Source organism: Hypoxylon trugodes, assembly GCF_022578975.1.
Source record: "Hypoxylon trugodes strain CBS 135444 unplaced genomic scaffold F4822scaffold_9, whole genome shotgun sequence".
Lineage (NCBI taxonomy): Eukaryota > Fungi > Ascomycota > Sordariomycetes > Xylariales > Hypoxylaceae > Hypoxylon > Hypoxylon trugodes.
In genome coordinates this window covers 811,890-1,689,984 of record NW_026250024.1, presented here as the reverse complement: position 1 = coordinate 1,689,984, position 878,095 = coordinate 811,890, and the positions used below count along the sequence as shown (strand labels likewise).

General features: G+C 46.9%; 288 protein-coding genes and 1 non-coding gene across 289 annotated transcripts; 142 read left to right on the top strand and 147 right to left on the bottom strand.

Moving 5' to 3' along the window:
* Nucleotides 1-7,260: 7,260 nt before the first annotated feature.
* Nucleotides 7,261-10,317, bottom strand: F4822DRAFT_375937 (p53-like transcription factor). Its single transcript, XM_051456342.1, has 3 exons — nucleotides 9,935-10,317; nucleotides 9,020-9,214; nucleotides 7,261-8,906 (listed from the first exon to the last, which is right to left on the bottom strand). Exons 1-3 carry the CDS (start codon nucleotides 9,937-9,939, stop codon nucleotides 7,457-7,459), a joined length of 1,650 nt encoding a protein of 549 aa, XP_051310653.1. The 5' UTR covers nucleotides 9,940-10,317; the 3' UTR covers nucleotides 7,261-7,456.
* An 18,165-nt stretch (nucleotides 10,318-28,482) lies between these two features.
* On the bottom strand, nucleotides 28,483-29,916 carry F4822DRAFT_416573 (import inner membrane translocase subunit tim-21, mitochondrial). The gene is made up of 4 exons (XM_051459351.1): nucleotides 29,336-29,916; nucleotides 29,090-29,274; nucleotides 28,976-29,030; nucleotides 28,483-28,924 (listed from the first exon to the last, which is right to left on the bottom strand). The coding sequence occupies exons 1-4, from the start codon at nucleotides 29,591-29,593 to the stop codon at nucleotides 28,733-28,735; spliced, it is 690 nt and encodes a 229-aa protein (XP_051310652.1). The 5' UTR covers nucleotides 29,594-29,916; the 3' UTR covers nucleotides 28,483-28,732.
* On the top strand, nucleotides 29,885-32,042 carry F4822DRAFT_375817 (ArfGap-domain-containing protein). The gene is made up of 4 exons (XM_051456340.1): nucleotides 29,885-30,121; nucleotides 30,203-30,338; nucleotides 30,391-31,305; nucleotides 31,373-32,042. The coding sequence occupies exons 1-4, from the start codon at nucleotides 30,050-30,052 to the stop codon at nucleotides 31,711-31,713; spliced, it is 1,464 nt and encodes a 487-aa protein (XP_051310651.1). The 5' UTR covers nucleotides 29,885-30,049; the 3' UTR covers nucleotides 31,714-32,042.
* Nucleotides 32,043-32,099: 57 nt separating this feature from the next.
* On the bottom strand, nucleotides 32,100-34,229 carry F4822DRAFT_416569 (Ribokinase-like protein). Its single transcript, XM_051459350.1, has 2 exons — nucleotides 33,961-34,229; nucleotides 32,100-33,555 (listed from the first exon to the last, which is right to left on the bottom strand). The coding sequence occupies exons 1-2, from the start codon at nucleotides 34,046-34,048 to the stop codon at nucleotides 32,372-32,374; spliced, it is 1,272 nt and encodes a 423-aa protein (XP_051310650.1). The 5' UTR covers nucleotides 34,049-34,229; the 3' UTR covers nucleotides 32,100-32,371.
* A 670-nt stretch (nucleotides 34,230-34,899) lies between these two features.
* F4822DRAFT_416566 (adenylate cyclase associated N terminal-domain-containing protein) lies at nucleotides 34,900-37,407 on the top strand. The gene is made up of 4 exons (XM_051459349.1): nucleotides 34,900-35,245; nucleotides 35,376-35,972; nucleotides 36,025-36,538; nucleotides 36,600-37,407. The coding sequence occupies exons 1-4, from the start codon at nucleotides 35,202-35,204 to the stop codon at nucleotides 37,044-37,046; spliced, it is 1,602 nt and encodes a 533-aa protein (XP_051310649.1). The 5' UTR covers nucleotides 34,900-35,201; the 3' UTR covers nucleotides 37,047-37,407.
* A 23-nt stretch (nucleotides 37,408-37,430) lies between these two features.
* Nucleotides 37,431-40,034, bottom strand: F4822DRAFT_375765 (acyltransferase ChoActase/COT/CPT). Its single transcript, XM_051456339.1, has 4 exons — nucleotides 39,698-40,034; nucleotides 39,573-39,627; nucleotides 37,848-39,510; nucleotides 37,431-37,782 (listed from the first exon to the last, which is right to left on the bottom strand). The coding sequence occupies exons 1-4, from the start codon at nucleotides 39,776-39,778 to the stop codon at nucleotides 37,656-37,658; spliced, it is 1,926 nt and encodes a 641-aa protein (XP_051310648.1). The 5' UTR covers nucleotides 39,779-40,034; the 3' UTR covers nucleotides 37,431-37,655.
* A 2,285-nt stretch (nucleotides 40,035-42,319) lies between these two features.
* F4822DRAFT_375758 (uncharacterized protein) lies at nucleotides 42,320-44,372 on the top strand. The gene has a single exon (XM_051456338.1). The coding sequence runs from the start codon at nucleotides 42,424-42,426 to the stop codon at nucleotides 44,035-44,037; it is 1,614 nt and encodes a 537-aa protein (XP_051310647.1). The 5' UTR covers nucleotides 42,320-42,423; the 3' UTR covers nucleotides 44,038-44,372.
* A 1,796-nt stretch (nucleotides 44,373-46,168) lies between these two features.
* F4822DRAFT_375752 (glycoside hydrolase family 18 protein) lies at nucleotides 46,169-47,782 on the bottom strand. The gene has a single exon (XM_051456337.1). The coding sequence runs from the start codon at nucleotides 47,384-47,386 to the stop codon at nucleotides 46,334-46,336; it is 1,053 nt and encodes a 350-aa protein (XP_051310646.1). The 5' UTR covers nucleotides 47,387-47,782; the 3' UTR covers nucleotides 46,169-46,333.
* A 1,954-nt stretch (nucleotides 47,783-49,736) lies between these two features.
* Nucleotides 49,737-53,893, top strand: F4822DRAFT_416534 (SNF2 family N-terminal domain-containing protein). The gene has a single exon (XM_051459348.1). The coding sequence runs from the start codon at nucleotides 50,121-50,123 to the stop codon at nucleotides 53,619-53,621; it is 3,501 nt and encodes a 1,166-aa protein (XP_051310645.1). The 5' UTR covers nucleotides 49,737-50,120; the 3' UTR covers nucleotides 53,622-53,893.
* On the bottom strand, nucleotides 53,894-55,003 carry F4822DRAFT_416533 (40S ribosomal protein S14-like protein). Its single transcript, XM_051459347.1, has 3 exons — nucleotides 54,740-55,003; nucleotides 54,580-54,652; nucleotides 53,894-54,455 (listed from the first exon to the last, which is right to left on the bottom strand). Exons 1-3 carry the CDS (start codon nucleotides 54,807-54,809, stop codon nucleotides 54,143-54,145), a joined length of 456 nt encoding a protein of 151 aa, XP_051310644.1. The 5' UTR covers nucleotides 54,810-55,003; the 3' UTR covers nucleotides 53,894-54,142.
* Nucleotides 55,004-55,141: 138 nt separating this feature from the next.
* F4822DRAFT_375324 (60S ribosomal protein L7) lies at nucleotides 55,142-57,116 on the top strand. The gene is made up of 4 exons (XM_051456334.1): nucleotides 55,142-55,236; nucleotides 55,818-55,929; nucleotides 56,109-56,275; nucleotides 56,332-57,116. The coding sequence occupies exons 1-4, from the start codon at nucleotides 55,223-55,225 to the stop codon at nucleotides 56,789-56,791; spliced, it is 753 nt and encodes a 250-aa protein (XP_051310643.1). The 5' UTR covers nucleotides 55,142-55,222; the 3' UTR covers nucleotides 56,792-57,116.
* Nucleotides 57,117-58,656, bottom strand: F4822DRAFT_375374 (uncharacterized protein). Its single transcript, XM_051456336.1, has 2 exons — nucleotides 58,019-58,656; nucleotides 57,117-57,954 (listed from the first exon to the last, which is right to left on the bottom strand). The coding sequence occupies exons 1-2, from the start codon at nucleotides 58,403-58,405 to the stop codon at nucleotides 57,442-57,444; spliced, it is 900 nt and encodes a 299-aa protein (XP_051310642.1). The 5' UTR covers nucleotides 58,406-58,656; the 3' UTR covers nucleotides 57,117-57,441.
* Nucleotides 58,657-59,752: 1,096 nt separating this feature from the next.
* Nucleotides 59,753-60,715, top strand: F4822DRAFT_375344 (uncharacterized protein). Its single transcript, XM_051456335.1, has 2 exons — nucleotides 59,753-60,413; nucleotides 60,495-60,715. Exons 1-2 carry the CDS (start codon nucleotides 59,901-59,903, stop codon nucleotides 60,567-60,569), a joined length of 588 nt encoding a protein of 195 aa, XP_051310641.1. The 5' UTR covers nucleotides 59,753-59,900; the 3' UTR covers nucleotides 60,570-60,715.
* Nucleotides 60,716-61,141: 426 nt separating this feature from the next.
* F4822DRAFT_433405 (uncharacterized protein) lies at nucleotides 61,142-62,132 on the bottom strand (the record flags this gene model as incomplete). The annotated part of the gene is made up of 3 exons (XM_051461839.1): nucleotides 61,142-61,513; nucleotides 61,571-61,846; nucleotides 61,935-62,132. The coding sequence occupies 3 exons, from the start codon at nucleotides 62,130-62,132 to the stop codon at nucleotides 61,142-61,144; spliced, it is 846 nt and encodes a 281-aa protein (XP_051310640.1).
* Nucleotides 62,133-64,167: 2,035 nt separating this feature from the next.
* Nucleotides 64,168-65,270, top strand: F4822DRAFT_433404 (uncharacterized protein; the record flags this gene model as incomplete). Its single annotated transcript, XM_051461838.1, has 4 exons — nucleotides 64,168-64,185; nucleotides 64,252-64,419; nucleotides 64,479-64,766; nucleotides 64,821-65,270. 4 exons carry the CDS (start codon nucleotides 64,168-64,170, stop codon nucleotides 65,268-65,270), a joined length of 924 nt encoding a protein of 307 aa, XP_051310639.1.
* Nucleotides 65,271-65,774: 504 nt separating this feature from the next.
* Nucleotides 65,775-67,163, top strand: F4822DRAFT_433403 (6-phosphogluconate dehydrogenase C-terminal domain-like protein; the record flags this gene model as incomplete). The annotated part of the gene is made up of 1 exon (XM_051461837.1): nucleotides 65,775-67,163. The coding sequence occupies one exon, from the start codon at nucleotides 65,775-65,777 to the stop codon at nucleotides 67,161-67,163; it is 1,389 nt and encodes a 462-aa protein (XP_051310638.1).
* Nucleotides 67,164-75,684: 8,521 nt separating this feature from the next.
* On the bottom strand, nucleotides 75,685-77,931 carry F4822DRAFT_433402 (uncharacterized protein; the record flags this gene model as incomplete). The annotated part of the gene is made up of 3 exons (XM_051461836.1): nucleotides 75,685-75,843; nucleotides 75,917-76,892; nucleotides 77,906-77,931. 3 exons carry the CDS (start codon nucleotides 77,929-77,931, stop codon nucleotides 75,685-75,687), a joined length of 1,161 nt encoding a protein of 386 aa, XP_051310637.1.
* Nucleotides 77,932-82,358: 4,427 nt separating this feature from the next.
* F4822DRAFT_416504 (PROCN-domain-containing protein) lies at nucleotides 82,359-90,885 on the bottom strand. Its single transcript, XM_051459346.1, has one exon. The coding sequence runs from the start codon at nucleotides 90,621-90,623 to the stop codon at nucleotides 83,013-83,015; it is 7,611 nt and encodes a 2,536-aa protein (XP_051310636.1). The 5' UTR covers nucleotides 90,624-90,885; the 3' UTR covers nucleotides 82,359-83,012.
* Nucleotides 90,886-91,193: 308 nt separating this feature from the next.
* F4822DRAFT_433400 (ribosomal protein L34Ae) lies at nucleotides 91,194-91,900 on the top strand (the record flags this gene model as incomplete). The annotated part of the gene is made up of 3 exons (XM_051461835.1): nucleotides 91,194-91,231; nucleotides 91,324-91,447; nucleotides 91,712-91,900. The coding sequence occupies 3 exons, from the start codon at nucleotides 91,194-91,196 to the stop codon at nucleotides 91,898-91,900; spliced, it is 351 nt and encodes a 116-aa protein (XP_051310635.1).
* Nucleotides 91,901-92,619: 719 nt separating this feature from the next.
* On the top strand, nucleotides 92,620-93,573 carry F4822DRAFT_375222 (uncharacterized protein). The gene is made up of 2 exons (XM_051456333.1): nucleotides 92,620-93,213; nucleotides 93,277-93,573. Exons 1-2 carry the CDS (start codon nucleotides 92,748-92,750, stop codon nucleotides 93,483-93,485), a joined length of 675 nt encoding a protein of 224 aa, XP_051310634.1. The 5' UTR covers nucleotides 92,620-92,747; the 3' UTR covers nucleotides 93,486-93,573.
* Nucleotides 93,574-95,814: 2,241 nt separating this feature from the next.
* On the top strand, nucleotides 95,815-98,013 carry F4822DRAFT_438523 (uncharacterized protein; the record flags this gene model as incomplete). Its single annotated transcript, XM_051462529.1, has 3 exons — nucleotides 95,815-97,259; nucleotides 97,320-97,490; nucleotides 97,611-98,013. 3 exons carry the CDS (start codon nucleotides 95,815-95,817, stop codon nucleotides 98,011-98,013), a joined length of 2,019 nt encoding a protein of 672 aa, XP_051310633.1.
* Nucleotides 98,014-98,656: 643 nt separating this feature from the next.
* F4822DRAFT_446035 (uncharacterized protein) lies at nucleotides 98,657-99,467 on the bottom strand (the record flags this gene model as incomplete). The annotated part of the gene is made up of 2 exons (XM_051463462.1): nucleotides 98,657-99,337; nucleotides 99,396-99,467. The coding sequence occupies 2 exons, from the start codon at nucleotides 99,465-99,467 to the stop codon at nucleotides 98,657-98,659; spliced, it is 753 nt and encodes a 250-aa protein (XP_051310632.1).
* Nucleotides 99,468-100,199: 732 nt separating this feature from the next.
* Nucleotides 100,200-102,233, bottom strand: F4822DRAFT_375144 (GMC oxidoreductase). The gene has a single exon (XM_051456332.1). The coding sequence runs from the start codon at nucleotides 102,040-102,042 to the stop codon at nucleotides 100,312-100,314; it is 1,731 nt and encodes a 576-aa protein (XP_051310631.1). The 5' UTR covers nucleotides 102,043-102,233; the 3' UTR covers nucleotides 100,200-100,311.
* F4822DRAFT_446033 (uncharacterized protein) lies at nucleotides 102,234-104,648 on the bottom strand (the record flags this gene model as incomplete). Its single annotated transcript, XM_051463461.1, has 5 exons — nucleotides 102,234-103,728; nucleotides 103,779-103,841; nucleotides 103,903-104,029; nucleotides 104,095-104,478; nucleotides 104,546-104,648. 5 exons carry the CDS (start codon nucleotides 104,646-104,648, stop codon nucleotides 102,426-102,428), a joined length of 1,980 nt encoding a protein of 659 aa, XP_051310630.1. The 3' UTR covers nucleotides 102,234-102,425.
* Nucleotides 104,649-104,975: 327 nt separating this feature from the next.
* F4822DRAFT_433394 (putative GMC oxidoreductase) lies at nucleotides 104,976-106,891 on the bottom strand (the record flags this gene model as incomplete). Its single annotated transcript, XM_051461834.1, has 4 exons — nucleotides 104,976-105,181; nucleotides 105,245-105,864; nucleotides 105,916-106,516; nucleotides 106,567-106,891. The coding sequence occupies 4 exons, from the start codon at nucleotides 106,889-106,891 to the stop codon at nucleotides 104,976-104,978; spliced, it is 1,752 nt and encodes a 583-aa protein (XP_051310629.1).
* Nucleotides 106,892-108,240: 1,349 nt separating this feature from the next.
* On the top strand, nucleotides 108,241-109,809 carry F4822DRAFT_416468 (ribonuclease-domain-containing protein). The gene is made up of 4 exons (XM_051459345.1): nucleotides 108,241-108,916; nucleotides 108,980-109,087; nucleotides 109,182-109,368; nucleotides 109,439-109,809. Exons 1-4 carry the CDS (start codon nucleotides 108,902-108,904, stop codon nucleotides 109,651-109,653), a joined length of 525 nt encoding a protein of 174 aa, XP_051310628.1. The 5' UTR covers nucleotides 108,241-108,901; the 3' UTR covers nucleotides 109,654-109,809.
* A 283-nt stretch (nucleotides 109,810-110,092) lies between these two features.
* F4822DRAFT_416464 (MFS general substrate transporter) lies at nucleotides 110,093-112,374 on the bottom strand. Its single transcript, XM_051459344.1, has 3 exons — nucleotides 112,302-112,374; nucleotides 111,652-112,245; nucleotides 110,093-111,587 (listed from the first exon to the last, which is right to left on the bottom strand). Exons 1-3 carry the CDS (start codon nucleotides 112,303-112,305, stop codon nucleotides 110,320-110,322), a joined length of 1,866 nt encoding a protein of 621 aa, XP_051310627.1. The 5' UTR covers nucleotides 112,306-112,374; the 3' UTR covers nucleotides 110,093-110,319.
* A 7,085-nt stretch (nucleotides 112,375-119,459) lies between these two features.
* On the top strand, nucleotides 119,460-122,988 carry F4822DRAFT_416459 (uncharacterized protein). The gene is made up of 2 exons (XM_051459343.1): nucleotides 119,460-119,679; nucleotides 119,831-122,988. The coding sequence occupies exon 2, from the start codon at nucleotides 120,003-120,005 to the stop codon at nucleotides 122,556-122,558; it is 2,556 nt and encodes an 851-aa protein (XP_051310626.1). The 5' UTR covers nucleotides 119,460-119,679; nucleotides 119,831-120,002; the 3' UTR covers nucleotides 122,559-122,988.
* A 1,713-nt stretch (nucleotides 122,989-124,701) lies between these two features.
* Nucleotides 124,702-126,384, top strand: F4822DRAFT_374855 (uncharacterized protein). The gene is made up of 3 exons (XM_051456331.1): nucleotides 124,702-125,357; nucleotides 125,426-126,008; nucleotides 126,068-126,384. The coding sequence occupies exons 1-3, from the start codon at nucleotides 124,950-124,952 to the stop codon at nucleotides 126,091-126,093; spliced, it is 1,017 nt and encodes a 338-aa protein (XP_051310625.1). The 5' UTR covers nucleotides 124,702-124,949; the 3' UTR covers nucleotides 126,094-126,384.
* A 291-nt stretch (nucleotides 126,385-126,675) lies between these two features.
* On the bottom strand, nucleotides 126,676-129,432 carry F4822DRAFT_433389 (glycoside hydrolase family 3 protein; the record flags this gene model as incomplete). The annotated part of the gene is made up of 3 exons (XM_051461833.1): nucleotides 126,676-128,494; nucleotides 128,581-128,767; nucleotides 128,820-129,432. 3 exons carry the CDS (start codon nucleotides 129,430-129,432, stop codon nucleotides 126,676-126,678), a joined length of 2,619 nt encoding a protein of 872 aa, XP_051310624.1.
* Nucleotides 129,433-132,745: 3,313 nt separating this feature from the next.
* On the bottom strand, nucleotides 132,746-133,631 carry F4822DRAFT_433388 (uncharacterized protein; the record flags this gene model as incomplete). The annotated part of the gene is made up of 4 exons (XM_051461832.1): nucleotides 132,746-132,823; nucleotides 132,881-133,133; nucleotides 133,227-133,554; nucleotides 133,613-133,631. The coding sequence occupies 4 exons, from the start codon at nucleotides 133,629-133,631 to the stop codon at nucleotides 132,746-132,748; spliced, it is 678 nt and encodes a 225-aa protein (XP_051310623.1).
* A 781-nt stretch (nucleotides 133,632-134,412) lies between these two features.
* F4822DRAFT_433387 (uncharacterized protein) lies at nucleotides 134,413-135,799 on the bottom strand (the record flags this gene model as incomplete). Its single annotated transcript, XM_051461831.1, has 2 exons — nucleotides 134,413-135,194; nucleotides 135,247-135,799. 2 exons carry the CDS (start codon nucleotides 135,797-135,799, stop codon nucleotides 134,413-134,415), a joined length of 1,335 nt encoding a protein of 444 aa, XP_051310622.1.
* Nucleotides 135,800-137,849: 2,050 nt separating this feature from the next.
* Nucleotides 137,850-140,005, bottom strand: F4822DRAFT_374704 (major facilitator superfamily domain-containing protein). The gene is made up of 7 exons (XM_051456329.1): nucleotides 139,659-140,005; nucleotides 139,200-139,586; nucleotides 139,075-139,144; nucleotides 138,597-139,012; nucleotides 138,402-138,546; nucleotides 138,198-138,341; nucleotides 137,850-138,139 (listed from the first exon to the last, which is right to left on the bottom strand). Exons 1-7 carry the CDS (start codon nucleotides 139,868-139,870, stop codon nucleotides 138,032-138,034), a joined length of 1,482 nt encoding a protein of 493 aa, XP_051310621.1. The 5' UTR covers nucleotides 139,871-140,005; the 3' UTR covers nucleotides 137,850-138,031.
* A 445-nt stretch (nucleotides 140,006-140,450) lies between these two features.
* Nucleotides 140,451-141,830, bottom strand: F4822DRAFT_374721 (uncharacterized protein). Its single transcript, XM_051456330.1, has 2 exons — nucleotides 141,271-141,830; nucleotides 140,451-141,223 (listed from the first exon to the last, which is right to left on the bottom strand). Exons 1-2 carry the CDS (start codon nucleotides 141,691-141,693, stop codon nucleotides 140,510-140,512), a joined length of 1,137 nt encoding a protein of 378 aa, XP_051310620.1. The 5' UTR covers nucleotides 141,694-141,830; the 3' UTR covers nucleotides 140,451-140,509.
* A 203-nt stretch (nucleotides 141,831-142,033) lies between these two features.
* On the bottom strand, nucleotides 142,034-143,414 carry F4822DRAFT_416422 (uncharacterized protein). Its single transcript, XM_051459342.1, has one exon. It carries the CDS (start codon nucleotides 143,326-143,328, stop codon nucleotides 142,072-142,074), a length of 1,257 nt encoding a protein of 418 aa, XP_051310619.1. The 5' UTR covers nucleotides 143,329-143,414; the 3' UTR covers nucleotides 142,034-142,071.
* Nucleotides 143,415-143,791: 377 nt separating this feature from the next.
* On the bottom strand, nucleotides 143,792-145,051 carry F4822DRAFT_438517 (FAD/NAD(P)-binding domain-containing protein; the record flags this gene model as incomplete). The annotated part of the gene is made up of 1 exon (XM_051462528.1): nucleotides 143,792-145,051. The coding sequence occupies one exon, from the start codon at nucleotides 145,049-145,051 to the stop codon at nucleotides 143,792-143,794; it is 1,260 nt and encodes a 419-aa protein (XP_051310618.1).
* Nucleotides 145,052-146,283: 1,232 nt separating this feature from the next.
* Nucleotides 146,284-147,342, top strand: F4822DRAFT_433383 (uncharacterized protein; the record flags this gene model as incomplete). The annotated part of the gene is made up of 1 exon (XM_051461830.1): nucleotides 146,284-147,342. One exon carries the CDS (start codon nucleotides 146,284-146,286, stop codon nucleotides 147,340-147,342), a length of 1,059 nt encoding a protein of 352 aa, XP_051310617.1.
* A 412-nt stretch (nucleotides 147,343-147,754) lies between these two features.
* On the bottom strand, nucleotides 147,755-149,371 carry F4822DRAFT_374649 (uncharacterized protein). Its single transcript, XM_051456327.1, has one exon. It carries the CDS (start codon nucleotides 148,985-148,987, stop codon nucleotides 148,073-148,075), a length of 915 nt encoding a protein of 304 aa, XP_051310616.1. The 5' UTR covers nucleotides 148,988-149,371; the 3' UTR covers nucleotides 147,755-148,072.
* On the top strand, nucleotides 149,371-150,683 carry F4822DRAFT_374654 (uncharacterized protein). The gene has a single exon (XM_051456328.1). The coding sequence runs from the start codon at nucleotides 149,755-149,757 to the stop codon at nucleotides 150,676-150,678; it is 924 nt and encodes a 307-aa protein (XP_051310615.1). The 5' UTR covers nucleotides 149,371-149,754; the 3' UTR covers nucleotides 150,679-150,683.
* Nucleotides 150,684-150,906: 223 nt separating this feature from the next.
* Nucleotides 150,907-152,461, top strand: F4822DRAFT_446027 (kinase-like domain-containing protein; the record flags this gene model as incomplete). Its single annotated transcript, XM_051463460.1, has 2 exons — nucleotides 150,907-151,726; nucleotides 151,775-152,461. The coding sequence occupies exons 1-2, from the start codon at nucleotides 151,247-151,249 to the stop codon at nucleotides 152,459-152,461; spliced, it is 1,167 nt and encodes a 388-aa protein (XP_051310614.1). The 5' UTR covers nucleotides 150,907-151,246.
* An 83-nt stretch (nucleotides 152,462-152,544) lies between these two features.
* Nucleotides 152,545-154,224, bottom strand: F4822DRAFT_374610 (glycoside hydrolase family 105 protein). The gene is made up of 2 exons (XM_051456326.1): nucleotides 152,774-154,224; nucleotides 152,545-152,718 (listed from the first exon to the last, which is right to left on the bottom strand). Exons 1-2 carry the CDS (start codon nucleotides 153,815-153,817, stop codon nucleotides 152,629-152,631), a joined length of 1,134 nt encoding a protein of 377 aa, XP_051310613.1. The 5' UTR covers nucleotides 153,818-154,224; the 3' UTR covers nucleotides 152,545-152,628.
* Nucleotides 154,225-155,207: 983 nt separating this feature from the next.
* F4822DRAFT_374591 (uncharacterized protein) lies at nucleotides 155,208-157,543 on the top strand. Its single transcript, XM_051456324.1, has one exon. The coding sequence runs from the start codon at nucleotides 155,658-155,660 to the stop codon at nucleotides 157,305-157,307; it is 1,650 nt and encodes a 549-aa protein (XP_051310612.1). The 5' UTR covers nucleotides 155,208-155,657; the 3' UTR covers nucleotides 157,308-157,543.
* Nucleotides 157,544-158,681: 1,138 nt separating this feature from the next.
* Nucleotides 158,682-159,306, bottom strand: F4822DRAFT_374605 (uncharacterized protein). Its single transcript, XM_051456325.1, has one exon. The coding sequence runs from the start codon at nucleotides 159,077-159,079 to the stop codon at nucleotides 158,780-158,782; it is 300 nt and encodes a 99-aa protein (XP_051310611.1). The 5' UTR covers nucleotides 159,080-159,306; the 3' UTR covers nucleotides 158,682-158,779.
* A 1,726-nt stretch (nucleotides 159,307-161,032) lies between these two features.
* F4822DRAFT_433375 (uncharacterized protein) lies at nucleotides 161,033-162,224 on the bottom strand (the record flags this gene model as incomplete). The annotated part of the gene is made up of 3 exons (XM_051461829.1): nucleotides 161,033-161,179; nucleotides 161,271-162,030; nucleotides 162,091-162,224. 3 exons carry the CDS (start codon nucleotides 162,222-162,224, stop codon nucleotides 161,033-161,035), a joined length of 1,041 nt encoding a protein of 346 aa, XP_051310610.1.
* A 540-nt stretch (nucleotides 162,225-162,764) lies between these two features.
* F4822DRAFT_374562 (carbohydrate phosphatase) lies at nucleotides 162,765-164,156 on the top strand. Its single transcript, XM_051456323.1, has one exon. The coding sequence runs from the start codon at nucleotides 162,989-162,991 to the stop codon at nucleotides 164,078-164,080; it is 1,092 nt and encodes a 363-aa protein (XP_051310609.1). The 5' UTR covers nucleotides 162,765-162,988; the 3' UTR covers nucleotides 164,081-164,156.
* A 1,762-nt stretch (nucleotides 164,157-165,918) lies between these two features.
* On the bottom strand, nucleotides 165,919-168,112 carry F4822DRAFT_416397 (uncharacterized protein). The gene is made up of 5 exons (XM_051459341.1): nucleotides 167,343-168,112; nucleotides 166,971-167,271; nucleotides 166,727-166,906; nucleotides 166,493-166,590; nucleotides 165,919-166,441 (listed from the first exon to the last, which is right to left on the bottom strand). The coding sequence occupies exons 1-5, from the start codon at nucleotides 167,601-167,603 to the stop codon at nucleotides 165,929-165,931; spliced, it is 1,353 nt and encodes a 450-aa protein (XP_051310608.1). The 5' UTR covers nucleotides 167,604-168,112; the 3' UTR covers nucleotides 165,919-165,928.
* Nucleotides 168,113-168,270: 158 nt separating this feature from the next.
* Nucleotides 168,271-170,188, top strand: F4822DRAFT_416395 (uncharacterized protein). The gene is made up of 3 exons (XM_051459340.1): nucleotides 168,271-169,054; nucleotides 169,131-169,566; nucleotides 169,629-170,188. Exons 1-3 carry the CDS (start codon nucleotides 168,752-168,754, stop codon nucleotides 169,724-169,726), a joined length of 837 nt encoding a protein of 278 aa, XP_051310607.1. The 5' UTR covers nucleotides 168,271-168,751; the 3' UTR covers nucleotides 169,727-170,188.
* Nucleotides 170,180-171,498, bottom strand: F4822DRAFT_416394 (uncharacterized protein). The gene has a single exon (XM_051459339.1). It carries the CDS (start codon nucleotides 170,974-170,976, stop codon nucleotides 170,446-170,448), a length of 531 nt encoding a protein of 176 aa, XP_051310606.1. The 5' UTR covers nucleotides 170,977-171,498; the 3' UTR covers nucleotides 170,180-170,445.
* A 1,996-nt stretch (nucleotides 171,499-173,494) lies between these two features.
* Nucleotides 173,495-175,705, top strand: F4822DRAFT_374462 (uncharacterized protein). Its single transcript, XM_051456321.1, has 4 exons — nucleotides 173,495-173,795; nucleotides 173,861-174,354; nucleotides 174,422-174,553; nucleotides 174,605-175,705. The coding sequence occupies exons 1-4, from the start codon at nucleotides 173,732-173,734 to the stop codon at nucleotides 175,523-175,525; spliced, it is 1,611 nt and encodes a 536-aa protein (XP_051310605.1). The 5' UTR covers nucleotides 173,495-173,731; the 3' UTR covers nucleotides 175,526-175,705.
* Nucleotides 175,705-177,456, bottom strand: F4822DRAFT_374426 (uncharacterized protein). Its single transcript, XM_051456320.1, has 3 exons — nucleotides 177,060-177,456; nucleotides 176,762-176,982; nucleotides 175,705-176,661 (listed from the first exon to the last, which is right to left on the bottom strand). Exons 2-3 carry the CDS (start codon nucleotides 176,927-176,929, stop codon nucleotides 175,885-175,887), a joined length of 945 nt encoding a protein of 314 aa, XP_051310604.1. The 5' UTR covers nucleotides 176,930-176,982; nucleotides 177,060-177,456; the 3' UTR covers nucleotides 175,705-175,884.
* A 1,435-nt stretch (nucleotides 177,457-178,891) lies between these two features.
* F4822DRAFT_374507 (ribonuclease H-like protein) lies at nucleotides 178,892-180,039 on the top strand. Its single transcript, XM_051456322.1, has 2 exons — nucleotides 178,892-179,393; nucleotides 179,465-180,039. Exons 1-2 carry the CDS (start codon nucleotides 179,011-179,013, stop codon nucleotides 180,012-180,014), a joined length of 933 nt encoding a protein of 310 aa, XP_051310603.1. The 5' UTR covers nucleotides 178,892-179,010; the 3' UTR covers nucleotides 180,015-180,039.
* Nucleotides 180,040-180,987: 948 nt separating this feature from the next.
* On the bottom strand, nucleotides 180,988-182,410 carry F4822DRAFT_446021 (uncharacterized protein; the record flags this gene model as incomplete). The annotated part of the gene is made up of 1 exon (XM_051463459.1): nucleotides 180,988-182,410. One exon carries the CDS (start codon nucleotides 182,408-182,410, stop codon nucleotides 181,058-181,060), a length of 1,353 nt encoding a protein of 450 aa, XP_051310602.1. The 3' UTR covers nucleotides 180,988-181,057.
* Nucleotides 182,411-182,726: 316 nt separating this feature from the next.
* On the bottom strand, nucleotides 182,727-184,498 carry F4822DRAFT_374413 (uncharacterized protein). The gene has a single exon (XM_051456319.1). The coding sequence runs from the start codon at nucleotides 184,279-184,281 to the stop codon at nucleotides 182,863-182,865; it is 1,419 nt and encodes a 472-aa protein (XP_051310601.1). The 5' UTR covers nucleotides 184,282-184,498; the 3' UTR covers nucleotides 182,727-182,862.
* Nucleotides 184,499-184,716: 218 nt separating this feature from the next.
* On the bottom strand, nucleotides 184,717-185,472 carry F4822DRAFT_433365 (uncharacterized protein; the record flags this gene model as incomplete). The annotated part of the gene is made up of 1 exon (XM_051461828.1): nucleotides 184,717-185,472. One exon carries the CDS (start codon nucleotides 185,470-185,472, stop codon nucleotides 184,717-184,719), a length of 756 nt encoding a protein of 251 aa, XP_051310600.1.
* Nucleotides 185,473-186,434: 962 nt separating this feature from the next.
* F4822DRAFT_374401 (cystathionine beta-synthase) lies at nucleotides 186,435-188,581 on the top strand. Its single transcript, XM_051456317.1, has one exon. It carries the CDS (start codon nucleotides 186,727-186,729, stop codon nucleotides 188,287-188,289), a length of 1,563 nt encoding a protein of 520 aa, XP_051310599.1. The 5' UTR covers nucleotides 186,435-186,726; the 3' UTR covers nucleotides 188,290-188,581.
* Nucleotides 188,519-189,929, bottom strand: F4822DRAFT_374404 (P-loop containing nucleoside triphosphate hydrolase protein). Its single transcript, XM_051456318.1, has one exon. It carries the CDS (start codon nucleotides 189,725-189,727, stop codon nucleotides 188,873-188,875), a length of 855 nt encoding a protein of 284 aa, XP_051310598.1. The 5' UTR covers nucleotides 189,728-189,929; the 3' UTR covers nucleotides 188,519-188,872.
* A 233-nt stretch (nucleotides 189,930-190,162) lies between these two features.
* F4822DRAFT_416382 (ankyrin) lies at nucleotides 190,163-193,166 on the top strand. The gene is made up of 5 exons (XM_051459338.1): nucleotides 190,163-190,748; nucleotides 190,801-191,610; nucleotides 191,660-191,732; nucleotides 191,785-192,049; nucleotides 192,105-193,166. Exons 1-5 carry the CDS (start codon nucleotides 190,491-190,493, stop codon nucleotides 192,889-192,891), a joined length of 2,193 nt encoding a protein of 730 aa, XP_051310597.1. The 5' UTR covers nucleotides 190,163-190,490; the 3' UTR covers nucleotides 192,892-193,166.
* Nucleotides 193,167-193,192: 26 nt separating this feature from the next.
* On the bottom strand, nucleotides 193,193-194,682 carry F4822DRAFT_416381 (glycoside hydrolase family 5 protein). Its single transcript, XM_051459337.1, has 3 exons — nucleotides 194,342-194,682; nucleotides 194,118-194,280; nucleotides 193,193-194,061 (listed from the first exon to the last, which is right to left on the bottom strand). The coding sequence occupies exons 1-3, from the start codon at nucleotides 194,644-194,646 to the stop codon at nucleotides 193,504-193,506; spliced, it is 1,026 nt and encodes a 341-aa protein (XP_051310596.1). The 5' UTR covers nucleotides 194,647-194,682; the 3' UTR covers nucleotides 193,193-193,503.
* A 2,059-nt stretch (nucleotides 194,683-196,741) lies between these two features.
* Nucleotides 196,742-197,647, top strand: F4822DRAFT_433360 (uncharacterized protein; the record flags this gene model as incomplete). Its single annotated transcript, XM_051461827.1, has 2 exons — nucleotides 196,742-197,283; nucleotides 197,314-197,647. 2 exons carry the CDS (start codon nucleotides 196,742-196,744, stop codon nucleotides 197,645-197,647), a joined length of 876 nt encoding a protein of 291 aa, XP_051310595.1.
* A 933-nt stretch (nucleotides 197,648-198,580) lies between these two features.
* Nucleotides 198,581-199,521, top strand: F4822DRAFT_374352 (acyl-CoA N-acyltransferase). Its single transcript, XM_051456316.1, has one exon. The coding sequence runs from the start codon at nucleotides 198,860-198,862 to the stop codon at nucleotides 199,352-199,354; it is 495 nt and encodes a 164-aa protein (XP_051310594.1). The 5' UTR covers nucleotides 198,581-198,859; the 3' UTR covers nucleotides 199,355-199,521.
* A 4,252-nt stretch (nucleotides 199,522-203,773) lies between these two features.
* F4822DRAFT_433358 (uncharacterized protein) lies at nucleotides 203,774-204,671 on the top strand (the record flags this gene model as incomplete). Its single annotated transcript, XM_051461826.1, has 3 exons — nucleotides 203,774-203,988; nucleotides 204,064-204,218; nucleotides 204,361-204,671. 3 exons carry the CDS (start codon nucleotides 203,774-203,776, stop codon nucleotides 204,669-204,671), a joined length of 681 nt encoding a protein of 226 aa, XP_051310593.1.
* A 9,787-nt stretch (nucleotides 204,672-214,458) lies between these two features.
* F4822DRAFT_374196 (S-adenosyl-L-methionine-dependent methyltransferase) lies at nucleotides 214,459-217,069 on the top strand. Its single transcript, XM_051456311.1, has 7 exons — nucleotides 214,459-215,271; nucleotides 215,340-215,463; nucleotides 215,516-215,639; nucleotides 215,712-216,067; nucleotides 216,119-216,220; nucleotides 216,305-216,687; nucleotides 216,807-217,069. The coding sequence occupies exons 1-6, from the start codon at nucleotides 215,098-215,100 to the stop codon at nucleotides 216,616-216,618; spliced, it is 1,194 nt and encodes a 397-aa protein (XP_051310592.1). The 5' UTR covers nucleotides 214,459-215,097; the 3' UTR covers nucleotides 216,619-216,687; nucleotides 216,807-217,069.
* On the top strand, nucleotides 217,011-218,762 carry F4822DRAFT_374273 (uncharacterized protein). The gene is made up of 4 exons (XM_051456313.1): nucleotides 217,011-217,597; nucleotides 217,653-217,842; nucleotides 217,896-217,947; nucleotides 218,004-218,762. The coding sequence occupies exons 1-4, from the start codon at nucleotides 217,402-217,404 to the stop codon at nucleotides 218,517-218,519; spliced, it is 954 nt and encodes a 317-aa protein (XP_051310591.1). The 5' UTR covers nucleotides 217,011-217,401; the 3' UTR covers nucleotides 218,520-218,762.
* A 2,268-nt stretch (nucleotides 218,763-221,030) lies between these two features.
* On the bottom strand, nucleotides 221,031-221,407 carry F4822DRAFT_416348 (uncharacterized protein). The gene has a single exon (XM_051459336.1). The coding sequence runs from the start codon at nucleotides 221,345-221,347 to the stop codon at nucleotides 221,105-221,107; it is 243 nt and encodes an 80-aa protein (XP_051310590.1). The 5' UTR covers nucleotides 221,348-221,407; the 3' UTR covers nucleotides 221,031-221,104.
* A 1,008-nt stretch (nucleotides 221,408-222,415) lies between these two features.
* F4822DRAFT_433354 (amidase) lies at nucleotides 222,416-224,599 on the bottom strand (the record flags this gene model as incomplete). Its single annotated transcript, XM_051461825.1, has 7 exons — nucleotides 222,416-222,591; nucleotides 222,648-222,782; nucleotides 222,855-222,929; nucleotides 222,997-223,201; nucleotides 223,269-223,316; nucleotides 223,370-224,212; nucleotides 224,318-224,599. 7 exons carry the CDS (start codon nucleotides 224,597-224,599, stop codon nucleotides 222,416-222,418), a joined length of 1,764 nt encoding a protein of 587 aa, XP_051310589.1.
* Nucleotides 224,600-224,913: 314 nt separating this feature from the next.
* Nucleotides 224,914-225,649, bottom strand: F4822DRAFT_374148 (uncharacterized protein). Its single transcript, XM_051456310.1, has one exon. It carries the CDS (start codon nucleotides 225,509-225,511, stop codon nucleotides 225,113-225,115), a length of 399 nt encoding a protein of 132 aa, XP_051310588.1. The 5' UTR covers nucleotides 225,512-225,649; the 3' UTR covers nucleotides 224,914-225,112.
* Nucleotides 225,650-226,407: 758 nt separating this feature from the next.
* On the top strand, nucleotides 226,408-228,201 carry F4822DRAFT_374042 (uncharacterized protein). Its single transcript, XM_051456309.1, has 3 exons — nucleotides 226,408-226,992; nucleotides 227,064-227,852; nucleotides 227,903-228,201. Exons 1-3 carry the CDS (start codon nucleotides 226,576-226,578, stop codon nucleotides 227,993-227,995), a joined length of 1,299 nt encoding a protein of 432 aa, XP_051310587.1. The 5' UTR covers nucleotides 226,408-226,575; the 3' UTR covers nucleotides 227,996-228,201.
* Nucleotides 228,202-232,776: 4,575 nt separating this feature from the next.
* On the top strand, nucleotides 232,777-233,826 carry F4822DRAFT_433352 (uncharacterized protein; the record flags this gene model as incomplete). The annotated part of the gene is made up of 1 exon (XM_051461824.1): nucleotides 232,777-233,826. The coding sequence occupies one exon, from the start codon at nucleotides 232,777-232,779 to the stop codon at nucleotides 233,824-233,826; it is 1,050 nt and encodes a 349-aa protein (XP_051310586.1).
* Nucleotides 233,827-237,241: 3,415 nt separating this feature from the next.
* F4822DRAFT_374014 (HET-domain-containing protein) lies at nucleotides 237,242-240,666 on the top strand. The gene is made up of 3 exons (XM_051456308.1): nucleotides 237,242-238,320; nucleotides 238,392-239,827; nucleotides 239,884-240,666. The coding sequence occupies exons 1-3, from the start codon at nucleotides 237,666-237,668 to the stop codon at nucleotides 240,427-240,429; spliced, it is 2,637 nt and encodes an 878-aa protein (XP_051310585.1). The 5' UTR covers nucleotides 237,242-237,665; the 3' UTR covers nucleotides 240,430-240,666.
* Nucleotides 240,667-240,677: 11 nt separating this feature from the next.
* On the bottom strand, nucleotides 240,678-241,901 carry F4822DRAFT_433350 (GroES-like protein; the record flags this gene model as incomplete). The annotated part of the gene is made up of 3 exons (XM_051461823.1): nucleotides 240,678-240,866; nucleotides 240,926-241,495; nucleotides 241,566-241,901. 3 exons carry the CDS (start codon nucleotides 241,899-241,901, stop codon nucleotides 240,678-240,680), a joined length of 1,095 nt encoding a protein of 364 aa, XP_051310584.1.
* A 2,364-nt stretch (nucleotides 241,902-244,265) lies between these two features.
* Nucleotides 244,266-248,015, top strand: F4822DRAFT_416329 (glycoside hydrolase family 55 protein). Its single transcript, XM_051459335.1, has 9 exons — nucleotides 244,266-244,828; nucleotides 244,950-245,091; nucleotides 245,142-245,228; nucleotides 245,276-245,330; nucleotides 245,382-245,471; nucleotides 245,532-245,695; nucleotides 245,756-245,975; nucleotides 246,151-247,347; nucleotides 247,409-248,015. The coding sequence occupies exons 1-9, from the start codon at nucleotides 244,677-244,679 to the stop codon at nucleotides 247,570-247,572; spliced, it is 2,271 nt and encodes a 756-aa protein (XP_051310583.1). The 5' UTR covers nucleotides 244,266-244,676; the 3' UTR covers nucleotides 247,573-248,015.
* A 2,075-nt stretch (nucleotides 248,016-250,090) lies between these two features.
* F4822DRAFT_373850 (general substrate transporter) lies at nucleotides 250,091-252,775 on the top strand. Its single transcript, XM_051456306.1, has 5 exons — nucleotides 250,091-250,446; nucleotides 250,594-250,907; nucleotides 250,970-251,685; nucleotides 251,750-251,876; nucleotides 252,030-252,775. The coding sequence occupies exons 1-5, from the start codon at nucleotides 250,334-250,336 to the stop codon at nucleotides 252,404-252,406; spliced, it is 1,647 nt and encodes a 548-aa protein (XP_051310582.1). The 5' UTR covers nucleotides 250,091-250,333; the 3' UTR covers nucleotides 252,407-252,775.
* A 341-nt stretch (nucleotides 252,776-253,116) lies between these two features.
* On the bottom strand, nucleotides 253,117-255,137 carry F4822DRAFT_373741 (uncharacterized protein). The gene is made up of 2 exons (XM_051456302.1): nucleotides 254,319-255,137; nucleotides 253,117-254,262 (listed from the first exon to the last, which is right to left on the bottom strand). The coding sequence occupies exons 1-2, from the start codon at nucleotides 254,696-254,698 to the stop codon at nucleotides 253,245-253,247; spliced, it is 1,398 nt and encodes a 465-aa protein (XP_051310581.1). The 5' UTR covers nucleotides 254,699-255,137; the 3' UTR covers nucleotides 253,117-253,244.
* Nucleotides 255,138-255,378: 241 nt separating this feature from the next.
* Nucleotides 255,379-258,395, top strand: F4822DRAFT_373772 (catalase). Its single transcript, XM_051456304.1, has 3 exons — nucleotides 255,379-255,499; nucleotides 255,615-256,252; nucleotides 256,306-258,395. The coding sequence occupies exons 2-3, from the start codon at nucleotides 256,022-256,024 to the stop codon at nucleotides 258,298-258,300; spliced, it is 2,226 nt and encodes a 741-aa protein (XP_051310580.1). The 5' UTR covers nucleotides 255,379-255,499; nucleotides 255,615-256,021; the 3' UTR covers nucleotides 258,301-258,395.
* A 334-nt stretch (nucleotides 258,396-258,729) lies between these two features.
* Nucleotides 258,730-260,526, bottom strand: F4822DRAFT_416305 (uncharacterized protein). The gene is made up of 4 exons (XM_051459334.1): nucleotides 260,300-260,526; nucleotides 259,151-260,243; nucleotides 258,873-259,097; nucleotides 258,730-258,791 (listed from the first exon to the last, which is right to left on the bottom strand). The coding sequence occupies exons 1-2, from the start codon at nucleotides 260,405-260,407 to the stop codon at nucleotides 259,425-259,427; spliced, it is 927 nt and encodes a 308-aa protein (XP_051310579.1). The 5' UTR covers nucleotides 260,408-260,526; the 3' UTR covers nucleotides 258,730-258,791; nucleotides 258,873-259,097; nucleotides 259,151-259,424.
* A 1,276-nt stretch (nucleotides 260,527-261,802) lies between these two features.
* Nucleotides 261,803-262,937, bottom strand: F4822DRAFT_373753 (uncharacterized protein). Its single transcript, XM_051456303.1, has 3 exons — nucleotides 262,821-262,937; nucleotides 262,444-262,763; nucleotides 261,803-262,385 (listed from the first exon to the last, which is right to left on the bottom strand). Exons 2-3 carry the CDS (start codon nucleotides 262,558-262,560, stop codon nucleotides 262,110-262,112), a joined length of 393 nt encoding a protein of 130 aa, XP_051310578.1. The 5' UTR covers nucleotides 262,561-262,763; nucleotides 262,821-262,937; the 3' UTR covers nucleotides 261,803-262,109.
* A 1,291-nt stretch (nucleotides 262,938-264,228) lies between these two features.
* On the top strand, nucleotides 264,229-265,029 carry F4822DRAFT_433343 (uncharacterized protein; the record flags this gene model as incomplete). The annotated part of the gene is made up of 2 exons (XM_051461822.1): nucleotides 264,229-264,648; nucleotides 264,718-265,029. The coding sequence occupies 2 exons, from the start codon at nucleotides 264,229-264,231 to the stop codon at nucleotides 265,027-265,029; spliced, it is 732 nt and encodes a 243-aa protein (XP_051310577.1).
* Nucleotides 265,030-265,686: 657 nt separating this feature from the next.
* Nucleotides 265,687-267,658, bottom strand: F4822DRAFT_433342 (uncharacterized protein; the record flags this gene model as incomplete). Its single annotated transcript, XM_051461821.1, has 5 exons — nucleotides 265,687-266,442; nucleotides 266,496-266,775; nucleotides 266,827-267,065; nucleotides 267,116-267,404; nucleotides 267,456-267,658. The coding sequence occupies 5 exons, from the start codon at nucleotides 267,656-267,658 to the stop codon at nucleotides 265,687-265,689; spliced, it is 1,767 nt and encodes a 588-aa protein (XP_051310576.1).
* Nucleotides 267,659-269,907: 2,249 nt separating this feature from the next.
* Nucleotides 269,908-272,149, top strand: F4822DRAFT_373628 (uncharacterized protein). Its single transcript, XM_051456300.1, has 2 exons — nucleotides 269,908-270,790; nucleotides 270,844-272,149. Exons 1-2 carry the CDS (start codon nucleotides 270,418-270,420, stop codon nucleotides 272,139-272,141), a joined length of 1,671 nt encoding a protein of 556 aa, XP_051310575.1. The 5' UTR covers nucleotides 269,908-270,417; the 3' UTR covers nucleotides 272,142-272,149.
* A 1,077-nt stretch (nucleotides 272,150-273,226) lies between these two features.
* Nucleotides 273,227-274,571, bottom strand: F4822DRAFT_416288 (rotamase-domain-containing protein). Its single transcript, XM_051459333.1, has 2 exons — nucleotides 274,304-274,571; nucleotides 273,227-274,218 (listed from the first exon to the last, which is right to left on the bottom strand). The coding sequence occupies exons 1-2, from the start codon at nucleotides 274,304-274,306 to the stop codon at nucleotides 273,691-273,693; spliced, it is 531 nt and encodes a 176-aa protein (XP_051310574.1). The 5' UTR covers nucleotides 274,307-274,571; the 3' UTR covers nucleotides 273,227-273,690.
* Nucleotides 274,572-275,052: 481 nt separating this feature from the next.
* Nucleotides 275,053-276,816, top strand: F4822DRAFT_416281 (DNA-directed RNA polymerase II subunit RPB9). Its single transcript, XM_051459332.1, has 3 exons — nucleotides 275,053-275,613; nucleotides 276,359-276,448; nucleotides 276,509-276,816. Exons 1-3 carry the CDS (start codon nucleotides 275,359-275,361, stop codon nucleotides 276,551-276,553), a joined length of 390 nt encoding a protein of 129 aa, XP_051310573.1. The 5' UTR covers nucleotides 275,053-275,358; the 3' UTR covers nucleotides 276,554-276,816.
* Nucleotides 276,809-278,147, bottom strand: F4822DRAFT_416276 (50S ribosomal protein L14). The gene is made up of 3 exons (XM_051459331.1): nucleotides 277,742-278,147; nucleotides 277,589-277,673; nucleotides 276,809-277,488 (listed from the first exon to the last, which is right to left on the bottom strand). Exons 1-3 carry the CDS (start codon nucleotides 277,754-277,756, stop codon nucleotides 277,193-277,195), a joined length of 396 nt encoding a protein of 131 aa, XP_051310572.1. The 5' UTR covers nucleotides 277,757-278,147; the 3' UTR covers nucleotides 276,809-277,192.
* Nucleotides 278,148-278,717: 570 nt separating this feature from the next.
* F4822DRAFT_373463 (uncharacterized protein) lies at nucleotides 278,718-281,925 on the top strand. The gene is made up of 2 exons (XM_051456296.1): nucleotides 278,718-279,137; nucleotides 279,210-281,925. Exons 1-2 carry the CDS (start codon nucleotides 279,042-279,044, stop codon nucleotides 281,223-281,225), a joined length of 2,112 nt encoding a protein of 703 aa, XP_051310571.1. The 5' UTR covers nucleotides 278,718-279,041; the 3' UTR covers nucleotides 281,226-281,925.
* A 1-nt stretch (nucleotide 281,926) lies between these two features.
* On the top strand, nucleotides 281,927-283,081 carry F4822DRAFT_373464 (carbohydrate-binding module family 50 protein). Its single transcript, XM_051456297.1, has one exon. It carries the CDS (start codon nucleotides 282,235-282,237, stop codon nucleotides 282,757-282,759), a length of 525 nt encoding a protein of 174 aa, XP_051310570.1. The 5' UTR covers nucleotides 281,927-282,234; the 3' UTR covers nucleotides 282,760-283,081.
* Nucleotides 282,961-284,300, bottom strand: F4822DRAFT_373525 (short chain dehydrogenase). The gene is made up of 4 exons (XM_051456299.1): nucleotides 284,223-284,300; nucleotides 284,088-284,169; nucleotides 283,429-284,037; nucleotides 282,961-283,380 (listed from the first exon to the last, which is right to left on the bottom strand). The coding sequence occupies exons 2-4, from the start codon at nucleotides 284,149-284,151 to the stop codon at nucleotides 283,163-283,165; spliced, it is 891 nt and encodes a 296-aa protein (XP_051310569.1). The 5' UTR covers nucleotides 284,152-284,169; nucleotides 284,223-284,300; the 3' UTR covers nucleotides 282,961-283,162.
* Nucleotides 284,301-285,400: 1,100 nt separating this feature from the next.
* F4822DRAFT_433334 (uncharacterized protein) lies at nucleotides 285,401-285,955 on the bottom strand (the record flags this gene model as incomplete). The annotated part of the gene is made up of 1 exon (XM_051461820.1): nucleotides 285,401-285,955. One exon carries the CDS (start codon nucleotides 285,953-285,955, stop codon nucleotides 285,401-285,403), a length of 555 nt encoding a protein of 184 aa, XP_051310568.1.
* Nucleotides 285,956-286,069: 114 nt separating this feature from the next.
* Nucleotides 286,070-286,683, top strand: F4822DRAFT_433333 (uncharacterized protein; the record flags this gene model as incomplete). The annotated part of the gene is made up of 4 exons (XM_051461819.1): nucleotides 286,070-286,103; nucleotides 286,180-286,286; nucleotides 286,373-286,530; nucleotides 286,674-286,683. 4 exons carry the CDS (start codon nucleotides 286,070-286,072, stop codon nucleotides 286,681-286,683), a joined length of 309 nt encoding a protein of 102 aa, XP_051310567.1.
* Nucleotides 286,684-287,011: 328 nt separating this feature from the next.
* Nucleotides 287,012-288,588, top strand: F4822DRAFT_373475 (uncharacterized protein). The gene has a single exon (XM_051456298.1). It carries the CDS (start codon nucleotides 287,393-287,395, stop codon nucleotides 288,290-288,292), a length of 900 nt encoding a protein of 299 aa, XP_051310566.1. The 5' UTR covers nucleotides 287,012-287,392; the 3' UTR covers nucleotides 288,293-288,588.
* A 1,079-nt stretch (nucleotides 288,589-289,667) lies between these two features.
* F4822DRAFT_433331 (marvel domain-containing protein) lies at nucleotides 289,668-290,341 on the top strand (the record flags this gene model as incomplete). Its single annotated transcript, XM_051461818.1, has 3 exons — nucleotides 289,668-289,706; nucleotides 289,777-289,998; nucleotides 290,057-290,341. 3 exons carry the CDS (start codon nucleotides 289,668-289,670, stop codon nucleotides 290,339-290,341), a joined length of 546 nt encoding a protein of 181 aa, XP_051310565.1.
* A 2,385-nt stretch (nucleotides 290,342-292,726) lies between these two features.
* On the top strand, nucleotides 292,727-293,688 carry F4822DRAFT_433330 (Ca2+ regulator and membrane fusion protein Fig1-domain-containing protein; the record flags this gene model as incomplete). Its single annotated transcript, XM_051461817.1, has 4 exons — nucleotides 292,727-292,751; nucleotides 292,812-292,871; nucleotides 292,929-293,039; nucleotides 293,090-293,688. 4 exons carry the CDS (start codon nucleotides 292,727-292,729, stop codon nucleotides 293,686-293,688), a joined length of 795 nt encoding a protein of 264 aa, XP_051310564.1.
* Nucleotides 293,689-294,065: 377 nt separating this feature from the next.
* On the top strand, nucleotides 294,066-297,479 carry F4822DRAFT_373405 (glycoside hydrolase family 3 protein). The gene is made up of 6 exons (XM_051456294.1): nucleotides 294,066-294,746; nucleotides 294,805-295,119; nucleotides 295,177-295,334; nucleotides 295,401-295,795; nucleotides 295,846-296,248; nucleotides 296,300-297,479. Exons 1-6 carry the CDS (start codon nucleotides 294,644-294,646, stop codon nucleotides 297,230-297,232), a joined length of 2,307 nt encoding a protein of 768 aa, XP_051310563.1. The 5' UTR covers nucleotides 294,066-294,643; the 3' UTR covers nucleotides 297,233-297,479.
* A 1,299-nt stretch (nucleotides 297,480-298,778) lies between these two features.
* On the top strand, nucleotides 298,779-299,723 carry F4822DRAFT_433328 (uncharacterized protein; the record flags this gene model as incomplete). The annotated part of the gene is made up of 1 exon (XM_051461816.1): nucleotides 298,779-299,723. The coding sequence occupies one exon, from the start codon at nucleotides 298,779-298,781 to the stop codon at nucleotides 299,721-299,723; it is 945 nt and encodes a 314-aa protein (XP_051310562.1).
* Nucleotides 299,724-299,975: 252 nt separating this feature from the next.
* F4822DRAFT_373271 (PX-associated-domain-containing protein) lies at nucleotides 299,976-302,672 on the bottom strand. Its single transcript, XM_051456293.1, has 2 exons — nucleotides 301,480-302,672; nucleotides 299,976-301,423 (listed from the first exon to the last, which is right to left on the bottom strand). Exons 1-2 carry the CDS (start codon nucleotides 302,328-302,330, stop codon nucleotides 300,229-300,231), a joined length of 2,046 nt encoding a protein of 681 aa, XP_051310561.1. The 5' UTR covers nucleotides 302,331-302,672; the 3' UTR covers nucleotides 299,976-300,228.
* Nucleotides 302,673-302,966: 294 nt separating this feature from the next.
* F4822DRAFT_416255 (mitochondrial carrier) lies at nucleotides 302,967-304,777 on the top strand. Its single transcript, XM_051459330.1, has 2 exons — nucleotides 302,967-304,267; nucleotides 304,329-304,777. The coding sequence occupies exons 1-2, from the start codon at nucleotides 303,016-303,018 to the stop codon at nucleotides 304,448-304,450; spliced, it is 1,374 nt and encodes a 457-aa protein (XP_051310560.1). The 5' UTR covers nucleotides 302,967-303,015; the 3' UTR covers nucleotides 304,451-304,777.
* On the bottom strand, nucleotides 304,520-306,407 carry F4822DRAFT_416252 (Clavaminate synthase-like protein). Its single transcript, XM_051459329.1, has 4 exons — nucleotides 305,762-306,407; nucleotides 305,214-305,700; nucleotides 304,845-305,150; nucleotides 304,520-304,776 (listed from the first exon to the last, which is right to left on the bottom strand). The coding sequence occupies exons 1-4, from the start codon at nucleotides 306,036-306,038 to the stop codon at nucleotides 304,614-304,616; spliced, it is 1,233 nt and encodes a 410-aa protein (XP_051310559.1). The 5' UTR covers nucleotides 306,039-306,407; the 3' UTR covers nucleotides 304,520-304,613.
* On the bottom strand, nucleotides 306,408-307,776 carry F4822DRAFT_416249 (uncharacterized protein). The gene is made up of 3 exons (XM_051459328.1): nucleotides 307,143-307,776; nucleotides 306,944-307,082; nucleotides 306,408-306,890 (listed from the first exon to the last, which is right to left on the bottom strand). The coding sequence occupies exons 1-3, from the start codon at nucleotides 307,620-307,622 to the stop codon at nucleotides 306,775-306,777; spliced, it is 735 nt and encodes a 244-aa protein (XP_051310558.1). The 5' UTR covers nucleotides 307,623-307,776; the 3' UTR covers nucleotides 306,408-306,774.
* On the bottom strand, nucleotides 307,777-309,262 carry F4822DRAFT_416247 (uncharacterized protein). The gene has a single exon (XM_051459327.1). The coding sequence runs from the start codon at nucleotides 308,920-308,922 to the stop codon at nucleotides 308,251-308,253; it is 672 nt and encodes a 223-aa protein (XP_051310557.1). The 5' UTR covers nucleotides 308,923-309,262; the 3' UTR covers nucleotides 307,777-308,250.
* Nucleotides 309,263-310,007: 745 nt separating this feature from the next.
* F4822DRAFT_438508 (glycoside hydrolase family 32 protein) lies at nucleotides 310,008-311,901 on the bottom strand (the record flags this gene model as incomplete). Its single annotated transcript, XM_051462527.1, has 2 exons — nucleotides 310,008-310,128; nucleotides 310,178-311,901. The coding sequence occupies 2 exons, from the start codon at nucleotides 311,899-311,901 to the stop codon at nucleotides 310,008-310,010; spliced, it is 1,845 nt and encodes a 614-aa protein (XP_051310556.1).
* A 696-nt stretch (nucleotides 311,902-312,597) lies between these two features.
* Nucleotides 312,598-315,093, bottom strand: F4822DRAFT_373261 (endoplasmic reticulum mannosyl-oligosaccharide 1,2-alpha-mannosidase). The gene is made up of 3 exons (XM_051456292.1): nucleotides 313,179-315,093; nucleotides 312,849-313,090; nucleotides 312,598-312,798 (listed from the first exon to the last, which is right to left on the bottom strand). The coding sequence occupies exons 1-3, from the start codon at nucleotides 314,590-314,592 to the stop codon at nucleotides 312,679-312,681; spliced, it is 1,776 nt and encodes a 591-aa protein (XP_051310555.1). The 5' UTR covers nucleotides 314,593-315,093; the 3' UTR covers nucleotides 312,598-312,678.
* A 1,086-nt stretch (nucleotides 315,094-316,179) lies between these two features.
* On the bottom strand, nucleotides 316,180-317,720 carry F4822DRAFT_416238 (alpha/beta-hydrolase). Its single transcript, XM_051459326.1, has one exon. It carries the CDS (start codon nucleotides 317,449-317,451, stop codon nucleotides 316,480-316,482), a length of 972 nt encoding a protein of 323 aa, XP_051310554.1. The 5' UTR covers nucleotides 317,452-317,720; the 3' UTR covers nucleotides 316,180-316,479.
* A 275-nt stretch (nucleotides 317,721-317,995) lies between these two features.
* On the bottom strand, nucleotides 317,996-319,959 carry F4822DRAFT_433319 (S-adenosyl-L-methionine-dependent methyltransferase; the record flags this gene model as incomplete). Its single annotated transcript, XM_051461815.1, has 10 exons — nucleotides 317,996-318,141; nucleotides 318,202-318,286; nucleotides 318,348-318,452; nucleotides 318,688-319,018; nucleotides 319,126-319,138; nucleotides 319,211-319,238; nucleotides 319,290-319,356; nucleotides 319,412-319,549; nucleotides 319,682-319,731; nucleotides 319,789-319,959. 10 exons carry the CDS (start codon nucleotides 319,957-319,959, stop codon nucleotides 317,996-317,998), a joined length of 1,134 nt encoding a protein of 377 aa, XP_051310553.1.
* A 3,643-nt stretch (nucleotides 319,960-323,602) lies between these two features.
* Nucleotides 323,603-325,492, top strand: F4822DRAFT_433318 (uncharacterized protein; the record flags this gene model as incomplete). The annotated part of the gene is made up of 1 exon (XM_051461814.1): nucleotides 323,603-325,492. One exon carries the CDS (start codon nucleotides 323,603-323,605, stop codon nucleotides 325,490-325,492), a length of 1,890 nt encoding a protein of 629 aa, XP_051310552.1.
* Nucleotides 325,493-325,913: 421 nt separating this feature from the next.
* On the top strand, nucleotides 325,914-327,058 carry F4822DRAFT_433317 (actin depolymerizing protein; the record flags this gene model as incomplete). The annotated part of the gene is made up of 3 exons (XM_051461813.1): nucleotides 325,914-325,932; nucleotides 326,009-326,601; nucleotides 326,657-327,058. 3 exons carry the CDS (start codon nucleotides 325,914-325,916, stop codon nucleotides 327,056-327,058), a joined length of 1,014 nt encoding a protein of 337 aa, XP_051310551.1.
* Nucleotides 327,059-327,313: 255 nt separating this feature from the next.
* Nucleotides 327,314-328,545, bottom strand: F4822DRAFT_433316 (mitochondrial carrier; the record flags this gene model as incomplete). The annotated part of the gene is made up of 4 exons (XM_051461812.1): nucleotides 327,314-327,470; nucleotides 327,555-328,296; nucleotides 328,357-328,404; nucleotides 328,482-328,545. The coding sequence occupies 4 exons, from the start codon at nucleotides 328,543-328,545 to the stop codon at nucleotides 327,314-327,316; spliced, it is 1,011 nt and encodes a 336-aa protein (XP_051310550.1).
* Nucleotides 328,546-329,992: 1,447 nt separating this feature from the next.
* On the bottom strand, nucleotides 329,993-333,267 carry F4822DRAFT_416223 (WD40 repeat-like protein). Its single transcript, XM_051459325.1, has 3 exons — nucleotides 332,198-333,267; nucleotides 330,620-332,138; nucleotides 329,993-330,560 (listed from the first exon to the last, which is right to left on the bottom strand). Exons 1-3 carry the CDS (start codon nucleotides 332,651-332,653, stop codon nucleotides 330,379-330,381), a joined length of 2,157 nt encoding a protein of 718 aa, XP_051310549.1. The 5' UTR covers nucleotides 332,654-333,267; the 3' UTR covers nucleotides 329,993-330,378.
* Nucleotides 333,268-335,605: 2,338 nt separating this feature from the next.
* On the top strand, nucleotides 335,606-336,993 carry F4822DRAFT_373069 (uncharacterized protein). The gene has a single exon (XM_051456290.1). The coding sequence runs from the start codon at nucleotides 335,985-335,987 to the stop codon at nucleotides 336,855-336,857; it is 873 nt and encodes a 290-aa protein (XP_051310548.1). The 5' UTR covers nucleotides 335,606-335,984; the 3' UTR covers nucleotides 336,858-336,993.
* A 1,759-nt stretch (nucleotides 336,994-338,752) lies between these two features.
* On the top strand, nucleotides 338,753-339,728 carry F4822DRAFT_373041 (uncharacterized protein). The gene is made up of 3 exons (XM_051456289.1): nucleotides 338,753-338,771; nucleotides 338,916-339,236; nucleotides 339,289-339,728. Exons 2-3 carry the CDS (start codon nucleotides 339,123-339,125, stop codon nucleotides 339,601-339,603), a joined length of 429 nt encoding a protein of 142 aa, XP_051310547.1. The 5' UTR covers nucleotides 338,753-338,771; nucleotides 338,916-339,122; the 3' UTR covers nucleotides 339,604-339,728.
* Nucleotides 339,729-340,027: 299 nt separating this feature from the next.
* Nucleotides 340,028-341,184, bottom strand: F4822DRAFT_416214 (DUF218 domain-containing protein). Its single transcript, XM_051459324.1, has 2 exons — nucleotides 340,209-341,184; nucleotides 340,028-340,142 (listed from the first exon to the last, which is right to left on the bottom strand). Exon 1 carries the CDS (start codon nucleotides 340,905-340,907, stop codon nucleotides 340,230-340,232), a length of 678 nt encoding a protein of 225 aa, XP_051310546.1. The 5' UTR covers nucleotides 340,908-341,184; the 3' UTR covers nucleotides 340,028-340,142; nucleotides 340,209-340,229.
* Nucleotides 341,185-341,222: 38 nt separating this feature from the next.
* F4822DRAFT_416211 (ferric reductase like transmembrane component-domain-containing protein) lies at nucleotides 341,223-343,512 on the top strand. Its single transcript, XM_051459323.1, has one exon. It carries the CDS (start codon nucleotides 341,317-341,319, stop codon nucleotides 343,243-343,245), a length of 1,929 nt encoding a protein of 642 aa, XP_051310545.1. The 5' UTR covers nucleotides 341,223-341,316; the 3' UTR covers nucleotides 343,246-343,512.
* Nucleotides 343,513-343,916: 404 nt separating this feature from the next.
* On the bottom strand, nucleotides 343,917-345,295 carry F4822DRAFT_416210 (uncharacterized protein). The gene has a single exon (XM_051459322.1). It carries the CDS (start codon nucleotides 344,729-344,731, stop codon nucleotides 344,135-344,137), a length of 597 nt encoding a protein of 198 aa, XP_051310544.1. The 5' UTR covers nucleotides 344,732-345,295; the 3' UTR covers nucleotides 343,917-344,134.
* Nucleotides 345,296-345,955: 660 nt separating this feature from the next.
* F4822DRAFT_373006 (uncharacterized protein) lies at nucleotides 345,956-347,853 on the top strand. The gene has a single exon (XM_051456288.1). The coding sequence runs from the start codon at nucleotides 346,350-346,352 to the stop codon at nucleotides 347,232-347,234; it is 885 nt and encodes a 294-aa protein (XP_051310543.1). The 5' UTR covers nucleotides 345,956-346,349; the 3' UTR covers nucleotides 347,235-347,853.
* Nucleotides 347,714-348,860, top strand: F4822DRAFT_416202 (glutathione S-transferase). The gene is made up of 3 exons (XM_051459321.1): nucleotides 347,714-347,942; nucleotides 348,029-348,452; nucleotides 348,515-348,860. Exons 2-3 carry the CDS (start codon nucleotides 348,070-348,072, stop codon nucleotides 348,804-348,806), a joined length of 675 nt encoding a protein of 224 aa, XP_051310542.1. The 5' UTR covers nucleotides 347,714-347,942; nucleotides 348,029-348,069; the 3' UTR covers nucleotides 348,807-348,860.
* Nucleotides 348,740-351,003, bottom strand: F4822DRAFT_372977 (autophagy-related protein 17). Its single transcript, XM_051456287.1, has 2 exons — nucleotides 350,089-351,003; nucleotides 348,740-350,028 (listed from the first exon to the last, which is right to left on the bottom strand). Exons 1-2 carry the CDS (start codon nucleotides 350,599-350,601, stop codon nucleotides 349,021-349,023), a joined length of 1,521 nt encoding a protein of 506 aa, XP_051310541.1. The 5' UTR covers nucleotides 350,602-351,003; the 3' UTR covers nucleotides 348,740-349,020.
* Nucleotides 351,004-351,325: 322 nt separating this feature from the next.
* F4822DRAFT_372956 (uncharacterized protein) lies at nucleotides 351,326-353,754 on the top strand. The gene is made up of 2 exons (XM_051456286.1): nucleotides 351,326-353,584; nucleotides 353,667-353,754. The coding sequence occupies exon 1, from the start codon at nucleotides 351,407-351,409 to the stop codon at nucleotides 353,225-353,227; it is 1,821 nt and encodes a 606-aa protein (XP_051310540.1). The 5' UTR covers nucleotides 351,326-351,406; the 3' UTR covers nucleotides 353,228-353,584; nucleotides 353,667-353,754.
* A 194-nt stretch (nucleotides 353,755-353,948) lies between these two features.
* F4822DRAFT_372947 (putative MFS transporter) lies at nucleotides 353,949-356,278 on the top strand. Its single transcript, XM_051456285.1, has one exon. It carries the CDS (start codon nucleotides 354,259-354,261, stop codon nucleotides 355,774-355,776), a length of 1,518 nt encoding a protein of 505 aa, XP_051310539.1. The 5' UTR covers nucleotides 353,949-354,258; the 3' UTR covers nucleotides 355,777-356,278.
* Nucleotides 356,279-358,135: 1,857 nt separating this feature from the next.
* F4822DRAFT_416194 (major facilitator superfamily MFS-1) lies at nucleotides 358,136-360,823 on the top strand. Its single transcript, XM_051459320.1, has 9 exons — nucleotides 358,136-358,780; nucleotides 358,838-359,064; nucleotides 359,131-359,150; nucleotides 359,211-359,271; nucleotides 359,332-359,411; nucleotides 359,473-359,800; nucleotides 359,861-360,169; nucleotides 360,223-360,376; nucleotides 360,430-360,823. The coding sequence occupies exons 1-9, from the start codon at nucleotides 358,532-358,534 to the stop codon at nucleotides 360,463-360,465; spliced, it is 1,464 nt and encodes a 487-aa protein (XP_051310538.1). The 5' UTR covers nucleotides 358,136-358,531; the 3' UTR covers nucleotides 360,466-360,823.
* Nucleotides 360,824-361,214: 391 nt separating this feature from the next.
* On the top strand, nucleotides 361,215-363,021 carry F4822DRAFT_416191 (S-adenosyl-L-methionine-dependent methyltransferase). The gene is made up of 4 exons (XM_051459319.1): nucleotides 361,215-361,601; nucleotides 361,678-362,281; nucleotides 362,343-362,655; nucleotides 362,710-363,021. Exons 1-4 carry the CDS (start codon nucleotides 361,359-361,361, stop codon nucleotides 362,870-362,872), a joined length of 1,323 nt encoding a protein of 440 aa, XP_051310537.1. The 5' UTR covers nucleotides 361,215-361,358; the 3' UTR covers nucleotides 362,873-363,021.
* A 152-nt stretch (nucleotides 363,022-363,173) lies between these two features.
* On the top strand, nucleotides 363,174-365,581 carry F4822DRAFT_416188 (heterokaryon incompatibility protein-domain-containing protein). Its single transcript, XM_051459318.1, has 2 exons — nucleotides 363,174-363,960; nucleotides 364,017-365,581. The coding sequence occupies exons 1-2, from the start codon at nucleotides 363,369-363,371 to the stop codon at nucleotides 365,525-365,527; spliced, it is 2,103 nt and encodes a 700-aa protein (XP_051310536.1). The 5' UTR covers nucleotides 363,174-363,368; the 3' UTR covers nucleotides 365,528-365,581.
* A 174-nt stretch (nucleotides 365,582-365,755) lies between these two features.
* On the top strand, nucleotides 365,756-368,046 carry F4822DRAFT_416187 (pseudouridine synthase). Its single transcript, XM_051459317.1, has 3 exons — nucleotides 365,756-366,015; nucleotides 366,079-367,641; nucleotides 367,707-368,046. Exons 1-3 carry the CDS (start codon nucleotides 365,792-365,794, stop codon nucleotides 367,882-367,884), a joined length of 1,965 nt encoding a protein of 654 aa, XP_051310535.1. The 5' UTR covers nucleotides 365,756-365,791; the 3' UTR covers nucleotides 367,885-368,046.
* Nucleotides 368,033-370,097, bottom strand: F4822DRAFT_416185 (uncharacterized protein). Its single transcript, XM_051459316.1, has 3 exons — nucleotides 369,656-370,097; nucleotides 368,906-369,051; nucleotides 368,033-368,833 (listed from the first exon to the last, which is right to left on the bottom strand). The coding sequence occupies exons 1-3, from the start codon at nucleotides 369,684-369,686 to the stop codon at nucleotides 368,576-368,578; spliced, it is 435 nt and encodes a 144-aa protein (XP_051310534.1). The 5' UTR covers nucleotides 369,687-370,097; the 3' UTR covers nucleotides 368,033-368,575.
* On the bottom strand, nucleotides 370,015-371,838 carry F4822DRAFT_372753 (peptidase C14). Its single transcript, XM_051456284.1, has 6 exons — nucleotides 371,325-371,838; nucleotides 371,224-371,260; nucleotides 371,099-371,159; nucleotides 370,553-371,032; nucleotides 370,405-370,500; nucleotides 370,015-370,349 (listed from the first exon to the last, which is right to left on the bottom strand). The coding sequence occupies exons 1-6, from the start codon at nucleotides 371,602-371,604 to the stop codon at nucleotides 370,344-370,346; spliced, it is 960 nt and encodes a 319-aa protein (XP_051310533.1). The 5' UTR covers nucleotides 371,605-371,838; the 3' UTR covers nucleotides 370,015-370,343.
* F4822DRAFT_372752 (uncharacterized protein) lies at nucleotides 371,839-373,448 on the bottom strand. The gene is made up of 6 exons (XM_051456283.1): nucleotides 373,224-373,448; nucleotides 372,964-373,153; nucleotides 372,886-372,911; nucleotides 372,730-372,829; nucleotides 372,522-372,664; nucleotides 371,839-372,460 (listed from the first exon to the last, which is right to left on the bottom strand). The coding sequence occupies exons 2-6, from the start codon at nucleotides 373,121-373,123 to the stop codon at nucleotides 372,074-372,076; spliced, it is 816 nt and encodes a 271-aa protein (XP_051310532.1). The 5' UTR covers nucleotides 373,124-373,153; nucleotides 373,224-373,448; the 3' UTR covers nucleotides 371,839-372,073.
* A 1,393-nt stretch (nucleotides 373,449-374,841) lies between these two features.
* On the top strand, nucleotides 374,842-376,672 carry F4822DRAFT_416171 (C6 finger domain-containing protein). Its single transcript, XM_051459315.1, has 4 exons — nucleotides 374,842-374,861; nucleotides 374,913-375,144; nucleotides 375,208-375,239; nucleotides 375,296-376,672. Exons 2-4 carry the CDS (start codon nucleotides 375,069-375,071, stop codon nucleotides 376,352-376,354), a joined length of 1,167 nt encoding a protein of 388 aa, XP_051310531.1. The 5' UTR covers nucleotides 374,842-374,861; nucleotides 374,913-375,068; the 3' UTR covers nucleotides 376,355-376,672.
* A 6-nt stretch (nucleotides 376,673-376,678) lies between these two features.
* On the top strand, nucleotides 376,679-378,425 carry F4822DRAFT_372669 (2,6-dihydropseudooxynicotine hydrolase). The gene is made up of 2 exons (XM_051456282.1): nucleotides 376,679-376,922; nucleotides 376,982-378,425. Exons 1-2 carry the CDS (start codon nucleotides 376,869-376,871, stop codon nucleotides 378,263-378,265), a joined length of 1,338 nt encoding a protein of 445 aa, XP_051310530.1. The 5' UTR covers nucleotides 376,679-376,868; the 3' UTR covers nucleotides 378,266-378,425.
* Nucleotides 378,426-379,513: 1,088 nt separating this feature from the next.
* On the top strand, nucleotides 379,514-381,461 carry F4822DRAFT_433296 (alpha/beta-hydrolase; the record flags this gene model as incomplete). The annotated part of the gene is made up of 5 exons (XM_051461811.1): nucleotides 379,514-379,753; nucleotides 379,883-379,938; nucleotides 380,006-380,294; nucleotides 380,365-380,556; nucleotides 380,610-381,461. 5 exons carry the CDS (start codon nucleotides 379,514-379,516, stop codon nucleotides 381,459-381,461), a joined length of 1,629 nt encoding a protein of 542 aa, XP_051310529.1.
* A 218-nt stretch (nucleotides 381,462-381,679) lies between these two features.
* Nucleotides 381,680-383,366, top strand: F4822DRAFT_416159 (uncharacterized protein). The gene is made up of 4 exons (XM_051459314.1): nucleotides 381,680-382,160; nucleotides 382,270-382,435; nucleotides 382,582-382,695; nucleotides 382,776-383,366. Exons 1-4 carry the CDS (start codon nucleotides 382,056-382,058, stop codon nucleotides 382,988-382,990), a joined length of 600 nt encoding a protein of 199 aa, XP_051310528.1. The 5' UTR covers nucleotides 381,680-382,055; the 3' UTR covers nucleotides 382,991-383,366.
* On the top strand, nucleotides 383,355-385,739 carry F4822DRAFT_416153 (cytochrome P450). Its single transcript, XM_051459313.1, has 6 exons — nucleotides 383,355-383,581; nucleotides 383,643-383,793; nucleotides 383,841-383,900; nucleotides 383,948-384,882; nucleotides 384,978-385,512; nucleotides 385,577-385,739. Exons 1-5 carry the CDS (start codon nucleotides 383,516-383,518, stop codon nucleotides 385,335-385,337), a joined length of 1,572 nt encoding a protein of 523 aa, XP_051310527.1. The 5' UTR covers nucleotides 383,355-383,515; the 3' UTR covers nucleotides 385,338-385,512; nucleotides 385,577-385,739.
* Nucleotides 385,740-385,984: 245 nt separating this feature from the next.
* F4822DRAFT_445998 (kinase-like protein) lies at nucleotides 385,985-387,441 on the top strand (the record flags this gene model as incomplete). The annotated part of the gene is made up of 3 exons (XM_051463458.1): nucleotides 385,985-386,018; nucleotides 386,116-387,059; nucleotides 387,108-387,441. The coding sequence occupies 3 exons, from the start codon at nucleotides 385,985-385,987 to the stop codon at nucleotides 387,207-387,209; spliced, it is 1,080 nt and encodes a 359-aa protein (XP_051310526.1). The 3' UTR covers nucleotides 387,210-387,441.
* Nucleotides 387,442-388,849: 1,408 nt separating this feature from the next.
* On the bottom strand, nucleotides 388,850-390,503 carry F4822DRAFT_445996 (MFS monocarboxylate transporter; the record flags this gene model as incomplete). Its single annotated transcript, XM_051463457.1, has 4 exons — nucleotides 390,103-390,503; nucleotides 389,757-390,049; nucleotides 389,462-389,706; nucleotides 388,850-389,394 (listed from the first exon to the last, which is right to left on the bottom strand). Exons 1-4 carry the CDS (start codon nucleotides 390,379-390,381, stop codon nucleotides 388,850-388,852), a joined length of 1,362 nt encoding a protein of 453 aa, XP_051310525.1. The 5' UTR covers nucleotides 390,382-390,503.
* A 924-nt stretch (nucleotides 390,504-391,427) lies between these two features.
* F4822DRAFT_372459 (mitochondrial import translocase, subunit Tom22) lies at nucleotides 391,428-392,332 on the bottom strand. The gene is made up of 3 exons (XM_051456281.1): nucleotides 392,083-392,332; nucleotides 391,654-391,943; nucleotides 391,428-391,594 (listed from the first exon to the last, which is right to left on the bottom strand). The coding sequence occupies exons 1-3, from the start codon at nucleotides 392,165-392,167 to the stop codon at nucleotides 391,517-391,519; spliced, it is 453 nt and encodes a 150-aa protein (XP_051310524.1). The 5' UTR covers nucleotides 392,168-392,332; the 3' UTR covers nucleotides 391,428-391,516.
* Nucleotides 392,333-393,052: 720 nt separating this feature from the next.
* F4822DRAFT_438497 (alkali metal cation/H+ antiporter Nha1 C terminus-domain-containing protein) lies at nucleotides 393,053-396,112 on the bottom strand (the record flags this gene model as incomplete). Its single annotated transcript, XM_051462526.1, has 2 exons — nucleotides 393,053-393,916; nucleotides 393,974-396,112. 2 exons carry the CDS (start codon nucleotides 396,110-396,112, stop codon nucleotides 393,053-393,055), a joined length of 3,003 nt encoding a protein of 1,000 aa, XP_051310523.1.
* A 3,814-nt stretch (nucleotides 396,113-399,926) lies between these two features.
* Nucleotides 399,927-400,900, bottom strand: F4822DRAFT_416120 (Scytalone dehydratase). The gene is made up of 3 exons (XM_051459312.1): nucleotides 400,742-400,900; nucleotides 400,578-400,675; nucleotides 399,927-400,519 (listed from the first exon to the last, which is right to left on the bottom strand). Exons 1-3 carry the CDS (start codon nucleotides 400,767-400,769, stop codon nucleotides 400,094-400,096), a joined length of 552 nt encoding a protein of 183 aa, XP_051310522.1. The 5' UTR covers nucleotides 400,770-400,900; the 3' UTR covers nucleotides 399,927-400,093.
* A 1,266-nt stretch (nucleotides 400,901-402,166) lies between these two features.
* On the top strand, nucleotides 402,167-403,733 carry F4822DRAFT_372172 (short-chain dehydrogenase). The gene is made up of 3 exons (XM_051456279.1): nucleotides 402,167-403,121; nucleotides 403,240-403,402; nucleotides 403,468-403,733. The coding sequence occupies exons 1-3, from the start codon at nucleotides 402,423-402,425 to the stop codon at nucleotides 403,599-403,601; spliced, it is 996 nt and encodes a 331-aa protein (XP_051310521.1). The 5' UTR covers nucleotides 402,167-402,422; the 3' UTR covers nucleotides 403,602-403,733.
* Nucleotides 403,730-405,933, top strand: F4822DRAFT_416119 (MFS general substrate transporter). The gene is made up of 3 exons (XM_051459311.1): nucleotides 403,730-404,617; nucleotides 404,678-405,314; nucleotides 405,392-405,933. Exons 1-3 carry the CDS (start codon nucleotides 404,379-404,381, stop codon nucleotides 405,890-405,892), a joined length of 1,377 nt encoding a protein of 458 aa, XP_051310520.1. The 5' UTR covers nucleotides 403,730-404,378; the 3' UTR covers nucleotides 405,893-405,933.
* Nucleotides 405,934-405,949: 16 nt separating this feature from the next.
* On the bottom strand, nucleotides 405,950-407,169 carry F4822DRAFT_372353 (uncharacterized protein). Its single transcript, XM_051456280.1, has one exon. It carries the CDS (start codon nucleotides 406,898-406,900, stop codon nucleotides 406,097-406,099), a length of 804 nt encoding a protein of 267 aa, XP_051310519.1. The 5' UTR covers nucleotides 406,901-407,169; the 3' UTR covers nucleotides 405,950-406,096.
* Nucleotides 407,170-407,756: 587 nt separating this feature from the next.
* Nucleotides 407,757-409,157, top strand: F4822DRAFT_372048 (uncharacterized protein). Its single transcript, XM_051456277.1, has 3 exons — nucleotides 407,757-408,425; nucleotides 408,483-408,644; nucleotides 408,701-409,157. The coding sequence occupies exons 1-3, from the start codon at nucleotides 408,014-408,016 to the stop codon at nucleotides 408,775-408,777; spliced, it is 651 nt and encodes a 216-aa protein (XP_051310518.1). The 5' UTR covers nucleotides 407,757-408,013; the 3' UTR covers nucleotides 408,778-409,157.
* A 417-nt stretch (nucleotides 409,158-409,574) lies between these two features.
* Nucleotides 409,575-412,305, top strand: F4822DRAFT_416115 (putative AAA family ATPase). Its single transcript, XM_051459310.1, has 7 exons — nucleotides 409,575-410,581; nucleotides 410,635-410,808; nucleotides 410,869-410,983; nucleotides 411,038-411,121; nucleotides 411,176-411,331; nucleotides 411,391-411,456; nucleotides 411,508-412,305. The coding sequence occupies exons 1-7, from the start codon at nucleotides 409,658-409,660 to the stop codon at nucleotides 412,065-412,067; spliced, it is 2,079 nt and encodes a 692-aa protein (XP_051310517.1). The 5' UTR covers nucleotides 409,575-409,657; the 3' UTR covers nucleotides 412,068-412,305.
* Nucleotides 411,833-413,923, bottom strand: F4822DRAFT_372146 (major facilitator superfamily domain-containing protein). Its single transcript, XM_051456278.1, has one exon. The coding sequence runs from the start codon at nucleotides 413,876-413,878 to the stop codon at nucleotides 412,274-412,276; it is 1,605 nt and encodes a 534-aa protein (XP_051310516.1). The 5' UTR covers nucleotides 413,879-413,923; the 3' UTR covers nucleotides 411,833-412,273.
* A 398-nt stretch (nucleotides 413,924-414,321) lies between these two features.
* On the bottom strand, nucleotides 414,322-415,238 carry F4822DRAFT_416113 (uncharacterized protein). The gene has a single exon (XM_051459309.1). It carries the CDS (start codon nucleotides 414,955-414,957, stop codon nucleotides 414,526-414,528), a length of 432 nt encoding a protein of 143 aa, XP_051310515.1. The 5' UTR covers nucleotides 414,958-415,238; the 3' UTR covers nucleotides 414,322-414,525.
* A 2,414-nt stretch (nucleotides 415,239-417,652) lies between these two features.
* On the bottom strand, nucleotides 417,653-418,451 carry F4822DRAFT_433281 (uncharacterized protein; the record flags this gene model as incomplete). The annotated part of the gene is made up of 2 exons (XM_051461810.1): nucleotides 417,653-417,829; nucleotides 417,927-418,451. 2 exons carry the CDS (start codon nucleotides 418,449-418,451, stop codon nucleotides 417,653-417,655), a joined length of 702 nt encoding a protein of 233 aa, XP_051310514.1.
* Nucleotides 418,452-419,109: 658 nt separating this feature from the next.
* F4822DRAFT_416112 (glycoside hydrolase family 7 protein) lies at nucleotides 419,110-420,531 on the bottom strand. The gene is made up of 2 exons (XM_051459308.1): nucleotides 419,663-420,531; nucleotides 419,110-419,598 (listed from the first exon to the last, which is right to left on the bottom strand). Exons 1-2 carry the CDS (start codon nucleotides 420,477-420,479, stop codon nucleotides 419,414-419,416), a joined length of 1,002 nt encoding a protein of 333 aa, XP_051310513.1. The 5' UTR covers nucleotides 420,480-420,531; the 3' UTR covers nucleotides 419,110-419,413.
* A 466-nt stretch (nucleotides 420,532-420,997) lies between these two features.
* F4822DRAFT_416110 (uncharacterized protein) lies at nucleotides 420,998-423,188 on the bottom strand. Its single transcript, XM_051459307.1, has 3 exons — nucleotides 422,715-423,188; nucleotides 422,590-422,665; nucleotides 420,998-422,528 (listed from the first exon to the last, which is right to left on the bottom strand). The coding sequence occupies exons 1-3, from the start codon at nucleotides 422,729-422,731 to the stop codon at nucleotides 421,464-421,466; spliced, it is 1,158 nt and encodes a 385-aa protein (XP_051310512.1). The 5' UTR covers nucleotides 422,732-423,188; the 3' UTR covers nucleotides 420,998-421,463.
* A 598-nt stretch (nucleotides 423,189-423,786) lies between these two features.
* On the top strand, nucleotides 423,787-425,447 carry F4822DRAFT_371725 (uncharacterized protein). Its single transcript, XM_051456275.1, has 3 exons — nucleotides 423,787-424,151; nucleotides 424,207-424,643; nucleotides 424,696-425,447. The coding sequence occupies exons 1-3, from the start codon at nucleotides 423,926-423,928 to the stop codon at nucleotides 424,825-424,827; spliced, it is 795 nt and encodes a 264-aa protein (XP_051310511.1). The 5' UTR covers nucleotides 423,787-423,925; the 3' UTR covers nucleotides 424,828-425,447.
* F4822DRAFT_371756 (FAD/NAD(P)-binding domain-containing protein) lies at nucleotides 425,301-426,964 on the bottom strand. Its single transcript, XM_051456276.1, has 2 exons — nucleotides 426,071-426,964; nucleotides 425,301-426,018 (listed from the first exon to the last, which is right to left on the bottom strand). The coding sequence occupies exons 1-2, from the start codon at nucleotides 426,487-426,489 to the stop codon at nucleotides 425,424-425,426; spliced, it is 1,014 nt and encodes a 337-aa protein (XP_051310510.1). The 5' UTR covers nucleotides 426,490-426,964; the 3' UTR covers nucleotides 425,301-425,423.
* Nucleotides 426,965-426,977: 13 nt separating this feature from the next.
* F4822DRAFT_416104 (S-adenosyl-L-methionine-dependent methyltransferase) lies at nucleotides 426,978-428,499 on the bottom strand. The gene has a single exon (XM_051459306.1). The coding sequence runs from the start codon at nucleotides 427,975-427,977 to the stop codon at nucleotides 427,129-427,131; it is 849 nt and encodes a 282-aa protein (XP_051310509.1). The 5' UTR covers nucleotides 427,978-428,499; the 3' UTR covers nucleotides 426,978-427,128.
* Nucleotides 428,500-430,162: 1,663 nt separating this feature from the next.
* F4822DRAFT_433275 (uncharacterized protein) lies at nucleotides 430,163-431,227 on the bottom strand (the record flags this gene model as incomplete). Its single annotated transcript, XM_051461809.1, has 2 exons — nucleotides 430,163-430,764; nucleotides 430,816-431,227. 2 exons carry the CDS (start codon nucleotides 431,225-431,227, stop codon nucleotides 430,163-430,165), a joined length of 1,014 nt encoding a protein of 337 aa, XP_051310508.1.
* Nucleotides 431,228-431,308: 81 nt separating this feature from the next.
* On the bottom strand, nucleotides 431,309-432,157 carry F4822DRAFT_371687 (heterokaryon incompatibility protein-domain-containing protein). Its single transcript, XM_051456274.1, has one exon. It carries the CDS (start codon nucleotides 431,936-431,938, stop codon nucleotides 431,390-431,392), a length of 549 nt encoding a protein of 182 aa, XP_051310507.1. The 5' UTR covers nucleotides 431,939-432,157; the 3' UTR covers nucleotides 431,309-431,389.
* Nucleotides 432,158-434,553: 2,396 nt separating this feature from the next.
* Nucleotides 434,554-435,539, bottom strand: F4822DRAFT_433273 (uncharacterized protein; the record flags this gene model as incomplete). Its single annotated transcript, XM_051461808.1, has 5 exons — nucleotides 434,554-434,753; nucleotides 434,809-434,934; nucleotides 435,037-435,091; nucleotides 435,150-435,254; nucleotides 435,318-435,539. The coding sequence occupies 5 exons, from the start codon at nucleotides 435,537-435,539 to the stop codon at nucleotides 434,554-434,556; spliced, it is 708 nt and encodes a 235-aa protein (XP_051310506.1).
* Nucleotides 435,540-437,786: 2,247 nt separating this feature from the next.
* On the top strand, nucleotides 437,787-439,307 carry F4822DRAFT_371620 (putative short-chain dehydrogenase). The gene is made up of 2 exons (XM_051456273.1): nucleotides 437,787-438,234; nucleotides 438,286-439,307. Exons 1-2 carry the CDS (start codon nucleotides 438,088-438,090, stop codon nucleotides 439,216-439,218), a joined length of 1,080 nt encoding a protein of 359 aa, XP_051310505.1. The 5' UTR covers nucleotides 437,787-438,087; the 3' UTR covers nucleotides 439,219-439,307.
* Nucleotides 439,308-439,625: 318 nt separating this feature from the next.
* On the bottom strand, nucleotides 439,626-441,190 carry F4822DRAFT_416095 (uncharacterized protein). Its single transcript, XM_051459305.1, has 2 exons — nucleotides 440,701-441,190; nucleotides 439,626-440,648 (listed from the first exon to the last, which is right to left on the bottom strand). The coding sequence occupies exons 1-2, from the start codon at nucleotides 440,799-440,801 to the stop codon at nucleotides 439,685-439,687; spliced, it is 1,065 nt and encodes a 354-aa protein (XP_051310504.1). The 5' UTR covers nucleotides 440,802-441,190; the 3' UTR covers nucleotides 439,626-439,684.
* Nucleotides 441,191-442,463: 1,273 nt separating this feature from the next.
* F4822DRAFT_416093 (uncharacterized protein) lies at nucleotides 442,464-443,733 on the bottom strand. The gene is made up of 2 exons (XM_051459304.1): nucleotides 443,464-443,733; nucleotides 442,464-443,408 (listed from the first exon to the last, which is right to left on the bottom strand). The coding sequence occupies exons 1-2, from the start codon at nucleotides 443,581-443,583 to the stop codon at nucleotides 442,770-442,772; spliced, it is 759 nt and encodes a 252-aa protein (XP_051310503.1). The 5' UTR covers nucleotides 443,584-443,733; the 3' UTR covers nucleotides 442,464-442,769.
* A 2,821-nt stretch (nucleotides 443,734-446,554) lies between these two features.
* Nucleotides 446,555-447,001, top strand: F4822DRAFT_433268 (uncharacterized protein; the record flags this gene model as incomplete). Its single annotated transcript, XM_051461807.1, has 1 exon — nucleotides 446,555-447,001. One exon carries the CDS (start codon nucleotides 446,555-446,557, stop codon nucleotides 446,999-447,001), a length of 447 nt encoding a protein of 148 aa, XP_051310502.1.
* Nucleotides 447,002-447,071: 70 nt separating this feature from the next.
* On the bottom strand, nucleotides 447,072-449,301 carry F4822DRAFT_445992 (concanavalin A-like lectin/glucanase domain-containing protein; the record flags this gene model as incomplete). The annotated part of the gene is made up of 3 exons (XM_051463456.1): nucleotides 448,325-449,301; nucleotides 447,255-448,272; nucleotides 447,072-447,190 (listed from the first exon to the last, which is right to left on the bottom strand). The coding sequence occupies exons 1-3, from the start codon at nucleotides 449,138-449,140 to the stop codon at nucleotides 447,072-447,074; spliced, it is 1,953 nt and encodes a 650-aa protein (XP_051310501.1). The 5' UTR covers nucleotides 449,141-449,301.
* Nucleotides 449,302-450,075: 774 nt separating this feature from the next.
* F4822DRAFT_445990 (histone H3-K79 methyltransferase) lies at nucleotides 450,076-452,487 on the top strand. The gene is made up of 2 exons (XM_051463455.1): nucleotides 450,076-451,199; nucleotides 451,269-452,487. The coding sequence occupies exons 1-2, from the start codon at nucleotides 450,652-450,654 to the stop codon at nucleotides 452,188-452,190; spliced, it is 1,470 nt and encodes a 489-aa protein (XP_051310500.1). The 5' UTR covers nucleotides 450,076-450,651; the 3' UTR covers nucleotides 452,191-452,487.
* F4822DRAFT_371565 (autophagy protein 16) lies at nucleotides 452,164-453,359 on the bottom strand. Its single transcript, XM_051456272.1, has 4 exons — nucleotides 453,150-453,359; nucleotides 452,705-453,072; nucleotides 452,382-452,648; nucleotides 452,164-452,213 (listed from the first exon to the last, which is right to left on the bottom strand). Exons 1-3 carry the CDS (start codon nucleotides 453,232-453,234, stop codon nucleotides 452,472-452,474), a joined length of 630 nt encoding a protein of 209 aa, XP_051310499.1. The 5' UTR covers nucleotides 453,235-453,359; the 3' UTR covers nucleotides 452,164-452,213; nucleotides 452,382-452,471.
* A 1,039-nt stretch (nucleotides 453,360-454,398) lies between these two features.
* Nucleotides 454,399-455,772, bottom strand: F4822DRAFT_438493 (WD40 repeat-like protein; the record flags this gene model as incomplete). The annotated part of the gene is made up of 3 exons (XM_051462525.1): nucleotides 454,399-454,786; nucleotides 454,911-455,371; nucleotides 455,509-455,772. The coding sequence occupies 3 exons, from the start codon at nucleotides 455,770-455,772 to the stop codon at nucleotides 454,399-454,401; spliced, it is 1,113 nt and encodes a 370-aa protein (XP_051310498.1).
* A 368-nt stretch (nucleotides 455,773-456,140) lies between these two features.
* Nucleotides 456,141-458,157, bottom strand: F4822DRAFT_416079 (Sas10 C-terminal domain-containing protein). The gene has a single exon (XM_051459303.1). It carries the CDS (start codon nucleotides 458,060-458,062, stop codon nucleotides 456,197-456,199), a length of 1,866 nt encoding a protein of 621 aa, XP_051310497.1. The 5' UTR covers nucleotides 458,063-458,157; the 3' UTR covers nucleotides 456,141-456,196.
* Nucleotides 458,158-458,395: 238 nt separating this feature from the next.
* Nucleotides 458,396-460,269, top strand: F4822DRAFT_371518 (NAD(P)-binding protein). Its single transcript, XM_051456271.1, has 2 exons — nucleotides 458,396-458,680; nucleotides 458,743-460,269. Exons 1-2 carry the CDS (start codon nucleotides 458,558-458,560, stop codon nucleotides 459,697-459,699), a joined length of 1,080 nt encoding a protein of 359 aa, XP_051310496.1. The 5' UTR covers nucleotides 458,396-458,557; the 3' UTR covers nucleotides 459,700-460,269.
* Nucleotide 460,270: 1 nt separating this feature from the next.
* Nucleotides 460,271-462,189, bottom strand: F4822DRAFT_416075 (uncharacterized protein). Its single transcript, XM_051459302.1, has 2 exons — nucleotides 461,300-462,189; nucleotides 460,271-461,233 (listed from the first exon to the last, which is right to left on the bottom strand). Exons 1-2 carry the CDS (start codon nucleotides 462,018-462,020, stop codon nucleotides 460,899-460,901), a joined length of 1,056 nt encoding a protein of 351 aa, XP_051310495.1. The 5' UTR covers nucleotides 462,021-462,189; the 3' UTR covers nucleotides 460,271-460,898.
* Nucleotides 462,190-463,196: 1,007 nt separating this feature from the next.
* Nucleotides 463,197-464,423, bottom strand: F4822DRAFT_433260 (guanine nucleotide-binding protein subunit alpha; the record flags this gene model as incomplete). Its single annotated transcript, XM_051461806.1, has 4 exons — nucleotides 463,197-463,240; nucleotides 463,296-463,852; nucleotides 463,910-464,252; nucleotides 464,306-464,423. The coding sequence occupies 4 exons, from the start codon at nucleotides 464,421-464,423 to the stop codon at nucleotides 463,197-463,199; spliced, it is 1,062 nt and encodes a 353-aa protein (XP_051310494.1).
* A 4,061-nt stretch (nucleotides 464,424-468,484) lies between these two features.
* Nucleotides 468,485-470,240, top strand: F4822DRAFT_371420 (Smr domain protein). Its single transcript, XM_051456269.1, has 5 exons — nucleotides 468,485-468,856; nucleotides 468,986-469,086; nucleotides 469,240-469,490; nucleotides 469,596-469,717; nucleotides 469,779-470,240. The coding sequence occupies exons 1-5, from the start codon at nucleotides 468,823-468,825 to the stop codon at nucleotides 470,003-470,005; spliced, it is 735 nt and encodes a 244-aa protein (XP_051310493.1). The 5' UTR covers nucleotides 468,485-468,822; the 3' UTR covers nucleotides 470,006-470,240.
* Nucleotides 470,241-470,475: 235 nt separating this feature from the next.
* Nucleotides 470,476-471,781, bottom strand: F4822DRAFT_433258 (D123-domain-containing protein; the record flags this gene model as incomplete). The annotated part of the gene is made up of 2 exons (XM_051461805.1): nucleotides 470,476-471,604; nucleotides 471,666-471,781. The coding sequence occupies 2 exons, from the start codon at nucleotides 471,779-471,781 to the stop codon at nucleotides 470,476-470,478; spliced, it is 1,245 nt and encodes a 414-aa protein (XP_051310492.1).
* Nucleotides 471,782-472,084: 303 nt separating this feature from the next.
* F4822DRAFT_371423 (cwf21-domain-containing protein) lies at nucleotides 472,085-472,934 on the top strand. The gene is made up of 2 exons (XM_051456270.1): nucleotides 472,085-472,450; nucleotides 472,511-472,934. The coding sequence occupies exons 1-2, from the start codon at nucleotides 472,218-472,220 to the stop codon at nucleotides 472,785-472,787; spliced, it is 510 nt and encodes a 169-aa protein (XP_051310491.1). The 5' UTR covers nucleotides 472,085-472,217; the 3' UTR covers nucleotides 472,788-472,934.
* Nucleotides 472,935-473,012: 78 nt separating this feature from the next.
* Nucleotides 473,013-474,323, bottom strand: F4822DRAFT_433256 (uncharacterized protein; the record flags this gene model as incomplete). Its single annotated transcript, XM_051461804.1, has 2 exons — nucleotides 473,013-473,291; nucleotides 473,352-474,323. 2 exons carry the CDS (start codon nucleotides 474,321-474,323, stop codon nucleotides 473,013-473,015), a joined length of 1,251 nt encoding a protein of 416 aa, XP_051310490.1.
* Nucleotides 474,324-474,948: 625 nt separating this feature from the next.
* Nucleotides 474,949-478,371, top strand: F4822DRAFT_371405 (uncharacterized protein). Its single transcript, XM_051456268.1, has 2 exons — nucleotides 474,949-475,379; nucleotides 475,441-478,371. The coding sequence occupies exons 1-2, from the start codon at nucleotides 475,229-475,231 to the stop codon at nucleotides 477,792-477,794; spliced, it is 2,505 nt and encodes an 834-aa protein (XP_051310489.1). The 5' UTR covers nucleotides 474,949-475,228; the 3' UTR covers nucleotides 477,795-478,371.
* Nucleotides 478,372-478,373: 2 nt separating this feature from the next.
* F4822DRAFT_416061 (Nnf1-domain-containing protein) lies at nucleotides 478,374-479,910 on the top strand. Its single transcript, XM_051459301.1, has 3 exons — nucleotides 478,374-478,821; nucleotides 479,036-479,157; nucleotides 479,440-479,910. Exons 1-3 carry the CDS (start codon nucleotides 478,540-478,542, stop codon nucleotides 479,717-479,719), a joined length of 684 nt encoding a protein of 227 aa, XP_051310488.1. The 5' UTR covers nucleotides 478,374-478,539; the 3' UTR covers nucleotides 479,720-479,910.
* A 1,362-nt stretch (nucleotides 479,911-481,272) lies between these two features.
* F4822DRAFT_433253 (uncharacterized protein) lies at nucleotides 481,273-483,071 on the bottom strand (the record flags this gene model as incomplete). The annotated part of the gene is made up of 4 exons (XM_051461803.1): nucleotides 481,273-481,572; nucleotides 481,634-482,686; nucleotides 482,741-482,815; nucleotides 482,874-483,071. The coding sequence occupies 4 exons, from the start codon at nucleotides 483,069-483,071 to the stop codon at nucleotides 481,273-481,275; spliced, it is 1,626 nt and encodes a 541-aa protein (XP_051310487.1).
* Nucleotides 483,072-485,342: 2,271 nt separating this feature from the next.
* Nucleotides 485,343-486,660, top strand: F4822DRAFT_371302 (uncharacterized protein). Its single transcript, XM_051456267.1, has 3 exons — nucleotides 485,343-485,724; nucleotides 485,884-486,436; nucleotides 486,497-486,660. The coding sequence occupies exons 1-2, from the start codon at nucleotides 485,469-485,471 to the stop codon at nucleotides 486,423-486,425; spliced, it is 798 nt and encodes a 265-aa protein (XP_051310486.1). The 5' UTR covers nucleotides 485,343-485,468; the 3' UTR covers nucleotides 486,426-486,436; nucleotides 486,497-486,660.
* Nucleotides 486,661-489,270: 2,610 nt separating this feature from the next.
* On the top strand, nucleotides 489,271-490,807 carry F4822DRAFT_371249 (RTA1-domain-containing protein). Its single transcript, XM_051456266.1, has 5 exons — nucleotides 489,271-489,794; nucleotides 489,850-490,044; nucleotides 490,099-490,433; nucleotides 490,487-490,557; nucleotides 490,618-490,807. The coding sequence occupies exons 1-5, from the start codon at nucleotides 489,611-489,613 to the stop codon at nucleotides 490,775-490,777; spliced, it is 945 nt and encodes a 314-aa protein (XP_051310485.1). The 5' UTR covers nucleotides 489,271-489,610; the 3' UTR covers nucleotides 490,778-490,807.
* Nucleotides 490,808-494,071: 3,264 nt separating this feature from the next.
* F4822DRAFT_371199 (uncharacterized protein) lies at nucleotides 494,072-496,379 on the top strand. Its single transcript, XM_051456265.1, has 3 exons — nucleotides 494,072-494,709; nucleotides 494,766-494,912; nucleotides 494,965-496,379. The coding sequence occupies exons 1-3, from the start codon at nucleotides 494,179-494,181 to the stop codon at nucleotides 495,775-495,777; spliced, it is 1,491 nt and encodes a 496-aa protein (XP_051310484.1). The 5' UTR covers nucleotides 494,072-494,178; the 3' UTR covers nucleotides 495,778-496,379.
* Nucleotides 496,380-496,712: 333 nt separating this feature from the next.
* F4822DRAFT_433249 (SCA7, zinc-binding domain-containing protein) lies at nucleotides 496,713-498,283 on the top strand (the record flags this gene model as incomplete). The annotated part of the gene is made up of 5 exons (XM_051461802.1): nucleotides 496,713-496,740; nucleotides 496,840-496,977; nucleotides 497,054-497,578; nucleotides 497,644-497,820; nucleotides 497,877-498,283. The coding sequence occupies 5 exons, from the start codon at nucleotides 496,713-496,715 to the stop codon at nucleotides 498,281-498,283; spliced, it is 1,275 nt and encodes a 424-aa protein (XP_051310483.1).
* Nucleotides 498,284-499,489: 1,206 nt separating this feature from the next.
* Nucleotides 499,490-503,065, top strand: F4822DRAFT_416036 (mitochondrial carrier domain-containing protein). The gene has a single exon (XM_051459300.1). The coding sequence runs from the start codon at nucleotides 500,146-500,148 to the stop codon at nucleotides 502,435-502,437; it is 2,292 nt and encodes a 763-aa protein (XP_051310482.1). The 5' UTR covers nucleotides 499,490-500,145; the 3' UTR covers nucleotides 502,438-503,065.
* F4822DRAFT_371065 (ENOS interacting protein) lies at nucleotides 503,060-504,401 on the bottom strand. Its single transcript, XM_051456264.1, has 2 exons — nucleotides 504,298-504,401; nucleotides 503,060-504,220 (listed from the first exon to the last, which is right to left on the bottom strand). Exons 1-2 carry the CDS (start codon nucleotides 504,305-504,307, stop codon nucleotides 503,145-503,147), a joined length of 1,086 nt encoding a protein of 361 aa, XP_051310481.1. The 5' UTR covers nucleotides 504,308-504,401; the 3' UTR covers nucleotides 503,060-503,144.
* Nucleotides 504,402-504,405: 4 nt separating this feature from the next.
* F4822DRAFT_416032 (uncharacterized protein) lies at nucleotides 504,406-507,141 on the bottom strand. The gene is made up of 4 exons (XM_051459299.1): nucleotides 506,668-507,141; nucleotides 506,013-506,606; nucleotides 505,083-505,960; nucleotides 504,406-505,027 (listed from the first exon to the last, which is right to left on the bottom strand). The coding sequence occupies exons 1-4, from the start codon at nucleotides 506,774-506,776 to the stop codon at nucleotides 504,488-504,490; spliced, it is 2,121 nt and encodes a 706-aa protein (XP_051310480.1). The 5' UTR covers nucleotides 506,777-507,141; the 3' UTR covers nucleotides 504,406-504,487.
* A 259-nt stretch (nucleotides 507,142-507,400) lies between these two features.
* Nucleotides 507,401-509,009, top strand: F4822DRAFT_416022 (acyltransferase). The gene is made up of 4 exons (XM_051459298.1): nucleotides 507,401-507,763; nucleotides 507,819-507,837; nucleotides 507,902-508,006; nucleotides 508,061-509,009. The coding sequence occupies exons 1-4, from the start codon at nucleotides 507,532-507,534 to the stop codon at nucleotides 508,851-508,853; spliced, it is 1,149 nt and encodes a 382-aa protein (XP_051310479.1). The 5' UTR covers nucleotides 507,401-507,531; the 3' UTR covers nucleotides 508,854-509,009.
* F4822DRAFT_416019 (protein tyrosine kinase) lies at nucleotides 509,010-510,909 on the bottom strand. Its single transcript, XM_051459297.1, has 2 exons — nucleotides 510,349-510,909; nucleotides 509,010-510,273 (listed from the first exon to the last, which is right to left on the bottom strand). Exons 1-2 carry the CDS (start codon nucleotides 510,415-510,417, stop codon nucleotides 509,359-509,361), a joined length of 984 nt encoding a protein of 327 aa, XP_051310478.1. The 5' UTR covers nucleotides 510,418-510,909; the 3' UTR covers nucleotides 509,010-509,358.
* A 322-nt stretch (nucleotides 510,910-511,231) lies between these two features.
* On the top strand, nucleotides 511,232-514,044 carry F4822DRAFT_416017 (Septin-domain-containing protein). Its single transcript, XM_051459296.1, has 4 exons — nucleotides 511,232-512,238; nucleotides 512,292-512,593; nucleotides 512,647-512,797; nucleotides 512,852-514,044. Exons 1-4 carry the CDS (start codon nucleotides 511,599-511,601, stop codon nucleotides 513,817-513,819), a joined length of 2,061 nt encoding a protein of 686 aa, XP_051310477.1. The 5' UTR covers nucleotides 511,232-511,598; the 3' UTR covers nucleotides 513,820-514,044.
* Nucleotides 514,045-514,212: 168 nt separating this feature from the next.
* Nucleotides 514,213-517,653, top strand: F4822DRAFT_416015 (Poly(A) polymerase). Its single transcript, XM_051459295.1, has 7 exons — nucleotides 514,213-514,233; nucleotides 514,309-514,919; nucleotides 514,983-515,730; nucleotides 515,787-516,420; nucleotides 516,523-516,634; nucleotides 516,687-516,786; nucleotides 516,889-517,653. Exons 2-7 carry the CDS (start codon nucleotides 514,774-514,776, stop codon nucleotides 516,955-516,957), a joined length of 1,809 nt encoding a protein of 602 aa, XP_051310476.1. The 5' UTR covers nucleotides 514,213-514,233; nucleotides 514,309-514,773; the 3' UTR covers nucleotides 516,958-517,653.
* Nucleotides 517,654-517,886: 233 nt separating this feature from the next.
* On the bottom strand, nucleotides 517,887-522,480 carry F4822DRAFT_416010 (uncharacterized protein). The gene is made up of 8 exons (XM_051459294.1): nucleotides 522,242-522,480; nucleotides 521,890-521,950; nucleotides 521,768-521,833; nucleotides 521,646-521,704; nucleotides 521,546-521,564; nucleotides 521,407-521,472; nucleotides 519,584-521,346; nucleotides 517,887-519,533 (listed from the first exon to the last, which is right to left on the bottom strand). The coding sequence occupies exons 2-8, from the start codon at nucleotides 521,890-521,892 to the stop codon at nucleotides 518,471-518,473; spliced, it is 3,039 nt and encodes a 1,012-aa protein (XP_051310475.1). The 5' UTR covers nucleotides 521,893-521,950; nucleotides 522,242-522,480; the 3' UTR covers nucleotides 517,887-518,470.
* Nucleotides 522,481-523,447: 967 nt separating this feature from the next.
* F4822DRAFT_416008 (glycosyltransferase family 57 protein) lies at nucleotides 523,448-525,494 on the bottom strand. Its single transcript, XM_051459293.1, has 4 exons — nucleotides 525,201-525,494; nucleotides 524,873-525,145; nucleotides 524,321-524,814; nucleotides 523,448-524,271 (listed from the first exon to the last, which is right to left on the bottom strand). Exons 1-4 carry the CDS (start codon nucleotides 525,275-525,277, stop codon nucleotides 523,610-523,612), a joined length of 1,506 nt encoding a protein of 501 aa, XP_051310474.1. The 5' UTR covers nucleotides 525,278-525,494; the 3' UTR covers nucleotides 523,448-523,609.
* F4822DRAFT_433241 (concanavalin A-like lectin/glucanase) lies at nucleotides 525,375-527,693 on the top strand (the record flags this gene model as incomplete). Its single annotated transcript, XM_051461801.1, has 3 exons — nucleotides 525,375-525,449; nucleotides 526,363-526,421; nucleotides 526,484-527,693. 3 exons carry the CDS (start codon nucleotides 525,375-525,377, stop codon nucleotides 527,691-527,693), a joined length of 1,344 nt encoding a protein of 447 aa, XP_051310473.1.
* Nucleotides 527,694-527,989: 296 nt separating this feature from the next.
* Nucleotides 527,990-531,422, bottom strand: F4822DRAFT_370834 (metallopeptidase family M24-domain-containing protein). The gene is made up of 5 exons (XM_051456263.1): nucleotides 530,907-531,422; nucleotides 530,418-530,544; nucleotides 529,903-530,359; nucleotides 529,224-529,702; nucleotides 527,990-529,088 (listed from the first exon to the last, which is right to left on the bottom strand). Exons 1-5 carry the CDS (start codon nucleotides 531,130-531,132, stop codon nucleotides 528,287-528,289), a joined length of 2,091 nt encoding a protein of 696 aa, XP_051310472.1. The 5' UTR covers nucleotides 531,133-531,422; the 3' UTR covers nucleotides 527,990-528,286.
* An 882-nt stretch (nucleotides 531,423-532,304) lies between these two features.
* On the bottom strand, nucleotides 532,305-536,354 carry F4822DRAFT_370822 (fungal-specific transcription factor domain-containing protein). Its single transcript, XM_051456262.1, has 6 exons — nucleotides 535,463-536,354; nucleotides 535,231-535,301; nucleotides 534,416-535,172; nucleotides 533,722-534,354; nucleotides 533,281-533,665; nucleotides 532,305-533,231 (listed from the first exon to the last, which is right to left on the bottom strand). Exons 1-6 carry the CDS (start codon nucleotides 535,696-535,698, stop codon nucleotides 532,386-532,388), a joined length of 2,928 nt encoding a protein of 975 aa, XP_051310471.1. The 5' UTR covers nucleotides 535,699-536,354; the 3' UTR covers nucleotides 532,305-532,385.
* A 3,504-nt stretch (nucleotides 536,355-539,858) lies between these two features.
* On the top strand, nucleotides 539,859-542,114 carry F4822DRAFT_415992 (26S proteasome subunit RPN7-domain-containing protein). Its single transcript, XM_051459292.1, has 5 exons — nucleotides 539,859-540,192; nucleotides 540,250-540,294; nucleotides 540,381-540,661; nucleotides 540,713-541,477; nucleotides 541,530-542,114. Exons 1-5 carry the CDS (start codon nucleotides 540,123-540,125, stop codon nucleotides 541,758-541,760), a joined length of 1,392 nt encoding a protein of 463 aa, XP_051310470.1. The 5' UTR covers nucleotides 539,859-540,122; the 3' UTR covers nucleotides 541,761-542,114.
* On the bottom strand, nucleotides 542,115-543,489 carry F4822DRAFT_415990 (uncharacterized protein). The gene has a single exon (XM_051459291.1). The coding sequence runs from the start codon at nucleotides 543,217-543,219 to the stop codon at nucleotides 542,146-542,148; it is 1,074 nt and encodes a 357-aa protein (XP_051310469.1). The 5' UTR covers nucleotides 543,220-543,489; the 3' UTR covers nucleotides 542,115-542,145.
* Nucleotides 543,490-543,651: 162 nt separating this feature from the next.
* F4822DRAFT_415986 (Sin3 associated polypeptide p18-domain-containing protein) lies at nucleotides 543,652-545,523 on the top strand. The gene is made up of 3 exons (XM_051459290.1): nucleotides 543,652-544,078; nucleotides 544,168-545,013; nucleotides 545,104-545,523. Exons 1-2 carry the CDS (start codon nucleotides 544,014-544,016, stop codon nucleotides 544,862-544,864), a joined length of 762 nt encoding a protein of 253 aa, XP_051310467.1. The 5' UTR covers nucleotides 543,652-544,013; the 3' UTR covers nucleotides 544,865-545,013; nucleotides 545,104-545,523.
* Nucleotides 544,991-545,523, top strand: F4822DRAFT_415985 (uncharacterized protein). The gene is made up of 2 exons (XM_051459289.1): nucleotides 544,991-545,013; nucleotides 545,101-545,523. Exon 2 carries the CDS (start codon nucleotides 545,154-545,156, stop codon nucleotides 545,382-545,384), a length of 231 nt encoding a protein of 76 aa, XP_051310468.1. The 5' UTR covers nucleotides 544,991-545,013; nucleotides 545,101-545,153; the 3' UTR covers nucleotides 545,385-545,523.
* A 219-nt stretch (nucleotides 545,524-545,742) lies between these two features.
* Nucleotides 545,743-546,431, bottom strand: F4822DRAFT_415983 (NADH:ubiquinone oxidoreductase 6.6kD subunit). Its single transcript, XM_051459288.1, has 4 exons — nucleotides 546,318-546,431; nucleotides 546,214-546,249; nucleotides 546,006-546,121; nucleotides 545,743-545,919 (listed from the first exon to the last, which is right to left on the bottom strand). Exons 1-4 carry the CDS (start codon nucleotides 546,337-546,339, stop codon nucleotides 545,866-545,868), a joined length of 228 nt encoding a protein of 75 aa, XP_051310466.1. The 5' UTR covers nucleotides 546,340-546,431; the 3' UTR covers nucleotides 545,743-545,865.
* On the top strand, nucleotides 546,432-548,082 carry F4822DRAFT_415980 (putative glutathione S-transferase). The gene is made up of 2 exons (XM_051459287.1): nucleotides 546,432-547,050; nucleotides 547,110-548,082. Exons 1-2 carry the CDS (start codon nucleotides 547,013-547,015, stop codon nucleotides 547,861-547,863), a joined length of 792 nt encoding a protein of 263 aa, XP_051310465.1. The 5' UTR covers nucleotides 546,432-547,012; the 3' UTR covers nucleotides 547,864-548,082.
* A 1,156-nt stretch (nucleotides 548,083-549,238) lies between these two features.
* On the top strand, nucleotides 549,239-551,827 carry F4822DRAFT_438485 (uncharacterized protein; the record flags this gene model as incomplete). Its single annotated transcript, XM_051462524.1, has 1 exon — nucleotides 549,239-551,827. One exon carries the CDS (start codon nucleotides 549,239-549,241, stop codon nucleotides 551,825-551,827), a length of 2,589 nt encoding a protein of 862 aa, XP_051310464.1.
* Nucleotides 551,828-558,572: 6,745 nt separating this feature from the next.
* F4822DRAFT_370440 (uncharacterized protein) lies at nucleotides 558,573-560,511 on the top strand. The gene is made up of 2 exons (XM_051456259.1): nucleotides 558,573-559,056; nucleotides 559,214-560,511. The coding sequence occupies exons 1-2, from the start codon at nucleotides 558,788-558,790 to the stop codon at nucleotides 560,298-560,300; spliced, it is 1,356 nt and encodes a 451-aa protein (XP_051310463.1). The 5' UTR covers nucleotides 558,573-558,787; the 3' UTR covers nucleotides 560,301-560,511.
* Nucleotides 560,512-562,975: 2,464 nt separating this feature from the next.
* F4822DRAFT_370413 (serine/threonine-protein kinase hal4) lies at nucleotides 562,976-565,434 on the bottom strand. The gene is made up of 2 exons (XM_051456258.1): nucleotides 563,447-565,434; nucleotides 562,976-563,383 (listed from the first exon to the last, which is right to left on the bottom strand). The coding sequence occupies exons 1-2, from the start codon at nucleotides 564,782-564,784 to the stop codon at nucleotides 563,252-563,254; spliced, it is 1,470 nt and encodes a 489-aa protein (XP_051310462.1). The 5' UTR covers nucleotides 564,785-565,434; the 3' UTR covers nucleotides 562,976-563,251.
* A 7,866-nt stretch (nucleotides 565,435-573,300) lies between these two features.
* On the bottom strand, nucleotides 573,301-575,855 carry F4822DRAFT_370311 (Pkinase-domain-containing protein). The gene is made up of 6 exons (XM_051456257.1): nucleotides 575,563-575,855; nucleotides 575,355-575,504; nucleotides 574,906-575,296; nucleotides 574,437-574,852; nucleotides 574,249-574,386; nucleotides 573,301-574,189 (listed from the first exon to the last, which is right to left on the bottom strand). Exons 1-6 carry the CDS (start codon nucleotides 575,605-575,607, stop codon nucleotides 573,371-573,373), a joined length of 1,959 nt encoding a protein of 652 aa, XP_051310461.1. The 5' UTR covers nucleotides 575,608-575,855; the 3' UTR covers nucleotides 573,301-573,370.
* A 1,222-nt stretch (nucleotides 575,856-577,077) lies between these two features.
* On the top strand, nucleotides 577,078-577,808 carry F4822DRAFT_433229 (snare-like protein; the record flags this gene model as incomplete). Its single annotated transcript, XM_051461800.1, has 3 exons — nucleotides 577,078-577,120; nucleotides 577,176-577,577; nucleotides 577,705-577,808. The coding sequence occupies 3 exons, from the start codon at nucleotides 577,078-577,080 to the stop codon at nucleotides 577,806-577,808; spliced, it is 549 nt and encodes a 182-aa protein (XP_051310460.1).
* A 285-nt stretch (nucleotides 577,809-578,093) lies between these two features.
* Nucleotides 578,094-580,479, bottom strand: F4822DRAFT_370255 (Peroxin-3). The gene is made up of 3 exons (XM_051456256.1): nucleotides 580,060-580,479; nucleotides 579,626-580,002; nucleotides 578,094-579,567 (listed from the first exon to the last, which is right to left on the bottom strand). Exons 1-3 carry the CDS (start codon nucleotides 580,215-580,217, stop codon nucleotides 578,450-578,452), a joined length of 1,653 nt encoding a protein of 550 aa, XP_051310459.1. The 5' UTR covers nucleotides 580,218-580,479; the 3' UTR covers nucleotides 578,094-578,449.
* Nucleotides 580,480-580,846: 367 nt separating this feature from the next.
* F4822DRAFT_415938 (DUF1649-domain-containing protein) lies at nucleotides 580,847-582,424 on the top strand (the record flags this gene model as incomplete). The annotated part of the gene is made up of 3 exons (XM_051459286.1): nucleotides 580,847-581,136; nucleotides 581,304-581,666; nucleotides 581,765-582,424. Coding segments are annotated over exons 1-3 (626 nt in total), but the record flags the coding sequence as incomplete, so codon positions are not given.
* A 431-nt stretch (nucleotides 582,425-582,855) lies between these two features.
* On the bottom strand, nucleotides 582,856-585,726 carry F4822DRAFT_370250 (forkhead box protein L2). The gene is made up of 2 exons (XM_051456255.1): nucleotides 585,703-585,726; nucleotides 582,856-585,558 (listed from the first exon to the last, which is right to left on the bottom strand). The coding sequence occupies exon 2, from the start codon at nucleotides 585,473-585,475 to the stop codon at nucleotides 583,232-583,234; it is 2,244 nt and encodes a 747-aa protein (XP_051310457.1). The 5' UTR covers nucleotides 585,476-585,558; nucleotides 585,703-585,726; the 3' UTR covers nucleotides 582,856-583,231.
* A 3,855-nt stretch (nucleotides 585,727-589,581) lies between these two features.
* On the top strand, nucleotides 589,582-589,948 carry F4822DRAFT_370173 (uncharacterized protein). The gene has a single exon (XM_051456253.1). It carries the CDS (start codon nucleotides 589,639-589,641, stop codon nucleotides 589,864-589,866), a length of 228 nt encoding a protein of 75 aa, XP_051310456.1. The 5' UTR covers nucleotides 589,582-589,638; the 3' UTR covers nucleotides 589,867-589,948.
* On the bottom strand, nucleotides 589,582-591,723 carry F4822DRAFT_415930 (SGNH hydrolase). Its single transcript, XM_051459285.1, has one exon. It carries the CDS (start codon nucleotides 591,320-591,322, stop codon nucleotides 590,030-590,032), a length of 1,293 nt encoding a protein of 430 aa, XP_051310455.1. The 5' UTR covers nucleotides 591,323-591,723; the 3' UTR covers nucleotides 589,582-590,029.
* Nucleotides 591,724-593,193: 1,470 nt separating this feature from the next.
* F4822DRAFT_370107 (uncharacterized protein) lies at nucleotides 593,194-594,562 on the top strand. The gene is made up of 3 exons (XM_051456252.1): nucleotides 593,194-593,525; nucleotides 593,590-594,120; nucleotides 594,180-594,562. Exons 1-3 carry the CDS (start codon nucleotides 593,390-593,392, stop codon nucleotides 594,332-594,334), a joined length of 822 nt encoding a protein of 273 aa, XP_051310454.1. The 5' UTR covers nucleotides 593,194-593,389; the 3' UTR covers nucleotides 594,335-594,562.
* Nucleotides 594,563-598,839: 4,277 nt separating this feature from the next.
* On the bottom strand, nucleotides 598,840-602,555 carry F4822DRAFT_438483 (ras GEF; the record flags this gene model as incomplete). Its single annotated transcript, XM_051462523.1, has 5 exons — nucleotides 598,840-598,867; nucleotides 598,925-599,195; nucleotides 599,256-599,472; nucleotides 599,523-601,847; nucleotides 601,905-602,555. 5 exons carry the CDS (start codon nucleotides 602,553-602,555, stop codon nucleotides 598,840-598,842), a joined length of 3,492 nt encoding a protein of 1,163 aa, XP_051310453.1.
* A 10,378-nt stretch (nucleotides 602,556-612,933) lies between these two features.
* Nucleotides 612,934-615,989, top strand: F4822DRAFT_369931 (fungal-specific transcription factor domain-containing protein). The gene is made up of 3 exons (XM_051456251.1): nucleotides 612,934-613,305; nucleotides 613,497-615,666; nucleotides 615,725-615,989. The coding sequence occupies exons 1-3, from the start codon at nucleotides 613,149-613,151 to the stop codon at nucleotides 615,861-615,863; spliced, it is 2,466 nt and encodes an 821-aa protein (XP_051310452.1). The 5' UTR covers nucleotides 612,934-613,148; the 3' UTR covers nucleotides 615,864-615,989.
* A 779-nt stretch (nucleotides 615,990-616,768) lies between these two features.
* On the top strand, nucleotides 616,769-619,078 carry F4822DRAFT_415885 (glycoside hydrolase family 16 protein). Its single transcript, XM_051459284.1, has 2 exons — nucleotides 616,769-617,923; nucleotides 618,007-619,078. The coding sequence occupies exons 1-2, from the start codon at nucleotides 617,432-617,434 to the stop codon at nucleotides 618,628-618,630; spliced, it is 1,116 nt and encodes a 371-aa protein (XP_051310451.1). The 5' UTR covers nucleotides 616,769-617,431; the 3' UTR covers nucleotides 618,631-619,078.
* Nucleotides 619,079-620,795: 1,717 nt separating this feature from the next.
* Nucleotides 620,796-622,760, top strand: F4822DRAFT_445972 (glycoside hydrolase family 64 protein; the record flags this gene model as incomplete). Its single annotated transcript, XM_051463454.1, has 2 exons — nucleotides 620,796-622,609; nucleotides 622,729-622,760. The coding sequence occupies exons 1-2, from the start codon at nucleotides 621,421-621,423 to the stop codon at nucleotides 622,758-622,760; spliced, it is 1,221 nt and encodes a 406-aa protein (XP_051310450.1). The 5' UTR covers nucleotides 620,796-621,420.
* Nucleotides 622,761-623,478: 718 nt separating this feature from the next.
* F4822DRAFT_433218 (DUF1740-domain-containing protein) lies at nucleotides 623,479-626,831 on the bottom strand (the record flags this gene model as incomplete). Its single annotated transcript, XM_051461799.1, has 2 exons — nucleotides 623,479-624,127; nucleotides 624,184-626,831. The coding sequence occupies 2 exons, from the start codon at nucleotides 626,829-626,831 to the stop codon at nucleotides 623,479-623,481; spliced, it is 3,297 nt and encodes a 1,098-aa protein (XP_051310449.1).
* A 596-nt stretch (nucleotides 626,832-627,427) lies between these two features.
* F4822DRAFT_415879 (chloride channel) lies at nucleotides 627,428-631,117 on the top strand. The gene is made up of 4 exons (XM_051459283.1): nucleotides 627,428-628,222; nucleotides 628,290-628,672; nucleotides 628,751-630,715; nucleotides 630,769-631,117. The coding sequence occupies exons 1-4, from the start codon at nucleotides 628,012-628,014 to the stop codon at nucleotides 630,829-630,831; spliced, it is 2,622 nt and encodes an 873-aa protein (XP_051310448.1). The 5' UTR covers nucleotides 627,428-628,011; the 3' UTR covers nucleotides 630,832-631,117.
* Nucleotides 631,118-632,849: 1,732 nt separating this feature from the next.
* On the bottom strand, nucleotides 632,850-634,324 carry F4822DRAFT_369852 (uncharacterized protein). The gene is made up of 2 exons (XM_051456250.1): nucleotides 633,036-634,324; nucleotides 632,850-632,973 (listed from the first exon to the last, which is right to left on the bottom strand). Exon 1 carries the CDS (start codon nucleotides 634,181-634,183, stop codon nucleotides 633,074-633,076), a length of 1,110 nt encoding a protein of 369 aa, XP_051310447.1. The 5' UTR covers nucleotides 634,184-634,324; the 3' UTR covers nucleotides 632,850-632,973; nucleotides 633,036-633,073.
* A 2,389-nt stretch (nucleotides 634,325-636,713) lies between these two features.
* F4822DRAFT_369769 (Urb2/Npa2 family-domain-containing protein) lies at nucleotides 636,714-641,132 on the bottom strand. The gene is made up of 5 exons (XM_051456249.1): nucleotides 641,038-641,132; nucleotides 638,476-640,962; nucleotides 638,326-638,426; nucleotides 637,581-638,272; nucleotides 636,714-637,529 (listed from the first exon to the last, which is right to left on the bottom strand). Exons 1-5 carry the CDS (start codon nucleotides 641,059-641,061, stop codon nucleotides 636,751-636,753), a joined length of 4,083 nt encoding a protein of 1,360 aa, XP_051310446.1. The 5' UTR covers nucleotides 641,062-641,132; the 3' UTR covers nucleotides 636,714-636,750.
* A 308-nt stretch (nucleotides 641,133-641,440) lies between these two features.
* On the top strand, nucleotides 641,441-641,777 carry F4822DRAFT_433214 (uncharacterized protein; the record flags this gene model as incomplete). The annotated part of the gene is made up of 2 exons (XM_051461798.1): nucleotides 641,441-641,515; nucleotides 641,583-641,777. 2 exons carry the CDS (start codon nucleotides 641,441-641,443, stop codon nucleotides 641,775-641,777), a joined length of 270 nt encoding a protein of 89 aa, XP_051310445.1.
* Nucleotides 641,778-642,190: 413 nt separating this feature from the next.
* On the bottom strand, nucleotides 642,191-643,244 carry F4822DRAFT_369719 (uncharacterized protein). Its single transcript, XM_051456248.1, has one exon. The coding sequence runs from the start codon at nucleotides 642,841-642,843 to the stop codon at nucleotides 642,232-642,234; it is 612 nt and encodes a 203-aa protein (XP_051310444.1). The 5' UTR covers nucleotides 642,844-643,244; the 3' UTR covers nucleotides 642,191-642,231.
* A 3-nt stretch (nucleotides 643,245-643,247) lies between these two features.
* F4822DRAFT_369715 (Cryptochrome/photolyase FAD-binding domain-containing protein) lies at nucleotides 643,248-645,952 on the bottom strand. The gene is made up of 3 exons (XM_051456247.1): nucleotides 645,361-645,952; nucleotides 644,467-645,308; nucleotides 643,248-644,336 (listed from the first exon to the last, which is right to left on the bottom strand). The coding sequence occupies exons 1-3, from the start codon at nucleotides 645,528-645,530 to the stop codon at nucleotides 643,453-643,455; spliced, it is 1,896 nt and encodes a 631-aa protein (XP_051310443.1). The 5' UTR covers nucleotides 645,531-645,952; the 3' UTR covers nucleotides 643,248-643,452.
* Nucleotides 645,953-648,810: 2,858 nt separating this feature from the next.
* Nucleotides 648,811-652,192, top strand: F4822DRAFT_433211 (uncharacterized protein; the record flags this gene model as incomplete). Its single annotated transcript, XM_051461797.1, has 6 exons — nucleotides 648,811-648,838; nucleotides 649,054-649,662; nucleotides 649,774-650,205; nucleotides 650,264-650,337; nucleotides 650,397-652,076; nucleotides 652,130-652,192. The coding sequence occupies 6 exons, from the start codon at nucleotides 648,811-648,813 to the stop codon at nucleotides 652,190-652,192; spliced, it is 2,886 nt and encodes a 961-aa protein (XP_051310442.1).
* Nucleotides 652,193-653,046: 854 nt separating this feature from the next.
* Nucleotides 653,047-654,092, bottom strand: F4822DRAFT_415869 (uncharacterized protein). Its single transcript, XM_051459282.1, has 2 exons — nucleotides 653,367-654,092; nucleotides 653,047-653,308 (listed from the first exon to the last, which is right to left on the bottom strand). Exons 1-2 carry the CDS (start codon nucleotides 653,526-653,528, stop codon nucleotides 653,243-653,245), a joined length of 228 nt encoding a protein of 75 aa, XP_051310441.1. The 5' UTR covers nucleotides 653,529-654,092; the 3' UTR covers nucleotides 653,047-653,242.
* On the bottom strand, nucleotides 654,093-658,887 carry F4822DRAFT_415867 (TPR-like protein). The gene is made up of 5 exons (XM_051459281.1): nucleotides 656,916-658,887; nucleotides 655,941-656,859; nucleotides 655,661-655,888; nucleotides 655,269-655,610; nucleotides 654,093-655,212 (listed from the first exon to the last, which is right to left on the bottom strand). The coding sequence occupies exons 1-5, from the start codon at nucleotides 658,572-658,574 to the stop codon at nucleotides 654,794-654,796; spliced, it is 3,567 nt and encodes a 1,188-aa protein (XP_051310440.1). The 5' UTR covers nucleotides 658,575-658,887; the 3' UTR covers nucleotides 654,093-654,793.
* A 224-nt stretch (nucleotides 658,888-659,111) lies between these two features.
* Nucleotides 659,112-661,796, bottom strand: F4822DRAFT_369618 (protein VTS1). Its single transcript, XM_051456246.1, has 2 exons — nucleotides 660,919-661,796; nucleotides 659,112-660,856 (listed from the first exon to the last, which is right to left on the bottom strand). The coding sequence occupies exons 1-2, from the start codon at nucleotides 661,403-661,405 to the stop codon at nucleotides 659,436-659,438; spliced, it is 1,908 nt and encodes a 635-aa protein (XP_051310439.1). The 5' UTR covers nucleotides 661,406-661,796; the 3' UTR covers nucleotides 659,112-659,435.
* A 1,817-nt stretch (nucleotides 661,797-663,613) lies between these two features.
* Nucleotides 663,614-664,641, bottom strand: F4822DRAFT_415861 (ribosomal L29e protein family-domain-containing protein). The gene is made up of 4 exons (XM_051459280.1): nucleotides 664,536-664,641; nucleotides 664,422-664,473; nucleotides 664,227-664,329; nucleotides 663,614-664,147 (listed from the first exon to the last, which is right to left on the bottom strand). Exons 1-4 carry the CDS (start codon nucleotides 664,540-664,542, stop codon nucleotides 664,112-664,114), a joined length of 198 nt encoding a protein of 65 aa, XP_051310438.1. The 5' UTR covers nucleotides 664,543-664,641; the 3' UTR covers nucleotides 663,614-664,111.
* Nucleotides 664,642-664,771: 130 nt separating this feature from the next.
* Nucleotides 664,772-666,714, bottom strand: F4822DRAFT_415860 (mitochondrial carrier). The gene is made up of 4 exons (XM_051459279.1): nucleotides 666,149-666,714; nucleotides 665,526-666,070; nucleotides 665,235-665,472; nucleotides 664,772-665,175 (listed from the first exon to the last, which is right to left on the bottom strand). The coding sequence occupies exons 1-4, from the start codon at nucleotides 666,250-666,252 to the stop codon at nucleotides 665,055-665,057; spliced, it is 1,008 nt and encodes a 335-aa protein (XP_051310437.1). The 5' UTR covers nucleotides 666,253-666,714; the 3' UTR covers nucleotides 664,772-665,054.
* Nucleotides 666,715-666,961: 247 nt separating this feature from the next.
* F4822DRAFT_415858 (cysteine proteinase) lies at nucleotides 666,962-670,612 on the top strand. Its single transcript, XM_051459278.1, has 2 exons — nucleotides 666,962-667,481; nucleotides 667,546-670,612. The coding sequence occupies exons 1-2, from the start codon at nucleotides 667,464-667,466 to the stop codon at nucleotides 670,255-670,257; spliced, it is 2,730 nt and encodes a 909-aa protein (XP_051310436.1). The 5' UTR covers nucleotides 666,962-667,463; the 3' UTR covers nucleotides 670,258-670,612.
* Nucleotides 670,613-671,470: 858 nt separating this feature from the next.
* Nucleotides 671,471-673,146, bottom strand: F4822DRAFT_433204 (uncharacterized protein; the record flags this gene model as incomplete). Its single annotated transcript, XM_051461796.1, has 2 exons — nucleotides 671,471-671,585; nucleotides 671,642-673,146. 2 exons carry the CDS (start codon nucleotides 673,144-673,146, stop codon nucleotides 671,471-671,473), a joined length of 1,620 nt encoding a protein of 539 aa, XP_051310435.1.
* Nucleotides 673,147-681,323: 8,177 nt separating this feature from the next.
* On the top strand, nucleotides 681,324-683,897 carry F4822DRAFT_415839 (putative alcohol dehydrogenase). Its single transcript, XM_051459277.1, has 8 exons — nucleotides 681,324-681,460; nucleotides 681,548-681,922; nucleotides 682,011-682,065; nucleotides 682,142-682,288; nucleotides 682,345-682,906; nucleotides 682,962-682,990; nucleotides 683,043-683,135; nucleotides 683,186-683,897. Exons 2-8 carry the CDS (start codon nucleotides 681,841-681,843, stop codon nucleotides 683,280-683,282), a joined length of 1,065 nt encoding a protein of 354 aa, XP_051310433.1. The 5' UTR covers nucleotides 681,324-681,460; nucleotides 681,548-681,840; the 3' UTR covers nucleotides 683,283-683,897.
* F4822DRAFT_369342 (tRNA-splicing endonuclease subunit Sen15) lies at nucleotides 683,158-683,897 on the bottom strand. The gene has a single exon (XM_051456245.1). It carries the CDS (start codon nucleotides 683,770-683,772, stop codon nucleotides 683,344-683,346), a length of 429 nt encoding a protein of 142 aa, XP_051310434.1. The 5' UTR covers nucleotides 683,773-683,897; the 3' UTR covers nucleotides 683,158-683,343.
* A 946-nt stretch (nucleotides 683,898-684,843) lies between these two features.
* F4822DRAFT_415837 (uncharacterized protein) lies at nucleotides 684,844-686,597 on the top strand. Its single transcript, XM_051459276.1, has one exon. It carries the CDS (start codon nucleotides 685,298-685,300, stop codon nucleotides 686,441-686,443), a length of 1,146 nt encoding a protein of 381 aa, XP_051310432.1. The 5' UTR covers nucleotides 684,844-685,297; the 3' UTR covers nucleotides 686,444-686,597.
* Nucleotides 686,598-687,420: 823 nt separating this feature from the next.
* Nucleotides 687,421-688,792, top strand: F4822DRAFT_433200 (uncharacterized protein; the record flags this gene model as incomplete). The annotated part of the gene is made up of 3 exons (XM_051461795.1): nucleotides 687,421-687,504; nucleotides 687,578-688,470; nucleotides 688,525-688,792. The coding sequence occupies 3 exons, from the start codon at nucleotides 687,421-687,423 to the stop codon at nucleotides 688,790-688,792; spliced, it is 1,245 nt and encodes a 414-aa protein (XP_051310431.1).
* A 292-nt stretch (nucleotides 688,793-689,084) lies between these two features.
* On the bottom strand, nucleotides 689,085-690,797 carry F4822DRAFT_415835 (yippee). Its single transcript, XM_051459275.1, has 2 exons — nucleotides 690,098-690,797; nucleotides 689,085-690,018 (listed from the first exon to the last, which is right to left on the bottom strand). The coding sequence occupies exons 1-2, from the start codon at nucleotides 690,194-690,196 to the stop codon at nucleotides 689,785-689,787; spliced, it is 333 nt and encodes a 110-aa protein (XP_051310430.1). The 5' UTR covers nucleotides 690,197-690,797; the 3' UTR covers nucleotides 689,085-689,784.
* A 145-nt stretch (nucleotides 690,798-690,942) lies between these two features.
* On the bottom strand, nucleotides 690,943-693,909 carry F4822DRAFT_415834 (ferric reductase NAD binding domain-containing protein). Its single transcript, XM_051459274.1, has 2 exons — nucleotides 692,674-693,909; nucleotides 690,943-692,622 (listed from the first exon to the last, which is right to left on the bottom strand). The coding sequence occupies exons 1-2, from the start codon at nucleotides 693,361-693,363 to the stop codon at nucleotides 691,561-691,563; spliced, it is 1,752 nt and encodes a 583-aa protein (XP_051310429.1). The 5' UTR covers nucleotides 693,364-693,909; the 3' UTR covers nucleotides 690,943-691,560.
* A 2,905-nt stretch (nucleotides 693,910-696,814) lies between these two features.
* On the bottom strand, nucleotides 696,815-700,130 carry F4822DRAFT_415828 (uncharacterized protein). Its single transcript, XM_051459273.1, has one exon. The coding sequence runs from the start codon at nucleotides 699,605-699,607 to the stop codon at nucleotides 696,971-696,973; it is 2,637 nt and encodes an 878-aa protein (XP_051310428.1). The 5' UTR covers nucleotides 699,608-700,130; the 3' UTR covers nucleotides 696,815-696,970.
* Nucleotides 700,131-700,501: 371 nt separating this feature from the next.
* Nucleotides 700,502-705,523, top strand: F4822DRAFT_415826 (clustered mitochondria-domain-containing protein). Its single transcript, XM_051459272.1, has 4 exons — nucleotides 700,502-700,843; nucleotides 700,910-701,017; nucleotides 701,079-701,134; nucleotides 701,197-705,523. Exons 1-4 carry the CDS (start codon nucleotides 700,819-700,821, stop codon nucleotides 704,836-704,838), a joined length of 3,831 nt encoding a protein of 1,276 aa, XP_051310427.1. The 5' UTR covers nucleotides 700,502-700,818; the 3' UTR covers nucleotides 704,839-705,523.
* Nucleotides 705,524-706,410: 887 nt separating this feature from the next.
* Nucleotides 706,411-708,640, bottom strand: F4822DRAFT_433195 (uncharacterized protein; the record flags this gene model as incomplete). Its single annotated transcript, XM_051461794.1, has 4 exons — nucleotides 706,411-706,492; nucleotides 706,560-707,374; nucleotides 707,431-708,456; nucleotides 708,527-708,640. 4 exons carry the CDS (start codon nucleotides 708,638-708,640, stop codon nucleotides 706,411-706,413), a joined length of 2,037 nt encoding a protein of 678 aa, XP_051310426.1.
* A 5,676-nt stretch (nucleotides 708,641-714,316) lies between these two features.
* Nucleotides 714,317-716,046, top strand: F4822DRAFT_433194 (PLP-dependent transferase; the record flags this gene model as incomplete). Its single annotated transcript, XM_051461793.1, has 3 exons — nucleotides 714,317-714,583; nucleotides 714,726-714,894; nucleotides 714,956-716,046. The coding sequence occupies 3 exons, from the start codon at nucleotides 714,317-714,319 to the stop codon at nucleotides 716,044-716,046; spliced, it is 1,527 nt and encodes a 508-aa protein (XP_051310425.1).
* Nucleotides 716,047-717,628: 1,582 nt separating this feature from the next.
* Nucleotides 717,629-719,656, bottom strand: F4822DRAFT_368992 (tubulin nucleotide-binding domain-like protein). Its single transcript, XM_051456243.1, has 3 exons — nucleotides 718,898-719,656; nucleotides 718,208-718,842; nucleotides 717,629-718,151 (listed from the first exon to the last, which is right to left on the bottom strand). The coding sequence occupies exons 1-3, from the start codon at nucleotides 719,609-719,611 to the stop codon at nucleotides 717,881-717,883; spliced, it is 1,620 nt and encodes a 539-aa protein (XP_051310424.1). The 5' UTR covers nucleotides 719,612-719,656; the 3' UTR covers nucleotides 717,629-717,880.
* Nucleotides 719,657-719,959: 303 nt separating this feature from the next.
* On the top strand, nucleotides 719,960-720,713 carry F4822DRAFT_433192 (uncharacterized protein; the record flags this gene model as incomplete). The annotated part of the gene is made up of 2 exons (XM_051461792.1): nucleotides 719,960-720,122; nucleotides 720,253-720,713. The coding sequence occupies 2 exons, from the start codon at nucleotides 719,960-719,962 to the stop codon at nucleotides 720,711-720,713; spliced, it is 624 nt and encodes a 207-aa protein (XP_051310423.1).
* An 11,904-nt stretch (nucleotides 720,714-732,617) lies between these two features.
* On the top strand, nucleotides 732,618-735,073 carry F4822DRAFT_438471 (STE-domain-containing protein; the record flags this gene model as incomplete). Its single annotated transcript, XM_051462522.1, has 4 exons — nucleotides 732,618-732,744; nucleotides 732,829-734,428; nucleotides 734,495-734,578; nucleotides 734,794-735,073. 4 exons carry the CDS (start codon nucleotides 732,618-732,620, stop codon nucleotides 735,071-735,073), a joined length of 2,091 nt encoding a protein of 696 aa, XP_051310422.1.
* A 1,848-nt stretch (nucleotides 735,074-736,921) lies between these two features.
* Nucleotides 736,922-738,057, bottom strand: F4822DRAFT_368809 (uncharacterized protein). The gene has a single exon (XM_051456242.1). The coding sequence runs from the start codon at nucleotides 738,004-738,006 to the stop codon at nucleotides 737,101-737,103; it is 906 nt and encodes a 301-aa protein (XP_051310421.1). The 5' UTR covers nucleotides 738,007-738,057; the 3' UTR covers nucleotides 736,922-737,100.
* Nucleotides 738,058-738,290: 233 nt separating this feature from the next.
* F4822DRAFT_433187 (Phosphoribosylformimino-5-aminoimidazole carboxamide ribotide isomerase) lies at nucleotides 738,291-739,255 on the top strand (the record flags this gene model as incomplete). The annotated part of the gene is made up of 3 exons (XM_051461791.1): nucleotides 738,291-738,590; nucleotides 738,685-738,874; nucleotides 738,957-739,255. 3 exons carry the CDS (start codon nucleotides 738,291-738,293, stop codon nucleotides 739,253-739,255), a joined length of 789 nt encoding a protein of 262 aa, XP_051310420.1.
* On the bottom strand, nucleotides 738,852-742,135 carry F4822DRAFT_415779 (DUF1900-domain-containing protein). The gene is made up of 7 exons (XM_051459270.1): nucleotides 741,722-742,135; nucleotides 741,559-741,647; nucleotides 741,345-741,487; nucleotides 740,708-741,276; nucleotides 740,621-740,657; nucleotides 740,448-740,562; nucleotides 738,852-740,393 (listed from the first exon to the last, which is right to left on the bottom strand). Exons 1-7 carry the CDS (start codon nucleotides 741,753-741,755, stop codon nucleotides 739,587-739,589), a joined length of 1,794 nt encoding a protein of 597 aa, XP_051310419.1. The 5' UTR covers nucleotides 741,756-742,135; the 3' UTR covers nucleotides 738,852-739,586.
* A 103-nt stretch (nucleotides 742,136-742,238) lies between these two features.
* Nucleotides 742,239-744,730, top strand: F4822DRAFT_368744 (uncharacterized protein). Its single transcript, XM_051456241.1, has 5 exons — nucleotides 742,239-742,372; nucleotides 742,431-742,653; nucleotides 742,722-743,221; nucleotides 743,273-744,651; nucleotides 744,707-744,730. Exons 1-4 carry the CDS (start codon nucleotides 742,362-742,364, stop codon nucleotides 744,252-744,254), a joined length of 1,716 nt encoding a protein of 571 aa, XP_051310418.1. The 5' UTR covers nucleotides 742,239-742,361; the 3' UTR covers nucleotides 744,255-744,651; nucleotides 744,707-744,730.
* A 1,833-nt stretch (nucleotides 744,731-746,563) lies between these two features.
* On the top strand, nucleotides 746,564-748,417 carry F4822DRAFT_433184 (uncharacterized protein; the record flags this gene model as incomplete). Its single annotated transcript, XM_051461790.1, has 3 exons — nucleotides 746,564-747,495; nucleotides 747,626-747,719; nucleotides 747,791-748,417. 3 exons carry the CDS (start codon nucleotides 746,564-746,566, stop codon nucleotides 748,415-748,417), a joined length of 1,653 nt encoding a protein of 550 aa, XP_051310417.1.
* Nucleotides 748,418-749,560: 1,143 nt separating this feature from the next.
* Nucleotides 749,561-751,738, top strand: F4822DRAFT_415771 (mitochondrial carrier). The gene is made up of 4 exons (XM_051459269.1): nucleotides 749,561-750,152; nucleotides 750,221-750,295; nucleotides 750,472-751,073; nucleotides 751,161-751,738. Exons 1-4 carry the CDS (start codon nucleotides 750,136-750,138, stop codon nucleotides 751,397-751,399), a joined length of 933 nt encoding a protein of 310 aa, XP_051310416.1. The 5' UTR covers nucleotides 749,561-750,135; the 3' UTR covers nucleotides 751,400-751,738.
* F4822DRAFT_415768 (uncharacterized protein) lies at nucleotides 751,739-753,370 on the bottom strand. Its single transcript, XM_051459268.1, has 2 exons — nucleotides 753,120-753,370; nucleotides 751,739-753,027 (listed from the first exon to the last, which is right to left on the bottom strand). The coding sequence occupies exons 1-2, from the start codon at nucleotides 753,230-753,232 to the stop codon at nucleotides 751,791-751,793; spliced, it is 1,350 nt and encodes a 449-aa protein (XP_051310415.1). The 5' UTR covers nucleotides 753,233-753,370; the 3' UTR covers nucleotides 751,739-751,790.
* A 123-nt stretch (nucleotides 753,371-753,493) lies between these two features.
* Nucleotides 753,494-755,280, bottom strand: F4822DRAFT_415767 (uncharacterized protein). Its single transcript, XM_051459267.1, has one exon. It carries the CDS (start codon nucleotides 754,854-754,856, stop codon nucleotides 753,867-753,869), a length of 990 nt encoding a protein of 329 aa, XP_051310414.1. The 5' UTR covers nucleotides 754,857-755,280; the 3' UTR covers nucleotides 753,494-753,866.
* A 540-nt stretch (nucleotides 755,281-755,820) lies between these two features.
* Nucleotides 755,821-756,624, bottom strand: F4822DRAFT_433180 (uncharacterized protein; the record flags this gene model as incomplete). The annotated part of the gene is made up of 1 exon (XM_051461789.1): nucleotides 755,821-756,624. The coding sequence occupies one exon, from the start codon at nucleotides 756,622-756,624 to the stop codon at nucleotides 755,821-755,823; it is 804 nt and encodes a 267-aa protein (XP_051310413.1).
* A 2,492-nt stretch (nucleotides 756,625-759,116) lies between these two features.
* F4822DRAFT_415763 (kinase-like domain-containing protein) lies at nucleotides 759,117-761,245 on the top strand. The gene is made up of 3 exons (XM_051459266.1): nucleotides 759,117-759,513; nucleotides 759,572-760,080; nucleotides 760,144-761,245. Exons 1-3 carry the CDS (start codon nucleotides 759,286-759,288, stop codon nucleotides 760,544-760,546), a joined length of 1,140 nt encoding a protein of 379 aa, XP_051310412.1. The 5' UTR covers nucleotides 759,117-759,285; the 3' UTR covers nucleotides 760,547-761,245.
* On the bottom strand, nucleotides 760,652-760,756 carry F4822DRAFT_t116. The gene has a single exon. It is a non-coding gene; the product is annotated as a tRNA-Ser (tRNA).
* A 526-nt stretch (nucleotides 761,246-761,771) lies between the features above and the next one.
* Nucleotides 761,772-765,075, top strand: F4822DRAFT_445952 (uncharacterized protein; the record flags this gene model as incomplete). The annotated part of the gene is made up of 5 exons (XM_051463453.1): nucleotides 761,772-761,952; nucleotides 762,039-762,222; nucleotides 762,276-762,331; nucleotides 762,395-763,259; nucleotides 763,313-765,075. The coding sequence occupies 5 exons, from the start codon at nucleotides 761,772-761,774 to the stop codon at nucleotides 764,898-764,900; spliced, it is 2,874 nt and encodes a 957-aa protein (XP_051310411.1). The 3' UTR covers nucleotides 764,901-765,075.
* F4822DRAFT_368605 (Abscisic acid G-protein coupled receptor-domain-containing protein) lies at nucleotides 765,076-767,258 on the bottom strand. The gene has a single exon (XM_051456240.1). It carries the CDS (start codon nucleotides 766,901-766,903, stop codon nucleotides 765,251-765,253), a length of 1,653 nt encoding a protein of 550 aa, XP_051310410.1. The 5' UTR covers nucleotides 766,904-767,258; the 3' UTR covers nucleotides 765,076-765,250.
* Nucleotides 767,259-767,363: 105 nt separating this feature from the next.
* F4822DRAFT_368574 (39S mitochondrial ribosomal protein L46-domain-containing protein) lies at nucleotides 767,364-768,738 on the top strand. The gene is made up of 3 exons (XM_051456239.1): nucleotides 767,364-767,559; nucleotides 767,619-768,304; nucleotides 768,364-768,738. Exons 1-3 carry the CDS (start codon nucleotides 767,511-767,513, stop codon nucleotides 768,655-768,657), a joined length of 1,029 nt encoding a protein of 342 aa, XP_051310409.1. The 5' UTR covers nucleotides 767,364-767,510; the 3' UTR covers nucleotides 768,658-768,738.
* Nucleotides 768,601-770,897, bottom strand: F4822DRAFT_368571 (CAF1-domain-containing protein). Its single transcript, XM_051456238.1, has 6 exons — nucleotides 770,505-770,897; nucleotides 770,118-770,452; nucleotides 769,886-770,065; nucleotides 769,781-769,820; nucleotides 769,287-769,730; nucleotides 768,601-769,231 (listed from the first exon to the last, which is right to left on the bottom strand). The coding sequence occupies exons 1-6, from the start codon at nucleotides 770,734-770,736 to the stop codon at nucleotides 768,819-768,821; spliced, it is 1,644 nt and encodes a 547-aa protein (XP_051310408.1). The 5' UTR covers nucleotides 770,737-770,897; the 3' UTR covers nucleotides 768,601-768,818.
* Nucleotides 770,898-771,575: 678 nt separating this feature from the next.
* Nucleotides 771,576-773,516, top strand: F4822DRAFT_415757 (uncharacterized protein). The gene is made up of 2 exons (XM_051459265.1): nucleotides 771,576-772,385; nucleotides 772,499-773,516. The coding sequence occupies exons 1-2, from the start codon at nucleotides 771,895-771,897 to the stop codon at nucleotides 773,373-773,375; spliced, it is 1,368 nt and encodes a 455-aa protein (XP_051310407.1). The 5' UTR covers nucleotides 771,576-771,894; the 3' UTR covers nucleotides 773,376-773,516.
* On the bottom strand, nucleotides 773,517-774,351 carry F4822DRAFT_415756 (PHF5-like protein). The gene is made up of 3 exons (XM_051459264.1): nucleotides 774,147-774,351; nucleotides 773,817-774,090; nucleotides 773,517-773,754 (listed from the first exon to the last, which is right to left on the bottom strand). Exons 1-3 carry the CDS (start codon nucleotides 774,161-774,163, stop codon nucleotides 773,716-773,718), a joined length of 330 nt encoding a protein of 109 aa, XP_051310406.1. The 5' UTR covers nucleotides 774,164-774,351; the 3' UTR covers nucleotides 773,517-773,715.
* Nucleotides 774,352-774,502: 151 nt separating this feature from the next.
* Nucleotides 774,503-776,108, top strand: F4822DRAFT_415754 (pinin/SDK/memA/ protein conserved region-domain-containing protein). The gene is made up of 4 exons (XM_051459263.1): nucleotides 774,503-774,688; nucleotides 774,750-775,197; nucleotides 775,251-775,319; nucleotides 775,371-776,108. The coding sequence occupies exons 1-4, from the start codon at nucleotides 774,672-774,674 to the stop codon at nucleotides 775,719-775,721; spliced, it is 885 nt and encodes a 294-aa protein (XP_051310405.1). The 5' UTR covers nucleotides 774,503-774,671; the 3' UTR covers nucleotides 775,722-776,108.
* Nucleotides 776,109-776,651: 543 nt separating this feature from the next.
* On the top strand, nucleotides 776,652-778,303 carry F4822DRAFT_368528 (epoxide hydrolase). The gene is made up of 3 exons (XM_051456237.1): nucleotides 776,652-777,115; nucleotides 777,169-777,393; nucleotides 777,531-778,303. The coding sequence occupies exons 1-3, from the start codon at nucleotides 776,979-776,981 to the stop codon at nucleotides 778,183-778,185; spliced, it is 1,017 nt and encodes a 338-aa protein (XP_051310404.1). The 5' UTR covers nucleotides 776,652-776,978; the 3' UTR covers nucleotides 778,186-778,303.
* Nucleotides 778,304-779,431: 1,128 nt separating this feature from the next.
* Nucleotides 779,432-784,459, top strand: F4822DRAFT_415750 (phospholipid-translocating P-type ATPase). Its single transcript, XM_051459262.1, is given in 4 exon segments — nucleotides 779,432-783,079; nucleotides 783,158-783,825; nucleotides 783,884-784,124; nucleotides 784,140-784,459. The coding sequence occupies 3 exon segments, from the start codon at nucleotides 779,909-779,911 to the stop codon at nucleotides 784,065-784,067; spliced, it is 4,023 nt and encodes a 1,340-aa protein (XP_051310403.1). The 5' UTR covers nucleotides 779,432-779,908; the 3' UTR covers nucleotides 784,068-784,124; nucleotides 784,140-784,459.
* F4822DRAFT_368511 (uncharacterized protein) lies at nucleotides 784,406-785,452 on the bottom strand. Its single transcript, XM_051456236.1, has 3 exons — nucleotides 785,092-785,452; nucleotides 784,763-784,989; nucleotides 784,406-784,692 (listed from the first exon to the last, which is right to left on the bottom strand). Exons 1-3 carry the CDS (start codon nucleotides 785,155-785,157, stop codon nucleotides 784,638-784,640), a joined length of 348 nt encoding a protein of 115 aa, XP_051310402.1. The 5' UTR covers nucleotides 785,158-785,452; the 3' UTR covers nucleotides 784,406-784,637.
* Nucleotides 785,453-786,870: 1,418 nt separating this feature from the next.
* F4822DRAFT_368219 (FAD/NAD(P)-binding domain-containing protein) lies at nucleotides 786,871-789,055 on the top strand. The gene is made up of 3 exons (XM_051456234.1): nucleotides 786,871-787,357; nucleotides 787,418-788,722; nucleotides 788,779-789,055. The coding sequence occupies exons 1-3, from the start codon at nucleotides 786,991-786,993 to the stop codon at nucleotides 788,850-788,852; spliced, it is 1,746 nt and encodes a 581-aa protein (XP_051310401.1). The 5' UTR covers nucleotides 786,871-786,990; the 3' UTR covers nucleotides 788,853-789,055.
* A 558-nt stretch (nucleotides 789,056-789,613) lies between these two features.
* F4822DRAFT_368212 (acyl-CoA N-acyltransferase) lies at nucleotides 789,614-791,705 on the bottom strand. Its single transcript, XM_051456233.1, has 4 exons — nucleotides 791,193-791,705; nucleotides 790,944-790,995; nucleotides 790,398-790,637; nucleotides 789,614-790,061 (listed from the first exon to the last, which is right to left on the bottom strand). The coding sequence occupies exons 1-4, from the start codon at nucleotides 791,252-791,254 to the stop codon at nucleotides 789,732-789,734; spliced, it is 684 nt and encodes a 227-aa protein (XP_051310400.1). The 5' UTR covers nucleotides 791,255-791,705; the 3' UTR covers nucleotides 789,614-789,731.
* A 1-nt stretch (nucleotide 791,706) lies between these two features.
* Nucleotides 791,707-792,631, top strand: F4822DRAFT_368481 (uncharacterized protein). The gene is made up of 2 exons (XM_051456235.1): nucleotides 791,707-792,041; nucleotides 792,099-792,631. Exons 1-2 carry the CDS (start codon nucleotides 791,871-791,873, stop codon nucleotides 792,537-792,539), a joined length of 612 nt encoding a protein of 203 aa, XP_051310399.1. The 5' UTR covers nucleotides 791,707-791,870; the 3' UTR covers nucleotides 792,540-792,631.
* A 1,977-nt stretch (nucleotides 792,632-794,608) lies between these two features.
* On the top strand, nucleotides 794,609-796,363 carry F4822DRAFT_433165 (uncharacterized protein; the record flags this gene model as incomplete). The annotated part of the gene is made up of 3 exons (XM_051461788.1): nucleotides 794,609-795,103; nucleotides 795,160-795,472; nucleotides 795,525-796,363. The coding sequence occupies 3 exons, from the start codon at nucleotides 794,609-794,611 to the stop codon at nucleotides 796,361-796,363; spliced, it is 1,647 nt and encodes a 548-aa protein (XP_051310398.1).
* A 1,122-nt stretch (nucleotides 796,364-797,485) lies between these two features.
* On the top strand, nucleotides 797,486-799,549 carry F4822DRAFT_368130 (uncharacterized protein). The gene is made up of 2 exons (XM_051456232.1): nucleotides 797,486-797,791; nucleotides 798,061-799,549. The coding sequence occupies exon 2, from the start codon at nucleotides 798,061-798,063 to the stop codon at nucleotides 799,420-799,422; it is 1,362 nt and encodes a 453-aa protein (XP_051310397.1). The 5' UTR covers nucleotides 797,486-797,791; the 3' UTR covers nucleotides 799,423-799,549.
* Nucleotides 799,550-800,295: 746 nt separating this feature from the next.
* F4822DRAFT_433163 (uncharacterized protein) lies at nucleotides 800,296-801,904 on the top strand (the record flags this gene model as incomplete). Its single annotated transcript, XM_051461787.1, has 5 exons — nucleotides 800,296-800,581; nucleotides 800,734-800,847; nucleotides 800,920-801,014; nucleotides 801,089-801,319; nucleotides 801,383-801,904. 5 exons carry the CDS (start codon nucleotides 800,296-800,298, stop codon nucleotides 801,902-801,904), a joined length of 1,248 nt encoding a protein of 415 aa, XP_051310396.1.
* Nucleotides 801,905-802,008: 104 nt separating this feature from the next.
* On the bottom strand, nucleotides 802,009-803,546 carry F4822DRAFT_368126 (uncharacterized protein). Its single transcript, XM_051456231.1, has 2 exons — nucleotides 803,293-803,546; nucleotides 802,009-803,212 (listed from the first exon to the last, which is right to left on the bottom strand). Exons 1-2 carry the CDS (start codon nucleotides 803,464-803,466, stop codon nucleotides 802,298-802,300), a joined length of 1,089 nt encoding a protein of 362 aa, XP_051310395.1. The 5' UTR covers nucleotides 803,467-803,546; the 3' UTR covers nucleotides 802,009-802,297.
* A 581-nt stretch (nucleotides 803,547-804,127) lies between these two features.
* On the bottom strand, nucleotides 804,128-807,316 carry F4822DRAFT_368102 (uncharacterized protein). The gene is made up of 2 exons (XM_051456230.1): nucleotides 807,187-807,316; nucleotides 804,128-807,065 (listed from the first exon to the last, which is right to left on the bottom strand). The coding sequence occupies exons 1-2, from the start codon at nucleotides 807,215-807,217 to the stop codon at nucleotides 804,382-804,384; spliced, it is 2,715 nt and encodes a 904-aa protein (XP_051310394.1). The 5' UTR covers nucleotides 807,218-807,316; the 3' UTR covers nucleotides 804,128-804,381.
* A 3,451-nt stretch (nucleotides 807,317-810,767) lies between these two features.
* F4822DRAFT_368038 (uncharacterized protein) lies at nucleotides 810,768-812,527 on the top strand. The gene is made up of 2 exons (XM_051456228.1): nucleotides 810,768-811,511; nucleotides 811,570-812,527. The coding sequence occupies exons 1-2, from the start codon at nucleotides 811,379-811,381 to the stop codon at nucleotides 812,301-812,303; spliced, it is 867 nt and encodes a 288-aa protein (XP_051310393.1). The 5' UTR covers nucleotides 810,768-811,378; the 3' UTR covers nucleotides 812,304-812,527.
* Nucleotides 812,413-814,431, bottom strand: F4822DRAFT_415716 (kinase-like protein). Its single transcript, XM_051459261.1, has one exon. It carries the CDS (start codon nucleotides 814,135-814,137, stop codon nucleotides 812,752-812,754), a length of 1,386 nt encoding a protein of 461 aa, XP_051310392.1. The 5' UTR covers nucleotides 814,138-814,431; the 3' UTR covers nucleotides 812,413-812,751.
* F4822DRAFT_368040 (DUF185-domain-containing protein) lies at nucleotides 814,337-816,470 on the top strand. Its single transcript, XM_051456229.1, has 3 exons — nucleotides 814,337-814,728; nucleotides 814,778-815,047; nucleotides 815,107-816,470. The coding sequence occupies exons 1-3, from the start codon at nucleotides 814,546-814,548 to the stop codon at nucleotides 816,262-816,264; spliced, it is 1,611 nt and encodes a 536-aa protein (XP_051310391.1). The 5' UTR covers nucleotides 814,337-814,545; the 3' UTR covers nucleotides 816,265-816,470.
* Nucleotides 816,471-818,777, bottom strand: F4822DRAFT_368006 (lung seven transmembrane receptor-domain-containing protein). The gene is made up of 8 exons (XM_051456227.1): nucleotides 818,599-818,777; nucleotides 818,500-818,533; nucleotides 818,275-818,441; nucleotides 817,901-818,223; nucleotides 817,811-817,851; nucleotides 817,686-817,760; nucleotides 817,393-817,635; nucleotides 816,471-817,338 (listed from the first exon to the last, which is right to left on the bottom strand). The coding sequence occupies exons 1-8, from the start codon at nucleotides 818,671-818,673 to the stop codon at nucleotides 816,677-816,679; spliced, it is 1,620 nt and encodes a 539-aa protein (XP_051310390.1). The 5' UTR covers nucleotides 818,674-818,777; the 3' UTR covers nucleotides 816,471-816,676.
* A 348-nt stretch (nucleotides 818,778-819,125) lies between these two features.
* On the top strand, nucleotides 819,126-821,105 carry F4822DRAFT_415713 (uncharacterized protein). The gene has a single exon (XM_051459260.1). The coding sequence runs from the start codon at nucleotides 819,217-819,219 to the stop codon at nucleotides 820,951-820,953; it is 1,737 nt and encodes a 578-aa protein (XP_051310389.1). The 5' UTR covers nucleotides 819,126-819,216; the 3' UTR covers nucleotides 820,954-821,105.
* Nucleotides 821,086-822,917, bottom strand: F4822DRAFT_367961 (HET-domain-containing protein). Its single transcript, XM_051456225.1, has one exon. The coding sequence runs from the start codon at nucleotides 822,797-822,799 to the stop codon at nucleotides 821,162-821,164; it is 1,638 nt and encodes a 545-aa protein (XP_051310388.1). The 5' UTR covers nucleotides 822,800-822,917; the 3' UTR covers nucleotides 821,086-821,161.
* Nucleotides 822,918-823,646: 729 nt separating this feature from the next.
* F4822DRAFT_367992 (uncharacterized protein) lies at nucleotides 823,647-824,860 on the top strand. The gene is made up of 2 exons (XM_051456226.1): nucleotides 823,647-823,689; nucleotides 823,811-824,860. Exon 2 carries the CDS (start codon nucleotides 823,820-823,822, stop codon nucleotides 824,651-824,653), a length of 834 nt encoding a protein of 277 aa, XP_051310387.1. The 5' UTR covers nucleotides 823,647-823,689; nucleotides 823,811-823,819; the 3' UTR covers nucleotides 824,654-824,860.
* Nucleotides 824,861-824,960: 100 nt separating this feature from the next.
* Nucleotides 824,961-826,341, top strand: F4822DRAFT_415710 (chromatin associated protein KTI12). The gene is made up of 2 exons (XM_051459259.1): nucleotides 824,961-825,051; nucleotides 825,116-826,341. Exons 1-2 carry the CDS (start codon nucleotides 825,046-825,048, stop codon nucleotides 826,151-826,153), a joined length of 1,044 nt encoding a protein of 347 aa, XP_051310386.1. The 5' UTR covers nucleotides 824,961-825,045; the 3' UTR covers nucleotides 826,154-826,341.
* A 120-nt stretch (nucleotides 826,342-826,461) lies between these two features.
* F4822DRAFT_415709 (Endonuclease/exonuclease/phosphatase) lies at nucleotides 826,462-827,645 on the top strand. The gene has a single exon (XM_051459258.1). It carries the CDS (start codon nucleotides 826,473-826,475, stop codon nucleotides 827,556-827,558), a length of 1,086 nt encoding a protein of 361 aa, XP_051310385.1. The 5' UTR covers nucleotides 826,462-826,472; the 3' UTR covers nucleotides 827,559-827,645.
* F4822DRAFT_415708 (uncharacterized protein) lies at nucleotides 827,631-829,014 on the bottom strand. Its single transcript, XM_051459257.1, has one exon. The coding sequence runs from the start codon at nucleotides 828,874-828,876 to the stop codon at nucleotides 827,797-827,799; it is 1,080 nt and encodes a 359-aa protein (XP_051310384.1). The 5' UTR covers nucleotides 828,877-829,014; the 3' UTR covers nucleotides 827,631-827,796.
* Nucleotides 829,015-829,097: 83 nt separating this feature from the next.
* F4822DRAFT_415706 (uncharacterized protein) lies at nucleotides 829,098-830,364 on the bottom strand. Its single transcript, XM_051459256.1, has 2 exons — nucleotides 829,970-830,364; nucleotides 829,098-829,907 (listed from the first exon to the last, which is right to left on the bottom strand). The coding sequence occupies exons 1-2, from the start codon at nucleotides 830,298-830,300 to the stop codon at nucleotides 829,369-829,371; spliced, it is 870 nt and encodes a 289-aa protein (XP_051310383.1). The 5' UTR covers nucleotides 830,301-830,364; the 3' UTR covers nucleotides 829,098-829,368.
* Nucleotides 830,365-830,777: 413 nt separating this feature from the next.
* On the top strand, nucleotides 830,778-834,732 carry F4822DRAFT_415705 (uncharacterized protein). Its single transcript, XM_051459255.1, has 5 exons — nucleotides 830,778-831,680; nucleotides 831,734-832,354; nucleotides 832,404-832,982; nucleotides 833,041-833,133; nucleotides 833,185-834,732. Exons 1-5 carry the CDS (start codon nucleotides 831,083-831,085, stop codon nucleotides 834,450-834,452), a joined length of 3,159 nt encoding a protein of 1,052 aa, XP_051310382.1. The 5' UTR covers nucleotides 830,778-831,082; the 3' UTR covers nucleotides 834,453-834,732.
* On the bottom strand, nucleotides 834,733-836,664 carry F4822DRAFT_415704 (uncharacterized protein). The gene has a single exon (XM_051459254.1). The coding sequence runs from the start codon at nucleotides 836,522-836,524 to the stop codon at nucleotides 834,983-834,985; it is 1,542 nt and encodes a 513-aa protein (XP_051310381.1). The 5' UTR covers nucleotides 836,525-836,664; the 3' UTR covers nucleotides 834,733-834,982.
* Nucleotides 836,665-837,495: 831 nt separating this feature from the next.
* F4822DRAFT_367924 (uncharacterized protein) lies at nucleotides 837,496-840,167 on the bottom strand. The gene has a single exon (XM_051456224.1). It carries the CDS (start codon nucleotides 839,758-839,760, stop codon nucleotides 837,565-837,567), a length of 2,196 nt encoding a protein of 731 aa, XP_051310380.1. The 5' UTR covers nucleotides 839,761-840,167; the 3' UTR covers nucleotides 837,496-837,564.
* Nucleotides 840,168-842,739: 2,572 nt separating this feature from the next.
* On the top strand, nucleotides 842,740-845,051 carry F4822DRAFT_415697 (MFS general substrate transporter). The gene is made up of 3 exons (XM_051459253.1): nucleotides 842,740-843,126; nucleotides 843,182-844,265; nucleotides 844,348-845,051. The coding sequence occupies exons 1-3, from the start codon at nucleotides 842,863-842,865 to the stop codon at nucleotides 844,722-844,724; spliced, it is 1,725 nt and encodes a 574-aa protein (XP_051310379.1). The 5' UTR covers nucleotides 842,740-842,862; the 3' UTR covers nucleotides 844,725-845,051.
* A 338-nt stretch (nucleotides 845,052-845,389) lies between these two features.
* Nucleotides 845,390-846,650, bottom strand: F4822DRAFT_367880 (nagb/rpia/CoA transferase-like protein). The gene is made up of 2 exons (XM_051456223.1): nucleotides 846,426-846,650; nucleotides 845,390-846,229 (listed from the first exon to the last, which is right to left on the bottom strand). The coding sequence occupies exon 2, from the start codon at nucleotides 846,194-846,196 to the stop codon at nucleotides 845,411-845,413; it is 786 nt and encodes a 261-aa protein (XP_051310378.1). The 5' UTR covers nucleotides 846,197-846,229; nucleotides 846,426-846,650; the 3' UTR covers nucleotides 845,390-845,410.
* Nucleotides 846,651-848,586: 1,936 nt separating this feature from the next.
* Nucleotides 848,587-850,149, top strand: F4822DRAFT_367825 (4-nitrophenylphosphatase). The gene is made up of 4 exons (XM_051456222.1): nucleotides 848,587-848,804; nucleotides 848,864-848,885; nucleotides 848,939-849,007; nucleotides 849,069-850,149. The coding sequence occupies exons 1-4, from the start codon at nucleotides 848,736-848,738 to the stop codon at nucleotides 849,827-849,829; spliced, it is 921 nt and encodes a 306-aa protein (XP_051310377.1). The 5' UTR covers nucleotides 848,587-848,735; the 3' UTR covers nucleotides 849,830-850,149.
* A 319-nt stretch (nucleotides 850,150-850,468) lies between these two features.
* Nucleotides 850,469-851,587, top strand: F4822DRAFT_433143 (uncharacterized protein; the record flags this gene model as incomplete). The annotated part of the gene is made up of 2 exons (XM_051461786.1): nucleotides 850,469-851,012; nucleotides 851,130-851,587. The coding sequence occupies 2 exons, from the start codon at nucleotides 850,469-850,471 to the stop codon at nucleotides 851,585-851,587; spliced, it is 1,002 nt and encodes a 333-aa protein (XP_051310376.1).
* A 352-nt stretch (nucleotides 851,588-851,939) lies between these two features.
* Nucleotides 851,940-852,822, top strand: F4822DRAFT_367813 (dihydrofolate reductase-like domain-containing protein). The gene has a single exon (XM_051456221.1). The coding sequence runs from the start codon at nucleotides 852,062-852,064 to the stop codon at nucleotides 852,710-852,712; it is 651 nt and encodes a 216-aa protein (XP_051310375.1). The 5' UTR covers nucleotides 851,940-852,061; the 3' UTR covers nucleotides 852,713-852,822.
* On the bottom strand, nucleotides 852,822-854,161 carry F4822DRAFT_367810 (ubiquinol-cytochrome C chaperone-domain-containing protein). Its single transcript, XM_051456220.1, has 2 exons — nucleotides 853,543-854,161; nucleotides 852,822-853,461 (listed from the first exon to the last, which is right to left on the bottom strand). Exons 1-2 carry the CDS (start codon nucleotides 853,898-853,900, stop codon nucleotides 852,932-852,934), a joined length of 888 nt encoding a protein of 295 aa, XP_051310374.1. The 5' UTR covers nucleotides 853,901-854,161; the 3' UTR covers nucleotides 852,822-852,931.
* Nucleotide 854,162: 1 nt separating this feature from the next.
* On the bottom strand, nucleotides 854,163-855,849 carry F4822DRAFT_367809 (putative 3-oxoacyl--synthase). The gene is made up of 3 exons (XM_051456219.1): nucleotides 855,288-855,849; nucleotides 854,508-855,230; nucleotides 854,163-854,442 (listed from the first exon to the last, which is right to left on the bottom strand). Exons 1-3 carry the CDS (start codon nucleotides 855,690-855,692, stop codon nucleotides 854,281-854,283), a joined length of 1,290 nt encoding a protein of 429 aa, XP_051310373.1. The 5' UTR covers nucleotides 855,693-855,849; the 3' UTR covers nucleotides 854,163-854,280.
* Nucleotides 855,850-856,078: 229 nt separating this feature from the next.
* Nucleotides 856,079-859,798, top strand: F4822DRAFT_415682 (small oligopeptide transporter). Its single transcript, XM_051459252.1, has 9 exons — nucleotides 856,079-857,450; nucleotides 857,502-857,841; nucleotides 857,904-858,122; nucleotides 858,173-858,300; nucleotides 858,384-858,451; nucleotides 858,508-858,713; nucleotides 858,770-858,796; nucleotides 858,855-859,069; nucleotides 859,145-859,798. The coding sequence occupies exons 1-9, from the start codon at nucleotides 856,625-856,627 to the stop codon at nucleotides 859,630-859,632; spliced, it is 2,517 nt and encodes an 838-aa protein (XP_051310372.1). The 5' UTR covers nucleotides 856,079-856,624; the 3' UTR covers nucleotides 859,633-859,798.
* Nucleotides 859,799-860,827: 1,029 nt separating this feature from the next.
* F4822DRAFT_367715 (uncharacterized protein) lies at nucleotides 860,828-863,383 on the bottom strand. The gene is made up of 2 exons (XM_051456217.1): nucleotides 862,525-863,383; nucleotides 860,828-862,455 (listed from the first exon to the last, which is right to left on the bottom strand). The coding sequence occupies exons 1-2, from the start codon at nucleotides 862,889-862,891 to the stop codon at nucleotides 860,993-860,995; spliced, it is 1,830 nt and encodes a 609-aa protein (XP_051310371.1). The 5' UTR covers nucleotides 862,892-863,383; the 3' UTR covers nucleotides 860,828-860,992.
* A 1,112-nt stretch (nucleotides 863,384-864,495) lies between these two features.
* Nucleotides 864,496-865,769, top strand: F4822DRAFT_367754 (uncharacterized protein). The gene is made up of 2 exons (XM_051456218.1): nucleotides 864,496-865,118; nucleotides 865,170-865,769. The coding sequence occupies exons 1-2, from the start codon at nucleotides 864,727-864,729 to the stop codon at nucleotides 865,720-865,722; spliced, it is 945 nt and encodes a 314-aa protein (XP_051310370.1). The 5' UTR covers nucleotides 864,496-864,726; the 3' UTR covers nucleotides 865,723-865,769.
* Nucleotides 865,770-866,066: 297 nt separating this feature from the next.
* On the top strand, nucleotides 866,067-868,433 carry F4822DRAFT_415667 (uncharacterized protein). Its single transcript, XM_051459251.1, has 3 exons — nucleotides 866,067-866,323; nucleotides 866,392-867,408; nucleotides 867,470-868,433. The coding sequence occupies exons 1-3, from the start codon at nucleotides 866,254-866,256 to the stop codon at nucleotides 867,691-867,693; spliced, it is 1,311 nt and encodes a 436-aa protein (XP_051310369.1). The 5' UTR covers nucleotides 866,067-866,253; the 3' UTR covers nucleotides 867,694-868,433.
* Nucleotides 868,434-869,241: 808 nt separating this feature from the next.
* F4822DRAFT_367672 (uncharacterized protein) lies at nucleotides 869,242-871,379 on the bottom strand. The gene is made up of 2 exons (XM_051456216.1): nucleotides 869,898-871,379; nucleotides 869,242-869,836 (listed from the first exon to the last, which is right to left on the bottom strand). Exons 1-2 carry the CDS (start codon nucleotides 871,066-871,068, stop codon nucleotides 869,499-869,501), a joined length of 1,509 nt encoding a protein of 502 aa, XP_051310368.1. The 5' UTR covers nucleotides 871,069-871,379; the 3' UTR covers nucleotides 869,242-869,498.
* A 2,497-nt stretch (nucleotides 871,380-873,876) lies between these two features.
* Nucleotides 873,877-876,006, bottom strand: F4822DRAFT_415662 (phosphoglycerate mutase-like protein). Its single transcript, XM_051459250.1, has 3 exons — nucleotides 875,681-876,006; nucleotides 874,636-875,528; nucleotides 873,877-874,571 (listed from the first exon to the last, which is right to left on the bottom strand). The coding sequence occupies exons 1-3, from the start codon at nucleotides 875,714-875,716 to the stop codon at nucleotides 874,415-874,417; spliced, it is 1,086 nt and encodes a 361-aa protein (XP_051310367.1). The 5' UTR covers nucleotides 875,717-876,006; the 3' UTR covers nucleotides 873,877-874,414.
* Nucleotides 876,007-876,982: 976 nt separating this feature from the next.
* On the bottom strand, nucleotides 876,983-877,799 carry F4822DRAFT_367624 (uncharacterized protein). The gene is made up of 3 exons (XM_051456215.1): nucleotides 877,553-877,799; nucleotides 877,397-877,499; nucleotides 876,983-877,335 (listed from the first exon to the last, which is right to left on the bottom strand). The coding sequence occupies exons 1-3, from the start codon at nucleotides 877,641-877,643 to the stop codon at nucleotides 877,023-877,025; spliced, it is 507 nt and encodes a 168-aa protein (XP_051310366.1). The 5' UTR covers nucleotides 877,644-877,799; the 3' UTR covers nucleotides 876,983-877,022.
* Nucleotides 877,800-878,095: the final 296 nt, after the last annotated feature.

The following is an 878,095-nucleotide window of genomic DNA, read 5'->3' as shown; positions in this document are numbered from 1 at the left end:
CATAACGTTTCACGATATTTATCACATCCGACAACCTTCCGACGTCAAACGTAAAAACCTAGCCCCGATTCCATACAGCCGGGTCGGGCGCATGCCTCCGTTATCCAGGGGTAAAGGTAACACAGAACCACACTCAACAGATCCGTTCCGTCTTAGACATCAACCTACACTTGCGAAGCCGGATCGACGAACAGCGGTTCGGCTCCTCCCTCCCTAGCGGCAGCTAACGCTGTGCTACGGGCTAGGCAGACCCGTTTCCATGGAAAGACCTCCGTGGCACAGATGCAAGCTAAGAAAACGAACTGCCGTTTTCCCCTTTCAACGGCCGTGATACTCATTGTGCCAAGCCTCGTAGGGCTGAGAGTACCCTTTATTCCCGTCGGTACCATTCTATTGTTCTTTCGTGAACCACCCCGCGCGGCGGGTGGCGTGATACAAGATTATTAGAGTTCTCTCCGTAGCATTTCGGGCTCGGCTTACATGCCTGATTGCCTACTAATCCGCGTATCATGGGAATAAGGAGGGTATAGATGCTAAGTAGCTGGATACTTACATGCGATAATTACCATATTAGCTGGGCGCAGCGACTGGTAATGTAACCCAAACCGATGATAAGCATCTAACATAGCTTAAATGACTTGAGGATCTCTCTTAAAGCTGGGCGTCTTGAAATTGCATTTTACCTACTGTGCCTCCCTCTAACGCACGCAGCATCCATATCGACATACGCACCTATATAAGGGGGCAGTTGCGAAGGAATCGCACCGATTCGTATCAGGACGCAAGCTGCGAGAGTGGAACGATGCAAGCGTTCATCCCAGTCTACTAGGGTCCTCATCTGCCGATATGCTATCTACGCAAATTAATTGGCATCTACTTACGTTATTTTGAACTCCTACTCCCTTTTAGAACGGGAAGGATCCCGCTAAAGCATGAATTCGGTCTTTGTTGGAGCTCATGCGGCCTGTTGCGAGCTATATTCTTCCATCATACACCAACAAAAGTTGTTTTTATCGATTCGCACAGCCTCTCTCAATTGTCCATAACCCCCACGCTGGATCGATTGAGGATATCGAGTTCTAATCGCCGAAAAACACAGACTCCTACATACACCCGCCTGTCAAGTTTCCAAACGTCTGTCCCAAAGAAATGACAGAAATCAAGCACGTGTACAACATCCATTTCTCTGAACCCAACCGGCAGGGGCATAGTTACACATAACCACGCAAAGCAAAGCTCGACGCCGTTACACAAGACCACGCACGTTGGATAACTCCGAGAGCCCGGTGGACGGGTAGGTATCAGCAACCAACATATGTACGCGCTACATCATACTACATGGGCATCACGCACTAGCCAGCAAGTCGCAAGTCGCAGCAAACCATTGATTATATCATACGGGCATTAATCCCTTGTCCTAGTAGCGTATCTCCTGACAATCAGGAAACGAACTATGTATACTGGTATACTGTGTCTTGCTGGCCTCTCCATCCTTCGGTGAGTAATTAGGATTGATTTAGATTGAAAAGCAAGTAAATCCGAGCACCGTTGGAACCAGCTCCGAACAAACCATGGCACGTATCCGTATGTAGGTATGGATCATATCATTCAAAGGCCGAAGCGGGCAATGTGTGAACGGGAACTGTGTCAGAAACCTAGCCAATATCATGAATAAGCCAAGACCATTCGCCCTGTGACGTCTCACTCAAGCCTCACCAACAAACATACTGTCTTGGTCGGGTCGGGATATGGAATATTACGCATGTGGGTAGGCTAGATAGGTAGGCAAGCAATATGTTAGGCAGGTTACCCTATAGAGAAACACGTTTCGCGTATTCGGACTTGATGAAGGAGAAGCCTACCCACTTCCACAGTTTCGATGCACCCCGATGACATACGATTTAGTCATACGTAAGCCACAATGTTGGCGGCAGGTAGTCTATAACACCCACAATTAATCCCTCGAGGTGTCTTCTATGTTACCTCGCGCTTACTGGGGTTTGTGTTCCCGCCTTTCTGGCCCCTTATGTTAGCCCTTGAATAGAGATTGAAAGAGAGAGAAGAGAGAAGAGAAATTCAAGTTACACGGGCGTTTAACCAGTTACACGATCTGCTGACTGGGGACCCTGTACCACGTAAGCTCGCTCTTAGGTAACGTTAAGGCGGCGTTGCGAACGAGAGCAAGTCATCTGGCCAGTAACGGAGAGCTGGGGATGGCGGTGTGTAAATTACAACGCCAACGTACATACCTCTAAGGCAAGTAGTGAGCTGACGACAGTTGCAGCGGATCCCACTGGTTGCTTGCTGCAATGTACCTCCTAACTTATTAAACTAATAATACGGAATATGGATGGCAATAATTCCGCACCGATCGGCATTTCGCTTCCAAATTGTTGGCAGGTTTTAAAGCAGAAGGAGGGAAGGGGGGGAAATTCCCTTGCTCCACCTAAGCGACCTTATCTACTCGAATGCCGTACCAAGACGAGTTTTTATTGGCCATTTTGTTCCCATAATGATGCTTCGCAAGCCTTGCTGAACGTAGTACACACATTGGGGGCGGACCAAACTTGCCGCATCTGCATCGCGAGAAGCGCGGCGCAGTAGTTTGTGTTACTCCTATAATGTTGCGCATGAAGAGCGCATTGAAAAAACATAGCCTATTCATCATCATACAATCTGCGGCACAGCATTTCTGTGCGACAAACTTGTTTTGGCGCATTCAGTCACTTCTTTTCCCCCCTTCGCTGTATCTTTAGGGGGGCAAATGACCTGTCATATTGTCATTTGAATGCGAACACAGTGCAAACCTTTTCATCCCGCAAAAACACGGGCGACCGGATCGAATTGACGAGTCATTTTGGTGAGTTCTTGGCATTCTACTGCCTAAGTCGATATTAAACAAGTAGCGCTTTCTGACTCAGCCATGTCCATACGGAATCAAGCCGCGACGCTGTAAAATTATGTGCTATGTAAATATGAGTGGCACAAAGGTACTGCGTAGGGCTGAGCAGAAGACGGAAGTAGTGTAACAGAGGGCTGTTGATGCACGTCAGACACATCATCCATTATGTAGGTAGGTTTGTATGTATGTACGTATGTACATAACTGCATAAGGTCGAAAAAGATGTACTCGGGGAAATCATAGCTGCTTACGGCTGTATGTGTGTGTATGTACCGTAGACATATGGAGTGACATAATGGAGTTCACGTACAACAGACTTGCTACACAACTACGTACGGGTCCTGCGCCTACCACCGTAACATCGCGTGGCTTGCTGAAGGAGTAGCTGTTTGCGAATGGCAGGATGATCCGAACCAGTCGTCGATAACCTATGGCCCAATCAATCGCTTCATAGCCACGGGAGCGCGGGGATACCTAGGTATTTGGCCCCCAGATATAGGCTTACCAACTTGCCCTTGTCTGTCGTTTTGATTGCCGGCCAAACTTAACTTGCCGGCGGGTGCTGAAAACTTGGATGGATCTAATCCATGTATCGACGGTTTTTTCTTCTTTTGTCTAAAACAATGTGGGCATAATTAGTAGATTTCTCGGGCTTGTTTAGTACTTAGATATCCTGAGCCCGACATGTATTTCGTATGAATATCTTACGCATTTGGGCCCAGCTTGGCCGATAGACCCCCTTTTTGATTGAAGGAACAAGCCATTCGGAAGAAGAGGGGACGCGAATTTGGATTCAGTATGGTGGGTAAGATTGATCTCGGTACTTACCGGACCGGGACAAAGCAAATTATACCTGCCTACCTAGCCTAGGTACCTTAGATAAAATAAAGATCCCCGCCTTTTAGAACCAGTGGTAGAAATACCTAGTAAGGGGAAATGAAGGGGTACGTAGGGGGATGGAGTTAGGAGAAGCTATAATTTAGCTTGAGGGAATTTGGATATGCTAAGCGTATCAGATATAGTAAGCTATCCGGTGAGAGTAGACGCATTTGATGCCAAGCCCGGATATGCAGGCCAGCTGTAGACATGTTCAAGCATCGCGGGAGGGTATGCTGGATTGCCACTTGAAAGAAAAAATTTCCCGCCGCGGAAACTCGGAGATCGATACAACGCAGATACAACGCAGATACAACACAGTCTAGCAGGGCTAGACCTCACGATTCGGATGTGGGAGGACATGGGTATACCGACGAAGTAGAGTGTAGTAGCCCACGATTGGTAGTTACCCGCCAAGGTATGTTCGCTCTCGGAGCGAACTCGAAGCACTACTGCCACCATTACTACCACATTTTCAATGACGGATTCTGGAGGGAAGGGGGATGGGATACGCGGCCCCCAACCCAACCAATGTCAACCGAGAGTTGGTTAGCAACGTGCGCCAAGGTGATATCGCCATCCCGTCAAGTTGTGGCGGGTCTGTCACTCATGCATTGGTAGGTTCCGGATCCGCGACGGCGGGTCCTGCTTAAAATTTTTCGTTTAATCTCTTGCGACCGTGATTACGGTATGGGTTGTAGAGAGGATGTAGGATGTATGATGTATGCGACGAAAATGAGTTGCGGATGAGGCCTGCAACCTATTGTGACTGATGATAACTCACGGTTCCTTCTTCTCTTCTCCTCCTCTTTCTCTACACCCTCCCTGACGGCGATCTGTATAAGCTCCACAAAAGCTTATTTGAACCCCGTATGAATTGGCACGGATACAGGTTTTGTGTCGTAGATGAAGGTACCTGTGAAGCGAAGGCGTATGATGCATATCGAAGGAGGGGCTGCGGGAATGCATCTTACCCGCATAGGACACCATACTGTCCGTACATGTATGTGTGTATGTACGTATGTACCTAGGCATGTACCTACTTCAGAAGTATGTATGTATCTATGTATACACAATGTGCTCAAGAGGTATTGGAAGGGCTTATGGCTCAGTTGCTCTCGGCCGTATTCTTCTTAGTTGAAAGACCCGACGGAGACGGAGAGGGGCGAAACGCGGTTGGACCCTTAACGACACGGCTGAAACGGCAAGGAGCTGACCGGTGTTGTCGCGTCGAATACCAAGGCTGTCAATCTAGGTAAATTGTGAATTGTTAGAATTACTGAACTTCACCGGTGAGGATCATCTCGACTCGATTAGTGCGGTTGCATTGGAGCTCCACGGCGACTGAAAAACCTGGACAGCTGGGCTGCCTGGAAAGTTGTGACCGGCTTGAGTATGTATTATTAAAGAGGGGCACGAATCTGCATGAGCAAGTATTTATCTAAGTAGGTATGTATTAATTATGTAGAAAGCAGAGAAAAAAAGGGAGAAAATAAAACGCCACTTAATTATTTATTTAGCAAGGGTGTTGACAAAATGGCCGGGAGGGGGGGAGAATCAACGGTAAAGAATCAGAAAAGAAAAAAAAAAAAGGAAAAGAAAATTTAAGCCAACCCATTCGGTCCCGAAATGGGTCTAAAAGAATACAATTGCCTAAGATGCGGTAGGGAAGCAGGAAATGGGAAGTAGGAAGTAGGCAGCGGATGCCTCATTAATAGTCGGGAAAGCACGATACCGCTACGAGAATTTTCATTACCTATTTGGGTATACATCTCCGTTTTCACATAACGGCAATTCCGTTATTATTTAAATTCACCGTAAATACGGTTAGTACCTAGGTACATTTAGGCTACTATGTACCTATAGATGCGCCGGAAAGCGCTGCATACATACATGTAGCGGGTAGGTACGGGCTTACGTACACAGATTAACAAATTTACAAATCACAAACACCGTCAGGATAAGCTACTGGAGCTGCTGGAGTCTTAAGTTTGCGGTGTTAGCTTACTCTAGCGTAAACTCTAGGCTACCTACATAGTAGACAGCTAGACGCTAGGCTAGGTAGCTGGGCTAACTAGGTACATGTGTAGCTACATAGTAGCTGCCCAGGTGGGTATGTACATAACATCATTCAAGTGTGGGGTTTCCCATCTATTCAAGTTCCACTGTTGGGTTAGCACTGATACCAAGGATCTACTTGATCGCATGTGGATGCTAGGACCCCCAGCTCGCCCAGACTCCAGTGGAAAACCCCCCTGTCTACACTTACATACCTAGTCAGATAGTACGGAGTGTCGCCGCGTCGCTTCAACCCCGGCTGAAAACCTGCCGAGGCTCTATTTCTTGCTATCATTCCCTACTTTTAGTGCAACCTAGTTCCCGTTGTGGGGCTTTGAGGCTTTTGTAAGTCCAATTTAGACGACCCCCCAAACCCGAATCTGAAGAAGTACTTAATGAGTTGGTTGTTATTATCACGAAAAAAGAAATATTGGGGGGAAGAAAGAGGGAAGGGAAAAGAAAGTCCATTACACTCTAGTGCACAACGCGCGCACTAACTATGCCAAGAACTCTTTACCGTTGCATCCCCACGTAGGGGTGGTCATTGGCTACGGTTCGCGCCCCTTAACCGCTTCACAGCCAAATTTGCTACCACCTATCCAAGATGCATACCTAGGCAGGGCCTAAGAAATTATTTTTCATTTTCCTATCCCTAACTAGACTGTATATCGTCTATTAATTATGACCTAGATATTTCGTACAGTTCGTCCCGCTTTAATAATCATAATCGTATCTATATTTCTACCCGCACGAGTAGGCATAGTACCTAGCCGAGAAGGAAGGAAATAGAAAGAAAGCTATGTTTGTCTTTCGGTCAAGCTATGGGAAGGCAACTCCAGTCGCGTAAGAACCGCCACTACATACCTAGGTAGTAGAAAGCTGCTAGGCCTTAGGTCCTAAGCTGGATCCTTTCCCTCGCTCTATACCTTCCTCAAGACTTAAATCATTTCTCGGGACTCAATAAACACACATTCCACCCAAGCGTCCCCTCAACTACACCGATACAGAAGAAGGTGAATCACAATATGTCGGTCTCACCAGGAGGACCCGGGCAACAAGTGAAAGCAGTTGCCGAGTCGAGGAAAGATAAAGCAGATACCCATATAAAATCCGTCTTTCCCAACGCCGCCCATGTTAGATTTTTTTTGCGTGGTCTTCGTCAAGTTTCAAGGCAGATGAATGAAAGTCGCTCGTCCTTCGTTTCTCGAACCGTCTCGAAAACACCGTAAAGCATCGCACCAGGGTATCCTTTCCGTTATCCCACCAGATAAATCCCATGTTTTGTAGTATATCCGGCTGCACCGCCAGGTCCTAGTTCATTCTTCGTATATTTCTCGCATCCACTCAGATTTCTCATCTAGCCTCGTTCTCCCCGAAGCCCGTCTCCCCCTCTCTCCACGCCCATGCCTTACGCCATCTGCTTCGTCTCCATACCGAAGCACATAAAAACTCGGACCCGGAAGAAAAGAAATATGCTTTTCGTCTCCAATAAATAACCATTTTAAATGCGGTAACGGTAATGTTTTGGCGGGTAGCTACCAACTACCGAACAAGTGCGCCACATAATCAAGCCTATATGCGGCTGATAGGTACATATACTGTGTAAGTTTGTAGCCTGCCTCACCCCGATTGAGGAAGCATGGTCGGCATGGTAGGATAGTATCCTGCAGAGGTCGACTTTCCCTCAAATCGGCTGCAGCTTCGAGGGTAGTACGCACTTCCGGCGTTGTAAAAGAGGCTCGGAAGGGAATTCTCGTATTCATGCTTTACCTTAGTGCTGGTTGAATCCATCGCCGCAGATGCTGGAATCAAGCTCTCTTGTTCGCTTCTGTGGGAGAACATCTCAACACCCTGTCTCGAATCAGTACCTTCGTATATAGTTGCTGGGTAGTACTGATAGTCTTTGGTATTGTCGATCGCTTTTGCTTCTTCAGTGGGTATTACTGGCTCCATCGGAAGGTCGTGGTGGCGTGTTGAGCCATAATGCCCTGACGATCGGTCATATGTATTGCTCGAGTAGGAGCCCGGAAGCATTGACGGTCCACCCGCACCATAATCCGAACCAAGAACCTGGGAGCTAGAGTAACCCCCCATTCCACCAGATCCTCCAGGCCCACTGCTAGTACTTCCGCGTCGCTCCGTCTGGTAATGTCCAGGAGAGCGACCGCGCACAATCATCTTGGCAGATTTTCGTTGCGCAATCTTCATGAATTGCTCAGAAGCTTGGTTTCCCACATCCACGTAAAGCTCTACAACCAGGTGGTAGTATTGCTGAGCTGCTCTCCGCTTGCCGTTATTCGCCGTCGCCTGTTTGAATTGTATTCTCTCGAACGTATGTTCGACCGGGTATGTTCCTTGCGCGCCTGGTTCATAGGTACCATGGTACAAAGTTCTTGTTGCGGCAGAAATGCTAGCATCTGGATATAACAGCGGATGCGGTGCCTGCTGTGGCTGTTTCGGCGTCAGCCTAACTTTCTCCGGCTTTTGTACCGGTCCCTTGTCTCTCTTTGGCGTATGTTGCACCAAGTCGATCGTGTGAGAATCGCTGTCGGAGACTACTGCAGAGATGCTCATCGCAAATCCGAATACTTGGTACGATGTTGAAGAGCCATTCGGGGCGTATTGCATTGTGGTATTAGCGAAATATGGGGAAAGGCTATACGAGCAGATGCAAGAGAAATAGTTCCGCCTGTAACATGTCCAATCTCCCTCTGACAAGAAGAACCCTTTATCGATGGTTCCATGGATGTCGATTTTAACGGGTGTTCCCGACTCACTGTAGACGAGCTGGCCGTTCGTGGTCATCGGCATGAGCGGGGGGATATGCGATCCCCCGGTCTTGCCGTATTGAGTTTCCATCCTGACGGGATTTGTGAAACTGATGCTTGGACTAGGTGTTGGCGAAAGGGGATGGCGGCGTAGGGGTGCTGCAAAAGATGGTGATCTGGTGTGCTCCGTTGCTCTTCCAAAGGATGGCCTCGCTCCGGAGTAAAGCTCTCTTACGTTGTATGCTGGATTTGGTAGCGCAGCGGAGCGGTTGGCATGTGCCATGCCCGTGGACGAGGTACTACTGCCGCGATCGTAAGTAGGGCGTAGACACGGGGAAGGGTTGCGGATAGGTATTGTGATTCTTGTTTTTATTACGCCTCCTCCCGGAAGGGGTTGGATCGGTGTGCGACTTACTTAGAGTTCAGGCGCGGTGGCCTGACGTCGATCCCAGAGAAGATCTGTGAGGCTGAGGAATAAAAAGAGCCGCTATCAGGGGAGTACCCCGTTGTAGAGGTATTGAGTAGGGGCGCAGAAAAGCCGCCGAGTACAGATGGCGGCTGTGGAGGGGTTTCTATCGTCAAGGAAGAGAGATTAGAATCTTGGTTGTATCTGGAGAAGACATCAGCAGGGGTTTTTTTTCTTTTGGCAAATAGAAGCTCATGTGCGAGGCTCCAGCCAAGTTAGCGAAAATGGCTTGTATCGCAATTCCATACAAGACAATGCCCAAGTGTCCAAGTGCGACCAAAAAGGTGGTACTGACAACGTTGCGTACCACAGGGGGGGGGCGGATAGAGGATCGGGAACTACAAACCACGCCACATAGCGGCGAACAGCGGAAGAGTCACAGGCTTTTGTGTAGCTACTACAGCCACCCATGCACCTCGTCTCCGTGCCTACAGCGAGACGGATTTACAGGCGGTGCTAGTAGGTGCAGATTGCAAGGTAGATAGGGTAGGTAGGTTTATCTTTGGGGGGATACGCTAGTAGGGCGATCGAGGCAGCCTGACCGGCATACACCACACGCACACGCACGCACGCATACATACACACACACTTTCTTCATAAGTGCCTAAGTGTAGCTGGCTGCTGAGACAACGCGTGAAGACGGAGTAGATAGGTAACGGAAGAGGATAAATGCATAATAATGAAAAATTAAGGAAGTGGTGGGAAAATGGTGTGGTGGTGTTGTTGTTGATGATGATGATGATGCTTTTGGCTTGACGGGATCTTTTTCTTTTTCTTTTTCTTTTTTTGGCTCCTTTTTTTTGTTTCGGTTTTTCTTCTGTTTTTATTCTTCAACAATAAAACACGAGGGGAAGTGAGACTAACCTCATATCACCTGTTACCGGTATGTCGAGATATTCCAACCCAGGACAGGATGGGGGCGAAGACTCAAAGTCCTGCTAGAAGAAGTAGAATTGTCAGTCACGTAAGCAGCGACAGCAGGGTATATATCATAGGAGATGGCACGGGTCTAATTAATAGAAGAGGTCCATAGGGGCACATGTGAGAATTGCGTGAGTTGAGTTGCAGTCATTACCGGGCTTTGGGCATTGCCGGCAGAGAATTGATAATTGAGGGCTCGAAAAGGTTTGTAAGTGTAGGCCCTGTAAAAGAGTCGGCAAGAATATTAGCTAGTGCACACGAGATTGACTTGTACAGGATCCGCTAACGCCAGAGCGAGATTATAACATCCATGGATGGGAGTGGAAGGCTTGGGTACTTGTATGCTGGCCCGCTGAGGTACATGGACGGATTATGTTATGTAGGTATAGGTGTATGTAGGAGGGAGGTTAGGTTGGTTAAGTCTGGTTTAGGTCAGGTAGAAGGGTAGATGGGTTTTTGTGTGTGGTGTAGGTAGGGAAGTAGGGGCGTAGGTTAGTTAGCGAGTCGACCGGAGCGGATGCGTCAGTGAAGGTGCAAATGGATGGCACGGTGTTTGCTCCGGTTGCTGCTTCCATCTCAGCAATAAGTAGGTACCTTGTAATGCCGTGCGTTGCACTGTGGTACCATCGGGCTTGGTGCGAGAAATGTACATAGACGGTAGAAATGGACCGGGGCATGTACCTCGAGACGGATGTACTTTTATACTTGTGTATGTACATGGATACATCTGCACGTATGACTGTATGTACGTATGTGTGGAAAGGTGAGGTAGGCGCAATGGAAATGGGAAATGGGCAGTCGGGATCCAGAATCGGTGCTAATGTTAGGTACCTACTGGGTATGGGTATGGGTATGCATGTGTGTATGTAAGTGTATGCGCATGTTTAGGTTAGGTACCTAAAGGCTGCCAGTAAAAACAGGCAGGTTAGGGGAGGTAGATACCTAGGTAGGTAGTACCACGCTAGAGATCCGGAGGCGTTTTTTTTCCTTTGTACGACACGAGAAACCGGGGATGCCTGATGCAACTTTCATCCAATCTAACAACTGCTTTTCATGATACGCAGCCGTCGAGCAACCACCGGGGGGGAACCATTTAAAGGCTTTGAAAGTACACGGCTTTTTCGTGCGTACTTTCTTTCTCTTTTCTTCTCTCTTCTTTTGTTTCCTTTGCTTTTTATTCGCCTCTCCCGACCCCCAAAGATGACATAATAGGACAATCTTCAAAAACAGGGATTGAAAAGGAGCCGAGAAATAGAGAAGAAAAAATATATATAATGTTCGTGCGCATATATATATATATGTATGTGTAGGTAGGTTTATGTGTGGTTGCGAATATATGCAAAATACGTATGTAGGGGTACGTGCGCGTGTATGTTTGTGTGCGCGGGCGCGTATGTGGGCTGGTGTAGAGAAACGATAACTTCGAAAAAAAAAAAAAATTGGAACTGACCTAAGTGTGTGTGGCCTGTTTCTTACTTGGATCTCTCAAGGCTTCGAGCAAGCATGCTGGTGCTGCCTTGGGACCTTCGTCTCCGACACCCTGAGCATCAACAATGCATAGCCCATTTATCCCAATTGGCTTCTCTTAATTAAAGGCGTCCTCTCACAGACCGGCTCGGCGAAAGCGGATTCTTTAATCCTATCTTTTTTTTTCTTCCCTCTTTATTTTTTTCGGTGGGAGTCGAGGGTAAGAAGAGGTTGGGAGGAGCAGAATAATAAGGAGGCACGAGGGTGCATCGATGAATGAATGGAGTGAGATTGATGGGACGAATGAAAGAAGGTGAATAAACGAGTAAAACGAATGTTATAAGTATTATAATGATAAATACCTTAGGATTGAGTTGTTGATTCATTCGAGGAGCCTCTCTGTCAGCAGAGAGGCGTAACTCCTTCGGCCGAAAAGTGGCTGATGACAGTAATAGAGCTGGAACTGGAACTGGAACTGGCGACGGGGGTAATGCTGTGGTTGCTGCTGAGAGCAGCGGATACGGATCGCGAATTAGCTATTGCAATAAACGGTAATTAGTTCCGTATTCTTCTTTTTTATTTTTTTATTTTCTGGCAGGGTTCCTAAAGGAACAAAAACCGAATGCAACGGCTTCCACAAAACTCAATGAGCTTAGGTAGGCAGGGTAGGCAGGGTAGGGTAGGGGAGTCCAGGGGGTGTGTCTGGGGGCCTGAAGGGCCTAGACATGTACATCCCAGGTAGGGTATGTAGGTACTTTATCCACTAATAAGGCTCTTCCCGTCAGAACCTTCTCAACTTTATGCCAAGTGAAGGGTTCAAATGTTGCTCGAGACTTCCCATAGATACCCGCGAGGTACCTGGGCCACCTAACATATAGGCCCACCCACTACCTAAAAAGGATAAGTACCTAGGTAGGTAGTAGGTACTGCACCTAATATAAGGCTCTCGATTTTTTTTTTTTCTTTTTCTTGCTGCTTATTATTATTATTATTATTTTTTTCTCTTTTCCGTTCTTCTTCCTTCGTATTTCTCTCCACATTCTACATCGCAAGTATACGCATCGACTACCCGCTTTCCGGTCTCGATCGATAGGAATGTACCATGGTAGACAGTGGTCAGGTAAGTGATTGATGTATGTATGTCAATCTCAGAAGGTAGGCAAAGTAGGGTGGGCTTGCTGCTTGCAGATATGAATGAGTCCAGGGGCCAGGATGTACACCGACCTTTGAATAATCCACTGTAACCATCGGCGCCAAGTGGTGAATTGATTGATCGGTGCTTCGGCTGCTGCTGCAACTGCATACACCGTCCCGTAGCGAAATACAACGAATAACAAATCTAGACAAATTAAAATTATCAGTCAGCTCCCATTCCCCAATAAGAATGATTTATTCTTGTTTCTTAAGAAGAAGAAAAGGGAAAACAAGGCCAACCAAGGAACATCGTCGAGGGGAAGAGAAACGGAAGGAATAAACAATAATAGATTAAATTGTGCAAGTTAGCCAGCCAAGATGTCGAGGCCCTTCGAATCGCGACCTCGCCAAACCAGCAATGCGAAGATTCGCGTTGCGGTTCAGTCGGGTCAGTCTAGTCGAGCTTAGTTGGACCGGCCTGAAAGTCGAGTCGGTTCATGTCGAATCAGAAGCCAAGTACCTAGGTAGGTAAAGAATTCGCCGAACGGGTCAGGCTGAATCAGTCTGTTGTGATGTATCTTCGATGCCGATGAAGCCGTCGCCGTTCCTAGTCTCCGCTTCTCTCGCTGTCTGTCTCCGTATATGTGCGTGCGCCCTCGCCTCGCAATCTGCTTGGCGCATCACGGTCTGGGATCGCGATCTCGTGCGTGGCGTCTGCACAATATCCCGACCAAAGTGGGAAACATAAGAAAAAGAAAACTAGGTACATACCGTCCCTATCGGAAAGGGGCACTAACGTGCGAATTTCTATATGCTAAACAATTCGAAGGGAGGAGGGCCCTAGGAGTGCGTGTCAGCGCTGCTGCTCTCTTCGCTGCAGACTTTTTTTTTGGCGCAATTTGATTGACCAACATGGCGGAGGCTAAAGGACCATGCACACCAATATGCCTACCGCCATCTTGGGTCAATGGCGCGCCATGCGTATCAATTTGGAACAGGGTACGGGATGACAGCCAAATGAAACAGGTATAAGTTCCCTTTGATGATCTCACAGGACGCTTCGCCATGATCAGCCTCTAAAAACGTTAATGGTACGGCTTACCTTATTCTATCGACCGCATTAAGCCTTGCTTATCATAGGGTTAGATCCCGTTCTGCCGCTTGTTACCCACGTAGGTAGGCATGGGGCTCGTGTATCCGACTCGTAGGTACCGTGGATACCGTAGAGGAGACAATGGAGTTGTTATGATCAACCTTTATGGCTGGATTATGAGAAGTCGTTTAGGTGATGTGAGATAATAATGTGTAGAGAAGTGGCAGGCTAGCTAAACAGCACGAGAATGGCTGGGCTCTATAAGGGTAATTCGTATATACCCCTTTCTTGAAATAGTTTAGAAACCGGGCGTGGTGACTTTAGATCGTACGATAGGTAGCATAGGCCGCGCAGACTAGAGGGATCTTGGGAGGAGAGATGGGGAGTATCACAAGGTAGTGTATGTGGGTGAAGCCAACGCCTTTGAACTCGTAGCAGGGTCCTCAAATTTCGATCAAGCTTCGGGAACAAGACGATGGAATTTCTGATAATATTCGTAAATAGGTTGAGTGGATACTACTGTTGATTCCCACTTGGGACTGAACAAGGTGATAATGGTGGTAGTGCGGGTGGTGCAAGCTGGGGGAAACTTTTGAGACAGCAACTGCTAAGGTCATCCGTGAATCGTGCGGAGAGCTCGAGGCGCAATCGGCCTTTTTTATTGTTAACAGCTGGCGTGCCGCTCCTTCATATTATCGACATGACCAGCGGGCTGCGCAGTGATGTATGAGCTGGACAAGGTATCTAGGTGTAGCCCTATGTGCCTAGCCAAAGAATTCTAGAGACGAGTATCTACGGGGATGGGCAGCACAGGCTGTGCCTCACATCAGCGTTGGCATCAAGGTGGAGTTGCGTCAAGCGAGATCAAGTGAATGTTCTGCCGAATTAGACACAAGGCACCTGGGCAACTTAGCTCCATCTTTCCTCCATGACAATCAAGGCAAGAAGCCGTTCGAGTTGCAGGGCTTATGCTTCAAATTGTTTTAGTTCTTCCAGCCTAAAGCCAAACAAGTCCTAGGGCGTGGCCACAGACTCCTAATCTGCTCGGTACTGAAATTAGTATTCCTGAAATTAAACTGGCTGGCCCCTTCCTAGGAGAATTCCGGTATCACTTCAACCTACGAGTCGAGAGCCCAGCATTGCAACTCTGCGACTCTAAGTCTCTGGCTAGGAGAATATCGCATAGCTCTCGTGTTAGTATTTGCCGCGAATTACTTCCGAAGTGGTCCTTAGCGGTCATAGAAAATAGGACAAAGTAGACAATAATAATAGGAGCACCGGTAGCCTGGGAGCCGGCTGACGAGGAACGGAGTTCCTCTATGCATCATTCCTGCACGTACCCTACCGTCAGTACCTCTACGAGACGCCACAAACACCTTCTGGTAATTGGTAAGGGACCTACTTGGCCAACTTGTGGTCCAATCCTCGGGAGACTGCATGGAAAGCCTACAACGGTTTGGTTAACTTTTGACAGCCATCGCCACTTTGAGTTAGAAAGGTCTAACTGCTAAGTATCTCCACTAAGGCTTCCATTTGTCTTAGCAGTTCTTTTTCTTTTTATAAAAATAAGTCGTTTTTTTATTCGGTAAGGGTTATACTTACGGCGGGTAGGTATCCTTGCGGTATACGAGCAAATCGATTTCGCGGCCGCTTCTAAGCAAATGTCGAACCCCAACAAGTTAGGGGCGTCATTGTAAACCCCATACACTTTTCCTCCTATGGAAACTTCCTGTCTCACTTCGCACAGCTAGATAGGCAACATAGAGACTTCAAGATTTAGACCTGCATACGTGACTTGCCACAATTATGAACCGATATGTATGTTGTCAGTTTAGCTTTCGGCCCTAAATTCCTGGCATGCGGTCTTTCCCATGAGTATGGCTGTAACCATACTTCAGACTGTATCCTCGGAAGCATCCGACTAAAAATGGCAAGGCTTATCTGCATGGTTCTGGTAGGTCAGCTAGAAAACGCCTACTGGGTTGGATCCGCAAGGTACGGACGTAGCAGTAGATCATCTGAAGCCACGATCTTCCATGTTTTAACTAGAGACCTCACAATTTGATAGCTATATGCCACGTGAGAAATGAGGACTAGAAGGCGTTGTCAATTCAGTCCGAACAATTTCTTCCCTCGGTTGATAGATCTAGAATAGAACGGCACATTCAGATCGTGAAGGTGGAGCTGAAACCAGATTAAATTCTAAGGCTCATTATTACATCTATTGAAATCCCTGATCTAGTCAGGTATATGATATTTGCTTTGATGTGACGCTTGAGCCGAACGATTGATCTATTACCGAAATAGCAAAGAGAAAGGGAGACTCATTAATAGAATTTTAGCTCGCGATCGTCTCTGCACGCCCCAAGGCGATCAACCAATTATTTCCACTTATTACCCGAGATTTTGAGGCTGGGACCGGGAACGATAATTGTTGGCCAAGTCGAAGGGATGAAATCAAAACCCCTTTACCCATAAAAAATAACTAGAACATTTCCCTGCGCAGAACTATCAATACGCCTAAGTAGTTTGCGAGGAGTGGACCCTCCACCTTTGCCCCTCTGAACATGATGTGAGCTGCCGTCGATTTGATGAATAACATGTATCCGGCCAACATATTGTCCCCCCACCTATCAAGTTACTTGGGGAGTGCAACCCTACTCTTGACAATAACCCCTCTGACCGGTAGCCAGCGTAGTTTTACCTTTCCCTTATACTTTAAATTACTCCACGTAGATAGGCAATGCTAGGTAACCTGGGAAAAGCAAAGGCGGATGAGATATAGCCTTTCTCAGATAGTATTGAATCGCACCCTTATTTCTTCCCTTTCTAGAGGTCCAGAGCAGTTAAGGGCTATTGAACAAGCCCCCACTACTAATATGAATACTAGAAATGGATTATAGAAAATGTCTATATTAGAAAAGCAGCACTTCAAATGAACCGAGCATATGCGATTTTTAGCAGATGGGATACTTAGCGCTGACTCCGGGGCTTTCTTTCTGCGTGCCGTAAAAACCGGCATCCCGAAGTGATGAATACGGCGGGTTGGGCTGTCAGGTACATATGGAGCCCCTAATTCTATCCGGATCGGGCCGCAGTTCTTAATATACTCAATATAGAATGTCGATGCAGCAGTATTGCCTCTATTGTGACTTACACAGCGTAGCGGTGCCACGTTGAGCACGCTCAGACAGAATAGTAGCGTAAAGCCATGCTTTGCCTAAAATATTCAGTTCTTGACAAAAAGGTGCAGGAAGAGGGTCACGCAAGCTGAACAGGTAGTGCCCACGCAGCGATTCTAGATCTTGTGCGAGGTGACTGCTCACAGGCAGTTCGGGGTGCCTGGGTAAGACTATAAATTTGGCAGCACATGTTATTAGTCTAGCTTCTATTTGAAGTCCTCGCCATTGGGGTGTATGCTGATAATGTGGCGTGTATTGTTTCTGTTTCTCCTTTCCGATCCCCTAGGTACCCGGCCGGGTATTTACTTGTTCTAGTCGTCTTAGGCGATGGGTAAGATCCGAAAGGAAGGATTTTCAAGACTTCGGACATGGCGTAATTCAGATTAACAGGCATGAGAGCTGTTCTCTTACATGCAGGAAGTAAGCCGGTGGCAACGGCACTTTTGATACATAGTATGCATGTCACTGAGCAGCAGCAGCAACCGCATCAACAGGGGTAACACATGGTAACGGGCAAGGTTGACTGACTTATAAGATTTCCCGGGGTAAAGAAACAGTCTCAGGCAAATCATTCTTCAGAGGGCACCGGATGCTGTAGGCGCTAGGATAGTAATATCTCAAAACACGAATCGCGGGTGCCATTACACCGAGCAAGCGTTCAGCTTCTATGCTTATTGAGGTAATCCGGGGGGAGTGCGAAGAGATTCAAATTGGCAAGAAAGCAAACATGTAGGTGTTCGGAAGGTAATACGTATGTGTGTACATACGGTTGGTATAAATTTGACGTATGAACATATGTTATGGTAATGGAAGAAGATGTTAAATAAAAGACGAAAGTACCTTATAAGTACTGAGCAATTTCAAATCGCACTGTACGTTTGCTTGTATTGCTTGTAACGACCGGTGAAGAGACACCCTTGTTCACTAGCTGCAGGGTCGATGGGTACGTAGTGGTTTGCTAAGAAATCTTGACAGGGCAGGAGAGATTTCATGTAGGGATGATGCCGATCCCGCCAATCACGACGGCGATGGTCAGTGATAGCCCTTGTCGTACCAGGGATCCCCTCCAAGATAGCTTCAAGCAGGGTGGCCAGTGATTGGTACCCACCAACTCGAAAAGGTGCATAGCATGTATCTAGGTATCGTATACATCCGTTTCGGGAAATACAGTCGCACAATTACAACTCACATGTATCCAAGTAGGTGACTGTATATTACGTATAAAGTAGAAATGTACCTAAATTACCATCTCACTGATGAACGTATCTTCTTACTTATACATGTATTTGCTAAGATGATATTTCATCTTTGCTTCTAGCCTCCTCCGTTAGTTTCTTAATTAGAATCTTCCAATAAGGGAGAATGTAGAAAAAGACGGTAATATTTCCATTTTCTGTACAAGACTACTCCAATGGCCATTCCGACACCTACAATATGAATCTATAAACATAGTTATTCCGACGTCGGTTTCTTGATGGGCACCTAGGTACAGGTGTTGGGTCGCCAAATAACCTTACGTAGAGTGTCACAAGCGACATCGAGGTCTTTTCCTTGCCTTTTCATTCGTGCTGTTTCTGATGTGTGTCACACGAATTAGAGTCACCCAGCTCCAATCGCGCGGTTTCTTGGCGGGCCATGATGAGTTCCAACCACCCAGTGCCTATTGAGCCTCCCAAGACCAATTCTCGCCAACTATTACTCATGCGTCATGCGTAGCCGTGGATACAGTCCTGGGTTTTCCCACTTATTATTTGGGCTAACCAGACTCAATTGTACATACGAATACTCAGTCGGGATATGGAAGTAGACATTAGGGCCATAGCACCGTGCGAAGCCGAGTGCCCCAAGTCTACGAAGCCCTAATACTAAGTCATTCGATTTAGAAGGCCACGGCCCCAGAGCCAACTACCTATTCTGAGTATTACGATGGATCACGTAGAGAGTAAATGTAGCAAGCACGGCGGTGGCCGACGTTGGAAATTTACTAACAAGAAATCCTAGTGGTCAGGTTTCAAGAGGCAAATTTAAAGGGTACCTGGTAGTGTATTTGGTATTATTTCGACAGCAGTATTGATGCCTACAAGTAGCATACCTAGGTGCTTATTTATTCTTGTGGCTACCTAGGTACATCTGTAGCTGTGAATGAATGGTTAAGTTAGCTACGCCTTCATTTTTCGCAGGGCCGTTCCCGGGTACATACTACCCATAAGTACCTGTACAGATAGGGACCTAGACATATACAAGGAACGTGGCTTCTAAAGTGCGCCTAGGTATTTAAGGCATCTTTTTATATTAGGCCATTGCGTTATAATACTATTGTTTGTTGGCTCTTTACCGAAAAGGTCGTGACTCGTAGCTGCGTCTTAGTCGATCGCAACGATTTAATCCAGTCGGGCTAGGTCTTAGCCTCCCTTTTAGTCGACATGAATTTCAACCTGAGACATTAAGATACGTAAATGCTGCCAATCCAGATTCGTGTCGTATATGAAAGAGAAAAATTGCACCTTGGGGGCCTTCTCTGAATAATTTTGAAAAGGGGTGGCTTGACATGCGCTCTCATGCAGCCACCCACCGTTACATTCATACTATCTTATTCTAATGATTCCGGGATCCAAGTTTCCTTCTCACAGTTGAGAAATCTAATCATGTTTCATTATTCTATTTTCAGTGCCTAACCCGAAGGCGCAGTCTTAGGTATTTTCGTAAAGCCTCTCCATAACACAACCTCGCATTAGGAGGACAAGCATTGCGATGACTGTTCATGAGTCCAACAATACATTAGTGTCTTTGCTGCGTGATAACAAGGCTCGTTCTATCGCATCCCGGTCTCCACCAAGAGAGTGTCATGTGTCAATAGAAACTATATAGCGAGAGTGTAGCATTAAGCCCTGTCACATTTCTTCATCACTTGATACGGACCAACTCATCCAGCCAGCCATTGAGATAAAGCTAGGGGTCAAAGACCAAGGACTTGACCGAGGCTTCTTGAAAAAGTGGCGTGTCTTGCATGCAAGGTGTCGCACAAAGGGGCCTTACCCGAAGTACCCTCTTCCACTTGTCTGCCTCCTCTCGAGTTCGACCGGGCGTCCCAGAGCCCGAGCAAATCATAATATCAACCAATAACACCAAAGTATCCCAGAATTATGGTGCTGTGGCGTTCCCGGCGAACTGTCAGCGGGTGGGTACTCCTCCGGGACTTGATCTACAACAAGGATTATGCAATCCTAAGGAAGCCATATCCCCTTCGCTGGTAAATTTACCGCTCGTATATCCCAACCCTTCGAAGTGATGGCAATATATTATTTCTTTCATTTACGCAGCCTTAGGGCTACAAATACCTATACACATTGCGTTGGATTGCTTGCACATGCCATATTATTACAATTGTCAGCATAACGCAATACGCTCGGAAGACCCCCGTTCCCTCCTTTTGATCCGCCGATCGTCGGACTCATTAGAACCAGGTATTCAATATGAAGCAAAGCTTCAGCTTCTATCCTTCGACGTTGCTCAAATCCTTTATTTGCATCGAGATTAGTGCGTGAATCCGAGCTCGATTTTCCGCATTTGTTCGCTTCCCATTACCAGATCGGGGCTATTGCTGTCAAATCATTTGTCCAACACCTCTTCTACCCCTGAGCTACAATTATTCCGCGTCTTTAGTTTGCAATGTGATATTTTCCAACATTTTATTCTATATAGAAAATTGAGAAAAATAAAAATCATGTAGCTATTCAAATGACTCTTAAGGGAGCTAGATAGTCAACCGGAACTTTCCCCATCTCTATCGACACTGTCCCACAAAGAAGATCACGTAACGATACCCCGCGCAAACATGCGACCAATACTTATTAGTATAGCACCTAGCTTCAAAGATACCTAATCTTCCGAGTAAGTTCAAAGAACAACCGGTAGCCACAAGGGCACCAACAGGTGGTCATTGAAATGTACACATGTCGAAGCTTTAGGAGAATGCATCTGATTCTTGCAACGTAGCACGAGATCCCTCCTATCGTTGCTGACCTATTTCTTTTAGAATTTTCCATACTGGAGAAACGACATGTCACGACGGAGAATGAAGTTTCATCGTATATATCAACCATTCCCAAGAGTATTGGGTTACCTAAAATGCCATGAGGCTCTGCCTGATCAACGACAATGACGTCCTCGTGGAAAAATACACAACGGAGATTTGGTCCGGAGTTCTCGTTTTATGATTGATTTGCTTACATGTCGGTGCTTGAACACCCTTACGGTGGCTATATTCTATTTACTACACAAAACACCCCGACAAGTGGCGAACACCTAATGCCTGGACCCAAAGCCCCTAACAAGTAGGCCTCTCCATATTCCCGCATGTCTACTCATGCTCTGCATCGCCATTATTTGGATAAAGTGGTACAAGCGCTCAGATATGTTCATAATATGTCTCTAACACTTAGGAAGGCGTACCTACGTGTACGATATTCACAGGATACAAATGAGGAAAAAAATCCGTTCCATTCTGTGGCCCTTGTTTGTATCAACGTACCATTCATAAGCCCGTGTGCTTCCTAAGGTATGGATAGCAGTAATTCCCTAAACCACTGGTCGTTCTCCTATGGTACGAGTTGTAGGGTATCATTCCCCATGTTAGTGTTTCTACAGATACAGTTGGTCGTACAACGTCTGTTTTCAAAGTGGAAGAGGGGAATCAGTGTCAAAAGATCTCGATACTGTAAGGCTCCAGCGACTGCCGGGGATCTTATGTCTAAGCACTAATTAGAATTATACCCCGGAAATAAACCCCTGGATTGCGGGAAGTCCTAGAGCGCCTTTAGATTCCTTGGAAGTTTGAAAAAATACGAGCCGGGGCTTTCTTTCAGTCTAGACAAGGTACGCTTAAGCCGACATGGTTATCTAATATTGTGGTATTCATGAGGCTACGAACTCGGCCGGTAGCCCTTGTCAACCACTGTACAACATGTCCTACAGAATGCTGTAGCGTAAGCCCACCCTACCGAACTGTGCGGCCCCTATATACCATTTCAGTGTCAGATCGCGCAAGGGTTACTGTTAATAACAGGTTTGATTGATACTGCTATCCTACCTCCCACCTTGGAGCTTCGCGCGGAGTTCGAGCAGACTAAACCATCCTAGAATGCCCGCAATGATGAATACTATCCCTTACTTCACCGTCCTACCTGTCAAGCCCAGTGCTCTCGACTATATGAACTCTATTCCTTGAAGATTAATTTTGACCCCTAGTCCCCGGTCTCTCTTATGAATCAATCATCACAGCTATCCGACGTCCCAGCGTTCCTAAGGCCGTAACATTAGACCTGCGCCCGCGACCCCGAAATTTATTTGCTAGAGAATAATAGTGGTGGTGACTTGGGCGAGCTGGGCGAGACATGGATAATAGACAAGCTTGCCGTCCATTGGGCTTTAGAAGCAACACGTTCCCGATAAGCTGACCTACACATCCCAAGCCGACAACCACCCACCCCTGATCCTCGAGCGAAGTTGGCGATTAAGAACTCACATTGACGGAAACCGCCGGATGCGTCTAGATAACATCTACGTTAATTAGGATCGCTTCCGCGGGATGCATGCTAGCCATACCGTCAATGCCGCTTTCCCGCAGGATGCCCGTCGCAGCTTGCCCCGATATGCATTCCAACCCTAGAGTCGGATACGTGTATCGGTTGGCAGACCATACACCCTCCATCGATCGGCGTAGTTATTCGACAATTTCGAATTGGCGTGCCAGACGACCGTCACAACCGTAGCTCAACAACTTAATGCCAGGACGACCCGGTCTTTCGGAACCGTGTCCTGGGCCGCGATGCGAGGTTTTGACGGATAGCAAAGGACTCGAAAGATAGGATACCCGCCACAATTATTAAAAACATATTTCATTTATTATATCAAGTATCTACTGTTTAACGAGGCGTAACTGCACCTAATAGTTGTATATCACTCAGGTTGATTGAATTCTCACGCAAGCGGCTGTATACACAGGAGCGGAACATGACAACTCCCGGCCCCTTTCGTTATCACAACGCGATCTAAGGTATCCCAATAATCTATCTCCATTTTCTTGTAGAATCAGAAGCCCCTATAGTGTAACCTAGTAGACTCTAGAGTAGTTATGAGAGTAGCAATAAGTCACCCTCCTTGTGAGGGCATTTTCCATTGGTAGCTATCATAGACGTTGGTCTTAGTACTAGAGTCTCTACATTCACAAGAAACCTAGTACCTACCTAAGTAATAACATCAAAACCTAGCAATGTCTCAAGTCTTCAATTTTTGCCATTCAAGGTTCTTAGTCGTCGATATGTCCCAGTTTCATCTCATTGGGTATTTCTTCCGTCTTGTTGTAAAACCAAGGAAAGGTTGCAGTCCTCCACAATACAAGCTACCGCTCGCAACTGTGGAATTGAATATATTTATGGGGTTTAGCATTCGCGAATACTTTCCGTGATCGCTGTTGTCTTAATATTGATCATATACCTCCCTAAAATACGGATGGTGTTGATATGTACCTGGGTAAGTACCTAGGTGTCTAGACTCCATACAAATCATCTTCCAAAGACCTATCTACCTGTATCGTCTCCGTTTCGCGAGACGCTTCATGGGGGTTATTGCATACCGAGTACTCATCTTGATGAGTACATGGGAGAATATTTAATTGTTTTATACCACGAAATTGTAACACCTCTAATATCCATACACGTAGCTACGTACTGTGATGTGGCTGTAGAACCCCCTAATAACATAGCGCAATGTGCCAACTTCTCAACTGTGTAATAAGATCAAAACTCCGCCCAATAATAGATACTGGTTCAGACAGAGGCACTCTCTAGTATTTGCTGTTGGAAGCTTCATCTCACGAGTTACTTGTTGGAAATAGGCGATTACAGTCACTGCCCTGATAACTGTTCATCGCATCTCGAGGAACAGCCTCAACGAATAATCTAGCTAGGAGAAACAGGGTCTACTATGAATCAAAAAATTTAATGTTATTGTCTGGATTGAGATTATACACGTACCTACTGTATGTGGCTCTTGTAATATACATGCTCAAATGCTATTTTCCTCTCAATCAAAGGTAAAGACAGTCCATATCTTAAACAACTTAACCTACAAGTCTAGTTCTATACATTAATTCATGTAGACAATTATCCTAGTTAATCATAATCTTCTAAATAGTTCCTAAGCCTAAGCATTCAAATTATATTGCCATCGCCGGAATATCATTCTTATACTTGAAAGTTATATGAAGTATGTTCCCTCAGGATTGGAGCCGTGACAGCAGCAACGGCGAAACGAATTCTAGACACCCCCTGATAGGAACACTGTATTTCAGTAGCCTGAGCAATTTCCAATTGTATAATGAAATTGGAATTATAATATCTTTCTGGATGAAGCTCCCAACAGATATTTAAAGTTGCCTATGCACCTATTATATGACCCCTAACAGGTGTAAAGTTTTCTAATTAGCAGTATATTAGGTACTTACTTAGGTAGGTAACTTATAATTGACATATTCTAACATCTTCTAACGTCCTAAGTTAAGAAGCTAGTCAAGCCTTTGGCATGTCAGGAAAGGCAATTCAACACTGGATATCTTGGTATATAAATCATGACATATTGTATTTATGACAAGAATCAGCATACCTTATTTGAAGCAGCTTTAGAAACCTACCCAAAGTGATATTACATGAATTACTTACAGTGTAGAAGGAAATATATTCTTGTCTAATAGATACTGACGTGATATATCATATCTACCAGTTTATTTTCTCCTATTCGAGCCTAATACTACCCAAATAGTAAGATCAATAAGGCCATACTCAAATTAAATAGACTATCATTATTATATAAGCTGACTAAAGGGGTCATGAGTTCCTACGGATATAACATTATATCTTTCTCTGAAGTAAATTCATACAGCTAAACCATAGGCTCAAGTAACATTACGTTGAGCTAACGTGAGGGCCCATTCCAGTGCCTCAACCGTTAAATGACTTACTAGAGGGCTTTGTTGATACGATGATATATTTTTAATAGGTACCTAGGTACTGGATCTATCTCAATGGGTTGTCTTGAAGACTCCTTCACGGGTGGAGAATAGTATTCCATTAGCGAAAATCCTGCACCAGCCTATTCGGAACGTAACTTGCTCAACTATCAACACGTACTTCTTATCCAGTTTCCCTATGCTCCAATCAGATATTGCGCTCATACTCGGATAGGAGTCCTTTCCCTCGGGTCCTCGCTATCCCGCGTTCAATTTAGTATAGCCCTGGGGTTCCCCTGTCCACGTGTCGATCATGACATGATTCCCCAACCTCATCGGCGCCTGATTACCGAGGGGCCAACCAGTATGTCGGGTAGTGGCCGAATTAGGTGAAGTATAAGGATGGTTCGGGGAAAGCGTTGATTAGAACTACATGTTCTAGGCCACGTAAACCCTGTACAATCGACGGCATTCAGCAGCCCCTGTGTCTCCCGGATTGGCCCATGAGGGCCTAGATTAAGAGTATATGTCGCGGGCTTGGCTCTTCCAGCGCGTTCTCAAGATAGATTGCGGCCAAGTTTGTCAATGATTTACGGCCGAGCAAACAGCAAGCGAGCTTCCAGTAAACGAGCATCAAGCACCGATGCTTGGAGCTGCTGCTATTCAGCAAGCTGTCGAGCCTGATGCTCTGAAAGGACCGATAAGCCATCACAATTGAAGCGGTTTGAAACATGTATAGGTCCTACTGCTTCGCTGTGCCGTAAAGGGGTAAGCCTCACGAGCCCAACGAGACCCAGGTCTATTCTCGAGTATCACGACGCCATCGGGCATGACGACACGAAACAAAATCATTGTACCACCTCACCTTAAGAGGAATTCCGGGGTCTCCGTCATACATGAACTGCCTGATAGTGACTTGTGTATACATGACTCATCCAATTTCCATACCGACATAATTACGTTTCTTATTCCCACATGTACTCTCCGGGTAGCGTTAGCTTAGTCAACAGGCTGGATTGCATAGTATTATCGACACTCCCTTCACACTCCTCTTTATGAGCCTCTTACCGCTTCTTTTCTGCACCGAGATCGAGGTCTACCTTCTGGTGCGCTAAGTCTGAGATGTACTTATCGCTCTACACTTGTACCCCCTTGGCAACTATTTCGGCTTTCCGGGGATGATCCCGACCTGTTATCACCCCGCCCAATGAATGCCCAACTAATTACAATACATGAATATTCAAACCATGTATGTTTGACTTTTTGGCTTGCCTGTGCATTAGTTTTCGATCCGGATCCTTTGGCTCGGTTCCGGTTTAGAATAAAGATATTTCCAGCTGATTTCTTGTTATGGACGATCAGTCAGGTCATAATATAGGCCCGGTGGTCTCTAAAGAAGATCACCATGCCACTAGATAAAGTAGTAGTTTGCGGCGAGTAAGTTGATTTCTATAGCGCTTATCTGCATGTTTCAAACCAGGTCCATAGTCCATTGAGTCCATTTTCTCATCAGCTCGTATTCAGAATCACGTAATTCTAAGACGTATACCTGCTCAGGTACCTAAGTACTATAGCAGGTAAATAAACGGTGTAGTAGAAACATTGACGTATATCAGTATACGAAATAAAACGTATATTCCATATGTGGCTATATCGGAATGGAAGCCTGATAACTCATACAAGCTAAATTGCCAATACATTCAATCCAAATATAGTTCCCTGTGCATAGCTTGTTAAATGACAGTGCATGTATTGCGCGCCTCGGACCTTGCTCCGAACGGCATTCGAATGGATCAAACATGTAATTATCCTCTAGCTTTCGTGAGACAATGTCTCACGGATCAGAAACTTAGCCGAACTTGAAGAATTCCCGCTTCAAGCTATTGTAGATCACCCGCGGAATGGGTTTCTAGTTCAAGAGATTAATTACGAAGCGCTACATGTAGTTTGGCGAAAAAAATATCGAATAAGTCGCTAAAGTCGCCGAAATCGTAAGAGTTTCGTAACAGTAGCTGTTCGGTCAACTTCAAGTGGCATAGTTAGCGAGAAAGAGTCGGAAGATTCAAATCCATTGTGGGGGCTGTAAAAATCGCCCGTATAGGGAGTCTTATAGTAGTAAATGCGGTGAATACCTAAGCATCTATAGTTCCTGTTGTCGATTTTCCACAGTAGAATATTCATGGAGGAAAATGGTAATGCTCATAGATCGTAACCTCCAGGCGTAGAACACAATTCTTAGTCGTACGTAAGGCATGAAGGGTCAATAATTTCCAGAAACTTAATATAAATATTTACATGGCAAGATATGATAAGTAAGCGCATAAATAGTGTCTCTAGTTACCTACCTGAATACAGAGGTAGGCAACACACGAAATTGACGATATCATGGTACTTAATTCAGGGGTGAAGTATATCGATATTGCTTAATTAGCACCTCCTGTACCCGTCACTGACGTGAATACTATAGACCATCACGGCCGGTGGATTTGAAAAGGTAAAAGCCGTTCGCCATCAATTGCCCCTGCAGGCGTTTGGGAGACGATACGCTATAGAGGTTGAATATCACCCCTCATGCACTAGAATGCAGCTGGTACAGATGGAGAGTCCATTCGGACTCGCTCTCTCCTATCATGTAGTCCATAAATACCTAGTGATATGGCTTCGTCGTGTTATCTATAATGAAGAAGTATTAGCCACTCAGGTAGTCATTCAATAGCACTTCACTACTTCTAGCACCGCCGCCCATAGGATTCCTCTCTGCTCCACAGTGTAAGGCTCAATATGGGAGGTAGCAACGCCGTAATTGCGTAAAAGCCTCGCGGCCAGGTACGGATGATACCTTTCTAAGGCTATCCTCCTAGGTACTTAGCCCCAGACTGAACCTTCTTCCATATCGCGATGGGCGATACATTGAAACTGGCGGTCGGCTCGGTCATTAAACACCTAGGAAGAACCCAACACTGCCACAATAACTGGCGGGAGCTCCAGGACAAAGTTATAGGCCTGGTTATAGGCATCGGAGCGCAACGATATGAAGGATACCCTATTCAAATCATCGAGTCGCATTGAAAGCCATACTTTCATAACTGGCAGGGGATATATGAGCTTCATAAGGGGTTGAAGAAATTACATTTCCAGATGCCATTGCCTACTATATATGTACATAAGTGAGTGATAATGGCAGCGGCAGCGAAATACGCACATCTGGTGACACCCTTCGTGTTGACTTGTAGATTCATCAACACTGGGCCAAGCCTAGCACGATAGGCCTGTACCAACAACCCACAACCCAGTATAGCAACGTCTAGGGGACACTGTTCTGCCTTTTCAATACTACTATGTATTTCGTAGGATATATCGCTTTTCCGCTTCGTCTATTAGTACGGATTTGTGGGCATTGTAGACAGATGACAGTTGTTGCCCCTTATGACGTCTTCAACCAAATCTCACTATTGTATTGGAAAAGCTCGCCGATGGGATTGAGTCTCACCAGGGTCGGCATAGAAAATACAGACTAAACACGCATGCTGCGGCCCTTTAAATCGAACTTTAGCGGACGATCGGGATATCCTTTGCATACTTCGTCAGTGGCTTCAAGCCACGGCGCCGGTGTGTATCGATTGACCCCCCACGTTAAAGGCAAAAGCAAATGGAACAATGTCGCCAAAAGCAAGCGTTCCCCGCATCAAGAAGAGTCACGAAACCCATAATTCATAGTTGATCATCAACAATATAATGGATATGAGAATTACGGCGTGGAACTGATTAAGATTGGATTTCAAGGCAAGCCTGTGACTTGGGAGATAAATAGCTACTGACTCTACCGAGATTGACACATAGGCGAATACAGCTGATGAAAACTAATTCCAGCTGACCCCAAAGAGTTTGACCTTCTTGGATGCCTCACCCGAATGTTTAGCATCCGTATTTTCCAGGTAAATCCTCGAGTGACCTTTGACATCAAGGCAGAGATACTTCCACTCGAAGTCGTCGTGCTTATAACGTTTCGTCAAATGCGCGAATACCGTACCATTATTCAATGGGCCCTCAACCTACGCAACGTTAGATCCGTCCAAAGTCTAAGTCCGCCAGTCAAAGCTTACATAAAAGTGTAGTATTAGATGCTGGTTCCCTTGGGCGTCCGTATTCACCGTAGACCTACAGTCGTCAGTACAATACTTAACAGGTGTCGTACGACGAAGGGTAGTTAGCCATACTGGATGGGACGGGCGCGACGCCACTTATTCGCAGTCTCCTCGCCATGCGCTGTGATCTTGCTGCTCTCGCCGAGAAGCGCTAGACACTCTGGATCCTTCTTGATTCGATTGAAAGCTCGACTGAAGTTGGCAGTTTTGCTATCGGGGGCGAAGACGTCTTGGTAAAGAAAATAACTAATACCGCCCTAATGAAGGGGTTGTCTCAGTATAAAGTGCTATATGAATGCGACAGATGGGAAGCTTTACAGTCAAAACCAGACCCACTATCACAAGACCAAAGTTGAAAGTCTGCTGTGTAGCGCGCGATGTCTTCTCGCCAAGGGAAAGCTCGCGCCAGGGCACAAACCCATCATCGTTGAATGGTGTAACGGCTTTCCTTTTGGAGGTGGCTGAACTACTCTTTAAGCCATGATGAGTAGCAAAACCCTGACGGATAAGAACCGGAACGGGTTGTATTCGCGGGATAGTAGAGGTAGCGCTGAATGGCCGGAGTAGGAGCTTCATCACGTTGGTATTAAGTCCATCTGGGCTAATGGTGCCGATCGGGGATCGTGAAGAGACAAAATTGCTCGCTTGGCTGGTGATATTGTTTTTTTTAGTGATGGCGGGGGAGGAAAAAGAAAAGAAGCTTTGAATAGAAGTTGGTTAAAGCTTCTTCGGCACATACATGTATTATTAGCTAATGAATGTGGGGAAACATTATGTACATCGGATATGTACATTCACCATACATGTACTTTCCACAAGATAGCACACTAAGCCATATATAGTTTAGACCTTTTCTCTCAATGCCATGTGGGTCCGCCGACCCAATCTTTCTAAGTGGCATTTGCGAAATCTGGCCGAACTCCTGATTTCAACGCCGACTTTACTAAACTTCAATCTTCCCTCCCCTTTTTCTCCCTATTATTTACATATAAGATAGCAAGACGAACTACTGTGTCCATATTAACCGACAAGATGAGTGCGCTTGCAACAAAGCAGCAGTCGCAGAAGATCTTCGAGAAATTGAAGACCAAGCCTGCGAATAGGGTGAGTGATAATCCTGATCCGCAACCACGATCAACGCGTATTTACAAGATAAATTCCTAACTTCTTCCTGTGCGCAAATAGATATGTTTTGACTGTGGTCAAAAGAATCCTACCTGGACATCGGTACCCTTTGGAATCTACCTATGTCTCGACTGTTCCTCTAATCACCGCAATCTCGGTGTCCACATCTCCTTTGTGCGCTCCACCAATCTTGATCGTACGCCACTCTCCCCGACATGATAACAATTCACCACTAACAGCGTAATTAGAATGGCAATGGGACCAGCTACGTGTTATGAAGGTTGGTGGCAATGAGTCTGCTACGAAGTATTTCCGCGCAAATGGAGGTAGCGCAGCTCTTGCCAGCAAGGATCCGAAGACTAAGTACCAATCAAACGCGGCAACCAAGTACAAGGAAGAGCTAAAGAAGAGAGCCGCACGAGACGCACTCGAGTACCCAGAAGAAGTTGTCGTTACCGACGTAGCTGGCGATGGTGCCGAGTCGGCCACTCCCAACAGCGAACCGAGTGACGATTTCTTTTCTTCGTGGGATAAGCCGTCGATCAAGAGACCTACACCGCCCATCTCCCGAACTAGCACCCCCCCTGTTGTTGGCCGAACTAACTCACCGTTCCTTAACGCCGGCGCCAACGGCAAGGAGATTTCCCGATCTTCTTCGCCCCTATCTAAATCTGACTCTACTTCCGATGCCAAACCCTCTGCTAGCCGAATCACCACATCTGCCGCTCTTCGAAAGAACAACACGGCTGGACCCCGTAAAGCCAATGTTCTAGGTGCAAAGAAGACTACTGCTAAGCTTGGAGCTAAGAAGGTTACTGGTGATATCATCGATTTCGACGAGGCTGAGAAGAAGGCTAAAGAGGAGGCTGAGCGAATTGCGAAGTTAGGCTACGATCCGGAAGCCGAAGAGGCTGAGGCAAAACAAACTAACACAACCAAGACTGAGGCCACTAATGTTATTTCCCCTACACCGGTGAACCCACGTGGATATGGCTCTGGTCACAGCCGCGAGAAGTCCGCTGCCGAAGTTGAGCGTCTAGGTATGGGTGTTGGAAGATTAGGCTTTGGACAGGTCGGAGGCGGCAAGTCTGCTGCTAGCGCCGCTCCCAAGAAGAATGCTGGTGGATTCGGATCAGTTGGACCCGTTAAGGCAGCTGCTGAAGGTAAGTTCAATATCATTGTTGGTGTTTTTTTTTTTTTTTTAGAATACCCTACTAAAACATATGCTAGATGACGACGAGCGCTACGCACGAAACAAATTCGGTAACCAGAAGGGCATTTCCTCCGACGAATTTTTCGGAAAGGGTTCTTTCGACCCTAACGCCCAAGCTGAAGCAAAGACGCGTCTACAAGGATTCGAAGGCGCCACCTCTATCTCGTCTAACGCGTACTTCGGCCGACCCGAAGAAGAAGATTCCGCAGACGATTATGGCGATCTCGAGTCTGCCGCCAAGGACTTTGTTCGCAAGTTTGGCATCACTGCCGGCGACGATCTCGACAACCTGACCAGCGCATTAGGCGAGGGTGCCACTCGACTTCAAGGCGCTATTCGAAACTACCTGAATGGTTAAATTAATTGGACATGGCTGTAAAAATAAGCTCGGGAAGATTGATAACTTCAGGGTTAATGGTTTAGGAGACGAAAAGGACACCCGGTCTACGATATTGACCAATTGGGGACGGTCAGAAAGAGCCGATTGTGGCAACACCAGGTTGATACCGCAGGGCATACATGAGACAAGATGCAATGAGGGTACGAACGGTACCACGAACACAATAAGGCCGTATCGGTCTACGATTTGGACGTTATAGAGAAAGTAGCATGGTATGCATAGTAATGAAAACTGATTATTCAAATGTTCTCATGTGTTGTGCTTGCTCAAAAAATCATTATTGAATATTCAGCTGATCTACGCGACACCAAGACAGATAGCCGACCACAGTTAGAACATGATAATTCGCAGACATAAGATTGATTTATGCTGAACTCTAATCTAAGTGATAGGTAGGTACCTAGGTAATCAAAATTCATACTGTTAAAAAAACTCGTCTCCTCTAAGCCGTTAAGCAAAACCCGCTGTACCAGAACCTGGATCTGTCTATACCGTTACCATGCCCGTTATTGTTACTTTTTATATCCGTAATAATAATTCTCCTAAAACATTGTTTAGCCTCCCATCATCCATCGTCTCTTTATCTTATTGCATGCGTATATGTGTGCGCGCACTCTTAGCAACTGAATGCTAACCTGTTCTTAAACCCTTCGAACCTCTCATTAACATTGACACCATTCCACAATTCCTCCGTTTTTTCGTCGCCCTCCCCTTCTTCCGAGGTGAGCACGGGCACCCCGACTTGCTCAATAGCGAAGCTAGCTGCGACGCTTCCCCATGCAGCTGCTTCTTCGAGGCTTTTACCTCTGGCCAAAGCGACAGCTAGGGCACCTAAGAAAGCATTTCCGCCGCCAGTCGGATCAACGACTTTGTCCTTTCCAGCGTCGCCGATGTGGTATGCGGGAAGCCAGCGCTCAACACCGGGGTCAACTTCGATTTCCTCGCGGGCAACAGTACCCTCGGGATCTTGTAGCAATCCTGCGAAAAGGGCCTCCATATCCGTGTCAGGCCGCAATCCGCCGTGCAGCAACGCCGAGGGCTTCGGAGTCTTTTTGCGCTGAGGTTGGCCTACTACCTTGCGCTTACGTCCGCCATTTCGGGCTACGTAGCATCCCTTCTCACCAGCGCGAACGACGATAGCGAAGGATTGAAGTGGCATAGAGCCTAGAAGCTGTTCACAAGCGCGCTCAACGGCTTTAGTGCTGATCTCGCCCGTTTCCGGATCTAGACCATTGTCGCCCATGAAGCCAGCTAGCTCGGAATGGTTCGGACTTATAATGTCAACGACGGGGAGAGTGTTAGTGCAGTTTAGCAACTCATCTGGAGTGCATAAGTCTGGCACTGGTTCCCATACAAAGATGGGCCTGGGTAGACTGCTGCCATCCGGTGCCGTCAAACCACTTCGGCGAGCCTTAATCTCAGAGACGAGCTCGCGACAGCGGTTAGGTGAGCAGATAAGGTGAAAGGAGCGTGAAGCTAGTAGCGTTGGGGTAAGATCTTCAGCAGTGAGTCGTTGCTTAGGAGTCATGTACTTGAAAGCTCGGTTCTGATGTTCATCATAGCCATTCCAGCCTCGTGTAGTAAGACGGTCAGGTGTGGACCGCATCAAGACGGACGTATCCCATGAAGCAACTAGATCATCGAGTGCCGGCGGAAAGTCGGAACCTTTATCGATGATCCACCCAACGGAGTTTGACAACGGCGGCGGGGAGAAAAGCCGAGCTCCTAGGGCTGAATAGGCACCGCCGCCACCGAGGATATCCTTTACCGGAGGTTTGGGTGGTGGATATTCAATCTCATCTTAATTTGGTAGTTATGTTAGCTGACTAATATTCATTTTTGATTGTATTGCCTATTGCCTATTGTCTTGATGAGGCTAGAAGGGTCAGAAGGTGTAGCTGTGGCACTGCCAACTAGTGCTGTAACGGGTGTTTGGTGATCTCCCAATGAGAATGATGAAAACGAGATAAAAGGTAGGCCAAGCAGTGGTATCAAGCCTCCTTATTGATGGATTCCACTTGGTCTAGATGCAGTCAACCAATCTGACCTTTCAAATGTCGGTAGGCTGCCATCTTCCGATGTTCATGATGAAAAGGGCGGTGGGTGGTGATGGACAGACCCAATGAAAAAGAAAGGAATGAGTAATCGGTAAGAAGATCCGAAAGGTAAGAGAAGGAAACTTAAGAAAAGGAAAATGCATCGTACCGATAATAAACATGCCCAAAGTGACAAAATCTATTTCGTGAGAGGGTTTATCACCATTCTCCGTCTTGGGATCATGTTCAGCATCCATCGTTTATTTATGTGTTTGTTTCCCTTTTCAAATCTCGACTTTTAGAAGTTCTCTTGGACCAACGGCCGAGCGTCATGTCATATGGTGTATCATGAACAGTACAAGTCGGTAAGGATTCGGGGGGTTGCATGAATTTTCCCCTACTTGTAGACCGCTGCTCTCTCTCTCTCTCTCTCTCTCTCTCCTTACATATACACACACAGCATACACACGGTCTTCTGTCTCTTTAAGGTGGGAAGAAGTTATGCAACAGTGTCGTAGTCAAAAATAAAAAGGGCTGCAGGTCTAAGAAAAGGTTGGCGGCCTAAGCTGTTCGGGAAGATTTTTGAAGACTTTGATAGGTAGAAATTATTTGAGAATTAGTTTGAGAATATTTGAGAGGAAAAGTCAAGTCAAGAAGTATTATTGATCAGGCTGAGCTACACTGCATGCAGCCTCACTTTTGTAAAGTTCCAGGTTTTGACCTTCCATTAATATCAAATAGAATTCTCTTTTTGGTGGTCGTGTCGGTTGCTACCTCCTTCGTACATACATTAAAAAAAGAGTACCTACATAACCTTAGGTAGGTAGATACGTACACTTACATATTCTTCGCTAACACGTTGAATGTGGGAGGTCGCTGCCCCTGTATGCTTAGGTGTATTGTGTCGGTAGCCAATCAAAATGATGCCAGCACGGACCCATTTGCACTAAATAGGATAAGGGGAGTTTCCGTTGTGCAGGTAATTGTACAACGCAGCATCAAACTTAATGTGCTTAACGTAAGGTACCTAGGTACGTACCTTTCTATTCCTTATGTACATAGTAAGAGCTTCGATTAAGAGATTCAATGTTCCAAAGTCTTGGCGGCTGTCTGAAATTCTTACAACCTACTAAACGGTAACAACTCTCGTCGTCGTCTTCGTCTTCGTCTTCGTCATTTCGGTCATTTTCTCATTGCATTTATTGTTAGGCATCCGCATCTACAACTTCATAAGTGATTATTCATAGGCAACAATTCAACTCCATTTTACATATTAAGGCCTCTCTTTTTATGCTAGGACTTTGATTTATCTCTCCCCCCCCCCCCCCGATCGAAGCTTCGAATACAATCAACCCAATTTTTAAGAAGGATTCAGAAACAACCATTAGCTAGCAAGGCGCAACTGCCAATATGGCGCAGAACAATATACATAACTTAGTTACTCTAATCAAACGGTATGCTATGGTCAATTCTTTGGGTTCTCTCCCTTTCTATCATCTATAGTAACTTTTAACACCTTACGCATCACCTCTATCTTCAAGTCTATGTCGCATAAGGAAATAATATTCTAACTATATAATTTAGATTAGAAGCTGCTACTACCCGTCTAGAGGACATTGCTTCGTCGACGATAGAGCTTCCTCAAGCTGTCCCCGCCCTTACCGCCACCGTCGCAACACCCTCTGGCCCCTCTAGCGTGGCAAGCCCTCCACCATCACACTCTTCTACCTCTAACACAAAGCAGGCCGCCCCAGAGCCTTTGCCCGAATCGATCGAGGAATTCGATGCCTTCATCGACCAATCCGTTGATAAATATGTCAAGGCAAGCAATAAATTGGGCGGCTTAATCGCCGAGCAAGCTTCGAAAGTGCTCGAAGGTTTCAAGCAACAGCGTCGGTTCCTGTTGATAGCTACGAAGGCCAAGAAGCCCGATATAACAGGTTCCGAGATGGTTGTTTACCAAGAGCTCCTAAAACCCATCAATGAAGCGCTTATGGCCGCCGGCAGCATCAAGGAATCCAACCGCGGCTCCCCGGTCTTTTCTCAGCTGAGCGCAGTAGCTGAGGGTATTATGGTGCTTGCTTGGGTCACGGTAGATAACAAGCCATACAGACATGTTGAAGAGTCTCTAGGATCGGCACAATTCTTCGGAAACCGAGTGCTAAAGGATAACAAGGACAAGTATGGATAACCGGTTCCTAGGGTAGTGACAAGGCGCTAATCTAATACGTAGGGACCCAGACCAAGTCGAATGGATCCAATCCTTCTACCAAGTATTCCGCGACCTCGCCGACTACGTTAAGCAATACTTCCCCAGCGGCATTCCCTGGAACGCGAATGGACAACCCGCTGCCGAGGTCGCAAAGAGCCTATCATCCGCCCCGGCCCCCAGCGCCGCTGCTCCCCTACCACCACCTCCACCAGCTGCGGGCGGCGCTCCGCCTCCGCCACCTCCCGGCCCGCCGCCGGTTCTCCAGATCAAGGAGCAGCAAGACGCTCCCTCTAAGCCAGAGGGTATGGGCGCAGTTTTCAGCGAGTTAAACAAGGGCGAGGGTGTGACCAAGGGCTTACGGAAGGTCGACAAGTCGGAAATGACACACAAGAACCCGTCGTTGAGAGCCGGATCTACCGTCTCCGACTCTTCGGCTAGGGGGAAGAGTCCCGCGCCCGGCAAGAAGCCGAAGCCCGAAAGCATGCGCATCAAGAAGCCGCCGAAGAAGGAGCTTGATGGCAACAAGTGGACAATTGTAAGGCGGTTTCACATTCAGTTTATGGAATAGGAAGGATAGACCTAACAGATGATCCTAGGAAAACTTCGAGAAACACCCCGAACCAATCGAGATTGAAGCCGAAATGTCGCACTCTATCCTAATCAGTCGTTGCAACCAAACGACCATAATCGTCAAGGGCAAAGGCAACGCCGTCACAGTCGAAAACACCCAACGTCTAAACCTCGTCATCGACTCCCTCGTTTCCACCGTCGACGTAGTCAAGTCGGCCAACTTCGCGCTCCAGGTCATGGGTACCCTCCCCACCATCCTCCTCGACCAGCTCGACGGCGCGCAAGTCTACCTCTCTAAAGAAAGCACCTCGACCCGAGTCTTCTCAAGTAAATCTGCCGGTATCAACGTCAATGTCCTAGCCGATGGTGAAGATGGCGATTATAAGGAGATCCCGCTACCTAGCCAGATCTGCTCGTACTTTGATGAGGAGAAGGGCGATATGGTTAATGAGATCGTGGATCACGCTGGTTAAATCTGGTCTAATATGCTTTGACACGGGGAAGAATAGGACTATATGCCTACCAGTGGATGTATATCAATCGATGAAATGTTGGCGACCGTCGGCGTTGGATTCCGCGATGATGTGTAAAATCAAAGATGAGGGGCGAGACATCGTTCCACCTAGAGGGTGAACGAGTAAGCAAGCATAGGTAGCATAAAGACCTAGGATACCCAGGTGTACCCGCGCCGTCTTAGGGTAAACTAAATTCTAAAGGTGTTGTATTGCTTAGATAGCATTCATAAAAATTCATCGAAGCATCTACAAATCCATTTGCATGGATGGGTTTATCGTGAGGCACTTATCAAGTCATAATGCAATGGATGATGTAAACACATGATGTCCCTTTATTGAAGCTACTTGCCAAGCTGTACTCGTTATCCACCAACTCCGATCTCATGCTTTGGAAAATTCTAATGATAACGACCCAAAAACCTAGAAAGAACCTTGAGACCATAGAGCATATGGCTTGTACCAACGACAGCGAGTCATAATATAGCTATATGTAGCAGGAGATATGGGGATTCCTCCCCTCTACATCGACACCCAATGTACCAAAGCAAAGGATTTGCCCATCTACCCTTACAACTTCGCCTTCGGCGCTTCCAGTGTAGGTAGGAGCAAGTCACGAAGTTCATTCGCGGCTTCATTGAGGTAGTAGCTCATCTTCTGACTACCAAGGCCCTTGGATACAATGTTGAAGTTGAGACTGTTTAAATTTTTATTAGCCCATATCCTTTCGCGCAGAAAACGTATAAAAGGGGGAAAACTTACCTATTCTCATTAATCATATACGCAATACCGAACCCAGCATCAATAACCTGACTCCAACCATACCCATTGAAGAACTCGGAGCTCAGTTGGCTAGTAGACAGGAACCAAGAACTGCTGTAGCCGTAAGCTGGGTCCTTGTAGAGAGCGGGTAGCTCCTCGCCGGGCTCAAGCAATTTTTTAAGACCGAAGAGATGACGATCGACACCCTTACCGTCGGAAGCCGCCGATATATACTCAATGTGAGCGGCGACTGCCTTGCGGAATAGTTCAATTCGGTCCGAAGCCGAAACCTCGGGATCGGCCATCGCGTTGCAGAATGCGACGCTTTCATCTGACACTGAGCGACATGTCTCCGTGCGACCTTGTTGGAAGCGGCGCGTCGCAGCGGACTCGTAGGTTGGTCGGTTCTTACCGTACATCTTGTGGTAAGCTAGTTGAATAACCTGCTGCACGTATCCATCGGGCGAGAATTTGAATTTCTTGATTAACCCCTTGCCGTAGGCTTGGTAGGCCTGGACTGCAAGCTCGTGTTGTCCAATGACGTCGTTGAAATCCCGAATCGCACGGTCAATTTCTTCTTGCACCTCTTTGGTAACTTCGAAGTTGATCGGGATGGGCTCGGGAAGGTTGGATCGCACTGACGGATCGCTGAAGTCGAGCTTGTTGCCGAAGATAACGTCGTTAACGTAGTCGTTTAGGCGTTGCGTGGGCGTGCCGTCCATCATGCTATGCTCGCCCAGGAAACCAGATGTGCCGTTATCGTTCACGACAAACTGAAGAGGCTTGTCGTACCAGCGGTTTTGGCCATCACCGTGCCAGTATTGGTGCGCACGCTCCTCAAGGGTGACCGGCGCGGCGTCATCGAGGCATACGAGGAAAGAGGCAGACTCAATGGCTTCTAGCGCAGCCTTGTTCTTAGGCGAAGCGTCCAAGAGCACCTTGCGCGCATCTGTCCAGATGTCTCGGTTTTCGGAGGTCAGGGCTCCCACGGCGGGCGCGTGATGCGCAAGTTCGTAGATACGTGCGAATTGCGCTTCCAACTCACTCGTGTTGAGTTGCTTCCCGTCAATTTCATGAGCCACCTTAAAAAATTGGTTCTTTCGAAGGACCACGATGTGCTTGTGCTCACTAGGGTCATACTTGACAGGGTAGTCCGCTGGTCTAGCTGGAACCCGGCTTGTGTTGAACATCCACTTATAGCTGTCCATGCAAATGGGTAGCTTCTTCATGTACTCCGGTTCGAGCGTGCCAGCATCCACCTGCTTCTTGAACTCAAGCGCCGCAGTCGTTAGAGCAGCAGCGCGCTTCGCGGGGTTCCGTCTCCTACGGTCATCTCGGTGCGAGTAGAAGTAACTAACGTATGGGACTACGGGGTCTCGGTAACTCAGATATGCTGAGTCGTTCCACCAATCGTAAATCCAGTTCTTTATCTTGGGGTTCTCACGGCGCGCAAGCAACTTTTCTTGTAACTTTTGTCCCACGCCACCGGGTTTTATGAATTCGTCAACGGCTTTCTTGCTTGCGGCGTACTCGACGGGGCTTAAGATAGGGTGGAGGCTTTTTACGTAGCGAGCGGCAGTCTCTTCGAGCGTCGGAACTGGTAATCGGGGGAGTGACTCTTGGAATCGGAGCATGGCTCCTTTAGACTTGTCTTCTTCATATCCTGTACTTCTTTGTTAGCTATTAAGACTATAGCGAACGTCTTCGAGGGGTTTTGGTACTGACCTGGGCGAAGGGAGCTATTGCTCCGTCTCGATGCCGGCGCCATCAATATACTACTCTATTAGGTCATGATCAGCGACATGTCGCTATTGGTGAGTTACTAAAAATCGAGATGAGAGTATACACACATTGGGTGCTAAAGCTTGCCTAGCTAGAGGAAGTCTGAGAGCGGTCGCCTGTGCCCGACTCTTTGCTAACGAACTCAACATGACAATTGTGTTTGTCTCAGGAAGAGTCGAATTCTAAAGAATAGAATAGGATAGAGGGAGGGAGGGAAAGAAATGGACCCTAGTTAATCGGCAGAGCTATACCTAGTAACTGAGACCCAGTCAAAGAAACCGCGGTATGTCAGAGACGTTGGTATGGAGTTCTAGGTATGGGTATGGGTTGCATGTGCCTCCGCGTAAAAAGTCCGTGTAGAACCTAGGCTATTTTATTGAAGTGCTAGGTAAGTCCGGGGCTCCATCAATTAATTGTATCAGTCAAGTGTAGTAATAATAGTAGCTAATAGTAGCTAATTTAAGCAGTGACGGGTTAAAGAATCAACTGTAAGTTAAATGCTATCTGAACTCTCTGGTCTATCCGTTAGCCGTTAGCCGCTGGTCCGTACCTAGGTAGCTTAGATAGAACCTTCCTCGACCAGAACGACCAGAACAACAGAAGGAGTCGGCAGTATGTCCGGGTTGATGCAAGCCGCAGCTGTAGGGTGGATTATCTCGGCTCACAGATCGCCGATGCCGAGGTAGTTGAGATTTATGGGTCCCTCATCAGGGATTCGTATACCTAGGTACTTTACCCGTAACTGCGGAAGAGTTGCCCACCGTAGTGTTAATACGGCTTTTGACTGTGCTAAGTAGACTAGGTATTTGATTGGTCGAAAACTATACAGTATCATACTGTGAGTTTTTATGAGACCTCGCACAGTGGGCACTTTTATGTAATGACGTCCTTCTGGGTGGCTTGCGATATGGTGAGTTGATTTGCGGAGAATTGGTTGGGAAAGCAAAATGGCTGGACTTTCTTTCATCTGTTATTTATTGGGGTGTCGGGTCAGCCGATCAATTGCAACCCACCCCGTACGCAAAAGACACATATCCTTCGACCTATGATGCGTAATTCTGCGTAAATCCGGTGACAACTCATAGACAAATCCCATCATGATATACGTGGGATACGTAAAATACGGTATGTCAGATCACACCTCTTCGTGGCGGGCTTACATGATAAAGTTACTTTTTCGCACGACAAGAGTATTACCTACATGGTCGTAAATGGGACAGTGAGGCTTTAATGAGAGAATGGCGTTCTAGAAGAATTGATGAACGATGCAGGTCGAAGAAATTGGAAAGAAAGTAGGTACTTGTGACTGCTGTGAGGTATGACTGTTATAATTTAGAAAGGTGCCCGTGCGCCTTATAGCTTCCTTATCAGCAGTTATTTGAGTCGCTCGTAATGGTGGTTACATCCCCGGAGCTTGGAAACTTGCCCAGTTGGACTTTCTCCCCCCTAATAAACCCCACCCCTCGGTAGGGATACCCCACTGCTAAGGTACATGAGAATGTATGGTATGGAATAGGGGACACGTGCGTACCGGTGGTGCATTACGATATGATGTACATCTGTACCTTCCTCGCTCCGTGTAGCAAAGTACCTCCAGGGCTATGTATCTTCTAAGCAGCTAAGGTAGGCACTACCGGAATAGCTACTTGACTCAACACAATTAAAGGAGGTGCCCAGGTGGCTACTACTGCTACGTACCTACACTACACTACGCAACTACGCTATCTTTCCAGCCTGTTCCTTTTCATCTCTTCCCTCCCCGAATCAGAATTAGGCAGGCCACCTTTACCAAACTACATACACATTCATAAGTCAGGATTGAGGGTCAAATCAGGATCCTGCTGGACAAGTCATAGAGAAACCCGCCCATAGATACGACACCTCCCGCGTTATCTATCCACCTGGCTCGCTTGTTAGAGTAGATACCTATTCCCTGGGTCTTGGCTGTCATCAATATCCGTTGTTTCCATCCTCCTAGTTTATTATCCTAGATAGCTATTAGGCATCGAGACAGATGTATAATATATCCGTCCTACCTCATCTTCCCCATTTGATATTCTCCTTATTACGCCCCCTTTGTTCGTACCTAATCTAATATTGCGGCCCTTACGGATAATCTCTATACAGCCGAACGAAACTCGCGATCTCCAAGATAAGGGACAAAGACGACTAACTATGCCCTATTGGATTTTGAAGAGCTATCTTTCGTCATAGCATACTTCATCGTCATCACCATCGTCTTACTCCGTCACAGGAACTGGCAATTGCATTTCCGCGGTCCGTACTGTGATGCCTCACCATTTCTATCAAACCCGGCTATTGAAAGAGCTGATGCGCCCATGGGAAGACGTGTGGTAGTGGTTGGATTTGCAAACTCCAGAGGGTCCAAAGGATCTGCACTGGCGACATCATCATTATTTATTATCGAGTTTCCACGTCTTTAGGACCCTGTCGTGCATCTAGCCTGCATCCCCACGTTCGACCAGAAGCCTTGCTGTTACGTACGAGAATCGTGGACCCCTGGTGAAGCCTGCAACAACACGCCAATCCAAAACTTGACTTGGCAAACGATTCCAATCGCGGCATCTGGCTTCCGATTCGGTGGCCACTACGGGGGAAAAAAGAAAAAAAAAGAAGGGATAAAAACTATAGTACACTTACATACACCCACGTTCCTTGCGGCGGCGCGCGGCCCCGCTGGACTGATTCAATTGCAGCAATAGGGTGACGGGTTATTCCTGTTACTAACAAAAACCGCTTAAAAAGCCGGGTCTAGTTTCGAAATCGAATAATCATGATGGTCCCCAGGTCCTTTTTCTACTCGCGTAGACAACCAGGACCCCCAACCACTACTACCACCAAACCGATTGCGACATCTAAGTTGCCCTCAGCTAAGAGAAAGGATGATCTATCGACGAAGAAGGACGTTGCCTCTCCCACCAAACCTACAAACGTTAGAACGCCTCCAAAAGAGCGACCTATGGGTAAGCGGAAGGGTTTACAGTCAGAAGGGCTGTCTCCACCAAGCGGCAGCCCGCCAAGTACTACCATGACGAACGCTGTCGCACGACCAAATACTCGTTCGAGCGCCGTACAGATCCCCATTAAATCAAAACAAGATGCCGCGCATATGCACCGACCGCGACCTCATCCTCACGCGCACCGAAAACACTCCTCCCCAAGACGAAACCTAAAAGATGCGCATTCACCCGATACCATTCCTCCGTCAGTGGCTGCATTACTCGCCATCACCAGCATTCCCCCGCCCAATCGGCGTGGAAGCTCACGGCAAGGGCAGTCAAGGGACTCATCTAGAGATTCGCGGATGACGGTAGATTCTATCGTGCCTCGATCACAAGTGTCCGAAAAAGATTTAAGTCAGGAATTGAGCGAAGAGTTTGCTCGAGATTTGAGCGATATAAGCATTACATCCTATGATCGCAGCCCGATGGACGTATTGCTTAGCCCGCCGGATGAACTCGACGAAGATGATGAGTCTATGACTAGCGATAGTGCGTTTACGTCGCTTCTATCAACCCGTGCGGCGTCGTTTGAGAGTGTGCCTTCTCTGGGTGACTCATTAGGGACCAGTTTCGTTACATCTATCGACTCACCTGTTACGCCCCGCGGTAGGAGGATACGGCCACCGAGGCGTTCACTAGAACCTGTTTCATCACCACCTGGTGAACGTCCAGACCATCCACTTTCTAGCAAGAGCAGTCTGGAGGTTGACCAACTAGATTTTCGGGTATTCAATCAGAAACCTGGCCCAGCAGAGCAAAAACAGACTGGCCTAACACCTCTCAAGTCCGTTTTCAAGTCAAATCTGACCGCATCACTTCGTGCATTGCGTTTGGCTGCTCGATCAATATCTAGCTTTACTGCTTCATCGATACCACCCGATGATTTTCTTACTAGGTCTATACTTACAATTGACCCACGGGTCCCATTTACCGATGAGAGGATGCCTCCTGTCTTGGGAGAGGAGCCTAGCGAAGCAATGCGTCGTTACTTGAATCCTACTACGAGTCTACGTCCAGAATCACGTGTTCGACCACCAATTCGCAGCTACACAGCCTCTATTCAGATGCAAACCTACAAAATCCAGCGATCAAGGAGCGCACCAGCAGCAAGTCGTTCGTCTAATCAATCTAGTAATTCTAACAAACCTCCGACCGCATACGTCTTTCCACCGGGTCCCCGGCAACGAGAGATACGTGAAAATTCGGACTTTATTCGCATTGCTGTTTTAGAGCATCTAATGCGCAAACGTGGCAAATTAGACGATCAACGGGAAGGGCACGCACGTTGGCTACTACCGCCAAGAAAGTCCACAAACAAACCCTACGAGATTGGTACAGATGGAATTCCCGCTCGATGGGTTGCAATTTCCCAGGACGTCATGTGAACCCAAGGGGAAGGTGTTCATTCACAGGCTTAGCGGTGTGCAGTCATTACAGACACATTGCTCGGCTACATGGTGATCAACAAGACCACATAATCTATGACTACACTCAGAGGGCCTCGTGGAGACAGTTGCGAAGCGATGGTAAAATTTCAGGCACACAAGTTATCCAACGGAGGGACGAATTCAACAAGCGAAAAACCGTGGATCATAGGCCGTGTCCCACCCGCTACGTCAACGGCGATTCCCGATAGACTTAGGCTTAGCTTTGGCTTCAACGAATCCTAGTCGCCCTATTACTCCATCATGCCGACATCGCCAATCAAATTAGACCCACAATGGCATTCTGGATTCTAGAAGCCCGACAAAGTGTTGTCATGGTTCAAGGATTATGTGAATATCTCACTCGGGTCTCTTAACCTAGCCAAGGCCTTACCGAGCGATATTTTTTTGATACAATCCGATGCAAATTTATCAAACCCACAGCCGAATTCGGATGAGTAATGGTTCAAATCTACGTGGATACATTCCTAGGCGTATTTTGTCCTGTCGAGTTCGGCATTTCTTTTATGCAGGTCCCCGCATATGCCCAAACTGCATTATCTCGCAGCAACCTTCCAATCATATTCGAGAGAATCTCAGAAGTTTTATTGCTACCATACAACGGGCATGAATGGTATTCTTGCAAACTCGGGATTTCTGGGTTCATGGATCATGGGACTTCCTGAGAAGTAAAAGCATGGATATTGGCGGTCAGAAAATTGCGCATCCCACGATGACATCCTACCCTCCTCGACCGTATGAACCAAAATTAGGTTATCCGCATAGCGACGATGCTTTTTTTTTTTTTTTTTTTTTTTTTATTAATTTCTTTCTGTATCGTGTCATATCATCAAAATACCCTTGCTATTTATTGTTCCTTTCGTGGTCTATAATTTTGTTCTCTTACACATCCGCATACGTTCCTTACCTATCAATAAGCATCGTTACTTTCTTCGCTCAGCAATTATTAGCTATACATTGTAGTGGAGTTGGATCATCATTGAAAGCATTGGGAAGGAATTTGGCGAGGATGGACTGCCATTGCATGGGTCTGGCGTTGGACTCGGCCACGAGGATTACATTGAATGTGTACTTGGACATTTGGAAGCGACTGCAAGCGAGTTCGTAAAATTGAAATTGGACTGAGTTTTATCGTATGAATGGGAGGTATATCTGGTCGTGCATTCGGAAGATTTAGATCCTCACTGGAAGACGTAGGAACCTTACTAGACCTTAGAGCAATATACCTGACAGCTGATGTTGCAGGTGCTGCATTACTGCCCAACCAGGGAGAAGGTTGCAGTCGTTATATTCAAAGCAGCGGCGAACGGATTGGAGAATTCATTTGAACTCAGAGGCTAGAGGCAGACCGACACAATGTAGTCGTAGTACGGAACCTGGCGAGATCTGTAGGATAGCGATGCATTCACAAACTAATAGGAGTGTTTGTTTCAAATCAATCCATCTCCTTTGCCAATTAATATTCACGTGTATGCCGAGTAATCAGATTTAATCTATTTCTCATGCTTGAAGTAAACCTAGAATCTGGGAATGTTTGCCATTCCGGAGTGGGCCAACCCGATGCCTTAATCTACTTATTGGTGTGCCAATGAGGGGATATGGAGTGCTCCGGCATTGTTTCTCTTCGAGGGCGAGAATAGCCAAGATTGAGATTACTACTTTAATTTGTACCCTCGCTTCGGGCTGCTACGTTGTAATGTATCCCCTTTTTTCTCGGGGCGGATGCTTCAATGTCCGTCGAAACTTCACTTTTGGTTCCACAGGGACGGCCCGCGACGACCCGCGGCGGTTTGCTCATGCGCTCGGCTAATAGAGGGTTAGCTGATAGCTAAGAATTAAATAAAAAGGGGTGTGAGTAGAGTATGAGTTAGAATTTAATATTGGCACACTTTGGGTTACGTTGCTTATTTGAATGTGCCTTTGCATGAGCCCCTTTATGACTACTACTCTCGTAGGAACTCGCGGTAATCTTCACAAGAAATAGTTCACAATTTATCACATAGAGACGGAAATTATAATAGTGGGTAGGTAGGTATGAAATACACACGAGGTCAAATACGAAAGTACCAAGTAGTTCAAGAACGTAAGTAGCAATTAAGGCTATATACTGAAGTTGCAACAAATATCAACAAAGGTAAGTACCTAAACATATCCCGCGGATCAGAATCAAACATCAAATTCAAACCCGCTTTTAACGCCCAACGATACAACACGTGCTCTTACGATACGCAGTTCTTTAAGCAATGTAATCCCGATACACCTTCTTCACCTGTCCACGTACATTCCGACCGGCCTTGCGGATTCCTCTCCACACGGCCTCGGAGCGAGGGACCTCACGCTTGCCAGCGGCGGCCGCGGCCTTCAAGTGGTCCGCCATCCAAGAGGCCCATTCCCAAGGCGAGGCGTCACCACCGGGTTGCGAGTTGAAATACTCCCAGCCGGCCACACCGCCAAATCCGGAGTTCTCGCTGATAAGCTCCGATAGAACGCCAGCTTCCGAGTCCAGTGCTACGAATCCGGAGCCATTAGATGGATCGGTTACTAGACCGAGTACGACTTTGTTGGCGGGGAACCCGTCGTCGACGATGGCTTCGTAGTCAGACGCACTGCTGGCGTCTCCCCAGCCGTAGTAGAACTGCGCGTTGTAAAACCCGATCGAGCTGCCTCTCTGGGATTCCAAATCAAAGTAACTGAAGCCACTAAGGTTCCCGCCACCCTTGGTTAGTGCAGAGGCTACAGGGGCTAGGGAAATAATGAAGCCATCACCGAAGTCTTTCTTTAAGCGGTCGATTAGTCGGATAACGCCGTTAAGCGAGAAGTTTTCCTCGACATCCAAGTCTAGACCTTGTAGGTTGTACGTGCCGATCATGTCGTGCAGAGGCGCGTAGTACTTCTCGAAGGACGCGTCGTCGCCGTCGAGCTTAGCGTAGGAACCGGCTGCCGCGCCGCCTAGCATGCCCATGACGGTGACGCCCGCGGCTTGCAGTTGCGCGGCGTCGGACCATACTTGGTCGAACTCCGGGTCCGAGGGCTTGAGGTTGTTGAGGTGGATCCCGCCGTCGTCGTCTTGGATGTGGATGGCGGCGATCAATACGTGCGTCACGGAGGCCGCGCCGTTGTTGACGAGGGGAAGAAGTGAGACGTGGTCTGTTGCGCTGCCGTTGTAGTTGAATGTCTGGTAGTAGATCACGACGCGGTGGTCATTGGCTGCGGCTTCAGCGGCGGAGACGGTTGGGGCTAGGAGCGGAAGAAGCCTCGTTAGCCAAGAGGCTGCTTTGCGGAATAACATGCTGGGCTGTTATCCTTCCTCTATGCTATGATGACAAAAGGTATTAGTAAGGGTCGGATGTCCGTGGGGTTGGACACGGTAGGCCTAGAGAGGACGACGATCCTCTCTTCTCAGTTACTTGGGAGGCTATCTCATTAAGTACTTGAGATAGAGTATACCCCAGAACTCAGATGTCGATCCCTGAATTAGCTCCCTAAGCTAGTCGCAGGGCTATGCATGGAGGAGGCGCGCATAGCCGGATTCTTTATATAACCCAAGTCCCGCAAGGGGAAGCCACCCATCAAAGGACCATGCTACGGGATCAGCGGGATCTCAATAAGCCAGACACTCCACTTGCGCGAGGGAAATGCCAATAGCAATCTGTTGAAACGTTTCGCCAACAAGGGACAACCGGGGGGGATCGTTGAGTGCCCTGCGTATGGTACATAGTATGCAGGTACCCCGGGTAACTTTTCTATCTCAAGATCCACATCATCGCGAGTCATGGCCAATGGGATCAAGTGTCTTATGCTCAGCTTGGTGGTACGGTGTTTATGCGTCTGATGTCAACTCGAATCCCGCGTGGTGAAGTCATGATGGGTTGTTCGCGCTCCGTACTAGGCAGGTGGTTTAGTTTGTGATCGATCGAGTCCGCTGAATCCGCTATGAGGTTGTAAAGCTCCTCCCACGAAGGGAAATATTTGAGGGGGATGCCGACTAGGGTCATGTTTTGGTAAGGCCGTAGGGCAATACTACTCACCATAGTATACGCAGAAGTAGCACAGACAGGTAACTTGCTTGAGTCGGCCCTTTCGAACCCATGTTATGTTTTGCTGTAGTAACTCATTGCCGTTGCCTATAATAGCTGAAAACGCTAATGATGCTCTCTATACGTCTGGCTAAGACATTAGTGAGAAGTGATGTCTACTCAAATCTAGAAATGGGCACCAGCCAGCTACATCGCAGTCGCTGAATGTTACTATTCATCGTTTAGGTCGCATCATGTATGTATTTAGTAGGTATGTAGGTGGGCAAGTATGTATTATAATCGGCGCCATGTGAGATCTAAATGTAAGTTCATAGTGGAGGTGACGTAGCATTAGATCGTCCATATTAAAATTGAAACACAGCGTATAGATATAACAACTTCGTTTAATCCCACTTATAGGATTCATCTTAGCGTTCGAATGAATAAGTATCCAATATAAACCAAAGACGCGCGCGCTGAGTTGTGAAGCTCGTAAATGAAGCCTTTGGGAAGACTAAGTTCTTGATTGATTGATTGTTAAGAAGAAAGAAGGGAAGGTTTCTATTCTTGTCTTAAGCTCAGCCCACATTAATTCCGCGGGTACGGATAACGTTACTTATTGGCCCACCCAGACTTTTTAAAACAAACTTAGGCAGCTAAGCGGGGCTATAGAACTCCGTCTATTCCCTCACATATTGCGCCTTCATCTCACCAAAAACCTGTAAGTACCCAAGTATCCTAAAATCAAAATATGTAAAGATGGAAAGGTTCAAATAGATGAGAAGAATCCCTATAAGATTGAAGTCAATTTAGTAGCTCCCTTTGAGCTTGAGATCTTTTATTCATTGTTAGTACTAGCTGACCGACCCGCCCTTTAAGGGGCGGAGGAGAAGGGAGGGAAGGTATACAGGTATACAGCGCCACAGTCAACTATAAACTCTGATTGGCTAGCCACACTTCTGCGCACGTCCGACGAATTCTTTGTAGAATCAATTAATCTTCACCAACACAACATAAAAATACTAGTAATTACTATAGCTGAATAGAGCTCGTTTTGAATGACCTTTTGATATTAATCGCATCATTAAGAAACGATATAGGAAAGGATGCGAAAGGAAAAAGTTGAGAAGTGCGGGGCGATTCTGAGGATCTTATTGGCCGCCGAAATGTGGCAGTGGTTTGTTAAATAAAGAAGAGTAGATATGCATAAGTGCCCACTAGAAGATGCATTAGCAAGTCGTACACATCGGATGAGATTTAGTCACGTAAATTACTGGCTTAAGAATGAGTCACCATATTCGAGGCAACTCTTACATGCATCTTACAATTTGTTTCCTAGGGATGAAAGGCAATGTTGTAGCAGTTTACCAATACACAATGAGCTATTAAAACATGTTTGTCTAATTATCTACATATATTATAGATTCGTCCCTTTAATCTGCCTTCAATTCTTCAACGATACTTAGGTACTTAAGTCCATAGATAGGACTTATCAACAATCGATAAGATATATAGACTTTTGACGCTAACTTCTTCAGCCAATGAGCAGCGTTCCGCCGTCTGCGTCATTGGAAATATCGAAAGCAACTTAGCTACCTAAATTACGTATCCAATCATTGGCAAGAGCGCATGGCATTTTGCCTTCAATCCAAAAGCCTCGAGGCGACGCCTTCCTTTCAAATGCACTGGTGCCTACCAAACCTTAATAATTTTTCCTCATATCTGGCCGTCCGTGTTGTACACTAGCTACATAGTCACATATATACTTTTTTTCTTCTTCCTTGTAATCATCTGCGCCGCTTCGCAGGCTCTCTTTCGCATTAATAATCGGCGGCATTTGTTCTAGCTAATTTTCTTCATCCTTTTCACATTAATTCAACAAAAACTGCCAGCGTCGTTAAGCCCCTATATTAATGGCGTCCTTTGCTGTTGGCCTTTCGAATTGTCGCTAGTTAGCTTTACCCTCGCACGCATCTCGTTTCATGGCCTCCGCATGTCGCATTCATCATGGCCTTAGACTCAGATAATGAGGATGGTTCGAAGACGGCGCCTTCACAGCAAATCAACGAAATTATGCAAAGAGCTTCCAGTGGCGAACCCGATGTAGAAACCGACGCTCTCGGAGCTACAGATGAAGCGTCGGCATTGAAAGACCTCACAGCGAACGTTCGCGATCAAGATGACCTCGAGCGCGATATCTCCTACCAAACAAATCTCAGGTTAATCGAGAACGAGAACCAGCGGGACGAGAAACGAATTGAGAAAATACAAGCTAGCATAAAGAAGCTCGAAACCGAGAAGAAGACACTGGACGAGCAAGCCCGCAAAGCCCTTAGCAGACCCCAACACAAGCAAAGCCTACGAGAAAAGATCGCTCGAATCGAGTCAGATATTGAGCTTGCCAACAAGGAAATTGCTGATTTCCGTGCCCGTATCGAAGAACGACAGGAAGAGGGCCATGATTTTGAGCAGATTAAAAGTGGGAATAAGAAACTGCCCAATGAGACACATCGCGAATTCCTAATTCGCACGGGGAAGATTACGCCATTTGCGAATATTGGAGGTCCCAGGCCACAAGGGGTAGAAGGAAGGTTGGCAGATGTGTTAATTGACGCCGAGGATGAAGCTGCGGCTGCAGAGCTGGAGGAGCAAGCCGGCTATGCACCACAATCCCACCAGAATCTGCGTGCGCCTGGGTTCAATGAAGAACCCGATATCATACCTACAGCCGTAGAAAGCGAGTTTACATTACGCCCCAGAAAGAAGCGAAAGGCGAAGCGCGAAACCGTCTCGTCGGATGAATTTGAACCACAGGCTTCCGACGCACCTGATGTGGATTTCATTGATCGAGATTCTGAAGAGGATCAAGTAAGACGTCCCAAGAAAAAGTCCAGAAAGGGAACCAAAAAAGAAGGTGGTGAGGAGAAAGAAGATGTTTCTCACATCGACGACGGAAATGAGGCCAGCTATCAGACCAGACTTGCGGATTGGATTGGCCGGCGCAGCAGAGCAAGACGCCGACGACGACAGGAAAAGAGAGAAAATGAAGGCCTCGACGAGTCAGATAGTGATGATGAAAAAGAAGAGTGGTTCAAACCATCTCCTGATCATCCTAGTCACCGCTTTGAAAACGGTCTAAAACTTCCTGGAGATATCTTCCCAGCTCTATACGATTATCAGAAGACTGGTGTCCAGTGGCTATCCGAACTTTACAATCGCAAGGTAGGGGGTATCGTTGGCGACGAGATGGGTCTTGGAAAAACTATCCAGATCATATCCTTTCTCGCCGCTCTGCATCATAGTAAGCGGCTTGACAAACCAGTCGTTGTTGTGGCGCCGGCTACCGTCTTGACCCAATGGGTGACCGAATTCCATCGTTGGTGGCCTCCCTTCCGTGTGTCAATCCTCCACTCTTCTGGCAGCGGTATGCTCAATGTAAGAGCTGAAGCCAGTATCGAGGATGAAGATGACCAATGGGATGAGGCTGGAAATAAGAAAGTGAGCAGAGCTGCTCAGAAGATTGCAGATCGAGTTGTGAAACATGGTCACATCCTGGTCACTACCTACAAAGGCTTGCAGACGTACGCCAGAGTCTTAACCACCGTAGAATGGGGTTATGCCGTCCTCGACGAAGGCCACATGATCAAAAACCCGAACAGCACTCTCACGATAAATACGAAGGAGCTACGCACGCCAAACCGAATAATCCTTTCTGGGACTCCCATGCAAAACAACCTTATGGAATTATGGTCGCTATTTGATTTCGTCTATCCAATGAAATTAGGAACGCTCATAGACTTCCGTAACGAGTTTGAAATCCCTATAAGAATCGGTGGTTACGCTAACGCTAGCATCCTTCAAATTATGACAGCACAAAAGTGCGCCGAGATCCTAAGAGACACGATTAGGCCATTCTTATTACAACGAATGAAGTCTGACGTCGCAGCTGATCTTCCAGCAAAGAAGGAACAAGTTATCTTCTGCAACATAACACCGCTGCAACGTGAAGCTTATGAATTCTTCTTGGAGTCAAAGGAGATGGAAGCAATTCGTGCTGGAATGAGGAATACTCTCTACGGGATTGATGCTCTCCGCAAGATTTGCAATCACCCAGATCTACTGTCTCCCCAATTGAAGTATAAAGATGATTACAAATATGGGATGCCTAAGAAATCGGGTAAAATGCAGATTGTAAGGTCACTTCTCCAAACTTGGAAAAAGTTTGGACATAAAGCGCTTCTATTTAGCCAAGGCGTACAGACACTCGACATACTCGAGGATTTCGTGAAGAGTCTAGGCGACATCAAATACATGAGGATGGATGGCAGCACTGCTATTAAAGAAAGGCAGCTCCTCGTTGATCAATTCAACAACGATCCAGACTTCGACCTCTTCTTATTAACCACAAAGGTTGGTGGGTTGGGTGTCAATTTAACTGGCGCGAATCGGGTAATCATATTTGATCCGAATTGGAATCCTTCAACAGATATGCAAGCACGAGAACGAGCGTGGCGACTGGGCCAAAAGAAAGAGGTTACCATATACCGACTCTTAACTGCGGGTACGATTGAGGAGAAGATATACCACCGTCAGATCCAGAAGCAGTTCCTGAGCAACAAAGTATTGAACGATCCAAAGCAGCGAGCTACCTTCAAGTCCGAAGATCTGCAAGACTTATTTACGCTTGAGTTTGACAAGGACAAAACAGAAACAGCGAAGTTGTTCGAAGGTACCGAAGTCAAGTTTAATGGCGCTTCGGCTGGAGAAGATCGCCCGGGTTCGCGCCAGAAGACTACCGAGGGGGCAGACACAACAAAAACACAGAGCAATACCCCCAATGATGCTGACGACCGGGATATCCAGGCTATATTAGGAGTGGATAGAATGGAGGAGTATGAGCCCGAACCAGATACAAAAGCAAATTCGAATGAAGAAGATCGTATTATGGAAGGCCTTTTTGCTCGCTCGGGTGTACATTCAGCACTCGAACATGACAAAATCGTCAATGGCAAGAAGCAACTAAGAGCAGACCCTAGAATTCTTGAGCAAGAAGCAAATCGTGTGGCAGCATCAGCAGCTGCTTCGCTCAAACGTGCGAGTGAGCAGACACAGTCGGTACCGATCGGCACCGTCACTTGGACCGGAGAAGTGGGTGAGGCTGGCAGGCCGTCGAATATCCGACGCGGTCGGGGTGGCCCTAGTTCGGCTGGCGTCCTAGCTGGATTAGCCGATAGACAGGGGCTGGATGCGACTGCAAGCAGCTCTCAGTCTCCCATACCTCGAAACAACAAACTAGGGGTCAAGGACTTTGAGAAGATGATACCTAGATTCATAAAAAACCACGGTGGTAAGATACCAACGAAATCATTGATCGATCACTTCAATCAGTATTGCAAGGACAACGCCAAAAATACGTCCAATTTTAAGATTGCCCTTGACCGTGTCGCGATTCTGGAGAAGAAGGGCTCGGCCGGAAGAGCGATTTGGGCTCTCAAGCCGGGATATTAACCAGCATAAGTCGGAATTCTAATTCTGCGAAGATTTCAACTCCGTGTGGGCGATTAGAAGGGGAAAACTTTGGTTCATGAGTTTGGGCGGATCGGTTCAGTTTAGATCATTGCGCTGCATAGCAGAGGTGTTCAGGGGTGAAATCATCATTGTACTAAGGTATGATATGTACCTACTTGCTTTACTAGACGAATGGTTGCGTAGGATTCACTTGGGTTCATGGAAAGAACCCTATATGTATTAAACGTAAATATCACAGGAAGACATAAAAAGTATAAGGCACTCATTGATCAATTTTTCTCATTGCTGCTGTAGCCGTGCCAAAAGGCATCATGTGACAATAAGCATAGCTACCCTAAGCATCATGGAGACCAGGCATGCTCTATTTCCTCTAGATTCACGCCGTTCTCCTCGTAATTGTCAACGCCACAGAGACAGAGAAGCCCTGATGCAAACCCTTGATTCCGCCGAGTGCCTTCAGATCGCCCAAGATACCACGATATATGTAGTATATAGTGCAATCATAGACGACGACCACGGCGACCACCCTTTCTGCGGGTGCTGTCGGAGGGGGTGGGGGTAACGTCCTCGATACGGCCGATCTTCATGCCGGAACGAGCCAAGGCACGGAGGGCGGACTGGGCACCGGGACCGGGGGTCTTGGTACCGTTACCACCAGTGGCACGGATCTTAATGTGGAGGGCATTGATTCCTAGTTCCTTGCAGCGGGCAGCGACGTCCTGGGCAGCCAACATGGCGGCGTAGGGGGAGGACTCGTCACGGTCGGCTTTGACCTTCATACCACCGGTGACACGGGTGATGGTTTCGCGGCCACTGGAATCACCCAGAATGTTAGCCTATGAACCATACACACATTATATACCTTTTTTGACCTTTTTCTTCTTCTTTCGGTCGGAGGATAATAAGAGAGATTGAGGGGGGTTTTATTTAGACGGACCTGAGATCGGTGACATGGACGAAGGTATCGTTGAAAGAGGCGAAGATACGGGCAACGCCAAAGACGAGTTCGCCTGTGAAGGAGCGCGGGGCACCAAGTTAGCGAAATGATTTCCTTTTTCTTATTCTTTTGGAATGAATAGGTAGGCAATGTTACTCACCTTCACGGACCTGAGGTCCGAGGGAGATGTTCTCCTGAGCAGGACGGGTGGTGGTCTTCTTGGGAGGCATTATGAATGATCTTATGTCTCTGGGTGTTGGAGGGGGGAATTCAGTGGACGGTTGTTGATCTGAAGCTTGACCGCGAGTCTTTTCAAGGGAAAATCGAATTGGTGACAAAATTCATCGGGGGTTTGTTTCGTGTGGGAGGATGCACTAGAGAGCGGTGGGGAACGGCAGAAACATTTAAAGTGGGATAACCCTAAAGCCTTTCCAATTTTCGCTTGGGGCGGTGTGCGACTACAGCTTTGACTGTACGAGCTAGTCCCAGTCTAGCTAAGCGCACAAACCCACTTCTCACTTGGAAAAACTTTCCCTTAATTTTTTGTGTGTGCCTCTTTTCTAAAATTTCCTTCCTTCTATTCATCAACCACCAACCCCAAATCAACAACCCACGATCACGGCCATCGCCCAATTCGACAACAATGGCTGCCTCCACGTATGATATTTCCTAATACCCCCTTTGTTACATTCTATAGAGAGAGCATATCAATATCCGGTCCTATGGATTTTTGCAGATTGTCGTGGTCCTCTCGGCTGGGTCGCGTGGGCTCTCGTGAACACCTGAAAAAAGGTGCGACGAAAGTTTTGCAAGCCAGCTCGATCTATCCTAGACTTCTCCCTTAACACTTCAGGTTTGAAATATAACTTGCACGTTAAGAGATGTAGTTCCGGGGCGTTGGAAATGAAGGCCCTCTGCCCTTCTTTCTGAAAATCATTTGCCGCTCTCACCGCCAGTAGACAGTCTTCGATTAGCTGTTTGAAATATACTGGTATAGAGCGAGCATATCTCTTGGGCTTCTGCCTAAGATGTTGTTGGATGAGAGGGAATGCTATGGAAGACGTTGCTAGTCTCGTATAGACTGCAACTCTTCGGAGCATCTCACCGATTAAAACTTCCCTTCGAGTCAGCCACCGCTGAGAATGTCGCATTGCAGTCGGCAATTCTCCAACCGGCGCTCTATTCATGCATTCATTTGTATGATTGTGGACTACGTACTAATCTCAATGTTATTATAGTAGCGTTCCCACCAAGGACCAGGTCCTAGTCCCCGAGACCCTTCTCAAGAAGCGCAAGAGCCAAGAGAAGGCTCGCGCTGAGAAGACTGCCGAGCTCGAGAAGCGCAAGAAGGTTAGTCGATTCTATTATTTCAATAAAGAGGCGGCGATGTGATGCATAACAACCCTTTGCGACTAGACCAAGGTCGATGCTGTTGCAAATTAACCATCTTTCGGGTCTGATCGACGAGATAACACACTCAGTTATCAAAGAGATGTTTGTCTGAACCATTCACTAACATCGTTATCTAGATCAACAAGGACAAGCGCGCCGTCATCTTCAAGCGTGCTGAGAAGTACGTCAAGGAATACCGTGATGCTGAGCGTGAGAAGGTTCGCTTGAACCGTCTTGCTAAGCAGGAGGGCAACTTCCACGTCCCCGCCGAAGAGAAGCTCATCTTCGTTATCCGAATCAAGGGGTATGTTAATTACCAAACAATATCATTGTACCAAACTAGAACTAACCAATGATTAGTATCAACAAGATCGCCCCCAAGCCCCGCAAGATTCTCCAATTGCTCCGTCTTCTCCAGATCAACAACGGTGTCTTCGTCCGTGTTACCAAGGCTACCGCTGAGATGATCAAGATCGTCGAGCCGTGGGTTGCCTACGGTTACCCCAACCTAAAGAGCGTCAAGGAGCTCATCTACAAGCGTGGTTACGGAAAGGTCGACAAGCAACGTATCCCTCTTACTGACAACGCTATCATCGAGGAGAACCTCGGCAAGTACGGTATTGTCTGCATTGAAGATCTCGTTCACGAGATCTTCACCGTCGGCCCCAACTTCAAGCAAGCCTCCAACTTCCTATGGCCCTTCAAGCTCAGCAACCCCAACGGTGGTTTCCGACCCCGCAAATTCAAGCACTTCATCGAGGGTGGTGACCTTGGTAACCGGGAAGAGAAGATCAACGCCCTCATCCGACAAATGAACTAAATTCAATGATCATGGGTTAATGGGTCTGGTCTTTACGGGGTTTGCTTCTATGCATGGTTCACGGCGTTCATAAAAGCTTCGGATAGCAATGAATTGAGAATTTGATGATATGGCAACCCCATACTTCGTATATATCCTCCTTATGAATATTGATTATGCCTCGTATATCTTCGGTAATCGTCTTACTAAATGTCGTCGTCACCATTGCCATCTCATTCGTAGAGACTCTATCCGTAATAAAGGAAGTAATTGTAATCTCGTGAGGGTAGTGCGTTGAAGTATCATTCGACAATTTCGAATAGCTGGTTCAAGCCCAGAAGACAAGCGAGTATCAATGCAAAGGCATGAATAATTGTACATACGGTAAAGCTCGACGAGGCCTATTCCAAGTCTTAGATATCAACATGGTCTGTTAACAGCTATCATAAAGCCACTTCTATACATTTTCACACCCTCAATGCAGCAGAAATGTACAATTATTTTTCCAGTGGAGGCACAACAGTAGGTGCCAATCCAAGGTAACATGCATGCTATATGCTATTTGCATTCTATCAAAGCATCGTTTCGAGAATATACAGGGTATCCCCAAAGAAATGAACTTGGAGTGAAGTATGTACCTAGGCAAGGGATGTTTAAGTGGGTATTTTGGTCTATAGCTTGATATCAAAACTCGTCCCGCATCCACAACTACTCGTCGCGAGGGGGTTGTCGACGATCTTGAATTGGCTACCGATGAGCTCCATTGCAAAGTCTACTTTGCTGCCTTTTAGTAGCTCGAGGCTGGGTCCGTCGAGGATTATTTTTGGGAGGCTGGGTTGTGCGGGTGTGGGGGGTTGGTCGGGGGAGGAGGAGGGGTCGGCGATGAAGGCAAAGATTGTGTCGTCTTCGCTTACGCTGGTTGTGGTTGAGGGGGCGACTTTGGCGGCTGTCTTCGAAGATTCGGCGCTGCTGCCCGCGGGGTGAGGTGGTGAGGTCGAGATTTCCGGCGGTGGGTGATGTGGGTTGTCGACGGGTGAGGAGGATGTGGGAGGAGCTGAGGGTAACGAAGGTGGTAATGTTGTTAATGACATGAGATACTGGAAACCATGGCAGCCGCCTGACTCGACGGAGATGCGCAGCGCGAGGTTCGGGTTTTCGTCTTTCGCCATGATTTGAGAGAGGCGCTATTTAAAACCTTGATTAGTTATTTGTCGCATTTATGGTTGTAGGTAGGTTCGCAATACTTACATTAGCAGCACGCGGGGTGATCTCTAGGAGCATGTCATTCCCATCTTCATCCTTCTGCGGGTTGTAAACAGCCTGAGTCCTGCGCCAGTGCGCCGTGGCGCTGAATCGTTGCTTCTTCACAGCATTTATCGCCGCGGTACTTGCATGGTTTTGGGGGCGAGAAGGCTTGCTTCGTGCTCGGAAGGTTACCGGTTCCCTAGAGTCGCGGGGGGAAGCAACATGGAAACCTCGGAATCGGGTCCGTGGCGGTAGCAGAACATCTAGGATAGGTCCGCTGCTACTTATAGACGGATGCGCCGAAGATGCACATAATAGCCTTACGAGAACCTTCGCGGCGGATGAGGACGAATACGCGCGCGTGCAGCCTACGGGTATTGGAGGAGGCATTTTCGCGGTCGGCGAAGTTTGAAGAAGAGGGTTTCTGGTTTCTAAGCAGAATTATTTTTTTGGAGAGTGGGATGATGTCAAGGGTGAGTTAGCTCGGCGACCATGGAGGGCCGGTGAAAAATGGCAGAACCAAGAACCCATCGGGATATTAGTAATGGGCCAATTATGCAGGTGCGATTTACAATGCCGGGCTGCCATCGGATCACGGTCGGGGCGTTGGGGAGGTCTGACTTGTTATTGGTCGGCGGGGGAGGAGCGAGGTACCTGAGTAACAAAAAGATTGGGAGGCTCGAGGGAGTTACTACTCTCACTTGTATTTGAATAACGTGACTTTTAAACCTACGTTACTTCCTTTCTTTCTACATGTACCTTAAATCTAGTTTGTCTTCTTCTTCACTTCATCATTCATGAAACAACCAACACCGTACCAGCACAATGGAAAACCCCTCATCATCCAGTAGTTGTGAATGATTTCACTCCGTGAGCTACGTCCTAAGGCTTATAATTTTCCCCGATGCAACGTAGCTGCCAATATCCCTTTGCTTTAGAGCGACAGAGCGATATGACGCTTAGACTCGAGATGACAAAAGAGTGGTGAGGTCAATCGGAGGAGGGAGCACCCTTCTATCAGCACTCTCTCAGACAAGTTGGGGGTAAGAGTAGAGATCTACTCTGTGACCTACTGCGTTGGGGAACTTAAAGATCTATATTAACCCTTGTCTTAGAATTCCCCAAATGAGAGAATGACATCTCCTCATGGCCAGACCCGGAGGGATTTCTCTCAAATTGGCGGTCCATCCAATGGGCACCCAAGAAGCGAGTAGCTACCTATATATAGCAAAAAAGCTATATGCACAGCTTGATCATTACGTGCTAGCAATGAAGAAGCTCATCACAGCATTCTTATCTAACACGCATGGTTAAGGGGGAGAGGAATGTGTCCGCTTTATTGGTCGGGACTCGAACTTTTTTGTCTTGCGTCGATCATCACCCGCCGGAAACAGGTCGTTCCGCGGGAAAACATATCCATATGCAGGGACCGGCTACATCCAGATCCCAATACGCTGCCGGAGTTGATGAATTTGGATGTCTGGATTTTGATTTTGCTCATCATTCCTTTTTAACCGCGATCCACTACCACAGCGCTCCTATTTTGCCGGCGATATGGGCTCCAAATGGGTATGCCCCCCACGACTAGGCCGCCCTTCGAATATATTGTCTCACGGGCGAAAAAGAAGGACCTTGGCCACAGCATTTTGATTAAATTTCCTTGGAACATGGTTCCGAGCGGAGGTATTTGGAATCAAGGGACAAAGGGATACAAAAGAGCTTCCTCCTCCACTCCAGCTTGGCTACGATAATCAAAGACACGAGCTGAATATAGAGTCTATCTGAACAGCTAAGGTAGCTACTTTACTCCCTTGCGATTACTAGAAAGCTAGATTATACTTCTTAGCTCTAAACGCGAGTAAAATTTAAATCAGACGTCGGCAAAATGCTTACCCAGCTCGTCTCCCTCACGGCCCTAGCTGCCACCGTCTCGGCTCACGGTCTCATCTCGAAGCCCACGCCCCGCGGACCCGGCGACGCGTCAGTTGCCGCGTGCGGTCAGTCCGTCGTGACCAACATCAAGGGAGACAAGACGTCGCACGTCGAAGGTCTCCCCGAGCTCGCCGCCGCCGATACAGGCTACCACGCCGACCGGTGCAACCTATGGCTCTGCCGCGGTCTCCAATACGCCGATAACTCAGCCAACGTGCAGAAGTACACTCCTGGCCAAAGTGTCAACATCGAGGTCCAGCTTACCATCCCTCACGCTGGTTCCGCCAATGTATCGATCGTCGACACCAAGACCGACACCATCATCGGCACACCCCTCCTTAGCTGGCCCTCTGGCTACGCCGATGAGCGCCAGTTCTACGCCCACCAGACTCCGGCTAACCAGACCAGCTTCAACATTACTATTCCTGAGGACCTTGGCTCGAAGTGCTCTGAGGCTGGTGCTTGTGTAAGTTTTCCTTTTATCCACTAACTCTTTCAAATATTCCTTTATCTTGAACGCGGAATTCTGACTGATATGCGTGTATAGGTTATCCAGTGGTGGTGGTACGGAACCGGCGCGAAGCAGACTTATGAGAGCTGTGTCGACTTCACTGTCGCGTAAAAAACTTGTAATCTATCAACCCCTCGATAGCTCGGATGATATGTGTACCAAAAATGATGTTTTCCGGGCTTAGATGGATATATAAATGAAATTAGATGTTAATAGATATGTCAAGTTATGCTTTTCATTTTAATCTCCATTCCTGAGTGCGTTGCAAGACAAGTTTGATGTAATTTTCTTTTATTTGATTCAATGTATATAATATTGTACATGGAGAGGTAGATTTGTATTTTGAAAATGTTTTATTTTGTTTATCAGCTAGATACTTCGAGGAAAAGATTTTAGTATTTGCGGAAAAACAGGACGAAAGCAAATTATATAAGCGCGGATACTCCTGAACACATCACGGATCGTCCCAAGATAAACCCCAAGCCCACCTTGTTTTCCCTCGTTACTATTGTTGTATACGACAAGTCATGTGAAAAATTGCTTCCCCGATTATTCAACCGAGTCAGCCGGCTCCAAAGTCCATCATTCACATGGGCATCCTCAAAAACGGTAAAATATCACATTTCCTCCAAAGCAACGACCCTATCCACACCCCCATCCCCGACATTCATACAGTTAACAGTTTAGTAAGGCGGGTTAGGTCCAATAGGAGGGGGAGGGTAGTCCTCGGGTCGTCCGCCGGCTACGGAGCCGGTACGGCCATCGCCGCGGCCGTCGCCAAAGTGCTTCTTGCGTAGAGCAGCGAGCCTCTTCTTCTTGGTGATGGTGTTGATATATGTACCGATGATGAAAGCGACGACGTTGAAAAAGGGAACCCAGGCGACTTCGGGTAAGAATGCCTGAGCGAAAGCGAGGCAGAGCGGCGAGGTAATCCAAGAAACCTTCATGACCTTCATGAAGCTCACGCGGACCGTTGCTTTCACTTGGTGGAAAGTTCGAGCACCGGCGATGAGAGCCATAGCGACGAGGTAAACCGAGTTTTGGATCGGAGCGACCTAGAGAGATACACATTAGTTCTGCAGTATTTCGGATGGCGGGATGGGGAGACGTACGATCAAGTTGCTGACGAGAATCTGCACAATCTTAGCGCGAAGACTTGTGCGACCCTTGAAAGCCTTTTGAAGCAACCAGATGAGGAAATGACCTAAGGGCGCGCTAATCAGAGCACCATATGCAGCCATTTTGGGAACTCGAGCCGTGAAGTAGTTCCCATGCTTGTTGCGGTCTTTGGCTAGCCACGACGCGAGGAGCTCTTGCAAACCGGCGAGGGTTCCGGCGGTAAGCATCTTCGTCCGTAGTGGGTTCTTTTCGAGTTCGTTGATGTAGGCCTATAGAGAACCAAACGGGTTAATCGACGACGACTTCAGCGGGTCTCGCAATTAAACAAAGAAAAGAAAAAAGTTGGCGACGACGTACCATCAAGTAACCTTTCGTTCCGGCGTTCCTCTTGCCTCCAGTAATCGCGGTACCAATTGCTTCCGCGACAGGATGCTTTCCGCTCGTGCCAGGAAGAGGACCATCGCGACCTATGTTGGCGAGAGGGCCAACGGCGCCACCACCGGCGACGTTCTCGGTCGCATGGCGAATCGTTTCCCTCTCGATCTTGAGCGACATGATCCCCTAGGTTTAATATATAACAGACGGTCTAGTCCCGAAAACTCTGAGTAGGAAATAGGTTAGTAATGCAAGAGTGGGCGTGGGAGGGTCTTTTCGAGCATTGAGGGCGGATACTGTGGTCGTGGGTAGAGTCAATTGGTTTGTTTACCTCGAGCTGACTCGGAGCCGAGGTAGGTTGTTTTGCAGACAAAATTACAGGTTCGACAGTCGATACGAGAGGTAAGGAAAAGGAAAATAGGTAGGTAGCTTACATTCTCGATGAGGACAAAGTCACCGGAAGGAAATGCGGGCCTTTCGATGCTCATCCGTGGTCAGGTTGTTGAAGATGGACAGTGGGTTTGTATGGTGGTTTGTGTGTGCGTGTGTGTGTGCGTGTGTGTGGAGGAGGTTGGTGAGGATGAGGTTGGACAACAGTCGGGTCGGGCAAGTCTGGCTCTGGTCTGGGGCCGCCAGCGAACTTGGCCGTGCTTTCTCATTTGCTCCTTGTCGCGACTAGGATAGGTGGATCCTACCTAGGTATGTTTTTTTAGCTGACCAGGGGTGTCAAGGGGGTCGTTGCTGCACGACAGCTCTGGTGCCCCACAAAAAACACTTTGAAGCTTCGATCGGGCTATCTCTCACCTTGAACATCCCCCCTATTTGATTGGTTCGATTCCCTCCGGGCAATCTATTCTTCCGTACATTTTGTTACTGCATTAGTACAGACGCGCATGGAGCAAGGGGGTCCACCAGTACCATCGGCACCACAAAAACCACAAAAAACTCAATATCCAACATTTGTTTAGATGCACACCTAAGAAAAGAGCCTCCAATTGGTAGCTATCAGAATATGGATAACGAATATGGAGAAGAATCAGGTACTAGCACAGGCTTATCACGCCACTAATGCAGGCCTTTTACGCAAAGGAGTGGGCATGAAAAGACGGTATGAACGACAGCTGTGATCTCCAACATACATACATATACGAGTCAGAATGACTACCCACCGACCCAGAGTCTAGAACGAAAGTTAAAAGAAACACGACGTTGTTGGGAATAGCTTCAAAATGTGATATCATACGAGTAGGTTTTTGTATTTGTGTGGATCTAGCACAAAATGGAGAGATTTGACTGAAAAACGAAAGAGATGGGAAGTTTAAAAAGTATAAGAACCCACTCCCCTATTTATATCTGGTAGGTACTCAGGAGAAGGAATGCACTCCCATACAGAAGGTACTTTCCTAGATGAACCAATGAATAGCACCTACCTCACCTATTTACATAGGTACTCAATCCACATACCTCCAGTCGGCACCTACCAATGTTGTCTAGAACAGTGACGCTAAGGAAAGTTGAATGTTCGGAACACATGGAATACATAATCACGAATCAAAATCAGATAAGTCTAAATATTTCTATCGCGTAAGGACTCTCCGCCTCTATTCTTTTCATCCAAGCTTTTTTTTTTTTTCGTCCACAAACTTCACGAGGGTCAAGCCAAACTTTGGTCGCAAATTTTGGCCAAAGGACCTTTGGGAAAATCATTACAATCATGATTTCATACATCGCCACATCTCAAATATTAATAATAGGCCATTGAGTAGTATTAGTCCGTCAATTTATTTATTACCAGAAGATATTGCGACGCGACGCAACGCGAAGTGGCCAGGTCAATTGTTGACCATAACGACTCAGGCAATTCCGTCTTCAGCGAAATCACATCGGAACAAGCCCATGACATTCATTCTCAATATCCTTATTTCGGTATACCATCGTTCATTAATCATCCAATAAATCATGGACTACCAATCGCAGAATTCTAGGCCTGCGCAAAGGCGAGGGTCATTAGACTCGGCGCTGTCACAGCACTCAAGTTATCATACTGATCAACAGCCTCGCTCCCTGCCTCCGCGACCTCGCTTCCGTCCGACCTGTACTCACAACACTATGACACGCTTGTATGATCCTCATCTAGAATGTTCTATCTGCAATCAGCCGGGTCAGTAGGGATGGCTTTGGCGATGCACAGATGATCGAGAACTTCTCATTCAAGATGCCATCCAGAAAGGTCGTCCGGTAATGATTCCCCTTGATACCTCCGCGTTAGATATGTTCGCTAATCCAAGCTCATTGGTAGGTGAGTTTCGACCTCACTGGTGCAGGGTTTGCTAAGAGCCTAACCCCCCCGCCTCGAGGTCCTGAGAGTAGGTCAGACAAGTATAGCTTCTTCAAGGAAATTTCCCAGGAACAGTTGAGTTCGTACACGCCCAGTCAGGTCTGCACAATCTTAGCACAGAGAGAGGAAGTTCGTGACCGCCACCCTATCTATGTAATCACGATCTACTTGCTAATGTGGATAAATAGGTCCTTCGTGAGTCCCAGGAGGCATCATCTTCGACCGATCCTCCGCCGGGGTTTGACCATCTTAGGAGGACCAAACCCTGGGTTCCTAGCGAAGCGGATGAATGCAAGTACAAATGCTGCCAGAGATGTCGTCCATCAGCGGAATGGAGATCCTACCTAAGTCTAGACGGCATCGTAAATGGCGATGTCCCGCCCACTGCAGCTACAGGTTTCAGTTTCTATCGTACCGGAAGACCCGTTATCCATCCCGATAGACTGAAGAATATTGGCCTGAGAGCCGTGCCCTGGGTATGATGGCCCTATTTCCATTCTTTTTCGCATAATACTAACTCTAGACACTAGCCGAGAGCTCGTAAAAATAGCCACGTATCGTCTCTATCTTCTCTAACGTCCCTGAACTGCTCATCAATCAGCGACGAGCGCGAAACCGGCGCGGAACATATCGAATTCTCCGACCGTCAATCTCTAGAGGGCAGCTCGACTACGGAATCACTAGTCCTGGGGCATCACCCGTCGAACGACAACAATGCTGTATTGCCGCCCTGGCCCCGGAGCTCGGATCCGTCCAAAGAAAATACCAAACCTACACTATTTGCGGCCTACTTGACTCCTCTTCCTCTACCAACACCTGGCGAAGAGGAACACCTTGATGGATACGAGACACAAATGATGAAGGATGAAAAGGAGAAAGGGGAATTCTTCAAGGAGCCTCTAGAAGTCGATCATGGCGTGGCGCTCTCGGAAGAGGGTGTTGGATTGGGGTTACCCGATATTGTTGTCACACAGGTATGATCAGGGATGACGATGTGGCTGGTTCGACAATAATGCGGGCTTAGGCACCAAGTGTTACCAACATTGGAGCTTCCAACGCCCCGAGATGTCGTGAACCCGGCACGGCAATTTCTCAAATAGGCTATTGAGTTATTAGTATGGAACCTCCAACTTGAATAGCTGAGGATCTGGTCCCCCAAAATGCAGTTTGAGCTCTGATAATATATTCTATTCGATGCTTTAGATGTTGATCCTGATATCTAGGTGCTTGGACGTAAAGGCGCCACCGGACTTTTAAATTACTCCAGAAATTTACTTTTATGATGGGATGGCGCCGGCCTTTTCAAAGAAATGTTGGTTATCCGTGCATAAGCCCCGAAATAATGCGTGACTAACCAATCAAATTTTTAGTTTTATATCCCATTCTATTCCCGGATTGGCCGATGTGAACACAAATAAGTGTAAAGTTTCACGACATCTAAGGAGATAGGAATATTTGCTTTTTTATATGTACGCCCGGATACGATGAATCGTCTCCGACGGATCGGATGTGCTGCTATTAAGACGTATAATCCTAGACGCTCATTCCGCGTGATGTCATATTCTACAAGTTCAAAGCAAGTCCCCGCAGATTGGCTGCGTCGGGTGCTTGAGAATCGCTCGGAACCTCCGAGGTTATATGCTTGGACACTGGCGAATTTGCCGAACGGAACGCACAGTGTCGATAAGTCTGCTAGAGAAAATAAGGCGCAGGGAGTAGGGGACGAGCGAAGAAGGATTTACATATTGGGCCTTGGTAACTTGGGCCGTCTGTATGCGAGCTTCCTGGCGAAAAATACGCCTAAGCCGCCTATCACGCTTGTGTTGCACAGGAAAGAACTTCTAGAGCACTGGCGCGCGCATCCGGGTATCGAGCTCACGCGCTTTGGAAAGGTTGAGCGGAATGCGGATTTTGATATTGAGTGGTGGACTGATGCGAAGCCATCGGTTGGGCCGGTCCGGGAACCAAATGAGATTAACAATCTTATCGTCGCGACGAAGGCTGCTGATGCGCTGCCCCAGGTTGATCGCGTGAGAAGGTATTTGGGGCCGGGTTCGACTGTTGCGTTTACGCAGAATGGGATGTGTAAGCTCTGGCCGCCGCTTGGGGAGGCGTATGTTGAGGCTAGATTTGCTGGGGGGAGGAGCCCTAAATGGCTTACTTGTGTGACGACGCATGGGGTTACCTCGTTGGGGCCGTTTCGGAGTGTGCATGCTTCGCCGGCGGGTGTATCGGTTGGGACTGTGATGCGCGGTGATGGACAGGGTGGTGAGTATGATACGTATTTAGAAGGGCAGCTTTTGAGTGCGCCGGGGTTGGATGCGGAGGTGGTTGGGACGAGGGATTTGTGGGTAGCGCAGCTGGAGAAGTTGGTTGTTAACGCGGCTATGAACCCCCTGACGGCTGTGCTGTGGTGTAAAAATGGAGATCTCCTTGCGAAGGAAGATGGTGTGGTGAGGGTCGCGGATTTGTTGATTGAGGAGGCGGGAAGGGTGCTGAGGGCGTTGGTACTACATAAGGGGAGTGAGGAGATTCTTCTCGCGGGGAGGGTAGATGTAGATGGGGGTAAGAGTAGGGAGGAAAGGCTTGAGGGGATTCGAGAGGAGCTTATTGAAAGGTTCTCCTTCGAAAAGCTACGGACTATGCTATATGATGTCGCAGCTCGGGTAGGGGAGAACACGAGCTCAATGTTGCAGGATGTCCGGGCCGGGAAGAAGACTGAGATCGATGACTTTAATGGCTGGCTAGTGGAAACGGCGAAGTACGTTGGTGATGGTTGGACCTTACCGGCTCATGAGAAGTTGATTACCCTAGTGAAGGACGAGGCAAGCCTTACTAGGGATGAGTTGAGTGGACACTTTCTTAATAGATAGATAGCTAGATGACTTTAAAACGGGCATCTAATATAAATCTATCGACTACCTAGGTATGCAGCCCTGGTTCAACACCGCGGCATGGAGTAAGGGGTAGTGAGCCCTTCCTTGAATCCGACCATTCTCAGCACGAGAAGAATCATTGCGATTATATGTCGACTGTCTTTTGGCCCTCGACTTGTCACCGCTATCCCTTTTCTACTGCCGGACTTGATATTCTCCATACGGATGAAACCACCCCACACGCATTCCAATGACCATGCTGATAGTGAGAAGCCGTTCCTCTCAACCATATGTATTTGCTACCAGGCTACTTTTGCCATGCAAAGGATATCATCAAGGTTATAAACATGGCGTTGTAATTCGATGTGGCCGTCAACAGTTATTGGTTGCAACCATTTCCAGATAACTCCTAGATTCTAAGAGGTATTCTTTAGTATGAGTAGACACTTTAAATTGGAAGGAGGTGAGAGACTTACTAGCGTAGACAAAGGTGACGGTATCTAGATATACAAAATATAAATAGGGGCGCTCAGATAAGTTTGTGTAGAACTTCATCTAGATCTCCACGTCTTCTTGCGGACACGACTTCAATATTAAGTCAGCAGCTACCGTCGCTTTCTTCTCTCGCCTTCTTTCCCTAAAACTATCGTACGCTCGTTTCAAAGGCCAAAAAAGGCGAGTCACTTTATTCCCCCTACACTTTTGCTCCGTCTCGACGGCTCTCGATTTTTTCCGGGACTCCTTGACGTCCTTTGGTTGTGACGTTAATGCTGTCGCAAATGTAGCTGTAGAAGATGTAGAAGACCCAAAAGGTTTAGGAGATGTAGGAGACTTAATAGGTTCGGAATATGAAGAGACTCGGGCATCTGCGCGATGTACATGTCTCGTCAGTATAAAGTCCGACATTGTTTTCGTTGTGGACTTTAGTTATAATGGATGTTCGACTGGACGGATGAATCAAGTAGGAATATCCGTGTAACATCTTCAAGCAAAGAAGCTGGAAGAGGTCATCTTATATAGACTGGATTGGTTGTAAATTGAACGCATCGCTGTTTACCTTACCTAGGTAAACTCTGTACCTGGATAGAAATTAAATAGTCTGAATCTAGCCATCGCGTGTGACTACTATAAAGCCGTGCTATTTCAACACGGGCTTTTTACTGCTTCTATGGGAAACTTTAATATCTCGCTATGACATTTTAAAAGTCGTAGCTATATTCATTAGGCGGCAGCTGACTTGAAATTCCTCGATCTATGGCCGAATGTATTGGTGTTTATATATACTACTCAAGAAACTAACACTTTTTTTTTTATCACAACTCTTGATATAGTGGAATACGAACATGATATACTGGAATAATAATATAACGACATAGAGTATTTTATATTGTTATCAATAGTTTCGCTTTCAAGTGTCGTCAAGTAGCTTTTTATATACAATGTGAAACCATAGACTTCAAGCAACCTCAGCAGAAACCGTGAATTTAGTATATCCCAACTACCTAGAACATCCCTTTGTAAACCATGAGTAGGGAGATAAGTATGGCTAACCACTACACAATCCACTCCTTGCTTCGTAACGCACTTTGACTAATATTATTTTTCGTTGAGTAGACAGATAGACGACATACGTTAGTGCTCGGTAATTGGGGTCAAAGGGGGTAATGGTGATATGCTATTGTAAAAGGAGGCTTATCCTTCGTAGTGAGAGCATCGTCACGGGGCTCATTGTGGGGTAAGGCACTACAAGTACTGGTACATACCCATGAGGTATCTGGGGTACCCGGTCAGGAGTTTGAGGAACAGTTCCCATGTACTCGGAGTATATACGCCTCATAATAGGCAGGTATAAGAGGATCAAGAGCTTATTAAGCTCGCAAACACATACCCCAAGAAGCCGTTAGCTTAGCTAGGTACTCAAGTGATAAGCATCATCTTTGAGATATTTTTCAAGCTGACTCCATTGAAGCGAGGAAAAGTCACGATATGCGCGCTTGTAAAGTAAGTACCTAGTTAAGCATTGATGTCATGAATTTATATGTACATGTGTATGTACATGTAAGGATATTCTTTTTTAAGTACCTGTGATTATATAACACATATCGATAGGTATTCAATAGTGATATTAAATATAATATAGAGCCGTGCTTAATATATTTTATTAATGAAGTGATTGCGAGGTATACGAAAAGAGTCCCTGAAAAGAAAAAGAAGAAGACGAATAGGACGACGAATAAAAAGGAAGAAGAAACATGTAATAAAGAAAGCTTCTTCTTTCCTTCTTCTTCTCCCTCCATTTTTTAGCACAGATCATAACGAAAGGTAGGTGGTACAAGTAGTATTCGAAACTCAAAAGGGGGGACCCACAAGCATCGAGAGTTCAGAGAATATTACCTGTAAAGTTTAACTTGTTCGATTTGATTATTTTAGGTAGGGACGATATTGAAATTATTATTATTATTGAAAATAGCGGTTGAATTAATGACATCTGCCTACATAAGGTAAACTTAAAAAGATACAAGTAGAAAAGTAAAAGAAAATGATGTTCTGATTCGTTTCGAGTCTTCGTCATCCATCCCGACTTCTGTCTCATCAACCGAACTTCTCTTACGCTTTTACGGATAACCCCCCGACCGAACGAACACCTGGCAATGGGGGTCAACAATTATCCCAATTATCCTCACCGCATGCTGGTCGCATCCATTTGGGGATACCTATTCGTTCAATGTTCTATTGCAGCTGCAAGGACCCCATCCTCTCTACAGCTGACCATATTTGGGTCGTTGCGACTTCTTTCATCATCTGCAAGCTGGCCAGGAAAAAGCAAGGTTTCGTGAACCTTTCGTCCTTTCGTGGAGCCGGCTGAGGTGGTCCGCCTGCAGGCTCAAGAGGCCTGCTTGCCTTGGTTGCCATTGAGTGAGGCGTGGTGGTTCATTAATGCGGGAGTGATATAGCCGTTGACGACAGGGTCAACCGATCCCTTAACAGAACCTACTATTACCCCCCACAACAATGGCTCTGTCCAGTGCTCTCAGCATGCCTAGGACTCGCCTGCCAGCCTGCCAACCTGCTACAGGTAACAAAAGTACTTGTACTCATACCCGGACAGCCAACAACCCCTGAGCTTGTCTTACCTACGAAACCACCACCACACCCTCGTTCGTCGGGCCTCAAGACGCAAAAAGAAGTTCTGCGGCCTGACGAGCACTAATGCAACATGTTCGTCCAAGTGGCCGTCTCCATCGCACATTTATCGTATCCGCTTTGATATCTCGGTCCATTGATACGCGAACTTCGTTCAGTATTTGCGACCACTAGCAAGTTCAAGTTGGTCAGCCCCGGACGCATACAAACTACGCGACGACACAGCTCTCAGCTCCTTCAGAACACGTGTTAGCTGATACCGACTCCTAATAACGGAAACAACTATCTTTACGCCAATATTCCACAGCCTCGAGAAATTGAAAATTTAGATATTGATGATAGGTTTCATATCATCGATATAAAACTCAGCTCAATATACAAAGCGCTTGGACGTCCGTGCTTCTCGGACCTTATGTGGATCCGGGATTATCAGCCGGGATGAGAATTTTTCATCTCATTTGAAATCACGAGTTGAACGGACATTCTTGGATGAAGTAGAACTCCGGCGCGATCGGACTTCATATTATTAGAGTCTGTCGATGCTAATTTATAGCATCTTCCTTAAAGGGACGCTACCGCGCAGTGATTACGTCGCAGACACGATGCGCAGATTGTAGTCAAATTGGCTTCCCCGGAAAGCTTCACGATGATACGGAGACCTAGATCGGGGCACGGATATTGGGGACTTGCATACGACGATGTCGAATGGAAATCTCCGATTGGACCGCGCAAATCGGAGCGGATACGGATACAAAAAAGCAATGACATTTAATCTCTTATTTGACCCTGAAACGTAAGAAAATATCTCAGATTTTCCTTAAAAAAACACAGAAAGGAAGGATATAGCGAGTTGAGCATGATCATTTCATGCGAAACCTCCCCTGTAGCGAATAACTCCTGGGGACCAAACGCAAATCATCTTCCAATCAGATACAAAGAACTTTGGGTGATGGGCAGATCCTATTTTCAGCCTCAACCCGCTTAAGCACCTACAACGATTCTAGGTAAGAGGCCAAGAAGTAGCCGAGCTCGCGATGCCACAACATAACAATTGTCCTCTCCTTCCGAGATAGGATTGCTGTAGTGACCAGACAGCACGGCCCAATTGACCACACCTTGCACATAAAATAGGTCCAGAACGCTTTGAAAAAGCTCGGTTTCTAGGCTTAGGCCGATCATGGGGACATCATTCAACCTGTCAAACGTCAAACTCGAATGTTATCAAAATGGAACCATGACAGCCCAGGGTTTCCCGTGTTCCGCTATTTGAGACGAAAGATCCGGATCGATCGGAATCTGCTCTGCGGCATTACCAAATCGGATTCTGTCATATTAGACTAGACGACCAAGAGATCCGAGCTTCAACTCTAATCTAACCCGTGAAGAACGACGATGCCGGGGCGCGAACATCCATACAGCACTATAGGTTATAGGGTATATGTAGAGGTATAGTTAATTGTCACTGCGGGAATGCGTTGCATACTGCTGCTGCATTGCCGAGGGCTAGCTGGCTGGACCTGGCCATCCATGTCCTCGCTGCAGATGGCTTGCGTGCAGTGGAATAAATTCCCCTAATAAGCGAACAAGTCGTCTTACAGGCTGCAGCAACAGGGGCACCTTTAGCACCCCTCACTGTAAGGCCAGCGGCAGTTGAAACAACCTGGAAAGATTTCCACACCGCTGGAATATCTTGAACTAGGTAGCTTTTTTGCTGGTGCAGAAACACGTCAGCAGCATTTGCAGCGACAGCGGCACGGTACGCAACGGGTAAATCAACCATCCATCGCGGTCACCTTGCTCACTCGCTGGAAAGGTCCTTGGGGATCTCGAAACCAGACTGACAGGGATCTGAGGACCCTACGTGTTTACAGTGTTCCATCGCCTCTCTAGCTTTCTAAGCTTAGGTGCTTCCGGCCATCAAACCGTAGCGGACAATCACCGACCGATTAATTGTCAACAAATTACGCATACGGCTCAGCAAAACAAAGCTTGCCAAAAGTCCCACCATTCCGTTTCCCATCGCCATGTGCCTGGAAGTAACCCGACTCATCCTTCTGAACCATTCAAACATGGTATTACTTTTCTTTTTTTCCGAGATGGATTCCTCCACATGGCTATTTATCCCAAATGAATGGCGCGCTGATTACTACAGGAATACCGACACCAAATCTCTTAGATAGCCTTTGGGGTTCAACTATACCACGTGTGTTCCCGAGTAAACAAGCAGGCATTGAAAAATGCGGCATGGGATCCTATAAGCTATAGCAGGGCTACCAGCGAATTATATGCTGCTATCGTCGCCCAGCAAAAACGATGGCAGCGTTATATGCAAAGGACCACAAGTTGTCTTCTCACCGCAAGACACTTGTTGCTTCTTCGACAAAGAAGCTTGCAGACTTGTCAGCACCTCACTAGCCCCCCTGTCGGTATTCTAGATCAGGATATCCCGCCCGAATCTAGCTGATTGAAACTGACCTACCTATTGCAAAGGCTAAGAAGTTCACGGCAGCCTGACGACGGCACGTTATATTACCGTGTTGGTCGTGTCGTTCCGAGCTGTCAAAGTAGTACCGCCAACTGCAAAAGAATTCCAGAAATCCCTCTTAGAGGGGGAATAGGCGAAGCGTGAGATCGAATTGCGTCCCATCGGTATGTGTGAGAGTCTCTCCCGCAGTGCGTGAGGTGCGCGTACGTGTAGGTATTCAAATCTATATGAGACCACGCACCATCAACGTCCAGCCAACGATAGATAACTATTCGAGGCTTTGATTCCCCACGGCCTCCGCATCGTGTGCCAGGGGCAGCCAAAGTCAGAGGCGATCCATTGGAGGGGGGAAGAGCTCGCAGGAACTGAGAAAGTGGATTGGGGGTTATATCGCAGCCGTGTTATATGTGACAATGACAGCGCACACACCACACACACAGACACTTACATACACTATTACACACGCACACGCACACAGCACAAATTAACAAGAACCTTGCTAGAGCCAATCCGCTGCGTCGGTGGCGAACCTCGGAACCACCCCCCTCCCCAGAAGCAACAAGAGCCGGCGTGATTAGCGTGCAGCACTTGAATTTTTCGAAAGGTACTGTAGATCGAAGTTGTTCCCAGATTCAGAAACGTGGTAAGTACCTACCTACCTAGCGTCTATTTTATTTTAATTATTTTATTATTATTATTTTTTCAGGTCTCTAGTAGTCCTGCACGTTTCTCTACGCTTCCCTGCTGCATACACATTACATTCATACTATAGCATATACGCATTACTACGTACCGTACATGCGGTAGGCAAGGTAGGTTAGTTACCTATTTCAGGTAATGTACGTATGTACTTACCTCCAAAACTCGCTGAAGGCTACGAGACCTTTTCTGCAGCAGCAATACATATACATATATGTATGTGTATGTAGTGACTACGTACGCGCATGCTAGGCAGTTAGAGAGCGAAGCGGTGAATAAAGAAAATCAGGCCATAGGCCCATTCTAAGGAGTTGTTGTCCCCTTGAATTCGAAACTCGAGTCGAGGCTAGGTTCTGTACCTACATGTGGTAATGTAATGTACGTGTGTAGGTGTCTTTTGCATTTGCTCGTTCTGACAGGTGAGCGAGTCGGTAGCGCAAGTAAGAAAACGGGTCTTCCGCCTTGCTTTTCCGTAAAGTTACGTTCACGTTCGTCACAGTATAATGCAAAATCCTTACCGGGTACTTAGATACATATACTTGCTTACTTTAGGTACGGAGTTGCGTAGGTGTCCCTGGTACCTGGCTACCTGCTTGTTTACCTACATCCCTAGCTCAGATGTTAGGCATCTATCAGTCGTTGTTGTTGTAGGGGTAGTTTAACGCGTGTTAGGAGGAAAGGAAGAGGAGCCACAACACGTTAGATGTTTCACGCCCGAAGTGCCAGGGGGGTTCAAACCCCGTGCGCACAAATAAGTGGCTGGTATTATACACTCAACAGTTCAATCGTCAGAAAATCCTTATCGGTACGCGATGTGATGGATAGTTCCGCAGGGTAGCTTTTGGTCTCGATGTAACATAAGATTGTGCAAAATTAGTGTACGACTGTACTGCCTTATTGGGATTAAGATACGAATTAGATGCGAGCCGTTTCAACGCCACCACTACCACTACCACTACCACCACTGCTACATGCCAGCCAGCAATATCTTGTTTCGAACGCGAACAGGACCCTCGCGACGGATAAAAGCGTAGAAACGCAAGGGGATTGGCGATTATTAATAAGGTACTAAGTAGATCAAAAGGTAGCTTAGCTTAGTCATGAAATATTCGTATACGGATGCTTCCTTGGGGTTAAACGGTGTCGCCCGTGAACCCCCGTTCTTCCCCAGTCCTCCAAAGTCTCTCACAGCCCCATGCCCAGCAGTCATCGACTTACTGCGAGCTGTGGCCTCTGATTCGCCCCGCGCCTTCTGCTCATGTCCCTCTACCCGCCTGAACGGAGCCATACTGCCTTTGGCCGAAACGTATTACCTAGCAGAGCTAGGACTGGCTCTTGGAATATACGGTGAAACACATCTCTTCCGTGTCCTGGTGTCATTCGCCCGGGGTATCTCTGCTTGATCCTTCATCTTCAGCCTCCTTTTGGATCCTCGTTTCCAGTCTACCCGAGCCTGCCGCCCAAGTTGCGGTCAACGTCAAAAAATTTCTTGCGCCCTTCCGTATGATCTCATGCCCCCCTTCTCCGCTGCAATGCCTTCACAATAGTAAGATGGAGATCGAAAAAAAGACGGAAGACAGTAGACGCGTTCCTCGTCTCAGTCGCATGCGTGAATGTATTGAGTATCCTGGGAATCAAAGAAGTCTCAAAGCATTTGCCTCCCATCACCCCTCTCCTTCTCCATGACCTCTAAATTTTAGTCGTCAAAAAATCAATATTACTAGTAAAAGGCATGTCCGTCGTGGTTTGGTATCTCTAATATTAAGTAATTACCCGCCCTGGAAAATCAGAACACGGGATAAGGTAGACCCCGGCCCATTACTATTGTTGTACAGTATTCGATTGGTGATAGTAGTAAAAAAAAATTGTGTAGATAGTATGTGTTTGGTGCTATTGATCGGTGACTTAGTAAAATTGGTCGTATAAAGATCGTAGAATTTTTGGTCGTGATTTTTGTCGAGTCGATATTCGTAGTATTATTCTTAACTCATGGCTCCCGATTCTCAGCAATAGATGATTCGGAGTGTCGACGCGGTAGTACTGGCTCGTATTCGACTTGCGCCACCGTCGTCTTAGTATGTTGGTATTGGTAATATGTACCCCTTTGGTAGCTCCTTAGCCTTGAAGCTGTTGTGGATAGATTGTGTCCCCAGACCCAGGAGCTGATACTCCTGGCGGGGACGCTGATTGCTATAAGTTTTCCTCCCCAACTTCTCCGATCTCTCCTCCAAGGAGTTGCGTAGCTCTCTCGCGACATGCCTGGGGGGTAAAACCGGGGCCGACTTTGTTGGAAACGAAGCGCCATTTCTCGTTCTCGTAGTCTTGAAGTGCCGTGCGAAGCTTTTGATCCTATGGTTCTCTGATTAACACATTATCCTGGAAGGCCCAAGGATTTTGTACGCCTTGGCTAGGGTAAACTTACTGTTTCGTCTGTCCATTGTGTTGTCTTTGCTTTGAGCTTCGTACAATAGCGAACTTGAAGAGTACCTGACGATCGTCCAGGGAAGAAGTCGGCAATCTGTTTCCATGTCAAGCTTTTATTTTCTTTTAGGTCGATGAGTAGCGCATCATCTTCAGGCGTGAATTTTAATTTTGGTCCCCTGGGTCTCGGCGCTGGTGCTGGCATCCCGACTTGTCCTACTACGCTCGGAGCGCCACCCCCAGGAGTACCCATGCTTCCGTCACCTTCGCGTCTCATCATTTTCGATGGTGGTCCTTGATCTGGCAGGCGGTGGTGATGGTGTGTTGGAGCTGCACTGGCTGCTTGCGCGTACGCAGCGCCCATGGATTGCTGCATATTATCGAGGTCGCCCTGTTCGAGTTCAGACATACCAGGAACGGACAAGTCAAGATCGTCTGGGCGGCTGCGTTTCGATCCGGCACTATGAGGCTGCGTGGGCGTCATCGCCGGGTACAACGACGGGCCAACCACAGCGTGAGGCGACGGCGTCGGTCCATAATGCGAGGGTTGATGGCTCATGTGGCGGGCGCTGAGATGCGCCGGATCCATCAGGATCTGATGATGATGGGCGGGGTGATGCTGCGACATGGCGTGGTGAGAGTGCGACTGCGCTGGTTCATGTAAGCTCCCGTGTGCCGTGTGCTGCATTGGATTTCCTCGGTGGTGATGTGTGTCGTATGCGTGTGGAGTTTGGCTCTGCTCGCCCGGATGCGACTCTTGTGGGGAGTAATCGACATTGTAGTCCGGCCCTACTCGATAGTTGCCCGCCAGTGTGCCTTCGATGCATGGGTTCCGCCAGAGCGAACCGCTCTGGACGGTCGCCGGAGTCTGTATAGAAAGAATTTGATGGACTGGAGCCCCTCGGGGCTGCTGGTGTGCGGGAGGTTGCGAGGTGGGAGTGCGAGTCTCGCGCGTGGTATCGATGATGATGCCCGTCCTGTCGGATTGGGTTTGGAAAATTAGTAGACTGAGCACTTACTTGCCCAGCAGCCGTGTACATATGCTAGTGCAGCGGTAGTCGTCGGTGAACTGGTCAGGTGCGGGACGTAGTAGGATTTATTGTGCGTAAGATCGTCTTTGCAGGCGGCGAATTCCCTTACGGTAAGCCAAAGAATTTAAAATAAAAAAAATCAAGTTCGGGGCAGCCCGCACAGTCTTTAACAAGCCGTTGCCACCTAAGCCTGTCGAGTACGGGGATCCGTCCTTTTTCTTGGATTTCCTTAGCTGGGTCTATTATATGGTGACAAAACGTCAAAATGGAAAATGAGCAAGAGCGGGCAAGGGATGCATTATATCGTCTGATCTTCTTTCTCGTTTCTTTCCAGGTAGGGAAGAGCTTGGGAACGACCCGCAAGTACCTGGACTACCTAGACTACTTCTCTTTTCATCCACAGGTTAAAGCACTGGACTTGATTTGCCATGTGCGAGACAAGTATTGTTCCTGAACGGGTGTGGAGATTCGGTTACCTCGCCCGGCGATGACGGTAGCATAATTTGGTGATCTTATGCCATGGTCAGCTTGCCGGATATAGAAGAATACCCCAGCCGGAGGTTATGATGCAACTAGGGCAACGATAGTCCACAACGGGGTGAGAAGTACTCCGTCACTCAAGTCACTGACAGGGTGAGAAAGTACAGAAGACTTTTAGTAACCCTGGACGAGCTATGCCCCAAACGAGATTTGTTCAAGGTTAATGTGATCCAAAGAAAGCAACGTCTGGAAAACGCATAGAAGAATACAAAACATGACCGCCAAATGCAGAAATAAAAAAGCTGAAACGGGCCCTACCACGCAGTTGGGCAGTGTCTGTAGAGCATGACAAGCGAATAATCGAGGTGGGCCGCACCCAGACTCACGACAGATAGGCCCCTGTTCAACCTTTTAGCACCCAGGAAAGCCAAGGTAATGGCAATCCCCGGAGGGTCAGAATGCCGGTTGACTGGATGTACTGTACGTGTAAGGGTGGCGCGCCCATGCTCGGCTGCTAGGGCAGTTAGAAAGGAATGGGTCACTTCTCTCCCTCGTGCGCTTGGAGGGGATATAATGGAACTGGGGTGGGCTATATTAGGGAATTAAAAGAGCTCTGATCCCTGACACGCCATAGGGCGAGTGGAATTGGTAAGGTTGCAAGTAGCCACAGAATACGCTGGATAGATTGCCGAGCAAAAAAAAAACAAGGCAAATATGACACTAGAGCCACCAACGGGAACCCGAAGAAATCTAGTAGTAAAACCGTGATTTCAAAGTCACAACACAACATATGTGAATATCGAAGTCTGGACCAGTATGTTAGCTAAAAATATCGAACGATGTGAAAAGAACAATGTACATTATCCAGTGTAGCGTAGGGATGGTGTAGTTAGGGGCAAGGGGTATGTAGATGGAGAGGGGTGACAAGCGTGACCAACAGAGATTAGCAGACTCACGTTTCGGGAGACTCGACGATGATGCTTGGATCACCAAACGGGAACGATGGGGCTGGAGACACTTGGCAGGATAGCCGGACAGGGTCATTAATGGCCTTGAAAGGGAAATGCTAACGCTGTTACTAGTACTGAGCACTCGTCTCGCGCAGAAGTCGGTCAGTCTAGCTAGTACCTGGTCTTGTCCAGGTACCCGTACGTGTCAAGTGATTAACAGTTCGTCATCGTATCGTTAATCTCAACTGGCAGCTGTAGCGTGCCAGTGAAATGGACCGGAGATGGTAGACAAGTGGTCCCCATTCTCTGGATCCTGGCTCTAGGGCATCGTAATATTGCGCGATTCAATGCGATTGATGTGGGAGGACCAATAGACGGTGGGGACCTCGAGGCTGGTTGGACCGGGCCATAACAATGGATGGCAACGGGGTATAGAGCTGAAGGAGAGGAGCTTTGCTGATGGAGCATTCGCATGAACGAAACACGTTTCAATGCTTCCAAGCAATTAAAAGATCAATTATGCAATTTGGCCCTGATCTCGGCTTCTAGAAGAATGGAAATTGCTTCTAGGGCGTGGCCAGGGGTGTTTCAGACGGACTGAGCCACCGTACATTATACTAGTTTTGAATGACGTTGCGACGTCGGGAACGCCAAAACGAGGAGAGAGAGATTTGAGATTGAGATTGTGTTTCGAGCGCATAGATGAAGATGGAACAATGAAAATGAAAAAAAGATGCGAAAAAGAAAGCAGAGAATTTAGAAATTGCTGCCAAGAACGAGAGACGACTACGAAAGTATAACCTTCTATTAGGAAGAATATGCGCTGCAAGATCGGAAATTGCCATCGATCTGGGCTGCGTGTCTACTAGTGTAGGCAGGTACGGTACATACCTACCTACGGAACAATATATTAAGTTTAACATGGCATAGCATGGCATTGATTGAATGTACGCATGTAGGTACGTATTTTGGGTAGTGTATGTACATAATAGGGTCAGGTCCGAGGCCACTAGGCCACTATCTTCAACCGGGCTATTATTAGAAAATTTGTTACCCGTAGCTTCAGCTCGAGGTACCCACTCTACGTAATTGAGTACCTACAATTTTGACTTTTTCTGTGCGCCAACGTTGAGTATAGCATCAAACTCAGTTCTAATTGCGATTGCCTTCTTGATGGCCTCAATCACCTCTATATTTTGAATATAAGGAAAGTAGATCTGGACCTAATTGAGTCACTTGCAGCTGCCTGAGAGGAGCCCATTAGTTGAAACCCTCCTAAATTTCTTGCGGCTACCTACATTAGTTCATCCTTCATTCATCTGCAACTATTTTTTTTTTCTTTCTCTACACGATGTACACATTACATCAACGAACACGATGCCCCCATGATTCAATCAAAACGCAATACCCGCCGATACCTATCTAAATCTCGAGTTGGCAATCATCTCATTGGTTAATTAATACAGAACGCATTGTTCAATTCCGGTCCTTTCGGCCATTTCCTTCTAGAAGCATTCCATTTTAATAAGCCCTGTCATTTTAATCCTGCATCCGACCGCTTGGGTGGACCACTGCACCCTTGATATGCCCGGTTCGTCGGCTGCATGTGCACAGGGACGATGCAGCCAATTTAAAGCTCGGATTAGTCCTAGAAGCTAAGATGCCTTTTTTAATCGACTATCTGGCGATGAAGTACCGTATCGGGGTTATGGGTAAGTGACACTTTGATATGATCGCCGTCCTCTACCTGGTGTCAACTCATAATCTCTAAGATCTTACCAATACAATGATACGGCCTGCAAACCATTGCACTGCCTGACTGCTTGGCTATTACAGCGCAAAATGGCGTCGCTCATCAATGCTCTTTGCGCCTTCTGACGCTGGTAAAGCTGCTCCCGCCAACGTCCGAGTCCCCTGATCTGCGCCGCCGGGGATCTAGCCATCAGACGACTGTCCTTTTCGGATGCCTGCAACTCTGGAAGACGACCGGACCTGCATCAAAACAATGTGAAGTTATTTCCTTTCTGCAGCACGCTATTTTACGGACGTCGTAGTTTTCTATTCTTGAGACATGTAGATGGATACATGTCCTCCGCCTCCTTCTCCTGGTTGTTTTGAACCGTTTCAAACTCCACTTCCGTATGGGGCTCTTGACCTTGACGCCCCACTATTGCCCACCGCTGGTTTATTCTATCTGGAATCTATTGCTTCCAGGAGTTCTGCGTGCTTGCGCTGACCGTTTCTGCGCGAGACGGTCTATTCATATATTCTTAGGCGACCCGCGCTAACGTGGCTAGGCGTTTCTTGAGGTCACATCGGATCTTTTTTGTGCGGCAGAAACGCGACTTGTTGCCCTACAGAAGCTATACCGTCTTTTCGGGACGGAATACAGAAGTACGGTATATATTTTTTTTCCTTCTAGGACTAGGGAGCTTTAAAAGCTGTGAATGACCAAGCAGTGCGTAAGGTCAGCCTCACTCCAGGTATTTCGTACGGCATGTCCCTGTCGATAATGCGCATCTCACTGGGGAAAGCTCTCCTTGACAGGTAGAGGTGGGGATTGCAGACCCTCATTATTGCGTATGTATTACAGCTGAGCGGTACGAAAGTACCGAGTACATACAGCTTGCGGAGCGCCATCTGGCCCCTGGTCGAGAAAAATCTCCGCGACTGTCGAGGACCCTCGCTCGCCCAGAGATCCGGCTAGATGTACTGTACTTATGAGCTCCAGTTGCGCTCACAGACGATAATCATCACCCTGGCCGTACACATTACTGCAATACAATACAACAGAACCACAGAAAGTTTTCCCCAGCCGCCGTACTTCTTGACGTTATGGATACCTACATACGAAAATGGACTATTAACACGACTAGCCCGAGCTGGTAATGGATCGAATGTGTAATAAGATCCCGTTGGGGATCTAGCTTGATCTACAATATGTGCGCGCATGAACGCATAAAAAAGAGCAATTTGCTTTCTTATACACACTGCACCTATTCAGCATGCCCATTTCGGCGGCGCCATTACTTCGGCACTACATGTGCCCCAAGCTCCTTCCTGAAGCTGATAGCTTTTCGTCTTAACTCTTTCATCTCAAGTCCGGGAAACGGGCAATCAACCATGCAATTTCGTCCCAAAATTGCTTTCCCTGTACCTTAGCCATCCAGCTTTGGTAGAACCCAACTCTCGCGCCCCCCACACCTCCCTTCCCGCTGATTATCCAGCCAGCCCAGTTGCCACTAATCTACCAATCTACGTACACAACAGCGTACGTGCCCATCCCGCACTAGCCAGTGCAGGACGGGCGAGCAGGGCTCGGTGAAGTTTCCCTCCCCTTGCACGGAGGATTTCACTATAATTACACGATTGCGGATTACGGGCGGTTGGGGATCAGCAATTTTTCGTTCCGCTTTTCCCTTCTCGCTGGATGTCAAATGGCCGTGCAGAGATTTAGGTATGCACAACGCTACTAGATTGGGCAGCGATCGAGACCCCTTCTGGTTTTATTTTTCCTTTTGCTTTTTTCGGCCTTTGAACCCCCCTCTCCATGATTCTGATTATGTCGGCGGCGTGAATGGGGGTGGATAGCTTCATGCGGAGTGCCTGGGTATAGTGCAACCCGGAGGCGAACTACTGTCTTGCATTCCCCCTCCTTCTGCGGCCGCATCTACATGCCCTATCTGGTGCGCTTGAGTGAATAAATCAGTTCATCGTGACATACATGCCTACCTACACACATGGGAATTTTGCACCTGACCAGCGACCGATCCACTTGGAATACCCCAGCGCCGGGTGCAATCCAGATCGTCACTCAGCGGGCAACCTGTCAAAATCGTGGAGGCTCATCAGCCTTGGGTCTCCACATTCGCCTCATTTGATAATTGACCGTTGCGGGCAGCGTAGCCGGCAAGGGGAGTGTAGTATTTTTTTTTCCCTGGGACTCGCTTGAGCTGGGCTGGGCTGGGCTGGGTGGGGGGGCCCAAGCTTCGCTTCCTTTTTAAAAGGAATACATATTACATTACATTAGCCATCGCAATGCGGAAATGCCCATGGTGTGAGATCACTAAAAAGGTCACTGCACGTTTAACTACGCCTTTCGGTTCCGAGTCCATGGTTGCGCGCGGGGGGTTAGGTTAGGTTAGGTAGGCATTATCACACTCTCGTATACATCCCATCTTAATAACTGAGGTAGGTACCGTAGGAAGGAAGCTGATATGTTACAATGAGGAGGTACGTACCCCCGTAACCCATAACCGATAGGTTACGTAGGCGGTAATAACTGTATCTGTCTGTGTAATATGGAAAAAAAAGTAATAAAGAGTACATAGAGACAGGGCCGGGGCCTTTTTCTAGGTTAGAGATGATGAACCTCCCCTGAACTTCGTAATTCAATCCTATTTTCCCCATGAACGCCCGCAGCATAAAAAAATAAATTGTGAATAAAAGCAAGAAAAAGGGCCCCCAAAATTTTCATACACCGCGTCTCGCCGATTTTGGAAATACAATCGCAAACGCGTCATTACCACTTTCCCGTCTTCCATTTCCTAGGTATTTTATTTTTTATGACCCATAGTCGGCGATCACAAGATCGAAATCTCCCTCTAATGATGACGATGCACCCCAGATGGCAATCTTAAGCGAAGTTGTCGCTCCTATCCACACCAGGATCTTCCATTTCCGTGAAGTCGTGGAAGTGTTCAGGTCGGTGTAAGTCATTGTAGAAAGGCAGTGGAGTATCCAGTTTGACGTGCACCGGCTTCTTTTCCAGACCGATAAAATTACTGCCCATGAAATTATAATTCCATTTGCCATCTTCGGGCACGAGGAAGAATCCTCTATATCGTGGACTGAGAAGTAGTTTGCGCTTCAGACCCATACTGGTGGTGAAGCCTGCCGGAGCATCCTTGCTGAGATCCTTGTTTTCGGCGCCCCATCGGTAACCTGCGGGGGTCAAGGACCAGGCCGATAACGAGACTGACCCGGGAGTGAAGGATACGTCAACCGTCACCGTCTTTTCTTTGTCCCACTTCGTATGGCGGTCGAGTAGTTGGGAGTGCATTGTAACATCGACTGCAGACATGTAAGGTGATTCATTCCCGGCCATAGTGTGGATAACACCAAGGGGTTCCATGTCGGCGAGATATTCGTGCTGCGGTAGCAGCTGGGGAGTTTGAGAATATCGGAGGTTGCCTATTTGGGGTACCATGACAATACAACGGATTTCCTTGACTTGATCGTTGTCTGGTGCGGAGACACCATAGAGGTATCCGGCGATCTGCACACGCAAGTCGGCAATGGTGATAAATTTCTTTAAAATGTTATTCGGCATAACATATGTAATATCATCAAGGTCATTGTCAACGGAAGAGACGTATATGTTGTTGGATCGAGTTCGTAGGTTTGATGTAGCAATGGCTCTTGTGCGCCATTCAGTCTTAGATGAAAATTTCTCTTGCTCAAATCTCGACGTTGTAGTCACAATGAGTTCTTCGCCATGGATGTTCTGGGTCTTTGTTGTGACAGCAGTGATTTGTTGTTGTTCTTGCTCTTGCTTCTCGATCTCTGCGGCTTGTTGTCGTTGCATCGAAGGCGCGGAGATTTCCATACCTAAGATAATATCTCGAACTTCACTACTCGTCAAACTAGAGACGTTGACATTGTTCTTCTTTCCGTAGTCGTGCAAGATTAGATCACGCAACTGCGTTTCAACCTTGATCCAATCTTCGTCTGACAACGTGGGCCAAATGTGATGCATCTGGGTGATAACGGTCTTGTCAGGTCGAAGAATGAGTTTCGTCTTGTCAGGATTAACATGAAGAGCACGAAGTATGAGAACTAGACGAGAGAATGCTGTATATGAGGAGATACTCTTGAGCCAATCATCGAAAAGATTGAAAAGAACCATCTGTGGTTCAGTAGCACGGAGAATCATGTCTCCCAATTTCTCAACCTTCATCGCCGCTTGGAAGGGTAATTGAAGTTCTGAGGCTCGGATAGAAATGTTCGGGAAATCTAGCAAATGAACCTCGAGAGGATCCAATAGACCTTTACGGGTGACAATGAGTTCCTTCGGCTGCTCTTCGACGGGGAGAGATCTGATGAGAGCTGCGACTTCTTCGGCTGTCTTCCACTTGGCTAATTGACCGAGACGTTTCTGACCAGCCCAGACACTCGTGTGAATGATCTTCAAGAACAATTGACCGGTTCGGGGATTGAAGATGAAGATTGCACCGTTGATTGGCTTCGTAGTCAAGTTACCTTCAAAGGTCTTGTGAATGGTGACACGATACACATTGGTATCATCAATGAAGAGCTTTGTCTGATTACTGAACAATTCGGAGTAGTTTTGAGAGTTGAGGAACTCCTGGTTGCTCTCGGAAGCATAAAGTTGGAGACCCTTCCTGATACGCTCACGGAGAACGTAAAGGGCAGGGTTAGCCTTCATAATCTTTGCCATAGCTTGCTGCACAAGAACCTTAAGACCTGGGAAGTATTGTCCATAGGCGGAGTACAAATTGTAGGCAAGGTCAATACCAATCATTAAACCAGTCGCCGAAGGATAAATACTCATGCTGTCTTGGGTGTAATCCAAGTATTTCGCACGAGTATAACGCTCAATGTCGTGGGAGTCGTAATCACCATATCGGAGCTGGATATCTAGCCAGAACTTATTGGTGGTTGTGGGCTCGATCGTGTCTTTGGTATCGTGGAGAAGCGACGGTCGGGTGACATTCCACTTGTTGCTAGCGAAGAGTAGAATATCGGCACAGGAGCTGTTCATTTTGTACGATTTTCGAGGGTGGATTGTCTCCTTCTGAACCGTTTCAATTCCTAGAGATTCTAACTCTTGATCGAACACCTGACAGAAGTCCATAACGACGGACTCGTGGATTTTCTGCCACAAATGCGCACGGAAGATCTGGATAAGCGAGATCTTGAGCGTGGGAATCTTACCGTGTAAGAAGATACCTGTGAGATCAAGTTGGACCTGGAAACCGACGTAGACGTTCGCTCGGTTGATGGTTGGGGACCACCAAAGCGTAAATCGACGGTTAGGAATCTGGTTCAAACCGGATCTTTGCGCATTTGTCAACTTCTTGAATTTCATGGACTCTTCAAAACCACTGTTGTGTAACACAAGGTAATCGTGGCGCAGATACAGCTGATCCTTATCAACACGGAAACCGGCCCAAGCAGTCGCCTCTGACTCGAGTACAATATCCTCGACAGTAAAGTTATGGGCTTCAGGGTCAAGGGTAATCGACGCCTTCTCAGAAGCGGGAACTCCAAAGAGTTTATAGGCATTTCTCTCTTTAGCGTTGATAGCTGCAAACTGAGCAGCTGTGGTCTCGACAGTGTCGTAGCGTCCAGCCGCCGAAACTGCACCAGATACTTCGCTCTTCTTTTTGTGGAAGACTAGAATATGGTTTGGCGTCACAACGAGATCTTCCTTGTCGCCTCCAATCTTGATGCGGTAAAGGCGGTCGTTTCCGCTGACTATGTTAAATGCGCGTCTGGGTCCTCCATCAGGGCCGAGAAGGATATCGCCCTCCTTCACGTCTTCGACTGCGACCTGGGTGTGATCATATCGTAGTAGCATTGTTCCATTGGCAAGACAAGCCTTCTCCCAGAAGAGACCTTCCCAAGATGGGAAACCCGTTGCTTTGAATAAGGTGTGCTCAAGAATCGTTTCGACACCACCCAGTGCTTGAATGACATCGGAACGGTATGCGTTCAAATTCCAAAGCTTTCCATCGTGACGTTGACTTGTCCACCAGAACGGGTTGCTCTTCATAAGCTGATAAATCTTGAATTCGCTTCTCGTTCGGAAACCCTTGTCGAAACTTAAGGTGCTTCGATCCTTTTGGAACAACGTGTTGATACGAGGCAGACCACGATCCCAACTGTCTTCCAAGTCTTCTAGGGTTAGACGTCTGTTTTGTTGATTGGCTTCCAATCGCTTTTGAGAGTATTCAGTCCAGACTCTTTGCGAGTCAATGAATTCAGCTTCCCAGGGAATGATGTATCGGAAAATGTTGGGGATGAGCGTTTCCTCATCATGCGTCATACCGGCTCTGTAGTGGCTGACTCCGACGTCCGTTTGCTTCGAATATCGCTTGTCACTGGCGGGAATGAGAATATGCGAACCAGAAATCATTCCAAGGCCACCTAATTCCTTTGGCGTGTAGAAAACAGCGGGAGGGAAACGCGACGGCATCTTCGAGTTCAACCCAATCTTTACTCGGGTTTGAATCTTCGTCTCACACTTCACTATAGTATCCAATAAATTGACCGTGGACACAGCGGCTTCACGGTAATATGTGAAAAGTGCAATAAGGGCCGTGTTCCATTTGTTGGCGATCTTAGTGAAAGTCGTCGATCCTGAAGACATGAGAATTTGACGAATCCTGTTGTTAAACTTCTGGATATCTTCTTCCGTGACTTGCAGGAAGGCGTGCGCTGTCCTCTCCTTGGTGGTATTGTCTACAAGAGACCATACACTATCCTTGATGGGGAACTCATCGTTTTGGTTTCTTATCTTGGGAAGGATGCGGACTTCAAATCCGCACATAGAGAAGAGTAGGTTCGGATTATCGCGACTATATACGCTTGCGAAAGTGTCATCCCATTCGATCGTGGTAACAGATCGAGGGAGACGATTCTTCAAGTCCCAGAAGACAGCTCGTCCAAGGTTCACATCGTGTCTCATCAATCGCATACGGGAATCTCTGGGCCAACATTTTTTGCTCTTGTAGCCAATGACATTTTCGAAGTTCGGATCGGGTTGTTCTGTTAGGAATCGTTGGATGAGATCCCGTGACTCTTCGGCGGAGAATCGTAGGAATACCCATATTTTGTCGATATATCTTGTGTATAGTCGGATGGGGTGCTTAGTCTCTGTTTCGCGATCGCGGAATTGAAGGAAGTCGTTCGGAGCTGAAGGTGGACCGGCAATTTCGCTAGCACGATTCAACCCGAGGAGCAGAAGGTCAAGAACAAGACCATAGTACTGGAAGACAAAGCCTGAGAATTGGAGACCACGAATCATACCGTAGCTGTTGACGTGGTTCATATCCTTGTAAGTTAATTGAACGTTGTTCTTCGAGCTGATGTAATCTGCCAGATTGTGGTCCATGATTAATCTCAAAAGTCTGTTCAATAAGGTGAGATCGATCTTCTCGTAGACCTTAGAAAGCTCTGTCTCGATCATAACGTTGCATTCTCCATCCGCACTCTCCCAAACCTTCTCCAGGTTGTTAATACCCTGAGCCCATTTGTAAACTAGTAGAGGCGGGACTTCAGAGTCTGAAGGCTTGATCCAGGCGGGGAAGAGATGTCGCTGGTCGGCTTGGTACCAGAGATATTGATCAAGATAGGCATCGCTGATCTTCTCGATGGGCTCAATATCGTACACAGGGTTGATAGTACTGTAATTGTCGTTCATGTCAATCTGCACTTCCTTGAAGGCCCGTTGAGTAAGGAGGAATCGCTTGATTCTTTCCAAAGTAGTACCAGGGCTGTCATAAGCTTGCTCGATCAGAGCCAATTCTTCTCGCTGACTTTGATTGAGACGACCCTTTACGGAGTATGCTTCTCGCAATCTTTCAAGAGCAAGAATTAAGATCTTTGTGTCATGTTTGTACGACACACTTGGGAAGGGAATGGGGGTGAATTTTCGGGATTCGAGCCAGTGAACAGTCGTAGTATAAATCGCCACAGCCTCTTCGGACGATACATAAGGACCATCCTTCATGTAATTGTGTTGTCGTTCTTGCTCAGCCTTGAGCCAGAGACGTGTCAAACGACCCACATTCTTCTTTGCGACCGTCTTGTCGACGGTTGCACCTCTCCGAATTCGCTCACGGTTGTAATGAGCAACGGAAATCCACCAATCTGCCTTTGACTTGACATATCGGAGAATGATGTTCTCAATAGGAGCGGGCAGACCGGGTACTTTCCACGGAATGTTACTCTTCCAACATCTCCAGGCTTCCGATAGATGTTGAAGAACAGTGTTGACCTTGTTTTGCTTGATACCTTCGGGCATCATATCCATAAGATCGGCCATGACGGAAGCTCGAAGTTCAAGATCAAAATGCGACTCAACACGTTGCTTGGTCACGGTCTTTGCCACACCCTTGCTGTGACGTCCTTCGAATTGACGGGAAAGCAAGTTGCCTAGCCATCGTTCAAGAAGAGGAATGATACCTCGCATGAAGAAAAGCCATACTCGCCAAGCAGGTGCCCAGAAACCACAACCAGGACCTTTACCGACAGGTCCGCTGTTGAATCGGTAATAAATAAGATGCTTAAGATCCTTGCATGATCGGATCTGATGCATTAGCTTATATTTGTATCGGTACATACCGGTAAGCTGGCCAACATGGTTGAATGCGTAAAGGATGCCATCCGCCAACTGAAAAGCGTCAATGTTACCTAGACGATATTGCACCTGCGCATCGACGATAAGTTTCGTCAAACGTAAGATCTCACGCATTAGATGGAATGCATTTCCGAAACGAGATTTCTTTCGTTCCTTCGTCGTTAGGGTTTTTACCGGCTTCAGGTTGAAATTGTAGTCCAAATGAAGATATGTGAGGTTCTTCCGGTGGATTAGAAGGTTCAACATGTTAAAGCCTTGCCGACAAACTTGAAGACCAGCTTCAACCCAGTCGATAGTCGTCTGTTGGAAGAATTTAGTCTGCTTCAAGCTCCTTAGTAGACTTTGACGGTTGAGAGCCTTTGGTTTCTTCTTGTGGAGTTCATTAAGAACGAATGTCTTGAGGAGTTTCTGGTATGATACTCGAACCTTGACTGGTTGTTTTGGAGGGCAATGCTCAAGATACCATTGCTTCACAAGAGGGACATCCTGTGCGCGAACCATCCGACCAGATCTACGGTCAAATGGGAAGGGCGCCCACCAGAGCGCAATAGCAGACGAGGTATCATCGGTATAGAGCTCCTCATCGGATAAGAAGGGCTCAACGCCTGCTGGTAATTCAAAGGCTTCATCTTCAGGCTCTTCGATATTTCCAGCACCAAAAATCTCATCCTCATGGCTTATGGTAATATTCTTGGGCGCAACCGAGCGAGAGGAAATGGGGTTGATCATAGGGTCGAAATGAAACGCAGGCAGGTTAGGATCGTCGGATTTTGTGAAGACAATTTGAGGGTGAGAGTACCAGTTAAACTGTACACTTCGAGGTAGCGAGTTGTATAGGTAGGGGTAAGCGACTCGATATTCGGTTCGGATCGGGAAACGGAAGATAATCCTGTCGATGGCATTGAACTCTCCGAAGTCTTCATCGTTCGGGTCGATGTCCTTGTATAGAGGTTCAAATCTGGGACCACCAGGAAGTGCGACGTTGAGCGCCTTCGCGGTAAGGAAACTCTTGAGGTCGAAGAGGTAAAAGTAGTTCTGATCAACTGTTTCGCTTAGCAACGGACGACTAAGCCGATGAAGCGCAGCCATTTGTGGTAATGTGAGATTCCACTGTTTGTAACTGGGTCCGTTGACATGCTCTGTGTCAACTAATGGCCGATGGTCATAGAACCACTCGTATACAGCACCATCTTCCTCCTCGTCAAGCTCCATCTGGATGGGCTCGAGCGGTTCTACATCCTCGATGTTCTCGGACCAAGACAATGGGGGTTCTTCGTCGTCAAATGGAGGAAATCTCATTCTCTTGAACAATCTTCGGTCGCTCTTCTCCTTCCTCATAGTCAACCACATCGTCGCCCACTGCGCGTGGAAAACGGGCGGTATAACTCGAGGAATTTCATTCACAAGCGTTAAGCATCCATTGACATGATACAAGACTTTAACTTCTCTTGCTGACTCCCACGGCATTGGCATATTCTCTAGTAGCTTCATGACAGCGTGAGGCATAAACTTCAATGCGCCAAGATAGCTTCGCTTGTCGCTTGTGTATTTTTTCTGGGAGACATCACCGATATCCTTGACGATCTTGCGCAAATGCTCAGGAGGCATATCAGCCTTCTGAGTTTCCACAAAACCACCCTTGCGCTTCTCGCCGAATCGATTTCGCTGGTTCCGAAGCCATTCCTTCTTCTTGGCCGCAAACTTCGCGATGTGAGTGTCGGTTGGGGGTCGGTATCCAGGGGGGGGAGGAGCTGGAGCTCCTGGGGGCGGTGGAAGGTAATCGGAGGGAGGACCTGGGGGAGGTGGTGGTGGCGGTGGTCCCCATCCCGGAGGAGGTGGAGGAGGTGGAAAGGACGACATCTTGAAGCCGACAGAGACCAGAGGTTCGTGACTTATTGATGTTGTCGCTATCGCGGCGCGATCTGTCGCGCGAGGATGCTACGAACGCCTAATACAGCTTCGATATAGGCGAAAGTGTCCCGCGATTCTTATTTCATTAGATATAGGGTTTCCTCAAAATCAGACGCGACGTCCCCCAGATGGACCGACGCGAAAAAGATGGTTAATGAGGTTTAAGTTTGATGATTAGATGAAAGTTGAACGGTTCAACCGTGATCTGGGGGCAATTTTTCGTACGAGCTTAGTTCCAAAGAGTCCCCACTTAGACTTGGCGTAGGTAGGTACGTACCAGGGGTGACGCTCAAGACGTGGTCACGTGTACTGTTATATGTGGCTTCGGAGGCTAGTTAAGACGTGGCTAGAAACGAAAGCCCCACCCACATATTTTCATTGGTGCAAACCCAATAAGCGGGCTCAGGTCCATCCCACACAGATTTTGACTCTTTCTCGTAAAAACACCAAAATTCATCCCTCACCAAAAAAGTTGCACAGGAACAAGTTAATCCCATTCCACCCGCAACAACAGTCAAAATGGCCAACAACCGAGTTACCTACCGTCGCCGCAACCCGTACGTTTCCTCTCATCGATGACAATAATTTATCGAATTCGAATTATTCGTATCAATAGAATCGCGCGAAGCTAACATTCTTTTTTTCGCAGCTACAACACCACTTCCAACAAGACCCGCGTCATCAAGACGCCCGGTGGTGAACTACGAGCCCTTCACATCAAGAAGCGAGGAACTGCCCCGAAATGTGGTGACTGCGGAATCAAGCTCCCTGGCGTAAGTTAATTATTTATTTCGGATTGTATCCAAGATACGAGATAGGAAGGCGAAAAGTTCGAGTCGACACCAATTTCCACCCATTCGATCGCTACATTTGAATTTTTACGGGGGAAATATTCTAGGCGTGAACAATCCGCGATCGCATCTATAAACATATTTTACCTAGAAGATTCATTTGTGCTGCGTACAATGAGGGATTCTACAAGCGGATGATGGTTTATCTAATTACGAGCCTGTGCTAATATTTCCCTCTTACAATAGGTTCCTGCCCTCCGACCCCGCGAATATGCTCAGATCTCCCACCCCAAGAAGACCGTCCAACGAGCGTACGGTGGTTCAAGATGCGGCAACTGCGTACGGGACAGAATCGTGCGAGCTTTCTTAATCGAGGAGCAGAAGATCGTCAAGAAGGTTCTGAAGGAGCAGAACGAGGGTTCTAAGAAGAAATAAATCCGTTGAACGACTCTGGGATGGAATGGTTCGGCCGTCATTGATTTGGGTGTTCAGAGGGACCAGGGCTGCATTGCAACGTCATGCGAACGGCTACTGAAAAGCTGTTTCTGTTTCTAGGGCTTCTTCTCATGGTCTAGATGATCGGAATGGTATTAACGACATTAGGACTGCAAAAATGTGTTCATTATTTTCTTATTCCTCGCAGTGATGCTCGACTTATTGAACGTGACCACCGCTATACTGCCCGGACATGTGCTCTGTTCTAACCTACAATTCCCATACCTATCCTAAGGGCCAACGCTTCCGCCGGATCGGCCACGTCGACCAACAAATATACGATATCTCGTGGCTTTAAACATAGGCCACTACAACTGGTTCGTTCAGCAAAAGTCACAACTTACATAGTGATTCGTATGATCTATACCCAATTTTCAAATTACATATACTCCGAGAATAAGATGATAAAATACATGTACCAAAGAGCAAATTTATAATATTGAAAGCCCGTAGTAAACCACGTAGAATATTGCCATTCAAAGACAAGGCCGACGTATTAATCTTCTGTACACGAAAGTATCCGAGGCCCATGATTTGTTTGTGCCATATTCTGTGCGCATTGGGCGACAAGGGTATGGCGTACGGTACGAACAGACGGCACTAGCAATATTTACACACTGTATGTATTTCCCCAAAAATGATGACGTTAAACGCATCTTTTCTTTGCGCAAGCTCCAGCTCCATCCACCCCCCCCCCCCCAAAAAATACGTATAGGGACCGACCAGCCCGACCGATAAGACACAATGGGACTCACGATTAAAAGTTAATATATAATTATACACGGCCATGGCTTCTCCTATACGAATTTGTCGACCTTTAAGTCGATTCGCTACGATTCTACGACAACGTGGGCCTCAAAATTGCCGGACATTATCTACTGCAGCAAAGACATTTCCAAAGTACACAACAGCGAAATACACAAGGACAACACCATGCACAACATCCTCTTTCCACACGACCGCACCGCGCCGCGCAGGTGACGAACCGCCGCCTACCGATTTTAGCGCTTTAGATGTATTCGGGAACATGCCGATACCCTCGACCGCTATCGAGGTATGCATGCCGGACGGCTTCCAGTTCAACAGCGGAATTAAGATCCTCGACGGTTCCGGGGTACTTCTAGTCGGCGGCGAAGCATTCAAGTGGCAGCCTTGGTTACCCCGTGGCGAGAAACGACTACTGAATAAGAAGGGACAATGGGAGGTTCCCAACGATACATTTGGCCTGCTTGGGCTGCTATGGCCTCGACCCGGTAAGGAGTGATCTGGGCATAATACATCTGTATAATTCCGTGTACTGACAATACAAAATGTAGATCTTCTGATATTAGGTCTCGGTCCGGAGATGCGCCCTTTGAGCCCGGAGTTGAGGAAACATATTAGCAGTTTAGGGATGAGGGTAGAGATCTTAGATACGCGAAATGCGGCTGCACAATTCAATCTACTTGCTACGGAGAGGGGAGTTAATGATGTTGCGGCAGCCTTGATACCGATTGGTTGGAAAGAAGGTATCGGCGCAACTTGATGGGCGTGTAGTCGCCCATAATATTCTACACCACTACTAGCCGCTAAGACCAAAGACGCTGCATACGATCTAAGGTTAGCGGGAGCCAAAAAGCGGACGCCATGATTATAACGAACTCATCGATATTATGATGATGTATCGCCAACAACGACCATTACCCCCTCGGCTCCCATGGTATGGCATTGATCATGACTCAACGAAGCTTGTACATAAAGAAGTCCACTGGGAGCGCGGCGAAGGATATTGGATACACTGTAATACTACGTTACCCTTATCTCGACTCTTTGTATTACACACCTCGTGGGGGCATACAGTATTCCTATCGGAACTTTCCGGGAATTGGAAGAAGAAAAAAAGAACTCCGAATTACTCGCTTAGGTACATTGGTACGTGCTTCATCGCGCAAGTAGCCTCGTAGTGCCTCGAATAGTCGGGCCCAGAAACGAATCATAGGCCTCTAGAAGGAGTCAAGACACGCTCATAACATCATTTTAGAGACTTATAGCCAACGTTCATATTTCAGAACTAGCTGGCTCTAACCCACCGGGCCAATCACCCGTTACCGTTCATCTCTCTCTCCTTTTCGGGCTCTGACAACTGATAGTCTACTTATCCTTATAAATTCAAGTATGAGGGTGAAAATGGCGACCCCTGGTTATGGTACATAGGTAAGTACTTGAATGTTCGACTCGATTCCTATCAGCCCTATTTAGCGATGCCGTTGCTCTTCATAGAGTGGCACTAATAGCCAACTGGTTCTACTCCCACAACCGTAGTTTAATTTCAGACTCGAGGTTCAAGTATAAGTGCTTCCTTTCTTTTTGGGGGCGTTTAGTGGCGTCTGCTTCTTGTTCATAAAATGCCGCTTAGACGCGGCAATAGGGATTCAAGCTAGATCGTCGACATAGTGCCCCCATTTATGCCCGAGGGAGTCGGTTTCCGCGTGGCGTCCTATTGCTTCTTTTTAAGGCTCGTCCCGAGACAAAAAATAATTAAGGAGTACTTTGTCCTGAGTCAACTACTACCCGACTATAAACTTGAAAGAGGAATGGGTCTTGATTGGCTTACTCTTGTGTCATGATTCAATCAATTGCTTAGATTCCTGCATTTCATCTATTCTATTCTCACTTTCGCATAAAAGTCGAAGTACCTTTGAGATAATGTATCACTATCAATTAGACTCTGCTGTATTGAAATAAAATATTGACTTTCGAGTTTAGTTTTACCTCTAATTTGATTAATTGTATATCAAAATTGAACTTTCCTTTTTCATTTAACTCCTGTTAAACTTAACCGTAAAACTTCAAAGAAGTGCCGTAGATGTACTCAAGTATTGGGTACATAGGTACTGGATGGGTAAAGGTTAATTCAGCCTTGCAGCTTGTGGCTGAGTTATTTATTTCTTATTGGCCAATGGCCTCAGTCCAATGGCAGCCTTCCCGAGCGACACGTTGAGGCGCTATGACGATTCAGTGGCTGAAGGCTGAAGGGATGCTATGACATCTTTTTTCTCTCATATGAAGAAGAGCTTGGCCTGGCCATAGCTTTTTGGGTGGGAATATTGAGGGATTGGGTCACTCTTATTGAACGATTGAACCATTAGAATTACTTACCTTACATGCATGCTGTACAACACAGCGCAACCACACAATTACCACACGGATGATATCTTTATTATTAGTCTTGCCAGCATCTGACAAACTGATCAACTTTTTTATCCCTCTTGTTTGATATCGAACCATCGTATATAGTTCCTAGACGTCGCGTCCGTATTTTATTTATCATTTCCTTCTTTATCTTTTGCGATTGAGGCCCAACCAAGTTGTATTTAGGAACCCAGTTGCGATCGCGAATAAATTTTTAAAAGAGTCATCACATACGATATCAACTTATCAACTAATAAATCGGATCATCACTTTTTAAAAAAGCAATATCTACCCGCCACCTATCTCTACTGCTCCTTTAACAACTCACCTATCTCTACACTTATCTCGTCGTAATCTATCGTACCTACTTCATCTCGAGTTTGGATCTTCATTTTATTGTCGCTTCGGTTGCGACCAGCATTTTTTAAAAGAAGTGGTAAGTGCATTTCATCCAGGTTCTTCTTATCTATCACATACATATACATACAATGTACATAAGACATACGCACATACAATCCGTATCTCCATATTCCTCATGCAGAACGGCGCACGACGGTGGATCAATTCATTGGAACTTCGGTCTAGGACCACTCAACCACCACTTTAGATACTCATCCATTGATACCACCAATCCTATCGATTCCATGCATTTCCCCCCTTTTCCATAGGGCCGATTATTTACAATGTCTTCTTCCTCTACAGCTACCTCTTTATTCAAGGCCAGACATATTGTCATCGGCCTCACATTCGCCCTGGGGAGTGGTGCATGGTATATGCATCATCGCCGAATGGCCAAGACCCGAGCGAACGGGCCCGATTCGAAAGATGCGGACGCCACAGATCCCCCGCTCCTCCGGAAGCACTCCGAGGTAGTGTCTTACACTGCTAGCCGGAGCGGCATCACATACCCTGGCATCCGCGTCTTCTATCGTCGCCACCCGAAAGCAGATGAATTACCCCGTGACCCGGCGCCGTTGCCGTTGTTGGTATTCATTCATGGCCTCGGGGGGTCCATCGCTCAATTTCATCCTCTTCTTACCAGTCTCGTTAATTCGGCCTCTTGTCTGGCGATTGATTTACCTGGATGCGGTTTATCGCAATTTGCGCCGTCAACGTGGGATGCATACACCACGGATGCTCTGACAGACTTACTCGAAACCGTTATCGAGGGCTACCGGGAGAAGGACCAAGGGCTTGTTTTGGTTGCTCATAGTATGGGAACTGCGATTGCAGCTCGTATTGCGAATAAGCAATCAGCCTACTACTTACGGCCTCCTTCACACGTAATGGGTTTGGTTGCGATTTGCCCGGTCGCTGGACCGCCACCCCCAGGGCTTGTGCGTAACTTTCGCATGCTCCTCTCACTTCCAGATTTCATTTTCAACCTTTGGCGAGCTTGGGATAGGTGGGGTGGTCCCGAAAGCGCTAGCGTAAAGAGATTTGTTGGTCCAGGCGCAGACCTCGAAGCCCGACAGCTTCAAGATAGATATAACAACCAAAGCAAGACACCCGTCTTCCGTCGGATGGCATGGGGATCTTTACCGACGCACTATGTTGATGGGAAACCCGCCGATGGTATGTTTGGTGAGCCTACTTGGGCAGGCCTCGATATTCCCGTTTATCTTATCGGCGGCGAGTTTGATACGGTCACACCGCCAAAGGAAATCGAAAAGATTCGAAGTATTCTCGACTCGGCGGTAAAACTCGCCAGATCATCCGGAGGGACCACCTCCGAAGTTGCCGATTCAGCGGCATCGCGGACTCCCTCCGAGGGTAAATTCAATGCTACAGAGGGGAGTACGATTGTCGATTCGGCCGCGCCGGTGAATACTACTGTGGAACCACGGGCGCATATACCACAATCGATCGACGCTATCACAGATGAGGATTTCACGCGAAAGCAACAGCCGGTAGCACATGTCGAAGATCATTATGAGGATCCAACCACGCCACGAGATCAAGAGTCCGTTAGCAGTATTCCTTCTCAACCACGACATCCCGCGAAACTTGTCAAGACTGCGTTATTACCAGCCGGGCATGCTATGCTCTATATGCCAACTACAGTTCGTACTTTAGCTGGATTAATAGGCGACTTCATGAATGACCACGTTACTGGTCGGTTTTCCCTGTAAGTATTTCGCTTATAAATGCGATTGAAATATTGAAACGTGCTAATTCACCTCAATAGCGGTTGGCAATTGCAACACCTCTCACGCGACGGCAAATGGGACGTCAAAAACCTCGCGAAATGGAAAGGCGTCCAACCTGTCTCCAAGCCAATCGGTGGTGTATTCCGCGCGATGAAAACGCTTCGCGAGATTGACGAGGAACACTCACCTAAAGTATTCACGGCAAACTGGTAAGCCCATTTCATCCCATCTCATCCATTAAATCCCCACATCCTCAATTATGAATGATCGAGCCCTCGAAACAAGATACAAGAATTCCGATATGAGCCATAACTAACCGCAAAAATAAGGGGCCACATAATTAAAGACATTATCGACATAAGCCACGACGACCCAGTGTACGACCCGAAAAGCTTCGGAGCTGGCATTAAATACCATAAATTCCCCACGGTATCCAAAATCCCACCCACAGACGCTGAAGTCGCAAATTTCATCCGACTCGTCGATCGCATTCGCGCAGACCAGCGTGAGCGCGCTGAGGCCGCGGGTTGGACCGACGGGTACGCGGTTGGCGTCCATTGCCATTATGGCTTCAACCGTACTGGGTATTTCGTCGTGTGTTACCTTGTGGAACGCTGCGGGTATGGTGTTCAGCAGGCGATTGATGAGTTTGCGAATTCGAGACCTAACGGTATTCGCCATTCGCACTTTTTGGATCGTCTGTTTGTGAGGTACTCGCGATTACATGAGTGAATTACCTACCTGCCTACGGTTCGTCCCACTGGTTTCCTTCAATCGACTCCAAGGGCTTGTTTGGAATACATATGGGTTTCAAGCTTACCTTTTTTATCGCTCTTCTTATGTACGACTATTATTGATTATCAAGCGTTTGTATTTATTGGGCAGTAGAGGCGTTTGTTCATTCGCTCAATAGAGGTTTTATCGTTTGGGTCTGGTCTTATGCTATGGTTTATGATGGTTTCTTTGATTATTGGTGATGAGCGAGGAGTTTTTCCGTAACAATACTGTGCTTATTGAACTTAGATATTAAATAAATCCATAACGGGTTTCCTTAATTAAATCTATTCGTGAATGCACAAGTTTATATCAATCGTATTAATTTACTTGACCTAGACGCCTATCTAAAGTGATGTAGACCAAGTCGGCCAGGGTATCGTCAAGACCAAATCTTTTCGCAAGACGGGTATCGCGATGTAATCCGAGAAGCATCCCCTCTAGGCCTTTTTCCTATACCCTTCCAACGCCTAAAAAACTAACGCCCGCCGTGAAGAAATAGATAGAAAGCATTATTCGGGCGTCTGGATTTTCCTTCATCCTGCGAAGCGGATACCAACCACATCTATTCCACCTTTCCAGCAGGTTCTATAACCACCCATTACTTCTGACCCTCCACATTCACCATCCGTTCAGCCTTTCGGGAGTATTCCGCCATCGTTTTCTTAACTTCCTCTAAATTGCGAAGAATGTCGATGTACTGGCGAGTGACCTCTTCGAAAGCATAATCAGGGTACGACCCACCATCACTTCGTCGCATACCGTAAGGACCAAGCATCTCTTCGAAATTGATCTGTGGGGCGTTCTCGGCATCGATACGCGTGAGGATATCTTCCAGCTCGGGCTCGGGGTTTTCTTCTCGGGACGGACCCCCGTGCTCGTGGACAACGACTTGTTTGCGCACTCGCTGTTGGTCAGGATGCGTGGGTTTCTCGCCTGGCCAGGTCGAAGTTACGCCAGGTACGCGGATAAGAGTAGTGGGAAGTTGATCGGATTTCGTCTTGATGGAACGTGTTTGGTTGAAGGGAATGCGACTGCTACCCGCTTGAATGGAGGACGGCACGGTTTTGCCTGAGGTTGATACTTCTTGGCTGCCTCCTGCGACAGCGGTGGTTGCCGGAGCGGTTACGGATCCCCCAACGTTACGTGTATTCTGGGCAGTACTGGCATTCTGCTGGGTCTCGTTGCTGGGAAGTGCCTGGATAGGTGGTCCATACAGAGCTGGATTAGGCTGCTCCCAGGCGATCCACGAGGTAGATCGGCGATGGCAAATCTGGGGAGCCTGCGAAACGGTTAGTGATGCTGCGAACAAGGAAAATTACGAATGGAGGAAAACTAACTGAAGTTGTGTTCGCGATCCGTGAGCCGAGTTGGCGGCCCGCACGGGTGAGCCTAGAGCTGATGGCGCTCATTATTTTGGACTTTTCAGTGTTTATTGATGAATATCAAATGCTGATGGAGACTGATTGAAAGGTGTTGTTTCCAACTAATCGTGGGAGGAAATGATATGAACTGGAGATGAATTTACTTCGGTCGAGTTGCGAGGTGCGCGTGGAAGGTACTAGATGAAATATGTTTGCTTGGGAGGAAGAAGGTAGGAACTCGAACAGTGCACTACCTTTAAATTTTCAAAACAAGGGTCTTTCAATGACAAGCGTACTATTAAACTCAAATTTGTTGTTGGGACGATTGACGAGTATATTTAGGTACTCGGGCATATGAACAGTGTGTACCAAGTTTGTTTATGCCATCTGTCATGAGACTGTTCACGATGCTAGGTGAATTGGGAAGTATTTATACGAAATAGCCCCTCTCATGCGGAACTAGTGAGTAGCCGCATGCATTCATTTGATAATGTTGATACTCTCGTGACGATGGGGTAAGACGAGAGTAGAGGTCTTACTGGTGGATATGTACCAAAGAGCTAAATAATCTTATGCTTAAAATTTGGTGGTAGCCGGGGGCACGATCCGACGAAAACCTAAGGTATGTCCGCATTAACTTAACTCTATACCTTAACTTTACCGTATACTTCCACTATGCGCCTACCCCCGTCTCAATGTTTTGCGTTGATACTAGTGGTAGAGTTTGACTATTTAATTAGGTAAGATAGGGGTAAACGTATTTTACCCCTGAATCACATAACCACTCACAAGCTACTAATAGTTATTAACCTAAGAGTATCGAGCCTCGTTTGAAATATTCAAAATATTAGATTTCTTAATAATCTATAAACCCTTTTATTTCCTTTACACTTTAGTAAAGTTCATCTTTAAGAATCGTAGCCGCAAACTCAGCAAGTGTGTACACCGAAGCTTGCAAATGACAAGTCGGTAGGCGGGGTATGGCGCTCGAATCGATGACTCTCAGGTTCTCCATGCCTTTCACCCTAAAGCTCTGGTCTAACACCGTTCCCAAAGCGCATGTACCCGCCGGATGCCGGAAAGACCGCGCCGCATTCATCAGTGCAACTTTAATATCTGCATCGCTGGTGACATTTGAACCGGGGTATATCTCGTTAACCACTACATGGCGCATGGTATCGGAGCGCATCATTGCTAGTAGACGTTTGTAGCCGTAGAGCGCGGCAGCCATGTCTGATTCGGATCCGAAATAATTCGTATCAAGCAATGGATCGTCCCTCCAGTCTGCGTTGCGGAGTCGCAAGGATCCCGGCGCCTCGGGTTGCACAAGGGCGGAGAATATGGATATAGCGTTAATGTTTTTCGGCGCTGTAAGTATAGCGGTAGATGAGTATTGGTAAAGTACATGAGGACGATCTTTAGGTAAGCTCTTAGGGAAGGTGACGTTAACGCCGAGACTATCAAGGATTTCGTCTGAAAACCTTTCCGCAAAGTACGAAGAGCCGCCTGGGGTTGAAAGGGGGCCTGTTGCATTTTCCTTATACTCGGCGAGAAAAGCGGCGAGTAGTTCCGGATCTTCAAGTTGCTTGCCAGTAATAATGTCCGGCGTGGCGTTGAACATCGTTACGACGTAATGGTGGTCAAGGAAGTTGGACCCTACTTCAGGGCTGTCTACGACCACCGGTATTCCGAGCTCTCCAAGGTGCCGCCTTGGACCTACACCCGAGAGGAGAAGTAGGCGTGGAGAATTGACGGCTCCCGCACTGATGACTGTCTCATTCGACTTGACCGTGTAAGTCTTGTTGCTCGAAATGTCGACGTAATCCACACCTACGACTTTAGTACCCTCGAAATTTACTTTAATGGCACGATGGCCGTGGAGTAATTGGAGATTCGGGCGTCCAGCTATTGGAAATCCATATGCTGGTAGGGCGTAAGATCTTGTCGCATTGGCTGCATTGATCGAATGGGGTCCACCGACAATCATACCGATGCCATCACCAGATGTCAAATCCACATCTTTCGCTCCGTTTGAAACCCACGTATTGACAAACGCATCATCAATTGGAAGTCGCTGTCCGGTTGACTCGTAGCTGACGTCGACATGGTTGTCGCCAAATTTTTGTACGTCAATCGTTTGTTCATAGTCACGATCCGAAGGTACAAACAAATTTGTGCTCTTCTCGAAATAGTTCACGAGATTATCCCACCGTAACCCTTCAATGCCCGATATGTTCGCCCACTCGTCGAAAACAGAGCTAGCTCCGCGACAATAAGCCATGATGTTGATTGCTGATCCACCACCAAAACCACTGCCTTGATACAAGGGCGGCGCGGCACCATTGAGGGTGACTGGCGGGATGGATGTAAAATTCCATGAAAACTGTGTCCCTTGTAATTGGAACCCAAATCGTGGCGTGGTGATACTTTCGTTGGTGTAAGTATTCGGGCCATTTTCTAAGAGCAACACTTTGAAGTCGGGATTTTCTGAGAGTCGCGAGGCGAGGACGAAACCCGCTGGACCCCCACCAACGATAATCGCATCATATACTTCAGGGTTGGTTAATATCGCTCTTATAGGCGGAAGGAAAACAAGGGCGACGCCTAGGTTTACTTTCACCATGGCTTCGGTTGGGAGGGATAATTATTGAATTGGCGGTGATATGTGGATGTGCACTTTTAGAACATATCCCGCAAGCACCAAGTTACTGTAACGCCATGATTTATACTTGATATCATGCTGCCAGCGAGAGATAAGGGGAGGTAGCATGGAATATGCATGGTTATTAATAAGCGGAATGTTGTGGCCAAACGCATGTCAGACTGAGTAACACCACCCACCCAACCCATTGTGAGGCCGAGATATGATCGTCGGAAAATTTTGTTGAAAACGGAGAATCCTTATTCGTGGTGACTATTTGGAGTTCTTGACTAGCCGATCTAAGCAGACGTGATATTAAGGTACGTTACTTAGACGCTTCATGGCTAGAATTTGCTCCCTCTCTCTCACCTCACTTTCGGATTGCTCGGCTGGTCAGTCTCAATAAAGCGCCATACCTCATCCGCGCCCTGGAACATCACCTTCATTGACTTTGCTTTCCTCTCCAGCTCGCTTCTGCTCGCAATACTCGAGACCGAGCCTTCACTACCCGAAGTTCCTAGTGGATGGAATAATAAAGCGAGGGGTGAAGACTTATAATCTTGCCTACTGCCCTCGTTTCGTCTCGTGTGGTCAATTGTCCATATGAGAAATACCATCATCCCAAGTACCATAGCGAGCGGGTATGCGAGCCAGGCCCATCGGGCGCCGACACAAGTTTCACTCTGGAATATCTGTCCCGTTACGTTCTGGCCACTGTCCTCGCGCGTCCACACGGTTAACGCTTGAGCTAAGCGACTAAAAGCGTCGTCAATCGTGGAAAACGTAACATTGCCCTCTTGAAAAATGGCCTGGAGGATTGGAGGGCCACCGATCACTTCTACCGCAAAGGCAACGGTCCCAGTAAACATAGAATTAAGAAAAAAGTTGAGGCTCTCTGAATGGCCATGATCGGTTTGATAAATACATTCTGGTCGTATTGTTGTATTCGTCTCATTAAGAATCGTTGGATTGAAAGCATCTTCGGCATATACCGACAGGTTATACGCCAGCCATTGCGTCTTCTCCGAGTCAAATTGATAGCCAGCGGTGTGAAGGGCCTGCTTCTCGGTAGTGGTCAGGCATGGTACGTCTATGGAACTTAGCCAATACAGACCGTCGCTCCAGGTTTGAGATGTAGACACAAGCGTCTCCGTGAAGTTGCCGCCTTCCACCGTACTCGTATAACTCCTTACACACGGGGATATAGTGCACTCTGCAGCCCCATAACCCCGTACACCCCACGGCGTGTTTGATAGGTTCTGGCCGAACCCTAGTATAGCTTGTATTGGGCTTTCCCCGGCCATCACAAAGGTATATATACCCGGCACTGCTGTCAGATTCGTTGAGGGCAAAGTATAGTTCATTGACGAAATATCGGAAGGGTATATTTCTAGTTGGTTGGAAACGTCATCGCAATGGCTACACCATCCTGCTGAGTGATATAAGCCATCAAAAGTACAATTTCCCGTTGGGCAGTTAAATGATACTTGCTTCGGATTGGTATCGTATATTCCGCTACTCAATTGGGCCTGCACTGCCGGTTTTATGGCATTCAACCCTGCGCCAACATGGAACGAGAGCCCGGCCGAAGCGAAGTGTGTCGTTGGAATGGACGCATTGCGGGAAGTATCCAGAACCGAACACGAATAGAATCGGAGTATCTGTTGTCTACATCAACTATTAGGGTATATCAAGAAAACGTGGAAACTAATACTGACGTGAATGGGACTAGAAGTAAAGACAGGATCATCATTATTCCACCTATAGATGGCAATAGGGCCCTTCGATCAATGACTATTAGATTTCTAGAAGGTAATGCAAATCATCTAGTGTTCGCCGTACCTCAGCCGTATAGCCCATAATAATTCGAAAGATCCCCACAGCCCGCGAGATGCATTATCGTAATGTTCTAAATGGCCCAAGGGACGTGGTTGTTTGGCAAACCAGCTCCATTTCAACTGACTTAAGCCTAGTAGAAAACACATGTAAGTTGTAATCGTTTCAATACTTCAGTACAAGCTAATCTAGACTCACATTCACCCAGAACGAGGATCATCGCCGCCCTCATAACTTCAGAATAGAAAGCGAACACACTATTTATTGAAAGGATGGACGGCCACCGGGGTAGAGGCCGGTCTTGGTAAGGGCATATTGTGCCTACAAGCGCGACAATCATCGCAACTACTAAGAGACATGATGCCGCTTCAAGCCACCATATAGTCAGTAGATTAATGCTTTTCGAAGTATGTGTCTTGGTGATCACATTTCCGCGGTCGCGGTCCTCGGTCGCATTTATGTGCTCTTCATGATTTTGGTCGTTATCTAGCTCCGGCCCTAAAGCTCTCCAGTGTCGCAAAGGAAGGGTTTCGGAAGTTTCGACGTTGGCGTTGGCTGTGCGATTATTCGACGCTGTATGCTCTATTCCTATTGTTAGTCGGATTAAGGAGCAGAAACCATTTCTGTCCGCTGTAAGTCAATAGGTTACCTCTACTCAGGCCCATCCCTACAAGAGTCCTCTCCGTCCAAACACTAGCCGTTGAAACGGCCGACACGGAGCGACGTAAGTACCCAGAATCGCGACTCTCCATTTTGTATTTAATCGAATGTCCGTGATGAATTAGCTGTTCTGAGGTGGAAGGCAGAGTTCGATTTAAGAAGAACACTGCGAGTGTAACGGCCCCCAAGGGCTGCTGGCGATCTTCCCGGTTTTGGAGTCGCACGGCATGATACAAATCTGCAGGACGGGAGGATACTACAGTTACAGTTGAAGGCCCAATTTCTGAGTGGCGCCCAAACTCGGGGATCACCAGAATAGCACTACCGATATCGCCTGTTCTAGTGGTTGGACGCTGTCGCAATGGGAAATCCACACCAACGTAACCAAAGTGAATGGGACTACCTACCTATGTACACAACTATGCATTTCTAATGAATCCTACGGCCCTCTCAGCCACTGCATAAAGCGTCGCGGTTAAGTGACCACTAAATTGCATCGGTAGCACAGACGCATCGACCACACGCACATTTGACGTGCCATAGACCTTAAGTTGCGAATCAACCACCCCTCCAAGCTCGCGGGACATCATCGAAGCCGATCCAATGGGATGATGGTTCGGCGATACTATAGTTGCAGTCAATATAAGCTCACGAAATAACGAGCAACATCCTAATTGAACAAACTTACAAGTACTTGCGAAGAAAGCCTGCCATTGAGAATCCGTGGCGTTGCGGGGCAATGCCGCTTCTCCAGGAACCAAATTGTTAACCACCAAGTCGTTGATTGGGCTCGTGTACCAAAACTCTTGCGAAATGCGTCCGATGCCGGTTTGAACGGCGACATCAAAGTCGACTAGGAAGTACTCTGGGTCGAATACAGGATCACCGATGTCTTCGGCGGACTTGAGATGAACGCTACCCCGAGAAAATGGCAGCAAAACCCAGAAGGCTGAGATAAGAATATTGCCAGACCCCGAAGTCAGAGTTTCGGCGATTGTAATATTCGTTTTGAATATTAAATCGTGTTGGATACGGAATATCTTTTCCAATTGATCGGCGCTGATGGATCCACCGTTGGTATCCGAGACCTGTTGAGCCCATTCGGGAATCTTCGCGCTTGAAGATACAGCTATGGCGGAAGTTTGGTCGCCGAATATATCTTGAGCCGTCGCGAAAGTCACATACGGCATAGTTCCCGTATTATTGGTTTTCGACGTGTACTCAAGGACATTGTTTGGCTGTTCTTGTATATTCTCACCCACCCCGCTGAGATCTATCCTCGTCTCTATACCATACTTCTCTAGGATTCTAGTCGTGTTAGGATTTTATCATCACCACAGAGAGAGTGATCCGACTTACTTAGGATTTCCAACGCCCGAGCGCTCAAGTATTAGCGGGCTCCTTAAAGCTCCAGCGGAGAGTATAACTTCTTTCGTTGCGGCAATGGTAACAGTTTGCCCATCAGCATCTTGGTATTCGAGACCACTAGCCGAAAGCGCGCTATCGCTTGTTAACGATTCTGCCCACGTCAACTTTGTCGCCGTTCCCTTAATGATTTTGAGATTGGGTCTCTGCTCGACAGGGTAGTAAAAGGCCCGAGCGGCATCCTCTCGAATATCCGCATTTCTGTCTAATGTCTGCGGCCAAAAGGCAAAACCACGTGTTTCTCCGCCATTGACGTCCGGATTTAACGGGTATCCTAAGCTCTCCCAGGATTGTTGCGCTATCTCATGGAAAGACCCGTTGAGCAATTCAAAGGGGAACCCCGTTGTTAATGGCCCGTTTTCGCCATGGTATTCTGGATTGAAACCAGCACCCGCAACTTGCTGGGCTGCGGAAGGCGGTGTGAATCGTTCAACTTGTTTGTAGTATGGATACAGCGTATCCCAATTCCAGCCATCATTTCCAAGAGATTCCCATGCATCGAATTCAGCCTTGTCACCTCGGATGTAAGTCATACCTGTGAAATTAGTACTCGCCACTGAATGCGCCGGATTTTGCGTGACTTACCATTAATCGTGCTAGTTCCGCCAATTGCCTTCCCAGCATGGAAAGCAAGCGTCTGATTATTGGCACCTCGCTGCGGTGTTGTAGAATACTGCCAATCAATTTCGGTACCAAATGCGCGAAGGAATCTCGTGACGTCAGTAACATTGATGTTGTTGCGGACATCACCACCTGGTTCAATAACCGCAACCTGAACATTTGGGTCTTCAGACAATCGGTTCGCGAGCACAAGCCCGGAGGTGCCGGCACCTGCGATTACATAGTCAAAAGATTCGCATCTTGCTTTAATACTAAGTGTTAGAAACACTATACAAGTAACCGACTTCATTGCGAGCTATACAGGAACGAAAATCGAGAAAATAGGTAGAATGTAGAGTCAGTCATAGAATCAACCATCGTGAGTAAAATGCCTATAGTTCATTTCACTCTAGGATTCTCGTAGGCTGTCTTCGCTTAGAAGAATCGTCGTCGCGGGCCGATTCGCTGCATATCGATTGCCATTCCAGGACATAAGAATAAACCCAATTCCTGTCTTTTTTTCAGCTACATTGAACGTCATTCGTCGCCCTATGCTACCCCATCTCAAGTCTGGAAGAAGCCTTACTCGATAGGATTGCGGGGAAATGGTCATGGCGCAACAATTTCCGGATTCTTCATCTACTATGTAAGCGGCTGAATTGCTCTTTTCTGAGAGAATTCTCAATTCAATGTGAATGTTATATGATGCACTGAAACTCGATTCACAGTCAGTGCTCGTTAAATGTCGGATATCTACCTGTGTACTTATTTTCACTCTAGATGTCTCAACGACTGGCTTCAATCCCATATTACCGTAGAAGCAAAGCTCCAGTTCGATAAACGTGGTAGGTTTCATATTAGGATCAACTCGTCTTGTTTGAACTAAAGCCGACAGTTGTTACGACGGGGAGGTCATAATAGCGATGGCTTTTGACATTGGAGGTTCTCGTTCCTGTTAGAGACAAGCAGATAGGTGGTAATAATAATGGAGAAAAACGCCCGGGCATAACTTTTTTTTAATCCACGTATATTCGTGGCGTAAAAAAGCAATCCATCTACTCGGCGCCCAACTGAATGGGCCAGTTAGATGTATCCCTCAAGGCACGCACCGGCTGATTCGTAAGTCAGCAGAGAGATAATCGGAGTTATCTGGATCTTTCATTCTCACCTGTATGTGAGATCTCAGATTGCAAACAATTCGTCAATAAATCTACCCCGGAGTTCCCGACTTTAGGCGGTTGGCAAGATCGCAAAAGTCAATATCATAGACAACGTGACCATTATAGATGCTTATGTGTAAGCATAGTAACTCTTTTCGTCCTAATACATTCGGCATGTGAATGTATAGGTTGTAGTCTTGTCATCGTGACATACGATATGGACGGAATAGCGCAGGAAGGAAAAGGCGAAAGAAAGGAAATAAACCAAACGAAACCGAGCTACACACCAATAGATGTACGCTATTCTTTATTTGGTTAGCTGTATCTACTTCATGTAGGTACCTAATCGTCCTAGCTCCGACGGCATGGTCCGTGTACTCTGCGGTGTCGCCCGCCAAACCTGAGACTTAGCGATTGCAACCCTTATTAATTCGAAGTGGGCGTTTGCTGTGCCAAGATGTAGGTACCAATGGACGGTCTTGGCTGCTCAATCGAAACCCAAACGAAAACTTATGAAGGAATTAGCTATACCTAGGATATATACCTACCAGCAACGACATCTAACCCTTATGATTTACGATAAGAATGTCACTCCCCACAGGTACACTTCATGTACATACCTATTACAAAGACACACAGGCGCATACCTGCATAGTATTGAGTAGATCTTGCGCTTATAGGGCAGGTGGTGGTAACGCACAAGTGCCGATCTGCCGCCCCCCGAGCTGAGCCCTCGATCCAATCACATCATCAATCCCACTGTCATGTCGTCTCTTGTCCTCCCGCTTGCCCCTTTCATACACCGCGCTCATCGGCACCTTTTACAAATTAGAAGGAGAATAGTTGGATAGAGAGCCAGACAAGTATTACATATTCTAGATACACAGCACAGCGCATCTCGTCAGATCGTGCAATCCGAAAAGGGAAGGCAGCCGTCCAATCCCCTACCGGGAATGCTCGGATCTACTGCACAAGACAGCCTGCCTCTACCATCCCCTGAGTAAACAGGGCCTTACTCGATGTCGCGCAGGGACAAGACTTGATAATGCCGAAAAATGCCTGTCACGAAGCCGCTCATCATGCACTCCCGTCCACTGGTACGGTCCATTCGCCTGGTTGACGGCATCGGATTGGATATCACTCCATGTTAACTTGCACTTATGCTTGCACGCTCGGTCAGTGTTATAAGTAGCCGGGCAGACGCCCAATGTCGTGATTTGAGATTAAGATCTATGTAGGCATCCTATCCCTTACCTTCGCAAGCTGTCCTTTGCCGTTCGTCTTACCTATCCTATCAGTTTGCTACAACTGTCGTTAGCCGTCTGATCACCATGTTTGGCTCCAAAGTAAGTCTTTTAACAGCGGCGAACCGCTGACCTGAATCCTTCGCCCGTCGCACGGCATTAGACGGGCCGAAACTAATTGCCCTACCTCGAATAGATACTGTCTACCGTCCTCTTGGCGGCCCTGTCCGTCGCCAGCGTATCGGCCGTTACCGTGGAGAAGGTCCGCGCCAGACAAGACCAGACCTGCGTCGCGACTTGCGGTTCCGTGTGCTACTACCAGGAGGACCTCGACGAAGCTGTCAAGACCGGATACGGTCTGCACCAGCAAGGCAAGACTGTTGGTATGTAATCTCCCCTCCCTGTCCCTTGCCTCAATTCTTATTTCACACTTCCTATCCTAATCCATGTCAGGCTCCAACGACTACCCTCACGAATATGAGGACCGCGAAGGCTTCGACTTCCCGGGCCCGTCGCCGTACTATGAGTTCCCGATCTTGAGCAGCTTCGAGCCGTACGATGGCGGTAGCCCCGGCGCCGACCGGGTCGTCTTCAACGATGATGGTGACTTCCAGGGCGCCATCACGCACACCGGCGCTAGCGGCAACAACTTCGTTGAGTGCACATAAGGTGTCCGTAGGCTGCTTAACCTATGAACCTTATGGGTCCGGGATTCGGACCGTATGGGTTGTTGTCGCGTTGGTTTGGTTGTTGAGAAGCACATTGTATATATTGCGTGCGTAGCATAGCTTGTATTTAAATGTAACAAATTGTCTACTATGAAACAGTCGTTTGAAATCGAGAGTCCTACGATAGTCCTATTCTAACTAATACCAAATAGTATGAACTAGCATGTTCGTGGTTTAGAAGCTTTGGTGGGTTCCTCGGCACATACAGATATCGTATAAATATGTGGGCTGAATATCTGTGCGGTTCAGTAATCTACATATCAGTCAGGCGTCAGCAGCGTATAACTACTAGTCATAACCATGAAGAACTCGCTCTGATCTTGACCCCTACGATATTAAATAGCGATATTCACGCGGCAAAAAAAAAAAGACCAAAAAGTATAATGAAGGTATCAAAATGTATTATGAACTCTACAGTACTAATGACTGTAGCTATGTTCTATCGGAGCGGGGCCCATTACACCACCTCGCACGCTTGGTATATGTATCTCAAAAAATAGCTTATATGCAACAATCCCTTTTCCATTCCCGCCGAACAACAAACTTCGGACGACTCATAAACACATGTACACGTACAACGCCAGAAAACCAAGAGCAGAGAAACAACTATTGCTTCTGCGAGATCATCATCTCTTCGTTCTCAGCGATGGGCGCCGGACGGTTGACGGACTTGTTTAACTCATTCTCGCCAACGACGTTAACGGTTCCCTCGAGCTCAAGGTGGTAGTCCTTGTTCTGGCTGAGAGTGAATTCTTCTTGGTCGATGTGTCGGAATGTAAGGTAGAAGATGATGGTCAGGACACCACCAGCGATGGCCGGTCCGCCGAAGTCCCAGGTTAGGTAAGGGTCAGTGACGACGGAGGAGCAGGCCAAACCGATGGCGTAGGCGACGGCAGTGGTGAACAGGTTGATGGCGGAAACGAGACCTCTCATGTTGACGGGAGCACGCGAGTAGGCGATACCGTAGGCAGGTACGTTGATGAACAGTTCCGAAATACCACCAATGGCATAGGGAATAGCCATCCACCAAATGCTGATCGGAGCTACGCCTAGACCGTCCTCACAGTTAGAAGAACCGTATACACCACAAGGCGACTCCTTGTAGGCGTAGTAATTCAAAACGGCGTAACCAGCACCACCGATCGAGGACATGGCAAGACCGGTAGTGATACGGGCAACGGGGCCGTAGTGGATGTTCATCCTTCGCAAAAGCGGGTATAAGCCATAGTTCAGAACAGGGGCCATAGCGATGATACTGAGCGAGTTGAAGTTGCCGATGACGTCGTTAGGGACACCGTTAGTGCTTAACATTGTCGACAAGAAACTGGCAGCAGAACCAAGACCATTGTCGTTAATGTACTGAATCGGGAAGAAGCAAAAGATACCAGTGGCCTGGAAAGTTCGGCGAACGTCATCAACGAAGTCATCGTTCCATGAGGTCTTGATGTTAAGGCCAGAAGCTGCGATGTGCGAGGGCTTAGCTAGGTCCCAAAAGCCATGACGACCGATTCTCGTGATACCGCCGCGTCGTAAGCAAACACCGAGGACGCGGAAGACGTTGCCGAGATCACTTCCACCAGGGGGGTGGAGGATAAGACGCTTGTAGAGGAACCAGAGTAGGAGGGGGAGAGGAAGGTAGAGTAGAAGGGGAATGAGGAATGCCAACCACCAGCCGACATATTTCTCCGAGTATGAGGTAGCAACTCCCATGAAACCACCAATGTTGATCAAGAGGTAGAACCAAAGCATGACACGTTCCGTGGTGGACTCGGGGTCCTGAATGACGCGCTCGCCGCTCTCTAGCGTAATGACCTTGGGGACGGTCGTTGTCATTTGGTCGAGTAGGAGGGGGGAAACATTAGGCTTGAACATAGCTGAAAAGCTCGCAGTTAGTACCTGAGAAACCCCAGCTTCAATGTTGCGGGGAAAATAACTTACCAGCACCAACTGAAAGAATGTACACTGATAGGAAATAGGGAACCTTTGCCGTGCCAGCAGCCAATAGGTCCTTAGCGCCCGCAGCAATCATCAAAACGTGGGCAACACCGAAGACGAAGACACCCCAGCAGATGAGCTGGAAGCGACCAGTCTTGACATCAGCAAGCCATCCGAAAAGCATGGGTAGCGCATAGGCCAGTAAACTGAATGACTGCGTCACGGCGTTGGCTGTGACAGTTCCCAAGCCCAAAGCACCGGCGGTCTGCTGAGTGCCTTGCGGGGGCGCTCCGTAACCATTTCCACCCTCAGGTAACGGTCGGTTGACATAGTTGCTGATTAAGGGTTGGATACCATAGAAGGAGGCACGTTCACAAAACTCAACAACACAGATGAGGTATGCGACGAAGGGTAGCTTTCCGGGAATTCGACGAAGAGTTCTTAATTCCTCTTCTGTCGGTTTACCCTCATAGTCTTCCTCCATTATCGAAGGGTTGAGATAGGCGGCGTGTGAATCACCGGGGGGTGTCTTCGCCATCTTCTCGTCGGCGATGGGCGAGTTTGCGCTCGAGGCGCGCTCGAGGTCTGAGGAGTTACCTATAACTTGTCAATACGTTTATAATATCGTTTGCGTGTTATGATTGTCGACATACCCATCGCTATGCCCTGTCTATAACGACTTCACAGCTGGAAGATAGTTGTTGTACTTGAAGACAAGAGAAGACAAGGTGGGATCAAGAGAGGGGAGTAAAAAGAAGGGGGAGTGTGAGATTTATGCTAAAACCCGCCAGCGGGATGGGCTTGATAGGCTTTGGCACTATGTTGTACTATGGAGTACTAAGTTTGTGTCAATGTATGGGGTGGTGGCGGGTAAATACGCCCGCGTGTACTTCGTGGTCGTACTAACGTGGTGTAGTACTAAGTACGTGCTGAATCGAAGGGACTAAGGTGAGCCTCGTATCAAGCAACAACCATGCTTAATGGATGGTTCTCGGCGTGCGGCGAGGGGCTTAGAAAGGGTTTAGGGAGGCAAAATGGGAGAGATCTCAAAGAGAGACTTGGGAAAGACTTATTCCACTATGCCACTAGCGACAGGACCAGATGGACCAGACCGAACTGTCGGAGCTGCCGTATCTCTTTCTTCTAGTGTCGAATGTATCGATTTTACGTCGCGGACCACTCAGAACGGACGAAGTCGTTATCTCTTGTGTCGCTCGATGCGGGTCTTTCTTAATGGGGGCAATGGGCCTTGCCCTTACACCCCCGTTCTTTTCTAACAAGATGTCTTCCGGGAAGGCCTGTCGAGAGGGTCATGTCGAGTCGTACAAAACCGACGTATTGGGAGCTACCCACACTCGAAATCCAATGAAATCCAATCAACTCGCACGAACGACAATACCCACGCTGTACCTAGAAAACCCTAGCGCACGTCGCCGAGGTACTTCCGCAAAGCACGGCTGGGGGAATAACCCCGTACTTGCGTACATTGTTGGTACATTTGGTACGAATGGGTGGGTGACTCGTTACCGGAAATGGAAGGTCATTGTTCGTTCGCATCCAAACCATGTTGGAAGCCATGCTGGTCCTCGGACTGCTACGTTGTATTGCATTTCCGTCTCTAACCTTCTAACAACTAACCTCCAATGGCGTTGCGTCTATTTCCAAGAGGATGGTCTTAAAAGGGTTCAAAGCTCCCACACTTGTATAATGCGAAAGCATGCCCAGCTGCTAGGTATAATTGTATAACTAGGGTTATTTCGGCTCGGCAAGGATAGGAGCTGCATAGAACCCCAATCGAAGCCATCGAAGCAACAAAAATGCTATTTGCCAAGGAAAATCAAAAAGGTTGTCAGCTTCATCTAAACTCAAACCAAGCTGAAAAAGAAAAGAAAAAAAGGATTAGCTATTTGTCGAGTGGCTTGATAAGCTTCTGCCCAGCCGGTGAGGCTTGCATTAGACCCTCGGGTAACACTGACAGGATTTCTTGTTTTCGACTAGAATTCCGAATGCTGTGCTGATCTTGCGGCATTCCAGTCGTACCTACCACATAATTCGTCTTTTCTTGCCACACGATCATGAATCGACAAGGTACCTTATCTAAGGGATGTACTCCAAACTATCTTAATACCTCATGACTTGCGTACGAAGCCAGACAATTACAAGTACCTAAATTGCGCTTAACTTTACCCTAGTCGCGCTACGAACCAGAACAAGCAATTAGCACCAACTTAAAGCCCCCGTGCTATATCTTTTTCGGCAGCTTTCTCCGGAGTAGTACAACGATTTATGGAGAATTTGTTATCATTCCTTCCCCTTGAGACCTAAGCAACTTAAGTAATCCCTCAAAAATGTCTATTGCGACCCAGTTCATGAGCACGCGATCCCGATTCATTAACATGGTTCCTAATCTCACTGGTCCCGGCGCCACTACTGCATACCTGGGAAATGAGTAATCATATGATGAAATGCCTTAGGCCCATCTCTTGATAGCCAACACGCCGCGATCGTTCGGTTTTAAACATCGTTTAACTTTTGAACCTCGGGACGGTCCAGAAAGCACTTAGTACAGATTCTTAGTACGAACCCGACTTGGTAAGTACCGATAGCAGAAATAAATTAATTCCCCAACCTGTCTTAAATCCCCCACAGATAAGACCAGTCGAAATTCGGACGAAAACAAATGCATTACAAATTAAAAAGTACCTAGACACTTAGTAGCGGGCGGCGCGGATGTGTTCTTGTTCTTGGTATAACAGAATTCTTCTTCAGCTGCCGTATAAACGTTAGTCAAAATACGAGAGCAGTGTTTTCCTCTAAACAATTTAGGCAGTTGTTGCGATCAATAATCAGGTATGCATATATCATTTGATCTTATTCTCATCTACCCGACCACCAAGTTAGGTAGGTGGGTAGTGGGGGGTACTATAGGTTCATATAAATTATATTCAGTCGCATGTGCATAAAGGGATGACCCTGTAAGGAGGCCTGGCGGGCTCGGTGAGGCGCATTTCTATATTGCATCGTAGCCTATTAGAAATCATATCTCCATGTTTTAGGCGTTGACGTGCTTATCAGCTTAGTTGATAATAAGACCAACATCCGAGGGTCATTGGTCAAGATCTAGAATTTGTTCAAAGCGTACGGATCAATCCTAGCCGACCAACATTAAGAAGAATACATGTCGGCGTCGATGTACCGTGTATGTATACGCGTATGTATACGTCGATGTAACGTGTAAATTATAAGTACGTATATATGTACACAATTAGTGAAGAAACACAAAGATCTCAAATCTACAAGATCATTACTCCATCCGTGGCTTCCTGTACATATATACATGTAAGCAAGCAGGAATATTATGGACCTACTGCAGGACCAAACCGAAAAGAGGATTTATCGCATCATCGCCCTGAACTCTCAGTTCGTCGCATCTGATTCGCTAATGGATTTGATAACTGTTAATCTTCTCACTCCACCACAATAAATGTCAAATCCCAAACGTCACACATTTCGTTTCATGTCGTCGACGACAGCGTCGATCCTGTATCGAACATATGATCATATCACTGATCACTGATAAGCACGCCTTTTTCAGGGTCCTTCAGGTGATCTACGTAGGTGCTATCGTCATCGTCAATCCTGCGGATACCCTCAAACCTAGGGTCCATGGTATCTATCCGATCTACTCAAGTAGTCAAAATTGCGATAAATCGGAATCGTTTATCATAATCTAGTCCCGATCGCTTTATGATATTTGAATCTGGTTTGAGGGCTCTTCTACCTCTCCCCATTCTGATTTGCCTCTGGCGTCTGTCTAATCGTTAGCTGGTTCCGCCCTGACATTATCCATGGACCCTCGTTATGTCATGCATCTCACCGTCTACAGCCCAACCCCAGATTCTTGAAAATTTGGTTCTAATAGGTCTTCGGTGGCGTTCTCTCAACAGTGGACATGATGCAAGGAGAGTCAAGATTGACTTTCGCGAATCTCAGCCCTACCACTGCGCTCGATCTGACCATTGCGCAGATTGCTGAACGCAGAAATATGGCGTTTTGGTGACGGCGAATCCAGTTTTGAAGTCATTTAGGGCACGTGGCGAAACAGAATGTCGCATTCTATTCGATGCTTAATCCGAATAAGCTCTTTAGTATCGATCTACTAGCAACAATTGAGGGTGTGAAGGTTGTCAATCCTCACAAATCAATACTCTAGAAAGCCGCTAGAACGATGCACGCGACGATGAGGTTGGTCCATCACACCATGATACCAAGCCCACCGTCCAGAACGTTCCAGCGATTCGGAGTCAATCTCACCTATCCTATCCCCGAAGCCTAACATCGCTACCATTATGGTACGTTCATGAAGAAAGCTACGAACACTAGGTTGAGGCCCAGAAACGGGTAGATCGGGATTGCGTGGCTCTAGCGCACCGATTCTCGCAGCATGTCTAGTCGCCTGCAATCAAAATAGCGTCTTGACACTTAGCTAAGGGGTAGGCAATGGGGAAAACGCTAATATTAAGAGCCGCTAGTACACACACCAAACATTCCGAGGTCTCCGAAGTAAGGATAGGTACCCATATTACTTGAGCGAGCTCGGCATTCAGAAATTGCACTAGCAAAAGGAAACACGTATACTGGTTTCGTCGCTTGTATAGACGAGCATTTCTGGCCCCTGAGATCGTGACTCACTACGATTAAGCGTGTTGTTGGAGATCGCGTCTCCGGATTCTACGGTTCTACGGTATGCAGAACGGAAGGTGAGGTGACGGGAAGAGGGGAGAGAGTGCAAAATCGCTAAAAAGAAGGGGCGCAATATTAATACCAGTGAATCTTACGATCCTCACGGGTACGTTCTACGATAAGCGTTCTATGAATCATTGCGTGGCCCTCACTAGTATGCGAACCACCATCATTACGAAGAAGATATGAAGACTCGCATAAGGTTGTTTTAGGCAGAGTAGGCCGACTTCCACAATGTTAGTCTTACTACAAGGCTTCGATATCTCAATTAGCAGTGAGTAAAGGCCGAATAGGGGGTTGGCTTGGAACGTACCTAATAAATTGCACATAAGCAATACAGTGGCTAATGCATTGAAGGTACCATGTATGATATGAAGACATCCCAAAAGCCTAGCGTGTTATGAGCTTATGGTATTTGCAGTCAGCTCCAGGGACTTGAGTGGAATGATGATGATGATTGATGTGTCGTATCCACCACGCCAACTTCATACGATGCTGAATATTTGTAGTAAAAGCTATACACACTGACTTGTCGCGCGAGATCTGTATTTTCTATGAAAAGTTTTTCCTCAAATCCGAAGCCTGGCTGAGACAAATCTTTGTTTTCTCAGCATGTGTAGCTTATGAATGGGAGGTGATGATTGTGTGAACCATAGGGTCAAGGATGAAAATCTTAAGACGTTATGATTATGACATTGACTACTTAGGTATGAATAGCCTTACTAGGAAAGCGTATAGGAATTATCACCTTAATATTGACTGATAACATCTGACGTCTTGGTACTATACCTAAGTACCTAGATGCCGTGTGACGGCCTTCCCCTCGAGAACACAGTACGGTAAAATTAGGACGCCTAACTGAGTCATACGGACTCGTGGGACTACAAGATACTATAAATATGAGAACAGGGTAGATTCATATAGTTTACTCAGCTCGCTCCTAAGCGGTCACTCCCCCCGGACAGAGTGCTTCCTGCGCCAGACCTGGTCTAGCCCAGACGTTCAATACGTCAGAAAGACTTCTAGGGCTAGATCATATCTATAACGGAACTCGAGATGCGCCTTCGGCTACGGTTGGGAGGTAGGTTGCACACTTTATGATGTGGCACTTCAACTCTATAAGCTCAATCTTATATCGCAAATGACGTGATCAACGCTCACTTTTATATAATATCGTGTTTTTCGTGCTAAAGCTTCGACGTTTAAGGTATATATTATAAAGATATAGCGTGTAGAAGAGGCCTGCTGGTAAGAATTTTGGTGAATACTATAGTTAGACATTAAGTGTTTAGAAAACATGAATGATATACAACGTTGGCCGCTGAGGTCGACGTATATAGCTGAACATCGACGAACTATGCTGTGATGGGTTAGATTGCTATTTCCCTTATGTTTTCAGCCAATGGACAGCTTCGTGTGTGACCTTATAGCAGCGGCGCTTTTAAGTTCTTCAGAGTATTGAATAGAGTTTGACATGGTTCATGGTAGCTATAGTACATAAGCTACATATATTATGAAATCATCTTTTCCCAGCTGAACATTTAAGGTTTGAAGCTTCTTTGTTATGGAAATGTCAAAGTTTCACACGGCCGCTTCTGGAAAACCAACCCTGTAAGGCTATCGCGGACCGTCCCTCTCGTTTATGCAGGCCAAAACTTGGGTTTGTGCAGGTGGCGTTCAACCTGCCTAGGTTGGATGCAAGATCCCGAGAATGGGACGTAGCTTCGGTACTCGGTCAGCTGGGACAGTATCCGGTATCTGTGCACTTTCCGTCGAATTGAAATTTCCTGTTCGCAAAAGACTTTCGTGATAAATATAACTATGTTGCCTTGAAGAAAATGAATATATTAAATGAATTAAAACATAATAGGATTGACGCGCTGTGATCCGTACTCTGTAAGACAACTCATCAACCCCGCTCTTGACAACAACGTGCGGTTCCAAAGCGCCGGGGTGTTGCCTAGCAACCGGTCTTACAGCCTGAAGCGATGAATCTTGGTACTTGGGTACACAGACCTGGGCACGTACACAACCTCATTGTTTGTGCTTTACCACCTCGTAAGGCAGCACCAATAATAATGTTAATATCTAGAAATTACCTAATTGCAATTGATACCGTGGTTTTCGGTGGAAGATCATCAGAAATAGATGACACGCAAGACGACGTAAACATGTGAGAGTAGTTCTATTTTGAAAGTGATGAAGAATATTATTCATCGGATTGTGATGGGTGGTCGCAGCAATGCTAGAACTTCCAGGGGTCATTTCGCAAGGGAGTCGCCCAATCCATTCGCGATTCGTCAGCCACTCAAGGTGGGAGTGGGGGCTGGCCACGATGAACAGTTCAACCCTTATCAAAATGAGGAGATTGGGCAATTTCGTCAGGCGCCTCGATGACCGTTGTTGTGTGACGACCATCAATTACTAGCATGTCGAAGCGAAGTGGTTTCAATGGCAATGATTTTCGAGAAAAGCTTTGGATGAGCATAAAAGGAATATCTGTTTTGACCGGGGGTCATCTGGCGCAGCGTGCTTAACATGTGTCTAACATCTATAACGTCCCGGGGCTCTGGAATAGAAGAATCGAAGTGCTTCTATGTGTCCAAATTGGAAATTGAAAGGGATCGAGCCAAATAGAAGAATTGAATTACAAGTTAGAGACCAAGACATAATTTAAATTCACCACGAATTATCCCACACTATATACATGGATATGGTTGTACAACTACTTATGCTTCTGAGTTATGCTCCTGCGGGGAGCAAGCTTACCTAGGTAGTCATAATTCTATAATGAGCCATACCTATTACGGCGTGCCGCGATTCCCAAAATGGAATACCTAGCGTATACGCTTGGACCTACCACTGGCGGCGTCGCTTCCCACTGGTTGGTTTCTCCACTCTAGGTGCAATGCAACCTATTTCACAACTTTGTGATCTGTCAGATTTGGTTGCAGAGCTCTTGCATCAACATTTCACAAGTAAACATTGTGCCCGCCAAGGGGAGGAGCCTAAAAAAAATAATTGCACAAAACTTCAACAAACCTCATTACCGCCACTTTTCGCACAACTCTATCTTTCCTGAATATTCAATCGATGGCCGCTGAACTTCTCTCACCTCCGCAATTCGTCTTTTAGACGTTTGGATTTGTCGTTTTTGCGATCGGGCGAATACATACAAGAAAGTTGTTGTTTGCTTTTGCATGGCAATTTGGCGTTGTGTTGTTTGTTGTTGCTGCTGACTTTTTTATTCTCTCCTTTTCCAATTCTCTTCTCTTCTATTTTTTCCCGGTACGTTATTTCGGGACATTATCTACCCCCTGTCTGACAGCATGACCTTGATTAGACCTGTCCATATTTTTTTTTCTTTCTCATCCATACTAAACCTTTCCATTATCTTAATCAAAACTCATTGACGCGATGATAATCTAATACAGAACAGTATCGAACCCTTTTTTTCTTACGACGTTACGACCCTCTATGGCCTTCCAAAGATACCCTCGATTTTTACGAAGTAATTGTTTATAATCCCGACACCTTCCGTTCTCGCATTCGACCTACACTGCTTTGGTCGCATTTTCAACATTACGCCGCGAGGCGTTTAGACCTTCGCGATGGACCAACCGCCGCCGCCGCCGCCTCATGGCAACAATCCCAGGCCTAACAACTCAAACCTACCTCCTGGAAAGTACGACATATTCATCATACCGCCGCACTCATCCGGTTCGGGTTTTCTCTATCTCCCGTCGCTGAAGCCGAACCTCAATAGTTTCGCTGCGGGATTTGCTAGTGCTTTGGTCCTGGTTGTCTTATTCCAGAGCATGGGACCTGCCTTCCGGGTATGGTGGAGTAGCTTTCAAGGAATGGGAAATGCTGGAATGGTGCTCTTAGTCATTGGAGTTGGCATTGGGGCTTGGTCTCTGGGCAGGACACAACAAGATAGCGGCCCGAGATTTGCAACAGGAGGAGGTCCTGGAAATGCTCACGGCGGATATGGCCCCGGTCCTGGGGGCTATTCTAACGGTCCTACTCCTAATGGTGGACCACCTCCCCATTCCGGTGTGCCTCCGCCCCCACCACCTCATGGTTCGCCGCCGCCTCCTCGATCTGGACCGACACCTGGCACGCCAGGCGGCGGGGGACCCAAGCAATCGTGGCAGCACCAACCACAAGCTGATGAGTCCAGGCCACCGCCCCAGGAGCCACGACCGGAGACACCTAGGGAACCTCCCCCTCCCAGACAGAAGCCCAGAGAAACTCCCCGGGAAACACCTCGGGAAACACCTCGAGAAGCCCCCCGGGAATCTCATCGGGAGCCGCCCCAAGAACCACCGCGTGAACCACCCAGGGAGCCACCTAAAGAACCTCCTCGAGAATCCCCAAGAAAACCCCAGCGAGAGCCTCGGGAGACTCCTCAAGAATCTAAAGAGCCTCCTCGAGAGCCGCCGAAGGAACCTCCCAGGGAACCCCCCAAGCAAGAACCGGCAAAGGAGACACTAAAGGGCTCTTGGGAGAAAGCAAGAGAAGAAGTTCGTAAAAGGGAAGAGGAACGAAAAGCCAAGGAGGACGAGAGACGCAAGCGGGAGGAGGTGGCGAGGCGAATAAAAGAGCTCCGCGAAAGAGAAGCTAAAGAGCGCGTACGCCGCGAACAACAGGAAAAGGAAAGGCAAGAACGTGAAGAACAATGGGCGAAGGAACAGCAGGAGCGGGAGCAAAAGGAAAAAGAGCAGAAGGAGAAGGAGCAACGGGAAAGCAGGATACGAGAGGCGAGGGAACGCCAACTCCGAGAGAAATTCCAGCGTGAGAGGGATCTTAGAGAAAAGCTGGAAAGGGAAATGAAGGAAAAAGAGGTGAGGGAGAAGGAAGTAAAGGAACAAGAAGCGATCCGAGCCAGGAATTTAATCGAAGCCGCTCGACTAAGGGCGGAAGCAGCTCGATTAAGAGAGTTGGAAGCAGCCAGGCTCAAAGCGCTAGAGGAGGCTAAACAGAAGGAGTTGGAGGAAATTAGAAAGAAAGAGGCGGAGGCTGCCCGGTTAAGGGAATTAGAGGCCGCCAGGCAGAGAGAACTTGAAGCTGCTAGACGAAAGGAGGAAGAAGAGGCGAGAATAAGGGAGGCTGAGGCAGCTAGGTTGAGGGAGGCCGAGGCCGAGAATGCTAGGAGAGGTGCATACGCCTACTCCTCAGTGGGAGAGAAGACGAACCCTTGGCCGAATGGAAAGCCGCCGACTGCTCGGCCGTCGACTCCTCCTAGACCGAGTCCAAGTACTACTTCTAGCAAACCTAGTGCTACCTCGACTAAGAGGCCGTCAGCACCATCGCCGGCACCGGGACCAGCACCAAGCGCGAGAGCAGCTAGCTCCAAGGCCCCCAGCGGCGTTAGTGAAGAAACTTACTCATACCGACCTTACGACCAACCTAAGAGCCATGGCCGGAAGAAGTCGAGCGAGACGACCTTCACAGAATCGTCATACGCCCCTTCGCAATCAACTTCACGAACAACACCTCCGCCTTCTGAGCGTGGCCCTTATCAGACTAAGGATCCGGGTAAGGTCGTTATTAAGGCGGTTTACGGCTTTCTTAACCAGTTCTCTAAAACACCTGTCTCTCAACTCATCTCTGGTGTAGGACCAGTAACAGATGGTCTGATCCTTCGTATATCATCCGAGGGTATCTTCATCGATGACGATGTCCGTAACGAGCCGCAGCGAGAATGGGATGTTAAGGCGTGGACACTCAAAACGGTGGAAGTATGGTGCCCGGCGCATTGCGCCGCCGAATCCAACACGGCTACTAAAGCAACGTCAAAGACACATCGCTTCCGGTCGGCGATACGCGGAGACCCTAAAACATTGACTGGTGATGATGCCCTGATGTGTGTGTCGGAACTTTTGCACTCTTGTAAGAACGAATGCCGCCTTGCTCCTCACGGAGGACGGAACACTACGTCGTCTTTTGTTAGTGCCAATAGACGACGAGGTCTCCATCTGATGCGCGCAACGGTTCGAGATCAAGAGGGCAAGAGGCATTTGTTCGTGATCGATGAGGAAGAAGGTTGGAAAGTTGCGCACGGCTTAAAGAATCTGATTATGGGCAAACAGCACAGATTGCTTGGTGTGCAGTGCATGTCGAAGACCGATGCCCAAGAAATACTCAGCACGCTTGGATGGTGATCGAAAACGGTCTCGAATCGGTGTTTCTGGGTATTTATTGGGATTGGATATCTTTTGGATGGTATGCTAACAAGTACTTCCCTGGAATGCTTCATTTTCTGTCGTCGCATTCCACAAGTATTTGCTACTTACTAACGCTAATTCCCCTCTCAACATGGAGCTAAATCGGCCTCATCCCTCCATTCTTGTCAATACTTCATTGTTCATTCTTTTTTTTTTTTTTTTCCACCCATGCATGCATCGGCGACGCGACGGCGTACTGGGGGCGGGCAAATTTGCAAAACGCACAGATTTGTTTTTTCGTTTTTGTGTTGAGCAGGCTATCTAGCATAGCAACAGAGAAGAACAGAACTGGATTGCATGTAGAGCTGAAAATTGTCACCGATTGGTCAGATAATTCATGAATATACCACTACTATTGAACGATAAATGAGTTTTCTTTGATATGATGTGAATGTGTGGTTAGGTACCTAGGTATCGTAGTCCTAGGTGTGCTTGGGCTAGACCTGGCTTTTGTTCTGCCTATCTAGTTGCCGCTTGGGCTGTTTTCACGGCTAGTATGTGTGAAATTATAGCGAAAATAGGTACCTAGCCGCCCAGTATCGTATTACTATTGGTGTCGTTTTACTTGTAGGTTCATAACCATGGGTGCTGGATTAAAGTATATGGCTTCGTATACCTTGGCAACAAGAAGAGTACAAATATCCGTAATTATATCTAGATTTAAAATGACTATCGAACGGAATTCGATTCCTAGATTATCTTTTTTTGATATTTTGTTTCAATAATAGCTATATTCAACGCCCAGGAAATCGGGGCGCTCCGTGTTACCATGTCGGCTTGGGGCTACCTAAGGGTTAGGGTTCGTCGTCGAATTGCCTCCTTGCTCGACTCGCCAAATTCAGTGGACCAATTCGTGTCTGTTTCAATATCAATATTCTTACCTGAATATTCCTTGGGTTCGTAGTTTAATCACGAGAACATTTGAACCTTCTCAAGCTTGGCTATAATTCAACACCAAATGAGAGAAGGGCTATGGTAGAAGCCGGACTTCTCAAATCGGGTTGCGGCGAAGAGGCCTAAGATAACCCATAATACACCGAGTATAAGCGAAAAAGAGGTCATCGGCACATGTATTTCGGACGGCAATAGGGAGTCTTCCACAGCTATTGTCCCGTGCTGTTAGCTCCTTTCCTCCTTTCTTTAACATTAGGTATCATCATGATGTCAGATAACTGCCGTTCCTACCGGGCCAAGGAGTCGCCGAAAACCTAAGCCGTCTTCATCAAAGAATTTTCACCTATACATACCTGATCTTTCCCAGCGAACCAATCAAGGTCTCCAAGATAAAAATGACGAGGAAAATAAATGATTGGCAAACACGAGCCTCGAGAACCTGTCATGGCACTGTTACCTCCCGTCATCTCGGATATCTCCAGGAAACAACACACGGTTTTATGACAGCTCCTCTACGTCTAGCCTCCGAAATTGACCTAGTTCTTAGATTGCGATCTCTTGGTATGTCGAGTAGTTGGATCATCTCCTATTCGCCACATGAATTTGTCACGTTATATAAAGTAAAGGCGAGCTTCTCGGCCCTTTCAGGGGTATTAGGGGCCAGAGAAGGAGGCTAGGAACGACGCCACCACGCCCCCTATGCGCCTTGATAAATAGGCATCTCCTCATGTAGGCGATTTATAATCGCTTATAGGTAGGTCCAACATATTAAAGACCCTATGCGTTCTCACGTGCGCGACGCGTCTTGGCCGGTGGCACACAATTCGCCCAAAGAATGTTCGGGCCGGATGATTACTGCTTTGGGGGCGGTGTGTATGTGTGTATATATGTATGCTGGAGGGATATAAATAAATTTTGAGAACCAAGGTGCTCGGCATATACTAGGATGTTATCACAGCCATACATTAGCTGAGAAGGTACTGGCTCCGTCCCAGCCAGAAAGGGGGTTCGTTCATGTGGAATGACGTTGCGGCGCGTTGACGAAGGCTTGAATCGGTTGTTGGAACACTACCGAGTCTTGATCCCCCGCTTAATATGTCAGAACAGGAATGCATCCGTTATAGCTAATTTCGACCTCGATGCAGATTTGTCGCCCAGGCCTACCACCCCAGATTCTAGGATTATATTACCCGGCAAGGCCTCAATGAGCGGCAGTTGCATCGCCATCCCTATCCAACCAATAGCCGCTGAACGTAAACACTCCGTCCGCCTTGGCTTTATCCGGAGAACCATGGATCAGCGCCGCCTCGGAGGAGAATAAAGATAAGACGGTCTGCTGGCCTCCCCGGCCCGCTGCCTTTGCTTTCTTTTCCATTTTTCTTCAAGCATCTCTAACATTCCAGTCTTAAGCCCTAAAAAGACAAGGCAAGAAAGATGCAGTTGAAGAATCTTCTGCCCGCCGCGGCAGCCCTGCAGGCGGCTACCGCGCAGGAGCTGATGCGCTTCGGATGCTCCCAGCTAACCATCGACCGAATCGACCCCCTGGTCGAGCCGGGCAACATGCCCTCGGCCCACATGCACCAGATCATCGGTGGTAACTCCCTCAACGCCTCCATGACACCCGGCGACCACGACCCCCCGACCGTCTCCACCTGCACATCGTGCACGTACTCGGAGGATTTCTCCAACTACTGGACCGCCAACCTGTACTTCCGCGCCAAGAACGGCACCTACAAGCGCGTCCCGCAGGTAGCCAACCTAGGTCTCGGCGTCGAAGCCGGTATGACCATCTACTACATCCGCGGGTACCAAGCCAGCGCCAAGGTCACCGCCTTCCCACCGGTGAGTTCCCCCTTTATTATTTTGAAAAGAACGCACTAATGAGTAATTTTTGTTTGCCCCTAAATTAGGGTTTCCGCATGCTAGTCGGTGACCCGATGAACCGCCAAGCCAGCACCATGCAAAAGGGCCTTTGCTACCGCTGCGAAGCCAACATGCAGCAGAACCCCTTCGGCGGCGCCCCGTGTACCGGCCAGGACACGCAGGCCTTCCCAGCTCAGCCCTGCGGCGGCGGCTGGCGAGTAACGGTCCACTTCCCGTCGTGCTGGGATGGAAAGAACACCGATTCGCCGGATCACAAGACCCACGTCGCGTACCCGGCGTCGGGAACGTTCGAGACTGGTGGTGCTTGCCCGTCCACTCACCCCGTTAAGATCCCCCAGATCATGTACGAGATCATGTTCGACACCCGCCAGTTCAACAACAAGGCTGAGTGGCCCGACAACGGCCAGCCCTTCGTCTGGAGTATGAACGATACCACTGGTTACGGTCTACACGGTGACTACCTGTTCGGCTGGAAGGGTGACGCTCTCCAGAAGGCTATGGATGGCAAGTGCTCCGGTGACCGCTGCGCGCCGCTGCAGAGACAGACCGACAAGCAGGCCATCGACTGTATCAAGGGCCAAAGTGTTAAGGAGGATATTGGTGACGACTGTGAGTATTCCTTTTCTGTATATGATGTTCCATGAGGTGAATGCTGATGTCTTCGAAAGGGCTCCCCAACTTGCCCGGTTGGTAAACGTCGGTATATTGGAAGAAGTTCATGTCGAGGCAGGTTTGAAAACCTGTTGAGCCTGGAATTTTTGTTTATATTGTTCGCTACGAAGGAGACTTATTAGATTGTCAAATATACATACCATTATAAATATGCCATACCAGCCAAGCTCTAAACCCTTATCATAGGCCGAGGCCTATAACGGTAGATCTTTCGTATCGAAAGTGGATGGCGGGGGAAGGGATGTATGTCCAGTGTATTTATAGAACGAAGGGAGGTGAGAAAGTGAAACCCTTCCGGGTTGTTTCAGTGAAGAATTGCAACTGTAGCACAATAAGTGGCGCTGTAGATTCCCACTAACTGTACCTACCTAGGTACCTAGGTTTAGTGTCCCCACTCAGTATAGTTCTTTTGAATCAACATCGGGGATACCAGAATTTCGTCCTTAGCGAAGAATTAGGTAAATAATAGAAACATTAAGGGATTAATATTACTCTGAAGTATGTACAAGAATTTTTTGTATGTTTTGTGTATCGATGTTTGCAACTATTTAATCTCCTATTATTTTGGTGTAACCGTGCAAATTACCGGAGCGCTATGGCCGCTTTATGATAGCGTAGCCTTCAGCGGTAGTTTCCGACTGCTGGATCCAACATACACGGTCTTCGGGGAGCTGGTGATAACCCAGTTTTGGGTCTCTACATCCCAATTGCTTAGATCACGACGCGTGAGCTCTGCGCGGAAAGTCGCCGAGCAGCCCGGTTCGATGGTAATGCGGTCAAAGCCACGGAGGACAATTTTAGGATCATCCTCTCCACCAAGGGAGACGTATAATTGTGGAACTTCATCACCCGCTAGGTTACCTGTGTTGGCAATCTGCGCGGTAACCGTGTATAAGACATCAAACAACTGGGAATTGCCGCCAGATTCGGCGGTTAGACTTGGACCAGCCGGGTTGAGGTCCTGTGCGTCGGAGTCCGTAGCTCCTGGCGGTAGGAACTCTTCCGCACTCTTACCAAACTCGGGATCCATCGATGCATCCTTGAGCGATTTTGTGGTGTTCACATAAGGATAGATGTACTGCCAAATGTACGGGAAAGAAGACTCCGGGAAAAGGTAGTCTTCAAGTTCAGTTGAATAGTTGCCAAAACCCGGGGCTTCGGCTGTCTTGCCAGTAGTAGGCTTGTATTGACTGGCGTTAGTCTTCTCGACCTGAATGTCTGAATATTCGAATGTCGTGTATGACAATCCAAATCCGAACTCGAAGATGGGTTTGATATCAGCCTTGTCTAGGGCCCGGTAATCCGTAAATACGCCTTCAGTAAAATCTTGCTGGGGGGCACCATTGCCGTTGTTGGGTTCGTAAAGAATGTCGGTTCCGTAGTCTTCTCGCTTCGCTGCCCAAGTGAAGGGTGTTCGACCAGCCGGGTTGACCTTACCGTAGAGAACGTCTACGATTGAACGACCACTCTCTTGACCGGGTAAACCAGCCCACACGATAGCCGTGACGTTGGGCGAATCGTACCAATCTGTGACAAGAGTGGGCCCGACGGAGTGAATAATGACAATCGTATTGTTACACCATGACGAAACATTCTTGATGAGTTCATCGCCATTGCCCCAAAGAGTCAAATTCTTGCGGTCGCCTGCGTTCCCATCAACCTCAATATATCCTTCTCCGGAGTCCGCATTGACAAAGACCAAAGCAGTTGCGCCTTCTTGCTTGACCAACGTCTCAATTGTGCTTGACGCGGAGTTGTTGAGGACAGCCTCGATGCGAGTGCGGTCTTCGAGAGCCTGGAATTGCAATGCGTCGATAGGAGTAACTAAGTAAGGGAAATCGGAGGTTCCCGAACCCCAACCCATGGCGAGAGTACCCTGATCGCAACCTCTATCCGAGCATCCGTTCGGACCCAGTGGGTTAGGGCCTGCATCTTCGCCGATTACTGCGAGGAACTTTGGCTTCTTAAGCGGAAGAGCGCCCGCATTCTTCAGCAGGACAGTGGATTTAGCGCCTATTTCACGGATAAGGTCACCGTGATCTTCTTGAGCATCGACATGCCAGTTGATCTGTTGGTAGCCCTCACTCGCGGCAAAATGTATAGGGCCATATGTGTCTCGGGTCCAGGAATCGAAGCTAATCGGAATTTGATCCTCCACAGTCCTGCCAACCTTGAAGTAGGCAGCCATAATTCTCATCGCCATATCATCAACTCTGTATTGGGGCACTGTACCGTTCAATACTGCAAGAGTCAAGTTCGTTCCCCAGAAACTAAATCCGGAATTGAAGACTGTGTCTCCGGGCATAGTCATATCGAGTCCAGCTACAGCGCTGGCTGCGCCGGAATGCTGAGCTTGCCAATCGCTCATGACGAATCCTTGGAACCCTAACTCGCCTTTAAGGATGTTGTTCAACATTTTTGAACTATTATAAACCAAGTTAGTTTTCGACCGATCGACATGTTGTGGGTATTGAAATTAAGAAGATAAACCCATGGAGACGATGCTTACTTCTGGCAGGCATATGAGTTGTTGACTTGGTTATAAGAACACATAATTGATCCCACGCCAGCTCTCACAGCGTCAACGAAAGGCCAAAGGTAGAGTTCGTGCAAGGTCTTGTCGTCAACATTTGACGAAATGGTGTCCGAGATGTTGTAACCGCGATCTTGTGATTCACCGACTTGTCTGAAGTGCTCTACCATAATAATCAGCGGTTATCCCATAAAGGATTGTGTTGCATCTCTTACCCTGCTCATTTCCAATGAAATGCTTAGCGCAAGCAACGACACCAGCATCCTGGATTCCCTTAATCGTCTCGGCTATCCCAACACCGGTCAGGTAAGGATCGGGGGAAAAGCCTTCCCAATTGCGTCCACCTTCCGGTGCACGACCAAGAGGACCAGCGACAGGACCCAGCATGACATCGACGCCTTTAATCCTATTCTCAACACCCATAGCATTTCCTCTCTTATACATCAATTCTCTGTCGAAAGAAGCCGCCACGGTTTGGCCAGAGGAAAAAGCTGAAACATAATCGGCAAACCGAATGCCTAACGGCGAGTCCTGCATACACAGACTGCGGAATCCTAATCGTGGAATAGAACCGACTTGGCCAACACATTGCTCGCCTTCCCACCCAACACCGGTGGTCAAATTGACCTTCTCCGCAAGAGTGAGCTTGGAGACAAACTCCTTAGCCTTCGCATAGGCCTCTTCCCATCCTGGCACGTTTGGGTTCATCCATGGTGAAGGATAGTGCGGCTCCGAGTGAGCTAGGTCTCGTTTATCAACCTGGGAATGGTCAGAAATCACAAACTGCGAAATCGGCAGTATATGCGTCAAAGCTTTGTGAAGCTGCATAATTTAAAAATACATGGACAGAATCATAAACAATTATCGGTAGTAAATGAAGACCCGGATACGATAAATTGCAACAACAGATGCGCGAAATTTACATATTTCCTTCCGGTGTAAGCTTCGAAGGAATAGATAGAACCTTCATTACCTAGATACTGGGAAGGCGTTTGTGTGAAGGAAACGCAATAGCTGCCCAAGGAAAATGAAGAAAAAAATACATGGGGGATGAGATGACTAACCGTCTTTACAGCTGTACTGCCAGTCACCGCTAATAGGGCGACCCACGGTGCGGAACGCATAGCGGGCTATCGTACAGGCCGGAAGGACCTATTAAACTTCACTGGCGGGCTGTCAAGTTAAGTCAGGTCAACGGGCCGTAGTGGGACGCGCGGAAACGGCCGTAGCACTGACTTATCCGATGGAAAGACACGAGAAGAAGTTTGAGCGAGGGTTAGACCATCGGAAAACAACAAGAAATTAAGATTGGACTCAGGTCTCTATTAATAAAAAGTTCGATGAGCTAGGTACAGCTCTCTCTCTCTTTGTCCCCTTGCAAGGTTGTGGATCGGGTGATCAGCGTGTTGCATGAGCAAGGTGAGATGTCGGCGTCACCTACGTAAGATTCGATTCCCATCCCCCATGCCCATGCTACAAGGTTACAGCCAAACCACGAACGGCAAGGTTCTCCGCTTGAAGAATATGCCCAGGTCTTCGTGTTTTTGTCGTGTTTGTTTGCCTAGGACGACGCGGTAGTAAACCCGATTCGAGGAAGACCTGCTGCGGCCGGACTGAAGGGACAGCTTTGGGGAACTAGTTCAGTAACTAGGTAGTTTACTACGGCATGTTGAAAGAACCGGTACCTGAGAATGACGGGACCGCGTCTGCTATGACCATAATAAAGATTGGCATAAAATTGAGGGAATCTTTAGGAAGAATAGATTTGGGCGTGGCTGAGTTTGGAATGTACAGGCGACGATCCCCAAGTCATTGGAGATTAGACTTCTGGGTACGTACCCGCACTCCAAGGGTCATAAAAAGCAAACCCTTAAAAAGCAACACACAAAGCACAATACATAAACCTAGTATCGAGGCTTCCTCAAAGTAAGGGTTACGGGGAGTTCCGTGACCAACGTATGGGGTAGGTACAAACCTGCATGTAGATACCAGGTAGATACTCAATTTGTGTTGATGACATGATGGAGTACCCGGTTGTGCAACCCGAAGCTAAGCATACAAAATCAAGTTACAAGAGTCGAAATTCTTTCACAAGCTCCAAAGGCCCCCAAATTAGTTGTATTACGAAGGATTTCATAAGACGGGCTCTTGCCTATTTAGCACCTACTTTAATTGGGGACTTAGTTGGGGTATATCAAGTATGAAAATATTGCGGCGTCAACTAATAAATATGTTCTTATAAGCTAGAGAGTCTGAAGTTAGGGGATCTTCAGGGGAAGCTAGGCACGATGCGTAAAATCCAAAGTCTTTAAATATCGTCCTTTTCTACAATTTAATAAGATCCTTCTCTGATCATGTAGTAGAGGATTGATATCCAAGCAGCATAGAGGTCATTCTCTGTACTATAAACAATTCCGTTTGTCATTACCAGGTACGTAGAGTAAAACTATACCCCAATCAAGGCCGCGCCAGATAATTTTAATCAAGCCATCGCCAAGAAGCCAGGAGCCGGGACCGTGGAACCGCCTATAAATATGCTCCACTTACCCTTTCTAGTTGTTTTTTATGCACCTAGCAGCTAGGAATAGTCCCTACATATGGTAATTTGACTGACCTAGGTTGAAGTTCCTAAATACAGAACGGTCCCGACGTTGTCTGTATAGTTTGGTTCGAAATTAATAACTAAGGCCATTCGCTATAGGATTGATCCTTAACGTGGTTTAACCTATATCTCAATTGAAATATGTACGGATCACTTCTCGAAGGTATACTCAAAGTTTGAGCCAAGAATCCTCAGCGGCACAGTTCATCAAGTTTTCAATCCGCAGTTCCACAAATCGAATTGATGACGCCAACAATTCCTCCTATTCAAAAGTCCAATAGAGTTCGAAGGTAGTCGTGCCATTGGCAATTATCGCGCAGTTCTATCGGGCCGTTTTCTGGCCTCAGCTGGTTTTCTTGGACATCCAGATGCTTTATTCTCACCCAAGAGCTCTAAATTAGACCTCGGGTAGAAAATGAGGCCGAATCAGAAAACAAAAGAACAAAATTCTACTGCAGGTAACGTTGTCCTAGGGGAAGCCCCAGTTCGGAGCCGTATGCGGGGAAAAGCCTAGGATCAATGGGGTAGGTCATCCTCGTGCGGGGTTGTGTGGGGTCTAGTCTATCCTACTTGCTAACGATGGAGTCATAGGCCAACATTTTCTAGAGTAAGGATGGTTCTCCCATGGAATGATTACATCCAGGACAGTTTTCTAAAATCGTGGATATGTTTGATATCCGACCTCATATAATAGGTACTCATTGATATAGGAAATTTACTATTTCGACCTAAACGGCAGGAGGTAGGCATAGACAATGATTCTTCTTAAAAGAATCTTTTTTTTATTTTTAAGGTGGACTAATGTTGTCATAAGTTGTGTAACCACCTAGTTTCTTACGTAAAAGCCGTTTTTACGGTTCTTTTCTTATCATAAATTTTCTCTCCTTTTCCTTCTTCAGAACTTTTGAAGTCCAGGCACTCTTAAAAAGATGGTATCTTATAAGTATAAGAAAAACGGTTCTTACGCAAAGGAACGATAATCTACTCCCCCCATACACACGTTTAGGTATGTACGACCCTGATATACCCCGAAACAACAGCCGAAACTTAGGTAGGTACGTTGGTTTGACCAAACATGAATCTTTTGTGGCCTTTCCCACCTCAACCTTTCCGCCGGTAACACCGGCTACGAATTCATATGACGGTAGCCGGGCGAGATCCTAGATCCCGAACCATAGCGCCGGTATGACGGACGAATGTCAAACGTATGCGCCTAAGATTATAAGGTTACTCAAGACCCGCTTGCTGTGTTGTCATTCCGGCGCGGTATTCACTCATATGTGAATTGAGCTGCGAGTATTAAAGTAGGCATTAAGTGCTAGGTACCGACATAACCACCGATGCCATCGCTATTATATCATGAAACAAGCAAACCACATTTCTGCAATACCCGCTAAGATTAATAATGCATATATGCGGACTTCGAGTTCCAGCGCCCGCCTGAGATCATAAAGCCGCAGTGGCTAGTTGATATAGCAAAAGTATAGCGCAAATTTCTTACACGCAGCCTATTTCGACTCCAGAAGAGATTGCGGGAATTTAGACATTCAAAGTCCAAGCTCGACTTGGATCAATGCAACTTGGCTTATACTGCTTCCAGTGGGCTTTCTGACAGTCCTACGAATAATACATCAGCTCGAGTTATGAGCGACGGGAACACCATGGATGGCTAACCTTATCACAATACCATGCTGAGCGGCATCCACCACATTTCATCGGTACTTTTCCACTGTCGGCTCCAACTTGTCCACAATGGAAACAACTTGGTTCCTGGTAGTTGCGGGGTACACTAGGTTTGTAATTGTCGAAAGCCGCGAGAAACTGGGCCCGCCCGGGTCCACGGAAGCCTTGATCGAAAAGGGGAAGCTCGTATCCCGGGCTGCAATGAATACGTGGGACCAATTCACGGAGGTGTTGCATATCCGACCTTAGCAATGAGATGTAGTCAGTATCACGCCAAACGACAATTAAAAAAGGGAAAGGCAACCAATTCGCGTGGTCCACTAAGATGTGGACTTACTCCTCGATTTCGGCCCCAGCACGCATCAATAGCGCCCCAGCGATGATGAAGCGGTATTCCCCGCCCCTATCGGTCTCCTTCGCGCGCCAATGATCCATGAGTTTTCGTCCCAAACCATCAGTGTCGAGCTTCGCGCGTGCCTTAGACACCATATCCTGAAGCTCTTCCCCGTATTCTGAGGTTTGGTAGTACATGCGCATCATCATGGGCGCCAACATGTCTGTTTGGTGTATCATATGAGAGAGCGAGAGGTCATCTTTTTCACCTTCCCCAAAGGTGTTATTGATCTGTAGTGCGATATCAATGTTTTGGTCGCCCTCGAAGAGCCCTACGAAGAAAATTAGACCTGATTGAGCCGATGCTGTTAGGGATATCACAAGACTCACTCATTCCCCAGCGCCCCATATTGGCTCATGTACGATGCCTAGGATAAAGACAAGATCGAGCCTGCGAAGTCGAAATAATTGTTTTGAGTTGTTGGAACAGCGATGATAGAAAATGGATGTGCGCGTAAGTTGGATTGATACCTTTCCAGATGAAAATTCAAACTGAGAGATGAGTCACTAATGTTAGGCACAGTAGTCGCTTCTGGGGTTTGAGCAAAGCATTCGCAGTTGCTAATACCTAGTTTCCTAGAGTGTTCTATATTCCCTGGGTAGGCGCGCTCTGGTTACTATGCCACAGAGCGAACCTTTGTCGGAAGCTGCATACGGAACGCATAGGGTTGCGACGGGAGGTTGAGGGAAGGAACAACCTGGGTATCGTATGATCTAAAATTCATATTGAAGTAGCTACACGTATCACTCGAAGATAAAGTTTTCGCCGACAGTGTCCCACACGCCTACCTAAGTAGATGAAGTGGTCGAGTACCTAGGTATGGCGTATTGTGACAGCACAGCCAGTATCTTGATGTAGGGACAGGTACTGCCCTACCTCCCTTTCGATATTTTACACTAGAATTGAAATCATGCTAATATACGTCGCATAGTCTAGTTGAACTCCATATCCCATGAAATTGACGCCTATATTGAGATATGCAAAAAAGAATAAAAAAAGACAGGAAAGTAGGAATTAAGGTACTATCATCTCTAAACATCGCCGAACTCTATATCCTATTGGGAGACTCTACATATGTAGGTCATGAAACTCCGCCGTCTTCGAACTTCCCCTAAAATCACCAATGTCATCAAGCCGACCTGGGTCGGTCCTCGTCTCTTTTTCGTTCAAAAGTCAACGTTCGAATGATGAATTCCTGTGCATCGGCCGGGTCACCGTCATAAGCCCCAGCGGGTCTCCACTTCAGCTTTGGTGGTAGATCTGGATTGTCGTCTTTTCGAGCCCTGTTCTGTTCTTTGAACCAAGATCGACCCATCTCATACTGATACGAGTGAGCACCTAGCCACCTAGTGACCTCATCCTTTCCATTCCATACCAAATGGTACCCTTGTTCCACCGGAAATTTCCACAGCTTAGCACACTTTATCACGTAATCGAGCTGATTTTGCTTGCATGCGAATGTCTCCAGCACGAGGTCAAGTTTTGTTAGGTCCGGCCAATATTCCTGGATTTGAAACCCCCAGCGGCCTAGCTTCTCAAATCCCTCTAGGTCGAAATCCGGCTCTTTACCTGATAGGCGTGCTTCGTACCCTCTTGTCATGGCGAGGCTGTTTTCCGGTTGGGCCGCAAGATTCGTCACGTTAATCGCTGGTTCTATTCGCAGCCGATCCGAAGGGTTAGTCGCGCAATACTCGGGAGCACTCTCCCATGACCACCAATCAGTACGCGCCATGCGAACACTTAGATGAGTAATCTTCCTGCCGACTAGTGGATTTTGCGACGACACAGTTGAGACCTTCCTGGTTTTCGAAGGCTCGAAATCTGCATAGCCCGCCGGAGTGTATCCTTTACACTCATGCCCATGATGGCGCCTCAGTGTCCCGACTAAACGTGATAATCGCTCGAGTGCGGCTGGTTATCATATTAGTATCTACTTACGTATACTCACTTTCAAACGACGTACCGCTCTCTAAATTGATTTGTTGGACAGTTATCTCCACGGACGATATATTCGCTAATTGCCAGTATTTCAGTTTGCGGCAGAAAAGCATATCCTCTACGGAATGCGTGAGTACGTTAGCCGGCGGAATATCCTTATGATTCCCATCGTATGCGACTATCGGATTCACTTGGAAGGGCGTAAGAAACGCTTCGATATATACGGCCCGACATGTGTGGAGCAGTCCGACATTAACGCGCAATGGTGCAGCTTGACCTGGCCTTGTATAACGCTCATCTATTCGATAGAGATTGTCAAGGTCCTCGTAGCGAGTGAGAGCGAACCCCCAAATAAGCTCACGGACTTCCCTGGGGAGTTTAGCAAAGAGGGGGGATTCTAATTGAGGGTCAACTGAATCTAAACGGTCCAGAATTTCTATCGCGAGAGGTGTCCTATTTTCTTTCTTGCGATCAACTAGAATACGCGATGAGTTGCTAGCTTCGCTATTCTCCGGCCTTTCATGAAAATGAGGTCTGTGAAGATATTTCTTCGCGTGACGAACAACGGATTTTCGCATTGTGGATTAGATCTGGGTAGGTATCCACCTAAGCGCAACGAGAGTATAGGTGGTTATAAGCACTAACGTATTTATATACCCGGGAAAACAGGTCGGTAAGCGAATAAGCGCCCTATTCGAACCGAGGGTACTTAAATAGATTTAGAGAACTCGAATGATGATTTTGAGAGAATGTATGAGGAATTTCGAATCCTATCGATGAGGGGAAGGTTCAGGTACTGACGCTCGCATACCCAGGTAGGGCTGACTTGGTGTCTGCAGGTAAGGAATCGCCTAGGCGCTGTGCCGCAGCGAACAAGGTTTAGGCGGATCCGGTATTTATATCCCGCTATTTCAGCTGGTTACGTAGGTAGGGTGACAACGCTGACGTAGCGAACTTGATCAATTGGTTATATTAGAAAGATCTGTTACAATTTAGGAAATCGCAAAACGATATCGAATGTTATGGAATAAGCCTATAAGTGTTTATAAGAGGCTAGTTGGGTATCAAGAGGTCGATATTCTGATTCGTCGTCTGTGAAGATATTGGCTCTTCGGAAACTTTTTAGCCAGAGCGAGGGGCATACGGAGGAGAGCTGAACGCTTTTAAACTTTCCGTTACATCTAAGCTTACTAGATCAGCAAGATTTTCCAATCCCTCGCCCTCGAATTATTCACGAGTTATAGCCGTTTGAATTATGTAAGTGCTATGGGCATAATGAAGAGTTCCCATGACGTTACATCACATATCTAGAAATTTCAAGTCCCGATATTTGAACATTGGAAGTGTAATAACTCGAGTGTATGCAGTGAGAAGGGAAACGTTTTGGTGGGTAGCATTGCTGTTTCATTCCCATTTTCTGCTACAGGTTCGGGGCACCCACCCCTACAGAAGCGTCGGCCTCGAATCTTTTAGGGGGTAAAACCACTATCTAGGTGGCCTCCTATTATATATATACCTAATTCACAGCCCACGATACATTATCTCACATTGAACGGACCACCAACTAGGAACTTGAAATGTACTTACCGAGGAACCACCAACTTCAACCGTTGACGGCAATGAGTATGGAGGACACTATGGCCCTATCAGCCAGTTCCAACGAGGTCTCAGGGCCTATGGTATTATTCTGGATGATCGGTTTTTCTATCAACGCCATGACACAGCCGACGGGACATGTCTGTCCGGCTAGACCAAGCGTAGGCCCATGCAAAACAACTAAAATCAGACTCGAGCTTAAGGTGACTCACATTTGGTCTAGGCGTTCTTCCACAGATGATTAAACTTTTGGGAGTTCTGTTATTTCTTGGGCTCAGGCTTTCAGCGCTATGTATCTTTTTTCGTGGATGACTTTTGAAGTCCTCGTGTTCGCTGCTGAGCCCGCCCAAGTTCGTTTTAGGGCTTATAGGGATGTTAGCGCACGATTGCACGTACCTACAATTATACCACGATACCAAACTCTTCTCTGACGCAATAAATTATCAAACTGAGATATTCCCATTATTGTTACTTTTTCTACGCTCCAGAATATCGAATTTCCGACAAGTAGACCATTCAGATATAAGCTTCAGCTAAAGAAAATAGCCTTGGTCGCGTTCGTTTAGAAACCATTCCCAATGCAAGATACTATAGATTATTTGGGTAACATCCTTTGGTCGTCAACTTGGAGTGCTGGATGGGTGCGTTGGGCTTTACCTCATGATCCCCAGAAATGGATTAACTGGCCCAAAGTAGGGATGAGAATGAAGCTGATATGCGAATTTCTTTTCTGTTCTGTTCCCCTATTTTCTACTTTCTGATTGTCTATAAATCTAAGGGGAGTCGACTGCTTAGCTGGGCAGAGTGGTTGGGTTAGGGTTAACTTGTCCTCCTGAGTGAGAGGCGTCATTATGAATACCCTAACCCTAACCCCGAGCTTCTGGTGTAACCTATCCGTATGTCTTTTCTGAGATAATCATCTCTGCCAGCGAGCCTCCGATGTACATTACTTAGTACCTAAAATATATAGGTAGTCGAAACTATTTAAATCCTTTCAAGTTATGTTGCCCTTTTTCGTTCTCTTTCCTTCCCTTCCCTTCTCTTCTTCTTCCTCCTCTTCCTCTTCCTCGTCTTTTTTCTTTTTCTCTTAACCCCAAACCAAAACCCCAACCCTAACCCCAAATTTCTGGTGTAACCTGCCCGTATTACACGTGTCTTTTCCCGAATAATTATCTTGTTAACCGTACCTAGGTAGACAGGTGAATAGTATTAATCTAATCGAACGAAACCTCGTACTTGGTCCTAAGCTTCTCGCCATACTTTAAGAAGAGGAACGGAGCCACTGAGGCTATAATAGCTAAGAATCCAAGCAGAGAATTGCCCTAGATATTCTAACATTAGCATGACTACGCCTCAAAACTGGCGGGAACCTTTACTTACCCAACCGTATCCCAGGGTAGAGTACATCGGCAATCCCGCAATAGGAAGACATCCGCCGAAAATGCTACGGACAACACTAGTAGCGGCGAGCGCACTGGCTGCGTATTTCGTGAACGCATCGACCATGTATATCTGCGTCGGGACCTATGAAGCGGGAGCGTAAGTTAAGGAATGTAACAGATAGTACGGCGGGGCGAAACATACGAAGGAGAATATAAGCCCAACACCAGCGAGACTGGTGAAAAAGATAGGCACCATCCAGTGCTCCGCGTACTGCGCCGTCCAACCATAGCCGAAGAGACCTATTGGTAGAAACGGTATGCCGAAGATGAGAGGAAGAAGACGGTATCTGTTTGTATTAGGATTTGATTCCATTTGGTCGTGAAATGGTTTACTCACTCCGGTTTGGATTCCCCGTGTTTCTTGGTAGATTTTTCCTGGAGCCAATCGCTCAGCCAAGATAATACTGCCAGAGCGACGATCATGCCGACTCCTAGTCCGAGAAATGCGAGGCCTAAGATACCGGTATCGAAGCCGTATTGGTCGGCGAACACGGTGGAGAAGGTGGTAAATAGGAGATATAAGTATCCGTAAATGAGAGCGAGATAGATTGAGAGGCCAGTGACGATCGGGCTCCGAATTAGCATTCGCATGGGTCGTAGAATGGCACGAAGGAGGACGGCGCGGACGTTAGCTACGGGCACGCTGTAAGCATCGGGATTCTCCTTGTTAAGACGTTCGGCCTTCCGGCGTAAGATTGTTTGACCGTGGCTTTCGGTTAGGAAGAAGAAAGTGAGGACTGTCATGACGCCGATCTATTCGGGTCCTATATTAGGGATCACACATTGTTTATACGGGTCATTCGTTGTGAACTTACCATTATTACGAGCAACCAGAATATCCATCTCCAACCGGCTCCTTGAGCGAGAAAACCTCCAATAACTGGCCTTGGTAAATGTTAATAGATGATATCGATAAACATGTGGTAACACTGTTACTCACCCAATCACTGGGCCCAGAAATATGCCCGCGAACAATCCCGTCATTACAGCACCCCTTTTAGCGAGTGGGACTTGGTCCGCGATGCTGCCACCCGCGACATTTAGCGACGTAGCGCCAAAACAACCAGCAATGAATCGAAATACGATAAGTACTGCCATATTAGGTGCAAGAGCGCAACCAATGGTAAAAGCCAAATGGACGACATTAGAGATGTTGTAGATTAACCGACGGCCGTACAATTCGGAGAGGGGCGATGTTACGAGTGGCCCAAACGCGAATCCGAGAACGTAAATCGACACCACCAGGGCGACTACTGGTTTGCGGGTTTCATGAAGATCACTGACTACAAGTGGGATAGCTGGTCCGATCGTGGATGATGCCATAGGTCTATAAGGTATGGAAGGTCTTAGTATCAAGGAGCTACTTAATGTCGAATATCTAGATAGGTGGGATGCTTACGTGACGAATGCGAGTATGCAGACAATACCGATATTAATTGCTTTCTTCGATAAAGTCCAATTCTGGGGGTTTTCGGGGTCGTCATCGTTTTCCCAGCCGACTTCTTTCTGCGCTGACTTGTCTTCTATTCCCACTTCCGCCTCCGCGCGTTCGCTGTCCTCCTGGCCCTGAATGGACAGAGAATGTGACTTAGAGCCCTCTAACTCGGACATGATGAGTCGTATATATTTACCCTAAGCTGTAGTGATTGGTATTATTGACGCGAAAAGATCGGGAGGCTCATCTCTCTACGTAGAATACCTGTTAATTATAGTGAAATTAAAACCACTTAACAATTTGTAATTGTTTTAATAACGTATTACTTTCCGCTGAGCGAAAGAGTGTATAGCCCAAAAGGGGTTGTTCTCGCTGAGCGAGATGTAATTTTACCTAAATAGGCAATTTAGGCTTGGCGAATCGTTCGCTCGAAGCAACCGCTTGCGATGACCGCTGAGCGGCACCTTGAGGGGAAAAGTCAGTTGGAAGACCCTGCCTCAAGAATGGACAAGGTAGAAAAGCGGTCAAAGACAAGTATCACGTCTCTGTGCGTATTGTGCCAAGTTGGTGCGATCCTGATACCAGCTCTGCACGTTAGAACTTTGAATAATTTGGCGGGCTTGAATAGATAGACATTGGGTAAAATTAAGCTTACAAAAATCATCGTGCGACCCTGTTTCCTCTGAAAATGGTATAAATCGAAGTCAAGGTCCGTACTGCGAAAATAAATAAGGGCATTTGTACTCATTCACCTGTGTAAAACGTTTATCGGAATCAGAGACCAATCCGTGACAACGCGGGGCCTAACGGTAACACTAACCAGCAGCAAGGACCCAATCCGGCTCTTTGACGATCGATGCGATCACTTTGAGGCGACTTTTGAGGTTTCTGGCAATATCTGATAGCCATTTGAAGGTGAGTTCAGCAGCCTCTGTAGTGCCTGACGAGGACTGAGCTGTTTTGCTTTGATGGCGACTGATGTTATCGTTAAAACTCGAAACAAGCGAATCGACATTCCGCGCAGCCGTTAGAATGAGAAGACGTTTATGATCTAAATCATCGCGTTCAGATAGTTGAAAGGATCCAAACGTTAGGCGAACTGCTTTGCCATTAGGATGTTGGAGGTAAGTGGTCGGGTTTTTTGCTATGGTGCATAATAACCTAACCTGACGTTGGTGTAGCATGGAAATGTTAATTAGGCGTGGGCATTCGTCGCATTGTGTACAGTTGAAATAGTTCGCCGAGTGAGTTGAAATATCTTGGAATATTTGTAAGATCTCGTCCAAACCGATGCCTTGAGGTTCGTTGATAGCAGAAAGCATACGATCGATATATGTTTGGTTTGAAAAAGAACAGTTACATGAATAGTTATGATGGGCCAAGTCGGCGCCTAGGTTAAGTTGGAACGGACTCGCAAGCGGTTCTTGTAATGCAAGGATATCCAGAGCTTCAGTGGGCTGAGGGGTGCTGGAGTTGAATTGGGGAGATGCTTCGAGCACTGACACGGGAGCAAGCACCTCTGTATCGGCCTAGAAAGTATCAATAATGGTCCCTTTAGCGCATTCGCGTTACATACGGCTACAAGGCTCCAGGGCCCGTCTAAAACGGCTTGAAATGTGTCGTTACCACCATCAGATTGGCCGTCCTGTAGTGAAGGGTCACTAGATGAAGCGCTGGACTGCAGCACTTGTTGGGGATTAACATGCTGAGCGAAACCCTCCAGGCCTCTAGCGCTGGCTTTGCGCCTCCCATGGCGCTGAGAGACGCTGTAGACGCATAACGAAGGATCCAGGGATTCAGCGCAACGCTGGCAGGGACTTCCTCCTGTACACCTCACTCTTGACTTCCTGCACTTATTGCAAGAGGAGCAGTACCTTAATTGATTGTTATCCGACCTTTGGGGCCTAGTAATTATCCTATTGTCGCTTGAAGTTCGAGTAATAGGACCGGCCTTCCATTGTGCGGTATAGTGGCTTGGGATGCCCCTAGAATTCACCATTGGACTAGCAGGATTAATTAGAAGTTCGACAACGCTAAATTGGTGCAATCGAGGTACTTGGCGATGGGAGGATTCCGTCAGATGATGTGTTTACTATGAGCGACAGAATCAGCTGATACAAAGAAACAATTTCCAATTGTGCAAGATGTTTAAGAAAAAGGAGGGAAAAGGGAATGGATTAGAAATATTAACATTAATTAATTACCTTAGTTAGTATCCGATTAGCGGGGCTGTCCGTCGCATCATTTAATACATATTTTGGAATGTTGAATTAAATTTTCAGGGGACATATATCACCATCCAGGTTCAATAACAGTGAACGTATCTAGTGACAATTCAATTTGGGTTCGGATAATATAAAATGATATTCGTAGTTAGCTACCTACTTGGGGGCCAGAATTCATCGCAGCTGAAATGAATTTTACGATCGTTGCACATGGAGTTGAGAGTTTCGGTCAAGCCATTGGGGGCTGTCAATCTCAGCTTCTTGAGCATCTTGGACTGGGGTTCGTCTAGATAGTCAATTAGCAGCTTGTGCAGTGTCCAAAGCTCGTCGTTCCACGGCGAATAGTCCCATGCTTCGAAATCGTCCCTAAAATAAAGAGACTCAAGAGATTCAGGCAATACATCCGACAGCTTATTCCAGTCAGCCTTACTCCTGTCCCAGCCTAAAAGCAGCGTAGGGTCCATTTCCAATGACTTGAGCTTCTTGAAGGAATTCAGGGAACCAAACCAGTTGTGTATAAGGCCCCAGCTGTTTGGCTCTCCCGTTCCCCGGGACACATCGTATGCGGTGTGGGCGCAGAAACGGGCAACTAGCCGCAGGCTTCTTAGCCTAGAAGAGACGGTTGCCAGTACACGACCAAGTTTTTCGCCGTCCAAAAAACACCCAATATGATGCATGGTGCGATCCGCATCAAACATAAAAGAAAGGGACAAGTCTTGAAGGTTAGGAACAGCAGTTAAAATCTTCTGAAGAGAAGTCATATGCAAGCCAGATCTAATAAGACTAAGCTTAACGACGTTATTATTCGTCGGGTAGCTTGGAATTTGTAAGAGGCTTTCGGGGCCTTGCTCCAATAACAAGTTAAGACTTGTGGTGGATGAAGATTGGAGCAGGTCGAGAAGCAGAGAAGTATTGACATCTACCTCTCCCGTGGAAGGATAGAAGCCCAGCCCTGTATATTGCACTTGGACTGTAATTTCTCGTAGCTGAGAAGAATGAATGAGCGATTGGTCGAAGGCTTGGATTGCACTGTGGGATGCGGTGCTTTCGCGGGTGACATTAATAGCCCGGAGGTTTATGCATTTTCTGATGATGCTGGAAAGCGTTTGAAGTTGAGACGAGACTTCTTCAGATGATGGCTTAGCGTAACCGTGGCGGGTATCGTAGCATAGCACGATATGAAGCCTTCTGACGTACATGTCAAACCCCGTGCTCCCAAGTAGAGCCCGACACAATAAATGAAACCATTTAGGGCCTTTCTCTCGAAGGTTTAAAGTAATTGATTCGTATAGCATTTCATTTCCGATGTAGTGAAGACCGCGAGAGGTGCGACATAGCGCTGCAAAGTCAGGTTTTTCTGCGTATTCGGAAATAATTCGTACAATCTCTGGCAAGTACCACGTAGCCATTGGCACCGACGTTGGGTGCGAATCTTTTATATAATAGGGAAGGATGTATTTTTTAGATCTTCTGCTTTATTGTTGAGGATTCGAAGTCGATTTAAATAGTGTCCGAGTCACAGCCTATCGTTACACACATACTTGACTCATTTTTGCGCCCCCTTATTCCGCTTATTAGGATTGCTGCATCTCAGCTATTCACTTATAAGAGCGTTTATGTATTTACTGAGAGCGGCAAAATGGATATCGCTATATATGAGTGTATATCTTCTCTAAATCTAATGGTAAGCGGCGTTTATCTCACACAGCTTCAACCTCAAACTTAAGATTTCGAAATATCATAGAAGACTTATGATTACCTAGGTACACGTTGATATAAGTGGTGATATACGAAACTCGCTAATACAACTGACTATTCTATGCAACAGAACAAATAAAATATCCTACCCCTCGATATCGCACCCTACAACCATTACTTTAGATTCAGCTCGGGGTACTCTGGGAGCTTCCACCTCTTTGGATCTTCACCCTGCGACCGGGGTATAAGCGGCTCGAATTTCGACGCGGCCCACATCAGATTGCGTAAAATCCACACTCCTACACGGGAGGATGGGAGGAACACGCCGAGTAACGAGGGCAGTTTCTGAAGCTCCTCAACCGGTGTTTTAATTGTCTCATTGTATGCGCTGAACGCCTTGGACACATTATTGCCATGTCGTGCTAACTCCCCCGCTAACACGTACGCGCCAACGAAACAACCTAGCGTTCCCATTCCCGTGAAGGGAGTCGGACAGTATCCAGCGTCTCCAAGAAGCACCACCCGGCCCGTGTGCAATTGTTTCATCTTTATCTGCGCCAATTCGTTCACATAGAGATCGGTGCACGTCTTCAATCCTTTTAGAAGTCTGTCGCTCTGCCAGCCAGCATCCTTGAAGATCTCCGCGAAAGCTTCCTTCTGCTTTTCTACCGACTCTTTATAGCACTTCTTCAGCTTTTCTTCCTCCGCCATGGTAAAGAGCAATACTTGCGTCACAGGACGGTCAGAAGGTCGTAGCACTATCAGCCTCCTACCGTGAGCATTATAGATCTTCGCGACTCCTCCCTCGCCCTCAATGCGCGGAATGCTGTAATAAGCAGCATGAACTCCGGTTGATTTGAAGGCTTCATCGTTCGCTTCCTGGCCGAAAGCGAGGCGCCTGGTCCGTGATCCATATCCATCCGCAGCCACGACTATATCATATCGTCTTTTCTGTCCGTCCGAAAATGTGACATCCACTCCATTGTCATCTTGAGCGAGGTCTTCCAGTGATTTACCGAACTCGTAAACCAAACCACCTTCTTTACCGAGTTGCTTCACTTTCTCATTTTGCTTGAGGCTAGTCTCGTATAGTAAATTTACGAGATCACCGCGCATGATCTCGTACTCGGAGGTCAAGCCCCGCCCTTGCTGACCAGCAGGAGTAATGCCGAATGAAGCCACGCCTTTGCCATTAGAATCTACGATTTCTGAGCCGATTTCGTGGACACAGAGCGATTTGACTGCCTCCAAGATGCCCATCTTCTTCATGACATCGACGGCTTGGTTCTTAAAGTCAATTTGCTGACCGGCTGTACGTAGCGACGGAGCACGTTCCAAGACGGTGATGTTGTAACTAGGGTTGGAGCCCTGTAGGAAAATTGCAAGAGCTGGGCCTGCGACGCCAGCGCCTACGATGAGGACGTTGAGGGGCATGGCGACTGTTGAATGTAGGGTCTTGTAGCCGTTATTCACGCGGCTGTATTTAGGTGGGCTGGCAGTGAAAAATCGACGAGCGGGTAGTAATAAAATGCGATGATTAATATTCCGACTGATTAAAAGCGTACGGCTGTTTCTTTGGAGGTTGCGGAAAAGGGGTAGGGTATGTTCCATGCTACTGTTAAGCTGAAGAACAACTAACTCAACAATAGTCGAAATATCGATTAAGACAACGAGTGCGGACTAGATTTTATTATCTGAGGAATATATCTAGAATTAATAAGACCGAGCCTGAGATATATATAAGAAAAAACTAAAGCATCGCCGAAGATGTTTTCTTTCGTTCATTGCCCGAAGCTATTCAAAATCACCGCTTAGGCCCGCTTAGACCCTTTCATCACCGTTTACGGCCGAGTCACACCCAGACCCTGAGAAACATCTCCGGAGCCAGGTTTTTCATTCCCATGAGTCATGCACTGTTTATCAGATATTATTATTAGGCTTGCGTGGCTCCTATTGCCGCATTCGATCGTCTTTGGTGATGCGAGGGTGGTCATGAACGTACCACTGCGGATTTAAGGGATCGCGATGGCCTGAGTCATTGGTCCAATGGAACCCTACACCAGTGTATCCCACTCAAAGCCCTCATAACATCACATTGATTAGCCTTTGGGGAATTATCATTGGGGATTCAATTGGCACCCATAGACTGGAGGGTCTTCAGTAAAAGCAGGTCGAGCGGTGAGCAACATCCTAAGGAGACGGGGCCCGAAACCTTGTGTCGTAATCATTGCGAAAAGTATCAATGTAAGAGTTCATTGCCTTTGTCTAAATTTCATATTGATATAACTAAAGGGTATGTGGCGCGGTTCCCGCCATTCTACCTCAAGTCAAGGGGTAGTTGTCTGCCGGGAACTATATAGCTGGATAGACTATAGCTTATTGGCGGCGATCTCGAGAATATTGGATGCAAAACCCACGCCGTTTACGTGCGCTCTATGAAATAGGGCTTTTATTGTACATAATATATACCTACCTCTACCATTTCATCCATGTCTAAGATCCATAAAGCTCAAGGTGATAGATCACAAACGTTGGCATAATCTGAACATCAAGACAAAGACACTGTTATAGCGCACAAACTGGGTAGGGCACTATATATGATTGATACCTCTCGAAGTCATGAGAGAATCCTTTACCATAAACCTCTCAGCGTAGAGACATGAGCGATGCCAGAATTTTGGCGTTCCATACAGGCCCGGCTGAGCCTCACCGGGAAAAAATCACTATTTCGACGAACATATGTGCCCCTGCATACTCTAATAGACTCGGGAAGCCCAACAGACGTTTCGCAGGAGATTCTTACTAATTTCACATTCATTCTGCTAGCCCTTAATGCTTTCGTGGCTTTCGCACTCATTATATCTACAGTCGCCGTTTCGCAATATACCAATGCGATTAAAGCATGCAGCATCGCATACGTAGTAGTGTCATTAATCCTACTTGTCATTGGCACCTTTCTGTATGTGCGAATAGTATACTTCAGATACCACCCAGCTCGCTCGCCTCCGGCTAGTTACGTGATGCCGAAATTCGAAGAATTCGACGGGTACATGTCGCAAATCGAGTCGCAAATTATGCAAACCGCCGAGCTGGAAGAGCCAGTCGTTCCCGAAAGAACGTCTAGCCTAGATTTCCAATCGCGCGCACCTGTCGGTCAACACTATGGAAATGTGCCTCAGACACCACATCCCACCTATGATCCATACCGCCCGCCAAGCGCTGCTAGTTCCTCATACGCGGAGATAAATGCGGTGGCTATTATGGATTCAATCGGAGGGCACTCTGATATAGCTGGAGGAGATATATCTATAACCAGCCGCTACCGCGTGAGCAGCGAAAGCTTCCAGGGAAGTTCTATCAGCGAGCTTCAGAGAGAAGGGTCCCCGTATGCGCATTCAGGATGCAATTCAGGCGATCTAGGGGATGCTGTTAGTAGACAAAGCTCTGCGATGTCGTTACAACAACCTGTTCCGACGCAGATACGCCATACTCCCCAATTTATAGAGGCTAGTGTCAATCGTCAGCATAGTATGAGAGCTACAGTTGAGGATGAACACCAAGATCGCACGAGGTCGCCTTATAGCCCGAGCTTGTCGCAGATCACTGGTGGGGTGCTCGGAGAGGATACACCTTATACGTCGTGGGAGGAGGCCAGGGATTCGTTAAGGCGGGCTCGCGCAAAGCGGAAAGCTCGTTGTACCCACGGTTCGGGAAAATACCGATAATGTTTGTTTAGAACATGATTTAATGAGATATGAGACTATACTTGGAGTTGGTTTTTTTTTTTTTTTTTTTTTTTTTGTTTAGGGCTATGGCGGCTTTCTCTCATCGGCAATGCCACTGCTGGGCTAGACATAATAGAGGGTATGACGTAGCGTTGGTCGCAAGTGAAGAAAGTGAAGTCCTACCCAAGACAGGGGTTGAAGGGGCTCGAAGCGACAAGGGCTAAATCCGGACACAGACCTTGTATACCAAATCCATGTAGCATTTGGTTCAATGCTACGCTGCCTGAGCCAGGTGCTTAAAATCAAGTATTTTGCTTTTGCTGTCGTTAAAAGGATGAATATGCGTTTTTCATGGTGGGCGGTGTACTTTCTAAATGTTATGCAGAGTAAAAAATAATACATTAAATCTCATGTTAAGAAATTCTGTTTATAAGCGAGAAGGCTAAAAAAAAATCGACGGCGTCTTCTGAGATGAATGGTGGGGTCGGAGAGATCCGATCATAGTGGATGCTCTAGATGACTGTGGAGAAAAGGAGACAAATCAGACCGATCGACGCAGCGAAGTCAGATCTACAGGGGATTCTTCGTAGTGTCTCGAATAGATGCTAGCACATATAGTATATTCCTTCTAAGTCGAATCTCCGAACAGATCCTGGAGTTTTTGACGAGGGCAAATTTGAAGTCTGATATTTGAGTTCATGGGTATTTATTATTCTAGCGTATATTTGAATTATAGACCTTGATCGGCGTCGTCGTCACTAATGGTGCTAGTACCGCCGCCTTCTGCCTCCGCGATCACTTGTGTCTTGACCACTTGTCCTGCGGGTGTAACATATATGTTTGCCACGGCATCTAAGCCGGGGAAGGGCTTGTATTCGTAAGATAATTCGAATTCTGTCTTGCCATCGATAGTAATGGTTCGGTTGTGACCCGTGAAAGTCATATCTCGGCTGTAGAAGCCTACGACCCGACGACCATGCTCATTGCCGTCATTGTCAAGGAACGAGTCATATATGCTCCCGTTCTGTGCCAGAATACGATTAGTATGTGTCTGACCGGAATAGTCGTTGACAGAGTAGAGGATGTTGTGGACTAGATTGTAATCTAGTGAGTCGCGTTTGGTGTTGGTTGCGGAAGCCGTACTCGATGATGAAGTCGAGCTGTCTCCAAGCTCGTCTGTAACATTTCCCACGATGCTCCCGACATTCTTCCCTAGAGTCGCGACAATGGGATTTAGATCGATTGTGTTGAGTACATCTCCCACCATCTGCACGACATTTCCAAGTCGTGCCTCGAGCTCCACCTTGGCGCTCACGTTCTCGATCCTAAGGGAAACCCTGTCGATCGAAGCGTCGACGCCGGCGGTGAAATGCAGCAGATTCAAAACTTTAGCATCGAGATTAATTTTGGCAGTGATGTTGTCGACCTCGATATCTATCTCGCCGACTGATACGGAGGCATTGAGATACACATCTGGCTCCTCGGGAAGCACGACGCCAGGCGTATCTGCAGTTTCGTAGTTGACCGACTCGGGATCTCCCCGCTTATTCAGCTCGTAGCCGATATAGCCGTCGCCTTGCGCCAGAACAAGTGAGAAGAACGACAATAGCAGGTAGGCAATCGCCTTAGAAACGAATGGATTCATCTTGTAGAATGGATGAGATGACTCAATGCATAAGGACGAAAGGTAGCAAGCCTGTAATTTGGTGGAGGGGACGGTTATCTAAAGGCCTGGTCCGAAGCTGCATACACCTCCGAGAGGTTTAAGCTGGTGGCTATGATGTGGGAGGAGCATCATTTTGAAATGAAAAGGACTACCAGGAATGCAATCATGGCATAGCCTGGCTATGCATCATTGTCTGGGGTTACATTCTGACCTACGCCAACTTGATTGGTCCCAGTGATGGATCTAGGTATAATAGCACAAGTTAAGAGATGAGACAATAGCTTCGAGCTATAATGCTTGTCATAGAAACTGCTTTAGGATATTCTCCGTAAAATGACTAGGGGCCGCTTCGTTTTTTAGTGGCTAGAACGTGCGCCAACAAGCCTCGTCGGATTCGAGCTAGGGGTTTGAGGTGTCCTTGCATTGCTTGTAATTTCTTTAACTTGGAAATTCAAGTTTCCGGGACTTCTAGGCGCATCTTACCAATAGAATCGAGCATATTGGGGTGACAGAAGCAGGGGTGATATGCCACTAAGAACATACTGGCGATGTCACTAGACATTATGCGATATAAATGACGGAGCGGGACATCGTCGATGTCAAGGGGCATAGAAGTCCGTGGTCTTGACGCTTGCCGCACCAGGAATCGTGATCTGACCTTATATGAGATCTATGTGCCGGTAGACCTCAGCCCAGAGGACCAATAGTGTGTTATCACTCTACCATACACTCGTTTTATAGCAAAGATGCGTAGCCACATGGGACTGTCGCTATTATGTAGCTTCTTGCTACTGGCTTCTGGCATGGCGCAGACCGCTTCATCTACATCGGATGTAGGTCCGACAGGAACATCAACCGATGCAACTGCGTCGCAAACGCAAGCGACATCGACGGACACGATAACAGGCACAGGGAGCGACACCAGCACGGTCTCGTCTTCGTCAGGAACTTCGACGGGGGGAAGTAGCGGAAGTGGAACGACGACGGGTGCACCTTCATACGGTTCCAATCCTCCAGACGTGAACCTGAAGGTCCCGGAATTACACGTTGGCAGAATTGAACTCGACGTGGATAACCTGAACGCGGAAATCAACCTAGCTGCGCAAATAGCGAACCTCGTCGAAATTAACGCTGGTGTTCAGGTGGGCGTCACAAAAGTCAACATCACAATTGCTGATGTAGATGCCAATCTTGATCTTGTCATCCGACTCGGCAATTTAGTCGACATTGTGAACCGTACTCTCGAGTCGCTTAATCTCAACCCGCTGCTTATTAATGTTCTCAACGAAGTGACCGATCTCGTGGATGTCGTGGTTGGTGCGGTGGACGGGCTGCTCGGATCGATCGTTAACGGAGATTCTAAGATCAACTTCCTCATTGACAATCTCGGAAATATCGTGCAAGAAGTCGAGGGCGCAGCCGGCACTTTGTTGAGCTCAATCGTAGGCAACTACGAGCAAAACATGACGTATACGGGAGCGCAGGAAATATTGGATGGTGGGCTTATACAGAAAACGTTCAAGTACGACGCTCTTAACGCCCTTGTTAATATCATATTCAATTCGGTGGGACAAGTCGTTCAGGCCGTTGTGGTGAAGGGCGGTGGAGACGGAGGAAGTACTACATCGTCAACTGTTGCAGCAACATCAACCCCAGCAGCTAGGAGATAATGAAGAAATAATTAATTTAGCATAACAATGAAACAATTTATTCTAGGCTTGCGGTCGGGAAAAATGGGCGTGAATTGATTGCTTGTCTTGATAGTAGGCTTGCAATAGTAGAAATATTGCGAAACACAAAATCTGAGCGATTTCCATTGAATTTAGCTGACATAACTGACGGATTACATAATGAAGCCATTATACAATACATGACTCAGCAAGCAATGGATTATATAAGGCAGAGCTACCCTCGCTATGTCGCAGTAGGGTACAAGGGTAAATGACCTGCCACTTATAAACAAACATCCGGATACTCATTCTGCTTTCCGTAAGTGTAAGGAACAGACGTCTACTAAATGGAAGCCGCAGGTAAGAGAAGCATAATATGTCTCATTCATTTCCCGTCTAGGAATTGAACAATTTCTACTTCCGTCACCTAATACTTTCACAATCTACAATGCCAAAGAACTACGCGCTACACCTGGGTAGACAACATAATTGCACCCGTTTCTGAACCAGAAAAATCACCATCGACCCCTCGGTGTATCCATTCGCCTAACACAATTATCGCTTCACCATGGGTCCACCGCAGCCGTCATCTATTCCCAATGTCCCGCGACAATGGAGGACTCCTATCGTTCCCGAAAACGTAATACGACGCCTCATTGATTGTTTAGGCTTACCAGAACCAAAATCGATTTTCGTACCACCTGGATCTTTGGCGTCAACTCCCCAATACCATACGACCTACAAGATCAACTTGCCTCGAGGATCCATGAAGTCATTTAGCTCGTCGAAACCACCCAACTCCGACGGGAGCCACACTCTAACACTCAAAGTATATAATAAGACCATTCCCGGAACCAAAACAATGAATGAAGTATCTATAATGGCTTGGCTAGTTAAATGCACTTTGATCCCAGTCCCTTCCGTCGTGTCGTTCGGTGATGACAATACCAATCCTCTTGGTTGTGAATACATCCTGATGGATACGGGACCTGGTGTCCCTGCCGAGTACCTTTATAATTCGTTGGATGAATCGAAAAAGGCGCATATAGTTAGCCAGATTACGGATTATCTGCTCGAACTCCATCGACATGATTAGAGCCATTGTGGTGGGTTGAGCATGAACGCATCCGGCAGATTTGTCCCCGGTCCCCTCGTGGAAGAAGGCTTCTGGTATGAGCCAGAGATTATTCATTATTGGAGGGGATCCAAGTCTGTGGCTTCTGCGAACTCATCTGGTCCATTCAAAACGTACACCGACTTCTTGAAAGACTATATACTAAAGTGCGTTGAAAATATCCGCGGACACGAATCTCTTAAGTGGATGGAAGACTTGACACCCCGCCTGGAAGCTTTCGCCACTCGCCTAGAAGCAAACCCCGAAGTTTTGAACAATACGAGATACGTTTTGACGCATAGGAACCTGAGCCTCGGAAATGTCATCTGCAATTCTGAAACAGGTAAAATCAACGCGATTACAGGATGGGACTTTTCGGCCGTCCTTCCACTACCGATGTGGTCAACCGGGAGTAATTTCCTTTGGAACGGCCAAGATACACCCGAATCTAGAGCCGAACAGGAACGCCTCATCGATATGTTCGAACAATTATGCGCCGATCGCGACCCTTCCAAATGTTTACTCAACAACTCCAGTGATGAACATCCACATTGTCTCTTCAAGTTCATTTTAAGCCACCTACATGGGATCATCGAAGTTTGCCCTAAAAACCAGATGATGGCCGATGCCAAGATTTGGCGACAAGCTCTTGAATACGCGGATTGGTAAATTAACTACACGGGCGTTCAACAATACCTCGCTTATGTCTTTTAAGTCATGCAATGGATAGACGTTTATTTCAGGGATGTAGCTAGCAGCAAATTCTCAAAGGATATCGCTATTCTTAGGAATTTGACAATATTACCATGCACTAACTAGAACGGCTAGAATTGGCATCACTTACGTCTCTCCCATTCATACGATGCTAACATGAAAGACCCCGCTCCTCTATGATCATTCTCAGTTAAGGGTACCGATGTATAGTACTTGATGAAATCAGAAGTTAGTAAACGTCCATCGCACGAAATTTAACAAGCTTACCTGATAGGTCGCATTGCTACTCAGAGAACCGACCTGCACTGTTCCCTCCCAATTCAGGGTGTCGTCGTCGTTAATTTTCATGAATTGCTCCACCAGCCCATTATATGCCTTCTGCGCAGGCTCGGCATATTCATCTACAGAGAGTAAACCTAACCTAATACCCTTCAACCAGCCGAATGCGAACATAGCCGAAGCGCTGCTCTCGATATAGTTTCCTTGCGCGCCAGGATAGGGCTCACTCATGATGAGCCACCACCCGCCGGACTTCTCATCCTGTGCTCGCTTCAACCCCTCCGCCAATGTTGTGAAGTATCCGATGAGACGCTCACGGCCACGGTGGGACTCAGGAAATAAGGGGATGACCTCTAGCAGACTCATGAAATACCAACCGACAGCACGACTCCATACTAGCGGCGCAGCGCCCGTGACGGGGTCAGCCCACACGGCCTTTTTACTTTCATCATAGCCATGCACAAGCAAGTTCGAGGTGTGATTTCGCGTGTGCGCATCGATGTTATCATACTGGCGCGCGATATCATCCCAAGCCGTCTTGTTCTTTGCGTCAAATAGACTCGTCCACTTCGCATAGAAGCTATCCGCCATGAAGATCCCATCAAGCCACATCTGATTTGGATAGTTCGGCTGACGATGCCAAAACCCGCCCGTCGGCGTACGTGGATGTCGGTCGAGTTGTGCCCGGATGACGTCCGCGGCTTTGCGGTACTTAGCTTGTCTCGTGCGCTCGTACCACCAGAGAATGTTGTTGCCGATTCGGTAGTTATCCAACGAGTAGAAGTCGTATCTCCAGTCACGGATTGACCCATTATTGAGGACGACTACGTCGTCGATTTGGCCTCGATACCATGCAACGTACATCTCGTTGGATGTCAGCGCGTACGCTGCTTCGTACCCATCGTACAATGTGGCTTCGCCGTAGCCGGAGGTCGCTTTTACTCCGTGCCAGATGAAGGAGTCTGCCATCCATGTTAGGTATGATGTTGAGGCAGCGGCCCCGGAGGCAAAGGCTAGGATGGCGACTCGCATCTTGGTGAGTGCAGATGTGGTCAAGTTGTGGGGGCTAACTAAAATCCTACACTTTTCGAGTATTCACCCGGATAGCCAAAGATATTATATCACCTCCAAATAAATGAAGCAGGCCCATATTTCGGGTATAGATGAGCGCATCACCGAACTTCATAGTGAATATATATCCAGCCCACCGGGGCAGGTAGCATTTGCCAAGAAACTTAGCCGACTACCCCGGCGAAGTAGTATTATTCTACAGGCGGAAAAATACAACCAATTGCAGCTACCCCGGATTTTCAGGTCCCCCGCAGTTTAGTCTCAGTGGGGATTGCTTCATTCTCTAGTGGACTTCCTATTACAATCCACGAGCTCACATTCTTAAAAAGTTTAGAGGCGAATCCTATCGCATAATTGTTAGTTGCTCGATTTAATGTAGCATACCCCCAAAAGCAACATAATACAACGCAACATATTGACAGTGTACCAGGAACCTGGTAGCTGAGATCACTTAGGCATCCCAGCTGGTTTTGAGGGGTCTACAAAACAGCGACCGGTTTTCAGCAGCCTTACCTATATTTACTATTCTACTATAACCTGACCCCGATCACTACCACTAAATACCAACACATTTTTCAGCTGAGCTTCGTTCCTACTCTATCCCCTGACTTCACACCCCGGTTTTGCTGATTAAAGCAGAAAAGGGGCTAGTCCGATCCGATTCTTCAGTGATCTCCAGCTCAATGCTAAATAGTCCCTGATGGGTTGGATGGGTGCTCGCATTCATCGTATTTATCTTGAATCCGCGAAGTTAGTAAAGGGCCGTCTTCACTTTCATGAAGTACTTGGTATGCTTGCACCTGTGGTTGTATCCAAAGCCTCCCACTCCGATGTACAAAGCCACTCTCGAGTCGACTCCTAGAAGCTCACTAGACACCGCGATGCAAACCTACTATCTTAGCTACCTAGGTAGGTATCCAATCATTATGTCCAAAAGAGTTCGATTAGTTTGTTGACTCATCTCTAGATGAAGTTTCGTAGTCCCCTTAACCTTAGCGCTCGGGTATCTACGTACCAAAGCAGTACAAATAGTGCAGAAACTCACCTATATGAAGCTACGCTGGTCTCCTTTTCGTTAAATTAGATAATTACTCGAGTTTTATTGGCTAAGGGAAAGAAACGAGGTGTGTTAGCATACATCAACTGTCTTATGTAAACCTTGATCAGTTGATATATGACAAATTGTGCCCTCATATATAGGTACTTGAAGTAGCATGATCTGATACGAAGCTGAGTGTATACCAAATATTCATTTATTTTCCGCCTCAAATTGACTAAGCTGGGTAGGGGTGGTATACCAATTCATTTAAGAGTGGTAGTATTGAACGCCACATTCGCGGACACTTGCCCAACTTACAAACTCCTGATAGATTTTCATCACCACCAGGTAGCCTCGTCCAATATGGGAACTACCTAGGTAGGTAGCCACCTGAGGATACGAGCTGTGGTTGCATCTATTTACATGAGAGATAGTTGAGATCTGTTTTCTTAAGGACAGGGTTCAAACTGGAACCGCCTAACTAATGTGCCTTTTACAGAAATTTTTACCGGTCGCGGCCGAGCTGAAATTTTGCACTTTGCTGTTGGTTTCTTTCCCCATTTCCCCCTTTCCCTTTTTGTGTGCTCACAGAGGGAGTATCAGAGCTGCCTTTTGGCATTGCGTATAAGAGTACCTAGTTAGCCATGCCCAGGTGGTTATCCTTAGCTCAAGGAAATATTCGCATTTCTACTCTATACTTCACCCCCCTACCTCCTCTATCCCGTTGAATATATAGGTGACCATATCTGGATAGCCAAAGGCATGGGGACGAAATTAACACCGACCACCCACGACTCAATCCCAAGCGGTGAGAGATCGACCAACCCCCCAGCCAACCGCTGGAAAGTAATTAAGAAACTTTCTATCAAATTTCTCCAGCGATGGGCCATCACAGCAATCGTTTGCGTTGCTTTTGTTGTGGTCCTAAAGGTATATTACAACAAGGACTATCTACAACCTGCCTCCACGCGCAATTATAACGCTATTACATCGACTTTAACCATCTGTCTGTCCCTGAATCTCGATTCCAGCCTGGATGAATTTGCAAGCGTGTTAAAATGGGCTATACTAACTCGAAGGCCATTTCCATATCATATCATCGAGCTTATCCTCTCCTTTGGCGGCTCGAATTTTAGTTCGTTAAAAATATTATTCCATCGTGAAGGAGTCGACTGGCGGTTGCGTCGCGATTGTATCAGCTGGATTATTGTCATGCTCGCAGCCCAAGCAGCCATAGCTCTCGTGGGCATTACCTTCTGGACACATCCCTTAATACCAGGCGATCCCAACTCTCCGAAGCAGTACGGGAACGTGACAACAGCAATATACACACAAATTGGCCCAATATATTCAGAGACTGGCTCGCTTCTCACGGGCACTGAAATCGGTCTATCCAACTTGGCCGTACAGCGTTCTAACGCGTTCGACTACGGCGTCAGTGCGATTGGTTCTCTTGTTGTTGATGCGGGCAACCTTAATTCTTATAACCCCCGTTTGTCGAAATTCAATGAGACCTCGGGAGCATATGTATCCCCTATCGCGAATTTCCCAGATGATTACCCGATAGATTGGACTGTTGGACGGACTGTTGATACCCGCGCTGATTGTGTGGACTTGTCCAGTAATTTGGATACTTCCTCGAACACAACTACAGTCACCTTCGAGGGACAAGATGGCAGACACGCTTTCTTTATACCCCAAAGTCCTCTTGACTATATAACTTATATCTCGGACACCTCCCTATCATGTGGCGCACGATGCACACAAGTGTACGTCATAATGTATGAGGGCGGGGGTGGGACGACGGACATGTTCTTATGCAATAACACTGTCAGTCAAATGTATAACTGGCCAGATAGGGACCTGACCACAAACCCAGAACGCAAAATGCCTGACACTCAAGCCGGGATCCTAGCTGGTGCTATTGGCTGGGGAGATATCGAGGTTAATAGCACCCTTGATACTCAACCTAATAGGTTCCAAGCTTCGAGTTTCGTTAACGGATCCTACTGGGCCCTGCACTCAAATTTTGATAACTCTACAGTGGCTAGATATCTTGTCGCGCACTTCACTGCCGCAGCGATTGGGGCCATCAGTGAATATGGCATCTTCCAGGATTTTGACGATATGGAAATTCCTAGTTTGGCGTCAAAACTAGATGTAGAATGGGAAAGCACAATCATAATCCTCGCGCTTATACCTTCTTTCCAAGGCTTCCTTGCTCTGGTATGTATCTATATTGCGTATCGGCATAAAATTCCCGCCCACGACGATACCTCTCTTGCTTCAGCGCTGCGTCTTCACAAGGTTGTGGAGAACAAGACAGGGCTCAAAGACAAGATCGACAAGAAAACAGTGCTGAAATTTATATACGATACAACACTTGATCAATTGACCAACCCCCTAAATTGAACGACACAAACATCGGCGATTGGAAGCGGTCATGGAATTCATGTCTACGACCCTGTAGAAAATTGAGACTTCAGGGCGAAGCTGGGTACAGGGACAGTGCTATCTGGATTCGACTAAAAGTAATTACGGTAAACGATTTTAATATCTAGGTACGGTTGGTTCTTTGGATATATCAAGGGTTTCTCTAAAAAAGTTCCTATTTCCCTTTCCTGCTGCCATTCCTTGAATTTGGGATTGATGGGTACGTCATAAATCACGGGATGAAAATAAAGCCTGTCGCTTAATTGATATCAAGTCAACAAGATTTAGCTTCATGAGCCACGGGTAGCTACTGCGGACCAGGGGTGAAAATAATGATGAACGTGTACTGTCTGTGTAATGACTTTCCTCGTAACATTTCCTTCCTATTAGAGGTACGGCGTACCTTACCCGTTGAACGGTATTTGATGCGTCATTCCAGACAGATAAGCAATGCTATTAAGGGCATCCTTGACAAGAAGTGCGGGCGCGGTGAATTCGGACGAGGAGCCTTGCATATTCTACGGGTTTTATAAAGTGCCATCTCAATCTCGAATGTACCTAATCAAGGGGGGATTCGGCGAGACAGCGCAGTGGAAAATCTTAAATAGTCTATTGGGTATATCAAGCGTAAATCATTATCCTGACCGAAGTCCATGCAACCCACGTCCATGCTCAAACGCCATGCCCCCGATAATAACCCTTTGTGGCGTCTATATCTGGCAATCACCAGGCCAGAAATCGTATGCACCTTCCAATAGAGCCCCGAACCCCCTATTCCATGTATAAACCTCATGGTATCTTCAAATAGAAAGACGAAGACCTGCTCCCCTGTATGCACAACTTATTAGCCAGTCTTTGATTTCAATCTCAGGATCCTACGTCGCATCGTGGTCGTAACATCTCAAGTAAACCTGCCGAGGTTCCACGACATTCGGAAGTAATAGCGTGGTTTGGTTTAGCGTAGCACAGGATGTGTGTTGTACCGAGGAGCCTCTCCAATGACCCATAATTCCTGAGCAACTCCCCCTCGTTGGTGGTAATGAATGGTGATTGAACCCACAAGCTCGCCGGCTGTGGACTCTCGAAGATGGTTTTAGTGAATCCAAGATTGTGCTCCGTCCCTTGTCGCGATGTGTAGCTAATGAGGCCCGTACGCAGTTAGAACTAGTACCTGGCCGATCCCCCACTCGTCGGACAATTAAATTCGTGCCGCTTCCGAAGTAATCTCGGATAAAGAGATCGGCTCCCTTCGACATTGGCAGCAAATTCAGCAAATCGTACACGAAAGACGCCCTGCATCGGACTTCATCTCGGTTGTCGGTTTAGACCCTTATATCCGCCGACGTGATCTTCGCAAAGTGCCGACGCTACTCCCCCAAGGCGTATCCTCGTTATCAACTCTTGGCCGCCGCCCACTCTTCTGTGCGACGCAAACATCCATAAGGCGATTTCTAAACAGTGCTAACCCTGCTCCTGTTTTCACTCCGTTCTTTCATCATCATGAACAACCCAGCGGAGAAGAAGAGCAATGCGACAATCAAAACCGCTGGGATTAGAGCAGCAGTATAGGTTGCCTGAACTTCAGGCGTAACACCGTCCAAAGCTTTCGCCCACTGGGGAAGTTTGATTGAACCAGCTTGTACCAACCACGCGATGACGAAGATGGCGAATAGGACGAGCGCAAATATTGTCTGTAGGATACCGGTGAAAGAGCGTCGAAAATACGAGCGCCGCGATTCTGAACGAGCCATTTTTTGTCTTTGTTTCACAGTGGGAAATCTCTCATCAGGTGTCTCGATTTGATGAGAAGAAGTTGAAGATTCTTAGTAAAGAAAAGAAGAAAAGCGGAAAGGTGTGAGACGAGACATAGCAGGGCTGCGGGGCCGGGGCCTATGAGAAAAAGGCCATGTATGTTAGGTAGGTGAGCGTGACCTTCGTACCACGTCGATCTATAGCGGCTCGGGAAGGTACTTCAGCCCGAAGGCTGGCGGAGATGGCGGACAGTGTGTGGGTGGAAGCGTTCGGAATGTTCGGCATTGCTGGTTTGTGCTGTGTAAGACAATATACCGCTGCAACCCTGATTGGTTGATTCGCCCTTCCGAATTCCCACACTAACCTGAATCGTTACAGTTTTAGTTCCATATATAGCACAAAAGAGTGTCGTAGGATCTTAACGGATCCGGGCTTAGACCTACGTTGCCTACCAACGCGAGTGAAAAAAAAAAAATCTCTTACCAAACAATCCTCCAACATCGAATTTTATTCATTTATTTCCTATTTTCATATGTATACCTGGATAAACTAGTAGAAAATTTACAGCCTCCTGTGGGGCCAGTCCGAGCTGAGAGCCCTTGCAGCGCTACCTAATAGGTTGAGCGATTTTGTGTATCCATGCGTTTGTTTCTCTTTTTCTTTTTTCTTCCCTACGTCATACCCCGGAATTTTAGGCAACCGAGGTTGAAACTATTCAAATACCAACACCCTAGGTTGCGTAAATATTTGGCATCTCTTGTGAGAAGATAGATTGTGAATATAATTCCAAACAAATAGCCAAGTTGACCAAGACAACCAAAGCAAAGCCGGTACTTACTAAGGTAGGATTGCGATTTGTTTCAACAAAGGGAATTGGCTTGCTTATCTAAGGTAGGTAGGGTTTGTTGATTCCCCAGTTGTATGCTAAGTCAAACTGGGCAACTACTTGGTTTACCAACGAGATAATTGATTGATTAGTCGAAGCTACGTTGATTTTAAATAGGTCTATATGATATATGAAGGCCTTCAGTCTATATTAATCCATTAACTCTGCTGAGGCATACGGGGTGCCAATACCGTATCAGATCTACCTCAGCAGAGTTACACAGAAACCTCGGCTCTCATACATCACTTTTAAAATGCAGGTCGTCCTAGTTCAATTCATCCATGAGAATTGTTTCACTGTTGGCTGCCGCGGAAAATTTCAGGCAGAGCAAGTCGAATTCCATTCGCGTCAGGGCTTCCTTGCATCGATACAAAGAGCAGCGGTTCAGCGCGCCGCCATTTATCATGAAGTAAATCTCAATAAGTCGCGTTTTGAAGCCAGTTTTAAAGTTAAGTTGCGATGGAGGGATATCGACTTAACTCCACGAGATCCACTCGCTGAGGTCGACCTTCTGATGGGCGACGACTCCTTTTTGGCCCTACAAGGCATTCTGCTCAATAACCGGGGTTGTAAGGACTACATCACAGTTACTTTCAATTTCATCGACAGAAGTCAAACATGATTTCAACCCCGGCTCCTGAACCAGGTAGCTACAGATGGAAAGGCCAATAGCTTCTCATAAAGCGGGCAATTAGCAGCTCATAAAAACTATTTCGTCAACACAAATTACCTAAGTACACATCCTTAAGCTATCACGACTACATACTACGCTGTCGCGAAGCAACAACGGGGAATTTATCGACGAGCCGTCGCCCGAGTCCAGAATGCACGCATTCAAGTCTACCAGGAGGTGTTAGGTTGCAGTTGGATAGGTAATTAGGGAATGGGAACATGGTGGTTAGATTTTCAAGTAAATCCAATGTTGTATTTCGCAGCTCTTAAATAGTCCGCTGTGCCTATGGGTGAGATCAGGCTCTACAGGTGGAGGCCCGCTAGCACTACCCCACCTAGGCACCCTATCAGTGAATTATGCCATATCATGCACGCTTTTCAGCAGCTCCCCCCCTTAACCCGCTACACTATCGTAGCTCTCTTGTAACACAACATTCATTTGTTCGGCATATCGCCCTAAGAGCGCAAGTGAAAAGGCCAACAGCGTAAAGAAAATAGACTTGTATAAAGCCTTCCAGAAGATCTCGAAGAATTTAGTGTACTAAAAAATTTTTAGTTAGTGATTTCCTTGCCCCAATGGTTGCCAAACTTTGGGAAAGGGGGTAGAAAAGATAAATTGTGGCACTACTCACCAGATTAATCCCCAAGTACGCAAGCCCGAAGCCTCTAGTTGTCGAGTCATGGTACTTCAGGCCATGCCAGACGCTAAATGCAGCCGCAAAGGCAAAAACAAGAGACCAAACCAATTGCCTGTACAAACTACATTTCTTGTACGCGTTTCCAAATAATGAATCCATACCGAATAGTGAGAGGATCCAAAGTGCGTCGAAGAGATAAATCATACCCCAAATACGGGTTGTCGACCATAGTTCTACGGTGTACTGTGAGCGGCGCATGAGATAGGCACTGCCGATCAAGCCTATGCCGAGTAGGACGAAGCGCAACGGATAGGTGTATCCAAGGTAGTACATTCCTGCCATATATCCAGCGATAGCACCGAGCCAAATACCGAACATAATCATTCCACAGGACCAAATGAAATTGGATTTTACCAATATCGCTACGATCCCGTAGATAGTTGCGAGTGATAGGAATAGATGGCTCAGTTTGTTTCTGTTCTTCTTTTTGTTGCACTTGAGATGATAACCTATCTGCAAGGCAGCGAGGGCGAAGATGAGAGCCCCGAGGCCGTGGATTGCCTCATTGAGATATCGTTCTTTGGGTGCGACTAAAGAGCGTTGGTATGCCAATATGTGCGTAGCAATACCCATGCAGCTAACCGCAACAGTTCGCAAAGCAATAGGTAAAGCTAAGATTTTCTTTATGATCTTGGGGAAGACATTGCCAAGTATTAAGGTAAGAATTCCAATGGAAAAACAGAGGACGGCCAGCCTGAATGTGTATTTTGAGAAGTTCTGCCAGTCGAAGCTATTGTCTTCTTCGACTACTTACAGGGTGTTCAGGAGGGTTGTAAGGAGGTCGGGGCTAATGAGATTAGCGCCCGACCACTGTTGGAGGGCCGCCTGGACAGCCTGGGCTTGAGAAGCTTTAAGCTTAACGAATTGTTGGCTGGTATCTGTAGCCATGTTCGGGTGAGAAGGGACTGTTTAATGAGTACCTAATCATCTGCTAACAGCACAAGAACCTACCCAGTGGAAGTTCTGGTTCATATACCATCTGGCATCTATAAACAATTACTTCACTTAACGCCTTGTTTAACTATAGCCTAAGTGGGATGCTCAAATTTACATCATCGCGCAAGGCAGCTAGAATACCTAGGGGTTTATGGCGTATTTTACCCCAGTTAGATGTGTAGAAACTCGGCTCTGTCTGCTAAGATCTGCCTTACAATAGGGCTTAGTAGGTGACCCCACAGCCGAAATGATGGCGATTGCCGCCCTATTGGTGCTAGAATACGCTATGTATGGTCGATCTCTTCTAGCGGTAAGGAGATATAGAAGAGCGAAGCCGATGATATTATTTGTGTAGTTACAACCGAAAGTCATCGAATAGGCATCGAATATGTAGGAACAAGACGGATTTATTTTAAGAATGAATCATATTACTTTTGCCTTGGGATAGTGAGAAAAGGGAAAGAGAGAAGAGCGGGATTGTTGTGGATCGCACCTTTCATAATTAATCCCGGTCCGGATCATAGTTAACTTTAGGTAATCCGATCCGCTGTTTCATTGCCGTAGGTAGTACCTGCCCACTAAAAGGACCCTAGTCTTAGTGAGGTTGAGTGTTAAAACTTCAAAACTTGCAGAGTCACCAGAGTACAAGTCTCAAAAATCTTTGAAGGCATTCTTCTAATTCCTCCCTCTTGGCGTAGTAAGAGGAGGCACTCACAATGGACAGTCCGTATTCTAAAGAGTTGCAAGTTGCAATTGGCGCCATTCAATCGGCGGCAAAGCTCAGCCAGGCTGTCATCTCGATTGAAGATAAAGGGGTCATCGAGAAAGATGACCTCAGTCCTGTTACGGTAGCTGATTTTGCTATTCAAGCACTCCTTACTGCCACTGTCCACCACGCTTTTCCTAACGACAAGTTCGTCGGAGAGGAGTCGGCCGCGGATTTGAGGGATAATCCGGTTCTTCTGGATCGCGTATGGAAATTACTCCTGACTCTTAAGAATGACGAAGCCGAGTCGCTCTGCAAACTGCCAGAGTCATCAGAGCAGATGTGCGAAATGATCGACTGGTGTGGCTTTGGAGAACCTGGAGGGTCACAAGCTGGAAGAGTGTGGGTTTTCGACCCAATTGATGGCACGAAGACTTTTGTCCGCCGTGAAGCATATGCAATTAATGTTGCTCTCCTAGAAGAGAGCAAGCAAGTCCTGAGCATCGTGGGCTGCCCAACGTTTTCTATTGACGCTACAGCTCCCGTCACGAACACTTCGCTCGACCCAACAGGGCGGGGTTCCATCGTCTTTGCCGCAAAAGGTCATGGCACATATGTGCGCCCGTTGGCTGCATCACCATCAAACAATATTAACATTCGCAAAATCGAGCCACTTGCCGAGAATGAACCATCCCAGACTCTGCGACCTGTATCCTGCTATAACATGCTGGATTCCGGAGTGGATGATGTTCATAAACTAGTCATGGAAAGACTTGGCATTCAAACACCGGGATGCGATCTCCTAGCTTGGGTCCTCCGATGGGTCACTCTCGGACTAGGACTTGCGAACATGACTGTCTGGGTTTATAAACAACGAAGTCGCACGGGGAAGATTTGGGATCATGCTGGCGCTATGTTATTATTCGAAGAAATCGGTGGTCAAATCACAGATATTGACGGGAAACCGATTGATTTGAGTGTCGGGAGGAAGATGACTGCTAACCACGGCTTTGTAGCTGCGCCGAAGGCGATGCACGCTACGGTATTAGGAACCGTACAACAGGTTCTACGAGAACAAGGAAAGGGACACCTCTTGGGTTAAATTGATTGTTTTGCAAGGCTTCCTGAAGCCGCTCGATCTTGATTCGAAACTTCACATAACGACAGACTACTTACCTACCTAGGTATTTCTGTCTGGAGGGATCCGTGCGAAGCTCGAAACTACCCCAATCTACACGTGCGATCGCTTGTATCTAACAGTCCCCCAAATACACATGTATATACCTTCCCAAAAGGGCCGGCTCCGTGATAATCGTGTCGTGTTTGTAGAAATGAAAGACGCGCATCATGCCAATCAGGGCCGTACCGCAAACCTCCTCTAGAATTGGTTCCAGTTTCTCCTTCTCATCGCCTGTGAGGTCCTGATTTCTACTAAAAACTTTCACGATCAATTCACAAATATCCATAGGTTGAGAGTGCATGCAATCGCACCCCCATATGCCGTTGATCTGGAACCTATCTTGAAAGAAAGGAGACTTTCCTAAGGCTATCCCCAGCCTCGTATGTGTCACTAGGTATTGAGATAACTTGGTACGGAATTGCTCGGCCATTTTTAGCGCATCTTCTAGATGTCTGTTGTTCTGGAACACCGAGTTCAGATAATCGAGGGTGTGAACGACGCGCCGGAGCGCATCATCCACATGTTGGGGGAGCATAATATATTGGCCATCTTTCTCACAGCGGAAAGAACTTTCAATCAAATCGTTTTGTAGAAGGGGTGTTAGAAGAGGCGACTTGCGAGCCGCATCCATAGAAGACATGCCAACGGCAACAATCCACCCACCCCGGCGCCAGCTGTCTCCACTATCAATTGGATACTTAATCATCCTGGGTGCACCCTCTCGGAGGGCTAGGAATTCCGGGAAGACTTCGTGCTTCTCAAATAGGGTAAATTCCATCAAGGTTTTGGTACTGGAACGTAGTCTTTCACACGCCTCTGTGCAAGAATAATGCTGAAGATATCTTTCGTTGGTGGAGCGCATTTGAGCCACAAGCACTCCATTTTTCTCCGTAAGCCGTACGAAATGATCAAATTTGGATTCAGATCCGCGTATGCGTCGATGACACAAGGCAGCGAAGTAAACATAAAATAGAAGCACGCCTGGCTCAGTCCTAATATATTGCGTCGTAACGGAAAGCTGATGTGGCTTCGAAACCTTGTCCTGAGTAACTGCTTTTCGCCAGGGCTCCGGGAAGAGAAGACTCAATGCCGGCTCCCAGGAGCCAGTGAATAAGAGTTGGGAAAGATTAGATGAATCGTGACTGTTCAGTTCACAGCATTGTTCTGGTGGAGGTCTCGTTCCGTGCCATGGTCCGTTCGAGAAATGTGTCCGTTCTAAAGCGATGCATTGTCCAGCGGTTGGCCATATCTGGCGGTATAACCATCCACCAGCCCGACCGAAGAATTGTATGAAGGGGAATTGCCAAGACCTGGAAGGGGTATGCCAAAACGGCGATAATAACAGCAACAAGCCCCCAATCAACCATTTTTGGTCATATAGGCCAAAAGTATTAACGCTAAAGGACTATTTATGATAAATTCAAAAAGGGGCCAATGGTTAGATTTTTGTAAATTCGGTTTTCGAGCGCCCTGCATAGGTACCTAGGTAGTATATAAACTGGAGGCTTTAGGCAGCAAAGGCACTGGCAAACGAAAGAGCGTTAAATGAATATAATGCGCTGTATGTATGATATACACTATATGCGCCATATGCGCCAGCGGTGTGATAGGGGCTGTGTGGGCTGGGCGGATTCAGCTGGGGGTACGGATTATGCCTTAAGTACACTGTACCCCGGACCCCCTAAAGCCCATTTTCATCACAATACCGAAGTTCTGCAAGAAACATCAAACAAAATGTCAATAAATGAATAAGGCTTTGCTACCAAGTAATCACTTGTTATTATTTTGTTCTTCTTCCATTCTCCTTATATCTTTTAAAAACCTCTCCCTCACAGTAGGCGCTCCTGTCGCCTGATAGTATTCTTGTTGTAGCCGAGTCTCGTGCTCATCTCTAGCTCTTCCCTTGCCCTTGCCCTCATAATCTATATCCATCTCATCACCAGGCCCTGGTTGCGTTTGCGCATCATATATTACATGTTGTAGCCACATTTTGATGGCTTGGTCTGTTTCGTTAACTCTCTGACCGAACGGGAAGGCTTCGGAAGTTTTGGTTTGAACCGCGCGCTGTGCGACGTAGAGCAGCTCTCTCAGGGACGGTCGGTAATTCTGTTGGCCGGCCATACATTGGCATATAATATCCCTTAGTTCCGGGTCTAGCCATTGGTAATTCTCACCGTTACCCCCTAATGCGATCTCGATCGCCATAGTATGGAAGCTCTTGTGTTCCGCATATTGCTCTAAGGGACCTGCGTCTTCATTTGCGATTATCATGCAATACATCAACTAGATGCTCGTTAGACCGTACTCCCAAGTTAAAGGTAGGGTATTCCTTACCACAGATATGTCAAATAGATTATAATCTACGCCGGTCCCGCCGTATAGTTCGTTCGCCGTCTGCATGTCAATGAATTTTAATGCAGGCACTATGTTATCTGTATAGTAGAGGGTTAGAAAGTAGCCGCTTCAATAACGGGCATAGAGATTTCAAGAAAATGTTTTAGAGCAAATGATTCCATCGGGGGGCCTCGACGTTAGAAATTCAGATAGGGAAGGGGTAACTAGACGTACGTTCTGATTGTTCCTGGTCCGGGCTCCCAAACATGACTTTCCCGGGATTCAGATCTTGATGGGCTAAACCACCCGGTGGTCCGGTGTAGTTGGTCGGTATCTCCTCCAGTCTAGGCTTTTCTCCTGCTTTCGCTCGCAGAACATGACCTGGATAAGCCATCGCGACACATGCTCTTATCACTGGTAAAGTTAGCATATGTCTAGGGGCCTCAATGGCCACTTCTCGTGTTCGTGATTGACTTACAGCAAAGGAAGATGGCCCACAGAACACGATTTGGCGCATTTACTTGATAATGAATACATCTTCTTATCAATCTCGTGAGAGTCCCGTTCTCTAAATACTCTAGCACCAAGAATGGTTCCCCAAATACGTGAGGTTTGAATTTCAACTTTGATCTTATCCTCCTCGGGTCGCGGCGCTTTCTGATAAAATTTGAAGACTTGAGATTGTCGAAAAACTGTCCTACAGGGCCTTTCTTTTCAGAAGTGGTAGGTTGTTCGGCGTGCGCAACCATGGTAACAATGTGCTCCAAACCCCCAAAAGTCTGTCTTCTCTGTTAGAATCTATACAAAACATCTCCAGTACTAAAGTACGGAAAGGGGGGAGGTTACGGACAGTGAAATGTTGGATTTCCCTTGTAATCTGCTCTTCGCCTAGCGTGTTGAATGCTCTCTTGACAAGGAGTCTGCGCTTATTTTTGCTCTTGCGATCTCTCACAAGGGCTCCCAGGCTGTTTCGCCCAACCCCTATAATTTCCTCGTAAGCATAATTCGGGTTCTCTTCGAAATGTTCTTTTAAATGTTTCGCAATTCTCAATTGTTCTTGATACTGTTCCTCAAAGTCGTATGGACCAGGTTTCAAGAATAAGGGCTCCATGATTATGACAACAAGGCAATATAGTGTGCTTAAGATCGGGTTTCATAAGTTCAAATCGCCATTTTACACAACTTCGCGGATGCAAGACTAGTGAATTTAATAAGGTATGGGCCAGGGTGTTACCGCGTCGGCGATCGAGAACAAATTGTTGTCTGGGCTGACAAAGCAGGATATTTTCACGAATACACGACAAAGACATGCTCCTTCGTCTCTGGGACTCTGTGTATACCCTCATCGCGACAATAATGGAAATGTTATCGGAACCTATTTTCGCCTATAAAGTAATTACTCGCTCCTTGTAACGTAATTGTTATACCTTGTACAATGTATTGCTAATTTGGAACAATTGACTGTGTTGTTCTCTTGGAGGATACAAGCCTGACTCAATTCAACAAGAGTTGAGGATCGAGGAACCAAGTAAGCTTAGACTAAGCTGTATGAGATCGAAGGGTCAATACATAGGTCTTACACCGTATATCCCGTTGTCTCGCAGTATTCACGTTTATAATTATCAACAACTGATATACATGGGGAGTTATGAACCTACCTAGGTAATGTTAAATGGGAAAAGAAGAGGGTACAAAAAAGCAAAACCTCCAATAATTGCTTATTCCTTGGCGTGGATGTTTTATGAGACAATTGAAATTCGTGATTATGTAATTAGTATCCACAGCGGAAGTACGTCTTACGGCTAGCGGCTAGCGACAGTTGGGACTGCTCTAGTACTAAGCTAGTGTGGGGACCTAAGGTGCTCTTTGTTCGTTTGCTTGCCAGGGTTATAAGCTTCCCACCAATCAAAGTACGACCCAACCTCCCTTAATTTTTCTCCCGGACAACGAGCACAACGAGCACAACGAGCTCCCCAGCGAACTTTCAGACATCCCACTAAACAAGACCATGCGCCATTCGTAACCGCAACTTTCTTCCACCATCCTTTGCGATTGTTAATTTTTTGCGAAATAACGCATTCTCTCATTTAAACTAAACAGAACCATACTACACCTCTTTCCGATCGCTCGTTGACTCGAGTCTAATCTTCGGATCATCTCGGTTGTAGTCTGAATCCACATTCCTTCTTTGGGCGCCGTCCGACCGGTAATACCGCTTCTTAAGCAAAACCGGATAACATTTCCTACTTGTCAGTCGATATGGCGGAAGAATATAACGAGGGAGCGGTCGAGGAGCCCCAGGCAAACCCTGGCGCTGATGTCGAGATGGGTGAAGGCGAAGAGGCTGAGGGCGCTGGCAGAAATGGTGCTGGAGAGCTGCCTTTCGGCGAGGGTGGTGATATCGAGCCTCGTGTTAATTTTATTAGTTATTTGACTAGCCCTGTTGTCACCTTGCTCGTTGGTAGTGGTGAAGCTGAAAGCATTCTCACTGCGCATCAAGCGCTTCTTACCCAGAGTCCATTCTTCGCGGAAGCCTGCGCCGCCTTCGCCGACGATGGAAGCGTAAGTTACTTGCTTGCTAGGTTTTCTACCAATCGCTAGACTTCCAAGTTGTGGTCCTAAATTTTCTACCCTACAGCCTCGATCTGTAGACCTTGCGACCGAAGAACTTGACCCCGTAGGTTGTTTCTTGGAATACCTCTACACTGGCGACTATTTCCCTAAGAAGATACCTGGGCAACGAACTCTCGAACAAGATCCATCGATACCCACCATCGATGAGACCGGTGAACAGCTTTTGAAGCATGCGCGCGTCTATACTCTAGCTGAAAAGTTTGGAGTCGAGAAGCTGAAGAACCTTGCGAGCAGCAAGATCCACTGCGTCAATTCGACAGCGAAGGGCGAAATCACCTACGCTCGTTACATCTACCAATACACCAACAAGGACGACACATCCGTGCGCGCTCCTGTTGCCAACTTCTGGGCTACTCGAAGCCATACCTTGCGTTCGGAAGCTGAAGAGGAATTCCGTTCGCTCTGCTTGGAGTTCCCCCAATTCGGATACGATGTCCTTAGTAAGTTCCCCTGCCTGCGTAAAAGCCTATCGCGGGATAACATCAATACTAACTGTTTTCAGCTCGTGTGTTGGACGAGAAGCTCAAGCGAGAGCGCAACGAGAAAATGCACCCAGCGGCTGGAAGCGTTCGCAAGCGAGCGCGTCACAGCAACGCATAGTTCCATTCTCACTCTCGACTATGACTCGCAATCTTATGCTCCGATTAAGATCGGGCCAGAATTTACCCAAAATACATCATCACGCTCGGTCGCATCAATGTGTGCGACATCTTTGTACTACCACCATAGCTGGGGGATCGATCAAGGCGTGGAGGCTTCCTCTACCTATATACTCGGAAATAGGGCCTGGAAAGGATATCGTGCTTGGGTTTACCGCAAAAAGTGTACATTAGCAAGCGTAAAAGTCGTCCTGCCTGGATGCTTAATTTGATTTGTGTTCTGCTTTTATCTTTTCCTTAGAATTTGGTTCTATTTGGTGTGTAAACCTCAGCTTTAGCCGATGAAATAATCATCCTAGACAAGCTTGAGATTGCGTGACGAGGATGGTGCCGTAATTCAACTACAACTACGTCATCATCGATTGCAGCATGGTGAACATTGGATGTCATGAAGTAATGGTTGGAATGTAATCAAGTTATTATGCTATTAATAAATACTCGGGTACCTATCTAAAACCCATTATCCTTTTTCATGTCCCGCTGAGATGAATCCATTTTAGTCGCTGCAAATTCCAAGTGGTATATGTAGTGCACTGGAAAGGCATCCATGCATATTCCTCGTATATAACAATAGACATCATAATATTATGCCCCCCTCACATCTCCTCATGTATTAAGTTCGGGTATATCGTCCTCCATGCTCAATCATCAATTGCCTCTCTATAGTTGGAAAGCACCGAACGCCGTCGCGGAGAAAAGCAGAGCTCCAATTGTTAGGCCGAGGGTGCTGAGACCAGTGAACTCAGGCCTGATACCCGCAGCAGCATTCGGCGTGTTCGTCGGGCTAGACGTGCTATCGCCATCACCACCGCTTTGCGTAGGGTTCGAGCCACCATCGTGCGTGACGACTACACTCGCGCCCGCGGACGTAGGGAGCGGGACGTCGGTCGCAGTGGCGGTGGCAGATACATTGCCGCGGTAAAATACATCGCTGTTGGGGGCTCCGTGGTCGAAAAGGCATTTAATCAAATCGTTTACGCTTTGCCCTGCGGCTAGGCAGTACAAGCCGCAGTTGTCGTAGTACGAGATTACGTCCGCGGACCCGCAGCACGCGCCCATGATATCCGTGTGGTTGCCGCCCGATGTGATGCCCACGGCCGCGTCTTGTGTCGGGATATTGTAGAGTTCTGCGCCGCAGCCGACGGTGGGCGTGCTGGTGGGCGCAGATACGGTGGCGGTTGTGGAGGACATTTCGGCTGATTTTGTGTTTTGGTTGTTTTGGTAACACGGGATTATTTGGATTTTTCTTGACGCGGTTTAAATAGCGATGAAGATTACAATTGGCGAAGAAGTAGGTGAAGATTGAAAATACCTACCTGCATCAAAAACTCACCTCACACGGTTTTTATTATTTACCAGACCTTGTCGTACCGGTGTTACGAGTGGGCTGAGCCCAGCCCAATACTTAGTATTATTGTCCCCATCTCGTATTTGGGTCTTGGAAAAAAGGAGACCTTCGAGAGGTTGGGGAGAAGCTATTGGACGGGATTGGGGAACGAGACATGGCAACGGGGTTACGCACGGGTCAGCTAAGAATCAACACTTCCACTCACAATGTGATTGTGCCGCCCCAAAATAGCAACCGGGTTTAGTGCTAAGCCGTTCCCGGGCCAGTCTTGGTATGCCAACAAGATGGCAACAGGGGATGGGCAAGGTTTCTTTTGTATAAGTGCTACTATTAGCGAAGTTGTTAGTGAGAAAAATCAAGAAATGAAAAGAAAATGCGTTTCCATCGTTATAATGGATTGATTGATTGTGTCGATTTTGTATGTATGTATGATTGAGTCAGTCGTATTGGATGTTTCAGATGTAATAGTACAACCTCAGCTCGGAGTCTTTTGGGCCAACCATATCATGATGATTAGTTGTATACCACCGTCGGGTCTTCACTGCGCCCGGAATTTGTCATCCGATTCCAGGCGTTCGTATCTTCATGTGTGACAATGTGGTCATGAAGGCACTAGAACACATGGTAGAAATATATCTTACATGCTTCATGTGCGAAATAGATGGAATTGACTTGTCTGGAATGTCTGGAGGGTAGGAGTGCGCCCCTGAATATGCACAATGCGTACATACGTACATAAAAATATATTGAAAAATGATACCCTGAAGCGGCGGGGGTAGCCTGATGGGAGGAATGGGTGAGCGTGGCGGATGGACTTGACAAAAGTGCGGAAAAACTTGCGGTCCCTAGGTACTTAACCTTAGGTACATGTGTAGTATTGGAATAACCCTTGAACCGGACAGATCACGCGATCGTTTCGTAAGCATAAAGTACCATGGAAGGTAGAGAGAGTTTGAGTCTTTGCTACTACTCTGATAACTCCTTCGTATCTTTATCGCTCCTTCGCACTTTGATTCCAATGTTTCGGTAGTATCCAATGGATTTGTGTCAGGATTGAGTTCGTTGTACTGAGTGCCGTGTCGGGATGGCACAGCCCAGAAGGATAAAAAACCTTATGGTGTGGGGATGGATGGGCAAAGTGGGTTCTAAGGTTTATTCTTGAATAAAAATATGCAGTTGCTGTCAGCTTCTGCAGCTAGCTGGAGCCTAGAGTTTAGCGATGGTAGTGATGAAGATAGCTCAGTGGTAGTGATTATTGGTACCTATGGAGTGGCAAGTAGTGGGTCAGCGGGGGAAGGTTCCTAGAGGAAGGGGAAGGCCCAGCCCTATTTACCTTCATCTCGGTAGGTAGTACCTACTGTAATGTAAGCTTAATGATTTTAACTCCCAGTTGTTATATCCTATAATTCACATTTCTCACCCGTGACGGCCCCCAAATAACTTAGTAAGCCATCGTCTCATCGAGATATTCTAACACGACGATCTCACCCCAATATACCACCCTACTTACATACAACACGTTTTCTATGCCAGTCCAAGAAATCTGACAGCCTAACTTAGTAGCTTAGGTGCCTAACTTTGGCATTGCCTACTTGCCATTGCCATTTCGCCCACATATAGCCCTAATCTCAAATTTAGGACAACTTTTTAGCTAATCTAAGTATATACACTTTTGGGAAACATCGTCTCTATTCCATTCTCACTTCACAACACAACACGGCACAACCTTTGAATATCGCATCTTATTGCCTTGGGAATTTCATACTACCTACCTGGATAGTCTTTCTTATACACTTAGCCCCTCATCGCGTCTATTTAAGCGACCTCAAGAACAAGAAGAGGAAGGCGGTTAACACTAAAGAATCCTCTAGCGAAATTAACCAACCGGAATTGATTCGTCAACAAACGATGACTTGCCGAGAAGCTGACCTAACAAGTTTCTACCCCTGGCTCATAGTCTAAACAGACGGTTGAGATCTGGCATATAAACACTACACTAAAGTTACTTCCGATGGTTCCCGCAAGGTTGACTGGACCTCTGAAGCGTGGCGACCCGCGGCTCGACGGGTAGTTGTAACGGTATCGGTATCGCGAGCCCTCGACACTGGATACAGGACACAACATACAGGGGGGTCTAGCGTTGCATGCAACCTTCTTGCAGCATACCTAGCGCACTCGTGATGCAATCAGAGCTCTCCCACGCAATTAACAGGAGCCCACCCATTGGTTTGTGGTTTGTCCCCCGCGACTATTTTTGTCATCGGCCACTCGGCCGGAATTGGTGTTCTAGTCCGATTATGGCGATATCCTTCCCATCTTCCATCTCCTGAAATATGCCTAACCATGGATGTGCACAGCCGGCTTTGAAGATTGGCTAGATCTTGACGGTTTATATGAACTACTATTATTGAAGTTGTTCAATCCCGCCTCACACGCTATTGAGATATGACATATTTCTGTTTCGATGCCGCAACCAGACGACGCCTGAAACCGCTGTGTCCACCGTCTTTCTCCGCCCTTAGGCTACTCCGATAACTCGAACCCACTTACTCTGTTGGTATCCTGTGGGATCTTCAGTCCCGCATACCATATCGCATCATGGTTGGCGTTGCCGGTAGGAGTAAAGGATGCAACACCTGCCGCAAACGGAGGGTAAAATGCGGTATGAGCGACCTCACTGCCGAATAGGCCATATTTCACGAGTACTCATTTCTGACCTGTGAATAGATGAAGCGAAGCCGAAATGCCATCGCTGTCTCAAGGCGGGCTTCGAATGCTTAGGTTATGAGAGAGCCACTCAATGGAGACATACTTCGGTGGCTCCCACTTCGAAATCTCGGCCGCACTCGCCAGAGTTTATGGAGCTCATATCTCCAACGCCTATGGGTCTTGCACCTGCGCCAGAGCTTAGTCTAGTCGCCTTTGAGGGGGACATGTGTACCGCCTACGTTTTTAAGAATTTTGTTTGGAAGTCATACGGAAGTCTTTGGCTCGATCATGCTGCTGAAGGAAAGCTCGATACCCTCTCTCTCGATGCCGTGAAAGCCCTATCTCGATTGAGCTTTGGGCTCGGAAATAAGGTACAGGATCTTCAGCATAAGGGAGAATCTCAGTACGGTAGATGTCTAAGGGTTCTAGCGGATGAGCTTGGCCGAGATGAAGTCGCAGCTCATGATAGCCGAAGACTCATAGTACCAATACTCGTATTAATGATGGTTTCGGTAAGTACTCTTACGATACATGCATCTACATGAACCGACATTGGGGAGCCTGAACTAATGGCCCCAGGCAATCCAAGCCGATAGAACTGCTGCAGGTTTCCACCTTAGAGCGATCGAGAAAGTCCTGATCCTGTGCGGTCCAGGAGCCTTTCAACAGCAACCCTTAAGAAACGCCTTTGAAGCAGCCAGAGCTACGTTGGTGCGTAACCCACAAACCTAACGTGCAAATGTAGTCGTTGACAATAAACAGCTAGTTTCTTCGTTACTCTCTAGGCGACGGACATTTCTTGAGAATCCGTGTTGGCATTTTGTACCATATGCGCTCGACTCGTCTACGAAGCCTCAGCAGTCACAACTACTTGATATTTTCGTCACAATACCAGGATTCCTAGAAGAGGAAAGCCGTATCAATGATTCCAACTCTCAATCCGACGATGAATCCATCGGACTATCCCTCATATTAGATGAACAACTGGACCGACGAGCTGCTCTAGGCGGATGTGTCGCCGCCCAACTTGAGAAGCTATACCGCTGGCGTTGGAATTGGCAACGGAAATACAGCCAATACGTTGCGATAGGCAGAGACGAATGGCAACGAGATAGCCTTTCTCCGAAGTCCACAGATTCTATCGGCAGTTCTAGAGAAACCAGCCGCCTACGGTTCGATCGCCCTATACATTCCAACGATATCATGCTATACAATGCAGTATTGATGTGGTTAATGACCCTCATGTGGAAACTCCAACCATTCCAAGCAGCATCTCGTATACAATGTTGCGCCCGCCGTGCTGCCGCTTCATCGGCCTCCCCACCAAACTCGCCAGGATCCTCGCAAAGCGTCTCTTTCGAGCCTCTGTCCTGGCCAGGTGCTTTCCTTTCTATCCGGGACCCCGCTTTGGAAATATGTCGCGCTTTCGAATGGCAATGCCGACATTACGAACAACACACTGCCTTCAGCGATCAGACTTGCCTATTATTGCTTCCACTAGGCATGGCTCGTTGCGCATTCGATGGCGACTCAGAGTATCAAGACTGGATCGACAACATGCTGGATTCGAATCCGGTCACAGCTGGCTATGGCCGTGGTGGCGGAAGCGTAGTTGGCTTCGGCTCCTATATAACCCCACGTGCCCTTGACCCGAATGCCCGTGTTCCAGACGACAATTTCTAAATAACATAAATGGAGGTACCCGACTATATGCCATGCTTCCTTTTATGTCCACGACGGATTCATGATACTTTATATTATGACTGGATGATACCAACATTTATATTTATACCATAGGTGGCTTGCCTTGCATGGGTACTAGGAGCACATGGCGTGCACCCTGATGTTCATTTCTAGAAGGTAATCGGTTGGACTATATATAACCTAACGGCGCTTGGACTATCCATATTAAACCTTCCGCACCCAGACACACTAAACACAAACCCTCGGCTCGCCCGTTCAAACCACAAGAAATACCAATAACGCCGCGCCGCTTGCGAAAGAAATGTCAAGAGGAAAGACAAGCAATTTAGCCAGACCAACTACTGCGAAGTAGAATTATAAGGGGGTTGATAAGGCTGGCCCGGTGCCGGTGTACCTTGTGGACTATAAGGGCCTTGATTGACGTATGGCTGTCCCGGGGCCGACGTCCCTGGGTTATATGGTGGTTCGGGTTGGGGGTACACTCCCGCTGCACCAGCATATGCAGTGTTCTGTGGTGCATAGGGATCATAAGCTTGGCCCTGTGGGTACTGTGGCTGGCCGGCAGATTGTTGGGGGTACCCCGTTTGCTGACCCCATTGTTGACTGGGCTGTTGGTGCAAAAGCGGTTGCGACTGTTGCGCAGCAATATTTTGTGGCGGCATTCCTCCTTGTAATTCTGTAGCACCCGGGCCACCAGCGACGGCGACAGCAGCAGCCCCAGAAGCTTTTTCGGGGTCGTTGGATAAATGACCCGAGAATGAGAGGCGGAAGAAGTGGCATACGTATGCGAAAGTCGCGACAAATAGAAGCATAATGAGAGCACTGATGCCAGCTACGCCACTCAAGACAGCGAGCGCGCTATCTGATGCAAACTCATTTCGCTTCACGACGGAACAATGACCGCTGTTTATAGCGCTACCGTCGCTGACACAGCTCGCGTTAACCTTTACACTGAATTTGCTCCGTAGATTCGCGTTGGCGGCCATAGCTGCTAGCCAGAAGATGATCATGAGCGAGTCGAGCACGAGAATGGCCCATGTATTATAGGCGCGCTGACACGATACCACTTTCTCGGATAAGAGTGCGTACACGGCGATGATCCAAGTAAAGAGACCCTGTTGAAGACGGCAATATTAGTAGAGGCACGAGAGTAGATAAAACAAAAGAGCAGATGTATAGATGAAATGATTGTGCGATAGGAGAATTGGAACATACAGAGACGATAACGAAGCCAAGTTCATCCTCATAGAGGCCGTGTATCCACCAGCCTGCCATAGCCACTGCGACGAGTGAGAAAACGATCTGGAGAACTCGCAATGCGATGAACCATGTCGGAGTTGGGATAAGGGTCGCCCCTGTCCTATGTGAGCCTGCCTCTTCCATCTTGATGGCCACCTCTTAGGTAATTAAATCTTTCTTCTCCGTTGTCGCGGGTGCTTTGTCTTCTCAGTGTTATTTCCTTATGTTACGAGAAGCGCGAAGTCGTGAGGCGGATCGTATTATCTAGACTTACAGGACCCCTAAAATCATCTCCCCAGAGGGCGCCCGCCCGGTATTTGTACATACCATAAATCCTCCCCGCTCCCTCTCTCATATCGCCATTCAACCCTTCAATCTAAGCCATCTCTCTAGCCCGCTGTCCAGACCCGCATTCTTGCCTAGGTGCCAGGTTTTGCTCTCGAGAGCGAACCCGGCTGTTACCAAAATCACTCACAATTTCTCACTTTGCGACGAAAAGCCAAGGACGGCCAAGATTACTATGGCCGTTGGCGAGAGATATGTTACAGGGGCTCTCTCAGCCGCACGTAGTCATTAGGATATGTCTTATTGGGCGGGCTTAGGGATTGAGGACGCTATTGATAGAGTCCTTGCCGGATTTGGTGTTGGGTATGGATAGCTAGCCACTTGCAAGACGTTCTCAAGCGAGCCGGTGCACTAGCGTGGGCCTGGAGCTACGCGCGAGTTCGGAGGCGCCTTGGCAGGGCGAAATTTTGGGTTTGGAGGGTGAGGATATCGCGGGCGTTTTTTTGTTTGGTTTGGTTTTTGAGGTTGGCTTTTTTCTTGTGAAGCGGAAGGGAAGTGTTTTGGGTTTTGGGGAGCGGAGGCGGAGGCCTGCCCGGCTACCCACGCTGGCGGGGTTAGGTGCCTACCTTTAGGGACTTTTTCGTGATGACGTGCTGGAACTTGGGCTGAGGATGTTGTGCTACGATGTCTGCGTGGTATGTCTTGGATGCCGTTATTAGCGGTAGTAAGCTGTGTTATATTTGTTAAATTAGCGGCGGTGGCCCATACCGAGCTGTCATCGTTAGCATACCCTCATCCCCATAACAGCATCCCTACCTCGGTACGTTGAACACGTATTAAATCCGATGGACTCGTATAAGCCTCCCGCATAACGCAAAGGATACTGTATCACTCATTCGAGGACATTTGACATCCAACAAATTGGAAAAGAGGCCTGTTTCTAATCGGGTAATACCATATGAGCTACCTAGCTTAATCCTCGCTGGTTGAGGATACACCATATCTTTCTACAGGCAGTAAAAGGGCGGGATACAGTCCACCTGCAACCCCACCATAGCCCTATAGGACTTTAGACATGGCTTATAACAGTGTCCTATAAAGCGGCGCTGTAGCTCAACCCCGAGCCATAATTTAAACCTCTCACAAAAAAAGACGGGACCTCCTCTATAATCTAATAGATAAAGTCGTCATCTTCCCAGAATTCGCAAAATAGGCTCGATGAAGTGGCCACCATGCGCACACGTACCTAGGTAGTATGTCGCCGGCACATTGTATATTCAATAGTAACTGATACAAAAGTCCCAATTGATCGCAAACGGAGGCGTTGGTTATATTGCTCGCCTTGACACACTCTCTTGATGTCGACAAGCTCATACAAAGGTGCTTGTACAATTGGGCTCCAGACGCAGACCTGGTTGTTTTTTTTTTTTGTTTTTTTTCAAGTGGTGGAAAGTAGGACCAGATCTGGGAACGAGATCCCAGCCTGATGTGAAAGGGCTAGGGAACAGAGGTTGTATGAGACTCCCAAGTACATATGGAGTCCAGGGTTGTTTGCGCGATACATACATGTATCATGATGCATGTCCAGGGCTTACTAGAATGCGACAAAGTGCTTTCCTTGATTCAAGGTTTCTCTGAGATCAGTAAGTCCAACCGCCCGTACAATGCAAATTCCAGTGATGCGCCCCATCAAGTACCATAATGTTCATATTATGGTTCGCGTGGGTCTATCACCGTTTGCTTCCCCTCCCTCAACTTTCAGGAACAGTCATGCCTCAAGATTGGGCATTGAAAACAGCTTGCTTTTTCACCTAAGTGCCGTACATGACAGTCATCTCATGACACCACAGTCAGGGTTTTAATACTTAACCATTACTATTTCCTAATTTACCTAGTTCCCCTTCACCCATTTCCAACAGGTTTAACCATAAACTTCCACAATGCCTCTCGGATGGTACCTTGCCCAGGGCTTATACCCTCTTGCCCCATCCGACAGCGATGATGAAGAGGGCGCGTGTGAATTGCCCGATGGCCGGATCGTCTGCGGCCCACACGGGCTCGTAGTATGCGGAAAGTGTTGCACAGATTATTCTTTCATGGACGACAATTCAAGTGACCTTGAGGAGCAGGACGAAGGTGATGAAAGTGACAGCTCGGCCGATCATCCAGAAAGCGAACAAGATTTTGATATCGAAGAACTGCCCTTCGAAAAGAAGAGAAGGGGCACCGGCCAAGTATTCCCTACCAAATTCACTCCTCCGACACCTTTCAGCATTCCAACACAACTCTTCCCCGGTCGTAGAACTTATATGCAGTGGACAAGGTATGAAACAGTAAAATAGCTTCTTTTAAATAGCATATCTTCTAGCTCAACTCGTTAACATGTCTTATCAGATACATCGATCGCAACGATCCACGCTCTGTTCTCATTTTAACTGACGGTGCGTGCTTGAATAATGGCCAGCCGAATCCTAAGGCCGGCTGGGCTTTCGTCCACGGGCCAGGACTCACTGGTCAACCCGCGGTCGCATCTGGTAGGCTTGAGAGCAAGGGGCCTTTTGGCGATGAGAGCATACAGAGTAGCAACAGGGCCGAGCTTCGCGCCGTTATCGCGGCTCTACGCTCCCGAGCCTGGGAAGGTGAAGGATTCAATACCGTTACCTTCGCCACCGACTCGGAGTATGTGGTTGAAGGTGCTACATCATGGGCGAGGAGGTGGATTACCAATGGTTGGAAGACGAGCATGGGAGCAGATGTTAAGAATAAAGACCTTTGGGAAATGCTTCTAGGCGAGGTTGAGAAGGCGAACGAGGAGAGGCTCTCTGTCCGCTTCTGGAAGATCCCGAGGGAGTATAATATAGTTGCGGATGTAGCTGCGAAGGCGGCGGCCTCAGAGGGAAACGTACCAGATAGGTGGGTGGAGACGGTGGGTATCGCAATATAGCTTTCTCGCTATCTAAGCACCTATGTCTTTTGGAAGTGATCAGAAAATACTACTGTCGCCGCCACCTTGGAGTAATTAGATGATATTTCTCATTGTAGGGCGCGTCTTGAGTGGAACTTAGGAGAGAAAGGCAAATTAACAGTTTTATATGGTATACCATACAGTATTCGCTGTATTTGTGGAACATACTGTACTGGAACTTGTCTGAATTATAGCGAAGTCTGGGGTAGACCGCCTTAGAAATTCGAAGGCTACTTACGGCTGCTGCTGTAAAAGTAAGGCTTCGCGTGCATAGGTACCTACCTACCTAAGTACTTAGGTAGGTATTCAGTGAGCTTTAAACGACACTTAGAGGAATAAGTCTAACAAGTCCACTGAAACATAAGGGAGTATAGGTACATATACCTACCTAGGTAGGTGTCTGACGTATGCGACCTGGTCGGTCGAATTCAACAACTTTAATGATTACAGGGGACTATTCGCTAAAGCTCAGTGAAATACAGCATGCTAATCCTACCTACACCGGGTAGGTATTAGTGAAGTTAAGAAACCTATGCAACGAAAAGCCAGTAATCAATTTATATTTCAAGAAAAGAAAGCAGAGCTACAAAATAGATACTTAGGTACATACATGATTTACAAATCATTTGAATTTGCTGTTTCTTCTTGTCTTTCTCTCTCTCGCGTCCAACGCCTTCTTCTCTTTTCCTTGTGAGTTGTCGCTGTAGGTTGGTCCTCCGAGACGTTTATTGTTATGACACCTGTAGCACCCTGATAGGAAGCCATCACCAACACATGTATGGGCAAAGGTTGATAGGTCCGCTGAAAGCGCTGTAAGCGCTTTACTGCTCATAAGGCACCAACACAGCTCTTGGCAATCTCGTATCCAAGAAAGGAAGCTGTACTGAATATCATGTACTGCCGCCAGGCAGCATAAAAAGAGAGTAGCTTCTCCCGAAGGGACTGGAGGGGGGAGGATACGGCAAGCAGATCGTAAAAAGATTATAGCTACTCAATATACTGCCTTAACCCCATTTTGACACTTATTCATCAACGCGGTTAAGTGTAGATAACCTCATCCTAACTGGCCATGAACTTTCTAATCCAAGCATCGCGGTCGTTAGTATTCTAGCCCATACTCTATTACCCGGCAGATCTATAAGCATATCACGGTTCAGTAGTACGGAATAAGTGCGCTGCCAGTCGTAGTTGATGACAGTCAACTTCTTGAGCGAGAACCACTCGATGTAGGGGGCCCAGAAAGGCCATGCGGTTTGCACGATCCATTTGCACGACGACTTTACAAGGAGATGGAACCCTATCAGCATCCAAGCAGAAAAGGGGGAAAAGTTCGGGATAAACGCTTTCATGTAGGGATGATTGACGAAAAGGTTGAATGTATCGATAGGTCGCCTGTCGTATTCCCGCAAAGCGCAAGTGACTTCATGCACTGTCATATAGGTTATTTGGTGGGCTGTATTCGCTAGGAGGTGAGAAGCAACCGCGCGAAGGAGGTGAGCAGAGAGCGTGAGAAATTTGTCTTTTGTTTCTCGTCGTTGGATTGTTGGGTTCTCCGCTCTCGACATCAACAGATAAACGTTCAAGTGGATGAACGCGGCAATGAATATCTGAAGTATTAAAATAATTGTTCGGTCCCTATAGAAATTGGGAATCCAATCGTTCGGGCCTGGTAACTCAGTTCTCGTGATTAGTGGACTGGCTAGCTGGGTTAACGAAGACCCAGTCAAATACTGTATAGCTTCAAATATGACTGGGTATGTCATCGTGAACGTCCAGAAGTTGAAGGCTACAGCTGCGGTGGCATCAATCCCCTCCACAATGTCCAGGCGAACTTCAACTGGAGGAGGTATATCTCCATGCGCATCTTCGGGCTGATGGAATCGTCCCCAACCTAAACGTGTAGCAAGCTGGCCTTGTATGAATTCTCCTACATTCCGTACCGCGTCCTCCCTGATCAGATTTAGAACGTTGAAAACAACCTCGAGTACAAACGTGTTGGCGAAAGACTCTATCACTGCGGCCAGAACCGCGCTTAATATCGTCTGGAGCCAAATCGGAAAGCCACTTTCACGTAGCCACTGGGTGTCTATTTCAAAGGTCCCAAAAAGTATAATTGCGAGTACCGCTCCACAATACCAGGTTAAGCTCAAGTTGAACGGGAAGGGCGCCCTTCCACCATTGAGATTGACCTGAGCCGCCGAAAGATTCCTCAGAACGAAGGCAACAGGGTGTCTTTGGTAGAGAATCCATCTCCACGCAACTTCCCACCCTGGCCCAGGCATGTTCTCAAAGTATCGGCGAAGGTATCCCCAAGGGTTGACATAATAATCCGGAAGCGGTTGTAGCTGGTCGGGGTCTTCAAATAAATTTTCCATTTCGAGGGTATTGCAAATGCGCTTGAACTAATGAATGTCGGTAACGTGGAATAGATACCTATAGCATGAGATAGAGGGGCGCCTATTTAATTAAGTTGGACAATGGGAATCAGCGACACAGCCGAATATGGAAACCTGAAAGAACTGTTGGTATTGTCTATGACTACGAACCAAATGATAAAGGATTGGATATCGCGATGATAAAGGTTGTATATGCGTTTGTAGTTTACCCACCTGCTCACCTTGGGAGGTATTAAAGTAACCATTTGAAGCTCGATAGAAGTATAGGGCAAAACATGGTAAAGGGGCCACTAGCTCAAAGCGCAACGTAGGCGATATGTGATTCTCAATTGCTATTTGCTATTCTAAATGAGAGGAAGTGCGAGTAGGGATATTCTATACTTCATCTCCCTGTACCGGAGGATGCTTCGGACTGTTAGCCGCCACCATCACTACTCCATCTCATCAGCTTCTTTATATTCCTGAGCCGAAGAGGTGTAGCGAACTACTAGCTCAAGATCACGGTGATAGGCTGCCTTCTTCATTGTGTCTATGACCTCGCTGTCTGGAATGAATTCCGAGCAATGCCACGTTGCAATAGCGGTTCTTCCACCTACATCGAAAGAAAACTGATGGGGATCGGCGATCTCGTGGTATTGAGCATCTAATTCTATCTTCATGTACTCTAGCTTTGGCATACGTGCGATGGCGAGTGCAACTGCGAGGTAGAACTGGTTCAGACGAGATTCAATCGGCTTGATTCGACATAGGAGCTCTATAAATTGCTCGATCGTTGTTTCGCGTGGGTCAGGGTACTCGGGCTCTGGCGAGATATTCTCGAGTTGGAAAAGTTGCTGCTGTGCCGGGGTGCATAGGCGATATTCAACGTAATACTCGCGCAAGTGAGGCCAGTAAGGAAGTTGTTCCTGTGAGACCTTGTCGGGCCAAAACAGTTGAGCGGAACAAACGGACAATTTGTAATCCACCTTTTCAAGCTTCTGAGAAGTTTGGTACGTTTTGAAAGTCAACTCTTCTTCAACGCCGCCTTGAATAACCCTAAGTGTAGGAGGATCCACGTGGTTATATTTAGGGATATTAGGCATATAATCATAGAAGAAGTCGAACGTTTTCACCGAGGCCGGGATTTGATCGAAAGAATTAGCAATACCTAGGAAAATGTTAGAACTGACGGGTATATATGTGGAGTGATTGAACCAACCGGAGCGATGAGCTCGCCCGCGAACAAGATCATGTTCCCATTCCCAGAATCCCCAGGAAAGTGTTTCTAGGTTCGCAAACTTGGAAGTTATGCACCGCAAAGTCTCGGGAATGGTACATTCGGGCATCCCTGCACGCCAAAGGCTTAGATCAGACACGAATGAGAGCCGGGAGGGGTCACAGTAAGGGGAATCTAGATAGTGTAGGGGTGATTGAGAATCAAAGGCTCTGTGAAATGAGAGCCCGTCGATAGTCAACGCCATGCTTTGCAAGGGTCGAAGTTTACTCCGAAGCCAAGCAAGGAAATCGAAAAGTGCGTTTACGTCCCGAGCAAAAGTCTGTACTTCGTGTTTCCCCCCCCTTGAATTACCCTTAAAGTTTATCTTCGTGATAACTTGGGCGCGGTGTGGGACGCGAGACAGAATTTCTTTGGCCTCTGAAAGTCGGGAACGGTCGAGGTCAATGTCATTAAACGTCTTGCTTTCAACGGCCTTCTGGAAGGTACGGCATGTTGCTGCAATTCTTGCCGCCTCTGGTTCATGATGAGATCGACGGCGCATCAAGGCTAGCCCTCCAAACCAGCCCCCTTTTCCTGGGTTGTATATCGCATCGTGGACGATACGCTCTACGAGCTCATATGGGAGAGTATCCATTACGGATGGCAGCGACACCAAGGAGTACAAGGTGGTGATAGGTGGCGATAACCAATAAAATGCGTATCTAGGTGCCTATGAAGCGTATGATATTCTTCTTTTGGTCGGATGGCGTGGTAGTTGGTGGTGGATGGGAAACAGAAACCATCCGGAGAAGGATCATTCTAGGGCAGTTTAAATGTAGAGAACAGTGTAGTTGTAAAGGGTGAAGGCAATTTCTGACTCCTGAATAGGTAGTGACTGACCTTCCTGACGATGGCCGGGCTCGTGGCGGCCAAAGTTATCCTTAGGGTGAGTTGTTGCGCAAGATAGGGCGAGGACGTCACGGATACTCTCCTGCACGGGAAGGAAGTGCCTAAAGGATGATGAATTGTATTGGTACTCGTGGGCTGGTAGACTTCTCCAAGCATGAATCGAGTCGCATGAATTCCAACATCATATCTTTTTGTACATGATGTCGGTTCTCATGGTATATTTGGTTCCCTTAGTCACTTCCACTCCTTCATGATACATATCTCTTTGTTGAAATACCACGAGACTCCCAGCTTTAGGATTGATATTTAATTTGCCCGCCTGGGGGTCTTCGAAATCTACGGCAAATCTCATCGCTCCTCCTTCGACTGTACCATCGCCATCACTACCTCCGTTGAGGTATAGATGTACAGTGAGAAAGCTCTTTGCTCCATCTTTGTCTTCGAATTGGCCGTCACAATGTGGCTTGAAGTAGTGTCCGGGTCCATACTTTAGAAACCGTAGTTCATCTCTCAGTCGGCAGATTCTCCATGTCTCTTTACGGATGACAGGGTTCTGGCCGGTGATATCTGGAGCGTCTTTCAGGGTGACAATGCCAGGCGGTAGAAGCGGGAGTATGCGCTCGAGAATATGGTCAGCAAGGACTTGAGATGTGTAGAAGATCCGGTCGCAGAAACGTGATTTCAAGTCCAAGATCTGGGATCCGTTGTAGGCAGTCACTGTGGCTGAAGGCCAAGCGACGTTGTTGGATGGACTGATGAGCCCGAGGAGATCGTCGCACTCCTTACGTGTCAAAACATTGTCAATGACCATTGCGAAATAGCCCGCGTACTCATTCACTTCTGTCTCGTTGAAATCGATTATTTTTGCCTCGACGGATGCTGGAGTAGGACCAGCGAGTATGGCCAACTCCCGAGTTGTTCTTTCGTTTGCTTCCATCCTTAATAACTTCATGAATACATCCCTGAATCAAATTCTGATTCGAGGATGTGTGAATGATGAAACTGATTTGTAGAACGCCAACACTCTTCATGTAAATCGATGCTTATAGTGGAGCTGTAAAATGGACTAAACCACCGAAAAGAGTAAGTGTGTAGCATCCTCACCTGGGCAACTTCGCCATAATAAGATGCATTTCGAAATTCATATTCAGTTACATATTTGCAGCGCAAGAGAAATTCCGTTACTGATCAGAAAGTACCTAGGTATTTATTACTTCCAAATCAAGGAGTGCCAGGGCCTAGTTACTATTACTTGATCGAAAATGTACTGTGTGGTGGTGAACCGAACGAGCGTGGTGCTGTACGCTGTAGTATCCACTGGGATTATGTGGAGGTAGTATAGGGTGCCATATAGTAACATGGTCACTGAGATCTTCTTGTGCTTGCGCTTCTTAGCAGTGACTGTGTAATCGAAGATACCCCATGCTACCGACGCTTGTGTTGCAATTGGATGCCATTGTAAGATCACATTTTAGAACATGTGAAACAGAAACATCTGAGGGTGATCTGACAAACTGCAATGCGACAGAATATGCCAAATTTTTCCTAGGATATAAATAGTGCTGCGCGTGACACATTTGGGTATTTCGTCCTCGCGGACTGCCGAGACACGGTGTTTAAGGTAGATCGGTTCCCAGTCCACTTGGCTGACTTCAGCACATTCGTAGGTTAGAGAACCTATTTGGCAAGATCATTATGAATGATTGTGTAGAGGAATAGAGAAGAGACGCGACACAATTGAATGAATAATTTGCAGATGAGGGAGCTAAATCTCCTACCTATTTTGTAGATAATAAATGGAAGATTTTAACATCGAGAATTGGAACGGCCTGGGCCTGGAATGAACCTTATAATTTAGCGATGTACTTGTGTAACATCGGCCTAACTAAAGTTTTTAGCGTACTTTAGTGACCAGCTAGCCGCCGACCGTTCCTGCAGCGCATATCGTCGGCTTGTCCGCGGGGTGGATTGGCGTGGATTTTCTCGCAAATTCTCGCCTCATGCCGAAGATGCATGGCGAGATAATGTGCGTGGTCTGACGCAAACTTTAAATTCTCTCCTTTTCGACTTCTTTTCTAGATAGACTTTACTTCATTTTTGACTCTTAAAGTTACGGGCTCACTATCCCAAACTTCTTCAGAATAAGTAATACTTAATTTCACCATCAATTCATCCCAACTCTGCGCCCGCCATGGCCAAGACAAACGGTACCATACCGCACAACCCACCGCATGCTGCGACAGCCTTATCAGCGACCGAATTAATCGGTAACACGCCTCTTGTCCGTCTCAACAAGATTCCGCAATCTTTGGATATAGAATGCGAAGTCTACGCCAAAGTCGAACTTTTCAATGCCGGCGGTTCCGTAAAAGACCGCATTGCCTTGCGGATGATCGAAGAGGCTGAGCGCAGCGGACGTATCAAGCCCGGCGATACCCTGATCGAACCGACAAGCGGAAACACGGGTATCGGTTTAGCTCTGGTTGGTGCGATTAAGGGCTACAATACAATTATTACCCTACCTGAGAAGATGTCCGCGGAGAAGGTCTCGGTTTTGAAGGCTTTGGGTGCTACGATTATTCGTACCCCCACGCAGGCGGCATGGGATAGCCCCGAGAGCCATATCGGTGTGGCTAGGAGGCTGGTCAAGGAGATTCCCAACGCACACATCCTTGATCAATATTCCAATGAGAATAACCCACTCGCCCATGAATTCGGCACGGCTGAGGAAATTTGGGAACAGACTGGCGGCAAGATTACTTGTGTGGTAGCGGGTGCTGGAACGGGCGGTACGATTACGGGCTTGGCTAAGGGGTTGAAGAAGCACAACAAAGATATCAAGGTCGTAGCTGCCGATCCGCAAGGAAGTATCCTAGCCTTACCCGAGTCGCTCAATGACGAACACCGTGATGAGCCGTACAAGGTAGAAGGAATTGGTTACGATTTCATTCCCGACGTCCTAGATCGAGAAAAGGTTGACAAGTGGTATAAGACGGATGACAAGGATTCCTTTAAGCTTGCGCGACGTCTAATTGCCGAGGAAGGTCTGCTTGTTGGTGGCAGTTCAGGGAGTGCTTTGAGCGCCGCGCTGAAGGCTGTAAAGGACTTGGGATTGGGCAAGGATGACGTCGTTGTGGTCATTCTACCGGACAGCATTCGAAGTTATTTGACCAAATTTGCCGATGATGATTGGTTGGCTGCGAACGACCTATTACCACCTACCGACGCAGCGGCAAAAGCAGCAATTAATGGTGATGCCGCGAAGACATCTGCTGATCCTTATGCTGGAGCAACCATCCAGTCGCTGAGACTTAAGCCGGTTATCTCTGTCATTGCTACAAGTCCCTGCTCCGAAGCAATTGAGACTATGCGAGACAAGGGCTTCGACCAACTTCCTGTTCTTTCCAGCGCTGGGGGTAAACTTGTGGGTCTCGTCACTCTCGGCAATCTCTTGAGTTATCTGTCGCGCGGACGGGCCAGTGGACAAAGTCCGGTTAAAGATGTCATGTTCAACTTCAGCAAATTAGACGAAGTGGTCACGGATCCTCGTGAAGGAAAGGGAAGCAAGAACCGCAAGTTCGTTGAGATCACTTTGGACACACCTATCACGGAACTCAGCAAGTTCTTTGAGTGGAACAGTGCTGCTGTCGTCACCGAGCCTAGTCAAGGAAAGGACAAAGCGCTTAGCAAACCCATTGCTATTGTCACCAAGGTCGACTTGTTGACTTGGATGGTAAAGCAAGTTCAGACCTGAAGTGTGGTTCGTCTTGGCCCTATACAATATTTCCCACTTTGGATTTCGAAGGAAAGTCAGCGGCATGGCGTTATGGTAGAATTAAACATGGTTCTTATTACGGAGGATTAATTCATTGGTTTAGACGCAATCAAATTGCATTATGCATGGTAGACTCAACGTCTTCGATGATTCATAGAGGGAATTGGTTGTACATGGATTTTCCATAGATCGCTTATCTAGGTTGAATTATGATAATGGCATATCTGCCTAGGTACTAATGTTTCTTGGGTCGCGTCGATAGGGATTATGTGTCTTGGTACGATGGCGAGCCAACGTATTTCGAATTAGGTGCTATGAGGTGTTTTTATAGATGCCGCGTCGGGCATATGTGTATCTCCTACATCTTCTGATCGGATCGTATTCCAATGATGTGTAACGAGGGCCCTGGACTGTGCTCTGGCAACTTCGTGGAAATCCTGCACATTCTAATACAGGGCGTTGTATGTAGCCGTGCAGGGTCTGCGTACGAAGGTAAGGTAGGTAGGTCGGTTGTGAAGTCGGATGTAGTTAAATAGCTACCGCGAGCCAAATGTTATCATATTTAAATCCGGCCTGATATCCAATCCCACCACTTATCCACCTTGCCCTCGAGTACGCTTCCCCCAATAACCTCAACTTCAATATCGAATTCCCTCATTTGGTCAAATAGAAACTTCTCCGAGCCATACGCGCCTAGCCAGTCATCTTGCTCCTCGGATCCGATCTCATCAACGCCAACGCCAGAATCTAGTAATCCCTTGCTACGGGACTGCCGTATCCGGCCGAGTTCGGCCTCGAGGTTGCTCTTGACGAGGGAGGCGGGGAGAGCGGTGAATAGGTCTAATTTGTTCGCCGCGACGAGAACATGGATAGCATTCGGTGTCTTAGACGTCTTACCGGCGCCGGTGCGCTTTTGTAATGCGAGTAGGATATCATATAGGTAACCTGCGGCATCGGGTAGGCTATCATCGAGGGCCGAGGCGTCGACTACGTATACAACACCCCGCAGCGTGCTAGCAGCTAATCCCGTATTGGCATGTTGCGTGCGCAGCTTTCCGTGGCCCGGAGTATCGACGAGGAGGAACTTGCGATGCGAACCTGGTGCATCGTCGCGTGCGGCTTCGCGGAATGTCGAGGCGCCATGGTCATCGGAGACGGTTAATTCGATGGATTGTGGGTCTTGCGAGGTATGCGTTGCGGCGGCATTGTCGCCGCGCTCAAGGAGAGTGAGGAGGGCTGTTTTACCACCACCTGAGGGACCGAGGAGTAGGATCGAGGGGAGGGTTGTGTAGGGCGTGGTGCGCACGATGTATAGGTGTACGAGCGTGGGGAGAATAAGTACGATTATAGCCCCGACGATGAATATTTCGGCCGAGGGCGTTAGGATGTACTCGAGGATTTGCCTTAGGACCTCCATTGTGACCGCGATGTGTTGGTGTGTGTTGGGAGGAGGGTATCAACACAAAATTGCAAAGGTGAAAAAGAAAAGAAGGTCAAGGTTGATAGGTCATGTCGAAATTGCTTAAAGTTTCCTATTGTATGGAGATACTGTAGCTTTAAAGTTCCTTGGGTTACAGTGTCATCATTCGATGCCAAGTTCGATGGGCCGGTAATTTAGGTTGGTTAGCTGATGCATTCAGTGGATGTGCCGTGGTGCCGGGAAAGGTACGTACTTTAACGCTCCAGGGACCTTATTCATGTTTAATTTGACCAATTAAATTCGCCGAATCAGTGGCTGAAGAGCGCTAGCGTACGATTTGGAACAGGGGAAGCGTGGCTTAGCGTGTGACGACGCCGCAAATCTCCAAAATGTTTCTAATGGTTAACTCGGAAAGCTGATTGCTGCTGACCTTGATCATCATATTTTATTTTTCGAAAGACCAACAAAGTCGTTTCACGACTGGTTTTGTTGCCTAACAGAATTTGTTACGGCTTTTTAGTCTTTTCTTCAGTTTCGGGGATCGGAATTGTATTATCGATTTGAATTGGGCGTCCCGTAAGCTTGTGACGATTTATAATATCCTTTCAAATTACGAGAAGCATTTCTACCTGAAGCAATGCTCCTTGGCGGCCTGTTACGATTATTCTAATCCAGTCCTACGATCCGCCCCCGAATCATCCGCGACCTTCGAATTCTCAACGTTTTTGAATTGCCAACTTCATATACCATTTTCGCCGTAATGTCTCAAAATACAACACCAAATGCGAATTCCCCCAGCGCTCCCATACAACCCTCATCCAAAGGCACAGCTGTCGCTCCGAAATTAAACTCACAAGACATGGAGATGGATAATCTTCCGAGCGGCGATGCGACGCCGTCCGAACCAGATATCATGCAGATTGCAAGAGTAGGAGATATAGTAGCCATGGAGAAGCTTTTCGAGTCCTCGGAACTCGACGCGACCTACACAGATGATGAAGGCATCACACCGTTACATGTATGCGTCGGTCCGGATTTGTTCTTAACGATTTCTTACTGATGATGAATAGTGGGCAGCTATCAACAACCAATTTGCCATGTGCAAGTTCCTTATCGAGAAAGGCGCGGACATAAACAAGAAAGGCGGCGAAAGCGTCGCAACACCGTTACAATGGGCTGCCCAACGGTCCAACTACTACACCGTTAACCTCCTCCTTCAACACGGCGCCGACCCTCTCATTAGCGATGCGCAAGGTTACAACACATTACATATCTCAACCTTTAGCGGAAATGTCTTGTTAGTGGTGTTATTACTACACCAAGGCATTCCTGTCGACGTCACAGATGCTTTTGGCCATACAAGCCTCATGTGGGCATCATACAAAGGGTTCCCCCAATGTGTGGACCTTTTTCTACGATGGGGTGCGAGTGTGCAAGCGACAGACGAGCAGGGTTTCACAGCATTACACTGGGCATTAGTCAAAGGCTCCCCGCAGTGTATACTGAAACTCTTGGAATATGGATCGGACCGCTTCGCAAAGACAGACACGGGCAAAACTCCTGCAATAACGGCTAAGGATCTTAACACTATCAATGCATGGCATCGAGCTTTGAAAGAGTCTGGTTACGACGAAGACGGACACGCCGTAACACCTTGGTGGCCTGGAGCATCGTTCTTCCTGAAGGACAAGCGAGGATTTATGAACAAATTCTTGTTCCTTTTGCCGATCCCGTTGCTCTGGACTGAGATGATGATATTTAGCTATCTGCCTATTTTTCTATCCATACCAGTCGCGCTGGCGGTAGGATTCGGATTTCAATGGATTACGGGTCAACTTCTAGAATTCGCGCCTCCGGATATGAGACATTTGCATAGAACGGTACGTACTTCATGCTGAAGGAAGAGGATGAAACACTAACAGTTCACAGCCTTGGCTAGCCGGAATCTTTGCAGCATCGTTATTCTTAGTAGGTGTAGGTTGGATTTTGACAGTACTCCCTGGTAAGTTGACCGATTAATATATCTTAAAAACAAATGAATTAACCTGCAATAGCAACTTTTGCTGGCCACCCGGTGCTCAATTTCCTTTTTCTCGCCCTCTACAGTTTAACCAGCTACTTTTATGCGGCCTGCATGGTTTTCGATCCTGGATATGTTCCAAAGCTCAACGGAATCGCGGAGCAGAAGGCTGTCATCGATGAATTGTTAAGCTTATGGAAATTTGACGAATCAAACTTCTGTGTTACTTGTATGATTCGGACACCGCTCCGAAGCAAACATTGCAGACGGTGTCAACGGTGTGTGGCAAAGCACGACCAGTAAGTATAATTCGGATGGACTAAAGCCGATATTCATTTTACTAACATAGATTAGCCACTGCCCCTGGGTCAACAATTGCGTCGGCGTCAACAACCATCGACATTTCTTCCTCTACTTGGTTAACCTGATTTTCGGAGTGCTATCCTTTGACTGGTTACTTTACTACTACTTTTCCGAATTACCCAAGTCAGGTTCTCCAAATTGCATTCTCTTAGCAGAGCCCATCTGTGCTGTTGTAAGCGCAGATCCATATACGGTAGTGCTTGGCATATGGGCAACACTGCAGCTCACATGGGTTGGCATGTTGATTTTCGTGCAATTCGTGCAAGTCGCGCGCGCAATGACGACTTACGAAAACATGTACGGTATTCAAGACGGTTCAGCGTCTTCATTGGTTTCGGCGTTTACTAGTACCGGGGCGCCTCTTGATCCTAACCATCCTGACGCAACTACACCACCCTCCGCTGCGGCTGATCCGCTAGGAACCGGTAGAGGAGCGCATGCGCATAAGCATAAACAAGGCTTCTTGAAGCAATGGGGTCGCCTCCTCGGAGTTGACACGTTTATTGAGACGGCCACAGGTCGGGGCGCCGCTACTGGCAAGAAGATGCGCAAGAAGAGCAATCCGTACAGCAAGGGCATGGTGCAAAATTGCCGTGACTTTTGGTGTGACCCCGCACCTGTCTTCGGCCGCAGAGAAACAGGCGACGCGATGCTGGGCGGTGAGAAAATTAACTACACCGAAATTTATGAGAGTCCGGCTGCGATGAGCCTCGGTCTTGGCGGTTCGAGTGGACGACGAAGGGACGGTTATGAGAGTGTGGCAGGTGAAGAGGTATAGGCGATGAAGGGATGAACTTTGCTATGGTAGCAGAGGAAATTACGCACGTTCACGACTTTGTATTGAGAAATGTCGAATGACTTTCGTGCGGAAAACACGCGTTGAATTCATGGCGGTCGTTCGAGAGGCCAGGAGCATGGACGACTTACTGCTTAGAGTGTATAAAATTATTAATTCGATATCCACCATGAGACATTGATTTTCTGGTGTTATATCCAGGCGTGCCAAACCAGGAAACAATCCTCTTGATCGAACATATTGAGGATTCTCGTCTACTTCTCTAATCGTTACCTAGGTATAAGTGAGTCCCTACGTACGTACTAATCCTCTACCATATAACTCAAGTTACTTTTACACATTCTAATTTTTATGTTTTTCGCAGACGCTTCCGAACACTTCGGTGGTGTAATACGGTGAGTTACACATCCCTTCTCAACTAGCGCAGGCTTGGAAATGGTGATACAATCGAGCCAGATGTAATATTATAAACGAAAGACTATGAAGTAAGTAATACAAGGTTACTTATGTACAACTCTAACCAATATGTGCCATCAAAATTCGGGCTTCCCGGAACGAATATGCCAACACGACCGAGACTAAACCGAGACTGTTCTAACCGAGGACCTTAGACCAGTCCTGGGCAGCGGCAGCGTTAGAAGCGCCCTTAACAACGGATGCAATATCAGTGTCGCTGTCGACGAAGATGCCGAACTTGTCACCGCTGTCGTTGCGAGGGTCGTAGCTGCAAGTAGCCTTAGGCAGGAATTGCCAGTACAAGTTCGGGATTCCAGCCTTGTTGATATCATCAGCGTTGGCGGGGAGCTCGCTCTTAGGGCTGTAGGAGCCGGTGTTCACACCCCATTCTTCAATGAACACGAGCTTGCCGTTTGCCTGTTGTAGCCATCCCTTCGCGCTGTTCTGCCACTGGTTCTGGTTCGAGGATTCACCGCCGCCGTAGCGGTGCACGGCGATTAAATCGATCTCGGAGCATTGCGTTGCCGCGGAGATGAAGGTGCAGTCGTGTGAGATGTCGCCACCTATGCCGCCGGTCGCGATTTGGATCTTGTTGTCGGCGCCAAGGGTTGAGCGGAATTTCTTGGCGCGGCCGCAGAGCCAACCCTTCGGGTCGTTGTTCTTGCATACGTTGAGGTTGGAGGACATGGGTTCGTTCTGGGTTTCTATGTGTTAGTGCTGGTGTTGTGAGTGGATGTGGGAGAGGGTCTTACCTGGATGTCGAATGCCAAGATGGCGTCGCTCCACTCCTTCCAGACTTTGCCCGAGGTAGCTCCCTTGTAGTTGAGGATGTGGTCGATACGCTTGTCAAATGCGTCGAAGGCATCTTGCGAGCTGTAGAAGTTGTCCTTGCCGAACTTGTCGTAATACACGTCCCTGTTCATATTGTTAGTCCAGAGTCTTTAGTTTAGGTACCATCACAAAAGGTATTACTTACTTCCTGTAGTCGCCGAGGAGCGAGTTCGCATCGTGGGGCGAAATGATGGCCTTGATGCCCTTTTCAGATAGCTTCTGGATGACCTTGTCGACGGCGTCAAGAGTCTGATCGTTGTACGTGCCCAGCGTAGTCTCGAGCTGCGGAACTTGTACTGAGAGCTTGCTGCCCTTCTCGCATTGTCCGTTTCCAGCTTGGCCATTCACCCACACACGGACAACCTTGGCGCCATAGCTCTGGAGGGTGCTGATGTACGCATCTTGGTCTGAGTCTGACAAACCTGGTAAAAAGTACAGGTTAGAACCCATAAACGACTTTGAGCCAGATTGTCTCGTTTCGAGAGGGCTAGCGAAAGCGCTTGGGAGCGCCGCGGCGCCGAGACTAAGGAGGAAAGAGGCCTTCATTGTTCTGGATTCACGATTGTTAGTTGAAAAGAAAAGAGTTGATAGATTGTCGAAGCTAATTGGCTTGCTTGCTGGAGGAAGACAGAACAATGTCGAGGGTTCAGGCTTGATATTTATATGAAGATTTCACCACCTGATGCCCAACTCTGGTATATGGAATCGCCGCGTTAGGTACTGCAGATCCCCGCCCTGTCAACTCGATTAGAACACTCAAAGTCACTCCATCTAATATTGAAGTCAAGATGGGTATCACAAATCGCCGCATGAACCTCGATAGCTTCCCGGTCTAAAGCATGAAGGGTTACCCAGTACTAATCTGACGTGTGAGGAAGGTGGTTTTCTCTCAATACTCAACGTCATAAGTTAACCATACATATCCTCATTTTTACTTGTTTCCATTGAAAATAGGGATTATGTACGTATTGAGGTCCGTGCCGAACCCGTTTCTATTTGCTTAGCGAATCCGGGGAAAGGAGGTGGCGTCTGAGTAATTTCGCACTATCACGCTGTATTTGGATAGAATTTCACCACAACATCGAAAGATATCCCCTTAACTATGCAATGAAACACTGATATTTCTAGATAGGCAACTCGAAGTAATTTCGCATTAATCCGGTAACCCCCAAATATAGTATATGCCGATCAACTGGCACCGGAGTCGGTATCCGCTTTAGGGACTTAACTATCTCGACGTCGTCTCTTGCTACTTCACATGCGAACTAGGTAGGTGTCTTTGAAGTTTAAATCGTTCTCGGTCAGGCGCAAGATGTTCCTAGTTTTAAACGTATTTTTGATATCGGATCTCAAAGGCTGCAATACTTGAAACCTGCGTATTTATTATGTCTATGGTACCTACATTAGACCGGAATCAAACCATGAAGGAAGCTTAATATCGATATGGAATACCTGGGGTAGACTTCATCACCTACTAACCATATCAATATCGACTACCTGCATATCCGATCGATCCTTTATTGCTTACCTGTCTCAGACGGCCAATTACGACCTTATGAACCCTGCCCTCCAATGTTTCGATGCGGCTGCACGATTCAGGGGTTATGAGGCTTAAACCTAACCCCCTGGAATTCAGCTGAGTTCTCTCATAAGAGCTATGTGACATTAAGCTAAGTTGATCGTCCATATCGAACGCTTTTTAAGATGAATACCCCTCGAAAGCAACGAATGCTCAATTTTCACCAGACGTAGATAGCCGTTTAAGATGGTTAAATATAGAATGGAAAATTGTATTGTCTACCTAGGTCCCTATGTGATAACTCAAGTTATCATATTTCACGTAAGATGCAAATATCATGCATCTGTTCTACCCAATGTGTTGCTTAGAATAGGTTAATACTTGCCGATGCGGCTCAATATGACGAAATACCGGATTCTTCGGATTGAATATTGTATTACAAGACTTTCAGCCCCAAGAGTGAACTCCTAATCGACCGAATATCCCTCTTTCTTCTAGAAACGGAAACTTATCCAGTCTAATTTTATTCAACTAATAAAGTAGCCAGATGTATAGCAAATTGAGGTCGTAGTATGATTAATTATCGATATGGGGTAATTGCCCAGGGGAAATTATATGCCGCAACTCGCTTTCTAGGGATTTTCTCAATGCGACAAGCTTCAAGCAATCATCAGTAGCTCTGCATATGATGTATCATACCTAACAAACTAAAAGACCCAACCGCTTGGAATGGATGTTTCACTTATATATTGACATTTCTCCAACTAACCAGGTACCTACCGGACCATCTGGAAGCATTTCTCGAGGAACTACTCTCTCGTGTAGGGGCTCGTGCAAACTTCTTCTCATTTGTACCATTTCTGCTACACGAATGATATATAAGAACGACCGAAAATAAGGGTTTAGTTACGCATGCCGAGGCTGCTATTTCAAGTTTTTCCTGCATTTAGATGCCGATGTTGGTATCCTTTAATATAGCTGTCATTGGATTTACATGTGTTGAGACTCCCTTTGCCGCCGAGGAGCATGACATATTCGCCTACCCAAGCTTCAAGGCCTCTTTCGCCATTTCCACCTCCATATTCTTCGCTTATCCCACCATCCTCGCCTCTGCTAAGTGAGTCCGCAAAGAACAACGACGTCATCATAAGGATACCGGTACAAGCAGTCCGGCGCACCCAATCAGCGGCCGACATGCAGGACACTCCAGAAGCAAAGCCACTGCCTGCCAAACTCCCTTCGGACGCCACCAAGGAGGGTCGGGGTGAGACACGGAGGTGGAATAAGAACATCTTCAAGCTGGCGCAAATTTCTACTGGAATCGTCACCAAAGCACATAAGGATTCTCGCCGGGCCGACCCAGAGATTAATTCGAATAGTGAGAAAGGAAGTCCGGAGCCGTCACCGACGGTACCAGCCACTAGCGCAGAGGGGCACGATGAAGTAATCCGGGCAAAGCCAGAAGTCCCGAGCCATCCAGCAGATGACTGTACCAATCATACTTCGAAAAAGGTGGTTCCCGAGTCGGAGAACGGAAGCAAGAATGGTGATCGTAAGCTCACTGGTGAGTAAGTCTTATGGTTACACCGAAATTACAGGGGCGAGGCGACGTTCTTAAAGGCATGGGGGCTTCATATTACGAGGGATTCCGATCGAGAACGAGGATATGAGATTCTGAGAGAGCTCATGGCTGCGGAGTCGCCGCAGGAAGAGGAGCATTCGAAACGGATGAAGAGCCATGGGGGACAGCGAGACCAATATGGAAGAGTGCAGTTTACCACACAGTCGATCTCATCGGCGGCGACGAGGGATAGGGAGTCTTTGCACGTAATTGAGGAGGAGGCGCGCGGCCGCGGATTTCATCAGGGTTCGGCTAGGAGAGTCCGAGGGCAGGCTGGAGGAGATCACATTCGCCAAGCTGCGTCACGTTGATGTAATTCACCCCGAAGGTGACCGGGATACGTCAAATTCGTATTGAGATTTTCTTGGGCTAATTGGAACTAGAGGGTTATTGTTTTGGATAGGTAATTAATCTTATAAGAATACCCATTATAAGCAGGTAACTTTTAGTAATTCATCAATCATATAGTGCGTAGGGTATGCAGTCTTACTTGCCTGGTCTTCATATCCCTCTTACCGTGCGACGCTCGCTGTCTTTGACAGAATTTCATAACCCGGAAGCCGAAGAGCTCATCATTATTCCACTTGGTTAATACCAGGTAGGTAGAAATTCCGATGGCTTGCATTCAGCGAAACGGAGTTATGGGAACCCGATAATACCCTTCAGAATCTCTCATGCCGCAGATCAATCCGATTTTACGCCCACCCCATCACGAAACAGATAATGATTGATTGCAGAAATGGCTTCTGCAGGCTGGGAAACTGGATTATCTCGTCTCCATGCTGCATGTGTAAGGTACTTAAGGCGTAGGAAAAAACTCGATAAGGAACGACGGATTTTCCCCCCCACTCGCGATCGTGTTCGTAATTCATGTCAAGTTCTAATTACTCCGCCAAAACACCCCCAAAATTCATCGCGACCTGGACATCAACGATTGAGAATGGGTAGTTATTTACTCGCGTAACTTCACGGTGGAATCGTACAGGTAGTGCTAGGCGAGTATTTGATGAAATTAATCTATCACCATCCTTGAATCGCCAGCTAGCGACTCGTACTCGTTGCAGCTGCTCTCCTTTTGCTCATAGTGAATGCGCGCCGAATCGCGGGGTAGCCAAGCTCAATAAAATCGGCCGCCGACACGGTTTCATTCATCAAGGATGTCGCTCAAAACCAGCGCGGAGGGTATATAAGTTGGTTCTCCTCCACGTAGGCCGTCTTCGAGCGATTGTGAAATAATGAAAAGGTGTATTTCGCAACTTGAGTAATGATTTAGGTGCACGCGGGATGTTAGTAGATATTTTGAAAAAGGGTCGGTGCTAGGAGGATCACCAATACTGTGTGCTAATTAATTAGCGCATTTCTTGATTTTAGGGGCTTTACACACTCAAATAATTCAATCTACGTAACGTCTCCCCTGGACTTTGTATGCGATATATCGAAATCGTTGCTTTCGAACGCCTTCTCAAGATCTTCGTCGTTTTCCAACTACTTTTTGCGGACGAATCAACATCCACCGAAGACTTATGGCCATGTGGCGGCAGCTCGCTGACGATGACGTTGAATCTCTTCTGCGCGTCGCAGACATCATTGACACCGAATTGCCAGAGAGCCATGATGTCGTTGCAGAACGATTAAAGCTATTCCCGGATGGCTGTTTAGCGCTTACAGAGAACGGAGAACTCTGTGGGTATGCCATTTCACATCCTATTCGTCGTCGCCAGCCTCCAGCATTGGACAGTCTACTTGGAGGGATAGCTCTCGACGCAGACCAGTACTACATCCACGATGTTTGCGTCCTACCTGAGCTCCGTGGGAAGGGTCTAGCCGCGCAAGCCATCAGCAAGCTCCTTGGAATTGCCGAACGTTACTCAAGCGCCTGTCTCGTGTCTGTTTATGGAACCGCGCGATTCTGGGCACGCTACGGTTTCCTCCCGCCACCATCTATCGACGAAGTTCTGTTGGTCAAAGTACGCGGATATGGAGACGATGCTACCTATCTTGAACGTCTTAAAGTATAGTAATAGCCTTGTAAGTGGCTCCGATCGTATCCCGAGCCTGTCAACCAGAAAAGAGAATGCGGTCCGACCGTTCAGCGCCTATTAGGATGGCTAGTTAGAAATTTTGAACCGCTTTTGAGATCAATTATGTCGACATATAACCGCACCCACCTTTGCATATACCCAGGCACACAATGTCTACTCTTCGGTCCAGCAGTACTAGTAACGCCACGCTCATTGCGACAGGAGGAAGGTTGACAGGCTATCCCATTTATTTTCAGCCACTACCTACTGGGTTGTAGCTGTATAACTTGCGTGCTATAATCCTTGTATAACATAGACAGCTCAACTTTCATGTTCAAGGACATATCAGACTGGTTGGAATCGCCTATTCTAGATGCTAAGGTCATGTCGAAACCTGTTGGCACCATGTTATTCAAGCGCAACAATTCAAGGAATGACCTGGACTCGAGGTGGATGGTTCTTCCCAACATAAATTATGCTATCGCACTGCAAGCCCCCCCCCAATCCGATTCCCGCAGCCTTGTCATACTTGGTAGGAGGAATATAGGTGTATATCTAGTTAGAGAAGTAGATACCAGTCTTTCGCCCACGCCCTCCCCTTTCTTAGTCTATACCCTGTGCATATAGGCTACGTAGACGCTGTAATTATGTAGATATGACTGGAAGTAGGCGCGTAAACCTATTAAGGTACCTTGGTATTATTGAGCCGGACCAAAGATGCCGTCCACACCTATTAGCGTCTCGAACCAGAATGATGTGTTGTTCTTGAAGATTAGTTCTACGCCACGATGTGCCAGAGAAATACCGGTGAGCGCTTTGCTGGCATGATACACCAGCAATCCTCGAGTTCCTAAAGAACCAGCTTCCGATCTTGATCCCCCACGCTAGAGTTGATTTACATCCCGTCAATACCAGGGTATGGCACACCACGGGCCAGTGGGCTGGATTGATACGGGTCACAACCGTTTTGGTAAAGATTCGCCGTGTATTGGCTGGGAGGCGTCTGCGGATAGCTCGAAAGCCGCGCCACATTCTGGGAAGTTGGCCAATACGGATCCAGGAAAGCTGTGAGCTCGCAGATAGAATTTTGACGCGTGAATTAGTGCTTACTTAAGTAGGTGCCTTTCGTATGAAAGAACAGATAGAAATCGATTATTTGCCTATGTATCCAGATACCTACTCAGGTACCCACCGCTATAGGCATTCGAAGATACGGTACCTAGGTATTGAGTGCTGTAGCACGCCGGCGCTGGGGGTTACTGTTATACAAAGAAGAGTGGGCGGTCGGTAACAAGGTACCGGCGACCCTACTCTTGATATTAGCTATGAGGATGGGTTTATCAAATAGAGGTACTTGTGCAAACCCCTGATGTAGTCACCTCTATGCCAAGGGGGCAGGGCGTCTGCTTTTCTTTCAGTAAGGACCTTGAGGTGATGATTACTAGACATAGCTACTCACATGGCACCATAGCTGACATGCAACTGATTATCCGGTCAAGCTTTCTATTTCGTCTGTTAGGGTACGCCGAGTAAGACCGGCTCGTTGCGGTACATAGGTAGATATCAATGGCTTGCGTGACCGTGTAGGACACGTATACGTGCTTCTTTTTCTTCCCGTCGCTCAAATAAATGCTTTAGCTGTCGCATCTGCTACCGACGCAATTCCATCTGAATTTTCAACCGTTACCCGCAAAGATCTAATAGAGGTCGAGGCATCTTTGGGAGTTGGACGACGATAGCCACCCGGCCGCTTTCGAGGTTTCCAATACTAGGAACTCCATCACCGGACTAGTATTCCAGGTACTAAGTACCTAGGTACATTGACGGAATGTGATAGGCGCCGTTAGAAATAACTACCTAGGTACTAATATACCTTCACTCTGGCCAGTATTTCCAAAACTTTGCAGGAAGACAGCAATTGAAACGTTCGACTCACAGGGGTCATTCGATCTCTTGCCTTCCTTTTCTCGGCGGCAAAAAAAGCCTTTCGTATTAAACTATCTTCAGCTTCGAAGATACCTAGGTACCTATACCAACCACCACCGTTTTAGGATATCGCGATTAGTCACCAGATGCCTAAGGTATGCACAACCCCCCTAGGTACCAACTCGAACAAGGATCTCTGAAAGTGGAACCGGATCGGTCAACCATAAGTACATGGAGTTCACAAGCTTAATCGAGGCAATTACGGAGTCCCGGTCTCCCCACGTGGGGATGCGGAATCACGGTAGTAGTCAACCTAAGGTATTAAAGTTCAACTACCTACCTAGGTACCTACACTGTACGAAGCCCATAAATTAAAGTTTCCGGAACTACTGAAATCAGTCAGTTCTGTACCGATCAACTAATCGTAGTGTGCCCGACAGTATGGGCGTTTAAGTCCATTTTGAGTTAGGCTGATAAATTAGATCCGATCCTACACAGTGTGATGCACTACTCTTAGCCCAGACCACGTATTGACCCATTGCAAAACACTAAACCTGTCTAAGATATAACGCGACAGGAAAATCTTTTATGCAAATTTACTTAAATACCTAAAAATGTTTGTCTACCATGAAAATAACACCCTAAGGCACCGAAAGTGCGCCCTCATAATCGTTCACTACGTCGACTTGAACTGTGCCGAGATAAGTTTAGCGTTATTTGATTGTGGCGGACTAGGTACCTACCAAGAGCGAATCCGGCGAAAAAAAGATCCACTAATGGCGATTATCAATGCTCCTCCCCGCCCTGATCGAATCGACGGATCTATCCGAACTATGAGTGGGGCCGTGTAGACTACCTGGGTACGCACAGTATGAGATAGCAAGAGCGCGTTGAGCCAGCCCCATTCTAACAAATAATCGACCATAAAGCGTTCCTCACATTTATATTTTGAGCCAATGAACTTATCATTAAATTTTGTCCGCTTGCCCAGTACAACTGAGCAGCACCTGAGAATGAACCCATATGATTGTTCCGCAATACGCTGGACTACTCAAAATCTACCTAGTGCCGTCTAATGTCGAAATCGCTTAAAGCAAGGTAATGCTCGATATGTATGATAATCTACCTAGGTGTATATTAGTACCCAAGAGTAAGATATAAGCTGCTAGTAACCACGTAAAGGGTCATCTGAAGCTACTAAATGGATTATCATATTTCGTAGGTACCTCCTCCGTAGGGCCATTTCTCAGACTCTGGCAAAGAACTTTCCGAGCTTTCTAGCCGCCCTCACCACGCGCCAACTACTAGTTAGGTAGGTACCTGGGCACACCAAAACTTCTCTTAGCAAACAAACAGCTAAGCGCATTCTTACCTACCTAGGTATCTAGATAAATACCTAGGTACCTAAGTATGTGAGAAGGTAGGTACCCGCTTCGGTAGGGTGGGTCCCTACGTACATACCTAAATACGTACCCCCAGAGTTACACAGTGTAATTGCGTCGTAATCAGCAGGCCAATCAAGCAACTAACCTAATCTGGAATCACGTAAGTGATTTTCAGCTGTTTCTTTCCTATTTAAATATGTGAAAGCCTCAGGCACCACATCTACTGGCCTAACATAGACTAGCGGCCGGCTCAAGAGCCGATTTGAGTGGTAAACGTACCCCCAACCAACCGGGGCCTCACGTGATACCCCAAGCCTCACAGTCTTACATATCCTAGGTACAAATCAACTCTTAATAGATATAAAGCTAAGAAATTATATATACCTAGGTAGCCAGCCGAAAAAAATAATATTTCCATATGTGATATATATCTCGGGGATCTAAAAAACTGCAATTTTAGAGACGCGATGTGGTTAGGATACGGGAGTTCAGGGGCAGCGCGCCCCCCTTGCCTATACAACTACAACACTAACAGCTTGAGAGACCACACTGATTTCCACGGCATTCCTAGGTACTAGTGTTAGCTTTAGCAGCAATATGCGCGAGTTCATACGCACTTCTAAGGATATTACTACAGGAAAGTTCCATCAGGCCCCTGAGGCATATACGATGTCGTGTTATCCGCAGACCCGCTATCTGATCGTGTTGAGTCATAGATAACTCGCGAAGCACTGTTTCTAGTGGGATTTCTAGTACGATTTAGCATCTAGTGTGGTGCACCTACCTGGTTGACGAAGATCACGCAGGAAAGACGCCTAGTGATCTGGCAACCCCCGGCAACGCGGTGGTGATCCTCCAGAACCGTTCTCTAAGAGTACGCCCTATATAATACCCCCTCCCACCTTACTTTCTTCCCCATTTCTTCTCACTTCTCTCAAAACTTTCCTCAATAAAAAACCAACACACCCATCAAAAAATCACTGACTTTCGATTCTCGCAACCTTCACAACGTCTACAACGTCTACAACGTCTACGCGCCTTCCATCCCTTCTTCCAAATTATCTACTGGGGCTAAGCCGCGGAATCTCACCTCCCAGCCGTCAGGATGAAGTTTACGTTCTACCCTAACGCCCTAGATGCAGGCGTTGATAATAGAATTATCAACGACATCGTCATCAAGTGGCAGCCGAAGGCATTCACGGAGAAGCTAGATGAAGCAGGACGGGACATCAAGCAGCCGCGAGAGCTACTTAAGGCTTTGACAGAGCATCTCATTTATCTGAGTGTCATTCGCGTCAAAGGCGCGACTGCCAAAATTCTGTAAGTTTGCTTGTTATACGACAGTTCTATCTAAATCTTTGAACTCATACTAATCGCGAATTTCCTGACTTTAAGTGCGGCGCCACACAATTTTACCAAAGATTCAATTACAGGCGAAATACGCAAAGAACCGGCATTCCACGTAACTGCCGAAGTGTGGGGTGGACAAATCTCTCGCCATGGCGTCCATGTCTACATGAAGGGAAAATCCTGGGAAAGTCAAGCCATGCGTAAGTAATTTCAAGTCATTTATCATCCCTTCCAAGCTATGTTTTAGATTAAGTATAGCCTATCTTAGCAACATTCATGAGTACTCGCTCCTTTGAAGAGTCCGAAATATAACACGATATTTACTAATACTCGGCGCTATAGTGGGTGAAACATACATCCGGAAGGGTACAGCTAATCCTGCTGCCGAATTCTCAATCGGTTGGGTTCCGCCGCGCCCCTCTCAACCCCCCATGGCGGCATCTGTTACTCAGAAGAGCCCAAAGAAGACTACTCCTCCGAAAAAGCCAAACACACAAAATACACCTCCTACCCCTAAAGCACCTACAATGCCGACGCCACCTACTTCCCCTGAGTCATCGTGGACTTTAGTAGAACCGCGTGGGGGAAGACGAACCTCCAGGGCTGGTGGACAGAACCAGAACTGGCGACAGAATTCGTCACGACGCCAGTGAAGTCGGTCGCGGTGAATAGTGAAAACCCCCAATGACAGGCACAAATGGTAAGTAACCCATATTAAACAGCCCTAGACTTGGCGAATGTTCATTTGGTCTAACTGAGATTTAGTTTATCGCTTCTTGATTTACGCTGTCCTGCCTTCTCTCGGATCAATCGTCATCTCTACTTTTTTTTTAAAAAAAAAAACCACTATATAACGAGTTAATGAAGAAGTTACCTGACAGCAGGGGTAGCTTTTTAAACGATGAACGAGAAACTAACGGGGAAGAAATGATGCCATGTATCAGGCGTGGGATATCACGGTATACCGAGATATATTAATGTTCATGTATCAATTGACGTCTTGTATATATCTACGGATATTGAGTAGTTTGAGGCACTAAAGACCTCTCGAGACGACGCCATGGAGCAGAAAGGGGGCTCTCCTGTTTGTTAGTCTACCTAGGTAACCAACTAATATAAGTTGTCACCGCCTAATGAAAAACCTCAACCAGTTCACCAGAGCCTCCTCCTTACCCAGCTAACAATACCCAAGAGTTCATATAGTCTCTTCAGCGTAGTACAAAGAGGAGCCTTTCCGTCGCTTAGCGATAATGGCTAATACCCCCGCGTCGATTACGCGCCACCGGAGCCCCTTCAATGCGGTCTCGAGGGACTACCACGGTTTATCAAGGTTGAAGAATAGAAATAGACATAGCTAGCTATAATCGGCAGATTGGTATCTTTGGGCACCCAGTATGCCACTACGCTCTGGGGTTCTTTCCATTTGGGATCGTTAAAAGTGTCTGTTGATTGCTGTAACAATTCCATTATCGAGTTCTAATAGACGCAAATAGTGTTATGGACTCTAGACACTCCCTATCTTGACTAACGGAGGGTTCGAAGGGATCAGAAAAATATCCTGTATAGTTGGCAGTTTGATTGGGGTAGTTACGCCTCACTCACCGCAAAGCTGCTTTCAAAAATATCATCTCCTTGGGCTCTGGGTGGAGCCACTGCCACGAGTACAGAGACAAACACTTAAATGCTTACGCGTTGACGATCGAATAATGCTGCTAAGAAAGATTCGGAAACCCCCAGTAACTGGGTTGCGGTCCCTTATAGCTTTTCTGGAGCTAATACTTTTTTTTATAACCCTACCCTTCAGTTTCCCATTTTCTGTGTTCTTTCCTCCCTTCTTCAGCCTTTTCCACTTTTCCGACATTTTGCATTCATCAAGATTTTCCACAACTCTCAACGTCGTAAAGCACTAAATCACATTTCATCTCCTCCATTTCCATATCACGTGTTAGTACTTTCCTAAACTCCCCTTACGCGTTATCACGATGCCGTTCGAGGCGTATCCGTTTGCTCTCCGTGCCGACGTTGACCATAGAATCGTCAATGGCGTCGAGATCAAATGGCAAGGCAGCGCTATTAGGGACAAACTAGACGTATCAGCCAAGAGAACGGGATGTTCACGAGAGTTGATGAAGGCTCTGACCGAGCATTTTGCTTATCTATCTGCTTTCCGCGTAAAGTGCGAAACAATCAAGATTCTGTGAGTCAGCTCCTTTTCACGATTATGTACCTCTTACTAATCACGCGGCTTAAGCGCGTCACCGCACACATTTACGAGTGACAGTATTACGAAAGCCGAGCGCAAAGAGTATGTCGAGCATATCAGTGTAGAGATGTGGGGCGGAGCAATCCGTCGAAGCAGCGCTCATCTGTACCTTGACTTTGAGGACGGCTCTTGGGATAATGCATTCGTCATGGGAGAAACATTTATAAGGAAGCGGACCAGTTATTTCGATTTAGATCTCACCATTGGCTGGTATCCACCTCGCTCGGAACCCGAAGGTGATCACACGGATTCAGCATCGACACTTTCGCAAGACACCACGACGACAACCTCGGCTCAAATAGTATCGACGAAAACGGTATCGACACCAGCGGTATCAACCAAGGTGGCGACCAAAGTCTCATACGCATCGGTGGCGACCATGTCCAGCGCGGGGCCCTCGGTAATCTCACTGAATCCGACAAAATCATGGAACATTCCGCGATCGTCGACTTTCAATAGCTCTATGAGGTATGTGCCCTCCTATAACCCCTATCAAGAACTGGCCATCGATATAACTTGAATTTAGTTATTAGATTGTGATTACTACATAAACTTGCAGCTGCTGCATGTGAGTCCTATTATGACCCCTATTCCTACGCGAAAATCAATCGTGCGGCTAACATTACTTTCACATTAGCAAAAAAGCAGAAAAAACAAAAACAATTTGTATTATCGCTCCCTGCTCATGGGCGACATATATAAACTCTACATTTCTTGTTTAGGGTTGCATTCGTCTTATACTCCACGTAAGTGTTGGCCTCGACAATTTTATATTTCCTATGCTAATAGCTTATAGAATAGACATTTGATTGGTGATCCCGAGAAATCTATGGATAAACTCGGGGGAGATAGACCACGGACCAGTCCACAGGATGATACAACGATACCTAGGATGTGGGATATGTACAATATTTCCTAGTATAGGTACTCCCTGCAGTTGTAATTTCATTCTCCCAGTATAATGAATAGCTTCAGTATTGTAGGCTTACGTCTCCTACATTGAATCGAGTAGAAGTATGAGGTGTCTAGGTACCTAGGTAAGCATGAGAAGAATGTCTATGGTGGTTGGCAACCCGACCCTTTGAGGTTCCCCTGCTCGCATCGAAAGCCTCATATAGGATATACCGAAGTTACGGTGGCGGTATTTTGGGAATATATTTCCCTTGAAGTTCGCCTGTTCCACTGTCGGCCAAACTCAAATCCATGAGGGACAGTGAGCAATACCCAAATGTATTTCAACGAAGGCATAATTACATGATATAACAGGACGAAGGATCGATAAAGCATTATTAGATAACAGTTGAATGCGACTCGTCCTTAGAGTAGGCATTGATGAAGATATAGGGGTGTCATGAGACAAACCATATAGGGGGTTTCAACAACTCTATTGCTGCGCAGGAATGCGCAGGCATCTGCTACGGCAATTGTCGTATGCATATACAAGTAGCCTCCTGGTACCAAGAGCTCCTTCGCCCTTATGATGGCGATATGGGGTCCTCCCAATACTTCCCGAGCTGTATCGCCTCGTATAGCTCGACCACTGACAAGGGGCAGGCTTTTTTTAGACCTTCAAATTCTGGGAAAAGATTTCGAAACCTATTTAGAACTTTAGTAAATCAATCGTTGTGGTCCCCTAACTAGTATCATTGTTAGCGAAGTAGGTTGGTTGTCCTTAGGGACGACTAAGGAGTATCTACGAGATTTAATTTCCCTGCAAAGGGGTAAATTCACTCATCACGCCGGGAAAGGGGTTAGAAAACTTCGAAGACCGGGTATGCTTGGCGAGGAGTTCATCAAGCGGGTTCGTGCCATTGTAGTTACCTAATTCGTCAGAACGTTCTAGTAGCGCGCTTATTGCACTGTGCTGAGAATGGTTCACTACGTTCTGGCAACCATAGGTTGTCAACGATTACGAGCAAACAACAGCTAGCAGCTGCCTTCTGAAGCTTACCTACCGTAGTAACCAGGTTGCCGGAGGTTATATGCAGCCCTCGTCGAGCTAGTTTATCTATGTCCTTACCTTTTCCCCTCCCTCTTTTCCGCTCTTTTTCCTCTCCCCTTCACCTTTTTTTCCCCTGATCACCACTACTTTACATCCACCAAACATCAACCCCTACAACTCTCATCAACGTGGGTTTCGAGTTATATGATTTGTTCTTCACTTCCCTGTCTTGAGATCTACTTTTTTACCTCTACGCCCCTCTGCGCTCCTTTCTACCCTTCTACCTCTACTATCCACCACGATGCCTTTCGCGGCTTACCTATATTCTCTCGACGCAAACGCTGACATTAGATACGTCGGCGGCATTAAGATAAAATGGCAGCCCAGAGCGTACACCGAGAAGCTCGACGCTTCCGCCCAAGAATGTCAGAAATCAAGGGCTTTAATAAAGGCACTTACCGAGCATTATGTTTATCTGTGTGCTTCTCGTATGGGGAGCAAGGCGGCCAAAATTATGCGTGTGGGCTTCTTATCGTAACTTCCCGTTCTTAACTAACCGTGTTCTTGAAATTTGAAGGGCCACACCTCACCCGTTCACTGTTGACAGCATCACGGATGAGACGCGTAAAGATCAGGAGCACATCACCGCAGAAATGTCTGGCGGGAACCCTCGTCGTGGTACTGTCCATGTATACCTCGAGGGAGATGAGTGGGAGAATAAAAACGTCACCGCCGAGACGTTTATACAAAAGGGCGCGAAGGACCTAGATCTAAACCTTAGTGTTGGACGATGGCCGGAACGCCCGAAGCGTAATATCCAGCAGTAGCGGACAATAATGGCCTCGCGGAGTAGTCTGCGAGGCCATTGATTGTGTATGGCATGTACCCTCTTGTATGGGTAAGTTATATTCACTAAGCAATTTTCTTCGAGGTACCTTGCTAACATTTAGAGATAGTAGCCACCGCCGCGACCCCCCCCAACAAAAAAAAAAAACCACAACCGAAAAGCCGTCGCCGTCAGAGAACGAGCGGCGCCCCCAAAATTTCCGAACTATCGATATAATAGCGAAGCCTCCTATGCTGTTTATTCAGAGTTAAACCCGACTCATACATCTGGTAAGCAATACATGATCATCATTGACTTTGATGTCTAGCATACTAATAATTCGCCTAGGTAATCGGTTGGTGGGGAATCTGGACTTGGGAGCTTTATAGATAGATTCAGGAATTTTCTGTTAGACGTACTGCTACACAACTTGGTCACACTATAGAAGGATAGACCTCGACGCATGTAGTGTATATGGGTAGGCCTGCCCAATATATTTCCCGCTGTCCCAAATCCGTTCACTGGATCTAACCTAAGAGAGCAGTGTAGTAAGGTGGCCTTGACTCTCATAAATGAACTAACTAGGGATGTGTAGGGATCAAAAGAACACCTACAACCATCCGGTGTCGATCACAGTGTTTTATTCGCACGACTCGAAGAGGAGTCAGCTGCTATGCCCCGAAATACGTAAAAGGAGATATATACTCAAAAAAAGAGAAGATCACGAAGGTAAGTCAAGAAACGTTCGTTCGGGCCATGTGCTACAGACAAATACGACTCACCCTTAAATGGACTGGGGAATGTGTATAAATAGATCGCGACCCATACCCTCCTCGAAACTAGGGGGAAGCCGTATAGCACAGATTGAATGGTGTCACAACTTGGATTCTAAGTAATTCGAATTATCAAGATTCGCTGAGTAGTAGCGAGTGGCCCCAATCGTAGATACCGGCTCCGGGATCAATCTCGTATATACCCATTCATAGTATGAGATGACCTAGGCCACCTAGTGCTTAGGTAGGTTGGCATCGCGTATTACGACGAAGGGGTAACTTCACTTGTCGTGGTAGCGGAGGAACTAAAACATTTTGAAAATTCAGCTATTATTTCTAGTAAGGGGCCCATCAAACGAGTTGTGGTGGAAATGTCTCGAAAGGCTTCTCCTGGCTTCGTGTCATTATCGCCTGACTGTAATCGAAACACGCCACCGGCTTGGGTATTGTGCTGTGTCGGAGAGTAGGTCGTCTAATCCTGGGAAAGTCACCATTATCCCACACAGGCGTGTAGCAAGCCTCGAGCTCGCGGCATTATTATTGAACTGAGTACTATAGCACATTGTCCTTGTCGGCGACTACGAGGTACGAGGGCTCCTATTCGAATACTGGCCTTTGGTTATGGCCTCGCGAGAACTGTGGCTTAGGTTAAATTGCGTCATTATAATGACATTGAGTGAACTCCTCAGGTAAGAAAGCTGCCGAAAACCGTTGAGGACGAGACAATTGGGCTTGTGAAGGTTTTGCTCGGGAGTCCTCGGTGAGGATTGATTATGTGGGTATAATTAGGAGTTTTATATGGAGTTTTAATTTTCATCGCAAACCTTGGACAAAATTTCCAAGGGCGATTCAATGCTCGGCGACCTTAGAGAGTGTGGAAAATTCGACCTATTTGAGTATTGTCAAGAGCGGATGGCTACCTGGCACCCAGGTACTCGCGAGGCGCGGGCACTGTATGGAAGCGACATGCGCGCCTCAATTGAATTCCTAGGAAGGTCGACAAAGCCCCCTCGCGGATCCATGGTATCCTGGCAGAGCGTATAGAAGGATGCAAGTCTGCCTTTTGCCCTCTAGGCCCAGCTTATCTTCAAACATGATGGGTAGAGATCCCATCCAGCGTGAAATCTGGATACTTAAATGAACGCCGACACAGCAACAACTGGGAGCGAAAATCAGCCTAGAGGTCTCCCGCCTTTTTCGACGTGATTCTATCTTTGAAGCCGATATTACTTACATAGATTGCCCTACCTTCATCACCTCTACAGGTTGATAGGATCAGGCTAGTATGCTTCCACCCAATGCGCTCTGCTCGCGCCCTACCTAGGTATCATTTCGTGTCCGGAGACGAGCCGAGACTAAGCTAACAACAAACCCCGTTATGACTGGCATCAAGTGACTAAGTAGCGCGCATGGGATTATCTTCCGCTAAATGACATAGATTAATGACCGCGGGGATGTTACGCCTTTCCATATCTCAGGGACGGAAAAAGAGCATCTCTATTCAACGTAACTCCTTTCCGCGCCTAACACGGCCAGTCATCATGCGATACCAAACTTCCCTAGTAGAGACCACGAAATGGGGAGCGACCATCCCGAAACTTGGCTTCGACATGACAAAGAAGAGCGTAGACTGGGTTCTCGAATCTACCAAGGTCAGTCTTCTGTGACAGGCGTACGGAAGAGTGGCCCCTGTGGCCATCAGGAGAGCTCCCGAGATTCATTGCACTATCTGACGCTACCATCCAATTCACTACGGATTCATGAACAGAACATTTGAACTCGAAAGTAGTTTAAGCGTCGGACCTTGCGGGTCGTGAAGGGGGACCTAGTCTTACTTTGAGGTCAATCATCCTAGCAAACTCGGTGTCTCAAGAGCCAATAGTTCCATCACCCTAAAGTTGCTGATAGGACGTCTCCCAACCAAGCCTCAAAGTCTACTTAGGTAGTTTGCTTCGCCTGAGGCCCTACCGCCAATCGATATCCCCTCTGGGGAGAGAACCGCAAAGAGACGACCAATAGTCCATTACAACACGGGAGCAATATTGGTAGCTATAATGCTGCACAGAAGAGCTGATAATGCCGATTCGGCATCGTGTTCCTCTCCAAATTTAGACTGGCGCAGGTTTTTTGAAGGTTACGTACGTTCTCTGCCGTTGACTAGGCAAACCCCGTGCGGACATGAGGAATATAAATTGATAGCCGCCCCTAGGAAATTTGATTGAGAAAGAGATGGGCGCAACTGAAGGAGGGCGGCAAGGAGATAGGACCGGACTTCTCTACTCCGAATAATGCGCCTACTAGCGCAAAGGATGCAGCAGTAATATGTCGAAGCACTGTAAAGGGTGTTAAACAGCGAGTCACAATGTAGACATCATTGGCCATCATGCAGGCCACCACTTATGTAAGGAACCAAGGAGTCTATGGGATGAAGAAAGACAAGAAGGGGATGAGAGACGGCCGTGCGCCTCCATTGACAGCCTCGGCCTAACAAACCCACGGATAGGAGCTGTACGCCGACAACTGAGCATCCTCACAACTAGCGATGACCACAGTTACCTACCTGGATATCGCAGCCAACTTAAACGCCAATTAGGTGGCTATCTCTCATGCGCATGTAGAACGTAGAAGTTGTCTACCTAAGAGTCGAAAGATCAGATGGGAGGGGTTGGGATCGGGACATCAGATCGAGATGTCTAGGTAGGTGGCTGGGCGCCTGCATCAGCTGAAAATAGCAAAACTCCGAAACGGAGTTACCCCAAAGCCCAGAAGTTTAGCGCATCACAGTGCCCGAAATCATGACAGTCGGACTACCTGGATCTGTCCAAACAAACACTCCGTTAAAAAAATACGGGTCATATTTCAAAATGCTCATTTACAAGGATTCGATTTAGATAGACAACTTGCAATTAATTTGAATTAATTCGAAGATGGCTTCCGCAACGATACCTAAGGTCCTCTCACAACCGCCTACGGAGCCCGATACTCTAGAGGAGCATGCCAAGACTCTCAGTGGCTAAAGATACTACTGCTGAGAGATTACAATTCCCACCCCGGAAAAGTTCAGCAATGCTATAGGCTTTCTCTGTTCATTGGCGACTATAGATTCACTTAGGCGAAAGAAAAAGCCCTTCATTCGGGACATCAACACTCTAGTTTCGTATCGCGACCGAACAAGGCGGTACAAGAGCAGGCCTTCCTCTCTGGGCTAGAAGAGTGACCATCAGCAATCGATATCTCGATAGGCCCGTATATCGCCTAAGTTTAGGTAGTTTCTCCCCTTCAGAGATTGGGCGATTGCCGACCTGTTGTATCAATGCTACAAGACGAAAGGTCATTTATCTTCGGAGCGGAACGCGATCGCTATATACGCCTCAGTCATTGCTGGACTGATGCGGCAAATCAATACAAGATAAGAAATATACAGCGAAGGCCCGGGGTGCAACTTTTTGCGGGACTTTTGAAAACGCAATACTCTCGGCCCAGATGATCGGCGTTGGTTACGTACGGATTGATTCACTCTGCATAACCCAGTGCTATAATGAAGATCTAGGAAGGGGATAGCGAGAATCGCTCAATGTTACCAAATTTTTTTATTCGCCATCGCGGCGGAAAATGCGGCATCGGAGAATCTTACATTCTCCTACATGCCCCTCAAGGGGCTACTCGACAGATTGGCGCAGCTTCCATACACAGAAAACGAGGGGAAAGGGGACTTCTACGTATACAAGAGGACCCGAGTGAGGACATTCATCATATGAACGAAGTCGACTAAAGCGAACTACTATCGTGTAGTTGGGTTTGTGAGGAATGGTTCTTAAGCAAATGACTCATCCATTTTGCTCCACCCGAGTCCTACTTGGCGAGTCAAGACCGAAAGCCACGCAACATACGCAAAGACCCCATCGGAGAGAAACCAAGCGACGGTAATCGCGAACAGAGCAAGAAGACATCCCGACTCGACTTCAAGTCTGATCTTCTTGCTGGAAAGGGGGGGCATGACGCGAGGATTCAATAGTTGGTACGATTCGATGTGGACCTATTCCCCTATAAGGTTAACTTTTCAAGGGGCCACTTATATGCAGTTGCTGGAATGGTAACCGAGTATACCGCGATTGCATCACTTGAGTCTATAACTGGGCAAACTGTCGAGCCTAACGAGCCAAACTCCAGTACCTAGTCAGCATATATTTCGGGTCTATGAGCATCCGATATCCGTTACGAGCGGCAAAGTGTGCCGTGCGAACCACAGATACGCACTTGCAATGTCTAATGGCTGTCTCTAAGTAGTCCTGCGGCACGGCCTCAACGATATGGCTCAGTCTCGAGGAATTGCGAATTCATTGCTGTCAAACGAGGTGACCGCGACGACCAGCCCAAACCATATCCAGCCAGTGTAGCATCTCCGTTGACTATTCGAGCAAAAGGTCAATCAGTCCGTGTCTGAGGACTACTAGCAGGCGAAAAGCCCTTAGTAATGGCAACGGTAACTACCGACATAATGGCCGGAAGCCACGGTCATACCTCAGAGACCCCACCAACGAGGGATTGCTAAAATCGTTATCTGGCAATCCCCGACTCATCCCCACGAACAGCGGGTGGGTGGAGGGCTTTCAAGAGACTTGAACTCATACGAGATGACGACGATGGAAAAGGGTTTCTAGCCTTAGCCCTGCGAATACTATCACGAAGAGGGGTTGCTCATGGGTGTTTTGCCGGGTTATACACGCCCTGGACCTTCGGGCGTGACGTAGTAGCCAAACCATTGTCAAATTCGTTGACGAGGGAAAGGATTGCTTTCATCGAATCGGAACTGGCGCTCCGTTCGAGAGGGAGACCCAAACTTCCAGAAAACCCAGGATATCAAATTAGGCTATCATGATGCGATGCTGATATATCTTCACCACCCTTCACAAGCAGGGAGAAGCCCACACACGCACGATCATCACTGATTATGGCATTTGAATTAATGGGACTCCCATATAAACCGAATCACACTCGCATGAACGATCGACTCCGCAGTGAAAGTTATTTCATAACGATATACTTATTGGTTTCCCAACACATATAAAAAGACGATGTTGGTTACTGATATCTGATTTCGACCTATCACTGTGGCCGGGTAGGTTATATGTGCCGCAGACGCGCGTTCTTCACCCCAGCGGCACATGGAATTTCGCATCGTTCGCATAAAGCTATAAACACCAAAGCTTTAGCTACCTAGTAGCATCGGAGATATTCTGCAGCTTCCGTTTGTCCTTATAGGACTCCTCTCATCATGTCTTCAAAGGGAGAAGTACTCCAGGGTGCATTGGAACTCACCAACACGCTACAACAGCATGCTGAAGAACCGCTGACTGAGTCAGAGAGGGTGAGCGCGCTGAAGACGGCTAGGGGTCTTGTAGCATCCCTCGAAAAAACAGAAGATGCCGTGCTCAAGTTGGGTTATACGGTATGTTCCCCCAAATGCCACCCACACCCAATCGCGTGCCGCCATAACTTACAGTTTCCTCTTCGCAGCCTTTGGTATGGATGGTAATTCGGATTTTCGTTGAATTGAATATATTCTCGATCCTATCCGAGAAAGATGAGATATCTGTGCGGGAATTAGCTCAAAGGACGGGGGCCGATGAGCTTCTGCTAAGTGAGTTTCCCGTATTACGAAGTAAAGCGAGCGAAGCGTTAATAGAGTGCAGGACGTCTCTTCCGAGTGCTCACGGCCTCGAACTACGTTGCAGAAAAGGGTCCTGGCATATATGGACCGACAAAATGGACCGAACACCTAAGCAAGAGAACCACTGAAGGGACGGTTAGATGGATGTGAGTACTCGAACGCTATGTCGTTTGATGATAATCAAGGCGCGCGCGTTGACAATTACTTTTCTCCGTTAGCTACGATATCCCCATGCTAACGACAGCCCTTGCACCATCCTGGTTCAAGCAGAAGGGCCACCATAACCCACTCGACCCGAAGGACGGCGCCTTCCATAACGCCTTCGACGCTAAGGGTATCGAGATTTTCCCGTGGCTGGCCAAACCAGAGAATAAGCGTCATTGGGATGATGCGAACACTTATTTTGAGGGCGATAGAGGAAGTCGCCCTTCGTGGGTTACCTGGTTCCCAGTTCGCGAGAAGCTTCTTTCTGGGGACATCGACAGTGAAGCCCCACTCTTGGTGGATGTTGGTGGAGGTAGAGGCCATGATATTACTGAATTCGAACAACAATTTCCTGACGTAGCCGGAAGGTGTACGTGACACCAAAGCCCCGTTCAATGCGATTGCTGACTCGTCGTCCCAGTGGTGCTTCAGGATCAGCCGCCTGTCCTCGATACTGCGACTTCGTTATCATCGCGAATTGAGAAACACGGTTTGAATTTCTTCGTTGAGGCGCCTGTCAAAGGTAGGATTCACATTTCCCATATTCAGATTAGATAATATCGTCGATCCTTGTGCCTGGGATATAAGCTGAATATTGGCCAATTAGATGCTCGGATTTACTTCATGAAGTTCATCATCCACGACTATGACGATGAGAAATGCCTTCAGATCCTAAAGAACGTTAAAGCTTCAATGAAAAAGGGTCACTCTTATTTAGTCATCAATGACTTCATTCTCCCCGAAGTAGGCTGCGAGTTGCTTCCAGCCATGTGGGATTTGTTGATGATGACCGTTGTTGCTTCAATGGAGAGAAGTGAATCGCAGTGGAAGTCCCTACTCGAGGCAGCGGGGCTAGCCATCGAGGGCTTCTATCAGCCACCTGGAGATGGACAGGGTATCGTGGTCGCGACGTTGAAATAAGTGGCTTGAGAAGAGCGGGCTAGGACTTATACTTATAAACTACTTCCTAAGTAGGACAATATTCACCAGGTACGTCGGATGAGTTCCTATTTACATTAGGTGTAGTTCAATTCTATTTAACGTAACTAATTCGTTCGGTCAGTCTTGTTAGTTTAGGTATAGTCAAGCTGCTAATCCTTTAGCCTTAGCGCTTACAAGCCATTCTTGGCAGGTCTATGATGGCCTCATCAACATGTTTTCCTATCTATTTAAAGGTTAAGTTGAAATTGGCCATCGACCCAACCCATGGCATGTTGGAGCACCAAAACATCTCAGCCGCATTTGCTAGTCCTTTATAAGCTAGAAGAGTGGATTTCTACCCAAGTTTTGGAGACGTCTAATAAGCTTATGTAGTATCGCGAACTAGGGTTATTGGAATACCAAGAGAATAGAAGACCCGCCTCATTGGTCTGGTTCGTAGCCGCACGACAGGCCAGAAAGTGTAGAGACCCGACTTGCGCAGCCCTAACGATACATCTCCCATCGAAGAGCCACTCAGCTCCTCGCCCTCTGAGTTGACGTTACCTTTTGTGCCAGGGTGGAGGAAGTCCTTCGTAACTCCACATGGCATGTGTAAATCCCACAGGTTTTCGTTGCTACCCATGTGCGGTAGCAACCGTTTGATTGACTCCACGGACTTCTCTAGTTAGCTTTCTTTTCTGATTTCTAGAACTCTTGCCCAAAGCTTTCTTCTGCAAATCGTCAAGTTTGCGACAACCTAACTGTACAACTCATACTGTCACCATGAGATCATCACAATTGTTAGTCGCCGTGACGGCTCAGCTCATGGCTGTCTACGCGCAGACTCCAACGGTTGAAGAGAGCAATTTGGTCGCTGCAAGAACCGATTCAAGTACGGCGACAACGCATACAGTCAGGGTTGGGCTACAGCATGACTTCCAACCAGACACGATAACGGCAAACATAGGTGACATAATTCGTAAGTCGAGATAGCTACCCAAAGCTGGATCGTCCTCTAACCGTTTCCACGATAGGTTTCAACTTTTATCCTAAGAACCACTCTGTCGTGCGAGCAGATTTCAAGAAGCCATGCATACCATGGGAATTAACCAACGACCCCTCCGAGAGCTTCTTTAGCGGTCCTATAGAACAAGACACATTACAGAGCCCGATTCCGAGTTGGGATTTGAGAGTGAATACAACAGATCCGGTCTTCTTCTACTGGTAAGTTCAAAGCAAGCTGTCAAAGTGTGACCATGAAGCTGACAAATCGAAAGCTCTGCGCCTGACTCTTGTATCGGATCGAAAATGGTTGGCGTTATTAATCCGGTATGTATCTTATACCTTAATAAGAGAAGATATAATCGCATCTAACTCCCATATAGAATGATACATTTACATTAGCTATCCAAAAAGAATTTGTCAACAACTCGACTTTTCAACTCAGCCCCGGCGAAGACTTCCCCGACGAAGGCAGTACACCGGATGATGATTCAACTTCGGGAAATGGGTCCGGAAAGCACTCGCTGTCGGGCGGGGCTATCGCTGGAATCGCAATAGGAGGAGCCGCCGTGGTCGCCATCATCGTCGCCCTAGTCTATTTGTGTGGTAGGAAAGGTGGCATCGAAAAAGGATATCGACGAAGCAAAGTACCGACTACCATCCCGCCACAGATGATCGAAGCCAATTATTACGATAACGGCACCAAGAGTCCCCCGCCTATGCCTTCGCCTTACTCTGTTACGTATGCGGAACCATACAGATCAGCCAGTCCAACAGCTTGGGGTTCGCAGATGGGAAGCCCTCACAATTCGTACATGGGCCACCCGAGTCCCGGGTACGCGCCTGCACCCTACGGTCCTGGTATGCCAGGACACGAACAACAACACTTATATGTGTAAGGAGAAACCTATTACATCCTTCACCTCTATAAATTCCTCAAAGTCTAACATGTGAAATAGTGAGGCGCCAGATACACAGAAGCACCCAACAGGACCACCTGTAGAACTTCCAGGAAACTCGAGTCATTAATCAATTGCATTAATCACCAAGAACACTCAACGGATATATATAAAAATTCATCTATTCAATTTGTTTCATAGCACTGCTTTAATAGCCCAATGGCTAAGCAGATACCGGCAAGGTTACATTAGCATGGCGTCTAGGTTTTGTTGATTTGAAAAGGGTGTGCATCGTGGTTTAAGGCACGGTGTTGGCGGAGAAGAAAAAATGAAGAGGGTAGAACTGCACGAACAACGTCTTTGCTCGTGAGACTGGGCGTGATGTATCAGTTGATATCATTAGACGAGGTTAGTATCCTTAATTTGAGGAGTGATATATGTAAATAGATTCGCATCTTTTCATTCAGGGTCTCTATAATTGAGTACCTAGATTCGTGAAATTACAGTGCTGTTTAGCGTGTACCTAGGTAGGTATAGGATGCTCCATCTCACGAAACCCCGCCACACACTCGGTTCTTTATAGTGGGCGTCGCCCCCTGTTAATAGAAGCCTAGACACTTGGATGTTTTGACAATGTCCTAAGTACGAATTAACTCAGTTAATACGAAGTAGCCACACAAATAAGTCTAGGAAAGCATATTAAAACTCGGTGGGCACCTAGTTATATATAGAAGATCCGAGAGATCAGATGATTCTTATAACGTCAATTGCGAATCGCCGAAGGGGTTGGAATAAACTCCATACATTTTATGCCCTAAAAGCTAGCGACATTTGATAACTATAGCGCATTTGGAACACTGTCAATATCCGCCACTTCGGCGCTATCGTCCACCATAACTTAGGGGTTTTTCTCTTCCATATAGCGCTCTCAGAGGCTCTAGGATCAGTTGGTAGATCACTAAATTTTGAAGCAATTACCTGTATCTATACCAAGGTATCCCATCACACATCAAATAGTACCTACTTGCCCAATGTTGAGGTAAGGTAACTGAATCATCTATTTGAAATACTTCATCTTCCTAGCGCGCCAACAAGATAATGCTTTACTCGATTTCGCAGTTTTTCTGTTCGGATTGCTTTGAACCCATGCGCCTCTTCATATACTACCCTATCCCAAGCCCTTGCTTAACCTCTTAACCTTTATGCCGCCATACTCCCCGCGGAGTAACTTCTAGCGTACCAGGCTCTATAGCGAAATTCCGTGTGTCCCTCTTGAAACTACACAACACGTAGTTTATCGGCAGGAATGACAAGTAGAAGCGCTACATCTAGATATTCCTCGCGTATTCCATGCCGAAATATAGTCTCTGTTGAGTCACCTAAAACAATTAGGGTGCTATTAAAAGTGTCGACAGAATCCGAAGCTTGCGACACTTCCCGGGTGCTAAAGCCTTCTATAGAGGTAAGACAGGCGGGGTAATCCGGGAGGTCTATAGGCGTTTGATATAACTAATGATACTAAATGGCACCACTCCGCCATGCGCAGGGTCACTCTTATTTATGATGGGGTAGAGGTATCCAGGTGCTGTCCAAGCCATCCATAAACTTACCCAAACATAGCCTAAGATACGCCGAGCACGTTTATGTCTTGGTATTACGGGAGGTGCGTAGGTGAGAATCATATCCTCGATAATTATCCCTAGTGGTTGGATACAGAAAAATCGCAACGCCCCCGAGTCGTGGATGGGTATTCCTATGTACCTATTTTGAGAACAGCCCGTGGATGGAAACTTTGGTTATGGTATAACATACCTACCTGGAGAGAAATCGATAGCAACATGCCATATACCAGATATGAGGAATATGACCCAAATTCGTAAAAACCGTACCAATCTGGTTCTCCGTCGTAAGTGAAGTATGTTGTGCAACAGGAAATTGGACATGCTACGAAGCCGGTGGGTATTGGTCTGATGCCAAAAAGTGCTGAGAGGAATCGTTAAGCATGAAGGAAAATCCCCAGTTGAAGTAGCGGGTAGACCTACCTCCAGAAGTACCTCAGGCTAGAGATTTCCGTGATCGATCCATTAAATGGCGGCTAGTCTGCAGGTACGCTTAGACCTACCGCCACACAGAAGAAGGCTACAACGCTGTAAACACCACGTTGGAAGGATATAAGGCCAACACCTAGCCCAACAGCGGCGAAAAATCTCATGACGAGTTCCTCTATTGACACATCGTGAATTCTAGAGAGTAGCCCGATCTTATCCACCGAGTAAAACTCAACTGCCGTATCTGATGATGAATCCATGTCTAGTAGCAGGTAGCAAACTCCTATTGTAGCTGCCGTATGACTAAGGAACCGTGCTTTGGATGAACGTAGGCTTCTTGTCAGTGGTGGAACGTTTCTAACCTGGTATGGTGTATTGATGAAACGTCATGAAAAGAAGACAGAAACCGAACTTCACTCGGGACAGTATTCCAGACAAGCGAACCCGCTTTGGGCCCGCCTTGAAGGTTTTACTTAGAGCCGCTGATCGTGTGGTTACCTTTACCGAGTCATCTACAGGGCCCCGACTTTCGTAACCCTATGGGCTGAGAATGACGGCATCTAGATAATGAAAGAATGAAGATAATGTATATCCGCCCACGGCCGAGGCCCAGGAACTCCTGCTAATGTAGTCAGGACATGTTAGAAGGCAATGCCAGGTCGATAAACCCAATATGGGAAGTATAGGTATTCGCAGTGGAGACGAAGCGGGTGTAAACCCAAGGATTAATGCGGTGAGCAAGGCTACACTTAACGTGATTAGTAAAGGATGATAGTCCATGTTGATCGTCGATTAGCGAGAGGTCAACCAAGACAGTAGGTATGTTGTTGATCTGTCAAGGGAGTTGGTGGAAAGAGCAGTGGCAATTAAATGTAGAATTCCAAGTTGTCTTTAAGGGCAAGGTGCTACTTATAACTATTGCTAGGTAATACCTAGGTACTTCTACAGCAGGGTGCCAATTAACTCCCTTACTTCCAACCCCTGTTCAATTGGTGATTGGAAATGTCGGGATAGCTGAGATGTTACCAACGGTCAAAGTATTTTATAGCTAGGCGCTACGTTTTCGCTTTTAATAGATTCTAGATCCGTTTTTCTAAGGATTATCGCTAAAGTTGGAGCATAAACTGGATTCATTTACGCAATTTGGCTGCAGTTCTACCTTGAATGATACGTAGCTCATCAACTCGAATATAAGTCGCTCCAAAACTAAGCGTAAAGTTGTTCGCATCCTCAACAATATGAGGTAACTCATTCGATTAGTAATCGGGTGCGCTATATCATGGAAGATCATCAGTATCTCCTACGAGGGCTTGGAGTGTCATCCGAGTTGACCAGAAATCAGTAGCTCAACACTTCGTTTCATTCAGAAGTTTAGTGATGCATCGCGGCTTCGTATCAACAATCAACGAGTTCTCCGATCGAGCATCGCGCCTTTGTGGTCATTCGGTGAGCGAGCTCGATAGGCAAGTTGATGCGAAGCGCCTAGAGGTAGGGGCTGCTGCCATTAAGCGATGTCTTCTTCACTAAGCAATAGTTGAACGAATAGCACTCTCTTGGTCGATTGCTGATGGTTTTTCTTCTAATCACGCCTTGGATATCTTCTGGCAGTCGCGAATCTCGGGACGGATGTCGCAGGGTAACCCGAGTCCTCCTGTGATGGAAGCGGCCTAGAGGGAGAGATCAATCATGGCATTCCTTCATGTGGATAAGTACTTTTTAAGTCAGCACCTGTGACGTAAGTTGGTATTATCTTATCGTAAACCACCTAGTAGTAAATGAAGTTTGAAGAAGCTTGACGGGGATTTTCATCAGGAAATCAAAGCTTCATTTTACCTCATGCACTGCGTACTAAAGCCGAGCTGAGACCCCAACGCCACTGGCGTTTTTCGAACCTGATTGGGGATCCTTCGCCTCCTCAAGCGCTGCATGGACAATTTTCGCAATTGCCAAGGCCTTTTCCTCTTCAAACTTGCGAGCTACTATTTGCACGCCTACCGGACCTCCGTGGTAGATGTCGGGGTCATCTGTGTTATAATTAGTACAGGAGTCCTGATCTACACGATGGTCTGCCATAGCTTACAGGCTTTCCAATTCTTCGCATCTTTCCTGTTCAAAGGCCGATATCCGTGATCAAAGGGATCAAGATTCTTATTAGCTCTTGTGACAGGAACCACCGATACACTGTAATTCATCAAGTTAAGCGCTTCCGTGTAATCTAAACTGTGTTAGCATGAACTCATCGGGAGGGATATGGTTAATGTAGATCTCGGCCGAGTTCCCCACTTACTTAGGTGGTAATACCTTCCAGGAATAACTGCTGCATGAGGTGCGACAGGCATTATGAATGCGTCAACGATCTGGCCTGGAGGGGGGTTAGCATACGCCGATTATCTATACGCGTATACCTTAGGTAATTGTTCACGACTTACCGTCGTCGTTGGCAGTCGAGTTCCAGTAATCCGAGTATTGTGCTTCAAACTCCAGTCCCTGGGTGGTGAGTTCTTGGAACTTTAGCAATTCCATCGGTGGTCGAAGTGTCATAGTAGGAGTGCCGAGACCCGAAATCACAGGCTCCCCAGACAGCTTCAATTGCTTGTGAATGTCCTCCCCGCCATCTGCCGTTATGATGGCCACCTATACCACGATCATATTAATTATGCAATGAAATCATTCCAATGCACCTTGATAAGAAGCCACTTACATGTATTCTATGGGCAATATGATGCGAAGGTGGCTCCCATTTGACGACCTAATCATCACTTTCAGCTTGAAAATCATGATACGCATGTCTCATATATGTACCTTGTGACCGGCAGCTCTCACTGCATCAATAACCATATGTAGACCGCGAGCCACTGGAGGATGGGGATTTACAACTCCGTCCGTCCATAGAACGCCAAGTTTTAGGGGTGCGCTACCTCGTTTAGCGGTGCCATCAGCATTAGATCTTCCAAGGTATGCATCGACAATATCTTGGCGAAAAGGCATGGGGGTAACAGCAGGATCCCGAAGCCATGGTTGAGTCGATAACATGGACTTTAGCATCAACTCAATACCGTCAATCGATGTACTTAAGAATCCGGACGCCATGGGGTAAGTAGTCTGTCCGCCATTGGTAGTAGCGACATCTCGACATGAGAATCTCCCAGGTGTTGGCTTGATACCGAAAAGACCATTGAATGCAGCCGGGATCCGTATAGATCCGCCTATATCGGTACCGAGGCCAACTGTACTGCCTCGAAGAGCGAGAAGCGCGCCCTCGCCCCCAGATGAGCCGCCGCAAGATAAATTCCGGTTGATCGGGTTGAGCGTCTGGCCGATCATGTTGTTTTTGGTCTCCACGGAGAAAAGTCCTTGTGGCGCACTTGTCTTACAGTAGAGGATAGCCCCCAGCGAGAGCAATTCGGCAACCATTTGGCTTTCGACTTGGTGGATCTGGCTCGGACTTTTGATACCTACATTACTCCCGATCCATCCCACATACCCGGTCGTGGTGTCTTGTCCTTTTACGTGAAATTGGTCCTTTACGCTCACCGGCAGGCCGTGAAGTGGCCCGATAGTTGTACCATTTTTGGATTGGTATTCGTCAAGTTGTTTCGCACGTTCTAATGCTTGGTCAAAGAATATCTCATGCAGACAGTTATTCTATATTTCCACATGGAGTCAGAAATGCTCATGTACCGAATAGAAGATAGCGGATGTTCTAGCAATGATTATGCGAAATCGGAACCAATTGAGAAACGAGCTTACAATCTGGTGTGCGACCGCAGCAGTTTTGCAGAATGCAGTGGCCACCTGGAGGCTCGTGAGTTTCCTCTGTTTAATGGCGCTGACGATCGGCACACTGTCCATTGATACGATAGATATGTCTTCCGGAGGAAGGAATCGCTGGATGAAGGGTCCAGTCAAATCCCGCTCCGCGGAAGCCTTCCTGATGTCATTGGGACTCAACCTCCATTCCGGATTGATTTTGGTGAGGATATTAGCCCGTTTGCTCGCTGCTTTGGCCTGCCAGGTCTCGGTGTTCGTCATTTTATTACAAACGCAAAAGATAGGGGATGTTGGCGTTTTGGTGGCTGGCTGGAAAGTGGAGGTGAAGAAAGATAAATCAATTAGGTATTGGTCTATACCTCGGTATCGGCACTGAACAGTGCCGTTTTAGCCATATTCGTGCGATCCCCCTCCTTGTGTACCCCTGCATCTCACTCTCTTCGAAGTACCTAAGCAGAAGAATATGATGAGCTTAATCGAGTTCAGAGAAATGAAGCAAGTGCTTTCACGCAATATTCAACTTCATCATCGGCACGCCGAACCGATAACTCTGAGACTGTAGCTAGGAACTCTCGAGATGTAGAAAGCTACCTAGATACCTAAGTGGGGAGCTGAACAACCAAAGGCGTGGAAGTTTGCTACGCGCGACCAACGCGTTGAGTTCACAACAGGATATCCCCCTTTAACGTTAACAAATCCCCATGCGCAGGAAATTTCGGGCCATTCAATCAAAAGATAATGAGATGGCAATTAACACAATATCGTCTCGAATAGTCATCCCATCAGGCGTCCCCCGTCCAAGTAACCCCTACGATAGCTACAACCTTCCCCCAAACGCTCGAAGAACTCGATCTCCCTTTCCTTTTCCCACATCGGTCGTGATAGCTTCCATAGTGTGGCATAGTACGGCTTCGTCAGTTGCTTCGTTTCGAACCACTCTCTCGTTGCGTTCCATATCTCAATCAGCCGGAAGCGGCCAGGTTGTTCAGGGTCTTGGAACACGTCGAAGAGGAGGCACTCAGGCTCGAGGGCGCACGCAGCCCAGACAGGTCGGTGGGCAGCTTTGAACTCTTCTATCATCGAAGGCTTGACGTAAAAAGTGACAAATAGAGTCAGCTGGGTCTCCTGAGGCATGGTGACTGTTAAATAGTGATTGGTTTCTCTCGGAAACATCGGGTTATTCCTAGGTAGGATTATTTCGACTCACAGAAGACAAGACGGTCAAGTTCTTCAAGCTCATTATTCGCATCACTGTTGGTAACTCTTCATATAGTACCTAGGTAGATGCGGCGTTAGGGCCTTAGTTTCGGATTTCGGCTATAACATAATAGCATGGCTTAACAGCGAAATCTAGGCAAATACTGGAGTTCTTGAAGTGAATGTTAAAATAAGGATGATAATAACTAGAATAAGGCTTTTGAGCCGCCATTAGAAGCTCGACCTCAGTCCATGGCCATTAAGAGATTTCCCAGGCCAACTCCCAAGTACCCTTTATCCACAAAGTACCCAGGTATTACCCGACGAGAATTGAAACGATATTCCAGAAGAATAAAGCCTCCAAGACGAATCAATGAGGCCATTCTAGCTAAGTACCTAGGTACCTAGATAAGAGCACCAGCCCGGGAAATATACGAAATATCATGAGTCTACAAACCTTGAAATGCACGTCCATGATGCGAGCATCCTAATAATTATATCATATAATGGGGTTTATTAGGCATCCGTCGAATAATCGACTCCCTTACAGAGTGTGTGGATGTGCTGCCTAGCAATGTATGTGGTTGATCCAGAAAAAGCAATGTTGAAAACATTCGAGCTGTCCAATTGGCCAAGTAAGATTTAGCATAGTTACCGCTCATGAAACATAAAAGGGGGTTAGATGATACATGCCTCCTAGGCATCTACCCGCGGTACTATGGCCGTACCTAGGTACCAGCTCTAAATCAGCACATAAATATCTACAGCGATGACTCGGTAGGTATCCAATATCTTCCTACCTTCCCTAGAGCATCATATCATCGAAAGCTACAGTATACACAATGTCATCACACACAGTATCCGACTCAGGCCGGCGGGAGGCCAGCCAAGTGAAACAGCTTAACGAAGCCATCTCGGATGCATTGGGTTCGTTCGTGGCGAGCAGGTCTTCCACATTCACTTGTGGAGGTTCCATCCCTATCGTGAGTGCCCCCTTAGCCTAGTACTCGGTATATCTCGCCTAACTTCGCCCCTCACCCATGAAGAAGAGTCTCGCTCCTGGGGTTGATGGCAAGACAAGCTCAGCTACCAAGGAAGGCATCCCTCAGGTTGAGATAACTGGGTTAAGTTCTCCGCCCATCACCATTCGCTGGGATTCAAAAGACGGCAGTGTGACGAACAGAATTACCCTTCCCATCGTTGCTTCCAATGAGGATAGCCAGACCAGGTTCACTGCTCTCATCAATGATTGCCAGCCCGCCAGTTTTGGATATAAGGGCAAAGATATCCTCGATAATAACTATCGCAAGGCTACAAAGCTCGATTGTTCGGCCTTTTCGACTGACTTCTGCCCGTATACACTTGGAATTATCGATACGATTGCTCAGGTACTCCTCCCAAATGCGGCGGATAGGGAGTCTAGGACGGGTGTGCGAGCTGAGCTCTATAAGCTGAACGTTAGTATTTCAAATCCAACCTTCTTTCTCACGTCAAAGGTGTACCTTAACTAACTTGAGAGAGAAACAAGTTCTACTCAGCACCTTCCGGCTTCTTCAAGGCACACGTCGATACCCCACGCTCCGAAGCGCAATTCGGCTCGCTAGTAGTAAGTCTTCCATGCCATCATGAAGGAGGGCAGCTGGTCGTACGCCACGCCGGGCACAGCACTACCTACGACTGGAGTACTTCCAAGACCAAGACAGAGACTGCTCAATGCCAATGGGCTGCATTCTACAGTGACTGCGAGCACGAAGTTCTGGAACTGACTGAAGGTCATCGATTGACCCTTACATACAACTTGTATGGCGTTCCGGGCGTAGGGCAGCTCGCCGGGAATAGTCCCGCACTAGATGTCTCCAGTCTACCGCTCTACCAGCAAGTTAAAGCAGCCTTATCTACGCCTGATTTTATGCGCGGAGGCGGCCTCCTCGGGATTGGCTGTATCCATGCGTATCCACACACGAGCAAGGCGAGCCAGGCATCGCTTCCCGGTATCCTCAAAGGTGCCGACATGGCCGTCTACACCGTCTTCCGTGCTCTTGGCCTCAAAGTACGCGCCAGGACTGTTTTGGATGATAAAGAAGCTATTGATCGACTATATATGTGGGGCGAAGAAGAAGATATCAAAGGACCAAAGAAAGATGAGTCTCTGAGTCGTATTGGAAACTGGGGCCCTATTAAAGTTACTAATTCCGGAGGATGGGAGGGCGATTTTTTGGATGACGTCCTCAATGAATTCTCTCCACAGCGGCCGACAGTCAACTGGCTTACGACGCCACGAGGACGGCACGGGGACACTGGATACGTACATTTAACCGTAAGTCCTTTCACTAGTAATATTTCACGAGTAGACCCTAACAGTACTAGTACGGCAACGAAGCTGGTATCGAGGCGATGTATACCCACGCCATACTGCTAGTCGAGGTTCCCGACCGCGCCCTTGAAGTTGCAAAGGAGTAGGTAGGCACTTAGATGGATAGAAAATGGTAACCGATAGAATGGACTCAACGTGGTAGCTTAAGATTGATTCGTCTAGTGGTTGCGACTTCTCGATATAGTCGATAAAGGACTAATAACATGGTATAGCATGTAGCGGATCTTTAAATACCTCTTCGTGAGTGCTATATACCCAAATACAATTCAATTTCGAGGGCCTGGATTTTTCTATGATGGGAGAAAGATTGGTCTCACGAAAGTCTCCGATTCGGTGATGAGATCAGTTAATATTTCCGCATTTTAGAATATTCATATAACCTTCTCATTTGTGAAGAATATCTAAGTAGATACCCCTATCTAATGCCTTGGTACAAAAGAAAGAAGCTACATCCAGTAGAAGATAGTCATAAGTCCTAGATCGACGATGCCTTGCGCAACTAGAAGGCGAGCCGAGGTTGATAGTAACTATGTAACTGTCATGGGATATGTTGCCACGATTTAGAAGTGTATTTTTAATTACGTAATGTCGGACAGGCCGTCTTTGGACAGTGTAAATACGGGTTATCTCAAGAGTGCCTTGATTGTCTGCCTTGACTGACGCCACCGAACGGTGTTCCCTTCCCCCCCTTAAATGTCCACCGGTAATTAAGTTGAGGGATTAGACCTACATGTATGTACCTATGCGTTGTCAATGATAAATTATTACTGATCGATTCTGATCGTTAACGATCTCACCGCTATTGTGTATGTAGTGATACGTCGGGTGACTTGTATTGAATATTTGATCAATTGCTTTGTTCCCTCCTCATTTGGCGTGTGGCGATGATTCGGAAGCGGGATGTGCGGGCTCGAGTCGATGGCCTGCAGCAAACAAGTAAAACGGCCACAGAAAAGAACATCCACCCCATGAAGGGAGCCCTCAATCTTGGCAAGTTGACAAGCTGCCTACCTAGACGGATACGATGCCCCGGGGAGGATTGGGGGCCAAGTAGGTATAGCAGAAATATGACCCGCTACAGACCGCGACCGGGATGAAAGTGCTATTATGATGTGCATGTGTCGTAATCTTTCGTATTAGACAATATTGATATGATATTGAAGGCTGTACTATGCCATAAATGAACCATTTCATCACTGTTCGCCGATGGTGAAGCCGGAGACGTCCGGGGCGATTTAGCATTTCTTGCTGATTAACCGGTACGGGACGCTTGTGGAGATCATGGAGAAGTAAGCACGGAACAAGTCAAGATAGGGTACCTGAGTACAACGTCGCATATGTTTCTTTACACATATGTACACAGCCACCCATACAAGCACTTTAGCTGCTTAGCCTCACCAATTCGACACGCTAAGTGGACGTTTCAGGCTGCATGCGAGTGAAAAGATTGGATCAAAGAAATCTGCCTAACCGTAAGTACATACCTAGCTAGTTTATAGCTAAGAACCCGGGTAACCTGAGCTATTATAGCTAGTATAGCTAGTATAGGCTCTGGGTAATTGGTTAGCTAGCTGGAGACTTAGGAAGGTAGTGTAGGGTATAGGGCTGAATCGTGAATCTAGTAATTTCCATGGGCCTCTTTTTAAGGCAGGCTTAACCCTGGCGGGAAGACAGGATCTTTTCCCTTGCGATATCGTCAACTTCCTAGAATGACGGCGAGAACCGATTTTGCACTTTTCAGCTGGAACGGGTTCCCTCTCGGATTTTTCACAGGCAGCTTTTGACACTTTCAATTTTTGTTGGGGGCCATGCAAATCCTTTTGCTTTTTTTCGAATGACGAGCGCTGCAGATAGCAGAAGCGAAATATGGTCAATTGTGGACCGTGGCACAGATGCCGTCAGCACTTTTACATTTCCAAGAGAGATGGGGGCGCTTCGCCTGCCGAAAAAGACGATTCTAATAATTATTTACACCTCGGATGTAAGTGAAGGTGCTGACGCAGCGTCGCCTATGTTGTCTGCGTGTTTGAATAGGAGTGGTACGAATGATTTGGTGTGTCAGCGAATACCTGTTCTATTTCGTTTCATTTCGCTTGATGCTAAATCCGAATAGCCAAATCTGCTCAAATGAAAGGAAGGTTACTATTCGTACCATTCGTACCTAGGTATCTATATACAGTACACCTATATACACAGAGTGCATACGTATATGTGTACTCACATATATGTACGCGTAAGGGAGAGAGAGTCCGCTTTGACATTTTTTTTTTCGGTGAGTTGATACTACTATGTAACTAATGGCAATCATCAAATGTATTCAACCGGTTGTTGCTGTTGATAGTGGTGCGTATTGAAAAAAATAAAAATTTGAATATTAATAGATTGGGTGTGCGGTAAATTTCGCAAAAGTCCGGAAGCGAGAATTGGGCATCGACAAGCGACACGGAGGTGAAAATCCTTCGTCATGCAACGGGTCTTGAGCGTGGTTTAGCTGAGCTGAAGCACAACTAAATGCTCTGTGCAGTCCTCCTTTTTTCCCTTTCATTTCCCTGTCCGAGGTAAGAGACCTATACTATTAGACACATTGACATTTACTTACCTGTTTTTTTCCTCCCCTCTTCTTCATGGCATTATCTCTTGATGCCTAGATTAGTTTCTTACGATTAGTACGAGTGACAGGTATGTATCTACAAAGCCACCCCTTCCCTCCCCTCCCCTGGACTCCGGACTGTGTTATGCAAGTCGTAGCCTGCTTCAACAGTACATACATGTACCAAAGTAGGTACGTAGCAGCCTAGAATTAGAAAGAAGCACGTGATGGAAGATCTTGGCTCAAGCTAACCATGGAAGAGGAATGGTTTGGTTGTATGGGTCTGGACTAGAGGGGCAGCTCAGTCTGTTCTTCGGGGAATGACTGACACCTGTTTTTACACTTTTATTCTCTCTTCGCTTGAACTTGACAAGTTGAGAGATCTATGGAACAAGAAAAAAAAAATGCGCCATTTGTCGTGTTTCCTACGAAACAAACATCATTCCTCGTACGAGCGCACGTGTCAATAAGATATGACATTTGACATTGTTCTAGATCTAAGCCAGGTTCTTTTTTGCTACTTGTTGGTTGTTAAGGGTACCTTACTTAGTGGCTGAGGCTGTGATCGCTCGCGTGGTAGAGAAGATCTTTTTCATTGCTCATTGAACAATTGCGCCAGCCTACCTACCAGCCTGCCTACTTGCCTGCTAACCCCGAGCCTATAATCGTTCTCCACTGCATTCTCTTGCTACGATCCCGACAAGCTACAGTAGCTAATCCATACCCTGGACCTTGGGACCTTGGTCTTGCATCAATGTGCGGGAAGGCTATGTCCTCCGCATTGCGTTACCAATCCACGTCGAGGGCAAAGAATCGCCGCAACCCCCTTTGCGCAACGAGATGCATCATAGCCCGGCACAAACCAATGCAAACTGCCATTACTTGCAGTGGCATCTAACCTATCCACCTGGCAGCTTACCCTCAACCACTCACCACTGCATATTGCGTTCCCTACCTAGTGGTATAGTGAAACCATGACGAACGATGCAGTTGAACACACTGTTTTTTATCTTTTTTCTCACTTTCGCATGCATACTAAGACTACTACTTCGTAGAAGGATAGATCTAGCTCCTTATGTTGGTCCTTAGAGTCACTCCGTTTCTTGTCTCATTTCGCGCCAGGTCGATTTGATGGCCCTTCTAGTTTTTTCTATTCTTACTGTTGGTAATGCTATTTCTTCTAGAATAGAAGTGTAATTTGCCTTGTCGCCAGCCTTACGGCTGAAGCGTCAAGGGAGCGCGCGCCAGCGGCCTCTTCTGGCTTCGTCTATCTGGACTTTCGTCTCGAGTCTATCGTCAAACCCTCAAGTGAGTGGCTGAGATGAACAAATCGAGCCGGGCTCCCTCATAGGCCTTGCTTGATGGAAGGACCCTCGTCAAGATCGGTACCAAGGTACAGGAAGACAATCTGGGTGTGTAGCTAATGTACACACTCAGCAGGATACACTACACACCCCCTTTACCCTTGACAACCCTCCCTCCCACACACACCCACATACTACATACTACCTAGGTATTTCACCTTGTACCCTAGTCCGGTCACCCGTCTTCTTAGCCAAACTCCGCCTCCCTGGGCTGTGAACGCTTATTGGCCCCGTCTGAAAACATACCATTCCCTTCTGGTGTTTTACCGATACATGGAAGAATGATTCATCGGCCCTGGGTACGCAGGCACCCAGGACAAGACATGGGTATGGGGAGGGATTGCTCGAACCCCTGTTCGAATTCTTATTACCACAGCAGAGGGAAAAAAAAAAACTACAAAAAGTCCTGACAGATCACCTTTCGATACTTCGTACTTAAGGCACCGACCCTACACACCCCATATCCCTTCCTTATTAGATCTACCTCTTACTACATAATCTTCCCGCTTCACCTCACTCTATATCTACTCGACTTATCTGTCAGACTTCAAAAAAGGCTTTACTAGGCAACGCTCACCTTGAAAGCCTACATATACCGACATCCCCCACCACTATCACTCAGATGTCCTCATGTCTCTAGGGCCAGAAGCTGAACTCCCTATCGATTGTTCCGTCTCTGACACTGCCGACTGACCGCGCCGTGTTGTCTTACCCTGAGATCATTATCAACAACTCTGTATACAACCGTAGACATTCGTCTAGACCATCATCAACTGAGATACTTCCGTCCCAAAGCGGCGTCTCGTTAGGATCGCATTTTACCCGCAATCCCCGGAGCTACCGCCTACGGCCTCAAGTTATCCAACCTAATCCACCGCGCACTAGTCGCAATAAAACGTTACAGTCAGACACGATGTGCCACAAGAACGTTCACACCTACGTCTACCCTGACGGGCGCAAGGTAGAACAGATCCAGAACGAATTGTGCAAAGACTCGCGCCATGGCGTCCCGTGCAACCTCACGAAGACGTTTCATCATCCTACCGAATTTCTCCGGCACGGACAACTCACCCCGCCTTCATTCTCTCATGGACAGTTCCCGCCCACTCCACCACTGTCCTCTCATTCCGCATCTGACTCGGAGCACTCTTCCAAGGAGCGATCTGGAATCTACATCAATGGCGAAAAGATTATCGACTTGAACAGACGCCCATCGCGACGCGAAAAGGGCGATCGCGACCTCTATGTCGAAAGCTCACCGCTGTCGCGTACGCCTCCTCGTACTCGCAGATACAGCATGACGCGCAACATGCCTCCTAGCCCTCGCGAAGAGGCAATCCCTATCTACGAGCCCCGACGCCGCGAAATCAGCCCGGAAGAACGCGACCGCCCCACATCCTCTCACTCCCGAAAGTCCATTGAGGTCAAGGTAGTCAACGACCAGCGACGCAGCAGCGTACACCGCCGAAGCGGATCCAATAAATCGAGCTCGCAATCCGGTGACGACGACTCAGAGCGTCGCCGACGTCGCCGCAGCAGCCACGTCCGATTCGAGGACGACGAGAGCGAGAAGAGCAAGGAGCTACAGTCTAAAATTGAGCGCGCAAATGAGGATATCGCCAACCGACCTATCATTCCTGCCGCTGGATCGTTACCCTCGAAGTCTAGATACCGCCGCGGCTCAGTAACCGTCGACAGATCTTCTACCGCATTGATCGCATCTATGGAGCAACTGTCGCTTGAACGCGAGAAGCAGCGCAAGCGTGCCGAACAACGTGCTGAGCAGCGCGCTGAACAACGCAGGCGCGAGGACGAAGAGGCGCAAAGACAACGACTACGGGAGCGCATGCAACCCAAGCGCCGGGCAACTGTCAGCCACGGCCAGGCCCGCGGTAACAGCAGCGGGCAACTCGAAAAGGTTTACTACGACGATGACCGTGACAGGCAATACTACTGGGACTAAACAGTCCAAAGAAGAAAAAATTAAAATACAAAAAAAGGGCATTGTTGGAATATTGCATGTAAAAGACATTACTACGAGGCGTTGGACTGACGACGACAATGGGTTACTGTGATTATTACTTGGTTTGATTTATCCTTGTTTACTGTTTACCTGTTTAGATAGATGGTATAGGATAGGATACCAGGAGGTTATGTGGTCATGTTCATGTTCATCATATCATGTATTTTGGAGTTATCAAGCCTGTATGGATATTCACTGCGACTCAACTAGCAGTTTGCCTTGGTTCGAAGGATTTTTAGAGAAATGTAACTGCGCGATGCAATATTAAGAGACAACCTTAGAAAGGAATTTTGGAAGAGTAAAAAAAAGTGAAAGATTTTTTTTTTCCTCTAATCTCAATCCCCGTCAATATCATGTTTCACGGCTTAATGGGCTTACCCGCGACCCGATGGGTATGTACATCCATGTACGTATGTATGTGGTTTTCCGTATATAGATTATGTAGATACTAGACCACCTCATCATTAAAATTAGGTAGATACCCGGTCGCTATAGTGACTACGATGTATTAGACGTATGTAGTAGGTGGAATATCATGATATTCCAAAGGGTGTCGGAGCTGACTCAAAACATCCAATAAACACCAAGAATGCGCCGTGCTCACCTAGTCGACGCGCATATGGTAAATAGGTAAATACGTATTAATATTTTCTGTGCGACAAACAAAAGAATGAATGGTATTTGCCAATGACTTGACAATGTGCATAAGGACTATAACCACCTAGGCAACAAGCTGCCCCTCCAACGACGAAAGGAGAAAAGAACGTGAAGAAAGTGGAAGAAACCGGGTCCCGCTAGATCGCGGGGCATTTCCCCCTATCCTTTCTTTTTTTGTCCTTTCCCAAATTCCCCTTTAGTTCTCTCTTCTTCTCAGTTTTTATTGGATTTTGTTTTGATAAAGATACACCCCCCTTTTTTCTACCCAACCAATTCCATTAATTTTCAACTATTACTCACAAACCCCCCATTGCTGCCTGATTGGCCCCTCCCTGTCCGTTCCTATCCCTCGTTCTCATCAATATTTTCTATCCCGGCGACCCAGCGACCCAGCTTGCCTTACCGATCTGTCATTCATCACTTTCCTCCAACATCATTATACATAACACCATAGACCATAGGCAAAAATGGTCAACGATCGTATCCCGCATGTCCCGTAGTACATGGTAGATCACTCACCTACAACCTGGTTCGGAATAGTAGCCCTTCTTACTATCCCCTCTTGGGCTATTTTCTCTTTTCACTTTAATTGTTTTTTTTTTCTTTTACTCATTTCCCTTTTCTCCTCCTTCCCCTCCGTAATTCCCCCTCCTACCTAATACGTTCCCTCTATATGAATTTCCCATGTTAATCATAAAAGACAATACGCGTCCTCGTCTCCTATTGGTTTGTCCACCGCCTACCTACATTGTACTAGATTAGGCAGATCTAGGACTCTTGCAGACGGGAGACCCATTTCCTGACATGGCCGCATGGGGAGACAAGGGAACGGACGCACCCTCTTTACTTCGCATCCACAATCGCGCTCGCGCATGTGGAGTACGAAGTCCTAAATTTTTTAAAATTGTCCTTGGTTGTCCTTTAGTGTACACCCATTTGCATTACTTAGTTGCGATAACCTCCATCTCTGCGCAAGTTTACTTGGTCAAGTGGCCTGAGAGAAATAGCCAAGGTAGGCAGCCTTAGAAGGCGAATAGAACACATGATACCGTCGTAGGGATTAATCCCCCGCGTCGCATTCTGATTGTCGATCATATTTAGTTGAAATGCCATCCTCGGGTCTAGACTAGCGCTGCCGTGTATTGTAGGACCTACACAAACTGTCATTCGTTAACGACGTTGGCGGCCAGGCAGCACGAGAGTGGCAAAAACGAATGATAGAATGATCTTCGGCCGGGATGGGGATAATGATTGCATTTGGCTTCGGGAGATCCTACTTACTAACTAATTAACTCACTTTCGTTCCAGGCAAGCATTTTGCTCTTCTACTCGTCAATCATTAGTAGCGGACTCTAGCCGTTTTTCCCAATGTCGCGGCAGGATTCCAGTTGGTTGGTCAGTGGCATGTTCATATCCACTAAGCTTGGCACAGGCCTAGGAATTCGATAAGGATGATGACATGGGATTATCGATTTCGTGATACTCCACACACTCTCAGGTCCGCTCCCTCACCTGTGGACAGATATGCTACCGTCTACCAAAGTACGCTACTTACTAGGCACCACACACCCAACCCACGCCAAAGACAGTGAAAAATTAGGCAAGAACTCGAAGGGGGGTCCCGTGGCTTGAAATTCCCACACACATTGCATATCCAGTGTGGAGTCGAGTAGTGGCGCATGGCTGCTTCGGCGAGAGACAAATAACACCGTTTCTACCGGTCTCGGCTCGGGACCCGGGCTGTGACGCATGGCTACCTGCAGCACACCTTGGGGAATCTTTCCCCAACCCTGCACCAGCATATAGGATAGCTACCGACACCACACACACACATTTTCCAGATAGTGGGAAAAAAAACCTTTTTAGACAGAAAGTCTGGACCACGCGATCAGGTAGGCAGCCGGTTCTCATGCGGGGATGTGGAGATGTGAGACTCTTGAAGGTGTATAGAATGGTAGAGATGTGTGTAGCCCGCCTGAGACATGCGTCGCCCGTTCGAGTCACGCCGTACATCACCGTACATACGTTACATACCCTCGCCGAAGATCTGTCAATCTGCCGTTACGTGGGACTATCATTGGTTCTTGGTGGTTGCTCTTGGCTGTCCCGGTGAAGAGATGGCATGGGATAGGCTAGTTGGTTGTTCTTGATGGGAGTCCGTATAGCATCACGCCATATCATTCCACTGTAGACTGCGAATTAGTCAGAGGGGTTACTCACTTGTTAGATCGACGGCGAGGCTGTTCGCTTCGAGTGAGGTCATCATCATCAGTGATCTTCTGTTCGTTTTGTTCTCTTGGCTGATCAGTGTTTCCAGTGACGCTATATCACTAATAATTTTCCGACGATGGTACTACGAATCCACGGAATTTGTGGCCAAGTTATTCCGATAAGTCAGACTATAGGAGGCCCACAATATCTACAGTTGCGCCCTAATGTCCCAAGTAACTACTGTGTACCGGCTCAAGGTGTGCTCCTAGTACGGGTACGGCAATGCTTCTGGAGATTCTACACTTAGTAGACGATCACCCCCATGTCTAACCTGCAGGAAAGACTAAGAGGTTCATAATCGCGTAATAGCGGGGAAATACTCCAGTTTCGAAGTCTTTGCGATATACGATTTACGAACCTTTGTCAGCTGCTCTGAGTCATCTCTGTTATACTATTACAAGGGTTCTTATGCACGAAGCTAACCTTGAGTGTTACATCACAGCAATGACAGTGCAACGCCAACGATAGTCCAATCACCATGAAATAAACCGTAACGTAATCAGAACACTGCCTTTCTCAAGCTGTATTAGAAAACATGGGTTAACTTTCAGCTTCATCCAGTATACCTTGGATCTAACCCCAGGCGCCAAGAACCCAAGACATTAGAATGGTGAAAGGAGGCTCAGCCGCAAATGGAGACAGCAAATAATGATAGAACACCTATTCAATAGGCACTTAATCAATATAGGTATTGTAAGACGAACGAGTTATAAAATTAATCTTAGAGTGCTTTCTAAAGTTCTCGCGCGAGGGCGAACGTCTTTTTGAAGACGGCGACCACAGTAAAGACATGCGTATGATATGCCAATAGGCTTAAGCGAATGCGCTCGACACTCTTTTAACTTGATTTAATGAATAATATGGCTTCAACAGGTATCGAAATTCCTGAAAAGGTTTGTTCGGTTTGCGATCGAATACTTTGGTTCGAACTTCAGCCAGAAGATGTACTCGGAACACCACATCACACATCGCGCCGCAACCTGGAGGCTTCTGCGAAATCATGTCGCCTCTGCGATTTAGTACTCCATGCTGCGATAGCGAACTACAAAGACTCGCGGGGAAGAAGGAATGGCAAGGGTTACTGGAGGCAATTCAACGCGGTCAAGTACCACGACGGAACCAGCGTGCGCGATATCACCTACGTTAAGGAATTGGGAGCATGCATGCCAGTCTCCGCGACGGATTACAACATGGGTGTTGGGCGAGCAGTTTTGGCAGCGACTGGCAATATAGCAAACGACGGTATGCATGTCGATGATGAACGCGAGATACGAAGCCTGGAGACGCTGGATATCAATGAGGATGAGACGACCCACTTACCCGTTTGGTTATATGGAAACTGGTGGGCTGAATACAAGCCAAGCGCCCCCGGAGATACAGCACCCCTGCGTCTTATGGGTGTGGGCGCCCGCTTCGGGAAGACCCAAAGCCACCTTGATGCGCTGAACAACAGCCCTAATCAGATTTCCCTTCGCGGGAGTTATCTGGGTATCTGCACAACCGATGGTAAGTAAGCCTTCATTTGGAGGACATCAAGTTAATTTTGAGTGATTATCCCGTCGGCTAACTCCATACAGATGGCTTGTTCAATCAGATACCAGGCCGCCTGCGGGAAATCAATTCGGACTCGGACATAGCATTCAATCGCCTAGAGAAATGGCTGAAACATTGCGAATTAAACCATCCGTACTGCGGACGTCCGCAATCAAACCCTGTCCTCCCGACACGAGTAATAGATGTTTTTGCTTCCAATCGTGGAGTTTCTGTTGTTGAAACCCACGGCCGGAGAGGCCAATATGTCACTTTAAGCCACTGTTGGGGAACTTCATCGAGATTGACGGCAAATAAGGAGTCAATCAAAGACCTCGGAGATGGTATTGCCGTATCTTTCCTCCCGAAGACTTTTCAAGACGCAATTAAGATTACGCGACGCCTTGGCATCAAGTACCTCTGGATCGATTGTCTATGCATCGTTCAAGATGATCCGGACGATTGGGAACGAGAGGCGTCAGTAATGAGCCAAGTTTACCGCTACTCATACCTTACTATATCGGCAGATGCATCCAAAGACAGCTATACCGGATGTTTCCCAAAGCGCGAGAAGGATTCGTACATATCTCCAGCCACCATGTCGCTCGGATACACTACACCAAGAGAAGCTACGGGACCGAGAAGTCATTCACTTGCATACGAACACACATCCCAACCTGGGAAGAAGAATTCGGTTTACCTGTTTGAAGAATGGCTACCGGGCTCTAGCTTCCACTTCCCGCAGAGGATGGGAATGAATTCGTTCGGCAAACGGTTCGATCCTATCGCCGACGAACCACTTAGTACGCGCGCATGGACCCTTCAGGAGCGCTTGCTTTCGCCTCGCATTATACATTACGCACACGACCAAATGTACTTCGAGTGTGAGACTTGCATGAACTCCGAAGATGGTTTCACGTTCAGCGATATCTATTTTGGGATGAAGAGGCTTCTAGATACGCAATGCATACCCCACAGTGAGCACGGGTTGCCCCAGTCAAGCGGCATATCGTTTATAGTCGGGCAGGATGCAGGGGGCAAGAGCCCAGGTATCCGATGGCAGGGCGGGTGGCTCTCATTAGTGGAAAACTACATGATGCGTAATCTAACAGTGTCGCGTGATAAGCTGACCGCGTTGGCTGGTGTAGCGCGGGCTGTGGCGGAAGAGACGGGAGATCGCTACTACGCGGGCTTGTGGGCGAGACATTTCATGGAGGATCTATACTGGAGGACGTATCAGTACGAAGAGATAGAAGACCGGCGCGATATGAAGATTACGCCGATCAAAGGGAAACGCATAGGAACCATTCGCAAGCCAACGGAATATCGCGCGCCTAGTTGGTCTTGGGCATCGCTTGATGGACCCGTAAAGCATCTTCCGCTATCTTACAGCAACCTAGTTTCTAGGATTATTGGGTGCTCAACCACTCCCGCTGGTAAGGATCCGTATGGACGGGTATCGGGTGGGAAGCTAGATATCGAGGTAAAAATAGACTCCCACAATAATGGTACTGGAGGCGTGAAACTAACATCTTATAGGGGCCAATCTACGAAGTCAGACCTCACCAACCAAAGGGAAGGTGGGATCGTCACGGAATCCCGGTAGAGATTGATCTAGAAGACGATCGCGGCATATCAATTGGAGCGTTGAACCTCGACCTCCCAGATGAGCCAATTTCTTGCCCGTGCTATGCGCTATTTCTCGATCCCTCAAGAGCGATAATCCTACAAACCAAGGAGTTCGAACCTAAGCGGAATGAAGACGGTACTAAAGACCCGAACACTCTGGTCTCAAAGCCGATCTTAACAACATGCGATGTCAATCGCTCAATCGCTGGAGATCCGAAGATGAAGGGCTTCGTATTCCAAGCGCTCTTTGAAGCCGTTCGCATTGGTGCTGGAATATTTGTTAAATCAACCAAAAAAGAATTGGACCAGTCAGAGGACGAGGAAAAGGAACCGGAACTCTGGGACGAGGCGAAGCACGGCAAGCTGACGCTGGATAAGATCCTACACGTTTCAGGGGATCAAACTTGGGGGCCGATCACGAAGGATGACCCCAAGGTGTGGGTAACGATTGTCTAAAAATATCGACTTTTCAATTCAATCCAAGTTGAGAAATTCCTCTTGCGACCAAAAAGTCTTTTCTAAGCACTGAAAATACCTCTTCATTCGTAGCAAGGTATAGAGGTGAGCGGCGCACAATGATATAGTACCCGAACGCGAACCCGGTCGAAACTACTTGATTATGATTACTTAGATTTCTCTAAGGTATAACTATAATTATTACGCGAATGATACAGTAACTTCTTCAACGAGAGTAAACCGTTCCTTCATTCATCCGAGACTCTCCACACGAGCTTCTCTCCGCTCACCCCCTTTCGAAGCTCAGCCAACGCCTTCGTAGCCCTTTCAAGCAAGGTACTACCTTCGATAATACGGAAGCGGTTCGGCTTGATGTGACCTTCGGCTAGTAACTGGGGTATGATCTCCAATTGCAACTTCTCCTTGAAGAGTTGATTCTGCCGAACAGTTAGCTTACGTCAACTAGTAGGAAGCTCAGGAGGGAACATGTACGTACCTGCCAGTAAAAGTGTGTTCGGACGCCGCGCACATTCACACCTTCGGCCCATTGAGCGCTGGTGCTTGCATCCATCGTGTACTCAGGTGCTTCTTCCTCTGTCGCATGCTTTAGGATGACAGGAAGCATAATCGCGACTGTCGTGCCACTACTAACAATCTTAGTTATCGGCGCAACGGACCCAGCTTGAGAGCCGATGCAGTCGACGATCATGGGGAAAGCGGGTGCATCCCCTTGCTTGTACTTCTTCAACAAGTCTTCGACTATTGTCGGACTCCTGTAGTCGAAGCACTCCTTGGCTCCTAATTGTTTTAGGAATTCGTGGTGGCGGGGCGACGCCGTCACAATAATGTGGTTGTATCCATAGTACTTTAGGACTTGGATTATGTAGTGGCCAGCCGAGGACGCAGCTCCCCAGATCAAGATCCGTTCGTTAGCCCTAGGTGGTACGTAATCTGCGGGCTTCGGCCATGGGGTAGGTAGCCCCAGGTCAGTCGCGATGGTGTTGAATGCGGTGACAAGATTCTCAGGCAGGGTAATCGCCTGTTCGAAAGAGAAACCCTCTGGGACCTGCACAGCCGTTAGCGCCATGCACCTAAAAGACTGATCCCGTAGGTATCTAGAGATGCTCAGTACTCACCTTACCGAATACCCATTCAGGAGCCGTCGCATACTCTTGATGGGCCTTCCACTTAGGTTGTTGGTGCGCAAAGCCAAATACCCTGTCACCAACTTTCAAGTGCTTTACATCAGGACCGACTTCGACGACGACACCAGCCGAAGACGACCCGGTCCTCTGGGGGGGTTCAATTAGCAACCCGCCATCGGCTTGATGGAGGTCAAGGGGTGTTGAAGCTGTCCATTTGACATGAATCCTAATCTCATCCCCTGTTGGCGTGATCGTGGGAACTTGATGGACCTCATAAGGAGCGCGAGGCGCAACTATGACGAGGGAATTATGTGTTTTTCCCGACATGATGAATAACTTCTAGCACGACTTGCTACTAGGATTTAAAATTACCTCTATCACTCAAACCGTGTTGGTTTGGAACCAACACTCTCATTATATACTTTCGTGTTCACTGGATGCTTATAAATATGAGTTGGTTTCTAAGCAGAAGTGGAGACGAAGCTATCTCCTAGACTTGTTAACATGATTCAGTATAGAAAACTCCAGAAATAATCGGCCAAATGAAGCGGAATCCATGTTTAAATGCATGTTAGTTACTGAAATCCTAGTTTATTTTTGACTAATTGGATTTAGTCGACTCTGCTACGAGGATATTCAGGGGTCGTCCACCTTTTAAATACAATAGTATTATAGGCAGAAATTCCATTAAATATGATTGGTTGAATTGGAAAAGGGGTCTGGGATGGAGAGTATGATCGAGTATTCAATTACGTAACTGTTAATGGAATTCTAGATCATTCTCGTATTTACGAGAAAACCTCGAAGTTTTATTACCTTCATAGATGATTGGACTGATGACATTGATTGACGAAATATAACATTGCTTGGAATGTGGTCGAAATAATAATATATTTGGAGGAGTTGGATGGTGATAGCTTTAGCCTCAGAAAATGCCTTCGTAAATGGGAATCGGAATGATGCTATAAGACTTATGTAGCCTATAACACACTTGATATGTATCATGTAGCATTTGTTGCCCTCTTCACTCGTTGACAGGCTTGTCCAGTCCATTTTGAACTATCGCGTCGAACATCCACTTTGTGCTCATCATATTCTATGACTGTAGGAGGCCTGTAGCCACATATGATATCGTGCTGTGGCGCTTGCAAGGGCGATAGTGTTAATTTCCCAATATAATATAGGTGCCTGCATAGGCAAGCAGATAATACCTAACAGATAGCAAGGGTGATAGGTTCTTACGGCACTTACCATGAAGTTACATCCTTTGCTAGTCCTAATGAGAATTCTAATGTTCATCACGGAATATATAGGTACCTAGGTATGTATATATTTGATCTAATAAGAGTCATGTTTCCATTTCCTATACTGCGAAGAACCTTATGGCTCTACTTAAAGCCAAATAACTAACACCTGCTTTCCTATCCAGGTTCTTGGGATATCTCTACGTAGTCCATTGGATTTGACGTCGTTGGGATGGTTGTCGGAGCCCAAAGTAATCCCACCCAGTCGCACACAACACGTCCGGGTTGATATGGCGAATACCTTGAGCATAACACCGCAAGGCATACAAATTGAGGCGCATCTTTGATTCTTGGGCCCATAAGATAATGAATAGAGACTATCGTGTAAACTGACACTAAATAGCTATTTCAACTTGCGTATCAATAGTACCTGTATGTGAATCAAATTAGCCATGAGGACGCTAGCGAACAATAGTTCCGGCTGATTATGAGGACACTGTCGGTAATTGCCAGTTTTTCTTCGAACTGACTCGATGTACTGAGATGACGTTGTAGTCTTAGAGCAGGCGCCTAGACAGTAATAGGGGGTACTGAAAGCATCCAATACCTCGTAAGCAATTCACTTTAACGGGGTAAATATTAACATCACGTAAGCTATGTATTTCAATACATCTTATTATGAGCCGCTGGATCATACGGTATGGAATCAGCACGATTAATATACAGTGTCCGGTATCTATTTTGAGCCATGCCATTAACTCGATTAGGCGTGTTTGGATAACTTGAGGATATGGTTTGGATTATGTGTTGTACCACATCACGGAATGGGGTGTGCGATTTGGATCTATCATGATGTGTTATGTAATTTCTTAGGCGGGCGAAAATAAATGTTTCCCGGTGAAGTTATACTTGTATAGGTATACCTAGGTAGGTAAATAGTGCACAACCAGAATGAGGTAGTTAGATATTGTCAGATTCTAATCTCGATGTGCAGTATAATTCATTGGCTCTGTCGTTCTAGGTCGACCCCGAAAGGGAAGCTCTGTAATGTTCTATATTGGGGGCTGTAATGTGCCTGCAATAGTGGTAGCAACGAAGCAACCCCTAGATCCTTAATGTAGCTATCGGCCCGGAATGCACATAACGTATGTCCAAGTTTGAACCGGTTTGTGCCTTTTCTCTCCATTGCGTGGAGGGAGGATAGCCTATTGTTGTATGAATCTGTGTCACATTGTTTGAATTGACGTAATGATTAAGACAAGAGACACAGTAATATCTACCAATTATTTGTTCTGAATGACTTCAGCTGACGATAGCCTCGGATTTTAGTTTATGCAAGATAGATGCCTTCGCTACCCTAATTGGGCTGGAAGCTGTAAGCTGAAATAGCGGCTGCGAGTTCCAATGTGGCTCCGATGCGCTAGTTAGAAGAGATAATGCAATGCAATGGGAATGACCGATCAGGAAACTCGGGTCCAACTGCCGTAAATCTAAAGACAACTTCGGACTGAAGTTCAGGTAGATTGGATATAATTTTTATTCGATTTTTAACATAAATCTTTATGATTAATGCGAACTGGTGAGCCTACGGCGAAATCAAGGCGGTCAGACTACCTACATGTGTACTTGTTAGCATACCTAGGACCTAGTAACGAGGCGACAATATTGTGCTGGCGTCATCAGTCGTCCAATCGCACAACAAACATCCAATCTTAGAAGCTCCATTGGAAATGTTACCAGCATCCGGTCTCATGTTATTTCTCAAATATATAACTAATAACACCCGGCATTGCGAGGTGAACATCTATTCCAACTCGTTGGGTCGCAACACGGGCTAGTATATCGATAGATCCTCGACATGGCAAAACTTCAGTTTCTTGTTGCCTGTCTGTTGGGAGGAGCATCTTGCTCAGTAAACCCAGGGGCGAGTGGGACCAATGACAATCTCCTGAAACGGGCGACCAGCTTTTGGTATGCTAATATGAATCATACCGGAGACTATCGCGGCTAGTAAGTAATCACCTAAACTCCTACCTAGATAACGATTTGGAAGATCTTGTTCGTTATGTCGCGACTCGTTTTTGAACATGATTGGAAATATTTCGACGAATACTGACCTATGACGCTTAAGTGCGCCGGACCTAGGCTCCGATTTCACATATCCCGTATTCAAGGCCGTGAATCCCGGAGACGGGGCCGGTATTCAAAATGCCATATACGATGCCGGAAATGGCAACCAGCGGCATCATCATTGGCTGGCATCCCAGCCAAGGGTAGAATCCATGCAACCGTACCCGTTGATCCCCGGCTAAGAACCAATTAGGTCGTTTATCTCCCGCCTGGAACATACGAAGTTAGCGAGACAATTCGCATGAATACTGACACCATCTTGATGGGTGACGCAACAAATGTCAGTATAAATGATGCATTTAACTCGAGCTTGCTAACCATCGCTAGCCGCCCACAATCAAAGCCGCCGCTGGCTTCTCCGGTGAACAAACTCTTATCAACGGTAAGCTGTTGCTCTTTCAGAGTCCGAATTATCCCTAATTGCGCATTATAGGACAAGATGCCGAGAACGATCAACCGGGAGAACTATCCTTCGCGGTGGGGCTGAAGAATATTATTCTAGATACCACAAGCATTTCAGGAGGTAATATTGTCCAACGTTGAGATACACCTGTCTATCGATCGCATTTCTGAGTCGAGATAGGTAATGATTTTACTGCGCTCTATTGGGGCGTTGCCCAAGTTGCTCAACTCCAAAACATCAAAATTGTTATGCCATCGTCCACAAACAGCGGAGGCCACACAGGTATTAGACTTGGGAGAGGCTCAACCCTTGGTCTTGCCGATGTTCGCGTTGAACGTGGTCAGGTGAGTATCGCAATGCCGTTCCCAATTTCGAGGCGGCGAAATTGCTAATCGTCGATTCAGAATGGTATTTTCCACGACGGCCATCAGCAAGCACTCTATAAGAGCATTTACTTTTACCAGAATACTGTTGGTATGAAAATAGCCAATGGAAACACGATTAGCATCATCGGGGCCACTTTTGACACGGTCGGTACTGCTGTCCAACATGACGGTGGTGCGCCTTGGATTGCGCTCATTGATGCAACATCTATCAACTCGGGTGTAACCTTTAAAACATCAGGTCAGTATACCATATCGCATCTTATAGAATATCAACTGCTGCGAAAATCGATTCGGGCGATCTCGAAGGTTGGAAAATGACCTTGGATACATTCGTTTTTCGTGCTCGCTCTTTGCAGCCTCGTTTCTCAATTCGCAAATATTGGTTTATGAACGGTTGCTAACTTGCAAAATAGGTTATCCATCATTTTTAATCGAGAATTTGAGCAAAGATACGAGTTCGGATATTGTTCAAGTGCCAGGAGGTACCCAACTACGTGCCCAGAAGCATGTGGACAACTTTTCCTACGGTAACACCGTAGGTCGTAATCCCATCTACGGCAACGTGAGCTCATCATTGAGCCGACCTCTCTCTTTGGCTCCGAATGGCAAGTATCCCGTGATCCCTGCTCCTAATTATGCGAACAACCCCGTATCGGACTTCATCAACGTGAAGGACCCATCACAGAACGGCGGGCACACCGTAAAGGGAGACCATACTATCGACGAAGCTGGTGTATTGAACCAAGTATTGGAATATGCGGCGAGCAACAACAAGATCGCCTACTTCCCGTTCGGCAAGTATAGGGTCGACGACACTCTCGTAATTCCAAAGGGTTCGCGCATTGTCGGTGAAGCTTGGGCGACTATCACAGGAAATGGTGACAAATTCAAGGACTCGTCCAACCCGAGACCGGTGGTAGCTGTCGGTAAAAACGGGGATGTCGGCGTCGCTCAAATTCAAGACATGCGATTTACGGTATCCGACGTTCTTCCTGGTGCTATCATTCTTCAGTTCAACATTGCGGGTTCAACCCCAGGCGACGTAGCGTTATGGAACTCTCTAGTGACCGTTGGTGGAACACTTGGAGCCACTGCACTAGCTGACGCTTGCGGTTCAGCGAGCAACGAATGCCAAGCTGCCTTTATAGGAATGCATTTCACACCTAGTTCATCAGTTTATGTTGAGAACGTTTGGAACTGGGTCGCTGACCATTTTACGGAGGGTAGCGGTGGTTGTAACATTGCAGCAAAGGGTGGCGCACTCGTTGAGTCCACCAAAGGGACCTGGCTCCACGCGTTAGGAAGCGAGCACTGGTGGCTGTATCAGCTCAATCTACGGAACGCGGCCAATGTTATGGTTAGTTTGTTGCAGTCGGAAACTAACTACGACCAAGGAGATCACACGGAGCAGATTCCACCAGCTCCCTGGAAAGCTGATGTGCAAAACTGGGGAGACCCAGACTTTTCATGGTGTGGTGGAGGAGACACGAGGTGTCGGATGGGTCTCGCCAACTACGTTCAAGGCGGTTCCGACATCTACACCTACGCATCAGGATCTTGGGCGTTTTTCAGTGGACCTAACTATCAGAAATGCTCGGACTTTTGCCAAAGTAAGTTGAATTTTGCTTATGTCGCGCTTCCTATCAGTTCAGCTACTTATCGCTATGATAGACGATCTTCATTGGGTCGCTCAAACTCCCACGCGTTTCCAAGCGTACGGTTTGTGCACAACTGGGACTCAAAATGTGCTCCACCTCGCAGATGGAACACACATCGTCGCTCAGCAGGGCTTTACAGGATCGTGGGGAGGCCTCGTGGGTCGTTACACGCCGTAAGGAATAATAGAGCATGGCTCGCGTGTATTTGTAATTTCTGTGCGTTAGATCTCCGTATGCAAGTGTCTTGTCGACATAACATGACATAAATATTGCGGTCCTACTTGAAAATACATACCTACTCAGTTAGGTAGTTCATAGAAAAGGAGTGAAGTGTGTGACGACGATAAGCACGATAAGCATGTGATTTGAGGATCGTCTTTTCGTTACGCGTAAGGGTTTTGTAGTGTAATGCTTTTCGAATCTTGTTGCAATGCCTTGCGAGGGATCAATTTCCACATGCATCACATGTGTGCATATTTATCTCTTCATTGGTTGGTGGAAACATTTCCCCAGTTTATTGAGACGAAAATTTTAAGGAACTGATAGATCTTTTTTTTCTCCGTGTCAGCATGCGGCGTGTTAGATAAAAAGCGGCCCTGATATATGGACCTCTTACCACACTTTTTCTTATTGCATGAGAGGAACCGTGTTTACATTCCACCTATTCCACCTAGGCACTGATTGGCATCGTTAGGTTGCTTCGGTTGCTTCAGGTATGTGCAAATTACTTTAGTTCATACCGAAGTGGTGTAGCCTTAGCTAGCTACGTCTATTCGACCTCAACATTTATAATTTCTAATACCAATAAGGTCGAATAAGACCCAATAAGGCCACATCTATTTCTGGCTTCATGTAGTGTAGCTTTTACCACTCCACTATCGCCGAGTTGTGCATCCGCAACTATGATTAACCTGCAGAGATCGACATAAATCAAGCACACATATGCATATATGTCCGTAGTCCGATGCGAGATATGTAGCAGCTGAGACAATCTAATTGTGTTAGCCTATCCCATAAACTTGGAAATTGAAATGCAGAGACTTAACAGCCTTGCCAATCCATCAATGTTGGATTTGTACCAGGCCCCGATATCGCGGCTTATAACTTAACAAATCAAAAGTTCCTGATTATATCAGATATTACCCCGAAAAAAAAAGAGAGAACGAGATGGTGACGTTGGGGTTGGGTTGGAGGCGACTAATCCCCTTGATCCTTTTTTCCTTTTCTGACCACCAAAATGTTCACGATTGGTTATTGGATCTTGGTAACTTGGCGCGTATGATTGCGAAATCCCCCCAACCAGACTTCGTAAAGCAGGCAGGCAGAAAAAAAAACATCGTCACTTCTCATGTGATACGCATTGATTAAAAGTCTGTAACGGCTGAAAATCTTCCTGGCTGTGCAACTTTCCAATGAGGTAAGACCTTGGAATATCTCACCGAACTCTGGCCGGGCTTTAGGGTAATTTAAATGACGATAGTGGACCGGTCGAGGGGTATAAGGAATAAACCCCACTAAATAACCCACTGTAAGGTCCCATCCTATGCCGGTAAAGTGGAACTACGGGGGTTCAGCGGCTCGAGGCGAGGAGAAGGAACTTGGGGGCTCCCCGGGCACTCGGAGGCGAGTTATTGACCCCCGCGTAGGGAGATTTGTAGTTGGGTACGGACGCCTATCGTCGGGGATGATGAGACATTGGAGATAGTCGGTACTGCCTAGCAGGGAAAACCGAAGCACACCACGCAGCCACGTTCTTACAGGATTCCCTACACGCCCTACATACATAGAGATGGCAAATTAATATATTAAATGATACCTATTTGCCTACCTTACTTGCCATTGCGGATGTTTCCAGTATCGTTTCCTTTTCTTGTTTTGGTAGTACATGTGTGTGTCCTTACTACTACTTATTTCCCCCGGATCCTCCCATCTCTTGTCCTAGATCTTTTTCTCTTTAGTTTGCTTTTTTTTTTCTTCCTTCGCGTACCTTTGGGTGTTAGTGTGTGCGCCTCGTACCTGTGCTTAGTACTGATATGTATGAATTACGGATGAATACTGTGACCATATACCATTTTAAGAAACAAACAAAACGGGTTAGCTATCGCCGAGTTTTACTGATTCGTAACAAAGAAGAAAAAAACTAGTACCCCCAGTCCCTTCTGCAATCACACTAGCAAGCTTGTAAGTGAGCAAGCCATTGCCGTTTCCTTACATGGAAAATGCCGCTAGACCCCTGAATCCAACCAGTTAGCTCAGCCCAATCCAAATCTTACTACGATATCCTCCTGACCGAACCGAGGAAATAATGGAGAATGACCTCATCTTGCTGGAATCCACTCACCACGAGAGACGCAGAGCCATACCCGACAAGGTAAGTAACCGTATTAGTTAGTACCCCGCCAACAAAGCATGCCAACAAATGGAAACATCTTGAGATCGGCGCGATCGACATACGGTCCGGTCTTGGCCAACAGGCTCCTCTGCAGGGCCCTGCAGGGTTACAGTTCCAACTGTCACACGGCGGAAAGCTTGGTTCAAGATCCAGGATAGGTGTGTGTGACCGTGTGAGAGCCGACTCTTTATTACGAGCGGTTCCTTTGTAACAAGCGTTAGGATGTTAGGATGGAAAAAAGTGTAGCCTTCTCCATTATTCAACGAGTCCCTGGGTCTGCAACGAAACCGGGGGACCTTTTCTCCATCGTTATATAAGGGTCAGACCCGCCTTCTCCAGACTCCAGTCTCTCCAGAGATCTCTCTCCCACACCTCCAGTTTGTCCCTTCAGTCTGGTGCTAGATTGAAAATCCGGAGTCGGTCCATTTTCTTTTCAGTTGGTCAATCCGTCGAGATCACACTTAGTAAGATCTGGAGCGCGCAACCATAGCGCTCGACAATCACACCAAGTTGGCTCCACCAACCTCTCCCTTAGAATAAACCAAAATGACGACGGCGACAATCCCGTCGTACATGGGCCTTTCGGGCCGGCCACTGTCTCTGGTCGTGAGTACAGTGGCGACAATGGGTTTCCTGCTTTTCGGTTACGACCAAGGAGTGTAAGTAACAATATCGCAACCCGCAAGTTCTAACTCTCATCGCGGTCGATAGACGCGCGGATTGGGATCTGCATTTTCTCTTTACGCGTTCTTTAGTTCGATGCAAACATAGCAACACCCAGAAAAATGATGTTAACTCAATTGAAGGATGAGCGGTATTATCGGCTCTGACCACTTCGCCAACGTATTCGAGGAAGTCCGAAACAATGCGACAATGCAAGGTCTGGTCACGGCTATTTACGAGATTGGTTGCCTTATCGGCGCTATGTTCATTCTTGGTGTTGGTGACATCCTTGGTCGACGAAAAGCTATGATTATCGGCGGCGCAGTCATGATCGTTGGAGCTACAATCCAGGTTACTGCGTTCCCGGGCCACAATCCCCTCGCTCAATTCATCATTGGCAGAGTTGTCACTGGTGTAGGCAACGGTATCAACACCTCCACTATCCCGACATACCAGGGTAAGCAATTTCCCCGCAAGCCACCATTCCTTGCATATTACTTGATTTTAACATTTTTGCAGCCGAGTGCAGTAAGACCTCCAACAGAGGTTTGCTCATCTGTATCGAGGGTGGTATTATCGCATTCGGTACCGTTATCGCTTACTGGATTGACTACGGCTGCAGCTACGGTAGTGAAGACCTATCTTGGCGATTCCCCATTGCTTTCCAGACTCTTTTCGGTTTCGTTGTGTGCATTTGCATGGTCTTCCTCCCTGAGAGTCCTCGTTGGTTACTTACCCACGAGCGTTACGAAGATGCCGAGCGTGTTATCTCCGCTCTGCGAGGTTACGAACTTGGCAGTGAGGAGACTCACACCGAGCGAGACATTATTCTAGACTCTATCCGCGCCTCTGGTTTCGGTAGCCGCAAGAGCACTCCTGTTAAGGCCCTTTTGACCGGTGGCAAGACCCAGCATCTCCGACGTATGTTGATCGGCTCTAGCAGTCAGCTGATGCAACAAGTGGGTGGATGTAACGCCGTCATTTACTACTTCCCTATTCTGTTTGAAAAGCAAATCACTGTCGGCGACCAGAACATGGCTCTACTTATGGGTGGTGTTAACATGATTGTTTACGCTATCTTTGCTACTACATCTTGGTTCATCATCGAGCGTGTCGGTCGTCGCAAGTTATTCCTTTACGGATCCATTGGACAGGGCTTGTCTATGGTCCTCACATTCGCTTGTCTTATTCCTGGTACCACCTCCGCTGCCAAGGGTGCGGCTGTGGGTCTTTTCGTAAGTGCTCTGATTGCTGGTGTCATACCGACTTGGGTGGTTTTTTGCTAACATGTGATTGCAGACTTACATTGCATCCTTTGGAGCGACTTGGCTTCCTCTTCCGTGGTTGTACCCCGCTGAAATCAACCCCATCAAGACCCGTGCGAAGGCCAATGCCGTCTCAACCTGCACAAACTGGCTCTTTAACTGTACGTGCACATCTAAAACTAGTCTTTTTTTCGTCCGGGTCAAACTCTGAGCCCCCAAAAAGATCCGCGATCTTCGTATCCGCAAAACACAATATGAGGCTTAAAATCATCACCTCGCATTTTCATGAGAGTTAAAGCTAACTAATATTACAGTCCTTATTGTCATGGTTACACCTGTTATGATTGCCAACATCGGCTGGGGTACTTACCTATTCTTCGCCGTTGTCAACGGTTGCTTCATTCCTATCATCTGGTTCTTCTACCCTGAGACTGCTCGACGATCACTGGAGGAAATTGATATTATCTTTGCCAAGGGATTCGTTGAGAACAAGTCTTACGTTCGTGCTGCCGAGGAGCTACCGCTACTTACCCCCGAACAGGTCGAGCAGGAAGCGCTCAAGTACGGTCTTATCGACACTGCTGCCAGAGGCGCGGCTCGTGCTGCCGGCCCTGCTGGCGTCAACCACGAGAAGGCACTTAGCGAGAAGAGCGAGGAGGAATCTGGAAGCCACGAAGAGGTTGAGAACTAGAGTCTTGATTGACTTTCCTATAGCGTTTTAGATGCGCTATCCTTAATACAGCCGACCGTGGCAAGACGTTTGGCTTTTTCACTATGATACCACTATTAGGGGGAGGGTTCAGGGCATTAGAGGTGGGATGGAATGTCCTCTGGTTAACCGATTTGATCGTAGATTGGTTGCTCTACATAGAACTGGGTTTGGGCAGGCCAATATTTCTCATAGACCTAGATAATTCGGCGGTTTAGAGGTACGGGATTCTCGCCGCAACTGTAACGAGGTAATCTTCACAATCAATGCAACCGTTACAACATATTACATATACGCATTCAATTGTTACGCGAAATGTAGACAGTGGATGTTATACTACGTGAAAGAAACTCGACAGCCTCAGCTGAACAATTACGTAGGTGTCGACTCAACCTCTTTGTTTCGAAATTCACAATTCGCCTGGATCGCGTGTTTTCTTGAGACCCTTACGTAGATGATATCATTTGGTGTGGCAATCTCAATTATAGAACAAAGGCATATATTCACTAGTCGCTCCGAGTACTCGAGCTATTTTCAAAGTCCCCTTCATACTAGGCGACAATGAGACTCGAATTTTTCGCCGCTACTGCCCAAAGTCCTTTGCAGTTCAGGGACTACACTCCAAATAGCGTCTGTGCAAAGTTTGCCTTCAGAAACGAGCTTAAGTCAAAGACATAAGCCAATGAGGACGTGCAGTGTATTATGGTTGGTTGCGGAATACGGCGGCTCTAGAAGTAGGCATATCTTTCTTCCAAGGTTTTTTTTGGTTTTTTTTTTTTTTAAAAAAAAATGTTTGCGCGCAAATGACTCGTGCTAAGCGTTACCAGCTAATCAGAACCACGTAACCCTTCCAGCCAGCCTCCGAATCAGCTTCCCTCCACTTCTCAATTCCTCCTAGCACGCCATCCCTCCCTACCTCCCAGGCGCCGGTCTCAATTTGTTTGTGCCACAAGTGTAACACCTGAACTAGGCGAACTTCATGGGATTCAATGAATGGATTGTATCCCAATTGGTAGAGATCAGCGTGTGTGTCCTTCATCCGATGAAGAAGGGAGCCTTTCTCCTCTTTGTTCTCGCCGAACCTTGCCCCGTCGCTGGTACGCGCGTATCCAGATGCCCCGATACCGAAAGGGAGTACGACCCGGGCCCCATCCTCAAAGCACATGGCTTGTCGATCCGAGTCCGTCAGGTAAAGCCCTGCCGGGTACGTCCTTACTCCAGACCAAGGCCATGCGAAAGGGAGGTATGAACCAGTCTGATCGTCAACCCCATGGGGACTAGGTGGGGTGCGGAACATATCCGACGCCCGGAATAACAAGATAGGAAACTGGATTGTTTGCGGAGTGGCCGAGGTCTCGGATATAGAATTCAGCTCAACTCCGCTAAAGGGCTGCTCGCAAAAGGAATCAATTGTGGGTATCTCGAGACCTGGCGCTATGTATTGAAACCATGGCCGCTGTGCTTTATTTAGAAACTCTCGGACAAAGCCAGGTGATATGTTTGCAGTATCTAACGAAGTATTGGGGATGAGTTGGGGTTCACTCGGTGGTCTAGCAACATCTGGTATCCGAGACTCAATTGCATCCAAAAGGCCATGGTAGGCTGTGAGCGTCTCTTGCAATTGACTTTCGCTGTACGGTAGGATTATCCACGGGTCGAATTTCTCATTTGGTACCTCTACATCAGGTCCAACAGCTCGGACTTTACCTACTTCTACCATATCAAGCCACGCGCTTAGGACATCCTCAAGGGGGAACCACTGCTGGCGATCGTTATGGGTGATTGGAGAGTCGAAAATTGACGTTTGCATGACCGCCTTGTTTCCCACTTGATCAAACCTCCCTGCAAATCAGCTAAATGCTAAAAGCCTTAAAAGCCGGAGTTTGGATCTTACACGAGACCATCTGGTTCTGAAGCAATTCCAGTTGCAGTATACAAAGTCCAATACCGATCTGATGCTTCTGCCGAATAGCCGCCACTGTGGTGATTCAGCCATAAGTAATCCGGGCTAGCTAGGCCCCCAACATAGTAGTGTAGTGAGTGATCGTCCACTACCAACGCGCGTTCCAGGAACGCCACCAACGACGGGGAAAGTCGGCCGCGTATTCTCTCTGCATCCTCACCAAAGTATTCGAACCAATTGCGACGATGTAGAACTTCAGCTTGATCGTTATTGCTATCGTATTCTAATCGTTTCCCAGAGCCCACCCAACCTATTTCGAGAAGCCTGTTATGTAAGACAGCACAATGGCTATAATTTAATTCAGAAGCCATCTGTGCGGTGCGGGGCCGCTCCACGATAGTCCTGTTTTACTCCTCGTAAAAGGTGCATAACAATTTCGGCGAGGATGGACTAAATAGGTTGTAGCTGACTTTTTCAAAAATCGCATATTCGGACTAGGATCGTGAGGCTCAACATAAGACATAACACAGGATCAAATTAAAATAAATGAGAGTGGTAACTCCGTGGACCCGCGCAAGACGCCAAGGAACGATCATTACTCACCAGTTCCAGAGATTGGTATGCTTGGGACGCGTCAATTTGAACAGGGGTGTAAGATGAGTTTGTTATGCCCGAAAACTTACATATCACAAAATAATTATAGCTGAAGACGAGTAGATTACCGATTACAGTAGGTACGATATTTTTCTTCGTTTGGAGTTATAAGGCTTAGAAAATCATCGAGATGGCCCCATTGCTTATTCTGCTCGTCGCTGTAGATTGTCGCACTTAAAAATCTTGTGGCGGTGGTTACGAGCAGCCCATGCTACGAAAAAGGTCACCTTGCGCAGTAATATTTCAACATAAATCCTGTCGCAAAGAGTGAAGTTCCAGCAAAAGACATTGACTTCATTATATAAGTGGTACAGGTTTGCTGAAGAATCAATTCCTCGGTCTCATATAATCATCGTGTTTTCTAGATACCTCGATAATCATAATTCCACTATTCAAATATCGAGATCTTCAACAATGTCAACTTCAACACGTTCGTCTCACACGTGGCATTGCACCTGAACTAGACAATTAGTTTATCCAACAATGTGGCAACATATACAATATCTTCAAGGTCATTGGTAAGTTAATTAATCATGATGTTGCGCCGTCTCGGCAATTGATGGGAGACTTCTAAAAGGGGATGTCGCATTCTAATACGAGCTTGATGATTGGTTTACTGAGCTCACGATGAAGTTAAACATGACAGGGATATGACGAGATGGGGCTCTCAAGTATTACATCAACACTCCGACTTTTCGATGAAGAATTCGGGGTTCAATCGCGAATTGGGAAACTAAATCCATAATACTATTTGATCTTCTCCACTGTTCACTCGTCATTCGGTCTCAGCCTAGCATTTTTCGTGGTCGTGATGGTTTCTTGACGTCAACGACATGTTGTAACACGCAATTCCGTGTATCATGGCGACTCACGACTATGCGGCAACCCGTTGGGAGGTGCGGACCGGTGCGGGTTCAAGAAGCTTGATCTCCCCGTACAAGAACGGTCAATAACTACGCTGTTGCAGCCATAATTTACCAATTCTAAACCGTTGTGTAGCTCGTGTGTCTTCTCAATCTAATCTTATTAGAGAGCCCCCTATGTCATCAGGTATCATATCAGATACGGCGCAGAAGGTGAAGAACATGGTCGGCGGAGAGAAGGGCCGTAAGGTCGCAGACCTAGACGCCGTCTCCCAGACGGTGTCATCCAAGGACAGAATCACAACCGACTTCGGTGTAAAGATGGGCAATGTCGATGAATGGCTACGAGTTGCCAATGAGGACAAGACTGGGCCCATGTTGCTAGAAGATTCACATGCTAGGGAGAGAGTGAGCGACACCGATGTTCATCAGCGTAACATATTTGGTACTAATATGAATAGATCCATCGATTTGATCATGAACGTATCCCCGAACGAGTCGTACACGCACGAGGAGCCGGCGCATTCGGCAATTTCCGGCTATTCGAGAGTGCCGAAGATGTAACGACAGCAGGAGTTCTAACAGATACATCGCGCGAAACCCCTGTCTTCGTCCGATTTTCCACGGTGCAAGGATCTCGGGGTAGCGCCGATACTGTTCGTGATGTGCGTGGATTCGCCGTCAAGTTCTATACGCAAGAGGGCAACTGGGACATTGTTGGAAATAATATCCCGGTTTTCTTCATTCAGGACTCGATCAAGTTCCCTGATATTGTTCATGCCGTAAAGCCCGAGCCTCACAATGAGGTTCCGCAGGCGCAATCGGCTCACAACAACTTCTGGGATTTCGTATACATGCACACTGAGGCTACGCACATGTACATGTGGACGATGTCCGATCGAGCGATCCCGCGATCCTACCGCATGATGCAGGGTTTTGGCGTGAACACCTTCGTACTGGTGAATAAGGAGGGCAAGCGTTATTTTGTTAAGTTCCATTTCACACCTGAGCTTGGTGTACACTCGCTAGTTTGGGACGAGGCATTGAAATTAGCAGGACAGGATCCTGACTTCCACCGTAAAGATCTATGGGAAGCGATTGAAAATGGCGCTTTCCCGAAGTGGAAGTTCGGCATTCAACTCATTCCTGAAGGGAAAGAGAACGAGTTCGACTTTGATGTTCTTGATGCGACAAAACTCTGGCCTGAGGACCAGGTACCGGTTCGATATATCGGCGAGCTCGAACTGAATAGGAACGTTGATGAGTATTTCCCACAAACTGAACAGGTCGCATTCTGTACTTCGCATATGGTTCCTGGTATTACGCACTCCGATGACCCCTTATTGCAAGGACGCAGCTTTAGTTACTTCGACACGCAGTTGTCTCGTCTCGGAATCAACTGGCAGGAGCTGCCAATCAACAAGCCAGTCTGTCCTGTCATGAACTTTAACCGTGATGGCCAAGGCCGACATGCGATCACCAAGGGAACCGTCAACTACTGGCCTAATAGGTTCGAGGCACGGCCGCCTGCAGCTGCGCAAGAGGGATTTTATACAGAGCCGCCCTTCAGCGTTCAGGGTAATAAGTCCCGCACTAAGAGTACCAAATTCAGAGAGCACTACAATCAGGCTCAGCTATTCTACAACAGTCTGTCAGAGCCGGAAAAGAACCACTTGGCGGCTGCATTCTCATTTGAATTGGACCATTGCGACGACCCAGTTGTATATGAACGTATGTCCCAGCGATTAGCAGAGATTGATCTAGGGCTTGCTCAACAAGTTGCCGAGTTGGTAGGAGGATCCCAACCCCAGAGACAGGCGAGGCAGAACCACGGTAATAAGGCAAGCAAGTTGAGCCAGACAGAGTTCCCATCAGCCAAGCCGACGATTGCTAGCCGGAGGATTGCGATTATTATTGCAGATGGCTTCGACAACAAGACCTACGGCGCCGTAAAGGCAGCTGTGAAGGCCTCTAGCGCATTGCCCTTCACCATCGGTCCGCGCCGATCGGAGGTATTTCCCGCGGGCTCATCGAAGACATCTGGTAGTGGTGTCCAACCCGATCACCACCTTGAGGGTATGCGATCCACCATGTTCGACGCGATATTTATTCCCGGTGGCGTGGATTCAATTAAGACACTGTCCAAGAACGGCCGCGCCGTCCACTGGCTCCGCGAAGCATTCGGACATCTGAAGGCAATCGGCGGTACCGGTGAAGCAGTCGAATTGTTCAAACTCGCATTCGCTTTACCGGAGATCCAAGTTTCGACGAACGATCAGGCGGTCGAGTCGTATGGTGTAGTTACGATGAGCAAAGTCGCTCCCGAAGGCTTAAAGGAGAGTGTGGCTATCGCGAAGGAGGGGGCTGGTTTTTTGGAAAAGTTCTGGTACCAGATCTCGCAGCATAAGAATTTCGATAGAGAGTTGGCTGGGCTTAATACGCAAGTCGCGTATTAGTAGGGAGGTTCGAGGATAAAGCACGAAGGGTGACTTGGGAGAATGTTGTACATATATCGAGATGTTATCGGACTTATTGTATCTATATAATGTTATACATTAACGAAGTTATGATTACCAAGATCTCGAAGCTCTTCGTTTACTTACTATAGTATTCCGTCCTCTGTAAAGGATCTCCTTTGGCGTAGACTAACAATCCGGAGCGAAGATGTGACCTTCTAAGTGGTCATGGGTCGTCCGCATGGTCAGGTACTTGTCTCCGTCGAGCTTTCGAAAAGCCTCGAGGCTGCATCCTGACTTAAACCTGAAGTAACATAAAATAAATAAATTCTTTCGCTTTTCTTCTTTCTCTTCCTGTGTTCTTCTTTCTTCTTTCTTTTCCTTTTCTATCTCTTCTTTTTCTGCCTTTTCTTTTTCTTGTTCTTCGTCTATCATCTTATTACTATGGTATTAATTAATCCTTTTTTTTTCCTTCACTACTTTTAGACGAGGTATTTGCTTTTCATTTTCAGCTGTTCAAAATCAGCCACCCTCCTCAAAATAGCACTAATACCTAGCTAACCCCCAACCAGCCAAGATAATTCAGAAAATACAACACCAAGTCTCCCATAGATATCGCTCGATAGCTTCGAATTCCTTGAAACTTTTAATCATGCCCGACATATTTGCCGACAATTCCTTAGGATATGGCGCGCCAATACCGACACAGCGCCATAATCAACTCCAAACCAGCGCAGGCTCCAGCGTGAGTAGTGCTGACTGACCGGTCCAGGCAGGCTGAGCGGCCAGGGTACTAGGTATTTCATATCATTCATATCTCATTAGGATACAATAATAACATTTCATAAAGGGATAAAGTCTGCATTAATCAAGATCTGTACTATGTACGTCATTTGATAGCCGAGGACCATTACATAATCATAATCGGCACAGATGACATCACTGTCATCGGATCTTGTAATGTCACATGACCGCCCCTGATAGATACAATACATGGCTATATACCTTGGTAAATTCACAGAATCACCATTCCATATTAAAAACGAACCAAAGAAACATCAACTATTCAAATCCCAATGCCCTATATCATATACTCCACGCTAAAAACGATGACATGAACCAATTTATCTGAGGCGGCGGTTGTGCTCAGCCTGACGCTTCTTCAGGCGGTAAGCGATCGCCCTCTTGCGAGCCGCTGTGGATTGAGTAAAAGCTCCGCTGCCCCCGAACGGCCCGGCAGGAGTTGAGTTCCTCACGCGAACAATGCAGACATTGGAGGCACCACCAACAGTAGCATCGCAGGTCATGCCGGCGGGCATCTGGACGGTCAAGGGGAAGTCGGTGTTGGTAGCGGCAGACAGCCCGAGGAAGCCGAGGCCGGGGACATCTTGAGTGACGTCAGCGGTTTGGAAAGCATTAGCGTCAGTGCCACCCGACGTTCCGTCGACAGCGGCCTCGATCGGACCAGCACCGTCCTGGTTGATCTGTCGGAATGTCATGGTAATGGATCCATCATCCGCGCACGTGGGTAGCCCGGATGTGGCACCCTGGCCGGCGGTTGCAGCAACTGAAGTTTCTTGGGCAACTGAGGTCTTGTTACCTGCGCTCTTGCTGGAAGAACCCTTGCTTGATGCTTTACCGCCACCGGTAAGGCCCGAAAGCAAGTCTCCAAGGCCACGACGGAAGAATGAGCTTCGCTTGCCTACATTCGCCGGAATGTCATCTTCCTGGCCCACAGAGTCCGCAGATCCGTTGTTGGTGGGAGCTGTTGCACCACCCATGAAGTTTTGGATCATAGTTGCGGCATCGACGGGTCCATTGCCCTGGGTTCTACCCAGAGGACTAGCCTTGCCGCTGGCAATCTCGCGGTCCCTAATGATAGAGGTGTCTGCTTGAGAACCACAAGAGTTACTGCTGCAGTCACGCGGGGTTCCGTCGGCAACTAGGATCTCTAGTTAGTAACTAAGCTTCTATATCCGTCATATTCTCCGAACTGACCAGATAGACCAGGCATTACCACTCCATTCGCGCCTTGGATGGAAGTCACAAGACCATGACCGGAAACAACGGCGAGGAGGCCGGAAGTGGCAATAAGTGAGTAGCGCATCCTGGCGACTTGTGAAATTGAACTAGAGAACGGTTTATTAAATGAAGGTAAAGTAAATGCCACCAGGGCTATCCTCAACTATGACAATAGAAGGTAAGTGGAACTAGATGAAATGAAGCTCTAGCTTGATGCTAACAAGAGTAAAGACATCACTCAGCTACAGTTTCCACCGAGTCTTATATACACAATTCTAACTGAAGCGAATACACACAGCTGTAGTCAGTCTGTCTCAAACTCCACCATTCTACCTATCCCATTAACATTGAACCAATCGCTTCTACTATGAATGTGGTATCGTCCAGGTATTTTCGAAACGATGGGCAAAACACAGCTTAGTTGTTGTGTAGCCAATCGCATCCAAGCATACGATTTCCCCCACGTTTCGGGCCTTTAAGGGCGATCACCTTACTAGCTTCATGTTAGTGACTATTGAGGCTTTGCAACTACGATTTTGAAGTTATCGCGTTTCAAATTCTTCTAGCTCTAGAATGATGAGATAATTCCAGATCGTACCCACATAACTTAGTAATTATGTTGGCAATGATCTCCCAATTATTCAACTAAGTTCAAATCTAGGCCGCTGATAGAAAGCAGACATAATTGCTTCTATTTATTATTATTTCTTTGCTTTTCCTTCTTTTCTTTCTCCTCTTCTTCATTTTCATCTCCATCTTCATATTCATCTTCCTTTTCCTTCTTATTAATTTCTTTCTTTTCTTGATCTTACAATTTAGTGTTCTTCAACCCCCAAATCGGCCGCAACTACCGCCCGCCAAGACACTATCTCGCACTTGAGGCTCTCACGTTGAGACACTGTAGTAGGGGCTCAAACATCCCCTGAGGAAATCCATTTCTGAAGAACTGAAACCTACCTAGGGAAATAGGTACCTAGCTGGCCAATTGGTGGCCCTTTAGCGATTTGCATTAAGGCCTCTTTCTAGACCTTGGTTGCGAAAATACAATGTGTGCACTAGCAAAGTGACTGGCTGTCCTATCGTAATCGCACCATAATTCATGCATGTCATGATGCGCGGTTAGCGATGCGGTTGACGAAAATCTGGAGATCGAACAAACCCATGAGGAGATCATTGTAAATCCAGCAGATCATTGTTGGGTTTTGGGTCTTTGCGTGGTCTTTGTCAAAAGCCCACACGAGCACTTGGCATTGTTTCGGAACCTCTGCGGGGATCACTTTTACTAATCGCGTTGATATACTACCTTAGGAAAATACGATCGGGATTCGGATTGTCTGACCGAAGCAGCTATCATGAAGCCCAGCCACTCGAGGGGAGCCAATCGCAATAGGTGCTACATCCGATATCCGTATCCTCGAAGGACCCTGGAGTTCATAGCCTCAAAATCTGTCACATCAATGCTCAAGAGTAAGAAGTAAAGGTTGTTAATCTTGGCACTTATTCATTTGTTATGAAAGAATACCAAAGGACCTGATACCTCAACTTCCTAGTACCGCAAAAGTTATATCCTGATCTGAGTGGACAATCGATTTATTCGGTACCTAGGTAGCTAACCTGGGTACTTAGATACACAGGGCGGTATCCTAGCGCCAATATCCCTCAACCGAACACTCTTTCAGACACCTCATAACAAATTTGAAAGATGGATTACTTCTGCAATATATACACACTAGAAAAATACCCTCAGATTCGAGCCCCTTTCAACCACACTATCTAGGTACTGTCGGTTAGGACGTACCTACACCCTCTTCATCGTCGTCGTCGTAGTCATCGCCTTGGCCCGCCCCGAAAATAGCATACCTTTCTGCTCTCTGCTCTCTTCGTCTTGCACGTTCCTTGTCCTCGTCCCACATCCTCCGGAAGAGTTCTTGATATTGGATCATTTTGTCGATTGACGAGCCCAACCGCACAAGCGAGGCCACGATGAAAAGGCCAATACAGACCACGACGAATATAGAGGACCACCAAAAGAGCTTTCTCGTATTGCCTCTTACATCTTCAAGCTACATATACTATGTTAGGTTATCATGTTGGGCAGTGTGCCTTCACATTCCGACTCACTGATTCCTGTATATCGACGGCCCATCTCACTGTATCGAATATTGCTGACGCTAGCGAATCTTCTAAGATTCTCCCGTCGCGGGTGTGGGTAGTGCGTGGTCCAAGTACGTCTCCCATAGTCGCTCAATCCTCTCGCTTTTGCAATTCTGGAATCCCGTGTCGTCTCGTTGTTTGCGAGTACTGCTTAATAAGATTTATAATACCTAGGTAAAAGCCGCGATGAATTGGCAAGGGAAGAGTGCCCTTTTTCAATCCGTACCTACAATACTGGGACAAAGAGCTAAATTACATCTCGCAATAAAGCATTTTCATAGAATAAGGTCCGTTTTCAGAATGAACAAACCAATCAATCTACCCTACTAATTTGGATTACCGACTTCATCGTATGGACGCTTGATTATTTCGAACTGGGCCTCCGGATTTAACACTGTTGTTGTCTACCGAGTTAGATACAAAACGTTCCCGTATATGACAAAGCATATATCGAGTTTTACTACCTGCCTAGGTGCCCAGGTACTAACCCCAGGAACGACCTTTTCTGTGAAGTAGTCACATTTATTTTAAGTATCCGAAAAGCGATACGTCTTGTCAACCCCTTCAGATCTTAGCTTCCCGTTTACTCGGGGCAAACGCGAAATCGAAAGTGCGGCACAAAGCCTATAGCTATCACTAGACCTTACCCCACACGAGCCAAGGATGCAGCTCTTCATTTAACCGCTTGCAATGAATCTGACAACTGCGCGCGACGTGGTATTGCGTGAAGGCTATTACTACTGAATCGATGCATCGTCCTTTTGTATAAAGGCACGCTCCTTCTAGTCCCTAATTGGCTGATATTCGAAGTATTCCAACCTCACTTCGGATGCCGCGGGTCCCGAGCGGATAGGATGATTTATCATTATAGCATCCGGCACGAGAATGATGGTGATATGGTTTGCGCCTGAGTAGCTATAAAAAAACGGTACTACACAATTTTTGCCGCATAATCCTATTGAACGAGACATCTAGAGCGCCTCTTGGCAAAGAAACAAAGCGAAGGTATTGTGCAACGTGAAAAATCCACTCTCCTTGCCTAAGTACTTTGACGCAACTCCATTTAGAATACCTTCCTAGGTATTCTTCACCTGAATACTGCTATATACAGAGTTTATATATAGTATTATCTACTTGAGTACTTGGGTACCCAGGTAGATACAAAGGACCAGTGCCAGAGAGTCTGAAAACTCTAGGTAAATAACAACCTCGGTCCCTATCACAATTACTAAGCCTTATGGGTATGCCTAAAGAACTTGTCAAGTAGAAATTTGAACCATACACGATTTAACCATAGCGAGATCCGAACTCACCCCTATTACTTTACCAGAAGAAAATGGCACCCAGCCGCCTTAACCGCTATGCCATTCGGAAGCCTTCTACAGGAAGTATGGTCTGGACTTGGTCTGGGTCTATTCTGCTATCGAAGAGGTTTCCCTTACAACTCTGTTAGCCAACTTACTTTCTTGGAACGGATGTTTCTATTCATTACTCCATGTTTGCTCTTCTGTTACTACAACGGCACGGTTAAATCGGATTTACATGTCTTCAACTGACCATGCGGCCGACATGCTCTCGAAAATGGTTGTATCTAGATGTCGGCAGAGAGGTTAATTCAGAGACGACGATGTGTATATAAGAGACGATGCAAGCTTCACTTGGGAATATCTGTACGACATCGTTAACCAGCTCCAAGAAAAGCATTCGTAGTATATAATATCCTTCTACTTCGAAAAGTACCTATCCTTCATCATGAAGACCACCACCGCCGCCACCCTCTCGCTGGTTGCTTTGGCCAGCGCCGCCGTCCCCGATACCGCCTACCACTTCAACAGGCTCATTACTGGCTATGCCGGTGCCTGCCGTGGTGCCGACACTATCGATGTGAAGGTCACGCCCGAAGTCCTGACCTGGGACCTCCAGGACTTCAGCGGCAAGTACAACGACAAGGAGCAAAACCCGACGTACTGTGTGATGGATAACGACATCTACAGGGCTCCGGGCAATTGGCGCTTCGCTTTCGAGAGCGCGACCTACTCCGGTAACGTAAAGCTCACCGGGGGTGCTCAGGTCAAGACCCTTGGTACTTACCTGGACATGTCTGCTTCGTATGTGACGAACCCGCCGGCTAGCGTCAACACCACGGTGTGGGCTATGCAGACGGGACACATGGTAAGCAGTTTTATACGAATCCCTTAGTGTCAAGGCGAGACAAGATTCTAACGACGCTCTACTGCCTAGGGTGACTTCATCGTCTCCAACACGACCCTCGACGCCGACGAAAGCGGCAATTTTGAGGTTGAGACCAAGCCCGACACCGAGGGCTGGTCGCCCTGCTTCTTCAAGAACTCAACGACCGACTACTTCAAGTTCCAACTCAGCCACCAGACCATTCTCTACTTCGAGGATTCCGCCGATGCCCAGGCAGAGTTCGGTCCGGGTCTCAAGCTCGCGCTTAAGATGAAGTGGGAGGAGTGCGATGCATCTCTGGATGCTATGTCTAAGTGGGGAAAGAAATTTGATGTTCCCGAGGGCTGGAACCCGTACGTCTAAAGCTTTGGTACGAGTATGAGACGGATCGAATGATGGGGGCGAGGTGATCTACAAAAGTTGTTCGTGGTTTGTTACTTCGATTATATTTAGCTACGATGGCTTAGGTTACCTACCTGTGTAGCCAAGTCCCGTAGTTTTCGTAGATGTGGGCATATATACGATGCTTATTTACCCAACATATGAAAATAGTATAAATAAGAGGACTGAAACCTGATGCGCCACTATTATGTACTACACTCCGATCACGAATTACCCTGCCTTTACCATGTCATCAGTTTTCGGTTTACATCGCACGAAGTGTAACACAACTCCCGCCACTGAAAAATTACCATACCCTACATATAATTAGGAAAATGCTGTGAACAGGTTTGGTTGACTTAGTGTTTTCATAATATTTTCAAGTGTCTAGTGCAGGAAGGTATATCTAGGGTAGGGGGTGTTCTCATGCAGATATGGTCGTACATACAGGTATGCATACATAAAATGCCCGGGATAGTCCTGTATTTGTTGATGGTTTGCTTTGATATCAACGCCCATCTGCAAGAAAATCCTTCGTGAAACCTCTATCAAGGCGAATTCTGAGTGGAGAGCATACATGCGCGGGGTCGTGACGGAAGCGGCTAATCATAATCGCATCGTAAAGATATTGTATAAAGCTTAATTTGTGAAAGCTGCAGTGTCATCCCATTTACTGGCTATGGCTGTAAGCTTGGGGCATTGTTCTGGGTCCTCGGCGCGAGAGTTATCCTCGCCATCCTTATAGGCGGGTTGCTTAACCGCCTTGCTATAAGCAAATGCGACAAAATCAGGGGCCGAGAGTGGGGCACTAGCACCTTCCCGAAGTTCTGTAGAGATCCTCTGGATTTCTTCCGCTTGTGATTTCATCGAGGCCACCAAGTCTTCGACTTGTTGATCCTCATATACGTGACCACCTAGATGAGCACTGGCAGCACTGTCGGCGACAACGGAGTCTAGAAGAAGTTGCGATCCAAGTTCGGCATCTGTTAATTCGGCCTTCGCGGTTACCTCGAAGGATTTTTGCACACTTCTCGCAAGATCGTCACCTTTCCTCTGTCGCGAGGCGACATATCGATCAAATTTGCTCACTTGTGCATGGGAAGTGAGCGTCCGTCCTGCTTTAGCTTGCTTGCCGGTATCTATTGGGATGGATCCATAAAGCTCCATTTGGCGTTGAATCATATCAAGTAAGGAGCGATCCTTCGCCCTGCCGTTTTCTGCGCTTTGGGGTGGGTGGGCGTTTATAGTTCCTAATCCTCTAGTCGACTTTGATTCTTTAATGCTATTCACATACGTGAATGCAATTAGAAGAGATCGATGATGGTACATTAGCATCTCAATACGGTTTGCTAAAAGACGAAGGCGTTCGTTCATGAAACGCAACATGGCGGATGTCTAAATTGAATTAATTACGACTGTTAGATTGGGTGGGTAATATTAAGACTTACGTAACCGAATACAATTGTATCTCGCACATTCTGGCGCTCAAAAGACGTATCGACCTTTTTCAAGACAGGCTTAAGAAATTCCTTCTCAACGACCATATGTGCAAGTGGTACCATCTCATCCCATAGAGATTGTATCTCCGCATATATGGCGTCGCGTTCCTCATTGATGGCTTGAGCATGATTGGAGCTATTAGGTGTACGTTTATTGTAAGTAGAAGAAGCCTCTAGAAAGACCATGTCTAGTGATGCGCGGCACTTAGTAGCCATTGAAAGTATAATCCTATTACATCGTTAGTAGGACATGAAGCTGCTGGTAAAAATATAACTTAACTGGCTAGCATGGCGTCGAGCTATCTGAAGAGTCGTATCATCGTTGACGTTTTGGCCAAGTTCGCCTTGTAGAGCATCTAGCCTACTGAGGATATGGTCGTATGATGGAAATGTTGTTTCAAAGACTTGCTTTAGGGCAATAGATTTGACATCATCATAGTTGCTGCCTGGTGTTGTACTGGGCTGGCTCCGCCCGAGTTGGCCATTTTGATTGCCAATTTTATCTTCTAGTATATGAATCTTTGATTGATTAGTGCTGATCAATGAAGAAAGCATTGTTAAGCCCATACCTCTGCTTTAAGCTGTTCTTTTCTCCGAGATAAGGCCGCAATCTTTTGCTCAACCACGGAGGCCTCGCCGTTTCTCGCAGCAGATGGTTGTGCGTTAACGGCGCTACGGTGAACGTAATCTTTATATTTCGATACGAGCTTCTCGAGGACATCATTGTATTGGATTATGTCTTGAGTAGCGGCCTTAACTAACTTTGGATCCGTAGTTTTTTGACTAAGAAGCATGCTCGCTTCATCGTGGCTTTCGGTCCGTTGGTGGCCACGACTAGCCGAATACGATGTATTTAAGCTGCGATGTGGATTAGCTATACTCATGGCAAAACGTGATGCTTCGGTATACTATTTTAACTCATCTTCGGATAATACAATCAGTGAGCCATTTGATCCCATTAGTTCCACTAGGTGGGTCCATTCCGTGGCTATATCATCACGAATAAATGATTTTAGCAGGGTCCTTTGGTCTTCGTTCGTCGCATGGATAGCCTCGCAGACTTGATTGAAAAAACGCGTTTCAGCCTCTGATAGGGGTCGTGGATCAGCCATTCTCAAAATATGAGAGTGCTAAAATCGCTTCAGGTATAGAGGATTATCGGTCACCTATGGAGTATTAGCTTCCTATAATACATTTACAGTGGAAACCGTTGGGCAAATTAAGGGGGGCGGGGGGAAATGGCGAAAAAATGAGAATCCCATTTTCTAGAACCAGATTCGGAACTCATTAACGTAGTATAATCAAACAACTTGACTCGTATTAATTGCAAGGTTGCTTAAAGCACCAAGTAGCTGATCCGATGAATTGAGACCGAGGCAGTGCTGAAACTGAATTTTGGGGGGTGTGCGCAAGGAATGGGAGTAGTCCGGCGGGAAACTCCGGGGCGGGCGGAAGAGTTACAATCTTGAAAGTTGACTCCGTTGCGGTGATTAACCGGCGTCGGTCGCGTCACACGGAGATTGACCGAAAACCACCAAGATTGGAAAGTGTAACCGGTGTGAGGTAGTCACGACGTACCTGGAGTGGCTAGAATGGCCTAGATGGTTTAGGAAATCGTGAACGTGATCGTTGAGTCGTAAGTTTAAAAAATCATCATATCTCGGACAGGACGACAGATAGGAATTTGGACAACTCTAGCCGAAGGGCAAGGCGAACAATACGAAGTGCTGAAAGGTGGATGTGTACACGACAACCTCAGCTTGACCGCTTCCCTGAACAGGGGAAATCTAGATTCTGCATGCCTGGTCGAATCTCGATAGATTTGGTACTCCACCAGGATTCAAGATATCAGACCATATATTGCTTAGCTTCACATCAATTTGACGCAGAGCGAAAGAGTAAGTTTGTAATGTTGCCACTATATGTGCCGGATCAGCTTAATGGTTCGTTTCACGATTCTTGTAACATGTAAAATTGAACGCGGCAACGTTGTTTACAGATTTCCAAGATTTGGTTACATAAACTAGAAAAATTCCCTGCAACTTGATTAGATAATGGGCACTATAAACTCATATCAAGACATTTAAGGTTAAATGTATTTATGAGATGTCATTTTTTTACTGAGGATTTTTTAGAGTGGGTCTTGGGGTATTGGGGTCTTGATTGATACCTAAATTCAATCAACGTCCCCTAATTAATACCTCCAGGGCTGCTCCTAGATAGGTACAGTGCCTAGGTAGCTTAATTCTGCCTCTAGCAAGTCGCTGATTTCCAAACAGCCGCGCTATTCTCCACACTAAACTTAAAAAATACAGGGATATTTTTTAGGTCAGAGCCGCAAGCAGCCGCTGACAACTTAAACCTGCACCAACTTGCAGGTCGCAAAATCCACTCACCTCTATACTTCTTGCTATAGGTAGCAAACCATTATAGGATATACTCCCCATTCCCATCATGGTATCTATCATGTTTCGAAACCGAAACCTCTTATCGCCTAGGTATAAACGTACTATACTACAGGCAAGATCGGCATTTACTCTGAGGGGTAAGCCTGTTCAGGTAAGATCTTCTGTGACCCTCAATTCCCAGTTACCGTCGCCAAGAATGCCACAGTCACCATGCGCCATTCTCAAAATACCAACTTCTTAAGTGTGTCACAATTTTTACTACTTCAGTAGTGAATAGATTAGGTATACTAGGACGTACAGAAAACCCGATTACTCAGTGGTGGTTCCATTGGGATGATAGAACTCCTTGGGGTTGAAGGATGAAAAAGTCCAGATTGAGGAAGACAGCCCTGGTTTTGTCGCTTTAACTGCCAAAACGGTTCGCAGCGCTGCGGTTGTCTCATACGCTGTGTTTGCAAGCGAAAAGCCCTGAATGGCCCCTTCCCCAACCTGTGTTACCGTACATTCAGCGGTCAACCCTTCTTATTCCTAAACCGAGACACGAGTTCTATTTTCTATTCTCTATTCATGGTAAGGCGGCTTTGGAAGCTCGGACCCTGGAGACACAGTTCACTAGCTTTATCCATGCTTCTTCACAAGCCATTTCACAACCTAAGCCGACGGACCACTTCCGGCCTAGGTTTACTTCCTTCAGATTGAATATTTGGAGGGATTTTGATATCAAATCTGATGGACCGTGGATTGACGTACATGAAGTGAGATCCTACCAAGTCCTTTACCGAGGAGGTGCCTGACTATGGAGCCTCCTAAAGGACCATTCTAGGGGATATCAGCCATGCGTTTGCATTGCGCCTGTGCCGTCCCGTTTCCGCTATACATCCCCGTTGTGATGTCAAAAAGAAAGTGACAGCGGCCGAAATGTACCGACCCACCAAGTCCAATGGCAACCTTACAGTTGCTGTTTAAGACTAGGCGGTGCTATTGTACCCTGGATCTTCCTGGTTTTGTTTGTGCTCCATAGCTTGTCCTCCATTCTCCTCGTCGTTGCACCTTTACCAGGTCCCGCCCGGTTGCCCACCTGCCTGGCTAGATTTGTGAGACGTCATGGAACCGTCTCTTTTTCATATCGACCTAACGCAGCTGCGGTAGACCTCGAGTTGCCCGCATTCACTTCCGCATTTTATTCGGATACTCATCAGGGGCTTGTGCAATCACGGTCACTATGCCATGTGTTCGTCCGTGGAAACACTGGTGACCCAGACCTGGGTCTTCCACGTCGACTAAGCCGTTTCCTTGGGTCAGTGGGTTTTCTTGCAAACAGTATATATCTACTATGTAATTCCCCCCGTTCTGTTGTCTCAATCCTTTTATTACTTCGAGACATCGAATTTCCAAAATCCGACTTCCATCAGCGTGTCTATACATCCCGTTATGTTCTTGTGTTACGTCACTAAGCCAACATTATGATCTCTCTAATCCAACAACTGTTTAGGAGCCTCCAGGAACCGACAACGGCAAAACGATATAGAGATGCTGGGATTGGACTTGCGTTTACCGTCGGAAACCAACTTGTTGTCCTACCTATTCAGATTACGCTTAATCTTCATTCCATTAACATCCCAGCATCTATCTTGGTCATGCTTCTCTGTTTGTTCCTAATGGTGGTTGCGAATTATATCCACGGAGGCACGGCAGAGCTATACTCTAAGCATATCCGTGGACCTACAGATTTCCTTGGTCGTCATATGTCCTACGGCTTCGTAGCATCGTTCATAATGCTCAACAGGGATCATATCTCTGATGCCATTGCCGTCCCCAAAATTGCTGGGGTCTTCCGTAAGCACACAAGCAGCGACTTAATTTATGTAGTATTCGGCTAACTTAGTTAGTTGTTACCACTCTCGCCAGCTACGCTTGTTCATTTCTGGTTGCTTGGGGTAGCTTTGATTTGGAGCAGCGGGTCCGAGGGCAGCGAACGAAGTCCTTCGATCTTGAAAGTAATAAGTCCTGGCCCAGTCCATCCACAGCTTGGCCGACCCCGTCAACGGACAGGGCCTCGAAGCCATTATCTCACCTGTCTCGGATAAGTGTGGCTCTGGTGAAAAACGGATCTCTCACCTCAATTGAGTCGACGGAAAAGGTTTCGACCCCTCAATTTATAGATCTTATTGTTCATACGGCCCCACTATGGATCTGCGTCCTACTCATCGGAGTAGTGGGAATCCCAGCATATTTCGCTACTAACTACGAGACTCCATTCGAAGTTTTATGCTTCATCCTATTCTGGATCCTATCAGTCCAATTCCAGAGGTCGTTGAGAAACTCATGTCGCCTTCTACAGCACCCGCGATTGCGCTCTACGTTAGTCATACTCACAAACCCTGTGATGATTAGCTGGGCGTTGGGTTCGGCTTACCTTTGGATCAAGACGGCTTATACGCATCATACTATCGCTACCGTCGTAACCGAGTTTCGAAGACATACTACGTTGGCAGAAGGGATGGCCGCTATTTTAGGCGGAGGTAGCATCAAGAACAATATCGGTGCTGGCGACCTATCAGGTCCCGTCCTAGACGCTGGAATCATCTGTCTAGGATTTAAGATGTTCGAATATCGAAAAGAGCTATGGGAAAGCTTCACCACGGTACTTACCACATGCGCCTTGCTCGCGATAGCGAACGTTTTTCTCAATGTTATGATCGGCCGTGCAATGGGACTAGAAGCAGCCGATGCCATCGCTTTTGCCGCCCGATCCGTTACCATCGCTCTTGGAGTTCCTGCAATTCAGAATCTAGGCGGAAGTACCACGTTAATGAGCGCTACGGTAATTTTTGGCGGAATAATCTTCCAAATGGCTGGCGACTGGGTATTCTCGCTTCTAAGAATCAACGATCGGGCATGTCAGCAAAATATAGACGATGGTGGCTCTAGCAATGGTGAGAAAATAGGGGATGAGAAAGAATCTCAGAAGATCACCAGAGTAGAAGGCGGCGAAATCGCCATCGTCGCAGCCGGTATAACCGTGGGCATTAACGCCGCAGCGATGGGCACGTCGCATCTAATCGAGCGCGACTCTAAAGCTACTGCGTATTCCGCATTGTCAATGACTGTCTTTGGGGCCATGACGGTAGCACTTACAGCATTACCTGGTGTCTCGGGGAGTATAACTTTTCTGGCGTCAAGATGACGAGAAAGATTGGATCTTAGGGCTGGGGTGTTAGATTGGAGATTACGATGATGAATAATTTGAGACTTTTAGACGTTGCATAGAAAGTTCGGACACAGCGAATGATACCACCATACATTTTTGCGATAGACCTTAGCTGCATGTTGGGAGAGACCTCCGGGGCGATTTTTGTATTAGGCAGCTTTATGAACATATGTCAATTGGCTCGAACATCAGCTTTGAGTCGCGTTGTCCTCTTATGATGTCATAATCGTCATCGTACTCCCTGGTGGGATCATGATTGTTAAACCAACGTTACCCCTGTTGTAAGAGGCGATATTGTCAAAATCTTCCCTTTTTCCCTGCCGTCATACGGTTCGAATAACCGAGAACTAAGTTCGGACTGTACCGGGATCGCGATCAAGATTCGGTATATTACCTTCTAGATCATGATCCCGTATGAATGAAGAGGAAATGCCCGCCGTATCGTCGATCCCGCGGTGTACATGTATGTTTATTTCGCGCACAAGTCGCGACGTAGCACGGCTCGGCGCGTCTCATAACCAGTCCAATCATACCATACGCCCCCCTGTCGTTTCGTGCGTCGTTGAGGATTATATACCTGTCGATGGTTTCGATTCGCTTTGCAGGATCTCCGCCTCACTGGATCGTGATCTGTATTTGAGATAGCAGAATCCATATTGCGATCCCGATGGATCATTCTATTCTTTGTATATACTCTCATGAGTGGGGTTGTGATATCGAGTCACAGAGGCTGGTAACTTATCTGGCGATGAGTTAGGAACTTATTTAGGTAGGACAGCTGAAGAATCTTATTTTTCGTGGCACCCTTGGATTATTTAATAGATAACGAATTTTTCACTCTTACATATCTCTTACATTCATATATTCATTTGGTCCAGCCCTAGGAAGCGAAATATTTTGTTGGGGCCGGTTGGCTAAACCATCCCCTATTTCGACGACGGGTACCTAAGAACCTATTTCCATGCGAGTGACCTTCGGTCGTGGGCTGCTTTGACTGGGGAAGTTGATGAAAACATGGCGAGCGAGCAGTGATAAAGTTTATAGGGATGCTAGTATAGGGGTACGTTCAATGACGATTTATATTAGCTGAAAGTGTACCTAGGTATACAATATACTTAAGCTTCTTAAAAGGGGGGCTTGTGTAACTCCTCGATTGGAGATTGTATATTGGTCGCTTGGTATTAATTCTTAAGTACTAGAATGGCGCGGATATTCTCTGTTTGGGAAAAGGATTGAGTATCTAACTACGTAGGCAGTCGATATTACGGAGGCCTGACTAGACGCATTGCCCAATATCTATAGATATGAACGGTCGGCCGTATTGAATAGGAAAGGGTAAACCAAGCGACAACTTTTGGTAATTGAGAAAAGTTGAACATCTCTCAAGGCCTCCCTCAGTCCGAGGCGAAGGATGCAAAAACGTTGTACGGTTCCCTGAATACAGTTACCACCTGCTCCATTTCCTGATGTCACCATAACTTCGGACCTGGCTCTTTTAATTTTTCTTCCATAGTATGACAAGAACCTAAACTAATCTCTCGATTAAGTGTAGACCACTCGCTGTCTCCACGACACCACTCATCTGGCCGGGTTGTAATGCAAAAGCGGCCTCCTCGAATTCCTTCTGCATATCTCCTTTGCCGAAGTAACCCAGGTCTCCTCGCTTCCTCGCCGAGCTGCAGTCACTTTCGCTCATGGCGAGCTCGCCTAGAGATACAGATCCACTCTTGATCTTTTGTTCGTGTCCCTTAATAATCGTCATCGCCTCCTCCTTGGTTCGAGTAATTTCGCTTTCGCGCCAACTCGCGGGTCGTCGGCTTTCGCGATGCTTCACTAATAAATGGGCGGCGCGAATCTTGCCTTCGGGATGGGTGGCAGCGGAAATCTGGGATGAAGTCGAATGGTTGGTAGCCATGTACTTCTTGAGTTTCTCCGTGTCGGTTCCATTGGGCGGTTCCCAACGCGATATTTTTTCGTTCGCATTGAAGTAGTACGGCAGGTTCTTGGAGTTGCTGTGGCGCACCTCCCAGTTAGGCGGAAGTCCAGAGTCATCCTAATAGGAGCTATGCATTAGTGACAATGTCGGGATAATAATGGATGGATTGCGACTCTATGTAGTAATCCCCAGGCTAACTTACCATTTTGTGCTGTAGGATACACAATAATGATTACGATGTTACTGATGAATTGTTCTTATAATTTATTTATATATGCCCCCGCCGGGTTTTGGCGATGGAGAATACTACGATTGGGTGTTGTAATTTATCTAAAAGATAAAGAGAGAGAGGACGGCCACGCCGATGTTTACCGTCGGAGAGCTTAACAAGCAAAAGCTTTGAGATAAACCCCGAAATCGCCTAGTGGAACAATAGCAAGTGATAAAAAGTGAAAAAAAAAAAAAAAAAACGGAAGGAGATTGGGGCAATTGAATACGAAATATGATGTAGTTGTTATATGTACGGAAAGAACGAGCGATGATGTTATTCTTCTTGCTGGTGGTGGTTGCTATTTTGTTGTTGGTGTGATGGGGTGGATGGTAAAAGCAAGCCTCGAAGCTTGTTTGGCGGAATTGGATCGAATACCTTGGCCAAGGTAAGTACCGTACCTGACCTTAGGTAAGTGCGATCACGAGGGTCCTATTAGTTGTGCGGGGCAACGTGACAACGGAATGGGATGAAACGCGGGGTGACAAATTTACACTGTACATATGTATTTTGATCTATGAAAAATACTTTGACTATGTTACTTTAATGAGTGGCTCCTGCTGTATCTGCAAAACCTTACTCATACTGTATGGTAGCTTAATAATTAGACTCACCAATCAGCAAACTTTCCTTCAAATATTGTGTCCCATGCCAAAGTGACTAACCAAATTCATGGGTACGTAGGTACTTTCTCCAATCTTCCTCTGCCTTTCTCATCTTAAGCTTTCTTCAAAATCATCAACGCCAAACATCAACTCTCTCCTTTCCTTTCAATTATTCAACTTCGATCTTGAACAACCACAACTCCATTGTTCACTCCGGCATCGGTTTCTCGCATCTATACATAACGCGCAGGTTTTCGGTGAATCTAGAAGAAGCCAATAATCTCGACCTACTTTCATTAACCTTCCTCAGGACTTTCATCTTGTGGCAACTTGCGATCGCTTCATATCGGAACTCACCGTCACAAAAATAATCCACAAAACACAATGTCGTCGCCTATGCCTAGCAACGACGGGGATGCCCCCAAGAACGCTCAGGAGCAAATCACTTTCCGTTTCTGCTCTGAGTGTTCCAATATGTTGTACCCTAAGGAAGACGAGGACGCCCACAAGCTTCAGTTCACCTGCCGTACATGCCAATACACCGAAGAGGCTACTTCCTCTTGCGTTTTCCGTAATGTTATGAACAATGCGGCCGGCGAGACTGCAGGTGTCACTCAAGATGTTGGATCGGATCCTACGGTTCGTAACGATGTTTCCTCTACTCAGGCTTCTTCCACTACCTCTGCCCCTGCCCCTGCCCCTGCCCCCACCAACACCTCTGCCGATAATTCCCTGGCTATCTGTCTGAGATGTGGCGTGACCCTCCTTCATTGTGATTGGTGTAAAGACCCTGCAACCGTCGAGGAATACAACCACTTTGTCGCACATCATCCGGATTTCGCTGCCACCAGAGCTATGGGTTACATACAAGCCGCGAACTTTTTGAACGCTCAGGACGACGACGGCAAAGCTATCTGGGCTGATCGATTTGCTTCATGCAAAGGCTTGGGCGTTCCGGACCTCTCACAAGATTCTCTCGCTGCTTATCTTCCCATGGATTATTGCCTATCTGAAGACGCGGATCCTCCCGAGACGTACGATGACCCCCCGGAAGATGGCTGGCACTGAAATGATGTCGCCTTTTTGCCCGCGACGACAAGAACAAGCATCTAGGAACCCACCAAACAATAGTAATTTCATGCACACGAGAGAGGTTACTCCGAGATGCTTGTTATACCTTTTGAGATTAGGCGGTTTCTTTCAGACATTTGAGCGTTCTACTTTATACCCCTTTGTCGCGCGCAGACAGGTAGCCAGACAGACAGCAACATAGCACAATCGTTCAAGCATTTCCTCAACACAAAGCACCCAGCTTCCCGGGGGAACATGCGTTGTATGTACTCTCTTGCTGAGCTTGGTGCTGACGTTTCGTACTTCCATTTAGCTCCCTCGATCTAACAAAACTTGTCCTAGCTGTGGACACGATGAGGCCGTCTTCTTCCAGTCCCAACAACGAAGTGCGGAAACCGGCATGGTTAGTATCGTCCTTCATGTCTTAGCACCTGAGACTTAGTGTCTAATTAATCATTAATAGAAACTGTTTTTCGTCTGCTGCCAATGCGGTGAGATCTTCCAATAGATTCGTCGTTTCAGCTCATGACGATGGCGATGGCCGGGTAGCAAGACATATGCAGGGACTTTTTGATACGACCGGTGAGGTCACCTAGGTCACCCAGGGTATTGCATGGAGTCGGCGTTTGAGAGGGTTCTAGGATGGTCCTTAGAATGACTGGCTCTGGTCATTTCCAAACAAGAAATCGGACGTCCTGATTTGAGGATTAGCATTTACATTAATACGATATACTGAGTTTCGCATCACAAAGTTTCACTTCATGGTTGTACTTGCTTGATCTATTGTGCAGCTGTAGTCACTTCATGACGACTGATATACCTAGAATGCAACCGTGTTACGAGTACAAGTGAGAAGCATGTTAGGAACGTATAGTAGTACCGTGGGGATTTTGTAGATTCGATCGCCAGAATAGTCCACGATCCTGGACATCGGGCACAAGCTAATGGCTAGAACGCCGATACACCCTCTCAATGCCTGTTACATGCGCGCTTGGTATGGTACATGAGTCGTACAATTTCTATCCGTCGATATTCATCCGCATTCCCCAATTCTATTTAGAACTTCGAGAATATCATATACGGCATTGACACGTCGTGTTTTAATATGTGCAAGTACTTAAATATTTCCTCCTACTATGTATATCGTTTATGCGTGAGCTGGTGCCATGCTCAATATCTTGCTCCAACCTCGTCTCCTTAATTCAGACCCTACCACGCCGTTCACACGTGTGCCGACAGGGTCTCCGGCCTTGTTGACAAGGACGCATGCGTTGTCACCGAAACGGACGACGCTGCCGTCGGGTCGCTGGACTTGTTTTCGGGTACGGACGATGATCGCGTGTCGGATGTCGCCGCGCTTGACTTTATTCGTGGCCGAGGCTGTACTCATACCGGCGTCGCTGGCACCGCGCTGTTTTTGAACGATGGCTACTATTCTGTCACCTGTGCGAAGAGAGTATATGGTCAGTTCGGTGACTGGCCTCGGAACGGAAAGACGACTGATTATTCGGTCGGTCGGATTGGGGGCGGGATCTAAGCCTACCGATGGTCGCAGCTCTTTTCTGGCCGATAACGAGGGCGCATTCGACTAAGGCGGCGCCCGAATTGTCGATGCAATTAAGCATCGTCTACATTTTCACCACCTCCACGTTAATCCACGAACAATATTATAGCTTCGGGCGGTATTGTATATTACCTTGAGTTGAATCATCTTGTCTGGTTCGCACCCCCAGTATAGGGCCCCCAATCCCGACTAATGCAATGCGAAGGTGTGAGAAAGAAGTGGTGACAGCGTGGGGGATTCTAGTTTTAGTTTGAGGTTGAAATTTCGAGGCTCTGTCAATCAAGAAAAAAAAGGTCTAAGGCTGATGTGCAGTGGGGTAATCTGATTGGTCATTGCTATTAAGGCCCCTGAACCCGGATTAGATCGATTGTCCTGACCCCTTGCTTGGGGCTTACCGTAATAGGATCGTGTAGTGCGTACCTACCTAGGTAATTCAATTTAATGTGAAAGATTAGGTGGGCTGCGTTGCCCGGACGGCCCGGAGACTCTTTTCGGAAACACTGGACACATTTCTAATTGTGGCTGTAGTGGCTCAGCTCCCTCCCGAATTGATCGACTGATTGCATCACATCACCTAGAATAGCTAGAACTTAGAATCTTAGACCCACGGCCTGGTTGACCTGCCACCCTCTTTTTTCCCACTTTTTGCGCTTTCACTCTCACTTTGCGCTCATTCAAACATTACGGGGCCGCGCGCCGGCACTTTCACCCACAAGACTCGATGGAGTAATAACATTGCGTCCTATTCTTTCTTTGTTTCTGTTTTCTCATTTTGTTTCCTAGATCCGATTAATTTTTGCAAATAGTTAGAGGTTTTCCAATTTGCCCAGTCTTCAAGCATTTTGCATTCTATTTAATCGAATAAATCTACCCCGGACAATCAATACCAAACCATAGACATATTCATATCGTTGTGCTATGGCCCCTTTTTAGTATCAATGGGACTTGCCGTGATCAAAGGGCTTCATATAATTTCTTCTCCCTTCTCACCTCCTTCCCCATCTTCTTCAATGTTATCTGCCTACCCCGTCGCAACCTCCGCATGACGATATATATCATAAGATTCAACCATCTCACTTCATCCGCTTATGACGACGAACCTTAAAAGGCATTGATAATCCGGTGTGTTGGCTCTCGGAGGCACCTCTCATCTTCAACTCCGCCTTCCTGGCCTGCATTTCAGCCCCGAGCACACCACACTGCAGCTCGCCTCACTTGCATCTTACTCGCATAGAAAAAGTCAGACGTTTTTTTTAGGGTCATTGAAAGACTAGAAGACTTGTAAATATCACTGTCGCTGGTCCAACTTTACCTTCAAGCTTTTTTTCACAACAATTCTTCGAACGTAGTCGCATTCACTAGCCTCGTATACTACCCCCTTATTTACTTAACAGCTTTTACCCGGCTCAGCTGGGCAAAGCTGCCTATCACGATGCCCAACCCATCTACCGCTTTGAAAAAGCAGCAGATTACTTTGGCACAACTATCATCGTACGACGATATATTAACGGACGCATTAGTCGATCATGTGAGTAGCGAGACCCATCTCAGCGTCCAGAGTTCGTCTTGTGCTACAGGAGATGACTAACCCCTACGTAAGGTGTACTACTGGACAACTATACCGAAGAATCGCCCTTCCTATCATCCCTCGCGGGGTGTAAAAGAAGAGGAAATTGCAAAAATAATTCAAACGCACCTCGTTGTCGACCCGAATATCGAAACGGCCGAGTCTAAACTCCTTGCGACAGATGGATTGCGCAAGTTTCACGATGCACTGAGAACGCCCAAGGAGAAGGATGACTTCCGGGCTCATCTTCGCCGATATATGCAAATTTACCTTCCCGATTGTCCCTTCGAAGTTGGTTCGACAAATCGCTACACGATCGTAACTCACGAGGCTGCTATAACCGCACGCAGGTATATCAAGAGGGGGCAACCAATCAAATACCTCTCGGGAATCCAGGTGTTGATTACGGAGAAGGAAGAGAAGGAACTTTCGAAAAGGAAGAAGGATTTCAGTATTGTTGTGAGTGCGAGGAATAAATGCGCCAGCTTATTTATGGGGCCCGCACGATTCGCAAACCACGATTGCGAAGCGAATGCGCGCTTGATGATTACTGGCCAAGCAGGAATTGAAATCATCGCAGCGCGTGACATCGACGTAGGGGATGAGATCACGGTCACATATTCCGAGAACTATTTCGGCACGGATAACTGCGAATGTCTATGCAAATCTTGTGAAGACAATTTGGTGAATGGGTGGGCTCCGGCTGATGGCACTGTTGCCGTTAAGAAGAGTATCGAAGCAACTTCTATGGAGGGATATTCATTACGGCATAGAAGACGAGACGACAGTTGTGCGTCCGCTTCTCGAACTCCTTCAGTCACTCCTGATATCCGACCAAGAATTTTGAAGACACGATCCAAGACACTGAAAATGGACTCTGAAAGGGGGTCTAGTTTTGGGTCCCCGGCTCCCCAAGGTATTTTGCGCCAGAAGCGGAAGCGGGAATTTGAATCGCTGCAATCGCCACCAGTCACTCCAGATAAAAAGTTGAAATCGCTGCAATACGAAGAAATTCAGGTTGCATCAGTTCCCCCAAGCCTGACTAGAAGAAGCAGCGATGAAGATTCGTCTAGCGCGCACTCTTCTCAAAGCGGAAGCGCAGACATGGTTTTAACAGATGTAACAACACCCGAAGAAGACATCAAGGAGCCTATCATGCAGTCGCCGACATTAACACCGATGAAATTACCAACAACTTCACTAAAACGGGAGGACTCTGAAACATCTTCACTTTCTGAGATTTCACTTACTCCTTCGATCGACGACAGCGAGGCTCAAGATTCAATCGCAGTAGCGCCTTTACCCACGATTGAAAGCATAACTCAACCTGATGATACGATCGCAAGTTCTCAGATGTCGAGTGAGGCTGATGAGTCGTCAGCAGATATTATTGCTCTTCCACCGCCAGTCAACCCTGTCAATCCCATCTCTAGCACAACAGAAGTAATAGTCTCGACATTAACAGCAACCGAGTTATCAATTTCTACAGAGGACTCTAGTCCTAAACGAGGTCGTCCAAGGGGTAGGCCGCCGAAGGGCGAGCAATCACCTTCCAGCCCTACAATTGAAGAGTCTAATGCTCCTATCCGTATTCGAACTCCGGGAGATTATACGCTTACCCCGGTGCTTCTCTCCGAGCCTAACACTGCTTGGATACACTGCACTGTATGTAGTGAACCGTTTGTGCAACAAAATGCATACTACACCCGCAGCTCTTGTCCACGATGTGAGCGTCACTCAAAGTTGTATGGTTACCAATGGCCTAAAACCGAGAAGGAGGGCAAGCATGATAAAGAGGAGCGTGTCCTGGATCATCGCACGGTCCATCGATTCTTAACGGCAGAAGATGAAGCAAAGATCCGGGGACGAAGATTCCTACCTTCTGGCTCTATCAGCGAGACGCCAGAGAAGAGACCGAGGGGTCGACCTCGAAGAGCATATGGCGATCCCGGTTTCGACGATGAGTTACAAGACGATCAAAACGACGAACTTAATAGCATTAGACGCAGCACAAGAAGGCGGCAGCTAAGTCTCAAAGCTGCTAGCTAGTATATACATATTTGAGACGGCTGTCGAAAGGGTATTAATTAGGTTTTATTCCTTGTGGAAATCCGACAGCCTTTCCATCAATCAACTATGATGGAAATTTGTAACATGTTGAGATTCCTCAAGCATTTCCACGGCGTTCTGTGTCATAGCGTCTGCATTATTCATGTGTTCCAGCTTCGATTGTATACTAGCAATATAGTTATTATATACTATCAAAATACACTGCAGCGTAACTGTTCAAACAATCTCTTATCTGAGTGATCCTATTGCTACCAATCAATTGGTCGTTCGCTAATATCTCAATTTCCAAGTCTGCAAATAATATTTTAGACTAGAAAATAGAGTCTTTGAATCTAGTTCTTGGATTGTTACCCTAAACGTGACCTACTAGCAGCCTAGGTCTTGTGTCTCGTGACACGTACAATTTCCTCAAATTACCAAAAATAAATAGAAATAATTCCGATAAAGTTGACAATGGTCATAGAATGAGAATCGACCTGTCATTAAATTTCCACTAAGTTTATACGTCTTCACAAACAATTGAAAGTGAAGACTCAAATCGACGTGTATGAGGATTCAGGAGAACCATCAACCACGGCGTGACGTCAACCCCCCGCGTTTAAGTATCCAATAGTGGGCAGGTACAGCTGTTCCAGTGCTTCTCAGGGGCAGATTGGCGGCCTCCTCTTGAAACAAACTCTTAACCAACTAACTGAATTAACTGGATCCATCCCGTATTTGTCGTATAACACCGTACGATCCTACTGCCACTATTGCTGCTGCTGCTGCTGCCGATTAACGCCTAACTATTTTCCTTTTTAACTTTCCATCTACTGAACTATTGCCGTTTATTCATTTCATCTATTCTATTTTACCATTTTTCATATCAATCTAAGCGACAAGCCTTTTCTTAGCTTGAACGCCAAACGCTACCTAGTCTTAGCTATATAGCAGCCAAAGTCGCTAGCTTCACTTACTTCATACACCAATCTCCACAAGACTAATCAAGATGGGCCGTTGGTCACAGTACGACGAAGACGAAGAACGCCTGCCTGAGGGTATGCAACGTATTGGCTACGATGCCGACACCCAGACCTACACGTTCCGCGATGCCGACGGTACCATCTGGGAGAGCGCTCCCGGCAACCGGTACGGCCAACTCCACCGTGCCAATGCAACCATCCCACCTTACGGAGACGATACACACGATGCTACCGACCCCCTACATTCTACCTCGAACAAACCTAGCACCTCGTGGCGACACGAAATGATGCCTCTGCTTAACTGGTTCTTGCTGGTTGGCTTGTTTCTTCTCTTCGTCTTCTGGGTCATCGGCGGTACTACATTCACCAAGCGGGTCGACCCGGTCACTTGCAAGGAGGACAGCAGTCCGTACAAGATCAAGTCAGGCGACAGCTGCTGGGCCATTGCCGAGGGACATCATATTCCACTTGAGTCTCTTTTGCACGAAAACCATGGCCTTGACTGCGATAAGTTGGCTGTTGGTGGCACCATCTGTATCCCAAGGGTCTAGATTGCTCAGCTACACCAAGGGTCGTAGGGTCTTTCCATCGCTCTAGGGTCCTGAACACAACCGCGACACGCACTCTTGAACTATGGACCAGGATCCAATCGTATGCGTCCTAATGTATGCAAATGTGTACAAGTAGCTGCGCTATTCCAACCCATTCGAAACACACTTCCTATCACGAATATATTTCGGCCGCTACCTTGATTGATCTATTTAAACGACAGAATGTGTCACTTTCTAAATAATCTGTACAATCTCCAGCTATCTAGGCCCTAGACGGTAATACAAGTATTGCTCCTAGGGAGCCCTTACCAATGAATGAAATCCACCGAGGTGCTTATGTCCAAACCAAAGCACTAGAGACAAAGCTATCGGCGTCGACCACGACAGTGATCAGTTACCTGCCCTAATAGTCGGCCAGAACCGTCGATACCTTGCCGCCATCGTGCAGAAGGATCATTCCGTTACAGAAACTACCTGCCCTGCTGGCTAGATAAAGAATGGTCCCACCCATATCATCGTCGCTGCCAAACTTTCTAGCCGGGATAAATCTAGGGTCATTTGGAGCCTCTTTAGAAGGGTCACGTCCTGATATCAATACGTCGGCCATCTCGGAAGGGTACACTACGAAATTATCAGCCCTGTTCTATCCGAATAACTTATCGAACTTACACCCTGGGCAAATCGCATTAACTCGGATGCTGTGCTGGGCAAGGTTCGAACTTGCCATTTTGGCCAAGTGGACGAGCGCGTGTTTGCTTATGCCGTAGCCCAGAGGAGCATATGGGAACCGGGCGAAGGCCGAGACGCTGCTAGTGATGATAATCTGACTCTGGATTGATGGGGCGTCGCTACCTTTCTTGTCTGGAGCCCCAAATCCTCCATTTAAAGACCTCTTGTTACCCTCATCAAGAAGCTCCAGGAATGCGAGGAAGGAGAATAATGTTCCGGTTACATTGAGGCGAAAGGTGTCTGTGAATTCCTCCATAGAAGCATCTTCGAACAATTGCTTCCGAAGCTCCTTGACGGGCAGGTTGTTCCAAGCTTTCCTAGGACCGTACGTGCCTGAGTTAGCGATAAACAAGTTAACGTATCCGATATCTTTGGTTATAAAGTCGACGGCCGATTGGAGGGAGGCTTTCTCGGTGATATCGCATTGGACGGGGACAAAACATGGTTGTGAGGCTGCAGCTTTTTCGAGCACTTCCCGTCGCCGCCCGAGGATATACACTTTCTTTGCACCAGCTCCCGCCAACGCCTTGGCCATCGTGAGACCGATTCCTATGCACAAGTTAGAAGCAGCCAGGCAGTTCAGGAAGGAAATACCACACCAGATCCACCGCCGGTAATGACGGCTACGATCCCCTCGACGCGAAATAGTCTAGACGTATCCATTTTGAAATGCTTAGTCCACTGTGTTGTTAAGTCAGAGAGCGTGACGGTCAGCGGTGGAGATTCAGAGTGACAAAAGTTTTCAATTAAATATGTTCTACAACTGGAGATACACAAAGTCCGCAATGTAGGGGATGTCCGTGGAAAGCAAGTTCAGTATCAACGCTACAGGGTGCATAAAGTAATTTATATATATTCGATTCTATTTATGTGAAAAATAGAAGTTCGGATCGTGACCGGCGAAGATGCCTAGCTATCGGAACGCGTAGCCCTTACTCGTCTCCACGACCGCATTTCCTCCTGGACATAATGGATTGCGCGCATAGGATCGTACATAGTAGGTGCATGCGAGATAGTCCGATACTCCGTCTGCAAGCGTGATAGGACCGGGAACCGGTTGATGACGCCGGTCGCCACATCGAGGGGAAGCAGGCGTATTTCATAAATGGTATTATTCATCTATCACCGAACGTATCGTCAAATCGGACTATTATAGCGCCGGGTAGCCTACTCCAGAATAATTGTCCTACTTCATCGAGTTGAGCCGAATACGGGCGGCGGCGCTTCTTATGCGGGACTGTTGATTTTGACCACATATACCTTAGGCTCGGGATGCTGGTTAGTATAAGTTATAACGGTCAACTCTGAAATCATATCGAAGAATTGCCCCGCGCTTCTGTCATCGTCAACATTCCGTTTGCTTAAAGGGTATGACTGGATTTCGTGATTGGGACGCTGCTTTATGGCGTCTTCGGGTTTTTAGGCTCGGCCGAGTTACCGTGACGAATCAAGTGGCTTGAGATTATGAATAATAGAGAAAATCATGGAGTTCGCCGAAAGTGACAGTTCCGACGGCAGCAGCTAGGAGAATGGCACGTCGGTTAGCCCGAACGCACCATGATTCTGCATAGCTTTGGTGAGAGAGCGCATCATGGGCCAGGCAGACACGGCGATTGTAAGGCCTTGTGGGAATTCATTTCTAAAGGAAAAACCATAACATCCTCTCTACTTCTTCGTCAAGAAGCCATGGCGCTTAGGTATCCATAACCTAGCAGGCCAATGTGCAAGCCCCTTCAATACATATCTACACTCCGCGAAGAGAGGCAAGAAATCAACCTACGCTAACAGCGCCGATGACGTTGTGGCCCGCGTGGCGTACGTGTACAGCCAAATTCGGAAGACAATATAATGCCCTCAACTCCGACGAGATGGTCCGAGACAATGCGAACACACAAAAACCTAACAAATTCAATTACCCTGCTCGCAGTTCGGACGTTCCGAGCCATAGAAGCGGCATTTTCAGCATAAGATGTGCATTTATTCTTAACAATTTCGTTCGTGAGGTGCGAATATGGGACACATATGAAACGCGACGCCCGGGCCAAACAGCCTGCCGTCGTCCGAAGCACGTCGCAGATCCTAAGATCTCGGGTTGAATGGCGACAGCGTACGGCGAAAAGTCCATTGGCTCAGACGGTCTAGAGATTGTCGATCGCACGCCAAGAGCATTTCCGGCTGAAAGGCACGGCGTCTTTCGAAGGTCAATTCGTGTCGACTTTCGTGGTGGGTTCGCCGCATCATTCATCGTAAGGCCTCCACGGGCCCCGCCAACGAACTCAAGTCGCGTTTGATCTCCGTGAGGGTTTGATCCCGGAATCGAATCAGCGAGCATCACCAGTTCATCGGACGAGAAGAATACCTGTATATAGGGACAGGAAAGGGTAGAATAGAAAAGTACAAATAGATGCGTAATTCCCCAGATGAATGGCATCATGAAGATCCATCTGACAATACAATCGTTCTCCATCTTTCGCTTCTACATTCATTGTACAAACTATTCCCCACGACCTGGTGTCGCTCGTTTTATATTCAACTAGTACATATATCCTTGTATTTATTTTATCCACTCTTTACCGTCAAAATGGTTCGCGTCAGTGTCGCTGCATTCCTGGCTTGTAAGTTGAGACATATTTTCCGATGAATCACATATCTCCGAGTCACTGGCGAAGTTAACTCGTTTATGTTGCACAGTCGCCCTTACTGCTTTCGCCCAAGTCACGCCCAACAACGCCGGAGCTAAGAACGTCGGCCAGGGCAATGGGCAGCAATTCATTACCGGAGGTTGTGTATCGGATGCCGTAAGTGGACCGCTATATATAGAAACACCGGCGCCGGATGCCGTGTCGATATATCCTTGGTCGTTAATTGCTAACGGGGCAAATAGGACTGCTCATCGGCGTGCTGTGCCGAAGTCCAAACTACTGGCCTCGGAGTCTGCTCTGCGGAGGCCGCATCAAACCAGAACGGCAAACTCGGCTGCGGCTTTGTCGACCCGAATGCTGCCCAGACTATCGCTGATGCTGAGGCTCAGGTTGAGAAGCAGTACGTATTGCGGTGTTTTTCTTATTTGTTGTTTCATCCCATTTCGGATGTGATACCTACCAAACCCGTGGGGTGTCACACGAGCTTCTTGAAACGGTGAAATAGGAAAACAAGAATATTTGCTAATTTTGAATTGTGAATAGGGGTTTCTAAACGATGCGACAGCTTAGAACCATAGAATCATGGTTGATGGACCATCCTTGAGGTCATCATGCGGGCTACCCGTCGACTAAACACCGTCTTCAATACGAAGCACATATAGCAATGAAACAAAATCAAGCTCCGACGTTACGAAATAAAACAATCAGTGAATGTATACCATCTTCGGTTTAGAGTCTCTTTGATACGAGAACTCCATGTGGTATTTTCCATTGTGACTTTGTCTTATGTTAATTGCAAGTGTAGATTTCCTTTAAATTTACCCGTCGCTTCACCCTATTCAATATCATGCTTAGGTAGGTAGGATATGTACCTGATTAATCTTTTGTAACAATGCAAGCAGCGTGGCGAGCTTGAAGTACCAGTGACGTGGTCGCAGGTGGGTGGTCGTTATAAGGGTTTATTGATTGGATTGTCGCAATCTGATAAGTTCTTATTCGATCACTGTTATTGTTGCCCATACAATTAAATGATTTCCCCTCCACAACATCACAACGGCATTGTCAGGCGCAAAACATTGTTCAACATCTTTATGCCTTACGTATAGATTGTTTCGACACAAAAAGAACCTTTGAGCTCTTGGACTTGACAACGAACAATCCTTCTATTTTTCCGGCATCGACGACAATACAAATGACGGCCAGGGACCCATGTGCAGCGACATCTTGTGACAACTCTGAAGTTGGATAAAGATTTAGTAGTCATGGCGAACGTTCAACGAAGCAACTATCTCCCCTACATTCAACAACACCTCGACCGTCAAGGCGAACCAGATGGAGTATGTTTGGAGATCGCATGTGGAATTTGCCAGGAGCGAAAACTCGACATTTCACAGAGCGCGAGAGGATACACTTCGTTGGATAGCCCCATGACACAGCAATTTGGGCCATACCAACACCTTCACAACTACATTAAACATGGCATTGAGCGAACCGTCGCACTTCCGTGCGGCCACGTTTTCGGCGACCGGTGTATCAGAGACCTCCAAACACGCGACATAGACCTTTCATGTCCGTCATGCGGTTACCGGATGACTTACCAAGGGTGCAATCACCCCATCGCTCCAGCCGGGATCCCACTTGACGGCAACAAACCCATAAGGGACACCTTTCCCCTAACAATACCCGAGGGCGGAGACGATCCCAAGCAATGTCTCGAGTGTAGATGGAAGATGATTAAGGCCAGTACAAGATACACCGTCGCAGACGAGTGCGTCTTATGCCGACAGCGAGTCCTGGCCAATGTGCCATTGGACGCGTCGGGACATCGCGTCCATCGGGAACAACACCTTAACTTCGGGCTGCGACGTAATTTCAGCGATATTGTCACACAAGTCTGGCCTGAATTTATCACGCGCGAAACGGAAGAATCGGCGATCAAGACACAAGCGGAAAGCGAGCGACGTCAAGCCCACGTGTCATTACTCAACACCATAGTTTTATCAGAGATGGATGACACCGTCTGGTACCGAAGCAAGGCGATTAAGGGTAGCCTTCTTACTAAGGAACAGTCGAGGAAGCACACACGGGGACTGGCGAATCTTGAACAGACGCTACTAAGTTGGTTGATGTGCGCTTCAAGGGAACCGCGGCGGATGTGGTAGATTTTTTGAAATTAAATGGCGATACTGGTTATTGTTTCGGGATATGGCGTTTAGCATCTAATGATTAGTTTAATGTTTGCGGGTTGTAGATATATTGTAGCAGTGTACAGAGACGAGATAACGATAGCTTCAAAAAATAAAATAAAAAATGGAAAACAATCTAGCAATCAGCTTCTAAGTGAACTATCCGCTGCTGAGAAAATATGATGTAAAGCTAACTTCTACATCAAGTAAGTGACCCGGTTGTATACCGCGGCAACTCAAACCAGCCCCAGCCCTACGTGCCCACTTTCACTTTCAATCCTCATTGCTCTTTCGATTGTCTTGTTCCTTTGTTGCATTGTTGCAATGTAACTTGAGTCATTTGAGTCATATCCCGCAAGGGTCTCAAGGAATCTAGGACTTTTTCTTTTCTTGGTCTATCTGCGCCAATGCGGCGGGCCGCAGCAGGATAAATTGTGATTCGTCGAATTATACTAGCCCTTGTTGAGGAGAACTTGTCTCGAGTTATATCGGTGGCTTAAGAGGAAGAATATCGCCCTATTGATGTGCAGAGTGCTTCGCCTAAATCTCCTGATAACGTTATGATCATCTAACTAAGCCACACTCTTAAGCTACAGATCTCCCCGCAGTTCCAAAATTGGAAAGAAATAAGAACTATACAGATTTGTGGATAGCACAGCTCCACCGGCTCCATCTCAGCCCTGAAGATTAGATTTTCATAGCCCCCAAATTCAACAAGTTTTACCATCAGTAAACCATTTCGCACGTACGATATTGGAAGAATAGCAGCTAACATGATCCCATAATGCTAGTTAATAGAAATTTTTTGTGGTCTCAAGCTGGGTTTCAAAGTCGGATTCCCATCCTCCGGAATCCTTCACTAAGTCAAAAGCCTCAGCCTCTAACGGTCTTGTGCTACCCTTAAGTTTAGACGGCGGGTTTCGAGAACCGTTGTTTGATGTTACAGAATAGAAAATAAGATGCAGTAGATTGCTGTGCCACACCTGTCATTGGCCTAGGTAGGTCCCTAGGTTATCGCTATTTGCCGCCGGGGTAGCACCGTACATATAAGGGTAGCGAGCAAAGACGAGGAGTCAAACCCTAGGCAACCGTGTTGTCCTGCCTGACCGAGCCTAACGTAAGGTTACCATTGGCCTTTCTGCAGAGAGCTATATGAACCCCAGGTCGGTAGCAACTATATTTTTACTTTGTTCTCTCTTTCTGTGATTTCTGAACTTGATTCATCGAACCAATCCATAGCTGCATCCTTCTCCCACACATATCTAGGCAGCTATCCTACCCAAGATATCAACTACAACTACCCACATCACCTTTCAACACATCTAGCAATCGTCCTCATCATCACATCACGATGTTGAAGATCGCGACTTTTGCTGTGAGAGGCCTGCTGGTAAGTAACAGGAAAAAAAAAAACCTATTGTTTTTATCCACTATGTAACCATCGTGCTAACCATTCCCAGCTCCTCTTCAGCGCAGTGGTACTAGGTCTCTCCGTCACCCTTGCCAAACAGCAAGTAGTCGGCTCGCCTCCCTCAGAGACGTCATTCGGAAGCTTCTGTGGCGCTTTTGGTATCCTGATCTCACTCATTGGTCTCGGTGGCCTATTCATCGACAAGATTCCTCCAGTAGCATTGATGGCCGTTGATGGCCTTGCCTCGGCTCTCTACCTCGCTGGTGCTATTGTAAGCCACTCTCTCGTCATTGAGCTTAAGCATTGATACTAACCATCACGCCTCATAGGCCCTGACTGTCGCACTGAAATCGGTCCCCAATTGCACCGATAATGATGACTACAACAAGTTCCAGCGATACCAGAACAAACTCATCAACGGCGGATGTCAGGACGTCGCCGGGAGCCCCGTCTGCCCCGGCGCCAGAGACGACAATGTGCTCAAGGGTCGTTGCCAGCGCGTGCAAGCCGACTACGTGTTCGAGTACCTCGCTTTCATCTTCGGTGTCGGCATGGTCGGCCTATCATTCTTCTTGAACCGAAGCGGAGGTAGCCGAACTGCTGCCTACGTTTAAATCAAAAATCGTCTACTACTTGTCATCGCCAAACTATCTACCGTACTTAATGAGGGTCGGTCGTTACTAATGAGGTTATTTGGGGTCTTGCTTATGCATATAAGGAGGAGGAATTGCTAGGAATTGGTTATTATGAGGTGCCTCGCACTCTGGATGGGACTGTTGTTAATAATGAATATGGAGCTTCGGCGTCACTCTCGTATTGGGAGGTATCATACGGTTTTTAGGTAGTTACCAAAGAATCTAAAGCTTACCTAGATTCCAAAATACATGCGATTCGTTAATATCTCGTTTTCGGACATCGTGGTTTAAATGTGAACATAAGTCACCTATCCCCAGGAGTATTGGGCCCCCAAGTTTAGATGGCTGGGGAACCTGTCTATTATCCTGCTATGTAGGATTCATTTTCTTGAAACGATGAGATTTGACGTCAGGGTAGTAGTAAGAGCCCTTAATCTCGCAGCAGCCTAGCTAGGTCGCATTGGCTTCTTTGCTACCAACAAGATATATCAGTAATCCATGATAAAAGCCGTTCGCTATATGATTGCGGCTTATAAATCAAGGTATTGTGGTGAACTTAGATTAGGTACTCAATGACTCTCATAATCCATCAGTTATTTTAACTTACCTACATATGTAGGTATGTGTCACAAGGAAAAAGCCCTTCATCCGAGTAAGTACCTAGGTGCCCAAGTAAATTCATTATCGTGGTGGCTTCTATTAGACCGAAATCTGCATATCGTGGCGTTCACAAGCGCCGTTGACTGGTCCGGAATGTCTTTCTTACCCCCCTTCTTCTCGCGGATTCTTTTTATCTCTCCCAGCTCCGAAATACAAACTCTTCTTCGTCTATTAACTCCAAACTCCTAGTAGTCTTTCTAATACGTCATTCATATCATTAGGGGATGCGAGTTGAACAGATGGCGGGCTTCCGGAGTCCCAGGTTTAGTTGACGATAGCTTGGACTCGAAATTTCTTAACTCCTTGTGCATTCGTTGTTTATGACCAGCCATTTCCCAGTCGGTAATACTGTGCAACTTTTCGGATGTGCCCCGCATCCCGCTGTACCTCATTCGATATCTTCCGGCGTGAACGGAATGGCTCGATCCTCTGAAACAATACAGGACCGTACTTGGTCCAATTTCCCGGCGATCTCTCGAAGCCAATTCTGTACAACACGATCTAAATGCCTTGCACAATTACCTGCAAATTGCCTTGGGCTATTCGAAGGTTCCTAAAAGTCCTAAAATGCCACCGCCACATCTCAACAACGACTGGCCAGTAATCAGACCATGAGCACGTGCGAGGAGTGAACTAGTGCCTATATCTTTCCTAGTCGGAGCAGTGCAAGGAACGGGCTTTATTCTGTCTGATTCTACATGCCGGGGGTATGGAATATGATTATGCCTGGCAAACGGCAATGCCTAGGTAGAGCCGCCGGCGCGATACGCAATTTGTAAATGGTACATGGCTAATAAAAAATCGTAGGAGATAAGCGCTCCCAAACCAACACGGCCTTTATCAATTTGCTCTGAATTATCGTCTGTATTTACGAGCGCTGATGCTTACACCTACGTTCCGTAGCTTCGGGACAATTCGGCGCTTAGCGCTAAGGATGCGAACGACGAAAAACCTCACCAACTTGACAGTTTTCCATATTTAAGCGCGGGCTCGGGACGGTTGGAAACAAAGTGTTTGTCGGGCCGAGTCGGAAAACTATCAATCAACATTCGTTGCGGCAGGGATGGCGACGACACTTATCTACCTTGGGTAAGTACGCTTGGCCACGAAGCGGTCTTGAACAAGATATAATTGTAAATACCTAGTCAAGATGGTCTCGTGGGTATGAACAAGTGTGCGGCGAGGCTGAGAATATATAGCACAGGCTTCCTCGTTAACCGCCGAAATCGAGAATCGTCGCGAGACGCCCAAAAGAACCCGTACAATAGCATCTAGGTCATCGCTGAGGCCATCTTCATTTCGTTAGCACGTGCGAAGTTTTTGCACTGATATCCAACATGAGCCGCTAGCTGGGATGGTTGTTGAAGTGTGCCAATGAATTGCTTTAATCCGTCGGTCGACGAGTCGGACTGCCCTGGACGAACTATACCAACAATTTTCACGAACAGCCATCTCTTAGGTTGAATCCGCGATCATGGATAACCTTAAGATGATTGGTTATTATGACAGTTCCAATACAACGAATATTCAACCAGGATGAGGGACGATGGACAATATAAATACCTATATCTAAATCACTATTTGCATTCAGCAGTCAAACCCGTAGTATTATCATAATCGTCGACGAATTTATATAAAAATCAAAACATCCGGCGAATACAGACCTAGGTGGATAATAATTGTCTAAGACATTAAGCTGACGGAATGGCCCTCGCTAGTCGAGCCTTTAGTAAGTCTATGAATTCCTTTCCCCCCTCCTGGTTGAATTTATCATCCCTAACATTACTAGATCGTGTGGAAACCAGATTCGTTGCGTATATTATAATAGCAGTTTTGTTTCTATTTTATGGTTAGTTCATCTACCTAACCTGATGTACCTACACTTCCGACTAACTGACGATAAAAGTCCTTGTCTTGACGGGTTGTCTGTCAACTTCGCCGGGAGTACCAGACCTTTTTGTGGTTAAACTACAAGCAAAGCAAGTCAAAGATGTTGAAGTGCGAGTTGGATATTATGGTATGTGATCTACTACATATTTACAATCCAGGGGTTGACAGGACGTCTAGGAATGTGTATCACTAAAGCGGGTGGTGGCTTGTCTTGTCTTGCAACATACACGCGATCGCCAGACACACTTAACGATCTTTTCCTATCGAACTTGACCAACACACCCAATGATGGGGTCGTGAAAGGACTTCTAGTCCAAGCGAATATCATCCAAAACAAAATATTCTACGCATTACTAGCTGCATCGGGCGTTCTGTTCCTTCTTAGTGTCGTATCAATGTTGCTTGTTAAGCGGTACATGAAGAGTCCTAAGCCTAATGCAGTACCACAGCAGAAGCGATTCAGGTCCATCATGCATTTCTTTCGTCAATATGCCTTTGGCCTCGCGATAGCCGCGGCGTTTTCTACGACGCAAGCTACCGGCGCATTGGATTTTGCGACAATTTCAATGCCTGATTCTGATTCAAATATACTTATTAGCGGTGGAAAGGCTGTTCAAGGGTTGCAATGGGCAATCGTCGCTCTATTGTGCTTGGTTCACTTAGCGACCTCTTCTATGTTCAACGCAGGCAGCGGCGGTCCTTCAGGAGATATGGGAGGCTTTCCGCCGTCACTTCCGCCTGGTGGAGGTATGATGCCGCCTCCACCTCGACTATAAGATGGCGTAACATCTTTTGGCGGACTGGGGGAGGAGTCAATAATAACTATGGGCCGGCATCACTGCATCTGAACTTCTAATTGAAATCAAACTGCTACAACAAAAATATTCCTGGTAGAAGCTATTCTCACGAATCCGACGACGACATGCTGGACAGCATACAGCATGTAATGTATTACTATGGGGCCATTAGATTGTATCTTTATCTAAAATATAATAACGATGGGGTTGCATAACTTGATTGTTTACGTGCATTCGCTCGCACGCCGCTTTCGCACCTCCGTTTCGTTGATGTCTCTTCGCCAATCGGCCAAGTGAAGGCACGCAAAGAAGTCCGCTATGGCTACAGCTACTAGAGATTTTAGCTGCCGTCTTGGTCTAATATTTGCCGATTGAGTGGCGACATTGATACCTATGACGCTAGATACTTGTGATGATGATTGATAAGGGGTAATGGTGACTATTGTGCACTGAAATGGTATTCTGACATTGTGTATTTACCATTTGTAATGAAATTACCTACCTCTTATCATCCGACTATCTATCGGTCTCTCGTCATTATACTTTTGAGGGGTTCCTTGCGCGACACAACTGGGGAATTGCCTAATATATGTTGTCGGTAAATGTTACACAAACGTTGGTGTCTCCGTTCACGATGCGCCAACCGCGTGGTTATTCAAGTAATCTTACGTTAGTTAATGACCGGCAGCTCGGGAAGAGGACCCGGAGCGGTGAATACTGCTAGAATCTGACATCGCATTGGTCGATTTGTCAAGTGGAATTGTAGCGTCATTGGATCCATGTCATCCATGTCATGCAAGCATCCAGGGTCTATGGAAGCAAATGAAGCAAATAAAACATGGGCCTCCGCATTGGAGAAAAAGATTACGATTTAGACCCTCTAAATATTATGTAGAGAGAGGCTCCCTCGGACTCTAAGGCCTATGCGCGCAACATGGCTATCACGTTGTCTTTTTTGGTAGCGGCCCTGTTCGCATCGCCGCTAGGTGCATCAGATGCTTCAAGTTACGCGCGGTCGCCGCCGGTTTACCCGTCTCGTGAGTTTATTTTCGTTTCAAAAGCCGCGCTGGGTCGGTTACTGACACGCATCGATAGCGCCGGGGAAAGGAGTGGGTATATGGGCCGACGCGTACTACAGCGCACAGGACCTCGTAGGCCAGATGACCTTGGAAGAGAAAGTTAACATCACACGTGGTTTCACCGTCACTGATAACGTCTGCGCTGGTAACACCGGAACTGTACCACGGCTAGGATGGCCAGGCATGTGCCTACATGACGCTGGAAACGGAGTCAGGGCAACCGATTTGGTCAATTCGTACCCGTCGGCAATCCATGTCGGCGCAAGTTGGGACAAGAACTTAACATACGAGAGAGCCTTTTACATGGGAAAGGAGTTTAAGGCTAAAGGCAGTAAGTAACTCACGAGGAAGCCTGCGTTTTAGAGCCAGATATCTTACACCTCCTCAGTTAATGTTATCCTCGGTCCTAATGCCGGGCCGTTGGGGAGGAGTCCCTTAGGTGGTCGGAATTGGGAGGGCTTTTCTGTCGATCCGTACCTGTCCGGCCAGTTAAACGCGGAGACAATCGTTGGGCACCAAGATGCTGGCGTAATTGCGAACATAAAGGTACCTAATCAATCTCATTTCCCGATTATCTCCGATTAAGGGGTAGGTACTGATCGCTATGGGCAGCACTTTATCGCCAATGAGCAGGAAACATACAGACGACCATATTTCGGGGTCGAAGCTATCTCGGCGAACGTGGATGATAAGACGCTTCACGAATTCTACCTATGGCCTTTTATGGATGGCGTCAGGGCTGGTGTAGCCTCGGTCATGTGTTCTTACAACCGAATTAATAACACGTACGGGTGCGAAAACAGCAAACTCCTGAATGGTATTCTCAAAACTGAGCTTTCATTTGATGGTTTTGTGCTTCTTGATTGGAACGCTCGGCATAACCTCGATAGCGCAAATGCTGGACTGGATATGCTCATGCCCGGAGGAGGGTCTTGGGGCGACAACTTGACTCAAGCCATTCATAATGGATCTGTTAATGACGACAGAATCACGGACATGGCTACAAGGTAAGAAAATCCTATGGTGAACTCACCGATGCCCCGCTTAACAGAATCAGAATCCTCGCAGCATGGCATCTAGTAGGCCAAAACGACACTAGCTTCCCAACGCCAGGAATTGGTATGAAGAACCTCACCGAACCACATGAGCAAGTTGATGCCCGTATCCCCGAGTCGAAGCCTACGATTCTAGAGGGTGCAATCGCTGGACATGTCCTAGTGAAGAATGATGGTGCCTTGCCCTTCAAGGAGAACCCGAGAATGCTATCCGTTTATGGTTACGATGCCACTGTTCCCGATACGAAGAATACGGATGTCCTCTTCCAGCTAGGGTATACATCTTCCCAGGAAATGGGCCAGGCAGTTCTGGGAACAGAACAGCATTTTGACCAGGCTGCAAAGGGGGGCACAATTGTCACAGGAGGCAGAGCTGGTGCTAACGCGCCGGCTTATATCGACGATGTAAGATTCCTATCGGGAAAACTCTTTGGATCATACTGATTAAGTTCGCAGCCATTGAGCGCTATCCAATATAGAGCGAAATCCGACGGTACTTGGGTTAATTGGGATTTAACCTCATCCAACCCTGATGTGAATACTGCGTCGGATGCATGCTTAGTTTTCATTAACGCGATTTCAACCGAAGGTTGGGATAGGGAAGGGCTCCACGATGACTTTAGTGATGGGCTTGTCCTGAACGTCGCATCTAAATGTGCCAACACCATCGTCGTAATCCATGTTGCAGGTGTCCGCCTAGTTGACCAATGGATCGACCATCCTAACGTTACTGCGACTGTCATTGCTCATTTACCAGGTCAAGATAGCGGGGAGGCTTTGGTGAAGCTTCTCTACGGCGAAGCGGTGTTCTCTGGAAAGCTCCCTTACACGCTAGCTAAGAACGAAAGCGACTATGCAGTCTACGCTCAGTGTGGCCGTGGACCATCCAATACGACGGACCCCCAATGCGATTTTACTGAAGGGGTCTACGTCGACTATCGTCACTTCGACGAGAAGAACATCACCCCACGTTACGAATTTGGCTACGGGTTATCGTACACGACGTTCAACTACTCTTCTCTGTTGATTGAGACGCTAGATACCAAGTTGGGATCGGGAGGTCCCATTACTTCGAGCAGCGATGAAAAATTGTGGGAGTTTGTCGCTACAGTGAATGCGACGATCACCAATACGGGCGAAATAGGGGGTGGGGAAGTAGCGCAGCTTTACCTAGGTATTCCAAACAGCCCCCCAAAGCAATTACGCGGCTTCGAGAAATCCGTGCTCCCTCCAGGGGAGTCAGCTGAAGTCATTTTTCAATTGACGAGGCGCGATTTCAGTGTGTGGGATGTCATCGCCCAGGGTTGGACCGTACAGGAGGGCGAGTACGCCATTTATGTAGGAGCCAGTAGTCGGGATATCAGATTAACAGGTAGTATCGCGGTTTAGTGGACAGCGATACACCACGATCTAGATACCCCGGAGACTCAGTTCACGATGTCGCTTTAATTCTTCACGCACTATATCCATAGTAATGCATTCACAAGTTGGCACTTGACCTTCATCGAAAGCATTTGAGGGAGCCTCAAAGGTACGACTATAGTAGGTAACTAGCAGGTGCCTAGCAATTAATCAATAAGCATAGCACCCATATCTTTGAATTTAACTGAAGGGCCAAAGCCTTTGTCTCATTCAATCCACAATCACATGTCAATAAACATTGTCAATGTGTTTATCTTTCTTTTGTTGATCACAGACATCTCTAGTGTTCATCAAAGGCACTATTGTATGGTGATTGAGAAGGACAATATATCATTAGCGTTATGTCCTTACAAAATTGCATTATACTACTTTAAATCAACTTTAATCCTAGAAAAACTTACTGCGAACCTAGATTTTTAATTCTAAGTAGAAAACACCCGGTACTTAGCCCGCCCTTGACCACATCATAACACGTCATGTCTCCCTATCCTAAGCCTACCTTAGATTTGATGGAAGAAAATTCCCCATCCGAATCTGAAGGAGACCTACCAAAGATATCCCTTGACTGGCCACCAAGCGGAGGAAGCCTTGCTCCTTGGATAGCAATCTTCGTGTGTGTGCCGGCTATCATCGTACTCTTAATATGGGCGGTATTGTATTGTGTGCGTCGTTGGTGGCGTAATCAAGGAAAGAAGCCGATAAAGTAATGGCATAGGCCTCACGCGGAAAGAATATCAGATTATATCCATATAAGCCATCCATTGCTGGATAAGAGGTTCGATCGATCAAGTTAGGAATGTGCGAGGAGGGTAGGCAAGTCTATAAGGCGTTAGCTAATTTACCAAGTTAATTCTCTGAAATAACACAAGTCCTGTAATAAGATGAATAATTACCTATTTACACGCTTATGGAATGAACTCAATGTGAAAGCACCACTTATGTAAAATAATGTGGCCGCATTACAATACGCAGGTGACGTGCATGATATCGAGAAGGCTAAGGACTCTGTTGACTCCATACCAACGCGGTGCGCGAGAATCGACTAGATATAATAAGCATCAATAGGGGATATAAACTACCTGGCGTGTCGGCATGCCGGAGAATCAAGTATGATTAGAACAGCACCTTAGCCTTTCCCTTCGTATGTTGAATTGAATTCCACGTAGCGACTTTAACCCCTAGTGACATCCCTAAATGTTGATCATTCCACCCTACGCTGCTGTTGAACTGAGACACCTTGTAGAATCCTGCGTCAGTTTCGCTCCAATATGTGAAAATCAAGGGATGGTAGGCATGTAGCGAAATCAAACATACCTCATCGTACTAGCATCCCTCTCCATGGATTTCGGATACAAAAACCTCGAGCCTGACCCTGGATTAACGAATCGAGAATCATCCAGCATCACCAAACTTGTAGTCACTCATTTACAACATCTTCTTCGACACCACTCGACCTTTTTACAACACCAACTTCCAACTCTCCTTCAATAATTTCCTAACTAAATTAATCAAAATGCAGCAACGCGCACTTCTCGCTCTTATCTCCCTGCTCGCCGCAGTAGGCACCACGGCACCAATCGGCACCGCACCCAACGCCGCCGCTCTCGCAGCCCCAGCCGGCGACATCGTCGCAGGAGCCGCTAGGGACACAGCCCGCGGTGTACCCACCACCTTCGGTGCTCTCGCCGAGGGCCAGCGCGACGGAGAGAAATCCGCTGAAGAAGCCCAGCGAGCCAACAAAGGCGGTCAGAAAGCCGCAGGCGGCGAACAAGGCGCCGGTCGCAAGGGACAGCACGCCGCAGAAGAGAGCCAGGGCGCCAAAAAGGAGGGCCAGAAGTCTGCAAAGGAAGGCCAACACGCCGAAGCTGAAGGCGAGAAACACGCTGAAGCCGGTGAACACGCCGAAAAAGAAGGACAGCACGCCGCTAAGGAAGGCGAGAAAGCTGAGAAAGAAGGCCAGCACGCTTTCGATGAGGGCCACAAGTTTTCTGAGCACGGACAGGAGGGTGGCAAGTCCGGCAGCTACGGTGCCGACCGCAGCGCTTCCAAGGAAGGCTTTGCCCACAACAACAAGGATGGTGCTAAGAGCGGCAACCACGCCTACGAGGACAAGTCCGATGGATTCTTCGGTGCCGCTGAGGGTTCCAAGGGTGCTAAGCAGGGACAGAAGTCCGCTGCCGAGGGATCTAAGTCCGCCGATGAAGCTTCCCAAGCTGCCAAGGAGGGACACAACTCTGCCGATGAGGCTTCCAAGGCCGCTAAGGAAGGATCCAAGGCTGGTGTCGAAGGCTCCCAGGGCGCTGCTGAAGGTTCCCAAGCTGCTGTTGAGGGTGCCAAGGGTGGTGCTGAAGGATCTAAGGGCGCATCTGAGGTTTTCAAGGCTAAGCAGGACACGAAGAAGGAGCAGCAAGGTCTCGAGGGTCTCTTCGGTGGCCTCACCGGCGGTCTTGGCCACTAGAGGTATGATATCCAACCACTCACATTCCCCTAGACAATATCTAACCTTTAGATCAGAACTCGCATTAAATCTTCGTTTCAGTAGGGGTTGTTAGCTACTTTTAGGTGGCATTCGACGAGAAGGGGCATTAGATTGGTATTTGAATCTGGTTTGAGGTTAATTTTATAAATCATGAAAATCTGCACAGAAGTCTTTTGTTTTCGCATCTGCTCTTGCTTTAGAGGCTCCTGTTTAATGTATTAGTACACGTTAAAATCATTGTTTGGTCAGCATTGTCGTCATCAGCATAATCCATGAATTCAAGGCTCATTGCCCAAATAGCATTACCATACACCCATTTTCCAATTAGTATGCTATGCTGATTTGATTGCGCCTTAACGCCTTGTCTTTTTCTGATGCGTCTATTCGTGACCCTCCATGTATCAAAAAACCTATGCGAATGTGGTCGCTATATAATTCCGTAGCATACATCGGTTTATGTATACTCCTAGCGATCGTATTCCCGTTATGCGCGGGGTACTTTGGTCGAGATGTCTGCTACGAGGGTTTTGAATCTAGGCCCAAGAGCGTCGACCACGACCGAAATGTCGGGAGGCTCAGGCCAGGCCTGCTCCTCGCGTTTAGTAAGAGTGTCGGGATCCCAAGTATCTGAGCTAGCGATAGCTTCCGTCTTTCCAAGAGCCTTCATGCCTTTGACGTCTTTACCTCTTCGTGGTGGGCCCTTCGGCGCACTTGGTGTAACGAGAGTTTCGTCCAACAAGCAGTGCCAGCGTGTAATGTAAACACCTGGTCCACCTATGTTACCACCGGTTTTCTTATTATCGTCGTCGTCAGCTCCGTCGATGACATTTTGCATTCGTGAGATCGACATTTCTTCCAACTTGGAAAGATATGTGGCATGGGCATCGATAGCATCCTTGACACCGCTCTTCTTATCATCGGAAAGATTGTCAAAAAGGTTCTGTAGGTTTCCATCCATCTCCCCAAGATTATATGAACAGTTACCCCCATTCGCCATTGTTGTATTGTTGTTTGAGTCTGTTGTCTGCCTGAAGAACTTGAGACTTTGCTTGGCCCAATTGAGCCATGTCGTGCGAAGGTCTGGACACCCTTGAGCAAAGTCGTGTAAGTAATCCCAGGCTAATTGGCGATTGCGTTTCAATAGCGCAACGTAGTCTTCAACAGAAGGTGGTATGGTTCCACTTTGCGGTTGTCCGCCGTCTCGCTTCTTGGGCTTACTCGTCGCTATCAAGTCAGTCAAGAAACTTTCGACGGAACTTATATGTTTCCGTATGTCAACATTCTTATGAATATCCCGAATCATGGGTTCAAAAACGGACACTCCATCTCGTATAATAGAGGTCGTCAGGTCCGGACTCTGGCGACATAAAACTTCGGTGATTTTTTCCCTATCTCGTATTGCGAGTTGAGCAGAATAATACTCCAAGCATTGCGTATGCTGCGCTTCGGTGAGTGAATCCGCTAAGCTTTTATCCTTCGCTTCTAAAATAGCGACGATAATTGATTTTTCGTCTTTTCTGCTTATTTCGCGTGATGATTCATGTTGGTCTCTCGGCGCTTGTAAGTGCTCGTCGATTGCGGCAAGATGTAATTCGCTTGGCCCTTCTTTACTTCGTTTAATACCATCCACAGCCTTGCGGAAGTCGCCGGTGTCCCATTCTAAGATTAAGGATATGATTCTTGTTGGCAATAAGTTAGACCACTAATTATTCGGCTTGGAAATAAGGGTACTTACCGTTGTAGAAGATTCATCCCATCTGCTGCATTTTGGGTTAATCCAAGCCAATTTGAAAATGCGCCGACACTAACTTTAGCCAGGAATAACCTGACCATCGCATTTATCATCGTCCCAGCATTCCCGACACGTAAAGTCTGAATGACTACTGTATACGGGATCAAACTATGCAAGTTATCAAGTAACTTTAATAAGTAAGGTCCTTCAGCTGATAAAACGAAAAGATGATGAAGGAATGTGGCTATGTAGATTATGGCGAAATTCACGGCAGCTTCGACAGCGGGCGAATGGTCTTCGGGGTTTTTAGTCTTGGTGAATTGCTCGAATAATTCGTCAAGTAGATTTCCATAAACCAAATGTTGAACAACATCATCCCAAGCTCTCGCAAGGTCCTCTGTCCGATGTATGTCGTATTTCCCGCGAAGATCGGGCAACTTGCCGTCAGGTATGCCGCTCAGCAAACCCCTGGTAATACCTTCGTGGATGACCGAAGCAGCCGAGGCGAGTCTCTTCCTGCTCCCCAGTGTTCCTTTGTCATAGCTCTCTGATAGTTCCGCCTCACCAAACCTTCTCATAATATTCCTAAACTTGTCTGTCCAAAATTCGGATGGTAGATCCCTAATACCCGGTATTGGAAGAACTAATCTGGTAAGGAGGAGTTGTAATAACGGCGATAATGATTTTTCCTTTCCGTTACTACCTTGCCCCGGAGCCGAGGCATCGAATGGGTATCCATAATGCTCGATAGCTTCTGGGTCTTTGTAGCTTTCGACTTCAGAATACGTTTCGTGATGTACTAGAATGTCCAGTAAAGCTCCTAGCTGTTCAGATGACAGGGTTGGCGAAGACATGGCGGGGTAATTAGGTAGAAATGATGGATAAGAAACATTTAGAATTAGGGGCTTCTTTAGGTAACTTCATCCATGTAGTAGCTCACTACGAGTTTGATGGATTTTTATAAATTTCATAGACTGTTGCATAGCCTCATAGGAGGCCTGGTGTTGTTCAAGAAATGTAGTGTACGTACTTGTAGACCCAATCTTATGGAATCGCTTCTAAAAAAGTGCATCAGCGTAACTTTGAGGGACCCTTTGTCACCCTTTACACTGCATATTGACGTCATCTCACTCAGAATTCGAACTAAGATACCCTTTTAAGCTGCTGATAACCCCCACTCATATAAATACGGCGCGATACATTCATGAGGATACGAGCAATGCATATAAAATAAATACGGATCTGCTCACTTACACTACTTAATACATGTAAGTTTCGTTATGATTTGGATAAAATACAATAGGGTTAACAACTGACTCGGATGCCTGACGATGTATTTTCTTGAAATTAAACAATTCAATGTTTCATCCGTCACAAGAATACATGTATCGGGTGCATTAGTTCCCGACATCTGTTATCGAGTATATGGTCCGTGCGTTTATCAAGGACGGAACTTTTCTACAACAAATTCCGATGACCAGCCCTCTTAAACTTGTACAAGCCATTCATCAATCAACATCAAAATGACTTGCAAAGACAATGCCGCCAGGCCGCGATGAGTTTAATGGCCTACCTCGGGACGCCTATACTGGTATCCTTCCAGTTGTACCACCCGATACAAATATAGACAATCCATCGCGAAATAATGCCGCAACTGCCGCGTCAGCTGCGGGTGTCCGTGCCTTGAGTGCTCAGGCCATCGCTTTCTACTTCAGGGCGCCTGTTAAAGCCTTCTTCCGAACACGAGTGGACTATCTCGCATACGCTCGTAGTGTACACCAAACCCAGACGGAGTTACTCGCTCGCGCTGCTGCGAATGATCAGACAGCCTCGAGGTTGGGCCTTACATTTAGGCAAGCATGGATGTGGGCACGCGGAACCACCCCGGGATTACTTGCATCCGTCATTCAGCAGCATGGGTGGAGTGTCATACCGCAACAGATCCTGCCACCGTTGATAGCAAATGTTGGAGTCGGTGCTATTTTGTATACCAGTTATTTACATATTCTAGCTCAACTACATGAAGAAACTTCAAGAGCGCCGAAGAGGGTATTCCCTCCGCCTGACCCGATTCATACCTTTACTGCAGGTTTTATAGCCGGAAGTATCCAAAGTGTGGTAGCAGCCCCGCTTGACGCGATCCAGGCCCGATATGATCATCGTGATCTTATGTCTAGCAATGGGGATGGAAAGCCACGAAGCATGTGGAAATTTTCGGCGGAGAAGCTGAGAGAAATAGGGCTGCGGGGTGTCTTTGCGGGATGGGGTCTTTCGTTTCTGAAAGATAGCTTCGGATGTGCCGTTTTCTTCAGCACTTTTGAGTACGTTAAGGCGCAAGGTTACTATCGCTTCATTACCTGGTATTACGGAGGATTGAAACCAGACGCTGTTGATGCACTAGCTCAGAAGAGACCATCTACTCAAAAAGATCTAACCGATAATGCTACGAAAGACGGCACCCGACCGGTTATCATACGGCCACACTACGCGATCGAACCGATGTTTTTACTTCTCGCCGGAATTACAGCGTCGTTCACTCAGCAGCTATTTCTTCATCCCTTGACCCACATTCAAGTCTTACATTGGGATCACCTCGAGGACCTAGACGCTAAAGCAGCGAAAATGAGAAATTCTACGGTCGCAAATCCCGATAAGCCAAGGCGTAGGTGGCGCATGCTTCGTGCTTACTATCACGCCTATCAAGAGACTTGGGGGCAATGTGTCGCGGAGGCCACATCAGAAGGTAGAGGTCTGACAAAATGGTTGTACCGCGGTTTTTGGTGGAACACGAGTAAGTTTCTCTTCCAAGACACTGGTAAAGGCCCCAAATGACTAACGATTACACGCTACAGTTCGGCAAGTACCAAGCACCAGTGCTGGTCTAATTATTTTCGAGCTGGTCCGGCGCAAATATGGAAGCGGAAATGAACCTGTACGAGTTGCAAAAGACGATTACGAAATTCTGCTGGAATAGATTTGAAGTCATGACTTCTTGGCGTTTAAGGTATCAGGTATGAGCGTAGGAATTTCCCACTCGGCGTGAGGCATCCCCCCCCCCCCCCAACATAGCGATGGAGCCCATCTTATATCCCTTTGATTGTCTCGAAATAGACATAGATATAGCGCAAATATCTGTCTTATCTCCCCTTGTTTCCAGCACTGCGAATAAATGGTTCAAGTGGAAATACCTCGCCCTCTAGCGTGACACCTTCGTAAAGTTGCGCCCAGCGATATCCTAATACTTTAGGGGTCGGCCAGGCATTCTCTGGGTCGCGCAGCCATAGACGCAGGAGATGTCGGCTGTATTAATTGGATCGCATTCATTAGTAAACTGACATTTTAGACTTGTGCTAAAGGAATAGACTTACCGTTTCTCAGGTGTGTCAGTAAAGCCATCCCTTGCGTGGAAGATAGCGAGGTTATTGATATACTGCATATCTCCTTTTTGGAAGTCGGTATTCACACAGAATTTTTCCCCTAGAAAATGGATGGTATCGAGAGCCTCGGCCTGAGCTTCAGTGATAGGTGGAATGTTGGGACTCCGCGGAAGAGCCCCGAAGCCAACGAAGTATCGCCTGCCGTATTGTAGGGACACCCTCTCAGGGGTGGACTCTGTTGCTGGGAAATGGAATAGAAGCGGCCTTTCGGTGTATTGCTTTTCAGCTTTCTCGAACCTAGAGGAATTAATCCATCAGTCGAACTACTACGTATATTTATAAATCTTGGGGGTTACTCACACTTCCATATCCCATGGCTGAGAAAGGGTATGGACAAGATCCGGTCGTGTGGCAGCAATTTCATTGTATACCCGCCATGTACTAGCCAATTTACTAGCACCTCCTGCCGCCGACGTCTCAAGCGCAAACAACGACACAATATCGCCGGAATCTGTATGGAAGACCTGCTTATCAGTAGTGTACGCAGGGCTACCGATAGAGCCGTTATTCTGCGACCAGGTGAGGTCCTTGATATGGCTAAGAACCACATCGGCTGGCTGACCGTTGAACTTATGGTCTTGCCGACCGCGCTGCCCGGCGATGTGCGCGGAGATTCCTGCGTATATGATAACGTTCTCCTCACGGGAGTGATCGTCGACACGAAGGCCCCGAATTACGAAGAATCCATGCCCGTTGTGTAATTCTGACGACAGCCGGCGCAACTCTCCGTGAAGATTAGGGAGTGGGAATGTCTCAGCAGTAATGTGGCCTAGGGACAAACCCAAGCCTATACAGTGTCAATTTAATCAACGACTGATGATTGCAAATTGGAACATTCAATGACCTACCTTTGAAATGGCTTACGGCTTGGTCTATCTCATTCAACTGCTCTTCATTAAGGACATAGGTCCAATCATATGTATCTGCTACATTCGCGCCTTCCCACACTAGATCTCCATTCAATTGCGCCGGGAAACCTTCCGGGAGCGTGGTCGGAAGATTCCCCTCTTTAAGTCGCCGTGCCGCTCGCGCCTGCCATTTTTCGTAGTCCGGAGCGTAAGATATGTCGGGCTGCCCCGGGGGAGCGACTGCCTTCGGCGTGACGTAAGTTACCGTGGTTGTCATCGTTTTCTCAAATTCAGAAGATTATTTCATTATTCTAAATGACTTCTTCCTTATTCTTGAATTGTACATCCTCATAAAGTTAAAGTCTATATCGAAGTTGGAGAGATGAGCAATACTTCGGTGAAATTGCGTCATCTGTTGCCATTGAATGTGACCTACTACAGCGCCTAAAGTGCTATCTACAGAGAACAGCTTCTTAGCGCATGAAGGGACACTGAACGTTCAGGTGCCTTTCGCACTCCATTCCTGCTGCGAGCCCTGTAAGACGGCTCTCATTGCCCGCTTTAGACCCCTAATAAATACCTACTTAGGTACCCTAGGTACCTATAACTTAGCGGGCGCGAAATGCACAACAGGTAAAGCAACAATAGGTGAAATAAAAGATAGCATACTTGTTACTGTCTAAGACATGCGTTAGAAATAGTGATACCAGCCAGACCTACCCAGTAAATAACACCGAAGCTACCTGACGAACCCCCACAAGCATTATTTAAGGGAATGCCCTCCCACTGTTTCGTAACCTAGTAAATTTATTCCCACAATCACCAATAATATCTATATCCCTTTTGGCCATCTACTGTGTACCCCAACCACAACGTTTCAACCTTTATTTCGAGGCCCAGTGAGGGCAATAACCTGAAGTCATTTACTCATTAAATCCTGGAGGCGTAAGAATGAGTGGTAGCGGGAACAACGAAGTTTATCGGGGACCTCGAGTCGAATCGGACTCTATGGATTATATTAGCGACGCCACGTCTTGTCGAGGCCGACGTTCACGTTTTATGTCCACTTTGAACTTTGCTGCTTCTTTATAAATTCCAAAGAACGGATGGGTAGCGAAGCCGACAGCGCCTAAATTCGTTAGAACTGTGGTCATGCAAATCGTCGGACTAGCTGTAACTTACCAGCGCCCAGCTTGAATATTACACTGCCGAAACCCTTCGCCATGCCCTTGAAGAATCCCTTTACGCCCTCTTTCTTGGCTCCCTTATAAGGTAGAACAACCCAATCGGTTAAGCCATCAAGAATACCCCACCAGAGGACCTATCATGAGTCAATGTTAGATCTCACAGGTAACTGGAAACATCACAGAAATCCGCTTACCTGAAAACTTGCAGCGCATGCAGATGGGAAGCCAGTAATCTTAGGCCACTTTCGGACGGTATCATCGTGGTACAAGCTCGGGATATAATGAAAGGTCTTCGCAACGCCATGTCCAAAAACCAAAGGGATTTTGAAGGCAGCAGCTAATATCAACCCCATTCCTCTAAGAATATCATACCATCCCATCCAAAACGGGTGGCATCCTTCGTACTCTTCATAGTCGTCGTTGTCGCGTGCGCCACCGGCCTCAAGGACCCGTTCCCAGTATGGTGGGGGTTCGTATGGTTTCGCGGTTTCTAGTGCTGTGGGTGCCGGTGCGACGGCTGGAGCTAATGGCGCCGGTTCATTCGAATTTTCATTTGGGGGACTCTTCGGAAATTCCTCTACGCCAGCCATAAATTTTACACCAAAATCCCGTCTACCAGTCATGGAGATGCGAGAAGTCGTTGCTGAGAGCGGCCGATCTGCCACAGCTGCCATATTGACAGATTATGCGGCAACGATTATACGATGAGAATTTAAACTTGTTGTATTTCCGAATTTAAGCAATTGTGTAGCTTTCAATGCAAGATCAACACGCTAGAATCCAGGAACAGGAATGATTCAGCAAGAAACCAAAAGAGAATATATATAAAGCTGAATAAGAGAATTAAATCTGATGTCAAGCACGCGTCCTGGCCCTCGATGCAACGAAGCCGCTTGTTGATCGCTCAAGGCAGCGAGATTATCGCGGGGATGATTGGCCCCAACCTCCAGCGCTCTCAACCGATCGGAAGACCATCCAATCAGCCAAGTCGACGTTTGATTGGCGTGTTTAGCATTGAAACCTGGACCGTGGCGCAGGATTCCCGCCGTTCCATCGCCTAAAATCAAGCCCCCATGGAAATTCTACTCTTAACATACAAATTAACGACAATAGTCCCTTTTCTGAACCGAAAACTTGAGGCTATGCAGCTTATAAACTTTCGCGATCCTAATAAGCATCATATCAATGGGATGGTAGGATGCGATGGCTAAGGTATCAGAATTCCTGCTGCCTATTTCTTCCGTAATTACCTAGGTAGGTACGCAATTATGGGGTGCCTTGCATCTCCCTATTCCGTCGCATTCAAGCGATTCGCTTGTAGTGCTTAGTTTCAGCACCCAACGCCAGCGAAGAAAGCGCCTTGTAATATCCATCATAACCCTCCGCTTCAGTGATCGATGCGCCTTTTTCTTCGTTCTCTAAACCACCGATTATGAAATACTGCTCAATGTTCTCTCCCCCATCCTTCTCGATTTTCCATCCACCACGATGACGATACGGTGTTGTAAGCGTATCCAAGGTACCCTTAACCTTACTCAGCGCCTCCCCAAATTGGTCTTTATTTTCGCGTGCTACCGCCCACCTCATCACACTGAGGACTGGCGCCTTTACTGCGGATACCAATCCTTCACCATCCTCAGCGGCAGGGAATAAATAACTCCCATCGAGATGGCCCGGCTTCATCTTTGTCACGTCAATATGCGGCACCAATTCAATGTTGAGCTTCTGGTTTGCGGGACTGGCGACGCATTCATGGTGCTGCTCAACTGAGTCCCAGTGGGCAGTGATGAGTGCAACACCCGGGTCCTCGATTTGCTGGAATAGGGCAGCGCCACGGTCTTTCGTCAGCCATGGTGCGTGAGTAGCGCACCATTCGCCCTGTAGAGTAATTCCGGATATGCCCAGGTCGAGAAGCACTTTGGGTATTTCGCCAGGCTTAGTAGAAGGTAAGATGCTTGCTTCTGTGACTGGCATTGCTGATTACAGCAAGTAATTGTATTAAATGTAAGATGTAGTTCAACTTTTAATATTCGAGGCTTGTTTGGTTGAGAATTCGTCGGCCTATGGCAGTACTCACTCCACGAAAGCAGGACATGTTTAAATACCTAATCTGCCAAGTCAACTCCATAGCCTAGGTACCTATGTCACATCAACACGAATTTGTGAGTTAAGAATCCACTGTTGGAAAATAACTCGATTATCCCGTTCTAGCCCTTATACTTTAGCATTCGGGTTATAATAGGGGCAATCGTCGTGATCACATCTTGTTTTGCAACTTCTGATGACAAATTTATTGTAGCAACAACGATATTTCCGGTGTTTGCTATCTCCCATTAGGGCTTTTTCCAAGGTGGGTAGTAGCTAACTCCGGTATGCGGCTTTAAGCGTCGGAATTCAGAATGGGAGTAGGATTCGGGTTGTTATAACATCCGTTAGGTCCTTCCTATTCCTCCGACTCTATTGAGTCAATTTTTAATACAGCATTATGACCCTATCTCAATGGCTAGGGTCTGAACGTATTGGAATCCTAGTCTGGCAGGTACCAGCAGCCTACAGCTCAAGTGCTAGAGAAACCTGGGACTGCTAGACTAGTGTTTGAATATAGGTAGGCCTCTCGATGCCCTGTATTTTCTCCTATGGCACCTGCCGTTCACCTATGTAGTTTGTATTTGAAATCATAAAACTTTGACTGGGAACCTGTTAATATATTCATGTTTCCTTTCAGGCCTAGAGACGCATAACACAGTTTTATAGGTATTCTACATACTACATTTTATAATACACGATTATGGATGTCGCTGCTATGCATACCTAGGTAGGTATTTGATATTGTGAACTATCGTTCAGCGGGCTCGCTTACTAGTCCAGCAACTTAATAGCGCCCGTGCCTAGGGGATTATGCTAGCAGTCATATAGAGCAGGGTAGGCAGCTGAATAGCTCTAAACCACAGTGATATAGTGCAATATTTTAACGGAGGTATCACTATTACGTTTATGGTTTAGCATATATACAGCGCTAATTCAGCAGCACCCTCTGATAATTTCCAGTATAAGACAATTCATTCCTTTCGATCCGGCCAAGCATCGTATAATCCCTCATAAACAGTCACATTCCCGAATGTTATCTCACCATTGCCATCATGGAAAAACCGAATATCTTTCGAAGCGGCGTACCAAGATCTAATAAGTTAGTAACTGACGAACTAAGAGAGCATTAAAGACAACTTACCGAGCCCATGTGCTCAGAACGAATCTTCCATTTGCATGTACCTCGACAATAGAATTATCGACAACAATAGTCAAATCAAGGCTCTCTATTTGCTGTTTTCCGTCCTCCACAACGTCAAATAAACGTAACTTTCCCACCTCGTTTCGAGAGTCAATACCATTTGTCGTTTTGGCCGCAGCGCTGGAATTACTTCGATCGACAATTATTGACTCGTTAGAAAATTGATAATAGATGGTCGTACTCTCGTACTCGGACGACAGGATCTGGAAGCCAGCTCGCAAATCGCTGCCACGACTTGAATCCGGGAAAGAAAGCGATGCGGTGATCACATGGAATTTGCTTTCTGGCGAACGTTGGAAAGACACAGAACCCGGTGAACTCGACGTCTGGCCAGGTTCTATGTAGGAGCTGCTATTTGTTAATGCTGATAGCGCTTCACGAGTGATTTCTTGTTTTAGGGTCGCTAATTCAACGACACCCGAGTTGTTACTAGCAATTCTCCAAGATCCAGTCTCACGAACCAAATCATTATCGACGACATTGCGAATCTTCCCAACACTTAATTCGCGTGGAAGTAAAAGTGCACCAGTCCAATTTTGCTGCGCAGTCGGGAAATTCAAGGTACCATAGAAATCTCCGGTTAGCCATACATAACTGATGAAGCGATCGGGAGCGCCAATCTTCTCCGAGGCCTTAGCGGTAGCGGGTAGCAGTTTGCCAGCAGCAGCATAGGCGGAAGTCCCCCAATCGAGCTTCCCCGCCATGCTAGGCGTAAACTGGACTTTACCATCCTCGCAGGTGATATTTCCAGCAGCCCAAAGCATCTCACGGAAATCTGAGACTTGCGGCACAATAGGATCCAACGACCATTCCGCGCCTAATGTCGTGAAAACTTCACCTTTGGCATTGTATCCCTGTTCATCGAGACTGAAAATATTGGAAGTCTCGAAATTGAAACCCCATCTACCGGCCCAGCCACCATTACCCCACGTCGAGTTAGCTGGCTCATGCCACCATTGACCTAATTCTTCCCAGTACTGGAATTCTGGATCATGTTGCCTATACAGGAACTGGCTTGGCCCATCCTCGTGAACACCACCGGAGATGACGACGTACCAAGTACCTGGTGCGCTTCCAAGGTAGCTGTCTAGCTGACTATTTTGGAACACGTAAGGGTCGCGGAAGCCTGTCACATTGACTGCGAAAGGCGGTGATGGGATAACCGGCCCCTGTTTGAGTTTGGTGAAGTTCCGACCGCCGTCACTTGAGACTGCGAGAGATTGTGTTTCGCTGCCCCTGGTATACGCAATAGTCCATTGAATCGGTAGGTACGAAACCGACGTATAGAGGAGAGTAGGTTTGCTGTCGATACCACTTGGAATTACTGATCCGTCAAAAACTGCGATTGGGTCATTCTTCCCTCCCGCGACAATGAACGGCTGTCCATCCGGGTTGATGTCGTGATACGTAGCAAGATCGTCCGTCGTAGCTCCAGAAGCACCCTGATGCAGCCAACCGACATGAAAGAGGCCCGTTTCGGGATCCGTATAGTGCATACAGGGGTCGCCTATTTGTCCAAACGGCGGAAGGACGTGCGCTTTGGGTCGCCATGTGTCGAAGAGGCTCGAATTCGCAAGGGTTGACAAATTTGGCGGTGCCGAGTTGTAATCAATCTCTTGTCTGACCACAAGGGTCCCGGCTAAAGCAGCTGGATTGAGCTTCATGGCTTCATGAACTGATGCACAGTTATCCGGCTGGAAGACAAGTCCTGAGTCTTGACATGCCATCGGGCACATCGTACCGTAAACATCTACTTATAAGCTAATCCATCGAATATTCGGTATGATGTTCCGTAGCTTCGGTCCACATTTGGACTCTTGGAATTGGAGGTCGTGTGGGGAGTGCGGAGAAATACAGCAGGGGAGAAGCTGGGGATGAATAGAAGGGTACGTAGGCGCTAGCTACAATAGCTATAGCATCGGCCCTATTCGACAATCCCCAATGACCTCGGCGTTGGAAAATCCTGCTTGTATATGGGATATTAGAGAAGATATCGGATATTTCCGTCTGGGCTCAAGACTAAGGAACCTACGACATGGAAATCGACGTCCACATCCCAGAAACACAATTTTTATTTGCGATTTAGTCTATCGGGGTATCAAGGACAGCCATCCTAAGTCAAATGCTATAACCAACCGAAACCGGCCTTTCCTATCAGTTACCAATCCATTCCCAAGCCACCCCGGCTTGTGCTGCATAGGTAACGCGGCGTACGACTCAGTATCCCGTGCAATTTTTAATTTTAATTTAAGCACAATAACCGAGCTGTGTCAACCATAGCCCTCCACTTGCTAATGCCTTTGAAGAACTGGTGCTGCTAGGTAGTGTGGCGTGCCGCGTTCCTTTACGAAGGGTCATCGAATTTCTAAACGGACCTATCGCGGTCACTTACTATTCCCCCCATTCATTTTACGCCCCACTCATAATGATGTATGCTGCAATCATTTAGATCTCAATAAAGGATGCGCCTCGGTATTGAAGACATAGTCATCAAGGTTTATAACATCCGGCGGCGAGAAGAGCAAGTAGAAATACTTCAAAGTCTCGGCCAACCAAAAACTCTGCAGAAACGTCAGCATCGCGAAGTGAGTCTTTACCCGTTTACACTTACCTCCATGTAGTCCTCATGCGGGAGGACCTTGGCAGCTCTAGTCACGTCTTGGACAGCGGCATGTGTGCCCATCTCAGTCTTCGTCCCATTTACGACAGCTGTGAACATGTCCCATCCTAAGTCCTGCCAGACGGGATGACCAGTGACGCGGTACATGATTAGGACACTCTCGATAGCCTCCGGTCGAAGGATGTAGCGAGGGTCCTTGGCACTGGTAAAACCAAGTGGAAGGTGAGCTTTCCCTGGATCGAAGTTAGCAACGTATAAACGAGATGATATCGCAAAGTGGAGATGAAGGTTGTCGGGTAAACGGGATGAGGCTCAACTTACATTCTGGTCGCTTCTTTTTTGCTTGATTGTATCGCGTCTCATCCCACTTGCAGTCATCATATGATTTGCAAGGTACCATGTTTACTCGTTCGGGCATCATCCCGGTCGGGAATGAGCGATACCCATAAACACATCCAGATGTTAACTTCCCGCCGATGGTGATATAATCCGGGTTGTTAAACAGCTTTCCGCTCAGGGCGTATACGCCACCGAGGTAGCAGGCGAGATGTTCGGTTTCTTCGTCCGAAATGATCTCGCCTGAAGTCATCACATTGGCGCTACTCGCGATGAGTATCGGCTCGTTGTTAGGTATCATGGGTCTAAATATGAGTGTACCCTGGGCAGCTTCTAGAAACCCCTTGGACATTGTCTCATATTTCGGCTCCGTGCCCCCGAGAAGCGCGTGTTCCTTGGGGAGATACTCGTACAAGCTGTCGGCGCATCCACCAAGCGTGTACCAACTTCCTGATGTAACATCCTGGTTACTCATTGACACAAACGTTGGCCAAAGACCTGGAAGTAATGTCTTATTCTGGCCTTCATAAAAGACGTCCATAACCCTTGCGACCGCGTCATAGTACTTAGGGTTACCGGTAATCTGAGAAAGTCGAGTCATTTCAAGGGACAAGGTCCCCGGAGACGCTGACACGACAGAGCCTTCAACGACGAGACCTTTCCCTGTTTTTGCGGCTTGAAAATCGATGAAATCCACTGGCATTCGATTCTCCGTGTTGAAAGCCCCATAGAGTAGCTCGCCAAGCTCAATGGCTTTCATGCGCAAGACTTCTCGCTTGCTAAGATCGTAAGCGGCGAGCAGGCCTCCTAGATACCGGATGTTCGTTTCGAAAGTGTTGACTCTGCCAGAAGTAGAATGCCCGAAATCTATCTTGGCGACAGCATCCACGGCCTCATCGAATTCCTCCCTAAGTCCCAATATCCACAGGCTGTCAAGTGAATCGACCAGAGTAGCCGCCCATCCGCTAAATTGATCGCGATAGCCTCCGGAAATTGGCATTAGCGCATCTTTCATCCACGCGTACTTTCTGTACGCCTTCCAATCATCGACAAAGATTTTCTTAACCTCGTGCCGCCGCGTATCTTCAATCTGCTTCTCTGAAGACGTCTTAGATCGGAATTTAGCCTGGACAGATGGCATCCTGCGCCCATTCCCTTTTGGCAAACCAATCATTTCCTCCCTCTTCTGAGGGTACCGAAACGGTACATTGCTCCAGTCGAAGCTGCTTTTTCTCAGTATGGAAGCAGCAGAGGAAACTCCATGATTCATGTGTCGCTCAAGCCTGGAGAATTCTGAGCCCCATAAGCCATTGAGAGAAGCCGATAACATCCACCATATTACAAGGGCACCGGTTATGAGAACTAGAGTTCGCCTATGCTTACGAGCTTGGCGTTGCATGGTAAATTCGCAGATTTTTACTTACGCAGCGGTCGCAGGCGAACTCAAGGGTAAATAAAAATCCAAGGAAAAATGTAAATATTGGAAAAACATCAGTAAATTGTTTCTACGAATTCAGACGCGACCACCTATGTTACTGAAAATAGCGACGAACACATAACCAACAGCATTAATCACGAGCCCCAGGTGGATAAACGGGTCGGGAAAAGGCAACTACCAAGCAATGAACATTTGCCAAGCAACAGTTGGCTTCTTTCTAGACACTCGGATCGTCTGATAGTCATCTCGAAATCCTTTCGCGTAGCAGAACTGACAGCGATTGCAACAAATCAAATCAAATAATCACATTCAAAAGTGATTAACAATCCCTTAGGGCTTCGTTTGATAGTCATCTACCAAAAAAGTGGTTTGAATTAGCCACCTTGGCCCCTGGAACGCCCCTGAATTTTTCTCCACAGCGCAGGTCTCAGTGTGGTTCACTATGTCATATCTCGTAAGACCTAGAAGATCACCGGGCGATCGGCCATATTTCAGGGGCTAAACGCTGTATTCCAGAACAGATTACAATTCTCGTATGTCTGAATAGCTTCAAAACGTTCAACAATCTTCCAATGAATAAAATTCACGATTATGGATTGCCAGTTACCTAAGGGAGAATTTCTCGAGATTTCGGTTGTCGGGTCGAATTGGTCAAATGAAACCCCCCATTCGGTTTGTTCGAGTCATTGCTATTGCTTGTTGAATAAGTGGTGGCGTAGGATTCTTGCGCTTCCAGAAGTGGCATTCACAGTCGTGAGCAAATCAATAATACGGCTATAAATGAATGTTAAGTTAAGCTCTTGTCAATCCATAGCATGGAAACTGATTGCCCATATTTGTCGCTGCTGCATCAGGGATTTAAGTGCTGATAGGAGCCGCCTGGTCGGGACGAACCGTCTATGCTCAATTCGATGTACTCCTTAGGATAGCCGATCCGGTTCCGGACAGTCGGTACGAGGTGTAGTTAACGGTAGCAGTCGTCGTAACCCATTCTTGATGCTTTGGGTAGGTATTCAGGGGGGGTTTTATCGACCATCTCGATTTCGCGAGTCTTTGAAGCATTGAGTGGGATGATCCCGAAGAGGATAATTATTGCACTTCTTTCCCGGCCGAAAGAATAATACCCACTCACACGTAATATACGATACATAGCAGGTACTTACTAAGAACCACTACAAAACTGAGATATGACGAGCCAACTTTTATAGTACCATGAAAGGATGCATAACGGTATTGTCCCCTTGCTTTTCGAAGCTAATCTTGTATCCTCGTGATTCTTGGAGCACGGAATCTAAATTACTGAATCATGTAGCCGTAATAAGGCAATGGGGCCCAGATTGGTACGCTGTAATGGTAAAAATTGGCGATAAATTTGCCCTAATCCCTGCAGAGGCCCGACGGAAAGGTTCGTGCAGAGAGGATCAGCGCAATAATTGGAGTCATGCCGCTCTCTCTCCTGCAGGCTGCATATGCCGTATGCGGCTTTCCTAGCAAGGATATTTTACCGGGACATCTTCTTTTCAATGGTGGTCCCAGGCGACCGGTTGGAGTCTACCAATGCAGGTCATGGCGGTGAGACTATCGTTGTAGTTATTTCAGACAAGCTGATTATGATTGGCTATGTCGTGCATATCTAATAACCATCTCCAAGCCCGAGAAATGCCGTTCAAGACATCCTTTGCATACCTAGCTACATGATGCAAGATGTAATAGGCTGGAGAACGGTGCGATTCCCACCCTACGTACCCAAACTGCGATGGACGGCAAAGTGCAAGACTACCTTCTAGGGACACGCATCCACACTCTCGGATCCCCTTCCCTCGCTACCCAGGTACCACTAGGTATCTCTTACTGCGTCCATGATCGGTACACGATACGGGCAACCTCGCTCGATGCGCCACGTACGAGACCATGATCAGCCTTCTCGACGATCTCGACGTTGTCGAATCCAAGATCGATCAGCTGGCTCTTACTGCAGACGGAGTCCAACTCAGCGACCACAGCTAGCTTCTTTAGTGGTAGCTGCGCGAATTGGCGGAAGTAATCCTCGCAGCCGTACGTATTGCCTTCTCGAAACATACTAAGGACGCTGTGGGGGTAGCCAAGATGTTCTTGCAGCTCCCATTCCCGGAATGCTTCAGCGACCACTTGACCAGACGTGACCCGTTCTTGCCAGTCCGTGGGTACGACGAGTGGACCACCTTCGAGAAATGATAACACGGAATCTATCGCCTCGGCTTCTTTGCCCTTGGAATCATCCAGCAGTTCTTGCAGCGTCTTACTGAAACCCTCCTTTCTTAGTAATCCGGCTGGTGCCAGTAGCGTAACAGACAGCGCAGCCCAAATATTCTGAATCGCAAACTTCACAGCTATCGATGCGCCGAAAGAGTAGCCAACGATGTGAGCACGTGTCCATTGCATGAATCCTAGTACTTGAAAGATCTGAAAGTGGAAGATGTGCGGTGTATGCGCTGTAAAGGGTGTGGAGGAAAGGCCGTGCCCCCAAAGGTCAAAAATGACAATATGAGCATCTTGGTCCAAAGCCTGTAGCTCTTTAGCGAGAGGCAACATCCCCAGCGCGGGTGTATTCAGTCCATGGACGATCACCACATGTCTTTTTGATTGTCCCGACGGAGGGGGAAGCACGTATACAGCCGTAGTCCCGAGATCGGACTCAAGGAACTGCGGTTTAGGAAAAGCGTGGCCGAATCGTGATGTAAATGATGCGTAACTAGGTGCTGCGATGGCATGTTTCTCTTCCCAAACCTTTCGACGTGGGAGTTCGAAATTTACCAAGGATGATGGGCGTGTGTCAGACATGACTAATGATTTGCTATAGAATATGATGGGAATGGTTGTTTTCTAGAAGAGATGTAAGACCCAGCTTACATGGCTAGGTACCTAGGTAGGCTGTTGCGTGATGAAATATAGCGGTTGCGAAACTCCCTATTAGTGCGCCCTTTACTTGACTTCGCAGGCGCTATTCCCCAATTAGGGGAGCCCTATCTTTGGCTAGCATGATCCGGTATCAGGAAAACATCAGCCATAACGTAACACATTCTCAATTATCGACGAAGACTTCACTAAACAATTTAATAGTTAGATATAGATAAATTATGTAGTCTAGTAATTATATCGTAAATCACTATTCCACATACATACCCAAAACATCGTCTACTCGCTGCGCTCATCTATATACACCAATATCCAACTCAGAGCGACTTAAAACACGTATATAGGTATAACATATATGCCTCGCCTTATAAAGTTTCATGATCATGTACCAACTCAATGCCCTAAATTTTATTGCCGTAGGGAATTCCACCTTTACGCCACGCAGATGTCTATTTTAAGGGGCTTCTTCTCAGGGTTTGCGGCCGTACACATATCGAATACTCATATATGCATGCGTCGACCTAGACCTAATCTCCCTGCGCATATACGCAAGGGTCTCTTGATAACCTGGTGTTTCCTCGCCGTAAACTACATTCCATGGGATCAAAGTGTAGCCTAAGGCGACCTTGTTAGTCCATCGTGATTAGAGCGCAATAGGAGACAGTGAAGACAAACCTTCTATATCGTTGTTAAGGGTTAGGAGCGTAAGCTGCCCAATCTCAGCTAGTTTGCGATCCAGAGGCCAGCCGCCGATAGGCAACTATAAAGAAGCACGAATTAGTATGCCGGACAAACACCCATGTAAGGACAAGCCCGCTCACTTTGTAGTTTACTTCCGTGATATCCACGAATCCAGCCTCCTCGAAACCCTTGTTCTGCAACCCTTCCTCGACGACCTGGAAGCTGACTCCCAGCTTTTCGGGCAACTGTACATTTTCGAATCAGCACCTACTTCATCAATGCTCCAATAACGAATAATGTGGTGACCAATGCAAATAGATGCATGGCCGACAACACGGGATTCCTTTATAGCAACGGCGTATATCACGTGCATCGAAAACTGCCCTTAAATCCAAACTCGGAAGTAGGATCCCTATGATTCTCGAAACTAATAGCGGAGACATTCGAAGCAAGGAATAAATGAAAGTAGTCCAGACGTACCTCTTTCCAGAGGGGATTCCAGAAAGTTTTAATGACACTCTCCGGCCTAATAGTGTCGTCGTCCGAGTTCATCGCGATATCGCATTCGCAGGACTGCACCCAACCGCCCGGCGCGCAGCATCTATACGCTTGGTGTAAGAGTTCAGACCAGTCACTGATAGCGCCGAATAGATAACGCATATGGATGAAGTCGAAGTAGCCCTCCGGCCACGTCCACTCTTTGGTGCAGTCGTCGATCTCGAACTTTACGTTTGGCGGCACCCATAACGGTTGCGTCGGCGATAAATCCGTTCCTATGACTTCGGCATCCGGGTATTTATCACCCATATCGCTATATAGTCGTCAGTATGAAACACACTAGGGTGTAATAAGGAGGGGAGGTAAGGCGGATGTCCCGCGGCAAGATCGTTGGTGTGGGAAGATAAGGGGGCGTCTTACATAGCCCAAATTCCTATAAGCCATCCTCAGTCAGTACATCTGCATATAAAATGATATAACCTAATAGCAGTATCAAATAACATACCGGTTCCAGTTCCAACATCCAAAACCCTCTATAGGAAATTAGCATTAGGAATGTGTACGTCTATATCGGGCTAACTTACCTTCACATTATCAGGAACCGGTGCAAGGAACAGCCTATCATCCAACATAACCGTCAAGTAATGATGCCTGTAATACTGTGTTGGAACAAAATTTTGCGTTTATTCTAAGTTGGAGTACTTACGTGATATCTTGAGATTCCATCTGCTGCTCATCGTTGGGCGTGAAATATTTAGACTCATGCTTGGCGCTATGATACGTCCGGCCCTTGATATTGCGATATTCCATAATGCTCGCCGTGATAGAATTCGAACTGCTGACGCTTTTGCGCCGGTATAAACTATTACTAAGCGACTCCTTCGGTGTTACACATCGCCAAAAGGGAAAAAGAGCTCATGGGAGGAAGGGAAAAAAAGTATCAAGGCCATTTGCACGAGGTGACTTGAGTACTCACGAATCAACTCCCACGGCGGAATCCGATTCGCTAGAATAGGAGTCTTCATCCTATATGGCAATAGACGGTACGAGTCAGAATTCGAAAATGTTTTAAATTTACCTTACGTAGTTGGGGTCTTCGCCATCCCCGGGCGGTCCCCCGGCCGAGGATTCACACACCTCTTCCTCCGTTTGAGGGGCGGCGATCAAATCCGGCTGGTTGGTCACCGTCGTCGTCTGGTGTGGCGAATTAATCGGAGCGTTCGGGGCGCCCGGGGCCGTAGGTTGGTCCGCCATATTTCGGTTGAGGGAGTTATCGTATGATTTCCGTGTAAGAATGCAGTAAGTAGGATAAAAACTTGAGACGATAAACAAAACCACTATGAAACTCGAGGATGAATGGAGATAATAAAATGCAAGTCGTAAAAGACCACCCGCACACTTTCACATCGTCTAATGAGGAGGACAACACCGAGATAAACGGGAATTAAGACTGCAGTCCTAACCCTCTTCGGCCATAGCAGCGGGGTCATCCAGGAAAACGGGTCTTAATGTAACTGGATGGCCTGTGCATTAAACGAGCATATCTCTTTTTTAGGTAGCGTAGGTGATATATGTATCATGTATGTACAGGATGTACAAGTATGTAGGTCGTTACTTGGTACACTTGGGCACTGGAGCACTGGAGCTAGTAGGGCAATTATCATTGTTGGGTCCAGGCCTGCGCGGCATTATTTGGAGATCATTTCTCCATACGGATTTCTGCCCTGATAATAAAGGTCTTGTGTTAATAGCCCGCCAGGGGTAGCATTCACAACAATTTAAGGTACTTACATAGCCTGGGTGTGTAGAAACACGTGGACGAACGCATATAAGCTTACACCATGGCTCTGGAAAGGTCTTCGTTCCAAAGTGTCGGGAAACGTATCAAATTTCTTCTCTTCCCAGCAAGAAAAAAAATTTGATATTCGTCGGGAAAATCCGAGTCAACCAAACTCCCGCAAGAAGATCATAGACGTGGAAGACTTTAGGGGCCGACCCACAAACTCCAGACGAGCTAGCTGGGTTGCTAAAACTCCCGGATACTCCAGAACTCCACAAGCAAGGTGACGGGTCTACCGGATATCAGGGAATTCTTCAGTAAAATATGTACATCAAGTACTTAGACCTCCACCTTGACTGCCGCTTGAATTTCCTCATGAGAACACCGAACTCAAATAACCGTGTTCATGACGATAATGATATGATAGCTGGTAGCGGTGAGTTGCGCATTATTCTCTGTAAACATCGACGTGTGTCAAAATTGTCTGCGACAAAGAAGCTCTGGCCTGAATAGGATCATAAGTGCGTTGACCACAAGCCCATGAAATAGGTAGCTCAGGTTCGTCCGGTCACGGAGCACGAGATCTTGCGCTATCATGCTGCTAAGCAAAAGCGGCACGAGATTTTCATTGGGATATTGGCACACCTGCACCGTAATTTCCGCATATGATATCAATTCTTTTTCGGCATTTATGGTTATCGCAGACTAGGATTGAGATCTATGCTGAAAGTCGAATTCAAACGCTGGCGATCACGACAAGACCGAAGTTGAACACACCCTGGTAGATCATTTAACACCTCACAACAAAACAAAAAGCAATGTGTTGAACGCGGGATGTGGGCACTATAGAGTGGCTCTTGGTCGCAAACGAGTCCATCAAGGGCCGGGCCGCTGATAATTAGACAACACTAGGAGATGGAGAGGGTCTTCTTAGACGAAGGGGAACATCGCACTAGCACTACGCGCCGTTAAGAATATGCGAAAGATCCAATGGGGTCAAATGCCGTGGAGGTCGACAGGAGTCGAGAAGAGCGAGTTAGTCTGTGCTAACTTACGCTATGTAAGGCTGTATGGACGGCGGTGAAGGGGGTCCTTCGATGTAAGATGAAGCTAAGAGAATTAGCCCGGCCTAGTATTAAGTACCTGGGGAGGTATGTCTACCCTACAATAGTGAGGCATGCAAGCGATATACTAACCCAATACGAAGGAATGGAGCAAAGCATTTATGACAGCCCTACTCGATTGGGCGTGCCAACGAACAGCAAAGTGTCCAGTGTCTGTAAAAAGAAATACTGCGAGTTGCAGGAACAATAACCTGGTAAGGGACGCCAGAATCCACCCGCAACATAAAAGCAAGAATTGAAGTGATAGCTGGTTAAGGACGCTGTCGAATTAAAGAATTTACTGAAACGATCTAAAAATAACTATTCATTCATGCTTACCATGAGACCGGTGAGTTGGAAACGTCCCACAGCATAGTAATGACGTTGCAAACCAGCTGTCCTTGGGTTCCAAGGTTGCTAATACCTACCTACCTAGGTAGGTATCTAGGTATAGCTATGTCCTAAATTACTTATCTGGAGCATGTTCCTACCTACCTAAGTAGGCCGCAGGATCCTTCTTCTAGCGTTTGAAAGCTGAAGCTTGCCTGGGTAGTGTAAGACAGAAATCGCATTGGCATGAGAATTAGATGAATTTAAAGCCAGTTATTAATACAGCTATGTAATCAAACTCCATATCCGTACTTAATTGTTACTATTATATCCATTAATAGAATACCTACCTCAATATAACTTCAAGAATTCAGTCTGTGTTACACAGTACATGGTTCGGTACTTACCGAAGCACATATTTCCACTTCCGTGCCTCCAAATTCCTTCAGCTTTGGGATTTTGTTTATAATAGCTCTCATATATGTTTTCTCACTACCAAGAGGGGTAAGATGCGACATTGAAGGTTGTATGTCACCTTGTTATGTTATACTCGAAAGCCAATATTGGTCCACATTCTCGCTTATAATCATTATACCGAACCAACATAAGCGTTTTATTACATTTCAGGTAGGTACGTAGATGGGTCGGCGAGTAGTATCATAGTGGAATAGGTACCAAAGTCGTAGTTGTCCTAGTGGATATAGGTAATGAATGAGAGCTCTTCAGTGCCAACCTTCCAGCTTGGGAGATTAAAAGAGTAAGCCTCCCTCTAGCCCTAGACAACTACTCACCCAAGTCGAGCAACCACTTCGCAATGTCAAATAGCAATAAGATAATTATCAAGTATATGAGGCGAATTATCTTCATAGTAACTATTATTTATGTGCCTAAGTCTACGGGCCAGGAAGAAAAATGTATGCGGTTACTAATGTAGTACCTGGGTAGCACTAATTTACTAAGTAACCATTAGCCTCTCTATTAGGATCAACCCTCTCCCATTAAATGTCAATCAGGGTCAGTAATTCTACGAAACCTCGTGGCTTTTGTACGACTCGTCAGCTTAATACCTGACCCAAGGAGACTTAGAGTCGTATCGAAGGATCTCGGAATATTATTAGTTCATTTATTATGAGACTAAGATAATTCCCGTGTTCCGTTGGAGTTGACGGTTTCTCAATGCATATCGCCTACTGCGGCAATCTTGCTCCCGTGTTCTCAGTTCGGATCCGTGTTACCCCAAATCTCGGGCGAGTATCTTTGAACATTTATACGGGTTATAGGTAATCGGAGAAGGCGTGCTGGTTGGCCCCCAATGGTATTTGATTATTGTAATAGCCATGGTTATATTATTTATAGTAGTAGATAGGGTCGTAATCTCTGGCAGAAAGGAAACGTGCCGAATCTTGAATTGCTATATGTAGGAAGCAATCTACAGTTAGGCAAAATAACTACCACCCATGTCACCTAAGCGATCAGCATCATCACAAACCTATATTGGAATAAGTATGCCCCCGCGCCGAGGCTGCGAAAGATCTATTTTGCCGGCATTGCAGTCTGCGGAGAAACACTTACATATTAAAAGGACCCCTAAGGGACAGGTTACCATGATCTTCGTCTGGGCTGAAAATCCTTTGGGGAACCTAAAGAATTTCAAAATCGTCGCGAATCGCTCGAGAAGGAAATAATGGCGATGATTCGAAAGGCCATGTGGGCCACATTGTCCATACTGGTCCTTGGTTCCGCGGCACCAGCTGAACGCTGCGAGAGATCATGCCTAGAAGGCGTACTTTCGAACTACTTGAACGCGTTGTTGGCCCATGACCCCTCGAAAATACCAACTACCCCAGACGTAAAATACGTAGAGAACGAACAGATACTGCCATTAGGAACAGGCGAATGGCATCTTGTCGAGTCTTTCGGCAAGTACAACCACACATTCTCGGATCCCGAAGCAGGCCAGGTTGCGACCATCACCACTGTCACCGAAAATGGTGTCGGTGCGATTTACCTCGCACGTCTCAAGATAGAGGAAGACGGAAAGATTAGTGAGATAGAGACACGGATTACACGCGACCCAGGTGGTTTCGAGCTCTATGAGCAGCGAGGTCAACCTGAAGCTGTTTGGCTCGAGCCCGTAGCACCAGAGGACCGGATTCCACGTGACGCTCTAATATCGCAAACCAACAAATATTACACTGGCATGCAGGGGAATGATCCCAATGGTGACTACTCTTTCTTCGACATAGAGTGTAATCGTCTCGAAGATGGCCTTCAAACCACCAATGTCAAGACGGGCGATCCTTATGGTCACTCTAACGACACAGCCTTTGCCTCCCTAACTTGCGAGGAACAATTTCAAACTGGTTTCCTTGGCTTTGTCACTAGGATTCGTGAGCGTCACTACCCCGTTGTGGATGAGGAGCGCCAAGCTGTGTTCGCGATTACTACCCTCGACCACAACGGTACAGTGAGATCGCTACCTAGTGTCAACGGCACCTCCTCCCCGATCCCACCATACTTCGAAACTCCTCGTACACTCATTGCTATGGAGGCGTTCCGCCTGCGTGGCGAAAAGCTCTATCGCATCGAGATGACCTTAACTGAAGCTCCTTACGGACAGAAGGCCGCATTTCCTCAGGATCCACCAGTAGATCTTAGCGGTCCGGGTACCAATTTCACCACATACCCAATCCCTTGCGACCGAGTTTGTCTTGAGAATGTGATAGGGGATATACTTATGGCGATAAGAGTCCACGATCACACACGTATACCCCTTGCTAAGGGTATCAAATATTCAGAGAACGGTCAATTCCTCGCCCTCGGGGATGGTCTATGGGAGACCCTGGAAGCGATTTCATGGACCGATAGCTACGGTGCCATCCTGGCGGATGAGGTAAGCGGCACAGCCGGCTATTGGGGAATCTCCCGGGAACACACGATATCGGGACAACTCTCGTTACGAGTCAAGGTGGCAGATGGCCAAATAACCGAAATCGAAGCCAACGTTGTCCGCGCGGAGTTCGTCGATAGTCGTGGTGGAACTGAAACCCTCATGCGCCCACCACTACCAGTAGAATGGGAAGGCAATTCGACGGGCGATCTTGATGTCACCTTCCAGGAATGGGTCGGCGAGGCTGAAATCTTACCGGACTTAGTGAACGCCTATTTCGATGGACTGGAACGACATTCTAGCGAGGGCGTATCATTCGCAGAGGGATGCACCAGACGTGACAATTTTGTCCAAGGAAACTCAACCTGTGCGGCTCAGCTAAAAGGTGAGGGAGAATATCCCAATGGCCTCCCTAACAGCACAACTACGGTTCGTGAAAGACGAATTCTTGTTGCAGACACCAAACGAGCTGTCGTATTAGCCATCGCCTTAATAGACGAGCCAGCCAACGGTCCTGGTCCATTATCTGAGACCTCGTGTATTCCCGGTACTTATATGGTTCCTCAATTACTGAAGATTAATAACGGATCAATCTCTCGTATTGAGAGTGCGATCAAGTGGCTTCCATTCGGGTATACGACTGTATGGGCAGAGGCCGACACGAAACCTGACAGTTCATTATGATTATGAGGAATGGATGAAGAAATGAAGAAAGACTTGGGAATTGAAACGGAGTTTATTTAGATAGGATATGCTCTTATCTTACTATATGGCTTTAATACACCTATAGTTATATACCTATTATGATATTATCGTATCTCTTAGCCCCGCACTTTGTGTTACTGTTACTGTAGGACAAACCGACAGGGAAAGGAATGGAGGGGTATCCTTGCTAGGAAAGGTTCGAGGGGCGGAGGGGCGGAGGGGCTAAGTTATTTAGGCCGCTGGTTCATCGACACCGAACCCCGAAACATCTTCAACAATCCTACAAGATAGGAGGTAGTAATATAGGGATAGCAATAAAATCTCCCTATTACTACTCTCCAGTCCTTTCTACATACTCATCTATATTCCTCATTTGATATTCAAATAGCTGGTCGTCAACATGCAGTCAGGCATAGCAGGTATGTACCACATAGCCACATATAGTATACCCCTTGATCCGAGACAGACAACCAAGCTTACATCTATAATTCATAGCATCCCAGGAGCTCACTTCCAAATTCAACACTCTCTTAGCCGACAGCTCCCTCTTCGGACTCCTCGTAACCATCTCCTCCGAATCTCTCGTCCCCTTGACCACGCTCCCTCGTTCCTCTTCATCCAGTTCCTTCGCCGATGATCTTAAGGAGAAACTCGCTCCCTACCTGAAACCCGATGAAGCCCTATACATCCTTCTACGGCGACATGCCGACGCCCCGTACTTGATCGCTATAACATATGTACCCGACTCCGCCAAAGTACGACAGAAGATGCTGTTCGCATCAACACGACTAACGCTTGTGCGGGAGTTGGGTTCCGAACACTTCCGCGATACCATCTTCGCAACCACGGCCGAGGAACTTAGCGCTGAGGGTTTTGATCGCCACGACCGCCATGTCGAGCTCGAGGCACCCCTTACTGAGGAGGAACGTACCCTCGGGGAAGTTAAGCGTGCCGAGGCCGAAGCAGGTACTGGCACGGGCATTCGCGAGATCCACCTTAGCAAGACGATGAACATGCCTGTTGCTACTGATGCCCTTGTTGCCCTAAGCGCGCTAGGCCGCGAGGAGGGCAGTGGATTGGTGATGCTGGTATGTTCAACATACCCTTAACGAAACAATCTACATACTAACAGTAACGAAACAGAAAATCAACCCTCAGACCGAAGTCGTAGAGCTGGTCTCCGACGACTCCACCCCCTCTACCATTCCCGAGCTTGTAAAGGCCATCTCATCGAGCGAACCGCGCTTCACGTTCTTCCGATATAAAGCAACGCCGCCACAGGGAGGAGACCAGAAGAATGTAGTTCTTTTCTTCTACACATGTCCAGCTACGCCGGGCACCAAGGCTATCAAGTTCCGCATGATGTACCCGCTTATGAAGCGCGCGGTACTTGAGGTAGCTACAAAGGAGGCAGGACTCCATATAGAGAAGAAGTTTGAGGTTGAAGAGGTGGATGAGATCACGGAGCAGACCGTAAACTCGGATTTGTTCCCCGAGGCGGAGACCAAGACAGCCTTCAGAAGACCGAAGAGACCTGGTAGGTGAAGGCCGTGCGTGCGCGCTGCTCTAATTGAGCTTGGTCGTGTTTAAGTCAAAATGGTGCCGAAGCTAGCGAATCCTAACGATGAACGAGAAATCAATGTGATCAATTGCATTTTACTATATGTCTAGGTGTTATGAATCACCAACAATATTCCAATGCCGCCGACTCAAGACCCTTATCATGACCGAGGCCCCGTTCAATGGGACCATATATGGCTCAATACAATCACCAAATTCATCCCTAACTAACTCCTACGCCTACTCCTCGTATTTACCCCCCGTTACTATACTCGGGCCGCTCTTCTCCAGCTTATCCTTCAAGAACTCATACACGGTAAATGTAACAGCTTGGCCCGGTGCAACACGCATGATCCTAGGAGTAATACCCTTATAGAATGCATGGAAGCCCTCTTGCCTAGAACACATACAAATTAGTCTCAAGCCAAGTTACTCATAGTATACTCCACTCCACGAGCAGAAAAAGGAGACTCACCTAAACATATCCCTAGCAATAACACTAATCCTCTTAAACGCCGAAATCCCCTCCTCAGCCGGCGTCTTCTGCAACCTCGTCTTGATCGTATCAATCGGAGCATTACTCAACGGTCCCATCGCACCACTAACCAATCCAATAAGCGTAGTCTGCCAACTCGGCAACGTCGCAGCCACAACCTTAGCATCCTGACCCCTACCACCCTGCGCCACATCGCGATCTTTCTGCCAGCGCAGCAGGACTTCTTTGAAATACGTATAAGCCGTGAAATTAACAGCCTGATTACTCCCCTGTCTCAACGCAGTCAAACTAACCCCACGATACAAAGCCCCAGGCCCCTCCTCGCGGACCACGGTATACAACGCATGCGCCGCGTTACGGTACTTCGGTATATCCAGCGGATCCGCCATACTATGATGTTGTGCCTGCAACCTAATCTTCACGACCTCCATCGGTGTAACCACAGCTACGGCCTCTGTAACTCCCGCCGCGAGGCCAGCTAGGAATGTACCTTGCCCGGATATAATACCCGTGTTCTTGTTTGCTAGCATCTGTTTATACGCTTCGAAGGATGTGAAGCGGATCGCCATTTTCGGTACTATGCCTGTGAGCACGGCGCCTAGGCCTTTGTAGAGGCCGAGGGGGGTCTCGCGTTTTACGATTTCGGTGCCGGTGCGGATGAACCCCCGTTTAGGGGCGCCGGGTTGCCGGGCGCGACGGGAGAGTTGCATGCGTACTTTTATGGTGTCTGTGGTAGAGGATAGATGTTAGATTATGTGGTATAAGGGAAGGAGGAGGGGGCACGAACCGAGAGGGTGGCATACGAGGGCCTCCATCATACCTGCACCTCCGCCAGCTACATTGTGATATGTTAGTATAGTGAGCTGGCTCCCAGAGGAGGGCGTAGAGGGCGGCAGTGCTCTAAGGTCATACCGATTAGGTTCGTGGCAGCCGTTGGCGGCGCCTTGCCATCCTTTCCACCTACTTTCGTCGCCATTGTGTATAGTTGATCATGGGCTTTCGCCCAGGTCCTATCTTGCGTTTTCTTGTTGTTAGGTATCCAGGCTGTCCGGGATAGGACAAGCGAATGCTTCTTTGTAGGTGGGTTATCACATGCAAATGGACGTCACCAACGTGCAATGGTGGGAGTACCTAGGAGAACAGCAGTCGACGAGGAGCTTGGTATGTTCCTGACTCGAGGAGATAGGAGAGAACAAAGAACACCCTTCGTAAGAAGAACTTGACTGTCATCAGGCTAGGAAGTATTGATGAAATAGCAAGTAAATAGAAAAGACGACAAGATCGTTGAAGGAAACATATAAAAAGCTAGAAGAAACAGTCATCCAAACCTACTGCAAGCTTCCAGACCGGGATATTTACCTAGGATATCCTAAAGGGTATCTATATAAAAGCATCTCCTCAAAGCCCGACGGCACTAAAAGGCCCAGGTAATAAAGAACATTACCGAGCTACGGGACGGTCACTAGAAAAGCAGCTGAGTACCCGCCACGCCGGAGAGTCAGAGTGACTCAAACTCGTCCCAAGTTCCGCGGCTGAGAAAAAAAGGGTTTGACATGTCATCTTGTGTTCCTAACTCCTTAGATCTACTTACGTACCTAGGGAGCTAAGGAGCTAAGGACTTCAATGTGTGTAGGTAGTGCATTGTGGGGGTGGCTAGATCGACGCCGAATGATGACTGTAAAAACCTTAAGATGTGCTTCTAGTTTCCCATAGGTGAATATTTGGTGAACGGTCCGCCGGAGCAGTGTTCGTTCGGTAAACCGGAGGTCCAGTCGCGTGTTGTGACACGCTCCCGTTGCGGTTGACAGGAAGATGTTTTTAACTGGGTCATTTATTCTATCTTCTCTTTTTAAAAAACATTTCAATCATCAAAGTCAATATATTCGTTGAGTATCGCAATGCATCCTCACGCCTCCATTCCGGGCCAAGACCAATTGCTATGAGAATGTCATTATTGACAAGATCCCGGCTTGTGATTCTTAACGGTGACGTCGAAAAAGGTTATGTTTACCGACGGAGAGCCGAGCTTGTGATTTTGCGGGGAGAGCAAGCCGGGGAAAGAATCTTGGCAGGGATTCCAGACTTTGGAGGTACGTACCGCTTACGTAGTTGAGCCCAGTGGTGTGTATTGGCCGGATACTTCCGGGTTAAGAGGAATTGTTTGCAGCTCTTTGAGGCTCTAGTAGGAAATCCATCAACGCCACTAGTATTTCACTTGCCGAGGTAAAAAGCTGAGCTGCAATAACTTCTTAGTATAACTGGTGAAATAGTTGAGTTATCGAGGTCAGACGAGAATTAGTTCGGGTTAAGAGTCCCTAACCGCGGGACATACCCATAGGTAATCGTCCTTAAAGTAGTACTCCAAGCAGGTTTCGCATACGGTTGGTACAAGTCACTATGATATAAGAAATGTTCAAGCCACATGTCAGATAAAATCATTCAATTAAAAAGCATGTCCATAGACAATCCTGCTTTCCACTTCCCCAAGCTATTGGACAGTGTTGAATAGACGCCATCCTAACTAGAATATCGTCCGAAATAATCCGGTTCAATAGCACGCATTTACGCAACAGTGCTGATTCTTATCCGATACGCCTCTTGAATTTTCCATAGTAGCGCCGACCCTCATTGATGCCGTAAATTTTGAATCAAATAGATAAGTACCGCCGAATCCAGCTGCTTTTCCCCCCTCGGGTAGCCGGTGTAACAGTAGTGGTATATTTAAACGCCCCCATAAAGCAAACCCGCTTCTTAAAATTGATGAATGATGTCGGTCCTACTCGAGCCGGACAGATGTCGTTCGAGATGTTTAAGCAGGCGTTCCGAACTCTTCAACCTCTGAAGGTTCACCCTCGAAGCTATATAATCGCACTTCTCCGTCCTCACTTCCACTCGCCATTCGGCTATCGCTTAGCCCAACACAGGTCACTGGTCCAGCGTGGCCGGTAAAGGTTCGTTCGCATCTGCCAGTTCGGGAATCCCATACCTTGACTAAATTGAAATTATGTCAGTATTTGTCGATTATACAAAGATGTAACGGAGATGCTTACCCGTCGCGTCATTAGCACTAGTAACATATCGCAACGAATCAGCCGCGAGTCCCCATATGCCTTCGACGTGCCCGAAAAAAGTTCTTGGGCTCTTTCCGGTCGCTGTGTCCCAGAGTCGCATTGTCGCATCCAGAGACCCCGTAAGCATATACCGTGGGGGAAGCGGTCGGTCAGGATCGTTTTGGAAGATAGGGCCATATGCAGCCCGTTCTTCGTCCACCTGGCTGAGCGAAAAGGAGGAAGACGATCCACCAGGAGGGGTAGAACTGCGGTTACTAGCCACAGAAGCAGCATCGTTGTCCTTCGTAGTCTCATCCTCAAATTCATAATCATCCGGTAATGGGAGAACCTGCTGAACCTGTCCGACGTGTCCCTCAAATGTTTTGATGCAGACTTTTGAGTCAAGGTCCCAGAGTTTGACCGTGCAATCATCGGAAGCGGATAGTACCGTACGTGAAGCTGCATCAAGGCGAACATGGTTCACCCAGTCGGTGTGGCCACGTAGACTATATGATTGTTGAGTTTTGAAGTTGAAGATCTTGATCGACTTGTCCATAGATCCTGAAGCAAGGAGGTCGCCGTCCATGTGCACAGTTATGACACCACCCTGGTGGTTAAGTGTGTTGATACAAGCGCCAGTTCGCCAGTTCCATATCTTGACGGTACCGTCTAAACTCGCGGAAACAAGCATCCGATCATCAAATTGGAGGGCTCTAATTCCCATCGTGTGACCGTGAAGAGTCCGTATTACTTCACCCTTCTCAATATCCCATAGTTTTATTTTCGAATCGTACGAGCCGGTAGCAAGAATATTGTCGTCGAATTGTAAAGCTGTGATGCCATTGGTGTGTTGACCTCCGAATGTTTTAATGGTACATCGGCCGTAGCGCCAATTGGATCCAACTCGGTATCTTTCCCGGTATAAATCCTTCCAAGGCCTGAACTTCTGTGTTCCCGACGACGTCTTGTTTGTGCTACCAGCACCATTGACGCATTGTCGCTTAGCGGAATCCGGTACCTCAACCTCTAGAGATGAAGCGTTACGCTTGACAGCACTTGCGACCACAAGGGCTTGGTTATTAGCCGCTAACGCTCGCTGGTTTTCCATGTCGGCTTGATGTTGAATTTTCCATTCCTTTAGCCTCTTCTTTTCTAATTTTGGGAGACCCCATTGACACTTCTCGCACTTGCGTCCGATGTGTTGCTCACACATTCGGTGCCAGACGATATCATCTCCTGACAGGGTGTTCCATCGTCTGCTGACTTGGGCAGCCTTGCAGAGAGATGAGCAGTCGAGGTAACATAAGATCTTTAGAGACAGTTCAGTTGGTAATGCAGTTAGGAAATCTATCTTCAGTTGTTCGTGAACCTCCCGGGATACAGTAGAAAGCTGCGGAAAGCAACATTGAGTGATGATTCCTTGCAACATAAGTTCACGATGCTTAGAAGGAGCAGCAGAGAACAATGACCAAACGTTGGTAATGGCCTGCCGATCAGCGTCGGGAAGTGTTTCAAGTTCCTGCATATCAATCAATATCAGTGGCCAGGTGCCGACTTTTACCAGATATCAGAACTTACACTTTGGATTAGTCCCATCTTAGTTTCGTCGGCTGCCCTGCGACACTTAGAATCCGGACGGTGGCGATAACAGTATTTGCTATTAGGATCCTTTGTCTTAAGGGAGGCCATCGAAGGAAGGTCGGGTTTTCCTATAGGCGCATACAGTCCAGGTATATGTTCTCGTAAGAACGGAGTGACAGATTGACCCATAAGTTGCTGGGACATATTGGGCAGGCGAGAGGAATCCTCCGCGTCCTCAGGCCTTCGCCTATCGCAATTATCTCTCGACGGTTTTAAGTTGGATTGTTCAGAGGGTATGGACGACAAAGATTGTCTTGGTGGGCGAGTACGGTTCGTGGTAGATAGGTGGTTGAGATTCGTTAAGGTGGTATCGTTAGGGAGAAATGGGCGTCCATCATGTCTCGTCGTCGGCTCGCGGCCGTTGGTGGTCAGCATGGGAGGCAGGCTGTCCATGATGATGAAAACGAGGGAAATTAGATTGGTGGCCGGGTGGAAGGACAAAGCCCGGGACGATTTATTGGAATTGCACCATCCAAGTAGGTATTGAGAAAGAGTACGGTGAAACGAGGTGAGATTGCGTGCTTGGTGTTGACCATCCAGGTGGCGCGCCCGTCCCGGCTCAAGTTTCGCAAGCTAGCGGGATCTCGCAGGTCCAAGGGTGCGGGCGTATATATTAGACGGTGCGGTGAAGTGGATGTAGTAGTGGTATTGGTCCAAAAAAGGTCCTTTACAATATTTGCAATGAATTCGAATCGAGTAGTTCGAGCAGTGCTAGTGGCTACTTGGGTGTCTTAGGGTATAAACAGAGCGCAAACTACCTTATTGCAAGCCAGGGAGAGGAGATGGCGAAATCGGCCCCGCGCAGTATTCGCAGTGGTCGTTGTGGATATGGCGTTGCTAATCCTGGGCCGTTGGCTATCGCTGGTCGTAGCCTGGTTGGCTTGATTGAATAGGTAATCGGTAGGGTAGGGCACGGCATCGTTGAGGCGGTCAGAGAAGAGACGGGAAGGGAAGGGAGAGGAGAAAAAAAAAGTGGTGAATTGTGCTAATTGTGCTAACGTGCGAACCGTCCTAACTCTGTTTCCCGTCTCTTGCTCCTTCACCTTTTGGTGCTTTGGGGCCCGAATGGCGACATTACTAGCCCGATAACCACCCGAAGTGCCGGGCCCCACTACGGCTATCGGGCGACGATAGCTTAGGAATAGTCTGGTGGAGTCTGGGGTAATGCACCTTAAAATAGGACAAGCCCCGGTACCTACCTGAATTTTTCGGATGCCGTTCCCCGTGCCTATAGAGGTTATTTACCTACTCACATATGTAGGTCAGTAATTCCCTCTTTTTTTTTTTTAATTCTTATTTATTTTTGTCTGTTGTGTGATTTTTTACAATGTGAGACATTTTCTTAAAATGTGGCGTTAGTCAATTCTTTTTGAATGCAGGTTCCCGACAATTTGGTTCATTCACTCCCTTTTTTCAATAGTCTATCTGGAAAGATCGGAAACTGTATATAGTGTCCGATATACTGTATCGTACGGTACGGTACGGCGAAGAACAAGCGACAAGGTGTAACATTAGGTAATCGGCTTACCTGTCGATCGGACTCCGACAGCCGCCAATCCCCCCTGTGGCTTGGATCGAATAAACTAATAAATCTGACAAGATTATCGATCTCGTCATTTTCCCAAGACCTTCCGTCGTTCGCGTAACATTTTATATCAACCCGTAGGAATCAGCCAAAGCTCGTCAACAGGCTGACAGGTCGAGTAATCAAACATTCATCTATCTAATTTTTTAATTTCCCAATGCCTGAAACTTCGGTTTCGTCGGATCCACGGAATACATTGGGTATACTTGAACCGTGCTCCGAGCACGCCATCAATTGCGTCGTGTACCTCTTCGATTCGTTGGATGCCTAAGTCCGTTGCACTTTCAGCCTCTGACAACCCCCTAAAATAGGGGGTTAAAACCTAAGATTGTCGTCATACTCGTTTTCGTCATACAGGACCCAAATTCCCTAATGCTGAGCCCGTCGTTTTACTAATGGAATCCCCTGAATTATACAGTACTTAGGTACTTATAAATCCTGTACAACGTGAAAGATTAAATGAGTTCTATTGGTTAGGATGACTAAAGCCTTTTTCCACAAGGAGTAAATAGCATATCACTGATTAGAACCTGATTGGCTAGCTCTTAGAGGTACGTACTCCTTTGGGGATCAAGCTGATTAACCCTCCAGCACAACTAATAGCAACACCAAGGCTGTTGTAGATGGATGCATTGGGAAGCGCTTCACTTTAGAGTGTAGATGAACGCTGAATTCCCGACCCAGTATTCGTAAAATGTCGGTAAAGGGCATATTTGACTCAGAACAAGCCTCTCACGAGGCAACGTAGTGTAACGTCTATACGCCCTATACGCCCTATCGCTCAACGATGGGCAATGGCACGAAAATGATGTTTGCTGTCCACCTACGCTAAACATGGCACAGGTTATCACTGGGCTCGCACTCGTGAAACGACACTCGATTTTAATACTGACATGTTCCGAGTCCCTTATGTGTTCTTGTTTGCAAACCCTCCTCGAACCCCCACGGGAGCGAGTCAAGTCAAGCAACCCCTAAGACAACTATACCACGCCTGGATATGGACATAACGCCTAACTGTACGCATACAAACCAAGTTGGGATATGTGTTTGCTGTGGCCAAGATCTTACGAGCTCGTTGACGAAAGCCGTATCCTCGTCAAAGTCGGATATTCCAATAGGGCATACACAAGACTGGCAGAAAACCCGCGAGCTCATGTGTACGCTATGTAAAGTTGTCGCGCTGGTACTAGAAGATGCGAATAAACGATTCGGTTTCGTGCTAGATGAACCGACTTCCCTGAGATTGCTCCCGAAAAATCAACGTACCCTCCTCGGCTTGAAATTGATGAGAAGCCCAAGTGCTATTACCTGCAAGACCGACGTCGATGCAATATTTATATATCGTATGTCCCCCGTTGGTGCTATTAAAGGGGTCAGCTAGTATTATTCCGTCTAACTACCTATGAAGATGGGGCTAGAAAGAAGGCCGTGTCTGGGTTATGTTCACATAGAGAGATACCAAGAAATGTGAAGTCAATCGCTTGTCTTCGGACAATAAGGAAATGGCTTCACAACTGCAAGGAGAGCCACCAAGACTGCCAATTGATGAAGAATTCCCGACTACCGACACGAATGATTTATCTTAGGGACTCTAATCCACGATTGATAGAACACCACGCTGAGAAAGTGAACTATGTTGCTTTGAGCCATTGTTGGGGTAAAGAGCAGTTTCTCAAAACTAAGGCAAATACACTTGGGTCTCGCAAAAGAGGTATTACGTTACAAGCGATGCCGCAAAATTTCAGGGATGCTATTTATGTGACGAAGGAGTTGGGTTACCGGTACATATGGATAGACTCCTTGTGTATCATTCAAGATGACGTACAAGATTGGATAAGGGAGTCAAAGCTCATGGCCCAGGTGTACAAAAACGCCGACCTTGTCATTGCAGCTACGTCCGCGGCGGCTGCAGATGATGGGTTTCTCACAAAAGGACGTCCCCCCTTTCGTCAGGGCACCATATCAATAGCTGTGCAGAATTCTGACAAGCCAACAAAATTTTATTATCGGTTAGCTCCGCCTCACAAAAACCGAGAAGGGCCACTTGACGAGAGAGCCTAGGCGTTTCAGGAACGACTCCTTGCACGACGTTATCTTTCTTTTCGGTCGTGTGAAGTAGCATGGTATTGCCAAACGACAATGCACTGCGAGTGTGACAGTGCCGAGATCCATGATGACCACCGTAAATATAGAGAACGAAGCATAGAGATGCTATTTTGGCACAACACTACAGCACAAGATCTACACATGAGATGGCGGCAAGATATTGTTGGCTTTTACACTCGGCGCAAGCTCACACGATCCTCGGACAAGATTATAGCTCTATCGGCCATAGCAGAGTCATTCCAGACTAAGCTCAAGAGCAAATACCTGGTCGGTCTTTGGGAGCAAGACTTGATCTTGGACATGCTATGGAGTGCTGGGGACCCGGGGCTCCGCGAGTCTTATCAGGTACCAACATGGAGTTGGGTAGCTTGTGCGGGTTGGACATACTACCCATTACTCATTCAACATAATGTAGTGAGGCTTGCTACATTAATCAGTTTTCATATATCTCATACGACGTCAGGGCCACCGGGTATACCAGACTTTGGCTCTGTTATATTGAGAGGCAAGTTAGCTCGAGTCACCATCAAACACGAACCTTCTGCGGAGATACGTAGCCAGAGCGGCCCCTTTAAAGTCGACGTATTAGACTATAAAGGATTGACCTCTTGGATAGCCAACCCCGATATCTTCCCACCCACACTCTCGGGGCATTCAACATGCTGCGGAACTACGGACGTGTGGCATCCAGGACAATTAAAAGGCCACCTTTACTTTGTCCGGGTTTTGTTTATGCCATTTTACCCCGAAGAACGCTGCCTTTATGGAATTATATTGATACCATCACCTCAACGCCACCCGGCTTATAATCGCATGGGTATAGTTATGTTCTACTTGCGTTATAAGTACGACGATATCAAAAAGGCATTGCATTTATGGGACGATGAGCATATCACTATCACTTAAAAATCATCAATGGGTATATTCCGTCTCCCACATGTGTGCAGTGTCAAGCTGTCTCCCTCCCTTCCACTCCCACCCATTTCGTTTACAGTTTCCTTTTCGATGTGGTGCTCTGGGAGCTTGGGCGCTGCGGCAGCCAGCTTCCCTGCCTCTTGAGGCGGACTGACTTCGCGGAGGCCTCCATCTTCCCCGGAATACTAATCCTTGGACGCTGGCGACCTCACCATGGAGGATTCATGGGGACTTATAGCGCCTTCATCATGACATTCGGACATTAACTATGATCCTTCAGCGGTTTCTTTTTCAGGCATATTTGGCTCGAATAATTTTTCTTGTGAAGGTTCTGATACCTATGGAGCGTTTTGTCATGGCCCGGGGGGTGGATGGTTGTCTTATCGGGGATTGGTTTCTTTAACTGCACCGTTGAGTAGAAGATATTCATTTTAAGTAATAAAATCTTAGAATTTAGATGAGAGGATTAGTAGGTCTGTTCCCCAATTCCGCAGTCACTCTGTGATGTCCCTTCCTGTTACTTTGCCGTGAATCAGGCACAACTCATGTATCGATTCATCCCACAAAACGATTCATGAGTCGGCGGCAATGCCAGAACAGGAATCCTGTCTCGACATCGTATTAGGGGGCTTGTAAAGTATAATAATTACCTACCTAGATTAATAGTAGTTGACTCCTAGAACCTAACTAATGCAAAGTACTCACGTTTTCATTGTGAATTTCGCTGCGTGGACCTAGAGGATTTTATACCGGAGGTTTGTGGCAACTCTGAATGTACGATGAAAGAGAAGGAATATCACGAAGACTTAATTTAATCTACCGGGCTCCTAGACTATTCACTTATGACATCGTCCTTTCCATAGGCGGAAAACTACTTTACTGCCTATTAGTAATTATACCATAGAGCATTGCCGTGCTAAGGGGCTTAGGATAGTGACCTTCGCGTAACCCCAACGCGGTGGCTAACATACACTCATTGTGTCGGTAGTAGTTGATTCCCGTACCTAGTTATTGAAGACATTGCTGTACCTAGGTATCAATAAATCGCATCGGTATATAACTGAGTATCTAACTATGCTATGTATCCCTTATTTAATGTTTCGCTCCTTGATGTATAATTTGTAAGGCATAACCTAAGATGGCTACCAGGTTATACAGGCTATGTTCCTTAAATTACCATGACAATTACACTCATCGTGGGGGAAGGCGAAGACGTCGATGCTTAAAAGTCCTGCTCCTGGCCTAAGACTGTAGGATTTATATAGCCTGTAAGACATAAATCCTTAGAAGCAATAGCCAACTCAATTTGATGAAGTCTTGGGTAATAGAGCTGAGTTGACAGCGAATGTTGCATTAAGTTATTAATGCATTTGGACAAGGGGAGTTAGCATCCTTAGGTACATATGTATGCCTGAAATGCATTTGATTATGCCGTCGTAAAGAAGAACGAGTTAGATCTCTTGAGCCAAGTTTCCTAAGTCAAAACTATTACTTCAAGTTACGAAGTCGGCGATAACTTTTTGAAAGCCTAGGTACCTTCCCGTAGGTATAATTGAATAGCCATGCATGAACCCCTTAATATTTTCGGAATGTCGTACTATGATGTAGTTGAAGTTGCTCTCTATCCCTATAAGTTAATATGCTGCGAAGTCCAATTTGAAGCTGCAGCAGACAAATGGCCATAGCTCATTGAGAAGATCTGACAGATTGAGATTAGTGCAATTTCCTATGCGATATCTTCGTATAGTTTAATACTTGGAGTTTCCACTGTGGTTATATAAGAGAGTACCTAGGTATCCACTTAAGACTCTAATTCCGGAACCTTGGCTTCCAATCAGACAAGGCGCAGTCTCTAGCTGACCGTCAACGTAACCAATAGCTAATATGATAGCGTCAGAGCCATGTGTAAGTTGCCTATTGATCCCTCAATTCGGCAATGCTTGACGTTTCGCAGGGGGGCAACCCCAAGGATGACATAGCCTTACAAGCCTAATACGAGGTCAGCCTCAACGCCATCGTGAGATAGGTACTGAACATAATGCCGTATAGCTTCATGAAGTGGCAGATGGGGTAACGTTGCGGGACAAATTTCGCATCGCTATATATACTTGAGAACTTCCAACACCCAGTCGGATATTCAGAAGTTCATTACCACCAACAACTCAAGTCTTCATCTCCTTCGCTTCAATCGCTCTAATCACCAATATACTCTCGCCCAAGTCTCTCGTTCTTAACGACTTTTTAAAAACTATCACCATGCTTGCCTCAGTCATCACCGTCGTCGCGGCTCTTGCTGCCTCTGCTACTGCTCTCCCCAAGCAGGTGTACGCTTCTTGGCCCGCCACCAACTTCGACGAGGGCTGCTCTCCCGTAAGTCTCAAACAACACAACTACACCATATCATCTATTAACAAGATATCAGGGTGGCTGCATCGCCAGCTTCAACATCTCCGCACCCGCGGACTACGTAAAGGGCGCCCCTGCCTTCAACGTCTCCTGCCACCCCATCTACATCCAACAAGGATGGGTTGAATGCGACGTCGTCGGCGAGAACCAGAACGGCGCCTTCGTCCGCTCAATGTGGTCCGAAGCCACCGTGCGCGAGCAGATCAAGATCTCTGTTTCCCACGTCTGGAACCAGGGTGAGACTCGCTTCAACGCCAGTGGATCAATTGAGATCCCGTCCACCAGCACTTCCTTCGGCGTGCCCGTCACCTCGCTCACCGCCGTCGCATAGAGAAGTTTTAGGGAATTAAGAAGCGGAGGTATTAGAAAAGGGGTTATCGGTTACATTGATTGGTATAGATGGGCTTCGATTCATTATAGAGTATTATATTAATCAATAATTACCATTTGTGGGACATAGCCTTTACCCCTGATTTTGTGACAAGTGGTATGTGATAAATCTTCTCGTTGTACCTGGATGCAAACAGAAAGGGTCGCAATACACCACTAGCGCGCCTATTTTCATCGTCTTGCGGGTTCATTAATTTGACTCCGGATTTTGAATCGTGCATTGGGTTTCTGAGTTATTTTCTGTTCTGGTTGGGTATTTTGCTGGGAATGAATATAAACGATTAAAGCCAAGAGCTTGGCAGTTTTCAGAGTTCGTACAGCGCTTTGCGGGTATATCAGAGGCATGCCAAGATAGCGATGCCCTGAAGCATAGCACCTCCATTACTGCTGGAATTACTGATTAGTAATTTGACCCCTCGCTCAAATCCGACCACCTTAATGGGATTAATAGCGAAAAGCCCTCTGGACGAGTATGAACATCTCGATTGAAAGGGAAATTGTTAACGAAAATAGGAATATTTCAGACTAAAATATGAGGAGTCATACCGCGAGATGTTTATGCAGATTCTAGGGTAGGTGGATATTGTAACCTGCACGAATGAGCCGTTGACCCGCTTCCCAAACCTCGTCGGGAATGTCTTGTGGAATCTGAAAACCTCTTGAAGGATATTCCCGAATACGGATGAGATCGCCCACAGCAATATTGATGACTAAATCTTTTGGGTTGGCATCGTTTGGATATTCATCCCATTTGAATTGTGGCGATGTGACCGATATCCGAGTGTCAGAATCTGGCCATTGTTTCTTGAAGGTGGCATAAGTTCGCCTTTCCATGTATGGTTTCTGAACAAGGATGAAGGAATTCAATTGTAGTCCCTTGTCCTGAAGTAGTGCATATGTGAAGCGAACATTCTCACCAGTGTTTGTCGAAAGGGGTTCAATCAGGAGTTTTTCTTTCGGAACTCCCATGTTCAGAGCTATGTCACCAAATACTTGTGCTTCGGGTTTATCGTAACGGCCTTGTGTCAGTCTTCCGGTCCCACCAGAGAATATAAGGTATTTCCCATAGCCATCAAGAATTAACTGGGCGGCACGTTCCGCTACGCGCGTGTCAAGGCTGCACAGACAGAAAACGGCGTCTACTTCTTTTTCGAGTGGCATGTGAAGTTGGTGGTAGTTATAAAGTGTTTCCGCATCTTGTGAAGAATCATATTCTCTCTGGGTACTATCACTTTCCGCCGTCATCTTTTCAAGCCGAATAACGTAAGAATTTCATTGGACACTAATGATTTCAATTCACTTAGTTTCGCATATAGATAAGTGATGGGTTTATCGAAAGCATCTGACCCAAGTCCCTGAATATGGTGGTGTGGTGTACGTAAGGGTTGAAAATGGAGCATGTGCGCTAAGAAGGCCTAAATATTTAGTTGGCCAGTTACAATATTTAGCTGCAAAGTTCCGCTAGACCACCCCCCACGCATATCATGTGCCCGATGTCGCTTACAGAATTAGCGTTAGGCTTCTGGATCCCTTAAGGTAGGACCCGTGGGGTCAGCTGGAGTTTTATCAATCTGATAAGATCTTTTCCTCCCAAACCCGCTGCCATGCACTAACTCTTTCCACTAACACCTCCCTAGCCTCGAGTCAAGGAACGATGCCAGTCGACCAGATTGACAGAGACTGGGCCATCGAGGTCTTCAGGGAAAGTTTGAGAACGTCTCGCCTTTCTGTTGAATTCGGTCAATTCTCTACTTCATTTAATACTCAGTCAGCCCGGGAGATCCCGAACGATCCTGATAGTCTCGAATATCTCCGGGAATTCATCGCCTACATCCTCGACGGTCGCACTATCATTTTCACATACAACATCGCTTTACTTGTAATACTTGTCCTTTTCTCTCTATTCCACCTATACGAAAGCATATCCGAGAAATCCAGATGGAGAATAATAGAGCAAGATTCGACGAGCATCGCAGCAGAATGTACGACCGATGATTCCGAGATAGTAAACGAGAATGAAGCGGAGTCATCTTCTAGTAGTACTTTGGAGGGATCTCTGCCATCAGAAATCACGTTGAAGGCCATCGAAGAAGATGTCGAAAGACAACCTCTCCTAGGAAGACGGCAACGAGGGACACCCCCGGTGAGCCTAGGGGCTCGTTTGCTTCGGGGTCTTAACACTCTATTGATGTACCAACCTCGGCCGATCCCGTTAATCAATCGGACTTTACCATCGAATGGAACGTCCCTCTTCGTCACGGCCTTCATAGGCCTTAACATATTCTACCACCTCTACCTAATGCCATTCGAGACTAGATTCTTCTTCGTCTTCGCCGACCGTGCTGGCATAGTCTTCATCGTCAACCTTCCGCTCCTTTACATACTTGCCGCCAAAAACCAACCGCTGAAGCTGCTTACGGGGCGCTCATACGAAGCTCTCAATATATATCACCGCCGCGTCGGCGAACTAATGTGCTTTGAAGCATTCGTTCACTTCGCCGGCATGCTAGCATGGCGGATATGGTTCGAGCCAGAATGGCTTAAGGGCAACGGTTTTTGGGGCTACATTACCCACCCCCTCGTATTACTCGGCATCGGAGCGTTTGCATCATACGAAATACTATTCTTCACATCCCTCGGAAGTTTTCGACAGAGATGGTACGAACTCTTCTTAGCCTCCCACGTCTTCCTACAATTCGCCGCGCTAGCGTTTTTGTGGCTGCATTTCTTCACAAGCCGACCGTACATACTCGCATGCCTGGCAATATTCTTCGTTGACAGGATTGTCTGGCGTGTATTTATGAAATCCGCCAATTTTACTGCGGATATTTCGATATTAGAGGACGATGAAACACTACTATTGTCTACTGATTGGGACATACCTACGTCTAAAGGCCGAGGCTGGCTACGTCCGTTTCGACAGAGCATCCGACATGGTTGGCACCCAGCTGATCATGTATTCATCTCGGTTCCCGCAATCCACCCACTACAAGCTCACCCCTTTACCATCGCATCCGCTGCGCCCGTGGTACATCCTAGCCATTCGCCAACCCATGCTTGGCTAAGTCTACTGATCAGAGTACAAGCTGGACTCACTGCAGATTTACTGAAATATGCACGCGCCAACTCAAGAGTGACCGTCCGCCTAGATGGACCGTACGGATCTCGAGACCCTCTTAACATGCTAAGGTCATGCGACAACGCCGTCATGATTGCCGGTGGATCTGGAATCGCAGTCGTATTCCCTCTAGCGTGGGACTTAGCTACGACTCACCGTGGAAAGAGACAAGTCCATCTTATCTGGGTGATACACTCTCGAGCCCAACGATCTTGGCTACCTGAAGATAGAATCACTGAGCTGCGCGAATTCGGCGTGAATGTCATCATCCCTGAACCTACGAACGAAGCCGGAAGACCGGATATCGCTGGACACATTGCCGACTTGGCCACTTCCTCGGAAGGTAGAACTGGATTCGTAGTCTCTGGACCCGACGGCCTCAACAGAAGCGCGAGGAACGCTTGCGCGGAGGTTGTCAAGAGCGGAGCTGATATCCAACTTCGGGTAGAGAAATTTGGCTGGTAAGGGGCGTTCTGCTTTTTTTTCCTGTGCACTGGCGGGGCGACGGGCGTTTTATGATCATGACTTATGAGGCAGGCTTGGTAGATTGACAAGTCTCTTGGGTGGTTACATCATATCTTGAGTAGGTATCTTTTGGATTGTTTACCTAAGGCCTTAGAACGCTTAGAGTTTGGGCACATACATACACACCGGCCATGTGAGGTTGGCTTTGACGTCTAGATATCGTTTCCCCTAACGTGGGAGTCTGTTAATAAATTTTGATATAACTCATGTTTTAAGTTGTCTATCTTGAGTCTATAAAGACTATGCTTGCGACTATTATAACTGTTATATGATGGCGTGATATTCCTGTATGTTTATTTTTTGGGGGGAGGAGAGATTATCAACTACGCATCGTCGTATTTGTTGCGGGCATAAGTGATGGATAAGGAAGAGCTAGTGCGACCACGGTATCGTCAATCCCATAGTTGTTTCCACGGTTGTTGACTTACGTCCTTTCTTAGCTTCACATAGGTCGTGAAGAGATGCGCGAAGCTGTTTGGCTTGGTACGGTCGCTTATTTAAAATACGAAGAAAATTTAGTAAACCCGCACCTGTCTTCTGGGGGTTGCAGTTCGACGGGCGGCGACGAGGTTTTTTCAAGGCCTGCACGTTGGATATTAAGACATAATCGCAAGGGGGTATTCATCCAGCTTTGTTCCGTTGATATGTAAGAATATATATAAAATACACGAATTATCCACAACCGCGGGGATAAATCCTGATTGTATCCAGAACCATTCGGGGTGTGCACTGTTCAAGTGTACAGTGTTACAGCCTCGCGTGGCTCGACCATGTGTCGATTGCGTCGATCGTGATCAACAAAGCAAAGAAAAACCAACGCAACACAACTCTAAACTCTGGAGGCGACGAGACTCATGTAAATCCCCCACAGCAGTCCCACAAAATTGAGGAAGACGATCCGTCGCTCCACCGGCACGCAACTGAAGCTGATGATAGATGCGAACGGCCAGATCTTGTAGCCAGCTACGATGACGGGGATAGTTTCGGTCCTGATATTGTAACCGATTTGATCCGGACCCTGCCGCTTCAGTATTCCCATCAGTACGAAAAAGGCGACCGTGTTAAATATGGCGCCGAGTGTGATGCAGTCAATGAACCACTTTGCGAACGTGTTTCGCAAGTTGAGCCTCGGCTTCTGCTCTGCGCCCCCTATGGATCGCTCGTCTTCTCCGGTCGCGCCTTGTTTCTCGATGTCCCCGGTGGGCGCACTTCGCTCGTAGGCGGGAAAGCTTCGCTCGAGTAATTGTTGCCACATGTAATTCGGAGGCGCAGTGATGAAAGTAACGGTAACAAATCGTAGAAAATTGGGAATATCGAAAACAAAAGGGCGACTGTCTCGGTAAGCTTCGAGGAACTGGGCGAGAATGTTAGACGCGCTGGACAAGCCAGCTGCGGCCAAGGTGGCTTTTGTCATCTGCGAAGGCATTTTGATATCAAGTTTTCTGTTCTGTCATTTATTTCAATCAGGGCGAAGACTATAGCATGAGCGAGTAAGGGACAAAGAGCAAGGAAAAGACGTAAACGAGTGATGTCTTCTCATTGAAGAGTTTGGATGAATTGGATAGATATCAATCAAGGGGGCCTTTTTTCGGAGATCTAGGGACGACGATCCAGAGGGGACAGAGATAGACAGAGATAGATGGGCGTGGATATTTGTGTGTGCACGGGGGTTGTTTTAGTTGTTTTATGGATATATTATTAAATGTGACGAGTTGGTCGGAGATCGTCGTTTTTCATACGTATGCACGTAGTGTACACCTTGATTACACGCATATTACTTGATTTTTGGGGTACATTGTGGAGACGGTTGTATGTTGAGCATTCAATTGATTCTGTATGGTTGTATGTCGCTATATCTATACTGAAAAATATTTTGATATTATGAAGATTGAATTTTCCGTTGAAGGTGGAAGAAATATTGATTTAGACTCGTCAGCGACGTAATGCGCTTGTATAATTGTAGCTCCTTAATGTAAGGTACGAAGGTATGATGGTGGGCCTTCCGTCCTTCCAAGTTCGAGATGAGACGATGACGCGAACTCCCCGGATTGACTTTTCCGGCCCATAACCTTGGAAATGTATATCCAATATAAGCATGTTTCTAGTACCAATATAATTATATTCTCCTAGTAAAACAATGCATCAAACAGGAAAAGACATGTGATTTGTGGGGTGCTACAATTATCTTTAGGTAACAAGCACAAGATTAGTACGCTTCCATCATTTCCAATACTCATCGTCAACATGCCTACCTAGGTACCTAGCACCAATACACGGAAGGGTATTTTTGTAATATCAAACCATGCTTTCAATGTTGAAATCGTCTGCGACATTGCGACATTGAGGAATGTATTCATTCTCCCCTCCGATTTACGGCTTTCGGATCCTAGATTGGTAGGGCTGAAGCATTCCAAGATTACTGTGCACTGCCTACTGCCTAGCTGCTGAAACCGGAGCCAATTGAAGCAGAGAACGTTTGATAGTCCGAACCCCAGAATGTTGGCTCATCTGACAACTCATGGGAAGTCTCTTGACCTTCCCTGCCTAAACCTAGGCCCCAGCTTCATTTATTCTCTAGGTAGCGGCTGAGACGAGGCGGTTCTGCCTTATTACCCATAGATTGCGCCACCTACCAGTGCGTTACCAATCTGGATAGCGAGGGTAATGGGATCCGGTGACTCACTCTGATCCTAACAACTAGCCAATCATCTTACACGCCTCAGCCCCCGGCATCGTCGGGCGATGACATCGAACTCAACCTTTATTGCGATGACTCTGTAATTAGTGTATCAAAAGCGGAACTATCAATGATTCATCTGACTCGAGTGAGACCTTATAAACCACCCTTTCTGTTTTGCGCCCTTCTCGAAGAATTACTCTTAACTCCATCTACACCGAAATACTCATGTTAAAGTCCTGCGCATGACAAAAACCATACGCCCTTTTCTTCGTCATCCTGTTTTTCTACTTTACGTGTTCATTACCTTATTCTTAGCATCGTACTAAACTTTATTTGGAATTCGTTTCTTATAAAACCCTCCATCATGAAGGTTGGTACACCACATCCCAACCCAACACTCGTTCGACGTAGACGTCGTCTGGATCCGGACGATAGTCCACGAAAAGCCCCCAAAGACCGAGTTAGTCGACCTACAAGAGTTAGTAAGCCTCATCTGAACCATACTGCCCCCGTTGCCTCACGACGGAAACCTCGATCCTCCGGTCCAACATGGGAGGATAACCGTCAGCTGGCGGCCGACCCCACGGTCGTGCTACCCAGCGACCGCGGTATCTGCACACCACAGCTTAAACGCCAAGAGGCCTTTCGGGAGCCCAAGTACTACTCAGACATTGTCGAAAATGACGCCGATCTATATAAGATGGGTCTTTTATACGACGATGAGCACGTGCGCGGCTCATATTTCGACTTGGACGCCATTGTTCACTCGGAACCAGTTTACTCTATCCGCCCGGCAAAACGGGCAAAGAAGCAGCGTCAAGATTCGTCCTACCTACAACTGGAGTTTTCATTTGCTTCTCTCGGCTCGGATTCAGATCTGCAACATTATCTAGCCCCCGAGGTAATTGAGATCGCACCGTCTGCAGAGGACCTGGACGTCCCGACACTCCGGGACACCCGCCATAGAGCCACCATCACTGCCCCGGCGCGATCCTACAGAGACGCAGCACTCTCAGTTATCCACGAGCTCCCGGAGAGCTCAGCCTATCCTTTCGACACAGCCGCCCCGGAGGCACCCGATTTAATTTCCGATTCCGAAATAGACGACGAAGAGGTCAAAGAAGAAGCTCAAGACTGGGCAGTATTAGATAAGACCGATATTTTCGACAACACAGATGTTAACGTCGATGCAATAGACGCAGCCTCGACCACCGACGAACCCTGGATAGTGCTGGGAGACGGCTCGTAGCAGATCCGCCTGCGGGACCCCTGATCGCCCTCGGGTCCCGACAAGCTAACGTAGCGTTGCTGCGCGGATTGGCCCTCTACAGACCCAGCACACGGGCGAGCGTTGGTGTATTTTCGAGGCAGGACGGTTGTGTGCTCGTGGTTAATACCTTAGGTTATTGACTATTTGAGCTCGCTGTCCGCGTTGAGTGTATCGATATTAATGGTAGTGTTAATGTATTGGTACGCTTTGTATTCGCGTGGGATGTTGCGTTAGAAGGATGGTTTCTGTTATAATAGTTTTGTCATCAGCATTGTCAGCATTGTCAGCATTGGTCGGCGCATTGGAGAGGGTGCTGATACCCCCAGATCTTGAGATCCATGACTTATTTTTGGATTTCTTTTGTCTATCTACCTAGGTACCTAGGTACCTAGTGTATTAAGTGAGCTTGTTAGGATTATTCGAGTCATAAATTGTACAACAATTATATATTGCGTCTTCGTATTCTTGTTGATGTGCGAGTACCAGCGCGAGATTCGCTGAAGCTAATGGATTAATCGCCGATTTAGGGAATGAAACCGCCTAAAATACCTAGGTACAGGCAGCTCAGGTATATCCACAGCTGTGCGGGGATGCTGAAGCCATACTGCTACAGCGCTTGGCTGCTACCTATGACGCCGTCTCTTGTAATGGATATAGTAATGGAAATAGAGCCCAAATGATGCAATACTACGCTGAGATCTGATTAGAAATAATATATTACAAATTCATTGACGAATATAAATTTCATTGCTAGATCTATGTTTTCAACGTACATCTCAAGAAATCGAGTCGTACCACGGCTCTATAAGCAACCATGGCAAACACAACCAAGCCCCTAATCCTGCACGCCCACGCCACAGGCCCAAACCCCTTCAAAATCGCCGCGGCGCTCGAATTCCTCCAAGTTCCCTACGTAGTAAAACTATGGGATTTCGGACCTGACCCAACGAAAGGTGTTAAGGGGGCCGCCTTCCTCGCTATAAACGAAAATGGGCGAGTCCCTGCGCTTGAGGACCCGAATACCGGTGTCGTGTCTTGGGAATCGGGTGCTTGTATGAATTATGCTAGACGGGTGTATGATAAGGGGAATGTGTTGGGGCCTAAGGGTGATGGGGAGCAGGGGAGGGTCGATTTTGAGAAGTGGGAGTACTTCCTTTTGACTACGCTGGGACCGATGACGGGGCAGACGAATTGGTATAGGTAAGAACGCCCTGAAAACAGGTAGTTTGGGGAGATGAGTGCTAAGCGATAGGTGTGTTTAGGTACTATAACGCAGTTCGAAACGACGACGCGCTGAAACGCTATGTCGAGCAGACCGAGCGCTGCTATAGCGTGTTAGAGGGGCAGCTGAAGAAAACTGGTGGGGAGAGTATCCTACCAGGTGGAATTACAGCGGTGGACTTGCACTTCGAGCCTTGGGTCCGACAGCACGCGTATGCGCAAATCAGTTTGGATCCGTACCCGACAGTTAAGAAATGGCTGGAGAAAATGGGTAACTTGAAGGAGATCCAGGACGCTTATAAGAAAATTAAGGAAGCGCCAAAACCGTAGATCCGAAGTTTGTATAAATTGAGTATTGCCAATTTTGGCTATTCATTCATAAGATCTGGTTATCTGTAAAAGTAGATGAGTTGTAGTGAACGCCACCCGCATATAAAAACAGTGAGGCCTCGCTGATGCGGCTACCTAAAGTGCATCCAAGCCTTACCCAGAAGTACCCCCTAAAACGCCATAAAAGCACCTGGGCTGCCGAATTCTTAGGTGCTTATCGTTGGTCTGGAGCCCGCTCAATTCGCGATCGCGCAGCTTCTACAACACTTCTCTCAAGAGTCGGGGTACTCGCAACTCCGCCTTGCTTAGTATTTCTGTCATCATGAACTGGTACAACCTCCCATCTAACCATAGCATCATCCATACCTGGCCAGAGGTCTGTAGGGAGATATTCTGCGACTTCTTGTCGGAAATGCTCTCGTTCCTCGCGATCACCTTCAATAATCTTATCAACACTTTCTTTCGCCTTCTTCCAAATACTCAGAACTTTCTCCTCCAATGATTTTCGTCTGGCGACTTCAAGTATCAACCCATCGTATGAGTTGGAGTAACTCTCATAGAAATTTCGCAATTCGTCCATCTCGTTGACCTTATCTTGTATCGCTTGGTGTTCCTCATTCCATCTGTCGCGGAATTCCGTTTCGGCGGAGATATAGCTTTGAAGTCGCGACCCGATGTCTTCTAATACCCTGAATGCATCAAGAGTAGCAAGGTAATTCATCTTGACTTGGTTCGTTTGATCGTTCACACGTGTGAAGTTTGTCTCCATGACCTGTAAATATTGCTCCAACTCATGAACCACGTCACCAACTTCTGAAGCATCTTGAACAACAATCTCGAGCATCTGCGCGCGGTCTTCGGCGGATATCGGATCGTAGTCGGGCATGTGGGACTCTTGTTCTGCCATCACGCCTGATATTGACACGTCTACTCCGCCTTGCGAACCCGTTGCTTCGGCAGCTTTGATCCTAGCTAATGCTGCTCCGCCTTCCGTGGTTCTAACTGCGGTTACGCACAGATCGAAGTGTTTCGTCAGGGAGGAAAGAAGTTCGGCCATGCTATGCGAATTCTCGATCATATTAGAGAGAAGGTGGACTAGGGATGGATCTCTCGACGAAGCAGACGGCGATGAGGTAGAAGGAGTGGTAGGCAATGTTTTATCGAGTAATCGCATATCGTCGTCGAAGCGTAGTAGGTCGCCGTCAAATGATTTCTGGGTATTCTACAGACAGTCTGGATTAGCATTGAATACGAGCTTAGATCAAAATAGGGCTCAACGGACCTGTAAAGCCTGGATGTTCTCCTTCAAAGCATCCCTTATCCCGTCAACCTGAGACTCATCTACAAAATCTAATAGGTTTTTCTTGGATTCGCCGGTCGGTCTGAATGCACTATCCACGATCTGGCTCCGAAGAGTATTCATAGTATCCTGGAGACGACTGTTGGCTGCATCTAAAGCCTTGATGATCTGTTTGAACTCGCGCTTTCCGTCATCGTAGGTTCGATTCATGCTTCGTCGGAGACGATGTAGTAGGCGAACTTGGTCGTTAATGCCTTGGCGAAGGAATCTAGACTGCGCAGTGAGGATGACGGATTCCTCATGAGATCGTCGTGCTAAGGTGACGAGATCGTTGGCGCGTACGACTAAGCCCACCGAAGAGAGCGAGCGCTTAGCATCGAGAAGGTGTTGTACGAGGTTTTCGACGGGAACCGACTCGACAGAAATAGGAGCGCCATAATGGGAGGTGGATTGTGATATGGACGCAGACGAGGCTGGACTAGCGGTGGATGCCATGTTGAATGATATTGATATGCTAGATCTAAAGTCTTATGACAGCTGTCGAGCTGGTGCTCAGACGAAATATCTACATTCTAACAAGCGGAGAGGGAAACTGATGACGAGAGCACCTGAAGCTCCAAAGGTGCTGATTCTAGATGATGTAGTTGTTGAGTTTAGGAGACTGAAAGTTGGCTGAAGTAGCTGGAGGCAGCTAAGGTTACGTTTATAGGTACAGCTCCCAGGTCGGCAGTTTCATTTAGCGATGATAGGCGGGTACCTATGCAGAGCTACGGCGAACCATAATGCTGGATCGTGGTAAGCTTGGATCGACAAATCACGGCTTAACGAGCCCCAGAATGCCGATTTATTGTCCCCACATATTCCCCAAATAAGGGTCCACTTGCTGCAAAATACAATATTCTGAGCTATCGCGACCCGCCAAGTACCTAGATAAGCTTCCAACGGCATTGAAAGCTTCGATAATAGCCCCTAACTACATTATTCGTCGTCGTCGTTGTACAAACAATTTACACCTCTTTCATCTTCCTTCACATCCGAAACTGCCGTTTAATTCCTCTCTTCATTCCTTCATCAATATCAACTTTGCTTCATTATTTGAAACATCATATCATTCTTACTTTAGTTTTAATTATATAGTTGGTTTAATTAACTGCTTTGTCTAGATGGAATTCAATAATCAATCCTGAAAAATAGCTTCACATTTACATATCATAATACCTAATTCTTTCGACATCTCCCCACGATGACGAAGCCCCGTTTATATAACTGAATATTACCTAGTAATATCATGTCCTAACAAATGGATCAATCCGCTACTAAGTCAATCAGACGGAAGCCGGTCCCGTCTGCAAACAAGCCTCCACTTCCAGCTCCACTGCCTCCATCCTCTGATGATCACGATGTCCTTGATGGTCTCATTGATGACTATCTGGAATCGCCCAAGCTACAACAAAAATATGCACCAGCAATTGAAACCAAGGAACTGAAGCTAGATACACGACTTGAACATCCTGTGTTGCCTTCGAGGCAGCCCTCTATTCCTCTTGTTGCTAGTCCCTCTGAAATTTCCGAAGTATCTGAAATATCACTTAATTCTAGCGTCTCAACGCCAGAAACTCCCAATCCAGGTCGTTCAATATGGAAGACGGCAGTTGACGAGACTATATACTTCGCCGGCGGGCTAATATCCCACCCGTTCGAGTCAACTAAGCATTATAGCATATTGCGCCACTCCGCTGCTGTCGTCCTTTACCGAGGGCCATCTACAAGTGTCACTATCACTGTTTTTGCAGATGAGCCATTGCCGACCGACCGTTCGTTTTGGTTGCAACGAAAAGGCTTTTCTGGGAATATGGGTATGGCTGCTAGTGCCCTGCTCCGCACACAGGGGAGTTGGATCGAAGTAACGCCTTCATTCGAAACGCTTGCGTCCGATGTTCCTCCATCAGATGAAAGGGCTTGGCAACGAGACATCAAAAAGTTTCATAAAAAGACTGCATCTCATAAGCACTTATCCAAGCAGACCGCCCGCGAGACATGCATTATCCGAATCCCTGCATCGGCGGAAGATGGCTATCTGCGAATTGTTATGTGTACGGGCGAGGGGTCGAAAAAGACTCTTTGCCCTTCACCGGTTTTCCGCGTAGCAAGTACGTCGTCTGATGTGAGCGTAATGAGAGGTGCAAGTTTATCTACTATGCCGCTCGAACTCGGATTAAAAGTGGCATCTGTAGTAGGCACAAACGTTGTCGATAGATATGTTGGGCCGGCGCGCGATGCGATACAGAGCAAGATAGAACAGTACACGCCGGGTGCCGTCGCACAAGAAGCGGGGATTTTAGCATACGAGCAGTCTGGAATCCAGGGGAGGGTTGCATCTGCAGAAGAAATTTTCGACACAAAAATAGATGTTATATACGCCTCGCAGACTGAAGGGGTAATGGAAGTAGCACCGATGATTATCGGCGCTGATAGTGGACCCGAGAAGCCGTTCCCGATCCGATTTTCTGGCAAAGTTGTTGAAGGAACAGGTCGGAGTCGATCTGAGATTGGTATACCTACAGCAAATCTATCCGGCGTACCAGGGGACTTACTGCTACGTCTTAGCGGTGTCTATATCGGTTGGGTTGCGGTCCAACCTATTAAAGGAGTTCAGGGTATTTCAAATGACTGGCATGAGGCGATCATCACCGTTGGCCCTTCGCCATATGAGCCGCCTCGGGTTGTTCCTAAGAACGTAGTCGCTATTCACATTATCCACGATTTTGATGGAGCGACATTTTTCAACGCCAACGTCCAAGTTATTATTATGGCATACATAAGACCTATACCAAAACCCGGCGTTTCACAACCCCGCGATGTAATTGCTGCCGCTATCATGAGAGATATCAATATCGCCGTCGCGAGTTTAAGTCGCGACAACTGGCAATGCGAGATGACCCTCCAAAGAGCAAAGACGGATAAAAGTACGAGATCTTTCGAAGAGAGATATGTCGACGTGCGAACTCAAGTACAGAAAAGGGTTGACAGCGTGCCATTGCATTTGGCTGGGGTTCGCACCGCGAGAGCTGAAGTAAAAGACCAAGCTTATGGCAGAGGTGGATTATATATACGAAGATGACCGAGATAAAAACATACTCGTCAATTAGGGATATAAACAGATTATAATTACGATATTACGATTTTTAATTCGAGCATTTTTGCAAAATTCATACCATTTATACACGAGTATCTTATTCTACAAATCTTTCTGAAGGTCGTCTACAAGCCCTTTTTCTGGATTGAATTAACAAAACTGTTCGCTTCCTCGGTAACCTCGGCAGCCAAGTGGAGGTTGGAAGGTTCCCGAACACCGAATACATAATCAGAGTAAGACATGCCTACTACGATACGCATTTGCAGTCACCACGATTGCCCGTGCTGCAGGCGTAACTTGCTGCATTGGTATCAGTGTATGTTTATTAAAGGTGTGCATCGGGTGAGTGTTTTAACTCATTTGATCTTCCGTTATACATGTGCTGATCTTGGCTAACGTAGCGGGACACGACACCCGATGCTAGCTGAATCGGATCAGCCTATATGCTTGACTATCGCTTCCAATTGGCATGCTAGAAATCAATATTTCTGCTGCATACTGGATACAGCCGCTATAATTTGAATGAGCTGAATATACTAAATACCTGTTAGGTACCAATTACTATTATCTCGATTCCATTAATACAGCCCTAGTTAACCTCCCTGGGTAGTTTAAGGAATGAAAAATTGGTAGATTATCGAAGCAGGCTGGGGCAATGGAATGATCTATTAAGGGTCTAGGCACGGCTACCCGCCGTTTAATACGGAAATGGTTCACTAGTGCTACGTTATCGCCATATTGCCAACAATATAACCTTTCTAAGTGCCCCCCAAACTATCGCGATCGTAACGGGAAGAGGTGGCTAAATGTTACAAAGAATGCTCTTTGATTGGTAAGATAACAAACGGAATCTCCACTTTGCTTAGTATACATTTCAAATACCTAGGTACCATTTTTTCTTCTTATGAGTCTATGATAAGTACTTAGGCAGTCGAGATTCCTTCTCTAGGTATCGAGGGGCTTTGAGACTCACTCATTTTTGTTCCACCGATTTTATCTGTGGAAGTTGGAGGACGATGGCTTCGTCCCCAATCCTTGGTCGTGAAACTCATCGACCGGACAAGTCATCTGCTTCGAAAGTGGTCAATGACGGAGATGCGGCTTCGGAGCGCATCCTTGCTGGGGAAGATGAAGGAGTAGTTTACAGCGCAAATGGCGACGGGAATGCCGCAGAGACTGTTGAATCGCGCGAAAAACGTCTCAGACTCAAGGTCGATTTGCGATTATGTACCATCGCCGGTATACTCTGCTCACTCAACTTACTCGATTCTGGAGTCATAAGTTCTGCGTCAGTGACATCTATGCCATCTGATCTGAACTTAACCGGCAATCGCTTCAGCGTCAGTATTTTCATCTTCACCATATCCAGCATCGCATTCCAGTTACCCTCAACACTCGCTGTGCGCACATTCGGCCCGCGACTATGGTTTTCCTCGATAACGTTCTGCTTCGGACTCATTACCATGTGCACGGCCTTCATTCAAACCTGGCAGCAAATGATTGCGCTACGTGTGCTTCTCGGTATATCGATGAGCGGCATTTATCCGGGTTTGACGTACCTCATCTCGACGTGGTACCCGAGACGCGAGCAGCAGACGCGCTTCGCCTTCCTGCAGACTGGTGAAGTCGTTATTCTTGCCACGGGCGGAATCGTTAATTTCGGGCTTAACCAACTTAACGGCAAAGGCGGGATTGCAGGCTGGCGATACATGTTCCTAGTGCAGGGTTTGATATCCATGGTCCTCGGATTAATGACATACTTCTGGATCGTCGATTTCCCAGAAGAAGCGCACCGATCCTACTGGTTCCTCACGCCCGAAGAACAAGACCTCGCGGTAGCCCGCATCAACGCAGACCGCAAGGACGTCGAGCCCGACCCGTTCTCTTGGGGCAAAGTCTTCGTGCACGCGAAAGACCCCAAGGTCTACGGCTTCGCCTGCATGTTCTTCTTGCTAAACCTAGTCTCCACCGCACTATCATATTTCCTCCCCATTATCCTACAAAGCGGCATGGGTTTCGATGAGAACCAATCGATTCTACTCTCCGCGCCGCCGTACTACTACGCCGTTATCCCAGTCCTACTATCCTCGATCATCGGCGATAAATACCGTCTCCGCGGCCCTGTTATAGTATTCAACTGTATATCCCTCATCGTCGGTTTCTGCATGCTCGGCTTCTCGGACCAAGTCGCAGTCCGCTATGTCGGGACGTACCTAGCCACAGGCGCATACGTGAGTAACTGGGCTGCGCTAAGTGCGTACCAGGCGAATAATATCGCCGGACAATGGAAACGCGCGTTTACGGCTGCGGCGGTTACTGCTATGAACGGTGCTGGGGGTATTGCGGGGAGTTTTATTGTGAGATCCGGCGAGGCGCCGCATTATATGACCGCGGTTTGGGTTTCGATTGGTTCGCACATATTGATTGTTGCGGTTGTGGCGGTGTTTACGGTGCACTTTTATTTTGCGAATAGGTTGGCTAAGGAGAGGAAGATACTTATTGAGGGTGTCGAGGGGTTTAGGTATACGTATTAGTTGTATCGGTGGGCGTCTGATGAGATGGAGTATGGTGCTGTTGTTTGCTTGCCTGCGTGCAAGTCGTGTGACTCGGAGTTTGCGCTGAGTTTACTTTTCGGAGGGCTTCCGAGCCTTGGGATAGGATGATGAAGCTAGTGACGACGACACGTTTTACGAATAAAGAGGATATCCGTGAGCTAGGTTTATTAGGATAGACTGAAAAGCAAGGGCTAGAATTATGGATGGATCATTGATACCCCTTTCTCTCCCAGAACGTGCTTTCTCCTGCTGTAATGCCCGAGGTGCCGCGGGACCAGCCCCTAAAGCTTCGAACCAACCAGTAATTACCTAAAGTCCGTTGGCAACTACGACACTGCCCTGCGCGATATATCGCCTCTACAGTCCTCTTTGCATTATCACCTCTGCTTCAAATTATTTTACTCCCCAATTTTCAGCATTTTCTCGGTTGCTATTGGAATTTCACTGGTTTCTCCTAGTTATTTGGTCGCGAGTCGGCATTGGAGCCTCACGCTCATAATGCGAAGCCCCTAATACGCCGGATGCCCCCTTTCGCTTAGCGCTTAGTACACTGTAGTAGGCCTATCTAGAAGCAAAACCCAGGGGACAACCTCCCGGAAAGGGCCCTACCGTAGCCCTGTCTCTTTTAAATAAGATGCCCAGACCTCCACGAATTATATATCGTCTAACGTATTTATATCAACTGCTGAATCGTTCTTATCCGATAACCATTCATAGATCTTATAATACTAATCACGCAAAACATTTGACTATGTGTAATTGACCAGATGTTAGTTGCTATCTTTAGCGAGATTTGCGTACTAGCGGCTTCTCTGGAAGCGAGCTGAAAGATGTTGTGGGAGATCAGTCGTAACATATGTTCTACTAAGCTTCTTAAACCATTAATATGATGCTAGATACGTATCTTCAGTATGTATAGTCCCCAAGATCTGCAAAGTACTTCGCCTGCTTAGTGCATAGTTAATGCCGCGGGCCGGCGGTAGTTAACTGGGGTTCAGACCGGCTCCAACCGAGAGATTGGGGTCTGACACCATATAAAGATGAGGCTCCATGGTCCCAATTACCTCGGGCTTTTCGGTTAGCCCTACAGAGACGAGTCTAGGCTCGCGAAGAGACCCTAAAATAGGGATCGTCCTATGTTGTCAACGTAAGCTAGGAGTAGTTTCTCCTAGGAATATTGTTGATCGGATGCCAAGTTTGGGGTTGTTTAGATCTGATCTAGGTACCAAGTGGGGTTCTGTAATATTCGCCAGTCAGGGTGTTGGAATTATTCCAGCATTCTGGATATTGATGCAGCTACTGGAGTGCATAACGACTTCGTCACGTTCTTGATATTAGACCAGGAAGTCTTCGAGGGAGTACCTATCTTAATGTTCGAACTCTTCTTAGATATTCTACCTCTTTGTGATGTAAAGGTCGGATAATACACCTTCACTCAGCCTATCTTGATGCAGTGTGACCACTCACATGTTCTAAGCCCACTGTCAGGGGCAATATACTCTCTACCAGCCTTGGAAGTAAGGGCTATCCCCTCTATAACCATTATGTCCACCACCTGGACCTGGTGCTGGCATAAATAACAACCAACCCCGCATTCTCCAAGTACAGTAACCTCTCTAGGTTACATTACGCCGGACTCGGGCCTTGATCAGGTATAGCCAACTAAACTAACCACTATTCCCCCGCGTTCAAAGCCCATAAATTCTACCTACCAGGATAGCAGGCTTTTACCCCGACTTCAAATGTCTTAAACAAGTGGCAATCTTGGACTAAAGTACAGGGAATACACGGATTCGGACAAAGAATTTGGTGTGGATTTGCAAAAGATCCCTGGTATATCGCATGGCTATTGGCTGACGTTGTGCCCATATGTTGAAAGACACCTACCTTTCCGGAGCGCCTGGAGTGGGCCTGGACCATGTAATGTTGTCGTTAACGCGAGATTGGGAGAGATTACTCCCCGGATCATCCGCAGCGACCAATTGAATGAGAGGATTAAACAGACCGGGAATTTCGACGGAACCGATGGCATAATGGACCCCAAACAAGCTTGGAATCGTATGTCCTGAGTACCTAAGTAGGTGAACGGATGGCACGAATTCCCGGTACTATAGGCACTAGGAAGTCAAAGAAATATCATTCCAACTCAATATCAAGATTCCAGTGGGATATCAATTCTCCATGGATGACATGGATGGAAATCGGCTAGAATTTATCTCGGGGATATCTGTAAGTCATTAGTGGAGGAATGTAACACAGCGTAGAATAGATTGCCGATCGCATTTGATTGCTTTTTACGAAGGATCTTATATTCAGACATGGCGTCGAGCAGGCGAATGTCGGCCTGAACGAATACATCTTCCGACCTAAACTCATCCTCATCAGAACAAAAAAAGACATTTCCTCCTGCCTATACTAAAGGAACTAATGAAAGAAAACTTCGTTCTAAAAACTGCGCCAACATCCCTAGATAAATAAAATCGAGCTATCTCAAGCGAGGCGTCGGTATAGCGCCAGTAGTATACATCCCAGGGGGGGACCGCCAAGAATACCCTAGCTGACCCCTCGTTCTTCCCCCATATCTCCACACGAGTCCCCCCTTTATGGTAATCCACACTAGGACCAGTGACCCAGGTTTATAAAAGAAACTCGTTGCGACTCCATCCTCGCATCCCCGGACTTTCACAAGTTAGGTACCTAAGACGACAAGCAAGTGGCGACCAAAACTTCAACCATGGACCGCGACCAAGAAAAGGCAGAACTCGACGTCGACCACGTCGAACGAGAAAAGGGTAACTTCTCGGACGCCGTTGACGACGATATCGATGAACATGAAGGAAAGAAGATTATACGGCGAATTGACCGTCGATTGGTCGTCATGGTGGGCCTCTTGTACTGTATCAGTTTGATGGATAGGACGAACCTGTCTTCGGCTGCTACTGCGGGTATGCTCGAGGACTTGGAGCTTACTGGCAACCGTTATGTAAGACTCGACGATATTGTTACACGGATTTACTTACTAACTAATTGGCTTGATTAGTCGGTTGCTTCGCTCGTGTTCTTCATCACTTATATCATATTCCAACCCCCCTCGACCGTTATTATCCGAAAGGTTGGCCCGCGTATCTTCCTCTCGACTATCGTCCTAGCATGGGGCGCAGTGATGATCGGGTTTGGATTCAGCCCGTCGTTCCAGGTCCTCACGGCGCTTAGGATTCTCCTTGGTGTATTTGAGGCTGGTTATTTCCCTGGTTGTGTTTACTTACTGTATGTCTTGATAACACTCAACATATTCTTTCGATTGATTCAGCACTGACTTAATCTTATGTATAGGTCGACATGGTTCACACGTTGTAAGGCTGGGCTTCTTTCGCTTAACCGCGATGCATTGGTATGTGGCTAATGGAAACTAGATGAAATGGGCCGAAGATACTCAATCTTCTACCTCATCGGCTGTGTCGCATCTGCTTGCTCGTAAGTGTCGACCGGTCTCTATGTTATTATCGTGATGTTCACTAACATTTGTCATGTCAGCGGTATCCTCGCATTTGGTCTGATTCAGATGGACGGCGTCGCGGGCCTCAGCGGTTGGAGATGGATCTTCATCATCGAAGGTACAGTATCTAGCATATCAACTAACCACATAAGACATTTCTAACATCAACTATTGTATAGGTGTTCTTACGTGCCTCCTCGCTTCGCTAGGCTACTGGCTCTTAGTCGATTTCCCCGATTCGAAGCGAAAATCTTGGAATTTCTTGAGCGATCGCGAACGCGCATGGGTTGTAAGGCGAGTTGACGCCGATCGAGGCGATGTCGAGGTCCCGAAGTTCAAGTTGAGCCTATGGTTAAGAGGTGGCAGGGATTGGAGAGTCTGGTGCTATGGCCTGATTTCCTTTTGCTCCAATACTCTCACCTACTCGTTGGCCTTCTTCCTGCCACTTATCCTCCGAACGAACTTGAAGTTTAGTACCGGTGCTTCGCTGTGCCTTGTCGCTCCACCGTGAGTTAACATATCTAGACTTATAAAACTTCTATGATGGATGACTAACTGGATTTACAGATACGCATTCTCGGGTATCTACATGTACCTCGTGAACTGGGTGGGAGACCGCTTCCATTTACGTGGACCCGTCTTGATTGGCAACATGGTCCTTGCCCTTATTGGTCTACCTATCCTCGGATGGCATCCGAACAACGGTGTTCGATACTTCGGAGCTTTCTTCGTGACGGCGGGAGCGACTTGCAACATCCCGGGCTCGCTGGCATACCAAGCCAACAACGTTCGTGGGCAATGGAAACGTGCCTTTACTAGTGCACTGTGGGTTGTGTTTGCTAGTATCGGTGGTATTGCCGGCAGTCTCGTATTCAGGTAAGGAATCCTCTAGCAATTTTCCGCATATTTCGATTCTAACGAGATGATAGATCCCAAGATGCTGCTACAGGGTATAAGCCAGGGCTTTACGCTTGTATCGCCTGCTGCTTATTGACCATCATCATTGTATGCATCTTGGATACGTCATACTACCTTGATAACAAGAAGGCGGATCGTGGAGAGAAGCAGCTGGAAGCAGCAGACGTAAGTTTATCTTTACTCTTTGAGTCAGATATCAAACTAACATGTACAAATAGGACGAGTATCAACCAGGCTTCCGATATACCTATTAACGAGATGTATCTGTCGAGTAATTTCGCTTGGAGTTCGTTACGAGTCACGATGGTTACCCCGCGGAATGTATCCTATCGGAGGGTCGGGGCTGTAAGTACTTAGGTAGTAATCTTGAATGAGTCAATTTCAATTGTGATGCTCCAAGGACTTATCACACCACATGTGCTTTCTAGGGGGTTCAGCTCGGGGGTCTCGTCGTTGTTGCGTTCATTGTCCGTATATGAAGGTTGTTTGAGAGTAGCAATAGACGAATGTGACTCATAAGATAAAACGTAATCCTAGGAATTGGAAGGATTAGTCGATAACTGGCCCAAGTCACCACATTCAGTTATATCTTTCTATAACGTATCTACTCGAGATATCAAGTATAGTACCTACCTAGGTACGTAGTAGTTATCCTGTTTCGCTTGGGATCGGGAGCCGCGGATCCATTTTGTGGGGCGTCCATCTCGAACAAGATCGGGGCAAAGACTGAAGTTGGGGGACATTTAAAAATAGTAGAATCAATGTTAATGCCTAGATATACAAGATCAACGTGTGAATTTTTCGGCTGCATTCCTTAGTCATTCAATTAGGAAGGACGCGTCCGGGGAAGCCCCTAATAAAAATATAGGGTGGGATGGATGACTAAGTCCGAGTTTCCAGTGTGAATTTCTCGGACTCGGCATTTTCGCTCGGAATCGGCGAATTCGATAGTGTAGATATTCACGTCCTAATAGTAACTAGAGACGACTACTTAAAGAGTAGTATCCCATCGAGAAAATGAAGATATTATTCTATAGCCATAAGCATCTTCATCTTCATATCTTATTCAATATCTACCTACTAAAGACCTTAAATATTCCGTAGTATCCCTTATCGCATATCTCAAGCACGAGCTCCATCCACCAAAATGGCACCCGCAAGACCTATTTCTGAACTCGCATCCATTATCGAGCGCCATTCGCGAACCCTCGAGAATGAGTTGAAAGACTCTCCTATCTCAAAATTCTCTATTGAATTTGGAGCCCCACCACAAGTCGAGATCCCGGCTGTTCTCGAAGCTACCCGCAGTGAGCTCATCGAGACTATCGATGAGCTTCGCATCCGCGTTCTAGGCCCGTTGGGCTATCTCTTGACGTTGATGTTCCCAGTTGTAAGAAAATCCTCTCTGTTGGATGATATCCGCGGTGTATAAGGTTTTGGGATATCATTACTTACCATATTCGCAGCCCGCTTTAGCCGGTGTTTTCCACGTCTTGTACAAATTTGATATTCCTTCCAATGTTCCCATTTCCAAGGAATCCATTTCATACAAGGATCTAGCAGAACGCTGCAATATCCCAGAGGACGACGTACGCCGTATAATTCAGTCAGCTATTACTTTCCGTGTCTTCGAGGAAGTCGAGCCCGAAGTTTCCATCAGACATAACGCTATTTCTTCTACGCTTGCTATCCCTCACCTGAAGGACATGCTTGGACTGGTTCTTGAAGAGCAGTTGCCTGGCACTACCAAACTTACCGACAGTATCAAGCTATTCCCCGGTAGTGGAGAGCCAGGACATTCCGCCTCGGTGTTGGCATTCAGGGAGGCCAAAGCGGTCAAGAACAGCGGACTTGAAAAGGAAGTGGTTGATCCCAGCAAGAGTTTCTTCGACTGCATTGCTGAGGATGAGGAACGTGTTGCTCGCTTCCGTTCGGCCATGGGGATGTCAACTAAGTCTTTAGCTTTCAAGTCGTCGTTCTTCGTTGATAGTTTACCGTGGGCCGATAAGAGCCAGTGTCCTGAAACTATCGTCGATATTGGTGGAGCTGGTGGTGAAATTGCCCAAGCAAGTAAGAAAACCCCTCGCCGATTTGATATCTTCTAGACGAATTGCTAATATTGGGTTTCCAGTTCTGCGCGGCCACCGTAATGTTAAAAAGGCCATCGTATTGGATCTTCCGGAGGTTGTAGGCGACGCCAAGGTCCCTGAGGATTTGGAGGGCAAGTTGGAGTATGCCAGTTACAACTTCCTCACTGAAACAGTATCACACCCGGCGGATGCATACATCTTCCGTCATATCTTCCACGATTGGAGCGACCAGTATGGTACTAAGATTCTGAAGAATCTGGTACCAGCTCTCAAGAAGGGGGGCAAGATCTGGCTCTCCGAAGTCGTTCTCCCTAATTTGAACGAAATGAATCTTTCAAAATCACAAATGCAGAGGTAAGATATCGAGGGCGTTTATTCGGCAGAACAATTTATTGACAATGATTCTAGGGCCGCGGATATCTTCATGAAGTCCGGATTTAACGGCAAGGAGCGCAGTAGGAAGGGTTGGGAGAATCTGTTGGCCCTTGCTGATGAGAGGCTCCGAATCGTGAGCGTTACAAAGCCCGAGGGTGCTCACGACTCGGTCATTGAGATCGTTTTCGACGCTTAAATGAATCCATTGGGATAATCATAGAACTGTACTTCAGATTATATCATTGTTGGCGTTAGGTGTCGTCTCCACACATGAATTAGTGTAGTGTATCAATAATACGAGCAAAGTTATGTTTTTTAATGTTATATTTTTTAATGTTATGTTTTTTAATTATTTGTTGTAAAGGGAAGAAAGTGAGTCGAGCCTAGGGTAGTAGTAGGAAACGTTAGGTTTAGCGCGTGGGGGCGGGTTGATCCACTGAGGCGCAGGGGATCTGCGCTGTAATTTAGAACTGAAAGGACTCTGATTTATAGTACAAGAATGAACAGTCGTAGGTCTTATTTAGTACGACGATGCCCAACACCTGCATCGCCAGATATTCACCTAAGGACATATTTCTATCATTCGGAGTGAGGTACGGAGGCATCTAATAGTCGTGTATTTTGCATCTTTCGTAATGCGACTCTAGTACGCGCACAGATGAGCGCTGCAAGTTTCAGCCACCATCGTCACCATGAACGGCACTCCCTCATCTCTGTACTGTTCTCTTCCGCTTTCCATACCGAAAAAGTCTATTCGAGTTCTAGACTTTCATGACGATGTCCCAGCCTCCCCAGCAGAACCATTACGGTGTTATATACGCGTTGTTGATCTTGTTGACAAGCCAGTTTTCACAGCCTTATCATACGTCTGGGGAGCCTGCGATTCCCCCCCTCACAAGATCTGCTGCGAAGGATTCAATATTAAAATCACTTCAAATTGCCGAGCCTCCCTTTGTGCTTTGCGACGGAGATTTGGCCCCGTCACAATATGGGTTGATTCTATCTGTATGAACCAACAAGATGACAAGGAAAAAGAATCTCAGATTCCCCTCATGGGTGATATCTATTCTTTAGCCGCCTCAGTTTACATTTGGCTTGGAGAAGAAACGCCAGAATCCAATGCGGCTATGAATTACCTTGGATCTGCTGGCTTCCAGCGTCACTTCCACTCAAGTGTTAACTTGTACTACCCATCTCAAAGAAATACGTGGGTTTATTGGCGGATTGCGTGGTACCTATTGACAAGAAGGCATGGGGAATTTGTAACAGGCTGGTGGAAGTACGGTAAGTCTCAATCTAATGGCATACCTAGCACTTTATACTAATTCCTAGATTCCTAGGTTTCTGGAGTAGTGCTGGTACCTTCTTAACAGGCCTTCAGAGGCCTCCGGACAAGCTAATTCACTATGAATGCCTTGAAGATTTCTTCTCTAGGGAGTGGGCATCCAGAGTATGGACGCTGCAGGAGGCCATTCTAGCGAAGAACCCAGTGGTTTACTGTGGTCAGACTGTTCTCGATTGGCAATCAATCATCTACAGTGTTGCATATTTGGAATATGCAAGCCGAAATTATGGCGTAGCACTTCCGGAGACTAACTTCAACGTCTGGAGGAATATAGTCCTGCTTTGGCTTGTCACAAATTCCAATAGTTCGCATCTAGGTCGCGTTCTTGATAATTCCTTATCCAGCGAAATCACACTCCAAAGATTTATGCCCGAATATTGGGAGTTCATTGAGGCTATCACACACAGACATCGTCGTTTAGCTCGAATATCACTCTGTGCCCAGATCGGTATCTGGTTCGTATTTATGGCAATTATTCGAATTGCTCTTGGGACGGAAACATACAAATCCGAATTCGCCGGGGCTGCCATCGCTTTTATCGCAATGATTTGCATTGCTACTTTTGTCGCTGATCCAGTATTCCGTTGGCCCATCAGCTTTTCACGGGAGATAGCAAAACGTGTGTCGGATGTCCCGAACGCGGTCATTCACGAATTATGTGCTAGAAAAGCTACAAATCTCAAGGACAAGTTTTATGGAATGTATGCCATATTTTCGCGACTTGGTATGTCGCTGCCTCCTCCAGAGTATAGCCGTACACAGGAAGACGTGCACCGAGACGCCTTTCTCGTCTTATTAGGCTGGACCAAGTCTCTTGGTTTACTTCTTTGCTCTTGTGGGCGCAAGTCGATTTATGAGTCGTCTTGGGTTCCCAACTGGAGTGAAGACCTAACACAAGGATGGTTTGACGCCGACTACATGCTTAGAAAAGGTCGCTATGATGCGACTCCTAGTTCATCCCCAATATGGAGCTTGCGCAACGGCAAACAACTAGCCCTCAGAGGGGTCATTGTCTCAAGTATCATGACACATACTGAACCATTCCAAATTCTCGATGATGAAGCTGTACACTTGAGATACGAACAACCAACGTTTTTCAACGCACTAAGAACTCTCAAGGAGTATTGCCAGCTTGGAAACCCAGTATTGACACGTTTTTCTCAGCCACTTCGAGGCGCTGCCAATGCAAGTGATCCGACGTACGTGCTTGATATGAGTGCTGTCTACCTGCCTTACTGGCTTGGTATCCTGAATCCTCTGGCACAGACTGAGCGTCTCCTATTCAAAACCTCAATTTTTGGCCGTACCGCAGTTGGCAGTTGTCCAATGAAGGCTCAAGTAGGAGATCTGATCGCTTTAGCTTCAGGAGTACCATTGCCGCTTGTGCTGCGTCCGGAAGAAACGTCGTATCGCTTCGTCGGCTTCGCAGAGGTTGACGGTCTAATGGAAGGAGAATTTTGGATAGGGGTTACTGATGAGGACTTGGTAGATATTGTTATTATATAAATTATCATTTATTCATTCTTTTAAGCTGTTAAAATGAGTTGAACGATCCGACGATGTAAATAATAGAATTAAAGTCTAAAACTGACTTAAATCGGGGGAGCTTTAAATGGGGTATTAGCGCATCTATCGAGGTTGTATTCCCCGCTAAGATTCTTATCGATAGGGAGCTTCTCTTAGATTTTCGAATTAATTGAATGGAACTTTTTCTGATCTTCACATAATTCTTAACTCACCAATTATGCGAATCTGCGGTCGCATTTCAAGATGGCGGCCAACGATAATGCGCACGATGCGCCAACCGATAATATACCCAAGAATACATCCGAATTCCCTACAAATACAGAGTCAACGGCAGATTCAAACAACAAGGGACCAAAACGTCGCGACGATCGATACAAGCAGGCGGATCGTAAGACCAACGCCAATGGTCGTCGACGAGGTCAAGATACCAAACGTAAAGGCGGTCCTGGGCGCGACGATAGGGATCGGTATGTTATTATTTCTTCAAATTGGTTCTGAACCCAAACCAATGCCTACTAACTAGGTAACAGTCGAGGACCTTCAGATCGACGCGCTCGCAACGAAAAAAGTTGGCAAGAAAAGCGTAGAAGGGTAGACGAGGATGGGAAGTCCACCCCAGCTGGCGAACCGAGTTATATGAGCATCCAATTCCCCGAAGCAGAGATTGCCGCCGAAGAACGCAGACCGAAGCGCAAAGTCGCTGTCATGATTGGATATGCGGGGACAGGATACCATGGCTTGCAAATCAATCATAAGGAAAAGACAATTGAGGGAGATATTTTTGCTGCGTTGGTTGCGGCTAAGGCTATTTCGAAGGCCAATGCTGATGACCCGAGAAAATCGAGCTTCGTGCGATGTGCGAGAACTGACAAGGGTGTCCATGCTGCTGGGAACATGATTTCGCTGAAGTTGATCATCGAGGATCCGGATGTGGTGAAAAAGATCAACGAGAATCTGCCCCCGCAGATCCGTGTGTGGGGTATCCAACGAACAAATAATGCCTTCAGCTGCTACCAATCTTGCGACTCAAGATGGTACGAGTATCTGATGCCGAGTTATTGTTTATTACCTCCCCACCCCGAGAGCTTTCTAGGCAAGAAAGTCCTAGAGTCTATCAAGGAACACGGTGTCGAGGAAGAACACGCGAAGCGACTCAACGAAGTTAGGGACTATTGGGATGTGGTATACAAGAATGACATACAACCCATACTCGACAGCTTAGAACCCGGTATCCGAGAGACCGTCATACGACGTATGCATGTAGGAGATGGCGAATCAGACGATGCAAACCCCACGGAGGAAACGAAGCCCGAACCTTCGAATAATCAATCCACTGATAAAGCATCCGAAGCCAATGAGGAGACCACGGAGAAAAAGGCAGAAGGCGAGTCGACGGAGACGTCCGGTTCTGCTCAAAATGGTTCAACAGAGAATTCGACCGTAGCAGCAGAGCTAGCAGCACCCTCAGATGTCACTATGACAGGAACTGAGGCTACGGACGAGTCTGGGGAGCCAAAAGTTAAGGAGAAGGAAATACATCCAGTTGACCTTGCCCTAAAACAAATCAAAGCAGCCTACATAGCCGCAAAGCGACGCTATCGCGCTACCCCCGAACGATTATCACAACTACAAAAAGCTCTCAACCGATACATCGGCACCCGAAATTACCACAACTATACCGTTCAAAAGACACACTCTGACCCCTCCGCGAAGCGAACTATTAAATCCTTCATCGTAAACCCCCAACCCGTCCAGATCAACGATACACAATGGTTATCTCTCAAAGTTCACGGCCAATCCTTCATGATGCACCAAATCCGTAAGATGGTTGGCATGGCTCTCCTTGTCACCCGTTGTGGTACCCCTCTTTCCCGTATAGACGAGAGCTACGGTTCTACGCGTATTAGTATACCGAAGGCACCCAGTCTTGGCCTCTTACTCGAAAGACCTGTGTTTGGGAATTATAACAATCGGGCTAGAGACCAGTATAAACTAGAAGAACTAGATTTCGGCAATTATGAGAAGGAGATCCAGGAGTTTAAGGATACGCAGATTTATCAGCGGATCTTTGAGTTGGAGGAGAAGGAGAATTCGTGAGTTATTCCGGATGAAGCTTGAATTGAGGTAATATCGAATTAGAGTTACTAATATTGCGTAGATTCCACACATTCTTCCACCAAATCGATAACTACAAGCTGGGATACTTCCTCTGGGTCACAGCTGGAGGTCTCGCCGCGGCGGAGACGAGAGTAGGAGTTACGGAATCTATACCCAAGGAGCTTGAGGAGGAGCTAGGGGATTATGGTGAGGAGAATCCGGAGGAAGGTGAAGGCTGAATGCTTCGTCTAACAGTGACTTAGCTATGTGCAGATGCAATTTCGGGTTCGATCGAAGAGGCTCGCTATTATATTGCAAAATGCGTATATACTAGTAGAAAAAAAGCATGGGCTGCACTCCAAATCAAGGCCCACAGGCCGATAAATGCATCTTTAAAATAATTAATTGTGTCTTCCTAACTGTGAAAAGAAATGCCCCTATAAAAACCGATTTTGCCACCCTAGTAAACTCCGACTTTAATGCAATTGAGGACATCAAGAGGTGGGCTAGTGGTTACCGCGACCGTGCCGATAGCCAACCTTGTGGGATATAACCAACTCCGTGCGCCTAGTAGAACTCCTAAATTTTCTTTGAGGTGCCACCTACTACCACGAAAGGGTCGGCAGCGCGACCGGTGATACTAGCGTCGCGTCTACGCTCACGACGGAACTCCCGAGAACGCATACTACCGCGTCCTTGTCCACATCCACCTCTACCCCTGCTCTCTCCATTCTTAGGCAGTTCGAGTTGCTCCTACTCAACTCTGCCCTGCTCCGGTTTCTGATCCTGGTTCTCCTCAGTCCCAGCCTCATTCTCCTTTCCTTTACCCTTTCCTTTCTTCTTTCCCTTACTCTTCTTTTTCTTCGCCTTTCCCTTGGCGTCTCCGTTTCCGTTCCCATCCACAGTAGCAGAAGCGGTACTCGATTCCTCCTAAGAACTTCCGCTAGCCGCCGCAGGGGCAGAAGTACCAGCCGCAGCCGCCTCAGCGCGAGCGCGCTCCTGGTTTTGCTGGCGGATGGCGTTATCGCGCATCTCCTGCACGCGCTGGTACAAGCCCGCGACGACTTCGGCCTGCCTGTCGATTTCGGCTTCTCGGCCGTCGTCTTCGCCGGGTTGGCGGAGAGGCCCGCGGATCCATAGAGCTTTGATTTCGCGGTTTATTGCGAGGAGGCCTTGAATCTCGGAGATCTGGGGGTCGGTTAGTCTAGTGAACTAGATACACAAATGCCTACAGTAGGTAGAGAGAAATAGAGCACATACTAGAGCGGCGGACTCTGTCTCCATCGTCATGCGGTTTAGCGCGGCGTGCTCGATTACGTTGCCCGTCTGGGGTAGGGGAGCGGTGGCGGCCATGACCATATTGCGGAATCGCGTCAGGATGTGCGCGATGGCGCGGTTATGGCGGTCTAAGATGGTTTCAGTGTTAGTATTTCGTGGCGGATTGGGGGGTTGATTTAGGGGGCGCTCTGGTGGTCCAGGTGGGGGTGAAGGTGAAGGTGAAGGAGGGCATTCGTCGGGTTCATCCTCTTGCCGCGGTTGAGAAGAATCGCCCGAACCGTGCTTGGACACCAGCTTTTTCAAATCCGGGACAACGGGATTAAAAGCTTCCTTTATGCTACTGGAGTCGCTACCGGAGTCGGTCCCGGGTGGAGCATCGCTATCTGATGAAGATGGGGGGTCGTCTTGTGAAGCCATGATGCGTGCATGCCGAAGGTCTTGGCAATGAAGGACCACCTAGGAATATAGATAGAAGAACATGATGTTTAAATAACGACTTTCGTAGAGTTGTATAACAAGTTTCCACGCGCCAAACCCATGCTTGGGTATAAATGTATCCCATATAATTGGAATCGTAAAGTGTTCTTAGTCGACATCCGGCACAAACCACTGGCACCTTGCTCGCCATAGATGACAACCAAGCGTATTTATCACACCAAGCGATAAAACTGGTGTCGGGCGTGTCCAAGCTGTGTTATTTGTGCTGCATGAAATGAATATAAATCAACATACCTAAAATGCTGTTGTTTTCTCTTCGGTTCATCTTGTCGACTACCTCGTAGGATCTTGGTGATAATGATGATAGGTAAGCTATTCGTGTATCGCTACGCAAGTCGCGGTGGCAGATTTAAGGATGGAATTGAAAGGTTTAATGGAAGATTGAAAGGTCGCGCTTGATTCAATCTATCGAGCTTTCAAGGTTAGACCCTAAGAAGTGAAAGTTTGAAAGGTTCTTGAAAACACCCGGGCCGGGCCGCTTGCTTCAGTAGCTCTAAAGGTAATTGTATATGGTGAAAGAAAAAGGTGGATCTGTTTGCTCAATCCGCTAATGATAAGTCAATCGCAGTTGCTAACTTCACGTGATCTCTTCCAAGGTTCTTTCCAACGAGCAACACAGTGTTGTGGATAGCTTCATATTTAATGTTTGTGTCTTTGCTAACAAAAGGAAAGAGCTATTCGGTTTGAAGATAGGTGGGTACATGCCTAGACCAGTATATACGTTTATGTATGTACCTACGTAGGTACCGCGTGGCGTTGAACTGGTGTTATCGATACGTAGACTCACCCCCTAAATCATAGAAAGGTACACCCTGCTAAGATATTTAAAAAGTAAATTGTTTAATTCTTCATTTTGATTCCCTTCTGTTCTCACTGAGAGATTGAATTACAGCCAGTTTCCTGCCTTAACTCCACCTATAAATCACAGCTAATCCTTAATTAGCGACACCATCAAGCACTAAATTTAACAAATATTTACTTACAATGAAGGCTTGATCCAAATCATATCTCCCACCACAGCTCAGTTGCGGAATTTGAGAGTAGTTCTGCGCAAGTTCCTCTCGGGTGTTCCGAAGAATCTAGAGGGCTATTAGAAAATAGCACTATTGAACACGAGTTCGAAAACCTCACCTCAATGTAAGACTGCTCTGGGTTCTCTCTCAGGGCCCTAACCAGCGCCCAAGACATCGCCCCAGTTGGTGCACCAGCAATCGATGTATCCGCAGATGTCTGATTGTCCGCGCAACCGGAAAACATCCAGACGTCTTTACCTTCGGTTTCCCAATGTTCCTCGAAGTTCTCAGCTGCAAGTCCATCCTCGTCGACATCTTCATTCCTGCGATGATGAAGGCCGTTGAAGAAATCCGTGGCACCACCAAGTAGCATTTTCGCGTCGTCCATTTTAGACATGGAAAACCCACCTTCAAAGAGACCTTCAGCCGCACGGATCAGCCCGATTCCTTGCTTGATCGTGTCGACCATATTGACGTTGCCGTCTGCGTCTGGTCGGTAGACGTAAGGCAGTTCACAAGCCGAGCCCGAATGGCAGCAGTCGAAAAGAATGGTAAGGCGACACTCTGGATTCATCGGTGAGACAATCGCGCGGTGTAACTACGTGGTGGGTAAGGTTAATCAGGAGACCGGGAATACTAATTCATGGACATGCGAAGAGCTCACCATCTCGCTGGTAATTTGCCCGCTCTCGGCGAAATCAACTGGGCATATTGTATCGTCAAACCTACAACATGTTAGACCTCGGAGACGGCATCGCTAAATCAATTTCTATTCCCGCGCGCACTCACCCTGATGGCCGATCTCCATCGTCATTCCTCACCTGGCCTGTAACACCAATAAGCAACAACTACATTGTAATTGCCGAAGCAATATGAAGTGAGTAGCTGACCTCCATGACCCGAATAACTTAACCATAAGATATCGCCAGGCTGGTTTCGAGTTACTAACCAATTTATAGCAGCCATGATATTCGCTCCTGTGGGGTAAAAAGGAGTGCCTTCATTTTCGGGTACGTCCGACATCATGACCATGTCGTGTGGGCTCGGAGAGAAGCCTCGCTCCTCGACAAGAAAATTGCGAATATTCTCGGAATCATTGATGCAGCCATTTAACTCATGGTCGGTACCAAAATAATTGATACCAATGATAAGGGCCTTCTTACGAGACATGGTGTTTTTGCTGTTCTTTTTTTTTTTTCCCCTTTTACGACTGCTTGCGTTTGACAGGCACTCTGAAATGCGTCTTTAAAATCAAAACCACAATCGATCGGGGGATTTACAGGCGCAATTCCGGCCCATATCCAGTAATTAGGAGGCCTCTATGCACCTACGATCTGCTGTGTGACGCTGTATCATAGGTGGGAGCTAAAGTGGGGGTTTAGGGGCATGTAAACCCCTACAAATATCTTGTTCCCCCTGACGACGACCCTCCAGTCATCCCGTTTCACTTTTGTTCGGAATCTTTCACATGCAGCGACTCACCCAACCCATAAAAGTCAACCCCCCATCCAAGGCACAAGCGTAATCGGATGAAAATATAAACGGTGGTATATTTAAGTACATAATCACTTACATCGCTATATAACTACCTAGGTACGTACAGTTAACTATAATATTCTGACGAATAGCGATCAAAGGTTTACTCCGGATATTCCGGTGGTGGCTCATAAGTAGTGATTGCCCGCCAGATAGCCCATACATTGGTATCAGACTCGAACCCATCAGGATCGCCATAACTCCCGCCTGTTTTCGCCATAGCACCCACCAGTTCATCCCTCAATTCTCGTAGCGATGGCCGCTCTGCAATGTTCGCTAAACAGCGGCAGATGAGCTGCTTCAGCAACGTGTCGAGCCACGGCATGGGGTCCTGTGGACCCCGGAACGGAAGCAAGAGGCCGACGGATTGCGCTTCGAATTCAACATCTTCGCCCGTTTCTCCGTCGTGCCACTGGACTATCTCGGTATTATCCGGGTCGATGTCGAAAGGAGATACCGTCTGATCCATGGCAACCAATTCCAACATCAGCTATCGCACCCGTTAGTAAGTTAACAGTAGGTTGAAAAGGTTGTTTAAGGGAGCTACGTACGCCTCCAATATAAAATATATTTCTTTCTTGTCCCGTGCCCAACAGGTCGGCATAGCTATTCTCGGTAGCTAACCCAAAGTCGATTGCTTTTATGATTGGGGCGATTTCATGTTCTTCGTCAGCAGGAGGATCCCCAAGGAGAACTATATTCATGGTTAGCTTAACAGAAATTATATTCCGTTATTTTGGTATCTGTTTATACACGTACTATTTCCGTCATGAAGGTCATTATGTGTTATATTTGTCGGTATAACATCGTCCTGTACCTCCTCCGTGACTTCTTCGTCATCGGTGCGCCCTGGAGGGTACTGCAGCAATTAGAATTGAGGTCTGTGGAAGAGCATAAGTTCAGATTATCACTTACAGCCAGTGCAATGCACATTCTTGTTACTGTACCGTTTATTAGCATTACGAGCGAATCCTGCAGGTGTTAACGACTTACAACACAAGAAGAATCTGTAGAGCAGGCGATTTGGTAGCCTCTGTATCCCAAGCCGGTTGCCATTGCTTATGAAATTCGAAAGTGTACCAAGATCCAACCATTCCAGGATGATATATTCTCCCTTTACTTTTTTGAGGGGGTCGTCTTTGAGATTGAGCATCCTTACTATATGCTGAGCACCTCGCAGCGCCTTTAAATTCCATAAGATTAGCCCGCTTACAATTCAACATCTGCTCACGATTCTCGCTGGAAGTACGTACCCTAAGAAATATCCTCTCATTTACCAGTTGATGTTCTGCGCCTGGGAACGCCTTTTTCACTAAAATATAATAAGTGTCCCCGGTGATACGGTTTGCTACCTCAATGCGATGCGCAGAGCCGAATGCTCCATGAGCGACTAGACCGTGGAATAAAAACCGGTTAGGTTCGGCGTCGAAATATTGCTTAAGGTACTGGGCCTCTTCTACGGCTAATTCTCTTTCTGCCATTTTCGTATCTATAAACACCAAATGAAAAATGAATACCTGTATTAATAATACTATTACCTAAATAGCGCCTTCATGCAAGCTTCCATCACATATTTATTACTTATTATCGTTGGTTGATTGTTGATTAAACAATACAATTACCTTGAAATCAGTTCATTTTCTAACCGCTCACCCTTATTGTGATGGTATTAAGTCTAGTCGTGTCACGACGTTGCTGTTCAATGAACTAAGATTTGCTTTATGCTAGACAATGCCCTTGTTGCGAAATCTACGTGCGCTAAGATGGCTTCCCTGGGTTATTAAGTATGATGTTGTGTTGAAAGTGTGTAAGAGGAAGCTATAAGAGAATCTCCGTGATGAGTCGATAAATTCTCGGTGGTGTAGTTAGCTATAATCGCATTTGTCAGACCTGAGATAGCCTACCTACCTAGGTAGGTAGGCGGTCTATTTAAGTCCGCCTCTTCGGGACATTCTTCTTTATTCTTATTCCCGTTCGTGACTCTTATCAAGTGACTAGGGCCAATGCCAATGTTCTGGGATCTTTAGTAAGTAATAGGTAGCATAGATTTGTACGTCGAAACATGTAGAGAAGCGGAGACTCTGGAGCCCGATAGAATGGGATGGGAAACGGTGGGATCTATAATTTCCAGCCGTACTCTCTTAGACTTCACTGGAAATTCCTAAATAGAAGTCGGCAATAGTTAACGTCGCCAATTCATACCCACAAGATACTAGGCGATTCCCAATTTAGTGGGAAACCCCATAATAGGATTTTCAAGGATGCGTTCAGAACACCAAGCTCAAGGGTAACGATAAGGTGGTGATGCTGACATGGAACGTGCGCAAGCGAAGCCCCAGGGGGTATGAGTTGAATTGAAGATTCCGCCGCCTATAAAGAAGTTAGAAGCTAGAAGTTAGAAAACGGAATTAAACCATCTGCGAACGAAAGAGAAATAACCTCCGCAAAAAGCGGTCCTCTTTCTCCATAACGATGAAAGATGAGCTGAAGACGATGTTGAAGATCTATAATTCCCATCTATTCTGGCGGGTATTAGTTGAAAATAGAGCTTGTGTAACGCCAGATTTAGGTCGTAAAACACAGCCCCAGCACCTAAATGAGTCCTACATCGTGTACCTGTGCTGGGTAGGATCTTCAGTTCTTATTTAGGCCCTCACCTTACCCTGGAACCCCACGCCCCAATCAGCCCCCAAATGAAAACCCAGGAATTCCATCTCGGCATTAGAATGCTACTATTATATTATGTCATTTTTCTCAACGAGTAATGAATGTAACATTCCCGGTATTATGTGCCCTGATAGTTGTATTGGTCTTTCATATTCGCGAAGAGGAATAGCTGTGCTGAGTGGTGAATGCGACCAGCCAGGTCCCCGGGATCCTTTTTAAGAGCTCTGGTAATTATTATTAGAAAATGTCAGCACTAGGTCACATTCGGTACTCAACTGTTGACCACGTAATTCATTAGTTATCCCCTTCTGATATCCTACTCGGTGTAGTTCTAGAGAATCGACGCGCGCTAATATACGCGCTTCTCGTCAATCGCCCTCTAATTTCGACTACGCACAGCACATCCCTACTTTCGCAGTAATCATTATTCCATGATGGCTTCTGGTACAAGCCCTTCTTCGCTTCCGCGGCAGGTCCCGAAGCTCGGACACAAAAAATCCATGTTTGGTAAGTATCGCGAAACTCCTGAAATTCCCCCTCATTTTGCGGTGAAATCTGACAAAATCGTAGGTTGCCAAAGATGTCGACAGAGGAGGGTAAAGGTGATAATGAACAGACAACCCGGTTGGTGAACTTGAACTAAACGTGTGTATTTTAGTGTAATGAGGCAAAACCTATATGCCATAATTGCAAGCGACATGGCCTGCCCTGTGTCTATGATCGCGATGCTTCGGTCAAATCATACCGGAAGTCGTCAACCCCTCGATTATCTCCCTCTGCGCTAGAGGAAAATGATCCGCCAGAAAGTCGCGTGCGGCGGATGATAGAGACAAAATTGATGCATCAGTACCTCGTGGAGACAGGAAGCTCAATTGCAGCTGACGACCAAACCAGAGGTATGTTCGCTAGGGAGGTGCCAAGGTTATCCTTTGACTCGGATGCGCTGCTATACTCGATGTATACCGTGTCAGCCATGCATTTTGCAAAACTTGGCAAAAACGACGAGCTTGCGGATGGCGCCGTGAATGCCGCTAGCAAGTACTTCTCTATGGCAGTCCGAGAGCACAACAAGGAGGTATCTCAGGTCAGCAGAGCAACTGCTGACTTAGTCTGTCTGACATCATGTCTGATGAGAATCATCGCACTCGTCCAGCTACAGGGACGGAGCCGGCAACCTTGGCAATGGCTCGCACTCGCCCAAACCTCCACATCGACGTTCATAGATGCGCTTGATCGGGTGGGCCCCGATCCAAACTCAGCCGCATATAAATTGATCCAAGGAACCGCGCATCTCCACGTCAGGGGAAAGCTGCCAAATCGCAAGATGTACCAAAGATTGCAGTATTTAATGGAACGTCCCGAGAAACTCCGGGCGACGGAACATTGGGATTCAGAAATACAAGTCGCTTATGAGCGCGTACTTGAGTATATATGTACAGCCCTCGGGCTCATGGACAAAGAAGGACCATCGGGAAACGTTTTCAGGATGCTGCTTATTTTCCCGATGCTGGTGGACCGGCGGTTTGTGGAATTAGTACAGACAGAAGTGCCAAGGGCCCGGGTCATCCTTGCCCATTACTTCGCTTTGCTTGTGCAATTCGATCATATATGGTGGATTGGGGACGTAGGGGCTAATGAAGTCCGCACTGTTGCTAGTGAAGTGCCTGATGAATGGCAGGGTATGCTCGTCTGGCCGTTGAAAATTATAGAGAAATAATACTTCGCATTCGGAAATGGATCTCTTGAAAGTTTATGGAATTTCAGCCTTCTGGGCAATGTATGTCAAGGCACTTGGGTGCCAACACAATCTAGCGTATCTGTCGTTCTCGTTCTCGTTCTCGCTCATATGGTACTACTTACTAACCCAGAGCGGGCTCCCTCTCTGCCTCTTTTGGATGATAACCGTGCATCAATTATTTACCTAAGGTACCTGGGTACCTACATAGAATTCCCTTTTTGGCACAATATCTTACCACGCATTGGATTACCAATTCCAGACAATCGCGGTGCATCGGGTAGCTGGGTAGGAAGTGACTAATATCTCACGTTATGTCTGGGGTGGAAATGTAACTATTCCCAAAGCTGGAAACACTCGAACAATCGGAATGTAATATATAAAGCCAAGCTGTAATACCTTATGAGTTCTCAAATCAAAATATCATCAATTCTTTCATTTTCACCAGCCAAAGGAACCTATTGAACTCCGAGCTTGACTTACGCCATTCACCAAGATGAGATACCTCACCGCATCGTTAGCCTTTCTCTCCTGTTCAAGTTTGGTACTTGTATGTACCTAGATATATCCTATCCGAATACCGAGATACTCCTACTTACGCAATACTAGGGACTTCAACCATCACTTAAAAAATACCATGGATTTCAGAAATCCAAGAGAGACAATAGCACCGACCCGGGGTCTATGGTCCAGCTGAATTCTGATGAGGACTTCCACTTTGAACTTATCCGAGTCCTAGCTCTTGCCCCATACCAAGGAGCAGATATCGGCGAGGTTTTGGTTGCCGCAAACCAAATTGCGCCGGGCAGCTTCGAAAGCTTCTACGCAGCATTCGATAAACTCGCCAACCGAGTCCACGACACCGCTGCTGCGATTGATTCAAGCAAACATCCGGTATCGGCCAGGGATGCGTTCTTCAGAGAAGCGAGTTACTACCGCTCAGCCGATTTCTATCTCCACGGAAACTGGAGCGACCCGAGGATCAACTCACTATGGGCAAAGCAACTCGCAGCTTTCGATTCAGCCATCGCGTTGCTGCCCATACCTGGTGAGCGCGTCGAACTCCAAGCCGACGGTTTCAAAGTCCCTGCCATCTTCTTCAGCAGCGGTCTTCCTGGTCCCCGTCCTACTCTCCTCATGTGCAACGGCTATGACGGCTCGCAAGAGGAGATGTACCACGCGATAGGTGCAGCCACTCTACAACGTGGTATCAACGTGATTACGTTCGAGGGCCCAGGGCAACCTACAGTAAGGCGTCAGCAAGGTCTTGGCTTCATCCATGATTGGGAGAAGGTTGTTACCCCGGTTATCGACTATGCTTTGTCGCGCGGCGATGTTGATGGTAGCAAATTGGGATTATGGGGACAATCATTGGGAGGATACTTAGCTCCTCGCGCAGCAGCATATGATCATCGACTTGCAGCGGTTATTGCTTTCGACGGTCTTTACTCCTTCAGCGACGCCATCTTCAACCAATTAGGACCCAATTTCACTGCGCTGTATCACTCAGGCAACCAAACAGCATTCAACACCGTCGCAGCTTCATTGCTTAAAGACCCGTCGACTCCGACTAGCACTCGTTGGGGCCTTGAGCAAGGAATCTGGTCTTATAAAGCCTCAAGTGCGTATGACTGGGTTACGAAGGTGGAGAAATACACCTTAGATGGAGTTATTCAGAACATCACTACCCCTGTTTTTGTCGGTGACGCGCAGAACGATATGTTCTTTCCCGGACAGGCGAAAAAGTTAGCAGAGAAGCTCGGAGACCTTGCTACGTACCATCTTTTTGAGGCTGTCGATGGTGCTGGAGAGCATTGTTCACTTGGTGCAGCTGTGCTCAGCGCTCAAGTTGTGCTTGATTGGTTCGAGGACAAGATCTCGCATTCGTTATAATGCTTTTCTCATGGTTGACTTGCTTTTTTTCTCTTCGTAAAATTATATCAGCAGATTTGGGGTGGAAATGATACGGTGGCGCATCGGGGAACTGGACAAAATCTCTACCTAATCATACATAGAATCCTACATGTCAATATAGACCAATCGCATTTTATTATCAAGTCCGTGTAGCGTAAGATATCATTTAAGTGGTGAGTCATACTGCATGAGACATGCCCTGTGCGATGGTAATTTCCCGTGTACTTGATCTAGCTGAGAACTTCGGCACGAAACCGATCCCGAAAACCGCTAAAGGGGAGGGGAGACTGGAACATACATGATGCTACGTCCAGGGCGGGAAATGGTCTCGCACCAGGCACCGACCTACCTACATGCCTACGGGTCGTGCACCTATGTAAGTGTTCTAGGCTTGTATATGGGGGCTTGCCCGCAGAGCGGTGCATACACGAATAATACGACTATCAACACCATCGATGATAGGGCTGAATCCACGGGGCGTTCGGAGGTGACATTATGGCAAGGGACCCTTACATACACCGGATGAAAATGGTAAAGCGGCCATTTTGTTCGACAAAAGGTCCAAGAGATCCTTGGATCTGGAGAGGGGCTTGGCACTTTTAGGCGGGCGGGAATAGGCAGAAGGATCGCCGTTTGCCGAATGCGAAGTTCAATACCACAGCCCCCAAATTATGTTTTGGTGTCTAGGACCGGTGGCTTGAACATTCTCATCACCCTGGATGAGACGACTATTATTCTAGCTGGTTCCTTCGAGCTTCAGCTGAGTGCGCGATACCCGCAGTCGCGAATCGGATTACCTGGCCACCTAATCTATGCAGCACAGTAAAAGTGACGTACCCCAGACTGTAAAATAAGTTGCATGACGATCCCCGTCATCAAAAGATAGCCAGTCACAGTCTAGGTAATAGTCACTGAATCCTGTTAATAGAGAATACTATATGTATTCCATTTCCAGGCATCTGCCGGATGGCTTTTGCAGGAACCCCGTGACAGTTCTTCTGATCACACTCTTATAAATGCCAAGGTTTCCAATTAACGTCGAAAATAGATCTCAAGTGCGTCTCAATCAATAGACTGACCTCCGCCAAGACGGCATCTCATATCGGCGTTATGATCTTATAGTAGTCTTGTCGAATAAAACACTCAACCTAAAGCCCGATGGACTACTGATCATAAATTGACCAGATTCCTCATCGGTTAATGATTGGGACCGTCAGGCCTTTCATGATGTACTTGAGGAGTATCGCTTTGGCTGGGCTGTTGGTCCTCGCCGGATCGGCAGATTCTAAAATCGTACGGACACGGAGCGGAGTGGTCAACGGCGGAAAGTGTGGTAGGACAGATGTGAATTACTTCTTCTCGATACCATACGCCAAACCACCCGTAGGCGAGTTGCGATTTGCATCCCCGGAGCCCTATCAAAATTCTTCCTATAGGGTGGTAAATGCCACAACCCCAGCGCCAGCAGTATGTAATCTCGAATGCTATCGTCCCTCCTTTCTGCCTATCTCGTATATTCGTGGTCCCCCAAGATGTGCCCGATACCTCTGAACCAATTATTCGAATACGCACATCGATTCTAATTGTTATACCCAGTGCATTCAATTCACCGGGCAGCTATTCGGCGAGAGCGAAACGCAGAGTGAGAATTGGTAAGCCAGTTTCGCGCTCCGAACCTGCAGAAGAAATCATCATTGACCACTTGTGGGCACGCGATAGCCTCTTTTTAGATATATGGGCGCCAGCCTCCGCCACTCAAAAGTCGAAACTACCGGTGAAGGTATGGCTTTACGGGGGAAGTAACGAAGGCGGTGGTGTTTCCAATCCGAGTTATAATGGTTGCTTTTCTGCCACGGACTCTATCGTGGTCTCGGTCAACTATCGCCTAGGCCCATTAGGCTTCCTCGCGTTGACGGACCTTGGTCTAACTGGAAACTATGGCTTGGAAGACCAACTCCTTGCCCTTCGCTGGGTACAGGATAACATCGCGAACTTCGGTGGTGATCCGGTAAATTTATTCAATCTCGACCCCATTTTTAACATGCAGAATGAACAAGCTAACGCCGATCGTCTCGTAGGAAAAAGTGTTACTCTTCGGAGAATCCGCCGGTGCTTCTGACACGTTCTTCCTTGCCACTCTGCCCGAAATACCACAGCTAGTAAGAGCCGCTGCGATGGAATCCGGAGCGGGAAGAGATATAGCAACGATAGAGGATTCGCAAGTTTGGTATTCCGAATTCCTCAACGCGATGAATTGCAGTACGCCCGATGTATGTCCCAAATCTTCATCCATGCGATATCATAATACTGACATAAATTTCAGTTATCGTGTATCCGATCCGCTACAGCTTCGATACTTCAAATTGCGGTAGCGTCTATGCCATCCACCGATATAGTCACTGTTAACTCGGTCCTCATTAACAACGGCACAAGGAGCTCTTGGACACCTGTAGTCGACGGAAAATTGATAAAGGAACAACCTTCCGCTGCCGGACTCAAGGTTCCTTCGATAATTGGTTCTAATGCCAACGAGGGGTCGTTGTTCGTCCTTGGTGCATATCGTACATTGGAAAAATTGGAAGCGCTTAACCAGACAGACTATGACGAATTCCTCAACTACAACTTCGGGCCGCTAGCGGAGCGCGTGAATGGGACCTACTCAGCAGCTTTTCTGTTCAACGGCTCGGTAGCCAGGGCGATGGAAACTGTCCTCACGGAAGTATCATATAAGTGCCCATCATATCGGGCGCTTCTACAGGCGGAGAAGAACGACATGCCCGTGTGGAGCTATCGGTTTGATCATGTGCCAAGCTGCCCCTGGTTCCTTGGCATAGATACTTCATACCTGCCACTCCTAGGAGTAACACATTCGAGCGAAATTCCATTCGTTTTCAATTTCACTAGCGCTTTACCGCCGCCTAACGGGAATTGTACATTCACGTCGTCGGAGCAGATTATCTCGCGAAATATGAGCCGCGCGTGGACAAATATGGCGGAGACTGGGCAACCGGGGGATGAAGGTGTGTGGCCTGTTTGGACCTCGGGTGAAAGCACGGGCGTTGTAATTGGGGATGCGGTGAATGTTGGTGTGGTGAATTATACCTCTTGTGCTTTCTGGGATCAAGTCAATGCGGATCTTAACGAATATTGGGATACACGTGGGACTCGTATATAGCTTCTTTGGTTCGCATAATAGTGTTGTGTCGACAGGCAGTTGGAATAATCATAATTGAATTATCTAGGGCACGAGACAGGGTGATGAATGTTTTCGTATGTATCGAAATGCTCTCTTTAGACCTATCTCTTATCGCCGAATTCCGATACTAAAGCTACCCCCTATTTCTTCACAACTTCTAAGACATGCATCTAACATACGGCACGTACTACGTGGCACAGCAGCTTAAGTATCTAATTCGGCCCCGAATTCCAATTACGTTCTACTAACATATGCGCCCTATCGTTTTCAATCTTGATTTTATCAAAATTTGCACATTTTGTTTTACTTCTCGCTTGTACCTGGTCGAAATGGATGTCCGCGGAGTAACTCTAATTGTTGGTGCTGGTGTGTAAAATCTTCTATTAGGTGGCTTTACCGAACGTAAATGAGGCTTAATAGAGATACATAGGCCGTGGCATCGGCCTCGAGACTGCTTTCTTGTTTGCAGAAAGAGGTGCACGAGCCGTAATCTTCGCCGACCAGGCATTCGGCGCAGCCTCCGAGGCTTTAGAAAAGAGCAGGTCTATAGTAACAGCTCCAGATTATCAGACAATGGCTGTAGCCGTTGACGTTCGGGATCGAGCATCCGTAAAAGCAATGGTGGAAAAGGTCAAGAAACGCTTTGGCAGGCTGGATTATGCTGTCAATAGTGCTGGAGTTAGTACCTAAATCGACCATCGCCCTGTAAACGGAATCGTACAATGGTACCCAGGTACCTAGGAATCATTCAAACTCCTCACTGACACACGTTTATCTATTATTTTAGACTGGGAAGAAAGCCGAATCTGATGTTACAATTGTGGACGAGTCAGAATATGACCTCTTGCATGACGTAAATGCAAAGGGCATTTTACATTGCCTCCAAAAAGAGATTATCGCTATGAAGGATCAAGAGCCAGCCTATGTCGAAGGGCGCCATGGCCGCCGCAGCAGTAAGTGGCTTGCTTCCCCTCATAGCCCGCCTTGTCAGTTTCGGCTTTTTCAATGAGTCTCAACAAGAATTCAAAACCAGTTTCTTTGTTATCCACTAAATGCCCCGAGACGTCAAATGAGCATCTGCTGACACTTACTGCTGTAGTCGGCCCCGGCTCTATAATAAACATTACTTCTCTATCCTCGTCAGTCTGCACGCCTAATTCTGTCACCTACACAGCTAGCAAATTTGCTGCGAAGGGTATAATTAAGTGTGCTAGTAAGTTCAACTAGTTTCTCCTCATAGGCAAGGACAAATCCTATAAGTAGATCAAGATGCTTATCTTAGCTTCCACCTAGCTCTCGAGAACCGAACATCCGGCCTTCGCATCAACGAGGTGTGTCCCGGCTATACCAAGACGCCCATGCTGCAACTAGCCGTGGAGAGACAGCCGGATGTGGCTGATCTTATCAAGAAGGCTATGCCTTTGGGCCGGCTTTCCCTGAAGAAATTGCGAGTGTTATACATTTCTTGGCAAGCCCCGGGGCGAGCTTTATTAACGGACAATCAATAATAGCTGACTCTGGAGTGTCAGCTTCTATCATATAAAGTTCCCAAATAGCACAGATAGTACGCAATAGTTGCTCAAATTATAATTTTGTTGTTGAGTTTCGCTATAGGATACCACCTCATAACAAAGTATCCCAGGGTCCTCTGGCTGTGGAAGGGAAAAGGATACCTAGGGGTGTCTAGGCCGGATACGGAATCTTAGACATGTGTGATGGGTGTATGCGTATCGGAATTGTTGGTGCAAGGGCAGGATTATAACAAAGAAAACAAACAATTGCGCATCTCTGATTGGCTTTGATATGAAGCCGATCGTCGTACTCACTTGCCTACCTAGTGACTAGTCATATTCATCAACCAACCAACCACTGATTCTATCATTGCTGGCTGTACAACATAAACCTGATTATTATTACCGAGCGCCGCTAATATTTAGCTGCTGCTGGTACCTAGTAGCTTAGTTCATACTGTTCATTTCTACAGCATCTGGCTCTAAGGAATACATACCCACTCGAGTACAGGCAAGCTCAATATGACAAGTTCGCCTGGTATATCAACTGGAGCAGCCGCATACGTCCTCTATGGCATCTTATCTATAGTGATTACCCCGTAAACTTCCTCTCCATTGTATAGGAAGCGATTGTTAATTACGTTTGAAGGTCGTCCTTGGTCTGGGCTACCAGTTGCTCTTACACCCACTGCGAAATTACCCAGGACCGCTAGTCGCCAAGCTCACCAACGGCTATGCGGGTTACTTCGCAATCAAACGGAGCCTTCACCTACAGATATGGAGAAACCACCAAAAATACGGTTAGTATATCCTCCAGACTAGTAATCGGATTATTAACCTATGGTAGGACCTGTTTTCCAGGTGGGACCAGATAGGCTCGTGTTCAATTCTGCCACTGCTTTGCGAGGTAACTTAGAGACTATTAATATCTATGAAAAGCCACTGATTGAAAAGACATATATCAAAATGAGAGAGTGACGAAGCCGCCTGCATACCTGGCCACGCAGGTGAGGCCTAACGCACATAACACGTGGAATTCGCTAGACAGGGATATGCATCGCCGTAAACGAAAGCTCGTCGGACGAGCTCTTACGGACGCCTCCATGCGATCCTTTGAGCCAACAATGGCAGAACAGGTCGACATATTCATCCAGGGCCTCGCCCGTAACAACCAGCAGCAACCTATCAACGTAAAAGACCGATGCAGCTACTTAAGTTTTGATATCGTCGGCCTCCTCTCGTTCGGATATGCTTTAAACCTCCAGACCAACCAACAAAACCAATTTCTCGCTGAACAGCTCGTGCGCGGAAACCACCGCATGAACGTGAATATGCAAATCCCCATAATCCCGCGCTACAGGCTTCAGACTTGGATTAACTTATTCTTTCGCAAAGAGCGAGAAAGGACGGCACGTCTCATTGAAACAATGATTCGCAGCCGTATGGCCGATGAGACAGACGCGAGACGTGACTTGTTTTCTTTTTTTGCAGATGCGGTAAACGCGAAAGACGACGACACCCTCCGCCTTGGCGATCTCTGGTACGAGGCATTCTTCTTCATCATAGCAGGTGGCGACACAACAGCAACAGCCTTAAGTGCCACGCTATTTTATCTGTCGCGAAACCAGGAGTGCTACTCAAAACTCGCTACTGAGATCCGAACGACGTTTCAGAAAGGAACTGAGATTTCCGGGAAAGGACTCGCAGGCTGTCAATACCTCCGTGCTTGCATAGATGAATCTTTGAGGATGTCTCCGCCATCGCCCGGTACACTTTGGAGACATTTGGCACCGGAAGAAGAGAGTCGCGGACCTTTCGTAGTCGACGGCCATGTCATCCCTAATGGCACGAAAGTTGGTGTAAACATTTACTCAGTGCATCACAATGAGGTCAGTATCATTCCTTGCTCTATGATTTGGTTATTGGCCAGGGCATCTTACAGACCCCGAGATTCCCAAATTGTGATTAATGAGTGGTAAAATAGGAGTACTTCCCCAACCCCTTCAAGTACGATCCGGGCCGGTGGCTAATCACCGGGGAGTCGGACAAGAACGCAACACAAAGGAAGGTGGTACGTGATGCTTTCGCTACCTTCTCCATCGGTTCGCGAGGTTGCGCCGGGAAACCTATGGCGTACTTAGAACTTAGCTTAGCTCTTGCTAAAATCCTCTGGTATCATGACTTTGAGACTGCGCCTGGGAAGCTTGGCCAGGTTGGAGTAGGCCGGGAAGGCCAGTTCCACTTGTACGACATTTTCACGTCAACCCATGATGGACCGTACTTGATTTTCAAACCGCGAAGTACATATGCGGAGGACTTTGGCAATGTCGCGATTCGTGGTTAATGTCATCCTCGACACCCCTACATTCGATCAAGCTATCAGGCTCTGTGTTGAGACGTATATATATCTAGGTATGTTACCTAGCATACTAGGTACCCTAGGTACTTAGGTAGTTAAGTATAGGTGATACCTACGCAGTATCTAGACCTTTTCAACTGAATGCCAGGCACAACAAACACTACTCGCTTATAAGTTTTGATTGAAAGCAATGGTCTCAACGCCCCGTTGCCTAGTCTACATACGAGATATGGTTACATTGGGCTTCGGCAGCCGCAATGTCGCAGTTGTGGTCGACGAATATTCGTAAACAATGGGATGAGGCTGAACCATATACATATATAGGAATCATAGTGTATTTTTATACCCCGATCGGATTAACAATAACGGAAAAACAAAACTCTAGGCCGATTTTCCCATCCCTTTGAGACATTTGGTACCGTGTGGCTCATGTGGCTCGCGCCAACGTGGCAGTGCAATATTCAGGAATATCACCTGTTGCTGGGCAACACATCACGAACGCGGGCAAACCCAACTTTTATTGGAGCTCTTGTTTTTTGAAGTATGAAATTATAACACACCGTAACCTTTAGGTTTCTCTATTAATCGATCACTACTAAGTTCATTTCCCTCTCTTCCAAGGCGCAGTAACGATGACAATTGATCTTCTCAATCATCGCTTTAACCGTATGTCGGTCAACGACGAGAACGGAAAAGACCGGAAGCCAAAGGTACTTTGCCTGCTAATTTGACGTGGCATGAACTATCGCAATCATACTAACAGCTGAATGGGGCAAAGTCACAGCGACGGCACTTCCACTCAGGTCGATCCAACCAAATCTCGTCAAAGTTACTCTCCAAAGCCAGAAACAAAGCAGCTCCAAAGCGTCGCATGAAGCCGTAGCTCCGGTGTCACCAACTCGGAAAGCCCTCGTTGATACGGAGAGATCCAACGAGGAGTCTCCCGCCAAGCATAAGACGGTGGCCCTCATCGAACAGCCTCCCGTAAAGACACTTCACTTGGGTATGTTTGAGATCGGAAAACCTCTTGGCAAGGGCAAGTTTGGCCGCGTGTACTTAGCACGCGAACGAAACCACGGTTTCATCTGCGCGCTGAAGGTTTTACACAAAAACGAGCTACAGCAGGCACGCGTTGAAAAACAGGTGCGACGTGAAATTGAAATACAAAGTAATTTACGCCACCCGAATATTCTAAAATTATACGGTCATTTTCACGACAGTAGACGTATCTTTCTTATTCTCGAGTTCGCAGGCCAGGGCGAGTTATACAAACACCTACGCAAAGCGAGGCGGTTTCGTGAACCGAGAGCAGCAAAATACATCGCGCAGATGGCAGAGGCACTCCGTTACTTGCATCGTAAACACGTTATCCATCGCGACATCAAGCCCGAAAATATTCTGTTAGGTGTTCATGGCGAGGTGAAAATTTCAGATTTCGGTTGGAGCGTTCACGCGCCCAGCAATCGCCGCAAGACTTATTGCGGAACTCTTGACTACCTACCGCCTGAAATGATTAACCCAAAGACTGACGACGATTCCTACGACGAGAAAGTCGACTTATGGGCCTTAGGTGTATTGACGTACGAATTTTTAGTAGGGGAGGCACCGTTTGAGGACACCCCTGTCCTAACGACTAGAAGAATAGCTAGAGGGGATATGACAGTCCCAGCATTCGTAAGCCCCGAAGCTAAGGATCTCATTCACAAAGTGAGTAACTTTGAGCTACACGTTGAATAGAAACTAACACGACTGGAGTTACTTGTGGTTGACCCCAACAAGAGATTACCCCTCGAGCAGGTCCAAAAACACCCCTGGATACTCAGGCAGTGCCTTAAGCGTGAAGTGACCGGAGACTAAGTAGTAAAGATCATATTTACTATGCGTCATTCAGGGCGAAACGACCCGGATTCGGTTACCGGAAATCCTCGGCAACGTAATATACGACTTCGTGTAGGGGATCGGTTTTTTTACTCCCAGCATTAGCGAATTGCTACTTTATCGAATTAAGCAAGCGTGGCGTTTTGGATTTGATTCATATGATGTTAATGGTCAGCGACTATAATGTTCGCTGAGACCCAAATAAACGGAGAGGGGTATAAACCTAAACAATAGAGGCCCAAAAGGCCCAAGAAGGGAAAATCTCGAACAGTTAACGAGAATCATGTGGATTTCCGTTAAGCGAGCGTAGATCGGTCAACTTTCAGATTAGGGATTGGCATCGCAAGCACTGATTGACTGGCCCCGTGTCACCCTTATTGTTGGATTGGAAGGAAGCGAACCCAGAGCCCACACGTTTACAGAGGCAGCCTTCATAGCCCGATCAGCTCGTATAGGCTGAAACAACAAGGACTAGTGCAAGCAAGCCATCGATGGACGCTGAAGTAAGGGCCATGATTAAGAGTATGCTAAACCGCTCCAAAACATGCACTCTAGGAAGCAGGGTTTTGGCTCGTGGTCTACGGGCGGGTGATTGAGCCAGATGGTCCGTCAGACGACAGCCGGCACTCAGAATTCCGCCCATCTTTCGACATCAATCCGTTGGCAGCGAAGAGAGCATGGTTGACGCGGGCTGTCTTTAATCCCTAGGCTTTCTGCACGCTTCTCGAACTTGACCGTCGATTTCGAGTAGACGATTTCCGTTTTACCACTCCTGTAGACCGAGATGTCGTGTGAGATCCATTTCGTGAGGACATATTACGCCTGTAGCCATCCCTTCGCCTTTCGTCTGTCGACTCTGCAGGCTTTGTAGATTTGACGGAATATGTACCCTTAATAGGCTGCGTTAACTGATTTGACCTGGGTGTCTTATGTGGTACCTAGGTAGTTGTGCTACAGAGTTTGATTGAAATGGATTTTACATTATTCGGCCTTGCGTGAGACGCTCCAGGAACCACCGTTATGTCTACATGCGTTGCAGGTGCTGCGGACACCATTACTGCGTCCAGCAGGTGTAGGTATACACGATAGTGGTGCCGCAGAATCATTGTCGTGTCTTCACGTATTGTAGGTGTTGCGAGGATCATTATTACATCTTCCTGGCCGAAAAGTAATAAATATTCTATAAAGACCATTGTTATATCCGCTTAGTTATCTAGTTATGGTGATGTTATAAATGTTTCGTGAAAATTATTTATGTTTGGGGATAGACGGTGTATATGTGTATGTAGCCACGCGTAACCATGCCCCCATTATGGTCGCATCGTGATAAGGAGGTAGAACTAAACCCTATGTGATATAGGAAAACCACCCCATCCTAGTACATTTGGTTTATGGCATTTATTTACTTTGGCTAGCAACGTACTTTATAACCAGATCAAGGAAAGATCAAGGAAAGCGACAAAGTTGTCAGTGTGGCCTATGATGGCCCTCTCGTAACCTCAAAAATGGCAATGGCGATGGTTTCGTGTCTATACTTCATTATACTTAGTTAGGTACCTGGTAGTATTTCCCTTTTAGCTTTCCCCTAACACACAGATATTTTTATAGAAAAATAGCTTTTAGTCATTATGGCGATGGCCAATCTTCTTCCAGATTTCGTACGCCCGAGCCGCACAACCAATGCCACCTAGGGTCAACATAGCCCCATCAAATAAAATCAAAATACCATAACTCGTTCCATAACTCCTCGGCCACCAAACCGTCCTAGCAGCACCGCCAGCAATCAACTTCTCACTAATCGGACCACTAGCAATACTTCCCACGCCCCTAGCCGCCGCCGCGAACCCCCAAAGCACACCCAAATCAGCGCGAGGACTTCGTTTCTGGATTTCCAGACTAATACCGACCCAAGTAGAGCTCCAACCGCCCGCAAATATACCGTAAAGGAACGCAAAACCGCATAACGTAGCAAAATCGGCTGCAAAGCCCCAAGCGAAGAAAACAGCAGATGCAGCACCTAGAGATAAGAGAAGTAGTGCGACTGAGACATGGCACCGATCGACGAGGTACCCGGTACATATAGCGCCTATGACGGTAGCGGCGTTATACAGTGATAACATACCCGCGGCATCTAGTGAAGAGGCGCCGAAGCGCTGCGCAAAAGCTGCAGCGCTCGCGCGTTAGTAACTCCGAACGAATGGGACTTGCAGAATCTGATACATAATACATACAGGGGAGGTGAATGCCCGGAAGGAAGTTTCCGAAGGCTTGGAATATGTTGCCAGCTTGCAGGAGAGCGAAGATTGGCGTGGCGATGCAGTTTAAACCGCCGAGCTCGAAGGCGCTGGTATCGCGCGGGCGTAGACGGGGGCGCAGGAAGTAGATTGAGGGAAGTGATAGGATGGCTACGGCTACGAACCAGGCTATGAGCATGGTTCGATGGCCGTATTTTTCGAGGCCCCAGGTCATTAGTACTCTGTTTATCTTGTCAGTTTCTGGTACTAATGGGTTGGTACGGCTACGTACGGAATGACTATTCCGCCCATACCCGCGCCGCTTTCCTGGATTCCAAAAGCAAGACCCTTACGCTCAATGAACCATTCATTCAGAAATTGTAGGGTTACCGTGTTCACGACACTGGCTCCAAGACCGTATAGAATTCCTTGCGTGAGGATGAGATGCCATATCTTGGTGGCGAATGCGGATGTGAGAATGGCCAAGCACGTAATAACCGAGCCAGCGATTAGAGCCGACCGTCTATATGATTGATATCTCTGGAGGATGATAAAAGATGGAGGTGAAGTTAGATATAAGATGCCCTTCAGATGTTAGTTAGTAGTTGACCTTGAATGACAGTTAATCACCAACCCACCAATGTTGTAGTACCAACAGCTGGTAACCCTTCAGGCTGATCGGAAAACGGTGGATGAGTAGAATAGTAACTTTGAAAGACACCGTATGAGAATGGAAACCCCCATGTTATTGCTACCATCAAAAAACATCCAACCCATAGAAAAAGCCATGCGTGCTTGCCGCGATCTGGTTCCGGGTAGGCATGTACAGATGTCCTCCGCAAGTCTTCTCCTGTGTGACCAAAGTCGGTTAGTTCCGAGTCTGGCTCTTGAATCAGGATAGCTTCACGAGATGCCATTTCCCTACTATTCTATGTTGGCGAAAAAGTTCCAAACTCTTAGACTTCTATATATATGACCTAAAGATGCCTATGCCTTCACGGCACTCATATCAAAGCGCGGTCTATTATATAACATCTCAATTCAAATTGTCCGGGAAGCTCGAATTCTATGACACACTAAGGATCTAGGCGCCCTTGGCTAGTACTTCCATTAGGCCGTGATCGGAAAGTCTGCTAGGAGGGGGAGGGTCTATACTGGTGGGGCATCGTATGTGTCCATGAATACATTTCGCAATTTGTTGGTGCTAGGCAAATTCTGGTGCGCCCTTCTTAATCACGACAGAATGAAGGTGAAAAATATAACTTCACATGCAACTGTGGTGGAACCACACTGGTGGGTTAGACGTAAGGGCGGTCTAAAAAATCTTGGTCTCTCGGCTTTTACATTAGGTAACTAAATTATATCTTAGAAGAGACATCGACATAGTTACTCAATACTAAAAGGCGACGTCGGCTCGCTACATATATCCTAATGAAGCATTGGTTCAAAGTCAGCAAGTGACAGTTAGGCTTGGTTCGTTCCTGAGAGGACTTGATTGACAGTGGGGATATATAGACATTCGAAGGGTACTAGGAAGTAGGGGACAGTATTAACCTAGAAAGGATTATTCTCAGACATCACGACAATCCATCAATGCCAAACTACTTCAGTAGACTCTTCGTCAAAACCATAATTCAAATCACGAAGCAATTTCCAAGTTCTGTAACCAACAGTTCGGTAGGTAATTTAGAACCAAATTGATTCCCTATGACCAGAAATAGCCGTCTCAATGCAACCGCATAACCGTTCCTATCGGTCATGCGTGATGCCAGATTATAATACATAAGACCCTTAAATTCATGATGGGTCGTGACGTGAAGAGTTGAGAGACATCCCTCTTTCATGAAACCTCCATCATAAGCGTGCTCTCGCATGCGCGCCAAGCCGAATAATCGAGTACTGCACGGTTCGTCGTTTGAAGAGGAGGGTTTCGATAGAGGTATAAAGTGGTTATTGTGTACAAGGCGTAGCGTGTGGCATAGATGGACATACAATATGCCATTATGGAATTGATATGATGCAAGACTCGGGTGATTTCGATATAGATATATTCTACAAGGCAGGTTTGGCTTCCGATGCGGGACCACCGGGTAGCGCGAGGGGATCAGCACCAGCACCACCGGCAAGAAGCTATGATTTTGTCAGTCATTTGCTCAGTTATTAGAAATAGAAGCGGAATAAGAGCTTACCTCTCCACCCATCTCCCTCATCTTCATCTCCTTCTCCATCTCCATAACCTGCTGTTCCTCAGCCCAAGCGAGAGCCCACGGGACACCTAGAAGCAGCGCTGAAGTGCTCAGTACCCATAGAGTCTTGCCGCTGAATGATAGAACACTGGAGATAGCATTTGTAGTTGCTGTGACTTTGTTGTTGATTGAAGTGCGCGTGTGAGGGGGAATTATATCTCGGAGCGCATAGAGTCGCTCGGCAAGACTCTCGTTGGTGGGGTCGTAGTCAGAGTCGTTGGAGATTTCGGAGTCTGCGTGTGTTAATAATTAGCGAAATACTGTATCAAGAATAGAAGAAATGGGATAGAAATAGTATGGATTGTGTAGGGTTGATTTTGAGACCAGAGTATGGGAGATTGGGCAAGCTTGGGGGAGCTGGTGGTGACGTACCAGTATCTGTGAAATCATCGTCATCCTCGGGACCAACTTGTCCTTCCTGGAAGTGCTCGTCAACGACCTCGGTGAGTTGAACCATTGCGACACGTTTTAGGGACCTTTAATTAGGTTCGGTATTGTCGTCGTGGGATAGGAAGTATAAGGATTCGGTATCGTGAAGATGTAAAATAGATGAATTCGGCGGTAGTGTAAGGTGGATCTTTTTCAAAAATCTTTTTGGTTGCTTATTGTTATCGCATTTGGGCTAAACCCGGTAACAGCGACCCTCTTTTAAACCAACAGTCGCCAAGCCTTTTATTCAAAGAATCACAAGTCGTGGGGTACGACCGTTAGAATACCTTAATTGCTTATAGCTAGACACAAGTACCTAAGTAGTTCAATTGTCTAATGTTTCTGATGACATCATCCCTCAAGGTCTACATTTCAATGAAGAATTACCATACCTATGCTCGTTACTTAAAGGCCTATTTATTAAAATAAAATAAAACTTTGCATAGTACGGCGACGACTTATGATTTAACCAAGATGCCCTCTTCCATAGGCCCGAAGTAACATGCTGAGACTACGGCAACGTTCATGACATACGCAAGAAACATACTTCAAATATGATGCTACTTGTCTCAGGTGACGGCAATAATTATATATCCATTATAAAGTAAGTAGGTAGATAGATAGATAGTTTATATCATAATCAGGTCCTCATCCTCGTATATACCAATCGTCTTTCGTCTCTCCATCACAACATCTAAAACAGTGTAGTGTAGTAAGTAGGCTATCGACATTCCGCACACCAAGGATAAAAAAATCCAATCCTGCTCTAAAACTGGAAAGAATATTTACTCTACCTCATAAACATGATAATTCTACTTTGCTTTCCTTTTGTTTCGCCATGTCTGACCATTATATCGTAATCCAAAAGCAGAAAAAAATAATGCACTTAACAAAACTCTTGAGGCATTGTGCCTTAACCCTTATTGGGCGGGGAGTCGTCTGCAAATCTGATCCCACGCCTTGCGGGCGGTACTCTAGGGGTATCATCGTCATCGCTGTCGCTGTCTTCAGCTGCGCCACTGTCTACGCCTAGTGCGGCTTGTCTTCTTCTACGTTCTGCGGGTGTCTCTCCGGCGTCGGCGTCGTTATCCTCGAGAACACTGGCGAATGCCGCAATTCTTCGTCGCCTCTCCGCGGCCGTCTCTGGTGGGTCTGAAACTGGGGAAGTTGGGACTTGGTCGGTACTGGTTGTTTGGCTGCGTCCACGAGTCGGTTCTGGGCGAGCGGGCGATTGACTCGCGCCTCGAGTACTATCACTCGCTTGGGTCACACTGATTTGAGGGTGGACCAGAGGTTGAGCAAGAGACGCGCCAGCTTCGGGTTCATCCTTTGCCATCGATTTCACTGCTGCGGTCGCATTGGACTGGTCTATCACCTCGCGCCGAGTCTTAACATCCAATTTCTGTACTTCTCTAAGGAAATCGTCCTTCGTCATACGCCGTCCAACGCCACCAATTGTAAATCGAATTCCGCGGTCATCATGAGGGTCTTTTTCAGCGGAACTGCTGGCTTCTTGCCTCCTTTGGTCAGCAGCGCCGCCTCGATTAAAGCCTGGCCATCCACCAGTTCTCGTTCTAGCTGGGGGTTTGTTGCTACTGGGCTCGGCTTGCTCTGGCTCGGGCGGTCCTCCAGGTTTGGGGGCAGTTTTGTCTGTTGGCTTAACCAAACCGCCCATTCCCATGTATTTCAGGCTCGTGGCAACATAATCTTTGCCATCACGATCAGCAGGAAGGTCGTATTTCCTGACGACCTCTCCAGACTCGTCTTCAACAATAATCTACAGTATGTTAGCGACACTCTCCAATCACCATATCTTATTGGAATCTAGGCTTACCGTATTTCCAAATTGGTACGCTCTAGCCGGCTCATGCTTCCGTTCAACCTTTGTCTTGTCTTTACGTTTCTGAGCTTCCTCCTCACGCCATTTTCCAAGACTTTTCTTCAGGGAATCATATGTCCATCCAGGCTTCCGAGTCTCGGCTTTAGCCTTTTCTTTTACTTCATGTAGGTCATGCACGGGTTGATGTCCAGTTTCCTCAACAGCGAGTACTTGACCCTCCTCGTCTTCAACCACAATATGGTCACCCTCATCGTACACTTCAAGTTCCTCATGTTGTTGACGTCTTGTAGGCCGCTCGCGACTACTATCATCCTCCCTGTCGGATTGCTTCGCGACTTCAACAAGTTTTTCGATGTCCTTTTCGCTCTCCTTCTCCCGGATTTCCTCGGATGGGGAGCTGGGGCTTTCTTGTCGTGGAGACATAGGTGGCACAGATTCGGATGGTGACATGGGCTCAGCTGCCTCACTTGTACTTCTTCGCTGGGGGAATATAGCCGACTGACTTACCGGCCCACCAGGTCCAATACCATCGTCCCACTTCTTCCTACTACGGCGACGACCAGAAACAGACGATGCGCGACTTCCAGCTCTACTTGGGTTGTCTTCCTCACGCTGGCGACGCAAGAATGCACCGGGCATACCAGGTGGTGGTAATGTTCCGGGTGGTAATTCGGGCATCTTTAAATCGTCGAAATCTGTATCGGACATGGTTCTCGCTTGTGATCGTGACTGAGATGAGATTCGAGGTAGTCGAGACATCCACGCCGGTCCTTCTTCCGGGGCAGTGGTGAACGACATGGTAATAGACAAGGTGTTAATACGTTTCCCTAAAGTGAATACGGCTACCGAAGAGCCGTGGACAAGGATAGACGAAACCACCATAAAGGTGACGATAGGCCACACAAGAAGCACGACGTTATAATATTCACTGCCTTTCGGCGGAAGTTCTGCTTCCGGAATGCTATGCTCGCTTTCTAGTTCGGCACGAGCAAGCAACGCGACGAAAATCGCGCCTACACCAATAGGGCCAAAGTGGCCGGCAAAGAGAGCTTCTCGCCATGTTTTGATGTCGGGGATAAATGGTTTGAGAAGCATCATAACTGGTATTCGACGGAATAAAATAACGAATATAGCCATGACAGTTAATCGCCAGGCAGAAAGACCGATGTCCACATTGTTGTACTGCTCCCAAGGAATGATGGTACCAAGGAAGACAAAATATGCCAAGTTGATCAACAAGTCGATAACGTTAGATACGTGGGATTCTTCGGTCTTTTCACTGAACCAACCGTCGTTCGAGAAACCAACACCAGCAGCGAATCCGACAAGCAAGTCGTCTGTGCCTAGAATACTACCTGAGCCAGCGCAGAAAAGAGCCAAAGTGAAGTAGAAGACGAGGAAACTTTCGCGATCAATCAAGTCGTGCTTCTCAGCGAATTTGATACCGTGTCGTGCGATATACCCAATCATAAAACCGTAAAAGGCGCCGAAGATACATTCGTAAAGGACGGTATAAACAAGCCAATGATATGTCGTCTGCTTGGCGTCTAAGTGTTCTTGAAGTAGGTAGAGGGCAAGGTAGATAAAGGGGAAAGCCATGCCATCGTTGCAACCAGACTCGGCAGAGAGCAGATCTCTCAAATGCTTTGGCACTCGCTTTGCAAACTTTCCTTTACCAACGACTGAAGAAGCAAGGACAGGATCCGTGGCTGTGACGCACGCAGCAACAACTAAGCTCTCGAGCCAAGACAGCACCGGGAACATCCACCAAACGACCAAGCTCGTAACCAGCCATCCGAAAGTCATGACAGGAAGTAGTAAGAAGACAACAGATTTCCAATGCTTCTCCATGTAATATTTGGGCAATTCTACACCAACAGCAAAGCATTGAACAACCAAGACTATTCGAGAGAACTCGAGAGTAACCTCGTCAACATTCCCCCATGTCATAGGGTTAATTAGATTTGCAGCATGGGGACCAAAGACAACACCACATATTGTAGCGACAGTCGCTTCACCGATATACATGCGCTCCTTAATAACAGAAGAACAAAGCATAAAAAGTGAAGTAAAACCCCCTAGAATAATGTACACCAAATGGGGTTTGGTGATGGAGAGATGATCCCACGCCATTGTTTATTGGTGAGCCCCGCGGCGGGCTTGAAATTCGGATCGAACGTTCGCGGGAGGAGAGGAATTGAGGACCTGGGGATAGATCGTGGTTCAAGGAGGACGTTGGTCGGATAAGGGCGCATATATTGTCGTCCCTGTCGAGAGCGAAGAGTGCCCAACCGTGTTGGTTGGCCTTGCGACTCCCGGGCTTATGGATACTGACTGGGGGAATTTCTGATCTAGATGCATTCAGGATGATGATCGCATGCCAAGTAACTGGCAAAATATCTATACAATAGTCCGAAGCGATGATATAACAAAGCGAGATAGCCGCTTAATGCGAGATCGCATGGAATAAAAAAAGAACCCCTAGAACATTTGTTTACGCGTAGTAGGCGCACACGAATGGGAATGCGCCGGGAGCACGGGGGACATTAAGCGGATAGAATATGCAGGGTCAGGACGGTTTGACGGTTGGGAGACACTTGATGCCCAGCTAAGAAAATAAACGAAGAATAAAAAAAGAATAAAAACAAAAATAATTGACCAACCCAAAATTTAGGGGGAAGTTGTAGTACAAGAAGTTTATTATGACAGTCTGAGAAGGAGCTGGCAGCATTAAAGTTTTTGTACTTTCTAATCAAAAAAAAAGTCCATCTCAGCAACAGGCTTGCAGCATAGGTGATGATGAGATTGAGGGAATGTGTGGGTCCGATTGGTAGAATCCTAGTCCCGCTTGGTGGGCCTAGTCTCTCGTAGTGGGGGCTTGGGCGCAGGTGGAGCAAGGAGGACCCATGCAAACCCGGACAATGAATACAACCCTGTGATAGGTCTAGAGGCGGTGAGTACCGTTTAAGTACTTCGGACTAGTTTCTCCCCTCGCTGTTTTTCACCTTCCTATCACACTCTTATCCTCGGCGCGGAGGACTCGACGATACCCGGGCTTACCAACAAAGCTATAAAACAGGTAGCCCTGCAGAACACCGAACATTGAAAAGGGAATCAACCAATAATTCGACACAATTGAGGCTCAATCGAACAAAGGATCATGTATGTCGAGCGGGGAGAAGGAGACGTTCTAGATGGAAATGCGGAGAGTCGAAAGATTGACAAGATTCCATTGCGGGGGTCTCGTTAGATACCGATGCCTTGACGTGGGTTGGAAGTTGGAGTTGGTTATTCCTTTGTTTGCATGCGGATAGCGGATATAAGACCACCTTTAGAAATATTAGGTAGGTAAGTACTACATACCTGACGTATATACGAGTTCTAAACTCCCGTCTTCCCGTTATAATCCATCTCGAAATTGATCCGGTACGGAATGTTGTCGACACGGCTGATGTCCCCCGATTTTCGTGGAACTTCCAACACCTATCATTCCACCCGATTCGCGATCCGGTAATGTTTGCTATGACAATTCCTACCTGCTGGATAAGTTAGGTGGTTACCCTACGGAAGTATTCAATTGGAGATGCCTTCTTGTTTGAGCCGAGATGCCGTTCGTTCCCGGATGATATATAAAAGGATCTGAAATGTGGTAGCATCAATTCCCCCGCGGTAGATGATGCCATTTATATTCGAGGTGCATCTTCGGGTAGGCATGTGACTGTACGGCCGAAGATAAACGATATTAAACAACCTTAAACGACAATTGATGATAGATGTCCTCCGCAGATCACACCTACTATATTAATTCCTGCATTTGAACGTACGATGTGTGAAGTAAGATTTCCTATCCAAGATTGTTTAAGTTGAAGCTTTAGTCAAGGCTGGTAAAGATAGTCCGTGCTAAGGAACTTAAAGCGGCACGACGCTAATCTTAAGCCGGAGAACCCACTTCCCGTCACGGTACGTGGAAGGTACATTCATGTTTCAATATCCACGAGGGATACCACCTTGAAGACCCTTGTCTCGATTTTTTTTTCTTCAATCAAATTTCTCAGCTGTTTTCATCATCCTTCCAAAAACCTATCTCAATTATTAGCAATGCCGTGATTGGATCTTCATAACACCCTCATATATATATTTTTCTCAACATTCCACTACATAGTACTACCTTCAGATCAATTTTTCGAGACCGATCTTTTTTTTAATATAAATGTTGCATTCTTATCTGAATGACTCGTTACCTCAATGGTTACAGGTGGCGTACAATGCAAATGGAAAAAGAAGAAGGTCGTGTTGCACATTGCACACTGCTAACGAACAAATGTCCAGCGTGACATTTAGCCTTCTTGGCGGCTCAAAAAATCCCAACCATCTCCATCACATGACGTCGTTTTTCCTTCGCTTGCATCTTTTCACCGTCCCGTATCACGCGTTTCTTGCCCGGTCCAGTAACCTCCCAAGGCGTACTACGGACTCGGCATTCTCGGCATCAAGGCTTAAGAGCATTGGCAAAAAAAACTCCTCACTATGATCCACTAAAAAGCAGACGATTATCGTCGCAGCAAGCTCCGTGTAAACTGTGTAAGCTTCTGTCAAGCTTTTGACAAGCAATTGGAATTCGAGGTGTCACTATGTAATTGGGACTTTTTAGAGTATTAAGTCAAGTCAAGGAAAAAACCGTTCCACCGCCGAATTCGTCTACTTCACCGCCCTCCCGGCCTATTCCCCGACTATACCGGGACCCGGATGTCTCACCGGCACACGTGGGGGTGTCAAAATCCTAGGTTCCACTGCCTGGGTACGCAGACTGGGACGTTCTCAGGGTTCTAGAATGCGCTGCACCGCATCAGTCGAGTCACGAGGCTATTTAGACGTCCGCTTGCGGCACATTGACACAGGCGCAAATGCAAGCCATACATAACTCTTGTCATCATCAGGCTCACTGCAGATTACCTAGGTAGGGCTTGTATCTCGCCAATTCGATCGCTCGAAATCACCTTGAATCCGATTAGTAGTTTCAATAACCTAAACTTGACTATATCCTGTTGACTCAAGGACTAATAGTAAATTGACCCGCAACACCCCCAGAATATTACGAACTCGCCGTTCTTCCGAGAGTCCTGAGTCGTCACTGACACGAGTTAGATACTCAAATATTAACCCCCTTATCAGATTGAATCCCCACCCATTAAGGAGATTACACGCAAGCAACGCGAAGCATAACTTCATCTAGTGTATTTCATAGCCACTCTAAGGCTCCACGTATACTTTAGTATTCTAACACAGCTTTTTCAATCGTTATTTTCTTGCAGGATTTACCGATCATTAATCTCGCGATTTAGGACTAAATCCGGTCTTAGCAGCCGTTCTATCATATTCTTACAGGCCCGTAACTCCGTTGGGCTGAAAAAAAAAAAAAAGCACTGACATACATTTCTATCTATAGCCCACTTTTCATTCCTTAACATAGACTCATCTAGAATCTTCGCTGATACGAATGGGAGCGTTCGATTATATTCCCATAAATCGCCGAACTATAGATCAAACCAATATTCTTTAATTCCGAGCTAAGAAGATATCAGAGCCTCATTACGAGTTACAGCCGAAAATGTGACGTATACGTTGAGATATCGTGAGGCGCAATGACTGCGCCCAGTCACATGAACCGTCAACTATGCGGAATCTGAGACCGGCTTAAGCTTCGTGGCCCGGGAATTCGGCAAACGTTTGTTTGCTTGGACCCGATAGCCCGGTAAGTCCTTAATGAGTAAGATTGTTTCGGCCCCGTATTCATTATCTGTCTCAACAAGAACCTTGAACAATAGAGTGGAGCAACAGTTAAAATCACCATTCAGCAAGATACGCCGGTACTACCAAGGTGAGCGAAACACTTGAAACCCGCGGATAGATGAGCGAGCACACGATAACGGCCCGAGAAAAGACATACTGGGAAACATCCAAACTCCAATTAATATACCTGCTATGGCCTAGAAGCTCTACTCGCCTCGTGGGCGTCGAGAGCAGTATCCAAGAATAACCATGACCATCATGTACGCCACCTCAACTTACAAAAGCGCCTGACTTGCTCCTAGGCTTCCCAGATTATAGATATTCTTAAGCCTTCACAGGGATACCCTCGGCCTTGGCGGCTATCGCCGCCCCATCTACACTGCCGAACTCCTCACGACCGCCAGCAAAGACCTTATCGAAGTCGTACTCGCTCCAGCGGATTTCAGGGGCAAGTCCTGCGAACTTCCACACTCCGTCTACCTTGCGGTACCAATGGGTGTTAGAACCGTGGGCGTGGCCCTTCATCGCGACCTTTTGTAGTGTTGCGTCCGTGTATCGCTGGTGAGGCACTCGCAGTTGGTGTGTGGCTTTTACTTCTGTATCGGAAACCTTTTGCCATTTGGTCGCTCCCACGAAGTGTTGTGTTCTGAGTAGGGGGTCACCGAGGACGGTGGGGCTCGAGATCATGGTTATGTACTCGTCGGCCGGCATCGCTTCCCATATTTTGTCGAGGAAGGATCGGTAGTCGATCTGTTTTCGTTGAGTGGAAAGGTTAACTTGGAATCGAGATAGTGTGGGTTGGACATACTTTAAGGGTTGGCGCGATGCACTTCCGCAGTCTATCCCAATCCTTAGAATCGTAGCTTTCCGCCCATTCGACAACACAGGCCTGCAGGCCGAGGTAATCTGACTCTTGTTAGTTCGGGCAGCTTGTTGTTTTTACAGCGCGATTATAGTAGTTCCTCGACGTACCCTCGAAACTAATGTTTTCAGTCGCCATCTTCACAGATTGTTGAGAACTGCTGTTAAAAATCGCAGTAAGTTTAGACGTGATATTGGCATATACATGTTTCCTCTGCTTGGCTCCTTAGCAACTATATATGCACGGCAGTCCTCTAGACTAAATTCACATACGGATCTCCGAATCGTCCGGATCACAGGTAGGATTGTCCGGTGGAAGATCAGCGCGCCCATCTAGAACAGGGCGAATTTTCGAGTTTTCGAGTGTTATCCCCGGATATGATAGGTAGTCCGTGCCTACGGAGTTCCCCACTTCAACTACGGTCTCGGACTCAGCCGCAAGAATTTAGGGAGATTTTTTATTAAGCAAGGCAGACAGTCCCTTTATAACTAGATAGATAATTCATTCCCTTCGCGGATGTAGAAGAAACATCTTGTCTGGAATGTTGAGAGATATTACGAATACAGTGTTGGTCGCTTAAGCATGAGCCCCCTTCAGAACCAAAGTATTTCTATCCGGTCGTCGTCAGCGTTGCATGAGCATGAGCACGCCCCGCATGATATGCGGTTCGTTTGAATGTAACCAAGATCATAAGTTTTCTCGCAAAAGTTGCCGGTGAATGTAGCATTTTAGTGGTCGCTGTCCGTTGACCGGTGTGATAAGATATCGCTGTGCATCGGGGAGTTACCTTCTTACCGATGTCCGGGGGTGGAAGATATTCACGCCGGATCTGACGCCAGCTACTCCTTGAAATGGAGAGTAGATAACTAGGAAACTCTCTTTTTGTTTTGGTAGCCTATTTCTCGGGACAATTGTTTGAATGAAATTGCGGTTTTTCGCTGTGGAATGTGAATTGTAATCATTTGTCAGAGTTCGATTAGCTGATTTGGTGCTAGCTGGCAATAGCTTCCTCGTGTGAAACGAGAGGATTAAGGACGGGATACAGATGATGGTATCTTGAATACTAGTGCGTGATGAAAGATCATTGTCGGCGGAATTGGATGAGCCGATGCTTGGATAGGAGCGCCTCTTTGCATAGGCTGGTATGGTAATATCGTCACTTTGATAGTAGGAAATTGTTCAGTAGATTACGTCGCTAACGAATAATTTAGGTAACTCCAAAGTCATGTTCAATCACTTATCTTACTAAATCGAACAGCATCGCGAAGCCACTCAGATTATAGTGCAGGCATGACCAGAAAAAAACTTGTTATCGCCTGAGATCTCGGTGTTGCTGAATCGCTCAGTGGATAAGCTGCGCGGGGTCAGCGAAAAAACAGGTGCGATAATAGCGGATGCATGCGCTGAGGTAGGCACCCGAGACATCGTGTGTAACACTTGACATGGGCTGAATATCAAGACGGCAAGATCAATCCATCCATCTCTTCAATACTAAAATTGATCGGAGCTTGGCTACGAGAATTTACCATGATCTTAACCTGGTGGTATTGAACATGAATATCAGTGGGGTCAAATCAAGTGCTCCAGAACCCCAGCTATATAAATAATCGAAAGCCGAGGTTCGCTTTGCCATGGCGACACTAGCGTTTGAGATTACTGGACGAATTTGTTTATTCCACGATACCTTCATCGAAAAAGATATTTGAATGCACGGCGATGAGGCGAATAATATCTACGTGATACGATTCAATCCCTTTTGACAGAGCAGATATTAGTCGCCGCCCTGTCATCATGTCGATGTACGTTTCGTTATACATATCGGCGATGCGCCAACTCTTTCCTGGCACCCCGACCTACACGGAGAAAGATATACCAGATTTATCTGGTAAAGTTTACCTGGTTACCGGCGCGAATACAGGAATTGGAAAAGAAATTTCCCGAATTTTATTTTCGAAGAATGCGACCGTCTGGGCGGCAGCACGTAGCGAGAGGAAAGGCCGCAATGCGATTCAATCCATTCGCGAAGAGTATCCTTCATCAACCGGCAGACTGGAATTCTTACTCCTAGATCTAGGCGACTTGATGGCTGTTAAGAAGGCGGCAGAGACATTCCTCGAGAAAGAGAAGCAATTGCATGTCCTATTCAACAATGCTGCAATTATGATGCCTCCAAAAGGCAGCAAATCAGCTCAGGGTTATGAGCTACAACTTGGAGTCAATTGTCTCGGACCGTTCCTATTCACCAAACTTCTCACACCAATGATAATCAAGACGGCAAAGATATCTCCGAAAAATAGTGTTCGCGTTGTCTGGGTATCATCATCAGCTGGCGAGCTTCTCATACCCGTGAGAGGTGGCATTGACCTGAATAACTTGGATTACAAGAAAGACTACTTTTATGCACATAGATATGGGCTTACGAAAGCCGGGGATTATTACTACTCAGTCGAGTACGCGCGTCGGCACCGCGAAGATGGCATCGTCAGTATCGTAAGTAATTTTTTCTCCCCGGGAAATTAAGCCCCATCATGCCTCAATCCCGGCAAATACAGGGTCGGAAGGATTTTAGAACTACTTTAGGCCCAGAACGCTCTGACAGAATTTGCAGTCGCTAAATCCAGGCAATCTTAAAACCGACCTTGATCGAAATTGTAATCCGTTGGAGAATCTCTATAGAAAAGCAACTACGTATCCGGCAGTTTACGGGGCGTACACGGAATTGTTCGCTGGTATTTCGGATGAAGTAACGCTTGAAAAATCGGGCGATTGGAGTATGTTTCCCTTCGCCAATTGATTCTGAACATGCGTTTTGAGTGCTGACATTATACATTGATAGTCGTTCCATGGGGTCGGTTCAGTGATATTCGAAAGGATCTGTTCCAAGGGTCGAAACCCCAGTCGGAGGGTGGCACCGGTATTGGCCAGAAGTTTTGGGCGTGGTCGGAAGAGCAAGTAAAGCCTTATGTATGATTATAATATGAATGCCTCCTTACTATTCGAGAGAAGAAAGCAGGCACGTAAGCATAGACATGTATGTAATAAACCATTGAGCATTCTGCCGTCTTACAGAACCAAGCCCGACCAATTCAATTCGAACATTTGTTACCGAGGGTTCTCTGGCATGCACTACTACGACGTAGGGCAAAATATCCCTGCTCCTCCCGCCTCGCTGTCACGAATCGCAAGACCCTGCTGGCTCCAAACCGGAAGGATGCCTTACTTACATAAATACCTTCCGGCTAACAATCCGGATAGACCTGGGTAGGAACTAAGCAAGGAAAACGGCACTAGAGATTGACATGCTTCCCCTTTCCTATAGGAAGGGCTTTGTTGTGTCTAATCTACCTAGTTGCCTAGCAGTGAAACATATAAAGAAAATCGCGTCCCTTTCAGTTAGTTTCAATGGCTCGTTAGAAACATGAAAAGCCGTTCCATCTTACTAGCGCCAACTACCCCAACTATAGCGATCTAATTCGCAGATGGTACGCCCTCCGAGGGACGGGTAGAAGAGATCTTATCTATAACAGTTTAGCCGATGGTGGATGCTACACGCACACTGTCGAATTGGGGTACTGGAAAGGGCGCAGCAGGACCGCTTTCATTCATCTTGGCTACCCAACCAAGAAAAGCCACGGAACCGGGAACGAAGTAAGGGACTTCCGTTCGTCGGAACGGCTCGTATCGAAGAAAAAATAATACCGATCATATAGATAGGAGTTTTGTTCGAATTTCGCACCGCCTCGAAAGATGGGTTTCAACTCTTCGCTATACAGCCGCCAGGCTTCGTTCTCCGCATCCCTAAGACATAAGCTAAGCTTTCTGAGCGAAGCCATGAGTTCGGGAAAAGAAGAAGAGGAAATGACAGTGGGAGTCGTAGCGGAAGCTTCGTCGTCGAGCGAAAATGAAACGGCCTCGATCCGAGGCCCTCCGGACGTCGAGCCACCACCCGATGGTGGTTTCGCATGGGTTCAGGTATTCGTTGGACAGTAAGAAGAGCCCATCCCTCATTCCACCATCAACGGCAATTATTAACCGAACTGTACCAGTCTGGCTTTGTTCAATACATTCGGTTGGTTCAACAGCTATGGTATCTTCCAGGACTACTACACGGAGGAATTGCATTTACCCCTATCCGCCATATCGTGGACCGGCAGCGTACAGGTTTTTCTCCTCGCTTGCATCGGTATGTTCTCCGGTCGCTTGTTCGATGCAGGGTACTTCCGCTCATTAATTGCCATCGGTTCCGTGTTACAATTGCTCGCTGTCTTTATGGCTTCTCTCGCGACCCAGTATTGGCAACTTTTCTTGGCTCAAGGCGTGTGTGGTGGACTTGGGGCCGGAATTCTTTATTGTCCCATCATCGCATGCGTTTCCACGTATTTCTCTAAGAAGCGTGCCTTGGCAATTGCTCTTGTTACTAGCGGTGGTGCTACCGGTGGGACGATCTTCCCGATTATTGCTCAACAGCTGCCAGACAAGGTTGGGTTTCCTTGGACTATGCGCGTGATGGGGTTTGTCGTTATGTTTAACGCTGCTATCATGTTGGCTTTTGCGCGTACGAGACTTCCACCTCGACCGAGGGGGCCACTGGTTGAATGGGCGGCATTTTCGGAGCTACCCTATACCCTCTACACAGCTGGCGCATTTTGTCTGCTATGGGGTGTATATTTAATATACAATTATGTAAGTGTCATTCGCTCCTTCTTCCGTCCCTCGAGGCGTGTGTATTGTCGAATCGGCAGATTAACGTCTTTTTCTAGATCAACCATTTTGGAAGAGTAGTATTAGGCATGGATGCCAGTACGTCGTTAAACACTCTTTTTATTGCCAACGCGGTGGGCATTCCGGGGCGTATCATCCCCGCTCTCGTCTCCGACGCATACCTTGGACCATTCAGGACACTCGTGCCACTTGCCATTGGCTCGAGTGTCTTGTACTTCGGCTGGATTGGTGTACGAGACCCAAGTTCGTTGTACGTCTTCGCCGTGTTGTGCGGACTTATCAACGGCGGTGTTCAAACCATTGCAATGACTGGTCTTCCCGCCCTGACTAATGACCTGAGCAAGGTGGGCACTCGGTCAGGCATGATCATGACCATCGGCTCCTTCGCATGTCTGACAGGGCCGCCTGTCGCAGGAGCATTGATCGATGTCGCGGATGGCAGTTACTTATATATGCAAATATGGGCGGGGTGCATCATGTTCTTGAGTGCATGCTTTGTCGCTGCCTCTTGGTTTGCCCGCTCGAAGGTAAGCACATAATAGCCTGCCGTAGCCCTTAATAGACTTCTATTTTCACCTCGTTAAAATTGGCTGTAGTCCCGCGATATCACTAGACGCATTAGATTTCGCATTATATCGATTAAAATTCACATGGGAAAAGATAAGGAAGTAGGGAGAAATAGATTATATTTGGCGGAAGGGTCTATTATTAAGATTCACGTTGCCAATTTTTGAGGATCAAAACTAGGTGAGATGGCGTCCGAAAAGGAGCCAACACCTAGGCGCCCACAGACGACCCTTGAAGAAAATAGGGATAAGGGTGTTAAGCAGCTGAAAGAGCCCTACAAGAAACGCTAGGATCTGCCCCACCACGAATATGTCGTCCACATCGCTGAGATGATTCGCCCGTATGACATACTCGGTTGCAACGATTGATAATACCGTCATGGCAATGGAGAGGAACATGAGCGTAATCTCCGTCTGTGCACGACGATGAGAGCTTCTCTGGTTTCCCTTTCCTCGCTTCTTAGCATAGATAGTCACGCCCCATACGAGCATCCCGCTGGTCACTGCCAGTCCAATAATCGCGATTGCTTTGCCAAAGGTTCGAAACCAGCCATCTATCGTAGAGCCGCCGAAAAACAAGATCTCGGTGCATTTTGGCTGCTGCATCGTGTCCGCACCAACAAACCAAAACCACGAGCCGTAAGCCGACAGCGCGAGGTAAAACAAGAGGCGACAGACTCCCGAGAAGGAATCAATACTCATAAGACCGTCTCCCGTGAGGCTTGAAAGTGAACCGACGAGTAACCAGAAGACGATCACAACTTCAAACGCATGGATGTCGCCTGTTTGCGTCAGGAGCAACGTTCCGGCGAAAATAGCTAGTTGTAGGAGGAGGTTAAGGGTTCGATTCAGGCCTTCCTCTTCCTGTGTGAAGAGAGTGACGAGGAGTGTCGTTATAGACTGCGCGTAGAGACCTAATCGTATGCCAATGCCGTAGAAGTCGGCATTGCCTTCCATCACACAGATATCCGCTGATTCCATTTTCGGGACGCTTTCGAAAATATCTGATTGTTTTGCACTCGATAGAGCGGAGATGAGATAATGTCTGAACGAATACTTTGATCGCCTCAAATGATGTTGACGAGATACTGAAGTGCTGAATCCAGCAATAGGAGCGCAGAAGTTGTATGCCTGCTATCGAAGGTTACTTCAGTTCTTGTGCTTCTTTGGAGGGCTCCAATCCAGCCTTGGTGACCTTAGAAGACATTCCCCTCCTCTAAGGTGGAACAAAAACATCACGAGGCATCTTTTCGCCCAGTCAACGGGGCAGAATCAATGCCCGCAGCTGAAAGCTGAACATTGTCGAAACCCGCTTGGTCTTAGCGTGCGTCGCTACGATGCTGCCCATGACATTCTAGACCATCGTCGAGCTTGTTGCCTGAGTGTCGCACGCGAGAAACAACAATTTGCACTTTCTGATGCACATAATACAAACGGACCCATTTCCTGAAGTGCGCTTCGTAAATATCGCAAGTAATTGCAATTCAATTTTCAGAGCATATTTCATCTGTCGCACTCGATGGCGGATGACAATATTCAGAATTGCCCCATTGACGGCAACCCAGACTTATACGGCTTAGGGGTTAGACTAGGCCTGTATCTCCAATTTATAGCGCTTGTCCTCGCCAGACCGTCGGTGAAACTCGCCTTCAAGGCGATAAATAGCTCAACCATCGCATTTATCCTCGCCAACTTCATCGTCCTCGTTCGCGAGAGTTCACAAAGGACTTTAAAGGCTCCGGAGGCGTATACGCTTTTCTTCCTACTTACACCACAACTCACAGTGAACATAATAGGTTCAAATGTCTTTGGTGGAATTGGACCCCGCGGCATCCTTGCGATACTCTTATGGGCTGGTTTCTGTTACTATTTCACCTGGTTCTGGTGGATAGGGCTGGACGTGCTCCCAATGTCTGGCTGCGAAGATGAGTATGGATTCTTCTTCACTAGAGTTAGCCTACGAGGCTGGTTCAGGACATTTAATAAGGTGATTTGGACTATATCCGACATCTCTTTCGCCATGTTGGTCTTGTCAATCCCGGTCCAGCTTTTCTTGTATTTCTGTGGTAAGTCAAAACAAAAACAAAACCTGCAATGGGAGAACTCCATATTACCTATAATTGTAAACACTTACATATAATAATTCATTTAGGCGTTCGATATCTCCGTAAGAAAGCCCAAGAAGAGAATCGAGACCAAGCGCCCCCATCTTCTGTGCTACCCAACATGGAGGCACCTAGAGGCGAACAGAGGGTTGCGCAAAACATTATACAACACATTTACATCCAAGGCTGGAGCGTAATCCCGTTCGCCGTCTTCGTCACCGGTGCCGAGATAACGATTCGGTATAACAACATTCAAGGCGTCAATACTGTGGACTCGGCTAGTCAACTTGTTCCCCTCGTACTCGCCCTCGGCCTTCTAGTACACGTCATGAGCAAGACAGTAGTGAAGCTTGGCTATGGATTTCGTCACGCATTCGACGAGAGTACGACAGGACAAGATGGTATGTAAACTTGGAATAATGTTTGCGCCTCTTGCTAATACTTGCGGCTAGGAATAGCGAATGACGATAATGAGAGCATTTTAGTCCGGAGCGAGTTTCGACGAGATTTACTTGAGGAGCGGGGGTGGCTGGGAGTTATTGGCCGCTTTCTTTTCCGCGTCTACTGCGCTTTCGCCGTAGGATATAACCCAGACGAAGAGGAAGAACCGAACCAATCTAGTAAGTTAATATATTCAGCCTACTCTAGTCGACCTTAATACTAACTACCCTTATAGGCACTAGTTTGGGTTGCCCGAAAAGTGGTCAATATTCTGTGGTGGACATAGAGATGGAAAGCGGTGCGCGGCCATGAATCGGACCGTGAATTGGCCCCCAAGATGTATCGTGAATATAATATAGGCGACTTAGTGGAGTAATAAAAGCATTTCGGGCGCCTCTTACATGCTGTAACATGCAGTACGTACGGCACTAACTGAACCACCTAATTCGCCTTAATACGATCGCCGCGATACGAGGTGTAAAATATCCAGGCTTCTCCTGCAAGTTAATGCCAACTTCGTATATTAAGATCGTGAATATCGCCGTAATAGCACGTTACCTCGTCGCCTCAACTTCTCCACAGGCGGTAGGCAATAAATTAACCATAGAGGCGATCTCGATATAATGTTGGTAGATCCCTTATTGAAGCCTTACTCATATCTCACAAAAAAAAACATGATTTCGTGGCATTCGAGGAAACGTTTCACTCTAGAATCCAAGTCCGATACGGCTATCAAGAAGGCCAGAGCCTGAATGCAATACGTCTGCTGACATGGCTGCCTAGGGTCTATAGGATTGCTGTTGCAGCGAGGCGGCCACTACTGCAGACAAAGAAACCAATTGAAATGCCCCATGTGGTTGCCTATATGATTACTTGCATCAATACACCGAATGCAGATCCCTCGGTTTGTCACCTAACCTGTAATTATGAGGCTCGTTATCTACTGTAAAAGACGTCATTTGAAGCGGTAGTACATATAACGCAGCTTCTGATGGTGGCGCAGTTATGTTTTAATCCCTCCTTTCTGCCTTGGCTAGGCTACCTCCCTGGGAGAATAAGAGGGCAAGCAAGATGGATTCCTGGGAAGCTGAACTTGCTATTGGAGATGTAAGAACTCTACTCTGAGAAACTTTGAAATCTGAAATTGTGTCTGACTTCTTTATCTTAGTCGCGGAATAAAAAATCTCACAGTATGCAAGAAGCAGGTATCGCAGACTGGCTGGAGCTCAATTCAGATGCATCCAGTTCTGAGGATGAGAGTCCCGATAATGATCGCCCAGGGCAGCTTTGCGCTGTAAAGACTCTGTATGAAGGCGAAAGGAAATGCGCTTGCTGCGTAAACTGGGTAGAGGAGCTTCCCGACGACGTAGGGCCGTCAGCGGAAGAAGAGAGCGAGAACCGGCGCCACGCTCTTTTAATCCGTCTTCAAAGGAATCATAACGATGGCAAGCCATTGGTACTTCACTCCATCGTTATTCAGAGTACCTATCTGAAGACGTTACTGGGAGAGGTATTCCAGGACTATTCAGGCATCACAACAACGCTCAAGAAACTTGTCTTTAGAGCCCCTTTCTATTACTTCTTCTACGAATGGAACCGTCTTGAAAGACTCGCCCGTCAGATAGAAGACCCCGTTGGAAAGAGTCATGCGCGCCTGTTGCGAAAGATCTTAAAGTCCGAATTGAAAGAGACCATCTCGGTAAGCGACGACTTGAGACGCAACGGCGTCATCACTTACGACTATCTCTGGACTATCTTCAAGCCTGGTATCGACGTCTACGCTCGTGAAGATGGTTATGATCGCATTTACCGACTTCAAAGAACCGTCTATGTCCCTCCCGTAGGCAGCAGTCACTTCTTCCAAGTCGTACTCGCCGAAATTGAATGCGACGGAGATTGTGTTGGCTACCAGACAAAGTGCATCCCAATCTTCAACTTCCCCGGCACGAAGAGAATCCAAGACCTTGATTTGTTCCCCGCATCTTTCCATCCAGACTTGGCCGAGGTGAAGGAAAGGCTTAAGAAGAGGGGCGAGAAGTTTAGGGCTATCCATTCGAATCCCTATTACTATGGCGCTTACGAAGGCATCGTCCTAGATGAAAAGCGGAGGCGCAACGTAAGTTCTTCGTTTAAACGACTTTATAGCATCTTATCTAACTATAATTCTAGGTTGAAGGAAGGATCGTCGTTGACCCTTCGTCTCACGCGACCTTTGCCGACGAGAACATAGATTTGATAGCTCTTGACTCCTCTGCTCTCAAGCCAGGGATGTATGTGTCCGACACGATGCACCAACCCGGCGCACCCCCGCCGCCACCTCCTCCCCAGAGAGGAAGACCACCCGTAAGTTGATAATTATTCGAATTACTATATACGTAGAACATTAGCACTGATATTAGCTAGCCATACGGCGGAGCACCTCCTCCCCTTCCTCCTCAGCAATGGATGGCCCCGCCTCCACCTCCTCCTATGCCGCCTATCATACCAGCGCCTGGAATAAGGCGAGGTCCTAGCAACTGTAAGTTACAGCTAGTCGCGCAATAAAAAGGCCATTTACACTGATATATTATAGCGAAAAACGAGGAGTTGACTGATGACTTGTTGCATCTATGCACTGCGTATGTCCGCGGGTACTGCTTCAAGATTAAGAAATGGGGTAAGTGTTCTGTGCAATCCTTGCGGTAACAGCTAAACTAACTGTATGGTGCAGTGACCTTCTATATCGATAATGTCAACGAAATTGAATGGCACGATGGAGCATTTGATAGCCTTGTGTTGACGGGGGGTTATAAGAAGCTGATTATGGCCTTCGTCGAGAGTCATATTGAGAACAAGGATAGGTTCGATGATGTAGTTGAGGGTAAAGGTACCGCACTCCCGGAGTCCTTCCACTTTTTAGCAATTAGAACTAATCCGGTGGAATAGGTCAAGGTATCACTATGCTTCTTGAAGGACCTCCTGGAGTAGGAAAGACTCTGACAGCTGAAGCGGGTACGTAATCACAAAAAAGTCTCCTGATGTAGTATGCTAATTGAAAAATAGTCTCGGAGAAGCTTAGACGTCCCTTATATGCTATGGGTGCCGGAGAACTCGGAGCGGATCCTGAATCAGTAGAAGACAATCTGAAGATGATTCTCGAGGCTGCCGCTAGATGGGATGCGGTGCTACTCCTTGACGAGTGCGACGTACTCCTCGCCCAGCGCGACTCCGATAGCCTTGGCCGTAACAGCATCGTAGCCATCTTCTTGCGACTACTCGAGTACTACCGGGGTATGCTCTTCATGACCACTAACCGCGTTGAAGCCGTCGACCCCGCGTTCCAGAGCCGAGTCCATCTCACTATCCGTTATCCCCACCTTGACGGGCCAGCGCGCCGGCAGATATGGGAGCGGTTTATCCAGACTTCACACCAGGAATCGACGCTGGATGAAATTGACTTTACTGAGTTGGAGGCTATTGAAGTCAATGGACGTGATATCAAGAACATTGTTAAGACTGCTCAATTACTAGCTAGTCATGAGAAGGTACCGTTGGCAATGCAGCATATTTATACTGCTCTGAGTGTATCTCGTGCTGGGATACAATACCCCCTTCCTTCTTGAACACTATAGTTTTAGGGAGATTTAGTGGTTTGTAGGGGGTATACATGGGGGTATAGGGACTCGGATAGGGGGTTTCGGGCGCGGATGGAAGTTTGAAAGCGCCTAATGTTTCTTTACTTACTCTTGAAACGACTAAAGGGTTTTAATAAGTCTGAATTCAACTTTTCTAGTAATGTCTATCATAAGCCAAAGAAGCCTTCGAAGCTTCACACATCCTTTTTCATGCCGACCTTTCCAACGTTGCGTAGCCCAATTGCGCTTATAACTGCGCTAGCGACCGCTGCAGCGAAGCACGCCCAGAATGCACTCTGATATCCCTTGAGTATCGCATATGACAGAGTAACTTCTGACTTATCCGATTCTGATTCAGTAACTGCAGACGCTATAATGGCAGTCACAGCAGGTCCAATACTATTACCCAGTTGAGTAACAGTATTGAAAATCCCACCCGCCAATGCCTGGTCTTTGCTGGGAAAGCTAGACGTAATAACCAGGTTGCTGGTGTTAAACAGCAGATCAGTGCTTATAACGCTGAAGCACATAGCGGGGAAGCCAGAAGCCCAGTACACCCAGTCGGGCTTCTGAATAGCGAATAGCAGCGGTGATACAGCGCTCAACAGCCCGCCGGTCAGCACTAAAGTACCCGCTGAGACCTTATCCATCACTAAACCAGCGACAATATTCGTTAATATGCCCACTATAACCATGGGCAGAAATCGTAAAGCCGCCTGTAAAGCATTAAGTTCCTGTGTGATCTGGAAAAATAGCGTGGCCCAGTACCCGAAAGCATTGAACCACGACCATACAAGAAACACCGTAATACAGACCGTAGTGAACGCCCCACGTCGCCAAATACTGCTAGGAAGGATAGCTGGGCGGCCCAGGCGTTCCTGGCGGCGTATCCAGAAAACAAAGAAGGGAATTAACAGTACCGCGACCGCCATAAGTACGATATTATATGCCTCCCTCATAACACTTCCACTGTAGGTTACTTCCGCAAAAATATACGACAAAAGCGCAAGCGACACACTAGCAGACACCACCCCAACCCAGTCAAACTCATGCATCAACCGATGCCTAACATGAGTAGCCGCAGTTGATTGCGGCAAAGTAAACCACGCAAGAACAAATGTTGCAGCGCTGATACCCGTAGCCATATAATACGCCGTTCTCCAGTTTGAGACCTGAACCAGAACCCCACCGAGCACTAAACCGACGGCGAATCCCAGTGGACTACCCCCACCAAATACAGCGAAACCAATATTTCGCATCTTACCGCTTGGGAATGAAGTAGTAATCGTGCTAACAGCGGTAGGCATGCAGAAAGCCATTGAAATACCTTCTAGAGTTCGGAAGGCGATGAGTTGGTTACTAGTCTGGGCTAGAGATATCGCTAATGTCCATGCTGTATATAACAGAGTACCGGTGAGGAATATGGAGCGATTTCCGACGATATCGGCAATTGCGCCGAGTAAAAGGAGCGTGCAACTAAGACCCAGAGCATGAACGGAAGCGGGCCACAAGAGGAGATTGTTGGGTAGTTGGAGTTCTTCTGCAATGGCTGGTAAAGCGACGGTAAGTGTGCCAGAGCTGAATGTGTTCAGGAACGACACGCAAGCTAGCGTTGCCATTAGCGCTGCGGATTTAGTTTTGCTGGGTGCAGTTGGCTCTGAAGCCGCTATAACTGGTGCTTGAATGTCCTCCACTACGGCAACAGCTTCTCTTGCTGCTGCCGCGGGTCTATCCTGCTCCACGCTATTCTTAACATTATGAGCAGATGTTGCTAGTTCAAATTGTATACTTGATAACATGTTTCTCGTAGGTTAAAGTGCTGACAAGAAGAGGGCCAATGCCTTGTAGATAAAAGTTGGTTTTAAACCGGTTAATATCGCGGTGCTTTGAAGTGGAGGGAGAGTTAAAGGTATTTAAGTCCAGCAAAAGAGGATCTGCTTAGTTGGAAATAGCAGCGAAATGCATATTATGCCGATAGTTATACTACTGTAGCCTGCTAAATAACCTAATTACCTTATTAAAGATGTTGAACTGCAACATCGCTACTCGGAAATAGGGGCTTATACGATTGCTGCCATGACGTTGCGGTGTTGGAACTCTGTTGCAGATTGTCCACGCACCCCCGCTGAGCCGGGATTAGATTTCTCAGGGTTGCGACGCTAGATCTTCATGTTAGGAACAATCTAGAAATGTGTATGTCAGATCTGACTGCTCGCGTGATTAATTTCAGAAACGTTATATGGAAGCATTGTGTATATAGCTTAGGTTATCGTGATTTCATTCGATAGGCTGTGATGATTACATACCCCCGATCCATAAGTTAGGGAGTAGATAGGTGCCTCCGCGGCATATAGATAGGTAGGCGTGTCGGTGCCCTGTATGTTCCCAACCTCTGGGGTTTTCAGCACAGATCAGTACCCGTAGCGCAGTTCAACGCCCCCCATTTCTAACCCCATAACCACCTGAAATATCCTAAACGGTTCCACCTCCAAAGCACCCACCAAAGAAAGCCAGCGCCGGTGATCCAATGGCCTGATGCCCTATATCTCAGCTTCTCCCCGCCCTTTAACCAAACCACCAGCCCATCGCCAAATCGCACAAACGACAATATCGTTGCAAACGTCGTGATATCTCTTTGGTTTCCTCCCCACTGTAGCGCTATCAGTGTAGCGCCGTAGGACATCTCGCGGATACCCTTGAAGTACATAAGCGGCGAGACGAAGCCTAAGCTAGGGCCATCGTAAGGCGGGGTTGCTTCAGATTCGAGCGGTAATCCGACATGGGCGTAATCTTCTTCTGGCCAGATGAGGGCCATTAAACCCCGGCCGAAACATGCTGCACCAAGAACGTAAGAAGCGACAGGAGAGAATTTAGGCATTTGAGGAAATATTCCGATGATTATACTATGATAACAATACGATAGACGATGATGATCCGGAGATGTACTTTGAAGAACGGAATGATCGCAAAATGAAGTGAAACGCAGGAATAAACGCTTTACTCAATCAGGTAAAGGATTAAGAAGAATGGTGCAACTAGTGCATCTAACTAACTAGGTGCTGTATTTATACGATCAGCGCAGATAACGCATCCCAATGAGGATTCGAAATGATATATCAAGCCCGTCTTATTCTTCGTTGGTGTTGTCTTAATTCTAAGATCACCACACAATATTTAGGGCTCATGCTCATTATTTTATGATTACTAAGAAACTGGCCTTTAAGCAGTATATGCATTTAGAGGTCGTGATAGCTCCTTTAGTTTCAATTTATACGATTTACTGAGTGATTACTAGGGTCTGTCAAAACAGTATTGAACAAATCCATAATGATGACTAAAGACGTGGTTTAGTAGCAGCAGCTTTATGAATAATCTCCCATTTGATTCTCGGCTTTTCGAACTTAAAACCTTAATAAAATTCTTACAACGTGGCTCACTCTTTAAGTTCAACTGGAGAGCATATTGCCACGAAATTCATGGATAGTTCAACTTATTTATATCTATGCAATATAACTAGCTCCTCTGTTAGGTTAAAATAAATGCTATTTACTCCCGCCTCAAAGTACGGTCGCAAAGAACAACCCCCACTTAGGGTTAGCAAGACCAACACTGCGAGGTTAAAACCCCGAGTTAGGGTAATATCTCCTAACCCTAACCCCAGCACCAGCCCCGTTTTCAACCCCCAACCCCAGGGTAGCACAAATAACCCTAAGAATGGAAAAAACCTGTTCATCGAAACAGACACGTTGCCGCGCTTGTTAAGTAGTTTTCGAAAATCTGTTGAAGGGATACACCTTGGTATAGCGCAATAGGAGCGATCCAGAATAGCAGACAGTTAACCCTCTACGAGCATTCTACCATGAGTTGTCCATTCATTCCGTTCATTCTCCTAGCTCGGAAACCTTCAATACAACCTATACAAATTCCATTCAACGCGATAATCGAGCAGGACGTATTTCGGTAGAATTGCCGACTTGCGACATAACGTAGCAACCAAGTACGAGCAAAATGATGAACACCTGTCCTAATAGGATCTAGATTGCCGAGTTCCTGTTAGAAATTGAATACAAAAATCGCGCAAATTATTTCTGGGGACGTACACTCCCCATTCCCTTTTCCAAGCGTAAAAGGTTCGGTAGTGTACTTCGCCCAGACGTAGTCAGTCGACTAACTCCTTGACGCTCGAGTAACATAGACTGCATCTCTAATGTGTGGTTTACACATAGACGATGCATTTCTTGAAGAATGCCGACTAGCTCTTGTTGTCTTCTCAGGTACTCTGCACGCGAGCTGAGTAAATCTTCATCCATCCGAACTAATTGGCAAAGTCTCTCTTGGAATGAGTGAATCTCCGCCCGTTGTACTTGCCAAAAGTTCTGCCACTCATACTCACTATAAGAGGGTATGATTGAGTTATAGGTTGCTGCACGTCCCCTTGAAGCTTTCTTTGAGAAGGTAGGGGGATTTATCGCTCGCGTTGATCACGGTTCTCATCCATCGTGAAGGATTTGCGACTGGCGTCTAGAGAAACCTCGGATTAGTAATCAGCAAAGATGCGTAACCCATATCCCAACGTTTGAACGAAGGGGCCTAGGCCCTATAGAGAAATTCAAAATAGCAGCCGCGCCGGTAACTTACAGTGATATCTGTGTCGGTCGCGTTCTCGCTAGATGTCTCGCTAGATCCGTGATTGAACGCCCGGCTAAATTGAAGGTGAAATGAGAGGTGCTTTTGTGTTATTGATGTTTTTGTTGAACGTGTGAAAGTTAAAGGGAAGGTTCACCCCTTAGATGCTAAAAATTTCCAGAAGGTAAAATAAAAACCTTGAGAACCACTGAATAGATCGTCACTGCCCTTTCTTACAATATGGGTAGCGAAGGAGCTCTGAATTCTAATTGGGCCACAGAATGATCCGTGTAACTTCACTTTTCTAACTCTAACCAATTGAATACAGGAATACCGTACCCCACATTCCTGTTTAGGCATTCGCACCTGAACCACCCTATGGTTAACGATACAGTAACCGACGGAGCGTCTAAGTGACTTCAGAGATACCAAGTTCGCAGTTTCTTTTAATATGAATCCGGCCGGATGTATTTGGGCATATCAACTTCGAGCCTACCTCATCGGTCAAATTGATTCATATATAGCCTTTTTTTTACTTCACACGTTTTATTACGCACGACTAGGAAACCGCAATGTGAATTATCATGTAAAAATACGCAGGTATTTCACGAGTTAACCAGTCGCCATACCTTCATTTTTACATCCACATTTATGAGTCATATATCGGCTCACGTATGACGTGGAGGGCATAGAGAACGTAGAAGACGCCCTAAACACAAAACTATCACTGTTTCCTACCTCGAACATCACACAACTGGCGAGCAACCAAGCTTCTAGACGAAAACGCAATGAATTCTCCGGTCTCAATCTAAATAAACTCAAGTAGCAATCTCTCTAAAAAAAATCGGCGATAGGCTTTATCGAGTAAAACCTAAGTCAGGCCCAAGTCGGGATTCTGACCCGCGTGTATCGCCCCACCACACGTTTCCCTGGATTTCCGAATAAATTTAGTACCAATAATGTTGGTACTCCCCATCTCGCATGGTAATCATGAACCCTCGTGCTTGGTGCAGCGCTGCGCGGGCGAATTGAAAGGGCCCTGGGAATCCCGGTTGTTCTGCCCAGGTCGATGGCTCACGAACGTTCACCCGGGGCGTGTTCCGAAGATTTCTTGCCCGACCGACCTGGATTTCACGGTATGTTAGTTCATAAACTTAGTGCCGTTATATCGAAGATATTCTTCGCCCGGAGAACCCACGAAATTGGACGGAATGAACATACCTGGCGCATGCGGTTCCACTCTCTCCGCTGCTCCTCTCGTCTCGCATCCTCCTCCTCCTCCCTCTCCTTTCTCTCTCTCTCTTTGAGAGCCTCTCTATCTCTTCTCTCCTGTTCCCTTCTCTCTTGTTCCTTTCTTTCCTTTTCCCTCATCTCTCTCTCTCTTCTCTCCATCTCTTGCTCTCTTCTCTTCATTTCTTTCTCCCTTCTTCTCTCCATCTCTAGTATCTCCATCTGTCTTTTCTCCCACTCAAATCTCTCCCAATCCCTCTTCTGCCTCTCCTTCTTCTCCCTCCCTCTCTTCTCGTTCTCCCTTTTCTCGTTCTCCTGTCTCACTTTTCTTTCATGCTCTCTCTTCTCTTCTTCCTCTCTTTCCTTTCTGCGCCTCTCTATCCTCTCATTTTCCTTATCTGCTTCCGTCCGTATATCCACGTTAGTGTGGCCTTCATAACCCCAAGGGTCTCTGTCGTAGTTTATAAGTCTGACCTCAACTCTGTTGAACGACACGCGCCTCCGGTGACGACCCATGTTGGGTAGACGTGACCTAGGTTTAAAACAGAGTGAGAGACAGCGCAAAAGAGGTTGGTAAATAAACCCTCGAAAGAGGAGGTAGGATAGAACAATTAACGCGGTACGATATAACATTGGTCGGATTTACCTTTCAGCTTTGCCGCAACTCGGAAAGGAATTGGTCAGATCATAAGGCTAGAGTCAAGATTTTCGTTCCGAAGGTTCCAGGCGTCAGTGTGTCGTGATAGCCACCCGCGATTGAGCCAGATGATTTGGCGGCAAGATTGGTCGCGGATACCGGGAAGTCAATCCCAGGCTCGATATAGACGGATGACTTGAAAGAGGAGGGTCCGAGGTTGGTAATTCACTCCCGCAGCGAAAGTAAAGCAGAAGATTTGGCTGAAAGGAAGGGAAGCGGTAGGTCGATTTAGGGTGAAGAATCTAAGAAGAAAATATAAGCAGTAGAAAGAGGTGAATAAATAAGAAAGACCCCTAGTGGAGTTGCATAGTGTGGATTACAAGCAAACCCGATTGTTCGCATCGTATACTAGTAAAATGGGTGGGTACTCAGGGATCTACCTAGGTACCTTAAATTCTTTACATCAAACCCATACTGTAGAGAAGGAGCTCTAGCCGCAATTACCCCTATGAGCGTACGTACTATGACATAAGTCGAGGAACTGTGGGGCTTAGGGCTGATATATACAAACTTTACGTGCTTCGGCCACCCCCCTTTTTCACTGTCTCCACAGATACGAACAAACCTATAAGCATACCCCTTTCCTCACTAGATAGACCTGAATGAGGTTTTTCTTTGGAAAATTTTCTTTTTCACAAGTAGCATTTGTCATTAATCACATGATTGGGCAGGAAGTAATGATTCAAAAATAATATGACTTCAATTCAATACTTCAGATTTGTGTTTTGATTCGTCACAGCTCATATAGCTATGATAATATCCTCAAGGAGCAAAAACCAGTTCAACCCTTCGTGGTAGATCCGATATCACCCCATCGAATGTTCGAAAAGATGACATGTGTGTCGGGGTGCTGAGACTGAATAGCGGAAGGAGTGCTTTCAGCAGTGTTGCAAGGTCCATTGTTGCCAGCGTCAAGCCAACCCATCTGTTGAGTAGCATCATTCCAGATACTAATCGCCAATACCACTGTAATATTTAAATTAGCAACAATTCGGGAACTTCGAAATCTTAAAAAATGTTTAATACTCACTTCCTCGTCCCAGAGCCTGGCCCATACCGGGAAGACCACCGAAACCACCGCAGCTCGAGATCGAACCGCCGTTTATCTGCTTTCCGTCCTGGATGTATTGACGGTTGATTTGCGTCAAAGTGCCGCTGCCGACAAATTGCGTTACAACCGTGAATTTCTTGTTCGTGTCGACAGTACCTCCGGTAGCCCAGAAGTTACGCTGGCCACTCGCATACGGGTTGTATCCGCAACCAGACTTGTCGCAGTCGTTCCCGCTGCAAGGGTGCGGCGTCATAGCCGTGGCCTTCGCATTGGCCTCGAGAATATCCATCTCATTGCAGCAGTAGCCCTGGCATTGGGCGTCGCAGTAACCTTGACCGGCTGCCGCGCCGCCTGAGGAACCACCGCCGTCGGCCTTCATTTCCGAGAGGTAGAAAGCTCCGTTCTCTCCGCAGGGGACTTGCGAATAATCGACATCCACAGAAAGCTCTTGGTTGAGAAGCTCCATCATAACGTACTTTCCAGCATCGTCGATGAGGTAGATACGCGGAGACGCGGGATTGAGCGTGCTGCCCGATTTAACGTAGTGGTATAGAGTTACGGCATCCTCCAAGGTAGAAACTCCCATAGCAGCGTAGTCATCGGCCGTTCTTGAGCCAGCAGCACCCTTAGCGTATTTAGAATCCTTGTCCAACACGACAGAGGTGTTTTGCTGCACGCAACCCCCTGAAGTGGTACATTTCCAGGTTGGGAGTGGAGGGTGTTGCTCAGAGCTCTGGGCGATCGCGCTTGTTAGTAGCGAGACTAACAGGCCAGCATATAAAAATTTGGAAGGCATTGTGTATATTGTATCCAATTTTCTACGAGCCTATAATCGCGATCAAGACTGGCGCAATGCAAAGTTGGGGGGATATCGTCATGTTTTGTACCTACTAACTGGCTATTTTTAATCAATCCGTGCCCCTGGACAAGCTAGATACCTCCGCATTTTTCATCTATTTAGGCGTGGCTTGAGATCTACGTGCCGGGCCGGCAGTCGGCAACTAATCCATTCAGGAAATCCGGAGTGTACGAGTGAGATTGTGTCATATAACGGCTGAATGATGGGAAAATATCCACCGCGCAGCCACCCCATACGGCAGCTACGCCTATTGCATCGACAGTACCATACCATTGGATCCTGGCCCCAGAGCCAAGTTCGCAACCCTGATTACCCAAACTTGCGGCTTGGTATAATATGTAAAGACGTCACACTCCTACTTTTGAGGCGTTCAATAAACTCTTGGCTGACAAACACGGGACAGTCGGTAATCTATATTTGTGTATTAATCGTCAATTTGAATTACGTATTATATTAGCTTCGATCTAACCAGCCCCTGACTCCACGATCTTACGACGAAATTGTCCGCGTATCAGCACAGCCTTGGTAACACTCGAGAATATGTTTGGTGTATTCGTAGGAAGAGGTAATGATTTTATAGTTGCCCCGTATCCGTTATGGACAATCACACAAATCCACATCGCTTACGATGGGACGATCCCACCGATGTGGCTTGTGACGTAGCGTCGACTGTCAGTACTAAGATATATTTAAACTAGCTGAGAATTTGTGGCGCTTTCGTACACGGCAAGGATGGCAAATGTAATCCATAAATAGATACAGTTTCCATATAAGCTGTATTTTGTTATACAATTCTGATACGAACAGTAGGGCAGCCACAGTTGCACCAGGTCTAAGTGTAGAATGTATCTTTCACCTCTTTTCTCCGTGCCCGCGTGTGTGGATGACCCCTACATGAGTACCTGACGGATACCTAGGTAGCTATTCCTTCCTTGTACACCGAGCAGCAAGATCCTTTAATCGATGGTCAAGATCCATCTGGCAGTCGCCTCGTGCTTTGCCTCGGGCTGAATCTGGGCCGCCTCCGGAGTCCAAAATTGGCCCTGCTCTAGCGAGAGTATCCAGCATACCGAGAGCTTCGGTAGCTTGCTTTACTTCTTTGAGTACTGCTTGTGTTTGAAATGCCGACTGTTCCTCCGGATTAATCGAGGAACCTTCGAGTCCAAAACCAATACCCTCAGGCAGGATTCGGTCACGATGTTTATCCTTGTCCGCTGCGATGGCACACATGCAGACCTCAAGCAGCTCTAAGATCTGATACATGAGTGTGGTGAGTAACATCAAGCACCTGGGATTCCTCGAGTTCCGTTGAAGACGCAGCAGCTGGATTAGCCTCGAGATCGCGTTTTTGACGACCCCGAGGATGATTTTGGAAGCTTTTAAGTCCGCCATGATGTAGTTTTCGAGGTCGCTAATGATCTGACAACTTTCTAAGCAACATTGGCTGTCTATTTCACTCCTTGGTCGTAGCCCGAGTGACATCTGCAATTGAGGGGTAGATGCTACTTCTTCAGATGAGTCGATCGGAAGAGGAATTCTAGGACACGGCGCCAAACACTCTTCAATATTTACGTTTATAGAAGGGATGTTGATTTCGGTGTCATTAGTAAAAGGCGTTATGGTTTCGGAGTTAGTGGTAGCCCCGGCGTTGCTGTGCTGGACGATTTCTGTGTTGGAAGAACCATCCGGGGAAATCATGGCAATAGTATCTGAAGGTTGGAGCTCCCAATCCGATATAGACCATTCCGTGCTCTCATTCTGTGTTTGATCTTGGAGATCAAGGTCCGCTAACTCGCCTTGGGGGGACAAAGGGCGTTCCTCAGAGTAAGTCACCATACTCTGCAATCGCTGAATTTCATGATCTTTGATCGGCTTCTTTTTCGCTCTAATCCCTGGGACTTTACCCACTCTAGACTCAAGGTATATACACTGCGTGCTTGTATTGCGACATCGTTCGCAGCCAGACTTTTCGCCGGAGCATTTGACCTGTTAATTTTATTAGTCCTCCGCTTTATGACTCAGTAGGTAGGTTGTTGTTAGGGCTCACCTTGGCAGCGCAACATTGATTACAGGCACTGCGAAGTTTCACCAGTCGGGTGCGATTTGCGACTGTGCGCTGCAGGCTATTGAATACATCAGAAAGTGTAGCTTCATATCTGCGCTTATACGGACCTTTGTGATGCTAGCATCGTAACGGTACAGGTGATGGTTGGATTAATTTTGCGTTGCGCAAATTGCGACGCCTCCCTCGGCTTGGTACGGCAGTCTTTTCTCCTCGCTTGCCCGCTAAGTAGCCTACCCTGGTACTATATTGACCATCCACCCTATCTTACTCCTACACCTCAGACTAACAACCTGGGCTGTACAATGATCTTGTAGTGCAAGCCTTACAGCGATATGTAACAGTGTACCTAGGTAGGTATTCATAGGGCATGCCGCAGAAATGCACCTGTAGCAATAGTATGCTTGTAGCTGTTCAGGTGTTGACTGTTGGCTGCGGATAGCGGATGCCCGCTTGTCTCGCTTTACCCACTTATCTAATCCCTTTGTTCCCTTGCACGGACGGTTAGGTATCTTAGCTTGTGTCACCACACCTTCCAACAAGTTAGTTCTAGCTCTATTGATTCCCTAGGCGTCTAGGAAATCTCTTACATGCATGCCAAAGACTGCCACCACTAAGTCTAGATTATTGGTAAACCCTAGGGTGATAGATGTATGAAGAAATTAGACTATAATATCATAAGGCTTAGGATTTCGCGCCTTTTTCTGGTAGGATTATCGAACCAATTGTGAGACAGCCAGAGATGTATGAGATTAGCCTGGACGCACGTGGCTTAAATATTCAGGTATGCCCTACGTCTACGAACTTTTGCTTACTTGAATAACTTAACCGTAAACACGCCCATATCCTATTGCCTTTTCCCACATCTTCCTCATGTTGCTGCTGTGGATAATTGGGCAACCTAATAAGAGCCGCTTATACAGAGGTACATCCAAGGGCTGTTTTATATAGATCAAGCTCGGATCATGTTCCCCGCCTTTGCGGCAACGTTGGTAAGCAGTCAGGCTCCTAGGTGCCCTTGAGAATAGGTTCTTCGATCGCATTACCTCTTGTCGGGATTTCCTAGAGTACCCACCGTATCTCAGTACCCGGTCGTAAAAGAATACCTAATCGCTACACTTCTTCGGCTTCCTTTTACATGACCTGCACCGGAATACCCAACCAAAATGGGAGGGCTGCGTATTTTCTTATTTTATGCGTCCGGTTTACTCCTTTGGTTATTATGTCTTCCTACGTAGACTCATCCTCTCCATCCCTCGCTCTACGCTCCCCATATACTCATAGGTACTTCAATTACTGTTAATCATTACCTCTTAAAACCATGTCACAGGATGGCAATGGCCTCGCTTACTCGAGTACAAGATTCCGGTATGCTACGCCGGCTGAAATTCTGGCGGCTGCCGCAGCCCTTCCTGCGCTAGGCATAATTATCGTCATGGTCCGCTTCTACACTCGGCTACTCCATAAGGCCAAACTCGCAATCGATGACTTCCTTATTCTTCCTGCAGTTGTCTTAGTCTCCGGGATGGGGGCCGCTCTCATAGCTGGCAAGTCGCTTAATCTTTGCTCCAAGGAAGTATTCTAACACCACTTGTGTAACAGGTGTAGAGCAAGAAGCTGTGGGATATCCAACGCCTCCGCCGCCAGACTCTGATCCGGAATTGGTCTTCACCTGGCGTGATCCGAAAATCACCATGGTGCAGAAGGTCCAGTTCGTCACACAACTCCTTATGATCGCTACGTATGGTTTCATCAAGCTCAGCATCATCTTCTTTTACCGTCGCATATTTATAATGAATGCGGGCGACCGTTTCAATCTCGTTACCATAATATGTGCCTGTGCCATTGTCGCGTGGACCCTGGCTTATATCTTCGCCGTCGCATTTGACTGTGGCACACATTGGGGTGCCCATTGGGGTGCGGTCGCCGATCTCTTCGCCTATTGTCATGGTGGTTTCGAGGTTCAGCAGATTGTAGAATCGCTGCTTATTACCGACCTAATAACTGATGTGATCATCATCGCGTTGCCGATGCCTCGAGTACGTACCCCACCAAACTTCAGCCAGTCACATACTAACTGCTTCATCTTAGATCTGGGGACTACGCCTTACACTAGAGCGCAAGATCGATCTTCCTTCTGGGTGGGGTAGCTATTGGTGCAGCTGCCGCACGTCTCGGCATCTACGTGACGCAAACAAAGTACAGCCTGGACCCCACCATTGATGAGAATATGTCAGTATCTACGATAATATACTGGTCCATGATCGAAGCGGGGCTTTCCCTCATCGCCGCCTGCCTGCCCGCCACGCAACACCTATTCCGCGGTCGGTCCATTGGCTCCGTCGTAGCCAGCGTGCGAAGCGTTACCCCACTGCATTCTCTCGATAAGTCCCAGGGCGCCGGAGGTATGGGGGAGTCGCGCAATACCAAATCGAACGCTCTGCCTATTACCCAGGATCAGACCGCCGTTGACTCTTTTCGAAAGCTTAACGAATCGGAGAGCTCTGCTGAGATGACTACGCAAAGTAGAAACGGGGATTACTAGTATTATCGTGGTTATTGGAAGAAAGCGATATGACTTGATGAATGTTAGATGATTATAGTGTAGTCTTAGTTATTAACTAGAGATGTTTTAATTAAGGCAAATCATATCCATTCTTCCATCACACCTCATACTGTATATGAGCAGACAAAAACAGCACGGTCGCTTTCGCTCCTAATATATCATTCCAGTCATCACAACTCTTGCAGGTCTCGGGTATTTATTATTTTTTTCTAGTCTAACTTGGTACCAGGTGATAGATGTACTTTTATTCTCCCTAAGAGGGCTTTTTCTGCATCTTTTGCATAGCTTCACTCAAGCTCTTCTGTCCGTACATTCCACTCTGAACGTGACTAGCTACCCCCGCGGCACTATTCGCCCCAGCATTGACCGCGTTCGGAGTCGTCTTTAGGAAGGACGAGTTATCCCCGGCGGCGAAGCAACCCTTCAAGCTCGTCTCCCCAAATGGGGGACTCACCTTTAAATCTCCCTGTGGTGTAATCTCTAGACCCAATTGTTTCGCTAGAAAGTCGCTCTTTAGTTTGCTTAGGGGCTTGTGGCCGAGAAATGCTTCGTCCTTGGTTGTACCATCCTCGAAGTGTATTGTAATGCCGAGTTGATCCGGCCCCAGGGCGAACTTCGTAATGCGACGACTGTCGACAGTAAAAGGTGCAGTCGAACCAATCGCCGCTCGAAAATCTTCGATCTTGGAGGTGTCGCCGTTTGTATAAATAGTGACGGACTTGGTGAATCGAGCTGCGTTGCGAGAGACGTGGAGGGCAATGGGAATCGGTGCGACATCGTTGATTGCTAGAATACCAGATGATTCGCTTCCACGCTGTTCATAACCGTGGCAGAATAGGCAGTGGTAGCTTATCACCTGTTAATACGAGCTTTATAAGTCCAAGAAGCACATCTACTTACATACTTCGCCCCCAACACTCGTCAAAACAGGGTATGTCCAGAGGTACATCGATAATGCCAGTTGCGAGAACCAAGCTTCGGCCCTTCCACAACTTACCGTTTTCATCAATTACTTCGAATAAACCCTCATCATTCTTCTTGGCCTTCTCAATTTTCACGTCCTCATAAAAGATTGTCTTGTAGTTTTCGAGTGTGTTGACCCTGGCTGCGTCGCGGAAAGCTATGGGATCCTTACCATCCCAGGTAGGCAGCATATGGAAATGGGCGGCACGTTCATTTCGATACGAGTTCGAGTCGAACACAATAGCCGTATGCACATTGCGCGCTATGGTGACAGCTGAGTTTAGTCCAGCAGGCCCCCCACCAATGATGAGGACATCAACAAGATCTGGAGTAGGGGTTTTCGCATGAGGTGGCATTTTGGAAATAAGTGGGGTTATACGGACTTCAAACAAGAATCTGGATGAGGAGATTCTAAGTGGATAGAAAAGCAAGGCTATGGGTGAAAGAGGTCATATAGGTCGGACCGTTAGTGTTTGGTTTGTATGAAACATGTTGCCCTTACATGACCGGCGGCCGGTGGGCCCCACATACTCTACCGGTCGCCGAACGGGTAGCACTGTAGCAGTGCTGTCGGCTTCCGGCATATGTTGCTCTCCCCAACCCAGGGAGCATGGAGGCGCAAGAGTGCGTCGTGGATTGGGGCTTAGGGCAATGAATGAGAACCCGAAATTAGCGGTTACATGTACAAAATACACGGCGCAGGTTACAATGGGCCCGGATAAACATGGGGAAAGCGTTTTCACACCCTGAATCCATGACCTGTTTGAAGATCAATTTGTCAGTTGAGTAGAGGTGGTTGGTGGGAAGCGGACCCCGGACCAAGTTCAACCAGATTATGTGGATTATGAGGAATCTGTTTTATTTTCCCTATACATACAGCAGTCCTTATGCAGGTGACGTAGGTGTATCAAAAACGAACGCCACCAGCACGAATTAGTTACATGTACACTGGTGTTTACCTAGGTAGGTAGTGTTTGTTGGCTACCGCGCCCATTTCAATTGGGCTTCTTGACAATAGCAACATGAGCGACAGCCTCTAGGGTAATTTTCCCACCCTCATCTACATGAAATCCTTCTTTCTTAGCGAGGATCTCCTTGTACTTAGCCACTGCTGTATCCCATTTCTCCTCGTCTTCCTCCGTCCACCCACCAGCCGGCTGGCCAATAGCACTCCAGATGGCGGTCGCAAACTCGTCAAGATCCTTGACAGGCAAAAATGCAGATTTCTCGTACAGCTTAATATCCTCGAATTTGAAACCACCTTCTACCAGTCGGTTTCTGATGTATTCACGATCATTGTGCTTCATCTTGGGTTCAATGGCTATTCGTGCATCGGGGCCCCAAACCGCCCGACGGGTATCCTGAGCGGATTCTCCTTGTGGGATTGACAGCCAGAACGCCGTCACGGCTGTGCCCCCTGGTTGGAGGGTGCGGTACATTTCTTTTGCGGCTGCAACAGGATCATCAATGATGGGCAAGCCGAAAGATAGGAAAGAGTGAGTAAAAGTGGAATTGGGGAATTTCAGTTTCTGTGCATCCATGAGATTAGCTTTTGAGGGCCATTTTTTACCCGCCGAAATGCCGTTGTAGATTTGCACCATGGGCGGGACGGCATCCGTAGCGTGGATTTTGATGCTGTCGGGTGGTGATGTAGCTAGGATGCTCTGGGTGACCGGTCCCAGGCCACACGCATTGTCGTGAATAATGGAGTTAGGAGGGAATGCAGGTAGAATGCTCATCTCATACTGGGCGATTGTGAGTGTCTCATCGGCGCCAATGATCTGAAACAACTTATCATCGAAGGGCATAGCCTGCTTTGGAACGGAGCCTGAAAGAGCAGCCATTTTGCTAAGTGTGTTACGACACTAACCTAGATAACAATCAAATAAAAATGAATTATAGATGTATGTTGGCACGAGAAAGGGTAGATACGTAGGTGATGAAAAGAGAAAGAGGATAGATTTTGTTTAAGAAAGTAGTGTCGCTGTTGCGCAGCTTGTCGGCGGCCGTTCCTGGTATTTTCAGATAGGTCCCGAGCGCCCAATTTTCGGTAGCCGGCAGTGTCGTAACCTAAACATTTTTTTTTCTTACAGAGGGAACATAGACAATGAGGAGGTGGCCTACGTATAGTAGGTACCCTACCTACCTAGGTAAGTACCTAGGTAGGTTACTAACCACGTACTGAGGTAAGGGAGAGAAGACATAACGGCCAACTGCATCATTTTAATACCAGTACTGATGTTGGTACCTCCAGTGTTTACATAAGTACTTAGGTACATATATGTACCTATTTCTCGGTGCCCGGGGGTCTGCCGATGCGTAGTGGGGCATACAGGAGGGAAAAAAACAAACAAAACAGGTAAAAATGAGTCCTTACGTTTATATTTCCTCATCGTTGCCCTAGATCTTGATGAATGTAACTTCGTCTAGTCTCTGCCGATTCAAATCATTGATATCGACTGTTTGTCCTTGAGACTCGACCTCCTGCCAAGGGCATTCGGTACCCTCAGGCACACGACTATGGCCCTGGGTAGAAAAGGAAACAGCCGACGCATAAGCCCGGAATAGCTTCTGAGTGATGGGCTGGTTAGGAGATATCATTCTCATATAATATGCCAGGAAAGTAGAAGGTAACACTGTACGCCTACCCTGTCTTGATCCACTATTATGGAGTTATATTGAGCCATATATACAGATGCCTGTTTCTAACGATTCTCGGCGTAGTTTATAACAGAGAGGTATTGGACCTTTATATACATTTAAAGCGCCGAAATATGTTTCCCATTTGCGATGGGTGAAGTATTTTCTCAAACAAAAAGCCTCCTCTCATTTTTCCCCTGAACGCCAGAATCCAAGACCCAGTTTTCCCAGCCTACCCACTCATGATATCCGTAACGCCGTTCATTCCATCAAAATACAACAGTACATTGAAATGGTTTTGTCCCAACTTCTTCGGACCGCCCGCCGGCGAGGAAGGTGCAGTCGTGTTTGTTAATATCGGCAAGTACCTAGGTACATGCTCGGTCGGCCCCTTCCGTCGCGGCGTACCTCGGATCCGATCGAAACGCCAAACTCCGTTACTGTGGGGTCAATTGCGCCTCTGACGTTTGTCTATGGAGAAAGACGGGAAATTCGAAGCCATCTTCGAAGCTTAATGCATTCCTTCGATGATGTGAAGGTATGTGGTACATGTCGTAAGCGTCCTCATTTTCGTCTAGGGCAGATTCGCAGTCGCTGAAAGCTGGGCTGCCGACCTCAAGAGAACACGGGCGGGTTTGTGACAAGATCGATGTATTCTTTTTGTTTGACGTCGGAATAGGGATTGGTTGGGTTTGTGATGTATGGATGTGAGTGGTTGTAATTTGTTCCATTCTAAAAGGGGAACTTTTTGCTTATGGGATTGTATAATGATTGAATGCTTCTATGGTTTTCAGCTGAATGTTGTGATGTGGCGGATGAGATAAGTTCGTCCATGATTAGATCGATGCGACTATATATCTAGATACAGTGACCAGGATTCGCAAATGGTGACGATGAGTCGCCCGAGCAAATTAATCGATCAAACTATAGAGATCTGTACATACCGAGCCATCCTCGTCTCATCGGACAAACATTTAAAGTTTTGAATATTGTACTCAGATGCTTTCCTGCGCGCATAATTGAAGAGTGGGCTTAAATCGCATGTTTTTCCTACTTTCTGCCACCTTCGTGAGTTGAGAATCGTACGATCGGAACAACCCGGTTGCGCAAAACGACGGAGCATCTCGTCCCCTAGCATCGGTATCCACATATACTTCATCTGTTAATAATCAGTTTCCTTTTACAAACGTCACCAGACTTGCAAAATCTATTCCCGAACAAAGATCTAGACTTTATCTTCGAAATTGGGTGTTTTGTCAACCCATTAAGCAAGCCGGTATTTTTTCTTGGTTACCTAAGGAAGGACATTTTAAATAGTTATCTCCCTACGATTATATTACATAACCATAGTAGCGCCACTAAGTGGAGAAATCGAGTAATGGAGAAATCCTAAACCAGGACAACATTTTTCATCGTCTTCTTCATGTTAGCCTCAAACTCTTCCGTACCTATTTCCCCGTATGGTCTTGCCCACTCGCCTTTCATTAGGCGCAGGAAATGAGCTTTCCCAACAAGGTGTCGATAAAAACAAGGAACTCCAGGATCAACCCCGGTCTTTCGTGCCTTTCTCACTAAGAACGGAGTGGGGCAGTCAACATGAACAAAAATCTCATCGCCTAGTTGCGAACCTGGTGGTACAGTTCCTAGGAAGCCTTTAGAATTTATGGCAATGCGGCACCCAAAGGATTGAGAACGCATTATAGCTTTTTCGAAAGCTCTGCCTAATTCGCCCCCCTTAAATTCGGCCCAAGCGCCGAACGCTCTATCTACAAGATCTCTACAGAGATGTTGCTCACCATTTGACTCTGGAAATCCCGGGGAGAATCCGTATGCCGGTACTTCACAGACCCCACTTTCGCAGCTATGCCGCTTCGGTCTTCTAGTCTCCCCCACGTCTAGCAGTACCCTCCAGAGCGCTTCGCGTGTCGAGATAGCGGGAAAGGTCCCGTAATCCGTCCATGGGTATTCGTCTGATAAAATACGACGGATATCTGCTTAGGCAGTAGATAACTAATCGGCCCTAGAGTTTCTGATACACGGACCTAGAAACACGATTCTGTCGAAGGGCATGCATTTGCCCATAATCCTTTTCCGATCGAGAGGCGAAAAACAGCCATCTTTGATTTTGGCCCCCTTTCCCAATCCAGTCCAGAACCTATCCCCCATGGTATCTAGGCGGGTGTTGAAGCTCGCGTTAGAATATATCTTGGGGGGTCGAGACCAGTCAACCACCCACGATGGTAGATCTTGGTCTCTGTCCTCCCAGCCAATCCCACCAGCTAGAAGGTGTGTATAGTCATCTCCTTCCATTATTATCGCCAGGGTTGCCTCCATGAAGACCTGGTCTTTCGATTTCTCATAGTCTGGGGATATTATTGGATTACCAAACCATGAATCTAGTTTTATAAGCTCGCCATCCATAGAAACTCCATCAGCAGTGCCCTTTCGTTTCATGGTACTGCCAGATACGAGACTAAGGATAGCGAAGACTTAATCTCGAGGCTCCGTTGCTAGAGAATTCATGGTACTAATTAATATATCCCTCAGTGCCCTTTTAGGACTCCGCCTAGATTTATTGATCATTTCGAGGAGTCTTGATCCTTCTAGGGAGGGATTTCAAACACTAGATTCGGAGATAGTTTCGCGATAAAAGGCGCGTTCCGGGTCGATGAATGGTTCCGTATCCTTGTTTTGTTCTTTTAGCATACCCATTAGATGACCCCAACTGAGAGACACGCCACCAACATGGATAGTCAGATCTTTAGCAAAAGCTAGCTCCTGTATGATCCAAACACGTCTCCAGTAAGAATGGCATAGAATCTCCGTCATCCACGAGTAGCTTCTAAGCCTTCGGGATTTAGCCATGTGCTCAATCTCCTTGTCGGTGATATGATTCTGTGAATCTAGTTCTATCTTCGGAATCACATCCGGCATCTTGGGTGAGTCTACTGCCGCTACTGGTGCATGAAGGCGTAGAGTGTTTTCTGTTGCCATGAATACAACAGCACTGCGGGATTCATTTACGGTATTTCTCCCTAAGACACCGACTACCTTCGAGGCACGACGGTATATCTCCCCCATCAACGCTACTTGGCGGGCTTTTTCCTTGTTGTCGTTTTGATTGATACATATTGAGTCAATCCACAGATACCGCACATCAACCATAACTTTCAGGCAATATTCGGCGCTGGTGGTGATATTCAATTCGTGTGTGTCGCCGATGAGAATCGTCTTGTCCCTATCTGCACTCCCCACATATAAGAGATAGCGGTGTATTGTGGAACTCGACCCAAGTTAACGGTGATAATTTTATACTGACGTTTTATCTGTGGAAAGAAGAAGGACCCATGATTCAACGATCTCTGGTACTCTAGGAGGCGTATCGTATCTTCGGGTAAATTTTCCAAGTACTCGTAGGGGCTTCGCCGCGGTGTTCCTACCCGGGAAAACATTGCGCTCTCTTGGGTTATAGGGAAGAAGGGGCTTCCCCTCAATCATAATGAAGGGGCGCATTGTTTATATAAAAGTAGGCAGAGGGTGGTCGTAAAGCTATTGGCAGATGTGTTGCACTTTTAAATTGAATACCTGCATGTAAGAACTCGATGTCTCCAGCCAGTAATGTGAGACTTAATTTAACATCAGGCCTACAAATGTATCATAATACATGTCGGAACAGCATAACATTGTCTCTTCTTATCAATTGGGCGTACTTGGTGCCCGTAGCTATTCGGGCGTTTTAACAGCCTATTATAAAGGTTCAAGACAAAAGTTGTACATTTTAGAGACACCCAGAGAGTATTTTGGGGAACCACTAAGCTACTAGTACTATATTCCCCTGTATACTAGGTACCTAGTGAATCTTGCACTAGATTATAGCGATAAGTCCCTATAATTAAGGAACTTTACCGATTGTATAAAGACAGCCAGTGTTGATCTTTCTTTTACACAGCCTTTTCTGGGAGCCGATATTCGAAACGTCCACCGCCTGCCTTTATAGCCTAGCCAATACCAAGGTATTTTTCAGAAAAGGCAAACGCTTACTTTTATAAATCGAAGTTCTCTACTACATCTATACATTCATGCTACACGATATACACCATAGTATGTAACAATATACCTATCTACGCCAGTACTACCTAGGTACTTTTATAACTGCGGCACTAAACTTAGGAGGTACAGCCGATTACGCCCTAGATCATCTAGAGCGGACTAATAAACGTAGCCTTAGGTATATAGCCCAGTTAACAAGAATAAAAAAACACTCAAGATTACTTAAAAGGACTTGTTATTTATTCCTATTAATTAATAATCCGCTAGAGGACTAGACTCCATGAATATTTGCAGACTTAGGTATTTTCTGTATCAAACATATCCCCAATGTTGTTATCATCAATGCAGTCTCCAGTTCGACAAGAGTCACAGTGGGCCTTACCAGATGGAGCGTTGGCCTCACATCCACAAGCACAGCTGCATTTGGCCATTTTGAGTCAAGAACTTTAATAGATCAGTGGTGTCGAATGACAGAAGCAGAATATCGCGTGTAGAGTTTATTTCCTCTGGTTATGGCAGGATTCCATTACCATATACTATATTTAACCATTTCACTATTCATTGACAGCTACGGTGTTTCTAAACAGTAATAGATAACCTCGTAATACCCCATTCCAACCCTTAATCATGGTCATTTCAATAACCTGAGTACTACTGCCATGTGTAAAAACTTGATCTCTGCAGCCGTACACGTCTACCGTGATACATCTTTTTAATAAGGCGTACTTAGTGCCTTTTCGATATGCTGGGCAATGAAGCGGCAGCCTGTCCACAAAGTCAGCCACTGTAAATTAGGGCGCTTTAGCGATCATAAAAACAACCATAGTGAGTCTTACGAGACGGAGCGTGTTAACAGCTTCAATGTTCATGAACAATAATAATGAATAACTTAGCCCTACTCCGTTCTAACCCTCAATCATAATCTTTCAAATAAACTGAATACCAATGGTCATGTCTACTGACAGACAGCAACCTCAGGTCCGGCCCAGTACACTCCGGATATTATTGACGAGTAGAAAAATCGTGCCATTAAAACATCAGGTTTTCATTTCGAGCCTACGACAGGTTTCCATCAAATAACATTCTAAGTACCGCCTAAGGAATAGGTCCCTCCATACGATTTTTTATTGTTAAGGATCGTTCGATTCATACTACATAAATACCTAAGTAAAGATCGAAGAGAGCTCTGAGTTGTTGAAACTCATTGACTCGCCAATTCCACCGCACAGACTCATATTAGATCATTCTGGTTCTATCCATAGCACTTAGTCCAATCCCAATTCTTATAGCTCCTCGCTCTATTTGACAACTGGAAGGGGGTTCTGCCCTGCGCTCCAGGTGTCAAAATGGGTTTTTTAAGGCAGTATATTGAATAGCTATAATCTTTTTATGATCTGCTTGCCGTATCTCCCCCCTTCAAGTTCCTTCGGGAGAAGCTACTCTTTTTATGCTGCCTTACGGCAGTACATGATATTCAGTATAGCTTCCTTTCTTGGATACGAGATTGCCAAGAGCTGTGTTGGTGCCTTATATGCAGTAAAGCGCTTACAGCGCTTCCAGCGGGCCTATCAACCTTTGCCTATACATGTGTTGGTGATGGCTTCCTATCAGGGTGTTACAGGTATCATAACACCAGGTCTTACCCCCGTCGTTGGTGACCACCCCTGCGATGACTTTGTCGGATGGCTGGTAGTAGAGGCGTAACCAACCCTCCTTGGCAGGGACCTGGATTAGTGCGAGAGGAGAATTGGTGAGCACGGTGTCGGGGGTTGAGAGTTCGATAGTCTTCTGCCAGCCCCCGGGTTCGTGTATTCTGTCTGCGTGATTCTATTCTGATCGTTGGTTGCGAAAACCCAAATATTAGTGGTGCCACTGCCAAGAGCTGCCGTGCAGCTGTCGTTGACATAAGTTCCCTGGCACGTGAAACTGCCTAGACGTATTTTAGTAGGGTATGGTCTAGATCCTATATATTCAGGGCGGCTCACTTTGAGTCCAGTTGCCTTGAGAATCCGATACCCACTCGACGAACTTTGCGCCCGACACCTGGAAGTAGACTCGGGGGAGGATGGTAGCTGTTAGTGCAGCAGAAATACCAGTTCCGGAGATTGCTTCTGGTAAGATATTAGTGCCGTTACGCCACCCATCGCCATACGCAATTTATCTAATTTTATTGTTGGTATCTTGATAGTATACTCGAATGTCTTGGCCGGAACCGGACTGGGTAGCGGCGAGTTCAGAGTTGGGGACCGCAGTGAAGTATGCGCCGGTCTTGTCTGTTAGAGCACCGCCGGTCCACCCTTTACCATCTGCCCCAGGAAAGGATCACTAGAAGGGTTTGTGAGCTAGAATCTAGTATCACAATAAGTTGAACGGGAGTTGTTACCTCCACAATATAGCCCTCTGAGGAGAGGCAATAAACACGAATCTGGACCTAAATCGGTCAGTCATAATGCAATCTAGTTTGACGGCGTCGAGGTTCGCAGCTTTTCCATACCTGAGTTCCGCCACTCCAAGAAACAGCGGCGATGCCACTGTCTAATTTCCCTTTACCGACGGTAGCTTCGGTATTTTGATGCCAAGGTGGATTGGAACCAGTATCATAGAGAGTCTCCCGGATGTTTCTTTCGGTATCATGGTAGTAAACAGGAATATGTGTGTTTGTTCCATCGCCAAAGGAGATGGCGGCCAAGGACGTTCGGTTAAGAATTATAGCCATTGCGATATTTTGGCGGATAGTTAAGTGTTATAGAAATGTAGAAGCTATGAGTTTAAGGTGTTGTGTATGTGAATTATCTGGAGAGGAGAGGGTACGAAGACGACTATTTATACCCAGTGGTAGCAGAGGAAACACAGCAAGACACAAGGCTCTTCTCTCCAGCCGTAAATCGGAGGAACAGACCAAACATACTGTAGATTGTAAAAGTCCTGTCACATTATCAGCTTGTTTCAATCTAATAGCAGGTGACTAGTTACGGTACCGTATACTTCGGCGACATTGGCTTCATTTACTTCCAACTTTTTCACATCGCACGTTAGTCAATACGAGTTTTAGTCACAGAGGTCCGAGACACGCCGCTCTTTCGTCTTAAGCATGACACTGATATATACATAAGTGAGTGGCCTGGCCTTAGGGAAGGGCTTATAAGAGCAATCCCAGAGCTCCAACCGCTCTGAAGGTAGTCCCTGGCCTCAGTCAAGTTCGAGAGTAACCTAATAACTCGTTCTCAGGTATGGGATACCTAGTTGTAATCCTCAATTCGCATTGTTCAAGAATTGAATATGAAAGCTACATATACCTAGGTACAATCGAGCCCCTATCGTAGTTCGCCAGCAAAGGCATATGACTTCACCGGGCTATTTGGTGGCGTCCGGACAGCAATAATATTGAGGCGCCTTTGTCAGGCCTGCAGGGATGTTAAGCAGTCATATGAGTATATTGACAGACCGGCGAGCAGTGAATTGTCTTCAGCTGCCAAGTACCCCATTGATATGCAGGCCCGATCCAAACTTGAGAATAGACGGATCTATGCTTAGTACTGCATAGCCCCCGATGAAAACGAGGCTACTCTGCGGGGACAGCCCGGGGACTTAGGATCGATATTCCGGAGTGCCAAAGATGACAAGGTTGCGACTTCATTCCTGTGATTTTCCCATTGGATGCATGTATAGCTCACCTGAATTTCCTTGTACTGATAATGATCGCCATCTACCCTGATGTGGGCCATCTTTCTAATAGCTTTTTCCTCCACAGGCCAATATTGATTCTGAGTGCCCAAAGGGGATCTTTGATCATCACGCACGGACAAACCAAGACCATCGTCTCACTTTGAAGTCTGCAGGCTCGAACGCCACATATAAGGATCAACTGAACTTTCTGGCCGTTAACGACGCTTAGCCGATGGAAAAGCGTATAATGAAGAAGCACTTCAAGACCAGTGAAAGGTCGCCGAGGTTGCCGATGGTGTAAAGCCTCGTTCCTCTGTCGTGTGTACCGTATCACACGACAACTTCAATCCTTCTCCAACTCATAATTGTAGAAGAAGAAAAACTGCAGCCCATAAGACGAATAAAAAGAAAGCCTTTGCTTAGTAGTTTCAATCTGTTTACTCCCGAAGGACGACACACTTACTATTACCACTCTTTGCGTTCCCACAATCTTAGTTAGACTTTAATTGTAGAATAAACTTGGATGGTATCAATTCGTTAGATTGACATAAAGCTGGGAAAAGTGAAAGAACGAAATATACATCTCAAAATGATGGAAGTTTTATTTTCCGTCGGACTCCGCGGGGTGCACCCTTTTAATAAGACCGGCTTTAGCGGGGTACCCCGGAGCTAGTGCCTAAGACATTCTTACAGTGCGAATTGGAGATACGCAACTTACCTAGGTACATATAATACATGTATATGTAGATGACAGGTTATTCGGTCGGACAGTGTGTCGAGAACTGTGTGGGGTGCTCAAAATATGAAACCTGTAGTCTCTGCCTCTTTACTCTTTTCTTCTCGATACAACATCATACCCACATACTTTCTATACGAACATCCACTGAATTAACCTATACTCAAGTGCATGGGTATCTACCTTTCCTCAATCCTTTCGTGCGGCTCCTAGTTTGTCTATTTCAATTAGACCAAGAAAATAAATGGTTTTTCACTTAGTCAACCTACCTACGATATGGAGATAAAATTGTACGACGCTTTGGAGGTCGAAATAGAACGCCTCCAGATTACATACATAACACTTACACTTACGGATCATGACTAATATCCCTTCACCGGACCAACTTAGCTCCGCTATAGAATGGCCTCCGTATCGGCTGGAGCTAGGGAACTTATAATTCCCCGTGTACTATCGGTTTTGTGTGTATAGCCGTGCAATTAATTCCGAGGTTTCAATTCCTAGATAGGTGCAGATGGAGAAGGCTACTAGACATTTGATATCTAACGCAATTCTCATGATGGTTGTTACTAAGTCCGTTAATTCCATCACTATTTTAAGGGGTTAAGAGATAACCAAATTTAGAGGTTTGATGTCATCCCAAGCCAGAAAAATGCAAACTATCAGGCAGATGCCAACACGAATAAGCAAGTTTGCTAGATAAACATGGAAGTTATCTCCAAGATGAATATAAATACCACTCGAGTATGCCTCAGTCGAAGAGATGCTCTTGACAACCCAGACAACCATCACATCACTAGAACTTCACATCTCCAATCATCGTCACGCAAAATTATTGTGATAACACCAATTCACCGCGAAAATGACGGCTACTACGCATCCCGAGTTTAACGACAAGACAGAAGCCCTAGAGGTAGCCAAGGCTTTTGCTGAAGGGGTTCACGGCAAGACCGTACTTGTGACAGGTGTCAACCCCAAAGGGATTGGATTCGCAACGTGCCAGGCTTTTGTAAGTATAGCTATGAATTTCATTTTCTGAAATTACTAATGAATATTGTAGGCCTCCCAATCTCCAGCCCACTTGATCCTCGCTAGTCGTACCCTATCCAAGACTCAGGAGACTATCGACACTCTCAAAGCCCAGTATCCCGATGTTGACTACCGCCCCCTCATATTGAATCTCTCCTCTCAGAAATCTGTCCGAGAGGCTGCCGCCGAGTTCTTGTCCTGGTCTGATGTCCCGACTCTTGACATTGTAGTGAATAATGCGGCCGTCATGAACATCCCGGAGCTCACACTTAGCGAGGATGGGATCGAGATTCAGTTCGCGACTAACCACGTCGGACACTTTTTATTCACTTCTTTGGTTATGCCGAAAATCATCAAGGCTGCGGAGAGAAATCCCAAGGGACTTACACGCGTTATCAACGTCACTTCTCTGTCTCCTACCATGGGTGTCTTCAGGTGGAGCGACATCCACTATCAGAAGAAAAACAAAGACCTTCCCGAGGAAGAACGACCCCCTTTCGACATTCACAGAGCGTGGGGCGAGGTCGACCCCGAAGAAAACTCGTATCTTCCGCTCGAGGGTTATAACCAGGGCAAAATAGGGAATGTATTGTTCAGTGTTGCTTTGAACAACAAGTTGTATGAGAAATACGGAATCTTGAGCATGGCTGTCCACCCGGGAATGATCCCTACCGAACTATCGAGAGAAGCTGCGCCAAGGACTTGGGACGCGATCAAGCGAATGGCTGAGTCCTCGCGTTTCAGCTACAGAACCCAGGGTGCAGGAGCATCTACAAGCCTTACAGCTGCGCTGGACCCGAAATTGGCAATGCCTGAGAGTAGAGACGGCAAGGAGAACTACGGTGTCTACCTTATGGACTGTCAAATTTCCGACAAGGCGCTTCCCGGCTCAGTCTCGAGCGAGAAGGCCGAGCGTCTGTGGAAGCTCTCGGAAGAGTTGGTTAAGGAAAAGTTTGATTGGTAAAGGAACCAAATTTGGATCTCATTCATGTAACACCACTCTCCTCCACGCCACTTTTTATAACTAACCTTACAATTCTTCATCCATAAATTTGTCATCCATCCTTGAATATTCTACGTTACTCCCAATGAGCGAAGAAGAAAAAAGTCCGCTCAAAGTAGCCTCATAAAGTTGTTTATTATGGTACAATTATGTGGGTCACACGCTAACTTGATCCTAGCCCCCCTTAATATAGGGGATCGTGAATTTGTTTTCGCTTATGTAATCCAACCCCCTTTTACCCCTGACACCAACAGAGAATAATGAGAATTTAGCAGATGCACACTTTATTAATCATTTCATTATCCTTATAACACTATTTTAATACAGTATAGATTTTTGCGTATTTACCGAACTTGCTCGACACTGAAGAGCAAGGTTAGTCGTACAGAAACAGGGATGTCTTCGGGGACGCAAAGCTGACTCAGATTCATCTCCCGTATCTCCCCAGATATTGTCGCTCAAAAACATCGGGTTCCTCAGCACCTTGATTTTGCACCATAGGCACCTCCGTTCCGGTCTCCCCTGACGGCAGTGAGCCCCTGGTAGACACTGATACCGTCATCCCGGGATGACTGCGCATGGGACTCGCATTGCTATTGTCACTGCCGCTGATTGCACTGCCCTTGTACATGTCGGGGACGCCAGTGTGGTTAAAAGACGGAAAAGCTCCAGCGCCGGTAATGCCACCCTTGGCTATGTGCTTGAATTCGTTGAGGACGACGAACTCGACCTGAAGCTTGAAGGCGTACACGAAGGAATGTAGAACAGCCTTCAGCGTATAGTACTCGAGATAGTCAAGCGCAATGACGATCACGTCAGCCAGGACCACGAGCACCTGCACGATGATGAGGAATGCTAATGTGGTTTTTGCCTTCGCATTAAGCGACAGTTTGAGAAGTTGAAGCGTGCCCCACACGTAAATGGCTGAGATTGCTGTCTCCTGGACAGAGAAGGCCATGATCTGAATGCGTTCCATGATTTCCATATGCGGGAGATATTTCGCATGTGTCGCAGAATTCGATATTAAGAATTGGAAGGTAATTGTGGGCACGCCGAACACGAATTCATCGATAATAATCGTCGCCAGCACGATGCGCAGCAGTCGTTTATCCGATGGGATGACGAGGTGCAACCGTGACCATAAGACAACACTAAACCCACACACCTCCGCGACCCATCCAATTTCGGAGAGCACGGTAGTCAAGATCCAATTCGCTTCCGGCACGCAGAACTTAAGTACAAACCCGACAGCATGGATCGTCACACCCCACGTGGTACCCAGGACCGACCAGAAGTAAACCCCACGCCAACGCTCGAAGGTGTAAAGCACCCAAAACGTTAGCTCGACAGTAGTCCATATCGGAAGAGCCGTGAATACGGCAAGGATGGACCTTGGATGGCGTTAGCATCGAAGCACGCGCGCCGGGTAGGAATTCATTTTACCAGACGGTTAGATTCCAAGGGAGCGGTCCGGTCCGCGCGAAGGACCAGTCGAACTCGTCTAGTGGCACCCATGGTACCGTAATGTTTCGGACGCCAGACATAACTGCAAGTGATTTCGATGGCTAAGTAAGGATGCAGAGTAATTAGGATTATTGGGAGGTATGGTTCCGTCTACTTGGGCACGATCTAAGCGAGATAACGAAGTGACGACCAACGTCCCTTGTTAAATACAAAATCCACACAACTACCCCCAAAGCTTTTTGTACTCCATGGGACTAAAATACGCAATGCTAACGGTGAGAATCGCTATCTATGGCCTCTGAAGCTTATCATGGGTAGGGTTTAGGGTGAGCACGCGTGGCCTCCTTGCAAGAGGCCATGAAGATCCAGCATCTCCGACCGGACTTAACATACGTTTTGTTCAGCTTTCGCATATATATAGACAATTCGGTAGGGGATAAAGAAGCCGATTGGGTACCAATCAGCATGGAGGCTATAGCGATGTAACGCTATAACCCATTATGTGCCGAACGCATAGAGGGCTAAATGCGCCATAGTCAGGGGACGAATACTACCACGACGAGGGCATCGTTCTCGGCCCTATACATACTAATCGAAATGACGATATCTTCAATCTACCTCGTGCCTACCCACATTGTCATGACTAAGAGACATTGAGGTTTCAGCTCGGAGGTAGTGAGGAGTTAAGATAAATATGGTATGTTTGCGATGAAAACTGACTAGGTGCGACCAAGAAACCTGGTTTGTGAAACTCCATTCTTACTAACGTCGCTGCATATGTAAATGTCAGACGTATAAAATATTATTTTTGTTTTACTTGATGACTGGAATCGGTGCTATTCAGCGTCGCATTCTGGATATCACGTCAGAATTTAGACCCTACCAAATAAGGAACGCAGGGGAAATTTCTTCAGTATGGCTTCTTTCCATACGTGTGATATGCTTGAACACCGACACGTCATATATACCGTTTTTAGTTGTTATATAGACAGTTCGGATTATCTACCTGGTGGATTGTGTAGGTTTTAGGTATAAAGCCATATCAACCCCTTCAGGCGGAACGATCATAATTCAAACTAGAATTTTTCCTGGCCTGATTTACAAGTACGCATTCATCCTTCTACGTTTTATTTGTCTTGGAATGAATCGCTACCAGAGCCCTAACCTTATAAGTCCGTTATGACAGGGCCATCGGCGCTGTAATTAGTGAGGTGCTAAAATGCGCTATGGATGTGTTGTAATTTTAGGGTCCTACACGGCTTGAGGCCCTATAGTCGGGTTACAGCGTGTTACGGCACGCAGTCGAAACTCACTATAAATGTACGTAGGTACCGTAATCATAGGGCTCTATAGGTCTTCGGGAACTGTAATTATAGCGCATTATAGCACTCAACTAAGATGTATTGTAGGAATGCTGGAAATACAGCGCTCTACAGGGCGTTTTAGTGTAGTGCTGTTATGCGCTGTATGTACTTATAGGTGCGTAAGTGCTATAAATCCGGCCGCTATAATTACCTAGGTACCTAGATATAGCGCATACACCACTACGATCCCCTATATTTACAGGGAGCTTCAGTAACATGACTCCCTGTAGTTGCAGTGACATAGTACAGTGTGTCATCATATTGTGTGTTCGTACGGCGTTTTGGCGCATTGGCAGTTTTGTGCTTATAATGGGAGGCTCCTACTAGGCGTAATTAAAACGCGCGTTTCCTTTTAGTGAAGAGGCCCAATGAAGGAACAGCGTCGCAACAGCAGCACCGAGACTTTCGGCGACATTTCTGTACGAGGAAGCTTTAACATATATATTGGCAACCTCAGTAACTTCAAGGGATGTGGTTTTGATAAGACTCTCTATCTAGATACATATCCCTTAAGGTGATAGGTGATTTTATAGTCATGACTATAGGGAGCAGCATCGTGTAAAGAGCTCACAGTAACCTATTGTGGGGATTTGAGTATACATAAAGGGAAACAACTTTGTTGGCTGCCCCGCCCTAGACTAAGCCTCTCAAGATTCTCCGTAGCGGCACGATTCCTTGAAATCCCTACAGGGTTGCTTCCTCTTGGTCCAGACCGCTGGCGGTGGCCAGTTGTGACTTCTCCTTTGGGCGGGCCGCCACGACGTTGGGTTGGCTGGCATCGTGCGCTTCATTAGGGTAGCAAAGTCGGATATGGCCCTTATCGAGACAAGACAGCTTGAGATTTGGTGAAACTCCTTTGCCATTTTTAGTCCAATTGTCACGGATTTCGTACATCATGATGCTGTTCGGATCAAATGATGTGGCCTGAATATCCCGATTCTGTTCGATAGAAAACATGTTATAATCAACTGTGGCGATGTCCCAACCAATAGGATGGTTTCCAAGGTCTCGGTACACTTCTTCCTTATCCCATGGAATCTGAACACATGGGCTTTGGTGTTCATGGATGGCTCCAAGTGCGTGGCCGAACTCATGAAGGATGGCGTAGCGGATAAGGCTTTCTGAAGTATTGTTGTTGATGCAATTCGGATTCATGGATGGTTGATCCTGAGAGCTGTACCAAGCACAGTCTACCCCCAGACGCGACGAGGACTCCTTAGTTGGGTCAAAGGCGATAAGGATATCTAGCTCCCCTGAATCCACAAAAGTGAATGCGATATTGGCAAATTTACACCACTCTAGTGCATATTTCTTGACTCGGTCCTATATGATAGTTAGTCATATACTAGTCTCGATCCCATGAAGTTGTTTAGCTAACTTTCTGCCATATAGAGCCTCCTTTAAAACCGATCCTAAGTTTGCTGCCAGGTTTCCAGAGGAGATTAGTCATCATAGCAAGACCCAAAGGTTGAGTCGCATGATTATTCGCAGAGTACATGGAGAAAGTGGGTCCAGAAAACGTACCTAGTCTAAGTATGATTGTTAGATGGACTTGCAAATGGAAAATTCCCCTCACTTGAAGGGCGCCCGCCTTCCTTATATATCTAGGCACATACTATATATGAAGGCTGTTCGCATTCTACGATCAATAATCTTCTATGCGGCGGGCGACAAATACTTAACTGGGCGTTGGTTGGTTAATTGACTCGGGTCATCCGGTGTGTTGCACAGGAACCTCATTCGTTGGTAAACTGCACCAAACTCCCCAGATATCTTCAACGTCGGACAAAGGAGGGGAGGCCCGGTACCTGTGTACTTGCACACACCCCCACGTAAAAACCAAAAATCAATGCATCCTCGTTACCAACTGTAACAACATTTCAGAATGATATTGGGAGAGTGGTTGCTAATTTAAGGGACAAGCGTCTAAGAATCATAGGTGAAAATAGGTGTGATAAAAACTAGGTACCTATACAACTATACTACGAGAAATGAGCACACTTTTAATATATACCCAAAGTGCCTAAACCAGAATCTTAAACCACAGTACCCTACATACCTAGGTACCTTAAATACCTTGAATACCTTAATTTTAACTAATATCCCTGCTCGTCACCATCCCCATGATCCCTTCTAAACCACCTCCTAATCGCCGGCATCCCCGCAGGCGTAGCCTTCGCCCCGGCAGGCGCAGTACCCATCGCATAACTGCTAGGAAAAGGCGGCTCAACCGTAGTCGTAACAGTAACCTGCGCAGCCGTCTCCGTAACCGTCACAGGCGGGACATCGCACGCGCATGTAGAAGCCACCACCTTATCATTGGACCTAGTCGAGTACACAGTCCGCGTATTCGTCAAAGAAGAAGTGACAACCGTAGTATCACCGTTCGAAGACTCCGCTGGTTGCGGGTTCTTGGGAACGGCTGATGGTGCTTCGGTGGGATAACTGACAGGCACGACGGTCAGCTTGGTTACCCTTTCAGGACTTAAAGAATCAATATTGAGAAGGCGGTTAAGAGTAATTAAGAGATAGGTACTAACCTTGAAACTGAGTTAACTGGGACTGGTACTGAAGATGCAGGCTTCACCTCAGTGCTGGATGCTTGGCTCGTCTGGTAGCTTGGGACATCAACGGTTTCTGAAGATGCCGAATAGAAACTAGTCGGAACGGAACCGGAAGATACGGAAGCCGGAGGCTTTTGAGTAATGGTCTCGTATACGATGGTAGTCGTGAAGTAACTACCAAGCGTCAAAGTCGTGCCCGGCTTGTTGGAGTATACCTCAGCCGAGCTCGATCCGACAGCCGCAGTGCTACCGGTGCTACCGGCTTGGGTTGGGTAGTACGAGGTCGGTGGCGGAGTGTCGACGTAACTGATAGTCGTGGTTACGACAATGACTGAGCCGCTCAAGGTGTTGCTGAAAGTAAGGGCAGCGGTAGTATACTGCGACTCGCTAGCCACAACAGGAACGCTCGTTCCTTTGGCGGCTGTCGATGACTCCTCTGCCACTGGGCAAACTGTAGTCGACACAGCGACGGTCTCTGTGGTTACAGTACCACTCGCCGGGCAGTTAGTATCTCCGAGAGCGCAAGAGGAAACCGTGTAAACGTTAGTGGAGTAAATAGTCGACGTAGTATAAGACGGTGCTGAAGATGCGTGAGGTGACGATGCTGCCACAGAAGATTGTGCGGGCGATGCCTGAGATGACACGGTCTGGTAACTGCTCGACTCAACAATAGAACCAGAAACACTGGACATTACATAGGATGACTCAGCCTGAGTAGCACTTGACTTGATTCGAGGAACCGATGCAGCTGAACTATGGGTAACTGTGGAAGCTGTCTCAGGTAATGCGCTGGAAGTCTCCTCGACCGGGCATACCGTTGTGTAGAGAGGGACAGTCTCGGTTGTGACTGAACCAATCTTGGAAGAGCAATCAGCCTCACCGGGCTTGCATGAACTGACGGTATAAACGCTACTTGTGTAAACAGTGGACGTTGTCATGACGGTGTGAGAAACTGAAGAGCCCTTTGATACAGCATACGAGGACACTGATTGACTTGGTACGGAAGTCTCAGTAGCTACCGGAAGTGCTGAAGATGTCTCATAAGCCGATGATTGAGACTCAGCAACCGGGCAAACGGTCGTGTACAAGGAAACAGACTCCGTGGTAACCTTTCCTAGGCTAGCAGGGCAGTCCGTAACGCCGGGTGCGCAAGAAGTGATAGTATAGACGTTCATCGAGTATACTGTTGAAGTAGTCATCCTAGCAGCGGAGCTAGAAACAGGTCCGGAAGAAGCTGGGTAGCTCTGAGAAGGGCCTGCCGAGAAGCTCTCGGAAGCAGACACCGTGGAGCTTTCCACAATACCCGAACTCATTGCCGATGCTGAAGAGCTTTCCTTCACAGAGCTCGATGAACCAGAAACGGAAACGGGGTGGGCACCACTAGTACTACTGACCGCCGAAGAGCTTCCAACAGAAAAGCTTGTCGGGCTACTAACGGGGTACCAAAATCCCGAGCTATCAACGGTAGCCGACTCAGATTCAATCGGCACCGATGCAGTGGACGCTGAGTGAGAAGAACTCGCGGCATACGTAGAAGATGGAGATAGTGCATGGGTGCTGACCTCTGTTGTTGCGCTATAGGTTGTACCATCAACGACGGTATGCGTAACTGGGCAAACAGTGGTATACAGAGACTTCGTTTCGGTTGTAACCTTGCCAACTGGGCAATTTGTAACCGATGCAGCGCACGACGTGATGGTGACGACGTTGGTCGAGTAGACAGTAGACAACATCGACGTAGTAATCTCACTACTAACACTATACGTACTTGGCATTGCTCGTGGAGAGGAACTAGGTACGGAAATCGGGTAAGAAGACTGAGATGAAGACTCCGTTTTAATTGTAGACCCTGATATTGATTCCGACCTCGATTCCGATACTGACACCGGTACGGATGACGACGATATGGAGGCTGATTCTGATACCGATTCCGACACTGAGACCGATACAGATGATGCCGATTCAGATACTGGTACCGACACAGATGCTGACACCGGCGCTGACGCCGATGACAATGACAATGACAATGACGATGCCGAATACGATGCTGAGGATACTGATGAATGTGCTGATGAATGTGCCGCTGAAGATGCCGACGGCGATACTGTGACTGAGACGGACACTGATTCTGAGCTCGACTCTACGGGCGACGCAGACGACTCACCCGAAACCGCATACGAACTTGGTTGGCTTACCACACTAGAAGTATGGACGACAGAGCTAGATGGTGCAGGCTTAGAACTTTCAGCCTCACTAGCAGAGCTCATGGTTGTGGATAAAGAAACCAACTCCGTTGTGACCTTTCCGACAGGGCAATTAGTTACAGTTGGCGCGCAAGATGTCACAGTGTAGATGTTTGTCGAGTACACAGTGGACACAACGCCACCAGAGGACATCGAGTAGCCATACGTAGATTCGCTTACTAAGCTTGAGGAACCAGATTCTGTCTTAGACTCCAAAGCAGATGAGGCCGGATGGCTAGAGCCAGGTCCTTGCGAAGCCGAAGAAACGCTGGAGCTGACGGCCTCAGCACTTGAACTGCTAGCATGAATAGAGCTAGACTCGGTCAAGGAAGATGCAGGATAAATAGATTCTTTCGCTCCACTGGAGCCCGGCACAGAGCTAGACTCAGCCAATGCACTACTGGTGGTGGTACCAAGCAGGAGAGAGCTCAAACTGCTCAAAATTCCACGGCTGCTAGTTGGGGAACTGACTGGGTATTCACTACCACTAGACGAGGTAACCGCATGGCTACTGCTTTCCGGCGAGCTTGTTGGATATTCGTTACCACTTGATGAGGCAGCGGAATGGGTACTGATTTCGGGCGAGCTGACGGGGTAACCGCTAGGAGTCTCCGACGCTGAAGCCTCTGCCGAGGAAGTCGCAGAGCTCTTCTCCGATTGAGAAGCCGAAGGCGACGAGACAGGTCCACTGGCAACTGACGAATGCGATTCAACCGACGAGGCGCTCGACTCACTAGCTGCTGGTACGCTCGCGGCTGGGTATGTGGAATGAGACTCAGCGAGTGAAGATGAATGCGCAGTAGCCGATGACGATGACTCGGCATGAGACGTGGGATAGCCCTCGGGAGCGGAACTAGATGAATGGTCGCTCGCAGATGCTGGGCCACTTGTGGGATAGACTTCCTCAGATGAAGATGAGTGGCTGACAGAGACCGATTCCGGTTTACTGGTGGGATACGCTTCCTCGGACGTAGACGAGTGGCTAGTGGAAGCAGCTTCGGGTTTACTCGTAGGGTATCCTTCCTCGGAAGTGGATGAGTGGCTTGTAGCAGGCGGGCTATCCTTCGACGTAGGATACTCGTCAGCCGAAGAGCTGGTAACATGGCTACTAGGGGGTGGGTTGGCCGGGTATGTTTCGAAGGTTTCGCCGGATGAAGTAGAAGGCTTGTTCTCGGAAGGCGAACTGGCTTCGTATGTGGAAGCATCAGCAGCAGAAGACGGGGGTGGGTTTGCGACGGTAGCTGATTCGGCTTCGCTTGCAGCTGAACTTGGTGCACTCATAGGGTAGTCATCAGCACCCGGGTCCTTCTTTACGACCTTCATCGGATTAGAATGTTGGCAACCATCCGTGATCTTCTGAATAGAGTCGATCTTCCCAGTCTACGAATTGTTAGCGAGATCATCATAGCATATCTCAAGATGATTCACATACCTTATCCTGATACTTATATTGACAAGCCGGATACTTGTTGGTAATGTTGACACTCCTTACATACATAGTATAAGGAGCATTCTTCGTGTCGATTTCACCACCAGCCCATTCAACAGTCAACTTGCTGTTGGAAGCATCCCCGCCTCCCCATACACCAAGCTGAAGCTTCATCGGAGACTGGGGAAAAGTGAAACCGTTGGGAGTGTCCTTGGCTGAGATACTACGGACAACCTTATCGTCTACGTACCAGCTCATATGAGTTTCATCCCAATCCACGGAATATTTGTGGAATTGCTCTGTAGGCTTATATGCGTCTTTCTGGTAGGTAGCCGCGCCATCCCACATCTTCCCCTGTGCGAAGACGTTGGTCTCAACCGCCCACATTCCGTCCTTGGGCGGGAAAGGGGTTTGGCCGAACTGATTTCCCGAAAATTCGTAATCGATCTCGTCTTGAGCGTCTGACCATAGCACAGCGCTACTGATCACACCTTGACCGGGAGCGATCTTCATCTCAACATCATAACGACCGCCAAGCACGTAGAAGTCAGTCCACATGTTCGGCGCATCGCCTTGCTTCGCATACGAGAACTCGGCTCCATCCGAAGTAAAACTGATAGCTTCATGGTTCGCAACGGCCCAGTCAGGTGGGAGACTTGTTTGCTTCGTAAAATCGATATAATAATTATCTTGTGGCCAAGCTTTCTTCGGTTGGCAGTCTGTATGAAGTGGATTGCAGTCTGGTTCGAGCTGACCGTTGGCAAATTGGGCCGTAAGACCCAATGCCGTGAGTAAACCAATAATTCCTCCTTTTGGCATTTTAATGACCTACAAAAATGGTCTATAATAATTTGAAAATGAATGTTATAGTGGGTTAGAAAATTTCCCTGAAGCATTTATCACTAGAGAACTACCCTTAGTCATATTAGTGACTCGAGGAATAAAGCGGCATTGTACATTTACTCCTTAACTCGTAAGCAATAATATCAAAGCAAAAATTAAAGCGCCCTTGGTCGAGGTCCTGTTCCAGGAATAGTAGCAGCTTTTGGAACCTTTTGCCTCGTCTTAGAGAAGGAGAACTAAGGATTTAATGAAATTAGAGATAATATGAATATATTTTCCTTTGATAACTTTGAAGGACGTTTCAGACTCAACAAACCAATGAATGTACTTCACAGTTTTCACTCCGTAGAATTCATTGTCGAAAGGATTGACAATAGAAGTCATCGGCCTCCATTCTTGACAACCCTTGCGGGCGTATGTTAAAAAATACTTCATTTGTAGTATCAGGTTCATCGTTCTAGACAGTGCTACACAAAGAATCGCTCAGTCGCAATAGGGCTGGTGGTCTCCCGCATGACCATCGGTGATGATTCCTATGACCCATTGTTAACGAGGGTTGAATCAAAGCCCGTGACGAGAGACGATGAATATTATCATATAATCATAAATATTATGATGGAAATTACTATAATAAACGTGAAGATTGATGAACGTAGATGGTTTGTAGTTTAAAGTCGAGGCTAAGATCTGAGAAGAGTTAGAAGAGGAGAAAAATACCTCCACTTAGCTGCAGCACGTGCCGTGTTACCGGTAACCGCCATTTACTGAGGAATAAAACGATGATTACTAAGGTTAAGCCCTTGTATCACAGTACCTACCAAAATTATCCGATGCAAGGCAACCGGGTCGCCAAGCTTTTTAGTAGGCAACTTTAGTCTGGACCACTCATCCCGCTTCAGCACGACGAAATCCTTGGAAAAAGGTGGGGGCTCTAGGACATTGGTACCACTGATTACGCCTCGTTTCCCAATCCGAATAGCGGCGTACCATCGTACCGACGTACCTAGCCATTTTCTTTAGTCCTATTGATTGCAGCCATTGAGAATTGAGTGCGTACGTCCAGGGCCTCACCTGCCCAGAACAATCATTCAATCGTCTCTTTTTTCGCCTCGTTGCACCCTCGAATTCGCGCCTGCCTGCCTACACACTCACCCTCCCTAGAAAATCGGCTTACGTTTTTTCCGTTCTCATTTTTTTTTTTCATTCGACAATGCGTTAGAGTTCTAATCCTTCTCACGATCAAGTCACTCTCTCTAATATTTTCCCCTTTAAGCGGAATATCATATACCCACCTACACCTACACCCTCTCGAACGAAAACTCTACACCTGAAAACTCGAAATCATTAATATCCTTTGTCAGCGAACCCTTTAAACAAACAACCCCCGCCTAACCTACTTCCTACCTACCCGCGCCCAGCCGCCACACCGTCAGAAACTCTAACCCGGCATAAAAAAAAAAAATTCGGAAAAAAAAAAAAAAGAGACGATGGGCATCTTCAGCCAACGAACCAAGCACAAGCCCGCAGCGCAAGAAATCCGCGTCGAAAAAGTCATCATCCCCTCAAAACCGAGGCCCAGCACTCTAACACCGAACGGACACTCCCGCGCGTCGACATCAAGCCAATACCTCTCCGCCTCTCCCCGCCCATCCCCCAACCCGCGGCTCTCCCGTCCCAAAAGCGCGTCCCCGTACCCGTCCTCCGCAGACGAGAAGCGAAGCAGTATCCGACGGAAGCGCAAAGCAGTCTCAAGTAGCACACCACGGGACTCACCCGCTTTCGGAAATGACTCGGAATCGTCGGATGATGGGGGAGACCCCTTTCGCAAGAGATTGCGCCGGAGTGAGGAGAGATCGATAGATTTGAATCGCAAGTTACGGCATAAGAAGGCGTTTGGCGATGAAGTTCGCGATTCGCGCATAATACACGCGGCGGATATTGCATCAGTCGCTACCAAATGCCCTCCGATCCAGGGCGCGGAGCCAGAAGAAGTCGCGATCGAGCTGCAATATCCGTCGCGGTGTAAGCGCGAGAGGTACGTCATTGCCATTCGCTAATTTACTATGTATAGAGGGGTTCGATTCATGGCTAACATATCCGAAAGGTACGAGCTAGTGTGGCAGAAAGACAAGATCGACGCAGTGAAAGACATCCTCGCAGTAGTCGAGCACGTGGCCGAGACATATCTCACCGATGACGAAGCAAAGCCCTTCATCGACCACAACGCCAGCTTTCGGCGACAGATGGAGCGCGCCATAAGCGAGAAATACAGAGACGTGCCCGTCTTCAGGACAGCACTTCAGAACTACAACGGCAAGCTATTAGAATTGGTGGAGAACGGCACGATAGCGAAGAATATAGAAGAGTTGCACCACCTCCCACCCAGTCTAGTATCCTTCATCCTAACCCAGGTGTACGACCGTACCGTGGCACCCAAGGTGGAGATGCTCACAAAATACCAGATGGGAAGCGATAATGTCTACGGAGAATTGCTGCATCCATTCATCACAAAGTTGCTCGTTGAGCAGACGAAAATGACCTCCGACCAAGTTTTCATAGACCTCGGCTCTGGTGTGGGGAACGTCGTCCTCCAAGCGGCGCTCGAAATCGGGTGTCGGAGTTACGGCTGCGAGATGATGGAAAACGCCTGTAACCTAGCCGAGGCGCAAGAGAAGGAGTTTAGATCGCGATGTCTTCTCTGGGGCGTTGCGCATGGAAGAGTCCATCTGGAGAGAGGAGACTTCCGAACCAACGCCAAGATATTAGAAAAGTTGAAGGAGGCCGACGTAATTCTTGTCAACAATAAAGCCTTCACTTCGACCCTCAACGACGCTCTCATCAACATGTTCTTAGATTTGAAGAAGGGCTGCAAGATCATATCGTTGAAATCTTTTGTTCACGAAAATAAGACCGCCATCAACGACGTCGCGAATAGTATCCTTGATGTTCAACACTACCGATACCACGAGAATTGGGTCAGTTGGGCTGCGTCGGAAGGCGACTATTACATCTCAATCAGGAAGTAAGGGTTTTGCTATTCAAAGGCGACCTAAGAGAAAAGAATCAGGGTTAGCGGGAGTTTCGACTGTATAGAATTTCGGAGAGAGAGTGGGTAGATGGACAGTGACTAAAGGATACCATATTTCATATTTGCATAGACGAGCGTTCATCGGAAGGGATACCAAGAGAGGCATCAAACACAGAGCAGGCAACTTACTATACAGGTTCTGGGGTCTGTAAGTTCATCGATAGAGTACGGCGATTCAATATATTTCGTCGTGATTTTGTGCGCCATGCTAAGTAATTGTCACCTCCGATTCTTATGACTTGGTGATTCATTCTGCAAGTTCATAGCATCTGCTTCGTCTCTCATCCGATCCATCCATCTCTTCACTAATTGTTCGTTATCGGCCGTAAGTTTTGCTGCTTTTTGTTCGGTAACGTCGAGTTGGATGTTGAGAGTTAGGTTTTCATCTTGTATATCCTATAGTGACGCATCAGTCCCAAACGTATTTCTGTTACGTCATCTTTTCCCCATACCTTCAGCATCTTATTCTTCCCAACTAATTCTTCATTTCGATCTTTTAATCGAGACCACAAAGTATTCCGTTCGGCAGTTAGGTCACTAATTCGCTTAGTATCGACCTTTGTCTTCGATCGCAATTTCTGTAATTCATCTTCGGCGGTCTTGAGTCTACTTTGTAACTGGGTTCTAGACCGTAAGGCCTCCGCCAAGTCTAGCTTTAGTTGTGCGACGCTCGGATCGGAGGTATTAATTGTTTCAGTCGTCGCAGCGGGGGCTTTGCCCGCAGGTGATTTTTCTAGTGATGACAGCGGGTTCGTCGATGAGGTTTGCCATACAGCTTTCTCGGCCTCGAGGGCGGCTATACGATCGGACAGTTGAGAACCTGCGATCGGGTTTGTGGTTTGTCAGTAAGACAGCGCATTCCGGGCAGCAAGCGAGCGAACGGGTAGGACAGCTTACAGGCATCCACTAGATCCTTGTTCACGGGATTGTTTCGTTCTGCTTCCTGCAGAGAGGTAAGATAATCGCTTCGCCAGTCGGGCATATTGGTATTCGTCCTCTACATAGTAGGATCATTGGTAATGCTGGGTAGAAATATGCGCAGCTCGATAAGCTGAATATATGATGTATGAGGTAAGGTTGCTTCATTTCCCAGCCGTTTGGGGCGGTTGGAGGGGTAGTACTTAGGGTACTTAGGTAGCTGTTAGGTTCACAAATACCCGCTACTACAACGCTACCCCAGTCCATGGAACTGACGTCGATTCCTAATAACTCTTCTCGTCACTTATCTATGATATTGGCAAGCTTCATACATCACTATATTAACATATTTTCAGTCATCGGAGTATACATAAACACTCTTCTTCTGATCTTTAGGTTAGAAGTGGTCAAATCCAATGGCGAATGATCTATAAGTACAACCAAGCTGGAATATCTTGGATCAACCGTCTCAGTTAGTGTAAAGACTTTCAATAGAAAGCATAAGAGAACAAATTTTATATACTCTAGCTTTAAGCATCAACGGCTTCATAAATAAACTCTAGAAGTTAATAATTACCTATGTTGATAGTCACAGCATCGAATTTGAAAATATCTAAATCGCTACCATCATCTTGTTGGTGGAATCCCTTGATACACTACCATTTTCAACGTATTCTCTTGAATTGGCGACCTAACTAATAGACGACTCACTTACCTATAACACGTCATCGTTAGAAGACAATAAAACCGATTTGCCACAGCAATAAAGAATCTAAACAGAAATAAAACCTTATGAAATTTTATTTTATTTCAATTTCAATGTTTGTATATTGTATTTCATCGCTCATGTCATTAGTCAACGTTCAGATAGCGTACCCAAATCATAAACATAGTTCGCTTCGATTCCGCTCTGCTTTCCGAAAAACTCACGTTCATTCCATTTCCTTTGACTCATTCGGGCAGTAGACATAGCCCGTATAGAACTTCTTCTCCCCTTGGTGATTCCTATACCCAGCGTGATCCACCACAACGATACATGCACCTGATCCCTTGACAAAAGAAATCCTCCTTTGATACAAGACTGCCAGTTTCCGCGGAGTCTATCCTTGGACACGATCTCCCTTTTCTTCTGATGCCATGTTCATCACGGCGAAATACCCTTCAACCCATAACCCTGTTGGGTATCCCTCTATCCTCAACGCTCATAATCCATTCTCTTTCCTTTTCCCTAAGACTTCCTCTTCAGGTCCTCTGGTATGACATGGTGGAGCATGAGTGCAGTTTTCGTCTGGGGGGTATTTCCCACTGCGCCTCGGCTCCAGTCGTACCCGTAAGCATACGCGAAATAGTTTCCATCGCGGTTGAAATTGCCAGCCGTGATGCCAATCGGAGTATCGTTACTCTTTACTCCCTTCGCTGCCGTAGTCGTTGAAGGGGGAGCTGGGTACCGCCTAACCCTACTATGCGATACACGGTCCCAGAAAACGAAACTGCCATCCGAACCGGCGGTGACAAAGTTGCTCCTCTTGATTGGATGGAACTGGACGGCGTTCACGCTCCAAACCTTAGTTATCTTTTTTGCGTCGGGATCGTCGCGGTGGCAACGAAAGGTGAAGCTAAGATGATGGGTTAGTGGATTTGAAATTTTATTTCGTTCAGCGATGGGTAGTGTACTGATAGTTTGCGTAGACATGTGGGTTACAGAGATAGAGGGTATAGAAAAAAAAGGGAAATAATTACCTCTCGGTATTCGACTCATTGATGTCAGTATAGGCAGCTCTACCTCCTATATCAGACGTCAACCAGCCCTCCCCAGTGGGAGAGACCGCGACAGCCTTGGTTTGATACGGGAGTGCAGATTCCCGCGATTTGAAGAAAACGCTCGGGTTCTTGAGGTCGACAAGCTGAATATGACGATCAGCAGTACCGACCACAAGAGTCTGCGCCTTGGCGTCCATTGAGTAGACGCGCTCTTTGCAGTTGAGAGTAGCGACGTGATTTGCGGTTCGTACGTCCCAGTATCGAATTGTCTTGTCCCAAGATCCAGTTGCCATGATAGGCATCAAATTTCCGGGGATTTCGACGAAACGCACACTGCGAATAGGCGCATCATGAGCTCCGATAATGCCCGTCTGACCCGTGGCTGCGTCCAGGACGTGAATTCTGCCGTCGGCTCCTGCCGCAGCAATCATAGACCCGTCCTATTCCCTAGGTCAGTAGTTTACAGCGTCAACAACGGGTATATACACTTACCTATTCAAATCCCAACATTGGTTCTTGTTCATAGTAGTTTTTTTTATGCTGTAGGTTAGGAAGCAGATAAACACATAGAACTTACCTTCGCCCAATCGCAATCAAGGAACGGGCGATCCGCGGACAACGTCACAATATTACGCGCAGCTCCATTGGTACCATTGCCAATGTCGTAGATGCGCACCTTACTATCCCAGGATGCTGCCGCCAGATAATTGGCAGTAGGCGACCATGAGATGGATGAGATGGTATCCTTAGCATCGGCCGGTAGAGGGATCTCGTTAGACGGATCGCCTAACGAGATCGAGGACGAGGAAGCGGAAAGAGGTTTGGTGCGAGCATAAGACATCTTGTGATTACTTTGATGTAATAAAATTAGAAATAAGCTGCTGCACCTAACAAAATTAATTATTCAACGGAATAAATGATGAAGTTGAATAATGATGAACGTTGAATGAAGGACAGAAAAAAATATGTAAGGATGAAGGATGGAGGTATGGGTCAAATACTGGCGAAACTCCATGTATATTTATAAGCAGAAGGTGTCATACATACGATATGCACGTATGCGATCCGTGCCGACCTGGAAAGAACTTAGACCACTTACTATATACCTAGGTACGCTTTAGCCTCATCGAGTCCAATGCATTGTGACTAACTGTATAATGTGAGGTTTTACGTAGTAAACACCATGGATGAGAGTGGAATATTCAAGATGATTAGGTAGTTACGGTACGTGACTTGGTAGAATAAAATGCGATTATGTTCTAAGTCTATAACTTGACACTCTTGATCAACCCCGGCTTGATACCGGTCAACTCTCCTCCATATCCACGTCCTTCTCCACCTCCATATACCGGTTTCATACTCTTGAGCTTCTTTTGTTTCTCGGCGTATGCCTTTCTCTTCTTCACTCTGGGGTTTCTTACGTCCTTCTTTCGTCTCGGCGCAAGTCCCTTGTTCTTCTCTATTTGGTATGAGATCTTGCGCTTTCCATCTTTGCCGATCTCCTCCTTTTCTACAACACGATCCGATGCGCTAGCTGCTGCAAGGGCTGCTGACCTAGCTGCCTTTTCTTCCTTCTTCTTGCTTGACTTTGCGGCGATCATGTCGTAGTATTCATTCTCATCGTCTCTAACCGCATTGGCAAGTCGTTGTTGATCCTCTTCGTCGCTTGCATCTCCAAGGTCAGCGCCCATCTTAGAGCTCATCTTGCCGCGCTTCTCTGCCTCAGCATTGAGACGAGCTTGTCTATCCTTCAAGCGCTCCCTGTAAGGAATATCCATATCACCACCCGCATCTCTGCCAGCACCTGCCCGGCGGTTGGCTTTTTGTACAATCTGGGAAGTATAGAACCTGAGACTCTTCTTGCGCGCTGCCTTTTCGGCTGCTGCTTTAGCATCAAGTGTCTCTTCTTCGCCAAAGTCTGAGTCGCTATCCCTTGCGGTAATCTCGGCGTTTGACTTCTTGGGTTTCTTCTTATTGGCGATAAGCGCATCGAGATCAGCAAGCGACTCCTCGATAGCCTTCGCCCTGCGATCCGCCTTAGCTTTAGCCTTTGCCTTCTTTGCTGTGGCTTCCTTGCCCAGCTTCTTCGGAGGCTCGTTGTCTAGCTCCATCTTCTCTTCAATGACTGATAATCCTTCCTCTGGTGGAGATGGAATACCAGTAGCTGCTCGTGCGTTGTCCGATATCTTAACATGTTCCACTTCCCTCCATGCGTCTCGGCATTCAACCAACGTCCCTATAACCTCGTGATCACGTAGTTCTGTCGGGTCAAGCGCTTTTGTGGCCCCGTTGGTCGCGTCTCTCGCAGGTGACGTCAGTGTAGCGAAATACATAGCAAGAGCAGCAACGTAGCAACCGAGGATACGGTACTTGACTACTGCCAACGATTTAGGTGGTTGCCCTTCTGCTTCCTTTTGCACGGTGACGAGTAGAGGTTGTAATTGTTGGAGTTCATCGGCTAAATGGTCGAACTCCGGATATCTTGTCCGTAGAATTTGATGCCTCTCCTCAGGACCTAAATCGGCGGGGATTTCAACATCTTTTAAAACCTCGGTGACAACTTCGTTATGATCCGCATCCTCTGCCTCGGGAGCAAACCATTCCGCTTCATCAAAAATGAAGTCACTCTCCGACATCTTCGCAAGTTTTTTCTTTTGTAATCGCCGAGCTTCCTGCTCCTCTTCCAAAGCATCGGCTTCCGTCTCCGGGTTATCGGCATTGTAATATTCTTTCCTCGAAGAACCCCACCAACCCGAATCGCCTTCCTCTTCTTCATCTTGTCCAGATTCGGAGCCACCGCCAGATCGCTTCTTAGAGGGTTTCGTCGGTTTCCGTGCGATATTGTTTTCATCGTCGCTCTCATCGTCGTCGTCGGAACCCTCGTCATCGTAACCAAGAGCCTCTTCGTCTGAATTTTCTAAGAATTCCTCTTCCTCCTCTTTGCGTTTCTGCTTCTTGGATTTAGGACCGTTGTCGAAAAGAATTTCATCTTGGTTCATAAAATATTCCTCCTCCGAATCGGCTACATCTTCGAAGGTCGTAATGGGGCCAAGCCTCGCGTCGGAGGGATCGTATTCTCGAGGTCCCTTAGGCCCTGAAGGGGCGTTGGAAGCCTTTCTTTTTTTAGCCATGTTAAATATTCCAGTAACGATTATAGCCTGGGCAAGAAGTGTAGGCTTTAAAGTGTAAGGTCGTGATCAGATGATAGCTAATGATTTCTAAAAATTAAAGTCAAGAACTTTTTTTTTTTCTTGTCCCCCACGCAAACTAACACTTATCGTTATCGTTCCCGCCCTGTTGGAGAATTGGATTATATAATACGCTAAAAAGATGGATCTTTCCAGGTACTTTCTCAATTAGCCAATCAGAAGCTCGGAAATTAAATATTTTAACACAGTTTGGGGAAAACGTGACGATAATCTCCACTAATTTAGCTATTAACTGCGGCGCTGTGCATTAGAGTTACAGAACCCCTGGTCCCCTAACCAAAAAACCTCGCTGGTGATAGCTGCGGTGTACGCGTGCACTTCGCTTCTCTTTCCTTTTTTCGTTTAATTATATTCTCACCATAAGCCAATCCATGTTCATGAGGCACGAATCGATACTTAACGTCCTTCTATCCCTCCATGGACTTCCTATCCAATTCCTCATGGACCACTAACCCCTTAATTGCTCTTCTAATAGTACTCCTATCAACCGTGATAATGGGCGCCTTCTTAAGCAAAAACCAATTTCCCGTCGAGGGCAAGGTACGTGACGTCAACCAGCCGCCAACCGTATCAACCCCAACTAACTCACCTCCTCCATACAGACCATCCTCATAACCGGTGCCTCAGAAGGCATGGGCCTAAGCGCAGCCCGTCAACTCTCCTCCAAAGGCGCCAACATAATCCTAGTATCCCGCGATTCCACCAAACTCGCCAAAGCCCAAGCCCTCGTCGAATCCGCCGCCCTCCACCCCCAGACCCAACGCTTCACCTACTTTACAGCCGACGTATCCCAACCCGACTACGCCGCCCCCCTCCTCTCCAAAGCCGTATCCTGGAACAACGGACAGGCTCTCGATGTAGTATGGTGCGTAGCCGGCACCTCGACGCCGGATTTCTGGTTCGAGGTACCACTACAGCGCACGCGTGCGCAGATGGATATTAATTTCTGGGGCGGGGCCGAGATGGCGCATGCTATACTCCGGCTCTGGTGCGCGCCGGATGCTCCCGTACTACCTGAGGCGAAACACTTGGTCCTCACATCTTCGGCACTGGCACTTTTCCCCGTGATTGGATATGGACCCTACACACCGGCCAAGAGCGCGCTGCGCGGGTTGGCGGATACGTTGTCCCAGGAATTGCTGGTTTACCCGCAGAATGTGAAGGTGCATGTTGTGTACCCTGCATCAATTGGAAGTCCGGGCTTCGATCGCGAGAATAGGACGAAACCGGCTGTGACGAAGTTGATTGAGGAAGGTGATCCCGTGCAGACTCCTGATGTTGTAGCTTCGGGTGCGATTCGAGGGCTTGAGAGGGGACAGTATTTCATCACGACGGCACTCTTCGCGCATATCTTCCACTGGGGCTCGTTGGGTGGTTCGATAAGGAACAACTGGTTAGTTGACACGATTATGGCCTGCCTTATCCCGATAGTGTGGATATTTGCGTTGCCGGATATATTATCGAAGATCAAGAAGTACGGCAAGACGCATGGACATCCCTCTTTGTATCGGGAAAAGGACATAGAGGAATTCGAAAAGAAACAGAAGAGCAACGCGTAGTCACCGAGGGAAATTTACCCTATTGCTTATCGAACTTCTTAAGTTCACCAAGGAGGTGTGCTTAGGCTTCATAAGGAGCCAGAATGAGGAGTAAGGTTAATAATAGTAGCTGGTATCACGTATTAGCTCGTCTAATCACCCGATATTCAGAGAGGGGAGGATCGTGTGCGATTCATGAACGACTCGACAAAATAAACAAATATCCAATATAAACTTAGTTGAGATTACTCAAAAGTCAATACCCTAATTAAAAAACAAATATAAAGTATAAGAATTGAGAATATACCAATAGTCGCGTGGGCACATCAGAACTAATGGCTTATATGAGAAGTCATCAGGAAGTGAGAGTGCTAGAATCTCTAAATTCAACGAGGTTGACATCATGTGTTGATTCAGGGTAAACAATGGTTTCCTACCAAACTCAACTGCCTACGATGCGGCGGTTGTGGGCATGGATGAATCTTACCAAGTGTCTCATCAGATTCAAAATAGGTCATATACTTAGATATGCCCTTTACTATGCGAGAGTACATGGGGCGAGGTTAGAGTAGGATGAGCGGTAGACGAACCCCTTGGATATGAGAATCGGAGGACATAGACCTTCCCGACTCTTAATTACAAGCCAACATCCCATCACATACACAGTCACATCCGAACCGTGGACATAATATATGTAGGTATATACTACCATTGCTCTACCGGGCCATACGCCCAGCAACATCCAGCGACTATAGATGAAAACGGGACTAACAACCTCCCTCTCCTTTTCCAGGACTTTCCTTTTTTTTTTAAGAAAATCGAGTTAGCCGCCAGCCCCTAACCTAAACGCCATGCTTCATCACAAGCAGCATATCACGGTTCCTAGAAGCGTGTCTAAAGATAAACACCCCATTCAAAAGTGAAAACGAATAGAAAAAAAAAATACCAAATAGGTATTTTCCACACCCAAACCACAACCCCCGTCCCCGCCAAAGATGAACAATGCAAAACCATCTTCCAACTCAATATTCCTCGTTATAGTCGCAGCCAGGAGAGTCGCTATGAGTACGGTTGCTTGGAGGAGACTGGCTTACGGAAGACGGGTTTCCAAAAGACAGGGCCGGAGTAGGGGCATACCCCGGGAAAAAATTGCTCGACCAATCATCACCATCGATCTGCTCTTGCTGCTGTGGGCATTGGTGACATGGAAGTTGCTCTACCTAAGGCGCATCCTGCTCACCCATGACAGGCTGGGGTGCTCCCTGTGAATTCGCCTGGTTCTGTTCCTCTTGAACTATATCTTCATACTGCGCGATCTGGAACGCGAGTTGCCGGGCAGTGGCCTCGATCATAAGCATATGGCGAGCCTTCCTGTCCGCGCTACGGACTTGCGCCATCGCTTGCTCGACAGTGTAGCGAACAACGGGATCAGCAGATGCAGGTATTGAAGCAAAGTTGAACGGCGCCATAGCGGTAGGCGGCGCGGCGGGGAGGGGGAAACCCAGGCCCTCGCTGCTGAGCATCTGACTTCCGTGTGCCTGGGGATTGCGCGTCTCTGAGTAGATAGTTAGTTTACCAATCGCTATTGAAGCATATACGAAATGAGATGAGAGTAACATACCATGGAAAGAGCAACGTGCACCAGAAGCATTGAACCAGCAATTGGCGCAACTACCACACATCTGACCGTCGACGATAACACAGCTAGTCCACGGCCCATGACCCTTGTGGCAGTTCTTACATGGCTGTGAGGCCTCTTCACCTGCGATATGCGCGAACAATGCTTCAACATTACTGCGTCGCGCCAGGTTCAATACTTGTTCGGGGCGCCGCTGTTGGGCGTGTCGCATGCCAGGATCACGGGCTAATCGCTTTGCCAATGCGCTTTCGACGACAACGTTAGTGTAGCCAGATAATTGCGCTATCTCCTCGGTAGTTTGAACTCCAGTTGGTTCGCCATCCATATGAGGGTCGCCGAGGTCGGGATGTTGGTCATGGTCACCAGGATTTTGGACACTACTCGCAAGAATGCTAGCAGCGGTCAAATCTAACTGATGCTGCTGCTGGCGTTGCAAATTATGTTGGTGTTGTTGAGCTGCAGCTGCGGCGGCGACAGCAGCCTCCTCGGGATCAAACGTTGGGTGATGCTGTTGGTGTTGATGCTGAGGTTGGTTATCGGGATCCTCGTCGGCGCTGGCATCTTGCTGGTCAAGGTCGGAGTGCTGGGTGGTGAGATCATCGGGTGCACCAAGTCTGCGACCAGGGCGACCGCGCGGTGTAGTAGGTGGCTTGGTGACTTTGCTAGGTCGACCACCACGGGCTGTTTGAAGGACGCCCTTCATGGCGGGCCAGGTGATTACGATAATTCCGCCTGCTGGCTGACAGTTGGTGATCGGAATTGAGAAGTGCGATGAAAGGATGAAGAGATTCCAGCTGTCGGCAGCTGCGCTGAATTCGGAAAGAAAGTTGATGCACTGGAGAACAAAAAGGGTGGCCTAAGTTCTAGTGAATGTGCAACGGCGAAACATTATTTCCACATCCGCCCCACTAGCAGGGAGCCTTAATGCTACTAGGTATACTACGCTTACGGCTTAGCGTGTATTAAAAAGCTTAGCTAATAAAAAATTAGTAAAAGGTACTTAGGTACATATACTATATTCGTAACGGTGCAGATCAATTAGACCGAGATCATGAGCTCTCCATATATGTAGGACTTAACCAGATCCACATCCCCTCAACATTATACAGATTAAGTAGTAAGAATAGCAAACCAAAACCGGCGCAGCATTGCATATGAATCATCTGATGAACTCAACGAAATCCATTCGCCCTTTAAAAAAAAAAAAAAAAACACCTATCAAATGCTGACTGCAAAGGCGCATGTACCTACACCATAGCAAAGGGTATACATATTAGAATAATGGTTTGTTTTATTTTGATCTTTACACAGATCCAACATTTTGCAACTGAGGATCTTTGGGTCCCCCTTTTTCTCCCGTGGTATAGCTTCATCAGTCATCCTCCCCCTTTCACTCAACGGTCTCGAGATGCTACCTTCAACTTGCAAACCCCTCGACGGGGAGCCCCGGCCACCCACATACAAGCGCGCTCTATACGCCTGGATGTGAGAAAGAAAAAGAATAATAGAAAAGAGACCAGCATCAACCGCAAATTCGTAATTAAACAAGATATGTCATCTGCCATGACTTTAGATGCAAATGTCCTCTCTGCCGCCCCACGACCTCCACACATCCTTAATGATCAGTGGCGTCCTGAAACCTCGAGTGAGCTAGCAAGGCAGCTGTAGTAAAGCGTAGTAAAGGAGTTTATGTGACACAACGGGAGGCGCAAAACAAACACATGAAGGAAATCGTCGGCCAGTTCGTGTTGAGAGTACAGGTTAAGTCGTAAGCCAGGTCTATAAAATAACTGGCAGCCTTCGAGTGTACGATGGGGGTATTTTGGTGAGTTGAATTACTCCGCCGTATAGTTCGTCGCTATGATCAATCCATCTACAATTAAATCAGACCGCAGAGACGAAGGTTTACTTGGATGATGATATCTATTTAAAACAGTTAGAAACATAATCAATGATTAATAGATCTTCACTAGCTTACCGTTAACCGCGGCCATGACGAATCGGATTTGTGTTGTATCCGTTGCGCAGGTGAAATGTGTGTAGATCTGCTTAGTTTCGTGTTGGTTCAAGCTGACAAACCGGTTAAGGATGTAATCGCAAGCCGCCGCATAGTCGTCACCACCTTCGTAGTCGGGGAAGTAGTTCTTCATCGGGCTGATCGGAAGCTTCTCCTTGAATCTGTCGATCTTGTTCAAGAACAGGATTATTGAGGTCTTAATAAACCATCGGGAGTTGCAGATAGAGTCGAACAAAGTTAAAGCTTCTTGCATACGGTTGACAGTCTCATCTTCGAATAGCAGTTGATCGTACTCAGAAATGGCAACCAAGAATAAAATGGTTGTGACATTTTCGAAGCAGTGAATCCACTTCTTTCGTTCTGATCGCTGACCACCGACATCAAACATTCTGTATGTAAGATCGCCAATGATGAAGGTCGTCTCTGTAATACCGGTGGTCTTGACACGAGAACGGAGAACGTCCTGATCGTTGGGCATATAGTCGGGGGCTGCAATACGAGCAATGTTATCGAAGTAACTAAACAAAGGTTAGAGATCCGTAGTTAGAGGTTTCGAAGGATAGGGAGATGCATACTATCTCGCGGAGTCGTTTAATTGGTATTCACGCGATCGCTTGAAACACTCTTGGACACCACGATCCTTCCATAGAGCCTCAATCGCGTTACCAACCTCTGGAGGTAGGACGTCGCCTTCGATTTGAGCAGGTTGCATAAAGATGGTCTGAACGTGGTATTCCATTCGTTGATCCTCCAAGGGTAATTCTAAAGATTCCATAGCCTCGAGAATGACGCGCATCGACTGTACCGTGTTGCTGAAGATAATTTCCTTGAATGATTCTCGCTCGTCGCGCGAGTAACCACCCTCGTTAATAATCTTCATCTGTTTTAAGATGGTTGACTTTCCGGATTCACCAGCACCTGTTATTGTTAGAAGATCGGGACAATCACGCGATACAAGTTCGCCGACTTACCCAGAAGGAGCATCTTGATCTCGTTGCGCTGCATGATCTTGTCCCTCTTCAACTGGTTCTCAATCTCCTCGTTGCGGGCCTTGCCCTCCTTCTCCTCCGTGCTCATTCCGCAACCCATCTTGACGGATTGAAATAGGACGCGATTAAATCAATAGTAATGAACGGAAGATTCGGTTTTTATCGCGTATAACCCTGCTGGTTTGATCGTGGCTATATCTATAGTAAGGATGTATTAGTAACGTCGCTAGAACCGTTTCTTGTATCGATGAATGAAGACGAATGTTATTCGGGTAATAGTTGTCGGAGCGTTCTTCCGTCGATGTACCAGCCACCTCACCCACAAGAACCCGTGTTGCTCGATGATTAATAGAAGTAGTCGCTCAAGTGTCGCAAGTTCCCTTTTTTGTGTATTGAAGAAAAGTCGCTGGCAGGTTCTACAAACGTGCGCCGGGAATATGGGAATACGAGAAGACTTTTGTAGATACGGCCGAATGCAAATTGGAACGGGACGGATCGATGTCGCAAGGGAAAACAAAAGATAGGTAACTCACCAACATAAAAGTTCAATTGGACTCACGAAGAAGTCAGTCACGATAAGTAAGGAGATGATGATAAAAATCCGCCGAAAGTTAAAAGGCAGCGAGCGCGATGAAAAAAAGAGGCTGACGGCGGAAAAAGAAGAAAGGAAAAAAAGGGTGGTCGCGAGAGAGATTGTTAGATTGTGACGGGGCGAGATGGACGAGCCAAGTGGAGCGACCTTACCTTTACAAGCTGTGCTTTGGTTTGTTACTACACTACTGTAAAGAGAACCTAGACAACCTAGAACAAACCCCTGGCCTCTGTAGGAATACAGGTAGTTTTAGGAAGGGAGGAGGAGGAAGGGGTGTAAGAATTAATTCGGAAATGGGGTGAAAACCTCGCCCGGGGCTGGTACGAATTGAGGAGACTATAACTAAAAACGGTTAGATCGTTAAGCGTATCAGAGATTATGCGAAGAACGATACCAGCGCTATTCCAGATCTTTACTAGTCAATTGAATAGAGTAAGTTGACCCCCTATTACCCAGCCTACAAAAGGAACCCACTATGGTGCAGATGGAATTAAATGTGTACATGTACCCAGTGCTAAGTTAGTTAACATTCAACTGTACATATATACTAAGCATCTTACCATATACGTCGGTATAATTCCAGTATAACTAATGTATATAGACAGTTATGAATTTCAATAGTAAGGGATAACTTCAACCATCATTTTATATATTCCAACTTCTAATCACGTTGATATAAAATATCAGATTGCAAGGTAGAATACCCCGATACGTAAGTTTTTCCGCACGTCCTTTATGGCTAAGATCCTGATGTAATTTCCACGCCGCTTCAGCACATATGTACTTATATAGTGACAAGGGATAACACGGACATCCATCCCTCAACTAAGAAAATAGGCACATAAGTCACATACGACACTTGCTAATACATACATAACAGAAACATAAAAGTTATTATATAATATCTCGATATCATACTCCATTAGTATCGGTGGGTTCAACCTACTCGTCTTTTACCACGGGAATGGATGGGCCCTTTTATTACCTTAGGAGATGACCGAAGAGCTGGTAACTGGAAACTGGGGAGAGAGCCACTACAAAGAGCCACTATTAGCGCTTTCTACACAGTAATTAAGATACTGTGTTTAATTCAAATACATGTCTACACTAAAAAGTAACGATTCCAGCCTTGCCAGTCGCCCGGACTCGCCGCAACGTACATATAAGTATGTGCCCAATGACAGACCTGTAAGGGACGGAGAACAATATTCTATTCAGTCGTTCTCTTTCCACTTAGCTGTAACCGAACGCGGTATATCGACGAAAAGCAGACGCTGAATGGCTAGAACGATTACAATACCACACCAAAAGATTTCCACCCCCTGTCTGCAGGTCCGCCCACTACCACCCACCAACTTGCAAATATGCATGCTTCGGAGCGAATAGACGGTACCCATCACTAATTACACTTAGCATAATACATGCATCTCTCCGTGTGACAATGGAAGCACACAGCATCTGACGTGAGCACCTACAGGATAATCTACCTACCCAAGGTCCAAGGTACTAGGTATCCGTACTTACGCAATTCCCATGTGTGACAAGCACTCTCCCCCTCTACCGGCGGTATTGATCAACGCTAGGGACGATTCATGAAAGTGGCGTAGGAAATGCTTCTAGAAAAGATACGGGATAGGGGTTTGGGCCATTCCCCAGGTATCCATTATATCCATTAGCCATTAGCAAAACTCCACCAGATCTCGAACTACCTACCTTACGGTACACGTAAAAGAAATAAATAGCTAGGTGCATGACATGATCTGACATGCTATATGTAGGACGAGTCTTGATAATCCCAGCGTCTGATTCATGAACCGAAACATGATCCAGTGTATTTTGTATGCTAACTATGCAAGCTAAGGAGGTAGTTCACGCTCTTTTAAGAGTTTCGATGCCTTATTACTACGCAGATATTATAGGTATTATCTAACCTTAAGCCACAGGAAACCCCTTAAGCTAGGGATTCGTCACTTTCAACCTTGAGATCTGCTAGCGAACTGTCCAATAGCGTATGCCCTGTCTCTCGGATGACGGCTAAGCCGCGAGCAATATCTCGGAGACCCGCACTAGCAGAAGAAGAAAAAATCTAAGAAAATAATTACTTTAAGTTAATAAATAATAAAAGGCTGCAATATCATATACGTAGGGTAACAACAAACTTATTGGCAATGTCGGTGCGTATTGAGCGCATTGACAATACCGTTAACTGCCACTGCTCAGTCAGTACAAACTTCTTAAGACAGGAATATTATGATTTTCATAGAACAGTAACGATCTCCCTGACGAATATGATAGAAAGCGACCCTACATTTATTACGCTTGGACCCTCTCTCGTCGGTACAAAGGATCGTTTAAGTTTCAAGATACTCCATATTCTCACTCCAACTTCTTGAAACAATACAAAAAGGAGCCTATATTGGGCCAGCCATATTAATAACCATGCCATCCACGCGAGAGTAAAAGTCGATCCATCTGTCCATCTGGTCAAGTGGATAAGTTACGGCGTAAGCCCCTGACACCAATCCACATTCGTCTTCGCTCCACGATAACCATAGAAGCCATCTCTTGACTAAATTCACCGTTAAAGAAACTATTTAAGTGTAGATATTAAAGTCATTCGAATTCTCCTGAGCAGGGGCTAGATCTGTGGTTTCGTATCAGAGGAAGCTTTACGCTACCTTACAGATTAAGCTATTCATCAGCTTTCATAAGTCGCCACGAAGCTCGGTCAAGTTACTCTATTAGCTGTAGCTGATGATTATCATCTTAGTCAAATATTCGGAACAATTTCTCCCATTTTTCAAAATGTCTAATCTTAGTAGCAGCCCAAACAAGAATACCCATTTATATATAATTACGTACCAACCAATCTTGCTTCAATTCTCCGAGGTCGTAAATTTGCGCCATTGGCAAAGACAAGATTGGATGACGCTGATTCAGCACATTTATATCTCGTGTTCAACCTGGAGTTCAGACTAAGATGGGAAAACTTGGCTTATTCTGCAAATCGAATCTTACAAAAAGATGGATGTTCTGAATTCTGTTCTAGAAGGAATTCGCTCCCCACCTAACTTGCAGAAAATCTTCACCGATATAAAGGACAGTCGAGCGAGTTTTATGTTACAAGCATAAACCCCCTAGATCCAGTCGGAGAATTACCAGGACTGTCTAACATATGCAGTTGTATTCATGCGCAATGCATACTGAAATAGTTACCTAGGTTTAGAATTCATCAGCTGCGATATAGGGCTGCTCCTGACCTCCCCAAGTTGGAAATAGATCATGCCTGAATGCATGAATGAAGAATCCTTCTGGAACACCCCAATGCTAATGCTCGTTCGGCACATCTTAGAGTTTGAGGCGATTTATTTCACCTCAGCTGAGTCAACATACATTGCTAAGACACTTAGATTCTCATTTTGACATGTCGTCTTGCTACCAGCTTATAGCCATGTATCAAGTTGAGACTTCTACTAAAGTTCAGGAGTCATGGCGAAAACTACTCCCATTTTCAGGTACATGTACTACGCTGTAAAGGGAGGTCTCGGGGGATTTTTAGCCAGCTACCTAACAAAGAAAGCAGGCATTTTCCCAGCCACCAACAATAGCGGCTAGGTACTGGGGGAGCGGATAAGCTGCATAACAGCCCACGGTACTACGCCCTGTTTCGCACCACTAATTCGACCAAAGTAATCCGTGAAAAATCAAAATACCAATCGGCTTTGTATTGTCTGAATCCCATTTTCGAAGGCTTGCGGCTCACCCGCTTCCTACCTAATTCTCATAGCCGATGCATGTAACCACATACAACTTAGATTACCTAAATTCGTCTACCGAACTGCCGCTATCGTAATCCCGGAAGACAGCCGTCCTGCTTTATAGCGGCGTATAAAGTATAACTAACACAATGGCTATTCCTATGACACGATTGGGAGGCGGAGGTACGTATTGCATAGCTACCCAAATATTTACCACTGTAACATGCCACTTTGAGGCCTAGCCCCCACGTCATTATCCATTCACTATACATAATTGATAGCGCATAAGCTCATATGAACTCTCCCTTATAGCCTTCAACCATAGCCCCAGTAATGACGCCGAAGCCGAGTATGACCGGCTCCGGGACCTAGCCCGGGCGGAAGCCGCGAAGCGGAACAGTTGCTTCGATCGGGTAAGTGCACCCTCCTTCCGATTATCTCTTATACACCCATTCTATATCATGATCACGTCAATATCATCTATTCACATCCATATACATATATACCTATCCCTTCATACCGCAATCCCACCATGTCCCTCACTCACCGCTCACCCAACCCCATAGGCACACCAAGCCTACGAGCGCGGCGACGGCGCGGGCGCCAAAGCCCTAAGCGACGAAGGAAAGCGACACGCAGCGCAAATGGACGAATACAACAAACAAGCCAGCGAGTACATATTCCGAGAGAACAACGCCGTAGACCGTGTCGCGGACGACACAATCGATTTGCACGGACAGTTTGTCGAGGAGGCCGAGGAGATTCTCGAGCGACGGATCCGTTATGCGCAGGAGCATGGGCAGACGCATTTGCATGTGTAAGTTTCCCATCCCTATTTTGTCTGTTATACTTATCACTTCACCTTTATATAAAGAAGAGGTTGGGGTGATTATCTGGGACGTAGAACTAACGAGGAGCACAGCATCGTAGGCAAAGGCAACCACAGCGCCAACCACGTTCAAAAGCTCAAGCCGCGCGTCGAGCAAGTATGTCGTGAACTGGGACTCCAATACGCAACCGAAGAAAACGCGGGGCGAATCTACGGTAAGTGATATCCCAACCACTTCACCACATACCACCATTATTGTTACTTACACACCCATAGTCAACCTCCAAGGCGGCGAAGCCGTAATGCCGCCATTACCGCACCAACCACCTACTCAACACGGTGGATACAGTAGTGGACATCAGCAACAGCATGGCCACCAGCAGCACCATTACCAGCAACAACAGCATCATCAACAGCAGCAGCAACAGGAACAGCCTGATGAGATCGAAAGGTTGGTGTCGAAGTTCTTTAAGAAGTTGGGCGATTGCTGTACTGTTATGTAAGGAGTTGGACAGATCATGTTTTACGGTTATATACGAGACTCGTTGCTTGAAGGGCGCTTGATATTGCGGAATTCGTAGATTCGATAACGACTTATGAGGGACATAAGAGGGCTTCAAGGCCACCAAAAGAAGAAGTGATATTACAGGATTGACAAGACACTATCTAAACGATAGTATCACTATAATTAAAGTTATTTGAACTCATCTAAGTCTCGATATCGCAAAGTACGGAGGTTGCCAGTGTGGTGTAGTTAATGTTACATATGCCGTTTTCAAGCTAGACGATGAAATTGTTGATCTAAATGTCCTCTCTTCTCACAATAGCTGAAGACGTTTAGATAACTCAGATATTGGATGGTTATAACAGTTCATAGAACACCGAAATACCGAAGCCGCATTTCATGATTCTCATAGCGCCTAATATCATTCTTGCGACCACTACTTCTATTAATCAACAAACCAAATCCTTATCACCTCTCCCAATTCGCCACATTCTCCCTATACTCCGTCATCTCCCTCCACTTGCGCGCGAAATCACGCATACCACCCTCGCCAGCCAAACTAGCATCAACAACATCCTTCGGCAACTTATGTGCCGAGTACTGAGGCGAGCTAAAGTTGAACGCAGCCGGGTCCTCTTTCTCAATGAGTCTCAACTCGGGCACAAAATCATCATCCCCATCCTCCTCACTCTCACTATCACTGTCTTCACTCTCCTCCACTTCCTCACCTCCCATAACACCAAGCACCGGCCCCGGAACCTCCATATCCAACAACTCCCTCCAATCAAACAACAAACTATCCGTATGCGGGGCCCAAGCATTAATATCGATCAAGCGCGCACGACTCAGCGTCTCATTCTCCTCCTCGGACTCGGGTATGTACACATCGAACGCGAAACACCCGTCGGGGAACGTGTACCGCAGCTTGTGGTTGAAGAGCTGCGCTATGCGCGCGACGATCTCGGTGCGTAGCGATTTGAGGAATTCGTAGTAATTTAGGTCGCGCTGTGAGATGGCGATTAAGTTTCGGTGCTTGACGAAGCATCGGAATTCCATTGCTGTGTGGGGGTTGAAGTAGGAACGGAGTACGAGGACAGGTTTGAAGGGAGGGGGGCCGTTAGAAGAGGGATTGTTGGTGGTGTTAGAGGTGCCGGTGGGTGTACAGTCATCGAAGGCGTGTTCGAGGTCGTAGGTGATGAAGTTGGAACTCTTGAGTAGTAGGTATACATCATTGGGGCTGGTACATTTAATGGTGTTCTGGTGTGGTGATATCCAAGTTGCGTCTTTGGGTGCTGTCCAGTTCAGTTTCGGGGCTACCGCGCCGCCTAGTTCTGTGATCTTGTCCTTGATCGCTTGGTGTAGCTCCGGAAATCTTTGGTTTGGCGGGAGCTTCGGCTCTTCATCTTCCTCGTCGCTATCAGAATCCGACTCGACTTCCTCGACGGGTGGCCGAAAGGTTGAAGGCGCCGACTCCCATTCATCATCCTCTGGTTCAGCTCCGTCATCGTCCGCAAGTACGATACCATCCTCACGGATGTACTCTACAAACTCCGGTGATAATGGGATTATCCGTGATTTGATACATGAAGTTCGGTATCTAATAGCTTGTAAGCCATCTACACCCTTAAATTTTTGGTTGGATATAAAAAGTTACGGACTTCGGAAACCAAGAGTCATAGGAACAGTTTAGTATATGATCTCTCGTAATTGGAGAAAACTGTGGCGCGGAACTTGCAGCTCCCGAGGAAGATTGTGTATTTGTGAATGTAGGCATTTTATACACTTTTAATGTGTTCGACGGGGAGCTTTATGAGAATATTCGATTAAGTTTGAGAAGTATGAACTCTTAAACTCTCTAGAAAAAAATAGAGATGACACATTCAAAGATATTTATATGAACCCTGGCAACTGCGTAGATCTTGAAATGGCAGTCACTGTTCGACTCATACTTCATGCAGCTATCCTTACGTATATGGCGGGGCAGCGGGGCACTACAGTTATCTTCTATCGTTTGTGTCCCTCAGGGTAGCTCTAGCGTAACTTTTTTAGTTCAATACGGTAAAGTTATAGCGTAAAAACCCACCGTTCCATTTCCGCCACCAGTTACCGCCTTCCCATCTCTCATCACCTTCACCAAGTATTCTTTAGCTCTCTTCCCGATTACCTTCATATCATCGAGACGGTCGCATTTCTTATACACTACTCCGACCATGTCTGACAACGTCGGTCTTTCTACACCACGAGGTAGCGGAACCTCCGGCTACGTCCAACGCAATCTGGCATACCTTAGACCGCGCGACCGAGCAGCGCCCTACAACACCAAAGATTTCGATAGCTTGAAACATCGACAGCGACAACCGGACAAGGAGATTTTGGAGCACGATCGCAAGCGTGAGGTAGAAGTAAAGGTCTTTGAGTTACGCGATCAGCTTGAAGATGAGGGGTATGTCATACTCATTGCAACCCAATTCGTTCTTAGGCAGTTAGCTAATAAATGCGACAGTGTTGACGAAGACGAAATTGACAAGCGCTGCGATGCCCTACGGAAAGAACTACAAGCGAAGATGAACAAAGGCGGTAAAGACGTGATGCCAAGAAAGCCGCTTAAGTCTCACCAAGTCCATGAATTGGCGGACGCCAAAATCAAGGAGAGCGAACGATTGCGGAATGCACTGAAAATAAGCAAGGACTATGAAGAAGGCAGCCATTGGAAGAGACAAGAGGATAGATTAAGAAAGGCCTTGGAGAGAGAATCTTCCGAGCAAAAGGATAGAGACTAAACAGCTTTCGGCATGGATTTAGGAATTATTCAGTTATTCATTGGGTTGCGCATGGCGTTTCGGATGGTTCATTTTTGGTTGATGACTTAGGGGTAGTTACGATACTCGCGAATTCAATATTCCCCTGATACTCATATAACTCGCATTGGTGATGGATGAATGGATGGATGTTGAACTCCGTATTTCTATTGTTGCCCTTGTCTATTCCCATGGGTATCAATGTTTCTAATTGGCCGCCAATATTTCCGCAGCATCCACCGAAGGAGCATGGTCTTCCCTTCCAAGATTTTCCCTAAGCCTTTCAGCGCGACGAGCCTTTTCCTCTGCCTCCTTTTGCCTCTCATGTTTGATATATGTTGCATAACGCAAAGTACCCAGAGTCATTACTGCCATAAATAGGATACCCAATACGGATCGACGAATTAGCACCCATCTTAAGCCTTCGATATCCGATCTGGAATCGCTGTTGAGAGTAACGCTGATTTTCAAGTTGAGTTGTTGGATCTTCAAGAAGGTTAGTCCGCGCAACGAGTAGGTAGAATACTAAATAACGAGATGACGCACAGCACTTTCCATAGTCCTCTGCTCTTCCCTCACGTTCATCCTGCGATCATTGAACATGCCCTTAACATCGTCCTTCAGGGTCATAAGATCCTGACTCATCCGTTGGCTCAGGATATCGACCTCATGCTGTAGCTGGGTTCGCTGCTGACGGGTCGTCTCATCAGCTGCCCTCCTGTTGTTTTTCACTTCGGCACTAAGTTCTGAGCAGGCAGCACGGAACAGGTATGTCTCCTGCGCAAGTTCATTAGCCGGGAAGAAGAGGCCGACGGAGGATAGTTTTCGCACATTATCAACGTCGCTTTTGCTAATTAGTCCTTCCTGAGCGACGTCTAAATTCTGAGCCAATAATCCTCGAATAGCCTTCATAACTGTGATGGCCTGATCTTTACTATACCCACCAATTTCCAACTCCTTGACAAGGCTGTAGCTGTCGAAATGATGAACATAGGGAGGCGTCGATATATGCGGGTGGTGCGCTGATTCGGGCGGTGGTATATGTAACACTGCTTCCATCGGTCCACTCTGTTGCATCTTCGCCTCCGTCGCAGCTTGCTGAGGATTTAAAGGCGCCGCGCTGGAAGGTGTAGGTTTCTCTTGGGATGGAACCTCAGTCTGCCCTGGTTCTTTCGTTTCTGCATCATCCTGCTCTTGGGGTTCTTGTACTACTTCCTTCTCTTTATTTGTAGCATCCTTGCTATCTGGTTCTGGTTCGAAGCTCGTCAATTTTGACGGATCTGCGCCTGGCGCCGGTAGGTTTACGACGTCGGGCGTAACAGGCAATGGCTCCACGGCCTTACCATGTCTCTCGAAAACAGCTTGTCTGGACGGTGTCGAAGACGAGAAAAGTGCCATGCGTGGTTTACAGCAGGTATTCGGGGACTTGCGACATCGGATCTTGGTAGAAGACTCGCCGCTAAGGCGAGCGGCCCGGAACAAGTGTGGGTAGAGGAAGGTTAACCGAACATTCGACATGATCGGTTAGCTGTTGGGATGTTATATGAAAATATTGGAATAGTATATGTACAAAGGGAACATAATGTCGGCAGAAATACGTAAATCAAGTTAATGAGAGTAGATAATTATTTGTAGATGACATGGTTTTAAAGCTTAAAGCAAGAATTGGGAAATCCGAGTCCCCACGTGGAACTTCTTAGCTTGTGATTTGGAGCATGCGGACAGAAGGTTCCTGGCGGCCCGACTTGCGCAAAGAAAGTTGGCACGATCGGTTATGTAAAAAGGTACGAAACGGTTGAAGAGCCAATCTACGAATTTCCGTTTGACGGCGGGTGGATACTTTGGTATGTACATGTACCTAAGTAGATACCCGTGGGCTTGTTACCGTTATGCTGTTACTCAAGGGGGGAAAGAGAAACAATTGGTTGGGAGACCATTGAACAGGGGTATCTCTCTCGTCACCCCGCAACCCGACAGTGAAAACAACGCAAGACCCAGCTGAAGGCGGGAGCTTCCCCGAATCCCTGCTAACCAGCAGCTGCAGTGCCATGTCACTCATATCTTAGGCTGGTGGCTGTTGCTGTTGTCTCCTTTTGCATGACCACTTTCCCCTTCAAGGCTAAGTTTTTAGTTTTTATTTTTTTTCTTTTCTCAATTTCCAGTCTGTGATGCCTCAGGCCTGGACGAAATTTTATGGAAAAGGAGAACATTTAATTGCTGCCATTCGCATTCCTTTGGAATTGGCTGCTTGATACCCAAGGTTCACAAATATCTAGGTACCTATCTTCTAGGTATCTGGTCGACAATTATTCGTTCGACATTCCACAATCCCCAACGATTCGTCATTCCGCATTCCTACCAGTTATCGACGGTAACTCGAATCTGACCAACCGAACTGTTCGCCGACGAGTGTTTCCGCGGCCATGGCGTCGGCCGATGCGCTATCGGCGCCCGGGTCGGCGACCTATGCGTCGGACACAATGGTGGTAGGAGATGGGACCTGGGACTTCTCTAAGAACGATTTCTTGTTGCCGAATCTCATGGGATTGAACTTCGAAACTATGCGATACAATGGTAAGTCAATCCAGACTTCCTAGTCATTCTATGTCAGTACCAGTAACTAACCGCTTACTAGGCATGGGCAATCGCTTCTCGACGATACCACAATATCACCAATTGGTCACCGGCCATGGGATCCTCGCTGTCATCACCTTCCTTTTCGTTATCCCGGCCGCAGTTATGTACGCGAGATTCAGACCATACGGTTCTCCTATACGGTTCCACGCATACTTGAATGTTCTCGCCGTTGGTCTTTGTACCGTTGTGTTTGTACTCGGATGGTTCGCCGTAGGCCCAAATCGAAGCTTAACAAATCCTCATCATGGAATTGGAGTGGCCATATACACTATGATCATGGTTCAAATCATTGGAGGCCGTCTAGTGAAGAATATTCGTAAGAAGTCATTCCGACTGATGCTTCATCGATGGCTCGGAAGAACGGTTGCAATTTTAGGAATGGTTCAGGTCCCCCTCGGACTTACTCTCTACGGATCACCCTTGTATACCTTTATTTTGTATGCAGTTTGGATGGCAATATTGCTTCTAGCATACTTCATCCTTAGCTGGCGACATGAAAGCAATCGCGATCGGGAAGATCTCGTGAGCCATGGCGGACGTTCCGAAGGTGGCATCACAGAATCGGAACACAAATCAAAGCGAGGGATGGGGTGGCTAGGACCATTGTTAGCGGGAGCTGGAATCTGGGCACTCCTGCGAGGACGAAAAGACCACGAAGCAGGTCGAGAGCAAAGTCGCAGCGGGTCCCGACCGCGCAGTCGTAGCCGGCCTCCTGAGGTCATTCCATCCCAAAGAGGCTCAGAGAGCTACTTATCGGATGAGAAAATCTCAGATAGAACTCGAACCGACCGTCGTGAGGGTGGAGGAGCTATGAATTGGTTACTTGGTTTGGCTGGACTCGTTGGAGCTGGAGCCTTGGTTAAAGGGGTCAAAGAAAGGAGGGAGAAACGAAGATATGATGACGAAGAATATTCAGCGGTACCAACAGATACACCTAGTCGGACCAGCCGTCCGAACAGATCCCGAAGAGCTGCTACCCAGTACACTGAAAGCGAATTCAGCGATGACCGAACAGACATTCATCCAGGCCCAAGACCACATACCCCGTTGTTACCTGGTCCTGAGTGTCCTGGAGCTTCAGCTCTAAGCGGTACAGAGCCTATGACGCCACGGCCCTTGCATGCTCGGCCGACTCATACGGAGAGCAGCTATTTATCTGACTATTCGTCATATGTGAGTCCAACACAGCGGCCTGTAGAAGATGAAGAAAGCAAAGCTGGAAAGGGTATCCTGGCTGCTGTAGGCTTGGGCTGGCTAGCAAAGAGGGTGAAGGATCGACGAGACAAGAGAGCGGATGATGACCGTCGCAGGGAAGAGGACGAGAGACGGGACGGACAGCGCGGATCAAGATATACCGGAGATGGTCACAGCACTCCAACAAGATCATCACGACGTCGGCCACCTCCAGCATCTGCTCCAACTGTTACTTCCTTGACTACAGCTTCATCGATGCTTGAATCTCGTCCTCCAGGAACAACCATTTCCGGTCCTCCAATGCCACCCCTTGGTGCTGCAGGTGCGCAGCCTCCTGTGCCAGTTCCTGTCCCAGCTCCGGGTCGAGGTTCGCATTCGCATTCACGATCGACATCGAGATCAAAGAGTACTATCACAAACTCGGTCACAATGCCGCCAATGCCACCCGATCCGCATGGTGTACTTCATCCATTACGTCAAGAATCCGGTACCGAGTCTTACGCATCTAGTGGTGGTAGGCCTCATAGACGGCATTCATCGCGTCACCGTAGAGAACTTGAAGAGGCCGCAGTCATCGGTGGCGCCGCAGCTATTGAAGAAGAGGAACGTCGCAGAGGAGATCGCAGCCAAGCCCCTAGCCAGCCTGTTAGTGTTAAAGTGAGATACCACGACGACCGTGATAGAAACATAACACTCCGCCGTCTCACCGAAGAAGAAGCGGCTGCAGCTAGGCGTGGACAACGGGGAAGGTCAGATTCCGTTAGTACATTCTCCGAGAGCGAAGCACCAGCTAGTCGACGATATAGACGTGATTCAAGTTCGCACAGAACCGCGGACGAAACTGCGACCGAAAGATTGGTGTCCGAGCCAATGTCACCGCCAACACCAGCTTTCGCCGGAGGTCGACGAGGGGGCAAAGACTCGGCTTATTACTCTGGCCAGCCAGGTCCTTCGGGCGTACCATTGGCTGATCCGACTGTCTCTAGTTTAGGCACGGCGGAAAGTCATCCGACGTGGAGTGCGATGAGTCCTTCACCTAGTGGGCCGACAGGACCGGCGGGCTCATCAGCGCCGTCAGCTGCGGAGCGAAGACGGCGAAGACGACTCGAAAGAAGAGACCAAAGACCTTCTACTTCGCATAGCATCGACTATAACTGATGTTTCGGCGATCGCATGTCGTCATACTTCTGACCCTCATTGCTCGGTGTTTTGGCGTCTACTTTACTTTAACGATTCGACTCGTCCATGATAATCGCATGTATTCCCCGGGAGCATTGTTCGGCAATTTTTTTCGGCCTAATTAGGAGACCATGATGTTTGGACAAAGCTGTATGTCTCGGGAATGAGCTTGAAGAAAAGAGGGTTTTTGCATGATATCCCAAGATATCCAATTGGTTGGCTGTTTCCTTTTTACGTGTTAATAGTACAGTGTACTGGATGAACATAATAGAATGATAATATGTACAATCCCTTTTGATAGATGAAGGAAACGAATTTTTCACTGTTTCATGACATGTTGTGTATGGAACTTTGAGTTGAAACTCGAGAGGATTGACTGAAGGGATGGATGATGATTCGTGTGACCATTTACAGGCGGTTTAGTGCTAGCGCCAGTGAGCTAGGTGCCTCGGTGCCCTGAAACTTTAATAGAATTAGGCGGGTCCACGTGCAATCGCGACGTATCGATAAGCTGCCGCAACTCAAAATCGCGGTTTAAAGATTCCATCGCAACGCGACTATTTAATTGATTTACATAATTTACATCACGTTCCATGCTGTCGCATGACTTGTTTTTCATACTGCACTCTTCATAAAAGTGGACACTTAGTAGCTCACTTAATATAATCGTCAAACGAAAGAAATCATTAGCCCTTCTGCTAGACCATCAATAAACCAAATCAATATGGCAGCCGTCGCAGGCGGAGAGGAACCAACAGCGGTTGGAGGAAGCTCACAACACCAAGCCCCTGCATCACCGCCTCTACCGGCGCGACATACACCAGTAACACCTGGACCAAGGGCATCACGATTTCAAGCTGTATTAGACTCGAGCTTGAAACACACGCTGGGCAAGATTAGCTGGGACAACTTCGCAGCATGTTATCCAACCGTGGCCGAGAAATCACCCGCCGTGCTGCGCGCGGTTCAGAAGCAGATGGTTGATCGATTAGGGGCATTGTGCAAGGTAATTATTTCCCCCTTTTTCTTTTCATCAATTGCTGTGGTTTTGTTTACTGCGATGCAATGGATGGTGATGATGTGGGGGTGGCTATTCTATTGGCCATGCGCGGGGCCAAGATGCAAATCAATTGAAAATGTTTCGATTGGTCTCAATCACAAGAAAAGAGGAGCATAAGGACAGCGTGAACTACCAACTTTACTGACCGGAAAATATGTAGAAGGAATTTGATTCCGTACTGCAGGGCCGCAATGTGGTGGCCAAGCTAAACGAGCTCGAGGGTCTGGTCAGCGAAGCTGAGCGAAGGAGGGACGACGCTGGTGTCGCGGAAGCACCTATACCGTAAGTGCAATTTTGTTAATTGGATGGATGTTTTCCCTACTCTACATATAAGCCGTAATTGAATAGCGTTCTTTCACGTACGACCATAGGATTTGGAAAACTCGGGATCCCGTCCGCTCTCCCATAGATAAGCCAGATACCGCCGGATCAGTAGTTGGGTCGGTGACGACCAGCGAATCCCCGGTGTTGTACGTTTTACTTTTTTATTTTATCACTTTTCGCCATATCCTAATTGTCATTTCATTTTATTTTCATTCTTCATCCAGACACTAATTCTACCAGACCTCATATGCTGCCTCCGGATCAAGTCTTAGCAGCACATCTCGCACCACACTTAGCACAACAACAATCACAACTCAACGCGAAACTACAGACAGTCCAAGCGCACAACGCTAAGCTATTCAGCGATATACAAAAGCAGCGCGCTGAGATGCAGTCATTAATGGGTCTCCTGCAAAAGGTTTTAGAAGATATCGACGGGGCTAATGGTCAGATGGACGGTATCATGGATGATCTGTCTAAGGAAACGAGAGCGGTGGAAGCAGAGATGGCTAATCCATGAAGGATTCTTCTTCGGTACGACACGAGGACCAATACTTATGATATGACATATTTAGGATCAAGGAGGGAACGATGCATAGGTTTGGCGTTCCGGCGTACGAGTCGACCGAGTCCCTATATTTGATTGAATTCCTTAGTTGAAATAGTATCAATGCGTACAACCATTTTCAGTAAATAAATTTTCAATTAAAATCAATTGAAAAAGCTCGTACATATGTTAATCCAGAGCAACAAGTAAGCGTGGGACGTTGACATAAGAAAGGCCAAATCGTTCCTATATCAATCTTAAGCGGCCTTAAGTTCGCCTACTTTGAGTACCAAGACGATATAAATATTGAGGCACTGTGTTCGCAAAATAACGTCTCGTCGTACCGAGCCACTTACGTATTACACTACTAAAGATCCGGTTAACCCACTATTGGTTCTTTTTCGCATACACAGTAACGCTCACCGTGTTCATTATCAAGCTTCATAAGAACTCCCCATTATATTCACATCCGATCTCAGTATCGGAACTAGCCAAGAAACCGAACCAGCATCACCACATACAAACTCCTTAACCCAACCCCGGAAACCCATCTCCGGTATGATATATCATAAACCCCAAACCATCCCCCAAAGATCGGGAACATCCGGTTCACCCAGGTGGCGCACGGGATCTACGCAATCTCGGGACGCCGCATCGCGCCCCCCATGCAGCTAGACCAAAAGGTTGAAGAACCTAGTACAGCATATCTAGCCCACCGGATCGTGCCCCCATCCAGGTACCTAGATAGGTACATGCTTGGATAATCTCCGTCGGAGTTATCTCATACGGAAATAAAGTCGGAAGCTGTCTAAAGGTTTAAGTGGCGGGTATTTGCCGACCAATCTTGTTAGCCCCTTGTATTCCTATGATTGTAGGACGGCATAGCATCAAGGAATTATATAGAAGACATCAGCTTATTTAGGGGTCCAACCATACGTAAGTAACTCAGCAGATACGCCACAGTAGCACAACTCGTCTCGTAACAAATCCGTGATGTGATAGACATCTACCGCTGAGTATAACGTCTAAAAATCAAAATCAGTATTAAGCCAAGTTTACTCAGCGATACAATAGCAATACACTAGACACGATACAATGTAAAGATGTCTTGATCATTTCTGTCCGTATTGTACAACTGTACAAGTCTGGTTTACCCCCTGCCCTCCCTGAATGTCCCAAATATCACCCTTTTCACTCCTCCCATGCAGATGAGCGTTAACTTTTCCAGCCGTCCATCAATGTACAAACCTCCAAGTCGAGGTATCATTAGCTAAAGATGATCGTGCGATGATATATGCGTGCTCAAATCAAACCTGGCGCTCAAGACAACCTAATAAAGGTTCGTCTATGTTGGTCCGAGTTGAAAGTCATAAACCACCTAAACCCCCCTCTCAACTCCAAATCCTGCGTATGACGCGTTTCTGAGATATGGACATGAAGACTTTCGGTTCCCAAAGGAATTCCGAGTCCTGACAGTCCAGTAACTACTTAATATTTCCGAACACCTAGCGTCGCTATTACGGCGCTCATGCATTCGTAGCTTGCGAAGCACCCCTGCCACGGGGTGCACCACCGCCGCCTCTACCACGGCCCTGGCCACCGAAATTACCCCGACCACCTTGACTTCCAGACCGACCATCAAATCCTCCACGGCCCGGGCGGTTCTGCACGTTTCCTCGTCCTGCAGTGTAGTTGCTGCCACCGTAGGCACCGGCCTTGGGACGTCGGGGCTCAACAACAATGTTCTCTCCATTAACCACATGAGGGTTCGCGGCTACGGCAGTCTGGTAACCGCCTGCCGTGGCAAACTCGACGAATGCACAGTTCTATAGCGCGTTAGATTATTTATATTATTCATCATATCCAGGGTCGGTGTCAGTGGCTTACCTTTTGACGATTGATATCAAAGTAGACCAATTCGCCATGCTGTGCTAGCGCTGCCTTCAGGTCTTCGTGCTTGACCTTGTCCGTGACATATTTGACGTATCCCATAGTGCTGTCCTTCTCAGCTTGGAGACCGGAAATCGACAGGGGCCTGTTTCCTCGTTTCGAGTCGCCGCCGGCGGTTTGCCATTCAGCAGATGTCTCCTTGGCGGGTGTGGCGGGGGTGGCTGTCTCGGAAGTCTGAGTCTGAGTTTGAGCCGGAGCGGACGTTTGAGGTGTCGCTGATTGGGCAGAAGCAGCCGGGCGCGATTGCGGGGCAGCTACGGGAGTTGCCGCCTTAGCCGGGAGAGGTACGACAGGGCGAGGACCCGCGGCGGCGGCAGCTCGACTTGCCCACGTCATAGGCTTAGGTGGCTGAGCAGGAGCAGGCGCGGGAGCTGCAGCTGCAGCGGGCGGCGGTTGGCGAGTCTGTACAGGCGTTGGGCTGGGATCTGCTGGCTTCTCAGGCTCCTTTGTATCTTCCTCAGCAATTTCCTGGGCGGTCTCCTCAGGGTCGGGGACGGCTTCGGTTTCCTGCTTGCTAGCAGTTTCCGGAGCTGCTGCCGGCTCGCTAGCGGCGGCCTCAGCTGCTACATCACCATTGGTTGGGGCAGCTTCCTTGGGAGCCTCGGTGGCTTCCTCTAGCTTCTTGTCTATAACACCAGCATCGAACGAAGCGGGCTTCTCAGCCGGCTCCGTGGGCAGCGCCTCGGGTTCCTCCTTAGCCGCCGGGACAGATAGAGTTACAGGGTCCGCTTGCTCATCTTGGGTAGCCTCAACAGCCTCCTCATCACCTTCCTCCTTTATATATCGAAGAATGTCGTTCAAAACGAAGTATCCAGAAGGTTGTTGCGCAAGTACAAAGGTCTGGACAAACTTTTTCGGGTCGCCAGCTTTGTTGGAGGTCTCGCCGATTACTTGGATAACGATATTGTCGAAAGAAGCCTGGGAATCGACGTTGGAAACTCGGACCTTGCAGTCCTGGAAGTCAAGCTCCTTGATGCGATCCTGGATGTTCTAGAATAGTGTATTAGCATCCACCAACGGTACCAATGTTACCAAGGAACATACCTGTCTGCCAACAGAGACGTTGGCGACCTCCGCTTCCTGACCATACACGAATTGAGAGCGTTTCCCGTAGAAAAGCTATATGAGCGATTAGTATAGGCAGCGGCGACAAATGCAACGCATGATCGGAACTTACGTGGAGCTTCTCCGGTGTCTTACTCAGGGTTGTGTAGTACTGCTCGACGAAGAACCAGGCGACCTCATCTTTTCCAAGGTTGTTGTTAGAGCTGGTGTTGCTTGCTTGGTCGGCAGAAGGAACGGCGGTTGAAGAAGCTGCAACGGCAGAAGCCGCTGAGAATTGCTCGGGGTGACTGAGGTTACCGTTTGTCGCCATGGTTGCGCTAGGTTGTGGAGGAAATATGCGCGCCTAATCGGACGGAAGCGATCTTGTAGATGAGGTCAATGACGAGGGCAACTCAAGAGTGAGCTCGAAGGTGATCAGCTACCTCAGTGAGGATAGGATTAATTCCACGGGCGACAAATGCCGTAGTGAAATAAAATATGGTTTATTTATACGGATTAGAGTGCCGCGATAGGAAACCTCAAGAACCGAGGAGATTGTGTCTCGCGAAGAAACAAAGCGGGAAACACCTCGGGTTGGGTAGAAAGAGAAAGAACCGAATGAAAAATCGGCGTTGGTTATTGGGGAAGAATTAGAGGAGAGGAGAGAAGAGGGGAAAGAGAAAGATGTATGATTTTTTTTTTAGAGGTGGCGGAAAAGGAAGGTGGTCGTCGGAGAGGGAGAAGAAAATTGTGTGTGTGTGAGTTTATGAAGTGTGATGAAGTGGATGATGGATAAAATGGTGGAAGGTTTAATCAGAAGTAGTTGGTGGTGGAGAAATTGATCGATAAATGTTCGATATGTTATTTTTTTTTTTTTATCCTTCGGGTTGGAGATTTTGTTTGGTCGAGTTCGGGGAAGGTAAGAACGATGCGTGCGGGCGGGTGAGAAAGTAGGTAGGTAATGTCTCTTGTCAGACGCGGCGCGCACTAACGTAATTAGATACCTAACCTATCGAGAACGGACGGGAAGAGATCTAAGTCCGTGCAGGAAAGGAACGATGGGGGAAAAAAACAAAGAGACAGTGACGAAATTTCGTTTTGAGACGTAAGACTCGTAGAAATGAAAAAAACGTGGTGGCGACACGATTGTCGTTTTTTAGTAGTAGTAGTAGTGGAAAAAAGATAGGAAACTGTGTCGAAGGACTGGGCTGGAATCGGACGTTGAATGTACGTCAAATTAATTTTGCCGTGGGCACTTTTTTCTCGAGTTCGCGAAAGAACGTTTGGCCAGAAATTTGCCTAGGCGGGCTCCATCGAATTAGAAAATCGTGGAGGTTATCGGATATTTATCGGTATTTCTTTCCTTTCTAGTCTGCTAATTCACTCTTCGCCGTTCCCTTTGGGAACAAGTACATCGGTACACTTGCAGTAGTTTTGAGTCAGATCTCCACAGTACCCCAAGCTTTGCACTTAATTGAAGCTTGGACCAGCTGTAAGGGAAGCTTGTCTTACACGGAGTACCTACATGTAGGTACCTAGGTACCCACCCACGTATGTGTACGTACTATGCTGTATACACGCATGTAAATTCAGGACAATCTTCTTTTGCAAATCAGGTTTATTTCTCATTTGAATTATCAGATCTGATCTCGAATACAAAATTTAAGTCCGATGTTGGGTCAATATAGAGTGCGTCGTGGTAGAACATATCAAAAGAGGCGATTTAGTATTATGTAAGCTATTCAACGTCGAAGTATAAGTTCAGTCTAATCCTAAGCAATGAAAGACACTCTAGACTTTCAAAACGCATATAGATACATGTACAGAGTCGATTATAATTATGGTAGAACGCCCCAACCATCTAGAGGAGTTGACGACTTCATGGCCGTATACGCACGATACTTATTGATCCTACTTCTAAGTCTCACGTCGACGGTTTGATTCGAGGCGTAGACATTAAGTTTGCTCAATGAATAGGATTGCCTAGAAAACGTCGTTCGGAATGACCAAATTTGATGATTGTGAAGAGACAATTATGTACTTAGGTACTTATGGATTCAACAATGAGAATCTTCAAAGTTTATTTAAGCTGGCAGGTGGTAGGAAGAGTTAGTGTCTCCTAAGGTGGCTTCCTTCTCCAAAAGCAGACTATAGATAACCGTTACATAGATTCAAATTACATAAGACACACCATTTCGATAGACTCAACATTTATAAACATAATATCCTTTACGAACCACCTAGGTAGATGAATATCGTACCAATTTGGTCCCGCAAGCACCGATTAAATCAATTCCCGGCACCTGCCACTGTGCCAAAAAACTAGTCCTGGAGTTCGTGGTCTTATCATATCAGATACCACTTCCAATACAGTGCAGACTGGCACACTGCCAGTGTTTGGGGGCAAACTACACTCAGACCACCACAATCTAACAGTATTTTCAGCTATCAACCTGGGGAAAATGGATCGTGGCATGTTTTCACTAGTAAGAGGGAGGGTCAAGAGCACGACAGTAAAATTAAATGGCTACTCTTACCCTCCTACCAGGGTCCTTTCATTCTTCCCTCTGTAAATTTCACGATCTTTTTTCTTCCCTCCCTCTCCCACAGATCCCTCTGTAACACCACCATTTCCACTCGGAAATAGCCCGTTTCGAGTGGAATTTGTACAGGACGTTGATCGCCTTGTTTCTTCTTCTTTTTTTCTAATAAAAATTAAAACGCTGCGATGGACACGTCATCATCGCAATGCGGTTCCTTCGACTATCCATTTTGTACCGACCAGGTCAGAACCGCACCCGCCGGTACGTGCTGCGAGGCACCCAAGCAGTGTCTGCTCTTCGCGGCAAACTCGACTGTCGTCTGCTGCCCGGACAATGACTGTAGCGTCATTGATCCCATCACCTGTGACATCACCCAGCAGGTGTTCCCGGCAGATATTCTGACGACAATCCAAAAGGGAAACCTCCCTAGGTGTGGAAACCGTAAGTAATTTTCAAAGCTATTTATCGTCCCTCTCGGCCGATCTCAAAGTGAGGATTGCTATCTTATCAAGGCGTAGAACATTTCACCCTCGAGACACAATTTCAAGATTCTAAAGCTTACTTACCTAATATGATAATTACTAACACCCAATGTTGCAGAGTGCTGTCCGTGGGGTTTCCACTGCACGGAGTCCGGCGACTGCGAAGCAGATGCCGACCAGGATCAGTTGCCGGACGTAGTCGAGTTTCCTTCGCCGTATGCGAACTCAAACGGCACCGCGAGCCCCGTGCCGTATAATACAACGGCGGCCCCGCCCAAAGCTAGCGTCGTCGTTGTCACCAGCGCATATCCGATGCCCAGCCTCAGCCAGTCCAGCAACGCCGGCTCAGGGATGAGCGTAGCCGAAATTATCGGCATATCTTTGAGTGCGATCTTCGGCCTTGCGCTCATAGCCCTGGGCGCCTACCTCATCCGAAACTCCCGCAAAGCTGTCAGAGTTTTGAAGGACACGGAACAGGGTAGGGCAGCAGCAGCGGTGCCGGCGGGGAGCAGAACCCCCGCGGGGTTCAATCGAGCTCCCGCGCACATGGGAGGCGGGGTTATGATGAGGGCGGAGCTGGATAGCAACCCCGTTTGCGAGCTGATGGATCCGGCGATCATACGGCCGGTAGTGACGGAGCCGTATGAGCTCCCTGGCTGAAATAGAAGACCGTAAGTTCCAGATCCATTTGTCTTCAAGGTCTAAGAGTAATATATACTAACCCCGAATAGAGCCACAGACATACCAGGCTTTTGCCGCCCTTCTTTTTTTCGCCGATTTCTGTTCGACACTGAATGACATTTTATTGAATAACCGCACCACGTTTTGTTTTGCGCCGATGCGCGTTTTGGGTCCCGTCTTGATTCGACGAAGACCGTGGGTACGATATGGAGAGAAGGAAAAGAATGACATTCCTGCTGGCAATGGGAAGCCACCAGGGATGTATTCGAAGGGCTACAATTACGTAGTGTGTATAGAACCACTGGACGGCACTGTCCCTGGATACCGCGGGGGATAATTGCAAGCCGCCCGAGAGGTCGTATAGTCTTGCTGGAGAATTATCCAAAGGTATGGGCGGTGTCGATGGTCCAAAGGGTTATCTTGTAATATTTAGAATACTTGTATTATCACCGGCGTTTTTGATACCCAAAATACGACTGGCTGATTTCCATCATAAAAGCTTTCGAGACTTAGTTTATTTCATACGTGACCTTGATTGACGAACTTTACTTACTAGCCAACTTAGCTAGGAAACAGCCCTAGCGTTGTGTTGTGATAATGCCTCAATGCTGTTTCCACATAAGGAATACCTGGGGATCGTAAGCTATACTGTGAGACTATGAGACTATGTCGTTAGCTACTAGTATGGTATTGTGGCATTAGGATGTCATACCGCAGCGCATCAATAACTCCAATCAACCACTATTTCGATGTTGTTAGCATGTCTCCATTCGGGTGAAATTTACTAGATGATGATATTCCCAATGCACCCGAAATTTATACTAGGCGCCTGCCACGGATAAATTTTGTGCGAAGCCCGAATAACCCTGCTACCTAAAGGTGGTCCGGTGATGAGTACCTAGGTAACGAAATGCCTCTTTACTATCATGAGAATATTGAAGAATGAAGTTCGAATGCTCTCTCATTCTAAATGAGAGAGCGCTTCCGCCGCAAATTTTGCGCTGAAAGACCCACAGAGAGGCATCGCCTCCCTATCCATCTGCTCAAAGAGACACTTTTTGGGGATTTCTTTCGTCAAATTGAAAATATCTTAATTTAGTTCAGTGAGTCCCTTGCGTCCAGTGTTCTGCTGACGCCAGAATCTTCCAAGACAACGATATGAATTCATTGTGTTAAATTTGCCTCATTTAGTATTCATGTCGCTTCTTCGAAGGAATTTAAACATGCAGTCCGTGCTCCCACCGACATCATTCGGAAGAGTCCACCGGTCTGGGATGAATTACCGCCAAGAATGGATATCCATCCGGCCTCCGTCCGTGACGTAGAGCTACCTATGAAGCGACCGTAAATATGGAAACGATGCCGGTCCAACAATCAGAAGAGACGGGATAACTACACCAGATAGTAAATTCTTCTATTGTTAGTAGTGATTCGCCCATTTCGTTACCAACAGATGAATTGCCAAGAATGGTTGTTACATAAAGGAAACTGTCGTACCTTGGTGCTGTCTTACTTGTTACACATGTCCGTGAGTGATCTACACGGGACCTATATATAGAAAACTCTCGGCACACGTTGATCGGGAATCAATTGAGAGCCTCACCGTTCGCTTCGCTAAAGTCCTAGGTGATTCTCATACATTGTATTGTTTCTTTGGTCATTTGGGATCCCCATTTGAGCGGAAACCAAATTTGACAGAATGCATTTGCATTCTCTTGAGTTCCCAACGACGGAATCCTAATGGCCATAATGAGACCATCTTGCGAATAATAACCAGGGATCACAATGACTCCTAACATACGTGCGAAATAACAACGTTGGTGATGTTAGGTTGGTATTGATGATTTATCTTCGTAGAGCTCAGACACAAGTTTCCTACACTCAATCAGCGACAGCTCGTAATACGTATAGGCTCAACATGATTGCTGCAATTTTTGCACTGTACTGTAAATGTAATTGACCTGATACCTGTATTTACTCAATTTCTCGCCTTTGAGCCTCTCAAAGAACTGAATTGAAACATGGCAAGTCTATCCTAGTATTGTTTCTAAACTGTTACCTGCCCCTTTTCTACCAGCTCTATCTCTAGCAAGTCACAAAGTCACAGTAACATGCTACAACATGCTACACCAAAGCAATACAGGGTCAAATACGTTACACAATAGTTGGTTTTGTAGTCATTTATTCTGAATCCTTCTAGAATAAAAATTAATTAGCAATACCTGAAATTGGACAATGCTTTCGCAATTAAAGTGGCTCAGCTTAAGCGATAAATGATAGGTAGTTTTGCACGTTGGGCTTTCGCGAGAATTAAAACCAAAAAAGCCTTACAAAGTGTTGGTGTTCCGAAGCCGTCTCTTACATACGAACTGCTCCGACTAATATTACCTAATCGAGCCAATGGCTTGCTTAATAAGGGGGGTCCGGTGCAACTCGAACCGATTAAACCCTTTCGGATGGTTCACCGGTCGGGCGAAATTTAAAAAACTTAACTCCTAATTCATACCTAAACTTCAGCTAACCCGCCTGCAACGTGCTCAGCCCCGACGAATCAAACTATCCGTAGCTCGTTACACGTAAGCATTTTTCTAATTAGAGGATTGGGGGGCTTGGTCTCTTTTATATCTTACAGATCTCACGAACAGGTTTGTAATTGGACGACTGTGGCTGAGCCTCGTTCTGTAATCTTCCCGCTCGCTCTCGGAGGTCAACAAAACCTTCCGACCCCGAGTCCGACTTGTGAATTCTTGAGGTCATCGCCTCCCCGAGAACCGCTAGTAGGATTCTCGATTATCCTTCCTAGCGTTATATGGCGTGTCGCACAACATTTCGTAGGACCGACACATACGGCAGTGGGACAATTCCATGCTTTAGCCAGCAGCAACACGATCTTGGCAGTCTGAAAAGTCCTACCGATCAATCGTGTAGATAGATCTTGGGTAGTTGTAATTCTATTAATCAGCGACGGGCAGATTCTATTTATTAGATACCCCCACGCCTCTTTTCTCTTCTAAGCCTGGTACAATACATGTCTTCAGAGTAAACCGTGATCTAGATTCACTCTATTCCCATTCCTATTTTCCTTTCTGTTTCCTTTTTCTGTTATTTCATTTGTTGAAACACATTCCATACCTAAGTAACGATTCCTAATCGAAACCGTCAACATGTCGAACGACAACAACAACGGCGGCGGCAACAGCGATGACTACTCATTTTACCCTTACGACCCGTCGATTGCGGTAGCCGGTCTGAGCTGTGGTCTGTTTGGTGCCGCCCTCCTTTGGTCCACCTTCATGACTATCAAGACCAGATCATGGATTTGGATTGTCCAGCTCGTCACTATCATCAGTATGTTCTAGTGCTAAACACATACCTTGTAGAGAATCTAACCAACCTATCACAGTGGAGCTCGTTGGATATGCTTCTCGAATTGCTTCTGCGAAAGATAATACCAATCTCACCTTATACGCGTTACAGTTCTGTCTGATTATCCTTGCCCCCATCATTATGGCCGGTGCCATCTATGTCGTCTTTGGCCGAATTGTCTTCCATGTCATTCCTGCCCAGGACAGAACTACCGGACTCCTTTGGATTCCTCGTACGTATTTCGATGTCTGAATATGTAGCTTGTAACTTGCTAACTGTCGTCAAGCCCGGTGGATCACTCCTATCTTCGTTACTTTCGATATCGTTTCGCTGATTGTCCAACTTATCGGTGCCGCCGTCGTGGCAGCTACCCGACCTACTGACGATAACGCAGCGAACAACTTGAACATGGGTAAGAATGTCGCACTTGCAGGTCTCGCCATTCAAATCGCCGCTTTCGGTCTCTTCTCGATCATCGCTGTTCGTTTCCACTTCATTTCGCAACGATTCGAGCACAGCCTCCAATCAAGGCTCGCTGTCGCCAAGGGGAGGGAAGCGGAGATCAACACTAAATGGAGATTCCTCCTATATGCTGTTAACATATCCTGCCTTTTCGTTTTGGTAAGTCATCGAGTTCTAGAAAGTAACATGACTGCTCTAACACTTTCCTCAAGATTCGATCGGTCTACCGTGTAGTCGAATTCGCCCAGGGCCCTCTAGGCGTCGTGACGCAAAAGGAGTTTTAGTAAGTGACCAAAGAAACTATCTGACACTTGTCCCTGTATTCTAACATACGATTCTCTAGCATGTATGTACTGGATGCCCTGCCGGTGTTCTTGGTTACCCTCGCCTTCTGTGTCATTTTCCCCGGTTCGTTCCTCCCGCACATGGGATTCAGGGTCCCTAAGAACCGAGGAGAGGAACTCGGGAGCGATGGGTCTACCCTTGAATTCCGAGAGATTTAGGAGTCAAAAGAGTGAGTTATGATAACTCGTTCTTGGTTGTATCGGCGGGTTTCTCTCGGATCAAGCGGATTTGGTGGTATTACATTTTGTATTTTTATTTGAAGGGAAAGTTCCAGGGGCTTTCAAGGTTATGAGATGAAAGGGGGTAAAAGTTTCTGGTGTTCGCAATAGACAGGAGCCGGAATTACGTGTTGTATTAGCTGAATAGACGGATATACCCAATACAGATTTCACTACAATGTACCACTTGGCTGTTGTCATTGATGTGAGGATTCAGATATAAGAAACACAAAATTCATGCTAACTCCCTGCCAAATCAACGGGATTAGCAGTATGGGGGGAAATAATCCACCAATAATAATGCGAGAGGCAACCAGTGGGTAGTGTATTCGTTCGACGTGACAGGATGTGATGTACTATCGTTTGAAGCTAAACGAGGCACTGTCACCCGCGTTTATTTTCCGATGTACGATACAGCACAGACGGGGGCAAGGAAGAGTTGTCACCCTTGAGCCACTCGATCTCTTCGGTCTGGATTGTCTTCGCCTTAATTTTATCACCGAACGATTGGATGATATTCAACAAGCTATGATGTGAATTAGTGACGATCCTCGCTGGGTGAATCCCTGTGAGTTTTTTTGACAGCTGCAGGAATGCTACCTACAGTGTTTATGATGTGTAGGAATACCTACGTGGCTTAATGCAGGCAAGTTTGACAGGCGAGATCAAACTCACCAGAGTAAAATAAAAGTGACACCGATGACATTTCTCGTCAGGGGTGAGCTGTCATGATGAAAATACATGTACTGTGGGAAATTTCGGATTCGGACAATTATTTGTTTGAAAAAATCTCCTTGTCACCCTGGGCCAGACCCAGAGGTTCAGGGTCTAACGATTGAAAAGGTGAGCACCCCTCTTCACGCCCTGCCAATATCCCAGGCAATACCGAAGCCAATTAAGCATCGTACATCTCGGACTTCATGAGAGGTACCTAACCTCCTTCTCCATCAGTACTAAGAGTCGATTTATTTTCTAGTTGGTGAGTTAAAATCTTCTATGTATCAGTAGTAATATCTGTAATATTCTCGTGGAATACGAAATGGGGTTTATGATAATTCCGGAAAGGCCCGAGGGGATAGAAGCACGATAAACAAGCCGAATGCCAACAAATGCTTAGCTGCCTAGCAGATTGGCTTATGAGGCTTGACTCGCTGCAGTGGTCTCGGGTAGGGGGTACTTTCGATGAGCCCCTCGACCCCTCGGCGTTACGTCACGCCGGAAAGTGGTATCCGGGTTCTCACAACGTAGTACCCGGTCTAGGAGCCCTGATGCCTCATAGCCCTGGTTGGGATATCTTATAGCGTGCTGCACATAAGTGTAAGGGGTAGTTGTTTGTATGTATGTTCATACGTATGGAGGAAAGCTTCTGCGAAGATGTGAAGACGTATGTACGTAAAATATCCATGTGATGTAAAAAAGAAAGAATGCCGAGTAGCAACTAGTGAAACCCAATCGGGGTTACTTTCATATAAAAAATAATCGAATATTTGCTTTTGGTGACGTATATGTAGGCAATCAACGAAGAACCTTGACTGACATATCAGCAAATACTACCCTAATACATCTAGTAGTTGCTTCCAATTGTTTATTCGGTACCTAAAGTTTAAAAGAGTTACAAAGATCGGATATGGGGATTAATATTCCTGCATAAGTACCTTGATAGTCGGATGTAGGATGTATGCGGCTAGAGGTATGGTGTGCCTTCTATTGCTTGTGGAATGCATGTAGAAGGAGCATGTACCTACCTGTTTTAGAGAAAGGTCGTCCATTGCGACCCAACCATAAGCTTTGATAGACAAACTCGCCTAATAATTCTCGCCTCATCCGTCGTAAGTACCTTCGTACCAGACCGAACGAACCCACTAAACCATCTTCAAACCAGACGGACCAACCCTGGAATTTCCGACCAAACCTTCCCAGGATGCTCCGCCAACCTTGCAGCTTCTTGATCCACGGTAAACCCTGGTCCCTGTCTATCCCCCCCACATCAGACGGACGATTGGGTCTGAAGGGAAAGCGGGGAAGTTCCTATTTGGTGGCACTAATTTTTTTACGTCTCTTTCGAGTTTCAAACAGCTTGAGTTTCCGAGGGAAAGAGCGAAAAAAACATATGCTATTGTGGGAAAGAAAGAGAAACTACCCATGTATTGCATTACTAATAGCAAGTGTGGATAATGTTTTTCTTTTCTTTTCCACCTGCACGGTAGGAAAGTCAAGAAGCTAATGTACCTAAGTCACCTTGAAGGATTGTGATTAACCAACCAGTCTCGCATCGAAAACGAGAACAAGACGGGCATACAGTATATCTATTCCCGAATACCGTGAACCTGCATCGTCGTGGCCACCCACCAGGTTCTCTGAGAGTCTCCCTCGGGGTTAGGTATTCATCGTTTCTTCGCCCTGTCGTTTATGCCGTGGCATCAAACCTGTCTTGATTTATATGAAAATAAATTTCCGATATCTTAACCAAAGACGAAGACGATATAAGAAAAATAAAATTTAAAACATAATCCTTTTTGAGACTTCGGTTTTTTATTGGTAGCTTATCCTTTCAGTTACATTGGACGTTGTTCGAAAGCCGAGGGGCTCGCCGTTGATTATCGATCTTGAAGACACGTGCGGCGTAACCATCCGGACTCGGTGCAGCACATGCAGAGAAACCCTTCGGAGGCTCTGGGGAACAAAATTCGAAGGGAGCCCGGAGCGGCGTTGGGCTCGTCTTTTATAGAAGACGGGAGAGAAAAGGGCGGTCGAAGAAAACTAGGGCCGCTAGTCCTCTCATAATCATGATCCTTCTTATTCCCCACGACCTTGACGAACTGCTTTCCCTTTTCGACACCCGACTGCGCAAATACTGACCAACGACAACCGCCACTCACCGAAAAGTACAGCACTTGATACGCACGACTAAAATCAAATACACACTTTTGATTTGTTCGTACAGCTTGCCTATCCTGGCGTCCTTGCACAATGGTTTATTGTGGAAAGGCTTCCCAGGGATGCCAGAACTGTCGAACCCGACGTATAAAGGTGCGTATAGGCTCACGGCCTCCTCTTGACCGACACCACTGCACACCCTTTGTTCCCTGTTTTTCCCATGCAGGTGCAGCTGAGATGGAGATATGATACGTATCTTGGTGGCAGCAAGTTCGGTATGCCACGAGGTTTTACTGCATGGCTTGCATTCGCCTCCCTCTACGTATCCGATCTGCTGGGACTCTAAGAGATGGCGGGATCCATAATTAACCATGAAGCTTTAGTGCGATAAAAAGCGGCCGGAATGCTCCCAGTGCATTCGCGTGGGCAAAAAATGTCCGGGATACCGAGACCAATTATCTCTCATGTTTCGAGATGAGAGTAGCAAGGTTATACAAAAAGCACACGCTCAATGGGGCTCTTCCGGCTCACCTACTGACCCGAGCGGAGGCCCGGCTTCGGCATCAACTTCGGCCTCGGCTGCTTCAATATGGACAAACGAGTCGCCAGGCGCGTCTTCGGATAGTCAAACTGCGAGTTCTCCTATAACGCCGCGCGAGGTTGCTCCGACCAGGATAGCCAAGAAAGTGGATATGAATATGGAACAACGTGGATTACAATTCTACATAAATCGCTATCTCATGAATCATCCGGATTCCCCAAAGACGCGCGATCAAGTGGCTGCTTACTTTTCGAGCGCCGATGCGGCCCAGAACGTCATGATAGCTGTAGGTCTTGCAGGGATGTCAAACCTGCTGGGGAACAAAGACATGAACCTGGTTGCACGTTCTAAATATGTTGCAGCTTTGAAGCAGACTGGGCAATTGATCGCTAATAACGATCCTGCTGGTCTTGTAGCCCGTATTCGGAGCGTCGTATCGCTTGCTTTATTCGAGGTAAAATTATGCCCCGAAACATATATGCGTCGGGACGAGCCACTCACTATGTATAGGTCGTCCAAGGTAGAGGACCTAAAGTAACCGTGGGTTCAGCTAATACGCATATTAATGGCGCAGTGGCTGTACTACGATCCGTGCTGCCACTTCCGCAGGCCCCTAATAGGGGCGCGCACGGTGTGTTGCAATTATTATTTTCAATGGTATTGTGTCATTATATCCCCCTCATTTTAGTCCGGCCACTGACAAGATCAGTTTATCCCCTATCAAATGACAGATACACCCCTTCCGGCCGGATTCTTCGAGACTCTTAAATTTTGCAAGCAGTTGATGCAGGGTGTTCTCGAGGTTTGTTCTGTTGATTTAGCGCTTGCAATTGCCCGATATCTCCAACTGTCGGCGACAGCTGAACATACGGTACTTACCGACGGGCGTCCCACTACGGATGGTCTGATACAACAATTTGTTGTATTGGAGAATGCTTTTGATCGCTTAGAAGGTCGGCTATTAGAAGCATTCCCCTTCACGCAGAATCAAGGGGAATACCCACCAGAAGCGGTTTTCCGCGGAAAGTGGCATAAATACAACGGGGTTTGGAGTGGTCGAATATGGAATCATTACCGATGGGCTCGGATCCTCACAAACCAAAAGCTTGTCAAGCTTTTCGCCGATTGCCCCATTTCAAGCAACAAGACCGTGCCCGTGGCTCAGAGAACAAAATGCTACGCTACCATCGAACGGCTAGCCGAGGACATCCTTATAAGCACACCATCACATTGGCATCATCCAATGCTAGATCCCGAGACTACTCGAGCGTTTGAGCCGGGTGGATTTGGTAATTCTGGAGCCGTAGGGCTTCCTAGCCACCTGTGGCATCTCTGTACTGCAGGATGTGCACCCAACGTACCCCCGGAGTTTTGGGATTGGGCTTACAATGTGCTGCAAGTAATCTGGAGGCAGATGGGCATGCAACATGCTCTAGCATTGTCCGAAGTCATGGTTGAGCAACGAAATAAATTGACCAGGGAGACTATCCAGACAGAGTTAAAGATCGAAGACGAGGATTAGGGTGAACAAAAGCATACGAATTGAACATTTTAGAATACTGATACCAGGCAGTATATATGGGAAGGCGTTCGCAGGCGTGGCCGGACCGGGAACCACTGGTTTGAGTGATACATTATGGGCATATTTCAAGGTTAGGTATATAAGGGAATTGCATTTTCAGGTTATTGGTGAGACCAAAGTTCAAAACACAAGGACTTATTTCGATCTATATGATACAGGCCACGGTGTACCTATATTTGAAAGGAATTCTCGGGGACAATAGCCCAGTTGAAGCCCGGAGTTGGTCAATAAATCATACTAGCCAAAAATCCACGCCTGAAAATATTGCGATATAGATGATGGTCTTTATTTAAACTCCACCGTCGCGGTATTGGAGGTGTAAGTTGAATTGCATTGTTTTAGTCATGATAAGGGATCATATAAATGGACGAAATTCTCGGAATTCGGCTTAAGGGAATTTCGTTAGCTCATATGATCCATATATTTCATATTGATAAGTGATTTGAAAGAACAATCTGTTTTCGTCAAGACATGGATTTCTTTACTCTGACGACTCTAAATATATCTGGGCAATCTTAGAACCAGTAGATAAATTTAGATGGTACAGAAAGACAAATGTGGAGATCCTTTGGACACGCTAGAAGATAACCTTAAGCATCCTACGGCTTTTGTTCGGTTAAAATAGATAAGAGCGATAAGATCATTAAAAACTGGAGCAGAGAGGAGAGAGTGACGCTAGGATTATCTTAGTCATAATTTCGGCGCGAGCTTCGTTCAAGGCTTCTTTAATCAATCTACCACCATCATTATCTAACTTTCAACCATCAACAAGTCAACAACCAACGAATTTCCATCGCCGATTTCACCTATCTTATGCTTACGAAGCCTCTTACGACGCTATTAAATGTGACCAGACTCCCTGGAAGCCTATCAGGATGGCGACCGGGGGAGAGGGCCGAAAAGGTATGTGGTGCCTATCAATCATTTAATTATTATAGTGACATATTGTCGCATCGCAAACGACGCGCCGTGCTAACGACGAATGATTGCCCCACACTTTAGGTCCCGACGATGAAGGCACAATCAACGTCGCTTCCAAGAAGATCGTGAAAGACAGACCAAACGGCGTAATTAAATTAAAGAAGGCCCCTCCGAAGTTAGTGAAGTTTGGTAATTGGAGAGATGGAAGTGTTGTAGATGGTAAGTTTTGTTCTATATTATCTTACATTATACCCTTGTAAGACCTACGGTTACTAAGTCATTGTTTACTTTATAGACGACAAAAAACCTAAAGCTTCCGAAAGTCCTTCCAACATCATCGGCGCATTGTCTCCTGGACCTGTCGTGAACCAATTAGACGAGAGCTCCCGTGAGACCTTTGCGACCGGACGACCCCTCGAAGACCATCTAAACCTTCAACAATGCAAGCATTGTAAGAAAGGAATTATCAAGACAGCTGCTAAAGAACATATTGCGCAATGTCTACGTATAAAGAAAGAGAAGGCGCAACGCAAGAAGGAGGCGAGGGAAGCCCGAGAACGAGCAAAAGAACAGGCTCGAGAGGAAGAAGCTCGTAAAGCTGACGAAGACGGAGACGCCAAGATGAACGACGATAGTGACGACGACGACGATGGCTCTCAGAAGAAAGGCACAGCTGGAAAGGCTTCTAAGAAGGTCGGCGGCAAGAAGCCGGATGGAGAACCGAAGGGTAAGAAACGTAAGGCGGACGGGGACGCCGAGAAGGGCCCCAAGAGTAAGAAGAAGAAAGAGGAACCAAAGCCTAAAGTCCCTAAACCCAAAGGTATTTCCTAACCACTCACTGCCTTGCCGGTCTGAAATCGTGTTCATCGTGTCTAACTGATCTAGGCCCCGTTGATGTCGAGAAGCAATGTGGTGTCATTCTACCTAATGGACAACCTTGTGCACGGTCTTTAACTTGCAAAAGCCATAGTATGGGTGCAAAGCGAGCCGTCGCCGGTAGATCACTCCCTTACGATATGCTTCTTGCCGCGTATCAAAAAAAGAACCAGGCTAAACAGCAGAGTAAGAAATAGTCCCATTTGTCTGGGATTTTGATCGTAGTAACTAATATTCAATAGAGGCTGCTCTTGACGCAAATGCTCCTCTCGAGGACGACGACGACGCTAATGCCGGTCCCGTCGACTCTGATGAGGAGACTGCAGCGGTCATGGGCGCACTAGCTCGATGGAATCCGCAACCGGTTCTGCCCCAGCCTATCTTTGCGCCTATCAAAAGGACTTACCAACTTGCTCGTCTTCACGAGCAGCTACAGACAGCAACCAATGGTGGGCGAACCAACATTTTTAAAGTGGTTGGGTTTGGTGCGCAGAAGCTCCCCGATAACCATACCGACATCAGTATGGATCTAGACGATGCACCTGGGGAACCGGACCTGGGAATGATGGGTGGAATGGGCCCAAGAAGATCCTCGAGTTTTAGTATGCAAGCCAACTCACGGCGGCCGTCTGTAGTCAGCCGGGGATAAAACTATGAGGTCTTACACGACAAGCCGCACGGACGTAGTGAGGGTCCATTTTGGCCATCTAATTCTAGGGGAGCAAGCAGCGGCCTATCTCGTTTTCCAGTTATTTCTGGCAACAATTATTAGGGCAGAGTCAACCATCACTCTAGCCATTCCATCAGTAACATCTGACGAGGTCCTCTCTTCTCGATAACGACGTCCCAATTGGGGTTGGGTAATTGTATGCATTGGAGTGGATCAGTCATTATCATTGTTAGGCGCTTATCGGGGGGGATACCAATTCAAGACGATTGATTTTGGCGTTTGGAGTGTGTTGCAAGGCGTGCAACTTGGAACTTGGGGGGCGTTAGGCAAGCTTTGCCGGGTCAGCAGGTATCCATGAATTATGTGATTCGCTACCCGGTTGGGTCAGCATTGATTTCCCGCGTTATGATAGGTCGTAACCTCAGACCCAAACTATTCATGTGTACTATACTCATCGATATTGATCGATTGGAGGATGCGAATGATTTCAGAATTAGAAGCCATCGTCTCCCTCGTCAATGCTAGCTGCGGTTAGGCTAGGGTAAAGGAGCTCCCACGCTGCACACGTGTCGGTGCCCGAAGTGGCGGTATATGTAGGAAGGCATAAAACCCAACCTAACAGCTGCATATAAGAAAAAGTGAAGCGGATACTTGGAGGTTGTACACGTGTAAACTCGCCAATCTCTTCGGGATCCTGATCCAAGTTTCCTATAGGCCAATTTGAATTCGGGAAACCTATTGTGGAAACATCCTAATCTATCATGTTATTTTTACGATGCGAGAATTGTATGAGATATTACGGATATAAGCTGCCGGAAAGGCTAAACGTGAGGGATTGGCGATGGGTCTTTTAGAGGGATCGCCAGCATGGAAGTGTTCCGTTACCTGGTTAGTTGAAGATGAACAATGGAGAAAGAAGCCAAGGTCCAAGACCCAGAGACCCAAAGACCAAGGGGTAGAAGAAAATAGTAGAAAAGGGGGCGGGGTACATGATTACTTGGGTACTTTGTTTATTGGAGTTTCCCCATATTGAAAAGGATAGAATGACATGGAGTTCTCTGTGACATCAAGTATACATTAATATAGACGTACATATAACATGTACATATGTACATAATTAGTATAAACAGATTATGACGTAGTTACGAAACTTTGCGACATTTCTCCCCCCTACACTAGAAACTTTGTATCGCAAGCCTCGATCGGTAACTCTTCTATTCGTTCGTCCTACAAACAACATCACACACACACACACACACACACACACACACACACATACACACGACTTAGATACCTAACACACAAAACACATGCCTTTCGGCATTGTGCGACTTAGTTGATCCAATGGCGGACAAACAGCTATCATTACGGTAGAAATACATTCAATATATACAACCATATACAACATGGTGGGCTCATCCTCTTCCCCCTTAGTCGTGATCTACCAATCCTCCCTCATCAACCAACTTCTTGGCATAGTAGGGTCGCAAAAGCAAGCACACGCAGACCTACATAGCTAGCTAGACACATATACGCGCATACACTTAGATACCTTGAATACCTACCTGCACTTTTATACACACATATACACTTATACAACTACTACCACACAAGGCTCCCCAAGGTCCCATTGTCCCATTGACGATCCGGTTGGCGTAATCAAAACAAGTTGGGATCTTCTACATTTCTCCCTCACATCACCTTCTAGACTCTCTCCGACCCCCAAATCGGAACTTTCTCCTCGTCCGATATAAACCATCTCACCCTACCACTCAGCGTTGGGCTGGGGAACTGAGGAAGAAAAAAAAGAGATATATAGGCCCAACCAATCCCAACGAACCATGCCCTCATCAGGCCTCACCAATAACGGGAGCATATTACCACAGACGGCGACGGCGGCAGCAGCAGCAATAGCAGGCTCAAAGGCAGTAGACAAGATCCTCCCAGCCTTGCACCACGCCGTCTCAGGCTCCGTCGGCACCCTCATATCGACATGCGCTCTGTATCCACTATCGCTAGTGATCACCCGCCTGCAAGCGCAAAGGCAGCTTCATCGCGAGGGAAAGCTTCACAACAACAATCTCAACACTCGCAGTCGCAGCGGCACTACCACCCCAAATCCCAACCCCAATCCCGGTCCCAGTCCCGGTCCCAGTCCCGACGAGAAGGCGGAGGGAGCAGAAGCAAGACCGGAAGCGCAAGCGGCGAACGACACCGATCCCGAGGCAGCACCGGGACAAGCTACACCTACAGCTACAGCTACACCGACTCGACCGTCACCAACACAGCCAAGCCCACAGGCACGGGAACAGGACCCTACGACCTACGCAGGCGGCCTCGGCGAAGCTTTTTCCAAGACCTGGAGCTCCGGTGGCGGGCCGAAAGCGTTTTATACTGGCCTGGGTCACGATGCAGCCAAATCTGTCTTGGACTCTTTCCTCTTCTTTCTCTTCTATGAGTATTTCCGCAGTGCCAGACTCTCGGCGAGGAGGAATCGGTATAGTAGGAGAGGTGCGTCATGGGAGAAGTCGATGGGGTTAGGGATGTTGGAGGAATTGGCTGTTGGTGTGGTTGCGAATGCTTGTTCGAGGCTTTTTACTACGCCGATTGCGAATGTGGTTACGAGACAACAGACGGCATCACTGGTCGATGGAGAGGGGAGGAAGGAAGTTAGTGTGCAGGAGATTATCGAGAGCATTCGTCGTGAGGAGGGACTTACTGGGCTTTGGTCGGGGTATTCGGCGAGTTTGATCTTGACATTGAACCCTGGTATCACATTCTTGCTTAATGAAGTCCTCAAACGCCGTACTCTTTCTGCGAAACGATACGAAAACCCTGGGTTCGGTGCTACGTTCTTGCTTGCTGCTGTTAGTAAAGCTGTTGCTAGTGCGATTACGTACCCCTTCCAGGTGGCCAAGACGAGGATGCAGACTGGTGTCCCGGTTGCTGCTGAAGGTCCTAAGGAGAGAGCGGCTTCTACTTCTGCTCCGGCATCTGCTGCAGCCGAAGAAGCTAGGCAACCAGAGGCGCCAAAGGAAGAGGCCGAAGCACCTAAAGAAGATCAAGCTTCCGCAGAAGCGCAGGCTTCTGAAGGAGCCGAGACTGTTAAAGAGGAAGGACAAACACCTGCCAACGGAGAAGCAGCCGCGCCAGCAGAGGGTGAGACCCCAGCTGAGGCAACAGCAGCACCAGCGGATGAGTCCATTGCCCCCGACGAAATCCCACGAACACCAACCCCCAAGCCCGCTGAGATGCCCCGGAAACCAGTCATGATACACAACGTAGCGCCACCTGAATTTGGTGTCGATCCCAGCCTCGGAGAGGAAGCATTACGTGCGGTTAGCAACTTCGGTAAACGCAGCGTATTCGGAACCATTGCGCAGATTGCACGAACTGAGGGTATTGGATCCCTGTACGATGGTATTCAAGGCGAATTAATTAAGAGTTTCTTGGGTCATGGTACTACGATGCTAGCGAAGAATGTTGTGCATCATCTGTTGTTTCGCTTGTACTTCATCGTTGCGGGTGTGCTCGTCGAATTGCGCAATCGCAAATTCAAGGCCAGCACAGGGTTGAACAAGGCTAGGGAGAATGTGAAAGAAGGTACAAGAGGAATTTTCGGCGTCGGGAAAGGGGCGGTGGAATCAATTACGCCGTTACCGAAGGCGCTGCCGCCACCATCGTCATCACCAGCGCCACTCCCCGCTCCAACTCCTACTCCAGTTCCTACTTCTGCCCCTACTTCAACTCCGGATGTACCAAGCCAAGCCCTAGTCCCTACTGCTCCCCCAGGTTCTGCTCCAATCCCCCCTCCTTCCCCTAGCCCAAGGCCTCACCCGCAACCGCCACGTCAACCACTACCTCCATCACCACCCCCATCGCCTCCTCCACAACCGCAACTCCGCGCTCTGCGCTACCGCATCGACAATGGCTATCGCTATGAGCAACCTACCTCCTCGCCTCCATCTTTTGCCAATGGAGCTCCCATCGGCAATTACCACTACGGTAGTGATGCACAGGGCCGTCCGTATACTGCAGCTAACCGCCCCTCGCGTGCGAGAAAGGTGGATGATTTCGTGATTAATATTGTTGCGAATATGATTGAGAAGGCGCAGAGGGAGATCAAGAATTGAGATCTTCAAGCGTATGAGACTTGGAGTGATTGAAGTGGCTCAGTTGATGAGCTGACTATTACAAAAGAAAAACGAAAGGGGGAGACTACGAGAAAAGATCTGTTGCTTTAGTATGTGTGAGTGAGCAAGCGAGCGTTGTTTTACCTTTCTCATTTCCTATTTTTACTATTTTTTAATACGTAGAAGAAGCAAAAAAGGGGGTTGAATTTTCATTTTCATTTCTAGCTGAGACTGATTATTTCTTACCAATTTTCCTAATTCTCTTTTCTTGTATTGGATTGGATCGGATTCATTTCATTTGCGCGGAGCACCGGATATGGGCATCTTGTTGTACACCTCAAAGTTGTAATTTGTAATCTACATGCATGGATGGGATTTGGAGTTGGCGTCTTTGAATATCGGAGATGTTGTTGTCGTTGTTGTATGAGAAGACGAGAACTTTCATATCATGTACGTGGGTTATGAGCATCAACTACAGAAAGGCCAGCATCGCATAACAGAGCATAGCATAGCATAGGGTTGGGTATGGCAGGTTAAGGGATAATGCATATACTTGGTTTGGTGGGAACAGCATCGTTACGGCGCTGTTGCTGCCACTAATTTCTTTCTTACCTCTCATTTTTATTGCCTGCTTGGTGATTAATTCTATTGCGTGTGACTGTGACTACAATATCGATATGGTATAGTATAAGGAGTAACCAGTAAGTCTAGCATTGAAACGCTACCCCAGACTTCTGTACTGTATTCGCACCTCCAGCCGAGAATCCTGTGCCTTCACTCCTCAACTCGACCAGTCCAGGCCGTATTTTCTCCTTATCCTTTTTCTTGCTCTTCTCGCCGTTACTTTTCTTCTTATCCGTAAGATCCTCCTCGCAGACATAACATCGTAATTTCGCAGCCTCGCTTGCTGGCGCATGTGGATCGTGCCGCGGCCGCATAAACCTATCCACGCAATTCCGACATAATACATGTCCACACGGCTTCGCCAGCATCGCTTTCGACGCATTATTCAGTCCCTTTTTACACGAAGGACATACGCGTATACGTTTCTTCCTGCCTCCCTCTCCCGTCTTCTCATCCTCTTCTTCCTCGGTAAAGTTCACTGCGACCAGGGTATGTAAGGAATACGTATGCGCGTTATCCTCCCTGGACGCCGGACACATCGGCGTGCTTTTCGTCTTCTTAACCACTTCATGTAGCGTATCCTTCGTATTCGACGACGGCGTAATCGAGGGTGTCCAGAACGAAGGGAGTGCCGGCTTCGCCGCTTTCTCGTCTTCGATTGCTTTCCGGGCTTTCGCCCTATCCTCCTTAGCTATCCTTGCCAATTCCTCTTCGTCGATTTCGAATTTGCGTTTTTTTGCCCCATTCGCTTCCGTTGCACCCCCCTCCCGATCTTCCCCAGCCTTCGCCTTCGCACCACCACTCTTCCCATCTAACCCAATCTGCGTCATCTCAAACTCCCTAACCGCCCTCTCCCGTTCCTCCTCCTCCCTCCTAGCTCTCTCCTCCAGCTCTTCCTTTTCCCTTTCCCCTTGCACAACTTCCAACCGTTTAATCTCCTTCTTCTGCGCAAGTATATTCGCCAGCGCACACTCGCGACAGAATAAATCCCCGTGACTCGCACATGCTACGGGATCGCGTGCAACCTCTAGACACAGACCGCAGGACGCAAAGGGGAGGAAACTTTCGCGGGAAAGCCTGGCGGAGGTCTCGCTCCATGCTCGGCGTGCTACGTCGCGCTCGTGCGAGGTGAATACTGCGCGGGAGGTGTTGCGTTTACCTGGGGGAGGTTGGTGTTAGCTATGGCTGAGCTTTAGGGGTTGGCACGTCGGGAATTTCTTGGGGAGGGGGCCTTACTGTGAGACATCTTAAAGATGGAAGTTAGAGGTATTTATCGCGTATATCCTCCCATTTATTAGGTGTTTAATTTATAATTGTTGATTAATAGAGGAAGGCAATGAAGGGTTGAATGTTAAAATGGGTGATGCAATTGTATGTAGATATGCTTATCTCGATAAGCAATCCCTGTATAGTACTATACTTCTTCTTACATATGTATGTTCCTAAAAGAATCGTCTAATCCAAATCGGGTTGGCGGATTAACCACCGGCGCTAAAACACGGCTGTCAATCGCGCTATCACGTGATGGTGACCCCTCTCTGTATATCTCAACGCTGACTTGAATTTCTTCTCTGCACTCTTCACATCTCCTTGTTAATTCGATAACTTTCTCCACCATCTCCTCTTCGCACGGTTTTACTTCCGCCCGTACCTCTAGAAGGTTACCTGTATTTTCGTCTTTTACCTCGACCATAACCTGCTGTACTTTGGAAATCCACTGGTGTAGTATAAAATTGGGACCGACGTTCATTTCATGTGCGAAATCATGAGCATCAAGCACCCGAAGGCAGCCGTCTCCACCACGGCTGATGAATGCATAGCGGAATCGCGCGAGTTCTGGCTCTTGGATGATGATAACTGTCCATTCATCCGATGAAATAGGATGGAAAGGATCGCTTGCAAAACTTCCGAATAACACCCTATTAAAGAACATGCCTCGCGGTATAGGGTGAACTTCAAACGCCTCCTAGATCCAAGTCAGATATCAAACCTAGGTCATTTTTGGCCGTAGATTAACGTACCCTCGGATTCCTTGTAGAAAGCATTAAAGGAATACGAGGTACAAGTTCCATCTCAAGATCGGCATTACTCGCGTCATCTAGAGTCATGCCAGGTAGTTGTTGCAGAAAACGGGTAACAAAGCCGAAAAGTTGAGCCACGCCCAGATGCGCTTCACGAAGTTCCAGGTTGAGTAATCGTACATACAATTCTGACGTCCATCTCTCCCCCCTGTCTGTCGATCTCAGCAAAGCGTTATAGAGTGCCTCGATATCGCAACCGTCAATATCTTTCGGATCTTCTTCGACTAGTTCTGGGCTCACAGAAGAGTACATCCATATTAGCTGACTAACAGGTATAGTGTGTTGGATATGGCTCAGAGACGCCGTATCCGATCTAATTTCGTCGAAAGCCTCGAGATATAAACGAGAATCGTGCAAGACCCCTATATTCCCACTCTTTACTAGCTCTTTCAATTCTGCAGTTGGGAGAAGAGGGTTATTCCAGGCGTAGAGAGTAGCTACACGCTTACCGTCTAGGATCTGGCGTAAGTCTTCTATATTGATCTTCTGGTTAAACGAGATGTCGAGAAAATCAAAGGTGCCCCCAGAGAATAGACTCATGTGTCCCTCGTCTTGGCCAGCTTCGATTAAATCCATTAGCTCGATAACTTGCTCACCGGTCATCGAGACGAACGGTTTTAGGTCCATTTTCGGGTGCCTTCTTAGGGCTAGGCTGAGAATTTTTATACCAGAGACATGATCGGTGACATAATGGGGATTATCGTACAGAAAAGTTCTAAAAGCGGTTCCGGGTAGATGTTGGATTTTTGATCCTAGTTCTTCGACGCTCGTCTCTTGCAGAAGGTCCTCAACGCGGGCGTGATATGCATACCTAGCTGCTGTGCGTAGTATCAGTGAGAGGAAAAAGGACAGGGGTGAGTTCAAACATACCGTCTTTCTTTTGCAGCACTTTAGCAGCGAGCAAGCTCGATTGTGTTTCATTTCGACCTATGCCCCGTTGGTGCGGGCCCCGACGGGACTTAAATCGATCGATTCTTGCTCCTACTAATTGATCTTGCCACAGCTCGTTGAGGACATCGGCATCGATGAGACGAGCCTCGCTTAAGGCGTTGAATAGCGCTCGGTGTCTCTCGTGCCAGTTATCCTGATGATACAGTCTTATATACTCACTACTGGAGAGTGGTACCATGACCTGTGACATGTCCCTACGAGTTGTGGTTGGCTTGAGCTGTACGAAACAGTGACTGACTTCATATTTCGTGATATCAAAAACAGACATTCCTTCCTCGTCAGATTCAATATCGAAGACCGAGTTCCAAGGCAAAAGCGACGTCTTACTGCTACTGCCGGATGATAAAACCGCATCGATAAGGCATGTGGCCAGGAAGGGGAACATGGGTTGGTTCCAGTAGGTATTCTCAGATTTCCACTGTTCCTCCGTCAGAGTCCTGGCATAGGCTAGTTCGTACTCGAGTCGAGGTCGATTCTTTTCTGATTGAAGAAACGCTATTATACTGACAGCGACTGCAAACCTGATTAGTGTTGAGAAAAAGGAGAAGTCATATGGTAAATTATATTGTCTTACTGCCGACGGTACTCGCGCTGAATAGCGTATCGAAATGTAGGCAAGCCAGGCTACGGTACCGCTGACCATTGATTTTCGCGATGATGAAAATCCAGTGACCCTTCGCCATACTGATATATCTGTTAAACCACCCTATCTTTGTTAATATTGAGGAACTAGGTGTATTGATATGTGGTTTGTTGAATCATGATATGTTAATCTTGAAGAGTAGCCCTTGGTAGTGCGGGGCAAGAGAATGCCTATGACTTTACTTTTTAAGCATGTGTCTATTGAAAGAAAGTATGATCATGACCGTACGTTTCGATCCTGCCTTCATATCATTGAGCCCTACATACATGTATGTAGCAGCTACACAAATATGCACCTAAATTATAGTTGAAGTTAAAAGGTCGTGCATATTTTAAAGAATATCTCATTTTCATATATTATACATCTTACCATACATTATTTAAAAATGAAAGTGCTATATGAATCATACTGTTTTCTCAATGGCATCGCCAGTATAATACCTAGGTACCCAGGGCGCCAACAATCCAGTGGTCTTTTATAGTGGACGCTGTACCTAGGTACCTGTCTACTTTAGGTACATTCGGTAGGGTGATGGATGCAATTTTCCGAACCAATAGGATCGTCCCGTTCCTGCAGGTGTGAAGGATTACTGCTAAGGGGGTACCTGTATTTCTATATTACCACGGCAAGTTTAGGTGCCTTTTCTTTTTTAAATTCTCACTATCGCACACATTGAACCGCCTAAATTTGTAACAACATGTAGTCTGGATCGCGACATTTATTCTTCATCATTTCAACATTAATGTAAGAGCCTCAATCATCTGATATGCTGTCAGATTTCACTTGCAAGAGTCAATGGCGTCCGACAAGGTCGACATGTCCAAGTCTAATTCCAACAGGCTGCCGCTTCAACAGCCAAGCCTCCCATGGCGCATGACATCTTCCCTTGTAATGGGACTGACATCAGCCCTATCGAGAGGATATCTGTATGGATTCAACTCGGTTGAAGTCGTGGGTCTGGATCGATTTTTAGATGTTTTAGATAAGAGGAAAGATGTTGAGAAACGAGAGAGAGGTCTTATTACGGGTATGGAGCTTTTACTCTGGTGAACACTAGGTATACAGACTAATATCAATGTCAGTGTCAAATCATATCAGCGTGTAGGTGACTGTAATTAAGATATTCGCGTTCATATCGAATTTTATTAATTCATTCATCATTCAGACTTGACGATCCTATAATATGGGGAGTCTTGCCACTGCGATATGCTTTCAACCCTTCTAACCATAGATGGGGCCTGGGAGCTCACGATATATGCTTCAAAAACAAGTATGCGCCAATCTCATTTTTGCGGATCAAATATCCCCTAACACAAATAGCTAGATTCCTCAGCTCTTTCTTCTATTCCGGCCAAGTATTACCAACTCATAGATTACAATACTCGCCTCACGGGGGTCTCTTCCAACCCACAATCCCACAAGCAATAAGACTTCTTTCCTCTCAGCCATTCGCCACCACCCCAACCCCAGCATCCTCTAAGGAGTCCCAAGACGAACTCCCCGACCCGTTCACATCAGGCGACCTCACATTCAGCACAAACGGAATAGACAACTATACCGCACCATCAGTCTACACCCAAAACAAACACAGCTGGATCCACATCTTCCCCGAAGCATGCGTGCACCAGCACCCCAAGCTATTCCTACGGTACTTCAAATGGGGCATCTCACGGTTAATCCTAGAAAGCGAGCCCGCGCCCGACGTCCTACCAATGTTCATCGACGGGACCCAACACGCAATGCCCGAAGACCGTTCTTTCCCTCGCTTTCTCCCGCGCTTCGGAATTAAATTCCGCGTCGCCTTTGGTGAACTCCTAGATCCCGAAGACAAATTCGGTGATTTGCGGAAACGGTGGCGAGAGTTAGTTAATAAAGAGAAGAGAGGGCTGGTTATGGGCGAGTTGACGGATGAGTTGAAGTACGGGGAAGAAGCTACGAGGCTGAGGATTGAGGTCGCGAAGAGGGTCCGTGATGAGGTGTTGAAGGTTCGTAGGAGTTTGAGGTATCCGGATGAGGAACCGCCGGGTTTTGAGCTGGCGGAGACTTGGGCGCGGGAGCCGAATAAGGATCGGTTTAGGAGTGATGTTGATGATAGTTTGGTTAATAAGAGGGATTGAGATCTGGTCTTATACTTAAGCCTGTTAACACGGTAGAGTTTATGGGCGTAACACATTCGAAGGAGTTGTTTGTTGAATAAAATAATATTTATGTGTCACCTGAATATTGCTCTATTTGCTACCGTATTGCGGTGGAAAAGATTCATATAACATCAAAGCATAGGGTATAACGAATTTTTATTATCGGTAATAGCAGAATGCCACACGATGTCCATGAATGCAGCCAAAATCTATGATTGAGCAGGCAATAAACAGACTCCCCTTAACGCCAATTCTCAGCCCATAACCATTGCCTTCATAACTACGTCGCCCCACCGCCCATAATCACCGTATGCTAACCTAACTGCTGATACCATTTTTATGCCTGCATCATAGCTACTCGGAATCGATACTACCTCGAAGTAGGCATTGATACGGTGCATAATAAGCTTGCATCTCTAGCAAGACTTGCCCTTTATGGGATAACCCTCGATTCAAAGTGCTACCAATTCTGCTCGGGATCTATCTAGTATCCGGAATCGTAAACACCTTGAGAGGGAACAGCAGGAGGCGCATAGCCCCTAGCTTGCACCTGCGCCTGCATTGTCTGCTGTTGTGACATAGCCAGATCCGCGAACCAAGGGTGCTGTAAAGCATCATGCGCGCTAATACGGTGTTCGGGACGAAGGACTAGCATTCGTTGTAGGAGGTCAATACCGAGTTGATCGATCTGCGGCAGGATCGCCCTAAGATCCTGCGTAGCATACATCTGAATATTCGGCTTGTACTCCGGGAATTGCGTAATTCCAGGCCAAGTCCTTTCCGTAGGCGTACCCATTATGCGGAAGATACGTATGATCTGATCCTCGTTCGTCGTACCGGGGAAGAGGGGTCGACCAGTATACATCTCGGCCATAATGCAGCCGGCGGACCATATATCGATGCTAGTGTTATAGGTTCTGCTACCTAGCAGAACATCGGGAGCGCGATACCACAATGTAACGACCTCATTCGAGAAGGTATTGACGGGAATGCCGAACGCGCGCGCCAATCCGAAGTCCCCAAGTTTGAGCTGTCCTTTTCCATTAATAAGTAGGTTTTGCGGCTTCAAGTCCCTGTGGAGGACCCGATTCTTATGGCAGAAGTCGATGCCCTTTAGTAATTGGTACATAAAGGATTTTATAATGTTATGTCGTAGTGCGCCTCTATCGCCGTGGGTATCCATGTACTTCTTCAAGTCTCCATCTAGGTACTCGAATACTAGCATAAGTTTGTTTTCGGTATGGATCACATCGTATAAAGCGACAATATTCTCGTGCTTCAATTCCTTCATGAGTGAAATCTCTCGGATCGCGGTCGACGGGGTTCCTTCTTCCGAGTCGAGGTGAATTTCTTTCAGGGCGACAAGTTCGCCCGTCTGGCGATTTCGTCCTTTGAAGACCTATAGTACGCGCACATATACGTCAGAATAAATGCCCAGTCGCTATATTTAATATTATGTGTAACAAAAACATACCGTAGCATAGGTACCCTCTCCCAGCTTCTCGAGCTGCTGAAAAGAGCTTGGGTGTCGCTTGGCGTCCATCTTGTCACGGGTGGGACGAGGTCGAGAAGTATATCTACTGTCAAACAGAATACCCCCGGCAGTACTGGTTTGACTGAGAAGCTCTAAAAATGTTTGTTGTCCGACAGGGTTAGACACGGGGGGAGTGTCCTCGGAAGTCGTCGTGAAGGTGGGAAAAGAGGAATATTAAATAAGCCTTGTCGTAATGCAAGGCCGTGGTTGTCGGGCTGAAGTGGGTGGGAGACGAGAGCGGGCGCTTGCGAAATTTTTATTAAGTGGTATAAAAAAAAAGTAACACCGTATCAAACACCTAGTAGAAAGAATTACGGGCTGAGATTAAGGCGCTTAGCTTCAGTATTTCTTCCGTTATGTTATTCCTTTCTGGATTAAAATGGTAGGTCGGTAAGGTGACTGTATGTATTTCTTGGATTCCTGTTGGCGGTTGAGAGAGTTGAGGGGCAAATGGGATTATGACTGGTACGTGCATACTATGTACAAAGGGAAAGGCAGGGGATGGGGGGCAAGGATGTCACTTTGAGAAGATCCCTGCCATCCGTCTATTATTGCACGTTTGTACCGTTGTATCTTACATAAAAATGAGAGATTATGTAAGTGAGTGAGGAGGGACGATCCATACAGTCTTAAATGACCAAATGACCGGCGCCACCTGCACTGAAAGGGTAAAAGCTAATTAATAATTATGGGGAACTAGCTACATTGGTGTACGCCACGGAAACTTGACCGGTTCATTGTAAGTACCGGACTTAAGCTCGTACCTTTACTCGTACTTATACCGGACAATGCATACTCCTGAGCCTATCTGATGCGGGGTGTCCTTCATTCAGCCATTCACTGGCAACTCCAACCACACGGCTAGAGCAAGAAGGGGACCCCGACTTGAGACCACTGACCATTAACCTACCTGCCTACCTACCTAGGTACACTGCTCTCCTTCACTGCTACATCACCTAATACTCCGTCTTGTCTTGTCTGTACACTACCATTTAACTACCCCTACTTTTATTAACATGCCATCATCTACCACCTTTGCTCTGTGATACCCTGGTGACGCACCTATCGAACCATCTACTATTAACTGTTCTCAAATTATATACATATTGCAATGATCTAGAGTTCGTTTTCAGACGCGTTACGATAGCTTCGATTCTATTTTTTACCTAGATGTGATCTTCTAATCTACCATGCGACCTTTTCCTGGCAACGACGCTTGGATCGGGCGTCAGCGCTCGGCCGACCACGATCCCCCTCCTCTTATGGCTTCCTCTACTAGCAGCCAAATGTCATTCTTCCTAGCGGACGAGTCCTCGATCGATTCATATCTTGATCATCCAACCCCTCATAGTCGCTTTCTCGATATCCGAAAAGCTGGTACATCTGCCGGTGCTTCCCATTCCCGCAGGGATGACAAAGATAGAGATGGTGAAATGTCAAAGCAAAATACAATGCAACAAGAGAGGGATTATGCGCCCGCATATTCCATAACATCAAGAGACTCGGTATTTACACATAGTCCGGCCTCCATGAGGTCTCAACTTCATTCATCACCTTCGCGGCCAATGACACCAATGATGTTGGGTACGTCCTGTACGGGATCGGCTATGAGTAGCCCATCCTCGAGAAGAAACTCGTTCACCGGATCGCTTTCGGAACATGCGGTGAGTTCCGATGAGGAACCACTAGAACAAGGGCCATCAAGAATGATGGATAGCGGTAGTGCTCCTCAGTTGGTAATGCCTAGTATCAAAATGCCAAGCCGGCGTCCGTTCACCGAGACAGGTAAAAGTCTAGGACGACTGAAAGTCCTGTTTGCCGGTGACTCTGGTACTAATACCCAACGAACCTGTTCACCGGCTGTAACTAACATGCTCTCTTAGGTGTTGGCAAAACTTCCATGGTCAAGGCAGTTGTCCAAATCTGCGAACATATAGTCCATGTTGACCCCATCCCATCGCAGGCTGATTCGCCCGTGCAGAAGAAGCAAGTCGCCTCATCCAGGAGGGCGTCCAACTCAACACCTATTATATCAGAAATATACGCCAGTACTAAACCCTATCCAGAGTGGTGGTCGCCCTTGAACGAACCTCATGTATCCGAAAGACGAAAAAGCTTAGGCGACAACCTTTTAGAGCGGAACGTTTGTTTTGTAGACACACCTGGTTATCGTAATGGCTCATCGGTAGGTTACCATTAAAGTTCGTTTTTGACTTAACAAGTATTAACTCCATTTAGGCTATGGAGACTATCATGCCTTGTGTCGAATACGTTGAATCTCACTTAACGAAGATATCTTCGGATTCTCTGAGCGATTCGGACATGCTGAATATGTTAGGAGGCGATGGAGGTTTTCAAGTCGATGTCGTGTTTTACCTCATCTCACAAGGTACGCTAGCCTCCCAGCTAATTATGGGAGACATTGTTGCTAACCCGCCAGAAGGGCTGAAACCAGTCGATTTAGAATACATTCGCCGTCTAGCGCCCCTGACGAATGTTATTCCCATCCTCGCTCGGGCTGACTCAATCCCACCGGAACAACTTGTCATATGTAAAGAGCAAATTGCGGGCCAGCTTCGAGCGGCAGGCATTCGGACTTTCAGCTTCGCATCGGCAACTAACGAGGAATCTAATTCCCCTGTGCCGAGTGTTCCCTATGCAGTATCCAGTGCTACTGGTTCAGACGACGACGTAATGGATGCCAGCCTTCTTATGAGTCCAGATTATGTTCAACCTTTAATGACTTCAGAACTGAGATACCTTGTGGAGAATATGTTTAGCCCGAATGGAATTTCATGGCTTCGACATATTGCGGCGAAGAAGTATCTCGAGTGGAGAGATACCACGCCATCACGACCTCGCCACTTATATAGGCCGTTGAATCTCCCTAGCTTAGCGCCGCCACCTCCCGCTCAACCACAAACAACCACAATAGCCCCATGCTCGTCAATGGCGTTAACCCGTCTTAATGAACAACATCAAGATCATGGACCATCGCAACTTCATATTGTAGACTGGGCGGCTGACCTCCAGCGCAGTTTGGCTACTGAGCGGACGCGATATGAATCACTCGCTCGTGGGGAGCGCGCAGTTTGGCTTACAGAGAAGCTAAATGAGTGTGTACAGGACGGCACACTCGTCGCCTTAAAAAAGACTAAGAGTTCAGGGTCAATGCCGACAAGGAGAAAATCCAGAGGTAGATTTTCGGCAAAGACAACACCGCATCAAGATCCACTAGGGCTACTTCAAGTAGCGGCAGACTTGAAAGCGAAAGGATGGGTTGCCCTAGAAGTTATAGGCAGTCTCGGCGTTATCGGAGGGTTAGCATTTTGGCTCTCGAGGCATCATTGGCATGTAGACCCTATTGAACTCGCAGATGAGTGGGCAAGACACTGGGGGATGGATATTTAAGATCCATGGATACGATACATATGATACCATTATTGTACGAGGCGATTTTCCGGGGGTGATAGCTCAACTCACAAGATATAGCATTAATTGGCCTCGCCAAATACACCCAGCTTTAACTCGATCTCGGTTTTGATATTTTATTGGATAGCAGCATATTGTAATACATATTTGACGTGTCATACTTGAGATTAGAACAAAGAAAAAAGACATATATTCTCTCTTTTATCTCCCAATCTTCTATTTTTATACTGGGTCGCTAATTCCATGTTTAGTGTAGCGCTTGGAGTTACCTTACCGTAAATGTAAATAGGTACATGCACCCTGATACATATAATGGAAGGCCCCACCTAACGGAATCACCTCCAGCATCCACTAACAGCGGTTACCTAGGTACGGGTATAGTACATTACGTGGGTAGGTGCTCCCCATAGACGCGCGCTATCGATACAGGTGGAATAATAAGGTTAACAACTAACCTCCCAAACTTAGATGCGTATTTTCTCCAACTCTCATTTTCCACGCTCATCATCTAAACAAACATCCTTTTTTTCTGTATTTTTCTCTAACGATACGTATCATCCGCGGTCGCCTTTCCCACCTCCATCCCTTTAATTTTCTTTCTTTTTATTCTTCGTGGGAGGCCGCGCATATTTCGAGTCTAGGCAACCTTCGCGACAACTGTTTAATCTGTTCGGTACAATCGGCGACCCCTCGAAACCAGTTCCGACGAACACCCATCATCCATGACATCGTCACTGTTGATTGCAATGGTTATCGATGCTGCTTATTAGGGGCACAAGCAATTTACAATCTCATCACTTTCTGCCTCTGTGCAGTAGTTTTGTAAACTGCAATTGCATATACCAACTACTAGAGATAGTTCATTTCGGACATCGTCCTTAGCATCCAACTTTTTTTGCCTTTGGAAGTATTTTCTAATTCGACGAACTCGCCATGGCCAATTCCGAACAGACCTGGGGTATTACTCCCCCGATCGCAACAACACTTCCCACTGCTGCTGAGACGCAGTCTACGCATCTACTTCTAGAAGAATTAAGACGCCAAAACACGTTTGAATCTGCCGCCGAAACCAAGAAGAGGTAAGCCAATCAACCTCATTGATTAGTATCATCCCATCCCTAACTAATAAATTACCCCAACAGAGAGAGAGTTCTTGCCGATCTTCAACGTATCGCAGACGAGTTTGTGCGACGAGTGGCGAAAGAAAAGGAACCACAAAATGAAGTCCTCATCCGAGATGCTCGCGGCGAAGTATTCACGTACGGAAGTTATTGTCTAGGCGTTTACGGTCCCGGTTCCGATATCGATACCCTTGTAACCGCTCCTCGATACGTAACCCGCGATGATTACTTCAAACATTTCCCTTCTTTACTACAAGAGATGGCTCCTAAGGGTGCAGTGACTGATCTCACTGCTGTTGAGGACGCATTTGTACCTATCATCAAATTCGAGTACTGGGGAATCAGTATCGATTTAATCTTCTCGAGAATAGCCACGTTAAAGCAATTCCCACCCCATGGTCAGCTAAACCTGACCAACAACGAATATCTTCGCGGTTTAGACGATCGTGAACTTCGTTCGTTGAATGGAACTCGTGTCACGAAAGAGATCCTCAACCTCGTCCCCGAGCAGAGCACTTTTCGTCTTGCTCTTCGAGCTATTAAACTATGGGCGCAACGTCGCGCCATTTACGCCAACATCATCGGCTTCCCGGGTGGTGTAGTATGGGCTATGCTTGTAGCGCGTGTCTGCCAACTTTATCCGAGGGCCGCAAGTGCTACTATTGTCACAAAATTCTTCCAGATAATAAAGCAATGGCGCTGGCCCACACCCGTGCAATTGAAGCATATGGATGAAGGACCACTAAACGTGCGCGTCTGGAATCCTAAGGTCAGTGCTTTTCGGGGTCATCGAATTGGAGGATTCACTTAGCTAATATATTGCAGATTTACAAGAGTGACAGCTACCATCTCATGCCTGTCATCACACCGGCATATCCCCAGATGTGCGCAACTTTCAACATTACGCATTCAACAATGGCTATCATCCAGCGCGAGCTTGAACGTGGCCTCGATCTCACCATCAAAATACAAGATGGAAAACTTCAATGGAAAGATCTGTTCGGTAAACACACCTTCTTTACCGCCGACCATAAGTATTATCTGGCTGTCATCGCGACTAGTACTACGAAGGAAGCGCACAAGATATGGTCTGGCTTTGTGGAATCGAAGGTCCGTGTTTTAGTCGGCGAACTCGAACGACACGCTTCAATCGCCATCGCACGTCCGTTCAACAAGGGTTACGAAAGGCTGCATAGGGTCAAGAACGACGAGGAGACCGAAGCGGTACAGAACGGAAGCCTAGCTTATAGAGTCCAAGATGACGAAGAAGATGACACCGAGGCGAAGGAAGAGAATGGTGTCGATGTGAAAGCTGAGGTCGGCACCACAGCCCCGAACTCTGCTGTCAAGTCTGATCTTGAGGACTCGGGGATGAAGATGGAAGATATCCCCGAAGCGACTTCACTCGGAACGAAGATATACACTACAACACACTACGTGGGCCTCGAGCTCGCTGAGGGTAAGTGCATTACCCAATCTCATTTTATAGGTTTAATTGATTCAGCCTGTCAAACCAGCGAGCACTTTATTGTGATTCCTAACCTAAACTCGATGACATTAGGCGCAAAAACACTGGATTTATCCGTTCAAGTCAACGCATTCAAGGCCATATGTGGTCAATGGGAGAAGTACGACGCAAACTTGAACTACTTGAGCGTTCAACATGTGAAGAAGTAAGTGTCCGGTATATATCTAGCATTGGGATGATTGGCTTAACATTTGCAGTACGAATCTTCCCGATGATGTTTTCGAGCCAGGCGAAGTGAAGCCGCGTCCTATTAAGAAAGCGCCAATCGGTCCAAGGAAGCGCAACGCTTCGTCCGAAGTATGTATAGATAAATGGTGGACGGCTAATATCGAGACTACCGCCAAAATATTCTAGGAAATCCCCTTCCACACTTTGAAGGCTTGCTAATTCACACTTTAGGTACATGCACCGCCGGCGAAGCGACCCCAACCCGCAACGTTGAAGACACCAGCCGCTGCTGCGGGTTGAATGAGAAGCTATATTGCCACTACAACCTCTGGCAACGTCAAATTCCACTTCGTTCTACGTCGAGCTTATGCTGAAATTGCCCGGATGTCGACTGACATTTGACAGTTGACACCAATTTGTATTCATACTAACTACACAGCGCCCGACAGTGGCCTTTTTCGCAATATTGTGAGTGCACTCGACTTTACGCGCTACGGATTTCCGTCTAGGTCTTAGAGTGGTATTTCCCGGCGCACCGTGCAAACAACCAAAACAATAACAGGAGCAATATTAGATGCTCACGAAAGCTAAACCAGTAGCCGGCGACTTTGATTCGCAAGATACCACCACACAACGCTCATTCTACGTCTTTTTCTTACACGAAATACAGATTACAGACCTTTGCCAGCCGAAAACCTTCAATCACGGAGCATCATGGGCGTGTGCGACGGAGAGGAAGATGATAGATGGGTCCCTCCCCAAATTCATCAAACCATGATGCATAATTCCCGCCTCTTTTTCTTTATGTTTCCTTAGCTTTATCTAAGTAGAGAGATGAGCTTATTCACACATGACAGCTGATCTGACACACAGGGCATTCAGGGCATCATAGTGGAGAGAGAAAAGGAAGACGGACGATAGCCCGTGGTGTATTTAGAGGCGTTTGCAGATAAATAAAACTTGGTTTAGAGGCATAAGTGCCTCGAAACAATCAAATCTTTGGGTGTTTACTTGATGATAATGTGAATGTAGCCTCATTGGACTCTAGGATGGACTTACTTGGCCTTGGTTTTAGGGATTTTGAGGGTTAGACAAACCCATCAATTATGATTCAAGTATTAATTTTTATTACGGAGTTTTATCGCGGAGTTTCTAATTTACCAAGTACCTAGGTATAGAGAATCTTACCGCCTTAACTTTCAAACCACATATTCTACTCTGGCAGCGCAACTGGGCGCATCCATGGATCTTTGTCGCATTTCAATACGATACCCACGATCGTTCATATCGTGTCAATATGCAGCAACGTCTAAAGATGGTGCATTTCGTAACGAAGAGCGATAATATCAAGTCACCACAAGAAAACAAGTCAAGATTATAGAATTCATTGTTATGTATTGCGTTCCGAGTCATCGGCCCCTCTCTTATGGCCTTATGTACAGAACAAGACGCTCGATTTCGCGCCTTCCCACCATATCGGTTCTCAACGCAACTGCAAGCAAAAACAAACCCACTCCTCCCTATGCGAAAAGTCCATCGACTGACTTGATTCATGGCTCATCCTAAGAAAAAAACTCCCTCCTCGCCTAGAACACCTTTGGGTGTAATCAATCAATCAGGAACGCCTCGCCTGCCACGGCTTTTTTTCTCTACTCAAATGACCCCTTCTAAAACTTATAGAATAGAAATTCGTTGAATTGTTGCGTTCGTAACTCTTTATGCGTATTGCCTATGTACCGGGCGCCTAGACCGTTTATTGTATTATGCGATGTTGTCATGATTTATTTAGTCGTAGAATATAGTCAAAAACAAATTAGTTTTTGGCCTTTCGTGCGGCCTTACGGCCCTTCGTCTTCGGCGGGGGAGGTAGCTCGCTATGAAGGTGCCCAAATTCATCGATCGCAACGTTATTGGACCAATTGAGGCAGCGGAAGTGTGTAGGCTCTGGAGTAGCCTGGGCCTTTGTACGGGTCGTCATTCGCTTGGGTTCATCTTTGCCATTCTCCTTTGCTTCATCTCCATCCTCATCTTCACCCGTCAAACCAAGGTATTTATTTCGATTTTCCATATGCGTAACGATCTTTTCCTTGTATATCAAGATCTCCTTTCGCAGTTTGGATTCATTAAAACCCCGAGGATCCAGCCAGCTCAGCAATGAATCCACCTCGCCAGGCTCCGAGTAATAACCCCATTGGTGCGCGTTGAATACGCTGGTACGACCCTCTTCCATCTTCTTGCGTTGGGGTACTGTCATCTTAAATTTGGCCTTGTACTCATCCTGGTACTCCGCAGGCATGTCGATATATCCTTCGCGTTCCATGTCCAAGGGACCTTGAACCCAAATACAACCATTGGCGTATCCAGAATCAGCTGTCGAGCTAGTGGGAAGCCCACCATACGGCATACCATTTCGCTCAAACCAGTAGTACCGATTCCAGAATCGATCTTTACCGAGAATTCGCGTTCGGGCACAATCCGCCTCTCGGAGATCATTGTCGAGGATAGCAATTTCATCCTCGCAGTTCTTAATGGCATCCTGTTTCTTTTGGATATCCTTGAGCAACTTCACAAATTGTTTAGACTGCTTTGGCACCTTTGCAGCCAACTCTGCCTCCTTCTTTCGTTCTTGTTCCTCGCGTTTGCGTTGGCGTTCTGCTGCGCGATTACCACCTCGTCGAGTGTTGCGACGAACATTATCCTCCGCGTCACTATCACCAACCTCTTCACTGGGTTCTTCAGCCGAGTCGTCCACATCGGTCATCTTGACATCACCATTGGTTTTGACGGCCTCGGGTTCCTCGGCGGGCGGGGAAGGCGGCATGTTCTCTGGGAGTAGAATCTTGCGTTGATCATTAAGGCCTTTCAGATCCTCGATACTGTAAAGAGTTAGCACACCAAAACATAATTAGAAATCGGAGTAACATACGCTTGCTTTCGTTGCCTTTGCCACTCGATCTTCTCCTTTCTGTAACCCGTCATAGTATCGGCGCATTCTTCCATATATGCGCGGAATGCCTTAGTGTCTACGGTTAAGAGGCATAAGATCTGAAGAGCGGAGACACGAAGATTTAGGTCGAGCTGGCTATACTGTTCGCGGACTGTCTCCTGGGACGGCTCAACATCGGGAGGCACAAGGTGTGCCAGTAGTTCTTCGCAAGACTCGGTTGCTTGCGGCTTTTTGGATAATTGGTGTAGAAGTCCAACCAGGATCATCTCCCAACCACCGTCCTGGAAATGACGGTTCTTTAGTTGCTCGATCCAGTTGAAGTCAGCCAAGACTTCAGCAGCGCGGTGCTTAATCTTCACTTCAGGGCTCTTTTCCTTTTCAGCGGCGGCGGCTTCGGCAGCAAGTCTCTCTGCCTCGAGTTTCGCCAAGCTACTTCTAGTAGCACGTCCTGTCGGCTTTGGTTCGGGCTCTGGTTCAGGACTTGGGACTGAGCTTTCGTCGTCTTCGTCCTCATCTTCATCTTCGTCAAGCTCTGGTAAATCGACTAGTAACTTCCCGCCGTCGGCTTCAGTGCTTACTATCTGTTTCAAAAGTGCGCAGTGAATCTCGGTAAATAGTTGGCAAGGAATATCTTCGCTTGTAATTTCCATCGCTTCAACGAAGTCGTCAAAGGTGAAAGAGTCAAGCTTATAAACCTCGCAATATATGTTAAGCGTATCCCACGTCTCTAACAATGGTCCAATAGACTTCATCAGAATCTTGTCGTTTTGCGCGCTACTGTCGATAACACCCTCTGGCGGGTCATTGCACATGAATTTCAGTGCCGGGCGGACACAGTCGTCACGCGGTTCTAGTTGTAGATCCTCGATAGGATACTTAGGAGGCGGAGGAGGAGGCGGGGGTTCCGGTCGCGACTGAGGTTGAGGCTGCGTGGCCAGAGGAGGAGGGGGCATGCTGTTCCTAAAAGGCATGGGGAATTGAAAAGGTTGGTTCCCTGGTACTTGTGGCAGCGGTCCTTGATGCTGAGCAAGATACATATCGGCATCATTGGGCATATGCGCCATGTGGTCCTGGTGATGCGGCGACTGATTATGGTGAGTCTTTGCTACCTTGTGGCTCTTTGGCGCAGGCTTGAGTTCTGGTAGTCGGGCTGGGCCAAAGTTCGGAAATGCGGGACCCATGCCATTCATCTCGTGATTGCCATTGGTAGTTGGTTGTGACGCCTTCTTTTGCGCCTGATGCTGCTTTCGTTCAGCGACTCTAGTCTCGTGGCGTAGGTGAGGCGGTATTCGCGTGTCGATATGGTATTGCGCGGCAACAGTGTGCTTGACGAGCCAAGGGGCACCATTCCATGATTCACGAGTTACGGTGTTCTTGATAAAGGAACGCAACACCGACTTGGTAAAGATCTTCCTATCACGGCAGATGTTGTTGCCGTGCATCAACACTTCCCGCCGATTGTCGAGGCTAATCATATAGCGCGAGTATGGCTGTGTGAGCGTTCCGTCTGGCAACACCTTGCTTCCTAAACGTGCTTTGTCTCTTACTATTCCAGCCGCACGTTCCCCATTATCTAGTAGGACTACCACCGCTTCTCCTGGGTAATAATCGGCCTTAAACTCATCGAAAATCATATCGACTAAAGTATCGATTCGGGATATCGTTTGAAATTGGACGCGGCGTAGGACTGGGGCTTTGAGGGCTTCGGGGAACGCTTGATCGACCTCTTGAGCACCATCATGCTGTATCATTAGTTAGGAGGGCTGCGACATATGCGGCAACAGTGTCTGCGAAGAACCTACCTCGCTCTTCAAAGCATCAAAGAAGGATAAGCCGGAATGACCTGTGATCTGACATATGAATCGGGGCTGAATATGTGTTAGTCTAGTTACCAGCTAAGGGTTATAAGACGTTAGTCAATTATGGATAAATAGCACCAACCTGACTGTAGAAGTCCATCCTAAAGACATATTAGCATATAATATAACGACATAGCAGTTTGAGTATGAGTATGAGTATGAGTGACTAGGTATGCACTTACCGATTCAAATATTCTTCGTAGTTCACGAATACCTCCCCGGTCTGGGGGATATACCACACCTATCATAATTATTAGTGGGGGAGGTGCAGGAGTGTATGACAGAATGGATGTATGCTACCTACCTCAACATTTTCATCCTCAAGCGGCGGGGGCAGTAAAAACTGCACCGGCTTGCGTTTAAAGAGCACCTGTCAAGCTTAGCCGATGTTTCCTTATTATATTATTTCCTAATTATATAACTTACCATTGTGCCTTACTGGCTATGAGATAGCCAAAAGGTTTATTGACTAGCCGCACAATGAACCCTGCAAGGCTGAAAGTCAGCCTTCCTTAATCCTGGCAGCACGTGGAAGTGAAATTTTAAGAAGTGAAGGAATTAAGTAGGATGATATATAAATCTTGGTGACTTGCAGCTTGCTTGCTAACTAGATGTGTGTTGTTGTGGAATTGGGGGAAAATGGGTAGAACTCCTGGCGCGGTAAAGCGTAGGTCAAAAGTCAAGGGTAGGGTAGAATAAGGTAGGGTGAGGTAAGGTGGATGGGATGGGTGGTGGGTAGGTATTATGTAGGTAGTAAAGGTAGGGCAGTTTTACTTACATGTGAAGGTAGAGGAAATCGGAAATATTATATGGACGCGGTTGAAATTATATGAGACGCGTCAAGACAATAGCGCATATTCCAGCTCTTTTAGCTGGTGGTGGTGGTGGATAGTAGATGAAAGAAACTGGAGTGCGGACGCGACGAGAGAGAAAGTTGTTGTTGTAAAAAGTTTTGTAGAAGGGGAGGAGGAGAAGAAGAAGGAGGACGACCAAAAAAAAATAATAAGGCGAAAGAAGTGCCCCGGGTGCTAGGTGCAAGGAGGAGGAAGGGGAATGGTACCTGAGGTACCTTATGTACGGCGGGCGGGAGAAGAACCAGACCCCGGGATGACGGTGGTTAAGCCACTTAACTAAGTAAACTTTGTTGTGTGATTGGCCTGATTGGTCCAAAACCCACCTCCGCGAGTGGGTCTTTCTCGCTTATTTGGGATGGGCCTCAAAAGTCGTGTCCACCTGGAATAACCACTCCTACCTACCCCATCGTCACTCGACTCCCTCCGCGATCTCATAGCAACCGCCTATTACCACATTCTTATACTCGTTCGGATCGCCAAACTCTTCCGGTTCGAATGAGTACTTAACTTCCCACTTTTCATCTGATATCCATTCTCTAGCCCCGATATACAAGTCACATAAGATCCCGGGTCCCATATAGGGCCGTATCTGCCAAATTCCCTCGATCACGCTGATGAATTGCCAAAACAGATTTTATCTCAACCACATGTCGGAAAAGGACTTTCGATAGCTCAAATTAATCCTCATTCTCTAATCTATCGAATTGTTAAATTATAGGAATTTACATTTAGTCTTAATCCAAGTGCAGCTATATATCAACCCCTTACCCCTATCAAACCATAATTGTATAATATGCCGTGTAATAACATTGATGCGGCGGATGCAGGAAATCTCCAATTTTTCTCTTTTCTTCTCTTCTAAATCATATTTTATCTTTATCATCGTGAAGTCGCGTGTTGATTTAGTCAATCATTGTTTGGGTAGCTAGGTGGTTTGTTGAGACCAGCAGATGGTTGGTGAGACTGGGCCTCAGCAAGCCTGTCAGGGAAATTTTAGTCTACCTACCCTCACCTACGGTACAGTATGGGTTGCCACCTGGTAGCCCACATACCCCCCCCCCCCCCCCCCCCTAGGTACATACTACAGTAGGAGAAACCAGTCACCTGCCTTGCATGAAAGCAAGCCGGGATTTCCGATCAGCAATATATTACTACAGAAAAAAAAACACCACTAATCAATAATGTCAACACCCGTGCTATTTTGAATAAGTTCAGTCTATTGAACTATATGTACAATTTTCTCTATACCCACCCATTAAACCTTTCAAGGCCACTCCCTGCGACTAATTCGTCTACGATGTAAAATACACTACCATAAACCCTATCCAGCTTCCCACCACCCCTATCGCTGAATACGAGCTCATGAACATTAGGGGGAGAAATTCGTAACTCTTGCCGAATATAATCTGGTGTAACAAGGAGCAATATACAATCAACGGTATACTGATCGTGATGTAGAAGATGGTGAAGCGATCAAAGAGGAAGAATCGCGGGCGCGTCGAAGCAAGAGCCGTGCGATCAAATACCATCAAAAATAGAACCAACCAGAATATGGTGTAGACTGTCTTGATTGGGAATTCGGCAGAGGTGAAGAGTAAGGGGAATAGCGAGACGTGGCCAGACACCGCAAGGGGACGGAACGCACTAAGATGCCGTCGATCCTTAAGAGCGATCAGACTGAAAGGGATAATCACGAGAAGAATCGCTTTTTCATGAACATGCCATCCGAAAAGGAACGATGAGTAACCACACAAAGTCACTGCTCCGATGAAAGCATCCCAGTTCGGTCGTATGAAGAGTCTCACCAAAGGTATGACTTGGAAGAGGAGAGTAAGTGCGAAACAGATCCTAGGAGTAACTTCAGGAAGCACAGCAAATGCGGTATCTCCTACTAGACCTCTTGTAACGCTATTGATAGCCTCTGTCTTGACGGGTAATCCTAGTCGTGGCGCAACTAGTCCTGTAAGCCACCATGCATCGTCAACTAATTAGGTAGTACTCACCAAAAATCAAGACTCGGTCCACAAAAGAGTACATGGCCCATACGTTCGGTGCCCAGTATGCGTGGCAAAGTCCTCGGGAGAATGGGAACAATCTGCTTAGAATCTGCGGGATCTGGTTCTTAATGGCAAAGGGTCCGAATGCTAAGCCAAATATGCCAAGGATTCCAGATCCTAGTTTGATGCAGTTGAGGAACTGGATACGGAAGATGGATTTTGGCGATAGACAATAGGTTCTCAGTAAATAAACGAAGTATGCCGGCGCGAGATAGAGGTATATGTGCTTCATGCATAGTAGTGCTGCGAAAACAAGACCACTGCCTAAGACTCCTGACTTGTGGCGTGCTAGGACCAAGGACAATATCAGGACACCATACATAGCTCCATTATATTGAAAGTGAATATGGTCTATGATAAGGAGGCCTGGTGAAAGCAGAACTGAAATCGCTGCGGCCTGGGCTGCACGTTTGGAAACCCCGTGTGAAGACTCGACGAATCTATCATATTTTACATTAGTGCGTCAAGTCAGGGGCTGGCATAATCAGCGACACGTACAATTGCAAAGCATATACTAGAATCAGTTCTGTGGCAATTACGGTGAACCTCTGGAAGTATATCGTCTGCCAGCTGTCGTAGTCCAAGTTATAGACTCGAAGCATGGCCGGATCCACCAGCCCGGCTACTTGAGAAAGAATCCATTCAAAGTAAGCAAAGAATGGTGGATAGTCCAAAGTCCATTCAGAGGTCTTTTCGTAGTACCATTCCCATAGCGGTAGACTGTTGGTGATAGCTAGCCAATTCCGGTGCACCTCAAAATCGGTGGATTTGCTTGAGGCCAGTTTAGTGTATTGAAATGAAATGTATGAAGTGAGATAGGACTTACTAGGCCGGGAAGAGGAGGATTTTGAAAGCGGTCGCAACTATTGCGCATTGCGCAATCGTAGGATATATTTCAGTCATTGAAAATTGAATTCATGACCTACGTGGGGATCGTCTCGTTTACAGATTTGGCGTAGTTGGGAGGGTTGTGGTTCAGTTCCGGCGATATAGAAGAGAAATGGTGGTCACAGTGCTGGAGCTGGCTGAAGAATTGAAGTCAATTGAGGCTAGGATGTTAAGCTCCACATGGTCGGTACGTATTTTTACCGATGTGCGACATCCGTCAAAAAAAAAAAAATCTAAAGACGGCTGTACTAAGCCAAGGCGTTGGGTCCGTGCGTATGTTTTTAGTCGATCCATTATTTTTATTTACTCGATTCGACAGCACCCATACACATGCCGCCCAGCTGCCGCCTTGCCCGCCCTTGCCTTTTTCAACTCCTAGACAGGGATTAGGTACCTAGTACATGCTTGCTGTGACGTGGGTTTGGAGTTAGACACATGTACTCAGGTACCAATAGTTTCAAGCTTTCCGTTAGTTTGCACTAGACAATATGTATACATGTACCATCTGATGTACCTTTAACAGCGCAACTCCAGTGCGTATCTACATGAGTAGCCAGGTACCTAAATCCATACCTACACCTTTCTGGGGAAGGAAAGGCTATTATCATTGTGAAGGGGGTCGAACTGTCCTGTCTACCTTGCACAATCTGTCTTTCATAATCTTTTTTTTTTAGTGATTTTCTTTCCTTCAGTCCAAATATTTTCTATATTGATTGCCCTCAGCCTGCCTGAGTAATGTTCGCCGGTGTTTCTACTTAATTGAAAGGGGGACTATTTCTTCCCAAATCTTTACTCCAATTCTTGGGTAGTTAAGCTCCCCCACATCTTTTTTTCAAGCTCCGTCTTTGGGGATTGGACCAGGATAGCTTGGTGCAAAGTGTCCTTATGAGCATCGTGAACGGTTCTCGCGAAGTTCTTGCAGCTTGACGTGCTCTCGTCTTACTCCCCAAAAAGCCTAATTACTCAATCAATCACTTAATATAACTTTCCCCATCTTTTTCTAGAGCTTCTTTCTTATTGATTGATTGACATTTCGGAGCTAAAGAATGCGTCTGTCACGATCTTCAGCCCTTGCCTTCGGGCTGGCGACGACGGCAAAGTTTGCTGAAGCACAGGCGCAATTCCTCGTCAATGAGCTGAGTTTTGGTTACACCGGCAGGTAGGGCTTCTTGTAATACGCATAAACCTTTCTATGTCTGAAAACTAAGTGAATCGCACTAGAATAAATGACCGGGGACAAGCATCAGTCCCAGGATTCTCCATACAAGGCACACCAGACGCACCCGAAATCCTCTCCAACAAAATAATCCTAACGCCGCCGGCACCCGGTAACACACGAGGCGCGGTATGGGCGGACCAGCCGAACCGGTATTCACAATGGGTAGCCGATGTCGACTTTAGAGTGAACGGCCCTGAAAGGGGTAGTGGTAACCTCAACATCTGGCTGGCAAGACAGGGGAACCAAGAAATTGGTTCGTCTAGCGTCTACACGGTTAACAGATTTGATGGTTTAGCTCTTGTGATCGACCAACATGGTGGCTCGGGTGGAATGATTAGGGGTTTCTTGAACGACGGCACTACCGATTTCAAGTCGCACCACAACGTGGACAGTCTCGCTTTCGGGCACTGCAACTACCCCTACCGTAACCTTGGTCGACCCTCTCAGATCAAGTTAAGACAAACGTCTCAGGTATTTAAGGTGGAGGTCGATGGTCGATTATGTTTCGAAAGCGACAAGATCACTCTGCCGCCGGGATATTACTTTGGTATCACGGCTGCAGCAGGAGATAACCCGGATTCCTTTGAGGTATTCAAGATGGTCACTATGACGGAAGACCTCAATGCCAAACATGATGGATATTCGCAGCAGCAGCAACAACAGAGACAACAAAACCAGAACCAAGCACAAGCACAAATGAGCTATGGTCGCACGAACCAAAACAACCAAAACAACAGAGGCGACTTTGATGACTCCATTCCCGATTCGCTAGCCGACACCATAACGAGCTCCAAGGAGCAATTTGCAGACTTGCATAACCGTCTACAAAGCGTCAACCACCATCTCTCTACTATCTTCCGACAGGTAGCGAGTTTGGGTAACCTCGGTGAGAAGCGACATGAGGAAGTCTCCAAATCGGTGAACGATGTGAAACTATTACTAGCGAAACTAGACAACATCGACTTGCTCCGAGGTGAAATTAGCAAACTGCAGCGGGACGTGAGGGACATCAACTCCAAGGTGAAGGACTCAGAGAACGCCTTGAAATCTTTCATAGGTACAAACCACGGCAACATGCTAGAACACGTGGCAGTCCAGACTACGCCCCGACACGGAACACTCATCTTCGTCATCATTGGAACTCAAGTATTAATAGTGGCGGCTTATATCTTTTACGAGCGGAAGAAGATCATGCCCAAGAAATATCTATAGTGAGGTTAATTTGGGCGATTATTTAGACGATTTAGGCATTAGGACGGGTGCGCGGCGTAGGGCTTTGTATAAAAGTTATCTGGACGTGGAATGAAATGTTGCTTTATTACTGAAGCGCTTTGAAATAAAAATGTACTATTTCGAGGGATTCCCCTAATTCTACGATCTAATGTGTGAGTGGTATTATTGGTGATATGAATGCGACCCGTGCTCTAATTATTTCCAACATCACGAAACAAAATCATCGCAAATTTACAAAATTAAAAATGTAGTAAAGTTAATATAAATGGTATAAAAAAGAACGAAACATATTTGGAAGTCCCAAAAAAACAATATGACATCCAACTCCAAACGACATGCAACCCAAAGAGATACATGGAATACAATACAGACAAAATCTCTCACACCCCCTTATCCCAACCTATCTTCATCCAAACTCCATGACTCCAAGTCTTAAACATATAAGATCCCATGAAAAAATAACAATGCTTTCCCTATATGCTGTCCCCCACTTATATCCTAATTTGTACCCGCGTCCAACCATCTCCCATCTCATACCAGATACCTCCTCGTATGTATGCAAGAAGAATCATCTAAGCATACCCCATCAACTTCAACAACTCCGCCCCCTTCGGCGCCCGCGTCAGAACCTCACATCCGGTCTCAGTAACAAGCACACAATCCTCCACTCTCACACCACCGACACCCCAATACCGATCTAGGACATCAGCATCGACGTACTTAGCGTGTTCAGCCCGGCGAAGGAAGTACGCCTCGACGTAGGGTTTGCTAAAGTATAGACCGGGCTCGATTGTAATCACCATACCCGGCTGCAACGTGCTATGCGGAGGTCGTTTGGAACCAGCGGAGACGGAGGATTTTTTACCGGGTTTTTTGGTGTGCCCGTTTTGACCTTGTTTTTGTAGGGCTTGGGGTGTGTTGGGGCGTGGTTGGGCGGTTATTAGGATTTGTGGGAGTTGTGAGAGTTGGGCTGGAGGTGATTGTGGGAGAGACTGGAGTTGTGGTTGGGGTTGCTCTGGGGGGTTGGCGAGGGATTGCTTGCGCTCTGGGGTGGGGGCCTTGTCTTTGCCTGCTACACCGTTTGCATCACCGTTCGCGGTTTTAGAAGGCGAAGATGGAGGCGTAGAGGCCGGGGACCCGGGTTGAGGTGTACGAGCCGCACCCTCGGGAACGGGGTGAGGCAAAGATTGAGGTGGCAGAGGAGGCGTACCCGGTTGTGTCGGCCCAGAAACACTGCTCGTCGATGTGCTCGGTGAGGGCGGTGCTTCGCTGGCTGCTTGCTTGACCATGGCGCGCACGGATTGGGGGCCGATGGGTCGGCGTTTTCCCCACATACCCTCGCCGGCGGGACGCAAGAGATCTCTACTCAGAACGCTAGAAGACGGAACATTGTTACTACTATGGACGTAAAAGGGAGGTGGTTGCGGTTGTGGGGATAGCATGGGGGTGGGTTTGAAGGGGATGGGAGGGGAATCGAAAAGTGCTAATGGGGAAAGGGAGGAGACAAACTCATGAACGTCGAGACCGACGTGGTGTCCTAGTCCGTGTGGGAAGAAAGCTGCACCGGTGCCGTTTTTAAAGATCTCATCCGCAGTACCGTCTTTGAGGATGCCGAGCTCGAGTAATCCTTCGACGGCGACGCGCGTGGCGTGTAATTGCAGGTCGCGGAAGACAACGCCTGGTTTAACGCGCTTGAGACATTCCTCTTGCATACGGTGGACGAGATCGTAGATGGCGCGGGCTTCAATTGAAAAGCGGGCTCGTGATAGCGGTAACGTGCGCGTCACTTCGCTAGCATAGCATGCCCATTCAGCACCGGCATCGAGAACAACCAATTGCTTTCCAGCTAGAGATGCGTTGTTGGCCGCATAATGCAACGTCGAGGCATTAGCACCAGAACCAGCAATAACAGGGTAAGCCTGAGTCTTCGCATTGGCCGCCGCACACGCAGAAACAAAAGCAGCTTCGATCTCGCATTCATTCTTCATCTAATTCCGCAAAAGTTAGCAATTGCCTCTTTTAAGATATCCAGTGGTTTTCGGAGGGTCTCTCATCGTGTCAAATGTTACTGGGAGTACATTATAAGGAACCCCTAGATACTCACAAAGGGGGGACAAGACACCCTCTTACTATTATTCCTAGCCCTATTGCGCCTGCGAAGAAAGGAAAGGGAGAGGAATGAACGAACAGAATGACGAATAGATGTGTTACTCACACCACACACCAACGCCGCCACCTTGCGATGCGCCGTCGCCGACACATCGCCCGCTTTTCGGATCATCGCGACTTCATACTCGGACTTGATCAGACGAGCTTCGTCCATAGCGGGCTGGAGCGATGAGACGTCGACGCGGATGTTGGGGCGTAGACGGTCGAAGCCGTCGAATTTGGGGAGTTGTGAGGGTCGCAGGGCGTATAGTGTCTTGACGGTAGATAGGCGTGCAGTTAGGTATGCTGGTAGTTCACCCGTGTACTTGACGTCATGGACATCACACTTCGTCAGACATTCTTCCGGAGATGGGGTATTGCCGAACCAGAGCACTGTCGCGGGCGGTGTGAAAGGAACCCATAGTGTGAGCTTATCTGCGGCGATATCGTACGTCACGCTGCATCCCGGGAAGTCGGCACCAGTTAGGTAGTAGAAGCTATGAACTCCGTCAGTATCGAATGGTTTGATATTTAAGATTGAGAGGGTATACATACTATCGACGTTGCCTGAATGGTGGGCCCTGATCTGAGTCTTCCCATGTCGACTCCAGTTGACCAGGGAGGTAGATGAGGCCATTGTCAGTCCCAAGTTCTTTGGCAACTTTCCTCGCGTGTTGTTTTGCTGGGAGTATGGTTAGTACTACTCATGATTGGTTCAGATCAAGAGGGGAAGCTTATGAAATGACATGATGGCGTCTAGCTGAAATATATGATGTGCGTAAGGGTGAGGTAAGAAGGTGATAGGTTACGACCGCATATGCTGTATCACTCAAGTCTAAAATGAGACTGGGATGATATCCGAGACATCTCGCAGGGCATTGAATACCCCTGGATTTATCTTCCGAGACAAATGCAACTCGAGTGTGACGTGATTCAGGTTGTGAACACATGAACGCATGAAATGTGCGGAGGTATTAATCGGACTGGATTTTTAACAGGAAAATTTGTTTATTTGAGAATCATGCTCGAAAATTCGAAACTCACCAGGGTATTTTCTCGGGGGCTCTTCAGCTTTCGCTTCTAACTCCGCAACATTGTCATTGTTAACCTCGATAGATCTGGATCGCAGAGATTGGGTCAGTGGTATCCTGGCTTGTATCTTGGACATAAACGGTATGCTGAGCACGATCGCAACGGCCGCAGAGACCGCGCTGTGCATCAGACCTCTTGTCCTGCAACGGACCGCGTTGTGGTCCATTGTAGTGGGCATATTATTGTTGGTGATGATGACGATCTTGTTGTTCAATCGGTATGTAGAGAGCTAGGTAGTAGTTAAGAGGTATGGAGGGGAGAGGATGAGGGATAAGATGATGAAAGGGCGTAGAACATACAGAGCATCAAATTCATCAACGACCACCAGGTCGTGGTCGATATCTATAGCTTCCATCTCGACAGATTTTCAGTATTTCCTATTTCCCGAAATTGTTGTTTTGACGAGTAGAGCAACGACAGCAACATCATCGGTGGGGTGTCATTGTGATACATAAAATATAATTATGAAACCCCTGGGTGTGTATCTAACATCGTGGATGAAGTGGCGGATCTCATTCGCTTATGCGGCCGCTGAGCTGGTTCGGCCTGGTTGGAGCGGCCTCACGTGGCCGAGTTCGGTTCGCGTCTCAGCATTGACACCTATTGATACCTATTAATACCTATAGTCAATTTACACGTGCCATATGGATACATGTTCGAAACAACCGAGAGCCTCCGAAGCCGAATGACCTCTCGTAAGGCCTCTTTGCAGCCTCTAGAGAGCCCGAGGCCCCTTAAACCGGCAGGGGTCGACGTCCGATGGAGCAGATGGAGCAGGAGATCTTAAACGTTGGACAACATAAAAACTTCTACGACGGTACGCCCACTTGGTATCCACTCATAGGTCTGAGAAGAACCAGTCCCATCGAATCACTGCTTTCTTGCCCTGAGGCTGTGCGCAAGCTTATTTGGTTCCGACGTCAACCTACACACGTTGGGCATATGGGGTGCTTTCGCGAATATTGCTGATGGCCTGATCGCTACGATAGTCCGCTCCCGGATATCTCTAATGCGGGCCCCTTACGCCATTCTTCCGACATGTTACTTTATGGAATAACGTACACGTCAAGTTTTGTGCTTAATTCACTCGTCTATGTACATCCTTTGTCCTTTACATAGGTAAAATGACAAGCATGTGCTGAGATGCTGCTCTGTCGAGCCGAGTAGCTAGAGATCGTCTCTGCAGCTCTCGTCGAGATGAAGGAGGCTTAAATCGAGCCTCATATATATACCCTATGTTAGATGACATTCCTTCTATGAAGATCACCATCTGAGTTGTGGAAATAGCTCCATATATCCGACATCGAGTATAATGCTTTTTTTGAATTCTCCCAAAACTCCAGCCCTTCCGAAGGTTCGTCTAAGTAAAGCATTCGTAGACGTGCTACTATCGCGCTCATGCAGAGGGGTATCCTTTTTCTATTCATAATCCTATTCCATTCCATGTTGGGGAAACGATCCATGCCACGACGTATTAGCTAATAATTCATCCATCTCCCCTGACTGTTGACCCCGTCGTCGAAACAAGCGTGATTGGCTTGGTTGAAATTGAGGATGCGGCTGCGGCTGCGACTGTCGGTGCTCTACAGTATGCATTTGCAGCAACATCGGGTCTGAGTACATCTGAGCCGGGAAGTTAAAACCAGGCTGGCCTTGCGATTGCATTAAATACGGCGGTAACGGACCCATGAGTTGCCCCTCGATACCTTCAAAGAAATTGGGTGCGTAGAACTGAGAAGGCTCGTGGTGCGAAATGTCTCCCGGGTTAGTATTGGGCACCGTAGACGGGTTGGTACCAAATTCAACCTGAGGTTGGTTGGGGTAGGCTAAGGGATCGTCCGAAGGGAACATCACAGCATCAAGCTGGTGGATCGGGTTATTACCCGCACTAAATGCATGTTGCTGCAGGTCTAGTGGGCTAGGCTCGTGCAAAGCAGCAGCGGTGACGGAATCTGGCGAGGGTATTTCTAAATCCAACGGTGAGAACGGGAAGGCGGTGGTAAATGGGCTTCCAAGTTCTGGTTGGGGCAGGGGTGAATTGCCAATGGGGATTCCTGGCGGGATGGGTCCAGCTGGGGCCTTTCCAGCTTTCTTAGCCGATATGCCCTGAGATCGATTAGCCATCTCGGGTTGGGACTGTATCGACTCTGTAGAGTATCCCGGATGCGATGCCAGCGTGGTGCTGTTCCGGGATTCTCCTGACGCGGGGCGCTTTCGAGATGGTCCCGTTCGTGCCTTGATATCTTTCAAGTTACTTGGCAATTGGTCAAAGAGCATCTATTCATGATTAGTCATGTTTCACCGCTGCCATGGGGCCTCAACTTACGGTCAATGAGCTAGATATACGATCCGCAACCATACTCTTCCTTGAAAGTTCGCAAATCATCTCTTTGCCCGCAACAGCATCTGCAAGAATTTCCATAGATCCATCCTTCTCTTGGTTTTCTAACACGAAGAATACCAAGGTGATGACCGCAAAGAATTCGGTGAAAAGGGTAAACCAATATGGACCGACAAGGGGAACTTGTTTCCGCATTTCCGTCCCGATATGTACTATGTTTCGAGCGACACTGATGCCGGCGGCGCCACAGGCGTAAGCGCGGTCATTCACATCCTTGCCTTCTGAGATGCGTGGGGAAACATAATGCAGGAATGGTCTGTACAAAACCATCTGCACATGAGCGAAAGTAAACCTCAATAGATTGCGTACCCTAGGTTAATCGTTAGCATAGGCCAGATGCGAACTTGAACCAACGAGGAAACATACCGAACGACTTCGACAGGTCCTTCAGGATCCGGCCGCCAAGCGATGGGTAGATCTTCATTCCATCGTTGAAGCTCTGTCTCCATTTCTTTGATTTTTCCATAGCTAATCATATAGGATGCGTAGGGTTCTCCGACGCCTTCGCCCTCATTTTGTTCCATCCCTTTCAATGGGTAGATGTGTTTCACAACTTTTCCTAGGATGTCCATCAACCTTACGTGAGCATTGAAAGCTTCGAAGAAAGAAGGCGTTCCCGGAGGCGGCACTATAATCTTGTCTTTCGTAATATACTCGTCATCTACAGGAGTTGGCAAAGGTTGGTCGATATCCTCGTCGTTTAGAAGTAACGGGAACCCTAGTAAAGCAGATACGTATGTATCCATTTGCCGACATATATAGAACACTCTTCGCCTTGTTTCGGATTCTATCGGGTTTAGTTGAATCTGCGGTAGGTGTCGATGCAACCCCATCCTCAATGCTGACCGTAGAGCAATCCCAACAAAACCGTAGCAAGTACTTAGATTCGATATTGACTGGATAAAAAGTATCATGAAGAGCAATGCTTGAAGAGATGTCAGATCCCGACATTCGGTTATATCCTGCAAAAGGACTCTTGCTGCGCTGTAGTATTTGACCCTGCATATACACAAGTTAGTAAAAACAAACCCAGCGTTCATTAGGAGGGCTTCAATATTACGCTTCGTCGATCGAGATCTTGTACGGTGGAGTCTCGGAACCATCATCTTCAGGAAGGTTGTACATGCAGCCCAGCGCCATAACAGCGTACGCCAACGCTAAACTTCTCCTATCTTCTTTCGAAAACGAATCCGGCGACTTCTCATAAAGGCCATCCAGCATTCTATAGAAAGTAGGTATATGAACGATTCGTAGCAGACACGTCGCATTGTTAAGAGACTCGGAGCACAGGGCTAGTACTCGTTTCTTCGCGGGCAATTCGTATATGCTTGGAATGTGGCCTTGCGGCATACGCGAGCTTGATGACGATCTAGGCGAATCAAGGGTCATAACACCCGTAGGCCGAGGCGGTCGGGGAAGAAATGGTACTTGGTAATCTCTACCTAAGAGACTTCGGAAATGATCTTTCATCCTCTTGAAGAAGACCGAACCAGACGAGTTTCCGTGAAAATCATAATTGCCCTTCTCGTCGAGGTCGAGTTGGCCAACGGTTTCGATCATAGAATGCAATTGAGCATCTAGAGATGATGACGAGCCGCCTGATTGCTTCCCCTTGGATGTGGTAGCTCGTAATCTGGCTTGCTCCCGAATGCGAAATTCTTGTTGAACCGCCGGGTCCAGGCTTGGATCATTGAGGTCAACGTCTGGCATGAATTTGCGTAGCAATGTTTCTGCTCTAGACAGTTTATTCTCCAGAGCCTCTATATACTGCGGGGCTGGGTTCCTGCGCCTATTGGAAGGCTTATCGTAGGTGCATTCTAGCAAGAAAACATCAGCCAGGACGGGCAATCGTTAGCGAGGAGAGGTCAAGGTTACCATAGCTATACACCTGGCAATGCGTACATGGTTGTTTGCCGTCGCATTTGATCTTCTTCCTACGGCATTCACTAATAGGAAGTTAGCGATTATCACATTATATGTTATTATTCGAGTACAGGGATATTAAATGTCTGAAAATGTGGACCTAGGGGTTGGACCGAATAATTCTCATCAAAGATATATGTCATGGGAGAAATTTAAGAGTAGATTGATTTTGAAAAATGCATACTCGCATGCGCGTGTAACCCTCCGGCGCTTCTGCAGAGGAGCAGACGGAGTCTCACTAGAACTTTCGGCGCCCTTGCCCAGGGCGGCAGACGCCGGCGTATCTCCAGCGGGAGAATCAGTCGCTAGCGTTTGCAAGGCGGAATCGTCGTCATCAGATAATTGACCTTCCACGGCCTCGGGCTTGACGGACGCGAGGCGGTTCGCGGGAGGTTGTGAAGAGCGAGAAAGAGGAGACATATCCGTGCCAAATTGTGGGTGCCGGGAATTGGCACCCTCCTCAAAAAAAGTGAAGATCAGTCCTTTATCGTCTTTTCCCTGTCTCGGTTTCTTCACTTGTTCAGGAGACAGGAGACGCGTCCACAACGCATTTTGAGAATACCTGATGTTGCCGGTTAAGCGAACTGCATTAATTCAACAAGCGCCGAGATACCGAAGACAGAAATAAAACTGCCTGTATATGAATCAGTATGTCAGTAGATAATCGGTAGATAAATTGCGATCAAGGATCCAGTCCAATTGAGATATTTTGAACGAGCGTAATAGTCAGGCAAATGGTCGTAAACGGTCTCGACGTTGAACCAAAAGACTAAAAAAAACAAAGCCAACAACGTGGAAGAGGATGAAGAATGTAGGTAATTCTTATCTGAGCACTGACCTCCGGGGAAGAACTGGCTGCTCAGGTGGTTGCTTAGGGTAGCTGAGAAAAAAAGTAGAGGCAAGGTAGGTAAGATGGGGATGTGGATGTGGACGCTGATGCAGTAGCGCAGCGCTGGTTATAGCATAAGGCGCCTAAGATTAGGTACTTAGGTAGGTAATAGGTAATAGGTAGAAGCCAATACCTAGGGTACCTAAAGAAGGCTAGTAGCTAGTACCTTTTCGCTATTACGTATGCGTGGGTTGTGTCTTGTTCTTTATTTTTCTCTTATCGTCTTATTAGTCTTGGCGGAACTGAAGAATCCCTAGGGCTATATGGACAAGAGCTGCGTAGTGGAAAGATATATCACTTGGCGACCCTAATATGCCCGTATTTGGTGTCTTGTGATGAGAATGAGTGTGGGCGACAATAAACGAACTCACTTACATAGATAATCGAAAGAATAGAAAACAAATAAAAAAAAAAGAGGCGGTCGGTAGAACCCGATCGGTTCAAGGTTGCGATGATTGACCCGATACTGCTTCAGGCTAGCAGCTCAGATGTCCGATGCACAACTGGGATTACCCCGTCGCCTCGGATTTTTGGAGGTATAAAATAGTTAGTAATGATATGCTTGATGAGGATATGAAGCTGACTTCTCGGCTCCTACATAAGAGGCATTTCAAGGGGGGGAGGACGGGATGGAACTCTCAGTAGGAAGAAGACATGGTGGCTCGAGTGGGGAGCGAAAGAGAGACAGGAGAGACAATAGAAAGGTTCAAGGACTCCAGCAGTTGTTGGGGTCAAATACAGCGAGCGAACTTAGGTACATGCATGCTACCTAGGTAGGGTACCTGGGTAGCTCCTGGAGTTCTGCAAGGCAAAGGCGGGGCAGGTAAAAGCTTGGGTTACCTCCCTAACTACATACAATCAATAATATAATAGAAGGTACGAGTACGACATCAAGGACAGATAGAATTACGGCAAGTTCAATGGTGTGTACTGTTACAAGATAGGTTAGACTTCGGACCAGTGACGTCTATTGTTCATATAGACAATATGTGCATAATGTATATTAAGAGTCTAATTACTTGTATACCTAGGTATGTACTAGTATATTAAGAGTATAAGTCGACACACCTATTCTTGATGAATTAGATATAGCCTTTCTCTCTCGCATCCTCGCATTCGCTAACTAAAGAAATATTGGGTATTCATGTATAGGTAAGTTTGGACTTGTCAATATCATAAACGTTTATTAGTCTCTTCAACGTTACGTATATGTAACCTAGGTACTTGTATTGTACAGTATCTTTCAAGTAAAAGCAGCATCATATTTCCTACCTAGACACACATATGTATGTAAGCACACATACAAGTAGGACTTCAGTCCTTCACTTTTTTGGTACCACGGATTGCCGATTGGTTATCCAATTTGTGATTGTTCCTTGTCCGTTGAAGTTTGCTGGAGGCCTCTAGTCTGAGTTAGTCCACCCAAGCGTACACAGTATTAAGATAACTAAGGTATCTCGATTCTGAGTTGACTTACACAGTTCTTAATACACGTAAGATGTAATGTTCATCTGGGGAGCCTGACGAAACCGAGTTTAACTCGGAAGTTTTGGATCATCGGCCAATGAGCACCTATAATAATACAGGACCTAAACCTACAAGGTCTTCATCTCTGACATCTTCCCGAATATTCGGAAATGTCTCGGCGTGGGATGATTCTATAATGACTAGGAATCGCTACTAAGGTTCTGACCAATATGTCACTATGTGTAAGGCTGAGTTTGATAAACCTTGGCTTCATCTACACTGATGAAAATGACTTTGTTAGGAATGGATATATGGTTGGTTGAGTTATTAGTGATATAGCGATATGTAGCCCCATTCTTTCTCTGGATTTGCGTCTTCCTGATCTTATGTTACGTGCTCATCTAATTAGTTACCCGGATTATCTGCGACCTTGCAGATACTAATACCAACCCTCTGATTTTTCGTATTGGGAATTCTTTGGACGAAACGAATATGTGACTGACTATTTTCATGTACGGAGCACAGTGGTCTTTTTAGCGCGTCGACGATACAACAACTAATCGCGTTCAGTGAATGACCAGGTACACAGGGTACCATTGCAGGTCTCATCATCCACGCGGAAGACTTATGGCGGTCTTGGCATGCTTTAGACCTTGGAAAAAGCAATTCTCCTACTCGTGAGCCGGTCCTGCGCTACAGTGTTAGTGCAGCGGACTCGAAAAGCAAAAAGATGTAGATGAGGCTAAAGGAACAAAGATAGAAATCATTACTATCCGGGTATCGATCATCTACTATTGAGATGTCTTTAACTTGGCAATACCTGGGTATACGTAGTATCTCTTTCTATCCTTGCCGGTGTATCATATAGTAGCTTAAGGGGGGGTACGTACAGGCTAATACGATGCCTCTTATTGTTGAAGCCGAGCAAGATACAGAGGAACCGGAAAACCGGCACACCGTCGTCTTGGCCCTCTCCACCGACAAGGCTCCTATCAATCGGAATGGCCGATTATTGGAGCTCACGTCACCGTGCAAGGCCAAACCTGAAGCTTGGCAGCATTCAAGACATGAATCTCATTTAGGTCCACTACGGAGAGAGGAAAAAAGAAGGAAGAATTAGGATAGCGATAGGGCATTTTGTGACAAGACGCATCAGCAACCCTCGGGTTCCGCAGGAAATCCGGGTTTGTCTTACACTTACACAGTCTTCCCAAATGCAATAATTCAATAATGGGAATTTGGTGTCGCATCTCCGTAGAAGTACATACCTCGTCAATCCCATGTCCCGTTCATGTATGAAATCCCCTAATCGGCCAAATTCGGTGTAATAGAAAAATTAGGTGGCTGTTATGGTTGATGAACATGCCGCATATGCTCGCTCCTTGTGAATTGGAATCTACCTGGTCTCTCAATATAACAACCGTAAAACGCATCCTCTCCTATTAAAATCATAAAGTAGACAATTCCTTATCCTAGCATCCGCATGATAAGAATAAAAATAGTTTGGGGTTTGACAAAGGATGGCGACGCTAGAGATGAAAAACACAGTACGTTCGTGTGAATACTGTGAATACATGCGCGAAAGGTAGTAGCAGTAATAGACCATGTCCCTACCTGTATGCGCTTTTCCTAGCGTAAATTTCCACTCGGACGATGTTATATCACTATAGACTCATAGATAGATTAGTCTAGGATCACTTATAGGTTGTTTTAGTTATTATTCCCAACTTCCATTACTGTTGGTTTCTGTTTCTGTGCGTAACAAGATTATAAGCCATCGCTTGGCAGCAGTTGAGTTGAGAGCGCTGCTCTAAGTATCATGCTAGTTAATTGGTTCGTTCGTGTCAGTGATGGTACATTGATGTAAGACTTAGCAATGGTATTCGACAAGATGGGGGTGGCCGAGTTTTATTTGCGCGGAATCCTTAATATAGAAGGATCTTCGGTCCCTCGTGCTATGAAAATTAAGCCACTTTGCTTTATTTCTGCTGTAGCTTGTCCGACATTGAAGAAGTGGCATAGATGAGGCTGTGATATGAATAGAGTTGAAAGTCTTGGTGTGGATGTGAGATTGGTGATGGTCCTATCAAGTCTCACAAAGTTTACTGAATACACACCATCCCCGCTTTAAGCCCTACGCCCACGTACCTGGGTCAATGTCCAATAGAATCTCGCATTGCGGATGTGAGTCTGATAAGATAAGAGGTGAGTTAAGCCGATAGGGAAAGCGTCCAAGCTACCCCGCCAAAATACCTAGGTACCTAGGCAGACGTAGCTTTTTCGTGTTATACGTCGATTGCGATTGCCTTTGCCTTATTGAACCCTACCTTGAACAACTTTAAACCTTAGCTACTTAACATAAATACACACACGCGGGTTAAGCTACCGGAAACATCATTGTCAATTTTTTTTCTCGGACATTTAATTCTACATATCATCAAAATCACACATCGAGCAACTAGATCATCGCTAAAGTAGTGCCGGCACCATGGCCGCCGAACAGCATCTACTCGCCTACTTTACCGCCATGGACAACCAGGGAGGAATCATCATTAAAGGTACGATGCACATTGAAACAAGCTATTCAGAGATTTGCTAACATTAGTACTCTATAGATCCCCCCAAACTCGATCTCGATCTATACATATCCAACTACAAAGGTTCGTTATCCCCGCCATGTCCGTTCCATTTCCCAGCTTCGCTGGTCCGTTTGTTACAGCAACAAGCATCTCACCCGCTTTGACAGGTCGCACACGGTTCGAGAGACTCTTATTGATCGGCCAATGCTCCGTACCGTTATGTGTCGACGCTTTAAAAGCTGCCGTAGCCGAAGCCAAAAGCGGTAAAGATATCCAACGATACAAAGACGCCTTCGAATGTATCCGCCTTGCTGCCCCCCATGAGCCCGAGGCCAGATGGGATGAAGCCTGGGTCGCCGCGACGGACAAGTCAAATAAGACCGAGACGCAGCGACTTGAGACCGAACTTAAGGGTTATAAGAACAACCTAGTTAAAGAAAGCATCAGGGTACGAAGTCACGCCTAATTTTATTAGAACAAGTAATGCTAATAATCTTAGATTGGCCACCGCGACCTTGGCGAACATTTAGAGGCCGTCGGGGACTTAAATGCTGCTTCCGAGACCTACATTAAGATGCGACCCGATGCCAGTACCCAGTCCCACATTCAAGACGTAGGAAAACATGTCGTGAGCATCATGTTACAAAAGCGAGATTGGACCGGTGTGCTGGCAAACGTCAACAAGGTTCTAGTGGTCAACATCGGCAATGAAGAGCAGAGTTCCGAGCAGCCTTACCAGAGAATGGTTGCTGGTCTGGCATATCTTGGGAACGGCAAGTACCACGAAGCTGCCAGGAACTTCCTTGAGGTTGGGGATCCGATCGTTTGTCAGAAATATAACGACGTCGCCAGCCCCAATGATGTCGCTACGTATGGTGGACTTTTGGCACTCGCTTCGATGGACCGATTGGAGTTGCAATCTCGAGTTCTAGACAACTCTAACTTCAGAAACTACTTGGAACTCGAACCACATATCCGTAAAGCTGTCTCTATGTTCGTCAATGGGCGATACTCAGCCTGCCTGGAAATCCTCGAGTCATACCGGAACGATTACCTCCTTGATCTCTATCTTCAGAAGCATGTTTCGGTACTCTTCTCCAAGATTCGCAACAAGTGCATCGTCCAGTACTTCTTGCCGTTCTCATGCGTCACTCTCGACACAATGAACGCTGTCTTTAGCAAACCTGGGGAATCTATCGAACCAGAACTTGTTAACATGATCAAGAGCGGAGCCTTGAACGCGCGGATCAACACTATTGATAGGGTGAGTAAGAATAATTATTTGATAGTACTAAATTGCTAAGATGTCGATTCAGCTCCTCGTTGCGGTCTCCACCAATTCCCGAGCTGCTATGCAGAAAAAGGCCCTAGATGCAGCGAATAACTACGAGAAAGAAATCCTAGAGCGAATTCGACGAATGAATATCGCGGCGGCAGATCTCGAAGTCAAGGGGTACCGAAAAGGATTTGGCACTCTTCCTGGCGTAAATGATCTTTTCCCGGATGATTCTCGACGGCAGCTGGGTTCTAGCGAGGCGACGGCTTAGAAAGGACTTGCGCCAATGTAGGACGGCAAGCCTGAGAGGCCGGGTACTGAGCTAAGTATAAGACAGCTCCTGGCGAAGGCACGAATTCCGAGATGGAAGTGAACGAAAGTATCAAGAAAATCAGCACTGGTAGGTATAACTTGTAATCGACAAGGGCGGAAACTACTTAGATGCTGCATAGGTAGGCACAGATATGACCTATTCGCCACTAAGGAGTTGCTAGGATAAAGGCGTTACGGGCACTGCATCAGAATCATTAAGGAACGCTTTACGAAGTGACGTGGAGATGGCTAGACGTGCCATTCGAGAGTATGAGATTCATGAAAATACCCTATGATTAGGTAGCCTCGGAATTAGATATATTCTTATTCTATAATCTACCGCATTATCCCATCAACTGTCTGATATCTTCAGGTGGCCATCGCACTTGAGCGAACGTAAGACACCTTTTAATACTCTGCAAGTACTTCCTCGTAACTTCATCACTCATAATGTGACCCCTCTCACCATCATGCAACTTTTCTCGCGCACTTCGCTCGTGGATACCCACCATTGTAACACCGATAGGCCATGCTGCCTTACCGATACTTAGTCGTAGGTATCCATCATTGGCATCGACGTAACGCCGTTCTTGTGCTGCTTGTACAATCTCGACCACGGGTTTTATGATGTCGTCTTCCAGATCGCCTTTCTCAAACCGTCGGAATAGAGGGACCATATTATCCCGACTCGATACCATAGCGTTGACAGCAGCCTTCCCCGCGAACGTATCGCGAGAGTCTCGTTCTCGTTCTTCCCGCGCGAGCGCTGCCTCCCATTCTCGAAGTACCATCGTAAAATACGATGCCAATTGTCGGAATAAGTACTGTCGTCCAGCCTTGTCTTGCGGTATCGAGGCCGCGTCGACTTTCATATCCTTCTCCTCAACCAACTTCAGCGTCGTCGGTATGGGGCCTGCCGTCACCGTAGTAGTGAGACGTTTATACCTCTTCAACCTCGCGCGATGCGTCTCCCCGAACAGCGTAACTGGGTGTCCCAACTCGCGCAGCTTAGCTACGAGTTCATCATCGGGTATATCTTCTTCCTCCACACTGCCCTCGCGACTTCCATTCGCACTATCCTCCTTCACCAACTCCGGGAGTCCCAATCGTTTCCGTCGCTGCCGTTCTTCCTCCGCGGCTTGCTCTTCTCGTCTGCGTCGTGTTTCTTCTTCGAGCTTCCGCCGTTTTTCTTCCCGCGCACGAGACTCGGTGGCGGCTTCTTCGTCGCGTTTGCGCTTTTCCAAGGCTTTGGCTTGGCGCTTTTCCTCAAGCGCTTTTTGTTCCGCGAGGTAGGCTGCTTCGCGTTGAGCCTCGGCTTCGGAACGGCGGATGTATTTTTTGCTGGTGGAGGATGAATCATCGGTGGGTTTAGGAGATGCCTTGGCCAGTTCTTTGGACATGAGGGCTGCGAAGTCCATGGTGATAGGTGTGTTGGGGCGTCGCGGGACGCGGATCACTATGGGGGTGTGGTGTTATGGATTGTTGGATTGGGGTTTTAAATGGGAATAAGTTTCAGCTATATGATCGACGGTATGGGCTCGTAGATAATTGGGTGTGTTGAAGAATGGTGTTTTTGTATGAATTATTTGAATTATTTAGGTATGAAGATTGGAGGGGATGGCAGGCGGGATTCACTAATTGAATTATCTATGGGGAAAAGAAACACACTATGGAGCCCTGGAGAAAGTTCTCCAGCGCATTATGGGGAACAACAGAGCCTCGGGAGTAGGTACCTAACGATATCGGCGAATTATGCGGGAAAGACCGACATGCAAAGCTACGTGGTTACATCACCGCACGCGTTGCGATGCGTTGCGGGCACTAAAAACCCCTAAATTTCTAGGGTATATGTAGTGGGGTGGGACCTTATAACTCTATTTAACTTGCGCCCACAGCGGTTTCTCCCCTTTGTAGGTATTAATCTTATCGGTGAAGCTGCGGGCTCCCGCGTTTGCTTTCGCTCCTAAAACATTAGAAATCTGGATTCTGCATTTGGAGCTTGTTCAACAAACGGCTCCGACGTCCTCGGCTTTGAAGATCTGAATTTCGAAACCGCATTATTTATTCACTCTTCACAAATCACTCCTTTCTAGAATTCAACTACGTCAACTTGTTTTCGTAGCAACATGATATAACAGTGTCTACTAGGTTGTCCCCCCGAAGGTGCTACTCGGACACCACCACTAACCACCTTCTACCACCATCACTAACCATGGATCGTCACACAACACCGCCGTTTATGCTACGGCTATTCTATCGAACCGGCGCGTTTCACAGGTAAGTTGGGATGAACCAGTCAGTTGGCCAACTGGACAACTAGTAGGGGTTCCTCTAGGATTGCTTTCAACTCACACGAGATCTTCTAGACCCGACGAGTTCACTACGTCACCTCTTCCGCCGCATATCACCATCCACACCTGGCCCGATTGCACTTTAACAGAACTCACATACATCATCGCCGCCGCGAGACCTGGCCTCCTCCCCGACCCAGCTATTGGCACGCGCCTAGTCTTCCGTCTCATATTCCCCGATACACGAGGCAGCAACGCCGTCGCCGCGGGCCACCATAGCGCTTCTGCAAAATACACTGTCAAAGACTTGGGGAGTGTAGTAATAGGGGGTGGTAGTGGGGGCAACGGGAATCGGGGAAGAGGTCTGGATCCCGAGGACCCAGAGGCTGAGGGTGGGGAGGATCCAGACGCTGCTGGGGTTGATAATGATGGTGACAAGACCCTAGGAGAGTCTAGGTTCGTTGTTGGTGATTATATCTCTTGCGCTGTCCTACACCCGCTGCCTGATGGGTCTGTTGCGCCTGCATCTAGTGCTAGGACTGGCCCTAGTACCAACCCCAGAGAACCCAGATACTCTGCGGGAAGACCTCCAAGCGGCTCGTTTGGGAGCAGGGAGCATGAAAACGGGCATGTTCGACCTGGTAGGTCAAGGAACAGCGGAAGAGGATTCGATGGGTTTGGTAACATACCCATGGGTGAGTGGAGAAGAGGAGAAAGACTACCTGACCCGCCTGCAATGGGCCGAGGTAGAGGAGGAAGACAACGGTTTTGATATACCGTGGATGTCATCATGGTGGTGTGGCTTACGATGGCCTCTAAGATGGGGGACGGCCGGGTTCCAAATCAGACCGGTAGACAATGGATGGTAGAAAAAATATGGGAAGAATGGTATAGATATGTTCCGTGAGGACCAATGAAAGAGTGAGTAAGCTATTCATTCTTCATCTCTTGAACGCCGTAGTTGGGTACTACATACCACAAGTTCAACGATATTTACTAACTTACAAGCAGATCGCAACACTATGTCTGAGCTTCGCTGCTAGACGCGAATTGATACCCGAATGCTCCGTTTGACATTCAACAAAGAAATCATTGCAGATACCCAACATCGCCTGCAGTTTTGTACTTTTTCACATTTCATATTTCTGATGATATTGCATAGTTTGGGGTCTGGTGCATGGGAATTGGGTGAGGGAGCATTTGCATCATTAAAAGTTTGCTATATCATTTCTTATTCGATGGGTGTTATTATTTATCTCAACTTTATATGGCAGCATTTTATCACCAATTGACATGGCCTATCATGGCAATTATGAGTGACTTCTATTCTACTTCGTGAAAGGATCATAGTTTGTGAGAGGGAACAATTTACGACATCAATCGATTTAAATTTATCTCCCATCTAGAAAAATATGCCCATTGCCAGTTGCCGATTCAGTTAGAGTGAGTAGTGTTGAAATAAGAAAATAGAATTGTCGAGGTTTTGGACTGTATATCAAGACGCAAGACCAACATGGGAATATACCTACATCTCTCCTACTACCTTTATCTTCCCGGCGGGAGTATAAAATATACCTAGAGAGCTTTTGAGGTATACGGCTAGAATACTAGGGCACCAGGGCAAAACACCGGGTCCTTTAACAATCACTTCCAGGCACATGGTGGTATTCCTCAACCGACGCGGAGGTTCATTTGTTGACCAAGTTTATTGAATTTCCACAATGCATTTATCCTTATATACAATCGTCCCCGTTTCTCTTTTACGAACATCCTTTAAAATTCACTGATAAGGTCGCCCTTCCTCTTCGCACGGAAATCCCACTTGCCCTAGATTCAGAGTCTTGCGTTAGCAATCTAGGTTTCGAATAATCTTGGGCTAGATGGGCTATAGTAGGATGAGTCCAGTTACCCACATCGGCCTTGTATGCAATGATGCCGAGGATAGTCGGTACGGCAACGACGAATGCGAAATTGATACGAGCGCTTCGGGCAGTCCATCGGAAGTATTGGTGACGGTTCGTGGTCATGGCTACGATGGACGAATTAGCTTCCCTCTATCATCCTTCAACCTATCATCTACACTCTTGGGAGCGACCGTCGTGAGGAAATGGGTAAACGTACTTCCCAGCTTCTGGATGGCCGGGTCCAACGCCATGCCTATTATCGATGTCAGCTTTGTTGTTCCTAATCAAATGTCGCAATTGAGGTGTCGCGGGTGGACATACGGTAGTGCTGTACGCCCGCCATCTTGACGTAGATAGGCAGTCGCCGTGCACTGAATGGATTGTGTATGTGTGGTTGTTTTGGGGCAATCTACTTGGATTGACCTGAGTTAATTGAAGCTTCGATTGATTAAAGGTGCTCGGATGGCTTGACACTTGATATGTGGGGTTGTAACTAGCCACAGGTGGCTTGCTCAACTTTGCTTATTAAACCTTGGAATTCCAAGATTTTGCCAAGTCTCAGCTGCTAGGAACGCTACATGCCAAGAATTCAGCGACCATAGTTCTTCATTTAATTCATGTCGTCAGAAATTAATTTATACCTTAGGTAGGTACATAATGACATAAACTCTAATGCTATCGGAAATAGCACTACTAAATTCGAAAGATACTAGTATCTGACATAACATCTGTAAATTAACGATCATATCCTCTGTGCTCTCCGTTGACAATTGAAATTCTATGATGTAGCCAACAAAGCTATAAGGAATAAAAAGGAAACCTACCTCGGTAGCTTCTGCTAGTGATACAAAGCTTAGCCTAGCTCAGGCTACACATAGAGAATCCTTCTCACCAACTGTGACTCAAATTCCAAGTTAAATAGTCATCTCTTTAACACTTCGACCTTATCAATTACATAAAGTCTTCCTGTCCTGATACTATAATACATATCATACCTAAATCCCCTATTAGCGATCATGACAACTGAAGAGCAGCCCAAGATTAAGCTCTACTGGTGTGTTGTCTCAACATTCATGACAATCGCGAATCAGTTTGTTGCTAACAATTGATCAGGCTGGAGCAATCTCGCGCCCAGAATATCCTATGGCTTCTCGAGGAACTCAATGTGACTTACGAAATTGAAACATTCCATCGGGTGAACAGATTTGCTCCTCCCGAATTGAAGAAGATTCATCCGTTGGGCAAGTCACCCACAGTTACGATTACCCCTACGGGTTCTACGGACTCAGTCGTGCTGGCCGAAAGCGGGTTCATTGCTCAATATTTGAGTGAACATTTCAGTCAAGGAACCACCATGATGCCCAAACGCTGGAAGGACGGCCAAGAGGGCAAGGCTGGTGGTGAGACAGAGCAATGGCTCCGGTGGCAGTATTACCTTCATTACGCCGAGGGATCTTTAATGCCGATGCTCTTCCTATCAATGGTCCTAGGAGCGCTGAAGAGTACCCAAATTCCCTTCTTCATCCGCCCTATTACATCCATGGTCGCCAATCAGATTTTCAAAGGTCTTATCTTTCCTAATGTAAAGGCGCAATTGGAATTCCTTGAGCAGCAGCTAAATACTTCCGGAGGCGATTACCTATGTGGACCGGAGCTCACGGCTGCGGATGTGTTACTCAGTTTCGCATTGATTTCGGCGAAAGATAAATTCGAGACTTTCGGGTCATGGGAGGCTGGGGGTCCTAAAGCATTATTCCCCAAGTTCTTTGCATACATCGACAGGCTAGAGAATCATCCCGGTTATCTGAGATCGGTTGAGAAGGTTAAAGAAATTGATTCGACTCTGGGTATCAGATTTGAGACATAATCAAATGTGGAGGGTGTTCATTAAAATTCGCATTCGTTCCTAAGGGTTGCGATGATGCGAATTTTGTACGACGTATTCAATCCCGAGGTGCAAACGACATTTCTGATTGGCTGAAAACGAAAAAATTCACAATTTGGGGCGGGAGCTGAGAATGTACATCTGCAGTAGCGGTCAACCTAACAAACCTGCAATAATAAGAAGTGATTTCGTCAGTGTGCATAAAGCGACCAATAATCGTTGGAGAAAATAAGCCAATCCATTTCCGTAGTTCCCAAGGCGGCTGTGTGTCTTAGGACCCCCAATCCCGCAGATCGTCGTAGTGTGTTTATCCTTTTTCGCAAAAAGACATTTAAGATCACGATCATTGTTAGAGGATAATTAATACGAAAATTATACGAATAGCCTTAGCAAACATGTAACTGTATGCAAACTGTTGGCAGTTACAGTTTCTAGGCTGCTATCTTTTCATGTTGCTCTGTAAGCTTACACCGCCACCCGATTCGCTGGTTGGGTTTCCCTTTTTATCATTAGATGTAAGTGTTTATTGAAACATCAATGGTTGGCGATAAAGCTGAGCTTACCCACTACTTCCTTCGACGAAGCAATTTACAGGGGAACTGCGCCCAAATAATACCGAAAAAAAAAACCCAAGTTGGGGAAAAAGAAACATGGCAACATGGGGCTTTTAGTTCAGGCGGAAATAACCTTAGATCCTTTTCGAATGGGAGAGTACGTGTCATAGGGTAGAGGGGAGTTCTTACCTGGTTATACATGATTGATACGTGGTTACGCCTTGCTAGCGGGCATAGCGGCAGGAACAATCCCCATGTGAATACCTAACTTATTATTACTAAGGTTTGTTAAATTTGCTTAGGTCCAGACTCAATTAGACCCCGGTTTCTTATCAAATCATTCATTTTTATTTTTTATTTTTCTATTCCCTTGATTCACTTTTACAACCCCATTGTCTAGCCCAACCGGAAGGTATCTGGTGATAAAGCAGATGTCGGCCCCGTCAATCCCGACAAAGACCCAATACCGACCCGTCAACCTCTCCATCTTCGAATAGGCGTTGATGATTCGCATATAATAAATAGCAAACCCGCTCGACCCAAACTAGCGTGGACTACCAATACTCTCCGTTGCTATTTCCCCGAGTCACGAGCTTAACTTTTTAGATAAAATAATTCCCCTTCGCTTGAAAGCGCTATTAGTCGCCTCCCCGGTGCTTCCGGCCATGCGACCTTATCTGCTCGGTGGTTTATGATTTCTACCAAATGTTCAGTCGGAAGTTTTTTATTCACAATATCAGAACGGATGATTCAGATAGATCCATAAAGCCCAATTGGCAATGACATCGGCTGAATTGGGCAGTATGGCGACTACACCTCCACACCAGCCCCGGGACTCATCTCTGCTAGGTGTACGGGACCCACCTAGCCTAGTAGTTTCTGATGGAGAGGCGTCACCGACGTCTGATGGTGCAGCAGATGAAGAGCCGCTGTATATTGATCAGGATGACGCCCAATCTATTATCCAGCCGGCCTTGAGCCCCGCGGCCACGAGGCTCACGTTGCCGAAGACTCCTGCAGCCGAGAAGGCCGCAGCCTTGGAACGTCTACCCGGCGGTGGTCTATTCAGCGTTATTGAAGGAAGTGTAACTCCTGAAGCCGAGCCTTCGCCGTTACTAGGACCCTCTAAACCAACGGTGAATCAGCCGGCCACAGTCACGACCAAAGCTCCAACACGCCAAAACAGGGGCCTTTCTCTAGGCCAACTCCCATCGAGTTCTTCACCAATGTATAGATTTCCCTCACCATGGCAATCTGGTCCGAAGCAGATGGTGGTGCAAAACGAGGCTGGTCCAAAACCTGCCTTATCAAATGTGTTTGGTCAAAATAGACACCGTCGATCTTCATCCGGAGGAGCTGATGCTTTGAAGAGGATACGAGAAGCTTTACCTTCTATGCCCTCTATGCCTTCTATCTCGTTTCAGTCGTTCTTCTCGGGACCTTCCTCGTCCAAAAGCATAGGGCCTGATCCGAAAAGAGCTTTTCTTTCTCCCGACAGCGCAGCTGGGAATAATCATTATGCGGCTTCCCTCACCGAAGCATCGACTCTGACCCCCAGAAGTACAGCGCCACCGTCCAATAGGCAATCGCTGATGGCTTTATCTCTTCGTAGTGCTGAGGGCCCTGCTTTGTCTCGACCACCAAATCGACCGCGAGCAATGCGGAGGTCAACCTCCGATGAATCTATGCTTTATCATTCACTATCTAGGGTATCATCTTTCGGTGATGACGAAAGATGGGGCGACGTTCGGGAGCAAAAGAACAGCAGACTTAAGGCTATCACAGATAGCTGGGATAGACCGACATTCAAATTACCCCAGCTACCTCAACTACCAAACATCATACCGGCTCCTCTCAAGAAGAACTCATTACTAGGATTTGACCAGTCCGAGTCTTCTCTGCCTGGTGCAATGCGTAGTTCGACTTTCCTTGAAACCAGCCCATCGATTTTCCGAGATGACAATGCATCAGACTTGGATCGCGCTCTGGAACTACTTACAGGTGATATCGTGATTATGGGCGGATACCGAGGTTCTGTGCTAAGGTCTACAAGAACTAACCGCCAAGTTTGGGTACCAGTGAAGCTTGGGTTAAACATCCGAAAAGTAAATCTAGAAGTCGGCTTAGATCCTGAAGACGAAGAAAGGATGGAAGAGAGCATCTATGCATCCGGTATGCTCAAGAATATTGGACCGGTTGATATATCGAAGCGACTATTTAAAAGGCTAAGAGAATGCGAAAATGCTAAGGCGGGAAAACTTAGAGTATGGGATTACGGCTACGACTGGAGATTAAGTCCTCACTTGCTCTCACGGAAATTGACCGCCTTCCTCGAACAACTACCGTCGAATCAGGGAGTGGGCTCACCTGAAGACAAAGGAGCGCTTGTCGTTGCGCATAGTCTAGGAGGTCTTATTACACGTCATGCCGTAAATCAGCGTCCTGAGCTATTCTCGGGCGTGATTTACGCTGGTACACCACAGCGATGTATAAATATACTGGGACCGATCCGAAATGGAGACGCTGTACTCTTCAATGAGAAGGTTCTTACGGCACAAGTCAATTTCTCGTTAAGGACAACCTTCGTATTCCTACCAGAAGATGGTTTCTGTTTCATAAATAAAAACACCGGGGAGCAATATCCGGTCGATTTCTTCGACCCACAGCAATGGGTGAAATATGCCTGGAGTCCATTAATTGAGCCAGCGTTACCCGCCTACAGATCTCGTTCAAGCACATTTAGTTCATTACGGGAACTATCCGAGAGACTACCCACACCTTTAAGGAGCCGGGGGAATAGTGCGGCGAGCGAATCCCGGTCACCAACATGTAATCTCATTGCTGATGCGGCGCGAAAGGCGGAGGTCTCTAACGACAGGACATTAGCTCCACAGATGGGGACTCTACAGGGGGACTCAGGCGCAAGCGCTCAGCGCCAACATCTAGATCAGGACGCGGTAACACGCAGTCGTAATTTCACATACCTAAAGCGGACTTTAGCTGAGGTCAAGCAGTTCCGACTGGAGACAAAGCATCGGCCAGAGCATACAGAGTCGAATGCCTATCCGCCGCTGGCAGTGATTTACGGCAAGGAGGTGCCGACAGTGTGGGCAGCACACGTCCAATCACGGGAGGCGATCGCGTGCGCAGACGCGTACGATGAGCTCCTATTCCGCAGTGGCGATGGTGTCGTACTAGCCCGCGAGGCCATGTTACCCGAAGGATATGAGCTTGTGCGGGACGGTCGCATCAGCACTGACCGCGGTCACATCACGATCCTAGGCGATCTGGAGGCTGTCGGAAGGGCACTGGTGGCGGTAGTAAGGGGACGGAAGAAGGGAATCGGGCTTGGGATAAAGGGGGAAGATTTCACATCCCAGACAAGTGAATAGATTGGTTTCACGAGTTTAGATTGTCGAGAAAGGATACACGGGCAACCGGCAAAGAGATATAGATAAGGCAACAAGGCGGACTGGGTTTGTTTTAGAGCCGGGAGTTTTCGAGTGGATATTCCCTTTTGGACAACCGAGGCCTTCATATGGGCCATAGAATTCGAGGCATTTACATAGCATTACATGTTGTTACTATCATCGATGGCGAAAGGGGGGTTAACAGTACTAGTAGCTTTGTTCCAGCTCACGAAATAAAGCAGCGAGAGTTGAGTTAGATTCAGCCATGGACTATGTGTAACTCTATGAAAGGAAAGCATCGATATGATACAGGCGGTTGGCAGCTTATTCATATCCCTATAGACGTAAAGATCAACTCTTATCGCATGATCGGATATTGAATGAGGCTAATAAATATATTGGTGCTACGAAACTCGTATATTCCCTATCATGGCCCATGCCTAAGGTAATCTACCGTTAATAATGTCTACCTAGGTATTCGTATGCTACAGTGGAAATAGTCGCGTTTTTGTGTTTCCGATACATATGTTGCACGGGCTCGTATCCGTTGAGACTCGTGATCGCGTGGCCGCTTGGATATGTGGCACAAGCCTAAGATGGAGAGGATTTAGGTGAGACATATTCTATGTATCAATATCTTCCGTCGGTACCTAGTTAAACTAGGTAAGTCTTCCGTATAGCCAAGATAACAGCAGCCGGCGGCAATACCCGTTGGGATTTTGTCCAACTCGAACACAGACCTTCAACATATACTCCGGCTTGAGTCAAGCTAGACGAGATTTGGGATGGCAACACACGATCAAAGGAAACTGGTACCGAGCAATCGTCATCTCTCCTCTGCTACAGTAGTAAGCCGAGTTTCATCATAATGTAAATGAACCAGCATTAGCATAACTTCCGAAATCAACACCATTATCTTGTCCTGTGCGGCATAAATAAACATATTACCCTGCAGCCTCGTGGCGCTGCCTAGCTAATACTTTTTTTTTTTGCTCCGATCGCACGTACCACACATAATCCTTAACTTTTTCTCCCACAGGGATGTCAAAGGGGATTCGTGTTATGTGTCTCAAAACTTTTTCGGCACTCGATGAGTATGGGTGACTAAACATCCTTTGCGGAGACGAAAGCTCGCGGAGTAAGACGCCACCGCAGATACCTACCTACTTGCACTTCCTGCACTTGGAGGATTTCCCTGCGCGTACCGGACAGATGGGTTACGCTCGCTTCATCTGCAGTGCTTCTCAGCTGAAGAGATGGGATCCCCTTGCCTTGGCCCTTCTAGAAGCATGGCCATGAATAATATCAATTGGATCGCATGGTATCCCTAATATCTAAACGTTAATTTAGCCGACGAGAAGAGTCCTGCGGTAGATATATATATCTTTTTAATGTCGTGGATGGGTATGAGTAGCGCCTATGAAAGGGTATCTCCACCTGAAAACCTCCACTTCAGGGCTCGTAAGCGCGGTATGTACTTTTTCGGGTAGGCATATGTATGGCGTAACTCCTTGTGTTTTAGACCCCAGGTTACAGGCTATGTGGCGGCGCGGATTATCTTCCCTTGCTGATGAGTGACGACAGCATGTGATATCGATGTGAAGGGAGTGGTCTCCTGAAGCACCAACACGATTCCTGTGACCTGTTTATATAAACGGAAGGATGGGGTATGGGTACCTACCTCGAGGACAAAGCAACCTACAACTGCTGAATATTCTATTTCTGACTTCTTTTTTTTTCGTTGCCGCGCGGCAAATTGCAAAGGGAACTATACCTCATGGAGTAGTGTAAAAATAATAATGATAAAAATATACCTGTATATATTGCCCGGACCATCTAGCCTTCTAGGCCAAACCCACCTGACTACCTCATATATAGATACATTAACCTATAGTTGCAACAGATCATGAATAGGTATGTATTTCGTAATGCGGGATGGCCCTTAATAGAGCGCCTCCACGGAGCTTTCATGCTTCTTCCCCCAGGTTAACTGATCGGGGAACGAGATCTTGCTACAACGCTTTGATTTTTAATTTGAAGGGGGAATGCATACTTATCACAATTCCCCTTTCATAAAATCAATATACGACATCGCATTACTACCTGCTTCCAATAGCGCCTCGGTGATAAGATCTTACCTACAGATTTTCGAAATCTGAGACATCTACTTTCGTCGGACTTTGGGGAGGATTAATAGATTAATAAGAAATAAAACAAAATGAAAAGGGAAAAAAAAGGAAAGCAAGAAAGAAAGAAAAGTCACTGGGCAAGGTTCATTGGACACGAGCCAAGGGTTCGCGTTTCAACTTTGTAAAGGCGCTTACAAACCTGAAGCTGTGCTGCGCCCAACCAGCCATCGGCAATTCATTGCTTCGTCCTTTCATATCCCTTCATAAAAAACCCACACACGTGGTATGTGTGAGAGAGGCGCAAATCTTGCTCTTCCTCATTTCCAATGTTGTCATCCGGTCTGGGCTTTTTGGGGCTTACGATGTCATTGATGATGATGAATGCTGATGATCGGTTTATTGGAGAAGTTCCAACAGGCCTATCCTATGTAGTAAAGTAAGTGACTGTACATACATGGCTCCGTACTTGGTAGACGCAGGGGTTTTTTACGCCTTATGTATTGCGCTATGCTGTGAACATAAATCACGATTCACAAGGCGATCAACAGGGGATTTCAGACAAGACCGCCCCTCGGCCCCCCCAGACAACAACGTGTACGATGGATCTACACTTGCTCGATACGAAGACCTTCCTCTGCGTAGATACCCATGACGGCGATCGACTTATCCTAGTAGACTTCCAATCATAAAATAATATACATAAGAAAAAAGGATATAGGTATATGCTCACGGACCATTGGTTTTACTTCTACTATGTAAGAAACGTGACGCTCCTCGGCAGACGGCATTCCAAGCCGCAATCCCGTTGTCGATTCCTGTATTCCTTTGAAATCGGAGACTTCAACTGAAACAGATGACAAGAGCGGTGGTGTATAATAGAATTTGAATACCTATAACTGAATAACAGTACTACCTTCATACCCAAACCATCATTTTGATATTTGACACAGTTAACTAACTACTTAGTATGGACAGTTGAAGGAGTTTAATTGAAGGTATCGAAGAAAGAAAAAGGGGTTACTTGTTCTGGAATTCTATTCAATTTTTAAATTTTCTTTTTTACTTTCTTCTAATGTACAATACCGCATATGCAGGTGGAAGCGCTAAGGCAGGAGGAAAGCTTCCAAACGGACGGTGCCCATTTCGGTTAAGTCTCTAGGTAGAGAAGAAAAAAAAGGTTCGAGGCAATCCAAAGAATCCAAATCTTCATCCGATCTACCGGAGCAAAGAAAATTAAGATAAAAAAGGGCAATTTACCTACCTGATGCGGCGAAGGAGCCCTGACCGGATGACCAAAAAAAGAAACCTAAGACCTTGTATTAGTATAGTGTTGAAGGAACCCCGACCAACACAACAGCACAATTACATGGTATCGTAGCTTCACCTGAATTCACCTGAAAATCGACGTTGCACTCGTATAAGACAGGTGGACCACGCGGCAACTTTTTGGACGAGTGGATGTGGCCGGGATAAGCCAGGCCGCTAGGATAGGGAAGGGGACAAGTACGCTAGAGGTATGATGATGGGGGAGGGAGGGATCTTAATTGGGCACGGTCACATTCCCACGATCCCCTTCTACATATTACATAGTGTATTAGCAGCACGACTTTACTTGTTTTTTTTACTCTTTTACCACCCCTACACTACCAGGAACTACAACTACTAATCTGCTAACGTACATGCTAATGTACTAATGACATTTCTTCGGCGACTTGTGTTACATGATTGGGCGAATGATATTGCTGAACCCGTCCGAACCGAGGTTTGATCCAGCATCTCATATTTTCAATAGTCTGTGTAAATCTACAGGGTCCGGACTAATTAGTTTCATTTTCGCCAGCTGCTTCCTCGGAATATATGGAATATAGCTAGCCAATTACTTTATTACTTTATTACTACTGCAGATAATGGGACGACGGATGGTGTTAAGTACCTACCTACCTAGTAACTAGTATAAATTCTAGAATATCTCCTCATCGCTACATCGTCATCTTCCAAGTGGCGAGGGGGGGGGTTTAAAAAAGAGGACGAAAAAATAACCCCTGGGGATTCAAAAAGGCTTAGATGGGTTTGGCTAAGCATCAATGTAAAACAATCTACGGAGGCAGAGCAACGGGGGCCCCATTCCTTGGCTCATCCAATACCCCATCCAGAAAGGAAACTGTTCCACAAGGCTTCTCTTTTCTTCACCGTTCACACATCACACGAGAGGAATAATAAGATATGATACATACAATTATACAATTAGAATTGGCTTTTCGTTACATATGTACCCACAGACTGCCGTCGCCGACTAGGCTTAGTGTGATGTATGTATGCACGGAGTTATGTACTCCAAGTTGAATATGCTTTTTTTCTTATCCTCTTTTCTTTTTTACTATATTCCTTACTTTCCTGCAGATAGATAGATATACTAGTTTATTGTGGCGCGAGCTCATGTGGGTTAGAAAGGAATAGGAATAGGAGACAAGACAAGACAAGACAAGATAGAAAATCCCACTTGGTTTGGTTTCACCATGCGACGAGTCTTATGTAGATACGTAGCTACTTGGAAGTATATAAGTGGATACATATATGTATACATCGTGACCATTATTATTGTTTCTTGTCTATAGGTATAGGTATGACTATATGCTATACGTGTATAGATCGAGTTGTCTAGTTGTATACCATTATAATTGAAATATGACTTGCATAGATATCGGGGTTAAGTGGCATTTCAGCTAAGCAAAAAAACCCAAGTTGAAGAAAAAGGGTCCATCCCATGAATTCGATAGTATGTATCTTGAAATCCATCCGTGCTCTAACGGAGTAATCGGAACCAATTGAATATTGTCTTCTTTTTCTTTTTTTGCCTCTCTTGTTTCTTCGTCAAACAGGGGTCGAGTCCTTCCCCAAAACGAATAAGACGAAAAGACGAAAAGGCAAAAGAAAAAAAAAGGTTCTTTCTTGTTCGAAACCCACACTTCTCTCACACGTAACTGTATCATTCGTTATTCCGTCTCCCCTTTCATAAATCGCGATTCGGAGGGATTTGAATCTCTAGTGTCTACCTGGCACACTAGCGTCTTAGGCCGCGTCTGGGCCTGTGCTGTACCTGTAGCATTAGCTCAAGCACGCTAACGACTCAGGGTACCCAATCAGGTAAGTACAGGGCTATGTACCATCGTACCTCGTAGTATATTCCCATGTTACGAAGTGCTGAATGTACCCAGTATGGCCCTTTCCCCATGCCCTTCCCATGCCTTCCCGGCCCTTCCTGTCCTGTCCCTGAAGGAAACCGCTAATAACATGGGAGGTCGACCCATCAGCGCTGCCCCTCTTTCCGCCTCGAGAAACACCTTTTTTCTACCCTTTCCCTCCCTTCGACCTAAGTAAGCTAGCACCTTACATACCTTACATACCTTAATCCTTCCTATCCATACTCCTTCCTGCACCTCCGTCTTCTTGCAAGAGTTCCTTTCGCTACATCTTTTTTTTCTCTTCCCTCTCCTCGCTATAATCCGTTTGTTTCCTTTTCCCCCATTTCCTCTTGTTTTAATTCTCCCGGGGGAAAATCCATTTCGGTGCGGTTCATACGTATATACCACCTACTACTTATCTACTGCTATCTGCCCAAGTATTGTGTGCTAGTTAGTTACGTTTTTCGAGTTTTCCGAATCTCCAATTCCCACAAGCCACAATTTTTTGGCAGTTGTCCATACCAATACCATAGTAATACATCCCCCCCGAAACTCCCATCGACCGGACAGACAGACGTCCCATTCCCCGAAGCGACTCGCCCATTTTGTGTGACGAGTCCCACGCAGCGCGACGAATTTTGAATTATCGCCAATTACTTGTTCAACTTAGTGTGGTAGTAGTATTCAAAAGAGGAGGGTAGGAAAGAAAAGTTAGCCTTCATTAATCCTAACCGACCTGAGAAAAAAAAAGCATATCAAACCAAAGAGAGAAGGACAATTCGTAGAAATACAAGTCCATTCGCAAGAAAAGAGAAAACACAACGGACAAAGGAGGGGAAAAAAATCAAAACCATCGGATCCGATCTTCAGGGCCATCCCTCGAACCGACAATCGAAATTCGATCCCATCCGACTACCTGGCTCACCGGTATCCATTCCGTCCCGTGGCCAAGTTAGTTGCAGTCGGCCACCACCCACCCACCAATATTGACTCTCTCGGCACCACATTGCATTTGATCCGTCCGGTCCAAGGCCCGAAACATTCAAGCGCAGTACAGTGAGAAAAAAACAAGAACTGATTGCCTGCTTATTCGGAACTGACGCGCGCCGCCTATTTGATCCATCGCACTATTCGTGATTGGCAAGCTAAGGTAGTTCATCAGAGGAGTTAATAGGTTAAATCGATCGATCAAATCGATCATTGGCGCGTTTGGAACACCCTACCAATACGGAGTCGGGCAGATTGAGAACAGGGAAAGTCTCATTATTGGCCAAAAGGCAACTCGCACAATAATCGGGGCCCAACATCAATATTTCTGCAACCCAGACCTGCAAAGTACAGGTGTGAAAGGGGGGGCTTCAAGTGCGCCTCATTTCTTCGTCAATCAATTTTACTGACGTCTGGAGCGTCTTGTCAGTCCCATCGCTGCAACGCTTCAGAGCCTGTGCGCCCATTTTTTTCTTCTTACTGCTGCCAACTCCCGCGTGGCGCATCACCCATTTCAGCCGGGAATAAAAATAAGAGAGGATCAGCAAACAAGGGAGGCAAGAAAAAAAAACTCAATTACAAACTCACATCGTCGTACCTGGAATTACCACATCAAGCAAAAAGCTTGATCCCCTTGGTACATCATGAGCGCAGCGATCGCCATGGCCCCTTCGCCGGCTCCCCATGACAGACCGGCCTACGCTGAGTTGGCACCTGCTACTAGTTCAGCGACTGTAGCTGCTGTAACTGGAACTGCCGCTGCGCCGGTGGCTTCACCCTCCGTCCCACGTACTTCAGCTGCGGTTTCGGGCACCCCGAACAATGTTCCTGTCTCTGCGACGCAACGTCCTACCAGCCGAAGTCCCACCAGATCGGCTGCCCAGCCCGCGGCAAAGTCTTCACCCCCAAGCGCGTAAGTTTATTAGTTATTTTTTTTTTCTCTTAGCCTCATCTGATCCTTCAATCCATCATTAAAAAAATATTTGTACCCGTAAAAAGATTACTATTCCCTTGTGTTGCCATTCGGTCGGGTCTCAATTCAGTGGCTAATTGTCTCGTGGGGATTACAGATCGCGAAACGTTTCTAACGCTTCCGCACCTAAGATTATTGTAAAGAAGGAACCCGGATCTCCAGATATACCTTCTACTCGTCACCGCCCGCGAAAGTTAGACCTTTCCAGAAATACTCTCACTGGCTCAGGTGCCGCGACGGCACGCCCGGCATTGGGAAGGGAAGGACTCGGCATCCAAGAAGTCGGTATCGCGTGTTTGTCCCCCGGTTTCGTTACGCAAGATCCAGTAATGAAAGAACATCTACAACAGAGCATGAATGTTAGGGAACAACAACGCCGTATCATTGAGGCTAGATTACAACAGCAATCAGCAAAGGGGGACGGACCCGACGGCAAGGATAAGGACCCTATTAGCCAATTCGCCGCGAAGACCCCAGGAATGTCTCGACGAAATAAGGCCCCTCCGGGTTTAAGCATTGTAGCGCCCTCCCACGAACAATTCGCCAATGAGCGAGTAATCCAATCTGCGCCTCTGGGCCAAACCTTTACTGGTCGCCACAACCCGCAGCCTCTAACACGGCATCTTGCCAACCAGCCATCAAACTTGTCCAGCACATCTCACATTCACCATGTTCCCGCAAACCAAACAGCCAATCGTTTGCCCCCGATATCAGATGTATTCGGTGGTCAAGGGCTTCCATCACACGCCGAAACAAGCAGTCGCGCCCTATATCCCGGCTCAAGTCACGGGCCATTAGCATCGCCTGGTCACCCTCCACCACCCTCGCAGCCTCCTATGTCAGGTCGGACTCGAGAGTATAAGTCAGCAGAGGAAGCTCAGCACGAACTATCTGGCGGTCGACCAGAATTATTACCCAAGCTTGTTCATTACACAGGACACCAGCCTCCGACGCCGCCATCGCCCCGAAATGGAATCAACCCCTTAGATGCTAGCCGAGGTACGAGCAAGCGAAGAACTCGTGCCGAGTATGAGGAAGGTAGCAGTCCTCCGCTAGGCCACGGGCCTTCTGCGACTCGAAGAGGACCATTCGGAGCCGGGCGGGATAGCCCCGAGACCCAGCGACAGAAGCGCGAGGAATTCTTAAGGTTGTGCGAGAGAGCCTGGGATCTATTCCACTCATGAACACGCTGAGACGATCCTACCACGGCGGATCGAATTGATATTTCTTGTAACCTCATGACTTTACGCCACGGTACGAAACATACGGCCTTGTTCCCGTGTACATGCTCCGAGAAGGATCTTTTGGGGGAGGCGGATATGCTTGTTTTTGCTGGCGGGTTATGTCCGAACTTGACGAGACGGCCTAGGCTCGCTATTTATGTTACGCATATGATCCCTATCTCCCCGGGATATGGGCACGGGTTGGAGGAATATAATGTCTTAGTACTAACGTCATTCCGAGATGGCGGCGCTAGACATAAAAGTCGTAACGGATATCCTCAACGTTGATAGACGCGGGATTTCGGAACGGCTGTGTCAGCTCCATCTTTCGGGATGTCGATACCTACCCGCTAAACATGGTTTGTGTTAGCGGGTGAGCATAGATGTTGGGGATGTTTCCTTTGTTTATTTCAGGGGAGGCCAATATCATCTTTCGTCTCTTTGGAAGGGAGAGGGAAGGTGCGGTGGATCAGTTTTCTATTTTGCTTTTTTCTCCAATGTCGTTCTTGATTTTCTTGATGCGGAGGAGGGAAGGAAAGGGAAAGAGACGAATTATGACGGATGTGTGGGTTTATGGGTTCTAAACAACTGCAACAACATCTGTCGAGGTATGGGTAAACAACACAGATGGGATGGAAAGAGAGTAAAGGGGGAGCCCTACGACAGATATAAGAGGCAGGCCGAGTTGAAGGAAGGGGGGAATGGGAAGTAAACGTGTATTTATTCTAGGTGTGGCTGTGCATGCATGGGATGGGAGATGCTCATGCTGTTGGGTGTGTAGACAGTTGAATGGGTTGAGGGATGGTGGATGGGATGTGAATGAGTGGGAACCTGGCGTAAAACGCTGGTTCCGGTAAATACACACATAATATGGCTCTTTCCAACTTTATGCTACAAGTCTTGATGTGCTTTGTGATTGATCGACGTTGTGTGATGATATGGCTGTCTAGTGAAGGGCTTCTAGGCCATCACGGGGCCTTGGTGAGAATGTTACAAGGTAGAGCCAAGGTGACGATACAAAGAGGTGCCGAGACAAGTCTTACGACGGTATCATCCGGATTGTGTGACTTATGAGACGACTGTTCACCGACTTCTTGGGGGGAGGTTCTAGATGTCGTGCGGTGAACATATCTAATGCATAGGGACGGGTATTCGGCTGCTCGATAGAGCTTGGGCTAGGGGACTATGGGCAGGTGCGTCTGGTATGAAGTGCTTCACTCTTTTCTTATGCGTGTCAAGGCTCTTTGGGGGTTTGGTTGAGTGTTGGGATGGCTGTGCGTACCTTCTGGCTATCTAGACACACAGACATGGTGCCAACTATAATAACGCTGTGACTTAGTGTATCATGACTACCTTTTTTTATTAGGGTACGCTCGTATGCCGTATGAACAAGATGCTTAAGTGGATGTTGGGAGGAAAGCCCCCCAGAAGCGTTTGGCTAGGCACAACTCAACTCGTAGGTAGATCTGCAGATTAGAAGGAAATGGGCAAGAACGCAAAAATGGGAACGAGACTTTGAGTGTAGTCGTGACTTATCTTGACAAACTACCCTTTCGATAGAACTTAGTAATATACGTAAAACTTCCTAGGCTATACCTAGGTAATGTATAAGGCTAGCAACGCAAGCACATCGAAGAACAGACCTAAGAGAGTAGCCAGGCAAACATAGCCATACCATATTGTCATTCGTCGTTCTTTCTAATCTGCCGAAGACCTGACTAGATGGACGACCTTCTGAGGATATGTGTATATAGATACATGTAAATGTACACATATGATACCAATAGCAACTACCCTCATCTATCACCTACCTAAGTATACATGTAAAAATGTTGACTCCAAGGTCTGATCGTCATATAAAAGACCCCGTAGCAACACGCCCATATGCCTACTGCGGTACTTTTATTTACTCAAACTAGAGTCAGATATAAGTCGCCTCACCACTTGGCATCAAACTTAGATCTCGCCAAGTTCGCCTAATCGGCTTGGTATGCATCACGAAGTACTTACATTCGTAAGTGCACACGGTAGTTAGGCAACTAACCTGACTAGCAGCCAAGTCCCAAGAAATCCAATATGCTTGGCTTTACAGAACAGGACAAAACAGACGTTAAGGGTGAAAATGTGTTGTTATTCTGGAGGCATTACTGGTCTATTTCTAAGGCCTTGAACGACTATCCCACTATGATCATTCATATGCCCGGTAAACGCCAACAGGACCTGACGACCTCGTCAAGGTCACTCTGTATATGGACTTATACCACCTTAAAACAGGGCAGCTCCAAAAGTCGGAGGGCCTTCCCGAATGAACAGAACAAAAAAACCAGAATTCTTGGTTATTTTCACAGATCCACCCTTTGATCAGACATTTGTCGACTGAACGAGTGGACCGAACCAAGGAGTCCCCAGCCGCCTAGTCCCTTTTCCCTTTTTAAAAATCTGCAGCTGTTTCAGGAGAATGCGAGTATGCTTCTATTCTGATACATGAATACAAGAGCAACCTCCCCATTGGTGCTCGCTCGCAGTGCGCATGGCGCATCTAATCACCTATCCTGTGCTGATGCGCTGCGCGGTGGAAACCTAGTGCCGTGACCCAAAGTGTCGAGACTAAAATGTATAATGCTGAATACGAACGGAAGAATAGAATTTGGAAGGACAATGCAAGAAACCGTATTTTCACCAGAACTCCATGCGAAACGACAATTGGGTCATGAGCGGGGTTGTGATTACAACCCAGGCTTGTGGTTGAATTACTTGTGATCTTCGTCGATAAGGTTGCGAAGATCGTTAAAAGTCGTCATCTCGGTTGACGATTATGATACCAAAGGGACAGGAAAGGAACAATCCGGTATTGAATTGGATCATGGCAATGCCAATCCCCGAGTAAATATTTGTCGCGAGGGGGGTGTCATTTAAAGGCCTTCTTCGCCGGCCTTACACAGTTTGATCTCGCGACCCCATTCGGACTTTAGGACTTGTGATGCTGTGATACGTCGCGTAGGGTTGGGGTCCAATATGGAGTAGATGACGTTACGACAGCGAGCCTATATCATTCGTTAGTATCATTCAAGGAATCTTGAGTCGTAAAGTTATTGGAGAGAACTTACACGGTGTAATGACTCAATTGGGCCGTATCCTTCTTCATCACGACGACCCTCAAGATAGCGTTCGTAGAATTCGTCCTCGTCCTTTTTGGCGACTCTCCAAAGATGCCTTCCGGTTCGCATGGCCATATATATGACACCACACGCCCAGACGTCGACAGCACGAGCATCGAACTCCTTATCTATGTATTCTTCAGGAGCAATATAAGGCGCCGAACCGCAGAGACCAGACACCATGTGGGCATCATTTTCCCACGCCATTCTGAAGCACTCGCCGTTGCCGAAATCCGTAATTTTCAAGGCACCATGGCTGGTCAGAAGTAAGTTTTCTGGTTTTAAATCGCGATGCGCTACTCCCATTTCGTGTAGATATTCGACGCCGCGCATCATCTGCTTAAAGTAGCAGTCGGCTTCTGCGACTTCTAATTTGCCGGCGGCTAGGACAAGGGTGTATAGGTCGCCGCCGGAGCAATACTCCATGACCTCACAGTAGTCTCCTTTCTGATCTTTAAGCAGATCTAGCGTATGTATTATATTCGGGTGGCGTAAAGAAGACGAAATGCAGAACTCTGCGGTTAAACGCTTGCTGTACTTCTTCTCAGTCTCTTCGGGTCGTCGACGGAATTCTTTAACGGCGAAGAGCTTCTCTCCGTTCTCGATCTTTTTATGCGATATCCTTACAATTCCAAAGGCACCACGGCCAACCACCTCTTGACATTTGCCATACTTTTCGACGAGGGTAATGCTCTGGTTGGGCCCTCCCCTCTTGTCACCAGCTAGTGACTCCTTCTCTTGCTTCAGCGTGTCTACCCAACTCGAAACCAAGGACAGGTCGGCTTCTGGTTGTTGATCTTGCTTCCTTCCAAGGAGTGTCTTCCACATGTCAGACAACTTTTCTTGTCGCTTGCTTCCCTTGAGGTGATGCTCGTGACCACCAGGAACTTCTGAGTTTACGACGAATCGCTGATGATGCGCTGGTTTAGATACGTTCGGCGCTTCGGCTGAGGATGGCTTGCGGGCCAAGGCACTCGGCTTTGCGGGTGCATTATTAACACCAATTTGGCTCGGGGATGGGCTCGGGGCTGCGCGCTTCGAAGGTTGGGAAATATCAACAAGGCCGGATCTAGGGAGGTCGTCTTTATTGGAGAACATTCGGGTTAAGCGATCCTTGATGGAGGCCTTTTCGGGTTGCCTCGGCTGACCCTCGGCATGGGGGTTATCGTTTATAGATTGACCATTTTGCGGTCGTAACTTGGGTGATCTCGTAGAAAGCTCGACCGATTTGATGGAGGATTGTTTGGAGGCGCTGGGCGAAACCGTCTTTTCCGAAGCGCTCGACATTTCTGAAAGTGGTGATGTAAACGACTAATACCGAGTGAAAGTGTAGGATCGTTATTCAAGTCTGAAATAGGTAAAAGGTCACTTGGCGACGGAGTGGACCAGCGGGGAGTAGGAAGGGTTAGTTCGGCGAATCGAGAAAGTGATTCGGCGGGTTGAGGTCGCCTGGGGTGGGCTACGCCCAAGTGTTGGCGACACTAATGACGGATTGCAAAACGGCGCGTTGACCGAGTCGAAGAGGTTTCGCAATAGGGAAATGAGAGTAGAAAGAAATTAATTAGAGGCGGGAGGTAGGGGGAATTTGTAGTTTCCCGGTGACAAGCAAGTTAATAATCAAAAAGTAGGGCAAGAGTGTGGGGAGGCGAACTGAGCTACTAAGATAGTAGTCTAGTAGTCTAGCTCTAGACTCTGGCGAGTTTAGGTCGTCCAAACTATCAAAAAAAAAAAGGTTTATTTATTTCTCTCTCCCTCTGTATCTCTCTGTCTTTGCGTCTGCGGTTTTGACCTTGGGAGATATGCCCGGTACCTGAATAATATTTGTTTCTTGTATAATTTTTCCTTTTCTTCTTTTTTTTCTCCAATTAAAAATAAAAATTAGAGGAAAGTTTAAAAATGACAAGAGAAGAAAAAAAAATCAGGAAATCGTCCAAGTGGATTTGGTTGTGTTTGTCTGTAGATTTCGTAATGTATGTGTCTGTGTATGTACTGTGTAGGTAGCTAGGACCACTGGTAACCTAGTTTGATTCTTACACCACTTCTAACAAGTAGTAAGTGAAGTAATGGTGATACTCTTTCCCTTTCAATAGTCAAAAGTTAAAAAAGGGTATTCTGGTGAGGTAGCAGCAGTTGTGTAGAGTTATAGAATAGTAATGTAGTAATAACCAGTTGAAAATAGGAGGCCGGCAACGAGCCGAGGTGAATGGACTTTGGTTGACTTTGGTTTGCTTTGGTTGGGGAGGGAGATAGAAAGCAAATCGGTAGGAACCTTTGGAAGGGTTCCAGCTAATGTTAGAGACGGCGCAGATAGTGGCTGACTAGACTTCGTTTCGAGGAAGTAAAGACGGTCATTGTCAGAAGCCAAAACCAAAGGGAAGGAGTGCGCGGAAAGAAGAGGAAGCAGCAATAGCCGTAGTAGCAGTGGCAGTAGCAGTAGCAACAAGTAGTCGTAACAACAGTAGAGGCAACGGCAGGAGCAGGAGTAGGGGAAGACGGAAGACGGAAGCAGCTAGAACTAAGATTCGTGGGAAGCCAGGTTGACTCGATCCAAAGTGGAGATAAGGCGGTACCGCGCAAATCAAACAGCTATGTTTAAATCAATTTCCGGGCTGGGCTATGATGAGTTTGAGTCGATTTGTTACTCGTATAAAGGGAAAAAAGGAGGGTCAGAAAAAAAAGTATTGGACGGGTCCCTCTGCGGTGTAGGTGATGTCAGGGTTTTTGTATTCCTCTCTGCGCGTCTGTGGCTTTCTAAACGTCTATATATCATTATGTACACATGTATGTACGTATATATATACGTATATATGTGTGTATGTACGGTGGGATTATGTTATGCAGGCAGAGCAACGAGGTAACTTTGTCTGCTGCGGCAGGGAAAAAAGGTGAAAAAAGGTTGATCATCCCGACTATCGAAAGAGAGCGATATAGCGTGGGATGCATATTAGCGTTTAAATGTGAGTGGGCCATGAGGCATGGGGGGAAAGAGCAAGACATAGAGAGAGGAATAATTCTCTACCGAATCATTATACGTCGTAATTAACGAACTAACCTACATGCATACCGCATGCCTACTAGTCAGCTAGTACCTACTTGGCTATAGCTATGGTCATCGTTACATGTTACTTGTTACTTTGAAGAAACCTTGAGACTAAGTACTTAAATAATGTGGTTAGACGCAGTAGCAGAAAGGCTAAGTTACGCAACTTATGTTGCACAATTAGGTATAGTTTATCCGAATTATGAATAGTAACAACTAAAAATTTAACATCGGTCATAGCTAAGGTAGGTAATGCCTGACAAATATTGTGGTGGCGGAAGGACACAGCGTACAGAAAAAGTTTGATTTTGATCTTTCCAAAGCACTGGCTCGGAACTTTACGTAAGGTGCCTAGGTAGTGAGGTAACCTTGGAAGGCAAAAGTTTAAAGAAATGAAGGACGGAGGGACGTACATAATGTACGAGCGGTCCAAGTGAAAGTCGCAACCATAAGTAAAGTTTTTTTTTTCCTACTGCTGCGAGTAACAAGACCTGCGGTAGTTGCAATTGGTGGGCTTTTAGTTCTCCAGTAGGCAATCGGTAATCTTGAAATACTTTCTTAGCTACATGATGTACCTAAACTATATGTACATGGTCATTATTATAGTGCATTAGGTGAGTGACACGAGCCATCTTTTTGGATGAATCGTCCACCTGCCCATCTACCACCCATCTAATTCTATCAGCCACTCATCATCCCACCATCCCTCACCCCCATTCCCATTCCCATTCCCACTCCCTACTTATGTATCGACACATAATACGGAATCGCCTAATTAACAACACTGCGTTGTGTTGTATTCAGATGCCACGAGGTCATCTAACTTACAAAGAGCCTCATGCTAGATTAACAACGATTTATTCCCGACTATCCTTTTGTTCCGATCTACCCATCTCCTGCATCTTTAATATCCTGCACCTTCGAGATCAGCCTTTAGAACTAATATTAGTATCATCCGTTCCCATCGTTTCATTTCTTGTTCGATAAAAAAGAACGTTGAGGCGTCCCGGCACATCTTTCTTGAAACCACTACCTATGGATATGGTCTCTTCTTATTCCGCGTATGACGAAAACTAGATGTCACAAGCCTCATCCTTCTTTTGCCTTTACTCAGCCCAGTTCAGGTGCTAAAAACTAGTGCGTATTGTTCTCACGTACGTCCAAGCACTCAGAACACTCAGAGCACTCCAACGTACGTGCCAATGTACTATATCTAACGTAACCTTACTGCTCAGTCACGGCGACAACTCAATTAGTCGTTAGAACTACTCATATATATATACATATGGCTTAGTCACCAGTACATATTCGTCCGGGTCATCAAAGGGGGCAGCCTCAATGATGGCACTAAACCCGCCTTAGAAGAACATTCATATTGTCTAACTTATTACAGCAACTTACATATTATAGATGAACTGCTTTCTAAAACGTTGCATGACAGATTACTGCTAACTATTGTTGAATGAGGCATTTCCAAGGTTCCCGCTTCAACTAAAAATAAAACCAAACATCTAACAAGATGGATACAAAGCACAACAGAATCTAGACCCTCATGCCTAGGTGCCTTAGTACCTGTCTAATTTACTCGGTTACCGCGCACCGAGAGCACATGCTGCAAGTCTTTGGTGATTATCCGTCACCTTGCGCTCGACGCCACTCTAAACGCACAACATAGCCAAATCGAACTGTGCTCACCGCTACAAATTGTCCACTATTTCTAACGTTCTACAGCCTGTCTTATCCCTTCTCCGTCAGATATCAGCTCCCGGCGAGTACAGGCAAGGAAAACACCGACATGCATCGATGATTTGGCAAAAAGGGAACCATATTTTACCTGTTGCTACTACTGTCGCTTACGGGGGTACCTTGAGCGTTCTCATTGTGGATAGCTGCAATGCCATCCTTGCTGCAGCTCGCCAGTCAAGACGGCCATAGCTTTTCATAGCTACCGCTGTAGCTACAGCTACGTGCATATCGAATTGAAGCACGAAAGCTCTTTTCATGCGGGCTGGAGCTGTTCCACTATGTGCCAAGCTTCCATCCAATTTTTTTCTTTCGATTTTTTATATGGTTTTATTACACCCAGGGAGGCCTCAGAACAGCCTCCACAACCAATTCATTCCTGCATCTCCGTCTGTACGACTACATAAAGGGGTAAGTGGCTTGTCCACCTCAAATCGGCTTGGGCGTGCCGGGAGCCTCCATATGTGTAATACGGGTGTCCCATAGGGCTACGGCTTGGCTATGAACCAGACGAGATCGCAATTGGACCCAGTAGTTTGGGAGGGGGGGTTGGTGATTTGTGACAGTACCTATCCGATCTGTCTTGGGGAAAACTTATACGATCTCCCAATGCGGTCTTAATTCGCTCAATTCATTTGATCCATTTGGCTGCGCATTAGCGAATCTGTGGCCGGGAAGCCAATTAACCTACGAGAAAGGTTCCGGATAGTCCAGATCAGCGCAATACCTGGCGATTGTCCCTCTGTCCGAATTATTCTTGTTCACCCGAAAGCCATTTACTTATTCGGCGACTGACGTCATGAGTCCCGTCTCTGGGCAAGCTTGTGATTGCGAGCTTGTCAGCTCCTACACAATTTGGATGTCATCTCCGACCAATGTTCTTCCCGCCCATCCTTGCGACTCAATGCATATAGCATTTGGGACATCTAACGTTTTCGGGGCTACGCATTATCTGATTATCCCAGCAGCAATGACTGGCCGTCCACGTCCCTGCCAAGTGGCCGTTCCTCCATCTGCAGATATGCTGCGCGTCCCGCATCCGCGCCTGTGCACCCGCAGCAAAAGAGCAAAAGTGACAACAAAATTGTCTGTACGCCATTAACAAACCCGGAGCGGACAGATATCAGCGCCAAGGGGTGTGGCCCATCATGCAATGAAGATCAACTACCCAGTATTTCGATAGCCACATGTCTCTCGATGTTTGCGCCGAACATCTTTGCCGCCTTGGACATCAACCGTTGTAGTTTAGTCTGTAAATGGGGGCCGTAAAACATCAAGTCTCCTTCGTTCCCTGACCCCAGCATCACCACCTGGGCACGAATCCCTCGGCAGCTTATTGACCTAATTGAGACCCTGCCTTCTCAGAAAGTGACGTTTCAAAAGACAGGCTGTGGTAGCATTTACTATCTAACCTACCTACGGTATACATCCCAACAAGCTTCTGCAAGTTGAACCTGGAGTTCTCCGAATTCGCATCTGTCGTCACACCGCTCGTGTCAGAGCAATACTTCAAGGTTCAACGAATACCCCTTTTTCTGTGTACGGCAAAGGGAAGAAGGTAACGCAGCGGAAGTAAACCACAAATTAGCCCGTCCCGCGAATAAATACAAAAATTGAGGATTCTAGGAGGTAATCTCCAATGTCAGCCCACCGAGGATACCGATTTGGGGTCGGTAAATCATATGCAGAATTACCAATCTTGGCCAATGGCTTAGGACCCTAATCTCCCTTTTGTCGGCTTTGTCGATCGCTTATAAGCGGGAGCAACAAAGGACTAATATTTTCAATATCATACCGTATCGTTCGAAGGCGCGCCTATCCGGAAGCTCGTTATAAGCCCAAGACCCCTGACGGCACCGGCCAACGTAAATCGGATATCGGATAGGGTTTCCCTCTTGAGCCTGGTTGGTCTCCAACATCAGACCGTAGCATAGAAGAGCAAGCAGTCTTTTGCTGTGCACCCACACAGAACAATTAACTCAAACGAGATTACCGGGGAAATAATTGACTACCTAGGCAGTTCTAGATCACAGGAGAACCTATTCAGTCTTCCCGGCCGTCACGTTGACATTGGAGTAACATTCCCTGCCATCCGCCTACATGAGGAAACCGGAAAACCTGGGGATATACACGTACAAGCTTCTCTTTTAAGGGTCAGAGAGGAAGTAGGCAGGGTGTATCATTCCCCTGCTTGTCGTATGGTCGCTTAGTGGCGTCATATGCGGTGCTGCTCTGCACAGCATTTACTGCATTGACTACCTACGATGCTCTTCTACGATAGCGATCTAAGCAATATGCTATTTGATTTTCTTTGGGGTGATACAGTCCAATCACCGGCCTAACCGCCCATGCGGGTTGCGGCTATCGTCTCATTAAATCCCTCGTCTCCATACCCATCTTGGGGTTATGTACGGAATTTTTAGTATGTCCCTACTCTGGAGAACAAACGTGGGATGTCGTTGTTTCAGGCTAGGTATGTAATCCCCGAGAGGTTGAAGAATCAGAAGCAACATTCAGGGATGACGTGTGGGATATACCCTTAAGTCTACCTAGGTAGAAAAAGGGGTGTGGACGCTTATCATTTTTTATTTCCTCTATTTCGAAAGAGGATTTTTCTTTTCCTCCGTCCTAACGTTGATTTGTAATTGGGGGATCCTCGTTTTTAGAACATAATAATTCCCGATCTTTTGTTTAGTCGCATCACGAAATTGCTCGTTGCCAGATTGACCGAGCACTACTACAGCTTTCGATATTTCTAACGGTCACGGACCATTCTCTCCAATTATTAATTGCCGAGGCCAAGACAAGACAACGATCAGGATTTCAAGCAAAAGTTAAACAGAGACAAAAATCAATAAGAAGCATGCCAAGGCTTTCGCTAGGTTCGACAGACTCAATGCGCCGAATGTGCCAGAAAGAGACCCAGACTTTATCGGGCGATCTAGATTCGTTTCTTGTCTCGCTTACTCGAGCTAACTACTTTGGTGTATGGTGCGGCAGTAAGGAAAATCTGGGGTTAGGTTACCTCGGGGACTTTCCTGATGGGTAGGTCATCTTTTTCTTGTTACCTGCTGTGGTAGAAAGGGAGGGTAGCGTAAGGCTTGGGAGTTCGTAAATATAGGTAGACAGAAACATACAGTAGTTACTTAGGTGTTGTACATATACATAACATCTCTACCATATCTACCTAGAGGTATATAAACGGGAAGCGAGACACAAGACAAGAAAACAGGCGAATGAATTACTTGCATAAGGAGGCGGAGGGAATGTCTCCAGGAAAGCCAAGGTACGAGATCGTTCTATACATGCTTAGTTGTTTCTTGGAAATTGTTGAGCGAGAGACAATGGGATTTGGCCGGTTTGCTATCGGCTTTCCTATTTACATCGTCATTATCATGTCAAAGGTCGAATGGGCCGTATTCTCGGTGATGGTGGAGAGAAAAAAGGTGGTGTAGGTAGGTGTGAGCTACATACGGCATATATCACATACCTAACCGTAAGTAGGTACCTATAAGAGACAATTGATAATTCCTTTTCTCTTACTTACCCCTTGTCCATTCCATCATTATCGCTATTATCATCACCACCTCCAGCGACACGGAACGCGACGACAGCAACCCCCGATCGAGTCTGGTGATTAGCGGTGTATGTGTGCCACCCGCCTTGAAGTCAGCCTCCCCCAGCTTCCCATTGCTTCCCTACTACCCACCCTTCCTGCTTTCTTCCCCCTTACCCCCTACTCACAGCAACGACAATGATAACTTACCATTGACTACACGTGCGCGGAATGCTGTGATCTCTTTGGTCTATCTTAATCTTGCCTGCGCCTCTTCCAATTTTTTTTTTACAAGCTGAGTTTATGTACGCTGTATGTCGGCACTGAAAAATGCGGTGAGATACATAACGACGCGGTTATTCCCGTGATAAGTAATACTCGCAGTCCGGAGCAGAGGTTCCTTCTACGCCTACTACAGCACATGCCTCGAAGCAAATACTTCAGGCGAGGAAACATGTACCTCTAAACCTATATGTAAACACTGAGGCGGGATAATCCCCTGAGGCCACAAATCAGCATCTCCCTAAATGACGCGAGAGAATGGTATAACACAATCCAATTAAGGGGGAGGAAGAAGGTAAGCAAATCGATCAGCCTACCTCGTAATTGAACACAGCATTACATGTAGGTAGGCTTTTACGAATATGTAAGCAGAACAGACCAAAATATGATAAATGATTTCTTTTTTTCGTTCCGTTTCGTGTCGTTTCATCCACCAGAAAATGAAAAACCCTAACCGCCTCGCCTCGCCTCGCCATTCCTCGCTCCTTCGGAATCGAAATACCTAGCAAGGTTTTCGAGCACTCCCTCCATCTTCGGTAGCCACATCCGAGCCGTGTTTACTCAGAAGCACAACAAAATGAAAACCTGATTGATATACATACATGTAGATCAGATCTGATAATCCGCTCGTCCCATTCCCATACGACATCCCATCCGTATCCGTATCCATTCAACCGAGCTTATTCGCAAAACTTCCTATTACATAGAGCTCAAAATCCTGAATATTCAGTGATTGGTCATTAGTTATTACTTGATTACATAGTAGTATACCAACTTAAGTAGTTATATATCGCGAGGAAATAGATCTGTAGATCGTAGATCGTCAGTCGGTCTTTTCCCTCGTATGTTCAAATATCAGATAATAAGCGACGGGAAGTCTTAGTTAGGTAGATGATTATAGTTATTACTGTTTTTTCTTCTTCATTCGCCTTCCCCAACAAAACACCGTGCTTTGATCTCGCGACCCGCGCAATGTGCTCATTCGTGTGTGTGATGAACCGGATTTGTTTCCCTCCCGAATCCACTTTTTTCCTATCTCCCCATCCCATCCCATACCGGAATCCGAACGCCCGCCCGCTCGCTCGATCGCATGTGAATTATGTTTTCCTATGACGTTCCGCTTTTGAAGGTCGGAAATCCCGTGGGAGTTGACGCGTCATTTGAAATTATATGAACTAATACCCTCCTTTACCCTCTTTACTCCCTCATCTCTTTCCACGATACCCAAGTTATTCCGGAGGGCTCGGAATGCTCACTCAGCATCGTTCTTGGACGTGTTCTTCTCCTTCAGGTCCTTCGTCATGGCCGCGACTAGATTCGCGAACCGATGTCCCTTTTCCTTGGCCGCCTCGACTGTTGTCCTGACGCCGTCCTGACTTCCTTCCTTATCTTCTCCTGTCTCATCATGGTCGTGATTTAGTCGCCCCCTCGCCTCATATACACGATTTAGCCCTCTTTCCAGAGCTGATGAGCCCCGTGAGTACGCATCTGATAGTATCGACTTCTCCCCTTCTACCACCATATTTTCATCGCTAGCATACTTGTCCTTTTCCTGTTCCCCAACGTGCTTTGTGAGATAGGTCCTGGCACGGTTCTTCTTCCTATCAGAACGGATGCGCTTGATTTCTGTCTCGAAAGCGCGGTCATAGACGTCAAAATCGATACCGGTGGGCGAGTCAGACACGACGTCGGCTGGCTCTGAGCTAGCGAAATCGTCATGACCACCCGTGCCAATGCCTAGGAGAAGCGTTGGTTTATCTGTCAGGTCATGGGCATGTCCCTTTTCACCCGTTTCAGGGAATGCGGGTGGGTGCGTTGAGGCGTGCTGAGCTGCGAGATAAGCTCTGCGTTGCTTGACGAGTTCAGCTGCCTCCTCCGCTATCGACATTTGGCGTGTGGGTTGTAAGGTGATTTCTGAATCGGGGGTTGATGTAACAGGTATTTCTACGTCTTCTGGGATAACCTCCTTCTGTGCGAGTTCTGGTGCATGGGGTGTCCGAGGTGTCCTGATCTCAGGTGTTCCATTTTGGCTCTTGGAAATGAGACCTTTAAATCGATGAATTGCTTTCAACTAAAATTATAGATTCGTAAGTTCACAGCAAGTGGTGGCTTGTACGAGAACAGTCTCACCACGCAGATTAAGTGGTCCATCTTCCGTGTGAAAGCGTGGTTAACTTCGAGCGCATTCGGCGGATCAACTCCATCCGAGCAATTTTCTTCCTCCGAGAGCAGCGGATCCGTTCCGTCTTTCGTGACCCAGGGGTGATTCTATTTTGTTTAGTGCCAGTCATGCTTAAATCAATGCCTAATAAACTTACCCTTATTTCTCGTAGGGTAATTCTCGTTTCCTCATTCTTGTCCAATATCCTGGTGATAAGATCCACAAAATTCTTGTCTTCGTTTTCGACGGGTATTCTGAGTTCTTCGGTTCGGATTGCCTCATACATCTCCAGCACATTGTCTCGTCTGAAAGGTAGCCTACCATATTTGAGGCAGTATAATGAAACCCCCATGGACCAGACGTCCGCCGCTTTTCCAGAGACATCGCCATGTCTGGCTTGGCATAATTCAGGTGGTAGGAAGGCGGGCGATCCTGCAGATTTGCTGGTCATCATGGCGTCGGGCTTTTCGAACATTTCGGATACTCCAAAGTCAACAATTTTCAGTACGTCGTCTTCCGTAAGTAAAAGATTGTCGGGTTTGATATCTCGATGTACAACCCCCTGAGCATGTACTAGTGCAAAATTAGTACATGTGCGATGAGGTCGTGCTATAACAGAAACCTACGATACTCGATACCTAGGATGAGGTCGCGGAACCAGTAGCGACAACGCTCATCGTCATAGGGGTCTGCTTGCTCATCCAATCCAACCTTCATGACGACGCCCTTCTTACACATTTCTAAAACCATGTATAAGGAGTCATTTTCGGGGTCGTCTAGCACTTCAATTAGTTGTACCAAGTTGGGGTGGTTGAGCTTCTTCATGATAGCAATTTCCTCTCGTATTAGATAGAGTGCGTCTTTCGCCTCTTCGATTTGGTGATGACTAAGCTGTTTCTTGTGAGCACTCCATAGACCTCGTCCGGGACCGAGCGAATGCGGTCTGCCCTCAGGACGTCTCAAGATATTTGACTGGGCTCGTTTTCGTAGGCGCAACTTTGAAAACTCTTTGAGAGCCTGGTAGGAAGAACATGTTAGAAGCGCCGCAACCCTAGAACTGGTCGTATATGCTCACATATTCGTTTCCGAATTGGTCTGTAGCAAGGTGAACAGCACCGTATGAACCCCTGCCGATTTCTTCTCGGATGGTGTACTGGTTGATGGCCTGTTGCGACCTTCCATCTGTTTCGTCGTTCGTATACTCGGTTTTGGCGTTGAGAGTTTCCTGAGGGTAGCATCTTAGCTCGTGGACCAGGCGTAACATGCTACTTTCTCCCACCAACCTTGACTTCGCGGTGTTGAGAAGGCGTCCTTCTGTGATGTCTCATAGGACTTGAGAAATGAGGCACGGTTGGCGGCGCGGACCTGGATAATGTGTTTCATGTCTTAGACACACACAACTATACGATAGCTAAAATTGTCGCGGGGTAAAAGCGCGAAGTTTTTGGCTTATACGTGATATTTCTTCCTTGTACTCACAGGTGAGGGGCAAGCGAGGGACGCTCGGGCGCATCCACTTCTTGCTCGATCGTAATATGCGGCGACGGAGGCATACTATGTGTACTCTCGAGTAGCTGTGCTTTGGGTCCTTCTAATTCCACGGTTCTTTCTGGCGCCCCCGAAGAGGCGGTGGATGGCATCATGGCGGTTTTGTTGGTTTGTCTGACGGACAGGCAAATATTAAATCTTGAGATGTTGACTTCCGACAACGAATAAATAACCCCGCCGTTCTTTTTGAGACAGGTTAGCTCAAGGTACACTTGCTGGATGTAAGCAAGCAGAAAACATTAATCGTAAAGCCCAACGTCAAGAGAAGAAGAAGAAAATGGTAGAAATGATGGGTCTTAAGGGAAGTCAGGTCCAAGGTACTCAAGTACTCAAGGCTTTCTCTTATTTATTTTCTTTCTTTCCCGTCCCTCTCTTCTTGTACCCCAGCAAGCCCACCCCCCATGTGCTCCATGGATTTTTCAATGGTGGAGGTTCAGCCCAACCAGCTACTAATTCGACGATTGGGCGAATCACGGCCCCCAAACGTGCTGCAGTGATCCCAGTTATCCCTGCTGATGCAGCACGATGCAGCAACCAAGGTCCCCGCCGCTGGGGGGCTTTAGGGCTCCAGGGCTCTAAGGCTAGACAGACAAGCAGATAACGAATTGGTAGGCACGTTCTGGTACATACGGCGTACAACACCCTTGAAAAGCTGAACAATTATAGAATTGAGTTGCTAGGATATACGAAAAAAGTTGTGGAGGAAAAGGAGAAGAGACCAACTATTTAATTGTTACAAGGTTTTTCTTTACATAAGACGAGAGATAAAAAAAATAATCAAGAAGGAATGTATCCTACATTTGGTAACATGTAGCTTCCTCATGTTCTACATAATCCATCTGTAAATTGAATGTACTGGGGAATACCGAATACCACGCTACTGTATGTAAGTTGCAGCTAAGGCGTTGCTTAAGGTTTACAGTCCTGTCGAATTTTGGAAAGGTTACCCCCCCCTTTTGCCCTGGACCGGCCCGCTAAATAATTGATTAAAAAGTACCTAGGTACATACAGTACAGTACGTAGCGTGTGCCGACTTGCCGGTCGTTCACTTACCATTGCAGTAATAATTCTTTCTAAAGTTCCCATTATTTTTAGAACCCGCACCATCGAAACAAGTGACGAACAATCAGCAACCAGCAGCCGGATAACCCAGTCCCATCCATCCATCCCACTTCGAATCTACTGGGTGGCATGTGATTTTCAGCCTCGCGAAGACGATCCCATGATAGAGAGTAGACACATATGTAACCATGCCTATACAAGTCTACTCGTTTTACATCTTCGACCGGCATAGTACGTATCACCTTACCACCTTATGCTACAACAGCTAACACTCTTCCTCTCTTAGCGGAGTGCATATACTCCAAACTCTGGCTCCCACGTCCATCCTCCAGCCTAATCACAAGTCCAACCACAACCACAACCACCACCACCTCTCGCCCACACTCGCAACAACTCTCCCTCCCGCCATCAACAACGACTCCCACAGCCCCGACACCCTCCCTCCAATCCAAGCAACGAAGAGACGATGACGCGAAGCTAATCTTCGGCACGGTGTTTAGCTTGCGCAATATGGTGCGCAAGCTCGGCGGTGAGGACGATGCTTTTATCGCGTACCGCACCGCGCATTACAAGTTGCATTACTACGAGACACCTACGAATCTGCGGTTTGCGCTTTTGACGGAGCCCGGGGCGTTGAGTATGCGGAATGTTTTGCATCAAATTTATATTAATCTTTGGGTTGAATATGGTGAGTTCATTCTGGATCTACTCTATCATTCCCCCAGGAGGGCGGAAGAAGATTGGAGCTATTGGACCATAGGGGAAATGTGTGAAATAAGAAGACGGAATCATGCTAATACACACGCCTCTATTAGTTGTCAAGAACCCGCTTTCACCAGTGGAACATAAGGGCGGCGAAGGTGTTCGAAACGAGATGTTTGAAATGGGACTAGACAAGTTTGTCAGAGGCTTGATGTGATAACGATAATGATGACGGGGAAGAACGTCTTAGAGCGAGGCAAAACAAAGGGGTCCGGCACATGGACCGTTTACTGTTACTAAGAGGCTACGGAAGCCGAAGGCAATGGGCATCCAACAGGCCTTATGACACCAGGCAATGAATTAGGGCCTGGGCCCGGTCTTGTCTTGGGCACCCCGAAGAGAAGATGCTCAGATGGAGTAGTGTGAAGAGGCAGAGCTAAAAACCTCCGGACTCTACACGGCGGACGGACGTAACCGCTATGTCCCGGTAGTTGTTATTGCCATTCAAGATTGGGACGGATACAGTATCATGTGAGTCCCTTGTGGAATTGGGATATTTTGTTGAAATCGTCTTCCATCATGAGTGGTACGTGTAGGCCCACTACGTACCTAGTAATTAATAGTAGCAAAAATAATATGGGAATACTTGATATTATGTGATAAACATGTAGCTTCAGTCCCTTGAATTTCTTTATTATGACGGCCATACATAATACGTCGATATGATATGTTGAGATATAAGTCCTGTCTATCCTCTCGATTCAGAATCATGCCTGTCCTCTTTCCAAATGAATATCCTGTTCAATTACCATTTTCTAAATCACGTAATACCACACCACACTACAACGCCTATGCTCATTATCCCTGATCCGTCGCTCTTTCCCACGCAGTCTCGAATGATGAGCCTTGGGTCTGCATCTGAGACTGTGATGGGTCAATCATTACCATGCTCTCTTCGCCAAGTGTTGAACCCTGCGAGAACCTTCCAATACTACTATTCCCGGGCGCTAACCCTGTATTACCAGCTCTCGTTAAGTCTTTGGCGGCTTGGGACAGAACTAAGCCCTCATCCTGAATCTCGTTTTCCCAATTGCTCGAATAGACAACGGCGGCAAAAGCCTCGAGATCGCGCACTTTCTCCATCTCCTGAAGATACTCATTGGGCATACCATGGCCAATAGCGTGCGCCTGTCGTGTCAGAACTGAGAGGATCTTGGGTAGTAGAACTGCTTTGGATCCCGCTGCAGCAACTGCAGCCTGCTGACCCACAAGCTGTCCTATATCGGATGACGGGGGTGTAGTGAACGGGGTTCCTGGAAGTTCGTAGGCACCGGGAAGAACCTTCTTATGTAGAAGGGTGGAGAAGCCGGCATCGAGGAGGAGTGTAAGGACATGTGTAAAGGCTGGTGATTCTATGAGGTCAGATGTCTCATCTAGGAGGCGACGAAGAGCCGCCCCAGATGTCGGCGATGGCGATGTAGTATCCTGATCTCCCATGACGCCCGATTCCCTGAGGACAAAGTCTTCCATCTTAGTGGGAGGAAGCAGGAATGGTAGCCACTTAGAGCCCGGTCTCGTTTCACTCGTCTCGAATTCTCTTCTTCCTTCCATCTTTTTACGGACCTCAAGTGTGAGCTGCGAGAAAGTATCGAAGCTTAGAAGGTCGCGAGGGCTCAGGTGTCCAAACACATCACGAACGGCGGCTTCAACATTCTCCATGATCTCAACCCAGCCACGGTGTAGTAACCACCAACTGAAGGTCAGGTACTTTCGGTTTGTCTCAAAATCACTTCCGTACGCTGGTTCCGTATTATCATCATCGTTGTTTTCTAAGCTTATCGTCGACTGTGCGGTTCCGGTTGCTAGCGATACTACACTCGATAAGTAGCTTCGTCGGCCGAGGAGGTTAAGCTGGATTCGCGTGAGCATGTCAAGGAGAGCTAATGTATAAATCAGAGTAAAGGCGCGCGTTATTGCTGGGTTGTCCCTAGTTAGCCCACAATTGACTGAAAGAACCATTGAAAGGATGCTCACAGCTAATTGTTAAATCGTCCCATAATTGCCTTTTCGTCTTCCTCGGTTTTTGCACGGGTTGACCACCATCTTGAGGACCATCTCCATTTGAAGTAGAGGGCAATGTCATCTGGCTTGCATGTATACCGCTCTCACTTTGAAAACTTGCTGTACTCTTACCCTCCTCCTCGGTCATAGTCGTATCAGCAATGCTAGGCGGTGTAGCTGACAATTCGCCGCTGCTGCGCAAACTCTTGGCGTTACCCTTCATCTGCTGGATTTCTAAGGTGATCTTCTCGGTATTCATATCCTCGAGGATCATCGCGGTCGCGGTCGGTAGAAGCGCTAGGACGGTAAACGTACAATCCTCCTGGTTTTGTTCGAATCGCCGTCGAAGGCTACGAAATTGTTAGACTCGAATTTGGAGCATCCCAAATAGAAACGCAATGTCTTACTTCTCCTTCGCGATGCGGTCACTACTCATACGTTCGCGCGCATCGTTAATCTTAGTCAACACATATTGAGTAGCTAGGTAGCCAGCGCCAATGACGCCGACACCAATTGCTATTGGTGTTCTGTTGCGGCGGAACCATTGTCGGGTAGCCGATATCATGCTGAAAGCCGAGGTGGCTTCAGGAATAGAACGCCCCCGAAGCAGATAGGATGTTGTGGAAGTCTAGTTGTGGAGTATTCATGCGACGCGGAGTTTAACATCGAAAAAAATTCAATTCTGGATGGAAGAGTTAAAAGTTAAGCCTCGTAAGTTCTGGTATAGGTAGGTGCGCACGAAATGCAGCAGCCACATGCAACCAGCCCTTGGTGCTTGGTGCTGAAATTACATTTATTAAACTTCGAACTCTGACGTGTGCCTCGGTCCATGCGCGCGAGTCGTCCATGGTAGATTTATTAGCTTAGTGGTAGCCCCCTAGGTACCCCGTAGGTACCCAATGAACTGATAAGATAGGCGCCTAATCACCTGCAGCCCTAGAACTTCAGCACATCCGTTAGCGTTTTAGCGTACTTTTAGTGTGCTGAAAGCTCAACTAATAGGAAATCTGCTAGCCATTCCTAGCTATTCTAGCCACAAAACATCACTATGGATGTGGCTAACATGACGCACAAGTTGACCAAGTACCTGTACTTATTGTACGGGTCCATTAACCCCACGTTCCTAGTTCCAGTTCCGGCGGTTTCCCCCCCTCAGCCCCCTTTGCCAGGCGATAGGACAGAACCCCTCCATCACGTTACTGCTGCTGAGATTGCTACTGCCCGTGCTGATGATGTTAACAAGACTAATAAAACTATATACATCATCCAACCAGCAGCCTCCACTGTACAAGATTTTCTAGAAACCTACCAAACACCACCATCATCATTAAAAACACCACCATCACCGCAGCCGCCACACATCTACGACGAGCGAAGCCTCAACAACCCAGACCCCAGCCCATCTACGATGGAGCAACAAACGCCGCAAGAATTTATTCTCGAAGCCTTCGCCGATCCGGCGTCGGTACGCGATGTGGTGCGAGGTACGTTTCCTCCATCCAATCAACACTCATCTACCCCACGATCCATCCCATCGTCGTCATCGTTCATGATCCATCCATCACCGACCACGACGACACTATGGATCCCCATACCCCTATATCCACCCACCAATCTCACTACTATCTTACTAACATAATCCCACACATAGGTATCCTGCACACGATATTCTTCCACCGCTTCTTCCCCTCCCTTACCCCGCGGTCGCGCGAGGTCCTTGACATCATGCTACCGTATGTAGAGGATGCAGAACTAGACACCATGATCGAGAAGCGCGCCGCCGAACTAGCACGAGAACTCGACGCGACCACGACCCCAACTACCACACATCTACACGCACACCCGCATTCGTCGCGGGTGCCTACAGCGACCGGTGGTCGCGGCAACATATCCGTGCAGTTCTTCGAGAAGAAGCGACGGAAGGTGTGGTACATGCGCGGGGGCGGCGACGAGGAAGTGTGCTGGGAGAGCTGGACGGTGAAAGTTACCGTTGCGGAGCCGCGGACGGAGAGTGGTATGCTTCCCCCTTTCCTTCTACATACATCCCATCCTAAAATCCCTGTGTCGTTCACCCACTCGCTTTCCTGCTTAGCTAACCCCCAAACCCTACAGAACGAGCCAAAGTCCGCCGAGCAATGGAACAAACCCTCCTAACCGCCGCCATGAAGATCGTAACCTGCGTAAACTCGCACAAAGACCACATCCCGCCCATCCTAACCAGCGAAGCGAACCCGTTCCCCTACCAGATCACCGTGAACCAAAAAGACGCCGGCTGGGCCACACGCATGGGGCTCTATAAGTAGTATGAGGCGGCCGTCTCCACCCTTAAATTCATTCTAGACATCGAAGAGGACGAATGAGGTGTGTTCATGCATAGAATCTGGATCTGGGATTTCGGGCGCATGAGACCCGAGGCATGGGAAGGGGAAGGGTGTTGTAATGCATCATCGACGAGCAAACAAAAAAGGAGCATTGAGTGTTGGCCGGTTGGTTGGCTGGTTGGATTGTTTGGCGGGAAACGGCGTCTATATCATCATTCACTAATGGTTGGATGGAAATGGCGCTTCTTGGGATATCCCCCTCTATGATAGACAAGGCTTCTTCACGGATCATGGATTATCATCGCATCGTATCGTGGGTATTGTTTTCTCTCATCCTGGTAGGCTGGTTTTCACTACATCAGGATAGCTACAGCGGATACTGGAGTAATACGAATCATAAGCTTAACAGCGCTATGTGGGTGGCTTACGGACGCAGAGACTATTGGTTGGTCATCCGATTGTGCCAATTTCACGTCGCAAATTTATTGTTTAGCAACATTTATTAAAAAAACATGACCGAGCACGCTGATCCATAATGAAGTCCAATCCCGCAATGAGAAAAACAAGATAGCCAGAGTTTTGGCAGCAATCCGTATTGAGCACTACGTGTAATAGAAAGAGGCATCGTGCAAGAAAAAGCAACCTAAACTCCAATGTCGTTTGCCATAGCAGAACTGTCCTCCCGGGTCGAAACAAGACAAACAAGAAAATACAAATTCCGGCAGTAACATTGTCCATCTCAAACCAAGAGAGGCGCCCCTAAAACTCTTAGAACTCCTTCAGAAACCTCAACACATTTCCTATCCCCCCGCCTGCTTTCCTTTTTTCAAGAACACGAACCAACGCCTCGTCTTTCCGCATATTCCCCTAGATGATTAGAGGATAAAAGGTGCGCGTACAAAGGCAAAATAAAAGGCTCATTTGGCCTATACTCGCGCGAAACGAAACTCCAAACAAGAGAAACAGAGTAGTATTTCCAGATCTCATCATATAGGCGCCGTGGTGTAGTCAAAGTAGTAGCGTATGCCTGAAGCACGTATCGTCATTATGATATCAAACAATAGACAAGAAGGCCGTGAGGCGAGAAGGTAGTCGGATAGGTCTATAGTCATAGAAGGTGTAGACAACATATTCGACATAATCGAGTCGAAGGTAGGAAAGGTAGGTGTTGATGCAATGGAGTCGTTATTCGTTATCATCGTCAAATTATGATGAGCCGCCCATAGAAGCTCTCAGAGGAGCAGTAAAGGGGGTGAGTTTAAAATGTAGTGGTAAAGCTGCGGCCTAGACCTGGCTTCGAATTTTTAGAAGTAGATGGTCCGCCAGATGGCTGGCTACCGTTGATTCTTTCGAAGCCTTGAAGGATGTCTATGCCTGCACCGTCATCTACATCTTCGAAGAATTGATTTGTGCAGAAGTCTTCTAGGTTCATCCAGTCATTCTTAGAGGGAGACGGTTGTTTCGTAGGAGACTGTTGCAAGAAGAGCTTGCTTGGAGAAGACATGCCTTCAAACACCTTGCTCGGTGTTTCGTAAACAGGTAATGCCGGAGCCTTCAGCAAGGGGGCTGACGTAATCGACCTCTTAGACGTCGAATTCGTGAGCTCACCAAGAGCACTGGCGGAAGTAGATCGATCCAAGCGCATCCTCCTAGCTGAGCGCTTTATAGGAGACCCATTGTCCGCAGCAAAGAACGGATCCAATGACACATCTTGATAGATGTCGAACTCGTTAGATTCGGTTGGAAAATCGCTCACATTGAAAACGGTGTCATCCATATGGAATGCTGGGCTCCACGGAATGTCCTCATCTATGTTACTAACACGACGAAGAGGCGAGTTGAGCATTGATCGAACCCTGTCTCTATGCATGCGTAGGTTCGTGTTAGGCGAGACAGAAGCCGGAGGCTTCGGAGGAGGTTTGATCTTCACCGCGGGGGTCAGCGGAGGTAACATTTGACCACCTTCGTTAACCTGACGGATAGGAGACGAAGACGGAGGAGGGAAATCATAAGGGCGTCCCTTAGTGGGACTGTCATAGGAAGAGGCGCGCAGTCTTGCAATTTCCTCCTCAGCTCGTCCTCGCTTAATTCGGGGCCGATCAGTTCCCGAGCTTAGTAGCCGATTTCCCCTAGGACGCATGACTGAAGAATCTAATGACGAGATATATCCACTGTCATCCATGGACGCGTCCAATGAGGCGTACTTGCGCTTGTGTGTATGTTTACGCGAACCAGAGGACGGAAACTCTCTCTTGTGAGGAGGCGGCGTGTTGCTTCGAACTGATGTGCGACGAGGAACCGGAGGAGACGAATGCATATCAGCAGGAAGAGGCGAATATGTGTTAGTCTCAACGGGCAATTCTTGCTCCTGCGTCTTCTCCGCTTGCTCTTCCGGTCCGGCGTTATCAGAGAGTGGGATAGTAGCGTCCGACGAGACCTGAGGTTCAGTCTGGTCCGGGCCTTGTGCCGTGATATCGTAAGCAGGTGGATGAGACTGTGCTGGAAGGACCGGAGGCAGGGATGGCAAGCCATCATGGAAAATTGTAGGCTCGGCGCGTGCTGGTTCAATACGGTTGGACATGAAGGGGGTGTTCCCCATGCTCGCGATCGCCTTCTTACTTGGCTTCTCTCTCATGAATTGGTGCTCCATTCCAGACTCAATTGCCCAATAATTGCCCTTGCCGGGATCATCCTTTGGTCGCTCTTGTTTTATGAATGCCTTGTTGAGGGAAAGGTTATGCCTGATACTGTTCTGCCAGCCCGCGTCCTGTGCACTATAGAAAGAGAAGTTGTCGGAAATCCATTTGTAGATCTGCGAGAGAGTGAGTCGTCTCTGAGGAGCGCGTAAAATCGCCATCCCAATAAGTTGAGCATAACTATACGACGGTTTCGCTCCATTGTCCTCAATGGCGGGAAATGAGTCAGGGGCCGGTAAAGGCGATTCTTCCAACTTGGCCTTCTTTGGCGGTCTAGAGTCCTGGATCGGTGCGGCTTCAAGTAGTGCTCGCTTTCGAGGAGGTGCGTTCTGGTAATAATTCTCGAGGTTCAAATTAAATGCTGCTGGCGCCGGGTATAGAGTAGGGTGGACATTCTCCTTTCCGAAACTCGGGTTCACATCCGCGGTGGGCTTTTGAACCACAGTCTTGAATCGCGACATTATTGGTTGTTTCTTCTGCATTGAATCGGTTGTCTGTCCATGAGAGGATGGCGGGAGTATTGATACTGAATTAAGTTTGTTGCCATTTGATGACTTAAGAGGAGCCAGGGGAGAAGCGGTGGTGCGACCGCTCGCCTTGTACGGCGAATGTTGCTTCGCATATGCATTCGGAGGGTTGAGGATTACATTGCTATTCGAATTCTGTAGTACTCGGCGAGGAGATGACTTGCCAACGGAGGGCATCGGTGCTCGGCTGATTGAAGGCGCTTGCTGTTCGAAGTAATCGACATCTCGGAATATGTTAAGCGGCTCATTGTTCGCCGCATAACGCGTTGGTTTGGCCATGTCGGCCAATATGTGTAGATGATTATTGTTTGCTTGTCGCTTCAGTAAGATTAGTTTTATTACTCTTGTTTGCTTCTGGGTATCTGTATTGTAAGGAGTGTAAGGTTGTATGATCTAAGTGTAATTGAAAGTGTATTAGGAGTTTAGGCTTGCCCACTTTCTTGGGCTGCGTAACGATGGGGAGACATGATGAGAATGGAACGATCTAGTACTCAGGCCGAACTTACTTTGGCTGGATTTAATTAGCTGTGGAGCCACCGAAGCAAGGGTGACTTGTGGCGCGCCAGGTATCAGGCTCTTGACGTGCCCAGATGATAGAAGGGTCTTAAAAGTGAACTATTGTCCTATAACTAAAATAATGATATACGCAGTGGTTGACTTCGACGGACGATATGTTTCGTATGTAGTAGTTGGTGAAATAACGGAAAGGGATCCTGATGGAGGGAAGGGAGCGATGAGAAAGAAGAGAGGGGAAGGGGAATGGACGGAACGGCAGATTCGTGGGGGATCGAGATATCGAATGCGTCCCCCGAACTTGGCTGCGCTGCTAGTAACTCCCTCCTACCTACACACTAAGTACATATGTATGTGGGCGTAACAGATGTGTGGTAGAGCCGAAAAGCCTTTTTGGTCGAGCGTCAAACCAGAGCGAGGGACGAAGAGAGTGAGGGTGTGTCAAAAGACTTGCGCAGGCTGCAGGGCCGGCACACAGGATAGATTGAACCGGGGCCTGGGCCAAAGAGAAGAGACCGAATGGAGTTAATGGACCAAAAGTACTAGGGCCAGGATTGGTAGAGAGCAGAAGGCCAACTCAGCACAAGATCCACTTAGGTAGACCCGCCTTAGATGTATGGATGTAGATGAAATGCAAAAGAGGATTGGACGATAGCGTCGTGGGCTGACGCGACCATGGCAAGTCCTTAACAAGGTTGTCGGGGTTGTTTCGAAGAAGGAAAAATGACTTGCTGGACTTGACCTTGTTTGCAAGGAATGTCGATGCGAATCCTAGTTTTTACGGGTGGGGGAGTGTGGAAAAGGTGTTTCTTCATGTGAATATGGTTGGTCAGTTTTTTCTGGAATATGTATAAGCCTAGGTGTTGGTCTCGTTAGTAGGCCTGCTAGGTCCTTGCGTGCTGCATCCAATTGCGACGGATATGCAAAATTAATTGCGAATGCTGTTACAGTATGCTGGTAATGTCAAGATCCGTTTGTTGGTAAAAGGGAAATGCTTGCTTAATGGGAAAAGCCGAAGTAGTCGAAAGTGGGCTGAGAGCGGGTGGACGGACCAGCTACCAAAGTAGTAAACGTAGTAAAAAAAAAAAAAAAAAAAAAAATGAATTAAAAAAGAATGTGAGCAAACGATGTTGGGAACTTGGATCAATAGACCCCCATCACATATTAAATGGATGGATGGATGGATTACTTTCTAATTCTTCAGTCAGCTCTTTTTGTCGTTGTGCAGAAATGATGGCAGTCGATGGAACGAATGTCTAAGATTGACGAGACGAAGAAGAAATGATTGGTCGGGAAGGTTGCGCACAGGTGTTGTAGATTGCCCAGGTGTATGGGAATTTGGCTTTTCGTGCGAGGTGGATTCGATACGTCGTCTGATTGGAACGCGAAGTCGCGGCGACGCGCCTTCTCCTTTGTTATGCTTTTGGGGCGCGTCAGGCCAATCAATGTTCGCTATTCAACTTCACTCCAACTTCTCCAACACCCTCTGGCGCGAAAAGAGCAATTACTCGGGGTACGTACCGAGCACTCTTTTCCTATTACGGTTAGAAGGAATCCTTCTCAGCTCTTGTATTCCCTTGAAGTTTATTCCGTTTGTAGACGAGTATTTGACATGAGACTGAACGAAGGTATTACTATTGAATACATGCATTCTTTTCTACCGGATCTCTTTAAGCTTAACCTTCCTGATAACCATATATGCATTTGGATTCAATACATCACATATATATATACTATACCTACAGCTTAATGTAATGCTCAATTCTATCTACATACATATATGTATGTATCTTCAAAAGACATACAAATGTACAAGTACATATTAGAGCATAATCGTAAAGATAGAATCAATTTAACCATTTCTAGATGTCTCCATCTGCCGGCGCCATATCTTTGAACTTGCGCGGACTAATAGAGTTAAAAACCAAGAATATCCAGATATGACATCACGTCCTCTCAGTCGGGTCCCATTAAACTCCATTCCCAATTCCGGCGATTGCCTAGTCTCATCTTAGACTAGACCCTCTTGTCTTGATCTGACGGAACTACGGAGTTTTATTAATTAAATTTATCGTATTTCTGCTTAAGCATGTCTCAGAGGCACATGCAAGCTCCAAAGCTAAGCTTCCCTTCGATCGGTGTATTCTAGGTATTTCCGTCATCCTATATTCATATCTCATAGTTCTTCTATCTTGCTGCAATACAAGTCCGAAACAGAATATCTGTTAAACTTACAATTCCAAGTAGATTATTTCATGCGCCTTAATCACATTACCTAGATGCCGTTCAACTCACCGCGATATTTCTCGTTTGGGTTGATTTAATTAAACTCCTTGAGTCCGGCATTGAACCGCCTGAGCCGGTCCACTGTCGGGGATCAAGCCACTGAAGAAATTTTCCTAACAGAGCAAGTTCTATCCCGATATGGGGCCGTATCCGTAAGGTGATCAGTCACTTAATTCCCCCGGCTAGCTGCAGTGTGAGGGGTTCGTGGCTTTTTTTAGGGGAGTTCCTATCTACCGTCATGGCTTTGCAGAGTCGTGTCATCCCTCCTTTACATAATCTTTTCATAAGATGCCAGTATAATATTAAGCTTACTATCATAAAAGAGTATAATATTTCAAGTTCCTCGTCGATTCGCGTTCTACCCTGTTCCTTGATGGCTTGACCGCGTATCCTTGTGCTATACGCACTTCATTAACCCCCAATTAGGCAACTCAGCCCGCCACAAACCTCTCCGTTCCGCATTGGAATGGAAAGTAGATAGGAATCCGTTGAAAAAAAAAGTCCATTGATACCTACATAGTAGATATCTTACTCGGTATTCTATTTCAATTATGAAAGTAAGATGTACGATAGGCATACTAAGCAAATGAGTAGGATATCGACGCCAATGACGTCTTCCATATCGTGTTTCCCGATGCCTCATAAATGATGCGAGAATTTATGAAACATGAAATACCAGGCCCGTGGCCGCTATCAGGCCGGTCGAGACCCCCTAACACGAAAAAGGCCTGTCTAGTAGCCTATATCGCCAAGGATTTCCAGAGGACGCCTTATAGCCAATACAGTACCATAAAATAGGCCGTCCATGATTTAAGGATTGACACGAGCCTGTTAGTGAACAAACAGTATAAGCAATTCCCCAATAATCATCAAACCACCTCAACTCAACTAATATCACCAGAGAGAAGGTCAACTAGAAAAAGCGGTCAAGCCACGACTTGACCCAGACCCCAACGAGGTCTTCGTTCCCCCTTATCCAGAACATCGGAATAATGACTAACAAGTAACAAGTGGAAGAACCGTGCCCTCATCGTGATAGCCCCCATCTCTGGGTAGGAATTCACGGCTAGCCCGCTGAGTGGCTTGCTAATATGCCACATGGGATTTCCTTGGGCGCCGACGACGCCCGAAATCAATAGAGCGAGTCTTAGTGTCAGGTCGGTGGCGTGACCCGGACGGAGGCCAAACGCCACCACCCTATAAATCTACGATAGAGTCATAGGTTTGAGGACGGCATCAACCCGCGAGCCATCACTCGGTCCCGCCGAGTGCCTCGCCGATCTAAGCCAAGGTTGTTGACTCTTAGGGGCCGAACAAGGGGATGCATAATCCTTCAAGCACAAGTGGAAACCCCTTTTATGAGCATTGGTCAAGAAATTCGATAGCGCCTTGCTGATAAAAAGCGAATGCCCCTATTAGCTATCACATCCGGAGTACTATATTGTATAGCCAGTATATGTCTGTCTACTATGTAAAGTGAAGAAACCGTATGCCAATAACCAAACACTCTAGTTAGGCCGTCTTACTCTAGGGGAAAAGGGGGCTTGACCTACGTTGGGGGTTAGATCACTATCAATGTAAGATCATTTGTAACCATCTAAGCCTTAAGTTGTTTAATTCTTGATTGAATCCTCGTATTATAGATGCACATCCTGTATCAACATATCACCTATCTCATATGGTTCCTTCTAATGTTCCCAAAGTCGGGCATCGTTGTCCCTATAATGATAAAAACCCAACCCATCAATTCCCTTCAAGCTACTATACTCATTATATGCCTCTTTCCCTTCTCTTCCATAAAATGTAACAGGTATATGCAAAAACAACATGACTTAGCCAGCAATAAGCGCCAGCTTATGGGTATAAGATAGGGGAGCGTGTCCCCGACACCAACACTCTAAAGGCAACCGCTGCACATGTAAGGATACTTAATCCCTTGCTTAGAGACATGCTATACTTGCATGCTCTCATTCTACCACGGTAAACGCCAGCAAATCATATCTTAGCGCTGTAAATAACGGAACAAGCCACGTATTACTCTAGCGTATCCCACACTTCATAAATCTTATCCCTCATAACCTCGTGACCGAGGGATCTAGGATGAAATGTCTTCCCATAGTACGTAGGGACATACCACATAGAGTTCTTCGCGACAAAGTCACCTCGGGCAAGCTGCAAGGTCGGGTCTTCGTATTTTGACATAGCCATGTAGCACAAAGCCAACTCACCCCAATCCCCAGATGCTTGTGCAGGCTCAAGACACGACGTGGGGTCGACAAGAGCCGAGTTTGGGGGCAAAGTCTTGAAGTCAGAAATATGTTGTGGTCGCGTACCGTTCCTGGCATTGTCTGGGCCTCCAACAAGGAAGAACCATGTATCCGTACGACCGTAATCAGGTTCGGTAACATTCGGCTCGCAAAATCGATGGCCATCGAACTTCTCGTCGTAATCCACGAATACCAACTTGTCTTTGGTGAATCGGGAGTTTACGCGATCGACTGTCTTGCGAAGCTTGGCATTGACCGTTACTACCATAGCATTCATATTGATTCTCAGATCTTTCTTTAGCTTGGGACCATTCCACCATATACCAAAACTCATATCATCGCATTCGTCGGTGACGTCGTTGAAGAAACGGGCGTACCCCGTAACCGTGATAAGGAAAGACGGTTTCTTCTCCCAGCGGACCTTGTCGAGGATCTCGGTGATAATGACGTTTAGTCGTTGGTCGAACTCGTCGCTCTCGATTTGAGCTTTCGCGTTGGCGAGCGCCGCCTCGCACGTTCCCGAGTAGAAGTTATAGAAGCGGAATACACATGCATTGATAACATCGAAGAAACCGAGGTCATTGCCACCCATCGATAAGAGGGCAAAATCTACAGGCAATGAGACATTGAAGGTATCCACTTGACTATCCTGAACGCCGGATAACATGTCCTGAGTCGTAGCCCCCGTACACGATAGAAACTGGAAGCTCGAGGCATTCCGCCCCCCTTGGCTAGCTAACAGGTCGGCAGCAATAAGCTGAGGGTGGGCACCCAAACCATGCCGGCATTCATCCTCTTTACCATTTACACCAGTACCAATTCCTGCGCTGTATGAATCGCCAAAGGCTGCGAAACCGGCCGGTGGGACGTTGCCTCCCGATGGATTTAGGAGTATGGGGAGTTGGGGTCGTCGATGACTGCTCGAGGCACTGTTTCCGAGGACATGTTGGGTCTCCGGAGCGACTAGACGACGCTGTTGAAAAGCGCGGCTAGAAGCGACCCCGGAGAAAACGACGACGGGAAATAAAGAAGCTAAGCGCATGGCGAAGCCGAGCTTCATGGATAATACAAAACAATATTCATAGTTCGGGTTACATGTATTCTCGAACTAGAGATCAGATGAAGATAATCATTTGGTAGATGGAGCTAGGCAGCTACAATAAAGTACAGTAATCGATAAGAACCCCCCAAAGCTTGCCAACAAAACGAGGCTATGTGTTGGGTAAGAGAGGGTCTGATAAGGGTAATCACGAGGCGAAGGAGGCGAAGTCATCGGTTGAACCAATCTTAAGCTTTGGTCCAATGCCTCGTGCACATGCAAAGTAGCAGGCCCCTGATTCCTTCCGCTAAAATGGTAAAGGTCAGGGGTAGCTACGCTGCTATGGTGGGGGGAATAGGGTTTGTCAGCTACGTACAGCGCATCGGTGCATACGATACACCGAACTATCGACCAAATGTACAGGTACAGAAACTTACTTAGGTACACTGACAACAATTACAAAATAGCTTTTCTTTCGCAATGAGAAAACGTCGCAACAAGACAAGGGAATTATACCAACCAACCCAATAACCATATTAACATATTAAAGGATTCACTAGAGCCATGTTTAACTCTCTTCAACGTCACGTCGAGCAAGGCTTAATGACAATAATCGTTTTGACTGGAGACTTCAACGGTGGTCAAATTGAATTGCCTTTCTGAAGCCATGCAAAACCGATCACTTCAAACGTGAAACGATACGTGCTTGGGCGCACTATAACACTAGCGACGCGACCACTTGCAGGCTTCAACGACCCAATAGAGGAGGCCTGGCTTCGAAGTCCTAGGTCAGCTCGCATGAGAGCCCTAAGATGCTGAAGTTCTCAAAGATAAACCGACTTCAGGATACGACAGGACATGCTTTGAGCCTTCCGGCCTTGGGATATATCAGCTGAGAAAATATCAGATCCGAATAGGGTTAAATAACCCTTGGTGAAATAGCTGGCAGCTCAAATAAACCGAGGTCGATTCTGAACCTCGCGAACTTACTCTTTTCTGCTGATCCAGCTTTCTTTATTTCACTGAATGAAAGACAAAGAGACATGACATCGAGTCCAAATATTGCGGCCGGATCCGATAGGACCCGATACACAGCCTCAAGTTGGACGTCAGTAACAGGACTCATGCATACTGAAATCTTGGATACCCAGCTGGTCGGTACCAAGCGGAGACTATTAGTATCGATGGTGACTTTCGTCATTCCAATAACGGATCGCGAAACAACGATAAGATTGTGCCGATAGAACATTCTACCGGAAACGCGGGTACCTGAACCTATGTACAAATCATATCGAGTTGATTAATGTTTGTAAGAAAAAGAAGCTGTCTTGCTACATGTAGCTATGGCATTTTCAAGGTCCTTACATATGTAATTCCGAGTAGCACAATGACGTCAACATCTGCTATGAACCCCACCAACGTCATCGCCTCGAAGCTGTTACTTGACCCCACCTCAGCTTGTCTATCTGCTTCGACCACTCACACGTTTCCAAAAACGTCGTTTCCTACCAAATTGGGTTAAATAGAGAGAAGATTATTTCTTGGAAAGCTTCCTTCCTAGGATCGAGATCAAATACAACTTGCCGGTACTTCCAAGTTGACTGTGGCACATGGCTCTTGAAGATGTAAGTTGTCGTCGGTGGCGACCAATCCGAAGCTCCAATGCCAGCTCCGGTTCGATGTCGTCAAGCCACATGAGACCGGCAGGTTAAGAAATGGGAAGAATACGGATCTTACAAGGAATCTCTTTGTTCAAGCCCCATGTTCCTTTCCTTGCCGTTCTAAGCGGCCAGCCACCCTTTCCCTTACAGGAAAATCTCTGTATGTTATCATGAAAGACGTCAGAGATAACCCACTCTCTGCCCGGTCTGCCCTACTGTACTACATGCGTTACGAGAATCTCCATATAATACCCAACCCAGCCCTGCCTTGTCTTGGCTATTTCTAATTCCCCAGATTTACGCTGCCGTATACAACCTAATTGTCAATATAAACTTCTTCTATTCCTAACTGCCAAGAATCCTACCTGAAACTGCTACACTTATTTCTTAAAATTATATCACCGTATAACCTAGTAACAAGCTCACGATGGAAACTGTAAACAACATGGCGTCTGCGGCCGCTAAGGCTGTATGGGGTGAAAGCAAACAAAACGGCCAAGAGCCTATCTCAGGCCAGACTGGTGACACATCTAAGGGTGAACCATATGATGCCGGCAACATTGGTATGGATCTCTACTAGTGTATTACAGCATACGGTGTTCTAGTGACTAACACAGCCTACGATAGAAGACCCCAAGAAGCAAGCCGCCAAAGCAGAAACCAACGGCGAGACCAACAGAACAACAGAACACACCGACAGCGCTCAATTTGCCAAGAATACTGGCACCGCAGCTGAATCAGAAGAAACACCAGACAACCCATCAACAGACCTAAAGTCAAAGAGTACACCAAAGGACTCTTCTAAGGCGCAGAACGATGTACGAGACCCGGAGGATCCGAAGACGAACCCCAAGTCTGCACCAACAGATGTCAACGACGCTGAAGATGGTCCCAATGAAGCTCAGAAGTTAGATGGACCGGGACCTAAGCCTATTGATGAGGTCGCACGTGAGCATGGTGGTGATGCTGGTAAGACCAGCGAAGGTGGATCCTCCGAGAACAAGGACGAAGGCGCCGCGGACGAGGAAGATGAAGATGGACCTGATGCAAAGAGCAAGGGTGAGGGTACTGGCGAACAATATGTGAAGAGTAGTGGTCTACAAGCCGACGGTGGAGATTTTGATGCCACGAAACCTGGTGCGGGACGAGAGGCTGATCGTAAGTTCTCATATCCTACCCATTCATTTATAAACTCGGGATCACTAACAAGAGACCAGGCCTACTAGAAGAGAAAGGCATCCACCCTGGCGCCAATGGCCCTAGCACCGGCGCCGACGCCGAGGAAGACGAATCAGGTCATGGAGGGGATAAGAAGGATAAGGAAAAGAAGAGCATCGGCCAGAAGATTAAGGACAAGTTGCACCGACACTAAGTGCATCTAACTCTATTCTTCACATCCTAATTTAGTATGTTCTATGTATCATGATGACGATCCACGATTCCCCCTTTATCTCGAGAGCTGCGAGGCTTCTCGGCTTGTTTGATTAACACTCTCCGCGACATTTGACTAGAGAGCAGGAGTGGTTGTTCGGGTTTTCTGAAAAGGCTAGCTAGCTGTATTCCTGTTAGTATAGTTGTGTAATATGACAATTTGCCTATGCTTGCTCGTCTCTAAAGTTGTAGATGTGAACCTCACCGGCATAGAGCAATATAGGTTCCTTTTTTCAACACTTGAGAGAAGTACTATGCTAGACCAAGAGAGGTCATACATATAGATAGCATACCGAAATATTAGTATTGCGTTTGCGCATTCTAAGAATGTCAATGAAACGTGCTAGTCCTAATAGCGCCGTATATCTTGAGCTACCCACCTACTATACCGATGAATACTTTGTCTCCTACTACTTCGCCTATGACCCGCAAGGATAACCATGTGTGGTACCAAAGATCTTTAACCCTCCGAGTGTGAGAAGATCATCGTTCTATCCTTTTGGATAACAGACAAAGGCACCGGGTCGTGCCTCGATATCCGCCTGCGACTTATCCATCCACCCGAGAGCGCTAGTCTAGGAGAATAACAAGCTTACTCGACAGCCTAAATCTCCGAGATTTTCATTATACCATAGGTATTTTTCAATGGCATGAAAACAGGTGAGAGTCTGATTGGTCTGCTTAAAAAGACATCCTCCTCTTATTGGAGTCAACGTTATACCGAACGGCATACTATAAAAACCAAGACCAGAGATTAGGGGTCAATTATAACGGTAACCAATACTCTTAAACTTCATCTCTGAGTCCTGACACTCGGGACCGAGTGACGTCTTAACACATGCAGTCATATCACAACCTCATATCCTGAATCACTCCAGGGTCTTATACCGATCACCGCGGAGGGCATAAGCGGTACGACATCTCGATATAAGCATATAGGCACAGCAGCAACCCCATACTCTCGATGCGGATGTACACAGTGAACAAAATCCACGAAAATACATACCAGAACCTTTTCAGAATTTTACTCCCCAATGTGATACAGAAACAGGAAATAAGCAGAAAAACTACTGTATGTCAGCCATGTGGCAGGCCTGTCAGGGGGCGGGGGCCGAAAGGGGTAGTAAGATCGAGAACCGAACCGAACCGGCCTTGTCAGCCGGATTTTACCAACGAGCTGGCTCCCCCGGTTACAGTGCGTGGAGTGGTATGCGTGCTTATGCTGCTGTTTCTGTTGCTGTTGTGCATTACTGTAATGTACTATGGTAATTATAGAATTGTTGTCGTGGATATAGTTGATGGGCTACATTTAGGTCGACGTGCTGACGCCCCCTTTTCTTTGGCATAGTTGGGGGAGTATGTGCATATTTGGAACTTTGGGTTGAGATCTATATTAGTATTTTACTTTTAGGATTTGGTGGGTGGTGCTAAGTTTCCGAATGTGCAAGAGTATATGGTAGCCTAGCTAGCAGTAGTAATCCTTCGGTTGCCAAAGCCTATCTCGACTCCTTTCCCTTACCTAGGTATACGTATCCAATATACGCAAACTTACCATGCTGCGAGTCAAATGTTTCAAATGTATCAACCCCAAAACGGGTATGTATGTGCGTAGTATATCTTGAATTCGCACCACATACATCCATACGTTGCGATGTACACACCCAAATACATACATATATATGCGACACAACTCGCGCCTCGCGTCTCGGCGAAGTGGTCTCGCGAATCATCTATCCATATGCGCATTGTGTGACTTCCGATAACACAGCAGATAGATCCTTCATTCCCTCAAAATATCTCATACATATCTATCGCCGATACCTGCGTCGGCATCCGTCTAGGGGGCTTGCAGAAGTACAAGCAGAAGCGGCCGTAAGGCTTTCTTCATTCTGCAATATCCGTATCTATTCATCTATTTGTTTCTCTTTTTTCTATTCTTACACTAGGAATTGCGTATCGGGACCAATCACAAACTCGTATTTATATATTATCTGGACATGTCTGGGGTACCACAAACCCGATGAGACATACATATGTCGTGTATAGATATCATGTCACTCGAACCGCGTAAGGAGGTAGAGGGGGGTGCGATGTCGTACGACAGTGCGGGCGCGGTACGAAAAGACGGGCTGGGTTTGACATTATCTGAGTTTGTGTGTGGCATGCAGTGCTCCCGTCTGAAGAAACAACAGAACAAGAAAGCGATATAGAGAAACGTAGTAATAATAGCCCTAATGTTAAGGGGACCTACCTTAGCTGCTCCCCTCCCACGGGTCTCTTCAACGTGGCTCTACGTTATGCGTGGGTAGACGGGTGGAGGGTGTGGTGCGGTTATAAGTGAATGGCGGGGGATGCAAAGTCGTATGCGGAGGAGCTGGAGGCATTATGTACGCACGGGCAGGGACCCCGAAAAGGGATAGATACCACGAGGCCGTCAGCATCGAGCTTTTTGGCTGGGTGAATAGTGGTGTCGACTAAAGCAAAGAGGAGGCAATGGTTTCGAGGGAGAAATAAATGGAAAAAGATGAATATATAAAAGAATAAGGGAGCCGAATAGATCTGATATATGCTCCACAGACTACAACTGCTTAACATGAAGTCAAACAGAACTCTGAAAAAAAAAAAAAAAAAACAATGGGAAAGGGAGATCATGATGATATGATATGTTCATGATCCCTCTCTTTCCGCATTCTCTAATCCCACCCCGAACGTCGTCGCAAAATCATGCCCGCAGTACATACAAACGAACACCCATCCCCTCTATCCCCCATACCCATCTCCATCCACTAAGCGAGCATTCACCTACATATGAGACATACATACATACACGCACATATATGTACGTATCCATCCATCCATGGTAGGCATGCACGCGATTGCATTTGCGGCACGGGTGGATTCCCCTACAATTCGCTCCGCACAAAAACCCCATAGCATTAAAAAAGAAAAAAAAAAAAGAAACTCCCCTAATGCACCTCATACCTAGTACCAATCCTTCCGCGCCCGCGGGCCGAATCGCGTTCTGCGACGGAAATGTCGTACATAGCATACAATACACATGTGGTTGGTTGTAAGTGTTGGGGGGTCTGGGGTACTTACTTACAGGTAGATACAGTCAGCATACATATATGTGGTTCAACTATCAATGACGATTGCGGCGTATGTCTTCGATCCCCGGGAGGCTGGGGTTACCTTGATGAAGACGAGGGTTTAAATTTTTCATCTTTGGGAACAAGTTAAACATGTAGTGGGAAAGAAAACAGTTGTATATATCCTAGACGTGTGTAAGGATGTATAAGCATGCCAAGTAACTTGAGTTCCACACCGGTGACCGGCTGATATAATATCTTCACCTAGTCAGTCTGGGTAAATATTGCCCATAGTAGACCCCTAATATCTCGATGGGTAAGTGAGGTTAGAGCAATGTCGATAGCATAACCGGCCGTTCTAGCATATTTGCTTCTAATCATGGTATTACTGGTTTATAATCCCTTGACGTGGTTAATCTAATAGATCAAGAATATCATCACTTCCGCGGAGCATTTTCGGACTAGTGAGTCAAGGGCGCGAAGTTGACAGGTTCACAATGTAAATTATATCCCAGCGAACATAACGCCCGGGAATTATCCGATCTATATAGCCCATAACATAAAGATGTCCGCGTAGACCGACATGGTAGATCCGTCCTTGTAAAGGCCCCTATATTCCCATGAACCCGGATTAAAATCCCAGAGAAGATAAAGAAACCAACTACATGGATGTCTGAATAGCGAACGAGGTCTATATGGTATAAATGCGAATGGCCCTAACTGGAGGGCTCTCAAGTGATTCCTTCGAATCTACTTGTCTTTCTTTAGTCCCCGACAGGTGTCCTATTTGATATTTTCCGTTCCCATTTCGTAATTGCATGCTTCGCTATCATTGCTTTCGTTATGGGCCTCCGTTTAACTCCAGTGATAACCTTGAAACGCCTTGCTAGTTGTTTGGTCTATTCGATTTGTCTGCAGGCGACAAGGCCCAAGCGTAGGTCTTTTTTTGGAAAGATAGGTGATATTTCTCCACCCGTATGGCCCACTATTACTTGTCGATTGAGCGAGACTGGAATGATATGTAGCTGATTCTAGGTGTTTTAGAAGCTAGCTTTCCGTAGGACACCCTTGCTAGTCTATGTTTGGTCTTTAGTTGGCCGTATTCCCTAGGGTCTGGAGAAGCTGCTTAAGCCGAGAGGCATTAAACGTCATAGCCGTTTTAGATATAATAATGTAGTAAACTGGCTCTGCAAATCGTCCAGAAAAACAATATGCGGTAGCAGAATGGATGACGGCCCTTGGCGTAACAAGGTCATCCTACTAAGCCTATGTGCTACAGATATCTCATAGAGAACCCAGGTCCAAGGAAAGCAAATGAGCAACCGGGTGGCACAACCTATGACGGAGGCGAAGTAGCTCATAGGAAACCAGACTCGGCCAGGACTCTATCGGACATGTAAGTCTTTGCCTAAATATATCAGCTTCGTGCATAATGAACATACCTTACGATCTTCTCGTCTTCACGCTCACGAGGCTCTACTATCAAACTTTTATCGTACATCTCGTGCACATCTCCGGCAGCTTGCATATTGCTGAGGATATAATCGTGTAACTCCAGCACGGGTTGAAGCGAGTACGGTGAGTTTTGGTATAGTTGAATATCACGGATGACTTCGGCAGTTTTTGCACGTTTGGCGAAGTTGATCAAATTGGTCTTCTTGATAATTGAGGGAATACCGTCCTCAATGAAAGTAAGATCGGTAAGATAGACACCTATATAGCGTATTAGGATTGTAAATTATGAAAATGATTGAAACGTGGATATGAACGCACCAAAGAAAGGAATGCATGGGGGGTTAGCAGCATGCAGAGCCTCTCTGTACTCTCCGAAATTTTTCGTGCTTGCCATTAAGCGTCGCATCGTCTCCAAGACGGCTTGAGTTCGAGCTGGAACTTGATCCCATGTTCGCTTCAAACGAGCAATAGGGGCAGTTCCAAGGGCGGATATGATTGATGTTAAAGTAGAGAAGTTATTGAGACTCCGGCATTTCTAATTTTGTTAGTTGATATGAATTAAAATAGTCTGAGGGTAGCACTTACATCAGCGACTGAAACGAAGTGTTTGATGACAATCACTCGCTTCTTCACATCCATTTGGGCTAGAATCATCTCCGCAACCCAATTTGTCATTTGATTAGAATGTAGAATAAGTGCCTTGACATTAGGTGCTGGTTCTGGCTCATTTTCGCCAACCTTCTTCTGCCAGGTCTTGTTGAGACATTCTGTTGGCTTGATCTTACCATACAGCCTCGACTCAATGATTGTCAATTGTCGCGCGAATTCAGTAACATCGATGTCAAGGAACTTAAGTTTCTTCATATTCTTCGGCATGATCGGCGGCGGTACGTTGTTCGCAAATGTTTGAATTAAGCGCTTAGATGAGATCTCTTTGCCGCTCAATCGCTGGTCTAATACAGCCATAAGATTGTTGGCGCCGGGAGTTTCAGTAGATTTGACAGTGTCTCTTGCGAATGCGTATACATCGCGTATGAGCTGCCTTGTCTCGTCGTTCGGCTCCTCCATCCAGAAGTTCTCGAACCAACTCTTGATAATATTTACCACACGGAATCGAATCAATTTCTGCTTTCGATCCCTCCAGACATCGTAGTCAATAGTGCTCAGCCCCTCCGGCGGTTGAATACTGAAGCGTTGTACTAAAAGCTCGAATAATTCCCGTGCTGTAGTGAAGGATCGATATGTTAGAAGGAATGTGTTGTTAAAGCTTGAGTCCGCCTTATCGTGTCTTGTTAATTGCTCAACCAGGGCTAGTAATGAACCACCCTTGACTGCAGGTGGTGATGTCTTGAGATCCCAGGATAGATCATTTTCGAGATCAAGTCGTAAGAAGGCCGGTGTTTCTTCGGTTTGTTGGACGGCACCTTGAGGGATGGAGGTCTCTCCCAAAATTCGCTTGAGCTTGGAAGGATCACCAGCTTTTCTATGAATATTTGGTGCAGCTTCACCCTCGGTATAAGATGCGGAGCCCATGAGAGGAGGCCTAACATCTAATAAATTACCGCGAGATCCCGAGCGTGTATGTATCGAGTCAAAAGAGGGCATTGTATCTCTTCGGGGTTGTTCCCTCGGTATGTTATCTTCCCGCATGCGAGCCTCAAGTTGCTGCTGCATGTTGATTTGTACTTGTTCAGAGAGAAGTTGGAGAGAAAAGCCGATATGGGAGGAGTTTTGTTCCAAAGCTCTCGCGCATTGCCTGACATACTCTAACCTGCCTTCCAACGACTCTCCACGCACCTCAGCCCACTCGTCACCAAGAGGACCCGCAACAGCTTGACATCCTAGAACCAGGTCGGATACGTTGTCATAAAGACTTTGCTTGTTGGTGCTGAAGTCGGCAAGTTGAGGAGTTTGGAAGGTATTCCCTAGAGAGGAGAGGTCGATGGACTCGATCATCGCAATCCACGGCTTGAACATTTCTAAAACTCTTCCTCCGGCAATGCAGACATTGTTGCCAATGAGCTCGTGTTTATAGGGAGACACAATTTTATCAGATACGCCCAGGTTCTTTTCCAGTTCCCTAATGCTAGAAACTAGCATCCTCTTATACTCGTCAAGTCGCTCGAGAAGTTTGCCGTCAAGGATTGCGCTAGGCTCAGCGAACCCTTCATCATCCTCCAAGAAATTTGATGTAATGGGATCGCGAGGCCCAAGTCCGTTGTTCTGCCAGCTTCCTCCGGCTGCACTGCCTATCACGAAGCCAGGGAATAATCGTGGGATTTCCTCGCCTCTTTGTTGTCTAGCGACCTCGACAAAACTGAAAACGCCTCCGAGTACACCGTCGGCTTCTTGCATACATTTTTGGACAGACTCGGCGTTGGGCCAGTCGGCAGCGGCTATATGGGACGAAATAACAAGCTTGGAAAACTTTGACATCATGTCTCGGAAATGGGGATAAAGCGCCTTGTTTGTGGAGATGATGGAAGGCTGCCCAGAGTGGTTATCGGTCGTACCCGAACCAGCAGCTAGGAGCAATCGCAAATGATCGGAAATATCCTCTGCGCGCGCAACGTATTCCGATCGGTTATTTGTCGTGATCGCATCTCGGTAGCGGTCGATAGCACGCTTCATATTCGCCACAAGAAGATTCCATGATAAAGGCTGTGTAGCACCATCGTCGAAAAAAGAGCGGGGGATTTGCGCCGCTTGTGGAAGATTAAAACTGGTACCTGTAAAAGAGGTGGCGGATGCCAATGTTGGTAATTGGCTAGCACTTGCAGACATTGCGAGATGAGTGTTGATATAAGTGTCAGCTCGTGATCGTGTTCCTTGCGAACCATTGATAGAATCCATGGATGGTGAAGGAGAGACCCCGACGCTATCGCTACCGAAGGCACGACGTCGTGGTGGCTACACAATACTGTAAGTAGGTGGTACATACACGCGTAAAGGGGTGATTGTACTTACTAAGGACCCCATCGAGCTTTTCATGAGTAATTCGCCGTCGAGCTCCGATGCTGATGTTGCCTCCGAGTCCTCATCTTCATCTTGCATTAAGCCTCTTGCCATCATTTCCGGAGGTACCCTCGTCTTCTCTACCATGTTCACATTTATCCGATCTCGGGGTCCGTTTTCGTTGAATGAAGTGGGAGATTCGAGCGGGAGTTCCGTGCTACTCTCCCCGGTCATGGTGTTATAGTAGAATAGCCTACCATCCGGCGTAGCCTGTGGTATCCAGAAGTCGGCGCCAGATCTTCTAGAGGTCCTCGTGCCCTCGAGGGGTAGTCCGTTGAAATCATCTTGGTCTGACTGATCTCCATCTCCAAACTCCTCTTCGTATACTACTTGATCTTCCAGCTCGTCGTCACCATTGTCTCCATCGATATTTTGCATCTCGGGAATTTCCTCAGGGTTCGTGATGATCTGACAATAGTTACTTGGAAACCAGCCGCGGACCCCATTGATCACACCGTCCCACCATCCACTCTCCAACTGCGTGATGACCTGGATGACATCTCCTTCATGAAAACTCAGACTTGTTCGATCATCTGCTTCATAATCGTATAGGGCTCGGACGTATAGTGTGCCAGGAGGCGCGGTGCCTAGTATTCCGTTCATGTTGTATGGATATGGATTATAATCACGGTCACCGCTGGATCGACCCAACGATGCCGGGTTCCTCAACTCGATAGCCGAATCGGGGTTTTGATCGAGGGTGTTAGATCGGGATCTATTGCGCGAATTGTACGTGTTATTGTTTTGATTTGTTACTATTGCCGACACTGGAGACTGTGTCATGAGCATCGTGACGTCGGATGCGCCAAGCGTAGCTACGGATGATTCGAGGCTGTGGTATTAACTCATGTCCGAGTCGACACGGAATTGAAAAGACGAAGTATATAGAAGAATAAGATCAAGCCGTCGAGATCGCGTATAGATAATCTGTTAAGTATCGTCTCACAGTAAAGAAGGCACGAAGGTAAAGGCGCGAGGGTATAGATCGATAAATGTCGCCGTCGTCGCTATCGGATTCGAAATCATTAAATGAGAAAGGGGGCAAAAAAAACCGCGAATTTCAGGACGACAGAATCAGAAGCGAAGTTGAAAAGGTAACAAAAAGAGAATATAGAATGTCTAGTGCAATGATTTTCTTTTCCTAATCCTCCTCTTCTCTCAATCGGAAATTGACCTCTCGTTTGAATTTTGCCTACAAGCGCCTAAGGGACCTGTTTGCCGGCGTCGATTGGTGCTAGAAGATGGGTGTGAATGGTTGGTTGGGTGACCCTCCTTGCGATGGGCGGGTAAAAGAAGTATAAGGTAAGGAGTTCAATTCGCTGACGAGAAGGGCTAGTACGGGGTCACTCAGGTCAACTCAGGACTGGCTCCTTCTGACACTGACACTGACCGTATCTGTATCTCTTTTCCCCCAGGCAGGTAGGCAGGCTAAGGGCTGAGGGCTGAAAGAGAAACAGACCTATGTGGATAGTGGTCGTAACGAAATGTCGGCTTGGGTTACAGCCTATGGGATTTAGAGCTTTTGCGTTGAGGGCGAAGTGTGTGTGTGTGTTAATCGGCGAGGGGGGGTGTGTGGGTTTGTTTGGCTCAGTCCGATAATAATACATATACATACATACACATGCGTCCACATCCACACATACATGTACACACAGCCCGAATGTATGGGAGGTGGTAGTAATGGTGGTAATGGGGTGGTAGTGGTCGGAGTGGTGGCAGCAGTAGTAGTGGCAGCGGCGGTGGTAAGAGGTTAGAGATCTGAGTCGGGGTTCTTCCCTCGTTTCCCACCGTATCACTTTTCTGATCTCCCCTATCCATCTATCCACTTTGAAGTATCCTTGTAGTATTATGTACACCGTACCAAGTAGTATTTGGCGGTACTTTATGTATTTATCAAGGTTTAGAATACTTGAAGCAACCGTTATGGGTAGGTTAGTTTACGTTGACTATACCCCATGCGGTAATAGTCAACGGTCTTAGCGTCCGTAGCGAGATACCCCTCTTTCTTTCTCTTGAGAAGGGGACCCCTTTTAAATTTTTCCGTCCAACCCAGCAACCCTCGAGCCGTATGTAGTATAGTATGAATATTTTTATTGTCTTTATACACCTATCGATTCTTTTTGTACTTGAGAATTTTCACGGTTCAAATGGACAGCTATTTCGTTATAATAATAGTTACTGATGAATGATGCATAAATACAAACAGCTATACATATATCACCCGGGTCCGAGTCCTGCAGGTTGAACGGGGAGCGGAAATATACCGTGGTAGGAATTTATGTAGCACCTCACCTGTCAATTCTTAAGACACCCCGCTGGCGTGTTTTTGACATGAGTGCCGTAAAAGTTAAATCTGCTGGCACGTTGTCGGCTTTTTAACCACCACCTACTGGGAAGAGAAGGAGCATGCGAATGAGGAAGGACTACTTAATCGATTAGGCGTTGATTATACCGAGATGTTGAATCGATTGCCTTTTTCGAGTTAAGTTAGAAAGTCAAGGTTACCTAGGTACCTAGGTATTAATTCAACCGATTCGATATGCATATTTAGTGTCGTCAGTCAATTACTTACCAACTCTCTTATACTTCATTTTTTGAGTCGTTTCTTTTTCTTTTTGTGCGTTGCAACCTCGGCCGCCTGCTGATTCGAAAGTTGCCGATAAATTATAAATTATCGAAACTGTAAGGGGAAATAAAACATTAGAAGAAAAAAAAAGAAATTTGGATATGGCAATCAACTGAGAATCAAACAAGGATCTAATCATTTTGTTTGACAGTTTAACATTCCCATTGTTACTGTAACTTTGCATAAAGACATCCGTGTTAATGATGTATAATTTCTACTGTATCATATGCGATTGATCTTAATATCATTATGTAATATGCCGGAATACTTTGTAAAGTCCGATTTTAGATAAGCTTACCCGATCAACATCAAATACAACCTTGGTGGACAGGATGGGTGGGACAGGCAGCTGAAAGGCTTACATTATGATATATACTATATCTATTTAAAGTCTTGAAACTATATCATTGGTAGATATTTAGCTAAAAAGGCCCTATGACTATAGTCATACCCGACTCAATGAGTAATCGTTCATAGAGCTGAGTATAATATGTATAATGATGTATTCTGGATAAGATGCTTCCTACCTGAGTGCTGAGCATTGGTCATATCGGCTATCTCGAAAAAGATGCCAAAATGATAGGTAGTGTAGCGAAGACCCGAGTCCAAAGATTCGTTTCCCTGGTGCTAGAACTACTGTGTACGTATCAAGGGAGGGAGGGGTGGCACAGCCTTTCACGAAATGCGTACTGCATTCGTAGTGTATGGGTATATGCATGCAAGCTGCAGTGACCTCGTGCTCGTACCTCTTGGCGAACTGACGGTGCTATACACAGTACGGTACATACTATATATCTGCGAGGGATGAGGCTCGGTGAAGCGTTAGGAGAGGGGCGAATATACTAGTATACAAAACGCTAGAGCTTCTCATACACGTTTCCCCTTGCGTGTCAACTACACGTGGGAACATGTTCGCTTGTAACGGTATCTTTTTGTTGTATCTTTTGATGTATACTTATAGAACTTCAAATTTCAATACCAGTAAATCCAAATTACCCTAATTGCTTAGCAGCAGCTATCGGAATATTTCGAAGACGCATGGAAGACTTGGAAATTCCTAACACACAGACACCGTCCAGCAAGCAATGACGCCTTACTGCGGACTAGGTGTCTAGGTAGGGATAGAAAATGGCTGGTTTAATATCAATGCTAGCAACCGTTGCACATACCCCTGGACTACGCCCTCTAGTTGCTACCGCATATGGGACTGAAAAAAAAGGAAGATCGTTCGATGAATTTTCTCATTAGATTGTCCACCAAATTGGATTCGAGTAACCCGGCCCTCTGGAGTCTACCCTAGATAAACAAGCACCCCCTGCAGCCCCCTGGAAACCAAGAAGTCTAGACGGTTGCTGATCTAACCGATCAACAAGGCCAGGGACGAAAAAGATAATGTTTTCATCGCTACATGCGGATGTGCAAAGGACTCAATACACATTGGATTATAAGTGAGGCAATCCAACAGCTTATCTCTAACCATCCCGTCAAGATTAAACCACTTGAGAATAAGAAATGACAGGAACAGCTTCTTTAGGAAGTTGTTCTCTATGGTTGGTATCAGGTAGAGGGCACGGGAAAGTGGGAGGGCGACCTGACACAAACTTTTAACTAACACACATGTTGAGGCCACCACGGGAGTAAGCCTTGCCCCTCGGTCAATAGCAATCATATGTAAGTAGTACGATACTATGTATGGCGTTGTAAGTGTCGTTTCAACCCTCCCCACCAGCCTTGCTCACGATTACTAAATATGTGCTTGCTTTTAGGATGAAGGCCGAATTCCCGTGGGCACGCCATGATGCCTAGAAAGCTACCTAGGGATGCGACTAGAAGACATAAAGGCAACTATCAATTTCATCGTGAGCCCATCGTTTCCTGAGAAAAAAAAGGTTATGTCAAGCATCAACGAACCCCCACGTTCTGGCTAGGAGCGGGAATAATCATCGACCCCCCAAATCCTCCAAGTTCTGCTTTTCCGCCATTTTGATTAAGGAGAGTGGTTATTAAGCTAGAAATGTCATCTGCCCGATCCTGCGACCCTTCGATACACAAGATCCGGGAATGGGCGCTCTTGTCAATCTCAGCTTTTCTGCCCCCAATTGGCTTCCCGCAGCTCCACGTGGGGTTGCCTTTGCGATCCTACCAGACCAGCCTACGACCTGAGGAGGGGCAGCATCCAATGGGCGGGCCAATGCAGTTCGACCAAGCACCGCATCAACTGCTTGTACTCGCACGTACCCGTGTACTTCAGCTGCTTCTGCTTGAACTGTGTGATACAAAGAGGCAGGCCGTGTAACCTGAGAATGGTTCGGCTTGAGACCGACGGGGACTGCGGAACCAGCCTTCCCATGCGCATCATCCAATAGGTAGGGCAGATCAAGAACGAGTCAATTTTTCAAATGTGATAGAAAAGCAAAAGCGAGAACGAGCTGTATTCCAAGTTTCTCCTATTACTGAGTACAAGAGGCCTCCTTGAACTACTATGTAATTGACTCAGATTCTGTGATTACACAGTAGTTTTAAACAACTATTTAAACCTGAGCGGAGTACGTTCGGCTGGTCCGAAAGTCATATCCTACCATTAGAGAAAGCTTGGTGTTTGTCTTCCCGATTAGACGGGTCCGTTTGTTCGCTCAGCCCTGGCGAACCGTTTGCGGTGTGGCCGGGTAGAAATATCCGTCTTTGCGCGTTTTTCGGGGACTCATCATTTGGAGGGCTGCATGCCGGGAATATCTATCTCTATTAATCTGTATTTCGATTGCGCAACATGAATACCAAATAGAACAATAGTGGAAATATTGTATATCTTCCCACAATAAAAAAAAAATAAAAAACAATTATAATATTGGATGTTCTATGTGAGTATTCGGTCCTATCATCGCGTGGCATAAGGCAAGGAATAAGTGTGGTACGGAGCACCACCGCTTATGTTTGAATAAAAGATCTTCAGGGGATAGGTTCCATGGATCCGGCGCGACGAACTGACTGCCGTTTTCTCGGCTTTGCGCGCAAAAAATGCCCGGAGATGTCAATGGATTTCCAGACCATTGGGACGCCAATCATGAAGGATCTTCCGGTGTCCTTGTTGATGGTCCGTCTAAACATGACAAGCCGTTACTTATCCAACGCATTGTTCTCCTGAATACACTTACCATAATCGTAATTTATGATGAAATATGCAGCCTAGGAATCGCGTCAAGTGGACCTTGGAAACATTTCAGAGTCTCTCATTGCTGGTTCTTAGCGGATATTACCTACACTAGACCTACTTTGGCTTGACAATCTGGGTTAGCACGGCGTGGAGCTCATCCGGAAGAGTCCCGCGAAACCCCAGGACCTCGGTTTTTTCCAAGGTTTCAAACCATCCTAATTTCTACACACTACGAGACTTGTGAGAATCCAGGGGTGATCAAGCCCTGTGCCGGGGCTACGGATTCTGTCAAAACGAAAATGGATAAACACTAAGCACACATTTCCTATGGGCCTGCTATGCGATTCAAATTACAGCCATTATGCTTGAGTCCATATGGTTATCAGATCTAGAAGTGAAGTCATAGCCATTGACGTCTATGTACGTAGCTCTCATACACCTAAGAGCGGGAGCTAATCAAAGTCTCCTGTACTCCAGAGTTGAACGGAAAGGCAATGGATCTTGGATCTACAAGCGAGTGGACCAACGGAGCTCGTTAGACGGTCAACACCTCGAACTCGTAGTGATTTTAGTGTTGTGGGCTGATAACTCCACTCATACTCCTAGCGTATCGAACCCGTTACCCGTCTCGTTTCTGGTATAACACACTCTTAACGATACTCGGTATCACTTGAGTAATAGGAGCGCCAACATGGCAATTAGAGACGATCGTGAGTTATCTGTCCACCCCCGTACTAGGGAAACAATCTGATTCACTTGTTTCCAGGAGTTGAAGCCAAATGAAGCATTTAATATATGAGCTGGGGAGTCTCGGCGGTTATGAGGGGACAAACTTGCATTAATAGATCATATGGCCTGTCTCACTAGTATGATTTTACGAAGCAGTTATGGGTCCATTGAAGAGCGAAGTGCCCTTTGTCGCTACGTAAGTCAAAGCATGAAGCGGTCAATACGCAACACGACGAACCTCTCATGTCCTGCCACGCAGTCGAAATTAAGAAGTCGAAGAGATTCCAATCTCTCTTCCTCCACTTATGTGTGAAAGAAACCCGGACATGTCGTCTCGTGATCATGAAAGCTCCCATTATCGGAACGGCGACCAAAGTCGTGGAGCTTGTGGGACGGACATCCGAGTTTACTGGAGTTAAGTGCCCGGTCGAATAAGTTAATGCAGAAAACCAATGATTTACATTGGGTGATGGTCATAGAAAAGGAGACCCTTAATTAGTTATTTTGCTAGAATGTACTTTGCGGGCTAATTTCCCACCATGAAATAATATACTAAAAATATCTTCACATGTTCATATGCTCGATGAAATATAGATACTATAGATTAAGTAGTTAGATTTGTTAATCTCGAAAGCCAGAATAATGCTTTCTAGAAGGGTGGAAGGGGGGGGATGAAGAGGGGAAATGGAAGGATTGTTAGCCGTTCCCCTATTATAATCAACTTCATGCGTCCACAGGTATCTCTTAGGGTCTTGGAGATGCCTAGGTAAAGAGCCTAGGTAAAGACGGAACACGCAAGCAGGTAACAAAGAGGGACAAATCTCCATTAGGTAGTTACTTACATAGAAAACTGTCACGTTGACCCAAAATGATCGCCAGTTCTAAACCAAAGCCCCTCATTGAATTCGGTTCTCTGCCCCGCTCCCAACTGTCAACCCCTCACCACTAAACGAAACGGTGAGGTAGCATCTTGTAAGTCGGCAAACCATAGTGGAGAGACAATTGGAACGTCCCTCTGTCCCTCTGTCCCTCACGTCACGGGGGGGACGCATCCGACATTGAGAGTTTTTGATGATACCTATTCCTTCTCGATCGCGAAACACTCCAACCAGTAGAAGTCATCGACGCAAAGAAAAGGCAAAAATAATCAAATAATCAAATAATCTGATAGGGGACTTTCTTAGATCGCCAGCAGCTCCCCACCACGTTTCATTTTCTTATAATTTAAGCATATATGTTGTAATCTATACATAGAAATAGAGAGATACATAAGATGTATAGCACCGCACCCATAAATGTATCTACTGCAAACCCAAAGTCAAATTCAAAGCCAGAAATTGGGGTCGGAGTGTCCTTTTTTCGGCAAGCACTTAGCACACTTAGCACACTAGCCTCATTTTCTCCATTTTTCTTGCATATTCTTGCATCATGCAAGCGAGGCGGATGGTCAGCTTTTGGAGTTTGTCGACCGGCAGCCAGTCGATTATGTGCATGCACTGACGCTATTTTCGGATGGGATTCGCTGCTCCTCATGACTACTTCTCTTACACTCTTACACCTCTTACACCATAAGTCGACTGGTCTTCTTTTTCTTTCTTTCTTGTTGGAAATTAACCTACACTATATACGTGACACCATGTCTGAGGTCTTTATTAAAAACTGAAATGGGTCTCGGCTGACTGAGATCGCCAAATGTCAGCATTGGCAGTGAGAACGAATTTGCGATTCCCGACCTTCTTAGTGGTGCGCAAAACAATGTTTAAGAGATCCTACCCAAGATAACCCGGATAACCCGTCACCAACTATTGGGAAAATTTGGGAAAATTTTCGGTATCGTAAGATTACTAAGTAAAGACAGATAGACAAAATACAATTACAACAGTATCATCATCCTATGAAAATTTGGGCGAACCAGGGGTTACCGGTACACACATATGTACGAAGAGCGATGACGGAAACTCTGGAGCCTCATCACAATGAAACGGCATGTTATACCTAGGCAATGGGATGGTGGGGGAGAAATACATGACTTACATCGCGAATACTACTCTGTCTACTCTTCCACCACACACTCATTTACGATATTTACAATCTAGAGAGAAAAAGCTCATCGTAAAGAACATAAGATAAGAAGTGGAAAAAATGCAAGCCTTTCAATAATAATGAAAATAATAATCAATCTCACAGGCACGGGAAATGAAAGTGGTCAGATCCATAAGATTGGGAATCCCATTCATTATGATCCGTGTCCCCTAGGATTGCACTGATTCTAATATTCATGTACATAATTACTGTAAGTACTGCCCAGCATGTAAGACACTGATAGCTTCAGTCCTTATAAACGGAATAAAAAAAAAAGGAGATGCCGGATCTTTTTCAGCAACGAGAAGCAAGACAAGTTTCAATTTCCTCTCGGTACTAATGGGTAATAAAATATACAAGAGGCATAGCTTAGAAACGTAGCTGGCATCTATTCCTGTCGTATACCTCGCTAAGCTAAATTAGGGATGTCCATCTTGCTGCTTTTTGCCGACAAGCAAGGAGCATTTTGTTATTTTAGGTACGGGAAGAATACCTAGGTAATAATATTATGGATCATGGATGGGTAATCTTTTTTTTCTTCTTCCTTTTTTCTCTTTTCTCTTTTTGACACGACGACACGAATCGGTCACGGGTCACAGAGTTGAACGTGGCACGCCAAGATGAAAGTGGAAATGTGGATGGAGACGTGGATTTAGATTCCCTGCTTTTTTTACTACTATTTTACTACGTACTGGGAACATTACTATGTACATTTTTACGGACCCCTCGGCCTTTACATGGTTCCATTGCTGTTCTTTGATTCTTCCATGTCCCGTTCTTGCCCTTTTTTTCTATTCTTCCCCCCCCCCCCCGCCGAACCCCCCCTTTTGTGGCTGGAGGGGAAAGGGATTGAGTTTGAATTGAAATTTGGAGCTGACAATTTTGTACCTACCCCCCGCCAACATCCCACCACTAAACTTTTTTTTTATTGTTCTACAACAGCAGCAATTGAACTTTTTAAAATTGCCCCTCCTAATGTCCGCCGACTGGATATAGACGGGAAACCACAAGCAACTAATAAACTCCTTAATGTATTTACACACCACATTACATATTCCTTTTAGATATTCATATTCTATATGTCCCAACATTATATATCTATACCTAGTAAATATCCATTCAATGCAAAGCTAATACGTACATATGTACATGTATGTATTACATAGCGGTGTGAATAACCTGGTTTGCACACACCGCATCCGTTTGTACCAGAAAGAAACACTTCCTGTTGAGCGAAGCGAGAAATAATCCCTAAGAACAAAGTTATCCTAGGTATCTTAGGTACCTAGACTGCTAGGGTTAAGGGGGGATAGGTACTTCGTCAAAGCCGTTATAATCTCCACTGGAAGTCGCATCCCCGGAACGCCCTGGTCGCCCTGTAAAGCATTCTGCAAGTCCACCGCCAAGGTACCTGAGCAGCCCTGCATAACACCGCTAATTACAGCACCAAGAAGCATCCACCCCCCTAGTAACCCGTGCAACCGGCCCGTATCCACTCCTCACTTGACTCGATCGGGCCACCTTTGTTTGAATCCCACTTCCACTTTGACCACGGCGTAGGCCGTAACTTACCACATGCACCAAAAATCTCCATCCGCCTCACCTAGCTAGATGTACCTATCTAACCAGAACTATCACACCCCACCGTCAAGGCCAACCCACATTGGTCTACATCTTTTCCAATCCGACTGGTTCATCGCATGGTTATCGGCGTTCGTGCTTGCCCCGCTCCTTAGCATCGCCAGCTATCAATGTACGTATCACCTTCTGCCCCCCTCTCCCCCCCTGGTACCCAGCCGCCTGATATTTTAGCGTGTCAGTACGCGGTATGAAGTACGTACCGTCCTCTCCAAGATCGCAATTCCAACCAACATCCATTGAACAACCAGCCTATGTGTTCCCCTCCTCCACCTTCCCTCCCTCCCTGGCAACTAGCACTAGCCACTTTCGCACAGCACAGCACACACAACTTTAGGTACCGCACAGCGGCCAGTACTTGCTATGAGTACAGTGCCTTCCATGGGTAGGCTACCTAGCACAGCGCATTCGATTTTCCCTCCCTCATTTTGACCCGGCATTGTCCCTCTCTCGTTCCTTATCCCTTCCCCCCCTCCTTTTCTAAAATTCCCAACTTCACTTATTTTTATTTGTTTCCCTTTCCTACATTTATCATCCATCACCCCTCAAAACCCCTCCCTAAACTTTCAACGGTCGCAACGTGCGCATCACTAATTTAATTTTATTTGCGTCGTCGAATTACAGACGACTGCAACATCTCGAACACTTCCGTGCTTCGAGAACTTCCACGGCCGCGGCCGATTATACATTCAACAAAGCATTCCATGATCCCTATATCGATACAAATGACCAGCTATCATCAGTCCAGTCAAGAAGACACACTTTAAATCCCACGGGAGCGTGCGCGTGCGAGCGAGGAGCCAGGCGATTTCAACTATCCGCCTGTAGTGAAGGGTCAAGATACAGCAATTTTCGGAGTCTCGACCGTAGTAGTCGTTGTCAATAAAAAAAAGCCAGAAGCTATAATTTGATTTGGAATCCTTTTTCCCCATCATATCATCGCCGACCAACGCGACAACCATTCTTCAAGATGCCTGGCGCAAGCGTGGCCGTTTTACCCACGTCCGCCTCATCGACTCCGGTCCCCCGAAAAACCTCACTCGCGCAACCGGAACGCAAGTACAAGTGCCAGTTCTGCAATCGGGCATTTAGTAGGAGTGAACATCGAAGCAGACATGAAAGGTCGCGTATGTAGCGCGAAGTTCCTTTTTTTTCCCCTCTATAGCTCTTTGAACACCCCTCGAACCCCTCCTCTGTGTGCCCATCCCTCCTCTCCCGTCGCAAATCTAAACTACCCCTCAGCACTTCGAATTGATTTAATTTGACACCGTCCATGTGATCTACTTTTAGTTTCGGCAAGCTAACCATCATCTTACAGACACAAAGGAGAGGCCTTTCAAGTGTATGAAGTGTAGGAGTACTTTTGTGCGACGCGACCTTCTTCTCCGACACGATCGAACCGTTCATGCTAAGGATGGTGGAGTTCCTCTTCACAGCGATGGGAAACGTCGTGCTGGCGCCAATGGCGTGTCCAAGTCACGAGCCGTCAACGGTCCGAATAAGTCTTCCATTGCTATCGACACCTCGACTCTTAGTGAACAAATTGAGGCTAGTAGTGAAGGAGCTTTTGATGTCGAACATGCTGCTATGCTAGTCGCCGATCTTCACCACAAGGCGATGATGCGCGAGAGTGGCAGCCCTTATGAATCTGGTCCTTCGATGTCATACCCTGCTAACAATCCACCGATCATGGACCCTACTGTGACATACCCTCCTGCTTCGACTCTGCCTCAGAACGTGACTTGGGATTCCTTCGCTCCGGCGACAATGGATGCTAAGGCGCATGCTGCTGCTTCGAATGCATCGGGTTCGTTCGAGTCTCAACAATCCTTCGCTAATGTGAGTGCCATTCAGGCTCAACCCAACTTCCCTCAGTCACCATCCGGTCTAAACAGCAACGGCTTTATGCCCGCGTCTCAATACGTGATAACTCCGCTACCCCCTTCCAGTACCAGCCGAGCGGCCTCAAGCGTACCACAGACAAACCAACTTACAAGCACATACACTAACCCACCTCAGGCGTCGGCGGGTTTCAATGTTCCTCACGTCAACAATGATGAAGAGCGCAATATAATTCTAGATAATATTCGAGCGCACGATAGCGAACACGCGATACCGGACGGTTTCCGTGTCCCTAACCTACCCTCCTTGAACCGTTATCTTTCGACGTATTTTACGCTCTTTCATCACCACTTGCCGTTCTTGCATCCTGCTTCGTTCAACGTCACCCAAGTCTCTCCAGCCTTGTTACTTGCTGTCTTGTCGATTGGCGCTCTCTACGCTTTTGACCAGGACCAAGCCTACATGCTGCACATTGGTTCCAAGGTTCTGGTCAACCAATTCCTTCAGAACAAGGAGAACTTTAGCTCTCGTAAATGCCCTCTGTGGACCATGCAGAGCTCGCTTCTGAACATGATTTTCGCCAGTTGGAGTGGTGATGCGAAGGGATTGGAGTGGGCCTGCTCTATCAAGAGTTTGCTTGCCAACATGGTCGCTGGTAACCGATACGAGCTGAAGCTTCGACAAGACAGCCGCGAAGGCGCGCAACCCAGGCGCGATGAGTGGATTGAGGATGAAGGATGCCGCCGCACATACTACGCCGTATACATCTTCTTCGGCTTGCTCACGATGACTTACAATCATACACCCGCCATTAGCTTTAACGAGTTTGAGGACCTTCAGCTGCCTTCCCAAGAGGCACTTTGGAACTCCAAGGTCACAGATGAAGCCGTTTGGCAAGAGCAATTGAAGGCATCTCCCGCAATCACGTTCATGGTTGCTCACGACAATCTCTTCCAAGGTGAAACACTCAAGTACAGTGCTTTCGCGACACGTGTTATGATCAATGCATTGTTTTTGGAAGTTTGGTATCACAAGCGTAGCCCCGAGGCTTTGCAAGATGTGGTAACTGAGTACAAGCTTCGATTGGCTCTAGAGACATGGGAGAAATCTTTGGATCTCTGCGAGCCCGAGGCTGATACAGTACCCCTCAGCGCACCTCACAAGGGTCACCCTCTGATCTTCAACGCCAAGGCAATGTTCCGTAATGCGCGAGCCCGCCTCGAAGTCGATCTCAAGACTGTCCAAGAAGCCCTTCGGTATCATGATCATTACGAAGTCGCTGCCGCTATGTCTAACGCACGCGATAGGGTTAAGCGCTCTAGTGAAATGATTAAGGTAATTGAAGAGTGCTACAACTGCATCGAAACTGCTGTTCGTCAAGGTGTACGCTGGGTTGCCCGAACCTCGCCGACTAACTGGAGCATCGAACATCCCCTCTGTGGTATGGATCTCATGATCACCCTCACTCTATGGCTATATCGTCTGGAACATGACGAAGAAGCTGCCTCGGAGGAGGAAATGGCCATGTATCTAAAGGTGCGCCTGCTTTTCGACAAGGATGCGGAGGGTACCACGAACACGCAGCAACTAAGCTCGATGGTGGCTCATCTCTGGGGATCTATGCTTGATGAAGTCGTCGTTTGGGGGTAAGTTAATATTCCGTCTCGTCTTCCTCATTGAACGACACCGCTAACTCTCTTCTAGCATCACCAGACTTATGGGCGAAGCTTTCAGACTTCACTCTCAAGCCCTAGTTGGCTACGTTGACGATGTTGAGGCGTCATCCAACGTCTCGACGCCCTCTATGATTTCACAAGGGGGTGACGAGGAGAGTGTGTATTAAATACCGTTTACGAGATCCACGATTTTCTTTGTCTTTCCTGAACTAATGGGGGCCGGGATGGGAGAGTTCGCGGCATATACCTCCTACGTTCGTGCTTTTTATATTTCCTCGATTTTTCCTCGTCATCGTCACTTTTTTTTCTCGGACCGGATCAGGCGTGAGGGGTTTGATTAGGGAATAATGCTTCCATTGCCTTTTGCCTTTCGATATTGTTTGCATCCGAAATCTGCATCTGACGTCACTGGTCGATAATGGGCCTGGAATAGGGAGGCTCTCTCGGTGGCCTAGTGGAAAAGGGGAAGGGGGGCACTCTTGGCGCGATCTGCGCGCGATATAATGTGTGATGCAGTTGGCTGGCTGGTCCATCAGTGTAGCTTCTTTTCCGCTCTGTTCTATTAGCTACGGCGCACTTACTCTTCTTTTAATGCTGCTGCTGCTGTTGTTGACTTTTCAGCCTATTTCTTGTCACAGTCAGATACCTTGTTCTACATATTGGCAATTGCTTTCGCTTTCTTTTCACTCCCTCGTCAACTAGTTATTTTTTCTCTTCTCAATTTTGGTCGTCCTCCGTTTTTGATTTCCTTCATTCGCGTCTTTCCTTTTTGTTCTGTTTTTGTTTTGCTTTTACTCTCCTCGTCATGTCGTGTAATAGAGCTGGCAATGGACTATCTCAGGATGGAAACTTAAGCCAGGGGAAATGAGAATGCATGGCGCGACACAGATTGATTAATCCTCTCCAAGCTCGACTGGAAGTGGCTTTCTTTTCGAATATATAGATAAACTACGCACGCGTCAGAGCTCAATATAACACCATCTCTCCACCATAAGTTGTCTCGTGACCTTTACTTGATTGAAGTTGTAATACCTAAGTAATCTCACAGTGATGTGTGGCCACCTAAGTTAGGTAGGCAGCCAGCCCTGGAGGTACCCAAGTAGGTGCTTAAGTGGGTGTTTAGGTGGGTGAGACTACCTGGGTAACAGCCATTGATATGATTCTATAAACGCCACGATGCACCTTTCCTATCTGTGTGCTGCAGGCACCCGAAACACCATATGTTGTTCCTTCCAATCTTTCCTCCCTCGAGGCACCCTAAAAACTACTTAGGTAGGAAATACATGACCCCATGGGTGCATGTAAGGGGGGCACTTTACTTATCATGTAGGGGTACGCCTGCTTGAAAATGCCCCGAGGCATAGTTCCCCCCTATCCTTCCAGTGCCTCGGGAAGGTCCCAAGCCCTCCCTACGATTCTTATCAGGGCGGGTCTTTCCATCACCAGCAGTGGAGTTCCCCTTCATTTCTTCAGCACTCTCTTTTTCCACTTCGGTCACCGATGTACCTCCATTCGCTCGTTTGCTTCCTCCTTGTCCCACATGAAATCAGAAAGTCTCAGTTCAGCTCACTCTATACCCTCATTTTTTCGCTTGTCGATTTGGTTCTTCTCGGAATTGCTCTTTTGTTCCATCATTAAACGCGACAGCGACTTGTCTCTTACACATCGTGCCGCCACCGCGGCTTGACCGGTGTCTCTGCAAAGCCCACCCTCTGATACTATAACACACTCCTGAATGTCCCGCTATACGATGGCTTTTTTCCGTGTCTTAGCCTCTCTATTCGTGCTCACCAATTTTGTCTTAGCGGATTGCGAATGCGGATATTCGATAACAACGGCCGCTGGCAATCAACGATATATATTCACGGACCTCTTAGAAAGCGACTTCGTTCATTTAGATATAACAGATGGGACACAGAGCTATGGAGAATATGGCTGGGCAGCGCAAAATTTTAATATGACCAGCGAAGTTGCGCGAGGTCCGTACGGCGAATCATTCAGCCCGCAAAATGCTATGTCGAATAATATAGACAATGATCGAGTGTTTACGGGTTCCGGGACTAAAGGTGGTGATGCTGGTCTTAACCTCGTGGTTAAAAGTGAAATCGAAGACGATTTGGTTACTGGTGCCGACGTTTCCACTACAGACACTCATTTTTACCACGGGACATTTAGAGCGGGTATCAAGGTCACTGATGTCCCTGGGACATGTAGTGCTTTCTTTTGGGTGAGCCATGACCTTGACAGACGAGCGATTCGACATCATTCATGAATCATAGACTGAGTACTTACTAACCAGGTATTAACCAGTACATGAACGATACCCAAGAGATCGACATAGAGTTCTTGTCATCGGAGTTTGATAGGGACAATAACACTTTTCCCGTCAATCTTGTCCTTCAGTCCCAAGAGTCAAGGGACGCTGGGTTCGATGCTTCGAAGACTACAGACTTCCAAAAGTTCAACCTGCCATTCGATCCTACGACAGACTTCCACGAGTATCGAATCGACTTCCTACCAGACAGAGTCCTATTCTACGCGGATGACGAGATGCTTGCGGAGATGAATGGAACCGGCGTGCCATCTACTTCCGGCAACTTACAAGTGTCGCACTGGAGTAACGGGAACTCGGGCTGGTCGCAAGGCCCACCAAAATCCGATGCCGTGACTACTATCAGTTATGTGAAAGCATACTTCAACTCGTCATTAGAATCGAGACAGGATGACTATAAGACACGGTGTAAGGATCCCTCGGCGCCGACGGCAATCTGCGCTATCCCCGAATACAACTCTACGTTCTTCTTCAGCAATGTCGATAATATGACGCCTAATCAAACGACATATCATAAAAGTAATGCCGAAAGAACAAGACAGCAATGGCCTTGCTTATTCGCCGTAATTCTTACGACTAGCGCGTGGATAGTGGGACTGTGAAAGGTATTCATGTTCATATTAGGGCCGGCGTTGTACAAAACGAATTGTGATTTAAGTGATGGTGATGACTTGGATGAGCATTTTATAGGATTCGCATTACGGCACGGTTTTATCACTTAGCTTAATGATATCCTTCGCTCTACGCGAGGATCGTCATGGTTGACGAGTTGCTTGTCATTGCAGCTCTCACGTTTGCATGTACCTATATAATTATTTTCTGGGTCGAGACCAAATGGGTTCATAGAGGGCTCGGCACATAGTTTTATTATGTTTTGGTTGGCTACAGTTGGGATAAGAGAGAGGAATGTCACTTTACGCATTGATCGAAGGAGTTATGACATAGTGGTGTAATAGAAATAAGCATTTCTACATACAACAACCTACCTCAATGAACATCATCGGGTCTTCGGATCCTCGGTGCAACGTTACGAATTTGAATAATTTCTACGTAGCAGAGGACGAAAAATAATGAAATGAAAATGAAAGAAAATTGAGAAATCCGTATCACTCGCGCCCTTCCAAAAAGATTCATCTCGTGACGTTCCACGAATGCTGTGTAATAACCTAAAGCGACGGGACGAACCTATTTTGACGATCCCTTCCAACAAACGGGCATCACATTCCGGTGACACACACCACACCAAGACATACCCAAGAATTGTAGACAGGGCTTCGCAATCGCCTTCCTTTCTTCCCCCCTCTCGGCCGGACCAGTAAGGCTGGTGCGCCGTGACACACACCTTTGGGATTCTGGAGGTGTTTGTACACCCTTTTTGTTTATTTTTATAGGGGTTGTACTAAGTCAGGCGAACGTGGAGAAATAAACTACGTAAATAAACTAAAGTTGGTTAAGGGATGGAGATGCCTATACTATACCTAAGTTAAGCTGGGGAGGGAGAATAACTCCAGCTTAAGATTTGAACTAAATATGTTACAGTTAGGGGAGTTGCCCAGTAAGATGGCTTGGTGGCGCCCTCCACCTGCCTGTTCGGGGTTCCCTCCCTTATAGCCCCTCCACCAACTATGTGCGCGTGCTCTTATTTTGGAGGGGGCACATAGCTGAAGTAGGGAGGGTCGACTTTGTGTTAGTTATTAGCTAGTGCAAGTGGTTGGCATTTCGGAGAGTTGATCGATCGGATGGGATCGTGGAGAAATAAGAAACAGGAACGCCACATCTGCTTTTTTCGGTTGGTTTTTTTCGAATCAGGATGATCTATTGCCCTGTTAAAATATTATGGCTTGATTTACTAACTCCGACGATAACATCAATACGACTTAAGGGCGTATGAATCTAATATTTATCGTATATCGATTCTTGTTTTTATGAATTACTATTCTCATCATTTCTCGAATTCTTAGTTTATGAAAGTAGAGCTAACCTGGAGATAGTAGGCAGGTACGAATGGGTTCAACACGTGCGGTTCTTAAGGAGTGGGGTTTTTGAGACTGGACACGGATTTCCAAGGTCTAAAGCTTAATTCTTCTCAAATACAACATTATCAATGAGATTCCTCTTTTCTTTTGATACACATGTGCTATCCTACGCCGCCTTGTGGTGAGTTGAAACCTCAAAGTATGACTCGCAGCCTTCCATCTGCACGACATGATCGCCACAGTCACTCCGCTGCGTTTCCTCTTACGTATCACTTTAAATAATATTGCAGAGAGGAGGGCGGCCGGGCGCGGGCCGACGACCTTTCCACCACTCAAGTACGCCTTATGGTACTCCCCGGCATTTATCTCCTTTAGCTGTAACCTCCGAGACAACCAATATCCCGTGTCCACTGCAGTTCCCCTATACATATATGTACGGACCATTAATTGGTTCCTCGAGATGAAACAACTCTCCAAGATTCGCTATTAGACGGCCCTCCATTTTACCGCCGGCCGGGGTTGATGACCCCGAACCGTCAGGGATCCTTTCATGGATGAGACGTCATTCTTCATGTTCCACGTTCTTCTCAAGTTTTTTTTCTTCTAAAATCTTCTTTGTGTCTCTCAGCCATGCAATATTGCTTTTGCCTCGTCAGCCGGTCTCTAGCTGAATTGCTTTGACAGCCAACGAAGATACTTGGCGTGCCGCCATAAAGCCATGCTTAGGTCTGATATTCTTGTTTCTTTAGCATGTGTTATACTGTTCTTAAGCATGGGTGGCTTACAGCGGCTGTGCTATTAATGAAACCATATTTGGAATGTCTGTCTGGTTTGAATTATCACATGAAGTTCGTCACATCCCCGACACATGATGTCTCTTCCCCTTAGAGCTTGGTCAAATTTCCATACAATAGCCAACTAGAGGAGAATATCCTGCCTATTGTTGGCTCACCCATCAATCATGAAGTTACTCCAGGTATGCGTCGGCGGTAATATGTCAACAATTCAATATCAAATGATCTCATAGCTAGCTCACAAGCACAGTTTTGAGGGCACTTCAGTCGAACGGTCCCTTTTCAGCTTACGTATACGGTATTCGCTTCCGCGGACTTGGTTGGCTTTGCCTTTCTCTCGTCCTTCAGCACTTCTGGTCCCTGAAGGTCACAGGGCGCCCTCCCCAACAAGGAATCTCGAGCACATGTTCGCACACTTTACCACCAGACATATGGGGTTTGGGGAACTCCTCTATCCATAATAACCTATTAGTAAGCCTTTTTTGGTTTGAAAACATAAAAAGCCTACGAGTTTCGAGATAATTAAATACCATTCTGTTTCCATCGACTGGACTCAGCCAGCTCAGCTCAACTTGAGTTTCGTAATCATAACACAGACAGTTAGACCAGGGACTCCGCCAAAATGACGAATCCCACGATCGACATCGCCATCAAAAACAACACTGGCTCTTCTGAGGCCTACGCCTACATCACGGGTTTGGATATCAACCAGAACAACACTCCGTTATTTATCCAATCCGATGGCAAGACCGTATATCGACCCACCTCGCCTTCCGACCCGCAAACTCCCCTAGCGCAGGATGTCGCCATCTCGCTCGGTGCTCAGGGAAGCACAACTACCGTCACGATCCCCCAACTCGCCGGCGGCCGAATTTGGTTCAGCACTGGAAGTACTAAACTAACCTTCCTCCTGAACCCTGGCCCCGCAGTTGTTGAGCCTAGCGTTCTTAACACTGCTGATGTTAACTACGACATCCAGTGGGGTTTCTGCGAGCTCACCTACAACAAAGACCAACTCTTCGCCAACATCACCTATGTCGACTTCGTCTCGGCACTCCCCATCGCCCTTGAGCTTTTGAACACATCCGGTGCTACCCAGACTGCTAAGGGATTACCTGCAGGAGGTCTCGACACCGTAGTGGACAAGCTCACACAGCAAAACTCATCGGATAATGCTGGCTGGGACAAGCTAATTATTAAGGCGTCTGATGGTAGCACCCTACGTGCATTAAGCCCAAACAGTGGCCGGGTGATGGACTCCAGTCTGTTCGATGGGTACTTCCAGTCGTACGTTGACCAAGCATGGTCTCAATACAGTTCGGCAGACCTATCAATCGACACTCAGGCATCATGGGGCGTCGTTACGGGACGAGTATCGGGTGACCTGCTAACATTTGACGCGGGCACATTCGCGAAACCAAGTGCTGGAGATATCTTCTCCTGCTCCACTGGGCCATTCGGAAACTACCCTGATGCATCAAAGGATGAGATGGGCGCGCTAGGAGCTCGCATTGCTGCGGCGCTGAACCGATCGACGCTACTAAGTGATGCGAAACAACCCACCAACGAGCAGGTCGCAAACTACTACAAAGCAACTCCGACAAACCACTACTCGCGCATCGTCCACGAGACTAACATCGACGGCCTTGGGTACGCATTCCCATACGATGATGTGGGTGCTAACGGCCCCGACCAAGCCGGTGCCGTGTTCGATTCCAACCCACAGTTATTGACCGTCACTCTAGGTGGACCGTCTTCAAACGCACCGGCTAACGGTGGTGGTTCCAAGAAAGAGAAGGACAACAACGGAAGTAAGGGAGACGATAAGAACAAGAAGGGGAAGAGCACCACCAACTGGCTCAGCTCGATATTAAAGAACGTTCTCGGTGCGCTTAAGAAGGTGCTGCATATTAAGTAATGATGTGACTAGCTCCTAACCGGATGTGTTGGTTAGTTGGTTGATCTCGTCAGCAACGACCGCTAGCTCCCATCACTCTCGTTACCAACTCCTTCGATTCTTACTTTCGTTTAACCCGCTTACATATATCACCTCGGCTCACTCATTCCGAGATTCACTTCTTTACTGTCGCTATCGGAGATCTATCGCTTAGCACTTATCTTTGCATGGAATCTGGTGTCTTGAATCGGTCGCTTTCCAATCTACTTGGTTCTCTCATTCTATTCATTGGGCTACCTCGATGGCTCACATTGGTTGTTGCATTCTAATATTAGCATTGCTTGGGGGTTTATTATTTTCTCTCCTTATTCCCCTTGTTAATTTTCGAGCATTCGTTAGATTCCCAGACAGGTTACGGCTCTGGTTGAGGGCACTCGACGGGGTTTAGGGAACCCTTCTTCGTAAAGCATGGCATAACATTGCGCAGCGCATGGTATAGCGGTGCTTTGTTGTTGCTATTGCTTCTTGTATATATTCATCTACCTATACCTATTGTATATAACCACTTCAATATTGAGTTTGCCAGATTGGATTGAATGTGTAGTGTGATATTCGTATATTACGCTGGTAGATGTATGAACATATAGAACCTGATATAGTATCGAAATAAGAAGGATATAGTCGCCTCATTATGTCAAATTCGTTCTAATAAAAGTTATAAATTATTCCTCTAGATCTTAAAATGGGAGGGTGTTAACCCCAACCCATAACTTTGTACTACCGTCAAACCCTACCCCTATCCCTAACCCCACCTCTTTCCCTCTCCTTAACCTCTTTACGCCACCCCTCAACAAATTCCTCCATCTCAACATGCACTCTTAACCCCTTCTCGCAAAGCGTGCTATACACAGATCTAAGCTCCGCTGAATCCAGATCCCGGACTAGAGTTACGAAAGCTTCCATGAATATGTCCTTAGACCAAGGACATCGCTGGAGCGCGCGGTAGAATATTTCTTTTGCTTTCGTTTTTGCTTTTTCTCTGGCTTTTTCTTTCACTTTGTCTTTGGATTTCGATTTGGTTTTGGATTCGGGGTTGGTATGGAGGTCTAAGGTGCTGTTGTAGCAAAATCGGATATACTCAACCCATAGCCCTGGATGATGTCCGCAAACCTCGCTCTCCAACGCGCGCTCGAACGCCGCGCGTGTTGAGTGCGAATTACCGACGCGGGATTCGTGGCGGATTGCGAAGATGCGGCTGCTTATGCAATCGTGTGGTAGTGTTAGGACGACGTTATCGAGGATGGAGCGCACGCGGTCGTCGATGCTGAGTCGGGTTTCGCGCCATGCGAAGAGGGTTAGGAAGATGGTGTTGCGGGGGAAGAAGTGGATGAACTTTGTAAGTTGCTCACGGAGGAAGCCGGGGCGGAAAGGTCTATGAAGAATAAGTTAGTTTACATATCTGTTTGATATTAATGTATGATTACTTACCCTTGATTGGCGTGATAATAAAGCAGGCGAGCGGCAGATTGAAGTAATCGTTCGTGGGATGAACTGCCCCCGAGGCTGCGGGTGACTAGCTCATCGGAACACGTTGAAATGGTGGATATCGCGGACCATATATCGCCTTGACTTCCGCTAGATGGTTCTTTGTTGCTTCGCCGTGTTAAATATTCAAGCAACGCGAGTCCTTCGGCGTATATGATGGCGTTCTCGGCGTCACCGGAGGACAATAGGTAATCTCGATTTGATGACAGAAATTGCCTGGTCTTGAGTATTTGGAACGTAGATGCAGGTTGACCCTCTGGGGTCATTGCTACAGAAGGATTGTCGTCTGATAAGGCACATAATTGAAGACTACCTTTTGCCAGGTTACAATCTTCGATTTCCATCCATGCTGCTGTAACGCCTAGAGAAATCTTGCTATGAGTTGAAATCGACGTCAAACCCATTGCGGCGCCTATTGTGTTCCGAGCGATGACCTTGTTTCCCTTAGTCCATTCAAGTATGGCATAACCCATATATAAATTGACGTTGGTGGAGTCTTGTTTCAGAAGTGCCTTTGCGGTTTTCTTTTCGTTTCCTGGTTCGTTGACCGACTCGAAAGCAAGATAGTATGGGGCCATTTCACGGACCCCGAATACACAAGTGAGTTGCTTGAGTGTGGTTGAAATCCATTGATATTGACCAGCGGTAAAGTCGTCGCGTATGTTCTTCATGGCTTTAAACCAATTAGGCAACGGGAAGAGGACTTCTGGTGCCATGTTTATTTGAGGATAATCATGTGAAAACTCTGGTGGCTTTTTACTCTGTTCTTCGGGTTCCATAGCCGAATCTGACGATGTTTCTGTGATAATTTTTGCTGGGCTGCGAACGAGGAAATCATCCTGAAGCATATCCTGAATGATGTCGTAAGGAGAGAGCGCTGGAGGCAATTGGCAAAATATCAAGAATGCGTCGAGCAATTGGCCGCGAACGCCAGAAATAGCTACCGTCGGAAGGTATAAAAGTAAGTCTTGAATATCCGCGAACATGACAACTCGAAATGGATCATCTTCTGTTCCATCATCCATAGTTCGGGCGGGATTTGTAGCAGCTAGAGCTCTGTGTTGCTCGACAATCGACCAGGCCTTATACCCGTCCCGAGTAGTTGGAGGAGTGAATTTGTCTGGACCTCTAGGTTCGGGGGGCTCGAACATCCCGCTATCGCGTTCAAAGGCTGCCCACCCTTGAGCTGAATCTTCGCCGATCCGTGGCACTTCACTTTCCCAGAAGTCCTGGAAGCTAGGTGGTATACTGGGCTCTGTCTGGTTTTGTATATTAGACGGATGCGCAAATGTCAATTCCAACGCGGCTTGCCAGGCTGCTGTGGCAAGTTCCCTGTATCCTGCATCTGAGATAAAGCGTGTGGTCCTTAGGAATATGTAAATTATCCGTTCGCAAAGCCAAAGGCGATTTGTATGAGATTGTTCTTTAAACACCTCAGACTCTAAACACCGTCGCTTCTCAACGTAAAGTTGCTTGACTTTCTCATATTGAAAGGCTGATAGCTTAGTCTGTTGAAAATTCATATACTCTTTCCACAGCTCAAAACTGGTCCCGTGTTTTTCCAACGCATCTTCCCACCGCTTCGAATTTGCCTTAATATCCCATATCTTGGAGCCTTCTTTCATGATTTTGAGTTGCAGTTTCTCCCTCTGAGAGTCGGTAGTTGCATGAGAATATGCCTGTTCAAGCATGGACAGCTTGATATCAGCAAAGCTCTTGATTTCTGCCGCGGTGGGATGGTTGCCATCATGTCCATTTGTTCGTAGTAGAATATCCTGGTGGTCAACTAGCTCGAACCAAGCATCGATATCTGTTGGATGATCCCGTACTCTTCTGGACAATTCAACCGACTTTGAAGTCACCGGATCATCTATATCTCGTTCTCCCGGGCCTGTAAATGCATCACTAGCATAGTCCACATCGCTATCGGAATGCTCGTGATTTTTGCTCTTCCCATGAATTGATCGATAAGATTGCTCCTCTTCGTCTGATGAGTTTTCGGACTTAGAACCACCTCTTTTCCGCTTTCTCGAAGGCTTAAGTGGTACGAAATCCTCTTCTTCCGAAGCTTTTTGTGGCTGTTCCTGCCGTACTCTTACAGGGTGTGACTTGTAGTAAACACCTCTGGCTAGGAGGCTCTTCCTGTCGCTGCTAAGCAACGAACGACCTTCACCGTGGCCTAGGAGGAAGAACTCATCACGGTTTCCATTCCTATCAATCCTCATATAGCCATCAGTCCCAAGGACTCGGCCAGAGCCAAAACGGCGGTAGTTGGGAATAGCGCGACGGTCATTGCCACCGTATCTCCTTATCAAGAGATCACCTCGTTTATCATGAACGAAAATACCATTTCCATCATGCTCTTGCAGAGTTGGCCGCTCTGAAGATTTGCGTGGACGAGTCCTGTCACTAAGATGAGATTCATCTGCTACTGAATGATGTCGGTCTCTTTTCTGAGAGACGGAACGCTCACTATGTTCTTTTGGCTCATCATCTGTTTTGTCCGTTTGTTTTTGTGCAGTCTTCTCAACTTTCGGTTTAAAAGATGAAAACTTTGGCGCTGTTGAAGTCCTCCCCTGTTTCGATGACATGATGATTTGATGCTACCTTATGTCCATTATAATCAGAGGCTGAGTGCAGTACCCGAATACCGATGTGTTCACTATCACGGAATGTACAGGTGTTGGCTGCCGGGCCAATTAGGTAGCAGTATAATACTTGATGATCTACCTTGGTCGTCGATCAGTTCAAATGTTTGATAAAAAGCCGTATAATTATGTAATACTGTAGCTAACTACTACCATTAATTCAAACTAGGCTTGGGCGGATGCAGCGTTAATCGTCAAATATTGAGTTTGACAGAGCCTTGGAAAGCTGAATAGCGACTAAGGTTACGAAATCATGGGGGTTGGAATGTGCCTGGAGACCTAGAAAACAGGGTCTAGTAGCTCTAGTGGCTTTAGTGCGGTGCAAGTGCTAGCGATCTTCTTTCATTGCAGTTTCACCCTGCTATAGTGGACTCCAAGAGGAGCGCTAGCGGCAGTATAGGTACTTGGCGGCTGCGGTGTTACACGAGTAGTAATACGAAACCGGGCAATATGACATGTATTGTGTACGTCGCCGTAGTAGATCTACCCCACAATGATATAATTTGCATGTGCCTTCTGTTTCTCCAATATGAACAAACATTCGAGCAACGGAAGGAGGGAGAGCCTTCAAGGTCAGAAAGAGCCATCCAATACACGATATCGTAAGCCCCACCATCATTCATATGACCTTGATTAGTCCTTGATAGCCTTCAGACTAACAAATTAAACTAACAAATGTCATTCTATTCTGGGGTTGGCTCTGAACTTTGCTGGGCTATCGGTAATCTGGAGGAGCGGAAAGAACAATGAATCGTAATAATAAGGCGCCATCAGTGGCTCCACTTAGGATACTCCCAAGAGGCTGCTGACGAGACGACCCCTACTTCTACATCAACAATATCTACCACAAACTCAATAAAATACAAAAACAAAACTTGCATTTTGTTCGAAATATCGTGTTCATTTTGCTGAGCTTTCCCCAACGTGTCTCAGAATCCTGCGAAACCCTACGAATAAAAGCGACGCATTTGAATAACCTACGCTCGGTCAGGCAAATAGCCTGCTGTATTCTTTGCGCCGATGCCGCCGCCGACGAACCCCCTGAGTTAGTTGCTTGCTCCCCGCGCTCGACCTGCTACGATTCCACTAGACCCCGTCCTGAGGCTGCGATCGAACGCCCATCATGACCGGTGTTTCTTCCCAGGGCGATTCGTACCAGTCGGTACCGCCATCACCTACACACCAGCGCCACTCGAGAAGAAATAGGCGGCACTCGGTATCCGAGGTCCCAGACGAAACTACTGCTCTTTTACGTCCCTCGCATTCTCGAGTACGTATCCAAAGCCCCTTTGACACCCCGAGGGGCTACTTGTCAAGGAATCAAAGCTATGTTGGTAGGTAATCTCACGTCTGTCTCAATCTTAGCTAAAGCTCGGAATCTAATATCTCTTTAAATATTAGGAACTCCCCATAACTCGCGATTTCATAATCGACATGAATCCTGGGGGCAGCGTTTAATACAAGCTCTTTCTGACCGACAAGATCCTATGGCCGAATCCAAGAGCTCCCTTCTTACCGACGATCGCGTATGGTACGATCAATTTACCTCGACCGATTGGGTGCATGATAGCATCGCCGATGCCTACCGAGTCAAGCAGTTACGAAGTCGGAAGGATTTCTGGGGCAGAGTGATTGTCTTTTTTGATGGAGCCCAGGGCTGGATATTAAGTGCCGTAGTCGGCGTCCTAGTAGCCCTGCTAGCCTACTGCGTAAATGTAGCCGAGACTACTATATTCGATTACAAGGACGGATACTGCACACGAGGATGGTATCTGAGAGAAAAGGTAATATATGATTATCCCTTAATATAATGCTCACGGGGGCTTTGTCGCGCGTGTCTTGGTAGCTAACAGGATTGATAGAGATGCTGCCCTCATGGACCATGTACCGATTGGCGATCCTGGTCTGAAGTACTAGGCGGTCACCCCTTCGGCGAAGTTTGGACGGAATTCGGAATCTATCTCATCGCCGTCCTCGCCCTCTCCGTTCTAGCTTGCTTGCTTACTCTAACGACCAAGACTGTAGTCCCTTCATCTTATCGGATGTCAACGTTAGACGAGAATCTTGCTGCCGAGTTCTCCCGACAACCAGATGATAACGATGATGACAATGATGATGATGGAAATATCAGCCCAAGGGAAACTCGTCCTCAATTTGTTGATCCCTCACCTCCGATGGTATATTACTCGGCGGCTGGTAGTGGTGTTGCGGAGGTCCGGGTCATCCTCAGTGGATTCGTTTTGCACGGCTTTCTCGGTGTAAAAACTCTCATCATCAAATCCTTGGGACTTATTATGAGTGTCGCATCCGGCCTAAGTCTAGGTAAAGAGGGCCCGTACGTCCACATCGCGACTTGTATCGGCAACATTTGCTGTCGTATTTTCGCTAAATACGATCGTAACGACGGCAAAAGACGTGAAGTATTATCCGCTGCTGCAGCGGCTGGCGTTGTTGTCGCTTTTGGTGCCCCTCTTGGTGGCGTATTGTTCGGTCTTGAGGAAGTTGCTTATTATTTCCCAGCCAAGACACTTTTCCGGACCTTTTTCTGCTGCATTGTCGCAGCTCTGTCCTTGAAGTTTCTCAACCCATATGGCACGCACAAAATTGTCATGTTCGAAGTCCGCTACAAGATCGACTGGGAGTGGTTCGAATTATTTGGGTTTATTTTTGTGGGAATATTGGGTGGTGCCGCGGGTGCTCTTTTCATTAAGGCTTCGCGTCGCTGGGCTCTGTCTTTCCGCAAGATTGGTACCATCAAGAAATACCCACTCCTCGAAGTTGTTCTAGTTGCGCTGGTGACTGGACTCACCAGTTACTGGAATACTCTGACCAAACTTCCCGTGGCAAAGCTTCTTTTGAACTTGGCCGCGCCTTGCGAAGACGACAGCAGGGATGATGAATTGGGTCTCTGTCCGTCAACTATTGACGATATACCTGGCGTCATTCGGTTGCTACTTGTAGCTTTTGTCATAAAGGGGTTTCTTACAACCATCACCTTCGGTATCAAAGTTCCCGCAGGTATCTATGTCCCTTCCATGGTGGTCGGTGGCCTCATGGGCAGAATTGTGGGCCACCTTGTTCAATGGATAGTATGGCGGTTCCCGCATTGGGGCATCTGGGGATCTTGCCCCCTTCTGCAACAATCCACTTGTGTTCAACCGGGTGTATACGGTCTGATTGCAGCTGGCTCAACTATGTGTGGCGTAACAAGATTGTCCGTCACGCTAGCCGTTATCCTCTTTGAACTCACCGGAAGTCTGGATTATGTGCTGCCGTTCTCTCTAGCTATTCTGGTCGCCAAGTGGACGGCTGATGCCTTGGAGCCACTCAGCATTTATGACCTGCTTACAAACATGAATGCTTATCCATACTTGGATAACAAGCATAAACCGATATTCACTTCTGAACTTGCAGATATAGTCACTCGCGTTCGCCGCGAACGCGTCATCGACATCTCGGCCTCACCTCTGGTCCCCGCTACTAAGCTTCGTTCTAAACTCGATATTTTACATCGAGCTGGTGAGTTAGATGGCGGTCTACCTATACTCAGAGACGGTATTCTTGTTGGACTGATCCCGGCCCCCGATTTGGAATACGCCCTGGATAACCTCGATGATGAGAGTTCCAGCATTTGCCTCATGGCGAACGTACCGAACATAGACGAAGACGAGTCTCCCGAGCGAGATCCGACTGATTTCACACCTTATATAGACCCTGCTCCTGTTGCTTTAGATATCAAGTCCCCGATGGACTTAGTGTACGAATGTTTTGCTAAGCTTGGTTTGCGGTATATATGCGTCTTGAAGAATGGACGCTATGCGGGAATGGTAAGCCATGTTATACATGCCTTAAAAACCACACACTTGCTCACTTGACACAGACACACAAGAAGAGATTCGTAAAGTATATGCGCGAATTAGAAGAGAAAGAACACGAGCTTTAGATCAGATAAGCGTCTCCACTGAGGGTGTATTTTTTTTTCCTAGATTAAGAGCAAGATGATGGTACATATCAGAAGGGGGTTGCTTCTAGGCTCTCCGGGTATATAAGGCATAGATGTGTTTACCTAGTGTTTCGAATTCGGGCATCGTTATGGGAATTTGGCGCGGTTGCATAGCATCATAGGGTTCGGTATGGCAATCTGCCTGCTCCTTTCTTGTTCGATTGCATCATTAATTGTTTTACCTACCTAACCTATGAATCTAATGGATTTTGAATGTAGCCATGAGTGTCCATGAGTGTCGCTCTAGGCAGTGTATATCTGTGCTATTAACTGAAATGCGCCGTGTATTTCGTATAAACCCCGAAGTCCGATACGGACGTGATCGACTTGAAGATGGCTTGCGGGTAACGCCTCTTCCGGGAAGATTATCGCCTCCCCATATTAAATCTCTAAACCAGCCCATCGCTTAACTCCGATGACGATAGTCTATTAGGAGGGAAGTACAGAAATAAAAGACATACCGAAGCCACATGAACGCCAAATCGCCGATTAAGGAGTTAAGCAATAGACAGGACATAAACTAACTCCGGAATTCATATCAAGTAATACTCAGCGGTACACTAGAGTAACATCAACTTACCAGCATCGTGTCTTTTTCAATATTCTGTATCACGTGTAACATTGTATACCTACAAATTACACATCCCGTGCCATCCCGTGCGCCTCCTCATCCACCTACGTACATCATCTCGGCCGAAATACATAGCTCAGTACCACTCCCCTTCCCTCCCACCCCGGTTTGAAGTCCCAAATACTTCTGTGCTTACGTGTGATTAAAAGACTCAAGCCAGAACGAAAAAAGAAAAAGAAAAAGAAAAAGGGTTGACTAAAAAGGAAGGATTCTGAAACTGCAGAGTGGCATAATGGGTGGAAGCAGGTCTCGTATGCAAGTCGTCCTATATAAGCACCCCTTTAGGTATACTCAGCCACCACCATTATAATCACGCCTTCGGATCCGGCGGGAAGCAGGTTTTTTGATATACGCGTGCTTTCGCCTCATCCGGTGTAGTTCGGGGCCGAGTTTCCCGTTCGGATTTCATGGGAGCTTATGGGTAAGGTGTTCGTTCCCTCTTGGTAGGGTTCCTCTCGTCTTATGTGTTTGTGTAACCTGTTATTCATGATGGGAAGGGGGTTTAAAAGTTTACATTGGGACTCTGAAGAGGGTTATATCATTAAAAAGCATGCAGAATAAATATTATAGGCATAGATATAAGTTACATATGTATATAGGCCATCTAGACCTATTCGATATATATTAACAAGTTATAGCAACTTGAAATTCCCACGAAGATATGTATAGGTAGTTCCATAGATAATACAAGTGAAAATGCATCTGCTATGCCATGCCATGCCATCCAAAAAAATGCAAGCCAAAGCCCGGCTTTGACAGAGATTCCTCCAAGAGTTGAGAACTCCGTCTTCTGGGTATCTACAAAAACCATTAAAGTCCGACAACTCTTTTTGCGACGCTTGCGTCTGATACTTCGTTCACCGTAGCTCTTGCGAGCCTCCTCGGTTGTATCGCCTCGAAACAAACATTGCGCATCATCTGCGACACCTCACCAGATACGGAAATGGATATTCCCCTGATCAACATAGTAAAAAGTATGCAACCAGCATCTTCTGAGCATTGGCAAACTGGGCCAATTCATCAGTAAATGATCCCACCTCCACAGTAAGAAAGGGGAGCTGTATGACGTGGTAATAAATCCCAAGTTCCCTGCGTTTATATACAATGGGAACCGCGCTTGGATGGCCATGAATTGCCGTAGGAACTTAGATACCCGGCTTGCCATAGGCTTAAAAGCTTTGGTAGTTGTTCACTCGAAAGGCAAGAGGCTAACGACTGGGTCCGACGATGTATTCTCTTGATTCTCAAAAGAAGGAAGCTCCCGATAGGTAGATGACCTTTCAAGCATCGCTGAATCTACCAATTCTGAAACGGGATTGATTGCGGCTGGGCACGTGCGAATCCGAGAGTCGGTCGGAATGATACCTAGGGAAAACTCACGGTCGCAAGAGGCTAAGTCTTTGCATTCGTGGTTGGATTGCGATTATACTGGGAAATATTAGTTACTTTTTCTTTTATAATTGTTTTAGTAACATGGTTACATAGGCTTTTTCAGATAGATAGAGTTGCTTACCATTAAGATTGTAGCGATGCCACAATATTCCCCGATGGTCATGTCTTGTACATAAACCACCCCATTTCGGGCTGTACTGTGTCATTGCCGGCACTTCTCCGCATTGGCGTTCTGCCACCTGCATAAACCGCATCTTTGGATCGAAACGCTCTCATCGCCATCGAACCAGCCACCATCTCAGTGGGGATCTCGATGCCGTCGTCCAACAGCGTCACCGGCACCTTGGTAAAACCGCTCGGCATTTGGCTCCTTGTCAACATCACTTCTTGGCCTAGTTTTGGGCCATGCAGACATCGACCACTCTCGTCCCAAAAGCAGAATGAAGTGATCCACCCCGAGTAGGTCGTAGTACCACTTCCATTAGGAATATGTTCATTGCAGATTCCCTGCCAAAATCTCCTCACGATATCGCTGTCTGGATCTTTGAAACTTGCGATGAATCCATCTAAAATTGGCCTAAGCAATCGAAGCCATCGTGACGGTTCCGATCCGAAAGTCGCCAACCGCTCAGCTCGTTCGCGAATCTTGACCCAGTCGCTCTCCTCGCCTAGTAGAGTTACGGACGGTATTCCACATCGCGTCCCCCAGCTATACGTGAAGTATTTCTGCATCGTACCCATGAAGATGATACTGGCGATTGCTTGGTCGACCTTAGTTGTCGTCGTGAAAGTCGGTAGGACCCATTGTTGGAGGCTCTCATCCCGCATGTTATCTTGCATGAGTTTCATCATTGCGTATGCCATTTTGCCATGGTCGACACTATCGAGGTCGATATCGATATGTAACTCTTGCTGCGCCTCATGACTGCAAAATCGCTTGCGCAATTCGTCCGAATGCGAATTGACGTAGGCGCTAAATTGCGTTAAAATGGCAAACCATACATCCTCCGGTCGGATTACTAAACAGTGGTGTTCGTTATACGCATCTACGCAGGCGTGGACGAAACCGTTCTTGGTAGCGAATACATTATCCTTCCTTTCTAACCCCGCAAACGAGCTCTGGATGAGTTGTCTGGCACGTGGTGGACTAGTACGTGTGTCGTCGGTTAGTGTGTAGTGAAGTAGGATATCGGGCGAAGATGCGAGTCTATATCTGCGACCTGCCCAGGATCTCGACCCGTGATCTGACGGCCTGACTGTGACGGGCATGTCAGGCGAAAAAGGCGTGGCTACATCTGAAACTTAGATGATAGGGAAGAGGAAAGACATCAAAGGCGATACAAAAGTAACAGCAAAAGAATGGCAATGGCCTTCTTTTGTTGGGAAAAAAAAGAAAAAAACCGAACGATTGTAACCCGGCTGAAATATCGGGACTATCACCGAAAACCGTCCCCTTCTTCTCACACCTATAATATGCTAGGGAGAAGACACCAAATTAGGCAGCCGGTGGAAGAAGTGTGCAATCAGGGACTGGTTGTATAATTGGCCCACATGCGATGGTCGGGTGGCGCCAAGTGCGGCCTAAGCCGTACAGGGCGACCGAGATGTGATGTAGGCTACGCTAGAAACGGCACGGATTTGCCGCGGTATTGCCCCGAACCACCACTCACATCCACTGAAGCGAGTCTTCCATGGCCTAGCCGTTCAACCTTCGAGACAACTTGACACCGAAAGAAGCCGGTGCGAATTTCCCCCAGCCGAAGCACAAGAGGGATAGACGTGCGCTCGGTAAAGCTAAGAGGGCATGTCCGATCCTCTGATTCGTCCAAGCCTTACTGCCGACTGCTACCAATTTGACTGACAATGGAAGGACGATGGGACGACGAGATAGCTGACGAAGGGGTCGGAGGCGCAGCGAATGAAAAGAACTCCGACCAGAGGTAAACACTGGTAAACAGTTGGTCGGAGTCCCGGCTTGATAAGATTATCTACTCAAACGGCATCTAACACCTGTTGACTAGGGAAGCTGGTGTTTCTGGAAGAAATTGGCGCGCTAATCCTCAAACCAGTAGGTCCATAGGTCCCGCGCGAAAGTCCTCGTCATAACCAAGCTTCTCGGTATATGACTCTGCAACGTTTCGTTAAGAACCCAGACTCGGTCGCGTTACCCGCCACGTGTCGAGGTGACCTAAAATCCAGCTACTTACTACTTTAGGTAGCTTGAATCGATTTTTTTTTTCGGTAGACGAGCGGCCGAAAAAAATAAATAAACCCATTTCTCTTACCTGGCAAAAACTAGCTTAAACCTCGCGATCCAATCCCGGCGCTATTTTGCAACGAGCCGGCGTCGTTCTCTAGACCCGTACGGACGATATAAATCGGCCCGGCTTCCCATAATTATCGAAACTATAAGTCCAATAAGTCCACTAAGTCGACAAATCTTGGACGATATTCCAAAGAGAAGCGGGTTTGAGATACATAGAAAGATACCACAAGTGAGGGGGAGATAGGATCGTCCCTTGGAACGCGTGCTTGGCGATCGCTGAAGTTGCCATGGTCTCGGTCTGCTTGCCGGATGCGAACCACTCTCCAGGACCCGCAATGGTATCCCGGAGGGTTTTTTGGTTGAGTAAGATCAGTGTCATCAGTGTCATCGGTGCGAAGTCGTATTATTAGCAACCATGAGGATGGGTACCGAGTTTCGTGTCCCACATGTTTATCACCTCATGCCGCTTCAAAACTTTTCTTCCTTTGGGATCAGGTTTGCCGAGCTGATGGAGTCAGAGTCCTCTTTCACGCTGTACAAGCTCCTCCTCGGGGACTAAAAACCGACACTTCGGTCGAGGACAGAGGTAAAAAATAACTCTATTGTAATGTCTGCAATGACAGTAATGTCTGACCAACGAGGGCCATGGGTTCATTCTGACTAACTGAAAATCCCGAGCATCGCTCAGCATCGGATGGTATTGGTTGACGTATGTAATTGCGATGCGATGGCGGAATGAAATGCTTGTAATAGGAAGTTATAAGGCTGGAGAAATCGATCCACTACCCAACTGGGAGGCCGCCGGTCCGTCGCAAGTTCTTAGGAGTTATTAGTGCAGCAACCCAGTAGTCCCGTTCCGTATCTCGGTGTGGACGTCCCCAGACTAGCGGGTCGGTTGGCTACACTATAGCGCCTACCTACATATAACCTTGGAACCTGGGCTACCTAGGTTAGACACGTATCGACATACCTATTGCGCAATGGTAAGCCGCATTGCACCAACAAGAAATAGTGCCGTACGAATGTCCCCAATGTCCCCGGCTCGTGACGCCCTTTGACTGACGTTCCCAAGAAGTAGGTAGCCGTTCAGGGTAATCACGTTACGTACTGCTCACCCGTAATATATCTTGTGCTACCCCGGAATTGAAGACGCCTATAGGATCTAGGGCGATAATTGATAGTAGTAATACGAGAGACGGTGAGGAATTTCGAAAATGCTCTTTCGACTTTTTAAGTCAAAAATATAATTTATAAGATTGGTAGGTACCTTAGGTAGGTGCTTAAGGTTTCATTACGCCGAAAGCATAATACCATCAGCCGAGCGGCGTGATAAGCCGATAATGGTAAAATCGTCTGAGGTGAGGGAAGCAAGGGGGGTGAATAAGGTTAACAAGGCAGCAAGGTTAGCAAGGTTAACCTACTCGCAGTTATTGTGTATTACTCCACTTGCCGATGCAACTCTTAGCTCCTCCGATCTTAATTCCAACGTGTGGTAGGTACGGACGTGATATACATTTAGGGTCATATATTACATCATTCGTGGCATCTCGAGAAGCCTCAACTACCTCGACTATACTCCACTCCACTTCCCGAATTTCTTGTAATCTGCAAACATCTGTCTGAATATGGCACGTCCGTTGGCGTCTAACGACTCATTTAGTATCCTCCTGCATCCTTGGGGCGTGATGCCGAGGATTGAGTAGACGCCCGGTTCTAGAGCCTTTCTGATATCCCTAGGGACAACCACCTCGAGTTGCAGTTTTATATATAGTTCTAATATAGTGAACATATCTTGCCCTGCGGCTCGCTTAGCCGCATCTGTGGCAGAATCTAGCTCACTCGAGCGCGCACGTGCCACAGCTCCAGCACTCGGCTCACATATCAACGTGACAAGACGAGTAAACCGCTCGGCATGCCTTGATTGTAATCGAGATTTAAGCCATGGGTGGCGTGCTTCGGGAGATGTTACGTTTTTTGTAGCGGAGTTAGGGTCGGTAAGTAACGTGGTGAGAAGTGCCCGCAAGGCGGAAAGCAAGATCGGGAAATGCCCCCTCAGGCGAAGTCGGTGTCGTCTGAGCACAAGGGCTGTGAGTTTGTACAATTTGTCGTAAATTTCACCCGCCGCTTTAGGTTCCTCGATCCTAGGACCTGATTGAGAACATACTTGAACGATGCTACTCAAAGTTGTCTCAATATTAAATTGAGACATCAAACTAGCCTGTTTATCAAGTAGGATAATCAAGACCTCTGATAAATATTTGAAATGGCGGTACGAGCTAGTCTCGCTTAGTAGAGAGACGAGTCCTTGATATATAGCCCCGATATCGAGAATACCTTCATATTTTTCACCTAGATGGTATTAGATATAATTTCCAATAATTGTGACTTCAGGAGACTCACTCTTCATAAGTTCAACAAGCCTCCTAACACCCAACAGAGGCCCAATGGAACCAGCAGTCAACTTACAACCAACTAAATTGGCGAGTAGGGTATCTCGAACATCTTGATCTGTTTCCTTGACGAAGGCGTCTACCAAGTTATATACTAGGCTTTCGTCAATTGTTATGGAGACTTGTTTCAACTGCTTGGGTGCGGTTTCCATATCATATCGATGCGGACAGTTTCTAAAAAGGAATGCTCGTATCTTCCAACCAAGGTCGACTTTCTCAGAGACTTTCTCCGAGATGTAGGATGAGCTAATGCCCTCTAGCTGGCGAATTGTCTTTTCCGTGAGTCCAATTGGGTTTTCTCCATGAACTTCGGCAATAAGTTCGGCGGCACCCAACGCCACGGAAAGTAGAAGTAGTTCCATTTCATACTTATGAATCTTTTTTATCCTCTTGCTATTAGATGCAAATTCAGACACGCCACTTTGGACCATTCGTTCCAATTTTCGAGTAGTCTCGCCGAGACTAATAGCGATGTTAAGTGGTTTGCCTGTAGTTGTGCTGTGAAGTGCGGCGGCTACACCTTTCACTAGAAGCATCTGAGCCAGTGTAATTTTCGGCCCTTCAAGTTTGAGGTTCTTCACGAAATTGGAGGCTTCGGTTAGATAAGCCAAAGAATGTTCTTCGCTACTAATGACCATTTGTCTAATGTATGGTTAGACCCAGGATAACATGAAATAGTCCGTATTGTCACTAACCTTAGTGTTTGGTTGACGAGTTTTTCAATAAAAGCAAGGATATTTTTGTCTTCGTTCGCGAAGTTCGAACATATGTGAACGAGGTCATCAAACTCCATACCCTAAGCAAAGTCAATAATATCCTCAAGGTCAGGTGATGGGTGAACTTACCTCATAAAATGTTGGCTGTTGCATCACCTTAACTAGCAGCCTCAATACTGCTACAGCGAAGCGCGAGTCCTGTGATGCACGAGTAGTTATCGCCGATCTCCATTTCTTCCATGATGACATGATGCGCTTGCGACGGCCTTTAGTTAAGGCCTCTTGTGGGAATTCTAAAATAATCAAGAGCAATGAGAGGCTCTGTGGTTGCGTCCACCCTGATCGAGCTTCCGCACTATCGAGGGCGTCAAATGGCAATAATATTAGGGTATCGATTAATGTTTCTTCATCCTCGCAATCGGAGTTGTGCAAAAGTGTCTGTAAGAGGTTGTCGAGTTTTTCATCGCCCTCAACCGCGAGTCGTTGGCCAACGTGCCAGAACAAATTTCCAATGATCTCTCTGAGTTTAGTGGCTTCTTGCTTCTGCAATTCTGCGAGTTTGGGCAAATAACGGAATGTATAATCTAAATATGGCCGAAATACAGAAATGTCGTTTTCTGCCTTCATCTCAGATGTAAGCCTTTCAAGAAGTGAAATCGCTATTTTCGCCAACTCCGCTTCGCGTTTGCCCTCAGGGTAGTTAGCTAGCCACAATTTATGGCAACAACTAAACGCTTCAAATGTCTCGGGATTAGACAAGGCGCCTTTCTTGAGGGTACGTTTAAGGATCGACTTGAGCTCCGCCCATAGTCGGTCAACTTCGTCAGATGTTTCCCATGAAGCCATACGACCGGCAATACGCCATCTTAGCGACAAGATTGAGGGCGGAATATTTTCAAAAGACTTATCTTTAAAGGCTAACTCAAAAATTTTGGAATCAGCAATTCTGAGAAAGACTTCCTCGTTGATTCCAGCGGAAATCCCGTCAAGAACAACTAGGAGCGCTCCGCTGGGACTATCAGTCGAATCCAGAGATTCTAAAATGCGCAGCAATTGTGTGGTAGTCAGCGCAGTTTGCAAGATACTAGAAAGCCGTTGCCGGATTCTGGCGTCCGCCCATATCGACTGGTCTAAAGAGTCTGTTGCAACTTTAGAAAGGCAATTGTGCCATTTCTGGATGAAGCCTGAGAAATTTCGCGCTTTTGAGAAAGCATCTTCCAGAGGAAGAATGATCTCCGAGACGATTATCTCACTCGTATCAGCGTCTTGGCCTGCATTGAAACTTACTCTGCCAAATACGTCATTAATTAGAGCATCATCCATGAGGAAGACATCAGCATCAGATGCAACAGCTTTAGCGATTAGGTTCCAATCAGTTTCCTCAGACCTAAGCGCGTATTCCCGGCAGACTACACGGAGGGCTGCTGTGCTTGGAACCGAATTGGTCTGGGCAGCGGTGTCTAGTAGCTGTATGATAACTTGGTTTCGGATTAAAGGTTCTAGGGGCTGGATGGCGTTGAGTAAAATCCCGAAGACATTTTGAACCCACGACAGGTGCTCGGCTTTGGATTTTGGATTGCTCGAATCCCGAGGGGTTCTCGCCGCCACATCCCACGTAATGATAGCAGAACCACCTAAATTCCTCTTCGTAAGTTCCAGTGCAGCCTCCAGGACCTCGATATTTTCGTTGATCGTAAATGCGTGTCTTGCTGGACGTATGAAGTATGCGCTTAAGAATTGTTCAAGTTGTCGAATCCAGAGATCTTTGATAGCGTTGCTAGCCACGACTACTGGTGCGACTCCTGCAATGCCTCGTAATCTCGTCAGAATAGAACATACCGGTAGGTACATGTGTCTGGCGAACTCGAGACTATCATCTTTATTGTGGAGGCGAAGGTTCCAGAGATTGGTAACGACTCCGATCCACGATTCTTGATCCTGGGAAATACCACCGTCAAGAACGCTCAGAGAACGATCGCAGGTTAGAATTAATTTCGCGGCGATATCCCTAGTATCTTCATTTGACGAAGAGAAAAGTGACTTAATATGCTCACATCCGACTCTTCGTTCCGGCGCATTGGGTCCAGTACGATGATCCCCTTGATGGAGAAGACTATTCAAAGTGCGGAATAATTCGGTGGCTGACTTAATGCATCCTTCTGGTGTACGAAGCTCTTCGAGATCGGAGGGAAATTCAGTCCTTCTCTTTCTTTTTTTCGTCTTCCCTGCATCATCGTCGTCTGTAGGGGCTCCATTTGTCTGGTTTGACAACGCAGGCCTTTTTCGAGCGGTGGTAATATCTCCTAGGGTTTGGTGTAATACAGAGACGAAGCGAAGAGACGCGAGCGATCTTCCAAGAGTCTGTGGGAGGATCTTGGGGAAAACGTGGCTTAAGATCGACCAGGTGAGAGGGTACCGTCGCACTTGTTCAGCATCTTCGGTGTTGCTGCTCATATGTTTGAATAGCCATCGTAATATGTTCTCTTCGACACCATGAAATCTTGAACTTTTGGTTGCCGAAAGCAAGTTCCAAAGTTTTTGGATTTTGTCGGGAAGCGAAATCGTTGCATCTTCGTCGAGGGACCGGACAGCTTTAATAAGAGCGAGTCTGCGTGACTAGATTCAATATTATATGAGTTTCCATTCATAAAGTAATTTCATTTAGATGGCAACAAAATGAAATACACCTACCCCGGAGTCATTATCAACCTCCATCGCGAAATTGGGGGGACAAGAGCATCGCCGAGCGCTTAAGTTTCTCCTATGAGTTGTAAGTTGTCGCAATGTTCAATTGAAAGTTGCAACTTTTTTTCTGTAAAGCTCCCCGCGACCCACAATAGATCTCGATTCTGCCATGCGCTTAACCTAAAGCGGACTCAAGGCTTCACCGCCCTCGGGACTCAGCCAACTTGGACCGATTGAAGCTGCGTCAATCATCTGATTGTTCACACGCTGAAAGAGAGAATATTTGGGTACCAAAGTGACAATTGTCCACGCACAACCTCCGTGAAACCTCAATTTAAAAGGTGTGGTCTTCTTAACTTTTAACTTCACTGTTACAAGCTAATATACGGATCCTACAGTCTCCGTCACAATGCCCGAGACGTCGGTTCCCGCGCCGCCTAGCACGGTCTCCCGACCTGTGAGCGAGGCACTTTTAAACGAAAAGGTATAGCAAAATACTATGGCCCGCCGCCTACGGTCGTATAAGGATCACTAATCTTGAGGCTATTCAGTGGGACCGTTGCATCTCCAACATGCTCATAAAATCAACCCTTGGCCTCGGATTCGGTGTCGTCTTCTCAGTCCTCCTATTCCGACGAAGAGCGTGGCCGGCATTTGTGGGAGTGGGTTTTGGCGCTGGTAGGGCATACGAGGAATGCAACTGGAGCTTGAAGCAAGCATCGCAAGAGCTAAAGAGGAAGGCATAAGGCGACAGCGAGCTCTAGAGGGGGGATCTCGACGAAAAAATAACCTTCCGTTCGCGAACGGCGTTATACTTGTACAACAGCAATCGCATCGATAGACGGCCTGACCACCTTATAACGGGCATAACTAGAACGAGTTGACTCACAACTATTTTGTTTGTTTTTTGCATACGAAAAATACATGTATGAGCTGGCTGGACGTGGTTGTTTTGGTGGGATGCTCTGTACCTATATCAAGCATTCTATGGGGGGATTGTATACGATTCAGAAACCCTAGAAGGCTATTTAAAAGTTCTTCAACCAAACCCCAATTCTTTCCGTATCCAAGTTCTCATTTCGGAGTTGCTAATGACTTTGACCATATCTCCTCATAGCTCGTCTTCAAGGTCAACTGATCCATCAAACAGGCGCAGGATACCACGACGATTCCTTCTGTGCAGCAATTTTTGTTCCTCCCTCAAACAGGTAGCGCACCCGCCATATGGCGCGCATTGTGCCTTAAAAAAGGGCCGTTCGTATCAGTTCCATTATTTTCCGTTTCGCCCAGAGCCGCCTCCTCGTCGACATAGGGCGTAGGATGTGTAGTCCTCCTTAGTCCACCTATACCCCTAGCGACCCCGGTGGCGAAGTCGACGCTCTTACGCCGGGCCGACGCGATGAACTGTCCTGCAGACACATTACGCACGTTGGATAAGAATGGCCGCCTCTCCTCTGGATCCCTCGCCTCAAATATGATATTGCTCTCTGGGTCCCTTTCCCGAGTTACTCTGTTTGACTTGTTGGCAAAAAAGTTGATGGCGTTGCGTATGCCTAGTAGGAGAAGCCATGCCAAGAGCAGAGCCAAGAAGCATGTGCCAATGGCGAGGCCATAGATCTCAGCACGGCTAGCGGGTGGTGGGATTCTGGCATACGAATATTCGCCGCGGTCAAGGAAACGCGTCGGCGTCGGGTTCGAGGACTGAATAGTTCGGTGCAATCCTTGAGTGAAGTTGGGTTCCCAATGGAGCCGTGTTTTGAATGTGGTAGTACTCGGCATGTCGTCGCGACGCTTCTGGTAAAATGAGTCCATAGCTCAATGTTGTCATTCGGTCTTCTGTCTAGAATGCCGACTATTATCATAGGAGAAGGTGTCGCCGCGTGAGAAAAATCGAGTTCACACGCAAATGAGTTCTTATAGTGGTAGCAAAGTCGAAAGGCTATCTAAAGCTAAATGATGAGCTATTGAAGATAATCGAACGGATAGCCAACTACTCATAGTTTTTCCAAGACTATTGAAATGTCCAAAAATTAACTATGTGTCAGAAAGGATGATTTTGAGTCTGACGATACTCTGATGAGAGGTATTGGTAGATTTCTTATTATGAACGCTATATGCAGGTAGACACAGCGTGCAGAATGGCTGTCAGTCGTGACTACTCATGATAGTCACCAAATGACGAATGATAGAAAAGAGCAACTACGAAATCCGACCAAGCCTTATATGATATTTTCGATAGTCTCCTGAGTCATCCACATACAATTGACGCGCCAACGCGGCATAAGTGCACAAACACAGTCCACACATACATTGGTTACACCATAATACACGTAGATATATGGACTCAGACCTCTAAAGGTCGACACCTTAGTAGAAACTTTGCCGATAAGTAACATTCTAGAAATAGGGGGGCCCCTGAGGTCATGTCTTTACTTTCTTAGCGTACCTATCCATCGGCCCTTCCTTAGCTGATATACTTTTACTCCTTAGGTGTTTCCCGCTACTACCTCCTTCCAATCGATGATTTGCATCGTCTGCATGCTCTCCATCATCGTCACTACCCTCAATACCTTCCATCTCCGTTTCACCTGCCTTTTCAAATAGCTCCTTCCAAGTTCCATTCTTAACTCTCTCGTCATCCCCATATAATCCAATAGAATAAGCTCTCTTCATAGCAGACATGCACACGCTCTTCCTCTCCGCGAAGTCGAACATTGGAGTTGGATATGTCCCCTCTTTCTTTTCATAGAGACCATCGCCTTCAATCTTGACCTTAGCTTTATCAAGAGCCCTTATACTGGCTTTCCAAGGCTCATAAATAAACTTCTCGTCCAGATCCTTTAGCTCTGGTATCCACTTCCGTATAAACTCGCCCCTTTTATCCCATTTTTGCCCGAAAGCGACGGGGCTATAGCAGCGATAATATTGTGAGTAAAATGCCGTACAGCTCAACCATTGCCAATTGCCGGCGTTGCTAGCTGGTTCATGGTCGATCAACCACTCCTCAAAAACATCAGCACCGCGTTCCCAATGTACATAACATCCGCCTCTAGTGAGAAAGCAAGCTACCATATGACGACCTAGGTGATGAATCCAGCCCTCAGCGCAAAGCTGGCGCATCAAGGCGTCGACGAACGGAAAACCAGTTATGCCTGCCTTCCAGCGTTTAAACCATTTTTCTGCTTGAGGCGAATCTACTTGGTATTCGCCGCTAATTGCATTACTTCCCGTCTCGGTATTATCTAGTACTTTTGATGGCAGGTGCCAGGGGATAAAACGACAGTGCGCGTTATTAAGAGTTTGAACTATTATAAATTAAGTTAGTTCTTACTTTCCACCCAGTATTTTCAGTATCTATTCGCTCGAATTCCAACTCTACTATAAAAACGCTAATACGCTATAACATACCGAAGGAGAGGGGAGGGAAATGCTTACCATAAGGGGAACCAATTACGGCTTGAGCCGCAAAATACATATCCCGGAAGAGGAGCTGACCTGTCAAGCTTTCAGGGGGCGTGGACGCTTCTTTACCATACTTTTCGACTAGGTCGTGCGCGCGCCAGTAGAAAAGGCGCGGGGATATTGCGCCAAAATGCAGCATTGGCGATAAAAGGGTCGTAGACTGCGGCTCAAAGGCAGCTGGGCTAGTTTTCGGCTTTTTGAAAGTCGCAGCGTACTCTTCATCCGCGAATATTTCATCTAGCATCTTGAGAGCTCGCGTCTCGCCGCCACGATGTGGTGTAGTAGTCGCTTCTATGAAGCCAAGCTCCTCGAGGGTCAATATTGCAAAGTCGCTTTGGGGGCCCGCGATACTAAAGTAAGTTTTGTCCGTTCCACCTCGATATGAAGCATTAAGATCTAGTTCCGTCTTAGGCTTGTCCTGCTTAAAGTCAAGTGGCATGTCTCCTGGATCTGGTAGATGCCTAGGTGTTGGAACAGGCCTGGGTATCTCTCCGACTTTCTTACCAGCAGCTTGGAGCTGGGTGATAGACATCGTCGGCTTCCCTCCATTCTTAGCGACGACCTCATCGCTATCCCACAATGTACGCCCATAACGAATGATCACTTGAACGCCGGCTTCTTTCGCTAAAGCGACTACGGCGTTATCTCTTGCCCGAGCATAGGCATCTGTATCTTTTTCAAAAACTAGATGTGTCACATCCCAGGCTTTGAACAACTTAGGGAAGAGAGTCTGTGGAGCCTCGCGCAACACAAATAGCTTTGACTTAGGATTGAGCTTTTGAATGGACTCTGACAGATCGTTTTGACAATCAAGTCTAGGTGAGATCAGCGATTGGTTTCGTGTGCTACCTATAAGTTACAGCTTACAGATATTGCCATCTATTTGCACCTCCTTTTACTCGATATACATAGTGAGGATCCCATGTAAAGATTGGCCAAAGAACAGCGGGATCGAGATCAAGAGCTGCTTTCAAGGCAGGAGAATCATGCAGTCGGAGATCTGTTCGGAACCAATATATAACACGCGGCTTTCCCATTGTAAAGTCACACCTGGCCTGCCCAAATTGAGGCTGGAATACGCGATCTCCGGTGCAACATGAAGCTCAAATTAATTATTAGGTTTCTTCCCTAAATGCCGGGTCTAGCAAGTCCATGATGTCAACACCTCAGCCACGTCCTAACCCTTAGCTGCAGGCCAACCTGTGGCCGCCCAGGACATTTTCAAAAAAGCAAAATGTAGCTAGGTAGGTTTTCAGGGAGTATTGCACAAAGGCGGCATGATCAGGGAACGTATGTTTTGAGCCTGGTGACCCTACCCCCTTTGTCACTTCTAAACAACTTATAGAATTGGCTTGGCGACGAAGCTTAATGTGATGTCTCGCCGTAGCAAATCTCATCATTTTTCGGAGATCTATGTTGATGGATTAAATCACCTTTGAGCATTCTATGAAATAAATGGAAGTACCTACTCGATTGGGTTAATTGAGCGTCGAGGTAAGACTTATGCATCGTGTTGTACGACCTACAGTATTAGGAATAGTGCCCTCGCCGCTTTTACCAGCCTTAGGTCATTTTGCAGGAGAGTTATGCGAGAGTATAGAGTACACCGTGTATATAATCATAAATTTACCGTGATCTTAATATCGATAACTTTATCTTGATTTTGAACTCTATAGCTACGAAAAAGTTTATTGTATTTCTATTCTTTACGACATGTAAACATCTTATTCAAGTCGAGGTATCCTAGAACGCAACCATATATGAGCGCAATAACGTCATGATCACTTGTGGGAACCTATTCTAGATAAGCTTACCTGTACGACCAGATTTACTCTCGCCGGACCTATGCGGAACCTAATTCGGCAGCAAAGCCTAAGGCCTACTTCGTCTTATAGTAGTTGAAGATTCCAGTCAGATGGCAAGGCCGCCCTAAGCAACGGCCACATTTCGCTGCTAGGAATCATGCATCCGAGAATGTTATAAGGGTATAAAAAAGGCTACGAATTAGGCTTTGGCTGCTATAATTCTCTGGTAATGGGATCGAGCTAAGTTCGGTAGATCTTATCCTCGTGCCCGGGAATAGATGCCATCGGAGCAAGCGGCAGTGGGAGTGGACAACTCACGGGCTATAATACTCGTAGTTTATCCCCACATCGAACCATCCACAGATGATCTGTTGTCTACCCATCTGTCCGTATAGTAGATCGATGACACTGAGTTAACAACTGCGGGTTGCTAGCAGAATAATTTTGTTGAAGGTCACTCGCTATGTACTTAGTAAGAGTCGAATTGGACAACACATCGATATAGATGTATAAATAGAATTATGCAAGTCAGCTTATTTAAAGGGTGGATAACCTTAAATGCACTTACGAATCTACCTAGGCAGCTAGGCAGCTAGGCGGCTTGCCCTTCAACTATTCGGGAAGTCCCTAGTCACCAGTCGGGTCTAAGATTGTGACCTTTCTCCATAAATGACCCGAGATGGGCTACACTAGCGCAGGAACGCCCCGGGCTAGACTATACTAGGTAGAGCTTCGTGGGCTTCAAAGTAAGGGTTCGGAAATGTAATATTTCGTGGTAGTTGAATAAAGATGGGATTTAGTTTATAAGTTACTAAGGTGTAATGTATATGCTTGTTGTTTCCTTTGTTTGTTTATTTATTGCTGCAGGATTCCGGTGAAGCAAATCAATAGCTTCTTGGAATGGACAGACTTGTCTGGCGTGGATGATAGTGTATATACTACGTGATGTGTTATATGCCTGATTCACATGCCAGGAGGTACACTATTGGCATACGAGAGACATAACATGGCGGAATTCTGTGAGTGTAGTTGAGTGACTAGGCGAAATAGTAATGTATTTGCCTTAGTCGTACTGAATTATGACTGGTATTGTTTTGATCTTTGTATTTGCGAACGTCCCGCGAAATGCCCGAAGCCTAAATAAATAAAAGTCAATGAATGTATCTGCTCGATAGTCTTCGGCTGTAGTATTATAATCGGCTCCATGACGGCTTTGAATATCTTAGGTTATATCGATAACCTACATATGGTTATTTAATTGGTTTCCTGGTTCGATTTAGAGTTCATATTATAAGATGATAATCTTGCTTATATGTATGAGTTGTAGGGTTTGTATTTGCAGTTCTCATATCAAGTCTGACTAGGATATATGTATAGTAGTGTATTGCCAATGGGCTGTTCAAGTTTGATTAGTCGTGTATCTCATGGTAACCCCAATTCGTAAATATGGAAAGAATATTCGTCAATTTAGATGGATGTCAGCCTTTAAACCTAATGATGGATGTGGGGAAGGTAGAACCTGAGAATGTATTTTTGTATTGTATTGGATACCTCGTTATGCAAGGAATTTACTAGGGTAATAGCCTGTAATAAGTACTCCAGATGGCTTTTAGTACTTCAATGTTGGCCCCACCGTGTGATACAGTAGTAGCTCCATACGCTACACACGCTACGCCGTATTTGTGGGTGGGTGGGAAACTTTAAGAAGTTGGTTTCTTGGCTGGCAGGCAGACAGGCTCCTGCAGTCCTTTAAGCCACGACCGAATAAACATCGAGCTGGCGGCTGGCATCGCCTTCAACCTCACCCGCACCCACTCAAAGTTGTAGACCCCCCTGTCAATTTCATGTTTCAAGCCAACCCCAATTCGACCACAATCTGCAGGGCCTCCTTTCGCATTTTTGTAGTACATATGTATCTGATCAGTGATCCTTCGAGTCTAGCGAGTTTGGGATGCAGGGAAATTTATTTAATTTTTTATTTTTTTTCTTCCCTCTCACTTTTTTGTCGCGAGGCATACATGATTGGAATTAATCATCCCATCCAACCCCCAAATCACTTGTTCTACCTAATTCAACTCTCACATCTTCTAAATCGGCCACCAATTTACTCTATATTTAGAGTCTAACCACCGAATAACTTTCGCCCGAGATCTGCGCCACGCTCAATCGCATGCCGATCGACTATCGACTCTCCAGGAAATAAAGTTAGGCGGGCATTGGCCTGGTCCGTGGTTGAAGTACCAGTTAAACCAGTAAACCTGACCAACTTTCTCCAGCCCCTTGCGACAATCCACCACCGAGGAACGGGAACAGAAAGAAGAGGGTCCCCCCAGCCAGGGAAGAGTAGAAGAAGGGTGTGCTAAGAAGAAGAAGAAGAGCAAAAGGGAAAAAAGTAAAATTTAGGGAGGGCCATTTTATCCATTTGCTGTTATGAACGGCCGGACGCATACCAGAGTTCATTTAACATCGATCCGTGGGAATTGATTTCCACGGACTCTTGGAAAATAACACAATGACACGACCCCAGATGATCCGGGCTGGTAAGTCTGATCTACATACACTACAAGTCTGCCACCCTGTTGCTTGTGCTTTCATAGGCAGGGGAAAGAAGGAGTAAAAAAAAATAATTAACAATGCAACACCCAACCCCTTGTCAATGAATTGTACATTGTAAATTGGGGAACTTTATTTTATTTTATTTTCTATTGTTGTCCTCGTGCCCTTACTAACCTTTTTACTCTTTTGAATTCTGTAGACACTATCGACCTGCAAAGCGAAGAAGCCCCTTCCGCGAAGAAACACACAACTCCCTCTTCGAAGGCAGCGCCGAACGGCTCGCTCGCTCCCCATCAGGCTGAGACCCTGCGCGAGGTCGAAGAAGAAAGGGCTGGAGAGGAAGGTCGTAGTCCTAGAGCCTCGTGGGTCGATGGTGACCGTCCTAGCGACTTACAACAATACGCCGAAGACCTTGCGAACGGTATTGCGAACTCGTTGAATGGCAACAAAATGCAAACCGAAGATGCGCTCGCTATTGCGCAAAATGGAGGCGTCGCGGGTAACGCCGCCGACGACGGAGACATGGACGCCGATGCTGACGACATGGATGATGACATGATGGATAAGATTTCGAGTTCTCCTTCGATTGAAGATGGTGGGTACACATTCCACTCGCCTGTTTGGCCACGGCGCGTCGACTCCCTGCACCATGTGGCTAGACATCGCGGTTCCCCCAATTCTCTGGCATCCAACCAGGCCAGATATCCACCCCGTATCGAGTCTGCTCAGCACACATTTCAACACCCCCTAAGTAGGCAAGCAAGCAAGGCTTCTGCCGACAATGCAGATCGTCATCATCCTCTTCCTGGTGAGTATACCGGATTGGCCAACCGAACGAATTATATCGTATATTCGGATTACCCAATACTATCCGACTCCGAATCGAGCATATAGGACATGACCGCGACGGATTCGATAGATGATAACGGACATAATATGGACGAACGAGACATTGAACAACATGATATCTCTGTACCAGAGTGGAAAACTGAGGATTTTTCATACGATCTCGAGTCAACTATAGAAGTAACAGAAAGCGAACTAGACGACGAGGACGGAGCCCAGATTTCGCCATACGAATTTCTATTCCCTTATGATTCATTCGAAGAGGGTGATGATGATGACGATTACTCCACCATGACTATAAACCCCGATTTCCTTGACATTGGTTGGGGTAGCGAATACTTACAAGACATAGAGGACATCGATTTCGAATTCGTTTACGCCCTTCACACTTTCGTCGCAACGGTCGAGGGCCAAGCAAATGCTACTAAGGGTGACACGATGGTACTGCTTGACGATAGTAACAGCTATTGGTGGCTTGTCAGGGTGGTGAAAGACAGCAGCATAGGTATGAATCATATCGGTGTCACTGGATCTTGGTTCCCAGCTCCTAACATGGTTCATAGGGTATTTGCCGGCGGAACACATTGAGACGCCTACCGAAAGGTTAGCGCGTCTTAACAAACACCGGAATATTGACGTACGTGATGGCATTTGAAGAACACTCGCCCTGAATTCAAAAAATCTAACAGTGATTAGTTATCCGCAACAATGCTCGGGGATCAAGCAGAGAAGGCCAAGAACCCCATTAAGACGGCCATGAGGCGGAGGAAAAAGAATGTCACATTCACGGCACCGACATATGTTGACTATTCCGACATAGATTACTCTACCGAGGAGGAGGATGGTGATAGCGAGAAGCTAGCGCTGCAACAAAACTCACAACAAACCCAACAACAGCAAGAACAACAAACGGCATCTCAGCAAGTTGTCGACGAAATCATGGACGACGACGAATCTGCTAAGGTGGAACCTCTTAAACCCCGCGCTCCGCAGAAACAGGTTAAAGTGGAAACTGCTAAGGCTGAAGAGAAAGAGAATGGGGATTCGACTGCTAAGAGCGAACTTCGCAGGGATAGCAATGATATGTTTGATGCTAAATCTGAACGGGTCACTAGGAATGGTACCGTCAGAAACACCGATTCCTTCTTTAAGGACGAGACGATAGAGACCAAGAAGATTACGCTGACTCCTGGTCTGCTACGGGATGACAACGAACCGAGGATCTCAAGCGAGTCAAGAGATTCGTCGGTGCGACAACGACCAAGTCTTGAAAAAGATCTTGCTCCCGACAAGAACAAAGATGACAAGAAGAAGAAAGATAAGGATAAGAAGGAGAAGGAAAAGAAACCTAGCGCCATTCGGAGTTTCTTCTCTAGAAAAGATAGGAAAAAGTCGATCGACGATGACGACGACTCGTTTGGCAAAAGGTCTATGGATGCTAGTGCTGATGTGACGGAGAAGGATGTTGAGGAAACACAAGGAGCTGATGCAGACGTGTCACCTGAAAAAGCGCCACAACGAAATCCGAGCAAACTCCAGAAACATCCTAGGACTGATCCCTCACCGACGCGCAAACCTAGTTCAGCACCACAAACAGGCACTGAGCGTGGTCCTATATTTGCTTCCGAAGCTAGAGCTAACAACGTATCAAACGTACCCCCTGCGACGTTGAGAATGGTAGAGTCGGAACAATTAGAAAACCAGGATCGGTCACAGAAGAAGGACAAGAGTTCTTCGAAATCGGTTGTTACGAAGGAACCCAAGCCCCAGAAGGTCGTCAAGGCCAAGTCACGAGTTGAATTGGATGATTTTGACTCTCCTGAGGAGGAAGAGGAAGTTATACCAGAACCAAGCAGAGCCGCTCCGGAACCTCCGCGGCAAGCGCCGGAAGGAAAGCAGGCCCGACCAACGCTACCAGGAGCATACCCAGACAGCTACATCAGCACACAAACGTCCGCATCCGAATTAAGCGATCAAACAGTGAAACCTTCACAACCAGGTACCAAAGAGCGTCTATCGGAATCACCTGTTCAAGTTTCGCCCGTTATATCTTCCTCCAACCCGCCTGCTCTTATGGTCGATACGTCTAGCCAGGAAGACCGTTCTTCTCCCGTGTCGTCTCCATCGCCAGAATTGGTGGATGTCGATGACCGAACCCATGGAAAGCAGGATTCGATGACAACATCGACATCTGCTACCACCACATCAACGTGGAACGATGCCAACCTTCGCGCATTCTTCGACTCCGGTTCTGATATAAGGGATTTGCTGGTGATTGTCTACGATAAGAACGATGTGCCGCCCGCAGGACCCGATCATCCAGTCGTAGGGACATTGTTCCGAGAGCAAAATGCGAGATTGGCCGAGATTACAACAGTAAGTTTAAATACAGCACATCGAAACATAGACTCAAACTAACGATAATACAGCAACTGGATAATATGCTCGGAGATTGGTTAGCTCGAAAGCAACGTCTTCGAGGCACAGTATAGTAGATCACGATGATGATCTTTGTTCATTAATTTTTTCCCCCAACGTTCGCATGAGGCCGGCGTTCTTCCTCATTTTGCTACATTTTGTGCTTGGTTGCGATGCTCATTGTATAGGCTACGAGTTGTTTATTATGACCCCTCTACCTTCACTTCTTTACGGACCCTTGATTTTTTCAAATTTTCAATCCTGGTCTAAACTACCTATCTTACTACTTCTTCATTTACACAATCCATCCATGGTATGCGGCGCAACGGAGCAGGGGCAATCGGTTGATTATTTGTGTATCCCATCCCGGGCGGGGGGTTCGGCTAAGGGGAAGGGAGGGCTAGTGGAAGTGGAAGCGAAAGCGAGCCAAATACCATCACGGAATTCCCTTTTTTTGTGTTTCCCCCCACACCGAAGTTTTTCTCTAACTATACCTCTTGCCTGATCTCTCTTTTGTCCTTTTGAGAACGGTCATGAGTGTACTACTTTATTTACCGACCCGACGACGCGGTGTTCTTTTTGTCGTCTTGAGTGATGTGGTGAGGGGAAGGAGATGTGAAGGGTGCATTTTCACCCTGCGCGGGCTGGAGGTGACACAAAGTGAGGGGTTGAAGATGAGGATGATGGAGAGAAGAGAAGAGCCGCCGACCGTGCTGTAACTCTAGTCTCGTATATAGCATCCGCGCTGTATATATCGATTTGCCATTGCCTTTCTGATGGTTTGGGGGAAACCTTGAGCTTGAAGGGGGGTGATAGTGGTCAATGCTATTTGCCAAACCATGGACTTTTTTTATGTGAAGTGTGACTGGCGATGTAGTGTGGTACAAAATCTACTAGCACATTGAAGGTCACTAATACAACTGTCTAGGTGTCGACCAAGACGCGAAATTGACAACACGGATTACATTCACAAGACATATCATTGAAATTTGTGGTTGGTACAAAATTCGCTATGGATAGCTAGAGTAGCTCGAAATCGCTAGCAGTAACCGACACGATAAAATACCTTCCATATATAGAGTACAGACTATTTAAGACAGGTCCTTTCCAACAAGTCGCTTCGCTTAAGCCGAGCCAAGGATGTTCTTCTCATACACCGTGGTCATCTTGCCGGTGTTGTCGTTCTGGATCTATACTCGTTGTTAGCATCACTCAAACGCCCTCACTACGCAGTACAAAACAACATACCTCATAGCGCGGCTCATCAGTACTAGCCTGAACATTCCGATCTGCCTGGACACCGGGCTCGGTAAGCACATCCGTGATTTTACCCGTGCTCTCGGAGGTATTGGAGTCGGGTCCGCCGACGGGCTTGTAGCGGACGGATTGGCCGGACTTGTATTGAGGCATAGTTAATATGTCTTGTAGGTGTTGACAGAATGTTGGGTCGAGGATTGTCGCGAGGATAGCCGTTTTGACGGTTTGTTCTGGGTTATTTTGCTATGCTTGGTGTTTATTGGGTGTGTTGTGTTGATGGAGAGTAATTGACTTGATCCTGGGGAGAGGTGGTGATGGGTTATATCTTCTTCCGCAGATAGAGAGCTTGGACTGTGAAAGGGATACGAGGCTGTCGTCATGAGGTCATAGAAAGCCTGTCGTAATGAAGCTGATTTCGTAATCTTGATATCAAGACTCATTCATGGCTCACCGCGATGCAGAATTGTGGCTTGCAGGACGGGAAAGGTTCCCCGGGCCCGAGTCCGGGAATCCCCAGCTGCGATGGGAGGCCGTGCGTATGGTATCATGATATCGCAATGTGTGAGATCCTTTGACGAGTCCGGAGCCAATGATCCACGGTGTGGATGGATAACGGGTGATGTATCACAATTGATTATGGATAAAAAGCAATACCATCAGGATTGTATGGGGCATTTCCTGTCATAGTAATGACCATGTTACCCACTGTGCTGCTCATAGGGCTGAGAAAATACAGGCAATTAATTGTTACTGTGCCTGGCGATGTCGTCAATGCGATGTCATGTCAGCACTGTCGCGATCATACTTTTGTAACTCTGAAACAAAATCCGACATTCAACCCTTCTTGGTACATTCTTTCATTATTCATTAGAAGAGACCTGTCACATCAATTCCGTGTGGTAATGATAATGTGTACTTACGATTAGGATCGACCTTTACTATCCCCTGTTACTATACTATATCCATTTGATATACAACACGTGTAATGCGACCGACGATAGACCACCAAAAAATGGGAATTTCGCGGTATTCCTCCACAATTCCCGATCCAGCCGCTTGGATTCTCTCCATTAGACCTGTCATGCTAATGACGCTAAGACTTGGTAAATATTTAGCCGGTGAAACCATTCCGAGCCTCATCTGGCGGGAGGTAGACGAGACGATGACCCCTTGCATTAGCAAATTGAGTGCCGGTACTTACTGTCCTTGGCACTGTACCCCACGAATGGAACCCCCAATAGGATGAGGAATGGAGTATTAGATCCGGGGTCTCAACAAGATGCAGATCGGAAATTGTTCCGCAGTAGCGGTGTCGTTGAGAGGAAAATGGTGGTGATTTCATAATTATGAGTACCACCTCTTGGGTATCTCTGGTTTTACCTAATCACAAGGTCGCAACTCCATGATGCTCCTTTACTCTACAGAACCAAAAATTTCTCTGCAATTCCCTTCGCAGCCAGGACATCCCCGCCGGTCCAGCAGATTTGTTGGAGATTATATGCTGCCTCCTGGGTCAGATCATTCCTACCCATAATCCCGTTCTCCTCATCATTTGGCACATCCTGGAGTACTCGCCGATAATACTCGGCTGCGAGATGAGGAATGCCAATAGCATGGTAACTGCGCGCCAGATTATAATGAGCCTCTTGTCTCTGTGCTGCGTCTGGCGAGGCAAGACGAAGCTCGTAGTATTGGTGTAGGAAGTGGAATCCTTGAACAAGTAAATACTGGCGATTCTCTGCTTGTCGTTTTAGCGCATAGTGAACGTAACAGTGGCCTACACTAAGGATGACCATGCTATTGGTTGGATCGAGAGTATATGCTCTCATAAAGTAATCTATGATGCCGTTAGTCTCCGAATTCTCAAAATATCTTTAGTATCTTGCAACTTACTCAGTGCATATGTGAAACTGTTAGATATGAAGAGAATGTGGCCATAAAGCATAAGTAACGTGATATCCAACTCCTTGCTTTGATATACTCGGCCGCTGGGTGCTCCGTCTTCATCTCCACTGTCTTCACCTCCCCCCGCGGTAATAGCGCGGTCCATGAGTTTAATTTGTCGTAGCATATACTTCTGGACGGGACCAGAGGCGTACCATGATGCCGGGGATGGGCATAATCTTGACAAGGAAGCGAACATTCGGAAGGGATCAGTATCGTATTGAAATTCCCTCATAATCCAACGAGCACAGGCGACGCAAGTTTCTTCGTCCCTACCGCGCAATGCACATGCTGGTTTTTATTAGTTATGGTTTTATCAATATTTGGAAATGAAATCTTACCAGCCCATGTGACGTGGATTAAGAACATGTCCTCTTTAGACTTGGAAAATATCGTGGTATCGCGAGCAGCCTCGCACACCTTATACGATTCCTGGAATTTCCCATTCTGAGCAAGTCCGATAGCAAACTCCAGGAAAAGATCGAGCCATTCGTTGAAGGGCACATTTCGGTAACCGACCGCAACCTGTTTGGTTTGTTTCTCGTTACCGGGCGCGTCTGGGTTTAAATCTTTATTCAAGTTAGCGAATTGTCTCCGAAATACTTAATTAATAAAACTTACTGTGAGCAAGACGTTCTGCCAGTGCTACGAGGTTCGAATTCCCTTTTCGGGATTGGACCATCTCACGAGCTTGGTGAATGCCAAGATGCGCCAAATACTTATCCCACTGATAAAACTCCTTGTACGACCTGAAGTCGTACACAAGTTCTCGAGCGGCCGCCATGAACTCATCTGATGGGGTCTTGGCAGTGCCATCGGCGAGAGCCCGTGATTTTCGCACAGTTTCCCATGCCTCGGCCAATGCTGCTGCTCTTCTCCTTTCTTCAACTTGCAATTCTTCAGCCCGACCAAATAGCTTGAGTCGCCGTCTCGTCGGGTTCGGTTGCGCTCTAGGTTTTCGTTCCTTCGGTTTCGCTCGGGGTCTTTCGGCCTTGGGTTTGAGCGGACGCTTAGCTCGCTTCGTTTTTGGTTCTGCGCCCGTACCAGCACCTTGTCCCAATATAGACGCAGGCAGTTCAATATCACCAGCCCCTTCTTGACCCTCATCATTGTCATCTCCCAACTCTTCATCCAACTTATCCTCTTCTTCTTGAGCCTGGTCACGGGCCTCTTGTAGTTTAATAGCTTCATTGACCAGGATGTACGCCTCTCTTTCCTCCCTTGCAGCTTCGTACATCTTCGCCAATTCGTAACGTGCATCAATGCATGCATCGCTATTCGATTCGTCCTGGTCGATGGCAATTGCAAAGCATTCTTCGGCCTCTCTTTTGTCTCCTGCGTGTAAATAACATTGACCTGCCCTGACAAGTGATTCGGTATCAAGGAGATCTGGTTCTCTAAGTGGCTCATAAAAGCGTAGTGCTTCGGGTAAATAGCCAGCCTCATACAATGCTGAGGCTCCTTCAAGTACAAGATGTGGATAGTCAGTAAGGAGATCTGCTGTATTCGTCTTGTCTGGGTCAATAAATTCTAGATGGCGCTGGTACTCGTTAGTATTTCTCGATGGAAATTCAGAGGGGTTGTTTGGATTCTCACCATAGCTTCATCAACCTGCCCAAGCTTGAAACGATATACGGCTAGCTTGGTCCTTAGTTCTAAAGGAAGACCGCCGCCATATGACGAATCTGAGCATTTCTCCTCTTGATATTCCTCGACCTCTACTCGTCGGGTATTCTCAACATCCCATTCGCGATCATCACTCAGGTTATCCCAGTACCCCTCATCAGAGCGATTTAAGAGCCATCTTGATAGTGACCTCAGCTCTTGAATAGCTTCCCCAAACCGCTCAACGTACGCAAGAAGCTCCACAAAAATCTTGACGTCTTCCCATTCGAAAGCAAAACGAGAGTCGAAGCCATTTTCGCGGAAATGCGCGATGCACTTGCGATAAGCTTCTATGACCTGGCTAGGCCCACCTGCGAACTTGGCTTTGCCGGTATCCGCCAGCAAAACGCGTACTTCAGCTAGACCACGGAGAGCATAAACGTCATAAGGGCAATGCTCTATTAGGAACACATAATCTTTGGCCGCCATTCGAAGACGGCCTGCTTCAAGATGTAATGCAGCCCTTCCATGATGTGCTTGTTCGTGGCTCATGTCGATCTTCAGGGCGTTAGTGTAACAATAGGCGGCCTGTTCGAGTAACTTGTCCGACTCTTCCGGAAATTCATCTCGTAGTCCGATGGCTAGTTCCGCACACTGAAGCCAATCGTCCATAACCTTGGGCTGTAGATTCGCAGCACAAAATCTTGCTGTATAATGACCCATCTTATTCCCCTTTTCCTGAAGAAACGAGGCCAATAGAATCCAGGCACGGTAAGTTTCAGCATTGATGCGAATAGCATCGTTTACAAATTCAATGGCTTCATCAATACGTCCGTCCATGTACGCATTGGAAGCCATATTGAGACGATATTTGATATCGCCTGTTGGCTCGGCGGCTTTTCGAGGACCACGTTTTTTGGTAGCTCGGTTACCACCGCTTCGAGGGCGCTTTGGCTTGTCTTCCATAAGGTATTTCTTTATGAATCCACGTCCGGCAGGGAATTTTGGCATCGGATTCTCCGAGTTAAGAATATTTTGCCGCTCGAGAAGGGCATCAGTCGTGATGTCCATCGGCTCTGGTTCATCTTCTGCTTCAACTTCTTCATCTTCCGCCGCCATCATCTGATTTGTTATACTAAACGGCAGATTGACTGGGGCAGCTGCTGGGACTGGAGGCCGAGAGAATGGTTGAGGCATTTGAGGCGATGGAAAATGCACCGAACCTCCATTAGAATGAAAACCCATGTTCTGTGTAACAGCTAGGGCCGGAGGCACATTGGATTGCCTTGCTGGTGGTCCTGGTACTATGGCCCGATATGCTGCCCCCACACCAGTACCAAATCCTGATGGACGAGGCAATATTGGCGGCCCTCTTCCCGAAAGAGTATGTGGAATCGGAGGTACGCCTGGCAGAGGTCGTCGACCATCCGGCCTAAGGACTGGGACGGCGCTACTGGGCTGAACGGGATATGCCTGGGGCGTTGCACCTGCCATAGGGCGTGCGCTATTTTGAGTCGCATTATCTTGACTAGGATTTGTATTTTGTCCCTGAGGTGTAGTTGTGTTACCTGGTTGAGGCCCCGGCGCATCTGGTTTCTTGGTAAAATGCGCCTGTAAGGCATCAAACGTAGAGGAGAAACGGTGACTCATGATGAGTTGATTAGCAGTCGGGTTTATTATTATCCTCTTCTTTGCCCGCCTTAAATCTGGTTTCCGTTCGCTGAATCGATTTTTGATCAGAAACACCTTTCATTCGCGTCTGCTCGTTTGGATGCGGCGTATCCAGAACTAGCCCCAACCACTGAAAATGAGCGACGCCGACTTCTTTCTGATCATTCCGGGTGGGCTGTGCACAGGTTTTCTGGAACAGGCGCTTTTGGTCGTAGCCTGTGAATTACATCGAATAACGCTTCGTGTTGGAATTGAAGTTTAATAGTTGAAGTTTTACAAATGGAAGTAAAAGTGAAAGCGCAAGTGAAAAAGCATGTTCTATTAGCCCAGGACTGTGGCAAGCCCCATCGTTTGATGAAACTAACCGGGTAGTTACAATTACACTTATGCGTTCAAGTGCAATTATTCAATAGAAGGGTTTAGTAAATCTACGATAAATGCATGTTTATATGGTCCCTCCCTAGAAGGAGTATTGCTCATTTCAAGAAGATAAAATCAAATAGATAGTTATAGAAATGGTATGACTCGTTCATAATATTTATATTTTGATATCGATATTCTGTACACAGCTACAAGTTACACAACCGGCCCGTTTGCCTTCAGATATTGTGAGTAACTCACTTCCTAGGTACGGACATCCTGTTATGAACTAAGCTAAATCTCTTCCAAATCCGTCTCTGGATGTGCAAAGTAGATCATTCTCCCTGAGTCCATATAGACCGTATTAGTACTCCCGCTGAGGATAAATTTCGCTCCTCAACGGGTATTCGCTAGATTGAAAACTCTTCAGACCCCCCATATACTCGCCTTTTTTATTTTCCAAATTGTTACTCAGTGGGCTCATATGTTCATTATTACGTTGCAACGGCTAGCCCAGCTTGCCATCTGCCTTGGCCTCTGTAAAAGTGTTAGTATATTTCCATATTGGACGTATGGATAATGGGAATAATTACCCTTGACCTGGTCGAAGACCTTTAGCATCTTTCTACGTGCTCCCAGAGCATTGACGCCACGCTCTTCTAGAGCTTTGTCGTCGAGCTCAACGAGCTCCGTCCACTTCATATCTTTCAGATTATCCGTGTACTTGTGTAGTCGGAGACTTCGTAGCCAAGCTGGAATATCTTGTAGGAGAGTGGGGTCGGTGGGATCCTCAGGAGGCTTCGAGGTGCCGCGACGTCCACGTGGCGATCGACCGCGAACCAGATCCGAGTGATCAGACAAGTAACCTTCGGGAACACCTACACCAAGTTGACCCATGTTAATAGCGCCAAGACCATTGTTCAATAGAGGGTTTTGTGCACCATCGTAGGCACTCAAGAAACCGTTGTTCTGGGGCGAAGCAAAAGGCACTTGGCCAAAACCTGTCTGCATTGCTATACCCGGAGAATTCGGACGAGAGCGATGAGCCGCAAACCCACCCATTGCCTGCTGATTCTGTAGAGCAAGCATCTGGTCTCTATTTAACACTTGTCCATGCTCGTTGACCATAACAATATTAGCACCGGGAATGTTGGGAATTTGAGGACCAGTAGAGAGAGCGCTCTGGCCTTGACCAGGCGCGTCATTGGAACGGGCTCGCCGATACTTGCGCACATCATCAAGAGCGAAACGATTGTTAACCGTAGATAATGCCGCAAGCTTCATAGCAGTGGCGTTGGCGACCATGTCTGCCTGGTTGGGACCATTTCCAGTGAATGTAGGAACCATAGGAGTGTTTACCATCGAAGCCCAGTTTCCACTTCCAGCGGTATACGGCGAGAGCAAGGGCAGATCAGAAGCAGATTTGTCCGGAGCATTGAGCGAAGTCGTCTGGATGGTGTTGTTGCCACCTAGTTGGGGGCGAGGAGACCTCAAGCCCGCAGAAGGTGGGGGTTGAACAAATTGTCCCATCGGAGTCTGCCCCGAGGATGATTTGGGTCGCGAGGCATTTTGGTCATGGTTATTACCCCATGGCGATGCCGGATTCTGTGAGTTCGAGTCGAGTCCTTCAGATGGTGCAGAAATTGATGGTGCGGCCAAGGGGCTACGTACATCGACAGCGGTGCTATTGCGGTTCGACGGAGGCTGGTTTCCAGTTTGTTGAGTGAACTTGGCCTTTTCGGTAGCAATAGCAGCAGCGGCATCGGGGAACATGGCGTTGATGGTCGACGGGTCGAGTCCCGAGTGCCTCTTAGCCGATGCCTGTGGTTGCGTGAGGGAGTTCCTAGCCGACCCAACATTCAACTTGTTCATGGCATCGCTCAGACGGTTCGACATGGGATCTGCAAACAAGGTACGGGTTAGTCGCAATATATATAAATCAAAGGACAATATTCAGACATACCCTTGTCAAAGTTTGCAGGTGATAGAACACCGGACATAGGATGGTTCTTACCCATCTGCTGGAGTACCTGGATAAAGAAGCGAATTTGGACCTGGGTGGTCTGCTGAAGCAAGGCGTATAAGGCAGCGGTACGTTCAGCCTCGGACAAGACTCGAAACCACTGTTCTATAGCACTGAGCTCGTCCTTGAAATCCTGATCTAGTGTAGCTGCAGCCATTTCCTCCAATGTAGTCTCATACTGATCAATATCAGCAATCCACTGTTGAGTGACTTTGTCTTGTGGGTCCGAATCGGCACCGCCTTGACTCTGGCCCTGTTGACCGTAGAAATCCGAGGAAGGACGAATGCGGTTTGAGGTTGCGGGTCCAGCGAGAGCAGCCATGTCAGCAGATGCACGAAGGTGGTGGTTATTGTTCGCAACGGGTCGTGAAGACGGCGGACGCAGGGACGAAGCAGTCGATGCTTCGGGGGTACTGTTTCGGTTCATGATTGCGGCGGTTTGTTTCTTCGGACACTAGAAACGTATTGTCTTCTTTAAGTTGTTATATAAATTTTGGCGATTGCAAAATGCAAGACTGAGACAACGTGGAGAGCGAATTATGGTATTGTCGCGGGGCTGAGCAGGTGAAACAAATCTAGAAGTCTTAGCGGGATGTGTAGGAGGGGCGATCGAAGTCCTATGACATGTGGTGTCGTAATCCTAGGTATCTTCGGACTTTCTGAAAAATCTGGACAGATGTCGAATATAACAAGATGAGCACGACAAAACAGTGATGTGTCGACTTCTTAAGGTGCCCAGTCGGTGCGGTTATGACTATGATGTCGGAACTGTAAAACTTGACAAGTGACAATATCGGCGCTAGCGCTGCCGTTTTTTGCTGTTAAAAAGTACCCGTGGGTTATTGCGTAGTCAGCTCGTGACACTTTTCAGGGGCGAAGAAACGGATAGGAGGTAGATTGTCGACGAATGAATCCAACGGGAAGTGTGGTGCGGTAGCTTTCCGTATGCGTAAAATATTGTATTATGATTGACTTTTTGCAAGGCTCGAGATCAACTCTCTAGCAGAGAACGATGGCAGAATACCTATTCTTTCTCTCGAGAACTCCTGCAGTAGCCTGCTGACCTCAAAGGAGTCTTTGAAAGGAGGCAGTTGGGAATGAAGTGATTATTGGTAATGCAGAATATTAGATAAGTGACTGCGAAACGAAAAAAGTAGGTTAGTAAAGATTGTGATTGTTGGTTGCAAAAGACCCAGACATATTTGTTAACTTAGGGGGTATATAGTAATAGATGTCTAGCAAATGATTCAAATTCGGGGATGTGGACCAAGTTTGACATAGATATAAAAAAAAATATTGTAGTTTTAGTTGACAACCAATGAAGTCCTAACGGCACAGTGGGCACTAACGGTCCTGTTGGACAAATCTGACCATCATTGACTGACATCGAATTTCCATGAATAGTCGTCGTGTGTCGAGGGATTCAATCCAGATACGGTCAAATGCGAGGGAACCACTCAAATGTAACAGAGAAAATACGGGTGTAGAAACAAGGGAAAACTTACCAATAATAACACTCAGGTCGACTTCTACTCCAAGGCCAAAAAGAAAGAAACCATCGGCAGGGCTACCCTCGAGCTGCTGAGGAATAGGATGTGAAGGAAGAAGAAAAAAAAAGGAAGCCGTAGAGAATTTGGCTGGAGCAAAAGACTCGGGCACAGAGGCTGGAGAGTGGAAACGGTAAACTCTTTCGGAAACACCCTGGACACAAAGGGCTGCAGTCTGCAGAAGCTGCAGCGGGAAACGTCCAACCAGAAAAACCCGAGCACTGTAACCTTTTTAATGGACACCACCTGCCTACAATTAACTTGGGTACTTTTGTATAGCTTTCTATGATGTACCTCTCATTTACAAAACATACTCAAAATTACTTTAATAAAGGGTCCCATTCAAGTACCTCTATTTTGGGTATTCATAACCTTTTTGCCCTGTCGCACCCAGTATGAGCCTTGAAGCAGGAAGTAACGAACTTGCATGCATCTGGATGGCTCAGCGCTAAGCTTCAATCTAAATGCGCGACAGGCAGTACAGTACAACGTGGGTACCTTAGCAGCCTGGTTAGCCAATTCCTTAGCAGCTGCGACAAGTCTTTTTAGGGGCCGAAAGCCTGGAGTCTAGCCCCTGAAGGACATATTTCGGGTGTCTCTGCCTCGTATAGGTACGCATAGGTACGCCAATTAGTGCAACTAGAATAATTCGAAACGTCCTAAACGTCGACTGGGGGTCGCGATCATCCACTCTCTTTCCGTCCATTCAATAATCGACATTAATAGAAATTCCGGAGCGGCAGCAAATCCACGAAGTCACATCAGGAACGCGTCTGTGTCCTAATTTATTTCCTTCAGGAGTAACAGGGGCATTTTTCTAACGTATCATAGGAGTTATAGAAGATATTCCGAATTAAACGTCACGTGAGACGTAGATTGTACCGTTTCAAGCTTGAGTCGACAGATGATTTACGACTTTCAGTAAATCATGAGATGAATCGAGTTTCATATAATACCTCGAATAGTGGAAAACACCAGATTTTGTCGAAAAGTTAGATCTCTCCCAGTGTCGATCTCATTAGGGGTATCACCGAACGGTATAATTAACAACCTACATAACTGAATCCACACCGTAGATCTATCACATATCATAGCGTAAAAAGACGATGGATTCAATATCAAAATAAAAATTGGAAATAGAAATGTTGCCTAGCCTCCATGCACTCTTGCCTTAGGGCAACATTGAAGCACAAGTGTTTGGTAATAGACGGGCGAACCGATCTCGGCACGAGAAGAAACATCCTTCAGCAAATAGGCATGGAGAAATGGCCTAGAGCTGTACACACATATGCCGTTTTTGTTTTGTCACGGGAATCACAATTATTAGCAAACCTACGACCGGCTCGGGCACGACGAGTCAAGACGAAGAAAGACAAATATCGGAAGGGCGCAGGATATTGGTTGGTGACTGAGACATGTAACTCATTTGGTTACCTCATCATATCTTCACCGTAGAAGATCGTGCCTGGATACAAGCAGCAGCAAATGCGAAACCTTGACTCCATGATCATGCCTCAATAACCCCCCAGTTTTTGCCCTGATGCGCATTCGCAATGTCGTTGTCTCGGAAACCAAAATCTACCACCTCATGCCGTCTCTCGCTTGCCCTCCTTCAGCTCCTTCTGTATTAATTATTAGTATATATCGTTGACACAGAGCAGGCAATGAATCGATGCGCCCGCTGTGAGCCAATGGACGTACCAGGGCTCGCATGGTGCCGTGTAGGGCATGTCTGTGGTTTCTTCGGAACTTGGGGTCGGTTCCCTTTAGAGACGGGTATCGGTTGGTCTTGGGCTTCTTGATACTATAAATCGCCAATCTATTAGTCACTGTTCGGAGTGTGGAGGGGATTGCTTCGTCTGGAGATTTGTCGATTCGGTTCGAAAATTGACATACCCATTACGGTGAGCCTTGCGCGACTGGTTGTGCTGGGACGAGTTCTTGGATTCTATAAATTGAAATGTAAGCAGACAATTCATTTAATTAACTGGCATAGATGATATAACATACTCGCCATTGCGACTAAATTTGTGTTGATCGGTTTGGAGAACACGGAAGTCGACGAAGGTTGATGCTGTCAATGGGAAAAGTTGAGAGTTCCTTGGTGCGTTTGGTATTACCAGTTGTGGGCAGAAAATTAAGCGAGAGGGGTCAAGCCACATCACTTTTTACCGTGGCTTTTTAGAAAGCGGGGCTTTAGGATAAGACTGGTAGGCAACTGTTGTCAGCTGACCATGTCACAAACATTTCTCAACAATCAGAATTGATTTTCTTCGAAACTCTTAATATTTGATACGAGCTACATCAATCCTTATAAAAATATTCATGGCCGTAGTATATACTCTAGAATTTCTCTTCAAGATATTCTATTGCCCTCGTACCAATTATGTCCGGACTCCAAACTCTCAAATCACGATATAAACGCACCATCCCTGTCTAACACTCACGTATATCTATCCCTAAATTTATAACCCCCCGGCCGAGGTAATCGTGAGTTACCTGTGTAGTAAATGACCTCTAGAAGACAGTTTACTTGGATGTAATAGGGATGGGAAGCTTCGCCTTGGAAGCTAGTTCGGCCGCCTTAGCGAGATGTTCCGACCGAAGCTTACGGACGTATCTAAATAAGAGGATGAACAGGAACTCCATTCTGCAACGAAATTAGCAAATCGATATTCATACTCGAAGTATCGTTTATCCCAGACGTACCGTTCCTTAGTCATCATGAGGATTCCCTGTACCAGGAAACCCTTGATAATTTGGGGGCCAATGCCCTTGAAAAGACTCCACAAGCCTTCGTGCTTAACGATGAATTGCATCACTTCGATAAAACCTTTGAATGGCTTTCCCTGACGTTGGGGTGGGGGCTTCGATTGCAACCCGACCTTAGCGACTATTAGGGGCTGCGTAGCAATGGTAGCTAATGCTTTCGACGTGGCACCGAGCACTAAGAGCAATGATTAGCTTATTTCCACACACGCAACAGCCAGGGCAACTCACGAAAAGCTTCCCCCGCAGTCAGACGAGTCTTTCCGGGGAAGAATGTGGTCTTTAACCTTTCATATGCGCCGTATGTGATAGCAGGGTTAACGACCAGAACCAAACTAGCCTTAAGTCCTCTCCAAAGACCAAATACACCATCCTCGCTGTGGATGACCTCGCGGGCTGTATCTAGGAGACCCTTCCTATCCGCCTTGCTCTGTGTCTGTTGTCTTGTCGTAACCACGGCCACCGGAATTGTGCATAATTGAGCAACGGCACCCGCAATCGCACCAAGGATCAATTCGATTGCCGTAGAGGGCGGCCCGGGAGTTTTCTGCGACTTGAAGTATAATTCTCGCACGATCGAGTACCAGTAAAAGTAGGCGAAGTTGGTAGAAGCAACACCCAACAGGGCGCCATTTATACCCGCATATAACCCTTGGACTCCATCTGCAGCGACAATCTTCGTTATAGCATCCCACGTCGAGGTATAATGAGGGTCGCTGTGTTCGCTAGCGTCTTCGGGTTTCCGTCTAACTTGAACTTGCAATCGTGTTTTAACTCTGTCAAGAGCGAACAAGTATTAGCTCCAATGCACCGCAATCCCCAGGAATAGTCGATTAAACGCTCAGTTGACTTACATATCTAGAGGGTATACCAGGGCATTAGCTAAGACAGCACCCGTGGAACCAGCTACAGCATATCCCCACGACGGTAGAGGCGCAGGTTTCGATTGCACGCCCATGGCGACAGAATCCTATTTCCTACAAACAAAAGGGTATATTCGTTTTACTCGAAAAGTCGCACTCGGAAGATGCGTTGGTAGATGAAGCCACCACGTTTAAGGACAAGAGATCGCAGCGCAATTGATAGGTCAAAGGCGACAAGCTGAACTACCTAGATTCGCGGATAAAGGCGAATGGTTAAAAAGGGCACTCGAACACTTTAATTGCTACCGCGGCACAGAATGGGGAATGCACTTCGAATAACTGTATACATTTCTGGTGAGAGAAGTGAATTCTGTATAAAAAGGGTTGAATTGACGAAGGAAGGGATCTAAAATCCCCTAAAGCTGTCAGAAAACAATGAAGCTACCCTGACGTCGTGCTTTCTTTCCGATAATGCGAAAATCGGGGCAACTGGGGACCGCAAAGCCGAGTTTAAAAGCTGCTCATGAACTATGAACCTCGGCCATTATGGGCTGTTCCACCTCTATCGGCAACTAAGAATGCGCACGAATCAATAAGCCATCAAATGCGGGGCGGGTATTGGTTATGTAATCATTAATGCTGCTATTAGCGGGGCCTTGTTAATCCGGTTAAGCTCAAATCCATTATGTAAGGTACGTTATCCGAGATATCCATCTTATCTCGATAAGCCAGGCTTGGCGGGCTTGGCAAGGGTTAATCGACCAAGTTGCGCAGCTGGCAACTGACCGAATCCAAACTCCCCAAGTTCGTAAACCACCACGCCGGAAAGTCACGAGGAAACATGTTCCCAACCCCGGGCAGCGGTAGGTGCCTAACTTTCTCTCATTTCTCAGATAATCCGAATATCTAAGTGAATGATATACATCTTAAACTACATTTTACGTTATTTCCTTCGAACACGCATACATCGTTCATCTGTCATACGCATTGACATTTATACGATGGGCTGTCTTCCTGAGTTAGGCTAGCCATTTTCGTTGTGATGGTGCCATATTCGACACCAACCTAACACTTTCCGTTCAACAAATTTCGAATATTCATCTTATAATCATCTTCTTCGTTTGTGATCCCGTAACGGGTCAACTGATTGTCCCAGGGACATGGTGTTGTCATTGTTTGCCAGTTCTAGCTGACGTGGATCTTTCATTTGTGCCATTGGACATTACCCCTTTAATCTTTTCGCTATATAGTGAATGTGGGTATCTCAAAGTTTCGATGCTATAATAAATCAACAATATCGCCCACCATGGAAGCAAAAGCAAAGGTAAATATTTCACTATTAACCAATAATCCGGTAATCACCTACAAGGCTGACATGCCATATCTAGGAAAAAGAGGCACTAGCCTCCAAAGCCCATGGCAAAGAAGCACTTGACTATACCATAGCAGCAGCAGAGCTATACATGAAGGCGGCACAGGCAGCCTCTAATCAAGAGGAAAAGCGTCGCTTGTCGAGAAAGTGCCAGTCCCTAATCTCAAAGGCTGAAAGCCTCAAATCAAGACCTGCCGGTAGCGGTGTCGTCGCTGTTGAAAAACGTCTACAGATACCACAGCAAGGCCGCTCACTACCCACAAGTGAACAAACCATCCTTCTCCGTAGCTCTCGGCTACACGGGAGTGTCTTTCCGCCATGGGAATCTGATCCGGACTCCAGGGAGTTCAGCGGCGATCCGTTCGGTGATACTTCGGAATTCTCCCTATCCGCGCGGCAGAAGTCTGTTTTCTCGGGCTGGAAACGGCCCCTGGAGATCCTGGCCCAGGGGGCCTCGCCTATTCCTAGTGGTCAAGGTCATGAGTTCTTGATGGAGGTTCAGCACGACTATGATCTAGTTCAAGACATAACGACGGACTGTTCAGTCGTAGCCAGCCTCTGCGCTTGCATGCGCCACCTACGACCAGGTGCCAAATCGATTCTACCAGCGCTCATGTTCCCCACGGACTCGGAGACCGGGCAGCCGAAAGTCTCTACTAGTGGGAAATATGTATTCCGAATGTTCTTCAACGGATGCTTCCGAAAAGTCATCATTGATGACCGACTTCCCTCATCCTCAACGGACCGCACTCTTTATGTTGTCGACCGCCAAAATCCGGGGCTCATCTGGCCCGCGTTGATGGAGAAGGCGTATCTCAAAGTCCGTGGTGGCTATGACTTCCCGGGGAGTAACTCCGGCACCGACCTTTGCGCAATCACGGGTTGGATACCACAGCAGCTTTTTCTGCAGAGCGACGACTTGGATTGGGATCGCACATGGACGCGAGTCAAGAAAGCCTATGATTACGGCGACGTAGTCATTACTCTAGGGACAGGACGCCTTTCTCCGGGTGAGGAAGAAACTTTGGGTTTGGCAGGTGAGCATGACTACGCTGTACTTGACATGTCTGAGACATCAGGAAACAGGAGGCTGCTTGTTAAAAACCCTTGGTGCAATGGCCTCACTTGGAAAGGTGTCGGATCCTCCGAAGTAGTAACATCATCATCGTCGCCACATGCGACCGAAGACCACCCAATTAAATTGAAACCTGGCTCATTTTGGATGAGCTTCGATGACGTGACGCAAAATTTCGAATCGTTGTACCTGAACTGGAATCCAAATCTTTTTACCCACCGCCAAGACCACCATTTTGTATGGCAAATCCCGGACCCCGTTATCGCCGAGTCCTTTGCCCACAACCCGCAGTATTCTATGACCGCGACTGCCGACGGGAGCACTTGGATTTTATTAAGTCGGCATTTTCAAGATGACGAACTTGGCATCATGCGTCGACACGGTGCCGCCGATGCGCTTGACTCGCTCTCTATCTCTTCACCCACTTCTTCATCTTCTACTTCTCCCACTCTAGCCGAAGTCTCCGGCAAGCTCGGTTTCATGAGCATATACATATTTGCTGGCGACAAGCGCGTACAACTTGGCGCCAACCCAGTTTACCGCGGTGCCTTTGTAGATTCACCGCAGACCCTCGCACCCTTCGAAGCCCGTGCTGGCGTCTCATATACTATTGTCGTCGCGGCGCAAGATCTGCCTCTACCGAAGTATTCCCTTACGCTATCCTTCTTCTCCCGCGGTCCCTTAACCGTCGCCCCGGCCCAACCTGCTTTACGTCATTACACAGGAATAAAGGGTAGCTGGACACGCCGCACTGCCGGCGGTAACTCTGCCTCTCCAGATTACGTACAGAACCCACAATACAACCTCACACTACCACGCACCGGGCCTTTATCCCTCCTCCTATGCACAGCGAGAGAAGACCTACCCATCCACGTCGCACTAGTATGGGCAGGAGGCCGTCGCGTCCCCGGGGGCGTAGGGAACCGAGACATCGTCGTCGCATCCGGCGATTACCGCCGCGGATGCGCTCTCGCGGAAACTGCATCTGTCGACGCCGGTACATACACCGTCGTATGCTCGACTTTCGATCCAGGATGCCTAGCAGACTTTGTGCTACGCGTGGGTTCGGATACGCCGTGTGCAGTGACCCTAGTCCCGCCCGACGCAGCTGGTCAGCTGCGCACACGATTACCGGACCTACCGTCGGGGGCCGAGGGGCGCGAAAAGAGGAAATGGCGTGTGGGTGTTTCGGCGCCGAGGTTAACGCGTGCTAGGATTGTCGTTACTGCTATTTCATCTATTATGCCTACGATTGGTGGTAGCAGTGGTGCGAGTAGAAGCGGAGGAGGTGGAACTACCACGCCACGCTCCCGCCCAATTGCCCGCGTAAGCGTCGAATACGGTACCGGACCTAATCGAACCTTCCTCGCATGCACAGATCACGACGACCACAACCCCAATCAAAGCAACACCCGCAATAACAGTCATGCCACCGCCGGCGGCCCCGAGTTCAGAGAAGTAGGCGTTAACGGTTTACGAACGGGGGAATTCGATATCGACCCCCGCTTCAGCCAGACTGGGTTATGGCTTGTTGTCGAACAACCAGGGGCATATCAACAACAGGCATTATCGATGAACGGCGGCGATGGCCTGCGCGTTGAGGTATTAAGTGAGGGTCCGGTACATGTTGGGGTTTGGGAGACGGTGGATTGATCGGCGGATGTGGCTGGCTGAGTGACTAGCTAGCTGATAACCTTGTTACCTGCCTGAAATTACTTGTTGCATGGTAAGGGCGTAAAAATCGAATGATGAACGGATATGCCGTCACGAAGGGAATATGGGGCGATGAGTAAACCCACTCCCACTATAACGAGTCTATGCATCAAAGTTTACAAAAAGAGGAAATGAAAAGGGGGTTGCGGGTTGCTTAGTGAGCTGAAACATATCAGCTCATGTAAGATCTACTTTACCCGCCGGCAGACTATAGCTAGCTAGCTAGCTACGATTACCTAGTGCGAAATCAAGATTATTCAAAGCAAGTCGCAGGAATATGGGTCAAAGTGTGGAGTAGATGAATATATTTCTCATTTGTTCGTCTCTTTGCGCAATGTAGGTATAGCTACCTATGTAGGTACCTAAGTAACATAGCCGCGCTGTAGTTGTTTCCATATACGAATATTTGCTTCTGCCTCGAATGTCGATAGTTAGTCGTCCACCCGAGACTTTACCCTTCAAACCATCTAACTCCATCATTAGCTCGCTAGGTAACGAGCAAAAATGCTTGCCGCTAAAATTGTTGTTGCCGCCGTTGCTGTGTTCGTGAAGTTTTTCTAGCTAACATCCATCCACCACTCCTTCACCTATATGTTGTGAATCTCTCTTTCGAACTATGAACATGAATAAACAAAATAAAATTTTGGCGTAAGTCGGATATCCAATATTCTCTTCTCGCCGGGTTAGTTAGCTCCATATGATATAACACCGACCCCTCATGAATAAAGTGGTGCGTTGTATCACGATAGACTTCCCTAAAAGCCCCGCGCACCTCCAAAATTCGGACGATGGAGGGGAAATAAGCGAATGAGTACAGAGCAATCGGACAGAGTAGCCAAGAAAAAAAGAAAAGTAAAAAAAAGTAAACGAGGAAAAAAGGACCAACAAATAAGCGCTCCCCTCCGTGGTATAATTGGCTACGCCTAAAACGCCAACTCCCATACCGTTTGAGGTATGATTCGTAAAAGCCTATCCCCCCAAACCAATGTTCAACGACACCGCAATGGGCGCCCGAGCTTCAGAACCAGCCGCCCCCCGGGATATCATCAGCTCCATATGTACATCTAAACTCGAAAGGCAATATGTCATAGCATCGGAAGCAATCATTCCTCGCGTTCTTTTCGTTTTTCGTCAATCGTTCCTCCAAAGACCCTCACGGGCCGCCTCGACGTCTTCGCCCTCGATTAGGTCCATCTGGGCGTTGCGAAAGAACGTCGCGAAGCATCGGATCATCCTTATCTTTATCGACATGATGAACCCGTACATGTCTATATCTAAATTAGATCCTACCATTCGGTTTTATTAGCTCTAGAAGATATCTTACCTTTGTAGATTATCCGGCCTTGGGTACTTGTGCTCCCGATCTGGACAGAACGGACACACGTACCCAGGCGAATCATGGACAAGTCCATGACGGATCATCTCGTTCTTACGCTTAAAGCCTTTCCCACCTTCGCTTCGCGGGCACCCCTTCACGGAACAGTAATGCGGACGCGCAGAGGAATGTACATTCGCATGAGAATTGAGCAGATATTGCGTCTGGAATGGAGGCGCATTGCAACCTGAAACCGTGCAAACGAACGCCCCAACTGGCGGATTTGTCATATTGTCGATGCTCATCCGTTCCGTAATCGAAGTGGCCGGTGTTGAAGCCTCAACGCTTGGCGTGTTATCCGTATTACTACCACTACTGTAATCACCTGGCCGATGGTGGTTTGCATTGCCGTTATTCGAGTAGTAATAAGATGGACTCATGGCCGGAGGAATCGTGTGGGCTGGAGAAGGGGGTATACCTTGGCGATACATATCATTCGGAGATATCGGAGGCGAAGCGTGACTCCCGGGAATTCCACTGATACGGGGTTGACCTCCTGGGGGAGAATGGGGATACTGAGGCGGCCTGTTGTGCATCGGTAACTCCTTTGTATGTCCCGTTAACTGATCTAACAGCGTGGACCTTATGGACGGTAGCGGATCGTGGTTAGTCGTATCAGATTTCGGTGAACTTTCCTGGATCGGGGGTAATTCCCCATGGCTGGTAGGAGAACTTAGACTAGGACCAGGAGGCGACATAACCGTCGGATGCATCAGGACTTGGCCGGGCGTATACTTCTGGGGAGAATATATATCCTGAGGACCCTGTGAAGTGTAAGGAGATATAGGAGGTGCAGCAAGAACAGGCCTGTTTGCATCCTTCATTGTAACATCCTCTCGCGAATTATCTATTCTTATACCCTGAGCCTGCGCCTCTCTTTGCGGGATTCTGGAGTCGTCATCGGAACTTTGCGGGCTGTCTACATCAACTGTTCTCGCTGTCTGCGCATTCAACATGCCAAAGGCATTTGTCGCGAGAGCTTGCAGATCTATAGGCCTCGATGCCTCGGCGGCGCGTTTGGTATGACGCAGTCCGGGAACGGGGGACATCTCGTTGCTCCTAATATCCTCCTCGTCCCCCGACCCATCGACTGTCTCTTCCGTGTCCCCCTTACTTTGAGCGTCGTCGTCGTCGTCGTCGTTATTGCAACGCTGGATGGGGTTCTCCCATGCCTCGGCTACTATATCCGGGCGCTTTCCACCGTCGAGATAGTGGATCAAGACGGCATCGCCGAGGCTCGGGCGAATCTTTTGTCGACGATTAGAAGAGCTTCGACCGGAACGAGGAGAAAGACTGACTTTTGGAAGAGGTACAGCCTCGGGTGAGGGCGACGGTTCAAGTTTGGGGCGGTAAGCTTTCATCAAGGGACTATTCTGGGGCAAAACGTCATCCGGGTCGTACACGTCGCTAGCTGAAGGGTCGTGAGCGAAGGCTGAACCGACGGTCGTAGTCATGCTTTCACTCTCTAGCATGGAATAACCATTACTCACGCATTGGTCGACTCAAGTCATCATCAGAAAGCCAAGAGGACGTTTTGCCGCGTTGCTGTTATGCGAAGACGGAATTGATTGCGCCGACGTTGATTTGTGCTCAACGGATTCGAAGTCGCAGCGACCCTCCCATTCGCATGTAAGTGAATTTAATGTGTGAAGATTTGTGAGATATAACTTCAAGCGCAAGACAGAACAGTCTACCCAAATTGGACTAGACGAAGCAAGCAAGCAAGTAACAAGGACTCAACCGTGAGAAAGTAATAGGTAGTAGAAGTGACACAGCGCGCACTGGTGTCGTTCCGCCGCAAGGAGCCGCAACGCGGATTGGTGGGTACTTAGACCCTATCGCTTGGGAATACGGGGTGGTGATCGCGCGCACGCTATCTAGCTCAGGATCCGAGGTATTCCCTGGCTAGAATGGCACAAGGTTGGCGAAAGATTCGGAGGGAGGGGAGGGGGGAGGAGAATGAGAAGAATAAAAAAAATAGATTTAAAAAGAAGGCCAGGGGAAAAAAGGTTTGGGGTGGGAATAAGGAACGGAAGGGGTCGGCTAGAATCAGACCTTGGAGTAGTAGGAAGGATGCGGTTAATGATGGATTTCAGGGTTAGACGACAGGAAGGTAGGTCCAGGTAGGTCAGGTACGGTACGGTGGTGACAATGGCTATACGGCAAGTGTGTCTTGGGTTCTTGGATACGCTTAGATGGGGGATGATGGATTGGGGGGGAAAGAGGGACAAGGGCCACAGAAGATAGACTAAGAGACTACCTAGGGTAGGTTAGCTTCGAAGTAAAAGGTAGAGTAAGGTTGTAAGAGTTGTAAAATGTGGATTTCTTGGATTTTGGAAGTTGCTGCCAAGGACTCAAACAAGGTATTCCCTCGTGACCGCCGAAGATTCAACTTTCAAAATAATTATGCTAGGAATGCTGGGAATATGCTAGGTAGTTTGGGGGTGTGGTACGGGATTGTATGTTGATGGTGGTTGCTTCTCTTTCGCTTTCTCTCTCTCTCTTTTGGTGTCTAATGTCTGGTGGTATCTGCGTGGTAACGTCGTGGTAAGGCAGGTCAAGGGTCAAAGGCCAAGAAGGGCAAGGTGGGCAAGAAAAGTAGGTAGGTAAGGTTTTGGCGCAAAATAATGTAAGGCGGGGGAGAGATGCTGCGGAGCCTCCTCTTCTTGTCGGTCTTTTTTAGTACTTCTCTAGTCTCTCTCGCTCTCTCTGTATGGTCTTGTTTCTCCCTGTTCTCACTTCTTCTCACCCGCCTAACTATATGTAACTAGGTAGCCCACTCACACTACACACACCTCGTCTCTACTCTTTTTTTTCTTCTGTAGTGCGTATTGGTGATTGGCGGTGGTATTAGGATGTGGGATGGGGTTCTAATGGTACGTAGACCCAAGACTGGTATAGGCTAAGACTTGCTGGCTGGCTGGCTGAGGCTAGGCTACACTTAGACAGATAGGACCAGACAAGTCGTACTGGTCCTTGGATTTAGCACTGGTAACCCGATGGGATCGGATCAGTAGAATTGCCAGATTGCGCCGTGTGATAGGCAGGTCCGAAAGGTAAACCCGCATTTAATAACGACCAGGGGGGTTTTATAAGCTTTCTGCTTGGACAAGATTGCAGGGGTCCCGTAATCCAGAAGGGATCCTGACAGGAAAATTTCAGGTCAGAAACAATGCCTCTTCCGTCATGTCGTTTTATGGGAGCAGTAAGTGAGAGTGTTATTGGGTGGTGGAGAACAGGCTCTTTTTTAGAAAGCGGGAGAAGAAGAAAAAATATTGTAAGAGGAACCAGGGGTGGAAGATGGAGAGAGAGGAATGAGACTAAAGATTTCAAAGAATAAACGCGGCGACCTTATCCATTCTACGGATTGGTTGTGTATGGATCTAGTATCTATGTACGCAGTCTGTAGTGTAGTGTAATTGTAGGTAGAATGTATATGTATATTTCAAATGTATGTAACTTCGAAGAAGAATGGAGAGATAAATTTCGAAGAAAAAGAAAAAAGGAAGGTGGAAAATGGTAGGCAACAACCGAGTAACCCATTGAATGATTGATTGATGGATTGATTAACGTAGCCCTTGGGTTAGGTTAGGCCTTGGTACCTGTTAGTAGCAGCCATAGTAGTAGGCCCCATAGGTATAGTGATGGTGGTAGTAGTAGAAATTGAAGGGTGGAAGTCCAATTGAGGGATAAGTCTGGGGATGGATATCGTACGAATAGTGCTCCACTTGCTACCTAGGTACTTAAGAGGTTAACGGACTAAGAAGGAAGAGGCATGCGGCGAAGAATGCGGCTGCGAGTGGGCGATCCAAGAACTGAATTCATGGAAACCACTCTCAAGGGATCCCCCATGGAAGGGAAAAACTTTGGGTTACGCTAGCTTACCGTAGAAGTACCCAAGTACTTATGTAGCACAAGGGTACATCATTATGGATGTATGTACATTCGTATCTGTGGTTTTTCCCCCCCTCTTTCTCCTCTGATGATGTCCATCCATGTCCATGGATTGTCCTTTCTGTACATAATCTTCGTACCTAATACCCTAATACACATATACCTAATGTAACCAAGCAGCTAAGCAAGTCCATTTGAAGTACCCGCGTCGGTCTTGTAATCCGTACCTGCCGCCCTATCTAGGTTATCCCCGTTTCCGTCCGTTTTAGTGAGTTTCCCCTAATCCTAGTCTTGCGCCTCTTACTGGTGGGAAGCCGCAAAGCCTCAATTAATCGGCCCCCGGATTGCGATCCTGCTTTAATGCGGCAGCTAACCGTGGCCGTTCCCTTAGAACAAATAAGATTTGAAATGTGTGTAATCCACAATCTAACAAATCTGTACTTTTTCTTTTCTTTTTACTACTAAGAAACGAGCGATTCTGTTTGGTTGCCTTGTATTTCTCAGTACCTACCCGAATATCTAGGGAGATTGACGATATATATACCTCCACACAACTACCGCTAACTACCTAGGTATGCATTTATTTTATAATCATAATTATTATTAATAGATATTTACATTCACGTACAAATCGCTCATGAAGAGAAGCAAAGAGTCCTTTGCGCTGCGCTATTCCCGTTGTGTATACGTAAGACGAATCGAACGGGAAGCCGGCGAGGGGTGTGATAAAGCGACAAAATTTGATCGACCAGCATGCGTCCACCGGGGCTAGGGTAGGAATTAGAAACGGGGATCAATGTCGAGAAAGCGTGTGTCAGATACGATATTCCAGCACCTGGGTAGTTACCAGGTCGGCATTTTGCGGGGATAAAAAGGCACATTGCCCTGGGGCTAGGCGAAGTACTTTATGTATGGTACTCTCTACCTCCATAGGTATGGTATGCGGGTATGGGTATGTAAACGAACCGCAGTGCTGCTATATAACAGGTAGTATTGGAAAGATGCGGCGATCCAAGATACCCATATCCCATCTAATATCGTGGGAGGGGCAAACTCGGTGGAACTACCCATCATCCTTTATTCAGACGTCATTTTGGGATCCCGACTTCTACCTATACGGCATATTTACGGGTATACATAGTATATATTGGTCGGAGTTTGAAGGCTAAAGTAGAATAGAGCGTTTCATGGTAGACAGGGGGAAAGGGAGGATAAGAGAATGAGAGAGCGAAAAAAAGAAACGAAACGAAATGACGGTATGAATTGCGAATCCGAAAATATCCTACATACATTACCATCGCTACCAAATTTCATACATCAACGCAAAAGTCCTTGATGTGGACATAACGGTAGGCAATAATATTTTGTTGCTCAGCCACTCTATCCGGTGTAAGCACCCGCAACGAAAGCCCTGTTCATTCTCGTAACAGACTACTTCAGTAAGTACGAATATTCAAATCTCATCTACCTGAATAGGTACGAATACGTAATTCACGAAATTTGGAGGCACGGGCATGGACACATATTGAGGCGTGCGCCCTTGGCTAATCCACTCTTCGACGTACGTAACAACAAAGCTTCGGCGGTATCTTCGTGTATGTGGATATATATGGATAAGACATTTCGATTTGAGGGGATAATAGTTAGAATGAGGCACAAGGTAGACGCGCGAGCGCGGGGGGATACTCCGTACATACGTACGTACATACACACAGACAGACAGATATGTACCTTTCGTTCATACATACGTACATACATTCATGCGTAGGTATATCTCTCGTCTGTCTGTCTTGTCTTGCCTGTCTTTTTTTCTCGCTCGTTTGGTGCAGGTATGCGGCACGACCGGATCGATGGAGAACTAACAAGTTTCAAATTCGCCGAACTACCTAATGGGTATATAGACAGACAAGATTATGCTGCTGAAGGGCGTTTGAATTGGAGTAAAGAGAGCAGCTAGAAATTGATATTAAATTAGAAAAACGAAACGAAACATTTTAGAACACCGACAGGGGAAACTAATAACATGCAATAAGAATGGGGGTGGGTTTTAGAACGACTTCTCAGCTTCCAAGTATGGACACGATTATGGGGCTAGCAATGTCTAGATGATGTTAGGCAATGTACTAAGTAATAAGTAAAAGCACGCAGTCCAACTTCTCTAGCAACCTGGCAGCGTGCCGCATACGCAAGAAAAGGTGGGATTTGCACGATTCGGTAGCAATATAGAAAAGCCGCTGTGAATGGCCGCATGGCATCATGGCAGCATGGGCCAACGTGGAGTAAATGTACCTTAATAGGTACTAATAACTACCTATGTAAGGTCTAGCCATCCAGTCCGTGACGTGGACTCGATAGTCATAGCCGTAGTCGTAGTCATAGTCATAGTCAAAGTAGTACCTAGGTAGTAATAGAATAATCTCTTCAATGTTTCCACTACATAATACATCTCTACCTGCATACACATACATATGTATGTATCGCACGATGATACAGCCGCAATCTGCAAGCTTTGCTGACCGCAAGAACCCGGGCGGACGTATGATGCGCGGATACCTGCGAAAAAAGAAGTCAAGTGCCTCAAGCGCCTCAGTGTTCTATTAGTTCTCACATATTTTTCTCTTTCTCCGTGTGCTTTTCGTTCTCACTGGAGGATGGGGATTCAGTCACAGTCGCGCCTCTCATGCATTACCGCCAAAAAGGGCCTACTCTAACAAATAAATATGACCGAGACAGAGAATTGGGTGGACATTTGAGGTTGTCGGCAGACCGCAATGCGTCACTTAATAAATCTTTGGGTCGTGATCCCGGTCGCGGAAAGAGGAGTTTGCAGGGACCTCTTCTCTTTCGTTTCTGTGGGGAAAGATTATTATTATTATTTGTGGGAGGCCTCTTTAAGAGAATCTAAGGTACTGTAGGTATCTGGGTATCTGGGAGAGAGATTTGCCCGAAAAAAGGTGTGGTGAATTGCGAATGCGAAGGGATAGGACAAGTTATTTTTTTTTTCTCTTCCTTTCCTTTCCTTGCTAGCCTCAGGCTCTCACTCTTTGGGTGGGCCGCAATTCCGGGCACACATACATAATTCACTATAGATTAGTGGTAATAGAAGAATAGTAATGTACATGGATGGTATAGAGAGCCCAACGAACTGGGAAGGGGAAAAAATAAAAAAGATAAATGGATTCTGGAGACAGAAATAGTCCGCGGTACTATAGTCAACTGACGAGGATGACAAGGTTATTGGTTGTGCAAGATAGGCAGGCTGGAAAGGAATATCCCGTCTGCACTTCCACACACCTGAAAAAGGGTCCCCGTATAAGGTCCCGTATTAGTGAGAGATAGAGATTATTTTGTGGGGGTGGGAAAGGAACAAAGAACTTGGAGAGGAGGGCAGCAAAAGGCAGCAGACATAGCAGACACAGCAGGGCAGATACAGATGGAGTTCCGGTGCTACCATTCGAATGACTACGTTCCCTAAGTCTCCAACAAATTAGATGCCTCAAACGGAGATTCACCCGCATAAATGGCCTCATCCATGCACTCCGTAGTATGTTGTCATCTTATTAAGTTGGTTGCCCATGTTATCCGACCCAGCACATTTACGCGCACTTCACTTCAATCTTCTTAACACACACATATACAACGGAACCGGTTGGGATGTTGGTATGACCATTAATATTCGTTTCCTCTTGTTTCACATTTTCTATTTATCTATTACAAACTACTACCTTAGGTATAAACTTGTTCCTTATCTGGACTATATAATGCGTCAAGCATAATCATTCATCATCCTCCATGGACCGGGTCGGGATGCCAATATTCATGCGCCTTTCCTCGAGGGGCTGGCTCCCACTTCGCCCTTCTCCAATGGGTCATCACATAATCCGGCAGGCAAAGACGAAGATCGGCCATGCTTTCTTCACTGCTGATACGATTGGGTCTTCACTGGTTGCCTATCAAGCCTATGACCTGCACGACCCAGACAAAAGAGCAAATTTTTATTTTTTTTAATCATTCAACAACTTGCACTTTTCCTACGCCGTCCGCGGCTGGCCGATTCATATTGATATGTGGTGATTCATTGCCGTCAATGAGGTTACGTTGCCAGTGCATGGTTTGCGGACCCCAAGGGCCACTCAGTTTTTACTAGTCTGTCTGCTTCCTGGCTATTTGCATTGGCTTCTCTTTTTTCATTTGAACTTACCCCAAGCCCGGCACGCAAATAATTGGTATAGATCTCCCTCTAGCTTCCGTAGAAATATTATATACCTATGTATCTGTGTATACTTGTATATCATCATGTATCAGGTATCTGTATAGGATACGCGCAACCAAACGAGGCGGTGTCGGTGTCCGAAGAGCCGGGCGGCTCAGCGTACAGAGATTGATGCGGTGTTAATCACCTACCAACTCGCGATTGGTTCCATTCGTATCATGATTCCTAAAGGGCGCGCGACTCAACTCGCCATTATCACATCATCACATAAGTTTCTTTGGAAGAAAATAAAACCAATACAAATCCCTTTCCCGTCTTCCGTCGTTGGGAGACACAAGGAAGAGAAAGATTACCTTGCCCTCGGGTTCCATGAAACCTTCATTCAGCCGCTTCGGTTGACCTGCATTGGGGGCCACCCTCTGCTGAGCCTCCTAGGAGCCGCACCTAACTAACACATGTCTTCCCGTAGGTCCAATTAAATCGGGAAAAATGGTAGGACCAACTTTTTGGTTTGTAAGACCCCTGGGTTTCTAGCCAACCACCTGACTGATTTAGTGGTAACTAGGTAGTCTTAGGTACATACATCCACGCCAACAGAAAATGAATAAAAGCGGATAAGAGATGGAATATCTTAGGTACCTAGGTATGGATAGGTTACAGGCTTTCCGGGGGTCCATAATCAGCAGCTTGACTACTCTTGCAGGAAGGTGGCGTTCCGCGAGAATCGGCATCGCATCGTATCTAAAGCCATAGCAATGCTTGCGAAGGAGGGGTGGGAAAAATTGTGGGAAGTACATACATTTAGGTACGATTTTCGGACCCTGACACTTTCGTTCTCTCTTTTCTTTCCTCCTTTTTCTTCACTGGCTTCCTCGGCGCTTAACATCCTAGGAAGTCTACCTCGGCAGTTCCGCGTGTAATCCTTTAGCTTAAGGGGGGATCTGGGGGACATCGCTAAAGGTACCTACTTAAGTTGGAAAGAAAGATGACGGATATTGTTTTCGATAGTAAAGTGGTGCAAGTTTCGATTCTAGAACAAGGGGAAGATAAGGTACCACACCATTTCAGGTATTTAGGTAGCGAGCGACCTAGTTGCCTACCTCCATGTAGATGGATACCGGTACCAAAACAATTGGGACAAGAAAACTAGATGCCCTCCCTTTTGACTTGACAACATTATCGCTTACACGCTTATACGCTTACACGTGGAGACGGTTGCTGGCAAGACGCTAGGCCATCTCGCACCGCAGACCCTATTCCCTATTCCAAGCTGCTGAGCTAATTTCCTCCACTTAGATGTAGACTATAGCGACCGGCTCGCAGCTTCGCAGCGCCCCCATGTGTTCGTCGTCGTAATTTTGAATCTCGGTTACGTCGCGCGCGCACGATCGTACTACTTATCGGGACTAGCCATCGGGTGTCTCCTAAGTCTATCTAATTTGGTTAGCTTTAGATATATCTCATAACACAGGGATAAAACTATATAGTAGAAGTTCCAAGTATGCTAGTGGATGTTTTGATCAAAGTATTTGCAAGATTTCTTGTACGAATAGATTGGATTACAGCGGCACATGTAGGCTATCTGACGTACGTTATTCAATTCGCAACACGAGTTTGATAAACCTTGAACACAAACACGAAAACTATCGCATTTTGAATCTGTAGGTTTCTACCTAGGTACATGAAATGTATATTCATGTAGAATATAGTAGGCTCTCTAGCGTAGTCCCTTCACTAAAAAATAACAGGCGAAGAAGTTACCTAGGGCTACCCCACTTGGGCAATTCCCCGCATTCTGTCTATTATGATAGTGAGCGACCGGTGCGGTGACATGACATCGGCCTGTCGTATGGTCGCAAGTCGCCGAGAATCAGTGACAGGAACAAAGCGAATGACTATCGGCAGCATCGGGTCCAATCCAATCGAATGAATAACTTGGTGATATTCATTGCCTAATTTAAAGAGTAACTACGAAGGTAGAACTACCACAAACCCCTGAAAATCCTGTATTGTCAAGACCAGTCCAGTCCTATACACCACCATGGCGCTACCACTCACAATGAACGCCGTCGTCTTCGATGGTCCGTACAAGGTATCCCTCCAACAAAGACCGGTGCCCAAAAGTATGTGCATAACATCCACCCTCCTTCGATATTCCTCTTATACCGTGACGCAATATATGGATTCTGACTAACTTGAATATACACCTAGTACAGCACGATGGCGACATTATAGTCAAGGTCAATACCACGGCCTTGTGTGGTTCGTACGTATACCTCAGGGTAACCCCTTGCCTCTACATTTGACTAGGTGGTCTTCTGACATCCCCGTCCCATAACTAGTGAACTTCACACCTTCCGGGGCCACCAACCCTCTAACACGGGCTTCATAATGGGCCACGAGTTCAGTGGCACCGTGGTAGCAGCGGGGAACGACGTAAAATCCATCAAGGTTGGGGATAAGGTGGTATCGCCCTTCACCGTGTCTTGGTGTGCCCCCCTTTTCCTCGCACGTGATTCGGACGATCCGTTGACAAGTTCCATAGTATGAACTGCTTCTACTGCAAGAATGGATATTCCTCTCGATGCGACCATAGTTTATTGTTTGGTTCGGAGAAACTCGATGGAGCCCAAGCCGACTATGTGCGCGTACCTCTTGCAGATGGTACGGTGATGAAGGCACCTCCTGAGATAGATGACAATGCATTGGTTCTCATGGCGGATATATTCCCCACAGGATACTTCGGCGCCAGAAATGCGTTCAATGCCCTTGGATCCCAGGACCCATCTGAAGCTACCGTGGTAGTCATCGGTTGCGGACCGGTAGGGCTATGTGCAATTGTCTCGGCACTAGAGTATAAGCCCAAACATCTATTCGCCATTGATAGTGTTGATAGTCGCCTCGAACTCGCAAAAGGCCTGGGCGCCGAACCCCTGAATTTTGCGAAGGATAGACAGGCTATGATTACTCGGATCAAGGAAGTTACAGAGGGTCGAGGAGCTGATGCTGTAGTGGAAGTAGTCGGTTTGAGTCCTGCATTGAAGACAGCCTACGACGTCTTAAGGCCTTTCGGCTTCATAAGTAGCATCGGTGTCCATAATGCTGAGGTAGGCGAACCCAAAGAGATACCCAAATGTGTTTTGCCGCTAAATGTCGGCTTAGATCCCATTTGACGGTAATGATGGATACAAGTACGTGATACCTTCGCTTATATCAACGTCTTCATGGCTGACATTCGCATAGTAAAAACCTGAGGTTGCAAATGGGAAGATGTCCTGTTCGTTCGATATTCGCTGATGCACTCAAGGTGATAGCGAGAAATCAGCACAAATTCGGGTGAGTTAATATCGTCCAGATAGCCACAGGCGAATATTAATCTTTTGTAGATTTATGTTTGAGAAAATCATGCCCCTCTCTATGGCTGTATCGGGTTACGACCTGTTTGACAAGATGCAGGTACAAAAGGTCATTTTCAAGCCGTAGCCTTAAGCCCTAACTAGGAAATTATATTCTTTAGGCGAAGCAAAATTGCCCATCCATGAGACTAGTTCTGTCGAGGTTTGACAATACCATCGTGCATGAAGTAGTACACAACTGTGGAATCGTCATGTACTGTAGCAAGCAAAACTCTCTTGACACGACCTGGAGCTGTTGATTGTGGCATGGAATCGAAGACACTCGCAAACGCTCTTAGGGTCCATTTTTCAGATAAATGAACTGGTAATACCCATTCAGTAACAGGCGTCTCTGGGATGCGCTCTTTGGAACTCTTATGTTTCTTTAGCATCTCGATCTGGTCATCTGGGTGTAGATAAAGCTGGCGTGGGGGTAATCCTGAGATTAGGGGTCTCGGTAGAGGTGAGTTATCCACGGGAGAATGAGTTAGGGTTTTCAACTCGGTCCATTCATGTTGATACTGAAGATTGTCGAATACCGAAGCCACGAGGTGGTCAATATAACTTTTTTCGACCATTATGAAAATTGGTTGATATCGAATTCGTGGTTGTTCGGCGTACAATTCTTGATAAAAATGAGTACCCTTTTGGCAAATAAACTTATGTAAGAGCGGTGTAAATGGGCATTAAATGCATGTTACACAGACATAATATGTACGTAAGCATATCTTAGCTAAATTGTTTAAATCATTTAAGCTTTTTGAGTTTCTCATTCTCGAGAAACTTATTCATGATAGATACAAGTGTGGCTTATACATCGTACACATCATCAAATTAGGCTTCTGTTTAGGTTTTCTTATGTAGTGGTTTGCCGATAAAGTCTTTTTATCTAATCTATGATGACATCACAACTTACAAAATAACTTCAGAAATTCGGAACCGTACTGGAGAAGTTTGATCGAGACAGTCAAACATCACTTACACTATGCGTGCAATCGGTCGAAATATCGACATCGTCTTGCAGAGTTCGCAACATGAATTCTTGTTGGCTTTTCTCGGCGGTAAACATGTTTGAAATGAGCTGCTGCGCCTGTATTGCAATTCAACAACACTCCTTCGCCGAAATTCGCGTTGGTTGTGCGAATACGTTCGGATAATCCATGCACTCGTTGTGTAACTACGAGGAACTACGAGGCGCAGATCTTTCAGCTAAGGCGGGGGATAATTTGGATCTAGAACTATTCTGTAAGACTCTTGATGACGCATATGAAAATTTACTCTTCGCTTAAGGTTTTGGGAATTGAGAATTGGCATTGAACATTGAAGCCATGTTGAATTCAGATACATCTCGCGGCGGACCAAAATAGGACCGTGTCGTAAAAAAGGGCAACACATATCTTTAGTTAAACAGCCGCAAGATATTCCCTTAAATAGCGAATCCGACGCTATACGGTAGGAGCATGATAGGAACAAGACCAAGACTTGTTGCGCTTATTCGCCTGAAATTTACTGACTTGGCAGCTTATCGGGCCTGTAATTTTAAGTCGCACTAGTGGCTGCGGCCAGTTAAAACGCCCCTTTATAGTCCTACCTAACTACATATGTATGCCAAGGAAAACCTTAACAATTTTAGGGTACCTAAACGAAATCCCGTTGATCTTTTTCGTTTTCGCTTGTTGTAACTGACATACATTCATCATTTCCATCATCTCGAAATCCTGTTGTGTTACTACCTTTAGATTGTATTTTCTTATCCTCCTTTTACCTACCTACTTGCTTAATCAGTTTATTGTTCTAAAATTATAATTTTTTACCCTACTAACATTGTTACCGTCGTTATCATTATTTACTTATTTTATTATAATATGACCGTTGGAGATCTGATATCATACGTCTCGAAACAGTCAATCTTGTGATTGTATCCCGAATCTTGATTTTCGAGTTCCACGTGCAATTTCAACTTCGCTTGATAAACTACCGATCTACATATCCTCCCTCTTCTCCTACATCAACTACGAAAGACTTCCCGTCACATAAAACTCGAAAACAAAACCTTCACACGAGTCATTGGACCTTCAGAGCGGAAAGGGGCATCATTCAAAGATGTCACAACCAGACTCGCCAAGAAATTCCAAAGATGGTCCTGATGACCATGTCGAACGAACCACAACAGTCTCGACAGCAACCGAACAAAAAGATTCTCTAAGCCAACGAGTACCAATGCAACCGAATCAGGCGCAAGAAGGTGTTGGAGCTGCGCTCGCTTCGAACGTGGCGGCTCTCGACATCCGGGCACACGAATATGCGAACGGATACCACTTCCCGCCGAAATACCCCATAAAGGAGCAAATACGTATGGGTCTAGTTTCGTTCTGGGAATTCTACAACACTGGATTCGGATTCTTCCTCACCATCTACTCGCTCAATGTCGTAGCATGGGGTGGTATGCTCTTCCTTCTGCTGTGTAATGCGGCACCCGAGATGTGTTGGGTTAACGGCACGTACGATTGCAACCATATCGACTCCCCGCGCCGAATATGGATCGAGACGGACTCACAAATATTAAACGGACTTTTCTGCGTGACTGGTTTTGGTCTGGCACCGTGGCGCTTCCGCGATTTGTATTTTCTGTTGCGCTATCGTCTCGGCGGCGACCGAAAGGCTTTACGGCAAATCGCGGGTGTTCATCGCGGCTGGTTCCGTCTCGCGGGTTCCGATCAACTGCCTCTCCACCTTGGTCCGAAATGTATCGATGAGACTACGACAAACTACAACGTCGATAGCGTTCCATACCCCCTAGAAACGATATCAGACCCTCCACCAACAGGCATTCGGGCGCCTCCGACGAAACTCTGGAAGTTGGATTTTATTGTCTACTTTAACGTCGCTAACACATTCCTACAATGTGTGCTTTCCGGATTTATGTGGGCCTTGAATCGATACGACCGACCTAGCTGGTCGACCGGTCTGTTTGTCTGTCTCGCGTGTATTGTTGCCGCCATCGCTGGTATTGTGATGGGTATAGAAGGCAAACATGTCAAGGCCATTGAGGGCGTACCCCTTACCAAGACAGACATACAACGCTTAGCACGAGACAAGGAACTCGGAATCCCTCATTATAATAATATTAAGGATAAGGATCCTGAGGCGGAAAAGGAAAAGACAAGGAAGAAGAAGGAGAAGAAATCGTTTAGAAAGTCCGAAAAGTCTAGTCTAGGGACAGACAATGAGAGGCAGGCAATTTTGTGATTTTGATCAGTTATGGCGTTGGTGGCAGATCTGTATAGACATCCATATTGTTTTTATCAGCATGTAAATCTTTTCGAACAGCACATATCGCTATGCCTTCATTAAAGGCAAAATGAATATACCCCAAAAGAACAGTATTATCATTCATTACTATGGCTACCTATCTTAGTTCCAAGTTTCGTGAGTCGCTACTGTGTTTCTAGCGGTTTATTCCGATTTGTGGTGGCGAAGTCATTACTGTGCATTTACGCAATCAAAACTAGTTCAGCAACTTGCCAATTCATCAATTTTCAGGGCGAATATCTATATGGATATCATTGAATGTCTGATGCTGCCTACCTATGCGGATAAGCATCTCAACAGGTGACAACAAATACATATTATGTAGATGAGAGCAGATTTGTTCACGAGATGCATTTTCTTATTGCACCTGCCTAGCTGTAACAGCTGTAGGTACCCACCAATATTGGAAGATTCCGTCTTTCGGATCTGGGGTGATTTAGCTGAACCAATCAAATCCAAGCTAGATATCATAAGGCTAATCGGCTGACCAATGCGGGGACAGCTTTTAGTCCCTACATGCGCACTTTTATGGGGCTTAGCCAGCAAGGTACACGCATCTTACAGAACTAGGCACATTCATTGCCAGCATATGTCCGCATACGGCAATACAGAATGATTACCTAAGATAAGGTGTGACTTAACGTTATCAATCCGATACGACACGCAACGAGTCCCTGACACACTCAACCGTCAATCCTTCAACAACCATCCGTCTCAGCAACGGGGAGCTTTCTATCGGTAGAAGCTCATCAAAGCTTCTTCAAGTCGTATCCAGGAGATATCTTCTCCTTTTTCTTATCTTTGTCACATTATAATTCTACACATCATTAGACTCACTGTATTGTATTACTCTCCCTTATCTCTCCTGCTGGCACGAGACCCCCTGTAGTACTCCCGCAATGACTACACCCACCATGGCCTCTAAGGCCCTCATTCCCTTCCTGGTGGGAATGATGCTACTCACTGGAGTATGCAACACCCTATTTACAAAATACCAGGTGAGTTCCCTCTTATCATTCCGCTATCAACACTGTGGTTTTCGTCTATTAACCAGCTGACCCAACCCCCCAGGACAACCAATGCGTCCGGAACTGCGATGACCCCGACCCCAAGAACCGGGAAGAGTTCCGGCAACCGGTCCTCCAGACTGCGCAGATGTTCGTCGGTGAAGTCGGCTGCTGGCTCGTCGTCGGTATCATGGCCGTCTACGAGAAGTACGCCCACCGCAAGACCAACGGCTACGAAGCACTCGACACTACCGACGCCGACGAGGCCGCAGCTGACGAACAACCCCTCGTCGCCCCTAAGCCCTCCAAGAAGAAGAAGCGCTACACTGGTCCTGATGGTCTACTCAAGGGCTTCGGTATCATCCTCCTTGCCCTACCCGCCATCTGCGATATCCTCGGCACCACGCTCGTAAACGCGGGTTTGTACATGGTAGCAGCCTCAATCTACCAAATGACGCGCGGCGCACTCGTTCTCTTCGTCGGCCTATTCAGCGTCGTGTTCCTACACCGTAAACTACACCTCTTCCAATGGGTCTCCCTTATCGGTGTCGTAGTCGGCGTCGCGCTAGTCGGACTCGCGGGTGTCATTTCCCCAGACGCAAAAGCTGAGGTCACGGATGCGCTTCGCCAAGCTGCGGAAGACGCTGCTACTGCGGAAGCGCTGCGAGCTGCGTTGGGTGTTATCCTGATTGCTGGCGCGCAGATCTTTACCGCTACGCAGTTTGTCCTCGAGGAGTTCTTGTTGGAGCGATCGAGTATCGAGGCTATTGAAGTTGTCGGCTGGGAGGGCCTGTTTGGCCTTGCTGTTACCTTGATTGGCATGTTGGTGTTGCACCTCGTTATTGGAAGGACAGATGCTGGCCGCTATGGCATGTTTGATGCTGTTGAGGGCTTCCGCCAGATGACGGAGTACAGGGCTATCTGGGTTTCTAGTATTCTTACTATGATCTCCATTGGGTAAGTTGAACTATAGCCTATTGTTTGCTATGATGACGCTAACAAAATTCTCAGTGGCTTCAATTTCTTCGGTCTTTCCGTCACTCGTAGCGTCAGTGCTACCGCTCGTTCTACCATTGACAGTTGCCGAACTTTATTCATCTGGATCGTCTCGCTCGGCCTTGGCTGGGAGACGTTTAAGTGGCTTCAGGTTGTGGGTTTCGTCCTACTGGTCTACTTTACCTTCCTATTCAACGGCGTCGTTCAACCGCCTATCAAGGCTCTAAGACCTAGAGAAGAGGTCGATGAATTGCTTCCCGAGGAACCGATCGAGCATAACTAGAGAATGCCAATCGATTGGTACTTTTTAGCCATATCTGAGGGCGCGATGGGTTGGGGCTAAGTGAGCCCTGAGAATAGGAAGCGTTTGACAGCAGATAAGGACCTAATTGGAAGGTCGTGTATACGTGACTTGCATCGGATTGGCGTTTCTTGGTTTGATACATGTCTGTCCTGGTATAGGCGTTATTCATTTTGTCAGATTGTCCATTATGGCTTTAGGATTCTAGCCGCCCACATAGCTTCCAGAGCGGAATATATATAACCATTTAAATATAACCATTTATTGACTGTATGCAATGGAAATGGCTTCGTATAGTTTAGCAGGGAGCAGCATTTACTACTACGCCTGCAAAAACAGGCCCTATGAATGCCTCTACATCCCATATATCACCATATATAGATATTCGATCATTCAATGCAAGGGTTAGATATCTCTTGATAAAAAGTAGATGTAGAAACCAACGCACGGTAGCTCCTCCATCCTCGTATAATCTTCCAAGTTCAAGAAGAATGACCTAGAAAGAGACCGATCCGATCTTAAGAGACCTCCACGAGTGTTCAGAGCAGAGCCGTGCAGGCGTTGTAATCAAACGGGAGGCTTAGCCGTTTTCCCGTCTAGCAAAAAAATCATTGAGCAAACCACCTCATATCCATGTACCAAAAACGCCAGACCAATGCATGCCCATGCTGAATAGAACATATAACACATAATAACACGTTGTAGACGAGTAACTTCTCACTTTCCGCCTCTTTTTACTGGACTGCACGAGGCAAGACGAGACCAACACACCGCAAGCGCACTCAAATTCGCACCCCTCCGTAGCGTATCGCAGCTGGGATAGCAACCTGTTTGCTAATCGAAGCGATTCATTCCATTTCGACTCCTATCTCCTTATCGTTCCATTTTCATTCTATATTAGGCATTTCAACTGCCCAGCTAATCGATCGAAGAGTAGCAAGTTATCATATCGTCCGTCCGTTCGTTTCGAAGATCTAACTGACATTGCACAAGAGCTCAGCCTCGAGGATAAATTTCCCCTCCTTGTACTTCTCAGAAGACTCGTAGGCGCGGTCGTACTTCCAGCCGACGGTCTCCTTGCACTGCTTACAGGTGATGTCGCGGACGATGTGGCGACCGGTGGTCATGCTGCGCTCGGATGGCTCGCCGGCTTCGAAATTTACGACGGTGTTGAAGAGGTAGGCTTTGCCATGCTGGCCGCGGAAGTTCTGTGAGGCGGGGAGGATAGGTATTAGCGGGGTGGTTTGTGGTTAGGAGGGATAAGGTTGGGGAGGAAGTACGGCGTACTCTACTTATAATATCGTCATGGTTGGCCAGGTGCGCTTTGCAGTTCTTGCATCCGTAGATCTTGTTGCTATTAAGATACGTGTTATACGCGAGACCCATTGCGCCGGAAATGTTCCGCGGACCGTGGTTTGCTTATTTGTTGCTTGCTTGACTTGATTATAATGCTTGGAAGAGTAGTGGTAGTATGCGGTGAAATATCACAGAGTAGGCAAGGTAGACATCCGAGTATTGAGAGCGGCTTCCGAGGTATGGTAAGGCAATCAATGATGGTTTGGAGACAAAGAAGGCTGAGATAGACTCGGGGTTTTTTAAGAACGACCAATCTCGGCACTGTCCAGCAGAAACAATAAATACACAAGAGAACCACTGATCAAGAAGAACAAACCCAGAATAATACGCGTTTGGACCTTTTACAGGCCTTCACTTGATTGCCAAGGTGAGTTTGTAAGACTAAAAATGAATAAGTCAATTGTGACTGTGAACAAGGCAAGAAGAGAAGATAAGGCAAGGCAAGACAAGGCAGTGTGTTAAAGTAATTAGTTAGTAAGACAAGCAAGCTCACACGGGATGCAAGTGATGTGGAGATATGAATAGGGTTTTAGTTGGGAAGAGTTGAGGTCATACGGGGAAATGTTTGGAGCTGAATGATACCTACTGCCTAGCCTACCTAGCCTACATAAAGTGGCTTATCTTCCCTCCGAACGCCGCCGAGGGGTAACCGTATACTGGTAATCCTAGGTGGTCTTAGGTCACCTTAATTAGCTGGCTAGGTACCTAACCCCGCTATGTTTGCTTTTGTTGGGTACTACTTAGTTCCCTCCCACAGGCGTGGTAACCGATAAGAGAGCATCATCATTGGTGCCACCTTAATTTAGCGTACTGCGGGTGTGTAACACACCTAGCACACCTAATCTTACGTGGTATTCCGAGGCCATTTTCTATCGCTAGCCTCTGAATTCGTACAATGTTCAGAAGGGCATAGCGTAAACCTTTAGCTAATTGATCTAGACCACAGCCGACAATACCAGAACAATATTTTGACTAAGACATGATCACAACGACGAGACCTACATCAAAGCCACTTGCTAAAACTTACAATAGGTAACCGGACTGGATGCGGCCTTTATAAGACAAATCCCTTTGTTACCATACCACACATTTAGGATCACTATGCATCTCAAAAACATTAACAGGTCTCGCAACTCATATCGTATTCTCGATGTATCCGGTCAGGGCTATCAGAGGTGTCAGGCCGACGTATCTAACAATGAAAGAACTATCTACAAGAAACTGTCACACACAGACGGTCTTAGGAAAATGGAAGAAAAATATGCACAATCGAACAGAGAGCAGCCACACTCTACAAAATAAATCCGGACCCCTTTGATATAGTTGGTTTTGGTGTCCCTTAACCCAGCAAATACATGCGCCGAGAAGTGAGTGATGATAATGATACACTTCCTCTACCATGAGAAAGCCTCCTCGATGAAGTCGATGCTAGTGCCGAATTGCTTATTACGCACTGCTTGTCTGACCTCGTCGCTGAGAGCACCAGGCCCGCAGACAGACACGCCCATAGTTCCAACCTGTTGTTCCGCCTCCATCGATATTAATGTGTCGATGTTGGGCCTGCCGGGGAACATTTGGACTGTTGAGGATGGACTGTGGATTTCCTTAGTCGACCGCGGTCTGCTAACGAATAGCATAATGCGGAGAACGTCGCGTCGCTTGTCCATGGCGAGGATCTCCGTCATCCATGGTCGAATCCACTCGAGATGCTCTGGGCTCTGGATAATCCACACAAGCACCACTTTCCGTGTGGCTATTGTGTTGTTTGCGTAACCCGTTACTAGATCTCGTACATGGGGTACTGCGTGCGTAACACCAACACCACCAGCGAACAACATCACAGTGCCGTACGAGTGCATCATGTGTTGTCCACCATACGGACCCTCGACGAGACATGTTGTCAAAAATCGACCATCGGGGCGCGCTGCGGCTTTTTGGTATAGTGTGTGCGTCATTCCTGTTCGTCCTCGGATAACAAACGACATGCTTGTCTTGCGCATAGCAAGCACATCTTGTCGGTTCATAGCCAATTTGTCTCCGTTCAAATCTTCAGCCTCCTCGCTCCATGCTAGAGAGAAAGGGTGAGATTGCCAGAAGCTAATAGAGGGCAGGTATAAGTATGCATGCTGGCCAGGACGGAAAGTCCATGGTCGGGCCATTGTCACTGTTAATCGAACAGCATTTCCGGGAAGCGCCTCTACTAGCGTCTTAGTTCCTCCCTTACCGAAGTTGCGGTACGCAACACTGATGAAACGGAAGATGCGATCGCCAACCCAAATAGGGATGATTGAAAATAGCAATTGCACCTGAGGAAGCTTTATTAATGAAAGGTGGTAATACAGGCCGACAATTGCGAGTGCGGCGAGAATGATGTGTAGAATCTTGAACGATTCATAATAGGCATGTCTTGAAATGCTGGCAGCCTGGAAGAATATCACAACGAAAGCGAGAGTGGCCTAGATGGTATTAATTCATGAGTCCTTTGAGAAGAGGCGTCGAGAACTTACAATAAAGCCATACATCATGAACGGTTTCGTTACTGTGGTATTCAGGGCGGCTGACCAACCTCCAGACGCAGCCGAGGCAGCCCAAAAAGCAAAAGTGTGGCATACTGCCTCAAGCACCACGATACGGCCAAACCAACGGTGGAGCAGGTTAAATGTGTCGAATGAGATACCGAGGAGACCGATCAAAGGGTTGTTTCGACCAGCCATGAAAAATAGGGGAATCATGTTGACTACAGCCAATGTTCCACTTCGATTCCTTAGCTGTTTGCATGCATCTGTGTAACTTCCCGCAAAAGGGATGTTGATAACACAGAAGGCAATGTTAGTAGCGAAATAACCAGCTAGGAAGAGAAATTGGAATCGCGTGGGTAGAGTTCCAACATTGACTGCGCTGCTAAGTTGAAATTCTCGGTTGTGGCGCTTCCTGAACAGAGGGGCGTAAAGAAGATTCTTCTTGATCCATGCGAAATTCGCTGAAGGGCGTACGAAATATCGTTGTGTATCGTTCGTCAAATTCGTGACCGTTCGGATGTATGTGAGCACAGCTGTCGCAAGTCGCCATACTATAACAGCACCCGAGACCGCAGCACAGATGTATAGTAGATACATCGAGAGCGCCGCATTTTCCATTGCCGGTGTCCAGCCTGCAGCCTGTCCCTGACCGGGATCTTGTTTCCCTTCTCCAGCCATTTTCTTTTTCTTTTCTTCTTTTTATTTCCTTAGATTAGGATGAGGTAATCGTCATGTACTTTCTTAAAGAATGGTTGCCCTAAATGTTGTATGGTATAGAACACATATGTATAAACGGTACGTAAACGAGTTCAACTCGACCAGCCGCGAATGTGTGTGAAAGAAGAGAAGTTAAACAGCCAGCTGTAAAATAGTAAAATTCGTGAGGGAGTATGGCCTGAGTCGTATGTTCAATACCAGTCTTCGGATGTCTTAAATCGAGTTTCGTGGAATTGCCTGGGCCGAGGGAGAAAACAAATACTTCGGTCGTATGTCTTCAAGTAGTCATAAGTTGGCGTCAGGCGAAAAAAAAGGAGGGGATAAAGAAACTCGAGGTATACCAAGAGTATTGAATAGAAGGTCGTCTTTGTAAATAACAAGCAACAAGGGCAATTGTTTTATAAAAATGAACGAGGGTCGACGATGTGCTTTTTTGTTAAGAAACACCCAAGATTGGTGGAGAGAAGAACCAAGAGCTTGGAATGTGCAAGCTTGTAAAGGCCTGAGGAGAAAAAAACACACACGAGGAGAAGGAAAGGCAATATACATATGTACTTGCCTGATATGGAAATGGGAATAATAAGGAGGTCAGCTAATGGTCCAATCGACAGGGAATACGCCGGTACGTACCTGACTGTACTGGACCGTACCCGCCTGGGGCGTTCAATTACGTCGCCTAATGCCGGTACCCATATTACCATGCGCCAATCACTACACTTCCCCCTGAAAATCGAAGGGAAAAAGAAAGTTTAAGTGCAAGTACGTACCCGCTATACCCGCCTGTAGTGCTCATAATCAGGTACATTGTAGGTAATGGAGGGGCTGGTCGGGCGGGCCACTGGTCGCTGATGGCTGACTTGTGTTCCCTGTTCCCCTGTTCCCCTTCCCTTTTCCCCTCAAGCACGCACACGTCAATCTAAATATTTTCCTTCTCGTCAAACGATTTCTCTCTCTCTCCTTTGTATTTGACGCGTTATTCCGTTGATCTACACACACTACCAAAAGTACCTAAAGGGCCTCAGACGATTATTTTCTTATTCAATTTTTAGTGTGTCGCTTTTTCTTCTTTTAACAAGTATTTTGTGTTTTACTTAAAATGTTACTAACATCACTAACATCACTAACATCCCATGGATGTTGTAATTTGACCCCAGGAAATTCATTTGAAGATTGATACGACGAAATAGGCGTTCGCATAAGCTCCCTCCTAAAAAATTTCCCTGCAATGGACGCAATGGACCAGATACGAGCAAGTCTTGCCATGGGTTGCCAGGTTCGTGTGGGGATGGGCCGATAGGTGCCACCCATGCAAGGTACCTAGCAATACTAGAAAGAAGGAAATCAGTAGAAATTGACCGAGGATCTGAGGCAGATCGAACAAGGGCTCTCTTCCCAAGAAACGGCATAGGCGTAGCATCCTTGCTTATTGCCCATCTAGGTGTCCTGGCGGCCTGGATGTCGTGCTCCAGACTCCAGTCCCTAATCGGCCAATAATTTGATTCCCATTTATCTACAAGTTCCACTCGAGTTACCAATATCTGTTGTGTCGACGAAACCGCGACACTGCGATATTGGGCACACTTGGTTCATGCTTCAAGTCTTGAAGCAGTATGGACCTCTATCATCACCAGTCTGCTTTAATCCTATTTGTTGTCCGATCTTAACCCTGCAAGTAGTGGAGTGTATCATGATCGACAGTGCTCTTCTTGAAACGGAGCCAGCGCACATTGGAGAACAGGGCCTTTAGTCTTGGGTAGTCTAGCTGAGTCAACAACCAATGACAATTCATAACAACCCGGCACGCGTTCTTAGATGGGACAGCGAGCCGCAGCCCACCGCCCAATGATATGCGGCCTACCATGTTAGCCAGAGATGCTCGAATTTTCCAATACATCCTCGTCATGTACGTTACCACGCAATAGCGTCAAGACACGCCACGAGACAATGCTTAGGTGCTATACATATGTAGGTACCTAGATAGGCAAGACATACCTAACTCCGCTCCCGAAAGCACAGTTGCTTCTTAGGACCCCGACTCCGACAGGCAATCGTAACGTCAGGAATAAATTGCCCTCATTCCCAAAACGTCACGATGTCTTATCGATTACTAGAAAATCGTCTTATGGAATGAAGATCTTAGATCGAGATACTAAGGTCTGTGTTATGACGAATTATTTTCGCATTGAACACACCAAACCCAACCAGGCGCTATTCAAAACGAGGGCATACGACAGCACACCTATTCAAAGATAACGCTCTAGTTTCTTTAGCAATGGGGGGAGCATGCGTCATCCAGAACGATGCTGAAACATGATACTATAATTCGTTCGAGAATGGCTCAATCACATCGGTTCCGACCCAGTTCACATCCAAAATGCCTAACTCGACCAGGACAATATAACAGGCCAGTTTAGGTGATGACAAATGGGTTATTCCCGCTTCAAACACCGGTGAGGTCCCTTTGAAAGGCTTGTCGATGAGACGGCGCAGTATGACAAACCTCATCTTCGTACCACAAATTTCATACCCTCACACACTATAGCTTGGCGATATGATACACGAAGCGCCGCATGCTGTTTATACAACTTTATGGGTGCTAATTTTTCTGATAATTTTCTTCTCCTTTCCTTCTCTTTTTGGCTCAGGCATCCTATTCACCCTGGCTATCTCCCTTAATTCATGCATGCCATTCTTTCAAGTGAAGCTATAATATGCTATACTAGGAGATAACGATGAGACAGTTCAGATGACTTACCAGCTCACTACCTAGCTTGCTCTAAACTCGCATCCTAGGATGCCATCTATTTATTGATACAGTTCATGGATAATGTTGGCTCAACTAGATCTGTAAGTCTGATCGTAACTAGGAAGCGGTATTCTCCGTAGCAAGATCGAAATTCCCAGCTTGCCGGCAACGGTCCCGTGAGCCACGCGTTGCTCGGCTCTCTTCCAAGGTCAACAGCGCTTTGATACAAAAACGGGTGTTTCGCATAAGCCACGATGCTTAATAACCACGGCGCAGTCCCGATATGGCAAAAGAACCCAGAATGGGAAAGCTTGTGTAAGAGAATTCGTGCAACTTGATACGAGTTGCCCAATTCAGATTGTTTCAAGTTTCAACATATCTACATCCCTTGGTCGTTCTTATTACCGAACGTTCTAAGGATGAGCGCATGGATTCTAAACCAGTCAGCCCACAACGTTCCTTATCATCGAAAGCGGGTGGGTATTTTGGAACTTTCTCACAGGTACGGATGGTTCCATATCGAATGGGATTCCTTCCTTTCAGCCTATTCAATAATTTCTATGGATGTCGATTATTGTGGCTTCTACAATATGGGTCTTTCATCAGCATCCCTTGCTCCTTTTGCTGCCGAGCGGCAGAGCTTTTTCTCGCGTAAGCTGCACAATCCCGGAGTTTCACGAGGCACATTGTCAGGTATCCCAATCCTCTTTATCCATTAGAATTTATGTACAAAAGGTACCTAGGTATATACAATAATTATTGCGAAAAAAAAAAAAAAAATTGTGTTCGGCGCCGAACTCCGCCCTGATAGGCGACGGTGGCTTACATGCAGAGCTCATCATCACTACAATCGTCGCCGAGCATGCTAATCGCGCTCTTCTGACTCGCTAGACTAAATCGTGGCTTAAGCCCACGACCGAGCACGGCCCTTCTATCCACGCTTCTCCTTGGTTTCTTGGTCGCAGTACCCCCGCGGTTCCAGTTCTCTTTGTCGGAACTGAGCTCGTCGTCGTCAAGTGCTAAATAATTCGCGGACTTCGTCGGCTGGGAAACACCGAGTGGCTTGTTTCGATGTGACGATGTAGATACAGATAGTGGTGTAGCCGCGATATGTGATTCCTCATCGCAAGGGCGCGCACGTTTCTTTGTGTTGTTGACGCGGCTCGTTGCGAGTGCAACGAGAGGGGTCGTCGTTTTTCGTTCGGGTTTTTTCTGAGTACCCTGGTCTTGCTCTTCTATTTCCAGATCTGGAACACTATCTGCTTCACCATCGCCGAGCTGCCTAGCAGTGCCCTTGCTATGATCTACTTCAAACCTGGACGAAGATCGAAGTGTTTTTGCTAATGTCTGGGGTTTACTGGCCTGTTGTTGTTGTGGTGGTGGTTGTTTTTTGGTGACGGGGCTGGCTGTTACCCACTCGCCTATTGTTTCCTCCCATCGGTATCCGGTGAATAGCGACCGCGAACACCCCACTGCATCGCCTGCCATAGAGTGTTGTTGTTGGTGGTGGGAGGCTAGTTTCTCGGCGTAGATGTAATCCTTGACGTTGTTGGTCTGCTGCGCCAGCGCGAATGCTGCTACTGCTTTCATGCTATCTAGGATCGCCTGGTCTAGATCTAGGCTGGAGAGTTGTTCGAAGAGTACGTCTAGACAGTTATGAGACGCTGGGGAATCCATCCCGCGCCCGCAGCTCCGGGCTATGGACGATATGAAGGACGCTATGTCGTGGAGGCGATGTTTCGCGCGGCTGTTTGTGGAGCTGGAGGTGCTGCCGGGTTCGATAGTTTGTTTCCATGCGCGCTCGATGCTGGTCTTGACGTAAGAACTGATTACGTCGCCGCGGGCGTGTTTTGAGGATAAGAATAGTGCAAGATGCAACATATCGGCCCCGAAGCTGTGGCGTGTGGGTCGAAACGAAGAGCACTCTAGATCGACTAGACACGATCGCAGAATGTAGCGTAGCCTGTTACCGATGAGATCTATTTTGGTAATCTCGGCGTTTGAAACGTATGGCGATTGAAGCTCGATCTCGCCTAGCGAACTCATCGCCGTCAGCATCGTTAGGGCGCTGGTGAGTGTCTGTCTGGTTGCTAATGAGAGATCATTTTCTTGGCGAGTTGCGTCAGGCCCGCTGGCGTGGCTACGTTTTCGACGGCATAAGAGTGAGATAGAGTGGCTTATGAAGGTAATTGCGTCGTCAGCTGCCTCCGCTGCTGATAGGCGAGAGGCAGCTGATCCCCATATCCGCTCGAATTCTCCGGTTGCGAGCCAATCTGGTGGAAGATTGCCGTTTGACAATAGCAACGAATACTGTCGAAAGGCGAATGTATTCCGATTATGGTCGTTTGTATACCTCGATAACACTGAAAGAGGCCGAAGGGATATTATTTCGGAAAAGGAGCTATCTGGCGTTGTAGGTTGAGAATACTCTCGGTCAGCTAAGATCGCGATGAGCTCTTCGGCTTCTGAAAATGCGCTGTTTCGAGCGCAGAGATCGATAAGCAGTTCCGAAAATTCATCTCCGAACAATCCTTCAGAAATCCCTTGCTTAATTGCATCGAGTCCATCCGCTCGAACTAAAACCCTCAGGTGTTTCCACCCTAGAGCTTCGTTTGGCCCGATCGACTCCAGATAGTTGTATATGTGTGTCGATGCGTCGACGACACCTTCGAAAGTCGATAGAGTCCCGTTCTCCTCAGCTTCTATCCTTTCCCACGCTTCAAGGTCTTGGATATACTGAGGTACTTTTCGTAGGCACATATCCAGAAAAGACCGCGGCCCTCTCGCTGGCGGAGAATCGGGGCGGGTCGCTTTTAGAAGCGCATCCAAACTTCTGTAGATTGCTTCGAAATCATTGTACTTATTTGATGCTGACTGGGCCCTTATTCTGGCAAGACGTTGATCAATTTCCTTGTTTTTAGTTAGATCCTTTCTCGGACGAGAATCTCGTCTACACCTAGATAAGGGCTGTTCAGTCTCCAATTTTGAAATGCTGTGAACCGCCGGCGATGGTATAACCTGACCACGTGCTCGTCGTAATAAAGGCGTCGCTGGTACTATCTCACCCGGGATGAGAGATCTTCCCTCGTTCTGGCGCCGACATCCCACCGTGTTCGACTTCCTAGAATCTTTACTAAAAGTAGGTTGCTCGTCTTGGCGGCGAGAAGTACGTCTTTGAGAATAAGTAAGGCGTATCCTCTTTCTTGGCCCTAACCACTCATGATTGGTACTTTGTTGCTGCTCATCCCTAACCTTCGCTTTCTGCTCAATCTCATCGTCCTTGGCTTTTAATAGCAATATTTCAGCATCCTTCCTCAAGGAAGAAATTCGTGATACCAATGGCCGGAGTAACCTCTTACAACGTGCTGCAGTCCATGGTTGTGGTGTTTCCCCTACTTGGCTTGACCTTGGTGGTGGACGCCTTGGCTTATATGGGGTTTTGAATTCGTTGAGCGACATGTGGAGAGCAAGCTCGGGTAGCAAGTAATGATATTTGGCGATATGAGTTTGGGTATTACATGCTAAAGAATATTGATGAAAATGTGCTCGAGGTTGTCGGTGATAGTATGAAGTTACTGAAGCAACGTCAAGTTATGTAAACATTAAGATGAAGGTGAAGGCGGTAAAGCAAGGGGTGTGACGAGTAGCTGTGGACTATAAATATACAGTTTTAGATAGCTCCATTACTGGGGATGGAGTTATCAGTGTAGCTATTCGATATGAGAAGTTATGAGATAGTTGATGTTGCTACGGTGTGTTAATGAAGATGTGTACCTCGGATACTGAGTTGAAGGTCCTGATTTGTTTACTTCGTTTCCTAATTGGGCATAGTCCCGCTAGAGATTCCACATCAGACCTCTAGTCGTCATTATTTCCTTATCGGGATTCTTATCTTAAACCAAAATTTTCACAACTTCCCATACATACAATCAATCAATTCATATCTATCGAACTATAATAATAGGCCCAAAATAAATGGCCGCGTTATTTTTTTAAAGGAAATATTTTTTAAAAAATGAAAATGTGAGTTCTTATAGGAAAGCAAATGCGGGCTTTTTGGTCCCTTAATAATGATAGAGCTTTTAACCAATCAGAATCGGCGTAGATATAGTAAACGCCCCTTTTATGCAGTGTTACGTGATAAAAGCATCATCATTAGGGCGGAATGGTCCCCTCTAAAATCTAAAATGATGACTAGGATGACAAGGATGGCAGGGCTTGCTTCTGCTTGTGTATGGAGTGTACATAGCTAACGACCGCCGTAGCTCCGGCTTACCGGGAACAGCCGGGGTTTTTGGAGCCGTCGAAGAAAAAAAAAAATTGAAATGTTGCTGCTTGCTTCAAACGCTAAATAAAAAAAAAAAAAATATTTGATCGGCCAAGTCTTTTCCTACATAACCTTTTTGAACTTTTACAACATAAAGCTCTTCTTTACGATACTTCATAAGTTCAATTGATTCGCCATTCCTTTCTTAATATACCTTGTATAATACTTCTCCACCCTTGTTCATTAATACTTTTGCAGTTTCTGTGCGCCGGAATTTTTCCTTAAGCTGCGCATCAGATCTCGCTCGTATGCTATTCCTGTCCAAGCCATAGAGGGTATTATAGATTTACAACACGACACAAACCCCCGATTAACCCTCTTTTCTATTTTCTGTTGATTCATTATGGCCGAAAAGCAGGAAGCTACTAGTAAGAAATACGAATTATAGGTATATACAAGTTATGAATGTAAACTAATCTTGGTCTCGTGTGCAGCTCAACCCTCCAGCCAGGAAACCGAAACCCTAAACGGCCAACCAGAAAATGCTAAGGTTGACTCTAACGGTCAGACAGCTGAAGAAGAAGTAGAGGACAATGCGGATGGTACGACCAGTAACCTTCTTAAGTGTATAACGATACACTTCATGCTAACTATAGCTTATAGCATTGTACCCTCTTACTATTCAGCTCCCCCATGAGCCAAGCAAAATCCATTTGATGGTTAGCATATACTCTTGTTTGCTATGCAAGTACGATATCGAATGTAACTAACCTTTGCAAAGGTCTCGCCTCAAGAACAAGTCCATGAACTACGTCAGTCCGTCATCGAACTGCCCGCCGCCTTTCAGTACTCCTGCTTCCACTTCGAGCACGCCGGCGAACGTATCAACGACTTCGTTCAGGTTTCCGATGTAAAAGGACTAGGACCAGACGCAGAGATCCGTTTAGTGGAGGATCCTTACAATGAGAAAGAGGCAAGAATACATGTCATCCGAATTCGGGACTTGGTGGGTGCCGCAGGAGATCGGACTGATACTCTGAATGGTGTCTTGCCTGGAGTCTCCCTTTTCGACTCAGTTACCACTAGCGCTCAGGATATTGATAATGTCCAAGCTAGTGCCTACGAATTCGAAGCTCCTGCGAAGCCCTCGACTCTCATACCACAAGAGGAAGAGCCCGCTCCTAAAACAGTAAAATCCATTGCTCTATCGCCATGGAACCCTCCACCCTACCACCTCAGACAGAAGGGTCACTTGCTATATCTACTCGTTACTACCAACGAGGGGGAGCAATACCAAATTACCTCACATGTTAGCGGGTTTTATGTGAACAAGTCTTCAAATAGCAAATTCGACCCCTTACCTCGAGCTGCTCCTAAGGGGCACTCCGCTCACTCCTTACTAACACTATTAAACCAAATCTCGCCCTCTTTCTCCGAAACTTTCGAGCAGTTATTGCAGTATAATAACAAGAAAGACCCTCTCGCAACATTCCAAATGACAAACGCTATCCCTGCGGCACCGTGGTTAGTACCTTCACAGTCTTCACCCTTGTGTGCCCATAGTTCGGACATCACAAGAACTCAAGAGGGATATCTTATCTCCGGTGTTGATAACACGGACACCCTACGAGACTGGAATGAAGAGTTCCAATCGGCGCGAGAATTACCTAAGGAGACAGTTCAAGATCGTGTCTTCAGAGAGCGATTTATCTCGAAGCTTTTCGCCGACTATTCCGATGCCGCCGCGAGAGGTGCCATCTTAGTGGCTCGTGGTGAAGTCACCCCTCTTAACCCGACCGAGGGCCGCGATGCCCAAATTTTCGTCTACAACAACGTATTCTTCTCCTTTGGAGCTGATGGTGTTGGCACTTTCACTTCAGAGGGTGGCGACGATGCTGCTAGGGTTGCTACTGGCAAGGATGTCAATGGTGTGCGTATAGTCAACCAACTTGACATCGACGGACTATACAGCCCCGCAACCGTCGTGGTCGACTACCTCGGAAAGCGAATAGTTGGACAGACAGTTGTTCCAGGTATATTCAAGCAGAGGGAACCCGGCGAGAACTCCATTGAATATGGTGCGGTAGAGGGCAAGGAAATTGTCGCTGCTGATGAACGATTCGCGCCCACATTTGAAAAGCTTTCTAAGGCCCTGAAGGTCAAGAAGCACCCGGTATGGGATAAGGATGGCAAGCGATTCGACCTGGAAGCTAGCGTCGAGACTAAGGGATTGATGGGCACTGACGGGCGAAAATACGTTCTTGATCTATATCGCATCACCCCCCTTGATGTATTATGGCTGGAAGAAAATGAAAGTGCTGAGGGAGAAAAGAAAGAACTCGAGTACCCTCACCGCATGACGGTATTGAGACCGGAACTCGTGGAATTATTGAGGAACCAGAAGTGGACCGAGTGGGTTAACAAAGAGCTTGCGCGACTAAAGCAACAATCTCAGAACAAGTCTAAGGACGAATCTAAAGACGAATCCAAGGATGAGGAAACCGAAAAAGATGAGGAGAAATTGTCCGCGGAGGAGAAGAGCGCTGATGAAGAGAAGCCCAAGGAGTCTAGCGACAGTGCCCCAGCCGAGGCCGAAGAGCAACGCATTGACGCTTCCGAATTCCATTTCGCACTCAACCCAGACGTTTACAGTGGTCAAGTCCCGCAAACCGATGCCGAAAAGGAGGAGTTGGCTGCCGATGAGGCGGATGTACGGAATGCATGCAAATATCTACGCGAGTCAGCAATTCCTGACTTCGTTAACGATATTAATGTCTCTGATCTACCTTTCCCCATGGATGGTCAATCTCTTGCCAAAATGATGCACAAGCGTGGAATTAACATGAGATACCTTGGCAAGGTCGTATCTCTTTGCGAAGGTCCTAGACTCCAACGTCTCCGAGACCTAAGCATACAAGAGATAATATCGAGAGCATTCAAGCACGTTTCCGGCAAATACCTGCGATATCTACCTATTCCCCTTACCTCCTCTTGTGTTGCCCATTTACTCAACTGTCTTCTCGGATCTGGTTTCAACAGCAAACCTACCGCTGATATTGACGAATCTCTAAGAGTCCTATACCCAGAGGCCGATCTAGGATTTGCCAACGTTACCCCAGAAAGCCTTCGACAAGAAATTGAAGCTGAGGCAGTTCGCCGATTCAAGTATACCTTGGAATCGGATTGGCATGCCCGTATAAAGCACCTGCAACTCCTCCGCGAAGTGTCCTTGAAGCTTGGTCTTCAGTTAGTAGCAAAAAATTTCCAATTCACCAACGAACCCGCCGCTGCCCCGCCTACCAACGGTGTCAACGGCCACACCAATGGTGATAGCAAGAAGAAAAAGAAGAAGGCAAGGGATGGTTCTCCGTCTTCTGTTGCATCTTCCATCAGCAGTCCAACTACCTTTATTCCAGACGATGTCGTCAACGTTGTTCCTATCATTAAGGACTCTGCGCCGAAGAGCACCATCTCTGAAGAGGCATTAGAAGGTGGTCGACATTCCATTATGCAAAATAACAGGAAAATCGGCCAGGAGCTGTTATTAGAGTCTCTAACCCTTCACGAGCAGATTTATGGAATTTTGCACCCTGAAGTTGCACGAGCGTATTCCAGCTTGGCACAAATTTATTACCAACTTGAGGAGAAGGAAGCTGCTGTTGATTTGGCAAAGAAGGCTGTCATTGTATCTGAGCGAACTATCGGTGTTGACTCGGCTGAGACATTGCTGTACTACCTGAACCTAGGACTTTATGTTCATGGATCTGGTGATAGCAAGACAGCCCTCGCATACGTCAAGCATGCTCTTGATCTGTGGAAGATCATCTATGGCCCCGATCACCCAGATTCGATCACAACTTTGAACAATGCGGCAGTCATGCTGCAGCATATGCAGGCCTACCACGAATCGCGCATCTGGTTTGAACAGGCCCTTGCCGTTTGTGAGCGTGTAATGGGCAAGCAATCTCTTCAGGCCGCTAGCCTCCTCTTCCAGCTCGCCCAAGCACTCGCTTTGGATAACGAGTCCAAATCCGCTCTTGGCAAGATGCGTGAGTGCTACAACATCTTCCTGCATCAACTCGGCCCCGAGAACAATAACACCAAGGAAGCTGAGACATGGCTGGAGCAACTGACACAAAATGCCGTGGCTATTGCTAAGCGGGACAAGGATGCCCAAGCAAGACGCCTACGCGCAGGAATACGATTCCCCCCTCGCAATGTGGCGCTTGGTGGCGGGGGCGCGGGGGCCACAGCGCAGCCTGCCGCTCTCAACCAGCCGAAGTCGGATAAGCCGGATGCACGAAGCATCGACGATCTTATCAAATTTATTGAGGGTAACACGGCTCAGAAGAAGAGCACTAAAAAGCGAGCCGGGCGCAGCGGTCCTAAGACCCGCGTTGGTGCTGCAGTAGCCACTTCATGATAACTTGAAAAATGATTACGGGGAATGAAGTCTGATATGAAACACTAGCATAAATGAGGACTGGGGATGGATAGGTGCATGAAAGGACGGGAAATGGTAAGGGATAGGGTGATGAATTACAAAAAAGCAATAGCGTCTACATACGACCTCGGGCATCGCATTTTCTCCAGGTTTTGCAGGCGTTTTTCTCTGGAACGGAAAGGAACGGAACGGAGGCAAGATTTGTGTTGTTTTGTCTTCATTTTTTTTCTCTTTTTTTCCAGTTGCATACCTAAGGTTAGATCTCAAAGTCGCTTTTTGCATGGCAGCAAGCATTTACACAACACAATCTTCGGTCTTCACCCACTCGGTACTCATCCTATTAGGGTATACCACATCATATCCGATACAAATACTTGAGGAGGACACATATGTATATAAAATGAGGCAAGGTACATGGCAATCGGTCGGTCGGCTGGTTGGTGGTTACTCAAAGTACAAAAAAAAGCAAAATAGCTACAAGCGGGGCATCATCTCAGGAAAGGAAACCGGCACACACAACTCATACATACAAAACTCAGCGCAATAAGCACGGAATGTGGTTGCGGTCTATATTGCGTGTCAATAGATATCAATCTTCACTCTTGTAAAACTTTGACTTGTGCCTTAAATCGTGTCTAATAGTGGGCTAACTTTTTTTTATAAATGTTAGGTCAGAAAGTCGATATATATCACATATGCATGAGATATTGGATATTTTAGGTACTGATGGATATCAAGGCATATAACTTAGCGTCTCTTCATTGGTTGAAAACTAAGCTTCTGCAAACCTAGACTTGGACAAAAATTTTTGAAAGTGACGACAGAGACGGACAACTTTGACTCATTGCGAGATGTTACCGAGATCATCGATCGCGAATATGTCCGACGGTGCCTCCCACCCCTATCCTGCTATTTAGATATAATTTTCCATCGTTCCCCTCTTTTCGTATCCCCTAAACTCCATCGATCCTCTCAGCAGTAATGCCAAGTTCTCCTCCCTTTCCTCCCTTTTTGGTATTCACTTAGAGAAGAAAAAAACAGAAGGGCAAAAAGGGATACAATCAAAATCAAATGGACTAGAAACGCCGGGTTTTAGTACCTTATGCCTGGCCTGCCTCATATGAAGTACATAACCTGCCTCGCCTCCTGCCGACCTGACAACCGATCCTTTCCCGCCTGGTGATTTTGTGTGCCCCGCCAGACTTCCAGAGTTTCCTTGGTGTCGCACAAAAATATTTGATTCAAATCGAAGTGTTGAATAATGAACTCCTAACGCCGTTGATGATAGTGTGGGGTGGTAGATAGGTAAAGTCGGGAAGCGGAAGGGTGAGGAAAAGTGCCACCGCGCAAAATGCAAAGCCTTAAAAATAGTACATCGAGAGAGAAAACAAAAAGTCAAGCTGTAAAAAGCAAGTCATCCGAGTCGTATCCTTGTAAGTACTCCTTACGTGGGTCCAAAGATGGGGTCCGGGCAGTTGCCCAGTTGCTATCCTTCAGTCGAGATTCCCTCACTAGAGGGTACAGAGAACGGACGGATTGTCCTCCATCCTTTTACACTCGGCCTCCGTTGGCCTTGGGGATCATATTACCCAGACCAACAGGAGCGTGGTAAGAACCGATACTCTGAAAACCCCTATACATTCCTGTTAGCTGATGTCCCCCAACCTATACTTGAACTTCAGGGGGGTGTTTTGTCATACTTAGTTAAGTCGTAACCACCTTCCTCTTCATCATCATCTACAATCGGTGCTCTCTCCTGTGTCTCAGTACGCGCGGATCTTGTCGACCTAGTCGGACTGGCTTGTGGCGAGCGATCGCGCGCGGCTGGAGGGGGACTGCTGCTGTTCACGAGCCCGAGCGGTTTCAACGGACTCATATCGTATTGAGGCGGTTTCAGGGGAGTGCTCTGGATATCAGCGTACTTCCAAAAAGGCGCAGGCGAACTTGTCGGCATATGCTGACTAGGCCGTTGAGCAGTACTAGGTGGCGCTAATCGTGGATGTACACGCAGAGGCGCCGGAGTAACAAAGGAAGCCCCTTCATCTTGAAGGTACGAAGACGAAAGAGTCGGTGGGGAATTTGGAAGCGTATCGGCCGTAGCAAATGAGGCGGACGCGTCAAATGGCTTGCGTCGCGGGAGTGGGCTACCATCTTGGAAGCTCGCCGGTCCTGCTGGGAGAAATTTGCGGTCCGGTGTGACTTGAGACAAGTTTAAGGCCGGTTTTGGGGGCGGCGAGGTGTTTGGGGAAGCTTTGCGCTTTCGAGCCGAGGTTGGTTCGCGGGTTGAAACATCTCTGGGACCATGGGTGATATAGCTCAGCTGATTAGGCTGACTGGGCGACGAAGGAGCTGAAGAACCACGATGGCCACCGCGGCCACCCTTGTAGGCCACTCGGATCATCTCATCTCGCGCTTCTGGTACAATCTCCCACTTCATTCCCTTTCCAGGCTCATCTGTCGAACGGGGTGCTTTCATAAAGGACTTATTCAACGACAAATTGTGTCTTATCGAGTTCTGTAACTGCATCAGCGAATAATTTTGTAAATTGATAAAATGTGGGGATATCCTACCTGCCAACCAGAAGGGGGCTGATGCCTATAGTAGGCATAGTGAGTAGTAATGTACTGATAGATACCAGCAAGGTTCAACTTCTCTTCATTGGTGCTCATGATAGCCTGTGTGATCATCTGAGCATAACTAAACAAAGGCTTAATATGCTTATTCTCGTCCTTGCTTAAGTCCACATCGCTTTGGCTCATTATTACAGTACCAGAGGAACCATGCGCAGGCGTCTTCTGTTGTGAAGTCGGCGGGCGACTTTTAACCGAGGGTGGGGTTCCGGGTCGGCGGTAATCAGGAGGCGCGGGCGCAATCGGTTGCTGAAATAGCTGGCCTCGAGACGACGAAGGTCTTCCACTAGCCTGAGAAGATGCGTGGTCTGTAGAGGGTGCTGTTGGTAGCGCAGTCCTGCCAGTTTCACGCACGGGACTCGATCGTGCAGGTTTAATACCAGCTTGTTCAAGATACGTAGGGTGTATGCGGAGAGGGCCAAGACTACCCGGCAAAACGAACATCATCTCAATGCCGCCGACCTCGATGACCTCGCCACTTGACAGAGGGTGGGGGTCATCCGCTTTCTTCAGAGTCACGGTGTCCACTTTGAGTCCATTGCGGCCCTTCGCTTGGAGGAACCATTTGCCCGCATCGGAATCGTAGTAAATGATAGCTGTCTGGCGTGAGAATGTCTTCGAAGGACCGAGATCGATGTGAACAAAGTCTCTATCTTCCGGATCGTGGGCGGAGGGTTGCGGTTGAGTTGGATCGGAAGTTCTACCGATGTTAATGGATAAGGACCTAATGTAGTAAGTCCAATCTTGCGCCGATATCTTGGCATAAGCTTCTATGTCTTCGGTTTTTGCTTCGTGTATAGCATTGGCGTGATCTTTGCTAGCTTGGGTAGGAACGCTTCGTAGATGTTGAGTAACTTGGGTGATCAATCCATCGTCGTTATTAGGACCTTCGGCTGCCGAATGGTAGTTATCGACGGTGAGGCTCGATCCTTCATCTTCGATGGGCTCCGACGGAGGTTCTTCTACCTGCGCACACAGCACGTTATTAGCATGCATAAATAATGGGGTAAAAGAATAAAGAATGGACGGGACTCACCTTTCTTCTACGTTTAGCCGGTCGTGTTGGTGATGATTGTTCAAGCGGGGCAGGACTCGGGCTAATTTCGCGAGGCCGGCGCGTCCTCTGTGATCTCTTAGATGATGGAGGCATGATTGGCTCCCATTACAAAATCGTAAGTGGGAGACAACAATGATATTCTATTAGAAATAGAAGAAGTCGCGAAACGAACAAGCAAATGTATGTCGATATTACGTATTCGAGGAGGGGTCGGCGCGGGTGGAATGAGGATAGCAATGTCCCGCAATGAGAATTGCCCAGGTGGCCGAAAAACCGCGATTCAAATCCAAGCCCGCGAATACTTAAGTGGGGTTTAGGTTTGTCAAGGGTCGGGTATGTCTGAAAAGGTTTAATGGTATGTAAGTGGTGTGGTAATGGTAGGAGTTGGTAAAGGTGGTATTAACGCGGTAGAGGGAAATGAGGCGCGCCAGTTTGGGAGGAAGAGGCGGGAAAGTTTTATCTAATGAATGATACAGTCAGAGAGAAATGGCCAAAAAACTAAAAGAATTAGATTAAATGGACAATCAATGTTCGGACTAGGTTAATTACCCTAAATTCCTGCTTGTGAAGTTTTATAAGTAATTGCGATCGAGTGTAAACTTTATTCAATAGGGAAGCGACGTAGGATATATGAATGCGATTGCGTTGCGACTGCGATGCGATGGTTTTCAAATATTGACTGGTGATGTGGTTTGTTTAAAAAATGTCGATCGGTCGCGCCTTCCGCCTTGTTACGCAACTTAAAAACATCCCTGTCACCACTTTTTTCTCTTAAGGAGCCCACCGAGGCGCGTCACCTTTTAAAACACTTCCCGATTCTATAAAGTGCCCCAAGCTCCTTGCTCACCCCCCATCTCTTTCCCGCCAGCCCGCCCGCCTTTTTTTTTTAGCCTCATTATTTTTCTTACTATGTGCATCACCGAAAAAAGAAAAAAACCTAAGAATTATTTTCGCCGAGGCACTGTTAAGATAGGTGTGCGTACATAACTATTTTTATGAAATCGATTCACAAATAGTTCGTAGCCTGCGTATTTATTTCTATTATCATATTTCTTCGTCACTATTACCATCACCATCTTTCCTATAGCTGTATAGCCTCTTTATTTTTATTTTTACTTTTATTTTTTTAGTAAAATGTTCACCAATTATCTTCATTCGTTCTATGTACGGCTCGCGATTTGACCCTCATTTCTATTCGCCAAAATTGCCCCGTAATTCCATCGAGAAACTTCCAATTCGCTGTAGTTCGATCTTCTACCCCGTCCCCATTGGCCCAGGCTGAATTCGATTTCTGCGCATCATTGCGGAGACATCGGCCCCAGCCTCTATTTCTTTTCTATTCATAACATATTTCTGCAAACAATGCCAGAATACATCTTAGCGTGACCATTTTAAAGTCAATTGCCAGTCGACCCATTGCCTTATGAACTGGTCACGAGACTCTTGTTCCTGTTTGAGGACTCCCTCATCGTCTCTCCTATCTATTCATGATTAAGCCCTTCCCATTCGGGACTATACGGAACCCCGAATCTACAGTTCAGGAAGTACTTGACCCCGCCAGTGATAATGTTATGCAGCGACATCGATGTTCCCCTGCTTACTACACCCTCAAAATACATACGTAATCTTCACTAATTTTGATAGTTGACACTATATCCAGATACTTTACAGATGCGATAGATTTTCCGCGTCGGATTAAGAGGTACCGGTAACCGGCTCGGGTTTGACTTTTTACATCTTAGCCGATGGTGTATGCCTACCATCGGCTTCCAAAGTTGCAAACCCGTGGGGGCCGCTCGGCTTGTTTCGCATATCTGTATCGGCTTCATAACATGTTAGAATATCTAGGTAGAACAACTCCGTCCCCATTCTTTTACTCAGATCCAATGGTTTATACACAGCTATGAAGGAACGCCTCACGTTACTGTTAAGCGCCGAGGCCTTTTCTAACAGATAGATATTTGGTCTTCATGGTATCTGAAATGTTTCATCGTAGAGAATTTCAATACATGACTGCGTCAAGCAGTAAGGCCAATTTCTTGGAACCGGACGAGTTCTTACAGACAAGGCTCGGGCCGGTTCTAACGAGTGTACCGAACATGTTCAAAGATATCTTTTAAGTTTCCACTGTAAGTTATTCTGACTTAAGCATTTCCCTATTTCGAACGTGCCGCCATTTTGCTCTTTGGTTAAGTTGGAGGTAATTGTAGCTGAGTAACACCAACATATGCTATAAGTGGCCACTATGCGTCAGTACGAATACCGAATTCTCTTCTCTTTCTTTCATTGATACCTAGGTGAATTAATCTATCTAGGCAGTCAGCTTATTCAAAATAAAATACACTCACACATGACAAATACCAATACTCTTATATAATACACAACAGCATTGGTAATGCACGAGGTTGTTATAGACATCTGTTTCTAGCCCCGACATGCCCACACATATATGCGTAGCTGAAGACCTTCTAACCTGACTATAGTCAAGGGTCACGATGATCTTTTCCCTCGATAAAAATTGTGTGACTAGCGAGGGGCGGATCCTTCTGTGTCCCAACTTCGTCGACGTAACCCCCCACTGAGAAGAGACTTTGTCGACAGCCTTGACTCAAACATAAGTCCTGTCGGTTCCCTATCACAACTGCATGCAGGTTCTTGATTCCTATGTTCCCGGCTTTCTGATTGGTAGGCTAACGATGTGTTCGCCGGGGACCTGTATATACTGCATTTCGTGCTACCTAAGACTAAGACATCCGAAGCCACCGAGTCAGTGTGGTGGTTCGATATTATTATTATTTATACTCGGACTCATCCGAACCGACCAAGATATGCCATGGACTCCGAATAAAATTAGCGACGGGATATCTGACAGAAGATATTCTAGGAGGGCGCTCGTCTCATCTGTCAATCCGCAAATACGGACAATTGATATCATAAACGGAAGGGATTAAGTGAGACTTTCTTCGCGATCAACATCTGAAATGACAAATTAGCTTCCCAGTTTGCTGAACCGATGCACAAAATACCTAGGTACCAAGAATAGGGCCTTTTCCCGTAAATAGTGGCGACCTATGCATCGCTGAGCTGGTAGGATCGCGCGGGAGATGCAGCAAGCTGGATATGTCCAAGACTTCAACGTAGTGAAACGTGGGACGGACCGCCGCCGATTGTGGAAGACATAAGGCTCTCTTGGAAAAGGCTACACATAGAATCGAAAGAGGATTGATTTAGGACAGTTTGTTGAGTTGTTACACGGTTCTTAGGGATATACTTCTCATTCCAATTCCAAATATGTCCTAGGTGGGTTATCGTCATCGTCATCACGGCTATGAATGTTTTATTAGTACAGTCAGCCGGAGCCGCCAGTTCATCGCTATTATCGGATTGATTGCAAGCCACCGGAGGGTATGACCTGGAGGGTCTCATTCGCAGGTACTTTCTTGCATTGTGAGACGGAAGAGTGCGACATAGATACGCAAAGGATTTAAACGTCTTGTATAATATAGGCTGGTTGTGTAATCAGCCTAGGCCTCAAGCGAAGCGTAGCGACGTACCGATGGCAAGGACCGTGACATACGAAGGTAGTAACACATATCGTGGTAACCCAAAGAATACTATGTATGGGATCGAAAGAGAGAACGGTTTCCCCACATCGATGTATTTATGTAGTTTTTCTAGAATGCAGTAAAGCAATTAAATTCACCTAGGTACATATATATGTGACTATACCGCTGTATATACTTTTTAATATGGTTAGACGGTCTTTCTAGACTCGCATAAAGTAAATTTATTAAGTTCAATTGCGCTTTGCTTTATCTAACTTTATTCCTGTCTTGAACAAAATTCTGTTTCACTTACAACAAAAACAGGACATGTTAACTTAACAAGTACAACATCATCAACCTTAAGAGTATGCAGCCTTATTTGTATGAAGACTACCTAACTCTTTGCTTTCACCCTGCCATTAGAATACTTGATTGGTCTACTAGTCGCGCGATGTCGTTGGTAAGGGTTGCAACGCGTCAGAATCAACCGCTCGAAACGAGTTAACTCGAACCAACAATCCGAGATTGGCGACGAACAAAATGACGGGACCAATCACGACCGAAACAACCTTGAAGGTGAGGATGCGTACCTCATACACTATTACAAGACAAGACCTACATGTAAATCCACAACCTACTATAATCGTTCCTAGGAATATCATCCTAGGTACTGACAGCTAGGGTCCTACCCGATCCATCAGTAACTCGATATATAGCCCCTTACGTTGGATAGTTCGAATCCTAACGTCGAACTCGAAGCACAACATGAATATCCATGCAAGAAGTTCAACCGTCGGGAATTAGCGTACCCACGATATATCCCTAGCATCAGCACTAACATAAGGTGCATGTGGCATAGCAAGTGCATTGCCGAATATATAGTACTGGGGTTTCGGTTACACCTCGAGACCTCTTCGTCGGCCCGTGTTGCGCTCCCACGTCGCCATCCGGATGCTCTAGGGTGACCATCAAAACCGAGCGATCTCGGCCCGGTATTTGATCTTGCATCTCATTTTTTAGTTATCCTGGACTGTGGGAGCTTTGACAGTCCCCATTCTAAGGATATGGATCCGCTTGGCGGATGATGCCGACCAGGGACTAGATTATTCGTCTAATATCTTCCCTTATTCCTTAATGGTATGGCAACATATAAGCATATTGACTATCACAAGAATGCCCGCTTCATCCGGTAGACGGGCACCTACTTGGAAGCAATTTTCCTCATACAAATTACAATATAGATATTGTAATTTGCCCTATCAAAACTCACCGGTTAGTACTCCGCTTCTTGGCAGCGCCTCATCGTGAGAGCTCTGCTAGTTAGCTGTCGACGTCACCTTTATCCTCCCGATTTCATGGCGAGAAGTCCCCCCACTAAGGGTGAAGACGCCATTCAAATTCGGATACTTCAGCCTGCATAAATCCGCGGGATCGGCTTTCCTGTAACCACACCATTGCATGACAAGGACCTGTTGCTGAAGAAACTAGCCCCTTGGAACCAGGTCAACCCGCAGACACTTGCCTATAGCCAACGAAATCAACGCATTTCTCCAAAATCAGCCAATCATATAATAGCTTATCATATACAGGTATATAGCGGTGAGATATGTAGCATTTCAAAAGCTACGGAGTCTAGTGCTCGAAACGGCGAAGACCTCGCTGCTACCATTGGCTCGTGGAGTTGCAGTAACTCCATTAACCTATGTAGGCACGTCACTAATAATCTTCAACTCCTTCTAGACGTTAAGACCGACTAATATCCCTGCTTCTAGATCTCGGGTACTTTTCTATCTGTCCGCTATTTTACAGGTCCTATATTTTTGAAGGGATTTATACCTTCGATAGGAACAAGGAAGACACCCTACCACCTGCTACCTATGCTGTGTAGGTTGTACTTCGTCCAATACGAAGCTTGACTAGGGACCACTATATTCTTTGTCATGCCCACTAATGTCTATGTGCTGTAGATCCAACTATCCCTCACCGGCTACATGGAAATATTTCTTCATGATTGGGTACTATTAGGCTAGTAGCGGCAAAGTCCAATGTGACCGAAATGTCCTACCCATACTGGAAAGGGCTTGTCCACCGGGCTATCCCATATTTAAAATGTAGATATAGGGCGCCCATGGAAGCACGGGTTTTTCTTTCAGTAACAAAGAGAAAGAAGCAAAGGCAGTCTTATTCTTCAAAGCGGTCATCTTACCCAGACGAAAGCAGCACAATGCTCATCAAACCAGCAGGAGAAACCCCAGATACCTATCTGGCCAAGAAGATGAATCTACTATGGCCATCAGTCGACGCCAACGCCGTGAAATCGATACCTAGTCACAATGATGATGTTACATCTACTACTTTGTCGTCCCCCGCTACACAAGAAGAAAATGGGATAGATTCCCATCGACTTCTTGTTATGGGGGGCAACGGCAACTACCTACATCTTTCAGACGGGCGTCAGATACTAGATGCTTGTGGAGGAGCGGCCGTGGCAGTGAGTGATCTTTTTTCATTCGAACACCCCCCGAGTTAGCCAAATATCTTCAGACACTGCCATCTTCCAGAGCACAAGCATAGATTTGCAGCCTAAGATTATTCATCTATGTGGATTAATTGGCTTACATCAAGTCTCTCAGTGCATCGGACATGGAGTGAGGGAGGTCTCTGAAGTGATAGCCGCCCAGTCTGCTACTGTCTCTTATGTGGCTTGGGGTTTCCTCGATAGTCAAAGCCGACAAGACTTGAGTCGATGGCTATTCAAGAGTTCCAATGATCACTTCGCCAAGGCATGGATCCTATCATCTGGTATGCTGTAATCCCACCTGTTGATTGTACGGACCCCTGCTCAGAATTATTTGGATATTAGGATCCGAAGCCATGGAAGCTGCCATCAAGCTTGCTCACGAGTACTTTGTATGGGTGGGAGAACCCCAACGCGTCAACTACATTGCTCGAGAGGAATCATATCACGGAATCACCATAGGTGCTTTGTCGGTAGGAGGACATGTAACCAGAAGAGGACCATTTGAACCACTCCTCATGTCCAACGTTTATCGCATACCAGCCTGCAATCCTTACCGCCAAAAATTGCCAGGAGAATCTAACGAAGACTTCGTTTCTCGCAAGGCGCAAGAACTAGAGGAGGCATTTCTTAAGGCAGGGCCGGAGACCGTGGCAGCTTTTATTGCTGAACCAGTTGTCGGGGCGGCATCTGGCTGCGTACCTTCCATCCCTGGATACTTCCAGGCTATGAAGGCCGTGTGCGATAAATACGGAGCACTACTCGTGTTCGATGAAGTTATGTGTGGAATGGGAAGGACAGGGACACTACACGCCTGGGAACAAGAGGGCGTCATCCCAGACATACAAGCACTTGGAAAGGGCCTTGGTGGTGGTTACCAGCCCGCCTCCGCGGTATTAGCGAGCAGGAAAATCGTCAACGCTATGGAAGTGAAGGGCGCAACATTCACTCACGGACATACCTATCTAGACCACCCCGTCGTCTGCGCCGCAGCCCTACGAGTCCAGCAAATCATAGAGCGCGACAATCTACTACCCAACGTTCGGGCACAAGGGCGGTATCTAGAAAAGCTACTTCAGAACAAGCTACGAAATCACCCCCACGTAGGCGATATTCGAGGTCGTGGGCTTTTTTGGGGTATCGAGTTTGTTAGCGACAAAGATAGCAAGGAACCGTTCGACCCAACGCTACAACTCGCACGCCGTATCCACGAGACCGCGCTTTCGCCTCCTCATAATATGGCTGTCTACTTTGGTCAGGGGTGCGCCGGCCAGGGTCGAGGAGACCACGTCATGATCATGCCCGCGTATAACGTTACCAGGGAAGTCATAGATACAATCGTCGAGAAGTTCGTCGTTGTACTTGATGATGTTTTCAGCGGGTTACAAAAGGCGGATGTGGATATTGATGTTGGTGTTGGTGTCAAGGCGGAATAAACTGCATAAGATGCCTGCCGTCAGCAGCGTTGGTGGCACCGGTTTTTGGTCAATCACTTATAACACGCGTTTTTGAGGATTCCTCTTAGATGAGAAGGACCTTGTTGGAAGTATGTGAACTAGGTGTTTTACGAATACGTGTGTAGCTTACGCATCTCAATTTGTAGATGATTTTGTATAGTTCCTACTTCTTCCTCCTCTCAAATCACAATCTAGTTAGATAAATACTAGTGATTCTACCATGTATTCTTGTTAGATATATCATAAATGAAACAAGAAGATAGTTCAAATATGGGAAAATACGATATAATTATGCCTCGCTCACTGATTTGTATACACTTTATTCTCTTGGCATGGTTACACAATAATCTACGGACGAACTATCCCCGGGAAACGGGTATTAAGATGATATGTGACGACTTGAAATCTGTTTAGATTAAATAGATTGACTAACTCCTAAGTTTTGACGCTTATCTCGCTAGAAAAAGAAGCTCATAGCGCTGCTGTTGAAGAGGAACCCCCTTAGCCGAAAGAAACCGATTAGACGCTCCTCTCAAGCCCAAGTCTGGGGTGGAGGATTTCTTCCGAAATAAACTCACTAGGCTATTGACACTTCTACTGCGCTCATCACGCCACCACGGCAATACCTGCCAGGGTAGGTAGTAGTTATGATAATTTGATAGCATGAGTCTATATCCAGTAGCAGCTTAGGTCTTAGTACAAGACAACGCAGCGTAGCGACTACCCCTTTTCCCTCCTCCCCACGAACCCAACCCCTAATTTGACTCCCGACATCCAATACCGACAAGCTCTCATCCTATCATACTCGAACATCTCCAAACCGGCGGATAATCGTCTCGCATATGAAGTCCTCATCAGCGCCGTAGGCGCGCAGTAGCAACTACCGTCTCGCTCTCGTGACGTCCTATTAATGCTTCTTGCTTACGCTTACGCGTTACATCGCAGGTGTATCTAGTTATAATTCGGTATAATTTTAGTGGGAACCCCCCTCTCTTCCACGTCTGCATGCCTAGCTAGGTAACCGTGTGCCTTATGAGGTGACCATTACTGGTCTGACCGAAAGTTCTTCAACGGAACATTTCCGTCGGGTAGATCGGTACGGTTAGTCGGGTCATAAGGAAGGGGCGTTTGAGCAAGGGGGGGTAGTAACGTCACCGCCTAGAACCCCCCATACATAACTTTGACAAAAAAAAGTTGCGTGCGGGATGCCGATGATCGGGCCGTGTTGAGGGTGCCCATACGACCTGGGGATTCGGCCCGGGTTTAGCGCGTTAATATTGGCTTGGACGTGACTCAGGTAAGGGAACATGCGCTAAACAGGGATAATGGACTTCTGCTGTCGATATTGAAACCGGTGTAACCAGTCCCTGTAACTTCTACGTTATACTCGGGCGTTCGGTCCCGATTGTTCAAGATATGCGAACTCAAGGCCAAGTGCCGTGTAAAATCCGAGACGTTCTTCTCCGTCCTCCTACTTAAGTGCTAGATTTGGCTGGCGCGGATAGGCTCATGATGAATTTTGAAGACTCGCGAAAACCGGTTTTCTTCCGGTCAAGTTGTGGTCTGAGATGGAGCAGGCCATGTCTGCAACCCAATTCTTTGACGCCGCCGACCATCTGCGGGGGTCCTTTGATTGTGTGTATAGGGGTGACATAAAGACGATGTAACAGGGTTCGGGCAAAAACTGTGAATGGAGTATTCTCGGAATGGCCGCGTACTGATGATCATCGCTCTAGTAAAGGTTTGGTCGTACCACAAGATGGTCACCCACTAGGACTAAGTGATGTCCTTGCGTATGTGAGAGAGTTGACGCTCACTCGTCATCATCTTCATCGCTATCACTTGACCAGCCCTCTCTGTAACTATCGGCGATTTCAGCAAGTTCGTTACCTATTGTCTCACGGTCCTCTAGCCCGATAGAGCGGACGACGGTGCTACGTAAAGCCTTCACTTTGTCCGTAACCGTCGAATCTGTGGATAATGCTGTTTGAATGGATACGTGATCTTTCACAGCATGGCCATAGATGTCCTGGAATATTCTAGGATAGCTGTCGATAATCGGGAAAGCAACTCGTGACCGATAGCTGCGAATTTAGTCAGTATCAAACCAAGTCAAATAATAAAACCTGATCGCGCTTACTTATGGACTTTCGGTCTACGACGCATGGCATACAAGCCTCGATCTCTTGCTTCTAATTCTTCCTCGTCGTTGACCGAGTCTAGGCTCTTCGGTCCTCTATCAGCCAGCACCTGGCTAAAAATATGTCGTTTTCGACGTCTCCTTCCGTTCGGGTCAAGGTTAAGGTCTTGAGGGGACGATAAGTCGATATCCAAGCTCGCAGCGCCCTTCTGCGAACCCGACGCAGACTCATCGTCTGCGTCCACGCCATTCTCATACAAGCTACGCACGTTTTCGCCCCGTCCATTCAAACCGTTACCGATACCATTTGTACCATTTTGATGGGGCTTTGGTTCCTCAGAGATACTCATCTCCAGGCTCGCAATAGTCTGCTTCCCAAATACGTTCAGGAGGTCAGTCATGTTGCTGAAGTTACTAGAGTAGACGCGGTCGGACGTTTTTAATCGAGTATAAAGAGTCGTACTCTCCAGAGCCGCAGCGAAAAGAGCAGACACATGCCAAGATGACGAAGGATCAAGTTGAATTGCTCGCGGTAGGGAGCTCTCCGGCAATGCAAGGGGAACGACTAGAGATGCCTGTGAATTGAGCTCTGCCAAGGCTCGTGCCTTGTTGGTCAATTTCAATAGTCTCTTCTCCTATAATATTGTAAGTGAACAATCCCAATTATAAGTCCAGTCAGAATTTGAATACCCTTGGTAAGCCCCTAAATGGCCCTTGTAGCCCAAAAACCCATATTGGGGTCTTCCCATATTCATCCCTGAGGCGTTCCATATACTTGGCAGCAAAACCACCCCAAGCATCGTCAATACCGGTCATGACTTGAAGACCTTGCATTTGATCCGCCTCTTCAACGAAAGGACGTAGATCCCGGTCCAGCAAGTCATGTTCCTTATCGAGCGAACCAAAGAGCTCTTCTCCCATATGCCATTTCTCAAAGGGCATAACAGTTGAGTTGAGTTCGTACTCACTCAGTTGAATGATAGACTTGGGATGGTAGAAAACCCGATTGAAATCCGACCAATATCTAACCGTACTTGTAGTAAGTTCCGGAGGTGCTTGGCCAGCATCGAGGCTTTCTTGATATGAACTGGCCTGAATAGGCTGCTGTCTATGCACCACCGTTTGGCCAGCCCACAAACTACTCGAAGCCGGATCATCATCCACTTCATATAAAGCATTTAATTTCTTCAAGGTTCCGAACCCTCCTTTCAGATCATATATGACAGTTCTGGGCATAAATGTCTCGGTACCATCAGCCCCGAGGCCAGGTCTAAAATGCACATCATGATCAATAGGCGACTCCTCATCGGCGCTATATGTGAAGTAAGATTCTTGGGTATTCCAGAAATGGTTTGCCAGGTAATTGCTCTGCTGGCCAAGCTGCAACGTAATTACCTCACGCATCGTAAAAAGAAAGAAGAGAAAGTAAGTGGCAGGATACAGAGTTGGGCAAGGCTGCGAAAAAGCAAAAGCAATGTGCAGAATAGAATGACAAATGATAAATGACGAAACGCCAGCTGCCGGTCAGCTGATAACTTAACCCGCTTATCGGTGCCGCTGGTTGCCGATAAAGTTCCTTATCGCGTTATAACGAGCGATTCCGAGGTCGAGCCCCTTAACCAAAAAAGCCTCTCTCATAAACAAACTTCCTAAATCTCAACCTATTTATAACCTAAGTTCCCCTACGATTCATTTTTTCGAGACGAAACCGACGCTCATTAAAGATCCGATGTACGTATTATAGCATCAAACATGTCCTCCATAACGCAAGAAATAGAATCATTCAAAACGCCCACCGCCAAGGAACTATCTCCAGTTCCTAAGGTCGGCGACAAGGCGCCAGTACATCCCAACCTGGACCTCCCAATAGATAAACCCACCATCATCGTTTTCCTACGCCATTGTGGATGTCCCTGTAAGTCACTACTGCTATGTACTTCATAATCTCTAATTATATATATTTATTGCACAGAAAAAAAAAAAAAAAAAAAACGCCACATCCCACTCATACCAGATAAACCAATAAATAACTAACATCCCCCCAGTCGCCGAAAAAACATTCAAAAAACTCACCGCACTCAGCACACAATACAAAGAAGTGCACTTCGTCGCAATATCGCACTCCAGTCCCGAAGCGACAGAGCGCTGGGTCGTGAAAGTCGGCGGGAACTGGGAAGTACGGGTGGTCGTCGACTACGAGCGTGAGCTATACTCGCGCTGGGGATTGGGAGTTAGCAATACATGGCATGTCCTAGGCCCCCTAACACTTTATCGCACTCTGAGGTTGGCGAAGGATGAGGATATTTGGAACCGACCGACGGAAAGTGGGAGTAGGTGGCAGACGAGCGGCGCTTTCGCGATCACGGCCGCTGATGGTGTAGTCACTTGGGCCAAGGTCGCGGCCTCTGCGGATGATATCCCAGATTTGGAGGCTGCGATTGCGAGTTTGGGGGTTAAGGTCAAGCCGAAGCCACCTCCGGAGCCGAGGACGGAGGGGTTCTTGTGAGCGGGCTGGTGGTCTTGACACGGCGTGGTCTTTTATTTCAGCATGGCTTAGGGGCGTATTTAGGGGCTTTACGTTTACAGTCTCTTCTGGTTCTTGTCTAGGTGGTTCACCTATTTTTAGCGTCTGGTAGCATTGTACGCATGTTCAATAACATATTGATGATATATCTAACTTGGCTTTAGTTACAAATGATGATATCTCATTTGATGGGTGGTTCATGGATTAGTTGTTTATTCGAGTATCGCTGCATCTCATTAGAGAGCCGACGCCAGAAATGAGTGCCACTATACTCATTCGACTTGCCACTATGAGTGCATCTGGTCTTGGGAATATGACTATGTTGATGATCAGCCTCATATACATCAACATATAAATAAGGCAACAGGGAACCCCAACGAACTACGAGGATGAACCGACGATGAAGCTTTTATACGGAGGAAAAATGTATCCTCCACTATTTGCATACGTGTCATCCAGCGAAGGTACCTTGATGGAATCTACGCTATGCTATCTCCATCACGGGCTTCACGTTATGAAGTTTACGGCCTCGGATTGAAGAGATACCTTCGGTATCCTCTGTACCGAACACACTAAGTTTTTCAAATGAAGATTATACTCGCGCTTTGGTATAATGTATAAATGTATACAAGTCCCAAGTGGTATCCCAGATAATTTGAGTTTTTGAAGGCATCGCTACGTGGACGAGTTATAGATCTAGTTGCTCCTAACCAGGCCTTACTCTCCCACGGCCCCCTTATCAGATCGGAATCCACCGGCATCGTTTATTTTCAAAGCTTCATCGCCCTAAATTGGGTCTCAACTTTCTTGTTCGCTCACGAGGCGTCTAGGATGTTGTTGGACGCGGAAGTCCTACACACGCTCAGACACACGTGGAATACAAATATGACGTCCCCCCTCGGTTTCCGCTAAGCGTTTAACCGTCAACGGTCCCAAATCATCTAGGAGCCCAAAGCAACATCGAGATTTTCAGGCGAGAGTCGTTGTAATTTGGATACTAAGTTTATCACGTGAAAGGGCATTGACATTAAACACTGCAATTCAACGAACGCTGCTACTGAGTTACAACGTCAGAATAAGAGTTACTTATCGACGCTGTTCTTCTCTAATATTTGTAATGAATTTATGTTTAATCCGCGTTCCTACATGTATCTTTTATTCGAGCGTTTCATCTTCATAAACCCTGAGGATATAGTCTTCACCCCAAATGACCAAGGCTGATGGGAACATCTAGTTGTTAAAGCTACTGAGCTCGCTCTCAATAAATATGTTCAGATCGATGCTTGAGCGAAAGTATATGTGACGATATTCGAAGCAAGTCGCGGCTTGGTGGTTCTTCCTACTGGAGGAAGTCGGCCACATAATGGATGATAGGACATCACCGACGGTACCGAGCAGTTTAGCGTTGGGGACGTAGCGATATTTCGAGCAGTGTCCTCTGGAGTTTGTTTACTACAATGACGACGAACTGAAGAAACACATACGTATATCGACTTCATGATACCTTCCCAAGGACGTGCAATAGATCCACAAGCACGTCGAATCCATTCGGAACATTCTTCATCGCGTACCCCGATATACCAGATACCTACAAGTACCAACCTACGTATGTAGATGGATAGGGTTGTGATTTCGCCCCTGTGGGCGCCTACGACATCATTGCTCCGCATACTACTACGCGGCACTCCTACGAGCTACCATTCGTAAGAAAAGGATCATTAAAGATTCCAGCTCGAACTTCAGATCAGATCATCTCCAGGGTTTCCAGTTGGTGTCTATGACGTGACCCGGGCGGCGATCGTACATACTACCTACCGGCGAGCCCAGACCAGTCCGTCAATACTACTCGTCATAATCCCCACGGGACGAGGAGGCCCCGGAGATCCTATCTTCGATTGTGCGTGGCAGAAATTAAGTTGCAACAATCCTTTAGCTGCGCTTGATTTGAGCAGGTGAACGAATTCGTCAGGTTATCTGAACTCACCGAGGCTGATGAATGAATTGTTTCATTATCCGGCACTAACCGACTGTTTCAAATACCTCATCTCGAAGAGAGGGAGGAATACACCCTCCACATCAGATGACGGTACGCAGCTGATGCCTTATCGACGGGATACTCCATCTAGATTTGTTTCAACGTCCATTCCTCTAGCAACAGGCGGGAGAGGTATGGCCTTGCAAGTCTAGAGTTTCAGACTCTCGTGACTTTTGGGGGCGCTTGGGACTTTCCTTGCAGCCCAGACCCTAATTCACTCCCAAAATAGGATTGTAGATGTAGGCGTTCGCAGATACGGAACCTGGTCACACCCGACTAACCGAACTGAGCTTACTACAGCAGGATTCAACCTCCCAACACCTGCATTAAGTAAAAAGGTAGCAATGCGATGGAGCACTTGTGGGTGTTCACGGTCCGTAGAGGCAACCACGATCTGCGAAGAAATCGCCACTGGTTGGCGTATCGTCGAACCCTAGTCCTAGTCAAGAACACTTCTGGATGTCCAAAGTTTATGCCGCAGTAGTCTGCCAAGTGTATAGACCTTAGAGCGCCGGGGGTTCGTCCAACGGGAGGTCAAGGAGCCCCCCGGCGGTTTCAGAAGACGATCTTTTTCCCCATAGGCGGGACCGGTTAACTTCCGTCTAGGCCCCCCTCGGCGACAGGATCATAGATCGATCTGGGCTTGGAGGAAGCCTCGGAAAAACTCTGGACGGTATATTCATGTGTATAATTCCTATGACTTGAAAACATGGACTGGCCATCGAAAATCAATCTAGTTCAAATTCATATGTAATCTCGAAGCCGACGCTGTGGTATCTACCTAACGGAATGTAGCGAGGAAATTAGCGACATCGTGGACGGCCAAGAACAGTATAGGGGTGAAGGTATATGTTCTAGCTTGAATAGATGATGTAGTGTGTGATAAGAATAACTTATCGGTCAAATGGATTTCTATCGTGTAAGCTAGCGCCGACTACCTCGAGGTTGTCAGCGGTAGATACTGTAGACTTAACCTCCAAGAAGGCTGAAACACGAGGCACTCGTCTGCCAGCGTTTCAGAATTTGACCGCGACAAGGGGGAGCTAAAGTCAAAGCATCAATGACCCACGAAGGCATTGCATGGTAGCTTAATTGAGTTGTAGCGAGGCGGGGGCTCGTAATTCAGAACTCTCTGATTACGGTTAATACCATAAAGCTAAAGACAATTGTGGAAGGTGTAAAATGTCCGAAAGGATGAAACAAGTCGATCTCTGGGGAGCCAAGAACCTACCCGGTCTCTCTAGGGCAGTAGTTCCTAGAGGGCATCACGACCTCGAAGGAAAGTAATGCCGAGATATGAAACAAAGACAAACAGACCGACGACACGGCAACTGTTCATCGGTATGGTTATGGTATTCAACCGGAGCGAGCCTTATGAGATTATGAGATTTCGACTTACACAGAAATGGGTCGCTAAGGTTGTGGCCGCAAGTAGATATTGATAAAGTCCCAAGACTCCAGGACAATGTGCATTGCCGCTAACGGCCGTGATTATGATTCGATTAATTGTAACTCCGCAATCTATGCTGTTATGCATCTTGCCGCCAGCGTGACATCTGGACGTTGAAGGGTTTGTCCGGATAGACTTGCCCAACGACAAGTAGATAGCCTCTACGCACGCGCCCAGAATGCTTTTAAGATCCACATAGGCGGGATATTACCGTGGTGGTGGATAATTCCAGCGGGTCTTCAATACAAATCCTAGCCAACCGCCTTGACCATGATGGTTGGTAGCGCGATGCTGGAATTGGATGGACAGACAGCATGACAGCCCTAGGGTTGTTGCAAAAAATCATCACATTTCGTAATTCGAAGTCCTTTCTGGAAGAACTTGTGACAAGCTATACTCGTTTCACATAGTTGGCGGCCCTGGTAGCCTGGCTTGAGGAACATTGGGGGGCGGAAGGGCCGCACTTCGGAAAACCCACATCGAAAGTCGATGGTGGTCCGTTTCAGAATTTTGTGGGTGGTCCACCGAGATGTAAGGTACCACGCCGGATGGCTAGGGGGTTGAAGTTGACTATCTGTGGTTCGTTCTGGTTTTTGTGAAGAAAGCACAGAGCACAGAGCACACAGAGGATTCCTCGGTGCTTTGTCTCCCGCATGTTCATGCGGAAATCCAGGCACACCAATGAGATCATCCTTCCTATTCTCTCACATCCCGCGATTCGGTAGAGGATTAGTTAGATATGACAGTCGAGTACGAATACATTCGACGGTCCAATTTTGGGACGTTTCAATCACCTTTGTGATGTTGAGTCCATCGTGTTTCAGAATTGTCCATTTGAAGATTTCATCATAGTAAGTGGTTTATATGGCTTTGTTTTCGATCACATATCAATATTAAGATCGCTGAGGAGGCTTGAATTATCGTAAGGTATCAATTAGTCCGGAGTTGCTTGCTGATTTGATTTTTAAGATTATGTCGTACCATAATGACTAAATTAATGATTATCAATTCTAATTGAGTATTATGTTGTGTATGGAAGAGAGAGAAGTGGCTTATGATTGTAAGCTGAGTCAAGAAATTGTGCAATTACAGTTTCTGAAATATCCACCCAATACATGTATTAAGTAAGCCAGAATGGGTACTGGCAGCTGCGAGTTTGCGAATTAGATTTTCGGTTTTCATGGATGGAAGGATCTACGGAGTATGTGAAAATGGGTACATCCTTGGATATAGGTGGTGGATGTATGTACTGACGGCGCTTGCCGCCTACCGCTCTTCTTATAAACTTAAACTGATAGGTACAATGGATTCCCTAAATCTAAGCTTCACAACGGCCCGCTACATGTACATTGTCTTTTTTAGGATATTGACATGCATATTTTTCTCACTCGCGACCCAATCAATTCTAATCCACCCAAACCTTCTGACGTGCTCACAGCCATTTTTTCTTTTTCTTTTAAATTTTCTTTTTCTCCGAGGCGGACACTAAGAACAAACTTGGTAAAAATCATCTCCAATTTCATTTAAGAGTGAGCCGCCTTGCTGCAAGTGCCTCTATACGGCCTTGTTTATTCGCTGGACCCCCGCCCCTCTGACCTCCCTAACACAAAATGTCACCCACCTACTCTCCAGCGGATATAACGCCAAGACTTCATACAACACGAGATCTATGGTCCAGAGATGATGAAGATTTCTATTTATGTCCCAGGTCGCGACCAACGGAGACGGGTAGATAGGGTAGATAGGTAGACGATGAATCTGAAGGAACCAATCAAATATCTGAAGAGCTCTGCTCACGCCCCCAATTCCGCGAGCGATACGCAACCTTTAGTTAATGTTAGCTCCCCAGCCTTCTCATTGGGCCACGACATAGATGGCCGGTCAGTAAACTAGGCCGTACCACACACTCTAACTATCTCCGAGTTCAGGAACAAGCTTTAACGTGTGGCTTGAAACACTGCATCAAATAATTGTATCTAGATTGGAAGCTACCGATTTATGTTTCGAAATATGATAGCATTCCCCCATGTACTGGTTCATGAGATCGGTGCTAAAGAATCCAAGCCAATACCTTTGCTTAGTGTATGTCACAGATTTCCCGTTTCGGTCTGGGGTTTTAAGCATAATATTTAGCACCTATCGCGAACAACTTCAAGTTCTACGAGCCGCCGTGGTTGATCAATAATATACCAAATCAACCAAATACATTGTTTTCTGCATAATATAGAGAGACCAGGGTCTGCTAGAATAAGCCATTGTTTACCTAAGTTGTGTTAGTGTAAACAACTAAGTTGGGCGCCTTTCAGGGACGTCGTATACGAATCGTGATGTTTCAGCTGTCGGCGTTCTAATAGGGTAATATCTCAAAAGAGGCATGCAGTAACAATATTGTTTTGTGTTTGAGATCCGAATGTAGTAAGCTTCAATCCGTTTCAACAGCTTTATCGATCGATAAGCCACTACCTGAAAAATGTCTGGATCTTGTAGATTGTTTGGTACATTCCTAAAATCCCACCGTTGCGTTGCAGGTTGTGATGAAATTGCGGAGGAGTTTTGCAGTTCGCGACGATGTCACCCGAAGAACCCTCTGCAGATGAGATGGCTTTTACCCCGTGGGATACGAACCCCCATATACTACCTTTTTTAAGTCCTTTGTTATAGCCAATATGCATGTAGTTCTATTCAATTGAATCGTTGTGATCCTCGCATACCTTAAGCCAGCCGCAAAGAAATCTACGATGAATGTCCAAAAAGAATTAATGCTGTAAAGCTGGATCGACATAAGATGACGGTAGGCCTTATGATCACAGGGGTATCTGGTCGATCAAGCAAGTGGAAGATATGTTGTCGTCATGTGGCTGAATCATACATGTAGAATAGGACTGTTGGTAGAGCCCATATCCGCATGCGGTTCAACCTTTACCACAGTTTGGTCGATTTCTGTTTCGAATCGAGCTGACCACGACCATCAAACCAATCCTGTGAACTGTTCATAGGTTGGATTTTATACTTCATCGTCTGGTCTGATAAGAAACCTAGTAGATGACATTCAAGGATAATCCACCGTTCCATATGTTTACACTAACTTCCGATGGTTCCCGGTGGTTGCTTAAGTGGGCGAATTATATTGAATTGAAAGTACACGTTGTTCTATGCAAATCTCGACCTCGATGTTGGCAGGTATGCAGTTGAGGATTGATAGCTTGAATATAATACGGATTGTCAGGTTTAGAAAAACTTTTCGACAATGATAACCAAAGCTGTGGGTTATTACAATCCTCGGTCCTTAAAGGAACTTCCTGGTATAGAGCCGGGGAACCCTTCCACGGAACATGGAAGCCGGCGGGTATGACCTGTCAGAATTGTAAATAGACGATGGGTCCTTTACCAGTTACATGGATTCGGAGGCTTGTCTAGTTCAGACAGAAATCTTCGAGCATCACAACAAGATCAACTATCGTCATGTTTGAGAAGATAGGATATTCCTCGAATATCGTCCTCGAAGGATACATAAGTCAGTTAGGACTTGATTTGGTGAACCTCCTAGATGCACGCGTATTCGATCTCGCGCATATAATACCCCTTGTGCATGAATGCGGAGGAATACGATTCCCTGCAGTTTTGGACAAAAAGCTTCCCATTGCCTTATTCTCACATTCCAACTGGCTATTCGATGACAGGATGATGAATGGTGGTTGGTTAGAAGATGTTAGGGTCCCGTTGTTGGATAGAAGTTGCTAATTGCTGATTGGACCGGATGGAAGCAATCGCAAAAAAGAGTGAAGGTGGGAGAAATGGATGGAGAGGACTTCGGGACCCAAGAAAAGGATAGATTAGCGCCGATATCTGGCACCCAGCTGTTTTTCTGAAGCAATGCGCCAGGCGTGTTTCAGATTTACAGGGAGGTTAGAAAGAAGTTCACAGGGATTTGAGGGATGGGATCCGCGTTCCAAGGGTATCAATGGTACCATCCAGCGGTCTTTCCTTCTTGGCATTTTATTTGACAGGGGAATAGCTTGAGCTTGAACCTGAACCGATCATGGATTGCGCAGGTACGTGCCCAATGCCCCAATGCTATTATTCCGTACCAAAGTAGAGCGTGCCTGCAACAAATAACCTTGGAACCATGGCCCCCTATTTTTCCTAGGTAGTTCTCGATAGGAACAAGACGCTAATTGTAAATGCGATTATGAGAATTCATGCGCCAAGAGGCAACTTTAAACAATTAAGCAAGCAGGTGAACTAGAAAACGTGGGACAGAAACAAGAATTAGAACAAAAACAATATGATAGTGAATGTATTTGTATTTGTCCCACTTAAAGCAGCGATGAGAATGGCTACATAGGTAGTGTACTAAGAAACGTGTGCATTAGGTACGCTAGGAACATTATTAGTACGTTCCCTAATAATTATTAGCTGTAGTTCTCGACGTTAGACTACAGAATATCTTCTACCCAAGAGTTTTGTCAGCGATTCCTAATTACACTATCAAGTAGTGTATTTACGTGGTAAATGAAGAATTCAGTTATCAGCAAGAAAAAGGAAAGGATTCGGTACTTGGACTGCGCGCGCAACCGAAGATTGTAATAGGCGGTGATAGATCCTTTTTGCACTATTCCCCCTGCTGAGCTACCTTGTTCTCGTCATCCGCGATGTACCAGCATACGGAGATTACTTGCTGACCCATAGCCCCAATTGGATTCTAACTGTAAAGTGTCTAAGACTTTACACATCGAACAAAGTAGCTAGGGAAGTACAGCGAAAAGAATTATGACGAACCAACTCAGAGACAACACGGCTGTTGAACAGGATCGGGAGTGTTTTATGGCATTCTTTGTTGGATACATCCCCGTCTTTCGTGACATGACATGCAAAGGGGGATCCAACCAAAATACTTCCTACGAATTTACCTACCTAGGTGTATACCTAGGTAGATAAAGATCTAAGAGATACATATAAGTACCTCAATATATTAGGTTGCGTACAAATTAAGAAATATGTCGTAGTGAATTCGTAGTTTTAATAAAATATGGTAGTATGCCATGTCACTCTGCCATAGTTGGAGCAGATTCGTGATACTCGCTGCCTTAACTTTTTGGCGAACCCCCTATTCATCTAGACCGTGTAAGTTGGTACTTTGTAGAGTAGCACATACACTAGAAGCCGATTTAGAAGATTGGTGGTTTGATTTGTTCGTTCTTGGGGACAAACCTCACCTTACTAGGTATTATTTATATGTGTTTATTTTTACACTTATCTTTATAAAATGTATATATATGCTTGTTCCCCATATCCTAGACCTATTCCCTGTACGACTAAGGTCTAATCTGTCATGTATGTGATGAAGAAGTGCAAAGAAAACAGTGACATACATGTACACTTCGGATGATTATCGTGGGAGTTTGATTTCACAACCCCCTAAATGCAGATAAGAGAAAAAGGTGCTAAGCTAGGTTCTCAGAGGGCCTGTGCAAACCTGGCGGACTAGCGAATATGTGCATAGATCCATTACTAGGACAGTCGAGGAACTCCGAATGACCCATGAGATGGTGGGTAAAAGAGAAGGACCGTGTGTAGAAGTCCACGTAAAATGACCCTTGCAACCGGATCCCAAGGTAACACTCACCCGTCTATTCAGTGAAGACATCCCTGCCCACTTGTGGATAGCAAGAAATATTCCCCGAGTGAGAGAGGATTTTGAGCGAGGCGAGCGAGGTCGCACGAAGATCGTCGTACCCTCATTCTTTAACAGATGTTACCGATGGGGAAAATGCAGGTGCTTGGTCCTCGGACAAGTGTGGTTATGTCTGTTATGTATGTAGGGAAGTACGCATGCATGAATGATGAGCTATACCTAAGTAAGAAATGGTGAACGATTTCCGTATTTTCTTCTAAGACTCGCACGATGTTATAGTTAGCCATATGCCGAAAAAGGGGGAATCCTTTCGGTTCAGGGAAAACAAGGCTGGACCAAGCTACTGCATCTTGAGATTGCTTTCTGTCCGCGTTGTGCCTGTTAAAAAATGCAAAAGGGGGCAAAGGGCTGGCTGACTGACCCTATCTCTGTATTACCTCACTTACATACATGTACGGATAGTAACCATCGGGTTCGTATTTATATATGTTAGGTGGTATGTAGGGTGGTATATCGTACTCGTACGTAGAGGACATATTATCGCGTCGTGTTATAATGAAGATGAACCTGAAAAAGGGATATATGCATTATGTGGGTAAACTTAACAGAGACGTATTTATTAAAAAGCGTTTGGACTTTTTATACCTAGGTATTTTATATGCATTTTAGTTGAACTCAATCGGCTTGGCCCGACTTTTAACGGCTTCAAGAATTGAGTTTACCGTTTTGATGTAAGCGCACGAGTAAAGCTAGGTACCTCGTGGTTTCTTAAGGTTCGCGCGACTTCTCTTCTGTGCGCCTCGGCCCTTCCCTTGTAACGGCCCTGTCTCTTGCCACTTATGTATGATGAATAATTGTGGTCTTCAACCCGGGAAAGAAGCCATGTATGTGGCTCCTACTTTTTATTTTGTTCTACTTCCGAATCTATATTATCGAAACAATCTTTAACAACTTCTAACATAATAAATTCCTTCGAGCAGCCACGTTTCTTTAATGAGGGTGTAAGGATGGACTGATCGATGGGATATGAATATGAATATCGAGGATGGGGGCTGCAAAGGTCCCTAGAAGAAAATAATAATAATAAAGAACGCGCATCATCGAGGGTACATACAATGCTCTGTAATAGGTGTAGATAGGTACATGTTCATGTACCTAGGAACCGCCCGTTGAAAATAACATTGTGCAGTAAAAGAAAAAAAAAAAAAAAAGCTGGGCGCGGAATGTCGTGTCCAATCTCGCTCTGGGATTCCCTGCATTAGGTACCACAATGGAGGTAGAGAGGATGTAGAGGATGTAGAGATTAAACCAGAGGATAGATTAAAGAGATACTTCCGAATACAGGCAAGCGTATACCATTGGCACGAGTACCTTTCCGTTTATGGTTTAGAGCGGCATAGTCGGTTTATTTGCATTAGCCCATTTTGAACAGACTTGGATAGTCTCCAGGGCTTGTCCATTTTTTTCTTTCTCCGCCCACTCCACTCTAAATCTCTTCTCTCCTACCCGACCGCACCGGCCCAGACCTGGTAAGCTAGCCCACTTGCCCACTTGCCCAGTAGACAGGCGAGCGAGAGAAGAGAGGTAGACTGAACCTGAACCTGGCATAGTCCCTGGATGATTACTGGGTAGAGAGAGACACAACCCCAGCCAGCGGAAATCATTAAACCCCCCCGAACTCCTCATCCTCTTCGACTGTTTCCTTCTTTTCAACCCTACCTACTTGAATCTTCTTCGTAAGATCATTTGTTCTATTCAGAACTTCCCCCTCCTTCTCTATCTCTCTTTTTTCCCTTCTCCCTCTTTTTTCTCGCCTCGCCGTCTCTCCCCCTCGTGTTGCAGGGCAATTACACACTCCATCAAACCACCCCCCCCCTCTCTCTCTCACTTAGAAGATCCCATCAACGTGCCCGCACGCGAAAGGACTTCACTGTGTTATTCTTTAACTCCGCGGCCGCGAGACTCTTTCTCTTCTCATCGATAACGAGCGTAGTAGACCCGACTGTCTGGCACAACCGCAGCCCACCCACTAGACTTCAATCGTCGCACATTAGACCTACTACCCACGTTCTGTCCATCTTGTTTGATCCTCGGGAGCATCTTGTTGATTATTATTTTTTCCCCCTCTATTTCGTCTATTGGCATCACAACACTCGTGCTTCTTGTCCTCGCTTAAATAAACAAGATTTAATCCAATTCGGAATTGTCGGTTTTTCCATTGCGGCCTTGGCGGAAGCTCCTCAAAATAAGAAGGAACCGGGAATAATTTAAATCTACGCATTGGATCTTACCACGCCATCGCACGCGCTGCACGGTTCGCAATAAACGACTTCGGAAAGAAGCGGTCGGGACGTTTCCATATCCTTTAAAAAAACGCAAAGTTGCCTAGAAGGTTGACCGTGACGAGGCTTGACTTTAGCCAGAGGCAAAGCGAGGCTTTAATATCGTCTACGAAAGAAAGATAAAGCGAAAAAAAGAACACGTTGTACGGGCTGGACTCGACACCAAAATTCAACGACACCGAACCCAAGGCTATTATCCGGCGAATCGTCCTCCGAAGGAAGGAAAAGGCAGCGCCTTGAAGATTCACCTTGAGATTGACGTCTGGAAACGACTATAAAGCAAACGAGCTAATACGAAACGATTTTCTACTGTTATTCATACAACCAACCTTAATAGCCGACACGGACCAGTTACTGCTTATTGCAAGCGGCAAAAAAACCGTTTGACTCCGGTGCCATTTCGGAGGCAGTTGTGTGGTGCATCATGTACTCACAACAAGCAGCAATGGCGGCGTCAGCACCACAAAAGCCTGAGACTTTCATGCTCAGCACCGAGGCTCAGCAAGCCTTACCGCATGATGCGCAAGTGGCATTACAACAAGTTGATAATTGTATGTCTTGATTATTCGCAACCGGATCCACATCCGAACTCAATTTCAGCACCGTTACCGTTATCCGTTACTGACCGCTAATAGTAAAATATTTCCTTATTTCGGCCCCTGTTGACTGGCAACCTGATCAATACATCCGACGATTCCTACTACCGACAGGCGAATACGTCTCTTGTGTATTATGGAACAATCTATTTCACATTTCGGGTACCGACATTGTGCGATGCCTTTCTTTTCGATTCCAAGCTTTCGGTCGTCCCGTGAAGAACTCGAAGAAGTTTGAAGAAGGTATCTTCTCGGACCTTCGAAATTTGAAATCCGGCACGGATGCTTCTTTGGAGGAACCCAAGAGCCCCTTTTTGGATTTCCTGTACAAGAACAATTGCATTCGAACACAAAAGAAGCAAAAGGTCTTTTATTGGTATAGCGTACCGCATGACCGTCTTTTCCTCGATGCCCTCGAAAGAGATTTGAAGAGAGAAAAGATGGGCCAGGAGGCTACTACTATGGCCGTCAGTGAGCCTGCTCTATCGTTCCAATACGATTCATCTCAATCGCTCTACGAGCAATTAACAAAAGCCCAACAAGCGAATTCTTCGTCTTTCAGTGCCCAACAAGTGGCTTTTTCTCAGTCCCAAGCCCCATCCCCGGTGATGAGGGCAATGGATCCCATGCCTCCCCCGCAAATGATGCCTCAGTCGATGGCCCCTTTAGCGGATGGGATGGACGCCATGGTTTCATACAACACGATGACAATGGCACCGGCTATGCCCCAACAGGTCCCCCAAGTGGTAAAGAGGGAGCCTGATTTCAGCCGCGTTCAATACAACCAGAACGGTGTTCCTATGGCTCATAGCCACCAACGTCATGCTTCAATGCCTGCGTATGGTCTTGAATACTCGCCTGCCCCTTCGTTCGTGTCTTCTCACTACGAGGATTACAGCAACCGAGGTATTTCTTTCGAGCCGATCACCCCTCCTCAACAAGCTTTAGGAATTGGTGCCGAACCCGCCTACATTGCTAACGAGGAGACTGGTTTGTACACGGCAATTCCCGACCACCTCAGTGGTGTCAGCGGTTTGAACGGTATGATGCAGCTACCACCCTCTAATCTAGCCGGGCCTCAGTTTTCGCGTCCTTATGGCTCTAACAACGTCTACTCTGTAATCGAAGGATCGCCGACATACAAACAGAGAAGACGGCGTTCATCCATCCCTCCTTCCATATCGGCGATCGCAGCAGCCACTGCTCAAGCTCAAGTAGCTGCTCACCGACCTTCAGACTTGAGGAGATCGGTTTCCGCATCAGTTGGTCCTGTTGCTGAAGGCGATGAGTCCCAGGGCAATTCGCCTCCTGGCCTCTCTTACAGCAACTCAACAATTTCTCTTACCAACCAGCAACATATGGAGATGTCGCGACACGGCACTCCATTGTCAACGGTAGAAGGCAGCCCTGCTCTTAACCCCATGTCTCTTCAGCGACAAGAGTTCCCTCAGTTTACCAACGAGGACCTAAACGGTGACGGCTCAATGAGCGAACAGCGAGTGATGCAACCTGGACCTAATGTAGTGCGCCGAGCGCGCTCCGCCACTGTTATGGAACTGGGTCCCTATCCCCAAAAGTCGCATTCATGCCCGATTCCCACGTGTGGCCGCCTCTTCAAGCGCCTCGAGCACCTGAAGCGGTAAGATCAATTATTTTCTTTTGTAACTTGTGTGGTGCACCGTTGTGTATCTGACCATATATTTAGACACGTGAGAACACATACCCAAGAAAGACCCTACATCTGCCCCTATTGTAGCAAGGCATTCTCTAGATCCGACAACCTAGCACAGTATGACCCCAATTCTTTTTTTGAATTATGTTTCTTTTGTCAACTTGAAGATCCTGTGATGAGCAACGATGTTTGTGCGATATGCAATCAGACCGAAATCAATCAATATCCGAATCAATTCACAACATGAGAAGCGTGCAATAGTACCAACATCAACTCATCACGAGGAGCGACAAGTTCAATCGAAGAAGCTTGGGCTAACATAATCATCACAGACACAAGCGAACACACGACCGTAGTGAAGGTGTCGACGGCGGGTTGAACCTGTCTGGCGAGGATGAGGAAGACTATTCCGGCGAGGACCAGCTCGGTTCGCTGGAGGAAGCCTCGCCAAACTCGGAATCTGGTTACATTCCTACCTCTCTGAGTTCCGTCACCACGTCGGCATCTGCTGGCAATGGTCTTGCTACAGGTGGGATGAATCAGTCATCCTTTAATCCCTTACAAACACTGAGCATGCCCATGACAATGAGCACGCCAGCGGGGGCGATGTAATCACTTTTTTTATTTTTTTTTTATTGCGGCATGTGTCACGATGGGACTACCGTTGTATTTTGTCAATTGCCAACTCGAGATTAGCGGTTCGATTTTGCATGGCATATTGCGACTAGATTTGGAGACTTCATTCTATAAGTATGGACTAGAAGAGTCTTGTTTCTCACCATTCGCGTTGTAGGACGTTTATTTGTTCTGATTTCATTTTAGCACGAGGGATACCAAAAAAACGAAGCATTTGATAGACTCAGGTCGGCTGGAGCCTGACGGAAGGAGGCTAGCTGTTTTTATGTCTCGAGGGGGTCCAGTGGACTGACTGGCATGGACGGCGAAAAAGAGATGGAAGTCGACGGGGCGCGATTCGTGCATTTGTATATATATTCGCCTTCTCTCATTTTTTTCGCTTTTCTTTTTATTTGTCACTTGACATTTTCGTGGCGGCTGGCAGTAGGGGAGCTATGGGAGATGATACCAGGGTTTTTAGGGTCGGCGGCGACCCTTTGAAGTATTGGAAGACAAGGTCATATGAAGGACAAGTCGTACAAACTTTGAAATTCAATTAAATATTGATGTACACATCTCAATTAGTCTTCATTGTGATTTGATTAAGTGTAATAAAATGCCTTTCTGTATGACTCGACCAAATATTTAAGTTTTCACAACAATGGAAGGAATGGGTTTACATATGTGGGTAATTGATTGTTTATACGTAGTTGTGCGATCTTCAAGAGATCCTGTACTACTATTACCACGAAATCAGCCTGACAGCTAAGAAGCCGTGGCAAATGTCCGACTCCGTCTCATGTCCCTCGTCTTCCCTACTTCCGTCGTTGAAAGCTCGTTCCGAATAACCTGGTAGGAATTTGTTAGTTTTCAAGAACATAGACGGTAGATGATACGCAATAGTGGAATAGGACGATGACTTACCAGTTCCGTGATCTTCGGATTTCAAAGTCAACAAACGAAATAGTCGTATGTGCGATTACGTGTCAACCAAATGCCAGAAGGCCGACTGAGGAACGATCTTTTCGTAAAAGCGATATGCATGGGGAAGTTGCGGATGTGGGAAGCTGAGCAGAATTCACGGTACTCGTCTATCTAGATGACCTCAAGATAGTCGGATATCTTAGCGGAGTGGGACATGCTCACGCAGTACAGCGATGATGGTGTCCAAACTGGCGCCAATGTCGACGTGCGGAAGGACGAGGGATAGAAGCTTCCAGCCAAGGCGAGAGATGATGTAGTAGAACTGCCCTTCTTGGTCTCCGATAGTACGACCGTCTATCTTGAATTTCAGTGACATCGCGCGAGACCAAATATACAATTGGTCGTGCGAGATCAGCTGGTTAAGGATGGGGACATGGTCTATGTTGTGACTGGCACGTTCGGTCTTGACTCCCTTCAGCTCGAGCTGAAGATCTTCGATGAGTTTGTGGGCTTCGGCGAGCTCGCCACGCAACTTGTCGACTTCGGTTCGCAGGTCAATAACCTCCTCTATGGCATACTCTAGCATATAGTAGTTACTGGTGGAAGCGGCGTGGCCCTCTATAAGCTTCTTACGACACTTAGAGAACACCTCATCAAGCCTTGCTTGTAGTTGCGCGACAGTCTCAGCGAATTTGGAGTTGGTCTCGTCGGGGGTCGTCCGAGGGCGAGTTGAGGGAGTCATATCGACTTTAATGTGTTCTTAGTAGTGATGATCGGCAATGAAGATTGGTTTTAAGAATGGTTACTTGCTTTTTTGGCGCGATAACTAGAACCACCAATTTGGCGCGCAGGACTCGGCGTAAAACGGTGGGTGAAAAAGAGATGAAAGCGGGAAGAGAACAATTTGGTTGAACGGGCAGTGGGAAAATTTGTTGTAATTATGGTCGGTGGGGTAGTGTTTGCATCTTGGATGGCAGGCACCTAAATAAATCAACACCGCCCGGCGTTGTTGTTGTGCGGTTTCCCCTTCACAACTGCACCAGGAATATCCAGCCAATTGGGTCACCCAATAGCATATCATGAACAGCCCTAACATCCTCTCACCTCCTTCTCCGTTTTCTATCACCTTTACTCCCGGATCTCCTATCATCTCCCTGGATTTCCGTAATATCCTTCTTGCTTAATTTCAACATCCCGTTCCTCATCCTTCCCACTGCAGGTGCATCCACAGCCCTTTCCCTCTTTCTCATTTTGGGCTTCCCTTTCGCAGCACCTCCCGCAGGTCGTTCTAGAATAATACCATTTTCTCGAGCTTCCTTCCGCCGCTTAGACTCACGCGTTGCCGCAGCTGCCGTAATCCCCTTGCGATGCGACATAGGCATTTTTTCCTGTTTGAAAATGCTAGCTTTCGACCCAAGCGCCGCTAACCGCATATCCGTAGCTAGATGGCGATTCCGACCCGCATGTTCGGTGCTGCCGCCGTTCTGACTCCCCGAAAAAAGATGAGATTCCGATAATAGACGTTGCAGGGCCAAATCGTTCTTTAGTAGCGAAGGAGCATCTTCGTCCCCAGCGGCTTTGCGTTTTGTTGTTGTTGTTGTTGTTGAAGATGGCGCATTTGGATCTATAGACGAAGATGGTACACGCGAAGAGAGGTATGCTTTACTTTCACGTTTAGAAAGGGGGTCGTTAGAGAGTGCCGGAGTGGTGCTCGTGTGCTCGACTACTTCCACGATTTCGGCTGCCTCATCGAGAGCTTCTGGCTCTGAGTCCTCCCCTGAACCCGATACACCATCCCAGGAGTCGTCAGACGCCCCATCCTCTGAATCAGAACGCAAATCTTCTAACTCGGAAGGTTGCGTCGCCTTCACAACGGGCTTTGAGGGTTCTAATGGAGCAAATTGCTCCTCGAAATGTCGTCTAAATATAGCCTGAGCAGCTTCATGTGAGAACGATGACTCTGATTTATTATCATGCGATTTACGTTTTCCGAGAACTGAAGCCATCTTGAGGTTGGCAGGCTGAAAAGGTCAGATTTATGTGAAACTGAGAAAAAGTCACCGCGTTGAAGTCGAAAAAGCAAAAATTTAGTGGGGCTAGGGGTATGGGATGGATACTTAGGTACATGCAGCCTTCCGCACCCTCAGACCAATCAAAAAGGATAAATGACACACAGCCCCTGCCACTAAATGCCACCCCACCATGGCCTCGTAATACGTCAACTAAAAGCCCCGCTACAGATTTAATGACAGAAACGTGGATTGAAACTTTCTCCAACTTGTCAAAGACGATGGCGCGATTTCGACCGTGCATAGACCTGCACGCCGGCCAGGTCAAGCAGATTGTGGGCGGAACCCTGAATAGCTCCACCGCCGAGCTTAAGACGAATTATGTCTCGCAACATTCCGCTGGCCATTTCGCTGGTTTGTACCGTGACAATGAGCTTGAGGGTGCGCACGTTATTATGCTAGGGCCTGGGAATGAAGACGCTGCAAAGGAAGCTCTTGCTGCGTGGCCAGGCCATCTCCAAGTTGGTGGTGGCATAAATGACAAAAATGCTGCTTTGTGGATGGAGCGGGGTGCCAGTAAGGTATGTGTAACCTATATTGGAGGAACTTCGAAACAATTATTTCAAAGAGCCATCGATTCTATTATGTAATATTTCTGATCGAGAAGTCTAGTAGGTCATCATCACATCTTTCCTCTTCCCGGAAGGCAAATTCAGTCAGGAGCGCCTGGACTCTGTGCTGGCTGCGCTCGGTGGACAAAAAGATCATCTCGTCATCGACCTCAGCTGCAGACGGAGAGGCGATGATAAGTGGTATGTAGCCATGAATAAATGGCAAACTATTACAGATATGGAAGTGAACCAAGGTATATTAACATCTACTCCCATCATTATATCTAATGAAGAATATTATAACTATGACTCGGAGGTCTAATGCTACTTGTGCAGAATCTATAAAATCTCTGGAACCATATTGCTCCGAATTTCTCATCCACGCCGCCGACAACGAGGGTTTACAGAAAGGCATTGACGAGAAACTCGTTGAGAGACTTGCCGAATGGTGTAGCATACCTGTAACGTATGCCGGTGGCGGGAGAAATCTCGACGACCTAGAATTGGTCAAGAAACTGAGCAATGGAAAAGTGGACCTAACAATAGGTAGCGCACTAGATTGCTTTGGTGGCACAGGAGTCAAGTTCGATGACTGTGTAGCATGGAACGCTAAACAAGGGAGTTCAAAAAAATAGACAAAAATCACATAGCCATCCATCAAATATCGCTCCAAGAATTGTATGTGTAAAAAGACCTGCTTGATAATAACATGATAGGTATATACTCCAAAGTATTCACCTCACCTGCTCTCATGAGCGAACAATTCTGTTGTTTGATAGGTATAAATGCAAACGCGCCTCACCAGGGAATTTGAGGAACGTCGACATATCCCCTAGTACAAGACGTTTTAAGACTAACTGTACGTACAACCCTCATCAAGATCGTTATCCATTGAATTGACTGCGCAACCCCAGAGCGCCACTTCTAAATTACCACCACTATATTCCTACACAACCATGGTGCACATCATGACTTCAACTCTTCTAACTCGAGTTCTAGCTGCCGAATGCGCTCACTCTGATCCTGTGATCCAGATCCCACTTTCTTCTTTAGACCGTCCACCTCGGTTGTCAGATGGTTGATCTGTTGACCTTGCACACTAATCATCTTTGTTTGAGTCTCCAATAGATGTTTGATTTGTTCCAAGGTTGTCTCAACACCCGAGCCGCCAGGCGACGCGGGAACTGCCGTAGAGGCCGCTGGCGCATACGTTGGCGATTTGAGGGATGGTAAGGCTTTTGGTGGTGCTGCTGATGTGGTCTTGGTCGGAGAAGGGGGTTTCGGTTCGGATTTTGCTGGTATTGCGCTACGTTGTACTGGCTTTGAAATTTCTTCGAAACTAGAAGTCTCATCATCATCTCCTTCGTCGTTGTCGTCGTACTTGGAAGCGATCGATGCCATAGAGCGGTTCTGTTCCTTGATCGTGGGAGGTGGTGCCGGCGTTGACTCCGGTTCTTTCTTAGGGGCGGGCTTAGATACGGGGGCAGGAGCAGGAGCAGGAGCAGGAGCAGGGGTAGAAGCAGGCGGTTTATAGTCAGCTGGGACTTCGACAGGAGCATTGCCCTCGTAGATACTTTCAAAATCAATCTTCGGGGGTAGGCCGCTCTTGCCTGAAAGCCAATCGCTGGCACTAACGCCGGGTTTGATGCCGGCAGCTGGTGGGAAAATATCCGATTGGAACGTTTCAGCACGGCGGGGTACAGTAAAGGAGATTGGCTCGATGTATGCATCATTAACAGTCTTGTAGGCTCTCATAACCTCATTCTCGTGAACCTATGAAGTGTTAATCGTCGGGCCTGTAGTATAAACTTGAATATGACAACTCACATTAACTCCGCGCTTGGGAACGAAGGCAATACCTCTCTGGGGATCCACAGACTTGTACTCCGAGAGGAACTCGAATTTGTCATTCTCGTACTCGAAGTAGCGGATATTACCATCACTAATACAGTCCCAGATTAGCTACCCACATTCTGAATCAAAGCAGTGGTAAAACTTACCCCTTTCCAGCGAGGTACAAACAGTTACAGCCGTCGTCTAGATAATTGTTAGTTATGCCTGCAGGTATATGTTAAAAACCAGCTTACCCCAGAAAGGCATGCAAACGCCAGAAATACTGTCAAGAGTTTTGAACCCGCCAATAGGAGTATTGTTGCCAGGCTCCCAAAGGGCAAGTTGACGATCACTCATTCTCGAGAAACCAGTTGTAGCAAATCTGTTTTGTTCTCCAAGCCACACGGTCCGGCTGTTCTTGGCACCCTCGTGGCCGGGACCTTCATGCGCAGGGCGCTCCTGTCGTACATCCCATACACGCAATTTCTTGTCCCTCGATGTTGTAACTAGCATCGTACCACTGGCATTCCAGGACAGACTTTGGACAATATCCGGGTGCTTCAGCGTATGAACGGGGGAGCCAGCACCAATATCCCATATTTTAATCGTGAGGTCGCCAGATGCAGAAGCAAGGATATTCTCGGCGGCGGGGTTGAACAGGACCTGGCCAACCTTTCTCGAATGACCAGTCAGTTTGGCGACAGGAGACACATCAGCTGGTTCTTCGGCGTCCGTCAACAAGGTAAAGCCCTGGGGCACTTGCCATAACATCACTTTGCCATCCTCGGAAGCTGATGCGACTAGACGATCATTAAAAGGGTTCCTTTAGCAAGATTAGGTTAAAGTCTTTCGAAATAGGGGAGTCAGCCACTCGAAGGGTCGCGTGCGCACCAGTCGGTATCGAGAACGGCAGCAGTATGGCCACGGAACAGAGGAATAACGTCGGGGACCTTGCCCTTTTCGCCTAAGGGGATAACAGCGAAAGCACCTCCGCCACTGGCTTCCCAATTGACGGAGAGATACTCTGGATTGGCCTATTGCGACCAACATTGTCAGCCCCTAACTTGCAAAGTAATATCATTGAATAGATAGAAGGGATTCAGACCTTAACCAAGTTGGTATCCCAAGCATTTCGACTTATACGTAGATTGTCATAGCAGAACTCTTTGCGTGTAGATTTGCCGAAGACATGTCCTGAGCTGAGGGTTAGCTTAGATGGTCGCAGTCGCACGTTTGTCCTGACACAGGGAGCGCTTAGGAAAACGTACGGTATTTGGACGCTCGAACGAAGCGACCAGACATGATTGGCCGTAGACAATAGAAGGGTTAATAAGATAAGGAACAAGTATTTAATTGAAGAGCATACAGCTCAATGAAGAAGAGAAAACCTAATGCGATAAGGGGGGAAAAGTTGTAGCAATTATAAAGATACCTATAGTATTAGGTGAGGTTATGAGGCAGTGAAGGTAGGCTGATCTGATTAAAGGATTGAAACTTGAAGCCTAGCTGATGTACCTAGGTACCTCCCCATTGAATCTAATACGCTCTGCAGCAACACTGCCCTTTTTTGCAGGACAGAAGGTCCACTATCGTCCCCTGAATTCAAAGCAACTTTAGGGCAGGTGGGGTTCTACGCCTCCCCCCCAGAATGTGAACATTTCAGTGTAAAACGCACCTACCACATCACGTCCTTGGTTACCTAGGTAAGCTCACCTAACTGGATCACGTGTTCAATTTACGCCAAAAAGTTCAAAGTTCCATACTAAGTAGCTTAGCTTTAGGTACCGCGTCGACGCGCTGCTTTCTGAACTTTTTCCTCTTAAAACCCAACAGACAGTTTTTTAGCTGTCGCCGCATTTGCAGTCCGATTCATCAAAAGCCTAACATTTCACCACTCTGATCATCAATATGGCGGCTTTGTAAGTAGGGCCTTAAGCCATCTTGCGATTCATTTAACTAATTAGAACGAACCGACAGTGAGAATTTTGATAATATCTTCCTGGATCTCTCCAAGGAGTCCGGCAAGTGCAGATTCGCCGAGAACGGTCTGGGCTGGAAACCCTCAGCAGGCGGCAACACATTCACTCTCGATCGCGGCGATATCGCTTATGCGCAATGGAGTCGAGCCGCGAAAGGCTACGAAGTCAAAATTCTGAAGCGATCTTCAGAGCTCGTTCACCTTGATGGTTTTCAACAGGAAGTGAGAGAAACCAAAATATCAAGCTATTTAATCATAGCAACCATAATTGACCATCTCTATCATCATAGGACCTAGAGCGCTTGAGCAAGATCTTCAAGAATTGGTACAGCATAAATCTTGACCCGAAGGAGCACGCACTACGAGGCTGGAATTGGGGAAAGACAGAATTTAGCAAGGCCGAACTCGTATTTAACGTCCAGAACAAGCCCTCATTCGAGATCCCATACTCCGAAATTTCCAACACCAACCTTGCTGGTCGCAACGAAGTCGCCGTCGAGTTTGCCGCTTCGAATGAAGATGATACAGGCACAAATGGACACTTGGGTGGTGCGCGAGGTCGTGGAAAGAAGTCTGGCGCGGGCAAAGATCAGCTTGTAGAAATGCGTTTTTACATTCCCGGTACAACCACTCGTAAAGAGACGGAAGGAGAAGAAGCGGGAAGCGGCGCAGAAGAGGAGAAGAATGCCGCGACTCTATTTTATGAGACTCTTATGGACAAGGCCGAGATTGGTGAGACTGCAGGCGATGCGATCGCTACGTTCTTGGAAGTCTTGCACCTTACACCACGGTTCGTCTTATTTCTTAACTTAAATTATGAGCTTTACTCACTATTTTGTAGTGGTCGTTTCGATATCGATATGTACGAGGCGTCTTTCCGCCTCCGTGGTAAGACTTACGATTACAAGATTCAGTACGAGGCTATCAAGAAGTTTATGGTCCTTCCGAAGCCAGACGAACTACACTTTATGTTGTGTATAGGACTCGACCCACCCCTGCGCCAGGGACAAACGAGATATCCGTTCATCGTTATGCAAGCCAAGAAGGACGAGGAAGTGACTATTGATCTCAACCTCACCGAAGAGCAGCTAAATGAGCAGTACAAGGACCGCTTACAACCACACTACGAACAACCATTACACCAGGTCATTACCTACATTTTCAAGGGTCTTGCCAACAAGAAGATCACTTCCCCGGCCAAGGATTTCATGACGCACCGAAATCAATTCGGTATCAAGTGCTCCATCAAGGCGGCCGAAGGATTCTTGTACTGTCTCGAAAAGGCTTTCATGTTCGTGCCAAAGCCTGCGACCTACGTATCCTACGATCAAACATCCTCAATTGTTTTCTCCCGTGTTAGCGGCGCAGTCTCCGCGTTGTCGACTTTTGATATCGCAGTTCATATGAAGAGCGGCGGGCCGTCACATCAGTTCAGCAACATTAACAGGGAAGATCTGAAGGCGCTCGAAAGTTTCTTCAAATTGAAGGGTCTACGCGTTAAGAACGAGATCGACGAAGACGCCAATCTACTAGCTGCAGCCCTCCGCGAGGAAGCCATGGACGAATCTGAAGAGGAGGTAGTCGGCGCCAGAGCGGATCGCGGTTCAGCTGACGAGGATGAAGAGAGCGTCGACGAAGATTTCCAGGCCGAAAGTGAAAGTGATGTGGCCGAGGAATACGATTCGGCTCACGAATCGTCCGGTTCTGGAAGTGGAGAGAGTGATGTTGATGGTGGACAGGATGAAGATGGGGACGAGGAAATGGCTGACGAGGAAGAAGTGGAGAAGAAGCCCAAGGCAAAGAAGCAGAAAACCGCAAAATAAGGGGGTGTTCTCTCCCTTCCCTCTGTCTAACCGTCATGGCATAGACTTAAGTTTTCATCGTCATTGAAATGGTTTAAGGGATTTCAGGGTCCGGTGGCAAAGGCGTTACGGTGGCTATGCTAATTCCTTTTCACCTCGCGGATTGCGCGAATTCAGAGTCGAGCAGGAGTCGAGCAAATCGATTCATTTGAGCACCTGGGGAATGAGTGAAGACATTGTGGATAATACCTAACGCAAGAGGTGCGTGTTTCTAGGCGAATACTTTGTTATCTAGCATCATGGAACAATTAATGCTATGTTAGGATTTGCGATGCCCTTATTAATAGGTACTATTGCGCATAAACATTACGGATTTCAAAGCTCCTAAAACTTTCAAGATTGCGATCCTACCAACTAGGTAACGAAGTCACTAATAAAGCAAATAAGTAAACCGAGCTAACCGGAAAGACAAGGTTGGCCCGAATATTGTGTCAGTTACGTAGTGCTTATAGAATATTCTGAAGCGGCCGAGGGCGAAACAAAGGGCTTTTATTAGTCTTGTCCGGTTTCTCCTAGGCTGCTAGGTTAGGAGGCTTGCTGGGTTCTCCGAATCCTCGGTACGCCTAACATGATGGTACAGAAATATTCCTCCACCGCCAAGCGGAGATGGTTTGAGACATCGTAGCTTTTTTAGTTGACTCCAGTTGAAACCCCACCATTGACAGGCCACGAATCGCAAGCAGCCATAGGTTTTCCGTAAATAAGACTAACACATAATATACCACGCACTACTGTTTGGTGGCTTCGGGTCAACTTTTTTTTGAAATTTTTCGCCCCAGTTGCATGTTTCTAGCTCCATGATGTTGCAGAGAAGGCATGCAGGCTTTTAGAATGGCATATTAGTTATTATCTATTGACTACATCCTATTCGACCGCGGCAAAGTAGGCGAGGAGAATGAGGAGGGCGAGGTGATCCTATGACGTACGAAAGGCAGATAATGGATAGTAATTTTGGTGTATTTGTACCTGTACCTATACTTGTACTTGCTTACAACTAGGTGTCTACCCCAGGTAGTACACGTAGGATTTTCATGTACCTATTTTTTACATGTACGTACGGATTTTCTTTATCGAAAGCCCTTAGCCTCCAAGGTTACCTACATATGTAGCGTATGATGGTATGATGTACATAACGTACCAATGAGGTAGGTAATGTAGGCGTTGTAGGCATTAAAGGTACCTAAAACTAGGGTAGAAAGTAATAGTGGTTGCAATTACGTTCCCTCATCTGGCATGGTATGTTTCTAAAATTTACCCATAAGCCAACTTAGGTATATTATTGTCAGAATTGTAACGGCTATCCCATGAATGCCTATGTATTACCTACAATTGCCTACAGCATTTGAAGTAAATTGTGTGAAGCTGCCAACGTATAAATAATATGTTTGTAAGTATTGTACATACCTCTATAATTGTAGATACTGTACTGTACCATTACGGTACTTAGATACTTCATGTAAGACAGTACCTTAATCAATAGAGAAACAGCAATGTCGTCAGTTCTTGAAGTAAGACCTGCCAGTTTTTTTCTCGGCCTTGGTTGATTAAATGTTCTAGTTAAGTTTTTTTTAAAATTTCAAATGTTCCTGGTAATTCCACTTTGTACATGGAATAATACATGCATTCTCGTCCATGTCCGATCCATTCTTTTTTCTTGTATTCCTTCCTACTTTTCCATTGTATTTTGTTCTACAACAGCGTAACTCTCTTGCTATCGACAACTAGGACCGTAGTTAATAATTAAGAAAAAAGAAGAACAACAACAACAATCGCATATACACAAACCTACACATCCTAAACTGGAGATCAACACTTAATGCAAACAACTACCTGGTTCCACGTTTGGCCTGGCCTAGACAAGTGATCACCCGACTCCGCATCGCGTCCTGCGAACCATAAGACCTCGAGGGGACCGAAATACCCCCCAAGTTCAGTTTCCCCACACTGCCCACTGCGAAAGGGTCCTTTTTCAGATATCAGTAACCACTCCTACGTTTTACCGTTACTCGATTTCGATTTCCTGCGCAAAATACTTGAGTAAAAGAGAAATAATTGGGAGAAACGAGCCCTATTTTCCTCCACTTGAAATTGATGTTGGAAATTTCTTCCGTTACGATTCGTCGTAAATTGTTTTCGGTTTTATACTAGTTAAAACAACGGTCTACCGTTCGTCAATCATACGGCCGGCCCTTGGACCTTGGGAGGATCTTCTTCCTATAAGCCCCATCCGATTCCCCTTCAACTGGACTCCCACATAAAAACCATAATAAATGTTCACACAGCCTTCGCCGCCACCAACGGGCCTTTTCCCGCCTCTCGCACCTTCTACAACCGCTCCACCGGCTCCTCCTTCATCTCCGGGTCGAGGCAGCAGGCTTCGAGGTTTAATTCACCTTCATCTTTTGTCGCGCGACACCGCCAGCCTTGTTCATCACAACAGAACCACTCCCCACGACACATCAATCCCGTCCACTTCGTCCCCCACCAACTCCGGTCACCCCTCGGGCTCCGCCGTGCCTCGTGAGGTCGACTCGGACCCACTCAATACAACAGCAGACGCACACACAACAACCAACGATTCGAGCAGGACTCACCGTCGCCGGACTAGCAAATTTTCTGAGGCTGCCTCTGAAGCCTTACTAAATTCACGATCCGATCCGAACACTCATCCCGAAAACCTAGACCAATCATCCGACGCAGATATGACGAGAACACGATCAGCAACGACGGGCGATCTCGCCCACGATGTGTTACCGACCATACGCTTCTCCGCATTTTACGATGCACGATCAAATCGACCTTCCCTCTCGTTTACTCCGATTTCGCGTACGTTACCTACAGGAAAGGAAACCATTAAGGTCGGTCGATACTCGGAGAGGGAGAACCACGCTCCTGTGCCGATCAACACGCCCTCCGCCGCTCCGGTGGGCTTTAAGAGCAAGGTCGTGAGTCGTCGGCACTGCGAGTTCTGGTTCGAAAAGGGAAAATGGTTCATTAAAGATGTTAAGAGTTCCTCTGGTACGTTTTTGAATCATATCCGCCTAAGTGCTCCGGGTACCGAGTCGAAGCCGTTTCCGATCAACGATGGCGATATAGTACAACTAGGAATCGATTTCAAGGGCGGAGAGGAGATGATATATCGATGCGTAAAGATGCGCATAGAACTTAACAGAGGTTGGCAATCAAAGCCAAACACCTTCAAGTACGTTTCACCAACAGTCCTCTCGTCCTACCGGGACGCTTTCCGCAAGATTCGGATCTCCGACCCTCACCCTAGTTTCCACGTTGCGTGTCTTCTATTTTATATGGGTATAGGACTAACGATATATTAGTATGGCAACACACAAGCGCCTACGAGATTTGACTTCGACAGCGGCAACTTCCGCCCATGCGCAAGATTGCTCTATTTGTCTGAACGCAATTGCAGTATGTTACACGATTCCATCCCTAAGTGTTATGTTCGGAGACATAGCCATATTAATATCTTTGCCTCACAGCCTTGCCAGTCTCTTTTCGTTGCTCCTTGCTCCCATACATGGCATTATAAATGTATCCGCGAGATGTTAAATGGACCATCGTGGCCAATTTTTATATGCCCAAACTGCCGAGCTACCGCCGACCTAGACGCCGAAGTGGACGAGCCGTCAGATGAATGGCAGCAGTTAGATTCAGGCGTGGATGACATCCAGGAAGAAAAATCCGTTGGCCCCGCGTCACAATCGAATGACGATGCCGCATCATCGGTCCCTTCACCGGTGAATAGCAACGGTGATGCACAGCAATCATCCAGCGATGGTGACGTAGGCGAGATGACGATGCAACTCGATCCTGCCACAGTTGCTGCAGTCTCACAAGCCGTCTCAACGAGGCATACCGTAACGGAACCCGTTCCAATACCGAACGCAACGCCTCGTATTAGCGGCGACCGATCCGCAACAAACCGAACGCCTTCGCCAAACAATAATCCCTTGACCAACGCCACCGAAGGCCCAATTACCCCCCGTAATGACGCAGGTCCTTGGGTTTTCGATGGTAACCCTTCACGAGTGAGCCAAGAGAGCACTAGGCGAAATGGCATGAGTAGTCTAGACGCAGCAGCACAAGCAGGAGTTGAGAGATCATAGGGCGTCTACAGCTCTTCTACTTGTTGCCTAAGTTAGCCGTCGGTTCATCTTGATGATTTGAAGAGGTAGTATAGGTTCATCTTGGATGGAACTACACAGCTAATTACTACCAGGGAACTCAGACTTTGCGAATACGTCGCTAAGTTTGAAGATAACACATCCCGTCGTCGAGACATAGGATGGTAGTTCCCATGTAGTTCATAGCCCACGTTGGAGATTTATAGGTCATCACGAATGAGAAGGATTGTCAAAAGAGAGTGATGGGCGATACTTGTTTTCGCATTAACGGTAACTGCGTATCGCCCCATGTACCGAGTCCCCTATTCGATGAACGAAGTGAGAGTTGAATCACAAGATCCTACATGTCGGATCCGTTATTTACATCTACCATACGCATGGAAGCTCGGCGTGGTACTAGGAGTTTTGATGATATAGGGCAGAGAAGTTATTCTCCCCGGGGACTAAGGACTCGCATTTTCACAAGCGCTTGAAGTTGGAGGCTCTGGGCGCTTTTCTCACGAGCTATATGTCATCTTTTTTGTTTTCCTTTTTTTTGGTAGGATATATCTATGGTTCTACGAAGCATGTGTCCATGGGCGGTGTAAAGTATAGAATGCATTCCGAGGCTAGGCGCGCGCGGGGAGGGATCGGCCACGGTATAAGGGAGTCTGGTATATGCTGAACGGCATCAATGATATCAAGGTTGAATCGGACATAACAATGAATTGACACTCGACCTGACTTACACCGTTGGGCCTTATCGCTTTTTGAAAAATGAAGTGTGTGAATGACCCAACATCAGGTATATGTGGGTTACATGGTTTCGATTACACTCGATGACTTCGATGACAACTCGTGAGACAGCCCTATACGATAAGCTTACTAATCGAGACGGTCGTACTTGTGTCCCGTTAAGTCCGTACAACAAGCTCGTAGTGGGGAAGGTACGCGAAAAGAGACGCATGGCTAAAGAAAGCTAATGTACCTTGCTAGGTCGCATGCACACATCTGCTAATGATAATTTAGGAAATTTAGGAAATTACCACCTTTAATTTAGCTCTTTTAAGTTCTTTTAGTATAATTGTGGGATCAGCGAGCTCGGAGTATTGATTAAAATCGAAGGAACCAACCGCGGATCGGCAATCCTCGGAGCTTATACCTTTATTTTATTACACGCAGAATAGAAGTCACTAATATATTTTGTCTTCAATGGATTCATTGTTAGCTGTCAGACACGAACAAGAACCAGCCTAACTATTTAATCAACTAGCCCTATCTTACTTAATACTGTAAAATGAATAAACCATGTATTCATAGCTCCTAATTCTCTTCTCTTTCATCATCCCGCCCTTCCTATACGGCAGGCAATCCACCCGACTGCTCGGTTCTATCGTACTCCTCCCCACCACACACAAGCTACTCGGCAAATTGAAACCCAGTACTTCGGGAACACAGCTTAGCGAGGTAGCTACCTAGCTAGAATCAAATACCGATTCAATCGATCTAACTTGCATGTGCGGTAACGGTCTCGGGTTCCCTTTTTTTTCTCGTTGCGCCGAGTCAATTTCCACCACTACCGTGCAAGACAATTCTGGTGACTTGCCAAAGACTTTCGACCACGACGACATAATTCTACCGGGGGAGATAGGTTCTCGAGACGAGAGCAATTCCGAGTTGGACGGGGAGCGAGTAAACGGAGTACTTGGGACGAGGGCATCATGTCGACTACTGCTGGGTATGTAGGGTTGTCGAGTTATAACTCTTTGTTAAAGCTTCGAAAAAGGCTAACTCCGAGATCTGCAGTGCCTTCGTGGCCGGCGGTATAGCTGCCGTCGGAGCTGTCACGGCAACACATCCCTTCGAGACGGTTAAGATTCGGTACGCATACCTTTGTTTCGTTCGTTCGTTCATCCCTTCGTGCACATGGCTTTTGGTGGATCGCGTATAACAACGCAGTTTCGCATGACTCGGGTCTATACCTATATCATATGTCGAATTGTGATCATGGGAAAATCTGGAAAGAAGCTCTTGGCTGACACGGAACAATGCTACAGAATGCAGCTTCAAGGCGAACTCCAAACGAAAGGCCACCAACCACACCACTACCGTGGGCCCTTCCACGGCGTCGGCGTCATCGTACGGAACGAGGGTCTGCGCGGCATATATCGGGGTATTGGATGCGCATACGTCTACCAAGTCCTGCTGAACGGATGTCGACTCGGTTTTTACGAGCCAATGCGCAATGGTCTTGCCACGCTACTTCTCAAAGACGGTACCAAGCAAAACCTGGGTATTAACATGTTCTGCGGCGCATCGTCCGGTATCATCGGAGCCGCGGCGGGTAGCCCGTTTTTCTTAGTCAAGACGAGGTTACAAAGTTTCTCGCCTTTCTTGCCTGTGGGAACGCAGCATAATTATCGCAATGCGTTCGATGGCCTTTCGCAGATTTATAAAGCCGAGGGCTTTGGTGGATTATACCGTGGTGTCGGTGCGGCGATGATAAGGACGGGTTTTGGTAGTTCGGTGCAGTTGCCAACATATTTCTTTGCGAAGAGACGGTTGGTCAGGCATTTGGGGATGGAGGAGGGCGCGCCGTTGCATTTGGCAAGTAGTACGGTGTCGGGATTCGTCGTGTGTTGTTTTATGCATCCGCCCGGTACGTCATCTTGCCTATTTCCGCCTCTGTAACATTTCTAGCCACCGAGGCCCGTTCATATGAATTTGCTACTAACGGGTTAACCAGACACAATTATGTCCCGACTATATAACCAAAACGGCAACTTATATAAGGGTGTCTTTGACTGCCTAGGCAAAACGATCAGGACTGAAGGTTTCTTTGCTATATACAAAGGCTTTTTACCCCATTTGGCCCGAATATTACCGCATACCATCTTAACTCTAAGTTTGGCAGAACAGACGAACAAGCTCGTGCGCAAGATCGAGAAGAGGATATTACCGGCTTCGCCACTAGGCAAAGCTTGAGGCTACTAAACTAAGCCAAGTTAAATGAGACAGCGACGGCACAAATGATCAGGGGAGGAATAAAGATGAGGGTATGGTCTAGAAAGTAGGATCTTCCGCGAGATCCACTTGAATATTCGTATCATGATTGCAATACCAGTCGGTGACTACAATGAATCCGTTATAGAGGGGATTGCGGATCGACAATGGACCTAACTACCTATAAATACTCGAAAATGCTAGGTTCGGAGTACTCTTAGACACGGAAAAGTCAAATTACATATATGCTGTCACTGAAGTAGCTTCCTCATATATGGGAGGTAGATAGGAGTTCAAACCAAAAGGTGTCGGTGAATAAATATTCATTTTCAAGTTTTGGTTTATTTTATTGTTAGGTGATAAGTGCTATATGCTATCCGTGTACTGATCTTTCACACCCATAACATAATTTCGATTTTGGCTTCTTTACTCCATCATCGTTGCCGTCGGCCATCTCCTCTTGCTCTCTTTCGCCGATCTCCCCCTTCCAACGCTCATCTCCTAGCTCATCTAACGCCGTTCCGCATAGCCCGCAGGACTCTACCTCCCCATCTCCATCATTGAAGTTGGTATCGTTAGGTCGGCGTAGTAGCTTCCCTGTCGTGCGTACTACGTTGGCGACGACGGATGGGTAATTAGTCTCGACGTCGGCGAAGTAGCGCAAGAGTACCTCGTCGATGCTTAGATCGCGGTGGGATACTACTGCTGGAGCGGTAGTGGCAGTATTTGTGGCGGAAGAGGTATCAGTGGACGGAAGGAGATGTAGGAGCTCTGCGAGAGGGTGAGCGTTATCGCGCAGATAAGTTATAAGTTCCTTGCGGAAGAGTTCTCGGAGGGGACTGTATATTGGTAGGGTTGTGGATGTTGTAGCGGGAGTAGGTTTAGACTCGTTGCTGACTGGGCTGTTTGTACTTGTCCCTAGACTTGTATATAGGTCTAGATTGGCCGGGAGAGGTATGGAGCCATCGTTGACGAGAAAAGGGAGTGAGAATCCACGGCCCTTGGCGGCTTCGGATAGTGTTAGCTCTGCTAAGGATGTCGTGCTGTGGCCTAAGAGTAAGGCGTCGCAGTTATGGGATACGGCGGCGGCGACGAGTAGATGCCGTGTTAGGAAACGTCGGACATCAGCACGAGAAGTGGTGGAGGGAAGATGATGTAGGATTTGAGATAAGCGTTGGGGTGGAGTGGGGGCGGAGTCTAGGGAAGTGGTGGGGGAAGGGAGAGAGACCCAGTTGATAGACGTGAGATCAAGAGCAGAACTCAAAGGGATAGATACGAGATTTAAGTCTGGAAATTGCGCGCGGTATGATGATAATAAATCTTCCGCACTATCTGGGGTGGATGAAGTGTCATCAATGATGTGCGCAGCGACATATTCAAACCGCGCAACCTTCCGTCCTCGAGCACGCTGCTGTTTGAGGTTCTCAAATAGAACATGTAACAATGCTGTAGATGAAGGTCCGCACGATAATGCGATTAAATAACGTTGAGTCCGTCTCTGACTCTTTGGCCCGTTACTGCCACGGGGAGGAATAGGACTAGCGGTTTCCCTCTGAAGTACCTCGAGCCGCTTGACGGCTTTGGTGGTGACGTAGTATGCGAAGCAAGACCTTGTAAGACATTAGCATATAAATAGATGATTAAATGAAGAGGAGAAATAGATATATATCTCGGTGTATAGCTGGTGAAGTCAGGTACGTACTTGCATACCACCTCGGCGCCCCGAAGATCTATCGTGCCTTCCTGTTCCTTGCACCGATTACACGGCCGAGACAACCCCGCCGTCTCGGCCGGAGGTGCTGCCGTTGTCGTCATCGGGTCAAATCCACCACTTCGGATAAGTTTTTCAAAATAATATAGGGCGCTTTCGATGTGGTTCGAGAGGTCCCTTTTCGCTATCGTAATGGAATATTTGATTGTATAATTGAATTTGTTGAAAGTTATTGATCGGTTTAGATTTGACTCACTGAGAAATTCTTGCTCCGGTGATCACGTGGCCCACATTTATAGTGCTGTTCCTGCTGAAGTTATACTTCTAGCTTTCAACCTACTTTGAAAATTTAATAGATTCAAAAGTTAAATGTGATAGATATAATTGACTTCCACTTTATTTATCGTTGTATTTGGCCGAGGTCATTTTTTTTTAAAAAAAAAAATGTATAGGCCTCTATTGTAGCCCCTATCAAGAGCCAACGCAATATTCGGCCGGGCATTTTGGTGGTCTATACGTGCTATGAAATCCGCTTTACGTAGCAATATAAAGATGAAAGCCTTCTAACCCCAAATGTAGGAAGTTTTATCTTCCTAATGCTTCGATGTAAAGAAGCCAGTGACAATGGCCTGCTCCTTCGAGACCTACATCACGTCTCAGATATAGGTCTTAAACCTATATTCCCCAACCTTTCACCCAAATCCTACACTATTAAACACCATACGTTCAAGATGAGCTTTACTCCGCCGTTCTCCTCCACAAATCCCTAATCCCGAGAACGCCCGGCACACATGCCAGCGCCCCCACCGCCAAATCATCTAGTAATCCACCCTCCGTGCTCCAATGCAGGGTAAGCGGGGCCCAGGCCAAATTCCTCGTCACAGTCCTGCGCCATGTACTTGCCCATTCAGTTTCTTCCGCCTCGACTTCGGCCGCTGTCTTTCCATCACCGAATTTCTCAGCCCTAGTGCGCGATCCGCGTTTATGCGACTCATAGAACAGTCTTCCGACCTCAACTCCCACAAACGCAGCCCAAAAACGGGCGCTCCATAATGAGGCACGGCGCTGGGTCGTCGGAGACCAACCCAAAACGCCCTTAGACGAGAGATACGCGCCATTCTCGAGCGCCTGAAAGACGATGCAAGTAGAAAGCTGGAACCAAGAAATTGTCGTCTCAACAGCATCCGTCTTCTTCACCTCCACACCCTCCTTCTGCGCAGCCTTCCTAGCTCTCCGTTCCAGCACAAGCCGTCTTAGCCAGAAGTACATATTCAACAGCCCCCACAACCGCATAAACGTGCGCACCTCACTCAACATCGCACTAAAAGCCCTCAACCTCTTCGCCAACTCCAGGATCACCGTCACGCCATGCGACGGAAACGTCTTGCTAGTAAACACCAAAGTAGCAGAGGGCGGGAGACTAGCGGCGAGGGCGAGGAGTTGTTGCGCGGAGCGCTTGATCGCGGGGCGCGAGACGGATTCGAGGATACCGGCTGAGAGGCGCGAGGCGTAGCATAGGAAGAGGAGGGTTGTGTCGATGCCGGAGGGTGTCTGAAGACAGCGCTGTACGTGCGCTAGGAAAGCATCGATGTTGGAGGGCGCCGCGGCGATGACGTCGCGGATTGGGAACGGGCGCGGTTTGGATGGCGGTGCGGCGCTGGCGGAGGGGATTGGGTCCCCGGATGGTAGGTCCGCTGTGGAGGGGACGACGGCTTCGGTGGAGCTCATTTTGGATAGATCGAGTCTTGTGGGTTGATTGTATATATGTGTAGATAGTAGATGAGCTGTATAAGTCAAAATGCACAATGTAGATTAATGCAATGCGACGATGATGCTCCGCTATCGATAAAAGGGGGGAGATGCTAATGGTAATGGTATAAGACAGATCGATCGATGGATAATAGATCGACCAATGACCGCAATCTAGAATCTAACAAAGCGCGAGAACGCTTGAGATATAATAGGATGAAACAATAAAAAGAATAAATTTATTATTTCAAGCAAAGGAAAAAGCAAATTTCACCACTACCCGATTCTTCATACAACCATATGGTAGGTGTTGAAGAAACGCCAGCGTTGTTGATTACAAGGCGTAGTAGTAATAGCATGTAACATATTCAGCGCAGTAACAGCAGTGACATGCACCTAAATTGTATTACGAGTCCCTTACCTCGGCACTCCGGCTCGGAGTGGGCTACTGTACACCTTTAACCAATAGCAGTTTAGGCAGATTGGCAGAATCTCACCGCCTTCTATTCTTCCGACCTCGCTAAACCATTATGGGTTTTAACTAACATGCATCTATCCCGATATTCGGCAACTCGGGACAAGATCACTAGCATTTTCATTTCAAGAGTTGAGTGAGTTATTTTGTTCTTATGACATCTCTTCGTTTCTAAGTTGTCTAGGTAGGTAGTTTGGGGGTTTCTATTGTACAAAACAGCGAGATCCAACCCAAGAACCCTCGCTTGTTTGGTATCAAAAAACGTTCAACATTACAGTTGTTTCCAGCCATCCATCCTTTCACACCACCCATCTCATACAGTGCTTCACCAAGGTATCAACCCAATCCTCTCGTGATTCGAACTAGTTATTCCCTCCGCTTCGATCCTTATTTTAAACATTACCAATACTCGTACATAACCTAGGTATACATCCATACATCCTCTAATAGCCGTGCTTATGCATAATGCTACCGTAACAATAAGATAGCACTGAAGATGGTGGCCATGAAGGTTTCTATACAGAAGCCCAGATGTAAAGTATTGCCTGAGCTTTGAATAGGCGCAGGATCGAATGGACTACCACCTATAAAAGGTGTTGGTGTATCCGAGTCATCGTCAGATGAAGACGATGACTGTGCCGGCTGATTAGTCGCACTGGATTGCGCCGTATCTTGTGTTTGAGTAGCATCGGTATTTGAAGGCGATGATGTGTCTTGGTTCGCACTCGTGGTTGGCGCTGGTTGAGTTTCTTGACTTGTTTGTTGTACTGTCGTTGATGCCTCATTAGTTTGAGTTGCCTTTTGTGACGTTTTGGTTGTCTTAGTATTGGCATTTGTGTTGGTATCCACTGATGTAATGGTAGGCGCAGGGACTATTGTTGAAAACCCTGATGTCAATGACGGCTTGACTGTCTTGGTCACCGTTGTGGTTTGATATCCGGGACATAACACCTCCACTAAGTTCCCCAATAACACGATTCCAAGCAACGAATTCGGGGTAACATTGAGATCTCCGCAAGCATCGCCAATAAGATCTGTTGTTGCCTGTAATCCTTTCACACAACTCGACGAACATTGTCTTCCATTCGTAAAGTCGTTCCTTGTACAACCCGCTATCTCGGTTTGGTAGGCGCGGATACAACGTTTCGGTATTTGACTCGATGTGATAACCTGGAACTGCGATAAGTTGAGAGCCGAAGACGTTGAGGCCACAGCTAACAGCAATAAAAAGTCCAGAAGTCGCCGTCGCGACTGTGACCGACTCGACGCCATCTTTAATGAAGATTCCTTGCGCAAGAGATTGTTTTCTAGCGCAAGGTTGTTATTGACCAGTTGTCAAAAGCGACAGCCCGCGAGATTTGTTTGAAGTACTGAAGAAGATCTACAAGGCAACTATCCTTCTAGAATATCCACTGACGTCCCAGCCCAGAATTCAGATACAGCTTAGGTCTAGCTTAATCGAGTGAACCGACAAGCCGAAACGCGATCTGTGTCAGGATACTGTGAATGACGGCAAGACCACAATCACACCCAATGAGGTGTCGCGTGTGTCAAGGCCACTGCGTTTCTTGGACGATATAGTTAAATATCGTAGCTTTTCGCTTCCCACTTTCCTATAGCAACTTGCTTTAAGATCGACGATTTTCGATAAATAGATCTTTTACGCCGATATTGACATCAGACGCTGTGGAAGATAATCGCTATAATTCCTTTCCCTTCTAAGTCCGAATTATGCACCAACGGTTGCCGGGTCCAAAATCAAGAAAGCGGAAATTGGATAATATGTGCCACGGGGTAGACTATACTTCATATAGTATATAGTCCTAGGTGAGGTGACCTTGGCGCCAGCCTGTTTGAGTAGCGTGGTAATGGCGCGAGACGCGAAGTTGTGAGAGGGTTAACCAACAGGCCCGGACCGGATGGGGGCAGATCGATAGATAGAAGGCTGAAACAACCACCCAACACCGAAATTATATGTTAAAAAGAGAATAAATTGGAAGAGGCGTCCGTGGCGCTCCGATAGGAAGCAATTAAATCACTAAAAAGCAGTCAATGCGAAATAACGAGTCGGGAATGAATGTTAAATAGAACGAAGCACAGCTTCTATTTCTGGTCGTGTAGTAATCACAAGAAAGATTCAAGCCATGTCGGAAATGACGATGGTAACTTGAGATCCAGGAGGAACCCAATGAGGTGGTGACCAAGGTGGACAACGTGGTGAAGGTAGCAAGCAGGACGAGAGTTAATGAGGGAAACACTCTACGGGAAACATTTTTTACTTAATTCCCTCTGCAAGCGAGAAGGTTAAGGAGTCCTTGCATTTCCTAATTCAGATCAAGCTTGCCATTCTGGCTCATTTCGACTTGTTTAGACCCCGGCAAGCGAAAATTTCTTGGCTATCATCAGTTCACCACAACCCCGGACATTCTCGCGTGGAAAAGCCAACCCACCAACGGCGATCGGTTTATCTCACTCGCAGCTGTTGCCTCATAACTCGTTCATAACCTGTAGATGAACGAAGTTGGTACCAAAGGTTAAGCAGTTCAAACCCCAAGAATTGGACCCTATGGTCAGGATTGGGAGGCGATAAACCAATGGGAGAAGAAGGAGGATGTAACAAACAGGAAACGAAACAATTGGGTGTTTGAGGTGCCGACCAGCTCACCCCTGACCTAGGTTTTATTGGCTCGTATTATTCTTTTCCACAATGTGACGACATCTGGCGAAGGACAGCAAACAGCTGTAGAATGTGAATGGGAAAGCAGCACTTGTCTCACTGGATAATTACTTTATTATCCCACATTCCAATACGCGTTTGAGATAATTAAATAAATCAGAACAGTGGGAGCTTTCAATATTGTTCGTCGAATAATCAAAGGGCAGTTCAGTGCAATGTGAAGAATTGTCAAAGAGCAGGTGGATTTCCGATACTAATTTCCTAGCGAGATACTTTTAAGCTATGTCTCCACAATACCTTATTCTCTCATTGGGCGCTAACAAGTTTATTCTGCCATTTTGTTGCGGTCCGTGTGCACCTTGGCAACCGCTTCACCGCTCCCAGAATTTGTATAAATATCTGGCTTTCCTCCATTTGTTTTGGTTCTTTTCGTCTCTTCCCCTTGGTATACTTACCTTGCGATGAATCTGGGAGCTCAAGCATTCCTGTATTCAAGAGGGAAGACCTGCATTGCACAGCGCGGTGTTGATCCTCCTCTATTATCCCTCGTGGATCGTAGATCGTGTAATTTTTGATATTTCCATTTTCATTGTGTGCCATACCTCGCGTATTGCCATAAAGAAGGTGTTTATTAACTAATTTCCATTTCTACAATCAAACCTGGCCGTCACGTCGGCGGTATGTTTTGATATTTTCCAATCTCTAAACTTGGAACTTTATATTCGCTTATAGCAATGATATGCATTTATCGTGTCCGTAAATAAATGTAAATATTAGTAGTCACCCCATCTGTTTTCCCTCTTTCCCTTTGTTGATAGAGTATCTATCATTATTGCCACTAGTTGTGCTGAAAATCGTGAAGATCTCCTAGATCAACAAATCACGAATACAGAAATTAAATGCGAACATAGACTCATCGCATGCGCGCAGATGCGCTAACATGCTCAATATGCAGAAATTCACCACTCGTATTGCTCGCGTCTCGCACTTGAGTCATTGGCCGATGCAGGTTGATCCAATCTAGGCTACAACTGCATCATAATGATTGTGGCTGCTTACTCTTAGATCGCCTAGCCATCGTAGGCGGAAAAATAATGATGATGAAAATGATATTAGGATGCATCGGAGATTTTATATTTAAAGATAATAGCAGGTGCTCGTCAGCGATGTCTTGAAGAATGGTCACTAACCCAGCCTACATTGACTAAAATTGTTCCCCTCATCAGCACATCCGCAAAGAAACCAGGATATTAAATATGGCGTCAACAAACTCCGAAAATATTACATCCAAAGTACTCGCAAGCCTCAAGGGAACTCCCTACGAATCATCATCTCTCGATATATTGTCGGGTGGTACAGCCAATTTTATATATCGCGCAACCCTATCGCAGCCTCTCGATGACGGAACAAAAGAGGTTCTCGTAAAACATTCCGAGGAATATATCGCGAATAATCCAAGCTTCAAGATAACCCTAGCCCGCTGTGTACGAAAACTCCGAGATCAGCGTAAATTCGTGTAACCTAACTACTAACACATCACAGCGAATCGAAGAAGAATGCCTACGTGCGCTATCCGCCTTCACCATCGTAGGCAAGGCCGATTCCATTGATCCTTACAACTTCCTAGTCCGAACGCCGAAATTTTACCATTTTGACGCCGGTAACAACACGCAGGTCCAAGAGTATCTAGAAAGTGGGAGTAACCTAAAATCTTATGCACTTAAAACGTATGCGGCCGGAGCCGGGTCCGACTCGGAAGCGACGAAGCGCCAGAGCATACAGTTGGGGAAGGCGCTGGGGCGATGGCTCCGCGACTTCCACGATTGGGCGGCGCAACAGCCGGACTTGCGCGCCGTGGTTGCCGAGAATACGGAACTGCAGCTGCTAAAGCATACCATTAATTTCACGTGGTTGCTAGATCGGATTAAGCTGTTTCCCTCTATTTTAAGTGAAGTGGAAGGTGTCTTCGATGAAATTAGGGATGCGACTGCCGCGGAGTTAAAAAATGAGAGCGAGTTGCAGGTTATTCATGGCGATTTCTGGTCGGGGAAGTAAGTGCTACCATATTCAATGTTGTTACGTACATTCAAGAGCTCTTCTAACGGTAGAACTAGCATTCTCTTACCTAGCGGTCCCATACAAGAGGGCGTGGACGTGCCGATATTCGTTATCGACTGGGAGATGGCGCAAATAGGGAAACGAAACCTCGATGTGGGCCAGATGATCGGCGAGTTATACCAGTTAAAACTGTATAAGGATATCTCGGCCGGTCTATGGATGGTCCAAGGATTCGTGGACGGGTATGGCGCGGTGAGCGAAGAATTTGCTTTCCGCACAGCGATTCAATTCGGAGCGCATCTTGTCAGCTTTGGAACAGTGGTTTCTGGTTGGGGCACTCCGACGCAGGTTGAAAATTGTGCACGTGTGGGAAGAGACATAATAGTTTATGCGTGGAAAAAAGACCGTCGCTGGTTTGAAGAAAACGATCTCGGGTGTCTGTTTGGGGAAGTCCGGTGAGGGCTGCATTGGGGCTTTCAAGAAACCGAAAACCGATCAGATATCTCAAAAATGATACATCTAAATGAGATGAAAGGTACTTTCGGACAAAAATAAAAATTCGATCGACACCTGTGTGATTCGAACACACGCCCCCGAAGGGAATGCCTTCGCTGTTACCGAATACTCGGATATAGCAGGGCATCGCGTTAACCACTCCGCCAAAGTGCCCTAACCCGCACATTCTGCAGGAACTCGGATGGTTGTTCGATTTGTTCTAAAGTTAGCTTATACTTGAGCCCACATTGGATGAATTCGTGAAATACAGGAACTACCCGAATCTACTATACACTTATACGATTATCTTGAATAACTACCCTCTAGATTTAGGTCTTGAATTATTTTAGTAGAACCTTATATGGTTCCTTTCCGCCTTTCTTCTATCTTCAAGTTGCACAGTATCCACTCTGCTCTCATGAAGGGTACACCATATAGACCCATAACGCGGATATGGCCAATAATCAAGATCGAAAGGTGTACCACTTACGAAAACAAACACGTATCACCTTACGCCGCTCATATTACAGATTAAAGCATGGTAGATATCCGTTAAAACATGAGGTGTACTATTCGGAGTGATTAAGATGATATCTCTGGCCCAAGGGTAAGTTCTACATCAAAATACAAAACTATTCCCAAGCATGCGCGAAAACAGTTAGATGAATATATATAATACTGTTAGCTATAGAAATCTAATATCCCTGGTGAAAATCTGGCGTATCCGTGCTTGCTGATATCCCGTGTATGCCATAGAGATGCCACTCCCATACCTAGATGGCATGTTTATTTGCGAAGTATCGTGACGAAGGGGCACAAAAGATGGCAGTTACAATCCTATCTCTATTAGGTATTAAACTGTAAGGCTTTGCTCTACGTAGATTGGTATTTATCGATCAATAGCTTCGCTTGTAAAAGCTGTTAGATAGGGATAACCATATATCCGCGTGTGCCATCGTAGCTAGATCCAAGCACATATTTCACAGCCATCGCTTTTCAGCATGAAACTTTACGGATTGTGCCTCTTGTTTCCAGCAAGTATTTGTCTCTAGATAAGCGTTCCAGATAGCACACAAGTGGAATACCGGGCTATAAGTAATCACTTCTTCCTCAATCGAATATCGCCTTCTATCCATCTTCATCGTTGTGTTACATATCAACATATTTTACCGGACTCCTATCGAACATCATGGCTGAACCGATGATCCTTATACCCGGTGTCATTGATTTGAGTACTAGAGTCGCTAATAGCTTCACGGAATTCCTGAAAAGTGTGAAGAATGCTCCTAAGGTCGTTAGGGATATTACCCTAGGGGCAAATACGTTAAAGGGCATCCTAGAGACTCTCGACATAACTCTTAGCGAAGATGGTGAAGGAACTACCGACAACAGAAATATTTCGCAATCCCTTGACCAGTGTCAGCACACGCTCAGTGAGCTTGAATGCCTCCTGAAGCTGGTGGGAATAGGAGACGGAGAATGGAGGGCATCAATGTCCCCATCCTCACTCAAGCGCCCCCGAATGCCCTTAGCCACACGATTAAGTGGTCGTCGATTCATCAAACGAAGGCCGAGGAGCTACGGGACGAACTCGAGAGGCACAAATCACAACTCAGCCTGGCAATACAGACTGATACTGCGTGGGTAGAGCAATATTAGGCCTTCTAATTCGCTGGCTGACTTGTCGAAATAGGATGAATCTCAATACCCTTAGTTGTAGTATGAAGAGTATAGAGGCGAATTTAGACGGTAAGACCTAGATATCTGTGATTTACACGGGGTCCCTTCTAACCTCGCTAAATTATGAAATAGAAAATGCGAAGAGAACTATCCTGGCTTGGGTCCAGCCAGCCAAAATCGACATGCGCGAATTCCACAGCGAGCAATGCAATAAGCGGGAGGTCGGGACTTGTGAATGGATGACCGAAACCGAGGGATGGAAACAGTGGCTCGACGGAGGTTCAATTGATGCCAGCGGTTACCGGCGATTCATTTGGATCTACGGAATTCCTGGAGCGGGAAAAACAGTTCTTGCCTCGTACCTCATTGATACCATTGCGACGCATTGCTGTTCCATCGGCTATTCATATTACTACTGCCATAACGAGCGGAACCAAGACGAGACAATGCACCTTTTGCGTTGGATAGTTAGCGATTTGAGTAGACAGGCCGGCCGTTTTATCCCCCAAAAACTAGAAGAATTAAGACACAAGGGGGATTTTACTATCGCAAGTCTTCTCGACTGTTTCCTAGCCATCTCACGGCAAATCGCACAGCGAGGCAAGCGAGTTTATTTGGTGGTCGATGCTATCGACGAGAGTAGAAGGCCGCGGGAAAGGTTGCTTGATGTGCTAATTAAAATCGGAACGGACGAATCTTTCGACCATGTCTCATTACTGATGACAAGTCGCGAAGAACCAGACATAAAAGACAAAATGACTATGGTTGAAGAGGGAAGAGACCGTGACACCAATTCGATGGAAGTGGACCAGATAGCAGATAGAATGATAGATGGCCGCATCCCTTACACACCTATCACAATGGAGAATGGCGACGTCATGAAGGCGATACGAACATACGTCCGCAAGCAACTCAACAGGAACGAGAAACTCTGCTGGTGGTCGAAAGATTTTAGAGAGGAAGTAGAGGAGCAACTAGCAAGAAATGCCAGAGGGATGTGAGTGTTTGCGTGAAGCAGCCTTGGAGAGTGGCTACTAATGCCTAGCTTAGGTTTCGGTGGGTTGCATGCCAGCTCGATATCATCAATCGCAACAATTATACGGATGAGGATGGGATACGGGAGACCCTTGCAGATCTGCCAGAGACTTTGTTTGACACGTATGAGAGAATTCTCAACGACATACCGCGTGAGCAACGCGACTTCGCTCACACGGCTCTTGTTCTAATATGTAGCAACACCGCCAACATCAAATGTGCTGAGGTATTGGTACAGGCGTGTTTGCATAACGTCCGATACGGCGCGATGCATATGTATTCCGTTGGAACGCTAAGGGACACACTCGGTTGTCTTATTAAGGTAACGGACTTGAAGAAAAAGCTCCCGACTGTGTTTCGGCGCGATGACGAAGTTCTCCCGCACCAAAAAGTCAGTATTGCTCATTATACGGTGAGGGAATTTCTTTTCGCACCGGCGAAGGAGCCTCTTGGACCAAGGCCTGCGAAGGAATTTGCTCTGACGGATGTCCAAATTCGCACTCTAGAGGTTCAAACTATGTTCGATGGTTTACAACAATTCGGCTTGAATTTAAATCGCCACCAGAGATGCCCTAGTCGATACGAGGAACACTGTCTTGAGATGACCGACCTAGCATTAAGAGACCGCCGAAGCCTCATCGTCGAACATCGACCGGTGTGGAAATCGGTGATAAACTGCCTCATTCCCGGCAGTATGCATCTGAAAGCTCTCACAAACGGGAACTTACGTAGGCGATATTTGGAGTGGGGAACACTATGTGCATATATTGAACCCCCAGAAACACAAATTCCTATTAGAGCGAACAAAAAGGGCCATGAGATGACAAGCATTATAGCCGCGCTTATGTTGCTTAGGTGGCCGGAATTGGCGCGGAACTACCTCAAAGGTCAACCGTTCGACGGCCTCACGCCCGAAGCGAAGCGTGCCGTTTGGTCGAATAAATTTTCGATTAATTCAGACATCGACGAAAGACTTCCTCGAACGCCAATTAGATCGGAACGGGTGACGCTTCTTCAACTATGCGTATTATGGAAACGCCTGGACTTCCTCGAATTATTCATAGAAGTCGGCGCCGACTTTATTAATGAACCTGGAATTGTGTTCACTGCCCTTAGACCCTCTAATCCTCATGAGGGGCACGGTCGGAGTGATGGGTCGGTTACCGGCCAGCTTCTGAAAATGCTCCTCGAAAGAGGTGCAAATCCTAACCCCCGGGGCTTTAGATACACCCCTCTTCAGTATGCGACTTATCTACTAGAAGAAAGTTGGGTTCAGAGTCTGCTCCTCGAAAATGGCGAGGCAGCCTTAACTGGGGATCCGAACGGGAAACATCCATTCGAAGTTGCAGACGCTAAGCAAGGGTGGTATAGGAGGTGCCCCCTGGAAATTTGCAAGAATGCGAGACCAGAGTGGCCGGATCAGGACGACGCAGATCAACTAATAGAAAAGGCTAGAAGACAAGTAGGGCAATTGCTCAGGCAATATGGAGCGCGCACGCCGCCGAATTCAGCGGCTCGGCCGGTTGAGTCATCTAGGCCAGCCAGGCTACCTAGAACGCCCCGGACGAATCAGCCTATATTCGTGAAAATGAACCCGCCTTGAGGCAAGTTCTTGGATTTAGTCGTGTGGTTATCCATGGATTGGTGACCTAGGTCGCGGGATATACGTCTTCCCTCCCCTTATTGGATACACACTTAGTTGATGTGAACCGACGTACGGAGCATGGCGGAGAAAGCTAGCATCTATGCTTTGTAGATTAGATAGTTCCATAGGTAGCGGGTGGCTTGTATCTTCGCCATCAGGATGCGTTGTCTTTTTAAACCCAGTATTGATATTCTAGACCGACACTATGTCGTATATTCTTCGTCACTGTTGTGTTATTGCCACGATGTAGTCGTTCAATGGCCTGAGAGTATTGATAACTTGTGTCATTGATGTAAGTTTGTTGTATGTTATGATCGTTTCTGACCCATCTCTTCCATGCCAATATCGTCCCATTCACCCTCACTCCACTCGTTGATCTTCCCGCCTAGCCAGATACCTCCTGCTGTTGCTATGCTTGCTAGCAGGAACCAACCTTCAAACCATCTATCCACAAAACCCGGCTCCAGAGCACTTTCAAGGGCATCGCCTACCGCACTTCCTACGTCCTTAGGAAGATTACTTCGCAAAAGTAGTGCGGCAGAGATCACGTAAATAGCGCTGATCTGCCCGATTAGAAGAGCTAAATTCGCCTGGGCTTGGTATAAGAGTCCGGGAGTCCACTTGGCGAAAAGATGGAATGTTTGAATTGCACTTCTCGCGCTTGCTGCAAGAATGACACCGGATAATAAAAACGAAATTTGCCTAGCCCAAGCGATTTGGTCAAGTTTTGGATCCCAGTGTTTGGCTAAGAGACCTAGGAATCGATTGATGGGATCCGAGGAGGAAAATGAAGCTGTTGGATAATAGAGACGTCGCAAAGTAGTCAGGGTGGTCGCTATAATGCGGTAGACACAATACACGCTGAATACGTAAGTGGGCATAAGCAGAAGTTTTCCAGAAAACGTCGCAGCACGGGCTGAATTGGCTTGCCGAGATCGCAGCATAGACAATGATGAAGACAGATTTGCCTCCATAGCTTCGAGACCAGCAATTTCAAGACGTAATGTGCGAATTTCCGCGGCATCACCCCCACCACGAATGGAGCCAATGACCTTTGTGACGAACCCGCGTTTATCTCCTGGGGAAGTCTCAGCTACTTTACGTAGTAAGCTTTGTAGGCGGTGTCGTTTTGAAAGTAACATCTCGTTTGTTGCGTCAAGGCCTGCTTGCTTGCGAGCAACATCCGCCTCTGTGACAGGGCGTCGAGATGCGCGGCTGCCAAATGTATGCCACGGCGACGAAACCGAGGCGAAACCAGACAACAAGGCCATAAGTGAAATCCCAACAACACCAAGTCGCTCAAGGCAAGCGCGTGCTAGGCTAGCTGAGAATTCAGGTTCGACTCGCACTCTTTCCATCTTAGCACTGGGTCGCACCGCCTCGCTTCCTACTGGGACAAGATTTCCAAGCGACCAAAAAGCGAATAACCAAATGCCAAACACCACAAATTGAAGTATCCAAGCAGCCCTAGGTATATGTCCCTTGGATGTACGCTGAAAAGACCATCCTGAGCGAGAAATCAAGGATTGGAATTCGAGAAAGGGAATTAGAACGATGAGGAGGAACAAAAGGGTCGGAACAGTGACTCTCAGAGCCAGCGCCCGCGCATATGGATTAACTAATTCGGATATTTCACACAAAATCAATTCGCCCAAGACAACTGCTAACCCAACTGTCGTAGAAAAAGCGATCTCTGCTACTCGTCTTCGTAAGGATTTTGCACCATGCTCGGCATGGGCTTGTTGAAGTGCAGGAGGGGCATCGGAAGGGAGGAAGTGGTCTTCGCCATCGCGCGAATTCTGGACTCGGGCCAGATATGGGAAGATCTTTTGCGAGACCAAAATGGATACAGCCACAAATGTGATTATGAAAGGAGCGAGAGATATCGTTGTCGACAAGGCCGAGGGCGTGGCTAGGCCCGACGCCGTACACAAATCATCTGAGCAGTCGGCGGCTCCCATTGGAAAATGGAAATTACTCGAGGTTGGATGCGAACGAACAACTACGAAGAATTGTCGTGCGATAGCATGCTAGCTTATTCGCAAGGATAGGGACGTAATCTATTGTTGATCAACGAGTGACGGATACATTCGAAGGGGGTGGCGGTACGAATCGGAAACCGAATGACATTATGTATTGAAGGAAGTTTGTGTTGCAACTTGAAAGTTGAAACGGACGAAGTTCTTGTTGCTAAGTACTTCGGCAGGTCGATTTCCCCAGACAAGATGACGACGGCCATCCACTAAAGGGCCCCCACCTTTCATTCCAGCCACCAATCAATTACTTCAGCCGCCCACTTCCGCTACCTGGGTACGTACATATGTACGGATCCGTCCAACTCTATTGGATCCATCGATTTAATGACACATCCTCAAGCCACAAAAAGCAATGATAAGATAGTAATGTGGCTTGTACACAAGACCCAGTTCCCACTTGAACCAGACAGGGGTCTTCGAAAAAAGTTCAATATCTGAAGATTCGTCGCGCGACATCAAAAAACGACTTTAAGCAACTGCGGAACCTCTGCCATTGACACCGGAAGAGGTCCTGCAAAAGCTACATACAAATATGGCTGCTTCAAGTAGAGGAGGCAATGCTGCCGCTGCTTTATTACGAAGTAAATCCTCCCAATATCTACTTCACATGTACTCGCTTAATACTAATAACTACTGGAAGGACAATCCAGTATATGCGCCAGCTGCAGAATTACACAATTCCGAACATACTCAACCGGCGCCGAGGCAGCTGCGGCAGCCGAAGCTCACCACCTGAAACCCACCGAATCACAACCACATCCTCCCTTTACCGCATCCCGTAGATCAGAATACCGCATAAAGTCCGGGGTTATTCTAACCCGAGCGCCCTTGCTCACCCGAGCTCTCACACCGTTTGAGAACGCCTTCTACTTCTACCAGAAACGCTTGAACGAACGATTAGTTTTACCTTTCAGACATACCCTCTTCTTCAAGAAGGACACAGCGTCCGATCTAGACTGGAGAATCAAATTCGAGGAGCGGGGTCGAATAGCAGCGAAGGAATTGGGACGATATTATGCCCAGGGACGTAATGCTTGGAACGACGAGTTATTAGTAGGAAGTACACTAAGCGATGAGGGAAGGATACGGGATATCCTACTTAAGGATGCTGAGAACCGTGTGACTGAAGATGGCGAGGAAGCTCAACCGGATGAAATTGTTCCCGTTGAACGACCAATGGACCGGATTACTGAGGCAGACAAGACAAATGATATAAGGAGGTTAGATCGCAAACTTGACCGAACACTCTACTTGATTGTTCAAGGCAGCGATGGGAAATGGCATTTCCCGACGGAGGATGTGCCAACAGACGAACATTTACATGAGGTTTGTCAAACTCTGGAAATATCTACCAGACCGAGAATAAATACTAAACATATCTACAGACCGCAGCAAGAGCCCTAGAATACGCAGCAGGCGTAAACATGAACACCTGGTTGGTGGGTCGTGTGCCAGTTGCCCATATGGTAACACATCCGGAATTCAACGAAGACACATCTCTTAAGCAGAGGGGCGAAAAGGTGTTCTTTCTGAAGGGAAGGATTATGGCCGGTCAAGCAGACTTGAATGGTAATAGGTTCGGCCTTCGAGATTTTAACTGGCTTACGAAGGAGGAGTTAAAGGCAAAGCTACCCTCTGACTACTTCCACTCAGTAAGGAATATGATGGCAGACCGATAGAATGGGTGGAAATTAGGACATAGAGCCTCTTGTAATATACAACGAAACCCATTGTAAAGGCAATGTACTATATTGTACTGTGCAGGTAGTTACATGACTCACCATGCTTTCAAGTCACTATGTACACTCCTGCCTATCCTCCACCTCCGTCTCTCCTGGCATTAATCCTCCACACATCCACCATACAGGAGGGGCCGTGTGAAGGTCACATGGCCCACCCCTGCGATGGATGTCCTGTTGCCGTAGGTCCTCCAGAAAGGGTCCGTCCAAGCGGGGATTATATTGAGGTCACCACTTGGGTGCCTCTCCCTTGGTACCATCGATAGATCGCCCTTATGGGCCGGTACCTTCTTCTCGGTTACAACCGGTTCCTTGGAGTCCGTCTCGTCTTCGAAGAGAGCGTTCCATCCCCGTAGGGCTTCCAGCATTTCAGGTTCTTCCACATCGAGGAGGCTGATGACCTTTTTCTCGCCCTCGCTCTTCGCGATCTGACCGTTCGGCGCGTTGTTCATGCGCCCCTCCGCTGTTAGAAGAGCGCGCGTCTGCTTCAGGAATAGGATCGCCGTCATTTCGCCTAGATTGAATTAGAAAAATATTTTCGAGGAATGAAAAGGGATTTGAAAACTTACTGTCAAAGCCGGCATTATGAGCGGCGGCCCCGCTGCTGCCAGGTTCTCGCCAACTAACGATTATGGGATGTTGTATTTTCGCGTAGTAGTTGTGAAGCCCTTCTAGAGACTGGTTCCGTATCGTGATATGGTTGTTTGATTGGTACATGAATTTCGTATCTGCGATTCGGGGAAAGAGCCCATGGACCTTAGTTAGAAAGTCCCCGAACCCAGGTGGTAGTGGTTCGAAGAAGGTTTGATAGATGAAGGCAAGATCTTGGAATATGTTGTGTCCAATTAGAATTGGCCGAGACTCCTTTAGACTGGCTTCACACTGGTAGAAGTCGAATTGTTTATTCAATTCTTTTATGGGCCCCGTACCAGGGTTGTCGTGGTATACCCATTTACGGTTCACCCTCTCAGCAAAGGATCCGCCCGCCAACGCTTCCAACAGAATTTGTAGTCCTAAAACGTTAGAGCAAGCAGACAAATGTGTAGCGTATTAGAGCACCTACCAGATAGTTTCTGGGCTGCCTCGAGGTTCTCCAACTCCCACTGGTTCAAGTAGTGTTAGCTTAGTAACTAATATGAATGCCGTAGCTGGGTGGTGTATCACGAACCTCGGGTTTCTCGGCCCTTTCTATTAAGTTAATAGACACGCATCCCGTCAAACTTCCCGTGTTCACTACTTCAGCTGAACAAAGTGGATATTCATCACGAACGAGCTGATGTATTAGACGAGTCTGCAGTTTGGTGAGGTCGCCTCCGTTGGGATTTTTTATGATAGTTGGTGTACCACTCTAGGATATGTTAGCTTTTGGATTTGCTATTTTATCATAGAGGGAGACATACCGGTTGGGGGTGTAAGTTGATAAATTTTTCGATTGCCGCCCTGGTATGCTTATAAAAATTTTGGTAATTCTCGTCAAGCGTTAGGGGGTCAATGTGTTGCTTATTGGTTGTGGATATGCATATGTTTTTCGCAGCCCTCTGTTCTTCACGATTTAAATAATAGACGCCATTATCTAACGCATGGCTAAAATCAAAATTGTGTTGTCGGAGAAAACTGTAAGATCGTGCTGAAACACTAAATTTTCTATCCAGTTGCCGGGTCAAATAGTTGGGGAAATACGCGATAGGAAATAACGGGGAAACATGGCAGTTGAATGTGCGCGTTCTGTATCCGGCTGGAAATTCACATGTTAGTTATCATATTTTGTCGTGGGGTGGAAATCCTACAAAGTTTTTCGTCGCAATGAAAGAAGGTGAACCCAATCTGTAATAATTGGAATTCCTCTGCTGCTTCTTTGATTTTGGTATAGGAATCTTGGAAAGAACGTCTGACGCCGCCTCGATCCTGCGTAAAAGCGATGCCGCTCATCTCAATGTCAATCGCGACGAATCGTGCTTTCTGTGCTTCAGATAGCATAGTAGGCAAGAGCCAGAAGAAATTTCTCCTATCGACCTCCATGATTTCGGTATGAATTATGCTCAAAAAAAATCGGCGAAGATAGCCTCGTTATTTATAAACGTAGTAGAAAAGCGGCGCATATAAACTCTGGGAAGATCAAAAAAGGGTCGGCGTTTTTTTTATTGAGAAAAAAAATTCGGCGCAGGAAAAGGTGTAGCACTGTAAAATAACTTGCAACCTAGAATCACCATGGCAATGGTTTATCAAATACAATCACCTCACTAAAGCAAACCTCTCCATAACAATCAATAAGGCAGGGAAAGAGCGTTGTTGTAATAGTGAAATGCACGGATATATACATGGCTTCGCGACTACCCTAACTTATGAATAGGAGATCGCGACTATTTGTATTTCTGTATCGTGATGTTAGCATAAGAACACCATGCTGAGACCTGGGGTAATTACTACCAGAAATCCCCAAAACAATCCTTTGATGTTTTTATCTTCATTTTGAATCGGATGTTGGTCATCCATATGGCTTGCTCATGTAGCCTGTATGAGGACTTTGTCATGGTATCTTTTTCAGATCTGAGGCTACACGTTACGTTAAGGAGTTGTCTTCGACCGTCGTTTTATTTATGTAAGGTGTTCACATTGGCCAATTAACATGTAATTATTGAGAATTCAGTCAGTCAGAAGTAACGAACGTGAAGTCTGAGGCAGCAACGATATTGCACATGAAGTCTTAAGGATAGAACGTTGAAGAGACATGAGGTTAGGTTGGTGGGGGTAGCAACCGGGGTGCATTAGGGAAAACAGGAAAGCTCTGATTGGTCGACGTATTGAGTCTTTTTTTAATTAGGTAAGCGACACAGGGGCTAATGCAACTTCCTTGTTAGGTCCGGTGGAGTCTACCTAACGTGTCGCCGATAAGCCGAGGCACAACATGCCGTAATCACCGAAAAGAGTACGTCTTTTAGCAAGTCCAACCTTCCCGCATACCAGACAACGCGAACTTCGGCTTCGTAGCGTCAGGTCCCACATGCCATTGTTGTTCCTGCATGTGCAGCTTTCTAGGAACTCCAACTACAACAATGTTCATGTTGACACGTCCATACATTTTTACTACTATGATTTCTAATTGTTAATCTCCCTTCATTCACGTTGAAGCTAATATTTAGACCAATTCTTACCTGAATTGCCTAAGTTTTCGCAAACATGTCGTTCGATGGATCTTATACCGCCACGTTGAGCCCAACGGTCTCCGAGAGCTTCTCATCTCATGTACTCTCAAATTCAATATCGTCGTTAGCTTCCTCAACGTCAGCCCGCCCATCGTCGAATAACATCTCCAAAGCCTATCGACAAGCATCACAATTATTTCTCACGCGTCGATTGCCGGAAGCCTTATCAACGGTCCTACCATTAATCACCCCAACCACCGAAACATCCGATGTCAATGGATTAACCGAACCGGCCCCTGTCGCTCGAGCTTCAAAGTCGACAAGGATAAAGGTGTGGAGCTTGTATCTGACGATTCTGAATGCCATTTTAGAGCTGGATTCCGACGAAGGAAAAGACGCCTTCGGCACCCAGGAATGGCGGACCCTATGTAAAAAAGTTCGAGATGGCGATGTCTGGGAAGAGGTTGTGCAGTTCGGATATCACGGTGTGGAAGGAGAGGTTGATTCTGATGTCGTCATAAATCTGTAGGTGGTTTTCTTTTTAGGCGGTGTAGTTAGGCCTGCATGACCTAACTATACAACGGCCAAATCTTGCCTGGACCTACTGTTATATGTTGATAGGTACTAACCAGCTCTAGGGCGACGCTCCTGCTTGCTCATGCTAAGACGCAAATTGTAAATCAGAAGCGGCTGGAGAATTATTTGGCTGCGTCGAGCACACCGAACCTTGATATATCTAAGCAACTCGAGGCCACTAGGTCTCCACGGCTGTCGTCAAGGAATCGAAGATCATCGAAAGGTGCCAGTGGTGCTGATACTCCTCGTGATCTTAATGCTAGAGTTAAGATCCTAGAACTATACACGCTACATGTTTTGCTACGCAACAACGAATGGGACTACGCTAGGGAGTTCATTAGCGTCAGCGCGGTACTAGATGAGGAACGAAGAGATGCTTTCTTACAGGCTCTCCAGAGTTTACAAGAGGAGCAGCAACAGTCCGAACGGAAAGAACGAGAAGAACAGCAGAAACAAGAGGAGCAGTTACAAAAGGATATAGAAGAGGCAAGAAGGTTGCGAGCAGAAAACGAAGCGAGAGAACGACGTCGATTAGATGAAGAGAGGGCTAAACGTGAAGGTAGCGAGGTTGATTACGGTATCGAGCAAACTCGGAGTACTCCCGCGCCCCGGAGTAAACCTCGGAGCGTTTCTAGTGGATCTGCGCTATCAAGGCCACCCAAGTCACCCGTATCGAAAGGGAAGAAGGCTACAGCACCCTCTAGCCTTACTGCACGGGCTGCGATGATTCTAGCAAATCTTCGCAACGTTATTGAACAGATGGGGGCAACATTCAAAGCTAACCCGATGTTGCTCATGAGATTGGTTGCTTTCGTCATTAGTATACTTGTTATGTTTGGAAGAAGAAGCATTCGCGAGCGGGTTCAGAGGATCCTCGGTACAGGATGGAATAAGGTGAAATCAACAGCTGGTATGGGCGTTAAGGTCAGCTACATTTAGCTGACTAGATGGATTTTATAATTTGAGGCGTTCTGTACATCAATTTCTTGTAGATAATCATCACTCAGGGACAGATCGGGCAAGCAAGCAAGCATCCTTTACGAACCTTACTTTTATGAGTCGTCGGACTTTAATAAAGAATCAATTCAGATTGGATATCAGGAGTAGTCACATGTAAATTCCGCCTATGGGCTAACCTGCCATAACCTCAAAACGCCGGCCAAATGCTGATATCAAAGTACGATCCCTTTTTCTGTTCGGGTGTGAGCCCAACAGTAATATTTTCGTAAAACACCAATGACCTAAAATCTCCACCGCCCAGACCCGGGCATCATGGGGGCTAGTACCCCGTCCGATTTGTTTTCTTTTGGTAGAATAACTGCGAAGCAAGTCAGCATATTGAACAGCGAGGTAAACTACTGTCGGAAAGGAATGACTCACGTCTGTTCTTGAACTACCCAGATTTATAATCTTTGGACACCCGTCTCTGTCCTTCTCCAACCGCGTACACTCGAAGCAGTAGAACGCGTCAGATATGCCTTCGCCACCGCACACGACACACTTGTTCTGGTAGTTGCCGAAGCTGCATTCATCGCAGATGCGTACGAGGGTGGTCGGTCGGACGTAGGAATCGCATACGGGGCATTTTCCGTCACATTTGTCGCAGAGTCGGCCGATGGCGATGCCAGATTGCTTGCGGCACATCACAAGATCGCTGTATAATGAAGTGTTAGCTAGCTACTTGGAGGGAGAACAGCTGGTAGTACTTACGGATGATGGCGAGACATGTTGGCGTTGAGAAGGTTGAGTGTTTCGGGAAAGAATGGATGCTGTGAAAGAAAGAAACACGCGACGACACGTAGAGGATTGTTGTATCAGTCGTTGTTAGTCAACAATAGACGATTTCTCAGCCTTGCCACTTATTTTCTGGAGATTTCTTTGTTTGGCGCGAGGTTGAACTTTCTTAGCAATAAGCATATTGCTAAGGTATAAAGGTGGGGGCGATAGCACACTTATTTATGCAAGATTGCATAATATTCTATAAGTGGGTACCTAGGTACCTACCCTTGCCATTTTAGATCCAACTCTGATTGTCGTACTTGGCGCTCTGTCCACATTCAGTTTCCTCTACATCCTCAGCCTTGCGATACTTCAATCTTTATTTCACTCAGATCAGCACCGGATACTGTTTAATCTTAATATACTGCATTGTATCACTCATCGCGATACTCATTTATATCTTCTTTCTACCCACATATGCTCACTGTTCAATTCTAGCTTGAGGAAATCGACACCATGTCGGCCAACGACACGTGAGAGACAACCCCATCCCCTCAATTCTTATTGGTCGCAATTCGCTAATTGTTAAGATAGCCCTCCTAATGGTCGTAGTCCAGAGCGCGAGACGAGCAACGCTGAACCAGAACACGAACGAGGTGGCTCACAGAAGCGAAAAGCATCGTCGCATTCCCCGGACGATAGCAAGGCTTCACAGTCTCCGAAAAGAACTCGATTAGAGGAAGACTCAAAAGGGCGCGAAACTACTAAAGCGTCGCCCACATCGAAGCAATCTACTACAGACCGTCGCGAGAATGCGCGTCAGGAAGAGAGAAAGCGCGGAAAGCGGTTATTTGGTGGTTTGCTAAGCACACTAAGTCAAACCACTTCTAGCTCGCAGCAAAAGAGACGCCAAGAAATTGAGCGACGACAGCAGGCAAGAGTTCATCAACAAAGAGCCGAGGATGATAAGCATAGAGAAGAGAAACTAGCGAAGCTCAAGGCTATACGAGAGGAGGAACAGATCAAGTTTGACGAGCGAGTTGTAAGGCAGTTCTTCGCTGTTTGCGCGACAACCCTGGCTAACAAAAAGCCTAGATGAAAACAAAGCATTCCAATATGCTCGCGATGGCACGCTTTTTGGAGACGAGGAGCGAACCCAAGATAGTATGCGAAACCCAGCCTGTGCGCCAGTACATCTGCTAATTAGAGCAATAGTATTACCTACCATGGGATCCCACGGACGAACAAGATCGCATCATAAAGAACCAAATCCGAGATACCGAGGATATCATCGATAAAGAGGTTGACGAATTCAATCTGCGAAAAGAGCGAAAACTCAAAGCGTTGGGTATCCCAACCGAACCCCCTCCGCTTGAACCCAAGAATACTGTGGGTAGTAAAACTAATGATGAGCACCCTACTGACAATCCTCCACCATCTAATCCCACTCCTGCTACTGCTAATCGCCCCCCTTCACGTACCGGTAAGGTCGGTCATCATGAGAAAGAGCCTGACAGGGCAGACGACGTCATGATAGAGGAGGTCGAAGATACAGTAATTTACTGAAGGTCGCCACCTTTGGTTTGGATTTGGTTTTCTTCCACATTCTATTTAAGCGCTGGCGATGGCTGGCTGGAAATACAGGCGTTTTCGGTTTTTATTTTCACACGGTACTGTTCTATGGTCTGGGGTTTATTGCTGTAAGTTTCGAGGTCTCGGAACTAACCATGAATAAAAGTGATAGTCGAATATATGCATACATTTTTGCACCATGTCCGCATTTCGCCTATGATACCAGAGGATATTGAACAGACTACTAGGACTCCTAGGCTATTTAAATCCGTCGAGACCCAACGATACATGTTCCCCGTATCGCTAAGAATCCCTAGCTACCCAATGCAATGCTAAGGTTTTGTATTCAATATTGAGACCATCCAGGTAGGAATGCATGATTATATGTCGGGTTAGCAGTCGAGATATTACATGCATGCTCCGGTTACCATCCAATCCCATCTTTGACCGGATTTCGCAAATCGATTAGGACCGTGTCCCGGCAGCTCCGCGCCGCCGTTATGCCGACACCAGCAATTTTCCTTGAGTATATACGCGGGATTGGCGTATCCCTTCCTTAGGTGGGACCTAGCTTATAAGAGCCTCGGCTTTTACTAATTGCATAGGTAATTCCATACCTCCTTACGATGATACTGTACGTCTTCGTCCCCCCGCCTTTTCCGTTCGAGATCGCAAAACCTACCGATTGGCGGACTAGTGGTTATGCATTATGTATGTCGAAGATTTAATTGTACTACCAATGGCTAAAGATGCCTACCTATAGCATCCGTGTATGATTATGTTGTTTACCGTATTAGACGTAACCATTTGAAAGGCTATCTGGTATCGTACAATTTAACGGACTACATAGTAGAACAAGATCCAATGAAACAATGGTGGGCTTCTATTCGCCTATTGGGGGTACCAACACCGGTCGAATTTTGCTGGCGTCAGACAATTCATTAAAATTTAGTTATAGCATCGGAAGGCGGGAATGTGTGGGACATACGGGAAACATAGACGGAGCATTTAGTCACATTTAGTGCCCGCGTCGTCTGTTGCCCTTTTCGGAAGTTTCCCAAGGATTAAGTAGGGTCAAGAATCGGACGAACTACAGACCGGCTCTCGGAGTAAATTGTATAAATAGGCAGCCGGGCCCGGATTCTCCTTACTTTCGTGTTTTCCCATCCACTTATGTAGAAGTGGTGTTCCTTACCTAGGTAGTCAGGCACCAACTCATCATCATAAGAAGTCCCTCGATCAAAGGACACCATGGCACTCGATGCATTGGTCCCAAATGACCCTAGGGTTGAACATAAGTTCATCTCCTTCGGGGATATTAAATATTATTATGTCCTAGCTAAACCGCAGGGCAAGCCGGCTGCCACTGTTCTTCTCCTCCACGGCTGGTTAGTATTTCTCTATCCAGGAAAGTCCGTTTATCGCTCACAAATGTCAATAGGCCGGATCTTAGTTACGGATGGCGATACCAAGTCCCTTACCTCCAGTCTCTAGGCTTGCAGGTTATTGTCCCGGACATGTTGGGATATGGGCAGACCTCTGCCCCCACGGCACTTGAGGAGTACACCCTCAAGAACATGGCCGCCCATATGGCAGGCATCATCAAGGCTCATAGCGATGAACCTATTATCCTCGGTGGCCACGACTGGGGCGGGTTTTTCGTTTGGTTAGTCTTAATTGCTCTTTGCTGGATTTATCAGTCCCAAACCCCCTATTCCCTTACTTGCGCAACCACACAAACTACTCCATATAATCCCGTGTAACACTTAGATATGGATTATGCACTGACCCAATCTACTATAGGCGTGTGTACGCATACTACCCCGAATTGATCCGCGGAATCTTCAGTATATGCGTACCTTACATGCCCCCATCGCCAATCAAAATGTCCCTAGAGGAAATCGTGAAAAAGTTACCCAATTTCACGTATCAACTCCAATTCGCCAGTCCAGTCGGCGAGGCCATCATGAACAAATCACCCGAGCGTATCCGCGGTCTCATGAACGGCTTCTTCGGCGGCAGAACACCAGACGGCAAAGGTCCCACCGCGATCAACATCGGCATCGTCGAGGAAAACCTCGAGAACATCGGACAATCCCCCATCGTCAGCGCTGCGGATATCGATCATTACGTTAAGGAGCACTCGCGCCATGGGTTCAATGGGCCCTTTAATTGGTACCGCACGCGTGATCTGAATGGTGATGACGATGTTGCGCTGGCTAAGGATACCGAGTTTAAGATCAAGATCCCGGCTGCGCTGGTTATGGCGGAGAAGGATAAGGCGTTGCCGCCTCGCTTGGCGGATGGCCAGGAGAAGTACTTTGAGGCGGGCTTGAAGAAGGATGTTATTATGGGTGCTGACCATTGGCTTATGGTTGAGCGACCTGATGAGATTAATAAGTTCATTGGGGATTTTGTCAAGAGTGTTCTAGGAGATGACCTCAAGGCTGCGTTGTAGAAGCTCCAGTAGATCCGTAGCTGCAAATACTACTAACATTGGACACTAGTAGATGATTATCTTGAAATTGTAGTATAGTGCGCGTATTGTATGGTTTGCTCGATATTCACGATCAATAAGGGGGAGGGTTGAATTCTATACTGTGTAATATCTGACTAGCCTGAGAAATTTTGGCTCGCATGATAATGGCTCCTTTTGGTAGGAATTCATGATGAAATGCATGTTAGCTAAGAACAATGCCAAGGGTCTATGAATCCCTAGCATCAGATAGAGACCACATTATCACATTATGGTGGCTAAGTGATACGAACAAACCAACCTATATTAAGGGGAAAAGAGAGAAAAAAATAACCTATAAACCTCCCCACCCGCTGGTCTTTCGGCAAATGCTACTCTATTGCACAGTATGGTCAAAAGAAAGACGTATGTAGACACGCAATAGTTGGTACTGACTGCGGTCGGAGGCGCCACGATGGAAAAGCCTCTGAGCCCCTGAATTGATGTTTAAAATAGGATCAATGAAAGGTGACATTAATTCTTGGCAAAGTCCATTGAATTGATGGATGCCGACTTTTTCTTTTTTTCTTTACTTTCCCCCCTCTTCTTCACCAACTTTGAAATGTCTCGTGAATGGAGGGTTGGTAAGGTTATGTCTCCCTTTTAAAGTGAGTGAGTGACATATTGTTGGTGCTACACCGGACGAGTTCTTTAAAACATTACGTCGAATATTCTTATTCAGACAGTTATGAGGCAAGAGGCGCTAGGTATATCCTGTACCCTCCCTAAGTATTTCTATTGTCTTGAGAGTAGGACGTTAGGTAATAGTGAGACTGTAGATGTACACACGTAAGCTACGTAGAGTACTTCACAGGGGTAGTCTAGTACACTAGTCCTTATTTGGAACTAGCCTCGTCAGCTAGATGTACATTTATTCGCCTGTCCTATCCAGATGTAAAGTTGTACCCGTAGGAACGGGTATCAGGGCTGGCTGAGATCCCTGTAATTCTGCTGGTGCTGCCAACTAAAAGTGTGAATTTGACTGGTGCCTGTACTACCCACACCCCACGGTCGGATTTTACTGGTTATTAACGGAAGGCTGTGCAGAGAGAATTAACAGTCGCACACGGTGGTACGTAGGGTACTTAGATACGTAGCACAGGAACACGGGAGTTCGGTTCCACTTATCCACTTATGCTGATGCTTCGGGCTTGCTTGGTTTGCTTGGTCCTTGAATGTTGAATGCTACCCTTTTTGCATTTCTGCGTTTCGACCTTTGGACCTTAGACCTTGTACCGGTAGAATTGCCAGCCAAAAAAAAAAGACACTCTGATTCTATTGCCTTGCATCGTATTCACGATAATCCCCACGACCTGTCAGCATCTGACCTTCGAGTCTATCACAATTGCGACCACTTCTGGTTTTTCTCTTTCATTACCCTCCCTCGTCGCCATCTAGAACTTTCATCGACCTGGTAGTTTGATGCTTTACATTCTTCGCCGCCTACGAGCTCAGCCATCTCGTATTCATCTACTCCTGCATAATACAACAGACTAGTAACGAACCCACTACAGAATCATCCCTATGGAAATCATATACGAATGATAGAGTATAGGATTACTAAATGCAAACCTGAGCAGACCTAATTTCGCAAAAATACTGTTCATTCATCGCGTTCCGCATGTCTCCAATCTTGCTCCCTTTGTAACATACACCCCTTCGCGACATGGCTGGAAGGGCGCCTCCAGGAGGCACCTCCAGTTCTAGAAATGATCTATTACTCGATCTCGATGATCATTCTTCCTATGGTGGACAAGGGCGACCGGTGACCGACGAACATCCGGCTCGACCATCTGTATCCTACGATGACTTCGTCGGCGGTACCCAAACCACCCATCCGTCTGTAAAAAACCCTCCGCCCGGCGCCGGCGCTTCGGGCCCTCGACCGCCATACCTAGTCGATTCCGATAGACAATATAGCCAATCATCCGATTTACATAACTACCAAAGATACGCAGACGATTATGACGATTACCCTGACGACGGTCAATCATATTATCAGCATGGAGGAGCGTTGAACGCAGGGGACGACACGTCAGGTCGTGCCAATGCGCGGAATCGTAATAGTGTGCTTGGGTTGGGAGGAGGATTCTTGGGCAGGGCTAGGAAAATGCTCGGAATGGGACAGAAGGGTTATTCGGAGATGGATCTCCCCTTAACGGAGCCGGGACATGGACGATCGGATTCGAATATTGGGCAACCGGCAAAACAAAATAAAAAGTTCGAGTTAAAGAATTTTAGGTTTGGATTCGGAGGAGGGAAACCGGATCCGTCTACTCTCGGCCCCCGTATTATTCATTTGAATAATCCCCCGGCGAACCAAGCGAATAAATACGTCGACAACCACGTCTCTACCGCGAAGTACAACGTCGCCACATTCTTACCCAAATTCTTATTCGAACAATTTTCTAAGTCCGCCAACGTTTTCTTCTTATTCACGGCGGCATTGCAACAAATTCCTAATCTATCTCCGACGAATCAATATACTACGATCGGTCCACTCGTTGTTGTGTTGTTAGTATCTGCAGGGAAGGAATTAGTAGAGGATTATAGGAGGAAGCAAGCTGACAACGCTCTCAACAACTCGAAAGCTAGAGTCTTGCGAGGATCAACCTTTGAAGAGACGAAATGGATCAACGTGGCGGTAGGGGATATTGTCCGGGTCGAATCGGAGGAACCATTTCCGGCCGATATTGTCCTGCTTGCAAGCTCCGAACCAGAAGGCTTATGCTATATCGAAACTGCCAACCTTGATGGTGAGACTAACCTGAAAATTAAGCAGGCGTTGCCCGAGACATCTACTATGGTTAGTCCGACGGAATTGAGTAGGTTAGGGGGTAGGATCCGTTCCGAACAACCGAATAGTAGTTTATACACATACGAGGCAACCTTGACTATGCAGGCTGGCGGTGGAGAAAAGGAGCTACCTCTCAATCCGGAACAGCTGTTATTGCGAGGTGCTACTTTGAGAAATACTCCCTGGATCCATGGTATTGTGGTCTTCACTGGACACGAAACGAAACTTATGCGTAATGCCACCGCGGCTCCAATCAAGCGAACCAAGGTTGAACGACAACTAAACACTTTGGTCCTTGCGTTGGTTGGTATCCTCCTCGTTCTCAGTGTCGTATCGACGGTGGGAGAGATCGTTTTCCGGTCAGTTCGACGTGACTCGATCGCTTACCTAAAACCGGATTCTCTTGAGAAACCCGGAGACGTCGTACAAGCGATCTTTAAAGATCTCGTTACCTATTGGATTTTGTTCTCTTCGCTAGTCCCTATCTCGTTGTTCGTTACCGTCGAGATGGTCAAGTATTGGCATGGTATTCTGATTAACGACGACCTGGATATCTACTATGATAAGACGGATACACCTGCGAACTGCCGGACGTCCAGTTTAGTCGAAGAGTTGGGCATGGTTGGCTACGTATTTTCGGACAAGACGGGAACCCTGACTTGCAATATGATGGAGTTCAAGCAGTGCACGATAAGTGGAATACAGTATGCGGACGAAGTACCAGAAGATCGAAGAGCTACGGTGCAGGACGGTGTAGAAGTTGGAATCCACGACTTTAAGCGACTACGTGAGAACCTAAAATCCGATCAAAGCGCCGAGGCAATCCACCATTTCTTGGCCCTCCTTTCGACCTGTCATACCGTTATTCCGGAGCGAGACGAGGAGAAAGGCGGTAAGATTAAGTACCAAGCTGCGTCGCCCGATGAGGGTGCCTTAGTTCAAGGTGCTCTGACTATGGGGTACACGTTTGTTGCGCGTAAACCGCGATCCGTTATCATCGAGGTCGAAGGCAAGGAATACGAATATGAGCTTCTAGCTGTCTGTGAATTCAATTCTACGAGAAAGCGAATGTCAACGATATACCGATGCCCCGACGGGAAGATTCGACTATACTGTAAGGGTGCGGATACCGTCATCCTCGAGCGCCTGAACGACGATAATCCCCACGTTGAGCAAACTCTACTTCACCTAGAGGAGTATGCTTCTGAGGGTCTTCGAACCCTGTGTTTGTCAATGCGAGAAATTCCTGAGCAGGAATTCCAAGAGTGGCATTCTATCTTCGAAAAGGCCCAGACCACTGTGGGTGGTAACCGAGCCGACGAATTAGACAAGGCAGCTGAGCTTATCGAGCATGATTTTTATCTATTGGGTGCGACTGCTATTGAGGATCGTCTTCAAGATGGTGTACCCGAGACTATTCACACACTACAGCAAGCGAATATCAAGGTTTGGGTTTTGACTGGAGATCGTCAAGAAACGGCTATCAACATCGGCATGAGTTCTAAGTTATTGAGCGAAGACATGATGCTTTTGATTGTGAACGAAGAAGATGCCACGGCAACGCGAGATAATATTCAGAAGAAGCTTGACGCCATCCGGAATAACGCAGATGGATCAGTTGAAATGGACACTTTGGCTCTTGTCATCGATGGAAAATCGCTCACTTACGCTTTGGAGGGAGAAATGGAGAAGCTCTTCTACGATCTAGCCGTGATGTGCAAAGCAGTCATCTGTTGCCGTGTTTCGCCGCTACAGAAAGCTTTGGTTGTAAAAATGGTCAAGAAATTTTCACCGGAAATCCTCCTCGCTATTGGCGATGGAGCCAACGATGTTTCTATGATTCAGGCTGCCCATATCGGAGTCGGTATCTCAGGTGTTGAAGGTCTTCAGGCTGCACGATCGGCCGATATTTCAATTGCCCAGTTCCGATTTCTCCGCAAACTCACCCTCGTACATGGCGCTTGGAGTTACCAACGTATCAGTAAAACCATTCTCTTCTCCTTTTACAAGAATATCACGCTATACATGACACAATTCTGGGTATGTTAACCTCATTACTAATAGTTATTTCTGTACATGCACAATTCGCTGTTGACAACCCGACTAACATATTGACAGTACACATTTCAAAACGTCTTTTCCGGAGCCATTATCTACGAATCATGGACGCTATCCTTCTACAACGTATTCTACACTGTGTTACCTCCTCTGGTTATGGGTATCCTAGACCAGTTTATTTCCGCACGCTTGCTGGACCGTTATCCACAACTTTACACTCTGGGACAACAAAACCAGTTCTTCAAAGTTAGCACATTCGCCTCTTGGATTGCAAGCGCCGTATACCACTCTATCGTCCTATATATTTTCTCCGAGCTTATCTGGTACAGCGACCTTATCCTCGGTGACGGTACAACAGCCGGTCATTGGGTTTGGGGAACCGCATTGTATGCATCTACCCTTGCTACTGTTCTTGGAAAAGCTGCGTTAGTGACAAATAACTGGACGAAATATCACGTTATGGCTATCCCGGGTAGTATGGCGATTTGGTACATATTCGTCGCCGTCTACGGTACCGTTGCTCCTATTATTGGTTTCTCCAAGGAATACCACGGACTGGTGCCAAAACTCTTCACAAACCCCGTCTTCTGGCTGCAAACAGTCACTCTGCCCATCCTATGTCTATTTCGGGATTTCTGTTGGAAGTACGCTAAGAGGATGTATTATCCTCAAACGTACCACCACATACAAGAAATTCAGAAGTATAACATCCAGGATTACCGTCCTAGGTACGTTTTCACTTTTAGCCAAATCTTATTACAAATCACAAGCTAACAAAATAAACAGGATGGAGCAGTTCCAGAAGGCGATCAGAAAAGTACGGCAAGTGCAGCGGATGAGGAAACAACGCGGATATGCCTTTTCACAAGCAGACGAGAGTCAAACCCGCGTAATAAACGCATACGACACAACGAGACACAGAGGAAGATACGGCGAGATGCCGGCGTCGACGCCAACGAACGGCAGGTAGTTGTGTTTTTCATCATTTTTTATCCTTCGGCGGGGAGGGAGGTAGGATGGATACCTGGTTTGTTTGCGCTTTGTTTGTTTGCGCTTTGTTTGTTTGTATTTATATAGGTTTATCCGAAACCTTTTTACTCCCTTTTATTTTCGGATACGTCAACGAATTACTACGAATTCAAAGTTTTTGCTGCTGTTAGCTGTTGCTGTTGTGGCGGCTGGTAGTATGGTAGAGGAAGGGAGGGAGTAGTTGGGGTAGCAGTGCTGCGGAGGGAAGTGGTAGGGCGTTAGATAAAAGAGAAGAAAGAAGAAATGGAAGAAATATTGAATGAAATGAAACAAGAAATATTACTCGGTATGTGAACTATGATTAACGATGTGTAATGTAGTTTTAGTGGTAGTAATTTGTGTCTTCGTTTTGGAATATAGTCAGTATTCATTAAGATACCCCTAGATCCTATCAAGAGGCAAATAATCTCATGATAACCTCCTTTTTGGTATGATATCTGCTTTTATGAGATGATGAAGTTGAAACCATGCTGAAGTATCTTCCCGTCTCTTGTGATTCGACCGTACCTACTCAATAGTCCTCCAGTTTAATAACATGGTATGCCGGCTCCTCATACGGGTGTGCTCTAGTACACATTTATCAGCTTACGGGTTATGCCACCAACACGGACAGAATTGAGATGCAGAAAAACTTACCCCTTTAGAGCAGTCACAACGCTCTTAACTACATCCTCACCAACGACCAGAGTTTCTACGCGCACTTCGGGCGTCTCTTCCAGTTCCCCACCTGCGGTCCCGATATGCGGGTTCGCGGCCGCGCCCGGTCGGAATTGCCCTGTTCCGGATGTCTGCCAGCAGCATTCAGTGTAGTTACCCGGACCGGGATATTGACCTGCTCCTGCGGCGAAGATGGCTTTTTTGCACTGCGGGGTGTTAGTTATGGAAGAGGTGGGTGTATAGGGGAAGATGAGGGAGATGGTGCATATATCGGAGCTGGGGAAGAAGGAAGAAGGGAACGGACGTACGGCTTGTACCGCAGAAGGCGGCGCGTAGAAAATTAGTGTGAAGGACTTTACTACTGCGGATGCCATGGTTGTTTGGTTATGGGTGACGGGCAATATCGGAGTTGGCTATCGTTGAGATGATTAGATGGGAGTTAATATTGTGCGTATGTGGCTTGAGAGGGGAAGAAGACGTTATCTGAGCCTTGAAGATCCGCAAGTTTCAATCTGAAGGCTGGGAATATTATCCCTTTCAAAAAATTGTATGATATAGACCCGGATTATGGTTTAGAAATGGAAAATGCTAGTGGTAAATTAGATTTTGAAGTGGAGAATGTGAAAGTTGATTCTATCTCCAAGTTAGCTACTGGATGATTTCAGCCCCCACGCTGCAGTGATATATCAGTGGTTGGACAATTTGGTGATACTATATCATCTCTTCAACTCTTTAGCTAATAGAAAAAATCCCAATTTCTTATTGTGGTCGATTAACAACTAGAGAGTTATAACTGAGTAATACCTAGAGCATCAAGTTATTCTTAATACATTCGTCTAATTAAATATTCCTAGGGTTTTCCCAATGAGATATTGTAAGTTAACAATCCTAACCCTTAAGTACTCTACAAAGAGAAGAGAAACCGTCAGAGCAATATTGATTGCTAAAACTCAAAACCGTATGGTTATTTATTAATTAACGTATCCATTTAGTTTCTTACTTGTTGATGAATGGAAATGCGATGAATCATGCATCTTAAATGTCCATGGTATCATGAGTAAGGATTGGACGAACGGTTACCTTGGCCCGTTTGATTCTAGAGCTTTGCCGAGGATGAAGAGTAGTTCTAAAATATCTATTAGGAACTACATGGCGGGCTTGAACGTGCGCATACCATGAGTTGAAGTGTAGACATCACATGTAGATCAACGCAGGAAGCCTGTAACCTGATTGGTTAAGCCGGGTATTTCGCAGATGGCATATGCTCATCATTTTGTAAGTCTGGTCAAGAGTTGAGACGACACTAATTGGGCGTCTAGAGCCCGAGGTCAACTTGACGGAAATGTTTCAAAAACATTACAACATTTGCAGAGCAGGACTTGGAAATAGAAGATCGCCATTGGGAGTGATACCCAAGGCGACCGGTCCCCCGCTTTATAAGTCCGGTTGGCCATACAATTCTGGCTGAGACTCCTCCAATAACCAATTGTCATTTTATATCAACATCGGAGAATACGCCTTGTAGTCTCAACAAACTAGGCTTTCAGGGCGGTGAAAATTCATTACAGTAAAATGAGAAAATGCCGCGTGTTATACCATAATAGGGCATCCGAGATATTTAAATGTTACAAGCTGAGGATGCTTGAGAGAGGCAGGTCTAGATGTTTAAAAATACTAAAATACCTCAATTTTACTTATTCTTAATGAAATAGGGCTAGAAGCACTAATCGATTTGAAGTTAATATTATCTCGATTTGGTCTAGTCTTTTTCAATCCCGTATAGATAACGACATTCCGAGTTCCCGGGTCTATCTAATGCTCCTGCATCTTTTCAAGACCCCTGCCCGGACTTCACAAGCGGTTTCCTCGGTGTCTTGACCGTAGCGTCCCCGTCCCAAGCTTGTTTCCTAGAAAAGTAACAAAGCAAAGGTTACTTTTAGTCACTCTAGTCACTTTTTTTTTCTGACCGATCCACCTAAAATTTCCTCATCTTCCATGTCTGTCCTTTTTTTCTAGTCAGTTAACAGTTTAGTGCCAATTGACGATGAGTCTTTGCTGACCATTTTTGCGCAAGCAATTTTTATTGACCCTACAGATAAACTCTTGGTCCACCAAAACCTTTTTGTGATTATTTTCTTTACTTCCCCAAGTATCCGTACCTATCGCACACGCCCATCCCCCTCGTCTACGATAGCTACGAGGTTCCGATGGCGTCGTCCACGAGGGCCTTAAGTAGGCTTACTGGTCCGGCCAGACAGCTGTCTGTGCATTCAAATGCGCCGGCCCTGAGCTTTAGTACGACGTCATGCCCACGAAAGTTAACCTCTTCTACCGTTATCGCAAGGACACGAACAAGAGCGATAGTTGTACCTCGCCAATTCATAAGATCTTATGCCGACGCAGCTCCCGTTAAGAAGCCGCGCAGGATTCGTACTACAATTAAATGGTTATGGCGCTTCACCTACTTGTCCCTCCTTGCCGGCGTTGGTGCTGTTATCTATGATGGTTACTTAGATCGTAATCCGGAAGAGCAATTCGCTCCTGATCCTGAAAAGAAGACATTGGTTATCCTTGGTTAGTGCCCAATTAAGGTCAATTGTGATTCCTATGTCGTCTAACAAATTGGATCCTTAGGTACCGGTTGGGGTTCAGTCGCTTTACTCAAGAAATTAGATACTGCCAATTACAATGTCGTCGTTATCTCACCTCGAAACTACTTCCTCTTTACCCCTCTATTGCCCTCGTGTACCACCGGAAACATCGAACATCGATCCATTATGGAACCTGTGCGCCAGATCTTACGTCACAAGAAAGCTGCTGTGAAGTTTTACGAAGCCGAAGCTACCCACATTGATGTTGATAAGAAGGTTGTCAAGATCACGGATAACAGTGACATCAAAGGAAAAGTGCACGAAACCGAAGTTCCGTACGATATGCTCGTTATTGGCGTAGGTGCCGAGAACGCTACTTTCGGTATTCCTGGTGTCCGCGAACACAGCTGCTTCTTAAAGGAGATCCGAGATGCCCAAGCTATTCGTACCAAGATCATGGATTGTGTTGAAACCGCTGCTTTCAAGGACCAGGAAGCGGAGGAGGTTGACCGTCTGCTTCACATGGTAGTCGTCGGTGGTGGTCCTACCGGTGTTGAGTTCGCTGGAGAGTTGCGAGATTTCTTCGATGAGGATATCCAGAAGCTTATCCCCGAGATCGCTCCCCGCTTCAAGGTGACTCTTATCGAGGCTCTACCCAATGTTTTACCCATGTTCAGCAAGCAACTCATTGACTACACTGAGAGTACCTTCAAGGAGGAAGACATTACCATCATGACTAAGACCATGGTTAAAAAGGTGACCGATAGGACGGTCGAAGCCGAAGTTACGGGACCCGATGGAAAGAAGTCTACGATTACTATCCCCTACGGTCTTCTCGTATGGGCTACTGGAAACACTGTGCGTCCTGTGGTCAGAGATCTCTTATCGCAAATTCCCGCTCAGAAGGACTCGAGGCGAGGTCTTGCCGTTAACGAATACCTAGTCGTCCAAGGAGCCAGGGATATCTGGGCTGTTGGTGATTGCGCCGTTGCCGGATACGCCCCAACTGCCCAGGTCGCTTCCCAAGAAGGTGCCTTCTTAGCTAGACTATTTAACAACATGGCCAAGACCGAAGCCTTGGAACAGCAAGTCCATGATCTTAGCGCCAGCTTAAATCTCAAGCCTGGCGACACCGCTGCCAAGACACAGGAAATTGAAAGCATCGAGAAGCAGCTACGCCGTATTAAGGATGTCAAGCCTTTCCACTACTCTCACCAAGGTAGTTTGGCCTACATTGGCAGCGAAAAGGCTGTCGCTGATGTTGCCTGGTTGAACGGAAACGTCGCTACTGGCGGCAAGCTCACCTATCTCTTCTGGAGGAGTGCCTATCTGAGCATGTGCTTCAGCAGTATGTAAACCCTAAACTAGAATTATTAGCGAACATAAATACTAACGACTTTATAGCTCGCAACCGTGTCCTCGTCGCTCTTGACTGGGTCAAGGCTAAGGTTTACGGACGGGATGTTTCCCGAGAGTAAATGCCTCTATTAGATAATATCTAATTTTACTAGACGATTTTCACCTATTTAGGTTAAAAATCGCTGGTTAGATTGGAGGCAACTGGATTTGTTTGTTTATCGTATACATCCATGACCCCATTGACCGTTTATATTTTGTCTTCACGGAGTTTCGGAGAGAGGGCAGTGCCAGGCACGATATTACAAGAACGGATACGAAAGAATAAGGTTTCTTTATCAAAAGGGGCATATGCAAGTGGCGGCCCCATACCACACTAACATACATCATACAATATGTACAGAGGGCGCCTTATGCCTTCGAGAAAATAGGCCGAGTAGACTAGGTACCTAGGATAGACGGGGCGGAACGTGAAGCGGGCTGGGGAGGTTCCCGTTTGTATGAATAGTAATATTCAACGCTGAGATAATGCTCTGTACTTCTTTGTCTGGTGCGCTATGCCTGTTACTGGTACGTTGGCTTGCGGCAAGATGCGTGTGTCCAAACTCACTACTAAACACGTATTCCACCTTACTTCTTGCTACTTTTTCCATAGCTAACCTCGGTTATACATACGGAGCAAGGAATGATGGTTTTGAGGGCTCTAAAAACATTGAATTTGATATTCACATGAGGCTCCGATTTGTTCCGATAGCAAGTCAGTAGGGGAAGACGGGTATTTCCGCTACATGTAAAGCATTCGATCGACGTCGATAAATGTAGTGATAGAGCCTGTCTTGTTCCGACATTAATCAGCTGTACTAGTTGATCTAACTAGTTGGGTATTTCCACGTGCCAATGAATAACGTCGGTTCGGTATATATAAGCTCGTGCACGATATCATTGCCCAAACCGTAATCACAGCCCGGGTTTGATAACCAAGGCCACCAAACCAGGTACGATCAATTCATCTGCGGCTTGGCGTTGGGTTCCCTAACCATGGCATAAAGCTTAATGCCAGTGCCGTTATCATCGCATTCAAGCTCCTTCGCGAATTTGAAGCCAAAGCGACCGTAGATCTGCATATTAGGCACGTCCCGACTAGATTCGAGGTAACACTTCATGCCCTCGGCGTCGGCCTGGTCTGTTACGGTCTCCATCATAAGCCGTCCTATTCCCATGTTCTGGGCCTTAGGTAGTACAACCATTATGTTGAGAAAATAGTAACCCCGCGGGTCGGTCCAGACGGATGATTGGGCTTTAGCCTGGGCTTCTTTCCATATGTAGTACCGCTAGATAATTCATTTCAAGTTAGCAGCCCTTTGAAGAATGTGGTGATGTCAAATTCAAGATGGGTATTCGGCAAAGGGAAGTTTGGTCCTGATCGGCGGCTGACACAGGTACTGAAACCAGCATGCGCCCGCGTTGGCGAAGGACAAAGCGGGGCTCTGTATCTTCCCAGGACAAGCCTCCTGTTCCGAACCATCACCCTGCTCTACCACGGGCAATGATGTATGATTTGGAATGTCCACGATATGCAGCCAAGTCGGTAGATCAAAAGGCTTGTCTTTAAGCCGAGGCTTTTTGCCCGCGTTCGGGATCGCATCAATCAATCGGTTTGAACTCACCTTCACGTTGAGACCTCCCCGGCCGTAGTACAGATTCATTCCGACCTGGCTAAGCCACAGTCGCCAACCTTCGGCCCAATCGTGCCAAGTAGATTGGTGATTCGCCGGTTGCGGTTTTAGCCAACAAGCGACACCTAAAACTTCATCGCTGCCTTCTTCTTTAGCGACGTAGAAGAGGCCATTACGCATACCCCATCGACATCGAATGCCAAGAGAGGCCGCGTTACGTTGCTGGTTGAACTAATAGGTAGTATTAGTATCGAACATGGAGACCAATCAATGTTAAAAAAAAACCTCAGCTCTCCAATAGGCGAAACGATCAACTGGTAAGGCAATAGATTCCCGAGAGCTACATTTTTCGTAACGGCACAAGGGTGGATGGTGGGTTGCAGACGAGGAGGAATATTAATGACCTTGTTGCGTATCCTGTACCTCCACGCCCTTGAAACAGATCTTGGCGTACAGACGGGTGCGACAAGAAGGCCAGCTACAGAATCCAGCCTATCGCAACCAAGGACAACTTAGCCAAGAGAGGGACCTACGTACCGTAGATCTGTTGAAGACCCAATTGTTATACGGATCATCGGCAAAAGCTTGTCTTTGGGGTAGTAGAAGGGTTAGTTAGCATGAACAATAAGGAGCTGAGGGAAACTTATCAGCCGCAGTCCACAGTACCCTTCACCTTAGCACCCTAGCAGCAACCCCAGGTTACACGCGACACCTCCGCCTATCGTTCCATTGCTTCGGAAGGTTACTTGCCGACAGGTAGGAGGAATAAAGAGATGGTGTACTCACTGAATTGCAGATACGGCACCTGGTATGTCTGCCTCTGTAAGGAGAGATACTTTGACTGGCATTTCGACAATAATCCGATTCGGCGGAATCTGCCGACTTAAACGAAGTAGTAATATAGGGTCGTATCTTTGGAATTGAATGTCAGGTAACACTAGATGTATTCCTAAACCATCGCTACCAGTGTATACAGAATTATTCCGAGTTTTTTCTTTGGGGTATTAAAAGGGAATATTTTATAATCAATTTTGGCTGAGAGATATTATCTATATAAGAATATAAAAAGTTATGTGACAACTCAGAATAACCAGGGGCCGTGATAAGCCAACCCAGGATTTTGAGGTACTTATTAGATAAGGTTCGTGTCGATCTAAGAAGTTCACCGGATGGACTTTCCTAGCTGTTTAGCTTTGCAGCTGTCGCCATACTAATGTACCTTTATCTAAGGTACCCGGTATAACTCCGGGGAGGGTCATCCCTATAAGATCCGTGTCGTGAAGTATAATTGTGAATAGTCACACTTATACAACCTAAATTAGATTTAAATAATAATATGTATTTAAACTCACTAGTGAGTCCCGAGTAGACTTCCTGACATTGTACCACTCAAGGAGAGTCTATCAAACAATTATAGATCTTGAATCTGATGTAGCGCAAATTGTCAAGATCTTTGTACCTAAAATGCCTGCCAAGCTACTATACTACCTAGGTATGCATGATAGCTGTAGCTTCAAAATGGTTGAACGAATGAGGACACTTTCCCAACCACCCCGTCTCTTTTCAACATATACAAATCTCATGGTGGCAGAAGTAAGGCTGAGCGTTAGGCTTCCTTCGACTCGAGCGTATAGTATTTAGGATGGGGGTTAGGTGGCTTCATGGTAATTGCTTTTCGCTCGGGAAACTTACAATTTCGTTGCATACAGTGACGTTGATTTACAGCTCATCTGCAAAATGCCTGTCTCTAACCCAAACGATATGACCGACAATTGTGTCTTTGTGACCATCGGCCAGTTACTAAGCATGACACCCGAAGCCGTGGCTGAGAAAACCGAATACTTGCAGACGGCAGACGGCTCAGGAGGCATACCAACACTAGGCGAGATCCGCGCTATTCTCGGTTATACCGGTCGAAACTTCGAGTCTCAAGAAGGCAATAACTTGCCTCCAAGTGGCGTTACGAAATGCGGACTTTTGTACTACAGGAAGAACGGATCTGGACATGCTGTGGTCATGGAAAAGTGGGGGTCAACTTGGTTGATGTACGATTACCAACATCGTAGCGGGAGACAGAGGCTGGATTGGAACACCGAGGTTGATACAGTTGCGATGACTTTCTGGTTTACTTAGTTAAAGAAAAACCTCGGCACTCAAATCAGATCATCATGGCTGAGTTGATAATGAATGAAGAGGAAGGGAAACCCTAAATAGGCAAGTCCGGGTTAAAGTTCAAGGGGCAGCTTGGAATTGAGGCGAAGAAGACGAGGTTTAGTGCTCGGTAACCGGCGTGAGAATCCCAGGGTCTGCCTGCCTATGACTGCGGAAGAACTCCGGGGAGTGAAGCCCCTAATCATGTACCTAGAAGGTGCCCTTCACTTTTCTTCTCTCGCCAAGCCCCTCTTCCTCTCAAATCACTTCAACTTTTTCCTTCATTGGCGAAAAGATAACAATTCGCAAGCATTACCCTAGAAATGGCGGTGTCCTATTTTGAATGTATCAATATGGATTCTATAATATCCAATCGATGAATTAATCTGATCAATTATTAAGAAATAAACATTACTATGGACAAGGTTGATCGGGATACAGCCGATTTCCAAGCCAAGATCAGCAAATTCATCTCCTCGAATGAGTTCTAAGCCAGATCCCTTTCGAGAAGGAAAAGCTTGCGATCGCTTGTCATCACTTGGCTCGGGTTGGCGCCGAGACCTCTAACAATTCTAGATATCTACGTATTTTGCCAAGGACGTACCTTACCTACCTGAGTATTTCTCTCGAAAACCTCGCATGCGAACGCGCGTTGGTTGCGGGACCACCTCATTCGTCTCGAAACGCCGGTCATCTATCCCATCCTCGCTACGAAATTGCCTAGAGCCACTAGGGATAATTACGTTTTTAATTGTTGACTATTTGATCTCGACCGGATTATTCTCTCATAAGGCAATTAAGAGCGATATAGTAAGACTCTTCTTACATTTAGCTATCTCGTGACAATGTGCAAGATTCCTGCACATGCTCGGAAGACTACACTCTCGCAGCAGCCGAGCACAGTCCGCTACGAGAGAGAAAGGCAAGACGCTGATCTGTATCAAGTTGGGTGCCGTGGGTCGAGACCCTTGTTGAAACCCGGCGCTCCCCGCAAACAATCCCTGCCTGAGACAGGATGTCCTGGCCATCTTGTGACAACATTAACTTCAAGTCTATGCAGTGCCCGAACACGACTTGAGTCTCTTTTAGCGCTCACAGTTGACAAATTCTACCCCTAATGACACCAGCGAAACCGCCTGAAGTTTCGCTGCACTACTCTATCAATCGTCATTGGATGCCAATAGGTGAGATATGGCCGTTAACGTAGCCACACCTGACTTTCCTCGGCTGTTCTTGTTCAGCCTCAAACAACAAACAATTCGTCGACTCTAGAGAGCTGACGCTACCACGATTCAATTAGTCTAGATTAACCCACAACTTACGTTCACAGATTGCAGTTTCTAAAACGATTGGACGTTAATGGTCCTATTTCTATCTGAGCTACCTTGGTACGGTAGCTTTTATTGCTGTAGCGGCCACCGAATTTATACGACCATCGAGTGATGTAGCATGTCAAATATCATCAACAAAACTTGGACTTCACGTCACGATAGCCTTACCCAATAGTGATATTGAAAAGCTAAACCTCTTCTAGTGAAGGTTCCGTTCAGTTCCTGAGCGTGGGTGAGAACCATTCCCACACATGGAAGAGTCCATATCGACCGGGGTTGAGCTATCCAGGGGTGGTTGAAGGGGCCTCCATCGCATCCCTGAGACATGTTGCACTAGCTGGGGTTAAGTCTCCGAAGATACCTTCTCCTTGAATTTGATACGCCTTTCTGAAGCTACACTTTCTTCTCTCGCTACTTCGTACCACCAATATTCTTGGCTCTTCTTCCCATTTTTTCTGTCCTTCTTTTCCTCTCTTTTTTTCCTCAAGGCGGGCCTTCTTGTATTTCGATTCGTCAACCCCTAGGCTTGGGTTCTTGGTATTCATTTTCATTCCGTCCTGTCGCTCCCGGTCTGCCCAGCCGAATACTTTTTTCTTGGGTGATTTTTAATACTAATTGTCGTTCGTTTTGCTGTTTGCCTACCGGCCATGTTATGAAGAAACCGAGACAGGTGCTTGGATGCAGAGCATTTGCACAAGAAAATTACTTACAAATTATAACATGCCGCCATCCAACAGCAAACGACAACCTCGGAAAATTCGACCATGGAAGCAGAGGTCGCAGGATATGGATCGGAGGTCCAAGTTTCAGCGACACGGTAGTCTGAGGTATAGAAATACCGAAGACAACTCTTCCGATGGGCGAGGCTTGAAGCCAAGGCTGGTTAGCAGAGGTCGGGATGAAGACGGTGGTTCCGGCGGGCGCGGAGACAACGATAATGGAGCACGTAATTTTGGTGAACTCGATGACGATTCGGACGATAGTGATGGACTTGGTGATTTGAGCGACGAAGACAACGACAGTGTCAGCGATTTCAGCGATGATGAGGAAGATGAAGGCCTTCCCCCTCCTCCACCACCGCCACAGCCAACTGGGGCAAGTTCCTCTGGGTCTTTCGTCACTTTAACTGCGCTACCACCGAGCAAAGTCACATCTCAGCCACAAATCGTGACGGTTCCTGTGCCGCAAGCACCGTCTCCTTCATTACCAGTTGTGGTATGCTCTAATGTTGATTTAATGTGAAGGAGTATAAACTAATTGGTTACTAATAGTTGCCCGCGACTCTCACCAAACCGGGACTGGTTCTCAACCCAACAACCGATAAAAAGGAAGAAGGCGATGTAAATACTGCGTTGCCATCATTTCTTACTACTACAAGTGTCCAGTCAATACCCACGCCAACATCTATCGAGACGGCGACAGCTCCGACATCGTCGATATATGAGAAGCCCGAATTTAGTATGGCAGACGATGATAATAACGATAACGATGGGGGCAAGCATAAATACCACGGAGACAAGGACTCGTCCCGAGGTGGCTTAGATTCCACGGCAGAGCACCTCCTCATTGCTGCTGGAGCTATTGGTGAGTAATTGTTGTTCTTATTAAAATTCGAAGGCTAATGTAAATAACGAAGGCGCCTTTATCTTGTTCTGCTTCATTGGCTGGATTGTCTACAGGGTTTTAAAACGATCAAAAGGTCAAAGCTTCAGCGGCGGCCGTGGTATGGGTTTTATTGGAAAGCTTTACGGAAGACGCAAGGAACCAACGGAAGGCACCTGGGATGGCCGTACGATGTACATGGCCAATGAGGCACCTCCTCTCTACGAAAAGGGCGAATATGGTACTATTCAATCAGGCACTTACTATGGTCCTGGAAAACCGTATTTACCAGGACCAGGTAGCCTTAACCGCTCAGCGTCCTCAGTTTCTGGAACTGGAACCCTTCAACGACCAATGAACGAAAATCCGGCACTCGCAAGCATTATTGATCAATACCAACCGGGTAACGGAGCCGCTGTAAACAACAGCAATGTCGACTTGACCTTGAGGTCACAAATGTCTCAACCATACTATACCGAAGCGGATGTTATCCATGATCCACCGGAAATGTATAATGTACCAAAACGAGCGGGGAACCGAGCTAGCGAATTGTCATCGATTTCATCCGGGTTTGGAGACGGTGATATCATTATACCACCACAGACGGTAGAGAAGCCCCCGGTCCCTCAGATTCCGGATACTCCAGCCGCGCGAGAATCGTGGATGAGTCGGGAAGGTGATAGAAGGGAGACGGTTTATACAACTACGAGTGAGGATCGACCGGCTCGGTTCCGATCTATAACTAGCTGGGTCAATCAACAAGCAGGTCGGGCGAAGAGAGCTGGTTCGAGGGCCAAGGAAAGGGGAGAAGTTCCTGTCATGCCGGCGATACCGGGCGAAATAAGTGCTACCCAGCAAACCACATACCGGTGATTGATCAGGTTCTCTAATGTCAAAAAAAACTTATTCAACAAATCTACTTCCTTTACTTATCTTACAAAAAATACAGTCCTGGTATATGGATTCTTATTCAAATCATCTGTTCAGAGAATTGTTCTGGTACAGCAGTATCCTCAAGGGAGGATGACCATACCGCGTTTAAGGCGGTATTTCACTCTGTACTGTACACAGCAGTCTCTTATATGTATTTCAAACCACGCTTGTACTAGCGTCGCTGACCCAACGATGTATTCCTCGTTCATCTGGTGTCTTGTACGAGGGAAATTCACATCTTGTTTGGCGTTGGGAGATCAAAGTTTTCAGCATCTATACCTATATTTTCATTTTAGGAGGACAAGGAGGGAGAGGATATTCATTGCCATACGAATGATCGATATAGAGAAGTAGATGATAACGATTAAGTATTATATAGACTAAACCTGATTTATTTCAGTCTATTCATACGCCGAATGCCTCTTTTGAGTTGCTGAACGAATTATATAAGCGAGGTGGATTTTTTATGGTTGGTAAAGGATGTTCTCATCAGCTTAGTCTAAGCCTAGTTTTTTTTTGTCTTACATGACAAACTCGCAACATGAGGCTTATAGAATCTCGACGCCTCGCAACTGTGGAAGCATTATGTGAGTTTGACCGACTTATTCTTTTTTTCTGTGGATATGATGGATGATTTCTTGTGGAGTGAATGTGTTGGTATTGTTTCCATTACTTGACAAACCATTAAAAATTCATTGATTTTCTACAAGTGCGTTGTTGGTCTTGAACTACCATGTATGGTGATGAAGATCAAATTAAGTGATGAGCAGACGCGCGTTGATTATGTTGAAGCTGAGTTGGCTGAGTTGAGTTTCCGAGATTGTGTTAATAATCAGCGGAAAGCGGTTGGATTGGCTGTGTCTGAGCTGAGAGTCACACAGCCTACAAGCCCTGTGGCTCGGTATTCCTTTACCCGTTCCTTCATCCGGGTAGCCCCACTACCGAACAGCGGGATAGTCCCCTGTAAGTTACCGAATAGTGGGTGCCTGGTCCGCTGGTGTGATGCTAAGGTCCACTAGGAAGTCGCGCGAACTGCAAACAAAAAAAGCACATGACGACAATGAGATGGACTTGCCATTTGTTTCGCGATAATTAAACCTTTTAGTCTTCATCCCATCTCAACTTCCCCGAGTCTTTTGTATATATCCACATACGGTGTAGGATTTAGCATTGAGTACTTTTTTATTTCTGTTTGTTTGTTTCTTCGTCCAATAGATTCGCATTAATTTGAAAACAACTACGTGCGTACATCATCATCTTGGCCTTTTTGGGTCTTACAATTAAACCTTGGAATGCGTCCATTATTTTAGTAGCTCAGCCTCGATATCGACGCCATGCACACCGTGTAGATCCCGCGCCTAGCTCTTGGTTCGTCACCCCCTGGCCCTACCCACCTGCTACTTCCCAACCTTACGCATTCTGGTTTATGTCAGCTGCGATCTACTTCGAGACAATATTTAGATTTTGATTTTCTTCCTTAGTTTTTCTCTCACCTGAGCATACCTGCATACATCATACATCATTCAACTTGAAAGCGGGCGACTCTTGGCGATTTACCCTTTTGTACCTACCTCCGAGAGAGTCGCCTTTGAACATTTATGAATACCAACTACGAACAACTTCTTAACGAATTCAAGATGCTCGACGAAAATCTACCGACGTTTTACTTTAGACATACGTCTAACAATCCTCTCTTAAACCTCATATACTTCACACAAAATGGCTCCGAAGCCGCAGCTGAATACTCGCTTCAAAAAATCGATCCGGACTTACCCCAGTCAAAGAACAAATATGCCGTGGCCTTAGGAGACGCTGGCGTTCAGGACGTCATATTCGCAGAGGTCTTAATCGAACCCGAACTACAACAACCCTCCCTTTCTGCCGCCGAGGTCAGACAACAGAACGGTGCCCCGCTTCCACCTGTGCCTATAATACCCGACGGTTTCACAATACAACTCTACAACCCCGAACAACAAGTACCAGTGAAGGCCGAGAAGAGCACATGGACAGGGAAGGAATCATGGGAATTCGAAATGCCGCAGCAAAGCTTCCGAATGCCATCGATGTCTAAACTCGATCGACAACAAAGCGACCCTGTCGCAAGTAGTTTGACGCCTAAGATCATGTTTAAATGGAAGCGAGACAGCAAGTTTTCGAAAGACATGACGTGTTATATGACCGGTACATCAGTAGGAGGCAAGAAGAGCAAGGACCCAGATATCACCATAGCGTTATATAAGAGCGGCAAGGAACCCAGTGTCACAATCTACGAGCCAAACCTACAAAGGGTAGATTTAGAGGATCGCAAGGGTCTTGAGGTTGTGCTCCTACTCAGTGCCGAGGTTATTCGCGAAATCTACCTCTTCCCTAGTCGCGACTCTTTCAACATTGCCGGCGTACCTAATAAACGCAAGAACTCGCGACCAACTCCCACCACGTCCACTTCTCCAACGCACTACATGACTAGTGCGATGGGAAACGTACCTCCTGCGAAGACCACATCACCCATTACGCAACAACCTACCCCTCCCCTCGACGCAGAGACAAAGCGTCTACAAGCGCTAGTCCAACAAGAAGAGCGCGAGCGCGACAAACGAGACCGTGCGGAACAAAGGCGCATTAAGAAGATGCTCGAAGAAGAGGAAAAAGAACGCAAGCGCCGAGATATCGAAGTCGCCAAGGAGACGGAACGCTTGCGCAAGGAGTTCGGTATGCAAGGGCAGGACTTCGGACCTAAACCTAACCTTCCCCCACGCCAGCAGCAAAGCATACCGCAATTGAACGTTCCCATCCCGCCTCCCAGACCGTTAAGTGCTGAACCCAGACCCCATGGTGGTAGTGGTTTTGGCGGGTGGTTCCACGGTGTGGGGAGCTCGCCAGGCTCACCCGGATACGGGTATGGCTATGGACAGGGACAAGCGGGTCCGAGCTCAGGGCGTAGGAGGGTGGGAAGTGCGGATAGTGGCAAGCCGCAGAAGAAAAAGAGTACGTTCTTCTAGGGAGGGGAATGGTATATCGATCTCCGCATACGGATTGGACGTAGAGAATATCGTTAGTGAAGATTGAGGTGTCTGGGAGGAAGATTGGTGATCTAAGCGGCGTTAGGGGAAGCGATTGTGAAGCGGAAGGATATAGGGAGGGAAAATTTTATGAGGTGAAACGTGCTTTTAATGATACCCATGAGAATAAGAAGCTTGATTTCTAGATTATGTGGTTTTATGAGTGCCTTGTGATGGTCGTGGATTGATTATTGATGAGTTATATTTCCAAGTTTAGCGCAGGTCCAGAGGTCTTGTTATTCCATTGCTGCGTAAGTTTTGTTATGCCATACACTTATGTCGTAATGCTAATTTTTGGTCAATTAAGTTATGTTCAATTCGTCGTTGGCAAATATTTATCGAGTTTGAGTGTGGATTTGGAGGGCAGGTGCCCGTGTTTAGTCCTCGAAGACAACCAAGTCAGACTTACTCTCTTTGAAACGATAGGAAATTGCCAAAAAAAAGCGAGTAATTGGGGTGATTTGTTCTTTATTTGGAAATTACGGGGTTCTATCGGAAAGCACGTCTACTTGTGGTATCTTCACCACTCACGTTGCTGCCTCCCGGTGTATATTCGAGCTATTCAGGGTAGCAACCTCCCCAGTGATAAGGATCCAAAGATGGGGAACGTTCTTTCCCTTATTTACACTCCTTCACCGGAAACAGTGAATGGCCTCGGGGTGAGAAAGGAACCAGTTTCCATATCCGAGTGAGCTACCTCCTTATCCTACCTCAAAACATCTCTTCTATCCGTGACAGGACCATCACCCAACCTCAAATATCATATTTAACACTAAACATCTCCCTTTCTCTAGATCCCCAACTTCAACCACGATGGCGCCTCGTAAAGGTGAAAAAGCGGTAACAACCCTCAAAAACTGCACCGTAGCCATCGCCGGCCACCTTGGCGATGAGTGGAGCTCCGAGAGTGTCGAGCGTTGGTGCTCATACAACGGCGCCACCTATTCCAACATCGTGGATGCCGATGTGACGCATCTCCTCGCCACCCCTAAGCAATTCAAGGATAGGGTTTCTGCTGTTAAGGCAGCACTGCAGTACAAGAAGACGCACATTGTTACTAAGGACTGGTTCGAGGACTGCCTTACCAAGAAGCGACACCGTAAGTATATTTTTACTATTTTGTTGTGCTTCGTTTGGGCATTATTTTGCTAGATGGTTCAACCCTTATGAGGAGATATACTTGCAATTATAGACAGTTTCTACGTTTTGACGTAAAAAGACAAACTTTCTCGTACTAACACATCAAAATAGTGAAGGAGACACCGTACTCGCTCAAGGAAGACGAGAAGAAGGCAAACGCTAAGAAGCGACGCGAAGAGAAGGCACAGAAGGCCATGGAAAAGGCAGTGGATTTCGTCAATACTAGTAAGTCACATTATTCAAAATATTATCCGTGGACAGAACGATGAGAAAGACGAAAGCTGATAATAGTATAAGCTACCAACCATATCTATCGAGACTCGACTTACTTCTCTTACGAAGTCCTCTTGACCCGCCAGGGTGAGGAACATGTCGAGAGATATGTGCTTTATGTAAGTGCCTACCCGCCCCTTCCCGCATTTTATCAGCACTCTGTTTGAGCTGGGATAGTAATACCTGTAAACAGCTTTTCGAATCCAACGCGAAACCGCACCTCTATCACTTCGCGGCCAAATTCTACAAGAAGCCGCGCGACAGCCACCCAGGCATTTATCGCCCTAGTCAGACTGCGAAGCGCTTCTCGCGCGAGTTCGCCGAGTTCAAGGAATTCTTCCGCCAGAAGACTGGTTTGCACTGGGATGATCGTATTGCTAAAGCGGGTACTGTGCTTGAGGGAAAGTTCCAATACCAACCTCCCGTAAGTCCAATATTACTTTAGTATTCCATGCCGATGTTTCAGGCGTATTAATGATGCTCATAGACCGGTGGAAAGCCGGTAGGCATCATCGCCAACCCATCGCCTCAAGACAAGACCATCCCCACTCTTGATACTAGCACAGGTCCGGACCTTCCCGCGGAGCCTCAATCAAACAAGAAGCCACAGGTCCAACCCACCGAGGTAATCGACCTAACTGCAAGTCCTAAGCGTAAGCTTCTCATCGAAGACATCATCCAACAAACTGGAAAGGAGAAGCGACAGCGTCTAGACAATGGAGATGCCTCTTCCCTAACCCGTGACCACAAGCGCCTGAAGAACACGGTTACCAAGGACACTCCCCTCAATGGTCCCGGAGCAGCCCGTAATATCCCGATAGTCATAGAAGACGACCACGAACGGAAGCCGAAGACTAAGGGAGAGCTTAAGAAAGAGGAGGCCGACAATCTCGAGAAGCTCGTTAGTGCCGAGCTAGAACTCCGCCAGAAAGAGATCCGCCCATTCGTAGACGCTATCTTCAACCCAGAGAAGGACGAGGGAGGAATTCAAGGAGTAATTCTGGATTAGGAAGGATGATTTGATAAATGTGTCTGGGTTGGAACATCTGGGCTCTGATCTATGGTGGCCCTTGAGTCCTGGGGCCTTTATGAATACCCTATTGCCCATTTCATTGCGCTGATTTAGTTAGATACCACTCAACTCTTATTTTAGCCCTTAATCAAAAGGGGGCGCTTATAATGCGATTCTGAGTTTCCTATACAAGGGAGTATCTAGCTTAACGCCTAACAACCATTCCCCCTTTCTCCATCCATCCGTCCGTCCGTCCAGATCGCCTGGCTGTGTAAATGCATCGAGAACGGATTTCGTGATATCATGAACTCGTCTTTCCCTTGTTTCACTCCCTCAATTTTGGTATATCTCAACAACGAAACACACAACCTCTTTTCACTACCATCATTCCTAAAATCTCAACTTAGGAAAAACAAATACAACCAACACCGCCAGCACGGCCAACCCCGCAATCCACACATACAGCAACACCCTTCCCCACCACCCCTTCCCTTCCGTAGCGCGCTTCAACACACCCATCCGTCCAGCCACAGCACCCAATCCACGCTCATTTCGATCCAATCCACGTCCCGCGGCTTGCAACACATCCTGGTCTTCTTGTAGTGATGTAGCAAAGCGTTGTGAGGATTGCTTTAAAGCGCGCGCCATCGATACCATGGACTCGGTGAGTTTATCTTGTTCCGCGCGTTGGTGGTCGATTATTGCTTCTGTGGTTGCGGTTGCGGTTGCGTTGGGGTTGGTGGTTGTTAGGGAGGGGGAAGATGTGGTGCGGTCGCCGAAGAGTTGTGTGCGGAGGGCTGTGGTTTCGGCTTTGTCGGTTGTAGGGGGTTGTTGGGAGGCGGCTCCGCGTGGGCGGAGGGTTTGTGATGTACTTGTGCCTGGGGCTGTCGGTTGGGGTGGGTTTGTTGTTGTAGTCGGGGGTGCTGGTTGTGAAGACGGTGCGGTTGTTTGCGGCTCGGGGATAACGGTCGACTCGTCTGCTTCTACTTCTGCCTCTTGTCGCTCTTCTTCCACCTCATCCCTAGTATCGTCATAATCTACCTCCCGCTGGTCTGCTGCTTCAGCCGACTCAACGCTCTCGCTCGGTGTATCAATAATATCACCCAACAGATCCTCTCCTTCAGAACTATCCTCATCACTATCCACACTAATTTCCTCCAACTCGCGGAACCGTTCCGTGACCTGCTCGAGAAGATCCCGCTTCTGGTTTAAATCGGCTTGTACCTCCTGCCGGCGCGAGTGCACCTTGATAGCCAGCGCATCTTGTTCTAACCTCGTGAGGAGTGATCGGGCGTAGTCGATATTCTATGAGGGGTTCTATAAGTTAGTGTTTCAGTCTTTTCTTTGCCTAGTTATTATGATAAGTGAAAGGGAGAAGTACGTACGACTCTAGCTTTACTACGCTCATATTCACTAGTACGTAGTCGTCTCTCCCGTTCCGCATCAGCGTGGAGGATATTCTCTTGCAAGCGATCAAGCAGACGGTTAAGATCCGGTAGCGAATCCGGGTTGGATATAGCACGTCTAGGTGTGATGGGCGCCTGAGCTAACCGCGCCATATTGAAAGATCGACAGCACTCTTAGGGGATGCAACTCGTTGTATCGTGATCGATCACCCCGCAGAAGCTAAATTTCCTTAAGTAAAAAATCGAATTAAAATAAATGTTTGCTTAAAAGATGTTTATCGTGGGAGAGGAGGACACGAAGCACGCGTTCTGGTTATGATGATGTATGAGGGATGTACCTAAGGTCACTGTGCATGTACCTATGACTGGATGGGCTAGGTACCGTTGGTGGGGCACTCGGGAGATACCTAAACTCCCCTTACCTGCCTAATCCCTGTTTCAACGTCCGCTAACGTATGCACGTCGTACCTGCCTACCGTTGCTAGCACTTACACCTCCGTAAACAAATCACCAAGTACCGAGGTATACCTCTATAAAAAGCGTATAAACGATACTATATAGACAAATTTCATAATGGATAGGTGGAATAGGTATAAGACTAAAATTATAGCTAATAACCCCCTGGTTACCACAGCCAAGTTCTAGTCGGGGCTACCCAGAACAACGTATAGCACTCATGAGTCACCATAGATACCACATCCATCACCACAACAATAAACAAACCCTAGCAACTTAACCCGAAGGATTTAATACCATTATGATTGATTGATTGATTTGATTTGATGCGAAAAGCGCTCCCCTACATGAGAACCAGCACCAACCAAGAGGGGTATACTACTAGTTAACTATCGCCAGCCGAACCGAACAACAATAACAACTAGGTCAACCCTTCTTTTACCTATTATGCCATCCCCTTGTATTCCACGAAGACCTCTCCCCAAGATTAAGGCCCCCCTTTCCCTTTTACACCGAGATGTGTTCATATAACTGTAAAAACCGCCCCATGACCCCCTAGTTTATGAACATCTCCGAATAATGAAAAAAGGAATACCACAAACCCCTAACGCCTTAACGCCTCGCACTGATAGACGCATTCTCAAGGAAGTTCAACAAGAAATCCCTATCTTCCGGAGACATGGGAGAATAACTCCCACGTCTCGAAGTAGCCGGGAGCGATCCCGGAATCTCTCCTACGCCTCCACTAGAGGCCACTGAGCCCAACCGAGATCGCGGCCCAAGGCCAACTCCGGGAGCAGGTCCATGCCCATACTGCTCGCCCGTAGCAATCCCCTTACCCTTGGTTTGTTCGACATTCGCTTTTGATTTTCCGAAGAGCGAAAGAAGTGTGTTCTTCTGTTCAGCACTCGCATCCTGTCTGAATTGGGCACCACCAGGAATCGGTAGCGAGGACGCGGACGGGGGATTAGGGAACATCGATAACGGGTTCAGTTGATTAGGTTGAGCACCTTGGGCAGCACCATAAGGATAAGAATGGGAGGGTTGCGACTGGGCTGCGTAAGTTTTGGCTGACAATTGATTCAATTGTTGAGCCTTCTGCAGTAACATATGATGAGGCAATGGCGACGCATTGGCACCAGCAGGAGAAGCCCCATTGAACGAAGCGCGAGGACTAGGCTGCGATCCGACACTACCGTAACGAGCTATATCCGCCGCGCTTCGAGCCGAAACAGATGCATTCTCACTCGGCGACTTGCCAGGTTGGGGACGAGCCAGTATAGTAAGCGCCCGGTACGGAAGGTTCGTCTCCGGGTTCATCTGTATAGGGCGACCATTCTCCTGAGCTGCATTTCGTAAAGTACTAGCAACCGTAGGGGATCGACTAGGCCATTGCTTTTTGTCAACTTCACTTAACTGGGAAGAACGTCGACTTCCGCCTTGCCCGTCGACTTGGACTTGGGAGACCGCCGGGTCGGTCTTCTTGAAGATATCGAGCAGGCCCGCGCGATGCTTGTCGGTGGGGCGTACAGGCCGCTGGTTTGAGCTTGAGGCAGCAGCTCCGTGATTACTATTCACTGGGATATTGTTAAATGTTGAAGGCATGACCGAAGCACCATACTGGCTAGCAAACCCATGATCTGGAACAGGGACTTGATGATGATGATGATGCTGCTGGTGTTGTTGGTGTTGTTGGTGTTGTTGGTGCTCAGCTGGTATGCCCAAAACTTGACCGGGTGATTCCGGTCCGAGACGTTGGTTTGCATCCCTTTGTGCTGAATTCCCCCTAAGAATATTCAACAGGTTCGCCGGATGCGTATTCGGCTGAGGGTGCATTTGCTTCTCGGTCTGAGCAACATGCGCATGATGATGGTATGGCTGCTGATTTTGGAAACCAATTTGGTTTTCTTGTGCTGGGCCGGAGGGTTCTGAGCGAGCGGCAGGAGGCTCTCCCGTTTGTGGTGAAGCAACCATCCCACGTAGGAGTACTGCCTTCCGAACCTGAGGTGGCAATGGCTGTGGGTGTACTAGTTGCACAGGCTGGTTCTGGAACAGATGGGGTTGTTCCGCATAGGTTGGTGGATGAGGAACTTCGGTTGTGACATTCACAAACGGCCGAGCTCGATGCTGCGGCGCGTAACCTGCATTCGGGTTCCCTTGAAGTGGGAACTGGGGTGGTGCTCCGTATGTAGGAACAGGCACTCGTTGACGCTGGGTTTGTGCCGTAGGAACCCCCGTTGGTATATGATCCAATGGGGCCTCGGGAACAGCCGCTTGGGGTTGTCCAGGCACCTGTTCGTCGCTCTCGAATTTGGGCTGCAGAAGAGACAAAAGAGTCTGCCCCGTATGCTGGTCCGCACTTGGAGATAGGATTTGTAGTCCTTGCGTAGGGGGCTTGATCTTTAGCAATCGTTGCAATTCCTTAGTTGCGCTGTCCATAAATTCGGGGCGAGCTTCTAGGCCTGGCGTCGCGTTGTACGGCTCCGGTGCGACATTGTCATCGGTTTGATCGTCGTACAAGGGTTGAGGATGATGATGGATGGTAGAATCACCAATTCTGCTCTGGTCGGCTTTCCTTTGCTTCAGCACCCATTGACGTAGCTGAACCATGAAGGGAGCAACCATATAGAACTTCTCATGAGTAGGACTAGTAGCTCTATGAGCTTTCCCGGCACCCCTCTTCTTGCGATAGGCCGGTAATTCCTCCACTTTGTACCACTTGATTCCTCCGATTTCCTTCCTCGTTCGGGTCTCAAAGACGGTATCCTCCGGTACGCCGCGGAACACGTAGAGCCTTACCTGCTGGTCATGCATAGTGACTTCGAGCGGGTAGACCGGCTCATTCTTGTCAACCAAGCCGGCGACTCGGAGATCATATCCCGTCTCTTCATAAACCTCACGAATGGCGCAGTCTAGATCATCTTCGTCCTTATTGATCTTACCGCGCGGGAAACTCCACCTCGATCCTTTCCTATATCCTCGTACAAGAACAGCAGCATCCATGGCATCATTGAGCATAATTGCCCCTCTGACAGGGACTCTTGTTTTGTACTGTAGGAACTCTTCAAAGGCTTTTATATGGCTTTCGGTCGAAAAGGATGCGAGGAGGGGACAATGTTGGAACATCTTAAGGCTGAAGGTTCGAAGCGACATGGAAGGTAGGGAGGGATCCAGGGGTCGTATGAAATCTTCGTAGAACCATTGTGCTTCTTCAATCTGGAAGCATATGCGTGCGACGGAAGAGAGGTCCTCACGTGGGAGGTTTATGATGAATCGCACACATAGATCGTCCAGCCCTGCCAAAGATCGTTAGGTCTGATCACGTCACGATGAGGCCCAGCCTCGCGCCCAATTCCACCACGGTCGCATTAGAGCTAGGCAATTCATTTTGGAAGAAAAAAAAGAAAAAGTACTTACAATCTTCTAGCTTCATCTTGTCTTGTGTCATATTGAACTCGACCTTCTTGCATGACCACTATTGGAGTGGTAGATGGTTGTGTTGGACTAGAAAGTCGACCCGACCAGGTACGGCGCCGCGCGACAGGTGACGGACGAGTGAGGGGTCGCGCTGGTGGGAACGTTCAAATGGAAGATGAGAAAGAAAAAGAAGAAAAACAGTGTGTGGTAGTAGTGGTGTATTAAAAGAGTTAATATTGATAAAGTGAAAGGGTAGTGATCGATCGTTGTATTGTACGCGAGATCGGCTTCAATTTACGTGATGGATGAGTGATGAATGTGGTATTTTGGTTACTTTCGCGGAATCGTTCCAACGTTTTTGAGTTGCTCGCTCGGAATGAACGAGAAGCAAAAGAGCTGACAGGTAGGTGGGATCTGCCGATGTGGGGAATCTAAAAAGACCTATACCGTATAAGGACCAGAACGAGGCGTCGTGGCTGATAAGCTTGCAGATTCAATTGTAGAACGTGGCCTGTGCTGATTGCTTGTGGGTGCCGCCAAGCCGTGTAAAGTATCTAGGTACGTACTCATGTACACGCCAGTACTTTACTCATATGTGTATTGTGGCGCATCCAGAGCATTCCCTTTTCCACGCTGTAATGATTGTAATTTTGTCTGACTTGCGAACAAGCTGCAAAAATTTACTGGTTATATATATGTGCTGTGTAAAACTAATAATTCGACTTCGTCATGCAAGTCAAGGTTGCAAAGAATGGATAGAGTTAGGATTAGTTATCAAATATATACTTTTAAAAACTATCATAATCAGGCACAGACGCATACATGTAGAAATGATGCGTTCTTATATATGTAATTAAGGTGGCACCAATGACCATGATCTTATTCCATATTAACACTTGAGCAAGGCTGATGTAAAGAGCATGTTTTCGCCATCCAATTCCGAACAGTGTGTTGTTGAAGCGCTACTCCCCACGTAGGAGCCAAATTGTCATTACAATTGACAGGAGTACCCAGATACCGTATGAATAAATGGATGATACCACCAAAACTCGTTTCGGATAATAACACCTGTCCACCCATACCTTTCGGTTCATGAGCAACATCCTATATTAATCATGAACAAAATTGCAGCTCTTTTGTATATATAATATAGATTACATTAATCATTTCATATAAATTAGGAAATCAATAATATGTCAAGGCAATTGTTTAAAGTAGTCGAGTCTGCAACTAAAACCACTTGTTCCATGTTCCAAATATAGATTACAGATCGGAAGCTTTAAGCGAGATCTGGTACCACGGCGTCGGGTCTAGCGTGGGGGGTCAGGAACAAGGGGGTCTACAAGGATTATTAAGCCCAATAACAATACACACATGGCGAAAGGGATGAATGACATGTGAACCCTCACAAGAATTGGAGTATACACTAGCTGCATCTTAGGCAATTTCATCAATTATAAGAAAGCTACCTAGTGAAGAATTGATTGACTAATGTGGCCTCGAAGCTATCACACAGAAAACAACTATACACTCCGACAATCAAAACACAATTTGGATCGGGGTATCAGTAACTCCACGACTCCGCCCTTTAAATGAAAACCCATACAAATATGCTGCCATGAACCCGCCAGGAATTACAATAAAGAAACATCAAGAAGCCAACATATATGATAACCGTTGGATTAGCAAGCAATCAAACCTCAGTAGTCAGCTCTAAGAACCAAACTAATCCTCGCATAACAGTGTCACCGTAAAAAACCAAAGGGATAATTTGGATCGACATGATCAGGATCTTTATGAATATGAACAACCGTTCTCTTCCGTCGCATGTCAAGGTACGTCTTATTGCACCACTTTACGAGAACTTTTCTTGGGGTTAAATAGTCGAAATAGGACGAGAATCGAATGTATGAATCCCTGTTAATTAGTGATATGTGAACATTTGAATAGTTTTATTTTATAGATGTTTTCCTTTCCCGATCTAAATCCAACACGGATCACCTCCTCTCATGGAATGCAATCTTATCATTGAAATAGGCTAGCGGCGTTAAACGACCTATGCCTTTTGATATGTAGGGAATTCAATGCCTCATTGACTCATCAACTACGCAACTCTAAGTGGATTAATCAACGGGACATACCAATATACCAAATGGTTTATCGTAGAGGCAGTAGGTCGTTTGATACGGGGGCTTAGGCGAGCAGTATCAGGAGCCTGCATTGTATCTAAGATCGGGATTGTCAGGTGTTCCATGTTCAGCTGATGGCCTAGGCCATTAGCGACTTGCGATTAGGTATGTAAAGATTTGTTACTTACCCGCTTCATATACTCTTCTATACGGAATGGTTCTTACGAATTGAATATAAATAGTTTGAGTATTATCACAGTGTCGTAAGATAGGATCAAATTCTGCGTTGATGTCTTGACCATTTCTTTTGACATATGGGGGAGGATTGTTCTGATAGCTCTAGTTAGGCTGGTGGGATTACGGTTAGTGCTCCCCTAAATCCACTATAGGCGGAGAGTTGGTAGGTAAACTCTAGCGCCCCTAAGCACTGAATGTTGAGGCTGAATGAATCAGAGTTAGACATGGATTTAGCTCACTCGAGACATCAAAATCCATTCCTAGAGCATAACAGAATTCGAAATAAGATTGGTTGGTTACTATAATACTTTCGCCTTGCGTCCGCATTGCTTTGCTTGAACATTGATGTATGTTTCGGCGAAGATGTTGGATCAAAGTTCAGCATATAGGTATTTCGTAAGGCGGCACGAATGATTGTCGACCGAGTACTTAATTCTTGTATTCCCAGTTAGAAATAGAGAAAGAAATCGATGAGTGGATGGTTCGCTCTGGCTGGGATTATGTATAAAAGTAAAGAGAAAGACACAATCTGAGTCAGTCAGTCAGTCGTAAACCTATATGATGTTTTTGCGAAGTCTTTTCTGTCGCGGGTATTTGAAGAGAGAAAACCGGCCTATTTTTAGGTTGGGGAGTTAGAAAAAGCAACTAACGTTTTGTAGTGGGTCCTCGTATGGCGCTGGAGAGGTGCATGTCACCCGATCTTTTGTACCCATCCCAACTAAACGTGACGGGCGTTAGACATGATGGTGGCATACCATAATTAATTCTGAAATGGTGTTAAATGTACGAAATGCATCAAGTATTTTAAATGCTACAATTTCGAATAAACAGAATAAATAACTTAAACGTCACCGTCTACGATCTGCAATTAAAAGAAAAATGATGCTGTCAGATTCCAAGGCAACTGGGGTATATCATAAGTACTCGATTTGGCTATTACAGTGGTAATCATTGTTCGGATTTCAGGTTCTAGCCCAGCTGGATTTCCCGGGTACTTTGCTTCTACACCAATTATTATAGCAGATCTCGCTGGCAACCATGTACCCATTACACTCTGCAGGCATTGAAAATGTAACCCGATTACCGCACCTGCCGAGCCCCCTAAACCCATTATGGAACAGCGTCCCGTGTTACGGTGCCTACCGCCGCTGCCAACACTTCGTGTTCATGGTTCGGCCCTGGCCAATCGAATCTTCTACTCCAAAGGCATTAGCTGGGAAAAATGTCGAATAACCCCTGTTTATTGTAAGCAAGCCAGCGATGGTTGTGGTCTAGCTACCTATTATTTTCCTCGTACCTACCACTACCACACTCTTTCATCCCTTCCCCCTTCTTTTTTCCTCAACCCTCATCATCATCAATCCTCCCTCGATGAATTGATAAACCGTTCTCATCGTTTTAATATTGTCATTCGCTTTAATAACTGGCTATCTGCCTGTTTATTCATAACACTCGCTTGGTAATTAAAAAGTAATAGACAGTTCCACCTACTACTCAATTGGGGGAAGTCCGAATTGTTTGATCTATTGCATTGATTTGGTCTTTTGTTGCTTTTTCTCGGCAACCCACACACGTCGCATCAACAACGGGAGGAAGAAAAGTAGCAGGTTGAACACACGAGATCGTAACGAGAATCGGTCAACAAACAACAACGTAAACGACTAAAACCGGTTCGAAAGAGTCGAAGGAATTATCGTCGTCGGGGTTTCGAGTGTGTTTACTTGTTTGTGGCGTTTTGTCCCCTGTAATCGTCTGCAAGGAGTCAAACGACTGTCACACCCACCCATCTTCTATTCATTCACATTCCATCATTTTAAGACACCAAAATGAAGGGAGCACGGAGTATTGGTCAAATATTGACCGTTGCCCTCGCTTTAAACCCTCTGGTATCAGCATGGCCGGGTTGGCTACCGGATGTAGATTCGCTGGTAGTACGGCAAGATGATAGCTCATCATCATGTATGTATTTTTGAAGATGAGATTGAAGTTAGAAAATAAGTGCTGACAACGTTAAAAGCAGCCGATGCCACGCCAACGAAATCTAGCAGCGACCCTAAGAAGACGGAGAGTTCGACGGACGATAAAACCAGCAGTTCTGACAACGCTCAGACCAACCTTAACACGGCCTCAGGCACACCAACCAACAAAGCTGGTCAGAACACGGCTACGGGTACGGGTAATAGCACGTCTAAAGCCACACATTCAACGTTTGACCCGCAAGATGGCGCCGGTGGTGTCGCTATGATCACACCCGCCACCACTGCGGGAACAACGCTCTACCGAATCGGAGACCCGACCCCGATTACCTGGGTTTGGAACTACACTTCCCTACAAGGAACCCCGACCGCTATCGATGTCCTAGTATCATGCTCCACGGCCTCCGCAACATGGACACTGACTCAGAACATGACATTCGAGCCAACTGCTACTTTCACTTGGGATACCGAAAAGTACTCCGAAAGTGCAATTGCCAGCCCGTTGTTAGTTGCTCAATACACATTATTGATCCACGACTCGGACTCTTCCGCCGATGCGACCGCCGAAGCCGGTTACCTCGCACCATTCGACGGTCTCCAATTCGGTCTGTACACCTCCAGGCCGTACCAAGACCTCGGCGAGTGGAAGTGTGCAACCTGCAGCGGTGCATTAGGAGATGCCGAGCGCCAAGCCATAGGATTCGCTGTCTCGATGAGCATCATCACCATCCTCAGTTTCACGTGGTACGTGACGGGATTCGCTGCATTACTGTAGTCTACAATCCCACCACATTTCTAACGTGAAGTGAAAAATTGGACGAGGAGACGGTTAATTTCTGATTGCACATATTTGAGAGATACGCGCGAGATACAGCATCACATCTTAATGCAGACATTTATAAACACAACGGTATAATCTGGGAATTTCAAATCAGGACAATACATCATGCACTGGCGTTTTTTGATACGAGATCTATTGCAATTGCAAGGGCCGATAGGGGAAGGGTGGAAATCTTTCTGGCGACGGATCGAAAATGGTGACATTTATTATTTAGAATATTTATGGCATCGGAAAGGGTTGTTTTTATCTATCGTCACCATCTATATAGCTCTTAATGACACAATAACACGCCTAGTCAGGTTCAAAGATAACTTCACGCTTGCTTATAAACCAATAGTGTTTATCGTGGTGCTTATTTTATTTGATCTGGATATGCCAATATTTATACCATCCTCAAGGAGAACCCGGCGCCCCGTTCTTCCTTTTCTCTTGACGCGAATATTCCGCTGAAATCCACATTACCCAGATCTGCCGCCTTTTGCCCCCTTCCAGGAGCATTTGGTGTCGACCTTCTGCGTCTTCGCTCCTGGCCAGCTTTACTAGGGAATGTCGGGAACATAGCTTCGTGCTTGGGCTTAGGATCTTGCCGGAAGAACCCATGCTGTAGCATTTCCTTTGCTGTGGGGCGTCTGTCTGGATCTAATGATAGTAGACTACTAAGTAATGCGCACCCAGCCGTCGTTAACATTGGAAACCGGGCACGGATGATAGGGCCGGTGTTAGTACCAGTTTTAGGTAAACGAAGGTGCCGGGCATTAGGCAGGCGACGGAAGCCAGGCCAGGACTCGTCGGTGGGTATGCCGCAAAGCTCGAAGATTTTCGCAAGTTCGTCGACTTCGTTTTTGCCTTGTAGTAGCGGCTCGCGCGCTAGTAGTTCGCCAAATATGCATCCCACACTCCACATATCAACAGCGGAGTCGTATGTCTTTGTGCCTAGTAATAGTTCAGGGGCGCGGTACCATAATGTAACAACGAGTTGGGTAAGTTTCGCGGGCGGGGGGTCCCCAACATAACGCGCCATGCCAAAATCCGCAATCTTAAGCTGGCCGCGGTTATTCAGGAGTAAATTTGAGGTCTTCAAGTCCCGATGCAATATCCAGCGATCATGTAAATACTCAACACCGCTCGCGAGCTGCAGCAACAAAGTCTTAACTTCCGAAGCCAGGAACGGTTCCGGCATATCGCTAAGTACGGACATGAGATCGTGTTCCAAGAATTCGAGGACTAGAAACACGTTCTCAATGCGCGATGTATCGTCCCCGACTACCACCTCCCGCAGCTCGACTACATTGCGATGCGAGCAATCTTTTAGGATTTGTATTTCTCGTAGGCCTGTCTCGGGTAGTCCTGCGGTGTCGGTCGGATCGATCTTAAGACGCTTCAACGCGACTACTTTCCCCGTTTTTATCTCCTTCGCACGCGCTACCCACCCGTACGCACCCTCCTCAATATCATTCAGTTTATCATAATTCTCGACACTGCGCGACTTGCTCCAAGTTCCTCCCTCAAAGCGCAACAGCTTAATACTATTCTCGTTTTCTGGTTCAGGTGTTACTTTCCGTCGCTTGGCAGGTGGTCGGTCGTCTTGTTGCTGTTGTTGTTGGTCTTGTAAGGCTTGTCGTTTCGTTGCTTCGGCTTCGAGTCGCTCCTGTTCTGCTTTACGTGCTTTTTCGGCTTTTATGCGTTTCTTTTCTTCTTTTTCGTGCTTGAGTTTGGCTTCGAGGGCGGCGTCTTCGGCCGTGTCGGCCCATCGCGATTTGCTCGCCATGGGGGTTTTGTTGTTGAGATGATTGGGAGGTGAGAGCTAGGCGGCTATGTATGGGAGGCGGGCAGCTCTGTTTAGGGCGTCATGCTTTTATATATCCAAAGTAGTAAAATGAGGAAGAAGAGAATCGTTTGGGTGATTGAAATTGATAGAGTCCAAGGTTTAATCGTCGGTTTCTTAATTATTGTTAGTTGTAAATACAGGAAGCAACTACTACGGTGGAGGGTTGCAGCTACGTAATTTTGATGTTCGGGGGATAGATCGGGACTAAAATTTAAAGCTCCGATGCTTTATCTCAATTGAGAAGACAGCTTAGAACTCAATCTAACTATCGACATTTTGTACTATTAATGGTTTTATACAAATTAGACATTTGTAAATTCATGATGGGTCGATAATATTTGTTCTTCCATGGTCTTTAAAATGAGACAAATTGTGCTAAAGACAGCCCAGAGTGGGCTGAGAAGTCTACCACGATCTCACAAACCACAAATTTTAAAGCAAAGCTATAGGAGCTTCATAGCCACACCAGCATACAGGGAGGAAAGAAAATGGTCAACACCTTTAGCAAAACAATTGACTGAAGCTATAAACGTAAGTGTAAAAATATCTGGTAATAAAATTTGATACTAATTTTATATAGACAACTGGACCTATTCCCCTAGCAAGCTTTATGCGCATGTGCCTTACATCGGACATTGGCGGATACTACACGGGGGCTATAGAAAAAGATCGTGATCAGTTTGGACAAAAAGGCGATTTCATTACCTCACCAGAGATATCACAGATCTTCGGCGAACTTGTCGGTATCTGGTTCGTAGCAGAATGGATGTCTCAAGGTCGACCGAAAAGGGGCGTAGAGCTCATTGAAGTTGGACCTGGCCGGGGAACACTCATGGATGATATGCTGCGAGTCAGTAAATTCATGTAAAACTCTACTCATAATGTCACATTCCGCTAATTCTATGATAGACGATGAAGAACTTCAAAGAAATGGCATCCAGCATAGAAACCATTTATTTGGTGGAAGCTAGTAAAGAGTTACGAACTACGCAGAAGAATTTACTCTGTGGTGAAGACGCTGTGACGACGGAGTCTAAAATAGGGTGGCATAGTACATCTAAATACTCCGGGCTGCCTATTGTATGGACCGACAGTATCAAGGCCATCCCGCAGGACCCCAACAGAACCCCTTTTATCGTGGCCCATGAATTTTTTGACGCACTACCTATCCACGCTTTTCAGGTGGTTGACGTACCACCAAATCAGCCACCACCGTCATCCCCACCCCCAAATTCGTCGACCAGAACTACTAGCACTTCTCCAACACGGCAATGGCGGGAAATGGTTGTCTCGCCTACTCCCAAAGGCACTACACACGATGACCTGCGAACACCGAAATCACAACAACACGAGCCCGTCCCCGAATTCCAACTAACTCTCAGCCCATCCGTAACACGACACGCACAATACCTCCCCGAATCCTCTCCTCGCTACCAAGCCCTGAAATCCACCCCAGGCGCACTTATCGAAATATGTCCCGACGCCTCACTCTACGCCTCCGACTTCGCCGTACGCATCGGGGGTCCTAACCCTCCATCCTCAACTCCCACCACCTCCTCCAAATCCGGAATATCCCCTCCTCTTCCCCAGACACCTCCCAAACCCAACCCCTCAGGCGCAGCCCTAATCCTCGACTACGGCCCCTCATCTACAATCCCATCCAACTCCCTCCGCGGAATCCACCACCACCGACATGTCTCCCCCTTCTCAGCCCCAGGTCTCGTCGATCTAAGCGCAGACGTGGATTTCGGCGCCCTAGCCGAAGCCGCTGCTCTAGCAAGCCCAGGTGTCGAGATCCATGGACCTGTAGACCAAGCTTTTTTCTTGGAATCTATGGGTGTGAAGCAGCGCGCTGATATGTTGGCTAAGAAACTGTTAACTGCTGGAGCTGGGGGAGAAGATGGGGAAGAGAAGAAAAAGAAAGTCGAGGAGTTAGAGCGCTCGTGGAAACGTCTTGTTGATCGGGGGCCGGGGGGTATGGGGAAAGTGTATAAAGTCCTGGCTATTTTGCCTGAGAACGGGGGTAGGAGGAGACCGGTTGGGTTTGGTGGGGATGTGAGTGCTTGATTGAATGATTTAAATCTTTTGATATATATGAAATCATTAGGTAGACCATGGCATTCAACTCATCCACTTCACAAAATCTACCACATATAACCAAGATGTATACCATTAGACTCAACATCTCAATACCGATCAAGAATACAGTTACAAATATCTCTTTTTCGTACCCTTTACTACCTCGTAATAATGCACCGCGAGAAGCAGGCCTAACAACCTAATCATGCCGGTTTAATTCCATACCTCGATACTAGACCTACACTAGGGAGCAATACAGTAGCATCCAACGCCATGCAATCGACGTCTATAATAGTACAACGGTAACGAAAGTGCGTGACCCAAATACAGTTGATACCACCCTTGCCTCGCCTATTTCTTTTCCCTTTGATTATGATGGTTTTGGGATAGATCTTGAATACTATTTTCTTCCGCCGACCAAGTTCGATCCCTCGCCACCATCAGCTTCGTCATCACTGAATTTATCTCCATCTTCACCAACTGCGAATATCGTCTCGCCATCGAAGGAATCCCGAGGTGTCTCGGGCTTAGCTGGGGCTCTGCTTTGTGATGTCTGAGTAGGGGTAGAGCCAGTTGCTGGTGCTGAACGGGTGTTGTTGATCTTGGAACCAATGTGCGCTTCTTCGTCATCATCCGAATCATCCGGAGCGCCAACATCAGCAAATTCAAATCCACCATCCTCATCTTGAGCAATTTCATCACTCATCGCGAACCGCCTGTTGTTTGCTGTGGGTCTCCACACATACGCGATCCAGGCCACATCAGCAAGATAAACCAAGTTTGGCCATCCGTCAATAACGAACCATCTCGACTTCCAGTGGAAGGGAACGTAATCAGGATCGGAGGCGGAGGCGAAAGAAAAGGAGTTGAAGAAGAAAAAGCCGAAGGTGACGAGAATGCTGATTAGGATACACCACCAAAGCTTCTTGTACATGGATTCTTTGACGGTTTGCTTGCGTTCGCGCAAATCCTTAAGAGTGAAGTTGAGCGAGTTGAGCGTCCACACGTAGAAGGCGGTCAAAGTACCAGCCAATGGGAGTACGATGAGAAGGAGCCAGGGACCTAAGATTATGTTAGAATAAATGTGCTCTAGGTCGTTGGCGGAGGGATTCTTACTAGCTGTGTCGGGTGAAACTAGTAAACTGGTAATAGCATAACCCAATCCGAAAAGGAAATGAGCGATTGCTAACCACCTAACATAGACCATCGTCTTTCCTAGAGAAGGTTTCACAACTCCATAACCCATACATACGATAAGTAGTAGGAAAAAGGAGAAGGAATTACGGAAGGCATTGAGAACGGCTACTACCACAAGGAGAACCTTAGCTCCAATGTTGGAACCGTTCCTATTCAGATAATCTATGGCATATTAGCAGCTGGGTTATTAAGGGGTAGAGTGGTTGTGTTACCATAGAATCCCCATGTCATGAGCATTTCTACAACTAGGAAGACGAGGATAGCAGTGATGTAGTTCTGTACAGGTACTGTAACTAGGTTAGAGCAGAAAAAGAAAGCTTTGGTTCAAATAGCTTACATATGTCGTATCTGTGCTGGTAGTAGAGGAAACCCCAGAACCTGATTGGAGTTAGTGAGTAGGCTAGCATAGGTGAGCTTCAAAACATACACAGCAACGACGGCGTAGAGAATAGTTATCCCGCCGTAAAAGGGTAACTTAGGGATCTGAGTAGCAGGAAGTTCGCCATATGCCTCTCGGAATTCGACAACACCCATAAACTCATCGGTATTAAGTCCATACGCCGCAACACAGAAGTAACCGGTCTTCTTAATAGGGTACTTGATAGAGGGCGCGGATTTGAGCTTTATGGCTTGGGTCACGATCAGGTTCTCGGATTTGTCAGTCGCGTTAGGAGATAAAATCCATTCGCCAATCTCGGTATTGTTACACAGGCCAGCCTGGACGGTCTCCTCGCGGCAGATCAACTCTTTCTAGTTATATAATCAGCCTTGGTCATAATACGGAGATATCGAATATCGTACTTGAAACGCATCAGGATTCGGGTAGACACCAATCAAATCCTGGTCTTTCCATTCGAATATGATTAGACTGACGATCGGGTCTTGGTCGCCTTCGACAGCGGTTTCCGGGAATACCGTTTCGATGAAAGGTTCTATCGGACCACCCCATGCGCTTTTACTATACATGCCTAAACATCGCGGATCAGTGAGGGTCGCGTAAGATTCGATATAGGTAGTATGTCATACCAGCACATTTCTGCTGATTCTCTTCCGTAGCGTCCTTCGTGAGACAAATGTTAGTTTAAGTATATAACTTAGAGCTTAGAGATGATGGAGGCCTCATACTAGCTGTACTTCCAATGCCCAAGCCGTCGATATAGACAAGCCTAAAAGGCCTAAAGTAGATAACCAACTCTTCATCTTCGTTGCGTTGACTTATGTTGTCGCCGCGCAAGGCAGCCTTAGCAAATAGATCTGTCCTCACTATTCCGGATACTGGATGCGCTTCGTACGGACAAACGCAAATTCGATCGGAGCTCGAGGCTAGGCTAAAGAAGGTCGGAAGCCCTTTGAAGCATTAGGAATGATTATGGAACAAGGCTAGTACACCTAAGATAAGCAGGCTGAAGATGAGTTGTCCTAAAAATACGTATTTGATGTTGCTTGCGTTGCGCCTCTCAGCAATTGATTGTGATTGGAAACAGAACAGTAGCAACCTTGGCCTGGGCAGTGTTTCTGGCCTAGAATTACGGCTTGCGAATCCAATTTTAGCCAATCACGGGATGTCGGGAGTTAAAAATGAACTAGGATTAGGTACGATAAGATAAGAGTTGTAGCATCGAACCTCGCTAACTCTAATTATTTGGGGGAAGCTTCATTCTTTCTAATTATTTATTCATTCGTCATTCTACAACCTTTGGTCGCATTGCAAAGTACAGGTATCTACACCTGTACATATGAACCATGGGGAAAGGTACGGACAAGCTATATATCACACATTCCGAGTGGTCCTCTTCCGACGCATATTCCGCGAGTACAGGCTCACGAACTGGTGCTAACGGCGCATCTTTTCGACGACTACCATTCAACTTTTGCGCCGCCAGTCTTCAACCCTTCAAAAACCCTGTTTGCACCTCCGACGGAACAATATTCGATGTCGAGGTCATATCGAAATGGCTCGAGAATCACGATACCAATCCCGTAAATGGGGAGCCCCTTGCGGCACGCGACCTGATTAAGCTCAATTTTGCGCGCAATGCAGACGCCGATACGAAAGGAGCAGATGGCCTAGGGAGTGATGGGAAGGGAGATTTAATCGATCCCGTCACCTTCAAAGTGTTCACCGATAATACTCATATCGTTGCGATCCGACATGGGACATATGCGAACGTTTTTGCTTGGGAAACGGTCGAGAGAATGAATATCAAGGCGAAAATGTGGCGAGATCTAGTTGACGATGCGGAATTTGGTCGCTCGGATATTATCACGCTTCAAGATCCACAGAACGCTGCAAGCCGAGACTTAAGCCAATTCCAACATCTAAAGGACGGCGGAGATGCACTCTTAACGAAAGAACAAGAGGAAGAGAGGAAAGAAGGCAATGTTAATATTAATGCTTTGGGCAGGGTAGGCGACAAGGTCTTAAGAGCGAAGGAAGCCGTTGAGAAGGCCAGGAAGGAGCGTGAGGCTCGTGGTGACGTCAATCGTTCATCCAAGGCGGTCACAAAGGCCGGGACAGCCAACCCTGTCCGGACATCGATGATCCAGGACAAGAAACCAGCCTATAATGCGGCGGCGTATACAACAGGTAGAGCAGCTGCGAGTTTCACCAGTACAGGATTGACTCCTGAAACCAGTGGCGAGCGAGCTACACTCACAGATGAGGAATATATGTTAAAACCGAAGAGGGTCAAGATAAAAGGCTACGCACGAATCGAGACCAATCTCGGAGATTTAAATATCGAACTACAGACTGAGTACGCGCCGAGGGCAGTCTGGAATTTCACGCGACTAGCCCAAAAGGGATACTACAAGGGCGTCGCATTCCACCGTAACATCAAGAACTTCATGATCCAAGGTGGCGACCCGTCAGGTACCGGACGAGGGGGCACCAGTATATGGGGCAAGAATTTCCAAGATGAATTCGACGGACCCCTAACCCATGACACCCGCGGGATACTGAGTATGGCGAATAAGGGGAAGAACACAAATTCAAGCCAATTCTTTATCACATACCGAGCTGTCAAGCACCTCGACCGCAAACACACGATCTTTGGAAAGGTTGTAGGTGGTACAGAAGTCCTCAGTAAAATGGAAGCCGCGCCCACAGACGGCTCAGACAGACCCCTAAATAAAATCGTCATCAAAGACGTAGTCGTGTACCTCGACCCCTTCGACGAGTTCCTCAAGCAAAAAGCTGAGCGCGATAAAGTCGCCGAAGCGAAAGAGTTAGTGGAGCGCTCGGGAGGAACAGAGGACGATCGTATGACGTGGACGGGCAAACGGGTCCGGCCGGACGGCACGGTGGATCGCGGGACCGGTGCTGGAGGGAAGAATGTGGGGAAATATCTCCAAGCTGCGATGAAATCACGGCAGGGTGTTGAGGAAGATGAGATTATTGAAGAGGATATGGATACTTGGGATGAGCCGGTTAAGAAAAAACCGAAGGTTGGTGGGTTTGGAAATTTTGATAGTTGGTAGAGATAGGGGGACTTCGTTGCATTGCGTGGCGTTTGGCGATACCCGGAGATATTAGGTACTACTATTTAATTATACAAAAAGGGCTCTTTTTTTATACGCCATGGGAATATACGACCAGGAGTCGTTAGACTCAAGACCTCGTCCCACAAATTATGTTTTTAATGAAAGAATTCTTCGTAAATAATAAGACTGAGAGATAGTTACTAAGCTACACAAGATCAAAGCACTGTAATTCTACCCCCAATAGATCTGGATCTACATCGATCTTAGCCCAAGGGTTCTTCGATAGCTTTCGGCGAAAATCACTTAGGTCTATCGGCAGCGATTTCAACCGCGGATCTTCGAAAGATACCGCACCCGAGACAGAATCCATGAACGCGGGAACATGGGAATCGGTATCGGTATCCGCAAAAACCGGCCGAATACCCTTGGGTGACGGACCGAGAATGGCTTCACCCCATTTAAGGTCGTCCACGAAACATGGACCTACAAGTTTGTATTGACCATTGCTTATAGGTCGCAGCAGCAAAGGACAGTTGCAACCAACGATAACACATACCTCGTCGCCAGATTTTGCTAATTGGGACCCAATTCCTATGCCGCTGGTTCCACCCTGGAAGATCAGTAGGCCATCCAACTCTTTGCAAAACTGTATTAAAACGTTAAAAACTCCATCGGGATCTTTAGCCGATAGCGTGTTATCCCCTCCAGAGTAATCGTATTCAAACAAGTCGTCGAATTCGTAATCGGACATTAAAAGACGAACAACTCCTGCTACTATATCAAAGCACAGTCGACCTCCAATAGGGGGTTTGCACATATCGGAGACTTGGCCCATACTAAAAGTCCGGGCGTATCTTTCGATGCTATCCCGTTCAATCGGACCTAACCCCCGTAATATTTCACGCAGCAAGTTGAATGTGCCCCCACCACTCAAGTATCGATTTAATTGAAGCTTATGATGTCTATCGATGACAAACCCCGATATACCCTTAACTCGGAGCGTTCCAGGCTGGGGTTGCTGGTGCCAACATCGCAGCTGAGAGGATGCGTGTTGCGGAGAGATTTTGACAGGCATTCTCGAGTGTATCGACCAATTAGGAACCCAGCTTGGCCAAGACGGCTTATTTTGAAGCTCGCACACGTGTAGAATGTTAAGGCTATTATAAAATCCTATCCATTGCAATATGGCATGAGTGTATAGCTCAACAAAGGGTTGGCTATAGTTTGGGTGAGGTATGAACGCCTGCTCCTCATCGGGAAGCATAGCCGAAATTGCGTAAATTCGGTCCCGCGGGTCTTTGCAATGTAGAGTCCCGAAGACCAAACGTATGCCGATCAATTCTACGTTCAAATGAGCTAAGACGAGTCCTCCAAACTTCGACCATACGTTGTTCTTAACATCCTCAGCACACCTCATCAGGAAGCAGAACAAACCCTGACGAAAACATGTCCATATGAGTTGCTGAGACCCACACCTCGTTATTGCATCCTTGTTAGCCGACCATATTTCTTGCCGAACCCATAATCTTTCAAACCATTGTCGTGATATTAAGCAGTAGATCGCGGCGAGCTCGCCCTCATTAAAGGGTAATGGAACGTCCCGGTCACACAGGGTTGGGTCAGTGCACACCTCCGAAGGTTTGAGTCGCATATGCAAGTAATTGAATGTCGTTTGTGATCCAAGATATTCTATCAGTTCCATAGCGCGGTTGCTATCGTTTTCTTCCGGCCCAAGCCAGACGACCACCCGGCTAGCAACACGATAGATCTCGGCCATCATTCTAACATGGGACCCTTTCTCGACGTCATTTTCTTGGTTAATGCAAAGTGCATCGATCCACATAAGTCTTGGCTTGTTATCAAGGCGCAGATGCTTTAGAGCGACGATTAGATTTCGCGTGACCGGGATGAAGGTGGGTTTCGGCAAGTCGACGTGTCGTGACGATGTTGCGTTATCGTCATTGCTAGCAACGTAGACGGGTAAGGGATTCTCTTCTGAGCCTCATACTGCGGTACGCCCTTAGGGAATGGTGAGGTTTGGAAAGAAACGGTAATATCATCGTCGAAAGCACCAGGATGAATGAGGGCGAGCCTTATGTACCTAGGCATCAAGCTGACCTTCGGCAGCGCCATTGGTCAAAATGCTGCCTTACCCATTGGGCGGCCAACCTGCATTACCTATGGCCAACCTGGGTGCCTTCTAATAGTCAAAAACAAAATAGAAGTAATGATTCGGCTTCATCATCCGCACTACGATAAGAATCAGATTATTCTTACCATTCTCGATGGTGGGTGGACATAGGACTAGAAATGACTTCTTAGACAAGCTCGCTCTCACCGTGATGTTATGTGGAGATTGAAGGGCTCGGTTTCGTACAGAGGGACTTGGGGTATGTTTCGTGTCGAAATTTATAGCCGGATTAGGCGCTATCAAGATTACAGACGGGACTCGCTGCCGATTTTACAGCAGACTAGTACCGGCTTGGCAAAGCTTTTGGGGGCCCAGTCAATTAGCGTGCTTCGTCAGCCATTCGCGCTACCATGACTCTTACAGGTAGCCCGCAAAGCTCGCATAGAACTTACAGGGGACTAAGAAATGCCTGAAGAGAGGCTGAATTCCTTCGCACTCGGTTTCGTTAAAATTTTCAGAGGAAGCCACAGAGTTTCATGGAAAACGAAGTGAGGCTTCAGCTCAGTATGTCTTTGATAAATATATATATCGACGTTGGATAGGTAGGTAAATTCTGTATTTCGAAGAGAGCATCTTGTATTCAAAGCAATTCATTCCTATAATACTATTTCATCAGTAACAACCGCTATAACAACAACACTTATACTCGTCTCCAACCTCAAGCACCCCAAGATGGCTTTAACCGAGCGAGATAGCATCTCAATCGCTCAACTGATTGTTTTCTTATTCTCATTATTTGTCGCTATATGGTTAGCAATACGCCACGGCTTCGGCCGCAACGCAGGATGGTTCTACCTTATCATTCTCTCGCTCGCCCGTATTGTCGGAGCATCGCTACAACTAGCCACCATCTCAGATCCCACCAACGTTAGCCTGCAGATCGGAGCAGTAACCCTACAAAGCGTCGGCCTATCCCCGTTAATCTTGACCCAACTTGGCTTAATCGGGCGTGCCCTCGCAAGCATCCAAAAATCGACAACGGCATTTATAACCGTGAACAGATTACGCCTCGTTCAAACCCTGACGTTGGTGGGTCTAATCTTGGGTATAATCGGTGGTACTCAGGCCGGCCAAAATGTCGCCAAGACGGGCCAGTACACAGTATCATCTTTATCGCAAGCGGGCATAGGCCTTACGATCGCTTCGTTCGCACTACTAGTCCTCGCTACTTTATTCGTCGCGCAACAGATCTCATACGTGGAATCCGGCGAGAAACGACTAGTCCTAGCTGTAGGACTTTCTCTTCCTTTTATTCTTGTCCGATTGGTCTACTCGGCGATATCAGTATTTGGAAACAATCCCTCCTTCAACCAACTGAAGGGCAACGCCGATATCCTGCTTGGAATGTCCGTCCTTATGGAGATGATTGTTGTTATCATTGTCGAGGGTATCGGGATGACATTAAAGACCGTTCCGAAAGGTGAACGTGTCGCATCAACGTCTAGTAGTTATCAACAAAACGGACGACACGACGAGACTAGTTATGAGATGGGCGGATATAGATAAGCTTCAATTATCTCGCTGTTTAAAGAGTATATAACAAGGGAGTTTCTGGTCTGGATTTTTAAAGGATTATGATGGATATTTAAAGTATATTATGATGATATGATTCTTGTACCTATAGATTTATATAAATGAAGTTGTATTTTAATGTTGGTTCTGAAAAATCTATTACTTGCTTAATTACAAGGGGTTTCCAGCGCCCCGGATTCGCTAAGAATTAGTGACGTGCCGCTACTCTAGCGTACCCGGTTAGTGAGGGGTATCCACTGAACCTTAACATCGCGGGGTACTTGCGGCCTTAGAAATTTTAACAGACCTGAAAATGAGCTCAACCTTGATTCCTTTTTAAATTTCTTCGAACAAACCTGCCATTATTCTGCTTTTATATAATCAGGATGCCTGTATGTCTATACATCCAAAACCATCAAATTAATAACTTGAAAGGGTATTCTAACAAAAGACCAGCTAATCATCATAACGGGCTTCCCCACGTCCGGCAAAACCACACGCGCGAAACAGTTACACAGCTACCTCTCTGAGCGCATCCAACAAGCCGTAGCGACAACACCAACAGCACCACAAGCCAAATACCGACTTCACCTAATATCCGACCAGACCCTTTCAATCTCGCGATCGGTATACGATTTATCACCAGCGACACCGGCAGCACACGTGCGATCCGCTAATGCCTCGGAGAAAGATGCGCGGGCTACGATCTACGGCGCTACTAAGCGCGCGATGACCAGCGATCGTGATATTGTTATACTTGATGGGTTGAATTATATAAAGGGCTGGCGGTACCAGCTTTATTGCGAGGCGAAGAATATGCGCACGCCGAGTTGTGTGCTGCAGATTGGGTGCTCGAAGGAGAGGGCTAAGAGTGTTAATGAAGAGAGACTGAGGCGGCGGGATCAACAACAGAACCCCGAGGGTGAAAATGGGGAAAAAAGACAGGAAGAGGAAGTGGATGAAGAGGGACCCTACGAGCCGGAGAACTGGGAGAACCTGGTTTTTCGGCATGAGGAGCCGAATCCTATGACTAGATGGGATAGCCCACTATTCACGCTTATCTGGGAAGACGATGAGGAGCAAGCGAAGCAAGTGTTTTCGAATATGTGGGAGACTATTGCGGGCGAATCTCGGAAAGTGGTGAAACCGAATCAAGCTACCGTCCAACGAAGTAGAGATGCCGGTGGAGATTACCTATACATCCTCGACCGTGAGACACAGGATATCGTCAAAAAGGTATTAGACCAGCAAGGAGACGACGGCGGAGATGATGTCAGAATACCTAAGGGAAACGGTAAAGACGGCGATGATCTTGTGGTAGAATTACCAGCTGGGAAGAAAGTCGGATTACCTCAACTTCAACGCTTACGAAGGGCTTACATAGGCTTACATCGAGGCGGTATTGGACTTGAGGGCGTTAGAAATATGGGACCGGAGAGGATACGAGAGACCTTTGTGGTTTATCTTAATGATGCTTTCGAGAAGGATGCTTGAAAGGCTTTTCGGCTGATGCCATCTTTTCTAGTCCCTTTTCCCTATGTCTTGATACCCCTAGAATTGACAATAGATATCTCAGTTACATATCGTATCCTACGTAGCATAACACTGCAAAACAAGCAGAAACAAACAGAACTAACTATTCCAATGTCTAATATGACATGGGAAGTCTAAAGGCCCATAAGGTAATATACTCTATATCGTAATATGGTATTTGGGTATAACGATATACTCGCCCCACTATAATGGTCTATATGATTTATCACCTATACGAAACAATCTCACTTCACTTATTAACTTTAACAACTACATATCCATGTTTCGAAAAGCAAGCAAACATCTAAGTTTAGTTAGAAGAAACCTATATCATCCCACACGCACATGCCATTTTTTCATCATGGACGAGTTAATCCAAAAAGCAATCAAAGAAACACAAGAATCCGTCAAACCAATGGATTCCGTGAAGTGGAAGCCGGATGAGCCGCACCCGCAGTCGTACTTCGCATATGATAGCGACAAGCAGGCATGGCAGCCCATGGAAGCTTCGGGAAATACGCAAAATGAATCTGGATTTGGTATCACACAGCTCGCTTTGTATAGCTGGAATGTCGACTTCATGCTACCGCTGGCTAAGGAACGCATGGACATCGCATTGGCGCACCTCGAGGGTCTTACTAGTAAACTACCACCTACAACCGCCGCTGTTATCTATTTGCAAGAAAGTATCGCACAGGACCTTACGACGGTAGGAGAGAAACCGTGGATTCGGGAAAAGTATTACGTGACGGATATCGATGACTCGAATTGGGCGGCTAGATACGGGACCACGACGCTAGTGGACCGACGTTTGGATATCACGAACTGCTTCCGCGTGCACTACGCCAAGACCCGTATGCAGCGCGATGCGTTCTTCGTCGATATAGTGCTTGGTGGTGGTAAGACGGTTAGGCTGTGCAATACGCATCTCGAGTCCCTAGCTTTCGAGCCGCCGTTTCGTCCCCCGCAGATGCAGGTCGTGGTTAAGTATATGCATGATGAGAATGTCTTTGGCGCGGTGGCGGCGGGGGATTTTAATGCTATACAGCCGTTTGATCGGACGCTGCATGAGGATAATGGGCTGAAAGATGCGTATTTGGAACTTGGTGGCAAGGAAGATAGTGAGGAGGGGTATACTTGGGGTCAGCAGGCTACGACGACGTTGAGGGAGAGGTTTGGGTGTTCTAGGATGGATAAGGTGTACTTCGCGGGACGGGTGAAGTTATTGAGTTTTGAGCGGTTTGGTAGGGATGTTGAGTTGAGTGATCCGGCTCAGAGAGAGCGGGTTGTGAGTTTGGGCTTTGAGAAGCCGTGGATTACGGATCATTTGGGAGTTGTGGCGCATTTTCGAGTCGAGGATCCCTAGGTGTGGTACTCTTATAACCTCGAGCCTACTTTTGTGCATATCAAATAGAAATAAAATATAAAATAAAATAAATCTAAGCAAATAGTGCTTCTTCTGATGTTGTTCATGTTCATAGAGTATCTAGGATAGCCCCAAGTCCCTATTGACTTGTATTGCGTTAGGGTCCTATACATTTAGGAGGCAGAAATGTATCACTATTACTCTAGGTGTTTTTACCTAGTCTTTGATCGTGAAGACCTCACAACTTCTTAGCCCGGGTATCAGACCACAGCTTATCCACGATCTGGAAAACTGCTGTAACATCACGCATAATCGCATCATCCACCTTTCCTCCAAGCTTCTGCTGGATCTTGTCTGGATGCCATCGAACCCTTTCTTCCTTCAGCTTAGCTAGGAACTCCGCCTCGCCTACTTCCGTAGGATCAATTCCCAAGACGAAGAAGTCCCTCACCGCATCAGCGCCGACGTCCTCTCTCAACCCACTCTTAACTGGCCAAGCAATACCCTCCAGCGTACCATCCCACACATTCCACTTCTCCCCATACTCAACCCACCTCTCCCTCCATCCCCTCTTCCGCCGTCTCTCCTCGCCTCGTCTCAAACTCCTTTCCATCTCCCTAGTCAACCGCCTCTTCTCCTCCTCCTGCTCCTCTTTTTCTTTCTTCCTCTCTTCCCTTCGAGCCCGTTCCTCCAATAACCCCTGATGCGTCTTCTCCCACATCTTCTGCCGCACATACGCCGCGTACTCATCCTCACTCATCTGCTCAAGCGCCCCACTACCATCAGCCGCCGGGCGCGTGGGCGAGTATATATGCACAGGTTGCCCATATACGGATTCCCAATACGCGGCTCCTTCGTCGTCGGCCATGGCATCGAAGAGGGATTCACGGAAGGCGGCTTCGGAGCCTAGGGGTGGGGGCTCGAAGGGGTCTCGTTGGGGTTCTTTAAGGGGAGAGGGGGAGTGGGTACGTCGCCGTTTATGGCGGTGGTGTCTGTGGTGGTGACGGTGCCGGCGATGGGAGGTGCCGTCTTCATGGTCGGCGTCATTATGGTCACGGTCGCGATCGTGTGATCGGTGGCGTCGGGATCGGGAACTTTTCTCTGATTTAAATCGGAATCGCGAAGTCCGTTTCCTCTCCCTTGTTTCTGTAGTAGCCTCCTCTGCCTCATCCTGTTCGATATCAGGATGCGGCTCTGTTGGTGGGGCTTCTGGTGACGTACGGATTTCTTCGTCCATTTTAGGAGATGCCGATCGTCGGTCTTGGTTTAAGGATGAGAGTATATGTCGCCTCTTCGGCGACGCTGCTTCGGATGTCATCGTGTACACATGTTGCGCAGCTTTTCCCCTTCTTGGGAGGGATAGAAAAGCTGGTGTTGAATGTTGTTTGTTGTATTTGGTGGGATGAATGGATGTGTCCCGGTCGTAGGCAACGAATTGATTTGGGTTGGCTTATGTAATCGATATTATACTTCTTAAGGTCATAAAATGATTACCTAATACTTCAATAGTAGCAAGTCAAGATTCCTTGAATGAAGATGGCCTCATGTTGGCTTCATATTTTTATTCTTATTTTTCTATTACTGGGCCTTATGAATAATGAGGAAGTATGTGTCAAATTCGCAGTGCACCCATGGCACGTATACCAGGCAAGGGGGTTGAGTACAGTCATATATGTAGTCACTCAGGCCGCAAGGATACCTCCAGGTCGTCCTGAGTAAAACCTTCAATTACGACGTTCACTGTCTCATGGATTTGGTTGCTATTTTATAATTGGGTATCATGATAATTTGCCTCGCTCCGAGATCCCCTTTATTCCTCCTCGAAGAAGCCACCCTCACTATCGTTATCCGAATCCGCAGCAGCCCTTTGCTTAGCTCGCCGAGCTTTTCTATTTTCATTTTGAGTGCTTGTAGAAGCTGGCGTGTCCGAACTTTTCGCTTTGGAATTGCTAGGTTTCGTAGAAATGGGTTCCTTTGAGGGTTTTTCGTTGGAGCGCTTGCTCTTCGGTTCCTTTTCCAACTTGCGCTCTCTTATTTTGATTAATTCCGGAATACCCTTCTCATATGTCTTCTCTATGAGCCTCCATAACGGCGGTCGTTCGGAGTGTAGAGCTTGTGCTGCAGAACTGGCATCTTCTGGCTTCTCATCATCACCATTCGACGAGAGGCCTAATGATGCCACGGGGTATAAACTGATATAGCGCTCTCGGTGCGGGAAAAACCTCGTATAGATACTATCGATCTCGGCCTTGTGCAAATCCGCTTGCAGCTTTTCGATTTCTTTCTCGTCTGTAGCTCTCTTGAGCTGGGATTTAATTTGCTTCGCGAGTCGGTCTGCCTTCTTCCTCTCTATTACGCATTGTTAGATCCGATCGCTCGTTCTGCTGTATGGTGTGGATTGACAGGCTTACCAAAAAAGCGAACCATGTGGTACTTCTTGATCATCTGTTTCCTCCTCTTCTCGTCGGCAATTTCTTCAATCTTTTGCTGATGATGCGCCAACTCTCTCTCTAGATCATTCTGAATATTCGCAGGCATATTTTGACCCGTTTTGAATCGCCTCTCGATTGTTCGCGCTCGCTTCTTGACCCAGTTTATGCTACTCGGCTTCACTTTACCCTTCTTCGGATTCTTCTTCCTGGCCTTCTTGTTGGGTACATGGTATCCTGGGATGCGCTCGCGAGGCTTTTCTTTGTCGGCGGAGTCGCCTTCATAGTCGGCGAACTTTCTTTTAGAACTCATTGTGTCTGTTGTATTTTACGTATTTTACCGTTGAGTTGGTTCAAGGTCGTTGCTGGAAGTGTCGATGTTTTAGTTGGTTGGAATTGAAATTCAACGCTAGAACTCGCAGAAAATTGAACTTTTAGGTGGGGACTTCTGATATGCATCTAGATAAGGCATGCAAGTACCGCCATAGTACCCGCTTAAACCGGCTATTCATATATCCATATATTCACCAATCTGACTGACAGATAACATTGAAGCCAAGTGAACTCTAGAAGTTTGTCACGATAGCATTATCTTCACTTTTCCTTTTCCAATATTCAAGCGTGCAAATATTATCAGCAGTCCTTTGTGTGTACGAATTGTATAAGTTCGGCCTAGCTGAATTCTACAGGGGTTTTTCGTATGTACGTGGGATTTGATTGGTCAATGGATGAGAGTTAGCGGGGTTATAGCTTCTATCGATAGCTGGTGATTAACTCGAGCTCCCGCACGCCGACACTTCACAGTGCACTTTATTAAAGACAACCACTTTCAATGAGGACACATTGAGCATTTCAAACTTATAATATCAAATATTAAGATACTACTATTTCCATTATTCCTAAATTCGAGCTTAGAGGGAATACAATCACCACTTCCATCATCTAGTTCGAGATATGTGAGGTCTACCGAAATATGGCTTCTGTCGAGCTCCCTCAATTCACGTAACCAGCCTCCATATTGGTGCCTCCCAGCCTATGAAGCGGCCTGCGGCGGATGTATGCACCCTAAATGGGCTTATATAGGATTCTGGAACAATGTCGCAGTACTCATCTTCGAAAATGGATAGACCAGAACCGGGCTTAATCAAATGGTCACCAAATCCAGCCTATGACACCTTTCTACACGTTAACTTGCAGCATCGGGTCGTACAACTCTATGAACCCACAGGCCTTGCACAACCAGGAACTTTTCATCATGAGAAGTCATCGAAATATGACGAAATTCCTCCACTGACCACGTATGACTGGTCACCCGCTTATCCTGGGCTTGTTGCCATCGGAACGGCGAGTGGTGCCGTGGAGCTCATAAACCTCCATGGCGATCCAAGTTCTCATTTGGAGCTCCCCATTAGGATCACTCGTACTTGTCAGGCGGTAGCTTTCAACACGGGAGCTTTACTAGCTGTGGGACTAGAACGAGTGCGAAATGATCAATGTCTAAAGATATTCGATGTAACTCGAATCGCGACGTTAGATCCTAGTGTTTCATGGGCATCACTTGAAGGCTCCATGAATCCGCGGATTGGACTAGAAGCTAGTATTTCTATATCAAGTACGAAGTTCTTCGAAGACAGTCCACAAGTGCTTGTTGCCGGGATAAAAAATCAGGGAATTCGTATATATGATCTCCGAGGTAGATATTTTCCCCCATGATACACCTACTAGAACCTGCTGACGATTTAAAAGATCCACAAGGTGCAGTGATCAATTACCAGACTAAGTGTAACAACAATTTGGCAATTGATTATTCGGACCAAAACTACTTCGCTTCATCTTCTCTGGATAAGCCAGGTCTGGTGATATGGGATCGTCGCGCAACTTCACGGCAGTCTTCGTCCCGCTTCTATCTCGATGCCGTCGATACAGACGATTTGCCCTGGGGAGCTTCCCTCAATGTTGAAAGGGCGATTGATGTGAAAGATGCTAACTTCCAAGATAGGGGCTCGTTGATAAGGTCGCTACGGTTCTGTAGGGATCGTAGTGGCTTAATAGCTGTCTTGTCCAGAACCGGCCAGCTCAAGGTCTTGGATATCAAGAAAGAATATATTCCCGCTGAGGTGCGAAAGGATAGCCCAGAACTCCTCGAAGTCAGGAAATCATATGAGCTAGATATGGAATATTCGAAAGACCGAAAAGATGACAAAATCGTTTCATTCGACTGGGTCAACCTTGACTCTCCTGCGCTTACGCCGCGAGCAATAGTCTTACGTGCCAATGGTGCCTTTGATATTCTGGAAAAGCCATCTTATACTTCGGAACATATATATAAGATGGTACCTTGGCGAGCACCTCATCGTGGACTTGAAGGTAATTGATCCGGATTCCGTTGGTTATTAAACAGCGCTGATTAATTTAGGAGGCAGCAGCTATCATACCTTGATGCAATTCGAACCGACACAATATCCCGAGATGGTAGGCCCACTAAACGTCGACCAGGCATTCAAAGATAAGCCCCTATTCGGAAGTAATAAAGAGCCTGTCAATTCGATAATACAGCATGCACTATTATTTTCCGCACCTACGGCTGATCCCATTTGCGATTCGGAGGCAAGCACCGAAAAGCTACCGGAGCCTTTAGCCAACACTTCAAAAATAGCAGAGAAGTTGCGAAATCTAAGAAAATATTCTAAGGAAGCTTTGGAAACCTCAAAACAACAGTCAGATAAGGCGCAGGCGCAGCCAGCTATAAAAGAACTTGACCAGTCATTAACCGACTTATCCATAAAAGGCAATGGTCTACCATCAAATCGTCAGCTACATGAAAGGTTACTTGTATCAACATTGAACACGAAAGGGTTTCCTAAAGAAGCACAGGTTATTCTTGACCATGCTATGCTTCTCCGCTCTAAAGAGAAATATCTATTTGACTATACCGCAAATAGGGATATAGTATCTGACGATCCTTGGCTAAAGGAATTATGGGATTGGGTTGCTGGTGGGTGTTCTCATTTCGAAGATGTTTTTATTATTATGACGCTGACAATTTTTTATAGGAGCCGATGGGGCTACCAATGATATGGGAATGGTAGCACAAGGCATTGACTTGGGCTACTTAGGAGTTTGTAATGTGTGGACGGGGGATCTAGGTCCGTTATGCAAGTAGCTCTTGTTTGAGACACTAATTAACGAATGTATAGGGCATGATTACTCTGTCAGATTGGCGGAGGGGACAAGACAACCAGATGATTTAGCATGGGATCGTTGCCTACAGGAAATAAATAAAAGGTCCAGACAGGCAACGTATAATGGTGTCGGGACGAAAAAGAGAGCACACCGCGAAATGGCGCTGCGCATTTGTGGATGGGGTAGATCGCCCGAAGCTCATTTTAGCGATTATGCGAAAATGCAGCCTTCCGAGAGGAACTCATCGTGGTATACCATGGCAACTGCTCGAGCCCTGTTTGGGGGCGATTTTCAAGGGGCTGTTCAGCTTCTTAAACGAGCTGGCACTGAATACCCGGAGCTCTTATTCGTCTCCTTAGCGCTGCAACTCAAAGGCCCAGGTAACAAAAGCCTAGGAAAGGATCAACTGGATTTCGATGACGCTGTTGCTTCTAAAACCGACCCGTACCTTCGTGCGATATCATCACTTATTGCAACGAACGATTGGGAAAATATTGCAAATCAGGAGTCACTTCCACTCCGTGAGCGCACATTTGTAGCGCTAAGGTATTTTGACGATACTAAGCTTACTCAATGGCTCAATAAAGAGCTTAACAAGGCGATAGAAACAGGTGACATCGAAGGAATTGTATTCACGGGGATTACAGACAAGCTGGTCGACATATTTGCGAAGTACATCGAGAAGTTCAACGATGTACAGACTGCTACTCTGGTCCTATCGATATGCGCCCCACGATATATCAACGATTACCGATGTCGCACATGGCGTAACGCATATAGAGCCTATCTCCAGCGACACAAGGCTTTTATGCAACGAACCAAATTCGAAGTAGAAAGCACGAAGAAGAGTAAACGAGGCGGTGTCCCCACCATTACTCCCCCTTCCCGGCAAATTGCTCTTCGCTGCGTATTCTGCGATGCGGAGTACGAACTTTCTAAAACCGGAGCCGGCGCACCGATGCCCTCCTCAAAGGGTCAGACTAACCCGCTAACGCCCACGCTCGTCAGCGCCGGTGTCAGTTGTCCGAACTGCGGACGCCATCTGCCGCGATGTGTCGTGTGTCTGGAAATTGTCGGTGTCCCGCGCTCGGATCGACCCGAAGCGTCGCCTGATCCGCAGGTTAGAGTTGCTGCGAGATTTCCGACGTTTTGTTTGAAATGTGAGCATGTACTGCATCTAGATCATGCTAGGTTGTGGTTCGCGAGACATGTTGAATGTCCGGTCCCCGAGTGCAGGTGTAGGTGTAATTTTAGGGCGAATCCGGAGTTGAATTATCGGTGAGTTGTTGGTAGGGGTTGAGGGAAGGTTGAGGGACTTGAAGTGGGTGTTGCGAAAGTGGTAGGGAGTGGATGATGCGTTCGAGTTGCGTTTCTATTGAGTATGAACTGAGTCTAGTCTTAGAAGCACTGATTTTGAATGAACGTGTGTATGGTTAAGAAAGTTGTACGAAGACCAATGGTATCGCGTTTGACTTCTTCTGGGTTAGGGACTCACAGGCTTGTTTTGAATTACGAATGTCATATTATTCATATTTCCAATACCTCGCTTCACCTGGACAGATGTCCGTCATATTATTATTATTTTAGAGACTCAAGTATTACTCTAAGCTATCGATGTCGAATGAGAAGGTAATCTTGTCACATGCCATTCCATTCCCATACTATCCGTGTTGCTCATTCTTATTTATTATCATTATTCATATCATTATCGTATTTCCTCTGGCCGTATCCCGAGGCTGAGGTATATGGAGATAGGGGTAGGTGTAGGTAGATATACAGGTATGTGTACACGGGTAAGCAAGCATGCGTTTATCATGCTGCTAACTTCCAAAGCGGCACATACGCCCGCGCGGCCGGCGTATCGTCGTCTTCGTCCTCGATGGCTTTATTCATACTCTCGATCCACTCATCTTCGGTTCTCGCTGCGTCTCTCTCAATGCCGTCCATGACTGCGAGTTCCGCCAACATATCGCGGACCAGCGCGCGGCAGCCATCTAGGACTCTGACTAAACCGGAGCCTTTATCCGCGTCTGCGTCGTCGACGTCGCCTAGTTCTCGTAGTGCGGAGTGCCAGCCTTCAAGTTTACGTTGTAAACTAGTACAATCCCGTTTCCAAGACCGATCTAACTCGCCCAGGAATCTCACTTCCTCGCCATCAACCAGGACATCCAAATTCCCGCTCCGTTGGGCGGTGATTATAGAAGCCATGCGATCAGCCCAGACCTCGAAATCAGAGACCACGCGTTGATACCGTCCACCTGATTCCCCGAGTTGCCATATTCCGTTTAGGACTTCATCTAGGATTTGCACTTTCTCTTCTAGTCCTAATTGGTTTTGGGAAGAGGCTTGGCCCCAGCGGGAGAGTGTGGATATGTTTTGCGCCTCAACGCGCCGCCGTTCTTGGGCTTGGAGGGAGTCGTGGTCTACGGAGAGGCGTGAGAAGCGGATTTCTAGCTTGGAACGCGCGCTTGCGTGCCATTCCGAAGTAACGGCGGGGGCGTCGCGGCGGAGGAGGGAGAGTTGTAGGAGTTCGGTTTGTAAACGACTAGTCTCGGCGGATATGGCGACGTTGGCGGGGAGCTTGGAGGGTGAGGGGGGTGCCAGGTAGGTGCTTGTCAAGGGCTTGGGAGCGAGCGATTTCGCGGGGCTGTAATGTTGTTGGTGTGTATTGAAGGCGGGGCGGCTGGTCAGGTGGTGTGTAGGAGCAGTGGTGGATTGAGGAGGTTGGGATTTCACGCGCGCGTGTGTTTGCGAACGGGTTGTTGGTTTGGAATTGCTCGAGGAGCTTATCGTGCTAGTTGTTGGACTTGTGATGCCCGAGGATGCGGAAGATACTTGGGACACGGGGCGCAGAGTCGTTGCGGTTGTTAGACTCGTTACGTTGGATCTTGATCGTGTGTGTCCCATAAGTCGATTGTTAGATGTGGGTGGTGGTCCGCCGGATGACCTCGGTCGGTTACCGGCAGTAGTTGTAGATCGGGTTATCGAAGCCTTTGAGCTTCCTGTCGTTGTTGTCGTAGAAGAGGAGGCTTGCCGTGTAGAGGCCGCTCTACCCAGGGGTCTTGTTCCAGCATTTCCGCTGTAATCTGTGCGTGTAGATGGTGCTTTGCTATAAACACCCGAAAGAGGTCTTCCTATAGTCGAGGATGTCGTCCTAGTTCGTGATGTCGTCGTGCTACTTGAAGCTGCTGCTGCGGATCTTGTTGTCATTGTGGGCTTCACCGGTAGTCTACTCGGCGAGGTATTCCTCGCCTCGCTACGCGTCGAGGGACCATCTCTAGTAGTCGTCTCGTTACTACCCGCGGTAGGTTTACGAAGTGAGCGTGTTCGGCTCAAACCAGTTGAGGATGACATGTTTCAATTGCGCCTAAGACAAAAGTTTCTTTGATTTGAATGTTTGATGTTGCGGTCAGAGATTCCCCAGGGGTCCTTTTGTTGAATTGTTGACCGTGCACGCGACTAATTCCAATTGAGTTGCGGTGGAGAGAAATTATAGTGGTTGATAGGTGTACCTATTTCCTAGCCCTGGATAGACTGGAGCTTAAAGCTAAGAGTTCTATCTATAGGGCTGAAGTTACCTATCATTTAATACCCGGGCCACTATAAAGGTGCATAAGCTGTACCTACGTGACTGTGGTTGGTTGGTCGTGGCTGCTACCACTTAAGAGCCCATTTTATATGGTTCGACTACATAAATGACATACTTCACCTTCACCTTCCTCCCCATCTAGATGTTATGTACATGTACATAACAATTTGCATGTATAGCGGTGTAATGGCGTGGTTTAAGATTGATCGTCACGCTAAATAAAACAAACCAGAAGGAGTTATGGGTCAAGCAAACATTAAAACAGTTCATCTTCATATAATAAGAACGGAAAAAAGAGTTTACAAATAAAACTCATTTGAGGATTTATCTATCGCATCGAGGTATCATTGTGTCCGGCTTCTAGCCTGGAAAATCCATTATGCCATTTTCATCATCCTTCCTTTCCCTAGTCCCTATGAAAACTCGATGGTTTTCAAAAGTGCAAATCCACGGCATAGGAATTCCCTTTCCCTGTTGTATATACATCATACGAAGAAGTGGTATCATTGTACCAGTAAACGCCTATTTCCAGATGCAAATTCCTTTTGTTGTCGTCATTTCTGAGACTGATCCATCCAGCGTCAAAAAAACAAAAGAAAAAGAAGAGATTTTTTGCGCAGTCTCCCGGCATCTCACCAAATTCTGGTGTTCGCGGAGCCCTGAATAGAATGGTGGGTGAAGACGCAAGTAATCCGGAGTTCGGCGAAATCAAAATCAAAAGAGGTGAGTTGCTAGGTTGATGAACTGTGACATCTTAAAACACCATAGCAGTACCAGGAGACTAAACAGGGGAAAAGGCGGTAAACTATGACATCTCCACTTGCTTTCCCTTCTCACGACGCTTGTCATCGTGTTGATCGGTCTCCATATTCTCCATCAGGAGCTTCAAGTCGGCCTTGTAAGGGCCCATAAGTCGCTCATGGCACTTGAAGCAAACACGCAAATTACACCAGGCGCATGTCTTGCGTGAACCCGTGTCCTGGACACCGCATGTCTGGCACGCGAGTGGGTAATTCAAGTTCTTAACCGGGACCCATCGGACGTGACGAACGTAGCAGTTATGGTGCTTCGAGGAGATGGGCGCGGCCGGCCATACAGCATCAGGCGGATGGGAAACTTCTTCAGATTGACGCGGGAAGCGGGAAAGAGCTTCGTTGATTCTTTCCGCTTGCTCGGGAGTGATGTGCTCTGCGGATTCGCCAATGTCGCTAAGGGCGGTGGTGTTAACATCCTTCGATACCTTACGTGTCGGCTTACGAGTACCCATCGAGTCGGCCGAAACGGAGGGCGAGATAGTAGGCTCGTTTAAGGCGGTCACCATGTTGAAGAGTTCGGGCTTCTTGATCGGTTCATTCGAGTCGGTAGGTAACATGAGAGGCATAGTGCCGGCGGGTGGGGTGGGCTGCTGAGACTTTACCGTCTCTGAAACATTCTGAGAAGCCGGAGAAGCTGCAGGAGAGCGAAGGGAAGTGTTGCTCTGAGAGGGTCGCGGGAATCGCGGGAGTCCAAGATTCTGTGGTCGCAGATCCGTTGAGCTTACTTTCTTATGGATTTCTGGCTGACTGGGCTGAGTAGGATGCTTCTGTTGACTTGACTGGTTCTGCTGGAACTGGCTGGGCTGAATCTGTTGACTCGGCTGGCTGGGCACAGAAGCTCCGACCGGGCGGCGCGAGATTGACTTTTCAGCGGACTCCATTGGGGGAGATTCCGAAGACGTCTCAGGTTCCTCGGGTACTATTTTGTCTAACTCCTTCGCTGCCCTATCGACCCAAGTGTACGAGATCTTCGCGGGTTCTTCTGCCTGGCCTTTAATCGCAAACATCGGGTTAGTCATAGTCTCATTTAATCCTTCAGGTATCGATGTCTCGGTGTGCCCACCAATTTTTATCGACTCATCCTTAGGATTTTTAGTGCCTTTGGCAGTCTCACCTCGAGTAGTAAGCTCTTTGAGCTTTTTCTGAAGCTTATTCATATCCTCTTCTTCTCGTGGTTCAGGTTGTTTGGTTGGTCGAATATTCCTTCCAGGTAGCGAGGCACTCCTAGGTGGTAATGGAGAAGTGGTGTTGCTATTGTTGTTTTTTACGGGTGGCGGGGGTGGAAGAAGCTCAGGATTGGGTGGTTGAGAAGTGGATGCAGTAGAGCCATGGGAAACAGATAACTTGAGCTCCGGGACGAGGATGTTTCCGTCTTTGGATGATGCGCGACGACGCCAGATTTCCCGTTGCTGGGGCGAGCTACCGACAAGATTTGATGGGGATGCCGACGCACCTCCGTCGTGGTCGCCCGACCGATAAGCCGCGAACGGGTCCGTTGACCGGGCGCTCACAGGTGTGCTAGGACGAGCCGGGTCCTTTAAAGGTGGAGGTGGGGGAGGCAGCGAGGCAGCTCTCATCTCATCTGTTATCCTCGACACCTCATCAACATAAGGATTACTTGGAAGTACCGACAAATTCTTTGCTAATGGTGGTTGCGCATCATTCATCCCTTCTCTTTCCGGTGAATTTGATGGTTCACTATCCTTTGTGTAGATACTACCTTGCGACGACCTTTGCACAGAATCCGACGATGTGTTAGAATACGCCGACAACAAACTCGATATTGAAGAAACCCGCTTCATCTTCTTTGACTTGGCAGCAGCAGCAGCAGCAGCCGCCGCCGCCCCGGCTTGCGGGGCAGGATTTGATGGCAGTCCTACTGGTTTCCTCGGAATCGTCCTCGTCTGCGTTTGCATAGTAGAGGTCGCCATTGTATTAGTGGGAGGCAGTGCCGGTAAAGGAGAGTTGATCAAATTTGATACGCCACTTGGGCTGGTAGTCGCGCTGACGCTGGTTTTCACACTAACACTATCCTTCCTGGGTGGGAATGGCGAAAAGACCGAAGGTAAAGGTTCGCGAGAAGCTGTCAGCGGCCTGTCATCATCTAGTTCGGGCGGAGGGGCAGGCAACGCTTTTGAGAAACGCGAACGACCCGACTTGGGGGTCTGGAGGGTAGGACGATCCATTACGAGCTACTATCGGCTGAATTAAGGGGTTTGATAGGGAGAGAGTGTTGGGAAGACGAAACGAGAGAACGCTGTGATACCAGAATGACGAAAGATTGAATGGTTGTTCACGCTGCCTGACCATTTCGTCCGATAAGGTCGAGGGAGAAGAGACGGGGGGGCACAATCAGGGTTGCAGATGTATTAAGTGATATCCCGTCAAATGGGGGCGTGGGTTCACCAAGCTTTCTGCTAGCATCCTTGACTTGATCCTGTTCTACGGCTCGGCCTAGGAATGACAACGCACTTGATGCAGGTACCAAGTTAGAAGGATCCACATAAGAGAATATTCGACGAGTCAAGGGGTGAAAAAGGCTCTCTGCATGCATGGGGACCCCCAGCGTTCTCTTTCAGATTTTGCTGCGAGACTTCAACGGGAGTTAGCCAAGAGAAAATAAGCAAGGTTATGGAGTGGACTTGGGCGAGTCGGAGATAGCCCTAGACTCTTAGGGGCCTTGTTTTTTTGTGGGAGGCCTGCTCGACTTGTTACGTATCATTGGCACTGCAATATGCGAATCCTCTGGCCTCCCTTCAAGAACAGGGCCGAACAGCGAATCTGCACGTCGCGTTAGCCCCTCGTGGAGATAGACCCCTGAACGGACGTTTCAGCCACAGGTATATCCTAAAAAGGATGGTGATCAACTAGAGCTAACGATTGATAGGACTATAGAGTGGGTACCGATCGCGTCTTTTTCTTCTTATGTCTCTTATTGTCAGCTAAGCGATGCCATCAATTGACATTAACAAGTGTTATTTAGGGTTTGGGGTCGTTCGCTTGAACGGAAAATGTTTGGAAGAACTTGAACAGTTGAGCAAGATACCGAAAAATAGATGGCAGGGCGATCCTGTCATCGCAAACGGCTACCTGCATTTACATATGAGATATCTCAACACAGGTCTAATTTGGGAAATCCTACCACTTGATTGGATGCAATTGACAAGGACACGCGTTTTCGGAAGAGACAACGACCAGATGAGACCATACACAACGTACTTTGCGTGTATGGCTCGAAATAGTTGAGGCTGTGCCATCAGTCAAAACGCGTCGAGTTGACTTATACTACACTACAACGGACGATGTGGGTTTTACCGGGCTAAGCACTCAACTAGAACCGGATGGTTCGTTGCCCTCTAGCATGGGTCATGCCGTTTCTCGCATGGGACGGGCCAGTGGGGAGCACAACAGGAATCAGTAGGTCGCATTTCTCTCCCGGCTTGGGGGATCCTATCAGAGCTTCACGTGCATATGGCCTATGAAGCTCGGGAGAACCGGAAATTCGTTGACGTATTTGACCTATCAAATCTTGAGAAATCCGATATTTATTTCACCTTACATGCTATTATGTAGGTGGTATGTACATCCGGTCTAATGGAGTCGGTCTTGCGAGTGCTCGCACACCGAATTGCTGCGCCTATATTATATTATATGCAGGTAGGTACAAACGTACATACATGTATGCATCGGAGGAAATCTATCGCACAGACCGTGATCGGGATGAGCTTCCCAGACGTTAGAGCTTCAGAGTCTAAGGAGTTGGAAGAGTCAGCTTTATGCAATGAAGTTACAAGGGCTTCAGTACTTTGTAGCTTTCAACTAGAGTCGATTATCTGAAGGTGAGAATATTCATTCTCAGTTGAAGAGAAAAACTTGAATTATATTCGATGATCTACTATTTGTGATGTCAATTTCTCTTTGATTGTCAGGGGCATTGATAAAAAAATTTGGACCGGACCAAACTAATAAAGCTGTTTCGGGGATCTGGATCGAGTTTCCGGGTCCACTACAACTGACTACTAGCCCTAAGAGATCACGGTGCCGGTGTGATGGGAACTATTGCATGTGCATTGAAAATAGGGGGTTGGGGATTGATTGATTGACTGATTGATTGTCTATGACATGTACATTAGGCATACATGATAGAATTTACACAACAATTAAGAAATTTAGGTAATTATTTTGAATTCTGTTTGCATACAAGGTTGAATTTGTCATTGACACATATACATATGATTATTATTATTACCACATGGAAATATGAAGGGATCTTGAAGAGAGGCAGACCCCTGACTTGAAGGTGAAATAGACCCCTGGGAAATACCTGGATCTTTTTAGTCCCAGTGTCTCACAGTTAGGTACCTACTGTACTCCGTAGCATCCACTCATCATCCACTCCTATATGTACAGTACAGTCTGTAGGCAGCTAGGTATCATCGGATAGGTGCTGTAATTACCCGAGATAGTGCATCACACAAATTCCACACGCCTGGATTCCATCCATCCATCCATCTATCCATCCTATCTTGCTTTGATCCATCAATCCATCTGCACAATTTAAAATCCATACGAACATCTCCCGCGGCTACGTGCATTAGCTGACCATCTTATGAACCGAGGTTGCTACTAATTTGAGAACTGTCTGCATGCAATACCGATACGATATTATCGTGATTGCCGTACACTGCATGCCGTTAAGTACTTGGGTACGTGGTCCATCGTATGAGTACATGTAGGTAGTCTAAGATAGTTGAAAGACAAAAAAGAGGGAAAAGCAAAAGGTGTTCAGTGGGCAATTTATCTACCCGAATTACGGTCTCACTGATTCTCCAAGTTAACCTTAACTAAACCGTAGGTGTACCTCATAAGTGTTCCAGCATTAATGAGTGTAGTTTAAGCGAGTGTTGACGTCTTACAAGTTGAGTTGAAGATTATTTAAGATATCAATCCTAAACTATGAGTCGGGAATAGTATAGCCAACCTTATCACCAACCTGCATATACATCTATCTGCATCAGTCATAGTCTTGCCGTTGGATTGGATTATCAATCAGAAATTAGAGATAACGAATCGAACCCCGCCAATTATGTGACGGTGTGGAGATGCGGGACCCGTTGGCTTATAGATGGAGAGAGATGTGTGAGGATTCTGCAATAACCTCCGCCTCTCGGAGGGGTAATGATTTCTTTTATTGTTGGCGGTGAGGGTGAGAGGAAGTGATTTAATTCAATTCCTCTCTTCATTGTGCTCGGAGGGTATCTCGTGTATATAGTAAAAATTTCATACTAATGACCTCCGAAACCCCTATCCACGCCGAAGAGACGGCGGAGACGGCACCGCTACTTAGGCCGAATACCTCCAATGTCAGCAACGGCGTGCAAGTGAATTCCAATGGCACATTTCCAGACTCCAGTAAATCAGTCGTGAGCATAAGTGCCACAGAAGACGTAGAAAACGGCCAAACCAGCGACTCCGACGGCGACGCGCCGAAAGAGGATGCGCCAAAATTGAAAGTTAACATGAAGGCGCTGTTGCCGGCATTAGCCATTGGTGTAAGTGAACCCTCATGAACCACAACTAAGTCGCTTAGGTACTGAATGAAATCAGATCTTCCTCGTAGCAATGGACCAAACCCTCACAATAGCCACCTACGGAAAAATCGGCAGCGACCTCAACGCATTAAACTCCACAAGTTGGATATCAACATCGTACTTCCTCACCCTAACCGCCTTCCAACCGCTCTACGGACGGTTATCCGATATTTTCGGGCGTAAGGAAGCCCTACTTTTTGCTTACGCTGTGTTTGGTATCGGATGTCTGGGGTGTGGTCTATCGCGGGATATACTGCAGTTATGTATCTCGCGCGCGGTGGCGGGGGTCGGAGGTGGGGGGATGAATGCCGTGGTTACGATTCTTATGACGGATATTGTCGCGCTTAGGGATAGGGGCGTTTGGCAGGGGTATATTAATATCGTGTTCGCGAGCGGTATGTCCTCCGGCGCACCTATCGGTGGGCTTGTCGCTGATAGTATTGGATGGCGGTGGGCGTTTGCCGGACAGTTCCCCATCGCCATGGTTGCGTGGCTCGCCGTATTCTTCGTGCTAAATTTGCCGAGGATCGATCATAGTCATTGGACTGCTAAGGTGCTTAGGATTGATTTCTTGGGCGCGTTTGTGTTGGTTGCGGCGGTTTTTGCGCTGTTGTTTGGACTGGATAATGGGAGTAATGAGGGTTGGGATAGGAGCTGGACCGTTGTGCCGTTGGCGCTGACGCCGTTGTTGTTTGGTCTGTTTTTGCTGATTGAGACGAAAGTCGCGGCGGAGCCCTTTGCGCCTGGGCATATCATCATGGATCCCCCATTGCTTGCAGCGTATGGAGCGAATTTGTTCGGTGTCGCGGCGCAGATTAGTGTGCCGTTCTTCCTTGCGCTGTTCTTCCAGGCTGCTATGGGGTTGTCGGCGACTGTGTCAGGACTCTTGTTCTTGCCTAGCACGTTCTTTGGGCTGGCGGGTTCATTGTCGGGAGGGTTGTTGATGCGCCGGACGGGGAAATATTATTGGCTCACGATGTTCGGGTATGGGATTATGGTTTTGAGTGTGGTGCCAATGGTGATGTTCACAGGCGCAGTAGCGAAATCAACACTGGGGGTTGTTTTGGGTTCTTGTATTCTGGCTTATGGGTCCGGGATGTGTATGTTGAAATATTTCCTTGCCCCCTTTTCTTGTAATCCCCAGTAGAAGATGAGAGTGTTGGGAAGCTAATACTACGACAGCAATAACAACAACCCTAATCGCCATAATCGCTAACACATCAACCCCCGACGTCGCCGTCGCCATCGCGTGCTCATACCTCTTCCGCTCTCTCGGCTCATCTCTCGGCATCAGCACATCCACCGCTGTCCTGCAACAAGTCCTCCGCACCGGCCTCGCTGAATCTCTAGGTGCGGACGGTGGTAGGGCGAAAGAGATCGAGGAAGGAGTTCGCCAGAGTCTGGATTATATCCGTGGGCTTGAACCGGCGGTTGCGGAGGTAGTCAGGGCGTGTTATGCGGTTGCTGTACAGTGGGCTTATGCCCCCGTCGCGATTATGGCGGTTAGTGCGCTAGCAGCGGCGGCGTTTGTTAGGGAGAAGAAGTTGGAGGGGCGCTAAACTATCTGGTAGGGGTTCAGGGGGGCTTGAGTGGAATAAGATGATCTATAATAAGGGAAGAGATAGACACGGTTGACGCCGTTGTCTAGGTTTTGTTGAGAAGTTGAGCGTTTTAAAGCATATAAACTGGCCTTGGGGTGAGCGAAGTCATATTAGCATTTTCAAACAATTTATACCAACAAACCAAGTTGTTTTACGAAGCTAGAAGTAAGCGGTTAATAGAAATCCAGTGGAAGGTATTGATACGAGTAATAGTGTAAAGGACGAGACGAACGAGTTGATATATGCCACGACTCCTCAAATATTACGGACAGTCGATATTCCGAGTCTGTTTTTACTCAGAAAAGGCTCTAAGGTAAACACATGAGAGTATGTTTGTATCAACGCCACAGCTCTAAATTCATTCGTGATTTGGTATCAGATTCATGTCTGTCTGTCTGAAAGGAAGCGCCCTATCGCGCCTCCATTAAGTGACAATACAATTAATGCGCACATCTCAATGTTTGCCTCGTACCCATCGTAAATCTCTAACTTGGATCAATAAACGTCGTCAATCGAATCATGCAACATTAATTAGTCGCTCGCGGACTTGTGAGATTCCTCGTGCGCCTTTTTCTTCCCAATTTCCTAGACGCGCTAAGTAACACCAGCTAAGCGTATCCCCTCCCCATTGCCACAGCTCATTCCTATAGGAATCCACGTCGAGGAAAACTGACGCCTTCTACAGCGGCGTTGTCTGTGAACCAACTGCATCGTTCTCCTGTTGCTTCGTTGACTAGAGCGCAGGGGAGACCGTTTCCTTGCTCGAATATTTCCTTCATGATAGCCTTCTTTGCAGCACCAGTAGCGACGAAAGCGACCTTAACAGCGTGGGTGACGACAGGCAACGTTAACGTAATCCGTCGGGGTGGCGGCTTGGGAGAATCCTCAATAGGCGCCACCCAAGCATCCGTTTCGCGGAGAAGAGGGTGGCCCGGGAACAAACTGCAGGTGTGGCCATCGGGACCAGAGCCCAGAAGCAGTAGGTCGAAAATAGGAAGTTTGACGGAGTCCCCTTTAGCGAATGAGTTGACTAGCGTCTTCTCGTATTGATCGGCTAGCTCTTGTGTATCATCTAGGTACTGGGTGTCGATTGGGTGTATGGTAGGTTGTCCCAACTCAGGGGGAATCTTGTCCAATAGCTCCATCTTGATTAATCCGTAATTGCTGTCCTCGTGGTCGAGGGGTACGGCTCTTTCGTCGGCAAAGAATATCTCCCACTTGTCGAATTTTACTGCCAGGTCGTCGGATTTAGGGGGCGCAAGGAGAGCTTTTGCGAGTGTGTTGGGTAGGGAACCGCCAGAAACGGCAACTTTAAATACGCCATGGCGCGTAATTCCGGCGTTTTGACATGTGATGATGTAGGATCGTAGAGCTGGCGCAAGAGCTTCAACGTCGTTGAAGGCGAATAAATTGGGTTGTTTTCCCGGCATGGTCAATCGTCTTGTCGTGGACTCCTAAATTTCCTAGGTAGATAGATATATATGAGTATGTATTATAAATGAGTCAAGGATATGACGACAGGATTATAAAAGTTTAGAAGGATATGCTGAGTTGTTGTTTGCGGTGAGCAATGATGGTGGGGTAGAAGGATAGCTTGATATGTAGAGTGATTTTTTGAATAAAAAAAATAGCTGGCTAGGGTATGGTACCTTTACCTACCTAAACTTGGGTAAACTTATTAATAAGTGCTGATGATGAGTACCTGGTTAAGTTAATGTATGGATTGATAAGACGGAAGGATGAGTTTTCGTGATCGTCGAATGTTGAGTACGTATAAGTGGATTTTTAAAGAAGGGAAGACGAATCTCAAATAGATTTGTTTCCGTGGGATGGATGTATGGATGTTCACGATGCCCGAGCCTAGAGGGTCAATATCGAATACAAAAGTATCCTTCGTTTGTAGGCGTGTATCCACTCGTTATGAGTGGCTAATCCGCTAGGTACCTTGGCGTTGAATAGTCGGTTATTTCGTGATTGGGCTTGATACTAAGGTAGCATAAGAGGTACCTGTCAAATCGACTAGACTCATGAAGATGATGACGATATATGATTGGAGGTATATGAGATATCGGAATCTTTGCTAAGCTACCTATGGAAGATAGAATAGGAGTAGGATAAGTTTGAGAAGAGACAAATAGAGGCAGTTTCTATTTCGACTATGTCTCTGATCTTATTTGCATGTGTTGGAAGATTTGTTGTGATGAATTAGGTTGTTTCTGTCAACATTCGGCCTTGGTTGGATACAAAAAGAAATAAAAAAGTAAAAAAGTATAGCGGGGTGTTCAAGGGTTGATTGACGTAGGGCTTACTGATCTTGGATGGACCGGAGGGGCGGGACAGGGAAGAGGCTTGTTCAGATAAGCGGGTCATTGATCCGTAGCATTTGATAGTGGATAAGTGGGGGTTCTGCGCAACATTGAACATCTTGAACATTTACATCCTACGCTACTTATAGATGTACGTACACAATACCATAGTACTGTACATGTACAATGGTACCGATTCGGGGTTACAAAACCGCCGCCCACTCACAATGAGCCTTATTAATCTATCTACAATGCATGAAACCCCACTACATATACCAACCAACTTTCCTTTTTTTTTTCTCTCTTATTTCCCCTACAGAGTTACTCCATTTTCCATGATGTTTAGGATGATGACGATGAAGAAATTCGAAGAGTTTCTAAAGGTCAAAGATAATGACCCGCTTTTGGATTAGCTCCATCCTTTAGCGCCCGGGTTGAAATATAGTGGACCACTTCTTAGATAGATCGACCCGAGCCTACTGCAGAAGTCATCATCCATATTCTACCTCACTCAACCCATTTTGAAAGTTTTCTGGATGATAACGTTATTACTCTATGTAACCACCCGACGGTAGCCTGCCTCAGATACCCAAAACTTTTAAACGAAGGTAACACACAATGCAGTCTTTTCGGTACGGCATTATACGATTCTGTGTTAATTGGCGAGGGAATTTCACTATATTCAGCAACCCGTCCAAAGGCTATCATCCGAGTGGTTACTTAACAACTCATCTTTTTTTGGTGTCAATAAAATCGGGCGTCCTGTCGAGTTGTACTTGAATGCTTCTTAATTCGTCACCTTGGTTACCTAGGTATGGCGGTATAGCCTTACAAACCAACCATTTCCTGCGATAACTTCACATGCGATCTTCTCCAAAAATGCCAGGCACGTTATTTTTCCGGTAGGGTTTCAATGCAGCATGTAATGAAATCCTAGGGTTACTCGCCACATGACGTCGTTTGTCGGTACTCTCTACCTAATTCATATTGTATCTTCGTCGGGTAACTGTATAACATGACGGAAAGGTGTAGTAAAAATGATGGACTTGACCGATCTTAACAGAACATGATATTCTATTAAACCTTATCAAACCGACGACAATATTAGTTCATGATTCTAGTGGCGGTTTGATAAATTCGCAGCGTGGGTTGACTAGGAAAACTTGCAGAAGCTACCTACTCGGTACTGCAATGCTGCTTTGTAGATCCGGGATTATCGGGTACCTTGCGTGGGAGGTATTGCATCGTAGTGGTACGATTTTGATTTCCCTGGATTCTATTCTAATAAATAGAGTCGTTCTAGGTTACAGACTAAAAATATTTCCGTACAAGTCATTAACCCAATCTGAACATATAAGATATTGAAGTTGAAAATACGGTATATAAATGTTGGGAAATAATTAGTGTAAGAAGGTTCACTATACCCGTGTCGCTAAGCGCTAAAAGACGGGCGTTCAGCGGGCGGCACCGGGAACGGACCCCGAAGGTGTTTGAAGTCAAACACCGGAACTATTCATCTTAGAACCTTAATCCCCCTTTCAACTTACACACTTACACAACAAATCGACAGCAACACCAACGAAACATAGCAATATCTCACCAACATCTTTGAACATAGAGCTGTGACTTCACAATATCGAGATTGAGCCATAGAAGACGAAATATGCTACAATCACCCAAATATCTAACCGGTGATTCTGCCGCCATCAATGAGTTTCTTGATAAATTCGACGTGCGTTATTTTCAGGGGAACCCATTACTCATAGCCACAAATCTCACTCATTTTTATAGGTCTTTTTACTCGATTGCGATGGTTAGATTGTCTATTCAATTCCTAAGAGGGTACCTAAGACTGAAAATATGTAGGAGTCTTATGGTCTGGTGACCACCTCTTTGAGGGTATCGTTGAGACATTAGAGATGTTGAGATCTAAGGGTAGGCCGAACACACCTAAACCCGAGATACGACCTAGGAGGCGGCGACTAAGTTGGTCTAGGAAAACGAATTGTATTCGTGACGAACAACTCCACAAAAGCCCGCCCGGATTACCAAAAGAAGTTGACGGCTATGGGTATCCCGAGCAACGTCGAAGAGATCTTCGCATCCGCTTACTCATCAGCCATCTACATTTCACGCATCTTGAAACTACCCGCGCCCAACAAGGTATTTGTTATTGGCGAGAGTGGTATTGAAACTGAGCTACGCACCGAAGGTATACCTTTCATCGGCGGCACCGATCCAGCCCTCCGCCGTGACATAACGCCTGAGGATTTCAATGGCCTAGCCGATGGCTCGCTGCTGGACCCGGATGTCGGTGTTGTACTTGCGGGATTGGATTTCCACATTAATTACTTGAAGCTGTCTATGGCATTCCAGTATATCCGCCGTGGTGCTACGTTCCTCGCTACCAATCTCGACAGCACCTTACCAATGAGTCACACCTTCTTCCCCGGCGCCGGGTCGATCTCCATTCCCATTGTGAACATGACCGGACAGACTCCGATTGCCTTGGGAAAGCCTAGTCAAGCTATGATGGACGCAATTGAGGGCAAGTTTCAATTGGATCGAGCGAGAACGTGTATGGTCGGCGACAGATTGAATACGGACATTCAATTCGGTGTTGAGGGAAAACTGGGTGGTACTCTAGCCGTACTCACCGGAGTTAACAAAAAGGAACATTGGGAGGCCGCTGATGCGGTCGCCGTCCCCGCCTATTACGCCGACAAGCTAAGCGACCTTCGAGGTGCGACGTCATAACGGTAATTTTTCCATCTACATTCTACGATTTGACTTCAATATTTTATAGATTTGGTGCTCTATTATGGTATTACATAACTACGAGTATAGACAGATCAAGACTCACCATATAGATGGGGAGATATCTCAGACGAAAATTTATACTACATTGCGAATCCACTTCTCGTCTACTTGGAAGATTATTCATCACCATCATTAGTGTCTTATTCGACTCCAAATTTCGGGGCAACATTGTCGGCCCAACGAACGGTAACCGAATTCTCCAATACATCTCCGAAACCGCTCCCGCTATTGGGAATGACGGCTCGATATGCCGATTTCCCCGCGTAACTATTTAGCTACCACTCTGGAGAGGGGAGTTGGATTGTGCGTATTGATTCGACGGCCTCTTTTGAGGCCGTGATGCATATCGTCACTCGTGATGGTGCGTAGTGGACTGATACGAATTTTCTAACCTTATAAAGTCAAGGTAGGAATCACGGTAGGAGAAAGATTGTCTTCATATTTCTTCCCATTTGTCTTCATTCAAGTATTTTCCACTTATAAGGAATATATTTTTCTATTTCTTACTACTCGATTGAAGTAGACTGGTAACACGGTCCTACTAGCTCATCTACCTTTCACTCACTCTCATTCAATATGGCATCCCCACCAGCCCCTCTAACCGACGAACAAAAAGCCTTCTTCCTAGCGAACGGCTACCTCAAACTCACCAACTGCTTCACGCGCGAACAAGCCGCCACGGTAACTGATGGGGTATGGACACGCCTAGGCATGTCACCCACCGACAAACGTACCTGGACCAAAGAACGCACCAACATGCCCTCGCACCGGGTCTTCGACGCCAGCGCATTCGCTCCTAAGGCCTGGGCCGCGATATGCGAGTTATGCGGTGGGGAAGATAGGATCGCGCCTGCGGCTCGTCAGTGGCGGGATTCATTGATTGTTAACTTGGGCACGGCGGAAAGAGAGGGGAGACCGGTACCGCCGAAGGAGTTGGTGAATTGGCATGTTGATGGTGATTTCTTTGTGCATTATTTGGATAGTCCTGAACAGGCTTTGTTGGTTATTCCACTGTTTACAGATATTGTAACGGAGGGCGGTGGGACTATGATTTGTCCGCCCGCGATTGAGAGGGTTGCGAGACAGATGTTTGAACATCCGGAGGGGGTTTCGCCGAGGAGTATGTTATTTTATTCCTTTTGGTTTTTCGTGGGGACTTTTGTTTCTAGGAGAGATTTATATTTCTAGGAGAGATTTATAGTTCCTGGGTGAGCTATGAGTACTGACACTATCACAGTGGTTCCCCGAGCACATCCCGACTTCCCGCGAGAGAGGAATTTGGAATGGTACGCCAATATCGCACAGTCCTGCGCAGATGACGAATTCGTGGAGGCCACGGGAAATGTGGGGGATGTGTACCTGTTACACCCTCTCATGATGCACAGCGCGACGAGTAATGCTAAGCGCAACGTACGTATTATTACGAATCCGCCTGTGAGTCTGGTGGAGCCGTTCCAATTTGATAGGGAAAGGGGCGAGGAATATAGTTTGGTAGAGCAAAAGACGATGGCTGCGGTAGGAGGTAAGGAGTTGTTGAAGGGGTGGAAGATCACGTCGCCTAGGGAGGGACTGGTACCGGAACGCGTGCGTATTCAGGAGGCGATGAAGAGGGAGGAGCAAAGAAGGTTGGAGGAGGAACAGCGGCTTAAGGAGCATGAGAAAGAGCAAGTACGGGTTGCCGCCGCCGCTGCTTAAAGAGCCGATGTCCTAATGACACTGGTCGAATGACTATATTTGAGGGTGGTCTGCTTGGACCTATGTGAAGGTGGTCTAAAGGACAAGCGAGGAAATTCTGAATTTGATCCTCATATACGAATTGTCTCATGTATCACCGGCTACTATACGGGAATATATATTATCATGTCTTATTCTAAATTTAAATAAATCTTGTTTCATGAATCTTGAAAATGATAGGGCTTTGGATAAAATATGCTTCAAATTTGGGCGAACATGAGACCTGGAAGTAAGGGGCAGGTGTTCGCTATAGCATAGCGGATTACCACTAAAATTTTGTTTGTTAGTGGCTCTCCATCCCCAATTTACCACTGCAAATTATCAACCTCACTCTTCAATCTACCAAAAATTTGCAATTGACATCCTACATCTCACTTTCAATACTTCCCAGCTTTAAATAGACTTCCTCGAGAACATCTAAGATAAACAACGCCAATGTCCTCAACCTCAACCTCAAACTCAGAAATGCCCCTCCCACCCGAACTCACGCTCATCGTAGCCGCAACGCGCACCATGGGCATCGGCCGCAACGGCACACTACCCTGGACTGGGCTTAAGAAGGAAATGGCTTACTTCGCGCGCGTCACCAAGCGTCTGCCGCCATCCCCCCCATTAGCAGGGCTGAGTTTAAATGCGGTGATCATGGGCCGCAAGACTTGGGATAGCATACCGACTAAATTCCGCCCGTTGAAGGGACGGCTGAATATCGTGGTTAGTCGGTCGCATACTACCATAGAAAAAGAGGAGGCGGAAGAAGGACCGGTGAAAGTGGCTTCGCTGGAACAGGCTATTGAGTATATCAAGTCTACGGCTGTCGCGCGCGCGTTTGTTATCGGAGGTGCGCAGATTTATGGTGCTGCGCTGGAGTTGAGGGAGGCGAGGAGGGTGTTGTTGACGAGGGTTTTGACGGATTTTGAGTGTGATACGTTTCTCCCGCTTAAGCTGGACGAGAAGGAAAATGGGAATGGGTGGGTGAAGAGGTCGAAGGAGGAATTGGATACTTGGACTGGGGAGATAGTACCGCCTGGTATTCAGGAGGAGAATGGTACGCAGTATGAGTTTGAGATGTGGGAGAGGACGGATTGAAGAGGTAATTGGAGTTGACTTTTACGATCTATGTGGTGATATATGTTATGTACATTATGAGGTCTCTTTTTGAGACTCGTCTTTTCATGCCGCTTTTTTACAGGGCGGTATACGCAGTGTCCGTAGAGTGATGATACGCTGGACCAGCTTTTATACCTCTAAGATTCATGCGCCGTCGTCACATCCCTAGATAATCATACACCCGCCCATGATCCCATTTTATGCCGCGACCTTATGGATTGGCGGCGTCGTCCCTAATCCTTCTAGCTGTTTTGCTGGCTTATCCACAAGCGTCAACTCATTCTTCGCAGGCCACTTATACACAGCCTGAGCCTGAATAAACAAGGCCTCATCAGGTATCTGATCGAGCATCTTCAGACACAAGCGCATCCAACTAACAACCGCCGCCAGATACCTCAAATCCACATCCTCACGTGCCTTAAACACATTCCTCCACACTGCGGCAGCGAGCACCGGATCGCCCTTCGTAACGCCTTCATCGTATGCTGCGATGACCCCACGCCATTGTATGAAAAGGTCTTTTAGGTATTTGTGTCGTAGCCCGCGAGACGATATGCCGTGCTCGAGATCCATTTTCGCTTCCGCGTCGAAGAAGAAATGGTCTACGAGTTGTTGTTGCCAGGACCGTGCTGCGTCGGGTTCGAGGTCGCGGAGGCGTGCGAAGGCCAGGTACATGTGTAGCATGGTGACTTGCGACCAGGTGCTGAAGGTGGGGGGGAGTTTGAAGTCTAGAGGGGTGACGAATGTGTTAGCAACGTATTATGAATGACTATAAGTAGGGAATTGAGTGGCAAGAGAGAGTCAATTACCTTCATGCCACATCGTACTTCCCTCTCCTATATCCTCGCCCTCTGTTGTCTTGGGTATTGTTCCGGCTTTCCTGTCCTTTTCGGAGATTTTGTATGCTGCTTCGCGAGCGCATGCTTTGTATATGTCTTCGGTCGCTTGGACGACTTTATATGGTTCGGCTGTTCGTTGGAATACTCGTCGCATAGCATCCTTGAAACCTAGTTGGCGGGGAGTACTGCTGAAATTCCTCCTCCGGTCAAGTCGGGGGGTACCGGCGACAACTAGCTGTCGTATCGTGGTAGCATTTTGGATTTCTGTTGTAGTGGCTGCTTGTCGAATTAGCAGGGCGAGCTGCCGTCTGCAGCTTCGACACGCCATTTGCTATCGTGGTTTCGAGAATACAAGGGTATATGCGAGTGTCGGCATGGGAAAGTCGAGAATTGCTTTGTATACCTAGGTAGTTTGGGTGTAGGTGTTCACGTCATTGACATGCCCGCGTCAGAGAAAAATGATGAAAATTTAGAAAAAATCGCTAGAGCTTGGACCCCTGTCCCAATGCGGGATCCGCTACAGGGGTTATAGAGGGTGGGTACGGGTACAGCACTACTTGTAACTCCCTAAAGATGACCACTATAAGAATTGGATATCAACTTGACTTATAGACGTGAAATTGAACATAGATCATGAGTTCGTCATTTTATAGTATATATGCTTCTATATGCAATTATGGTTGTATCTTACAATAAAGTCTGTGAAAATTAACCGAATCGAGAGAATACCAATGTCGCATTGGTGCCCCCAAAGCCGAAACTGTTCGATACGGCGACGTTGACTTCCTTTTGCTGAGCTTCAAGAGGAACATAATTGAACTTGGGTCCCACATCGGGATCGACTAAATTCAGTGTCGGAGGAAGCGTATTCTGCGAAGAAGTTAGTAATATACACTTAATATGAGATATTAAGGAAGTGATTGAATGAGACTGACCTCAGTGATAGCCAAAATTGCAAATATAGCTTCAATAGCCCCAGATGCTCCAAGTAGATGTCCGAGAGAGCCTTTAGTGCTGCTCACTGCAATTCGGGTTTCGTTAGAATGTCCTTCCTCGCCCATCATTAACGAATGAATAGCAAGGGCTTCCGCCACGTCTCCTACAGGCGTACTAGTGGCGTGCGCATTGATATAATCGACTTGGTGGGGTTTAATCTTTGCATGCTCTAGGGCTTTCTTCATAGAAAGAAATGCCCCCGACCCATCTTCGCGGGGAGCCGTCATATGATGAGCATCACCACTACATCCATACCCCTTTAATTCGGCGTATATACGAGCGCCTCTGGCCTTGGCGTGTTCGAATTCCTCTAGAACGACAACTGCTGCACCTTCCGCGACGACAAATCCATTTCGTTGCCGGTCGAACGGTCGACAGCTTGATGGCGGATCGTGATTAAAAGCGGTAGATAGTGAACGAGATCTTCCGAATCCCGCAAAGGTGAGAGGGTGGATGCATGACTCTGCCCCTCCCGCCACCATAATGTCGGCGTCTCCAAATGCAATAAAGCGCGAGGCGTCCCCTAGAGAATGGGCGCCTGTAGTACAAGCCGTAGTTGCAGCATGGTTAGGTCCTTGAAACCCATATTTCATAGCTACATGTCCCGCTGCCAGATTGATGAGAATCTTTGGCACGAACAGTGGTGATACTTTCTTGTAGCCCTATAGTAGATGTTTAGTAAATGAGATCCCTTTAATAGAGTATATGACTAGACTCACACCCTGCTCGTATGCAATGCTGGTGTTGTACATATCATCCAAATTACCGATGCCGCTTCCTAGACAGACCCCAGTTGATTCTAGGTCCTTTTGCTTTTGTGGCTTCCACGCAGCATCCTCAAGGGCCATTTCCGTAGCGGCTATTGCATATTGAGTGAATGTAGACATGCGCCGTTGGTCTGAAGCGGTTAACCAGTCATCGGGTCGCCACTGGTTTTCACCAGTACTTGACTTTGGAACAATACCGGCCACGGTACTGGTAAGGTCGCGCCATCGTTTCTGTGGCTCGAAGTTCGCGACGCTTACGATCCCGGAGTGTCCTGCGATGAGCCTATTCCATGTATGTCGGATACCAACGCCGAGGGGTGTAATGGCGCCGAGCCCTGTGACAACGACTCGGCGCATTCTTTGCCATGACCAGGATAGCCTGAGATTTCTTGAATATCAGTGTTTCTGAACTGCGTTTAATTAGTTAGTCCATCTGAATTTAGTATTCTGACATAAAATAATGCGAATTTGGAAGTTGTTGAGAAATCATATTTCTTAGCGAATGGCAAATGGCGAATGGTCATTTATTAGAATATCCTCGTTTAGCTTTATTATGAAGCTATTAAGACAGTTAAATAATACTCGATAGTATGATAAAGTGGTATCCGCGCTACTGCGACGGAAAGCGGCAAGCGGCATTGGGCTCTGCAGCCAGGGGGTATTGTAGCGGTACCAAGCACCTGGTTTAATGCCATGCGACAGAGTGATCTAAATTTGGGGGTACCTCCCCTAGATCCTTTAGCAAGTCTCATCTTAAAACAACAACTACCTAGCTCTTATTTTATAATTTTATAATTTTCATTAACTTCATCTGATAAAGCTTGCTTGACTCCATCTTATGATATCTAAACGTAATACTGAAATACCTCAATTAACGGATTCAATCCATTGGAGATCTAGGCCCTACCTAGGTAAGAACGCAAACTAACGAGGCTTTGAACACGTTTCAACCTTCGCTGTATTACTCCTGGTGGTTGAAGGGGACGACACATAAAATCCACTCAAATCATCTCAACCATTAACTAACCCATCTTCTAAATAACATCGGCGATAATTCATCCCACCTAAGTCGATATTGGAGAAACTCAATTAACAATGGCTTGTTGAACGTAGCAAGTTCATGGCTCATCAGTTGCTTCTATCTCCACGGACTTTCCGTGTACGCCACAGCCGGAGTACGGAAATCCCCCTCATTCGTACTTTGTGTAACGTCGCTATCTCGATCTCAACCCTTCAAGTCTTTTCATGATTTGAAGTTATAAGCCGAATTACTATTTCAAATATCGGAAATGGCTGGCACATCTTCTGGGCCGTCTGGTACGGCTGCTAGTAAGAGGATAGAAGATGATAGCGATTCCTCTCATGGGTGGGAAATCGACGACGATACATTCGAGATAGAAAGCCAGTCGGAGGGACTAGATGAAGGTTCTATTGATAAGACGGATAATACCGGTGCCAATGGCATAAAACACCGCCTTTCTGAATGGGCTGATTCCAGCGCCCGAAACGACAATGACTACGAAGAGGGCGAAGAACGCGAACATTTATTAGATCCTAACCTTCCTGGTGAGGAGGGTATAGAATTGCATCGAATGGACTCTGGGAGTTTAGCTTCGTTCGATGAGGAAACTGCTCATAAATCAAACGAGGAAAATTCGCCATACGAAGAGGTTAGAGCCGCCGTGCGTAACTACGATGAGGACCTACCATGCAATACTCTTCGAGCTTGGGCAATCGGGTTGACCCTGGTTCTTATCGGCGCATCGACGAATACTCTCTTCTCCTTGAGGCAACCTTCAATTGGCCTAGGAGCACTCATCGCCCAGATTGTCGCTTGGCCTCTTGGTCGTGCTTGGGAAAGGGTAGTACCCGATCGACAGATCAGAATGCTTGGTATGAGATGCGATTTGAACCCAGGACCTTTTAACATCAAGGAACATTCGATTATCGTGGTCATGGCTAGCGTATCTTTCTCCGTAGCCTACGCTACTGATATTATTCTCGCGCAGCTTGTGTTCTATAAGCAAAATTTCGGAATAGTGTTTCAACTTATCCTCACTATCTCAACCCAGTCATTAGGATATGGGATCGCGGGCATGATGCGAAAGTTCCTAGGTGAGTGTACATAGCTCTTAACTTTCGGCCAACATGATTAACACCTTATAGTCTACCCGGCCTCTATGATATGGCCTGGGAACTTAGTTGCTGTCGCCCTAATGAACGCCATGTACGAGAAACACCAAGCACCAGACCCATCTATCATCGGTGGACGTATGCCAAGATATAGATGGTTTGGTCTCATAACGCTTATTTCCGCTATCTATTATTTCATCCCGGGATATTTCGCGCAATTCCTAAGTGTATTCGCTTTCGCAACGTGGATGGCTCCTAATAGTCCTGTGATTAATCAATTGTTTGGCGGTACAACTGGTCTTTCTCTGCTGCCCATCACATTTGACTGGGCACAGATCGCAGGATATGCTGGGTCGCCTCTAATGTTTCCATGGTTCGTTCAATCCGAGTCGTACCAGCTTCTTGAAAAACATCCATTGACCTCTGAATCTTTAGGCATGCCATTGCGAACACTACGCTTGGCGTCGTGATCTTCTATATTATTCTTAATATCTTCTTCCATTACACAGGAACGTGGTATGACCAGTATCTCCCTATGGCAGACTCTTCCACGTACGACAATACAGGCGCCTTATATAATGTCTCGAAGATATTGACCTCCGACTTCACCTTGGATGAGGAAGCATACAAGGCATACTCGCCAGTTTTTATCAGGTTTGGTCCCCTTCGCGACGTCCTTACGGATTTAGCTTATCAAGGCATAGCACAACCTTCGCCATCTCGTACGGGTTATCATTTGCGGCCATCACCGCCTTAGTTGTCTACACCTATCTACATCATGGGAAAACCATATGGGCTCAATATAAAAATAGCACCAACGAGAAACCTGATAGTATGTACATTGAATTCTGAAATCCCCTCTTGCTTATGAAAGAGATTTATTACGCTATGCATCAATGCTAATCTGATTCTTAGTACACATGAAGCTCATGCAGAAGTATGAAGAAGCACCTGAATGGTGGTACTTCTCATTGTTTGGAATCGTTCGTTATCCCAAATATTAGTAATCTGGGAATTTTATTACTAAATCGTTATATAGGTTCTGGCACTCGCATTTGTTTCAGTCCTAGCGTACCCGACGAATTTGACCTGGTGGGCTTTCTTGCTGGCTGTAGGCATCTCGTTCGTGTTCTCGCTACCTATTGGTATCATTCAGGCCGTTACGAATCACCAGATCGGTCTTAATGTACTGACCGAATTCGTGTACGGATACATTCAGAATGGAAAGCCCTTAGCTCTTATGCTGTGAGTTCATACCCCCTGAATCTCTTCTCAATGCACTGCTAACGTATTATTTGTAGGTTTAAAACCTATGGCTACATCACAATGTAAGTGTCATAGACGTATTCTCACAGTACTTTGCAACGCCTTACTAAGTTCCTCTAGGTCGCAAGCTCTGTCATTTGTCTCCGATTTGAAATTCGGTCATTACATGAAGATCCCACCTAAAACCATGTTTCAAGCCCAAGTGGTCGCCACAACCTTTTCATGCTTCATCCAAATCGCCGTTCTCAACTTTGCGCTCAACAACATTGAAGGTGCCTGTGATCTAACACAACCTCAGCGCTTCACCTGCCCGGGTGGTCGCGTTTTCTTCTCAGGTACTTCCTACTCCCTCTCTTTCTCGTCCCTGGTATCCCTCTATACCACTCTTAGCCCGTGTTAATACCATGTAGCTTCTGTAATCTGGGGTCTCATAGGTCCCTCCCGCGTCTTCTCCCCTGGTCAGATCTACTCTGGCCTCCTATTCTTCTTCGTCCTCGGTGCTGCAGCACCCGTCGTCTTCTGGATCGCAGCAAAGCGTTGGCCCAAGTCACCCGCGAAATACCTCATGGCGCCCCTAATCTTCGGCGGTGCCGGTGCTATACCCCCCGCCACACCCCTCAATTACCTCTCCTGGGGTGCTGTTGGCTATGTCTTCCAATTTGTGATCAAGAGGCGATATCATAGGTGGTGGAGTAGGTTGAATTACTTGACCTCAGCTGGACTTGATCTAGGCCTCGCTCTTGGCACGTTGGCAGTGTTTTTCGCGTTTACGTTGAATGGTATAGATGCCCCGCGCTGGTGGGGCAATGAGGTTGTCACGGGCACATTGGATTATAAGGGCGAGGCTGTACAGGTTGTGCTCCCGCCGGGAGAGACATTCGGTCCGAAAGTCTGGTAGTGAAGTGCGGATATCGCGCACTTATGCTTATGATTGGATCATATTAGAAAAGTCTAACTAGATCGATGATAGACGGGCTTGTACGAGTATAGGGGTATCATTGTGTAGGTCTAGAAAATACTACCTAATTACTACGCGAAATTTCAAACATGGTTACTATTGGTGATTCGACGATGGCTTCCTTGACTACTTAATTCATAAAGCCCCATTCGCCGGACAGTATATCAACTTAGTTCCAGGCTCCTGGTTCCTCCACTCATCAAATCAGGCCTCAAGCGCTTTAACTTGCTATAGAATCAGTTAGGTAATATATTGAGTCGACGATCTACTTTGAGCCTATCCTTGCTACCAACACCTACCAGGTAACAGGTAACACAATCATAGGGCTCCCAGCATAACGAGGCAGTCCCGATAGACATACACCCTACCCAATCTTCCGCCCCATAGGGCCGAACCATTCTCGCGGGATATCATCAACCTACCTACACAGTAAGCAACAACACACTTTCTACGCCATAAAACCGCATAGCAGGTTGCCTTGTCTACTCTAATTTCGGGGATTCCCTAGGGATTTGGTCGCCGTAAATTTCTCCATCTCCCGTTCCATCAGTTCGTTCGTTGGTTACACGATACTCCGATGCAAGTGTTGGGTCGCATTGTAGGAAACCACCTACATACATACATGGTCTACACTCTACACATTACTATATTTGTACCTGACATCAGAAATTCCGTCCCGAGGGGATGGAAACAGAACATATGACATTGCCTTATTGCTGTAAATTACGTATTGAGTAGATTGGATAATATATAAATGATTGTCCTATCGGGGGTCGGTCGCGCGGCTACGCTATGGCTAACGGGCGGTAAGAACTGTAGGACATTAGTCGACCCGACAAATCTTCGATGTTGCCGAGTACAATACTGCTAATGAAACGGTTGGCCCGAATAGGCGGGTGTAAAACGTCGGGCCGAACGTCACATCCACATCGGTAGTTGGAATAACACATACTTGTTATTGGATACACCATTCTATCCTATCCATACTAGGTCAATATACAAACGGGCCGACCAACAGCAAGTCGGGTCCTGGCCGAGTACGCCTTAGGGGGATGTCTTTATGACTAGGGGCCATAGGGTGATAAACTCGAAATTGCCTTCAGAAGCGTCTATCCCAAGCGGTCTACACCAATACCAGTTGTGCCTCATCTCACGGCTCCAACAGCGACTACAGACGTATCGGGTTCTGCCATAACACACCAATACCAACGACGACAGCCGCTGTGCCAGCCGCCATAAGCCTGGGTTTGTGTTAGAGCCAGGCTGAGCAGAATATCAATATGTAGGGGTCGGAAGCAGCTTACGCTCTGTGCCTACGACGATATAACCAGGAGGCGAGGCCTCCAATCCACTTAACGAATACAACTCGGAGGCACACATCGATCCAATCGGCAGGCTTGTGAGAGTCCTGGAAATAATTCGTCGAAGGAGGTGTGACTGGCCTGTCAGCCGTTCGCTTCCGCACATCTGCCTGATTTCCGATGTCAACGGATGTTGATTTTGCTTCCCATGTGCTATCTTCTTTATTAGACGTACTGTCGCTTTCATAGCTGCCTGGCAGACGACGTGTAGAAATGGTGGGGTTATCTTCGAGGGGTTTGTTTTGGGTAGGAAGTGGATGATCCTCGTCCTCAGCCGAAGCATCCACATCGCCGTCCGGTACCGGGCTAGACTTGTTCAGGCCAGGGTCTAGAATGTTTGCATCGTTATTGTTGGACGTTGTGGGTTGAAGGTCAACTAATGGTGTAGGATCTTCAGGATCTCTAGCTCTTCGCCTAAATTCGTTATTCATAGCAATGCCTTCATCATTTTCATCGTCAATTATGGCAGGCTCAGGAGAACCCCAAGAAGGCCCGGGGTGCTGAATGAATGGATTTTTAAGCTTCTCTGCTTCTGTGGATTTGCCGTTGTGATGTTCATCATCTTCAACAATTGACCTTAGAGAGCTCGTAGATGCCGCTCTGGCATTACCACGAGCTGAGCCGGAGCGCCTCACTGCATTGTTAGGACGAAGGTTCCGCTTCTCTTCTGGGGGTGTATCTAAAGAACTTGGTGTTACACCAGAATTCTCAAGTGAGTTAACAGCCCTATAGTTCCGGAAGATAGGAATGATAGGTGACGGCGACAATCCTGGTACAACTGACCGATCGGCATCTATGCTTGTCGAGATACGCCGCACCGCAGCCAAGATTGACTCGCGATTATTCGAAGGGAATGCCTCCAAATTAGGGTTGTCGAAATCTACATCATCAAATTCAATAGCTGACTCGCCGAAATCCATGGCGGTCTTGCTTCCTAAGCGACCCCTAGTAGCGCGAGCATGGTCGCCATCATCTCCAGACGTTTCTTTATTATGATCGGCGGGCCCCATAAATTCGTGCGAAAACACAGGACACGAGCAATCCTCATCGTCAGTTTCTTCATCCAAATCCGAACTATCGACATCCAACGTCGCAGCAATAGTAGCTACCTCCATAGCTGTTTCTGCAACTTGGCTAATCGGAGTGTTGGATAGACGTCGGGTGCCTAATCCCCCCGCCTCTCCGTCTGACATCTCCGCTTCGGGAGTCTCGGGATCTATAATACGGGCTGAATCAGACACCTCGGCGGCCGTCCTTGCGAAATCAGGAGTCCGAGTGCCACTATTCGTAGAAGACCCCTTTATCTCATTGATACGAGGGTTCGGCGCCTTTGTATCAACTTCTCTAGGTCTGTTGATTGAGACCCTAAGAATATTGTTCGTATTCCCGCAGTTATCCAGAACTTGCAAACTTGTTAGTATACGAGATTGACGCAACCCTGAAGGCTGAGTTAGGCAAAGGGGGTATTTACCTGTATCCGCATTATCGTCCAAAGCCCACCAATTTCCCAATCCTATTCGAAATTTGTACTGTATTTCAGACCCATCGTCAACCAAGACTTGTTTAGTGAACCGGTGACATCCGCGTTGGTCAATAGAAACGTCCATCTCTTGAGGATGCCATGGTGGATCCGAAAACGACCCTGCCACGAAGATGGGAGGGGTTGTTCCCTTCTTTTGGTATGTAAAGGTAATAGGTACTTTCTGGCGAGACATGCCGGGCGAAATAGATGCTGAGGTATGGATAATCACGAGTTCATGCTTGAGTGAGGTTTGTCGAGGATCGACCGAGTGCAAGATGGTCGGTTCGACGAGTTTAGGATCGATGGTTGCGTCCATGGAAATTAAATGGAGGCTAGAATTTTTGAATAATCCTTCGAGGCCATCGATTATGCCAATATGTTGCTTATTCGATGGCTTTGTTTGGTAGTTGTTGCACGAACCTAGAACTGCGTAATATGTTGGGTGAGAGCTCAGCAACTCTCGAGACAACGATAACACAACTGATAGTACAATCCGAAGTTGCACTTTTGCGAAATTCTTTGGGTTGAGTCAACTATAATCTCACTCTTGTTTTGGGGTCCGTATTTGACCTAGAACACGAATGAATAGGCTAGCATGATTCATGTAGGTAGCTTTAGTATGCCGTTTGTTGTTCGTTGGGCAACTAAGGGGCCCGGCGTATATTAAACTGACAAGATGCAATCAATTGATAGCTAATAGGAAAAAAACTGATGAGTATGAATGTATATGGCTGACAACAGAAGAAACCGTTGAGAGATAGATAAAGTAGTGTGACAAAACTAGATCCTTCGAGGGAAATGAAGATGGAAATGTAGAAAAGATAGCTTCGGTATATGGGTAATACCCGGGCTGTAGTTGGTAGATATCATACGAGACGGAACCTACCTACATCGCTACCTACCTAGATACCTGTGGTATGATGACCCTTATTCAGACAATATGCGTCGTCCTGACGCATGTTTTACGCCTGTCTGGATCGTTCCAATTAGTCGTTGCCACTGGGACTAACCAGCGTTGGCGAGATCAAGGTACATTAATTAATGTACGATGGACGTATGTATGTACTTATGGGCCCGAGCGACCTCCAACTCGCAGAACATAGAAACCTAGAGGTGTACGGTAATAAAGCGACCATTGAGAGATATCGGCTTCCACGTGCGATGGTAAGCTGCTAGTCCATCTAGACTTCATAGGATATGATGTGGTATTTGCAACCCAAAGGCAACACGAAGAGAAACATTCCAAGAGCCCGATGGACCTTGGAGAGTTGTATGATATGAATCGAGCTGAAATAAGGTTCTCATAATAGCGCTTTAAATCCTACAGCGCTAATCCTGCGGGACAAGGGCCACGGACCAAGGGTAGAAAAGCAGCTTATGCTCATGGATGGAGATGACTGGAGATGAATGGAGAAGTGGAGAGAGAGCGAGATGCAGAAAAAGGGTCTTCCGTCATTGACTCGATCTATGAGTGATATAATAAGTCCAAGTGTCAACCATATCATAGGTTGGTTGTTATGATTGAAGTTATGAAATGGCGATAAAATAATGATGTACCAGTTAACTATTTGTTGTATTTGAGAAGAAGAAGAATAAAGTGATGGTAAACGGAGCAAAAGGTCCTTCAGGTTAGATGTCCGTGCTAGGTTTAGTTCCAGCAACCGCGGCAGCCCCCGGGGAATGAACGGATTGATATCGATAAGGTCGATCATTACCGGTTAAGATCCACAAGTACTAGACAGCTCTCCACATTTCTGCCGGGCGGTATAATATCTTATGGGTCTTACAGTTAAGCTGACATAGTTGATGATTACACAGATTCGTACATCAAAAGGCGACAGTGAAGTTTAGACCATGTAGAAAAAAGATGCGGCACAGTTGGTTGGTGCATTGGTTGGTGCATTTAACGCTGAAGCAAGGGGGAAAATCCAGCCCTCGCAACGCAAACCTCCCTAGGGATATGCGGCGTATAGTATTCTACAAATCTAACCCAGTGGCATACAAAGATGCGGCACAGCTAGAGTATCGGATCATTACCTCGTTAGGGGTATACCTAGGTATTTATATGATGTGTTGCTTCTTTAGTTCATCCAGATTGTCTTACAACTTACATTCTCAATTGAAGAGCGATTTTCGAATTAGTTCTTCGCAATGGAGCCTATTGACGTTGCAATTATTGGGGGAGGACCTGCTGGTTTGACTGCTGCCGGCACTCTAGCACGCCAACTACATACTGCCGTCGTATTCGACTCCGGGAGTTACCGGAATGTCAAAGCGACCCAGATACACATGGTTCCGACTTGGGAGAACAAAGACCCCAAGGAATTTCGTGCTACAGCTAGGGGAGATATCCTAGCTAACTATTCCACGATCCAATTTTCTGATACTGCGGTATCCAAAGTTGAGAAGCAGAGCGACTCCCAGTTCGTGGTTTGGGATGGCAATGGGAAGGAATGGCACTTTCGCAAGTTGTTGCTGGCTGTCGGATCGGCTGACACTTATCCTGACATTGATGGATACGACTGGTTATGGACAAAGAAAATGTAAGGTTTTTTAGTCTCAATGCAAGCTGAATACTGATATTAAGCTATCAGCTTCCATTGCTTGTTTTGCCACGGCTATGAAGATCGTGGCTCGTCGTCCTCGGGAGTCCTAGCTGTATTCCCTGTTGTTATCCCTGCTCTCGTCATCCATATGGCAGAGAATGCGGCTCAGCTTAGCGATAGTGTAACCTTATACACCCATGGTAACAACGACCTAGCGGCACAGCTCAGCACTACCGGCAGTTCGAAATTCAAAGTCGAGCCTCGGCCAATCAAGCGGCTCTTGAATAATGCCGAAGGGAACTCAGCGATCGTGGAATTTGAAGACGGCACCAAGAAGGAAGAGAAGTTCCTGGCCCACAGTCCTCAGACGAGTGTCCAAGGGGCTTTTGTTAGCCAACTTGGCCTCGCGCTCACGCCTATGGGGGATATTGTGGCCGATGCACCAATGCATCAAACAAGCGTGAGGGGCGTGTTTGCCGCTGGCGATTGCATCACTCCGTACAAAGTTACTCCGGGGGCAATATCAAGTGGTTGCAATGCGGCTGTCGCTGTCAGTACCCAATTACAAGCGGAGAAGCATGACCAAGAGCCGATGTTCTAGGTTCGGACTCTAGCCATTAAGAATTATTCGATGGCCTGGGAATTCTCTCTGTACTCCGAAACTATTTAGTATGTAGGGGCCATAGATAAATGATTATGAATCTTGTCGTTCTTGAAGGCGGGATTTGCAGACACGCTCAAGTGTAAATGATGTTGTATTTTCTAAGTTTATTTGCACTGTCTCCGACCGTGCAAATTGCCTTTTATCTTCTTCGTGACTGATTAGCACCTTCCCGTAGTGCTGTATGCGCTGTAATTATAGCGCGCTCCTGTCAAAGGGTGGGCCTATGATAGGGCGGGTTAGGCGCTTCTTTGGGCACCTGCAGCTGGTCTAGAGTGGGGTCCAGTGAGTGCAACTTCTACTGTAGATGAGGTTCAATAGCTTAAACTTAACCCCACGTCGAATAATCTTGGAACAATTCGACAAGACATTTCTTAAACAACGACCAACGTCGAATGTTAGTTCGTCTTCGACCTTGTACAAGCAACCGAGACCTCTATCTAGACCCAAATTTCAGTTGCGACAATCATCATGGCGATGCCGCCGCAGTTAATTCGCGTGAAGCGAAAAGCTACCGAAGAGGCGCCCGTGTCTTTTCTCCGTAAGTTGTCGCAAATTCATAAATATGTAGCGTCGGGTAGAGATACTAATAACTGACCTTTTCCTTAGGTGTTCAGGAGACTAAAAGACACCGAAGCGACGCCTTTGTCTACCAACGACAAGAAGAGCGCCCCCAATTCGCCGAGAACATTCCTTCCGAATCCCACAAGCCTATCATCCACACATCCGGATCGCGCACACGGAACCCGGCATTCCAGAGCCCTACAACCCCTGACATCATACTCAATGATGGAACTGGTGATAATGGCCTCGATAACGAATCCGCAAATATCTCCCCTACCCGACCCACCACCAGCTCCGACGCTATCGCTTCCGAACCGCGACGCTTCCACATGTCGAGAAAGGATATTATGCTTGGGGGCTCTTCAAATTCTAGCCGATCTAGTGCAGGAATTTCGAAGAAGCGCTCTGCTACTGCGCTGTTCGTTGAGCGAAAGATTAAAAAGATCTCGGCGAGACCCCTCCAGAAATATCACCAAGCGATCACCAATGGAGTCGCCCCAACATCTGGCTCAGCGCCTACGGCGTCTGAACGAATGGAAGTTGATAAGCAGGAACCCCGGAAGTTTAAGAAACCCGGCCTAGCAAAATATGCGAAAAAGAAGGAAGAGACCCAGAAGTACCAGGCTGACCTACCGAAATCGATGACGAACCGATGGGACGCCGATATGGATAAGCTAGCAGCTGAGATGAATGCATACGCGATGGAGCAAATCGGCCTTAACCTCCAGCAGGCCGAAGCCGAGAAGAAACAACAAACACCCAGCAAAGCTCAACCTAAATACAAACCGAAACCGACCAAACGATACGCAGAGCGCCATCCTGAAGCAGCACAAGCTTCGACGGACGTGGACATGATGGACACTGATGCTTACATTAGCGATAGCGACGATAGTGATTACATCATTGAGACCTATGAACGTGTCCCCGCGAGCAAGATGGAACATGCTCCGCCGCAAAGTGTTGGAGTTCTCGTATTCGACGATGAGCCTGATCTCGAATTTTTCTATGGAGACGGTGGAGACAGCGAAGATGAGTGGGCTGAAGATGAAGACGATGAGAACGGTATGCCCTGTTTTCCAAAATGGCGCTCTGCTACCTTTCTGATTGGCTAACCCACGAACAGCGGAGAACTATTATGCAGCGGACTATCCCGATGAAGAAGTTGCTTCAGATGATGAGTTCGGTCAGAATCCATATTCCTTCCGAACTCGCAATGCTTCGGACCTCGAGGAATATGACCTAGATAACGACGACGATGATGCGGCTTTCAGCGATAAGGCCGAGGGAAGCAAATTCATCACATACATCGGCAGACCCCGAGATAATTTCACGACCGATCGCTTGTAAAAGGGTGTCATTATGAAGATTCGGTTTAGTTATAAAAAAAATGGTACCGCGCGTCAATTCGGTGGAACAATAGACATCACGATTCTACGCTAATACCTGCGAATAGTTGGGTTTGTGGAACGTAGACGGTTGGATCTGCAGCAGAATCCGATTCTATAGCACTAGTCATCGGCGTTAATCCCTTGGCCGAGACGTTACGAGCATATGAAGTTCCGCTAGGGATAAAAAAGGGGGGTTAGGGGTCTCGTCTTTTGCCGAGTCCTAGGAGGCAGGGTTTAAGCAAACATTTGTCTGCTTTCGCCGCCCTGGTCTCCCTCTCCTCGAGTCTAACACCTAATCCATGTGAATTCCTATGTATCTACGAACAACTGATGAGAGGAGATAAATATTCCCACTTGAGCATTGGCATTTTCCATTGGTGCGGTAACACACCGTCAGGCAAACTTAGGGCCTAAACTTCGAATTGTTGTAACATAGCGTAGCACAGCTGGCGTGTCGGGCCAGTCTCTGACGAAATCACGTACGATTGCATTCCCAACATTTCTTTTCTCTCCTGGCTGATTGTTTCGAAACGGGGGCTGGGGCTCCCGGCCTACACCGTATGATGGTACCCGTACGTACGACGTTAGATCCTAATATCTGCGTGGCCGGACTGCCTACCTAGGTATACGCTAGGGTAGGGGGGTGTTTAATAAGGCGCCTGACTACCAACATGTGGACGATTATACCGAATATGATGCTGTAAGATGTAGGTAAGCCAAGGAAACTGACAAATCACATGGCAGAAAACCAACTCAATTTGTGTATACGCCTCAAAAGGATTATGCCGTTATTGTTTCCTGGTTCGCCACGATAGGAAGAGGAAAAAAAAAACTTGCTTCCCTTAATTGCGGCTTGCGTACCTAACAGAGAGGATGTATGTATGTTTGCGTTACTGTCCATTGCTACAAACAAGACCCTTTTTTCTTCTTCCTACTGGCAACCGACCAAGTTTATCCAACCAACTGGTCGTCCTTCCCATCCACCCCATCCTATCCGTCGATCCGAAGTACATGAATAGTTGTAGTAAAATAACAGTAAACACGATCCGTAGGAATCAAAGAGTCCCAGAATAGAAGCACGATATGTAGAAATATCCGTACACCGAAGGAATAGTAATAAACACCTTGCCTAAAAAATGTGGAATTTCTAGTAAAGTAGGTAAAATATAAAATAGTAACAAAAAATACCTAATAAAACAAAAGAAAAGGAGGTATATAGGTGGTAAGTTAATAGTAAGATAGTAATACATTCAATCCATGTTCCATGTCCTCAATTCATTAATCCGTAGACCCGTGTCAGACAATCAAATCAAAAGTCAGTTCAGTTCGGTTCCGTCCGCTCCCGTGTCAATAATCAATACTCCATTGTAATCAGTCCAATCCGAAGAAATCACAACTCGGTCCCATTCCCTGGCGCCGGTGTCACTCAGCCAAGCCTCCCGTTTTCCCCCCTAACTCCACTCTTTGCCGCCAAGTCCTCTCCCGTGCGTCCTGGGTTAAGCAGGATGCTGTTTCGTTGTGTTAGTCGTCCTCCGTTGTATCGTGTATGCTAACTAGATTTCGTCCGTCGCGTTATTGGTTGTATATGTAGTAAAAAATGGTCGATTTTATAGTGTGGTATAGATGTATAGTGGAGTTGATATAGACTATACTCGTTGATAGATAGGTAGGTGTAAATAGGTACAGGTAAAAGTATATTTGAGTAGTCGAAGTAAAGTAATGCAATATGTTGAAGGGTATAGAATAAACATATCACGTCAGATTTTATTTCGACATGCTGTTTCTCGCTTGAAGTAATCGTCGTTCATTCTCAGTCGTTATTTGAGTAAGCTCGTTTTGAAGCATGTATAATGTATGCCTGCGATTTTGTAGAGGATTCGAGTTGAACGTCGTGTTCGAATCGGGTTCGACCTCGTTTTTCAGGGGCGTTGGCATAACAAAAGAGCTTTCGTCTCGTCCGGGGACGTAGCGCTTGTGATTATCCCTCTCTCGGTCTGGCTTATGGCAGCATGCACACTCGCCATTACCAAGTTTTTCTTTCCAGACGCCTCGCGCAATAGCATCACGTTTGGCGGCTTCCCTTTGTGGGATACGTTCCTTAACTATAAGATTTATGTTAGTATACCCCCCGACTTCCATCGAAAAGAAATGTTCCGAACTCACCTAATTCGGCAGCCATCTTCTTGAATTTGTCTGCCACCCAAGGATAATTCAAGGCTCGTTCAGGGTATAAGTATACAAGGCTGAAGTACGGTTTGTCGTCACGCTGTTGTCTAACTTGCGCGACTCGTGCCTTTACGTGTCCATATTCGTTAAACACAAGCCGTCGTCCTCCATCTACAAGAACGGGTACGTGTTGGTTGTCACGATAGTGGACGCCTTGAACGCCCTGGGTGCGTCGATCCTTCTCTGGGTCGCGCATAGGAAACGTCTCCACGAACAGTTTCTGGTTGTCGGCCCACGAGTATTTCATCTCGTACTTGTTGTAGCGGATAAAATCACCTTCCTCTGCCGTGTACTTGATATTGTTATGCGATGATTTAGTTTGGTTTCCTTTTCTCTTCCTTTTGGCCTTTCCTTTTTCTCCCAAGAGTGGTGTGGGTTGCTGTTGTTGTTGCTGTTGTCGGGACTGTGAGGTATATTTCTGTTTCTCGCGATAGAAACACGGCGGTGGTGTCTCGTCAACGTCCAAGTTAATATTGAGGGAAATATCTACTAGCCCTCGTGGTTCCGAGAGGGGCTGCTTTGTATCGCTGGATTCTCGTCTCCTGACGTTGAGCCATTGGATTATAGGATCCGATGCCTTTTCCGAAAGAGTATACTCATTCCTGGGTTCAGGGCTAGAGTTAGGAGTTTGCAAAGCTCTCTTGACATAATGCGGTTGGATGAAGCGACGGCTCTTGTTGTCGCGTGGTGGGAGTAGATGAAGGCGCGAAACGCTCGGTAGATGCAGGGGTTGTAGTTTGATTCTCTTACTACCCTCATCCGCGCTATCGCATTTCCGCTTAAGGACCTCTGCGTGGGGAGATATGGATCCAAGCCGAGGGATGTCATCAAATTCGTGCTTCGTCCTTGGAGACCGAGGGGAAGATGGCTCGGTTGATGCTAAGTCCCAGGTTTCCGCGGTCGAAGCTTGGGAGAAAGAACTAGACCTTTCACTTATGGGAGAAAAAGGCGCTTCTGAGAAATCCGTTACGCGGATTGTGTTGTCCACATTCTCGTAACGTGTGTTTGGGAATCGGCCAATATTCAGTTGAGATGAATGAGGCTTTAGTGTACGGAATGGGAGTGAAGATCCTAGGTTTCCCCTCTGTTGAATAGTCGTAGGTTCCATATTTGCCAAGTCGTTGTCGGAAGTAGGTATTGAATTAACATGCCATTAACAAGAAAATCAGAATCGAAGATAGCCTGAGTGAAAGCAAGGGCAAATAGCTCGATCAAAAGGCCTAGTTGACGAAGGACGCTAGTAATGGAGCGAATTGTGAAGGGAGCAGGAGTATTTATGACTTCTGTATCAATGTAGAGGGACGAGCAAGTGGAGGCTAAGGGTCAGTCAAATACCCCTGTGTTTAATATAGACCAACACGTCCCGACACATAGGGCCAAGTCTACTGAAGAGTAGTGTCACCTCCTGCAGACAAGCAGCCTCGGGAATAGCAAACACGCCCCGGGTGTCTTTAAAAACGACTATTGCTGCTACCTGTTTCTTGGCGTACCGATATATAACACGGCTTGATTTGATAAGTACGCCTATTTGTCTCGAAGAATACTTTGGTATAATCTGAGTAGATTCGTTCTAGTCGTTCTGGTCTTTGCTAGTTAGGAGATTGGTGGCGATATGAGAGACATGAACCACAATGAAAGAGAATAGGTCACTTTTTTGTGTATGTAAATTGTAGGGGTCTAAACTAGACGGAGATAGGCTGGCCGAGGTGGTAGGGTAGGAATGGGAAACGGATGACATGGAAAATGACAACGCTTAATGTATGTGGCGGTATACCTAAGCGGAGGAAGCCCATCCAACCCCAAATTTCGCGGTGCTTGAATGGACGGGCCACGGCGCAAGGGCTGCTCAAGGTCTGGGAAAGCTACCCTCGACGTAAACCCGGACACCCTGACACACTGTTTCAACGCTCTATGCAATCAAGGCTCTATGGTGGCCGATCGTGCATGAGAGAAACATGACCGCTACGGGAAATACCTACTAGCTAGACTGCTAAACAGACAGAGCGACGGAAAGGAAGATGCAGGTGACAAAATGTTGCGTCTTCAACACTAGCGGTATAGAGATCGTCTACGTCTGCACTCCTCTGGCGACTACGCTCGTCTCCACCCGCCCGAGAAGGAAACAAAGCAATTATGCATGCTTCTATTTTCTGGTCTGACAGGCTCAATTACCGATATTTTAACACTGTGACCAGCATCCCATGAATCCCGACGGCCTATTCGTTGGAAACCCTGAGCAACCCTCAGAGGTTTCCAGACAGTCGGTACCAGCCGACCAATAGAAGCATTAGGTACAGTCTAGGGGAAGTAAACCGAAGAGGGGGTGGAGGTGCGCGGGCCGGTTATGCGCTGAACGAAATGTGAAAGGAGAGGACCGAACAATGCTGGATGCGCTGTCAGTCTGTGATGAGGATTGTCGGGTAGCCTGCGAAAGTAACCCAGCCATCCTGCCAGCCTCTTAAGAGAACGGAGAGTTTAGTTTTCCCGCTTTGTGGGCGAGGCTTAGCCCTCTCCGAGAAGCCGAGCCGAATTATGGAATACTAATGCGGCCTGAAGCCACAATGCTCGCGCGGCAAAGAATGCTTTTTCCCTCTGCGCAAGCGCGATGATGAGGGCTGCGGTCGATCTTATTGGATGCTAACGTCGTAGGGGTTTGATGTGGTCGAGACTCATCAGCTCTCGGGCCGGTATAACACAGGCTGACTGTCGGCAAAGGGTGGCTACCAGGGATGATCTTTACCTAAACTAGACCAGCCATTCCTTGCAGATACAGATTTCTTAAGTAACCTGGCTCGCCTGCGCTTAAGAGCCAACAGTTCATTGTAATTATGCATGCGAAGTAGTATCTTGCCAAATTAGAATATTCATGCAGAACAGGCTGGGCGCTAACTGCGAAGTGAGCCACTCGAGAGCTTGAGAAGACGGAAGAGGGCGTTGTAGGGTGGTAGACGAGCCGCCCAGAGGATTATGTGGATTGTGTCCCCTGTCGGAAATAAATCTGCAGCGAAGTTGCAGTAACACCTAGCACCGCGCAGGACTCGACAAGCTTGTGACTTAACTTCCCGAACCGTCGAGAATATCAATGGCCGATATCTTTAGAAATCATTACTACAGCCTTCTCTCTTTTTTTTTCTTTTTTTTATTACTACCCCCTGTTTTTCAACTTATTACCCTGTTGCCCAATTCGGCAAATGGTAAACGCCATATACGGAAATCTAATCGCGTACCAGACTTACCCTGACATCAATGTCATCATAATGGCTCAAGGCTTAAGTTAGATGGGGCAGGGGACTTTTTTGATTTGTCTTCAGATCAAACAACAGATGCCCCGAATCGACATTCAGGTTGATGTGAGTCTTACATGTTATGTCCTGTTTTTCCTTTTGCATCCCGTCTTTTTAGCACATTTTTCAACCAATGAAGCAACAAGAAAATAAGTGGTATATATAGGGGCTGGAGGTGTTGAGGGATAGACGGCGGAAACAATGACATTAGGGGCTTTCGGGGGTTTTCACCAGTTCGGCGAACTCATTGGACGGCAAGGGACCCGACCGCCAGGATGACGACTAAGACATTATTGACACTAGGTATTTTACTTACTGACATGAATTCTCCAGGCTGATCTCCAGGGTTCTGTAGCCGTGAAGCTAGAGTACTGTTCCTAGGAGTCATCCGAGACTAACGGCGGTTTTATCCTCATTTGTCAGGAGTGTACATAGACTAATGGCCCGTCCGAGTTGAGTTCCGATGAATATCTCAGTAATCGGAATAGTAGTTGAGATCTGGGAGCTGATCCGTACATTAGTTAAACTAGTATATGCCGGCGAAATACGACAGTCCATATTATTCTACTAGTAAAGAACCGGTTTACTGAACAATTCTCACTTTTGTGACATATCATTTTCCAAGAGTACTGACCTCACTGACAAGTCAATATCTAAGACTCGGTCTCAACTGTCTAGCTGCGTAGAAAGGCGTCTTCGTCGCAATGATTGACACCCCTCCTGTGGCCAGAAAGTACATTTGTACTTTGCTCGACGACCTGAGGGAGTAGTGAAGGAAGTTTCAATAGTTTTTGAGGCTCCATGGGACCTGAAACAAGTCAGATGACAGGTTGACTATTCTTAGTCGGTAGTACCAGTCTAAGAACGCCGTCAATCTTGTCACAGTAACGATTGTTTCATGCTAGAGTTACACTAAAACGTCAAAGAGCCTCATAAAAGCTTTGTGCGACGAGTAGGACTGTTACTATTGAAATCGGGTATATGAAGTTATTGCTAAGGGAGTCGGTGATGGTAACAAACAGTTTTAAATATGTGACCGAGGTATTCTGCGCTAAATCGAAGATCGGAAACCAGCCGAATGGTTGGTCAAGAACTTCATCCGTGCGCAGATTGCAGATTATACTATTGGAGCCGGCAGGCTGACCTGCATGCCTAGAGCTCTAAGATCGATCATAGTTTAGAATTTCCGAGTACTGGGTTATTGTGGCTGCTGCTGCGTCTTTCTATCCCTGCCTTATTAACGGCAGTACTCGCACGAGAGGCCACGGTTGATGGCCACACTCCATTGTCATCTTCCTCGATGAATGACTCGTCACCTGAGAATTTCCTGCCATTTCCTAGTTAACTACAAAATAAGGTCGCGCGAAGAAGCAAATTAGCGGAGTGCTTACCATCCCCTTTCCTCGCCAGAACGAAGAAAACTACAGTCGGAGTCCTTTACACAAGTCCATCCTCCGTAGAGTCCGGATTTGTCCCTCCTTGGTGATCCTAGATCGGACCACTTTGAGTCGTGTGGATGGAGATCGACATCACTTGCAGAATCGATATCTAGATGGGATTTGGATCTTGGTACTTCGATCCGCCCTTTGTCCCGCGCCGTCGGGATCATAGCGTTAGCTCCCGTCTTATCGGCAGAGTTTGCGGATGCTTGTGTGGTGCTGGATCCTCGTCGTTTGTACATACTAAGTCCGCAAGTAAACGCACTAAAGTCATGGTCCATTTGTCCAGTAAGAACCCGTCCAAGCGCGATCACCACTGCAGCATGAGTAGACACTAGTATGGCTCTATGGCCCTCCTGATCGGTGCGTCTAATGATTGTGTCGATTACCCTTGCCACCCGATCATGTAACTGAGGTAGAGATTCCCCATGACGCGACGGCGCGGAGCTAGATCCGTAGCTTGCATCGAGTTCAGGAAAAAAAGCCTGCAGCTCATTCAGGGGTGCAGATGAAGGATGCTCGAAATGTGCTAACCCATACCATTCACTAAGCCCAAAGTCTACACGGATCTTTGGAGGTGGCTCCTCTGAGACATTTCCAGACGATTGCATCTGGGCACGTCTGAAATTCCGTATAAATGGCTGAATAGTCTGTATACATCGATAATAAGGACTAGAATAAATCTGATCTATCGGAGGATTAACTCCTAGTAGGTGTGCCGCTAACTCATTTGCCTGGTCAACACCATGAGACGTGAGAGCTGGGTCAGTGGCTAATCCAGTTGGAGATCGGATTGGAGAGGTGTAGGTGCCGGTGGACGGGTCAACCATCCATTGAGAACGGAACTGGTGAAAGTTAGCATATCTTTGATCAAATAGCGTCTAGGTGGCTTCCGCCAAGTATCAAAGGTCCAAGACGGAATAGTCTCATAACTGGAAGGGGTATTGTCTCGATAGAATATGTTAAGGTCTTGTAGTTAGGACCCTTATCTCCTTACCCCATGGCGGGCCACATATATGACCTCTAAAGACATTGATTTCTATTGAGATATTTCAATGATTGACTCCATACGGGTGTTCTAGACTCCAATTGGGCAACCGGGGGGAAACAGAAGATGAGTTATCAGCTCCGACGGACATTAACTCCGTTGTCCATCCACTAACGTAGAGATAATTCTGGATTAACTTGAAATCCTTCTAGATTACACCTATGTGTTCTAAAATGGAGAATCTGAGCAGTAAGCCGCAAAGAATAGTATTGGAATGAGATGACTCGAGTGTAGAGGTTACTTAAGGTATCAAGTCCATCGATGGACTAAGAAATGGAAAGTAGCCGAGGTATTTACGTTTTGGGTTTAGTCGCGTATTCTAAGTAGAAGAGGTCAATGCATATCACGTGTGCCGATCACGTGCAACACGCATTTCCCCCGTCCCACTTTTCCGCCATCTACGTAATCCATCTTGGATATCTCGGCCGAAATTAAATATCTCACCACTGAAACTGGAAGAATTCATGATGACTTTCGGCCTTCGATTTCACTCTCATAGCTAATAAGAAGGAGTGGATATTAATGAATAAGTTTAGTCAAAAACATATACCAGGAACCTGGGCAAGCCACTCAGTTCTCATCATATTGAACTAACGAAACCCCCTGTTGATCAAACCTATTAGTGATTCTACCATTAGTTACGATGAGACTATCCACAGTGCCTTACGGCATGGAGAAGACGGCTCCTTCTTCGATCTTAAAGCAAAGGATTTAATCATCGGATCGGGCAATAAGTTTCATCCTCTTTCATTCATACCGTGCCTAGAACCATAGTGCTTACGGTTCGCGTAGGAATGAGATTGCATACAGAAATGTCAGATGGATTTACAGCCCTAAAAAGCAAAATCCGGGAACGAGTCGCTCGATTTTAGGTGCTGACTGCAAATTGAGTAGAACAAATTTCAACTTAACTTACCAATAGCCTATTTAGAAGTCCTCTTACATTATTCTTTCCCCGTACATACCAACACTTATTTCTCACAAATCCTTATGTTCGATCTCATGCGACGACTTACTCTCGTAACCATGGCAATTCTCAAAACCAGTATCACCGCAATTATAGAAAACACAAGTTCACGACGAAAGACTTCAAATCTCAAAAGAAAGGGTATTCTCGCTCATAGTCTTCATTCCATAGGTATATGTACACCGTGCTCATACGCTAAATCTATGCGCATCCTATCGATATCCCAAGGAGTACAGTACAGTTGAGTAGGTTACGCTCCAGTTTAGAACCAGACATCACCAGCCCTTATATTTCTAGCCTGGCAGTGCCACCATATTAAACCTCTTAGTTGTTGGCATTCGCGTTCGCGGCGTTGCCACCGTTCTTGGCCTTCTTGCCGGCGTGGTGTCGCTTGTTGTTCGCGTTGGCATTCGCGTTGTTGGTGTTAGCGTTCGCATTGGCAGCGTTCGCGTTAGCAGCATTGGCGTTGCCGTTAGCATTGGCGGCATTGGCATTGGCATTGGCATTGGCGGCGTTGGCGTTACCCTTTGCCTTCTTGCCAGCATGGTGTCGCTTGTTGTTAGCCGCAGCGGCGTTAGCAGCGTTGGCATTGTTGCCCTTAGCCTTCTTTCCGGCGTGGTGTCTCTTGTTGTTGTTGCTAAAGCGTTCCAGGTTAGTTACCAGCTTCGGAGTTTGTCTTCGGAGACTCTGCAACTTACTTGTTCTTGGCGCCGCCGTTGATCGCCGCGGCAGCAGCATTCACATTAGCATTGGCGTTTGCGTTGTTGGCGTTGCCACCAGCAGCAGCCACAGCGTTGCCGTCTAAAGGTATTCATTAGTATGAGTCGAATGCTCGAAGTGGATAGTCAACTCACTGTTTGCACCAGCCTTCTTACCAGCGTGGTGGCGGGGCATGACCAAGGCAGTAGCCGAGGTAGCAAGGACGAGGATGTGGAGGAACTTCATTTTGACTGGTTTTTTGGTTGTAGAAAAAGGCGAATTGGCTAGTGAAGGGAGTGATCGAAATGAATATCCACAGGATTTAGATAATGAGTGTTATTAAGAGAGTTCAGCCACCAGGGTATGAACACGAAGAAGAATGAAGAAAATGGAATGAAGACAAATGAGGAGAAATGCTTTGATTGTTGAGAATGGGATGAAGAAGAAAAAATTCACTTGAGATATCGCGAGTTTCTTGGCTACTTATACGCATCTACATGACCAGCTACATGCCCACATACCGACTTCCCCTGGCGACTAAGTTGCATCCCCATCCACGATGATACTCTCCAATTCCAACAAATTCATGACGACATTAAGCTTAACTGGTAACCGAAGCGGCTCGAGCCTCATTACGCCTTATTTCGCAAAGGGTAAGGCACAGGGTGTAAAACAGCAAGGCCGTCGCACTACTCGTG

What these genes read in the sequence shown, in the direction of transcription:
- F4822DRAFT_375937 (XM_051456342.1), bottom strand. An exon ending in CCACCGCGCCTGAACTCTAA is followed by an intron (nt 8,907 to 9,019) that starts GTAAGTCGCACA and finishes CGATCGCGGCAG; the next exon opens with TAGTACCTCGTCCACGGGCA.
- F4822DRAFT_416573 (XM_051459351.1), bottom strand. Translation starts at nt 29,593, where the DNA reads ATGAAGCTCCTACTCCGGCCATTCAGCGCTACCTCTACTATCCCGCGA. An exon ending in CGTCGCGCCCGTCCCATCCA is followed by an intron (nt 29,031 to 29,089) that starts GTATGGCTAACT and finishes TGACGACTGTAG; the next exon opens with GTCTACGGTGAATACGGACG. An exon ending in ATCTAATACTACACTTTTAT is followed by an intron (nt 28,925 to 28,975) that starts GTAAGCTTTGAC and finishes AACGTTGCGTAG; the next exon opens with GTTGAGGGCCCATTGAATAA.
- F4822DRAFT_375817 (XM_051456340.1), top strand. Translation starts at nt 30,050, where the DNA reads ATGAGTGCGCTTGCAACAAAGCAGCAGTCGCAGAAGATCTTCGAGAAA. An exon ending in AGACCAAGCCTGCGAATAGG is followed by an intron (nt 30,122 to 30,202) that starts GTGAGTGATAAT and finishes GTGCGCAAATAG; the next exon opens with ATATGTTTTGACTGTGGTCA. An exon ending in CGTTAAGGCAGCTGCTGAAG is followed by an intron (nt 31,306 to 31,372) that starts GTAAGTTCAATA and finishes AACATATGCTAG; the next exon opens with ATGACGACGAGCGCTACGCA.
- F4822DRAFT_416569 (XM_051459350.1), bottom strand. Translation starts at nt 34,048, where the DNA reads ATGGATGCTGAACATGATCCCAAGACGGAGAATGGTGATAAACCCTCT. An exon ending in TTTGGGCATGTTTATTATCG is followed by an intron (nt 33,556 to 33,960) that starts GTACGATGCATT and finishes TACCAAATTAAG; the next exon opens with ATGAGATTGAATATCCACCA.
- F4822DRAFT_416566 (XM_051459349.1), top strand. Translation starts at nt 35,202, where the DNA reads ATGGCGCAGAACAATATACATAACTTAGTTACTCTAATCAAACG. An exon ending in TTAGTTACTCTAATCAAACG is followed by an intron (nt 35,246 to 35,375) that starts GTATGCTATGGT and finishes TATATAATTTAG; the next exon opens with ATTAGAAGCTGCTACTACCC. An exon ending in ATGGCAACAAGTGGACAATT is followed by an intron (nt 36,539 to 36,599) that starts GTAAGGCGGTTT and finishes AGATGATCCTAG; the next exon opens with GAAAACTTCGAGAAACACCC.
- F4822DRAFT_375765 (XM_051456339.1), bottom strand. Translation starts at nt 39,778, where the DNA reads ATGTTGAGTTCGTTAGCAAAGAGTCGGGCACAGGCGACCGCTCTCAGA. An exon ending in GGCAAGCTTTAGCACCCAAT is followed by an intron (nt 39,628 to 39,697) that starts GTGTGTATACTC and finishes ATGACCTAATAG; the next exon opens with AGTAGTATATTGATGGCGCC. An exon ending in TATATGATTAATGAGAATAG is followed by an intron (nt 37,783 to 37,847) that starts GTAAGTTTTCCC and finishes AAATTTAAACAG; the next exon opens with TCTCAACTTCAACATTGTAT.
- F4822DRAFT_375758 (XM_051456338.1), top strand. Translation starts at nt 42,424, where the DNA reads ATGATGGTCCCCAGGTCCTTTTTCTACTCGCGTAGACAACCAGGACCC.
- F4822DRAFT_375752 (XM_051456337.1), bottom strand. Translation starts at nt 47,386, where the DNA reads ATGTTATTCCGCAAAGCAGCCTCTTGGCTAACGAGGCTTCTTCCGCTC.
- F4822DRAFT_416534 (XM_051459348.1), top strand. Translation starts at nt 50,121, where the DNA reads ATGGCCTTAGACTCAGATAATGAGGATGGTTCGAAGACGGCGCCTTCA.
- F4822DRAFT_416533 (XM_051459347.1), bottom strand. Translation starts at nt 54,809, where the DNA reads ATGCCTCCCAAGAAGACCACCACCCGTCCTGCTCAGGAGAACATCTCC. An exon ending in CGGACCTCAGGTCCGTGAAG is followed by an intron (nt 54,653 to 54,739) that starts GTGAGTAACATT and finishes GCTCCTTCACAG; the next exon opens with GCGAACTCGTCTTTGGCGTT. An exon ending in GTCCATGTCACCGATCTCAG is followed by an intron (nt 54,456 to 54,579) that starts GTCCGTCTAAAT and finishes GGGTGATTCCAG; the next exon opens with TGGCCGCGAAACCATCACCC.
- F4822DRAFT_375324 (XM_051456334.1), top strand. An exon ending in AGCTCGAGAAGCGCAAGAAG is followed by an intron (nt 55,930 to 56,108) that starts GTTAGTCGATTC and finishes ATCGTTATCTAG; the next exon opens with ATCAACAAGGACAAGCGCGC. An exon ending in TTCGTTATCCGAATCAAGGG is followed by an intron (nt 56,276 to 56,331) that starts GTATGTTAATTA and finishes ACCAATGATTAG; the next exon opens with TATCAACAAGATCGCCCCCA.
- F4822DRAFT_375374 (XM_051456336.1), bottom strand. Translation starts at nt 58,405, where the DNA reads ATGCCTCCTCCAATACCCGTAGGCTGCACGCGCGCGTATTCGTCCTCA. An exon ending in TCACCCCGCGTGCTGCTAAT is followed by an intron (nt 57,955 to 58,018) that starts GTAAGTATTGCG and finishes GGTTTTAAATAG; the next exon opens with CGCCTCTCTCAAATCATGGC.
- F4822DRAFT_375344 (XM_051456335.1), top strand. Translation starts at nt 59,901, where the DNA reads ATGCTTACCCAGCTCGTCTCCCTCACGGCCCTAGCTGCCACCGTCTCG. An exon ending in GCTCTGAGGCTGGTGCTTGT is followed by an intron (nt 60,414 to 60,494) that starts GTAAGTTTTCCT and finishes ATGCGTGTATAG; the next exon opens with GTTATCCAGTGGTGGTGGTA.
- F4822DRAFT_416504 (XM_051459346.1), bottom strand. Translation starts at nt 90,623, where the DNA reads ATGTCGTCCTTTCCACCTCCTCCACCTCCTCCGGGATGGGGACCACCG.
- F4822DRAFT_375222 (XM_051456333.1), top strand. Translation starts at nt 92,748, where the DNA reads ATGGCTTCTCCTATACGAATTTGTCGACCTTTAAGTCGATTCGCTACG. An exon ending in GCTGCTATGGCCTCGACCCG is followed by an intron (nt 93,214 to 93,276) that starts GTAAGGAGTGAT and finishes TACAAAATGTAG; the next exon opens with ATCTTCTGATATTAGGTCTC.
- F4822DRAFT_375144 (XM_051456332.1), bottom strand. Translation starts at nt 102,042, where the DNA reads ATGGTGAAAGTAAACCTAGGCGTCGCCCTTGTTTTCCTTCCGCCTATA.
- F4822DRAFT_416468 (XM_051459345.1), top strand. An exon ending in TCACCATGTTTGGCTCCAAA is followed by an intron (nt 109,088 to 109,181) that starts GTAAGTCTTTTA and finishes TACCTCGAATAG; the next exon opens with ATACTGTCTACCGTCCTCTT. An exon ending in CCAGCAAGGCAAGACTGTTG is followed by an intron (nt 109,369 to 109,438) that starts GTATGTAATCTC and finishes AATCCATGTCAG; the next exon opens with GCTCCAACGACTACCCTCAC.
- F4822DRAFT_416464 (XM_051459344.1), bottom strand. An exon ending in CATTCTTTCAGTTGGTGCTG is followed by an intron (nt 111,588 to 111,651) that starts GTAAGTTATTTT and finishes CGAGCTTTTCAG; the next exon opens with CTATGTTCAAGCCTAATGTT.
- F4822DRAFT_416459 (XM_051459343.1), top strand. Translation starts at nt 120,003, where the DNA reads ATGGACCAACCGCCGCCGCCGCCGCCTCATGGCAACAATCCCAGGCCT.
- F4822DRAFT_374855 (XM_051456331.1), top strand. Translation starts at nt 124,950, where the DNA reads ATGCAGTTGAAGAATCTTCTGCCCGCCGCGGCAGCCCTGCAGGCGGCT. An exon ending in AGGTCACCGCCTTCCCACCG is followed by an intron (nt 125,358 to 125,425) that starts GTGAGTTCCCCC and finishes CCCCTAAATTAG; the next exon opens with GGTTTCCGCATGCTAGTCGG. An exon ending in GGAGGATATTGGTGACGACT is followed by an intron (nt 126,009 to 126,067) that starts GTGAGTATTCCT and finishes TGTCTTCGAAAG; the next exon opens with GGCTCCCCAACTTGCCCGGT.
- F4822DRAFT_374704 (XM_051456329.1), bottom strand. Translation starts at nt 139,870, where the DNA reads ATGTCCGAGTTAGAGGGCTCTAAGTCACATTCTCTGTCCATTCAGGGC. An exon ending in TGCATACTCGCATTCGTCAC is followed by an intron (nt 139,587 to 139,658) that starts GTAAGCATCCCA and finishes CATACCTTATAG; the next exon opens with ACCTATGGCATCATCCACGA. An exon ending in CTACCCTGGGATACGGTTGG is followed by an intron (nt 138,140 to 138,197) that starts GTAAGTAAAGGT and finishes TAGAATATCTAG; the next exon opens with GGCAATTCTCTGCTTGGATT.
- F4822DRAFT_374721 (XM_051456330.1), bottom strand. Translation starts at nt 141,693, where the DNA reads ATGGTGAATTCTAGGGGCATCCCAAGCCACTATACCGCACAATGGAAG. An exon ending in GGCCCTGGAGCCTTGTAGCC is followed by an intron (nt 141,224 to 141,270) that starts GTATGTAACGCG and finishes GATACTTTCTAG; the next exon opens with GCCGATACAGAGGTGCTTGC.
- F4822DRAFT_416422 (XM_051459342.1), bottom strand. Translation starts at nt 143,328, where the DNA reads ATGGCTACGTGGTACTTGCCAGAGATTGTACGAATTATTTCCGAATAC.
- F4822DRAFT_374649 (XM_051456327.1), bottom strand. Translation starts at nt 148,987, where the DNA reads ATGAATCCATTCGTTTCTAAGGCGATTGCCTACCTGCTATTGTCGTTC.
- F4822DRAFT_374654 (XM_051456328.1), top strand. Translation starts at nt 149,755, where the DNA reads ATGCGTAGCCACATGGGACTGTCGCTATTATGTAGCTTCTTGCTACTG.
- F4822DRAFT_374610 (XM_051456326.1), bottom strand. Translation starts at nt 153,817, where the DNA reads ATGCGAGTCGCCATCCTAGCCTTTGCCTCCGGGGCCGCTGCCTCAACA. An exon ending in GTAGCAATGCGACCTATCAG is followed by an intron (nt 152,719 to 152,773) that starts GTAAGCTTGTTA and finishes GATTTCATCAAG; the next exon opens with TACTATACATCGGTACCCTT.
- F4822DRAFT_374591 (XM_051456324.1), top strand. Translation starts at nt 155,658, where the DNA reads ATGGGGACGAAATTAACACCGACCACCCACGACTCAATCCCAAGCGGT.
- F4822DRAFT_374605 (XM_051456325.1), bottom strand. Translation starts at nt 159,079, where the DNA reads ATGGCTCGTTCAGAATCGCGGCGCTCGTATTTTCGACGCTCTTTCACC.
- F4822DRAFT_374562 (XM_051456323.1), top strand. Translation starts at nt 162,989, where the DNA reads ATGGACAGTCCGTATTCTAAAGAGTTGCAAGTTGCAATTGGCGCCATT.
- F4822DRAFT_416397 (XM_051459341.1), bottom strand. Translation starts at nt 167,603, where the DNA reads ATGGAGCCCTTATTCTTGAAACCTGGTCCATACGACTTTGAGGAACAG. An exon ending in GTGGGCCATCTTCCTTTGCT is followed by an intron (nt 166,907 to 166,970) that starts GTAAGTCAATCA and finishes TAACTTTACCAG; the next exon opens with TGATAAGAGCATGTGTCGCG. An exon ending in GGACCAGGAACAATCAGAAC is followed by an intron (nt 166,591 to 166,726) that starts GTACGTCTAGTT and finishes TCTACTATACAG; the next exon opens with ATAACATAGTGCCTGCATTA.
- F4822DRAFT_416395 (XM_051459340.1), top strand. Translation starts at nt 168,752, where the DNA reads ATGGCGGAAGAATATAACGAGGGAGCGGTCGAGGAGCCCCAGGCAAAC. An exon ending in CCTTCGCCGACGATGGAAGC is followed by an intron (nt 169,055 to 169,130) that starts GTAAGTTACTTG and finishes TCTACCCTACAG; the next exon opens with CCTCGATCTGTAGACCTTGC. An exon ending in ATTCGGATACGATGTCCTTA is followed by an intron (nt 169,567 to 169,628) that starts GTAAGTTCCCCT and finishes AACTGTTTTCAG; the next exon opens with CTCGTGTGTTGGACGAGAAG.
- F4822DRAFT_416394 (XM_051459339.1), bottom strand. Translation starts at nt 170,976, where the DNA reads ATGTCCTCCACAACCGCCACCGTATCTGCGCCCACCAGCACGCCCACC.
- F4822DRAFT_374462 (XM_051456321.1), top strand. Translation starts at nt 173,732, where the DNA reads ATGGTTGGCGTTGCCGGTAGGAGTAAAGGATGCAACACCTGCCGCAAA. An exon ending in CAAACGGAGGGTAAAATGCG is followed by an intron (nt 173,796 to 173,860) that starts GTATGAGCGACC and finishes ACCTGTGAATAG; the next exon opens with ATGAAGCGAAGCCGAAATGC. An exon ending in TCGTATTAATGATGGTTTCG is followed by an intron (nt 174,355 to 174,421) that starts GTAAGTACTCTT and finishes TAATGGCCCCAG; the next exon opens with GCAATCCAAGCCGATAGAAC.
- F4822DRAFT_374426 (XM_051456320.1), bottom strand. Translation starts at nt 176,929, where the DNA reads ATGGAAGAGGCAGGCTCACATAGGACAGGGGCGACCCTTATCCCAACT. An exon ending in TTGGCTTCGTTATCGTCTCT is followed by an intron (nt 176,662 to 176,761) that starts GTATGTTCCAAT and finishes CGTCTTCAACAG; the next exon opens with GGTCTCTTTACTTGGATCAT.
- F4822DRAFT_374507 (XM_051456322.1), top strand. Translation starts at nt 179,011, where the DNA reads ATGCCTCTCGGATGGTACCTTGCCCAGGGCTTATACCCTCTTGCCCCA. An exon ending in ACTTATATGCAGTGGACAAG is followed by an intron (nt 179,394 to 179,464) that starts GTATGAAACAGT and finishes ATGTCTTATCAG; the next exon opens with ATACATCGATCGCAACGATC.
- F4822DRAFT_374413 (XM_051456319.1), bottom strand. Translation starts at nt 184,281, where the DNA reads ATGGATACTCTCCCATATGAGCTCGTAGAGCGTATCGTCCACGATGCG.
- F4822DRAFT_374401 (XM_051456317.1), top strand. Translation starts at nt 186,727, where the DNA reads ATGGCCAAGACAAACGGTACCATACCGCACAACCCACCGCATGCTGCG.
- F4822DRAFT_374404 (XM_051456318.1), bottom strand. Translation starts at nt 189,727, where the DNA reads ATGGAGGTCCTAAGGCAAATCCTCGAGTACATCCTAACGCCCTCGGCC.
- F4822DRAFT_416382 (XM_051459338.1), top strand. Translation starts at nt 190,491, where the DNA reads ATGTCTCAAAATACAACACCAAATGCGAATTCCCCCAGCGCTCCCATA. An exon ending in TGAGACATTTGCATAGAACG is followed by an intron (nt 191,611 to 191,659) that starts GTACGTACTTCA and finishes AACAGTTCACAG; the next exon opens with CCTTGGCTAGCCGGAATCTT. An exon ending in GATTTTGACAGTACTCCCTG is followed by an intron (nt 191,733 to 191,784) that starts GTAAGTTGACCG and finishes AACCTGCAATAG; the next exon opens with CAACTTTTGCTGGCCACCCG.
- F4822DRAFT_416381 (XM_051459337.1), bottom strand. Translation starts at nt 194,646, where the DNA reads ATGGGTTCTAACCTGTACTTTTTACCAGGTTTGTCAGACTCAGACCAA. An exon ending in CTCCTCGGCGACTACAGGAA is followed by an intron (nt 194,281 to 194,341) that starts GTAAGTAATACC and finishes CAATATGAACAG; the next exon opens with GGACGTGTATTACGACAAGT. An exon ending in TCTTGGCATTCGACATCCAG is followed by an intron (nt 194,062 to 194,117) that starts GTAAGACCCTCT and finishes ATAGAAACCCAG; the next exon opens with AACGAACCCATGTCCTCCAA.
- F4822DRAFT_374352 (XM_051456316.1), top strand. Translation starts at nt 198,860, where the DNA reads ATGGCCATGTGGCGGCAGCTCGCTGACGATGACGTTGAATCTCTTCTG.
- F4822DRAFT_374196 (XM_051456311.1), top strand. Translation starts at nt 215,098, where the DNA reads ATGTCTTCAAAGGGAGAAGTACTCCAGGGTGCATTGGAACTCACCAAC. An exon ending in GAAGGGACGGTTAGATGGAT is followed by an intron (nt 215,640 to 215,711) that starts GTGAGTACTCGA and finishes TTTCTCCGTTAG; the next exon opens with CTACGATATCCCCATGCTAA. An exon ending in TCCTGACGTAGCCGGAAGGT is followed by an intron (nt 216,068 to 216,118) that starts GTACGTGACACC and finishes TCGTCGTCCCAG; the next exon opens with TGGTGCTTCAGGATCAGCCG.
- F4822DRAFT_374273 (XM_051456313.1), top strand. Translation starts at nt 217,402, where the DNA reads ATGAGATCATCACAATTGTTAGTCGCCGTGACGGCTCAGCTCATGGCT. An exon ending in AAACATAGGTGACATAATTC is followed by an intron (nt 217,598 to 217,652) that starts GTAAGTCGAGAT and finishes TTTCCACGATAG; the next exon opens with GTTTCAACTTTTATCCTAAG. An exon ending in GATCCGGTCTTCTTCTACTG is followed by an intron (nt 217,843 to 217,895) that starts GTAAGTTCAAAG and finishes ACAAATCGAAAG; the next exon opens with CTCTGCGCCTGACTCTTGTA.
- F4822DRAFT_416348 (XM_051459336.1), bottom strand. Translation starts at nt 221,347, where the DNA reads ATGGACTATCATCCTTTACTAATCACGTTAAGTGTAGCCTTGCTCACC.
- F4822DRAFT_374148 (XM_051456310.1), bottom strand. Translation starts at nt 225,511, where the DNA reads ATGTTTCCGAGAGAAACCAATCACTATTTAACAGTCACCATGCCTCAG.
- F4822DRAFT_374042 (XM_051456309.1), top strand. Translation starts at nt 226,576, where the DNA reads ATGAAGAAGAGTCTCGCTCCTGGGGTTGATGGCAAGACAAGCTCAGCT. An exon ending in CTGAGCTCTATAAGCTGAAC is followed by an intron (nt 226,993 to 227,063) that starts GTTAGTATTTCA and finishes GAGAGAAACAAG; the next exon opens with TTCTACTCAGCACCTTCCGG. An exon ending in CTGGATACGTACATTTAACC is followed by an intron (nt 227,853 to 227,902) that starts GTAAGTCCTTTC and finishes TAACAGTACTAG; the next exon opens with TACGGCAACGAAGCTGGTAT.
- F4822DRAFT_374014 (XM_051456308.1), top strand. Translation starts at nt 237,666, where the DNA reads ATGAATAATATGGCTTCAACAGGTATCGAAATTCCTGAAAAGGTTTGT. An exon ending in GGGTATCTGCACAACCGATG is followed by an intron (nt 238,321 to 238,391) that starts GTAAGTAAGCCT and finishes AACTCCATACAG; the next exon opens with ATGGCTTGTTCAATCAGATA. An exon ending in GTGGGAAGCTAGATATCGAG is followed by an intron (nt 239,828 to 239,883) that starts GTAAAAATAGAC and finishes AACATCTTATAG; the next exon opens with GGGCCAATCTACGAAGTCAG.
- F4822DRAFT_416329 (XM_051459335.1), top strand. Translation starts at nt 244,677, where the DNA reads ATGGCAAAACTTCAGTTTCTTGTTGCCTGTCTGTTGGGAGGAGCATCT. An exon ending in TGAACAAACTCTTATCAACG is followed by an intron (nt 245,331 to 245,381) that starts GTAAGCTGTTGC and finishes TGCGCATTATAG; the next exon opens with GACAAGATGCCGAGAACGAT. An exon ending in TACCACAAGCATTTCAGGAG is followed by an intron (nt 245,472 to 245,531) that starts GTAATATTGTCC and finishes GAGTCGAGATAG; the next exon opens with GTAATGATTTTACTGCGCTC.
- F4822DRAFT_373850 (XM_051456306.1), top strand. Translation starts at nt 250,334, where the DNA reads ATGACGACGGCGACAATCCCGTCGTACATGGGCCTTTCGGGCCGGCCA. An exon ending in CACTATCCCGACATACCAGG is followed by an intron (nt 250,908 to 250,969) that starts GTAAGCAATTTC and finishes ACATTTTTGCAG; the next exon opens with CCGAGTGCAGTAAGACCTCC. An exon ending in GTGCGGCTGTGGGTCTTTTC is followed by an intron (nt 251,686 to 251,749) that starts GTAAGTGCTCTG and finishes ATGTGATTGCAG; the next exon opens with ACTTACATTGCATCCTTTGG.
- F4822DRAFT_373741 (XM_051456302.1), bottom strand. Translation starts at nt 254,698, where the DNA reads ATGGCTTCTGAATTAAATTATAGCCATTGTGCTGTCTTACATAACAGG. An exon ending in TCAGAACCAGATGGTCTCGT is followed by an intron (nt 254,263 to 254,318) that starts GTAAGATCCAAA and finishes ATTTGCAGGGAG; the next exon opens with GTTTGATCAAGTGGGAAACA.
- F4822DRAFT_373772 (XM_051456304.1), top strand. Translation starts at nt 256,022, where the DNA reads ATGTCATCAGGTATCATATCAGATACGGCGCAGAAGGTGAAGAACATG. An exon ending in ATTCACATGCTAGGGAGAGA is followed by an intron (nt 256,253 to 256,305) that starts GTGAGCGACACC and finishes TAATATGAATAG; the next exon opens with ATCCATCGATTTGATCATGA.
- F4822DRAFT_416305 (XM_051459334.1), bottom strand. Translation starts at nt 260,407, where the DNA reads ATGCGCTACTCACTTATTGCCACTTCCGGCCTCCTCGCCGTTGTTTCC. An exon ending in TGGTAATGCCTGGTCTATCT is followed by an intron (nt 260,244 to 260,299) that starts GGTCAGTTCGGA and finishes CTAGAGATCCTA; the next exon opens with GTTGCCGACGGAACCCCGCG.
- F4822DRAFT_373753 (XM_051456303.1), bottom strand. Translation starts at nt 262,560, where the DNA reads ATGGGAGACGTACTTGGACCACGCACTACCCACACCCGCGACGGGAGA. An exon ending in CCGTCGATATACAGGAATCA is followed by an intron (nt 262,386 to 262,443) that starts GTGAGTCGGAAT and finishes TAGTATATGTAG; the next exon opens with CTTGAAGATGTAAGAGGCAA.
- F4822DRAFT_373628 (XM_051456300.1), top strand. Translation starts at nt 270,418, where the DNA reads ATGATCTCTCTAATCCAACAACTGTTTAGGAGCCTCCAGGAACCGACA. An exon ending in CAAAATTGCTGGGGTCTTCC is followed by an intron (nt 270,791 to 270,843) that starts GTAAGCACACAA and finishes TAACTTAGTTAG; the next exon opens with TTGTTACCACTCTCGCCAGC.
- F4822DRAFT_416281 (XM_051459332.1), top strand. Translation starts at nt 275,359, where the DNA reads ATGTCGTCGCCTATGCCTAGCAACGACGGGGATGCCCCCAAGAACGCT. An exon ending in ATGTTGGATCGGATCCTACG is followed by an intron (nt 275,614 to 276,358) that starts GTTCGTAACGAT and finishes ACTTCCATTTAG; the next exon opens with CTCCCTCGATCTAACAAAAC. An exon ending in GAAGTGCGGAAACCGGCATG is followed by an intron (nt 276,449 to 276,508) that starts GTTAGTATCGTC and finishes AATCATTAATAG; the next exon opens with AAACTGTTTTTCGTCTGCTG.
- F4822DRAFT_416276 (XM_051459331.1), bottom strand. An exon ending in GAAAAGAGCTGCGACCATCG is followed by an intron (nt 277,489 to 277,588) that starts GTAGGCTTAGAT and finishes CTCTTCGCACAG; the next exon opens with GTGACAGAATAGTAGCCATC.
- F4822DRAFT_373463 (XM_051456296.1), top strand. Translation starts at nt 279,042, where the DNA reads ATGCCCAACCCATCTACCGCTTTGAAAAAGCAGCAGATTACTTTGGCA. An exon ending in CGGACGCATTAGTCGATCAT is followed by an intron (nt 279,138 to 279,209) that starts GTGAGTAGCGAG and finishes CCCCTACGTAAG; the next exon opens with GTGTACTACTGGACAACTAT.
- F4822DRAFT_373464 (XM_051456297.1), top strand. Translation starts at nt 282,235, where the DNA reads ATGGGCCGTTGGTCACAGTACGACGAAGACGAAGAACGCCTGCCTGAG.
- F4822DRAFT_373525 (XM_051456299.1), bottom strand. Translation starts at nt 284,151, where the DNA reads ATGGATACGTCTAGACTATTTCGCGTCGAGGGGATCGTAGCCGTCATT. An exon ending in CATTACCGGCGGTGGATCTG is followed by an intron (nt 284,038 to 284,087) that starts GTGTGGTATTTC and finishes ACTTGTGCATAG; the next exon opens with GAATCGGTCTCACGATGGCC. An exon ending in TAATGCGATTTGCCCAGGGT is followed by an intron (nt 283,381 to 283,428) that starts GTAAGTTCGATA and finishes ATAATTTCGTAG; the next exon opens with TGTACCCTTCCGAGATGGCC.
- F4822DRAFT_373475 (XM_051456298.1), top strand. Translation starts at nt 287,393, where the DNA reads ATGGCGAACGTTCAACGAAGCAACTATCTCCCCTACATTCAACAACAC.
- F4822DRAFT_373405 (XM_051456294.1), top strand. Translation starts at nt 294,644, where the DNA reads ATGGCTATCACGTTGTCTTTTTTGGTAGCGGCCCTGTTCGCATCGCCG. An exon ending in GGAGTTTAAGGCTAAAGGCA is followed by an intron (nt 295,120 to 295,176) that starts GTAAGTAACTCA and finishes ACACCTCCTCAG; the next exon opens with TTAATGTTATCCTCGGTCCT. An exon ending in GCGTAATTGCGAACATAAAG is followed by an intron (nt 295,335 to 295,400) that starts GTACCTAATCAA and finishes CGCTATGGGCAG; the next exon opens with CACTTTATCGCCAATGAGCA.
- F4822DRAFT_373271 (XM_051456293.1), bottom strand. Translation starts at nt 302,330, where the DNA reads ATGTCTTCGCCAACCCTGTCATCTGAACAGCTAGGAGCTTTACTGGAC. An exon ending in GGGATGAATCTTCTACAACG is followed by an intron (nt 301,424 to 301,479) that starts GTAAGTACCCTT and finishes ATTGCCAACAAG; the next exon opens with AATCATATCCTTAATCTTAG.
- F4822DRAFT_416255 (XM_051459330.1), top strand. Translation starts at nt 303,016, where the DNA reads ATGCCGCCAGGCCGCGATGAGTTTAATGGCCTACCTCGGGACGCCTAT. An exon ending in CGGTTTTTGGTGGAACACGA is followed by an intron (nt 304,268 to 304,328) that starts GTAAGTTTCTCT and finishes TACACGCTACAG; the next exon opens with TTCGGCAAGTACCAAGCACC.
- F4822DRAFT_416252 (XM_051459329.1), bottom strand. Translation starts at nt 306,038, where the DNA reads ATGACAACCACGGTAACTTACGTCACGCCGAAGGCAGTCGCTCCCCCG. An exon ending in CAGCCATGGGATATGGAAGT is followed by an intron (nt 305,151 to 305,213) that starts GTGAGTAACCCC and finishes TAATTCCTCTAG; the next exon opens with GTTCGAGAAAGCTGAAAAGC. An exon ending in ACTGACACACCTGAGAAACG is followed by an intron (nt 304,777 to 304,844) that starts GTAAGTCTATTC and finishes CAATTAATACAG; the next exon opens with CCGACATCTCCTGCGTCTAT.
- F4822DRAFT_416249 (XM_051459328.1), bottom strand. Translation starts at nt 307,622, where the DNA reads ATGGCAGCTGTGGCAGATCGGCCGCTCTCAGCAACGACTTCTCGCATC. An exon ending in CATGCGCTGCAAGTTTTCAG is followed by an intron (nt 307,083 to 307,142) that starts GTAAGCGGATTT and finishes GACTCATGATAG; the next exon opens with GTCCTCTGGTGGGGTATTCT. An exon ending in AATATTCAAGCTGGGCGCTG is followed by an intron (nt 306,891 to 306,943) that starts GTAAGTTACAGC and finishes TAACGAATTTAG; the next exon opens with GCGCTGTCGGCTTCGCTACC.
- F4822DRAFT_416247 (XM_051459327.1), bottom strand. Translation starts at nt 308,922, where the DNA reads ATGCCAGTCACAGAAGCAAGCATCTTACCTTCTACTAAGCCTGGCGAA.
- F4822DRAFT_373261 (XM_051456292.1), bottom strand. Translation starts at nt 314,592, where the DNA reads ATGCAACGCCAAGCTCGTAAGCATAGGCGAACTCTAGTTCTCATAACC. An exon ending in AAAAAAGAAGCGACCAGAAT is followed by an intron (nt 313,091 to 313,178) that starts GTAAGTTGAGCC and finishes ACTTCGATCCAG; the next exon opens with GGAAAGCTCACCTTCCACTT. An exon ending in CGCATGAGGACTACATGGAG is followed by an intron (nt 312,799 to 312,848) that starts GTAAGTGTAAAC and finishes ACGTTTCTGCAG; the next exon opens with AGTTTTTGGTTGGCCGAGAC.
- F4822DRAFT_416238 (XM_051459326.1), bottom strand. Translation starts at nt 317,451, where the DNA reads ATGTCTGACACACGCCCATCATCCTTGGTAAATTTCGAACTCCCACGT.
- F4822DRAFT_416223 (XM_051459325.1), bottom strand. Translation starts at nt 332,653, where the DNA reads ATGGACAGCCTGCCTCCCATGCTGACCACCAACGGCCGCGAGCCGACG. An exon ending in AGATGGGACTAATCCAAAGT is followed by an intron (nt 332,139 to 332,197) that starts GTAAGTTCTGAT and finishes ATTGATATGCAG; the next exon opens with GAACTTGAAACACTTCCCGA. An exon ending in TAGTGCTAATGACGCGACGG is followed by an intron (nt 330,561 to 330,619) that starts GTAAGCATCTCC and finishes ATTTCAATTTAG; the next exon opens with TCAAGGTATGGGATTCCCGA.
- F4822DRAFT_373069 (XM_051456290.1), top strand. Translation starts at nt 335,985, where the DNA reads ATGCACTGCGAGTGTGACAGTGCCGAGATCCATGATGACCACCGTAAA.
- F4822DRAFT_373041 (XM_051456289.1), top strand. Translation starts at nt 339,123, where the DNA reads ATGCTTGCCTCAGTCATCACCGTCGTCGCGGCTCTTGCTGCCTCTGCT. An exon ending in TCGACGAGGGCTGCTCTCCC is followed by an intron (nt 339,237 to 339,288) that starts GTAAGTCTCAAA and finishes ACAAGATATCAG; the next exon opens with GGTGGCTGCATCGCCAGCTT.
- F4822DRAFT_416214 (XM_051459324.1), bottom strand. Translation starts at nt 340,907, where the DNA reads ATGACGGCGGAAAGTGATAGTACCCAGAGAGAATATGATTCTTCACAA.
- F4822DRAFT_416211 (XM_051459323.1), top strand. Translation starts at nt 341,317, where the DNA reads ATGCCAGTCGACCAGATTGACAGAGACTGGGCCATCGAGGTCTTCAGG.
- F4822DRAFT_416210 (XM_051459322.1), bottom strand. Translation starts at nt 344,731, where the DNA reads ATGCCTTCGCAGATGACAAAAGCCACCTTGGCCGCAGCTGGCTTGTCC.
- F4822DRAFT_373006 (XM_051456288.1), top strand. Translation starts at nt 346,350, where the DNA reads ATGAAGGTTGGTACACCACATCCCAACCCAACACTCGTTCGACGTAGA.
- F4822DRAFT_416202 (XM_051459321.1), top strand. Translation starts at nt 348,070, where the DNA reads ATGGCAAACACAACCAAGCCCCTAATCCTGCACGCCCACGCCACAGGC. An exon ending in ACGGGGCAGACGAATTGGTA is followed by an intron (nt 348,453 to 348,514) that starts TAGGTAAGAACG and finishes GATAGGTGTGTT; the next exon opens with TAGGTACTATAACGCAGTTC.
- F4822DRAFT_372977 (XM_051456287.1), bottom strand. Translation starts at nt 350,601, where the DNA reads ATGGCATCCACCGCTAGTCCAGCCTCGTCTGCGTCCATATCACAATCC. An exon ending in AGAACATCCAGGCTTTACAG is followed by an intron (nt 350,029 to 350,088) that starts GTCCGTTGAGCC and finishes GACTGTCTGTAG; the next exon opens with AATACCCAGAAATCATTTGA.
- F4822DRAFT_372956 (XM_051456286.1), top strand. Translation starts at nt 351,407, where the DNA reads ATGGATCAATCCGCTACTAAGTCAATCAGACGGAAGCCGGTCCCGTCT.
- F4822DRAFT_372947 (XM_051456285.1), top strand. Translation starts at nt 354,259, where the DNA reads ATGGCTTCGTCCCCAATCCTTGGTCGTGAAACTCATCGACCGGACAAG.
- F4822DRAFT_416194 (XM_051459320.1), top strand. Translation starts at nt 358,532, where the DNA reads ATGGACCGCGACCAAGAAAAGGCAGAACTCGACGTCGACCACGTCGAA. An exon ending in TGTGTCGCATCTGCTTGCTC is followed by an intron (nt 359,272 to 359,331) that starts GTAAGTGTCGAC and finishes TTGTCATGTCAG; the next exon opens with CGGTATCCTCGCATTTGGTC. An exon ending in ATGGATCTTCATCATCGAAG is followed by an intron (nt 359,412 to 359,472) that starts GTACAGTATCTA and finishes ACTATTGTATAG; the next exon opens with GTGTTCTTACGTGCCTCCTC.
- F4822DRAFT_416191 (XM_051459319.1), top strand. Translation starts at nt 361,359, where the DNA reads ATGGCACCCGCAAGACCTATTTCTGAACTCGCATCCATTATCGAGCGC. An exon ending in TGACGTTGATGTTCCCAGTT is followed by an intron (nt 361,602 to 361,677) that starts GTAAGAAAATCC and finishes CCATATTCGCAG; the next exon opens with CCCGCTTTAGCCGGTGTTTT. An exon ending in TGGTGAAATTGCCCAAGCAA is followed by an intron (nt 362,282 to 362,342) that starts GTAAGAAAACCC and finishes TTGGGTTTCCAG; the next exon opens with TTCTGCGCGGCCACCGTAAT.
- F4822DRAFT_416188 (XM_051459318.1), top strand. Translation starts at nt 363,369, where the DNA reads ATGAACGGCACTCCCTCATCTCTGTACTGTTCTCTTCCGCTTTCCATA. An exon ending in AACAGGCTGGTGGAAGTACG is followed by an intron (nt 363,961 to 364,016) that starts GTAAGTCTCAAT and finishes CTAGATTCCTAG; the next exon opens with GTTTCTGGAGTAGTGCTGGT.
- F4822DRAFT_416187 (XM_051459317.1), top strand. Translation starts at nt 365,792, where the DNA reads ATGGCGGCCAACGATAATGCGCACGATGCGCCAACCGATAATATACCC. An exon ending in GGGCGCGACGATAGGGATCG is followed by an intron (nt 366,016 to 366,078) that starts GTATGTTATTAT and finishes ACTAGGTAACAG; the next exon opens with TCGAGGACCTTCAGATCGAC. An exon ending in TTGGAGGAGAAGGAGAATTC is followed by an intron (nt 367,642 to 367,706) that starts GTGAGTTATTCC and finishes AATATTGCGTAG; the next exon opens with ATTCCACACATTCTTCCACC.
- F4822DRAFT_416185 (XM_051459316.1), bottom strand. Translation starts at nt 369,686, where the DNA reads ATGAACCGAAGAGAAAACAACAGCATTTTAG. An exon ending in AGAAAACAACAGCATTTTAG is followed by an intron (nt 369,052 to 369,655) that starts GTATGTTGATTT and finishes AAACCATCTTAG; the next exon opens with ACCGCCATAACCGCGCCATC. An exon ending in AGACAGAGTCCGCCGCTCTA is followed by an intron (nt 368,834 to 368,905) that starts GTATGTGCTCTA and finishes ACCGACCCCCAG; the next exon opens with ATCTCCGAGATTCAAGGCCT.
- F4822DRAFT_372753 (XM_051456284.1), bottom strand. Translation starts at nt 371,604, where the DNA reads ATGTCTCGTAAGAAGGCCCTTATCATTGGTATCAATTATTTTGGTACC. An exon ending in AAGTTATTCGGGTCATGGAG is followed by an intron (nt 371,261 to 371,324) that starts GTCAGCTACTCA and finishes TTGGTGTTACAG; the next exon opens with GCCAGGTGAGGAATGACGAT. An exon ending in CAGAGCAGTCTTACATTGAG is followed by an intron (nt 370,501 to 370,552) that starts GTGAGGTTTTCG and finishes ATAGCCCTCTAG; the next exon opens with ATTCTTCGGAACACCCGAGA.
- F4822DRAFT_372752 (XM_051456283.1), bottom strand. Translation starts at nt 373,123, where the DNA reads ATGCTCAATCTCAAAGACGACCCCCTCAAAAAAGTAAAGGGAGAATAT. An exon ending in CTACAGATTCTTCTTGTGTT is followed by an intron (nt 372,912 to 372,963) that starts GTAAGTCGTTAA and finishes TAAACGGTACAG; the next exon opens with TAACAAGAATGTGCATTGCA. An exon ending in GAATGTGCATTGCACTGGCT is followed by an intron (nt 372,830 to 372,885) that starts GTAAGTGATAAT and finishes TAATTGCTGCAG; the next exon opens with TACCCTCCAGGGCGCACCGA.
- F4822DRAFT_416171 (XM_051459315.1), top strand. Translation starts at nt 375,069, where the DNA reads ATGATGGCTTCTGGTACAAGCCCTTCTTCGCTTCCGCGGCAGGTCCCG. An exon ending in ACACAAAAAATCCATGTTTG is followed by an intron (nt 375,145 to 375,207) that starts GTAAGTATCGCG and finishes ACAAAATCGTAG; the next exon opens with GTTGCCAAAGATGTCGACAG. An exon ending in GTCGACAGAGGAGGGTAAAG is followed by an intron (nt 375,240 to 375,295) that starts GTGATAATGAAC and finishes TGTGTATTTTAG; the next exon opens with TGTAATGAGGCAAAACCTAT.
- F4822DRAFT_372669 (XM_051456282.1), top strand. Translation starts at nt 376,869, where the DNA reads ATGAGATACCTCACCGCATCGTTAGCCTTTCTCTCCTGTTCAAGTTTG. An exon ending in CCTGTTCAAGTTTGGTACTT is followed by an intron (nt 376,923 to 376,981) that starts GTATGTACCTAG and finishes ACGCAATACTAG; the next exon opens with GGACTTCAACCATCACTTAA.
- F4822DRAFT_416159 (XM_051459314.1), top strand. Translation starts at nt 382,056, where the DNA reads ATGGCTGTAGCCGTTGACGTTCGGGATCGAGCATCCGTAAAAGCAATG. An exon ending in ATGCTGTCAATAGTGCTGGA is followed by an intron (nt 382,161 to 382,269) that starts GTTAGTACCTAA and finishes CTATTATTTTAG; the next exon opens with ACTGGGAAGAAAGCCGAATC. An exon ending in GCGCCATGGCCGCCGCAGCA is followed by an intron (nt 382,436 to 382,581) that starts GTAAGTGGCTTG and finishes TTACTGCTGTAG; the next exon opens with TCGGCCCCGGCTCTATAATA.
- F4822DRAFT_416153 (XM_051459313.1), top strand. Translation starts at nt 383,516, where the DNA reads ATGACAAGTTCGCCTGGTATATCAACTGGAGCAGCCGCATACGTCCTC. An exon ending in TCTATGGCATCTTATCTATA is followed by an intron (nt 383,582 to 383,642) that starts GTGATTACCCCG and finishes TTACGTTTGAAG; the next exon opens with GTCGTCCTTGGTCTGGGCTA. An exon ending in ACTCAGTGCATCACAATGAG is followed by an intron (nt 384,883 to 384,977) that starts GTCAGTATCATT and finishes GTGGTAAAATAG; the next exon opens with GAGTACTTCCCCAACCCCTT.
- F4822DRAFT_372459 (XM_051456281.1), bottom strand. Translation starts at nt 392,167, where the DNA reads ATGGTTCAACTCACCGAGGTCGTTGACGAGCACTTCCAGGAAGGACAA. An exon ending in CGATGATTTCACAGATACTG is followed by an intron (nt 391,944 to 392,082) that starts GTACGTCACCAC and finishes TAACACACGCAG; the next exon opens with ACTCCGAAATCTCCAACGAC. An exon ending in TGAGGGAGATGGGTGGAGAG is followed by an intron (nt 391,595 to 391,653) that starts GTAAGCTCTTAT and finishes ACAAAATCATAG; the next exon opens with CTTCTTGCCGGTGGTGCTGG.
- F4822DRAFT_416120 (XM_051459312.1), bottom strand. Translation starts at nt 400,769, where the DNA reads ATGGCGACTGAAAACATTAGTTTCGAGG. An exon ending in TGAAAACATTAGTTTCGAGG is followed by an intron (nt 400,676 to 400,741) that starts GTACGTCGAGGA and finishes AACAAGAGTCAG; the next exon opens with ATTACCTCGGCCTGCAGGCC. An exon ending in GCATCGCGCCAACCCTTAAA is followed by an intron (nt 400,520 to 400,577) that starts GTATGTCCAACC and finishes CAACGAAAACAG; the next exon opens with ATCGACTACCGATCCTTCCT.
- F4822DRAFT_372172 (XM_051456279.1), top strand. Translation starts at nt 402,423, where the DNA reads ATGTCGATGTACGTTTCGTTATACATATCGGCGATGCGCCAACTCTTT. An exon ending in AAGATGGCATCGTCAGTATC is followed by an intron (nt 403,122 to 403,239) that starts GTAAGTAATTTT and finishes CAGAATTTGCAG; the next exon opens with TCGCTAAATCCAGGCAATCT. An exon ending in TGAAAAATCGGGCGATTGGA is followed by an intron (nt 403,403 to 403,467) that starts GTATGTTTCCCT and finishes ATACATTGATAG; the next exon opens with TCGTTCCATGGGGTCGGTTC.
- F4822DRAFT_416119 (XM_051459311.1), top strand. Translation starts at nt 404,379, where the DNA reads ATGGGTTTCAACTCTTCGCTATACAGCCGCCAGGCTTCGTTCTCCGCA. An exon ending in GTTCAGGTATTCGTTGGACA is followed by an intron (nt 404,618 to 404,677) that starts GTAAGAAGAGCC and finishes GAACTGTACCAG; the next exon opens with TCTGGCTTTGTTCAATACAT. An exon ending in TATATTTAATATACAATTAT is followed by an intron (nt 405,315 to 405,391) that starts GTAAGTGTCATT and finishes GTCTTTTTCTAG; the next exon opens with ATCAACCATTTTGGAAGAGT.
- F4822DRAFT_372353 (XM_051456280.1), bottom strand. Translation starts at nt 406,900, where the DNA reads ATGGAATCAGCGGATATCTGTGTGATGGAAGGCAATGCCGACTTCTAC.
- F4822DRAFT_372048 (XM_051456277.1), top strand. Translation starts at nt 408,014, where the DNA reads ATGGGAGAACTCCATATTACCTATAATTGTAAACACTTACATATAATA. An exon ending in GAGTACGACAGGACAAGATG is followed by an intron (nt 408,426 to 408,482) that starts GTATGTAAACTT and finishes GGCTAGGAATAG; the next exon opens with CGAATGACGATAATGAGAGC. An exon ending in GGAAGAACCGAACCAATCTA is followed by an intron (nt 408,645 to 408,700) that starts GTAAGTTAATAT and finishes CTACCCTTATAG; the next exon opens with GCACTAGTTTGGGTTGCCCG.
- F4822DRAFT_416115 (XM_051459310.1), top strand. Translation starts at nt 409,658, where the DNA reads ATGCAAGAAGCAGGTATCGCAGACTGGCTGGAGCTCAATTCAGATGCA. An exon ending in CCCAGAGAGGAAGACCACCC is followed by an intron (nt 410,809 to 410,868) that starts GTAAGTTGATAA and finishes GATATTAGCTAG; the next exon opens with CCATACGGCGGAGCACCTCC. An exon ending in GACTCTGACAGCTGAAGCGG is followed by an intron (nt 411,457 to 411,507) that starts GTACGTAATCAC and finishes ATTGAAAAATAG; the next exon opens with TCTCGGAGAAGCTTAGACGT.
- F4822DRAFT_372146 (XM_051456278.1), bottom strand. Translation starts at nt 413,878, where the DNA reads ATGTTATCAAGTATACAATTTGAACTAGCAACATCTGCTCATAATGTT.
- F4822DRAFT_416113 (XM_051459309.1), bottom strand. Translation starts at nt 414,957, where the DNA reads ATGCCTAAATTCTCTCCTGTCGCTTCTTACGTTCTTGGTGCAGCATGT.
- F4822DRAFT_416112 (XM_051459308.1), bottom strand. Translation starts at nt 420,479, where the DNA reads ATGCCTTCCAAATTTTTATATGCTGGCCTGTTAGTCTCGCTACTAACA. An exon ending in CCAGGCTCTGGGACGAGGAA is followed by an intron (nt 419,599 to 419,662) that starts GTGAGTATTAAA and finishes TAAATATTACAG; the next exon opens with TGGTATTGGCGATTAGTATC.
- F4822DRAFT_416110 (XM_051459307.1), bottom strand. An exon ending in ATCAATGTTGCGCTGCCAAG is followed by an intron (nt 422,529 to 422,589) that starts GTGAGCCCTAAC and finishes TAAAATTAACAG; the next exon opens with GTCAAATGCTCCGGCGAAAA.
- F4822DRAFT_371725 (XM_051456275.1), top strand. Translation starts at nt 423,926, where the DNA reads ATGTCACAGGATGGCAATGGCCTCGCTTACTCGAGTACAAGATTCCGG. An exon ending in GGGGGCCGCTCTCATAGCTG is followed by an intron (nt 424,152 to 424,206) that starts GCAAGTCGCTTA and finishes CTTGTGTAACAG; the next exon opens with GTGTAGAGCAAGAAGCTGTG. An exon ending in TCGCGTTGCCGATGCCTCGA is followed by an intron (nt 424,644 to 424,695) that starts GTACGTACCCCA and finishes GCTTCATCTTAG; the next exon opens with ATCTGGGGACTACGCCTTAC.
- F4822DRAFT_371756 (XM_051456276.1), bottom strand. Translation starts at nt 426,489, where the DNA reads ATGCCACCTCATGCGAAAACCCCTACTCCAGATCTTGTTGATGTCCTC. An exon ending in GAGTGTTGGGGGCGAAGTAT is followed by an intron (nt 426,019 to 426,070) that starts GTAAGTAGATGT and finishes ACAGGTGATAAG; the next exon opens with CTACCACTGCCTATTCTGCC.
- F4822DRAFT_416104 (XM_051459306.1), bottom strand. Translation starts at nt 427,977, where the DNA reads ATGGCTGCTCTTTCAGGCTCCGTTCCAAAGCAGGCTATGCCCTTCGAT.
- F4822DRAFT_371687 (XM_051456274.1), bottom strand. Translation starts at nt 431,938, where the DNA reads ATGGTTGATGTGCGGTATCTGTGGATTGACTCAATATGTATCAATCAA.
- F4822DRAFT_371620 (XM_051456273.1), top strand. Translation starts at nt 438,088, where the DNA reads ATGACGGCTACTACGCATCCCGAGTTTAACGACAAGACAGAAGCCCTA. An exon ending in TCGCAACGTGCCAGGCTTTT is followed by an intron (nt 438,235 to 438,285) that starts GTAAGTATAGCT and finishes TGAATATTGTAG; the next exon opens with GCCTCCCAATCTCCAGCCCA.
- F4822DRAFT_416095 (XM_051459305.1), bottom strand. Translation starts at nt 440,801, where the DNA reads ATGTCTGGCGTCCGAAACATTACGGTACCATGGGTGCCACTAGACGAG. An exon ending in CCTTGGAATCTAACCGTCTG is followed by an intron (nt 440,649 to 440,700) that starts GTAAAATGAATT and finishes ACGCCATCCAAG; the next exon opens with GTCCATCCTTGCCGTATTCA.
- F4822DRAFT_416093 (XM_051459304.1), bottom strand. Translation starts at nt 443,583, where the DNA reads ATGTACTCTGCGAATAATCATGCGACTCAACCTTTGGGTCTTGCTATG. An exon ending in GAGGCTCTATATGGCAGAAA is followed by an intron (nt 443,409 to 443,463) that starts GTTAGCTAAACA and finishes ACTATCATATAG; the next exon opens with GACCGAGTCAAGAAATATGC.
- F4822DRAFT_445990 (XM_051463455.1), top strand. Translation starts at nt 450,652, where the DNA reads ATGGGCATCTTCAGCCAACGAACCAAGCACAAGCCCGCAGCGCAAGAA. An exon ending in TCGCGGTGTAAGCGCGAGAG is followed by an intron (nt 451,200 to 451,268) that starts GTACGTCATTGC and finishes CATATCCGAAAG; the next exon opens with GTACGAGCTAGTGTGGCAGA.
- F4822DRAFT_371565 (XM_051456272.1), bottom strand. Translation starts at nt 453,234, where the DNA reads ATGCCCGACTGGCGAAGCGATTATCTTACCTCTCTGCAGGAAGCAGAA. An exon ending in CAAGGATCTAGTGGATGCCT is followed by an intron (nt 453,073 to 453,149) that starts GTAAGCTGTCCT and finishes ACCCGATCGCAG; the next exon opens with GTTCTCAACTGTCCGATCGT. An exon ending in GGAAGAATAAGATGCTGAAG is followed by an intron (nt 452,649 to 452,704) that starts GTATGGGGAAAA and finishes GCGTCACTATAG; the next exon opens with GATATACAAGATGAAAACCT.
- F4822DRAFT_416079 (XM_051459303.1), bottom strand. Translation starts at nt 458,062, where the DNA reads ATGGCTAAAAAAAGAAAGGCTTCCAACGCCCCTTCAGGGCCTAAGGGA.
- F4822DRAFT_371518 (XM_051456271.1), top strand. Translation starts at nt 458,558, where the DNA reads ATGGACTTCCTATCCAATTCCTCATGGACCACTAACCCCTTAATTGCT. An exon ending in AATTTCCCGTCGAGGGCAAG is followed by an intron (nt 458,681 to 458,742) that starts GTACGTGACGTC and finishes TCCTCCATACAG; the next exon opens with ACCATCCTCATAACCGGTGC.
- F4822DRAFT_416075 (XM_051459302.1), bottom strand. Translation starts at nt 462,020, where the DNA reads ATGAAGGGCGTCCTTCAAACAGCCCGTGGTGGTCGACCTAGCAAAGTC. An exon ending in TGCACGTTGCTCTTTCCATG is followed by an intron (nt 461,234 to 461,299) that starts GTATGTTACTCT and finishes CTATCTACTCAG; the next exon opens with AGACGCGCAATCCCCAGGCA.
- F4822DRAFT_371420 (XM_051456269.1), top strand. Translation starts at nt 468,823, where the DNA reads ATGGCTATTCCTATGACACGATTGGGAGGCGGAG. An exon ending in GACACGATTGGGAGGCGGAG is followed by an intron (nt 468,857 to 468,985) that starts GTACGTATTGCA and finishes TCTCCCTTATAG; the next exon opens with CCTTCAACCATAGCCCCAGT. An exon ending in GGAACAGTTGCTTCGATCGG is followed by an intron (nt 469,087 to 469,239) that starts GTAAGTGCACCC and finishes CCAACCCCATAG; the next exon opens with GCACACCAAGCCTACGAGCG.
- F4822DRAFT_371423 (XM_051456270.1), top strand. Translation starts at nt 472,218, where the DNA reads ATGTCTGACAACGTCGGTCTTTCTACACCACGAGGTAGCGGAACCTCC. An exon ending in GATCAGCTTGAAGATGAGGG is followed by an intron (nt 472,451 to 472,510) that starts GTATGTCATACT and finishes TAAATGCGACAG; the next exon opens with TGTTGACGAAGACGAAATTG.
- F4822DRAFT_371405 (XM_051456268.1), top strand. Translation starts at nt 475,229, where the DNA reads ATGGCGTCGGCCGATGCGCTATCGGCGCCCGGGTCGGCGACCTATGCG. An exon ending in CGAAACTATGCGATACAATG is followed by an intron (nt 475,380 to 475,440) that starts GTAAGTCAATCC and finishes ACCGCTTACTAG; the next exon opens with GCATGGGCAATCGCTTCTCG.
- F4822DRAFT_416061 (XM_051459301.1), top strand. Translation starts at nt 478,540, where the DNA reads ATGGCAGCCGTCGCAGGCGGAGAGGAACCAACAGCGGTTGGAGGAAGC. An exon ending in GATTAGGGGCATTGTGCAAG is followed by an intron (nt 478,822 to 479,035) that starts GTAATTATTTCC and finishes GAAAATATGTAG; the next exon opens with AAGGAATTTGATTCCGTACT. An exon ending in GTCGCGGAAGCACCTATACC is followed by an intron (nt 479,158 to 479,439) that starts GTAAGTGCAATT and finishes TAATTCTACCAG; the next exon opens with ACCTCATATGCTGCCTCCGG.
- F4822DRAFT_371302 (XM_051456267.1), top strand. Translation starts at nt 485,469, where the DNA reads ATGGACACGTCATCATCGCAATGCGGTTCCTTCGACTATCCATTTTGT. An exon ending in CCTCCCTAGGTGTGGAAACC is followed by an intron (nt 485,725 to 485,883) that starts GTAAGTAATTTT and finishes CCAATGTTGCAG; the next exon opens with AGTGCTGTCCGTGGGGTTTC.
- F4822DRAFT_371249 (XM_051456266.1), top strand. Translation starts at nt 489,611, where the DNA reads ATGTCGAACGACAACAACAACGGCGGCGGCAACAGCGATGACTACTCA. An exon ending in CCAGCTCGTCACTATCATCA is followed by an intron (nt 489,795 to 489,849) that starts GTATGTTCTAGT and finishes AACCTATCACAG; the next exon opens with TGGAGCTCGTTGGATATGCT. An exon ending in GTGACGCAAAAGGAGTTTTA is followed by an intron (nt 490,558 to 490,617) that starts GTAAGTGACCAA and finishes ACGATTCTCTAG; the next exon opens with CATGTATGTACTGGATGCCC.
- F4822DRAFT_371199 (XM_051456265.1), top strand. Translation starts at nt 494,179, where the DNA reads ATGTTTCGAGATGAGAGTAGCAAGGTTATACAAAAAGCACACGCTCAA. An exon ending in TATCGCTTGCTTTATTCGAG is followed by an intron (nt 494,710 to 494,765) that starts GTAAAATTATGC and finishes CACTATGTATAG; the next exon opens with GTCGTCCAAGGTAGAGGACC. An exon ending in TGCAATTATTATTTTCAATG is followed by an intron (nt 494,913 to 494,964) that starts GTATTGTGTCAT and finishes TGACAAGATCAG; the next exon opens with TTTATCCCCTATCAAATGAC.
- F4822DRAFT_416036 (XM_051459300.1), top strand. Translation starts at nt 500,146, where the DNA reads ATGCCCTCATCAGGCCTCACCAATAACGGGAGCATATTACCACAGACG.
- F4822DRAFT_416032 (XM_051459299.1), bottom strand. Translation starts at nt 506,776, where the DNA reads ATGGCGAAGGGTCACTGGATTTTCATCATCGCGAAAATCAATGGTCAG. An exon ending in CAGCGCGAGTACCGTCGGCA is followed by an intron (nt 506,607 to 506,667) that starts GTAAGACAATAT and finishes TCAGGTTTGCAG; the next exon opens with TCGCTGTCAGTATAATAGCG. An exon ending in TTTCTACAAGGAATCCGAGG is followed by an intron (nt 505,028 to 505,082) that starts GTACGTTAATCT and finishes ACTTGGATCTAG; the next exon opens with GAGGCGTTTGAAGTTCACCC.
- F4822DRAFT_416022 (XM_051459298.1), top strand. Translation starts at nt 507,532, where the DNA reads ATGGCGTCCGACAAGGTCGACATGTCCAAGTCTAATTCCAACAGGCTG. An exon ending in GATATATGCTTCAAAAACAA is followed by an intron (nt 508,007 to 508,060) that starts GTATGCGCCAAT and finishes ACAAATAGCTAG; the next exon opens with ATTCCTCAGCTCTTTCTTCT.
- F4822DRAFT_416019 (XM_051459297.1), bottom strand. Translation starts at nt 510,417, where the DNA reads ATGGACGCCAAGCGACACCCAAGCTCTTTTCAGCAGCTCGAGAAGCTG. An exon ending in GAGAGGGTACCTATGCTACG is followed by an intron (nt 510,274 to 510,348) that starts GTATGTTTTTGT and finishes CGCGTACTATAG; the next exon opens with GTCTTCAAAGGACGAAATCG.
- F4822DRAFT_416017 (XM_051459296.1), top strand. Translation starts at nt 511,599, where the DNA reads ATGCGACCTTTTCCTGGCAACGACGCTTGGATCGGGCGTCAGCGCTCG. An exon ending in CCTGTTTGCCGGTGACTCTG is followed by an intron (nt 512,239 to 512,291) that starts GTACTAATACCC and finishes ATGCTCTCTTAG; the next exon opens with GTGTTGGCAAAACTTCCATG. An exon ending in GTTTTACCTCATCTCACAAG is followed by an intron (nt 512,798 to 512,851) that starts GTACGCTAGCCT and finishes ACCCGCCAGAAG; the next exon opens with GGCTGAAACCAGTCGATTTA.
- F4822DRAFT_416015 (XM_051459295.1), top strand. Translation starts at nt 514,774, where the DNA reads ATGGCCAATTCCGAACAGACCTGGGGTATTACTCCCCCGATCGCAACA. An exon ending in GGGCCTCGAGCTCGCTGAGG is followed by an intron (nt 516,421 to 516,522) that starts GTAAGTGCATTA and finishes CGATGACATTAG; the next exon opens with GCGCAAAAACACTGGATTTA. An exon ending in AGCGCAACGCTTCGTCCGAA is followed by an intron (nt 516,787 to 516,888) that starts GTATGTATAGAT and finishes TTCACACTTTAG; the next exon opens with GTACATGCACCGCCGGCGAA.
- F4822DRAFT_416010 (XM_051459294.1), bottom strand. An exon ending in TTGAGGATGAAAATGTTGAG is followed by an intron (nt 521,705 to 521,767) that starts GTAGGTAGCATA and finishes TAATTATGATAG; the next exon opens with GTGTGGTATATCCCCCAGAC. An exon ending in CAAAGGCAACGAAAGCAAGC is followed by an intron (nt 519,534 to 519,583) that starts GTATGTTACTCC and finishes AACTCTTTACAG; the next exon opens with TATCGAGGATCTGAAAGGCC.
- F4822DRAFT_416008 (XM_051459293.1), bottom strand. Translation starts at nt 525,277, where the DNA reads ATGACTGAAATATATCCTACGATTGCGCAATGCGCAATAGTTGCGACC. An exon ending in ATCCTCCTCTTCCCGGCCTA is followed by an intron (nt 525,146 to 525,200) that starts GTAAGTCCTATC and finishes ACTGGCCTCAAG; the next exon opens with CAAATCCACCGATTTTGAGG. An exon ending in GGACCGAGTCTTGATTTTTG is followed by an intron (nt 524,272 to 524,320) that starts GTGAGTACTACC and finishes TTACAGGACTAG; the next exon opens with TTGCGCCACGACTAGGATTA.
- F4822DRAFT_370834 (XM_051456263.1), bottom strand. Translation starts at nt 531,132, where the DNA reads ATGCCCACTACAATGGACCACAACGCGGTCCGTTGCAGGACAAGAGGT. An exon ending in GCCCCCGAGAAAATACCCTG is followed by an intron (nt 530,545 to 530,906) that starts GTGAGTTTCGAA and finishes CCATACTCCCAG; the next exon opens with CAAAACAACACGCGAGGAAA. An exon ending in GTCGGTCTCGACGTTCATGA is followed by an intron (nt 529,089 to 529,223) that starts GTTTGTCTCCTC and finishes TCCGTCTTCTAG; the next exon opens with CGTTCTGAGTAGAGATCTCT.
- F4822DRAFT_370822 (XM_051456262.1), bottom strand. Translation starts at nt 535,698, where the DNA reads ATGTCTCCTCTTTCTCGCTCTTCACAACCTCCCGCGAACCGCCTCGCG. An exon ending in AGGGTTACACGCGCATGCGA is followed by an intron (nt 535,302 to 535,462) that starts GTATGCATTTTT and finishes ACTTCCTATTAG; the next exon opens with TGAATGCCGTAGGAAGAAGA. An exon ending in AAGATCTCGATCGACGAAGC is followed by an intron (nt 534,355 to 534,415) that starts GTAATATTGAAG and finishes GTGTATATGCAG; the next exon opens with GGTCAAATACTACAGCGCAG.
- F4822DRAFT_415992 (XM_051459292.1), top strand. Translation starts at nt 540,123, where the DNA reads ATGGCCGCCGAACAGCATCTACTCGCCTACTTTACCGCCATGGACAAC. An exon ending in GGGAGGAATCATCATTAAAG is followed by an intron (nt 540,193 to 540,249) that starts GTACGATGCACA and finishes AGTACTCTATAG; the next exon opens with ATCCCCCCAAACTCGATCTC. An exon ending in TAGTTAAAGAAAGCATCAGG is followed by an intron (nt 540,662 to 540,712) that starts GTACGAAGTCAC and finishes TAATAATCTTAG; the next exon opens with ATTGGCCACCGCGACCTTGG.
- F4822DRAFT_415990 (XM_051459291.1), bottom strand. Translation starts at nt 543,219, where the DNA reads ATGGACTTCGCAGCCCTCATGTCCAAAGAACTGGCCAAGGCATCTCCT.
- F4822DRAFT_415986 (XM_051459290.1), top strand. Translation starts at nt 544,014, where the DNA reads ATGGATCGTCACACAACACCGCCGTTTATGCTACGGCTATTCTATCGA. An exon ending in CGAACCGGCGCGTTTCACAG is followed by an intron (nt 544,079 to 544,167) that starts GTAAGTTGGGAT and finishes GAGATCTTCTAG; the next exon opens with ACCCGACGAGTTCACTACGT.
- F4822DRAFT_415985 (XM_051459289.1), top strand. Translation starts at nt 545,154, where the DNA reads ATGCTCCGTTTGACATTCAACAAAGAAATCATTGCAGATACCCAACAT.
- F4822DRAFT_415983 (XM_051459288.1), bottom strand. Translation starts at nt 546,339, where the DNA reads ATGGCGGGCGTACAGCACTACC. An exon ending in GGCGGGCGTACAGCACTACC is followed by an intron (nt 546,250 to 546,317) that starts GTATGTCCACCC and finishes CATCGATAATAG; the next exon opens with GCATGGCGTTGGACCCGGCC. An exon ending in GGCCATCCAGAAGCTGGGAA is followed by an intron (nt 546,122 to 546,213) that starts GTACGTTTACCC and finishes CGTCCATCGTAG; the next exon opens with CCATGACCACGAACCGTCAC.
- F4822DRAFT_415980 (XM_051459287.1), top strand. Translation starts at nt 547,013, where the DNA reads ATGACAACTGAAGAGCAGCCCAAGATTAAGCTCTACTG. An exon ending in CCCAAGATTAAGCTCTACTG is followed by an intron (nt 547,051 to 547,109) that starts GTGTGTTGTCTC and finishes ACAATTGATCAG; the next exon opens with GCTGGAGCAATCTCGCGCCC.
- F4822DRAFT_370440 (XM_051456259.1), top strand. Translation starts at nt 558,788, where the DNA reads ATGAGCGCAGCGATCGCCATGGCCCCTTCGCCGGCTCCCCATGACAGA. An exon ending in AAGTCTTCACCCCCAAGCGC is followed by an intron (nt 559,057 to 559,213) that starts GTAAGTTTATTA and finishes TGGGGATTACAG; the next exon opens with ATCGCGAAACGTTTCTAACG.
- F4822DRAFT_370413 (XM_051456258.1), bottom strand. Translation starts at nt 564,784, where the DNA reads ATGTCGAGCGCTTCGGAAAAGACGGTTTCGCCCAGCGCCTCCAAACAA. An exon ending in CAATTGAGTCATTACACCGT is followed by an intron (nt 563,384 to 563,446) that starts GTAAGTTCTCTC and finishes CGAATGATATAG; the next exon opens with GCTCGCTGTCGTAACGTCAT.
- F4822DRAFT_370311 (XM_051456257.1), bottom strand. Translation starts at nt 575,607, where the DNA reads ATGAGACATCACAGAAGGACGCCTTCTCAACACCGCGAAGTCAAG. An exon ending in ACCAATTCGGAAACGAATAT is followed by an intron (nt 575,297 to 575,354) that starts GTGAGCATATAC and finishes TCTTCCTACCAG; the next exon opens with GCTCTCAAAGAGTTTTCAAA. An exon ending in TGGACCACTTAATCTGCGTG is followed by an intron (nt 574,190 to 574,248) that starts GTGAGACTGTTC and finishes CTATAATTTTAG; the next exon opens with TTGAAAGCAATTCATCGATT.
- F4822DRAFT_370255 (XM_051456256.1), bottom strand. Translation starts at nt 580,217, where the DNA reads ATGATATCGGCTACCCGACAATGGTTCCGCCGCAACAGAACACCAATA. An exon ending in GACCGCATCGCGAAGGAGAA is followed by an intron (nt 580,003 to 580,059) that starts GTAAGACATTGC and finishes ACAATTTCGTAG; the next exon opens with CCTTCGACGGCGATTCGAAC. An exon ending in GGACGATTTAACAATTAGCT is followed by an intron (nt 579,568 to 579,625) that starts GTGAGCATCCTT and finishes GGGACAACCCAG; the next exon opens with CAATAACGCGCGCCTTTACT.
- F4822DRAFT_370250 (XM_051456255.1), bottom strand. Translation starts at nt 585,475, where the DNA reads ATGGCCAAACCAACGCGTTATGCGGCGAACAATGAGCCGCTTAACATA.
- F4822DRAFT_370173 (XM_051456253.1), top strand. Translation starts at nt 589,639, where the DNA reads ATGCACATCCTGTATCAACATATCACCTATCTCATATGGTTCCTTCTA.
- F4822DRAFT_415930 (XM_051459285.1), bottom strand. Translation starts at nt 591,322, where the DNA reads ATGAAGCTCGGCTTCGCCATGCGCTTAGCTTCTTTATTTCCCGTCGTC.
- F4822DRAFT_370107 (XM_051456252.1), top strand. Translation starts at nt 593,390, where the DNA reads ATGGAAACTGTAAACAACATGGCGTCTGCGGCCGCTAAGGCTGTATGG. An exon ending in ATATGATGCCGGCAACATTG is followed by an intron (nt 593,526 to 593,589) that starts GTATGGATCTCT and finishes AGCCTACGATAG; the next exon opens with AAGACCCCAAGAAGCAAGCC. An exon ending in TGCGGGACGAGAGGCTGATC is followed by an intron (nt 594,121 to 594,179) that starts GTAAGTTCTCAT and finishes ACAAGAGACCAG; the next exon opens with GCCTACTAGAAGAGAAAGGC.
- F4822DRAFT_369931 (XM_051456251.1), top strand. Translation starts at nt 613,149, where the DNA reads ATGCCTGGCGCAAGCGTGGCCGTTTTACCCACGTCCGCCTCATCGACT. An exon ending in AAGCAGACATGAAAGGTCGC is followed by an intron (nt 613,306 to 613,496) that starts GTATGTAGCGCG and finishes ATCATCTTACAG; the next exon opens with ACACAAAGGAGAGGCCTTTC. An exon ending in GATGAAGTCGTCGTTTGGGG is followed by an intron (nt 615,667 to 615,724) that starts GTAAGTTAATAT and finishes ACTCTCTTCTAG; the next exon opens with CATCACCAGACTTATGGGCG.
- F4822DRAFT_415885 (XM_051459284.1), top strand. Translation starts at nt 617,432, where the DNA reads ATGTCCCGCTATACGATGGCTTTTTTCCGTGTCTTAGCCTCTCTATTC. An exon ending in CATGTAGTGCTTTCTTTTGG is followed by an intron (nt 617,924 to 618,006) that starts GTGAGCCATGAC and finishes GGTATTAACCAG; the next exon opens with TACATGAACGATACCCAAGA.
- F4822DRAFT_415879 (XM_051459283.1), top strand. Translation starts at nt 628,012, where the DNA reads ATGACCGGTGTTTCTTCCCAGGGCGATTCGTACCAGTCGGTACCGCCA. An exon ending in AAGGAATCAAAGCTATGTTG is followed by an intron (nt 628,223 to 628,289) that starts GTAGGTAATCTC and finishes TTTAAATATTAG; the next exon opens with GAACTCCCCATAACTCGCGA. An exon ending in GATGGTATCTGAGAGAAAAG is followed by an intron (nt 628,673 to 628,750) that starts GTAATATATGAT and finishes CAGGATTGATAG; the next exon opens with AGATGCTGCCCTCATGGACC.
- F4822DRAFT_369852 (XM_051456250.1), bottom strand. Translation starts at nt 634,183, where the DNA reads ATGCCCGTCACAGTCAGGCCGTCAGATCACGGGTCGAGATCCTGGGCA.
- F4822DRAFT_369769 (XM_051456249.1), bottom strand. Translation starts at nt 641,061, where the DNA reads ATGGAGGTTGATAATGACTCCGGG. An exon ending in AGGTTGATAATGACTCCGGG is followed by an intron (nt 640,963 to 641,037) that starts GTAGGTGTATTT and finishes TATTGAATCTAG; the next exon opens with TCACGCAGACTCGCTCTTAT. An exon ending in GCTTGTTGAACTTATGAAGA is followed by an intron (nt 637,530 to 637,580) that starts GTGAGTCTCCTG and finishes AATACCATCTAG; the next exon opens with GTGAAAAATATGAAGGTATT.
- F4822DRAFT_369719 (XM_051456248.1), bottom strand. Translation starts at nt 642,843, where the DNA reads ATGGACTCATTTTACCAGAAGCGTCGCGACGACATGCCGAGTACTACC.
- F4822DRAFT_369715 (XM_051456247.1), bottom strand. Translation starts at nt 645,530, where the DNA reads ATGGGAAAGCCGCGTGTTATATATTGGTTCCGAACAGATCTCCGACTG. An exon ending in GCAAATAGATGGCAATATCT is followed by an intron (nt 645,309 to 645,360) that starts GTAAGCTGTAAC and finishes GATCTCACCTAG; the next exon opens with ACTTGATTGTCAAAACGATC. An exon ending in CGTAATTGGTTCCCCTTATG is followed by an intron (nt 644,337 to 644,466) that starts GTAAGCATTTCC and finishes AATTTATAATAG; the next exon opens with TTCAAACTCTTAATAACGCG.
- F4822DRAFT_415869 (XM_051459282.1), bottom strand. Translation starts at nt 653,528, where the DNA reads ATGCCTCAATACAAGTCCGGCCAATCCGTCCGCTACAAGCCCGTCGGC. An exon ending in CTGATGAGCCGCGCTATGAG is followed by an intron (nt 653,309 to 653,366) that starts GTATGTTGTTTT and finishes CAACGAGTATAG; the next exon opens with ATCCAGAACGACAACACCGG.
- F4822DRAFT_415867 (XM_051459281.1), bottom strand. Translation starts at nt 658,574, where the DNA reads ATGAGTCACCGTTTCTCCTCTACGTTTGATGCCTTACAGGCGCATTTT. An exon ending in GGCAGGTTGATGAAGCTATG is followed by an intron (nt 656,860 to 656,915) that starts GTGAGAATCCAA and finishes AACGAGTACCAG; the next exon opens with CGCCATCTAGAATTTATTGA. An exon ending in GGCAGAACGTCTTGCTCACA is followed by an intron (nt 655,889 to 655,940) that starts GTAAGTTTTATT and finishes ACTTGAATAAAG; the next exon opens with ATTTAAACCCAGACGCGCCC.
- F4822DRAFT_369618 (XM_051456246.1), bottom strand. Translation starts at nt 661,405, where the DNA reads ATGAACCGAAACAGTACCCCCGAAGCATCGACTGCTTCGTCCCTGCGT. An exon ending in ACCTGCAAACTTTGACAAGG is followed by an intron (nt 660,857 to 660,918) that starts GTATGTCTGAAT and finishes CCTTGTTTGCAG; the next exon opens with ATCCCATGTCGAACCGTCTG.
- F4822DRAFT_415861 (XM_051459280.1), bottom strand. An exon ending in CGCAAGGCTCACCGTAATGG is followed by an intron (nt 664,330 to 664,421) that starts GTATGTCAATTT and finishes GGCGATTTATAG; the next exon opens with TATCAAGAAGCCCAAGACCA. An exon ending in ACGGCACCATGCGAGCCCTG is followed by an intron (nt 664,148 to 664,226) that starts GTACGTCCATTG and finishes TAATTAATACAG; the next exon opens with AAGGAGCTGAAGGAGGGCAA.
- F4822DRAFT_415860 (XM_051459279.1), bottom strand. Translation starts at nt 666,252, where the DNA reads ATGGGCGTGCAATCGAAACCTGCGCCTCTACCGTCGTGGGGATATGCT. An exon ending in CTGGTATACCCTCTAGATAT is followed by an intron (nt 666,071 to 666,148) that starts GTAAGTCAACTG and finishes CGCTCTTGACAG; the next exon opens with AGTTAAAACACGATTGCAAG. An exon ending in CTCATGATGACTAAGGAACG is followed by an intron (nt 665,176 to 665,234) that starts GTACGTCTGGGA and finishes ATTTCGTTGCAG; the next exon opens with AATGGAGTTCCTGTTCATCC.
- F4822DRAFT_415839 (XM_051459277.1), top strand. Translation starts at nt 681,841, where the DNA reads ATGGCGCTACCACTCACAATGAACGCCGTCGTCTTCGATGGTCCGTAC. An exon ending in ACAAAGACCGGTGCCCAAAA is followed by an intron (nt 681,923 to 682,010) that starts GTATGTGCATAA and finishes ATATACACCTAG; the next exon opens with TACAGCACGATGGCGACATT. An exon ending in TCGGTGTCCATAATGCTGAG is followed by an intron (nt 682,907 to 682,961) that starts GTAGGCGAACCC and finishes ATGTCGGCTTAG; the next exon opens with ATCCCATTTGACGGTAATGA.
- F4822DRAFT_369342 (XM_051456245.1), bottom strand. Translation starts at nt 683,772, where the DNA reads ATGGTCGAAAAAAGTTATATTGACCACCTCGTGGCTTCGGTATTCGAC.
- F4822DRAFT_415837 (XM_051459276.1), top strand. Translation starts at nt 685,298, where the DNA reads ATGTCACAACCAGACTCGCCAAGAAATTCCAAAGATGGTCCTGATGAC.
- F4822DRAFT_415835 (XM_051459275.1), bottom strand. Translation starts at nt 690,196, where the DNA reads ATGGGTCTCGCGTATAACACGTATCTTAATAGCAACAAGATCTACGGA. An exon ending in ATGACGATATTATAAGTAGA is followed by an intron (nt 690,019 to 690,097) that starts GTACGCCGTACT and finishes CCCGCCTCACAG; the next exon opens with AACTTCCGCGGCCAGCATGG.
- F4822DRAFT_415834 (XM_051459274.1), bottom strand. Translation starts at nt 693,363, where the DNA reads ATGGCTGGAGAAGGGAAACAAGATCCCGGTCAGGGACAGGCTGCAGGC. An exon ending in TCATGATGTATGGCTTTATT is followed by an intron (nt 692,623 to 692,673) that starts GTAAGTTCTCGA and finishes AATACCATCTAG; the next exon opens with GCCACTCTCGCTTTCGTTGT.
- F4822DRAFT_415828 (XM_051459273.1), bottom strand. Translation starts at nt 699,607, where the DNA reads ATGTCGCTCAACGAATTCAAAACCCCATATAAGCCAAGGCGTCCACCA.
- F4822DRAFT_415826 (XM_051459272.1), top strand. Translation starts at nt 700,819, where the DNA reads ATGGCCGAAAAGCAGGAAGCTACTA. An exon ending in CGAAAAGCAGGAAGCTACTA is followed by an intron (nt 700,844 to 700,909) that starts GTAAGAAATACG and finishes TCTCGTGTGCAG; the next exon opens with CTCAACCCTCCAGCCAGGAA. An exon ending in CAAGCAAAATCCATTTGATG is followed by an intron (nt 701,135 to 701,196) that starts GTTAGCATATAC and finishes ACCTTTGCAAAG; the next exon opens with GTCTCGCCTCAAGAACAAGT.
- F4822DRAFT_368992 (XM_051456243.1), bottom strand. Translation starts at nt 719,611, where the DNA reads ATGCGTGAGGTAATTACGTTGCAGCTTGGCCAGCAGAGCAATTACCTG. An exon ending in CATTTAGGGGCTTACCAAGG is followed by an intron (nt 718,843 to 718,897) that starts GTATTCAAATTC and finishes ACAATATTATAG; the next exon opens with GAGAAGAGACTATTGAAATT. An exon ending in CGTAGACCGAAAGTCCATAA is followed by an intron (nt 718,152 to 718,207) that starts GTAAGCGCGATC and finishes CTAAATTCGCAG; the next exon opens with CTATCGGTCACGAGTTGCTT.
- F4822DRAFT_368809 (XM_051456242.1), bottom strand. Translation starts at nt 738,006, where the DNA reads ATGGCTTCAGTTCTCGGAAAACGTAAATCGCATGATAATAAATCAGAG.
- F4822DRAFT_415779 (XM_051459270.1), bottom strand. Translation starts at nt 741,755, where the DNA reads ATGTCTGGTCGCTTCGTTCGAGCGTCCAAATACC. An exon ending in GGGATACCAACTTGGTTAAG is followed by an intron (nt 741,488 to 741,558) that starts GTCTGAATCCCT and finishes TGGTCGCAATAG; the next exon opens with GCCAATCCAGAGTATCTCTC. An exon ending in GCCGTTCTCGATACCGACTG is followed by an intron (nt 741,277 to 741,344) that starts GTGCGCACGCGA and finishes ATCTTGCTAAAG; the next exon opens with GAACCCTTTTAATGATCGTC.
- F4822DRAFT_368744 (XM_051456241.1), top strand. An exon ending in TTGATGGTTTTCAACAGGAA is followed by an intron (nt 742,654 to 742,721) that starts GTGAGAGAAACC and finishes CTATCATCATAG; the next exon opens with GACCTAGAGCGCTTGAGCAA. An exon ending in GTCTTGCACCTTACACCACG is followed by an intron (nt 743,222 to 743,272) that starts GTTCGTCTTATT and finishes ACTATTTTGTAG; the next exon opens with TGGTCGTTTCGATATCGATA.
- F4822DRAFT_415771 (XM_051459269.1), top strand. An exon ending in TTCGAGACGGTTAAGATTCG is followed by an intron (nt 750,296 to 750,471) that starts GTACGCATACCT and finishes ACAATGCTACAG; the next exon opens with AATGCAGCTTCAAGGCGAAC. An exon ending in TTGTTTTATGCATCCGCCCG is followed by an intron (nt 751,074 to 751,160) that starts GTACGTCATCTT and finishes CGGGTTAACCAG; the next exon opens with ACACAATTATGTCCCGACTA.
- F4822DRAFT_415768 (XM_051459268.1), bottom strand. Translation starts at nt 753,232, where the DNA reads ATGACGACAACGGCAGCACCTCCGGCCGAGACGGCGGGGTTGTCTCGG. An exon ending in GGCGCCGAGGTGGTATGCAA is followed by an intron (nt 753,028 to 753,119) that starts GTACGTACCTGA and finishes ATGTCTTACAAG; the next exon opens with GTCTTGCTTCGCATACTACG.
- F4822DRAFT_415767 (XM_051459267.1), bottom strand. Translation starts at nt 754,856, where the DNA reads ATGAGCTCCACCGAAGCCGTCGTCCCCTCCACAGCGGACCTACCATCC.
- F4822DRAFT_415763 (XM_051459266.1), top strand. Translation starts at nt 759,286, where the DNA reads ATGGCGTCAACAAACTCCGAAAATATTACATCCAAAGTACTCGCAAGC. An exon ending in AGATAACCCTAGCCCGCTGT is followed by an intron (nt 759,514 to 759,571) that starts GTACGAAAACTC and finishes AACACATCACAG; the next exon opens with CGAATCGAAGAAGAATGCCT. An exon ending in GGCGATTTCTGGTCGGGGAA is followed by an intron (nt 760,081 to 760,143) that starts GTAAGTGCTACC and finishes CGGTAGAACTAG; the next exon opens with CATTCTCTTACCTAGCGGTC.
- F4822DRAFT_368605 (XM_051456240.1), bottom strand. Translation starts at nt 766,903, where the DNA reads ATGGGAGCCGCCGACTGCTCAGATGATTTGTGTACGGCGTCGGGCCTA.
- F4822DRAFT_368574 (XM_051456239.1), top strand. Translation starts at nt 767,511, where the DNA reads ATGGCTGCTTCAAGTAGAGGAGGCAATGCTGCCGCTGCTTTATTACGA. An exon ending in TGCCGCTGCTTTATTACGAA is followed by an intron (nt 767,560 to 767,618) that starts GTAAATCCTCCC and finishes AACTACTGGAAG; the next exon opens with GACAATCCAGTATATGCGCC. An exon ending in CAGACGAACATTTACATGAG is followed by an intron (nt 768,305 to 768,363) that starts GTTTGTCAAACT and finishes ACATATCTACAG; the next exon opens with ACCGCAGCAAGAGCCCTAGA.
- F4822DRAFT_368571 (XM_051456238.1), bottom strand. Translation starts at nt 770,736, where the DNA reads ATGGAGGTCGATAGGAGAAATTTCTTCTGGCTCTTGCCTACTATGCTA. An exon ending in TCATTGCGACGAAAAACTTT is followed by an intron (nt 770,453 to 770,504) that starts GTAGGATTTCCA and finishes GTGAATTTCCAG; the next exon opens with CCGGATACAGAACGCGCACA. An exon ending in GGCAGCCCAGAAACTATCTG is followed by an intron (nt 769,731 to 769,780) that starts GTAGGTGCTCTA and finishes CTAACGTTTTAG; the next exon opens with GACTACAAATTCTGTTGGAA.
- F4822DRAFT_415757 (XM_051459265.1), top strand. Translation starts at nt 771,895, where the DNA reads ATGTCGTTCGATGGATCTTATACCGCCACGTTGAGCCCAACGGTCTCC. An exon ending in TCTGATGTCGTCATAAATCT is followed by an intron (nt 772,386 to 772,498) that starts GTAGGTGGTTTT and finishes AACCAGCTCTAG; the next exon opens with GGCGACGCTCCTGCTTGCTC.
- F4822DRAFT_415756 (XM_051459264.1), bottom strand. An exon ending in TGGGTAGTTCAAGAACAGAC is followed by an intron (nt 773,755 to 773,816) that starts GTGAGTCATTCC and finishes CTTGCTTCGCAG; the next exon opens with TTATTCTACCAAAAGAAAAC.
- F4822DRAFT_415754 (XM_051459263.1), top strand. An exon ending in TCAAGTTTGACGAGCGAGTT is followed by an intron (nt 775,198 to 775,250) that starts GTAAGGCAGTTC and finishes CAAAAAGCCTAG; the next exon opens with ATGAAAACAAAGCATTCCAA. An exon ending in CGAGGAGCGAACCCAAGATA is followed by an intron (nt 775,320 to 775,370) that starts GTATGCGAAACC and finishes TTAGAGCAATAG; the next exon opens with TATTACCTACCATGGGATCC.
- F4822DRAFT_368528 (XM_051456237.1), top strand. Translation starts at nt 776,979, where the DNA reads ATGGCACTCGATGCATTGGTCCCAAATGACCCTAGGGTTGAACATAAG. An exon ending in GTTCTTCTCCTCCACGGCTG is followed by an intron (nt 777,116 to 777,168) that starts GTTAGTATTTCT and finishes AAATGTCAATAG; the next exon opens with GCCGGATCTTAGTTACGGAT. An exon ending in TGGGGCGGGTTTTTCGTTTG is followed by an intron (nt 777,394 to 777,530) that starts GTTAGTCTTAAT and finishes AATCTACTATAG; the next exon opens with GCGTGTGTACGCATACTACC.
- F4822DRAFT_415750 (XM_051459262.1), top strand. Translation starts at nt 779,909, where the DNA reads ATGGCTGGAAGGGCGCCTCCAGGAGGCACCTCCAGTTCTAGAAATGAT. An exon ending in TATACATGACACAATTCTGG is followed by an intron (nt 783,080 to 783,157) that starts GTATGTTAACCT and finishes ACATATTGACAG; the next exon opens with TACACATTTCAAAACGTCTT. An exon ending in ATCCAGGATTACCGTCCTAG is followed by an intron (nt 783,826 to 783,883) that starts GTACGTTTTCAC and finishes CAAAATAAACAG; the next exon opens with GATGGAGCAGTTCCAGAAGG.
- F4822DRAFT_368511 (XM_051456236.1), bottom strand. Translation starts at nt 785,157, where the DNA reads ATGGCATCCGCAGTAGTAAAGTCCTTCACACTAATTTTCTACGCGCCG. An exon ending in CGCCTTCTGCGGTACAAGCC is followed by an intron (nt 784,990 to 785,091) that starts GTACGTCCGTTC and finishes AACACCCCGCAG; the next exon opens with TGCAAAAAAGCCATCTTCGC. An exon ending in GTTGTGACTGCTCTAAAGGG is followed by an intron (nt 784,693 to 784,762) that starts GTAAGTTTTTCT and finishes AATGTGTACTAG; the next exon opens with AGCACACCCGTATGAGGAGC.
- F4822DRAFT_368219 (XM_051456234.1), top strand. Translation starts at nt 786,991, where the DNA reads ATGGCGTCGTCCACGAGGGCCTTAAGTAGGCTTACTGGTCCGGCCAGA. An exon ending in GAAGACATTGGTTATCCTTG is followed by an intron (nt 787,358 to 787,417) that starts GTTAGTGCCCAA and finishes TTGGATCCTTAG; the next exon opens with GTACCGGTTGGGGTTCAGTC. An exon ending in TCTGAGCATGTGCTTCAGCA is followed by an intron (nt 788,723 to 788,778) that starts GTATGTAAACCC and finishes ACGACTTTATAG; the next exon opens with CTCGCAACCGTGTCCTCGTC.
- F4822DRAFT_368212 (XM_051456233.1), bottom strand. Translation starts at nt 791,254, where the DNA reads ATGCCAGTCAAAGTATCTCTCCTTACAGAGGCAGACATACCAGGTGCC. An exon ending in GGGTCTTCAACAGATCTACG is followed by an intron (nt 790,638 to 790,943) that starts GTACGTAGGTCC and finishes ACTACCTATTAG; the next exon opens with TTCAACCAGCAACGTAACGC. An exon ending in GGGGAGGTCTCAACGTGAAG is followed by an intron (nt 790,062 to 790,397) that starts GTGAGTTCAAAC and finishes TGAATTATCTAG; the next exon opens with CGGTACTACATATGGAAAGA.
- F4822DRAFT_368481 (XM_051456235.1), top strand. Translation starts at nt 791,871, where the DNA reads ATGCCTGCCAAGCTACTATACTACCTAGGTATGCATGATAGCTGTAGC. An exon ending in CTTCGACTCGAGCGTATAGT is followed by an intron (nt 792,042 to 792,098) that starts ATTTAGGATGGG and finishes CGGGAAACTTAC; the next exon opens with AATTTCGTTGCATACAGTGA.
- F4822DRAFT_368130 (XM_051456232.1), top strand. Translation starts at nt 798,061, where the DNA reads ATGCTCGACGAAAATCTACCGACGTTTTACTTTAGACATACGTCTAAC.
- F4822DRAFT_368126 (XM_051456231.1), bottom strand. Translation starts at nt 803,466, where the DNA reads ATGGCGCGGTTAGCTCAGGCGCCCATCACACCTAGACGTGCTATATCC. An exon ending in AGCGTAGTAAAGCTAGAGTC is followed by an intron (nt 803,213 to 803,292) that starts GTACGTACTTCT and finishes AACCCCTCATAG; the next exon opens with AATATCGACTACGCCCGATC.
- F4822DRAFT_368102 (XM_051456230.1), bottom strand. Translation starts at nt 807,217, where the DNA reads ATGACACAAGACAAGATGAAGCTAGAAGATT. An exon ending in CAAGATGAAGCTAGAAGATT is followed by an intron (nt 807,066 to 807,186) that starts GTAAGTACTTTT and finishes GATCTTTGGCAG; the next exon opens with GGCTGGACGATCTATGTGTG.
- F4822DRAFT_368038 (XM_051456228.1), top strand. Translation starts at nt 811,379, where the DNA reads ATGAAGGGAGCACGGAGTATTGGTCAAATATTGACCGTTGCCCTCGCT. An exon ending in AGATGATAGCTCATCATCAT is followed by an intron (nt 811,512 to 811,569) that starts GTATGTATTTTT and finishes CAACGTTAAAAG; the next exon opens with CAGCCGATGCCACGCCAACG.
- F4822DRAFT_415716 (XM_051459261.1), bottom strand. Translation starts at nt 814,137, where the DNA reads ATGGCGAGCAAATCGCGATGGGCCGACACGGCCGAAGACGCCGCCCTC.
- F4822DRAFT_368040 (XM_051456229.1), top strand. Translation starts at nt 814,546, where the DNA reads ATGGTCTTTAAAATGAGACAAATTGTGCTAAAGACAGCCCAGAGTGGG. An exon ending in AATTGACTGAAGCTATAAAC is followed by an intron (nt 814,729 to 814,777) that starts GTAAGTGTAAAA and finishes AATTTTATATAG; the next exon opens with ACAACTGGACCTATTCCCCT. An exon ending in TCATGGATGATATGCTGCGA is followed by an intron (nt 815,048 to 815,106) that starts GTCAGTAAATTC and finishes ATTCTATGATAG; the next exon opens with ACGATGAAGAACTTCAAAGA.
- F4822DRAFT_368006 (XM_051456227.1), bottom strand. Translation starts at nt 818,673, where the DNA reads ATGAAGAGTTGGTTATCTACTTTAGGCCTTTTAGGCTTGTCTATATCG. An exon ending in CGAATCCTGATGCGTTTCAA is followed by an intron (nt 818,224 to 818,274) that starts GTACGATATTCG and finishes TTATATAACTAG; the next exon opens with AAAGAGTTGATCTGCCGCGA. An exon ending in CCAGCACAGATACGACATAT is followed by an intron (nt 817,761 to 817,810) that starts GTAAGCTATTTG and finishes ACCTAGTTACAG; the next exon opens with TACCTGTACAGAACTACATC.
- F4822DRAFT_415713 (XM_051459260.1), top strand. Translation starts at nt 819,217, where the DNA reads ATGGGGAAAGGTACGGACAAGCTATATATCACACATTCCGAGTGGTCC.
- F4822DRAFT_367961 (XM_051456225.1), bottom strand. Translation starts at nt 822,799, where the DNA reads ATGTGGATCGATGCACTTTGCATTAACCAAGAAAATGACGTCGAGAAA.
- F4822DRAFT_367992 (XM_051456226.1), top strand. Translation starts at nt 823,820, where the DNA reads ATGGCTTTAACCGAGCGAGATAGCATCTCAATCGCTCAACTGATTGTT.
- F4822DRAFT_415709 (XM_051459258.1), top strand. Translation starts at nt 826,473, where the DNA reads ATGTTTCGAAAAGCAAGCAAACATCTAAGTTTAGTTAGAAGAAACCTA.
- F4822DRAFT_415708 (XM_051459257.1), bottom strand. Translation starts at nt 828,876, where the DNA reads ATGACATCCGAAGCAGCGTCGCCGAAGAGGCGACATATACTCTCATCC.
- F4822DRAFT_415706 (XM_051459256.1), bottom strand. Translation starts at nt 830,300, where the DNA reads ATGAGTTCTAAAAGAAAGTTCGCCGACTATGAAGGCGACTCCGCCGAC. An exon ending in CCACATGGTTCGCTTTTTTG is followed by an intron (nt 829,908 to 829,969) that starts GTAAGCCTGTCA and finishes AATGCGTAATAG; the next exon opens with AGAGGAAGAAGGCAGACCGA.
- F4822DRAFT_415705 (XM_051459255.1), top strand. Translation starts at nt 831,083, where the DNA reads ATGTCGCAGTACTCATCTTCGAAAATGGATAGACCAGAACCGGGCTTA. An exon ending in TCGTATATATGATCTCCGAG is followed by an intron (nt 831,681 to 831,733) that starts GTAGATATTTTC and finishes ACGATTTAAAAG; the next exon opens with ATCCACAAGGTGCAGTGATC. An exon ending in TGTGTGGACGGGGGATCTAG is followed by an intron (nt 833,134 to 833,184) that starts GTCCGTTATGCA and finishes ACGAATGTATAG; the next exon opens with GGCATGATTACTCTGTCAGA.
- F4822DRAFT_415704 (XM_051459254.1), bottom strand. Translation starts at nt 836,524, where the DNA reads ATGTCATCCTCAACTGGTTTGAGCCGAACACGCTCACTTCGTAAACCT.
- F4822DRAFT_367924 (XM_051456224.1), bottom strand. Translation starts at nt 839,760, where the DNA reads ATGGATCGTCCTACCCTCCAGACCCCCAAGTCGGGTCGTTCGCGTTTC.
- F4822DRAFT_415697 (XM_051459253.1), top strand. Translation starts at nt 842,863, where the DNA reads ATGACCTCCGAAACCCCTATCCACGCCGAAGAGACGGCGGAGACGGCA. An exon ending in TGCCGGCATTAGCCATTGGT is followed by an intron (nt 843,127 to 843,181) that starts GTAAGTGAACCC and finishes GAATGAAATCAG; the next exon opens with ATCTTCCTCGTAGCAATGGA. An exon ending in GGCTTATGGGTCCGGGATGT is followed by an intron (nt 844,266 to 844,347) that starts GTATGTTGAAAT and finishes ATACTACGACAG; the next exon opens with CAATAACAACAACCCTAATC.
- F4822DRAFT_367880 (XM_051456223.1), bottom strand. Translation starts at nt 846,196, where the DNA reads ATGCCGGGAAAACAACCCAATTTATTCGCCTTCAACGACGTTGAAGCT.
- F4822DRAFT_367825 (XM_051456222.1), top strand. Translation starts at nt 848,736, where the DNA reads ATGCTACAATCACCCAAATATCTAACCGGTGATTCTGCCGCCATCAAT. An exon ending in AGTTTCTTGATAAATTCGAC is followed by an intron (nt 848,805 to 848,863) that starts GTGCGTTATTTT and finishes TCATTTTTATAG; the next exon opens with GTCTTTTTACTCGATTGCGA. An exon ending in AGAGATGTTGAGATCTAAGG is followed by an intron (nt 849,008 to 849,068) that starts GTAGGCCGAACA and finishes AAGTTGGTCTAG; the next exon opens with GAAAACGAATTGTATTCGTG.
- F4822DRAFT_367813 (XM_051456221.1), top strand. Translation starts at nt 852,062, where the DNA reads ATGTCCTCAACCTCAACCTCAAACTCAGAAATGCCCCTCCCACCCGAA.
- F4822DRAFT_367810 (XM_051456220.1), bottom strand. Translation starts at nt 853,900, where the DNA reads ATGGCGTGTCGAAGCTGCAGACGGCAGCTCGCCCTGCTAATTCGACAA. An exon ending in AAGTACGATGTGGCATGAAG is followed by an intron (nt 853,462 to 853,542) that starts GTAATTGACTCT and finishes TCACCCCTCTAG; the next exon opens with ACTTCAAACTCCCCCCCACC.
- F4822DRAFT_367809 (XM_051456219.1), bottom strand. Translation starts at nt 855,692, where the DNA reads ATGCGCCGAGTCGTTGTCACAGGGCTCGGCGCCATTACACCCCTCGGC. An exon ending in GCATTGCATACGAGCAGGGT is followed by an intron (nt 855,231 to 855,287) that starts GTGAGTCTAGTC and finishes CATCTACTATAG; the next exon opens with GGCTACAAGAAAGTATCACC. An exon ending in CAATTTTGGCTATCACTGAG is followed by an intron (nt 854,443 to 854,507) that starts GTCAGTCTCATT and finishes ACTTCTTCGCAG; the next exon opens with AATACGCTTCCTCCGACACT.
- F4822DRAFT_415682 (XM_051459252.1), top strand. Translation starts at nt 856,625, where the DNA reads ATGGCTGGCACATCTTCTGGGCCGTCTGGTACGGCTGCTAGTAAGAGG. An exon ending in TACTCGCCAGTTTTTATCAG is followed by an intron (nt 858,123 to 858,172) that starts GTTTGGTCCCCT and finishes ATCAAGGCATAG; the next exon opens with CACAACCTTCGCCATCTCGT. An exon ending in ACCTATGGCTACATCACAAT is followed by an intron (nt 858,797 to 858,854) that starts GTAAGTGTCATA and finishes AAGTTCCTCTAG; the next exon opens with GTCGCAAGCTCTGTCATTTG.
- F4822DRAFT_367715 (XM_051456217.1), bottom strand. Translation starts at nt 862,891, where the DNA reads ATGGACGCAACCATCGATCCTAAACTCGTCGAACCGACCATCTTGCAC. An exon ending in GGACGATAATGCGGATACAG is followed by an intron (nt 862,456 to 862,524) that starts GTAAATACCCCC and finishes CAAGTTTGCAAG; the next exon opens with TTCTGGATAACTGCGGGAAT.
- F4822DRAFT_367754 (XM_051456218.1), top strand. Translation starts at nt 864,727, where the DNA reads ATGGAGCCTATTGACGTTGCAATTATTGGGGGAGGACCTGCTGGTTTG. An exon ending in TGGTTATGGACAAAGAAAAT is followed by an intron (nt 865,119 to 865,169) that starts GTAAGGTTTTTT and finishes TTAAGCTATCAG; the next exon opens with CTTCCATTGCTTGTTTTGCC.
- F4822DRAFT_415667 (XM_051459251.1), top strand. Translation starts at nt 866,254, where the DNA reads ATGGCGATGCCGCCGCAGTTAATTCGCGTGAAGCGAAAAGCTACCGAA. An exon ending in GGCGCCCGTGTCTTTTCTCC is followed by an intron (nt 866,324 to 866,391) that starts GTAAGTTGTCGC and finishes CCTTTTCCTTAG; the next exon opens with GTGTTCAGGAGACTAAAAGA. An exon ending in AGATGAAGACGATGAGAACG is followed by an intron (nt 867,409 to 867,469) that starts GTATGCCCTGTT and finishes ACCCACGAACAG; the next exon opens with CGGAGAACTATTATGCAGCG.
- F4822DRAFT_367672 (XM_051456216.1), bottom strand. Translation starts at nt 871,068, where the DNA reads ATGGAACCTACGACTATTCAACAGAGGGGAAACCTAGGATCTTCACTC. An exon ending in GAAGATGGCTGCCGAATTAG is followed by an intron (nt 869,837 to 869,897) that starts GTGAGTTCGGAA and finishes TAAATCTTATAG; the next exon opens with TTAAGGAACGTATCCCACAA.
- F4822DRAFT_415662 (XM_051459250.1), bottom strand. Translation starts at nt 875,716, where the DNA reads ATGTCTTTAGAGGTCATATATGTGGCCCGCCATGGG. An exon ending in TATATGTGGCCCGCCATGGG is followed by an intron (nt 875,529 to 875,680) that starts GTAAGGAGATAA and finishes AACTTTCACCAG; the next exon opens with TTCCGTTCTCAATGGATGGT. An exon ending in TCTGGCGAGGAAAGGGGATG is followed by an intron (nt 874,572 to 874,635) that starts GTAAGCACTCCG and finishes AGGAAATGGCAG; the next exon opens with GAAATTCTCAGGTGACGAGT.
- F4822DRAFT_367624 (XM_051456215.1), bottom strand. Translation starts at nt 877,643, where the DNA reads ATGAAGTTCCTCCACATCCTCGTCCTTGCTACCTCGGCTACTGCCTTG. An exon ending in TAAGAAGGCTGGTGCAAACA is followed by an intron (nt 877,500 to 877,552) that starts GTGAGTTGACTA and finishes GAATACCTTTAG; the next exon opens with ACGGCAACGCTGTGGCTGCT. An exon ending in AACGGCGGCGCCAAGAACAA is followed by an intron (nt 877,336 to 877,396) that starts GTAAGTTGCAGA and finishes GGAACGCTTTAG; the next exon opens with CAACAACAACAAGAGACACC.